This window comes from Schistocerca cancellata, chromosome 5 (assembly GCF_023864275.1).
Source record: "Schistocerca cancellata isolate TAMUIC-IGC-003103 chromosome 5, iqSchCanc2.1, whole genome shotgun sequence".
In the NCBI taxonomy this organism is placed as follows: Eukaryota; Metazoa; Arthropoda; class Insecta; order Orthoptera; family Acrididae; genus Schistocerca; species Schistocerca cancellata.
The window spans coordinates 655,575,000-656,728,432 of NC_064630.1; the positions used below are offsets into that span (position 1 = coordinate 655,575,000).

General features: G+C 43.6%; 1 protein-coding gene and 2 non-coding genes across 3 annotated transcripts; all 3 read right to left on the bottom strand.

Annotated features, from left to right (window-relative positions):
- Positions 1-16,919: 16,919 nt before the first annotated feature.
- LOC126188743 (chondroitin sulfate proteoglycan 4) lies at positions 16,920-606,274 on the bottom strand. Its single transcript, XM_049930352.1, has 24 exons — positions 606,005-606,274; positions 577,015-577,157; positions 542,950-543,255; positions 533,341-533,635; positions 526,514-526,816; positions 422,275-422,559; positions 370,764-370,961; positions 347,113-347,474; positions 281,999-282,254; positions 235,473-235,828; positions 203,431-203,542; positions 181,154-181,498; positions 174,806-175,228; positions 141,901-142,194; positions 135,069-135,407; positions 134,853-134,987; positions 121,094-121,286; positions 94,423-94,578; positions 88,028-88,107; positions 87,846-87,970; positions 55,955-56,126; positions 50,728-50,988; positions 30,040-30,363; positions 16,920-19,758 (listed from the first exon to the last, which is right to left on the bottom strand). The coding sequence occupies exons 1-24, from the start codon at positions 606,272-606,274 to the stop codon at positions 18,277-18,279; spliced, it is 7,215 nt and encodes a 2,404-aa protein (XP_049786309.1). The 3' UTR covers positions 16,920-18,276.
- Positions 30,943-31,018, bottom strand: Trnas-cga (transfer RNA serine (anticodon CGA)). Its single transcript has one exon. It is a non-coding gene; the product is annotated as a tRNA-Ser (tRNA).
- A 166,512-nt stretch (positions 606,275-772,786) lies between the features above and the next one.
- Positions 772,787-772,861, bottom strand: Trnas-aga (transfer RNA serine (anticodon AGA)). Its single transcript has one exon. It is a non-coding gene; the product is annotated as a tRNA-Ser (tRNA).
- Positions 772,862-1,153,433: the final 380,572 nt, after the last annotated feature.

The window sequence follows — 1,153,433 nt, forward strand, 5'->3', positions numbered from 1 at the left end:
ACATCCATTCTTACAACTTTCAAATCTCCGCCATTTCTCTCCCCACATCCACCACTGCTGGCGGCTCACCTCCAACTGCGCAACGCTACGCGGTATTCACATCCAGCTGCCGCTGCCCAACACTACAATGGCAGACAACAATGCAAACTAGCCACAGACCGCACACAGCACAGCCAGTGATTTTCATATAGAGCGCTACGTAACGTTGCCAATAATCAAACATAAACAGCCTAGTTACATAAAGAAAACATAAACAGCCTACTTACATAAAGAAAACATAAACAGCCTACTTACAAAGCTTCCGGATTACACAAAACTCATTAGGCTACATAAAATTTGGCAGGCATCATGCTAAAAAGTATAAATTTGGAATATTTCACATATTTACGTACATTCACTCCTGCGCAGTGGATGTTCATTAACTGTGTATTGTACAACAGAGCACTAGACTTTACGGAAAATGATAAATAACACGGCCTTTCCGTACTGTTTCTCTAACATTTAATTCGTTTATTGTTGTACTTAGATGCATCTTATTCTCGCTTTTATTTACCTTACATAGCACATTTTTGCCGCTCTTTTCCTGTTCAAAAATGTTTATTTTACACAATTTTTTCCACTATTCAATGGTTTCAACAGCTTCGGAGGATTTGTGTGTGCCGCAAATTGCGTAACATCGTTTATGCATGCAATAGCTTCTTCAGGCCTGTTAATTTTTTTAGGGACATGGTTTTCTCCTCCTCTTTTTCCTTTGTTTCTTCCTGACCATCTTCTGTGTTTTGGATTTCTATTAAATCTGTTTCTGAAGTAAAAGTAGAGTGAATTGACAGCAAGTCATCACTTCGAATGAGTCATCTGCACTACATGGAATGTTTCGCATTTTAATTAATTCGCTAATAGGTTGTACAGTAGTGTCATCCATTCTGTTGCTACTCTTTCCAGCACGTTATTAACTTCCCCACACACTTCATTTCACACGATGCGGTGATTAGCTATGAAACAGTCAAGCCATCCTGTGGATGTCAAATTCCTTATTTCCAAGCTCTTCACCGACTTTCAGAAACTCACTCTACAACGTGGGTGAAGACAAAGGTAAATTTTTTTGCTCGATCTCATACGAACCATTCCCACATTTTCGCATTAATTTCTTCATTTCCCGTCTTCTTCCCTTTCATTTGGCCGTTCCCTTTCATCCACCTTATTCCTATTTCTTAAGATTCTATGAGTTTGTGTTTCAAACGCAACATCATTTCGCGCACGGAGAGTTTCTTTCTCACAAGCGTCGACTACCTTATTTTTTTCATTAAATGTTACCGACACGTGATGTTTGTTCGACATCACTTTAACGGTATCACTCAAAGTGCTTCTAAAACTGAAATTGGCTCAAGATAACGCAGACATTGTATTTATTTGGAATGTTACACCTTGCTAGGTAAAACTATTGTTTAACCGAACAACACTCGACTCTTTCACTGTGCATATTGCAGCAGAGTGTTCGTAAGTGCATAACAGTGTTCCAGTGAGCTCCAGCGTGCATCTGCAATAACGAAAAACGAGAAAACCTGACCATCGAGCGAACCATTTCCTTTTGTGTACCGACACTGCGCCCAACTTGTCCATTGTTCCACAGAGAGGCGCGGTTTCATGTCCTCACCCAGAACACCGCCCTGAGCCGAAAACTCTTTGTCTTGGTTTTGCACTGCTCAACAACATCGTCACGCCCGTATATGGTTCATGTTAAGAGTCGTGAATAACTAATGTGTACTGTAATACAGTAATGATGTATAAGATCTTTTGCGCATTATTCAACGAAGTTTTAGTTAAATCTTAAGATTGGCACTCCGTCTCAGCGCTAGGCACGTTCCGTTTTATACAAAATACTGTTGTTGTTGTGGTCCTCAGTCCTGAGACTGGTTTGATGCAGCTCTCCATGCTACTCTATCCTGTGCAAGCTTCTTCATTTCCCAGTACCTACTGCTGCCTACATCCTTCTGAATCTGCTTAGTGTATTCATCTCTTGGTCTCCCTCTACGAATTTTATCCTCCACGCTGCCCTCCAGTACTAAATTGGTGATCCCTTGATGCCTCAGAACATGTCCTACCGACTGATCCCACCTTCTAGTCAAGTTGTACCACAAACTCCTCTTCTCCCCAATTCTATTCAATACCTCCTCATTAGTTATGTGATCTACCCATCTAATCATCAGCATTCTTCTGTAGCACCACATTTCGAAAACTTCTATTCTCTTCTTGTCTAAACTATTTATCGTCCATGTTTCACTTCCATACATGGCTACGCTCCATACAAATACTATCAGAAACTTTCGATGTTAACAAACTTCTCTTCTTCAGAAACTCTTTCCTTGCAATTGCCAGTCTACATTTTATATCATCTCTACTTCGACCATCATCAGTTATTTTGCTCCCCAAATAGCAAAACTCCTTTACTACTTTAAGTGTCTCATTTCCTAATCTAATTCCCTCAGCATCACCTGACTTAATTCGACTACATTCCATTATCCTCGTTTTGCTTTTGTTGATGTTCATCTTATACCCTCCTTTCAAGACACTGTCCATTCCGTTCAAATGCTCTTCCAAGTCCTTTGCAGTCTCTGACAGAATTACAATGTCATCGGCGAACCTCAAAGTTTTTATTTCTTCTCCATGGATTTTAATACCTACAACGAATTTTCCTTTTGTTTCCTTTACTGCTTGCTCAATATACAGATTGAATAGCATCGGGGAGAGGCTACAACCCTGTCTCACTCCCTTCCCAACCACTGCTTCCCATTCATGTCCCTCGACTCTTATAACTGCCACCTGCTTTCTGTACAAATTGTAAATAGCCTTTCGCTCCGTATATTTTACCCCTGCCACCTTCAGAATTTGAAAGAGAGTATTCCAGTCAACATTGTCAAACGCTTTCTCTAATTCTACAAATGCTAGAAACGTAGGTTTGCCTTTCCTTTAATCTTTCTTCTAAAATAAGTCGTAGGATCAGTATTGCCTCACGTGTTCCAACATTTCGACGGAATCCAAGCTGATCTTCCCCGAGATCGGCTTCTACCAGTTACGAAATACTAGCGTATATAAATGTATTGAATGCATCGGAACTAAAGTACTTGTACGTACGGGCAGATTTCCGAATTATACACGTTCCGCTTTAATCAAGTTTTACTGCACTGACGTCGATTTGCAGTTGGATGTTGGAACATATAATTTGCTCGAAGATCGACTCACCTCGAAGAAAACGATGTATTGACAAACAGCCAAAACGGATTCAGAAAATACCGTTCTTGTGAACCACAATTATTTCTTTATTGCTACTAAGCAGTGAATGCTACCGAAAGGGAACGTCACATTGCTTCCATATTTTTAGATTTCCAGAAGGCTTTTGACACCTGTCCCCACAAGCGACTTCTAATTAAATTGCATGCTTATGGAGTATGGTCTCAGTTGTGGGACTGGATTCGTGATTTCCTGTCAGAAATGTCACATTTCGTAATAACTGTTTGTTGTTCCTGATCAACGTAAACGATTTAGGAGACAGTCTGCGCAGCTCACTTAGATTGTTTGCAGACGATGCTGTCATTTAACGTCATTTACAGTCATCAGATGATGAAAACGAATTGCAAAATAATATAGACAATATATCGGTGTGGTGCAAAAAGTGTAAATCGGCTAAAAACTGTGAAGTCATCACATGAGCACTAATAAGAATCCGCTATATTTCAGTTACACGACACAACTCACAAATCTATTGGCCCTAAACTAAACTAGATACTTGGGGACTACAATTACGAATAACTTAAATTGGAACGATAACGTACATAATGTTGTGGGGAAAGCAAACCAAAGACTGCGATTTACTGCCAGATCACTTAGAAAGTAATAGGTCTACTGAAGAGATCGCTTGTATTATATTTTTCGCCCTCTTCTGGGGTGTAGCTGTGCCGTGTAGGATCCGCATCAGATAGGATTGACGGAGGACATCGAAAAATTTCAAAGAAGGGCAGCTCGTTTCGGTTTATCGCGAAATAATGGAGAGAGTGCCGCCGACGACACACGAATTGGAATGGCGGTCATTAAACTAAAGGCGATTTTCGGTGCGACAGGACCTTCTCATGAAATTTCTATTGTCAAATTTCTCCTCAGCATGTGAAAACATTTTGTTGGTGCGCACCTGCATATAGAGAAATGATCATGTTAATAAAACAAGAGAAATCAGAGCTCGTACGGAAAGATATGAATGCTTCTCCTTCCCGCGCGCTGTTCGAGAAAGAACGGAAGATAAGTAGCTTAAAGGTTGTTCATGAACTCTCTGCCAGGCACTTAATCGTAAATTGCATAGTAATAATGTAGATGTAGATCTAGATTGATGAAAACTGATACAGGAAGAAGATTACTGAGCTCTTGAAACAATTAAGTTCAGTTACGGAATCAAAGGAATCGACCTTCTGAAATCTCTTGCGTTTTCCACTCAATAATGTATAACGAAATTATTTTCAGGAGTAACTTGTCACATAGGAAAAAAGTATTGATTACACAAAAGCGAGGAGTAAGAATAAGATATGGTGTTCACCCGCTGTATCATACATGTATCTCCTGAAGTAATCAAGCTGTCACAATACATAGTATATATCCAAATGATACTGGTCATATACCATCAGGATTTCAGGAATAGTGATAGCCACACCTTCAACACCAGAGGGAAATATTAACTTTATTAAGAATTATTGAAGCTGTCAGTGGCTGAGGAAGGTCAATATGCAGCAACAATATTTTTTTAATCATTTGCCCAGTAACATAAAAGTCTGACAGTTTTATATCTAACCTAAAACCATTTATTCTCGACAAATCCTATTCCATGGACGAATTCCTGTTTAAAATCTGGTAGTATGTCTCCAGACACGTCTTCGGCCTGGAATATCGTTGTCTAGAATAGAATTGTCTTCAGTGATGAGTCCCGCTTCAAACTGAGCCCAGATGACCATTGAAGACGTGTCTGGACGCGCCTCAGACAGCGGTGGTATACTCGTACCAGACTGACTGTCGCCCCGTCTTACGACCAGCCAGTCAGAACTGATGCTCGAGGGAAGGCATTTCTTTTCGTAGCAGGACCCCTTTGGTCGTCATCCGCGGCAAACTTATAGCAGAGCTGTACATCGACGTATTATAATCCCCGTTCTGTTGCACTTCATGGGGAGCCGTTCTGGGCTTACATTTCAGCAAGATAATTTCCATCCGTACATGGCCAGAGTCTCTGCTGCTTGCCTTCGTGTTTGAGAAAACCCTACCTAGGCCAGCATGGTTGCCAGATTTCTCACCAATTGAGAACGTTTGAAGCATTAGGACAGAGATATCCAACCAGCTCGGGAGTTGGACGAACTAATGCTAGAACTGGACAAAATTTTGCACGATATCCCCCGGAAGGGCATCCAACATCTACATCAATCAGTAACAGGCTGAATAACCGCTTGTATAAGGGCAAGAGGGGGATCATGGTGTTATTGACTTTCTCAATTTATAAACATTTTTCTCTTGAGTAAATCATCCAATTTTGCTGAAGTTGTAATCATTTGTTTGACTGTACACGTACATTAAAGCTCCCGATTTCCGTCGTATTCGGATGATACCTTCGTCGTGCATCGTTCTTTTTGTCTATTTTTCTCCTAGAGTGTATGTTTGACTTTCTCCACAATGTTTTAGCCCGCAGGTTTTTCTTCTCGTCTGTTTTATTTAGTGATTTTCTCTTATGTTTTTTATTAGATAATCCTTACTTCCATGTGTAAAATACCCACTATATCAAGATAGGCCCGGAGAACACGGGCAACATATGGTATTGCGTTATCTTCTTGAAAGATAACGTCACGAAGACCAAGAAGATGTAGCTCAGGCACAGGCCTTAAGACATCAGAACTGTAACGCCTGCTGCCAAGTTGCCTACCACGGGCAGTAGAGGTGATCGTGTTGTGTGGTCAACGGCACTAGATACCATCACAGGTAGAGAGCCCCTATGATAATGACAAATGAATCTAGCAACGTCTGTTATATTCAGACGCTCTACAAACTGATATATCCATTATGATGCCGTGTGCAAGGCCATGAGTAGACGACGTACTGACACTGCTCTGTCCATTGTTGCCATTGGGCACACCATGTCTGCGCCCCTCCCTCTGCTGCAACGTCAAGGGAAAACGAAAGAATGGTCGCCGTGTGGACAGTCAGTGATGCTCCAGACATGGTAGCACTGTCCTATTGGGTACCAGTCTCACAACAAACAAGCACACTTGCTGCCTCCAAGGTACATGACGTGAGTGTACGATTCTGCACGACATACGGCTAGCAACGTGAGGCCGTTGAGATCGAGTATGGCGTCGAATATGACGCTCCACAACAAATCGACTCTATGATCGCATGACAGAGCTGTTGTGCCGACCCACAAGAGCAGATTCTGCCGAATAAAGTTTCCACAGCCCGTGATCCCGACACAGTAGAATTTCGACACTTGCTGGTATACGTTCCTCCTCCTTACGCCAGGCGTATCACGAGACAATCAAACAGCATTCAGCTACGGTTTCTGAATGAGGAACCCGCTCCATATTTTTCCTTCTTCCCTATGGCGGTCATACTATGTATTTTGTGCGGTTGCGATGAAAACTATTGCGTTGGTGTTTAAGTTCATAGCCTTTCTCCATAAATTTAATGAACAAGTGACATCAACTTTTTTTTTTTCATCAGTCCTCTGACTGGTTTGATGTGGCCCGCCACGAACTCTTCTCCTGTGCTAAGCTCTTCGTCTCGGAGTAGCAGTTGCAACCTACGTCCTCAATTATTTGTATTCAAATCTCTGTCTACCTCTCCAGTTTTTGGCCTCTACAGCTCCCTCTAGTACCATTGAAGTCATTCCCTCATGTCTTAGCAGATGTCCTATCATCCTGTCCCTTCTCCTTATCAGTGATCTTCACATGTTCCTTTCCTCTCCGATTCTGCACAGAACATCCTCGTCCCTTACCGTAACAGTCCAGCTAATTTTCAACATTTGTCTGTAGCACCACATCTCAAATGCTTCGAGTTTGTTCTGGTTTTTCCACAATCTATGTTTCACTACCATACAACGCTGTTCTCCAGACGTACATTCTCAGAAACAGTTTCCTCGAATTAAGGCCGATATTTGTTATTGGTAGACTTCTCTGGCTCAGGAATGCCCTTTTTCCCATTGCTAGTCTCCTTTTGATCTCCTCCTTGCTCCGCCCGTCGCTGGTTATTTTACTGCCTAGGTAGCAGAACACCTTCATCTATTTCGTGACCATCAATTCTGACGTTAAGTTTCTCGCTGTTCTCATTTCTACTACTTCTCATTACCTTCGTCTTTCTTGGATTTACTCTTAGTCGACACTCTGTACTCATTAGACTGTTCTCTCCGTTCATCAGATCATGTAATTCTTCTTCACTTTCACTCAAGATAGCAATGTCATCAGCGATTCGTATCATTGATATTCTTTCACCTTTCTATTATTTCAGTCATTACTTCCTCGATGTGCAGTAGGGACGCAAGGCTACATCCTTGTCTTACTCCCTTTTTAATCCGAGCACTTCGTTCTTGGTCGTCCACTCTTATTATCCCTCTTGGCTGTTGTACATATTTTATATGACCCGTCTCTCCTTATAGCTTACACCTACTTTTTTCAGAATTTGAACTTCTTACACCATTTTATATTGTCGATCGCTTTTTCAAGGTCGACAGATACTACGAACGTGTCTTGATTTTTCTTAGGCTGGATTCCATTATTAAACGCAACGTCAGAATTGCCTGTCTCGTGCCTTTACCTTTTCCTAAAGCCAAACTGATCGTCACCTAGCGCATCCTCATTTTCCATTTTTTGTACATTTTCTCGTAAGCAATCTGGATGCATGACCTGTTAAGCTGATTGTGCGATAATTCTTCCACTTGTGAGCTCTTGCTGTCTTCGAAATTTTGTGGATGATGCTTTTCCGAAAGTCAGATGATATGATACCAGACTCAAACATTCTACACACCAGCGTGAATAGTTGCTTTGTTACCACTTCCCCCAATGATTTTAGAAATTATGATGGAATGTTATCTATCCCTTGTGCCTTATATGATCTAAAGTCCTCCAAATCTCTTTTAAATTCTGATTCTAATACTGGATCCCCTATCTCTTCCAAATCGACTCCTGTCTCTTTTTCTATCACATCAGACAAATCTTCCCCCTGATAGAGGCTTTCAATGTATTCTTTTCACCTATCCACTGTATTTAACAGTGGAATTCCCGTGGCACTTTCAATATTATTGCCCTTGCTTTTAAAGGCACCGAAGTTTGTTTTGACTTTCCTGTATGCTGACTCTGTCCTTCCGATAACCATTTCTTTTTCGATGTCTTCACATTTTTCCCGCAGCCATTTCGTCTTAGCTTCCCTGCACCTCCTATTTATTTCATTTTTCAGCGATTTGTATTTCTGTATTCCTGAGTTTCCCGGATCATTTTTGTACTTCCTCCTTTCATCGATCAATTGAAGTATTTTTCTGTTACTTATGGTTTCTTCGCAGTTACTTTCTCTGTACCCCTGTTTTCCTTTCCAACTTCTGTGATGGCCCTTTTTAGAGATGTCCATTCCTCTTCAACTGTACCCTCCTTCTGAGCTATTCGTTATTGCTGTATCTATAGCCTTAGAGAACTTCAACCGTATCTTGTCATTCCTTAGTATTTCCGTATCCCACTTCGTAGCGTATTGATTCTTCCTGACTAAAGTCTTCAGCCAACTCTTCATCACTACTATATTGTGATCTGAGTCCGTATCTGCTCCTGGGTACACCTTACAATCCAGCATCTGATTTCGGAATCTCTGTCTGACCATGATATAATCTAACTGAAATCGTCCTTTATCACCCGGCCTTTACCTAGTATACCTCCTCGTTTTGCGATTCTGGAAGAGAGTATTCGCTATTGCTAGCTGAAACTTGTTACAGAACGCAATTAGATTTTCTCCTCTCTCATTCCTTGTCCCAAGCCCATATTCTCCTGTAACGTTTTCTCTACTGCTTCCCCTACAACTGCATTCCAGTTCCTATGTCTATTAGATTTTCATCCCCCTTTACATACATATTACCCTTTCAATATCCTCATACACTTTCTCTATTTCTCCATCTTCAGCTTGCGATGTTGGCATGTATACGTGAACTGTCATTGTCGGTGTTGGTTTGCTGCCGATTCTGATAACAACAACCCTGTCACTGAACTATTCACAGTAACACTCTCTCTGCCCCGTTCGGTCTACGGCACCTAGCCACGGTTCGCGCGGCACCACTCGTCGGAGGTTTGAGTCCTCCCTTGGGCATGGGTGTGTGTGTGTTGTCCTTAGTGTATGTTAGTTTAACTCAGATTAAATATTGTGCAAGCCTAGGGGCCGATGACCTCAGCAGTTTGGTTCCACGGTACTTACCACAAATTTTCAAAATTGATCTTCCTATTCATAACGAATCCTACTCCCGTTATACCATTTCCTGCTGGTGACCAGAAATCCTTGTCTTCTTCCTGCTTCACTTCACTGACCCCTACTATATCTAGATTGAGCCTTTGCATTTCCCTTTTCAGATTTTCTAGTTTCCCTACCACGTTCAAGTATCTGACATTCCACACTCCGACTCATAGAACGTTATCCTTTCGTTTATTATTGAATCTTTTTCTTGTGGTAACCTCCCTTTTTAGCAGTCCCTTCCCGGAGATCCGAATGGGGGACTATTCCGGAATCTTTTTCCAATGGAGAGATCATCGTGACACTTATTCAACTACAGGCCACATGTCCTGTGGGTGCACGTTACGTGTCTTTAATGCAGTGGCTTCCATTGCCTTCTGCATCCTCATGTCGTTGATCATTGCTGATTCTTCCGCCTTTAGGGGCAATTTCCCACCCCTAGGACTAGAGAGTGCCCTGAACCTATGTCCGCCCCCCCCCCCCCGCCCTCTTTCACAATGCCGTTGGCACAAGGTGGGTGACTTCTTATGCCGGAAGTCTTCGGCTGCCAATTCTGATTATTAATAAAATTTTAATCAACGGCTGGATTCGAACCCAGCCCGAAGACGTTTTGATTATGAATCAAAGACGCTACCCCTTTTTTTTTATTTTCATTTTGTTCGCTTTCGTTCGTTGCATCTGCTCGGGGCGGACGTCGTAAGACATCCATTTAAGTTCGTTGTTGATCGATTAACTCAGTTTTTATATTACAGAGGGCTGCTGACCCTCTGACCGAACACGCTGAGCTACCGTGCCGGCATCCCTAGACAACGGTGTTTTCTGACATCCACGAAACAGGGACTTATGTCGTCAATAATATATTCTCCTTCACTATTTATAACGACCATCTAATGCTGGGGAAACTACTAGATTCCGCGATTGTAGGAATCCGCGTAGCTTCGAGACGAAGAACTATTCGTGTTCGAAGTGCATTTTCATATGGAAAGAAGTATTAGAAGGTTGTTCAGTAGAGAGCGGAAAAGATGAGAATCTGAGGGCGCAAGATTAGACGCACAACGGGAGTGCTGAATGACTTCCCAACCCAATTATTGTGTAATGTTTTTTGCCATTCTAAAAGAATGCGGGCGGGCGTTACCGTACACTAGAATCGCTTCACGCAGTCTTCCTAGTCGTTGCTCCTGGATTGCTCCTGCAAGACTTCGTAGCTCTTGTCCATGAATGTCAGCAGTGATGGTTACACATCGAGCAAGCAATGCGTGGTACTCTGCACTGTCGCTATTCCAGCAGATAGATAATATCATCTTCTGTGCAGTTCTTTGTGCGGGGAGTTACTGCTTTGTTTGCGAGCGACCACTCCTTTCTTTCCTTACGTTAGCATGAAGACACCATTTCCTGTCACCAGTAACGATAAAGTGTACGAATGCGAGGTGTTGGCCATCCGCTGATTTTTGTGATTTTGGCTTAGAGCATGTTGTGGGTTGGCAAGAGAATCAACCCGGTACTACTAGAGGAAGCCGAAAGGCACGCGTTTTAGCTCACGCAGGCTGGCGTGAGGTCTGGAACAGGACAAGGAAATTAGACTTTAGCACAAAACGTACTTTGCTGCTGGAATACTTAACTTTAATCCATAAATGGTGAACATCGCTCTTGATGGTACATTATTCATAATCTCAATAGTAACTTGCAATGGCGCCTTGCTAGGTCGTAGCAAATGACGTAACTGAAGGCTATGCTAACTATCGTCTCGGCAAATGAGAGCGTATTTTGTCAGTGAACCATCGCTAGCAAAGTCGGTTGTTCAACTGGAGCGAGTGCTAGGAAGTCTCTCTAGACCTGCCGTGTGGCGGCGCTCGGTCTGCAATCACTGATAGTGGCGCCACGCGGGTCCGACGTATACTAACGGACCGCGGCCGATTTAAAGGCTACCACCTAGCAAGTGTGGTGTCTGGCGGTGACACCACAGAGCAAGCGGTACTTGTACACACGATTTTTAGTCTTCTCCATTGCATGTAAATATCGCACGGTGTTGGAATGATCACAGCTCATCACATTCGCTAATTCTCGAGTACACTGACGTGAATCGTTGTCGATTAATACGTTTAGACGATCTGCAGCCAACGTTAGAGATCTTCCTGAACGTGAAGAGTTGCTAAAGACAAAACGATCTTCCTAAAAACGAGAAAACCATTTCCTTGCCGTGCTCTGCTCAGTGGCATTATCCCCATACGTGCTGAAAATGTTTATGGCTGCACCGCTACTGTCACCCTTGGAAAGAATATGCCAGAAATATTCCAATTTCTCCAATTGGCACTCCATCTTCTACCGTCTGCAGCTCCACTCATTATCTCCACATGACGAAGTCAGAAAATGGAAACTCAGAGAGCAATAGCGAACTACTATAAGATGTGTGATATTCCCGGAAATACAGGTAATATCCATAGGAAAAGGATACTATACAATATGAACCAAGAAGGAACAAAAATGTTGGATGACCATTAACGAGGTGCTCGGATTAAAAAGGGTGTACAACAATAATGTAGCCTCTCCACTGCTGTTCAATCTGTACGTCTAAGAAGAAGTGACGGAAATAAAAGGTAGGTTCAGCATTGGGACTGAATTTCAGGACTAAGTACTTCAACAATAAAATTCACTGATGATGTTGCTGACCTCAGTGGAAGCTAGAGGGAGTTCTATATTGTCGTAAGCTTTTTCCACGTCGACAGACCGTAAATACCTAACTCGATTTTTCTTAACTGGTGCTTTCATTATGAACCACCATGTCAGAACTGCCTATCTGATACCTTTACCTATCCTACAGCCAAACCGACCATCATCTAATTGATCCTATACCTTCTTTTCCATTATTCTGTGTATCATTTTTGGCAGCAACTTTCTTTCGTGAATTGTTAAGTTAAACGGATGAAAGTTTTCGCACTTATGTTCCATTGCTAAGTTCAGGATCGCGTGCGTAAGATTTTTTCTAAAATGGAATGGTATATAACCAGTCTCATATATTCCACACACCAACTTGAATAATTATTTGGTTGCAGCTTCCCCAAATGGTTTTAGAAATTCCGAAGGAATGATATCTGTCCCTTCTGTCTTATTTAATTGTAAATCTCCCAAAGCTCTGCTACAGTCGGTCTGTAATACTTGATGCCCTCTATCATCTGTATATACTTTCAGTTCTTCTTCTGTTACGTCATACAACAGTTCCTCTCGCTGTAGAGGCCTTCAGTGTGCTCATTTCATCTATCTGCTCTCTCCACTACGTTCAACTGTTAAATTCCTTTTGCACTATGTACGTTGACTCCTTCACTATCACCGAGCGAGGTGGCGCAGTGGTTAGACACTGGACTCGCATTCGGGAGGACGAGGTTCAATCCCGCGTCCGGCCATCCTGATTTAGGTTTTCCGTGATTTCCCTAAATCACTTCAGGCAAATGCTGGGATGGTTCCCCTGAAAGGGCACGGCCGACTTCCTTCCCCATCCTTCCCTAATCCGATGAGACCGATGACCACGCTGTCTGGTCTCCTTCCCCGCAACAACCAACTGACTCCTTCACTTTTAATTCCACTTATCTTCGTCCTTATTTTTCTTTATGCTGAATCTCTGTTTCCGACACCGTTTCTCTTTCAATTACTTCTCGTTTTTCATGCATCCGTTTCGACTTAGGTTTCTTGTACTCCCTATTCATTTCATTCTGAAGTGAAACATGTTTTTGTGTTGCTGTCTTTTCCTAAGCATTTTTGGTACTACCTTCTTTCGTCCATCAGCTGAAATATTTCTTCTGTTACCCAAGATTTCCTTGCAGTTATCTTCGTGCACCGTATTAGCTGTCAAACACCTGTGCTTACTCTTCGACTCAACTACCTATTGCAGTATTTACTATCGCAGTACCTACAGCCCTAGAGAACTGCCAAAATACTTCATCATTTTTCAGTACTTTTCACGTTGATTTTTTTCTGATGATTCTCTTCAGTTTGCTATTCATAACCGCTAAATTGTGGTCTGTGTCTACATCTACTCCTGGACACGTCTTATTGCCAATATGTGATTTCGGAATCTCTGTCTGGTCATGACGAAGTCCAGCTGGTACGTTCCAGTGTCTGTAGGTCTTCTCCAAGTGTACTTCTTTGTCTTGTGATGTTTGAACAATATATTCGCTATTGGGAGTTGAGGTTTACTGCAGAATCCTGTTAGTCTTTCTTGCACAGGATTCAGTTGGTACGGATGAAGACCTTTCTGATGAAGTACCCGCCACACACATGCGTTTTTAATCCTTGTACTGACAGATGGAATTGTTTCTACAATATCAAGAATTTCCTCTCACAATCTGGAGCAGATCCTGGTCGACCAACATGATGGGTAGGTTGTAGCATTCCTGTTGGTGAAGTGTTTGAAATACAACTCTCCTGGAAAGGTACCGTTGTGAAATCTTTCTCTTTATTCTCTTTCAGCCCAGCCACATTACCATCACAGAATCCGTAAACAAAGCATGCTCCTGTATTCCTCGTTAGTAAACATTGCGGATACTGCTACACGGGCTTCACCTTTGCAGCTGTTTGATTCAGCCATCTCACACAATGCTAAACAAAAGAAACACAATAACACTGAGCACCGTACTTAGTTACAGAGCCGTTGACAAGGGGCAGCTATCCAAACAAACATAATGGCTGGCAACGTATGATGTTCAGTACGGCGTGCAAACACTCCATCTATCAACCACCCCTCTTTTCATGCATGTGGACGAATACGGAAAAATGATACTCAAATTTTATGTTGCAAATAAAGTCCTCTATCATTTACTCAAGCACTGACCTCACCTTTTGATACATCCTCTCTATGTAGGAAAACAGCCTTTTAGGTCCTTCAGATTTCATACTTCTTCTGCACCTAAAGAAGTTTCGAACAATTTCGATAGATGTCACAGCCGTAGTGAATCATCAAATTGCGTTTTCGCAAGACACTCGTTACAAGCATTTCCAAATGTCTTCAATCTACATACGTATGTAGATTATGGACAGTTGGGAATTTGGGTCTCACGGGAAGCGTGCAAGGGATAAGTCTCTGCAGTCACGCTATTCATCTGTGTCCTAGGTAGCTCAGATGGATAGAGCGACTGCCGTTTGAGTAGGAGATCCCGGGTTCGAGTCTCGGTCGGGGCACACATTTTCAGCTGTCCCCATTGAGGTATATCAACAACACCTGTCGGCAGCTGAGGGTTTCAACTAATTATCAGAAATTCCTGCTGCCTGTTCGAAGCAACCTGCTGACAAAACGCCTGCCCACATGTTGATAATGTTGTTTTGATAATGCTGTAGAAGTTTCGCTGATAAGCCCTTACACCTACCTTCACACAGTCTTGGTCTCCCCCTATGCGTTTTACGTATCTTAGGAGCCATGATGTATGAGATTCGTGGCTTCGCACGAAAAACTGCAAGTATGGATAGAATTATAGTTCTGTAGAAAACCACAAACATTTCTCCGTGAAGGAAATGACTGTTTTGTCTCACAGTGGGATAAACGTATTAACAGTTATGGTAATTACGTAACGAAATAATAACTAGTTCATTAGTTTTGAAATAATAAACAGTTTATTTACTTTTTACCAGTTGTTTCTTTTTCATTTGACCACCCACCCTTATATGGATAACGCATTTAAGAATGGGAGACCAGCCTGACTCCCTGTTTCCAAGCTTACACAGTAAAGAAGAATTGCCTACACAAATTCCAGGTTTTCTTAAGTTATATTTTGAAAATTAACTTCACCGTGGAAAGGAAGAAAAGGAGAGAAGGGGAGAGAGAGTAGGAGGGAGAGGAAACAGAGAGAGAGAGAGAGAGAGAGAGAGAGAGAGAGGGGGGGGGGGCGGGGGAGAGAGAGATAAGGAGGGGGGTGTTCCTATTCTAAACTGTGTTGGTCTATAGAACACCTGACTATTCTCACCGAACGAAGAGGCGGAGAGGTTTAGGTTTCCTACAGTTTCCGTGAATAAGGCGAATGCCTGGATGAGCTCCCTCCCTAATAACCTCGTCGTCGACGAGGCATTAACCCCCACTCAGCCTTCCTGACAACCCTCTGGGACGCAGAGAATGGAAGAAGCCCATCAATACGAAGAGGTATTAGAACTTTGGAATGATATAGTAATTTATTGAGATAACTTACGGAAGTGGTAGGTGTGTAATTTTGTAGCAAATAACCTCAAGTGTGATCACGTAGTGCATCAGTACCCCATTCTACTACCAGGAGTGCCAGTCTAGTGCCTAATTAAAATGGCTACTTTCACTGCTGTGGAGCGTGCTTTTTGTGTGTTTTGGTTTCATGAAGCGGACTTTTTCAATAACGCTAAAGAACCTCCAAGCAGGCTCACAACTTACTCTTGGCCCAAGAACTTTGTTGAGACGGGCTATTCACTGCGACGTGATAAATCACCACATACCGATTAAGGTGACCGAAACGGGTGATGATGTACTACCCCCACCTCTTTTCCTCATGGGAGTTCCAGATTTCCTCGATAATCGCTTCCCAAGTCGGTGGACTGCCCGTGAAGGGACAAACGCATGCCGTCCTCGCTCCCCAGACTTGACACCATTGGACCATTGGATTACTTTCTCTGGCGTTTCAATAATGACCTTGTCCCCCCCCCCCCTGCCAAACAATTTAACCGAACTCAAAAACTGAATTTTTGCTGCAGCTGCAAAGTTACGCCCGATTACTACAATGAGTGTGGAAAGAAATTGACTACTGGTGGGATGTTTGCCGCATCAGAAATGGTAGTCACATCGAACCAAAATGACAATACTCTAATGTCAAATGTGAGGTTGTTTGCTACAAAATGACACCTGTATATATTCTGTAAGTTATCTCAATAAATTTCTATACATTCCAAAGCTATAAAGTCCTTTTTGACTCACTCCGTATTAAACAGGCCAACGTGATGCATTGAGCTTATTGTAGACGAAATAAAAACAAATGGCTTGTGGTGTTACAGAATATCAACATTCGTGGCCACATAATTTGACATGGTTTGGTAAGTCGATATAATGACTCAACAGTTTCGACAAAAATACGCAATTCACTCAAGTAAAGGGATATTACTTTCGAATACTTTGGCTGCCAAAGCGTCTGCTTGAAGGACGTCGAGGTCTTCAGGCAGGACTGAAAGCTCAGTCGAAGAAGTCCCAGTATCCACCTGAAATGATTCTGAGAAACTACACAAGACCAATAGCAAGAGGCCACAATTTGTAGGATGTTGATCCTAATTAAGAGTTCATTGTTTCAATCGAGTGACCATCCCTCTCTGTACGGGTTCACTATTTCAGATTACGACCTCTTGAAAGGATTAAACGATTTGGTAGATGGGTTGTTAATAAAACGCCGACGTTATTAAATAACAGTGTTTCAGAAAGTCTTCTTTTATTTCTAATAGTCATTCCTAAAAAAATACATTCCTGTATCAAGTCATTTCCACAATTTTCATACATACAATCACATATTTTTACAGTATTATCTTGTAATTGAGCCGATAGTCACAGTTTCATGTAAGTGAAACCAGTATCGAATGACAGTTGCGTTGTCACAGAAATAAATTCAGTATATTTTAAAGCAGTATTCTGTAACGAGTCGGAAGATTTTGTATTATGTAGTGCCACACTTGCTGCAGAAAGACAAAGAGTTTATAAACACTGTAGCAGTCGAGGAAAGACCTGAATGTCTTTGGAAAACAGGATCGTAGGTAATCGATAGGTCACAATATTAAGTGACTGCGTTATCAGCAAGTCAGGCATATGCATAACAAAGTTCTAAAAAATAATTACTCTTACGATACACAACAAAATAGCCACTTGTCCGAACAACTGTAGAGACAGTGCAGTTCACGATTTGTGTTTTAGCAACTTTCTTTCAGATTTTTTGCGCTTTACTTCCATTGTAGAGTTCGAATGATTATTGAGAGCTCATATAGTGATCTGTTTATTCTTGTTATATTCAACGTGAAATATATTTTTTGAAATCTTAGATACTTCCCGAATAAACGTTCTCCAATTAACTGTGTTAATATCTAATGTATGTGTTAGTTACTTCTTCACATACACCTTCAGAATACACAATTTTATCGCCCAGTGTGCAGTATTTTCTGAAATTGCGGACTGTGATATTAGTTTCTGTGTCTAATGAGCAGTAATTGACCATTTCCTTGACACTCGATTTTTCACAAATTATTTTGTTATTTCACTCAGATAGGCATATTTGTTTAAGAACGTCCCAATCCTGTTTATTGTGTCCATTAGAACGGACAGCATTTAACAGTTTACAATGACGGGGCAATTCTGTTAAAAACAAATTTATTAACTTTTCCGGGAACGTCACCTGTAGAGTCCGACATTTCCTCCTTTCACTTTGATTACCATCTTTTTTTATGTATTTCACTTGTGTGTGAGAAGCTGAATCCTCACTGTTCTCTCCTATGGACTGCTCACGAAGGTGCAGATGAGTAGCTAGTTAATTTCGTGTAAACACATTACAGGTTGTTCTGTATCTCACAAGTTACTGTTACAGAATTGTAAGTTTATATTCAAGATTATGTGTACGCAATAATTTCTGATGCTTTTGTAGCAGATAAACGACAACACCATTCCCTTGTTTCATATATCTGGGAATCCGTTCGAAATTCTTTAAGTCTTACGAGCGTCCATGCTGTCGTAAGCGACAGTTTCCCTGGCCCTGAGATGTGCGCTGTTTGTACTGCAATTTCAATGAGCTACGTTGCCATGAACTCTCATACCCAGTACTGGTTCCGTCGCAGCATGGGGTTGTTTGTCCGTGGAGGATACGCGATTTCAGACGCATCGTAACTGCTCCACTCCTCCGTCGGTTCGTCGGCAACGCCGTATGGATAGCGGGCATTGAGTTCGCCGTCAGAACCCGCCACGGACTCGACGGGTTCCAGCGGAATCACTTTGCACTGGAGAACGGACGGCGGCGGCAGTCCCGAACCGAGCGGAGTTGGGGAGCCGTTGGCCGCAAACCGTTTGGCGCTGACACCACCGCGTTGGAGGCCGCTGGGGGAGGCGGGGGCCGGGGGCAGGAGATCGTCGGGGGGCGGGCGAGGCAGTGGGGGCGGCGCAGACAGGTCCACCTTCGACTGGACAGCGCGGCCGCTGGCTGCCGCCCTGGCTCTCGACGAACGGCATTTGACCACTACCGCTACGAGAATAGACACCACTACCACCCCCAGGACCATGCTCACGATGAGCACGTAGTCACTGCTCATGACAGTGCCGGAAGACTGCTCGCTCTCCCGACTGACGGGGCTCTTGGGCCCCGGCAGCGGCTGCGGAGGACCTCTCGTCGACTGCACCGCGGCACCCACGTCGCTCGCCGCGTCGCTGACCACTCCCGCGACCATCTCTGGCCTGACGAAGAACCGCAGCTCTCCGCGGGCGGGTTGGAAGATGGAAGCTCTCAGCACGAACTGGAAGGCGTCCTCGGCCCCGCCGGGCTCCAGCCGCGGCAGCGCCCTCGCCACGTAGTAGATGACGCCGCTCTCGACTTCCTCGTGCGAGAACTGCTTCACCTCGCGCTCGCGCTCCTTTCTCTTCTCGCCGGAGCTGCGGATGATCTTCTTGATGCGGCCCAGTCTGGGCCTGCGTTCCACCAGGTACGTCGGATTGCTGTTGGTCAGCTTCGCCAACGGCGTGGCGTCGAGCGCGTGGAGTCCCAGTCGGTTCTTGGCGCCGGCCGTCGGAGTGAAGTTGCCGATCCTGACGAGCGGCTCGACGCTGACCTCGACGTCGATTCCGTCGACGACGACGGCCGGAGCGCCGGAGGCTCCGTCGGGCAGCCAGGCGCGCAGCTGGAAGGCGTCGCTCTCGGCCGTCATGTCCGACTGCATGAACATGACGCGCTTGGCGTCCAGGTCGGCCTGCGAGAACTCGCGGGCCGGCGAGTCGTGGACGTAGACGGCGCCGTGGCGCGGCGGCCGCGTCACGTTGTAGCGCACGTCCTCGGGCCGGCCGTTGGTCGACGCGACCAGGTGGTCGGCCGTTAGCAGCGCCACGCTCGAGCCCTGCTGCAGGGCCACCGGCCGGCCCAGCGACACGTTGAGCGTGAGCGGCAGCACGTGGAACGTGAACACCGTGTAGTTGGGGTTGAAGCGGCCGTCCCACACGCGGAAGTAGAACGTGGCCGGCTGCAGCGGGCCCGAATGCTCGTAGATCAAGTTCCCAGCGTCGATGTCCGCTTGCGTGAATCTCACCACCTGCCGTACGAGAAGAGGAACATGAACTATTTGTGACAACTTTGCAATTTTTTAAGGACATCATATTCATCATTGACTACAGAAATTATTTATTTTAAAATTCCAATTTCGGCATTTGGGTCATTTTAAAATGGTACTGTAAAAGATTTTGCTTCAGTACATGTCAGATTTTAAAATTCACCGTCAGAAATAGGCCTTTTTTTGACGATGTCTTCTATACATGTTCGGAGGATTTTAAAGTCGGGTATGTGCTGAAGCAAAATATTTGCAGTGCCTTTTTAAAATGGCCCAAATGGCCGACAATGGATTTATGGTGAATATGATGTCCTTAAAAGAATTCTACATTACTGTGAACCCCGACCATGATAAGTTAATCAACTTTTGAACTGACTAGATACACATTTTCCGATCCGCCAGTTATGCAAAACACCGTTTTTCTCAGTACCCAAATATTTTTTGGCATCACTGTGCCATCATCAGTGGATTTTCGTTTTTATTTATTCTGCAAAGTGAACACTTTTATTAAATGATTATAAAATTATGTGCACTCTTCGTTCAAACAACAGATAGTTTCTTTTTGTAAATACCTTTACATTTGGTGAGCATGAATTTTCTGGATCACTTTTGTGTTAATTATTACAGGTAGCGTGTCATCTGCAACCAAACGATGTTGATGAGAAATTTTTTTCCTGGGAATTAACCTATCTTCTAGAATGTAATTTAGTTTTTCGCGATGTTTTCGCGCCTATTTTCGTAATGCAAATTTGGCGTCGAACTCTCTACTGAACAAATGAACACTGACTGGGCTGGGACACATAACAAACCACAATCACACTGTGTTCTGGTGTAGTGTTCTACTACGTTATTTGTGGAAAATACTTGTTATAGTTACGTATGCATCACAACATCTCAGCATGATGCGGAGAATAGAAGTGCTTGCCACACGAAAACATAAGTAAATACGAAAATAGGTGCGAAAACATCGCGAAAAACTAAATTACATTCTAGAAGATAGGTTAACTCTCAGCAAAAAACTTTCCCATCAAAATCGTTTGGTTGCAGATGACAAGCTACCTGTAATAATTAACTCAAAAGTGATCCAGAAAATTCATGCTCACCAAATGTAAAAGAATTTACAAAAAGAAACGATCTGTTGTTTGAACTATAAATGCACATAATTTTATAATCATTTAACAAAAATGTTCACATTTCAGAATAAATAAAAACGAAAACCCACTGATGATGGCACAGTGGTGCCGAAACATGTTTGGGTACTGAGAAAAACGGTGTCTTGCATAACTGGCGGATCTCACATCCAAAAATTTTAACTGCAAACACGGCCAATACAAGGAGCTGCAAATGAAAGAGATAGATACACATTATTTACCTCTCTAAATCTTCGGATGTGTAACAGAGCACATATGTTTACGATGAATTTGCTTGTTTTGTAGGTTACGAGTCCCAAGCACTCTGACGCAATTTGCGCGGTATAGAGGCTAATAACAAATTTTTCAAGTACTTTTGCTTTTGAGAAACAGTGAGTAACTACATGAGGTTGGATTCCATTGGGAACTATCTGCTCAACAACAACAATATTGGTATTGTAAAGAAGAACAATGGGAGCATCGATCGAAAGAAGTTTGAAGTCATTTATTACAGCAAATCGATTTCATCTACATCTACATCTACATCTACATCCATACTCCGCAAGCCACCTGACGGTGTGTGGCGGAGGTTACCCTGAATACCTCTATCGGTTCTCCCTTCTATTCCAGTCTCGTATTGTTCATGGAAAGAAGGATTGTCGGTATGCTTCTGCGTGGGCTCTAATCTCTCTCAGATTATCCTCATGGTCTCTTCGCGAGATATACGTAGCAGGGAGAAATATACTGCTTGACTCTTCGGTGAAGGTATGTTCTCGAAACTTTAACAAAAGCCCGTACCGAGCTACTGAGCGTCTCTCCTGCAGAGTCTTCCACTGGAGTTTATCTATCATCTCCGTAACGCTTTCGCGATTACTAAATGATCCTGTAACGAAGCGCGCTGCTCTCCGTTGGATCTTCTCTATCTCTTCTATCAACCCTAACTGGTACGGATCCCACACTGGTGAGCAGTATTCAAGCAGTGGGCGAACAAGCGTACTGTAATCTATTTCCTTTGTTTTCGGACTGCATTTCCTTAGGATTCTTCTAATGAATCTCAGTCAGGCATCTGATTTACAGACGATTAATTTTATATGGTCATTCCATTTTAAATTACTCCTAATGCCTGCTCCCAGATAATTTACGGAATTAATTGCTTCCAGTTGCTGACCTGCTATTTTGTAGCTAAATTATAAGGGATCTATCTTTCTATGTATTCGCAGCACATTACACTTATCTACATTGAGATTCAATTGCCATTCCCTGCACGATGCGTCAATTCGCTGCAGATCCTCCTACATTTCAGTACAATTTTCCATTGTTACAACTTCTCGATACACCACAGCATCATCGGAAAAAGCCTCAGTGAATTTCTGATGTCATCCACAAGGTCATTTATGTATATTGTGAATAGCAACGGTCCTACGACACTCCCCTGCGGCACACCTGAAATCACTCTTACTTCGGAAGACTTCTCTCCATTGAGAATGACATGCTGCGTTTTGTTATCTAGGAACTCTTCAATCCAATCACACAATTGGTCTGATAGTCCATATGCTCTTACTTTGTTCATTAAACGACTGTGGGGAACTGTATCCAACGCCTTGCGGAAGTCAAGAAACACAGCATCTACCCGTGAATCCGTGTCTATGGCCCTCTGAGTCTCGTGGACGAATAGCGCGAGCTGGGTTTCACACGACCGTTTTTTTCGAAACCCATGCTGATTCCTACAGAGTAGTTTTCTAGTCTCCAGAAAAGTCATTATACTCGAACAAAATACGTGTTCCTAAATTCTACAACTGATCGACGTTAGAGATATAGGTCTATAGTTCTGAACATCTGTTCGACGTCCCTTCTTGAAAACGGGGATGACCTGTGCCCTTTTCCAATACTTTGGAACGCTACGCTCTTCTAGAGACCTACGGTACACCGCTGCATGAAGGGGGGCAAGTTCCTTCGCGTACTCTGTGTAAAATCGAACTGGTATCCCATCAGGTCCTGCGGCGTTTCCTCTTTTGAGCGATTTTAATTGTTTCTCCATCCCTCTGTCGTCTATTTCGATATCTACCATTTTGTCATCTGTACGACAATCTAGAGAAGGACTTACAGTGAAGTCTTCCTCTGTGAAACAGCTTTGGAAAAAGACATTTAGTATTTCGGCCTTTAGTCTGTCATCCTCTGTTTCAGTACCATTTTGGTCACAGAGTGTCTGGACATTTTGTTTTGATCCACCTACCGCTTTGACATAAGACCAAAATTTCTTAGGATTTTCTGCCAAGTCAGTACATAGAACTTTACTTTCGAATTCATTGAACGCCTCTCGCATAGCCCTCCTCACACTACATTTCGCTTCGCGTAATTTTTGTTTGTCTGAAACGCTTTGGCTATGTTTATGTTTGCTGTGAAGTTCCCTTTGCTTCCGCAGCAGTTTTCTAACTTGGTTGTTGTACCACGGTGGCTCTTTTCCATCTCTTACGATCTTGCTTGACACATACTCATCTAACGCATATTGTACGATGGTTTTGAACTTTATCCAATGATCCTCAACACTATCTGTACTTGAGACAAAACTTTTGTGTTGAGCCGTCAGGTACTCTGTAATCTGCTTTTTGTCACTTTTGCTAAACAGAAAAACCTTCCTACCTTTTTTAATATTTCTATTTACGGCTGAAATCATCGATGCAGTAACCGCTTTATGATCGCTGATTCGCTGTTCTGCGTAAACTGTTTCAAATAGTTCGGGTCTGTTTGTCACCAGAAGGTCTAATATGTTATCGCCACGAGTCGGTTCTCTGTTTAACTGCTCAAGGTAGTTTTCAAATGAAGCACTTAAAAAAATTTCACTGGATTCTTTGTCCCTGCCACCCGTTATGAACGTTTGAATCTACCAGTCTATATCCGGCAAACTAAAATCTCCACCCAGAACTATAACATGGTGGGGAAATCTGCTCGAAATATTTTCCAAATTATCCTTCAGGTGCTCAGCCATAACAGCTGCTGAGCCAGGGGACCTATAGAGACATCCAATTACCATGTCTGAGCCTGCTTTAACCGTGACCTTCACCCAAATCATTTCACAATTCGGATCTCCGTCAATTTCCTTCGATACTATTGCACTTCTTATCGCTATAAACACGCCTCCCCCTTCACTGTCCAGCCTGTCTCTGCGGTATACATTCCAATCTGAGTTTAGGATTTCATTACTGTTTACGTCTGGTTTCAGTCAACTTTCTGTACCTAGTACTATATGGGCGTTGTGACCGTTTATTAATGAGAGCAGTTCTGGGACCTTTCTATAGACGCTCCTGCAGTTTACTATTAGCACATTAATATTGTTTTTCCCTGTTGCATTTTGCCTACTCCTACCTTGCCGCGTCTCAGGAGGCGTCTTGTCGGGCCTAGGGAGGGAATTCTCTAACCTAAAAAACCCCCATGTGCACTCCACACGTACTCCGCTACCCTTGTAGCCGCTTCCGGCGTGTAGTGCACGCCTGACCTATTCAGGGGGACCCTACAGTTCTCCACCCGACAGCGGAGGTCGAGAAATTTGCACCCCAGATCTCAGCAGAATCGTCTGAGCCTATGGTTTAAGCCTTCTATTCGGCTCCAAACCAGAGGACAGCGATCGGTTCTGGGAACGATACTACAAACAGTTAGCTCTGATTCCACACCGCGAGCAAGGCTTTCCGCCTTCACCAACTCCGCCAACCGCCTGTACGAACTGAGGATGACCTCTGAACCCAGACGGCAGGAGTCATTGGTGCCGACATGAGCAACAATTTGAAGTCGGGTGCACCCAGTGCTCTCTATCGCCGCCGGTAGGGCCTCCTCCACATCTCGGATGAGACCCCCCGGCAAGCAGACAGCGTGAACACTGGCCTTCTTCCCCGACCTTTCCGCTATTTCTCTAAGGGGCTCCATCACCCGCCTAACGTTGGAGCTCCCAATAACTAATAAACCCCTCCCCCCGTGTGCCTGCTCGGACCTTGCTGAAGGAGCAGCCACATGTCCACTCACAGGCAGAGCGGGCGATGCCGCACGGCCAGCCTCCACATTTACCCTCCGCCTCGTGCGCCGCGAACGCCGCTGAACCCGCCACTCCCCTTGGGGAGAGGGTGGCCCAACCGCGCCCGGTACTCCGAGGCAGCAGCCTGAAGACGGCTGACCGTGGCCATCAACACGCTCAGCTGTGTGACAATCTTCACTGCACATATTGAAATCTTTAAGACTCGTCTAATAAAATTACATGTCATAACTCCAACATATCAAAACTTGTTCATTGGCTGCTATGTTCTTCTCTATTGACACCAAAATGAAGTTTTAATGCGTGCGTTTATAACAAAAGTCGTGAAGACTTTAATATTTCCACTGAAGTTGGTCATGCACTGACTGAAATCACTTTGCTGCAATAAATAATGTCAAACCTCTTACGACCAATGCTGCCCTTCTCTTGTTTGTAGTAAGAATAACTACATATTATGCGGATTTATCTTTCTGAAGTGCAGGTACCACATATATATGCTTATGTGAGAAGCGAATCTAGTTTTTCTACTTTACACATTTGTGGAATTTTTACATTTACGTATCATATCGATAGTTATTAACAGCACAGTGTTCCAGTTCACAGTTTCAACATCTGAAGCATGTGAATTAACAAAGTGTTGTATAATAACTATAATAATTATAATATTAGTGACCATTATTAGTAACGATAATATAATAATTTCCATGATTTCAAACTTTGATTTAACTGTGTAAAGAAAAGTAATAAAAATCAATAGTTACTCTGTTAGAAAATAAAATCAGGCGGCAAAAATCTGCTAGAATGCAAGACCTGGAGGAAACGGAGGCGAAGGTAATTGCTCAGGATATGAAAATCTAGCAAAAGAGTCACATATACTTTAGGTGTATCCTAAAATATTGTCTATAGTGGAAATAATTTTCCTCTCAGGATTTAATTTTGATATAAGATATTCATTCCACACAAATAAATAATGCAACAGCTCATGGTAAAATATCGTGTAGCAAATAAAGAGTAACTAAACTCGCTGTAAGAGACAGGAAAACATTAAAGAGAATTATTCATAGATGAGCTGTTGGCATTATATCTCTTGCTAACCAAGTGAAAAAAAAGAGGAACGAAAAACTAGTACTGACAATCAGTGTTAACATCAGTGTTAACGTGTGGTGGAACTACTCAACTTTTACAACACCATCCTCTACAATACGACATGACATACAGAGAATTCTAATACAATCATAGAATCTTCCGACTGTGGAACATTGTGTAATGGGTTTCAGAGACCTCTAGTTTTATACTGAAAGGAAATATAACTATAAGAATCACCTTATCTAAAAACGTGAACGTTGATCCCACAACTGGGTGTGGCAGTGCCAGATGATAACGTCTTCAGCCGCACGACTGGAAATGTGGAATTGGTGAAATGAACATTGTTCACCTATTTTGATCTATACTGCAAAACAAATAACGCTCCGTTACCCCTTACAGCACCTCCAGATGAATTGGAATATTTCGTTGGTAGAAATAAGTTAAGACGCATTTACTACCATTCAAATTTGTATGACTCAGTTCCCAACAGTATTCAAAATGTTTTAGTTTACCTCATCCCCTGCCCCTCTAATTTGCATCTTTTCCGAAATCCACTATCTACCAACACGAATAAAAGACTAATTCGATCGTACTGAGCTTGCTATTCATTAATTATTTTTGATCTGTCAATACGTGTGTCCACCAAAATTTAAGTAGCCAATATTCGCCAATGTCTGTCACAACTGTAGAGTTTTAACTCTTGTTGAAATCGCCATTCACCAGATCAAAAAACTGAAGCACAATAAGTTCATTGTGAAGGAGGAAACGGCACAATTTTCATAGGACCTTACTATATCTCCCTGTGAGGCGCAAAGAAATGCAAAAGAGTACGTATAGTGAAGATACAGAATGTTACTAATATAACGGGGAGCGAAGATGCGTAAAATTTCTCGAAGACCCCAGGCATACTTCGATTCTGGATCAGTAACATCTACAAATATAACGTGTTGGTACGAGAACATTATGACTAAGCATGAGGAGATCAGAAGTTACAGTTATAAAATAATTAATTCGTAATTATTTTCAGTGACCTGATAAAGTTCGGATATGGGATCTTATAAAATGACGAATAAAAATGTTTGCAGAAATTGATAGTTTTGTCCCTGAACAGTGGAACAGTAGTATTCCCACAGCTACAGCCTCATATGCATAAATACACCTCACGCCTTTGCAACGTAATGTCGGCAGATGGAGTGTATTTTTCACATTTGTGAATCGTGCTATGCCACTGAGGTCATCAGTCACCTAGAACTTAGAACTACTTAAACCTAACTAACCTAAAGACATCACACACATCCATGCTCGAGGCAGGATTCGAACCAGCGACCGTAGCAGTCACGCGATTCCAGACTGAAGCGCCTAGAACCGCTCGGCCACGCCAGCCGGCGCTTGTTGAATGACTCGTAACGAAGTGTAGATTGAAATGCTTCACATATTCCATAAATCCCATGTCTTTCAGATATTTATGTTCATTTAGAACGAGTATAATGCATAAGATACGACATTTGCCTCTATCATTAGGAACCGGTTTTCCTTGGAATGTACAACTGTTTGTAGAACTCGAATTGTGCCTTTATTCTGAGCCACGTTTAATCATCTCGGTCAACGAAGTGGCAATCCAGAAACAATTTACTGCCAGCATTCTCTTGCAAAACGATGGCAGGCAAAAATGGCGTATGTTCTGCCTTCCTATAATATGTCTAGCGGTAGACGAAGGAGGGAATGTAGACTTTGATGGGCTCAAAATGTTCCACACTATGATTGTCACCACCACTTATTCACCGTATGAGACCAGTACGCAAAGTTACAGCATCACGAAGGACACGGACGAAGGTCGAAAATAATAGTATGCCAGTAATTAAAACTTCCGGGCTAAGGGGCCGTGGTCCAATAGTAGAAATACTTCTCCCTGACGTTTCGTTGCCAGCTGCGGGCAACATCATCTGAGATGAGTCCACGACTGGCTGCTAGGCCGTGGAGGTCCTGTTTATATAGAGCGTGTAGAGGGCGCCACCACTCGTCATTCTCTGTACGTTCTTCTTGTCAGCAGCTTGGGTGCAAGAGTCGCTTACCTGATTTTGTGGCAGACCTAGCGCTTATCTGCCCTGCCAATCTTCGGGGCTATCTGTATGATATTTTTTTCTCTATGCCTTACGGTATGTCATAGATTCTACACACCTACTTTAATATCGCTTGGTTACCACTTCCCCGCCGGCCGGTGTGGCCGTGCGGTTCTAGGCGCGTCAGTCTGGAACCGCGTAACCGCTACTGTCGCAGGTTCGAATCCTGCCTCGGGTATGTATGTGTGTGATGTCCTTAGGTTAGTTAGGTTTAAGTAGTTCTAAGTTCTGGGGGACTGATGACCACAGATGTTGAGTCCCATAGTGCTCAGAGCCATTTGAACCATTTTGAACCACTTCCCCCAATGATTTCAGGAGCTTTGAAGGAATGGGCTAATAAACAGCAGCAGTTCTCAGTTCCTTCCACCATAGGAGACAATCAGCATTTTTTTTTACTGTGACGTAATTTCATATACAGTAGACTTCTTGAGAGGCATTAACCCTATAGGCCCAGAACAGAATGAGACTTAAGGCTACACGAAGCTGATTATGTTGAAAACAGTGTCATTATCTGTCCTATTATGAAGCGTTGGGCAACACTGAATAAAACTTACTTGGTCTACCCTAATAATGTCCAACTTATTCTTTGAAAGGCGACTTGGAGACTGGTATAGGCGAAGAAAGATTTCTTAAAAAAAAAAAAGATTCCTTAAAAAAAAAAAGCCAGTTCCATACTGATTTGGAACGGAGGAAAAATGTCTGTAAGCATTGTGTGGTTGTCAAATATGGAAATATGGAGAGGAAGAAGGTGGGACCGTTTCATATGTGGTGCAGTCGAATAATGTTGAAAATTAAGTGAGAGCATTAAGTACGAAATGGAGAACTAGTAAAAAGAGTAGGTGAGTATAGAAGTACGCGTAAAATGATGATAAAACGAATAACCAACAGGCTAGAAGAGATCTGTTGCTGACTCCAGAAATGGCCAACTTGGCGCCAGAAGGAAGACTAGATGGGAAAAAATACTGGGGGCAGACGAAGACTAGAATATGCTAAACATATATAGAACAGGTTGCATAGAGTAGGTGAGTAGGGATACAAATATTAGCACAAGGCGGGAAACGTGAAGGTCAGCGTCAAACCGGTTAAACACTGATGACACTTTAAAAAAAGTCTCATGTTGAGTGGAAATGCTGGCTTTTTTCAGAGAACTACATTGATGAGATCATCTTCGGTTATGATACATCTGCATCTACATTTATACTCCGAAAGCCACCCAACGGTGTGAGGCGGAGGGCACTTTACATGCCACTGTAATTACCTCCCTTTCCTGTTCCAGTAGCGTATGGTTCGCGGGAAGAACGACTGCCGAAAAGCCTCCGTGCGCGCTCGAATCTCTCTAATTTTACATTCGTGATCTCCTCGGGAGGTATTAGTAGGGGAGAGCAATATATTCGATACCTCATCCAGAAACTCACCCTCTCGAAACAAGATAGAGGTCGTGCCAACGTGTTGCGGCAACGTTCTGACTAGTTTCGTAGTCATTGGGTTCGTGTACAATCCATAGCTTTATAGCCGCCGGACTGCAAACTTTTCTGGCGAGTAGGCCAACCTTCCGGTGGATACGAGTTTGGCTGAACCGTTGGGCTCTCGGCAGAGGAATCTGTGGACCAGCGGCTATAAAGGAACGAATTAGCCATGATCCTGACAGTTCGCCTGAAGATGACGACCAGGAAACTTGTCGAAACGTTGCGACAGCAGAACGTCGCTACTCGACTAATAACGAACATTACCACTCAAGACTAGATCGAACAAGGGTTTTGTAAGTTAAATGCCTTTGAGATGATCGTTGTTTGAATTCCGCACTTCACAAATGATCGACATTTCGCCTTTGTTGTTAATTGGGATCCCTCGGTACTTGGGTCGCGCACTGTTGAGAGCTTGTTAGAGAGGAAGTAAGGCAGGCAGTTACCGTCTCGTTGGCGGCGCCGAACGAGGCATTGGCTGCGTTGACGAGGCGGCCGGCGCTGGGCCCGCTGATGACCTCGTAGACGAGCTGGGCGGGCGGCGTGTCGTCGTCCTCGGTGAGCAGCAGCTCCCTGGAGAGGGCGCGCGCCTGGCCCTGCACCACGGTGGCGTGCGGCGCCGGCGTCACCAGCCGGAAGGGCTCGTCGTTGACGGGCGCCACGGCCACCGGCAGCGTCGCGTTCAGCAGCAGCACGCTGCCCGGCTCCAGCCGCAGCGAGAAGCGCACCTCGTCGCTCAGCGTGTCCGACCCGTCGTGCTGGTACACCACCTGCCGCCGCCATGGAGATGCACACTCAGCGACCACAACAACTAGAGGATACGTTTACACCAGCAGTAAAAACTCCAGATTACCGACGATACAATACAACAATGTGCCCAGCAACAGGAATTTCGGGGGCCGCTGCGGCCGAGGAGTTCTAGGCGCTTCAGTCCGGAACCGCGTGACTGCTACGGTCGCAGGTTCGAATCCTGCCTCGGGCATGGATGTGTGCGATGTTCTTAGATTAGTTAGGCTTAAGTAGTTCAAAGTCTAGGGAACCGATGACTTCAGATCTTCAGTCCCATAGTGTTTAGAGCCGTTTTTTGAACAGAAATTTCAGCCATATATTCGGTATCATTGGTAACATTGTTCCCCGACAATGTCTCCAGCAATACGTTCCGGGCCAGAAGTGTTTCTCGGGCCGCAATATGGCCAATACATGCACAAAAGCGAGCTATTGGAAGTCATTGCAGCTCTATCGTATGTACATTCCACAAAGAAAATATAATGCGCTATCACATGAAAACGAGACAGATGGAAAAAATATTGATAAACTGTTTATTGAAACTTCCTGGCAGATTAAAATTGTGTACCGGCCGAGACTCGAACTCGGGACCTTTGCCTTTCGCGGGCAAGTGCTCTACCAACTGAGCTACCCAAGCACGACTCACGTTCCGTCCTCACAGCTTGACTTCTGCCAGTACCTCGTCCCCTACCTGGAAACTGTTTATTATTTCAAAAGTAATTGCTATAGGCTTAACTGTTAATACATTTCGGCACGTACGTCCTAGTTAAGCAGGAGGAGAGGACCATAGCCGATAGGAATATTACAGTTTGCAACACTACCGTCAGCTGTAACTTCATTATCAGTTTACTGGCAACCGGTTTCAACGATAAAATGCATCATCAGGCCCTATAAATACGAGGATCGTTCAGTACGTAAAATTGTTGGTGCTTTACATTTGATGTTTGTTCTGTGGCCGGTGAAGTTTCGAAGCGTTATGGCAGGTGGCAGAACCGTACTACAGTGTCAAAAAGGCGTCTACAATCGACTCACGTTAAAAGCAGCGTGCTGTTACTGACTTCTTCTGTGCAGAAAAGCAAACCGTGTTGAACACCAATAAAGTTTGCGTGCAGTGTATGGCGATGTTGCAGTTGATAGGAGTACAGTTGGGCGATGGGCAAAGGGAGTTACAGCCTCAGGAAATGCAGAAACAGAGCTCCATGACCAGCCAAGCTCGGGACGTTCTGTCACAGCCACTGCTCCAGACATGCTGAATCGGGCGGATGCCATTATTCGTGCCGACTGGCGCATCACAACTCGAAAATTGGTTCTACAGTCGTCGGTCAGCATAGGAAGTGTGTCTGAAATGATCGAGACTGTCAGATATTCAAAGAGCTGCTCACAATGGGTTACACGAATGCTCACAGCAGGCCACAAGATTCAAAGAAAGGCCATTTCATCTGAATTGTTGCAGCGTTTTCAGACGACGGAGAGGCTTTTCTGTCACTTCGAAGATGACGAGAGAGTCAGTCATGCTGTGAAAACATGGTTACGCCTACAGGACAAGAGCTTTTACCAGCAGGGAATACATGCCCTTCCATAACGTTGGCGTACGGCCATAGAACGTGATGGAGACTATGTAGAAATACAAGACATGGACGCGACATGTTGATGTATATTGTCACCAAATTATGACCCTTAACAATAAATATGTTCTGAGAAAAAAAATGTGGCGCATTACTTACTGAACGACCCTCGTATGTAGTGGTTGAATTTTCCCCAAAATGTGTCAATCAGAAAGTTCCATTTGAAAATAACTGGTGCCCGCATCAGCTCTTGTAGTAAAGAACTGCTCCCACACTACAAGAGCTGATGCGGATACCAGTTATTTTCTAGTGGAACTTTCTGATTGATACCTTTCGGGAAAATTCACCCACTGTATATTTACAAGACTTTGGAAACAGGTTGCCAATAAATTGATAATAAAACTGCAGCTGACGGTAGTGGTGAAAACTGCGATGTTAATGCATTTCAAAAATTGTTCAAGTGGCTCTGAGCACTAAGGGACTGAGGTCATCAGTCCCCTAGAACTTAGAACCACTTAAACCTAACTAAGCTAAGGATATCACAGACATCCATGCCCGAGGCAGGATTCGAACCTGCGACCATAGCGGTCAAGCGGTTCCAGACTGTAGCGCCTAGAACCGCTCGGCCACTACGGCAGGCGTTAATGCATTTATTCCACTGTGAGACAAAAGGGTCAGCGCCTTCGTGGAAGAATGTTTAAGATTGCCTACAGAACCATTATTGTACCCAGGCGTGGTTCTCGTCGTCCGAAGGAAATCTATGGCCGTGAATGTCTTTCGTCAGGGCTTCAAAAGTATGGAAATCGCATGGGCAGACATCAGGACTGTATGGAGGATGTGTAAGGGCTTCCCAGCGAAGGTTGTAAGAGGTCCGAGCAGATGTAATTTCGATGTATTGCTCATACGCTTCCTGCGATAAGGAAGGTATAGGAGAATCGCTGACCAGAGAGCAGTGTTGACTGAGTAGAAACTGTGTAGCTGTAGCAGTAAGTTGTTGCTAGTGGCTAGTCTGCAGTCTGCTCTGGTCTGGTATAGTGTTGGCTGGCCGGTCGCGGTGCAGCGATGACGGAGCCTGATCATTATTGTATAAGGTAAAAAGCAGCCTCGCGCATATCTAGTAATGTTATCTGAACTCCCATGTAAATGTTTTAAAAATGTCCTAACAATAAACTTTCTCATATAAAGTAATTTTTAAGAAGCATTCATTTCAATTTAAAGAATTTACTAATTTCTCCAATCCATGATCATTCCGATTGTTGCAAAAGAAAAAGCAGTTGCTTCCTTTCATAAATAACGAATCTATCGGCCAGCATGGCACAGGGCTGTGCTAAAAGAAATTTATTGTAAGAGCAGACATATATGCGTTATCCGGCGACTTCATTGGGGTAATAATTTTTCTCTTTTTATTCAGAATGATCTTTCAGGGCCATGACGCAGCACTGCTGACGTCAAAAATTTACCAGGTTAAATTCACAGTCAATTATTGAAAAGTTATAAGTGAGCGACAATTTAATTGAGAGATTTAGGAATTTTTCTGTTTTGAGGTTACATTAAAATGGTAACGAAATTTTGTGGGGAGGTAAAAATGGGAAAGAATTTTTGTAGGGAGGTTACAAATGTGAAACAAAGAATTTTGTGGGGAGGTTACACTTGGCGACAACCGGCCAGGATCGTATTTTCGTTGTGAATTTCTGAAAAGTAGTCATATATCTGCTCTTATTTACTTAAATGTAGTTTGCATCTGGCGCAACGCATTTACTAATTTGTCACTCTTTCTTTCACAGATCATCAGCAATTTATTGCTCTTTGTTGTAATTGTTTGTTCTAATTTTGCTTCGTCTTTGTTTCATCTTTGTGCTTAATTTTGATTTGTGAAAAATGCCGCGAAAAGCTGTTAATTTTGGCATGGATCGATATATGGCATTATTGCTACAACTTAATGAAAATCTCAAACAACAAATTAATGAAAAATACGACAACCTTAACGAATCGAACAAACAATTTAATGAAAAACGAGACAGCAATTCCAAACAACTTAATGAAAAACTAGACAGCAATTCTAAACAGTTGAATGAAAAACAAGACAACAATTTCAAACAGCTTAGTGAACAGATTACAGCCGTTGCCGTGCAATGTCACGATACTAAAGAACAATTACGTGAGAAAATTACGTCTTGTACTAGGAACAGTAGTGAAGAAATTAGATATATGGCACAAGAATTAACTAATACACATGCAGCCACAACTAAATTACTTAGAGATGAAATTAGTGCAGTCGCTAAACAATGTTCTGAAAGCGCAACACAGTTACGCGACGAGTTTAAATTAATGTCAGGAGAATTTTCACGCACACTGGATGCGAAAGTAGACGCGAAATTTGACCAACAGAACAGCCAAATTAACGAACGTTTTAATCATTACCTACAAAACAGTGAAACGCGTTACCGTAAATTTATACAGGAACAGAATAAGGTAAAGCAACAAGTCATGGAAACAATTACTGCACAGAGACAGGAAGATAAGCGTAAATTGTTTACGAAAGCAAAAACATACGTAGACAACAATATTGCTACAGTATCAGACGAAATCAAACAGTTGAACACCGAATTGCATAATGAAATCTCCGATCTTAAAACAAAACCTGACATACACACATTAGACTTTCAGACAATGACCAACTAACTTGAAAAGTTGGAACTAATACAGGATCCTGATGCCATCAAAGCAGACGTTAAAAAATTGAGCAAAACCACACGTAAAATACAAAAACAAATTAATGCTTGTGATACTAAAAACGATGATCAGGTAAACGCACTGACTGAAAAATATGATGAATTGGCCAGTCGTATTGACGTTATCGAAAATAATAATTACACCAAATCAGACGATACGTCACCAGTTTCGTTTAATCAAACACCCGAATTCCAAAATTTACAGCAGACGATCAGTGAGATAGGTTCGTCCAATAATACATTACACAGAAAATTGTCATCTTTACAGCAAGAAGTGACGGAGACGAAAAATATTTCAGCCTTTAATACATCACAGCATATGCCACTCTCCGAACATTTGTCAGACTCACACAGCCAGTATAATTTAAGCAATTTGCAGAGACTACGTGACTTAGAATCCGAAGAGACACAGACAAACAGATTCTCATGCAATCCTGAACCTGCTCAGACATACAGAGGCGATAATTTTTATTACAAACACTTTCTATCTGATAGGAAATTTAAAGTGCTTAATAATGACAGAACACACATTCACCCCTTGGATTGGATACAACGATTTGCTTTTGAATTTTCACCGCCATTGCCTGTAACGCAGAAACTAAAATTTTTTTTGCAGCGCGTAAGTGACCTCAGGGGATTCATTACACTTCGATGAATATGTGCCGTAGCGTGCACAGGGCCCCGAGCCGTAGTAGTGCTATTTCATCTTTAGTTTTCTGCACTGCTGCCTTCTCTTCTACTATCCTTCATATCTATCAAAACAGCTCGTCAACTATCGATCTATCTAGGATTAAGAATGAGTAAAGAAAACCAAATATGACATGTTTTACCGAAAGTGACAGTTTTCATTAGACACTCGCGAAATGACAACTACCAGAACTTCAATAACAGACAAAATTTTAATCATCAGTATGTACAAAATTTTCAGCAACAGCAAACACATTTTGGCAACAATAGAGGTTTTTCGCAGCAACAGCAACAAAACCAGCCTGTTAGCATACCTAACCAACGATGTAACGTGCAAGGTCAACCAAGCTTTAATGTTTCGCCGCCTACACGTATAGCGTCGGTTCCGCCAAATAGTAACGCATAACAACAAGGAAATCACTACGTACAGAAAACACTTCATTTTAACTCGTGCCGCAACGCGTCGTATACTAATGACTATCATGACAGGCGTAAAAGTAATGAGCACAATTTTCAGCGTACGTTTAATAAAGGTCGGTCTTACCAGCAGCAAAATCAACCACAACAACAGATTATCATGAATGAACCAGACAGTCGGTATCATCCCGAAAGTAATACGTCAGGAAGAAATAACAGAACAGTACAAATAGTTGAAATGCCACAGCATCCTCCCGAAAATAACAGTACGTCAGAAAGAATTTGACTAGATACAGTGCAGAATTAATCTTCCAGCAACGCAAGCAATACTTTTGACACAGAGAATCTTGTTGAGGAAAATGTAATAACTTTTGACGACATCCGATACACACTTTTGCATGAAAGACAGAATCACAACGTATGTAGACGCAGTCTTATTTCAGAAGCTAACTGGTCTGAACACAATCTGATTCTTGAACAACTGTTACGAACTTTTCGTGCACAAGGACTCACAGTTAATCTTAGCAAATGGCACTTTGGCAAAACTTCTATAAAATTTATTGGACATGTAATTTCAGCAGAAGGCATAGCGCCTGAGCCGGAAAAACTTCAAGCTTTGCGTGACATTACTGTACCTACGACGAAGAAACAATTACGCAGCTTTCTGGGATTAATTAACTTTTTTCGTACATTTGTTCATTACTCAGCTTTAGACACCCCTAGATTATGTCAATTGACAGGTAAAAACACTATTTGGTTCTGGGATAGCCAAGCGCAGTCTGAGTTTGTTAATTTGAAACATGCCTTGTTGAATGCAGCTCTTTTATCGCACCCAGATCTTACTAGAAATTTTTCCATTGCCACCGATAGTTCTAACACCTCTTTAGGCGTACACATTTTTCAGGAAATTGAAGAAGACGATACTACAGTAATTAAATACATCGCCTTTGCGAGTCGCACCCTGTCACCTGCTGAGCGCAATTATTCTGTTACAGAACTTGAAACATTATGTGTTGTATGGGCATATACGAGATTTAGGCATTTTCTTTATGGAAGACATAAGACCGTTTACACAGATCATACAGCTATCCAGTTTTTACTTTCCGCTAAATTTACACACGACAGATTAAGCAGATGGAAACTTTATTTACAGGAATTTAATTTTACAATTGTTCATATTCCCGGTACGCAAAATATTATAGCAGACGCACTGTACGTTCTCTCAGCAACAATCAGCAAGACTTCGCAACCAACTTCTGCCAAGTAAATTTTAGCGTCATGTATATTCAACAAGATGCATTTGAAAATTTCATTTCGGCGTCATTACGAGACATAGTACAAGAGCAGAGTAAAGACAACGTATGGAAAGAAATTAAACACCTTTGGCAAGATAGGAATAATGTTACCATTAGAAACCATTACACTGTACGCAATAACATTCTGTTTCGCCGCTCCCACCCTGACAGCGACAACTGGTTACTATGCATTCCTGACGAACTTGTTAACAAATTAATCTGGTACACTCATTTAAGTTACGCACATTACGGAGCCAGAAAATGTTTTCTTATACTGAGACAGAACTGTTATTTTGCCAACATGGAGAAACGTATTCGACGAGTTTTAGCGTCATGTAAAATCTGCCAGAAAGCTAAGTCAGACCCGACTTCACATATTCCTCCGTTACATCCCATTGTACCTGTTAAATTGAGACACATGGCCGCTGTAGACATTTTTGGTCCGATTCCCAGATCTAATAGAGGTTTTTGCTACATCTTTGTCGCTGTTGAACTCACTTCGAAATTTGTTACCTTCACTCCACTACGCAAAGCTACTGCTAAATCTGTTTCGAAAGCATTTGTAAAACATTTTCTATTTCATGTCGGGCATGTATTGAAAGTAATTTCCGACAATGGATCACAGTTTCGATCTGCTATATGGACACGTATGTTACGAGCAAGAAACACTTCTCCTATCTATATATCGAAGTATCACGCTTCTTCGATCCCTTGTGAACGTCTAATGAAAGAAATTGGTAAACTGTGTAGAATATACTGCCATAAAAGACATATTGATTGGGACACACACATACTCTCATTCCAGGATGTAATTAATTCCATACCAAATGAATCTACTGTGCTATCTCCGACTGTTATATTGAAAAATGTTGAACCACCTAACAAAATTAAAGAATTAGTAACCTTTCCTACATCGCGTCGACTACGCCACCATTAAATAATTGACATTGCGCTGAACAACATCAAACGTGCCGCAGAGCGCCGGAGAAGACAGCAGAAACAGATTTGTACACGCCGTGACTTTCACACGCGACAGAAGATATCGGTACGTACACACTATTTATCCAACAGAGGAAAGAGTAGATGCAGTAAATTTGAGCTTCTATACGCAGGTCCATATCGAATTCGCAGCATTCCTCACCCCAATGTTCTACACGTCGAAACTTTGAGAACCAGAAAAAGCAAGGGCAATAACCATGTATCAAATATTAAACCCTTTATTGAATGAACATACTTTATGATTTATCACACTGTAATGCCATTTCCTGATTGTTTATATGACCACTTATGCAATTATATTTATATGAACACTTCCGGATGATTATCATATTTTTTCCTGGCAATTGCCCGGCAAGGTAAGGTTAGCAGGTCGCTTTTCTTGTCGTTATATATCAGACCGTGCATATTTTCCATTTTTCGTGTATGTATGATTGTTTTCCTGTTTTGTTTGTATGCACTACGAAATCTCTAAGATATAACAAACACCAGTTGACTTTGACATTTTTACTTATGATATCTCAACATCGTGACTATTTTAAATTTTTTTGCTACTACATTATGATACTCTGTGTACATTTTTTTTTTTGCACTTGAAAACTGTCTATGTTTTTGACATAATACGTTTTCTGTCATGCTATGCTGTATGCTTAATTATATCACTAGATACAAGTGTTTACTTAATGAGTATATGATTTAAATGCAAGATATTAATCCTTATTCATCATTTTCAGAAAGCAATAACGTGTAAAAGAAATAACTTAAACAAACCACAGTGGATTACTATGAGATGGGAATTTCACCTTCGGAATGAACGAAAGAAAATGCAGCATCTTGTCACGAAGAGTAAATGGATCAGAATTAACAAACATTAACAAGAATATACTATACACATCATATGATAGCAGTCTTAACTAATTATTTTTCTTTCAGAATACGAGGCGATTGATGCAGGCTCTGAGACAGAACTACACATCTTAGTTTTAGTGATGAAATATGCTAGAAATAAGAAACTCTATACTATGAATAGTTGTATGAAGTAAATGGTAATATGAATAATGAATAATGAAGTGTCTTTTTTGCAAATGATAATGAATGGTGATGAATAGTTACATGAAGAATATGCTAATATGAATAATGAAGTTTTTCTTTGCAGGTGATGATAGTAATGAAGTTATGGTAATATGAATAATGAAGTTTTTCCTTGCAGATGAGAATAATGATGAAGTTTATATATTTACTATTAGTTAAGAGATGCTGTGTAGTTATTTAAGTATTTGTTGCAGTTCGTTTTCACAGTATGTCTTATGTCGCATGGTATAATGACTGAATGTTTTGGAAAGGACAGCTAGAGTACATACATATTGAGTACACGTTTCATTACCTGTTAATTCGAAGTTCACTACTTTTCAGCATAATATGCGTTTCTTCTTTCAGCTGAATAATCCATTTTGTATTTTTTCCAGGAGAAGCTATTCATGAAATTAATGTGCTATAAGCAGTTAGTCATTAAACCTGTTCTAGTACTTGCATTTTATTTTACCCATTTGTGTGTATCATTCATGAATGTGATCACATATACTCTACTTGTTTCATAACCTTGCTACAGCTGACTCATGACGAATGACGTTATTAATCCTCATTTCCAGCAATAAGTCAAAAGCTAATATTTTCATGCCCCAGCAATTAATTATCGATCTCAACGCAATGCATTGCTAGCACAAAAAAAATGTGTTACCAGTCCCAAATAATGCTACCAGTTTAAGAGATATTTCTAGTTCTAAATATAATGCAAATTTCTCAGATGTATTAATCCATTATATCAATGTATTATTGGACCACAGACCTTCAGTAATAGTTACATTGTGTTACATTTTAAATATGTCCTGTGTCACTTGAATGATAAGTTCTGAGTAATACTGAATAATGTTTTGTAATAATGCATATATGCTATGCCAATAATTAACTCTCATTTTGAATGATGACTTCTGAATAATACTGAATAATGTTTTATAAAACCATATGAATACATTGTAACTGGCCTATGAGTGCCAATAATTACCACAATCAGATGAGTTATGAATAGTGTTTTGTAATATTCAATACTTGCTATATGTTTTGTAATTGGCCAATGAATGCCAATGATTACTATAATTAGATGAATTATGTAAATGCTATGCCATTAATTAACTCTTGCTTTGAATGATCACTTATGAATAAGGCATAAAAATGGTTTGTAACTGGCCAATGAGTGCCAATATTTACTGTAATCAGATGACTTATGAATAATGTTATGTAGTACTCCATACATAGTACAGAAATGTTTAGTAACTAAGCAATGAGTGCGTACAATTACTCAAATCGGTTGATAGACTAGTGTAATTCTCAATGATGACTAGCATAAGACTTAATGTCCTTCACTTTCTGACCTAATTACCAGAAATTACTGCAATATCCGTTGGTCCTGTCCATCCTCATGATCATGGAGCACTATATTTGGATTTTGCACTAATTCTACGTTGGTGAAAGAGTATGGATTCTACAAGAGTGTGGTGTTGACATATCATGCTGTCCACCACCTTGAACGATGGAGATGTTATTATGGTCTCACTGTTTGGTGTACCTAATGTACTACCAGATTAATACATTGAATATTAATATAACATTTCAGTGTCTTGGCTACACTGATTAATACTTCAGGGAAGAGAACTTCAGATTGTCTCACTTGGTGTTGTGCTTCTGTAGAAAGATATGAACTTTCAGTGCAGCTACGTGCAACCTACTGTGCTACAACCATGATGTAATCCTTCCCTTTCCTTTCCTAGTTCTTGTAAAATGGTAAAAATATATACAGTGCGTGTGCACTTTATGTCATTTGTTAATATGTTTTGTACTCATTGCGTATCCTAGTTCTTGTAAAATGGTAAAAATATATACAGTGTGTGTGCACTTTATGTCATTTGTTAATATGTTTTGTACTCATTGCGTATACATTTTGTGATTTCTTGACATGTTCTGTACTCAGTGCATGTGCCCTCTATTTTATTTCATGTTCTGCACTTATATATATGTACATACTCTGTGACTATAAAATTAGTTAATTAAGTAGATTATAGAAAAATTTGTTGCTCATGGCAAGTCAAATTGACTCACCATAGCTGCCAAATTTTTGCCCCCCCCCCCAGTGGAGGGTTATGTAAGAGGTCCGAGAAGATGTAATTTCGATGTATTGCTCATGCGCTGCCTGCGATATGCAAGGTATAAGAGAATCGCTGACCAGAGAGCAGTGTTGACTGAGTAGGAACTGTGTAGCTGTAGCAGTAAGTTGTTGCTAGTGGCTAGTCTGCAGTCTGCTCTGGTCTGGTATAGTGTATCGTGTAGGCTGGGCCAGTCGCAGTGCAGCGATGACGGAGCCTGAGCATTAATGTATAAGGTAAATAGCAGCCTCGCGCATATCTAGTAATGTTATCTGAACTCCCATGTAAATGTTACGGACGTTAATGTATATCAACGGGGACAAGTGAAAATGTGTGCCCCGACTGGGACTCGAACCCAAGATCTCCTGCTTACATGGCAGACGCTCTATCCATCTGAGTCACCGAGGGCACGGAGGATGGCGCAACTGCAGGGACTATCTCGCGCACGCTTCCCGCGAGACCTATATTCTCACCTTGTATATCCACACACTACATTCGTAGTGTCCCACCCCAAAACACTCATTACTCGTGGAAGACATTCTTACCAAGTCCCGTAAGAGTTCGGGGAATATGTGTGCATCCGCACAGAAGAAGAAGGTCATGACCGATGTTGCCAGAAATATATACTTATATGGATATGGTGTCTGTCCTATCGGACTTGTCCGAAAGGAGCACACATTTTCACCTATCCCCGTTGATATACATCAACGCTCGTTAGCAGCTGAGGGTATTATGATAATTCTTATTTCGCTTGTGTGATGAGCTACGCCACCTCCGTACCGTATTATTAGAGTCGTTCGCCGTGCCTTATATGCGGCGCGTGCTAGAGAAAATGAGGAGCCGGAAGAAACTGTTGAAGAAAGAGGAATGGTCGCTTTGCCATACGTAGGCGGTGTTTCTTCGAAAAATGTGGAAGTTTGAGTTTAGTTTCTAGGGGACCAAACTGCTGAGGTCATCGGTCCCTAGTCTTACACACTACGTAATGTAACTTAAACTAACTTGCGCCAAGGACAACACACACTGTAAGTAGGATGTTTATATTTTCTTATTGGCAACGTTACATAGCGCTCTGTATGAAAATCACTGGCTGTGCTGTGTGCAGCCTGTGGCTAGTTTGCATTGTTGTCTGCTATTGTAGTGTTGGGCAGCGGCAGCTGGATGTGAACAGCGCGTAGCGTTGCACAGTTGGAGGTGAGCCGCCAGCAGTGGTGGATGTGGGGAGAGAGATGGCGGAGTTTTGTAATTTGTCATGAACTGCTATATATATATATTATGACTATTAAGGTAAATATATTGTTTGTTCTCTATTAATATCTTTCATTTGCTAACTATCCCTATCAGTAGTTAGTGCCTTCTGTAGTATGAATCTTTTATTTAGCTGGCAATAGTGGCGCTCGCTGTATTGCAGTAGTTCGAGTAATGAAGATTTTTGTGAGGTAAGTTATTTGTGAAAGGTATAGTTTAATGTTAGTCAGGGCCATTCTTTTGTAGGGATTTTTGAAAGTCAGATTGCGTTGCGCTAAATAATATTGTGTGTCAGGTTAAGCTCAGTCTTGTATAATTGTTTTAAGGGGACGTTTCATATATGCTTAGACATTATTTATTCTGTTTTGTTTTAATGCTAATGTGTGAAGTGGATGTTTCAATAATTATTCTGATCGTTTATGTATTTACTTATGTCATAATTCCTGTAACACTGATGTAAATGTTTATTTCTATTCTGTTGTAAAGCCTGTACTACCAATGTTATCTGTATTGTTATGTTCTTTAATTATGTATTTTGTACCTTTGTAATTGTATTCTCATGTTATAAAATGGTAATTGACACCAGTTCATCATATTAGTAACTTGTAAGTTACATTTCACTGCACACATTTCCGTTGGTCATAGTATATGGACAATATGTGAGAAGTAGGGACTGTTAGTGTTTGCACGTGTGTTGATAATTCAGCAAGGGACTGGATAACAGCATTGCTGGTTCTAAGGACAATTCCAAAAAATTTGTGAGTGCACAAGTGGTGGTTTATGGACTTGCTATATTCTCCGCAAGACTCTTCGATGGTGAATGTGCACCTGCACAGTCGCAACAGATGACTGCTGGCCGTCTCTACATGGACTACAGTGGGTCTGCACGTTTGATGGCCCACCAATATCGTAATCTCTACCAGGACTACAGTGGGTCTACTCTATGATGACCTACCTACCAATCTTCTTCAAAACGTCGAATGACTCTGCTGTGGGTTTGCTCTGTTGTGGCCCATTACCTGTCAGCATGTCAAGAGTCAGCTCTGTCTTTCAGTTGGAAGGACAACACTACTTCTTCAAGACTGCATGGAAATCCACTACTTCCGTGTGCATTGTCTTTTACTGCTCAGACTTAGAAAAAAAAAAACACTGAAATTTTACTGTGATGAACAATCTGGACTGTCTTTAAGGACTGTGAGAAAATTTTAGCTTTTGACCAACATTGTATAAATAAGTGTGTGCATTTGATATCTTTGTTATTGTAATTATGAAAAATTTTTTCAAATCATTATTGGCCACTGCCCAAAACGATTTGTAAAATTTTTTTGTGGGGAGCATGGGGGCTATGTAAGTAGGATGTTTATATTTTCTTATTGGCAACGTTACGTAGCGCTCTGTATGAAAATCACTGGCTGTGCTGTGTGCAGCCTGTGGCTAGTTTGCATTGTTGTCTGCCATTGTAGTGTTGGGCAGCGGCAGCTGGATGTGAACAGCGCGTAGCGTTGCACAGTTGGAGGTGAGCCGCCAGCAGTGGTGGATGTGGGGAGAGAGATGGCGGAGTTTTGTAATTTGTCATGAACTGCTATATATATATATATATATATATATATATATATATATATATATATATATATATATATATATATATATATATATATAATGACTATTAAGGTAAATACATTGTTTGTTCTCTATTAATATCTTTCATTTGCTAACTATCCCTATCAGTAGTTAGTGTCTTCTGTAGTTTGAATCTTTTATTTAGCTGGCAATAGTGGCGCTCGCTGTATTGCAGTAGTTCGAGTAATGAAGATTTTTGTGAGGTAAGTTATTTGTGAAAGGTATAGTTTAATGTTAGTCAGGGCCATTCTTTTGTAGGGATTTTTGAAAGTCAGATTGCGTTGCGCTAAATAATATTGTGTGTCAGGTTAAGCTCAGTCTTGTATAATTGTTTTACGGGGACGTTTCAACACAGCCATGCCCGAGGGAGGAGTCGAACCTCCGACAGGGGCAGCTGCGCGGACCGTGGCGAGACGCCCTAGACCGCTTTCTTCGAAAACAGGAAGGTTATAGGAGAAACAAAGTGAAATAATTCGTTTGTACGACAACGAATCTCAGAGTTCTTTTAGTTCTTGGTTTAAGACGGCCTGGTGCCTAGGAGATTCTCTGTAGATGCGGGATCTCATACATTGGACGAACTTGTCGTACCCTGGAGGACAGATGTGTTGGACATCGACGAAGTACAACTGTGGACCAAAAAGACGAATCTACAGTGGCCTAGCATTGCCTCAGTACAGGACTTTGCATGGGATACAAGTACACCGAAATTCTGTCGTCCGCGTCTTCGTACTGTGACAGCGTTATTAAAGAAGCAGCAGAAATTCGCAGCTCGACTGCTTTGCTTGACAGGGACACAGGATTCCACTCAACACGGCATGAGATCCAACGCTGGCCATTTTAAAAATTACTGCGAACACAAAACAAAAATGTTGGTCTTACGAGGGATGACGCTGCGGTCGCTGACTTAGATATTTGTTTGACAACGACGGGGACGGGCACACGTCAGCGCAGACACATGTTCCGGAAAGCAGCTCCCGACAGAGGGCACTGGGGTGGCCGACGGCAGCGTACAATGTAATTGACAGCCTCTGTGCGTGCGTTCATCGTCCGACAGGTAGCGTAGCTGTCCCTTTCGCTACCGATCTGCATGCCTGTGCTTTCCGAAATTTGGCGCGTTCACGCCTGCGCAGTTTTGTTCTCTGACTGTCGTAATTAGCAGGCTTCGGTCACAGCCTGAGATTTGTGTTCGCTGCACGAAGATGTCATTAGTTGTGCCGACGAAATATTGTGGAATTTTCACGACATCAGACGTCTAGCCCGATAACCGTATTTGCAACTAGTCTGTCGGGAAAGCCTCGAGCAACACAATATGCACATGTTTTGGCAACTATGTACCTCTACTGTACTAGACCATGTTAAGGAGAACCACACCAAATGATTCTGTTAGTGTCGTGATGACTCTTTGGTGCTACCAGAAGCAGTAGTTTGAGCTGTGTATGTCTCTCTTGGCTGATGATAATCCAGAAGAACAGACATTCCCCATCGATTCAATTACACTATGTTGGGCGTTATAGCCCGAAGAAAAAAATCGCAACACCAAAGAGTAATTAATGTAGAGTATTGAAATTTCGGGAACACATTGGTCTAGGTAAGAAATTTAAGTTATGAACATTGCAGGATCACAGGTTAATATTATTGCGAGATAGGTCATTGCAAATGTGAAATGTTTGTACATTAATAATCGATGTAACCGGTAGAATGTTGAAAGCAAGCATGCAAAACGTGCATGCACTGTGTTGCACAGATGTCGGATGTCACTTTGTGGGATGGAATTCCATGTCTATTGCACTTGGTCGGTCAGTAATGGGACGGTTAATGCTGTCTGTGTGTGACGCTGGAGTTGCTGTCCGATGATATCCCTTATGTGCTCGACTGGAGACGGATCTGGTGATCGGACAGGCCAAGGCGTCATACCGACACTCTGTAGAGCATGCTTGATAGCAGCAGAGATCCGTCGACTAGCGTTATCCTGTTGAAAAACACCCCCTGGAATGCTGTTAACGAACGGCAGCACAACATTTCAAATCACCAGATTAATTTACAAATTTGCAGTCATGGTGCGTGGGATTACGATGAGAGCGTACCCCAGACCACAACCACAGCAGTAGGTCCCGTGTGACTATCACGCAGACAGACTGGTTGCAGGACCTCAACTAGCCGCTTTCTAACTAACACACGCCTATCGCTAGCACCGAGGCAGAACCAGCTTTTATCAGAAAGCGCAACAGACCTCCACTGTGCCTTCCAATGAGTTCTCACTTGACATTAATGAACTCGCAATCGACGGTGGTTTGGGGTCGGTGGAAAGTACAGCACAGGGCATCTGGCTCGGAGCTGCCTTTAAAGTAACCGATATGTAACACTTCGTTGTGTCACTGTGGTGTCAACTCCTTCTCACTTTGTTACTGCAGGTGCTTTGCGTTGCACAAGAGCCATACGCCGAAACGATGGTTATTTCTCTCGTTGTGCCACGCGGCCATCCAGAGCCATATTGGACCGTACATTCCCGTGACCACCGCTGCGAGCAGTCATGTACAGTGACTGTATTCCAGCCAAGTCTTTCTGCAGTATCGTAAAAGGAACATCCAGCTTCTCGTAGCCGTAACAGCGCCACTTGATGCGACTGGCCCGAAATTTGAATAGGTAATCATCTTTCATGAGGAATTATTGAATAGGATTGGGGAGAAGAGAAGTTTGTGGCACAACTTGACTAGAAGAAGGGATCGGTTGGTAGGTCATGTTCTGAGGCATCGAGGGATCACAAATTTAGCATTGGAGGGCAGCGTGGAGGGTAAAAATCGTAGAGGGAGACCAAGAGATCAATACACTAAGCAGATTCAGAAGGATGTAGGTTGCAGTAGGTACTGGGAGATGAAGAAGCTTGCACAGGATAGAGTAGTATGGAGAGCTGCATCAAACCAGTCTCAGGACTGAAGACCACAACAACAACAACAATCATCTTTCAGATGTAAACACACACCCTTCCAGCTTTAGTTTGTGTCACACAACTCCTTCTTGGTGTTGCGATTTTTTTCTTTTAGTGTATCAGTACTACTGCTGTTTCTAGTCATTTCCTGAAATGAAATGTGTAAGAACCATGATGCTAGGCTGGATAGACAAGTTCCAATTTTTTTGGGTCGCCCCTACCTATTGTAAGGTAACTAGTCCTTTCATTTAAGCTTCTCTGAATATCCATTTAATTTTGTATTGCTGAGAGGTCCCTGCACATCTGAACCTGAATATGAGGAATGAGCCACATAAATTGGTACTCCTAATATCATCTAAGAATCATGACGCCGAAAAAATGTTTTGTCGCGAACAGTGAAGCTCCCAGCAAGTTTACTGAAGTGAGAAAATTTTGCCATCCTAATTTTCGTTATGACTTACACACTGCTAGTTTAAGGCGGATGGGCGCTGTATGATTGAACGAAGCTTTATCTGCAGCTCAGTAATGGAACGAGACATACGTCTCCTTGTTATACACACATGGAGAGCTAAACGAGCTTAGGAAATAATCCTTGTTATCTACATCTACACCACCTGACCAAAAGAGTCCAGACACCTATTATTGGACATTAATATGAAGTGTGTCCATCTTCTACCTTTATGGCAACTTGAAATCTGCTGGAAAGGAATGGCAGCCCATTCTTCCTCAGTAGCCCAATCCTAAGGAGGCAGTGTTGTTGGACACTGGAGTCAGGACCGAAATCGATGTTGTAAATCATCCCAACGGTGTTCTTTAGTTTCAGATGAGCACTCTAGATAGTCAGTTCACTTCAGGAGTGTTGTTGTTCACAAACCAGTGCGTCACAAATCGTGTTTTACGAAAGGGTGTCTTGTCATACAAATACAATCGTCGTCGCCGACATGTTTCTCTACTGTGTACGTTAAAATGTGTTCATATCTTTACACATTTAGGGTAATAATGGAACCACACCCTGACCACAACCCTCCCCCCCCCCCCCTCACATACCACTTCCCCTGTACTTCGTTACTGGCACTAAAGGGGATGGCAAGTAACGTTCTATATCTATTCTCCAAATCGCAATTCTTCCATCGTACTGCCGTAAGGTATAGCGTGATTTCAGATTCATTGGTTCCGAGTCATCCACTGTCGAGTACCGTCGGTCTTTGCACTACGTCAAGCGTCGATTGACTACGGAATTGTGTGACTTCTGAGGAGCTGCTCGGCCACTTTAGTCCGCTCTTCTTAACTCCCGGCTCTCGGTCTTTGTGTTAGTTGGACTGCTGGTAGGACTTTGTAACTCACGAGTGATTCCTTAAGCTGATTCCATGCGATTTTTTACAGCCACTCGCCGTAATGTTCGACGGTACCTCTCCGTGAGTATATGGTGTCTTGCAGGTTTTGGTATAGTGACAGTAATTCCTTCGCGTCTCCACTTTACAGTCACATCACCTACAGCTGACTTGGGCAACTGTAGAAGGGTATAAATGCCCCTGATGGATTTCTTATTAAAGTAACATCCAATAACTGGTCCACACTCGAAGTCACTGTTCTCTCTTGATGGATCCGTCCTACTGTTAGTGCTTCTCTACTAATAAACCAGTACTCCTCGACTCATTTATAATTGGCGTGTCTGCCTCACGTGACACATAATGATGAAATCTGCATTACGTAGGGCTGTATGGATACTGTAGATCCGATCTATACTCATTGGCATGGGTACTGAATGATAAGATGATTATGTAAGTCTGCAGGCTTTCGTGGCCACTGTCATTGGGGTTAAAATCTTCTAGATTGTTAGGCCACATCATATTTATTCTAAACGACAGACGTTTTGACACCTCAGCTGGGACTTTCTTCAGGATATTGTGGCAGCCACTGTTGGTCAAACACTGTCAGAGACCTGAGACATGTTCTCTTATAAAGGAGACTTTTCCTGTGCATGTACTGGAGAAGTAGGATTATAGGTTACAATTCTTGTGGGTATCATTGGTGGGCCAACAACATTGGTTACAAAGGGATTCTTCCCGAAGTTAGTGAGTAGTTATCGGTTAAAATTCCTCCTGCTACTTTTGGTGGGCCATCATCGTTGAAGAGAAGTGCAAGGGGGAAGCTAGGGAGGGTAAAAGAGCCCTGTAAGTCACCTTTGCGGACAATAGTATCTTGCATGTACACTCCCCCTCTCTTGCTCTGCCCATTTCGTCTCTAATCAACGATGATCGTCCGCCATAAGCGATAGTTTGATACGGTTCCCCACAGTCGTTTAAAGAACAAACTAAGAGCATATGGACTACCAGACCAATTGTGTGATTGGATTGAAGAGTTTATAGATAACAGAACGCAGCATGTCATTCTCAATGGAGAGAAATCTTCCGAAGTAAGAGCTATTTCAGGTGTGCCTCAGGAAAGTGTCGTAGGACCGTTGCTATTCACAATATGTATTACTGACCTTGTGGATGACATCGGAAGTTCACTGAGGCTTTTTGCGGATGATGCTGTGGTGTATCGAGAGGTTGTAACAATGGAAAATTGTACTGAAATGCAGGAGGATCTGCAGCGAATTGACGCATGGTGCAGGAAATGGCAATTGAATCTCAATGTAAACAAGTGTAATGTGTTGCGAATCCATAGAAAGAAAGATCATTTATCATTTAGCTACAATATAGCAGGTCAGCAACGGGAAGCAGTTAATTCCATAAATTATCTGGGAGCAGGCATTAGGAGTGATTTAAAATGGAATGACCATATAAAATTAATCGTCTGCAAATCAGATGCTAGACTGAGATTCATTAGAAGAATACTAAGGAAATGCAGTCCGAAAACAAAGGAAGTAGATTACAGTACACGTGTTCGCCCACTGGTTGAATACTGCTCACCAGTGTGGGATCGTTACAGGATCATTTAGTAATCGCGAAAGCGTTACGGAGATGATAGATAAACTCCAGTGGAAGACTCTGCAAGAGAGACGCTCAATACCTCGGTACGGGCTTTTGTTAAAGTTTCGAGAACATACCTTCACCGAGGAGTCACGCAGTGTATTGCTCCACGTATATCTCGCGAGGAGACCATAAGGATAAAATCAGAGAGACTAGAGCCCCCACAGAGGCATACCGACAATCTCTCTTTCCACGAACATAACGAGACTGGAGTAGAAGGGAGAACCAATAGAGGTACTCAAGGTACCCTCCGCCACACACCGTCAAGTGGCTTGCGGCGTATGGATGTGTGGGAACAATACCTTTCTAAACAATGAACTTAGCCCGCCAATGGTAGCCACAAGAATTTTACCCAATAATCCGACATCTACAGCGCAAGCACGGGAAAATTCCCATTTAAATGAGAAAGTGACTCTAGTCTCTGACAGTGTTCGGTCACGTGGACATCCTGAAGGAGATCCCAGCTGAGGGGTCAAAACATCGACAGCTTAGAAGAAATACGATGTGGCCTGACAACACAGAACATTTTAATTTCAATCAGAACATTGTTTCCCCATAGTGACAAACTTGCTGCCAGGTGACGGATAAACTGCTGCAAAGTGATATTATGCCCATCAGGCTCCAGATGGTAAAGTCCAATGGTCTGTAAGCCACTTTACTTGGACATTTGGACGTAATGAGAGCGAGCGTTACCTCTCCGGCGTCCATCTCGGACTGGGTGAAGATGGTCTCGTTGTCGCTGCCGCTGATGATGAGCTGGCCGTGCTGCAGCGGCGCCGCCAGGTCGAGAAGCAGGCAGGCCACCTCGACCTCGGCGCGGCTGTCCAGGAAGGCGGCCACGCCGCTCGTGTTGATGCGCACCTGCGCCGACCCGCCCTCCTCCACCTGCAGCGTCGGCAGCGGCAGGAACTGCTCCAGCCCGCCGGACGACACGGAGATGTCCACGTCCACCACCTGCGGAGGGCGGTACTCTTTCAGTTACACCCACTGGCAACAACGGAGGGTCTTAACCGTACAGTCAATCGACATTGGGCTTTTTACGGATGAAGAACTGGTGCCAGTTACAAATGAATGGATATTACGAAGTCATGAAGTTCTCGTTACCATCTCGAAACTATAAAGATCCATTATCAATTTGTTCCTTGTTTGTAGGTTCATGGCTGTAGCCGTGGTATAAATTGAAGCCCCACGACACAGTAACACAGCACGCTGCTAGAAGTGCAAAAACAAAGTGGTGAGCCCAGCTACAAGTTAGCAGTGGGCTTCTCATGTTGTCCCAGCTCCTTAGACACTGTCTACGTTACTGTGGCGTGGGAGCTTCGTCGTACAACAAGACCACAGACATGTATCTACAAACAGATAAAAAATTAATTTACAAGCTTTATTTTTTATGCTGATATTTAAAAAGACTGCTCGTCATACACTACTGGCCATTAAAAAATGCTACACTACGAAGATGACGTGCTACAGACGCGAAATTTAACCGATAGGAAGAAGATGCTGTGATATGCAAATGATTAGCTTTTCAGAGCATTCACACAAGGTTGGCGTCGGTGGCGACACCTACAACGTGCTGACATAAGGAAAGTTTCCAACCGATTTCTCATGCACAAACAGCAGTTGACCGGTGTTGCCTGGTGAAACGCTGTTGTGATGCCTCGTGTAAGGAGGAGAAATGCGTACCATCACTTTTCCGACTTTGATAAAGGTCAGATTGTATCCTATCACGATTGCGGTTTATCGTATCACGACATTGCTGCTCGCGTTGGTCGAGATCCAATGACTGTTAGCAGAATATGGAATCGGTGGGTTCAGGAGGGTAATACGGAACGCCATCCCAACGGCCTCGTAACACTAGCAGTCGAGATGACAGGCATCTTATCCGTAACGGATCGTGCAGCCACGTCCCGCTTCCTGAGTCAACAGATGGGGACGTTTGCAAGACAACAACCATCTGCACGAACAGTTCGACGACGTTTGCAGCAGCATGGACTATCAGCTCGGAGACCATGGCTGCGGTTACCCTTGATCCAGGTTCTGTTTACAGCATCATGATGGTCGCATCCGTGTTTGGCGACATCGCGGTGAACGGACGTTGGAAGCTTGTATTGGTCATCGCCATACTGGCGTATCACCCTGCGTAATGGTATGGGGTGCCATTGGTTACACATCTCGGTCACCTCTTGTTCGCATTGACGGCACTTTGAACAGTGGACGTTATATTTCAGATGTGCTACGACCCGTATTCTACCCTTCATTCGATCCCTGCGAAACCCTACATTTCAGCAGGATGATGCACTACCGCATGTTGCAGGACCTGTACGGGCGTTTCTGGATACAGAAAATGTTCGACTGCTGCCCTGGCCAGCACATCCTCCTGATCTCTCATCAACTGAAAACTTCTGGTCAACGGTGGCCGAGCAACTGGCTCGTCACAATACGCCAGTCACTACTCTTGATGAACTGTGGTATAGTGTTGAAGCTGCAAGGGCAGCTGTACCTCTATACGCCATCCAAGCTCTGTTTGACTCAATGCCCAGGCGTATCAAGGCCGTTATTACGGCCAGAGGTGGTTGTTCTGGGTACTGATTTCTCAGGATCTATGCACCCAAATTGCGTGAAAATGTAATCAGATGTCAGTTCTGGTATAATATATTTGTCCAATGAATACTCGTTTATCGACTGCATTTCTTCTCGGTGTAGCAATTTTAATGGCCAGTAGTGTATGTGTTTGTGCTGAGTGTACCATGAAAGAAGCCTGTCGGTGGAGAAGAGTCCGTCCAAGGAGACTGGACTGAATCATTACTGTCCGGGAGACATTGCGGCTAAGCGACGGCACGGTACCCATGCTATGACCTCTTGGTATTAACTTGTTTTATTTCTGACACATTTAGATAACAAAACCATTTCCATCTGTCATTAAAACTGCACACAGGAGATCCATATAATGGACCCCTCCAATCCGTTCGCGCGTTTGATAGATTACAAGAAAACAGGTGAAGGCACCGGAGCTGGTGGAAAGCTCATAGTTTGCGAGCATGGTCTGTAGCCACGGTATGAACTAATCGTGGCAGGAAGTTCCATATGGGAGAATTCACGTAATGTGTTCAGCAGAAATGAACAGACTATATGAAACTGCAAGTTACGTAAAAATTCTTAATATAGTCACGTTGAGCAGAACATTACAACAATAACTCAACTGAAAGGATTTTGTTACTCTGGCAACTATCCCCAAGCAATTACTACTACTCGTTAAAGATTTCTTCTCTTTTAGAGTAGGTAGTAAGAGCGAAGATTGTACTGCACTAGCGTCCCACCGAAAGTGGCAGCTGTGACTCAAAATAAGTATTTCAGTGCAGTATGTGAGAAACTTTTTACGCTGCTATTCAGCAACAGCCCTTTCGTCTAAGTTGGAGTAGTGGTCACGTCATCTGAATGTCAGGGGGGACTTCAAACTAGTGTATAAGGGACGATCAAAAAGTTTCCATTCGAAGGCCGTACAGTCCGGAATCGGTATGCCAATCAGGAAAAATCACCATGAGGATTGATGTACTCCTCCCAAGGACGAACGAGGTTGAATCTGATGTAAAACACTATGTCCTGCTATGTGCAGAAGTCCGTAACTGCCTGATGCACACTCTCGTCGACCCTTCAAAGCCTTTTATAAGGAACCAGGCCGTCATAATCAACTGGGAAGATATCAGGACTATAGTGTGGGTGCTCGATTGTCCCACTCTTGAGATGGTGTTACTTCCCGGTTCGACTGGCGTCTTGTGTCGAATCTTGACCAGCGTGGAACTTAGAGCACCATTCCAAAATGATAGTTTTCGACGGACATGTTGCCCCATACTCAGTCTTTATTCTCCGATGTATGTGTACCGGTATTTGTCCTTCGGCAGCCAAGAAAAGAATATCACCCCCAAGGTGGTCCTGGTAATAACGTCGTCATAGTTCACGTTTTCGCACCACGTTAGAAAGACATGAATGCCATGTTAATCCCTTACTACATCTCGCTGCTTATATAACCAAATCGCTCTACGTTGCATATACGAGGGTGAGTCAAATGAAAACCTTAAATTTCTAATAACAAATCGAAATTTCGCGTCGTTATCCTGTAAGTTGGTAATCATGCTACAAACAGCGCGCAGAATGGCCTGTAGGTGGCAGCATAGTGCAGATGCATACATATCGTCGCAGTATCAGTATAAAGATGGCCGCCCCACTTGCGACTTGCACCGAGGAAGAACAGCGTTCTGTTATTCGCTTTTAGCGTAGTGAAGGTGTGAAACCTACTGAAATTCATCGACGAATGAAGGTTCAATATGGTGATGCATATTTGTCACAGCGGCAAGTCTATGAATGGAGTAGGAGGTACGCAAATGGTGTGACTTCAGTGAACGATGCTCCTCGTCCAGGTCAGGCACAACGAGTTGTGACTCCACAGAACATTGCAGCAGTTGAAGCCATAGTGAAGGAAAAACACTGAATGACACTGCAGCAGGTTTACAGTTTGGTCATGGGTCAGCACACTACATTGTGCATGATGTGCTCCAGTTTCACAAAGTGTCTGCAAGATGGGTGCCACGGCAGCTGACCCCTGAAATGAGAGAACGTCGTGTTGATGCTTGTGAAGAACTTCTTCGGCGCTTTGAACGAGTAGGTGACGGCTTCCTTGCAAGAATCGTTACTGCGGACAAAACCTGTGTTCACTTCCAGCAATGGGAAACGAAGAGTGCGAGCAAGGAATGGCACCATTCCTCATCACCAAAACCAAAGAAGCTTCGAACAGAACCACCAGCAGGGAAGGTTTGGGAGGAAAAAGCCGTCATTTTGGAGCATTAAATGCCTAGAGGGACCACTGTCACCAGTGCATCATACACAGATCTCCAAAAATCATCTGCGGCCTGCAATCAAAACAAAGCGAGGTGGATTGCTGTCAGCAGGTGTCCTTTTGCAACATGTCAAAGAAAGGCCCCAAACTGCCCGTACAACAGTTGCAACAATCACAGAACTGCATTTTGAGTGTCTTCCTGATCCACCATACTCACCAGACCTTGCCACAAATGATTTCCATATGTTTGGACCACTCAAAGGCGCAATTTCAGGAAAGAAGTTCCGGTCTGATGAAGAGGTACGCCACGCGGTGAATGAGTGGTTGCGCGGACTGCCAAAAGAATTTTTTTGTAAAGGAATTATGCACTTTGTAAGCTCCGGAGGACATTGAGCATGGGGGAGATTATGTTGAAAAGTGATACAGCTTTGTACCACTTCTGCAGAATAAATAATATTTAAAAAAAATATTTAATGTTTTTATTTGACTCACCCTCGTAGGCTACAGGAATGCCCTTAAACGGAAACTTTGTCATCTACCTTATAGTTTAGCGGCATACGTATGCACAATGTAGGTGCGGATTAAAAGACTCATCTACTTTTCCAAGCAGTGACATAGAAAAAAATACTTAAACAAAAAATGGTTTTGGCAATCATCTCAGAACAGTTAAATATCACACTTATTAAACTGAATTAAATGGAAGACAGCACTAAATTTCATACACTGCATAAACATGTTACTTCTTTGTAATGTTTTTAGGAGTCATATCTGCGCAGGAACGAGATTAGAGAACTAATGTCCGATCATCAATTATTGTGATAAGCACAGAAATTAAATTAACAGTTTCGTTCCCTCTCTCGAATTTAAATTTATTGCTGCTCAGACTGTGATATGGAACGAAAACAGGTGAACACTGGAACACGAACGTTTCGGTCTCGTTGCAGGAATTTGGTTCGTGCTAAGTTACTCTCCAATACGCTTTTCTAAGAACTGAGAATAGTATAGAGTTACCGAAAACCACTAAAGATTTCACAGGCAAAATATAGTAGTACAAATACGAGATCCTGAAGTTTAGTGGTAGTTACTTACATGGCCCAAGATTGACTCGGCGAAGTCGGCGCGTATGTCGACAGCGAAAGAGTCGTTGGTGGAGAGCCCGAAGAACTTGTGCGTGTTCTCGTACCAGACGCGGCTCTCGTTGACGTCACGCTGAGTGAAGTTGTCCGCCAGCTGCAGCTGCCTTTGGGCACCCTGTGCGCCGCTGCACACACACGCCATGGGCGAACGCGTCAGTACAGTAAAACTGCGAACTCTTTTGTCATACGCGTCAGGTACACTTCACTCCCAAGATCAGAATATGCACTAGCTCCTGGGAAAATGTATTGTACTGAAGTTATTAAGCACTATGATAGATATAAGCAAAAGACAGGAAAGGGTGTTACGGTGTTCATTTCCCTTGGCTTTTTCAATGCATTTAAGGGTAATGAGATCTGGAAGGAGAGAGAATCCTGACGAAAGAGAGTACCACCATATCGGACAGAATCAGTAGCATTGTCGGACTGTTCGCTGAATGTACTGTCGTTTGACGATCGTAAGCAAACGCCGGAACTAACTGAAAACATTTCCACTTGGTGAAATGAATTGTAGGTCTGTGTATACGTGGTTAAAGTACGGATACTGTCTATCAAAGAAAAAGAACCCGATATTTACTAATTTAACGGTGAACATCTTGAGCACGTCACATAGTTTAAATAATTAGGGGTAATACCACTATGCGACGTGAAACGGGACTATCACACGAAACCGGTATTACGGAAAGCGAAGGGAAGACAGATCTGTTGGGAAGGGTCTATGAAAGTAGAGTGAGTCTGTAGAAAAAACTGCATCCAAGACGCTAGTCTAGCCAACCCTAGTGTATTCAAATGGTTCAAATGGCTCTAAGCACTATGGGACTTAACATCTGAGGTCATCAGTCCCCTAGACTTAGAGAACTACTTAAATCTAACTTACCTAAGGACATCACACACATCCATGCCGGAGGCAGGATTCGAACCTGCGATCGTAGTAGCAGCGCGGTTCCGGACTGAACCTCCTACAACCGCTCGGTCACAGCGGCCGGCCCTATAGTATTGATGCAGTACCTGAACGTCTTATCAAAGAGGCATCGCAAAAGAATTTCAACGAATTCAGAACGGTATGACACGTACTAAAAATGTGACGCAGTTTTTGAGAAGCACAGTATTCGAGGAAGCCCATGATACCATTCAGCTGACACTACCGTGCATCTCACGTACGGGTCACGAATAACATAAGTGAGATTAGGGTGAGTACCGAGGCATACTGGCAGTAATTTGTTTCCCTCGCCCATTACGCAAATGGAGTAGGACAGGCGATTACCGATATTGGTACGAAGTGCCCTGCGCCTTCCCGTGTTCTGTGGCTTGGAGTACACATGCAAAGAAAAATTCCGCGATGATGGGGAGGGGTAAATGTCTTAATTTCAACTATGCGAAAACCGTTCTGATACCGCTGACAGTGGACCTCTTCTACTGCCAGCCCTTTGCTGTCCATTTTTTGCGAGGGGGTGGTACGGACCTAATCAAGAAGTCCAGTAAACATCGGTTCCCAAGTACATACCTTAAGAGCAATAAGCACTTGTTAATATTTGCTACCGCGAAACACATTTCTTCTACTGACCAGGTGCTGGGAGCTCTTTAAGTTGTGCACTTTGGAGCCCGTGTTCACTAGACCATTTTTTGTTGATTAGGTTCCTAGTACCTTCTCCCCAAGAATGGAAAGAAAAGACCTTGCAGTAACAATGGTCCACTGTCAGCGATTTTCGCCTATAACTGTCGACCCAGTCCTTTCCGGACCAGGATTCTTTAACTAAAACTGATACATTTACTCTTCTCTAACAACCCTGAAAGTTTTTAACATCATCACGGAATCGTCCTGTAGTTACAAATATGTCCTGCATACGCATGCTACTTATATAAAAGTAAACTAAAGTCCGCCCGAACAGGCCAAGAAGGCCCAACAGTACCGACCGGCCGCCGTGTCATACTCAGCCCACAGGCGTCATTGCATGCGGATATGGAGCAGATGTGGTCAGCACACCGCTCTCCCGGCCGTACGTCAGTTTACGAGACCAGAGCCGCTACTTCCCAATTAAGAATGCTAGTTGTATAGCGCGGTCATAATAAAACTAACCAGTAAGATACACTCCTGGAAATTGAAATAAGAACACCGTGAATTCATTGTCCCAGGAAGGGGAAACTTTATTGACACATTCCTGGGGTCAGATACATCACATGATCACACTGACAGAACCACAGGCACATAGACACAGGCAACAGAGCATGCACAATGTCGGCACTAGTACAGTGTATATCCACCTTTCGCAGCAATGCAGGCTGCTATTCTCCCATGGAGACGATCGTAGAGATGCTGGATGTAGTCCTGTGGAACGGCTTGCCATGCCATTTCCATCTGGCGCCTCAGTTGGACCAGCGTTCGTGCTGGACGTGCAGACCGCTTGAGACGACGCTTCATCCAGTCCCAAACATGCTCAATGGGGGACAGATCCGGAGATCTTGCTGGCCAGGGTAGTTGACTTACACCTTCTAGAGCACGTTGGGTGGCACGGGATACATGCGGACGTGCATTGTCCTGTTGGAACAGCAAGTTCCCTTGCCGGTCTAGGAATGGTAGAACGATGGGTTCGATGACGGTTTGGATGTACCGTGCACTATTCAGTGTCCCCTCGACGATCACCAGTGGTGTACGGCCAGTGTAGGAGATCGCTCCCCACACCATGATGCCGGGTGTTGGCCCTGTGTGTCTCGGTCGTATGCAGTCCTGATTGTGGCGCTCACCTGCACGGCGCCAAACACGCATACGACCATCATTGGCACCAAGGCAGAAGCGACTTTCATCGCTGAAGACGACACGTCTCCATTCGTCCCTCCATTTACGCCTGTCGCGACACCACTGGAGGCTGGCTGCACGATGGCGGGGCGTGAGCGGAAGACGGCCTAACGGTGTGCGGGACCGTAGCCCAGCTTCATGGAGACGGTTGCGAATGGTCCTGACCGATACCCCAGGAGCAACAGTGTCCCTAATTTGCTGGGAAGTGGCGGTGCGGTCCCCTACGGCACTGCGTAGGATCCTACGGTCTTGGCGTGCATCCGTGCGTCGCTGCGGTCCGGTCCCAGGTCGACGGGCACGTGCACCTTCCGCCGACCACTGGCGACAACATCGATGTACTGTGGAGACCTCACGCCCCACGTGTTGAGCAATTCGGCGGTACGTCCACCCGGCCTCCCGCATGCCCACTATACGCCCTCGCTCAAAGTCCGTCAACTGCACATACGGTTCACGTCCACGCTGTCGCGGCATGCTACCAGTGTTAAAGACTGCGATGGAGCTCCGTATGCCACGGCAAACTGGCTGACACTGACGGCGGCGGTGCACAAATGCTGCGCAGCTAGCGCCATTCGACGGCCAACACCGCGGTTCCTGGTGTGTCCGCTGTGCCGTGCGTGTGATCATTGCTTGTACAGCCCTCTCGCAGTGTCCGGAGCAAGTATGGTGGGTCTGACACACCGGTGTCAATGTGTTCTTTTTTCCATTTCCAGGAGTGTATTTACAATAATACAAACGCAAAGTTTTCTTGTATGCGAAATCTTATCGGATAGTTACACTTTTTATTCGCTAAAGCTCCAGTCTGCACCACTCTGCCACTACGTTTGGCATTGTAGACTTTGTGGAGGTTTTGCCAAAATAGTCCTAGCCTTAAACATTTGCGCAAAGAGTTTCTCACACGTTTCCCACAAATTGTACTGCTCACAACACTAGGGAATGAACACGTGCTGTATCATCGTCAATACTGTTTTGTGCTGCATTCAGCAGGTCACTAAACACGTCTGTTATTCTCAGTCACTCAGACGTAATGACTCAGGAAAATACTAGGAACACACCTTGCGGGTGATGCAAATGCGCAAACATGAGATAGAAACCGCGTGGTGCAGTGAAAGTAATGTTTCTAGCATTATCTGTGATGGGCAATCCTCCTGTTCATTAACTGGCGTCATTTCCCTGCTAGTATTATATTTCACTGGATAATTTTCTTTTGCCTACAATGTATAAGATGTGATTGTTTTCTCCATTTACTTGTTTATAAGTAGGAATGGTGATAGTCCTCCATGGAACACAGCGCCACGTTATGTTGACGAACACAGCGAATTGTCACGACGTTTTCTGTGGGTAAAGGGGATGAGATGGGAGAGAGTTTGCGGACGCATGTGCTCAGCGTGATGTACTGCGACCATGTATCAGTCTTGCAAACACAGTGATACTGAAGTGACTGCACCGTCCGTTATGAATCAACACAATACGACGAGATGAGCGTCCCGCTGTTGACAAAATAGACCACGACTCTGTTCAAACCCATGATACTACTGACGATATGCTCGACCTCCGGTGTAACTCGTCTAGCAGATAAATCACTCCGGTGGATGACATTCGAACTAACAGCATAAGATGCAGTCGCACTGGAGGAAGTATGGATGTGTTAGAAGCCATCATCGATTAATGTAGTTAGAAGGTCTCTGCATGGCATACTGCAGTTACTAATTATGATTACTTATAACCGTATAGATTATATGAATAAAAGTTATACGAGGGCCGCCGGCCGGTGTGGCCGAGCAGTTCTAGGCGCTTCAGTCTGGAACCGCGCGACTGCTCCGGTCGCAGGTTCGAATCCTGTATCGGGCATGGATGTTTGTGCTGTTCTTAGGTTAGTTAGGTTTAAGTGGTTCTAAGTTCTAGGGGACTGATAATCTCACATGTTAAGTTCCATAGTGCTCAGAGCCATTTCAGCCATATACGAGGGCCTTACAAGCACTAAAGGAAGAAAAGGAAAAGAAAATGTATAACCGATCAAGGCAGCTGATGAAAAGGAGACGAGATTTTTAAGCAGTTGACAATATAATGACTCAGAAATGTTTTTGAGAAGATGTGACAAGATACTACAAAAATCTTGTAATATTAACTATTGAAGACAATAAGAGTACAAACACAACAAAAGACAAATGTAAGATGGCAGATGGCATTGTAACGTTCAGTTTCAAAATTTCTTTAAATGTTTGTACAGTAAAAGAGATGAATTAGTAACGTATCTAATTAATAATAAAAACAATGAAATGTTGGAAGTAATACCAGGCAAGACATACAAATCCATATAGGAGTTGTTAATTTATTTTCGGCATGACCACATCACAAGATCGAGGCATAAAAGACGTATAGTCTATTTGCGTTCTGTCCGTAATGTACAAGACCTTCAGTAAAATTATATCCAGTGAATATAGCACAAATGATGTTTTGCAGCTGAACAAAACGAAGAATGAGTTTGAATTAACGCTTTTTCAACATTCATAGGTTTTGAGAAAGATTTTGATTCAGGGGCAACAAAGCCTGAACCAAAAGTCATTGAGAAAGAGGACAATGATTCAACCTATGGTGGTATACCTAACAATAAATTCCTCAATACTTCAAGTTCTATTGTTCATGAGGGTAGCGAAAACCACTACTTTCAGTTTTGAAAGACGAGTCAGAGATTCAGCATCACCTAAACTATTCTCTGCAGATCTAGAAGAATTTCGCGGTTCCTGGACGTGCTAAAACGAAGAAGGAACACGTATTAAGCGGATAGACGTCTTTGAAAATTAAAAAAAAAATCCATTTTTTTGCTTAAAATGTTCTCTGAGACGTCTATTATAGTGTTCCCCTTAAGTTCGCCAGAAACTCCGTTATCGAACTACAAGGTGATGTGTGAAAAAGTATCTCTGGAAACTATTCACAAAAGGAACAAATAGTCGTAATATAGTTTCAACGAAAGCCCAACAACCTTTACGGAAATTACGAACGTGCTCTAACTTGAGATCTCACCAGATTGGTTCAACTTCTGCACAAAATCGGACGGAAAGTGTATCGAGCAAACAGAGCGGCCGATGACAGAACTTACCAAAGATGCCCGCAGGACAACTATGGCCACGAAGAAGATGGTGACGCACCTCCTTTTGAATCTGGAAAGATTGCTGTATGTTCCAGGAATCGCTGAATAGAGGTATTTTTAACATGAAATATGCAACTCAAAAATTTAAATACGTTTTTCTCGAAACCATATTTTTCGCATTGATGAGAAACACAACTTCAGAACGGTACAAACGACTGTGATTGGAATCTGATTCCGGTATTCTAAATTGAACTCTCTGCCATCTTACGTAACCGTTTCGCGATATATTCAAAAAAATCTATTTTCTGTGCACGGTTTTGTCTCTATTTTGTGGGCGAAAAAATTGCATTTGTTACAACTTGTCTCCTTTTTGTTAGAACTTAATTTTTTTTCAATAACCCTATGTACGCTGACAGTAAATATATTGAAAATGAGTTATACAGAATTATTTTATTACAGGTCCAACAGGAGGGCTTCAGAATTCCCGCAAATGACCGATGCTCTGGCAGTAGTGGGCCATTCCTCCTGGTCCGTCGGTTACAGGAAGCGTCCGATATCAACACAAAATGATTTATTGAAGACAAAGGTGTGAAGAATAAAAATACGTCACCAGATATGGCATTAGTTTTTCTTTTACGAGAAAAAAAGTCACGAAAATCACCTTCTTTCTGGCGTTGAAAGAGGGCTAACTCCTTAATGAAACATATCAGAAATACTTTTGAATGACGAAATGACAAATGGCTGATGCTCACGATGCTACTATACAACTACTGTTACTACTACTACTACTACTACTACTAATAATAATAATAATAACGGTATGGTTAACGCTTTATAAAGGATTTAACAGGATCTATATTTTTCTGTTACGAAGCTTCGTAGTACTTAATACAGCCGTGGCCTCGTAATAACGTTTTACAGCGAAGCCTTTTTGCACTCTCATAGCCCTCAGCTTTTACGCCATTTATATTTCAATAAACGCAAACTCTCTCATCCTTTAGTAGCAAAGACGCAATATTTGTGTTATACATCACAGTGACATAAAAATAACAAGCGAACCTTGTTACAAGCAGGATTTCGCACTAGAACCTTTACTGCTCGCTCAGTCATCCTGTAAATTAATAACTGACAACAGGAGTCGTAAATAAACTGCACATCTCTTTTGATAATTTACAACCCCCATGTTAGCGTGAGTGGTCTGATGACGTTGACATCGGAAGGATGTCAAAACGATTTCCATATCCATGGTTGACTGTGTTAGATCGACATTTGCATCAATCACCAAGAAACATTACATCACTTAGACAGTCTGATACCTACTGTCGTTCGTAGCAAACAGTTTAAATCTCACATTTACATTCTATTCGTTGTATTATAATATTCCAGAATTAAAATGCTCGACATGGTCATGCAAATAAATTTTAGGCGTAGGTAATACAAATGTTACTAAAATGTGATTTAAAAAATGATGCTTCCTCTCTCTTACGGCAGACAAATGTCAACTCTAGAAAAATGTGCAAGTTACACGTAATGCCACCAGTTAACACGTAGACTTTACAAATGTCAGTGAAAATGAAATACGAGGGCTATCCACAAAGTACACTACGTTTAGGAGTTACAAATAAATAAAGTATTGGAATTTTTTTTTAAATTATATACAGATGAAAGCCACACTTAAATACTACTTTTCTACATAGTTGCCATTTAAATTAAGGCACTTATCGTAGCGATGGACGAGCTTGGAAATTCCTTCGTCGTAAAATTCCGCCGCCTGCGCCTTCAAACACGTGGTTACCTCTTCTTGAAGCTGTGCGTCGTCATCAAAACGCTGCATAGCCGACCACTTCTTCATTGCTGGGAATAAGTGGAAGTCGCTCGGTGCCAGGTCGGGACTGTACGATGGATGAGGAAACAACTCCTACTTAAAAGATTCGAGAACTACAGGAGCGGCATTTGCCGTGTGGGCCCGGGCGTTGTCGTGAATCAGCAAGATCTTTGAGCCCAACTTTCCTCTGCGCTTGTTTTGTATTGCTCTTCTGAGGTTGTGCAGAGTTTGGCAATACCTTTTAGAGTTTATTGTAGTGCCTCTTTCCAGGAAATCCATAAAAAATCACACCTTTTCTGTCCCAAAGGACAGTCCCCACGTGGTTGAAGGCGCAGGCGGCCGAATTTTACGACGAAGGAGTTTCCAAGCTCGTCCATCGCTACGATAAGTGCCTTAATTTAAATGGCAACTGTGTAGAAAAGTAGTATTTAAGTGTGGCTTTCATCTGTATGTAATAAAAAAATTTCCAATACTTCATTTTTTTTTAATTCCAAAACGAAATGTACTTTGTGGATAGCCCTCGTATCTTTGGAGTATCCGATATTTCTGATCGACAAAGCAGCAGACTGAAGTCGCCTTGTATTCGATAATACGACTGTAATAGAAACTCATTTACAACAGGTCATACATTCCTTAATAATAGTAGCAAACATTAGCAGAAAAATAGCAAAGTTAAGTCAATCCCTTACTAAAATGTTATTTTTACCCCGAGAAATTCCTACCACACGGTTTTGGGAGTAATTAAGGTCTGCTTAGTTTTAGGGGACATATAAGGCGGAATGATCCTGTCGTTATTCATCACATATAGAAGGAGTTTCACAATTCCTTTTACACTTTTCTAGGGTTTGTAGAAGTGACTTCGATAAAGTTCTGATAATGAGTCAATGTTCGGAAATAACAAAGAATTCTGAAGATCGGACTACTTTCAAATCACCCGTTTCACAGTACAGCTGTACAACGCATATGTCGAGAATGTCCTTCGGGCCGCCTCAGTTCTTCACAAAGGATTTTCGCTCGTCTACAGCAATGGCTGCGACAAACTTGTACGTTCGCAACTAGGAGAGTTGACTGTGGTGCACCAGGCTGTTTGCACCGTGTGTACGAAAGCATTCGTCGCAGACATATCTTATGCAACGATCAGCAGGATCGCCACTTGGAGCAGCTACTGTAGGTCTCACAGGTCACCACAGCGTGCGTACCTAGCGTGAAGTGGGATACTTGAAAGTGGTCCATCCTTCAAATTTAACATCTAAGCGGTGCGTTTCCGCACATGCAGTCCTCACAAAAACTTTATCTACCAAGTCCCCACTGCAATTTCTATAATTGTGAAGCAAACAGCGCACAGATACGAGCTCTTTCTGTCCACTGTGTTGAACCATGTCGTCTCATAGCTACAGAGTCTGTGTGGAAAATACCAACGTTATTTTGACATTTTAATTTTGAGTCATCAGTCTTCTGACTGGTTTGATGCGGCCCGCCACGAATTCCTCTCCTGTGACAACCTTTTCATCTCAGTGAAGCACTTGCAACCTGTATCCTAATTTATTTGCTGTATGTATGCCAATCTGTGTTCCTCTTCAGTTTTTACCCCCTTCAGCTCCCTCTAGTTCCATGGAAGTTACTTCGTGATGTCTTAACACTTCGCAGACCGCACGTCTCGTACAAATTTATTCGCTTGGTGCCGGCAGCGCTAATTCGGATTACTTGGCTTGTCGCCGGCCGATTGTCACCTGTCCGTTGATGACAAACTTGAAACCCATTGGCTTTAGTGCGCTTTAATTTTTCCGGAAATACTCTGTTTTGAACTATCGTTCCACAAACTCGAATTCTCTTTTCAAGTAACTTCTCTGAAAGTTCTACACTGTAATAATAATTATCCATGTAGAGGTGATGCCACTTTCCATAAGAAGGTGCCAATAGTTCCATCACTGTTTTTTTCCCTAAGGTTGTCCACCGCCGGAATATATGTTGAATGAGGAAATCTATCCCGTACTCGAATCACACAGCATCCGAATGGGTATGCCATATTTCGTAATTTTCGACGGATTGCAAATTTTATAATTTAACTTCCCACGCCACGGTATCATTCCTTCATCAACTGAGATGTTTTGATTTAGATTAAACGTTTCTTTAAGCTTTTTGGAAAAAATATTCAATTGCGGGTTGCACTTTGAAAAGCCGGTCGGCATTGTCCGGTTTATTGTTACTGTCGGAAAAATGTAAAAATGATAATATTTGTCTGAATCTGTTTCGGGACATCGTTTTGCGAAATATCGGTGAGTCTCTCAACGGTTTCGTCGACTAGTAATCATCGATCCTTGCTACTTTTACAATTCCCATAAGGATAGGAAGCCCAAACCATTTTCTAAGTTCGGGTCCCTTAATGTCGACAAATTTGTCATTTCTTATCCAGTTTCAAAAAAATGGTTCAAATGGGTCTGAGCACTATGGGACTTAACATCTGAGCTTATCTGTCCCCTAGAACTTAGAACTACTTAAACCTAACTAACCTATGGACATCACACACATCCATGCCCGAGGCAGAATTCGAACCTGCGACCTTAGCGGTCGCGCGGTTCCAGACTGAAGCGCCTAGAACCGCTCGTCCACTCCGGCCAGATATCCAATTACCTTCTATTCTAATTTTGACTGTTATACTAGTTGGTTTCGTTGCTACTATATTCAAATAGATCTTTCCCATTATATAATTATACGATATCCACGACGCTGTGTGTGTGAGGACCCGGAGATCCTCCATATTTATTATTGGTCCTCAGTAAATCATAGTCTGTCTTCTTCGTCTGATTCATCCGAATCAGTTAGCAACCGTAGCGTTCGCCGGATTGTTCTTGAACGTATTTCAGTGTCCTCCGACGATTCTTCTTCACTTTCAATTTTTTGATATCCATTGTCTTCTTCCCAATCGGCCAAATCGTCCGAAACGTCAGACAAGACGTCCGCGTATTCATCATAAATAATCGTATTGTCTCTTTCGACTGCAATAGTGAAAGTGCACAAGTACTTACAAAAACAAAAACCTTGTGACGTATGTAACTTATTGTTACCTAAACAAAACACCAACAGAAACAAAAAGATACTAAAGTGCTGTCACCGGCCACTGCGCTATACTGTGCACACGACACCACTGTGGTGTCGCCGGACGGCAAAGTATTAACAGATATCCTACCATCCTGTTCTTCTTCTTGCCAGAGTTTCCCATATATTCCTTTCCTCGCTGATTCTCCGGAGAACTTCCTTATTCCTTACCTTATCAGTCCACCTAATTTTCAACATTCTTTTGTAGCACAACATCTCAAATGCTTTAGTCTCTTCGGTTTTCCCACGCCCATGTTTCACTACAGCTTACCCCTATTTTTGCTAGAATTTCGAACGCTTTCTCCAGGTCGACAAATCTTACGAACTTGTCTTGCTTTTATTTAGTCTTGCTTCCATTATCAACCTCAACCTCGGAAATGCTTCTTGGCGCCTTCACCTTTTCTAAAGCCGAACTGATCGTCATCTAACAGAGTCTCAATTTTCTTTTCCATTCTTCTGTATATTATTTTTGTCAGGAGCTTGAATGCCTGAGCTGTTAAACTGATTGTGCGATAGTTGCTGCACTTCTGATCTTGCAATCTTGTGAATTGTGTGGTCGATTTTTTTTTCGAAGCTTGATGGTATATCGCCAGTCTTATAAATTCTAGACACCAACGTGAATAGTCATTTTGTTGCCATTCCCCCGAAGATTTTGGAAATTGCAATGTTATCTATCACTTCTGCCTAATATGATCGTAAAGCCTCCAAAGCTCTTTTAAATACTGACTCTGATGCTGGATCCTCTCTCTCTTCCCTACCGATTCCTGTTTCTTCTTCTGTCGCGCCATCAGACAAGACCCCCCCCCCCCTTCATAGAGGCCTTTCTATGAATTCTTTTCACCTATCAGTTTTCTCCTCTGCTTTGAGCACTGGAATTCGCTTTGCACTCTTAGTGTTACCATCCTTGCTGTTAATTTCACCGAATGCTGTTTTGACTTTTCTATATGCTGTACGCAACGTGATTTCTTATTATCTGTTTCCTTTATTCTCCATAATTCCGTGAAACAAACGATTAACCGATTCTGTTGTGAATCGCGAATCCTTCGAGTGTGCAGTGTTTATTGGCACGAAACTTTGTAAACCCTCGTCGCCAATTTTGTAAACAGTCGTCGCCAATTTGTAAAGTCCTCGTCGCTACTTCTATGGAGGCCCAGTTGCCACTGTTGTCACGGTAGGTCGAGTTTTTGAGTTCGTGAAACGGCTTCTGGTGTAGTACAGATCTAAGACCAATTCTCCCTGCCACTATTACACAGTTATGCCCCAGGGTCAGTTAACAGGATAGGACAACGAACGTTCTTGAAATATGAAGTCTGCAACACTGCTTGCAATGGAACAAAGAAAAGGGCCCTCAATGACTACGAGCAAAGAATCGTAGGTAAACTTCACAGCACATAGTAAATGGAAATTACAACATCTGTCACTTCGAAGATTTCACTAAACCACGTTCCCTGCCTAAGTCAGCCCTGAACGATGATCTATAACCAAGTGGGCGAGAGTTGCTCTTATGTCTTCCGAATAGGCTTCTGTCCGTTGTCGTCCGATCATTGGCGGATTGTACTCGGCTGGCAACTGGCCGAGGTGATGTCAGTATCTTTATCCACAGCGCCGCCCGTGGCGCTGGAGGAAATCGAGCAACTGTCGAGTCGCTATGGCACTGGCAGGAGCTCGCATCTTTGCGCCTGCGGTGTTTTTGCCTTGGCTATGTGTTGTTCGGACGACACATAAATTTTATATGGCTCTTAATGGCAGTCACATCCGACAGTGGAGACGTCCCATGTCGACTGCGAACGAAAGGTTCACTTCAAAATGTTACACAACTTGATAAAGCGCTGGGGCATCTCGACTGGTTTAGAAAAATGGTTAAAATGGCTCTAAGCACTATAGGACTTAACATCTGAGGTCATCAGTCCCCTAGACTTAGAACTACTTAAACCTAACTAACCTCAGGACATCACACACATCCATTCCCGAGGCAAGATTCGACCCTGCGACCACAGCGGCCGGCAATTGGTTTAGAAACGTTTATACTTACACGTCAGCGATGTCCGAGGGATCCCAACAGCTGGTACTTGTTACAAATGAGCAGCCCACAGACCGGCACAGTGCTGAGAAACGGCATCAAGATGACTCAGATCCCCGCGTCAGTGGAAAGAGCGGGCAGCGCCGCACCTCCAAGAAGACACAGTTCAGTGCCCCCTGTCAAAGCTGATTTAACCAGCCGTCATCACTGGTCGCCCCAGTTGGGTCGCAGACTTCGAAAGCATCAGTGCCGAGTAACAGGAGACTTTACTTAGCCTGCGTTTTGCGAGCAGGAATGGAGAGTAAACGATATTGCATGCAGGAGGCACCAGAAGAACAGGACCCTCTTCTTAAAAAGAAGTTATATTTATTTATTTTATTTTTAGAAATAAAGGGTCGTATTATCAAGAAAGTTTTAATGTATAGTTGAATTTGGCATCCTGCCAACGGCCAACAGCAGCTTCTCTACTTCCAAGTTTGTGATGTTCGGCATAACAAGAAATACACTCCTGGAAATTGAAATAAGAACACCGTGAATTCATTGTCCCAGGAAGGGGAAACTTTATTGACACATTCCTGGGGTCAGATACATCACATGATCACACTGACAGAACCACAGGCACATAGACACAGGCAACAGAGCATGCACAATGTCGGCACTAGTACAGTGTATATCCACCTTTCGCAGCAATGCAGGCTGCTATTCTCCCATGGAGACGATCGTAGAGACCGGGTGTTGGCCCTGTGTGCCTCGGTCGTATGCAGTCCTGATTGTGGCGCTCACCTGCACGGCGCCAAACACGCATACGACCATCATTGGCACCAAGTCAGAAGCGACTCTCATCGCTGAAGACGACACGTCTCCATTCGTCCCTCCATTCACGTCTGTCGCGACACCACTGGAGGCTGGCTGCACGATGTTGGGCCGTGAGCGGAAGACGGCCTAACGGTGTGCGGGACCGTAGCCCAGCTTCATGGAGACGGTTGCGAATGGTCCTCGCCGATACCCCAGGAGCAACAGTGTCCCTAATTTGCTGGGAAGTGGCGGTGCGGTCCCCTACGGCACTGCGTAGGATCCTACGGTCTTGGCGTGCATCCGTGCGTCGCTGCGGTCCGGTCCCAGGTCGATGGGCACGTGCACCTTCCGCCGACCACTGGCGACAACATCGATGTACTGTGGAGACCTCACGCCCCACGTGTTGAGCAATTCGGCGGTACGTCCACCCGGCCTCCCGCATGCCCACTATACACCCTCGCTCAAAGTCCGTCAACTGCACATACGGTTCACGTCCACGCTTTCGCGGCATGCTACCAGTGTTAAAGACTGCGATGGAGCTCCGTATGCCACGGCAAACTGGCTGACACTGACGGCGGCGGTGCACAAATACTGCGCAGCTAGCGCCATTCGACGGCCAACACCGCGGTACCTGTTGTGTCCGCTGTGCCGTGCGTGTGATCATTGCTTGTACAGCCCTCTCGCAGTGTCCGGAGCAAGTATGGTGGGTCTGACACACCGGTGTCAATGTGTTCTTTTTTCCATTTCCAGGAGTGTACGTGAGACCATATTGAGCCATCGATATTGGTTCAGAGATGCTAACCTTTCGGCGCTGTTGAGTCGGTCACCAGGTGGCGCGGCGGTGAGCGGATCGACGGGTGAGCGCGAGTGAGGTTTAATTGGCAGGTGGAGAGAAGACGGTGCGATTGCCCAAGGAGGGGAGGTAACCCCGTCGGTGAAAAGGTGTTTTGAAAAGGCATTGTACAGGCGACAGTTGTAAAGGCTGTGTCTTGAGATGGTCTGCACAGCCGAGGAGTTGGTGGCCGTTAAGCGATGACATTTTATTAGCAAATTGTAGTGGCGACCTGCTTCTCTGATGCTGTTGGACGATTATGTCGCTGGACTGATAAGGTGACATCATTTCATTCATGTTTTTCACTGTCCATGCACCTTCTGCCTCCCGCATTGCAAGTGTACCTCAGCTGAGACAAACTGCCGGCCGGGGCGGCCGTGCGGTTATAGGCGCTACAGTCTGGAACCGCGTGACCGCTACGGTCGCAGGTTCGAATCATGCCTCGGGCATCGATGTGTGTGATGTCCTCAGGTTAGTTAGGTTTAAGTAGTTCTAAGTTCTAAGGGACTGATGACCTTAGAAGTTAAGTCCCATAGTGCTCAGAGCCCTTTGAGACAAACTATTAGCGAGTTCTGCCGGCCTCTGTGGCCGAGCGGATCTAGGCTCTTCAGTCTGTAACCGCGCAGTTGCTACGGTCGCAGGTTCGAATCCTGCCTTGGGCATGGATGTGCGATGTACTTAGGTTAGTTATGTTTAATTAGTTATAAGTCTATGGGACTGATGACCTCAGATGTTAAGTCCCATACTGCTTAGAGCCATTTGAACCATTTAGTGAGTTCTGAGTTATGAAAATCTGTTAGTAATCCATGTGTGGTCGAACCGTACGCAATTTGTTGGACCACTTTGATGGAACTCTTGTTGCTTGGTGTCTAGTAGCTTCGGCATTCTGCATTACCATCGCAGCCGAGGGGCTTATTGTGTATAATGTTTTAGACACCAAAGGGTCGATTATCGTGGTGGGTGTGGGCTACACCTTCGGGTCCTCGCTTGTTCTTCAATCTGACGAAACTGAACGTTTCGTTGAGACCTAGGTGCACCCAATAACAGCTCTCTGAATTAACTACCACTCCTGGAAATTGAAATAAGAACACCGTGAATTCATTGTCCCAGGAAGGGGAAACTTTATTGACACATTCCTGGGGTCAGATACATCACATGATCACACTGACAGAACCACAGGCACATAGACACAGGCAACAGAGCATGCACAATGTCGGCACTAGTACAGTGTATATCCACCTTTCGCAGCAATGCAGGCTGCTATTCTCCCATGGAGACGATCGTAGAGATGCTGGATGTAGTCCTGTGGAACGGCTTGCCATGCCATTTCCACCTGGCGCCTCAGTTAGACCAGCGTTCGTGCTGGACGTGCAGACCGCGTGAGACGACGCTTCATCCAGTCCCAAACATGCTCAATGGGGGACAGATCCGGAGATCTTGCTGGCCAGGGTAGTTGACTTACACCTTCTAGAGCACGTTGGGTGGCACGGGATACATGCGGACGTGCATTGTCCTGTTGGAACAGCAAGTTCCCTTGCCAGTCTAGGAATGGTAGAACGATGGGTTCGATGACGGTTTGGATGTACCGTGCACTATTCAGTGTCCCCTCGACGATCACCAGTGGTGTACGGCGAGTGTAGGAGATCGCTCCCCACACCATGATGCCGGGTGTTGGCCCTGTGTGCCTCGGTCGTATGCAGTCCTGATTGTGGCGCTCACCTGCACGGCGCCAAACACGCATACGACCATCATTGGCACCAAGGCAGAAGCGACTCTCATCGCTGAAGACGACACGTCTCCATTCGTCCCTCCATTCACGCCTGTCGCGACACCCCTGGAGGCGGGCTGCACGATGTTGGGGCGTGAGCGGAAGACGGCCTAACGGTGTGCGGGACCGTAGCCCAGCTTCATGGAGACGGTTGCGAATGGTCCTCGCCGATACCCCAGGAGCAACAGTGTCCCTAATTTGCTGGGAAGTGGCGGTGCGGTCTCCTACGGCACTGCGTAGGATCCTACGGTCTTGGCGTGCATCCGTGCGTCGCTGCGGTCCGGTCCCAGGTCGACGGGCACGTGCACCTTCCGCCGACCACTGGCGACAACATCGATGTACTGTGGAGACCTCACGTCCCACGTGTTGAGCAATTCGGCGGTACGTCCACCCGGCCTCCCGCATGCCCACTATACGCCCTCGCTCAAAGTCCGTCAACTGCACATACGGTTCACGCCCAAGCTGTCGCGACATGCTACCAGTGTTAAAGACTGCGATGGAGCTCCGTATGCCACGGCAAACTAGCTGACACTGACGGCGGCGGTGCACAAATGCTGCGCAGCTAGCGCCATTCGACGGCCAACACCGCGGTTCCTGGTGTGTCCACTGTGCCGTGCGTGTGATCATTGCTTGTACAGCCCTCTCGCAGTGTCCGGAGCAAGTATGGTGGGTCTGACACACCGGTGTCAATGTGTTCTTTTTTCCATTTCCAGGAGTGTATTTGAGGGGGAAGAGCATCCGGGGAGGGAAGTCGGACGCACCTGCTGTACTCCGCGCCGTCGGTCTGGCCGATAAATTGCGTCCGAACTGCAGAACCCTGTGTGGCTCGTATTGGCCGCTCCGTAGGACGTTCATGTCCGCACTTGGCAGATGTCGTGAGCTGGGAACTATTTGTAAGAGAAGTGTCCGATGTAGATTGTTGCCTAGGTAGTTCGGAATCCGTATGTAAGGTTACTCTTTCTTTTAAATGAGTATATTTGGACAAGTTTTTCTAACTGTAAATGAACTTACTGTAGCCCTTTGGGCGTGCAGTGTTTTCTGTTTTCATTAAAAAGGTATTACCTGTCTCATTTGAAAAGGTGTTACACATTTGTTAGTAACTAAAGCAAACTGATGGGCTCTATGTATACGTGTTCTCTGACTGGGAGTTTATTATTATAAATGTATTTCTTCACTATTTGGCAATACTAAATACAGTCGTTTACAGTTACACTTTTTTTTAAATGTACTGCCTTTCTCATTTGAAGAGTTGTTATATTTGCTTGGGTACTGAAAGCCAACTGATGGGCTTCCTGTATATATGTCCTCACTTGAAGTTTATGAAATTATTATTTGTGTTCATTGACTTCAATAAATATTGTGAACAATATGAGGTGAATGCTTCCCTGCCTCAAGGTCCAGTCCTTCCACTTAGTGCTTTGGGCGTTTTATGATACGCCGGGGTAATACCTGTTTCACACATGACGAAGCAACTGTGCACGGTTCATCCTATACGGGTGAAATGTATACTCTGCCAGTAGTAGAGGCTATGGCACAGTTTTCTGTAAAACATATAATCATTTCTTGAAGCTCCTTCCCTTGGTATCACCACTCATATTTCGCACCAGAAAACTCTAATCGGTCCTGAAGTAAATACTAACTACAGTAGCCTAGACTGCTCGTTATGTCATTATGCTGTCTGCCCCGATAGCTGAGTTATCAGCGTGACGGACTGCCGTCCCACGGGGCCGGGTTCGATTCCCGGCTGGGTGTTGTGTTGTCTTCATCATCATTTCATCCCCATCCGGCGCGCATTTTGTCGCCCAATGTGCCGTCGAGTGTAATACGACCTGCACCAAGGCGGCCGGACCTGCCCCGCAAGGGGCTTCCCGGCCAATGACGCCAAACGCTCATTTCATTTCCATGTTATTATGCTACTTCCTAGTTACTTCGTTATTATTGTGTAGCAGGTTACTTGTGCTAGAGAACAGATAAAAGATCCATACAATCACCATAAAATTTGAGTAATAAGGTAGTAGAAATTAATATCTATTTCGTTCAGGTACGTGATACGAAATTAAACCCTGAGATAAATGTAATTCCACATTAGTTATGGAAATAACAGCTTCAGAAATGTAATGTAAATCTGGCGTGACAACAGTGCCTGGGATGCCCTACTGGATGGGTTCAACAGGCCGTCGGAAAGACAGCTTTGCCGTATGTGTATTTATAGAGTGTAGGAGAGTGTACTGGATATGTGTGTAGTTTCGTTTTTGTATGATGATTACTAGGAAAAGGAGAGGATGAAACCCGGTGCTGGCATATAGCTTATCCCTCAAAAACAGCACCAACGGAGCCGCCAAGCTTAAAGGTCCCCATCAGACGGACGGAAGACCACCAGCAGTGTCACAAGCGCTCACGAGACACTGCGGAGAGGTTTAAAATGCAGTCCTAGGCGTTAACACGAAGTCCGGTGAACAGGAATTGCCCGCCGGAGTGGCCGTGCGGTTCTAGGCGCTACAGTCTGGAACCGAGCGACCGCTACGGTCGCAGGTTCGAATCCTGCCTCGGGCATGGATGTGTGTGATGTCCTTAGGTTAGTTAGGTTTAATTAGTGCTAACTTCTAGGCGACTGATGACCTCAGAAGTTAAGTCGCATAGTGCTCAGAGCCATTTGAACCATTTTTGAACAGGAATTTTACGACCACACCTCTTCTCCCCAGTCAAATTCTGGCTTTGAAAATTTCATCTACCACCAGGATTCGGACCGGCTTACCTCCAACTCGAGCGCCTCGGCTACGAGGTCTTTTTGTAATAATCTATGACAGGAGACAATGCGTCGGGGGAAAAGCGAAGCGGAATGACAGTGGTGTGGAGTATCGGAGATCGTATGTGAATTATAGTCAAAGTATTCCAAAGATGATATGGAATTATTTGTTTCAGCCTTTATGTCAGTGTCTAATGAGTTCGCTTTGCGCCTAACCAATATCAAGACTTAAAGACTGATTGTTTAAAAAATTGGCGGGTCAGGACCTAAAATATGGAACAAAAGGAACTATAAATGTTTAATCATTAGGTAACTATCTCCTTATATTAAGAACAAATTTAGTACGGTATTACAGCTGTACTCAAAGATAGTGTACTGTTCACAAAAAGCAATACAAGGCAGGTCATAAAAAATTTCCGACACGCTTCAGTATACGTCAAAATGGTACTTAAACATTAACAATCATCTTTTAACATGCATAATCAATAGCTAGGCTATGCGCAAAGACTGAGCCGTTTTGACGTCACTTTGATTGAACACTCACAATCAGAAAGAAAATTCGCGGTAAGATATGGCTGTGTGCGGATTAGCGTCAAGAAAGCAGGTTTTTGACGAAGGTCAGTTAGGTGCTGTGGCCCCGTTACAGCCAGGGTGGATCAAAAAAGTAAGGATTTGTTGGACTACGGCGAACCAGTGGGTTAATGCGCCACGGCAGAAGCCGTAGTTTCGAATCCTGCCACGGCGATATTAGTCGTTGCTTCCATAATATAGTGAGTATTATCTGTCATAAGAGTTTGATGAGAGGATTTTATATCACTTACTCTGGATGTAACATTTCTTATTGAACCAGGATTCAATTTTAAAATGTCTTCACTGGATGAGCTACCTGTCTGTGGAAAATGTTAGGTTCGTCGTGGTATTTTTGTCTTTTGACTTACGTACTTCCACTGTTTCCACGTTGCAATGTGATGTTTCAAAATTTGAAATGTCTTCTGACTGAGATGTAGTATGAATTCAATGGCCACTGGTGTGGTTTTCTTCTTCTTCTTCACTGACAGGTACACGCACTATTGCTTCCAACTGCTCGTCAGGAAGAAATAGTTTCGTCATGGTAGTCACACAGAAATTAATGAGTTAGATACATGAAATGCGTCCTCATCAAACAGTTGAAGAAACATTACTGTTAGCGATATTAATTAGAGTGAATGAATGTTATAAGTGTCCTATTCTGTTGCGTAACTTCACACATTTCAATAATAAGCAAGCAAAGAGCAGCACTGATATACACTGAAGAGCCCAAAAAACTGGTACACCTGCCTAATATCGTGTAGGGCCACAGCGAGCACGCAGACGTGCCGCAACAAGACGTTGCATGGACTCGACTAATAAGTAGTGTTGGAGGGAATTGACACCATGAATCGTGCAGGGCTTTCTGCAAATCCGTAAGAGTACGAGGGCGCGGAGATCTCTTCTGAACAGCACGTTGCAAGGCAACCCAGATATGCTCAATAATGTTCATGTGTGGGGAGTTTTGTGGCCAGCATCCACCAGCTTGAACAGTCTCCTATTGGCACGCAGAGTCCATGGATTCGAAATTTTCTCCACACCCGTACACGTCCATCCACTCTATACAATTTGAAACAAGGCTCGTCCGACCAGGCAACATATTTCCAGCCAACAGTCCAACGTCGGTGTTGACGGGCCAGGCGAGGCGAAAGCTTTGTGTCGTGCAGTCATAAAGGGCACACAAGTGGGCCTTCGGCTCCAAAAGCCCATATCGATGATGTTTCGTTGAATAGTTCGCCCGCTGACACTTGGTGATGGACCAGCAATGAAATCCGCAGCAATTTACGCAAGGGTTGCACGTCTGTCACGTTGAACGATTCTCTCGTCGTCGTTGGTCCCGTTCTGGCAGAACCTTTTTCCGGCCGCAGCGATGTCGAAGATCGGGTTTTACCGGATTCCCGATGTTCACGGTCCGCTCTTGAAATGTTACTACGGGAAAATCCCCATTTCATCGCTATCTCGGTGATGCTGGGTCCCATTGCTCGTGCACCGACTAGAACACCACGTTCAAACTCACTTAATAAATTGATAACCTGCCATTGTAGGAGCAGTAACCGATCTAACAACTGCACCAGACATTTGTTGTCGTATAAAGGTGTTATCGAGGACAGCGCCGTATTCTGCCTGTTTACATATCTCTGTACTTTAATACCCATGCCTATACGTTTCTTTGGCGCTTCAGTGTAAAAAAGCAAAGAACGAGAAAGTGTCTCAATCATGTAGAAATAAAATTTTGCTGTCTATATTTGCACATACTGTGAATTTTTAAAGAGCTGGGTCGTTTAATCACTAGGGACACAACAGTAACATATTAAGCTATAACAAGGAGGAGAAAAACAGTTAATACATTTAAGTCTTAAGCTATGTAGAATCCGTAGAAAAACAAAATCACTAAATTGCTAGCTCTAATTTTTAAAAATAAGAATGTTATAGACGAACAAACTCATTTCCGGATCATGCTGACTGAAGGATAACAGCAGGGTTAAATGCAGAATGTGGTGAAACGCTGACGGCCGGAAACGGAGCGACCTGCATCGATCACATGAGCACATGGCCTGCTCGTACTATGTTTCCTAAGGTGAAAGGAGGGACATGGCAGTCCAGCACCGTTCGTAGTTTTAGACTGTGAAGAGCCAAATATTACTGCCGGCACCGGAGCTGCGTAAATGAAAACAAGAGCGGTCTACAGTGCTGCGCCAACACTGAGGCATTGCCAAAGAGACATGTACACAAAATGTCGTTGGTGGTGGTAGACACGCAAGCAGCTGTCCAAAGCCCACTTTAACATTCACGCCTCTGCTTTCGCTGTATTACGGTAGCTAGCAACACCACCTCTTTCCATTGACGACTGTGAATTACAAAGCTATTTTATTCTAGCTAGTAGCATTGTGCCCCGCTGTTCGCCTGCCACTACTGCTTTCGGCGTAACGCTCAGGATTAGCGGGTAGTCTTCTCCGGTACTGCGCCGAGGAAGACAAGCACTACTTGTGTTTAGGAAACATTACTGGTTCAAAATGGTTCAAATGGCTCTGAGCACTATGGGACTTAACATCTATGGTCATCAGTCCCCTAGAACTTAGAACTACTTAAACCTAACTAACCTAAGGACATCACACAACACCCAGTCATCAAGAGGCAGAGAAAATCCCTGACCCAGCCGGGAATCGAACCCGGGAACCCGGGCGTGGGAAGCGAGAACGCTACCGCACGACCATTACTGGTGATGGACAGTAACACACCAGCTGACACATTAAACTCTACCAGGCGCCACCAACGTGCGCATCGGCGAAAGCGACGTTGCAAATCTCAGGGACTATGTTGCATCGACAAGGCACATCTTTACCGAGCGATGTGCGATATCCTTGTGTCTGCGGTCTAGTTAAGACGCGGTACGATCGCTAGCAGCAGCATACGCCAGGTTGAGCCTAGAATTACACACGCGAGCAGTGCTCTTGTTCATATGACGTAGTTCTCCCACCTGGCTGTGCACATCCCCACCGCTACCCAACGTTGTTTAGATGTGAGGAGAGGGGGAAACAGCGAAAGTTCCGCATTTTAATGGCATTGCAGATGCACTGCATACGATTTAATTTCACGTTTCATGTTTCTCAACAACATAAATCACAAGCAAAACAAATTTTGAGTATTAATTTATTATTTTCAGTATGATGAAAATTTCACGTATTTTCCCACCCAGGTTGTCACGTAGTTGTGATTTATTTAGTATCATAATCGCATACTCCTTTCAGACACATATGTTGATCGAATATTTTACCTTGTTTCCTTGCATTATGGAGATTTGTATACTCTTCACGAGGAAAATTACTTAGACCTTTTGAACACATTTAAACTAAAAGAATTGGTCTTTTAAATTGGAATTACATAGCAGATCAATCAGTTACATGTGCAGGGGCGGTTTCAACTGAGATGACAAATGGTCTCGAGAACCCCTCGAAAACAGTTGTAAGATTGGCAATGGCCTCAATACGTTTATAAATCTATCCTTTTAATTCTTTCAGGACCACAATGAGTTCTTCGAACCCGAAATTTTTTTCAATGACACCGAGTTAAGGGAATGGGTATTGCTTTTTTTTATCAGATCTGGATGTTTTAAGTTCCGTTCCTGTTCTCCTCTTCCACTGATAAATTCAATAATAGCGGGTCTTAAACACGAGGGTTGGAACTTAAATAATTGCAAATATTTATTCACAACCGATAAAACAGAGTTACATGTTTGCACCTGTTACTTACTGTCCTTAAAAGTAGTCACCAGTGTTGTGTAGGACCCGTTGCCAGCGATGTGGAAGGCTTAGTATAGCGTTAGCAGAGCCTGTTCTGTTGATGGTGCGTATGGAGCTGTCTTCTGCTTGTAGAATCACTGGAACAGTTCTGAAGCGTATGCCACTAAGTGGTTCCTTCATCTTCGTAATCAAATCAAAGTCACCAGGGCTTAAGTCCGGGGAGTATGGTGGATGGTACAGTACTTACCAGGCCCATCGACCGGACAGAGCAGCCACAGCTTGTAATTTATGCGCCCGCGCATTGTCGTGCAAAATGATGGGTGGGTTGCGCAGAAAGTGTCACCGCTTCTTTCGCAAAGCTGGTCGCAGGTGATTCTCCAAAAACGAACAGTATTACTGTGCATTGACGATCTGCCGTGGAGGGACGTAATGCGTTTGGATAACACCATCACAGTCGTACACAAGAATCACCATAACTTTAGACCGCTCCATTCGCACCATCAACAGACAGGCTCTGCTAACGGTATAAATCACTGGTAACTGGTTCTACACAACGCTGGTGACTACTTTGAAGGACAGTAACAGGTGCAAACACGTAACTCTTTTGTATCGGTTGTGTATAAATAGTTGCCACTATTTACGTTCTCATCCTCGTAGAAAAATCGTTTCAGGATTGTCCCTTGACTGGAGCAAAATACTTCGTAGTAATATAGAAAGCCCTCACACTCTTGGTTTAATTCCATAGAAACTGTTACACAACTGAGAGTTAAATAATATGTGCGAACTCAGAAAATTTACTATTTGTACCATTAATTTAACCACGTGCTCCATATCTGCAAATTGAGCACAGAAAGCTTCTTGATGTACAGAGCAATGAATCAAATATTTCGATCGATTTTCTAAAACTAAATCTTTAAATATTTTCTGCGTGGTGTTGTAATGCCATTCCATAGGAAATTTGTGGTAGCTATCGAATATGCTACCGTATATCTCATACCAAAACACGAGCCTCTTGCCAGTCCACGAAGGCCCAAGGGATGTCTACTGGGCGCTATGTCATCCTCTGCCTTGGGGCGTCATTTGGCTGCAGTGTGGATGGTCATGTGGTCATCACACTGCTCTCCTGGCCCTTCTGCAGATTTTCCAGACCAAGGAACCGCCAGCATTCGGTCAAGCAGCTGCTCATTTGGCATCACGAAGCTGAGTTCAGCCCATATCCTGCTCATTTGGCATCACGAAGCTGAGTTCAGCCCATATCAGTCCTCTCACCAAGAAAATATTCTGCACAGTACAGGAAATCGAACATGGGTCCTCTGAATTGCAGACATTTACACTGACCACTTAGCTTTGGAGGCGGACGTACATCCTGTAACAGATATTGAGGATTCTCATCCTTCTGTTCTGCGATTCCCACTCATTTATAAGGCTTGTGACGATAGATCACTAGAAAGCCTCTGTTTGTACAGACTACCACTGGATCTGTAAACTTCTTTCATGCAACAAACAAACAGCGAAGTATAAACAAGGGTGACACCACGGTTCTACCGAGCTGAAGAAAGCCGAGCCGACAGAAAAATGCCCCACCGCAGTGCGAAATGAAATGTTGCGCTGTACCGAGTATTCCGAGAAGTACCTAGCGAAGCCGAGACAGGCCGAGCGTCTGCCTGCACACGGCACGCGCATCTTCTCGCGTGCAGTTGGGCACGACGTAGCAGACATTTGGATACACTCATGCTCCGGGCTTTACATCGGACACCCTGTGGCCTTATTAAACGAAGAATTTTTAACATTGTGCAGCTCTGTCGGCAACTGTGATAATTGAACATGTAACACGTCAGCCTCAGTTGCAAATAGAAAGCAATCTGTACCCAGATTTCAGCCTAAATAATTTGGCCTTCTTCAGAAGCCACTGACACTGATGGTTAACTTCTGTTCTTTCATTAATCGCTGTTATACAATTTCGGTTTAACACACCTCGACACTAACTTATTATTTAGGTACAAAATATTTAGGCACTGCTGCCTTTCTTTCTCTCAGTGATTATGTTTTACTAAGAATATGTAGTTTGATATAATATTCGTGTATGTACAATGTTCCATTGTATTTATAGCGTTATACGCCGAATTCATAAAAAGGTCCTCGGAAACCTAACACTTAGCTTTATACTTTTGGAGTACTATGATTAACGTGTTACATCATGTTAAGTTACTACCTGTATTTTCTGCCAGGCTTACCCAGTTTCTAACTACTCTACGCAATTTTTGTTAATGCTATCTTCATTAATGCTACTAATGCTATATTAATTCAAATTCGTCTACTTTTAAGTATTTAGGCACTGTTGCCTTTATTGATGCTTAGTAATACTGATGTGCTCTTCACGATTTTACAGAGCATTCCTGTAACTAGCCACAGATACGTTTATTAATTAACCAGATAAAGTTTGAGCACAGATACGTTTATTAATTAACCAGATAAAGTTTGAGCAACGTATTCAAAATTGAGAAATAATTTTGCCGAGGAACAGCAAGTCTTTCTTACGGGCTCCGAATCTGTTGTAGGGGTATCCTTTTCCTCAGAAGTAAGTTCTTTTACATATTACGCCATTAAAGGTTTTAATGGTTATATTAATCCAATTCCTAATGCAAAGGTAGCTACTGTTATGTGTCTATATTTCCACGCGCGCATGCGCACTACCATCAGCGATGCTCGGTACATAGCTGCTCGCCGCGTTTAGTTCTGGCGCAGCTCTCGCGGCCTACCGACCTCGTCCGCGCAGTGGGGCCTGCTGTTTCTCTTTACCCCAAGTAATGTAGATTTATGACTGGTTACTACGGTGCTACAGTTATATGCCTGACACGGCCAAACTTTGGCATGCAATAGTTTAGTTTAACTGGCTTGAACAAGGCCAAATTCCGTGCGACTGCTACGGTCGCAGGTTCGAATCCTGCCTCGGGCATGGGTGTGTGTGATGTCCTTAGGTTAGTTAGGTTTAAGTAGTTCTAAGTTCTACGGTACTGATGACCACAGATGTTAAGTCCCATAGTGCTCAGAGCCATTTGAACCAAGGCCAAATTAATTTGGCTGAAACCTGGGTAAAGATTGCTTCCTATTTGCAACTGAGGCTGACGTGTTACTTGTTCTATTAAACAAAGCCCTAACCGAGCCCAGCCCAGGGGTCTGCATCAGCACCGCACCGTGACGTCACTACTGCAGCCACGAGGGATGATGCTCCACAGCAGCCATACCGAGCCGGCAGCCACCTATCTCGGAGCCTTCTCTTCCTCCATCGCTGGCATTTCCAGGACTCGGTGCTACTGGCCTGCTATTGCTTCTATGGAACTTACACTGTGTGTACTTGTGCGTAGTAGTGACTGCCGCTAGAGACGTCACTGAGGATTTTGATTGCGTCATACTAGTACCAGATCACACCTGTATTTTAGTTTCCATACCGAGCGAGGTGGCGCAGTGGTTGCCACACTGGAGTTGCATTCCGGAAGACGACGGTTTAAACCCACTGATTTAGGCTTTCCGTGATTTCCCTAAATCGCTTCAGGCAAATGCCAGGATCGTTCCTTTGAAAGAGCACAGCCGATTTCCCTCTTCATCCTTCCCAAATGCGATGGGACCGATGACCTCACTGTTTGATCCCCTACCCTAAATAAACCAAACAGCCTTAGTTTTGGTATTCAGACTTTCGCTTATGATGAACTCTGCTGTTGTGTGTTCTACAAATAATGCAACCTAGGAATGATGAATCATGATTCATGAGCCGCGCTGCGGCTCGTGTTGGTGCTGTTTGTAGGTTTCCACCTTCTGTTGGAGGCCAGACCGTATCCATTTAGTTGGGATGGTTGCGGTTGTTTGTGTTCTTCTCGTCTTGACTGGCGCTTCTCGCTTCGCAAGCGTTGCCTGTCCGCTAGTGGCACCAGCAGTGGCTATTGAAATGTAGAAACTGTTGACTTATCTTTGGGGGGACATGGTTGTTTTTCCGTGTCATGTGAGTGTTGCAGTTCAGTTGGGGACTCAGGAGGAGCCAGGTCCACGCAGTGCTAGAACACACTGGGACTGCTGGCGGCGCGCTTGGACTGGGGCTGTGGTCACGAGGGTGCACGACCTCGTCGTAAACCGGATCCAGCAAGCCTTAAGATGAGTGAATTTCAATCCTAGTAGAGCAGCGTCAGTCACTAGTTTGGACCCCATAGTACGTATGTGATGTTGTGACAGATTATCATTGTGCCCTCATGTGCAGTTTGGTGGATCTGCATACCGATTACCAAAAAAATGGTTCAAATGGCTCTGAGCACTATGGGACTTAACATCTATGGTCATCAGTCCCCTAGAACTTAGAACTACTTAAACCTAACTAACCTAAGGACAGCACACAACACCCAGCCATCACGAGGCAGAGAAAATCCCTGACCCCGCCGGGAATCGAACCCGGGAACCCGGGCGTGGGAGACGAGAAAGCTACCGCACGACCACGAGATGCGGGCACACCGATTACCATTTGAAGACACTATTGTGTAAGAAACACTTGGTTCAGTGATTAGACGGTGTGGTTACTCAACTGTGAATTAATAAAGCAGTGAAGAGATTTGTTTCATTCTGCCAACCGTCGTCAGAGTTGTCACAGTGAGTTCAGTGTACGTTTGCGTGCCTAATGATTTTTTTTAAAAAATGGCTCTGAGCACTATGGGACTTAACATCTGTGGTCATCAGTCCCCTAGAACTACTTAAATCTAACTAACCTAAGGACATGACACACATCCATGCCCGAGGCAGGATTCGAACCTGCGACCGTAGCGGTCTCGCGTTTCCAGGCTGAAGCGCCTAGAACTGCACGGCCACACCGGCCGGCCTAATGAATTTGATGTCACTCCTTTGGTACTTGGTTTTGGCTCTCTTTGTGATTGATTCCGCAATGATGATTAGTTGCTGATTCTGGTTGGTTACATTTCGGTTTTGCCTCGCACGCAAATCGAGTAGGGCTTTAGTTACTCTTAGTTAGTCTGGTGTTCTGTACTGTGACTTGTTTGTTCAGATTTTCGGGTTTCTGGAATCGGACGGAAATCTGGTAGTGGTTCCTTTCTCGTTCCGGGCGCTATCAACACAGTATTCTGGGGACGTAGTGTAGACCGCCGGTTCCGGCTTTGGCGTCTTGTTCCATCGTTGCATTTCGTTTATCGGACGTCAGGTAGCTTCAACAAGATTTTCACTAGTCTGAGTTACCATCTTGTGAAGTGAATGCTACTCTTGGCTGCGTATCTCATCTCTGGAGATAATGTTTGCTGCCGGACCTTCTCAGAGGTCGATTCCTGGAGCACCGTCTGGATCAGTGGCTTGTTTTTTAATTAACTTTTACTATTGTATTTGCTGTTTTACAGCAGGTTTCAGTTTTTTTTATATTATTGCCGTTCTTGGCGTGTAAGGCCTTCAGCCGTGATTATGGTCATTTGCTTTAAAATCCGATTTGATATTTATATTTCATCAGTAAGCCTTAAAACCTTTTTTACTGCCATTCCTGGCGTCTGATGCCGTCTGCGGTGTTTGTGGCGAGTTACCTTTAATATTTCAATACCTGTAATTTCTAAGTTGCAGCGAGTTGTTAAACATTCTTTATTTATTGGAATTCTTGGCGTGTAAGGCCTTCAGCCGTGATCACAGTGGCTTGATTTATTTTTTAAACATTATCTTTATCTGTATTTTCTGGTGATTCGCTAAATTATAATGCACTGAAAACAATATTATTTACACAGCTCTTTATTCCTTCATTAATAACGTGTGACTTTTTTTTACTTATTTTGAGTCTGGAATTGTTGTTGTTGTTGTTGTGGTCTTCAGTCCTGACACTGGTTTGATGCAGCTCTCCATGCTACTGTATCCTGTGCAAGCTTCTTCATCTCCCAGTACCAACTGCAGCCTACATCCTTCTGAATCTGCTTAGTGTATTCATCTCTTGGTCTCCCTCTACGATTTTTACCCTCCACGCTGCCCTCCAATACTAAACTGGTGATTCCTCGATGTCTCAGAACGTGTCCTACCAACCGATCCATTCTTCTAGTCAAGTTGTGCCACAAGCTCCTCTTCTCCCCAATTCTATTCACTACCTCCCCATTAGTTATGTGATCTACCCAGCTAATCTTCAGCATTCTTCTGTAGCACCACATTTCGAAAGCTTCTATTCTCTTCTTGTCTAAACTATTTATCGTCCACGTTTCACCTCCATACATGGCTACACTCCATACAAATACTTTCAGAAACGACTTCCTGACAGTTAAATCTATACTCAACGTTAACAAATTTCTCTTCTTCAGAAACGCTTTCCTTGCCATTGCCAGTCTAAATTTTATATCCTCTCTACTTCGACCATCATCAGTTATTTTGCTCCCCAAATAGCAAAACTCCTTTACTACTTCGACAGGGGATCTCAAGTTGATTCCGTATTTCTAGATTTCCGGAAGGCTTTTGACACCTTTCCTCACAAGCGACTTCTAATCAAGCTGCGCGCCTACGGGGTATCGTCTCAGTTGTGCGACTGGATTCGTGATTACCTGTCAGAAAGGTCGCAGTTCATAGTAATAGACGGCAAATCATCGAGTAAAACTGAAGTGATATCAGGTGTTTCCCAAGGAAGCGTCCTGGGACCTCTGCTGTTCCTGATCTGTATAAATGACCTGGGTCACAATCTGAGCAGTTCTCTTAGGTTGTTCGCAGATGATGCTGTAATTTACCGTCTAGTAAGGTCATCCCAAAGCCAGTATCAGTTGCAAAGCGATTTAGAAAAGATTGCTGTATGGTGTGGCAGGTGGCAGTTGACGCTAAATAACGAAAAGTGTGAGGTGATCCACATGAGTTCCAAAAGAATTCCGTTGGAATTCGATTCCTCGATAAATAGTACAATTGTCAAGGCTGTCAATTTAACTAAGTACCTGGGTGTTAAAATTACGAACAACTTCAGTTGGAAAGACCACATAGAAAATATTGTGGGGAAGGCGAGCCAAAGGTTGCGTTTCATTGGCAGGACACTTAGAAGATGCAACAAGTCCACTAAAGAGACAGCTTACACTACACTCGTTCGTCCTCAGTCAGAATATTGCTGCGCGGTGTGGGATCCTTACCAGGTGGGATTGACGGAGGACATCGAAAGGGTGCAAAAAAGGGCAGCTCGTTTTGTATTATCACGTAATAGGGGAGAGAGTGTGGCAGATGAGATACGCGAGTTGGGATGGAAGTCATTAAAGCAAAGACGTGTTTCGTCGCGGCGAGATCTATTTACGACATTTCAGTCACCAACTTTCTCTTCCGAATGCGAAAATATTTTGTTGAGTCCAACCTACATAGGTAGGAATGATCATCAAAATAAAATTAGAGAAATCAGAGCTCGAACAGAAAGGTTTAGGTGTTCGTTTTTCCCGCGCGCTGTTCGGGAGTGGAATGGTAGAGAGATAGCATGATTGTGGTTCGATGAACCCTCTGCCAAGCACTTAAATGTGAATTGTAGAGTAATCATGTAGATGTAGATGTAAATGTAGAGTACTTTAAGTGTCTCATTTCCTAATCTAATTCCCTCAGCATCACCCGACTTAATTCGACTATATTCCATTATCCTCGTTTTGCTTTGTTGATGTTCACCTTATACCCTCCTTTCAAGACACTGTCCATTCCGTTCAACTGCTCTTCCAAGTCCTTTGCTGTCTCTGACAGAATTACAATGTCATCGGCGAACCTCAAAGTTTTTATTTCTTCTCCATGGATTTTAATACCTACTCCGAATTTTTGTTTTGTTTTCTTTACTGCTTCCTCAATATGCAGACTGAATAACATCGGGAAAAGGTTAAAACCCTGTCTCAGTCCCTTCCCAACCACTACTTCCAAATGGCTCTGAGCACTATGGGACTTAACATCAGTGGTCATCAGTCCCCGAATACTTAGAACTACTTAAACCTAACTAACCTAAGGACATCACACACATCTATGCCCGAGGCAGGATTCGAACCTGCGACCGTAGCAGTCACGCGGTTCCGGACTGAGCGCCTAGAACCGCTAGACCACCGCGGCCGGCTTCCCTTTGATGTCCCTCGACTCATATAACTGCCATCTGGTTTCTGTACAAATTGTAAATAGCCTTTGGCTCCCTGTATTTTACCCCTGCCACTTTCAGAATTTGAAAGAGAGTATTCCGGTCAACATTGTCAAAAGCTTTCTCTAAGTCCACAAATGCTGGAAACGTAGGTTTGCCTTTCCTTAATCTTCCTTCTAAGATAAGTCGTAGGGTCTGTATTGCCTGACGTGTTCCAACATTTCTACGGAATCCAAACTGATCTTCCCCGAGGTCGTCTTCTATCAGTTTTTTCCATTCGTCTGTAAAGAATTCGGTAATCTGTCAACACCTGGTTTCTGGAATTACTGTTTTAAAAATAAATGAGTGTAACTGTAAAAGGCTACCAATAGTAACTGGTCATGGCCCCGTCCACAATCATAACCGATACCTGCCTTCCCTTGACTAACAGGTTTCAAATCATCCACTGTTTGCCTGCGTTCTACGGACACAGAAGCAGTAGCGCACGTGGGCCCACCTGACGAAGAGCAGGCGGCCGAGCTGCGGCTGGCGCGAGACGGCGTACACGACGTGCCTGGGCCGCGGCGCCTGCCAGTCTGACGCCGTGGCCAGCAGCTGCTGCGGCGAGAGCGCGGCGCGCCGCTGCGGGAACACGTGCAGCGCGCCCGGGGCGGCCGCGCGCAGCGACACGGCCCGCACGCGCGCCGTCACGTTGAAGGGGCCCGCCGTGCGCGCGCCGTCGCTCACCGACACCTCGAAGCCCGCGGGGACGCTGCCACCTGTTGGCGCACGTCACACGCCTCACACCACTTCGCCTCGCCTCAGTTCAACTCCCACCGCGTGCGCCCGCGTCTGCGCTGCCACCCCAAATCGCTAGCGCATGTAAAGTGCCATCAAACAAGCACAGCAACAGAGTTCCGTGTAACAGTTAGGCAAAGCTGGTCGCGGGGCAAAGAGCAACGTAAACAGGTCGCCGGTACGGGGAAAGCAGCCGTCATGAAAACGACTTCCACCAGTTTTGCTTCCCTGCGAGCGGACGTGCCAGTCCCCTAATGTCCTGCCAGATCCCATTTGCACAAAATCTGCATTTAACCACGTGGTTAGATAATCGGCGGGACAATGACCTGAATGGAGAGAGATAGACAGGTAGCTAAATACACTCCTGGAAATAGAAATAAGAATACCGTGAATTCATTGTCCCAGGAAGGGGAAACTTTATTGACACATTCCTGGGGTCAGATACATCACATGATCACACTGACAGAACCACAGGCACATAGACACAGGCAACAGAGCATGCACAATGTCGGCACTAGTACAGTGTATATCCACCTTTCGCAGCAATGCAGGCTGCTATTCTCCCATGGAGACGATCGTAGAGATGCTGCATGTAGTCCTGTGGAACGGCTTGCCATGCCATTTCCACCTGGCGCCTCAGTTGGACCAGCGTTCGTGCTGGACGTGCAGACCGCGTGAGACGACGCTTCATCCAGTGCCAAACATGCTCAATGGGGGACAGATCCGGAGATCTTGCTGGCCAGGGTAGTTGACTTACACCTTCTAGAGCACGTTGGGTGGCACGGGATACATGCGGACGTGCATTGTCCTGTTGGAACAGCAAGTTCCCTTGCCGGTCTAGGAATGGTAGAACGATGGGTTCGATGACGGTTTGGATGTACCGTGCACTATTCAGTGTCCCCTCGACGATCACCAGTGGTGTACGGCCAGTGTAGGAGATCGCTCCCCACACCATGATGCCGGGTGTTGGCCCTGTGTGCCTCGGTCGTATGCAGTCCTGATTGTGGCGCTCACCTGCACGGCGCCAAACACGCATACGACCATCATTGGCACCAAGGCAGAAGCGACTCTCATCGCTGAAGACGACACGTCTCCATTCGTCCCTCCATTCACGCCTGTCGCGACACCACTGGAGGCGGGCTGCACGATGTTGGGGCGTGAGCGGAAGACGGCCTAACGGTGTGCGGGACCGTAGCCCAGCTTCATGGAGACGGTTGCGAATGGTCCTCGCCGATACCCCAGGAGCAACAGTGTCCCTAATTTGCTGGGAAGTGGCGGTGCGGTCCCCTACGGCACTGCGTAGGATCCTACGGTTTTGGCGTGCATCCGTGCGTCGCTGCGGTCCGGTCCCAGGTCGACGGGCACGTGCACCTTCCGCCGACCACTGGCGACAACATCGATGTACTGTGGAGACCTCACGCCCCACGTGTTGAGCAATTCGGCGGTACGTCCACCCGGCCTCCCGCATGCCCACTATACGCCCTCGCTCAAAGTCCGTCAACTGCACATACGGTTCACGTCCACGCTGTCGCGGCATGCTACCAGTGTTAAAGACTGCGATGGAGCTCCGTATGCCACGGCAAACTGGCTGACACTGACGGCGGCGGTGCACAAATACTGCGCAGATAGCGCCATTCGACGGCCAACACCGCGGTTCCTGGTGTGTCCGCTGTGCCGTGCGTGTGATCATTGCTTGTACAGCCCTCTCGCAGTGTCCGGAGCAAGTATGGTGGGTCTGACACACCGGTGTCAATGTGTTCTTTTTTCCATTTCCAGGAGTGTAGATAGATAGATACACTACCGACCATTAAAATTGCTACACCAAGAAGAAATGCAGATGATAAACGGGTATTCATTGCACAAATACAGGGTGTTAGAAAAAAGGTACGGCCAAACTTACAGGAAATATTCCTCACACACAAATAAAGAAATGATGTTACGTGGACATGTGTCCGGAAACGCTTAATTTCCATGTTAGAGCTCATTTTAGGTTCGTTCTTCCAACTACGCTCAATGGAGAACGTTATTATGATTTCATACGGGATACTCTAAATGTGCTGCTAGAACACGTGCATTTACAAGTACGACACATGTGGTTCATGCACGACGGAGCTCCTGCACATTTCATTCGAAGTGTTCGTACGCTTCTCAACAACAGATTCGGTGACCGATGGATTGCTAGAGGCGGACCAATTCCATGGCCTCCACGCTCTCCTGACCTCACCCCTCTTTACTTTCATTTATGGGGGCATTTGAAAGCTCTTGTCTACTCAACGCAGGTACCAAATGTAGAGACTCTTCGTGCTCGTATTGTGGACGGCTGTGATACAATACGCCATTCTCCAGGGTTGCATCAGCGCATCAGGGATTCCATGCGACGGAGGGTGGATGCATGTATCCTCGCTAACGGAGGACATTTTGAACATTTCCTGTAACAAAGTGTTTGAAGTCCACGCTGGTACGTTCTGTTGCTGTGTGTTTCCATTCCACGGTTAATGTGATTTGAAGAGAAGTAATAAAATGAGCTCCAACATGGAAAAGCTGGACGGTGTGGCCGTGCGGTTCTAGGCGCTTCAGTCTGGAACCGCGTGACCGCTCCCGTCGCAGGTTCGAATCCTGCCTCGGGCATGGATGTGTGTGACGTCCTTAGGTTAGTTAGGTTTAAGTAGTTTTAAGTTCTAGGGGACTGATGACCAAGATGTTAAGTCCCATAGTGCTCAGAGCCATTTGAACCATTTTAATCCAACATGGGAAGTAAGCGTTTCCGAACACATGTCCACATAACATATTTTCTTTCTTTGTGTGTGAGGAATGTTTCCTGAAGGTTTGGCCGTACCTTTTTATAACACCCTGTATATTATACTAGAACTGACATGTGATTACATTTTCACGCAATTTGCGTGCATAGACCCTGAGAAATCCGTACCGAGATTAAGCACCTCTGGCCGTAATAACGGCCTTGATACGCCTGGGTATTGAGCTGCCCATGCAGCTTCGACGCGATACCTCAGTTCATCAAGAGTAGTGACGGACGTATTGCGACGTGCCAGTTGCACGGCAACCATTGACCAGACGTGTTCAATTGGTGAGAGATCTGGAGAATGTGCTGGCCAGGGCAGCAGTCGAACATTTTCTGTATCCAGAAAGGCCCGTACAGGTCCTGCAACTTGCGGTCGTGCATTATCCTGCTGAAACGTGGGGTTTCGCAGGGATCGAATAAAGGGTAGAGCCACGGGTCGTAACACATCTGAAATGTAACGTCCACTGTTCAAAGTGCCGTCAATGCGAACAAGAGGTGACCGAGACGTGTAACCAATGGCACCCCATACCATCATTCCGGGTGATAAGCCAGTATGGCGATGACGAATACACGCTTCCAATGTGCGATGTCGCCAAGCACGGATGCGACCATCATGATGCTGTAAACAGAACCTGGATTCATCCGAAAAAATGACGTTTTGCCATTCGTGCACCCAGGTTCGTCGTTCAGTACACCATCGCAGGCGCTCCTGTCTGTGATGCAGCGTCAAGGGTAACCGCAGACACGGTCCCCGAGCTGATAGTCCATGCTGCTGCAGAGATCGAACTGTTCGTGCAGATGGTTGTTGTCTCGCCAACGTCCCCATCTGGTGACTCAGGGATCGAGACGTGGCTTCCTGATCCGCTAGAGCCATACGGATAACATGCCTGTCATCTCGACTGCTAGGGATACGAGGCCATTGGTATCCAGCATGGCGTTCCGTATTACCCTCCTGAACCCACCGATTCCATATTCTGCTAGCAGTCATTCGATCTCGACCAACGCGAGCAGCAATGTCGCGATACGATAAACCGCAATCGCGGTAGGCTACAATCGGACCTTTATCAAAGTCGTAAACGTGATGGTACGCATTTGTCCTCCGTACACGAGGCATCACAACAACGTTTCACCAGGCAACGCCGGTCAACTGCTGTTTGTATATGAGAAATCGTTTGGAAACTTTCCTCATGTCAGCACGTTGTAGATATCGCCACCGGCGCCAACCTTGTGTGAATGCTCTGAAAAGCTAATCATATGCATATCACAGCATCTTCTTCCTGTCTGCTTAATTCCGCGTCTGTAGAACTTCATCTTCGTGGTGTAGCAATTTTAATGGCCTTTAGTGTAGATAGATAGAGAGAAAGAGAGAGACAGACAGATAGATAGATAGATAGATAGAGAGAGAGAGAGAGAGAGAGAGAGAGAGAGAGAGAATAGAAGAAAATTTTCAACTATTAGATAGGTATTTTTTTATATAAAATGTTAAGGACAAATTTGGTACAACTACTCTTACAGGCAATATTCAGCGTGTCCCCAAAAAACTCCGACACGCTTTATGGGCAGGTTCTTTAAAATAAGTAAAAAAGTCCAGAAACATGGGATCTAAAATGCATACCTTAAGAAGTATGACCACTTGTACGCCTTCGTTAGTGTGAAACACAACTCTTCTACTGAACAAGTGCTCATACCTCTTAAGATATGGACTTTCGGATCATGGTTATAAGGCATTTCTGTCTTGATGTGGTCGATACTACCACTTTCCAAACCATAGAAAGCACTATCTTTTAGTAGAAGAGGTGTGTTTCATAAAATCGAAGTTGAACAAGTTCTCATATCTCTTAAGGCGTGCGCTTTAGAGTCCTTGTATTTTTTCTTCTTTTGGTTTCAGGAACCTGTCCCTAAAGTTTGTCGGTGTTTTTTTTTGGGGCATCTCATGTACGCTTTCCTCGCACTTCCCAGTCTGCAGAACTGTTATTCACAACTAAAAGAAATTTCATGTAACTGTCTTTATCATCTAAAACGTCACACTAAGTATTTTTAAAGCTTTTTGGCCCACGATAATTATGCATCTGACAATAAAGCGTGAAGCACCCAGAACATATGGTCGAACCACAATGTAAGTTCGTACACGTACACATCATCGGCTGATGTGTAAATGGTTAGAATTGCAGTTCTGTGTGAAATACAGAGCGACCACCAGAAAACATGTGGTTCGTGTTTTCTCCACGCCTGGTAGGGTACATAAAAGGCGTAAAAAAAAGTTTGATCACTCTGAAGGACACGGAGATGCCACGTATACGTGTGAGACAACGTTATCAGCACCTGACGGAGTTTCAAGAGAGGCCTCATTGTGGGTCTCCAGTTGGCTGGTTGGTCGAACTGTCCAATATCCCGATTTGTGGGGCATTCGGATGTGACAGTGGCGCGATGTTCGACTGCATGGTAACTTGATGGCAATCATACTCGCCGGCAAGATACTCATCGGAAACGTCTGACCACCAAAAGAGAGGGTCGTCAAATTGTACATCAAACTCATCGTAAACGCTTCTCATCTATGTCTGCCGTCCAAGAATGGACTCCGCGCCACATTCTGTGTCATCACGCCTATGTGTCGGATACTAGTAGCAGCTACAGTACACTATGCGTAGAGTGCCATTAACACTGCAATAAAAATCGATGCGTCTGGAACGCTACTGAGACCGAGCAGCGTGGACTGCTTATGAATGGTGTCGCGCAGTCTTCAGCAATGAGTCGCGGTTCTCCACTACCCTGGCTGATCACCCTCAGCAAATATAGTGGCGACCTGAAGAGGGAACCCATTCTTATTATACTTTGGAGAGACAAAGTGATGTTATTTGCGGCAATATGATGTGGGGAGTTACCGCGTTTGACTTTAGGTCACAGTAGTTGTGGTTGAGGGAACTCAGACTGAACAACTGTATGTCCTGAAAATCCTGTGTTCTGATGTCTTATCTCTTATATGACAGTATTATGGTGCCATTTTGCAACAGCACTACGATCGTTCACATATGTCACATGCGTTTCTAAACTATCTATGTGATGTTGAGGTAGTTCCGTGGCTAGCAAGTCCCCCGTATGTCCCCCATAGGACATGTGTGGGGCCATTTCCGACGGCAGTTTCATCTCAACGCCAGGGTATAGAAGACCAGTTACAAGAGTGTGAGCCAGCTTGCCTCAGGGGAGGACATAACATCTTTATGACACCCTTCCCAATATTCCCAGCCAGAGGAAGTGCACCGTCTTACTGGTCATTGGGCTCATATTGCAATGTTATTTGCGAATTTAATCTGATTTTATAATAATCGAAATAACATCACATACCCTATCAACACGTCATGCTTTAATTAGTTTCCTCCTCCACTCCTGGATGGTTTACTTCTTTTGTCAGTGTATGATACAGCACATGCCTGCGAAAATGCCGCGTATATGAAATAATTTTTGCTCCGCCTGTCGATTGTTCCACCACGTTACTTACCGCTGTGCACAAAGATGATCTGGTGCGAGTCCAGCTGGGCCTGCGTGAACTTGCGGACGTGCAAAGAGGGCGCAGCGTACAGCGCCACGTGCCCGGCTCGTGGAGACGATACGATGAACGTGAGGTTGGCGGCCGACGTGTCAGCGTCGGCGGCAGCTGGAATACGCGAATGATCACATCAAGAAAATCCCACTATATAGATCAGCAGCAACTGTGGTCGAAACCACGCTGGTGCTTCAACAAGAGTTTCTCAATTAGGCTACACTAGCCTAGTGGAACCTGTCGCGAGTATACATTACACTTGCAGGTTAAATTATCAGTTCACTATTCAGCGATTGATATTCTTCCGAGCCACACAAACAGTGGCCGAAGATAATGAATATAACGTTACTCTCTGCGTGTTTGTGTATCAGTAATGAATCCTAAGGTCGGTTTGAAGTAGCACGTTCCTGTCCTCTCACTTTCAGTACAACTGCTGGAGCGTACACGATTAACGACCTATCGTACACAATCATACTGGACATCCACTCTGAGAGAATCGTTCAGTGTGAAATAAATAAAATTCTTTGGCAAATTGCTGCAGATTTCAATGCTGGGCCACCAACAAGTGTCAGCGTACGAATCATTCACCGAAGGCCTGCTCATGTACTCTTGATGACCGCACGAAACAAAGCATCACGTCTCGCCTGGGCCCGTAAACACCAACATTGGACTGTTTATGACTGGAGACATGTTGCCTGGTCGGACGAGTCTCGTTTCAAACTGTATTGAATGATTGGACGTGTACGGGTATGGAGACAACGTCATGAATAAATGGACGCTGCATGTCAACAGGGGGTTTTCAAGCTGGTGGAGGCTGTGTAATGGTTGGGGCGTGTATAGTTGGAGTAATATGGTACCCCTGATACGTCTAGGTACAACTCTGACAGGTAACACGTACGTAGACATTCCATCTGATCACCTGCATCCATTCATGTCCAAGGCGCATTCCAACGGACTTGGGCAATTTCAGCAGGACAATGCGACACCTACACATCCAGAATTGCTACAGAGTGGCTCCAGGAACACTCTTCTGAGTTTAAGCACTTCCACTGGCCACCAAATTCCACAGACATGAACATTACTGAGGATATCTGGGACGCCTTGCAACGTGCTGTTCAGAAGAGATCTCCAGCCCTTCGTAATCTTACGGATCTTTGGACAGCCCGGCAGGATTTATGGTGTCTGTTCCCTCCAGCACTACTTCCCCTTGCTCGCGGGGACCCTACACTAAATTAGGCAGGTGTATATATATCAAAAAGTTTTGCATCACCCCGGTTTCCAGAAGTCCTTAAGGTAGACGTTTACCGTGGATATTATATCACAAACACAATCCCTTTGACTGTTCACAGATGTCATTAAACCCGCCCAAAGATGTAAACAACCATGCATGAGCAGCACCTATTAGACGAAGAGGGTCCGACAGCCAATCAATTCCAGTCATTCCATCTGGAAGGAAGTACACAACTCGTGTAGTCTGTAGTTCAACCATGCTTAGACGGTCAATACCGCTGTTCGATCGGAACCGCATTGTTACTTTGTACCAGGAAGGACTCTCAACAAGGGAAGTGTCCAGGCGTCTCGGAGTGAACCAAAGCAATGTTGTTCAGACATGGAGGAGGTACAGAGAGAGACAGGAACTGTCGATGACATTCGTTGCTCAGGCCGCCGAAGGGCTACTACTGCAGTGGATGACCGCTACCTACGTATTATGGCTCGGAGGAACCCTGACAGCAACGCCACCATTTTGAAAAATGCTTTTCGTGCAGCCAAAGGACATCGTGTTACGACTCAAACTATGCGCAATAGGCTGCATGATCAGCAAATTCACTCCCGACGTCAATGGCGAGGTCCGTCTTTTCAACCACAGCACCATGCAGCGTGGTACAGATAGGCCCAACAACATACCGAATGGACCGCTCAGGATTCGCATCACGGTCTCTTCATCGACGAGTGTCGCATATGCCTTCAATCAGACGTATTAGGAGGCAGCCATGTAAGGCTGAACGCCTTAGATACACTGTCCAACGAGTGATGCAGTGTGAAGGTTCCCTGCGGTTTTGTGGTGGCATTATGTGTGGGCGACGTACGCCGCTGGTGGTCATGGAACGTGCCGTAACGGCTGTACTATACGTGAATGCCATCTTCCGATCGATAGTGTAACGATATCGGAAGCATATTGGCAAGGCGTTCGTCTTCATGGACGACAATTCGCTCCCCCATCGTGCGCACATCTTATGATGACTTCCTTCAGGATAACGACATCGCTTGACTAGAGTGGCCAGCATGTTATCCAGGCATGAACCCTATCGAACATGTCTGGAGTAGATTGAATAGGGCTGTTTATGGACGACGTGACCTACGCCGAATCGCCGTTGAAGAATGGGATAATCTGGACCAACATTGCCCTAATGAGCTTATGGATAGTATGCCACGACAAATACAGGCATGCATCAATGCGAGAGGACGTGCTACTGGGTATCAGAGGTCCCGGTGCGTACAGCAACCTGAACCACCATCTCTGAAGGTCTCTCTTTATTGTGGTACAACATGCAATGTGTGGTTTTCGTGAGCAATAAAAATGGCGTTAATGTGTTTTATGTTGATCTCTATTCCAATTTTCTGTACAGGTTCCGTAACTCTCGGAACCGAGGTGATGCAAAACTTTTTTTGATTTTCTTCAGTTAAAACTTCCTGGCTGAGAGGCCGTGGTCGATGTATAAAATTTCCACCTGACGTTTCGTCTCCATCTGCGGGAGACATCTTCTGGGGTTGTCCGGCTACTCCCACTGAGGCTCCAGGTACTCTCGCATTTATAGAGCGCATTGAGGGCACCACCATGCGTCACGTGATGCCGACGGTATGCCTATCTTTGGAAGGCGTCATCATCCTCGATTAAGAGTAATCAATTGTCATTCTGCTGGCGCAACGTCGACATCCGTATTTTGTCTAACTTTAACACTTACTCTTTTCTATTAAAATTGTTATGGTGTTTGTGAATCTCTATTGCTTCTCTATATACGCGCGCATGATAATGGGATGTTCGTGCTAGAACGCTTGTCTCATTAAATTTAATTTCGAGGTTCCCATCTCAAAAACATGCTCAGCTACGGCCGATTTTTCAATGAGTCCTAAGCGACACTTTCTTTTATGTTCGGCTAAGCTGGTGTTTACACTTATTTTCGTTGTTTCAATGTATACTTGTCCAAACTGCATGGAATTTTGTATACCCCAGGTGTTGCTAGGGGGTGTCGGGCGTCTTTTGCAGTTCTTAAATATTCCTTAATCTTCTTGGTGGGTCTGAAGATTGTTTCGATCTCATACTTGGCCAGAGCTTTCCCAATACGGTCAGTGACTTTATTAATGAATGGTAGGAAAACTGTTCCAGTAGGTGACCGTTGTTGCTCTGGACTTCTGACTTCTTTTCTTCTTTGATGGAGGGCTCGATCAATTTCCTTGCTGGTATATCCATTTTTTATGAAGGCTGACCGTAAGTGATTTATTTCATCTTGTAAGTAAGCCGGCTCGCAGATTTTGTTAGCTCTGTCCACCAAGGTTTTCGTGTCACCTCTTTTTTGCCTAGGATGATGATTAGATTCCTTGTGGAGGTATCGATCCGTGTGAGTGTTCTTTCTATATACCTTATGGCCCAGCGTCCCATCCACCCGTTTAATTACCGACACATCCAGGAAATTGAGTCGACCGTTGCTCTCTTTCTCCATCGTAAGCTGTATCTTCGGGTTAATACTATTCAGATGCACCAAGAAGACATCCAGCTCTTCTTCACCATGAGTCCACACTACAAATGTGTCATCAACGTAGCGGTACCATTTAAGAGGCTTTTTACTGGCAGTCTGCAGCGCTCGCTGTTCGAAGATCTCCATAAATAAATTGGCAACAGCTGGGCTGAGAGGCCTTCCCATCGCCACCCAGTTAATTTTTACTTGTAGTTAAGAGTGATTTTAATTACAAGTAGAAATTAAGAGTGTTTAGAAAATGACATGAAATACAGATCTTACAAATGTGCTTGACAACGACGCTTAGCCGGCCGGGATGGCCGAGCGCTTCTAGGCGCTACAGTCTGGAATCGCATGATCGCTAGGGTCGGTGGTTGGAATCCTGTCTCGGCCATGCATGTGTGTGATGTCCTTAGGTTAGTTAGGTTTAAGTAGGTCTAAGTTCTAGGGGACTGATGACCTCAGATGTTAAGTCCCATAGTGCTCAGAGCCACATCATCTGTATTTGAATACGCATGCCTATACCAGCTTCTATGGCGCTACAGTACCCATTTTTGTTGTTGGGTTTTGGATATCCTAAAGGCATCCAGCTATTTGCAGTATTTGCCTGTATGGCCCTGCCGCCACCTCCATTTTGATCCACAGGTGTAATGAGGCAATGACCAGCATGGTCTCCATCCTAGTAGCTGGCGTGCTCGTAATTCCACCTGTAGCGACTAAGTAGGAAAAGGAAGAGAACACCTGTTATGGCTAAGAGGAAAAGGAAGAGAGGGAAGAATAGTAGGTAAATGTGCACTGGGGGAAAGGAATGGAAGAGGAAGCTGCCTGGTATTATTTTGCACAGACCATTATTTAATCATTGCTAACAGTTGGTCTAAGAATCAGATAAGAAGGTTGCATACGTGGAAGAGATATATAGACTTCGGAAGGTTTCATATTGATTATACTGTATAACGGTTAGATAGAAATTTAGGAACCGGACTTTATATTGTAAGACACTTCCGGGGGCAGATGTGGACTCTGACCACTATTTATTGATTATGAGCTGTAGTTTAAAACTGAAGAAATTCGAAAAAAGGAAATTATGGAGATGTGACCTGCATAAGTTGAAACAATCAGAGGTTGCTGAGAGCTGCAGAGGTACCATTAGGCAACGGTTGACTAGAACAGCGGAAGAAATGCAGTAAAAGAGGAATGGGTAGCTTTGAGAGATGAAATAATGAAGGCAGCACATGATCAGACAGGTAAAAAGGCAAGGCCTAGTAGAAATCCTTGAATAACAAAAGAGATTTAGTTGAAAAGAGAAAATTTAAAAGTGCAGCAAATGAAACAGGCGAAAGAGAATACAAACCTTTAAAAAATGAGATTTACAGGAAGTGCAAAACCGTTAAGCAGGCCTTGCTAGAGAAAAAACGTGGAAATAATATATTGGGGGTCTATACAAAGGGAAATTGAAAGAAATATTATAGAAAGGGAAGTGAAAGTAGATGAAGATGAGATGGGATACATGATACTAACAGAATAATTTGACAAAGCTCTTAAAGATCTAAGTCGATATAAGACCCCGGGAGGAGACAATATTCCATCAGAACTACTGAAGCCTTGGGAGAGGCAGTCATGACAATACTATTCCATATGGTGTGCAAGATGTACGAGACAGACTAAATACCATCAGACTAGAAGAAGAATGGAGTAATTTCAATTCCAAAGAGAGCAGTTTCTGGCAGCTGTGAAAACTATCGAACTTTCAGTTTAATATGACATGGTTGCAAAATATTGACAGGAGTTCTTTACAGAAGAAGGGAAACACTGTCAGAAGCAGACCTTGGGGACGATCAGTTTGGATTCCAAGTGAGCCAATATTGGCCCTACGACTTATTTTCGAAGATAGGTGAGACAGGGTTGTAACCTATCCCTGATGTTATTCAATCTGCACACTGAGAGAGAGGTAACGGAAACAGAAGAAAACTTAGGAGTAGCAGTTAAAGATCAGGGAGAAGAAAAAAACACTACGGTTTGCCGATGACATTGTAATTCTGTCAGAGACAACAAAGGACTTGGAAGAGCAGTTGAATGGAACGGACATGGTCTTGAAAGGAAGATATAAGGTAAACATTAGCAAAAGCAAAACAAACGTAATGGAATGTAGTCGAATTAAATCAGTGATATATATTAAGAAACTAGATATTTAAAATAGCAGATCAGTTTTGCTGTATAGGCAGGAAAAAACGGATAATGGCTGAAGTAGAGAGGATATTAAATGTGGACTGGCATTGGCAAGAAAATCATTTCAGAAGAAGAGAACTTTGTTAACATAGAATATGGATTTAAATTTTAGGATGTAGCTATGAATGGGAACGAAATATGGACGATAAACTGTTCAGATAAAATGACAACAGAAGCTTTCGAAACGTAGTACTATAGAAAAATGCTGAAGATTAGGTAGGTCGGTCACATAACTGATGCGAAAGCACAGAAAAGAATTGTTGACAAAAGAAATTTGTGGCGCAGCCTGACTAGAAAAAGGGATCTGTTGATAGGAAACATTGTGAGATATCAAGGGATCACCAACTTAGTATTGGAGGGCAGCGTGGAGGGTAAAAATCGTAGAGGGAGACCAAGAGATGAAAAAAGTAAGCAGATTCAGAAAGATGTAGGTTACAGTAGTTTTGGGAAATGAAGAGGCTTGGACAGGATAGAGTACATGGACAGCTGCACCAAACCAATTTGCGGACTGAAGACCACGACAACAGTGTGGCTAAGCAGGACAGTCTATGCACCACGCCAACCTCCCTGGCAGCCACCTTCTGTTCTACTTGTTCCACGATATTACAGCCCCTTAAAATATCATATGTCTTATTACAAATTGGTTGAAATGGCTCTAAGCACTATGGGACTTAACATTTGAGGTCATCAGTCCCTTAACACTACGCAAACCTAACTAACCTAAGGGCATCACACACATCCATGTCCGAGGCAGGCTTCGAACTTGCGACCGCAGCAGCCGCGTGGTTCCGGGCTGAAGCGCCTAGAACCTCTCGGCCACAACGGCCGGCTGTGTCTTATTACACAGGTGTATTTCCATGTCGGACTTTATTTCACAGAAATCTCAGGTTTATCTGGGACAACGATTGAAACATCAACATCCGCGCAGTTTGGCATCTCTGCGCTATCTGCGAACCTCTGAGTGACTTCAGCGGCTTATGGCATACGTGAAGTAAGTTAAGCATCCACTTCCTCTCAGAACTCAGACCACGATCTAGGCTATATGCAGTTTTGTACGGTAACAGCGTTGTATCTGCTGGGGGTGACTAAATTTTGTATTTTTCACAATGCTAGCCGAAGTTGGCTCCTCCAGTATAGAAATCGAGTCATTGCAACTACTGCACAGGATGGGTAGAGTGGTATCTGGCGTTCATAATGGTGTCTCTGGCTACACGCATCAGTTTATAGTGGGAGTAAGGGCACTATCCAGGCCCTGCACTCGCCGCACGTGGCGCGACCGCCAATCTGGGGCTGCTGCTGGAACGGGCAGCTGGGATGGGTTCATTTCCTGGCGGCGCACATAAAGACAGAGTCGTTACCCGATGGCCGTACCATGCGGTGCTCCACCGTCAAGCGGCGCCCTCGGTCCGATATTAGGGCGGCCTAACTGCTAGCGCCGGCTTTGCGCTGCCTCCACTACTTTGCATCCCTGCGCATGCGCCGTGTCGCCAGCGTTAGCTGGATCGCCGTTTCATACAGCCGAGGCTTGAACTACTGGTGGGAGAAGCTACTGTCACTCGCAGCTTACACGGGAGTGACGTCAAAACGACGAGTCTTCGCTAGGCAAAAGATCAGAAACTAAAAACTGAAAAGTTGCACAGGTTACATCAACACTCAGGACAGGTAATGGGGGTAATCCGCTGAATTACACATCCTCATCCCTAACATGTATTTTGAGTAAGAGTTTAGAACCTCAAGGAAAACACGTTATTAATAGTCAGCACAGCTTCAAAGAATATCGCTCTTGTAAAACACAACAAGCTCTGTATTCACACAAAGTAACGAGTGCCGTGGACAGCGGATGTCAAATTCAATTCATATTTCTAGATCTCGAGACGGCTTTTGACACCGCTCTTCACAAGCGACTTCTAATAAAATTGCGTACCTAGGGAGTATCGCCTCAGTTGTATGACTGGATTCGTGATTTTCTGACGGAAACGTCACAATTCGTGGTAAATGACGGAAAGTCATCAAGTAAAACAGAAGCGATATCTAGCGTTCCGCAAGGAATCTTACAGAGCATCTGCTGTTCCTAATCTACATAAACGATTGAGGAGACAATCTGAGCAGCCCTCTTAGTTAGTTAGCAGATGATGCTGTTCGCCCCCCGGTAGCTGAGTGGTCAGTGCGACAGAATGTCAATCCTAAGGGCCCGGGTTCGATTCCCGGCTGGGTCGGAGATTTTCTCCGCTCAGGGACTGGGGGTTGTGTTGTCCTAATCATCATCATTTCATCCCCATCGACGCGCAAGTCACCGAAGTGGTGTCAAATTGAAAGACTTGCACCCGGCGAACGGTCTACCCGACGGGAGGCACTAGTCACAGAACATTGATTGAGCAGATGATGCTGTCATTTTCCGTCTCATGATGTCATCAGATGATCAAACCCAACTGCAAAACGATTTGCAGAAGATATCAATATCGTCCGAGAAGTAGCAGCTGATTTCGCTGAATCTATGAAAATCACACAAATCTAAAAGCTGTGAACTCAACCAAATACTTAAGGGTTGCAATTACGAATAGCTTAAATTAGAAGGATCACATAGACAATGTTGTGAAGAAAGCGAACCGCAGATTGATATTTATTGTCAGAACACTTAGAAGATGCAACAGGTCTACTGAAGAGACTGTCTACACTATGCTTTCCTCTCGTCTCCTAGAGTACTGCTGCCCTGTGTGCGATTCACATCAGATGCGATTAACGGGGGACATGGAAAAAGTTCAAAGAAGCTTAGGTTGTTTAGTGTTGTGGCAAAATAGGGGAGAGGGTGTCGTCACGGATATGATACGCGAGTTGTGGTGGCAATTATGAAAATAAAGGAATCTTTCTACGAAATTTCGATCACGAACTTTCTCTTCTAAATACGAAAATATTTTGTTGGTACCCACCAAAATAGGACGAAATGATCATTTTAATAAAATTATAGATACCAGAGTTCGCACGGAAAGATTTAAGTATTCGTTTTTCCACCGCACTGTTCGCAAGTGGAAAGGTAGAGACATAGCTTGGTTTACTTGCCAACTGCAGACTAGTCTTGTGGATAAAATTCTATACGAACACGAAATTCTATAGTAGTCGACAAATTTCAAATGGCACTAATTTCTCCCGAGAATATATCCTGATCCAAACTACCAGCAGATTGAGAATCTTTCGGTAACGTACATATTGGTACAATTTGTTGTGATGAAATGACGTGAAATGTCTTATGAGTGATCAACAGAAATTTCTTATTTTCTTTTTTTCATGTTATAATTTCTGTGTTATGTTAGAATGCATTTTCAGGCCACCAGTGCATTGAAGATTTATCAGAAACACATCAGTCTTGGTACGATTTGTTATAATTAAATATCAGTTAATGACATGTTGATGGTATGGTGGTAAAGGCCTACATGAGATCCAGAGGCGAGAGACACTGTCAAAAATTGTATGAGTTCACTGTAGTGTACTGGAGAGAGATGTGGAGCTAAGGAGAATGTTTGCATCCAAATGTATTCAAATCTTTCTTATATACTTACACGTTTGTAAATAGTCTTGGACTCCCTCACTAATTTAATAGAAGTTCCATAGTGAAACTTCCTGGCAGATTAAAACTGTGTGCCCGACCGAGTCTCGAACTCGGGACCTTTGCCTTTCACGGGCAAGTGCTCTACCAACCTGAGCTACCGAAGCACGACTCACGCCCGGTACTCACAGCTTTACTTCTGCCAGTACCTCGTCTCCTACCTTCCAAACTTTGCAGAAGCTCTCCTGCGAACCTTGAGGACTAGCACTCCTGAAAGAAAGGATATTGCGGAGACATGGGCGGAGACAGGGCAAGTGCTCTACCAACTTTCCCGTGAAAGGCAAAGGTCCCGAGTACGAGTCTCGGCCGGGCACACAGTTTTAATCTTCCAGGAAGTTTCAAATCAGCGCACACTCCACTGCAGAGTGAAAATCTCATTCTGGAAACATCCCCCAGGCTGTGGCTAAGCCATGTCTCCGCAATATCCTTTCTTTCAGGAGTGCTAGTTCTGCAAGGTTCGCAGGAGAGCTTCTGTAAAATTTGGAAGGTAGGAGACGAGGTACAGGCAGAAGTAAAGCTGTTAGTACCGGGCGTGCGTCGTGCTTCGGTAGCTCAGATGGTAGAGCACTTGCCTGTGAAAGGCAAAGGTCCCGAGCTCGAGTCTCCGTCGGGCACACAGTTTTAATCTGCCAGGAAATTTCATATCAGCATACACTCCGCTGCAGAGTGAAAATCTCATTCTGGAAACATCCCCCCTGCTGTGGATAAGCCATGTCTCGGCAATATCCTTTCTTTCAGGAGTGCTAGTTCTGCAAGGTTCGCAGGAGAGCTTCTGTAAAGTTTGGAAGGTAGGAGACGAGGTACTGGCAGAAGTAAAGCTGTGAGTACCGGGCGTGAGTCGAGCTTCGGTAGCTCAGGTGGTAGAGCACTTGCCTGTGGAAGGCAAAGGTCCCGAGTTCGAGTCTCGGTCGGGCACACAGTTTTAATCTGCCAGGAAGTTTCATATCAGCGCACACTCCGCTGCAGAGTGAAAATCTCATTCTGAAGTTCCATAGTATTCGATGTTGTGTTCATATAAGTGCACGCTTTCTCTTGAGTGAACTTGTTAAGTTTTGTGAACATGCCAGGGAATATCGATATGATAATTTCAAGAATTGTCAACAGAACCACATTACATTAATTGCTAAAGTTGCGAAGATAACTCCATAATCTTTAACTTGTACCTCTTTCTCATATCAATGTATGGTTCAAAAATGGTTCAAATGGCTCTGAGCACTATGGGACTCAACTGCCGTGGTCATCAGTCCCCTAGAACTTAGAACTACTCAAACCTAACTAACCTAAGGACATCACACACACCCATGCCCGAGGCAGGATTCGAACCTGCGACCGTAGCAGCAGCGCGGCTCCGGACTGGAGCGCCTAGAACCGCACGGCCACCGCGGCCGGCATATCGGTGTATGGTCGGCATAGTTAGTAATGAAATTAGCGTCGTTAATTCAAGGACTGGTCAGATGCCCATCCTGTCGCCACCGCGTTACCTCAACGACGATATGTGCATACACTGTCTGCGTGTAGCGTTATTCGTGTGAGAGTGAGGGAAAGTGTGTTTGTGAAACTTGTAACTCAGACCAACCCTGTATTCCCCTAGAGGTATGTGGAAAACCACCTAAAAACCACATTCAGGCTGGCCGGCACACTGACATTCATCGTCCAACCACTGGCGGATTTCATCCGGGGCCAGCTTCCCTCCCCGTGCCGGAAGCGGCGCTGTAACAGGCACGGCTATCAGGGCGGTTAGAAGATAACGAGATGATGAATATTATAAATGATATGCTGATGTAAATAGTTTGATGTGTGTTCACTAGCAAATAAATACTGCACTGTACTAGAGGTGAGAGACAACTTTAATTTTTTGCCGAGGCTGAAGAGTATAATTTTCAACTAACTGTTATGTTTCTTTTTCTGCCAAAGCAATTACACGCCTTTCGTTTTAACATTTCAGAAAGAAAAACTTTTACTTAATATGTGGATAAATCGTAAGCCCTTCTGTTGACTTACTGGAGTTAATTACACTGTGTCTGCTCATTCGTTCGTAGTACAATATCCGTTCTATAAATGTCTTCCACCTATATTTACAGAACATTAAGTGCCTTCCACAGTTGAATAATGAAATCCATTATTAGTACACAGGCATGTGGAATCCAAAACTGCGAGTAATTGCTTTCTCAAAAAAGAAAAAAGGTATTTTGTTTCAAAATATACAATTCAGTCCCATTGAAAAACTAAAGTTGTCACACAACTCAAGAGTTTCACACATATTTGCTAATGAATATGTGTTAAGCGACACAAGCTGAAAATCAGCGAGGAACCATATGTTCATCTTTGCCGGCCTGTTATCATTCAATTTGTCGTTGGCGAAAATCATTGTTTGGGAAGATTGCAGCAGGTGACAGAAGTGGTGCCTACATGTGAACTTAAAGAAGAGGAAAGAGAGGCTCAACCCTACCTAAAAAAGGAAACACCCCATGCGAACGATAGCTCACACCGTCAGAAAATCATGTGGTGCGTTTGATGGAGGTACACAGGCATTTTCGATTTCTCGATTTTCTTATTTTTGAACATCACCGTCATGTATAATTGCCTAAATTATACTGCTTTTTCCATTTTGACTATCCAGTGCTCATCATATCAACACCATATGATGATGATCGCTGTATGATCAGATGTTCAATCCAACGTTCGCGACGTGTCTGCTGTATGTGATGTTACTGATTAGCATATAATAATAATGAATCACACTCGTAAACGACCACACACCCTAAACTGCAATAATGCGGAAACGAAATGAAGGAATTGGTCAATAACGAAAGCAGTATTGTTGACATAGAAAGAGAGTAATTACAATAAATGTTTTTCACAAAAAAGGACAGGGAGAGTGTTCAACACTTGATAATTTCGGAATCTATTCATTACATGACGCGCACTATAAAGAATAAAATTCACAAAGAGCACAAAATATTTAAAATAATGGCGCAAATATTAAAAGTGATGATAGGTACTTTGGCCACACAAGACTGTCATTCATAACCAGCGACTTAACGCAAGTCATTGTAAACACAAGGATTCGGAAACAATAACAGATTTTTGAATTTTTAACTGCAGCATTGCGACGCTACTCTTTCTCGGGATAGATTGAAGTAGGTGTATTTAATTTTGTACGAAACTGTTTGTAAACAATGAGGCTCTGGCGTCAGCCACAGAGCACACCACATAAACTTGATAGCCTCTGATGTTCATCTTTGGCTTCCATCGCATTAGTAAATTCAACAATATGGCTTGAGAAAATGGTGCCCGTACATGTAACGACCGTTTCTGGTGACCATTATTCAGTGTATGCCACATACGTTTGTTTTATTTCTGCCAGACATTTTTGTCAATATGTTCTCATTTTTATGCTCTGGTACCTACAATATATAACCATGTTTCAATATAGTTCGATAATGACTTCGTTTATAGACAGTATTATCAAGATAAAAAAAATGGTTCAAATGGCTCTGAGCACTATGGGACTAAACTTCTGAGGTCATCAGTCCCCTAGAACTTAGAACTACTTAAACCTAACTAACCTAAGGACATCACACACATCCATGCCCGAGCCAGGATTCGAACCTGCAACCGTAGCGGTCGCGCGGTTCCAGACTGTAGCGCTTAGAACCGCTCGGCCATCCCGGCCGGCCATCAAGATAATCATTATGATATTTGAAAATATGCAAATCCCTAAATCATGAGTGTATAGTAGAATAAACGATCTATACAGTCAAATGACGGAACTTTGTGATGATGGCGTTGGTCAAAACGCGTTGATCATATAAGATGATGCAAGGAATAGCGATCCAAACTGGACAGTGACTATGAGCTGCATTGAGACTGCTGACCTCTATAAGTTTTATTATGAAAGCCACAAAAAATTTTATATTTATAAGAAATTATTTATATTTTCATGGAAGTGGAACAAACCTGGAGCACTACGTTGTATAGCCTGTCTTCTCATTATTCTCCTGTTAGCTTCAAAACTGCCAGCAGAATATTGGTGCACCCGTACATACGTGCTGGGATTAAGAGATGAAATTCGAAAGGAGGGACTCGGGTGCCGCCACGGACTCCACTGGACTCGCGAGCCAGCGCCGCCACATTGGCGATGCAACGCGCGGCTGGCCCGAAAATATCCGCGCAATATCGCCGCCGACCCAATCTCGCCAGCCAGCCGATACCTGCCGGCTCGGAATAAGGAAACCGGGTCGACCGCCTGACATGTCGGTTGCCGCGCCGCATGAAAATCTCCCCCGGGAAGCAATAAACGGCCGAATATGTTGACTCTATAACAAAACAATAAAGCAGTCGCGAGGCAGAAGCGGCGCGCAGGCCGCCGCCATAAATCCGCCCTCCAGATTTATTCCGGAAGCCTGCTCGCACGCCTGGAAGGGAGAGGGGGTCTCAAAGAGGCGCCGACTCTTGCCCCCCCCCCTGCTCCTCTGACCTCCCCCCCTCTCCCCCCGGCCCATCCCACTCCTACTGGCGAGACAGTATCTGCGAGCTGCTCCCATCCGCGCCGAGCGACTTAACAAGAAACAATTAAGCTACAGAGGTAATAAAAACTGTTATACTCGCGAAGAGTTCGTGACCGGCGTACGGCGACCCGTCCGCAACCTCACAGCCGGCAGTTACTTGCGTCTTTCCACCCCCACAGCGCGGCGCTCCTTCTCTGCACCGCTCCACATCTTTGTCTCCATCGCATCTTCTTCATCAAACTTTATTATCCGCTATAAATGGCAAGAGGGGGGGGGGGAGGCCGAAACGCGAGATGGCGCGTCTTAAATATCCAGTCTCGACTCACTTCATTAAATGGATTCCTTAGCCGGCGGCCAAAAAAAAAAAGTAAAACGAATCTGAAGCGTTATACTACCACTCTGAAACACGACAAAACTGCGGAATCATTTGACTGTATAATTTTCTGCAAGTTACATTCCACAACTTCAGCTCTTAGTAGAAAATATTTAATCATAAAATATTATATTGGTTATTACCTCTTCGATATCCGAAGTGTTCCGAAATTAAAGCGGCTTTCTGGTCTCTAGTTGTAAATCGGATCAAGTATTTCGTCCAATAGCTATCGATATAAAACTGCTGGTAGTTTCAGATGAACAACACGTTAGATGAAATCTGTAATTTCCATTTCCGATAGTATCCTTGTTTGAACCACTGAATGTTTGCTGTTAGCTAACGAACTTTTCAACAAACGAACTAACTTGTAGTGTTTGGATATTTCATTTCCTGCTAATACTGTTACTTATTTGTATACGGTTAAGTGGAAGTGCGTGTTTTATCTTCTGATGTATCCATGAATTGTTCGGTGGCTGAAATAATTGGTTTATGAATACATACTATTATTTTTACAAAAAGTTTATTCTAAAACATGACATGTTCGTAAAATTACTTCTTTATTTATTTAGAAAACTTTGCTAGTAAATATAAAGCATCACCGAGAATAAACTGTCAGTTTAGCTGTCAACGGTATTTCACGAAAGTATTCTACACAAATATAACTTACGTGATTATAGCAATTTAACAACGAATAGTCGACATTTACTCACTAATGCAATGTGGGCATCTGTTCCAACTAGATGTAAACGGACCTTTATGTACAATTTTTATAAACGTAAGTAGACTCACCAAATGTATCCGTCTACTGGTTTACTTGATAATGGCATTATAGACGAAACAAGCGTCTAGTGCAGAAGAAACTTCACTAGTTAAATTATTTACAGCTTACCTCGAACTATTCATTACAAATCTCATATTATGACCTAACCTAGGCTGCGTGCCTGGTCGAAAAGAGAATACTTCGAAAGACAATTGTCATAAAGTTTTAAGTGATTTCTGGGTGAGAATCCCTGTTTAATGGAAGGACGGTTATAGTCCTAATAATGCGATGGTGTGTCGTAAGTTGACTATTGAACTTTTGCCTCTTCCTTTTCGATGCTTTATCACAAGCAGTATCTGATTTGCCACTGGTACCACATATTATGTTACCACTTTTAGAGGCGCCAATATTAGACTTGCCCTTTGCGTTTTTCAGTGATACTGTATTATATTTTGTCGAAGAGGAAATTTGTTTTACCACTCATGCTTTATTAATATTGCATTTTAATTTTCGACTTTCAATTTCTTATAAATGGGGCTCAGTGTTTTCTATACCCACTCCACCACCCTTCTCGCCTTCTATAGCGTCGGTGTTATTACTGCCATCTTTGACGCCACCTGTTAACATCTTCCGCATTGCAGAGCGGTCGGTACAGTCTTGCCTCTGCCGCTCGGTCGTGGGACGGTAAGTCTCTTTCCGTTTATTGCATTCATGCATGGAAATTGTCTCGGTCTGTCACTAGTGTATAACTTTATCTGCGCACGTTGTCTTCACACAAGGTTTATTTCTATAGGTTCTATGCAATCGCCTTTATTTTAACTATGGACTATTATCCTTAGCAAGCTGTGTGTTTCATAAATTGGCCGTGAATGACGCGGAATGGTTCTAAGGCAATTATCCTTTCGCTATGAGTTACTCAACCATATTGAGTACTTTTACGGTTAGGTTAATACGATACTATACTTCAGTATGCCTTTATTCCTCACACCATTGTTAAGAATACTTTGTGACACTTTTTTCTTTACTAATTTCTGTACAGATCACCCGATGATGCGTCTTCAATTGACATGAGAACGTGGCTTTGAACAAAACTATTTTACAGCCGCTGCGTATCATTTCATTCAAAATCTTCAATTATAATTACAGATACCTGCTTAAGGTTATGACACTGGAATGTGTCTGGCTACTCAGCTATCTTCACTCGCTATTTCAGTTACATTTTTATGTCTTATTGGTTTCTGACTGCATCACCCTTTTAACTTTCTGATTTTTTTGGTACCTCAAGAATAGGTTTACTCGTGGGGATGTGTGTGAGTCAATCGAATATACACATCCAGTTATCCTTTTTGCTTATATGTCAAATTGGACAAAGATATGTTGAAAGACAGAAATACGTATAGATCACGATGGCAGGTCTTAATGCAATTTGATTACATCAGGTATGAGAGAATCTGAAAGCAGAATGTCAAAGTACCTCAGTATAGCTAAATTAATCCAAGTAAAAGGCTATATTTTAATTAATATTAAATTAATTACTTTAAGCACTTTGAAACATTAATTACTTTACGAAAATTAATCACAGGACTCTTTGAACGTCAGAATCGACCTTGCAAAGCTAGTTTTATAGCTTACAAAAGGTGATTACACATCGAAAGGGCTCGCATTTTCCGAAGTATATCATTTAAAATTGTAATCAGTATTATATTCGAATCTGATCTGCCAACAGTAATGTTATAATGCTTAGTGACCTGTTACTTATGAAGTAAGCAGATGCGTTTGAGACAGGAGTGTAGATTTCAACACAGGACAGAATTTCATACACGTATTCAGGCACCAACATGCAACAGCTACATCCAAGACCACCTGAATCTCTCGTATGAGACACACTTCAGTCAGTTATCGTTAGCTGCTATAAACTTTATTTAGCGAGTTTAGTGTGAGAACATGTCAGCCACATTGAATCAATTGCCGTGTAAGCGTGAGTGACATGTGTATGCTTGTTGTAAAATAATGTTGTAGTATCTTAACTTTGTTTCTTCTACTTCATGAGTTCCCACCCATGAACTATAAACACTATTTCACAGATAGTGAATCGGTGGACTTACAGCTGTGGGCAAAGCTTACGATCAAAAACGAGGGTAGGTGCTGTGCAGCTGACGTGTTACTCTTACGGTGTTTACTAGATTTATGTTAACATTTGCCTGAAGTGATCAGGTATGCCGCAAAGTACAACAAAAAAATTTACCGAGATGAGGGAAACATCCACTGCTTGGCTGCTTTTCACACTGCCTAAGTAGTTTGGTATAGTGCAACGCTCTGCAGGAAACAATAAAGACAGTACGCGTACGAAATAAATAACACTCCCGTAAGTTCTTCGATAAGCAAACAAACCGATGACCATTCGTGTCGCCCTTCCTCGTATACGCTCTGTACCTACTGTTAGTCTTATTTGGAATGTGTGCCACATATTTGGGCATTATTCTAAGACGGGACGGAAAGGTGCTTTGTAAACAATCTCTTTTGTAGACTGATTACTTTTTTCAAGTCTTCTGCCGCTGAGATGATGTCTGCCGTCTGTATTACTTACACCTGAGGCAATGTGGTCATTCGATTTCGTATCACTACAAACTGCTACACCTATGAATTTATAAAAGTCGAATGATTCTAATAGTGACTCACTGATGTTTTAGTCATACAGTACTACTTTTCTACATTTTGTGAAGCGTATAATTTTACATTTGTCTGTCTCCGAAACTAGACACTCAGCCAGCGTGGGCGACTGCCATTCGGAGGACGCGGTTTCGATTCCCGGTACCGCCACAATGGTTCGAATGGCTCTGAGCACTATGGGACTCAACTGCTGTGGTCATAAGTCCCCTAGAACTTAGAACTACTTAAACCTAACTAACCTAAGGACAGCACACAACACCCAGCCATCACGAGGCAGAGAAAATCCCTGACCCCGCCGGGAATCGAACCCGGGAACCTGGGCGTGTGAAGCGAGAACGCTACCGCACGACCACGAGATGCGGGCGGTACCGCCAGAGATTTTTCGTTTGTGAGAGGACTGGTGCGGGGTGTTATTGGCTTCGTGATGCCAACTGAGCTACCTGACCGATCAGTAGAGCCTCCACGGTCAGGAAAGTCTGCAAAACGACCTGGAGAACCGTGTGCTGACCACACGATACCGCATCCGCATGACGCCGCGACGCAGAGGATGACGCGGCGAACGGTAGACACCATTGGACCTTCACGGCCTGGCGAGAAGCTAGTTTGTAATATTACATTTATGAAGAGGTTCCGATGATTTTAGGCGTATAAATGACGCTATCACTTTCCTTTCGAAAAGCTTTTATATTTAATTATACACACATCGAACAAAGTTTTGCATCAACCCGGTTCCCACAACTCCTGAAGATAGACGTTGACTGTGGATATTATATCACAGACACAGTCCCCTTGACTGTTCAGAGATGTCACTAAACCCACCCAAAGATGCAATCAACCGTGCATGAGCAGCGTGTATTAGACCGAGGGAAGGAGGTACACAACTTGTGTTGTCTGTAGTTCAACCATGCCTAGAAGGTCGACACCGCGGTTCGGTCGCGTCCGCATTGTTACTTTGTGTCAGCAAGGGCTCTCAACAAGGAAAGTGTCCAGGCGCCTCGCAGTGAATCAAAGCGATGTTGTTCGGACATGGAGGAGATACAGAGAGACAGGAACTGTCGATTTCATGCCTCTCTCAGGACGGACAAGAGCTACTACTACAGCTGATGACCGCTACCTACGGATTATACAGGGTGTTTCAAAAATGACCGGTATATTTGAAACGGCAATAAAAACTAAACGAGCAGCGATAGAAATACACCGTTTGTTGCAATATGCTTGGGACAACAGTACATTTTCAGGCAGACAAACTTTCGAAATTACAGTAGTTACAATTTTCAACAACAGATGGCACTGCGGTCTGGGAAACTCTATAGTACGATATTTTCCACATATCCACCACGCGTAGCAATAATATGGCGTAGTCTCTGAATGAAATTACCCGAAACCTTTGACAACGTGTCTGGCGGAATGGTTTCACATGCAGATGAGATGTACTGCTTCAGCTGTTCAATTCTTTCTGGATTCTGGCGGTACACCTGGTCTTTCAAGTGTCCCCACAGAAAGAAGTCACAGGGGTTCATGTCTGGCGAACAAGGAGGCCAATCCACGCCGCCTCCTGTATGTTTCGGATAGCCCAAAGCAATCACACGATCATCGAAATATTCATTCAGGAATTAAAGACGTCGGCCGTGCGATGTGGCCGGGCACCATAAACCACGAGGTGTTCGCAGTGTCGTCTAAGGCAGTTTGTACCGCCACAAATTCACGAAGAATGTCCAGATAGCGTGATGCAGTAATCGTTTCGGATCTGAAAAATGGGCCAATGATTCCTTTGGAAGAAATGGCGGCTCAGACCAGTACTTTTTGAGGATGCAGGGACGATGGGACTGCAACATGGGGCTTTTCGGTTCCCCATATGCGCCAGTTCTGTTTATTGACGAAGCCGTCCAGGTAAAAATAAGCTTCGTCAGTAAACCAAATGCTGCTCACATGCATATCGCCGTCATCAATCCTGTGCACTATATCGTTAGCGAATGTCTCTCGTGCAGCAATGGTAGCGGCGCTGAGGGGTTGCCGCGTTTGAATTTTGTATGGATAGAGGTGTAAACTCTGGCGCATGAGACGATACGTGGACGTTGGCGTCATTTGGACCGCAGCTGCAACACGGCGAACGGAACTATAGACCTATACCTCTAACGGCGATCAGTTGTAGAATTTTGGAACACTTATTGTGTTCGAGTATAATGACTTTTCTGGAGACTAGAAATCTACTCTGTAGGAATCAGCATGGGTTTCGAAAAAGACGGTCATGTGAAACCCAGCTCGCGCTATTCGTCCACGAGACTCAGAGGGCCATAGACACGGGTTCACAGGTAGATGCCGTGTTTCTTGACTTCCGCAAGGCGTTCGATACAGTTCCCCACAGTCGTTTAATGAACAAAGTAAGAGCATATGGACTATCAGACCAATTGTGTGATTGGATTGAGGAGTTCCTAGATAACAGGACGCAGCATGTTATTCTCAATGGAGAGAAGTCTTCCGAAGTAAGAGTAATGTAAGGTGTGCCGCAGGGGAGTGTCATAGGACCGTTGCTATTCACAATATACATAAATGACCTGGTGGATGACATCGGTAGTTCACTGAGGCTTTTTGCAGATGATGCTGTGGTGTATCGAGAGGTTGTAACAATGGAAAATTGTACTGAAATGCAGGAGGATCTGCAGCGAATTGACGCATGGTGCAGGGAATGGCAACTGAATCTCAATGTAGACAAGTGTAATGTGCTGCGAATACACAGAAAGATAGATCCTTTATCATTTAGCTACAAAATAGCAGGTCAGCAACTGGAAGCAGTTAATACCATAAATTATCTGGGAGTACGCATTAGGAGTGATTTAAAATGGAATGTTCATATAATGTTGATTGTCGGTAAAGCAGATGCCAGACTGAGATTCATTGGAAGAATCCTAAGGAAATGCAATCCGAAAACAAAGGAAGTAGGTTACAGTACGCTTGTTCGCCCACTGCTTGAATACTGCTCAGCAGTGTGGGATCCGTACCAGATAGGGTTGATACAAGACATAGAGAAGATCCAACGGAGAGCAGCGCGCTTCGTTACAGGATCATTTAGTAATCGCGAAAGCGTTACGGAGATGATAGATAAACTCCAGTGGAAGACTCTGCAGGAGAGACGCTCAGTAGCTCGGTACGGGCTTTTGTCAAAGTTTCGAGAACATACCTTCACCGAAGAGTCAAGCAGTATATTGCTCCCTCCTACGTATATCTCGCGAAGAGACCATGAGGATAAAATCAGAGAGATTAGAGCCCACACAGAGGCATACCGACAATCCTTCTTTCCACGAACAATACGAGACTGGAATAGAAGGGAGAACCGATAGAGGTACTGAAGGTACCCTCCGCCACACACCGTCAGGTGGCTTGCGGAGTATGGATGTAGATGTAGATGTTGGATCACCTGCTGCACTAGCTGCGCGTTGCCCTCTGTGGTTGCCGTACGCGGTCGCCCTACCTTTCCAGCACGTTCATCCGTCACGTTCCCAGTCCGTTGAAATTTTTCAAACAGATCCTTTATTGTATCGCTTTTCTGTCCTTTGGTTACATTAAACCTCCGTTGAAAACTTCGTCTTGTTGCAACAACACTGTGTTCTAGGCGGTGGAATTCCAACACCAGAAAAATCCTCTGTTCTAAGGAATAAACCATGTTGTCTACAGCACACTTGCACGTTGTGAACAGCACACGCTTACAGCAGAAAGACGACGTACAGAATGGCGCACCCACAGACTGCGTTGTCTTCTATATCTTTCACATCACTTGCAGCGCCATCTGTTGTTGAAAATTGTAACTACTGTAATTTCGAAAGTTTGTCCGCCTGAAAATGAGCTGTTGTCCCAAGCATATTGCAACAAACGGTGTATTTCTATCGCTGCTCGTTTAGTTTTTATTGCCGTTTCAAATATACCGGTCATTTTTGAAACACCCTGTAGCTCCGAGGAACCTTGGCAGCAACGACACAATGTTGAATAATGCTTTTCGTGGAGCCACAGGACTTCGTGTTATGGCTGAAACTGTGCGCAATAGTCTGCATGATGCGCGAATTCACTCCTGACGCCCATGGCGAGATCCATCTTTGCAACCATGACACCGTGCAGTGCGGTTCAGGTGGGCCCAACAACATGCCGAGTGGACCGCCCACGATTGGCATCAAGTTCTCTTCACCGATGAGTGACGCGTATGCCTTCAACCAGACAATCGTTGGAGACGTGTTTGGAGGCAACCCTGTCAGGCTAAACGCCTTAGACACACTGTCCAGCGAGTGCAGCAGGGTGGAGGTTACCTGCTGTTTTAGGAAAGCTTTATGTAGGGTCGACGTACGCCGCTAGTGGTCTTGGGAGGCGGCGTAACGGCTGTACGATACGTGAGTTCCATCCTGCGACCGATAGTGGAACCATACTGGCGTTTTATTGGCGAGGCATTCGTCTTCATGGACGACAATTTGCGCTTCCATTGTGCACATCTTGTGAGTGAGTTCCTTCAGGATAACGAAATCGCTCGACTGGAGTGGCCAGCATGTTCTCCAGACATGAACCCTGTCGAACATGCCTGGGATAGATTGAAAAAGGCTGTTTATGGACGACTTGACCCACCAACCACTCGGAGGGATCTACGCTGAATCGCCGTTGAGGAGTGGGACAATCTTGAGCAACAGTGTCTTGATGAACTTGCGGATAGTACGCCACGACGAATACAGGCAAGCATCAATGCAAGACGACGTGCTACAGGGTATTAGAGGTACCTGTGCGTACTGCAGTCTGGACCACCCCCTTAAAGGTCTCGCTGTATGGTGGTACGACTTGCAATGTGTGGTTTTCATGAGCAATTAAAAGGGCGGAAATGATGTTTCTCTTGATTTCTACAGCAATTTTTCTGTACCGGTTCCGGAACTTTTGGAACCGAGGTGATGCTAAACTTTTTTTGATGTGTGTTTATCTGACGACAACTGCATGTTCTTTTCTTTCTGTTGTTGTTACTGTGATGCTAGTGCGACTACCACTTAATTCTTTCTTTAGAGAGATAAGTTATGTCTACAATCTGTAATTCACAAGCATCCAATTTGAAATGAGGCCATGGTATAGTAAATTAGTATTAAGTGTCTCCAAACGTGTCAGCCGCCTGAGACCTTATCATTTAAATGCGCAACACATCATAAGACCGTCGCTATCATCCTGAACCGCGAACACCTCTATTATGCCTTTGTTGCTACTATTTTGCTGACGCAATTACTCATCGGCAGTCGGAGTAAGAACGCAGCTTATGAGAGGGACATTTTTCCAGTCATCAATCGCCTGACAAAAGGACGTATGCTAATTGGGCAGTAGTTTCCCCGGTGAGACCACTTGAAGAGCGAGCGACATAGAAGGTACCTGTTACAGCTGAACACTCACATGAGCGCGTGAGAGAATGACTTATATGAGTTACTTCCTGAATATTCCCAAAACATTTTTAAAAGAGTCACAACAGGGACAGAGGGGTGGGGGGCGGTAGGGTATACTATAGCGCAGAGAATAATTGAGTGGTATTAGTAAAATTGAGATTTGCCTACTCATCCGTATAACCATGAATGTTAATGTGAAGCTTCCGGGACAGGGAGATGCAAAACTCACCCGATGGAGTAACAAAAAGAGCCAGTGCACCAGCTGGGCTGAATGTGGTTTTCAGGCGGCTTTCCACATCACCCTAGGTGAATTCTGCGCTTTTACCCGAGTCCCGCCACTGTTAACACGATTCGCAAACATTACACTTTAGCTCACTTCCACGTAAGTAGCACTACACGCGGACAGTTGGGGTATACGTATTCCGTCGAAACGGCTCAGGAGATGGCGACAGGAAGGCAATCCTTTACTCATAACCATGCCAAACATGTACATAACAATGCCGACCCTGTGGTGATGCGGGACGAGTGCACAAAAAAAAGGAAGAACAAGTAATTTATGTTTCCTAAGGATGAACGAATTAAACTTGTGGCACCAGAGAAAAACAATTCGTTCCTAAAAAAATCTCAGTATATATATATATATATATATATATATATATATATATATATATATATGTGTGTGTGTGTGTGTGTGTGTGTGTGTGTGTGTGTGTACGTACAGGAGTTAGTTGGCTTTGATTTACCCTTATTTAATTCTAAGAATTTACGACATGACATTTATTATTTGACGCACTGGACACTTCTACGTAAAATGCGCCAAAGAAATAGATTAAACTGTATAACGTTCTTGCGGGTTTGCCGTTTATAAAAACAGAAAGAAAATCCATTAAAAGTAATACAGAAATATAAAACTGCATATCGTAGCTGCTAATGCGACGATTTTCCAGACACGTTCTATTTGGCGCATTGTGAGACCGTTTCAAAATTCTCTCTTCTTATCTACAAAAAGAGCTATATGGGAGCTGTGACACGTGTTACAGTCTAGTGAAATGTCCTCCCATTCATTTCTTCACAGCCTTACGTCAATTTCACTGCGAACCGTATTTGGTATCCATAGACACTAGGTTGAACGTAAGTTTTGTGATAGGAAACCGACAAAAAAGGTTTTTAGGCAGTTTTCATATCAACAGTCTATAGAATTTAAGGCTGTTATTTCATTATATAAAATTTCACTTTATAATTTATGATTGCAATGACAGCTTTCTCTGCTGTTAAAATGTCGTTATTCGCCTGCATTGAAGAATACAGTCACTATGGTAGTTCTGTATATTGCAGTTCACAGTGACCGGTACAACCGTCATAATGCTTCAGCAGGGAATTGGGAATTTTTGTTGTTACCAGTGGCTAGTACAATGTCGACAGATAATGCCGTTACACCTGAACCGAATGCATGTAACAGTAACAAGTAAGATATTTAAGATTTGAGTCCATGTCCAAAGCACAAAAAAGAAAATATCTCGCAGGGAATGGAGATGTCTCACGAACAGTTCGGTTAGGAGCCACCAAGTTCACTGACGTCGATCACGTGGGAGATGAAAACTTCTCGCCTGGGAAGTGTATCGGCTGTCTCTCGCTCCGGTCATCCATCAACCTAAAGGGAAACGTCTGCCGAAGTTGGTGCGTCAGCGATGCATTTGCCCTGCAAGTCGACCAGAAAGCGTGCTGCAGAAAGTGGAGTTAAAAGAAGCACAGTGTAGCTCCACTTGAAAATGGGCACTGCAGCTGGTGAAGCAGATGAGTAGGCATGCGAAGCTGTGCAGGGTTAAAGGTGCTGCACATACAGATGTTATGGGACAACTAATGTGTCATTAAAATGGCAAGCGCATATTTGCGCGTGTAAAAGAACTTCCTGGTCACCCTTTAGTATAATTATTGCGACAGAAAATATTTTGTATAAAAAGTGCGTTTGTTAATTGGAGTTCTGAAATTCGCGCTAAAACGCTCTCGCTCGTCGCGTGGACCTATTATGATGTCTATGATCTTACTAATCATAGACATCATAATAGTTCCACGCGATGAGGGAGAGCTCTTTAGCGCGAATTTCAGAACTCCAATTAACAAACGCACTTTTTATACAGAATATCGGTCCGACACTAAGGGTCTTACGGCTTTTTGTACATTTCCATCCGTATCTCGTTGACGAACAAAGCCGCGCGGGATTAGCCGAGCGGTCGTAGTAGCTGCTGCAGTCATGGACTGTGCGGCTGGTCCCGGCGGAGGTTCGAGTCCTTCCTTGGGCATGGGTGTGTGTGTTTGTCCTCAGGATAATTTTGGTTAAGTAGTGTGTAAGCTTAGGGACTGATGACCTTAGCAGCTAAGTCCCATAATATTTCACACACATTTGAACATTTTTTTGAGGAACAAAGTCGTATGAAAACGATTTTGCCTAGCCTGAAGTGCTCAAGAATCTGCTCCTGAAACACTTTTATGGGGCTTGATTTGGAGAAAGTTGGTATCAAATTAAATCAAGTTTCCATAAAATCGAGTTCACTTATGACTATTAAAATTCCGCTATCATTTTTCTAAAATTCTTAGCGATTTTACAAACTGGAGCACATGTGTTCGACTGGGAGGAACAGAGAATTTTACACCAGAAACGTAGCGTTTGAGAGATGAAGGGTTCGTTAATTCATTTGAGTTGTTTTCTGAAAAATTCAACTTAAGAGGACAGTGCAAAATAAGGGCGTCTGCGTCTTTTGTGATGATACCTCGCCGGGAGGCCTACCCACTACTGGCCGCGATATTTCTGGTGACTGCCCCACCCATTGGGGCTCCAACAGAGGAGTCTGAGGTCCAGCGGCTACAGATGGGCGTTACTGAACATGATACTGCGACTGACGATGACGAGGAGAAAACTCGTCGAAACGTAGCCACAACAGGGAGTCATGACTCGGCTGTTAACAAAAGAAGGTTTCATCAAGGAAATTCACCGTGAAAGCCACCACTCACAGGAAGACATTGGCTTGTTTTAAATGTCTGCGGTACGAGCCTTTAATGTGGACCATTATCCAGCAGTCTGGGTATAAATGCGGCCTTCAGTTCATTCCAGATGTCGAATGCGGTTTGTTAGTAATAGCTGTAAAAGATGTGTACAGAGTCGGCTGTACTTCGGGGGGGAGGGGGGGTGGGTGCTTGTTTGCCCAATAGCGAGGTAATGGCGTTCAGCATCAGCAGACAGGTTAAGGCCAAACGTTGTGCCGCACGGGACTCACGTGACCTAGGACACAATGTACCTGTTCGGCGTACCAGAGTGCTCGCTCCACAACTAGGTGTTCCCGGGCCACGGTCAGGGGAAACTCACCGAGGTGAGCGGGCGTGATGACGGCGGAGGCGCCGTCCCAGACGACGAGCCCGGTGTTGTTGACGAGCGTGGGCGGCTCGTCGTTGACGGGCGCCACGTGGACGCGCACCGTGGCGGGCTCGCTGCGCTTCTCGCCGGCCACGCCCACCACCACCAGGTCGTCGCTCAGCGTCTCGCTCCCGTCGTGCTCGTACTGCAACACACACCCGTAGAACGGCATGTCAACAGTCCTATGCAGCTACCGCCAAAACTTACAAATGCGGACAACTTTCCAATTAATTTTCTGTTCTAGGAGGTTCTTGATTACGACACTCCACTCGGAATTGATAAAAGCTATATTATTACTCACAGCGAGTGGTTCGTGTAAGACCATCCAAATTCATACAGTCGCAACACCAAACTCTAATTAATGTAGAGTAATGAAATTTCGGGACTATGTTTGTGTAGGTGACATGTGTAAGTGATTAATATTGCATGCTCACAGCTTAATTTAAGCGCGAGATATGCCTTTGGAAATGTGAAATGCTGGTACATTAATAACCGGTGTCACCGCTACAATGCTGAAAGTAATCTACATCTAACCATCCACTTCTGTTTCACTACAGGATAAACTACAAACACGCCACCATCGGGTGCATGCAATCTATCCTTTCTAAACACCGTCTGTGCCTTTGTAAAAATTTCGGCAGAATCTACCTCTGGCTTCACCCAGCTTTCCGTGCCTATAACGATTTCAGCTTCGGTGCTTTCTATCAGCGCTTGAAGTTCCGGTGCTTTACCAACGCAGCTTCAACAGTTTACAGTTACAATACAGATTGCTGCTTGGTGCCGGCCGTTGTGGCCGAGCGGTTCTAGGCGCTTCAGTCTGGAACCACGCGACCGCTACGGTCGCAGGTTCGAATCCTGCCTCGGGCATAAATGTGTGTGATGTCCTTATGTTAGTTAGGTTTAAGTGGTTCTAAGTTCTAGGGGACTGATGACCTCAGATGTTGAGTCCCATAGTGCTCAAAGCCATTTTTTGCTGCTTGGTCCCCGCATGTCCTGACTTTGTCCTGCACCCTTTGAGGCTGTTGCCCTTTCTGTACTTGCCCGAGGCCATCTAACCATCATCATCATCATTTAAGACTGATTATGCCTTTCAGCGTTCAGTCTGGAGCATAGCCCCCCTTATACAGTTCCTCCATGATCCCCTATTCAGTGCTAACATTGGTGCCTCTTCTGATGTTAAACCTATTACTTCAAAATCATTCTTAACCGAATCCAGGTACCTTCTCCTCGGTCTGCCCCGACTCCTCCTACCCTCTACTGCTGAATCCATGAGTCTCTTGGGTAACCTTGCTTCTCCCATGCGTGTAACATGACCCCACCATCTAAGCCTGTTCGCCCTGACAGCTACATCTGTAGAGTTCATTCCCAGTTTTTCTTTGATTTACTCATTGTGGACACCCTCCTGCCATTGTTCCCATCTACTAGTACCTGCAATCATCCTAGCTACTTTCATATCCGTAACCTCAACCTTTTTGATAAGGTAACCTGAATCCACCCATCTTTCGCTCCCATACAACAAAGTTGGTCGAAAGATTGAACGGTGCACAGATAACTTAGTCTTGGTACTGAGTTCCTTCTTGCAGAAGAGAGTAGATCGTAGCTGAGCGCTCACTGCATTAGCTTTGCTACACCTCGCTTCCAGTTCTTTCACTATGTTGCCATCCTGTGAGAATATGCATCCTAAGTACTTGAAACCGTCCACCTGTTCTAACTTTGTTCCTCCTATTTGGCACTCAATCCGTTTATATTTCTTTCCCACTGACATTACTTTCGTTTTGGAGATGCTAATCTTCATACCGTAGTCCTTACATAAAAATGCCCAGTCCACGCCACACTACCCCTGCTACCCGTGTAGCCGCCTGCTGAGTGTAGTGGACTCCTGACCTATCCAGCGGAACCCGAAACCCCACCACCCTATGGCGCAAGTCGAGGAATCTGCAGCCTACACGGTCGCAGAACCGTCTCAGCCTCTGCTTCATACCCTCCACTCGACTCTATACCAGAGGTCCGCAGTCAGTCCTGTCAACGATGCTGCAGATGGTGAGCTCTGCTTTCATCCCGCTAACGAGACATGCAAACATCCATTGCAAGACGTCAGTTTGTGGGCTGGAGTTCCGTGCCGGTTGCAGTTCGTCGCTTAGTAAATGGACGGTTAATGCTGGTTGTTGATGACGCTGGACTGGTGTTCGACTGCAGAGAGATGCGGTGCTTTGACAGGCCAAGGCAACATGTTGACAAATGCTGGATTGCAACATGTTGTGTTACAACAACGGCATTTAGGCGAACCTTATTCTGTTGAAAACATCCCGTAGAATGCTGTTCAGGAATGGCAGCACAACAGGTCGTATTACCAGACTGACGTTAAATTCCAGTCTGGGTGCGTGGGACAGCCGCGAGAATGCTTCTGTCGTCATACGAAATCGCACCTCAGACCCTTAGCTCCAGGTGTAGGTCCAGCACGAAGTAAGGTTGGTTGGACGGCCTCAACAGGCCTCGTCCTAACTCAAACATGGACATCACTGGCCCGGAGGCAGAAACAACTTTCATCAGAAAACACACAGACCTCCGCCCTGCCGTCCAGTGACCTCTTGCTTCTGACCACTAAACTGGTAATTGGCTGTAGTTTGGGTTCAGCTGTATGCGCGCTACGGGGCGCCTGGCTCGGATCTATCCTTGAAGTAACCGATTTGTAACGGCTCGTTGTCTCGCTGTAGCGCTAACTGCTGCTGAAATTGCTGCTGCAGACGTAGCACGATGCGCCATAGCTGTACGCTGAACACGATGGTGTTGACTCCCAGTATCAGCACGTGGCCGTCAGCAGCTCGGTCTTCTTGAGACCGTACATTCTTGTGACCACCGCTGCCAGCAGTCACGTGTAGTGGCAACATTCTTGCCTAGTCTTTTTTGGAGTATCATAGGAGGAACATACAGCTTCTCGTAGGCCCAATCGAACTCAGTGAGGTGTTGGTAATGGCGCCACTGTCGCCTTAAAGGCGTTCGTCACTAAAATCAACTCACGACGTGCAATCTCAGAGGTAACTAACGATCGCGACTGTTATAGCGTTTATTTGAAGCAAACCTGGTTTGTATGCTCATATTGGTGCACTAGCGCCACTCCTAAGCAACTGGCGCGAAAGTTGAACGGACATCATATATCAGGTGCAGAAACACGCCTGTTAACTTTCGTGTATGTCTCTAACCATTACCCACCAAGTTTATACAGTATATCAGGTGCAGAAACACGCCTACTAACTTTCGTGTATGTCTCTAACCATTACCCACCAAGTTTATACTTGGAGGCACAACATCGTTTTTACAGTCTGCGGAAACCAAGTCACAGATGTTGGCCACTAACAGAATCGCGTATACGATATGGTGTATTGAATCACGGAAACTGGTAGCCATATTATAAAATCATCGAAAGAACTGATATAGGTGTTCCATACTATTACATAAGTGAACAGTCAAAGTCCCTCAAACCTTCAATCAAAAGAATGGACATACAAAATCAACAGGATGTTTGCAAGTAACGAAGGAAATGTAACTCGGAATAATAACTGCGTTGTGTGTGTGTGAGTGTGTGTGTGTGTGTGTGTGTGTGTGTGTGTGTGTGTGTGTGTGCGTGAGAGAGAGAGAGAGAGAGAGAGAGAGAGAGAGAGAGAGAATGTTTTTTGGTATGGGAGATGGGAGAAGGTGCGTTACACAACTGCTACGGAAGCTACTGTTAAATAATACAATTGGCGAGAAGAAGAATTCGAGTTGGCCGGTCAGTTGTATGGACACACCCACAGAATAGAGAAACGCTGGCGGTCTTCCTAGTGTGGGACACTTCAGTATTATCCTTTATGAAAAACAGCTCACTTCTGGGTGTGAAATAAGGCATTCCACCATTTTCTGGAAGGTAATGGAAGATTTTACTTGTGTGCGTAAGTGATGACTGCTAATAGCATTTATAGCTAGTAGCCGCTTGTACACGTCCAGTTTTCTCTGAAGCCACAAAACGCGCACAGGCACCACTGGACAGTGGGTGTGCACTGCCCATGAGTTTCACAAACTTTCTCATTGAGTGACTGCTTCTTTTAATTTTTTTGTCGTGACTTCTCTGACTGGTTTATGCAGCCCGTCACAGATTCCTTTCCTGTCATTACCTCTTCACCTCGGAGTAACATCTGCACCCCTGTCACCACAGTTATTTGTTGGGTACGTTCCCCTCTCTCTTTCCTCCTACACTGCTTACCCTCTGTGGCTCACTCAGCCACAGTGAAAGATAATCTTTGATATGTTAAGGCATGTTCTACCGTCACGTCCGTACGTCCTGTCAATTTTCTCATAAGTTCCTCAACCCGCCGATGTATAAATAACAAGTAGTAGTACTCAGGATGTGAGCTGTGTGAAGGGCTTATTCATTTCTTACCAGTTCATGTAATTTACAGTATATTTCCATAGCACCATATCTCGAACACTTTTCGGTTTTCCTGCTATAAATGATGCATATAACAATTTTATTTACTAAACTAGCTTCGAGCCCGTGCTTCGCTTGCATACACAGTATGGCCCTGCAGAGATATTGTTGCTGTTTTTATTTAACCGAATTTTCATGTCGTTCACAAACTGCAACACGTTCTAAGCTTTTCACGCTAATTAAGGCAATATAAGCATGGTTTTTTCGGAATGTGCTTGAGAGCAAAAAGCGATTCTGTTCGGTCGGGTCCATAGTTTTCGTAGGGATATTACCATAGCAACTCTCATTCCCTAACAGACATATCTTTGTAAATTTTCTTTACTTCACATCTATGATCACAAATTTTTTGTCATCAGACTACCGGTTTCGGTCTATAATTACCATCTTCAGATCTGTTTTATGTCCTAATATACTGGAGCCACAGTGGAATTGTCAAATCTTAAACAGAAAATCAGCGCCAGCATCGTCAAATATATATAAATAACAACATACGCAAGAATCATCTTGTCAGCTTTGCATATGCTGTTATTTATATGCATTTGACGATGCTGGCGCTGATTTTGTTTGTACCATTTGACGATGCCACTATGGCTCCAGTATATTCCCCCATGTTCTTATAAAACAGATCTGGAGATCGTCATTATAGACCGAAAAAGGTAGTTTGATGAAAAAAAAAATGTGACCATGGACATGAAGTAAAGGAAAATTGATTCTATATTCGGATCACTGTTCAATTCGCGACCATATCGCTGCCTGTGTATTTCTTTATATCTAAGTGTAACACCAGTTTTAAAATTTTTTTAATGCCACTAAATATTTTCTTAAAATTTTAATCTTCTATTGCAGTCCCTTAGAAGTTGAATTTTCAGAAATATTGAAACTCGCATGTTTTTTTATTTATTACCGAGAAGTGAAATACCAACGTTCATAGATGTAGCTTTAAAAATAGTGTAATACTTCTTTAATAATATTTTACTTTCAAAGAAAGCTTTCGCCCACTATTTCATCCCCATAGGGTTATATTTCGAAAAACCCTGAAACACGTACTTCTTTATTTCTGAGCGAGAGACGAAATACCATTACTTCTGAGCGAGAAACGAAATACCAGTTTTCGTTGGTTTAGCTTGAAAACTGCCTAAATAGCGAAATTTTTCAAAACCGCCCTTCGTCCCCTATTTCATCCATTAGGTACGGAATTTCGAAAACTCCCTTCTTAAAAGATGCCTACTGTGTACGATCCACGCCTTCCCAAATTTTAAGTTTCTATCCTTGGCGGTTTGGGCTGGGCGATGAACAGTCTGTCTGTCAGTCAGTCAGTGTGGACATTGCCTTTTGTATATGGAGATTAATTTCGTATACTCAAGCGCTACTAGTTCATAACTAATAAATTTAATTAGCCTTCATTATACTTCTAACATTAATTGTATTTTTAACTAAATTCCATCACTTCAGGATATAGATTCAGATGAAGAAAGCTGCCTAGATAGATACCACGACAAATAATATCTTAGTAAAGTAAGCAGTCTCATCTCTCTTCTGTTAGACACCGTATTTAAATTTGTTACTAAATATGTTTACCACTCATAGTGACGTCAAACTTCGTCTTTATAACTGCCCAGTGTAACACGCGCCCTGTTGGGGAGTTTGTAAAAATGTTCTCCTATCTGGAGAACTGTTTAGCGCAGTCAGGTAGCTTGGAGGCACCACAATGAACGGACGTGTGCACTATGGAGCCGACAACGCGAGAGCGCCAGTCAGTCAACGCAACGTGTAGTAATCCCGGCTGCTAGCTACGATATAGCTTGTTTCTGTGATTCGGTAACGTAATTTTTTATATGGCTCTAGTGACCTGCCCCAGCTTCGTAAGATTGTCATCAAAAATCTTCTTGTCTTGCTTTATGGGCTATTGTGTAGAGATTAAAATTCAGAGGACAACGTTAGGAACTATCATCACTGCAGTACCAGGTCGGTGCGAGCTACATTTTCTCTCTAATCTTTCCCCCACCGTCCTGCACATCCTTTAAAAGATAATTCTACACCATAAAACTGTCCTTATCAGCATAATATCTGAAATGTCCAGCATCGCAGGTGGTTTAGGAAGTCGGCAGCAGAACGCTCCGGCCTCCCGGCAGTGTCAACTCTCACCAGCCTAGCACAGCATTCAGCAGACCTTATGTGACTCGAAGGAGTTCTGCCGTTCACCGATAGATGGTAGCTGCATCGTTTCCACAGTTAAATCCATCACAGTTCAGCGAATTTGCAAGCAATATTTAGGAATTATATGCAAAAATCTTCCTTGTGAATCAGTCTACCTGTCAGTGAAAATCGTATCAAAATGTGTACAGTAGTTTCTGATTAGCCCAAACATGCAGACAGATACCGCAGATGGGAAATTTAGTTTACATGGGTATAAATGGCAGCACATTAATACAAGAAGAGTGGCCTAACACAAGGTCTGGACCCCTCCACAATCCTCCACACTTATAAGTCCCTTATCCGCCCCATCCCTTGTTATGCCCACCCCACCTGGATATCCGCCCCTCCCACCTACTTGAAGTCCCTTCAAATACATGAAGCCATGCGCTCCACCTCGCCTGTCGCATCCATCTCCCATCCCCCAAGTGGATCCTTTATGACCTGATTACTTTCCCCCACCTCCTCCTTTTCCTCGAATGAATATGGATCCTTTACACCTCCCATAAGCTTGATCCTCCCCACGGCTTGTCTCTCCCACCTGCTGTCACACTTGTACTCTTGCATCCCCCCTGCTCTCCATCTTCACACTCTCCACACCATTGCCTGAGGTGGCTTCCACCAGCTCCTCATTCCTGATGATGTCCTCATTCCTTCCATATGCCCCCCCCCCATATCAGATCTAATTCTCCCCTTCTTTTCCTTCCCCTTTTCTCCAGGGCTCTCTCTCTCCCTTCTCCCTCTCCTTTCTCCCTCCCACCTCGTCGCTCCCAGTTTCCCCCTCCCTCCCCCCTCCCCGGGCTTCCCCACATAACCCTCCCCTCTCCCCACCCCACTCCCTTCCTATCTCCCATTGGCTACTTCCCACCTTCTTTCCCCCCTGCCGGCCTCCTGCACCCAGTGGCAGGCCGCCCCTCCCCCCCCCCCCATCTCCTCAGTGTGTTCAGTGCACCGTAGATCATCACTAATTTGCTACAGTGTTCTCTTCATCTAAGTACGTCGGTGTTCTTCTTCAATGTGCCCTTTGATTGCGTGTGAAACTGTTTGTCTACGTTTGTGCGTACTGCTGAACTCGGTTGTACAAACAGTGGCTTCTGTGAACGCCTTCAAGTCATTTCTTATGTATGTCTCCTGTATTAATCATTCATGTATGTCTGTTTTTCTGTCTCTATGTTTACAGTCTGTTTTTCTGTGGCTGAAGAGCGGCGTCGATAGGCCGCTGCCGGCCTACCTTTTGTAAGGTATTAAAATAACAATAAAGAAAAAGATACAAGACGAGAACAGCCACCATACTGTCGCTAGTTGTACTTTTTTAACTCGTGCGAAACGAAACCAGACTGTCGTCTTGTTCTTTTTAATTGTGCCTGTCTACTTATTGTGTGTCCTCATCCGCATCGTCACCACAGTGTTTCTATATTTTAAATTCCACAAATTTCCGCCATTTTACAGTTTTTTACAATGTCACCGTTTTATCGCCTTTTTTCTTGTTTGTTTATATACTCCTTATGTTTTTTTTAACTTTTCTGTAGGCTGTAGAGCTGCATATTACGCTGGCGCCAGCCCGCCCACCCCCTCCCTCCCCCGGGGGAGGGGGGAATCGAAATGCAATAAAGGAAAAAAATACTACAAGAAGAGACGCCGCGCGAGATAGCTGCGCGGTCTAGGGCGCTTTGTCACGATCAGCGCGCGGCTCCCCCCCTCCCCCCCCCCCCGTCGGAAGCTCGAGCCCTCCCTCTTGCATGTGTGTGTGTGTGTGTGTGTGTGTTGTCCTTAGCGTAAGTCAGTTTAAGTTAAATTAAGTAGTGCGTAAGCCTAGGAACCGATTACCTCAGCAGTTTGGTCCCATAAGACCTCACCACAAATTTTCAAATTTTCCAAGAAGATACATTGTTATTTGTTTTACCATTTGAGTAGAGATTAGGAGAGGGTAGCAAGACCTTTTGCGCAGCAGTTTCAAAGACTCAATAATATAGAATACAGGAACTAGAAATGTTCAGGAGTCCAGAATAGATCAGTGAATGTAACGCAGATGACTTCATAGGTTAGTAGCCTACATGGATTCACTCATTGCGTTCTACTCACGCATCATGGAATCTGTGAGCGTCTTTTTCAACGTCATGCATAATCTCAATGGTCCCATTAACCAGCGCCTGAGAAGGGCTCTACTGTGATCTAGGCAGACTGTGAGAATCCTATATCCTCACACATTATATTCTATCTTCTGGCACTTCAAACCTGTTCTTTAGTGTACCTGCATATTGAGCCTTGAAGTTTCGACAGGTATGTAACAACAGCTGCTTAAACTGTATCCACCAGTAAAAATAATCTTCTGCTGACAATGTTTTATGAGGCACCTTCATGTTCATAATGTCCATGTACTGAGTGTAATATTTGAATTGGATTCAGTTGTTCAGCAATGACCAAGAGATACAGACGTACCGAGGGTCTGTTTCGAAATAACAGGGATATAATGGCGCAAATCTCGTGACTGTGTTAAGTTTATTCATTGGCACAGCTTTTACGGTAATTACACCTGACTTTCCAATGTGAAAAAAAATTGTTATATGTCGGAACACACGTTTTTTAAGCAAAGGGAAGCTTGAAATTTTTTGGAGAAAGAACAGTTGTAAGCACGAGAGATATATTTCTGAGATTCATATTTAACCGATGAGTGGAAATGTTCAGTGTCCAACGTCCCAAAAGTTAAATTTCTCAAGTGATTAAAAATATGTATCTATGTTTGTACATAACTAATTTTAGCCAAAAAATTGAGAAATATATTCAAACATCATAGAATTATAGTGCTCACCTCATCACAGCAAAAAATAGTGAGACAAATTACATAACACTTAATTTATTAAGAACGTTCTAGGTACCGCGCCTGGGAACTGAATGATTCTAGGTGCGAATAAGGAAGGTTTAGTTTCACGAGCCATTAATATTGAAGCAATCGTTTTATTTCTAATAAAACATGTACAGAAATAGAGCGATATTGTTTAAACTAGTAGAAATGTAGTCAACAAGAAGCACTTTTCATTCTTTTCAGAATTTTCCAAACAATAACAACGTTCAATTCAAGAAAAAAAAATCTCTCAGTATTGACTTCTGTTTCTTACACACCTCCGTTACTGCGATCAGGTGTAGCAAAGTTTATCTTAAAACAACTTGGCATCATCGTCAACAGGTCTTTCTCTTTTGCAACTGGTAAACATGACAGGTCTTTTAGAGGAGCTAAAGTATGGGGTACATCTGCCATGGTCTTTCCTCTTTAGAATACCTTGGCATTTTTCCAATCTTCTTTTTTCAGAATAAGAATTTTTAATAGCTGATTGAGGCAGATGAGTATGAAACACTTTGATCATACAGCATTTGGAGATCTTACAAACATGCATTAACAACAGAGTGCTTCAGCAGCGTATTTAAAACAAGAGAGGTCAGATGTGTGCATTGGAATTACATGGAATGCTTTTGAAACTTGGCACTTGGAATTATAGAGAGGAGCTCGGCTTTACACAAAGGACATACGCTCTCAACTACTGGATGTTTGGAACATTTCCTCAATAATCTTGCACTTGGAACAAGTCTATACGCTCACAACAGTGTGCCGAGAACACGATAGCACAGAAAATGGATTTTGTGAATATGGCAATTGGAACGTTTGTTGTCAGTTAAATCCTATATTATGCGTATCACTTAAGCAACAAGAAAGTCATTATTAGATTAAATCGCTTAATTGAATAAATCTGTTACATCTCCAGCTTCAGAAGATAATTAATGACCTATCTACAAAAGCATGAGTGTCCAACCGAAATCCAAAGTGGGCCACATTATTAACTTTTACTACTGTGGCGGGCAAGACCGAAAACGATTTTGTAAAGGAACTAAACCAATGAAAATAAAACACAAGTTATCTAGGTAGATAGGTAACACGTATTTATATTAGAATATAAAACTTTAAATTAATGAAAAATGAAACGAATACAACAGAAAGTTAATGAGTCAAAGACTTTTTTTTTTGCGTAGTTCCTTGATATTAGGGGATATATTCGATGTTGAAATTCTGTGAATTCCGCTCAGATGGACATCTGTTAGCGAATATCTTGTTCTAGATTTTACATTTTTCACTTGCGGAAAAAAGTGTTCTCATATATATGTGCTTCCGGGTGAGCACATTTGTTGAACTGCTAACTTGGGCAGCTAGGTATTCTGATCAGGTTTGATATATATATATATATATTTTTTACAAAACTCTATCAGTTCGGTCTGCAGGTAACTATGGTAGGCTGTTTTCAGGATTTCAGTATTTTTAAGTTCAGTCAACTTCATCTGTACGTGTAATATAACTTCTGCAGTCTTAAGTAGAAAAGGATTTTAGAACACTTTCATATAGAGCTTTTCATTTTTAAAAGCTGTGAATCTTTCTTCAGCCTGATTCCTTAATTTTTAAAGCAAAGGCAGGTACTTTTCGAAGTCCAGAGTCTCTTGATACCACGAAGATAAGGTCTCTCAATGGTCGAAAGCCTTGCTTCTATCTGTTTCTCGACCAAGATGTGGATTTTAATAGATGCTTGAATGTATCCATACATTTCTACACATAGTTGATTTTTACCTTCGAGTTTCAAATTTAGGTCGGCGATGTATTTAGTTCGTCAACTAAAGAAGGCAAATCATTCAGCCACTTTTAATTCTCCCAAAAATCTGACTTTTGTTCCTTTTGTCGGTCATGAACCGTTTCGTTGGACTATGGCGGGGCGGATACTTCGTCGCCGCGGACCACGTTATGGCCCGTTGGCCATATGCTGGACAGCCTTGTATTAAAGCAGCAGTAAGGATTACAACTTTTACTGTACGCACTCTTTACTCTTGAAAATCCTCCTTTCGAACCATATCTGCTTCATTACCCAGTACCTATTCTTAATTGATACAGTGTCCTTAAATTTCCCTTCCCCTGAACTCACTATATCATAAACATCTATTTTGTACACTTACAAATTATTTTTATATCGTACACAATGGTTACTGTTATTATTGATATTATTATTAATATTAAAATTACCACTAATAGTGGCAGCAGCAGCAGCAGCAGTAGTACAAAAACTGCCAATATTATTTTTATCAATTCACAGTCGGTCTTATTTACTCCCATTGCCGCTTCAACACTCAAATCATTTTAATAGTATTTGCTTTATTAGAATTGTTATTTCTTGTATGCAGACCGAAGCAGCAAATGAAAATTTGTACCAAGGCCGGGATTCGAAACGCAGATCTCATGCTCACTAGGTAGATGCACTAACCACTATGGCACCGAGGCGCAGTGACTTTGGACAACTGCTTGAACTTCCCTAGCAGGTCTCCCTCCTGAGTCCGAATTCCCATTCACGCCACAGCCCACTTGGTATTCCCCTAAACTCGGACAGCATTGCAAAGGCTGTCCAACTGCTTTCGAATAGCACGTCAGCATCAATCTAAATAGGGAATCCTGCCTGAAACCTAGGCATAGGTGCTTTAATCAAATTAAAGTACATGGTACCTGAGACCTTTTGAAGTCTCAGACATCTATGATGTATTAATGTAGACTGAAGAAACGAAAGAAAGTTTGTACCAAAGACTGGATTCGAAAGCTAGATTTGCTTCTTACCCTCCCTCCTCAATCCTAATTCCCATTCACACCTCAGCCTCTTTGATATTCCGCCAACTCAAAGACCGTTAGGGGGAATACCAACTGGGCTGGGGCACGAATGGGAAATAGGACTGAAGAGGGAGGCATGCTAGAATACTCCAGGCAGTTGTGCAAGGTCACTGAGCTAGGGTGGCGTAGTGGTTAACGAATCTACGGTGTGAGCTGGAGACCCAGGTTCGAATCCCAGTCTTGGTACAAATTTTCATTTGTCAAGTCCTACACATACGCATTGAGCCTTGAGAAGGTCTCTGGAACGATATACTTTCTTTATTGTTTCTTAGGTAGGCGAAACTGTTGTTGTTGTGGTCTTCAGTCCAGAGACTGGTTTGATGCAGGTCTCCATGCTACTCCTATCCTGTGCAAGCTTCTTCATCTTCCAGTACCTATTGCAACCTGTATCCTTCTGAATCTGTTTAGTGTATTCATCTCTTGGTCTCCCTCCACAATTTTTACCCTCCGCACTGCCCTCCAATATTAAATTGGTGATCCCTTGATGCCTCAGAATATGTCCTACCAACCGATCCCTCCTTCTAGTCAAGTTGTGCCACAAATTTCTCTTCTTCCTAATTCTATTCAATACCTCCTCATTAGTTATGTGATCTACCCGTCTAATCTTCAGCATTCTCCTGTAGCACCACATTTCGAAAGCTTCTATTCTCTTTGTTTCTAAACTATTTATCGTCCACGTTTCACTTCCATAGATGGCTACACTCCATACAAATATCTGCAGAAAAGACTTCCTGACACTTAAATCTATACTCGGTGTTAACAAATTTCTCTTCTTCAAAAACGCTTTCCTAGCCATCGGCAGTCTACATTTTGTATCCTCTCTACTTCGACCATCATCAGTTATTTTGCTCCCCAAATAGCAAAACTCTTTTACTACTTTAAGCGTCTCATTTCCTAATCTAATACCCTTAGCATAACCCTACACTGTCCATTCTGTGCAGTTGCTCTTCCAGGTCCTTTTTTGTGACTGACAGAATTACAATGTCATCGGCGAAGCTCAAAGTTTTTATTTCTTCTCCATTGATTTTAATACCGTTTCAGAATTTTTCTTTGGTTTCTTTTACTGCTTGCTCTGTATACAGATTAAATAACTGTGGTGTAAAAAAAGGTAGCATATGTGTGAAAAATTGGTCGGATGTAAGAGAGGTTCTGATGGCCTAGATCAGATCAGATTAAATGGCTAAATAATACGTAGGGTTAGCAGACTGCCGAACGATAATCGAGAAAAGAATTTGGAAAGGGTGAGTAGCGTATCATGGCGGCTAGTACTGCCGTGATTGGCGAACGATAACCGAGAAAGGAATTTGGAAAGGGTGAGTAACGAAGCATGGCCGCTAGTACTGCCGTGGGAGCGGCAGATGAGTCACCTGGACGAGCCCTGCCTGCAGCTGGGCCGTGGTGAAGCGCAGCAGCGTGGGCGCCGAGGGGCCGCCCTTGGGGGAGGGCGGCGCGAGCCGCAGCCTGCCGGCGCGCGGAGGCCGCGCCACGCGGAACTCGGTGACCTTGCCGCGGTAGTACTCGGTGGCGGCGGGCAGGAGCGCGGCGGCCGGCAGCGTGGCGGCGCCGCCCTCGCGCACGTGCACGGCCTGGGCGGTGGCGGCGGCGGGCGCCAGGTAGAGGCGCTCCGGCACCACCACCAGCTGCAGGCGCAGCCCGCGCAGCCAGCGCACGCCGTTGCCCACGTCCAGCGTGACGTGGTCGCGGCTGCGGTTGGCCGCCGCCTGCACGTACAGCAGCCGGCCCTCGTCCACCGTCGCCTGGTCGAACTCCGACAGCGAGCCGGGCAGCGCGCCCGTCTCCTCGCTGGCGTTCCAGCTCGGCTGCGCCGACAGCGACGGAGGCTCCAGCTCTAGGTAGCCGTAGGCCGGCGGCTCCACCACCGTGAATACGATGTCCGTGGGCGGGATCTGCGGGTGCATCACCTGTGGCCGACCGACAAGGCATTAATAGTTGCAGTACACAACCTACCCTCCTGCGGCACACACGGCGATAACGGTCGACGATAATGGGATGTCTAACAATGGTACACTAGCCAGTTGTTTGGCAGCTGAATCACCTTCATAATAGATGTGACCAGAGAAATCAATCCTATAAGTAGGGCATACACATCTAAAATAATAATACATACTGAAATGAACACTCAGACACTTCATGTTATTTAGGATGGTGAGAAATTTCACCACACATAGACTTTCCTTTTAGGGAGGTATGTATGTGTTACCAAAATGGGAGCAGCAGCCACTGAGACGAAGGCTATTCGGAAAGTAAGATCCAATAGAATTTGAAGCCATTTTCATTATTTTTTCACTGTGACTGTCTCAAGAAATACGTAAAGGTCTTTTTAATTACCGCTACCAGTTACAAACTTTGTCAACCATTGTATTACTTATTTATTTAGCGACATGTTTCGAGAGTTATACCTCATGTTCAGGCTAAATGGCATTACAGAAACAACTTTCCAATAAGCTCACGCTTGCTCGTGGCTCTTTTGGTCACTGTTCACAAACTTAGAGCCACCGAAATGGAAACACCGCAATGCATCACAACGAGACCGTCACGCCAGAAGAACAAAGTGAGTGACTGTGACAAAACATTTCCGTGCAAAAATCAGTCCAGCTCCCAATCTGACATCTCCCCTTACTAAGTTTTCTTCCACAGGATGACCACCGCATTTACGAAAAGACCATGTAACATCAGCATGACCTTATTGTAAAGTGGTTTTTGTAATGCCATTTAGCCTGAAGATGAGGTATAACCCTCGAAACATGTCGCTAAATAAATAAGTAATACAATAGTTGACAAAGTTTATGACTGGTAGCGGCAATTTAGAAAAAAACCTTTACCAAAATCCAATAGGTCGCGAAACGGAAACGACAGTGAAAATCCGATGGAGCTTCGCACTGACGTTGTGGGCTGTGTCTCTAATACGTCACATTGCTGTTTCCTGTCCTGAGCCTTCAGCACGTAAACATGGCTAGAACAATTGTGTCTATTACCAAGTACGGGTGACAGCTGAGATATTTCGCCTAATTTCATGCAACCCGACATAATGTACTTGTTATGCACTCTTCATCACGACGATTCTCGGCAGCAAAGTGCAGAGCCAATGAGGACGCCCCTACAGCGATTCCGACGGCAGGAGCATGATCGCGCACCACATATCCCGGACTTGGACCCTGACGTGAATCGCTGCCTATGCTTTTCATTTTTGGAACACAACCTACGACCAAGTTAGGTACAGAAGTGATGACACTTTCTGCTGGACCTGACCACCATGTTTCAGGACAATGCTCAAGCACGTACCGTGCAAGCTGTTACTGATTTGTATGACTGACTGGGCTGCTAAGTGCTATACCACCTACTGCACTCTCCTGACTTAAGCCCTCGTGAGTTCAACACTATTTCTAGACACTTCATGGCATTCGCTCAGAACTGCTACAAATTCGTCGGGCAATAGACCGCGCCTCCGAACTGTCAAGTGTACTGCTAAGAATATCCTACGACTTCCACATCACTGGCAACGGCTTATACACAATGCTGGTGACTACTTTAAAGGTCAGTAAAACTTTGAAACTCGTATCAATTTTGTACGAGCTGTAAATAAATAGTTGACACTATTAAATTTCCAACCCTAGTAGATTTCTTTTTGTACTATTGTGGATGACGCCACATCATTCCTTATTCAGAGATATTGCCACATTTCTCAGCATACAGATATCATGTCTAAGTCATTTTGCAATTGGTTTTGATCTCCTGTTCCACGGTCGGGACTTCAACGACGTCTTCTGCTGACTAAGCAGATACGCTAATCATTACACCACCACAGCAGTATGGCTAACAGCCCTGCACGAACTATCCTCGTCCAGCTTCAGTGCAAACCTTCTGCCCATTTTCCCCTTCTTAAATCGTCAGTATTGCCGAGGTGGTAGTTCAGTACTGGTCTCACATGTTTCAAAAAAAATATAATTCCATCAGACAAACTTCTCAACACCTCCTGTATTCTCACTCTGTCTTCTCAATTCGCACCCTACAGTTTCCAGAGCCTTGATCTTTCTTTACTTCTTTTCCAGCTCTCTATTTTAAACCTGGCTCCACAAAGTATTTGGTCAATGTTTTTCTCAGATTTTTTATTCAATGACTGCCATATCAATTGCCTCTTTTTGTTGAAATCTGTCTTGTTTTCCGCTATTCTTGGTGTTATTTGCAGGTCACAATTTGAGTCTTCCTTAGTAATATTTACCAAGCACTTGAACTTTTTAACCTCCTCTAGCTGTTGTCAGTGAGTCGTGACTTTGCTCCACGCTTCTTTCCTTGTAATCTCATGCTTCTCCTCTTTTTCTTATTTACTTTCATTCTTAATTCTTAGCACCGAAAGAGCCCAGGATAACAATGAGCCAAGTCCAATTTTATAATTTTTACAGAACATTAATTTTGCAATTAAGGTACTTTTCTTGATCTTAGTGTTCAGTAACTTTTACACTCACTTTGAAAAACTGAAAAACATAATTAGTTTCAGATATGAATAGTCAAGAAAAAGTAAGATCTAAGTCCATTTTTTTCGTTTTTTGAGTTTTCACCACTACGTGAAAGTATGCAGCAGACCCAGTATTTCCTACTATAGTAAGTAAGAAAAACAAGCACAGATATATTGTAAATGGGCCTCCAAAAGAACCAGTACAAGGCAAGAAAGAGCTCAGTCCATATGAAACAGGAGAGAAAAGGCTAACTCTATTAATTGCTAGTATTTAAAGTAAATAATGATACAGGTTGCAGCTCTAACACACAGTCGTTGTCAAACATTGTCGTAATTATGTGCATTATTGGCACGTTAAGCTTGCATGTGCAGGTCTTTGTACAGAGCGCTAAAGTTTCTGCAGTTTTTTGAAAATACTGTTACGAAAGGTGAGCTACTGTATGAGGCCTGTCGTCAAAGTATGGAAGGGGGTCACCAACTAACAAAGAACAGAAAAAAGGCAAAAAAAATACTAATTTACCATCTCATGAAATGGAAGAGAACTGCCATTGTAGGTTACAATGTTTTGACAACGTGCCTGAAGATAAAGCTAAAGTATTTTAAAAGAATTAAAATTAATGGAATGTCAGTTTTGCAGAATGCTAATTTATGTGGTCCCATTTCTGTACTTCCAGTACAGCTTAGGCAGCCTAGGAAAGATGAATGTGAAGCCAGATTTAACAAGTTCAAAGTTCAAGGGCAAAAAAGACACGGAGAAAGAAGTTGCAGCTTGTTGTAAGGCATTCATGTTGATTTGTTGTTGTTGTTGTTGTTATTGTTGTTGTGGTCTTCAGTCCTGAGACTGGTTTGATGCAGCTCTCCACGCTACTCTATCCTGTGCAAGCTTCTTCATGTCCCAGTACTTACTGCAACCTACATCCTTCTGAATCTGTTTAGTGTATTCATCTCTTGGTCTCCCTCTAAGATTTGTACCCTCCACGCTGCCCTCCAATGCTAAATTTGTGATCCCTTGATGCCTCAGAACATGTCCTACCAACCGATCCCTTCTTCTTGTCAAGTTGTGCCACAAACTCCTCTTCTCCCCAATTCTATTCAATACCTCCTCATTAGTTATGTGATCTACCCATCTAATCATCAGCATTATTCTGCAGCACCACATTTCGAACGCTTCTATTCTCTTCCTGTCCAAACTATTTATCGTCCATGTTTCACTTCCATACATGGCTACACTCCATACAAATACTTTCAGAAACGACTTCCTGACACTTAAATCTATACTCGATGTTAACAAATTTCTGTTCTTCAGAAACGCTTTCCTTGCCATTGCCCTCGTTGATATACAGAATATAAAAAAATAAGATTTAATATTTAGTGTCTAGTCTTGGAACTGCCGAGAATGCCCTTATTGATAAGAGAGGAAACATGACAACAGGCACGGGACATTAGGATATTCAACAGTTAATACCACAGAGCAATATACGAGTAGAAATAGTCATTGTGGTTTAAAAGATACAAATAAAGTACACCCTTCTGAGGAAAGTGTTATAACTAAAATGTTCAGTTTTTTCAAAGAGCTTACCCACGAATTAAGGCATCTTATGAAATACACAGACACATGTTTAATGCGAACTGTAATATTGCCTTCTGTTATCGCGACACACATACGTGTAGTACCTGTAACAAATATAGAGTCAAAGTAAAATGCCACGAAATGGAAAAGGATAAGTGCAGTGAACTATCATAACTAAGCCGTGTTGAGACTCAAATGAAGAGTTTGAACATCTTAAATCAGTTTCACGAATTGTAAAGCAACGGTTTCTACGAGAGGAAGAAAAAAGTAGAGGAGGAAAGCTGAAAGTGCTTGGATAAGGAAGACATATGTCTGGGTTTTGCAAAGATCTGCCTCTGCCTAAAATTACATTTAATGCGGTGTACTATAAACGGCAGTTACTATGTATGCTTTGAACACCTAAAATTTGTCAGATGCAGAGAGTACATTTTTCCTTTTCCCAGATGTGTTGCCAGACAAGGTAGTGCTGTTGTCTGATCAGTGCTTCATACATTTTGTTAGAATTACCTTGACATAGTCGTGAAAAATCTTGATATATTCTGTGATTCGTGTTCTGGCCACAATAAGAGCTACACAATTATTCGATTTTTGCACAACTTCATTACAGCAGATAGAAGATTTGACACTGTAGAAGGTACGTTTCCAAAACGAGGATATTCTCATGTGTATGTTATAAAAACCTGGGACTTACAAACCAGGAAGCTCACCCATTAATCCTGAAAGGTATGACAGAGGTGTACACATCTGATCGGTCAAAACCTTCACCACTGAATGCTGATGAAGTTACGTCCTAAACCTTTTGTCAATGGACAGAATTTCCAAATCCTTAAGCAAGCAGAAGTGTTCTTTTCCTACATGTCCACTTAGAAAACTCCAGCTGTGGAATTCAATGGATTAGAGTTTGAGTATTTCTGAGTTTTCTTACACCGGCAAGGTTGTACGCGCGTGAGGCATGTCAAATTGAGAACGAGTTATAACAGACTTTGACAGACTACTCCTTTGAAATCTGCTCCTCCAGATGAAGAATCCAATGGATTAGAGTTTGAGTTTGCCTGAGTTTTCTTTCACCGGTAAGGTTGTACGATAAACAGAAGTCACCTGAGGCTTGTCAAATTGAGGACGACTTATAATGGACTTTGAGAGACTACTACTTTGAAATCTGCTCCTCCAGCTGAAGAATCCAGTGGATAAGAGTTTCAGTTTGCCTGAGTTTTCTTGCACTGGTAACGTTGTACGATAATCTCCAAAAGTTACCTATTATTATTACTATATAAGTTCAAATTCTAAGATGTTCTACATTACACTTTCAGACCTACTAATCATCTGCTGTGAGAAATACCAGGATATTCATGTCCTGAAAATTTTCTATGGCCTGAAGCAAAAGAATATTATGGCGGTCTTGTTACTGGTTGAAGTTCTCAGAATAGGCAATTTTGTACTGCTTTTTAAATAAAGCTTGTTTCTTACGAGGGCTATTGTCAAATTGAGTTCCAATCGGTCGCGAAATGGAAACCACTGTGAAGATCTGATGAAGCTTCACACAGATGTGTTGGGCAGTGTCTCTAGTATGCCAGTCGATCGCGTCACGTCGCTCTTTTCAATTTTCAGTGCACAGGGAGCACTTTAAGGTGCGTACGAAATCGCGTCTCCCACCAGGCATGAGGGAGTGTTTAGAGATTTCACCTGATGTGATGCAGCCCACATAACACGACTGCCAAGCGGTTCCTTCTTCATGACAATTCTCAGCCACAATCTGCAGGGGCAATGAAGATGCTCCTTCAGTGTTTTCGATAGGAAGTGTTTGATCACCCCCCAATACAGCCCGTAACTGGTTGTCCCTGACTTTCATCTCTGCTCACATGGACCGCTAGTCTTGGAGACCATATTTTGGCACAGTCAGCGAGCTGAAAACTAACGTAGAGTATTGGTAGAGCAGGCGACTGCCTTCCGCGACGAGAGTATTGGAAAGTTGGCACAATGCTACCACTAATGTCCAAGTCGGAGCGGCGACAACGTAGAGAGGTAGCTGGAAGGTGTGGCTAACTGTTGCAAATAAAAAGTTTTCGATTTTCACAGTGGTTTCCAATTTCGCGAGCGATCGGAACTTAATTTCCGAATAGCCCTCGTAGTTCAAGTAATAAAGGAAAAGCAGTTCTCATGCTACTTTTAGTTCATGGACTCTGCTCCTGCTTTCGTTGAGTAAGGTAGTCTTAGTCGAGTTCTTAACAAGCAGCAACGAGACTTTGAATTTTGTTATTTAGGCCTGTTCCTATTCAGCCAACACCGTCGTCAGCGAAGAGTGTAAAGAGGAGAGGTAAAGAATCATTCTCAGAAGGAAAACAAGTACGGCTGAAGCAGGCGAGAGGCCGACCTTGAGGACGTCGGACGAGACGACGACGCTGGTGGACTCCTCGACGAGCAGCGTGCGGTTGGCGGCGACGACGAGCGGCTCCCAGTAGGCGGCGGGGAAGACGCGCACCAGCAGCTGGCCGTCGGCCGAGGCGCGCCCGCCGGCGTCCACGCGGAAGGCGACGCGGTCGCTGTAGTAGTCGGAGGCGTCGTGCTTGTACAGCAGCGCGCCGCGCTCCACGTCCAGCTGCGAGAAGCGCGACGCCGCGCCCTCCCGGCCCACCACCAGCTGCCCGTGGCTGGGGCCCTCCGTCACCTGCAAACCCAGCACACACTGCCCGTTACCCGTCCAAACTACCCCACACTGAGCGGCCCACCAAGTATCACCCCCTAGAAGAGACCGTTGAAACTCACTCAAAGAGAAGGAACCTCATGGCTCGTGCAGGATACAGTGGCCTATGAGACGTGACCAGTTTTCGTCCAAACCGCTGGGCAAGTTCATTTGTTTGTTCAGAAGGTCACTGATGCCCAAATCGAGGCACGTGCCCTGCAGTCTTTCTCAAACGATTGTACAGGAACTATTAGGTAGAAAAATTTAATTTTTCCTTCACTTACAGCTTTGTATGTCATGTTCATGATGATGTGCCCATCATTTCGTTAAAGATCATAGTTATTGTGATATCTACGTGAAAGTACGACTGCGCGAAATACGGAAAAGTGTGCAATGAAAAATAGAGGTCGCTATGCTTTTGTATTTGGTGCACATTACATAATACAGGGTGATTCAAAAAGAATACCACAACTTTAAAAATGTGTATTTAATGAAAGAAACATAATATAACCTTCTGTTATACATCATTACAAAGAGTATTTAAAAAGGTTTTTTTTCACTCAAAAACAAGTTCAGAGATTTTCAATATGGCCCCCTCCAGACACTCGAGCAATATCAACCCGATACTCCAACTCGTTCCACACTCTCTGAAGCATATCAGGCGTAACAGTTTGGATAGCTGCTGTTATTTCTCGTTTCAAATCATCAATGGTGGCTGGGAGAGGTGGCCGAAACACCATATCCTTCACATACCCCCATAAGAAAAAATCGCAGGGGGTAAGATCAGGGCTTCTTGGAGGCCAGTGATGAAGTGCTCTGTCACGGGCTGCCTGGCGGCTGATCCATCGCCTCGGGTAGTTGACGTTCAGGTTTCATAACTAACCTTTTTCGTAGGACTCTCCATACAGTTGATTGTGGAATTTGCAGCTCTCTGCTAGCTCTGCGAGTCGATTTTCCTGGGCTGCGAACAAATGCTTGCTGGTTGCGTGCTACATTTTCATCACTCGTTCTCGGCCGTCCAGAACTTTTCCCGTTGCACAAACACCCATTCTCTGTAAACTGTTTATACCAACGTTTAATACACCACCTATCAGGACGTTTAACACCATACTTCGTTCGAAATGCACGCTGAACAACTGTCGTCGATTCACTTCTGCCGTACTCAATAACACAAAAAGCTTTCTGTTGAGCGGTCGCCATCTTAGCATCAACTGACGCTGACGCCTAGTCAACAGCGCCTCAAGCGAACAAATGTACAACTAAATGAAACCTTATAGCTCCCTTAATTCGCCGACAGATAGTGCTTAGCTCTGCCTTTTGTCGTTGCAGAGTTTTAAATTCCTAAAGTTGTGGTATTCTTTTTGAATCACCCTGTATGTTGCCGTGTATGAAATTTAACTAACATATTAAATTTTTCTTTAGACTTGGGTAGAGGTATTTGCCCTCCCCCCCCCCCCCACCTCCCATCTCAGAAAATTAATCTGATGTAGAACACCGATTTGCGATCGCGCCGCGCCAGCGATAAAGCCAGAGTGAAATATCCACAAGAGTCGAAACTTGCTGGCAGATTAAAACTCCGTGCTGGACCGAGACTCGAACTCGGGACCTTTGCCTTTCGCGGGCAAGTGCTCTACCGACTGAGCTACCCAAGCACGACTCACGCTCCATCCTCACAGTTTTACTACTGCCAGTACCTCGTCTCCTACCTTCCAAACTTTACAGAAGGTCTCCTGCCAACCTTGCTGTACTAGCACTCCTGATAGAAAGGATATTGCGGAGACATCACATGGCTTAGCCAGGAAGTTTCGTATCAGCGCATACTCCGCTGCAGAATGAAAATCTCATCCACAAGAGTCCTCATATCTCATAAACAGTTTCAGACATCGAAATGAGATTCTATCAAATGATAGCACACAAAGAGGAGAGTATTTTACCATATGGTTATTATGTAAAACTTCATTATCTACCATATTATACCAATAACTACAGACTTCTTTGGAGAAAGCATGTAATTTTTAAAGACCATCGATATCTGGTGATACGAGAAATGCTGAGATTTGGAACAACATACGTGAAAAAATTACACTTTTTTTGTACTGAGGATGTACTTTTTCATAAACTACTGACTTTACTTTTCCTCAGTTCCTCACTTAGTAAACCACTGTTCCAGAACTCTCTTGCAATTGTGCCTGCACAACATGTTAGTGGGGTCATACAGTGTAAACTCCGTTGTTCGGCATAGAAAGAAAATTATGACATGGCAGCTGGAGGAATGTATAGGTTTTACTTAAAATTTGCCACTCGTAATGCTTCTCTGAAAGTTACAAATGGTTAACAAGTCAGGCAAAAATAAATCGCTGCTTGCCCTTTTCTCATATGAGATCATCCTGTCAACCATGGATGAACGGCTGAGAGTTTGCAGGGCACTCTCTCTTCTGATTCAGTGTATGGAATACGATCTACGGGGATTTGACTTCATACATTGTGATGAAATGGTGTGCAGCAGTTTATGGTCTTGTTTGCGTGCTCTAGGGAAATAAATATGTTAAGCTTTACCTGCATTCTAAGGAACAGGGTGCCGACTTAAACGACTGCAGTAAAAGCACGGCGTTGGTGGGGCGCCAAACCGCGTTTTTTCTGGGGAACGATGAAGAGACATTTTCAGATGGCCACGTGCAGCGGTCGCATTGTGCAAAACACATTAGCTTTGGCGCCAGACGTCCAGGTATACGGCCTAGCGCCGAAAAGTCGCCGACAGCGCTTTGTAGGCCTTGTTAGCGAGCAAGCCACCAAAATAAACGTAAACGTTCTGCAAATGTCTGTGGGACAGACGTCCAGACTCCGCTTCAAAACATGTTTTTTCAATGTGAGTTTATGGCCATTCTTTGCAAACTTTGAAGTGGATGCAACAGGGGAGATAACAAGCTGTTTATGGAGGACTGTGCTTCCACCCTGTATTGTGTTAGCAAAAGACATGGCAAACGTGTGGGAAAGAGGCCATGAAGCTGAATTTTCTTCCGTTTTCTGCCAATTAACTTTAAGTCTCTGACTGGTCAAATCAGTTTGCAGTGCAAAGACCATTCACTGAGCTTAGAATGCCGGGCTCGACCTCGTGATTGTGTGAAAATGGTGGAAGACAAATAAGAGAAATGTGCTTTTGTAACTGAACTGACGAGGAAACGGGGAGAAAGGGAGATCGGCACAATTGTAGAAGTCTCTTGTACCGGCACTTCGCTAGTAAAGAACTGCAGGTCTCTACTTAAACGGTGAGACTTGTGTCCTTTGCTAGGGTGCGACTTACAGCCTATGCCAGTCATCGTGTGAACCGTCAGAGGTACTGCTTATATCATCACGGGCACAACGAGTGACGCGTGGGTGTACTTCTTTATCTTGAGTTGGCCGTCTAAACATTTGACATATTCCGACACGCACAGACGTGGCACGGAGTCAAATTTGTTTGGCAGACCAGCAAACGAGTCCACCTGCACACTGGAATTCGTCGGGCTTTCAGAGACTCTTGGGGAAGTACCTGCATTCTGAATTAACCGAACCCATTTTCCGGGAATGCGCATTTAATAACAGATTTCCGCCGTCCATGACTTCAGTTGTCAACGCATCGTAGTGTGCCGCCTTGACCAGTAGGACGGTAAAGTATTCACTCCTGCGACGTAGGGCTATAGTATCTATTTCTCAGCATCCTGTTCTTTCGAACCATATTTTTCCTTTCTTTTTGTATGGTAGAATATAGATGCTTGGTGGTGGCATAGTTTGATGCCATAACCTGGATTCACGTGTATGAAGTGAGATAGAGCGAGTAGTGTTCTGGTTAGTGTCGTGTGTAGATCCCCAGCAGATCACTTTGTTCACCATAGATCCAATTTTAGTAAGGCTTTTGTTAAATAAATATTTTTGTATGATGTTTCTTTAATAATTTTGTTGTCTTGCCTTGTTTAAGATCAATAAATCGATTGTGAATTACACTACAACTTCTCCCTGAGTTCTGATTAACAGTTCCTTCAAATTTTTATGGCAGTCTAGATAAGAAACATAAGGAGTAGCTTTTTCATTTGGTGTCCACTGCGTGGATATTTTACGTCATTAACAGTAATCTTCTTTCAGGGCAACAGACGGAGTCCACATTCCTAGATTTCCGTAAAGCTTTTGACATGGTGCCACACTGCCAAATGATAACGAAGGTACAAGCAAACGGTATAGGTTCCTAGATATGTGACTGGCTTGAAGACTTCTTAAGTAACAGAACCCAGCATGTTGTCCTCGACGGCGAGTGTTCATACAAGGGTATCGTCAGGAGTGCCCCAGCGAAGGACAGTTATTATTTTCTGTATGTACGTGAGTTGCCCAGAAAGTAATGCACGGCATTTTTTCTCAGCCGAAAATAATACTACGAATGAGAAACGTTACGTATGTATTATTTGATATCTTCTGAGTTTCCACCACTTCCGAGAGATCGCGTAGCTGCAGGATAGTTTCAAAATTGCGTCTGCAAGTGATGTACGTTACAAGCAACGTGCCATCATTGAATTTCTCACTGCAGAGAAAGAATCTGTGAGGAAGATTGACAAACCCTTGTGCAAAGTCATGGAGCATCTGCTGTCGGCAGAAGTACAGTTAGTCGCTGGGCACGGAGGGTGGGGTCATTAGGAGGCGGTTTGGCGGAGCTCCACGATTTGCAGCAGTCGGGGAGACCATCCACGGCTATTACACATGACACCCTTGGCCCCGCCCTATTCCAAGAACTGATCGTCACTGATTCCTACACTCTCACTGGCTACACAGCACACGTCTCCCATGCCTCTGACAATGGTATCGGACTGGCCATCGACCTCTATACAGGACTCCCCACTGAATATGTAGTGTACCTTCCTAATGCTAGGACTAAAGCCCGTATGCTGTTTGTCGTCTGAATACTAACTACACTCCTGAAAATTGAAATAAGAACACCATGAATTCATTGTCCCAGAAAGGGGAAACTTTATTGACACATTCCTGGGGTCAGATACATCACATGATCACACTGACAGAACCACAGGCACATAGACACAGGCAACAGAGCATGCACAATGTCGGCACTAGTACAGTGTATATCCACATTTCGCAGCAATGCAGGCTGCTATTCTCCCATGGAGACGATCGTAGAGATGCTGGATGTAGTCCTGTGGAACGGCTTGCCATGCCATTTCCACTTGGCGCCTCAGTTGGACCAGCGTTCGTGCTGGACGTGCAGACCGCGTGAGACGACGCTTCATTCAGTCCCAAACATGCTCAATGGGGCACAGATCCGGAGATCTTGCTGGCCAGGGTAGTTGACTTATACCTTCTAGAGCACGTTGGGTGGCACGGGATACATGCGGACGTGCATTGTCCTGTTGGAACAGCAAGTTCCCTTGCCGGTCTAGGAATGGTAGAACGATGGGTTCGATGACGGTTTGCATGTACCGTGCACTATTCAGTGTCCCCTCGACGATCACCAGTGGTGTACGGCCAGTGTAGGAGATCGCTCCCCACACCATGATGCCGGGTGTTGGCCCTGTGTGCCTCGGTCGTATGCAGTCCTGATTGTGGCGCTCACCTGCACGGCGCCAAACACGCATACGACCATCATTGGCACCAAGGCAGAAGCGACTCTCATCGCTGAAGACGACACGTCTCCATTCGTCCCTCCATTCACGCCTGTCGCTACACCACTGGAGGCGGGCTGCACGATGTTGGGGCGTGAGCGGAAGACGGCCTAACGGTGTGCGGGACCGTAGCCCAGCTTCATGGAGACGGTTGCGAATGGTCCTCGCCGATACCCCAGGAGCAACAGTGTCCCTAATTTGCTGGGAAGTGGCGGTGCGGTCCCCTACGGCACTGCGTAGGATCCTACGGTCTTGGCGTGCATCCGTGCGTCGCTGCGGTCCGGTCCCAGGTCGACGGGCACGTGCACCTTCCGCCGACCACTGGCGACAACATCGATGTACTGTGGAGACCTCACGCCCCACGTGTTGAGCATTTCGGCGGTACGTCCACCCGGCCTCCCGCATGCCCACTATACGCCCTCGCTCAAAGTCCGTCAACTGCACATACGGTTCACGTCCACGCTGTCGCGGCATGCTACCAGTGTTAAAGACTGCGAACGAGCTCCGTATGCCACGGCAAACTGGCTGACACTGACGGCGGCGGTGCACAAATGCTGCGCAGCTAGCGCCATTCGACGGCCAACACCGCGGTTCCTGGTGTGTCCGCTGTGCCGTGCGTGTGATCATTGCTTGTACAGCCCTCTCGCAGTGTCCGGAGCAAGTATGGTGGGGCTGACACACCGGTGTCAATGTGTTCTTTTTCCATTTCCAGGAGTGTATATACGCACCATCCGACTGCAGACGATGTCGCGAACGATACATCTTTTTGCTGACGAGGTAACGCCGATTTTTGAGGGTCCCCTGGATGCTCTGGTCCTCGGTGGGGACCAACTAGGCCTGCTTATAAACGCCCATAACATTCCCCATGGACATCCCTCTCTGTCACCATCGACGAATTTCAGCTCATAGACACGTGTATGATGGTTCATAGCACCTGCACAGGTACACATACTATACGACACTTTCGTCAAGTCGTCTCGAATGTGTATACCTCACAAGTTCCCTTGCTGAAGTATGACCTCTGGCTTTCTCCGACCATTAGGCCTGCATCTGTGACACCGCCCTCGCCTGCCAACAGGTGTGGCACAGTCATGGCCTATGAAAATTAAACGTAGCCCAACTATCCCTGATTGCTGGATGATAATTCAGAATGCATAGGCCTTCTGCCGTCGATGTCGCCCCTCCTGCGTATCGCCTCTATTCTGCCCTTCCTGCGTATCGCCTGATCTACTCAGAGCATTGTCGAGATAAGGCAGACACGTCAATAATTGGCATGTGCAGCACCATGGGCTTTTGTTAATCGATATTACATGACTGCACTTTGATGACATTCTCTCTCACCTGTCAGGAGTTAGTGCATTGTGCTAAAGCACAGATCACTTTACTCGTGGAATGACGCTTGAAAGGGACCCTTTTCAGGTCCCACACCCACGACGATGTGTCTCAAGAAACGCCATCGATGTGCCACCTCCTTACAGAACGCCGGCGTCGTCGTCGAGCTCTCATATACAACCTCACTGATGCGAAAGGACGACGTTATACTATGCAATGCGCCATCGATCAAACTTTCCATTCCCATTTCACCCAGCTGGACCCTGCCGTCTCACATCGACCGATCTTATTTGAGGAGGTAGCGGCACTAACCGTCGACATCATACGAGAGGACGTGGCTCAAGAACTTCAGAAAGACATGACCCAGGATGAAGTCCTTGACGCTATCAAGGTACACGTTGCCAAGAAGCCTCCCGACCTGACGGCCTCCTTCTCGAATTTTACAAGTGTTTTAGCTATCTATTGGTCCATCAGTCGTGAACTGATGTCGCCAACAAGGACGATTCTAGTCACCGTCCTTGATGAGGTCATCTTTCCATTCCCTAAAGCGCAAGGGCGATCGCGGATCTGTGATTACCGTCCCATCATTCCACCCAAGAACGACATGAAAATTTTCACCATTTATTGGCATTACGACTACAGAAGACAGCATGAAACGCGATATCCCTTGATCAGATATCCCTGGGTGGTGACAACAATATTCATATGACCCTTTGCCATTACAGGGACATGATCACACGCGCTGAGTCGAGACTTCTGCCTGGTGCACTGGCATCACTTGATTTCAGTCAGACATTCGACCATGTCGATCTCACCTAATTGAAGACGGTCGTCCAGCGCGTGGGTTTTCTGGCTCATATAGTAACAATGGTAAAGGGCCTCTTGAGCTGTGCGACATCAAGAATACTCAGTGATGGACACTTCACTGCGCCTCTAGTGACCGCTCCATCCGACAGGGCTGCCCATTTTCCACAATACTGTATGCTCTGGCGTTAGAACCCGTACATCAGGGACTTCGCCAGAACTTGGTGGCCTATCATTGCATGGCCATCGGTCCTATAGTTGGCCTAGGCTGACGATCTTGTCCTTTACTTATTCACTGAAGATAATTACGTGTAGTACCCGTGGTCTAGGGGTATGCCGGCACGGTAGCTCAGCGTGTTCGGTCAGAGGGTTAGCAGCCCTCTGTAACAAAAAACTGAGTTAATCGATCAACAACGAACTTAAACGGTTGTCTTACGACGTCCGCCCCGAGCAGATTCAACGAACAAAAGCGAACAAAATGAGATTAAAAAAAAAAAGAAGGGGTAGCGTCTTTGATTCATAATCAAAACGTCTTCGGTCCCAGGTTCGATACCCACCACTGCCTAAATTTTGATAAATAATCAGCATTGGCGGCCGAAGACTTCCGGCATACGAAGTCAGCCTCATTCTGCCAACGGCCTTGTCAAAAGATGGCGGAGGAGCGGATAGAGGTTCAGGGCACTCTCTTGTCCTAGGGGTAGGAAATTGCCCCTAAAGGCGGAAGAATCAGCAATGATCAACGACATGAGGATGCAGAAGGCAATGGAAACCACTGAATTAAAGACATGTAACGTGTATCCACAGGACATGTGGCCAGTAATTGAAGAAGTGTCATGATGATCTCTCCATTGGCAAAAGATTCCGGAATAGTCCCCCATTCGGATCTCCGGGAGGGGACTGCCAAGGGGGACGTTACCATGAGAAAAAGATTGAATAATCAACGAAAGGATAACGTTTTACGAGTCGGGGCGTGGAATGTCAGAAGCTTGAACGTGGTAGGGAAACTAGAAAATCTGAAAAGGGAAATGCAAAGGCTCAATCTAGATATAGTAGGGGTCAGTGAAGTGAAGTGGAAGGAAGACAAGGATTTCTGGTCGTATGAGTATCGGGTAATATCAACAGCTGCAGGAAATGGTATAACAGCTGTAGGATTCGTTATGAATAGGAAGGTAGGGCAGATGGTGTGTTACTGTGAATAGTTCAGTGACCGGGTTGTTCTAATCAGAATCGACAGCAGACCAACACCGACAACGATAGTTCAGGTATACATGAGGACGTCGCAAGCTGAAGATGAACAGATTGAGAAAGTGTATGAGGATATTAAAAGGGTAATGCAGTATGTAAAGGGGGACGAAAATCTAATAGTCATGGGCGACTGGAATGCAGTTGTAGGAGAATGAGTAGAAGAAAAGGTTACAGGAGAATATGGGCTTGGGACAAGGAATGAAAGAGGAGAAAGACTAATTGAGTTCTGTAACAAGTTTCAGCTAGTAATAGCGAATACCCTGTTCAAGAATCACAAGAGGAGGAGGTATACTTGGAAAAGGCCGGGAGATACGGGAAGATTTCAATTAGATTACATCATGGTCAGACAGAGATTCCGAAATCAGATACTGGATTGTAAGGCGTACCCAGGAGCAGATATAGACTCGGATCACAATATAGTAGTGATGAAGAGTAGGCTGAAGTTCACGACATTAGTCAGGAAGAATCAATACGCAAAGAAGTGGGATACGGAAGTACTAAAGAATGACGAGATACGTTTGAAGTTCTCTAACGCTATAGATACAGCAATAAGGAATAGCGCAGTAGGCAGTACAGTTGAAGAGGAATGGACATCTCTAAAATGGGCCATCACAGACATTGGGAAGGAAAACATAGGTACAAAGAAGGTAGCTGCGAAGAAACCATGGGTAACATAAGAAATACTTCAGTAGATTGATGAAAGGAGGAAGTACAAAAATGTTCCGGGAAAATCAGGAATACAGAAATACAAGTCGCTGAGGAATGAAATAAATAGGAAGTGCAGGGCAATTAAGACTAAATGGCTGCAGGAAAAATGTGAAGACATCGAAAAAGATATGGTTGTCGGAAGGACAGACTCAGCAAACAGGAAAGTCAGACCAACCTTTGGTGACATTAAAAGCAACGGTAGTAACATTAAGAGTGCAACGGGAATTCCACTGTTAAATGCAGAGGAGAGAGCAGATAGGTGGAAAGAATACATTGAAAACCTCTATGAGGGTGAAGATTTGTCTGATGTGATAGAAGAAGAAACAGGAGTCGATTTAGAAGAGATAGGGGATCCAGTATTAGAATCGGAATTTAAAAGAGCTTTGGAGGACTTACGGTCAAATAAGGCAGAAGGGATAGATAACATTCCATCAGAATTTGTAAAATCATTGGGGTAAGTGGCAACAAAACGACTATTCAAATTGGTGTGTAGAATATGTGAGTCTGGCGATATACCATCTGACTTTCTGAAAAGCATCATCCTCACAATTCCGAAGACGGCAAGAGCTGACAAGTGCGAGAATTATCGCACAATCAGCCTAACAGCTCATGCATCGAAGCTGCTTACAAGAGTAATACACAGAAGAAATGAAAAGAAAATCGAGAATGCGCTAGGTGACGATCAGTTTGGCTTTAGGAAAAGTAAAGGGACGAGAGAGGCCATTCTGACGTTACGGCTAATAATGGAAGCAAGGCTAAAGAAAAGTCAAGACACTTTCATAGGATTTGCCGACCTGGAAAAAGCGTTCGACAATATAAAATGGTGCAAGCTGTTCGACACTCTGAAAAAAGTAGGGGTAAGCTATAGGGAGAGACGGGTCATATACAATATGTACAACAACCAAGAGGCAATAATTAAGAGTGGACGATCAAGAACGAAGTGCTCGTATTAAGAAGGGTGTAAGACAAGGCTGTAGCCTTTCGCCCCTACTCTTCAATCTGTACATCGAGGAAGCAATGATGGAAATAAAATAAAGGTTCAGGAGTGGAATTAAAATACAAGGTGAAAGGATATCAGTGATACGATTCGCTGATGACATTGCTATCCTGAGTGAAAGTGAAGAAGAATTAAATGATCTGCTGAACGGAATGAACAGTCTAATGAGTACACAGTATGGTTTGAGAGTAAATCGGAGAAAGACGAAGGTAATGAGAAATAGTAGAAATGAGAACAGCGAGAAACTTAACATCAGGATTGATGGTCACGAAGTCAATGAAGTTAAGGAATTCTGCTACCTAGGCAGTAAAATAACCAATGACGGACGGAGCACAGGAGGACATCAAAAGCAGACTCGCTATGGCAAAAAAGGCATTTCTGGCCAAGAGGAGTCTACTAATATCAAATACCGGCCTTAATTTGAGGAAGAAATTTCTGAGGATGTACGTCTGGAGTAGAGCATTGTATGGTAGTGAAACACGGACTGTGGGAAAACCGGAACAGAAGAGAATCGAAGCATTTGAGATGTGGTGCTATAGACGAATGTTGAAAATTAGGTGGACTGATAAGGTAAGGAATGAGGAGGTTCTACGCAGAATCGGAGAGGAAAGGAATATGTGGAAAACACTGATAAGGAGAAGGGACAGGATGATAGGACATCTGCTAAGACATGAGGGAATGACTTCCACGGTACCAGAGGGAGCTGTAGAGGGCAAAAACTGTAGAGGAAGACAGAGATTGGAATACGTCAAGCAAATAATTGAGGACGTAGGTTGCAAGTGCTATTGTGAGATGAAGAGGTTAGCACAGGAAAGGAATTCGTGGCGGGCCGCATCAAAAAAAAAAAAAAAATGTTGCTCTGACATGAGTGGCAACATATGAGGAGGCATCGTGCAGTTCTCCTAACATTTCCAAATCGCAACTTCTGCTCATTGGTGAGGGCCTACCTGAGAGACGTATCGCTCCCTCCCCCCCCCCCCCCCCCCCAGTGTGATCCCCACTGTACACTTGTTGGCACTGATTTTACGAGTGATCTCCGTCGTTCGGAGGCAACACAGCAGATGCTTCCTCCAAATAATCAGGGGTGGCCGCGTTGATCACCGGCTTAGGCCCCTTGACATTGTACAGCGTGCGCAGCACGTGAATGTCTACCATGCCTCACGCATCTCTCGTGTGGCACAAGTTTTCCGGTCCTGATTACCCTCGCCCGTCGTATGTTGATGGTGATGGGATCCTTTGTCTGTACCGGGATGTTAATCGAAGTTCGATATGCCTCCCTTGCCCCCCCCCCCCCCAATTTGAACCTGGCAGGATTGGCTTATGCCACGTACCAGACACAGTTAAGGCACTTTTTGTTAGCTCGGAAACTGTAAGTTCGGCGCCATAACTCGACAAGCGTCACTGGACTGCTTTTACAGGAATATGCGCCTGTTTCCATGTCAGCCCCAGTCATGTTATTAGACATTCCACCACCTTTTACCATTTTCGGCGGTTCTTTTTGGAATTAACTTAGACCCTCCACTTCTTACCACTTCCACTAATGCGCCGTACAAAGACTGCACATGTCGCATTGCAAATGCATCAGCCTCCTAATTCAATCGAACACCAGTTTCCCCAGATCACATGACGTCGTGTATGGAAAACGTTGTATGCTGGCTTTCTCGACACCAGTCCGCCTTGTATATCAACGTCAATGGCAAACAGGTCAACTACTTTCGTTTGCATCGCATCCGCCTCTCTGACACCCCCTACGGATTCACGGTGACCTGGTCCGTCTTCTGACATCTGGAGGCTCGCGCAGCGTATCTTGGCTTCCTTACCCGACAGACACCTGCTCAGATCACTTTTCAGACATTTTTATTGCCGACCGTGGGTCGTTACCTTGCAAGGAAAACTAACGTTGTGAACTGGATGCGTGGCCGTACTATCTGCTCCTTTTCGGCCCCGATGAGAAATCGGAACTGGTTTATTGGAAGTACCTTATGATCGACACTATGCACTTTTTCGCAATCCCAGATAAGAGCGGTTTTTTTCCAAATTTCTATAGACCGCCTTTCATGACCCACGTTGGAGCTGGAACGTCCAAGCCATGATATTCTGATGCTTATCTTGCCGACATGATGCTCTGAACGAACGACAAACAGAATCTCGATCAACATTTCGAGAAGACAAGTTTGCATATTCCACCATCCAAATGTTCGTGCAATTCCCGAAGTCCTGGTACATTAAAGAAAAATGAAAACATAAAAATAAAATTAAAAATCCTCGACTTAACTCCTCTCACTTTCTTCGCTTTCCTGTCTGTTGTCTCCCCCTGCTTTCTTACTTTCCTCCTACACCTGCCCAAACTTTTTTTTTTTTTTTTTTTTTTTTGCAGTTCCCTCTCTTGTCCAGGAGAGGAAAAAAAGCGCATCTGACCGTCATGCAGCACCCCGAGATCGATTCCCATTCGGGGACTGCATGCTGTGTTGTCCTCTCCGTCATTTTGTGGTGTCACCGCCAGACACCACAATTGCTAGGTGGTAGCCTTTAAATCGGCCGCGGTCCGCTAGTATACGTCGGACCCGCGTGTCGCCACTATCAGTGATTGCAGACCGAGCGCCGCCACACGGCAGGTCTAGAGAGACTTCCTAGCACTCGCCCCAGTTGTACAGCCGACTTTGCTAACGATGGTTCACTGACAAATTACGCTCTCATTTGCCGAGACGATAGTTAGCATAGCCTTCCGCTACGTCATTTGCTACGACCTAGCAAGGCGCCATTATCCTTTGCTATTTATCTTGTGATGCATGTACCGTCAGACCGATGTTCACCAATTATGGATTAAAGTATTCCAGAAGCAACGTAGCTTTATTACTAAACTCAACTCCTATAACTGTTCCAGACCTCACGCCAGCCTGCGTGAGCTTAAACGCGTGGCTTTCGGCTTCCTCGCATAGTGGCTTGGCTGTCTTGCCAAGTCACAACACATTTCATCATCACTGACTCGCAAGTCGACCAATGTAGCGTCAACAGAAAACACTTGCAATTCGGCGGCCGAACTTCCTCCGGCTAGCAATGCCATACGATCATCGTGGCAATGCAAGCCGCGCAAGCTGCTATGTCATTAGGCGTGGCTGCGTCGGTCAACATCCGAAACTTCCGCCAAGCTATGCGAAGTGTGTTCGCCCTGTCTCCCGCAAACAGTAGCCGAGTGAAGTTCATGTGGTCTGGGCGCGCGCTGGCAGTGCTACGAGCCTCTGAGCGGTACTCGGACTTGCCGATCAGAATCCTGCGCCGGGCACGACTCTTAATCTGGAGTCCCTGTAGTTGAATCTTGTATAAATGGATTGGGGCTGCAACTGGTCAAAGACTTTTTATTGTTTCTATGATTTGACTTCTCTAGATATTGACTGCTTTGGTACAGCATGCATGTTTCTCTCTGCACACGTTTTCTGTGTGATCGTTCTTGTCTCATCAATCGTGTTTGTGTAGCGTTTCTACAATTTTACAGCTACTGGTTCCCATCCTGTCATATATCTATTATTAATTTTCTGTTGGTCCTTTGTTTGTAGACTCATATTTTGTTGAAGATCTGCTCTCATTATTTTAACGTACCAGTATCCTTCATAAACTATTTTATTCTATGCTATTACAGCAAGGTCTATATTGCAATAATTCTCATACTACATTACATAGAGATGCTTCTGTACGGATTGACTGAGTTTTAGATTTCACTTCCTCCATGCTTCAGCAGCAGCATAAACAGCATAAGGGTTTACTTTGTTGATAACTTGTGGTTTTATTTTCTTGTGTTTTGTTATATTTCTAAACTTTGGTTTTGTGGTCGATATGACGCACGTGTGATAAGACACGTGAATTACAATTACATACTAAAATATGTTTCTTTTCCGATCTTTGGTTCTTACTCTGACTTAAACACATAGTCCATTTCTGGTTTTCTAGTCATTTCAATGGTTCTTGCATTCCTTCACAATTCAGTTACTAATCTAGGATTAGTTTGCTTTGTTCCTTCATCATTTTTACGCTATAATTATTTCGGTTCCCTGTTTTTCAGTATTTATATACTGAGATAGATTCTCAGTCTTCAGGACGTTTCGTTACAGTACGACCATGGTACCTGTTACCACTGTTTGTGCAACAGGACTCAGCGAATTTTTTTTCAGCGAAGGCTGCTCTGATTACTACGGTATGTGCATTTTTACTTTTATTTCGTAATATTACGTTAGCGTTGTATTTTATGCAGTTTCTATTATTAAAGTTGATGGGTACATAACAATTCTGTAACCAATGTTTGTGTGCCATGCATTTCACTTTACCATCTTAAGATCTTTGATCTCTCATCTTATACTTTTCACTGATGTATATGTATAGTTAATTTATTTTAATTAATAACGTCTGATGTTGCATATCAGATTTGTTGTCTATCTGAAGCTTCATTTTGTCTGTTTGGACAGGGACCTGAAGATGGCGCCAATGAGGCACCGAAACTAGTAGTCCAATAAAAAAATTAATGGAATTACGGCTATTAGTATTTATTCTCTTCAAGTCTTAATCTGGACGCGTCAAAACTGCAATCAACAGTACGAGACCAAAGCAGCTCTTTCTATGAGCCTAGTCAGTAATTACTAACAACGTGGTTTCAGTGTAATCTCTCTTACTTTAATCACATTATTCTCATGGAATAACGGCAAGCCTTTTTAACGCATTCCTCTCAGATTAGTTCACCCCAGAATGTAACAGTAGAACAACAAACTGAAAAAGTAAGAGTCTGTTTGCTAGACTTTCGAGGCATAGAAAATACCAACAGTAATGAAGTGAAAACTGTGGCGGCACTTTCATTACAGACTGAAGTTAATATAAATGAATAGCAGCTGAAACCGTTTTCATACCTAATATATAACTAACTTATCCATTTGTTACCTTTCCGTGGCATTCAGTAATTACAATAAATGGCATTCTATTTCTGTAGCGTATCCTACATTAAAAGCTGCCGCTGTCCAAGGATCAATCCTCCGTCTTCAGGGATTTTAACGTGGAAAATTACAACTATATGGCGCAGGAAAAATTGCCAGCCTTCAGTTACGTCTGATTAGCCTTTTGCAATCATTACTATATGTGAGGTTTTCATCATCTTGTGGTGTTGCAGTTCTTCTTGTTATGTCCGTGCTTGCTACGAAATGGGAAGAGGAATTCCGCCTTACGCAAGACACATTTTATTCTGTTTTGTTTCATCCAGACATGTTTCAGCACATTTTGTGAAATCTTCAGTGGGTTATTTTTTATTTTCTAACTTACATGATACTATTATTTTGGTGGCTACTCTGCTACACAGTCTACAGCTCCTCATAGTTTTGACATTGTGTTGCTTTCTCAAATGTTGTTGGTGAAGTGAATAGGCAGATTTCGTGTCCTATGGTCGCATGATACAGCACGTTCTCCGATTTTTCAAAACATAGGAAGAGTTTTCGCCACCATTACGTCCGGGAGCGAAAACTCAGCCTATGTTTTGAAAAATCGGAGAAAGTGCTGTATTCTGCGACCATAGGTCACGAAATCTGCCTATTCACTTCGCCAACAACATATGAGAAAGCAACACAATGTAAAAGCGGTGAGAAGCCGTAGATTGTCCAGCAGAATAGCCACCAAAATAATAGCATCATGTAAGTTAGAAAATAAAAAAACAACCCACTGAAGATAACACAAAATGTGCTGAAACATACCTGGGTGAAGCAAAACAGAAAAAACGGTGTCTTGCATAAGTCGGAATTCGTCTTCCCGTGAGGTTTTCAATTCAGATACGTGCGCCGTACACGTTCAATAACGCCAGTTGTGTGCGGAAGCATAGCAACGTTCATCTCTCTACACGAAATACGCTCTGTTGATTTAGAAATCTCCGAAAGTACCTATCAACATGAGTAAATATTGTGTCAGAGTAAAGTGTAGCGCTGCGACCGTTGCTGCAATCGCACAACCTATTCATACGTTACACTGGGGTGGACTGTCTGCATATGTAACACTTTTGGATTTCTTTAATGGAATGGCACTAGTTCTGTGACCGCGTTTCATATTGTGTTGTTAACGTAACAGGGAAATAGAATCGCATCTCCCAAGTTACACAAAAGAGAATATAAAACTCCAGTTACACATAAATTTGGCAAAAGTTCCACAGCATCTGATTGGAACGTAAAGTAATGGTCAGTTATAAAGGGATCACAGCAATTACTAACACTTTTAACTTTTCTTGTTGCGTAAAACAAGTCAGCGAGAATATGAACTGTGTAAAGGTTTCTGGACAGATCGATAACGGGACATTAAAACGCGACCACAAAAACGAACAGCCGATCTGAAATGAATCTTTTACCACACAATATACGATCTATAAGCTTACCTGGAAAAGGCAATGAATATCGAAATTTTACTGACTCAAAACCGTCATGGAAGAGGAATAAAAAATACCTCGTCTGTAGTCTTTGTAACATAACGCCGCAGTATCTAAAATATAATCTAGGATGTCTGCCTGCTTAGCTGAGAGCCACTTCTTATGTATTGAGCCCCCAAATACACACATAAAAACAAGTTTTGCATCAACTCAGTTGTGAGGGCTCCGGAACCTGTACAGAAAATTGGAATAGAGCTCAACATAAACATCATTTCCGCCCTTTTTATTGCTCATGAAAGCCACACATTGCATGTTGTACCACCATAAAGCGAGACCTTCTGAGGTGGTGGTCCAGATTGCTGTACACACCGGTTCCTCTGATACCCAGTAGCACGTCCTCTAGCATTGATGCATGTCTGTATTCGTCGTGGCATACTATACACAAGTTCATCAAGGCACTGCTGGTTCAGATTGTCCCACTCCTCAACGGCGATTAGCCGAGGATTCCTCAGTGTGGTTGGTGGGTTACGTCGTCCGTAAAGAGCTCTTTTCAATCCATCCCAGGCATGTGTCGATAGGGTTCATGTTTGGAGAATATGCTGGCCACTCTAGTCGAGCGATGTCGTTACCCTGAAGGAAGTCATTCACAAGATATGCACGATGGGGGCGCTAATTGTCGTCCATGAAGACGAATGCCTCGCCAATATGCTGCCGATATGGTTGCACTATCGGCCGCAGGATGGCATTCACGTATCGTACAGCCGTTACGGCAGCTTCCATGACCACCAGCGGCGTAAGTCGGCCCCACATAATACCACCCCAAAAACAGCAGGGAACCACCACTTTGCTGCACTCGTTGGACAGTGTGTCCGCTGATTGTCTGGTTGAATGCATATGCGACACTCATCAGTGAAGAGAATGTGATGCCAATTCTGAACGGGCCATTGGGCATGTTGTTGGGACCATCTGTACTGCGCTGCATGGTGTCGTGGTTGCAAATGTGGTAGTCGCACATGGACGTCAGGAGTGAAGTTGCACATCATGCAGCCTATTGCTCACAGTTTGAGTCGTAACACGGCGTCCTGTGGCTGCACGAAGGCATTATTCAACATGGTGGCGTTGCTGTCAGGGTCTTCCGAGACATAATCCGTAGGTAGCGGTCATTCACTGCATTTGTAGCCCTTGGGCGGCCTAAGCGAGGCATATCATCGACAATTCCTGTCTCCCTGTATCTCCTCCATGTCCGAACAACATCGCTTTTGTTCACTCCGAGACGCCTGGACACTTCCCTCGTTGAGAGCCCTTTCTGGCACAAAGTAACAATGCAGACGCGATCGAATCGCGGTACTGACCGTCTAGGCATGGTTGAACTACAGACAACACGAGCCGTGTACCTTCTCCCTGGCGGAATGACTGGAACTGATCGGCTGTCGGACCCCCTCCGTCTAATAGGCGCTTCTCTTGCATGATTGTTTACATCTTTGGGCGGGTTTAGTGACATCTCTGAACAGTCAAAGGGGCTGTGTCTGTGATACAATATCCACAGTCAAAGTCTATCTTCAGGAGTTCTGGGAACTGGGGTGATGCAAAACTTTTTATGATGTATGTATTAATTGGCGGCACGGTAGCGTGTTCGTGAGTGGGTTAACTGCCCTCTATAATAAAAAAAACCTTAGGGAATTGATCAATTATGAACTTCAACGGGCCCGATCAAATGCAACGAACAATAACGAACAAAATGAGATAAAAAAGTGGTGACGTGTTTCCCCACCATGCAGTGGGCCCGGGTTCGATTCCCGGCCGTGTTGGAGATTTTTCTCGGCTCGTGCCTTGCATGTAGTTGTGTCATCATCATCATCTCGTCATCACCGACATGCAAAGTGCCACATGTGACGTCACTTCAAATAAGACTTTCACCATGTGGCCGAACTATCCCGGACGGGGCCTCCCGGCCATCAATGTCACACTATCATTTCATTTTTTCATAGTCTAGAATTAGACATTTTCCCAGCAGACATAATTTTTTACTAAAATAGTTTCCCTCCATCGTTCCAGAAGGAAATAATGCAATTCGTTTAACCGAGTCCATGGTCGGAACTTTTGCTCCGTGCAATTATTAATCATGGAGTAAAACAGCAGGTGAATTTATTATCAACTTCATGGCTTTCAGAGCCAAACTATTGTTCAAATACATTCTTCAAGGGATGAAAGCGAAGCGTCGCAAATATCTATCACAGCAGCAGCTACAAATCACTTACAGATTGACAATACACTGCATAATCATCATCGGTAACATAATGATGAATCATCTAACAACGAACTGGCACATCTGTACCTGGCGTATCTGCTGCAGTTCAATTCTACAAGTGCTTGTAAGAACTTAGCAGATTAGAAGAGACGTTTTGCGAGTTATTACCTCGCTCTTGCAGGCACATCTTAACATTTTTAATAAGTATGGTGTTTCGCGAATCTGGGGACCAGGACGTCAAGTATACTTTTGACAAAGACAACTTTACCATGATTCTGGTATTGTAACTTAAATATCTGCTGAAGAATGCCACATACGATGGGTATTGCTGATACTGATCTAGTCCACATTTTTTATGGCACCCTCTGTAACAATTATAGGTCTCAAATTATGGACCTATGCGAATATCAGCTAGAGCCAAATAAGGCCACCAATCGTCATCGTCAACTTTCTTACGTCTTCCATTCAGTATTCTTTAAAGCAAGGTGTGCTGTTGTAAAATATTATTGGTCTCAGCCAAATATCTAGCAAACTTTGAGTGCATAGAGGGATACCCAATAGGGAATGTCTGGAAGGGGACTTTCGTCCCAACATTTCTCTTCCGACCAAGGGAAATCTCCCGAAAGCTTTGGTCAGAACCTGGGGAGTGTAACTATCATAAATATCGATGTCGCTGTGTCACCAAGCGACGATGTACGGGATGTCTCCTGTAAAGCAACACTGTACTATGCCTCTGCTGTCTTTTTCTCTTCAGATTTCCGTCAAAGCCGCTTTAGAAAACGAAGAAGCCTGGGCCGTGTACATTCTCGTGTCATCACCGCCCAAGTCGATTACGCCACCGTTCCTTCACTGTCGATGGATATTATTAATGGTACAATGTCACCGTCCGTTACCGGAATAAATGTTTTTATCGCACCCGTCAGCGCAACAGCAGCAATTCTTCCAAAGTCGCTTAAACCGACAGTCTTGGACTCCGGATCTCGGAAACACTGCAATCAATAACGTATTTAGTTCTTATCTACCAAGACCATACAGTCCACTCAAGATGAACTTTTCTGTTTAATTCAGTGAAATGTATCGGGTGCTGTGGGACCATATGAGGCAAGGCACCTATTTGTAAAACGAATCATAACGTAATTATTACGAAACAGATAAGAAAATTTAAAAACAAATAATGAAGGCAATAAAATTTTAAGAAATAAATACAGTTCATTGAACGTAATACTTGCCGAACAGTGGAAGTGCGAGGAACACCTGTGCTGAATGAAAAAGTTTTACCGCAATGAAGGCTTTCAGTTTAGAAGGGAAAATGTAGGTTTTACAAATCGCATTTTTCATCTCTGATGGAAGCTTTCTGTGTGGTCAGTCATTTGACTTGTTTGCTACAGCCCGCCACGATTATTTCCTCACACACACACACACACACTCACACACACACACACACACACACACATATTACGAATATAAAATTGCTATAGAGGAAGGGACTGGAGCCAGAGCAGAATCCTGTAACACCACTCCAATCAGCAAACAGATTCACAATTGTTTCTTCTTTGTTTACTTGTGCACTGGATTTATTTTCTACCTATGAAAACCCATTCTACAACTTTTACCCTCAATCTGTACTGTTACAGGCTATACAAAAGAAGAGCTTGGTCTACATAATTTAATGCCTTTGGCAGATCGGAAAAAATACCTACTGTCCTCAAATTATCGTTCAGCCCTAGAAGTGCCTCGGGCACAAAAGAATAGACTGATTTTCTGTTGTTGCTGCTAACCTGATGCCTCAATGTTTCGATGTACCTGCCATGTGGTAAACATAGGAATGTGGACACAGATTTACTGGCAATCAACAATTAAGGCGCATCGTCATTCTGATGTTAGAAACCTACAATGGGACCGGAGTAGTAACTTGCGTCTTTCGCAACAATGCAATCCCATATTTCAAGGAATTCCAGTAATTCAGTGTTGGATCTTTCGAATGTAGTGTGATGCGGACTGATAACAACGAAATACACTCCAAGACAAAAAAAAAGAATAAAAAAAACGACACACCGCGAAGCGATTATCTGAATGGGATGGAAATCGGTAGATATACATGCTCCAAATACAAATGATCACAATTTCAGAAAAATTGGATGATTTAATCAACAGAAAGAGCTTCAGAAATTGAGCAAGTCAATAAAGCGTAGGTCCACCTCTGGCCTTTATGCAAGTAGTTATTCGACTTGATATTGACTGATCGAATTGTTGAATGTCCTCCTGGGGGATATGATGCCAAATTCTGTCCGATGGGGCTTAAGTAGTCATAATCCCGAGCTGGTTGGAGGACTCTGCCCGTAATGCTCCAAATGTTCTCAACTCGGGAGAGATCCGGCGACCTGGCTGGCGAAGGTAGGATTTGGCAACACAAACAATAGGAACCCTCGTTGTGTGCGGGAGGGAACTATCTTGCTGAAATACAAGCCCAAAATAGCTTACCACGAAGGGTACAAGAAAGGGCGTAGACCACTGTGCCGGCCGCGGTGGCCGTGCGGTTCTGCCGCTGCAGTCCGGAACCGCGTGACCGCTACGGTCGCAGGTTCAAATCCTGCCTCGGCCATGGGTGTGTGTGATGTTCTTAGGTTAGTTAGGTTTAAGTAGTTCTAAGTTCTAGGGGACTTATGACCTAAGATGTTGAGTCCCATAGTGCTCAGAGCCATTTGAACCATTTAGACCACTGTGGACGTACCGATGTACTGTGAGAGTTCCGCGGATGACAACTGAAGGAGTCAGAAGCGGCACTGGAGACTACCATTCATGGTTGTCAGGTTGTATGGTGGGCGATATTCAGGTTGGTATCCCACCACTGTCCGGGAACTCTCCAGACACGTCTTCAGCCTGGTATCTCGTTGACTGTCGTAGAACCGTCTTCAGTGAAGAGCGCCGCATCGAACTGACCGCCAAAGACCAACGAAGACGTGTCTGGAGACTCCCCGAACCAGTAGGATTGCAACCTGACTCTCGCCAGCCATACGGCCCCACAACCTGTAGCAGGCCTCGCCCAGTCACCGTTACAGCACACCGTTACATCGACGATATTGTACGCCCCGTTCTGTTGCCCTTCGTGGCAAGCTGTCCTGGGCCTATATTCCAGAAAGATGATGCCAACTCGCACACGGTGAGAGAGTCGACTACCGCTTGTCTTCGTGCCTGCCAAACCCTGCCTTGGCCAGCAACATCGCCGGGACTCCCCCCAATTGAGAACGTTCGGAACACTATGGGCAGAGCCTTCGACGTAGCTCGGGATGTTGACGATCTAAAGGGCCAACTGGACGTAATTTGCCACGATATCCCTCAGAAGGACATCCTGCAACTCTAGCAATCAATTCCAAGCCGAAAAACACCTTACATGAGGACCGGAGGTGGACCTGCATGTTATTGACTTACTCATTTTTCGAAGCTCTTTCTCTTGAATAAAACAACATTTTTTTCTAAAATTATAAGCTTCTGTTTGTCTGTTCATGTACGTAATATTCGGATAATTTTTTTATTCTTTGTCTTAGAGCGTATATTGGAACAGAAAAAAACATGCGAAGAATAGGTATAAAGACAAATGTTGATGGAGTTGAGACAGCAACCAGCCACAAATTTATTTTCAGTTCCTTTATTCAATGGGTACCGTTACCGGTTTCGAATCGTTACGATTCATCTTCAGACGGTTTTCATGCTTTCATTACAACATGTGGTGCGTATTTACATATTAATTGTTCTAAAATACAAATAATACATGATTATAAGCACGCCACACTGATGGTTGCGTTACAGATTTTCATTGCATGTGACTTACATGAAATGTCAGTTTCGAGTGATTATTTTCATAACATTCGTCCAACAGATGTGAACACATCCCATCTGAATTCTTATCGTTGCACGGTTAAATTTTTCTCATTGTACACATTGGATTTGTCAGAAAAGATTTATAATACGCACCACATGTTTGCAGACATACAAAGTGCTTACAAACATATGAGTATCGAAGATGCTATGATATATCGTAACATTATGAAGATGTTCCATGTTTTTAAAAAGATCATATATTCATTTATGCAACTGAAAATAGTAAAATTATTTAAAAACAAAATATCACAATCAGCTTTTCCACAAGTAATAAATTACAACAAAAAGTAATCCATGATGTAAATACCTCCAAGAGTCCCTACGGTAAATCAGGAATATACAAAATCAGATGCGATACATGACCAAAATTCTACATTGGACAGTGAGGCAGAAGTTTTGAAGTTAGATACAAAGAACACATTCATGCTTTAATGCTTGGCAACTTGAACAAATCTGCATTTGCAGCCCATATAGCTGAAGAAAACCATTCACTGTGAAACATTGGGGACAACTTAAAAATTTTACATCTAGGAGAAAAAGGAGCCACTATGAATATATTAGAAGAAATGGAAATACACACACACAAAAACCAGCACCTCAGACTACATCCTTAATGAACAAACCGAGTTAGCTAACACCCTTTTCCTGAAAAATTTCCAAAAATTATTTTCCACGCTCCAAAGCAAAATTAATAATATTCCTAAGCCTGTCTGTAGATGAAGTAACAAACTTATATCTTATTACAATTCTCAAGATGCTAAATGTAAATGAATAATGTACTGTCTTACCTATACAGTACAAAAAAATGGAACAACTTTATGATTCATATAACAGTATTCGCTCTAAAACTCATAAAACCAATGTCTCCCTTTACTAGTGTAAAAGGTGTTTCATTTGCATAAGTGAATATATGATCTTTTTCCAAATGTGCGACATCTTCATTATGTTACGATATATCATAGCATCTTTGACACTCATATGTTTGTAAGCACTTTGTATGTATCAAAATATGTGGTGCGTGTTAGAAATCTTTTCTGTGACAAATCTCAAGTGTTCAGTGAGAAAAATTTACGTGTGCAACGATAAGAATGCAGTGGGAGTGTATTCACATCTGTTCGACGAATGTTACGAAAACAACACTCGAAACCGACATTTCACGTAAGTCACCTGCAATGAAAATCTGTAACGCAACCATCTGTGTGGCGTGCTTATATTTATGTATTATTTGTACTTTAGGACAATTAATCTGTAAAAAACGCACCACAGATTTAGTGAAAGCATGAAAACCGTCTGAAGATGAATCGCAACGATTCGAAACCGGTAACGGTACCCTTTGAATAAAGGAACTAAAAATAAATTTGTGGCTGGTTGCTGTCTCAACACCATCAACATTTATCTTCAAATAACAACCACGGTCTCCAACCATGTCATCATATGACAAAATTGCAATAGGTTGTTGTTGTTGTTGTTGTGGTCTTCAGTCCTGAGACTGGTTTGATGCAGCTCTCCATGCTACTCTATCCTGTGCAAGGTTCTTCATCTCCCAGTACCTACTGCAACCTACATCCTTCTGAATCTGCTTAGTGTATTCATCTCTTGGTCTCCCTCTACGATTTTTACCCTCCACGCTGCCCTTCAATACTAAATTGGTGATCCCTTGATGCCTCAGAACATGTCCTACCAACCGATCCCTTCTTCTTGTCAAGTTGTGCCACAAACTCCTCTTCTCCCCAATTCTATTCAATACCTCCTCATTAGTTATGTGATCTACCCATCTAATCTTCAGCATTCTTCTGTAGCACCACATTTCGAAAGCTTCTATTCTCTTCTTGTCCAAACTATTTACCGTCCAAGTTTCACTTCCATACATTGCTACACTCCATACAAATACTTTCAGAAATGACTTCCTGACACTTAAATCTATACTCGATGTTAACAAATTTCTCTTCTTCAGAAACGATTTCCTTGCCATTTCCAGTCTACATTTTATATCTTCTCTACTTAGACCATCATCAGTTATTTTGCTCCCCAAATAGCAAAACTCCTTTACTACTTTAAGTGTCTCATTTCCTAATCTAATTCCCTCAGCATCACCCGACTTAATTCGACTACATTCCATTATTCTCGTTTTGCTTTTGTTGATGTTCATCTTATATCCTCCATTCAAGACACCATCCATTCCGTTCAACTGCTCTTCCAAGTCCTTTGCTGTCTCTGACAGAATTACAATGTCATCGGCGAACCTCAAAGTTTTTATTTCTTCCCCATGGATTTTAATACCTACTCCGAATTTTTCTTTTGCTTCCTTTATTGCTTGCTCAATATACAGATTGAATAACATCGGGGAGAGGCTACAAACCTGTCTTACGCCCTTCCCAACCACTGCTTCCCTTTCATGTCCCTCGACTCTTATAACTGCCATCTAGTTTCTGTACAAATTGTAAATAGCCTTTCGCTCCCTGTAGCTTACCCCTGCCAGCTTTAGAATTTGAAAGAGAGTATTCCAGTCAACATTGTCAAAAGCTTTCTCTAAGTCTACAAATGCTAGAAACGTAGGTTTGCGTTTCCTTAATCTTTCTTCTAAGATAAGTCGTAAGGTCAGTATTGCCTCACGTGTTCCAGTATTCCTACGGAATACAAACTGATCTTCCCTGAGGTCGGCTTCTACTAGTTTTTCCATTCGTCTGTAAAGAATTCGTGTTAGTATTTTGCAGCTGTGGCTTATTAAACTGATTGTTCTGTAATTTCCACGTCTGTCAACACCTGCTTTCTTTGGGATTGGAATTATTATATTCTTCTTGAAGTCTGAGGGTATTTCGCCTGTTTCATACATCTTGCTCACCAGATGGTAGAGTTTTGTCAGGACTGGCTCTCCCAAGGCCGTCAGTAGTTCCAATGGAATGTTGTCTACTCCGGGGGCCTTGTTTCGACTCAGGTCTTTCAGTGCTCTGTCAAACTCTTCACGCAGTATCGTATCTCCCATTTCATCTTCATCTACATCCTCTTCCATTTCCATAATATTGTCCTCAAGTACATCGCCCTTGTATAGACCCTCTATATACTCCTTCCACCTTTCTGCTTTCCCTTCTTTGCTTAGAACTGGGTTTCCATCTGAGCTCTTGATGTTGATACAAGTGGTCCTCTTATCTCCAAAGGTCTCTTTAATTTTCCTGTAGGCAGTATCTATCCTACCCCTAGTGAGATAAGCCTCTACATCCTTACATTTGTCCTCTAGCCATCCCTGCTTAGCCATTTTGCACTTCCTGTCGATCTCATTTTTGAGACGTCTGTATTCCTTTTTGCCTGCTTCATTTACTGCATTTTTATATTTTCTCCTTTCATGAATTAAATTCAATATTTCTTCTGTTACCCAAGGATTTCTACTAGCCCTCGTCTTTTTACCTACTTGATCCTCTGCTGCCTTCACTACTTCATCCCTCAAAGCTACCCATTCTTCTTCTACTGTATTTCTTTCCCCCATTCCTGTCAATTGTTCCCTTATGCTCTCCCTGAAACTCTGTACAACCTCTGGTTCTTTCAATTTATCCAGGTCCCATCTCCTTAAATTCCCACCTTTTTGCAGTTTCTTCAGTTTTAATCTACAGGTCATAGCCAATAGATTATGGTCAGAGTCCGCATCTGCCCCTGGAAATGTCTTACAATTTAAAACCTGGTTCCTAAATCTCTGTCTTACCATTATATAATCTATCTGATACCTTTTAGTATCTCCAGGGTTCTTCCATGTATACAACCTTCTATCATGATTCTTAAACCAAGTGCTAGCTATGATTAAGTTGTGCTCTGTGCAAAATTCTACCAGGCGGCTTCCTCTTTCATTTCTTAGCCCTAATCCATATTCACCTACTACGTTTCCTTCTCTCCCTTTTCCTACACTCGAATTCCAGTCACCCATGACTATTAAAATTTCGAAAAAACAGTTATAGATTTTATTAGAATAAATTTCTTTTATTTCCGTATGTGATCACAAAATTGTAAGGTCCTTAGTCTACCGGCTTCGGTCAGTGATGACTACCTTCAGAGCTCTTTTAACAGATCTTGAGGAGATCGTCGCTGACTGACACCGGTAGTGCCAGGACCTAAAAATTTTGTGATCATAGATGGAAAGAAAAGAAATTTACTTTGAACTTTCTGGCTCACTTTCCTATTTTGATATAATTTTTTAGTTTTTTGCATGTTCGTCCCAGCAGGAATGGTGCGCATTGAAATCTCTTCAACACAGCGCCGTAGCGCGACGCTAGAGGAGTAGAAGCAAAATGGTGGAGTCCAGCTATAATGTGGAATACAGGGCTGCAAGTCGCTTTCTGCATATCAAAGAGAACAACAGTACAACCCGCTATGCTGCGTTGGTGGGAGTTTACGGGAACAACGCAGTATCACATGGCTCAGTAGTCAGGTGACGTAGACTCCTCCACTGTAGCAAAACGAAGTGGCTAACCAAAACATCGAAACAGGAACTAGAAGAGTATGCTCTGGTGTTCGAAGGCCGCTGTATCAGGCGATTCTTTAGAAACTGGAAGTCAGTCAGAGGTCAGTTTTTACTATTTTCCACTACATTTCTAACACGACGAAGATCGGCGATCTGTGGGTACCCCGACCACTCACCGCGACTACTCACACCTATTAAAAAATCTCGCCGAAAGCAGCAGTGGAAATGTTGCAGTTGCGCCAGGCTTACCCAGATGACATCTTCAGGCACCTCATCACCATCTACAACTGCTGCGTTATCACCCTGACCCGGAGTCGCCGGCCGAAGTGGCCGTGCGGTTAAAGGCGCTGCAGTCTGGAACCGCAGGACCGCTACGGTCGCAGGTTCGAATCCTGCCTCGGGCATGGATGTTTGTGATATCCTTAAGTTAGTTAGATTTAACTAGCTCTAAGTTCTAGGGGACTAATGACCTCAGCAGTTGAGTCCCATAGTGCTCAGAGCCATTTGAACCATTTTGACCCTGAGTCAAAGGGAGGAAGCAAGCAGCGGGAACGTGGATTCACGAAAGCCGAAACAGACGTAATACCGTCCTGTATCGGGCAAGAACATGCTCTCTTCTGGGACTGCCATGATGAGATGGTAACAGACTATACTCGCAAGGGGCAAGCCGTCACAGGAGCTTACAGTCGAAATCTCCTGACGAGATTACAGGACGCTGTCAAGACTTTCGTCGAAATAAATTTCTGCGGATCCTGGCCTCTTGCCGGGATAAGCGGCTTATTGAAGGTAGCATACAAGCACACTAACACGGAGACGACATGCCAGTCGTATTCTTGTAATTTGTTGTTTTTTATGGAACACCAAGTTCATAACTCGTATTTCAATCCGAAAGGCAGATCGATGCAGCTGTGAAAAATTCTCAAGCAAACAGACTCTGTCGTTTAGAAGTTTTAGTACCCGAAAATAAAGTACATCTTTCGACAGGCGGTGTGGCCATGTGATAATGCTTTTCTGCCGAGTGGGTGGTCTGTATTCGATTCCTGACCAATGCAGATTTTTTAAAACAGGTGCATGTTCTACAAACACTTCCGCGAAGCGTAAAATGCACAAAAAATGGAAAACCATCAGAAACGAACGAGATTGGTATCGCTGGTTGGAGTCTCGTTTCGGGCATTTTCCGTATTTTTTTTTGTACTGTTCAGTGTAGGCCTAAATATAAAATCACCAAATATATGCTAATTAACACAAAGGTAATTCAAAACTGTCGAAATTCAGTGTGCAGATCGGTTTTCTTTGTTTTCAAATGGCTAGTTTCAGGCCAGCTGGCCATTTATGAGATCATCTCTTATAGTTACAAAATAAACAGTCTGCAACTGAAAGTTTACTTTCATAATTCCTGACAGTGAAATTTCAGTTCCATATTCGACAGCATACTCTGAAACTATAACAAGTGATCTGAAGATGGGCAGCTGGCCGGAAACCAGTGTTGTGAAAATAAAGAATTCAATCTGAAGACTGAATTTGGACAGTTTTTTTTTTTATAAATAACGATCCCGGACAATCCTTGCTGACGAATGTCCAGTTTTGAAATAAAAAGGTAACTGTCATTTTTATAAAAATTGCATGTCTTCTTATTTCTAATTACAAATTAAACAAAACTCCAGTTTTCTTTGCATATATAAATTTTAAATTACCAATCTCTCCTACAAGATGGTTACTAAAGTTTGTTTCAATTAAAGAAAAAATCCCATTTTTTTCATCTTTATGTATTTCACTCTTAATAAAAATGCACATAAAAGATGCATCTCTTCCTAAAAATTTACCATAGCCGACAATGAAACCCCACCGGGCCAAGTGGATGCAAGTACTCTAGCACAGCTTCATACTGTCTGTCAGATACCCGATCTCAGTTTAGCGTATCAAAGTTCAATGGAAAAACTTCAAAGTCGATCTTCTCGAAAATTTTTGAGAGCTCCATCGTATGCTTTGTGTGACTGTTATTTGAGTTCTGAACTTTACATACCACCAATATATATATATATATATATATATATATATATATATATATATATATATATATATATATAAAATATGGGGAAGAGATTCCTGTATGGTCACCTAGTAAGAATTTGTTACATTTCCTTTAGTTCACGTCTGTGGTAACCGGTATTCTCGCATCAGACTATCGGTTTCGGACCATAATCAGATCTGTTTTATAAAAACAGTCTGATAACAAAATGTTTGAGAGCATACACGTGAACTAAAGAAGACTTATTCTATATTCGGGTCACTGTTCAAATCGCGACCGTGTCGTAACTTCTATAAGAATTTGTTGTCTGTCTAGCGCTGTAGCACAGAGTGATGTAGTTTATAATCCGTACCAGTAGGAGCAAGCTAGCGCACCCGATTAGCCGTGTGGTCTAACGCACTGCTTTCCGGGCGGGAAGGCGTGCCTGTTCCTCGCACGAATCAACTCGGCGGATTAGTGTCGAGGTCCGGTGTGCAGGCCAGTCTGTGGATGGTTTTTAACGTGGTTTTCTATCTGCCTCGGCGGAGGACTGCTGTAGCCTGTTGTGGGATTGTGAACCACTGAGGGCTACGGCGGGGACTAAACCTCTCCGTCGATTCTAGGTCCCCAGTTCCATACAATACAATACAGGAACAAGCTATAATATATGTTGAAAAGTTGAATAAAACTATGACCAGTCATATTTTTATGATTATTTAGTCATTCTGTTTAGTCCATTTTCACACGAGGTCTGGATTAGGTTTTAATTTAGCAATTCGATTGTGAGTTGTAAAGCCAACGAATATGAAAGCAACAAACCAGGTTGCCGTGGCTGAACAGTAGATTAGCCTGAGGTCTTGTTTGGTCGGAAGGTAATAGCCTATTTGTGAGTTGGCGAATCCAACGAATTTGAGAACAAGAAACCTGGTCGTACTGACAATCTGTGGCTTAGCCCGAGTTCTAGCTCAGATTGAAATGTGATTGTTTGGTTGTGAGCTGACCAAGCAACAAATGTGAAAGCAAAAAACTACCTAAAGTGTCTTGGTTAATCAGAAACGTCAGCAAAGCCCTTCTCAGCACAATTGTCACCTCACAAAAGAGCTGTCCAGTGGGGTGTTTTTGCTCCATGACAATACCTCACCTCATTCTGAAGAAGACAGAGTCACTCATGCTGCTTCTTTGCGCTATCATACCTCTGCTCATCCCCAATTATTTTCTGACATGATACCGAAAGACTTCTTCCTCCCTCCTCGCATTGTTTGGGAAAATGAGGACGACGTGATTTTGTACTTGTACAAGCAATGTCTCAGCCAAGTCATCCATCTTTAGAATATGTCGCACTGAAGGATGAATTTGTAGAGGAGGACTACTAGCGGAAAAATGCTTGTATTGGAGCACAAAAAAAGGCGAATGTATTTCTAATTACTAAAGGACTGTGACATAAAGTAATGAACGAACTGGCATATTCTACTTTCGTCAGCACCTTTCATAATTTCGCCAAAACTGTCGGCATGCAAACATATTCACGTTCTTTTTAGCATTCAGTTCTTCTCTCATTCCCATAAACTGTAACTCGCTCACATCCATTAGTCGATGGCAGTAAGATGCTCATACCCATCCCTTCTTCGCACTACCACAGCTGGGTGTGTCACTCATATCAAAATATATTTATGGGCTAGTAAAATTTTTGTAGTTTACTTACTTGAAATTGAAATAACTGTATAATTTTACAACTCAGACTGGAGTTTATGTGCACAAAAATTTTGTACTGCATATTTCTCCATGCTACGTTACTTCCTTTTTTATTTATTTATTGTTCCGTGGGGCCAAATTAAGGAGAAGTCTCCATGGTCATGGAACGAGTCAGTACATGAAATTATAACACGATAGTAGAAACAGATAAAATGAAATATAAGAAACATATTCAGGCGACAAGTGGCATGTTTAAATATAGAAAATCAACAATGTAACACTGGAATTTGCTTAATTTTTCAGCTCTTTCAGGAGCTCCTAGACAGAATAGAAGGAGTGGGCCATGAGGAAACACTTCAGTTCAGACTTAAAAGTGTTTGGGCTACTCCTAAGATTTTTGAGCTTATTGAAAATGGATGCAGCAGAACACTGCATTCCTTTCACCACAAGAGTCAAGGAAGTGCATTCCACATGCAGATTTGATTTCTGCCTAGTATTAACTGAGTGAAAGCTGCTAACTCTTGGGAATAAGCTAATATTGCTAACAGCAAACGACATTAAAGAAAATATATACTGTGACGGCAATGTCAGAGTTCCCAGACTATTGAATAGGGGTCGACAAGATGTTCTCGAACTTACACCACATGTAGCTCGAACAGCCCGTTTTTGAGCCCAAAATCCCCTTTTTGAAACAGAAGAATTAAGCTACGTTTCCACCTCGCAGCGGTTTTTACGTTCGTATTTCATATGTACAAGGAGGGTAACTTTCAACCTCTGTGTCTCTGCGACGAATAAAGACATCAAGAAAATTTTCAAGGTTCTTCGCTATCGGGATCTTATCAATATATAGTAAAAATTTCAGCCATTTGCTGCACATATTCGTCTTGGAAAACGTGGCACGATTTTGTTACCCAAAAACGTGTTTTTCGTATTGTCTAGGAAACCGCCCATGAATTAATAGGTGCCTCCATAAGTCCATTGAGGCGCGCAGTAGACCACATATACTCCAATGAGAGCCTGCCAATTTCCTCGATTTTCCTAAGCTAGAGGACAAGTGCAATATTCAAGCGTTGTCCCTTTACTGGAGGACAGTTACAGTAAGACGATCCTTCTGTTGATTATACAAATGGTTCCACTTTGATAGTCGCAGCTTAATTTTTCGAAGTGATTTTATGACTCCCACTAGTAGTTCATTAATATATAAATCATTATTACCTCGTATGAGATCTGCTCGCCCCAGACGTTGAGGTTGGTCTCGGCGCTGAGGTTCCACGTGCTGATGACGACGCCGCCGCCCTGCTTGACGATGACGCCGGTGTTGTTGACGATCTCGACAAAGGGCGGCGAGGCGCGCACCTCGAGGATGCCGTTGGCGTAGAACTGGCCGTCGGTGATCCAGAGGCCCACCTTGCCGTACTCGTCGCCCTCGTGCCGGAAGAGCACGCGCCGCTTGTCGAGGTCCTCCTGCGTGAACTCGAACAGCGCCTCGTTGGGACTGGCCGCCTGGAAGATGCCGCCGTTGGGGATGCCGCGGCGCGTGTACAGGATGTCGGACGGCTTGGTGTCGATGTCGGCATCCGAGTAGCGCAGATCGTCACCTGTCAGCAGCCGCTCCCCGCCGGTCACCACGCGGAACACCTGCAGGCAAAACCCACCTGCTGCGACTTCCTGCTCACTCAGCGCGTATATGCGAGGCGGTAATTAGAAGCAGCTAGGCATCTCACAGAAGCTTCAGTAAACACGAAGACCTCCAGTCACGTCTCCTAACGATATCTGCGGACTGGATAAGAAAATCGCGTTATTGTTAGATATATAATGTTCCTAAGAACTCATATGTAAAATACACTAGCGTCCGAAGGTTGAGCATAATCACGAAAACGAAAAGTGAAAAGGTGAACAGTCAGCAGACAACATCGTAAATACACTCCTGGAAATGGAAAAAAGAACTCATTGACACCGGTGTGTCAGACCCACCATACTTGCTCCGGACACTGCGAGAGGGCTGTACAAGCAATGATCACACGCACGGCACAGCGGACACACCAGGAACCGCGGTGTTGGCCGTCGAATGGCGCTAGCTGCGCAGCATTTGTGCACCGCCGCCGCCAGTGTCAGCCAGTTTGCCGTGGCATACGGAGCTCCATCGCAGTCTTTAACACTGGTAGCATGCCGCGACAGCGTGGACGTGAACCGTATGTGCAGTTGACGGACTTTGAGCGAGGGCGTATAGTGGGCATGCGGGAGGCCGGGTGGACGTACCGCCGAATTGCTCAACACGTGGGGCGTGAGGTCTCCACAGTACATCGATGTTGTCGCCAGTGGTCGGCGGAAGGTGCACGTGCCCGTCGACCAGGGACCGGACCGCAGCGACGCACGGATGCACGCCAAGACCGTAGGATCCTACGCAGTGCCGTAGGGGACCGCACCGCCACTTCCCAGCAAATTAGGGACACTGTTGCTCCTGGGGTATCGGCGAGGACCATTCGCAACCGTCTCCATGAAGCTGGGCTACGGTCCCGCACACCGTTAGGCCGTCTTCCACTCACGCCCCAACATCGTGCAGCCCGCCTCCAGTGGTGTCGCGACAGGCGTGAATGGAGGGAAGAATGGAGACGTGTCGTCTTCAGCGATGAGAGTCGCTTCTGCCTTGGTGTCAATGATGGTCGTATGCGTGTTTGGCGCCGTGCAGGTGAGCGCCACAATCAGGACTGCATACGACCGAGGCACACAGGGCCAACACCCGGCATCATGGTGTGGGGAGCGATCTCCTACACTGGCCGTACATCACTGGTGATCGTCGAGGGGACACTGAATAGTGCACGGTACATCCAAACCGTCATCGAACCCATCGTTCTACCATTCCTAGACCGGCAAGGGAACTTGCTGTTCCAACAGGACAATGCACGTCCGCATGTATCCCGTGCCACCCAACGTGCTCTAGAAGGTGTAAGTCAACTACCCTGGCCAGCAAGATCTCCGGATCTGCCCCCATTGAGCATGTTTGGGACTGGATGAAGCGTCGTCTCACGCGGTCTGCACGTCCAGCACGAACGCTGGTCCAACTGAGGCGCCAGGTGGAAATGGCATGGCAAGCCGTTCCACAGGACTACATCCAGCATCTCTACGATCCTCTCCATGGGAGAATAGCAGCCTGCATTGCTGCGAAAGGTGGATATACACTGTACTAGTGCCGACATTGTGCATGCTCTGTTGCCTGTGTCTATGTGCCTGTGGTTCTGTCAGTGTGATCATGTGATGTATCTGACCCCAGGAAAGTGTCAATAAAGTTTCCCCTTCCTGGGACAATGAATTCACGGTGTTCTTATTTCAATTTCCAGGAGTGTATTTACCTGCGAATCCGTGTTGTTTTCATTTGAATTTATTGACTTTCGGTTCGTGCCCTTTCATCCATACCAATACTGGAAAGAAGTTATGACAGTATACTGGAGACGATTTTCTTGTCGGTTACGAAATGAAAGTAAGGACTACAAAATATGCAGTCCCGGAGATCCCGCCTGTTCGTTCTGTACATGAAATGAATACTCTGTGCTGTGAATAGCGGCACAACCAAAGGTAAACCTAAACAGTGAATGATATTAAACTCAGTCTTTTGTTTGCCCGTTACAGGGAGCAGAGTGTTGCGTCTTGATGAAGTTGACTACGTAATGCCACAAAGACGCCATTTGGACCCTGTTTTGCAACCTAGAATACTCGGCCACCTGAAAGCACGTCAAACACAGAGGGGCGTCTCAGTATCCTTGGATGTAAAATTTTTTCTTTATCTCTGGACGCAATCACATATTTATGACACAGTCATAACCGGTTTCGGCCATTCAATTACCATCTTCAGATTCTAAAGGCGGCATACACTGAACACAGGTTCATGCGTTGACAACATGTGATTGCGTCCATAAATAAACAAAAAAAATTACAAAAGAATCAATCACGCACTCCAAAGACAAAATGTCGTTCTTTCCAAAATCCTTGGATGTGCCACAAAGTGTCATTTCGAGGCTTTGGCGACGGTTCCGAGACACACGAGATGTTCGTCGTAGGCTATCACAACGTCGACCAGGAAAAACTACTCCACAGCTATATCGATACCTAGATGCAACTGTCCGAATACACGTTCAAGACAATTGACTGCTGAGCTCGTGGCTGCTACAACAGTTGCTGTTTCCCGTCAAAATGTGTATCGAAGGATGAGATCAGCAGGATTATGTGCCAGATGTCCGGCCGTATGCATTCCTTAGAGATGGGCCCAATATATTGTGGAGCCTTCAAAATCAAAATTGGACCATAAGTGCTGTTCACAAATGAATCCCTCTTCAGTTTGAGAACGTTTCTCGCTGAATATTACCCTGGAGAGGACGTGGTAGCCGGAACATCGTGGAAGGAGACCAGTTTCATGTGGGGAGCCATCATGACGAATGAGCGTAGGGAGCTGCATATCTTCGTTGGTGGTTGGAGGAGTACTGTAAACGCTCCGACGTACAGAGATGAGGTACTGCTACCACATGTTCGCCGTCTCAGAGGTGCATCTGGTTCAGAGTTCCTCTTTATGGCTCTGGTGGCTAAGTTTCTTGAAGGTGAAGATTTCCGTAGCATGGACAAAGCAGTGAGGTACACGAAGAATCTGCATCGTATAGAACATGATTGGGATGCGTTACGGTGGCGAACTACGTTCCGTCCAGACCTCGATACTGCTCCTGCTGAGGAGTGGGATCGACTGTCCAGAGAGCTCTTGAACCACCTCGTAGAGAGAATGCCAAGTCGTTGTGCAGCGTGGCTGTTAGGAGTAACAATATCCCACATTAACAGCCTCATTTTTTTTTGTGGAAGAGATTTCCAGTTGCGTTATTTTCTTACAAATGTGTATCTGAGATACCAGAACAGTTCTAAATTATGTTTCGGGCTCTGCTGCATCCCAAACATCTTTAGCTTGTTCCGTATTCCTGCTTGTTCGTTATTTCTGATACGGCAGTATATCCTCTTTTCATAAGTATGTTTAATTTTGGACTCCTGTGAATATGCAAACAGTTTATAAAACTAATCTTTGTACTGGATAAAATGCCGCATCAGGTGGTTAAAATGTCACCAGCTCCCTACTAAGTATTACTTGACCATTGTCAACTGGAGTGACTGCTGATGGGCTCCTAGGACGCCCTCGTACGGCTGTCGACTGTGACGTCACTGGCGCTCACTGCATCGCTACATGTGGCCATTCGTCGATTCTGCGTTCCATACGCGATTGATTGATGCCACGCCGCCTAGAGTTGCGGCCCGCCGTCTCAGTTAGGATGTTGTCACTCATTCCTATTCCGATGGCTTCTATAATCACACACAGCCCAGATGCCGTTAGAGATAGAGCTAGCACGATAGAGGTTTCGTCACATTGTATCCGATAAACATTTTTCTATAGCATGCTAAACTAAAGTGGATTTTTCTGGATATCGTAGGTGATAAAACTTCTGGCGTTCTTTCTCCGTTGTGCTACAGTGCGAACTGTTTATCCAACTTAAGACTGGCCCCTCCCGCATAGTATATTGTAGACTTCAGCTCTTCTGAGACATACCGAGTCTTTAACTGGTCTCCGGAATTTTTGACGGAAGCCTGATATCGATTGGACTTAGTGTCTTTCCAGCAGGCGGCTTCTCCTGCCCGACACAGAGCTACAGAACAATAAGAACTTAAGTATCTTTTTCCTGCTCCTCGTTGGCGGTCTTTCTGCAATTCTAATTTGGGTCTCAACTTTATGTTTCTTCTCTAGAAGGAGACTAGGACAAACTAACACATTTTACTGCTTAGTATTTCTTTTAAAAGAGCTAGCTGAATATTCAGCTATAACACTTTCCACTACGAATGACTATTTCCACACTGACTATTATTTCTTCCGTGCAATCAGCTCATTGTATTAACTATCTGTATACCGAACTAACTCGATGCGGCAGTACGGAGTGGAGCGTTAACAGAGGCTTCACAATTAAACCTGAAGACAGCAGAGCCTGCAGGCGGAAGCTCAAGTTTAAATCAATTTTGCAAACCATTATCGCCCTTCCCTTTACCAGCGAGAATATTGGTACACAGCAATAACACGCAGCAAATTCCCACTGGTTCTCTAATAACGTGTCGTGGGAAAGAAATGCTCCAACAACAGTGAAAGGGTTAACGTGAATACTGAAATACGGTGCGAATGTTTCACAATAACAGGCACTGCCAATGGTGAGAGAGGGGAGAAGATGGAGGCAACATAAAATTAGAAGCGGCGATCAGAAGTTTCCGTACGAAGGGTGTACAGTCCAGAATCGTATGCCGTTAGGCAAAATGGCCGTGAGCATTGAGGCAATCGTCCGACCGACGCAATAGGTTGAAGATAGCCGTTTGTTAAAAACCGTGTCCGCCGGCCGGAGTGGCCGAGCAGTTCTAGGCGCTACAGTCTGGAACCGTGCTACCGCTACGGTCGCAGGTTCGAATCCTCGGGCATGGATGTGTGTGACGTCAAAAAAATATTCAAATGTGTGTGAAATCTCATGGGACTTAACTGCTAAGGTCATCAGTCCCTAAACTTACACACTACTTAACCTAAATTATCCTAAGGACAAACACACGCACCCATGCCCGAGGGAGGACTCGAACCTCCGCCGGGACCAGCCGCACAGTCCATGACTGCAGCGCCTTAGATCGCTCGGCTAATCCTGCGCGGCTATGGGATGTCCATAGGTTAGTTAGGTTTAAGTATTTCTACGTTCTAGGGGACTGATGACCTCAGAAGTTAAGTCCCATAGTGCTCAGAGCCATTTGAAACATTTCAAAAACCGTGGCCCTCTGCTTGAAGAAGTGCGTAACTACCTGCTGCATATCCTCGTGCGACAGGAAACGTCGACCTTTCGAGGTCTTTTTTTCAAGGGAATAAACGAATGCTAATTTTATGGGGACAGGTCAGTACTATAGGGTTGGTGCTCGAGTGTGTGTGTGTGAAACCTTACGGGACTTAACTGCCAAGGTCATCAGTCCCTAAGCTTACACACTACTTAACCTAAATTATCCTAAGGATAAATACACGCACTCCCATGCCCGAGGGAGGACTCGAACCTCCACCGGGACCAGCCGCACAGTCTATGACTGCAGCGCCCTAGACAGCTCGGCTAATCCCGCACGGCGGTGCTCGAGTGACTCCTACTAGTTGAACTGGGGGTGTGACTTACCATCAAGTAGCAGCACCCTTGGCACACCATTACACAGTGGTGGGTTTTGACAGACATGTAGCCCCAGAAACATTCTATACTCTCCGATGGATGTCTAACAGTGTTTGTCCTTCGGCGCTCAAGATGAGAATAACATCACGTTGTTGCTGTTTGGTAATAACAACTCCATAGCAATTTTACCTCACTCACCTCGGAAAAGCACGAATGTCACCCCAAGGCTTTGCTTACATGACGGTGCTTACATACACGCTTTTGAGTCTCGCTGCCTTGCGTGTACGCATCAGCACCGCCCTCAAACGAAAATTTTTTGATCGTCTCTTATAGCGGGGTAACAGCGCCAAAGGGCTGGGCCGCTTACCTTATCCACCGCCCTGACTGGCGTGTTGTCGTTCCGCAGGAGGACGTCCACGTGGAAGACGCCGACGTACTGGAAGTCCTCCTCCTCGCTGGAGAGCGCGACGAAGTGGAAGGAGTCGCGGCGCGTCTCCGAGTCGTCGTGCACGTAGAAGACGCGCTCGGTGAGCAGCTCGCGCGACGAGAACCAGTTGGTGGCCTCGCGCAGCGTCTGCACCATGCCGACGTCCATGACGTCCAGCCGGCCGTGCCGTGGGCCGTGCGTCACGTTGTACAGCAGCTGCGTGATGCCCGCCGTCTCCAGGTCCAGGTGCGTGCGCAGCACAGGCTCGCGCCCGCCCTCCGTCACCTGCGCACGTGGTACCGATGTTCCACTGCCACATCCTAAACAACGCTCCTTGTTGATACCGCAACCTCGTATTGCATTGCCTAACCCAGGCGAGTTTTAGAATGCCATTACTGTTTGCAGTACCTCCAACTGATCTAGTGTAGGCTGTTCTAACTCTGACAGTTGGTCAAATGCACCATCGCTCGCCCCTCGTCGCACTTGCGGGCAGGATCGGGTAGTGTATGCTACAGGCCAGACGACCATCTACACCTACATCTACATACAACCTCCGCAATTCACCATACGGTGCCTGGCCGAGGATACCTCGTACCACAACTAGCATCTTATCTCCCTGTTGCCCTCCCAAACAGAACGAGGGTAAAATGACTGCCTATATGCCTCTGTACGAGCCCTAATCTCTCTTATCTTTGTGGTCTTTCCGCGAAATATAAGTTGGCGGCAGTAAAATTGTACTGCAGTCAGCCTCAAATGCTGGTTCTCTAAATTTCCTCAGTAGCGATTCACGAAAAGAACGCCTCCTTTCCTCCAGAGACTCCCACCCGAGTTCCTGAAGCATTTCCGTAACACTCGCGTGATGATCAAACCTACCAATAACAAATCTAGCAGCCCACCTCTGAACTGATTCTATGTCCTCCCTCAATCCGACCTGATAGGGATCCCAAACGCTCGAGCAGTACTCAAGAATAGGTCGTATTAGTGTTTTATAAGCGGTTTCCTTTACATGTGAACCACATCTTCCCAAAATTCCACCAATGAACCGAAGACGAGTATTCGCCTTCCACACAACTGCTATTACATGCTTGTCCCACTTCATATCGCTCTGCAATGTTACGCCCAAATATTTAATCGACGTGACAGTGTCAAGTGCTACACTACTAATGGAGTATTCAAACATTACAAGATTCTTTTTCCTATTCATCTGCAATAATTTACATTTATCTATATTTACAGTTAGCTGCCATTCTTTCACCAGTCACAAATCCTGTCCAAGTCATCTTGTATCCTTCTACAGTCACTCAACGACGACACCATCCCGTAAACCACAGCATCATCAGCAAACAGCCGCACATTGCTATCCACCCTATCCAAAAGATCATTAATGTAGATAGAAAATAACAGTTGGCCCACCACACTTCCCTGGGGCACTCCAGATGAGACCCTCACATCCGATGAACACTCACCATCGAGAACAACGTACTAGGTTCTATTACTTAAGAAGTCTTCGAGCCACTCACATATTTGGGAACCAATCCCATATGCTCGTACCTTAGTTAGGAGTCTGCAGTGGGGCACCAAGTCAAACGCTTTCCGGAAGTCAAGGAATATGGCATCCGTCTGATACCCTTCATCCATGGTTCGCAAGAAATCATCTGAAAAAAGGGCGAGTTGCGTTTCACAGGAGCGATGCTTTCTAAAGCCGTGCTGATGCATGGACAGCATCTTCTCTGTCTCAAGGAAATTCATTATATTCGAACTGAGAATATGCTTGAGAATCCTGCAACAAACCGATGTTAAGGATATTGGTCTGTAATTTTGAGGATCCGTCCTTCTACCCTTCTTATAGACAGGCGTCACCTGCGCTTTTTTCCAGTCGCTCGGGAATTTACGTTGGGCAGGAGATTCGCGATAAATGCAAGGTAAGTAAGGAGCCAATGCAGTAGAGTACTCTCTGTAAAACCGAATTGGAATACCATCAGGACCTGGCGATTTGCACGTCTTGTGTGCATGCGCGAAGTGCTTGACCACCAGTGCCCGTGGTCGCTCGGCCGGTGGAGCATGATCGCGTATCCTTTGGCACAGCTGCAAAACTGCCCGCACGTCAACCGTTTGCCCAGCGTTGCCCTCTTGTGCTCGTGCTTGCCCTTTCAGTTGCCGCAGCGGTGGCCAGTGAGCCGCAACAGCCTAACCTAGTCGCAAAGTCCGGGAGGCGGTTCTCAGAAGGTTGCAGCGCCAGAAGACTAATGCAATGCGGGAAGACATGCAGAGGATCGACTGATGCAGGGACTGGCAGTTGACAGTCAATGTAAGTATTACCAACACTGAGTTGACAAAAGTCATGGGATAGCTCCTAATATTGCGTCGGACCTCCTTTTGCCCGCCATAGTGCAGCAAGTCGACGTGACATGGACTGAAGCAGGCGTTTGAAGTCCACTGCAGAAATATTGGGGCATGCTTCCTTTATAGCCATCCATAACTGCGTAAGTGATGTCGGTGCAGGGTTTTGTGCACGAAGTGCCCTCTCGTTTATATCCTATAAATGTTCGATGAGATTCATGTCGGTGATTTGGGTGGCCAAATCATTCTTTCTAACTACGCAGATCGTACATCAAACAACTTGCAAACATCTGTGACCCACTTACATGTTTCGGGGCCGATCGAGGTGGCGCAATAGCACAATGGATTCGCATTCGGGATGAAAACGGTTGAAACCGGGGTCCGGCCGTCCTGATTTAGGTTTTCCATGATTGCCCTAGATCTCTTCAGGCAAACGCTTCGGCCGTACCTTTCCCATTCATTCCTCATCCAATGGGACCGATGACCTCGCTGTTTGGTGCCCTCCCCCAAATCAACCAACCAGACAACATTTCTGGGAACATGAAGTACATGAATAACTGCAGATGGCCTCCAAGTAGCGAAACATAGCCATTTACAGTCAACAATTCGGGAGGATGTGCGTTTCTGTTGGCCCGTCCAGCGCAGATCGGCAGCCAAAATCTCAGTCAAGTTCAGTTGCCATCATTCATTAACTGGCGACACTGAGTATAATTTGATCATTTCGCTAATTTTTATGTGCAGTCAGAAATTCTCTTACTGAGAAATACGGAACGCTATACAGATTTGGTTTCTGAAAAAAAAAAAGTCATTAAGTAATAGCATTTTATTTAAAAAGTAACGACACTGATTATGACACATTTCGTTAAATTTTGTTTTGATTTTTAATAATGTTTTCAATAAATGTCATTAACGAAAAAGTTTAAGCTGCTAGTGCATTTAACAACCCATGTATATCTGTTTCAGCATTTTTATTATATTTTGTTTCTTCGTCTTGGTTTACTACGTTGTTGTTACCGGCGTTATAACAGAGTAGCAATTTCTGGCGGGTTTTTATAGTGTGAACTGTGTGAGATACAGCGTTGTCCGGGAGAGTGTTCATGGAGGGTTTGCAGTGGTGGTACTTTCCCCTGTGCTAAACTGTAAATAAAGGTAGGTGAGAAGTTAGAGTAGGATATAAAGAAAAGTACAAAGAGAGGATCAATAAAAAAACATGGAGGATTTAAGCACTGAAGAGTAGACAACACTTCCGGTAGAACACACAAATGTCAGGAAGGAGAGGCTCAAAGTAATCGGTTACCATCTCATTAGTTTTTATTACTCTTGAATATCTACATATCTGCCATAAATAGCCATCTTCAGTGCATCTGATCTGCGATCCAACAAACTCGCTGCAGCACATGTCACCATACGACCTTAGTGGTGAATACTGTTTCCTTCTGCCTATAGACTTGCAAGATCATATGGTGAGATGAACTAGCCGGTCACTGCGGTCGAGCGGTTCTAGGCGCTTCAGTTCGGAACCATGGTGCTGCTACGGTCGCAGGTTCGAATCCTGCCTCGGTCATGGATTGTGTGATGTTCGTAGGTTAGTTAGGTTTAGTAGTTCTAAGTCTAGGGGACTGATGACCTCAGATGTTTAGTCCCAAAGTGATTAGAGCCATTTGAACCATTCTGAGATGAACTGCCGCGAGTTTGTTGGATTATAACTCAGATGCACTGAGGATGGCTATTTATATCGATATCAAATATGCAAGAGCAATAAAAACTAAGCGGACTGGGACTGATTGCTGTGTGCTTCTCTTTCCTTACGGTCTACTGTCGCTGTGCACAAGAGTTCCTTACGGAATCCAAGGTGGTTAAGGTAGTTGTGAGCGAGCGAGAAGGTGTTTTGGTACCGGGAAAACAGCAGAAGTTGCAGAAGAGAGGTTCGAAGATTGGTGATGCCAATAAATAAGGACACACAAGTGAAAGCTGGATTCTTCAATCAGGAAGACGACACTAGGTGAGGCCTTACCACACATAATGATACTCAAGTGAGCGAGCCCTCTGTGTCATCGGAAAAACCAGTTGGAGGCAAGATAAATTGCTCTATGGTATTGCGAAAATGAGTCAAGATGCAAGAGAGTAGAGTAAATAACTACTGGCGCAGGGTAAAGCAGCGAAAGAATAGTTCAAATGGCTCTGAGCACTATGGGACTCAACATCTGAGGTCATCAGTCCACTAGAACTTAGAACTACTTGAACCTAAGTAACCTATGGACATCACACACATCCATGCCCGAGGCAGGATTCGAACCCGCGACCATAACGGTCGCGCGGTTCCAGACTGAAGCGCCTAGAACCGCTCGGCCACTCTGGCCGGCGCAGCGAAAGACATGTTTGCTAAGCAGGAGGTGCGGTTGGTGCTAATTCGGTCCCAAGATTATACTATCTAAAGCTACCTACTAGCAAGAAGCATGTGCTTGCCGGACGCTGTGCCGGCCGAGGTGCTCGAGCGGTTGTAGGCTCTACAGTCTGGAACCGCGAGATCGCTACGGTCACAGGTTCGAATCCTGCCTCGGGCATGGGTGTGTGTGATGTCCTTAGGTTAGTTAGGTTTAAGTAGTTCTAAGTTCTAGGGGACTGATGACCTCAGATGTTAAGTCCCATAGTGCTCAGAGCCAGCCGGACGCTGTGGACATGACATTCAAGCCTAAAAGAAGTATTCTTCAAGTGTTATAGTTAGCTCAGAGTCAATACAAAGATATAAATAGGCAACGGGAGCCGAACAGAACTTTACTGGGCCTCAATGTCATCTCAAACGCGTGCCGTAGTAATTGATTCCGTCCACGTGGCGTGGGACATTTTCGGCAATATCAACGGAACAGGGGAACCTGGAGCAACTATCAATGTAATAATGGCAATCTGTTCACACAGGAAGTGAACGAGCAAGCGAGACCAAGACCTTAGGGTAAAAATCATATAAATTCGATCTCCGAATCGTCGAGTAAACAATAATGGAAGGAGTTCTTAGCTGCAATAATGGGTGGCTTACACGAGTAGACACATGGAAGAACCTCTGAACGACCTTGGCGCTTATTAAATGAAGATGCAGGGGCACGATGATACGAGGGAACTATTGTTAGAAGAGAACAAGAGTACCAGAATGTGAGATCTGTTCTCACTAATTACCGTTTTTTAGAAAAGATTATGTGGAGGTCGCTCAGGGCAATGGTAGTCTGATTTCCACCACACTGGATGTAGCATTTCAGAGATACACTCAGAATAATAATTGACTAATGAAAGGACTAAAGTAAACGAAGACTAAAGGTGCAATAGTAAGCAAAATTGACAGAGTGAACCACAAGTGCGGCTGGAGTTCATGTGCCATTCACAAATGAGACTCCAACCTTTTGGTGATACCAAAATTCTCAGTTAACCTTATTTACAGTACGGATTTAATGAGGGAATGTCAGGTGACCCTGTTTTTTGGACATGGTGGCAGAGTACCACGAAGATACGTCTATACACATTCTTTTAAGGAGCAAGTAATATGTGAACAGATACTGGCAGCAAACTGTCTGTGTTCATGTTCGGAATCTGAAAGAAATAATGCAAGACCTCAGAGTCTTGGGGAGAGTAAATAGACATAGCTTGCAAGAGATGAGTCTCAAATGGAAGATGTACTTAAATTCAAAATCAGATAAAAAGATTTAGGCAACTGAAAATATCAGGAAAATGAGAAGTTATACGAAAACCATTCGACATCTTTTCAGTGAAAATGGGCGTGATAAAGAAATTTCGTTATAGATTTAAGGTGAAAGAATAAGTGAAGTTTTTATGCACCCTTGTCTGATTACTTTGGCATACAAGAAGAAGGCATCGAGGAGGTGCAGGCAGTGCTTGGCCAAGGAGTAATCGAACCCGCAATTTCAACCTACGACAGCCTGTTATTAAGAAACCGATACACCTGAAAACGTGGAAGAATCGTTACAAAAATTCCATGGCGTACAGCTGATCTACAGATGAGCTACTGGGAGCTAGAGTTGGACCCTTCATTCAGACAGTTTACTACCCTCCTTGTTTTTGGCCAGTGCTGTCAACTGAAGTGACTCCCCTTTGCGCCCAACATTTCTTCTTCAACATTGATTCGCAGTTTAGTAGTGTGCTTGATGAGTCGTTATGGCAGCGGATAATGCAGTACATTAACAATAAATTAATAGCAAAGAATTCTTGGGTAGAGCAGAACAAAATACTAAGTAGATTGCTCCGCATACTTTAGGAACACAGTGGTCACCCATCCAAGTGCTAGCCCAGCCGACAGCGCTTAACTTCGGTGATCTGACGGGAACCCGTGTTACAACTGCGGCAAGGCCGTTGGCGTTCCACACTGGTATAACGACATCAATAAAGTGACCCTAGTAATGAGTGTCGGTTCCTTGAAACAGTTTTAAAAATTCAATAACTGGAAAGACGTTTGTCTAACTTCTGAAACTGACCCCAATTTTTAACAATATTCTATGTAAGCTCATACATGAACATATGCAATAAAGCTGTTTTCGTGATTGATGAAACACAGAGAAAGGGAAATTTCTATTTGCGAATATTTAACAACACTACACTAACGAAAGGGCGAGTTATTACGTAATCTGAAGGTGGAGGGGGAAGAAAAAAAGAAAGGGCAGAAATTATTTAATTATTGTTTGCAGCCGCATCAGGACTTAATGCGGAATCCGGTCTGCCGAGCGCTTTTGGCAAGCGGGGTGCACACAGCCCTTGTGAGGCAAACTGAGGAGCTACTTGATTGAGAGGTAGCGGCTCCGGTCTCGGAAACTGAAATACAGCCCGGAGAGCGGTGTGCTGACCACATGCCCCTCCATATACGCGTCTAGCGACGCCTGTGGTCTGAGGACGATACGGCGGCCAGTCGGTACCTTTGGGCTTCCATGGCCTGTTCGGGAGGAGAGTTACCATCTTGAAACAGATTCGTCTCAGTATCTGAGTTCATGGGGAGTGATCTGATCCCAGTTGTCCCTTCTGATGCGGATAATCTTGACAGCCAAAACGTTTGACAAGCTCAGTTGGTGGCGTCTTCCCACTGCAAGTCAATAACTTACGGCACCTTGGATGGAAAATAATCAGTAGCACGACTTGTAATACAGAATTAAAAATAATTATAGCTGTAAGAAAATAAATGTTTTACACAAGGAAGAGTACTTTCTGTGGTCCATTCAACATTCAATTAAGGAAAATATTAGTGAACCGTTTTATATGGAGTGCTGGCCGGTATCTTACCGAAACACGTCACTAATATGGAGAGAGCAGAAATTTTTAGAGGCTTTCTAGATGTGGATTTGGAAAAGAACGGATCGTTTTGAAATGGAGAGACAGAATGAGGAATTAGCTGTGTTACTCACAGTGACTGAAGAAAGATTAACACTGGAAACAATTAACAGGCAAACAAATTGCCTCAAGCGATGGTTGGGAAGAGGGTGTATCATAAAGGATGCACTAAATGGAAGAAGAAGATATCAGCTAATAGAGAATATCAAGAAAAATACTCCATACACATCTAAGGAAAGTATGGTAGAAAACCAGGAAGAATGGAGCATGTTGATCAGCTTTATAGATGGAAAACATCGTGGTCAATCACAAAAAGAAGTTTGTTTAAGACAAAAGCACTAATTTAGAATTTAAGGCAAAATAAAAGTACTTTACTTCATTTAGACTATCCGCCGGCGTATAAAAACACTCAAACCACTTTATAAAGTAGTGGATACACATTTCATATTACTTGTGTATGTTGCTGTAATTTGTTCATTATACACTGCACATGGTATGCACTATTTACAGTTGCACTGTACACTATATAAATTATCCATACAGTTTAATTCGCATTGACTTAAGAAGTTTTTACTTTGAAAAAAGCATTTGATACGTCCAGTACTGACACTGATTTTCTGATGGTACTAATAAATCGTAAAGGGCTGGTATCAATACTAGTTATCGAAAGAGATAAATCGATAATTACACATATCAGTAGCATAATAAAACCCCTACACCTGTAGGTGCACCCATACGTCACTATCTTCTCTCTTGAACAATGCATGAAGTACAAGCTTAACTCCTCAACATGTATATTTATTCTACGTGGTGATGAATTCTGTAGTGAACCGTAGAAAAGTTCTTCCACAGTACTTCATTACCGGCAGAGTTACCGGTCGATTCATCTGAGAATTGAAGTTGCGAGAGCTCAGTTAGTGGGGAATTAGTGTCAAGATATACAGTGTGTAAAGAGTATAAGTGGAAATATTTCCATTGTTGACTGAGGACGATGTACTGAACAATATTACATAAGTATTTACGCCTTCTTCAGGCTGACACTTATAGGTATTACTGGTCGTGTGCTTTTAGGTAGGTTAGTTCCTAAAAGTATATGTGGCGAGAGCAAGCCATTAATGTTTCTTTTCTCCTTGGTAACATATCAGGAAGAGTAGACAGGTGGATGCAAAACAATCAGTCTATACTGACATGCGTAGTGAACTTAGTGGTGCAATAATACTGTGCAGAAAACATCAGGTCGTAAAGTTTGTGGGAAGACTGTTCGACACAGAGGAAAAACAACAAACACATTGATATGTGTGTGTATTAAGGCACCACATATAAATATATTTGCACTGATTTATGTTATACACTATAAGTAAGCTCCATGCGGGCACCCTTTGGTTGAAATTTGTTACCTTGATCGGAAGGAAAATGTCACCCTGGGTAACGGTCTCTAGTGAAAGACTGGGAATGGTGTTCATTGTGGTACGTCCCTGGAAAGCCTGAAGGCCGGCTTAGGTAATGCTGGTGCATATGCGTCCTAGGACCGCCAGACACAGCGAGATCAACCCATTCTCAACCACTTTTGCTCAGAAGTCTATGATATATTCGGAGTTCTTATGGAACCATAGCGGCTCTGGGAATTTCGAGGCTATTTGTAAACACCGAACGGATGTGAGTCAGTAGCTCAAAGAGTTGCTTTCGTATTAAGGGTAAAAGTTGTGGTTTCCAGACGTCAGCTGTTCCAGGAAATTCACCTGGGAGGAGCAAGAAAAACGTCGGAGTAGCAGCGAGCCGACAGATGAATGTGAACTCATATCTATGGTTGTTTACGCGGCAATCAGTCAAAATAAGAGAGAGGCCAAAATGTTCGTCGACCATCTTTCCTTTTTTTTATTCATTTTCTGATTGTTTTGATGGGGCCTGCCACGATTTGCTCTCCAGCCCTAAACTCTTCAAAGTGGTACAGGAGTTGAAATGTGCGGTGCTAAGCTGGTGTTGGCCACCGAAGGGTAGACTGGAGGATGTGGAGATGATAAGCGCGACGAGATACAGCAGCAGGGCGTACGCTGCTCGAAGGAAGAGACTAGGAGTTCTATGTAGAGCGGCTGAAAGCGGAGAGACGCCGTCAGTGTGACTCAAAGTAGAGGTCTGAAGGGAACTTGTAGTTAGTTTATGGGTGGGAGGAAGGAACTTTTTTCGAATAAGGACTGGAAGGTGCGCAGTTTTCTGTTAGAGTGACTAGTTTCCAGGGAGTACCTTTGCGTTACTAAGGTTGTTACTGAGACTTAGCAAAGTTCTAGCAGCTGCTTAAGGCAGGATACGAAGCTCGGGACTGCTGTGGATTACCCTAATAGTGTAACTCCAAACTTAAGTTTAATACCAGAGTTTCACTGTCAATCAATACCGAAGTGATTTTATTAGAATTTAGTCCTTCCTACCTTTAGAAGTGTTTCCAAGTATTTTGTGTTGTCGTTGCAGATCAGTGTGTTAATTTATATTAGTTTGTTGGTGATGTAAGTGAATGGAAGAATCTTTCATTTAATTCGATTTATTTCAGCGTATTATCTAGCGTTGATATAACTATAGTTTGCCCGTCGTTTGAACAGATACTGTATTTAGGAAAATGAGCATCAGAGGGATGTGTTGCGTCCCAGTTAGTGGAATGTCATTGTTTCACGGGATCACCCACCATTTTATAGTGTGACTGGTGACACTGTGTGTGTGGTGTGTCTGTGTGACTGGTGATTATCTGGAATCGTCGTTGTTGGGAGAACCCGTTTTAACGGCAGCCGAGACCGATTATCTTTATTCAGATAGCCCACTAGAAGGATTATACGTCACAAAGAGTCCCGCGACACTACAAACAGAAGGCTTTAAATATAACGTTGCGTTCTATATGCCTAACTTTCATTTCCTCAAAATGTTGTATCCACCCCCTTCTGTTTCGACACTGTGTTACAGACTTCTCTATTTCGTCAAAGCCGGCTTCTCCAAAGTATACACACGACCTAACACACCACTAAAAGCCATTAAAACTCCTCTTTTGTCAACCACTCTCACAAATGTTCAAGCTTTCTAAAGGAAATTAAACTTCCTGCACGCCGTGCAAATGTCATGCCCTCAAGTTCAACACCCTGAAATACAAGCGAAAGGTCATGCAATATACGTGTTATACAGTGACACTGTTAATCTGTCACTTTATTTCTGCTTCCAGAGCTCTTTGGTTCTGAAATCATTGCCCTCCTAAAATGTGCTATTACCAACACAAAAGTAATGGCCACGTCCGAAAGGTGGACATAACCTGCATAAACTATCAAGTACTGTGCCCACAAGGAGACGAGAGTTCCTTAAAATCACCCTGCCGCATTGGATGTATATATATTTTTTAACGCGCCACCAGTTTTGGTTGCTTGTAACAGAGGCCTAACGGCATAGTTCTTGCAAGTAAATAAATCAAATAAAATCAAAATAATTTGTGTTATAGAAGCATTACCCCCTAATGGAATTCGAACTAAAGATATTCGTTTATGTCTCCACTGCATCTTCGCGGACAGAAAATTTAGAAGCAGGTAGTTTTATGACGACAGAAAGCCGATAGATTGGCTAGGATGAGGGCAACAACTCCATTTATTGGACCGGAACCGGTCCTGACAATCACCAAGGCTATGATCAAATTATAACTACAGAACTGGCTTAGGAAACAGCACGTACGATATTGGACCAAGGTCTATAAACAAAAACATGGTAAGGTAATGATGCCCAAGCCATTTTTAAAAGAAGCTCTGTAATCCTAGGATTGAAAAGGAAAGAGATCAAACTCATGACTAGACTGATGACCGGCCTTGGGAATTTCAAAAAACACCTACACACAATGGGTATAACGGAAGAGGACCCTAAATGTAGGGTCTGTGATGAGGGTGAAGAAACTGCATCGCACATAATCTTCGAATACATAGCATTGGAGAGTAAAAGATACAGAATCTTCGGGACAACTAGACCTGAACAAATTGTGTCTAACAAAAAAACTGGTAGAAGGACTCCTTGCACTATTTAAGGGCCCTGCTTGGCTTTACTAGATACACAGCGAGCGATACCGCACTTTAAACCTAGTTTCGATGCGGGAAGTGGCGGGTCAGACCTAAGCTGTTTTAGCTTCCCTGTTAAAAATCAGTCAATCAATGACGACACAAGAACAAAAGCGGTGCAGTGGCACCAGTACAGATATTCTTTATTGCAACATAACCTACACATCATCAGCAAACCTGCGTAATAATGTTAAGCAGCGTCAGGAGCAGGGGTGCTCAACCCCTAGATCGCGATCGACCTGTCTATCACTATGGCTTTATGAGCCCATCTTTCAAAACCTTTGACCGAGATCTGTTTATATGAGCTGTTTTGTAAAATACCTATTTGTTGAAAATGAGTTTTTCTCACAGTATTTGTACGCTGTGATTCTAACAATAGTGTGTCCGTCTCTTCTTCCCTCGAGGGCTATTGGAAAATAACAATATCTCGATATATTTCCAAACGAAATCGAGATAGAGAAGCGATTTCCCATTGAAATGGCAATGTCGTGCGCCGATATTTTCATTTTATAATATTTTCTCCGCAATTTTCGGTAAATATTCCAAATTGTTCTTTTGAAACTGTAGAAGAACATAATTTTACTTTCACTGTGTGAAGGAATCTTACTACGTTTTGAGCTTTCATCACGTCCAGTCTTTCTCTTTGACTGTGTGAAGCAACTATAATTGGCACAAAGTAGTAGTCCGACTTCACTGTGGCGTGGCGGTGTGTATGGAATAACAAGATTTCCGACGTGAAGAAATAACACACCAGCTGTGTTAAAAACTATTTTTAACGCACCTAGTATGTTATTCCTTCACAGAAGCATTCTTCGAAAACAGTCGCTGAAAATTATGAACAAAAATCTAAATGACAATACTGGTCTTTGCGGTGGGCAGAGGTGTGTGAGGGGGAAATGTTGACGCAATCGGCTCTCGGCCCAACTAAAAGAAACTGCACGCAATTTTGACATTACTTTTGCTAGGTCGCCAGCGTTTGCAGAAATGAAAAAACGGGGAAGTCTACAAGAATTATTCCGAACAAATCTGATAAGTGACTAAACAGAACTACGGGCCCATTGGAAACCTCTTATTGTCCCTTTTTACATGCAGTTACCATTGTTAGCACAGTGGTTACCGCTAGGCGTGAATTTGCACCGTTTTCCTTTTTGTTCTTGCTCCAAGAGGGATAGGCAGGCTGCTAGCTTCTTCATGTACAGAATATCTAACAATAAATCAATACTTAAATATATATCTATAAATCCGGCAGTATAATTAGAATGCCCAGCCGACATTTTTATAGGCCAATACGTCGATAATTTTGTCGTCTACGTATCGACAAATCGATATATCCTTGCACTATTTAAGGGCCCTGCTTGGCTTTACTAGATACACAGCGAGCGATACCGCACTTTAAACCTAGTTTCGATGCGGGAAGTGGCTATATCGACGGACGGTGATAATATCATTTTAAATGTCGATATATCGGACTCCCGATATTTTTAAAAATATCTGAATTTCACCACCTTTAACGCTCTTTCCCAGCAACAGTGTTTTCTCTGACATCGTGAAGTTACTACTCGCGAACGATGGACACAACAGTTACAGAAATTAAATATGAAACATTTAACCTAAATACAGTCAGAACTTCCAGTTCAACAAACGTCTTTTGATGAAGAAGATGCAAAGAAGTATACGGCCAACTTGAAAGCAGTGAAACGGAGTTTCAAAGCAGGTTTTCAGATTTGAAGGCAATGGGATCTGTTCTAGCTTTCACAGCTCAAATTTTTCAAAAATTCGATGTGGAACACATTTGAAGTAAAATGAATGCTCTTTTCTCTTGTAGTGAAACTGAACTTTGAAACGAAATAATTCGATTTCATAATGACGTTTCTTTAAACTCAGAATACTATGAAGATAGATTTTGGAAATTAACAAGTGTAAAAACCTACCCTAACATTATGAAAGGGGCATCGTAAGTTATATCAGTTTTTGGATCAACTTACCTATGAGAGACAACAGCATTTTCAACGATGAACACAGTTCAAATGGTTCTAAGCACTATGGGACTTAACATCTGAGGTCACCAGTCCCCTAGAATTTAGAACTACTTAAACCTAACTAACCTAAGGACATCACACATCCATGCCCGAGGCAGGATTCGAAGCTGCGATCGTATCTATCTTAGACTGTATCGCCTAGAACCACTCGGTCACACCGGCCGGCATGAACACAGTAAAACTGGATTATAATAAATTTGGCAATGATATGCAAAGCCAAGTATCTTATCAAATTTTTTCACTATTTATGATATATATATATATATATATATATATATATATATATATATATATTTCATGTATAATATCTTGAAAATTGAGTAGTAGGCTTATAACTGTTCATGGAGAGAAAATTGTCTTATATATATATATATATATATATATATATATATATATATATATATATACAGGGCTATTACAAATGATTGAAGCGATTTCATAAATTCACTGCAGCTCCATTCATTGACATATGGTCACGGCACACTACAGATACGTAGAAAAACTCATAAAGTTCTGTTCGGCTGAAGCCTCACTTCAGGTTTCTGCCGTCAGAGCGCTCGAGAGCGCAGTGAGACAAAATGGCGACAGGAGCCGAGAAAGCGTATGTCGTGCTTGAAATGCACTCACATCAGTCAGTCATAACAGTGCAACAACACTTCAGGACGAAGTTCAACAAAGATCTACCAACTGCTAACTCCGTTCGGCGATGGTATGCGCAGTTTAAAGCTTCTGGATGCCTATGTAAGGGGAATTCAACGGGTCGGCCTGCAGTGAGCGAAGAAACGGTTGAACGCGTGCCGGCAAGTTCCACGCGTAGCCCGCGGAAAATTGGCTCATACCACAACTGGAGACCGACAGCGCCGACTTCATCTTTCAATAGGATGGTGATCCACCGCACTTCCATCATGATGTTCGGCATTTCTTAAATAGGAGATTGGAAAACCGATGGATCGGTCGTGGTGGAGATCATAATCAGCAATTCATGTCATGGCCTCCACGCTCTCCCGACTTAACCCCATGCGATTTCTTTCTGTGGGGTTATGTGAAAGATTCAGTGTTTAAACCTCCTCTACCAAGAAACGTGCCAGAACTGCGAGCTCGCATCAACGATGCTTTCGAACTCATTGATGGGGACATGCTGCGCCGAGTGTGGGAGGAACTTGATTATCGGCTTGATGTCTACCGAATCACTAAAGGGGCACATATCGAACATTTGTGAATGCCTAAAAAAACTTTTTGAGTTTTTGTATGTGTGTGCAAAGCATTTTGAAAATATTTCAAATAATAAAGTTATTGTAGGGCTGTGAAATCGCTTCAATCATTTGTAATAACCCTGTATATATTGTAATATATAAATATATAAATTGCCTTATATATATATATATATATATATATATATATATATATATATATATATATATATATATATATATAGTAATTAAAATGTTTAATTTTGGCTACGGTATTGTTTTGTGCTTAAACGTTTGTAGTAGATATCAAGCCTAAAAAAGTTTGAGCACCCCTGGTCCAGAGTGCCGCATTTCTCGACTACACACTCATTTCCGTGACCAAAATGGACGACTAGGGGCTGTTTTCACGGCGCCGTACACGATCTTCTCGACACGAGGTGTCTTCAGCGTGTGTGTCGTGTTTACAGTATGGCTATTACCGGGATGCTTACGCACCAGCGGCGGTAACTTGATTACCGCAAAAGCGCGCGGCGAAGCCGTGAGTGCGCGCGCCCGATCCATTAGGTTAAGTGCGTCCTGCATAAGGTGGGCCAACGCACCGCCCTGCTGGCCACTCCGAACGCGTCGGTAATTAGTTACCCAGGGGGCCACGGGTAGGATGAGGCAAGAGGGGGGGGGGAGGGGACAGGATAGGACAGTCTGACAAGGCTTCCTGTTCTCTCTCCCTACAGGTGTCCGCAGCGCGGCGGAAAAGAATCAAAGGCCGCTCTTTATTCGCTTCGTGTTTACGCCGAGCGAGCTGCCCCAACAAAGAACGCGAAGCGTCACAATGGTGTAGACAAACAGCTTTCTAAAGGGCACCCTCGTGGTGGAGGCTTCAGTTTGGACGCTAATATATAATGCCATGGTTCTGACAATGATTATCAATTATCACTGTAGCTGAAAAATATCTTTGTAACGAAAGGACAGATTTTGAAATTAATGTCGCCCTTACGTGATAACCGTACTACTGTGCAGTGCCCTTACTTCTGTCGGTGTTATACTAAGAGATATTGTTTTCAAACACTGACAATGGAGGAAATCATTGTCATCAGGAATTTCGCCGGCAGGAAGAAAAGACGTGAATGCGGACGTCTTCGTTAGAACATGCGATAATGTTGTGGTTAAGTTTCAAATCCGTTACAAGCCTCGAAGGGTGGGAGCATGTGAAGTACACACACACACACACACACACACACACACACACACAGAGAGAGAGAGAGAGAGAGAGAGAGAGAGCAGTGCAAACAAATGGAAACTCGCCTTCACAAAACGTGTCGTACGACGGTTATTAAGGGTTATCCCACTAGCTCCCATGTTCACTGACAAATAAAAAATGACTATGCATTGTTTTGGAGATTTCATACTCTATATTCTCGGGATTGAGCATCTCATTGGAAAGAATAGAGTTATGACTTTTTTTATCATCTTCATCGCCATCAACTTCACGGGTTAGGCCAGCAGATCTTTTTCCTGCCCATCACTCCACCACTTCTCGATCTTCCCAATCGTTCTTACTGGACCCATTACGAAACCATTTTTATTTCCAAATGGAGTCACTGTTTTGCATTATACACCAAACACTCCCACTGCAAAACAGTGTACAAATGAAGTTACTATGATGCAATATGCGTCCTATTGCCTTTAAATTAGATATGAGTTAAGCTTTTTACATCATTCCGAAGGGCAACAGCCTTGCCGCAGTGGATACACCGGTTCCCGTAAGATCAGCGAAGTTAAGCGCTGTTGGGCGTGGCCGGCACTTGGATAGGTGACCATCCAGCCGCCATGCGATGATGCCATTTTCCGAGGTGCACTCAGCCTCGTGATGCGAATTGAGGAGCTACTCGACCGAATAGTGGCGGCTTCGCTCAAGAATACCATCATAACGACCGGGAGAGCGGTGTGCTGACCCCACGGCCCTCCTATCTGCATCCTGCTCTGAGGATGATACGGCGGTCGGATGGTCCCGGTAGGCCACTCGTGGCGTGAAGACGGAGTGCTATCGTATATCATTCAGGAAAACTATTTTTGCAATGCATTACTAGTATATATGAATGTATTGAAGGTACGAGACTCCATTTTATACGGTAAAAACAGTCTGTTCCAAGGTCAGAAATTTATAATAACGAAAGAGATCATATACAACGAAACTCGAATCCTACTGTAAATATTGGAAGAATAATTATTTTGCCTTCTTCATTTAATAGTTCTTTAAAAATATGTATAAAAATTATTATTAACTACATTGATCCACATGAAAACGGCAATTTACGTCCAGAAATTATTGTGCCAGTATTGAAGGTGAAATTGAAAGAATGCAGCAGTAACGAAGCGCATCTTTGGTAAAATTCAGGTAATAAGTAATACAACTGAATTAAAAAAAACAGCCCTTATTTTAATCACTTTGTGTGGATTCGATAAAGTAGTAAACATTTGTGATATCTGTAAAGTCGTATCTTCAGAAATCCCAGATATTCAAATGCAGTGTAAAGTATACGAATACGTTGCGAGATATATGATGCATGGATTGTATGGTGCACTTAAATCAAAAATCATTGTGTAGGAGGGATGGCAAATGCATGTAAGGTTCCTAAAGATTTGTTTGAAATCAGACAACAATCAGTTAATGGATATCCATTGTACAGATAGCATGATAATGGTATTAGCGTTAATGTCTGAGCACAAACCCTTGACAATGGTTACACTATACTATACAATCCATATTTACTTACTAAATTTGATTGTCATATGAATGTTCAAGTTTTCACTACAATTGAAAGAGTTAAATATGCGAATCGTGGAAGAAGGGCAACAGACAGCTTCCATATCCAGATTTCAAAAAAGTGTTTGACACTGGGTCGACTGCAGACTGTTAACTAAGGTACGGTCATATAGAACAGGTTCCGAGACATGTGACTCGCTCAAAGAGTTCGTGGGTCATACAAGCCGATACGTTGTCCTCGACGGCGAGTGTCGTCGGAGACAAGGGAACCGTCACGAATGCCACAAGTAAGTGTGATAGTACCGCTGTTACTTCTTGTACAAGTAAATGATCAGTCGGCGAAGGCAAGCAGCAATTTTCGGCTTGTTTCCTGGTGATACTGTGGTGTACGGCAAGGGGCCTTCGGTAAGTGACTGTAGGACGACACAGGAAGCCGTAGGCAAGATTTATAGTTGGTGTGATGAGTGGCAGCTGACACTAAATGCAGAAGAATGTAAGTTAATGCAGATGAGTAGGGAAACAAACCCGTAATCTTCGAATACAGTATTAGTAGTGTGCTGCTTGACACAGTCACGTCGATTAAATATCTAGGCGTAAAGCTGCAAAACGATATGAAAAGGAACGAGCACGTAAGGGCCGTGGTAGGGAAGGCGACTGGCCGATTTCGATTTATTGGGAGAATTTAGGAAAGTGTGGTTCATCTGTTAAGAAGAGCGCATACAGGCCGCTTGCGCGACCCACTCCTCTGTATCGCTCATTTGGGATCTGCGCTAGGTAGGATTAAAGGAAGACATCGAAGCAATTCAGAAGCGGGCATACATACATACATACATACTTACATACATTAATCCTCGTTCCATAGATCATGAATACGACATTTCGTAATGATGTGGAACGTGTCACTTTAACATAAGTTCTCTTTACACAAAATAATTAATTAATTAATTTTTTTACGGTTACTACTTCATATCTAAGAATTCATCTATTGAGTAGAAGGTGTAGTCTTTCATAAATTCTTTTAATTTTCTTTTAAAAGTTGGTTGGCTATGTGTCACTCTTTCAATACTATTTGGCAAATGACCAAAGATTTTTGTGGCAGCATAATTCACCTCTTTCTGTGCCAAAGTGAGATTTAATCCAGACTAGTGAATATCATCCTTTCTTTCAGTGTTGTAGCTATGCAATTCGCTGTTATTTTTGAATTGGGATGGGTTATTAATGACAAATTTCATAAGTGAATATATGTATTGCGAAGGTACAGTGAATATCCCGAGTTCCTTAAATAAATATCTGCAAGGTGATCTTGGGTGGGCTCCAACTATTATTATGATTACACGCCTTTTTGCAATTAATACTTTCTCTTTTAATGACGAATTGCCCCAAAATATGGTGTCATATGAAAGCAGTGAATGAAAATAGGCATAGTAGATTAATTTACTGATATGTTTATCACCAAAATTTGCCATAACCCTAATAGCATAAGTAGCCGAACCTAGCCGTTTCAGCACATCATCGATGTGTTTCTTCCAATTCAATTTCTCATCAATGCACACACCCAGAAATTTTGAGTATTCTACATTAGCAACAGACTTCCGTTCATAGTCTATATTTATCAATGGTGTTATGCCATTTACTATACAGAATTGTATAAACTTTGTTTTCTCAAAATTTAGTGAGAGTCCATTTGCAGAGCTGCTAGATTTGTTACATGTAAGTACTTACAACACACAAGTATTACGGAGATGCTTTGGGAAGTCAGGTGGAAATCGGTGGAGTGAAGGCGGTGTTCATTTCGAGGAACATTACTGAGTAAATTTAGGAAACACGGATCTCAAGCTGACTCCAGATTGATACTGCTACTTCCAACCTACATTTCATGTAAGGACCACCTAGATAAGATCATATTAATTACGGTTCGCACGGAGGAATACAGACAGTCGTTTTCCCCTTCTTAGATTTAAGAATGGTACACGAAAGGAAATGACTGGTACTAGTACAACGCACCGTACATAGCCTTGTGGAGAACGTGTGTGGATGTAGGTGGAGATATGCATCCGATGAACCTGAAGGACTAAGATTACAAAGTAACAGCGTTCTCGTATTAGAACTACAAAATAATTGGCGATGGCCAAAGCAAAATAATATGGCAATAGCCAGGAGAAACATTACTGTAAAAGAGAAATTGGTCGGCATCCAAATTTATTTAAGAGATCTACTGATACGACGGAATTACATTCTCCTGGAGACATATGCCCTTAAGTTTACCTTCGATAGGGATACAAGCTGAATCATGAATTACAATTTGTGCTACAGGTGGCACTTGCACCCAGGTCTCCTCCTTACTTGGCGGATGTGCTAACCACTAGCATCGTGGCTACCACAGCTGCACAGACAATCGTAGTCCAATGCCCTCCTGACGTTTGTGTTAGGGAGGGCGCTAGAATGGAGTAGTCTGTGCAGCTGTGGTGGCCACAGTGCTATGGTGTTACAGTGGTTAGCACTTCTGCCTAGCAAGTAGGAGACCTGGGTGCAAGCGCCAGCTGTGGTACAAATTTTAATTCATTCTTCAGCTACTGTCGTTACCGAAGATAAATAGAGGTTTTAGGAAGTCTTTTCTGTAGGTACCTGTCTGGAGTGTAGCACTCGATGGAAATGAAGTTTGAACGGTAAGTAGTTTAGACTAGAAAGGAGTAGAAGCTTTTGAATTGTGGGGCTACAGAAGAATGCTGAAGATCAGATTAGTGGACCGAATAAGTAAAGATAACGTACTGAATGTAATCGGCGAGAAAAGAGTTATGTGGCACAGCTTGACTAAAAGAAGGGATCGTTTGGTAGGATATATACTTGGGCACGAAGAAATCGTCAGTTTGGTAATTAAGGGAAGGGGGAGAGGGCAGACCAAGGCTAACAACGGTAAGTACACTACTGGCCATTAAAATTGCTACACCGCAAAGATGACGTGCTACACACGCGAAATTTAACCAACAGGAAGAAGATGGTGTGATATGCAAATGATCAGCTTTTCAGAGTATTTACACAAGGTTGGCGCCGGTGGCACACCTACAACGTGCTGACTTGAGGAAAGCTTCCAATCGATTTCTCATACACAAACAGCAGTTGACCGTCGTTGCCTGGTGAAACGTTGTTGTGATGCCTCGTGTAAGGAGGAGAAATGCGTACCATCGCGTTTCCGACTTTGATAAAGGTCGGATTGTAGCCCATCGCGACTGCGGTTTATCGTATCGCGACATTGCTGCTCGTGTTAGTCTAGAGCCAATGACTGTTAGCAGAATATGGAATCGGTGGGTGCAGGAGGGTAATATGGAACGCCGTGCTGGATCCCAACAGCCTCGTATCACTAGCAGTCGAGATGACAGGCATCTTATTCGCATGGCTGTAACGGATCGTGCAGCCACGTCTCGATCCCTGAGTCAACAGATGGGGACGTTTGCAAGACAACAACCATCTGCACGAACAGTTCAACGACGTTTGCAGCAGCATGGACTATCAGCTCGGAGACCATGGATGCGGTTACCCTTGACGCTGTATCACAGACAGGAGCGCCTGCGATGGTGTACTCGACGACGAACCTGGGTGCACGAATGGCAAAACGTCATTTTTTCGGATGAATCCAGGTTCTGTTTACAGCATCATGACGGTGGCATCCGTGTTTGGCGACATCGCGGTGAACGCACATAGGAAGCGTGTATTCATCGTCGTCATACTGGCTTATCACCCGGCGTGATGGTATGGGGTGCCATTGGTTACACGTCTCGGTCACCTCTTGTTCGCATTCACGGCACTTTGAACTGCGGACGTTACATTTCGGATGTGTTACGACCCGTGGCTCTACCCTTCATTCGATCCCTGCAAAACCCTGCATTTCAGCCGGATAATGCACGACCGCATGTTGCAGGTCCTGTACAGGCCTTTCTGGGTAGAGAAAATGTTACACTGCTGCCCTTGCTAGCACATTCTCCAGATCTGTCACCAATTGAAAACGTCTGGTCAATGGTGGCCGAGCAACTGGCTCGTCACAATTCGCCAGTCACTACACTTGGTGAACTGTGGTATCGTGTTGAAGCTGCATGGATAGCTGTACCTGTACACGCCATCCAAGCTCTGTTTGGCTCAATGCCCAGGCATATCAAGGCCGTTATTACAGCCAGAGGTCGTTGTTCTGGCTGCTGATTTCTCAGGGTCAATGCACCCAATTTGCGTGAAACTGTAATCACATGTCAGTCCTAGTATAATGTATTTGTCCAATGAATACCCGTTTATCATCTGCAATTCTTGTTTGTGTAGGAATTTTAATGGCCAGTGATGTAGCTATAAATGGATGTAGGCTGCATTAGGTATTCAAAGAAGCAGAGCGTTGCCCAGGATAGAGTAGAGTAAAGAGATACACCAGATCAGTCTTTGGACTGAAGACGGCAACAACAACAACAACAACAACAACAGAGTGAGCGCGCTTCGTATGCAGAGCACTGACCTGGAGGCGCTCCAGCGTGGCGCGGACCTCGGCGCGCGTCTTGACGGACGGCACGTGCACCAGTGAGAGGGACCCCATCAGCGGCTCGCAGCCCGGCGCAGTCACGCGGAACCTGGACACACACAGACAGCACAGCTCTGAGACGTTGCCCGCTGCTCTTGAGCGGATGTATTGCAGAATCAGAAGCATACCATCACAACTGACCACCCAGAGGCTTAAGTGGAGTAAACAGAGTAAACTGGTGCATTGAAGGAGGTAGTGTGTTGGTGTTACTGACAAAGGAAACTCCCATCGCCCCCCCCCCCCTCCTAAGACCCAAAGATTTAGTGGTAAGATGGTCCAATGGACAGCCCGTCAACAACTGAAAGATCAAGCGTGAAAACAGGAAGAAGGTGTACTGAAGTGTGAAAAAAGAATCTAAACAGAATCAGTAAACGGTCCAAGCTAAAGATGTGCAACGTCGAGCGAACTTAAATAGCCATGGCGTCGTGGATATGTGGTCACTTTGTTGAATTGCGCGGCGGAAGTTTTTTTCACAAAATTATGAATTACGCGTCCGGTGTGAATGAGATTTTCACTCTACAACGGTGTGTCCGTTGACACGAAACTTCCTGGTCGATTAAAACTGTGCGCCGGTTCGAGACTCTAACTCGGGGCCTTTGCCTTGCGGGCAAGTCTTCTAAGTTCTTTTTTTTTTCTTTTTTGTTGTGACCTCATTTTGTTCGTTATTGTTCGTTGCGGACATCCCATGACACCTGTTCAAGTTTACATTTGATCCGGCACTTAGTTGTTTTGTTACAGAGGGCAGCTACCCCTCTGACGGAATACGCTGAGCTACCGTGCCGGCTAACCATCTGAGCTACTTAAACACGACTCACGCTCCGTCCGCAGGGCAGGTAGAGCACTTGCGCGCGAAAGGCAAAGGTCCCGAGTTCGAGTCTCGGTCCGGCACACAGTTTTAATCTGCCAGGAAGTTTCATACCCGTTCTGTCACTGACGTGTCCGTTCGCTGTATTCAAATTTGTGTATGTATCATGGTGTAATGTCCGATTGGAACTGCGAGGTTTAAGGAAGGGGAATCCAGTCGTTTGTAGCTCCAATTCGTTTTACACAAGTACCACACTTGCATTCCGTTCTGGAAGTTCTGACTCTTGAATTCCTTTGTCGTAACGCAGTTCATACATGTTTATTTGATGTTTTCGTTGTGTGAGAGGTCTATGGAGCATCTCGACTGCGTCACTATACATCACATTTACTTACGACGGTAATATATTCTCACACAATTTCACGTATTCTGTAACCAACGTATGGTATGGAAATTGCCAAGACTAGAGCAGGAGAACAGACACGTCAATGACCGGACGGAAAGTACATAATTTGGTGTAGAAAAAATGGAGTACAAGGAAGATTTGAACACTGTTGTCCCGCTTTGCCGTCCAACACCGTGGCCACATAACCACGATGCAGTGGCTCTTGTACTTGGCTCCATGTTGCACGTTTTCAGCTTGGATCACTCACTGTTTCTGTTTTGGTCATTTTTTTCACATTTAAGTACACCATCTTCCTGTTTTCATGCTTGATCCTTTTTCCTTTGTTGACGGGCTATCCACTGGGACAAAAAAAAAAAAGGTTCAAATGGCTCTCAGCACTATGGGACTTAACTTCCGAGGCCATCAGTCCCCTAGAACTTAGAACTACGTAAACCCAACTAACCTAAGGACATCACACACATCCACGCCCGAGGCAGGATTCGATCCTGCGACCGTAGCGGTCGAGCGGTTCCAGACTGTAGCGCCTAGAATTGCTCGGCCACTCCGGCCGGCTCCACTGGGACATTTTACCACTAAACCTGACGAGAGAGAGGGGGGGGAGCGGGGGCGGGGGTAGGGGTGGGGTGCGATGGGGAGTTTCCCTTGCAAGAGGAGAGGATCAAATCCTGGCCCAGCCGTACTGATTCATGATTCCTGTGTCGTTTCTCTAGTAAGGGATACGGCAGATTTAAAGCTTTAGAGTTGTTCAGTCCCATTCTGTTTCCAGTGACTACTTTGTCAGCGAAACTGAAACTCTGACATTCCCACGCTTACATTAAATTAACTCTGACGTTTCAGCGAGGTGTGTGGGAGTAGGCCTGGGTGCAGCTGCCAATCTGGCAGTTTCACGAGCTTCACGTATCTGAAATGACTGAAATACCAAATGTTACGCAATGGACATGTAACATGACAGTCACTTGTCGATTTCCGATTTTGTTTCATCTCTGTTACAATTACGCGATAGTTAATTGCGTGAGATTGGTACATTTTATTGGGAGACGAAATTGTTCGATTTCTCTCCAGAAGCGAGTGGGTCTGTGGCTTGGCAGAATGCGTTCTCATGGTGTCTCAAAAGCAGAAAAGAACTCTTGGATTACAGCCTATTTTCGTGAAAATGTTACTGTTTCCCAAAATGGTTATTGTGGACAGTTCCTGGCAATAATCCGCTTGTCATAGGCACACTACCACCAGGTGCTTGAGGGCTGAAATTTGCCTTTGTACTAACACGTCGAAAAGGAGCCGTCTTCTGGTGCCTCCTTGGCGTCAGAAAATTCGTACGCTCCTTCCAAAATTACGGACTGTCCAATTCAAAGTAACGTCTCCACTACATTAAGCGGTGCAGATGGTGTTGACTAATGGAGAAAGACTATTCAAAACCAGTGCAAACCACGTGAATCGTAATAATGCTTTTTGACAAGTTTCATTGGAAAGTTTATGCTCCAGTCCATTGTTTTTACGTCAAAAAAGGAACATACTCATTCGTCAGATTGACAGCAGCATGTAGTCTCCCCTCCGAGTGAAGCTCGGGATTTGCGTACAGTTCATGAGGGAATTTGGATTCGAGAGGCTTCGCTTCTCGGCTGTCGTCTGGTTCTGGCGCCCTGTTGCTGTACTTAGAGAATTTAAGTTTCACTCAGGCAGTGCAAGACATCTTTTAAGAAGCTCTCCTTTAAAACATTTTGAAATCTCATACGTTTATTCTCATTTTTGCGAGCTGCCCTAATGTGAAAGTGTTACTCATTTTTGATTAATTAGACGTGGTCCTAAGGAGTTCACAGTCATTTTATTTTAGTTTGCTACAATTTTCGGGACATTGCTCTGCATTGTTCACTGTACATTGTTCTCTTCATTAGATTAAATAAAAGTTTTGTATTCTCGATCCAACTTACATCTGGAGATCCCTAAATTCTTACAACATTCCTATGATTAGGTTACCCTTAAATAATAAATAAAAGGATTTGCATTTTTATGATATTTGCTTCATTGTGACGAGTTTCTATCGTGGGCAGTGAGAAGGCACTATTTTTAAAGATAAAAAGATACAGTGGTGTATCGAGTATTAAACAGTTATATGTTTTATTGTATGAGCAGTTGGTGGATAAGCTAGTCAGCCTTATTCCGAAATCTTTCGTGTCTATTAATTATGTCACTATTTATGTTATTTGCGTCATACGTCCCATGTAGGAAGATTGTGCATTACTCACATTTAATTTTTGCAGGCACTAAATCAGAAAATTACAACTGAAAGACGTCTTCTTTACAACAATAGCAGTGTAATTTTCGAACAAGTTGACCAAACACTACACAACTGGTATTTCAGTGTTTTCACTTGTGGGACACGCTGATTAAAATTTCATCTTTATGCGAACTTATTTTCAGACAGAAAAACCATTGGTACAAATGAAGAACGTAGTGTGTAGATGATGGCTGTCGGCTATGATGATCGTTGCAGGAACTTTTCAGGTGGAGATCGCCACAGAACACGTCCAAATGACGTACACGAGCAGCTTACTCCCTTCTTACGCACCTCGCGAGAGACAGGAACTTTCGCTTGAGGAATACGGTAGCATCGTACCGAAAGTAGACGCTGACAATTGGCTGTTGTGCGTTGACTTCAGGAGTGACAACAAGCTGGACTACAGTGAGACAATAACGGGCGCAGTTCCTTCCAGAAACACTACGGCAGATTGTAGGGCAGGTCGACTGTCTCTGCCAGATGACAACAGTTGGCATCTCGGCAGATGTTACACTCACACGAACAAAAGGGAACGGATTACTACAACTTGCGTGAAGATTTCGAGCAGCTTCACGTCGTTTTCCGCTGATACCATACCACATGTAATATAGATTTGCATGATGTAGAGCGGAAATCAGCTGGGACATTGAGTGGCATTCTGTGGAGTTCAGTGTTCAGTTTCGCTTGTGTAACGTTGTGTGAACGGTCACGCGAATCATAGACTTTCGAGATCAATACCTTACACTGATGTCGATGATGGTTACCAGTTCTGATTGGAATGAACGTTAAATCATTTAAGACCACTTATATGATGAACATCTCAATGAACTCTGGGTACCCATCTTCATAGGAATGATCTTCAGACTGAGCGCTGCAGTATTTGCCGTTAGGGTTGGAACACCAACATCAGTGTGAATTACAGTGGCAGACAGGCGATATGGGTGTGGACAAAGTGAGCAGGGATTTACTCGTAAAGCTGTTTTAACGCAACAACAGTAATAGTGATGTTACTCTTCGCGAGTATCGACACATGAAAGAAATACGGAGAGGTCCTCTTTCTGCAACAGGTTTGAAGAACATGATTCCGAGTTCGAATTAACTGCCGATTTGGGAACTGCTCTTGGGAGAGGCCGACGGGAAACTGCGCCACAAATTGTTGAAGAAATTACTGTTGTCATGGCTGAGAATGCTCGACGCAATGTGCGATCTTCAAGCACCGGACGAGCTTAACATCCGAAGTGTACCGTTGTAAGTAGGCTGTTTAGATTTTTATATTGGTAATGCCACGTAGCGCTCTGTATGAAAATCACTGGCTGTGCTGTGTGCAGCCTGTGGCTAGTTTGCATTGTTGTCTGCCATTGTAGTGTTAGGCAGCGGCAGCTGGATGTGAACAGCGCGTAGCGTTGCACAGTTGGAGGTGAGCCGCCAGCAGGGGTGGATGTGGGGAGAGAGATGGCGGAGTTTTGTAATTTGTCATGAACTGATATATATATTATGACTATTAAGGTGAATATAGTGTTTGTTCTCTATTAAAATCTTTCATTTGCTAACTATCCCTATCAGTAGTTAGTGCCTTCAGTAGTTTGAATCTTTTATTTAGCTGGCAGTAGTGGTGCTCGCTGTATTGCAGTAGTTCGAGTAATGAAGATTTTTGTGAGGTAAGTGATTTCTGAAAGGTGTAGTTTAATGTTACTCAGGGCCATTCTTTTGCAGGGATCTTTGATAGTCAGACTGCGTTGCGCTAAATAATATTGTGTGTCACGTTAAGCACAGTCCTGTATAAGTTGTTCAAAGGGGACGTTTCACCGTTCGTTAGGGAAGCAATAGAGCAAAAACTAGTGCGTTCCCAGGCTGTCATGGATGCAGATGATAGTCACACTTACCAGCGTTCGTAACCTGGAGCGTAAATATGGCACGCTATTAACAAACATTACCCTTCCATGTGGAAATTAAAATGTGTTTCTTTCAACCGTTTATTCACTGTTTCTCTTCCGCATGTCCTTACAAACGTTTCCACAATGTTTGATTGTGTTACGGTCACTCGTTTCTCACGGGAAACCTAGTGAAATTTAACTATAACCACTCTGTATTTTGTATGCACATGTCCAGTCTAGGTTGTAGTGATGGGAAGGTGGAGGACGAATAATTCTGGGACGCACAGTGAAGGAGTTTGTGAGAGTAGTGCAGAGTGATACCTGCGGGAAAATGGTTTTTGTTGACATTTCTGCGGCGCTCAAAGCTATGCCAATTAAAATGAAACTGTAACATACAAACATACCTTAGATCTCCGGCTAAACTATTGATCAGTGCTCCAGGCTCCGCGGAAGTGTTATTGCGCAGAAGTGTTTCAACCCTCTTGGAGAAAGGGAGGTATTTGTTTACCCTCGTCACATAGAAGGCTGGAACCACACGACTGAAGTTTATGAATCGTCTTTAGACGGTAGGTTGCCAAGCGGAGGGTCAAATACTGTAGAATATTGTGTCACTTTATCCTCTAGGGTACCTTACTAAGTTTGCTGCGTCGTCTTCTTCTTCTTCTGTATTCGGTCGTTATCAGCGCTTCCGTTACATTAAGAGAATTTTTTTAGGAGTGAGTCAAAAGTCTGCCGTAGGACCACCGACGCACTTTAAATGCAAATGTACGTCATTATCTGTGATCCGCAAGCTACCGTACGGTATGTAGTGGAGGACAGTCCTGCTACTACTAAAATGTGCTCCATTTTTTAATTCACCAGTGGTGCGTGCGGAGAACGACTGTCGATTAATCTCAGTCTGGGCTCTCATTTCTCTAATTTTCTCACAATGATTGTTCTCTGAATGCATCTGTGAGAAAAAGTTTTCTCATTCTGACCATTTTGCGAGGCCCGTGCGAGAGGAATTAATAAGTTGCCTAATTCTTCTTGGAAAGTAAGCCTCAGAAATTTTAACTTTACACCTGTTTGTGATGCACGACCTATGTCCTGTAGTGTCTGCCTTTGATGTTTGTACTTCTCTGTAACGCTCTGGAGTTTACTAAAGGACCCAGTTACGAAACGTGCTGCTCTTCTTTGGATTTTATGTGTCTCTCTGCTCAACTCAGATCGATGACATATACTCAATAATCGGATGAGGGAGTCTTTTTTTATGTCTCTTCTTTTGTGGGTGCATTGTGTTTGCTTAGTATTCAACCAATGAATTTCAGCAAGGCGCCTGCTCTTCCTACAACAGGTTTTATATGGTCGCTCCATTTCAGACAGCTCCAGACAGGTATCCTTAGATTTTGGTGTGACATATCGCCAGTAGTGTAATTGCACACAATTGGGTCTTTAGATTTATTTATGTGCAGTACATTACGCACGTTCAAGCTCAAGTATCTCACCCCACATCCTATAATTCTTCCTGCATTTCGCTACATACACTCGTGGAAATGGAAAAAAGAACACATTGACACCGGTGTGTCAGACCCACCATACTTGCTCCGGACACTGCGAGAGGGCTGTACAAGCACGGCACAGCGGACACACCAGGAACCGCGGTATTGGCCGTCGAATGGCGCTAGCTGCGCAGCATTTGTGCACCGCCGCCGTCAGTGTCAGCCAGTTTGCCGTGGCATACGGAGCTCCATCGCAGTCTTTAACACTGGTAGCATGCCGCGACAGCGTGAACGTGAACCGTATGTGCAGTTGACGGACTTTGAGCGAGGGTGTATAGTGGGCATGCGGGAGACCGGGTGGACGTACCGCCGAATTGCTCAACACGTGGGGCGTGAGGTCTCCACAGTACATCGATGTTGTCGCCAGTGGTCGGCGGAAGGTGCACGTGCCCGTCGACCTGGGACCGGACCGCAGCGACGCACGGATGCACGCCAAGACCGTAGGATCCTACGCAGTGCCGTAGGGGACCGCACCGCCACTTCCCAGCAAATTAGGGACACTGTTGCTCCTGGGGTATCGGCGAGGACCATTCGCAACCGTCTCCATGAAGCTGGGCTACGGTCCCGCACACCGTTAGGCCGTCTTCGCTCACGCCCCAACATCGTGCAGCCCCCCTCCAGTGGTGTCGCGACAGGCGTGAATGGAGGGACGAATGGAGACGTGTCGTCTTCAGCGATGAGAGTCGCTTCTGCCTTGGTGCCAATGATGATCGTATGCGTGTTTGGCTCCGTGCAGGTGAGCGCCACAATCAGGACTGCATACGACCGAGGCACACAGGGCCAACACCCGGCATCATGGTGTGGGGAGCGATCTCCTACACTGGCCGTACACCACTGGTGATCGTCGAGGGGACACTGAATAGTGCACGGTACATCCAAACCGTCATCGAACCCATCGTTCTACCATTCCTAGACCGGCAAGGGAACTTGCTGTTCCAACAGGACAATGCACGTCCGTATGTATCCCGTGCCACCCAACGTGCTCTAGAAGGTGTAAGTCAACTACCCTGGCCAGCAAGATCTCCGGATCTGTCCCCCATTGAGCATGTTTGCGACTGGATGAAGCGTCGTCTCACGCGGTCTGCACGTCCAGCACGAACGCTGGTCCAACTGAGGCGCCAGGTGGAAATGGCATGGCAAGCCGTTCCACAGGACTACATCCAGCATCTCTACGATCGTCTCCATGGGAGAATAGCAGCCTGCATTGCTGCGAAAGGTGGATATACACTGTACTAGTGCCGACATTGTGCATGCTCTGTTGCCTGTGTCTATGTGCCTGTGGTTCTGTCAGTGTGATCATGTGATGTATCTGACCCCAGGAATGTGTCAATAAAGTTTCCCCTTCCTGGGACAATGAATTCACGGTGTTCTTATTTCAATTTCCAGGAGTGTATATCGTCCATCCTGCATATCGCTAAGTATACAATATGATGAAAAGCATTTGGACACCTATTAGTGGACGTTAATATGGGGTATGTTGACACGTCGCTTTTATGTCGGGTATCAATGAGATGTCTAAATGCCTTTGGAGGAATGGCAACCCGTACGTTCTCAAGAGCCGAAAGCTGAGAAGGTAGATATGTTGGATTCTGGGGTTTCGTGCGAAGTTGACGTTCTAACTCGTTCCAAAGGCGTTCCGTTCCGTGCAGTTGCAACTCGGGACACTCTGTCGATAGACTCACAGATGCTGCTTTGCGACAGTGAGCACCGTCAAGTTAATAAAATCACTTTTCCAAATCGCTCCTCTACTATACGCAGTACACAATGCTTTCTCATTCCTTGTATCCGCATGTTGCATTATTGTAAGCGCGAGGAGAGTATCACATCCTAATCACGAAAAACACACCCACACTGTAACAACACCTCCTCCGTATTTCACGACAGGAATTCACCAAACGAGTACCCTTCCATCCGATTGCCATGAGGTATAGTGACACTCTTCACTCTAAAAACCTCGTTTCCAGTCATCAACTACCCACTAATATCGTACTTTATACCACCTGCAGTGTCGCTTAGCACTGACTACAAAAATGTGTAGCTTATGGGAGGCTCGTTGATCACTATTCCCCATTAACACTCTACGCACCGTCCTTGTGCCAACTGACTGGAGGTAGCACTTTGGAACGCACTAATTATTCGGTCCGCTGATTTCATGCAACTTTTTATAACCTCTCCATGCGGTACTCGACGGTTTCTGTCCATTAGTACATGAGGTCTGCTTGATCTTGGTGTAGCTATCGTTGTTCCTCAGCGTTTCCACTTCACAATCACATCACAGACAGTCGACCTGGTCAGCTTTGGATGGGTTGAAACGCCCCTCACGGATCTCGTAAGCGTATTGTCATATCGCTGGCTGAGTTGTGGAGTATCTTTGCGGGCAGCCGCGTTTGCAGAGTCGAGCGCGGGACACGGAACTGTTATGTTTTGTTGTGGGTAGATCTGCATGTAAGAAGCTTTGTTAGTATTCAGGTTGAAGTGTTGCTAGAAATGCTGTTACAGTAAAGTGATGAAATATGGAAGTGATTCAGCGGAAGGTGCGTCAAGAAGTAAATAAAAAATGAGCAGTGCCGCCGATAACGTATTTGTGTATCCTCTCGTTGCGTGTCGTACCGTACAGTATCAATCATCCGCGCCGTGTTCGGTCTCCACGAATGAACTGATGTGAATCAGTAATACTATTTACCACAAAAGAGAGCATTTAAGTGCCAGTGTCTTGTAGCTAGCGTGAGGACGTGCGTTCGATCATCGCGTTTGCGCATTATCAACAGGCAACCGCGGCGCGACGGTTACACACACGCTCGTACAACTGAGAACTGTGAACTGTAAATTTAACTTAGTGAATAGTGTTAAAATATCATTACTAGTGTCAAGGAGGACTGGTACCAAATATCTGTGTATGCGTGACGAACGTAAGAACTTTCGTGCGATCATTCGGCTTCCGCATCATCAACAATCACCCGCGTCGTGTCGGTTATGTGTACTCTCGTCTGAGTGATATTGTGGACTGGTAATCACCCATTAATTGGGATGAACACTTATGAATTAGAATGTAAACAGTGCAACCTGTGATTTCTTATCGTCTCAGAATATAGTTGCTCATACCAGATGTAGAACAGTGTTGTGCTCTGACGTTGAGTGGCTCCCTTGACTTGCTTGCATAATTCGATAGATAATTTCAGGCAAGCCAGCAGCAGTGTGCAGCACAATAGTACGACCGCCGCGAGACTATCAGGTACGTGGTGTGGACAGGGCACACGGTCAAGAAACGTTCACGAAACGACAACCAGTTTAAAAGGTACCACCCCACCCATTTGTACCCCCAGGCGTGTTACAATCTGTTACTCAGGTGATATCCAATGACTAGTACCCGTTCGAAGTCATTGAGCTCTGCTGCTCGACCTATTGCACTGTTCCTGCCTTTCTACTGAAAACAGGGCATTCCCTCTTATACCAGCGGGCCCGTTTCTCATGACATCTAGTGTTTCACATTTCATGGGAGGTGTCCGGGTACAGTAATAGCCCCATAAATATCCACTTTGTCTTTAGTGATCTTGTATGATGTTAATATGTTTATGATTTCCGCAATTTTTTGTTGGTGCTTCAATATGTTTTAGATATTTCACTACACCTGTACCCCAAGAATCATTGTTTCCAAATAATAAACATGGAAAGCAAAAAAGGGCATTTTTAGCATTTGAACCACCTCGGCTCGCGGGCTCAAGGTCAGCATCGAGATCGCGCCTCAACACCAGCTACCGGTAAAATGTGCCTGTAGCTCCCGTTGTTGCTTTAAGCCGAAGGTAAAGGATCCGTGTGACTCTAGCAGATGTGCAGGGTGGCTCGCAGACGTGTGCGCTAACCGTACCGTCAAATCAGTGAGTTTGAGGGCGCCAATGGCATGAAAGAAAGTGAGGCGTCCATCCGGAAAACTGCTGCTGGAATGTGACGAAGTGTTTTGGCAGAGCAAAGGGTACAGGGTGTTTCAAAAATGACAGGTATATTTGAAACGGCAATAAAAACTAAACGAGCAGCGATAGAAATACACCGTTTGTTGCAATATGCTTGGGACAACAGTATATTTTCAGGCAGACAAACTTTCGAAATTACAGTAGTTACAATTTTCTACAACAGATGGCGCTGCGGTCTGGGAAACTCTATAGTACGATATTTTCCACATATCCACCATGCGTAGCAATAATATGGCGTAGTCTCTAAATGAAATTACCCGAAACCTTTGACAACGTGTCTGGCGGAATGGCTTCACATGCAGATGAGATGTACTGCTTCAGCTGTTCAATTGTTTCTGGATTCTGGCGGTACACCTGGTCTTTCAAGTGTCCCCACAGAAAGAAGTCACAGGGGTTCATGTCTGGCGAATAGGAAGGCCAATCCACGCCGCCTCCTGTACGTTTCGGATAGCCCAAAGCAATCACACGATCATCGAAATATTCATTCAGGAAATTAAAGACGTCGGCCGTGCGATGTGGCCGGGCACCATCTTGCATAAACCACGAGGTGTTCGCAGTGTCGTCTAAGGCAGTTTGTACCGCCACAAATTCACGAAGAATGTCCAGATAGCGTGATGCAGTAATCGTTTCGGATCTGAAAAATGGGCCAATGATTCCTTTGGAAGAAATGGCGGCCCAGACCAGTACTTTTTGAGGATGCAGGGACGATGGGACTGCAACATGGGGCTTTTCGGTTCCCCATATGCGCCAGTTCTGTTTATTGACGAAGCCGTCCAGGTAAAAATACGCTTCGTCAGTAAACCAAATGCTGCCCACATGCATATCACCGTCATCAATCCTGTGCACTATATCGTTAGCGAATGTCTCTCGTGCAGCAATGGTAGCGGCGCTGAAGGGTTGCCGCGTTTAAATTTTGTATGGATAGAGGTGTAAACTCTGACGCATGAGACGATACGTGGACGTTGGCGTCATTTGGACCGCAGCTGCAACACGGCGAACGGAAACCCGAGGCCGCTGTTGGATCACCTGCTGCACTAGCTGCGCGTTGCCCTCTGTGGTTGCCGTACGCGGGCGCCCTACCTTTCCAGCACGTTCATCTGTCACGTTCCCAGTCCGTTGAAATTTTTCAAACAGATCCTTTATTGTATCGCTTTTCGGTCCTTTGGTTACATTAAACCTCCGTTGAAAACTTCGTCTTGTTGCAACAACACTGTGTTCTAGGCGGTGGAATTCCAACACCAGAAAAATCCTCTGTTCTAAGGAATAAACCATGTTGTCTACAGCACACTTGCATGTTGTGAACAGCACACGCTTACAGCAGAAAGACGACGTACAGAATGGCGCACCCACAGACTGCGTTGTCTCCTATATCTTTCACATCACTTGCAGCGCCATCTGTTGTTGAAAATTGTAACTACTGTAATTTCGAAAGTTTGTCTGCCTGAAAATGTACTGTTGTCCCAAGCATATTGCAACAAACGGTGTATTTCTATCGCTGCTCGTTTAGTTTTTATTGCCGTTTCAAATATACCGGTCATTTTTGAAACACCCTGTATGTGCAGAATGGTTCACGGAAGGCCGTAGAACACAACGAGACGGGCCAGGTTGCACCATCCAGACCACCCACCGAGTAGATCGCCACTTCATTCGAATGGCATTGCAGGACAGATCTGCATCCTGCCCGTCTCTGGCACAACAGTGGAACAATGTAACACATCGTACGCTATCAGGGGTGACAATCTGTCGCCGTTTATTACGGAATGGGTTATGTGTGCGTCGTTTACTTCTCCGCCCACATTCGACGAATGTGCAGAAGCATGCTGGAGGCAATGGTGTTTGGAAAGACGATGCTGGGAACACGATTGGCATCAGATAGTGTTTTTGGACTAATCCAGGCTCCGTTTGTCTGAAAATGATGGCGGCATTTTGGTTCGGCGAAGCCAGGGGAAGCGGTATCACGGTGGCTGTTTTCGAACAAGACATGCAGCGGCAGTTCAAGCTCTTATGGTGAGGGGTGCCATCGAGTTACAACCACGAATCACAATTGGTGCGTATCCAGAGCACTGTGACCAGTGTGATCTACGTGAATGACTCCTGCGATCCGTAGCCATTCCCTTTTTGCTTAAGACCCCAGACGGCCATTTATCAGCAAGACCGCAAGTTGCTGCACGAAAAACGTACCTTCTTGATGTTACAGGATGTCAGCGGTTTGCCCTGGCCTCCAGATCACCAAACTTGTCGCTAATCGAAAATGTGCGGGGTACGTTGAAAAGACGAGTGCAGCGCCATGACCCAACGTCAACCACCACAGATAAACTTTGAAACCAGGTGAATGCAGCCTGGATGGTTATACCATAGGACGTAATTTGGGCCTTACATGCATCGATACCATGAAGCATGGAACAAGTTATCAGGGTTCATGCCTACTAGGCAACAGGGCACGCTGAACCGAGGTGACTGAAATGCTAATCATTTCTGCAGGACATACTAATATATATGTTCTGTAAATGTGAACGTCCTATCTCTAGTCATTCAAGGTGTTCTGTTTTTTTTCTGACTTTCAGTGAACATTAGCTAATGATCACCGGTCGCCACTGTGTAATTCACTTTCGATCGCTGCGCACGTGCAGGAGCGGATGTCTGAGCAATCGGCAGACTGCGTGTCAGCCAGCAAAACCGTCTTCCAAAACTGTCTGCAGTCAATCGAAAAGTTGTTTAATGTACGGTATAAATAAAAATAAGGCACCTGTAATGTAAAGTGACGTTCCAGATTTCAAGAGCATGACTAAAAATTAGTGTTTAACACTGAATAGCATAATCTTGTTCGGAAGTAACACTGCTCCGTCTCAGTCAACTTTATATTGCCCGCTGCGTGCTTCCAAGATCCCACATTATCTTCAAGTGGATTTGTTGGTTTTGGAATTTTTTTATTTATTTGTAAATATTAATCAGTCGCAGGACTCGAAAACCAGCCATTATGGACGAAATAATAAGCCTATTTACGTTGAGTGTACACTGTCAGTTGAAATCAAAGGGGCATAATCATTAATCAATGTAATTTGGCCATTAATTGATACACAGTTTTCGAAAACTACTTTTTACGCCAATGCACTAGGTAAATCGTATGTTAAGATTGTATCATGGTTCATATCGATGGGTGCAGTAGGTCAGCCTCGGTAGCGACGCCATTGTTTATCCGAAGTTGCTATTCTGTAAGCTTCTGAGAACTTGTTACCGCAAGGTTGTCCCGCCGATTTTCCAACTGTAACGAGTGGTGTTTAGGTTTCGGTATGGCTCACTTGTTCGATTCGATGTGATTTATTTACATCTAGAATTCGTTATTTTACACATATTGAGTGGTTTCAGCTTCGGATTTTGTGATTGTGGAACTGAAAAATCACCAGGACTCATCTGGGTGGAAAGTGAGTTCATAATAGAATGTCTTCCATTGTTAGAAATATGGTTTTGTATTGTTGTTACTGTGAATCATTATAACATCAAAAAACAGTTTTGGTCTATATTCTCACAAAATAATTGTTATTATTACGTAATTAAGAGTTTAAAAATCATTAAATTTCAAAAGGTTGACTCTAGTTACATACACTCCTGGAAATGGAAAAAAGGACACATTGACACCGGTGTGTCAGACCCACCATACTTGTTCCGGACACTGCGAGAGGGCTGTACAAGCAATCACCGCACGCACGGCACAGCGGACACACCAGGAACCGCGGTGTTGGCCGTCGAATGGCGCTAGCTGCGCAGCATTTGTGCACCGTCGCCGTCAGTGTCAGCCAGTTTGCCGTGGCATACGGAGCTCCATCGCAGTCTTTAACACTGGTAGCATGCCGCGACAGCGTGGACGTGAACCGTATGTGCAGTTGACGGACTTTGAGCGAGGGCGTATAGTGGGCATGCGGGAGGCCGGGTGGACGTACCGCCGAATTGCTCAACACGTGGGGCGTGAGGTCTCCACAGTACATCGATGTTGTCGCCAGTGGTCGGCGGAAGGTGCACGTGCCCGTCGACCTGGGACCGGACCGCAGCGACGCACGGATGTACGCCAAGACCGTAGGACCCTACGCAGTGCCGTGGGGGACCGCACCGCCACTTCCCAGCAAATTAGGGACACTGTTGCTCCTGGGGTATCGGCGAGGACCATTCGCAACCGTCTCCATGAAGCTGGGCTACGGTCCCGCACACCGTTAGGCCGTCTTCCGCTCACGCCCCAACATCGTGCAGCCCGCGACAGGCGTGAATGGAGGGACGAATGGAGACGTGTCGTCTTCAGCGATGAGAGTCGCTTCTGCCTTGGTGCCAATGATGGTCGTATGCGTGTTTGGCGCCGTGCAGGTGAGCGCCACAATCAGGACTGCATACGACCGAGGCACACAGGGCCAACACCCGGCATCATGGTGTGGGGAGCGATCTCCTACACTGGCCGTACACCACTGGTGATCGTCGAGGGGACACTGAATAGTGCACGGTACATCCAAACCGTCATCGAACCCATCGTTCTACCATTCCTAGACCGGCAAGGGAACTTGCTGTTCCAACAGGACAATGCACGTCCGCATGTATCCCGTGCCACCCAATGTGCTCTAGAAGGTGTAAGTCAACTACCCTGGCCAGCAAGATCTCCGGATCTGTCCCCCATTGAGCATGTTTGGGACTGGATGAAGCGTCGTCTCACGCGGTCTGCACGTCCAGCACGAACGCTGGTCCAACTGAGGCGCCAGGTGGAAATGGCATGGCAAGCCGTTCCACAGGACTACATCCAGCATCTCTACGATCGTCTCCATGGGAGAATAGCAGCCTGCATTGCTGCGAAAGGTGGATATACACTGTACTAGTGCCGACATTGTGCATGCTCTGTTGCCTGTGTCTATGTGCCTGTGGTTCTGTCAGTGTGATCATGTGATGTATCTGACCCCAGGAATGTGTCAATAAAGTTTCCCCTTCCTGGGACAATGAATTCACGGTGTTCTTATTTCAATTTCCAGGAGTGTATATCACATGAGAGTTAGCTGAAATTAGTAGTGACTTCGCGTACTTATTTCCGCAAACGGTCTACTTAATAACTATCGAAACACCTTTAAAACTTTCAAATAACAATTGAACGGAATTCTGGGAAGCCTGATAGAGGAAACCTTCCAAAGTTTCATGCATTTACGGCTTACACCCGCATCATTCGGCAACTAAGTCAGCCTGCGTCTCTCACGGCTGGAATTAATGCGGAATGAAGTACTGAATGCATGCGAGTTGTAGTAGCCAAGCGGAGCCGGCACGGTAGCTTAGCGTATTCGGTCAGACGGTTAGCTGCCTTCTGTAATAAAAAAAAGACTGAGTTCATGGACCAACGACGAACTGAAACGGGTATCCTCTGACGTCCGCCCCGAGCATATGCAACGAACTAGAACGAACAAAATGAGAAAAAAAAGGAATAAAGTGGGTGAGGCAACAAACTGCAGTTACAAAGGTCGTAGGTTCGCATAGCGCTTCGTACGAAAATATATTTTTCCTGTTCGTGTTTGTAACACATTCTGAGACTTCTCTAATCGTCAAAGTTAAGTATTTTCTGGTATATTAGTTGTTATTTAAATTATTTTCTCAGTAATGAGTATCTTCGATTTCATTACTTCTATATGTTTAAGAAATGCAAGATGAAATTGCTGTGCGTGAAACAAGATTTATATTTTTTCTTGTCACAAATAATTCACCCTTTTTTTCTGAATACGTAGCGATTGTCGTGTATGTGGCCAGACAGGAATCTAAGAGCATAACTTCAATTACTGCTAATGAAACTAGCAGCAATCGTCTTTATACTCTTGCTTGTCACAAGTATTTATCTGCGATCGAATCTTTAACAATAGTAGACAGAGATGAGAGATCCCCACCATAATATTTTTGGACTGTAAGTCCATATACGAAACATTTTGATCCGTCAGATGCATGTTATAAACTACGTCAAGCTTCAAAAGCTGCACTAGCCACACACTCTCGAAAAGATGTTTTTAAAATTTTGTTTTTAAGAACCAAATTGTTGATGTATCTTATAGGGAAGTAGACTATATCATCATTTAGACCTCTAGGAACGTATTGACTTGGACTAACCACAATAAGATAGTAAACTTGAGAATATGAAATTAAAAATTATGCAGTACCATATAAAAAAAGTAAAACTGTGAATGTAAAGCAAAACTGGGGACTTCAGTGTGTCTCGTCATACTCACGTAGGGACACGGGTAGTTATAGAAAAGTAGGAATGACTCCTACAATATCCGTACAGCTGGCAACACTACGTTCAAGGCATGTTGTTAATTTTATTTATGCTAGCTGGTGTAAAAGAATCAGAAAACACGCAAACAAAGCAATGTGCAAACTGAAAACGGTGAATTTTTGTAAGCTTAGCTGGAGAAGGAATGAAATTATTATATTATACCTATTATATTTTGACTGGTTATTTTTGTTGATATTCAACAGAATTTTCGCAGTTATTATGACTTTTTCTGTTTCTCATTTCAAATTTTTTTATGTATCTAATATTATTTGTTTTACGAAGAAATAGGTCTTTCTTATATTCCACTGCTTTATTTTCTGTCATTATTGGATACATGGCACATATGATTTCGAATAATTAACTTTCACTTTCACAATCATTCTGATAATACGAAAATGTTTACTTGGAGTACTCACCTTTTAATTATAGGAGTAACCTACCCGCAGAATTTAGTGCGTAGGCATCTATTCTCAGGTACATAATAACTTTTCTGTGCCTCTTATCTTGTGGCATAACACGTATGCAATCTCACCACATCAGAAATGAATAAAATGGTAATTTTAGAGTGTACTACATTCCCCACACCACTCTCCCCCCACATCCGCCACCTATTGGTAATTTTCTGGGGACACCTGTGTGCGCATTTCGTACAGATGCACAAGAGATTTCAGAAAACTGTGTGAACAGAAGATAGAACACCTTTAGCGATAGCCAACGATGTGGCTGAACGCGACATAAACAATTGCGGTGCGTCACCAGTGCTCGGGTTAGCTGTCTTTCGCATAGTTAAAGTATTTTGTTTCGATTTTCATTGCCAATTTACAATGCGTGCGGTTATCTTTGGCCTATACCGTCCGTAAATGGTTTACTGTTGTCGACAGCCATTCATCCTACGACAAAATGACACTCCAAAAGGCCAGCAATTCATCATCGTTCGAATTCTGTAGCTTGCTCATAAGCTGCCCTTTGGACTCGTTAGATTCGACCAGGCATAGTGGTCTTTTATTCAAGCTGCCCGCTGCACGACAACAAAACACAAAATGCGACACTCCTCTATAGCCCGTTCATTACCGACAATGTATGCCCAACAGTCGTTCAAACTGCTCCGCCCAGCATAAACGCTTGCTGTCGCTCCGTAATTGTAAACATTTTCACGTCACACTTCGCTTTGAATTTCCTTTAAACATTATACTCGTACACGTTTCCTTAATGGTATTCCAATTTGCAGAAACAATAATGCTTTTGCGGGAAGCAGCTAGGTATCAAATTGTACGCATCTATTGTACAAAATGTTAGCGACATTACAGCTACAGTGTTAATTGTAACACGCCACAACATTTGTCGTTCAGGCGAAAACCACCAAATTGCAGCAACGCTCGACTTTCTCTTTGTTTCGGCAGGAAACTGTGCATGAAGGTATTAAACTGTTTGCCTGTGCCAGTTACGCAGTTAATCTGTAATTATTCTCTGGACATACACTCAGTTTTATATCTTTGGAAATAGAGGCAAGTCATTAGCCACAAGTGACAACGAGAAAGTTAACACTCCTATTATCAGGCCGTAAGTTATAGTAGCTGCTAACTAGTTTGATGTAGTTCGTATTGCTGTCATCAAAACAGATACAGCCACTCCAGCATCAATAAATCAATTTACAACACAACAATACTTGCACTGAGTACGGAACACTACTCTATGCAAAACGAAAGAAAAAATAATTGAAATAACGACCAGAGAGAAAGTCGAGGAGAACAGGATATATGTCCTTCATTAGCCAATTTTTAGAACTATGATATACGACAAACGTTGTCATAAAGTGCGCAGCTAACGATATTAATAGCTCGCAAAGATTAGGTTCAGGATGGGACGCAAAAAGAGAAAGCTTGAATCTCTGGAAAAATATCGCATCCGACAATGTCTTATGGCATTATATAGTTGTTTTCTGAAAATTGGTTACCTATTTGACTTCTGTTTTTCTACGGGTTTTTTTCCGAGTGGATAAGCAACACGTCCGACCACTACTTATTAGAGTGCTCAAGGTATACGAGTTGGCATAGCTACCGGTTATCAGTGGACGGTACTAATGTTTTCGAAAACAATGGGGGCGAAAAATTACTTTCTGTTCATAGATAACAAGGTAGCATTTAAATTAAACTGTTTCTCTCTTTTTTAACAAGAAAATAGCACAAGTGCGACTAGGATCAAGTGTGAGATGACAGATGAAGGTATACATTCGGAAATGTGTCAACCGCAGCTGCTATATTACGCGAACGAATAATGTTCGGCCAAACAAATAATGAAAGTGACACGAGATAAAATAATATAAATTATCTTTTGTGACAAGACCTGTCACAACATGTATTGGATCCGAGGTTTAAACTTAATTTTGCTCATGTATGACGTTTCAGTCATTGTTTCCAGACCTGCAGTAAATGAAACTCTTGCTTTTCAGAACTACGCGACATGACCCGTCGGAAAGAAGATTAGTTCCATTATACATGAAAAGTCATATGTCACAGACCGCTACACGGAACGGTAAAATGTTTTTTTCCTTTTTTTTTCGAGCAAAATGCTATGATTTGCACCACTCGAGCGTAAATCATGGACCAGTCCACCCTTCAACAAGCTACAAACTTTTCCCCAAGTCCAGCTGTATTACATGGTCTCAAGGCAGTATGTATGCTCCACGACTAAAATATAATCTTCGTACATCCATATTTAAATTGGATGATAGTGGGACATCAGCTTGTATCATTTTCATTAAAAGTGAAACTCCTCCAGCTGTACGTAAGATTTCATATTTATTTGGCTGCTAGTTTCGACGTTGCGTCAACGCTATCTTCAGGCCCGTACACTTTGATGATATCAATTGTGTGTGGCTGAGTACTAGAAGTCCGCGGTGAGACCAATACGTGCTCCACATAAGATGCTGCCACAAAAACGTCCATCTTCACTTCACTAACCCACAATAACTTTTGTTTTTGTTTTATAACTCAAATGTCAGCACCGGATATCAATACCTACCCAATAAACCCTTTCGTTGTCCCACCTGCAACCTGCAAAGAATTTCTAAAGTGAAATACTACGCCTTGGCACTATCTGAAGGGAAATGAAGAGCTTAAAGGAAAAATAACTTGCAGTAAATCGTGTTTTTTTTCTTGTTTTTCTTTTTTTTTTTTTTTTTTGACACATAGGACACTATGTGACATTTATTGACATATGTGAATCCGTATCTCGTAGGTAGAAATGAATATTAAATCGAGGTCCTGATAATGCATTCGAAGAAGACTGAAGCAGACAATCGTAAATGTGATTCTACCAACTGTAAAAATACTTTATGCAGCAATAACGGAGAACCGCTGTTTCGTATGGCATGAGGGAGTTCCAATCAAAAAATTTGACGAATATCAACGGGACTACCATGTGTAAGAGTATATAGTAAATGTAAATGCTACCGAAACTTCCTGGCAGATTAGCACTGTGTGCCGGACCGAGACTCGAACTCGGGACCTTTGCCTTTCGCGGGCAAGTGCTCTACCAACTGAGCTACCCAAGCACGACTCACGCCCCGTCCTCACAGCTTTACTTCTGCCAGTACCTCACCTCCTACCTTCCAAACTTTACAGAAGCTCTCCTGCGAACCTTGCAGAACTAGCACTCCTGAAAGAAAGGATATTGCGGAGACATGGCTTAGCCACAGCCTGGGGGATGTTTCCAGAATGAGATTTTCACTCTGCAGCGGAGTGTGCGCTGATATGAAACTTCCTGGCAGATTAAAGCTGTGTGCCGGACCGAGACTCGAACTCGGGACCTTTGCGAGGTACTGGCAGAAGTAAAGCTGTGAGGACGGGGCGTGAGTCGTGCTTGGGTAGCTCATTTGGTAGAGCACTTGCCCGCGAAAGGCAAAGGTCCCGAGTTCGAGTCTCGGTCCGGCACACATTTTTAATCTGCCAGGAAGTTTCATATCAGCGCACTCTCCGCTGCAGAGTGAAAATCTCATTCCGTAAATGCTACTGTTATCAGTGTTCCGTGGGTTATTTTTTATTTATTTTTTTTTTTTGCATCGTACCGGAACTGTAATACTGACTTCATCACTTACGAAATTAATATGACATCAGTGCAATGTTTTGAAGATGTCAGCCTGGAAGAAAATAACATCCAGTATCTACTTGAGTGATAAAACGATCCAAGCAATTTTATTTCCTATGCAAATAATTTTTTTCTCATGTTGGAAGCATCAACAGCCTGTACCATCTGTTTCGCTTTTCACTTGTCTGGAATACACGTAAAACTCCGTTTGTTTTCATCCGCGGCACGATGCAGCTGTCCTCATCACTAAGCACAGAGTTCGCTCCGCAGGAATGTACTCTGGTGCAGCAGTTGTAGAGCAACTGATGAGTTGGTTAAAGAAGAGAGATCTCAGAGTAACAACTTAGGTAATTGAGGTTAACAACGGCAATCATGAAACCTGCCGTTTTCTGCAGAAAAAACAAAGCACAAAAAGAAACAGAGTAATTCCAGGGAGCAGCAGTTGGATTTACCTGCACCGTGAGCTCAACAGACACACACACACACACACACACACACACACACACACACACACACAGGGAGAGACAAACAAGCGGGCTGCTTTGACAATAGAGAAAGCCGCAGCGCCGCTTACTCTGCTCTGTGCGCGGACAACATTCAATCATCGTTTAGAGATTACAGCATTCGGCCTTTTCAAAGCGATGCACGTGGAAACGACTACCCACAGCCCGCTTCGTCCGCCGCACCACTAGTGTATAATGCATTCAATTCTCGACTCTCACAACCGTATTTCACGTTTCTACAAAGCTCTCATTAGTGTTAATTCAGTGAGGGTACTTTTGTATATTTGGTTAGTAATACATGGTGGTACATGACACAAACGTATTTCCGCGATGCTTGCAGGACGTTTACGACAGAAACTGCTGACCCTCTCACCGCACTTACGGAATTATGGAACAGCATTATGAATGTATTCAGTTTTTTACAACTAGCTATTCTCGTTTTTAGGACTACAGGTAACAGGTACGAGCTGTACCGTTGCTGCTGCTGGACGCACATGTCCAAATTAGTCGTACTGCCACTGATATTTCGAAACGCTTCAAGATAGGAACAAAACGTTATCGATAAGTGGCTAAACGCTAAGTGACGAAGCTCACCTCACGGTCAATACTCGCAACAGTTTTATCTCTTAATCCACTGAACCAAATAGTTTAAAAACTGAATTTTGTTCACAGCAAGAGTAATCAATAACTACACTCCTGGAAATGGAAATAATAACACCGTGAATTCATTGTCCCAGGAAGGGGAAACTTTATTGACACATTCCTGGGGTCAGATACATCACATGATCACACTGACAGAACCACAGGCACATAGACACAGGCAACAGAGCATGCACAATGTCGGCACTAGTACAGTGTATATCCACCTTTCGCAGCAATGCAGGCTGCTATTCTCCCATGGAGACGATCGTAGAGATGCTGGATGTAGTCCTGTGGAACGGCTTGCCATGCCATTTCCACCTGGCGCCTCAGTTGGACCAGCGTTCGTGCTGGACGTGCAGACCGCGTGAGACGACGCTTCATCCAGTCCCAAACATGCTCAATGGGGGACAGATCCGGAGATCTTGCTGGCCAGGGTAGTTGACTTACACCTTCTAGAGCACGTTGGGTGGCACGGGATACATGCGGACGTGCATTGTCCTGTTGGAACAGCAAGTTCCCTTGCCGGTCCAGGAGTGGTAGAATGATGGGTTCGATGACGGTTTGGATGTACCGTGCACTATTCAGTGTCCCCTCGACGATCACCAGTGGTGTACGGCCATTGTAGGAGATCGCTCCCCACACCATGATGCCGTGTGTTGGCCCTGTGTGCCTCGGTCGTATGCAGTCCTGATTGTGGCGCTCACCTGCACGGCGCCAAACACGCATACGACCATCATTGGCACCAAGGCAGAAGCGACTCTCATCGCTGAAGACGACACGTCTCCATTCGTCTCTCCATTCACGCCTGTCGCGACGCCACTGGAGGCGGGCTGCACGATGTTGGGGCGTGAGCGGAAGACGGCCTAACGGTGTGCGGGACCGTAGCCCAGCTTCATGGAGACGGTTGCGAATGGTCCTCGCCGATACGCCAGGAGCAACAGTGTCCCTAATTTGCTCGGAAGTGGCTGTGCGGTCCCCTACGGCACTGCGTAGGATCCTACGGTCTTGGCGTGCATCCGTGCGTCGCTGCGGTCCGGTCCCAGGTCGACGGGCACGTGCACCTTCCACCGACCACTGGCGACAACATCGATGTACTGTGGAGACCTCACGCCCCACGTGTTGAGCAATTCGGCGGTACGTCCACCCGGCCTCCCGCATGTCCACTATACGCCCTCGCTCAAAGTCCGTCAACTGCACATACGGTTCACGTCCACGCTGTCGCGGCATGCTACCAGTGTTAAAGACTGCGATGGAGCTCCGTATGCCACGGCAAACTGGCTGACACTGACGGCGGCGGTGCACAAATGCTGCGCATCTAGCGCCATTCGACGGCCAACACCGCGGTTCCTGGTGTGTCCGCTGTGCCGTGCGTGTGATCATTGCTTGTACAGCCCTCTCGCAGTGTCCGGAGCAAGTATGGTGGGTCTGACACACCGGTGTCAATGTGTTCTTTTTTCCATTTCCAGGAGTGTAGAAGGCTAAGAGTGTAGTGACATTTAACACTCGTTAATTTCACAAGAAACATTTCTTACATATAACAAGGATATGCTGTATGTCACGCGGCACATTTGCAATTCCGAGTTTACGTCACTTTGCAGGAAGAAAGGGGCTCCGCTTGCAGTCTTCGCATATAGCATATTTCGACTGTTTTTAAATCAACCAACATTATGTTTCTGAGTCCTCTTATTATTAGATTCGACTGCCGTCATAAAATACATAGTTTCTTAATCCAGCAGTCATTTTATTTGATTGAGATTTAGTATATTATTATTGTTCTTTCTTGCAACCTATCTTACCATCCAATTTTCCGCCCGACATTTCTTCTGTGACATAGAGCTTTTGATTCTGTCGTTTTGCTCTGACTGCATGCATTACTGTTGTTTGCAGAGCTTCTCTTTCAGTCACATTCTGTTGTGTCAACCGACAGAAACACCTTCAAAATCCCATCTCCACTGAGAGTTTGTTTCTCTTAATTCTTTGTGATATTTCCCATGTTTCTGCTTCGTATGTTGCCATACTTTCTATAACAGTTTTACATCTCCTGATCTCCTTCCTGATGTAATACGTATGCTCCATAAAACTTCATTTAACTGCTTGGTTGCTTGTATCCTTTTGAGAAATGCGGTTCTCAATTTCGCTTTTCCCGGATCAATATTTGTTAATAATGATTCCCAAATATTTGTATGAGTCTGCAGACTTTACTATCCCAAAATCCTACGGAAGATCTTTACTCATTTCTCCAGTGACCAACCATTCTGTTTTGTGTAAATTATTGATTAAGCCCCATTTCTGGTGTTCTCAGTGCACTTTCTTACCGTGCTGCAAATGTAATCTCAATCCTCTGCAAAAATGGCTTGGCCATCAGGCAAAATGCAAAATGAAGAGGTTTTCAGCGCCTACAAACTCACTCATACTACGACAGGAATATTTACATAATCTTAAGACAGGATTCAATGTTTTTTGTTTTGTTTTTTCATCTCAGAGTAGCAATTGCAACCTACGCCCACAGTTATGTGCTGGATATATTAAAATCTCTGACATCCTTTACAGTTTTTAACTCTTGCAGTCATGCTTCCATTTATGAACTACAACGTCAACTCTGCCTCCCTGGTGTCTTTACCTTTTCTAAAGCCAATCTGATTGTCATCTACCACATCCCCAATTTTCTTTTCCATTCTTCAGTATGTTATTTTTGTCAGCATCTTGGACGCATGGACCGTAAACTAAAATCTGCGACAGATGTAGCAGCTTGTCGGCTCTTGCTATCTTCGGAATACTGAGGTATTTTTCCGAAAGTCTGATGGTATATCGTCAGTATCATACATTGCCCACACCAAAGTGAACATTTGTTTTGTTGCCACATCCCCCACCCCCCAATGATTTTAGAAATTCCGGTTGAATGTTATCCATCCCGTCTGTCGTATTTGAAGATAAATTGCCCAAAGTTCTTTTAAATTCTGGTTCTATTGCTGGTCCTCAGTCTCTTCTATATCGACGCCTGTTTCTTTTTCTGTCACGACGTCAAACAAGTCCTGCCTCTCATAGAAGCCGTCTATGTACTCTCCCCACCAATGCTCCCTCTCCTCTACATTTAACAGCAGAATTCCCATTTCGCTCTTAATGTTAGCACCCTTGCTTTTAATTTCACCAAAGGTTGTTTTGACTAATCTGTATGCTGAGTCAGTTCTTTCGACAATTATTTCTTTTCCAAGTTCTTCACATTTTTCATACAGCCACTTCTCCTTATCTTCCCTACACTTCCAATTTACTTCATTTCTAAGCGACTTGTATTTCTTTCACCGATCAGCTTCTTCTTTTACCATGATTAATTCGTGGTTACCTTCTTTATATCTATGGTATTCTTTCCAACTTCTGTGATTGTCCTTGTTAGAGACACCCATTCCTCCTCAACTGAAATGCCTCCTGCGTATCACAGTATGAATAGTCTCAGAGAGCCTTATTCCTAAGTACATCCGCATCTCGCTTCTTTGCGCATTGATTTTACCTGAATAATCACTTAAGATTACTCTTCATCATTATTAAATTGTAGTCTGGGTCTATATCAGCTCCTGGGTACGCCTTATAATTCTGCATCTTATTTCGAAATCTCTGCCCGATCATGAAGTAAGGTAACTGAAAGCTTACCGTATCTCTCCGCCTTTTCCTAGTATACTTCCCCCTCTTGTGAGTCTTGAATAGATTATTCGCTTTACCAACTGAAATTTATTGCAGAACGCAGTTATCATTCTCGTCTCTCGTTCCTACTACCAAGATTATCCTCTCCCGTAACCATTTCTTCTACTCCTTCCCCTACAACCGCATTCCAGTCCCCCGTGACTATTTGATTTCCATCTTCCTTGTGTTGAATTACCCGTTCGGTATCCTAATGTACTTTCTCTGTCTCTTCATCTTCTGCTTGCGACATCGTCATCTGTACCCCAACTATTGTTATCGGTGTTCGTCTGCTGTCGATTGTGATGAGAACAACCCCATCACTGAACTGTTCACATTAACTCACTCTATGCCCTACCTTCCTATTCATAACGAGCCGTACTCCTGTAATACCATCTTCTGCTGCTATTGATATTACCCTTTACTCGCCTGACCAAAATTCCTTACCCTTCTTCCATTTCACTTCACAGATCGTACTATATCTAAACTCAGCCTTAGCATTTTTCTTTTCAGATTTTCTAGCTTCCTTACCAATTGAAACTTCGGTCATTTCAGGCCCCCACTCGTGGAACGCTATCTTTTCGTTGACTATTCAGTCTTTTTCACATGGTGACCTCCTACTTGGCAGTCCTCTCACGGACAGCCGAATGAGGACTAGTCCAGACTATTTTGCCAACGGAGAGATCAATTTGGCACCTTTTAAATTACAGAACACATGTCTTGTGAATACATAGTACCTGTCTTTACTGCAGTGGTTTCCTTTGCCTTCTGCATCTTCAGGCTGTGATTCGTTACTGATATTCCTCATTTTAGGGGCAATTTCCCACCTGCAAGGGCAAGAAAGGGCCCTGAATTCTTGCCACTCCTCCGTCCTCTTTGACAAGGTCGTTGGCAGAATGAGAGTGACTTCCTATGTTGTAATTCTTCGGTCGCCATTGCTAATGACTTTTGTTAAAAATTTAAGTAGTGGTAAGATTCGATGCAGGATCGATGACATTCTGATTAGTAGCCAAAAACGCTACCTTTTTTTTCTTCTTCATTTTCTACTTTATTGTTCTTGGAATTTCACCTGCGTGGAAGTCACATGACAGCTTTTCAAGCTGGTAGTTTGGTACTTCATTAGTTTTCTTATTACAGTGGGGAACCCTAAGACGAAACACATTGAGCTACAATGCTGGCTTCAGGAGAGCCCCAATCTTTGTGTCACTAATCAGTTTGACGATTACCTTCGAATGTTTCCTACTTCCATATTCAAATTAATATGATAATATTTATTTAAATAAAAGTATATGTCTAATACACCACGTAAGTAAATATGACTAAAAAGTATAAAATAATACCCATACACAACCCTAATACCCATACACAATCATAACCTCGTACAGATATCTCTGAATATTTGTGACCATGAATTTTTAATAACTATGAAAATGCTTGTAAGATTCAAAACTAAAAACGTGGGATGCATGTAAGTGATAATAGTAGTGGTGTAACAGAAGAGAAGTGTACTACTCATGCAGAAATTATATGTTGCATGTGTTCCACGTCTTTTGTTTTACATCTTACAAAGATTTTCATGGCTAATAAAAATTCACAATCACGAATTTTCAGGACTTTGTGTATGGGATTAGGAAACTACACTCCTGGAAATGGAAAAAAGAACACATTGACACCGGTGTGTCAGACCCACCATACTTGCTCCGGACACTGCGAGAGGGCTGTACAAGCAATGATCACACGCACGGCACAGCGGACACACCAGGAACCGCGGTGTTGGCCGTCGAATTGCGCTAGCTGCGCAGCATTTGTGCACCGCCGCCGTCAGTGTCAGCCAGTTTGCCGTGGCATACGGAGCTCCATCGCAGTCTTTAACACTGGTAGCATGCCGCGACAGCGTGGACGTGAACCGTATGTGCAGTTGACGGACTTTGAGCGAGGGCGTATAGTGGGCATGCGGGAGGCCGGGTGGACGTACCGCCGAATTGCTCAACACGTGGGGCGTGAGGTCTCCACAGTACATCGATGTTGTCGCCAGTGGTCGGCAGAAGATGCACGTGCCCGTCGACCTGGGACCGGACCGCAGCGACGCACGGATGCACGCCAAGACCGTAGGATCCTACGCAGTGCCGTAGGGGACCGCACCGCCACTTCCCAGGAAATTAGGGACACTGTTGCTCCTGGGGTATCGGCGAGGACCATTCGCAACCGTCTCCATGAAGCTGGGCTACGGTCCCGCACACCGTTAGGCCGTCTTCCGCTCACGCCCCAACATCGTGCAGCCCGCCTCCAGTGGTGTCGCGACAGGCGTGAATGGAGGGACGAATGGTGACGTGTCGTCTTCAGCGATGAGAGTCGCTTCTGCCTTGGTGCCAATGATGGTCGTATGCGTGTTTGGCGCCGTGCAGGTGAGCGCCACAATCAGGACTGCATACGACCGAGGCACACAGGGCCAACACCCGGCATCATGGTGTGGGGAGCGATCTCCTACACTGGCCGTACACCACTGGTGATCGTCGAGGGGACACTGAATAGTGCACGGTACATCCAAACCGTCATCGAACCCATCGTTCTACCGTTCCTAGACCGGCAAGGGAACTTGCTGTTCCAACAGGACAATGCACGTCCGCATGTATCCCGTGCCACCCAACGTGCTCTAGAAGGTGTAAGTCAACTACCCTGGCCAGCAAGATCTCCGGATCTGTCCCCCATTGAGCATGTTTGGGACTGGAAGAAGCGTCGTCTCACGCGGTCTGCACGTCTAGCACGAACGCTGGTCCAACTGAGGCGCCAGGTGGAAATGGCATGGCAAGCCGTTCCACAGGACTACATCCAGCATCTCTACGATCGTCTCCATGGGAGAATAGCAGCCTGCATTGCTGCGAAAGGTGGATATACACTGTACTAGTGCCGACATTGTGCATGCTCTGTTGCCTGTGTCTATGTGCCTGTGGTTTTGTCAGTGTGATCATGTGATGTATCTGACCCCAGGAATGTGTCAATAAAGTTTCCCCTTCCTGGGACAATGAATTCACGGTGTTCTTATTTGTGTATATGGGGAGTGTATATGGGGATAGGAGAAATTATTTACACCTTTCATTGTGCTTTAGAAACATGACATATATGAAAATGCATTTTCATTTAAATTATTGTTTTCCATTTCTTAGTCTTATTTGTGTGAAATCTTTGAATAGGTATCAAACATTTTGAAGAGATTATGAGAGAGACCCGTCGTATATTTCAGGTTCATTTCAGTTTGTCTTCACTTGACTCAACCAGCACGTTGCTTCCTCCTACGTATATCTCACGAAAAGAACGCGAAGGTAAAAATTAAGGGTTCGAACTCACTCGTAGCCTAACAAGCAATCGTTCTTCCCACGAACCATTCACAATTGGAAAAGGTACAGGGAGAAATGGTTGTGGTACGCAAACTATCTTCCGCCACACACTGGACAAGAAAGCGTACTAATATTGCTATATCATCCAGTTCTGTGCTATGCTGAAACTTTCAGACTTCTAGCTCATCGGGATATTAGTACAGAATAAACTTCAAAATTTGCACCAAACAGACAGACAAGAAACTGATATCCGTATCCCCCCTCCCTCTAATATCGCTACTCTTTCCGTATTGGATCGTAACACATTTCGATAGTACCAACATAACACGCCAGTCCTGCAGGGAAGCCAAGATGCCATGTGTTGTCAAACTATTTCACCCCCAACCCCATCCATCTAAACAGATCGACGAGGAAGAAAGTTAATATGGAATTTTCATCCAGTTCTGATCCATGTATAAAATTTCAGGCCCGTTAACTCATCGAGAAATTAGTTTAAAATCATTTGCGAGATTTGGGCCGAACTGACAGACAAGAAAGGGACCTTATGAAAGAGTCTTAAAAAAGTGAATGTAGCTTCAAAGATTTTAACGTACTACTCTGAAACGCCTAAAATACCATGTGATGTATAAACACCACGTCAAATCTATTTCGTAGATACAACACATTGTCAGACTTGACGAACCATTTTTAGCGAGTTTATTGACAGTATAACCCAGCAGATACGAGACCTGTTGCAATTTTTTTTAAATTTATTTTACAGACTGTGAACTCATAAAGTCAAGATCGAACATGAAATCTTTTTTGTATTGATTACTAGTTCCGGATGAGAATCTAGTACCTTCACATCATAAAACATTCTTGATTAGTGTTGGTACAATAGCGATTACGCAGATCATTAAAATCATTCTTAAAATGACAAAATCTATACCTGACATAACTGAAAACAACTTTTCATCATTCGCCCCTAGTGTAACTGAAGTTTAGTCATAAAACAAAGCCATTGTGCGATTGAAACTTAGTAACTGACACAACAAGTAATGACATCACTTCGTAACAGAGATCTTAAGTATGAAATGATGCGAATATTGAATTTATAAGTTATCTTAGAGAATAGATTAAGGAAAGGCAAGCCTACGTTTCTAGCATTTGTAGACTTAGAGTAAGGTTTTGACAATGTTGATTAGAATACTCTCTTTCATTTTCTGCAGGTGGCATGGAAAAAAATACAGGGAGGAAAAGGCTATTTACAATTTGTACAGAAACCAGATGGCAGTTATAAGAGTCGAGGAGCATGAAAGGGAAGCAGTGGTTGCGAAGGGAGTGAGGCAAGGTTGTAGCCTACGACGATGTTATTCAATCTGTATATTGAGCAAGCAGTAAAGGAAACAAAAGAAGAATTCGGAGTAGGAATTAAAATCCATGGAGAAGAAATAAAAAGTTTGTGGTTCGCCAATGAGATTGTAATTGTGTCAGAGACAGCGAAGGACTTGGAAGAGCAGTTGAACGGAATGGACAATGTGTTGAAAGGAGGATAGAAGATGAACCTCAACAAAAGCAAAACGAGGATAATGGAATGTACTCGAATTAAATCGGGTGATGCTGAGGGAATTAGGTTAGGAAATGAGACACTTAAAGTAGTAAAGGAGTTTTGCTATTTGGGGAACAAAATAACTCACGATGGTCGAAGTAGAGGGGATATAAAATGTAGACTGGCAATGGCAAGGAAAGCGTTTCTGAAGAAGAGAAATTTGTTAACATCGAGTCAAGATTTAAGTGTCAGGAAGTCGTTTCTGAAAGTATTTGTATTGAGTGCAGCCATGTATGGAAGTGAAACGTGGACGATAAATATTTTAGACAAAAAGAGAATAGAAGCTTTCGAAATTTGGTGCTACAGAAGAATGCTGAAGATTAGATGGGTACATGACATAACTAATGAGGAGGTATTGAACAGAATTAGGGAGAAGAGAAATCTGTGTCACAGCTTGACTAGATGAGGGAATCGGTTGGTAGGACATATTCTGAAGCATCAAGGGATCACCATTTTAGTATTGGAGGGCTGCGTGGAGGGTAAAAATCGTAGAGGGAGACCAAGAGATGAATACACTAAACAGATTCAGAAGGATGTAGGTTGCAGTAGGTACTGGGAGATGAAGACGCTTGCATAGGATAGAGTAGCATAGAGAGCTGCATCAAACCAGTCTCTGGACTTAAGACCACAACAACAAGGGCATAACACCTTTGTTTTGTCACCATCGGTCGATTACTCTGACGACGAATGATGAAGAGCTGTTTTTAATTATGTCATGCATGTATGTTGTCATTTTAACGAAATGTGAAGCCGTAATGGCATCCACACTCATCAAGAATCTTTTATGAAGGGCAGTTTAATAGATTTTTAGCCGAAACTAATAATCAATCCAAATACGATATTGACTTCATGGGTTCTCAGCCTCTGACATAAATAAAAAAAATGATCAGTTTTATCAAAAACAGAACTTTTGCAATTTTGCCGTCTTGAATAAATTATTGCGACCATCGTGGATACACTCGAGAAGAACAGAACCAGACGGCGAGTACAGGTGGACAGGGGCCTGTTACCTGATCTCGTCGCGCACGTGCGAGTAGGCCTTCCGGTGCAGGCGGTAGCGCAGGCGGCCGGCGCGCAAGTCCAGCTGGGTGAAGGTGCCCGCGAGCTGCAGGTGCTGGTGCGGCGGCGAGCCCTGCAGGTGCAGCGCGCCGTAGCGCGGCGCCGCCGTCAGCCGGTACTGCACCAGCGCCGCGTCGGTGGGCAGCGGCGCCGTGCGGAAGCTCAGCTGCGCGTCCGTCAGCAGCGCGTCGCGGCTGCCGTTGAGCAGCAGCTCGTGCGCGCGCTCCGCCACCAGCTGCAGCTCCGTGAACGTCACGCGGAAGTCGTACGTCTTGGGGCTCTCCACGTCCAGCACCGACACCTTGAACTGAACACAGCGCCACCGTGAGCTCGAGGCACAAGCTGTATTCTCGTCGTCACATGTTTAAGGTTGCCCTATGTGTTCCTTCGCACAAGTTGTTACATCTTCTATACCTTTTGTATAAGGCGGACATGCCGCCGCCTTCATCCCCCATCCACCTTCTCCAGTACGCCGATGATACCGCCTTCCTTGCCCTCGCCCCCACTCTGCAGCGCTCCCAACGCTCCCATCTTGACCGGTTCACCGCTTGGTGTAACCAGTGGTTGCTCAAGGTCAATCCTTCCAAGACCCAGGCGATCACTGTAGGCAAAACCACCCCTTCCTTCCGTCTCCTCGAGTTTGTCTCACCATTTATGGCCGTCCTATCACCCTCACCCCCCCCCCCTTAAGTACCTTGGCATCACCCTTGACCGTCGTCTCTCCTGGACCCCCTATCTCCAGAGAATCCAAGGCACACTGCCGACTCCATCTCCTCAAGCTCCTTTCTGGCCGCACATGGGGTCTGGACCCCTCCACCATCCTCCACATCTATAAATCCCTTATCCGCCCTATCCTCTGCTATGCTCACCCCGCCTGGATCTCCGCCCTTCCTACGTTTTACAAATCCCTTCAAATCCTAGAACGCTATGCACTCCGCCTCGCCTATCGCATCTGTCTCTCCTCCCCCATGCGGATCCTCTATGACCTTATTCTGTTTCCGCACCTCCTTTTTTTCCTCGAATGGATACGGATCCTCTGCACCTCCCGCAAATTTGATCCCTCTCATCCTCTTGTCTCTCCCATCCTCTTCCACCCCCGACCGCTGCCGCGCCTGCATTCCCACATCCCACCAGCTCTCCATCTCTCCACTCTCCATACCCTCGCCCAAGGTGGCTTCCACCAACTCCGCCTCCCTGATGATGCCCTCACCCCTTCCATCTACCCGTCCTACCAACTGTGATCTTACTTTCCCGCACCCTGTGTTTTCTCCCGAGGGCACCCCCTCTTCCTTCTTATTTTTTATTTATTTTTTATTTTTTTATTTATTGTTCCGTGGGACCAAATTAAGGAGAAGTCTCCATGGTCACGGAACGAGTCAATACATGAAATTATAACACGATATTAGAAACAGATAAAATGAAATATAAAAAAACATATTCAGGTGACATGTCTTAAGTTTAAATGAAGAAAATCAACAATGTAACACTGGAATTTCCTTAATTTTTTAGCTCTTCCAGGAGCTCCTCGACAGAATAGAAGGAGTGAGCCATGAGGAAACTCTTCAGTTTAGACTTAAAAGAGTTTGGACTACTGCTAAGATTTTTGAGTTCTTGTGGTAACTTATTGAAAATGGATGCAGCAGAATACTGCAATCCTTTCTGCACAAGAGTCAAGGAAGTGCACTCTACATGCAGATTTGATTTCTGCCTAGTATTAACTGAGTGAAAGCTGCTAACTCTTGGGAATAGGCTAATATTGCTAACAACAAACGACATTAAAGAAAATATATACTGTGAGGGCAATGTCAGAATTCCCAGATTTTTGAATAGTGGTCGACAAGAGGTTCTCGAACTTACACCACATATAGCTCGAACAGCCCGTTTTTGAGCCAAAAATACCCTTTTTGATTCAGAAGAATTACCCCAAAAAATAATACCATACGACATAAGCGTATGAAAATATGCGAAGTAGACTACTTTTCGTGTTGAAGTGTCACTTATTTCAGATACTGTTCTAATGGTAAATAAAGCAACATTTAGCTTCTGAACAAGATCCTGGACATGGGCTTTCCACAACAGCTTACTATCTATCCGAACGCCTAGGAAATTGAACTGTTCCGTCTCGCTTATAATATGCCTATTCTGTCTGATCAAAATATCGGTTCTTGTTGAATTGTGAGTTAGAAACCGTAAAAACTGAGTCTTACTGTGATTTAGCATCAAATTATTTTCCACAAGCCACGAACTTATTTCATGAACTACGTTATTTGTTACTGTTTCAATATTACACACAAGATCCTTCACTATCAAGCTGGTGTCATCAGCAAACAGAAATATTTTTGAATCACCTGTAATGCTAGAAGGCATATCATTTATATAAATAAGAAACAGCAGTGGCCCCAGCACCGACCCTTGGGGAACGCCCCACTTAACAGTGCCCCATTGGGACTGAACATCACTACCACTCTCAATATTGCGGAGAATTACCCTCTGCTTCCTGTTCTTAAAGTAAGAGGCGAACCAATTGTAAGCTACTCCCCTTACTCCATAATGGTCCAACTTCTGCAGTAATATTTTGTGGTCAACACAGTCAAAAGCCTTCGTCAAATCAAAGAAAACACCTAGCGTTCGGAACCTTCTATTTAATCCGTCCAAAACCTCACAGGGAAATGAGAATATAGCATTTTCAGTTGTTAAACTATTTCTAAAACCAAACTGAACATTTGACAGCAAATTATGTGAATTTAAATGCTCCAGTAACCTTGTATATACAACCTTCTCGATAACTTTAGCAAACACCGATGGCATAGAAATAGGTCTAAAATTGTCAACATTATCAATGTCTCCTTTTTTTATAAAATGGTTTCACTATCGAGTACTTTAATCGGTCAGGAAACCGACCACTCCTAAAGGAAAAGTTACAGATATGGCTGAGAACTGGGCTAACATACATAGAACAATACTTCAGTATTCTGCTAGATACCCCGTCATATCCATGAGAGTTCTTGGTCTTTAGTGATTTAATTATTAACTCAATCTCCCTCCCTATCAGTATCATGGAGGAGCATTTCAGGTAACAGTCTCGGAAAACTTTTTTCTAAGAGCGCTATATGATTCCCTGTTGGGACTAGGTTTCTATTTAGTTCACCTGCTATATTCAGAAAGTGATTATTAAATACTGTACATTCATGCGACTTATCAGTAACACGGACATTCCCACTACGCACTGATTCTATATCCTCGAGCTGTCTCTGCAGACCAGCAACTTCCTTTACGACTGACCATATGGTTTTAATTTTATCCTGAGACTTAGCTATTCTATCTGCATACCACATTCTTTTTGCCTTCCTAATAACATTTTTAAGCACCCTACAATACTGTTTGTAATGGGCTGCTGCATTTAGATTTAGACTGTTTCTAACGTTTTGATATAGTTGCCACTTTGTTCTACAAGATATTCTTATCCCTCTAGTCAGCCACCCGGGGTGCCTGTTTGTGCTAGTACCCTGTTTTAAACGTACTAACGGAAAGCAACTTTCAAAGAGCATGAGGAAAGTCTTGAGAAAAGCATTATATTTATCGTCTACTGTATCAGCGCTATAAACATCTTGCCACTCTTGTTCCATTATAAGGTTTACAAAGGTCTCTACAGCAACTGGATCAGCTTTCCTGAACAGCTGATGACTATATTTAACACGTGTTGCAGCACAAAAGTCTTTTAAAGTTAAAATTTGTGCATCATGATCTGAAAGGCCATTCACCTTTTTGCTAACAGAATGCCCTTCTAGTAATGAGGAATGAACAAAACTGTTGTCTATGGTTGTTCTACTGTTCCCCTGCACTCTCGTTGGAAAGAATACGGTTTGCATAAGATTATATGAATGAAAGAGGTCTACCATCATCCGCATCCTTGCACAATCACTTATACAATTAATATTGAAGTCACCACATATAACTAACTTTTTGTTTTTTGTATAAAGTGAACCAAGAACCTCCTCTAGCTTTAGCAAAAATGTTGTGAAATCGGAGTCTGGGGATCTATAAATAACAACAGTTAGAAGTTTAGCTCCGTTAAATTTAACCACACCTGCACAACATTCAAACACCTTTTCAGTGCAGTACTTTGAAACATCAATTGACTCAAATGGGATGCCGTTTTTCACATACATGGCTACTCCCCCACACCGCAAAGAGCTCCTCGAAAAGCTGCCAGCCAACCTGTATTCCCCCTCCTCGCTCCCTCCCTCCTCACCACTGTCTTCCCCTACCCCCTACCTTCTTTCCTCCTCCTCCCATCTCCCTTGCCACTGGTATCTACACTCTCCCCTCTCCCTCCCCCCCCCCCCCCCCCGTTTTTCCTGTTTTGTCAGGCCCCGGAGTCGCACACATATAGTGAACTTTCGCGCGCCGGAGATCATCGCCTTGTGATTGTGTGTACCGTCGTGTTCGTGTTCAAGTGTTCCATTGTTTCATCGTTTTGTGCTCCAACGTTCGCGTGTCCCATCTGTCATCTCTGTGCGTGTCCACGTGTCTGCACATTGTTATTTTGGACTCTGCGCCCGTGAACGGCTCCGTGTGTTTTAATTTTGTATGTCTACGTTTGTATATCCACCCTGTCTGTTCTGCGATTGTCTTCTTTTGTATCATTAGTTTTATCTGTGGCCGAAGAGCGGTATACTATGCCGCTGGTGGCCTACCTGTGTCAGGTGTGAAATTAACAATAAAGAAAAAAAAATTGTTACATCATTTGATTCTCCTTGCCAAGGAACTTAAGCCGCGGCCTGTCGATTACAGTTACGTGAGAATAGCTGGCCACACACGATCGGATTTCGGCGACGCACCACAATGGCGGACGAGTGCCGAGGATATTATTGACTCATCTGGCTGCCGATCTCAGACCGGTCTCCATGCCCGCATCTCGTGGTCGTGCGGTAGCGATCTCGCTTCCCACGCCCGGGTTCCCGGGTTCGATTCCCGGCGGGGTCAGGGATTTTCTCTCCCTCGTGATGGCTGCGTGTTGTGTGCTGTCCATAGGTTAGTTAGGTTTAAGTAGTTCTAAGTTCTAGGCGACTTATGACCTAAGATGTTAAGTCCCATAGTGCTCAGAGCCACTCAGACCGGACTTTTTCACTAACGTGGCAGCCTCGCCCGTCGGATCTACTCTCTCAAGTCAGCATAAAAACCTGGTCTCCTCATTCGTGGGGTAAATTTTCATGGCTTATCCGCTGACCCAGGACTGCAGTACATTCTCGATAGGCCAGAGGTCACAGCAGACTCATTCAGTAGTTCCCCTGTGTCTCGCTGAAAGTGGATGGACAGACATTATTTTACTGTAGTGTATTTTTGGATTTTGTAGCTCGTTTCTATCGTTCTTAGGAAGTTAATATGCGCTATGTTATGAAGAAAATTGTAGTAGTCTCCGACAATTTCTACATTATCTACACATATACAGGGTGGTCCATTGATAGTGACAGGGCCAAATATCTCACGAAATAAGCGTCAAACGAAAAAACTACAACGAACGAAACTTGTCTAGCTTGAAGGGGAAAATCAGATGGCGCTATGGTTGGCCCGCTAGATGGCGCTGACATAGGTCAAACGGATATCAACTGCGTTTTTTAAAATAGAACCCCCTTTTTTTATTACATATTCGTGTAGTACGTAACGAAATATGAATGTTTTAGTTGGTCCACTTTTTTCGCTTTGTGATAGATGGCGCTATAATAGTCACAAACATATGGCTCACAATTTTAGACGAACTGTTGGTAACAGGCAGCTTTTTAAAATTAAAATGCAGAACGTAGGTACGTTTGAACGTTTATTGCGGTTGTTCCGATGTGCTACATGTACCTTTACGAACTTATCATTTCTGAGAACGCATGCTGTTACACCGTGATTACCTATAAATATCACATTAATGCAATAAATTCTCAAGATGATGTCCGTCAACCTCAATACATTTGGCAATACGTGTAACGACATTCCCCTCAACACCGAGTAGTTCGCCTTCCGTTATGTTCGCACATGCTTTGACAATGCGTTGACGCATGTCGTCAGGCGTTGTCTGTGGATCACGATAGCAAATATCCTTCAACTTTCCTCACAGAAAGATATCCGGGGACGTCAGATCCAGTGAACGTGCGGGCCATGGTATGGTGCTTCGACGACCAATCCACCTGTCATGAAATATGCTATTCAGTACCGCTTGAACCGCACACGAGATATGTCCCGGACATCCATCGTGTTGGAAGTATATCGCCATTCTGTCATGCAGTGAAACATCTTGTAGTAAAATCGGTAGAACATTACGTAGGAAATCAGCATACATTGCACCATTTAGATTGCTATTGATAAAATGGGGGCCAATTATCCTTCCTCCCATAATGCCGCACCATACATTAACCTGCCAAGGTCGCTGATGTTCCACTTGTCGCAGCCATCGTGGATTTTCCGTTTCCCAATAGTGCATATTATGCCGGTTTACGTTACCGCTTTTGGTGAATAACGCTTCGTCGCTAAATAGAACGCGTGCAAAAAATCTGTCATCGTCCCGTAATTTCTCTTGTTCCCAGTGGCAGAACTGTACACAACGTTCAAAGTCGTTGCCGTGCAATTCCTGGTGCATAGAAATATGGTACGGGTGCAATCGATGTTGATGTAGCATTCTCAACACCGAGGTTTTTGAGATTCCCGATTCTCGCGGAATTTGTCTGCTACAGATGTGCGGATTAGCCGCGACAGCAGCTAAAACACCTACTTGGGCATTATCATTTGTGGCAGTTCGTAGTTAACGTTTCACATGTGGCTGAACACTTCCTGTTTCCTTAAATAACGTAACTATCCGGCGAACGGTCCGGACACTTGGATGACGTCGTCCAGGATACCGAGCAGCCCGTTGGGTATTTTGATCACAATAGTCATACATCAACATGGTATCGACTTTTTCCGCAGTTGGTAAACGGTCCGTTTTAACACGGGTAATATATCACGAAGCAAATACCGTCCGCACTGGCGGAATGTTACGTGATACCACGTACTTACACGTTTGTGACTATCAGAAAGCGAAAAAAATTTTCCAACTAAAACATTCGTATCACTTTACGTACTACACGAATATGTAATAAAAATGAGGGTTCCTATTAAAAAAAAAAACGCATTTGATATCCGTTTGACCTATGGCAGCGCCATCTAGCGGGTCAACCATAGCGCCATCTGGTTTCCCCTTTCAAGCTAGACAAATTCCTTTCTTTGTAGTTTTTTCGTTTGACGCTTATTTGGTGAGATATTTGGCCCGGTGACGATCAATGAACCACCCTGTATACTGCTGCGCAAAACATGAGGACGATAGTATCTGTCCCATGATTTGTCACTCGATGTAGCTCGATGTAAATTGGTCCATACATAAGAAGAACTGCTACTATTTAGTGCAGAAGGTAACTAAAAGAAATACGCAATGAGACCATCAGAAATGAAGCTCCTGCTCAAACATAATAATTACACTCGTTTCACTGCGATTCATGATGGTCTCCTCGACATTACAGACGGCGGGACACAGTTCTTAATAGGGTGTCTGATCTCTACGGACGACAATGCGTGCTCTGAAATGTGTTCCCATGCTGACCATGAGGTTGGTAAAGAGCTCTTATGGTAGGGTGTTCCATTGTTCTTCAAGCGCAGTTCAGAAATGCTGGTTGGTCGTTGATGCATCTGGAAGTGCTGGCGTGTTCGATGTCAACGGGTAAGATAGTCCATTCGCCGAATATCCTCTAGTTCCCAAACCTCCCCCACCTACGATGTTCGATGCAGTGGCTGATTGTCATCCATAAAAATAAAGTCAGGACCAAATAGACTCAAGGAAAAAAGCGTACAGTATCATAATATTGTTGACTAGCGACTGGTTTGTCTTCAGAGATTTGGAGGTCACTATCGCCATGCAGTATTATGCTCGCCACACCATAAAGCCTGGACCACCAAAAGGTCATGTTCGACAATGTTTTTTCGTGCATTACTTGTTTCCAGCTCTCGGCATATGAGAGTTGTCCACAAATGTCGAACATGATTATTTTTGTGGTCCAGGTATTATGCTGTGGGGAGGCATAATATAGCATTCTGGTACTGACCTCCAAATCTTTCGACACGGTACGCTCATCAGTTATCCAGACCCAGTACTTTTCAGGGATGCATTAGGGCCTGACTTAAGCTTTGTGGATGACAATGAGCGATCGCATCGAATAGCGCAACGTAGGTGGAGAAGTTCTTGGAATGGGAGAATATTCGACGAATGTACTTGCCCGTCCTTTCTCCCGAATTAAATTCTATCTCGCCCCATATGGGATGCGTTGGCAAGACGCACTTCAGCACGTCCACGTACACCAACGACCATTCATTGTTTGTCAGCTCCGGTGGTGGAGGAATGGAGCGCATTGTGTATCTATTACAGTTACTTTCTGCACTAAACAGTAGCAGTGTCCTAATTACAACTATGCTTAGCAGGGACACACACTGTGAAAGGTACTTTCTTGCTTGAATTTTCCACATCAGTGTATTTCTCGAACGTTAAATTACGTAAAAGGGGTCAAAAAATGGATTACAAAAAAACAACATTACAGACATGTGGCTCTGACTCAGAGCCGTGGGCATTCCTCTGAGAACTGTGGCCGTCCGATGTGGCCGAGCGGTTCTAGGCGATTCAGTCTGCAACCGTTTGCTGCTGCTAGGTCGCAGGTTCGAATCCTGCCTCAGGCATGGATGTGTGTGATGTCCTTAGGTTAGTTAGATTTACGTAATTCTAAGTCTAGGGGACTGATGACTTCTGAGGTTAAGTCCCATAGTGCTTAGAGCCATTTGAACCATTTGAGAACTGTGAAGGTTCAATGTGGTAAAACGATCCACAAAATTGAAGGTTCTAAGTCAGTGTGATTAAAAGATGCCGCCACTTATAACACATATAGTTATTCGCAAACTCACTCGTCGAAGTCTGTTGGGTATTTATAATTGATCTAGAATCATGAAATTTGGAAAGAAGCAAGGTTTCAGACTACAAATAAACGAAAAAAATTAAAAAACTGTTGATTTGTAATTATAAGACATTTAATTGTTTTTCAATCGTTTGTTTTCGAAGTGTTCGTCTGTCCTTTCGTTACGCCCTCTTTTTCTCAGAAATGGATAGACGTATACCTTCCATCTATCAACATCGAAACTCGCACTTATTGAGATTTTTACTTTTATTCCAGTTCATGTAACGTGCATGACGCAATTTCCACAAACAATGTATGTCGTAGTATAATTGTGCAAGTTTTTCGATATGGCCACTGGTCTACTCCTTCATTAGACATGCAACAGATAAAAGCTTCTATCGTCTGAAAATCACAGGAAAACTCACGGATTTTACGTCCGCTTGTTTATGACCAGCTGGGGCATCACTGGTTCCGAGAACTGCAGGCCGTGTCTACACTAACGAACAGTCGGGGTGACAGGGCCTGCGGGTGTTCCACAATCCATAGGACATTGAAATATCCGTGATCCGTTGTTAAAAACCTCTCGTGTGTTGCCCGCTATGAACCCATTCCTGCCGCAATTACGAAACCTGTACCAAGGAATTTAATATTTGATGAGAATGATAGCAAAAGCAGCAAAAAATAAAGTAGAGCATTGTGAAATATGTATATGTTTTAATGTACGAACAAAACACAAGGGGATTTTTGAGTCCTGTCGGACATATCCATCGTATGTGATCCAGTTATTTACTTATTGCGTCAGTAATGTCAGTCTACATTAACAAAAAAATACCAAACGAGAGTATAAACATCAAAACACAGTAACGTCATTTCACGTCAGCGGGTCCCGTAAACTCTCAAGACGAAACGATAACAAAGCAGTAACACAGTCTGTCGTTTTCTTGTGTCCCCTGTGAACAGAGATACACTGATCAAAAAAATGGTTCAAATGGCTCTGAGCACTATGGGACTCAACATCTTAGATCATAAGTCCCCTAGAACTTACAACTACTGAAACCTAACTAAGCTAAGGACATCACACACATCCATGCCCGAGGCAGGATTCGAACCTGCGACCGTAGCAGCCTCTACACTGATCAGCCAAAACATTATGACGACAGACCTAATATCGAAATAAAGTGATCCAGGCGATAGCAGCGACATCTGGCGAGGAATGACTGCTTGTTAGACAAACGCACGGTGTGTGTAGTATCAGTGACCATGCTGGCCCTATGTAGACTGGGAAGGCGCGAGATCTATCTAAGACCGATCGCGGATCTTAGATGGCCCGGAGGCTTGGCAGGAACGAAACCAAGATGAAACCAAGGTGAAACCACGTCCAGATGTCGTGGATTGGGCCGCCACTCTTCATTACAGATATCAGACGTCGTAGGCTGGGCAGGCTGGTCAAACAGGGCAGGCGGCGAACGGAGGCAGGACTAAAATCAGACTTTAATACTGGACAAAGTACAAATGTGATTGAACACATTGTGCACCAAACACACCTAACGATGGCCTTCCGTAGCCGATGACCCACACATGTACCAATGTTAACATCACGACATCGGAAACTTCGACTGAAACGGGCAAGTGACCATCGGCGGTGCAAGGCCTGATGAATCCCGATACCTTCTTCATCATGCCGATGGGAGGGCGCGAATCCGTCGTTTACCAGGGAAACAGCTTCTTGATGCCGACACTGCGGAATGGAGACGAGTTGGTGCTGCCTCCATTATACTCTGGGGAACATTCACTTGGGCATCCATAAGTCCACGGAGCTCATGCAAAGCACTATGTCGGCCAAAGAGTATCATACACTGGTTGCAGACTAGAGTCCTGCATGACCGAGTAAGCGAGCACAAAATACGAGGTGGGGCGAGCACACCCTAACTGGATAGGCTACCCGCACTAGTTCTTGTGACCGAGCATAGAAGCCGTGACCGAATACGTAGCACATAACTTCAAACACATTACACGTGTTACTATCCGTGTGACACTGCAGCCAGTACGGGCTTCTTATTTGTGGTGTGTCTCTCTGTAATCATGCAGCGCGAGGAAGCCAGTGTAGTAAGACGTAAGATTGAAACCAATGTTTAAACATTAAAGAAACGGGAGGGTCTAAAAAGCCAAGTATGGAGTACATTTCAGTTGGTTGTAGATGAAAACATTACGTCTACTGGGTACGTATCGTGCATAAACTGCTCCACTTTATTGTTTTTCCAGTCGGAAACCACTCATTTAAAAAAACACAGTTGCAAGAAACCTCTCAAACATCGTTTCTTTGGCCGTCCTTCCGTTGTCTTAATATGCTTGAAATAAGTGAAAAGCAGGAAATTCTTAACAATGTGCGACAAATGTGTGCTACGTACGCAGGTACAACATTCAATCATTAACATAATCGTTTTTGCATAGTTAGTGGAAAGTGTATTATAGAGAAACGGGAATGTTGTGTCTCGTATAATATTTCTTTAACGTAAAACATCTCGTTTTTATGGGAACGGGGGTCGGGTTGTTTGGGGGGAGAGACCAAACAGCGAGGTCATCGGTATCTTACGGGAATGTTTCGATGATTTCCATATCCGTTCTGTATTACTTGTCTCTTTTGTTTATTATCATAGACCCTTCAAGTACTGTGTCATCACCACCCAGAAAGAGAGCTCGTTTCAAGGAATGGAGGAACAACAGATCATCCGCAGCAGATGAAGTAGATCTGTACATTTTAATGCACCCCGGAGATGATGACATCTTAAAGTGGTGGAGCAGACATGAAACAGATCTGCCAGATTTGGCTACAGTTGCAAGATGTATTTTATGTATCCCAGCAACAAGCGCACCTAGTGAAAGGTGCTTTAGTAAAGCCGGAATGTTACTAACAAATTCCCGCAGCCAGTTAAACCCGGAACGCGTTAGTGATTTCCTGCTGATCAACAATAACTATAATTTTGTTTATGTTGCAAACAATTGAAACGTATGACAAGTTACGTCTGTAAATGTTTAATGTTCTTTGTATGCTTTCTTTATGAAGATGGTTGTCTTCTAGATTACAGGGAAAGCACTTATTTAATGTTTCCTATAAGTGAAAGGAAAAATATCTCTTTTGTTTGGAAATGAGACTCGTCTTCTATCTGCGATTGTATTGAAATATCATTTTACTTTCCAGGTGCTTTATGAATTTAGCTGTGTAACGTACCCGTTCTTGGAAAAGTTACTTTTGTATTAAAAGAGAGAGAGAGAGAGAGAGAGAGAGAGAGAGAGAGAGAGAGAGAGGCGTTGGATTTGTACAGTAAAGTACGGTGCAGCGAGCCGGGGCTAGGCGAGGTGAGACGTCAGCGGTGACCGGTCATGCTCGGTTATCCGCGTGTCCGGAATCCGGACAACAGACATGGGGCGAGTACGTGACCGAGCCGAGTCGTGTGGGGCCGGACACGAGCGGCTCGGTCCCCCCGTCAACAGGCGAGCCGTGACCGGTCAAACACTGAGCGTTGCAGCACTCTATTGCAGACCACGTACACCCCTTTATGATGATCATGTTCCCAGACGTCAGTGACATTTGTCAACAAGATAATGCGCCATGTCACAAAGCCAAGAGTGTGTTAGAGTGGTTTGAAGAACACAGTGGAGAATTCCAGTTGATGTGCTGCCCCCCCCCCCCCCCCCAAGTCAGAGTTCATCGACCCTCTACCCGGGATTTATGGGAGTCAGGTGGCCTGTGTAAGCAGATGTGGTGCCAACTCCCTCCAGCGACCTACTAAGGCCCCATTGCTTCCACACCACGAAGCGACGCTGTTGTTATCTGTGCCAGAGGTGGACATACCGGCTATTAGGTTGGTGGTCATAATGTTCTGGTTGATCACTGTATTGTACTATCGCTGCCGAAATGTTCCCCGTGCTAGAGCAGAGGTGTACCGAATGGGAGATGGCGTTATCTGTGCAAAGCACAGGCATCAGCTATTGCTTATGCGTCATCTTGGTGAGCCTTGGAAGTCTTTTTTTTCCGTTAAGTGCTTTGTTCAACCTACCCTAGCATTAACTCTGGAACAATATACATTCCTGGAAATTGAAATAAGAACACCGTGAATTCATTGTCCCAGGAAGGGGAAACTTTATTGACACATTCCTGGGGTCAGATACATCACATGATCACACTGACAGAACCACAGGCACATAGACACAGGCAACAGAGCATGCACAATGTCGGCACTAGTACAGTGTATATCCACCTTTCGCAGCAATGCAGGCTGCTATTCTCCCATGGGGACGATCGTACAGATGCTGGATGTAGTCCTGTGGAACGGCTTGCCATGCCATTTCCACCTGGCGCCTCAGTTGGACCAGCGTTCGTGCTGGACGTGCAGACCGCGTGAGACGACGCTTCATCCAGTCCCAAACATCCTCAATGGGGGACAGATCCGGAGATCTTGCTGGCCAGGGTAGTTGACTTACACCTTCTAGAGCACGTTGGGTGGCACGGGATACATGCGGACGTGCATTGTCCTGTTGGAACAGCAAGTTCCCTTGCTGGTCTAGGAATGGTAGAACGATGGGTTCGATGACGGTTTGGATGTACCGTGCACTATTCAGTGTCCCCTCGACGATCACCAGTGGTGTACGGCCAGTGTAGGAGATCGCTCCCCACACCATGATGCCGGGTGTTGGCCCTGTGTGCCTCGGTCGTATGCAGTCCTGATTGTGGCGCTCACCTGCACGGCGCCAAACACGCATACGACCATCATTGACACCAAGGCAGAAGCGACTCTCATCACTGAAGACGACACGTCTCCATTCGTCCCTCCATTCACGCCTGTCGCGACACCACTGGAGGCGGGCTGCACGATGTTGGGGCGTGAGCGGAAGACGGCCTAACGGTGTGCGGAACCGTAGCCCAGCTTCATGGAGACAGTTGCGAATGGTCCTCGCCGATACCCCAGGAGCAACAGTGTCCCTAATTTGCTGGGAAGTGGCGGTGCGGTCCCCCACGGCACTGCGTAGGATCCTACGGTCTTGGCGTGCATCCGTGCGTCGCGGCGGTCCGGTCCCAGGTCGACGGGCACGTGCACCTTCCGCCGACCACTGGCGACAACATCGATGTACTGTGGAGACCTCACGCCCCACGTGTTGAGCAATTCGGCGGTACGTCCACCCGGAATCCCGCATGCCCACTATACGCCCTCGCTCAAAGTCCGTCAACTGCACATACGGTTCACGTCCACGCTGTCGCGGCATGCTACCAGTGTTAAAGACTGCGATGGAGCTCCGTATGCCACGGCCAACTGGCTGGCACTGACGGCGGCGGTGCACAAATGCTGCGCAGCTAGCGCCATTCGACTGCCAACACCGCGGTTCCTGGTGTGTCCGCTGTGCCGTGCGTGTGATCATTGCTTGTACAGCCCTCTCGCAGTGTCCGGAGCAAGTATGGTGGGTCTGACACACCGGTGTCAATGTGTTCTTGTTTCCATTTCCAGGAGTGTACTTTCTAGGATGAATAGTCACCATCGGACAGTTGAAAACTTGGTTTTTAACGCCAATTCTCACTCGTCAAGCATGGTATACATCGTGGCAAAACAAACTTTTTTTGTGTTTTAAGTGATCGAAGAGAGAACTGCAGCACGAACACTTCGCCAAGACTCACCTATATGGCGTAGGAAGGCTTCACTTCTTTGGCGTGAGGGCGGCTCTTCACATACTACCCTTCGTGAGCTATAAAGACGTTCCGCTAGGATGCCAGTGTATGAATTCAACTTCATGCTTTTTTACGACTCTAAAAAGTGGATGGGAACTTTAAGCCCCGTCGGGGCAGAGTAGGATTAATAAGCGATTGTATGTGTCAGCTTAGATGTCCACTCTGTGCTACCCTCCCCACGGGCAGGAGAGGTACGCTCCGAGAATTGGGATGCAGCTGCAGCAACCGCCAAACCACACAACGTCAAACGTTCTCAAATCATTACACACTCTTCTAATTATTTTCAACTCTAGCTATATTATCTCAACAGCGTAGCAGAACCACTCTTTCTCAACAAAGCAAACTTCTCCCTATTACATTACGTAATGCTGTAACTTCTAAATTCATTTTCCGTATCAGGAACTTGACTTCGGAACAACCTTCCTCATAATGTCAGAGAGATAGTTTCGTAAGCCATTTAATGGTCCACCTTCTGTGACAGGTAAACGACAACTCCATTTTGCACTTTAGCTGTATTACACTACTGGCCATTAAAATTGCTACACCACGAAGAAGACGTGCTACAGTCGAGAAATTTAACAGACACTCAGAAGATGCTGTGATATGCAAATGAACAGCTTTTCAGAGTTGGCGCTCGTGGCGACACCTACAACGTGCTAACATGAGGAATGTTTCCAACCGATTTCTCATACACAAACAGCAGTTGATCGGCGTTGCCTGGTGAAACGTTGTTGTGATGCCTCGTGGAAGGGGGAGAAATGCGTACCATCACGTTTCCGACTTTGATAAAGGTCGGATTGTAGCCTATCGCGATTGCGGTTTATCGTATCGCGACATTGCTGCTCGCGTAAGTCACGATCCAATGACTGTCAGCAAAATATGGAATCGGTGGGATCAGGAGTGTAATACGGAACGCCGTGCTGGATCCCAACGGCCTCGTATCACTAGCAGTCGAGTTGACAGGCATTTTATCCGCATGGCTGTAACGGATTGTGCAGCCACGTTTCGATCCCTGAGTCAACAGAGGGGGACGTTTGCAAGACAACAACTATCTGCACGAACAGTTCGACGACGTTTGCAGCAGCATGGACTATCACTGGGAGATCATGGCTGCGGTTACCCTTGACGCTGCTTCGCAGACTGGAGCGCCTGCGATGGTGTACTCAACGACGAACCTGGGTGCACGAATGGCAAAACGTCATTTTCTCTGTTGAATCCAGGTTCTGTTTACAGCATCATGAGGGTTGCATCCGTGTTTGGCGACGTCGCGGTGAACGCACACTGGAAGCGTGTATTCTTCATTGCCATACTGGCGTATCACCCGGCGTGATGGTATGAGGTGCCACTGGTTACACGTCTCGGTCACATCTTGTTCGCATTGACGGCACTTTGAACAGTGGACGTTACATTTTGGATGTGCTACGAACCGTGGCTCTACCCTTCATTCGATCCCTGCGAAACCCTACATTTCAGCAGGATAATGCACGAACGCATGTTGCAGGTCCTGTACGTGCCTTTCTGGATACAGTAAATGTTCGACTACTGCCCTGGCCAGCACATTCTGCAGATCTCTCACCAACTGAAAACGTCTAGTCAATGGTGGCCGAGCACAATACGCCAGTCACTACTATTCATGAACTGTGATATCGTGTTGAAGCTGCATGGGCAGCTGTACCTGTGCACGCCATCCAAGCTCTGTTTGGCTCAATGCCCAGGCGTATGAAGGCCGTTATTACGGCCAGAGGTGGTTTTTCTGGGTACTGATTTCTCAGGATCTATGCACCCAAATTGCTTGAAAATGTAGTTACATGTCAGTTCTAGTGTAATATATTTGTCCAATGAATACCCGTTTATCATCTGCATTTCTTCTTGGTGTTGCAATTTTAATGGCCATTAGTGTACGATCATAGAGTCACGTGATTTCAGCGATGGTCCATTTTCACATGATTACTCGTATATGTTAGGAGTAAGTATTTGAGAATGCTACTGGAATCAGTTGACCCTGTGAAGTAACTAAAATGACTGTGATCGTAATACAGCTAGGGTGTAAAATTTTGTTGTGACACCCAATATGAAAAAAATGATACATTAACAGTTTACTGCAGCATCCTAAATCCTAATGCTTTAATTTTCCGTTATCTGCATATATCTCTATTCATTCTCATCTTTCTTAACGCTTTCTGTCACTGTCAGTTCAATCTTCACCTCCGCCATTTTTCTTTCCGTTTCTGATAGTATTAAATTATTAAATACGGATTCAATAGTGCTAAACTAATTAGTAGTATTTTGTTTTTAATGTCTTCTATTTCTTATCTTCGGATTAACAAATCAGATTTACGTTACAAATTTAATTAATTACTGTTGTTTCGTATTTTTTCAATGCTCCTTCGAGTTATTCTCATGTTGTCTTTTATTTGTTCCGTCTGTATTGTTATCGATTTCTTCTTTCTCTTGTTTCTTCTTAGTTGAGAGCGTTCTAAATTTAGAATTTTGTTCTTAAGAAGTCTGGTTTCTCATATTTTCGATTCGCTGATGTATCTACCTGCTTCTTTCTCAATTTATGTAATAGTTGCTATTGTGGATTTCTTTTTCCCGAAAACAGGAACATTTGTTTCTTTATCGTGTTCTCATTCATTAGGGAGCGGTGCTCAGGAAAGATTTATTTTTGCTTTGCCATTAATTCTGATGTTTTCTCTACATTTTCGTTTACGTCATCGGTACTTATCGTTGTCCAAGAATCTGTAGTTTGTGTGCACCCATTACTTTTCTAATAATGTGTCATTCAAATATCTCTATTCCGTTCAGTTAATATGTCATCTTTAAACGTTCACCTGTATATAAAGAATTTGGTCTTACTACTACAGTATAGTATTTTAGTTTGTTCTTTTAGCTATAAATTTCTTTTTGTAGATTCTTTTTATTAAACCATATGCCCTTTCTATTTAGTATCTCCTAAATATACTGAAACTTTTCTGGATCACTCTGTTCTTTAGTTTCATACAGTTTCTCCAATTTATTTGAACGTACTAACCCGCTCTATTTTGGCTAATTGTGTTTCCATATATTCTGGAGCATTTTTTATAATTTTCATTCATATTTCCCTTAGAAATTATGAGGCCATCCAATTAATGTTTCTCCAGATGTATCTGAGTAACCCCCTGTGTCAGATTTTTTCAAAGAACTGCAAAATCATCAGAAAATTCCAGACAGTTTACCTTTATTCCCTTTGATTTCTTTCCCTGAATTACTGGTTCAATTTTCTGATTTTTTTGATTTTTTCCAAATTGCAGACCCTTACAACTTTTTGTAAAATGCAGTTAAACGTTATAATTCTTCTTGTTCAACATTAATTTTTATTTCAAATGGCTGGATACGTCTCCCACAAATTTCACTTTAGATATAGTATTTATTAAACTTCCATGAACTATGTTTGCTAATTTTGTTTCAACGTCAAATTGTCTCCTAATTTTGTCTATTGTTTCTCAATATACTGAAAAATGAATGGTTGAAATCAGTAAGTGGTACTATTAAATACGCTTTTTCTGGTTAACGTTCTGTGTCGAGTTTTTCATTTTGAGTTAAAAAAAATTTCCGTGCAGGGTGCGCCGTACCGAAAACCATGCTGACATTTTACCAGTTGTTTGCCTACAGTTTCTTCAGCTCCCATGAGGTGAATTTTCGAGAATATTTTGTATGGTACTGGCAGAAGTAACGATTCTTTGTGGACAATTTATTTGTCTACCTGTTTGTGTGGCGGATGGATCAATACTATTTTCCACACTTCTGGAATCTTTCCTGTTTTCCAAATGTTGTTAAAAAGCATGTGTAGATCATTTATTGTCATTGTTCTGATCATTTCAGTAATTCTGCTGTAGTGAAATTTTACCATTTGCTTTACTGTCTTTGGTTTTGATGACTCAATGTTGGTATTATTATTATTATTATTATTATTATTATTATTTACGTTGGTCATCATAATAATCCTCCTAACAATGTCTCATATATACTTAACTGAACCACAAGTACACTTACAAATTGAGAATATACTATAGTATTTATTTGGTAAGTATAGTTCCTGCACCAGTGCAAATAAAAGCCTGAAGGTCCAAATCTGATCCATAATAAAAAAATTAACAAATATAGAAATAAAAAAGTCGTCTTTTTGTGAGTCGTACAGAACGATAAATAGCGGACGAACAATAAAAATGTAAATGCCAGTTTTAAAAAATTATGAGTTAATAAACACTAAAACTTCGGTATAAAGTTTCAAACGGGCGCAGACCGAAAGCATAAAGTAAACGACGATACGGGTGGCAAAAACGTTGCTTTGAAATAGGCTATTTTCCAAGCGTGAAGTATGTGTATATTTAAAGGCGTATTGTACAGGTCTCATCGTATAAGCAAATACTGAAGCCACAAAATCGTCTTGCAGTCTCTCGTCTCTTTCAGTATTCCAGTTCGAGGACTATAATTCAAACTGCCGCAATGATCAGTGTTCTTGAAGGAACGAAAATATCACGTATGTATCTTGGGGCAACACATTCCTCTTCACACTAAAAATTACACGCAGAAAATCCACCAAAATTTAATATTTCTGCTGTCTGCCATCGACTATCGTTTCAAATATATTTCACGAAAACACTACGTTAGACATTTTTATAGCCACGTTTCAACGGTTTTCCTCACCTGTGTTTCACTTCGGAATACGAGCGGCAATATCACGTGGGTACGATTGAAAGAAGAGGGAGAGCGACTGTAAATGAGATTTGAAAACAGAACTACGTAGATTAAAAATTCATCACGATGATCAGCAAAAACACTGAAGACTGTACATGATTTAGCATGCGTCGCTGTATCATTTTCGCTGCAAAAATTTCGTAATAATTTATACGTAAGGAGAGCCTATATCCAATGACGTTACAACACCCAGTGCAGTGTGGAAGACGACAAATCGCTGAGCGTTCATTTGTTTATACTAGGATCGAATGAAGTGTGGAAAATCTAGAAAGAACACCTACTAAAATAAACCTAGAAAGAACACCTACTACGGTGCGACAAGTTCAGAAACAGATATGGTTGCGTTGATGGCTTTGCGGGTGCTAGGCATGGGCAGATGGTGTGATATGAGATCTCTTCTTGGCCCAACTTTAAATGTACGAGCTGCAGACGATGAGTAATGATTCCGTTGCGTTTTTGACACAGATTTTCATCAAGTGTATCCAGACCAGTGATCGTCAGACGTGTTTGTTAAAGAGCCGGTACTGACACTGTGGGGCGGCAACTCGCATATGTACCGATCTTACTACTAGCTGGCGGCATACGTAAATCAGTATGTTGTGTGCTATAATGAAGGCCGGAAGATTGGGTTTAACATCCCGTCAACATCGAGGTCATTAGAGGCTGTAGCTATAGTAAAGGACGCGACGATCTGGCCACGTCGGATCTTTCATCGTCAGGATCATTCCGAACATTTCGTGCAGCCTGTTCTGTGTTTCAGACTTATGTCACTCTCAGCAAACCCCAAAATTGTGACACCGTAATATCCTGACGAAGTGTTCTCGTGTTGTCTTTGTGAGCCGTTTATTAACTGATTAACAAAAAAAATTTACACGATCAGAAATATTTGCTAAATGTTGTGAACGTCTTTATTCTTCTCCTCACAGGTGTTGCATGATCCACACACACACACACACACACACACACACATTCACACACACACACACTCACACACACACACACACACATACACACACACACACCTTTTAACTCCGCAGTGGCTACGCTACTTACAGCTCCGCCCCTGAAATAAGCAACCACTTCATTTAGTTCACGGCCGAATTCACCAACGTTAGCTAAAATCAAGGAAGTCTTAAAATATTAGTTTCTCTCTTAAGTATTTCTGATTCTTACTGAACAGCAAAACTGTACTCTAAATTAGCTTTAATCTTTAGTCGACATTTTTGGATTCGGCTGTTAGTCACCATACGGACACTACAACAAATGCGGCTTAGAGCCGCAGGCTGCGCGAATTCGTCTTGATTCGGGCCACAGTCTGATAGTGACCACTGGACGATCGAAAATGGATTCTACATTTAAAAATATTTTTGTCATTGTTGTCGGGAGAATATAAAGAAAACTGGTGAACTACTTATTCACCATTTCATAAACTATTTATGTTCCAGCTGCTTTTCGCCTTTTACATTTAGAACCTTCAGTGGATGTAATCGGGAATAATACACTACTGTCCATTAAAATTGCTACACCACGAAGACGACGTACTACAGTCGCGAAATTTACCGACAGGAAGAAGATGCTGTGATATGCAAATGATTAACTTTTCAGAGCATTCACACAAGGTTGGCGCCGGTGGCGGCACCTACAACGTGCTGACATGAGGAATGTTTCCAACCGATTTCTCATACACAAACAGCAGTTCACCGGTGTTGCATGGTGAAACGTTGTTGTGATGCCTCATGTAAGGAGGAGAAATGCGTACCATCACGTTTCCGACTTTGATAAAGGTCGGATTGTAGCCTATCACGATTGCAGTTTATCGTATCGCGACATTGCTGCTCGCGTTAGTCGAGATCCAATGATTGTTAGCAGAATATGGAATCGGTGGGTTCAGGACGGTAATACGGAACGCCGTGCTGGATCCCAACGGCCTCGTATCACTAGCAGTCGAGGCGACAGGCATCTTATCCGCATGGCTGTAACGGATCGTACAGCCACGTCTCGATTCCTGAGTCAACAGATGGGGACGTTTGCAAGAGAACAACAATCTGCACGAGCAGTTCGACGACGTTTGCAGCAGCGTGGACTATCAGCTCGGCTACCATGGTTGCGGTTACCCTTGACGCTGCATCACAGACAGGAGCGCCTGCGAAGGTGTACTCAATGACGAAACTGGGTGCACGAATGGCAAAACATTTTTTCTGATGAATCCAGGTTATGTTTACAGCATCATGATGGTCGCATCCGTGTTTGATGACATCGCGGTGAACGCACATTGGAAGCGTGTATTCGTCGTCACCATACTGGCGTATCACCCGGCGTGATGGTATGGGGTGCCATTGGTTACACGTACTGGTCACCTCTTGTTCGCATTAACGGCACTTTAAACAGTGGACGTTACATTTCAGATGTGTTACGACCCGTGGCTCTACCCTTCATTCTATCCTTGCGAAACCCTACATTTCAGCATGATAATGCAGGATCGCATGTTGCAGGTCCTGTACGGGCCTTTCTGGATACAGAAAATGTTCGACTGCTGCCCTGGTCAGCACATTCTTCAGATCCCTCACCAATTGAAAAAGTCTGGTGAATGGTAGCCGAGCAACTGGCTCGTCACAATACGCCAGTCACTACTCCTGTTGAACTGTGGTATCGTGTTGAAGCTGCATGGGCAGCTGTACCTGTACACGCCATCCAAGCTCTGTTTGACTCAATGCCCAGGCGTATCAACGCCGTTATTACGGCCGGAGGTGGTTGTTCTGGGTACCGATTTCTCAGGATCTATGCACCCAAGTTGTGTGAAAATGTAATCACATGTCAGTTCTAGTATAATATATATGTCCAATGAATACCCGTTTATCATGTGCTTTTCTTCTTGGTGTAGCAATTTTAATGGCCAGTAGTGTACAAGTAATACTTGGAGATTAAACGGTTCACGTCATAACATGACATTAATAAATTACGACCTGCGGTTATTCTTTTTTTTTTTTCAGCCGCAACTTGTATTTCCGCTCATCCTGTAATATGTTGGATTTCGCGCTGTCACTTCACTACAAAACATCGACACATTTTCACGTCACGAGCTTTTATTTGTAGTATGCATATTTTAAAAGCCAGCTGGTGTGAAGTACCACTATTGCTCTAACACTAACTGCTGATTTTTCTTACGAGAATGTGATTTCTGTTGTAACTGTGCGTCGTTTTTCTTATTTGATTACGCAAGTGTCGCCAACCTAAGAAAGTAAATGATGCAGACCTAACGATTGTTCACTTCTGTTCTCTCTCTGTCTCTCTGTCTCTCTATCTCTATAAGTGTATGTGTGTGTTTTTTCCGTTTGTTTGCGCTTATGTATGCATGAATTTTTGTTTGACTTCAGAAATGTTAACAGTATTTTGACACATTTCGAGGGGAGGGCTGTATATTCTGGGTAGTCGGGGACAGGTTTGCAGAAATCTGAATGTGGATCTAATAGCAAGTATTAAATGTCAAAAACCTGTTGACACCCGTAATTAAAGGGCTTTTATTAACCACTAATCTCGCAAACTTAAGCACAAAGTTGTTGTTCGAAATGTACACTGTCGTAGGACGTAAGTAGTATTTTCTTTGGAAATTTTTGTTTCCGCCGCAGATTATAAAACCTTTCCAAAATGAAAAAACTTACGATTAAATTTAATTACAGCCTCACATACTTCTCTATATCCTTTGTGAAAATCATGGGCTGTAAAGAAAGCTTCCTTGGGATCCAATGTAGAAATAAATAGCTATAAGCTATGTGTAGGCACTGACATTTTAAAATTTCTGTAGTTCAATCTCTTTAAGGTGTGCTCTCGTAAGCTTTGAACAACTAGTAAAAAATGAGCACTATGCGACTTAACTTCTGAGGTCATCAGTCACCTAGAACTTAGAACTACTTAAACCTAACTAACCTAAGGACATCACACACATCCATGCCCGAGGGAGGATTCGAACCTGCGGCCGTAGCAGTCCCGCGGTTCCGGACTGCAGCGCCTAGAACCGCACGGCCACCGTAACCGGCAACAACTAGTAACTTACACCTCTGTAAATCCGTTACTTTTACCATGAGGCCTAATAAGACTTCAGGTACTCACAACTTCATAATTTCCCACGTTGTATCGGCAAAGTTTTTGAGGTTTGATGCAGCAGGAGACCCCGCACTGCAATACCAAAGTATTTTACAGGAATGTCGACTACCAGATGCATCGCTCCGCTGTCTGCCTGTTGTTTCAGTTTCGTTTGTTCCCGTTTATTGATGGACAAAGCTACGTGGAAAGACATCCTAGTGTCTTGTAAGTTTGAGAAATCCAGTTACATCTCAGTTCACTGACACAGGAAAAAAAAGCTTTTTATGTTATTCACATACAGTCAGATGAAAATCAAAGAGACATTATTAACACATCATCAAAATGCTCCATGAAATTGGCACGATGTTCCACTCTCGGATCACTGGTGAGCATAATCGATGACAATAAGAAACTGAAATTTCTAATGTGATTTTTTCGAGTACAGTTACTGCTTCGTCTGGTTTTTATTTTTCAGTTAAAAGAATTTATTGTGGCAAGCAGACGAGAGCGATCAGAGCTGTTATTCTCATCATCATCATACCCAGCTTTGATTTACGCATCCTTGCCTGTTCCAATTTCAAGTTGATTGTAGCTGATCTTCCCATCCCTGCTTAAGGACGCCGAACATTCTTTTTCCCTTGAGGTATATATTTATATATCTGTTTAGGTATTCCTTCTTCTGACATCCTTTCAAAGTGTTTGTATCATTTCTTTCTCTACTCTTCTATTTTCTGAAGTATGGTTTTGACACACAGTTCATTCTTTATTTCACTACTTTTGATCCGATCTAGGAGTCTGTATCCAGCTGAAGGTCTTAGGAGTCTCATCCCTGCTGCCTCAGCCCGTCTCCTTTGATTGATGGTTTGAGTCCAAGTCTCTGACGCATACTTAAGAACTGGTACTGCCATCACATTATAAAATGTTAGTACCGCCTTTTTTGTAACTTTTTTAAGGCACGTGCTATTTACAGTACCTATCAACTGCTGATATATATTCTCCACTGCTCTGTGTCGCTTATACTCGATAAAGTCTTTTTGTTTCTTTGATTGTAGATACTTCGGTAGGCCTGTTTTTTTTACATTTTATGATGTCTGCTAGTTCTCGATTCCGGATTGGGGGTCTTCTTTTGTTTTTGTGTGTCATCCTTTTCCATAAAGCTTCACCAGCAGCTAGTGTATTTTTCCTACTTTTCTTTCCACTCTCAATTAATGTTCTTTATTCTTGCACATGTTTTAGTTCTTTACCTAAAAATTTTACGTAAATCCATTAAATGTATGGATCTTGTAACAAATGTATTCTATAGACTACTTTTACTATTCGCGTTGTGATGTGATTTTATTGTTATACAGAGGCATTCTTAGTTTTGATATTACCAGAAAATGGTCAGTAGTAGCATCATATCCTTTGTAAACCCTGGTGCCTTCTAGTAATAGGATTGCGCTCTCATTTGCATTAACATAGTCTATTATAAATCTAGTACCCCTAGCAGACCATGTAAATTTATAAATATCTTTATGGGGGAAAAGCTTTTTGCTATCCTTAATTGGCTGAAGGCAGAAAAATCTCTTAACTGTTCTCCATTATAGTTTTTAGTATGTTCTCCATGTGGCCCCACTGTTCCTTTTATAATAAATTTACCTTCCTTCGCATTGAAATCTTCAGCGACTATTAAATGTCCTATTTTCGGTATTCTATTAATCGTTGTCTACATGCATTCGTAGTTTGCATCTGTTTCTTTTCCCTTTGCCTCCTCCGGTGCATACCCGCCAATTACACTCACCAGCTGTCCCAATATCTTTAACCCTAAATGTATGAATCTTTCATTTATGGACATATATGATTGAAACCATTTTCTGTGGGTGCTTTTTGCTCATAGCTGCTACTCCAGCTCTTACCCATTGATTTATACTTACTGCACTGTATATCATATTATAACCATCAAGTTTTTTAGTGCCTTGTAGTTTCTCCTTTGTTCTTGATATTACCGCTGTCAGTTTTTGCAGTGTTCAATTCTCATGCTACTTGTTGTTGTTTAGTGCTCATTCTTCTAACACTCATTTTCGCTATTTTCTACATTTTCCCACTCCTTTCATCATATTGTTCGGATTTATTATGAAACTCCATTAATAATAGTTAATCAGCTTCGTTAATTCTTTCGAGTTGGCAGTTGTTCTCCTCTGCAAAACTCGTGTGTTGAGTTGTGGGTGTGGAAGATAGTATTGGAAGTTTCTTTGTGAAACGGTATGCATGTATGTATCGATACCATTTTATTAAACGAAAACGAACCAGTGACAATCACCAGTACGTTTTACCGCATGCGCCGCCGTGCTGTTCTGTATTGTTTTGTGTTGCGAAAATGTACTGTCATTAGCGGCACGGTACGCTGTGTAAGAGCCCTGCAGGCAGCAAGTTTGAATAAGCAGAGTTTACATTCAATATTACACTATGCTACGTGCTCAGGAAAACTGCGAATATTACGTGTTTATACGCTAGAGCCTGGATTAATTCTGTTACGCTAATTCCGACTGGCGTTTCATGCAACATATAGTACAGTAAGCTTCATTGGGCTTTCCACTGAATGAAGACGGAAATGAATAGAACTAAATCATCCATTCATCTGTTGCTTCAGTTCAGCTATAGTGAAATACAATTTCAAGCTAACGGACAGTCCAGCATTAGTACGTTAGTTAGTTCTGCATCAATCTATACATATAATAAATTTAATTTCCCCGCCATGCTTTTCCGTCTGTATGTGAGGGCGCTACTGTAGGGAATTTGACGAGGTTTTCACTAAGACACTGATTCACGAGGAAAGTTTGTGTGTATAATTTATTACTGATAATTACTGTACGGCTGTAGACATTTAAAACAGAATGGTCGAAACCTACATGTCGAAGCCCACAGTGAATTTTTGTATGTAGGAAGATACAACCAAAGAAATGCACCAGGTAAATTTTAGCTGCTAAGACGCTAAACTGTTAAAGGTACTCTCTTTTGTCGCACGAAGAACCGCTTGCGACAGTGGTTTGTACAGCGCTTCCTGCCTAGCGGGCAGTCGAAGGGTTGGATTGGGTTGTTTGGGGGAGGAGACCAGACAGCGAGGTCATGGGTCTCATCGGATTAGGGAAGGACGGGGAAGGTAGTCGGCGGTGCCCTTTCAACGGAACCGTCCCGGCATTTGCCTGGAGTGATTTAGGGAAATCACGGAAAACGTAAATCAGGATGGCCGGACGCGGGATTGAACCGTCGTCCTTCCAAATGCGCGGTCGACCGTGACGAGAGAACGTAGCGCCGTGTAGTTCTGACATCCAGAGCGACACAAGCGAATTTGAAGCACTCGAACCGCACGAAAAAGTCACTGATTTTTAATGTTTTGAATACGAATCAGTTAAATAAATAAATAAGCAGAGAAATCACTATGACAGACACCTTTCAAGCTTTTACAAAACTTTTTTCGTACCAATGGTTTTACTGTTTCTTGAATGACTCCCCTCAAAAACTTAAAAACTTCTGCTTGCGTTCGAAACTGTTATGCTCTCCTTCTTACTGCTGTTTGGTGATATTACTGAACAATCCTTATGCCTCGATTCCCTGTGTAATAGAATGGTTCAAATGGCTCTGAGCACTATGGGACTTAACATCGGAGGTCAGTCCCCTAGAACTTAGAACTACTTAAACCTTACTAACCTAATGACATCACACACACCCATGCCCGAGGCAGGATTCCAACCTGCGACCGTACCAGTCGCGCGGTTTCGGGCTGAAGCGCCTAGAACCGCTCGGCCACCTCGGCCGGCCCCTGTGTTACAAATCCAACAACATTTTGCTTGCACCTTTCTTTCAAGGTTCTGGTAGAAACAAGAGCAGAAGTCCTGCCACAGATAACTGGCGAATCATCATCAGATTTCACGTCTTTGGCTTCTCAGATTCTGCATCGTGTGTCGGTCCAATCACATGAAGCCCATTGTGATTAGAATCAGTATACTGTCTCAAGCTGCATCGACCCTTCAGCCTGTCGCGACAGTTTCGTATGACAGTACGAACTTCCACATAGGTAACCCATCGGTTTCCTGTCCAAAACATATCATCCTACGCCCTTAGTTTTACTTCTTGGTTCCTTTTTTCCTAAAGCTTATCCCTTATAGTACGAGGTTCGCTTTTTCAGGATCTGGCAAATTTTATTTTATTTTGCTCTGAGGCAGGATACCATCCTTGCACCACACAATCTAAGGGAGAGAAGTCCTGTCCACTATCTGTCTTTCATGAATCATGTAAATATTTTTCTCTGTGTTATCCTAATTTATCAGTCCAGTATTTATTTAAACAAGCTTAGGAAACTTCCTGTAGACCGTACTCGAACTGGTCGGTCTACCCGACCCTGGTCGTTAATCCGCCGTGCGGATTCGATCCGAGTCTGGCTCACTTTCCCGTCTCGCAATCTAGCGCGCTGCGCACTACGCTATATGAGCGGATCAGATAAATCTTAACTTCTAAATACTGTAATTTTTCCGAAACTGCTAATATAATTTAAAAGGGTGGAAGGCCATTTAATACAGTTCTTTAAGCACTCCGATAGCAGCAGCAGAAAAAGTGAAGTTAATGCTGATATCTACGTTGTTAACGTACTGGGTGTTCGGGCTAGAGGTATACATAAACAAATGATTGTAATGAAAGAACTCGTCGTTTTATTTCGTTGGGTAAACGAGTAATCGACTGAGACACTCGTGAACGTGTGGTCCTCACCATTTTACGAACAGCTTTGAGTCGTATTGCGCATGTTCACAAATGTTTACTGTGCAACAGGCAGTCATACTCCTGACAGCCAACATTGTGGGGCCACAACGAAAAGTTCAGTGTGAGCTACACGTGTTCAGCAGCGTCCAAAGAAGATAATGGAATGGAGATGCTGCCACACGAGAAACCATTTATCAGTGGGTCAGAAGTCTTCGAGAAAGGGAAGTCTGATTTCAAGTGCAGGAAAAATCCTAAAATGTCGATGAATGAAGAGACCGTAGAACGTGTGTGTGAGGCATTCGCTAGCAGCCCACGTACATACGAGGTGCATTCAAGTTCTAAGGCCTCCGATTTTTTTTCTCCGGACTGGAAACAGATAGAAACATGCGCATTGTTTTAAAATGAGGCCGCGTTCATTGTCAATACGTCCCAGAGATGGCAGCACCGTACGGCAGATGGAATTTTACCGCCAGCGGCGAGAATGAGAACTGTTTTAAATACTTAAAATGGCGACGTTTTCCTTACTTGAACAGCGTGCAATCATTCGTTTTCTGAATTTGCGTGTTGCGAAACCAATTGAAATTCATCGACAGTTGAAGGAGACATGTGGTGATGGAGTTATGGATGTGTCGAAAGTGCGTTCATGGGTGCGACAGTTTAATGACGGCAGTACATCATGTGACAACAAACCGAAACAACCTCTGGCTCACACAAGCCGGTCTGGCGACATGATCGAGAAAGTGGAGATAATTGTTTTGGGGGATCGCCGAATGACTGTTGAACAGATCGCCTCCAGAGTTGGCATTTCTGTGGGTTCTGTGCACACAATCCTGCATGACGACCTGAAAATGCGAAAAGTGTCATCCAGGTGGGTGCCACGAATGCTGACGGACGACCACATGGCTGCCCATGTGGCATGTTGCCAAGCAATGTTGACGCGCAACGACAGCATGAATGGTACTTTCTTTCCGTCGGTTGTGACAATGGATGAGACGTAGATGCCATTTTTAAATCCAGAAACAAAGCGCCAGTCAGCTCAATGGAAGCACTCAGATTCACCGCCACCAAAAAAATTTCGGGTAACCGCCGGTGCTGAAAAAATAATGGTGTCCATGTCCTGGGACAGCGAGGGCGTAATCCTTACCCATTGCGTTCCAAAGGGCACAACGGTAACAGGTGCGTCCTACGAAAATGTTTTGAAGAACAAATTCCTTCCTACACTGCAACAAAAACGTCCAGAAATGGCTGCGCGTGTGCTGTTTCACCAAGACAACGCACCCGCACATCGAGCTAACGTTACGCAGCGGTTTCTTCGTGATAACAACTTTGAAGTGATTCCTCACGCTCCCTACTCACCTGACCTGGCTCCTAGTGAGTTTTGGCTTTTTCCAACAATGAAAGACACTCTCCGTGGCCGCACATTCACCAGCCGTGCTGCTATTACTCAGCGACTTTTCCAGTGGTCAAAACAGACTCCTAAAGAAGCCTTCGCCGCTGCTATGGAATCATGGTGTCAGCGTTGCGAAAAATGTGTACGTCTGCAGGGCGATTACGTCGAGAAGTAACGCCAGTTTCATCGATTTCGGGTGAGTAGTTAATTAGAAAAAAAATCGTAGGCCTTAGAACTTGAATGCACCTCGTACATTAGACAAGCTAGTAGGGAAATTACTGTCCCCCATTGGACGGTGCACAACATTGTTCACAAACGTCTCCAGCTGCGTGCTTACTAACTCCAACTTTCGCATCACGTTAAACCTGAGAATCACCGGACACAATGTGATTTTGATGTTAAAATGTTGCATTGTACAGACGAAAAGAAAGACTACTTTAACGTTCTGTGATGATCGACATAACTTTAGAATATGGCGAAATGAGGCTCCAGGAGACGTGATTAATAACGAAAAGGACACACCAAATGTTAATGTGTAGTTGTGATTACATAAACATGGAGTGTTTGTCCATTAAACGGAGTCTACAATGACAGGGCACAACTATCTCGAATGTTGGCGTACCATGCAGTTCCACAGGTGTCTGACGACGTCATTTTCCAACGGGATGGTGCCACACCCCACTGTCAAGGGGATATTACGATATCTCTCCCTGAGACTTGTCATGAGCGTTGGATAGGAAGGAGGGGGGCGGGGGGGTTAGACCACTTGCCTAGCCCCCTCCGTCTTTCACAGAATTTCAGTTTACGGGTTTTTATCAAGAACGTTATTTATAAAACGAAGGTTCGAGATCAATTCGATATGACATAACGGATCTACGCCGCTGTAGAGGCCATAGCACCTATTAGGCTTATGAACATCTGCCGAGAAGTGGAAAACCGTTTCGTTATCTGTCGAGCTAACAAAAATGGCCGCACTGAACTGTACCAAGACGCTGAAAAATTTTGAACTCCTGTGTACAATGTTGGGCAAGTAAACTTATACAACTTCATAGGTGATGAACTATAAACAAATGTTTTTGTGTACCTCTAGCCTGGTCACCCGGTAAAAGGAGTAGACGAATGAAAACAAGGCCGATGGAAAAAATTAAGTAAACTGTTTATTATTTCAAAACTAATAATCATAGCTGTTAAAACGTTTATCCCACTGTGGGACAAGACGGTCGATGCCTTCATGGAAAAAAAATGTTTACAGTTGCCTACGAACCGTAGTTGTACCCAGGCGTGCACAACCCGCCAGCACAATGCCCGTCTACATGCTGTCAAGGTTGTTTCAACTAAGCTGCGTAAGTTTGGCTGAGAAGCCGTTACACATCCTCCGCGCTGTCCTGGTCTGTCTCGATGCTGTTTCCATATGTTTGGAACTCTGAAGAAAGACATTCGTGGCCGTACATTTGCTTCGGACGGATATGTGCACACCTGGATACAACTATGATTCCGTAGGCAACTGTAAGCATTTTTTTCTATGAAGGTATCGACCGTCTTGTCCCACAGTGGGATAAACGTATTAACAGCTATGAGGATTAGTTCTGAAATAATAAAAAGTTACTTACTCTTTCCGTCACCCTCGTTTTCATTTGACTGCCACTTACAGCTATGGATAGAAACTATGCGTCATTTTACGCAATTCATTTGAGTGAAAACAGGATGAGGGTATCTTAAACAATTCAGCAAATATCTGAGGTGTAAAGCTTAATTGAATCGCAGCGTATAAGCAAAATGATACATCACCATGGTGAAATTACAGAGGGATAACTCTGTTGTCATTCCCGTTATAAAATATTCGTCAAAGTATTTAATAAAAGATTAGCCCCATTTAACGATGCTCTAATTTCTGATGTCCGATTTTAATTCCGAAATTAAATATTTTGTTCAGAATGCGTTTTTACGTTTAGACGAAAAGCCACAACAAAGGGTTTTATTTACCTTTTTACTGTGTGTTCGTAGCCGATGAGAAGACATTTGACAGAGTGAAACGAAATGCATTATGGGAAACACTACTGAGTATAGGAATCCCAGAGCCCTCAATTTCCGCTGTACAATGCCTTTACGTAAACCAGAAGATAAAGATTGATCGCCATGAAAGTGAATCAGTTTCAGCAAGCTTTTGACGACGTATCAGACAAGAGTGTCTTAATTTACACACTCTTTTTGATGTTTATTCCGACGGGGTCATAAGAATTTTTCTTAAAATATTAACGATGCTTTTATTATTAGGAGTATAAATTTTAGAACCTAACAGTTTGATGACGACCAGGTAATGCTAAAAATTAGATACAGACAGTAACACAAAAATTAAACCGGCTTGATGTTACAAATGGTGTAAAAATTTCCACTAGTGAAACTGAAGTGATGGCATATTGAGGATCTGGACCAGTAAGAGAACAGTTTGTACTAAATGAATAAATAAATAATCGTATTTTATACTGACGTGACGAAAGTCAGGGGATACCTCCTAATATTGTTTCGGGCCTCCTTTTGGACGGCATAGTGCAGCAATTTGACTTGGCAATGACTCAACAAGTCATTGGAAGTCCTCTGCAGAAATATTGATCCAAGCTGGCTCTACAGACGTCCATAATTGCTGAACTGTTGCCACTGCAGGATTCTGTGCTCCAATAGACCTCTCGATTATGCCCCATAAATGTTCGATGGGATTCACATCAAGCGATGTGGGTGGCCAAACAATTCGCTCGATTTGTCCAGAATGTTCTTCAAACCAATTCCGAACAACTGCGGCCCGGTGACATGGTGCAATATCATCCATAAAAATTCAATCGTTGTTTGGGAACATGACGTCCATGAATGGTTGCAAATGGTCTCCAAGTAGCCGAACATTCACAGCATCCAGTCCATTCCGTGTAAACACAGGCCACACCATTATGGAGCCACCCCAAACCTGCACAATCCCTTGTTGACAGCTTGGATCCATGGCTTCGTGGGATCTGTGCCACACTCGAAATCTACCGTCAGCTCGTAACAAGTGAAATTGTAACTCATATGACGAGACCATGGTTTTTCGGTAGACTAGGGTCCAACCGATACAGTAACAATCGTAAGAGAGGCGCTGCGGACGATCACATCCTGTTAGCGAAGGTACTAGGGTCCGTCGCCTACTTCCATAGCCGATTAACGCCAGATTTGGCCCACTGTCCAAACGAATAAGTTCGTCGTACGTCCGACATTCATTTCTGCGGTTATTTCGTGCAGCGTTGCTTGTCTGTTAGTACTGACAACTCTACCCAAACGCCCTGCTCTTGGTCGTTAAATGAAAGCAGTGTGTCACTGCGTTGTCCGTGGTGAGAGGTAGTCCTTGAAAATTGGAATTCCCGGCACACTCGTGAACCTGTGAATCGCGGAATGCAGAATTCTCTAATCATTTCCAAAACGGATTGTCCCATGCGTGTAATTCCATTCAAAGATTGTTATTTCCGCATACAAATTTTGTTAATTCCCGTAGTGTGGCCATAATCACGTCCTATAGCGTTTCACGTGAATCACCTGAGTACAAATGACAGTTCGGGCAATGCACTGCTGTTTTACACCTTGTGTACGCAATACTGCCGCCGTCTGTATAAGTGCATATCGTTAGCCCATGATTTTTGTCTCTTTAGTGTACGTACAGGCAATCTGTGGCGCAATGAGACGTAACGTTCAAAATGAAACCCTAGTCCAGTAATGCAAAATTATAGCTCTTCCGTTATTGTATAGATGCGACGGTTGAATTTAAACGTCTGACCTATTAAGACAAACTGAACCGTCTGAAATGAGGTTTCTCCGATATGTAGCGTGACAGTCCCTTCTACATCATAAGAATATTGGTAGACAGAAATTCAAAGTGGTGTCAGTTACAGGTGTTATGAAACGTTACAGACTAAAGTGGAGGGATCATGTTCAGTGTACGGTAGACAACATAACCACTCACACTGTTTTGCGATAAAATCCCAGAGGAAACTGAATATTGGTCATCCTTTAGAAGGATGGTGCAAAAATGTCTGAGGAGGAACAGGCCAATAGGTATAATCCATGATGTCGATGATGATAATGACTAAATGCTATGACTATTTACGATCGCCAAAGGACACGGGATTACAAACATACAATTTTGTTGCTGTAACACTGTTCCGAGGTTGGTATTCGTTCGTCAAAGAATGTATGTTTCGTACGGAGAAACTGGTAAAGTCACTTTGGGAATGACCAGCAAATGAGCCGGAATGCTAACAGTCTCCTTGACAGTGTCGGTCGCTGTATCTGGCTGTATTGGAGGTACAGTCCCGTTACGCATGTCCAGCCTCCTGCGAGCGTGTTACTTCTGAAAATTCTTCTGCGTTAGAAATAAACCATTTCGGCGAAGGAACACGTCAAACAATTCTCAACCGTGGGGTGGACAAAACGAACAGACTTTATTAAACGTTTTCGACAGATATTCCGGAGATATTTTGAATTTATTTTCGTTTGCGTAACAACTGAAACGTATTGCAAAACAAGCGCTGCTCTTATTGCCCAGTGGGCCTTTACAGTTTCAGTGACGTGAAATCTGCTGTCTGCAACTCGTTTAGGAAACTGTCAGGTATCGCTGGTCCACACAGATCACGTCCGTGCCGGAAACTGCCGCTGTGATTCCTCACAACGACACGGAAAAGGGATACGGGAGCATTCAGCGCTTGTGTCGGTCTGCCAGATTCATATCACGTAGCCGATCAGAGGCGGCAGCGGAAGAGCAGTCGCGGTTCACAAGCGGCGAGCAAACCGATACGTCGCGCGGCAAATTGCGACTTCAGAGCCACGCAGGGCTCATAGCGGGCGCCGCCATCAAATTCCTCTGAAAAATACATACCGGCTAGCCGTCTCCAGCGCTCTTCATGCGTCTGGTGGGTTCAGACAAGATGAGCAACACATTCGAGCTAACGGCTTTGCCTAGAGCAGTGGTTCCCAACCTTTCATATACGATTACCCTGAGTGCAGTTAGATATTAGGTAATACCCCCCGCTCCGCCCCAATCACCTCCCCCACCCGCCCGCCCCCTCCATCACCAACATTAGCTCCAACTTAAACCTGAGACTGAAAAATTATTTTCTTTAAGGACTTTTATTTCTCAACTAATGAACGATGAATTATAGTTAGTTTTTGTGTTTTAATAAGCCACGGACTATGAGTCAATGAGACGATTGGTGCTGCTTGTGTGTAAAAATATATATGTGAGTGTTTCTAAATACCACGACGCGATCGTACGGCGAACCTACTGAGGTACGTGACTGGCTTTACGAATTTTTTAATGGATTCAAGATTCTCAACACAAAGGAAAGTAACGTTCTGTGTTTTCTAAGGACGCGTATTAGTCTCGTTAAACTACTTATAAACATAAACGCTTTATCACGTTGGATCAGGAGCATTGTCAGGAAACGCTGAACTTGTTGAAAGAAATTTCTACTTCGTACAATGAATGATAACTTTCTTTAAATCCGAATAAATGTAACATAGTACCGACGACAACGAAACAGCACCAGACAGGACCGGATTGCATGATTTGTGGTGAAAATCTGGACCATGCCATACGGTTCAGATATTTAGGAGTAATACTCGGAGGCGTTAAGAAATTGGTTGAACATGCAAAATCAGCAGAAGAAAACTCGAATGAAAGAGATTCGTGGGAAGGATTCTGGGAAACTGCGCACAATTAGTCAAGAAAATCTCATATAAGACGCCAATACAAAGTTTTCTTAGAATGCAGTTTTGTTCTTTGGAGGTCTTACTACATAGGCGTGGCAGCAGACATCGAGCGAATTCAGACAAGTGTAATTAGGATCGTAACAGGTTGGTCCAATATATACACGATGTGATCAAAAGTATCCGGACACCAGGCTGAAAATGACTTACAAGTTCGTGCCGCCCTCCATCGGTAATGCTGGAATTCAATACCGTGTTGGTCCACCCTTAGCCTTGATGACAGCTTCCGCTCTCGGAGACATACGTTCAGTCAGTTGCTGGAAGGTTTCTTGGGGAACGGCAGCCCATTATTCAGGGAGTGCTGCACTGAGGAGAGGTTTGGCACGAAGTCGGCGTTCCGAAACATCCCAAAGGTGTTCTATGGGATTCAGGTCAGGACTCTGTGCTGGCCAGTCCATTACAGTGATGTTACTGTCATGTAACCACTCCGCCACAGACCGTGCATTATGAACAAATGCTCGATCGTCTTGAAAGATGTAATGGTCATTCCCGAATTGCTCTTCAACACTGGGAAGCAAGAACGTGTTTAAAACATCAATGTAGGCCTGTGCTGTGATAGTGCCACGCAAAACAACAAGGGGTGCAAGCCCCTCCATGAAAAACACGACCACACCATAACACCACCGCCTCCGAATTTTATTGTTGGCACTATACACCCTGTCAGATGACGTTCATTGGGCATTCACCAGATCCACACCCTGCCATCGGATCGCCACATTGTGTACCTTGATTCATCACTCCTCACAACGGTTTTCCACTGTTCAATTGTCCAGTGTTTAAGCTCCTTACACCAAGCGAGGCGTCGCTTGGCATTTACCGGCGTGAAGTGTGGCTTATTAGCGGCCGTTCGATCATGAAATCCCGCCCAACTGTCATAGTACCCATAGTACCTGCAGTAGATCCTGATGCAGTTTGGAACTCCTATGTGATAGTCAGTACATGTCGTCCTGATGTTTTGATCATGATAGTACATATAAGTGCAACCTCAAAAATGTGAAAACAACTCACGCTGACACGTTAATTTCCGATCTGAGAAAATCTTCGTGTTAACAATTAACACTCAAGCGCCAATCATGGCCATGGCATAACGAAAGTATCAAACTTTCATTTAGAGAGAGAATGAATTTATACATTGTATTGAGTGATATAGCTCTAGTTCTGAGTTAGACGCTGTGTGCATTCATGGAAGTTTATTTGTACAATCAGCTCTGTGCGCTGCATTGCACATGAAAATGCTAGATCCAATGTTAATGAGCGCATCGAAATTCCAGAGTGTAAGAGATGTTAGCGTGGTCCCCCTAATTGCAATTGGTGGACACTACAGTCCTGCATGTTGTACCTTAGTAATAACGTCAGTAAGTATTCCTTCGTTGCAGAGTTTCATCTCTAAAGAAAGAAGAGCATATACACCGCTAACAAGTAGTCATCTCGGTCTAATCACTGGACCATCAACGCACGGTAGACGTTAAAAATGTGAAAGCATTTTTCAACTCTTTTTAGGTTTGAATGAAAAGTGTTGTTAATGTGGACTTCAGTCCTGAGACTGGTTTGATGCAGCTCTCCATGCTACTCTATCCTGTGCAAGCGTCTTCATCTCCCAGTACCTACTGCAACCTACATCCTTCTGAATCTGCTTAGCGTATTCATCTCTTGGTCTCCCCCTATGATTTTTACCCTCCACGCTGCCCTCCAATACTAAATTGGTGATCCCTTGATGCCTCAGAACATGTCCTACCAACCGATCCCTTCTTCTGGTCAAGTTGTGCCACAAACTTCTCTTCTCCCCAATCCTATTCAATACTTCCTCATTAGTTATGTGATCTACCCATCTAATCTTCAGCATTCTTCTGTAGCACCACATTTAGGAAGCTTCTATTCTCTTCTTGTCCAAACTATTTACCGTCCATGTTTCACTTCCATACATGACTACACTCAATACGAATACTTTCAGAAATGACTTCTTGACACTTAAATCTATACTCGATGTTAACAAATTTCTCTTCTTCTGGGACGCTTTCCTTGCCATTGCCAGTCTACATTTTATATCCTCTCTACTTCGACTATCATCAGTTATTTTGCTCCCCAAATAGCAAAACTCCTATACTACTTTAAGTGTCTCATTTCCTAATCTAATTCCCGCAGCATCACCCGACTTAATTCGACTACATTCTTTTATCCTCGTTTTGCTTTTGTTGATGTTCATCTTATATCCTCCCTTCAAGACACCATCCATTCCGTTCAACTGCTCTTCCAAGTCCTTTGCTGTCTCTGACAGAATTACAATGTCATCGGCAAACCTCAAAGTTTTTATTTCTTCTCCATGGATTTTAATACCTACTACGAATTTTTCTTTTGTTTCCTTTACTGCTTGCTCAGTATACAGATTGAATAACATCGGGGAGAGGCTACAACCCTGTCTTACTCCCTTCCCAACCACTGCTTCCCTTTCATGTCCCTCGACTCTTATAACTGCCATCTGGTTTCTGTACAAATTGTAAATAGCCTTTCGCTCCCTGTATTTTACCCCTGCCACCTTTAGAATTTGAAATAGGGTATTCCAGTCAACATTGTCAAAAGCTTTCTCTAAGTCTACAAATGCTAGAAACGTAGGTTTGCCTTTCCTTAATCTTTCTTCTAAGATAAGTCGTAAGGTCAGTATTGCCTCACGTGTTCCAGTATTTCTACGGAATCCAAACTGATCTTCCCCGAGGCCGGCTTCTACTAGTTTTTCCATTCGTCTGTAAAGAATTCGTGTTAGTATTTTGCAGCTGTGGCTTATTAAACTGATTGTTCGGTAATTTTCACATCTGTCAACACCTGCTTTCTTTGGGATTGGAATTATTATATTCTTCTTGAAGTCTGAGGGTATTTCGCCTGTTTCATACATCTTGCTCACCAGATGGTAGTGTTTTGTCAGGACTGGCTCTCCCAAGGCCGTCAGTAGTTCCAATGGAATATTGTCTACTCTGGGGGCCTTGTTTCGGCTCAGTTCTTTCAGTGCTCTGTCAAACTCTTCACGCAGTATCGTATCTCCCATTTCATCTTCATCGACATCCTCTTCCATTTCCATAATATTGTCCTCAAGTACATCGCCCTTGTATAGACCCTCTATATACTCCTTCCACCTTTCTGCTTTCCCTTCTTGGCTTAGAACTGGGTTCCCATCTGAGCTCTTGATGTTCATGCAAGTGGTCCTGTTATCTCCAAAGGTCTCCTTAATTTTCCTGTAGGCAGTATCTATCTTACCCCTAGTGAGATAAGCCTCTACATCCTTACATTTGTCCTCTATCCATCCCTGCTTAGCCATTTTGCACTTCCTGTCGATCTCATTTTTGAATCGTTTGTATCACTAATTGCCTGCTTCATTTACTGCATTTTTATATTTTCTCCTTTCATCAATTAAATTCAATATTTCTTCTGTTACCCAAGGATTTCTACTAGCCCTCGTCTTTTTACCTACTTGATGAATGAAAAGTAATCATAATAAAATTTTAAAAAAGAAAAACGACGGTCTACTGAGCCCGAATGGTAGCTGCTATTCCCCATCATTTGATGTGAGTTTATTTTTTAATCTGTAATGATCCATTCGACGACAGGAAATTAAACCGTAATATTTCTCCCTGATCAGAGGGGCGGAACAACACCTCGGAAGAAATTGAGTGTGAGACGGAAAAGCTACACTCTATCTTTCGCTGTCCACAGATATCATTAGTCTGGATCTGAGAACTACCCTTCCCAAATGGCTTAACCGGAGCACCACCTTCCGAGGCCTAGCTCAAGTATCTCTACACATGCTTGCTTTCGGGGGTAATCACTCTAACGAGCCATCCGTGCACATCTAACGATCCGACTGACACGGAGCAACATTGAAGACTGTGTTCTTCCAAATTTCTGATAGCCAGTGTAATTCTTCACACTCCACTGGAGTTCACAGGCACCACAGTAAACAACAATATAACAGATAATCAGTGTAAGACTTAAGGCGACAATAACTACCTACAACCTAATTGTGATCAGAAAGAGAAGTTGAAGATGTACTGGACGAAAATCAGTTCGTTTCAGGGAGAGAACAGGAGTAATTCTGACACCGCACTTACATTTGTGGAAAGACGGCGTTCAGAAGTATATGAGCCAAGGTTGCAGGTGTGCACTATTTTTGCTGAAGTTTTATATTTAAGAATCAAGAAACAGGGAAAAACTGGAGAAGGTAGGAAAAAACTGGAGAAGGTAGGAAACTGTTACGGGTACAAACGCTGACGATATTGTTTTCGAGAAGACGTAGCACATCTGGCAGAAAGGAAGGAAGAATCAACTCTGTTGGAAGCAATATTCAGCATACCTACCACAGGTACTGGTGGAAAGGCGAGAAAAGGGAAGGTGAAGGTCATGAGCAGAAGCCCATAGGAAATACTATTTTACTGGAATGCTGAAACCAGGACGATAGCAATAATAGATTGGCACAGGCGAAACAAGCTTTCTTGAATAAATGATCTCTGTTAGTATCAGATATTGATTAGGAAATGTGAAAGAAGTTTCTGACATTTCAGAAGACAGCACTATGTGGAACTGATATGTGGATCACTCGACATCCAAATAAAACTGTGGCATTCGATAAACGGATCTGTCCAAGAAGGTTCAAAATTAACTACGAAATGAAAATGTGCTAGAAAGGATAGATGAGGGAAGACGTTTAGGGAACAGTATTACCAGAAGAAGGGACAAGTTTGTGGGACATCAGATGCAGAATAGTGAATCTGGCGCTGAAGGAGTAACAGGAGGAGAAAATCAATATAAGGAAAACAGATTATCGATGTTCTAAGACAAAACAGATGAAAAGATTAGCACGAGACTGGAAAAATACTGAACTGTCCACAAATATGCTGGTAGAATGTAAAGAATCAAACCAAGTAGTGCTGGACAGATCGAATGATATCTTAACTTTGCCTCAGAGAGTATTTTGCAAGGAAATATTTAGGAAAGACGTACACTCTTTGATCAAAAATTTCCGGATACCCCTGTGTAACGCGGAATTAATCAGTAGCTGTCACGAGAAACTGACCCGCCGGTACAAAAGGAGGGTAGGAGTGTTGGGTGGATAGTAGAGAAACAGTAACAGAGGAATAGGTAGGTTTGGAGAGCTCAGTGAATTCGAACATGGTGTACGCTTCAACTCCTCTAAAGCTGCACAAGTGGGTTTCGCAAATGCCTGGACAACGGTACCTGCCGTCACATGTAATGCCAGTGACTGTCAAATGTAAATGTGAAGAAACAATCACAGTTAAACCAACACCAGGTAGATCTCAAGGACTGACTGACAGGGATCGTCAAGAACTGCTGAGGGCCGTTGTAAAAAATTGCATGAAGTCAGCGGGACAAACCACTTATGAGTTAGAAAGTGCTGCCAGAAATCTAGCTGGCTCAATGACTGTACGCAGGGAATTAAAAAGAATGGCGTAAGCAACACGTTTCTGTAATGAGTGCTAAGCAAAGGTTAAGATGCTGTAAAGAACGACATGACTGGACACCGGGTGACTGAAAGCGAGTGGTTTGCAGCCATGAATCACGCTATATAGTGTGTCAATCCGGTGGAAGGGTTAGGGTTTGACATATGCCAGGACAACTGTACCAGCCGTCATATAAAATGCCAGCAGTGATGTGCGGAGGAGATGGCTACCCTACTGAACGTAAGAAAACGCGAAGTGTGGAGGGATATGAGTACAATATGCACTGAATGCAGTTTGGGGACGATCATTGTTGATATCAGCATGACAACACTCGCTCACATGAAACACCATTTACGAGTATGAGACAATGGTTTTGTGGCCAGTAACGTGCCCGAAATGGACTGGACCGCCCACAGTCCAGACCCGAGCGCAACGGAAAACTTTTATGACGAATAGAACGCCGCCTTCCTCCCAGGCCACAGCATCCTACATCACCAACTTGTTTGGTTTCGAATTTTGATAGAGGATAAATGGTCAGCCTTTCTTCCACAGACATTGAAAAACATCACTGAAAACGTCCCCGGCAAAGTTCAAGCATTTATAAAGTAGAAGAATGGGCACACTCCATATTAATATCTGTTAATAGGTGTCAGGACGCTAAAAAAAAATGTTCAAATGTATGCGAAATGTTATGAGACTTAACTGTTAAGGTCATCAGTCCCTAAACTTACACACTACGTGACCTAAATTATTCTAAGGAGAAACACACACACCCATGCCCGAGGGAGGACTCCAACCTCCGCCGGGATAAGCCGCACAGTCCATGACTGCAGCGCCTTAGACCGCTCGGCTAACCTGTCAGGATACTTTTTATCGGATAGTGTATTGGGTTTCAGTCAGGCTGTGGGAATTTGCAGCCCTAGGTCAGTTTGACAGAGAAAAATATTCATAAACGATTAAAATCCAGGTTGTAAACATGTCAATGAGAACAATCGCTGAAGACATTGCTGCCCTCACAGACAATTGGGGGAGGGGGGGGGGTTTAAGGAACTGTTGAATGGAATGAACGGCCTATTGAGCATAGTACATGAATTGAGAATAAACCGCACAAAGATAAAAGTAATGAGGAGTAGGATAAATGAGATTAAAGTTACACTTAACATCGATATAGACGACCATGAAGCAGATGAAGTGGAAGAAATCTGTTGTCTTGAAAGCAAAGTAACACATGATAGATGAATCCAGGAGGACATAAAAGGCAGGCTGGCACAGGAAAAGAGGGGATCACTGGCCAAAAGAAGTCTGCTAATATCGAATATCGGCCTTAATTTCAAGAATAAATTTCTGATAATAGACGTTTGGCGCACACCATTGTGGCCAAGCGATTCGAGGACTGTGGGCTAAACTGGAAGAGAAGGAAAGCGAAGTGTTTGCGATGTAGTGCTGTAGAATGTTGAGGAAAACTAGGTAAGCTTACAAGATAAGAAATGAGTTGGATGTCCGTAGCATCGGCGAAGAAAGGAACATGTGGAGAGCACTTGAAGTATGGAATAATTGCCATGTTATTATACGGGACTGTAGAGAGTAAAATATGTGGGGGAAGTGTTTGGATCATACACTCCAAGACTATAAAAAAAAGGAACCGACACACCAAGAATCAATTATCCGAATGGGGCGGAAATCGGTAAATATGAAGTAAATGTGCAGACAAACAAATCATTACAGTTTCAGAAAAATTGGATGATTTATTCAAGAGAAAGAGCTTCACAAATTGAGCAAGTTAATAACATATTGCTCCGCTTATGGCCCTTATACAAGCAGTAATACATCTTGGCACTCATTGAAAGAGTCGTTGGATGTCTTTCTGTGGGACAAGCTGCCAAATTCTGTCCCATTGGCGGTTTCGGTTGTGGAGGGCCCTGCTCATGTTGTTGTTGTTGTTGTTGTGGTCTTCAGTCCTGAGACTGGTTTGATGCAGCTCTCCATGCTACTCTATCGTGTGCAAGCTTCTTCATCTCCCAGTACTTACTGCAACCTACATCCCTCTGAATCTGCTTAGTGTATTCATCTCTTGGTCTCCGCCTACGATTTTTACCGTCCACGCTGCCATCCAATGCTAAATTTGTGATCCCTTGATGCCTCAGAACATGTCCTACCAACCGGTCCCTTCTTCTTGTCAAATTCTGCCACTAACTCCTCCCCAATTCTATTCAACACCTCCTCATTAGTTATGTGATCTACCTATCTAATCTTCAGCATTCTTATGTAGCACCACATTTCGAAAGCTTCTATTCTCTTCTTGTCCAAACTAGTTATCGTCCATGTTTCACTTCCATACATGGCTACACTCCATAAAAATACTTTCAGAAACGACTTCCTGACACTTAAATCTATACTCGATGTTAACAAATTTCTCTTCTTCAGAAACGCTTTCCTTGCCGTTGCCAGTCTACTTTTTATATCCTCTCTACTTCGACCATCATCAGTTATTTTGCACCCCAAATAACAAAACGCTTTTATTAGTTTAAGTGTCTCATTTCCTAATCAAAATCCCTCAGCATCAACTGAGTTAATTCGACTACATTCCATTATCCTAGTATTTCTTTTGTTGTTGTTCATCTTATATCCTCGTTTCAAGACACTGTCCATTCCGTTCAACTGCTCTACCAAGTCCTTTGCTGCCTCTGACAGAATTACAATGTCATCGTCGAACCTCAAAGTTTTTATTTCTTCTCCATGGATTTTATTACCTACTTCGAATTTTTCTTTTGTTTCCTCTACTGCTTGGTCAATATACAGATTGAGGCTAGAGCCCTGTCTCACTCCCTTATCAACCACTGCTTCCCTTTCATGCCCCTCGACTCTTATAACTGCAATCTCGTTTCTGTACAAATTGTAAATAGCCTTTCGCTCCCTGTATTTTACCCCAGCCACCTTTAGAATTTGGAAGAGAGTATTCCAGTCAACATTGTCAAAAGCTTGCCCTGCTCATAAAGTTCCAAATGTTCTCAATTGGCGAGAGATCCTACAACGGTAGGATTTCGCAAGCACAATGACAAGCATTTAGAAACTTCCGTAGTGTACATGTCTTACTGACATGTAAGCCCAGGATATCTTCCCATGAAGCCCAACAGAATGGGGAGTAGTATATTATAGACGTACCGTTTGTTCCAAGGGTGCTGGGGACAACAACCAAGGGGCTCCAGCTACGCAAGGAAGTGGCACCACAGACTATTAGTCATGGTTGTCGGGCTGTATGGCGTGCGACATTCAGGTTGGTGTCCCAGCGCTGTCCAAGGGGTGTCCAGTCACGTTTAGGCCTGTAATCTCATTACCTGAAGTGGAATTGCTTTCGGTGATGAGTTACACTTCGAATTGAGCCCCGATGACATGTAGTATGTCGACGATATTCTACGCCCTGTTTTGTTGCCTTTCGTGGGAAGCCCTCTTGGGCTTACATTTCAGCAAGGTAATGTCCGTCCGCACATGGCGAGAGATTCTACTGGTTGTCTTCGAGCTTGCTAAACCAACCTTGGCCAGCAAGGTCACAGGATCTCTCCTCAATTGAGAACGTTTGAAGGATTATGGGCAGAGGCCTCCAGCTAGCTCGAGATTTTGACGACCTAAGGGCCAGTTGCACAGAATAGCCCTCAGGAGGACATCTAACAAGTATAGCAATCAATGCCAAGCCGAATAACTGCTTGCGTTAAGGACCAGAGTTGGGCCAGCGTGTATTTACGCTGTCCAATTTGTATAGCTCTTTCTTTTGAATAGACCATTTTTATTGTAATCATTTGTTTGTTTGTAAATGTACATCGCAGCTATCGATTTCCGTCCCATTCCATTAATTCCTTCGGGGTGCGTCTTTTTTTGTCTGAGAGTGTTTTCAATAAATAATGATATGATATGACATGATTACGAAGTCTTTCGCGACGGAGTCCTTGCATAAAAAGTTCTCGGTTTACTTGCCGCGTCAAATTTAGATCAAATACCAAGCTTTCGGTGACTACCTCCGTCATCTTCGTCAGGGGTAAAACTGACTGTCGTGGACCGGCGAGGCTTCCGCTTTTATAAGCAGTGGACGGCTTCTCATTGGCTGGATGACGTCACGGTGAAAACGGCGCGTACCGAGATGGGGGCCTCTATATCCATAGATTTTGTTTGCGAGCTTTATCCAGCGTTGCTTGCAGCGCCATCCATCGCAACAGACGGTATCAATTGCGCGCTTCCATGCATTGCTGAGTGCATAACCGGAGTCTCTTTTGAAATTATTTTCACAGAGTTTGATTTCAACTGCTTCCCTGATGACAGAGTCCCAATAGTTAGAAGCGTGAGCAAGTAGTCTAGTTTGATCAAATAAAATCTTATGTTTATTTAACAAACTGTGCTCAGTCACCTCTTATTTTTCTAGATACCGGTATTTCAGATGATGCTGATGTTCCACACAGTTGTTGCCTCCAAATCCTCGAACGCCATGCGCTCCACCTCGCCTTCCGCATCCGCCTTCCGTCCCCCACGCGCATCCTCTACGACCTCATCCCCTTCTCCTTTTCCTTGAACACATCTGCACACTATATATTGTCCGGCGCCTTGATCCGCTTCATCCCCTGGTGTCTCCCTTCCTCTCCACCTCCAACCAGTTGCCGCGCCTTTATCGTTGTGTCCCACTCTCTCTCCATCTCCACACCCTTCATCTCCTTTACCAACGCAACTTCCACCGTCTACCCCTCCCGGATGATGAGCTTTGCTCAGACATCTACCCTTCCTACCAACGCTACCCTATCTTTCTGCCTCCTCCTCAGAGCTCCCTCTCCTCCCCCTCCCTCCTCCTGAGCGGCTTTCCCCTCCTACTCCCCCTCCATCTCTTTTGCCTCGTTTCAGTGTCTCTTCACTTCCTCCTGCCCTGTCTTCCCTCTTCATCTCCTACCCCACGTGTCTCCTGCCTCTTCGTGTACTCGCTGACGCCCCTACTCTCTTCATTCCGCCGCTTCCCCTGCTGCCCCTTGCTCTCCCTTCCTTTTCCATCCTCTCTGCCCTTTCCCTCGGCAGATCCCGCCTGGCAGTTTTATTCTTCATCGTGTGTGCTCCAAGTGGGTTTTAAGTGTGTTGTTCCATAGTGTTTTTACTACTGTGGCCGACTTTTAACGTGTGCATGTCCATTCAGTGTCTTCTCTGAGTTTTTAAGAATCGCCAACTGTTTTTTAACTTTCTGGTGACTTTTTTTAACAGTCCTCCATGAACGTCTCCATGTTAGTCTATACTTTTTACCTACATTTTCCCCCGTTATTCTGTTTTAAGTTCCCCTTTATCACCTTATGTATGTAACATTTTATTCTTATTTTAAGTTGTCCTGTCATTCGTCTGAAGAGCGGCGGATTGTGCCGCTGACAGCCCTCCCCTGCTCATATGGGGCAGGGGAATGAAATAACAATAAAGGAAAGAAAACGGTCCACGACAGTCAGTTTTACCCCTTACGAAGATGACGGAGGTAGTCATCGAAAGCTTGGGATTTGATCCAAATCTGATGCGGCAAGTAAACCGAGAACTTTTTATGCAACAAGTAATGATGTCTGGCCGCATCGGACCGGCCTGTAGACTCGGTCCCGGTGCAGGCGGCAGTGTCGGGGCTCACCTTGAAGTCGTCGTGGGCGGGCGCGCCCTCGGTGTGCACGTAGCGGACGAGCCCGCGCGCCAGCTGGTGGTTGGTGAAGTGGTCCACGTTGACCCACTGCGTCGGGGTGGAGGAGGGCCCGTCGGCGCCCGCGCCGCGCAGCCGCTGCACGTGGCCGAACTGCGGCGGCCGCACCACCTCGTAGCGCACGTCCAGACTGGGGTCGTCCGCGTTCACCGCGAAGGACAGGTTCCCCGGCTGCAGCCGCGCCCACGTCCTGCGCAGCCCGACAGCGGGAACTAGAGTTTCATACAGCGAGCAAAAAATTACATTCGACAATCAAGTGTGTTTGGCAATTCTGGCTCTGGCAGCCATCAACTTTTTTCCAATTTCTCACTTTTCATTTGAGCAAAGATACAGTAGCTGACGGATAACGTCAGCGACGTGAGGAACGAACAACATACAGTACTACAACTACACTTGTCGTGAGAAATTGTACCAACCGAATAGTCTTGTAACCTCATTGGCTGCTGTAATCTAAGATGTAAGGATTACCCTCAAGCCCGCGTCTACATCGTGAACCACATTTCATTCGCTGACTAGTTTGCTGCCACGAAGTCGTCTCCTGTGCCAAACTTTTCATCGCAGAGTAGAATTGTACCCTACATCCTTAATAATTATTTACTGGATATATTCCAGTCTCTGACGTCCTGTACATCTACATCTATATCTACATCCATACTCCGCAAGCCACCTGACGGCGTGTGGCGGAGGCTACCTTGAGTACCTCTATCGGTTCTCCATTCTATTCCAGTCTCGTATTGTTCGTGGAAAGAAGGATAGTCGGTATGCCTCTGTGTGGGCTCTAATCTCTCTGATTTTATCCTCATGGTCTCTTCGCGAGATATACATAGGAGGGAGCAATATACTCCTTGACTCCACGGTGAAGGTATGTTCTCGAAACTTCAACAAAAGCCCGTACAGAGCTACTGAGCGTCTCCCCTGCAGAGTCTTCCACTGGAGTTTATCTATCATCTCCATAACGCTTTCGCCATTACTAAATGAACCTGTAACGAAGCGCGCTGCTCTCCGTTGGATCTTCTCTATCTCTTCTATCAACCCTACCTGGTACGGATCCGACACTGGTGAGCAGTATTCAAGCAGTGGGCGAACAAGTGTACTGTAACCTACTTCCTTTGTTTTAGGATAGCATTTCCTTAGCATTCTTCCAATGAATCTCAGTTGTTACCTCCTGGAGTCCCCTCTAGTACCATAGAAGTCTTTCTATGATGTCTTAACACATGTCCTATCATTTTGTCCCTTCACCTTGTCAGTCTTTTCCTCTCCTATTCAGCCGACCGGAATGGCCGAGCGGTTCTAGGCGCTGCAGTCTGGAACCGCGCGGCGCTACGGTCGCACGTTCGAATCCTGCCTCGGGCATGGATGTCTGTGATGTCCTTAGGTTAGTTAGGTTTAAGTAGTTCTAAGTTATAGGGGACTGATGACCACAGAAGTTAAGTCCCATAGTGCTCAGAACCATTTGAACCTCTCCTATTTAGCGCAGAACGTCTTCATTCCTTATCTTAACTGTCCACCTAATTCTCAACATCCTTCTTTAGCACCACATCGCAAATGGTTCTATTTTTCCCACAGTCCATGTTTCTCCACCATACAATGCTGCCCACCAAACGTACACTCTCAAAAATTTCTTCCTCAAATTGAGACATATGTTTGATATTAGTAAACCTCCCTTCGCCAGGAATGCTCTATTTGCCAGTGCTAGGCTGCTTTTTATGACTTTGACTGATGCGTCTTTGATTATTTTGTAGCCTAGGTAGCATGACTTACGTTCGCCTACATCGCGAACTCCAATTGTGATGTCAGGCTTCTCACTGTACTTATTTCTGCTACTTCTCCTTACTTCGTCTTTCTTATGTCCTCCTTGCTTCGTCTATTACGAGTTACTTTGCTTCCCAAGTTGCAGATTTCTTCCACTTCACCCTCTTCGTAGTCGCCACCATTGGGATTAAGTTTATCGTTATTCTGATTTTCCGTACTCCTCATTAATTTTGTCTTTTTTTCTGTTTATTCTCAATCCACTTGGTGTACTCATTACACTACTCATTCTTTTCAACACATCCCTGTTCGCTTTCATTGAGTGTAATGATGTCATCAGTACATCTTACCACTGACACACTTCACTCTGAATTTTAATTCCACTCTTGAGCTTTTCCTTTATTTTCGTCATTGCGCCTTAGAACCATGGACTGAAACTTAGGGGCAGGAGACTACATCCCTGTCTTACACTCCTTTCAACTGAGCACTTCGTTCTTGGTCTTGCAGTCGTAATGTTAAAACTAATCATTACTACAGCGTAATTCAGATTTTTTTTATAATTTTAGGGGAGAACCTCTCAATACTTTGTCGTAAATATTTTGGTAGCGGGACAGAGACGAATAACTTCGTGTGTCATCGACATCAAGATGAATGACCCACTCCTACGAAGGTCAAATGGTTCAAATGGCTCTGAGCACCTGCGACCGTAGCGGTCGCGCGGTTCCAGACTGTAACGCCTAGAACCGCTCGGCCACTCAGGTCGGCGCTACGAAGTTCAGTCTTTACTAGAGGGGCCGAGCAGTACAGCCTTGCAAGTAGAAGGAATGAACAGTAAGAACAAAGGGACGGCAGAGAGCGCCCTTCCCTTCCTCTCCAGTTAAAGAATTACATAGGCAGGAAAGAAAACTGTCTACTAAAGTTAAGACAGTGTACAGATACTGGAGGACCTCTGGATTTATGCACACAAACTGAAAACTCTGGAAGAACTTGTAACGTTACCATCCGTTTTGGATGCCTTCTTTGGATGATCTCCTTCTATCGCTAATTTCTTGTTGGTTACTTAGTGTTTTAAACAATTATTAAGTAAATTTGCAGAACACTTCCAAACCTTATTTTTCAGTATTTCATATTTAATGATACTAAACGCAGTAGCTTGTAACTTTGGTGGAATAATAACACACGTCAGCAACTAACATAATCCGCTTGTGACCAAGTGAGTGGCAACACAGATAATTAACTCAGTAATTGTGTTCTTTCAGTGCTAGACCACTACCGAATAATAAATACTCACTGACCTGAAACTGGTGTATGAATTTACGTATTGACTACCTGTTGAAAGGCGCACCATATGGAGGAATTACAAAATGCTGAAACACTCAGTAATTACATACTCAATGAAAATACAAAAGACGAGAAAAAAAGGTAATACACATACACTGTATTTGGTTTAATTGTAAACTGTATAATGAAAAAATGTTAAAAATGGTAGGTACTACTTGATGATAGGGACGTTTTAACGTGCACTTCGAATTCCAAAGCCCATTTTCTGGGAAGTTAAATTTTGTAATTGCAATATTTTGTTAAGTAACGCGTTACTTTTGCGAAAAGTATACTTTTTTAAAAAAATGATAATGGAAGGACTACTTATTAGTATTCCAACATTCTGGAATACAACAATTTTGATTAGGAATAACTATTTAAATATCTAAGTTTCCGAGAAAGTAAAATGAGAAGGAGAGCTTTTAAATATAGTATGTTAATCTAAAAACAAATAACTATCATGAGGATAGAATGCTGTGGAGGACATGGTCGTAGTGACGCGTAAATTTAAATCATTTCATTAAAGAAAAGAGTAAAAGAACGCTTTCTTTCTAAAGATAAATCGAACATTATGCTTGTCTTCACACAAAAACGAACATAAGAAAGAATCTAGTACACTGATACAGATTGCTTTTGGCAACGGATATCAGGCTTCCGAGGCAAAAAAGCGCACCATAAATTTAGAAACAAAGAACTAGCTTCTGAAACCAGCGACAGCACAGCAAACAAGAATGAGATCATAATGCTAAAACTAGATATACACCACGATCCATAATGGACCAATTTCTAATAAGATTGAACAATGCTTCCCGAAAACGGACGTTAGGGTCGGTTTTCAGACAACTGATAACGTAGAAAGTATGCTTACCCCACCGAATAGACCCAAAATTGGACAAATTTAGAAATTTGTGTCGTACACAATAAGTTGTAACGGCTGTGACCGCTATTATTTCGGCTGAACTGGTCGTTTATTTGACATTCGGTTTAGGAAGCACTTGTACACTCAACGTAAAAACAGCTTTCGGTATGCAGAAGCATGCAATACGAGACACTACTCGCGGAACGTAAGTATTACACGATGTGCCTAAGGGAAGCAGGTTAGTTTTGTTGAAGAAATTGGAAATTTATAACAGTAGGAAGGGCGCGTCAGATCGTATATTAAACGAACAAACTCAATTTAGTCAGAATATCTCATCATCGACACTAAAATAATAGTTATAACTGGCGGCAATCATAGCAAGAGAGGCAGGGTGAGAGCGGCAGCCCGAAAGCCATGGGCTACAAATCCCATCACCCTCCATCGATTGGCGCCTGCAAACTCAACAACGGCTCTGCCTGCGGTCGCGTCATCCATGATGGCGTGTCGTCCTCACTAATTGCATTTAATATTAAATATACTGTACTAATTGTTCCATGTTATGCACTGACGAATCAATTTGTTAATTTAAATAGTTTTGTTTATGAATGACGATGATTTATGTCGTGTGATAAATTACAAAAAATGGCTCTGAGCACTATGGGACTCAACATCTTAGGTCATAAGTCCCCTAGAACTTAGAACTACTTAAATCTAACTAACCTAAGGACATCACACACACCCATGCCCGAGGCAGGATTCGAACCTGCGACCGTAGCAGTCCCGCGGTTCCGGACTGCAGCGCCAGAACCGCTAGACCACCACGGCCGGCTGATAAATTACAACATTTGTTTGCTTCATCTATTTTTGGCCACACGACATTTTTAATCTTGTTAAATGGCATATTCTTTATCCTTTGCAATATGCACTGACACAGATTTAAACTTTTTTCTCTTTAAAAAAAGGTGGAAAAGAAAAATCCTTTCTCTCGCTTATCGTTTATATACCAAAACGCCAACTACCTGCACTCCTGTAACTAACTGTTAACTCGCATTTTTCATGTAAATACAACAGTCAGTATTGCTGAAACTATGAGTAGGTGGTAGGGGGTGGGAATCATACTTCACCCAGTGTACGTGTATATCTGTACTGTTTTGACAAGTTAACCAGTTTGGCGATGTAGTATATACATTTTATGATTTACTTTTCACTTAAAGAACAGCTTACATGGGATGTTTCACTGTGAATATTTTACAGTTATGGAGAATCATATTAGTTCTATGCACGGTTAACAAAACGCAAACATTTGTGACTTACTTCTACCTTTTTAGAGATACGTTTCTGCTTGCAGTTACTGACTGTTACGGAAATATTATATACGGACGTTTCTGTCTATAAGATTTTTTTTACGATGATGTACGGGCTTTTTATTTCAGTTGCTGTCACATATAGAACGATTCGTTCCACGAAATAGCATCTCCTCTAAATAACTATTTATTTTTCGTATTTGTTGCCACTACATAATATATTGGCCTTTAGTTCGTTTTAAGCTGTATATAGCTAATTTTACCTGAAGATTTAAAATAAGAATATTATGGACGATGCAACGGTGTTGTACACTGCGAGTGCATTTACAATACTACATGTGATATGTTAATTCCCTGTATTTTTTATAAATAAGGCCAATAGCAATTTTTACATTGTTAATTAAGAAATTATTCTTCTGGTTTGGTCAGTGTCATATCTGATGGTAGTAGTTAATCAACCGAAACTATCACTTTGAAATAAAGATTTTAATGTTAAATAGGATTGAGACAATACACAGAAAATTTTTAAACGTTTCAAAAAGTGTTATAGATAGTTTTTGCAATTTTCGTTACTTTAACTTTAGTTAGAAACGTCGTCAGTGCTCTGCCCAGCCTGGTTGCCCAGCAGTAAAGCGCGTGCCTGGAAAGCGAAAGATCGTGGGACCGAAGCCAGGTCGGGATAAGAAAATTTCCTGTCTGCCTTTAGTCTAACCTTCACCTCTCGACAGTGTCACAAAGCGCCAGGAGCGACACTTAGTTCCGATTTCACTTTAAACTATAGTTTCCATTTGAATTGGCGTCTAATAGACAGACTACACTTGGCCATCGAGCCATATGCCAATATTATTTTTATTATCATCGTCTTCATTAATCTGACAACTATTCACTGAATAATAACGTTAAGATAAACACAGTATGGATAACAATTTAGAATTTTCAAGTATTAATAGCATACGCATATTACGTGTAGAACAGAAAACAAAAAAGGAGAAAAAATTAAGGAATGGAATTATAGCTTTATTTAAATAAAACAGTTTACTGTGCCAGTCAGCCGGACGGTGTGGCCGAGCGGTTCTAGGCGCTTCAGTCTGGAACCGTGCGACCGCTACGGTCGCATGTTCGAATCCTGCCTTGGGCATGGATGTGTGTGATGTCCTTAGGTTAGTTAGGTTTAAGTAGTTCTAAGTTCTAGGGGACTGATGACCTCAGATGTTAAGTCCCATGGTGCTCAGAGCCATTTGAACCATTTTTTTTTGTCAGTCACTTCTTTTTTTTTTCCACCACGCGTTTCGATGTTTCACACCATGAACATCAGGTGGAGAAAAGTGTTGGGAAAGACTGAGTTCTGTCTTAAGTGAAGCAAAATTACTGTATGGGATTACTGACAGGGGTAACTGATCTGGGATCGTTCGGCCGTCTAGAGTAAGATTTTTTTCTTTGACGCCACTTCAGCTACTTGCACGTCGATGATGGGGAAACTATGATGTGGACAACAACAGAACAACCGAGCACATAAAATCTCCGACTCGGCTGAGAATCGAACCCGAGCCGCCCACCCCCGCATAGCAGCCACCCCACAGTTATGGAGGCGGCCTCTGCATCAAATTTCAGGTGGTATTAGCGAATACCATATTCAAGAATCACAAGAGGAGGAGGTATACCTGGAATAGGCGAGGTATACCTGGAATAGGCCTGGAGACACGACAAGATTTCAGCTTGATTACCCCATGGTCAGACAGAGATTCCGAAAGCAGATATTTTATTTTAAGGCACACCCAGGAGGAACATTATGAATTGCCTCGATGAGAACGGGCTATTGACAAATAGTCAACAAGGATTTAAAAAAAAAATTCTAGTGGAACGCAACTAGCCTTTACCCACACGAAGTGTTAAGTACTATTAACAATGGATTTCAAGTTGATTTCGTATTTCTAGACTTACAGAAGGCTTTTGACTCTGTACCACACAAGCGGCTTGTAGTGAAATTCCGTGATTCGTGATTGCCCATCACATTGGTCACAGTTCGTAGTAATTGACGGTAAGTCATCAAGTAAAACGGATGTGATTTCTGGCTTTTCACAACGTAGTGTTATAGGCCCTCCATTGTTCCTTATCTATAAAAATGTTTCAGGAGAAAATCAGAGCAACGGTCTTAGATTGTTTGCAGATGATGTTGTAGTTTATCATGTAGTAAAGCCATCAGAAGACCAAATTGGCAGTTGACCCTAAACAATGGAAAGTGTGTGGTAATCTGCATGACTGCTAAAAGGAATTCGTTAAAATTATTTCACGATAAATCAATCACATCCGAACGCTGTACATTCAACTACATGCCTAGGAATTACAATTACGAACAGCTGAAACTGGACAGAACACAAAGAAAATGTTGTGGGGAATGCAAACCAAAGACTGCGTTTCACTGGCAGAACACTAAGAAAATGTAACAGATCTACTCAACAGACTGCCTACACCACGCTAGTCCGTCCTTTTTGGAGTACTGCTGCGAAGTCTGGGATTCTTACCAGATAGAATTAATGGAGTACATCGAGATAGTTAAAAGAGAGCAGTACGTTTTGTATTATTGCGAAATAGGGGAGAGAGTATCACTGATACGATACAGGATTTTGGATGGACACCATTATAACAGAGGCGTTGTTCGTTGCGGCGCAATCTTCTCACGAAATATCAATCAACTACGTTCTCCTCCGAATGCGAAAATATGTTGTTGACGCCGATCTAAATGAGGAGAAACGATCATTAGAGTAAAATAAGGGAAACCAGAGCCAGCACGGAAAGATATAGGTGCTCGTTTTTTCCGCGTGCTCTTCGAGACTCGAGTAATATAGAATTATTGTAAAGGTGGTTTCGATGAACCCTCTGCCAGGCACTTAAGTGTGATTTGCAGAGTATCCATATAAATGCAGATGTAGAGATCTAGACCACGATTGCAATTCAAGAATGATGAAGAGTTACTCGAAGTTTAAGTGAATCGTTCGTACAGTTTGGAACTGGGATACCAACGTACTGAGGAATGATGAGATGTAATGAAGTTCTTAAGGATGTGGCTACCTCCGTAAGGAATGTCGAATGGGCAGTTCAGTTAAAGAGTAATGGAAGTCTCTAAAGAATGACAATCACACATTTTGGACAGTCAAATAAAGATACAAGGAAGGTATCTGCGAAGAAACTCTGGGTAACAGAAGAAGTACTTAGTTCATTCACGCAAGAAGGTAATAAAAATCTGTTCAGGGAAAGACAGGACTACTGTAATATAAATCACTTAGGAATGATATAAGTAGGAAGTGGAGGGTACCCAAGACAAAATGGCTGCAGGAAACATGTGAAGAAGGCTAAAAAGAAATGATCGTGGGAAGGACTGACTCAACATGTGGAAAAGTCAAAACAACCTTCGGTGAAATTTAAAGCTAGAGTGCAGTGTCAATGCCCATATTAAACGCAGAGGAGAGAGCAGATAGGTGGAAAAAGCACATTCAAGGCCGCTGTGAGGGGGCGGACTTGTTTAATGACGTTACAGAAGAAGAAATTGGAGTCGACAGAGAAGGTATAGTGGATCCAGTACTAGAAGTTAATAGGGCATTTGAATACCTGAGAGCAAATAAGACTGTAAGGAGAGACAACATTCCCTAAGAACTTCAAAAATATTTGGAGCGAAGTGGCAACCAGACGACTATCCAAGCAGGCGTCTAGAATCTATGAGACTGGTGACATGCCATCAGATTTTCGGAAAAATGTCATCCACACAATTTGCACAGTTCATGCACCCAAGTTTCTTGCAAAAATAATATAGACAAGAATGGAAAAGAAAACAAAGAATCTCTTAGATGATGATCAGTTTGTCTTTATGAAAGGTAGAGGCCACGGAGAGGCAGTCCTAAGATTGCGCATGATAATGGGTAGCATGGCTGAAGAAATATTTCGTCGTACCACAGAGAGGCAGTCCTAAGATTGCGCATGATAATGGGTAGCATGACTGTAGAAATATTGCATCGTGCCAGAAAAAGCAGTCGACAGTGTAAAATGATGCAAAATATTGGTAGGGTATACGGAAAAACGGGTAATATACAATACTACAAGAATCAACAGGAAAGAATAAGATAAGAAGACCAAAAATTAAGTGCTCTAATTAAAATGGGTTCAAGACAGGGACGCAAACCTTCGCCCACGCTGTTCAATCTCTACACCAAAGACGCAATGATGGAAATAAAAGAAAGGTTCAACAGCGCAATTAAAATTCAAGGTGAAGGGATATCAATAATAAGGCTCGCAGATGACATAGCTCTCTTCAGCGAAAGTGAAGAAGAATTATAGGATTTGTAGAATGCATTGAACAGTCTAATGGGTACAGTTAAAGAATTCTGCTACCTTGGGAACAAAGTAACCCATGACGAACGAAGCAAGGAGGACATAAAAAGCAGACTAGTGCAGACAAAGAGGACATACCTGGCTAAGACCAGCTGACTGGTGTCAAACATAGTTCGTAACCTGAGGAAGAAATTTCTGAGAATGTGCGTTTGGAGCACAGCATTGTATGGTAATGAAGGATGGACAGTGGGAAACCGGGGCAAAGGAGAATCGATGTGTTTGAGACTCTGGTGCCACAGAAGAATATTGAAAATTAGGTGTACTGATAAAATAAGGAATGAGGAGATTATCCGCAGACTCGGCGAATAACATATGGAGAACACTAAGAAGAAGAAGTGGAAAGGTGGTAGGACGCCTGTTGAGGCATCAGAGAGTACTTCAGTGGTACAAAAGGGATATGTAGAGGATAAAAACTGTAATATATCCAGCAAGTAACTGAGGACGTAGATTGCATGTGCTACTCTGAGATGAAGAGGGTAGCACAGGGAGGAATTCGTAGCGAGCCACATCAAACCAATCAGAAGACTGATGACTCAAAACAATAGAGTAAATAATTTGAAAAAGTGAATACCGAATAACCTGCAATGGAGACTGACACACATTGGTATCTTGTTCGATGGGTGAAGGAAAAGCACGGAATGACAGTACGGGGAATGAATGAATAAATAAATACGTTCGGAAGCACTGGTAGCATGGTATTCCACTGTCAGCAAAGTCGTATTCGGCAAAAGTGATAAGCGTTAATAGGAAACGGTACAAAATTTCAGCGAACGAGACCTGAAAATTATCAATTATGGTCATAATTAAAAGTACGCAGATTTTAATATATACTAAATTAATTAATTAACATGCACACAGAGGAAAAAGTGAATCCCTCTGGTATCACGCGGAATTCGGGATTCGTTATTTTTTTAAATCTTTCCCAGTTATTGACGCGATCACTACTACAAATGCGTCTTTCCTTTTTTTTTTTAAAAAAAAAAAAAAGAAGCCTGAGGGGAGGTATGCTCTTCCGTGCTGCCGATACGCTTCCTGCTGCACAGTTAACATTAGTCAGAACCAGTAAAATTTCAAGAGCGATATATTTGTGAAAATGACACATTGTGGAACAAGAATAAAGAACTATTCACACCAGACTCTTTAACTAAGTTAAAACTATTTTTAAGGGAATCTTACACACAACTCCACAGGACAACCGAGCTACGGATTGTAGGTATTAGTAATAAATATGCTCCTGATGAAATAAGATAGTTATAATGAGAAAGATCGAAATTACACTTCGTTACGAGGAAGGGTGGTGTGAATCGACTGCACAGTTTAAAAGTAACATGAAGCTGGAAGAGAAAAAAAACGGCCGAGTGTCATGGACAGGGACAGTGTTGCGAGCATCCTACGAACCTCATGATGAACGTGTACAAAGACATAAAAGGGCTTCAGAGTCATAGCTATACTATCAGAATAAGTCAGCGGAAAAAAGGTGTAGCAGCGAAAGGCTGGTACTTATATGGCCTACAAGATAGAGCGAATCACCATCAAGACCTTACAGAAATTATATGTGGTTGAAATCAGAATTACCTATCCTAATGTAGACTGGATACAAATGGATAGAACGACTTTGAACCTCTAACTACACAACGTTTTCGCTGGGTCATCATCACAGAATAACTAGAGTTGAGGATTATGTCTAGCACTGATAAATGTTTTCATGTTGAGGTCAGATGGTTTCATGAGATGGATGGAAAATTCACTTGTTATAATGGTGAGTGTTCCATGGAAAGCTGTGTGTTTCGATACTGCGGTTTAAAAGTTACATGAAGATACACTCTGTCGAACTAAAAATATCGATATTTTACTCATATGTAGTATCGTAAGGAAGTGTCGTATTCATGAAAGTATCCAAAAAGTTATCTGTGCTTTATCGATCGTTATGAAACTCTCCAGCTATGGTTTTAAAATCTATCTGTAACACAGAGAGATAAATAATGTTTTAAAGAGAATAATACAGGCATTATATCAAGCAATGTTTTTATTTTCATCACAGATTACAATTTTTAAAAATTTAGAACTTTATATATGTAATTACCGAACACATTATTAGAAAAACAGCCTAACAGTACCGAAAATTAGAAACTTAAATCATCCCTAATCTTACCATTCTTCCATCTACGATGTCATTTGTTTACCAATGTGCGACTGTCTAGCGGTTAGCATTGCTATCCCTGTATCGCGAGATCCCGGTTTCGATTACTGACCGGGTCGGGGATTTTCTGGGTTTTTATGTTTGAGTAGTTATCTTATCTTATATTCTCCACAACGACACACATGCCACCGAAGTGGAGCTAAGTAGAAAGACTGTGCCATGTGGCGGAAGAACTCCAGAGGTGATGCCCAGGCCAATAATGCGATGTTTACTTCATTTTTTCATTATCTTGTGAAGTAAATAATTTTACCTTGGGTTGTGAGGTGTTGCCTTAAATGACTTTTCAGGTTTGAAATATCTTCCGAAGAATTCAAATTTTTAAAACAGATTTTGCACTGCACTTCATCGCCGTCCAATTTATCAAAACACTGGCAAATCTCAGTTTCATTCTGCCTAATGATTCAGTAATGCATGTACTTAACCTGTTTTAAACAACAATACAAAACGAAATAAATAAGCCATATCGTACACACAAGGGAATTGCCAGTGAACGACCAGCGAACGAAACCTTGCCAACGACGTCGGAGCGTTACAAATAATTTCGTACACTCACTCTACACGCCGCTGGTGGTCATGGGAGGTGCCGTAACGGCTGTACGACACATGAATGCCATCCTCCAACCGATAGAGCAAACACGTCGGCAGCATATTGGTGGGCATTCGTCTTCATGGACGACAATTCGACCCCCTATCATGCACACCTTGTGAATGACTTCCTTTAGTATAACGACATCGTTCGACTAGAGTGGCCAGCATATTCTCCAGACCTGAACCCTATCGAAAATTCCTGGGATGGATTGAAAAGGGCTGTTTATGGACGATTCTGAGAGATCTAAGCCAAATAGTCTTTTAGGAGTGGGACAATCTGGACCACTAGTGCCTTGATGAACTTGCGGATAGTATGCCACGACGAATATAGGCATGCATCCATGCAAGAGGACGTGCTACTGGGTATTAGAGGTACCGGTGTTCACAGCAATCTGGACCACCTGCTCTGAAGGTCTCACTGATGGTGGTACAACATGCAATGTGTGGTTTCCATGAGCAAAGAAATGGCGGAAATGATGTTTACGTTGATCTCGATTCCAATTCTCTGTACTGGTTCCGGAACTTTTGGAACCGAAGTGATGCAAAATGTAATAGATCATTACTTGAATTATTCGATATGAGGCAGGCTATAAAGTACACGTATGGCATATGTGTTTGAATGGTGTCGATATCGAGATGAATGCACTCGAAATCGAGAAGTGTCGAAATTGAGGGGCCCTGCAGAGACGGTGTCGCCAAATGTGTTCCTTTGTAAAACCGTACAAGAGAGCTGTACAAAAATTGGATGTGGGGCGGTAGTAAGCATCCAACCCCAGCCAAAGATTGAGCTATCTCATGCGCTGTCATCTACACTATGATAACAACTGACACAAATTGTATTACCTGGAGAGGCTGCTTGAATTTGCTCGCGTAACGGCCCCATTGGTTAACTTCAATACTAATTAACTCGGAAACAGCGCAACGTATGGAATTTTTTTTAACATTGATTTCACAGCACAAACTGCCCTACAACGGCCTCACAGGCTTCTCAGACTGTTTCTAACCACCCTTTATAACCACACGCAGGTTAATACCGTATACAGGCCTTGGACGTAAATATGTAGACACCGAGAGAAACGCATGCTTGAACATAAATGCATATGCTAGGCAGGTCTGCAGGTGACGCTGTTTTAGTTGATAACGAACTGAAACTATGAAGTTCCTCAATACATTGCAAGTTTCAGTCGGGGTCAGAAGAGTGTTCTGTGTAATTATGAGTACATTAAGTCAGAGCTAAATGATTTCAAACATTGGAAAATAGTTGGTGCTTAGTATGTTGCGTGCTTCCGTACCCAAGGTGACCAAAGTGTTTGGTATCTCAAAAGGCATCAAATGGGAAATGTGTACCATATACTCGGAAAGCGGAAAAACAGCATCCGCTAAGTCACAAAGGGGACGAAAATGTATGCGTAGTGATCATGAAATACGGCCATTCAAGAGGATTTTAACGAACAATAAGAGGGCAATAGCCGAAGACTCTCTGGAGAACTGAATGACGCACTCGCGAAACAACGCAATGGGAGCACCATAAACTGGAAATTCCAAAAATGGTTCAAATGGCTCTGAGCACTATGAGACTTAACATCTATGGTCAGCAGTCCCCTAGAACTTAGAACTACTTAAACCTAACTAACCTAAGGACAGCACACAACACCCAGCCATCACGAGGCAGAGAAAATCCCTGACCCCGCCGGGAATCGAACCCGGGAACCCGGGCGTGGGAAGCGAGAACGCTACCGCACGACCACGAGATGCGGGCTGGAAATTCCAGGGCGAGTTGGAATTACAAACCTAGTCATCAGTGATGCAGATACCGCTAATAGGCAAACGCGATGCTGAGGCCATTACACCTGGACAATGGCGCAATGGAAGAAAGTTGTTTAGTAGGGTGAATGTTGTTGCACACAGTTTCCTACTTATGGCTGAAATGACATCCCAAGACTGAAAAGTAGCGGGAGGTCGGTGGTGATTTGGACAGTTTTCTCGTGCTATACCTTGGGTTCCATGGGCACTCTGCGTGGTCGCATTAGTGTCGAGGGTTATAACCAATTCGGCTGAGCAGTTCCATCCAAAGGTAGAGTCCACGCAGAATACAGTGGTCGATAGATGCGCAGACGGAAGTATACGCGTGGGGAGAGTGGTAGTGGTGGAGGTTGCCGGAAGATGCTGTAGGGGAAATGCTGAGTGCTGGAGATGGTTCAAATGGTTCAAATGGCTCTGAGCACTATGGAACTCAACTGCTGAGGTCATTAGTCCCCTAGAACTTAGAACTAGTTAAACCTAATTAACCTAAGGACATCACACACATCCATGCCCGAGGCAGGATTCGAACCTGCGACCGTAGCGGTCTTGCGGTTCCAGACTGCAGCGCCTAGAACCGCACGGCCACTTCGGCCGGCTGAGTGCTGGAAACAAAGTGCCATTCTAAATTGAAGCCTACACTCGCCTTTTTTTAAATATCATGTGGGGCCCTCCGTGCCCACGATTGCATGGTGACCATTCAAAAAGAACGGTGACCTCTGCTTTGGTGAGTATCTAAGAAGAATTCCGCCGAAATTGCAGCGATCTATTTTCGCCTGACTTGTTAACCCCTTGTAACTTTCAGACAATCATCGGGAATGGCGAATTTTGAGAAAAATCTACACATTTCTATGGTTATCACGTTAAAATTTGCTTCTTTTGTCAAAGCACACCGGAGTTTACAGAGCCTCGCCGCACTAATAAGTTGTGCAGAAGTAATTGCGAGAGATTTTTGAAACAGTGGTTTATTAAGTTTATTAATTGCGTAATTGAGGGAAAGTATGGTTAGTATCTTATCAAAAAATATATCGTCTGTACGAAATAAATGCGTAATGCCTTCACGTATGTTGATTCCAAAACCGTAGCATTTCTCGTTTCACCAGTGTAGAATTACAAGTTTTCATCTAAAAGTTACTGAAATAACACGACAGGTAATGAAGTTTTGCATAATAAAATGGTTCAAATGGCTCTGAGCACTATGGGACTCAACTGCTGTGGTCATAAGTCCCCTAGAACTCAGAACTACTTAAACCTAACTAACCTAAGGACATCACACACATCCATGCCCGAGGCAGGATTCGAACCTGCGACCGTAGCGGTCGTGCGTTTCCAGACTGTAGCGCCGTTAACCGCTCGGCCACTCCGGCCGGCTTTGCATAATAACCATATGGAAAAATACTCTCCTGCTTGTGTGCTATCATTTGCCAAAATCTCATTTCGATATCTCGAAACGTTTATGAAATGCAAGAAATGTTGTGTATGTTTCACTCTGGCTTTCTCGCAGGCGCTGCGCGATCGCAAATGAGTGTGCTACGTCAGATCAGTTTTCTCGAGATCGGTGACAGATTGAAGCCTCCACCCACGTATAAAGAAAAATTTCATATTTTAGCTAATTTCATACGCAACAACATATATGGAATATGGACCAAACGCGTAATCATGGCGATCTACATTCTTATTTGAAAACTTTTTTAAATTTCACGCAGTGTCTTATTTCCACGTAAGTACCACAATAACTATGACCATTAACGAAATCAAAGGAAGAATGGATTTTTTATCTAATTGTTTCAGTAAAATCGTTTGAAAAAGACTGCAGGGCATGCGCCTCGATTCTGTCATCCTGACTGACGGAAAGGCGGCAGACTCTGTTTGCTCCCCCTTCCGAGCAAACGTATGAACTCGCCAAGCGCTTTGGACGAAAATCGGTCACTGTGCATTGGCCGTCGGATCCAGCGTGGACTCTACAAGGTTTAATCCCCAATGGTGATGCTGAGTTACACGAAAGGGCGCCCTGTTCACACAGCTCGCAATGTCCAGTACGGGTTTTGTGAGGACTGGGGTGAACTGTCTTATCTACCCTGGCCACCACGGTCACCGTATCTGAGAGTTAAAGAGACTCTGCGGTCGTCTTTCGAGAGACGGGTGGGTGCTGGCTATCGACCTCTACCATCAGTACTTGAACTTGCCACTGTTTCGCAGGAAGAATGGTACGATTACCTTGAAAACCGTACATGACCCATATCTGTCCCGTGTGCATTCTTCGATATTCCCATACAGGACAACTGCTAAAACAAACAATCTAAATATAACATGTTACAGACATATCACAGTTTACAAGACTGTATCATCTACAAGAATGAAGGTAGAAACTTTTGGTGGATTTTAACTTACGCTTAGAAATTAAAAGTTAATCTTTTGCAACTTGTAAGTGGCCAATTTATGTGGCAGTCAGTACAAACCGTTCTGGAGCAGCTAGCTTGGACGCTGGCTCTTCCATTATACAACAACGAAAGTAGTTTTGCGGTCTCAGTTTCAAAATTGGTTCAAATGGCTCTGAGCACTGTGGCACTTAACATCTGAGGTCATCAGTCCCCTAGAACTTAGAACTACTTAAACCTAACTAACCTGAGGACATCACACACATCCATGCCCGAGGCAGGATTCGAACCTGCGACTGTAGCAGTCGCGCGGTTCCGGACTGCAGCGCCTAGAACCCCGTGGCCACCACTGTCGGCGGTCTCAGTTTACAGAGTTATACACAAATCAAAAAAGTTTTGGATCACCCTGATTCCCAGAACTCCTGAAGATAGACGTTGACTGTGGGTATTATATCACAGACACAATCCCTTTGGTTGTTCAGAGATGCCACTAAACCCGCCCAAAGATGTAATCAACCATGCATGAGCAGCGCCTATTATACCGAGGCGTTCCGACAGCCGAACAGTTCCAGTCATTCCACCAGGAAGGAGGTACACGGCTCGTGTTGTCTGTGGTTCAACAGTGCCTAGAGGGCCACTGCAGCGGTTCGATCGCGTCCATATTGTTACTTTGTGCCAGGAAGGGCTCTCAACAAGGGAAGTGTCCAGGCGTCGCGGAGTGAACCAAAGCGATGTTCCCAGAACGAGATTTTCGCTCTGCAGCGGATTGTGCACTGATATGAAACTTCCTGGCAGATTAAAACTGTGTGCCGGACCAAGACTCGAACTGGGGACCTTTGCCTTTCTTCTAGGAGTGCTAGTTCTGTAAGGTTCGCAGGAGAGCTTTTGTGAAGTTTGGAAAGGAGGAGACGAGGTACTGGCGGACGTAAAGCTGTGAGGACGGGGCGTGAGTCATGCCTGGGTAGCTAAGTTGATAGAGAACTTGCCCGCGAAAGGCCTAGGTCCCGAGTTGAGTCTCGGTCCAGCACACAGTTTTAATGTGCCAGGAAGTTTCAAGACGATGTTGTTCGGACATGGAGGAGATACAGAGAGACAGGAACTGTCGATGACATGCCTCGCTCACGCCGTCCAAGGGCTACTTCTGAAGTGAATGACCGCTTCCTACGGATTATGGCTCGGAGGAACCCTGACAGCAGCTCCACCGTGTTGAATAATGCTTTTCGTGCAGCTACAGGACGTGAATGCCATCCTCCGACTGATAGTGCAACCACATCGGGAGCATATTGGCGAGGCATTCGTCTTCATGGACGACAATCCACGCCCCCACAATGCACATCTTGGGAATTAATTCCTTCAGGATAATGACATCGCTCGACTAGAGTGGCCAGCATGTTCCCTAGACATGAGCTCTATCGAACACACCTGGGATATACTGGAGAGGGTTGTTTACAGACGACGGAACCCATCAACCACTTTGAGGGATCTACGTCGAATCGCCGTGGAGGAGTGGGACAATCTGGACCAACAGTACCTTGATGAATTTGTGTATAGTATGCCACGACGAAAACAGGCATGTATCAACGCAAGACGACGTGCTACTGGGTATTAGAGGTACCAGTGTGTACAGCAATTTTGACTACCACCTCTGAAGGTCTCGCTGTATGGTGGTACAACATGCAATGTGTGATTTCATGAGCAATAAAAAGGACGGAAGTGGTGTTTATTTCTATTCCTACTCTCTGTACAGGTTCCGGAACTCTCGGAACCGAGGTGATGCAAAACTTTCTTTGATGTGCGTCATAACTGAACTTTTATAATGTGCTGTTTTTATTCATATGAAAACTTGGCGTGAGGTCACGTTCAAAGTGAACGCGATCCATAAAAGAATCATTTTTTAAGACATAAAGATAACAGCAAAGGCTGTCGAAATCGTTATTTCAAATAAAGAAATATTTATGCAATGTTGCCTTTAGGACGTACTTAGCAAGTACAAGAGATCGCTCCATCTGTCTTTTCAAAATGAGAAAATTCAATCGAGGTGACAAAGTCGTAGCATAGCGACATGCAAATACACAGATGGCGGTAGTATCACGTACGCAAGGTATACTAGGGCAGTGCATTGATGGAGCTGTCATTTGCTCTCAGGTAATTCACGTGAAAAAGTTCCGACGTGAGTATTGTCGCATGACAGAAATTAACAGACTTTGATCGGGGAATGCTAGTTGGGGCTAAACGCATGGGATATTCCACTTCCGAAATCGTTAAGGAATTCAATACTCCAAGATCCACGGTGTAAAGAGTGTGACGAGAATACCAAATTGCAGACATTAGCCTAGAACCGCTCGGCCACACCGCCCGGATTTCTCTAATATTCAATGTTATATAAGTATAAATCTGCTCTCTCTTAGTAGTGAGTTCACTCGATTGGCTTTATTTACAAGAGACCTTGCACTATTTGCACTAAGATATTTTGCACTTTCATGTTTCAACTCTTGTCGCTCATATATTCTAAAGATTCCGCATGTAAACAGAACACTGATGAATCAGGAATGACCTTTGAGGTTTTAATAGAAGGTGAGAGTCATGAGATAATTTTTTATCGTATGTGAAAGACAACTGTAAATTTGTGTCTCATTATTTCTAATCGAACTATAATAAGCTGATGTCCTTGACTACTGGGATTGAACTTTCCTTTTTGATTTATACAATGTTCATGGTTACTGAAGTTTCTATTTAGATTTACTACAAAACAATGGTTCAAATGGCTCTGAGCACTATGGGACTCAACTGCTGTGGTCATAAGTCCCCTAGAACTTAGAACTACTGAAACCTAACTAACCTAAGGACAGCACACAACACCCAGCCATCACGAGGAAGAGAAAATCCCTGACCCCGCCGGGAATCGAACCCGGGAACCCGGGTGTGGGAAGCGAGAACGCTACCGCACGACCACGAGATGCGGGCGATTTACTACAGACAGAACGTGATTAGCACATGTGTAAGACAGGAAACGTGCACTTTAAGAGATCTAACGCGGCAACTTTACATTTCATAAACAAACTGTGTTACGTGCGGGACAGATACGGCCACCGACTGCGGCGTGAGCGCGCTGATGTCGCGTTTACCACACTGAGGGACACTTATCGTGTGGACAGGCGTTCTGAGCGTACAGCAGCATGGTGGAGATCAAGTCAGGACGATGCACTTGAATGTCATAGCCCGTATACAGACGGCTTAAGGTGCGTATGGAACTCGCATTGCATCACTGTCCTTGAAGGTCGCCTGATCTCGCTACATGTAATTTTTTTTTTTTTTTTTTTTTGTGAAGCACCATGTCCATGCATGTGCCTCTTCTTTCAGCAACGCTGAGTGACCCTCAAGCCGCATCCCATCAGCAGTCAATGCAATAACTCCATTCATCTTCGCTGTAGTGTGGAACGAGTTTCGCTGTTGCCTGGATATCTGTCGTGCATCCAGTGGAAGACATACTGAACACTTGCGGTAAACAAATGAAAATTTTGATCCTAGACGTAATTATAGAAAGTACGCCAAAGTAGTATATGAAAGCAAGTAAAAGAATACACCATCGTAAAATTCAATTGTCCATTTGAAAACATAACTTCTTCGTCCGGTGTGTAAGTGAAAATTTACCCCAAGTTTCTTCCTTAATTAATAAACAACAAATATCATCGGATGATTCTTTCTAGATGTGCTTGCATTCCAGCATTGTTTTTCTATTATGTCTTTTTCTTTTCATTTATCGTCAGCTATTAACGGCCTAAACGACGCGCGGCGGCAGATTATGCCGCAACCCCACTGTACGCGGAAGTACGTATTAATCGTGCGTCCCTCACTTTCTATTTATAGGAATTCCCAGGATCGCCCTTTCCCCGAGTTCGTGATGATGATGTTTGGTTTGTGGGGCGCTCAACTGCGCCGTCATCAGCGCCCGTACAAAGTCCCAATTTTTACGCCGTCCGTTTTCTTTTCACAACCCAATCTATTCACTCTCACAAATGGTTCAAATGGCTCTGAGCACTACGGGACTTAACAGCTGCGGTCATCAGTCCCCTAGAACTTAGAACTACTTAAATCTAACGAACCTAAGGACATCACACACATCCGTGCCCGAGGCAGGATTCGAACCTGCGACCGTAGCGGTTGCGCGGATACAGACTGAAGCGCCTTGAACCGCTCGGCCACACCGGCCGACACTCTCACAAGTGATGATGAAATGATAAGGACAACACAAGCACCCAGTGCCCGGGCCAAGCAGCCAAGCAGGTCTCTGACCGGACACGCTGAGCTACCGTGCCGTCTCCCCTAGACCACGAGCTGACTTTCCCCCGAGTATTGAAAGTGTCTGTCTCCTGTCTCCTTGTGTAGTCACTGAAAAACTATCCGTTGAAATGAAAACATCACAAAGGCAGCCCTCTATTTTGGGCGGTCAATAATGTGCGTTCTTCCTTTGTGGGATCTTCCTTTGCTTTTACCGTTGTTTGTGCTAACCGTCGCTGCATATTGCGATAAACGCAATGCACATAATTATACAGGGTGATTCAAAAACAATACCACAACTTTAGGAATTTAAAACTCTGCAACGACAAAAGGCAGAGCTAAGCACTATCTGTCGGCGAATTAAGGGAGCTATAAAGTTTGATTTAGTTGTACATTTGTTCGCTTGAGGCGCTGTTGACTAGGCGTCAGCGTCAGTTGATGCTAAGATGGCGACCGCTCAACAGAAAGCTTTTTGTGTTATTGAGTACGGCAGAAGTGAATCGACGACAGTTGTTCAGCGTGCATTTCGAACGAAGTATGGTGTTAAACCTCCTGATAGGTGGTGTATTAAACGTTGGTATAAACAGTTTACAGAGAATGGGTGTTTGTGCAAAGGGAAAAGTTCTGGACGGCCGCGAACGAGTGATGAAAATGTAGCACGCATCCAGCAAGCATTTGTTCGCAGCCCAGGAAAATCGACTCGCAGAGCTAGCAGAGAGCTGCAAATTCCACAATCAACTGTATGGAGAGTCCTACGAAAAAGGTTAGTTATGAAACCTGAACGTCAACTTCCCGAGGCGATGGATCGGCCGCCAGGCAGCCCGTGTCAGAACACTTCATCACTGGCCTCCAAGAAGCCCTGATCTTACCCCCTGCGATTTTTTCTTATGGGGGTATGTTAAGGATATGGTATTTCGGCCACCTCTTCCAGCCACCATTGATGATTTGAAACGAGAAATAACAGCAGCTATCCAAACTGTTACGCCTGGTATGCTACAGAGAGTGTGGAACGAGTTGGAGTATCGGGTTGATATTGCTCGAGTGTCTGGAGGGGGCCATACTGAACATCTCTGAATTTGTTTTTGAGTGAAAAAAAACTTTTTAAATATTCTTTGTAATGATGTATAACAGAAGGTTATATTATGTTTCTTTCATTAAATACACATTTTTAAAGTTGTGGTATTCTTTTTGAATCACCCTGTATTTATGTTCCCTTTTGCTTTTCCAGGAATAGGGACAATAAACATGTTGAAGTTATACCTTTAATATTTCATTGGCTGTGTGTGAGAGCTTCCATGCGATTACATCGATGAAAGTGAAGGAGAGGAGGGAAGTGTGAACATGGACTGCCACAGTAGCGATTCAGAACAATCCGAGGAGGAAAATTCCAATCCCTTAAACGAAATCCCAGGCAATGATTACCGTGTTTACGTCGGGAAAGATGGAGAAACACTTTGGATAAACAATTCCTTATCTCTGTCGAATAAAAAGAAATCAAAAAACTCTGTGAAAGTACTTCCAGGCCTGACTCGCGCGCAGAAATATTTCCTCGGAATTGGATGCGTTTGTGATGTTCTGTTTGTGGGGTGGTCGACTGCTCGGTTATCGGCGCCCGTACAATTTCCCCATCTTTACACAGACCTGTCGCGCCACTTTCACGAATGATGATGAAATGATGAGGACAACACAAACACCCAGTCCCCGTGTGGAGAAAATCCTCAATCCGGCCGGCAATCGAACCCGGCACTCCGTGATCCAGAGGCAGAAACGCTAGCCACGAGACCACGAGTTGAGGACAGGATGCGTTTAAGAGATTCATTCCTACTAACATGATTTGATCCCACACAAGAACACAAGACAACTGTGCGTTGTTTAAAATGCAGACAATTTTGTGTATAAGAATCACTCAACATGCCAAGCAGCTTGCGGTTGCTGTCGTCGTATGGGGAAATGGAAGTCCAAAGCGATTGATATTTAGTATTTTCATATTTGTATATGATGTAATTTATGATATCATTAGTTTCAGTTAATATGAGAAACACATGTCTTTGACTTATACTGTAATTATTCAATATTACACATTAATAAAAGCAAATTTATTGCTACTATAATATAAAGCATAGTTACGTATTCATTTATCTGTACCCCTAAATTGGTACCGAAGTTAAAATAAATATTGCCGGCCGAAGTGGCCGTGCGGTTAAAGGCGCTGCAGTCTGGAGCCGCAAGACCGCTACGGTCGCAGGTTCGAATCCTGCCTCGGGCATGGATGTTTGTGATGTCCTTAGGTTAGTTAGGTTTAAGTAGTTCTAAGTTCTAGGGGACTAATGACCTCAGCAGTTGAGTCCCATAGTGCTCAGAGCCATTTGAACCATTTTAAAATAAATATTATTTTTCTGGGCCGTTTAATGTCCTTATATTGTACTGTACTGGTAATAATACTGATGGTACCATTTTGGAAACGCGGCGCCCAGGTCCGTGCGTGGTATCTCATGAGAGTGTGACGCATGCGGTATTTAGAGGGTTAATGTAATATTGGTTCCGCAGCGATTAATAAATCACGTTTATGATGCAAATCTCTTTAACTAAGGCATCACGGGAATTTGTTTATTTATTTTAATCTCGTACTTCTTGCTAGTAATTAACAAGTGATACCATTCTATACCAACAGTCACAAACAGAACGGTGTGTGAGCGTTGCTACGTGCATTAACACTTTCAGAATGAAATTCCAGTATTTGTGTGAAGCACGCTGATAGGATTGCGAATGCTGTTTGCAAAACGAACTCTACGATCAGATAAGTATGCTACTCGCCGGGAGAACCACCGAAGGACTGCTCACTCTCTTCACTTTTCCTCTCCCTTTCGGCTGCCACTTTCGCAGACCAGTTTATCGAGGCCGAGAGCGCCTCCGTGCAAACAGCCACTGTCAACACGAAGTGATCGATTCTTCAAACTGCCCCCTCACACTGGAGGAGAATGCTTTCGAGGGAATAATCAACGCCGCGCCCAGAAGGGCACTCAATCAAAAACCGACATCTGTCGCGCATTGGAAAACTTCACTATGGGCGCGAGTCTGTGTTTGACTTACAGAGTGGCAGAGAATAATCAACAGACGCTTAAGAATTCATCCTTCTTTACTCCATATGTGTGTGTTGTTGTGTGTGTGTGTGTGTGTGTGTGTGTGTGTGTGTGTGTGTGTGTGTGTGTGTGTGTGTGTCTATTACCTGCTAGTTCTGCAAAATTTTATTTCAGTCTGTCAGAGACGTCTTAGCCCTTTTCATGCCGTTCATCTTCACGCACTAGTTATGTTTCGTATTGCGAACTTTCTAGCTACACAGGTACTGAGCTGATATTTCTTAAAGCTTTCAGTGTGACGGAAAGACTGCAAAATTGCCTTCAGGATTCAGAAATGTAAAAATTTGCTCTTTGCAAAGGGAAAGCATCTAATATCGTACGACTAAAATATCAGTGGGACACGGTCGGAATTGGTCAACTCATGCAAACACTTGGGTGGAACAATCTTAGGGATATGAACTACCGCAAAGACTCAGTCGTAAGTAAAACAGGTGGCATACAGAGTTTGGACAAAAATAAGCAGACACCGTAAGACATAAACGCAGTTGCTAGCCAAGTCTGCACTGTTGTATTTGACAACGGACGGAATCTGTGCAATATCCTCAGTGGCCATCCGGTGTGGCCGAGCGGTTCTAGGCGCTTCAGTCTGGAACCGCGCGACCGCTACGGTCGCAGGTTCGAATCCTGCACCGGGCATGGATGTGTGCGATGTCTTTAGGTTAGTTACGTTTCAGTAGTTCTAAGTTCTAGGGGACTGATGACCTCAGATGTTAAGCCCCATAGTACTCAGAGCCATTTGAACCATTTTTATCCTCATGCGCTGGAAGCGCCAGTCATGGCGAATTTCTGGTGCTCGTAAGGTGGGTGCTTTAGTAATCAACGTAACCGAAGAGTCTGGTGTGTGAAGAGACACAACATCGAAGATTTATACTGCATATAGAGAAAGACGGAAAGCATCTTCCGCTAAGGCACAATGCGAACGATAATATGTCTTGCTGCCAACTGTCAGTAACTTCTGTCCGAATTTAAGTCCCAAGAGTGAAACATGGCGAGGGTTAGGTGACTATTTGGACAGTCATATCGTGGTATTCCATGGACCCCATGGTTACTCTGCAAGGTCGCATCATGCCAAAGATTATGTGACCATTTTGGCTGTTCAGGTCCATCCCATGGTACATGTATGTTCCCCAAACTTAATGCTCTGTTCCAAGACGACAGGACCCCTCTTCACCTAGCTCGCATCGTCTGGGACTGGTCTTGTGAACACGAAGATGGAGTTCAGACACCATATGCTGTTGAGCTTTTTTAGTCTATTCTGGATGGTTGGTTGGTTTTTGGGGAAGGAGACCAGACAGCGTGGTCATCGGTCTCATCGGATTAGGGAAGGAAGTCGGCCGTGCCCTTTCAGAGGAACCATCCCGGCATTTGCCTGGAGTGATTTAGGAAAATCACGGAAAACCTAAATCAGGATGACCGGACGCGGGATTGAACCGTCGTCCTCCCGAATGCGAGTCCAGTGTCTAACCACTGCGCCACCTCGCTCGGTGTCTATTCTGGAGCGAGGAGTGCTTGATCGCTATCCTCCATCATCGGTTCTTAAATTTGGCACTGTTTTGATACACGGGTCTCGTGGAAATCATACACAACATGTATTTACCCTTTCCGAGACGGCTGTTTTCCTACGCCGTATTGAACATGGTAATATGCTGTGTTTGTGATGTTTCCATAATTTTTCAAACCTTCTCTTTTAATTTTTTAAGTCACATATAGAAGATGCGCTCATGTAGTGCAAGCAGTGGGAGGGGAATCTATTTAGCGTATATTTCACCTATAAACGCACATAATCCGAGACGGCAGGAAGCTGTTTTGTGTGCCGACGGTTTTCCTACACCGTCTTAGGCATTGTAATGCTTCATGTTTTTGTCGATTCCATATTTTTGTCCGTCCCATTCCCTGCGTTTCACTGGTGGACTATGGAAACCTAATCAATCTGCAAAGCAGATTGCTTACAAAACACTCGTGCAACACATACCTCTCTCTCCAGTTACCTTAATGTGATCACCTGTCAGAAGCCTGAATACCCACCTTTTGCAGCGTGGACCGCTGCGTGTTGTGCTGGACGAGAGTCAAAGATGCTCTGACGGGAGCTGACAGGAATGTGGACTCATGCGGATTGCAGTGCCACGGCAAGCTGCGCTAGGTTTCTCTGTCCAGGATCCATGCAACCAGGAGCCATATCAATGTGGTCGAACAGATTCTCGATTGGGTTTAAATCCGGGGAGTGTGGTGGCCAGGGGAGCACAGCAAACTCATCCAGGTGCTCTTTGAACTACGAAAGTAAACTGCCTGCTATATGACACTTTGAATTCTCCTGCTGCTAGATGACATCGTGCCGAGGGAAAACAAACTGTGTGTAGGGTTGGACAAGGTGCTTAAAGGATAGATACATACTTGTGTTGATGCACTTGGCCTTCCTTCGAAAGACGAGATCACCAAGAAAGTATAACAAAAATATTTCCCAGACCATAACGCTCCATTCTCCGGGCCGGAGCCTTCCAACGATTGTTGCAGTCATGGATTGTGCGGCTGGTCTCGGCGGAGGTTCGGGTCCTCCCTCGGGAATGGGTGTGTGTGTTTGTCCTAAGGATAATTTAGGTTTAGAAGTGTGTAAGCTTAGGGACTGATGACCTTAGCAGTTAAGTCCCATAAGATTTCAAACACATTTGAACATTTTTGATTATTGCAGGGTGTTTACTCTAAGACGTTTCATGCAGACATAGCATGGAATGAGATTCGTGTGAAAAGGCCAATTTCGCCACTCAGTGGGAGCCCATCTGCGGCACTAGCGTCAAATTCCAGCTTTCGACGCCGACGAACAGTAGTCAGCATGGACCAGGCCCCTGCTGCGAAGGCCCATACGCAGCAGCTTTAGCTGAACAGTCGTTGAGGAGACACTATTGGTAGCCCCTTGGTTCATCTGGGTGGTGAGTTGCTCAACAATTACACGTCTACTCTCCTGTACACGTCTCCGCAGCCGTCGTTCACCCTATCATCTATGGCCTGTGCTGCACCACATTTCCCTCCGTACCGGTTTTGGACAGCGGCATTTTTCCATGCACGGTATTCTTAACAGTTTGATTCTGTACAGTATTTAAACAATGCTGCAAGTAAATTCAAATCAACTCATACTTGTTATTTTCATAATTAAAAAGTTTAACCTTAAATACGAGAAATTTACTGTTTAGTTTCCACACGAGCAGCTTCTTAAGGATTCAGCAGACAGGTCTAAACGGGAAATCGGCGGGTTCGGCCATAAGGGAGTACTGGGAATACTGAACTAATAGAGAGTATTGTCACAGCTTTGTTTGACCCAGAGCGTCATGGAGATGTTGAATAAACTGAACTGTTGTAGACAGAGACGAAGTGATACGAGAAAGTCTGTTTACAAAATGTCATGGAGTAGTTTTAAGTGATGAGTCTATTAGTGTCCCACAAACCCTCAACGTATTGTTCCCGTAGCGACCCGTGAAGACAATATTAGACTAACTACAGCGCGTTCAGAGGCATTTAAGGAACCGTTCATCTCGCTCTCCACGAGAATTACCGCTGCTGTGCACTCCGCAATGGTTTCCAAAGTATCGCTGTAGAATTACATGTAACTACTTGCAAAGCATATACCTATCGTTAATTTGGGTACGCCTTGTGCTATCAACGTGTTTATGCGGCAGGAATAAAGGAACGAAGATGTTCGACATTTCAATTTCAAAATTTTTTCGGGAGATGAACACGTTACGTGAACTACAGCAATTCATGCGGTTGACAGTCGTACTAATAAACATACTTACAGAATTTTGTTGATATAGCTCATATACATGGAAGAAGAAGCTTTTTAAATTGTTCGAAGAATGGCCAATTTCAATCACCAACTTTCTCCTCGGAATGCGAAAATATTTTGTTCACGCCGACCTACGTAGGGAGAAAGGATCACCATGATAAAATAAGGAAAATCAGAGCTCGTACGGAAAGATATAGGTGTTCGTTCTTTCCGCGCGCTATACGAGATTCGAGGAATAGAGAATTGTTGATGGAGGTTCGATGAACCGTCTGCCAGGCACTTAAATGTAATTTACAGACTATCGATGTAGATGTAGATAAACACGGAAGCAGTATGGTTCCATATGTCGCTTAGAAAACGTTTGCACATTTTCGCATATGATAACAGTAGATGGAGTACAGAAATTCCGCCTCAGGTGGAGGAGGGAGGGGGGGGGGGACGGTTGGAGAGCAGGAAGGCTATTCGCTTAGGCTATACCACTAATGTTACTAAAATTAAACTGCCGACCCCATGAAGATACTGGAAAAGGAGAAGGAAGAACTATGTGCCTGTGGAACAGGAGGTGTACTGTTTATTGTTAGTTTACACGGTTGGAACGACTGATGGCGCAATTCAGTAACAAGACTTCTGGAAGGTTATTTTGGGGGAAGACCCAATTGTACATTGACAACAGGTTCACAAGTCCAAATGTATCCCAGTATTTGCATGACAGACGAACAGACGTACTGAGTATTGTTCATGTGAATAGACAAAAAAGACTGCAAAAGTAGAATGCAATTTGCAGCGAGGAGAACTGCAAATTAGCTGGACGAGCGCGCTAATGGCATTGAAGTGGCGCGTCAGATGAGACGTGCGTATGTCGTCCGCATGTGACGCAGTTGAAATGGCATCGACAGAAATAATAGACCGCCAAAGCAATCTCGAAAAATTGAAACGGAAATGCTTGTTGGATTACAATCAATGGGATCAGTAGACCGATGTGAACTGATACCAAATACAAATGAGTGTCTTCGGATAGGTACGAGACGATTTTAAAAATTTACTTTTTGAAACTGTAAACATACTTACTGTATAAAAAATTTCCACGTTATTTACTAAGTCCACACGGGGGAAAAACCTGTCTATGTAGAGTGACATGCGACTACTGCTCGTAAATTCATATAAATGCATCATGATGGAGGAACATAATGAAGAAGTCGCTGATTCGAAGAGGAAAACCTCTTGCGGTTATTGTGCCATGTCGAAGTATTGGCCTGGCTAGATCGTGGTTGAGCCGAAGTTTCTCGGCTGCTTGTCAGAGGCACGAACTAAGCAGCTGGTCTATATAATCGATATAAGAGTGTCGTAGAGGGGAAGCAGAGGAAGTGGCGGGCAGAGCAATGAGCACAAGCGTGGCGTGGCACTTAACTATGGTCACCAAGAAAGGGCGCACGGAGCCCAGCAGTGCGGTAGCACTGGACACTGATACACGCTACAAGGACAGCGGTGGAAGCGGCAGTTGGTGGCGAGGTCAGAAGCTGCGTCTGCCAGTTGCTGCTCGACTCGCCTGCACCACCGTGCGTCAATTAGCAACGCTTCAGCGACGACACAGGAGCGTGCATCTGATGTTCGACTACGTTCTAAGACAGACGGTACGTAAATGGGAGGAATCGGCAGTAAAATCAGTGAAGCGACTTTTTTCCATTTGGTTGTACCTAAGAACGTAAGAAAAGTGTATTGCAGTTATATTCGATTCAGTTAGAATCTCTAAAGCAATTAGGACTCCTGCTCTACTATAGCTTAGATTCCGTAATTTTATCAACTACGTTCAGTTTTGTTGTCTTGTTCACATAAAGTGAGAGAGAAAAAGTAACGTCTGAAGTTTTGGGAAGCAGACCGGTCAAAGGGGTGGGTAGGGCGTAAGAAGTAAATTCCTTTTCATTATGAGGTGTACGATAAATGTTGAGTGTATGCTCCATATGGTTTTTAAAATGGTATAAACGCTTCCTAATGACGAGAGAACTTTATAAATTTATTGTTAAACTAGTGTTGTTGTTGTTCAAAGCTCAGTCTGATTTGTAAAAAGATAGTAAGGCACTTAACAGCACATGAAGACGCAATTTTTATTAACTGGTGTTCTATATAAAACTGAAAAGAGAGTTTACTTGTGTCGACAGTATTTCGAGAATTAATCTTTTTGCTAAGAAAAGAGTCATAAGACAAAATGTGCCACAACTGTGTAGCAATTTTTGGTTCTTGTTTGGGCTACTGATGTCAAATAATTGTTTTTAAATTTTCCCATTACATTCAGTAAACCTCCTGTATGGTCTACTACCCTAAATCAAAGTCCTGTCATTGTTCAACAATCGCGATGACACTTTACAACCACAGCTGAATCATCTAAAAATAATGCTCCCCAGTCAGTGCCGAGCATACGCAGAGGCTTTTGTTAACCCTCGTCGCCAGTTTTGTGAAGGCCTTGTCGCTACTGCTGTCGAGGTTGGTGTGGCCACTGTTATTACGGAAAGCCGAGTTCGTGAGTTCGTGAAACGGCGTCTGGTGCAGTACATCTCTAAGAGAATATCTCCCCGCCACCATTACACAGCTATGCCCCAGGGTCAGGTAACAGGATAGGATGATGATGATGATGATGATGATGATTGGTTTCTCGGGCGCTCAACTGCACGGTCATCAGCGCCCGTACAAATTCCCAGCCTTTGTTCAGTCTAATTTCGCCACTTTCATGAATGATGATGAAATGAGGAGGACAACACAAACACACAGTCATATGGGGTCAGGTGACAATCCCTGACCCCGCAGTCAACAGGATAAGAGAACGAAGGTTCTACAACACTCCAACATATTAGTAACAAAGTCACATAAATACGAGGTGCATTCAAGTTCTAAAGCCTCCGATTTTTTTTCTCCGGACTGGAAAGAGATAGAAACATGCGCATTGTTTCAAAACGAGGCCGCGTTCATTGTCAATACATCCCAGAGATGGCAGCACCGTACGGCAGATGGAATTTTACCGCCAGCGGCGAGAATGAGAACTGTTTTAAATACTTCAAATGGCGACGTTTTCCTTACTTGAACAGCGTGCAATCATTCGTTTTCTGAATTTGCGTGGTGTGAAACCAATTTAAGTTCATCGACAGTTGAAGGAGACATGTGGTGATGGAGTTATGGATGTGTCGAAAGCGCGTTCGTGGGTGCGACAGTTTAATGAAGGCAGAACATCGTGTGAAAACAAACTGAAACAACCTCGTGCTTGCACAAGCCGGTCTGACGACATGATCGAGAAAGTGGAGAGAATTGTTTTGGGGGATCGCCGAATGACTGTTGAACAGATCGCCTCCAGAGTTGGCATTTCTGTGGGTTCTGTGCACACAATCCTGCATGACGACCTGAAAATGCGAAAAGTGTCATCCAGGTGAGTGCCACGAATGCTGACGGACGACCACACGGCTGCCCGTGTGGCATGTTGCCAAGCAATGTTGACGCGCAATGGGACTTTCTTTTCGTCGGTTGTGACAATGGATGAGACGTGGATGCTATTTTTCAATCCAGAAACAAAGCGCTAGTCAGCTCAATGGAAGCACACAGATTCACCGCTAGCAAAAAAATTTCGGGTAACCGCCAGTGCTGAAAAAATGATGGTGTCCATGTTCTGGGACAGCGAGGGCGTAATCCTTACCCATTGCGTTCCAAAGGGCACTACGGTAACGTGTGCATCCTACGAAAATGTTTTGAAGAAGAAATTCCTTCCTGCACTGCAACAAAACGTCCGGGAAGGGCTGCGCGTGTGCAGTTTCACCAAGACAACGCACCCGCACATCGAGCTAACGTTACGCAACAGTTTCTTCGTGATAACAACTTTGAAGTGATTCCTCATGCTCCCTACTCACCTGACCTGGCTCCTAGTGACTTTTGGCTTTTTCCAACAATGAAAGAAACTCTCCGTGGCCGCACATTCACCAGCCATGCTGCTATTGCCTCAGCGATTTTCCAGTGGTCAAAATAGACTCCTAAAGAAGCCTTCGCCGCTGCCATGGAATCATGGCGTCAGCGTTGTGAAAAATGTGTACGTCTGCAGGGCGATTACGTCGATAAGTAACGCCAGTTTCATCGATTTCGGGTGAGTAGTTAATTAGAAAAAGAATCGGAGGCCTTAGAACTTGAATGCACCTCGTAAGTTAAAAAGGTTTACTTATCTTTGTGACTTGTCGAATAAAGAAGCCTGCAACACTGCATGTAACATAACACAAAAAAGGCCCTCAATGGCTAAGAGCAAATAATCGTAGGTAAACTTCACAGTACATAGCAGTTCCAATTTACAGCTACTGTCTGTTCGCTTCTAAGAGTTCACTAACGACGATCCCTGTCTAAAGTCAGTTCTGGACGATGATCTATAACCGACTGGCGAGAGCTGCTCTTCTATCTTCCAGGTGGGCTTCTGTCCGTTGTCGTCCGGTCATTGGCGGATTTACTCAGCCGGCAACTGGCCGAGGCGAAGTCGATTTCTTCATACTCGGCACCGCCCTTGGCGCTGGTGGAACTCGCGCAAGTGGCGAGTTTCTGTGTCACTGTCACGAGCTGATACCTTTGCGCCTGTGGTGCTTTTGCCATGGCTGTGTCTTGTTCGGACGACACACTACAGGCTAGATAGTCACGGGCCTATGGCGCCAAGAGGAAAGGGGGGCGCCGCGTTTCCTCGATCGTAGGTGCTATTTTCGGTAGACTTAGTCATAAAAACAAAGTTCTGCGTACGATTTACGAACGTGGCAAAAAAAATGCCAGCAGCACTGCCACTAGCGCGCCATTCGGCTCACTGCTGGGTTCAGTTGGTGGGCTATTGTTAATACAGCTGGTCGCAACTGTTTATATTGTTGTGTCTCTCAACGATTGGTGTACTTGTGGAGTTTGCTTTGGTTACCAGTTGTTGTGCATGTTAGGCATTATTCTTCTTTAAGATTACGTTCTATCCGACCCTTTGAGCGCCATGAAGAAGCTAAGTGGTGCACGAAATCACGAACGAACTATTGAAAGAGAACAGGGAGGTGCCGTTCAAGCTAAGAAATTCGGTGAAAATTTTTGTAATTGTGAGAACGCGAGCTGGAACCACTTTTTAGATAGTAGTAACATCAAAAGTCGATATGAAATTATAATACCATTTAATGAAAGTGTTAAAGGCGGTGAAATACGTGATGACAGGGGTATTTCAGTCAGGAGTGGAAACGACATCGTTGTTGGTGTTGATGCGAAAAAGGGCATTACAGTTATTCGATTGTTATGATAACATGAAGCTTCCCTTATCTGGAAACGATATAAGAGAGAGAGACGGTGACAAGAAAAGTCGTAGAGTGTCACGAAAGTAGGAAACACACAAGAGGCTGTGACTATCTAGCCTGTAGTGTGTCGTCCGAACAAGACACAGCCATGGCAAAAGCACCACAGGCGCAAAGGTATCAGCTCGTGACAGTGACACAGAAACTCGCCACTTGTGTGTGTGTGTTTCAATGTGACGAGCGAATATGTTTTGATACATACTTCGTACTGTACTATACCTGAGGCGGTATGTGAAATGTAACCTTCTCCTTCATTGTGAAGTTTGCTGAACGGCAGGAAACAGATAAGTAAATGAACAGATCAGAGATGTTAAGTCAGTCAGGCAGCAGCCGCCGGCCGATAAATAGCAGCACCAGGGAAGTACCCGATATTGTGAATTTTACGAGTTCCTAACTACCAACTAATTATATAGTTTCATCTGCGTGCTTTGGTAGTTTAGTTTTTGAATTTCTGCGTGCTAATTTAATATTTAATAGACACAGTTCCAGAGTTTTCGTTTGTGTCTGAAGGTAAACCGATTTTGTGACATACTACAAGTTACTAATCAGGACCGAGTTATTGATTGCGCAATTGTGCTTGGCAGTTTAGTTTTTGAATCTCTGAGCGTTAATCTAAATTACTAGACACACTTGTTGCGTTTTCATCAGTGACTGCAGAGTTCCGCAGCGCGTGTCTACATCTACATCTACATCTACATCCATACTCCGCAAGCCACCTGACGGTGTGTGGCGGAGGGTACCTTCAGTACCTCTATCGGTTCTCCCTTCTATTCCAGTCTCGTATTGTTCGTGGAAAGAAGGATTGTCGGTATGCCTCTGTGTGGGCTCTAATCTCTCTGATTTTATCCTCATGGTCTCTTCGCGAGATATACGTAGGAGGGACCAATATACTGCTTGACTCTTCGGTGAAGGTATGTTCTCGAAACTTTGACAAAAGCCCGTACCGAGCTACTGAGCGTCTCTCCTGCAGAGTCTTCCACTGGAGTTTATCTATCATCTCCGTAACGCTTTCGCGATTACTAAATGAACCTGTAACGAAGCGCGCTCCTCTCCGTTCGATCTTCTCTATGTCTTGTATCAACCCTATCTGGTACGGATCCCACACTGCTGAGCAGTATTCAAGCAGTGGGCGAACAAGCGTACTGTAACCTACTTCCTCTGTTTTCGGATTGCATTTCCTTAGGATTCTTCCAATGAATCTCTGTCTGGCATCTGCTTTACCGACGATCGACATTATATGATCATTCCATTTTAAATCACTCCTAATGCGTACTCCCAGATAATTTATGGTATTAACTGCTTCCAGTTGCTGACCTGCTATTTTGTAGCTAAATGATAAAGGATCTATCTTTCTGTGTATTCGCAGCACATTACACCTGTCTACATTGAGATTCAATTGCCATTCGCTGCACCATGCGTCAATTCGCTGCAGATCCTCCTGCATTTCAGTACAATTTTCCGTTGTTACAACCTCTCGATACACCACAGCATCATCTGCAAAAAGCCTCAGTGAACTTCCGATGTCATCCACCAGGTCATTTATGTATATTGTGAATAGCAACGGTCCTATGACACTCCCCTGCGGCACACCTGAAATCACTCTTGCTTCGGAAGACTTTTCTCCATTGAGAATAACATGCTGCGTCCTGTTATCTAGGAACTCCTCAATCTAATCACGCAATTGGTCTGATAGTCCATATGCTCTTACTTTGTTCATTAAACGACTATGGGGAACTGTATCGAACGCCTTGCAGAAGTCAAGAAACATGGCATCTACCTGTGAACCCGTGTCTATGGCCCTCCGAGTCTCGTGGACGATAGTGTCGATAGTCGTTTGTCCGTGCATTTGTATGGATAGGGAATGTGACTGCTGTGTGCAGATGAGAGCCGAGTTGGTGACACTTCGCTCTGAACTCCAGGCAGTGTTGGCGTCGGTTACACAGCTTGAGCCTGCAGTGGATTCGCATCACTGTTGTAGGCCGGCCGTGGGGTCAAACGGACGTCCAGAACGACCCACTAGTCCGCCGATCTGTCCGGTGGCCAGCCCAGTCCCTACTCTCATTGAGGATGACCCCTCACCCATGATCAAGTGGGAGATTTCCCAGAGGTGTGGTAGGCTGCGAAAGACATGCCAGGAGGCCGCATGCAAGACCTCAACGGTTAGTCTGGCAAGGAGGTTCCAGGTGTTGCCTTTGGCTGACACTGCTCGTCAGCCAGATGCAGTCACTTGTCCTGTTTCAGGGGAAACCTCTCACCGTGCTAGACCCGAGCAATCACAGAGGGTGGGCTTATTGGTAACTGGGACAGCCAATGTTAGCCACGTTATGGGGGCCCTTAGGGACATGTTTGCCAAGGAGGGGAAGAAAGTCAATGTCCACTCTGTGTGTATATTGGGTACAGTCATCCCAAATGCAGAACTGGTCCTTCCAGGGGCCAACGCGAGCAAGCCAACTGCAGATGATAGCTCACGTCGGTACCAATGACGTGTGTCACTTTTATCAGAAGAGATTCTCTCTGGTTATGTCTGGTTTCGAGCGACTATCAGAAATGCTAAGGTCTGCCAGTCTTACTTCCGAGAAGAAGGAAGAGTTCACCATTTGCAACATAGTCGACAGGACTGAGGCCGACCTGTGGTACAGAATCCAGTGGACGGTCTGAATAAGAGTCTCAGACGATTCTGCGACCATTTAGGTTGCAGATTCCTTGACTTGCGTCATAGCGTGGTTGGGTTTCTAGTTCCGTAAATTGGTTGGGAGTCCATTACAAGCAGGAGGCGGCTGCTTGGGTAGCAGGGGAGGTGTGGCATTGGCCGGGCTCTTTTTAACACACAATGTATGAAACGTCCCCTTTGAAAAATTATACAAGACTGTGCTTAAACTGACACACATTATTTTTAGCGCAACGCAATCTCACTTTCAAAAAATCCCTACAAAAGAATGGCCCTGACTAACATTAACCTGTACGTTTCACAAATCACTTACCTCACAAAAATCTTCGTTACTCAAGCTACAGCAATACAGCGAGCGCCACTACTGCCAGCTAAATAACAGATTCAAACTACGGAAGGCACTAACTACTAGTAGGCATAGTTAGCAAATGAAATATTTTAATAGAGAACAAACAATGTATTTACCTTAACAGTCATCAAAAGTCATAATATATACAGCAGTTCATGACATCCATTTTTACAAATTTCAAAACTCCGCCATCTCTCTCCCCACATGCACCACTGCTGGCGGCTCACCTCCAACTGCGCAACGCTACGCGCTGTTCACGTCCAGCTGCCCAACACTACAATGGCAGACAACAATGCAAACTAGCCACAGACTGCACACAGCACAGCCAGTGATTTTCGTACAGAGCGCTACGTAACGTTAACAATAAGAAAACATAAACAGCCTACTTACAAATGGGAAACGCAAAAAGGGTTTTAGTCTCAATGTGTGCAGCACGAACACCGGAAGGACGTGATCTAGGAACCATTGGTATAACAGCTGCAAATTGTCGTAGCTGTGATGGAATGTACCAGAGCTTCAAGCGCTATTAGGAAACACTATTACTGAAACTGTTATAGGCACTGAAAGCTGGCTAAACCCGCAGATAAGTTCAGCAAAAATTTTTGCTAAAGACTAACGGTGTTCACTAAGGATAGGCTAAACACAGTTGGCGGTTGCGTGTTTGTTGCTGTTAGATGTAGCTTATCTCGTAGTGAAATTTAAGTAGATAGTTCCTCTGAGTTAGTGTGGGTAGAGGTCATTCTTGACATCCGACATAAAATAATAACTGGATCCTTTTATCGACCTGACTTATCAGCTCAAATAAATCAGTTGCTGAAAGGTTCAAAGAAAACTTGAGTCTAATTTCAAACACGTACCCGACTCATTCAGTTATAGTTGCTGGTGAATTCAATTTGCCCTTGATATGTTGGCGAAAGCAATGTTTAAGTCCGGATATCCCATAAAACATCATCTGGAATTGTGCTAAACGCATTCTTTGAAAATTATATCGAGTAAGTTACTTCATGAGCCCACTAGAATAGTAAACGGTTGTGAAAACGCACTTGACCTCTTAGCAACAAATAATACTGAGCTAATAACAAGCATCAAAAAGGATATACGGATTAGTGAACACTGGCTTGTCGTAGCGAAACTGAATACCATAATTCCCAAATATCCCAAAAATAAACAAAAAGAATATCTATTCAAAAATGCAGATGAAATTTCACTTGACGCCTTCCTGACAGACGATCTCCACTCCTTCCAAATTAATAATATAAGTGTAGACCAGATGCGGCTTCAATTCGAAGAAATAGTATCGACAGCAACTGAGAGATTTATACCAAATAAATTAACAAATGATCGCCAATGGTACACAAAACAGGTCAGAACACCGTTGCAGATAAAACGGAAAAAGCATGCCAAATTTAAAACAACGCAAAATCCCCTAGATTGTCGTTCTTTTATAGAACCTCGAAATTTAGCGCGGAATTCAGAGCGAGATGCTTATAATACTTCCCACAATGACACTTGGTCTGGAAATCTGGCGAAAACCCAAGGGGCATACAACCAATGCCTTCTATATCCGATAGCACTGCAAATACTATCAATGACAGTGATGCTAAAGTAGAGTTACTAAACACAGCCTTTCGAATTTCCTTCACCAAAGAATACAAAGTAAATATTTCAAAATTCGAACCACGAGCAGCTTCCAACATGAGTAACTTAGTAGTACATAACCTCTGAGTAGTGAAGCAAGTCCTACGGTCCTGTCTGTATACCATTTAGCTTCTTTTCAGAGTATGCTGATGCAATAACTTCATATTTAACGATGATATATAGCCTCTCGCTCGACGGAATACCCATACTCAAAGACTGGAAAGTTACATAGATCACATCAGTATTCAAGAAAGGCAGTAGGAGTAAACCACTTAATTACAGGCCCATCGACACAAAGCAGGGTTCTCGAACATATACTCTGTTCGAACACAAATTATCTCGATGAGAACGGTCTACCGATACACAATCATCATGTATTTAGAAAGGGTCGTTTTTGTGAAACACAATAGCTCTTTACTCACTAGAAGTATGAGTACTGTCGACAACGGATTTCAAACTGATTCCGTATTTCTAGATTTCCACAATGTTTTTGACACCATACCTCGCAAGCATCTGGAATTCGTCTCAGTTATGCGACTGGATTCGTAATTTCCTGTCAGAGTGTTCACATTTCGTAATGACTAACGAGAAAGTCATCGAGTAAAACGGAAGTGATTTCTTACGTTCCTCAAGGTAGTGTTACAGGCTTTCTATTGTTCCTTATTTATATAAACGATTTAGAAGACAATCTGAACAGCCGTCTTATGTTGTTTGCAGATGATGCTGTCGTTTATCGTCTATTAAAGCCACCAGAAGATCTAAACAAATTGCGTTTTATGTTGTTTGCAGATGATGCTGTCGTTTATCGTCTATTAAAGCCACCAGAAGATCTAAACAAATTGCGTTTTAGGAAAGATATTTGTATGGTGCGAAAATCCGCAAGTGGTCCTAAATAATGAGAAGTATGAGGTCAACAAAATGAACGCAAAAAGGAATTCGTTCGGTTACTCGATGAATAAATCAAATCTAAAGGCCGCAAGTTCATCTAAATACCTATGAATTACGATTACGATCAACTTAAATTGGAAGGAACACATAGAAAATGTTGTGGGGAAGGCGAAACAAAGTTTGCGTTTTATTGGCAGAACACTTAGAAAATGTAACGGATCTACAAAAGAGACTGCCAGGTTCAAATGGCTCCGAGCACGATGGGACTTAACATCTGAGGTCATCAGTCTACTAGCACTTAGAACTAACCTAAGGACATCACACACATCCATGCTCGAGGCAGGTTTCGAACCTGTGACCGTAGCGGTCGCGCGGTTCCAGACTGAAGCGCCTAGAACCGCTCGGCTACTCCGGCCGAGAGATTGCCCACACAACTACTGTCCGTCCTATTTTGGAGTACTGCTGCACGGTCTGGAATCCTTATAAGACAGCATTAGCGGAATACATCGAGAAAGATCAAAAAAAGGGGAGCACGTTTAGTATTATCGAGAAAAATGGAGAGTGTGTGTCACGGATATGATACAGGATTTGGGGTGGGCATCATTAAAACAGAGACGTTTCTCGTTGCTCCGAGATGAACTCACCTAAATTCAATCACCTCCTGTCTCCTCCTAATGGGAAAATGTTTTGTTCAAGCCGACCTGCGTAGAGAGATAGGATCAACATAACAAAATAACGGAAATCGGAGCTCGTACAGAAAGATATAGTTTCTCGTTTCTCCCGTGCGCTGTTCGAGAGTAGAATTATAGAGAATTTTTGTGTCAGGCTCTTAAGTGTGATTTGCAGATCAACACATTATACAAAAAGTATTTATGAATAGATAGGACAATAAATATTGTCATGTAATTGTTCCTCGTAACTGTTACAATTTGTCTGCTATTTGAATTCTTGGAGAGTCCATTTTTGATTCTGTAAGTAAACAGTAAATTATGTTAAAATCTCTGTTAAAAAGGAAAGATATATATATCTGGCTAAAATGGGGTTTTTCATTCGAAATACGTAAAGTACAATGAAGCTACAAATTCTACACGAGGCATATTATTTGGCTGTCATTTCTACAAATAAATAGGAAGAAAGTTATGGCAACTGTAATAATTTAAAAAATTATCCTTTATAGTTCACAATAAAAGTAGAAACTAGGTGATCTGCTGCCTGCGTCTCCACAATATAGCTTTAAGTGTTTCTCGGCCTTGGAAACAGACACCCGAATACGAAAAATATAGTTCTCCAAACTCAAATTCGTCATTTAGCACTGACTATTCATCTGCCCAATTAGTGGTATGGAAATCGATTAACACATGAACTTTGGGCAGAAAGTGGTGTTCAACCCCTCCTTATTTTTGGGGAAAAGCAGAGAACGATGTAAAGATCTTGTCTGCTTTTATTTAACTATTTTATTTGATATTTTGATTCTACGTATGTTGTAACGTGTAATGCAAAAGCCTGAGGGAGTCTTAGCATTTTTCAGTCTTTGCCTGTTCTCTACTTTTATTGCCGCAAGTAATGGAAGTAAACGACCGAAAATGGGATATTTCGGAAACAGGTTGTTCCGAGTGGTTTCAACATACAGGTGTAACTGAAAACCGGTTGTTTCAACGATAAACGCCATCTCTAGCGCATACCGGAACCGTACGTTTCGAGAACACTCGTCCGCGTTGTTTCCGTTGTTACACTGTATTTTTACAGCCACGCCGCGGTTTTCTGCAGTCTTCCGGCCCGCCACCTCCACCCTTCAGAGTAAATACGACTCGTAAGTAATTTATGGAATATGTAGCTATTTCGAAACACAGTGAATCCAAACAACTTGAATGAAGCCACAGGCGTGTATTAAGTAACTACACAAAAAAGCCTAAACATCGATCGGTTTGTAATTTTAAAGTTTCTGTATCCTAAGACACACAAAGCATACATTTCTGTATAGCGCGTGTGCTTCTTCATAAGCTCACTGGACAAAAAATGTAGTGATCCCTAGAGAAACCAATACAAGCATCATTTTATAACGTGTAATTCCGACCCTGGACATGATATCCGCAGCATTCGATTACGTAGTGAGCGCGCAAGATTGTGCAGACATGTCGCACCCATATTAAGCCACTCACTAAGGAGTTCATCTTGCAATTCCAAGAAATTGCGGGGGCTGTTGATGTCGGCGTTTTACCGACTTTTACAACACGTGCCACAGATTTGTTCTACAGATTGTCTGTGTGGGTCAAGCCAAGTGATTTTACAGGCCAATCGAAATGTAATTGGGGAGGCAGTGGCTGTTGGAGAAAACAGTGACTAATTCTTCCAGTCCGCTGAACTTCGCAGCTGGTGTCTTGGAAAATACAGATACCAATAGCATACGCATCATAGAAATGTTGACTGAAAGGGAACATTTGATCATTCACAATATTTAAATAAACATGCTATTTCATATTAGTGGTGACGTCAATGAGCAATTCCAATACAAGATAACAAAAACACCCCCACAACTTCAGGCCTATCTCCGACTTGAACATGACGTTCCACACATCCGGGATGAAGTGCTTCATTTGGCCTTCGGTGAACGCGACGACGTGCGTCATTGGAATATAGTGATTCGTCAGAGCACACTACGTTCCGTCAGTCATCTACTGTCCAGGTTCGATGACTTCCAAGCCGACTTTATGCGCCAGTGGGGGCAACGGTCTCTTTCTAGGTGACTTCTCCACATATTGGTTGCACGGCGATTCTGTAGCAATATTCTCTCACTAACTGGCTTGGATGGACCTTCATTCACTGTCTGCAGCGATTCATGTCAGATTTGGATGCGATTTTGATTCACAAGCCGTAAAATTCTTCTTCGGTGCCTTTCAGTCAAGATCTTTTCCCAAACGCAGTTCTCACGTCGTGTTTCGTGGCCACGTTGTGTTACACCACTGCTTGTAGACACGTTAAACAATCTGCCGTGAAACACCAACAAATCCGAAAACTTTACACACGGTATGGCGATGGGCAAGCCCAAACACGATTGCCCTTTTTATCTGGCCATCATGTCCTTACATTACCCATGTCTACGCACAAAGTCCGCTTGAGAAATGAAATGTTTCAATGATCGGTACTTCCTTAAGCTCACATAGAGACAGTGCGTGATCGGATGAGCAAGTCACTCGATCGCTCCGCCATCTGTAAAGGCTTAACGATTCATATGTGCGCGCACATTGGGGAGACATTGTTTTTGCCCTGTGAGCTTATTTAACCCTTTCATGCGCTGCTTTTATTAATATTGAGGATTGTTTGTAGATGAGCTTACGAGTCAAATACGTCAGTAAGACTAATCAAAATGTCTTTTTTATGTATTTATTTTTTTTGTAAAATATTACAATTTTTGTTTATACTTCACAAGTAGAACGACGCGTGTAACAACAAGTACCCTTGTTCTGTTATGAACAGAAACTATAAACAGCATGGACCTTATAACCCTCATCGTTTCTCCAATCAGTTATGTTCCAACGAACTACGCGCCCTGTAGCCAGCACAATGCCTGATACAAGAAAATCATTGTAACCGAGACAACGGAGGCACGGGTACATTTCGTCTATTTTAGTGAGTCGCTGATAAATACACGCACCATTCACACTAACCTAGCCGTAATATATGTAAACACTATTATGATTGGCCACAAAGCTTTGCAAATAACGCAGTGTGGTACATTCAAAGGTAAACGTAGTTTTGTAACATTTGTTTAACAAGGACAGGTCCCCAGTGGAACAGTCTGGACGATTGAATGATCTGGTCTCGTAACACTAATCAAAACGGCCTTGCTGTTCTGGTACTGCGAACGGCTGGAAGCAAGGGGAAACTACAGCCGTAATTTTTCCCTGAGGCATGAATCTTTACTGTACGGTTAAATGATGATGGCGTTCTCTTAATCTGGCAGGTAGGTCAGAAAATTTACAAAGGGAAACGGATAGGTTAAAGTTAGATATAGAGGGAATTAGTGAAGTTCGGTGGCAGGAGGAACAAGACTTCTGGTCGGGTGAATACAGGGCTATAAATACAAAATCAAATAGGAGTAATGCAGGAATAAGTTTAATAATGAATAATAAAATAGGAGTGTGGGTAAGCTACTGCAAACAGCATAGTGAACGCATTATTCTGGTCAATATAGACACGAAGCCCTTTGCCTACCACGGTAGTACAAATTCATACGCCAATTAGCTCCGCAGATGACGAAGAGATTGACGAAATGTATGATGCGATAAAAGCAATTATTCAGATAGTTAAGGGAGACGAAAATTTAATAGTCATTGGTGACTGGAATTCGGTAGTAGGAAAAGGAAGAGAAGGAAACGTAGTAGGTGAATATGGAATAGGGGTAAGAAATGAAAGAGGAAGCCGCCTGGTAGAATTTTGCACAGAGCATAACTTAATCGTAGCTAACACTTGGTTCAAGAATCATGCAAGAAGGCTGTACACATGGAAGGGGCCTGGGGATACTGGAAGGTGTCACATAGACTATATAACGGTAAGACAGAGATTTAGGAACCAGGTTTTAAATTGTAAGACATTTCCAGGGCAGCGGTGAACTCTGACCACAGTCTATTGGTTACGAACTGTAGAGTAAAACTGAAGAAACTGCTAAAAGGTGGGAATTACAGCAGATGGGACCTGGATAAATTGACAGAACCAGAGGTTGTACAGAGTTTCAGGGAGAGCATTAGGGAACGACTGACAGGAATGGGGGAAAGAAAAACAGTGGGATGAAATAGTGAAGGGAGCAGAGGATCAAGTAGGTAATAAGAGGATGGCTAATAGAAATCCTTGGGTAACAGAAGATATATTGAATTTAATTGCTGAAAGGTGAAGATATATGATTCTTGAACAGAGTATTTGCTATTACTAGCTGAAATGTATTGCAGAACACAATTTGACGTTCTTCGCTCTCATTTTTACTACCAAGTCCGTACTCTCCCGTACCACCTTTCTCTTTCTGCTTCCCCTACAACCGCATTCCAGTCCCCCTTGAACTGTTAGGTTCTCATCTTCCTTTACGTACTGAACTACCCGTTCAGTATTCTGATATACTTTCTCTATCTCTTCACTTAGGCAGCAAAATAACCCATGACGGACGGAGCAATGAGGACAAAAAAAGGAGACAAGCTCGGCCAAAAAGGGCGTTCCTTGCCAAGAGAAGTCTACTGGTCAGTCACAGGCCTTAACCTGAGGAAGAAATTTCCGAAAATGTACGTTAGGAGCACAGTCTTGTATGGTTGTGAAACGTGGACTGTGGGAAAACCGGAAAAGTAGAGAATATAACTATTTGAGATGTACAAGAAATGTGTTTGCAGATATTGACAACCATGACGTTTATAATGGAATGACGAAAATTAAATCTTGTGCTTAACCATGACTCGAACCCGGATTTCCCGGTCGTCGCGAGTGGTTGCCTTACCATTAGGCTGTCCGTGCACGACTCGCGGCCAGGCCCAAACATCGATTCGTCATCAGCCATGCGTCTACAATCCGTCCTCGTACATCCATCATGTATATTACCGTACAGTTGAGACTTTTTACTTGAAAGTCGCTTGTCCGATGTTGTCGGCTAAATAAGATATTGCAGTGCGTGTCTTATTCCGAATTACGATGCGATATACTTTTGGACATGCATGCATGTCAGTAGAGAAGCGGCGAGGAAAGGAATATATGGAAAACACTGACAAGAAGAAGGGCCAGAATGGTAGGACTTCTGTTAAGACATCAAAGGAATAACTTCCGTGGTACTAGAGGGAACTGTAAAGGGCAAAAACTGCAGAAGAAAACAGAGAATGGAATACATCCAGCAGCAAACAATCGAGGACGTTAAGTTGGAAGTACTGCTCTGAGATGAGAGACACACAGTCAACAGGGGTTTAGAAAACATCGTTCCTGTGAAACACAACTAGCTCTTTATTCACATGAAGTGCTGAGTGCTATTGACAAGGGATTTCATATCGATTCCGTATTTCTGGATTTCCGGAAGGCTTTCGACACTGTACCACACAAGCAGCTCTTAGTGAAGTTGCTTGCTGATGGAATATCGTCTCAGTTATGTGACTGAATTTGTGATTTCCTGTCAGAGAGGTCACAGTTCGTAGTAACTGACGGAAAGTCATCGAGTATAACAGAGGGGATTTCTGGCGTTCCCCAAAGTAGTGTTATAGGCCCTTTGCTGTTCCTTATCTATATAGACGGTTTTGGAGACAATCTGAGAAGCCGTCTTCGGTTGTCTGCAGATGACACTGTCGTTTATCGACTAAAAAAGTCGTCAGGAGATCAAAACAAAGTGCAAAACGATTTAGAAAAGATATCTGAATGGAGCGAAAAGTGGCAGTTGACCGAAAATAACGAAAAAAGTGAGGTCATCCACATGAGTGCTGAAAGGAATTCGTTAAACTTCGGTTACATCATAAATCAGTCTAATCCAAAAGCCGTAAATTCAACTAAATTCCTAGGTATTACAATTACGAACAATTTAAATTGGAAGGAACACACAGAAAATGTTGTGGGGAAGGCTAACCAAAGGCTGCGTTTTATTGGCAGAGCACTTAGAAAATGTAACAGATCTACTAAGGAGACTGCCTACATTACGCTTGTCCGTCCTCTTTTAGTATACTGCTGCGCCGTGTGGGATCCTCACCAGATAGGACTGACGGAGTACATCGAATAAGTTCACAGAAAGGCAGCACGTTTTGTATTATCGCGAAATATGGGAGAGAGTGTCACAGAAATGATACAGGATTTGGGATGGAGATCATTAAAAGAAAGGCGTTTTTCGTTGCGACGGAATCTTCTCACGAAATTCCGATCACAAACTTTCTCCTCCGAATGCAAAAATATTATGATGACACCGACTTAACATAGGGTGGAACGATCACCACGATAAAATAAGGGAAACCAGAGCTCGTACGGAAGGATATAGGTGTTCATTCTTTCCGCGCGCTATACGAGTTTGGAATGATAGAGAATTCTGAAGGTGGTCGATGAACCCTCTGCCAGGCACTAGAATGTGATTTGCAGAGTATCCATGTAGATGTAGATGAAGAGATTGACACAGGAGAGGAATTCGTGGCAGGCCGCATCAAACCAGCCAGAAGAATTAAAAAAAAAAAAAATCAAGAAAGGGCCTTTCCTTCACACAGTTTTACTTTAATAGGTATATTTAGAGCAGGGCAGTGCTTACCAATAAAATTCTCACTGTGTCCTTCATTGCTAGTGATGTAATTGCATTCCCATATACACTCCTGGAAATGGAAAAAAGAACACATTGACACCGGTGTGTCAGACCCACCATTCTTGCTCCGGACACTGCGAGAGGGCTGTACAAGCAATGATCACACGCACGGCACAGCGGACACACCAGGAACCGCGGTGTTGGCCGTCGAATGGCGCTAGCTGCGCAGCATTTGTGCACCGCCGCCGTCAGTGTCAGCCAGTTTGTCGTGGCATACGGAGCTCCATCGCAGTCTTTAACACTGGTAGCATGCCGCGACAGCGTGGACGTGAACCGTATGTGCAGTTGACGGACTTTGAGCGAGGGCGTATAGTGGGCATGCGGGAGGCCGGGTGGACGTACCGCCGAATTGCTCAACACGTGGTGCGTGAGGTCTCCACAGTACATCGATGTTGTCGCCAGTGGTCGGCGGAAGGTGCACGTGCCCGTCGACCTGGGACCGGACCGCAGCGACGCACGGATGCACGCCAAGACCGTAGGATCCTACGCAGTGCCGTAGGGGACCGCACCGCCACTTCCCAGCAAATCAGGGACACTGTTGCTCCTGGGGTATCGGCGAGGACCATTCGCAACCGTCTCCATGAAGCTGGGCTACGGTCCCGCACACCGTTAGGCCGTCTTCCGCTCACGCCCCAACATCGTGCAGCCCGCCTCCAGTGGTGTCGCGACAGGTGTGAATGGAGGGACGAATGGAGACGTGTCGTCTTCAGCGATGAGAGTCGCTTCTGCCTTGGTGCCAATGATGGTCGTATGCGTGTTTGGCGCCGTGCAGGTGAGCGCCACAATCAGGACTGCATGCGACCGAGACACACAGGGCCAACACCCGGCATCATGGTGTGTGGAGCGATCTCCTACACTGGCCGTACACCACTAGTGATCGTCGAGGGGACACTGAATAGTGCACGGTACATCCAAACCGTCATCGAACCCATCGTTCTACCATTCCTAGACCGGCAAGGGAACTTGCTGTTCCAACAGGACAATGCACGTCCGCATGTATCCCGTGCCACCCAACGTGCTCTAGAAGGTGTAAGTCAACTACCCTGGCCAGCAAGATCTCCGGATCTGTCCCCCATTGAGCATGTTTGGGACTGGATGAAGCGTCGTCTCACGCGGTCTGCATGTCCAGCACGAACGCTGGTCCAACTGAGGCGCCAGGTGGAAATGGCATGGCAAGCCGTTCCACAGGACTACATCCAGCATCTCTACGGTCGTCTCCATGGGAGAATAGCAGCCAGCATTGCTGCGAAAGTTGGATATACACTGTACTAGTGCCGACATTGTGCATGCTCTGTTGCCTGTGTCTATGTGCCTGTGGTTCTGTCAGTGTGATCATGTGATGTATCTGACCCCAGGAAAGTGTCAATAAAGTTTCCCCTTCCTGGGACAATGAATTCACGGTGTTCTTATTTCAATTTCCAGGAGTGTATATTCGCCACACTTAGAGCCACATCCTAAGTTGACTAAGTTCCATACAATGGCAGCAATAACTTTTCCCACATAGTACATCTGGAGTGGCGCCATCAATAGGGAACCAACAGTAACTCATCCCCGGAAAGTGTGATACACACTTTGAACTATTCTAATGCAATATGTGCCTTGTGCAGACACTGAGACACTGTGAACTTCGTTCAGCCTGGCGGAAACCAGCACTGGCAGATACGACCGCCAGTCCACACAGGGCACAACCAGAGGTATACAAATTCTCCTTACAGCCTGCCTACACCTATCTCCTGCCTGCACCTATATCTGCAGCAACCATTAAAGTAGCCCAACTTGCTGCAACGGAAACAACAGTGCGTGTGCACAGAGGAAAAGCGGCTAAGGGAGGCCAGCTTGGGTTGCGGCAATCCTGGCAAGCTTCCCGGGGCCAGTTCAGCTTGCTACCCCTGACAACAGGTAGCGTTCACCATCCAACGTCACTATCGGTGTATGTTTGCGTAGATACTTTCACTGCAGCTCATTTATCATAATGAACAAATAAAATTTAAATGAAACTTGGGAGAAATTAAGAATTGCAAATTGCGTAAAAAGTTACTAAACACTCAATCCGGAACCTCAAGTATGTTACGATCTGTTTGTAAAGTTCACTAACAATTTCCCCACTCCGTACATATAAGAGGGTAAAGACTCAGTGGCTGACCAGTGTGTGGAAACATGTGCTAAGGACTTGAGACCATTTAGCGGTGTATAGTCTTTCTGAATTTAGGCAAATTTTTGATGAAACACGAAAAGCATGGCTCAGTGGATATTAAAAAACACATTCTGATGGAATGCAACGTAGTGCGATTTTTAGTAAAAATGAAAATCTACTCTTTCAGCTGGCCTGTGTAGGAATCAACATGGATTCCGGAAACAGCGATCGTGTGAGACCCAACTCTCTTTATTTGTTCATGAGACCCAGAAAATATTAGATACAAGCTCCCAGTTAGATGCCATTTTCCTTGACTTCCGGAAGGCGTTGGATACAGTTCCGCAGTGTCGCCTGACAAACAAAGTAAGAGCCTACAGAATATCAGACCAGCTGTGTGGCTGGATTGAAGAGTTTTTAGCAAACGGAAAACAGCATGTTGTTCTCAATAGAGAGACGTCTACAAACGTTAAAGTAACCTCTGGCATGCCACAAGGGAGTGTGGTGGGACCATTGCTTTTCACAATATATATAAATGACCTAGTGTCGGAAGTTCCATGTGGCTTTTCGCGGATGATGCTGTAGTATACAGAGAAGTTGCAGCATTAGAAAATTGTAGAGAATTGCAGGAAGATCTGCAGCGGACAGGCACTTGGTGCAGTCAGTGGCGACTGACCCTTAACATAGGCAAATGTAATGTATAGCGAATACATATAAAGAAGGGTCCTTTATTGTATGATTATATGATAGCGGAACAAACACTGGTAGCAGCTACTTCTGTAAAATATCTGGGAGTATGCGTGCGGAACGATTTGAAGTGGAATGATCATATAAAATTAATTGTTGCTAAAGCGGGTGCCAGGTTGAGATTCATTGGTGAGTCCTTAGAAAATGTAGTGCATCAGCAAAGGAGGTGGCTTACAAAACACTCGTTCGACCTATAATTGAGTACTGCTCATCAGTGTGGGATCCGTACCAGGTCGGGTTGACAGAGGAGATAGGGAAGATCCAAAGAAGAGCGGCGCGTTTCGTCACAGGGTTATTTGCTAAGCGTGATAGCGTTGCGGAGATGTTTAGCAAACTCAAGTAGCAGACTCTGCAAGAGAGGCGCACTGCATCCTGATGTAGCTTGCTGTCCAGGTTTCGAGAGCGTGCGTTTCTGGATGAGGTATCGAATATATTGCTTCCCCCTACTTATACCTCACGAGGAGATGACGAATGTAAAATTAGAGAGATTAAAGCGCGCACGGAGGCTTTCCGGCAGTCGTTCTTCCCGCGAACCATACGCGACTGGTACAGGAAAGGGAGGTAATGACAGTGACACGTAAAGTGCCCTCCGCCACACACCGTTGGGTGGCTTGCGGAGTATAAATGTGGATGTAGATTTAGAAGGACTTCCTAGATTAACATAACATGATAAACGAACTTCGTGTTCGCCAAAATATATTTGGGGAATTTAGAATGAAGTATTTTGGCCACTTAGAATGAACTCAGCTAACCAGCAACACACGCCCTGGAAAAAGTGGTTAAAGTTGGTTCAACTTGGATCACACCTGGCGGGAGCACAATAAGGTTACAGAAACTAGAGTTCTAAAGTCTTACTTTAATTGGCGCTGTAGTATAATGCACATCTTAAAGTTCTTAGGTGCAGAGGGTCCAAACTGTCATAGAAGGTTCTGCTTAGCACAGAAATCGTATATCAGAGGTGACTTTATGTGGTTGTAACTGAGAATAGTCGAAAGAAGGTGAAGTTGCAGAGAAAACCGTTCATTTCGAAGTAAAGAAAGAAGTCTGAAATGAGTCGTAAATGACCCAAAATGGATATACATTTCACCGAACCTCGTATTGTAACGCTCGGGTAAAGAAAAATATTTTTCAGCAACTTTCTTGTTTTTGCATTAACGTTTCGAAAAATGGATTACAAATGGTGTTTAGTACCATACTGTACAAATACATCCATAAAAACTCTTGAAAAAATTATTTTTGGGTGTTTCAGAAAATGAGGACGTGAGTAAAAATTGATTGCACTGTAATGGCAAATTCCACCAAGTCGATGCCCAAGTTCCCTTTCTTAATTAAAAATGTCTTGCGCTCTGAAGTCGTCATTAATTTACCTCCATGATACACTTTCCCACTGTTACAAGGAAGGATAGCGTCAGTCGACGAAATCAAACTCCTAGTAAAAATTATCGTTATACCCGCTTGCATAAGCATCATTCATAGCTCGGTTTGTAGGGCGGTGGACTGTCGAATTTTAAAAGATGGTATGAGTAGGTCGTTGGGTTGAATCTAGCCTGCGACAATGTTTCAACTTATTTATAAAACAAATCGATATTCCTTTCATGTAAAAACCAAATCACAAGGACAGAAACTTCTCCTCACCGATTACAAACAGTGTATTATTGTGTTTGCCTTCGCGTTTACATTCACATACATTTGCAATAGCTGTTCACACAAGTAACGTTCGAAAATATGTTTTCTAGTTGATGTGACAACACACTTTTTACTTTATGAGAAGCAGTGTTATTTATCTTCATATTGTCCACCTACGAACCGTATTGTTTAAGCTTTTGAAGTTTCATCATATTACGTAAAATGAAATTAAGTCTGCTTCACAAAAATGGTTCAAATGGCTCTGAGCGCTATGGGACTTAACATCTGACGTCATCAGTTCCCTAGAACTTAGAACTACTTAAAACTAACTAACCTAAAGACATCACACACATCCATACCCGAGGCAGGATTCGAACCTACGACAATAGCAGTAGCGCGGGTCTGGACTGAAGCGCCTAGAACCACTCGGTCACAGAGGCCGGCTAGTCTGCTTCAGACACTGACGTTAGTTTATACTTACAAACAGCACCGCACTTACCTTTCAACTACATGCATGTTTAATATGCTTCATATCTCTCCGCATATAAAACCTTATCGTCCTGCACCTCGTTGTACTGTGGGAGCACGGAGATATCTCAACTACTAGCAATGATTTACAAAAAAAGGTAACAGTTTGTAAGCAAAGAGGATGCATTCATCTTCAGTCGTCCATTTTTCAGACTAAGATTAATATGAAGCCATATACAGTACACCATACCATCGAAACGACTGATACAATGAGTTCTCGCTAACGCTATTTTCATATTTCGTATAAATCTTTCAAAAATATACAACTCTTCCAGTATTCTAATCCGTGTTCTCTCTCTGTAGTCACATGCGTTATCTGTCGTGCCACAGAGAATTTGCTTCTAGCGTCGGCACAGTAGCTCAAAGTTCTTGTGTACTATTCTCGCCAAGAATAAGTGAATAATTTTATTGTGCTTTGGGGCGTATTTCATGACTGTTAGTCGACAATCTAGATATAGGATAAGTATCCATTTGCAAAAGTTTCACAGTTCCTTAGTTTTCAGCGGTTTTAATTATGTTGCAGAGAAAACGGAAAAGAATGTAAGTCCTTGCATAAATTGGCGCTCTATATGAGTGGAGCATGAACGCATCAATTTTCGAAAGGTTTCCACTAACAACGTTCACGAAGTTCCTTTCTGCTGTTACTTAAAAATTGTAAATGCGTTTTACATCACCAAATTGCTGAACTATTGGCCGAAAAAGCACGTAAACACCTAGTATCTTCGGGTAACACTCCTGTAACACACATATAGCTTCGTGTTAGTCGTTGTCTGTGACGTCACTAGAGCTTCAGCCAATAATAGAACGTTTTCGATCACGTGACTAAATCTTTATATTTAACGATTTTTAACTTTTAATTACATGAAAATAACATATTTTGTGAGAATATTGACCTTAAATGCGATTTGAATGTTATAATCACTCCGAATAACAACAATCCGAACCATATTTTAACAAAGGAAAATAGCGTACTATATAAGAAAGGGTAACGATATTTTTTTTCTCTCAGTGGAGATTCTCTACCGACGAAGTGTTCTTGATTTTGGTCAGTCCAACGGCGACTCACACGAACAGTAAAATAATGAGCCATCAGTTTTTCACGTTGCTTTTCACAGGTGGTTGCTCCCGTTTAGCGCTTAGCGCACAACCGTAACATTGCATGCTACATGACCATCAAATTCGTTTTATAGCACTGACGGAATCAGTTCTTGTTGCGATTATCGACCGATATTTTCTACATTACGAGAGAGCATTCGGTTGTGAATTTCCAGAAGAAGAGCAAACATAGACTACGCTGCAAGTTCCGTGTGACATCATTAATTAATTACGTCTTCCGTGACGTCCATTTGGTAGAGTGTAGAAAACTGTTTGGTTGCAAACAAGAAACTTCTCTCATTGCAGCAACATCTCCACTAATCCTACAGTAATTAGTTCTCCAGCGAACAAAACCTGCAGCGTAATTACATCGATATAAATATTAAGGAATTATTTCTAACTCTCCAAGCAGTATCTGAAGACGTCGCCTCTGTGAGTCCGTGAGGACACTTTTAAGCAAATGAGCCCTGTTCTCGCACGCTATTTAAATAGTAGTGGACAGATTGTTTGCAAGCGGTTCCTCCGGCAAGACGGAGAAAAACGGACGGCAAAAAAGAAGGCGACAGGCGAGCGAGAGACTGTTGTTCATTCCACGCGGCTGAAATTTATTCCGCTCGTGCCCTTTAAAAGCCTCTTTAAGCGTTGGCCAAAGGCAGCCGTAAATTGTTTCATTTTAAAAAGTCTCTCCGAAGCGATCGTAAAGAAACGTTCTGGCTGCATTTTTTTGTCAGGAAATGACTTCCTTTGTGGCGGAGCGTTTCAATTACCCGTGACCTCCATTCCAAAGTCAGAAACTGCTGACTCTTCACTGCAGAGCAGATGTTATTAACCCTTTCTTCTAATGCCATACAGGAGCGTCACTTGAAATGAATGCCAGAATAATTAATATGCCGAGTATGTGTTGTCTCTCTAGAGTATTGCAGAATTTGGGAAGATTAAAGTAGACCTTACGTACTGAATAACGTTCCAGCAAGGAACTGAGTAAGCTTCTCACTGTGCCACTATTTTAACGTCGCACAAGCGTTGTCTGCTGCCTACCATAACAGGATCGCTAACATCGTTCTTACCTCTTTGATGATATCTTCTGCTCATTTCCATGGAAATTACCGTAGTATTACTTTTCGTTCTACTCTGAAACATTTTTAAGCATTCATTTGTTCTCAAATCTGATATTTAATACCTTAGCAGCCTTCTCTTTGTAACTTCTCGATAGTGGCAATGATAACCAGGATTGTGTTAAACTTTTGGTTTCATTCTGTGAGTATACTGTAAATGCAGGATTTTTACATTTAGAATCTAATAAACGAAAGAAAGGAAAGTTATCCTTTAGCGTAATCTCCAGTATTATACACAACCCCAAAATTTAATGAGGGTTGAGTAGATGAGATTCAATGTCTTAGGCAATGCACCATCTCCCACCGAATAGTAACTAATGGTGTGTCATGACGTAATTTGTTCCACTTAATGGGTGGATTACATACTAGGAAGCGCAAACTGTACTATCTTTAAAAGGGGGAGACAGCTAATACAGTTCATCCAAACATATCCTGAGTGAACAAAAATATCGAGGTGCCTTTTCGCCAAGTGATAGCAGACAATTGGCGAATTTCCAGACGTTCTCATCTACTGTTATTATGAGAAATTGCAATGTTTCTGGTTATGTCTGTGGAGGTCTATCTTAGCTGCCTCACCTTGTATATCTAGTATACCAATTCGAGATGAATCACAAGCAAGGTGTTTAAAAGCTGTAGCTCATGGCTGATATAGCTCTTATTCTGAAGAATCTGAGAAACAATTTAGCAATTTCCAACCGCACTATACTTCCCAAACAAGTCGTTGAAGACAATAATTTGCCACTTCCAAATGTCGCCACTGAGCCTATTGTAAGGTTGTATGATTTAAACAAAGAGAAAATGTAATATTGCCTGGAACCTACGAGGGAATGTAATAAAATCAGAGCGTTACGTTGAAAAGAATATTGGTCCAGCTTAAGAATTTTAAATCATGATGTTTGAGCGTCTGTTAAATAAGCAATAGAACAGATATTTCCAGGTTGTGCTGCGTCGAATGGATATATTAACACATGATTTTCCGCCGGTTGAAATTAATGGCTTGCCAGAACAGAAACACTGCAGTGTGGTAAGTTGTTGATGGCAAACATGATGATGCTCAGCAATTTGCCATGAGGTTTATTACGCCGTCTCAAAATTTTAAACTGAGAAAAATAGATACCAAGAAAATAGTAGTAGTTCTGGCAAGAACCGCAGCAGTTAACAGTCAGAATTATCTCTTGAATGAAAAGGTTTCCACTGTGTTTTATTGTTCAGGCTGTCACAGGTTGCTCTGGAAAACATTTTCAGCATGGTCCGAGCAAATAATCCACAATTCCAGATACCCTCTCTTTTAGGACAATTATGCGGCTCTTTTCCGTCTCAGTGTTATTCCGTGAGACCTTGGTTGTTTCTGAAGAACGAAGAAACCACAAGCGCATCAACTTTAGAAAAGCTTCCGCTATCGTCTTTCACATCTTTCCTCTTCATTGTTACTGAAAAGCTGTAAATGCGTTTTCCATCACTAAATAACTAAACTTTCTGCAGAAAAAGTACGAAAACCCACCAGTAACCACGGCTAATAAACCCTATAACACACATATGGCATCGTCCCACTCCTAGCCTTTGACGCCACTAAAGCTTCAGCAAATAATAGAGCTTTTTCTGTCTCGCGATCAGATCTTGAAATTTAATGATTTTTAAGCTTTAATTACATAAAATAACAGATATCTTATGAGAATATTGATCTAAGATGCTATTTGACTGTTGTAACCTAGTTGGCTCCAAATACAATGCTGCAAATCACAAAAAAATCACATCCTTCTAAAGCTTACTAGTCCAATTAAGTGGAGCTAGACAACTTACACACACAACAAAAAAAGGTCTAATGAGCTTATGTCTGGAAACGCATGATTACCATCCTAGAGACCATTTATTCAGTCAAACACTGTTACAAAGACTGCGGTCTAATAAACGCTGTACAATGCAGCCACGGTTACAGTTTGTATTAAAAATGGTTTCCATGTGCCTCAATACACGTGTGTATGCAGCGTAGCATGTTATGTCTCACTCGTTCACATCGTCCAGGCTGCATACGAACAGTATCAAAGTCAGCATGAATTCACTGCTCCAGTGTCTTGACATCTGGAACGGGCTCTGCATACAAGATATTTTGGTGATGGCTCCATTATACCAGAAATCACATGGGTAGTGAAAGAGCAGGTAATGAAACTGGATCCCCTAGTCTGATCCATCAACCAGGGAAGACGAGTTCGAGATGCGTCCTGGCGTTAACAGCGAAATGGGCTGGAGCACCATCATGTAGCAGCCACATAAACATTGATATCATTAATGACACTTCTTCCATCAGGGGAGGCAAAGTCACCCGTAGGAAAGGCCGATAGATCTGGCCTTAGGCAACGTGGAAGGAAGACTGGTCCCAAAATAGATCACTAATTATACCAGCCCACACATTCCGGCTGCACCGACGCTGATGATTTGCTGTCACCATACCATGCGCGTTTTGCATACTATCCCACAGATGACTGTTATGAAAGTTGAAGATACCACTCGGCGTAAAGGTGGCCTCGCCTGTGAATGGGATGGGTGACACAAGTCCCGGAATCGTGGTTGCCTAATGAAGAAACCAGTGACAAAACTGATTCCAACGAGGAAAGTCTGTCGCTGCAGCACACGCTGTAAGTAATAGGGGTAGTAACTATTGTCATGGAATATGTTCAACGCGGTCGTTTGCCTTACCCTGTAAGGGTACCTGCCTGGTACTGACACGGCGCTCGCCTTCCACGGTGTTAATCACAGTTTCCTCTACGTCTGGTGTCCGAACATTTCGGGTACGTCCTTCACGATTTCCTGCTCCCTGAAAGGACCCTGTCTCAGACAAATGGTGAAACACTGCAGCAAACATTGAGTGCTGTGGTTATTGTTGCCGGGGATAGGTCTCGTGATACAACCTTGCTGCCCATCGCCCGTTGCCATTGGCCTTTCCGTCAGTAAGCATCATGTTGGCAAGCTCTCAATTCGAATACAGATCCATTGTGTGCAATGACGTATCACATCCACTACAAGCTGAGTCAGCATGAGAAGTGAGCCGGACAAATTACCAATTACTATGACAGGAGAGGGCGCTAGGGCATGACACATGCGATAGTATTAGCGATTCCGAAAAAAAGCTTCATATGGACTTATGCCCTATTGCGGATGGGTTGCGAGATAGAACACGTTTAATATCACTTTTGTACGTTTTTCATTAATAGCTCGAAAGCCGCACACTCCAACGAAAACGTGCCTCAATACACAATTAAACTAATGAAAGGTCCTATTTATTTTTTGTCTAGGATTAACAGTTTGCGCGAAGAGATCGCGGGAATATTGAAAATTTTGAGCGACGCGGGTACGATGTAGCTTAGGTACTTTTTGTAGGCCAATTTGAGGTAGTTTTCCGACTTGATCGACCACAAGCATCCTGTATAAAAATGTTCGTCTCAACTTCCTCTATATTACTATGGTACGTTGTAAACAATGACTATGAATAATACAGAAAATAAATAGAAATGTTCATTAAAAGTGTTCTATCTCGGAAACCATTCTGAATAGGGCATATGTCCACATCAAGTTGTTTCTTCAGATTCGGTAATGCTATTGCCCGTCAAAACACCTACCTTTCCTCCTGATAATAAAATCCTAATTGCTCTCAGTTGTCCAGACATTACCCCCACCGCGATAGGTCAAACCAAGTCAATATCCCAATGCAGAAGACTTCTGGAAACGAAAAATATTTCTTTTCGAAGGGACAGGAACACGTCGCAGATAACGCCCATAACTTCTTTCTTTCTAACAGTTTCGGAGTTTCTGGAGTCGCCGTGGTTCCACAGCACTGTGTCAAGCGTTCCCTAGGCTCTTTAAGGTACGCACGTTAACTTGAAGCCGTCCACTCACGGGACATAGGAGCCGCCATATCGTTTGGCTTTAATCATTTAGTAGATTTTCTTTATCACAGAGTACGTGGTGCGAATACAAGCTATTTAAAAGCATCTGAAACTTGAAGATCTCTAAAAAACGCGTCGTTTCAGCTACAATGACAGCTAAAATGACAGTAAACTCCATATCGGTTGGTAACAGCTTCCTGCAGTTGACATTTTTAGTGTTATACGAGGTGCATTCAAGTTCTAAGGCCTCCGATTTTTTTTATAATTAAATACTCTCCCGAAATCGATGAAACTGGCGTTACTTCTCGACGTAATCGCCCTGCAGACGTACACATTTTTCACAACGCTGACGCCATGATTCCATGGCAGCGGCGAAGGCTTCTTTAGGAGTCTGTTTTGACCACTGGAAAATCGCTGAGGCAATAGAAGCACGGCTGGTGAATGTGCGGCCACGGAGAGTGTCTTTCATTGTTGGAAAAACCCAAAAGTCACTAGGAGCCAGGTCAGGTGAGTAGGGAGCATGAGGAATCACTTCAAAGTTGTTATCACGAAGAAACTGTTGCGTAACGTTAGCTCGATGTGCGGGTGCGTTGTCTTGGTGAAACAGCACACGCGCAGCCCTTCCCGGACGTTTTTGTTGCAGTGCAGGAAGGAATTTGTTCTTCAAAACATTTTCGTAGGATGCACCTGTTACCGTAGTGCCCTTTGTAATGCAATGGGTAAGGATTACGCCCTCGCTGTCCCAGAACATGAACACCATCATTTTTTCAGCACTGGCGGTTACCCGAAATTTATTTGGTGGCGGTGAATCTGTGTGCTTCCATTGAGCTGACTGGCGCTTTGTTTCTGGATTGAAAAATGGCATCCACGTCTCATCCATTGTCACAACTGACGAAAAGAAAGTCCCATTCATGCTGTCGTTGCACGTCAACATTGCTTGGCAACATGCCACACGGGCAGCCGTGTGGTCGTCCGTCAGCATTCGTGGCACCCACCTGGATGACACTTTTCGCATTTTCAGGTCGTCATGCTGGATTGTGTGCACAGAACCCACAGAAATGCCAAATCTGGAGGCGATCTGTTCAACAGTCATTCGGCGATCCCCCAAAACAATTCTCTCCACTTTCTCGATCATGTCGTCAGACCGGCTTGTGCGAGCCTGAGGTTGTTTCGGTTTGTTGTCACACGATGTTCTGCCTTCATTAAACTGTCGCACCCACGAACGCACTTTCGACACATCCATAACTCCATCACCACATGTCTCCTTCAACTGTCGATGAATTTCAATTGGTTTCACACCACGCAAATTCAGAAAACGAATGATTGCACGCTGTTCAGGTAAGGAAAACGCGCCATTTTAAGTATTTAAAACAGTTCTCATTCTCGCCGCTGGCGGTAAAATTCCATCTGCCATACGGTGCTGCCATCTCTGGGACGTATTGACAGTGAACGCGGCCTCATTTTAAAATAATGCGCATGTTTCTATCTCTTTCCCGTCCGGACAAAAAAAAATCGGAGGCCTTAGAACTTGAATACACCTCGTAATATGTGCTACGAAAGTATACCGTTGCAGTGCTATGGCACAATAGCGATATATCAAAAGCGCTTTTTTTTGGTACAGTTTACATTTTAAAAATCAAACGACGTTTGTAGGAACAGTCTTTAGACAGTGTCTGTCATATAGGGAGGACCAGTTTCCTCCTCAAAGCTGTAGCGCAGATGATAGCCTTCTGGGTCCCGGGCAGTAGACTGCTTTCCGCAGACGTACGGCACGAACGTCTATTTACGTCCTTACGCGGAGCTTCGCACGCGCAAGGTTGTTTATTTCCTGGTAGTCTTCGCTAGTGCTGCACTTGCGATCTAGAATGGCTCATCCGTACCGAAATTCTGCCATCGAGAGCAAATGGCTCTGAGCACTATGGGACTTAACATCTGTGGTCATCAGTCCCCTAGAATTGAGAACTACTTAAACCTAACTAACCTAAGGACACTACACACATCCATGCCGGAGGCCGGATTCGAACCTGCATCGAGATCAGCTAATGACTTTGCATGACCGAAGGTATTTGAAGTGGAACGATTTATACGAGAAGAGATTAAAACTGATACACAGGATATTACTAGAATCAACTTCTCTATCACAAGCAGTGTGGTCTAAGTCAAATTGATCAGTGACACGGTATGTAACAAGATCGTACGGGACAACCAAGATGGACTTAGTTTTAGACGTTCTGACAGCTATGTCGGAGTGGTAACTATTGGTCGTGCGAGGCTTGGATTAAAAACTGTCAGAGCATTCGGGTTACAATTTGAGGTTGCGGCTGGCATCGTGTTTGCCGTGCTACAACTCTATGGAAAGGAGCAGAAAAATGTACAACCTTTACGACGTACCCAGAACTTAATGAGGTGAAACAAATACAAATGGAGCTCACAAAAAATGCCCCGCCTTATCTCACAATTGAAAGCTGCAGAGCGGTGGTCATTTATGATGGTCAGCCAAATGCACTCCTGGAAATGGAAAAAAGAACACATTGACACCGGTGTGTCAGACCCACCATACTTGCTCCGGACACTGCGGGAGGGCTGTACAAGCAATGATCACACGCACGGCACAGCGGACACACCAGGAACCGCGGTGTTGGCCGTCGAATGGCGCTAGCTGCGCAGCATTTGTGCACCGCCGCCGTCAGTGCCAGCCAGTTTGCCGTGGCATACGGAGCTCCATCGCAGTCTTTAACACTGGTAGCATGCCGCGACAGCGTGGACGTGAACCGTATGTGCAGTTGACGGACTTTGAGCGAGGGCGTATAGTGGGCATGCGGGAGGCCGGGTGGACGTACCGCCGAATTGCTCAACACGTGGGGCGTGAGGTCTCCACAGTACATCGATGTTGTCGCCAGTGGTCGGCGGAAGGTGCACGTGCCCGTCGACCTGGGACCGGACCGCAGCGACGCACGGATGCACGCCAAGACCGTAGGATCCTACGCAGTGCCGTAGGGGACCGCACCGCCGCTTCCCAGCAAATTAGGGACACTGTTGCTCCTGGGGTATCGGCGAGGACCATTCGCAACCGTCTCCATGAAGCTGGGCTACGGTCCCGCACACCGTTAGGCCGTCTTCCGCTCACGCCCCAACATCGTGCAGCCCGCCTCCAGTGGTGTCGCGACAGGCGTGAATGGAGGGACGAATGGAGACGTGTCGTCTTCAGCGATGAGAGTCGCTTCTGCCTTGGTGCCAATGATGGTCGTATGCGTGTTTGGCGCCGTGCAGGTGAGCGTCACAATCAGGACTGCATACGACCGAGGCACACAGGGCCAACAACCGGCATCATGGTGTGGGGAGCGATCTCCTACACTGGCCGTACACCACTGGTGATCGTCGAGGGGACACTGAATAGTGCACGGTACATCCAAACCGTCATCGAACCCATCGTTCTACCATTGCTAGACCGGCAAGGGAACTTGCTGTTCCAACAGGACAATGCACGTCCGCATGTATCCCGTGCCACCCAACGTGCTCTAGAAGGTGTAAGTCAACTACCCTGGCCAGCAAGATCTCCGGATCTGTCCCCCATTGAGCATGTTTGGGACAGGATGAAGCGTCGTCTCACGCGGTCTGCACGTCCAGCACGAACGCTGGTCCAACTGAGGCGCCAGGTGGAAATGGCATGACAAGGCGTTCCACAGGAGTACATCCAGCATCTCTACGATCGTCTCCATGGGAGAATAGCAGCCTGCATTGCTGCGAAAGGTGGATATACACTGTACTAGTGCCGACATTGTGCATGCTCTGTTGCCTGTGTCTATGTGCCTGTGGTTCTGTCAGTGTGATCATGTGATGTATCTGACCCCAGGAATGTGTCAATAAAGTTTCCTCTTCCTGGGACAATGAATTCACGGTGTTCTTATTTCAATTTCCAGGAGTGTAGTTGCTCAGGCTGTGGTCAGGAAGACCACGTTCGCTCCGCATGTCTCCAACGGAGAACTGTACAAGTACAGACAGATGAAGCTGTAGCAACACCTATGGCGACAGCCTTCCTTCTCAAGTATACAAATGTGTTCCGGAAGAACGTCTCACTGAACAATGACCTCACTCAGCAGCTGGACAGTCCCGTCGAAGAGGCGACGACGGCCCACGAACATGTTGTCGGCGGCGACGACCCCCACCCCTCCTCCCCCTCCTCCCATCGAGCAGCAACTACTAACTACTGGTGGCTATAATACAGAGAAAATGGACATCCACGGTCGGATGGTGACAATGGCTACCTACGGTGGCGACAGATTCGCCCGCCCTCATTCGGATACAGAAACGCACACGCGTAAACAATGATCCTCGAAACGGCACAATAAGCGAGCCCTCACCTCGTCGAACGACTGCTTAATATGAACGGAGGGCGACGATCAAGAAAAGAATGAGGAAGAGGCTACCTTACAGAGGCTACCGAGGCCTCACATCCGGAATACCATCGTCTCGACAGCAGCATTCGCCAAGAGCGAACTGAAAAGCTCCACAACACAGAGCTACCAGCAGTCCGCTGCAATACAAGTTAGTAGAAGAGACGACACAGACAGACGGGGTTGGAAAGACCCGACCGACGGCAAACGTTTCCCAAGGAGACTAGCCCGATGATTGTGAAGGGGGTCCACTGAAGGTCGCAACAGCCGACAATGCGGGAGCGCCGCCACTTTAAAATTAAAAAAATAACCAACGTCCGCGGACAGGACGGAGTGATTTAAACAACAGATGGCGTAAACTCCCATAGCTGAAAAAACTGTGATGGAACGAAGACAAGGATATGAGGTGGCTTTTATCAATATCAATCCATACGGTTTCATATTACGATGTCTTTGCTCAAACATATGTTACAAGCGGCGGACATCGACATATTCCTCTTCCAGGAACCAAACGTCAACGACTTTCTTGTCACGTACGGCGACGAATCCTCCGTCTCACGTGCCTCCGAAACTGACAGCGGCATAGCAGTACTTCTCAGAGAAGGCTCCACGGCAGAGGATGTACTGTAGCTACCGTAAGCGTGATGATTAGCAATTACGGTGATTAATATACGACTCATCAACATGTACCCACCGTGCGGTACAGACAGGAAATGAGAGCGTTCCCGCTTCTTCGTAGAGGAAACTGCCCCGCTCTTCCATGGTCGACACGACCACTTAATCCTAGGCGGAGATTTTAATTGTGTACTTCCACCCAAAGCTCAATTTCCTCGATATATCCGTGCCCACAACTGCGAATGCTGGTGCAGAATGTGCGTTTGGTTGACACCTGGGAGCATGTCCATGGCCACTGTCATTCCGCTAGTCGTCTCGACCGAAGTGGTATTTTGTCCTACAACCTGCATCGACCATACGGCGTTACATGTACGATATCCCTTCGGCCGCAGTATCCGCGGTCCTTGGAAAATGAAGGTCGCCCAACTGAGGGACCCAGCTTGTCAGGACGTCATTGAAGGTGATTGCAGATCTTATGAACGACGCCTCCGGGAGTATCCCATGACCGTGCGTTGGCGGATGGATTATGCCAAACGGGCTCTACGCCGTGTAATGACGACATGTGGTCGTGAACAGGCAGTGAGGTGACGTTAGACGGTGGACTTTTGTTTCACGCTGCTACGGGAATGGGCCTTCTCCGGAGCGACAAGGCCAAAATTTATATCCATCATGCGACGCCACGTCGAAGGTGCAGTAGTCAGGGTTTGGACATTAGAACAGGTTACAGGAAAACGAAAGCAAAAACCAACGAAGAGCCCTGGTACGTGCAGCAAACACCCAACATCACAACAAGAAATAGGCAATGTATTTGCAGAACATTACACTTAACTTCACACTGCACTGGATACCGAAATCATGGCTATCAGCGAAGCTACACATACGATTGCACCAGAGGTGGAAGCACAATTGATGGAGGAGATTGCAGAAGAAGGAGCGGTGAATAAATCACGGGGACCTGATGGTTTCGTTTTGGGATTCTGTAGGACATTTAGCTATATGACGGCATCCAGAGTGACTGCTATCTGCCGCGAATTAATGTCTCCTGATGTGCCCTTAACGCCTGCTTCCGTGGAGGGGCTGATTATCTCGACACACAAACCCTCGGGTGGCTCACGGATATGGGACTAACGACCACTCACGCTCCTTATCTGCAACTGTAAAATATTTGAAATATAGCAGTGCGACTCCGCAATTTGCGACACGAGATCTCCCTCGATCAAACCTCGAAGTCGAATCGATATGCGTGTGGCTTCGGATGGGATCCACAAATATGGAACGGCCACTGGGGGTCGTATAAATATGGACAAGTCGGTGACGCTGAATATTGCTCTTGGACTGAAGAAAGAATGTGTAGCACCTTTACGGCTCATGGATACCCTGAAATGCGTATGGATTGTTTTTACCAATGACATACGACACACAGCAGCGTACAACTAAAAGAGACTGATGCACTCAGTCCTTACGGGCGACAAAGGTAGCATCACACGGGCATTAGACGTGCTCCAAGGGGTCACATATGCTAACACCTACCTAGCGCCACGAATTCCGCGCTTCGCCCAAGTACTCCCAATGCCGATGATGATGATCGCACGACAAATACTGGCGGTGCTAGGTTCCCTCATGAGTGCAGGTGTTCTATTTAAAACAAGATACGACGCCCTTACCTTCCCTCCTGGTGAGGTTGCACTGGGTCTTGCGCGGTGGCGCTGTGTATCAGCACGATGTTAAAATTCTGGAGACGACATGAGACGCGTCTGATAGGAATATTAATTGAAGAACTAGCACCAGTTTCTCTAACTGCACCAGTTTCTCTTCCTAATACGAGGCATCACAATAACGTTTCACCAGGCAACGCCAGTCAACTGCTATTTGTGTATGAGAAATCGGTTGGAAACTTTCCTCATGTCAGCACGTTGTAGGTGTCGGCGGCAGCCTTGTGTGAATGCTCTGAAAAGCTAATCATTTGCATATCACAGCAACTTCTTCCTGCCGGTTAAATTTCGCGTCTGTAGCACGTCATCTTCGTGGCGTAGCAATTTTAATGGCCAGGAGTGTGTGTGTGTGCGCCTACAGATGGCGACTTCGGTTAGAGGGAGGTGCATCACTTCCCTGCTACGGCGTGCTTTGGCTATCTACATCTACATCTACATTTATACTCCGCAAGCCACCCAACGGTGTGTGGCGAAGGGCACTTTACGTGCCACTGTCATTACCTCCCTTTCCTGTTCCAGTCGCGTATGGTTCGCGGGAAGAACGACTGTCTGAAAGCCTCCGTGCGCGCTCTAATCTCTCTAATTTAGCATTCGTGATCTCCTCGGGAGGTATAAGTAGGGGGAAGCAATATATTCGATACCTCATCCAGAAACGCACCCTCTCGAAACCTGGCGAGCAAGCTACACCGCGATGCAGAGCGACTCTCTTGCAGAGTCTGCCACTTGAGTTTGTTAAACATCTCCGCAACGCTATCACGGTTATCATATAACCCTGTGACGAAACGCGCCGCTCTTCTTTGGATCTTCTCTATCTCCTCCGTCAACCCGATCTGGTACGGATCCCACACTGATGCGCAATACTCAAGTATAGGTCGAACGAGTGTTTTGTAAGCCACCTCCTTTGTTGATGGACTACATTTTCTAAGGACTCTCCCAATGAATCTCAACCTGGTACCCGCCTTACCAACAGTTAATTTTATATGATCATTCCACTTCAAATCGTTCCGCACGCATACTCCCAGATATTTTACAGAAGTAACTGCTACCAGTGTTTGTTCTGCTATCATATAATCATACAATAAAGGATCCTTCTTTCTATGTATTCGCAATACATTACATTTGTCTATGTTAAGGGTCAGTAGCCACTCCCTGCACCAAGTGCCTATCCGCTGCAGATCATCCTGCATTTCGCTACAATTTTCTAATATTGCTATGTGTTTGCACTTAGTCACCTGCTGGCGCTTTAGTTGGGGAGCAGCGGCGGCCTACCTGTGCGTGATGACGAGCCCGGTGTTGTTGATGAGCGTGAGCTGCAGCGGGTAGGCGGCGATGCGCAGCACGGCGGCGGCGCTCGTCTCGATGCCGTCGGACACCTGCAGCGCGAGCCGCGACTGCGCGCCGGCCGGGGCGCCGGGCGACGCCGACGCCGACGCCGGCGGGTGGGCGTAGGCGACGAGCCCGGCGTCCAGGTCGCGCTGCGTGAACGAGTCGAGCGGCCGGCCCGGCTGCAGCGCGCGCTCCACGTGGCCGCCGGCCGCGTCGCGGCTCAGCACGGTGAACACCAGCTCCTCGGGCGGGCTGTCCGGGTCCTCGGCGCGCAGCAGCGACCGCGTCAGCACCTTGCGCGTCCCCTGCGGCACACGGCGCCCTTCTCAACTCTGCCGGCTAGCTCGAGCACGGGGATCAGCTGAGCTGCCAGCACGGGCTGGCCAAAATGAAACTGACCCGCTAAAATTTTCGTGCACCTTAAGGTAGGCGACCCAACTTTCATCAGCCGCACTTGGGGCGGTTGACGTAAACTAGGTTGCTTGTCTTAAAGTGCAAGAAATGCAGTGTGACGCAATGTCCGTCTACTTTTGAAAATCCAAGACTTCACGGAACAATATCGGTCGAGGCTGAAAAAGTTGAGACAAGTGCTTGAAATGATTTGGGGTTTTATTGAAACAAAAAAGTGCACAAAATGACCAACAAATGGTCCCTCGTGTGACACAGAACCAATAATTAACACGACAATTGATGTCTAGCACAGACAATTTTGTTTATTTACTTTATGGGCAGAAGACCTGTAAAGTAATCTGCTTCATTTGCGTGGATTGCTAGTTTTGTCTAACAATCTAGCCGTCTTCAGACTATAAAAATTCTTGATTTTTGTTGGTGCCATTACGGCATAACAACACACATCAAGAACGTTTCAAATTCTTAAGATGGCTAGATTTTTAGCCGAAACTAGTATCCCACCGAAAGAAAGACAATTTCTTGGGCGTTCTTCTCTTCATGGGTTTTCAGTCCCTAACATAAATAAAAGAATTTACAACATATCGCGTATCTCCTGGTTGACAGTGTGTCACAACTAATAATCAAATCACACGGACTGAGGTTGGGGGGACATGTCAGGCGAAGCATGAGGGGTGTGGGGTCCCAGCACTCTATCCTCACCAAACGGTATGCACAAGATATCTTTTATATGTGTAGAATTATGGGGTGGACTGCCATCCTGCATAAAACCGTACCTTCCAGCAGGTGCCTGTTAGGATGATCTGACTCCCTCCCTAACTACAGGTCATTTTACGCACAATTCTCACGAGACGTCACTGATGTCTTGCTGTTCAGCGCCATCTATTGGTCAGTTTTTGCACACCTTTATCGTTTACATAAAACTCCAGGTCATTTCAGGAATATGTTCCAGTTTTCACCTCTCTACCTACGTTTTTCTATCATGAATTTACGATTTTTCAAAAGTTAACGTACTTTCGGGTGATCCTGTTCTTTCTGGAACAGTTACATTTTTCCCATTCTTTGTTTTAAAAATCCCCAAAATGACCAACATTGTAAGACTTTACTCTCGACAATATACTTTCGTAAATATTCACACTGCTGTAAATCGGAAGCAACAGCATGCGGTATCTGGGATCTCCCTTCTTTAAATATAACACTACTTTTTGACATACCATTTACTTACTTTTCTTTTTTCATATATCACAAACGTACGAAATGTCTAAAATGACAATTTTTTTCACATTCGAACGTATTTACTACATACTAGCTGAATATGCAGCATGTCTCAGGTATATGTTACTTCCAATACTGTTAGCCTGTTCCTCCTTCTCCCTCTCTTTGTCAATGTCCTCTATCCTCCTCTCCACCCTCTCCCTCTCCCCTCTCTCTGGCCACCTCCTCTATCCTCCACTGTTTATCTCCATCTGTCCTCTTTCTGTCCAGTTGCTATCTCTCTCGACCCCCCCCCCATCCTTCTCCATCTGTTCCTCTTTATCTATCCATCTGCGCCTTCCTCCTCCCTCTCTCTCTGTCCACCTTTCCCCTCTCTCTCTGTCTCTGTCCATCACCTCTTGTCTTTCTCTCTGTTTACCCTCCTACCCAACTCTCTGTCCATGTCTTCTTCCAAAGTCTCTCACTCCATCTCCACCTCTCTCCTCTTTTTGCCTATTTCCTCCTCTTTCCTTCTTCCTCTCACCTCTCTCTGTCCACCTCCTCAGCTGCCCTTTTCCTGGCATTCCACCTCCATCACTTTGTCCATCTTCTTCTCCCTCATATCTCTGTCCACATTATCCTTTCCCCTCCCTGTCATTCCACCCCTTCCTTCTCCCTTCTCGCTCCACGTGTCACTCCTACCCCAAAATGAGTCCTACAATACTTTTTCCACATAGTAATATGTGTACCACATATGAATGAAATCGATCCAGAGGGTTTTGGAGGACCTTACCTGCAGCTTTTCCACAGTACTTAAATTCTATACTTCACATATATTTAACACATTTCACACACATGAACACACATATTTCAGCTGAATCTCTAGCGAATAGCACCTTGGAGTTTATTTTCACTTAACTCAGTGATTATGACGTCATATCTCCTGAATTATGAGTCATAAAATGATACAATTTTGCAGTTACACTCAACAATATATGTGTGTCTTACCTGCGAAGTGAGTCGAGAACATAGTTAGTAGTACAGAAGTAATAAATTAAATGTTATGCCTGTTGCCGAAGTTTTACTGCATGAACAGTAGTAAGCAATAAACCTATTTTCTCTCATCGTTTGGAGGAGGATTGCAGCAAGCAAAAGTTTCGCAACTGTTCTAAATAATATAGGGAGAGACGGGTAATATAGAATATGTACACAAGCCACGAGAAAATAGTAAGAGTGGACGACCAAGAATGAAGTGCTCGGATTAAAAAAGGGTGTGAGACAGGGATGTAGTCTTTCGCCCCTACTGTTGAATCTGTACAACGAAGAAGCAGCGATGTAAATAAAGGAAGTGGAATTAAAATACAAGTTGAAAGGATAACAGTGACACGACTCACTGATGGCCTTGCTATCCTGAGTGAAAGTGAAGAACAATTAAATTATCTGCCGCGCGGGATTAGCTGAGTGGTCAACGCGCTGAAGTCATGGACTGTGCGGCTGATCCCGGCGGAGGTTCAAATGGTTCAGATGGCTCTGAGCACTATGGTACTTAACAGCTGTGGTCATCAGTCCCCTAGAACTTAGAACTACTTAAACCTAACTAATCTAAGGACATCACACACATCCATGCCCGAGGCAGGATTCGAACCTGGTTCGGACTGCGCGCCTAGAACCGCGAAACCACCGCGGCCGGCACGGGGGTTCGAGTCCTCCCTCGGGCATGGTTGTGTGTGTTTGTCCTTAGGATAATTTAGGTTAAGTAGTGTGTAAGCTTAGGGACTGATAACCTTAGCAGTTGAGTCACATAAGATATCACACACATTTATTTTTAAATTAATTGCTGAATGGAAGGGGCAGTTTAATGAGTACAGAATACGGACTGATAGTAAATCAAGGAAAATCGAAAGTAATGAGATGTAGCAGAAATACGAACAGCGAGAAACTTAACATCACGATTGATTTTCACGAAGTAGGTGAAGTTAAGGAAATCTTCTACAAGGCAGCAAAACAAGCAATGACGGACGGAGCAATGAGGACGTCAAAGGCAGACCAGCACTGACGAAAAGGGCATTCCTGACCAAGAGAAGTCTAGTAATAACAATATCGGCCTTAATTCGGGGAAACAATTTCTGAGAATGTACGTCTGGAGTAGTGAAACACGGACTGTGGGAAAACCGGAACAGAAGAGAATCGAAGCATTTGAGATGTGGTGCTACAGACGAATTTTGAAAATTAGGTGGACTGATAAGGTAAGGAATGAGGAGGTTCTGTGCTGAATCGGAGAGGAAAGGAATATATGGAAAACATTGACAAAGAGAATGGACAGGATGATATGACATCTGTTAAGACATGAGAGAATGACTTCCATGGTACTAAAGGGAGCTGTACGTGGCAAAAACTGTAGAGGAAGACAGAGAATGGAATACAAAAAATGGTTCAAATGGCTCTGAGCACTATGGGACCACTTCTGAGGTCATCAGTCCCCTAGAACTTAGAACTATGTAAACCTAACTAACCAATTATTAACCAACAGCGTTTTTATGTCTCTATTTGAGCTAATGTAGTGATTTTGACGCGGTTTTCAGTTATAGTCTAACTAACGAGCAAATTTTGTAGATATAGAATATATATTACCATTACTCCAGATATGTCGTCCAACCGTAGAAAGTGCTGACCGTGGGAAGCCGAGGCAGATCGCTAGTAGAACTGACAAGTAATCATGTGTACAATCTTTGTATTTACAGTATGACCTTTCACTGTGCGCCGATTTGAATCTTCCTGGCAGATTCGAACTGTGTTCCGGATCCGGACTCTAACGTGAAAAGTTTGTCGATCGTAGTCTACCGACTGAAATATCCTGCGACGACAGGCAGTACTGAAGCTATGAGAGCGTGTCGTGAGCTGTGCTTGAATAGATCACGCAGCAACGCACTTGTCCGCGAAACCCAAAAATATCGAACTCAGCTCCCAGTCCGGCACACAGTTTTAACCAGCCAGGAAGTTACTCTGTGTTGGTAAGAACGGCAAAAACGCTTCAATTTCTGATCAGTTGCTGGTGTTATCTGTTCGGCGAATGCCGGTGTTGTTTTATTACTGTCAACTCACATTAGTCAGTTTATCGGTTCAGATACTACTTTAACGTATTCGTTTTACCAACTGCAAGCATGGCTATGAATTTCTGCCTATCATTTTATAGTGGCAGGTACAGTTGCTGGATTGTGCTTAAGTACAGCAACTAGCGTTGGAAAATGGCATAATAGGCGAAATCGTCAAATAGTGTAAAATTAATAGGAATTACAGATGAAGGCGAAAATTTCACTTCAGACATTATTTACTGGCTACATCTGTGGACTTCATTCCTGGCTACTGTGTGCACCAGAGACGGTATCCAGTATCCAGGGGAAGGATGGTTCTGTTCATCTTGGACATGATGGAACGGTCTTCCTGTTATCCTTCTAAACTGGTTGTGATCTGGGCCTACAATGATGGCTTGAGTGTGAGTGATTTTTCGACAAAGGCAGCTATTTTCCAGCAGAACTTGGAAAGGAATTTTTGAAGAGTAACAGCAGAAAGCAGTAGCTTATACGGGGGTGCTCTTATCGGGAACAAGTAATGGCTGCTGGCCGGTGTGGACGAGCGGTTCTAGGCGCTTCTGTCTGAAACCGCGCGACCGCTACGGTCGCAGGTTCGAATCCTGCCTCGGGCATGGATGTGTGTGATGTCCTCAGGTTAGTTAGGTGTAAGTAGTTCTCAGTTCTAGGGGACTGATGACCTCAGATGTTAAGTGCCATAGTGCTCAGAGCCATTTGATCCATTTGAACCAAGTAATGGCTAACGAATTGGTCTGATTTCTGCTTCTGAGTTGTGAATACGTATGCTGTTCACACGGTATTTCTGTGCAGAGTGTAAACTTACAACCCCCTCTAGAGGAAAAGAAGGAAAATCAGTCATAAGAGATAAATATAGAAGCTCCAAGTGCATAAAACAGCAATAGTATGGACAGAGAATGAAAAATAATTTGCAAGCACTCATAATGATGTAAAGAAATGTAGCTATGAATTTCAGTTTGGAGATTATAATGTATGTACCATGTTTCAGATATCTGATATATTTAACGTACAAAGTAAAAATGTTTCAGGCAGAAATGATCCCTTCATCACGTTCTTGTAATTATTATGCCATGAGGGACAGCGAAAAGTACGCCTGATGGCATAATATTTTTATTCACTTGATAACAGGATCATGTTTTCCAGAAAGAAGTTACGTTTTTAAATTGAATAAATCACACATTAGGATAACTGGTGCGTCATAATCTCCACACTGATACCATGATACACTTGCGGTATGCCTTCGTGACAGATAACGTAAATAATTCAGTTGGCAAGTGTAACGCAAGAAGGCCACTTGGAAGATGGATCGAAATATTTAACCTTGAAATGCGTAAATAGAGTAACAAGGAGAAGGAGAAAATAACTGATTTAAGAAGTTAATTAGAAAAAATGATGGAAAGCTAGAGTTGTGTGCTAACAGAATATGAACAATAAATTATCTAAACTAACTACAGGAAATGTTTCTCAAACGAATGAATACAGTGTGTCCCAAAATAATGTATTCACTCTTTGAAAGAAAATATCTCTTTAATGAATGGAGACAGAAATACAATTATTATGGGTAATAATTTAGAAACAGGTGAAAAACATAACAGTGTTTTCTCTTGTTTCAGGATTGTCAACATACATGGCTTTATCGTTTGAACAACGGAAATGGGTGCTAAAGCGTTACTGGAAAGCCGAGAATTTGAGTGCGGTATGCCGACGTTGGAGAGTTGAAACTGGAACACCACCACGGACAAGAGTAACAATTACAAGAATCATAAATAAGTCTCAAGTCGAAGGAACGGTGCACGATTTGAAGAAGGGACATAGCGGACGAAAGAGAAATTCAACAGACGATGAGAGTATTGATGCAATAATCCAGGCATATACACCATCCCCGAAGAAATCAGTGAGGCAATGCTCTCTTGAAATTGGGATCTCAGAAGCAGTGTGCATAGAATTTTCCGGTCTCACAACTTCAAGCCTTAAATTCCGAGACTTCTCCATGCTCTTAACGAGTATAATCCTGATAGGCGAAACGAATTTTGTGAGTGGTTCATTAACAGATGTGAAGAAGAGAAAAGTTTCCAGGAACGAATTCTTGGTCACATGAAGCGACATTTAAACTTGATGGAACTATTAACCTCCCTAATTACGTGTACTGGGCCAGGGAGTATCCACACGTAACCGAGCAAAGGCATTTTAATACCAGGAGTAACAGCCTGGTGTGGTCTGTCTTATAAAGGGTTAATCGGGCCGTAATTATTTGACAACACTGTCACGGGCGACTCGTACTTGCAAATGTTGGAAATGGTAAGTCCTGGTCGTAGCGTTGTGTTTGGAAATGATGATTATTACTTCCAAAAGGATAGGGTCCCACCTCACTTTCACCTGAATGTGCGGGCATTTCTCAATCGTACTTTCCCTGCCCGGTGGATAGGACGAAGAGGGAGTGTTGAGTATCTCGCTCGATCTCCAGATTTAGCTCCTCTAGACTTCTTTCTGTGGGGTACTGTCAAGAACACAGTTTAGCTGAGAGACCACACACGCTGGATGATCTTAGAGAGCAAATCGAGCAAGCCTGTGAATCTATTCCGTTGGAAACAATGAAGTTGGCATGTCGCTCAGTCGTAAAGCGTTGTCGACGTTTAATTGCGATGGACTAACATCAGTTTGTGCATTTACCACCTTACGTCGGACCATGAGGCCCCTAACACCACTAAATTTATACTTCTAACCCCTTTCATTAAAGAGATGTTCATTTTCCAAGAGGGTTTACATTATTTTGGGACACCCTGTATATCGAAATAAATATAATGACAATAATGCCATACTATTAATACCTTTCATGTATTGAACAGATAAAGTAACAATACACATCTGTGAGATCATCGGAAAAGAGCAATGTACTGCTATAAATTTCTAATGATTTGTACTGAAAAGTATTGTAAAATAAAATCGAAAATGTGTTAAGTATGGAAATCAAGACTGCTGACACAGCGGATTTAAATTGCTGAGCAACTTAAGAACATGGTGCCTCGTATTGGAATGGCTTTAAAAGAGTACATAGTTCAAACAAGAAAAGTGTGGAAATATTGATCTTACAACACAAACTCTTTCGGTACGATACTTCCGTTTTCCTATGCAACCTGTACGTATTGGAGATCCAACAAGAAACAACGGCCTACTAAGAAATTGTTTGGTCCGTGGACGATACTGCATACTAAATCTTTTGTACTTTTTAATCTCTTCATTGAAACTTTTCGAGCTACAGGAAAATACACTCATGCTCAGAAAAAACAGACAACTGTGAGCGACTGGAGATAGGACGTTCCCAGGACATGTACATTAGTATCTTCTGCAGAAGTGATTAGCGTTTCAGTCACCTCGGTTCAGCATGCGTCCTGTTGCCTAGCAGGCACAGGGTCCGCCATGGGCTCTGATAACTTGTTCCATGTGCGATGGCATCGGCGCTATACGGCGCGAATGGCGTCCTGTGGTATAGTAGTCCATGCTGCATTCACCTGGTTCCACAGTTCATCTATGATGGTTGGTACTGGGTCATACCGCTGTACTTGTCGTTTGACCATATCCCACCCATTTTAGATTAGTGACACGCGTGGTGATCTGGCGGGCCAGGGCAAAAAGCTGAAATCCTATGAGACCAAGACGGCACGTGTTTGTGCAGTAACACGTGAGCGTGCATTGTCTTGCTGAAAAATGGCCTCTGGAGTGTCGTGCAGAAAGGTATGGCTACGGGTCGCAGGATGTCATTCACGTAGGTCACACTGGCCACAGTGCCCGGGACATGCACCAGCTGTGGCTCTGAGCACTATGGGACTTAACTGCTGAGGTCATCAGTACCCTAGAACTTAGAACTACTTAAACCTAACTAACCTAAGGACATCACACACATCCATGCCCGAGGCAGGATTCGAACCTGCGACCGTAGAGGTCGCACGTTTCCAGACTGAAGTGCCTAGAACCGCTCGGCCACTCCGGCCGGTGCACCATCTGTGATTTGTGGTTGTACCCAGATGCACTCCACTCCATAAAGCTTTGAGTGGGTGCTGTATGTCACTGTGATGCCACTCCCCCTGTCTGGGCGAACCAAAACGTGGCCATCAGTTTCAAACAAACGGAACCTTTATTCGTCCGAAAACACTATCTGACGCCATTCCTGTTCCCAGTGACAATATTCCATACACCATTGCCGTGTGGCAAGTTTCTGCACATTTTTCAAAGGCAGACGGAGAAGTGGACGACGCGCACATAACCCATGCCGTAAAGAACGACACTGGACTATCACTCCCGATAGTGTACAATGTGTTCTACTGTTGCGCCACAACCGAGACGGACGAACATCTGTCCTGCAATGCCGTTGGGAAGAGGTGTCGATCTTCTTGGGGAGGGGGGGGGGGGGGATGATCTGGATGATGCGACCTGAACCATCTCATGGTGTTCGCATTCCATCCTCTCATGCCAATAATGCACCCTCATTAAATCTCACTGATTTCTTGGAACAGTTCGCGCATACGTATGTGAGGCAATGAGAGCCACAGGCACACTTTACTGGTAGGTGGTGTTACGGCGCGATCCCGATGTTGGCCTTGAACCGCTGGTCAACATGGTTCCAATGCTAATCATTTCTGCAGAACATACTAACGGTCATGTCCTATGAATATGAAGGTCCTGTTCCTAGTCGTTCAAGGTGTTCTGTTTTTTTTTTCTGAACAGGAGTGTACGCAAACATACTCGGGGGCTGAAAACAAGTCGCAAACGAAGCATGACATTAGATCAAACTATGTCATGAAACCCTCATATCACATAAGCAACAACCAAAGCCCCAGAAAATGACGAGTATCACTTAATTACAAAAAATGTCAGCAAGGGGTTGACCAACCAGCGGCACTATAAAACTACAAAACTGTATGAGCCGTGGCTGGCTCGCGTTGATGCCTTGTTCTTTGCCATTTGTCACAATCGAGTAGCGTCTAATTTCTCCCTGCGTTACTGCCATGATGAGTTGCTGACTTGCCTCCATCAGTGGTAGCAGCAGCGCTTATCGATACCAGTACAGCTGTACCATCTTTGGTGTGACCGCTGTATTTCCGGGTGGTGGTGTGTGTGGCAGTCGGTCGGTTGGGACAGAGCAGCGAGGAAGTCTCCACGGCGCGACGTCATGCCGGGGATGCTGGCGGTATGCACGCGCGGTCGTAGTTGTGAGGCGCTAGCTGCGAGAGCTACAAAGTTCGTCGCCCACCGATCCTGGACACCGAAGTTAATTGATCAGTTAACCTGTTATGGAACCTCATCTCCTGTGACATCTCTTCGTTCAGTGCTTTCTGGGCCATTCCTGCAAGCAGCATGTATGGTATCTTGGAGTCGGCGTAATTTTGCAGCCGTCTTCCTGTATGGTGTTTAACTATTGAATTGGTTGATACTTATCAGTGAAGTGCACCAGCGGTATCTTCTGCCTTGTGGCTGTTAGCATTCCAGTTACGTGCCCTGGTCGTTAGTGAAGATTTCCGGCAGTGTGTTTTTCCTAGGCATGTTGATACTGTCCGGCACGGCGTGTACTTCGACAGCCTTTGGTCTTGTTCATACTTTTGAGTGGTTATTGTGTCTTGACTGTATTTAGACGCCAATTTTCAAAACGTAATGAAGCTGTTATCTTCACCCTCGCTGATTTTTCCGTTGTAGTGCTGTTGGTCGGGCGGAAGGGAATTGATTAGGTTGTTGGTGGCTCCTTCAGCCGTCCCTGGGTCAGGGTGCCATTCGATTATTTAGTATTACGCTTGGCTGCCTGTTTCACCCCCTCAGGCCGACCCTTTGAGCATTTCCGAGCACCACTGTTCTGTTGTTATAGTTTGTGATTTTCTTTTAATCTCAAGTACTGTGCAAGGCCTTCAGCCGTCTATTAATTTAGTTTGTTTTAATGTTAATATAGGGCCTTCAGCCATCTTAAATTAAAACTTTGAAGATTCTTACTTAAACTAATTTTCTTAAAGAACAGGTGATTTTGCCCATTCGAAATCCTTATTACACTCCTGGAAATGGAAAAAAGAACACATTGACACCGGTGTGTCAGACCCACCATACTTGCTCCGGACACTGCGAGAGGGCTGTACAAGCAATGATCACACGCACGGCACAGCGGACACACCAGGAACCGCGGTGTTGGCCGTCGAATGGCGCTAGCTGCGCAGCATTTGTGCACCGCCGCCGTCAGTGTCAGCCAGTTTGCCGTGGCATACGGAGCTCCATCGCAGTCTTTAACACTGGTAGCATGCCGCGACAGCGTGGACGTGAACCGTATGTGCAGTTGACGGACTTTGAGCGAGGGCGTCTAGTGGGCATACGGGAGGCCGGGTGGACGTACCGCCGAATTGCTCAACACGTGGGGGGTGAGGTCTCCACAGTACATCGGTGTTGTCGCCAGTGGTCGGCGGAAGGTGCACGTGCCCGTCGACCTGGGACCGGACCGCAGCGACGCACGGATGCACGCCAAGACCGTAGGATCCTACGCAGTGCCGTAGGGGACCGCACCGCCACTTCCCAGCAAATTAGGGACACTGTTGCTCCTGGGGTATCGGCGAGGACCATTCGCAACCGTCTCCATGAAGCTGGGCTACGGTCCCGCACACCGTTAGGCCGTCTTCCGCTCACGCCCCAACATCGTGCAGCCCGCCTCCAGTGGTGTCGCGACAGGCGTGAATGGAGGGACGAATGGAGACGTGTCGTCTTCAGCGATGAGAGTCGCTTCTGCCTTGGTGCCAATGATGGTCGTATGCGTGTTTGGCGCCGTGCAGGTGAGCGCCACAATCAGGACTGCATACGACCGAGGCACACAGGGCCAACACCCGGCAACATGGTGTGGGGAGCGATCTCCTACACTGGCCGTACACCACTGGTGATCGTCGAGGGGACATTGAATAGTGCACGGTACGTCCAAACCGTCATCGAACCCATCGTTCTACCATTCCTAGACCGGCAAGGGAACTTGCTGTTCCAACAGGACAATGCACGTCCGCATGTATCCCGTGCCACCCAACGTGCTCTAGAAGGTGTAAGTCAACTACCCTGGCTAGCAAGATCTCCGGATCTGTCCCCCATTGAGCATGTTTGGGACTGGATGAAGCGTCGTCTCACGCGGTCTGCACGTCCAGCACGAACGCTGGTCCAACTGAGGCGCCAGGTGGAAATGGCATGGCAAGCCGTTCCACAGGACTACATCCAGCATCTCTACGATCGTCTCCATGGGAGAATAGCAGCCTGCATTGCTGCGAAAGGTGGATATACACTGTACTAGTGTCGACATTGTGCATGCTCTGTTGCCTGTGTCTATGTGCCTGTGGTTCTGTCAGTGTGATCATGTGATGTATCTGACCCCAGGAATGTGTCAATAAAGTTTCCCCTTCCTGGGACAATGAATTCACGGTGTTCTTATTTCAATTTCCAGGAGTGTATTTTTCAGGCTTTAAGCCTCGATTTGTTCTATGTTCTGTATGTGGCCTTCAGCCGAACTTTACGTGAAATATTTTAAGATAAGGCCTTCAGCTGTGTTGTTTTTGAATGCTTTTAAGGGCATGTGTGATTAAGTGTTTTAGGTAAATGAAGATTGTATGTTCAGTGCAACTGACAGTAACTGACTTTGGTCCCTTTCCACTATTAAATCCTGATCCGCTGTGTCCTGCGAAACCAGATTTTACTGTGTCCACCCAGTGCTCGAGTTCGAATCAGCAGCTTGGGTGATGACCGAACCACAAGTAGAAAGAATCGGCGGACCCACCACTAGCATCAAGACTACACTCACCAAGCCCGCATCTCGTGGTCGTGCGGTAGCGTTCTCGCTTCCCACGCCCTGGTTCCCGGATTCGATTCCCGGCGGGGTCAGGGATTTTCTCTGCCTCGTGATGGCTGGGTGTTGTGTGCTGTCCTTAGGTTAGTTAGGTTTAAGTAGTTCTAAGTTCTAGGGGACTTATGACCACAGCAGTTGAGTCCCATAGTGCTCAGAGCCATTTGAACCTACACTCACCAACAAACAGTGTGTCGGTGTACAAGGCAACAGAGACGAATCATATAATGGGAACTTATGGCCATCTGAGAGCAAAATTCACCCTCCAGGAGTCGCCAGAATTCACCGTCATGTAGGAACTACAAGAAAACAGACGTCCAAGATAGTTTTTGTACATCTACTGGTACCAACTGCCTGGGGATAGAGCAATGTTTGAGACACTAAAAAAAGGAAAAAAATGATACACAACAGTAAACGGTCAGAGAAAGGAAGGAAACTTGAGTTGTAACGTTCCATCAACGACGAGGTCACTCTAGACTATGGTTAACCATGGCGTGCCAAACTGCACGTGAACCAAGCGTGCGAGTCGCATGAGCGCCAACGCTCAGTCTGTCTGTGCTTTACTCGGTTCTTCTCGAAGGTACTCGGTAGAGCTCGACATTTCACTTAATACTGCGGTGTGGTATTTATTCGCTTCAGTTCGCCAGAATAGTGGTGTCAGCGCTGTTAACCGTTCGCTATTTGTTTCTGGTATGAAGGACGTCCACAGATCCATTGACTGTTTGCGCAAAAGAGGCACTCTAGCGACCAGTCACAAGCCTTTAGGAATGAATGGAAATGGCAGAAGAGAGGCTTGGAAATTCTCAGTATCTATGATGTCTAAGATGGATTCGCATAATCGACGGGTACTGCTGATTTGCTCTGAAACAACATTCCAATATACGCAGAAAGCATTTAAATATTTACTTGACGATTACAACGAACGACAGCCGGGGTTCATTGTTCCGTACATCAAGAAGCAATTTGTGCTAAATTGCAGACGTGGAGCACGTGAAGGAACTGGTGATAGGAATAGTAAGACTTATGTACTCACACGCATTATTCCTCTGTCATTCGCAACAGTTTCCTATGGAACTGTATGAAGAGTATGGATATTTTTTTGTCTCACTGCAAAGTACGTTTGTTAAGTCAAGGAGCATCCAATATTGTATAATTTATGAAGGAAAAAGAAGAGCAGGAACGAAAATTTGAACTTCTGGAATAGACTACAGATCTCACATTTGTAAGTATACTTCATTATACCCTGCCCACAGTAAGACACTGCAAGGTGATAAACAAATTATTTCTGATTTGATGAGGGCGCAAGTATAAAAGAAAATCGCGTCGTAGAAAGGACAAATTGTGGCAAACACTGCCCATTTCCCCAAGCTCACTGCCGTAGGGAAAAGAAAAGAAGAAAAGCATGTGAATTTAGAAAAATTCATTGAGGTTTTGAAAGAATTACAAGGATAGTCTCGTAACGTTTTGAGGACACACCCAATCTTCCATATATTTTCGAGCTTATGAATGGTGGGCTCCATGTGGTTCCCAAGCCGTGCAGCGACCCTAAACCACAAAATTACCATATATGCAGCAACCAGTCGCAAAATCATGTTTTATTTATTCACTTTTGCAAATCGACTTCTACCAATATGTGCCCTGAGTAGTAATACTTGAAGCGAGTATTACTACTCAGGGCACATATTGGTGGAAAGCACCGACGATGGCTGTTAATCAGTTGAAATCGATTTGCAAAAGTGTATAGATAAAACATGATTTTGCGACTGGTTGCAGCATATTTGTTAATTTTATTTTCGAGCTGTTTCCGAGAGGGTGTGGCGTTTCACCTGAAAGCGCCACTGTGCATGTGCAGATGTAACTGATGGATTTGCAAAGCTATTTCAGTTTTAAAGACAAAGCCTTTAAACCTGTCCAAGACGTCTACATTGCTTTCCTGAGGTAGAGTTCCATGTCTCCTTAATAAGGCTGCAGAAGTGCTACAAGATTTCGATCAATATACTTATGTGAAAGATTCTTTTCGAGTACGAAACTAAATAAAGTCAATATCACGCGGCACTCTGAGTGTCTCAGTGAAATTGTCTGCGACTGTCCGTATGCCAACAGATCGTACCAGATAAAAATTATATTGTCTTTAGTGTTTCAAAAATAATTAAATAATACTAAAAATTTGTTTTGCTTTTGATCTCTGTTATTGAGAAATGTGAGGTATAAAACTAAGTTTTATGGAGTGTGACTACACTGACTTTAAAAGCAGCATGTTCTCAGTTTCTCCTTCTTGCCCCACGCCATGCTGAGACAATCTGCAGTGATAGTGCGGGAAATGTGCATTGAGGTTGACCGCTACGGCATTTGTGCCAGGGCATGGCATGCGAACCGAATACTTGGTCACCCCTGTTGTAGACGGAGGCTTAATCAGGGGAAGGAAATCGACCTTGTCGTTTCCTAAGGAAAGTCCCTACATTTACCTTAAGCGATATAGGTTAACCTGGGAAAACGTAAATCTAAGTGCCTCGACAGAGATTTAGACCGCCTTTCGAATGCGATCCTAACATATTATCGCTGCGCCACCTCGCATAGTATCAACAGCTAAATGAGAACAGGAACGATAAGAAGCAAAAGAAACATCAAGTTTTTTGACACTGTCCTGACAGTGATTTTTCTGCTATTTTTTCTTGCTTTAAGAAAACTGTCGGTATACAATAATGACCAAAAAGTAGATCCCCAACATATACATTTTTCTGCCCTTCTAGAGATGAAAAAAATTGCCCTGTTTTCGTCGAAGGACCTGTGGACACCTTTCCAGTGTTGTGGCACATGACACTGGGCAACGTACAAAAAGGTCCGACTTGCTGTATATCTATATAATCAGAAGTACACGACATGCAACCTGTCCACAAATTCCCGCCAGTTGACTGTAGGTTTATATATCTGGCTAACTTAAGTAATTAATTCTTATCGTTTGCTACCAACATTTACTCCGAATGAATAATATTCTCTCGCAGTCGGCGGCTGAGAATTCCTTTGGGAGTAACGAGATGCTCTCTGAATGCAGAGAATACGACGGGCGAATTCTATAGAGCTACAGATCAACGAAGAAGATCCCAACTGGGAATATAGTTTCTAGTACTAGCGACTTAGAATTTTTCTTTCCTAAGAAATGTAATGCAGGTTATCCCCCAACTTCTCATGGGAGTTAAACCTTGGCGCTCTCGATTCTACTGATGTGCTGGAAATGCGATGTTGCCATAGAGTATGGTATATCTGCCTATACAACATATTGCCGTGTCAGAAATCAGTTCTTGTTATGCACACGTCTGTGTTTTGGTAGTACAATGCTTGGAAACAAAAGAAAGGAACCATCAAAAATTACTCTACAAAGAATATTTAGAAACAACTCATTTTTCTTTGCTTATTCTCCGATTCTTCTGCATTCTGTCAGCCTAGGGCGCAGGTTGTAATTTAATTACTGTAGTTTTATTTCCATGCTCAATAAAGCAACCTGTCTAAGACCTGGTCCGTTCATAATACATGCTTTCCTGTGTATGTTCCCGTTCTTTGTTCCTCATGCGTCGCTGAGAAAAATGTGTACACAATTCTCCTTAACTGCCTTCAGTGTTAAGCACATTGCCAAATCTGTTACATGCAGATTACAATGTTCGAGTTTTTCAAAATCTGCAGTAATGGTCCCGACCAAATTTGCGGACGTATGTGGGCTGATAATATGAAGACAGTTTCGAATCTTCTACGGCTTTTGTGATTTAGTGTGGACCGTGAGAGAATTAGGTGACGTCTTGGATGCTTCAAAAGAAATGAAAACGTTTCTAAAAACTGTAAGAATGACAGAGAATTCACTCTTTGCGCATCAGTATGTTCTCTAAAAGAGATGGATGATCTGTAGTAAATATTGATCACTTGTGAGGTCGGATAGTCACAACAGACTGTTTGGTGGCTGACCATACATTTCTTTTCCTGGCGTTATACCGAAATCGTTGGGGATTTCGACCCGGCGAGTTTTGCTTATTTCCTTCTTCCTGAGATCAGATGTAATTTCTAACGCCACAAAAACAGTATAAGTGTCGAGTATGCTACATTTCTGTACATGGTTTAAACCTATTCTCTGTGTTGTATTAAGTGTTTGTTGTGTTTCTGAGACGGTGCTACGATACTACATCAGGGTCCGCCGCAATGAGTGTGGGAAACCACCAAAGAATCACCCGTCGGATGCCAGTGTATCAGGCTTACAGTCTACATCCCGGTGAGTGGATTCGATGGATATCTCAGTTTGCACGTCTATCTAACGCACTAAACCTAACCTCGACACACTAGACGGCCGTTGTGGCCGAGCGGTTCTAGACGCTTCAGTCCGGAACCGCGCTGCTGCTACGGTCGCATGTTCGAATCCTGCCTCAGGCATCGATGTGTGTGATGTCCTTAGCTTAGTTAGGTTTAAATAGTTCTAAGTCTATGGGACTGATGACCTCAGATGTTAAGTCCCATAGTACTCAGAGCCATTTGAACAATTTGAACGACGCATTAAATATTAAATCTCTGTTGGTTTATCATGCCTAGGAGACTTATTCAATGTCAATAAACTTCACTAACAGCCGTATACTTCAAGATATTTTATTTTATTCTGAAACCAACCAGCTACGGCAATACATGTTGCTATCTTCAGGTCCCATACGCTTTTATCCAAATAAACTAACTTACAGTACAGCGCCATAAAACATTGAACATTGTGAATTCCGATAGCAGCTTTCTGTCACATCTTCATATGAAACATTTGTATAACGATTGGAATTCACGATATCCAGTATTTGAGGGCGCTGTACGATAAGCTCGTTTATTTGAATAAAAGCGTATGGGACCTGAAGGTGGGAAAATAAATTGCCGAAACTGGTTGCTTTCAGAATAAAATAAAATATCTTGAAGTATACGGCTGTTGGTGAAGTTTCTTGACATTGAATAAGCACTAAATATTATATCGTAGAAACAGGTCTATGAGGGATGAATACGTAACTGGTCGAACATAATACCATGATATACTTACATGAACAAATTAAGTCTATAACAACTGACAGTTTGTTGGTGTGCTTTACTCCCAATAAGTGTTAACCATGACGGAAGTTTTGTTATTTATTTTCGAAGTGAAACGTGGCTGTATTTGTTAGTGTCGTGTTATAGCTCCGATGATCGAATACCGAATGATTCCGTTTAAAAAGTTGTTGCTTGATAAAAGTTACATCTTAACGTCCTGACGACTCCGATTTCATTAGAGACAGAGGATGAGCTACAGCGGATAAGGACCTACCAGGGAAACAATCTTGTTCTAGTCTAAATATTCATCAGGGTATTTCCGTGAAGTGGTTTAAGAAACCAAAGAAATCTTCAAGGAGAATAGTCGGACGGGATTTGAATTCCTCTCCTGACCAATACTAGTCCTGGATCTTTGCGTTGTAACAGTACATAATGTCCTAAGGTAGCTACGACTGCATATATAATGATACCAATTTTAAGTAGAGAAAAGGTAGACTGGCCTTTAATGCCCCGCGAAGTACTAGGTCATTGCTAATGGAATACTGTCTTGGATGGTAGAAGAACTGGATAGGAAAGCGGGCTTCTCTTTTCAAAGTAACAGCCAAGCATTTGCCTTGATCAGTTCAGGGAAAACATGAGAAATCTACTCTGAAGAACAAAAAAAAAAAAAAACTGGTACGCCTGCCAAATATCGTGAAGCGCCCCCCCCCCCCCCCCCAAGCACTCAGAAATGCTCACGATGTGGTATGGACTCGACTAATGTATGAAGTGGTGCTGGAGGGAATTGACGCCATGAATCCTGCAGGGCGGACCATAAATCGTAGGAACACGAGGTGGTGGAGGTCTCTTCTGAACTGGGCGTTGCAAGTCATCCCAGATATGCTCAATAATGTTCAAATATGGGGAGTCTAAGAGTGTTCCTGTAGCCACTCCGTAGCAATTCTGGACGTTTGGGATGTCGCATTGTCCTGCTGGAATTGCCGAAGTCCGTCGGAATGGATGCAGGTGATCAGACAGGATGCTAACGTACGTGTCACCAATCATAGTCGTATTTAGACGTATCAAGGGCCCCGTATCATTCAGACTACACACGACTCATACCATTACAGACCCTCAACCAGGCTGAACAGTCCCCTGTTGACACGCAGGGTCCATGGATTCAGGAGGTTGTCTCCATACCCGTACACGTCCATCCGTTCGAGATACAGTCTGAAACGAGACTCGTCCGACCAGGCAACATGTTTCCATGTCGGTAGGAACGAGTCCAGGTGAGGTGTAAAGCTTTGTGTCATGCAGTCGTCAAGTGTACACGAGTGAACTTTCTGCTCAGAGAACCGATATCTATGATGGTTCGTTGAATGGTTCGCACGCTGACACTTGCTGATGGCCCAGCATTGAAATCCGCAGCAATTTGAGGATGGGGTAGCACTCCTGTCCCGTTGAACGATTCTCTTCAGTGGTCGTTGGTCCCGTTATTGCAGGATCTTTTTCCTGTCGCCGAGATGTCAGATAATTGATGTGTTACCGGCTGTTATAGGCGTTGTCAATCCCAGCGCCGTATTCTGTCTGTTTACATATCTCTGTATCTGAATACGCATGCCTATAACAGTTTCTTTGGGGCTTTAGTGTGTATGGTCAATGAAAATTTGAACACATACTGAATGCGAGTCCAGTAGCTAAGCCAACGCACCATCTAACTCGATGACAGTTTTAAAAAACGAAAGGGCAACTGGAAAATAGAGACACTCAAGGAATGATCAAACTTGAAATATTGTTCGCATATTACATACTTTTTGTACTTTATATGGCCACAGAGTGTCATACGTCTATGGAAACCTAAGGATAACAGTTTCATTATCTTGTATAGTCTCCCCGAATTCGGCAATAGTACAGGGAGAGGACCATAGGACTCGTGAGAGTGCGCGGGATCGATGTCTGGGCCACTGTATCTAGACTAGTGCGTACGTGTTTATCTTCCTTGCCCAGAGTGGGCAACTGGCGTATGCCGACTTAAGCGGAGAGGTAGTGCTGAGCGGGGCAGTCGTGTGATGGAGGAAGAGCGGACAGTACCTCTGCTCATAGGTTAGGTGTGGTACTTGGTCATATCGCCCTCTGTTGTGGCCAAGCGGGAGTCTTCTACTTGAGGCCTTTGTTTCTGGTGCATTTCCGGCAGGCCAGCCTAGTTGTTAACTTCGAGAAGGGCCTTACGGAGGAGCTGGTCCCTAGCGCGTTAACTATCATTGGCACACAACACCGACGGCTATGAAATCGTTATTCCACACCGGTCACAAACGAAAATTATTTTGGTGAGAACCTTTTGTTAAACATTGTTGTTGGGATTTTACCGGAGATTGGCATTGAACTTTTAACTTACTGCTATCAGCCTCGATAGACATTTTGTACTTGTAGAATGAGATTTTCACTCTGCAGCGGAGATGCCAGCGAAAGGCAAATGTCCCGAGTTCGAGTCTCGGTCGGGCACACAGTTTTAATCTGCCAGGAAGTTTCATTTTGTACTTGTGTTCAACACCGTCGTTTATTCTGAGTGATAACGTAAGGGGAAGAATTGCCAATACTTGAACCACCGACAGAGTACGAGATTACTTCTAACGGGGATTCTGAATGTCCTGAACCATGTACATCACAAGATCCAGAGTTTCTTCCAAATATATCATCAACTGATGATCCACAAAAAGATGAGTTAAGTGATCTCATTAGAGATTTGGAGCTCTCTAAAGGAAAGGCTGAGATTTTAGCATCACGATTGCAGCAGCGCCAATTTCTGGAAAGCAATGTAAATGTTTCATTCTAGCAAAGAAGAGAGCAACAACTCACTCCTTTCTTTAACATTTAAGACAGTCTTGTGGCATGTGTAGACATAAATGGTCTAATGAAGGCTCTGAGAATTAATTAAAACCCTGATGAGTGGAGACTCTTTATTGATTCGTCAAAGTTGAGCTTAAAAGCGGTGCTTTTATATATTGGCCATGAGCCTCCTTCTATTCCATCTGGGCATAGTGTGCATATGAAAGGGTCATACCAAAACATGAAAACTTTTCTAGAAGCCATCAAGTATAATTACTCTCAATGGCAGATTTGTGGTGACTTAAAAGGGGTTGCACTGCTATTAGATATGCAGTTAGGGTGCACTATATATTCATTCTTTCTCTGTGAATGGGATTTCCTAGCTTGTGCATCTCATTAAATCAAATATGAGTGTCCCACCAGAAAATCTCTTCAACCAGGTATAAAGAACATTAAGAATGAGACTCTGGTAGACCCTAGAAAGATTCTGCTTTCGCCCTTGCACATCAAGTTGGGTCTCATGAAAAACTTTGTTAAGAGAATGAACAAAGATGGTGACTTGTTTAAGTACTTAAGGCGAAAACTGCCTTACTTAAGTGATGCCAAAGTATTTATCTCTGAACAAAATTTGAAATTGTATGTGCTGTACATATGGACATTTCACGTTTGTAATCCTTTATATATTTTTATGACCAGTTAATTTTGTGCTTTATATAGTTCTGGTACAAAGTAGACTTACAAAGTATTTTCATTCATGTAATATTATCTTCATTTTTTCTTAATATTTTACTTTTCTACTTCCAGAATGGCACTGAAATTTATCAATGCATAACACATAATTCAAGTAATTATTCACTTAAAAGTCGTTGTGCTGAATCTTGGAGCGTGAATACATATTTAGTTAGTGAATTATTTATAAAAATGTAGATAATTTTTTTAAAAATAACAAGAGGTAAATATTTAGGAAGATGATGATTTTGTATCATTTTATACTGAAATAAAAGTAACTAACTCAAAATCAAGCAGTTTACACGTTTTCACTCCATATTTGTTGTTCATTGTAACTGTCGAATTCATCTAGAATGCACTACCGTATAGCAGTAGAAGACAGTCACTCTTGACAGAGTCCACTAATGAACGATGGAAATATGGCTACGGAGAAAAATAATGGTATCTCCAAAGAGATCAAGGAGCAGTGTATTATCATAACAGTAACGCAAAATAGGAAAGTGAAAGTTTTTGGGCTTCCATTTGGACAGAAGAACAATGTCTTGAAAGGCGGATATAAGATGGACATAAAAAAACAATACACGAATAATAGAAAGTATTAGAATTAAACCAGATGACGATGAGGAAATTAAATTAGAAAACGAAACACTTAACGTTAAGTTTTGCTGTTTGGGCAGAAAATAACTGATAATAGCCAAAGTATAGAGGATACACAATGTAGACTGACAATGATAAGAAAAGCGTTTCGAAGAAAGAGGTGTTTGTTAACATAGAGCACAGATTTAAGTTTTAGGAAGTCTTTGCTGAAAGCATTTGTACGAAATGTAGCCATGTATGGAGGTGAAGCACAGACAATAATCTGTATTGACAAGAAGAAGCTTTTGAAACTTGGTGCTACAGAAGAATGCTGAAGATTAGATGGGTAGAGCACGTAACTAAGGAGGACGTACTGAACAGGAATGAAAACAAAAGAAATTTGTCGCAGAATCTGACTAGAAGAACGGATCACTAGATAGGACACATTCTGAGAACATTTTGAGACATCAAGGCATCACCAAATTAGTGTTGGAGGGAAGTGTGGGGTGTAAAAATCGTAGAAGACCAAGTGATGGATATAGTAAGCAGATTTCGAAGGATGTAAGTTGCAGCAGTTATTCAGAGATGAAGAGTCTCGCACAGGACAGTACAGCATGGAGAACTCCACCAAACCAATCTTTGGATTGAAGACCACAGTGAAACAATCAGATTTGCAGTTTCGTTTCATGAATTAAACGTTCAGTATTGAAAAATTTACTTTAACCTGACCTTCGTTTCGGCTTACTGAGAATAGAGGGTTGTGTTTTGGGAATTTGTGATGTTTATAGACACAGTAATCATCAGTGTTTTTCCAGAGGAAGACCTAAGGTTTTATGCAAATGAAGATCAACCTGGCAGTGTTCTCAATCCAAAAGATTATGATGTGACTAAATTGCATGGAAAAAGCAAGCAGTCATTTAGTAGACTGATTGCATGTACTTTTTTTTTTTTAGAAAAAAGCCGATTAAAGGGATTTTCTTATAACTGGTGAAGAGTCATTTTTTTTAGTCAAGGAGATGTTGTTCGTAAGCTCTCTGTTACTTCCTGGGATACGGCTTTTCGATTCAGAGACATCATTTTTAGAAAAGATGTCAGTATTTAACAGACTAATAAAGAAACCAAGTTCATCAGTTTGAAGTTACAAATAATTAGTGAAATGACAACTTTTATTTGGAAAACACAATAAAAGAACTACAATTCGTGCAATATTTTTTATTTCTGTATAGAATAAAATCATATTTGAACCATACAAGTTCTGTTTCCTATTCGCCTATTTACTTAATACAAATAAATTGAAAAAGTATTAAGACCGATCCTACTGGTTCTATACGCTCTTTTCTCTGGGTTGAATGGATACACCAAGTTTTTATTTTTTTAATGTTATAGAAGCATGAGTTAGGTCCCAAACGTAATAATAATGTTAAAGATAAGCGCAAGAACTATAACCACATATAATTTTGATTTACATGTTTCTTTTAACATGATCTCTCTTTTCTTAAATTTTTTTTTAACTGAAAACTGTTCCGCTGCGCCCCATTTTATGGCAATTACTTATATGTTGGTAAACAACAAAAAAATATCTCCGACTTGTGTACGAGAGTAGATTTCGAATGTGTATCTGTTCTAAAGCACAATGGCAAAAAAAATCGTCTGTAGGATGGCTCGAGGGAGCAGCAAAATGACACCTTTCCCGGCGGAAGCTTCCAGACACGTATCCCCGCGCGTTTTTTTCCAGGTGTGAGAAACGAGGAGTGAGAGAGGAAGCAAGACGAGTGGGACGGGGCGGAGGTGGAGGTTGTGCCCGGACGACGACGGAAACGAATGCGCGCGGCGCGCCATTCATCATGCAGGCGCGGGCAATATAGTGGGCGAGGCGTGCGCCGCGGGCTGCCTACCTGGGCCAGGCGCAGCGTCTTGCCGGGTGGCAGGAAGAGCAGCGGCGGGTCGTTGACGGGCGTTACGTTGACGTGCAGCGCGAAGCGGTGGCGCCCCTGCAGGTAGCCGGGCAGCGTGAACTCCGCGTCGGGCGACAGCTCCACCTCCAGCGAGACCGCGTCCTGGTGCTGCTCCGAGCCGTCGTGCGTGTACCGCACCTGCCAGCCGCACGCGGAGACAGAAGTTACTTGCTGTTTATCCAGCCACTACACAATCTGATGAAAACACCGGGACAACTGACCACTAGACGTCCCGAGAGGTGGACCCGTCAGTAGGGGAGATTCGTGCAGCATCGGCTGGTTTACACTACCGGCCGCGCCTCCAAGCAGCAAACGTGTGCAGTAAGCGGGAGCAGTCTTGTGTATCCATATGCACTGTAGTAAGATGTCTTCTTGGTCTCTTCAGTGCTTTCTCTGCCTTTAGTACATGATGGTGGTTGTTGTGGTTCTTAGCGTGGCGAATATATTTTGAAGACTGCGGTACGCATTTTTAAGGTAAGTTGCTGTATTTCGGTTGGTTGATTCGGGCGAGGGGGCAAAACAGCGATGTCATCGGTCCCACCGTATTAGGGAAGGATGGGGACGGAATTCGACCGTGCCCATTCAAAGGGACATTTGACTGAAGCGATTTTAGGGAAATCACGAAAAACCTAAATCACGATGCCCGAAAGCGGGTTCGAAACTTCGTCCTACCGAATGCGAGGCCAGTGTGCTAATCACTGCGCCACCTCTCTCGGTGCTATATTTTGGTTACCTGTTTTGTGTAAGGAGTGACATCTACCAAACGTTTCATGATAACTTGTGTAAAAGAACGTACAATACTATGAGTACGTCGTGGAGTACAACACACCAGCTTGTCTTTCACTATCGCTCAGAAGTAGTTTCAATTTTTAAATTATATTTTCTACTTCTTACTTCTTTTCAGACTGAAATCGGAGAATATGAGAAAAAGTAAGAGGAAAATGGAATAAGGAGTGGATGAAAATGGCAGCGAGCGAGGGTGGCTGCTGAAGCGTTTTCAACGATTAGAAAAGAAGAAGATCGCCACTAAACAGAGAATATAAAAGCAGAAAAAATAAAGGCTGAAGGACAGTAGAAGAAAGCTGTACGTCAGTCGTGTGTTCCAAAATAACACAGAGGGTGGCCGTAGAAAGTGAATTACAAAGCCGCGAAGTAAACGGGAAATAATGGGTCAACAGAAGAAACTGAAAAGCGCGCTCTGTGTTCGGAGTTATTTGAGGAACTGTGAACCAAATTTAGGGACTGACCATTTGTTGGATGTGTGGATCAGCAGAATATATTATATTTTATTGGTTGTCTCTGCAAAACAGTGAGGTGAATATTGGCGAAATAAGCTGAAATCGTAACAATAATTACCCATGGTTATGTGTTCTATTACTACTCAGTAAGTGCCAGTGCACATCGTTAACAACCAATATCATCACAGAGAGGCTATGGTCGATACTGCGAGGCACTTTCTACGAATATTGCATTTGTAGTTGTCTTATTTTCGGTTTAATTAATATAGATACCAAATAATCACTACATTGTACTATTCATAGGCCATGTGTTGGGGCAACAAAATAACGTATTAATATTCCGATTAACCACCACAGTTTTACAGTAAAGTCAAAAAACTGAAGCCGGCCAATACTGCTGTAGTGGGACGTGAAATTGAAGCGTCCCCCATCCACCAGTGTCAGCCCAGTTAGCAGGTGAAGATAAGTTTAATTTAGTTTTGTTTATGTATTTTTGTAATATTTGTAATAGCTGTGAATTATCTAAAGTTTTGTATTTATTTTTTATGTTTCATGTACGGAGAGGGTGGCGCAACGAACGGAGACAGCATCTTCGCTGCCGGGACCAGAGAGAAAATTGCTGGCCACTATACGTCGCGGGTAGACAGCCAAAGAGCAACAGAAGATCCTGAAACCGAGTTGTTGCGTCGTGCTTCTAAAAATTGAAAATTGATAATTTGTAATGTTTCTACAACAATGACGTCATAGAAAGTTTAATCCTGTTGTAAATTGTTAGTTCTGTCTTGTCAAGGCTCAGGTTCACGTCTATATGTAGGAAGATAATAAACTAGTGGATGCTACAAAAGTTTAAATACGTGTTCCGAGGATTTATTTATGAAGAACTATGTGAATGAATTAATAATATATTTGACAAGAGTATTAATTTTTGACAGCGTTCATCGCGACTTTGAGTCTTGAAAGGTTATTCAATGTGGCTCTAATATCTATTAAAGCAGACAACCTGCATTAATATAATTCCTGAGGAGCAACAAACGACATCTAAATCGAATAAGTTTACGCAAACCAATTGGACTGAGTGACGTAATTCTGCGCGTACGACTCAAATGATGTTTTACAGTTTCGTTCAAGAAACATTCTGAGACAATTTAAAAAGAATATAAATAATTTTGAAGTAGGTTGTAACTGACGTAGGTGACGAAGTCTACACATGGTCATATGTCAAAAGAAAATCATTTATAAGAAACTTACGTCGTTACACTACACTGCACGAGTCTTCCCAATAAAGGAAGGCGGGCAGTATTGTCAGTAGGGAAGGAGTTACAGCAGATTGAGTCGGTCAGGAGACCTCAGTGGTATGTCATTGAATATAACATTAGTAACAAATCCATCGAGGAGTCGACCATTGGGGAAGTGACAGTAGTGGAAAAACGAGGGAAGAACCACAGCTAAATCAAGAGCAGGTGCACCTCATGTACTGAAGGACAGGTATCGTCGAGCACTGCAGGGGCGATCCTAAAGCAGTGGTCATCAAACTGTGGCCACCGGGTGACATGCAGCTCGAATCAAGAATTCGTGTGACCCACAGTTCTCATCCGAATTTTACAATAATATGCATCTATCAACTAACAGTCAAAAACGTCAACTATCGTGAAAAGCTCTTTAAGAGTGTAGTTTTCCTGCTCAGTAAGAAATAAAACTACTGAGACAGTAAAAATGTGCTTAATTTTAATTGAAATTTGTAAATTCGGCCGCGGGATGAGTACAGTTTGGCGCTTACAACAAAGTCAGAGCGTTAAATAGTGTGGCACCTGACCTCTGCAAGGTTAAAGCCTACAGGATGTGAGCGGGGCTATGTTTTATTGTTTGTCTTTCAGGACTGATAATCCTCGAGAGTGTGCAACTAGTACCGATTAGCTGATATGTATAAATTTCGACACGGAAGTAAAAAGGATTCGTGTATGCGCATCACAGAGATGGCCATTATCAAACGTGGTACTGCATTAACTGTAAAAAAGAACATTAAATTAATTAAGGCTGCTGTAATACAGAACTGACTGGGGACTATAAATCATTTATTCACCCTAAGACAAGTAACTGAGAAGGAGTGGGAATTAAATGTAGATGTCCACATACTATTCGTAGATTTTAAAAAGGTCTATGATAGCATACACCGACAGACACTCCTAAATATAATGAAGGAATTTAAAATACCATCAAAATTAATCAGATTAGTTAAAATGTGTATCGATGAAACTTTATGTCGCATAAAGACACCGGGAGGAGAAACTGAAGATTTTAAGGTGTACACTGGACTGAGACAAGGGGATGCCATTTCACCTATTTTATTTAACCTTGTCCTAGAGAAGATTGATAGAGAATTTTCTGAAACCAGTCCACAAGGGATCCAGCTACAGGATGTGAACATTACAAGACTTGCCTATGCAGATGATGTAGCACTAATAAGTAGTTCCAAAAGAGAATTAATCAGAATGATGCAAAATTACTACAAAATTGCTGACCAAACAGGATTACATGTTAATGAAGAAAAGATAGAATACCTGCCCATAAGTAAGAAAACCAGAAAAGATGCCCCTCTGACTGTAGATGGATTCAATTTCAAGACTGTTGACAATTTCAAGTACCTAGGAAGTATTTTTAGGGATAACAACAGAACAGATATAGAAATAGATGCCCGTTTATCAACAGCACACAAGACACTTTTTAGTTTCATCAAAATTCTAAGAAAAAGATCACTTAGCAGTAACTTCAAAATCCGCTTATATCAATCGACCATTATACCTGTGATGTTATATGGATGTGAAACATTAATATTTAGAAAGAAAGATGAAGAAAAACTGTTAATATTGGAAAGAAAAATAGCAAGGAAAATTTTTGGACATGTATACGACGAAAATAACATAGAATGGAGAATAAGAAGAAATGAAAAATTAAGAGGGCTGTATAAACACCGTAACATCGTATAAGTGCTCAAGAGGAGAAGGTTGAAATGGGCAGGCCATATAGCAAGAATGACAGAGAATAGACTACCTAGAATGGCATTCAGCAGAACAATAGAAGGAACGAGAAGAAGAGGGAGACCCAGAATCAGATGGCGGGATAACATTCGGGAGGGCACAATGAGGATGAACAGCAGCAGCAACTGGACAAACAGCGCATTTTATTGGACAGGCAGGAGTGGAAGAGGCTCATAGAGCAGGCGTATGGTCGATAAAGGCCTTGACACATCTAAAGTAAAGCAAAGTAAGTAATACAACGCAGTGAATACAAAAAAAGTGGGCTTTAAATAATTTATGAAACTATTGTGATGTTTCATATTCAGTTCTGTATTTAAGAGTACAGATACTACTCTTCTGAGCCAAAGAAACTCACACACCTGCATAATATCGTTTAGGGCCCCCGCGAGCACGCAGAAGTCCCACAACACGACGTGAGATGGACTCGACTAATGACTGAAGTAGTGGTGGAGGGAACTGATACCACGAATCCTGCAGGTCTGTCCATAAATCCGTAAGAGAACGAGGGGGTGGAAATCTCTTCTGAACAGCACGTTGCAAGGCATCCCAGATTTGCTCAATAATGTTCTTGTCTGGGGAGTCTGGTGGCCGGAGGAAGTTTTTTAACTCAGGAAGGTGTCCATGAAGCCAATCTGTAGCAAATGTGGACGTGTGAGCTGTCGCACTGTTGTGCTGGAATGGAACTGCCCAAGTCCGCCGGAATGCCCAATGGACACGAAAGGATGCACGTGACCAGACAGGGTGCTTACGTTCGTGTCACCTGTGAAGGTCATATCTAGACGTATCAGGGTCCCATACAAGTCCAACTACACCCGCCTAACACCATTACAGAGGCTCCACCAACTTGAAAAGTCCCCCGCTCACATGCAGAGTCCATGGATTCATGAGGTTGTCTCCACACCCGTACACGTCCATCCGGTCGATACAATTTGAAACGAGACTCGTCCGACCAGGCAACATGTTTCCAGTCATCGAAAGACCAATGTCGTTGTTGGGTTCTATGCAAGGCGTAAAGCTTTGTGTCATGCAGTCATCAACGGTTAACGAGTAGGCCTTCGGCTCCAAAGGCCTGTACAGATGATGTTTCGTTGAATGGTTCGCACGCTGATACTTGTTGATGGCTCAGCACTGAAATCTGCAGCAATTTGTGGAAGGGCTGCGCTTCTGTCACGTTGAACGATTCTCTTCAGTTGTCGTTGTAGGATCTTCTTCCGGCAGCAGAGATATCGGAGATTTGGTGTTTTACCGGATAGCTGATATTGGCTGTACACTCGTGCAATGGTCATACGGGAAAGTCCCCACTTCAACTCTACCTCGGAGAGGCTGTGTCCCATCGCTCGTGTTTCGACTATAGCACGACGTTGGGGCTCCATTTAAATCTCGATAACTTGCCATTGTAGCAACAGTAACCGATCTAACACGTGCGCCAGGCACTTGTCTTATATAGGCGTTGCCGACCCACAGCGCCGTATTCTGCCTTTTCACACCTCTCTGTATTTGAATACGTCTGCCTATATCAGTGTCTTTGGCGCTTCAGTATGTTGTTAATCAAAGTCGTCCGCACACATAATGAAACAAACATCACTTCACCTCACTACAGTAGTCTCAGAACTGCTGGATCGATGTGGTTGGCAGCTATCTGAAAAAGAGCTCAGCTAGCACTGAGTGTTCCGAATGGTGTCGACAAGATATGATCACCACTTGGGAACCGGCAGTCAAATTATCGTGTTTTATTATAGCTAGTCAATTACGCGCTGACATTACACTGACGTATGTATGTAATTCATTATTTAACAATACAATTAATACATATGCTGTCCAAAGCGCCGCCCCACAATGTCAGTATTGGCTCTTGAGCAAAAATGTTTTATGAGTACTGTGCTAAAATATTGCATGAAATCAGAGGAAGATATTACTCGGAGTTTCTAACTGCTACCAGCAGTCCATTTAGCGCCATGGAAATGCGTAAGTAGTTAAAAATGAAGGGGGTACATTGATCGATCAGCTCCCTACAAACGACACATTTCTGTAGTCATTGGTAAGCTATGCTTGAGATACTGTAAAGGGCGACGTCACTAGTCAGTGGATGACTGTAAACCAGTGTTGAGGAATGATGAATCACCTTATGCCCTAAGGCAACCCCCTATGGAAGGGTTTGGTTTTAGCGAACGCCTGGAGACTGTTACCTGCCACCATGTGAGAGGATTCAGAGGGTGTGGTGTTGCTTTATGGTGGTATTTTTCGTTGTCAGGTTTTTATCCTCTCAGTGTTCCTGAGAAAACGTTAAATGCTGGAGGATATGAACACATTTCATAGTAGAGGAGTAGTTAGATGACGGTCTTTATCTACTTGAGAATGCTCTCTGTCATAAATCTGCATCTGTGGGCAATAATTTGTGGACAATTACATTCTTGGAAAGGAGCGGCCTGTCCTAATTTCCGACTTGAAACCTGTAGCTCACCACTCTAGTGAGATACTATGTCGGCTTCCTTTCATATCCCACGGTCCAACACTATTACCGTAACTGCTTTCACTCTTGAGGAAGGATGTGCTTCCATACTTCGACAGACATTGACACTGCACTGAAACTGATGCTATTAGAGTTCATGACAAAGGCGAAGACTGCATGCACTCCTTATTAATGTTCACTTATAGGTGTCCAGGTACTTTCCATCGGAGAAGATAGACCGTTAGAATCTATGATTGCGGTTCTACATTATAAATTTATTACTTTATTCATGATCTTCTCCATTATTTTATGATTGATTCTCCGAACTAGATTGAGCGCTCCAGAAATGGATTGCGTCCACGAAACTATACCTCGATTAAAACAATAAAATGAGATACGGTCTAGCACCGAAGAGGCTGATGTGGGCGATTTGCCTTGGGCAGCTTGCACAATATGACTAAAGGAGCAATGGTTGTATTCTTCAGTTCTGGACACGTTTGCACGCTCCCTGTCAACGAGCAGTGTTGGGTTTGCTTTGGGGGATGGTAATAGCATCAGTTTTTTTATTTTGTTGCGCCCTTCAGAATATATGGAACACGTCTACGGAAAAGAGAACCAGGCTGCCCGTGATTTAGGCGGATCTTGGTTACGGTTTAACTCAGGACTGACCATGGTGTGCCAAACCACATGCGAGCTGGAGGTGCGGGCCCAACTTTGCTAAACTCAATCCTTCTCGGAAGTACCAGGTACAGTGCAACATTTCAATCACTACTGCGGTGTCGCATTTTTCATTCGACACAACTCGCTTCAGTTCAACAGAATCGTGGTGTCGGTGCTGTTTACTCTTCGCTATTTATTCGTGGTATGAAGCGCTTTCACATTTACAGTGGCTATTTGCACAGAAAGAGGCAGTTTAGTGATCTATCGTCACACGTATTTAAAGTGGATGGGAGTAACAGAAGAGAGGGACAAGGATTCTCAATATCTATTATGCAGTCGTATAATCGACGAGTACTGCAATTTTTTTGTAAAACGACATTACAATACCATGCAGAAACAATTTAAAGATTTGGTTGACAGTGAAAAAGCAAAAAAATCAGGATAGACGTAAGGTGAGAAAAACAACTCTTCTGCCGAATGTTGTTGTACAGAATGTGCGATTTCGCTCACTTCGGTGACCAGAGAAATATCCAGAAACAGAAAAATTAGATATTATTGTCACATACCGAATTTTTACAGGTGTATTGGACTTGATGTTCTCTAACTGTAACTGCCACAGAATTTTTATCAGTTTCCTTACATCAATTCATACCACTGCTGAGAACACCGGCAGAATCAGATCTTATTTAAAATTTGTGCTGCTTCTCTGATAAAACTGTCTTAGCTTCATCATTCAATAGTATTTGATCTCCTATTGGAGGAGAGGTAATTAGAGACTGAAGTCACTGCAGCATTCGATGTGGGTTGTTTACGTAATAAGACACAAAAGTATACGTACTGAAGTTTGATCACCCTTGTACCTTCTGATCGAGCTTGCCAAAGCGACCCAAAGTAATTTCAATTGAAATCATCAGAGAAAACAACTGAAGTAAATTAAGTCCAGATAATACTGTGTAAAGCTTGGTTCTGTAAACACAGGTTCTTTTCGAGTTCCGCTCAGCTCCAGAAGTGAGGTTTGTAAGACAGGGCATCGATACTTAATTATATAAAAGAAGAGATATCATCTGCCTTTTAACTTTGTAGAAGACTCGATTTGTCAATTTGAATTCACCTTAGTATTGAGGATGACTTTACTAAAAGGTGTTTAAATAACTAGTCCTCCCTTGATATTTTCTTCCTCTTACAGGAGTTCCCTTTCAGGAGAGCTGTGGAAATTTATAAGCCTGTAATTAATGCGATGGAAGTAGTCGCCGAAATAAAAGCGAGTTCCCCTACCAAGAGATACAAAAGGTCTATCTAGAGCACTATTTCAAAAATCTCTTACACTGTTGTTCGGGGGTTCTGATAAGTCTTTGAGTAACTTCGCGATCTCTCTTTCTGCTCAAGACTGCTAGACAACTGTACATATTTATTGTGTGAACTGGATGAAGCGTTGGAAGGAGGAAGAAGTGTTGTTTTCTTGATACTGATGAGCTTTCCGCGATGAACGGCCGGCAGAGTTATGACGCTCGTATCTGCAACTATCAGAGTAAATACATCAAGATGAAACTATAATGGCAGATACATCACAGCAACGCTAATATAGGTTATTTAACCCCACTTTTTGAAGAATATCGTAAATAAAACTCAGGTCCTGAACGTTCAGTCGAATCTATACAGGCAGTCTACGTCAGAATTCTATATACGGGAAAAATTCGTATGTTGTAGATTGACAGTATTGTTAGAGTCAGTGGTTGCTGTGCTTTTTTCGGTAATCAAAATGTACTTTAAGTTCTATACGGCTATGTTCATATATATAGTCATTACCAAAGTATTAACCAACTTTTTCTTAACTAACTTCTCGGAGGGAAGCGACGTAAGAGGATAGCTTGTTGCTGTGATGACATTCTCACAAACTGGGTTAAATAAAATACAAATACGTCTTACAAATACGTTGGCTCTGTGCTAAAGACAACACGTACTATATCAAATGGGCTGCGGCTGTCCAGCTTGCAGATGTGTCACCAAGAATGCCTGAGTTGAGGTGCATGTCGAGGACAATTGTTTATATTACTTTGGAAACATAGAATTGTTTTCAGTTGATAATTTGTGTCGTGGAGTGATCTTGAAATCCCCTCCAATGACGAACATATCAGCGCATATCTTCTAGGCTAATATAAAAATTTCGAGAAACGAGTTTTCAAAACCGAACCACAGCTTTGGAAACTTCAGCCAGCAATCCACTATAGCAATCGCAGTACTGCTGCCATCAATTCGACAAATATAGTATGTTTACAGTGTGCTTCTTTGCTTCAAAGCATCACGACGTTTTCTCAAATAATTCCACACAGTGGTATATATGCTCCGCCAACGGCCTTGCTGCTATGGTAACATTGTTCCCTTCAGGCCACTGATGTTAAGCGTTGTCGGTCTAGGGTAGCACTTGGATGGGTGATCGTTGTGGGCACGCGAGGTGTACTCAGCGCTTGTGAGGCCAATTGATGTGCTACTTGACTGTGACGTAGCGGTTGCGGTCATGAAAACTGCAACGATCGCGAGATCGGTGTGCTGACCACACGTCCCTCAATATCCGCACCCAGTGAGGCCTATCGACTGAGGATGAGATGGCTGTCCAACTGTACCGTTGGGTCTCAAGGCCTGTTTCTACGGAATTTGAGTTTGATACGTGCACTAGAGGCCACAAGCATAGTACCATTACGCTAAGTAACTTCACTGCAGTCGTCGGCAGAACTGTTCATCGGTGAACGTTCTTTTCTCGAAACGCTATTGAAAAAAATAGCCAGAGTAACCTTATCCTTTCTCCAGCGTTCGTTCAGGGTAACTTCCCAAATTTGCTATTTAAGACGGTAGTTGCAATATACTTGGCTTGTTTCTCGCCGAACGGTCATTCATTTCAATCACATGTGCTACTACGAAGAATATAAAACAAGTAACAGAATTTGAGAAACTGGTGACCAGAAAGACAGTAGCGACATCTCACGAAGACATTTTAAAGCTACTAGCTAGCTACAATGGCTCAGTATGAGAAAGTGATGTGTATGACTTCGGATGTTATAAGCATTGCAAATAATCACAAACTCTGAAATATTCCTCTGTCTCGTTCTCGCAGCTGCTGTGGCATCTGGTGAAGTCCTGCTCATAACCTCGGCCAAGGACGATGCGTTCAAAGCGCGGGATTACGTGTCATACTGCTCCGAAGATTAACCAACGTACGGCTACTGGCGAACTTTCAGCCTTAGGGCTGGTTTAATGTGGCGCGCCACAAATTTCCACTTATACCAACCCCTTCGTCCTCAATTATTTGTTGGATATATTCCAGTCCATATTTCCCCTGAGGTTTTTACCCTCTACAGCTCCCTCTTGTAGAGCTGAAGCTGTGATCTGATGTCTTATCATCCTATCCCTTCAGATTTGTGTTTTCCACTTGTCCCTTTCTTCGCCAGTGCACAATCAATCTTACTCCCATTTTACTACTTTCTGTTGTTGCTAATATTACTCTGTATTTGGCTGATAAATAAGAAATCCTTATCATCTTTAGTTTCAGTTCACTGACCTTCACTAGATAACGGGACTGATGACTATCTTGTAGTATGTCAAACTAACACTTCTGCTAAATGGAAGCAGAAGGAAGCTTTCACTACAAAGAAGCAAGATGAGATCTGTAAACTATATTTACGTCAGGATGAAAGTATTTCGAGTTATATCAGAAGAGACTAAGAAACAAGTTACAGCGATTACCTACCAGGAGCACCACAAAAGAAGGACAAACATACGCAACAAAAAAAGCTGTAAATTTTGATCAACAGATGTTGCGGAAGTAATACAGAAAATCGGCATATAAAAGTATCTTTGAAAGCTTACCCTGGAAAACAAATCTATGGACAACAGAGGAATTAAACGGAAGGAATGGAGAGCCCACCAGCAAGATACAACATTTCCATTTCACTGGTGAAGTCTTCCATTATTACATTATGCTACCATCCAGACATGGCATGTACTAATTCCATGGAAACGTCTTGACCGCTAAAAAATTTATTTACCACGCGTTTCGAGTAATCATGATCAAATAAAATGTGCTTAGGAAAGCTAATACAAGTGAGCTTTTCTAAGCATATTCTATCTGATAATGATTTAGATACTTCAGAAATACAGAATATGCTGGTCATGGTCATCAGCGAGAGAATATAGAGATTTGAAAAGTTTAAATAAAACAAAAAGATACAATTCATTGCAATAATATTACGAAAGAAAAGGAGATAAAATACTATAAAAACAAGAACAGAGGAAAGACAACAACCCAGAAAGAGAAGTAAAGGGCCTAGATGGCAGAACAACAAAAGAACTCACAGCAGCTCTGGAAAAAATCGAAAACCAACAAATTTTGATAGATTATGGAACATTGTCACTAAAACTTAAGTTATCTCATATGTTTATCTTGTGCTGGAAACAAACGATATACAGCGAAAATGAAAGAATGCAAGAGTAATATTGTTGCGTAAGAAAGGAGGAAACAATAAATGTGAGAACCCCAGAAGGATAAACATTTTGACACAACATGTAAATTTTATGCAATAATTTTAAACAAAATACTTAAAACAATAGCTGTAGGATAAAAGGTCGGATTTGCATATGGACGATCAACGACTAACGCAGTATTTTATTTTATAGAAAACGTTGATTGGAACTGGTTGCTGATTTTTTCAACCTCTCCAAGTTTACTTTCATATATTTGCTGAAGTTGTAACCATGTTTAAGGTTTCACGACAGATTACTGACAAGCAGAGAGAGTGTAACAAAAAGACTGAAACTGTTTTTATAGATTTTGATAAGGCTTTCGGTATTATTTTTAGAAAACGTTACACAGTATAGATAGAAGTATGGAAAGCTACCTACATCTGGTATCAACATGGACGAAAACCTCATTCGCGATTTTACATCGCAAATGCAAGTTATGGAGAATAATGGGGCACTGGGGCTACCATTTACATTTTGTATCAACTATCAAAAGTCTGTACAAACAAAAATCTATGATCTTCAATATAGTAGCAGTAATATGGAAGCCGTATTAACAGAACCGATACAAGCCAATAAAGGGGGCGAGACTAGCCTAGAATCACTCCTATTAGTTCATGACCTTACAGCGATATTTTCAAGAGAAGAAGATTTACAAAGACGAATTTATGAACTAAATAAAACATGTACAGACTATAATATGAAGCTACCTTCTAGTAAATATGAGCCAAAGGTGATCTGTGGAAAATATTCAGTGGGAATTAAGATAGTAGTTAGTTTAAAAACAATCGAACAGGTAAAATATTTTAGCTATCATGGGTTTGAAAATATAATATGAATACGAAGATTATGCCGATTAAGTTGAATAGATCCGAAAGTATCTATGCAACAGTTAATAGAACTTTAAAGCATAAAACACAGAAAGAAATAGGACTCAAGTAAAATAGTCACATTGTCAGTTCTGTTATATGGAAGTGAACAGTGGGTACTGAATAAAAGACAAGGAAAGCAAGTACAAGGAACAGAAATGTGATCTCGTCGAGAAGTGAGTGGATGTAAATGACTAGATAGAATATGAGATGAAGATATACGAAAGGATTTGAAAATTAGGAGTGTGGAAGAAGAAATGGATTAAAACATGAAGAAATGGAATGGACACCGACATAATACTGCATCTAGAGAGAACATCACGCCAGATAAAGAACTCTCTAGAAGACCGAGAAAAAGATGTGAACCATAAAAGGCCACCAATGGCCTAAAAGCAAAAGTGCAGAGAAGAAGAACTGCCCATTTCGATCATGTGATCAACTTCATGGATCACCAAATTATTTGCAGAAGCCTTGATTGTAAGATCCGCACTGTGGTGACAAACAAAAAGAAAGACTATTCTGCGTCACTGTTGTCAATGGTAAAATGACTTTTATAGTCAATGCCTAATATGGGTGCAATCACAAAGGATTTATTTTATTTTATTCGACGTCACACTAAGGTCATTGCAATACAGACGTATATTACGCCTCAAAATCACCAGATGATCAAAACCGTTACTTGATGAAGTTTCATTTAGAAAGTTTGCAATTATCTTGTTTGTTCTGAAATATGCTTTTCATTTACGAGTTGTGGACACTGGCTGCAGATAATCTTCAAAAGTAGGTCGAGTGCTTGAGAAGGAGCGCACTGTTGAAACAGAAGCTAGCAGCTTGGCCCTAAGTCTGCCAGAAACTGAAGGCTTACTTATTATCCCCTGCGGCAGGCTTAACAGCAGTTTGCGATTCCTTCCGCAGAGAACCGTGAGCCAGGTCCCTAGAGAGGCAAGCTACCAGAACTGCTGATACTGCCCCAAGTTTGAGGGCAGTCGACGCGCAACACACCAGCCTCAATCTCTCAGCACACCAAGAGGGATGTGCGGGCTAGGGAACGAATTACCTCTACACAGGAGGCTAACGGAATCATGATTGTCAAAACTCCTCGTTCATACGGTCTGAAATGGCACAGATGTGCAAGGGTTGGAACTTCAATACTGCCAACAATTTATTTACAACATATAAATGGTTCAAATGGCTCTGAGTTCTATGGGATTTAACATCTGAGGTCATCAGTCCCCTAGACTTAGAACTACTTAAACCTAACTAATCTAAGGACATTACACACATCCATGCCCGGGGCAGGTTTCGAACCTGCGACCGAAGCAGCAGCGCGGTTCCAGACTGAAGCGCCTAGAACCGCTCGGCCACAACGGCCGGCTACAACGTATACTAAACTGATAAATGTTTCGAAGTTTTACCACCCTCGTAAATAGTGACCAGCGCTGTAGAATTCGTGTTGATAGTTCGAATGGAGCGGTCTATTGCCCGACGAATCGCTGTAAGTGTTCTGGAGCGCATGCCGTAAAGTGCTTCCTTCTATTCGGAATCTATTTGAAGTCACAGTGGCTTAAGCCCAAGGAGATTGGCGGTGGCACAGCAATTCCCTGCTGCATGGACCGAACAAACCCGTTGTAACAAGCCTATACCCCAGAGCAGAGTCCTACAAACTGAAGGACGGATTCTGCAAGACGAGTCACCGTTTCTTATTCTAAGCTCCTCATTTCTGGCACACATCCTGCGACAAGCTTAGAGAGAGAAGCGGCGACAGTTTCTGCAGGATCCGCCCATGACTATGCAGGACAAAGCTTGGTATCATATGGCGCGATTTGAGACTGATATATTCGATCAGTGGGACTGGGAAGTGCTGTACCACCCCCAGATTTAAGCCCTTCTGACTTTCTTGAGTCCTAAGATGAAGGAAGTACTTCGCGGCATTCGCATCAGAACTGTTACACGGATTCGTTGGGCCCTAGATCGCTCCATTCAAACCATCAACACAACTGACGCTGGTAAACGTATCGTACGATTTCCACATCACTGGCAACGTGTTATACACGATACTGGTTGCTGATTTCAAGGACAGTAAAACTTTGAAACGTGTATCTATTTAGTATAAATTGTAAATAAATTGTTGCCAGTATTAAAGCTCCAATTCTCGTAAGACAATGAGTTCATCCTACCCTCCACACTGAGGTCTTCTCTGATTCTCCAAAGCCAGTCAAGGCAACTGCCACAACGGATTCTTTGAAAGGGCATTAGCGGTTTCTTTCTCGACCTTTCCCCAATAAGGGCTTGGGTTACGTTTCTAATTATCTTGTCTTCGACCGAATGCTAAGCCACAATGTTCCTTCTTCCTCCTCGTTGAGTTACCTGCAGTAGCTGCAGTTTCTCAATGTGCTTGACTCTTAAATAAATTCTGTCACTGTCTTTGCACCTCTGCTGCTTATAATTCATGACTATTAGAGAATATAAAGTAATATTAAATGCAAAAAAGGTATGATGTGGGATACCTGACGACAGAGTACAATGTGGGTGCAGGGATTAGTGTTTCGGACCACACTGTTCAGTGCAGATTGTTGAAAAGCAGACGACCCCCTCATGTTGACGAACATATCGTAGTAACGATTACAGTGGGTTCGGCATCATCGAGCGTGGACTGTGGATCGATGGAAACATGTCGTCTAGTCGGATGGACCACATTTATTGTTACAACAAGTTAATATTCTGGTGCGAACACGTCGTTATCTATGTAAACAGATGCTCGAAGCACGCACTGCAAGACAGACACAGAATGGTGGTGGCAGTCTTATGCTATGTGGGTTATTCACATGGACATTCATAGGAGCTATGATAGTAAACCGCAGGCCAGTAATAATGTATAGCAACTCCGTGATGTGTGCGTAGACTTCTAGTACCTCCTATCACTGGAAACCTACCAAGGACTTATCGAATCCATGCCACGCAGATTCACTGCCGCATTGCATTCCGAAGGACATTCCGACAAACTTTACACATAATTACAAGCTTTTACGAATCATTTTCTCGCTGACACCTCCTACAAAATGATTTGCTACCGATTATATTCGCAACACCGTTTACAGACAATATCTATATACACTCGTATAACAGAATATACCTGTGCAATTATATCATTATATGACACATAGTTTAGGAGATATGACGTTATAATCACTCAGTTGTTCAAAAAACTTGTTTTTTCTAAAAATGGAGCGCTAATTACCAAGATTATTTTCATGTAGATTTTGTATGTCCATCCCTGTGGTTGACGGTCTGAGAGGCTTCAGCCGTTCAATTACTTAATAAAATGAAATACCTGTAGCCGACGTTTTGATGTTAATTTATTATATTGCAATCAGCTGTGTGATTCAGTGCACCACCTTCATGGCTTAACCGACGCTGAGGAACTGAACTCCAGTCGTATGCACGATCCCATCAGTGGTCAACATCTATGAACTGATTTCCATAGAATATTGTAAAAGAGTTCCTGGTTGCAGTGTAGTAAAATAACAGCAGAAGGATGACAGCAGGTCTTTCATTTTTTTTAGATACTTTCATCTACACTGAAGCGGCAAAGAAACTGGTATAGGCATGTGTATTCAAATACAGAGATATGTAAACAGGCAGATTACGGCGCTGCGGTGGGCAACGCCTATATGAGACAACAAGTGTCTGGCGCAGCTTTTAGCTCGGTTACTGCTGCTTCAGTGACAGGTTCTCAAGATTAAAGTGAGTGGTGTTATAGTCGGCGCACGAGGTACGCGACACAGGATCTCCGAGGTAGCAAAGAAGTGGGAATTTTTCCTATGAGTTTATGGCGGGTCATGGCCCATCGAACATAGGCCGTTGTGAGGTGGAGGTTACACCAATAAGTAAAACAACGGTTTACGCTTTGTACATATGTACTGTTTGTGTTTTCCTTTTTTTAGTTTATAGATGTATAGCTATGGTGTTCTTTTGATCATTGACAAAGGTCTTCTTAGGCACTGGTGGGTTTCATTGTTCTGAAGAAGGTGTAGTTATCCACACCGAAACCTAAGGTAACACTAGGTGCTTTTTTCGCAATCGAGGCGGGTTTCTAGTTTTTTAATATATTAACCAACGATTGCTGACGCGCTGCGGTGTTGAAGGTTCTTAAATACCTAGGGATTTGCAACAAAGTTTAAACATAACGTCAAATATTTACGAATCTTTTTCTCGCTGATAACCTCCACAAAATGATGAAAGGATAATGTTTATCGATTACCACATTTTCGTTGTTCATGTAGTAAAATCGCTTCATCATGCATGACCTTTCTGCTTATTACTTCTTTACTACTAACTGTATTCACGACAAATTTTGCAGGCTGTATTGAGGTATACCAGTGAATGTTCCTACAAAATTTTGTCATTGCATGGGGCATAGTTCGCAAGATACGACTTCATAAACATTGAGCTGCGTGAAAATGAAACTGTAGGGCGAGATTAGGTAGAAATACAGGCGAAATATGTGTACAAATATATGTGAAATACGTTAAATATATATTAAATGGATATGAAATGTGGATATGCGTTTAAAGACACGGGTAAAAAGCTCATCCTACACCCCTCGAACGATTTCAACCAAACTGTGTAAGCATACTAGTTTCGATGTAATGTGGGGATAAGAATCAACAGCGACCTTCTAGAACAGGGAAAGGAAACAGGATGAGATGGAGAGAGACAGGGGGAGGAAGAGATAAGGAGAGAGTGGGGGGGGGGGGGGGAGAGTTGATGGACAGAGAGATGGGAGGAGAAGATAGGCAGACAAAGGAAAGGGCTTCAATAAGGGAAACGTTGAAGGCTGAGATTACAATTCAGGGTGAGAGGATATCAGTGATAAGAGTCGTTTATGAGATTTCTATCCTCATTAAAAGTGAAGAAGAATTAGAGGACATGTTGAATGAAATGTACTGTCTAATGATTACATATTATGGACAGAGTATACCAGAAAAAGACAAACGCAATGAGAAGTAGTAGAAATGGGATAGCGATACAGGTAAACCGAAAATGAAAACTGGGGACCACGAGGTAGACGATATTAAGAAATTTTGCTCACTCAAGCAAAGTAACACATGACAGACACACCAAGGAGGGCATAAAAAGAAAATCACAACAGGCATAACGGGTATGGTCAAGAGAAGTCTACTAGTAGAATTGTGAGAAAATTGGCAGTTGGTCCTAAATAACGAAAAGTGTGAGGTCATCCACATGAGTGCTAAAAGGAATTCGTTAAACTTCGGTTACACGATAAACCAGTCTAACCTAAAAGCCGTCAGTTCAACTAAATACCTAGATAATACAATTACGAACAACTTAAAGTGGAAGAAACACACAGAAAATGTGGGGAAGGTTAACCAAAGACAGCGTTTTATTGGCAGGACACTTAGAAAATGTAAAATATCTACTAAGGAGACTGCCTACACTACGCTTGTCCGTCCTCTTTAAGATACTCCTGCGCGGTGTGAGACCCTTATCAGATTGGACTGACGGAGTACATCGAAAATGTTCAATGAAGGGCAGCATGCTTTTTATTATCGCGAAATATGGGAGAGAGTGTCACAGAAACGATACAGGATTTGGGCTGGACATCACTAAAAGAAAGGCGTTTCTCGTTGGTACGGAATCTTCTTACGAAATTCCAGTCACCAAATTTCTCCTCCGAATGCGAAAATATTTTGTTGACACCGACATATATTGGGAGAAAGGATCACCACAATAAGGGAAATCACAGCTCGTACGGAAAGATATACGTGTTAGTTCTTTCCGCGCGCTATACGAGATTGGAATAATAGAGAATTGTGAAGGTGGTTCGATGAACCCTCTGTCAGGCACTTAAATGTGATTTGCAGAGTATCCATGTAGATGTAGATGTAGTATCAAATATCTGTCTTAATCTAAGTAAGAAATTTCGAGATCAGACGTTCTGGCCACAGCATTGTATGGTAGTGAATTTTGAACTGTGGGAAAACCGGAAAAAAGGTGAAGAGTTTGAGACGTGGTGCAACAGAAGGATGTTGAAAATTGGAACTGCTAAGGAATGAGAAGATTCTCCGCAGGATCGGTGGAGAAAGGAACATACGGGAAACAATGACGTTAATTAAGAAGTATGTAAAGTAGATAATTGTTAAGATTTGTCCTGTTATAATATTAGGATGCGTGTTAAGACACTAGGGAATATATTTCATGGTACTAGAGGAAGCAGAAGCTGTAAATTCTGTAGGTGAATACTTAATGAATACACGCATAAGTGGCCGAGTGGGGTAGCCGCGCGGTCTGGGGCGCCTTGTCACGGTTCGTGTGCCTCCTCCTCATCGGAGGTTCGGGTCCTCCCTCGGGCATGGGTGTGTGGGTTGTCCATAGCGTAAGTTAGTTTAAGTTACATTAAGTAGTGTGTAAGCTTAGGAACCGATGACCTAGGCAGTTTGGTCCCTTAAGATCTTACCACAAATTTACAATTTTTTACACGCATAAGTAACTGAGGACGTCTGATGCGAATGCTACTCTGAGATGAAGAGGTTTACCAGAACTTTCCCAGTGTGCTCCCTGCCGCCGTTGGATAAGCAGCTGCAGCAGCAAGTCGTATACTCCTAGCTCACTCATTTGTTACATAGTTTAATTCTTAATTTCTTTGCGTGTTTTTGGTACTTGCATTGTTTAATTCATAAATTTCGGGCGTATTATAGTATTTGAGAGTTGTAGCATCACGTTTTAGTACTCGAATAGTGTTAAATCGCGTAGTCTCCTTCCGCCGCCGAGCAGTGTGTCAGCAGTGCACAAGTGCCAGCATTAGTGCATTTACTAGGCAATCTTGTATTTTAATAACCGCTTCAATTTTGTGTCGTTTTGTTTGCGCTCTCTGTAGATTAGTTCAGACGTTCTTTGCACAGTTTTTAGCATGGATAGGGACTGCAACTGCTGTGTTCGGATGCAGGCTGAGTTGGCATCCCTTCGCTCCCAGCTTCAGGCAGTGTTGGCTTCGGTCACACAGCTTGAGGCTGTTGCCAATGGGCATCACTGTGGGGGTCCGGATGGGGGTTTGTCGGGGACGGCCAGCTCGTCCCACGCATCCCCCGATCGGACTACGACTGTGGTTGCCCGGGATACTGCCCGCATTGAGGCTGATCCCTCACCTGTGGTAGAGTGGGAGGTCGTCTCAAGGTGTGGCAGGGGGCGAAAGACATTCCGGAGGGCTGAACGGAAGGCCTCTCCAGTTTGTCTGACGAACCGGTTTCAGGCTCTGTCTCAGGCTGATACTGATCTTCAGCCTGACATGGCTGCTTGTCCTGTTCCAGAGGTTGCCCCTCAGTCTGCAAGATCCGGGCAGTCGCAGAGGGTGGGCTTACTGGTAGTTGGGAGCTCCAACGTCAGGCGCGTAATGGGGCCCCTTAGGGATATGGCAGCAAGGGAGGGGAAGAAAACCAAAGTGCACTCCGTGTGCATACCGGGGGGAGTCATTCCAGATGTGGAAAGGGTCCTTCCGGATGCCATGAAGGGTACAGGGTGCACCCATCTGCAGGTGGTCGCTCATGTCGGCACCAATGATGTGTGTCGCTATGGATCGGAGGAAATCCTCTCTGGCTTCCGGCGGCTATCTGATTTGGTGAAGACTGCCAGTCTCGCTAGCGGGATGAAAGCAGAGCTCACCATCTGCAGCATCGTCGACAGGACTGACTGCGGACCTTTGGTACAGAGCCGAGTGGAGGGTCTGAATCAGAGGTTGAGACGGTTCTGCGACCATGTGGGCTGCAGATTCCTCGACTTGCGCCATAGGGTGGTGGGGTTTCGGGTTCCGCTGGATAGGTCAGGAGTCCACTACACGCAACAAGCGGCTACACGGGTAGCAGGGGTTGTGTGGCGTGGGCTGGGCGGTTTTTTAGGTTAGATGGCCTCGGGCAAGTGCAGAAAGGGCAACAGCCTCAACGGGTGCGGGGCAAAGTCAGGACATGCGGGGACCAAGCAGCAATCGGTATTGTAATTGTAAACTGTCGAAGCTGCGTTGGTAAAGTACCGGAACTTCAAGCGCTGATAGAAAGCACCGAAGCTGAAATCGTTATAGGTACAGAAAGCTGGCTGAAGCCAGAGATAAATTCTGCCGAAATTTTTACAAAGGCACAGACGGTGTTTAGAAAGGATAGATTGCATGCAACCGGTGGCGGAGTGTTCGTCGCTGTTAGTAGTAGTTTATCCTGTAGTGAAGTAGAAGTGGATAGTTCCTGTGAATTATTATGGGTGGAGGTTACACTCAACAACCGAGCAAGGTTAATAATTGGCTCCTTTTACCGACCCCCCGACTCAGCAGCATTAGTGGCAGAACAACTGAGAGAAAATTTGGAATACATTTCACATAAATTTTCTCAGCATGTTATGGTCTTAGGTGGAGATTTCAATTTACCAGATATAGACTGGGACACTCAGATGTTTAGGACGGGTGGTAGGGACAGAGCATCGAGTGACATTATACTGAGTGCACTATCCGAAAATTACCTCGAGCAATTAAACAGAGAACCGACTCGTGGAGATAACATCTTGGACCTACTGATAACAAACAGACCCGAACTTTTCGACTCTGTAAGTGCAGAACAGGGAATCAGTGATCATAAGGCCGTTGCAGCATCCCTGAATATGGAAGTTAATAGGAATATAAAAAAAGGGAGGAAGGTTTATCTGTTTAGCAAGAGTAATAGAAGGCAGATTTCAGACTACCTAACAGATCAAAACGAAAATTTCTGTTCCGACACTGACAATGTTGAGTGTTTATGGAAAAAGTTCAAGGCAATCGTTAAATGCGTTTTAGACAGGTACGTGCCGAGCAAAACTGTGAGGGACGGGAAAAACCCACCGTGGTACAACAACAAAGTTAGGAAACTACTGCGAAAGCAAAGAGAGCTTCACTCCAAGTTTAAACGCAGCCAAAACCTCTCAGACAAACAGAAGCTAAACGATGTCAAAGTTAGCGTAAGGAGGGCTATGCGTGAAGCGTTCAGTGAATTCGAAAGTGAAATACTAGGTACCGACTTGACAGAAAATCCTAGGAAGTTCTGGTCTTACGTTAAATCAGTAAGTGGCTCGAAACATCATGTCCAGACACTCTGGGATGATGATGGCATTGAAACAGAGGATGACAAGCGTAAAGCTGAAATACTAAACACCTTTTTCCAAAGCTGTTTCACAGAGGAAGACCGCACTGCAGTTCCTTCTCTAAATCCTCGCACCAACGAAAAAATGGCTGACATTGAAATAAGTGTCCAAGGAATAGAAAAGCAACTGGAATCACTCAACAGAGGAAAGTCCACTGGACCTGACGGGATACCAATTCGATTCTACACAGAGTACGCGAAAGAACTTGCCCCCCTTCTAACAGCCGTGTACCGCAAGTCTCTAGAGGAACAGAAGGTTCCAAATGATTGGAAAAGAGCACAGGTAGTCCCAGTCTTCAAGAAGGGTCGTCGAGCAGATGCGCAAAACTATAGACCTATCTCTCTGACGTCGATCTGTTGTAGAATTTTAGAACATGTCTTTTGCTCGAGTATCATGTCGTTTTTGGAAACTCAGAATCTACTATGTAGGAATCAACATGGATTCCGGAAACAGCGATCGTGTGAAACCCAACTCGCATTATTTGTTCATGAAACCCAGAAAATATTAGATACAGGCTCCCAGGTAGATGCCATTTTCCTTGACTTCCGGAAGGCGTTCGATACAGTTCCGCACTGTCGTCTGATAAACAAAGTAAGAGCCTACGGAATATCAGACCAGCTGTGTGGCTGGATTGAAGAGTTTTTAGCAAACAGAACACAGCATGTTGTTCTCAATGGAGAGACATCTACAGACGTTAAAGTAACCTCTGGCGTGCCACAGGGGAGTGTTATGGGACCATTGCTTTTCACAATATATATAAATGACCTAGTAGATAGTGTCGGAAGTTCCATGCGGCTTTTCGCGGATGATGCTGTAGTATACAGAGAAGTTGCAGCATTAGAAAATTGTAGCGAAATGCAGGAAGATCTGCAGCGGATAGGCACTTGGTGCAGGGAGTGGCAACTGACCCTTAACATAGACAAATGTAATGTATTGCGAATACATAGAAAGAAGGATCCTTTATTGTATGATTATATGATAGCGGAACAAACACTGGTAGCAGTTACTTCTGTAAAATATCTGGGAGTATGCGTGCGGAACGATTTGAAGTGGAATGATCATATAAAATTAATTGTTGGTAAGGCGGGTACCAGGTTGAGATTCATTGGGAGAGTCCTTAGAAAATGTAGTCCATCAACAAAGGAGGTGGCTTACAAAACACTCGTTCGACCTATACTTGAGTATTGCTCATCAGTGTGGGATCCGTACCAGATCGGGTTGACGGAGGAGATAGAGAAGATCCAAAGAAGAGCGGCGCGTTTCGTCACAGGGTTATTTGGTAACCGTGATAGCGTTACGGAGATGTTTAACAAACTCAAGTGGCAGACTCTGCAAGAGAGGCGCTCTGCATCGCGGTGTAGCTTGCTCGCCAGGTTTCGAGAGGGTGCGTTTCTGGATGAGGTATCGAATATATTGCTTTCCCCTACTTATACCTCCCGAGGAGATCACGAATGTAAAATTAGAGAGATTAGAGCGCGCACAGAGGCTTTCAGACAGTCGTTCTTCCCGCGAACCATACGCGACTGGAACAGGAAAGGGAGATAATGACAGTGGCACGTAAAGTGCCCTCCGCCACACACCGTTGGGTGGCTTGCGGAGTATAAATGTAGATGTAGATGTAGATGTAGATGTAGACTATTCCAACAAAATTAAGACTTCCGTTCGCTTTCCCCAGTACCGATTGTACGTGATAGTCCCATTTCAAAAATGGCTCTGAGCACTATGCGACTTAACTTCTGAGGTCATCAGTCGCCTAGAACTTAGAACCAATTAAACCTAACTAACCTAAGGACATCACACACATCCATGCCCGAGGCAAGATTCGAACCTGCGACCGGAGCGGTCGCTCGGTTCCAGACTGTAGCGCCTAGAAGCGCACGGCCAGTCCCATTTCCAATGCACGTTAGTGCTACCTCTAAATACTTTTAAGACCCATATGCACATAACGTCCGCTTACTAATCTTTTAATCCGATTCTGTGCCGCCCGCATCTCGTGGTCGTGCGGTAGCGTTCTCGCTTCCCACGCCCGGGTTCCCGGGTTCGATTCCCGGCGGGGTCAGAGATTTTCTGTGCCTCGTGATGGCTGGGTGTTGTGTGCTGTCCTTAGGTTAGTTAGGTTTAAAGTAGTTCTAAGTTCTAGGGGACTTATGACCACAGCAGTTGAGTCCCATAGTGCTCAGAGCCATTTGAACCATTTTTGATTCTGTGCCGTTCTTTTGTTTTCGGAATTACAAAATTAGGTAAGAAATCGGTATGTTATTGTACAAGATACGAGTGCCAACAGAGAAGCCGGCCCGGTGGGGGGGGGGGGGGGGGCGCTGTTCTAGGCGCTACAGTCTGGAATCGCGCGACCGCTACGGTCGCAGGTTCGAATCCTGCCTCGGGCATGGATGTGTTTGATGTCCTTTGGTGGGTTAGGTTTAAGTAGTTCTAAGTTCTAGGGGACTGATGACCTTAGAAGTGAAGTCCCATAGTGCTCAGAGCCATTTGAACCAACAGAGAATCAACTGTCCGAGGATTGCAGACTGAAGATGAATGTAACAGAACCTGAAGGTGACGGTGGCAAAACACACTTGCTTCAGTTTGGAATTTATGAAAGCTAGGGGAAAATAATTCGTGATTTCTGGCATAGTACTATTTTAATAGTAGTATTTTAATACTCTTAGTATTTTAATACTCTTAGTCTTGAGTCTCAACCAAAAAATTAAAGATCAGCCTCACTGCTGTGGTTATGTGAGTTGAGTCTTAGCCTAGTAGGCGGTGCCCGTATGTTTACATCATGTAATCGGCAAAAACTAAAGTTACATTATTTGGATACTGCTTGAAGAACATGCACACATCTGCAACACACACTTCTCATGTTTCACAGTAGATTCGCTTCGGGAGAGTGCCTGAAAGTATGCAGATGTTCTTCCTAAAACTTGGGCCTCATACCGCGCTGCGAAGGCTGTACAAGTCCGAACAACACGGCGCTAACGCCAGCCTCCGGCGGCCTAGGGCCTCGGGCGGGGCGAAGCTTCGAGCGGCGGCCTCAGCCATCAACCTTATGGATGCCTTCACTTTATCGCCAGAATCTCGGAGCTGAACGCGCCCGCTGAAATACCCGACCATTCTTCTTCACGAATATAAGCTCTCCGCATTATGCGTGAGTGTAAAATGAAGCGCAATATTTCACGGCTGCTCTTACTGAAGCACTGTGCCTGGCGTCAGGGAACTGATGTTAAATCATGAGGACGTGCAGCTTTTACTGATTGAATATTCTGCCCCTAAACTTACAGCTAGCGCGAAGGATTTCTATAACGTACGCCGGTGTCTTTCAGACGCCAAAAAGCAGTTTCAATTCCTAAAAGACCACCTTGGTACCAAGCAACTGTACTGTTTAAACCAGTTTTTAGCCAAAAATATTAAGTACTGATTTCAGGTTCGAGTAAACAGTGAAACGTAAATGATGTACTGTTTAAAGATGGTCATTTTGAAACTCCGCCGCCAACTGGCTTACCTCGAGATCCCTTTACAGACAATCTGATACAGTGAGATTTTAAAAGTCTGATTACACTCTTGTAGAAATGAAGAGTCCAGGTTGGATATTAGATGTCTGCATGAAACTTGAAATTCATTAAGTATAGAATAAAGATCGAGTAGTATGTCAGTTTATATTTCTTATGGAATGGAAATACGAGTAACATAATGTCTCTTTAGGAGCTGGATGACGTAAGAGCAAAAGTTATACTAAAAGCTCGGGCAACCAATGGAATGTTAACTGACAGTTTCATATTTAATTGTAAAGTCCACACAAATTACAGGTCAAGTAATATTTGTTCTGAATCACACGAAAAGGTACGGTCTTCATACATTTAGCACTGGTATAAGGTCTATAGGAATTTAATAGTACTCAGAAAGATCTTAGGATCTCTACAGAACACATACCGCTAATAGTTAACTCTAACTTTATTCTTGCAACTTTGGAATAAACCTCCACATATGTAAAATATGATAAAATTTTAAACCTACTTAAGTTAAAAATCCTTTCAGAACCGAACGACACTTATGTTTCCATGGAAGGAGAGACGGATACTGATCAGAACGCATAGCGTACTCATCACAACCGCATCATTGACTTCTTGTAAGCTTCCTTCACAGGCATAATTTCTTTTTCGATCAGTGCGGTTCACAAACTTTCGACTTTGGCAACACGTCACCTCCGACTCTCAGGCCCATGACTCGCCTCTTTCTCAAAGTAGGTCTGCTCTACCTACTCGCTGGTTTGAAGACTTCGACTGTAAACTATGTAAAGGAACGATCGATGAGAAGCAGAGTTACAGCATGCTGAACATTGTAAGTGATGTTATTTATTCATATTAGTTGACACTACCACGATAAATCGAGAAATGGCAACATAATCTCTAATTTCAGATTATCACTACATGGCAACTTTGTGAGGATGTGTACACATAAACAGTGGTAACTGCCGGAAATATAGCTGTCAGTAGTAGTAACACGGGTGGTGTTCGTGCCAGGAAAATGCTTTTCTGAGGGAATTTTTACGAATTTGAGGATGATATGGGTAACTATGATTTCGATAAATATTCTGAACACGTTACAAAACGCAAATGCTCTTCAAAAGTTCTTATTGATCATTTAAATATGAATAATAAATGAAAAGCACCACTTTGCTTTTGTTCTACAATTGTAGAACAAAAGCAATCTGGTGCTTTTCATTTATTACAATGTTGTTCTACCAAGAACCGACGGAAGATCTGTTAATATAAATATGAATATTTAATTAAGCAAATAAACAATGTTTAGCTGTGTTCCTTGCCATAGTTTATGTGAATTTACGTGACAAAATGATGGTAGAAATGTTAACGGCCATTCTTCACATTGTTTACATGATACAGTAAAGTGATTGCTAAAATTAATTTTTGTATTGTGCTGAATCGAGGCTTTTACAACTTATTACTGCAAAAACCGTTAATTCAGATCTTAATATCAAAAAACTGAAAAAATTCGGTTCTTTTAAAATTGTATTTGTCGTTAATATGCGCAGCATGTAAATATCGAGAATTCAACGATAAATCACTTAGTTTGCAACTCAACAATGTTACATAATCATTCACGAATTTATAAAATAAAATTTTAGTTAGAATTTGTCATTTTAAAAATATGTCGTAATTGTGAGTATATTTGAATAATAACTTATTTGTACAAGAGAATCACACTGCATGTGCTTCAAATAACTCATTTTGAGATGTTACTGAAACTTCACTCTGCGATTTCTCAAAACAACCAACTTGACCCGTACTATCGTTTATAGTTGAGATCTTCATTTGGCGAACTCACAAGCGGCTTGTGAAATTGTTTACGCATTGAGCTCTTGCGGGAAACTAACCCTGATGTGTAGAATGGATTTGTGTTGCTCTCGTAAGAGATGCCTTCTGGCAGGGCTTTGGCATTATTATTTCCCACTTAAAGTTATTTTTACATAATGGAAGTATATCACAGATCACTGTCAGTCCTATAAGCGATGAAGCGAGCGCAATAGATTCTGGCCACATTCTGCAGCATGGACTATGAATTGCCTCAAAGAAACAGCTTTACTTGGATTAGGATGCTGCAGTCGAAAGCTAGCATTCCTATAACACAGGTGGAGGTGTGGATAGATAATACAAATACCCTCCGTATCTGCAGATGTTTTATCCATATCCGCAAATATCAACATTTCTAAAGCAATTTCATCCGTTCGGTACTTAGGTTCAAATTTGGACTGAATTTTACTCGTAATTGACATTGAAAGACTACATACGTAGGCACCAATCAAGACAAAATTTTGATACCACATAGCCTGTCATATTCTTGGTACTTTTCACAAGCTACAGTTCTCTGCTCTAATGACTGAAATTTATTTTGTGAAATTTTCTGCAATGTGTTTTCTCTGCAATGGGAAGTCAAAAGTTTGTCGTTCCAAATTTTTACATAGTGCATATTCTCGAATATTTTGATGTAGTTCACCATAATACAAGGCGTGATCAACAAGTTTCCGTCTGAGAGCGTTGCTGCAGCGTATACACAACGTAGCGCGGCACCGTTGCGTGTTTATACCTACCGACATGTAGGCTACGGATTAAAGTTGCATTTCTATCCTTCCGACGTGCTTGTGGCAAATGCCGAAAGGTGAACTATGGCAACGTCACCTCCACATGCGTCCATACAAGACCAAATTGCTTTTATTCTTTTCTTGGCTGCTGAAGGGCAAACACCAATAGCCATCCAGCAGAGAATGAAGAACGTGTATTCGGGAAGCATGTCTCTTGGAAACCAAATGCCACTTGCGGTACTGCTGCTTCATGATAACGAATGTTCCCATATCGCAAATACCGTAATGCACGCCAGCTCAGATGGGAGGTACTGGAGCATCCGCCCTAGAGTCCTGATCTCTCCCATGCGATCACCGAGCGAGTTGGCGCAGTGGTTAGCACACTGGACTCGCATTCGGGAGGACGACGGTTCAATCCCACGTCCGGCCATCCTGATTTAGGCTTTCCGTGATTTCCCTAAATCGCTCGAGGCAAATGCCAGGACGGTTCCTTTCAAAGGGCACGGCGGACTTACTTTGCCATCCTTCCCTAATCCAATGAGACTGATGACCTTGCTGTCTGGTCTCCTCCCCAAAACGACCCAACCCTCTCCATTGCAATCCCTTAAAAACAGCCTTCAAGAGTCGATGGTTCCTGTCGGATGAGGATGTGCAGCAGACTGTCACGGACTACTTCACGCAGCATGGCATGATGTTGTACCAAACGGGTGTTTCCGACCTGGTATGTGGGTGGCATGATTGCCGCAGTGTTCACGACGATTCTATCTGAGTGGCATTCCGATTCCGGACTGTACGGCCTGCGAACGGAAACTTTTTGATAGCCCCTTATTTTAATCATATTAACATACTACTTCTTGAATGTGATAAATGTTTCAACCTTTAAGTATTAAGAGAAATGTTTATAGATCGACTAATTTTATATCGTACCTTAGTTACTATGTGGATGAAAGAGAAACCGTAGTCGGAACATAGAGTAAAGGACCCAAACAATGGAGTGTACCAGAACATCCGTCATGTTTCGTTGTGGCAGCTTCCGTTAGTTGCATAAGACACAGCTGTTAATGAAAAAAACGTGATTGCTTCACCCATAGGGGCAACTGCTGGTACGACGGAAATAGGACGTACCTGTAACTGTGGAGGGAAACAAGAAGAATAGCATGTCTCCATATTAGGCCTTCGCTGACATCAAAAATTTATCTACCCTCTCCAGGACACAGTGCTTTCCAGCTAGCGTAGTGGCTCTCCATGTCGAATGCGTAATAATAGTAACCGAATACAACAATAATTGAAATAAATGGTTGAAATTCCGTCGTAAGTTGTATTAAGAAGTGTCCTTTACTTATTGGTGGTGACTGATTTCGAACATTGTGACCATTCTCGAACCATCCGTCTTTGTAAGTGACTGAAACAGAGTAATGTACGCATGTTGGGAACAGCCACAGCAGACAGTCCAAATGGCAATGGAGATAGTTTAACGTAAAATAGGCGAGTTACAGTGAACAATGCGATGAGTGCTCTTACTTACGAAGACAGATGATTTGAGAATGGACGCAATGTCCGAAAATAGTCAGGAGCATCACCTAAAGGATACTTCTTAACGCAACTTACGACTGAATTCCAACTTCTTATTTCAATAAAGAAAAATTTGCCGTCCTATTTCACCTTCAGTATGCCGGGAGTCGAGAAACAAGAATAATTATACATATCGATCGCACTCCATCTAAATTCATGAAAACTGTAATATTAATTTATCCTAATTTTATACCGCAACATAATTAAACCGTGAATATTCATCACGTAGTGGGCTTTGATTTGAAAATAATTAGTACCATAGATGTCCGCTGATATATCCGCATTCGCGCAGATCTCTACTCACAGCACTTGCGTAATACTCCGCCGGTTTTTCTCTTGAGGCCTTCGGGCACCTGGGATCACAGTCAGTGCGTAGCCATCCACAGGGCCAGATTAATATGGACGTAAAATAACTCCCTACTTAAAGTACAAATGAGCTAATTTTGATATTCGACCGTAAAGGCTCAATGTGATTCGTCACTACTCTTTCCCAGAGGACTCGCCTTTCGATGTACGTATCTCGTAGCTTTTGGTTCTTTTGAGGCAGCCGCCTCGTTCAACAGTTTGTAAGAAGCTGTTCGACATTTCATTTTATACTAGTGACTGTGTGCTGTTTCGTGTCTCATCTCAAGGCCAGCTTTCGGCTGCACTGGGGAATACTGTTCGTATACATCTGAGTGCTGTGGGGTCCCACCGACATGACTGACAGACCAGACATCACTCATAGTGACGTGGCTAGTGCATAAATTTATATGAAAGATGGGGTAGTAAAGGAAAAGGGTGGGTGAGACATCGTGATCTCCAGCCGCAAAGGTCACTGTGACAATACAATGGCGAAAGGTGAAAATTTGTGCCTGGATTTCTCTCTCCTCTAGAACAGTTGTTTTACCGTATCGGCCACCCCGTCACACTTTCCGACCGACCAGAGTTCTCAGCTGAAATGCAGCGTCTTTCGTCCATTAAACCCCCGACTCGCAAGTTATTGATTCACATAGGATTTCGGACATAACAGACAGTAATCATATATTTCTGTAAGAGCACTACGACCCCCGGACGTATGTTTCAGTGCGGGTGCACTAGTATCACCCGAACTACTACTGAAATCAATAATTAGCGTGTAGGGAGTTAATCGACGAGGGACACTGCGTTGCAGTGTGCCGTAAGTGGAGAATTTGGATAAGACGGAAAGCGTGTTCAAATGGCCGAGGCTGTTAAGGCATCGTATAGAAGTGGAACATCTGCGTTCGAATCCTTATCCGGCACTATTCAACTTTTGCTAATGCATTACCAGAATGCCCTGTGCGGCTGGAAGTCACAATTTCCCACCCATCCTTTCCCTTTACTTTCCCCTTGCAACAATTCCCCCCCCCCCAATCGTAGTAAACCATCAGAAATGTCCTAGTTTAGCCAGTGAGTCAATCGATGGTGGTATAAGGGACGTACAGTATAACTTGCCAAGCTTTCCCATCCGAGTTTTGCTGTAATTAAGCCTTTCCGTCTTTGAACTGACTTAGTGAGCCACCGCGTAGGAATTCTTCCTAGCAATTATGTGGAGGTGCTCTGGTAGTTCTATGTCCCCTTGCAGCCATAGCAGCGCCGTCTGACTCTGGAAGTGCAATGCTACGGTCAATGTTTTAGATAATGAAGCAGGATGAAATTTTTTGTGCAAGTAATTTTTGCACGGGATGCCATTACGGTGCGTTTGTTTAAGAAACACCGTAAAATGATCTTGTTCACACTGGCTATGAGCTAACTAATAACGATGAGAGAGCATGGTATACCGCATGACTAAATCGAAAGGCATTCTATGTACGACTGGCGACTGTGGCGCACAGTCTGGAACTTGAGCGTACAATCGGTGTAGTCCGTATAAGACCGTACACCTACGATTATACCAAAGTTATTCATTTATTTACTATTATCGATAATTATCAGCTTTTCAGAATTACTGAGAGATACCTGACGGCTTACCAGAGAGGACATTATCATCGTTGATAAAGAACGTCCGTCCTCAGAGACCAAAAACAGGAAAAGTTAACGTAATATTGGTAAACTGCAGGAGTATCCAGGGCAAGGTTCCTGAATTAGTATCTCTTATTGAAGGAAATAGTGCGCATATAGTATTAGGAACGGAAAGTTGGTTAAAACCGGAAGTGAACAGTAACGAAATCCTAGACACAGAATGGAATATATACCGCAAGGATAGGATAAACGCCAATGGTGGAGGAGTATTTATAGCAGTAAAGAATTCAATAATATCCAGTGAAGTTATTAGCGAATGCGAATGTGAAATAATCTGGGTTAAGCTAAGTATCAAAGGTCAGATATGATAGTCGGATGCTTCTATAGACCACCTGCATCAGCAACCGTAGTAGTTGAGCGCCTCAGAGAGAACCTGCAGAACGTCGTGAAGAAGTTTCGTGATCATACTATTGTAATAGGGGGAGACTTCAATCTACCAGGTATAGAATGGGATAGTCACACAATCAGAACTGGAGCCAGGGACAGAGACTCTTGTGACATTATCTTGACTGCCTTGTCCGAGAATTACTTCGAGCAGATAGTTAGAGAACCAACTCGTGAAGCTAACGTTTTAGACCTCATAGCAACAAATAGACCGGAACTTTTCGACTCCGTGAATGTAGAAGAGGGTATCAGTGATCATAAGTCAGTGGTTGCATCAATGACTACAAGTGTAATAAGAAATGCCAAGAAAGGAAGGAAAATATATTTGCTTAACAAGAGTGATAGGGCACAAATCGCAGAATATCTGAGTGACCACCATCAAACGTTCATTTCTGAGGAAGAGGATGTGGAACAAAAATGGAAAAAATTCAGAAACATCGTCCAGTACGCCTTAGATAAGTTCGTACCGACTAAGGTCCAAAGCGAGGGGAAAGATCCACCGTGGTATAACAATCATGTACGAAAGGTACTACGGAAACAAAGAAAGCTTCATCATAGGTTTAAGAGTAGTCGAATCATAGCTGATAAGGAAAAGCTGAACGAAGCGAAAAAGAGCGTAAAGAGAGCAATGAGAGAAGCATTCAACGAATTCGAACATAAAACATTGGCAAACAATCTAAACAAGAACCCTAAAAAGTTTTGGTCATATGTAAAATCGGTAAGCGGATCTAAATCCCCTATTCAGTCACTCGTTGACCACGATGGCACCGAAACAGAGGACGACCGAAGAAAGGCAGAAATACTGAATTCAGTGTTCCGAAACTGTTTCACTGCGGAAAATCGTAACACGGTCCCTGACTTCAGCCGTCGCACGGACGCCAAAATGGAAAATATTGAAATAAACGATATCGGAATTGAAAAACAACTGCTATCACTTAGTAGCGGAAAAGCATCCGGACCAGACGAGATACCCTTAAGATTCTACAGTGATTATGCTAAAGAACTTGCCCCCTTTCTATCAGCTGGAAGAACGTAAAGTACCTAGCGACTGGAAGAAAGCGCAGGTCGTTCCCATTTTCAAGAAGGGTCATAAATCAGATGCGAATAATTATAGGCCTATTTCGCTTACGTCAATCTGTTGTAGAATAATGGAACATGTTTTGTGTTCTCGTATTATGACGTTCTTAGATAATACAAATCTCCTTCATCATAACCAACATGGATTCCGCAAACAGAGATCATGTGAAACTCAGCTCGCCCTATTTGCCCAAGAAATTCACAGTGCCGTAGACACTGGCGAGCAGATTGATGCCGTATTCCTGGACTTCAGGAAGGCATTTGATACGGTTCCGCACTTACGTTTAATGAAAAAAATACGAGCTTACGGAATATCGGACCAGGTGTGTGATTGGATTCAGGATTTCCTAGAAGAAAGAACACAACATGTCATTCTTAACGGTTCAAAATCTGCAGATGTAGAGGTAATTTCGGGAGTACCGCAAGGAAGCGTGATAGGACCTTTATTGTTTACAATATACATAAATGACTTAGTTGACAACATCGGTAGCTCCGTGAGGCTATTTGCAGATGACACGGTTGTCTACAAGAAAGTAGCAACATCAGAAGACTCGTACGTACTCCAGGAAGACCTGCAGAGGATTAATGCATGGTGCGACAGCTGGCAGCTTTCCCTAAACGTAGATAAATGTAATATAATGCGCATACATAGGGGCAGAAATCCATTCCAGTACGATTATGCCATAGGTGGTAAATCATTGGAAGCGGTAACGACCGTAAAATACTTAGGAGTTACTATCCGGAGCGATCTGAAGTGGAATGATCACATAAAACAAATAGTGGGAAAAGCAGGCGCCAGGTTGAGATTCATAGGAAGAATTCTAAGAAAATGTGACTCATCGACGAAAGAAGTAGCTTACAAAACGCTTGTTCGTCCGATTCTTGAGTATTGCTCATCAGTGTGGGACCCTTACCAGGTTGGATTAATAGAAGAGATAGACATGATCCAGCGAAAAGCAGCGCGATTCGTCATGGGGACATTTAGTCAGCGCGAGAGCGTTACGGAGATGCTGAACAAGCTCCAGTGGCGGACACTTCAAGAAAGGCGTTACGCAATACGGAGAGGTTTATTATCGAAATTACGAGAGAGCACATTCCGGGAAGAGATGAGCAACATATTACTACCGCCCACATATATCTCGCGTAATGATCACAACGAAAAGATCCGAGAAATTAGAGCAAATACGGAGACTTACAAGCAGTCGTTCTTCCCACGCACAATTCGTGAATGGAACAGGGAAGGGGGGATCAGATAGTGGTACAATAAGTACCCTCCGCCACACACCGTAAGGTGGCTCGCGGAGTATAGATGTAGATGTAGATGTAATATTAATGATCCGTAGACTCCTCCTAATGTCTGAGTGACGAAGACAACTTTTGTTAGGAAATGTTTATTAATAACAATTACTTGATTCTCACCAGAATAAATTTACTTTCCTTCATATCTCTCTGCTGACATCACGAGCAATTACTGCTTCGGCATCTCCTCTCACAGGCTCTGAAAGCCACAGATGGCCAAACATCTCTGCTAGCCAGCGTATGAACCTACTGTTGGCTCCTTGCTCCAAACGTGCTGCAGCGCTGATACATTCATTTCACATATGTGAAACAGCAAAACTGGAAATAAACTAAAATGCGCTCTTATCTGGAAATGAGGGGTACTTAAAACTCAACCTCTACTTCATATAAGTTATTGTTCAGTCTGAATACGCTGGGGTCAGATTTCTGTAAACTTACTAAATCAATGATGGTCACAGCCGATTAGATGGATTTGTGGGCAGTAATTTCTCGTGTCCTCGCAGAGATATGTTGCGCCCTGTTAAAGACGACATTGCTCTTCGAGTGTCCGCCGCGTATGGTGTACCCTGTGAATGTGGCAGCATGTATATTGGACAAACAATTCGCACGTTTGCGGAGCGTTGTACTGAGCACAAGCGCCATACAATACAAAAGGGAGCTTTGCAAGTCGGCCATAGCGGAGCATTGCCTAGAAAACGGACATAAAATACAGTTCGAAGATACAAAAGTGTTGGCTAATGCATCTACATATTGGGACTCCGTTATAAAGGAAGCGACCGAGACTTGTTTAACCAACAATTTCAACAGAGACCAGTGGGACACACTCAGCAGGGCTTGGGGGCGGGCATTGGACATCGAAAGAAAGCAGAGACAGATGCGCGACGCGGGAGCGGCAGTTTCAAACGTGGCGCCTGCCCCTGGCGCCACCTGACGTCACTGGTGCTGCCACGGGCAATAACTGCTCTAGCTGCCCGGGTCGACTTACGGGCGTTCTACTTTGGGTCTGTCTGACTGGCTGCTGATGATGTCATCATGCCCATATAAGCGAGAAACCGTAGCAGCCCCGGCAGTCACTGAATTCCTGACGACGATGGCGCAGATGGTCATCGAAAGATCGAGGATTTTATTCGAACTGCCGCGGCTTGAAAACCGAGAACGTTTTACTCAGTAATTTCCCGTAACGGCCACTGTCTGCCAACACCAGCTGCAGAGAAACTCTGAAAAGTCCAGACAGGATGCAACACCTTGCGGAAGCGCAATACGCCCTTACAGGAAATAGTCAATGACTAGCTGCTTCTGATTCGGTGGAAGGCCTAGTTCTTAAATCGGTTCTAGGCGCTCAGTCCGGAACCGCGCGACGGCTACGGTCGCAGGTTCGAATCCTGCCTCGGGCATGTATGTGTGTGATGTCCTTAGCTTAGTTAGGTTTAAGTAGTTCTAAGTTCTAGGGGACTGATGACCACAGATGTTACGTCCCATAGTGCTCAGAGCCAATTGAACCATTTTTTTAGTTCTTAAATAAATTCATGGAGCGGTTTGAATCGCGCGAGATGAGGTGTTAGCCCTGCAGCCCTCGTGGTATGTAGAACTCGTATGCCTTCTGGGACGGAGGTAATGTTCTCGTATCGTGTTCCAGACGTCGGTAGAAAGTAATCGTACGTGATCAGCAGTACGTAAAATTAAAAAAAAAATCCAATCCGCGGGTGTAGGTTTCGGGTTAAATCATTTCAGTTCTTTAGGAGAGCGTTGCCGTTAAACGAGTGAGCAGATCTCAGTAGGTAGATGCCGGAAGTCAGGCTGTGGACGGAAAGAGCTATCTGGACGGAGGTGTCTACCGAACGAGGCAGACTGGGCGAGGTTTCCGTTGAAGCCAATAAATTACATTACTTCCGATTAAAATATGACTATGTTGTTTTTATGTAATTCTTCTGCTATTGACTTTGAATAGTATTTTATTGTTGTGGAGAGTATTGGGAAAAATTACTACTAATCACTTTGAAGCGGTGTATGAATTTCTAGCGGCGTACGTATTCCAGCCCTGTGATTGGATATCGGAATCTCAATGAGAGCAGTTCGTATGACCACAGGGCTCTTAATTATTGATTAGACGTGCGACACTTATTTACATTGATTTTAAATGCGTAGGAGTTTTGAGAATAAATACGGGTCCGCCAATAAACATTTCCGTAGCGTAATTTGTTTCGCGTGTCGCAAAGCGCCAAGAGTAAGTGGATACAGCCCGCGGACGCGTTGCTCCATGGAAGCTCCAAGGCGTGAACTAAAGGAACGTTTCAATGCGTCAGGTATAACAGTTAAATTCCTCTTCAGTGTCAAGCTCCATCAGATGCCTGGTTTCATAAGTGTTCCTCTTCAGTGTCAAGCTCCATCAGATGCCTGGTTTCGTAAGTGTTAGTTAAACTAAACTAAGTAAACTCCGCTCGAATAGGCTATGAAGGCTCGATGGTACCGACCAACCGCCGTGTCATCCTCAGCCCACAGGCGTCACTGGATGTGGATATAGGGGCATGTGGTCGGCACATTGCTCTCCCGGCCGTATGTCAGTTTACGAGACCGGAGCCGCTACTTCTCAGTCAAGTAGCTCCTCAGCCTGTCTCACAGGGCTGAGTGCACACCGCTTGCCACCAGAGCTCGGCAGACAGGATGGTCACCCATCCAAGTGCGAGCCCAGCCCGAAAGTGCTTAACTTCTGTGATCTAACGGGAATTGTTACCACCAAGGGAAGACCGTTGGCGTGAACTGCCATAATGAAAGCTTTATTTACCTACATTGGTAAAGTATTTTACATACTTTTTTCTCAGGTATTTGACGTCTTTCCCTGTGAACTGTACGTACCTACCCCAGCAATTACTTCATGGTTAAACGAATATCAGTATCCTTTCTGTTCATGTCTACAGGAACCACATCACTTTAGTGCTAAACTTTGCGACATCTTGATTTTCTAATCCTTCACAGACTTACGAATGTAAGTGGCTTCAGTTATTTATGCCAATACGACTCTGGAACGTGAAGTACATCGTTATTATGATTACTGTTGACGCCACACCGCCCGGAATGGCAATTGGGCAGAAAGCGAAAGCTTATACATTAAAATTTTTATCCGATAACGAATCAAACCTACTACTGCAGTGCTATGTTGGACGCAATGGTATTTGCTGTGCACGTTTGATCTCCTAGCACGGTATTTGTTTCAAAATCAGTGGTCAGTGAGCGGTAGAAATGAATGCATGCTAACAGCGCAAGCGAGCGAAACTATGCAGCTGCAACATTTCCCTCTAGTCAGTTTATGATATAGCATTCTGTATACCGAAATTAACATCAGTGCCGCTGAAAGCATCCCAGACTACTGGACACACGTTAGTGGCCGAAGAATATCGCTTTAAACTGATTGTTTAATTAATCAGGTGAACATGAAAATTTGGAAAAAAACTGAGAATTTACAGCAAGGTAAGGGCTTTGTAACCAAATAATAGAATTTTGGTTTTCAGAATCTTCAGAAATAGTGAACGTGTAACCATTAAATTAAAATTCCATGTAATTTGTAGATAGGAAACGGCAGAAATTGTTAGCGAGATTGCTAGAATCAAAAATATATCATCTGATAGCATCGTCAGTGGTATCACGCGATATCATCCTCGTTGATATTGAGAATATCATCTCCGACCTATTAGTTACTTCTGTGCTCTTCTACTGTCACTTTCAGTATTAATGGTGAAGGCATTACTCGCTGCGGAACTGGCATAGACTGCTGTTTGCTAATCAAACAGTGGCTCAAAAACTGTAAGCTGGAAAACTGTTTATTCACGAGAGTCATCTGACTTTTCATTCCAGTCGACCAGCAGATGGCAGAAAGAAACTGAAAAGCAACTTTAGAAGATAATAAGGGATGAGGTGTCGTTTATTTACCAGGGCCAATCAATAAATAATGCCCTACATTATCTTTCTCCGAATATTCTTAACAGCTAGAATTTGGTGACGATATCAATCAATATATTGTCTTTTACGTCTGCTGTCTTTCTACAAATCCTCCATCACGTTCTATGGCTTTAGCGCCATGTTGTGTAAGAGCATGTTTTCCTTCTGGCAAAAGCTCTTGTCCTACTCTCGTAGCCATGTTTACCTTTCGCTCTCATCAACTTCAAAATGTGTTCCACGTAAAGAGTCCAAAGTAGCCCCAACAGAAGGAATTCCGAGTTCGCCAGGTCTGGCCTACAGGGTGGATGAAGCAGTGATGTCAAGCCCTATTTGATCTGTGTACGAGTGCGCACTGTTGCGTGGGAACAAGATTTCGTTTAGATTGTTATTAGATTTAACATATCAGAAACATGTTCCTGAGTGTGTTCAGAGTCTTCACATATGCCTCTTAATTAATGCGATTTTCAATAATAGCGTTAATCGTAATGAGAGACAATATTACGATCTTCCCCAGTGAAACGATTTCAAAAGACGGAATTAAAAATTTCTGCCTTTTCTGAGACTCACTCCATTTCTGGTGCTAGTATGGTCAATGAGCGGTTTGTAGGTAATTTTCATTCGTTTACTGATGTACCGTAAAACTACTCTATTATGGAACTTGTGACAACGATGCGCTCTAACATATTATTCCTATATATTGGAACTCGGGTCAGCATTCAACACACAGTACTCCTACAGTGTGTTCTTGCACATTGCTGCCGTTAGTGATGGAAATTACAAGTACGTGCATTTCATTTGCGCTGGTCACAAATCTATTTTGTTTCTAGGAGAAAATATACGATTGTAGACGTCTCGAAAGCCATCTGTTACTGCTGATGAATATGAAGAGTTCGCTAACAGAAAGTAAAATGATATAAGTAAGATATACACTAAAGCGCCAAAGAAACTGGTATACCTGCCTAATTTCGCGTAGAGCCCCCGCGAGCACGCCGAAGTGCCTCAACACGGCGTGGCATGGATTCGGCTAATGTCTGAAGAAGTTCTGGAGAAAACTGACACCAGAATCCTGCACAGCTGTCCGTAAATCCGTAAGGGTAAGAGGGGTTGGCTATCTCCTCTGAACGGCGCGTTGCAAGGCATCCCTGGTACGATCAGTAGTGTTCATGTCTGGGGAGTCTGGTGGCCAGCGGAAGTATTTCAACGAAGAAGTGTTTGTTCCTGGAGCCACTCTGCAGCAATTCTGGGCGTGTGCGGTGACGCATTGTCCTGCTGGAATTGCCCTAGTCCATCGGAATGCACAATGGACATAATGGATGCAAGTGGTCACACAGGATGCTTACGTACGTATCACGTCTTAGAGTTTCATCTAGACGTACCAGGCGGCCCATACGACTCAAGCTGCACACGCCCCACACCATTACAGAGCCTCCACCAGCCTGAACAGTCCCCTGCTGACATGCAGAATCCATAGATTCATGAGGTTGTCTCCATATCCGTGCTCGTCCATCCGCTCGATACAATTTGAAACAAGACTCGTCTGACCAGGCAACATGTTTCCCGTCATCAACAGCCCAATATCGATATATCGATATAGACGGGCCCAGGCGAGACGTAAAGCTTTGTGTCGTTCAGTGAACAAGGGTACTCAACCGGGCCTTCGGCTCCGAAAGTCCATATCGATGAAGTATCTGACACTTGTTGATGGCCCAGCATTGAGATCTGGAGCAATTTTCGGAAGGGTTCCACTTCTGTCACGATGAACGATTCTCTTCAGTTGTCGTTCGTAACGTTCTTGCAGGATCTTTTTCCGACCGCAGCGATATCGGAGATTCAGTGTTTTACCGGGTCCTGATATTCACGGTACACTCGTGAAAAGGTCACGCTGGAAAATCTCCACTTCATCGCTACCTCGGTGATGCTGTATCTCATCGCTCGTGTGCCGACTATAACAACATGTTCAAATTCACTTAAATCTGGATAACCTGTCATTGTGGCAGCAGTAACCGGTTTATTAATTGCGCCAGACACTTGTTGTCTTATGTAGTCGTTGCCAACCGCAGCGCCGTATTCTGCCTGCCTATACAGGTTCTTTGCAGCTTCAGTATATATGGAGACCGTTCTGTATAGGAGTTAAATTTTACAAGAAATTTCTTCAGCCATTATGCAGCGAAAGCAGTCAAGTCTGCGGATTACAGGTGTAACTGTGTGGCAGCAGCAATATTTGCCAAAACAACTGAAGTTATAGAAAATAAGTCTCATTAATGAAATAAGGGAAATTTGTTAATGATTTTGCAAACAAGACGAAGTTTTATTGAGCAGTATAACTTTGTTTCGAAATACAACGTACAGTTGCTCAAAATGTCGTATAAAACGTGTCAAGGCTTTGTTTTCTCTCATACCGTTGAAATTGTATGTAAATGTCAAGAGTTTGAACTTACTACCTTGCTTACATGATACTGCGCTTAGTGCGTTTTGAGCTGTTTTATATGACACGATTTCCATGAACAAATCCGTAAATCAGTGTGCAAAGTTCTGTTTACTTTTACTACTTCATGCAATTTAGGATTTTCGATGATCAGCCCATCTCTGTGACAAATGAATTTACTCTGCCTAACACGATGTTGTTTTGCGATGAGGGGGTATGTGACAATTAACATTTCATATTCGAAACATATTGTTCATATGAAAACTTTATTGTCAACAAAATAAAGGATAGAAGTTACATATGTCATAGTGTACATTTGTATAAGGTTTACTTACAAAAAATATTAAAAGCGTCAGAAAGTATCCGAGTTTTACGGTAGGTGATACCGAAATTGTTTAGCATTTGTCACCAGACTGGTAAATAAAATTTTACTTTTGAATTCATTTAGCGAATTGTTATGTACACACTCTGTTAAGGAGCAAAGAGAATCATCCTAATGAACTAAGATGAAAACCTTTACGCAAACATTAATCTTCTTAGCTATGACGAAATCTGCCACACGTGAACTCGTAATACACTCCTGGAAATTGAAATAAGAACACCGTGAATTCATTGTCCCAGGAAGGGGAAACTTTATTGACACATTCCTGGGGTCAGATACATCACATGATCACACTGACAGAACCACAGACACATAGACACAGGCAACAGAGCATGCACAATGTCGGCACTAGTAAAGTGTATATCCACCTTTCGCAGCAATGCAGGCTGCTATTCTCCCATGGAGACGATCGTAGAGATGCTGGATGTAGTCCTGTGGAACGGCTTGCCATGCCATTTCCACCTGGCGCCTCAGTTGGACCAGCGTTCGTGCTGGACGTGCAGACCGCGTGAGACGACGCTTCATCCAGTCCCAAACATGCTCAATGGGGGACAGATCCGGAGATCTTGCTGGCCAGGGTAGTTGACTTACATCTTCTAGAGCACGTTGGGTGGCACGGGATACATGCGGACGTGCATTGTCCTGTTGGAACAGCAAGTTCCCTTGCCCGTCTAGGAATGGTAGAACGATGGGTTCGATGACGGTTTGGATGTACCGTGCACTATTCAGCGCCAAACACGCATACGACCATCATTGGCACCAAGGCCGAAGCGACTCTCATCGCTGAAGACGACACGTCTCCATTCGTCCCTCCATTCACGCCTGTCGCGACACCACTGGAGGCGGGCTGCACGATGTTGGGGCGTGAGCGGAAGACGGCCTAACGGTGTGCGGGACCGTTGCCCAGCTTCATGGAGACGGTTGCGAATGGTCCTCGCCGATACCCCAGGAGCAACAGTGTCCCTAATTTGCTGGGAAGTGGCGGTGCGGTCCCCTACGGCACTGCGTAGGATCCTACGGTCTTGGCGTGCATCCGTGCGTCGCTGCGGTCCGGTCCCAGGTCGACGGGCACGTGCACCTTCCGCCGACCACTGGCGACAACATCGATGTACTGTGGAGACCCCACGCCCCACGTGTTGAGCAATTCGGCGGTACGTCCACCCGGCCTCCCGCATGTCCACTATACGCCCTCGCTCAAAGTCCGTCAACGGCACATACGGTTCACGTCCACGCTGTCGCGGCATGCTACCAGTGTTAAAGACTGCGATGGAGCTCCGTATGCCACGGCAAACTGGCTGACACTGACGGCGGCGGTGCACAAATGCTGCGCAGCTAGCGCCATTCGACGGCCAACACCGCGGTTCCTGGTGTGCCCGCTGTGCCGTGCGTGTGATCATTGCTTGTACAGCCTTCTCGCAGTGTCCGGAGCAAGTATGGTGGGTCTGACACACCGGTGTCAATGTGTTCTTTTTTCCATTTCCAGGAGTATATTATGTGAAGCCAAATATTTTCCGAGTACAGTGCACCATCACACTTCAGCTCATCTCTGCTTATTTTGTCATATCGTTAGAAGCCGCCTTCGGTGAATAAATCTTCCCACTTCCTTAAGCTAACTGTTATTCTTTGTTTGGACGTTCTGAAGGTGTCTGATGGTGTGCTGACTCGGACGATTACAGCAGCGGGCTGTCAATCAGCGGATGTTTTGACGTGGCTAAAGGAGCTGGCGTCAGGCTCAGACAGAAAAGAAAACAAAGACAGAGCCGTGTGGCGAAGAACGACAGCGAAAATACAGAGTTGAGACTGCGGTTTATCTTCCAAGACGATACGAGCCTGCCACGTTCGCACTGCTTACACTTATGGGCATTATTATTTTTATTACACACAGATGAGCCAAAACATAATGACCACCTGCTTAATAGCTTGTTTGTTCATCTCTGGAACGAAATACATCACTGATTCTGCGTATCAGGGATCCGACAGTTGGTAGGTTTTTGGGGGCATGTGTCATTAGATATCTATCATTAGATGTCTACGCACAGATCATGTAATTTTCGTACATAACGGGCCGCAGATTTGGGTACGCGGTGATGACGTCCGGTGCCGACCCAAATGGGTTGCATAGGATTTACATCAGTTGAATCTGTTCACGGGGACATCAATGTCAGTTCACTGCAGTGCTGCTCAAAACACTGTAGCACAATTCAGGCTCCGAGACATTGAAAATTTTGCTGCTGAAAGATGACATCGCCGTCGGGGAAGACATCAAGCATGAATGAATGCAGGTGGCTCGCAACTGTCAGCGTGTGTCCGATTAGTACCGCAGGTTCCTTCCAAGTTCAGGAGAATGTCTCCCACAGCATAATACTGCTCCTACCAGGCTGCGTCCCTGGCGCGCTGCACGTTTCGAGCTGCTGTTCACCTCGGTGACAGCGTTTGTGGAGACGCCTTTTTTTAAATTTTTTTTTGGTCATCAGTCTACTGGATGGTTTGATGCGGCCCGCCACGAATTCCTTTCCTGTGCTAACCTCTTCATCTCACATTAGCACTTGCAACCTATGTCCTCAATTATTTGCTTGACGTATTCCTATCTCTGTCTGCCTCTACAGTTTTTGCCCTCTACAGCTCCCTCTAGTACCATGGAAGTCATTCCCTCATGTCTTAGCAGGTCCTATCATCTTGTCCCTTCTCCTTATCAGTGTTTTCCACATATTCCTTTCCTCTCCGATTCTGCGTAGAACCTCCTCATTCCTTACCTTATCAGTCCACCTAATTTTCAACATTCGTCTATAGCACCACATCTCTAATGCTTCGATTCTCTTCTGTTCCGGTTTTCCCACAGTCCATGTTTCGCTACCATACAATGCTGTACTCCAGACGTACATCCTCAGAAATTTCTTCCTCAAATTAAGGCCGGTATTTGATATTAGTAGAGTTCTCTTGGCCAGAAATTCCTTTTTTGCTATAGCGAGTCTGCTTTTGATGTCCTCCTTGCTCCGTCCGTCATTGGTTATTTTACTGCCTAGGTAGCAGAATTCCTTAACTTCATTGACTTCGTGAAAATCAATCCTGATGTTAAGTTTCTCGCTGTTCTCATTTCTACTACTTCTCATTACCTTTGTCTTTCTCCGATTTACTCTCAAACCATACTGTGTACTCATTAGACTGTTCATTCCGTTCAGCTGATCATTTAATTCTTCTTCACTGTCACTCAGGATAGCAAGTCCATCGCCTATCGTAGCAAAAATGTTATCCACCCGAAGAGCCGACACGTTTCCATTGATCGATGGTCGAATTCCGACGGTCCCATGCGCACTGCAACCGTAATTGACGACGTCATTGGTCCAACGTATGACTCGTAGGGGTAGCCTGCTGCGGAGCTCCATGTTCAACACTGTGCGATCAACGGTGTGCTCCGAAATATTTGTTGCGTGCACCAGCATTGCGCTCTTTGTGCAGAGATGCCACAGATTACCATGTATCCTAATTACAGAGCAGACAAGCCTCCGAATCCCACATCCTGTGAAGAGTCGCGGACGTCTAGTCATTTAGCGCCTAGTGGTAGTTTAACTGTCCTGCCTCATTCTGTAGATGCTCACGACAGTAGCACGTTAACAGTCGACCAGCTTCGCAGATTTCGAGATACCCGTTCACAGGTCCTCTGTAATAACAATAATCTCCCTTCGTCAAAATCACTTGTCTCAGTGCATTTCTCCATCTGCAGCGCATATCTTCGCTAGGGTGATCCCCCATCCGTGTCTGTTCTGCTTACCTACTTTTTTCACCTCGTCACACGTCCGCAGGGCCACAAGGTGCATTACATCCGATGGCGTACGAAGTCGTTTAAAAAAAACATCTACGACCCGACAACAAATACAACTGTGTTGCTACTAAGATTTACGTTCTGCGAGTTCATAATAGCTCATTACAGCACAAATTTAGAAAGAACGGTTCATTACAGTTAAGGAGTGTCGATTGTTAACTCTCATACACCAGTAGCCAAGCACAGGTGAAATGCATATAAAACGTCGACTTCATTCATCTGAGATTTAAAAACTACGTAGCGCTGAGTGGAAAAAGTTATGGTTCTTGCCCTAGCAGGCCACCTTGCTAGCCGCAGTGTCGTCCGAATGACAACAGAAGTAAAATACTTTAAACTGTATAGAGAAAGAGTGTTCATCTTTTGCGAAACGGAAGTGAACAACAGGCTTCGCCAGTCCGAAGTTTGTGGAAAGGAAGATAAGGCTTTCCAATTTCTGATCTGTATCTGACGACCTCACATTTGTACAAGAGGCGAAGCATTGGACGAAGAACTCGTTTAAACTGCACGAAAACTCCGCAGCAGACCTAAACGGAAGGTAGTTTAGGATCTAAAGGACTAATGACGTTCGTGGATTGAGACGTATTAAAACATACCTTGGTCTAACGAATTTCACACTGAAACCCAATGTCCCACCACCGTCTGCGGAAGACCCATTCAATGAGGGTTGTAGCTTTTTTTATGCACGCACTGGCTCAGTGCTGACTCAGCAGCGAGCCAGGGTGTGCATAGGACCTTCCGGGATGTAAGGTCGTGGTCCATGAAGCTCTTCAGCTCCTAACGTTTCGTCCAGAGCTGCGCTGGAGATCTTCAGAGGGGTGTTTCTCCTCCGGTGAGTCTTGCCGACCGACGGGTCGGACGTCTGAGAGCGACTTATATATCGTAGAAAGTGGGCGTGGCCAGAGTTACACGTGATATGCAGAGATAATCTTTGTCAGAGATAAAACTTAACTATCGATCGTGATCTCGTCATGGATAAAACTGTCTAGCAATTCTGTAGTGGTACTGTCCAAATATCACTAAGTCTCATGGTCTCTTCTTTCCGATTAAAATTATCCCTATGTTTATATAATTCAATTGCTTCTCTACAAAGCCGTGGGTAATAGTTCGTCGTCGTAGATAAAATTTTTGTTTCGGAAAACTTCACTTGATGATTTCCTGACTGCTACAGCCGATTTATCTGTTTTTCCTAATCGGCAAAGACTTCTGTGTTCTTTTAGCCGTGTATTTACGCTTCTTTTCGTTGTTCCAATATAAACTTTTCCACGTGTACACGGAATTTTATATACGCCACTGGCTGATAGAGGAGCGCGTTTATCTTTTACAGACCGGAGAACATGACAAATTTTCTTCGTTGGTCTAAAAACAGGTCTAATATCATGTTTACTTAAAATCTTTCCAATCTGATCCGTTACTTTCTTTATAAAAGGGAGAGAGACTGTATTCTTCCATAGTTTTTCGGGCTTGTCCTTAGGCTTTTTGTTGTTTGGGTGCAGAATTCTGCTTACTTCTTTCTTTGAGTAGCCATTTTTCTCAAAAGCGTGCTTCAGATGTTTTAATTCGGCGTCTAGATACTTCGGCGTGCAAATCCGTCTGGCTCTGTCAACGAGACTTTTAATCACACGTCTCTTTTGTTGTGGATGGTGGTTAGAGTTTTTATGTAAGTATCTGTCTGTGTGCGTTATTTTTCTAAAAATCTGTTGTTTCAATCTTCCATCCGTCTGTCTCATAACTAAGACATCCCAAAACGGTATTTTGTTGTCACTTTCTCTCTCCATGGTAAACTGGATTCTTGGATTTATATTATTAAGGTAATCAAAAAATTCGTCTAAGGCTTCTCTACCATGTGGCCAGACCACAAATGTATCGTCTACATATCGATACCAGCGAGATGGTTTCTTATCTGCTTTTTCCAATGCTGACTGTTCGAATTTCTCCATGTAGAAATTAGCTACTGCAGGACCCAATGGATTACCCATTGCTACGCCATTAAGTTGCTCATAAAATTCATTATTCCACTGGAACTGACTGGAAGTAAGACAATGTCTGAAAAGAGTAGTCAGATCTTCTGGAAAAATATCCGTTACAAAATACATAACTTCGTTCACTGGAATCATAGTAAATAAAGGTACTACGTCAAAACTTACTAAAATATCTTCAGGAGTCAGAATTAAACATTCAATTTTCTCTATAAAATGACGTGAGTCCTTTATATATGAGTCAGTTTTTCCAATATATGGTTATAAACGAGTTGCTAGATATCTTGCTGTTTTATACGTAGGAGAATTGATAGTACTAACAATCGGTCTCAGAGGAAGGTCCCTTTTATATACCTTGGGTTGGCCATAGAGTCTAGGACACATAGCTTCAGTCTTCAATAAAGCTCTTTTTTCTTATTTTTGAATAGAAGTGACCGATTTTATCAGATTATTTGTTTTCCGTAGTACGCTGGCTGTGGGATCTTTCTTAAGTTTTTTGTATTGTCCTGACGTTAAAAGATTCAAAATTTTGCTTTGATAATCTGTATTTAAAACGACAGTAGCATTCCCTTTATCAGCAGGAACCATCACTATGTCTTCATGTGCATTTAAATCTCTCAGAGCCTTTCTTTCGTCATTGGTTAAATTACTTTCCAGAGGTTTACTGCGGCATAATACTCTGGTGGTTTCGATCCGTATTGCATTTGCCATTCTGGAATAATAGCAAGCACTGTATTTCCCAGTCTCAATCACTTTTCCACAGAATTTTCAAATGACTACTAAATTGATCAAGCACAAGAAGAGAAATGTTCTTAAATGAAGCACATTTGCTTCTCATTCACACTCCGTTAATCTATAATTTCATACCAGCGTAGTCCATCCAACGCTTGTCATGTACGTGAACAACACCTGGCGGTATTTCAAAAGGTTTGGGCATCGTTTTGCGCTTGAGAATGAATACTGGATTTAGTTTAGTACCGTCAGCACAACATGAAATGACGAAAAATTCGTACAGTTTTTCGTGTCCACTTTATTTCTAGTTACTCTTTTAGCAACATTCATGGCAACAGTTCTGTTATTCAGCACATTAAGTCAGAAGAGTTTTGTCATATTCGCTATTTTGGGTTAGTTCCACATTGGTTTTATTTCCACGTTGAATAATATAGCGACGGACATTTTCTGAGATATTTTGGTGTTGGTTCGCATCTTGAGTCAAAGACGCTTCGGCCACGTGACACTACCGAGGGGGAAGACCTTCGTGTTCGGCGTATGACTCTGCGAGTCGTACTGCACCTGCAGCAGCAACTTGAGCCGCAGTTGGAACCACAGTGACACATCGAACTGTTACAAAATTGTTACTTTGAGGACAGCTCCGAACCATTGGCCCAATACCGTGCATTACACTAACCCGAGAACACCGTCATTTGTGACGCAGGAGGTCAGCCGAGGGCCGAGACCAACCAGTCTGCGTGCTAGGCACACTGGACCTACACCTGGAGTTACGGACTGGTGCCGATTTCGTATGACTGCAGGAGCACCCTGTTGACTATCCCACACACATTGAACGCAAAATTATACGGTCAGTCGGGCGATTCGACCTCATGTGCTACCATTCATGAACAGCATTTCAGGGGATGATTTCCAACAGGATAACGCCAGTCCACCTACCGCTGTTGTAAACCAACATGCTCTACAGTGTGTCGACATGTTGACGGCCTGCTTGATCACCTGATCTGTCTCCAATCGAGAACATATCGGACGACAACTTGAGCGTCATCCAAAACCAAGATGCAAGTGCAACACAACTCACAAACTCACATGCGGCACCTGTACAATGTTTGCATGCTTGTATTCAAGATTCTGGTGGTTACTCCGGATATCAATGTACTAGCATTTCACATTTGCATTGGCTTTTCTCGTGCTTAAATTAACCTGTGCTGCTACAATTTTAATCACTTAAATATGTTACCTAGGGAAATGTATTCGCGAGAGTTCAATACTCTATATTAGTTACTTCTTGGTGTTGGACTCTTTTTCCGTCAGTGTACGTCCATCTTCTCGTTCGCACTCCCTCTTACATTCTTCCCCCTGCCACTGTGCGTTTCCTCCTTTTCCACCTTTTATGTCCCACCACCCCCTCACTCTCTGACATTGCACCTTGTTTATTGTTACTGCAAGTTCGGACTCTGTAGTAATAATGTAATCTTCAGCCCATAAGCCACAATACAACTTTCCTGTTAGATGACAACGTTTCCTATGTTAAAAAGATATAGCATATATGTGTCCACACGAAACGTGAAAAATTAGAATTAAATCGATCGAGTGCTTTTTGTGGTTTATGGTAATAATTTTCCCCCTTTTTGTATTATATACATATTTCTATATCGTATGTAATAAAATATGTATATAATTCAAAAAGTGGAAAAATATACATATTTCTATATCGTACGCAATAAAACCCCCCACTGAACCATGGACCTTGCCGATGGTGGGGAGGCTTCCGTGCCTCAGCGACACACATAGGCGTACCGTAGGTGCAACCACAAGGGAGGGGTATCTGTTGAGAGGCCAGACAAACGTGTGGTTCGTGAAGAGGGGCAGCAGCCTTTTCAGTAGTTGCAGGGGCAACAGTCTTGATGATTGACTTATTTTGCCTCGTAACACTAGCCAAAATGGCCTATCTGTGCTGGTACTGTGAAAGGCTGAAAGCAAGGGGAAACTACAGCCGTAATTTTTCGCGAGGGCATGCTGCTTTACTGTATGGTTAAATGATGATGGCGTCCTCTTGGGTTAAATATTCCGGAGGTAAAATATTCCCGCATTCTGGGACTACTCAGGAGGGCGTCGTTACCAGCAGAAACAAAATTCGCATTCTACGGATCGGAGTGTAGAACGTCAGATCCGTTAACCGGGCTGGCAGGTTCGAAAATTTGAAAAGGGAAATTGATAGGTTAAAGTTATATATAGTGGGAATTAGTGAAGTTAAGTGGAAGGAGGAACAAGACTTCTGGTCAGATGAATACAGGATTATAAATACAAAATGAAATAGGGGTAATGAAGGAGTAGGTTTAATAATAAATAAAAAAAAGTAGGAGCTCGGGTAAGCTTCTACGAACAGCGTAGTGAACGCATTACTGTAGCCAAGAAAACACGAAGCCGACGCTTACCACTGTAGTAGAAGTTTACATGTCAACTAGCTCTGCAGATGACGAAGAGACTGAAGAAATGAATGATGAAATAAAAAGTAATTATTCAGATAATGAAAGGAGACGAAAATTTAATAGTCAGTAAGTCTTTTCTGAAAGTATTTGTATGGAGTGTAGCCATGTATGGAAATGAAACATGGACGGTAAATAGTTTAGACAAGAAGAGAATAGAAGCTTTCGAAATGCGGCGCTACAGAAGAATGCTGAAGATTAGATGGGTAGATCACGTAGCTAATGAGGAGGAACGTGAAATTTGTGGCACAAATTGACTATAAGGGATCGGTTGGTATGACATGTTCTGAGGCACCAAGGAATAACCAATTTAGTATTGGAGGGCAGCGTGGAAGGTAAAAATCGTGGAGACCAAGAGATGAATACACTAAGCAGATTGAGAAGGGTGTATGTTGCACCAGGTACTGGGAGATGAAGAAGCTTGCACATGTTAGAGTAGCATGGAGAACTACATCAAACCAGTCTCTAAACTGAAGACCACAACAACAACAACAACAACAACAACAACAACATGTAATAAAAATATACAGTCAGTATCGGTCCAGATGTAATAACGTTTCCCCTTTACGTATTACTTTTTATTTATATACCTTGTATATTAAAAGCAGGTAAATAAAAAATCGCGTTATGTGAATACAACGTTGTTGTCAAAATTTCAAAGCAATCGGTGAAGAACTTTGGGAGATTTAAGATTTTAATTAAAGAAATTAAAATTTTGATTTATAAAGATAAAATTTAATATTAAAGGAAATGTGCGAGGTGCAGAATGTAACAATCTACCTTAGAATCAGAAGAGGACAGATTCAGATGTAACAGCAATGAATAAATAAAAATACCCGAAGGTATTCATGGCCTGTCTGTACTTGTGGAACTGAAATAATTACCACGTCTAGGGACGGTGTTACACGGTACTAGTGTCTTAGCACTCCGTCTTCAGGCCACGAGTGGCCTACCGGGGCCATCCGACCGCCGTGTCATCCTCATGGGGAGGATGCGGATAGGAGAGGCGTGGGGTCAGCCCACCGCTCTCCCGGTCGTTATGATGGTATTCTTGACCGAAGCCGCTACCATTGGGTCGAGTAGCTCCTCAATTGGCATCACGAGGCTGGGTGCATCCCGAAAAATGGCGGCCTGGATGGTCACCCATCTAAGTGCCGATCACGCCCGTCAGCGCTTAACTTCGGTGATCTCACGGGAACCGGTGTAGCCACTGCGGCAAGGTCGTTGCTGTACTAGTGTCTTGGGTCTGGCTAATGTTTTGAGCGGCGTGCACGCCACGTTCACTACGCCATGCTACGGAGGCGGCACGCACCTTGTCCTTGGTCATGTCGAGCAGCGTGAAGGCGAGCGGCGCCTGGGCCTGCGCCTGCGACTGCTGGCCCTGGCCGTGCGGCTGGCGGTCCACCTCCAGGCGGCCGTGCCTGGGCGGCTCCACCACGAAGAAGAGCACGCCCGTGTCGCGCACGCCGTACTTGGGGAAGTCCAGCACCACGTCCACGTTGCGCGTCGTCACCGGCGCCGAACCGCCCTCGGCCACCTGCAGAGGCGTCAGCACCAGGATCTCCAGGTCGACCGGCAGCGTCGGCTTGGAGAACACCTGCAGCAGTTGCCAAACCAGCTGCCGTCACCACCTTGTGGAGGTCGAGCGTGACGTCAGAGTAGTGCCTCATGCTATGGGAAGATTGCTATCGATGGGCCGCCTAAAGAAATAAAAGGCAACGTCGTGACTGATTTACTGACTCACTATCGCCCAGTACAAACCGCTACGTGCAGAAACTTGAAATTTGGAGGACATGTGAACCTTATACTGTAGGCGTCGTATAAGAACCGATTTTTCGAAATTCCACTTACGAGGGGGTGAAACAGGGGATGAAAAACTTCTTGAAAGTATGCCGTTACCGAGGGAATTTATAAGGTAGTATTACGGAAACTGGTATTTGGTTTCTTAGTCGCAAAATAAGAGTTACGTGTTTTACCACTTTTGGAAATTCAACCACTAGAGGGAAGGGGGTGAAATAGTGACAAAGTTTTTTTTTAAATAAGCAATTACTAAAGAACTACTAAAGGATTTTTAAGGCTACAGCTATGGCAACTGGTGTTTGACTTCTCAGTTATGCCGCGCGGGATTAGCTGAGCGGTCTAGGGCGCTGCAGTCATGGACTGTGCGGTTGGTCCCGGCGGAGGTTCGAGTCCTCCCTCGGGAATGGGTGTGTGTGTGTTTGTCCTTTGGATAATTTAGGTTAGGTAGTGTGTAAGCTTAGGGACTGATGACCTTAGCAGTTAAGTCCCATAAGATTTCACACACATTTTTCATTTTTTTTCTCCGTTAGGAACAACAAAAATACGTGTTTCAGTGTTTCTGGAATTTCAACCCATAAGGTAGTGCAATAGGCGATGAAAATATTTAAGAAAATATTTAATTGCATTAAAAAAATTGAAAGTTGAGTTATCAAAATAGGCATTTCACTTCTCGGTGAGATGTAAAGGAATATTTGTTAGGGGATAAAAGTTGCTATGGAAATATCTCCATAAGACAACAAAAGGCATGATCAACAAAAACTTTGGACTCCAGCTACCAGAATCGCTTTCGGAAAAGACCATGCTTATGTAGCCTTAAGTAGCGTGAAAAGCTCAGAAGGTGCTGCAATTTGTGAACAACATAAAAATTTAATTAGATAAAAACAAAGAAGCCTCTGCAGTGATATATTGTACACGAGCGATGCGGCGGACGCTAAACTAGTAGATAGTAAAATGCTTGGATATTGTATTAAATATTTTATTGTCTCTGTAACTTGAACATTTTCTTTTGCTTTGGTAGACACAGAAGACATAAATATTCACTATTAATGAAATATTTGAAAAATTAAAATATATGTCATTGGCGCAATGAAGGGGACTGGTTTCCTTCATTGGGCCAGGCACTTACCGTGAATGGGCTGTTAAATACTGTACACAACTAAGTAAGAGTCAACAAATTTCATTTTTTATTAGTTTTAATAGTTCTTTGTTGGCATATGAAACGCAATAACATGAATTCGAAACCAAGGAGCCTGAAGCATAAATATCGCCTCCTTATGACTTTTTATAAAAACTATTTAACTAATTGCCAAAACTCTAACAAACTATTGAAAACTTAAATTTTGTTCATCGTGGGCTACTTAGACCTTATACACACATCAAAGAAAAGTTTTGCATCACGTCCGATTCGAGAGTTCCTGTACAGAAAATTGGAACAGAGATCAATATCATTTCCGCCCTTTTTATTGCTCATGAAAACCACACATTGCATGTTGTACCACCATACAAGGAGAGCTTCATAGGTGGTGGTCCAGACTGCAGTACACACCGGTACCTCTATACCCAGTAGCACGTCATCTTGCATTGATGCATGCCTTTATTTGTCGTGGCATACTGTCCACAAGTTCATCAAAGCACTGTTGGTCCAGATTGTCCCATTTCTCAACGGTGATTCGGTGTAGATCCCTTACAGAGGTTGGTAGGTCACGTCGTCCATAAACAGCCCTTTTCAACCTATCCAAGGCATATTCGATAGGGTTCATGACTGGAGAACATGCTGGCTACTCTAGCCGAGCGATGTTATCCTGAAGGAAGTCATTCAAGAAATGTGCACGATGAGGGTGTGAATTGCCATCCAAGAACAAAAATGCCTCGCCAATATGCTGCCGATATGGTTGTACTATCGGTCGGAGGATGGCATTAACGTATCGTATAGCCGTTACGGCGCCTTCCGTGACCACCAGCGGCGTACGTCGGCCCCTCATAATGCCCCCCGGAGGACAGCAGGAAACTTCCACCTTGCTACACTCGATGGACAGTGTGTCTAAGGCGTTCAGCCTGACCGGGTTGCCTCCAAACACGTCTCGACGATTGCCTGGTTGAAGATATATGCAACACTCATCAGTGAAGAGAACGTGATGCCAATTCTAAGCGGTCTATTCGGCATGATGCAAAGCCCATCTGTACCGCGCTGCATGGTGTCGTGCTTGCGAAGATGGACCTCGCCATGGACGTCGGGAGTGAAGTTGCACATCATGCAGCCTCGCACACGACGTCCTGTGGGTGCACGAAAAGCATCATTCAACATGGTGGCGTTGCTGTCGGGGTTCCTCCGAGACATAATCCGTAGGTAGCGCCCATCCATTGCAGTAGTAGCCCTTGGACGGCCTATGCGAGGCATGTCATCGACAGTTCCTGTCTCTCTGTATCTCCTCCATGTCCGAACAATATCGCTTTGGTTCACTTCGAGACACGTGGCCCCTTCCCTTACTGAGAGCCCTTCCTGGCACAAAGTAACAATGCGGACGCGATCGAACCGCGGTATTGACCGTCTATGCATAGTTGAACTACAGACAACACGAGCCGTGTACTTCCTTCCTTGTAGGAATGACTTGAACTGATCGGCTGTCGGACCCACTATGTATAATAGGCGCTGCTCATGCGTGGTTGTTAACATCTTTGGGCGGGCTTAGTGACATTTCTTAACAGGCAAAGGGACTGTGTCTGTGATACTATAACCACAGTCAACATCTATCTTCAGGAGTTCTGGGAACCGAGGTGATGAAAATGTTTTTTTGGTGTGTGTATTACACATATTCGATGTGGTTCATTCAAGGTAACTCGCAGCGCATCGCTGAACAACCCTCTTTTTTATGTTGTTAATATGACAAAATGATCTGAATTGCTAGTGCTTTCCAATGATATGACTGCAGAAATTTAATCGCTATTACCATATCACTATGACGTTTCAGGCATTAATACTAGTCAATTACGAGAATAAATTGCAAATCTTAACCAGTTTCCCTTGTGCTTTGTGACTTTGTGGAACAGGTCACCACAAACATGGCAATTCTTTGGCAATGCTGGCAACACTTAGTGACTACTAGCAAGTGCCTACTTTCAGTATCCACAGAGAAACCGAGCTGGCCCATCGATGGAGCCAGGCCATCATTGACAATCTTATCCTACCTCCTAAGCCTGCTGGAACTGACACACTTCTTAAAATATCCTGTGCGATTATGCTCTCGTCTAATGAATTTGTTGGAGATGCACAACAGTAACAAGTCAGAGTGTGTATTGGACAACTTCTTATCGCGAAATATGGGAATAGTGCCACAGACATGATAGGTGAATTGGAGTGGCAATCATTAAAACAAAGGCGTTTCTCGTTACGACGGGATCTTCTCATGAAATTTCTGTCACCAGTGTTCTCCTCCGATTGCGAAAACATTCTGTTGGCACCCGTTTACATAGGGAGAAATGATCATTATGATAAAACAAGAGAAATTAGGACTCGCACAGGAAAATTTAAGTGCTCGTTTTTCCCGCGCACCGTTCGAGAACGGAACGGTAGAGACAGCTTGAAGGTGGTAATAGTGATGACGTAGATGTAGATTTAGCTTAGAAGTTATACTTCGCAGATGGAAACGAAACGTTGGGTCTGGCCAAGAAATTCCTTAGACCACAGCATAGTAGCTCTCAGTATCTTAGTAAGTGCAATACCCCTTTTCCCGCCTTCATTTGTGCCATCATCAGGATTTCCATATCCAGCATCAGCGTCCGCTTAAGAAAACCTCACATAGTAGAAAAGAGTAAGGCAGATCGTCATGGAAGTTGACTAAAATTTTCTGCCTAGTGGCCGTTAGTGTTCCGGTTACCTGCCCTGGTCACGAACGTAATTGCAGGCAGCTCACCTGTTGTCGCTGTCCAACATGGTGTCTAATTTGGCAGGTAATACATACTCCATTGTGGATTATCACGTTTGTAACCTTTTCTGTTTGAGTTATCGTGTACTGACTGATGGCAAGCAAGTCGTTGTGTCTTTCGGTCCATGGCCGTGCCCTGGTTGGCCGGCCGGGGTGGTCGAGCGGTTCTAGGCGCTACAGTCTATAACCGCGCGACCGCTACGGTCGCAGGTTCGAATCCTGCCTTGGGCATGGATGTGTGTGATCTCCTTAGGTTAGTAAGTTTTAAGTAGTTCTAAGTTCTAGGGGACTGATGACCTTCAAAGTTAAGTCCCATAGTGCTCAGAGCCATTTTTGTCCCCTGGGTGGCTTCCGATGGATCAAGTGTAGTTAGGCTCACCACCTACCTCGCCTAAGTGAACGAGGGCAGACCGACCTCCCTGGAGACTTCTGAGGGTCACCGGTGTTAATTATCTGTTTTTAGCTGCTTAAAATTTAAGGCTTATGGTTATTTTCTCTTTTTTTCTTAAAAAATTTACACAATTAATTCTTTAATTTATCTTTCAAGCTTAAAGATTGCGGCCTTATGCCTTTAAAAAATTATGGTAATATATTTTAAAACTTTGGAACTTAATTGTGGCCTTCAGCCCTTGGTATTGCACCTTGCATAGATTGGTTCTATCTGCTTTGCCTTAAGGCTTTCCACTTAGACGTGATACGTTTTCTTATTTATTTTATTTGCCTGTTGATTGCATTTTTTCTTGTTTGTTCTGCCTTTAAAAGATTATGGTAATACACTCCTGGAAATTGAAATAAGAACACCGTGAATTCATTGTCCCAGGAAGGGGAAACTTTATTGACACATTCCTGGGGTCAGATACATCACATGATCACACTGACAGAACCACAGGCACATAGACACAGGCAACAGAGCATGCACAATGTCGGCACTAGTACAGTGTATATCCACCTTTCGCAGCAATGCAGGCTGCTATTCCCCCATGGAGACGATCGTAGAGATGCTGGATGTAGTCCTGTGGAACGGCTCGCCATGCCATTTCCACCTGGCGCCTCAGTTGGACCAGCGTTCGTGCTGGACGTGCAGACCGCGTGAGACGACGCTTCATCCAGTCCCAAACATGCTCAATGGGGGACAGATCCGGAGATCTTGCTGGCCAGGGTAGTTGACTTACACCTTCTAGAGCACATTGGGTGGCACGGGATACATGCGGACGTGCATTGTCCTGTTGGAACAGCAAGTTCCCTTGCCGGTCTAGGAATGGTAAAACGATGGGTTCGATGACGGTTTGGATGTACCGTGCACTATTCAGTGTCCCCTCGACGATCACCAGTGGTGTACGGCCAGTGTAGGAGATCGCTGCCCACACCATGATGCCGGGTGTTGGCCCTGTGTGCCTCGGTCGTATGCAGTCCTGATTGTGGCGCTCACCTGCACGGCGCCAAACACGCATACGACCATCATTGGCACCAAGGCAGAAGCGACTCTCATCGCTGAAGACGACACGTCTCCATTCGTCCCTCCATTCACGCCTGTCGCGACACCACTGGAGGCGGGCTGCACGATGTTGGGGCGTGAGCGGAAGACGGCCTAACGGTGTGCGGGACCGTAGCCCAGCTTTATGGAGACGGTTGCGAATGGTCCTCGCCGATACCCCAGGAGCAACAGTGTCCCTAATTTGCTGGCAAGTGGCGGTGCGGTCCCCTACGGCACTGCGTAGGATCCTACGGTCTTGGCGTGCATCCGTGCGTCGCTGCGGTCCGGTCCCAGGTCGACGGGCACGTGCACCTTCCGCCGACCACTGGCGACAACATCGATGTACTGTGGAGACCTCACGCCCCACGTGTTGAGCACTTCGGCGGTACGTCCACCCGGCCTCCCGCATGCCCACTATACGCCCTCGCTCAAAGCCCGTCAACTGCACATAGGGTTCACGTCCACGCTGTCGCGGCATGCTACCAGTGTTAAAGACTGCGATGGAGCTCCGTATGCCACGGCAAACTGGCTGACACTGACGGCGGCGGTGCACAAATGCTGCGCAGCTAGCGCCATTCGACGGCCAACACCGCGGTTCCTGGTGTGTCCGCTGTGCCGTGTGTGTGATAATTGCTTGTACAGCCCTCTCGCAGTGTCCGGAGCAAGTATGGTGGGTCTGACACACCGGTGTCAATGTGTTCTTTTTTCCATTTCCAGGAGTGTATATTTTAAAATTTTGAAATTTCATTGTGGCCTTCAGCCATCTGTATTGCACCTTGCATATGTTCGTTCTATCTACTTTGCATTGAGACTTTCCACCTAGCTGTGATATAACTATTTTTTTTAAATTATTTTGTTTGCTATTTTAATTGGATTTATATCTTGTTGATTTTAAGATTTGTTTTTTGGAGGCCTTCAGCCGTGAAAGAATTGCATCTGGTAAAGGTTCGGCTACTGCCGCTTTGGTTGTAAATGTGTTATTAAATTACAATAAATTACAATTAGAAGGTGAAACTGACGTTAACCTTATTTGGCCCTTTCCACAGTCCTAACTACCTGTTCTGCCCAGCGGGTTTAGCGGGCGTCTCAGGTATATACTGAAAATATCTGGATTCTGTACGTGTTCTAGCATCTCATGTTCGTTCTTACATCTTGCTAAAATGAAATTGTATAACTCGTGCAGGAACATGGTCACATAGCGGCATGCTATTTGTGGAAAGGGAGAAGTTACCAACGGATTAATATACATTGAAGCATCAAAGAAACTGGTATAGGGATGCGTAAACAAATACAGAGATATGTAAACATACAGAATACGGCGTTGCGGTCGGCAACGCATATATAAGTCAGCAAATGTCTGACGCAGTTTTTGGGTCGGTTACTGCTGCTTCAATGGCAGGTTATCAAGTTTTAAGTGAGTTTGAACGGGTGTTATAGTCGGTACATGAGCGATGGGACACAGTATCTCCGAGGTAGCGATGGAGTTGGGATTTTGCCGTAAGACCGTTTCACGAGTATACCGTGAATATCAGGTATCCGGTAAAACATAAAATCTCGGATATCGCTGTGGCCGGATCCCGAAAGAACGGGACCAACAACGATTGACGAAAGCCGTTCAACGCGACAGAAGTGCAACCCTTACACAAATTGCTGCAGATTTCAGTGCTGGGCCATCAACAAGTGGCAGCGTGCGAGCCATTCAACGAAACAGCATCGATGTGGGCATTCGGAGCCGAAGGCCCACTTGTGTACCCTTGATGACCGCACGATACAAGCTTTACGCCTCGCCTGGCCCCGTCAAATTGTTTCGAGCGGATGGACGTGTACGGGTATGGAGACGACATCACGAATCCATGGATCCTGCATGTCCGCAGGGGACTGTTCAAGCTGGTGGAGGCTCTCTAATGGTGTAGGGTGTGTGCATTTGGAGTGATATGGGACCCTTGGGACGTCTAGATACGACTTTGACAGGCGACACGTACGTAATCATCCTGTCTGATCAGCTGCATCGATTCATGTCCATTGTGCATTCCTGCAGACTCGGGCAATTCCAGCAGGACAATGCGACACCCTACATGTCCAGATTTGCTACAGAGTGGCTCCAGGAAAACTCTCGTGAGTTGACAGATTTCCGTTGGCCACGAAATTCCCCAGAATGAACATTATTGAGGATATGTGGGGTGCTTTGCATCGTGCTGTTCAGAAGAGGTCTCCACCCCATCGTTCTCTTAAGGATTTATCTGCAGCCCTGCAGGATTCATTTTACTCCAGCACTACTTCAGCCGTTAATTTAGTCCATGCCACGTCGTGCTGCGGCACTTCTGCGTGCTCGCGGGAGCCCTACACGATGTTATTCAGGTGTACCGATTTGCTTGGCTCTTCAGTGTATATCTTAGCACGATGTAAGCCCATTTATGCAGTTAAACATTGAGTTATATCTAACCGTAACGCTATGCAGCGACCGCCACAAATTACGAGTTTACCCAGCAGTCGGAAACAACAGATATAAAGGAATCAATGTTTCTCTCGATTTAGCAGTATTCACAGACGCATAAAGCTAGAACGAAAATCTTTCTAGAGTCATAATGCTGAGTTGCAGCAACACGTATCATTGGATAAAGGCAATGCCACGAGACAGAAAGAAACAAAATTGACTTTCTAACCACTCATAAAATATATATAAATAAAATATTTGTCTTTGCCTTTGGAAGAGAAATCACCTACGACAGGTAGATCGTGAGGGGAAAACGTAACGTGTCGGGCGACATGCACGGTAAAACATAAGCACAAAAGGTATACAAAAGAAGGTAGCATAAGATACAACACTTTATTCAGCGTGTCAGTCTGCCACAGTGGCTGCGATAACACACTCAAACTCAGGTCGCGTCACTCGTTGTAAAAGTATCGTTGAGGTAGACGTAATGTTCGTTACCCGATTTTGGTCTCCTAGGGCTGGAAAGGTAATAACGTACCGCCGTCGCTAAACTAGTTGTCAATATCATGGTTTAAATCCCCGTCGCCGTATGTCTCGTAACACAATCAAGTGTTTTGTAATTTGTCTGCGGGATATTCAATCTTAGTGCACTTAACTGCAGAAGTACCCATCATTCACTCACGTGACACCGACGAAAGTTGGACTCGTCATTAACGGGTCGCAGGAAGGGAATATAAAACTCGCTGACTGAGGAAAGGAATGTAAAATTTTGGGAGTCCTTGTAAGATCTTTTATTAAACACATAATTAATATTTTGAATCCTACGAGAGAATTCATTTTGCAATTCGCGTCACGAGGAGCTGCTTTCCGTCTGAATCTTTGTGAGACAGTCCAATGAGAGGGATGTGACCTCCAACTCATGCATGTCCGCATTTCTTTGCAAAGAGCAATATATGGTGGCCTGGAGGAAGCCAAGCTCAGAGACTTCCGTAGCCGGCTTCGGGCACATTGGCTATGCTCGCTTAGAGATTGATGCACATAAAAATTTAAGCCATATGAGAAGACGTTAATAACCCACAATTCGTCACACCGCCATGACCTCTGTGTTGTCAGTCTTGATTTCATCTTCTTTAATTTTTGTTAAAGAGGAATAAAATATTGTATTTTCTCTTTGCAGAGGCTCTATTTCGCTTATTGTTAGAGCATACAACCTAAAATTAATTCTTTGCCTCTTATTACAGAAACTGGTTGTGCTTGCTGTAACCACATACTGGATGCCAGTAAGCTACAGTTGTACAAGTTCAGCGCTATATTAGGACTTTCAAGGCTCGTCGTGGTCAGTAATGATTGTTGTTGTTGTTGTGGTCTTCAGTCCTGAGACTGGTTTGATGCAGCTCTCCATGCTACTCTATCCTGTGCAAGCTTCTTCATCTCCCAGTACCTACTGCAACCTACATCCTTCTGAATCTGCTTAGTGTATTCATCTCTTGGTCTACCCCTACGATTTTTACCCTCCACGCTGCCCTCCAATACTAAATTGGTGATCCCTTGATGCCTCAGAACATGTCCTACCAACCGATCCCTTCTTCTGGTCAAGTTGTGCCACAAACTTCTCTTCTCCCCAATCCTATTCAATACTTCCTCATTAGTTATGTGATCTACCCATCTAATCTTCAGCATTCTTCTGTAGCACCACATTTCGAATGCTTCTATTCTCTTCTTGTCCAAACTATTTACCGTCCATGTTTCACTTCCATACAAGGCTACACTCCATACAAATACTTTCAGAAATGACTTCCTGACACTTAAATCTATACTCGATGTTAACAAATTTCTCTTCTTCAGAAACGCTTTCCTTGCCATTGCCGGTCTACATTTTATATCCTCTCTACTTCGACCATCATCAGTTATTTTGCTCCCCAAATAGCAAAACTCCTTTACTACTTTCAGTGTCTCATTTCCTAACCTAATACCCTCAACATCACCCGACTTAATTCGACTACATTCCATTATTCTCGTTTTGTTTTTGTTGATGTTCATCTTATATCCTCCCTTCAAGACACCATCCATTCCGTTCAACTGCTCTTCCAAGTCCTTTGCTGTCTCTGACAGAATTACAATGTCATCGGCGAACCTCAAAGTTTTTATTTCTTCTCCAGTAATGATTACGTCATGGTAAGTTCATTATGTTTCATAAAGAAGTGCAGGTTGTCCACCGCTCCGGCGATTTGAATTCACTCGTGTGCTTGGCAGGCGCCGCACTTTGGGGCACTGATGGGCAGCTACCTTCTAGGCTGTCGAGAGAGCGCCCTCTGTGGCGGACAGCGGCGCACGGCTGAGGCGTGGAGCTGCCTAACGGCCCTTTGGTTTGCTGCGAGTTAGACATTTCGGTGTTCATCACGGAAGTCGTGTTGTGTGGCTCGGGCATAATAGCGAGAAATGTTAATTGTTAGTGTCCATGGGCACATAGTTGAACTGTAGTTTTTCTACTGCGAATTCCGCATGACTTGTCTGAATTATCGGATGATGGCTCTAGAAAAGATGGTATTATAATAGTGGCCACGGTCGTCGATGCAAAAAGCAGATAGCAGGTTATTTAATGGAAACCATTTACGTTGAGTTTGATAGGTTTGTGTCGTACTTTGCTATTCGGTATTTGAGGTAACGTCGTCGCCATAGTTGGTGGTTGGTGGTCGTCTTGTGTATGCACGTTCTGGTCGGCGAAATTGTGATTTACGTGCAGTTGGATTTTGTTCTATAGCTGTTGATACAGCGAGCGCCTTGACTTCGCTGTTTTGACGAGAGTTCACGATCTTTTTAGTGACAATCTCTTATAGTGAAAAGGTGATATTGTATGTGTATCGACCAGAACTGGAATTCAAGGGACGCACCTGGTCAGGAGACGCTGCAAATTAACCACGGTCTTTGTGTGGTGGGTCATGTGGCCCATCTACTGGAGCGGCACTAGGTTAGTGTCGTCTGCTTCTGATGCCACGAGCTAGGACGGCCTCCGGCCCACGTCAGTTGTTCCGGGATTGTCACATGGTATTGCTATTATTGTTGGTCTGGCATGAGGCTAATAGCAAGACGTGAGTGGTTCAGTCTCTCCCTATCTGTGCTCATTGCTATGGGTTTCCTACGGTGACGTTTTACAACTTGTGGCTTAATGTGATTGCAGATTTCACGCATGTGTGCTGGTAGTGCAAGATTGTATTTGCGATTCTTGTTCAGACCACTTTTCCGGCGCCATATGCGCGATGAAAAGGGGAGGGCTGTGCAGTTAGTGGCTGTGTCTGTGAAAGTATTACACGCCTTGTGTGTTCTGGTCAAATATACCAGGAAGGGTATTTGCAGAGCAAAATACAGTGTGAGCAAACAAGTAATGATTTTGTAGTGTGTATACATCGCAACCGGCGTGGCCTTTTGATGCTGGTTTCCAGTGCTGTACTCAGTTACGAAGGCTGTTCTGAATGTACGGCCCGGTCGACCGCGAAATGGAAACCACAGTGGAAATCAAAATTTTTTTACTCTCAACATTTAGCCACAACTTCCAGCTACCTCTCTAAATAGTCGCTGCTGTGACTTACACATATGTCGTGACGTTGTACAAACTTTCCAGTACCCTCGTCACAGAAAGCAGCCGCCTGTGCTTTGCACCAATTCTCTATGCTGGTCTGCCTTTCGTTCTTTGTGCCAAAATGTTGTCTTTGTAGCCAGCGGTTCTTGTGAGCAGAGATGAATTACGGAGGGAGCCAATTAAGGGTTGTATTGTTGGTGATCAAACACTTCCCACCGAAAACGCTGCAGCAGCATCTTCGGCTGAGAATTGTCTTGAAGAAAGAAATGCATGACACTTATGTTACGTGGGCTGCATAGTTTCAGGCGAAATCTCTCAACGGATGAGCATACTTGGCGGGAGACACTGTTGTTTTTGGCAATTCTACGTGATCACCTTGCGCTCTGAACTGGAAAGAGCAACGTGAAGCGATCGACGGGCACACTAAAAACACTGCCCCTCTGTGCAAAGTTCCATCGGATTTTCACAGTGATTTCCATTTCACGCCAAATCGGACTTTATTTTCCGAATACGCCTCGTAAATTAGTGTAAGAAATTTTCCTGCGCACAGTAGCGTTGCCCGTAAATTCGAAGTTAGATGTGGTGCACCACACTATCTTACGATAGTATACTGATTACTTATGTAGTGAAAGTAGTATACAGAGATAGCTAGCGCTATTAAGCTGGCTTGCATTAGAATAAAACTATCATAAGACGCGCTGAGCTATCTTAATTTGAACCGTTGTTGCTTTGACATGCAGAGAGTGCAGCGTTTAGCACCGTACCTTTAAGGTGGTAATCCCGTTTTGTTTGTTGTCCATCGGTGATGGGTGACCAGAGTTCATTAGTTATTACATGCGGTGTAAATTGTGTTGTAGGGTAATTTTCGTCGACGAGAATAAACTGGATAAATAATGAATCCCCTTGCCTTACTTCAATGTGAAAGTCTCTTACAAGGAAAACTCAAGCACTGATATTAATGGTGGAATTTGAATTTTTATTCACACCTGAGTAAGATTTAACCCCTTGAGTAAAGGTAGCATGTAAAGCCAATTTTAAAATTTTTAGTACTACATGAGAATATATGGATTTTGTAGATTTTTAAAGGTTATACACATTCTTAATGTTGCATTTGTGTGATTTTGAACGAAACGTTCCTTCACAATGCCTTTGATACAAAGTTACCTAATCTTATGTTGGCTGTCGTGTTTAAAGGGTGTTAACGTCGTAAGTGGGCCATGGTTCTTATACCGACCTCAGCAAGTGGTCTGTGGCCATTACTGGTGGGTATGGTTCAGATCTCACGTTGCCTTCCCAGCTGGTGGTCCCGCAGCAGACGCGACGAAATCTCCACCGTAGCTTCCAAGATAATTGTGCCTAGCATAAATGAACTTTTTAATAAATGCTATTCAGCTCAATTTCGTCAGTTAGTAAAATTCCCAGACCTCGAATCACAAACACAAAAAACTCCATTCAAAATCTCTACATTTTTTCATTGCACTTGCTGTTTTGTAATTAAGTTCTGACTGATAACAATACCATTCAGGTAAATTTGACTGCCGTCGTGATAAGAATGTTCAAAGTAACGTCCTCTTCCAGTGGAAAAAGATATAGTTGGAGTGAATTCAGTCATGATTTGTCACGCAATACGAATGGTACCAACGCACATTATGCAGACTACGGCTTTTTGCTAAATATTCCAAAATGCTTAAGAAATAATTTTTCACTCATACGTACTTCGTTGCCTCGAAAAAATATCGTAACAATTCCAAAAAGAGAATGTATTCCACCATTTCATTAGTATGCTGCCTGCAGTGTCCAGAATGAGATCTCAGTATTTCTTCTATCAAAGACAAGGCCAACCTCATATTGTACCTCGCTCTCTTCACGCAAACTGTTTATAACGGATATAATTTTTACTGTAAACTGGAAATACCAACATTCGGCTGTTGCTATTTTCCCAAATCATATTTGATAGTTTCTTCACTCAAAGGCATTTAGTAACCTACAGTCTCTACAGTTTAACAGAATTTTGATATGAATGAACTTCAGAATTCATTTCCAGTGCAGCGTATAGGCCTATAGAGGACTTGATTTGGCTGTAATGGAAAAGTAGCCTAAAGATCGCTATGATGAAAGGGACTGTGGCCATACACTGTTAGTATGCTAGACGACGGTTGAACGTATGAGAAGTCAGAAGACAATGTTAATTTAGCACTGTCTCAGCTAAGATCTTTGAGAAACACCTAAGAACATGCGATTGTGTTTTCCATTACAGTCTTTAGAAACTTCTTCACTGATGATGTGCCTACTACCATTACATTATCTCTTAGCATGCTACGCGAATAGAATACAGGACGAAAGAGATATTGCAGAAGATATAAGGAGTGTAGCATCTTTCAAAGTCACAGAAGGCTCTGATTTATCAAAGCGCTCTTCTTATAGCGAGGAATGCGTTTGCAATATGTTTCTACCGTCCCAGCACATTGCGTCGAGTATCGGTAATATGCCCATATCTACAGCTTCATGTCTTCGAGCAAGCAATATCAGGTATCCCAATTTGGTGCTTATTGCATCTTCGTATTGCCAGCAAGCTAAGATCTCTGCAAAGGTCTCTCCTGGAATTGTACGACTACGGGAGAGATACTAGGTTACAAAAAGGAGCGGTAATTGCAGAATAATGACGAGGTAATACGGCGCGCCGAAAGCATCAGAGAAATGTGAAGGAATATTGCATAAAGCCGTCCTTATGCAGCAACAGCTCGTGTTTCAAGTGTTGCACTCGGCAGATGCGCATTTTGCGATCTAAATCAGGGGGATGTAATTTACAGATGTTTATTGTAAGGAACGGAAAGAATAGGTTCTATACATGTGCCCTGTATACTGCTTCACTTTTAAATTTCTAGCTAAGTGCTTTATCTAAATAAGAACTGACAGATGCCCGGGCATTCATTTTGCTACTTTTCTATTACAAAAATGGCTCAAACGGCTCTGAGCACTATGGAAATTAATATCTGAGGTCATCAGTCCCGTAGAACTTAGAACTACTTAAACCTAACTAACCTAAGTACATCACACACATCCACGCCCGAGGCAGGATTCGAACCTGCGACAGTAGCGGTAGCGCGGTTCCTGACTGAAGCGCCTAGAACCGCTCGGCCACACCGGCCGGCCTTCTATTACAAACGAAAACAAATAATGAACTGTGTTTGTGGTGTAATACTGAAAAAGATTAATTTCCATATATTCGTGAAAACACGTTTGAAATTAGGAAAAGTTTTTACTAATAAATATGGAAAACGTACAAGTCTGTAGGAACAGAATACCGGGCAGCTTCGCATCTTCTGCCAAGAGATTGTGTAAGGGATTTGCTCTGCCTCGTGATGATTGGGTGTTCACGCATCTCAGTGTTTATGACACCATATCTCCAGAACTGTGTTGTAGCACGATGTAATTTTTAGATGCATTTTGCGGCATGTGTGGGTACCGTCTGCGAAATTTATTGCGAACAGAGTTAGTAGCACAGAAGTAAGAAATTTAAACTTCATGCATTATGACGCAAATTTAGGACCCCGCGACCACGCAAAAGTGCCGCAACACGACGTGACATTGACTCGACTAATGTCTGAAGTACTACTGGAGGAATGGACACCCTGAATCCTATAGTGCTTTCAATAAATACGTAAGAGTACGAGGGGGTGGAGATCCTTCTGAACAGTACGTTTCAAGGCATCCCAGATATGTTCAATAACGTTCATGTCTGGGGATTTGGTTGCCATCGGAATTGTTTTAACTCTGAACTGTGTTCCTGGAACCATTCTGTTGCAAATGTGGGAGTGTGGGGTGTCGCATTGTCCGGCTGAAATTTCCCTAATCCGTCGGAATGCACACTGGATATGAATGGATTCAGGTGACCAGATAGGATGCTTACGTATGTGTCACCTGTCAGAGTGTTATCTAGACGTACCAGGGGTCTCGTATCACGCCAACTGCACATGCCCCACACCATAACAGAGCCTCCAACAACTTGAACGGTCCCGTGCTGACATGCAGGGTTCATGGATTCATGAGGCTTGTCTCCATACCCGTACTCGTCCATCCGCTCGATACAATTTGAAACAAGACTCGTCCGATCAGGCAACATATTTCCAGTCAGCAACAGCCCAAATTCGATATAGGCGGTCCCAGGCGAGGCGTAAAGCTTTGTGTCGTGCAATCATCAAGGGTACACGAGTGGGCCTTCGGCTCCGAAAGCCCATATCGATATTGTTTCGTTGAATGATTCGCACGCTGCGACTTGTTGCTTCGCCAGCGTTGAAATCTGCAGCAATTTGCGGAATGTTTGTACTTCTGTCACTTTGAACGAGTCCCTTCAGTCGTTGTTGGTCCCGTTCTTGCAGGATCTTTTTCCAGCCGCAGCTATGTCGGCGATTTGAAATTTTACCAGATTATTGATATTCACGGAACACTCTTGAATGGTCGAATGGGAAAATCCCCACTTCATCGCTACCTCGGAGATGCTGTGCCCCATCGCTGGTGCGCCTACTATAACACCACGTTCAAACTCACTTAAATCTTAATAACCTGGCATTGTAGCAGCAGTAGCGGATCTGGCAACTGCGCCAGACACTTGTTGTCTTATACAGTGGGTTTCACGAAGATACGCAAATATTTTAATATGTTATTCTGCAAGTAAAACGTAAGAAAAAAGTTCAAATGAACACATGTCCGCAAATGTTTAGTTATGGAGCTACGGCTAACGAAAGATTTTGCCAAAATTTTGCATCTTCGCTAATAAGAAGCCATCGGAATACTGTAAGAGATTAAAGAAAGCATGATTTCCATTTATTTTTTTGTTATTTGCTGGTGAATCTAATAAAACATGTCCCAGGCGTGTATCTGCAGTGTTTTCCAGAACATCCAGAGGAGCAAAGAAGTAATTTCGTAAGATGTTGAATTTATTCAGTACTTGGCCCACTTTGTGTTTTAAATCCCAGACAATTGCACAAAGTTATCAACAGAAGTCGTACAGAATTTAACTCTGGTAAATATTGGTAATAACGTTAACTGAATCTGTGTGAATGTCTCAGTTAATCTGCTTTTATTAATACCAAAGCACACGTGAATTCACGTTAAACCGGAAAAAACAAAGACCAGCGTTAAGGAAGCTGTACAGTGTACATGCAATTTCACAATACATTCACAATAACTGTTCAAAAATGTCTCCTCCGAGTTCAATGCATTTAGCTGCACGTGTGCGAACATATTTTGTTGCTTGTTTCAGTTTCACAGGGTTGTTCTTAATTTCGTCTATTGCATTCATAATTCAAGCAAGTTATGCTTCGCGCGTACTGACTTCGTCCTCGTGAACTGTGTCTTTCATTCATCCCCATACACAAATATCCATTGGTGTTAAATCGGGCGATCTGGGTGGCCACAAACGTGTATCGCCACGACCAATCCACTTCTGGGAAAAATGTTCGTTTAAATATGTAGTAACGGCGTTGGTGAAATGAGGAGGCGCGTCGTCATGTTGAAAATACATTTGCAATCGCGAAGCAAGTGGAACATCTTCGAGCAAGAACGGCATATCTTCTTGAAGGTATTGTAAGTACGTCTTCCTAGTTAGACGGCCTGGGAAAACGAATGATCCAATAAACTGTGCGTCGATTACATTACACCACACATTTATGCTAAATTGCTGCTGGAAATTGCGTTGCACTGTTGCATACACCAAACGTGCTCGTTATGTAAACTGTTTATACCATCTTGAGTAAACTGTGCCTCATCAGTAAATAAAACGTGTTATGTGTAAGTGCCGATTAGTATTGAACCAGCTGCACAACTCCAAGCGAAGCGCAGGATCTACCGGATGTAAATGATGCACGTTTTGTTGTTTATTTTGTTGTTTATTGTACTTCAGTGTACGCCATACCTTAGATTGTGAAATACCTAATAGTTCAGATATACGTCGTGTACTGGTACCCGGGCTACGTTGAACAGCATCCATAATATCCTCATCATCGTCTTCACGTATCGAGCGCCCGTACTGATTATGAAAGCTAGGTAGAGAACCTGTCGCCCGTAACATTCTAAATACTCCATTATTGGTTCGCGCGTTCCGAATTCCCCGAGTTGGATAACGTACACGATATTCGTTAACTGCAGCCGTAGTATTACCATCACATTTGCCATAAATAAACACCATATCGGCTATTCCTCTGTCGTAAATTTGAAAGCCATCCCTATTTCATAATTAATCTACAAACTACAACAGTTACTTTGTGGTTTCAATTAAATAAACTGTTGTTGTTATGTTCCTTCACTAAACAACTAACTCGTTTCAAGATTAGAAAACGACTGAAATAACTCACTAACGGTTGTCAACAATGACATAAACGTTTCTACATTCTTAATGTAAAGTAAACAAATTTACTTGTATAATACGCTGCTTCTATGGACGTTCTGGAAAACTACTGGAGATGACGTCTGGGACATGGTTTATTACACCAGACTAATAATAATAAAAAAAATTTGAATCGTGCTTTACTTTAACCTCTTACAGTTTTGCGATGGATTCATGTTAGCGAAGTTGCCAAATTTCAGACTAAATCTTTTATCAGCCGTATCTCCGTAACGAAAGATTTGCGGACCTATGTTTATATGAACTTTTTTCTTTAGTTTTACTTGTAAAATAACATATTAAAATATTTACATATATTCGTGAATCATCGTGTATAGGTGTTGCCGACCGTCTCGTCATATTCTGCCTGTTTACATATTTTTTGTATTTGAATACGAGTTTCTTTTGCGCTTTTGCTCGAGGTAACTGCTAAGAATCAGTAATCAGTCACAGTACTGAATTGGGCAAAAGGATGTACTAACGTAGGAACACGTAACAGACGGCGCTAGAGCTACACCTTGGGTCATCGTGAGCCTAGCGATTAAATACTGCGAGGCTTTGTTTGTTTTTAAACTTAAGCATCCTTTTTTCTGCTTTCAAAAGTTCTCAATGGCTTCTTTCACGAAGTTGCGGTAGTGCTCATTTGTTGGTCTCCTTCCGAGAAATTAATTATTCATGGTGGAGGCTGCGGAAATACGGCTAGCTGACATAACTGCATAGAAAACACTGTCCCCAGATGAACGGAACTCAACGCTGGAAGACATTTTGAAGGCAGAATGGTAGTTGAAGCTAGACGCATGGGACATTCCATTTTGGAAACTGTTAGAGAATTCAGTATTCCGAAATCCACAGTGTCAATAGTATGGCGAGAACACCAAATTTTAGGCATTACCTCTCACAAGGACAACGCGGTAGCCGACGGCCTTCTCTTAACGACCGAGATCAGCGGCTTTTTCGTAGAGCTGTCAGTGCTAACAGACAAGCACCACTGCGTGAAATAACCGCACAGATGAATGCGGAACGCACGACGGACGTATCCGTTAAGACAGTGCGGCGAAATTTGGCATTAAATGGGCTATGGCAGCAGACAAGTGACGCGAGTGCCTTTGCTGACAGCACGATATCGCCTGCAGCGCTTCTCTCTGTTACCAAGAGTTGATGGTAGCATTCGAGTGTAGTGGAGACCCCACGATGTCACGGAGCCAAGTTGTCGGCAAGGCACTGTGCAAGAAGGTGGCGGCTCTATAATGGTATGAGGTATGCTTACATGAAATGGACTAGGTCAGGCTGTTCCAACCGAGCTCCAGAGAGCCGGAGCGCTCCGGAGCGCTCACTGTGGCAGCTCGGAGCCCGCGTGGAGGGGGCAAGCGAACTCACTGCCCCCTGGCCGCGTGCAGTCGCAACTGACGCAATAATCCGTCTTCAATGACAGCTATGATAAGCCGCGGGAGCCCTGTACCTCTATTGGAGGATACCTTTATATTCATTGAGAGGGATGGTCGTCCGCAGTGTCTTGTATGTCATAAAGTATTTAATTCTGCGAAGAGGTACAATATACAACGACATTGTACACGTCTTCACGCAGCGCACTACGGTCAGGTAGAAGATGTTGCACGCAGGGAACAGGTAGCCAGGCTTAAGAACGACATACCAGGAGACGTAAGTTTAAAAACGGTTTCGTAATACGGAGGGTATCAAAACATGCAACATAGTTCGTGTTCAGTAATGCGTTTATAATTTTCAGGTGAATGAGAGCGATGAAACCACTACTGAATCTGCAATTCGAGCAAGCTACAGGGTCGCTCACATTATTGCGAAGAGTGGCAAGCCGTTTTCGGTGGGACCACTCATAAAAACGTGCATGGTAGCAGTTGCAGAATGTTTGTTTACAAGGGAGGTGCAGGCAGTTGAAGGGGTTTGCCTGTCGAAGCAAACAATGTCTCTTCGAGTCATGGACATCGCAGCGGATTTAGAGACACAGCTCAGGAAAAAGGCGGAGAGCTTTTTTTGCATTTTCGCTAGCGCTTGACGAAAGCACCGACATATCGAACTGTGCTCAGCTTGCAGTCTTTGTGCGTGGTGTTGACATGGGGCTGCAAGTAACTGAAGAACTCTTGGATGAGGTACCACTCGATTACACCGGAACACGATGTGACATTTTTGAAGCTGTTTGTGAATCAGTGGACAATATGAATTTACCGTGGGATAAGCTCCATTCTGTAGCGACAGACGGTACACCACAAATGATCAGACGCCACCAAGGTTTTGCTTCTCGTTTGAAAAATAAACTCAGGGACGAGTTCGGGAAAGACATTTTGACTCTTCATTGTTTTATTCACCAAGAGGGACTGTGTGCTTAAACAGTAGAGCTAGGTGGCGTAATGAAAGATGTCGTGAAGTGTGAATTTTGTGCGGCGTCACGGTATGAATCATCGCCAATTCAAAGGATTCCTGAAAGATAAGGAAGCGGAGTATGGGGATATACCTTACCACAGTACAGTTCGTTGGTTGAGTCGGGGAAAAGTTCTTGATGTTTTCTTTGCCATTCGTGAGAAAATATCCCTGAATGCGTTGTCTGAAAGGTATAAAATTGATATTAGAACTGGCGTTCCTAGGTGGCATAACTATGCATCCGAAAATTAAAATCTGCCATGGAGGGGAAAGGGCAGCTAATCGTTGACATGCACGACCAGATCAAAGCGTTCATGGAAAAGTTACGTTTATTTGAGAGGCAGATGAGTGATGGACATTTAACGTTCTTCATTCGTCTTGCTTCTTTAAAACTATCTGAAGGTACTACTTTCGGCGATTACCAAGCAAAGTTAAAGTAGCTCATTACGTCGTTTGAAACACGATTCCGAGACCTCACTAGTTTGGAAATTCAACTTAAGGTGTTTAGCACACCTTTTTCAGTTTCTCCGGATGACTTGTCATCGTCCCTTCAATTGGAGATTATTGATTTGCAAAATTCAACTATGTTGAAAAAGAGGTACTACAACACGTTGGATTTGTCACGATGGTATCGTTCATTACAGCTAAAAAACATTTCCCAAGCTTCACAACAATGCCGCTCAGATCATGTGCATGTTTGGATCTACATATTATTGTGAGCAGCTTTCCTCAGCAATGAAAAGAGTAAAAGGTAAGGAACGATCGTTTCTTCAGGATGCAACAATGAAGGCCATCCTCCGGATTAACGCTGCGAACACTTTGACGCCTGATATTTCCTATCTTGTAATGAAAAGAAAATGTCAAGCTGCAGAGGCCCAATAAATTTAGTATGCAATTTCTTGTAAAACAGTTGTTTCTTATTTATTTTCTGAACATCGTATATCCTGGTGTAGCATGTCACCACGTCTTAGCAGCTAAGGGTATGAGGTTGTAGATCTTGTGAGACGCAGCTGGCACATCAAAACGCTTGCCTTGCCGCCTGCCACAGCCAGCCGTGCCACGGGCCGGCGTGCCGGCCCACTGGAATGGCCACAGCGAGCGTCAGGGCTCCCTGGAGCACGGAGCGCTCCGCGGCTCACAACGGAGCCGACGAGCTGGAACAGCCTGGACTAGGTCCTCCCGTCCACCTGAACAAATCGTTGACTGAAAATTATTGTGTTCGGGTACATGGAGACAATTTCCTTTACCTAAAACAATTTATGGATAGCAATGCGCCATGACACCGGGCTACAATTGTTCGTGACTCGTTTGAAGAACATTCTGAACAATTCGAAAGTACGACTTGGCCTTCGAGATCGCCCGACATAAATCCCATCTATCATTTATGAGGCACAGTCGAGATGTCAGTTAGTGCACAAAATCCTGCACCGGCCACACTTTCAAAATTGTGGGCGGCTGTGGATGCAGCCTGGTTCAATATTTCTGTAGGGGAGGGGCATAAGGAGGTCCGACACGCTATAGGAGGTATCTCACTACTTTTATCACCCTCCCAGTGTGTATCTCGAGCGTACTGTGGCATTCAGTGCCTTCCACCAGAGGACACCTGATAGCACCCCATCGTGCACACCGCACCAGAGAGTACCTATGAAGCTATAATCGTACTCCCTGAAGGACTGCGTGTAACTAAGCACGAACATCTCTCTATATTAAGAACAACACGCTCTTTGCTAGGAACTCTCCATCCCAGTCAGAAATCTAGCTTGATATTCCGTGTTTTATTTATACGGCTACATCGCCGAGCTGTATCGGTTATGTTATCGTCACACACTCATGTAACTAACGCCATCCAGGACCGTGAACAAACACAACGAGTTTCCCCACCGTTAAGAACAACATGCTATTTACTACGAATCTTCATCTACCGCTACGTCTACATCACTGCTGTGCCATTCATACTTACGCACTTCGCAGAGGGTTCATCGAACCACTTCACACCATATCTGTACCGTTCCATTTCCGAACGGCGCGCAGAAAAAATGAGCACTTAAATCTTCTCGTGTAAGCTCCGATTTCTCGCATTTTATCACGATGTTCATTTATCTGTGCGTGGTAGGCGTCAACAAAATATTTTCGCATTCAGAGGAGAAAGTTGGAGATTGGAATTTCGTGCAAAGATCTCGCAGCAACGATAAACGCCTTCGGTTTAATGATTGTCACTCCAACTCACGTATCATACCCGTGGCGCTGTCTCCTCTGTTTCGTGATAATACTAAACTAGCTGCCCCTCTCTGAGCACTGCGATGACATCCGTCAATCTTATCTGGTGAGCATCCCATAACGCACAGCAGTACTCTTAGCAGAGGACAGATAAGTGTAATGTAGGCAGTCTTTGTTGCATCTTCTAAGTGTCCTGTCAATTAAGAAGCAGTCTTTAGTTTGCCTCTCACACAAAATTATCTGTATCCTTCAGGTCAATCACAAATGTAACTTTATATTCTGTATTTTTGTATGTGCTGGCATCTCAGAGCTGTACTGAACACTAATCAGAAGTCGGGGAAGACAGTACCGACCACATTATGGAAGTCATGGACGAATAGAGCGACCTCAATTGTCCATAATCAATGTTTATGGAATGCATGCTGATATTCTGTCTTCAGTAATGGCGTAAGACGTGTCCAAAATTGCACACCGGCTGACACTAGCTATCTAGACACAAACAGATTCACGCACCATATCTGGAGTACAATGCCATGATTGTTATTACGCAAAAGTTGAATGGTCAAAGTAGGTCAGTGGCTCTAGCACAGCGATAGTATAGGTACTGGGCTCTTATTAGCTTGCATTCTCGTGGAGGGAGCTATAGAGGATAAAAACCATAGAGGAAGACACATATCGGAAGACATCCAACAAATAACTGACGACGTAAGTTGCAATTGCTACTTTGAGATTGAAAGTTTGGCACAGAAGACGAATTCTTGACGGGTCACATCACGCCAGTCAGAAGACTGACGATTCAGACAACGTCATCTCCTAGGCACAGCAGCGTAGACAGCATCGTCAGACAGCAGCTGTGATAGAAGGAGCTGTACAATGAATCAGGAGGTTTCTGTTTTGATCTCTACTTAGTCACCCGTAGCACTGAAATTTCACATTCCATTTGTTTCAGATTATTATTATTATTATTATTATTATTATTATCGTTAATTCCCCATTAAGGAGAGCGTTAAAACACAATCAATATTCACAATGACAATATGGTACATAAATTGGTACATTTCAAATTCATGGCACTTTTTTCTGTCTCTTTCTTTTCTCTTCCCAAAAACCTTTCATAAAATCACTGTGTTTCTTCTTCCTCTCTTCTGTCCACTTCTTTCCTGGTTTCTTCTCTTTTGGTGTTTCTTCGAATTTCTGTTTGTTGATTTTTTCTCTGTATTTTCCTCTGTTTGATATTTCTTCTGTGGAGATGTTTAGATTTTTGAGGTCTTCCATGGTTTCCTTTACCCAGTTAGTTTTCGTCTTATTCGTCACCACTATGTTAAAAATCTTCTTGGTCAGCCTATTTTCATTCATCCTATGAATGTGCCCATAGAATTTTGCCCTTCTTTTTCTGATATTGTCTGTAATTGTCTCTGCCTGTTTGTACAATTCCTTTGTTGGTCTCTTTATCCAGATCCCCTGTCTCTGAACTGGCCCATAGATCTTTCTCAGAATTTTCCTCTCTTGCTTTTCCATTTCGTTGATTTTAGTTCTTCCTCTGATTACTGTTGTTTCTGAGGCATACAAGGCCTCAGGTAAGACTACTGTTTTGTAATGTCTTAATTTGGCACTGACAGAAATATTTCCTTTATTGTAATGGTTCCATGTAAGTCTGTATGCTTTTTGTAGTTTTGTAACCCTTTCTTCATTGGCTGTTGAATTCAGCCCTGTTTTCTGTATAATCTCTCCCAGGTATTTGAAACTTTCTACTTGTGTTATCTTTCCGTACTTTGTTATGAATGGGCTTCTGTCTGTAGATTTTGTGTCCACGTACTGGGTTTTTTCGTATGATATTTGTAGTCCTGTTCTGGCTGCGATTTCATGCAATATCTCTAGGGCTTCTCTGGCTTCTTTTCTGTCATTTGTAATGATGGCTATATCGTCGGCAAAGGCCAGACATTTTATGTTGACGGTTCTATTTTTCTCTCTCCCCATCTTTACCCCATTGACTCCTTTGTTTCAGATATGTTTACATTTGTGTAGAGTCAAACAGCGTACTTATAAATGGCAGCTTAATATCATATCCGTTAGATGTGATAATGTATATCAGGACATTTTATAAGACTTGTAAGATGTCTACGTCACGTCATTCTTACACTGAGGTGACAAAAGTCATGAAATCCTCAAAAATAGTGTGTCGGACCTCCTTTTGGACGGCATAATACAGCAACTCGATGTGGCGTGGACTCAACTAGTCACTGGAATTCCCTGCAGAAATATTGAGCCATGCTGCCTCTATAACCGTCCATAACTGCGAAAGTGTTGCCGCTGCAGAATTTTGTACACCAACTGACCTTTCGGTTATGTCCCACAAATGTTCGGTGGGATTCACGTCCACCGATCTGTGTAGCTAAATCTTTCTCTGGAACTTAGCAGTATGTCCTGTGACCCGGTGACATGATGCCTTGTCTTCCATAAAAATTCCATCGTTGTTTGCGAACACGAAGTCCATGAATGGCTAAAAATGCTTCAAATGGCTCTGAGCACTATCGGACTTAACATCTATGGTCATCTGTCCCCTAGAACTTAGAACTACTTAAACCTAACTAACCTAAGTACATCACACACATCCATGCCCGAGGCAGGATTCGAACCTGCGACCGTAGCAGTCGCGCGGCTCCGGACTGAGCGCCTAGAACCGCTAGACCACCGCGGCCGGCCCATGAATGGCTGGAAATGGTTTCCAGTAGTCGAACATAACCATTTCCAGTCAGTTATCAATTCGGAAGTACCAATGTTTTCCATGTGAACATAATCCACACCATTATGGAGCCACTACCAGTTTGCACAGTGTCTCGTTGCAACCTGAGTCCATTGATTCGTGGGGTCTGCGCCACACAGGAAGCCTACCATCAACTTTTACTAACTGAAATCTGGACTGATCTGACCAGGCCTCGTCTATCGTCCAACCAATATACACTCCTGGAAATGGAAAAAAGAACACATTGACACCGGTGTGTCAGACCCACCATACTTGCTCCGGACACTACGAGAGGGCTGTACAAGCAATGATCACACGCACGGCACAGCGGACACACCAGGAACCGCGGTGTTGGCCGTCGAATGGCGCTAGCTGCGCAGCATTTGTGCACCGCCGCCGTCAGTGTCAGCCAGTTTGCCGTGGCATACGGAGCTCCATCGCAGTCTTTAACACTGGTAGCATGCCGCGACAGCGTGGACGTGAACCGTATGTGCACTTGACGGACTTTGAGCGAGGGCGTATAGTGGGCATGCGGGAGGCCGGGTGGACGTACCGCCGAATTGCTCAACACGTGGGGCGTGAGGTCTCCACAGTACATCGATGTTGTCGCCAGTGGTCGGCGGAAGGTGCACGTGTCCGTCGACCTGGGACCGGACCGCAGCGACGCACGGATGCACGCCAAGACCGTAGGATCCTACGCAGTGCCGTAGGGGACCGCACCGCCACTTCCCAGCAAATTAGGGACACTGTTGCTCCTGGGGTATCGGCGAGGACCATTCGCAACCGTCTCCATGAAGCTGGACTACGGTCCCGCACACCGTTAGGCCGTCTTCCGCTCACGCCCCAACATCGTGCAGCCCGCCTCCAGTGGTGTCGCGACAGGCATGAATGGAGGGACGAATGGAGACGTGTCGTCTTCAGCGATGAGATTCGCTTCTGCCTTGGTGCCAATGATGGTCGTATGCGTGTTTGGCGCCGTGCAGGTGAGCGCGACAATCAGGACTGCATACGACCGAGGCACACAGGGCCAACACCCGGCATCATGGTGTGGGCAGCGATCTCCTACACTGGCCGTACACCACTGGTGATCGTCGAGGGGACACTGAATAGTGCACGGTACATCCAAACCGTCATCGAACCCATCGTTCTACCATTCCTAGACCGGCAAGGGAACTTGCTGTTCCAACAGGACAATGCACGTCCGCATGTATCCCGTGCCACCCAACGTGCTCTAGAAGGTGCAAGTCAACTACCCTGGCCAGCAAGATCTCCGGATCTGTCCCCCATTGAGCATGTTTGGGACTGGATGAAGCGTCGTCTCACGCGGTCTGCACGTCCAGCACGAACGCTGGTCCAACTGAGGCGCCAGGTGGAAATGGCATGGCAAGCCGTTCCACAGGACTACATCCAGCATCTCTACGATCGTCTCCATGGGAGAATAGCAGCCTGCATTGCTGCGAAAGGTGGATATACACTGTACTAGTGCCGACATTGTGCATGCTCTGTTGCCTGTGTCTATGTGCCTGTGGTTCTGTCAGTGTGATCATGTGATGTATCTGACCCCAGGAATGTGTCAATAAAGTTTCCCCTTCCTGGGAGAATGAATTCACGGTGTTCATATTTCAATTTCCAGGAGTGTAGCCATAAGCCGCGGAGAGGCGCGGCAAGCGATGTCGTGCTGTTAGGAAAAGCACTCGCGTCGGTCTTCTGATACCACAGCCCATTAACGCCATACGCGGTACTTTCGTGATACCTTCGTCGTAAGTTCCACATAGATTTATGCGGTTATTTCCAGCAGCGTTGCTCGACTGTTAACATTGATAACTCTATGCAGACGCTACTGCTCTGTGTCAGTGAGTGAAGGCCGTCGGCCGCTGCGTTGTCCGTGGTCAGATTTAAGGGCTCGAATTTGCTATTCTCGTCACGCTCTTGACACTGTGGATTTCGGAATACCGAATTCCCTAACGATCTCCGAAATGGAATGTGCCATGCGTCTAGCTCCAACTAAAATCCCGCGATCAGTGTGTGTTAATTTTTGTTGTGCGGCCGTAATCACGTCGGAAAGAAATGATTGTTTCGTCAAAGCATTGCCCTTTCATACCGTGTGTGAGCGATACTACCGCCTTTTGTGCATGCACATACCAGTATCCCATGACTTTCGTCATTTCAATGAGTGTATATACATTTAGCTCAGTTGTCATCACTGCTATGTGTAGTATGATGTGAATGTAGGTTATTCTGGTACTGTAGTGTCGCTTTATTTATTTATATGTTTTATTTTATATTACGCAAAGTTCTACAATCCGCTAACAAATAGGCAGGTGTTCGTGTGACGGGCAGCCTCTTCTCACAGACGTCTTGCATGTTTGATGTATAACTATATTCCACACATATCTAATACTTTTTGCTTTTAATGGACTGTTAAATCGAACAACAACTATTAATACATGTACTTCTAAGTTTGTCTGTAACACAGCGAGAGGAGCTGAAAATGTATGAACTATTGAACTGTTAAATCTGTCTCTGACATTGCCCCAGTTGATCTGTCATGTTTCATCTCAAGCAAAATGTCCTAATTCGATCAGCATACCAACAACATGGACTGTACAATTACTCTCTAGGTACAGTCTTATGCTTTTGCACCAGTTAAGCAGCGGAGATCTGATATTGTGTGTTTTGAGAGTGCACCACCTCACTTCTACCCAGACACACATTGTATCGTTCATTTGTTCATCCCTACTGTAATGTGCTTAACAGCCCACAGCGTCTTGGTGGAAAGATGAGTCCATTCGACGAACGCTTTGATTTACGGGTATTGCTACAGAACTTGGTCCATCTTGTCACTGACATTGATAGCAGAAATCACACTGGAATTGTACGCTCCTTAGCAGGAAGAAAAATTGTAATGTGCGTATGGTGTCACAGAACCGTTTTCTGACGGTATTGTGGTGGTTAAAATCTATGATCAAGTTGAATTTCATGAAAATAGTAAAGAAAGAATTGTGCATCATAAGGAAAAATGTGTGATGCATTTAACAGGTATCTACGCAGTAAATTCTCCAAGTTCATCTCTGTGGGAAACAACGTCGAGATGGAAACTACGTTTCATCTGCGTGGGAGCAACAATGTAATACCATGTGGAGTACTGGGTGAAAACCGGAAAGGAAGCATCTAAAAAACCCGTGATCGTACCATTTAATGTGGAACTGACTGACGTTGAAATAGTGTTTGGATGGAACAACTGTCTGGATTATAGCAGTAGCTTATGGTTCATGTTATGTACAGCTTCAACTGTAGTGCGGTAGGACTACAACCGTTTCGTGCACTTTTTCAATCCGAGTATTCCTCTTTTAGACCTTTCGTTCCATGACCATACGTATACCGTGATGATGTACTTGTCGATGACTGACTTACGCTGTCATACAGTGGAAAATACATAACATTTCGACGAAATAGCATGTGGAAAGGTAGTAACACAAATTTGCATAGTTAGGAATTGATGGTAGTCCTGCTTCCAGATCCACATTCAACTACTCTTCGACGTCACGCTGCGATCGTAAGTTTATCTTGTAGCACGAAACGTTTGTCATATTCGGTTGAAAGTGATAACTGAAACAATCGCAACTGTGACGACTACATGACATTTAGCGATCCTGTATATCAAAATGTTACAGAAAATAGTCTCTGTTGCAGCAAAAATTAATAAAAATATCTCTCTTACAATAGACAGAATAACAGCTGTACAACAATGCCTGGGCCTAACATGGGATCGGAAATAACGCTCGAGGGGAACTGTCTACTATGCCGTCTGACGGATGAAACTTTAGAAAGCTATATCAGAAAATTCATGTCTTTGATGTTTGTTTCACGACTACGTATATACATATTGATAATAGCCAGTTTCACGAGCTGTCTACGTAACACTAAACGACATTGTTGCAGTTACAGAAGAGAAACTATAAAATTTCATAAAATTACAGTAAAATTATAAAAAAATACTACATACGAGCACTTTCTTTTCAGGTGAACCGAGTTATTTTTACTGGTGGGGCCTTTCTTCCATCCTGATGTTTCTATCCTTTGACAGAACATTGTTTCGCGAGAACTACGTCGATGTGACGTACAAACGAACAAATGATGACAATTTCAGTAAAATTGGACGATTTATTCAAGAGAAAGGGCCTTACAAATTGAGCAACTGGTGGGTCCGCCTCTCGCCCTTATGCAAGCAGTTGTTTGGTTTGGCATTGATTGACAGAGTTATTGGATGTCATCCTGAAGAACAGCATGAAAAATTCTGTCCAATTGACGCATTAGATAGTTAAAATCCCGTGCTGGATAGAGGCCCTTCCCATAATGCTACAAACGTTCTCAAATGGGGAGAGATCAGGCGACCTTGCTGGCCAACGTAGGGTTTGGAAATTTTTTGGAAATTTGTGGGACCAAACTGCTGAGTTCATCGGTCCCTAAGCTTACACACTACTTAATCTAACTTTAACTTACGCTAAGGCCAACACACACATCCATGCCCGAGGGAGGACTCGAATCTCCGACGGAGTGAGCCGCGCGGACCGTGACAAGGCGACCCAGACCGCGCGGTTACCACGCCTGGCTATAGGGTTTGGCAAACACAGAGACAAGCAGTAGAAACTATAGACGTATGCGAACGATGTGCCGTAAGGGTGCCGTGGATGACAATGAAAGAGTCCTGCTATAAAAAGTAATGGAATCCCAGCCTACCACTCCCGGCTGAAGGGCTGCATGGCTGGCGACAGTCAAGTTGGTATCACACCGCTGTCCAGGGTGTCTCCAGACACGTCTTCGGCCTGGAAGCTCGTTGCCTGGAGTAGAACTGTCTTCAGTGACGAGTGCCGCTTCGAACTGAGCCCTGGTGATCCGCAAAGACATATCTGGAGACACCCCGGACTGTGGGGGGGTTCCAAGATGATTGCCGGCTGCCATACGTCCCGAGAACCAGCAGTAGTTGTTTGGGTTGCCGCTCCTTTCGATAGCATGACCCTTTGGTTGTCATGCTCTGCGCTTACAGCACAACCGTTCCTCAACGATATTCTACACTTCGTTTTATTGTCCTTCATGGCAAGCCACCCTGGGCTTTGATTTCAGCAAGATAATGCCCGTCCGCGCAAGGCGAGGGTTTCTATTGCTTGTCTCCGTGTTTGCCAAACCATACCTTGGCCAGCAAGGTCGCCGGATCTCGCCACGTTTGAGAACTTTTGGAACATTATGGGTAGGGCTCTCTACCCAACTCGGGATTCTGACGATATAAATCGCTAATTGGACATATGTTTCACGATATCACTCAGGATGGGATCCAACAACTGTGTCGATCAAGCCAAGCCGAATTACTGCTTTCGTAGGGGCGTACATCACATCTCCTTATTTCCGTTCCATTCCAATAATTACTTCTTGATGCATTTGTAGAATGTACTCTCAGATAATTTAAGTTCCACGAACATTTCTCTTGCAGCTTCTATTGGTTCATTTATTTCGACCTGTTAATATCTTAGCGGCACGTCTCTGAGTTCGATGTTTCTTATCATATGTTCTTGATATGGATTCCAATACAGGACAAATACTTAAAAACTGATAGCACAACGTTTTCTCTGCGATTTACTTAAAATGGTTCAGACTCGTTGTGTACGCTGCTTACGGAAGGCCATTTGCATTTTGGTTTCAGACCACATATGATTTTTTCAACCTAATGCAATGGTTACATGCAGTGTTCACCCGCTCGAGATTTTATTCTACGACAATCGCTGTTATTATTAATAGTGGATAGCATTTCAATCGTGACAATACGTCAGACAGTTGAATGTTTGGGAACTATGAACAGTGCTGGTTAGAGGCACTGCTTTGCTGTGTGTATTGTTGAAAATAGCCTCCAAAATTGTTACTCGCGCTCCTTCAAGCTCACTAGGTTGCTATTAAGATTTGTAACTGGATCATGAGTAAGTGTAAAGCCGTTTCAGAAATGTATAGGTGTTGTAATGGGAAGCAGTGACTTAGATATAAGCTCAGAGCATTCCAAAAAGCGCCGCTCTCTAATGTTTAGTTGTAGCTATGCATTCCGCCCGATGTCCAGCGTTCGGAGGTTCTTGCTGTAGTAGTGCAGTCGCTCCTAACGTCAATCTAGACGCCCAGTACAGAGCCGCATGTTCAGAGAAGATTGACTACTTGGACGGTGGCTGCTGTTGATTAAGGGATATGCTAAATATCGCCGCTCAGCGTGGTGTGCCCGCTGATGTATCACTCTGTGTCGTGATCGCGCAAACTCCTGCATACGTCTTAGTGGTCTGTTGTTCGCGTAACTGAAGCGAAGCATCCGACTCAATAAAAATATATCCGAAATAATAGGATAAAAAAACACTAGCCTACATGCACATGCTACTATACACACCACCAGAATGACGTAGCTGAATATTTATAAATAAAAGCGACGTAATATGGACATGTTACGGAACTTATAAAATGCCGGTATAAGCGCTACCTGGACTAACTAAGACGGTATTACGGTTCGATTTATAACTCCTTATTGGTGTTAGTCAATTTGGAAACAAACAAGCAGTATTTTGACACTTCAGCATGCAGCAAGAAGGTGGAAAGCAATTTGAGAAGTCTAAAGAAATGTGGAATTACCATGACGATCATTCGTTTGCTAAAACGTGTAAGATTTAGTTCTGTATGCAAATCGGAGGCAGAGAAATCAGTATCACAAACGTTACATAGCTTGCAGAACAGGTGTCGTGTTCTGTGCGAAAATAAAGGTTTTGCACAAGGAAATTCACATAACTGCTGACGAGCTTTCTCCCTCTCTTCGAGGTTACCGTCCATTCTGTTGGAATACCACTATATGCTTGCGGTTTACGTGAGTTTTGTAAACAAATAATAATATTTTCAGAAACCTATCACTGATTTGTGTCATGCAGAATCACCGCTGTTACCGATGTAGAAGGTATCAATCGTTATTAATCAGATCTGCACTTGTGGTATCCATCTTGCTCTGACTAAAGAAGGAACGGTATTAAGCTACAGTTTATAACTACTACAACATAAACATTACAGAGTTCAAAGAAATGGGAAGTGACAGATACATCCTGCAACTGACTGAGTATGGACTGAAAGGCGGGGCTTCCTATCCGTAGTATGGCTCTTCCTAGCACAGCTGTCTGACGGCCTGTCTGCATTGCTGTGGCTAGCAGCTAACAGTAGCCCAGTATCTGTCATCAGTATGTTACCACTGCGGACCTACTGTGTTGCGGCAGCGATCTGCCCTTCTGGTTTTGTACAAAACAGTCACGAAATTGGAATGCGAATACGGTACGCATTTCATTCGGTGTCTACCTCTTTTGGTTGCTTTAGTTGGCTGTGTACTTTTGAAACACGTATTATGCCCTTCCCTTTCTGGAGAGAGAATATCAGCATGCATTCGATAAACAGTGATTGTGTGAATTTCGGCTCGCTCTGTCCGTCCACGAGACACAAAGTGGTAAAGGTTCCCTGACTTATGGTCAGTGTTGACTACAGTTCACCGGATTTCTTATTGAACTGAAAAGCTACTTAAATTAAAACTGGCACGTAGACGATGCTGTGAGGAAGGTGAACCAAAGACTGCGTTATATTGACAGATGCAATAAGTCCCCTAAAGAGAGAGCCTGTACTATGCTTGTCGGCCTCTGTTAGAATACTGCTTTGGAGTATGGGATCCTTACCCGTAGGATTGACGAAAGACCTCGAAAAACTTCAGAGAAACCGAACTTTCTTTTTTTTATTGCGAGATATGAGAGAGTGTGTCACAGAAATTATGTGCAAGTTGGGGTGACGATCCCTGAAACAAACGTGTTTTTCATTGCGGTGAGATGTTTTCACGAAATTTCAATCTACAGCTTCCTGCCCTGAAAATGAAAACTTTTGTTGGCTTCACCTAGACATGGAGAAATGTTCGTCGTAAAATAATAAGCTAAATCAGAGTTCGTATTTCAAACGTTCGTTATTCCCGTGCGTCGTTCGAGAGTGGAATAGTAGAGAAAGAGTGAAAAGTGGCTCTATACACCCCTGCCAGGCAGATATAGCTGGGAGAGTAATCATGTAGATGTAGATGAACAGTTGATAACTAATGACAAGTTATTGTTAGCTATGGGGAAACATAATGTGTTCTTTCACGAAAGTGGGTGGCGTTATGTACTCGTGTCAATATCGGTACCGGTACTATGATTGATACAGTTCCGCGCTGTCACTATATGAATGGAGTGCGGAATATCATGCTACATTTGTAATTGGGTTGGAGCATTCATATTAAATAGCGTGTTGTTCATAAGATACAGGAAGATCGCGCTTAAGAGTAGTTACGTGCATTCCTTCAGGGGATATTATTCCAGCTTGTAACATTGCTGCCGTCTTGTACCGCGTGCGCGATGTTGTTAGTGCATACCTCAGTGCTTGGCCTAGGCGTTCGTCGACATAGTAAGCGGCTATCCAGTTTTAAAATTGAAATGTGATTAAGATCATAGGAACGCCGCTGCGTAAGAATGTAGTAAATGAGGTCCTGTGTTGGAATATACCGCACATCCCAACACGACCGTGAAAAGTACTGTACATCGTGAAGGTACTGCTATTGTGGACTACGGGAAGAGACGATACGGAGGACGGAAGGCAGTCACGATGATAGCGTGCGGCTCGGAACGGTAGTGCGGCATAAAAGATCGGTATACAACATTTAGGAGTGAAATAACGTAGTTGGTTGTCGAGGTATCCAAACCGTACCGAACAATAGGAGACAGCAACCTCTATTCAAGCCGACGATGTGGCGCCATTCTGTTCAGATTCGTACTGTTCAGTACAAATCAGCTGGCCTAATACTTGACAGTCGTTGCTGGCATGAGACTACGTGACGTCATGCGGTGTGTGAGGCGAACTACGAGCGCTACCGGCACCGAATTTGATGCGGATACCTCAAGTGTGCCAACAGTGCACGGATTAGGAATCTCGAGTCACAGTACGCGAGGGGTTAGGCGACAGAAGTAGATGTAGTTTGTGCACTTTCGTTGCGGAGCGGTGTGGCACTGGGATAAATGTATTGAAAGACGCAGCTACACAGATGAGCCAAAACATTATGACCACTTACTTAACAGCTTGTTTGCCCATCTTTGGAACGCAATAAATTAGTGATTCTGTGAATCAGGGATCCGACTGTTTGTTGCTAGGTATATGTGATCAAAAGTAACCGGAACGTGGCTGAAAATGACTTACAAGTTCGTGGCACCCTCCGTCTGTAATACTGGAATACAGCATGATGTTGGTTCACCCTTAGCCTTGATAGCAGCTGGCGCTGGTCCACCCTTAGCCTTAATAACAGCTTTCACTCTCGCAGGCATCTGTTCAATCAGGTGCTGGAAGATGGGGGAATGGCAGTCTATTCTACAAGAAGTGCTGCTCTGAGGAGAGATATCGATGTCAGTCGGTTACGCCTGGCACGAAGTCGGCGTTCCAAAACATCCCAAAGGTGTTCTATACGTTTCAGGTCAGGACTCAGAGCAGACCAGTCCATTACAGGGACATTATTGTTGTGTAACCACTCCGCCGCAGGCCGTGCATTATGAACAGGTGCTCGATCGTGTTAAAAGATGCAGTAGCCATCCCCGAACTGCTCTTCAACAGTAGGGAGCAGTTAAAACATCAATGTAGGCCTATGATGTGATAGTGCCACAAAAAACAACAAGGGGTGCAAGCCCTCTCCATGAAAAACACGACCATACCATAACACCACCACCACCGAATTTTACTGTTGGCACACTGCTCAGTCGTCCAATTTTTATGCTTCTCACACCAAGCGAAGCGTCGTTTGGCATTTACCGTCGTATGTGTGGCTTATGAGCAGCCGCTCGACCACGAAATCCGTTTTCTCACCTCCCGCCTAACTGTCATAGTACTTGCAGTGGATCCTGATGCTGTTTGGAATTCCTGTTTGATGGTCTGGATAGATGTCTGCCTATTACACATTACGGCCCTTTTCAACTGTCGGCGGTCTCTGTCAGTCAAGAGACGAGGTCGGCTTGTACGTTTTTGTGCTGTACGTGTCCCTTCACGTTTGCACTTCACTATCATACTGAGAACAGTGGAGCTAGGGATGTTTAGGAGTATGGAATTCTCGCATACAGACGTATGACACAAGCGACACTCAATCACCTGACGACGTTCGAAGTCCTCGAGTTCCGCAGAGCGCCCCATTCTGCTCTGTCACGATGTCTAATGACTACTGAGGTCGCCGATATGGAGTACTTGGCAGTAGGTGGCACCACATTGCACCTAATATGAAGAACGTATGTTCGTGGGGGTGTTCAAATGGCTCTGAGCACTATGGGACTTAACATCTATGGTCATCAGTCCCCCAGAACTTAGAACTACTTAAACCTAACTAACCTAAGGACATCACAAACATCCATGCCAGAGGCAGGATTCGAACCTGCGACGTAGCAGTCTCGCGGTTCCGGACTGAGCGCCTAGAACCGCTAGACCACCGCGACCGGCGTTCGTGGGGGTGTCCGAATGCTTTTGATCACATAGTGTATGTGGCATTAGATGTGTAGGCACAGGTCAGGTAATTCGACTAAATAACGGGCGCCGATTTCTGCACGCGGTGATGGCACCAGATAGCGACCGAAATGGTTTCAATAGGATTTACATCAGGCGAATTTCGTTGCCGAGACACCAACGTCAGTTCACTATAATGCTGCTCAAACTGGTCTAGCACGATTCTGGCTCCGAGACACGGACAATTATACTACTGAGATGACATCGCCGTCGGGAAGACATCAAGTGTGAAGGGAATCATGTTGTTTTCAGCTGTCAACATGGATCCTCCAGTTTGTATTCTCACGTCTAAAATATGTCGGATACTGTAGTATTATGTAAGTTTCTTACCTCGGAGAGACAAAACTGGAAGCTTCTGCCAAAACAATATGAGGGGAGAGATTTTCCATTCGAACGGATTTCAGGAAGACGACTTTCAAGCCCACATCGGGTCATCCAGATTTAGGTTTTCCGTGATTTCTCTAAACTGCTCCAGGCGAATGTCGGGATGATTCCTTTGAATGGGCACGGGCGATTTCCTTCCCCATCCTTGACACAACTTGTGCTCCGTCTCTCATAACCTCGATGTCGAAGGGACGTTAAACCCAATCTTCCTTCTTTGCTTCCATCCTTCAAACGTATTTCTGTGAGATCCTCTGTGACCATTTACATTCGCCACGATAATTAGCCAATAATGAGTGGGTATAATTACACCATGAATGAGAAGATGAGGCTACACTAATTTCACAAGCTTGTTTCGCCTTAATGAATGACTGGAGGAATGTAAGCAGAACCGGGCTCAAAATTAGCCACACTCAGGAGATCCGATGCTAATACCGCCTCTAGCTTCGATAATTCGGGCAATTCAGCGAGTGAGAGAGTCTTAATTTTTTTTCAGTTTTGCCATATTCTGATGAAGCCGCCAAATGATGATTCGATTCCGTGGCGCTACTAAACTGCGTGGACGTCGATGGCACGTTTAACCTCCTCTTCCACGTTATCCCCGTCATTTTCCATGAGATTACGATCGGCTGATTTAGCGGGACAGCTGAGGTGACTTAAGATGCTGGAGTGTTGGTCAGACGAGGAACGTATGTTTACAGCTACTGTTGTAATCGTGGAGACTCATCATGAAGACGAAGAAGAAAATGGAAGATTTACTCACCGAGAATGTTCAAATAGACATCCAGATTCATGTTCACTGTAACCTAAATATGAGAAACACTCCCAAAGCACCACAGAATCTTCTCTGCCGTGAACTTCACCCTCCTCACACAGCAGGTTATAAGCACCATTGGAAAGAGGTAAAACTACGACTCGTAGCCTCCGGTTACTACAGTCCAGTTATTGTGTTGTCTGGCTCACTTGGAGCTGGAGACTTGCGGTTTTATGGGCTAGTGTGAGCGATGGCCTTATGCAAGGTACCCGACCCAAAATGTCCGTTGCCCATAGTTCCCATCCAAATATTCTATTGGAAACAGATTGAGATGGAAATGGATTTGCTGGCAGAAGTAATTCATCCGGGCTTGTAACCGACTGCCATTGAGAAGGTGTGACAGTCGTCTCACGTCCATTTCGATTAGGACCCATTAACGGGCATTGATTTTACACCATGCAGCTTGGCTGCGAGTGGGGAAGTACAGTCTTGTAGACACTCAGGACACTCCGCATTGGTATCACCAACAAATCTTGCAAGTTCATTCACAGTGTGGTGATGCGCATGTCAAAACACGATATCTCCTTTCTGCCATTCCGTCACGTCAACATCGTATTACATTGGTTTTGTTCAATCAAGTGGCGCAAACGTGAATTCACTGTATAATGTATCAAAATCCTTCCCCTGTAAGAATTTTTGTTATTTTTAACAGTGAGCAGGGCGACACTTTTTTCTCGGCCAATTTCGTTTGAAAAAAATGCTGGATTTGTTGGGCAACATCGTGGAGTATTCCCGCTTCAGCACCAACAGTTTCACGAAGTTCCGATAGGTGGCGGCGTTGTAAGTAACCTTCAGAATGGTCTACGGAGACCTGGCAGTTAAAAATGCACGGAAAGTCGTTGGGAGAGGCGTCTGTCGTCATAGCAACAAGCTCGCACAACCCTGCCCAATTTCCGGCGTGGCGCACACGACTGTGACTCCTGCAATGTTGAAACGTGCGGACACTTTCATTCGAGGTGATCGCCGGATCACCATCAAACATCTCGCTCATCAGCTGGATGTAGCTGTTGATATTACTCAGACACCTCCATCAGCTGGGGTACCTAAAGGTGTGTGCCCACTGGGTTCTTCGCTGCCTAACACAAGATAATAAAGAACAACAAAAGAATATCTTTGCAGAATTTCTTACAAGTGAGGAGGATGTCGAGCATCGTCACAATGAAACATGGGTTCACTCGTCCGAACCGGAAACAAAATGGCAGTCCATGGAGTGGCGCCACACCACCTCTCCTCCGAAGAAAAAGTACAAACCCCTCTCAACTGATAAGGTCATGGCAACGGTCTGCTCTGATTCTGAAGGGGTTATTCTGTTTCATGCTCTCCCTCGTGGCGCAATCATCAATTCTGACATGAACTGTGCTAGTCTCAGGAAACTGAGGGAACTATTTCAGTGTGTTTGTCGCCAGAAAAATGCAAACGAAATTCTCATTCTCCATGACAACTCAAGGCCTCACACAAAAGTGTGCGCACTAGAGAAGAGCTCACAAAACTTCATTTGTCTGTTCTTTCTCATCCTGCCTACAGTCCGGATCTCGCGCCTTCAGACATCTAGCTGTTTGGCCCAACGACCGATTCTCTGTGCACAAAGCAGAACGTGAATGATGGGGAGTTCACTGACGCTGCAAGACGTTGACTCCGTCGACGTCCACTGGAGTGGTAGCATAATGGCATACAAATCATCCTGATAAGATGGCGTTACGTCTGTCGCATTGAAAGAGATAATATTGAAAGATATGACTTTGTAGCCAAAACAGTGGGAAATAATACGGTGTATTAGTATTTTGAATGAAAAGAAACTACGTTCAGATAAAAGTGAGTTGCATTACTTACCGAAATTTGTTCATCAAAGAAAAATATTTTCGAAGGAGGGAACATTACACTGCCGACAAGAAATCATAAATTGGCAAGAAGGTGTTAGTTTCGTTAGTACTTCCTTACGGCAGAAAATTATTACTACTCGTATTATTTTACTTTCACTCCCATGCAAGAATTAGCAGCATGCCAAGCAGCCGTCACTTGAAAGCAGCGAGCTTGGTGGCGAAAAACCGTGTTATCCTTAATAGTTAATCCAAAGAGTTAGTCTGTACAATAATAATAATCACACTTGGATTTTGTTTGAAACATAGACTCCTAGTTCGACTTACAAATGATAAACGGTAAAACGATAGTGCGCTTAACGCGCATCACCGAAATACTTCCCACAATTTTTTTTTTTTTTTTTTTTTTTTTTGGTCATCAGTCTACTGACTGGTTTGATGCGGCCCGCCACGAATTCCTCTCCTGTGCTAACCTCTTCATCTCAGAGTAGCACTTGCAACCTACGTCCTCAATTATTTGCTTGACGTATTCCAATCTCTGTCTTCCTCTATGGTTTTTCCCCTCTACAGCTCCCTCTAGTACCATGGAAGTGATTCCCTCATGTCATAGCAGATGTCCTATCATCCTGTCCCTTCTCCTTATCAGTGTTTTCCACATATTCTTTTCCTCTCCGATTCTGCGTAGAACCTCCTCATTCCTTATCCTATCAGTCCACCTAATTTTCAACATTCATCTATAGCACCACATCTCAAATGCTTCGATTCTCTTCTGTTCCGGTTTTCCCACAGTCCATGTTTCACTACCATACAATGCTGTACTCCAGACGTACATCCTCAGAAATTTCTTCCTCAAATTAAGGCCGTTATTTGATATCAGTAGACTTCTCTTGGCCAGATATGCCTTTTTTGCCATAGCGAGTCTGCTTTTGATGTCCTCCTTGCTCCGTCCATCATTGGTTATTTTACTGCCTAGGTAGCAGAATTCCTTTACTTCGTTGACTTCGTGACCATCAATCCTGATGTTAAGTTTCTCGCTGTTCTCATTTCTACTACCTCTCATTACCTTCGTCTTTCTCCGATTTACTCTCAAACCATACTGTGTACTCATTAGACTGTTCATTCCGTTCAGCAGATCATTTAATTCTTCTTCACTTTCACTCAGGATAGCAATGTCATCAGCGAATCGTATCATTGATATCCTTTCACCTTGTATTTTAATTCCACTCCTGAACCTTTCTTTTATTTCCATCATTGCTTCCTCGATGTACAGATTGAAGAGTAGGGGCGAAAGGCTACAGCCTTGTCTTACACCCTTCTTAATACGAGCACTTCGTTCTTGATCGTCCACTCTTATTATTCCCTCTTGGTAGTTGTACATACTGTATATGACCCGTCTCTCCCTATAGCTTACCCCTACTTTTTCAGAATCTCGAACAGCTTGCACCATTTTATATTGTCGAACGCTTTTTCCAGGTCGACAAATCCTATGAAAGTGGCTTGATTTTTCTTCAGCCTTGCTTCCATTATTAGCCGTAACGTCAGAATTGCCTCTCCCGCCCCTTTACTTTTCCTAAAGCCAAACTGATCGTCACCTAGCGCATTCTCAATTTTCTTTTCCATTCTTCTGTATATTATTCTTGTAATCAGCTTCATTGCATGAGCTGTTAAGCTGATTGTGCGATAATTCTCGCACTTTTCAGCTCTTGCCGTCTTCGGAATTGTGTGGATGATGCTTTTCCGAAAGTCAGATGGTATATCGCCAGACTCATATATTCTACACACCAATGTGAGTAGTCGTTTTGTTGCCACTTCCCCCAATGATTTTAGAAATTCTGATGGAATGTTATCTATCCCTTCTGCCTTATTTGACCGTAAGTCCTCCAAAGCTCTTTTAAATTCCGATTCTAAAACTGGATCCCCTATCTCTTCTAAATCGACTCCTGTTTCTTCTTCTATCACATCAGACAAATCTTCACCCTCATAGAGGCTTTCAATGTATTCTTTCCACCTATCTGCTCTCTCCTCTGCATTTAACAGTGGAACTCCCGTTGCACTCTTAATGTTACCACCGTTGCTTTTAATGTCACCAAAGGTAGTTTTGACTTTCCTGTATGGTGAGTCTGTCCTTCCGACAATCATATCTTTTTCGATGTCTTCACATTTTTCCTGCAGCCATTTCGTCTTAGCTTCCCTGCACTTGCTATTTATTTCATTCCTCAGCGACTTGTATTTCTGTATTCCTGATTTTCCCGGAACGTGTTTGTACTTCCTCCTTTCATCAATCAACTGAAGTATTTCTTCTGTTATCCCTGGTTTCTTCGCAGCTACCTTCTTTGTACCTATGTTTTCCCTCCCAACTTCTGTGATGGCCCTTTTTAGAGATGTCCATTCCTCTTCAACTGTACTGCCTACTGCGCTATTCCTTATTGCTGTATCTATAGCGTTAGAGAACTTCAAACGTATCTCGTCATCCCTTAGTTCTTCCGTATCCCACTTCTTTGCGTATTGATTCTTCCTGACTAATGTCTTGAACTTCAGCCTACTCTTCATCACTACTATATTGTGATCTGAGTCTATATCTGCTCGTGGGTACGCCTTAAAATCCAGTATCTGGTTTCGGAATCTCTGCCTGTCCATGATGTAATCTAATTGAAATCTTCCCGTATCTCCCGGCCTTTTCCAAGTATACCTCCTCCTCTTGTGATTCTTGAACAGGGTATTCGCTATTACTAGCTGAAACTTGTTACAGAACTCAATTAGTCTTTCTCCTCTTTCATTCCGTGTATCAAGCCCATATTCTCCTGTAACCTTTTCTTCTACTCCTTCCCCTACAACTGCATTCCAGTCGCTCATGACTATTAGATTTTCGTCCCCCTTTACATACTGCATTACCCTTTCAATATCGTCATACACTTTCTGTATCTGTTCATCTTCAGCTTGCGACGTCGGCATGTATACCTGAACTATCGTTGTCGGTGTTGGTCTGCTGTCGATTCTGATTAGAACAACCTGGTCACTGAACTGTTCACAGTAACACACCCTCTGCCCTACCTTCCTATTCATAACGAATCCTACACCTGTTATACCATTTTCTGCTGCTATTGATATTACCCGAACTCATCTGACCAGAAATCCTTGTCTTCCTTCCAGTTCACTTCACTGACCCCTACTATATCTAGATTGAGCCTTCGCATTTCCCTTTTCAGATTTTCTAGTTTCCCTACCACATTCAAGCTTCTGACATTCCACGCCCCGACTCGTAGAACGCTATCCTTTCGTTGATTATTCAATCTTTTTCTCATGGTAACCTCCCCCTTGGCAGTCCCCTCCCGGAGATGCGAATGGGGGACTATTCCGGAATCTTTTGCCAATGGAGAGATGATCATGACACTTCTTCAATTACAGGCCACATGTCCTGTGGCTACACGTTACGTGTCTCTAATGCAGTGGTTTCCATTGCCTTCTGCATCCTCATGTCGTTGATCTTTGCTGATTCTTCCGCCTTTAGGGGCAATTTCCCACCGCAATTTCCGCTCCTCCGCCCTCCTTGACAAGGCCGTTGGCAGAATGAGGCTGACTTCTTATGCCGGAAGTCTTCGGCCGCCAATGCTGATTATTTATCAAAATTTAGGCAGTGGCGGGGATCGAACCCTGGACCGAAAACGTTTTGTTTATGAATCAAAGACGCTACCCCTAAACCACGGGTACACCAACTAATTAGCAGGCCAAAAATTATATAAAATGGAATCGTTAGGACTGCTGATTACCTTGGGAGAGCCAGCCATGACAAAGCTCTTCCATCTGGTGAGCAAGATGTATGAGACAGGTGAAATACTCTGACTTTAAATAGAATACAATAATACCAGTACCAAAGGACGCAGGTGCAGACAGGTGTGAAAATCACCTATTATCAGTTTTATAGGTCACGGTTCCAAAATACTAACACGAATTCTTTACAGACGAATGGAAAAACTGGTCGAAGCCGACCTCGAGGAAGATCAGTTTGGATTCCAGAAATTGTAGGGGAAGGAGTAGAAGAAAAGGTTACAGGAGAATATGGGCTTGATACACGGAATGAAAGAGGAGAAAGACTAATTGAGTTCTGTAACAAGTTTCAGCTAGTAATAGCGAATACCCTGTTCAAGAATCACAAGAGGAGGAGGTATACTTGGAAAAGGCCGGGAGATGCGGAAAGATTTCAATTGGTACGGGAACACAGATTTCGTATTATGCTGCCAAAATAAAGAGGAAATATTTCGAACAGTGTTATTTTTTAACATGGAATAGTGCTTATTAGAATGATACAACCTTATATCACCCACGCTCGAAGGAGAAGAAGAGGAAAAAGAAGAAGAAGAAGAAGAAGAAGAGAAGAAAGGAATATCAGTTCCTTTAGTTTAACAAAAAAGAATAAAAAATTTCTTTCACAGATAATTCGTAAATAAAGTCATAATGTCTTCCCTAACATCGAATTGTCAGGTTCAGTCAGGGTAGCTGTTTGAAATGAAATGAGTTGTTCTAACCGCCATTATTTACGTAAGTGTTGGAGGATCAAGTGACCAACTGATAGGAGTTCTATGCCATCTACAAAGCATCTCAAAGCGACTTGGTTGCTCTTTATACATGTTGTTACTGTTGTTGCGGCCTTCATTCCAAAAACTGGGCCGGCCGCGGTGGTCTCGCTGTTCTAGGCGCTCAGACCGGAACCGCGCGACTGCTACGGTCGCAGGTTCGAATCCTGCCTCGGGCATGGATGTGTGTGATGTCCTTGGGTTAGTTAGGTTTAAGTAGTTCTAAGTTCTAGGGGACTGATGACCACAAATGTTAAATCCCATTGTGCTCAGAGCCATTTTTGAACCAAAAACTGGTTTGATGCAACTCTCCATACTACTCTATCCTGTGCAAGCCTCTTAATCTCCGAGTAAGTACTGGAAACTATGTCCCTCTGAATCTGCTTACTGTATTCATCTCTTGGTCTCACTCTGCGATTTTTACCATCCACGTTTCCCTCCAGTACTAAATTGGTGATTCCTTGATGCCTCAGAATGTGTCCAACCAACAGATTCCTTCTTCTAGTCAAGTTGTGCCACAAAATCCCCTTTTCCTCCAATTATATTCAGCCCTCCTCTTTAGTTACATGATCTAAGTATCTAATATTTAGCATTCTCCCCTAGCACCACATTTCAAAAGCTTTTATTCCGTTCTTGTCTAAACTGTTTATCGCCCATGTTTCACTTCCATACATCGCTACACTCCATACAAATACTTTCAGAAATGTCTCTCTGACACTTAAAATCAATATTCGATGTTAACAAAGGTCTCTTCGCCAGGAATGCTTTTCTTGCCATCGCCAGTCTACATTTTATATCCACTCTACTTCGGCCCTCATCAGTTGTTTTTCTGTCCAAACAGCAAAACTCATCTACTACTTTGAGTGTCTTATTTCCCAATCTAATTCCCTCAGCAACACCTGATGTAATTTGACTACTTTCCACTCTCCTCGTTTTGCTTTTGTTAATGTTCATTTTATATCCTCCTTTCAAGACATTGTCCATTCCGTTCAGCTGCTCTTCCAAGTCCCTTACCGTCTCTGACAGAATTACAATGTAATCGACAAATCTCTCAGCTTTTATTTCTTCTCCATGGACTTTAATTCGTACTCCAAATTGTTATTTAGTTTCCTTTACTGCTTTCTCAGTATACAGATTGAATAACACAGGAGATAGATTAAAATCCTGTCTCACTTCCTTCTCAACAATTACTTCGCTTTCCTGTCCCTTCTCTTATAACAGCCATCTGATTTCTGTAGGCCGGCTGCTATGGTCGGGCGGTTCCAGGCGCTTCAGTCCGGAACCGCGCTGCTCCTACGGTCGCAGGTCCGAATCCTGCCTCGGGCATGGATGTGTGTGATGTCCTTAGGTTGGTTAGGTTTAAGTAGTTCTAAGTCTAGAGGGCTGATGACTTCAGATGTTAAGTCCCATGTGCTTGGAGCCATTTGAACAATTTTTTAATTTCTGCACAAATTGTAAATAGCCTTTCGCTCCCTGTATTTGACCGCTGCCACCTTCACAATCTGAAATAGGGTATTCCAGTCAATATCGTCAAAAGCTTTTTCAGTGTCTATAAATGCTATGAACGTAGGTTTGCCTTTCATTAACCTATCTGCTATGAGAAGTCGTAGAGTTAGTATTGCCTCGCGTGTTCCTACATTTTTTCTGGAATCCAAACTGATCTTCCTCGAGGTCGGCTTCGACCAGTTTTTCCATTCGTCTGTAAAGAATTCGTGTTAGTATTTTGTAACCGTGACCTATAAAACTGATAATAGGTGATTTTCACACCTGTCTGCACCTGCGTCCTTTGGTACTGGTATTATTGTATTCTATTTAAAGTCAGAGTATTTCACCTGTCTCATACATCTTGCTCACCAGATGGAAGAGCTTTGTCATGGCTGGCTCTCCCAAGGTAATCAGCAGTCCTAACGAAATGTTGTCTACTCCCGGTGCTTTGTTTCGACTGAGGTCAAATTCTGCACGCAGTATCATACCGCCCATGTCATCCTCATCTACTTTCTCTTACATTTTCATAATCCTGTCGTCAAGTACATCTCCCTTTTATAGACCCTCTATATATTCCTTCCACCTTTCTGTTTTCCGTTCATTTCTTAGGACTGGTTTCCCGTCTCAGCTCTTGATATTGATAGAGGTGGTTCTCTAATTTTCCTGTAGGCGGCATCCATCTTACCCCTAGTAATACATGCTTCTATATCCTTACGTTTGTCCGCTAGCCATTCCTGCTTAGCCATTTTGCACTTTCAGTCGATCTCATTTTTGAGACATTTGTATTCCCTTTCGCCTGCTTGATTCACTGCACTCTTATATTGTCTCCTATCATCAATTAAATTCAGTATCTCTTATGTTACCCAAGAATTTCTACTGATCCTCGTCTTTATACCTGCTTGACCCTCTGCTGTTTCAGTATTGTATCTCTCAACGCTTCCCACTCATCTTCTACTGCGTTCCTTTCCCCTGTTCTTGTTCATTTTTCCCTTATGCTACCTCTGAAATTCCCTAAAACTTCTAGTTCTTTCAGTTCATCCAGGTCCCATCTCCTTAAGTTCCTTCCTTTTTGCAGTTTCATCAGTTTTAATCTACGTTCGTAACCTATACATTGTGGTCAGAGTCCACACCTGCCCCTGGAAGTGTCTTACAATTTAAAAGCTGGTGCCTAAATCTCTGTCTATCGATTACAAAATCAATCTGAAACCTTCCTGTGCCTCCAGGTCTCTTCCACGTATACAATCTTCTTTCAAGGCTCTTAAACCAAGTTTTAGGTACTATTAAATTATGATCTGTGCAAAATTCTACCAGGCGGCTTCCTCTTTCATTCCATTTCTCTAGTCCATATTCACCTACAACTTTTCCTTCTCTTCCTTTTCCTAATATCGAATTCCAGTCCTCTGTGACTGTTAAATTTTCCTCTTCCTTAACTATCTGAATAATTTCTATTATCTCATCATATATTTGGTAAATTTCTTCGTCATTTGCGGTGGTAGTTGGCATATAAACTTTCACTACTGTGATGCGTGTAGGCTTAGTGTCTATCTTGGATACAATAATGTTTTCACTATGCTGTTCATGGTAGCTTATTCATGTTTTATATGCGTATGACTACAGTATTGCCGATGAGCTTACAGTTGCCTTAGTTACATCCATGGTGTGCACGTGAATCTGTAGTTGGGTAAGGCTGGCAACAAATTAGTAAATGAGTCTTCGACTCGAAGTAGCCATTTAGTTAAAGTACAATTTACGTGAAGGATCTCTGCAGTTATTTAAATGCAGATTGCCTGATGTCGTTTAATACAAATGGTAACAGTGACCGTCTTGCAAGTCTCGGTAGTTTTTTGCGTTATGACCCGGTACGAGATCAAGAAAGCTTATATCTCAACTGACTCTGACAGTGGAAGACTATGCAATTTTACTTGCGTCGTTCATTTTTCACTCGAAAAGAGCTCCGCGTCAATCAGTTCGTACCTAGCACAAGGTAAAGTGTACGACATAACTGTGAGTTCCTACCCAGCACAGCGTCTTAACTTTAAATACTAACATTTTATTTAGGCTTGACTGTAATTGTTATGAATACAAATTTCGAAACAGAAATTCATTCAGTCACAATTTCTGCGCTTTTTACTACGTGTTTCAGAGAATTCAGTACGGATTTATTCCAGTTAATATGGCGTAGACGATTTGTTTCTACGACTATTTATGTGTGGCCTGCTGTATTATCTTTCATGGTCACGGATTGCGTTTTCAGTTATATTTACATTACATACCTTTCCCACGGTTGGTTATTAATGAAACATCGTAAATAATTACAAAACGAAACATATTTTTCTCCAAGTTTAGGTTAATATTATTAAATTTTTATGAAACATAGGAAAAATGTGTATTTTTAGTTGGAGTAGTTTTCGTTTATTTAATAATATTGAGGAGTTCGTCCACATCATGCCGTTATAGCGAATTTTACATCTTAACTGAATCAGGCAGTATTCAGTGGAAATTATTTTTTCTGTTACATACAAAAGACACTGAATTTCATTCATATCCGCTAATCAGCATATGACTTACAAATTTTAGTGCAACTCTTTTTGGATGACAGTGGCGGTGCACGTAATTGAAGGGAACTGCTTCTGTTAATCTCTGGATCATAACGAACGGATGTTTCGAAAAAGTAAGATAACAAATTGTCAGCAATGATGGTGGTGGAACAACAGTGGAAATTATTATCGTTCCTCTTGAAATGAACACTCGGACATTTCGAGTCCCAATGAGCCCAGAAACAAGGGACATTCACTCGTGTCAAGCGATGCCAACAGCTGTGCTCTGGGCGTCCTTACACGATCGTTAAAATACATAACAGTGCGGATTGCGCAAGCTGCACAGCTGACAGGCCGGGCAGCGCTGGGCTGCCTGCAGCGGGAAAAAAAGAAACACTGTGTACAATGGCAACACACCAGAAATGTCTGCTCCCGCCCCCCCCCCCTCTTCCCCGTAAATCCCGCCCGAAAGCGAATGAGGTGGCTTCACAATGAAGAGGCAGGGTTTAAACATTCGATAGATTAGTTGTGAATCATTATAACCGTGTGTGAACGATAAAGGCACTGACTGTACATTACACTGCACAAAAGAATTAGAGAGTAAGTTGATAGAAACTCTGCGATTTCCCCAATCGCGATGCTACAAAGACCCTATCCCTCAACCCCCTCCCCCCCCCTCACTGTTTGGCAACACCACTGGTGCCGTTGCGTACCTTTGTTGAGCACTTTAAACAAGAGTATGTACTGGGACAATACTTGACAGGTTTCTAGCTGCCCACAGGTAGGCAACCCCTTCATCACCGCCCAGATTCCACATGACCAAGAGCAGGTGCTAAAACAGCAGCATATGCATCTACATTTCCAGTACAAGCCCATTCAGTTGAAGTGTGTCGAGGGGTTGCATGCCCACAGGAACCTAGGAGCCGATCAATGGTGGTCTCTGTACAGGTACATTTTTAAGGTGGTCAACAGAGGTGCAAGGGTGGCACAGATGGTATTGCTGAACTTACGGACACCCTTTGCTGTTTTCTTTACGCGCATGCCAATGTCGCATACCCGATGAACACGCTATAGATGGCGCGCAAAGCAGAGTGATTGGGAAAGCAGAAATACACTTTGCTGCTTAGAATCACGTCCACATTTCGTCAAGAGGTTTTGAACGATCCGTAGTGGTTCCAGTCTGTGTACCAGACCAAAAAACGCGGTCGCACTGCCAGACTCCAAAGGGGTGCAATCATATTCAGTGGAGTTGAATTCTGTGATGTCCTTACAAATGGGTTGAATCATCTGGAGTGTGTTAGCAGTGTTAAAGGTTGTCAAGAAAGTTGTTCTGTTGCACATCACACTGTGCCAACTATCGTTTTTGACTGCGAAGTTTGTGTAAATGAATGCTGCAACGGAAGGAGTCGTTACATTCAGGTCCTAGGTCTTTTTTGCCATCTCCTAAGGAGTTTTCGCGGCAGTTCTGAGCGTTAGTGTGTCTGAAATGTTTCCTCGCCCACCCGTAAGAAAACCGCGTGATTTCCACACTGAGCGCCATGGTTCTTACTGGATCACCACGGTGTCAAGAGAAGGGGTGAGACGTATATAATGGAGGGGGGACAGGGGGCGGTCTGTGACCACCTCCCAATCGTGTGACACAACTACGGTAGCACTGGGTAGAATTTTGGTGAAATTTGGTGCCATTGTGACATCATTAGCCCACCTTACATGAACTTTTGTGCTCTGGCCTGTTTTTCTCATGTGTCGAGCATTTGCTCATTGAAACGTCACCGACCCAGGGGTCTGACGTTCATGGCCCAATGCTTTATCTTCATTACAGAGCAAGACTGTAGGCACCTTGGAGACAAATTTCAAACTTCTGTGTTATAACGGAGGAATCGTCGGAAAAAGGCTACCTTTCAGTTCTTTTGTGGAGTTTGTATTGTTAAAAGTCTAAACCACTAACCAAGGTTGCCTGTATAATGACGTCCAGGGGCAACAAAAGTTTTATTTTCTGTATTCCACATAATTATTTACCAAATTTAATTACTTAATTACTCATTAAGAGGTATACTGCTTTATGTCAATGCTCTGCCATTTTATTTCAATCAGAAAGCAGAATTAGCTTGGGCCGGACTGGGTGACCGAGCGGTTCTAGGCGCTACAGTCTGGAACCGCGTGACCGCTGCGGTCGCAGGTTCGAATCCTACCTCAGGCATGGATGTGTGTGATGTCCTTAGGTCAGGTAGGTTTAAGTAGTTCTAAGTTCTAGGGGACTGATGACCTCAGATGTTAAGTCCCATAGTGCTCAGAGCCATTTGAACCAATTAGCTTGATACAAGTGTGTGGTGAAGGCCAAAGACACAGGAACAGAAAAACTATGTTTTTGCAAAATGTTGCCCAACTGGGCTAGGTCTAACCTTTATTGAAAAAAGGTGTGTCGATTCGGCTGCTATTGCGATAATAACTACTGCCTACTTTTGGGATATATAGGCAGTACGTGAACATATTTTGCCTATCTTAAATCACCGAAGTCTTTTGGAATAACACTCTGACAAAAATCACTCTATGCACAAAAGAAAGTAATTAGAACTGTGTGTGGGATTCACACATGTACATCTTGCATTCATTTCATTCATCTTTTTAAGCATCTGGGCATAGTTACCACAGCCTCACACTTACGAAATTTTCTATCAACAATCGATCTGAGTTTGGAATAACAGAGGTATTTACAACACTAGAAGAACACTGATCTGAGAACCTTTCAAAGATTAAAACTTTGGTACAGAAAAGGGTGAAAGATGCAGCTATAAATATCTTTGGAAATCTGCTCATGAAAATAAAATGTTGGGAACTTAGCTGAAGTGAAGATTAAAGATGTTTCGCCGGAACAACTTCCACATCATAGAGGAATTCGTGAATAGATATAATTAATTATTCGTACAGAAAATTGCCAGCACGTAACAATATAACTTTTTTCAGCTTTTTAAAAAATTTGGTCTATGTTTTTTTTCGGTTGCCACGTTTCACATCATAAGGTTTATCGTGAAGATCATTTATGTAACACATAACTAACTAATAAACTGAAGCAGAGGAAATGTAAGTGTAGGTAGGCATGAGGGGGGGGGGGCGGGGATGACGATGAAAAGAGAGAATATGGATAGAATAGAATGGGGGAGCTTGTGAAAAATGAAGTAATGGAAACAGGATGCGATGTTAACAAGGAAGGGTAGTAAAGGAGGAAGGAAAGAGGAAGGAAGGAAAGAATGAGATGATGTATATGGGGGAAAAAGGAAGTCATTGGGAAGGGTAAGTATGACAAAGCCTACGGCAAGGGAACAGATCAAGGCACGAAGAGCAAGAAACGAGATGAAAGGGTAAAAGGAGGGTCTGGGGAATGGAAAGAATGAAAAAGGTAATTGTAGAGGAAGAGAGAGTATGAGGAAGTGTGTGAAAGACGAAGAGAGGGAAAAATATGGAGAGAAATAGGGAGATAACAGTAAGAGAGGAAAAGAGGAAGGTAGACCTGAGGAATTCAAATAATGAGGGACAGGAAATGTAGGAGTAGGGGCCAACAAGTAAGTGAGAGGCGAAGGAAAGGAAATGACGGAGGGGAACTACACTATAGAGTGTGCAGCCGAATACAGACTGAACAAAAGAGAGAAATACTCTACGTAAATGTTCGATGTAAGCCAGTTTAATAATGCTGTGCTTAAAGGATTTTTGTGTTTCTACTGTTGTTAACTTCTTTTAATAGCTTCCCAGGAATATACCACCACCGCTGCACGTAGAATGAATACAAATTACATCGGAAACGGAATGTACGTAGGTCCTCTTTTGCAATTAGTTTCAATAACCGTTGACATTTGCTCAGGTGATGTCACAGGAATCAAGACTTTCGTTTTTAGCTTGAGGCATTGCTTGATTTGTCGTCTAGCATTTGCAGATGAAATTATTTCTGAACTTATTTTCCCTTTAGGATACCATATTCATTTTATGTCATAAAATTCTACTGAGTATTGTTATAGATCGAGGCGAACAGAAAGGTTTGCCCTATTCACAGGTTCGCAGCAAGAGGAAAAGTTTATGTTCGTTAAAGTTAGTAGTATACGCGAACAGGCGCTGTTGTGACTGACCTCCGTAGTACGGCAGATGAACAACGTGGCCGTGTGACCTTTGCTTAAAATTTTAATGTGTGCGCGCTGCCCCGTACACGAACAACACGCAACGAATATTAATGAGATATTTTCTTGAAGTTTTCCCGGCTGGCAGAATATTGTATCATCTTCCGGGAGGGCATCCCGGATACTATTATTTCCTTCATATAATACGCCTGAAAGAGGGTGAAATATTAATGAGGCCAGATGCGTAGCGGCTTACGTGCGCGTGTTAATTGATAAATCGCAGCATAATGGAATATCTCTGTGTACCAGTAAATGTATTTCTACTACCATCATAGGGAATGAATACCGAATAATACACATAAGAGTACGACGAACGAACCATTCTGCAATATGTTTAGTAAAGAAACATGATTTACCAACCTGCTGTCCGCTGTGGAACAATTTACGGATACTGGAACTCGCAAATAGCTACAGAAGCCTTACTTAGCGATCTTCACTTTTGTCGATAAAAATTGACATCGGTAGCTGTTTCACCCATAATCATGGGATTATACCGTGTATCTCAGATACGATGCGATATTTGAAAACTGATATGAAAGCCCACTATGTAGACCAATAAGTTTAAATAGTCGCATGGCAACACAGTATCACACTGTACCTTTGTCATAATAATTAAATAGCTACGAAGGTTTGATTCCCGTGTTTCTGCTTAGTAGCATCGGAGCTTGTATGTGTCATGGCAAGAGTAGTGTACTAAATAACACAACTACATTTAGATATTTTGAACAGTAAATACCGAGTGTGTACAGTGACCTCGTATCGAAATTTACCCCCGACAACCCAAAGCACTGATTATGGGTGAGGTTACATGGTCAAGGTGTTATTCAATTTCCATTGTATACAGAGGCAGCTAACCTGCAAGGAAAACTACTATCTGTAGTGTTTTAAAGGGTCACAATACCAAGTTAGAGAAGGAGAACGCAATGGTCGTTCGAGCAGACAAGGGGAACACGGGAGTTCTTATATATGAGAGTGACTACATTAGGAAAACGCAAGAATTTTTGCTGAAAATGACATTATAGAAATTCATAAATATCCACTCGATAAGTTTCAGACTGATTTGAGGAGAAAGATTGACAGCTCCCAGTTTCTTCTTAACGAATATAAAAAGAAACTGATTAAAATTGCGAATGTTAAACTTCCACATCTTAGGTCTCAAGTTAAGATTCAGAAATATGGAAATCCGGTTTGTCCGACTGTGAACAATATGTCATCATCATGCTATAAATTAAATAAGTTTATTAACAATACATTTAAACAAATTTACACGTTCGATAATTATCTTGGGATCAAAAACAGTTCTGAGCTAGCAAATGCAATCAAGGATATGCATATAGCATATAACGCGACTTTAGCACCATTGGATGTAAAAAACCTGTACAGTAATATTCCAGCGAAAGAAGCTCTTGACATTATTAGATGTAATCCCCTACCTCATAACAAGATCAGTACTGCTCAGTGTAGAGAACTAATTGAATTTCTAGATTTTGTTTTTGACCTTCAATAACAATATATATTATCAAAAAGATGTGCTTGGGATGAGCAATAGCCAAGCTGGTACTTTAGCAGATATTTTTGTGAACGATTTAGAATGTAAATATTTTGCCAAGTTTCCACAGCTAAAAGATGAAACGATATATTATAAACGTTATGTTGGCGACATTTCATTACTGTCAGAATGTGGCTCCAATGAGATCAATGCATTTGCCCAAGCTATTGGACGCATGCACCCAAAAATAACTTTTACTACCGAAGTTGAAAAAGAGAGCTCCATTAACTACCTTGAGGCAACGGCCTTGCCGCAGTGGATACACCGGTTCCAGTGAGATCACCAAAGTTAAGCGCTGTCGGGCGTGACCGGCACTTGGATGGGTGACCATCCAGCCACCATGCGCTGTTGCCATTTTTCGGGGTGCACTCAGCCTCGTGATGCCAATTGAGGAGCTACTCGACCGAACAGTAGCGGCTCCGGTCACAGAAAACCTTCATAACGACCGGGAGAGCGGTGTGCTGATCCCACGCCCCTCCTATCCGCATCCTCAAGATGACCCGGCGGTCGGATGGTCCAGATGGACCACTTGTGGCCTGAAGACGGATTGCATTAACTACCTTGACCTATCTATTAGGAAAGTTAAGAACAAAGTTAAGTTTTCGATTATCAGAAAACCTACCTGTACAGGCAGTATCATTAATATCAGTCCAGCCATCTTTACACATACAAAAAGGCCTTCACATCCATGATTCACCGGCTCCTTCATCTACTTTTGGCCGAAACCGAAATACGTGAAAAACTCAGCATTTTAAAGCAGTTGCTGTAGCTAACCGTCTCTTAACTTTTTCCTTTTTAACAATCTAACTTTTGTCATTTTGCTTTTTATTACCGTATTGCCTCTTGGACCTTATAAGCCCATTACAGACTTTAATGACTGTGTCCCCCTTTATTTTACATCGTACAGTTATCATTGCAGAATATCTGTGCGCCTACAGTAGCGACATCTTGTGAACTTGCAACTGAAAGTGTTTGTGGTTACTGTATGGTAGTTTTATTTATTTTTTGGACGATAATGCTGCTGACAAATGAATCTTTTGTATACTATATTTATAAATGTTTTGCAGTGCTGGCGCTGATTTTGTGTTTTGCATTTGACGATGCCACTATGGCTCCAGTAATTTAAGACATGTTTTTATAAAACAGGTACGCCTCATCATATTTAAAGCGCTCAAACGCCCATATACGTCAGAAACACTTCTCATCATGGTCTGTTTTATTGTTTTAAGCTGTAGGCAATCTGCTAGTCGTATTTGTGTTAGTCTCATGTTTTGCTGCAAATCTGATTGATGGTCATTATAGACCGAAACCGGTAGTCTGATGACATAACATTTGTGACCATAGACGTGTAGTAAAGGAAATTTATATTATCTGTGGTTCATTCATTGCAGGTGACTTAATTTCTCAAGAGGTTACATGTTTCTAAATCCTTCTGTAGGGGTGAATTCCTTTCATATGTTTCCATTCGGAATTTACTGAGTATCTGTCACGGCTCTGTGGAGCTCTCCTTGTATCCTTTTTCTATCTGTTCGGTTCTTTCGAGGAAACTTCCTAAACACATGCAAGGACGACTAGGTAGTGTGCATAGTCAGGTTGTGTTAGACAGCAGAACCACATTTCAACATTTGCCTAGGGTACCGCAAGCTGACATTTACATGATTCACTTCGACGCTTGATTTTGCGCCCTAATGACGGGTCTTCAGCACTGCAGTAGACTTACCGAAACGCCCTAATTTTTATCATCGCATAGATATGCTGACACGCGAATGTATGTAGAAAATGAGCTTCAGTATGGTTGTATGAAACTGAAGTGAAATTTTTACTACAGATTTGGACTATGACTATACACAAATGATTAGTTTTATGTACTAATTTATTTATATTGCCAAGAGTAAGGGCCATAAGACCATCGCTTATGTTTAACCAGGTATTACACTTTTCATAATAACTGGTAAAATCTTCTACAAGGTGGCTGAGTCAATTTGACCAATTGCAATTCCACAAAGATCTATAATCGCTTCGTATGGCATCACCAGTCTGTACACAAACAATCCTGTGACGAAACTGTTGAGATAATTAAAAATAATATCGTCACCCATAAAACGATGTCACATGGTAGCCGAACTATCGAATTGTACTGTAATTATAAAAGAGCCAATCACGGCTTCTCCACTTGTTGGCACCACTGCCAACGTATTTATCAGTCATCGTGAAAACCACGGGACGCAAAAATAGATTTATTACAAAAGATATGTAGGTTACATTCTGTTGTAATATTTAGGATCTAAAGATGATATTAAAAATAATATTAAGATAATATTAAATTTTCTGTTGAACATCAGAAAAATAAGAAAATTTTCCGGATTTATGCAATTAAAGTCGTTCATTTGCTATATATCATAAGCATACACACAACTGATACCATTATGTCTCATAACTTATCTATCGAGTGGAATGAACACACCATAAAATAGTAGGAAAAAGATGTCAGACTGAGATGCATACGAAGAATCTTGAGGAAATATGTTGTTCATCAGTCCTTACCGGATGGTACAGACAGAAGAGATAGTGAAGATCGAACGAAGAGCAGCGCCATGGGGTTGTTTATTCGGCGCGAGAGCGTTACACAGATGGTCAAAAATCTCCAGTGACAGAAGTTACAAGAGAGGCATTGTGCATCACGGAGAAGCTTAATATCGAAATTTCGAGAGAGTACTTTCCGGGAAGTGACGGACAACATATTAATCACTCCCATTTATATCTCGAGAACGACCGCGACGAAAAAATTCGAGAAATTAGAGCTAATACAGAAGCTTACCGACAATTATTCTTCCCACGCGCAATTCGTGAGTGGAACAGGGAAGGGGGGACCTGTTAGTGGTACCAGGAATACCCTCCGCCACATTCCGTTAGGGTGCTTGCGGAGTGCGATGTAGCTGTAGATGCAGATGAACTCTTGCCACCCAGAGCAGCAAGAGAAAGCTTTTATCCAATCAATGATAAGCAGATTAATTAGATTACACCTTATTGACATAGAAACTTACAAAAAACTGTATAAAGGGTGGTGCATTGATAGTGACCGGGCCAAATATCTCATGAAATAAGCATCAAACGAAAAAAAACTATAAAGAACAAAACTTGTCTAGCTTGAAGGGGGAAACCAGATGGCGCTATGGTTGGCCCGCTAGATGGCGCTGCCATAGGTCAAACGGATATCAATTGCGTTTTTTTTTTTTAAATAGGAACCCCCATTTCTTATTACATAGTCGCGTAGTACCCAAAGAAATATGAATGTTTTAGTTGGACCACTTTTTTCCCATTGTGATAGATGGCACTGTAATAGTCACAAACGTATAAGTAAGTGGTATCACGTAACATTCCGCCAGAGAAGACGGTATTTGCTTCGTGATACATTACCCATGTTAAAATGGACCGTTTACCAATTGCGGAAAAGTTCGATATCGTGTTGATGTATGGCTATTGTGATCAAAATGCCCAACGGGAGTGTGCTATGTATGCTGCTCGTTATCCTGGACGATATCATCCAAGTGTCCGGACCGTTCGCCGGATAGTTACGTTATTTAAGGAAACAGGAAGTGTTCAGCCACATGTGGAACGTCAACCACGACCTGCAACAAATCATGATGCCCAAGTAGGTGTTTTAGCTGCTGTCATGGCTAATCCACACATCAGTAGCAGACAAACTGCGCGAGAATCGGGAATCTCAAAAACGTCGGTGTTGAGAATGCTACATCAACATCGATTACACCCGTACCAAATTTCTATGCACCAGGAAGTGCATGGCGACGACTTTGAACGTCGTGTACAGTTCTGCCACTGGGCACAAGAGAAATACGGGACGATGACAGATTTTTTGCACGCGTTCTACTTAGCGACGAAGCGTCATTCACCAACAGCGGTAACGTAAACCGGCATAATATGCTCTATTCGCCAACGGAAAATCCACGATGGCTGCGACGAGTGGAACATCAGAGACCTTGGCGAGTTAATGTATGGTGTGGCATTATGGGAGGAAGGATAATTGGCCCCCATTTTATCGATGACAATCTAAATGGTGCAATGTATGCTGGTTTCCTGCGTAATGTTCTACCGATGTTATTACAAGATGTTTCACTGCTTGACAGAATGGCGATGTACTTCCAACATGATGGTTGTCCCGCACATAGCTCGCGTGTGGTTGAAGCGGTAGTGAATAGCATATTTCATGACAGGTGGATTGGTCGTCGAAGGACCATACCATGGCCCACCCATTCACCGGATCTGACGTCCCCGGATTTCTTTCTGTGGGAAAAGTTGAAGGATAATTGCCACCGTGATCCACTGACAACGCCTGACAACATGCGTTTGCGCATTGTCAATGCATGTGCGAACATTACGGAAGGCGAACTACTCGCTTTCGAGAGGAATGTCGTTACACGTATTGCCAAATGAGGTTGAAGGACATTATTTTCAGCATATATTGCATTAATGTGGTATTTACAGGTAGTCACGCTGTAACAGCATGCGTTCTCAAAATGTTCAAACGTGTGTGAAATCTTATGGGACTTAACTCCTAAGGTCATCAGTCCCTAGGCTTACACACTACTTAACCTAAATTATCCTAAGGACGAACACACACACCCATGTCCGAGGGAGGCCTCGAACCTCCGCCGCGATCAGCCGCACAGTCCATGACTGCAGCGCCCTAGACCGCTCGGCTAATCCCGCGCGGCGCGTTCTCAGAAATAAGTTCACAAAGGTACATGTATGACATTGGAACAACCGAAATAAAATGTTCAAACGTACCTACGTTCTGTACTATAATTTAAAAAACCTACCTGTTACCAACCGTTCGTCTAAAATTGTGAGCCATATGTTTGTGACTGTTACAGCGCCATCTATCACAAAGCGAAATAAGTGGTTCAACTAAAACATTCATATTTCTTTACGCACTACACTACTTTGTAATAAGAAATCGGGGTTCATATTTAAAAAAAAAAACGCAGTTGATATCCGTTTGACCTAAGGCAGCGCCATCTAGCGGGACAACCACAGCGCCATCTGGTTTCCCCCTTCAAGCTAGACAAGTTTCGTTCTTTGTAGTTTTTTCGTTTGACGCTTATTTCGTGAGATATTTGGCCCGTTCACGATGAATGGACCACCCTTATATTGTGCTAAATTTCCTCCAAAACCGGATATAATTTTTCTGTAGTTGACAACATATATAATTCTAAAACTTGAGATATTCGGAAACAAAGGCATCATACACTTACGTGCCAAAACATTATGACCATCTGCTTGACACAGTAGCTTGTTTGTCCGCCGTTGGAACTAAATACATAATTGATTCTGAATATCAGGGATCCGACAGTTTGTTGGTAGGTTTGTGGACTTATGTGGCAGTAGATGTCTATGGACAGGCCACGGAATTAATGTAAATAATGGGCCGCTGATATACGTACGTCGCGCGGAGTGTCCGCGTGGTTTAAGGCGCCGTGTCACGGAGTGCGGGGACCCTCCCGCCGGAGGTTCGAGTCCTCCCTCGGGCATGGGTGTGTGTCTCTTGTTCTTAGCATAAGTTAATTGAAGTAGTGTGTAAGTCTAGGAACTGATGACCTCAACAGTTTGGTCCCTTAGGAATTCACACACAATTGAATATATACGTACGCGGTGGTGGCGCCCAATAGCGACTCAGATGGGTTCCATAGGGTTTACATCAGGCGAATATCGTCGCGGAGACATCTACGTGAGTTCACTATTATGCTCCTCAAACCACTGTAGCACGGTTCGCCTCCGAGACACGGACAACTATGCTGCTGAATGATGACATCGCCGTCGGGGAAGACATCAAGCATGAAGGGATGCAGGTGGCTCGCAGGTGTCAACGGGTCTTCGATTTCTACCACAGGTCCAATGCAAGTGCAGGAGAAGGTCTTCCATAGCAAAGTACTTCTCCCATCAGCCTATGTCCATGGCGCGCAGCACGCTTCGAGACGCCGTTCACCTCGGTGACGACATTTGTGAAGACGACCATCGACCTAGTGTAATAAAAATATGAAGGGCTGACGCGTTTCCACTGATCGACGATGGAATACCGATGGTTCCGTGTCCTACTGCAGTTGTAATTGACAATGTCGTTGGGTCAAAATGTGAACACGTAGGGGTGGTCTTCTGCGGAGTTCCATGATCAATAATGTACGATGTACGGTGAGCTCCGATACACTTGTGCGTGCGCCAGCATTATGCTCTTTCCGCACAGATGCCACAGATCACCGTATACAATACTTTACAGAGCAGACAAACCCTCGACGCCCACACTCTGTGAAGAGTGGTGAACGTCCAACCATTTAGAGCCTAGTAGTACTTTCACTGCCTCCTACCTGTTTTCGTTGACACTCACGACGGAAGGAAGTGAACATTTTAGCAGCTTTGCCGTTTTCGGGATAGTCGTTTACAGGCTCTGCGTAATAATAACCTGCCCTTCGTCAAAGTCGCTTATCTCTTTGCAGCTCATATCTTCACTAGGGTGATACCCCGTCCATGTCTGCACCACTCAACATACCTTTGTTATCATGTCACGTGCCTGCAAGTCCACCAGGCGGCAGTGGTCATTATGTTTTGACTGATCAGTGTAGCTAGTGACGATGTAGTGGTAAAGATAAAATTCATCTTGCTTTCCTTTTAAGGAATTTTTTGTTAAAACCGAAGTGCACTGTTTCGTAGATATAATGGTAGAACTACATTCAGAATCGTGACACACTAGGTCAGCTACTTGTGCACAACATTAATCTAAAACCATCAAATTTGTAACTGTATGTATTTATAAAATCTTCCGCACTGATTGCAATACCTCCTATATTGGCCAAACAGACAGAAACTTAAAACTACGTATAAAGAGCATACAGAAATAGGAGGAAGAATGCTGAAGACAAATCTATGTTTGTTTCTCACGTAATTTCAGAATGACAGAGTCCCACTAGTATCACCAATAATCTCACAGTTTTGTATAAAATGGAGAAAGGTACGGGTATGGACATTTCTGAGGAATTTGAAATCTACAGTCATGTGCACCATAATAAGAGCGATGTTAATAACGAACAAACGTTTCATGTGTTATAACGTCTCGGGTGATGCTGAGGGAATTAGATTAGGAAATGAGACACTTAAAGTAATAAAGGAGTTTTGCTATTTAGGGAGTAAAATAACCGATGATGGTCGAAGTAGAGAGGATATAAAATGTAGACTGGCAATGGCAAGGAAAGCGTTTCTCAAGAAGAGAAATTTGTTAACATCGAATATAGATTTAGGTGTCAGGAAGTCGTTTCTGAAAGTATTTGTATGGAGTGTAGCCATGTATGGAAGTGAGACATGGACGATAACTAGTTTGGACAAGAAGAGAATAGAAGCTTTCGAATTGTGGTGCTACAGAAGAATGCTGAAGATAGGTGGGTAGATCACGTAACTAATGAGGAGGTATTGAATAGGATTGGGGAGAAGAGAAGTTTGTGGCACAACTTGACTAGAAGAAGGGATCGGTTGGTAGGACATGTTCTGAGGCATCGAGGGATCACAAATTTACCATTGGAGGGCAGCGTGGAGGGTAAAAATCGTAGAGGGAGACCAAGAGATCAATACACTAAGCAGATTCAGAAGGATGTAGGTTGCAGTAGGTACTGGGAGATGAAGAAGCTTGCACAGGATAGAGTAGCATGGAGAGCTGCATCAAACCAGTCTCAGGACTGAAGACCACAACAACAACAACAACAACGTCTCTTTACATTGTACAGCAGGCTCGTTTATTATTAACAGCAGACCATGCTCAGATCCTTATGGGTACCTGTCATAGTAACAGAGAAATCCTTTGCTGCTTCCGTTCGTTTACCATCGTTGTTTACCAGATCGACTTTCCGTTCATCTTCCGCAACAGTATAACGGAAATTACCCGCCAATGTCTTACCACATGTCCTATCATATTGTACCTTCTTCTAGGCATTGTTTTCCACGCGTTCCTTTCTTCGCCGCTTCAGTGGAGAGCCAATGGATTCCTTATTTTATCAGTCCACCATATTTTCAGTACCCCACTGTAGCCCCACATGTCCACCGCTACGATTCCTTTCTTTTCTCGTTTTCACACAGTTCATGAGTCACTACCATACAATGCAGTGCTCCGAACGTACATCCTCGGAAATTTCGTCCTCATGTTAAAGCCTGTGTTTCATACAAGTAGATTTATTTTGAGCAAGAATGCCCACTTTGCCTGTGACAGTGTGCTTTTTATGTCCTCTTTTCTCTTCCATCATATACACTGCCAGAAAAAAAGTGTACCTGGAACGACGACGTCGATTTTGATCCGATGACGGCGTATTCCACCTGCGATATAGTAAATGTACTGATAATAGTTTCAACATCTTCCGCCAAAATATAGCTTAGTGGTATAGCAACCAGGGCTCCATTTTCGTTTATTTATTTACTTATTTATTTATTTATTGTTCCGTGGGACCAATGTCATAGTCATGGAACGAGTCAATACATGAAATTATAACACGTTATTAGAAACAGATAAAATGAAATATAAAAAAACATATTCAGGTGACAAGTCGTAAGTTTAAATGAAGAAAATCAACAATGTAACACTGGAATTTGCTTAATTTTTTAGCTCTTCCAGGAGCTCCTCGACAGAATAGAAGGAGTGAGCCATGAGGGAACTCTTCAGTTTAGACTTAAAAGAGTTTGGGCTACTGCTAAGACATTGAGTTCTTGTGGTAGCTTATTGAAAATTGATGCAGCAGAATACTGCACTCCTTTCTGCACAAGAGTCAAGGAAGTGCATTCTACATGCAGATTTGATTTCTGCCTAGTATTAACTGAGTGAAAGCTGCTAACTCTTGGGAATAGGCTAATATTGCTAACAACAAACGACATTAAAGAAAATATATACTGTGAGGGCAATGTCAGAATTCCCAGATTTTTGAATAGGGATCGACTAGAAGTTCTCGAACTTACACCACATATAGCTCGAACAGCCCGTTTTTGAGCCAAAAATACCCTTTTTGAATCAGAAGAATTACCCCAAAAAATAATACCATACGACATAAGCGTATGAAAATATGCGAAGTAGACTACTTTTCGTGTTGAAGTGTCACTTATTTCAGATACTGTTCTAAGGGTAAATAAAGCAGCATTTAGCTTCTGAACAAGATCCTGGACATGGGCTTTCCACAACAGCTTACTATCTATCCGAACGCCTAGGAATTTGAACTGTTCCGTCTCGCTTATAATACGCCCATTCTGTCTGATCAAAATATCGGTTCTTGTTGAATTGTGAGTTAGAAACTGTAAAAACTGAGTCTTACTGTGATTTAGCATCAAATTATTTTCCACAAGCCACGAACTTATATCATGAACAACATTATTTGTTACTGTTTCAATATTACACACAAGATCCTTCACTATCAAGCTGGTGTCATCAGCAAACAGAAATATTTTTGAATCACCTGTAATACTAAAAGGCATATCATTTATATAAATAAGAAACAGCAGTGGCCCCAGCACCGACCCTTGGGGAACGCCCCACTTAACAGTGCCCCATTGGGACTGAACATCACTACCACTCTCAATATTGCGGAGAATTACCCTCTGCTATCTGTTCTTAAAGTAAGAGGCGAACCAAATGTAAGCTACTCCCCTTACTCCATAATGATCCAACTTCTGCAGTAATATTTTGTGGTCAACACAGTCAAAAGCCTTCGTTAAATCAAAGAAAACACCTAGCGCTCGCAACCTTTTATTTAATCCGTCCAAAACCTCACAGAGAAAAGAGAATATAGCATTTTCAGTTGTTAAACCATTTCTAAAACCAAACTGAACATTTGACGGCAAATTATGTGAATTTAAATGCTCCAGTAACCTTGTATATACAACCTTCTCGATAACTTTAGCAAACACCGATGGCATAGAAATAGGTCTAAAATTGTCAACATTATCAATGTCTCCCTTTTTATAAAGTGGCTTCACTACCGAGTACTTTAATCGGTCAGGAAACCGACCACTCCTAAAGGAAAAGTTACAGATATGGCTGAGAACTGGGCTGACATGCATAGAATAATACTTCAGTATTCTGCTAGATACCCCGTCATATCCATGAGAGTTCTTGGTCTTTAGTGATTTAATTATTAACTCAATCTCCCTCTTGTCAGTATCATGGAGGAGCATTTCAGGTAACAGTCTCGGAACACTTTTTTCTAAGAGCGCTATATGATTCCCTGTTGGGACTAGGTTTCTATTTAGTTCACCTGCTATATTCAGAAAGTGATTATTAAATACTGTACATATATGCGACTTATCAGTAACACGGACATTCCCACTACACACTGATTCTATATCCTCGACCTGTCTCTGCAGACCAGCAACTTCCTTTACGACTGACCATATGGTTTTAATTTTATCCTGAGACTTAGCTATTCTATCTGCATACCACATACTTTTTTGCCTTCCTAATAACATTTTTAAGCACCTTACAATACTGTTTGTAATGGGCTGCTGCATTTAGATTTTGACTGTTTCTAACGTTTTGATATAATTGCCACTTTGTTCTACAAGATGTTCTTATCCCTCTAGTCAGCCACCCAGGCTGCCTGTTTGTGCTAGTACCCTGTTTTAAACGTTCTAACGGAAAGCAACTTTCAAAGAGCATGAGAAAAGTCTTGAGAAAAGCATTATATTTATCGTCTACTGTATCAGCGCTATAAACATCTTGCCACTTTTGTTCCTTTATAAGGTTTACAAAGGTCTCTACAGCAACTGGATCAGCTTTCCTGAACAGCTGATGACTATATGTAACACGTGTTGCAGCATAAAAATCTTTTAAAGTTAAAATTTGCACATCATGATCTGAAAGGCCATTCACCTTTTTGCTAACAGAATGCCCTTCTAGTAATGAGGAATGAACAAAAATGTTGTCTATGGTTGTTCTACTGTTCCCTTGCACTCTCGTTGGAAAGAATACGGTTTGCATTAGATTATATGAATTAAAGAGGTCTACCAGCATCCTCTTCCCTGCACAATCACTTATACAATTAATATTGAAGTCACCACATATAACTAACTTTTTGTATTTCCTATAAAGTGAACCAAGAACCTCCTCTAGCTTTAGCAAAAATGTTGTGAAATCGGAGTCTGGGGATCTATAAATAACAACAGTTACAAGTTTAGCTCCGTTAAATTTAACCACACCTGCACAACATTCAAACACCTTTTCAGTGCAGTACTTTGAAACATCAATTGACTCAAATGCGATGCCGTTTTTCACATACATGGCTACTCCCCCACACCGGAAAGAGCTCCTCGAAAAGCAGCCAGCCAACCTGTATCCTGGTAAAGGAAGCCTCTGAATTATCTTCCTATTTAAGAAGTGTTCAGATATACCAATAATTTCAGAGTCAACATCTATAAGCAGTTCACTAACTTTATCTCTAATACCTTGTATATTTTGATGAAATATACTAATTCCCTCATTACTCGGATACCTAAGCTTTGTCAAAAGTGATTCCCTTGTTATAAAGACTTCCCTTAAGCAGGAATACCTATCAGCTGACTTCAATCTAAAAAAGGTGCAGCTCTAACACCCACTACTGCAGGAATTTTCCCATGAGTGATCCCACCAACCCCACCTATGCTGTCACCTATAAGCTTTGCCAACCTCCACTTCCCATACCTGTTGAGGTGCAGGCCGTGTCTAGTGAAACCCGTCCTGCTGATAGACTCCACTGCCACCACTGAAATGTGACCCATGCTTTCTGTCATCAGCGCACCCCCAAGTGTCATGTTATTACGCCTGACGGCTGTTTTAAGATGAGGCCGATCGTGACGCTGAAACAGTTTCACGAAATGCACATTCGTGTTGCCAGTCAGAGTGGCTATCTTTTCCAGGTCACCATTTATGTCATACTCCCCATCCCTATTAATACTATTACCAGTCCCACCCACAATCACTACCTGACCCTCTTTAGTAAAATCCCTACATAACCCCCCTATGTTAACTGTCACCTGAGCCAACCCTGCATTAGGCTTCACAATGCTGGTGACCTGGTACTCACTCCCCAGCAATTCCTGCAACTGCTGGCCTAAACCTCTGCCATGAGAACTACCTAACAGCAGAACCTTCTTCTTCCTCTTCGACTTTGGAACTGTTCTAGGCACAGTAACTACTGAGGTCTGCTGCATAATTCCTACATCTACAGCTACTAGAGATTCCTCTCCACTAGACTCTGACAGTTGGTCGTATCTATTGTAAACACCAATAGTAAAACTATCTGAAAATCTTCTTCTCCTAGCAGATCTCTTGCCAACAGCCAGCTCCCATTCCCCAACCCCCTTCTCCCACCTCATCCTATCTAGCTCCTCCTGTGCGTTTTTCAACCTGAAGGGCACAGATCTTACGCTCCTGCTCCTCTATCAACTTACTCTTGCTACATAACCTGCAGTTCCAGGAGAGGATCTCACCAGAATGCCCACTGGCTTCCCCACTGCATTCCCCCCAGTGAAAATACTTCGAACAAGTCTCACACCGCAATCCACTACTCACGAACCTACGGCAAAGCCCACACTTCTCACTCATGGTAATATTTTACTTTTTCTAAGTTCCGCTGCTACAATAAGAAGATGTTAAAAACCTGACTACAATAATCACAAACTTACTCTACAAGGGAAGTAACTACTATTATTAAAAGTATTAATAAACAACAAATGTGAATATAACAAAAGACGAATACAGAAACAGAATCAAACGTCTAATGACACAGTAACGAAGCTGTAAACAGTTCCCAAAAGGTTCTTCTGAAATTATTTCACCAGAAAACACCAAGAACACCGGTTGAAGACTACTAAAGTTCCTAAATAAACCACTATACACGAACAATTAATTAGTACTTAGCTTTCGATGCGCCGCTACAGCTGCAACTGGTCAGCGCGGAATGTAAACACAGGCAAGAGGTTAAGTTGCTCGATACGAAACACAAATATCAGGTCACAACACAAGAAAGGCAGAGGTGAATGAAGAAACCACTAATACGTCACTTATGTAGTAAATATTATCACAAAAACCAAAAACCGTTAAAATATGTATCTGAAACCTAAAAATATATGAAAACTTAGAGAGCGATCTCACACGCAGTCACTCGCTTATGACGTCACACCAAAGACCCAAACCGCTCGTCTACCCTTCAATAGGGAATGCTTACAGCCAGAAGGCTCAATGTGGTGCAAACGGCCGCCCATGGTGGCCGAGCGGTTCTAGGCGCTACAGTCAGGAACCGCGCGACCGTTACGGTCGCAGGTTCGAATCCAGCCTCGGGCATGGATGTGTGTGACGTCCTTAGGTTAGTTAGGTTTAAGTAGTTCTAGGTTCTAGGGGACTGATGACCTCAGATGTTAAGTTCCATAGTGCTCAGAGCCATTCCAACCATTTGGTGCAAACGTTTGAAGCAAGTAGGTGATCGTGTGAAGGGCACGCAATCGTGCTTCCTACAAGCAACTGAGCGATTTTAGAAAGTGTTAAATTTCAGACCACCGGGGGGTGGGAAGGTCCTTTAGGAGGACTGCCAAGTTGGACGTTCTGCGTCAGTTGTGCAACTATGCTGGTATCTGTGGTCACATGCATATTTTCACAGCCTTAGACGAGGTTGCGCAAGTCCAATCAGACCAGAAGCCATGCAGGATCATGGTACAGCATGGGCAACAGTGGCAGATCGTAGAGATACCTCTGCCCACAGCTCGGACGTGTCAACACGAAATTTTCGAGCCGGTTATTAGCAATGGGAGAACGGGCACGCACATCTCTAGCCCGTCTTCCGCGCACACCACAATATCAAAGTGCACCGCTCGACTGGAAGAAGGAAAGCAGCGCTGTAGTCTTCAGAGATGAAAGCAGGTTCTGCCTGCGAGCAAGTGACGTTCGTTCGATTGTGCGTACGACGCAGAGCTGGTGGGAGCTGACTCGTAGAATACATTCGTCCAAGACACACTGGCCCCGTAATAAAACTGGATTTCTGAGGTGCGAAAGGTTACAACTCTCGCTCACTTTCAGTGTTTCTGGAGGTGACACTAACCAGCGCTCAGTATATGCAGAATGTAGTTGGACCCATTCTTTTGCGTTCTTGCAACAGGAAGGAGATACGTTGCTCCAACAGGATAATGCTCGCCCACACCGTGCCCGTGAAACTCAACGTCCTCTGCAAGACGTGCTGCCACTCCCCCGGCCAGTATGGTATCCGGACTTGTCTCCTACTGAGTATGTGGGATATGATGGGGCGAGAAGTGACCCGCGAGACTCGTCAGCTAACGGAACTATGTGAGCGGATCGATCAGGCCTGGCATAACGTATCCCACGTCAGTATTCGCTATCTGTATGACAGACTGGATGAAAGAGTCAGTGCCTGAATTGCCACCGGTGGAGGCTACATCTCGTACTAATACAGATGTTTCAACATGGGTCGATACCTGGAACCTCAGAATCACTTGTGCTATTGATCTATTAATCCGTAAATATAATCATTTTATGTACTCCGCACGCACCGTTGCAAGCATAAATACTGACTGAACTGGAAACCTCTAAAATCACCTTCTAATTTTTTTAGGTAGTGTACGATTTTACTTCCATAAAACAGAATTCCTTTACTTCAACTACTTCGTCGTAACGAGTACTGATATTAAGCTTTGCGTTAATCTCTTTACTGCTACTCGTTATCACCTTCGCCTTTGTTCGGTATACTCTCATCCACATTCTGACTTCATTAGAATGTTGAATCTATTCAACAGGTCCTGTAATTCTTCTTCATCGCCACAGAGGATACCAATACCTTCATCTAATCTTATGATTGATATCCTTACAGCGCGATTTCCATCCCATGCTTCAACTCTCTTTTTATTCTCGTCATTTCTTATTCGATGTATAGGTTGGACAGCAGAGATGAAAACCTGTATCTTTTCTTACATCCTTTTTAATCATTTTTCCCTCTCATTCATTTTGTTCCATCTTGGTTTTAGTATATATCGTACATCATCCGTCTAAACCCTGTATTTTACTGCTATTTTTTCCGGATTTTCGAACATCTTGCACCAGTTTACATTGTCGAAAGCTTTTCCTAAGAATGTGTCTTCATTTTTCTTCAGATATTGCTTCCATTATCAATCAGGCCGTCAATGGTGCCTTTACCCTTCCGAAAACGAACTGAGTTTCAGGTTGTATATCTTCAATATTCTCTTTCATTCTTCTGATGCTTGAACTGTTAAGCTGATTGCGTGATGGCTCTCACACTTATGTACCCTTACCATCTTCGGGATTGTATAGATGATATTTTTACGAAAGTCTGATTGTATGTCTCCAGTCTTATAGGATCTGCATAAATAGTCGTTTGTATGCATTTTCTTCCAAATGATTTTAGATATTGCAAAGAGACGTTTCCTATCCCTTTTACCTTATTTGATTGCAAGTCTCTCAAAGCTCTGTTAAAGTCTGTCTCTGATGTTGGATATCCTATATCTTCCATAACGATTCCTTTTTTTTTTCTCTTGCTATCACGTCATCGGACAGTTTCTCGTGTCGTAGAGACCTTCCATGTACTCTTGCCACCTATCTGCTCTCACTTTCGCCTTTAACAGTGGAATTGCAGTAGTACCTTTGATGTTGTCGGGCCACATTTTTAACTTCACCAGAGATTAACTTACCTATACACTGAATCTGTTTCTTTTCAGTTTCTTTTCAGATTATTTCTTCGCATTATACCTGCAGACACTTAACCCTGGTTCCCCACATTTCCTATTTAGTTCATTCCATTTTTATATTCCAGTTTTTCCCTGAAAATTATATTACTTCTTTCTTTCCTCCAACAATTAAAATATTTCTTGTGTTAAGCAAGGGTTTTTTGCCGTTATCTTCCGTGTACCTGTGTTTATGTAACTTCTGTGATACAACAAAGTACTGCCTCCAAAAAGCGGCAGAAATAAGGCTTCTAAGTGGCCCAAAGACTGTTATAAGCGACCAGAAACTTAAATTTTACCAGTTCACAACAGGCGAAAACTTAGTATCTAATTAATAAAATACGTATGACTCACATATGGAATCAGTGACCTCATCACGTAAAGTGCCCTCCGCCACACACCTTTTGGTGGCTTGCGGAGTATAAATGTAAATGTAGATGTAGATGTAGCAAATACTTGGGCGGAAAAATTTTTAGGCAATATGAAATGGATCACATAGAGTCGTAGGTAAAAGAGGTGCCAGAATTTGGTTCATTCTGAGGATTCTCGGAAAATACAATTAGTCTAAATGGAGATTGCTTATGAAACACCACTTGCAACTCATGCCAGAGTACTGGTGAAGTGTGAGGGACGCATGTCAAATAATCTTAACAGATGGTGTTGAATGTATACTGATGGGAGCACAATGTTGACATTTTTGTTTTAATGATGGGAGAGTAACGGAGAACTGAAATGGTAGACGTTTGAAAAGAAACGCCGACAGTCCCGCGAGAAACTACTTACGGTATTTCAAGAACCAGCGTTAACTGACGTATCTAGGAATATACTGCAACCCTCTACGTACCGCTTCCAGATTCTGTCTTGACTGCAAGATGAGTCTAATCAGAGCGTGCACAGAAGTATCTAAGCACACATTCTTGCTGCTCTCCATACTTGAATAGAATGCGAAGACATCATAATACGTTGGACAATGGGAAGTACGGTCTATCATTCCCATCACAGTGGTTTGCAGAGTACCGATGTGGATGTAAATGTAGATGTGGAGAACGATCCTGGAGGTATAGAAAAGATCTAAATGATATCATACCCCCACACTTATTTTATTATCAGCCAGACGTTCAAGTTCACCACCGGTATTAAGTTAATGTCTTCGAAGATTGGGATAAGAAATAAATAACAGCAAGAAATGGGCAGAAGTAGCGAAAGCAAACAAAGTGGCAAGGTGTTTAAATGATACTATTTTGAAAAGCAAGCCTAAAGGAAAACATGCAGAGGCAAGAATAGACGGAACAGTAGTTAGACTAATTATGTCACACACATTTGAGACAAGACCGGAAAGATAAAAACAAAAGGAATTCTGGGAAACACAGAAATGAAAATTCTGCGAAGTATTGCAGAGAAGACACTGAGGAACAGAGATGTGAAAGCATTAGAAAAGGATGTAAACTGAACACCATTAATGAGTGAGTACATAAGAAAAAGCATGAATCGAACGTACACGTAGACGGGATGAAAGAATATTGTGAAAGTCGCAAGAAATAAATCACCAGCAGGCAAAAGAAAAAATATTGGCCCTAGAAGGAAAAGATGGAGCGACAACCACAGGGCAGACTTAGGAGTTTTGAAGGAAACAATAAGAAGCAGAAGAAGAAGAAGAAGAAGAAATGAGTAGCTGCTTATTACTTCATAGTCCCTGAAAGCGTAACATCAATTATTTGAAAAAGATAAATGGGAATCATTATTCCGAGAATAAAATTTCTCGCTTAAATATCTTTTTATCTACAACAGATCTTGGCCACGAAAATCACTGATTTAATTATTTTTCTGCACAGATTGTGAAATGTGGTTCAACTGATTAAACGTCTGTGACTGCAACATTGATAGCGAGTAACATCAGAGAACGTGCGAAAAGTGGGATATACGCCGTTCAGCTCCATGAAACATCTAAATACGACTCTGACAGCTCAAGGAATATTAATTTCAGGTTATGTGTTGTTTCAACTGTAATCATGTTAGTACGCTCTTAATGACTACACATAAATTGTAACAGAAGCGATATCTGAGACTGCCCATGAAAGTTTTGTAAGTCCTCAGCCGTTCCCAATCGATATAAATAATTTTGGAAACAGTCTGAGTGGGTTTATCACATTGTTTCCAATTGCTGTTATCGTTTGCCGTTTATGAAAGTTATTAGAACACTAAAAAGATTTGTAAAATGCATTATACAAGATATTTCTACGATGCGAAAAGTGGCAATTTATGCCGACCAATATCTGCACGTGAGTAGTAAAATTCCGTAAAATTTGTTATTCAGATTTAAAAGTTATCGATAAATACCTAGGGATTACAATTACGAACACCTTAAATCTGAACCATTATATGGAAAATTTTCTACAGGAGGCAAACCGAAGACTGCGTTTTATTCGCAGAACGTTTAGGAAATCCAATAGATCTATTAAAGAGACTGCCAATATTACGTTTGTCCGCCCTCTGCTAGAGTACTGCTGTACTGTCTGGGATCCTTTCCAGAAAGGACTGGCGGAGGACATCGAAAATGTTCAATGAAGGGCAGTTCGTTTTGTATTAACGCGAATAGGGGAGAGGGGGTAATGAATTTGACAGGTGAATTGGGGTGGCAATCATTAAAACAAAAGCGTTTTCTGTTGCTACGTGATCTTCTTACTAAATAACTGCCATTATCTTTCTCCTCCGAGTGACAAAATTTTTTGTTGACTCCCACTGACATACGGATAAATGAACATCGTAATAAAATAAGATAAACTGGAGCTCTCACGGAACGATTTAAATATTTATTCTTTCCATGTGCTATTCGATAGTGGAAAGGTTGACAAATAGTCGAAGACGTCCTATGAAGTCTCTATCAAACATTTAAGTGAGAGATGCAGAGTAATTATGTTGATGTAGATGTATAATAGATGTAGATTATAGTTATTAGCATTTTTGTTTCTGCTGTGCAGTATATAGTACGCCTTTAGGGCGCAAGCGTCTGGAAGATAGTAATCAGCTCACGAATTTCTCTCCCCTGCAGTCTTAGGCTAGTCGTCAGTAAACTCTTTACGATCCCCATAAGAAAATCTGTGTAACAGACGAGATCCCATAGTTTCGCGTTAGAGTTAGCTTAACAAAATACCAGTGCGCGATGTGTCCAAATTTAGCGAAGTAGATGTTTCATCCGTCAGGTCGCAGTTCCAAAGAAATTTTTCTGTTTTCAAACTCAAGCCACCTAAAAACACTCAAAACATTACATACTTCTTCAAAGTAGTGTGACATGGACAAGGGTATGGTTTTTAGCAGAACAAAAAGTCGACACAGAGAGGTGCCTATGAATTCATTGCGAGGCCAGAAATCAACACAGAAGGCGTAATATTCTTACGTTGAAGTCAGATGAAAGGAAATGAGAATTTGGCAATTTACATATGTGTGCAGTATTCGAAGAAATAACCTCGTGACACTAAACAGTTTGCGACACCTAACTGTCAGTGGCTAACTGATATTTAAATTGTAACTGCCAATGTTAAACCTGTTGCAAAGAAAATCACAGGGTAATTGTGATAATGGTCCGTAATCATAGGACTAGTTCATTGCTGATGCTAATCTCTAAATGTTTGTAAAGGAAATGCAATATACAACAACATGACATGATGACAATGGCAATTTATGGTACAAGTACGACTCGGTTGAAAACTAGCACTCATACAATTGCTCACCAAGTACTACAAGACTAAATAAGAAACTGAAACCGAATGGGCTGAATTTCATAAGGCAATGTGTGTTGCGGAACTATCTGTAAGAGAAATGAGTTTTTATTTATTAGGTCAAGTAACAGATAATTGCTTTTCATCGACATGCACATATTGTAGAGTGCAAACATTCTGAAGTAGTAATAAGAAATCGTCTCTCTCATGCTTTTGGAAAACATAGTCTACTCACTTCTGTACTCCAATTAACACAATATCAACAGTAATCGTACATTTTTCCAATGGTAATCAATTAAAATTCCACTTCCTCTGTTTTGGGACTATTACAAATGGGAATTTAATTAATAAAATATATTTTTTGCAGATTACCAAATAACTAGACTTAAATTTGTATCTTTGAAAGCCTGATAAATAAACAAGTCAATGTATTAGCTTGTTCTGCTTATCTTCACTCTTAATTTTGTTTACACACACGTATTATTATGATGAAATATTCCGTTTTGCAACAGTGATAGATGGACATCCGTTATATATGCACTAATGTTAATATGATCAAAAGGTAGATTGTGACAAGAATTTGATAACAATGGAGTTAATTTGAAATTTTCTGAATATTTACAAATGTATATAAGCTCCAGCGATTATTTTACAACATCCTTGGTAATACATCCAATCCAGTCTCTATGAAGTTTTACAATTGCAAGGATCGTTTGGTAATTGTCTTTGCAGCATAACCTTTTTGGCCATACTTCTTGAGGTGTTCAATAAACATCCTTTCTATTCATTGTAATAATATTAGATCAATTACCTTCACTTGCTTTATGGCCTCTTCTTTACCCCGCCGTTTATTGTGATATTTTAACACCTCTCATACCTCACTTCTATTGTGTGGAGACTTTCTTTTTGTTTGTTGTATCTATATTTCTTCACACTGATTTCCACAAAACGTGTGTATAGTCGCTTCTTAGAAACTTTGGAGATACTATAATTCCATATTACCGCATGTAGCTGATAAATTATAACCTTCAATTCATTTTATTCTGTACTTCTTGCTCACCCCTTCAATCCATTGTCACTGTGACGCCAAAGCTCTGTCATGACCTTTTATTTTTATCAAATCCCTTCTTGGCTTTTAGGTCATGCCCTTTCAATTCAATGACAATATTTTCTCCAACATTATTCTCTGTTCGCTAGGTCTAATGGTCCTCCAGTAATTTTTAAAAATGTATACAATGCATTCTTCGTTCTTGACTACTACAACACCGCAATAATGGAATTCCATCTTATCACATACACTGCTGTTATAGTAGAAATATTACGATGTAGCAAATAATTAGATACGAAACTGTAAGAAAAAATCATGTACACACTATTATCTGAGTGACTGTGACAAGTCGTTGGTTGCACATGACTGGTACTGGCAAATGTAGGGTCTAGAAAAATTATATTCCCTAAAAATAAAATATTTGCTATGAATACAGGAGGTACAATTTCACACATTCGTAGTATTATCTGCGTTATTTACAGCAGATTTTGGTTCCTGTCTAACGCTCTGCTGTTAAGTCGAGGACTCAGACTGCAGTCTTTCTGTTGTAAATTTGCACTTTGATTTTCTTTCATGCCAAGTTTCAGGACAAACCCTTTTCATACTTGTTACATGTTTAATTACCAGTTCAAAATTCACCGCTACTTCTCCACCAGATGACAAATTTTGTACGGGTTTAGTTAATGTTCACACTGATATTGTTAAGTTAATGTTGTTTCGAAATTGTGACATAACGTTACAAACGTGCGTGTTTTATATACCCATTTTTAATATATATTACAAGTAAATCAATATCAAACAGTGGAAAATCCAGGATGTAATGTAACAATATGATGAAAAGGACAGTTGCTACTCATCCTATAGTGGAGATGCTGAGTTGCAGAAAGGCACAACAAAAAGACTGTCGGAAAGTTCGCTTTCGGCCAACAAGGCCTATGTCAAAAAAAGGCAAAACGCACACACACAACACGCGCGCGCAAATGCAACTCATCAGCTCACACATACAGCTCTAGCAGCTACTGGAACCAACTGTCTGAGACGGTGGTCATGTATGTGTTAGCCTATAGCTAACTTTTCGACAGGGTTTTTGTAGTGTCTGTATGCGACTCAAAATGTCCACTATTTGGTGAGTATATAAATTAATATGTAAGATATTAAGAGGGAACGTCATTACCTAATATCTCGAAAAGTTCCTGACTGATTTACTTTCAATTTTTACATTCTAATGTACATTCGGACAGATACAGCGAAACGTTGTTACCAAACGGGAATGTAGCAAGTACGGCTCATTGGCTTATGTTTAAAATATTACAACAGAATCTGTATATGCTATAACGATGAGCAAGACTGAAAGTCGGAGAGAAGGGGAAAAGGTGATGGTCAGAGGGGTGGAAGGAAATGGAGACAGAATACGGAAAGTGGAGATGGATAAAGAAAGGGTGGGAGAGGAAATGGAGAGAGCAGCGGAGGAGAAGATAGAAATAAAAAGGAGGAGGTCATGGACAGAGAGGAGAGGAGAAAGAGAGAGCAGGAAGATATGGAGAGAGAGAGCAGCGAGGAGAAGATGAACACAGAAAGGAGGAGGACGTGATAGACAGGGAGAGGGGAAAGGAGGAAATGGATAAAGAAAGGAGTAGGAGGAGGAGGAGGAGGAGGAGGAGATGAACAGTAACAGGTGAGGGGGGGAGAAGGAGATTAAGTCGTATATCTAATTCCCGTGTATGTAAGATACGTGTGCTTTCCCTTTTCTTTCTTTTCCATTTAATCAGACAGAGCCGGAGCAACGCGTGGCCTAAAATAGCTACAGTGACCATCCCAAAAGTATACACCTCAGGGTGACACCCACTCCCTGGTCACCTGCCGGCCGCTGTGACCGAGCGGTCCTAGGCGCTTCAGTCCGGAGCCACGCGGCTGCTACGGTCGCAGGTTCCAATCATGCCTCGGGCATGGATGTGTGTGATATCCTTAGGTTAGTTAGGTTTAAGTAGTTCTAAGTCTAGGGGACTGATGACCTCAGATGTTGCTTACAGCCATTTGAACAATTTTTTGAACCTCGTCACCTGCGCTAAGCTTTGCGATTCACCAACCTCACAGCTTTGTTGCGACATGTACAATTAACAGCTAGATGTTCTATGTTACTGTGAGATTTTCTGGTTTCAAGTGTGGTTTCAGTCATGTGTGGATCTGTGCACTGGCGTGTGTTTAGTAGTGAACGAAATGTAGGAACAATGGGCTATATGTAATGCTACTTCGGTCGATGCGTGTAAAGGACAAAGAGATATTCGGAAACAATCTAAGATTGTCACGCCGGACGTATTGAAGGTTTTTTACTAGTGTAGCCAACAGTGAAGAAGCCATAGTATTTACGAAGCGACAGCACTCCTTATTAACAGTGCAGAAACATTGGCAGAATCTCTAGATGTGAACAATTGTTTTGACTCTCAAAGAAATGGATGTAAATGAAAACGGAAATTATGGAATTTGACGGTTTTTGACACAAAATTAGTGTGTAGATGCCAAAACAGAGGTGACTATCCGACGGCTAGATAAATACGAAGTGATCACCGTGAAAAAATTTGTTATTGTGGCTCAGGGATCTCCGTTCATTGTCTTCTCCACTCACTTGGCCCTTAATTCAGAAAGTAAAATGAGGGACAAAATTTTTTAATGTTATGCAAAGATACGTAAGCAGTAAGAATGTAGTTTTGTGTAAAGCACACTTAATGCATGCATAGGAGAACTGTCTTATAGTATACTTCGATAAAACTTGGGTTTCACAAAATCGCGCGCAAAAGTATCTTTTGCTTAACTTCAGAGGAAATATTATCCAGAAAGTAGCCACAGTTACTTTTGTACATCGTATATCGGCAATTTGGTTGATGACTGAAGTGACGAAATGCCATTAAGAGCTGCAAATAAAAAAATTTCGGAAAGCCGGTAATATTATCGGTCGCATTAAGGCGAGTCGTCGGTACTCAAATACAACAGTCTGTCTGATGTCTCATTTGTTACAATAATTAACTTCATAAGCTTTTTACAACATTGTGGCTGGACGTTTCTACAACGCCCAACAGAAAAGAATTTCATCAGCGACGACATTTTTCGAAACACAGTCTGAACTGTTTCACGCATATTGCAGTATTTTATTATTTATCTCAGGGTACTTTCATATTTTCACGATAAAATATGTATTACATGCATCTATTAACTGTGTGAATGTTCATATATTATTTGCAGTCCAAACATGTAAGTGGTTCTGTTTTTCCCACATGTTTATATATATATATATATATATATACACACATTACTTTTTATTCTTATTTTTTTCCGTAGCCAGGTGGCAAAGTTTTTTTGGACTAGACTACAATACAATTTTTTCGGAATTGTTACTAACATTTGAAATTTTCACTAACTGGCAGTGCTTTAGGACTCTGGGATGACCTACAGATAACTATATTTGTGACGGCCACTGCAGTAACAGTAATAAACTCCCCTGTTAGATCTCGTGGGCGAGACGTATGCTACATCATACTCCATCACCGGCACCACTGCGCTTCATTATTACAGTTTGTAATCCGACACGGAAAATAAATGGAATGGAGAGGCATGAGGTTAACACACCGCTTTCCCTGCCGGTAATGTCGGCTTTCCCGTAACAAGAGAGTGGTGTCACACGCAACAGCAGATTTAACCAGCAAAAGCTCTCTAGGGGACTGATGTATGGATATTTTCTGCAATTTCCTATTTGGAATATGAACTAGCAAAACAATAACAACGCTTAAAAAAATCTATTCGTTACGACTGAGGCGGATCAAGATTAACAGTAATATAGCCAATGCCTGATTCAGTTTGGTATGAGAAAATTATTGAAAATTACACAGCATCCTACCACAGTTTTTCTTATTAATTACATATACTTGTTAACGCAATATTAAATTGGAAACTTGATATTTCAATGTAGGAAACATGCAAAAACCCACGACATATGAAGGACTAGCTGAGTAGTCCACGTTGCCCAGGTTTGTATTTACTCCAATTCTATTACTCCATCTCCTCCCCCTCCTCACTCACCAACTCCTCCGCTCTCCTCTCTGCCCATCTCCTTCACCTTCTTTCTCTATTCACGTCCTCCTTCCTCCACTATCCTTCCAAGTCCTTCCGCTCTCTCTCTATCCATCTGGTACTGTCCACTCTCTCTGTCCATCTGCTTCTTTCCCAATCTGTCCACGTTCTCCTCCAGCTATATGAGTCCTTCAACTCCTTCCCCATCTCCTCCTATCACCTCCTCTTCCCTCTCTCTGCCCATCTCCTCTTCCGCTCCTCCCCCCTCTGTCCATCTCCCCTTTCTTTGTGCATTTGTCCTCCCACTCTCTCTGTCCATCTCGTCCTCCACATATCTGTGACCATGTACTCCTCCCCTTTTCTATCTGTCCTTCCCACTCTTTTCTCTCTACGTAATCACCCCTAAACCAATAGGACTTCGCTGTTTCCTGTGCTCACAGTATTACTTAGTTGCTGGTGAATGATATGGGTACCAAATTATGCTGAAATCGATGTTGGGGCATAGAAGGAGATTTGTACGTGGAGCTCTACCTGCATACGCATATGTCACACATATTTAATGTATTTCACTCAAATTTGTACACTTACGCTATGTGATCAAAAGTATCCGGACACCTGGCTAAAAGTGATTTACAAGTACGTGTCGTGGCGCCCTCCGTCGATAATGCTGGAATTCAATATGGTGTTGGCCCAGCCTTAGCCTTGATGACAGCTTTCACTCTCTCAGACATGCGTTCAATCAGGTGCTTGAAGGTTTCTTGGGGAATGGCAGCCCGTTCTTCACGGAGTGCTGCACAGAGAGGCCTGACAGAAGGCGGCGTTCCAAAACATCCCAAAGGTGTTCCATAAGGATTCAGTTCAAGACTCTGTGCAGGCCAGTCCATTTACAGGGTTATTATTGTCGTTTAACCGCTCCGCCACAGGCCGTGCGTTATGAACAGGTGCTCGATAGTGTTGAAAGATGCAATCTCCAGACCGGAATTGCTCTTCAACAGCGGGAAGTAAGAAGGTGCTTAAAACATCTATGTAGGCCTGTGCTGTGACAGTGCCACGCAAAACAAGGGGTGCAAGCCCCCTCCATGAAAAACACGACCACACCATAACACCATCGCCTCCGAATTTCTCTGTTGGCACTACACACGCTGGCAGACGATCACCGGGCATTCGCCTTACCCACACCCTGCCAACGGATCGCCATATTGTGAACCGTGATTCGTCACTCCGCACAACGTTTTCCACTGTTCAATCTTCCAATGTTTACGCTCCTTAGACCAAGCGAGGCGTTGTCTGGGATTTACCGGTGTGATGTGTGGCTTACGAGCAGCCGCTCGAAAATGAAATCCAAGTTTTCTCACCTCCCGCCTAACTGCCATAATACCTGCAGTGGATGCTAAAGCAGTTTGGAATTCCTGTGTGATGTTCTGGATAGATGTCTGCTTATTACACATTATGACCCTCTTCAACCGTCTGCGGTATCTGTCAGTCAACAGATGAGGTTAGCCTGTATGCCTTTGTGCTGTACGTGTCCGTTCACGTTTCCACATGTCTGATGAATACTGAGGTCGCTGATATGGAGTACCTTGCAGTAGGGGGCATCACAATGCAACTAATATGAAAAACGTATGTTTTTGGGGGTGCCCGGATACTTTTGATCACATAGAGTACATTTTTATAATGTGAATGGATTTACATTAAAGTAACTGCGTAACGAACGTCTGAGAAACATCATCTTGCCTCTTAAAACTAAAATTCCTTTCAAGTCAAGATGCCTCATTGAGGCAATTCTTCAGGTCATCCATGCTCTGATCCAAGTCCTCTTAGACCCTTTCACATTTGGCCGGCAATCGTCTAAACAGCACCGTCTTGACGGCATCCCGCTGTAACGGTTTCCTTTTTATCCGGCTGCTGCTGTGCACGCCGCGGTAGCTCCCTTACGTTTGAGGTTCTGAATATCTACGCCTATGACAGCAAAAATTAAATTATCTACACTTCCTTTTTATTGTCTAGGTACTGAGAGAACCTATGACGTTTTACACAACTTAGTGTGTGACAGAGGCGGCTATAGATCTGAAGCTACATTGTCGACAAAATCTTTTCTGTCTTTAGGTTCTGTCATATTCCTATCAAACTGTCGCTGTTCGACATTTAGATCCCTTTGTTGGAATCCTATTTGGGATTGCACTAGTGTCCCTGGGTGGGTGAACACTGTCGAAAGACAGAAAGATTTCTGAAGAGGTATATGGCGTGGCCTAACGATTCATAACATCTTATCATCAATGACAACGGCCACGAAAGCCTCCAGACTTATATGAAGATAAGTTATCGTTAACTGGACTCGAAAGAACGGAAGCTGTAGATACGTACCAGGAGAATTTTCGGCAAATGATGTGAGGAACACAATGGTAGATTACATTTTGACTTCAACTGCGTCTGTAAACTGCCAGTTAAATAAATTAAAATTTTTGTAAAGATTCTTATTGCTCCATTCAATGAATATATTTTTTTTCAAAATGGCTTAATGAAACATCTTTAACTGCTTAATCAACTTACTTATCGTATTTTTCCCTTGTCCTTCAGTTTTTGCAATTTTCCATTCAATTTTTAGAATACATAGATCAGTGGACTTCTTGTTGTGAATCCTGTCCAGGTTATTTTCTCGAATATGTCCCACAAAACGGACCATTCTTACACTAAGGAAATTAATCACTCGGCGAGTTCCCAAGCCACTTATTGGCTCACGAGAAGAAATAACGAAAACAAAATTTTAAAAAAATTACTGTAGAACGAATGAAATGATGTATAAGCGGTGATAAAAAAGTTTATGTTTGAGGGAGTTGCTGCAACTTATGCAACGTAGCGCAACTCCAATGTGGATATGTAATCTCCGACATGTAGGCAAGGTTTGGTGTGACATTCGTGTTTTTCACATATACATGCGTTATATCCGTACAGTTGGCGACGTTACTACCAAATGCAAGACAGAGCCAACGTGCTGCTTTTCTTTTCCTGGCTGCCGAAGGGGGAACATCATTAGACATCCATCAGAGAATGATGAACGTGTGTGCGGCAGCATGGATGTCAAAATCCACCGTTGTCGAATAGTGCGACAAGGCTTCGACACAAGGCACCAGTAGATCCGGGAGGCCCGCCTCATTGCTGCAGGCGACAATAGCTGGCGCCACCACTGAGAACCGGAGTCGAAAGCGTCGACGATGTAGTTGTGTCATCCATCGTTCCCTTATCCCAAGAAGTTCAAGAGTTAGCCGTCTGCTGGAAAGGTGAAGCTAATTGCTTACTGATTTCAAGGAAACTAGAATCCCTGTCACTGGGGAACGCTACGGCGCTACGATGAAGAAATTACGACGTGCAGTTAAGGTGAAACAGGCGGGAAAACAGCGACAAGACGTGCTGCTGCTTCATGATAACGCTCGTCCCCATATCACAAATGTCGTAACGTAGACGTTACGCCAACTCGAGTGGCATACACTAGAGCACTCGTCCAATAGTCCCCATCTCTCTCCATGCGATTATTATGCTTTCAGTCCTTTAAAAATGGCCTTGAAGTGCTGACGATACCTGTTAGACGAGGATGTACAGCAGACGCGGACTTCTTCACGCAGCAGGACACGGTGTTATACCAAACGGGGATCTTCAACCTAGTGTGTCGGCAGCATGGTTGCCTCCACGCTCACGGCCATTTTGCCTGATTGCTTACAGATTGTGGATTGTACTGCCTTGGGACGGAAACTTTTAGATAGACGCTTATACTGTACATGCTGTTGTTTGCCTTTAAGACAGCCATGTCATGCCGTGTCTGAAAGATGTTAAGGTTCCAATGCTTACCGAGGCGCTAATAGCCCACACGTCACCGTGCTAACGGCACGACAGCCGTCCACTGCTGTGGGGGTGCCCGCCAGTTTAATGGCTGCAGTGCGCCGTTTGGACTGCAGATTACACAGACTTCACAGCGTCAACGTCAAACTCATCAATATGGTTTTCGGTAAGAATATCGTGTGCACGGTGCCGGATAGACAGCAGCCGGAGGAATATGAAGCTGGCCTCAGTGTTAACTCTATTTAATCGCTTACAACCTCCTAGAATCATGAAACTTGACGCGGTGGAATGGGCTGCGTGTCAACGAGACAAATAGCTATACCACAGATACCTCCACATCCTAATGTTATATTTGGAAAAACTAGTCTAAAGTATGGTTCCTCAAGTGCGGCAGCTGACTTTCCACTAACTGCGGGGCAGCAGCTGGATGACTGACGGAGCTAGTCTTGTACACTAGTTACGTTTTTCGACTTCATGAAGCTCTACTGTACGATTTAATGAGTACATCATTTTGGGTAAAATATTCCGAAAGCAAAATATATCCCCATTCGTATCTCTGGGATGGAACTCGTGAGGAGGATGTTGTCACAAGAGAAAATAAACCTGGCGTTCTACGGTTCAGAGTGTGGAATATTAGATCACTGAATGATGTATGTAAGATACACTAGTTAAAAACAGGGATGGATAGATCTGAAGATGATCAAGTTTGAACGAAACTAGTCATAGAAAAACAGTGCAACTGAGATGGCAAAAAAAAAACAGTACATTTTAAATATCATAACAGATGCTGAATCTCTCGCAATGAGCACGTCGCCATTAGTCAGAAATGGATAGGTTGTGGTTAGTCGTAACTGGGTTTAGTGAAGTGAAATGAAATGAACTGAAGCGAGGTTGCTGGAAGGGCAGAATTTATAATCACGTGAGGGAAGCGTATCAAAACAAAATCAAAGGATGTAGTGTGGATGTGGGTTTAATAATGATCCACAGAAAGGTGACAAAAATGCATTAAAAGAAAATCAGTGCAGGAATAGATCTGACAGTGATTGACAAAATAGAAATGTGGTTGAATAACTGTGAATGTAATGTAAACGCATTATCGTAGCCTTGACAACATAAACCCAAGACTCACTAACGGTAAAAGTGTGCATACCTACTAGCTCCTTAGATAGAGAAGAGATTGAAAGAATGTATGGTGTGACAAATGCAGCTTACTTCTTAACAGGAGATGAAAATTTTATGTGACGAGGAACTGTATTTCGATATTAGCTAAAGGAAGAGACGGAAAAATAAATGGGGAACATGGGCTGGGAGTAAGAAATGAAAAGTGAAACCTACGGGTTTGTGCAAAGCCTAGCTTAATATATAGTTTAATAATCGCGAAAGACGTCTGCATACCTGCAACAAACTTGGAGACAACGGGAGGTTTAAGATAGATTGCATAAACCATATTTCAAACAGCAAAAATTTTCCATGGCCAGATGACGACTTAGAACATAGGTTATTGGTTATGGATTGTGTATTAAAAGTGAAGAAATTAGAGAAAGTTAGGAAATTAAGAAGATGGGACATAGATAAATTGAAACAAACAAAGGTTGTTCACAGTTGTAAAGGGAACATTAGATAACTATAGATTGAAACGCAGTTGGAACACACAGGAGGCGAATCGGTAGCTTCGAAGATAGTAGGGCAACAACAACAACAAAAGAGGAGATCTAGCAGGAACCTTCGATAACACACGAGATATTAAATTTACCGGACGAGAGGCAAAAAGGTAAAAATGCAGCCAGTTAACAGGTAAAACGGAATACAGACATCTGGAAAATTAGTTTCACAGAAGATGTAAACAGGTTAAGCACGAACGGTTAGACAAGAAATGCAAAGCTGCAGAAGCGTGCAAGAATAGATGGAACACAGACGCCGCTTTTCGGAAAAATTAGAAACACCTCTGGAGGAAATGAATATGAAGAAAACAAAGAAGAAGTAAATTAATATGAGCTGGGATCTGTGATACTGCGAGAAGAATTTTGCAAGATCTAACTCGAAACCAGAAGTCTGGATTAGACGACATTTCCTCAAAATGTTTAAGATCTTTGAGAGAACTAAACAAGTCAAAACTATAGCACCGGATGTGTAAAAAAAAGTAATAATCCCAATTACAAAGAGGCTGGTGAGTATTATTAGCGTGAATATTACAGAATCATGTCTTGAGTCGCGATTGCATAATACTGACACAAATTATTTGCAGAAGAATAGAGAGAGTGGTAGAAGCCGACATTTGTGAAGATCGGCTTGGGCTGCAGAGAAATATACGAACACGCGAAGTAAAACTGCACCTTCGAATTATTTTATAAGACAGATTGGAAACCTGCATCTATGGTATTTGTAGATTTAGGAAAAAAAGCTTTGGCAATGTGGACTACAACACACTCTGGAATTCTTAAGGTGGCAGGGATTACATAATGAATGATACGTTAGCTACAACTTGTACAGGCCGCAGCTGTAGCACTTGGTAGACATGAAAGAGAGGCTGTAGTTGGGAAAGAAGTATGGCATGGTCGTAGACAACCCAGTATTATTGAGTCCGTACGTTAAGAAAGCACTAAGGGAGACGAAAGAGCACTGTGGAATAGGAATTAAAATTCAGAGATGAAAAATTCAGTGTTTGCAGATGATATTGACAGAATTATAAAGACGACATACACTTGTGTCTTGAAAAGAGGTTATCAAATGAACAACAAAATAAAACACGTGTAATGATACGTAACTGAATTACATAAGTCGATTCAGGGATAACCATGTTAGGAAATGAGACACTGAAAGAAGTAGAAGAATGATGTTACTTGGCCAACAAGATAATCGACGATGGTTGAGGTGGAGAGGATCTAAGATCATAACGGGTAAACGGAAGAAAAATTTAAATGTTAGTAACTCTTTTCCAAAAGTGTATGTCTATATTAAAGCCTTATACGATTACGAATCTGGGAGGATAAGCAACAGATATAGGAAGAAAAGAGGAGCTTATGAAATGTAATGTTGCCGAAGAACGTTTCTGACTGAGTCGAATTGGGGGAAAAGTAATTTATGGTACAATTTGACTGAAAGGACAGATAGATATAGGACACCTCCTGAGACATCAATGGGTAAGTTAGAAAATTGAGGGAGGTTTTTGCGGTGAGAAAGTGATGGAAGAAGAAACGGGTGTCGATATGGAAGTCATAAGGGATCCAGTGTTGGAACCAAATGGAGCTTTGGAAGTTTAGAGATCAAATAAGGCAAAGGGGATAGAAAATATACCTTCGGTATTTCTAAAATCACTGGAAAATGACAAACAAGCGACTAATCCGGTTGATTTGAAGAGTCTATGAGACTGCATATGTATTACCGAACTTCAGGAAGTTTATCATCAGCATGTTCCGAAGAATACAAGAGCAGTAACTGCGAAAACCATCGTATACTCAGTTTAACAGATCATGCATCCACTTTGCTGACAATACTAATGGAAAAGACCCTGAGGACATTAGACGACGATAAATTTGGGTTTCGGGAAGGTAAAGGCACCATAAGCAGTTATGACGTGGCGCTTCATAACAGAAACAAAACTAAGGACAAATCAAGACAAAATCATAGGAATTGTCGACGTAGAAAAAAGTTCGATAATGTAAAATGGTACAAGATATTTGAAATTGGAAAAATGCATAATATACAATATGCATAATAAGCAAGACGGAACTATAAGAATGGAAGATAAAGAAAAGAATGTTCAGGTTAAATAAAGTTCCTACTGATAAGTAATTTTTTTTGCCCCTGTTGTTACAATTGTACAATGAAGAAGCAATGACGGAAATGAAAAACAGATCCATGAGTGGGATTAAAATTCAAAGATTATCAACTGTAAGGTTCGGTGATGATATTGAAATTAAACTGAACAGAAACAAAAGTAATGAGAAGTAGCAGAAACCAGATTAGTGATAAAGTTAACATCACAACTGGTGACCACAAAGTAGATGAAATTAAGGAAATGTGATACCTTGGAAGCAAACTAATGTACGATGGGCGAAGGATGGAGAACGTGAAATGCAGTCTAACACAGGCAGAGAGGGCATTCCTGGCATGAGGAGGTCTACTGGTAATAAACGTGGATCTTAATTTGAGGAAGAAATTTCTGAGAATGTGCATCTGGAACACAATGTTGTATGGAAGTGAATCATGAATTACGGGGGCACTGGAGAAGAAAAGAATCAAGGCGTTTGTGACGTGATCGAACGGAAGGATGCTAAAATTTGGGTGAACTCATAAGATAAGCAATGCGAAGGTCCTGCAGAGTATGGGCGAGGAAAGAAATATATGTAAAACAGTGACAAGAAGAACGGACAGGATGACAGAACATTTTTGAAGACTTCAAGGAGTAACTTCCGTGGTACTAGACTGAGATGTAGAAAGTAAAAACTGTAGTGAAGATAGAGTTTGAAGTATATCCGACAAGTAATTCAGATGTAACGTGCCACTGCTACCCTGTGTTGAGTAGGTTGCGTTACATGGTTTTATCGCTAAACAGCCATGCAACGTATTTTAGAACGCTACATGCACATTTGAATGGTCGATGTAGCCGATCCTTTGACGTTGCATCATGACTACAGAAAATTTTCAGTACTACCAGTTACTGCCCAGTTAATTACCTCTTCTCTTCCCTTACTCTTATTACGGTGAGGGTAGTGCTACTTTCTGCAGTCTTGAAGGCTTCTCAGCTGGTTCGGGAAACACAGCAGTTTTCTTAAAAAGGACGAGATTGAGCTACAAATGCATCCAGGGCTGACAGCTGACCTTCAGCTCAGTTAGACAGCGCAGAATTTCCTTCCGACCGTCTCTGCTCGCCAGGTGGCCCAAGGACCAGACTAACCGTTGTAAAACTCCATTGTCTGACACCTAAAAAAGTCCTTTTGGAAAGATAACTTGTGTAGCCAGGTACAGACGCCAGAATGGGAGATGTGTGGGATCCGCCGTTACCCTGGGGTCTTGCCGTGAAGGAATTTTAGTTTAAAATCCTTGCAACAGGCTCTCTGTTTGGCTCAAAATAACTATTTTGATAGAACGCGCACTTTCACACATGTCTTTCAAATTCATCTTTTATATTGCATGTTTGTTGGGGCTAATAATACTAGGTCTGTTCAAAAGAATCCGGAACATTCGCAATTTCAGGCCAATTATGTTTCGGAGTGAAATGCGGTTGGCATCCCTGCACATGCCTGTGTTAAAAATGTAACTACCAGAAGTTTCATTCTTGTATATGTATTAGCTATAGTTCAGTTGTGTATTGAGTAGACTATTGTGTCAAACAGTTCGAGAAAGTCGAGATGGCAGACTTAGAGGAGCAACACGTCTGCATAAAATTTTGCATTAAACTCAAGAAAACCTTTACAGAGATACAGTACGTTACATGTTGCAGGAAACTCACAGTGATGACTGATTACGCCGTATTCTGTGTTATGAATAGTTTACACGGTTTAAAAACGTCCGGACGGAAGTTAAAGATGATCCGCGTTCAGAAAACCTTTCGACGTCTACCGATGATGCTCATGACACGGACGTCAACGAAATGGTACGTGCCAATCTGCGAGAGAGACTGCAGAAGAATGTGACATTTCAGTTGGATCATGCTATGAAATCCTGACACAGCATCTTGGAATGCATCGTCTTTCTGCTAAGTTTTTCCCACGGCTCATGAGTAAGAACACAGAGGATTTCGCCTCGCAGCCTGTGAAGAGCTTTTGGATAGCGCAAATGAGGACGAGATGATCCTTAAGAGAAAAATAACTGGTGATAAGATGTGGGTCTATGGCTATGATGTGGAGAGCAAGGTTCAGTCTTCACAATGGGTCGGGGAAGATTCTCCAAGACATAAAAAACTCGTCAGGTCAGATCAAATTTCAAAGCCATGCTGATAGTTTCCTTTGACCTTGAAGGATTAGTTCATCACGAATTCGTGCCACGAGGACAAACTGTTAACTGATGGTTATCGGGAGTGATGCCATGCCTGCGAGAAAATGTGAGAAGGTAATAGCTTGAAATGTGTCGGGAGAATTCATGACACACAGCGCACCCCCACATTCATCCCCGTTGGTGCGTGACTATTCCACAAAAAACGAAATCGCTGTTCTGCCTCATCCTCTGTACTCCCAGACCTGGCCTCTGTGAATCATTTTAATTTCCAACGTTGAAAACACCGTTGAAAGGACGAAAATTATCAACGATAAACGAGATAAGAGAAAATTCGTAGGTGATGCTTTGCGCAATCCAGCAAGAGGCGTACAAAAGACTGCTGCCGGAAGTGGAAACGACGTTGGGAGATGTGTATCAATGGTGGAGGAGAGTATTTCAAAAGAGACCATGCACAATAAGTAAAAGGTAAGGTAGAAAAATTTTCTGGACAAAGTTCCGGAATTTTTTGAAATGTCTTATGTGTAAGTAAAATAAATTTCGCAAAAAATGGAATACGAGAATTATGAAGTCTCAGATATTGACGAAGATACAACTGATACAAATTGAAGGTGCAACTATCTTGTAGATATGACATATAATGAAACTGACATGTATTTTAAAATGAGTTTTGCAATGTCTTCGATGACGCACCATCTGAACGTTTACGTTTCTCTCAACGGTGAAATATTTGGCCAAGCACCCCATTCCCATTTTCCCGATATGGACGCCCTTGTTTTCTGTCATGATGGTCTGCATCTGCATCTACATGGATACGCTGCAAACTTCACTTAAGTACCTAGCTGAGGGTTCATCGAACCACGGACGAACAGTGCTATCAGTCCATACTGATATTTATGATCTTCAAAAAATTCAAAAAAATAACATTCTACAATAGATTGACGTCAGCGGATCTTCGGAAAATCCTTCTGTTACTGTTTCCAATATGTCTGAACGCTTTGTTGCTGCATTGCGTCACGGTAACCTGTTGTAAGAAGAGAAACAAGCTTTTTGTGTAATTCATGCAGACACTTATAGTTTTCTCAATGGATCCAGTACCCTTTCCTATGATTTTAGCTGATTTTACATTTCACTGTCACTAACACCAACAGAACTCATTTCAATCTCACACAATGATCGCCACATCATTTTCGGTGTCTTAGCACTGGAGTAGTACATAGTATGTCAACAGGTTATCCTTGTAACGTGTGCATGAAGTTCACTTTCGATGTGTTTTGATCACGTTATTGAAATTCGATAACGAGAAAGGGAAAGGTGCAGGATAGCACAACACTTCCATTTCGGGAAATATGGGGCTGTAGGTACTGCACGTATTAACGTACAGGATGTCTGCCTTAAAAATATAATGATATAAAATATAGTGACTTGAGAAGTAATTGGCATATTTATTGAGGGAATGTTTCCACAAGCATGGTAACCGATTCATACCTGATACACTTCGACTGCGTACCATTAGTGGCGCGACAGACATTTAAGCTCTGCTTCATTTTTCTCCAAGTGCTTTGCCTGGATTGCAGGTGTAACAACTGCGATAGCTGCACGAATGCGATGTCGCAGATCGGATAAATCACGATTTGATATCTGGGACACTTGATTCTTTATAAACTTCTATAGAAAATACACTGAAGCGCCAAAGAAACTGGTATAGGCATGCGTACACACACACACACACACACACACACACACACACACACACACACACACATATATATATATATATATATATATATATATATATATATAATACGGCGCTGCGGTCGGCAACGCCTTTATAAGATAAATGTCTGGCGCAATTGTTAGAATTGTTAGATAGGTTACTGCTACTACAGTGGCAGGTTACAGAGATTTAAGTGAGTTTGAACGTAGTGTTATAGTCGGCGCACGAGCGATGGGACACAGCATCTCCGAGATAGCGATGAGGTTGGGATTTTCCCGTATGACCATTTCATGAGTGTTTCGTGAATATCAGGAATCCGGTAATACATCAAATCTCCGAGATCGGTGCGATCGGAAAAATATCCTGCAAGAGCTGGACCAGCGACGACTGAAGAGACACATTCAACGAGACAGAAGTGCAACCCTTACGCAAACTACTGCAGATCTCAGTATTGGGCCATCAACTAACGTCAGTGTGCGAACCATTCAACGAAACATCATCGATATGGGCTTTTCGGTGCCGAAGGCCCACTCGTGTACCCTTGATGACTGCACAACACAAAGCTTTACGCCTCGCCTGGGCCTGTCAACACCGACATTGGACTGTGTATGACTGAAAACATAATGCTTGGTAGGACGAGTCTCGTTTCAAATAGTATCGAGTGGTTGGACGTGTACGGGTATGGAGACAACCTCGTGAATCCATGGACCCAGCATGTCAGCAGGGGATTACTCCAGCTCGTGGAGGCTCTGTAATGGTGTGGAGCATGTGCTGCTGGAGTGATATGGGACGCCTTATGCGTCCAGATACGACTCTGACAGGTGACACGTACGTAAGCATCCTCTCTGATCACCTGCATCCATTCATGTCCATTGTGCATTCCGACAGGACAATGCGACACCCCACACGTCCAGAGTTACTACAGAGTGGCTCCAGGAACATTATTCTGAGTTTAAACACTTCCCCAGACATGAACATTAGTGAGGATATCTGGGACGCCTTGCAACGTGCTGCTCAGAAGAGATCTCCACCCCCTCGTATTCTTACGGATTTACGGACAGCACTGCAGGATTCATGATGTCGGTTCCCATGAGCACTATCTCAGACATTAGTTGAGTCCATGCCACACCCTGTTGCGGCACTTCACGATATTAGGCAGGTGTATCAGTTTCTTTGGCTCTTCAGTGTAGTAAAGTGATGTAATGTCTATGCTTCTAATGGACAAAGAAGTCTATGGACTACCTCACCCAGTCCGGCAATCTGGGAACTCATGATGCAAGAAATCCCACGCGATGTCCACAAAATGGCAGGGTCTACCATCTGGTTAAAAGATCACGTCATGAGGAAGGTGTGGCATAGCTTGCAGCTCCACATGTCTACGTACGTTGATGCGTGAACTGTAGGATCCGCGAAGAAGAATGGGTCTATAACGCTGTCCTTGAACAAACTACACCATACATTCACTATCGGAGAGTCATGTTCACACTGCGTCACTACGTGGAGGTGGGGGGGAGGGGAAATACAGTTCCTCAGTTGCGGCAATTCTGCCATGTTTACCGGGCTAGGAGTGTGGAATATAGAGTCGACTTAGAAACGGACCTAATTGAGGAACGCCTCTTTTTCATCCGTTTTGGCCAGAACTGTCTCCGCGAATGCCTTCAATCGCGGTCTGCCCTCATCCTTGATTTTGTGACGAAGCTGCAGTTAGTACAGCATTAGGCGGAGCTTTTTATGGATGACATAGTGTGTACTGTCGAACGAAACAACTGTAACTGTCGACTTGCTTGTCGGATTGATTTACGATGGCTCCGCCGGAAGGACGTACGTATTAATTCAGCAGTAGCCTCCGACAGAGCCTGCTTAGCTTCGTGGCCCGATATCGAAAGCAAACGCGTTGTTTGCCCAGGCTGTTGGTTCCGTTTCTCTTCTTACATAATTGGGAATATCGTCAGTTGGCCACAGTCCATACTCAGGCCGAAAACGTCGTTGTGCCAGTGTAACAGACTTTAGTTCCGCGAGAGAAAGTACACAGAAAACACTGTGCTGTGGAGGCGACATGACTACTGACGAGCGTTTATGTGAACAAAGTAGTTAGGTGCATGCGCACGCGGTACCAACTGCAAACACACAAAACATTTTGAGTTAGCATACTTGTAGACTGCCAATGGCCTTGGCGTAGTAGTAACACCGGTTCCCGTCAGGTCACCGAAGTTAAGCGCTGTCGGGCTGGTCTATCACTTGGATGGGTGACCATTCGAGACATAACGGCCGTGACAGCGGTGTGCTGACCACATGCCCCGCCGTATCCGCATTCAGTGACGCCTACGGGCTGAGGACGACACGGTGGCCGGTCGGAACCATTTGGCTTTCGTGGCCTGTACGGGCGGAGTGTAGTTACTAGTTTTATACTTGTAGAAGCAAGCCAGCAATAAAATTCCCAATTACCTCGAATTATTACATTTTATATTATTATATTTTTACCGGACGCACTGCACATTGTTTCAAGCAAATGTTTTGCTTTTCCCCGCATAATACCACATTTATGGCTGTAGTGAATGTACCGCTCACAATTATTTCTTATAAGATACTAGATACTGTTTCTTCGGTGGCTTGTGTAGTCTTTTGTTTCGCCAGCCTTCAAAAATCAAGTGCACACACATACTGAGTGTCATAGGTAAATAATCTTGTTGGGAAGCAGAACAGACACATCTCCGATTTTAAATAATTTGTATTCGGTTTTACTATTTAGAAACTTGAATCTTCCCTTGCAAGAAGTGTGGACAACTTGTTTCAATCTAACATTGCTGAACACGTCCTCTAGGTACACATCATTGCTTCACAGCCCATTTATGCTTGCCTGCTAGCTGTTCTAGTCGACTCAACCAGGTTCCAGCTACAGGGTAAAGGCGGTTTTCGTTGAGCCTGAAGAAAATGGATTGTTGAATCAAAACACCTTTCAGTCGTCTAAGGTTCCAACTGTTATTTTATTTGAGCAAGCAGTTTCGCCGCTACATTATGCTGTCTTCAAGCCCCCTGACTGACGAATGGGAAGATTCCCATTTCTGCTCCAGTCAAAATACGGGTCAACATTCAATGACCAGTAGGCATAAATTTTTGACACAGCGACGCCTTCGATAATGTAGCGCCGAAACCGGTTGCTCAAATAAAATAACATTGGAAATTTAGACGGCTCAACGGTGTTTTCACTCGGCAACTCGACATTCTACACTGAACAGTCGGGGTCCCGCAACCATCTGTACAAAGGTGGAGATACAGTGACCTCAAGAAAATGGATCGGACTGTACATATTCCTCCTAAATGGGCTGTGGCCAGAGCCTACATGATAGCGTGAGTAATTTCCGCAGAACGGCCGATGTTTCCAACACCAACTGCAGAAAAAGTTCTTTATGTCCTGCCAGAAAGCAGCATCTTACACAAGCGCTGTAAGAAGGAGCAGGAAATGGTCAAAGAGAGTTCTTACACTCTGCTTGTAATTCTGACTGATTGACATGCCTAAGGGTTAAATAATTTCGTCTACCAAAGGGTTAAATAATAACGTCGAGCATTTTGAGGTCTGGCGAAATCGAATGTATGTTCCTGTGCGCGGGTGTCACATTCTGCTTACATCTATTTGACTGCTCTGCAGTTTACCCAAAAGTGTTTGGCAGAGGGCTCATCAAACAGCTTTTAGACTATTTATCAAATTTCCACTCCAGAACAGCACGTGGGGAAAACGTACACCGAGATCGTTTTGTTCGACCTCTGGTTTTCCTCATTTCATTACGATGGTTATTTCAATCTGTGTAAGTGGGAATCAACAAAATATTTTTGCAATGGAAGAGAAAGTTTCCGATTAAAATTCGGCCAATGAAAACGCATTTTTTGTTGTTGAGATTATCACCCTAACTCTTGTATCATATACATGACACTCTTATTTTTCGAGACAATACAAAACGAGCCGTCCTTATTTGAAGTTTTTCGGTATCCTCCGTCAGCCGTATCTGGTAAGGCTCCCATAACGCATTCAGGAGGACTACGGCTCAAACTCGCGTCCGACTGTCCTGATTTAGGTTTTCCACGGATTCCCTATATCGAAGCAGGTAAACCGCAGGACGATACCTTTGAAAGAGCTTGGTCGATGTCGATCCGCATCCTTGAAAGAATCCGAGCTCGTACTCCGTCTCTTAACGACCCCGTTGTTGACGGGAGGCTAAACCCTAATCTTCTTTCCTCCCTACCTTCCATACCGTGCAGCAATACTCCAGAAGACGACGAACATACGCATTGTTAACAACCACACTAGTATATCTGCCGCATCTTCTGCGAATAACCACAGTTTTGGCTCGCCTTCTGCACAGATTTTCCAAAGTGATTACGGCAATTTAAGGTGTAATCCCTAGGTAATTAGTTCAGTTGACAGCTTTTACACTGAAGTGCCAAAGAAACTGGTATAGGCATGCGTATTCAAAAACAGAGTTATGTTAATAGGCGGAATACGGCGCTGCGGTCGGTAACGCATATAAGACAACAAGTGTCGGGTCCAGATGTTAGATCGGTTACTGCTGCTAAAATGGCAGGTTAGCAAGATTTAAGTGAGTTTGAACGTGGTGTTATAGTCGGCGCACTTGTGCTGGGACACAGCATGTCAGAGTTAGCAATGAAGTGGGGATTTTCCCGCACAACTATTTCATGAGTGTACCGTATCAGGAATCCGGTAAAACATCTAATCTTCAACATCTCTGTGGCCGGGAGAGGATCCTGCAAGAACGGGACCAACAACTACTGAAGAGAATCGATCAACGTAACAGAAGTGCAACACGTCCGCAAACTGCTCCAGATTTCAATGCTGGGCCATCAACAAATGTCATCGTGCGAACCATTCAACGAAACATCAAAGATAAGGCGTTTCGGAGCCGAAGGCCCATTTGTGTACCCTTGCTGACTGCACGACACAAAGCTTTACGCCTCACCTCGGCCCGTCATCACCGACAGTGGGCTGTTGATGACTGGAAACATATTGCCTGGTCGGACGAGTCTCGTTTCAAATTGTATCAAGCGGAAGGACGTGTACGGGTATGGAGACAACCTTATGAATCTATAGACCCTGCATGGTAGCAGGGGACTGTTAAAGCTGATGAGGGCTCTGTAAGTGTGTGGGGCGTGTGCAGTTGGAGTGATGTTGGATCTCTGATACGTCTAGATAGGACTCTGACAGGTGATGGGCACTTAAGCATCCTGTCTCATCACCTGCATCCACTCATGTCCATTGTGCATCTCAACGGACTTGGGCAATTCCTGCAGGGCAATGGGACACCCCACACCTCCAGAATTGCTATAGAGGGGCTCCAGGAAAACTCTTCTGAGTTTAAACACTTCCGCTGGCTACCAAACTCCCCACACATGAACATTATTGAGCATATGTGGGACGCCTTGCAACGCACCGTTTAGAGGAGATCTCCACTCCCTCACACTCTTGCGGATTTACGGACAGCCCTGCAGGATTCCCTCCAGCACTACTTCAGTCAGGTCCATGCCACGTCGTGCTGCGGCACTTCTACGTGCTCGCGGGTTCCCTACACGATATTAGGCAGGGGTACCAGTTTCTTCGGCTCTTCAGTGTAAATTTGTGTGATTTATCATGTAACTTAAATGTAGCGGATTGCTTTTAGTACTTATGTGGGTCACCTCATACTTTTCACTTCTTAGGCTCCATTGCCACTTTTCGCACCATACAGCAATCTTTGTCTAAATCATTTCGTAATTGGTTTGGATCTTGTCATGACTTTACTATACGGTAAACGACAGTATGGTCTACAAACAATGTAAGAATGCTGCTCAGATTGTTTCCTAAAAATTTTACGTTGATTAGCAACAATAGAGGGCGTGTAATAGTTTCTTCAGGAACGCCGAACATCATGTGTATTTTTCTCGATGACTTTCCGTCAATTACTGCGAACTGACAGACAATCACGAATCCAGTCGCGCAACTGAGGTGATAGTCCATAAGCACCTAATTTAGTTATAAACTTCTTGTGAGGAACGGTGTTAAAAACCGTATGGAAATCTAGAAACATGAAATCAACCTGAGATCCTCCTCCTGATATCAATCATTATTTCCTGAGAATAAACAGGTAGTTGTGTTGCAGAAGAACGATTTTCTACACTGTGATAACTACACAGCTATAACAAAAGTAATGAGATACCTCCTGATACCGAGTCAGACCACTTTTTTTCCGTCTTAGTGCGGCAACTCGACGTAGCATGGACTCAACAACTCGGTGGCAGCCCGTGCAGAAATAGTGAGCCATGCAGTCTCTATAGCCGTCCGTAGTTTCGAAAGTGTTGTTTGAGTTGGATTTTGTGCACGAACTGATCTCTCGATTGTGTCCCGTAAATGTCAGATGGGATACAAGTTGGGCGATTCGGGTGACGAAAACATCCCTGTAAACATAGCTACCACCAGCTTGCACAGTGCGTTGTTGACAACTTGCACACCTGGATTCGTGGGATCTGGTCCACACTCGAACACTATCATAAGCTCGTACCGTCTGAGACCTGGATTTATCTGAGCAGGCGACGGTCTTTCACTCGTCTAGGGTCCAATCGATATGATTTCGTGCCCAGGAGAGGAGCTGCAACGATGTTGTGTTGTTAGCAAAGTCACTCGCGTCAATCGTCTCCTCTCGTAGCCCATAACGTCAAATTTCAACGTTCGTCGAGCTTCCCACATTGATTTCTGCGGTTATTTCACGCAGTGTTGCTCGTCTGTTAGCACTGACAACTCTAAGCAAACGCCGCTGCTCTAGGTCGTGAAATGAAGGCCGTTGGCTATTGCGTTGCCCGTAGTGACATGTGATGCCTGAAATGTGGTATTCTCTGAACACTCTTGACACGGTGGATCTCGCAATACTGAATTTACTTACATGTTCCTAAATGGGATGTCCCATTCATCTAGCTTCAACTACTTTTCCGCGTTTGATTCCCGTCGTGCGGCCGTATTCACGTCAAAAACGTTTTCAGATCAATTACCTGTGTACAAATGGCAGGCCTGTCAATCATTGCCATTTTATGCTTTGTGTACACGATAACACCGCCACCTATGTAAGTGCATACCGCTATCGGATGACTTTCAACACCTCATTGTGTGTTTCATTAGTATTTTTCGAGGTAACTGATAATTTTCGAACACAGTATATATTCCAGAATTCAAAAACCGACGACAGCGAAGTGGATCTATAATCAGTAGGATTACTTCAGTTTCTTATCTTGCTCATTATGTGGTGATCTTTCATCAAGCGAAGAGTTATATATGATTGTTAAGCAAGCATGGTCCGAAAGGACACTAATTGGTCTATCGTCTGGATCGGATGACTTGGCTTTATTAAGTGATTAAGTGACTTTCATACGTCGAGGTATCTACTAAGATAATTGTCAGTTTTCTTGGCGAGTGTTGCCTCCATCGTTATCCCCATGGGGTAAACGTGATTGTCGTACTTTACGAGCCTGAGCTGTCTAATCAGTCGTTCGATAATTTTTATATTCATTTGCACGTACCTCATTTCGTAACGTGATCATGATAATTTTGTGGTAATCAGTTGCTTAAGGCATCCGTCCTACAAATATCTGATACTCTCAAAAACATTCACACATCGAATAGAATTCTGTGCTCACCGATTCCAGCTGATTCGAATTCAGACCACTCAGCGTTCCTCATAGTACGACCTCATTATTATACCATCTATATCTTCGATATGAGCTTTGTCCTCCTCCTGTATCACATTTCTAGATCGTTTCTCCCATTCCTAAGGGTCTTCAATGTATTCTTGCCATCTGCTCTTTCTTCTGCTATTAATGGAGGTTCTCGATCTAAATTTGTACTTGTACATGTTATTTAAATAATGTTACATTTAATTTTCCTGTATTTTTCTTTTTCTCTCTAGTGTCTCTCATTCGTACTGATTTTACCTGTTTATACTACCAGTTAATTTCATTTCTAAACAGCCTACTTCACCTTATTTACCTTCATTTTCTTTGTTGCTGAGTTATCTAGGATTTCTTGGCCTCTTGTTTCAGCGTATCCCATCCTGCCTTTATTATTTCATTCTTTATTACCTCCCACAGTTTTTCCAATGAATTGCTCTGGATGGTTTTACTTAGGTCGCTGGTCACTTCCTCAGAGAACTTCCACTTCGTCTCATTCTTTATAAAAATCCAATATTTCCTTTCCTAGGATTGCTAGGTAACAACAATCACTACTTTGAACTGGAGCGTGGCTGTACTTACTCGCATGATGAAACTAGTTCACGCTACGGCCGGACCTACGATAGTCTTTGTTGAGTAACACATGAGGTGCTCAGCCGTGCTGCGTATATGTCTGCATCCTGAGGTGTTTTTCCTGTTCCAGAGGAGGCCGCGCTCTAGAATTGGTCTGGTTGTGCCACCACCAACGTGGTCGTAAGCTGCTTTTTTCTGCTATGTACAGTTAATGATAGACTACGATTTAAGAAGACTTAGTTGCAAGGCAACTGACGACGAAAGACACAAGGTTTACGGACTTTTATATGGCTGTGTTTCATCTTTGTTCGACAACCGAAAAAATTTTTAGTAGTTTTTCGTGAGCGGTTTTCATGCCAATCAGATGCCTCTGTTTAGGTAATACTCATGTACTTCCGAAACAAGTAAACAATTACTACTTTTACATCGTGAATAGGTGAACAGTGTACATTTTAACACGATCATGTCTTCGTATTCATAGTGGATAAAAACAAGGTTAAAATTCAGGTCCTGGAAGTAGAAGGTGTTAGATTCAGACTCTATAGCTTTAGTTGTCCAGATAACCTCTGTTCAGCGCGTTTGCTACAGGAGAGGAATAAAAGAGATGCTCATAAAATTTTAATTGCCACCTACAAAAAATATCTGAAATACACAGTATTAATGTTTCACAACAATGATCATGCTATTGCGAACATTTTCGTTTTTAATTTGTCTATGTTCCTGTACCAATGGCATAAAAATAGAAGAAATGAAGACACGTAACCAATGTTTTGTTTGTTTTCCTAGTCTAACATAACGCGTCACTACAGGAGCTACTACAGGTCCACCGATAAAGCGGAACGGAATGCTGTAATTTGTTTTCGGCGCTTGAAGAAGAGGGAACACTGCAACAATCCATGCTGAGTTGGTGTAAGTATGTGCTGGCAGTGTACCAACATACAGGCGTGGATGAAAATATGGAAACATCAAAGACACAACACATTACCATGAATAATACGGTGTATGAAAACGGGTGACATTGAAATCAGCTTTCACGCACACCGTCTGAGTGAATACCGGTTCTGCATGTTTTTCAAGGGTTCCAGTGGAATATTATGCTATTCTTCCCGCAATATAGTGGTAAATTCACGTAACGGTGATTGGGTGGATAACGACCACTCACCCTCCTCGCCGAAGTGGGCTGCAAAGGCTCAATAACATTGAGATGTGAAAGGCAGGAGAGACGCTACAATTCATCCTCTTGCTCACAAACCAGTGTTGGGCGACGCGAGCTTTGTGAACAAAGCCTCTGTCCTCTTGCAACACAGCATCACCATTGGGGAACGGACACTGTACCACGGGATGCACCGCATCAACAAAAAGGGTCGCATAATCCTTGACGTGACCTTGCGGAATAACCGTGGGGGCCATGAAATACCTGATATGGCTACCCAAATCATAACTGAACTCCCAGCGCGTTTCACTTTTGGGACGGAAGCTCTTCCTGAAGTTGGAAATGGTGTGAAACAAGGCCCGTCCGTCAGCTCCATAGTCTAGGTTTTGCGGCTTCGGCACCACGTTTTCCCGTCACAGCAATTTGCGTCACTGCTTAGTGGTTTGGAATTCTAGCCGTCCCTGTAATTCCTTCCTTATGTATCTCCGTTCGTGTTGTTTGTTTGCTAACTGGGTTCGCCAGTATGACATTCAGTTCTACAGTGAGATTGGCAGATTCCGTCCTCATACTTTTCGTCGCGGCACTGTTCAGTGACTGTCACTGTTGCACTACGCGTAGTTCCTCCAGCTGTTGATCGTTTTCCACTTTTTCTGTATGTCGTATAGATCTTCGATGTGGTGCCTTTTAAAACACTAAACATTTCAGTTCTCTTGCTTACTGAAGCACCTATCATACGCGCGCCAACAATTTATTCCTGGTCAAGTCGACTTACTTCCGACATAGTGTACTCGCAACTAAACTGAACACTCTTCTGAACCTGACTGACATTTGCAGGTACCGTTCGTCGTCGAATATAACAGCACAACCGGCATGTTCACCTAGCGTCTGCATTTATGTTCAAGCATTCATTTCTCGCGGTCTTTCGATATTTTTATTCAACCCCTGTATGACAAAATGTTTAGGAATCGCAGACTCTTATAGAGCCTTCACACGAACCTGAATGACGACGAACGGAGTCACAGACCATTTCTCTGTGAACACCCGGGAAACAATAGAGAACATCTTTTACGAAAAAAGGGTACTAATATTCATAATTCATCCTTTGCCGACCACTTGTTACTCACAGGCCATAAACCCAAGGAAGTGCAAGATGTCAGTATCCTACATTCGAAGAAATCAGGTCTTCAACTCGATATCCTTGAAGGGCTAGAGGTTTTCAAGCACCTGTCGTTTAAATACGGTTTCATTCTTAACGAACAATTGCAGTTGCATAGTAAAAACTTTTTTCAACGTTTACAGCCGTTACTTAGAACTGCCCGAGTTTTGGAATATTCCTCAGAGTAGCTTCGGAATGTCGGTTTCCCTTATTCAACTGTAATTGTCAGTCTTCTGCTTTATTTAAAACTGCCTGTAAAAAGGCTGATTTACTATTCTTGCAAACTTTCGTATTGCCTACTATCTGTTAGTAATGTATACCTACAGCTATGTAGTTTTTATCTTAACATAGATGTTTATATGTTTGCGGTTTTGTTGCTAGATGGCACTACTATTCTTCGTGGCCACCTCATGGCAGTGTCGGCTTACATGCCGTTTAGTCAGATGACTCTTGCGCTGTGTATGTGCTGGTCTTAGCCGGCTACAGGAAGTTAACCTGTCCGCCGCCTGTAACTATGATTGCATTATTCTGTGATTACTGTCTGTGTTTTTCTTATTATGACCTATATTCTTCACTCATGCAACAAAACCATTTCATTGTTGCTGAAAATTTAAAAGTTGCCATGTGAGATCATATAAGTAAAGTTTTCTGGTTTTTATTTGAGAATTTTCATATATGTAACTATTTGGTGTATATTACCTGTACCTTATATACATATATCTTCTTAGAGAGATTTTACCATTCTGATGAAGATAGTCTTAGAGCTGTCGAAACCTGGTTAATGTGTTTTTTGTAAAAGCTGTGTACATCCGGTTGGCTGACTGTTACATTTTATATAACCGTCAAAATTCATTTTTCCGTAATGGAGCTAGCTACAAGGTGATCTATCGTTCGGAATAATGAGTGGCAATGAGTGTTTAATATGCAGGGCTAACGCAATCGACAGGTTTCATATTCGCAGCTACACTTTTCCAGGGTAAGTAAAGTCGCATGGCATCGTTGGCTGGGAGACACGTAAGGGCAGGTCCAGCAAGGTTCCGTGTCATTCGCCCACAATGGCACCTTCCCGTCGGAAAGTGAGACAGTTGTGTGTTTAAGTCTTCTTGGTAAGTGTTGGTGACTGTAGAGGGTTTGAATAGTGTGGTACCGTGTTCGTGTTGGAGGATGATGAGAAAAGTGAAAGAAAGTGTAAAAGCTGGTGCCAGCAAATAGCCTACTCCTCTGGAATACCATCAACGGCGCCGTCGAGCTTAACGTCCTCATCAAACTGACGGATCACTGTCAACCATGTCATATTCCATCACTTCATGGAACCTTGCGGAGAGGATTAGAATTTAACCCAGAGCATTGCCACCAATATTGGCGATAGGGGACTTAACGCAACCGACGCTCCACCTCCTTGCCGTAAAAGCAACGGAAAAAGCAGCAAACAGCACGAGGCCTACCCAGTCGGTTACCCATCCGAGTACTGGCCACATGCGACGTTTCTTAACTACGGTGAGGACCGGTGTATTCAAAGAGGCAAGATCAATGGCACACTACTACTCTTCCAAGTCGAGTACAAACTAGGCCAACGAACGACAGCCAACCGCTTCACGGGCCGAGATTTGCTTAATGTGTACGGACGGCAAACTGGAGCCAACGAAGCGGTTGGCGAGATTTTCGGTAACATCTGACGGCGGTGACATGAAAGCGTTGGCGGTTGGTTGGCCTTGCGACCCTTCTCCTAGTGTCGACGCTTGGTCGAACGTTCGTTGATTCAGTACCGATTTTCTGTGTCTCTAGAACTGGTGTGTAAGTTTTTCAGGACAGCGACAAGTCACACTTAGTATGTTTTATTGACAGGTTTCGCTCTTTAATTTACCATTAGGAACACTGGAATTTACAACTGAAAGTACAGTAGCTGGCTGTTCAATTTAAGAGAGAAGCCAGTCAATAAAATGTATTGAGTGCGACTTGTGGTTGGCCTGAAAAGCTTAACTTCAATAGTCGCTGTTTTCCCTTTCGACAATTATTGCTCTTGCTAAGTGCGTGTATTTATTGTGTCTAAAACACTGCGGTAGATAGTGGAATATGCAGAGAGCATTAAGGGGACGCCCGAAGAAAGCATGTTCTCTGAGAATTTTTTTCTCGGGATGTGTCATAGATATGAATGTCAAATTTGGTCAAAATGTTTATTGATATTTCCTCTACAAACTGGAATTTTTTCGACCGAGAATATCGAAGAGCAAAAGCGGAAGTGTCGTCGGAACGGAACAAAATTTCATGTAGACTTCCACGCGCGGTATGTCACGGTTCAGCCTGCTGGTCTGAAATCGAAATAAAGTTGACGTTAGCGATGTATATAAGATTCTTTAGATCCGAGTACTGGGCACATGCGGCGTTTTGTTACTGCGGTGAACTGATGAGGACCGGTGTTATTTGGACCATAGAAAACAAAACGGCGGCCATTTGAAGAAAAATAGAATTTTTTTCATCGATTTTTCGACTTCGTCGGCCACGTAAAAATATTTATAGTTGATGGATCGGAATGAAAGTGGCACAAATCATTGAAAATTTAGTTAGCTTCGTCGGAAAGAAAGAATCATGCCAATCGGTTCTGTAGATTTGAAGTTATCATACCGCGCGATAACAAAAAGTCATTTCGAGAAAAACGCGTTAGAAGTTTTGACTACATGTAATTGCAATATTATGCAATTTATGTTCAATCTGTTATTCCGGGTCCATAATATAGTCCTTCCTCTTCATCATAGAGGGCGTTCTGCTCGATCTGGGCCATCCTGCGCTGCTCCAGAGCCGCTCGTACGGCCGGTAACAAGGGTTTTCGGCCGCTTGAATCCGGTGGTCATCCGAATGCTTGGCGAACTGTATCGAATAGTGTCCCAGGGTGACGTCCATCATTGTCATGGTCTTCAGAATTGCTGAATACCCTTCGTTGAAGCTGCTCACTGCCAGGAAAGTCGCAATTTCGTCTTCGCACCAGAATTCAAATGCTTGCGGGCTAACTTCCAAACACACTAGCTCAAACTTTCATTTGAATTTTGTGTGTTTCCTCCCAAGCACCGGTACAATCACTCGTCCTCCGAAAGAAAAAAACTGGTGCGTGAAAAAGGCCGATTTTGGGCAGGTGAATTTTTTGGTTCGACCGAAAATAACAAACATTTCCGTTCCGTATTCGGAAAAACCGTTTCAGGGGTGGATTCAAAACACTTTTATGGAACCAAAAATGCAATTTAGAAAAATCCATTTTTTTATCCAAGATAGTAAACCTCCTCCTAAAGCTGGCAGTTTTATCGTGAATGGGAATACTTATGGGCCTCTACAAACTGCGATTTTCAAAGCAAACTGGAAATATTAGACTCCTGGGGGGAAACAACAGCAATTAGAAAGTGAGATGCACGATGTGAAAATGAAAATGGAGTCCTTACTGACATCTCTTCGCCGTGTACGACAAGGAGTAACAGACGAAACTGAGAGTGAGTGTTAATTTTCCGCGGCAGGTGCAGCTCTCCTTGAAGAGGTGTTATATTCGGAAATTTTAGGGCCTACAATATTTCATAATAAATCTGTAGCTTTCATTAGCAAAAAATTATTAAATGACCCATATTCCAATTCAGCTTTAAGGTCCCACCACACTACTGCCTGGTTTCTTAAAAAAGAGGTCGTCCACGGACGTCGTTTCTTCTTCTTCTTCTTCTTCTCCTTTTTCTAATGATATGCTTTTTGCAGTAAAATAAATCTTACAGGTGCGACTACTGTTGAATCCTCTTCTCCTCTCATAATCTGGTCAGGTGAAATCGTAATTAAAACGCTACTTCATAATAATAAGAAAACGGCAGAAACACCGGCAAGTTATGAGTCAATTGCTTTTCTGCAAGGCCGAATCCCTTGGCCGCAAGCCCTTCGTTTGGATGAGAAGCCGAACGCCAGAGCATTGGTGACCAACTTTCAGCCGAATCCAGTCTTTGTCGTTCGTCGACCTCGTCGGCCTAGTGCAGCCGGTGGCAGGCAGAGGGCAGTGGCGGCACGCACCTTGTAGCTCTCGGCGTAGTCGGGCTTGACGCACATGGGCTGGCCGCAGTCGGAGCAGCGGAACGAGTCGACGCCGTGCTGGTGGCATCGTGCCGAGGGCACGCAGGGCTGGCGCGCGGCGCACGCGAACGTCCACACGCAGTCGGGCAGCACGCCGTGCGTGACGCGCGCCTCGGGGAAGCCGACGCGCCGCTGCTCGGCCCACATGTTGCGCACGCAGCCGCGGAAGGAGGACGTCGCGGAGCGCACGCCCTGCGTGCGCGCGCGCGCCCGCTTGTTCACCTCCGTGCCGCCCACGAACACCTGCCGGCACACCGTAAACCACCACTAGCTCGCCCCTACAGCACAGCATAGCACGAAATGCACGTACAGTAACAATACGAATTAATTTCAAATTAATTATGAAAAAGTCTAGGTTGCAAGGCACATTTATTAGAAGGTGACCGGTTTCGACTACCGTATGTTCATCTTCAGATCTTCAACTGAAATATAATACAGGGTATAAATTAGAGGAGGAATACATCTTACAGCGTGATGTCAGCGTTAGCCGATCAGACATTAATCGAAAATTTGTTAATTTGTAGCCGGCTGGTGTGGCCGTGCTGTTTAGGCGCTTCAGTCTGGCACCGCGTGACCGCTACGGTTCGAATCCTGCCTCGGGCATGGATGTGTGTGATGTCCTTAGGTTAGTTAGGTTTAAGTTGTTCTAAGTTCTAGGGGAGTGATGACCTCAGATGTTAAGTCCCATAGTGCTCAGAGCCATTTGAACCATTTTTTGGAAATTTGTGTTAAGGTCGTATGGGACCAAACTGCTGAGGTCATCGGTCCCTCAGCCTACACACTTCTTAATCTAACTTAAACTAACTCACGCTACGGACAACACACACACCTATGCTTGAGGGAGGACTCGAACCTCCGACGGGGAAGGGGGGGGGGGGGGGGGGGGGAGGGCGCAAGACCGAGCGGCTTCCTAAGTCGAGAGCACTACGTACAAAAAGATGTACGGTGAGTAAATAGAGCGTAAAAGTTACGTAGAAAAATTTTATAATAAAAGACAAACAGCTTGTTGGTTCCAGAATGAGATTTTCACTGTGCAGCGGAGTGTGCGCTGATATGAAACTTCCTGGCAGATTAAAACTCTGTGCCAGACCGAGATTCGACCTCGGGACCTTTGCCTTTTGCGGGCAAGTGCTTGGGACGCTCAGATGGTAGAGCACTTGCCCGCGAAAGGCAAAGGTCCCTAGTTCGAGACTCGGTCCGGCACACAGTTTTAATCTGCCAGGAAGTTTCAACTTGTCATCGGTCCCATCGGATTAAAGAAGGTTCGAAATGGTTCAAATGGCTCTGAGCACTATGGGAATTAACTGCTGTGGTCTTCAGTCCCCTAGAACTTAGAACTACTTAAACCTAATTAACCTAAGGACATCACACACATCCATGCCCGAGGCAGGATTCGAACCTGCGACCGTAACGGTCGCGCGGTTCCACACTGCAGTGCCTAGAACCGCTCAGCCATTCCGGCCGGCGATTAAAGAAGGATATGGGAGGAAGTTGACGGGCCCGTTCCGAAGGACCGTCCCGACCTTTGCCTAAAGCGATTTAGGAAAATCACGGAAAACCTAAATCAAGATGGCCGGACGCAGTTTTCACACGTCGTCCTCCGGAATGCGAGTCTAGTGTGCTAACCACTGCACCACCTCGCTCGGTAAACAGCTTGTTAATACAGCTAATGTAAAATAAATACGCCGAGAGATTTAAGAACGGGAAACAATACCACATTTATTTTGTGTAATTTGCCCTCTACGCCCATGCTGGAAAAATAATTGCTATATTGTTGGTTTCTATGGAGATGGTGGACCGTTCCAAAGATACAACAGCGGGCTGATTTCCAAAGAGATGTTTCCTTTTTAAAGCTCTTAATATATTTATTTGACAATAGCTGTATTATTAAGCTCTTACTCTTTTAATATAAAATTATTCTACTTATTTTTGAAGTTCTATTTGCTAATAAGCACGTCTTTTTGCACATAATCCTCTCGATTAATACTCGATATCGTGCTGTAAGCTGTAGCCGGAGTCTCCTGTATTAAAGAAATCGCTGTACAGTTAAAAATGTGGTTCAAATGGCTCTGAGCACTATGGGACTTAACATCCGAACTCATCAGTCCCCTAGAACTTAGAATTACTTAAACCTAACTAACCTAAGGACATCACACACATCCATGCCCGAAGCAGGATTCGAACCTGCGACAGTAGCGGTCGCGCGGTTCCAGACTGATGCGTCTAGAACCGCTCGGCCCTCACCGGCTGGCGCTGTACAGTTCTCTCTAGCAGTTACTTCTCCATGTACGGCCGTTGTCTATCGATATCTTTTGTAATTTTGTACCTAATATTAGGTTCTTCTTATGTATCCCTCTAATTTAGATCTTGTTTTATACAAGGAGAACATTAATAAAAACAATAAACTGCAGCGGGCCGCGTGGCCGAGCGGTTCTAGGCGCTACAGTCTGGAACCGCGCGACCGCTATGCTCACAGCTTCGAATCCTGTCTCGGGCATGGATGTGTGTGGTGTCCTTAGGTTAGTCAGGTTTAAGTAGTTCTAAGTTCTAGGGGACTGATGACCTCAGAAGTTAAGTCCTATAGTGCTCAGAGCCCTTTGAACCATTTGAATGAACTGCAGGGACGGATTACTGATTGGAAATGGAGGAAAAAACCTCCTGTGACCATGAATCTCGAAATGCACCGTTGCCACGTTAGATGGCTCAGATAAATAAAAGTTCCTCTGAAGTGTTCCGTGTGTTCGTTGTGCACGTAGGTTGGGTGACAGAAATAGCGCACTGTAAGCAGCAGAACAGACCGGTATTCATATCCGAAACAAACCGATATGGTATTTGTGAACGGCCAAGCAGGTGGAAACGGTCTATACCGGAACAAGTACTCTCACCAACCACATCACACAACATTTCACGTCATGTTTGAGCATTTATGTGCTAATAGGCCCTCCCGGACACATGATCGTGCAGGGAGGCGTCGGACTGTGCGTACACCAGATCTGGAGAACCGAGTTCTACAGGATGTGCTGCCTCTTGACCGTAACCGTCTGCTTGGCCGTACATAAACACCGTCTCGGCTTGCTCCCGACATAAATACCGGACCATTCTGCTGCTTGCGGTACGATGTGTCAATCACACACCCTGCAACACACAAGGAACAAATGGCATGTGCTCAAAAGTACTTTCATTCGTCAGCGCCATCTACCGTGGATACGATGTCTTTCCCGACACGTATTTTCCTCCATTTCCATTCAGGAATAGGTCCCTGCAGTTTGTCGGTTTTCTTAATGTTCACCGTGTATTACAGTTGAAGGTCTGAAGATGATTATGTGATGATCGAAACCGGTCACCTGTTAATAAATGTTCATTGCGATCTTGAGTGTTTTGTGATTAATTTTAAGTACTACATTGAGACTGCTGACTTTTTCTAAGACTGTTTTCAGAAATAATTAATACCGATTAAAATTTTCTCCTTGGCCGTTGTGGATGGGTTCAGTGGGACTAAGCCTAATCACCGCAGGAATACATAGACAAGAGTAATGCTGAATGATCCGTAGATGCGGACCCACCATTTTAAAACAGAAGCAGAAGAATAAACAGAAATGTAAAGCCAAACGTTTCACCTATCACTCCATGCATGTAGAAGAAGAATGTAGTTTGTTTCAGCTTTCAACTATCTCGACTCCCATATTTTTACTGACGGTAACCGCACCCACGAAACCAGGAGACGCTTGTTGCTTGGCAGAAAGGCAGTGTCCAACCTCATAATCTCTGAATTAGTAGAGACGTAACTTTAACAACCGAATTCCGAACAGCAGGGATTACAGTGTCTCCAGTTGTGATGTACCGATGTTAGATTTCGACCATAAAGGGGTGAAAGTCGTATAATAAACAGCTTTGAATAGGAGTGCTGGAGGAAAATCATTGGAGGTCCTAGAGTTCCATGGACTGCAGTACGATTGTGATAGTACGAATCTTAAAAAAAAAATTTAACTTTCTGATATTGTTTTTCTCGACCTACCAATGGCCTGCATCCATGCCACGACTCACTGACGCAACCCCTCCTTGCACAGAAATGGTTGTTCACCCCACGTCACTTTAAAATCATCACAGAGGCAGGTGGTTTAAACTAAATGTTGGGGTGTGGGGTGTGGTCTCACTTTTTTTTTTCTTGCTTCCATATAAAACTGTCACTGTTGAAGCAAATATCGCATTAAGTTCCAACGTACGGTAGTCTGCTAAATTGTAGAGGGTGTCGCGAAAGTAGCGACTGGGCTAGACATCGCGCAAATGGTAAGAAGCAGAGACGCCACGGATATGGATATAAGCGAAGTTGGAGGGGGAAAACATTTTGAGTGATCTGCGAACGCCTTCCGCCATCTTGATTTCCGCCACATTGGGTTTAGCTCAGTTTCTTTCAAGGGGAGGGGTCCTGTGACACATAAGTTAAGAGTAGAATTTGACGAGAAATACAATGGTGAATTCCATTGCGTTTTGCAATATCTTTGATAAGTAAAAAGTTATACATCATTTGTTATAAAATGTGTAATTCGTCATGCAGAGTGTACTAAGCTAATCACATTTTGTTCCGGTCGTTACAGATGGGCAGTTTAAGTAAAGGACAACTTGCTGCTGACCAAAGAAGAGAGAATAGAGATCATCCTGCTAGCTGGCGGCCTGAGTTCCATGACGGTTACAAGGGACTTCAACCGGCGACACCTTGGCAGGGAAACCATCACCGAAAGTGCCGTCAGGAAACTGATCGGAAAGTTTAAAGAAACGACATCAGTGGCAGATAAGTTCCGTACCGGCCGTCCCCACACAAAAACAAGTAAGGCTGCGACCACGGCAGTGTTAGCAGCAGTGGCCATGACTCCCGTCCAAGGTGTCGGTCAACTCGCTCAACGGCAGTATTCACCGAATCCTACGCAACAAAAATGGGATCCATTCAAATGCAGCTCTAACAGCGTCTGGTGGAGATCATCCGTGAGCCCAAGAAGCAAATTTCGTGAGTAGGTGTCAGCACAACACGCCACCGTACACAATTTTGCTTGCAACGTACTGTTTAGCGATGACGCGAGTTCTTACGTCAATGGGCAGGTCAACTTGTGATGGTGGCCATTGGACAATCCGAAGTGGACGTCTCTTTGTAGGTCTCAAATTGATGGTATGGTGCGGCATTTGGAATGCGTCTCATTGGCCCTGTCTTCCTGATGGAAACCCTCAGTGCTGCGACCTATCTGCAGAAACTGGATGGGGTGGCCATGTCTATAGTTCTCAACGACGATGGGGCATTTCCTCTGTACTTTCAGCAGGATGGGGCACCACACCATTACGACGCCTGAGTACTGGAATCGTTAGACACGCAGTTACCCAACTGTTGGATTGGACATCGTGATCCCATGAAGTAGCTGCCACATTCACCTGATCTGACACCCGTAAATGTCTACCTGTGACCATGCAAACTTTCTCTGACGGATAAGGAAATGTTTTCAGTTATAGTAACAGCATGTGGAACACATTCTGTTAAGTGCAATTTGCTTTGCAAGATGTTGCGTGCCATTCGTGTCATAACTGGTGACGAATTACACATGTTATAATAAATGTTTCATAACTTTGTACCCATCAAAAACAGTGCGAAACGGACTTCGCCGCCGGCCGCTGTGGCGAAGCGGTTCTAGGCACTACGGTCGCAGGTTCGATTCCTGCCTTGGGCATTGATGTATGTGATGTCCTTAGGTTAGTTAGGTTTAAGTAGATCTAATTTCTAGGGGACTGATGACCTCATATGTGAAGTCCCATAGTGCTCAGAGCCATTTGAACCATTTGAACGGACTTGGTCGCTGTGTTTCTATTGAGATTGTACCCTTAAAACATGTATAGCATGACAACCCTCCCATTCAAGAAATGTGAACTAAATTCAATATCGCGGATTCCAAGATGCGGCACAGCTCGTACCTGCCTCTGACAACTTTCGCGACATTTATCCCGGTGCAGACTTTTGGAACACCCTGTACTCTTGAAACTTCCTGGCAGATTAAAACTGTGTGCCCGACCGAGACTCGAACTCGGGATCTTTGCCTTTCGCGGGAAAGTGCTCTACCATCTGAGCTACCCAAGCATGACTCACGACCCGTCCTCACAGCTTTACTTCCTACTTTCCAAACTTCACCGAAACTCTCCTGTCAAGTTTGCACAACTAGCACTCCTGCAAGAAAGGATATTGCGGTGATATGGCCTAGGCACAGCCTGGGGGATGTTTCCAGATTGAGATTTTCACTCTGCAGCGGAGTGTGCGCTGATATGAAACTTCATGGCAGATTAAAACTGTGTGCCGGACCGAACTCGGGATCTTTGCCTTTCGCGGGCAAGTGTTCTACCATCTGAGTTAGTCAAGCACGACTCATGACCCCTCCTCACAGCTTTACTTTCGCCAGTTCCTCATCTCATACTTTCCAAACTTCACAGAAGCTCTCCTGCGAAGCTTGCAGAACTAGCAGTCCTGGAAGAAAGGATATCACGGAGACATGGCTTAGCCACAGTCTGGGGGATGTTTCCAGACTCACACTGTAGTCTTGATTGCCATTGCAGTTGTTTCTGCATTGTCAGACTACAAAGATCTTTACAGGCCTAAGATCAGTTGAGAGGTATAGCTAGATCTCACTCCAAAGAGAATCTGTCGTCCGAATCACTCCCAGCCTGAAGTATTACATTTACTCAGTGTTTTGAACATTATGCAGTGTAGAATCTGCGGGATTGGAAAGTTTACGTACGGTGTCAGCGAGGTCGAAGAAGCGGCTACCGCCCGGTGGGAGGCGCAGACTGGAGACGGCGCCATCCACGGAGACCTCCATGAAGGTGGGGTTGAAGTGTACGGCGAGCGTGTGCCAGGCGCCGTCCGCCACGGCGACGTCGCTCTGCAGCTCCGTGGGTCCGTTGCCCTTGTTGAGCAGCAGTCGCGGCCGGCCGTCCACCAGCTCCAGGGCCACGAAGTCCGACTGCGTCGTCAGCCCCGCGTTGTAGACCAGCAGCCCCAGCGGCGACGCCGTCTTCACGTCCATGCGCCACCTGCGTGCGACAACCACCAGCGTCATCACCTCATAAACTCTGGAACTGAGTGTCTGATCGGGAACTTGGCTTTTCGCCAGTAAAACTTTTACTGACTGAGCTATCCAGGCACACCAAAATACAGTGCGCAACTGAAGCAAGCAGAAACATTTGTGTGTTCAGCAAACTACACTGCTGGTCAACCAAAATTCAACACCCTGAAGAAAGCATCCAAATCAGGATGAAATTTTCAGCTTGTGTTTGTGGCGACGAAAGACGCAGATAATTAGTATTGAAGTGCAGACACACATCGTGGAGACCAGTAGCACGACCTTCAAGCGCTATATAAAGGGTTCCCCCTTACCGTCTGGACGTACTGGAATTGTTTTTTTGTGCAAATTCTTTTGAATAAGAAGCTTCTAAACGCCTTTCGTACACCTTTCGGAATTCGACGGAGGAAGAGTAGTTACCTATAGGGATTGCGGGTTACCCTTCAGAAAAATTGGTGATCGTGTCGGACGAAACCAAACAGCCGTAATGAATATTTGTAATCACTGTCTGCAGAAGATAATGACGGACAGACGAGACCGATTGCACCCACCTCGTAGCTACACTGCACATAATAACGGGCGTATTGTGCGCCACGCAGTGATGGATCGCTCAGCCACATCACGAACGACATGACAAAACATTCGGTCTGTTGCGCAACAAGCAATGCCCGCGCATACGATTCGTCGTCTTTTGTAGCAGCGTAGACTGTTTGCAAGGCCTCCCTTGCTACGTTTACCACTGAGTCAACACCATAGGCGTTTGCGCCGGCAATGGCCCAATGAACGACGGATATGGTCAACAAAATGGTAAGACACTATTTTTACCGACGAGTCCCAATTCTGCCCGCACTGTCACGATGGCCAGATTAGAGTCTGGAGTCACCGTGGTGAGAAACTGCTCCTGTACGCGGTATTATGGTTTTGGGTGTTACTGGATTCCACTTCCACGTCATCCTTCCCCCCCCCCCCCCCCTCCCAACACGCATTGCCGGGAGACTAAGCCAGAGTGTTTGTTGGAGCCGGTTGTCCTCCCATACCTTTGGAGCTTGGTTACGGGCTCATTGTAGCAGCATAATGCGCGACCACACGTGGCATGCAATGTTCAAGACCTCTTCTTCGTCCTTCGGTGTACGCTGCTGCTTTGTTTTCCCTGTTCTCCTAATCTCTCACCTACTGTAAACATCTGGTCGATGATTGTTGAACTGTTGACAATATGTAAAAGCAGCATGTACTGTTGTACCCAAACAACACATCCAGAGCCTCTTAGATTCAATACCGAGGCATGTAGAACCAATTACAGCCAGAAATAGCTGGACGAGAGGTTCTAGGAGCTTCAGTCCGGAACCGCGCTGCTGCTACGGTCGCAGGTTCGAATCCTGCTTCGGGCATGAATGCGTGTGATGTTCTTAGGTTGGTTGGTTTAATTAGTTCTAAGTTCTAGGCAACTGATGACCTCAGAAGTTAAGTCGCATAGTGCTCAGAGCCATTTGAACCATTTGAACCAGAAATAGCAGCAACACCCAATACTGATTTCATCATCTTCCTCACTTCACATGGGGCTGTAATTTAAATCATATGATCTTTGTTCAACGCGTTACATCTCAAACCAATTTGGCTATGATACCTGGTGGTTCTTGGTGCTGCGTTTTGGATGGCTGGCAGTGTAGATAAAGAGACAGACATATGAAACATTTAACTCTGGACCGTGGCATACAAAAGGACTTTCAGTCAAATATAAAGAAACAGGTTGTAACATGTCATTCTGGTTGACTATTTGATCACATTCTCTACCAAGTACACGATGCATAAATAGTGATTAGGGGAATGTTTGTAATTACTGTTCCAGTTTTGTAACTCGAAATTTCGATTTTTGGCCAGATTTCCAATGTAATTAATAAACATGCTGTTTGACACCATACTGCTATTATTTTATATTAAATTACCATTTATCGCACATTCCAAAAAACTCGATTCTTCGCAAACAGCTTGGAAATATGTACGATTTATTAACCAAATATCCGATTAAAAGATTGTTAAATTTATTCAATTACTTTGTAATTAAAATGTAATTCTGAGATATTTGACTTGACTGCTTGCAAAAGCTCTTTCATAAAATTTCGATATGAAAAAATTATTAGCAAACTTCTAATTGTCAAACATGTTACCATGTAAAACCAAATTCCGTAAGTAAACTTGTGAAAATTCATAATTTTTTATTGAAATTGTAAATACATACAGCCTCCAACAATTGTGAAAATGTTGTAATTTTAGAATGTGATTTGTATGGTGGTTTCAGGACCCACCTATGTGGAGCATTGTCGGAATCTCTTGTAGTCACAGTCCAATAACCTTCGATGTTAAAGTCTGTCAGTACCGCCTTGTTTAATGGAAAAGGTTTTGTCAAAAATTGGTGCAAATGCAACGAATAAATAATATCTAATCGAAAAAGTGATCTGGTTAGTAGTCGGTACACAAAAACCCAGGCAGAAATTTAGTTATACTAGCAAAACCCCACGTCTATTGAAACCCGATTCAAAAAATTAATTATGAGGCAGCTGCACACGCTTAAGATACAGGCCAAATTACTGCATGAAAACAGATTAATAAACGCAAAGGTATGTTAAGGCCTTAGCTGTTAATCCTAAGGGAGGGGGCAGTTGCCTAATATCAAAAATTAAAAAAAAAGTTGTAACAAGAACAATATTAGAATAACCATATTAATTTATTCAAAGAAAGAACGAATACGGAAATGCAGCTGACTCTATGACACAAAAAAGTTAAATATACAAAAAGGCACCATGAGCTCCAAATAAAGTGAATCTTCCGTTTGGCAAAGTTGCTTCGAAAGTTGGAAATTGGCAACCGTAAGAGTAACTGATGTTCTGAAAGAACTCACGACGTTGCTACTGATATATTACAGTAACTGCTTGGCTGATAATTATGCATCTACCAGTGCACTGATGGATGTGGAACAAGTAATTACAAAGTTGAGACTGTGTTCTGATCAGGGATTGTCCCAATGTGTTGGTATTGCTATTATTGCTCCCCATAAATTACCAGTGAGAGACAAGCAAAATGTGGCCTCTGTCTCTGGGTCTCTGAAGTGTGGCGCTAAGATTGCGGTTCTGCAGACTCGAACACTGGACCCGCGATGGGCAGCTCCAGTAGAGGCTGTAGCCTGTAGAGATGTCTTCAGCGCCAAGGTCCCCATTGAAGTCCGTTCTTATCTATCAGTATAGAATAGCCAGCTCTTTCCTTCCCACCAAGAAAACACGACTGCCAATAATTTAACATGCACTCTCTCCCTCTCTGCCAAAGGCATAATTGCTTCTTCATCAAAATATCTCATCCAAAATGTGCATCATGATAAAAAGCCCCGATGACTTCTCTGTCGTCCTCTCTTCTCTAAAAGACTTTCATCTATGTGGTCTGACCTCATGACATCACATGAATTTACCAACTGACAATTTTGCACACAGCAGCAGGGCTCGCCTACCAGATTGTGGGAAAGTTAAAGAACTGTGCCTACGGCTAGCCACTAATTCTGCAGCCTCTTCATGTGTTTTTAAAAGCTCGAGATTTTTATCTGTTGAACATGGCAAAATGCTGGCGTCCTGCTGATACAAGTTCTCTCTTCCATCTCGCAGTTCTGATCACCTGGCCACAATTGAAACATGCTATAAAGCCAAAAAAAAATGCTACCCATCAGGGAGCCTCCCGGTGACGCAACGTCCACCCTGAAAACGCATCTCTGTCTACCTGTGGCATGGTACAACTCTTTGTCTGTAAATACCTGTCCCAGCTACATAACAAAGGCCAGCATTTTCTGCCAGATCCGGCATCACCTGTCCTGTGTCCAACATGTGTGCCATCTCGCAAGCTCTCTCAGAAAAGTTTAAGAACAGAACCAGCACCATGTTAAATATAAAAAAAAAGCTAAATAAGAGAAGAAGTCACCAAGAAGTTAGCATATATAGTCACTGCAGTCTTATCAGTCTTCAAAGCTATTATTGTTATGTCCTGCCTCCTCGTCATCCTCTAGCTGAATTATGATATTGAATAAGAAGAGACAATCCAAATGGCTTGCCATTTCTCAGACTTACTAGAGTTTTCAAAAATTTATCGCAGTTGTACGTTACCAGCCGATATTTGGTAACGCCCATGATGTACACTGGAAATGTAGCAATCATATCAACCACTGTTTATAAAGTTGAAATTCATGTTAAAAGTAATGATTTCTCGTAAGTCAATCGAGTAGTAGCATTACAAGATGATCACGTACTTGATAGATATGTACCTAGTAGAGCGGTTTATGATGGGAGTGACGCTCCATGGTATATGGTCACTGTAATAAAACTCATAAAGAAATAGGAGGTATTTCGTAGCAAGTTCAAAACGAAGCATAGAGCTGTACGTAGCGAGATGCTGAATGAAACATGTTCGGCTGTCAAGAGAGAAATGCATGAAACATTCAACTACTGTCGTAGCATAATATAATCGAAAACATCTCACAAAAACAATACCTGTCAGACGCTACAGCAAATTTTCAGCTATTTATCCTCTCTTTTAACCATAATGTACATTACTCGAGCAAAAAAATGTGCCTAGTGGTTGGAAGAAGGCGCAGGTCACATCCATCTACAACAAGGACAGCAGAAGGGACCCACAAAGCTGTCGTCCCATTTCCTTGACGTCGGTTTGTCGTAGAATTTTAGAACGTATTCTGAACTCAAATGGAATCGTTTAGATTGAACAAAGTTCCATAGCACGGTCGAATACCCGTCAGATTCTACATCAAATATGGTATTTATACCGTGTATTAATGACCTTGCAGACAATGTTAATAGTAAGCTCAGACATTTTCGCAGATGATGCAGTTATCCGTAATGTGGTAATGCCTGAAAAAAGCTGCGCAAAGAGTCAGATATCAATAAGATTTAGAAATGGTGCTGAGACTGGCAACTCGTCTCAAATGTCTAGAAATGTAAAGCTTTTCATTTCGAAAAACGAAAAACGTAGTAATCTTTGATGATAACTGTAGAGACTCACAGTTGAAATCGGTCAACTCAGACAAATACCTGCATCTAACAAGCTATTGGGATATGAATTGGATCTGATACACAGTTCAGTCGTAGATAAGAGTTATCTTCAGTGTTGTGAGGGAACCGAACACCTCGTAGGCATACCGACATTATATCATCAGGAACATCTGGTCATGAAAAACGACAAGCCATTTTGGTTTTCTCTTTTCATTCAATATGATACTTACTTCAACTAGAGAACAATGCAGAAGTAGGATCTAACAACAATGTCTTTAAAGACTAAACATGACTGCAGTTACTGTATGTGCTGACCTCTTGGTGACTTATTTCTTGAATAGCATTTTCACATTTCACCTGGTGGTGTATTTGTTCTTTGCTATTCTGAGAGAGCTTGGGAATCTCATCCACATGTGGTGTAGGTCCAGCAGAAAAAAAACGAGCTTTGGGATGCAGCTGGGACACAGGTGTTCATGGAAACAGAGCCGAGTCGTGCCGCAGGTAGAGAAGTGCTGTCAAGCTGGAAATTGCGTCGTCGTGCAGTTTCTTGGCGGAATGCAGCTGTTGATCAGTTTTATGGTATGTTTGCACTTTCGCCTATCGAGCAGAGCGCTGTGGCATGGGAGAAGGCCGGTGCACAGCACATACAAAGAATAGTGTCTAAAGCAGATAAAAGTCTCCAGTATTCCAAAAAAACATGAATCTGTCGCAGATTAAGGAGCTAGCCTCGGACATAGTTCTTTAACTGTCCCAGGACCTGAGAAGTGAAGCTAGCTGCTGGATGCGAAATGCCGATTGGTAAAACCCATGTGATGTCCGGAGGTCGCATCACACAGAAGGAAGTTTTTTTTGAGAGGAGGGGACGCTAAAGAGGTCAATGGACTTAATTTTAACATGGTGCACATTCTTGATGGGATATTTAGGTACACAAGCAATTACGCCACAGGCAGACACTGGACAATTGTAAAATGATTGGTGGTCATGTTTTCTTGGTGGTAAGGAAAGGGCGAGGTGTTGGAATGAACCAGACAAGAGGGATTTCGACGCAGGTTGTGGTGCTAAACACAGCTTTGCAATATGGTGCCGCCACTGGACCAGCGAGTCGGGGATCCAAAGTTCTCCTCTCTGCGATCCCAGCATCGTACTTGAGACAGCCAGAGACGGAGGCAACTTTCTGCTCATGTTGGGCTGCTAATTAATGGTGAGCAGTTATAGCAGCACCAGCATATTAGGACGATTCCTCACCAGAATTTAGTCTGAGCAGTACTATTGTGTGTTCCACAACTATCCTTGGTAAATGCATGCGTTTTTTTTCCGTTTAACATTCGGCCAAGCAATACTGTAATTATTTCAGAACATCTGTTGGGCTTATAGGTGCCAATTTCAAAGTTTCGAAGTATCTTTGCCAAACAGAAGATTCACTTTTTAGAAGTTCATGGTACTATCTTGTGTTTTTAACTTCTTTCTTTTGTCAGAGTCAGATGCCGTTCTGTACTTCCTTCGTCATAGGTCTTTTTTTATTTTTATGTGTCAACTTTTAACTATTTTCGTATGAGAAATTAGAAGTATCTTCGTTTCGTTACTCCACCGATGTTACCGTGTATACCAGGTGTAGAAATATGAAATCGGAACTTCCCTGTAGATGGTGCTGGCCGTCAGTGTAGGGTCCATGAAACCGCGTCTGCAGGGCCATCTGCTTCCTGTAACGGTGACGACGAATGTCAACACACAGCAAACCAAGTTCCATACATCGGTATCTGTTACAAACCCGTAAACACGTCGCCTTTTGTGCCTACGAACTACGATTTGCGGACAGCAGTGGTTTTCTGTCATCATTTGAAGAAAACTGCTGCAGGATAGCATCGAATTTTCTTGTCGAAGCTTTCCGCGATCATGCTCTTGGGATAACATAGTGTTTCGAGTGGTTCAAAAAACTCAGAAGTGGCGATTTTGACGTGAGAAATGACGAGCGCGGGAAACCACGGAAAAAGTTCGAAGATAACGAATTGCAGACCTTATTGGATGAAGATGACACTACGACTCAACTGGAACTCGGGGAACAATTGCATGTGACGCAGAAAGCCATTTTTCTTCCCTCGGACGCTACGGGAAAGGTGCAGAAAGTGAGAAGATGGGTTCCGCATGAACTGCAAGCAAATCGAAAGACCAAATATGAAATGCTGCTCGCCAAATACAAAAGAAAGTCGTTTCTCCATAGAATAGTGACAGGTGATGAAAAATGGAAGTATTATGACAATCCTAAGCGTCGTAAATCATGGGTGAATCCCGGCAAACCATCAACATCCACTGCGAGATCAAATCGCTTTGAAAAGAACACAATACTCTGTGTTTGGTGGGATCAGAAGAGCTGGTGAAACCGTTAACACTGATCGCCACCAACAGCAAGTGATCGATTAAAATCTAGCATTACGTGAAGAACGACCGGAATATGGAAATAGGCCACACAGAGGAATATTGCTCCATGACAACGCCCCATCACACACAGCAAAACGGGTCAGGGAAACGATCGATGCGTTCAATTGGGAAATACTGGGGCATGCGGCCAGTTCTCCAGACTTGGCTCCGTCCAATTATCGTCTAATTGCATCACCGGGACACGCTCTCGCTGAACAACGCTTCAGTTCGTATGAAAATGTACGAAAATGACTATTTGGCTGCTTCGCTTCAAAAGAACTGTTTTTATGGTGCGGCATTCATACACTACTGGCCATTAAAATTGTTACACCACGAAGATGTGCTACAGACGCGAAATTTAACCGACTTGAAGAAGATGCTGTGATATGATTAGCTTTTCTCAGCATTCACACAAGGTTGGCGCCGTTCGGGACACCGACAATGTGCTGACATGACGAAAGTTTCCAACCGATTTCTCATACACAAACAGCAGTTGATCGGCGTTGCCTGGTGAAACGTTGTTGTGATGCCTCGTGTAAGGAGGAGAAATGCTTACCATCAAGATTCCGACTTTGATAAAGATCGGATTGTAGCCTATCACGATGCGGTTTATCGTATCGCGAAATTGCTGTTCGAGTTGGTCGAGATCCAATTACTGTTAGCAGAATATGGAATCTGTGGGTTCAGGAGGGTAATACGGAGCGCCGTGCTGGATCCCAACGGCCTCGTATCACTAGCAGTCGAGATGACAGGCATCTTATCCGCATGGCTGTAACGGATCTGCAGCCACGTCTCGATCCTTGAGTCAACAGATGGGGAAGTTTGCAAGACAACAACCATCTGCAAGAACAGTTCGACGACGTTTGCAGCAGCATGGACTATCGGCTCGGATACCACGGCTTCGGTTAGCGTTGACGCTGAATCACAGACAGGAGCGCCTGCGATGGTGTACTGAACGACGAACCTAGGTGCACGAATGGCAAAACGTCATTTTTTCGGATGAATCCAGGTTCTGTTTACAGTGTCATGATGGTTGCATCCGTGTTTGACGGCATCGCGGTGAACGCACGTTGGAAGCGTGTATTCGTCATCGCCATCCTGGCATATCACCTGGCGTGATGGTATGGGGTGCCATTGGTTACACGTCTCGGCCACCCTTTGTTCGCACTGACGACACTTTGAACAGTGGACGTTACATTTCAGATGTGTTACGACCTGTGGCTCTACCCTTCACTCGATCCCTGCGAAACCCTACATTTTAGCAGGATAATGGACGACTGCATTTTGCAGGTCCTGTACGGGCCTTCCTGGCCAGCACATTCTCCAGATCTCTCACCAATTGAGAACGTCTGGTCAATGGTGGCCGAGCAATTGGTTCGTCACAATACATCAGTCACTACTCTTGATGAACTGTGGTATCGTGTTGAAGCTGCATGGGCAGCTGTACCTGTATACGCCATCCAAGCTCTGACTCAATGCCCAGGCGTATCACGGCCGTTATTACGGCCAGAGGTGGTTGTTCTGGGTACTGATTTCTCAGGATCTATGCACCCAAATTGCGTGAAGATGTAATCACATGTCAGTTCTAGTATAATATATGTGTGCAATGAATACCTGTTTATCACCTGCATTTCTTCTTGGTGTAGCAGTTTTAATGGCCATTAGTGTAGCTTGCCAGAGAGCAGGGAGAAATGTACAAATAGCAATGGAGATTACTTTGAATAAAATATTGTTATTAAAGTACAGACGTGTAATTATTGCAGCCAAATTCCGGGTTTATACTTCTACAGCTGGCGCATTGTCTCGAGGTGATCCGTTGCGCAGCGCTTACCTGACGCCGGTGCGCGAGATGAGGTTGGGCAGCGCTAGGAAGGCGTCGTTCTCGACGAAGCTGATGTCGCGGTCGCTGGCGGCGTCGAACTCGGGCGCGCAGGTCCAGGTGACGCCGTGCACGTCGACGTGGCCGTGCCTCTCGCGCGCGCGCCGCAGCACGTCGACGCCGTTGTAGCGCACGTCGGCCAGGCAGCCGCGCAGGTTCTCCAGGTGGCCCAGGAACAGCTCCGAGAAGTCGCCCTGGCTGCCCACGAACAGCCCGAAGTGCACGTTCAGCTCGAAGAAGCGCCCCGGCAGCTTCTCCCTGCAAAGGCGGCGCCCGCAGCAGGCTCAACAGGTCTGTCCGTCTGCGCCCTCTGCACACCCGCGGCGACTCGTTACCGCCAGCCGGGGTCGCCTCTAATCAGAGGCGGCGGGCCGCACTCGGCAGCCATTACTCACTGAGCGCAAACGAGGCGCCACAGGGACGAACAGGATTAAGATCTTCACACAGGGGAAGAAGGGTCTGGATAATCTATGCAAATAATGCCCGAGTCTAATACCATTTCTGCTGCTTCTCAACAAGACGTTAACGACAAACTTATCATCTCAATTAAGAACAGTCGAAGTGAAGAAATTCTGCTGCCTGAGGAGTAAAATAATGCAAAACTCACAAAGGATGTATGAGAGAGACTAGAACAGCCAAAACGGGCACCCTCGCCAAACGATTGCAAATATGAATCACCATCGGCTGAAAATTGTGACGAAAGTCATGGATTACCTCCTGATACCATGATGGACCTTCTTTTGCCCGGCGTAGTGCAGGAACTGGATGTGGCATGGACTCAGCAAGCCGTTGGAAGTGTCCTGCAGAAATATTGAGCCATGGTGCCTCTACAGCCGTCCATAATTGAGGAAGTGTCCCCTTGAAGGGTTTTGGTACCAACTGACCTCTCGATGGTGTCCCTTCTAGTAGTCCAGAATGGTTTTCAAACCAACCGCGAGCAATTGTGGCCCTGTGGCTAGGCGCATTGCCATTGATTAAAATTCCACTGTTGTTTGGGAACATGAAGTCCAGGAATGGCGGCAAATGGTCTCCAAGTATCTGAACCCGACCATTTTCAGTCAATGCTCATATAAATGTAGCTCACACCATTGCGGAGCCACCACCAGTTTGCACTGTGGCTTGTTGACAACCAGGGTCCATGTTTTCACCACCAGTTTACACTGTGGCTTGTTGACAACCTGGGCCCATGGTTTCACCACCAGTTTGCACTGTGGCTTGTTGACAACCAGGGTCCATGGTTTCGTGGCGTTTGAGCCCCTCTCGAAACCTACCATAAGCTCTCACCAACTGAAATCGGGACTCATCTGACCAGGCCACGGTTTTCCAGTCGTCTATGGTCCAACCGATATGGTCACCAGCGGCGCTGCAGGCGATGTGTTGCTACCAGAGGCATTCACCTCCATCGTCTTCTGCCATAACCCATTAACGCTAAATTTCGCGGCACTGTCCTAATCGATACGTTCGTTGTACGTCCCACATTGATTTCTCCGGTTGTTTCACGCAATATTGATTGTCTTTTAGGACGGAAAACTCTACCCAAACGCCACGTCTCACGGTCGTTAAATGAAGGCCGTCAATCACTGCATTGTCAGAAATTTAGTATTCTAGGCACACTCCTGACACTGTGCATCTCGTACTACTGAATTCTCTAAAGATTTCCGAAATGGAATGTCCAATGCGTCTAGCTCCAATTATCATTTCGCGTTCAAGGCGTGTTAATTCACGTTCTGCCACCATAATAACTTCGGAAAGCTTCATACATAAGTGAACGGAGTACAAATGCCCTTTTATACTTTTATACCTCCTGTACGCCATACTACCGCCATCTGTATATATGCATATCGCTATTGGCTTGTTGTACAGGGTGATTCAAAAAGAATACCACAACTTTAAACATGTGTATTTAATGAAAGAAACATAATATAACCTTCTGTTAGACATCATTACAAAGAGTATTTAAAAAGTTTTTTTTTCACTCGAAAACAAGTTCAGAGATGTTCAATATGGCCCCCTCCAGACACTCGAGCAATATCAACCCGATACTCCAACTCGTTCCACACTCTCTGTAGCATATCAGGCGTAACAGTTTGGATAGCTGCTGTTATTTCTCGTTTCAAATCATCAATGGTGACTGGGAGAGGTGGCCGAAACACCATATCCTTAACATACCCCCATAAGAAAAAATCGCAGGGGGTAAGATCAGGGCTTCTTGGAGGCCAGTGATGAAGTGCTCTGTCACTCGTTCTCGGCCGTCCAGAACTTTTCCCTTTGCACAAACACCCATTCTCTGTAAACTGTTTATACCAACGTTTAATACACCACCTAACAGGAGGTTTAACACCATACTTCGTTCGAAATGCACGCTGTACAACTGTCGTCGATTCACTTCTGCCGTACTCAATAACACAAAAAGCTTTCTGTTGAGCAATCGCCATCTTAGCATCAACTGACGCTGACGCCTAGTCAACAGCGCCTCAAGCGAACAAATGTACAACTAAATGAAACTTTATAGCTCCCTTAATTCGCCGACAGATAGTGCTTAGCTCTGCCTTTTGTCGTTGCAGAGTTTTAAATTCCTAAAGTTGTGGTATTCTTTTTGAATCACCCTGTATATTGGAATGACGACAAAGAAAATTCGTGCTGGACCTGCGACTCGAGCCCGTATTTGCCGCTTTATGCGAGCGGATATCCGTCCTAACGTCGTCCATATGTCACAACCTCAACTCGTACGTTACGTATATTTCTGTCAGGAAGGTCATATTTATTTAGAATTAGGGCCTGGTATTGGCGAATAAATAAGAAAAAGCAGAGACTATGTTATTAAGAAGTACAATGCAATATTCCTTGAGATATACGTGCATGGAAGTTCGCATCTGGGCGTGATTCGTGCACGGATAACCGGTTAAGGCGAACACTCGCGTAAAGCAGGAAATCCGTGTTCGTCACCCAGTCTGTCTCAAATTTTCACTGTCGCCATTTCAATACACGGTCGATGCGTGTTCATAATCGCAACTGCAAATACATTTTCTGTGTTTTTTGACGGTTATACTCGCTGCAGTGCGTGTTCCTTCGGACATGCTTGCGTATTCGAAGTAAAATTGCATTGTTCTTCCTAATAACGCAGCCACTGCGATTTCTTATTTATTCGCGAATGCCAGGCTCCCAACTCTCATCAAATATGTCCTTCCTGGATGGGAAGATTGGCTTTGGCCAAGATTCGTACACGGATACCCGAAGCGTTCAAGGCGACTGCTCACGTAAAGAAGGGGATCCAGCTTTGAGTTCCCGTCAACCACGAATTTTCGCCGTTGTCATTCCAAATTAGAGTCGCTGGTGGTTCATACTTGCAACTGCGACTACATTTCTTGACGGCTGTGGTCGTTGTAGTGCCTGTTCCTACGGACATGCATGCATGCTTGAAGGATAATTGAATCGTATTTCTTAATGACACAGGCACTGTAATTTCCCATCTACTGGGAAAAATTTCATAACGACACGCGCTAACAGCGTTTCACATCCTTTTGACACCTCACAGAAGAAGTCATAAAGACAGCTTGAGTGTGCCGTACCGAAGTGAACCATGGGAACTCAGACAAGTAGAAAAACACTAAATACCAGGGCTTGCTGAAATACAATATCTCCGAATTTGTTATGTAAAAGTTCTTAGAGCTTTTTCAATGAGACAAACATTGGTAACGTCCTAAACTTTATTCTTCACTGTATAATTGTCTCTCAGTACAGTCGCCCTGCCAAAAGACACATGTTTTCTCCCAACGAGAGACAATTTTGTTGATACCGTCACTATAGACTGTTTCATTTTCTTGGCGAAACCACAACTTCACCTTCCACTGCTCCGTTAACATGAATGTGCGGTCCTCGAACGTGATCCGTAAGTCTCGGAAACAGATGAAAATTGGATGGGGTGAAGAGGGGACTGTATGGAGAATGATCAGTGACAGTGAACCCAAGGCGTCGTCTTGTCGCAAACGTGGCAGCGCTGGTGTGTGACTGGCATTGTCAAGTGTGCTCAAGGGACAAACTCTTTGAATTTGAAACTCGATTACAGCACGCTGTTTCTCACATACCGACGTAGTTAGGTTATACACCGCCCTGTTACATGCTGCAATTCGTAGCCTTATAGCCGCAGAGACCTGCAAATATGTAGAGAATAGAGATTTAGAATGTTAATAACATTTTTAAAACTGAGGCATTACTTTTCAGTAAGCCTTCGTATTTTCCTTGAAACATTTTCAGAATATACGCGAGTGTAATTTCCAGTTCGTGTCACGTAGTTCTGAGCTCGGCTTGTTACCAACGCAGCCAGTACTTTGAGGTACGACCTATTACAGTGAGGAATCAACCACTTCTCCATAATAAGAAAAATGATTTTTAACTCACGATAAAGTGGTTCTTGTTCGGAGCTTATTGCCACTCTTGCCTAAAATGTATGGCAGAGAGACAGCAAGGCAATGAAGTCTGCAGAGATGGAATAAATGTGCCAGGCTTAAAAATAGGCACTGCGGCAGCATTTAACAATGTAGGGAGTGGTCACACTGTTAAGCATAGACTTAGGATTCTGGACGGACAAACAATGATCAATGTAGTGTGGAGCTGTAAAAAGAACTACATCGTCTTGCTGAACTTAGAAATTGAGAAGACTGAATGGACAAAGTTAATACCTTCAGCAATGAGAAACGCACCATATACCCAAAGAAATATTACATCTACATCTACATACATACTCCGCAATCCACCATACGGTGCGTGGCGGAGGTTATCTCATACCACAACTAGCATCTTCTCTCCCTGTTCCACTCCCAAACAGAACGAGGGAAAAATGACTGTCTATATGCCTCTGTATGAGCCCTAATCCCTCTTATCTTATCTTTGTGGTCTTTCCCCGAAATATAAGTTGGCGGCAGTAAAATTGTACTGCAGTCAGCCTCAAATGCTGGTTCTCTAAATTTCCTCAGTAGTGATTCACAAAAAGAACGCCTCCTGTCCTCTAGAGACTCCCACCCGAGTTCCTGAAGCATTTCCGTAACTCTCGCGTGGTGATCAAACCTACCAGTAACAAATCTAGCAGCCCGCCTCTGAATTTCTTCTATGTCCTCCCTCAATCCAACATGATAGGGATCCCAAACCCTCGAGCAGTACTCAAGAATAGGTCGTATTAGTGTTTTATAAGCGGTCTCCTTTACAGATGAACCACATCTCCCCAAAATTCTACCAATGAACTGAAGACGACTATCCGCCTTCCCTACAACTGCCATTACATGCTTGTCCCACTTCATACCGCTCTGCAGTATTACGCCCAAATATTTAATCGACGTGACTGTGCCAAGCACTACACTACTAATGGAGTATTCAAACATTACTAGATTCTTTTTCCTATTCATCTGCTTTAATTTACATTTATCTATATTTAGAGTTAGCTGCCATTCTTTACACCAGTCAAAAATCCTGTCCAAGTCATCTTGTATCCTCCTACAGTCACTCAACGACACCTTCCCGTACACTACAGCATCATCAGCCAACAGCCGCACATTGCTATCCACCCTATCCAAAAGATCATCATATTAGAAGCAGAGTTCCGAAACCAGGATACGATTGGGCAATGAGATACAGTTAAGAGGCAAAAAATTAAGACCACCTGCTTAATGGCGTGTTGGTCCATTTGCATTTAAAATGGTACAGGGCTACACATTTGGTGTAACATGATCAATTTAAATTTTGCGACTATTTAGCAGTTGTAAAGGTCATTAGTTTTATTTGATTGAAATATCTTAAGGAAAAGCCTGACATTCTCAGTAAATTCTGTTAACGTTTTATTTGTGGTATTGTTGCTATTGAAGATCTTTCTTTTGTTTTCGTCATACATTTCCATTTAAAAAAAACGTCATTATCGTCTTGTAAGATTTTGCATTTGTTACTTTCTGTAACTGATCTGTCGATTCATATGGGAAGATGTTGGACCACTCACGCATTGCTTATGGTGCAAGTCTATTTTGCCATAATAACTTACCATATACGTGTTAGAGCCGTATATTTCTGCTTCTATAAAGTTAATAAGATCATTACTGTACGAATACACTATCGTATGAAAGTTACTGCATTTGCATTCCAAAAATTTTATTACTATATTTGTGAAATACTGTCCATTTCATCATCGTGACCGAAACGCGTAAATGACAGCATCGGAACATTGGACGCTAAGCCAACATGTGAAGTGCATACACGGACGACCCTGCTGCTTTCAAACACAGTAACGATTGTCACACTTGACAGAACTGTTTACCAAGCACACATTATAGGGTTGATGACGAAGAGCTATTACCTGAATGAGCCAGCGATTTCTGGTAGCGATAGCCTGACCAAGCAGTCATTCCACATAAATTGTCGTTAGAACTGCAGCAGATGAGAGTCAAATAACTGAAAGCCAGTCACTCAATTTCTAAGCAAAGGTTCCTCGCTTCCATGGTCTTCAGGGATACTGTGTCATACTACATTCTTATTCTCTATCCGATAATGCAAATTATTATGACTGCCGTGGAGTACAAATCTCTGTTGCTAAACTGCACTCCATTCACTCTACGGGGCACAAAGAATAACCAAGTTATAGTAACATCAGCATCTAAGGAGGTTACTAAACATTGGTCTAATGGACTTTAAAAGATGACTATCTTTTAAGACTTCTAATGTTGGACATTGAAAGAATTTCTTTAATAAAATGGTTTATTCATGTTATTAATCATTAATTTTTCAGACTGATGCCTGCGGACGCGAAGTACACTTCCATTCCTTTTTATTTGTTGGCGTTTGGCCAGAAGGACATATAGCCAAGGTTGTGTACACATTTTATGTTTTTTATCGGCTTTTGGCCTGAATGCCACATGGTCACAGTGAAAACTTAAACATCTCCTCCTCCTCCCTCCAAAATAGTCGTCGTTGGCAGCTATGCTCCTAGTAGCCCACACAGCTGCTGATACATATTGGCAGGAAGGTCCGCACCGGCTCTCTAGTGGCAGTAATGACCTCTTCAGCCGAATGAAATCTACACCCCCCAAGGAGTGCATTCATGCGGAGAAAGGTAGAGAAGTCGTATGGTCCGAGACACGTTGCACGGAGGCTATGAGAAAACGGTGCCCTGTTCCTTTATGAGTTCCTCAAGGACAGAACAGTTTACCAAGCACACATTATGGGGTTGATGACGAAGAGCTATTACCTGAATGAGCCAACGATTTCTGGTAGCGATAGCCTGACCAAACAGTCATTCCACATAAATTGTCGTTAGAACTGCAGCAGATGAGAGTCAAATAGAAGGGAGAACCGATAGAGGTACTGAAGGTACCCTCCGCCACACACCGTCAGGTGGCTTGCGGAGTATGGACGTAGATGTAGATGTAGACAGAGCGATGTGCAGTTGTGCTATCGTGTAGCAACAGCCAGTTCTTTCCACGCTAAAGCTCGGGATGCTTGCGACGAACGGAATCGCGTACATAGCTGGGATCATACTGGAATAACCAGCTGGGTAGAATTCAAAGTCAACAATTTCATTTGACCACTTCAAGTATCACACTGCCTTTTGACCAGTGTTGTCGTTTTTTTTTTCTGTGGTGGCGATGGTGACATTCTCTAAGTGGCGGATTGTCGCTTCAGTTGCGCATCGTACAGGGAAGACCATGCTTCGTTTCCAGTTTGACTCGATTGACAAACATCAAATCGTCATCAGAACTCAAAAATAGTTCAAATGGCTCTGAGCACTATGAGACTAAACATCTGAAGTCATCAGTCCCCTAGAACTTAGAACTACTTAAACCTAACTAACCTAAGGACATCGCACACATCCATGCCCGAGGCAGGATTCGAACCTGCGACCGTAGCGGTCGCTCGGTTCCAGACTGAAGCGCCTAGAATCGCTCGGCCACTACGGCCGGCTCATCATAACTATCGATCACATCCACACAAACCGTTGTGTGATAAGCATGCTGGTCTTTCATGAGGATGTATAGCACACATTGCTGGGAACCATGAGAGATGTTCAGGTCATCAGTCTGAATTTTGTAGCGCTTCCTCTGAAAGACTCCTATTGTGCTGTGAGATGGTTTACCGTTTTGAAACAGTTGGCATGCACTAACATTGCAAACTCTTCAATCTAGCGAATAGGTCGTAATTTTGGTGGCTGAATAGTTCTCATATCATCGTCCAAACTGTCTTCCCTTGCGTAAAGTCACACTACTACGTAAACACAATACTGTGACTCTGTGCCATCACGGTAAAATTTCTGCATCGTGTGAGACGTTCCGATAGTGATTTTTTTATGATCTCTGGCAGATCTTGTTTATTCATTGTTTTAACTGCGATATCCTGAACTGTGTCTTGCTGGATTGATAAAGGAACTCACAATGTACCATACCATGGCGCCACCTATGCCCTCTAGTGCAGTCAGTCCGTTAAGTGACCTTAGAAATACACAAGAGAACATGTGCAGCATACTAAATTGCGAGACAGGGTGTTGACTCACACCAGATCGAATCTGCATGGCAAGCTAACGACCATCGGGTGGTTCAAAAAATGGTTCAAATGGCTCTGAGAACTATGGGACTCAACTTCTGAGGTCATTAGTGCCCTAGAACTTAAACTAGTTAAACCTAACTAACCTAAGGAAATCACACACATCTATGCCCGAGGCAGGATTCGAACCTGCGACCGTAGCTGTCTCGCGGTTCCAGACTGCAGCGCCTAGAACCGCTCGGCCACTTCGGCCGGCTTCGGGTGGTTCACCAGGCAGCCTGAGTGTGCTCTTTAGGTGGTGTCCCATGCTCATGAAGGCATATGCTAGTTTTGTCCCAAACTTCGCTTCAGAAAATACTGAGCCGCTCGCGACACGTAAGTTTCGTGCATGCAACCGTTCTGCGGGAACATCTTTGCCTGGTTGCTGGGTAACTAGTGGGCACACTTCTGCAGGGCGGCAGTGTTGTGGCGTCGAGTGGTGATACACGGGCGTGCAGTCGTATGTCAAGGGAGCTGCCTCATTGGAGGCACCAATTCCGAGTCACTGAACGCTCAACCATTTGATGGCCGGGAACCTGGCGTGGAATTTTTTCTTACCTGAAAACTGTAGTAATATTTATTTTGAGCACCTACCTCTGTCACTGGGCGGCGATTTGAACTTGTTGAACAACTGTCCTGAAGCTCCGTCACCCTTGTTACGTTGCACTTTTGAAGTGGTTTTTCTGTGGTTTGCACACAAGCGGCCTAGAATGAGCTTGTTAATTAACTGTGCTAGGCTGTTTGTTGCTATTTTCAGCTATTTGCGAATTGCTGGGAGCCTGTGTTATATCTCTAAATTTTTGTAACTGTAGCAAGAGAGCAGTTACCGTATGCCACTGCGTAGCACGATGGTGGCCAGCTATGCGTGGTGCATTGTTATTCTTTTAGTGAGCTGTGTTCTTAAAGAGATTTGCTTTAAGACTTACTTTCTGATTTGCTTTTTATTACCTTGTCTATGATGTCTGTTATCCTGAAGAAAGTCATACACAAGAAGTGCACGGTGGGGGCCGAATTGTCGTCCATTAATACCAATGCCTCGCCAGATGCTGCCGATATGGTTGCACTATCGGTCGGAGGATGGCATTTACGTGTCGTACAGCCGTTACGGCGTCTTCCATGACCACCAGCGGCTTACGTCGGCCCCACATAATGCCACCCCAAAACAGCAGGTAACCTCCACCTTGCTGCACTCGCTGGACAGTTTGTCTAAGGCGTTCAGCCTGACCGGATTGCCTCCAAACACGTCTCCGACGATTGTCTGGTTGAAGGCACATGCGATACTCATCGGTGAAGAGAACGTGATGCCAATCCTGAGCGGTCCATTCGGCATGTTGTTAGGCCCATCTGTACCGCGCTGCATTTTGTCGTGGTTGCAAAGATGGATTTCTCCATGGACGTCGGAAGTGAAGCTGCGCATCAAGCAGCCAATTGCGCGCAATTTGAGTCGTAACACAACGTCCTGTGGCTGCAAGATATGCATTATTCAACATGGTGGTGTTGCTGGCAGGGCTACTCCGACCACAATCCGTAGGTAGCGGTCATCCACTGCAGTAGTAGCCCTTGGTCAGCCTGAGCGAGGCATGTCATTGACTATTCTTGTCTCTCTGTAAGTCCTCCATGTCCGAACAACATCGCTTTGGTTCACTCCGAGATGCCTGGACACTTCCCTTGTTGAGAGCCCTTCCTGACACATAGTAACAATGCGGACGCGATCGATCCGCGCTATTGACCGTCTAGGCATAGTTGAACTACAGACAACACGAGCCGTGTACTTCCTTCCTGGTGGAATGACTGGAACTGATCGGCTGGCGGACCCCCTCCGTCTAATAGGCGCTGCCCATGCATGGTTCTTTACACCTTTGGTCGCGTTTAGTGATATCTCTGGTCAAAGGGTCTGTGTCTGTGATACAATATCCACAGACAACATCTACACTCCTGGAAATGGAAAAAAGAACACATTGACACCGGTGTGTCAGACCCACCATACTTGCTCCGGACACTGCGAGAGGGCTGTACAAGCAATGATCACACGCACGGCACAGCGGACACACCAGGAACCGCGGTGTTGGCCGTCGAATGGCGCTAGCTGCGCAGCATTTTTGCACCGCCGCCGTCAGTGTCAGCCAGTTTGCCGTGGCATACGGAGCTCCATCGCAGTCTTTAACACTGGTAGCATGCCGCGACAGCGTGGACGTGAACCGTATGTGCAGTTGACGGACTTTGAGCGAGGGCGTATAGTGGGCATGCGGGAGGCCGGGTGGACGTACCGCCGAATTGCTCAACACGTGGGGCGTGAGGTCTCCACAGTACATCGATGTTGTCGCCAGTGGTCGGCGGAAGGTGCACGTGTCCGTCGACCTGGGACCGGACCGCAGCGACGCACGGATGCACGCCAATAGCGTAGGATCCTACGCAGTGCCGTAGGGGACCGCACCGCCACTTCCCAGCAAATTAGGGACACTGTTGCTCCTGGGGTATCGGCGAGGACCATTCGCAACCGTCTCCCTGAAGCTGGGCTACGGTCCCGCACACCGTTAGGCCGTCTTCCGCTCACGCCCCAACATCGTGCAGCCCGCCTCCAGTGGTGTCGCGACAGGCGTGAATGGAGGGACGAATGGAGACGTGTCGTCTTCAGCGATGAGAGTCGCTTCTGCCTTGGTGCCAATGATGGTCGTATGCGTGTTTGGCGCCGTGCAGGTGAACGCCACAATCAGGACTGCATACGACCGAGGCACACAGGGCCAACACCCGGCATCATGGTGTGGGGAGCGATCTCCTACACTGGTCTTACACCACTGGTGATCGTCGAGGGACACTGAATAGTTCACGGTACATCCAAACCGTCATCGAACCCATCGTTCTACCATTCCTAGACCGGCAAGGGAACTTGCTGTTCCAACAGGACAATGCACGTCCGCATGTATCCCGTGCCACCCAACGTGCTCTAGAAGGTGTAAGTCAACTACCCTGGCCAGCAAGATCTCCGGATCTGTCCCCCATTGAGCATGTTTGGGACTGGATGAAGCGTCGTCTCACGCGGTCTGCACGTCCAGCACGAACGCTGGTCCAACTGAGGCGCCAGGTGGAAATGGCATGGCAAGCCGTTCCACAGGACTACATCCAGCATCTCTACGATCGTCTCCATGGGAGAATAGCAGCCTGCATTGCTGCGAAAGGTGGATATACACTGTACTAGTGCCGACATTGTGCATGCTCTGTTGCCTGTGTCTATGTGCCTGTGGTTCTGTCAGTGTGATCATGTGATGTATCTGACCCCAGGAATGTGTCAATAAAGTTTCCCCTTCCTGGGACAATGAATTCACGGTGTTCTTATTTCAATTTCCAGGAGTGTATGTTCAGGAGTTCTGGGAACCGGGGTGATGCAAAACTTTTTTGATCTGTGTGTTATTAAAATAAAAAATATCTTTACTACACACTTTTAATAGTAGCCTGTGTGCTAATTTCGGCTGTAAGCCGATTCCAGATTTTTTCAAAATCCGTCCAGCAGTGTCAGCGTGAAGGCACAACAAACATACTCAAAAACTGACTTTATAATATAATATGTATGGGATTGTTATAGTGTACATATGGTAAAGAAACCCGGAAATGAGTCTCGCTCTGGAGCTCTACGTGCCTGCCATCACGTTCCTCAACTGATAACGCGTCAAGGTGGCTGTATGTTTTGAATTAGTTATTTATTTTCTGAATGCAGTGGCTGCTTTATTAAAGCAGCTGGCCAGCTATTTGCTATTACGTAGAAATTTCTAGTTCTAGTCAGACTCGAAATAATTTTCATTTGTTTAACTGTGGAAACGTGAAATGTTAGTGTCGACCGAGTGTCTGCTGGCTCATGTAACTTGAACCATTTATTAATATCTGTTCGTTCTGTCACTCGCATTGCCCCTATTGTTTTCTATTTTAATACATACCGTTCTTCAGGTGAAAGTGGAATTCATGAGTTTTGTTTCAAGCACGAGATTTCCTTTGTTTCCGAATGCTTTTGTTCTGGCGCGCAATATATGTGATGTGTGGTGAATCTGAGTGAAAGTGAGAACAATGCGCGCTTTCGTGTATCAAGTTAATCTGTACTGAAATCAAAATTTATTGCGCTTGTTCATCACATGCTGTCATTTTATACAGTTAGATCCTTCACGTTAAAACAGGCATTCTGTTTCAGATTCAAATAATGTTTTTAACAGAACAATAGGCAGTTCTAATGGGACTTAAACGAACACATAAAATCGGCGCATCTTCAGTTTCAAAGATATCAAATAGCTTATAGTCCAAGTTGTGAGGGATGATGAAGTCCACTCCATGATGAAATTTTACCAGATGTAGCACATCATTGCTTTCCTTGTAGTTTTTAGCTTTGGGTAAAACACTTTGTAAGGTGGCAGAATAAATGAAGGTCAGATTCGCACCTTACATAAGAGTTTTATACATCGCAAAGGGAAGGTGAATATAGTACCTAACTTTCGCAATAAGGAGAAAATTTGTCTAGCAGTATGTGATGCAAAAAGGAATGACATTCAATCAGCAGTAATTAACACACCGTTCCTATAATACATGTTTGAGCGGAAGGTGAAACATGCAGCAAGAGGCGTTTTAGTTTGGAATTCAGAGGGTCGACGCTGAGGCAAGGCCGTGCTACAGGGGGTACCATGGAAACCACTTAAAGGGGTGTCCCACCCGGAAAGTCAATGACCGACCAGGTGACTCAGATTGGGAGAGCGAGTATAGTGGCCCATCTAATGGAGGACAGGAAAGGAAACTTTTAGAAAACTGTGTTCTGGAATTCCAAGTGGATACAAAACAAGACTAGTGACGCATTTTCGATCACATGTCCAGTGAGTGGTGCACACTTGAGAGAGTCAACGTACGCATTTAGGCATCTGGAACGGACACAAAACGTCCGATTGGCGGAACGTGCTAGGAAGGAGAAAAGAGCCAAAGTTTCGACGCAGTTTAATGGTAGGGACCTTGTGATTGGTAGAGAATGTTTCCACAAAATAAGAGGAACGCTCCTATTGGTCGAAAAAAGCCGTTACGTGAAAACGAAAAAACCCAGGTGGGGAGACAGTTCGGCTATGAGTAAGACAAGACGGAAATTTTCGTGGAATCTTCCCTGAACTGGCGTCAAGTGCAGATTACAGCACATTTGTTTGAACACTGCGTTCACAGTGCCTGATATCCAGCTAGAAATTAGCTGTGGCATCGTTTAGCTCCAACTGTGGAGAAACGAACCAGCCAATTAGTTAATTGTTCTTGTGAGAACTGAGAGGGAATTATAATATGCACACTGCTACAACCATCCGCGTGTATATTGCCACATTCTAAGACTGGGGATGAATACTTGTTCTCTCACATAACGAGAAACGTAGCAAAGGTGTAATTAGTTTTATAGGAATTTCAGCGGAAGAGAGCGATCTAGCAGATGACAGCACATCACAGCTTAAGGTAAATGCCGCATGCAGAGGCATGAACTTGTTGGTTAACCAGATTGCGTCCACTGTAAACCCGAGCGATCTTAGGTAATCGTTTGCTCAATTTATCACATAACTAACCATCCACCATAGACTTGATTGTCATCCTACAAATAGTACCAAACTTCGAACCGGAATCAGACGATTTTCGTGGCAGTGACCAACATCATAACGTAAATGTAGGAACAATTTTGTAAAGAAACTTTTAGTTAAACTTTAATATTATCATGTTTAGGAAAATTTAACCTTCTGAGAGATAATATTTAATATTGTTGTGTTTAGGATTATTTCACTTTTTGATGTTTATGATATGCGTTATAATGACAACTGTTTTTTGTCACATTGAAAACTGTGTATAACCGATTATTTTTGTGCTAATATTGGGACATTAAAGATGTCATTTCAACTTACACGGTTGTCTTCAATCTTAGATTAAGTAAACCACAAATATTGCACCTTACAACTTTATGAGCAAGATTATCCTCTAGTTCTCACAGTACTGTTAGTTAGCTTCATAGAATAGTAGTGCAGATGTTATGGGTTGCCAATGTGCATTCAGAATCGTTATCAAGTCTGAGCTTTCGGTTGAAAAATAATAAATTAATTCCGTTGGGATTCATGGTTTTGAGTGTAATGTGTTTCCAGTGGTCGTTACTGATTAACGTTTTGGTGGATGAAAATGTTTTCCGTTGCACTTCAACATTTCAGCAATATTCAAATGATTGAATGTGTCATACATCATCATCATCATCTTCTTCTTCTTCTTCTGACGTTAAGCCTATTACTTCAAAATCATTCTTAACCGAATCCAGGTACCTTCTCCTTGGTCTACCCCGACTCCTCCTACCCTCTACTGCTGAACCAATGAGTCTCTTGGGTAACCTTGCTTCTCCCATGCGTGTAACATGACCCCACCATCTAAGCCTGTTCGCCCTGACTGCTACATCTATAGAGTTCATTCCCAGCTTTTCTTTGATTTCCTCACTGTGCACACCCTCCTGCCATTGTTCCCATCTACTAGTACCTGCAATCATCCTAGCTACTTTCATATCCGTAACCTCAACCTTGTTGATAAGGTAACCTGAATCCACCCAGCTTTCGCTCCCATACAACGAAGTTGGTCGAAAGATTGAACGGTGAACAGATAACTTAGTCTTGGTACTGACTTCATTCTTGCAGAAGAGAGTAGATCGTAGCTGAGCGCTAGCTTCCAGTTCTTTCACTATGTTGCCATCCTGTGAGAATATGCATCCTAAGTACTTGAAACCGTTCACCTGTTCTAACTTTGTTCCTCCTATTTGGCACTCAATCCGTTTATATCTCTTTCCCACTGACATTACTTTTGTTTTGGAGATGCTAATCTTAAAACCATAGTCCTTACATTTCTGATGTAGCTCTGAAATATTACTTTGCAAACTTTCAATTGAATCTGCCATCACAACTAAGTCATCCGCATATGCGAGACTGCTTATTTTGTGTTCACATATCATAATCTCACCAGCCAGTCTATTTTTTTTCAACATATGATCCATAAATAATATGAACAACAGTGGAGACCGGCTGCAGCCTTGTCTTACCCCTGAAACTACTCTGAACCATGGACTCAATTTACCGTCAACTCTAACTGCTGCCTGACTCTCTATGTAAAGACCTTTAATTGCTTGCAAAAGTTTGCCTCCTATTCCATAATCACGTAGAACAGACAATAACTTCCTCCTAGGAACCCGGTCATATGCCTTTTCTACATCTATAAAACATTATTTGCCGTAAGCTAAAGATCTGGCCCTGACAACCTCTAAGAGGCCTAAACCCACACTGATTTTCATCCAATTTGTCCTCAACTAATACTCGTACTTTCCTTTCAACAATACCTGAGAAGATTTTACCCACAACGCTGATCAAAGAGATACCTCTGTAGTTGTTACAATCTTTCTTTTTCCATGTTTAAAGATTGGTGTGATTACTGCTTTTGTCCAGTCTGATGGAACCTGTCCCGACTCCCACGCCATTTCAATTATCCTATGTAGCCATTTAAGACCTGACATTCCACTGTATTTGATGAGTTCCAACTTAATTTCATCCACCCCAGCCGCTTTATTGCACTGCAATCTATTGACCATTTTTACCACTTCCTCAAATGTGATCCTATTTCCATCATCATTCCTATCCCATTCTACCTCGAAATCTGAAACATTACTGATCGCATTTTCACCTACATTGAGCAACTCTTCAAAATATTCCCTCCATCTGCCCAAGGCATCGTCAGGATTCACCAGCAGTTTTCCTGACCTGTCCAAAATACTTGTCATTTCCTTCTTACCTCCCTTTCGAAGACTGCTAATTACACTCCAGAATGGTTTTCCAGCAGCTTGACCCAAGGTCTCCAACCTGTTTCCAAAGTCTTCCCAAGATTTCTTCTTGGATGCTGTAATTATCTGTTTGGCTTTGTTTCTTTCTTCAACATAACTTTCTCTGTCTACCTGAGTTCCAGTATGTAGCCATTTTTTATATGCCTTCTTTTTCCTTTTACAGGCTGCCTTGACTGTGTCATTCCACCAAGCTGTTTGCTTCATCCTACCTTTACACACTACAGTTCCAAGACATTCTTTGGCCACTTCTAGGACTGTGTCCCTGTACCTTGTCCATTCCTTTTCCAGTGACTGCAATTGACTACATTCAACTAACTGGTACCTTTCTGAGATCACTGTTATGTACTCGTGTCTGATTTCCTTATCCTGAAGTTTCTCCACTCTTATCCTCCTACACATGGATCTGACCTCCTGCACTTTCGGCCTCACAATCCCAATTTCACTGCAGATTAAATAATTATCAGTGTCATCAAAGAATACCCTGAATACACGTGTGTCCCTCACAGCCTTCCTGAATTCCTGATCTGTTATTATATAGTCAATGACAGATCTGGTTCCCCTGCCTTCCCAAGTATACCGGTGAATGTTCTTATGTTTAAAAAAGGAGTTTGTGATTACTAAGCCCATACTGGCACAGAAATCCAAGAGTTGCTTCCCTTTCCTGTTGGCCTCCATATCCTCTCCAAATTTACTCATAACCTTTTCATACCCTTCTGTTCGATTTCCAATCCTGGCATTAAAATCACCCATGCACAGAACACTGTCCTTGTCCTTTACTCTAACAACTACATCACTGAGTGTGTCATAAAAACTATCCATCTTAACTTGATCTGTCCCTTGTGTCCTACATTTGAAATTTTTTTCATTTGCAGTACGTTTGCAGAATGTCGGCCTTAGACCATTTTCAAGCACCCTATTAAACGGAAGCATCGTACATCGAGTGTATTAGCAACCAGGTGCAGATATGGGTGTTCTACGAGAGTGGAAATTTTGCTGGCATCACTTTCAAAACAGCTGTCCATTTAGCCGTACAGAGTCTGTCCTGTAGGCCTTGCTCACCGCAGTACAATATATTTTCCGGGTTGTTGACAATGTTTTCCTCAATCTGAGCCCTGTGCTGGGCACGGTTTGTTGGTCTCATCTGGTACACAAAGCTCTTCAGATGTCACATATAGTCACAGACTGAGAAGACTGGAGATCGTGGCGCCAAGTGATGCTGGCAATCTTTAAAATTATGCGATCCCCAAAGGTGTCACTGCAGCTAATTATTTATTTTTTTTTTTTTGTCATCAGTCTACTGACTGGTTTGATGCGGCCCGCCACGAATTCCTTTCTGTGCTAACCTCAACCTCTTCATTTCAGAGTAGCACTTGCAACCTACATCCTCAATTATTTGCTTGACGTATTCCAATCTCTGTCTGCCTCTACAGTTTTTGCCCTCTACAGCTCCCTCTAGTACCATGGAAGTGATTCCCTCATGTCTTAGCAGATGTCCTATCATCCTGTCCCTTCTCCTTATCAGTGTTTTCCACATATTCCTTTCCTCTCCGATTCTGCGTAGAACCTCCTCATTCCTTACCTTATCAGTCCACCTAATTTTCAACATTCGTCTATAGCACCACATCTCAAATGCTTCGATTCTCTTCTGTTCCGGTTTTCCCACAGTCCATGTTTCACTACCATACAATGCTGTACTCCAGACGTACATCCTCAGAAATTTCTTCCTCAAATTAAGGCCGGTATTTGATATTAGTAGACTTCTCTTGGCCAGAAATGCCTTTTTTGCCGTAGCGAGTCTGCTTTTGATGTCCTCCTTGCTCCGTCCGTCATTGGTTATTTTACTGCCTAGGTAGCAGAATTAACTTCATTGACTTCGTGACCATCAATCCTGATGTTAAGTTTCTCGCTGTTCTCATTTCTACTACTTCTCATTACCTTCGTCTTTCTCCGATTTACTGTCAAACCATACTGTGTACTCATTAGACTGTTCATTCCGTTCAGCAGATCATTTAATTTTTCTTCACTTTCACTCAGGATAGCAATGTCATCAGCGAATCGTATCATTGATATCCTTTCACCTTGTATTTTAATTCCACTCCTGAAACTTTCTTTTATTTCCATCATTGCTTCCTCGACGTACAGATTGAAGAGTAGGGGCGAAAGGCTACAGTCTTGTCTTACACCCTTCTTAATACGAGCACTTCGTTCTTGATCGTCCACTCTTATTATTCCCTCTCGATTGTTGTACATATTGTATATGACCCGTCTCTCCAAATAGCTTACCCCTACTTTTTTCAGAATATCGAACAGCTTGCACCATTTTACATTGTCGAACGCTTTTTCCAGGTCGACAAATCCTATGAAAGTGTCTTGATTTTTCTTTAGCCTTGCTTCCATTATTAGCCGTAACGGCAGAATTGCCTCTCTCGTCCCTTTACTTTTCCTAAAGCCAAACTGATCGTCACCTAGCGCATTCTCAATTTTCTTATCCATTCTTCTGTATATTATTCATGTAAGCAGCTTCGATGCATGAGCTGTTAAGCTGATTGTGCGATAATTCTCGCACTTGTCAGCTCTTGCCGTCTTCGGAATTGTGTGGATGATGCTTTTCCGAAAATCAGATGGTATATCGTCAGACTCATATATTCTACACACCAACGTGAATAGTCGTTTTGTTACCACTTCCCCCAAAGATTTTAGAAATTCTGATGGAATGTTATCTATTCCTTCTGCCTTATTTGACTGTAAGTCCTCCAAAGCTCTTTTAAATTCCGATTCTGATACTGGATCCCCTATCTCTTCTAAATCGACTCCTGTTTCTTCTTCTATCACATCCAACAAATCTTCACCCTCATAGAGGCTTTCAATGTATTCTTTCCACCTATCTGCTCTCTCCTCTGCATTCAACAGTGGAACTCCCGTTGCACTCTTAATGTTACCACCGTTGCTTTTAATGTCAACAAGGGGTGTTTTGACTTTCCTGTATGCTGAGTTTGTCCTTACGACAATCATATCTTTTTCGATGTCTTCACATTTTTCCTGCAGCCATTTCGTCTTAGCTTCCCTGCACTTCCTATTTATTTCATTCCTCAGCGACTTGTATTTCTGTATTCCTGATTTTCCCGCAACATGTTTGTACTTGCTCCTTTCATCATTCAACTGAAGTATTTCTTCTGTTACCCATGGTTTCTTCGCAGCTACCTTCTTTCTACCTATGTTTTCCTTCCCAACTTCTGTGATGGCCTTTTTAGAGATGTCCATTCCTCTTCAACTGTACTGCCTACTGCGCTATTCCTTATTGCTGTATCTTTAGCGTTAGAGAACTTCAAACGTATCTCGTCATTCCTTAGTACTTCCGTATCCCACTTCTTTGCGTATTGATTCTTCCTCACTAATGTCTTGTACTTCAGCCTACTCTTCATCATTACTATATTGTCATCTGAGTCTATATCTGCTCCTGGGTACGCCTTACAATCCAGTATCTGATTTCGGAATCTCTGTCTGACCATGATGCAATCTAATTGAAATCTTCCCGTATCTCCCGGCCTTTTCCAAGTATACCTCCTCCTCTTGTGATTCTTGAATAGGGTATTCGCTATTACTAGCTGAAACTTGTTACAGAACTCAATTAGTCTTTCTCCTCTTTCATTCCTTGTCCCAAGCCCATATTCTCCTGTAACCTTTTCCTCTACTCCTTCCCGTACAACTGCATTCCAGTCGCCCATGACTATTAGATTTTCGTCCCTCTTTACATACTGCATTACCCTTTCAATATCGTCATACACTCTCTGTATCTGTTCATCTTCAGCTTGCGACGTCGGCATGTATACCTGAACTATCGTTGTCGGTGTTGGTCTGCTGTCGATTCTGATTAGAACAACCCGGTCACTGAACTGTTCACAGTAACACACCCTCTGCCCTACCTTCCTATTCATAACGAATCCTACACCTGTTATACTATTTTCTTCTGCTGTTGATATTACCCGATACTCATCTGACCAGAAATCCTTGTCTTCCTTCCACTTCACTTCACTGACCCCTACTTTATCTAGATTGAGCCTTTGCATTTCTCTTTTCAGGTTTTCTAGTTTCCCTACCACGTTCAAGCTTCTGACATTCCACGCCCCGACTCGTAGAACGTTATCCTTTCGTTGATTATTCACTCTTTTTCTCATGGTAACCTCCCCCTTGGCAGTCCCCTCCCTGAGATCTCATGGTAACCTCCCCCTTGGCAGTCCCCTCCCAGAGATCCGAATGGGGGACTATTCCGGAATCTTTTGCCAATGGAAAGATCATCATGACACTCCTTCAATTACAGGCCACATGTCCTGTGGATACACGTTACGTGTCTTTAATGCAGTGGTTTCCATTGCCTTCTGCATCCTCATGCCGTTGATCATTGCTGATTCTTCCGCCTTTAGGGGCAATTTCCCACCCCTAGGACAAGAGAGTGCCCTGAACGTCTATCCACTCCTCCGCCCTCTTTGACAAGGCCGTTGGCAGAAAGTGACTGACTTCTTCGGCCGCCAATGCTGATTATTTATCAAAATTTGGGCAGTGGCGGGGATCGAACCCGGGACCGAAGACGTTTTGATTATGAATCAAAGACGCTAGCCCTAGACCACGGGTACTGCAGCTATAGTTAGTGAATAAGGTGGCTTTAGTCTGTTGAAGTTGAGTGAACAGAATGTCGAGACCTGTAACAGAATGAAGCCTTGGAGCCAAAAATGTCTCTATCACGTTGGCGTCACCTTGAGACGTCACACTAACAGCGGAGCCTGCTTTACCATGAAAAGAAGTAAGGGTCGATCATCCTGCAACACGACACTGCTCGCCGAACAGCAACTTAAGCAATTTTTTTTTTGGTGCCCAGTACCGCATATTCTCGTTATTCAATTAACCACTTAGATGAAAATGTGCTTCATTAAACATCTAAAAATTTTCAGCGATTTTAGCATTTGATTTTAGCCAACAGGTTTTCAGAATAGTCCATTAAATTTCGGTCATGCAGCCGCGGAAATAAAATTTCCTCCAGTGATATTTCGGCCGCGTATCGTCCTGCCATCACAATTCTTATTTTAATAGACTAATCATTACGCCATGAGAAGTTGAAAATGCAGGTTTTCAGAAAATGGTACCCGCATTACAGAATAATGAGATTTTAGTTCTTGAAGAATCGGAAGCTTGTAAGGATGAAAGTGAAGGCTGTTGAATATTCTTTATCAGATCCTACGTCCGATCCCCAATGACGAGGCAACTTTACGTAGTGACCTATGATGACTGCTTACCAATGCAGCTCACACAGCATCGACGCTGTACAGGTATAGATAACACACCCACCCACTAGGCTTCTTTTGTTTTTAAAACCGACGCAGTCTCTTAAAAGTTAGGAACCTACGTCTTGATTACGTATGAAGAAAGAAATTGACCTGATAATGGCACCGAAACACAATATGTGCATCTGTGATACTGTTACCATATCTGTTAATACGCTCTCACGGCGACCACACCCAGTCTGCATCGTTCCACTGTAATTAAACGTCGGTTGCTACCCGATAGTTTGGCGTTTTTCCCCCGCCCCAAGTGCCGATCATGAACAGGATTGGAAACATCAAGATCAAATGTTCACGTTTCTTTGCGCCACCTGTACACGGGGTGCTCAAGGCTGAAGGGTTACAGACCTGACTCAACCACCACAGAATGTAGCTGATAAAGAGATGGTGCTTATATAGTAATGTGAGGAGTATCTGGACAACACGATCGACAGCAAAGGAAGCCTTTGTGTATCGTTTTAATTTTTGCATGTGAAAGCGTCACATTACATACTGGTACTTTGCAGGTCACTGGCATCACATACAGAATGTGCCTCCATGCTCGAGTTCAATGTAAATGAGAAGTATATAACAAACTATCAGCGTCGATTGCGATGATGAAACCAACCTATACCTAGGTTTCCGCCCAAATAATTGAGCCTTCTTCAGAAGATATATATGAATCTATAATTTGTCTAAGAGGACATGGTCTAGAAATAAAACTAAAACAGCCTGTATAGGTGTAGTCACATTTGAAAAATGCGGTACATGAGTACTAAGTCAACACAAGGACTTAACAAAGCTCTGGCGTGCGCCTCGTCTCCATGGACACCTTGAGGTGGGCCTCGGGAGCTCACGTGGAACTAAGTAGGACTAGACAACGCGCTGCAAAACAACACGGCGGGGAACAATGCGCATGTCTAACTGAGACCATGGCTGTCAAAGACAAAAGACCAACGGAGTTACATCTTAAAACAAAAAATTTATAGAAAGGTTGAAAATGTTAAACATGAAGCCTCTGCACCAGGTTATTACTAAAATGTAACAAACTATGCATGGATTTATATAAGTTCGAACACACTACCCCGACTTACACTGTTAAAAATATATCGGCCCTTTCACAACGAGTGCTGCATAACGCACCCATCGTTGTTAATGAAAGATGACATACGACATAAAACAGCGAAACTGTAGTATGTAAACGCCATAATGCAATAATCTCGGTCAACCTGTACACAGATGGTCCAGTAGGTGTTTTTATCAGTTGATGTAGATATACTTCTTATTGGTGACACGAGTTGAATGAAGAATATTATCAAGATTAATTTTTTATCTTATTACTAAAAATAACGCGTCAGTGAACGAACAACGCCACTTCATCGCCATGTTGTTTTGCAATGCGTTATCTAGTCCTACTTAGTTTCACGTGAGCTCCCGAGGCCCACCTCAAGGCGTTAGATTATCACGATTGCTGATTGGGCTGTAATGTTGAAAGTACGTAATTGATAAAATCACAGAGTATATATCAGGATTCAATGTGTCTTACTGTGAGCGAATTGACATTAACAATGACACAAAGAGAGTTTCGAAGAATTATTTGGTACAATCACCAGAGCATTAGGAAGTAAAACCCAGAGTTTAAGAGACTGTTTATAAGGTGTGCCAACTTATGGCAGCTAGAGCTGGACGTTAAACCAGCCAGGCTATGGAATGGCAAAAGCTGCCGAGATGAGTGAGATTTCTAACAAAAACAGAAGACATGTACGAAAATTTTCAGTATACAAGAATGGATAACGATAAAGGAAATCAGAAAACAAGTCTCAAAAGGCGTAATAACGGAATTTTGAAGTGAAAAAGACGAGGAAATATGGGAATGGGACGGAAGCCACGCCGGCCCCCTCCCCCACAACCCCAACCACCCCGCTGACGGTCCGATTCGATGGCCACCACTGTCACCCTACCTTACAGCTCGCACATCTTCCTATGATGTTTTGTAAACGATCACTTATTCTTATCACGATTTGTAAACAAATTTCCGTCGCGCATTGCTACATGTAGCCATGCCGTTCCTGGACAGTACAAGAAGAGAAACTGAATAGCACTCAACATTGTCCGTGCCACCAGGAGTGCACACATTGGCGTATACGAATGCGGAAACAAAACTTTATGACGGTGAAAACAGCTGTCATTACCTAGCGCCGGTTTAAATTTGTAAAGGCTAAAGCTGTAATGAAAATTTATGGACATCCTGTTTATTACAGTAAGTGATAACCAGGTATTTGGTAAATGATCCAACCAGTCTGGCGTGAGGTCAGTCGCTTGACGGCGCGTTTAGGTGCGGGCCCGCCCGTTGCCGGCGCGCCGTAAGGCACGGAAGCTCGCACTGAAGCGTATCGCTTTATGTCGAGCGTGCCGCGGCAGTCCTCACTCGGGGAAGTGATGCGTCTCTCATAGCCTCTCCTTCCCAAGTGGCTCTTTCCGCCTTCCCGTGGTGCCAGACGTCAAGCTTGGCATTCTGCCTTGCGTCAAAAGGGAGAGCTGCGACCCAACCCGATGCGAAAGCGAAGGGTGCGTGGCACAGGGGGAGCTGTGTCGAGGGACCGAACACCAGTCCCTTTCTGTTCGCAGGGCACAGACCAGCAGGTGCTCTGCATGCCGGCGACCTCGTTTGTCGGCGTGGGATCGCGGCGCGAATCGGCAAGGGTGCTTCGCCGCGCCCCTGGGTAACCGGGGCGTGTTCTGCCAAACCCAGGAGGTGGTGACATCGCCTGGGCTAGGTTAGATGGGCCCAGACCGCCGAACGACTGGGGGACCGACCCACCACCTGAGTAGGAGTGGGTCCTTGGCCTTCAGGTGGAAACTCGGGCTAGTAGGCGGCGAAGGGCGAGGGGTGCATCCGCCTCTCCGGAGTGCGGGGTGCACTTGCCGAGGAGCGTCGGGTGAAATCGTCGACGACGAGGCCTTCGACGGGGACCAGTGCGCTGGCAACGGCGCGTTGAACCCTGCAGCTCTGGAGTGCCCTTGACCTAGGGGCGAGGTCGGTGGGCGAGCTGCAATAGTCCCCCCCCATGCCAGAGGAGCCGGTCCGGGGTAAGAGACGGGCTCCCAACTTTTTCACTCGTCAAATACATCATGGCTGACCTAGAGACGAGTGAGTCGAGTGTTATTTCGAGGTGTTCGACACTTACTGTTCCCACCCCTGAAGAGGGCCTGGGGCAGAACGCTGAAAACGTGACAGAATGGCACACAAGAATAAATCAATTGTTAGATACAAGTATTAAAAATGGAAAAATAAGTAACACAGCAGTACTCTCAATTAAGAAAGAGCTCGTCGCCTGGGCTATCGCTAGCGCGAAGCTTGAGGGGCGACTCGAGGAACTGGAAAAGGAAAATGAGCGATTGCGGAAACAGCCCACCAAAACGTGGGCAGGAGTGGTCGCACAAGCGGCCACCAAAATACAAACCACAAAAGAGACCATTGAAAAGGTGTCCAAAAGGCCTGATACGGCTGTCTTCCTAAGACCCCTGCCAGGCCAGGACATCAAAAAAGTACAGGAACTATTTACAACTACTATAAACCCGGCAGCAGACAAAATAAAAATAAACAAGATAAAAGGCAACAAAAAATGTTGTTATAGTAGATGTTGCCACCGAAAAAGACCGGGACAAAATACTAAATCATGATAAACTTAAAAAGATTGTTAAGTGTGAACCGCCCAAAAAGTGGAATCCCTTAGTAATCTTATATGATGTACCTACTGCAATAAACGAGAACGACATTTACGAGACAATAAATCAACAAAATTTTGAGAACATGAGTCTGGACGATTTCAAAAAAGAATTTAAATTACGTTTCAGAACTGGACCCAGAGAGCGCGATGTTGTACACCATGTAGCTGAAGTTTCGGGAAATATGTGGCGCAAGCTTACCACTATGGGCAGAATCTATATGGGGTTCCACTCGATAAACGTTAGGGACTACCTCGTAGTTCCCCGATGTCATAACTGTGGAGACCTAGATCATGTGCACAAACACTGTGAGCGAAAGCCGGCTTGCTCCAGGTGTGGCGCAGAAGATCACACCAGGAAAACCTGTGGCAAAACAGGGATATGTATCCCCTGTACAAGAAGAGGGAAGAAGAATTGCAATGCCACGGGAAGAAATTGCCCCACATATAGGTTACTAGAACAACGCCTAATCTCGAGAACTGATTATGGCTGAATCCATAACAGGAGGCAGGAAGCCTAAGAGAAAGTCTCCGAGCAAAAGGGCGAGGGATGCACTAAGGGCCAGCAAATTTAGGGAGTTTCTACAAGGAGCTACCAATATCCGAATCACAAAAGTGGATACAAAAGATGCTGGTGTACAAACGGACCCCTGTGGTTACATTGGTGCTTCCTCCCCCCAAAGACGGGGACTAGGGTCGCTTAAAGAGCCAGAACGACCAAAAGGGCATCCTGTGGCAAAACCAGAAACGAAAGTACCAGAAAAACAAGATATACAAGTAAACATTATAAACAGCACATCTTCCTCTACCAACTCTGGTATACAAAAAGGTTTGGGCGTAGATCCCAATAGGGTATACCCCAACCTAGAACACGCATTACAATTAGCACGCCTGGAGGAGCCGGCGGTCCTCACCACAGCCCTGAGGCATGTGGTACGTGTTGGTCACGAATATGGCAGAGACGTCACCTTCTCGGTGATGGAGGCTGTCGACAGAATACAGCTGAAGACAATGAATCTCCCCACGGACTTTGGAGCCCTGCGTGACCTGATCAAAAAAGTATTCGAAAGACGTAACGAGAAATTCGATCTAGATGAACTTTACAGTCAATCGGTCATAACAAATGGAAGGATAGCCCACGACTGGAGCAAGAACTGGCCTGAATCGCATATCAGAACATATTATGCACGAGACCCATTTAAACGTAGGACAGATTAATTCACACAATAGCAAACTAGTCATGCAGGAACTCCGCAGAGTCGTGGAGGAGAGGAGTCTGGATGTGCTCTGTTTACAGGAACCATACTCCCTGGCTGGGCGAATCCCATTTGCGGCAGCAAGCTGGCAAGTCATTCATAGCGGAGCAGAACCCAGAGCAGCTATAATGATAATCAATAAAGCATTAAGAGCCACAGTTCTCTCCCAGTTCTCCGACGATCACTGCAACGTCGTGGAACTACAAACACCAGCTGGAGTACTATATATCATAAACATGTACTTTCAGTACGGTCAGACAATAGATGAATATCTAGACAAGCTTACACAAGTAACCACGGCGCTGCGGGGACGTCGATGTGTCATTACAGCAGACATAAATGCCAAGTCCCCCCTGTGGTTCAGCGGCATGCGGGATGACCGAGGAGAAAAGGCCGAAGAGACCATCATGGCGCTACAGTTAATGGTTGCCAATAAGCAAGGAAACCCGCCCACCTACGCAGGAGGTGGGGGCACCAATATTGACGTTACATTGGTCACGCCCAATCTCGCCACTAAAGTAACAAACTGGATGGTCTGGGATCAGGTCACAACCAGTGATCATAATCTCATCACATTCTCATTGGGAGACGAGGAATGCCGCTGGGACATGGGGTGGGAGACACAGCTAAATTACAACAGAGCTGACTGGGATCGCCTGGCGAGGGAGTGTGAGATACCTGCATTGCCCGACGGTGACGAAAATGTCGAAGGATACGCAGAGGAACTGGTGAAAGCAGTCGTAAGGGCGGTGAAGGCCACCGTACCAACCAGGAGGAGAGCCGTAGCGGCCTCTCCGTCACCATGGTCAACCGAACTGGGACAGTTGCGCCAGTCGGTCAGGAGAGCGAGGAGGTACTACCAACGGAGTGTCGTCTGGGAAGAAAAGCAACATTGGTTGCTGAGATACAGAGAGGCTAAGGAGCACTTCCAGAAAGAGCTTAAGGCAGTGAGGCTACAGAGTTGGGAGAAATACGTACAAATGCAACTAGCTACAGATCCATGAGGCGTACCATACAAGTTAGTACGGGAAAAGATAAGGTCACCCATGGTGTTGTCCACCGTCAGGGATCAGGGCAGGATGACGGAGACCTGGCAGGAGACTGCTGAGGTCCTCCTCCGTGTCCTGCTGCCTGACGATGGCGAAAACGATGACTCTGAAGCACAACAACAAATTCGGAGACAAGATCTAGAGGAATACCGAAATAACAATATGGTATATCCCTTCTCCGAGGAAGAAGTAGCTACACAAATAAAAGCCCTCAAAAGAGGAAAGGCTCCGGGCCCAGACGGCATTACTGCGGAGGTGGTGCAATTCCTGGCTCCCCAATTGGTAGCACCTCTCACAAAGTTGTACAACGAGTGTTTGCGGCTCGGGAAATTCCCCCAAATATGGAAAAGGGCTACAGTTGTAATAATTAAGAAAAGTCCAGATAAAGATCCACGAGAACCAAAATCCTACAGGCCCATTTGTCTATTAGACACACTGGGGAAACTTTTTGAGAGGTTGCTGGCAGACAGGCTGGCAGCACATCGAGTTCTGTGCGGGATGAGTGACAGACAATTCGGCTTTAGGACCGGGAGATCGGCGTCTGACGCCATCGCCCTGGCTGCGGAGGTCTGTGCCTCTACCCCGCACAAATACGTGGTCGGCATCATGGTGGATATCAGTGGCGCCTTTGACAACCTGTGGTGGCCCTCGCTCTTCTCTCGACTGCGAGAGAAGGAGTGCCCAGGGTCGCTATATGGCTGTCTCAGGAGCTATTGTGAGAATAGGGAGGTCTGGCTATCGTCCCCTAGCGGAAGAATAAGCAAAAATATCACCAAGGGGTGTCCACAGGGGTCTGTCCTGGGGCCACTCTTTTGGGATGTTAATATGGAACCTCTTTTGGACAATCTTCAGAACAGCGACGATGTGCTAGAGGGCATAGCCTACGCGGACGACCTCCTCCTGCTGGTTGGTGGCCGCAGCCGCGAAGACTTAGAGCCGAAAATCGAAAGGGCAATAACAATTCTAAGTACATGGTGCCATCTGTCCAAAATGAAGATTTCTCCAACAAAATCTACATATCTACTCCTAAAAGGTCAACTAATTAGGAATCCAACAGTGAGGATAGACGGCTCACCAGTTCTTCGACGTCATGAAGCGCGATACCTGGGCGTAGTCGTCGATGAGAGGTGGACTTATGCATCACACATAGATGCTGTCACACAAAAATCTCTAGAAACATTAAATCATCTCATTGCAATTGGACATAAGCGATTCCACCTACCGCCAGAACTCATCAAACTATACCACAACAGCATACTGACTTCAATTGTAGGATATGCATCTGGAATCTGGGCCCACAGACTCACGAGGGTTATGCCTGCCGTGGCTGTGAGAAGAGTGCAGCGGAGCATGTTACTTAGATCAGTGGGAGCATATAGAACTACACCTGGAGGAGCCCTTACAGTACTGATGGGGCTCTGCCCACTCGATATCAAAATTAGGGAACAGGCAGCATGGTACTGGATAAAAAAAGGGAAACAGGGACAAAGTAGTTGAAATGATGGGGGTATACGTGGGGAACAAAATTGAAATCAAACGAAGGGGGGAAGAACTTTGGCAGGAACAATGGGATAACGAGGAAACCGGTAGGCGAACATATGAACTGCTGCCGAACGTCAGGGAAAGGTTACAGTTAAAACACTTTACGCCATCACGAGGACTGCTGCACTTCCTCACAGGTCATGGACCCTATCCGGCATACCTATGCCGGTTCGGGAAACAGGCGACACCAGCGTGTGACTGTGGGGCCACACCAGGCACCCCGGAACACGTGGTGTATGAGTGCCGCCTCTTCGACGACGTAGCCGCGCAATTTCGTCAGCAATTACCAAACCATGACACGTATCACCTGCTCAGGCATGAGGACCACTTCATAATCTTGAATGAATTAGCCAATGCAATATCACTCAAAGTGATAAGGGACTACATAAGGAACAACAACTAAGATCCAACTATTCCCAAATTAGACTCCGCGCACCTGACCCGTTCCGCTGAAGCAAGGACTTGGCCAGCCGCTTCACGGCTGGAATCCGCCATGCCTAGGATTAGGGGGTGGGGTGCGCCAAACTACCGACTAAGACACTCAACAACTGTGACACTAGGTTAAGATAGAGTAGACGTAGGATAAGTTTAGGATAGAAATCATCAGAATAGTACTGCAGCGTACCATAACCTCGGCCAGCCCGGTGCCAGGGGCGCGTTCACCGGGATTAGCTCGGTGAACAGGGCCAATAACGTAGGTTTGTACTATGCTGGCACAAATGTAAACGCTGCAGGTAGAAGTAGCTTAGAATAAGTAGAATAACATAATGTAGGAAAAAATAGATAGAAGTGCCCATAGTGTGAAGCAACAATAAAGAAATATACTGTGTTAGCTGTAGTACTAGTATGAAACATAAAAAATTGTATAAAATAGGACCCACTAATTGAATAAGGTAGTGGGTTGTATTGTATCATATAAATATTGAGAATAAAGATTTTTTTTTTTTTAAAAAAAAAAATGATCCAACCAGCCACAAATTCTTTTCGAATGTTTTATTTTACTGCCATAGCTGGTTTCCCGCTACCATGCCGATCTTCGGAGGGCTAATATTATCACTACATAAATGTTTTGGTCAACAGCATGTCGTCTGTCCACACTGAACAAGAATATTCGAGTAGTTAGTGCCACTTTATCAGTTGTTTCAATAATAAAAATATCCTAAAGTGTTCACTTACGTATATTCCAGCAGATGGTGGTTGCTTTTGTTGTGGTCCACGTGATCTTGTAGGTCGATGTATATGTTCTTGAATTGCACCACAACACTCATATTGTAACTTGGCACACTTCGCAGTATTCTTAAAATGCATGTTGAGCATTGCACAGGTGTTTGATTTTCTTTACAATGGAAAGATTATCATTAAATAAAGAGGCAAAGCTTCCATTAATTAAATATCGATCAAGGATATAAATACAGCAAAGATGATGTGAGGAATATCCAAATTTTACATGTTAATAACACAAAAATGTTTGCACCCTAAGGGGGAACTTATTAAAAGACAGCAGGATAAACTGTTTTTACTAGGATTTTTGTACTATCAGTGATAATTATTAACGAAATACTTCGAGGGAATCCACTACATATTATAAAGTAGACATATATTTAAGCTTAAGGTGCAAATATTTTCTATTATTAACATGTTATATTTTGCACATCCCACAAATCATAATTTGCTCCATTTACATCCTTGTCGATGTTCAGTGAATGATGTCTTTGTATCTTTGCTTAATGATAACCTTTCCATTGTAAGGGAAAACATCAGATGTGTAACACACGTGCGATGCTCAACATCCATTTCAAGAATTTTGTGAAGTGTGCTACAGTAACTGATTTGCAATCTCTGTATTGTGGTGGGATTCAAGAACATATATTTTGAGCTAGAAAACCAAGTGGAGCACAACAAAATGAACAACCATGTACTGGAACATATGCAAGTGAACACACACGCACACACACACACACACACACACACACACACCCAGGCGCGCCCGCGCGCGCGCGCTTTAGCGTAGTTTTATGAATGAAGCAACTCATAAAGTGGCACTAAATACTGAAACATTCTAGCGCAGTGTGGAGCAGACGACATACTGTTGACTAAAACATCTATGTAACGAAAAGTATTAGTCATCTGAAGATGGGTATTGTGATGTAATAAAATAAAAGTGATGATGTCATTCAATGGATAAATTGGAATTTGAGATTTCGCTTAGTGTTTTCTCAATCACAATTGGCGTAAGAATCATGGATTGACCATTGTCATAAAATATTGCATTATGAAATGTGAATAGTCTTTACTTGCAGTTTCGCGTGGCTTGAAGCACATGATTAAGAAATTGTATTATCGTCTTACTAATTACTTCACGATCGTATATACGATCATAGCCGGTGGTGAAGTTATTGTTATGACAAAACCATTTCCTAAGGGACCAGAAAGATCTTAAGGGCGCAAAAACAACTGTAACATCAGAGAAAACGGAAATTCAATATTAAGGCTGATGCAAGAAGACGATAAAAGTTTTCTTTTTGTCAATGTAACAAGCACGTTGGACTGCTGATCTTGGTGTCTGTAATCTTGGCAAAATGCATAATTAAAATGAAAATAATACTGAGGAGATGGTAGGAATGAGCACTGCTAAATGATTCAATATTTCTCGAACAAATACACTCCTGGAAATGGAAAAAAGAACACATTGACACCGGTGTGTCAGACCCACCATACTTGCTCCGGACACTGCGAGAGGGCTGTACAAGCAATGATCACACGCACGGCACAGCGGACACACCAGGAACCGCGGTGTTGGCCGTCGAATGGCGCTAGCTGCGCAGAATTTGTGCACCGCCGCCGTCAGTGTCAGCCAGTTTGCCGTGGCATACGGAGCTCCATCGCAGTCTTTAACACTGGTAGCATGCCGCGACAGCGTGGACGTGAACCGTATGTGCAGTTGACGGACTTTGAGCGAGGGCGTATAGTGGGCATGCGGGAGGCCGGGTGGACGTAGCGCCGAATTGCTCAACACGTGGGGCGTGAGGTCTCCACAGTACATCGATGTTGTCGCCAGTGGTCGGCGGAAGGTGCACGTGCCCGTCGACCTGGGACCGGACCGCAGCGACGCACGGATGCACGCCAATACCGTAGGATCCTACGCAGTGCCGTAGGGGACCGCACCGCCACTTCCCAGCAAATTAGGGACACTGTTGCTCCTGGGGTATCGGCGAGGACCGTTCGCAACCGTCTCCATGAAGCTGGGCTACGGTGCCGCACTGCGTTAGGCCGTCTTCCGCTCACGCCCCAACATCGTGCAGCCCGCCTCCAGTGGTGTCGCGACAGGCGTGAATGGAGGGACGAATGGAGACGTGTCGTCTTCAGCGATGAGAGTCGCTTCTGCCTTGGTGCCACAGGACTGCATACGACCGAGGCACACAGGGCCAACACCCGGCATCATGGTGTGGGGAGCGATCTCCTACACTGGCCGTACACCACTGGTGATCGTCGAGGGGACACTGAATAGTGCACGGTACATCCAAACCGTCATCGAACCCATCGTTCTACCATTCCTAGACCGGCAAGGGAACTTGCTGTTCCAACAGGACAATGCACGTCCGCATGTATCCCGTGCCACCCAACGTGCTCTAGAAGGTGTAAGTCAACTACCCTGGCCAGCAAGATCTCCGGATCTGTCCCCCATTGAGCATGTTTGGGACTGGATGAAGCGTCGTCTCACGCGGTCTGCACGTCCAGCACGAACGCTGGTCCAACTGAGGCGCCAGGTGGAAATGGCATGGTAAGCCGTTCCACAGGACTACATCCAGCATCTCTACGATCGTCTCCATGGGAGAATAGCAGCCTGCATTGCTGCGAAAGGTGGATATACACTGTAGTAGTGCCGACATTGTGCATGCTCTGTTGCCTGTGTCTATGTGCCTGTGGTTCTGTCAGTGTGATCATGTGATGTATCTGGCCCCTGGAATGTGTCAAGAAAGTTTCCCCTTCCTGGGACAATGAATTCACGGTATTCTTATTTCAATTTCCAGGAGTGTATTTATTATAAATAACACATATATCGTACCTTATACTAAGTACTATAATGACGGTAGATTTTTATGACCGTTTCATGTCCATTGAGCGCTATTTTGTATAGTCATTGTCCTTTTGAGTCGCCCGTGCGTCGTCACGATAAGTTATAATTAGTTCAGACTGCCTCAAATCTGCACCCGTCTTACTTAAGAAAAAGAGTACAAGTGTTTAGCGCTCAAGGCTCCATTTGTCCTCCAGCGAACAAAATAGTGAAGAATCGCATATCGATCCGTATTCTTCTGTTTATGTTGCCGCTCAAAGACGACGAATTACATTATTTACGAATTTCCACCGTCGCTATGCGATATCTTATTATACATTAATCATTCTATATAAACAAGTATTCGCCTTCTAGCTGAAAGTGTTAGCTATTTGCTGAAGCAAAAAATAGCGAATATCACAGCATTCTAGTCCGACATCGCTTATGGCAGCAAAATGAAACATTCAAAAAGTATTTGTGGCTGGTTGCATCATTCACCAAAAATTATTAACGGACGCGGAGTTGAAAACATCCAACATGGATAATATAACCAGGCTGTAGGATTATGTTTAACTGTGGTTCATCTAAGTGTATACCTGTTTTTATCGAAGTAGTATTGTTGCAAAATGTTGAGTACTTGTCAGTGTAGGGTAGTAGCGGCGGATACGTACGTGACGACGTGAATGGTGTCGATGGTGAGGCTGAAGGCGGCGTCGCGGCGCGAGATGAGCACGTCGTGCCACTGCAGGTCGTCCAGGCGCAGCCCCTTGGGCGACGAGATCTCGCGCTCGCCGTCGCCCACGTTGATGCGCACCTGCCGGCATAAAGGGCGGCAGCCGCTGTCAGCCGCGACCTTAGTGCGAGAGCGCAGCTGCTGCGAGCAGGTGTAGCAGCCCGGTCAAATGTCTCGGATAGCTAGAGAGAATGTCGTGTAGTACCAAAAAGTAAAAAGGTGGTGAAATCTGCAGCACAAGCTCTTGACCGCGTCATTAGACTCCCTGTTGGTAGGGTAGGGAGGGAGGAAGGGAGGGAGGGGGGGAGTGGCGAGTCGAGCACCCCAGCCGCCTTTTGCTCCCGGGAAGGATAACCCGATTCTTCTTAGCTGGCAGATGAGTGGACCTGGAGCGAATGGAACGAGGAAAATTCCCTGCTCCTGTCTCGAGCAGAACTGGGGACCTCCAGCGAGGGTACCCAGTGCTCTACCCACTAACCACGGCCATCCTACAGTATTATTTAATATTTATAAGGACAATCAAATGAAAAAGGCCCTGAGCACTATCGCACTTAACATCTGTGGTCATCAGTCCCCTAGAACTTAGAACTACTTAAACCTAACTAACCTAAGGACATCACACACATCCAAGCCCGAAGCAGGATTCGAACCTGCGACCGTAGTTGTCACGCGGTTCCAGACTGAAGCGCCTAGAACCGCACGGCCACACCGTCCGCCTCAAATGAAAAAGAGACAGATGTAAAAAAAGAAACTGAACTGTATATTATTTCAATACTAATGGCCATGGTCTTTAACACATTTATCCCACTGTGGGACAAGACGGTCAGTGCCTTCGCCGTCTGAAGAAAATCGGCAGCCACGAATGTCTATCTTCAGGCGCTGTATAAGCACTCCGTCTTCAGGCCACAAGTGGCCCATTGGGACCATCCGACTGCCGTGTCATCCTCAGCTGAGGATGCTGATGGGAGGTCGTTATGATGGTTTTCTTTGACCGGAGCCCCTCAATTGGCATAACGAGGCTAAGTGCACCACCAAAAATGGCAACAGTGAATGGTCACCCATCCAAGTGCCGGCCATGCCCGACTGCGCTTAACTTCGGTGATCTGATGGGAACTGGTGTATCCACTGCGGCAAGGCCGTTGCCTTTAGGCGCTTTATGGAGGATGTATAATTGCTTCCCAGCGAAACTTTCGCAGCGTAGTCGAAACAACCTGGCAACATGTTGGTGGACCCGCAGACATATCACTGGAAAGGTTTTACACATCCTCCAGTAAGTCTGAATCTCTCCCCAAGCGATTTCGATATCTTTTAATTTCTGAAGAAAGACATTTGTGGCTGTGGATTCGCTCTGAACGAAGAGGTGCACCCGTAAGTCCAACTGTGCTTTGGTAGGAAACCGCAAACTTTTTTCCATGAGGGTTTTCACCGTCTTGTCTCACAGCTATGGCAACTACTTTTGAAATAAGAAAGAGGGTACTTACTTTTTCCAACATTCTCTTTTCAATTGGTTGCCACTTGTAACAGCAGGTACCTTCACCCCCCCCCCCCCCCCCTCTCTCTCTCTCTCAAACACACACACACACACACACACACACACACACACACACACACACACACAGCAACTCGCTCATGCTAGGAGTAAGGTTTAAAAGTCAGATTAATTAATTACGCAGACGGAAATCCGAACTGTCCCGTCAAGAACACCTCCATCGATGGCTACCAAAATGATACTCCAATACTTCCAGACCTGTGGGGCATGTTTCTTAAAATTTGATACTAACGTGACTTCAATGTTTTCAGCGCTGCAAAAACTTATTCGTACAGAGGAAGAACAGAGTGACTACAATATGGCTGTTGGATGTGTCTAACTTCAGCGGAACTTTTGAGGAGGACGTCGCAAAACAGCAGGTTCAGGGGACGGCCAGGTGCAGCGTATCTAAATTTTTAAGACTCTGAGAAAAGTCGAATCATAACTGTGTGGAACTTGCGTACATCACACTGACAAATTGCAAGTGGAATTTTCTGTTGTGTGATGTCTCCGGAACGACTGGTGTTAAGAAGGACTCAGGCAAGAAATGTAGGCACGGAAGGTTTACATCACGAGAAATTCGAGGGACTAAAATGAGAAGTTGAAGGATTAAAACAGCTAAAATCTGAGAGAGAAGTTAAGGTAGAAAGACGGTCGAAAACCTATTACTGCGCTAACATCTCTCGTTTCCACGCGTCATTAACCCCAGACACCATACCACAGACAGCACAGACTTGCACGATACAGAAAAACAGTCAATTGGGATACTCAGTGGCACACTATAATGTTGAGGGACGATTCTCGCTGCATTTTCTGGCGGTCAGACTGAATGCAATGAGTCCGTAGGCGACCTAGTGAAACGTCGCTCTCAACCGCAATTCTGAAGCCCATACCTCTCCAGCTCTAGAATCGTGATGCGGGAAACTATTTCATATGACAACAGGACTGATCTGTTAATTTTCTAATGGATGTTGAATACTCGCCAGTATGCAGCAAGATGGTTAACCAATTGTTATACCGTGACTAGGATGCGAAATGGTAGATTTCAGCAGGTTGAAGTAAGACAACAACTGCAGTTCCATCACAAACGCCTCCAGAAACGTACGATTTCTTTATTGGCCTACCCTGTTCTCCTGCTTGTCACCAGTGTACTACGTCCTCTTATGTCGTATCAATGTGTATCCATGCAGCACATCAGTCTTCAGCCATCAATCTTCAGGGACTGACACCAAATTTCTCTCAGACATGACAAGAAATTGCTCAAAAATATATTGGAAAGTTACACGATCCAATCACATTAATGCAACCACCCGTCAATGGCGTCAATAACCACCTTTTGCAACGCGGGCGTGCAGGCAGAGAGAGAGTAGGCTCTGCAAGGTGCCGACAGGTATGCGGAGCCATGCCGACTCCAGTCCCGGGGTTCTCGGTTGAGGATTCATGGCGCAAACAGCGCGATCGAGGTAGTCCAACAGATCCTGGATTGGGCTTAAATCCGGAGAGTCTGATGGCGAAGGAAGTAAGGCAGACTATCCTAGTGCTCTTCGAACCTCGCACGCACAATGCGAGGTATCTGACATGTTGCATTGTCCTGCTGGTAAATGCCAACGTGCCGAAGGATACACAAAACAGCATGTTGGGATGGACATGGTAAGCAAGGACACATACATACTTGTGTTGATCCACTGTGCCTTCCAAAAAGAGATCGCCCAGGAAATGCCAGTCGATATCTCTCCGCTGGAGCATATAATGTGATTCGTCTGGAAAGGCCACCTGCCGCCACTTGATGTCCGGTTGTGGTACTAACGCCGATGAGCAGCAATCTACATCCTATACATGATTACTCTGCTATTCACAATAAAGTGCTTGGCAGAGGTTTCAATGAACCACCTTCGAGCTGTCTCTCTACCGTTCCACTCTCGAACGGCGCGCCGGAAAAACGAGCACTTAAATTTTTCTGTGCGAGCCCTGATTTCTCTTATTTTGTCGTGATGATCATTTCTCCCTATGTAGGTGGTTGCCAGCAGTATGTTTTCGCAATCGGAGGAGAAAACTGGTGATAGAAATTTCATGAGAAGGTCCCGTCGCAACGAAAAACGTCTTTGTTTTTCAATGATTGCCACTCCAATTCACTTATCATGTCTGTGGCACTATGTCCCCTATTTCGCGATAGTACAAAACGAGTCGCCTTTCTTTGAACTTTTTCGATGTCATCCCTCAGTCCCACCTGATGCGGATCCCACACCGCACAGCAATACTCCAGAATAGGGCGGACAAGCGTGGTGTAAGCGGTCTCTTTATTAGACCTGTTGCACTTTCTAAGTGTTCTGCCAATGAATCGCAGTCTTTGGTTTGCTCTACCCACAACATTATCTATGTGCTCATTCCAATTTAGGTTATTTGTAATTGTAATCCCCAAGTATTTAGTTGAATTTACAGCCTTCCGATTTGAGTGACTTATCGTATAATCGAAATTCAGCGAATTTCTTTTAGTACTCACGTGAATAACTTCACACTTTTCTTTATTCAGGTTCAACTGCCACTTTTCGCTCCACACACCTAAATCATTTTGCAATTCGTTTTGGTCATCTGATGACTTTAAAATACGGCAAATGACAGCATCATCTGCAAACAATCTGAGACACCTACTCTGATTGTCTCCTATGTCGTTAATATAGATCAGGAGAAATAGAGGGCCTACAACACTTCCTTGGGGAACGCCGGCTATTACTTCTGTTTTACTTGATGACTTTCCCTCTGTTACTACGAAATGTGACCTTTCTGACAGGAAATCACGAATCCAGTCGCACAACTCAAGCGATGTTCCATACGCACGCAGTTTGTTTAAAAGACGCTTGTCAGGAACGGTGTCGAAAGCTTTCTGGTAATCTAAAAATATGGAATCAATTTGACATCCCCTGTCGATAGCACTCATTACTACATGAGTATAAAGGGCTAGTGGCGCTTCACAAGAACGATGTTTTCTCAATCCGTAATGACTATATACAATACATCGTTTTCTCCGAAGTAATTGGTTGGTTCAAATGGCTCTGAGCACTATGGGGCTTAACATCTGTGGTCATCAGTCCCCTAGAACTTAGAACTACTTAAACCTAACTAACCTAAGGACATCACACACATCCATGCCAGAGGCAGGATTCGAACCTGCGACCGTAGCGGTCACGCGGTTCCAGACTGAAACGCGTAGAACTGCACGGACACACCGGCCGGCCCGAAGTAATTCATAAAGTTGGAACGCAGTATATATTCCAAAACCCTACTGCAAATCGACGTTAGTGATATGGGCCCGTAATTCAGCGGATTACTCCTACTTCCCTTTTTGGATATTGTTGTGACTTGAGCAATTTTCCAATCTTTAGGTACGGTTCTTTCTGTGAGCAAGTGGTTGTATTAATTGCTAAATATGGAGCTATTGTATGAGCATTCTCTGAAAGAAACTTGACTAGTATACAATCTGGACCGGAAGCCTTGCTTTTATTGTTATTTAATTTGCTTTGCTACACCGAGGACGTTGTTATATGCAGAACGCTTTAGACGGTACTCTATATTATTAATACTTTTAAGTTTCTCATCTTGGCAGCTGTTCTTGATTCTAATTCAGGAATATTTACTATGTCTTCTTTCGTCAAGGAGTTTCGGAAAACAGTGTTTAATAACTCTGCTTTAGTGGCACTGTCATAAAGGTATTAATTGGGTTTTCTGCTAGATTCCGAGACAGAGTTTCGTTGTGGACATAATTAAAAGCATCTCGCATTGAAGTACGCCCTATATTTCTAACTTCGGCAAAACTTTGACAATCTTGGTGATTGTGCGTTCTCTTAAATTTGACATGCTTTTTTCGTTGCTTCTGCAACAGCGATCGGACCCGTTTTGTGTGCCGTGGGGGATAAGTACCATCACTTATTAAATTATGTGCTATATGTCCCTCAACTGCTGTCGGTACTATCTCTTTGAAATCATTCTACATCTTTTCTACGCTGACGTGATAAGATCGGAATGAGTGGAGACAGTGTCTTAAAAAGACGTTGAGAGCTTTTTTAAACAGATGTACTTTGCGTTTCTTTTTGATGGTTGTAGATGTTACGGTACTCAGCCTAGCAGCAAATGCCTTGTGGTCGCTAATCCCTGTATTCGTCATGATCCCTACTTGTCCAGAATTATTTGTTGCTAAGAGGTCCAGTATGCTTTAACAACTATTTCCTCTTCGAGTACGCTCATGAACTAATTGTTCAAAATAATTTTCTGAGAAAGGATTGAGTGCAATTTCGGATGACGTTTTATGCCTGCCGCCGGCTTTAAACGTTTAAGTTTTCCAGCATATCGACGGTAGATTGAAGTCACCACAGACTATATCGTGTGAGTGGGATACCTCTTTCAAATGAGACCCAAGTTTTCTTTGAACTGTTCAGCAAGTGTATCTGTCGAGTCGAGGAGTCGGTAAAACGATCCAATTAGTAGTTTAGTCCGATTGTCAAGTATAACCTCTACACAAACTATTTCGCACGAGCTATGTACTTCAATTTCACTACAAGGTAAACTACTTCTGACAGCAATAAATACTCCACCACCTACTGTATTTAAGCTATCCTCTCTGAACATTGTTAGGTCGTTTGGAAAAAATTCGACTGAACTTATTTCCGGCTTTAGCCAGCTTTCCGTACCTATAACTGTTTGAGCTTCAGTGCTTTCTATTAGGGCTTTGAGCTCTGGTTCCTTGCCAATACAGCTACGACAATTTACAACTACAGTATCGATCACTTCTACAATTACCTTAATGTGTTTTACCTGCCCCCTTTTAGACGGACGTCCTTTCTGTGGTTTCCTGAGACCCTCTAACCTAAAAAACCCCTTCCACACAGCACGCGCTCAGGCCTGGGTTCATAAACCAGGCATGGTGAATAGCATCTCCGTAGAGTTTTACAACTATTGGGATGGTGTTTCATGTTGTAACACTTTTCACTTCCATGTGGTGTACTTTCCAGTGATTCTCATTCACAGTTATAAACTCCACGTATTGGCTCAAGTATGGATATCACACCGTAGTTTCCTGTGGAATGCCGGAAGAGTGGAGGAAATCTAGATTGTTTTTTCACTACGTCCAACAGATGTTCTAGACCATCCCGTTCCACAGCACACGGAATATTTCACGAATTTTTACGGGTTTCAGACGGAAGAAGTTTGTTGTACGCACGCTTGGCGTTGTCTAAATACTAAATACTCGTACTTAGACGATATGTCGTCATCCGGTGGCGGTCCTGAAACTTGATGAAACATCTGATGGTTTGCTGGCCATTGCATGAAGTGCCCTGTGGTGGGACAGCTCTTGCCCATGTCACGGATGATCCAGTTAAATCGGATTTGCTAATAGACACACATTTTCAGCTGTCCCCATTGAGGTACATCAACAATACCTGTCGGCAGCTGAGGGTTTCAATCAATTATCATCTAATAGATGTTCTTGCATTTTACGTTGTTATATGCAGAACGCTTTAGACGGGAGTCCATTTTACTAATGCTTTTAACGAATTCATTTTGACACTGACTATTATTGCTATAATACGTCAGTTTTCTATTATAACCATTGATGTGGCGGAGGAACCTCTGGTTGTCTGAAAAATAAGAGGCCAACATAATTGATAGTGACAGTTTGGATCATTTCTCGAAACCTCTCGGTTGGCCAGCTGTTCTTGATAGACAGGAAATGGTGATATGCAAAATTTTCAGTGGGCGTGCCACACTGGTCATAACCAGTGACTAGCTGCACTACCTGCGACTGCGGTCGCTAAACACGCCCCCCCCCCGCCCCCCCCCCACCAAACTACTCAACGCAGGACGCGGATGATTGTGGGCGGAGGGCTGTGGGCACTGGTGAACATCTGCCTATCGTGCACGCATCTGTATATCGAGCGCAGATCTATACATTACATTATATCGTGTACGTTATGCACCAAATTTAATAATTTTCTAATATGAAATCGTTTCAGCGGTCTGGTCGTGAAAACGCAACAGACAGAGTTACTTTCGCGTTTATACTACACTCCTGGAAATTGAAATAAGAACACCGTGAATTCATTGTCCCAGGAAGGGGAAACTTTATTGACACATTCCTGGGGTCAGATACATCACATGATCACACTGACAGAACTACAGGCACATAGACACAGGCAACAGAGCATGCACAATGTCGGCACTAATACAGTGTATATCCACCTTTCGCAGCAATGCAGGCTGCTATTCTCCCATGGAGACGATCGTAGAGATGCTGGATGTAGTCCTGTGGAACGGCTTGCCATGCCAATTTCCACCTGGCGCCTCAGTTGCACCAGCGTTCGTGCTGGACGTGCAGACCGCGTGAGACGACGCTTCATCCAGTCCCAAACATACTCAATGGGGGACAGATCCGGAGATCTTGCTGGCCAGGGTAGTTGACTTACACCTTCTAGAGCACGTTGGGTGGCACGGGATACATGCGGACGTGCATTGTCCTGTTGGAACAGCAAGTTCCCTTGCCGGTCTAGGAATGGTAGAACGATGGGTTCGATGACGGTTTGGATGTACCGTGCACTATTCAGTGTCCCCTCGACGATCACCAGTGGTGTACGGCCAGTGTAGGAGATCGCTCCCCACACCATGATGCCGGGTGTTGGCCCTGTGTGCCTCGGTCGTATGCAGCCCTGATTATGGCGCTCACCTGCACGGCGCCAAACACGCATACGACCATCATTGGCACCAAGGCAGAAGCGACTCTCATCGCTGAAGACGACACGTCTTCATTCGTCCCTCCATTCACGCCTGTCGCGACACCACTGGAGGCGGGCTGCACGATGTTGGGGCGTGAGCGGAAGACGGCCTAACGGTGTGCGGGACCGTAGCCCAGCTTCATGGAGACGGTTGCGAATGGTCCTCGCCGATACCCCAGGAGCAACAGTGTCCCTAATTTGCTGGGAAGTGGCGGTGCGGTCCCCTACGGCACTGCGTAGGATCCTACGGTCTTGGCGTGCATCCGTGCGTCGCTGCGGTCCGGTCCCAGGTCGACGGGCACGTGCACCTTCCGCCGACCACTGGCGACAACATCGATGTACTGTGGAGACCTCACGCCCCACGTGTTGAGCAATTCGGCGGTACGTCCACCCGGCCTCCCGCATGCCCACTATACGCCCTCGCTCAAAGTCCGTCAACTGCACATACGGTTCACGTCCACGCTGTCGCGGCATGCTACCAGTGTTAAAGACTGCGATGGAGCTCCGTATGCCACGGCAAACTGGCTGACACTGACGGCGGCGGTGCACAAATGCTGCGCAGCTAGCGCCATTCGACGGCCAACACCGCGTTCCTGGTGTGTCCGCTGTGCCGTGCGTGTGATCATTGCTTGTACAGCCCTCTCGCAGTGTCCGGAGCAAGTATGGTGGGTCTGACACACCGGTGTCAATGTGTTCTTTTTTCCATTTCCAGGAGTGTATTAGTATGGATTAGTGAATTTAATAAGTGACACGTTCATCAACCTGAAATTTAGTGTAATATCATAATTGTTTCCGGTGGTCCTGTTGGAAGCGGTACACCGTTGTATTCGGTCCATCTACTGTTGGGTGCTCCACCTATTGTTCGGTGACCTACACTTCAACGCCGGAATATCTTGTTTCTCATACTGTAAACGAATACATAAATACTGCACTGGAGTTGAATCCAAAACCTTGAGAATTATGGTGTGACATTTACTCATGCATCTACATCTGCACTTTATTACACGTGCGTCACAGTAATATAAATATTCTCTCTCTCTCTCTCGACAGTAAAATACTGTTACTAGCGTATGCCCGGTTTCTGTGCGTTGTGCGCTATGATCAGATAAATAAAAGGACAGAAAAAACACTACGAAACTCAAAGAGGGGACGAAGAATATGTATCAACAAATAAAACACAAGTGAACAGCTAACATTATGAGAACACACATAAAGTTACTTGCATTTTGCAGCATAAACCAACCATTGCGAGAATTCCCACAACACGAGGTCGCCTCTCAGTGATGGTATCATCATTCCACGTCACACTGGCACCATCTGGTCTTTTACAGCATCTTTTTTTGGCAGAGAAGGTTTCGACCATCCTCCGAATATGAGACGACAGTTGATCACGACAAAATGTGACACAAAATCCCAATCTGAGCGATGTACTATACGTACTGATGAGTGAATGTGCTGTATCATAGACTCAAAATTGCGCTTCAATTACGTGAAGCAGCCCGTCTGATATCTTACTTATCGGTCATAGTTCTTATTGCAGGTAACAGTTCGTACCGTTTTATTATTTTCTAATTTTATTTTCAGAATAAAAAACCATCTGTGGCAATAGTTTAAAGTGATTTTCGGTTTTGGTTTCGATAAAGATTTCTGCCTGACTCAAGCAAATAACATTATCATCAGCTTAAAAAGGTTCAAATGGCTCAGAGCACTATGGGACTTAACTTCTGAGGTCATCAGTCCCCTAGAACTTAGAACTACTTCAACCTAACTAACCTAAGGACATCACACACACCCATGCCCGAGGCAGGATTCGAACCTGCGACCGTAGTGGTCGCGCGGTTCCGGACTGTAGCGCCTAGAACCGCTTGGCCACTCCGGCCGGCTATCATCAGCTTAAATAGAACGTGTAATAACCGAATGATGAAAGGTTGTCAGAAAAATATAAAAAATTGTCTTGGTGTGAATATTAGCAGCAGCCCATGTAACTTAGTTCGAGGTAGACAGCACCAGACGCTATCGTCAGTTCGATATATGGTCATACGTATTAAGAAAGCACCCATGTCATGCTCCCCGGATTGCGAATAGCACACAAAAAGAGACGCAGGTACACGTGATCTGTAACTAAAACAGGCCCAAACGCAGGCCAATAATCGACTATCAGGGAAAATTTCCAGCCAGCAACATCGAAATCAATGTCTCGTGTGATTACCAACCGACAGAGGGAACTGTGTGAATGAGAAGAGTTACACTTGATTAATCTTCAGTGAAAAGGGTTTGTAAAACTTTCCTCATTGTACCTCTAGACTTTGGTTAGTGATTTCTTTTGTATCTTTGCATATAAGTTCGTAGATAAGGTTGTCCCTTTCATCGTGATGTATTAAGTTGGCGTATAAGTCCACAGCGTTTTTCCACATGTTCAATAGACTCAACGCGCACACGTAACAGAGACTTTAATCATCAATAGTATTTTCTCCTTCACTGTTTACAACAATCTACCAACGCCGGTGTAATTTTTCGAATTTACGACCGTAGAAATCTCGTGGTTTTGAGGCGAAGAGCTCGTCCTGTCAGAGAGCATTTCCATTAAGAAAGGAAGTTCCTTGAAGGCTGTTCGACAGAGAGCGAGAAAGGTGAAAATCTGAGGGTACAAAATCTGATGAATAAGGTGAATGGGGTACGACTTACCAACCCAACTCCTGTATAGTGTTTTAGAATGCAGTCTTCCTCATTGTTGTTCTTGGATTAAGTACGCAAGACGTCTCAATTATGTCAGCAATGGTAGTTACATCTCGAAGCAATTCGTAGTAAACCATGATGTTAGAACAGATGCGTAACATTGTCTTTTGAAAGATGCGCGCATGTCTTTCTACGGGAAGTTGCTGCTTTGTTTGGGCTGAACCGATCCTTTATTTCCCGTATGTTAGCATAGAGACACCATTTCTCGCACCCCCAGTAACTTGCGGCAGCCGGTTTTTTAACCTTTCCCTTTTGATGCAAATGTCGCTCAATGGTGAAATACCACAGTTCATCAGAATTGACGGTTCTCAAATCCATTGACATCCATCATTGTGGACTAATGCTTTTAAACGTTCTTCAGCAAACCCCGAAGTTCTTCCTGAACGTTGACACTCACTAATGTCAAAACTATCCTCTTGAAAACAAGTAAAGGATTTTCTCGCCGTGCTCTGCCCCATGGCATTTCCCCGTACGCGGTGCAAATGTGCCTGGGTGCCTCCTCCGCTCTCACCCTTCTACTGAACTCTAAGAGAAGAATATGTCGGAAATGTCCCAATTTCTGCATTTGGCACTCCATTTTCTAATGTCCAGAGTTTCACTCTCTGTATCGAAATGACAAAGTGACAATATGTAATCTCAAATAGTAACAGTGAACTACAAATAAACAATTACAATCTATAAATAAATCCATAGCCATTGGAATAGCGAAATGCAACCAACTTATGGATCAACGTAATGAAACTGAACCTAAATGCTCGATTTGAGCAGTAAAAACAGGCTTCCTTCATTATGCGTTGTCTTAAATGCCATGCGTTAAGGAATGCACCCTATTCCTAATATAGTTGTCGGCCGGAGTGGACATTTGTTCAAGTAATGGGTTAGAGCATCCGGTAACAAGTTGAGGTTGAAAGCGTCGACTATGTTTTACGTGGATCTTAGGACTCAAGTGATAAACCAGTATCTATGCTCTTCAGCATGTTCATGTAAACGCTTGAACAAGCATTAAAAGCAGATAAAAAGCCAACCCAGAGTCTCATTTCCAAATGAACACCATATCTCCTCCGATGTCGATTTTTTACTGTCTCCAGCCTCAGAGACCTGAAAAAATCTTATCTTGACTACTGTCATCACAACTAGCCGCTTACGTCCCTAAGGCAGGTGACCTCAAATAACACGTCACCTCCAAACCGAGAGATTCAAAGTATCTTGTGATAAACGTAGGGTTACTACAACGGAAACTTAAAATTAATATGCTCTCTCTGTTATTTCTAATCTTTACTTCAGCTTTCAATCCCTTTAGCTAATCATACAAGAAACCAAGCCTGCGGGAAAAGTTTTCGAAAAAGTGGAAGAAAATAGAATGTGACTTCAATGCAAGTAGAAATGGCGTCTGCATAGAGTACAACCAATCTGCAGATGAGAATCCCTCTTCTTTTCTTTATTAAGTAGTGGTTTAACTGTCAAATAAAGTCATAGTTTCATAGTGTAGTATTTTATTTATTTTCAGCAAATGTAGTCGTGTATAATGAAATAATAAGCAACCAGTTGCACAAAAGAAATATAATTTCTTTACCGATATGCGATAGGCATAACCTTCTAAAGAAGGTAAACTAAGTGCCAGAAATCGGTAAAGAAATTAAATATCTTTTATGCAATTAGTTGCTTATTATTTCATTATAGTGTCATGTTTACCAGCTGTGCAAGAATGAATCCGGAATTTGGGTGTAATAATAAGACGTGTGTTGTTTGAAACTGATAAACAATACTTTATTCAACATAATCTCTCTCCGGCAGGCTATGAATGCCGCCCCAAAAACCAGTTCTTCTTTCGAAGCGAACCAGTCAGCGAACCATTTTCATACGAATTGAAGCGTTGTAAAGTGAGGGCGTGTTCCAGTGATGCAAATAGACGGTAATCGGACGGAGCCAGGTCTGAAGAATAAGCCACATGCCCTAGTATTTCCCAACTGAACGCCTCGATCGTTTCTCTGACCCGTTTTGCTGTGTGTGATGGGCCGTTGTCATGGAGTAATATGCCTCTGTATTGCCTTATTCCATATTCCGGTCTTTTTCGCATAATGCCCGATTTAAATCGATCATTTTTTGCTGTTGGTAGCGATCAGTGTTAACGGTTTCACAGTTTTTAGCAGCTCATAATAGATGACACCCTTCTGATACCACCAAACACAGACCATTGTCCTCTTTCCGAAGCAATTTGGTCTTGCAGTGGATGTCGATGTTTTGCCTGGATTCACCCATGATTTACGACGCTTAGTATTGTCAAAATATATCCATTTTTGATCACCTGACACTAATCGATGGAGAAACGACTTTCTTTTTGAGTCTGGCGAGCAGCATATTTCAGAAGTGGTCTTTCTAACTGCTTGCTGTCTTTCATTCAGTTCATGCGGAATCCGTTTTCCCACTTTCTGTACCTTTTCTATAGCTTTCAACCGAATAGAAACGGCATTAGCGTCACATTAAATTGTTTCGCAAGTTCCTGTTGAGTTTGATTATATCATCATTCAATAAGGCTTGAAATTCGTTGTCTTACAATTTTTTCGGTGGTTGCCTGCGCTCGTCGTTTCTCACGTCAAAATCACCACGTTTAAATTTTTTGAACCACTCAAAACAATGTGTTTTTCCAAGAGCATGTTCGCCGAAAGCTTCGACAACCATTCGATGCGATTCTGCAGGCGTTTTCTTCAAATGATAACAGAGAACCAATGCCGTTCGTAAATTGTTGTTCGTAGGCACAAAACACGAAATGTTTACTGGTTTTGAAACAGATACCAGTCTATGCCACTTGGGTTACTGTATGTTGACATTCTTCGTCAGCAGTTACAGGAAGCAGATGGCGCTGCAGTCGCGGTCTCACTGATGGCTAGCACCGTCTATAGGGGAATTCCAGTTTCATACTTCTACACCTGGTATAGGAACGAGCTCCGCCTTTGGCCGCAAAAGGTACATGATTTATGCCGACGTCGAAAGAGGCTCGAGTGAAGCTCACGTATTCTGTGGATTCAGTTCTCCTAAAATCGTTGCCGGAGAAATTACTGTTTCCAAATATACTGACCTGTTTCGATTAGTACACAAATGACACTTTCCATTCTTTTTGCGATCCACGTGGTTCCTTTAGACGAAGCAGCCCGAAGGAAACCTTATAAAGTCATCATTTTATGCAAGAATGAGTTAGTTCTACGTTCTTCCAACTTGTGCCTTAGGATTTACAATAAAATGGCCATAGGAATTCGTGTTACTGTGAACACCAGTTTTCATATGAAGCATATGCCGATTTCTTTTTTTTCCGGAGTACTGTTGCTGATGACTACCTTATAAGAAGAGACCGTGGTTACTGTTATTGTTGACTTATATATGAATGTGTTTTATGTTGTTACCCTCACACAATCTTGAAAATGCCGTGAGGATTCGTGACGGCTGGGTGTTGTGTGCTGTCCTTAGGTTAGTTAGGTTTAAGTAGTTTTAAGTTGTAGGGGACTTATGACCACAGCAGTTGAGTCCCGTATGCTCAGAGCCATTTGAACCATTTTTGAACCGTGAGGATTTTGGGTGGAAGAACGTTTGAAATGGTTTACATGCAATATCACTCTATGAAACCATTTTCAGTTCCTATTGTGTGTACAAGCTAAAATAACATACAGTACAACTTCTATTGTCACTTGCAATTTTTTATAGTATACTTTAACTGATCATGACATGCTAGAAGCATTTTCCTGTGTCAGCCAAACAAAACTGACCTCAGCTTCAGATCCAATATTTAAAATTGTATCTTTTAATGGATATCAACAAATCATTCTATTCATATACTGGGGGTGGGCATATGGCACCTGCATAGAATTATAGCGAAAGAAATTGCGAAATACGAGGGACAGTCAATAAATAATCCAATGTATCGTTTTCTCGGAGATTTTCGGTCGAAAAAATGTGGAATTTGTTGTTCGCATACTCTGAACTTTTTCTGGAAAGAATGGTTACGACACTATAAGTGCACGCTATAGGTTTAAATTCACATACGACCATACTGATTTTAGTTCTGCACGCTTTGTCTCAATACGTTAGTCGAATGATATGATGTTACCTGCACAACGCCTCGGCAGAGATCAGTTTCGATTTTAGCGTTGTGTATTTAATGACCACAACACCTAATGAACATAAAAATTTTACGTTTGCCTTCTTATTCCCCTTGCACCAACTAGTGCAAATAACTTTGTTTTCTTTTGAAGAAGTCATTAAATATTATGACCGAAGCATTTGTTCACTAACGTTTGGTGTGTTGTAGAGTTATGAGAATGCCTACTGAATACAAAAGTTCGTAAAAGTCTTCAGGTTAGTATCAACAGAAAAGTTGATTTTAACATTAGAGAGGTACGTGGTCCAACTGACTGTAAAATGTTCTTAGATTCCACGTATTTAGTGAACCAACCTACCTTGCCAGTCTTTAAAGTATAATCTGACCTACAACACAGCTTGATAATTCTCCTACACAACTGCCACTGGTTAAAGTCGTGGTTCAAGTCGTGTTAAGTGGCAAAAAATGGTCCAGAGTTGAACACTGATCGAGCTACGAAGCCGTTAAAATGCAGTCCGCTTTCACTTTTGGAGCTACCAAGACACATGTACGAGTATTTCTAAACAAGACATATTTTCCCAGCAGCTAAACTTCGTCGCCTGAGGCTAACGGATGTGCGTTGTCTTTATTTGGTGTCGGTGCTTACAACTAGGGTGCGGTTGTGTAAATAGTTTCTATTTTTGCATAGTAAATATAGCTATGTTTTTGTCAGTAGAAATGCAATCTGCTTGAAGTACTTTTTCACAGAAAATGAGTATACTGTAAAAGTCAAAAGCCAAAAGAAAGTGTGAGTGAGGGAGAAAGAGAGAGACAGAGACGGGGAAAAAATCAAAGAGAAGCTCTAATAACGAGCCAGCAGACAGCTAGATGAAATATGTGGCATGATGTACATCGCGAAACGCCCTTTAGCTTTTGAGCAGCCGGCTTGCACATATATGCAATTATAATATTTAAAAGACCAGAGCACTGTTAAAGAGGTGCTGACATTCACGCCTCGATTCTCTTGTCACCCCTTTTTGTGAGGAAAAGTGACAGTGGTAATCAAAGCGAATCTAACAAAACGTGATGCGGTCAAAGGAATTTATAATTCAGCAGGAGGGAAAACGTTTTACTTTACAAACCCACACACATCAAATGGCACGGTTTCGGAAGTGAGTTATATTAACGAATGACTGTGCTACCTACACAACATGGTCTGCCAGTAGTACAGCGTCTGCTTTGTTGCAATTTCAGCAATACCCAAACACTTTGAATAACAGTGCGCTCTAATGTGAAATCAATACAATTATGGAGTTACTAAAACGGCAAAACAGATCCAGCTACTGAAACGTTTACCGTGCTCCTATCGTCTATGTACATAAGAGTACATATGTATCCTTACAGGTTTATCAGAACCCTGTCCACCTTGACTAACGTAAGAAACTATTCGCTCAGCTGTGTACAACTAAGTAGCGTCGAATGTACTCGCGATGCGTGTACGTATCTGTAGAGGAGAAATGTGTCATTTCTTTGAAAGTTGAACACCACAAACAACTTTCGTGCCACCGAAGTACAGTTAAGAAACTGTAAGAACATTCCGTTACCATGACTTCTTCTCTACTGACATGACGTTAAACTTGTTTATTTTTTATAATTTGTTCTTGCTGTATGACATGTTCTTTACCACTGAGGGCCTCCTCACTACGTATCGAAGGAAGGAAAACTATATCTAAAAACTAGTCTAAAAAGAAAGTAACAGAGATGTCACTACAGAGGGAGCGCAAGCATTGATTACGGAAGTTTGGTCGTATTTTGTAAAGAAATAATCCGCGATTTAACCTTATAGGAAATTAGGGAATACGCAGTAAGTATAAATCACCATACCCTGATTTCAGTCCTGTCTCTTAACCAATACAGTGTGATTTAAATTAGTTGGGATATGAAATCTGGGACCCTAGTTTGCGACGTTGTTATGACAAATGTTTGTCTGCTGGCAACCACCATAGTACCTGCTCCCCACGTCATGAAAAATCGCTTTAATGTCTCTGTGTCATGCAAAAATCAGTAGACAATTTGAATTTTACGTGCGATGTAGATATCTAATCTAATTTGCCTCCAAGCATGTTAGAAAGCTACTCTTAGTTTCAACAAGGACCAGAGCCGGCCGTTGTGGTCGAGCGGTTCTAGGCGCTGCAATCTGGAACCGCGCGACCCCGCTACGGTCGCAGGTTCGAATCCTGCCTTGGGCATGGCTCTGTGTGATGTCCTTAGGTTGGTTAGGTTTAAGTACGAAGTTGTAGGGTAATGATGACCTCAGATGTTAAGTCCCTTAGTGCTCAGAGCCATTTGAACAAGGACCAGAGTTTCTTTAATGTTCTCGAAAGGCGTAAAATTTTCGCGTACGAGAAGCTGTTTCAAACTTATAACGTTATGTCTCGAAAGCTATTGAAATCACTCAAGCAGATTTTCCATTGATTACTAAAATTCTGGCTCGATAACGGGGCTTCCCGTAGTTTGGTATCGTATTTATTTTATTATGTATGAGCTACGGAAGATGGCCTTTTTTGTCAACATGAAACTCGTAGTAAGTATAAAGCTTAAACAGTCTACGTCCTTCAAAAATCCCGTAAAATTTCTTAAATTGACCTAGCCTCTATAGTCTACAGTGTCTCCGCTATGCCCGTCCTTAGCTTACTTTATTGCACATTAAAATGCACGCGAGACTAAACGTTATACGAATACTTACAGTAACATTTCAACTGAGGTCTGGCACGGACAATTGCCCATTGGAAGTGGCAACGTAGTGAGAGCCGACAATGTTAGTTTCCCATTGCTGTATTGTTGGCGGAACCAATCCTTCCCATTAGGAGTCAACTACTTTAAATCAGGGTACAAAGCATCTCGTCCCTTTTCTGTATTTCAGCGTACTGTTATAAGGAAGATGCACTATAATGTTAGGGAGATGAATTTGGAATCCACTGATATCGATCATGGCAGCTACTCAGGGATGGAACGAAATTTTATTGCAGGTGCGTTGCAGTATTTTTCACGAGATCACTACGTTTGGCTTTTGACAGAATCGACAGCATCTACGGAACAATGACTGATAAATGCTAATTACTAGTAACCAGGTCATATTTCGTATTTCAGTGTATTAATCGTCCTTTAAGTTAACCAAAATTGTTCGCTTGTAGTTTGATTTCGCTCGTAAGATTGCTTTGGGGATGAGCCTACAAACACAGGCCATGCACGACGAATTAAAAAATACAACGAAATCAAGATAGATTTTCCATACTCCAAGTGATTATTACGAGGGCAGTTCAATAAGTAATGCAACACATTTTTTTTCTCGGACAATTTTGGTTGAAAAAACCGGAAATTTCTTGTGGAATATTTTCAAGCATTCCCGCTTCGTCTCGTATAGTTTCATTGACTTCCGACAGGTGGCAGCGCTGTACGGAACTGTTAAAATGGCGTCTGTAACGGATGTGCGTTGCAAACAACGGGCAGTGATCGAGTTTCTTTTGGCGGAAAACCAGGGCATCTCAGATATTCATAGGCGCTTGCAGAATGTCTACGGTGATCTGGCAGTGGACAAAAGCACGGTGAGTCGTTGGGCAAAGCGTGTGTCATCATCGCCGCAAGGTCAAGCAAGACTGTCTGATCTCCCGCGTGCGGGCCGGCCGTGCACAGCTGTGACTCCTGCAATGGCGGAGCGTGCGAACACACTCGTTCGAGATGATCGACGGATCACCATCAAACAACTCGGTGCTCAACTTGACATCTCTGTTGGTAGTGCTGTCACAATTGTTCACCAGTTGGGATATTCAAAGGTTTGTTCCCGCTGGGTCCCTCGTTGTCTAACCGAACACCATAAAGAGCAAAGGGGAACCATCTGTGCAGAATTGCTCGCTCGTCAAGTGGCTGAGGGTGACAATTTCTTGTCAAAGATTGTTACAGGCGATGAAACATGGGTTCATCACTTCGAACCTGAAACAAAACGGCAATCAATGGAGTGGCGCCACACCCACTCCCCTACCAAGAAAAAGTTTAAAGCCATACCCTCAGCCGGTAAAGTCACGGTTACAGTCTTCTGGGACGCTGAAGGGGTTATTCTGTTCGATGTCCTTCCCCGTGGTCAAACGATCAACTCTGAAGTGTATTGTGCTACTCTTCAGAAATTGAAGAAACGACTTCAGCGTGTTCGTAGGCACAAAAATCTGAACGAACTTTTCCTTCTTCATGACAACGCAAGACCTCACACAAGTCTTTCGCATCCGAGAGGAGCTCACTAAACTTCAGTGGACTGTTCTTCCTCATGCACCCTACAGCCCCGATCTCGCACCGTCGGATTTCTATATGTTTGGCCCAATGAAGGACGCAATCCGTGGGAGGCACTACGCGGATGATGAAGAAGTTATTGATGCAGTACGACGTTGGCTCCGGCATCGACCAGTGGAATGGTACAGTGCAGGCATACAGGCCCTCATTTCAAGGTGGCGTAAGGCCGTAGCATTGAATGGAGATTACGTTGAAAAATAGTGTTGTGTAGCTAAAAGATTGGGGAATAACCTGGTGTATTTCAATGCTGAATAAAACAACACCTGAAACAGAAAAAAAAGTGTTGCATTACTTATTGAACTGCCCTCGTACAACGAACAATAGGGTGCTTCAACCTGCCTCTACAGAAGATGCTGCTTAAGTACTTCCGTGTGGTAGCACGTTAGTCAACATAACACTTTTGTGACATCATCATACAGAAATAGCGAAACTTTTGCAGTGACTCATATTGGTACGATCTCATGAAGATGTTAACCCTAGCGGCCCCGTTTATGCCACATAAGAGTAGTGGGTTCTGAGCCGATAAAGGTTTTAAAACTCTCCGATCTCATTGTTATCATCTACGCGAGCAGGACGCAAAAATCAACATGCAATCACCACAATCGCTTACATGAAAAGATAAATATAAAAAGCTGACATAACTCTTCACAAAGGAAAGATACCAATGAGCGCGAAGAAAGACAAGCTTTCCCGTTAGGAGATCGAATCAACACACCGGTGGTTTCCTAAGGAAGTATGCCATATTTTTATTTATTTTTTTACTGGTAAGTGAATGTATGTTATCGGGTACGAGGCTGGTGCAGGCTTGTAGGTTTCAATTTGGCGATCTGCGTTCATCGTTTACGTTGTTTACATATCCAAGTAGCTTATCATTTGACGTTTGAGGCATAGAGAACCCTGTTACAAATGGTTCAAATGGCTCTGAGCACTATGCCACTTAACTTCTGAGCTCATCAGTCGCCTAGAACTTAGAACTAATTAAACCTAACTAACCTAAGGACGTCACACACATCCATGCCCGAGGCAGGATTCGAACCTGCGACCGTAGCGGTCGCCCGGCTCCTGACTGTAGCGTCTAGAACCGCAGGGCCACTCCGGCCGGCACCCTGTTACAGAATTTAAAACTACAGTAATATAAGCGGTGAGTCGATACCAGTATTTGCATTTCAGAAGCTAGCGGCGCTAACTACCATAATACAGAGACGGTCAAATTTTATGATCAACAAACAGAATGGACCCATACTTCCATAAGATGTTTAGAGAACTAATTTCAAATACTGATTATTTATATTGTCATCTTATACGAAGTTCAATGGGTCAGTCAGCTGAAGTGTATTCTCGCTTGTGCGTGCAGTTTCCTCATACTCTTTGTTGGATGTTATTTGTGGAGGATGTGCAATACAGGATGTTAATATTTAAAGTTCCAATTTATAAACGCTGTAGAAAGAGAACCAGTGCTCAGAATGACAACAAATTTGAACAGAATATTAGTGGAGCAGCAGAAAAAAAATAAAACTGAGGAAAATTTTATTATAACATAGCGTCTTAACGTAAATAGGATCGGCTGCAAATGACTAGACGACGGCTGGCGCGCAACATATTCAATATTTTGTCTACTTTTATCTTGTCCATTATAATTATCCGGGCTGTTATGCCGTGGTCGGTTGATGAATTCTGTGTCGATTCCCAACGTTTCGTCTCCGACTGCGGGAGACATCTTCAAGGGGGTCCGTAGCTCAATGGAAGGTCCGACACACCCACTGGCTCGCTACTGACTGCCGCTAAATTCCGTGTCCGTGCGCTCCCACGCCGCGGCGTGACGTCACGTGTTTTGAAAAAGTCAGTGCAATTGGCCGCTGTCCGTCGCCGTCGATCGCCGTTGTCATCTCACAGTAGTGGGCGGGTGGTGCGCATCTTCTTTAACACCGGCATCCATATGCCGTTTAATTTCACACCCTCCTCCTTACGGTTGAAATTATTTGGGTGTTTAGCGATTTCGATTGCCTCCCTGTAGAGCCTTTCGTAATATCACATTGTGGCCGCTAGTACTTGCGTCTCCTTGAAACGAATATTGTGGTTCCCTGGCTGGAAAGCATGCTCCGCAACAGCTGATCGTTCCGTTTCTCCTCTTCTGCAATTTCCCTTATGCTCTTCCAAACGTTTAGAAACAGTTCTTTTAGTGGTACTCACATAAACATCACCACAACCGCATGGGATCCTATACACTCCAGCTTTTTCCAGTGGTTTGCGAGCGTCCTTGGCAGGCTTAAGGTATTCCTGTATCTTCCTGGTGGGCTTGTAAATTATGGTAATATTCCGCTTCGTCAAGATCCTCCCTATTCTTTCTGTTACATTTTTAACAAACGGCAGGAAAACCTTAGATTTTGCAGTAGCCTGTACGTCAGTATGACTTCTGCGTGGCTGCCTCAACGCACGTTTTATTTCGGCGGACGAATATCCGTTCTTCATTAGTGCATTGTGGAGATGTTCCATCTCAGCGTCGAGCAACTCAGGTTCACAAATATTTCTAGCTCTGTCCGCTAACGTCTTGATAACACCCCGCTTCTGTTGTGGGTGGTGGTTCGAATCCCGGTGCAAATAACGGTCCGTGTGCGTGGGTTTGCGGTATAATGAGTGGCCCAGACTACCATTTTCGTTTCTAAAAACAAGCACATCGAGGATATGCAACTTGCGTCTACCTCCTCCTCCATTGTAAACTGAATTCTCGTGTTCATACTGTTCAGATGTTCGTGGAACCGGCTTAGTTCCTCCCTACCATGTCTCCACAGCACAAACGTATCATACACGTATCGGAACCCTACATTTGGTTTTTTGCTGGCAGTACCTAAGGCCTGTTCTTCTAATTTCTCCGTAAAGAAGTTTGCAATTACGGGACTTAGGGGGCTTCCCATAGCCACGCCATCCGTTTGCTCATAAAACTGTTCATTCCACTTGAAGTATGTGGTCGTCAAACAACAGTTAAACAGTTCTGAAATATCGGCAGGAAAAATTCGATCCTGCTGTTCCATTACATCATTAAGTGGAACCATGGTAAACAGCGATACCACATCGAAGCTAACCAATATGTCCTCCGGCTGGACCACTAAGCCATTCAATCTGCTGATGAAATGTGTCGAATTCTTTATATAAGAGTCCGAACGACCCACATGTGATTTTAGCTGCATAGTCAAAAACTTGGCTAACGAGTAGGTGGGCGAACCAATGGCACTTAGAAGGGAATGGTCAGACTTGTCATGCCGAAACATGTATTGATTTTTTTAGCACTGTTATTTAACTGTGCAAAAGGTCGGTATGCAAAATTGTAGCTGCTGACATGAACTTGAAGTCACCTAAAAAAAATCACGAACATGGCTGTGTTTCCTGCTTGGCGCTTGCAGTGACGGCTGGCCACCCCTGGAAATGGCGAGTCGCGAGCGTTGTGCGCATGGTCGGGAAGTGCCTCCGTCTTATCGCGGCGTTCACTAAAGAGGAATATCGCTGCAAGGTTTTGATGGAAAGGGGAAACGAATATTCGTTTCTGTGGCATGCACATCCTTTTAATTTCTGGTACGTATTTCGAAACATACCGTCCTGAAACTGGTTAGAGATATGAAAGATGTTCTGTACATGTTCATCTACACTCCGCAAGCTGCTTTACGGTGAACATTCAATCTCCCCTCACAGGTGATGGCGAACCCTGTAAATGTATTGCTGCTTGCCATGGAGATACACCACAGACGCCAAATGAAGCAATCAACAGAAAACACGCGTGAAGACTATGTGTTGTGCGACATGGTTGTTAAACTTCTAGACGAGCATGTAAATGGCGCAGACATGTGACTAGAATCAACTGGAACACTCGATATTGCAGACTGTGACTCTACAGACGGCGAAGACACAGACGAAAGTTGCACTCATGAAGACTCTTCGAGTGATAGTGCCACGCACTCCGACAGTAACACCAGCAACTACAATTACCTTATCAGACAAAGAAAGAGCGGTGACGTATTGGTTGAACGAAAGTGGTAAGAAACGCCCACGTGTCAGCACTGTTCAAAATAAGTATCGCTTTGTCCGTTCTGAACGTGAATTGTATAGATGGAAAAAACAAGTCGCTCGACGACGTTAATAGTCGACTGGAGATTGCGACGGAGATAAATGCGCGACTTTGTGAGTTATTTACCGATGCCAGACAACAGTCATTTGGTGTGAGCAATACAACTTTGCGTTAGAGATTGCCAACGCGATAGGCACTAAAGAATTTACAGCTTCTCAAAGTTGGATTAGTCGCTTCAAAAGATCACATAAAGTTGTGGCAAGAAAAATAACAAAAATTGTATCGAGAAACAGGTCGGAAAATGAAGTGACACAAATCGAAATGATAGAAGCTTTTCTTACGAATGCAAAAAATAAGATCGCTAGGTTGAGTGAATCGTACGTGTACAATGCAGATCAGTCAGGTTTTAAAAAGAAATGCGTGTGAAGAGAACACTGCCATTGAAAGGAGAAAAACATATTGAGGCGATTGCACAGTCCACGACTGCACTCACCCATTCATACACTATAATGCCCATAATTAGTCTGGATGGTTCATTGCTGCCTAAAAGAACCAACTGGACGTTTTGGACCACGTGTCAAAAGAACAATGTTCTACGCAAACAGTCTTGTAGTAGACGCATCGAAGTGTTGAAAAATGGGAAACGAAAACGTTACACTTTTCATGCGTCATGCTTTTCTTCCGTTCTGCGGGAAGAAATCTCTTCTCCTTCCAGATTCGTGGTCAGGTCATAAAAGGTCTGATTCATTAAAAGCTGTATTTCGAGCCCACCCTGACAAAGAAGTAGAGATGCTTCAGATTCCACCAGGCACGACCAACGTAATTCAACCTTTAGACAGAGAATTTTTCCGCCAGTGGAAGGCATTTTACAGAAAACTAACAGAGAAAATTATTGTGTGCTGATCACTGCAATTTCCTGTCTATCACCGTGACAATATTCTCAAGCTGCAATCAGTAGTACATTATCAATTTTCCTCCCCACGATTTCAGAATTTGATTAAATATGCGTGGCACTCCTCGAAATATGCTGATATTAGGCCTGATTCATTCCTAACACCAGCCCAGTTTTGTCTACGGACATCTAACAACGTCTGTGATTCACAGGGCTGTCATATGTCGTCTTTGCTTGTATGTTCTTGGTGCACAAAAAACCTATGTTTTGAACATTGTATCAATGTTTCGCATTTTTGCGGTAATTACAAGAAATAAAATTTGGACGTGTTCTAAACAGTATATTTATTTGTGTCTATTTCATAGCTATTTGGAAAGAATGTCGTAGATAACATATCAGCCATATTTGTCAACGAATGTTTAATTATCATACGATCACTTTCACTGGGGGAATCAGCTCTCTCACCGCTGTGGCAAGAAAGCGGCGCGTAGCTAACGCCACCTTGTCCCTAGATGGCGTTGGTATAACGTAGCGAGAGAGGTCAGGGTTGTACAAGAGGCAGTTATAAGCGTGGAAACCATGCGACAATAATGTCTTACTTCCTGAAATTGTTTACAGACTTCCAGGTCATGTCAGCAGCTAAAATTCTGCATACAGACTTCTTGCAATGTTAACTCTCAGTGGTAAAAAAAGCAACACAGGTTTCGACATGACAAGTCTGACCATTCCCTTGTTAGTATCGGTCTTAACGGCACAATTTCAACCGTAAGGAGGAGGGTGTGAAATTAAACGGCATATGGATGCCGGTGTTAAAGAAGATGTGTACCACCCGCCCACTACTGGGCGATGGCAACGGCGATCGACGGCGCCGGACAGCGGCCAATTGCACTGACGTTTTCAAAACACGCGACGTCACGCCGCGGCGTGGGAGCGCACGGATACGGTATTTAGCGGCAGTCAGTAGCGAGCCAGTGGGTGTGTTGGACCTTCCATTGAGCTACGGACCCTCTTGAAGATGTCTCCCGCAGTCGGAGACGAAACGTTGGGAATCGACACAGAATTCATCAAACGACCACGGCATAACAGCCCAGATAATTATAATGGACATGATATTTCCGGCCGTGAAAGTCTACATTTTACTACTTTTATCTGCCACAAGCTGAAATGGAGAAAGAGTATATTCCAAAACAAATCGGAGTGTCCCGGGGGCCACGTTCAGAATGCACTGCAGAATGCGTGCCTTTATTTCAGCTACTTTTGTGATTGGAGCACTGAACATAACATCTTTCAGATAACACGACAGCTAGAAGTCACAAGGATTGACATCAAATGCTCTGGACGGTCATGCTGTAGCAAAATGACGGCCGACGTTCGCGAAACGCCTGTGCAGCAGCTATTTCACTGGCAGTGCAATGTGCGAAGGGGCGTCATCTTGCGTAAAAATGGTCCTACCTACACACCCATTGCTTTGAAGGGTTGGAACGACTTTCGTGCGCAGAAGAATCTCATAGCTTTTACCAGTGGCTGTACAGGAAACAGGTTCCGCGGGGCTCATCTTCTAGAAAAAATACGAACCTACGATAAGCGATGCTGTCAATCAGCAGCTTACAGTCGCCCTTGAAGAAAAAAAAAAAAAGTGCAAATGTGTGTGAATTCCTAAGGGACCAAACTGCTTAGGTCATCGGTCCCTAGACTTACTCACTACTTAAACTAACATACGCTAAGAACAACACCCACACATATGCCCGAGGGAGGACTCGAACCTCCGGCGAAAGGGGCCGCGCAGTCCGTGACATGGCGCCTCAAACCACGCGGCCACTCCGCGCGGCACCCTTGGACACTGACGCGGTACCAGTTGGCGTGCGTGCGGATTTTCTGTTGGTCACATTCTGCATATTGGCATGTCGTTGGAGAAGATGGTGAGACTCGTCTGTTCACAGAATACTGCATGGTCTTTCATTTTCCACCTCTATGAGAGGAAGAAGTTCCACAGCGAACGTTTGGTTTGCTGTACACGTGAGCAGGAAGCAACTCCTGACGTGGGTGATTTTATGGATAGCAATGCTGTGTGTTTTGTAGAATTTTATGCAATGTGCGTTTGTAAATCCCTCCTCCAATACTGTGGCTACATCTGTGACAGATATCAGATTAACATCTTTCCTTCCTCTGCCACAATGAACTTCGAAAGAACCTGTCTTTTCGAATTTTGTAATCATTTTCTCCAGACCCTTAGCAGACATCGAACTGACGCTTTTTTTCATACCCTTTAGTGTCCATAACTTCTGCATGGCTACTGGTGCACAGCCGATGTACTTGTAAAAGAGCTTTGCGAGAATTGCGAGGTCGTTCATGGAGACAGTGATTTCGGGCATCTCGGACGCAGACTGAGGGACAGCCGTATGTCGCACGTCTTTTGATGTGAACATTATGATGCTTAGAGCGCCATTTATTGATCAAATTTTCGTTTTATTCTCCCTTTCGACGCTTCACTCCGCGACAATAATATTCTGTTCAAATTTTGAGCGTTTTAAAACTGGAACTTTAGTCATGGACCTGTGCATCGATTCGCAGGAGTTATTTACTTTCCTGGAAGTTCTGAGCATCCGACCGTCCTCACAATATTCCATTTTTATGGAAACTACAGGAAGTTGGTAGCGTTGAGTCACCTTTCACGAATTACCCTGTAAAATATCCTCATGTATATTGGCACTGAGCTGCAGGCTAGAATGTGTCACTGCACGACAAGCAGTTACCTTCACATTCAGTAATTACCAACAAGCAACCAATAAATAAACAGTCGAACAATCAGCACTGATGATCACAAATCTCACAGACAAAGTATCTTAAGGGGACCACACCGTGGTTCACGTCGAAAAAATTCGATTTTCCGTTTTCATCGTATTTCGATAGATTGATGTTTTATTTAAGTACTCTCAAAAGTTTTGCTGAAAAAAAATTTTTTTTAGCATTTCAAGACCCTTTTCCTACCACGTGTGTTTATGTGCGACGCTCACTTTCCGGCATATATTTTAGATCTTTATATCCCCTACATTGCCCCTTAGAGATTTTTTTTACTCCAGAGTGTGTTGGCCAACCTTGGAATGCAACGGTCGGTATCATTTTGTGTCTGCTGTTTGTAAACAACACGTTTTCAAACATGCGTTCAGTTTTGTTCAAGTGAGATTGCGAGTAGATGTTACAGAAAACTTGTTGGTATACTACGGGCAGGCAATTGGGAGAAATAAAGAAAATCTGGAGGCAATGAAGAGAGATGTCTGGGCCATATTCTTCCATAAGTCATCTACTGATGATAAGCCATGTCATGAATTGTGTCCATCAGGAGAAAATTCGTGCTGCAAATACAAAAGGGCTCAGGCAAGTGAAGAATCTTATTCTCACCAGCATTCTCTTCCTGCTGCTGTTATTACAGCAATTAAGCCTATTTTCAGAGACATGGCTCATCCTGACGACCTTGTAAGGAAATGTATGCGTGGGCGGACACAGAACCCAAATGAATATTTCGACAGCATAATTTGGAACAGTCTTCCTAAAACTGTATCTGTAGGCATGCATACAATGAAACTAGGAGTGCATGATGCTGTTATTACATTGAATTGTGGTAATATTGGAAAGTGTTGGGTACAAAAAAACCTGGGAATTAATCCTGGTGAAAATATGATCACTAGGCTGCAACATCGCGATAAAATGAGGATAGCCGATGCAGACAGGTCTGCATCTAATATGGCCAAGAAAGCTAGACAAACATCCAGAAATGTGAAGAAGAAGCTGGACGACCTGCTAGAGGCCAAAGAAGGGCCATCATATGCAGCAGGACAATTTTAATTAACTGTAAGTAACAAATTTCAAAAGTTTTTCCTTTAATGTTAATTTCCAGCAGATATTAGAAACTATCATTGATAAATGAATGAAATTTTCAGAGACACTGCATAACATAAAATGCCACCTCTGGTACTAGATTAATTAATATTCCCCCATTAGGAAGTCCAAAAATATATTTTCTACAGAAAAAACGTAATATTTTTGTTAATAAATTTTAAAAAGTATTTCTTAAAAACTATAAAATGAATAAGTAGATTTTAGTGTTTCTGTGAATTCTTATGGGACTTAACTGCTGAGGCCATCAGTCCCTAAGCTTATACACTAGTTAACCTAAATTATTCTAAGGACAAACACACACACCCATGCCCGAGGGAGGACTCGAACCTCCGCCGGGACCAGCCGCACAGTCCATGACTGTAGCGCCTGAGACAGCTCGGCTAACTCCGCGCGGCTAGACTTTAGTACAGTTGACTCTATTAACATAATGTAACATGCAATAAAATATTAAAGTCCTGCATCAAATAGTTTTTTTTCAGAAATGGATCAAATACTTGCCTAAATTAACATGGTTTAGATAGGCAGGGTGTGGTCCCCTTAACTGAATCTGTTTGCGTTTGTGCAATTCTCGGTACTCTGGAACCAGGAGGAGGGCGGCTTGGAGTCCTGAAGCAGTGCAAGGCGGCGGCTGCTGCGGCGTACCGTACCTTGAGTCTGCCGGTCTCGAGGATGACGAGGCAGTAGTCGATGCGGCCGGCGGCCAGGAAGAGCATGGCGTCGGCGCGCCGCGTGCGGAAGCGCATCTCCAGCTCGGTGGTGCTGCGAGCGTCCTGCAGCGGCACCGCGATGTAGCTCGCCCCGTAGAAGGACGCTGCAACAGCAAGGCAGCCGGGGCCGGCGTCAGCCACCGCAAAGTACGCACCGCCCCCTTCTCTCTCTCTCTCTCTCTCTCTCTCTCTCTCTCTCTCTCTCTCCATGCACTCCCTCTCTAAGCTCTTAACAGCAACATAGGCTGATTTAGTGGACAGTAGGATAATGTGTTGCATTCTCTTATTGGTAGGTGTAGGCAGTTCCAGTCACTTACAAATTGGAAACAGGGAGCATTGCTTCATTTACAACAGTTTCATATACATATACATTATTACTCTGCAATTTGCAATTAAGTGCCCGTTAGAGGGTTCATAGAACCATCTTCAAGCCATTTCTCTACCGTCCACTCTCGAACAGCTCGCAGGAGAAACAAACACTTAATCTTTCGGTGCGAGCTCCGGTTTCTATTATTAGATGATGATCATTCCTTCCTTCACTTAATAAAGGCAAGGCCTCCGGTCCACATTGTATACCAGTCAGCTTCCTCTCAGACTGTGCTGATAAAATAGCTCCATATTTAGAAATTACACTACTGGTCATTAAACTTGCTACACCCACGAAGATGACTTGCTACAGACGCGAAATTTAACCGACAGGAAGAAAATGCTGTGATATGTAAATCACCAGCTTTTCAGAGCATTCACACAAGGTTGGCGCCGGTGGCACACCTACAACGTGCTGACATGAGGAAAGTTTCCAACCGATTTCTCGTACACAAGCAGCAGTTGACCGGCGTTGCCTGGTGAGACGTTGTTGTGATGCCTCGTGTAAGGAGGAGAAATGCGTACCACCACGTTTCAGACTTTGATAAAGGTCGGATTGTAGCCCATCGCGATTGCGGTTTACCGTATCGCGACATTGCTGCTCGCGTTGGTCGAGATCCTATGACTGTTAGCAGATTATGGAATCAGTGGTCTCAGGAGGGTAATACGTAACGCCGTGTTGGATCCCAACAGCCTCGTATCACTAGCAGTCGAGATGACAGGCTTCTTATCCGCATGGCTGTAACGGATCGTGCAGCCACGTCTCGATCCCTGAGTCAACAGATGGGGACGTTTGCAAGACAACAACCATCTGCACGGACAGTTCGACGACGTTTGCAGCAGCATGGACTATCAGCTCGGAGACCATGACTGCGGTTACCCTTGACGCTGCATGACAGACAGGAGCGCCTGCGATGGTGTACTCAACGACGAACCTGGGTGCACGAATGACAAAACGTCATTTTTTCGGATGAATCCTGCTTCTGTTTACAGCGTCATGATGGTTGCATCCGTGTTTGGCGACATCGCGGTGAACTCAAATTGGAAGCGTGTATTCGTCATCGGCATACTGGCGTATCACCCGACGTGATGGCATGGGGTGCCATTGGTTGCATGTCTCGGTCACCTCTTGTTCTCATTGACGGCACTTTGAACAGTGGACGTTACTTTTCAGATACGTTACTACCCGTGGCTCTATTTCAGCAGATATTGCACGACTGCATGTTGCAGGTCCTGTAAGGGCCTTTCCGGATACAGAAAATGTTCGACTGCTGCCCTGGCCAGCACATTCACCAGCTCTCTCACCAATTGAAAACGTCTGGTCAATGGTAGCCGAGCAACTGACTCGTCGCAATACGCCAGTCACTACTCTTTATGAACTGTGGTGTCGTGTTGAAGCTGCATGGGCAGCTGTACCTTTACACGTCATCCAAGTTGTGTTTGACTCAATGCCCAGGCGTATCAAGGCCTTTATTACGGCCAGTGTGGTTGGTCTGGGTACTGATTTCTCAGGATCCATGGACCCAAAGTACGTGAAAATGTAATCACATGTCAGTTGTAGTATAATATATTTGTCCAATGAATACCCGTTTATCATCTACATTTCTTCGTGGTGTAGCGATTTTAATGGTCAGTAGTGTATATACAACCACTCGCTCACAGAAAGACCCGTAGCTAAAGACTGGAAAATTGCTCAAGTCACACCAATACCCAAAAAGGAAAGTAGGAGTAATTCGCTGAATTACATGCCTATATCACTAACGTCGATTTCCAGTAGGGTTTTGGAACACATATGGTATTCGAACATTATGGATACCTCAAAGAAAACGATTTATTGACACACAGTCATTACGGATTGAGAAAATATCGTTGTTGTGAAACGCAACTAGCTCTTTATACTCATCAAGTAATAACTGTTATCGACAGGGGATGTCAAATTGATTCGATATTTTTCGATATCCAGAAGGCTTTCGACACCGTTCCTCACAAGCGTCTTCTAAACAAACTGAGTGCCTACGGAGTATCGCCTCAGTTGTGCGACTGGATTCGTGATTTCTACATCTACATCTACATCTATACTCCGCGAGCCACCTTACGGTGTGTGGCGGAGGGTACTCATTGTACCACTATCTGATCCCCTCTTCCCTGCTCCATTCACGAATTGTGCGTGGGAAGAACGACTGCTTGTAAGTCTCCGTATTTGCTCTAATTTCTCGGATCTTTTCGTTGTGATCATTACGCGAGATATATGTGGGCGGTAGTAATATGTTGCCCATCTCTTCCCGGAATGTGCTCTCTCGTAATTTCGATAATAAACCTCTCCGTATTGCGTAACGCCTTTCTTGAAGTGTCCGCCACTGGAGCTTGTTCAGCATCTCCGTAACGCTCTCGCGCTGACTAAATGTCCCCATGACGAATCGCGCTGCTTTTCGCTGGATCATGTCTATCTCTTCTATTAATCCATCCTGGTAAGGGTCCCATACTGATGAGCAATACTCAAGAATCGGACGAACAAGCGTTTTGTAAGCTACTTCTTTCGTCGATGAGTCACATTTTCTTAGAATTCTTCCTATGAATCTCAACCTGGCGCCTGCTTTTCCCACTATTTGTTTTATGTGATCATTCCACTTCAGATCGCTCCGGATAGTAACTCCTAAGTATTTTACGGTCGTTACCGCTTCCAATGATTTACCACCTATGGCATAATCGTACTGGAATGGATTTCTGCCCCTATGTATGCGCATTATATTACATTTATCTACGTTTAGGGAAAGCTGCCAGCTGTCGCACCATGCATTAACCCTCTGCAGGTCTTCCTGGAGTACGTACGAGTCTTCTGATGTTGCTACTTTCTTGTAGACAACCGTGTCATCTGCAAATAGCCTCACGGAGCTACCGATGTTGTCAACTAAGTCATTTATGTATATTGTAAACAATAAAGGTCCTATCACGCTTCCTTGCGGTACTCCCGAAATTACCTCTACATCTGCAGATTTTGAACCGTTAAGAATGACATGTTGTGTTCTTTCTTCTAGGAAATCCTGAATCCAATCACAAACCTGGTCCGATATTCCGTAAGCTCGTATTTTTTTCACTAAATGTAAGTGCGGAACCGTATCAAATGCCTTCCTGAAGTCCAGGAATACGGCATCAATCTGCTCGCCAGTGTCTACGGCACTGTGAATTTCTTGGGCAAATAGGGCGAGCTGAGTTTCACATGATCTCTGTTTGCGGAATCCATGTTGGTTATGATGAAGGAGATTTGTATTATCTAAGAACGTCATAATACGAGAACACAAAACATGTTCCATTATTCTACAACAGATTGACGTAAGCGAAATAGGCCTATAATTATTCGCATCTGATTTATGACCCTTCTTGAAAATGGGAACGACCTGCGCTTTCTTCCAGTCGCTAGGTACTTTACGTTCTTCCAGCGATCTACGATAAATTGCTGATAGAAAGGGGGCAAGTTCTTTAGCATAATCACTGTAGAATCTTAAGGGTATCTCGTCTGGTCCGGATGCTTTTCCGCTACTAAGTGATAGCAGTTGTTTTTCAATTCCGATATCGTTTATTTCAATATTTTCCATTTTGGCGTCCGTGCGACGGCTGAAGTCAGGGACCGTGTTACGATTTTCCGCAGTGAAACAGTTTCGGAACACTGAATTCAGTATTTCTGCCTTTCTTCGGTCGTCCTCTGTTTCGGTGCCATCGTGGTCAACGAGTGACTGAATAGGGGATTTAGATCCGCTTACCGATTTTACATATGACCAAAACTTTTTAGGGTTCTTGTTTAGATTGTTTGCCAATGTTTTATGTTCGAATTCGTTGAATGCTTCTCTCATTGCTCTCTTTACGCTCTTTTTCGCTTCGTTCAGCTTTTCCTTATCAGCTATGATTCGACTACTCTTAAACCTATGATGAAGCTTTCTTTGTTTCCGTAGTACCTTTCGTACATGATTGTTATACCACGGTGGATCTTTCCCCTCGCTTTGGACCTTAGTCGGTACGAACTTATCTAAGGCGTACTGGACGATGTTTCTGAATTTTTTCCATTTTTGTTCCACATCCTCTTCCTCAGAAATGAACGTTTGATGGTGGTCACTCAGATATTCTGCGATTTGTGCCCTATCACTCTTGTTAAGCAAATATATTTTCCTTCCTTTCTTGGCATTTCTTATTACACTTGTAGTCATTGATGCAACCACTGACTTATGATCACTGATACCCTCTTCTACATTCACGGAGTCGAAAAGTTCCGGTCTATTTGTTGCTATGAGGTCTAAAACGTTAGCTTTGGTTCTCTAACTATCTGCTCGAAGTAATTCTCGGACAAGGCAGTCAGGATAATGTCACAAGAGTCTCTGTCCCTGGCTCCAGTTCTGATTGTGTGACTATCCCATTCTATACCTGGTAGATTGAAGTCTCCCCCTATTACAATAGTATGATCACGAAACTTCTTCACGACGTTCTGCAGGTTCTCTCTGAGGCGCTCAACTACTACGGTTGCTGATGCAGGTGGTCTATAGAAGCATCCGACTATCATATCTGACCCACCTTTGATACTTAGCTTAACCCAGATTATTTCACATTCGCATTCGCTATTAACTTCACTGGATATTATTGAATTCTTTACTGCTATAAATACTCCTCCACCATTGGCGTTTATCCTATCCTTGCGGTATATATTCCATTCTGTGTCTAGGATTTCGTTACTGTTCACTTCCGGTTTTAACCAACTTTCCGTTCCTAATACTATATGCGCACTATTTCCTTCAATAAGAGATACTAATTCAGGAACCTTGCCCTGGATACTCCTGCAGTTTACCAATATTACGTTAACTTTTCCTGTTTTTGGTCTCTGAGGACGGACGTTCTTTATCAACGATGATAATGTCCTCTCTGGTAAGCCGTCAGGTATTTTATCGTTTCGCCCAAGGGGGGGTCCCTCTAACCTAAAAAACCCCCGTGTGCACGCCACACGTACTCTGCTACCCTAGTAGCTGCTTCCGGTGTGTAGTGCACGCCTGACCTGTCTAGGGGGGCCCTACAGTTCTCCACCCAATAACGGAGGTCGATGAATTTGCAACCATTATAGTCGCAGAGTCGTCTGAGCCTCTGGTTTAGACCCTCCACACGGCTCCAAACCAGAGGACCGTGATCGACTCTGGGCACTATGCTGCAGATATTAAGCTCAGCTTGCACTCCGCGTGCGATGCTGGTTGTCTTCACCAAATCAGCCAGCCGCCGGAAGGAACCAAGGATGGCCTCAGAACCCAAGCGGCAGGCGTCATTCGTTCCGATATGTGCTACTATCTGCAGCCGGTCACACCCAGTGCGTTCAATAGCTGCCGGAAGGGCCTCCTCCACATTACGGACGAGACCCCCCGGCAAGCACACCGAGTGCACACTGGCATTCTTCCCCGACCTACCCGCTATTTTCCTGAGGGGCTCCATAACCCGCCTAACGTTGGAGCTCCCTATAACTAATAGGCCCGCCCTCTGTGACTGTCGGGACCTTGCCGGAGAATCGGCCACTGGCCCAACAGGCGAGGCATCCTGTGGTGGCTCGGAAACGATGTCATCACCACTAGGAAGCACCCCGTACCTGTTGGAAAGGGGTAAGGCAGCTGCCACGCGGCCAGATCCCACCTTCGCCTTTCGGCCAGGCACGCGCGAGCCCACCACTGTCCGCCATTCACCCTGGAGTGATGGCTGACCGGTAAGATGCTCACTGCCGGAAGACGCAGCGACATCAGGGGTTCCATGTGATTCCAAGGCCACCGAAGTAGGCATAGGTCTCACCACAGTTGCCCCAACGCCACTATGAGCCGACGCCTGCGCCTCGAGCTCGATGAGCCTAACAGACAAAGCCTCCACCTGCCCCCGAAGAGTGGCCAATTCTCCTTGCGTCCGCTCACAACAACCACAGTCCCTACACATGACTATGTTTACCCTACCCTATACGGTGACAAATTCCCAAGATAATCTTCTGATGAGCTACTCTGATAATCAAGAAACACTCACTGAAATACGAGACGCGAAAACTACGCTAGGTTTTCCCAGAAAAACTATTTAAAAGCTAAGCGCAGCAAATAAGTACAAAAACGCTTTATACAAACAGTACTTGCTGCTGCTGGTGCTCTCGCTCTGGCTGTCACAAGACAACTGCTGATTCAAGTGACTAGTGGCTAACGGCCGCGAAACAAACAAAGACGGTTTTAGGGCGCTTTCTGTTCTAAACGATCAAGAAAACACTAAGAAATCTAACACGAAAACTACGTAAAGTTTTATCAAGAACTGTTAGTTACTATGCAGAGCAGATAAACACAAATAGAATCCCTTCCTTAGTGGAAGGTCGTAAACAAAATGCAAAATAAACGCTTTATACAAACAGTACTCGCTGCTGCTGGTGCTCTCGCTCTGGCTGTCACAAGACAACTGCTGATTCAAGTGACTAGTGGCTAACGGCCGCGAAACAAACAAAAGACGGTTTTAGGGCGCTTTCTGTTCTAAACGATCAAGAAAACACTAAGAAATCTAACACGAAAACTACGTAAAGTTTTATCAAGAACTGTTAGTTACTATGCAGAGCAGATAAACACAAATAGAATCCCTTCCTTAGTGGAAGGTCGTAAACAAAATGCAAAATAAACGCTTTATACAAACAGTACTCGCTGCTGCTGGTGCTTTCCTGTCAGAAAGGTCACAGTTCGTAGTAATAGACGGAAAGTCATCGACTAAAACAGAAGTAATATCCAGCGTTCCCCAAGGAAGTGTTATAGGCCCTCTATTGTTCCTTATCTATATTAACGACATAGGCGACAACCTGAGTATTCGTCTGAGACTGTTTCCAGATGATGCTGTCATTTACCGTCTTGTAAAATCAGCAGATGATCAAAACTACTTGCAAAATGATTTAGATAAGATATCTGTATGGTGCAAAAAATGACAATTGACCCTGAATAAGGAAAAGAGCGAAGTTATTCACATGAGTACTAAAAGAAATCAGCTAAATTTCGATTACGCGATACGTCACACAAATCTGAAGGCTGTAAATTCAACTAAATACTTAGGGATTACAATTACAAATAACCTAAATTAGAACGAACACATAGGTAATGTTGTGGTTAGAGCAAACCAAAGACTGCGATTCATTGGCAGAACACTTAGAAGGTGCAAAAGGTCTACTAAAGAGACTGCTTACACCAAGATTGTCCGCCCTATTCTGTAGTATTGCTGTGCGGTGTGGGGTCCGCATCAGGTGGGACTGACGGATGACATTGAAAAACTACAAAGAAGGGCAGCTCGTTTTGTATTATCGGGAAATAGGGGAGGTAGTGTCACACACATGATACGTGAATTGGAGTGGCAATCATTAAAACAAAGACGTTTTTCATTGCGACGGGATCTTCTCATGAAATTTCAATCAGCAGTTTTCTTCTCCGATTGCGAAAACATTCTGTTGCCACCACCTACACAGGGAGAAATTATCATCACGATAAAATAGGAGAAATCAGGGCTCGCACAGAAAAATTTAAGTGCTCGTTTTTCCCGCGCGCCGTTCGAGAGTGGAACAGTAGAGAGACAGCTTGAAGGTGATTCATTGAACTCTCTGCCAGGCACTTTATTCTGAATAGCAAAGTAATCACGTAGATGTAGATGTAGGTGAGCGCCAAAAAAATATTTTCACACTATGAGGAGAAGGTTGATGAATAAAAATTCTCGAGAAGATCCTGCAGCAAAGAAAGGCGCCTTTGTTTTAAAGACTGGTACTCTCTTTCTTGCTTCGCGATAATACAAAGAAGGCGATCCTTCTATGACCATTTTCGATGTCTTCCACGCAGGCCTGCGCTGTGCAAGACATTTGGGATTTCGTGCTCTCGCAAAGATGCAAAGGTGCAAAGGTAAGTTATTTAGATTTCAATAAATTAGTTTAGTGAAAATTATATAATAAAAACGTATATTAGTGCGTTCTTAAGCCTACTGTTGAAGGTACCATCTTCCCTCACGTAAAAATCCAGAAAACGCGAGAAATTCATAAGGTCGGGGTGTGATAGTATGTTTTTTTTTTTGGCACAATTAACTTAGAAAAAATGGTTCAAATGGCTCTGAGCACTATGTGACTCAACATCTTAGGTCATAAGTCCCCTAGAACTTAGAACTACTTAAACCGAACTAACCTAGGGACATCACACACACCCATGCCCGAGGCAGGATTCGAACCTGCGACCGTAGCAGTCCCGCGGTTCCGGACTGCAGCGCCAGAACCGCTAGACCACCGCGGCCCGCAATTAACTTAGAGAATCGAGGTTAATTGTTAAGTTTTTCTTTCCAATAATTTAATCTGAGCAGCCCATTCAATGTTAAGTTCATCTGCCTGAAAGTAGCGTAAATCCTCATTTGTTTGATTTAGAACCGTGCCCCAGTAATCGGTTGTTTAGGTGCAGTTTGCGTACAATAAAGTTACATTCTGTTGTGATTACAATAAATTCACGACTACTGTAGTTGATAGAGAGCTAAGTTCTTGTTGTAGACGGAAATAAATAACTTTTTACGTTTTATTGTAAACCTGAAGCGCTAACCTGTTGGCCTAATTTTTTCTGCTCATAAGTAACGAAAATTCGTGTAGTGTAAAGTGTGTTAAGTGATTTAATTAAATTTTTATGCGTGTGATCTGTGTTGCAATGCGTGATGAATGTGCATGCCGTAGCACAGTTAAAGCGGGAGTGGTATACGTAGACTGTGTGTTGCAAGTTCATTGGGGTGACTGTAATATGGATCTGGATGGGGAACTCAGAGAGGCTCTTCCATGGAACTGCAGGCTTTAAATACATGAGAATCGCTGAGCAGGAGGCAAAGATTTGTGCCATTCAGGCTGAATCAGATCACTCCAAATTTGAACTTCGTAGGTTGAAGGGCGAATAAGAGGTTGGGAACTGGGTAAAGTTAACAAGGAATGGGCCGAAGGACAACAAGTCTTCAACTTCACCTAAATTTGAGCTAACAGTGAGGAATAAATTTGACTTGTTACCTGAAGTAGGACGGGAAGAGCCTCATCCAACTGTAGGTCACAGTAGCATGGAGCAGAATTCTGGCAAAGAAACTCTATGTAGGTCGGTACCGAAAGAGAGAAGGAAGAAAAGTGCCTTGCTGCTAGGTAGTAGCCATGGGAGGGGTTTAGGCCAGATGGTACAGGACAAATTAGGGGCAGGGTATCAGGTCACAAGTATTAGCCACATTACAGAGGACATTGCGAGCTTGTGCAAATGTTGTGGCAAAGAGGATCAGGTTATTATAGTTGGTGGAGAAGAGAACAGCCTGGCTAAGAACAGTAATTACGGCTTCAGGGATGACTTGGATGAAGTAGGAGTAGCAGCTACAAACACAACTGTGTGTCTTGTGCAGGTCTTTCTGTGCCATCAACACCACTGTAAGCCATGTGAACACTGAGTTGAGCGGACTGCTGCTAACTGAAACAAAATCTCATGGGTGTGCAGTGCCAGTTGCTACAGTTGGGATCTGGGAATATACTAGATATGGCCTACACCTGAATAAGAGAAGGAAAGATAGGTTAGCAGAGCCTCTTGCAGATAATATACCAAGGGCCACCATCACACACAGCAGAATTCCTGTGGTTACTCGTGTCGGAGTGGACGCTTTTCTAGGTTAGGTTCATGATTCAGGCATCCTGTTTTGAAACAAGTGAAAGTAACAGAAGCACCCTACAAAACGCTTAATAACGTACAGGAAAGTAAGGTTACCTCATTTCATCACAGTATTAGAAGATTTAGTAATTAGGTAGAATAGCTTCTTATCTATTTGGAAAATTTTGAGAGCTCTCAAAATATAGACATCCTCACCTGTCTGAGCACGACATAACCACAGGGTTAGATAATTACGTATAAAACAGTACATTATTGCAATTTACTAATGCAAAAATAACATAGGAATAAGAGATGTTGTTACATATATTAAGACAGACCACAAGTTCAGAAACATTGAGACAAGTAAATTTTGTAGTGGTACGCACCTACAAGTTCACTTTTAATTGCAACTGTATATAGATTCTTACTGGGAAATTTTGAACCATTTATGAGGAATCTGGATTCCTTACTGTGCTATATGTCAGACAGCAGCACGCAATTAATAGTCTGTGGTGACTTCAATGTAGATTTCATAAAGGATTCTGAGAGGAAAAATGATGTGGAAATCTTATTTGGATCCTACAATTTGGCCTCAGTAATTAACTTTCCATCTGAAGTGGATAAAGAGAGTAGGTCTGTAATTGATGTTTCCTTTGATGAAGGTCAAAGTAAGAAAATAATTGTCCACCCCTTAACAAATTCTGTCTCTGATCATGACGCACAATTAGGATAAATAACGTAATGCCTTACAGGATGGATTTATAATAATTAATGATTCTGGGACAAATGTTTATAAGAATAGGTAATAAGAGATGACACGGAATGTAATTTATAATAAAGCAAATGCTAACATAAAATTTAATCTATTCCATGGTAAATTCGTATCACTATTTGAAAATAGCTTTGTGCATTAGATAATGAGAAACGACGCTGAACAGTCATTAAAAGACCATGGATCACAAGAGGGATTAAGGTAATGTCCCGTTGAAGAACCTCCTGGCGACCGGTGTAGCCGAGCGGTTCTAGGCGCTACAATCTGGAACCGCGCGACCGCTACGAACGCAGGTTCGAACCCTGCCTCGGGCATGGATGTGTGTGATGTCCTTAGGTTAGTTAGGTTTAAGTAGCTATAAGTTGTAGGGGACTGATGACCTCAGATGTTAAGTCCCTTAGTCCTCAGAACAATTTGAACCATCTGAAGAACCTCCGTGAAATACTCAGAGCAATATATAAATAATATACACATTATAGTAGGGATGCCCCGATAGCTGAGTGGTCAGCGTGACGGACTGCCGTCGTACGGGCCCGGGATCGATTCCCGGCTGGGTCGGGGATTTTCTCCGCTCAGGGACTGAGTGTTGTGCTACCTTCATCATCATTTCATCCCCATCCGGCGCGCAGGTCGCCCAATGTGGCGTCGAGTGTAATAAGAGCTGCACCAAGGCGGCCGGACCTGCCCCGCAAGGGGCCTCCCGGCCAATGACGACAAACGCTCATTTCCATTTCCATAGTAGAAATAGACAAATGGAAAATCAAGTTAGTGGTAAATACAGTTTACCACATTGCGAATAAAAACCTTCTCGCTACTTGGCAGCGTCACTTTGAAACGGTCAAAACAACTACAAAATGGACCTTCGACAATTTTTAATGAAGTGAGTAGTCTGCTTCAAAGACAGCCGAAGGTCGATTTGCTAGCTGTTTTGACTGTTTCAAAATGACGCGGCAGACTTATGCTGGCTACCACGATTGCTCCTGCTTATCATTTTCTTCATCTCCAAGTAATACCTACCGAGCGTGGTGGCACAGTGGTTAGCACACTGGACTCGCATTCGGGAGGACGACGTTTCAAACCCGCATCCGGCCATCCTGATTTAGGTTTTCCGTTATTTCCCTTCAGCAAATGCTGGGATGGTTCCTGTGAAAGGGCACGGCCGATTTCCTTGGTCTTCCGTTCCAAATCCGAGCTGTGTGCTCCGTCTCTAATGACGTCGTTGTCGACGGGACGTTAAACACTAATCTCCTCCTCCAAGTAATACTTACAATTATTTGTTGTATAAAACATCTGCCTTCTTCAGATTCCCCCAGTACTAGAAACATTAACCTATCTCTACACCAGTCGCATTGTCGCTTCCTTTAGACAGCCTTTTCACGTCTTCTGTTTGTCAATGATTTTGTGGAGAATCTTTGTTATGTGCTCTTAATTTTCAGCATCCTTCTGAAACATCACATCTCAGATGATTCTGTTCTCTAGTTCCAATTTTCACACATAAAATGTGGCTTTGAAGAACCCGAATCAGTGACTTCGATAAAACGGAGAAATATTTTTAAATCTCCTTCGTCTGATGCCGTCTATCAGTATAGAAAACGTTTTCCTTTTTCTTCCTACAAGAAGGAGTAACTGGAGTAAAATGAACATAACACTTCGATTCATAAACTGAAAGTTGACTACTGTGTTTTCGGTGAGAAAGTGTACTTGGCATCTTGTCTGGTAAGTTATACCGTGAGGAGACACACAGAACTATCAGGAAACTGACGACCCTCATCTAGCCATTACTGAGAGAACGGAATGGCAAGAACCACCAAGCCAGCAATGAAGTTTATATGGGCTCTCTAAATAAACGAATATAAAAAGCAGAAGAAGAAGAAGAAGATGATAATGGTGATGATGATGAAGTTTGTAAGTTGTAGGCATTTCTAGTGTAGCCTGGTACCAGTAATTTCTGTCGACATTTAATGTGGCATGAAGACAAATGGTTCTACCGCATAAGAGTAGTGCGTGAAGAGGACTCATTCGCATCCGTAATTTAGCGTAATCTCCGCAGGCTCCGTGCCACACAAAAGGCCGTCGCCCGTGGCTTCCCTCTGCCTGGATTTAACGCAGGAACGCGCAGCTGCCTTCGTGCTGTCTAGAGCGGAAATCTAGATTAGTCGCAATAGTCCGCGAATGTGTAGCAGCTTTACTCAAGCAAACACCTCCACTCGTAACTCAGCTGCGAGGCTCCATTTACTGAGTGTATGAAGTGCAGCAGGAAGGCCTCTGAAAGGGAACCCTTTCCTTTCCTCTCTCTCTCTCTGATCCAACAAACGTCGAGCACACGCTCGCACGAGCGCACACACACAAACACAAACACATGCACACACAAGCACTCACGCGATTGTTTCGTGTAGCCGCCCGAAGAGCACGCTCTTGCTGAAGAACACGTTCTTGTAGCATGCTCGTTCATGAAATTAGTGGCTATAGGTCGAAGAGGAGAACACTTATTGTACAAACAGTGATATGTTCACATTTTTATCTACATCTACACCCACACAATTACTCTCCAGTTCACGCTTTCGTGCTTGGCAGAAGTTTCATTGAACCACTTTCAGACTATTTCCACTTTCAGGGTCTTATTTTTGATCTTCTGCTGATTTTGCTAGATACTAAACAACAGCATCAACTGCAAACAATATAATAGGACGCTCAGATTGTCATTTAAATCGTTTATATTGATTAGGAACAGCAGAGGCCCCATAACATTTCCTTGGGGAACGCCAAATATATCCTCTGTGACCGCTCTGAAAGGAAATCACGAATCCGGTAGCACAACTGCGGCAATAATTCATATGCATGCAATCTGATTAGAAGGTGCTTATCAAGAACGACTTTCTGGAAATACAGAAATATGAAATCAATCTGAGATGTCCAGTTCACGGAACTCGTTAGTTCGTGAGAATAGAGAACCAATTGTGATTCACAAGAAAGAGATTTTTTGAATCCATGTTGACTATACACCAGTGTATGGTTTCCTTCTGTGTATAACGTTTGACCGAGCGAGATGGCTCAGTGGTTAGCACACTGGACTCGCTTTCGGGCGGACGACGGTTCGAACACCCGTCCAGCCACCGTGTTTAAGGTTTTCCGTGAGTTCCCTAAATCGCTTCAGGCAAATGGCGTGATGGTTTCTTTGAAAGGGCACCACCGACGTCCTTCCCAAATCCGATGGGACCGATTACCTCGCTGTTTGGTCCCTTCCCGCTAAATCAACCAACCAACCATAAAGTTCGAACACAGTATGTGTTCCAGAATTCTGCTGCAATTAGATTACACTGATTATGGTACTACTTCTATTTGCTTTCTTGTATGTCTGTGTGATCTGTACCACTTTACTGTCCTTAGGTGCAGATCTTTGGCGTAGAGGGTAGCTGTATATAAGTGCTAAATATGGGGCTGTTACATCAAAATAGTCTGATAGGGATCTAACAGGTTTATGGTCTGGACCAGAAGAGTTGCCTTTGCTGACGTAAGTTGCTTCGCTTCGCCGAGGGTACCTACTTTTAAGTTACTTATGTTGGAAAGTACCTGATTCGAATTCTGTAATATTTAGGCCTTCTGCAAATGACGAGTTGCATAATTTTGACGGATCATGTATGAATATTGGAAGAAAAATACGGAAATGAAGCTTTAATTTAAATTTTTTAGTCATATTTAGGGACTTACTAATGTTCTGTTACAGCGATGACTTTGTAGGGCTACCGTTAAATTTAGCTTTTACTCTATTTGTTTCAGTGCTCTTATAGATAATCCGTGAACAAAACCATAGCGTCACAAATGAATCTCCGAAGCATTTTACGAGGTCTACAGAAACGAAACATTGTACCTCGAAATGATTACAGTCGCCGATAACCGCTCTTTGTGGAATTTTTGCTTGAAACTCGACTCGTAGCGTGGTATACTGAGTACGAATATGACTTTCCTGTGATTCTGGGAGGGTAAACCATAACAAGTGTTCGATCAGACTAGCAAAGCCTTAAGGTTAAATTTCTTACACTGTCTGTCCAGAAAATTTCCGAGACTGATTTTATTCCTGGGCGCAGAAGTGACGTCAGCGCGGTAACGACGATGACATTTTGAACTAACAACTGTAAACAGGAGATGTGCATTCGGCTAGGCAATGAGTTGATAGTATTAAGTAGCGGACGTGTGACTGTAGTGTGTCATCAGCGAGGCTGTGGCAGAAATCGCAATGGGGCAGTGCTCAAAATGTTGTTCAGAATGTTCTGAAGAAGAGAAAAATGTGTACAATGCAAAAAGCGGATAATTTTTTCTGGAAAAACATCATCACTGGCGACGTGCCTTGCTGTAATCAAAACAAACCACCACATAACGACGAATTGCAGTAGATCACATGAAGGGTCGGCGCCTTCACATTCAAGCCAATGTAAAGTGCCAGTTGCATATTATCCCAACAAATCGTTCTAAGGACATTCTGTACGTTGTCCGCAAGTGTGTGCGTGTGCATGCGTGCGTGGGGGTTGGCGTGGGCGTGGGGGTGCAGGAGTGTGGAGTGTGTAGAACACTTGAAGCTTTAAAACCACCATCTTAATGTTTCCCTGTTTTTTAAATTATAGCAGCCTCGAGACTTTTTAGACGGACAGGTAGTGTTTAGTACAAAGGAAGAAAAAGTTGTGTGCTATTCCTATCCGTAATTTAGCGTAATATTTACACGTTATTGCCCATAGTTTGTCCCGCTGCCTAGTCGATAAGGGTTGTCTTCCTCTGGAAATACTGACACCTTTCCACCTGGTATACGAGAGTTGTGTCTTTCAGAATGTCAGCTGAATATAATGATTGTAAGGCATGAATACGAAGTGTGGTATCACGGTTGTGTTATATGGTGATGAGAGAAAGTAGCGGTGAAACGCAGTTCCCGCATGACTTCTCGTTTGGAGTGGAGTGGGCTTAATAGTCTCATCTCAGGGGTGGATGACATTCAACAAAATCGTATAGCCTCACTTAAAGATAGAGCAGAGAAATGTAGAATTCAATCAAGGGCCCTGGGGTAAGGTCTAGTAGCCAGAAACTTGTGAAACCCCAGTTTTATGAAAACTAGTCTGTGTCACCGTTAACTATGAGACAGGTATGAGGTGGTAGCAGGTGGTTGGGGGATGGAAAACTATTTGGATCATAAAATAAAGTGTAAGCCCTTGAAATACATGGGAATAAGATGTATTTAAAAAATGTCGCCCCACGGTCGAGGGAAAAAATGAAATTATCAAATTACTCAAGTACAAAGGATTTGTGTGTGTGTGTTTGTGTGTGTGTGTGTGTGTGTGTGTGAAATCTTATGAGACTTAACTGCAGCCGGCCGATGTAGCCGTGCGGTTCTAGGCGCTTCAGTCTGGAACCGCGTGACCGCTACGGTCGCGGGTTCGAATCCTGCCTCGGGTATGGATGTGTGTGATGTCCTTAGGTTAGTTAGGTTTAAGTAGATCTAAGTTCTAGGGGACTGATGACCACAGATGTTAAGTCCCATAGTGCTCAGAGCCATTTGAACCATTTGAACTTAACTGCAAAGGTCATCAGTCCCCAAGCTGACACACTACTTAACCTAAATTATCCTAAGGACAAACACACACATCCATGCCCGAGGGAGGACACGAACCTCCGCCGGGACCAGCCGCACAGTCCATGACTGCAACGCCTGAGACCACTCGGCTAATCCCGCGCGGCTAAAAGCATTGGTAACCAAATTCTTAGTCGCCCTATGGAGTTTCTCGTTAACTGATAACTGAAAAATATTAAGTGAGTACACTTAGCACCTGCATAAACGACTTAAGGCCCAATAATGAGCGTCTTTCACGCCGATGCCAAAAATAATTTAAAGATTTAAGTTGCTGCAACACTAGTGGTTAAAAAAGAGTTACTAGACAAGACCAAAAAGTAATTATTTATGGCAACTGCACAAACGGCTTAAGGCCCAATGATAAACATCTACCATGGCTAAGTCATTTCAGGTAAAACAATTTTACAAACAATTGTATTAATGAACGCGATTCCTCAGCCCGAAACATCACGTTTGACGTATACTAAAGGCCGCCTCTAGTCAGAGTCACTTAGATTTACTCAGACGGGACTTGGAAGAAATCAGTTGCTTTAAATCAAACACAACTGACATGTAAAACACCAAAGCAAGATAAGTGCTTAGTTTCAGAGGTTACAGGGAAGCAAACAGCGGAAATAGCCGACGGAATACACAGACTTCAACCTAGCCCGGCGGCCGAAACGGTAAATAAACAAATGACAATATAATTACTATACAGATGGCTGGTTCGAAAAATGGCGACGATAATGAATGCGGACTAGAAATAATCACCTTCCCAGCCGTTTTCCCAAAATAGGTATCTTTTCCACAGATGTAGAGGAATTACAAAATCGTTTAGTTAAAGCCATACCGACCAAAGCATACAGTGAGGCCACTAATAAATGGCGATTAAATGGTGGCTAATTTGTCCTGTGATACACACATACAGGCAGAATTAAACACTATTATAACTAAACATGAAACAAAATTGCAGAAAACAAGTTCGACAGCACTGAAAGTGTTAAACAGTTATTAAATACAGAACGCCGATGAATTAAGCCAACTGGGCAAGCATTAAACCCGATAAACACTATTCCAATGAAATGGCAAATCCATCAATGAATTAAAAGACTGGTGAGCATTGAATAAACCTATTTTCATAAAATTCACGGCAGTACATAACATGTGGGGCAAGTAGTTACCAGTTAATCTTAAGAGTAAGTACTTTAAACATTACTTAATAGAACATTAACAGCAGAATCGATAATGCCTACATTTGTCTAATCTAAATTCTTTGTTTCATGTACTTAACGTGGCTTCCGTATTACGAGGCTCTTTGATATGACCACCGTGTAAATGTTTTATCTATTATTTATGACCATTTATGAAACTGTAATAAATCTATGAATGTTATTTCAAAAGTAATATACCGTAAGAGAAGGAAAATGTTAAAACTTCACTTGTAATACTAATTCATGCATAGGGAAAGTAAGTTTATAATCATGTGAAGCTTGGAGGGAAGTCTTTGGCAACGGAACAGGCTATGCGAGAGTAGAAAAGGTGGATCGGGCAGGCGAACTGCAACGCTCCTGAGTGGTACGAGTCAGTTATGACATGAAAGCGGGGAGAAGATTGCAAGATTCCATAATATAGGCTAGGGTGTGGACATAATTTGGCTTATGATTCAAGACATACGTTGACTGGCTTTCTACTACAAAAATCTGACGTTAAGAAAAGAATTCTCAGAGCTAGTTACACAGCAAAAATCACGGATCCTTTCTCCGCCTTTTTTGAATAGCACAGGAGACCAACATTGCCACCTGCTTCATCTCAAATTAACAGCTGAGTGCAGTGTAATTGCGTGGACCAGTTATGTGGTTTCTCTTTGAATAGTAAGTTTGTGTTCCGTATACTTTGTGTTGAGCCACAGTAAGATTTTATCCTCAGTCGCCATGTCGCAAGGCTACGATAATTCCGAGTATCCCATTTTACTGAAATGAAAAGCCATTATCTACATTAACAAAAGTTAGTAAAGTTTGTGGAGTTGTACATTACCTAATTATTCAATGAGCATAAGATTTGAAATACTCTAAGTAAATTTCTAAGAAAGGACAGTTAAGGTTTCATGAAAGTACAATTAATAAGGTATGATTTAAAGTATTCAGTTTAAAGATTCATCTTATTGAAATATAAGAGTTTATAATTTCATATGTTATTTATAATTTTATGTGTTACGTAGTTAACAGTGTTTCTAATATCATGTTGTGACTAAAATGTTCAACTTAGATCCGAGTCTTCATGATCAACTCAAAACAAGTTAGTGGTCTTGAAAATGAACTGACATAACAGACAAGTGGTATCAGTAGTTCAAATGGAAACAGGACGTTGCCAGATTCCAAGGAGGAAATGGAAGTATTTAGCGCCGCGCAAAGTTCAATAACAGCAGTTAGTAAAGCGGTGGTAGACAGTGAGGAAATGGGCGTCGAGCAACGTACGTGAGCTACGAATAATATTGAGATTAATGCGTCCGCAATAAAGAGAACGGTAGAAGATGAAACCCTCAGCTTTGCCGACGAATCAGTCCTGGCTAACGAATCGCCAGTAGAACAAACTGTTGTCAGTAGGCCGGTAGAAGTAGATACAGACGATTGTTTACGAGTTAGTGAAGTTCACGGAGACACACAATATACGAAGTAAGGGTAGACGTCGTTACAACCGATGAAAATGACATTTCAGACGAAGAGCCTGCTGCGAACTTATAACATTAAGAGGAAACCGTGACCGTAAGTGTGCAGGGTGGTCCATTGATCGTGACCGGGCCAAATATCTCAAGAAATAAGCATCAAACGAAAAAACTACAAAGAAAAACTTGTCCTGCTTGAAAGGAGAAACCAGATGGCGCTATGGTTAGCCCGCTAGATGGCGCTGCCGTAGGTCAAACGGACATCAACTGCGTTTTTTAAAATAGCAACCCCCATTTTTTATTATATATTTGTGTAGTACGTAAAGATATATGAATGTTTTAGTTGGACCACTTTTTTCGCTTTGTGATAGATGGCGCTGTAGTAGTCACAAACGTATAAGTACGTGGTGTCACGTAACATTCCGCCAGTGCGGACGGTATTTGCTTCGTGATACATTACCTATGTTAAAATGGATCGTTTAACAATTGCGGAAAAGGTCAATATCTTCAGTGGTGAAAAAAATTAAAAAGTTAATATTTCGTTTAAGGCAAAATAAACGAACAACTTAAAAATTCTAATAAACAATGTAAATACCGAACAAAATTCAAATAATGTTTATTTAAAAGTTTGTATCACATGTTCTCTTTTGTATTTGTGCATTATGTGTTCTCTTATATATAAGTGTTATTTTCACATTGGTGTACCCACTGTTATGCAATGCTCTATGTAACACAAAATTTCTTCTCCACAGTGAAATGTTATGTAAAATGTAACTCATGTGCTGTTATGTGGAAGAGGTGAAATGATATTCTTTGTCTTTGTATTACTGTTTATGTAAAGTGAATGCTGTTGTGATGTATTTTCCAGCTTTTTCTTCGTCCAACGTTGTTTGAAGTTGTATGGATGTTTTACCGCTGTATCCCTAACAGCAAAAAATACTGAAACATGGGCAGGTGTAACAACATTATCAACAATGCCTGTATTTGTCTCATGTAAATTCTTTGTTTGTTTTTACTTAACGTGACTTCTGCATCACTAAGCTCTTTAATGTGATCTCTCTGTAAATGTTTCATTCGTTATTTACGACCATTTATGTAATCGCGATTAATCTATGAACGTAATTTCAAAAGTAATTTACCGTAAGGGAATTAAAATGTTAAAACTTTACGTTTAACACGGGCTCGTAGGTAGGGAAAGTAGCTTTGTAATCACGTAAAACTTGGAGGGAAGTCCCTCCGCAAAGGAACTGGCTGGGCGGATATAGGAAAAGTGGATCTAGCGGGCGAACTGCAAGGCTCCTGTGAGGCTTGACTCAGTTGGTGGCTAGCAGACATAGCGCGCCCATCTTATGACCTGAAAAGGGCGAGAAGAAGTGCAAGATTCTATAACACATTCTAGGATGTGGACATAATTTGGCTTATCATTCATGGCTTACTTTGACGGGCTTTGTACTACGAAAATCAGAGGCTAAGAAGAGAACTTTCAGATCTAGTTACAGAGCAACACCCATGGATACTTTTTCCTCCTTTTTTGAATAGCACAGGAGACCGACATTGCCACCTGCTTCACCTCAAATTAATAGAATTTCAGTATCAAGTATAGTTCAGTCCAATAGTATCAAGTAAAGTTCAGTCCAGTACTTAACCTTCTTTATGAACCACACTAGTACTTGGTACAATACTGCCAAATCAGGGTGGCGAGCGTTCCCTTCTAATTAATTACAGTTTACGTTATTATTAAAAGAAACTTGGTTTTATTCATGTTTGTTTTTCTTTTGTTTCTCCTCAATAGCATTCTTTCTAAAGATTGTTTTTAAATTGTGGGTAAGACTTTGCTGCAATAATTTCAGGCGGTATATAAAGGCGTAAAAGGTCTTAGAATCGTCTCACGGCACTTTCACGATACACTAGTTGCAAGTGTGCTACAATATTACGAACTCTTCATAACAGGGACTGATGACCTTCGCTGTTTAGTCCCCCTTAAACATCCCCCCCCCCCCCCTCTTCATAACACGAACCCAGCGTCTCTTCGAAAATTTTTTGATCTAAAAGCTCTGAGTATCTGCATGGACGGATATCGACTTGAAAAATTATTCCATATTCTAACGGCTAGCTCAGTCAGAGGTAATAGTAAAACACTTCGGATGGCTCTGGACGTCCAGTGGCATTCCATAAATGTTTTAGGAGATTTAAGATTAAATTTTTGGTGATGTTAATCGTTAGGAACCACGGAGTTCTTCCTTGGTTCACTCATTTTATAGCACTACAAAAACGAATTGCTTATTTAGACTAAAGAGACACTCATATCTGATAGTGTTAGCAAAGTAATAAAATTTTTGAAGACTGAGAGTTTTTGTCGGCTGCATTCTCATCGTTGGCCGCTTACGTAGAGTTCTCGAGCCATCTTAGAAGTGGGGCGGGTGGGGGTGGGGTGGGGGTGGTGGGGGGTAGTACGTGCATGCGCAAGAACAGGGGAGTCGGTCGGTAGTGCGGTACGGCTCTAACTCACTAGGCAGGCAGCCAATAAAAAGATGACGTTTCAAGTGCATTGTAGACCGGGTACTGCAACGGCCACCTCGCTCCGCGGTACCATTTGTAAGCACGCTGTCTGCCTTCATTGTCCATGCACTGGGTCGAGGCAGCCAGTCCTTCCTTGTATCGTGATACAAATTTCATGAAGACTTCCAGCAGCTTCTAGGACTTGGGGAAGTTTCAGTTCTGGAGGAACGTACAATAACGTCTTCATTTCATCTCTTTGTGGCACGTTTTGTAAAACACAGCATACATCTCGAACATTCACTTGGCGATGAAAAAATCTCCGTTCTCCATTTATTTGCCAGAGTGTATTCTATAAACAGCGTAGTCCGTGGCGGTCAATTTTTAAAGATTCTTTTATTTTTTATTAAATTCCTTCCTCCACAAGGACACATTAAATTTTCACGTATACGAAATGCCTCATCTCCGACAATGATGCATGGCATCGATAACTCCTTGTTTGTTATAAGGCTTTTCTCTTAGACTTTTAAATTTTTACCAGCGAGATTTTAATGCAAAGCTGATTGCATAAAACAGATGAGTCACTACATTTTCTGTATCGTCCAACACAATGTAAGAGAAGCATTTTAAGCATTTCAGTGCTTTACTAGACACGGTGGTATGTCCTTGACTTCCCCCCATCTCTGAACAGATAAAGCCAGTTAGAGCGGGAGCTACATTTCAACACGTATTCAGAAATACGGTGCAACTTGGCATGGCATAATTGTCATTGTTGTAGGTAAAAGTAGCAGTAAGAACAGACAAAATTGTAGGAAAAACCTGGTATCCAACCCATCCCTGAGTGTTGTAATCTGGAACTTAAGACACTGAGCCGCAAAGGCACATTTCTGCATTTCTGGACAAACCATAAATAAGTTATTTATAAAACAGAAACTGCACTGAGCCAACAGACAAATGCTAATTCTGTACAGGAGGCAAACAAAGAAAATACAGTGCCAATGTATGTTATTCGTTCATTAATTTACAGATAATTTATTGGAGAATACTTGTTGTAATGACCTACTTACACGAAGAATTATCCAAACAGAAATCTATTCGAATAATATCCATCTCGTTTCAGCACCACACCTTACGCTTCCTTTCTCTTTGTGTTCATATTACCAAATGTGACAAGTTCTACTACTTCAGTTTCTAGATTTACTCACAAAAGTCTACGGTGTAGCTGGATTAGAGATTTTTAGTTAATTATAAACAGAACTAAGAGTTATAGTCTAAAGTCACGCAACCAACGTAAATGTTTTTAATTTGTTCTGTTCAAAATATGTCTACATGTCAGTGCGATTTTAGCAGCTCATTGAAAGCGAGAGTTAATTCATTACCTATTACTTCACTGATATATATGACTGAAACAACTGCTTTCCAAACATTCAATATTCCGGAATCAGTTTAATTTTCGTTATACTGTGGTAATATTTGGTGAATCTCAGTTGTATAGCGCACACCTTCTCCATAGAAAACATGGAAAGTCGAAAGCTAAAAAGAAATTCTAATTCTAAGTGCATTTCAACGCTTGCTGGGCCACCGGTAAGTAACGTCGAAGTCGTGTAGGTAGAGTCTATGTTTTCTTACCGGCACGGCAAGGCCGTGCGGCTATTGTCCGCCAGTCCCTGAGTAAGAGCCGTGTGATACCGAGTCAGTCACGTGCTTCCGCGTGTCAGTGTATAGTTAGTGATACAGACTAGAGATGGGTAGTTCGCGAACGAACGGGTGCAAAGGAAGGTTCACCAGGATGAACGAAAGGACTGAGGAACGAATTCCAAGGAACGATCGGTTCATAGTTCACTTCGGTCGCGGCGCTCTACTTATAGTTCCCGGGAACGAGGAACGATCGGTTCATACTTCACTTCGGTCGCGGCGGTCTATTTGTAGTTCCCAGGAACGAGGAAGATCGGTTCATAGTTCACTTCGGTCGCGGCGGTCTACTTATAGTTCCCGGGAACGAGGAACGATTGGTTCATAGTTCACTTCGGTCGCGGCTGTCACTTCGACAGTTCGCGTTCCAGCTTCGGTCGCGTGCTCGTCTGTCTCGGTTTCCCTCGGTCGCACTCATCGTTCTTTGCATGACCACTTGTCTCAGTCCACTGCCGTGTGCTCCTAGTTAGTTCAGTATCCAGTTGTTCGTTTCGTTCACTGCGCTTGCCTATTTTACTGCGCTTGCCTATTTTACATGTGTTCCAAACTGTTCTTGCACTTGGTTCTGGCTATTCAGCGTCCACGACCGGTAATCAAAAACTAATTTATAGTTACGTAAATTACATAAAAATTACGTTGTATGTAATAGGTAAGTCTTTTCAGGTAACAAAAGGGCATATCAGCTCACTTCATTATATTGATGAACAGCAGAAGACATACTTATAACAAGGCAAATATATTTTTTGGTTTCATCGACTTGATTTAGCGGCTAATTTTCAATAATTTACTTAATTTTTAGTGTAAGAAAATTCATATAAAACGATTTTCGTGTATCTTTCATATACAAAACATTACATTTAGGAAGGCTCTAATTATTTTTAAGTTTGGTTGTTTTCAATTTGCATTACCTGCTAGTTTGGTTTCTTTGAAAAAAAAAAGTGGATTGTGGGTCATTTTGGCTCAGTAGGAAAAGCGGTGCCTCTCCATTTGAAAAGACACGGATTGCCATAAAATCATATTTACTTATTATCTCAAAAACATTTGTTCAGAAGGAGCTTTCAAACCAAAAACTGTATTACTGCGAACTTAATTAATATTATTATTGCTGCATTAACGTTAACAATGCAACATAAAAACCTAATTTTTACTAAGCGTGTGACGCAAGTATGAGAAAACCACATTTTATTTTATGCTTCCATGAAGTCTCTACTTCGCCTACGAACTCAGAGACGACGTGAAGTATATATAGGGTGTAAACGATTATTGTTTACAACGTAGCATAGCTATGTAGTGGAAGTCGAAACGAAGAATTTTATACAAGACACTTGTGGTCTATTAAGTTGGGAAACAGCCACCAACAGGTTTACATGAGCTATACAGCCCATGCGCGTCGTGTGAGATTTTCATGTTCTCTTCTCCAGCTCTCTACATATCGTCATCGATTGTTTCGCAATTGCTGCTTGCATTAGCTTGTTATTTCTTCACTGCCTAATTATTACATGTTTGTCTGCTTGTTGTATCTTCTCGTAACGGGCAACACATCGTCCGTAATTGGCGAGCAGTCTGTACTCGGGGCCGGTTTTCCGTGCGCCACCCTATATTATTTCCCTGCGATCAGCCACACAAGGCTACGGTTGGCTAAATGACAGGTTCTGCAGAATCACAGAAATTACTTCTAAAAGTGTGTAAGAATTATGTAATGAATAAAAACTCTATACTCCACGGGGGAGGCAAGTGCCGCATCTTGGTGCCCTCCATCCTTCAGTCACCCACACTACTAGTTTTCAGTTTTTCATAAGAACCATATACCAAGCACAATTGAACGGTGAACGAGTAAAAATGAAAGGTTCCCAAAAAACAATGATCAGCAGTGAACTAGTTCCCAAGGATGAACGAGTTTGCCCACCTCTCATACAGACGAACGCTGTTCACGCGCATTCGCTACGCGTCTGCAAATAGCTGCTTCTGGCTACCTCCTATTCTCTTACTGGCCAATCAATTTGTGTCAAAAATTCCTTCCACCCACAGAGTTGGAACAGGGCTACCTCCAAGTCGAGCACTACCCCTAGGAGGTTTGTTAGTGATCTCAGCTGTAGAGGCGGGTAGCATTCAGTGTAGACTACTCAGAATATTTCCATTGTTGTGAACGGTTTCGGTTTCTTCTGACAGTCAATTTCAGTCGGTCGTTGTCCTTACAACTTATAATACCCACATTTCCCAACCTTTAACATGCTAGCTTTGCAAGAAGACATGGATCATAACTAGTGGAGTTTCACTAGCAAACATGACATCATACTGAATGGAGTTCATTCGAATGGAAGGTTGTAATGATTACAGTAAATTTTAGGAATGCGTGTTACAAAGAAATATAAATAGATCAAAACACTGTGCAAGTGTTTTGGAAATCTAAACACAACGGAAATGTTACAGAATAGACAATCAAAGCCACTCGATCGGAGTGAATAGCAGGTTTTCCTGCAAGTGTTTGCCGGCCGGAGTGGCCGTGCGGGTCTAGGCGCTACAGTCTGGAGCCGAGCGACCGCTACGGTCGCAGGTTCGAACCCTGCCTTTGACATGGATGTGTGTGTTGTCCTTAGGTTAGTTAGGTTTAATTAGTTCTAAGTTATAGGCGACTGATGACCTCAGAAGTTAAGTCGCATAGTGCTCAGAGCCATTTGAACCATTTTGCAAGAGTTTGCTTAACAAAATTCAAGTGACTGGCACGCACTTGATGCGTCAAGTAGATCGCGGCAGAAACTCTGCAGAGAGTGATACACTCTTCATAACCAATTAATTCGTCATACCTACCATTCTATACAGCCATGTCCAGTAACACTGGCAGTTTTCTCTATAATCAATTCATTGCACCATAAAAAACAAAGATGCACGTTACGACGAATGCAGCGAACATAGAGAAATAGAAATGCAGTGTAAATAGAGAAAAAATATTTGAATAAAAAGAGTTAAGAACACAAGATATGTAAACGCAATATATGAAACTCTTCAAGTTACCGCTCAGGCAATTCAGAAAAATTGACAAGTTGCGCGTAGAGCCCGCACACTGAGGCTTCCGTACAAACATAATTAAGCATATACCCCACCCATTCCGGGAATCTAGGATTTCGACGATTTTTGCATCTTATTGGCAATGGAAATGAGCGTTTGCTGGCTTTGGCCAGGCCGCTTGCGGGGCAGGTCAGGCCGCCTTGGTGGAGGTCTTATTACATTCGAAGCCACACTGGGCGACCTGTGCGCCCGATGGGGATGAAATGATGATGAAGGCAGCACAATGCGGAGAAAATCCCCGACCCAGCCGGGAATCGAATCCGGGCGCATAGGACGGTAATCCGTCATGCTGACCACTCAGCTATCGAGGCGGACTTATTGGCAATGATAAAAGTGAAACGTCCCCTTTTGAACATTTATACAAGACTGTGCTTAAACTGACACCCAATATTTTTTAGCGCAACGCAATCTGACTTTCAGAAATCCCTACAAAGGAATGGCCCTGACTAACATTAACCTGTACCTTTCACAAATCACTTACCTCACAAAAATCTTCGTTACTCAAGCTACTGCAATACAGCGAGCGCCACTACTGCCAGCTAAATAAAAGTTTCAAACTACGGAAGGCACTAACTACTAGTAGGCATAGTTAGCAATTGAAAGATGATAATAGAGAACAAACAATGTATTTACCTTAACAGTCATAATATATATAGTACTTCATAATATCCAGTATTACAAATTATCAAAACTCCGCCATCTCTCTCCCCACATCCACCACTGCTGGCGGCTCACCTCCAACTGCGCAACGCTACGCGCTGTTCACATCCAGCTGCCGCTGCCCAACACTACAATGGCAGACAACAATGCAAACTAGCCACAGACTGCACACAGCACAGCCAGTGATTTTCATACAGAGCGCTACATAACGTTGCCAATAAGAAAACATAAACAGCCTACTTACAACAGCCAACCCTAGGGATTCCAAGATTTTCGATAATGTTTTAATTTCAAGATGGAGGTCGAACAACAAACGACAAAGTAAAAAGTTTTTTGTGTGATATAATTACAAAATTAACAGTTTTCTGATTTTTTTCTTTTACTTGTAGTGTGAAACGTTTCTTCTAGCCGTATTTCATAATTCTACGTCAAGGCGAAGTACCGTACAAGTTTTAATGATAGAGTTTGTGCACATCAAAATAAGTAGTATAAACGTCCGTATCTTTTGGATTGCATTGAGTTTGAAGCTTACATTTATTACACCCTCAAGTACTACAGACCCTACTGTGTGACTTAAATTTCAACTCGATAAGTCTAATCGATCCTCATAAAATAGGGGATTTAACGGGCGGACAGATGGGCAGTGAGATAGCAAACGAAAAAAGAATTTCATCTGATATAATAACAGATTAAGAATTTTCGGATTTTTTCCTATGGGTTTACTGTGAAACCTTACTTATTGTCACATTCTGGGTCAACGGGAAGTAGCCTATAGATTTTGATAACTGATATCGCGAGTATCAAAATATGTGACATATGTGGCCGTGTTTTTTTTTATTGCTTTACCTTACCTTTTTAAAATCGGCATAGGACTATAGACCTAAATGTGTAATATGAATTTCAGCTTCGTACGGCGACCCGCTCCTGAGCAAAATTATTTTAAACAGTCGGACACACAGACAGACAGACATACAGGCGGACAACGAAGTCGTCGTACAAAGGTATCGATTGAGGTACGGAACCCTAAAAACGTAGAAGATGTGTAGTACTGTTCTCTTAAATCAGTAAGCCACTTCACTTCCTCATAATACCAGAAAATGGCTCAGATGGCTCTGAGCACTGTGGGACTTAACATCTGAGGTCATCAGTCCCCTAGAACTTAGAACTACCTAAACTTAACTAACCTAAGGACATCACACACATCCATGCCCGAGGCAGGATTCAAACCTGCATCCGTAACGGTCGCGCCGTTCCAGACTGAAGCGCCTAGAACCGCTCGGCCACACAGGCCGGCCATAGTATCAGAATATAGTGTAGTGATGAATAAGTTACGTACGTGAAATCTTATCGGGTATCCGAGCAGACAGTAACCAAATGAATAGATGTCGAGGAAACGTGCTGGCTGCGACCTGAATTATCGGTTCATACACAGTAGAAGTCCAGCTCCGTCTGGCAGTTGGCGCCATTGCTGGTGTTGCGCTTCCGGCGAGGCAGAAATTGCGAAAAGCAGCGGCATGCCGAGGCTAGGAGTGGCGTGGAGTGACAGTGGAGAGCGACTGCATGATGGAACGTGTAGGTGGCATCAATTGGAAGCCAGTGCGGTGGATGTGGACAATAGCAGGACAAGACTTCGCATGTGGCACCGGGTAATACACTTTTGGCCATTAAAATTGCTACACCACGAAGATGACGTTCTAAAGACGCAAAATTTAACCGACAGGAGGAAGATGCTGTGATTCACACAAGGTGTCGGAGTGTGTGGCAGCTGTTCCGATTGTTACGAGGTGCTTGGCTCACCGACACAGGACATCAAATTTGAGTGGTGATATAATTACCGAAGCCAGTCTGTTCACATTGTGCCGTTGGTTTCCATGGTTGGCTGTTGGCGGTATTCCCGTGAGCAACAGCGAGTGTTCGAGTTGGCGAAAGTTTCGCCACTATCCGGTGGTGTTTAACTATATTATGGTTATTTGAAGTCCAAGTGCACCGGTGGAATTTTCTGCCTTGTGGCCTTCAGCTTTCCGGTTACCTGGCCTGGCCGCTGACGTAAAATTTACGCAGCGTCATTTCCTCACCGTGTTGTCGCTGTCCAACATGTGTGTGTAGCTTTCACAGTTTCTTGTGTACTGATCGGGTGGAAAGCAAGTCGTCTTGTCTGTGGGTCTGTTGACTCTATCTTGGTTGGGTTGCCGGCGGGTCGGATATAGTTGGGCCGACTACCTGTCTCCCCTAAGCAAACGTTAATACACTCCTGGAAATTGAAATAAGAACACCGTGAATTCATTGTCCCAGGAAGGGGAAACTTTATTGACACATTCCTGGGGTCAGATACATCACATGATCACACTGACAGAACCACAGGCACATAGACACAGGCAACAGAGCATGCACAATGTCGGCACTAGTACAGTGTATATCCACCTTTCGCAGCAATGCAGGCTGCTATTCTCCCATGGAGACGATCGTAGAGATGCTGGATGTAGTCCTGTGGAACGGCTTGCCATGCCATTTCCACCTGGCGCCTCAGTTGGACCAGCGTTCGTGCTGGACGTGCAGACCGCGTGAGACGACGCTTCATCCAGTCCCAAACATGCTCAATGGGGGACAGATCCGGAGATCTTGCTGGCCAGGGTAGTTGACTTACAGCTTCTAGAGCACGTTGGGTGGCACGGGATACATGCGGACGTGCATTGTCCTGTTGGAACAACAAGTTCCCTTGCCGGTCTAGGAATGGTAGAACGATGGGTTCGATGACGGTTTGGATGTACCGTGCACTATTCAGTGTCCCCTCGACGATCACCAGTGGTGTACGGCCAGTGTAGGAGATCGCTCCCCACACCATGATGCCGGGTGTTGGCCCTGTGTGCCTCGGTCGTATGCAGTCCTGATTGTGGCGCTCACCTGCACGGCGCCAAACACGCATACGACCATCATTGGCACCAAGGCAGAAGCGACTCTCATCGCTGAAGACGACACGTCTCCATTCGTCCCTCCATTCACGCTTGTCGCGACACCACTGGAGGCGGGCTGCACGATGTTGGGGCGTGAGCGGAAGACGGCCTAACAGTGTGCGGGACCGTAGCCCAGCTTCATGGAGACGGTTGCGAATGGTCCTCGCCGATACCCCAGGAGCAACAGTGTCCCTAATTTGCTGGGAAGTGGCGGTGCGGTCCCCTACGGCACTGCGTAGGATCCTACGGTCTTGGCGTGCATCCGTGCGTCGCTGCGGTCCGGTCCCAGGTCGACGGGCACGTGCACCTTCCACCGACCACTGGCGACAACATCGATGTACTGTGGAGACCTCACGCCCCACGTGTTGAGCAATTCGGCGGTACGTCCACCCGGCCTCCCGCATGCCCACTATACGCCCTCGCTCAAAGTCCGTCAACTGCACATACGGTTCACGTCCACGCTGTCGCGGCATGCTACCAGTGTTAAAGACTGCGATGGAGCTCCGTATGCCACGGCAAACTGGCTGACACTGACGGCGGCGGTGCACAAATGCTGCGCAGCTAGCGCCATTCGACGGCCAACACCGCGGTTCCTGGTGTGTCCGCTGTGCCGTGCGTGTGATCATTGCTTGTACAGCACTCTCGCAGTGTCCGGAGCAAGTATGGTGGGTCTGACACACCGGTGTCAATGTGTCCTTTTTTCCATTTCCAGGAGTGTATTTCAAGTGCAGACCGACCGCCGGAAACTTCTGAGCGCCGCTGGCTGTACTGCCTTGTCTTATTGGTGTTCGACTGTGTATTTTAATGGCTCATAGCCGATGGTTTGAATTTTTATGCTTTTCGTTGGATTTTAAATAATGGACCTTCAGCCGTTTTAAAACTGAAAGTTCCTTACTTGTCAAGTCTTGCATTGTTTGGGCCTTCATCGTAATTTAAAATATTTTTTCCTGGATAATGTTTTTGGCCTTCTGCCTTTTGACAATTTATTGCAGTTGTGTTTTCCAATCACTGGCCTTCAGCCGTCTTAAAATTTAAATTCATTACTTGTTAGATCTTAGATTGTTTGGGCCTTCATCCTCATTTAAAAGAAAAATTATTTAAGGATAAAGCCTTGGGCTTTCTGCCTTGTAAACATTTATTGTAGTTGTGTTTTCAATCATGAGGCTTCAGCAGTTTTAAAACTAAAATTCTTTATTGTTAAGTCTTAGATTGTTTGGGCCTTAAGCGTCCTTTTTTAAAATTATTTAAGGATAAAGCTATGGGCCTTCTGCGTTTGAAACTTTATTGTAGTCGTGTTTTTAAATCATGGGCCTTCAGCCATTTAAAATTAAAATTCCTTAAATGTCAAGTCTTAGATTGTTTGGGCCTTCAGCCTCGTTTGAAACATTATTTAAGGATAAAACCTTGCGCTATTTGCCTTTTGAAAATTTATTGTAGTTGTGTTTTAAATCATGGGCCTTCAGCTGTTTTCAAAATTAAAGAGGTTATGCCCTTAAGCCATAACATTGTGTGACATATTCAGTCGATAGTTAAGCTCGGAAATTTACGGTGTAATGTTTGGGCAACTAAATAAAGTTGTGTGATCGAGTGTAACTGACAGCCGCTCATTTTGGCCCCTTTCCACAATTCCAACTAACTGTTCTGTCCTGCTGATTTAACCAGGCGTTTCATGCATGTGTAGCACCCAGCTCAACGACCTGTTAGTCCAATCCAGCTATTTACAAGACTTTTATAAAATGTCACTAAAAGAGCAATATCCTCGACTGCTAAGACAATCCTCTGAATTAATTTCCATGTTTGGCTGAACACATGCATGTGAACTCCTTTTTTTCATGAAGTTGACAACGCCACACTAACGTTCAGGTATGACAGGTGATTCCGTATGTTTCACTGTATCGCGTAGTTCCAGATGTATTACATTCTATGAAATCGAAATGCACATAAATTTATAAGCATCAGAACTTAATATTAAATACCTGTACATAAAGCTTTTTGTAGTTGGACTCAGCACAGTCGCACTATCTAATGTACTTTTCTAATCAAGTAATAAAAGTAACTTCCTTGGGAAAAAAATAAAAAGTAAAAATAAACACTGGTGATGAAATCCTGCTCATAAAAGTATGCTGCAGTTTTCGCTCTTAGAAGAAGTTGCAATATCTCGCAAAAACATATTCTGGGGTGTATCTCGTGTACAGCCTTCTGCATATAGCCATGTCACTCACACACCTCCTGCTCGGTAGAGCACACTGGTGAGCGAAGTTGGAGCACTTTCAGACTTGGATGCGCTCGCGGAGCGCGAGCGGTCTCTGGGAGCGTATGCCAGACCAGCCCTATAAGATCTGTATTTTGTTGTTATTTATGCTCAATGAAATGTCTGTTCTCTCTTTCACTAGCTGTCATTGGTTGAACTGTTGATCTCATCTATTGTGACCTGTGTTCAGCAGTGGCTAGCCTTTTTCTGTTTATTTACTTTCTTGTTAGCTATCTATATTAGAACCAGTTGGGGCTTTGGTGTATCGGCTGCTTTTGCGGTATTGTTTCGATATTGCATTTCAAGCTAGTACATGACTATCTTATTCCTTTCTTGTCATTTATGGTTTGCAAAATTATTTACAATGTGCTTGTATATACTTTTTTGTGTTTCTTGTTATCGCAAAGCTAAAGGCAGACGTTTTACTGTTTTTTACGTTGCAGTTGATACTTTTTGCCTATTTGTATATTGAAAGTTAGCTATTTCACTTGTGCTTGACCTTACTCATACGCTCTGATTTGTTGATTTTATTGTTAACACACCTACTTAAAGCTTTTAAAGATTTCCGCCCATATAACACCCAGCCACTTTTGACTCCCAGCGTTTCCGGTGCCACAAGGCCCTTACTAATTCATCTGTAATACCAGGTATCAAGCTGTCTGAAATATGCAGACATCCTATCGTGTATAAACTATATACACTACTGGCCATTAAAATTGCTACACCACAAAGATGACGTCCTACAGATGCGGAATTTAACCGACAGGAAGAAGATGCTGTGATATGCAAAAGATTAGCTTTTCAGAGTATTCACACAAGATTGGCGCCGGTGGCGACACCTACAACGTCCTGACATGAGGAAAGTTTCCAACCGATTTCTCATACACAAACAGCAGTTGAGCGGCGTTGCCTGGTGAAACGTTGTTGTGATGCCTCGTGTAAGGAGCAGAAATGCCTATCATCACGTTTCCGACTTTGATAAAGGTCGGATTCTAGCCTATCGCGATTGCGGTTTATCGTATCGCAACATTGGTGCTCGCGTAAGTCACGATCCAATGACTGTTAGCAGAATATGGAATCGGTGGGTTCAGAAGGGTAATATGGAACGCCGTCCTGGATCCCAACGGCCTCGTATCACTAGCAGTCGAGATGACAGGCATCTTATCCGCATGGCTGTAATGGATCGTGCAGCCACGTCTCGATCCCTAAGTCAACAGATGGGGCCGTTTGCAAGACAACATCCATCTGCACGAACAGTTCGACGACGTTTGCAGCAGCATCGACTATCAGCTGGGAGACCATGGCTGCGGCTAGCCTTGACGCTGCATCACAGACAGGAGCGCCTGCGATGGTGTACTCAACGACGAACCTGGGTTCGCTAATGACAAAACGTCATTTTTTCGGATGAATCCAGGTTCCGTTTACAGCATCATGATGGTCGCATCCCTGTTTGGCGACATCGCGGTGAACGCACATTGGAAAGGTGTATTCGTCATCGCCATACTGGCGTATCACCCGGCGTGATGGTATGGGATGCCATTGGTTACACGTCTCGGTCACCTCTTGTTCTCATTGACGGCACTTTGAACAGTGGACGCTACATTTCAGATGTGTTACGACCCGTGGCTCAACCCCTCATTCGATCCCTGGGAAACCCTACATTTCAGCAGGATAATGCACAACCGCATGTTGCAGGTCCTTTACGGGCCTTTCTGGATACAGAAAATGTTCGACTGCTGCCCTGGCGAGCACATTTCTCCAGCTCTCTCACCAATTGAAAACGTCTGGTCAAAGATGGCCGAGCAACTGGTTCGTCACAATACGCCACTCACTACTCTTGATGAACTGTGGTATCATGTTGAAGCTGCATGGACAGCAGTATCTGTACACGCCATCCAAGCCCAGTTTGACTCAATGCCCAGGAGTATCAAGGCCGTTATTACGGCCAGAGGTGGTTGTTTTGGGTACTGATTTCTCAGGATCTATGCACCCAAATTGCGTGAAAATGTAATCACATGTCAGTTCTAGTACAAAATATTTGTCCAATGAATACACGTTTATCATCTGCATTTCTTCAAGGTGTAGCAATTTTAATGCCCAGTAGTGTACTTCCTCTTTTCTGTGCGGGTACATACTTTAATAGATTGTAAGAGAAAATCTGGACCTAGGAGCATTTATCACGAATTTGTGACCTAACTAGTATGAAGAAGCTTTTCCATTATTGACTGCAAATGCAAAGAATTTAAAATTCATATTCGTGAAGGCTTTTTTTCCCTCTACGTCCAAAGTTCTTGACAGCATTTCTGACGTACCACGGAGGACTTAAAGCTGGAACAACTGATACATCGCTATAATCTATAAATGCAGAACATATGTTTTCTCCGATCCGTTGTGATTTTAGTGTGTTATATTTCACATACAGTAGCTACATATTATTTTTTCAGTTTGACTTTCTCCTTGTCTAGTTATATACGCTTCGGACCCGAATATTCAGTACAGTCACAAGAAATCAACAAGTTGGAGATCGGTGAGTCACAGGCGATTTTAGATGATCCCTTATATTAAGAAAAGGTATTTTCCACCATTTTTTAAAGTGTAACTTGCAGCACGTATATCTCAGCCGCTGTGCCGTTGCTTCAGTTCAGTGACACTTTTTCAACCATTCTCTAGGTCTCCTTCCACTTTGATAAGACGTTTGCATGGCTTTGCGCTTGTGAAAAATGTTACAAATGAAATCGCAGAGGGCGCTGGATATATCACACATGGTACTTTTTCTCTGTTTCAGATTCCTGTGAGAGTTCTTGGTGCTATGTGAATGCAGGGAAATTTGACCACTGTCAGTGGCGTTGTATTCACCAAAGAAATTCGGCGCCGAAGACAAATGGTAGCAGCAAGAGAACCCTATACTACATAAAAGTAGTTGCTGTATGAAGTGGCGAGCTTGCACACTTGCAACTAATCTCATCACTCGACTATTGTAAATAAAACACAGATAATGTGGGCAAGACCAAAGTAACAAGTGGCAATCATTTCTTAAAATAATGTACTAGATAAATACTCTCATCTGTAGTTTTGTGGTGAAAGAGTTCTGAACCTAGTCTCAATGATGAGTGAGTAACTCATTCCGGACTGTTGTAGACTGTTTTTCGTTAAGGCTGCAGTATTTGATAAACAATTCGACCTTCGACGTTAGCTGTCCGCTAGCACTTGTTTACAGCTGATGGGCTATAGCTGTGACGACAGTTAGTTGGAAACAGCTGTGACAGATGGTCGGTTACTCCTGACAACAGGCCGACTACTGGCTGAGTGAAGGTGTGTTGCCGTCTATTTGGCGGATGTAAGATGTAGTCCCTGGCGTTAACGTCCTATGTGTCGCAGACTGACAGAACTAATGGTTGAAAGACAGGACTCTTTTAATGTCTTGTGGCTGGAGCATAGTAAGGTTCCAGTTGTGTGCGCCATAACGTTCCGACTGTTGTGAAGTACCTGGCGCCACAAAGGAGACTGCAAGCTGGCGGTGCCCCCCGTGGCTATAGCTGCATACCGCGTGTCACCGGGTCCACAGCAACTCTGATAAGTGTCTATCCTCTAACCTCACTACCAGGATCCTATCCGACCTGGAATACATTAATTCTTAAATGTGCAACAGTCACGGAAGAACAATGAGGCAGCTGTGATTGTTTACTAGCTAAAGAGTGTGTGTTGGTCGACTGATCCAAGGTTGGTATTGTGAGTTTCAGTTCACTTCGTCATCGCCTTTCATCTGAAGAAAATTTGTCCTGTGAAATCTTTATTTCGCTATTTGGTTAGGTATCATGATCTCCTTGCAGGGAATGATGCTTCTTTCCCAGTCATTTGTTTCGCTCCTCCCAGTATGATGTGATGTCTTCACACCATAATTTTTAGATGTATCATCCTCAATTTTATACGGAGCCAGTCATAAACATACCACCCTTTCATTCCATTCGACTCCGTGTTCCACTTAATCATGGCGGCTCTCCTTATGTTCACTGTTGAACTCGCCATTTTCTTATTTGCCTCCTCCTCCTCCTCCTCCATTTTTTGCTGAAGGAGAATTCAACGTGATTTATCCCATAACCTCATTATGTCATATCTACCGTCATTTCAGACTTTTAATTCAATGTCTTTTCCGTGTATGTGTATTTTTGTCTATGCAACTCGTATTCAGCATTGTTCTTAACACTGGCCTCTGTATCACTGATGACTTTCCTTCCTGCTTCTGTCTTACATCCTAGATTTGTGTGCTGCGTGTTGGGGCAGAGTTGATATGTGAAATAATAATTTTGTCCTTTGGGTAGAGAACTACTGTATATTGCCTGCACCTTCATTACGGCATGCAAAAAAGCTTGAACGAACGTTGTTGCAACACATGTTTGTCTCTTATAATATTTAAATGCTATTTGACGACGTCATTATAAACAAGCAAAAAACGGCGTTCCCTAGATACGTTTGATGATTCATATGCACTTCCAGATGTTCTACAATTTAGAATCGATTACACAATGAAAAGATCTAGTATACTCTGTGAAATCTCTGTATACTTCTAAGTTGCTTTCCTTAAGCTTTTCTGTAGTTGATTATAGCGTAACATTTGCATAGATTCATGACATATTTTTGCGGAAAATATTTTCCTTCTCATCGAGAATAGTACTACTATTCTGCAACTGCTTCTAGACATCCATATACACCCCAGAAGTCACTGTAGGGACCATAGCTGAGGGCACATCTTATTAATATTATGTATCCTTTCCCATTCCATTTGTGTACCCAAATCTTCCTAATATTAGTCTCAAGACCCCTAAACGAGATATTCGATGGTGAGAACGTGATGATCGAAGAGTCTTATTTTGAAACATGTACTTTAACGTATCCAACAGGAGAATATCGTGCCTACGCCCTCTTTCTGTACAGAATTCTCATCTATGATCCCCGATAGTTTCCAGGACACTTTCTTATTGGCTATACCGACTTGTAGCAGCCTGTCGCTGAATTTTTCCAAATTTTTTGTGTCGTCTACTTGGTCAGGAAAATAAAAAATAAACAGCAGCCTAGAATTGGTCGCACTAGCCTTGTGTGTTATTTCCTTTATAGGTGCATTTTAATAGAATCGAGTGATTATCATCTTATCATGAAACCTACGCCGTAAACCTGTGATATTCCGTGTCTACCTGTTTATTGCCAAAACACGCGTTCAGGAGTCCTGATATAGGTTTTCCGTGATTTCCCCAAATCGCTTCAGGCAAATGCCGAGATGGTTCCTTTGAAAGGACGTGGCCGATTTCCTTCCCTGATCCGATGAGACCGATGACCTCGCTGTTTGGTCTCCCCCCCCCCCCCCCCCCCCTACCCAGCCTCCCAAAAAAATTCAACCAACCAACCAATCGACGTTTTAAATACTCAATAAACGACTTTGTGATAAAACAAAGTTTTGAATATGTGTAATCGTTTTGAATTAAAAGTGCTTGGAATAGCGTTTATTGCCTCCATACCGTTACCTCCATAACTGATTGGGCATGCAGTATAAGATTATAACAGAGACGAGACGATAACACATAGAAATTCGTACGCTTTCACAATCGGTGCCAGAGTAATTACAATCCCTTTGGATGTATTGCTGCGTCTTGTTATAAAATGCTTAATACGATAAAATTCTAAAATAACCGGTAATTGGGCCGTGTAGCAGCGGTGTTCCTCAGGGAACAGACTATGTCCTGAGAAGGCCGTCGCAACACGGCAGTAACGTTGGTTTAGTATTTTATGTTTGTAAGTACTTTATTGAGTTCATAGTTCAGAGTAGTTTCAGGGGTAAGACAAGGCTGCAACCTGTCTCCACTGTTGTTCATATTATTTATGAATCATATGTTGAAAACAATAGACTGGCTGGGTAAGGTTAAGATATGTGAACACAAACTAAGCAGTCTTGCATATGCGGATGACTTAGTTGTGATTGCAGATTCGATTGAAAGTTTGCAAAGTAATATTTCAGAGCTAGATCATTAATGTAAGGACTATGGTATGAAGATTAGCATCTCCAAAACGAAAGTAATGTCAGTGGGAAAGAAATATAAACGCATTGAGTGCCAAATAGGAGGAACAAAGTGAGAACAGGTGGACGGTTTCAAGTACTTAGGATGCATATTCTCACAGGATGGCAACATAGTGAAAGAACTGGAAGCGAGGTGTAGCAAAGCTAATGCAGTGACCGCTCAGCTACGATCTACTCTCTTCTGCAAGAAGGAAGTCAGTACCAAGACTAAGTTATCTGTGCACCGTTCAATCTTTCGACCAACTTTGTTGTATGGGAGCGAAAGCTGGGTGGATTCAGGTTACCTTATCAACAAGGTTGAGGTTACGGATATGAAAGTAGCTAGGATGATTGCAGGTACTAGTAGATGGGAACAATGGTAGGAGGGTGTCCACAATGAGGAAATCAAAGAAAAACTGGGAATGAACTCTATAGATGTAGCAGTCAGGGCGAACAGGCTTAGATGGTGGGGTCATGTTACACGCATGGGAGAAGCAAGGTTACCCGAGAGACTCATGGATTCAGCAGTAGAGGGTAGGAGGAGGCGGGGCAGACCGAGGAGAAGGTACTTGGATTCGGTTAAGAACGATTTTGAAGTAATAGGTTTAACATCAGAAGAGGCACCAATGTTAGCACTGAATAGGGGATCATGGAGGAACTGTATAAGGAGGGCTATGCTCCAGACTGAACGCTGAAAGGCATAATGTCTTAAATGATGATGATGATGATGATGAAGTACTTTATAAGATGATGGAGCAATACCCCAGACTGATTTAAGTAAGGGACGATACGTGCCGACGTTCTACAAATGCAGAACAGCAAACGCAGTGTGCCCATCGAGGTGGGGACTGTTCCAGGGAGTCGGTGTTTTCACCGAAACAAGGGCGGCAGCCGCTTGCTCGCGCCTGGAGAGGTGGCCTCGGGCGGACCTGCTGGAGAGCTGGAGAGCGTTAGAGGAGAGGAGAGGCGAGCAGAACGCGGCCGGGATGAATTATGCCGGCCTGCTGAGCATGCAGCGCCAAATTAAAATGTTGCTCGAGCCGCGCGCCGCTCTTTACGTTCTGCGGCGGACGACTCACCTCGGATGCGCCTTTCGCCCCATATTACATTTTTTGCTGCGCATCCACTCGTCTCTTTATTGCCAACAGCTCAAACGTCGCTCAGCTTTGTGCTTCGGCCTCCTCCGTTTTATACTCGGCGAGTACCGCTCGGGGCGCAGCACTGAACAATAAATCGTTCTCCAACGAACAAGTGCGTAATTTTCTTGTTACTAATTTATTGTGGCTCCTTACGTTTCAGTTCGTACTGCAGCTTGACAATAAAAGGAGTGGACGTTCTAACTTTATTACGTACCGAAAAACAAGGACACTTCATCGAATTTAAATGCGATATTTTCTGTTGTGTACTAGGCTTAAGGAGTACGCTAAAGCCTTGAGATAGCACTCACGAATCCGGACCACTTTCTGCTACGGCGCCACATCCACCAGCGCTTCGTACTCATCTGCCCTTCCCTTAGAGGTGCCAGCTACCGAAGAGAGCGCTGTCACCTGGGGCTACTTTTATTCTGGCTGGAGCTTCTAACAACCCTACCACAACAAAGGTCAGAATTTAATAACGATTGTGGTGTTGCTCACGCTGCTAAATACTGTATTTTCGGGCAACAACAGTCATATTATGTGGTAGGTGTCATTAGAGCACAGTTAATAAAGTCATTTCATGTAATAATCAAAAAACTAGGCACTCATCTTTTTGTGTTTCCCACGCTGGTCTCGTCGTAAAATCATGGCTCGATCGTTGAAAATCTAGGTGGTTATGATTCCAAGCTCGGATGCAAAGAGGCCTAGGTTTTATTCTGCTATATTCAAAAGTGTTGTAGATGCGCTTCACAAATCATTCTTGAAGATTACACTTTTGAAGGACAATGGTGATGTAAAAAAAAGCAATCAGCACTCCGAATTTAAGTTGCACTTCCTTTTAATTGCAATATCACGTAAACACAAAACATCACTTCACAATACAAAACATACTTGAAAACATCTCTCTCACAGTCACTGTTAAAGTTCACATTTTATAAGCGGACTACGTTATGCGTCTTTCCAAACATGACGTCCAACACTTGACTTTCTCAAGGTCCGACTCTCTAACAACTAACTAACTAATAATCGTTTACGCGCCCAAAAATCAGAGTTACAAGTACGTCAAAGATCATAGTGACAAAAGAAAGAATACACATAAGAATAGTATCATTGCAATATAAACATATCGATGTATCACAAATGAAATCAAATCTGAATGTTGTCTCACAAATATGTCAACTACTTTGCAGAAACACAGTAGAATATAGCTGGTATCGAGAGATTCAGGTGAGGTGCCGTAATGGTTGCGTACCATTACAAGCTGCGCGGAAAGGAAAGCCCTGTCATCGACAAGGAGAAAAGACGACGCACCACGGCGCGCGCGCGCGCTCACACACACACACACACACACACACACACACACACACACACACAGTGTGTGCAGATCCTGCAGTCAGACAGTACGGTGCAGTGCAGTCATACAATGAATTAATGGCTGAGGAGGCTTGTGGGCTGTATCGCCATAGTCGAAGAAACTTTTCCGTTCCTGACGTTTCGTCCATATCTGCGCTGCACATCTTCGGAGGTGCTTCTGACAACACTGAGTCTTGCCGTCTAAGTCTGCTCAGCGTCGCCAGGAGCACCTCCGAAGATGTCTACCGCAGCTCTGGAAGAAACATTAAGAACCGGAAAAAATTTCTTAGATAAAAATACAGTCTTGATTTCGGAGGCTTTTATTTTCAAATTTCAATGTTGCGTTTCGCCTGTTCTAGGCATCTTCAGAATATCTACAATGCAAAAAATTACAATAATAGTTATACGGAAAGGTCCTGATCCCAAATCTTGCAATTGTGCAAAAGCGCACTCTACTCTAAAAGTTTTTTGCATACTTATAGAAACTGGTCACGGCGCATCCATGAAACGATTACGCGATGCAAATTCATCGGCAAAATGCGATTGGGATATCAAGAAGTTGAAAATCCCCAATGTCTGTCAAGTTGGTTCCTGAAAAGAACCTGAACGTTGAAAAATTACAGCGAAAAAAATAGTACCTGAAAATAATTGGATTTGAATCCGGCAGCTAAGGAGGCAGTGAAACCAAATACGGAAAAATCATTTAATTACCTTTCTCGTTGCCACGCGTGAAGAACGCCGCCAGGTTAGGAACACATACACAGCAGAGATTCGTGGAGTGGGAGCACAACAAGTACGAATAGCTTCGCTGACAAACAGAGAATGCGGAAAAGTATGGTTCAAAAATGGTTCAAATGGCTCTGAGCACTATGGGACTCAACTGCTGTGGTCATAAGTCCCCTAGAACTTAGAACTACTTAAACCTAACTAACCTAAGGACAGCACACAACACCCAGCCATCACGAGGCAGAGAAAATCCCTGACCCCGCCGGGAATCGAACCCGGGAACCCGGGCGTGGGAAGCGAGAACGCTACCGCACGACCACGAGATGCGGGCGAAAAGTATGGTAATCGGCCCTAGAGTACAGTAGGATCAGACAAATTTCGTTGGCATTATCCACTGCGCAGGACCGTATTCATATACAAAAATCACAATATACAATATCTAAAATGACAGCTCTAAAAAGAGTGAAATTAACTGGCATCTATCGGAAAAGATAATTATACCTTATGTGAAGTTCGTCGTAAGTACGAAAAACAGGAATTAAACTACGCCTTGAAGTTAAAGGCGTCAAACACATAACAAAAGAGATGCCAGCATACTTCAGAGCCACGAGACTAAACTACTTTAAAAGGAGACGACATTATACACTCCTGGAAATGGAAAAAAGAACACATTGACACCGGTGTGTCAGACCCACCATACTTGCTCCGGACACTGCGAGAGGGCTGTACAAGCAATGATCACTCGCACGGCACAGCGGACACACCAGGAACCGTGGTGTTGGCCGTCGAATGGCGCTAGCTGCGCAGCATTTGTGCACCGCCGCCGTCAGTGTCAGCCAGTTTGCCGTGGCATACGGAGCTCCATCGCAGTCTTTAACACTGGTAGCATGCCGCGACAGCGTGGACGTGAACCGTATGTGCAGTTCACGGACTTTGAGCGAGGGCGTATAGTGGGCATGCGGGAGGCCGGGTGGACGTACCGCCGAATTGCTCAACACGTGGGGCGTGAGGTCTCCACAGTACATCGATGTTGTCGCCAGTGGTCGGCGGAAGGTGCACGTGCCCGTCGACCTGGGACTGGACCGCAGCGACGCACGGATGCACGCCAAGACCGTAGGATCCTACGCAGTGCCGTAGGGGACCGCACCGCCACTTCCCAGCAAATTAGGGACACTGTTGCTCCTGGGGTATCGGCAAGGACCATTCGCAACCGTCTCCATGAAGCTGGGCTACGGTCCCGCACACCGTTAGGCTGTCTTCCGCTCACGCCCCAACATCATGCAGCCCGCCTCCAGTGGTGTCGCGACAGGCGTGAATGGAGGGACGAATGGAGACGTGTCGTCTTCAGCGATGAGAGTCGCTTCTGTCTAGGTGCCAATGATGGTCGTATGCGTGTTTGGCGCCGTGCAGGTGAGCGCCACAATCAGGACTGCATACGACCGAGGCACACAGGGCCAACACCCGGCATCATGGTGTGGGGAGCGATCTCCTACACTGGCCGTACACCACTGGTGATCGTCGAGGGGACACTGAATAGTGCACGGTACATCCAAACCGTCATCGAACCCATCGTTCTACCATTCCTAGACTGGCAAGGGAACTTGCTGTTCCAACAGGACAATGCACGTCCGCATGTATCCCGTGCCACCCAACGTGCTCTAGAAGGTGTAAGTCAACTACCCTGGCCAGCAAGATCTCCGGATCTGTCCCCCATTGAGCATGTTTGGGACTGGATGAAGCGTCGTCTCACGCGGTCTGCACGTCCAGCACGAACGCTGGTCCAGCTGAGGCGCCAGGTGGAAATGGCATGGCAAGCCGTTCCACAGGACTACATCCAGCATCTCTACGATCGTCTCCATGGGAGAATAGCAGCCTGCACTGCTGCGAAAGGTGGATATACACTGTACTAGTGCCGACATTGCGCATGCTCTGTTGCCTGTGTCTATGTGCCTGTGGTTCTGTCAGTGTGATCATGTGATGTATCTGACCCCAGGAATGTGTCAATAAAGTTTACCCTTCCTGGGACAATGAATTCACGGTGTTCTTATTTCAGTTTCCAGGAGTGTATCAAAAAAGATTGATCTTTGTTTATCAGCTGATCACTGAGGAGGCTATCAACACAAAAAACAGTGCGTTTAGCCACCTTAAATTTTTCAAGTACAACGAGTTAACGTCCTTTATGGGAAAAATGCAAAATCTGCATATTACTGATAATAGGCGGACAATGGCCAGATATCTTTAGATGTTCTGCAAATGGCGAGTATTGTTTTATCTGCCTTCTTTTTGTGACCAGGCGACCGTGAAACATGATTTTAAACATTCTTCCTGTTTGTGCAACATATCCAGCGCTGCAGTGGGTACATTCTCATATGAAAACCGCTGAATTAACATAAATACTTTTCTGTGCCTATTCATTATGGAGAAGCTGATGGCGTACATTGGCACCACCAGTAAGAGCTATACGTGTTTTATGACGGCGAAAAGCTTGGCTAGGTCGTAAGACATGTAGCCTACGAAAGGGACGGAGATCCATTCTACCTTTGTTCTAGGGCACTCGTCTGTAGATGAAGCGTCCAATTTCAGTTTCTTTTCTTTGTACAACATCTACACTAAAGAAATCCCACGAGGAAACTGTCCATTGTTAAGCCATCGTCTTGTTTTCAAAGAGAATTATTAAAAGAGAAATAATTATGTGAAGTAGAAACTTTAAGTAACGTAATAATTTCAATGAGAGATGCTTGAAAAAATGTTCTTGAATAATTGAAATAGTTTCCTCTGAAGGCACCTTTGCGTAGGGATTCCTTATGTCCACAAACAATAGTAAGGGACATTCTGGAAAAGAACGTCTATATAATAGGTCCACAAGTTGCTTCCTATTACGAAAAGGGTTATTTTTGAAAATGAAAGTCTTTTTTTCAAAATAACGTAAAAGAAATTTTGACGCAGCGTCCCGGGTTATAAATACTATTAATTACTGGACGAATAGGGCTATGTTCTTTATGGGTCTTTAATTGTCATCTTAGATATAGGGTTCTAGGATTCATTACTTTCAACCTAGGCAACTCTTCAGGTGCAACGATGTAAGTACAGGCATCTAGGTAGTTTGTGAGTTTCTTCGCGCAAGGAACTGTTGGGGTCTACGTCTGTTTGCTGTAAGTTGTTCTCCTTTGTAAAGTTTAAAGGTTTTACTATGTAATCGTCTTTCAAGATTACGACCGCGGCATTCCCTTTATCAGCAGTTTTTTATTAATAGATTTCAAACCCTGTATTAAGCGGAAAATATTTTTTTCTAGCTTATTCCCATTTCGAGTGAGGATATAAGTGCCTCAGACTTTTCTTCTTACGTTCATGTGCTTGGTCAGTTGACTTCATTCCAAAATTGTAAAACTTAAAATTCTCATTAGATCGTGAAAACTAGTAGCGCTTAACAACCAAAATAAGCGTTAAAATAAGCGCTAAAATATATAAACGGTGTTTTTCCGCACGCCAAAGCCAAACTTCTTTCGCCACAAGTGTTTCTGTACATTTGAACATAGCTGCACGTGGATATTAGTTGTTCTTGATCTTAACATGCTTATGATTACAAACTGGAATAAGCTTCTCGGATATACACTTGTTAATGCGGTGATTTTATATTTAAGATTATAAGAGTTCACTGCCTGCAGGCAGCTCAGTACAGTCCCTGCAATTACACTTCGGCGGATAGCGCCACAGCTTACATTCTGAAGACTACACTCCAACTGAGCAGTCACTATTTACGGAGCAATAGATACATTCAAACGAGTGTCTGTATAAGTTACTTTCATACTGACAATATCATACACTGGCAAGAGACTGCAGAGTTGTTTAGATTTTACTGTGTTAGGTGTAGGACATCCACTGCCACACATCAGACTGTTACCAAAACTTAAGTAAACTTACTGTCTTAATAAATGTTACTGGTTATTTCTTACTGTATTGCCACATTTCGGTTCTAAAGGCGCCCTGTCAAGCAAGTGTGTAACTTGGTGGTGTAAGGGGCGACCAGAAAGTTTCCATTTGAGGTCGTTGCTGCAGGGAAAATGCAGTGTAAGGCGACTCCTATGCGGGTATATAAGCACCGACATCTACGCAAAGGATTAGTGTGTAGTTCGTATATTTCCGACGGCGGCGTTACTATAAATGCGTTCAAACAACACCAACGAATTATTCCTTTTTCTGACTGTCGAAGGACCAGCACCGTTAGATATCCATGGGAGAATGAAGAATATGTGTATGAGGCAGTATGCCTGTCGCAAGCCCCAGTTGTGGAGTGGTGCCCCAAAAGGTGCTCCTTCATGATAACGTATGCCCCATGTAGCAAATCTCGTAACGCAGAAGTTGCGGCAACCCAATTGGGAGGAACTCATACGTCCGCCCTACAGTCCTGGTACCTCCACGAATGACTACCATGCCTTTGATCCCTTAAACAAGGCCTTGAAGGCGTTGGTGCGTTGGTGGGATGATTGCCTCAATACTCACGGCGAATGTTGCTGATTGGCATACCGATTCCGAACCGTATGGCCTTCGAACGAAAACTTTTTGATCGCCCCTTATACTATCGTGCAATCTGACCTCCATCTTGATGGGATATAGCAGTAAACCAGTTTTCTGCTGCCGAATTAATAGTAACATTCAAACACAACATCCACACAACATTTTCCTTAGGAAATCTATACGTGTTACTGAATTCCTGTCCCAGCCTGTTTTTCTGTCAGTATATGAAAGCTACCCTCAGCAACTGCTGTAGGGATTTTGTTACGGTTTTCACTAACAGATAGACTGATTCACGAGGAAGGTTTGTGTACATAATTTATTACCGTTATGCCTGGCACACCGTACGGCTGTAACACAAAGTACTACCCGTACGAAGCCGGGAAACATCGCTATGTTTTAAGACAAATCATAGAAACGGAGGGAATTTAATATGGAAACACGTATCCGTTTTGTAAATCACGAGAAAGTTTTCGACTCGGTCAGCCGACATATTTTATGTAGTAGTTAGTGGTACTGCAGTCACTTAACGGAAGTTGTTAAAAGGCTGTGTCATGAAACAAAAATTGTAGTAAACAGATGGAACAGAGAAGACCGGAACTATAGCAATTGACAGAGGTATCAGACAAGGGTGTAACTTATCGCCGGGACTGTTTAATATTTATCTTGAAGATACTGTTAGACAAAGGAAATCCAAGGTTGATCGAGGCGTTAAAATAGGACCAGATAACCAGATAAACGCCGTGGTATTTACTGACTACCAAATAATTTTATAAGTGATTGAGGTCACATATACAGGGACTAATATTTTATTATTTCCTACAGAATGACCACAGTTATGGCATTTAAAGCAAAAACCTGTACGATCAAAAACTGGTCTTGTTTTAGAATACGTTCCTCATTAGTTATTCGACTGTGACGTAAGCTACCACTCTGAAAACGACGTAAAGAATAAGTTGCATAAATATCAGATAATGTTTGGTATGATACAAGAACATTAGGCTATAAATTGCCGAGACAAGCAAATATAAAGCCTTGGCTACATTAGTGCTGACGACGGCTCAGGGATTTGGACAATACGAAGGCAAGAAGAAACACGTATACAGGCCAGTAAAATAGAAGTTATGACATGCAACAACTGTGGGAGCCTGAGCGACCAGGTAAGAAATTATGACATCAAAGTAGAATTTGAAATTGATCTAGTTAATGAATTAATGAGAATAAAATGGCTGGAACATATAGACAGGGTGCCAGAAGAAAGACAGACAATACAAGTACTGAGCTACAAGCCAAGGAAAGCAAGAGCGAGGAAGACGTCTAAAACGGTAGCAGGCGAGAGGCCTACTCCTTGAAAAGAAGAAGAAGAAGAAGAAGAAGAAGAAGAAGGACCTTTCAAAATATCAAAAAATAGTCATACTTCACCATTTCTACATTGATGTCTTCGCTAATCTGTGAAATTTGATGAACAATACATTTCTCTCACATGATATCATTGGAAGATATGTCAATACTTGGTGCGCAATACACTTCAAATATCGACTCTCGATATTAAGACTGAGTAAGGCAATTCCTGTCCGACGACATTCGCATGACTGACATTGAAAAACTATTGTAACAATTCATAGATTGACTCACACCTTTAAATAGGAACTAACGCTATGTTTTAGGTGCTAGACGTTACAGAATCTCTTTCTTTTAGTTCCACTTTTTTTAGGAACTGGGAAAGGCTAGGGTGTGTGAGGGGGTGAAAGCAGAGCGTGAGGTGGGTATTCTGGAATTCGTCACAATTAACTATGAATAAGTATGAGATTCACATGGTGCAATGGTGCAGTGAGTCACATGTATGGAATGAAATGCTTATTATAATGTTACTAGTATAGGTGTTCCAGAATCAAAATATTTACTTCCGTGCTTAAGACAGGTAAAGGCTTCATCTGAGTTTGTCTTTCGGACAGTGGAAGTTTTGGCATATGATTAAATTGAGTTTGAGGGTGAAGACTGATCAAGGAAGGGAATTACATGAAGCTGATTAGGTACACTTTGTTCCAGCCAGTCAGAAGACGACTATTTCGCGTTCTGGAAGCGGGAGACACTGGAGCGCGCTCGTCGATAGGAGTCCAGAGTTAGGTTTACTAGCGTGTGGACGTATTTCCCGGTGCACTAGTAGTTTCATAAAAATGCTCGAATTTAGGTATTTGCTGAGAAGCTGACTAATATGGAAACTGATGATATTAGCTACAAACGACGTTTTCGGAAGTTGTGGGATTTCTGATGAAAATTATGACTTTCTTCCGTCGGGTTAAAATTTTGTATGGCGTACTCTGCACCCTTATTTAAGAAACTTCAGCTTACGGAATAGTGGTGATATGGCGTGCGCCGCTAACCTTTGATCTTGTTCAGAGCGCGCACTGTAATCTATTATAGTTCGCTTTCCTGGTGCGGGTGGCGCTCCGGTGGCGATTTGCTATGACGTCGCTGGCGTGTGTTTGCGGTGGCCGGCGGAAAGCGAGAGGGTAGTTGGTTTTCCGGGTATTGCACGCAACGTGAAATTCGCTCTGCCTGACCGGCTAGTGACTAGCGCTAAGGTTGTTGTGCCTCGCAATATGAGCAGAGTGGTCTGGGGCGGAGGCGACACGCCGCTGTGCTGGCCATGCGGCGGTGACTAATTGGAGTCGGCGTACTTGTTCTTCCTGCCAGTCTGATGTGGAAGTCCGGCGGGGTCCTGTGATACTCTGGCCCGGAGACAATTAGTTGCTAAATTTTGGCGTCGTCTGCCAGGTTAGGGTGTGGGCTGGAAGCTCCAGCAGCGGTTTCTGAACTTTTCTGATGTGGGACGGTGTTGTTGGAACCTTTTGCTGTGTGTGTGGCTCGTTACGATATTTGTTGGTACTAATTTCTTTGCTCAACTGGAGTCCTGCCCGGGGTTGCGTTCTTGTATGGTACATTTGGCAGTCGATGTGTTAAGTAAAGTCTGCCTATGAAGGGCAGTTTTGTACTGTATATACATAGTGAATTACTGCTGCTTGGTATATGTGGTCTAATGGGGCCTGAACAACACGATCTAGTCAATTTGGTTGTGTAACAACATTTAGTGGTATGTTCTGTATTTTTTTACTGTGTTATTATTAACTTGGTGGAATAGTCGCGTTTGGTGTCGTTAAGGCACTTCTAAGATTGTGGCTTGACTATTCATGTGCGCTTGATTTTTATTGTTTTGTTTTAGGAAGCGAGAGTTGTTTGAGATTTGTGTGTGTTGGCTTCTGGCATCTATTAAGAGCGCCCGAGTTAACGGCGCTGTGGGTATCATGTGCTGTCGGGATGTTATACTGTATTTTTGAATGTTATCTTGTGTTGATATTATCTGTCGTGTGTTACAGAACATAACCAAGGTGCGTAAGTGATGGGCAGTTGTGGGAGGCGTGTCGGGGAGCTCGGTTGGTTGGTTTGGGGGAAGAGACCAAACAGCGAGGTCATCGGTCTCATCGGATTAGGGAAGGACGGAGAAGGAAGTCGGCCGTGCCCTTTCAAAGAAACCATCCCGGCATTTGCCTGGAGTGATTTAGGGAAATCACGGAAAACCTAAATCAGGATGGCCGGACGCGGGATTGAACTGTCGTCCTCCCGAATGCGAATCCAGTGTGCTAGCCACTGCGCCACCTCGCTCGGTGTGTCGGGGAGCTCTGAGCGGTTTATTTCGGGGACCGTTTCTAGTGGGGAGGCTCCGGTGTTGAGAGCTCGCACGTCTGTGACTGCGTTCGGAGTTGCCCTCGCCCTTTGGTTGTATCAAATTATTATTTCGTTATTATATTTATTGGATGTGCGTTGCGTTTCTTTCATTTTATGGTGCCAAGCGCCATTGTCTTTCTCAAAGTTTTTTATATAAATCATTTTAAATTGTAATGCCAAGTTAGCTTATTATTGGATTTTGTCTTTTAGATAAACTCTAAAAGCACTATTGTAAAAGGTTCTTGGTTTTAGGGTGGCAAGGCGCCGTTATTGTTTTTAAAGCTCACTCTTTAACCATTTGTTAAGTTTTGTAAGTTATATGAATTTGTTGGTATTTGAAAGATTTTAGTATTGGCAATTTAATAAATTGTGTACAGAGTCTACTGTTTGGATATTATTGGGTGGAACTCATTGGATAGTTATCCTATAAGAACAGACATTTCAAGTGGTGAACTACACTGTCTAGTGACATTGATGAGACCACCTGTCAAAAACTGAATAACCACCTTTTGTAGCTCTGCTCGATGCAGGAAGTGCAGCAAGACACTCAGCGGGGATGTGGAAGGTGCCAACAGGAATATGAAGTCATGCCCACTCCTTGTGGATCCATGGCGCGAACAGCCAGATGAAGGCGGCCCCACAGATTCTCGACTGGGTTTTAATCTGGGCAGTTTGGTGGCCAGGCGGTTAAGGTTTAGTTCACCATGTTGCTCTTCGAAGCAAGCACGTAAACTGTGAGCTGTATGACATATTGCATTATAGCTGGTGGTATATGTCATCGCGCCGTAGAAAAACGAATTTCATGTCCGGGCGGACATGGTCTCCAAGTATAGATGCATACATGTATCGATCTATTGTGACTTCCAGAATGTCGAGATCGCCTATTGAATGCGACGAAAACATTCCCCAGGACATAATTCACTTTCCTCCGGCCGGGGCCCTTCCGACGATTGTTGGAGGGTGTTTGGTTTCAGACATTTCACTCCGTACACGCCAACGGCCTTCAGTTCGCTTGAGCATAAAACTTGAATCATCTGAAAGGACCACTTGTCGGCATTCACTGGACGTCCAGCTGCGGTAATTGCTTGCGTATTCCAGCCTTCGTCGGCAATGAAGAGCAGTCAGCATGGTTGCCTGCAGCGAAGGCCTATATGCAGCGACGTTCATTAAATCATCGTTGAGGAGACACTATTGGCAGCCCCCTCATCTGGACGGTCAGCTGCTTAACAGTTGCACCTCTATTCGCCCGTACACATCTCCGCACCGTCGTTCACATCTACCATCACAATTACCTTGGCCCCGATTTTGGATAGCACCATTTTGCCAGTACGGTATGCTTCAACTATGGGGCGCGCGGGAGCAATTTACATACAGCCATTTGGGAAATGCTTCCTCCCTTGGCCCGAATCCAACGATCATGCCATTTTAGAAGTCAAAATCGTTCCCTTTCCGCATTACGACAACGACTGCGGTATTTTTCCGCGTTCCCCCGACACGTTTTATACACCCCCTGCTGTTAGTGCTGCCACCTGCCGTCTGTGTGCGAGTGGTTATTCCATGTTGACGTCGAACACAGGCGGTGGCCATTACAGTGCTGGACCGTGTATATAGTATTGGATAACCATATTACACATAAATTTCGTATTTTCAAACTAGTGTCTGACTGTTTAAAGAAGCGGTTCTTTGGATAGCAGATCCCCTGTTCCGGGCTTCAGTTTACTACTAGTGAGATAGTGCGGTGTGTGAATGAACGGATTACGGAAGTACAGGGTGGAGCAGAGGAAACGCATGCTTTTTGACCTGCTAGTACACTGCAACGAGAGGGTGTATTGACCTTGAATGAATGTTTTCGGACTGCCCATAAAATGCAGTTTCAGTCGCTATGAAGCGTTGGAGCGTAGAGCACCATGTGTTCGTTGTCGAGCAGTTCTTTACAAGGGAACCTCCCCATCGCACCCCCCTCAGATTTAGTTACAATTTGGCACAGTGGATAGGTCTTGAAAAACTGAACTCAGGTCAGTCGAGAAAACAGGAAGAAGTTGTGTGGAACTATGAAAAAATAAGCAAAATATACAAACTGAGTAGTCCATGGGCAACATAGGCAACATCAAGGTTGATACGGGCGCAGGAGCGCCGTGGTCCCGTCGTTAGCATGAGTAGCTGCGGAGGGAGCGGTCCTTGGTTCAAGTCTACCCTCGAGCGAAAAGTTTACGTATTTTATTTTTGCAAAGTTATGATCTGTCCGTTCGTTCATTGACGTCTCTGTTCATTGTAATAAGTTTAGTGTCTGTGCTTTGCGACCGCACCGCAAAACCGTGCGATTAGTAGACGAAAGGACGTGCCTCTCCAATGGGAACCGAAAACATTTGATCCACGAAAACACGTCTGATACATTCTATACGACACTGGTGACGGCATGTGCGTCACATGACAGGAATATGTTGTCGACCCACCTAACTTGTACACTTGGCGAATGGGTAAAAAGATTCTTCTACCTTGCCCGATTTAGGTTTTCTTGTGTATGTGATAATCACTTCCAAAAAAGTGATGAAAACATAAGAGTGTGTCACATAAACTGCAACAAATTAATGCAACAGATTCACAGTAGCACAGTTTTCTCTGTGCTCTGTCAAAACATATGTTTTCAACGTTTTCAAATTTTTCCGTGTGTAGACCGTCAAATCCTGCATATGTCCAAGCAAATCTGAACATGTCCTGGAATTTTGGAGAGCGAAACTGATTATGTGTGAGTGCCTGAACTCTGATAATTACGTGAAAATAGAAAGTTAAACTTTTTACTGGAGGGAAGACTTGAACCAAGGACCTCTTGCTCCACAGCTGCTCACGCTAACCACGGGACCACGGCGCTCCTGTGCCCACATTGTCCTTGATGTTGTATATGTTGCCCATGGACTACTCAATTTGTATATTTTGCTTATTTTTTCATAGTTCCACACAACTTCTTCCTGTTTTCTCGATTGATCTGTGTTCAGTTTTTCAAGGCCTGTCCACTGTGCCAAATCATAACTAAATCTGAGGGGGGGGGGGGCGGTGGCGGTGCGATGGGGAGGTTCCCTTGTTAGAAACAATGATTCCGTAGTCACAGTGCAACGTCGTCAAAATTTTAGAGTTGGACATGGAGGTGCAATGACTAATCGAAATACTGTACTCCGATGAGTTGCAGCTTTAGAAATACTGGATCTGTGATGAAATAGAAACCGCCTGGTCTTCCTCGTTCAGTTCGTACTCCCGAAAATCTAGACCGAGTGAGAGCGGCAGTTTTTGCTAGCCAGAAACGATCGGCTAGACGACAGGCTGTAGTACTGGGTTCTTCACGTCGTTCGCTTCACCCCATCTTACATGACGATCATAAGTTTCACCCGTACAAGATAATGATTGTCCAGCAGCTTAGTGAAGGGGATTTTGTGCCGCACCGAAAGTTTTGTCGCGTAATGGACGAAATTTTTACGGAAGATGCAGATGCTACAGTCTTCAAGAGTGATGAAGCACATTTTCATATAGCAGTTTATGTCAATGTTCAAAATTGTCGGTACTGGGCACCGGAGAACCCATGTGAATTGCACCAAAGACCTCCCCACAGTTTAAAAGTAACAGTGTGGTGCTGCATTTCAAAGATGGGGATAGTTGGACCCTATTTTTTTGAAGAGGAAGGAACTGCAGTTACTGTGACAACAGCGCGCAACGTGAAAATGTTAAACAATTTTCTTCGTCCAGAACTTGAAAGGCGTCAAGTGAACATGAGAGTAATATGGTTTCACCAGGACGGTGCCACAACTCACACGGTAAAAGCAATCATGGAAGTGGTTCGACAAATGTTCCCAGGACATGTTATTTCGTGATATGATGATGTTTACTGGCCCCCTCGATCACCCGATTTGTCGATATGCGACTTCTTTTTGTCGGAATATTTAAAATCAAAAGTCTTCATGAACAAGCCTTGCACAATCGATGACATGAAGAATTCCATTCGTCAGGAAATTGAAGCCGTGCCGAATGAAATGTTGGAGAGAGCCATGTGTAACTTTCGGGAGAGGATGCAAATTTGTATCCAGCAAGAAGGACGTCATCTCCAAGACATTTTTCGAACCTAATTAAAGTATGTATATTTCAAAACTGCGTTAAATATCTATCACTTAATGCTTGTTTTTATAATCTTTATCTAACCGTATTTCAGTCATTCAATAGTGAAACATGCGTTTCCTCTCCTCTACCTTGTCCAAACCTTGAGCTAGTATTTCTGTTACGTCACGAACTGCCTGTTAGGGTGAACTTGGTAATAGCATGTGTATTTCTAAAATGATAAAACAGCACAGGCATTCCAGCCGAGAACTGGTTTTATTCAGTACCTTAAGTCGGAGCCTCTGTTCAATTACGATGCAGCAACTTTTACGCACCCTGCTGGAGCAACATGCCCTTAAAACAGATTTTTCAGGTTGAAACACATGATAGAGTGCTTCAGGGCAAGAAGTGGTTCTGAGTAACTCACTGATCTAGGTCGACAAGTTCGGGAAAAAAGAACTAGATCGTGTAGCCACAGTCAGAGAGTTTACCACAACGTGCACTTCCTGGAGAGTCAATGACTCTTGTCTTTTCGTCCGGTGCTGAAATAGAGTAACAACCGAACTGTTGGGTGTAGTAAGGTACCAGACCATAAAAAATAACGTCTGATACAGAAAAGACTTTACTTAGTAAACAGCTTACATTTCCTCTTTTCTTTTTTAACACCTGAACTTTAGCACTTTTATTTAAATGTAAGAAAAGGGCAAAATACTTTAATAATTAAGAACTGAGAAGCTGTCAGCTCAAAGTCGACAGAACTGGACAGCGTGGTGGACCTTCTATCAAAAGGATTTGAGATGGCACAGTATGAAATCCAGACTTAAAAGAACGCAATAACACGTTTCTAGTTTACTCATGTTCCAAAGAGAAATACACATCAGTAGTCAACACACCAACAGAGACTTGTAAGCCGAGCAAATGAAAGGATGGAATGGGCAGTCGTAAAATACCAGCTTAGCTAAATCAAGGAAATATTACTTATACTCCTCAGGTGAAATGGAAATGACTCCCAGTGATTGCACACACAAGTGTATAAATAAAATCTGAGCAACCATGTCCACGATGTTTTCACGAGAACAACGGGAGATGTGCATGTCATCGTCATTACAAAGTTGTTCAAAAATGGTTCAAATGGCTCTGAGCACTATGGGACTTAACATCTATGGTCATCAGTCCCCTAGAACTTAGAACTACTTAAACCTAACTAACCTAAGGACATCAGACAACAAAGTTGTTAACTTCATTATTTCATATCGATATGCTCACATCTGACGATGAGAGCAAGTTATACTGACCTGCGATCTTGTTACAACATCTGTGCACGAGGGCGCTCACAAAAAGAGCATTATTATTAGTCCATGTGTGTTGGGAAGCATACATTGAGCTCAATACTTAGTAATATTTATCTGGAAATGAGCCGCTAAGTATTGAATACAGGTTTGATATTAATGAGTGAATAACACGATGATGCTTTATGGATTGTAAAAAAAAAAAAGTTTTGGGAAGAGCTGATTTAGGGTAAATTCACAACTTTGCATACTTGCACGTAATTAGCATTCTGTTGTAAAATTAATTGTCATACCGAAACTTTATTGAAACATGTCTCATAGACTGCTCACAGCTAAGGAAGTTAGTTCTCTTTCCTCACACATACATTTTTGTGAAAGAATAGAGATCACACACTTCTGAAATTTACTTTTAGCTTACCATTTTAATTTAGCTTTCCTGCAGTGCTGCATGCTGTGCTCCACTTTCGAGAAAAAACGTTTGCTGTAGAAAGTTACGTGCAAGAACAGTTCAGGACCACAGTCATACAGTTAGACTGTACGTACAGGGTAATGTTATTACAGTGTTAATCAGTGATTAGGCCATATAACCTACATTCAGTTTCGAAGTTAATTTCTTGTTGTAGAAATGAACTGAAATGAGCGTAAGGTATTATCGGCAGGGAGACTCCATCTGGCTGCCGTGAGCAAGTCTTATTTCAGGCGACGGAAAAAGATAAGATTTGCGTGCCGGACGGAGATGAGGATGAAATGCTGATGAGGACAACACAACACCCCGTCCACCAGCGGAGAATCTCTCCAACCGGTCGGGAATTGAACCCGGGCCCGCTGTACTGGAGGCAATCACGTTACCACCCAGCTAAGCAGGCGGGCTCTTGTTGTACAAAGTACATTTGAGAGAACCGTGTGATTTATCCGTGTGTGAATCTTTTTTCGTACTCTGAGTTTGATTCTCTAAGTTAGATATGTAAATCGGCAGTGGACTTCAATTAAAGTAATTAGATATTTTAGTCAGACAAAATTTAGTAATTCATTTGACGTGCAATTTTCATTGGTTTTATTTTGGCGTATCTTTCAGTTGTTGAAAGTTGTGACGTCAGGAAACACTGCATTGCTCACTCTATTGCTCAATACAGGGCTTAAGTAATCACATTTTTCAGTAATTAGTTTCGTACACAGTACAACACAGGCAAACCGAGTATAAAACAGAAAAGTTACAGTAACAAACAGTTAAATTACTTCTCGGTACAATGTTAAATCACGGAAAGACAGCGAAAATAATGATAAGTTAAGAACCGAGCAAAAATCCGCTAAGCACGAATGACTGCTCCGAACAGACAGAAACCTTCAGCTATGTACATTAGGCACAGGCAATGCTTTTCAATAAAATGAAATTAACTCAAACCATAACACATGAATGTCTGTACAGTCTATACTATACCGTGCTCTCCAAGCAAGTCCAAGTGACGACAATGCCTACGTCTCAGTAATTCCACTTTCTCCGTGAATTCTGTAGCTATAAATAGCAGATTAAGTTAAAGTGCCGTCATTCACCAGACACGAGCGACGTGTTTCTCGCGTTTGTTAACTGATAAGATTCGCTGATGGCATTGTTATCCTCAGTGAAAGTGAATGAGGGTTACAATATGTTTTGAATGGAATGAACTGTGTAACGAGCAGAGAATGTGGATTGAGGATAATCTGAAGAAATACGAAAGTAATGAGAAATAGGAGAAATGAGGGCAGCGAAAACTTAACATCAGAAGTTAAGGTATTCTGCTCTCTAGGAAGCAAAATAACCAATGACAGACGGAGCAAGGAAGACACTAAAAGCAGGCTAGAACTGGAAAAAAAGGGAAATTGTAGCCAACAGAAGTCTAGTATCAAACATAGGCCTCAACGTGAGGAAGAAATTTCTGAGAATATACGTTTGGAGTACACCATTATTTGGTAGTGAAACATGGGCTGAGAGAAACCGGAACAAAAGAGAATCGAAGCATTTGAGATATGGTGCTGCAGAAGAATGTTGAAAATTAGGTGGAGTGACAAGGTAGGTAATGAAGAGGTTTTCCGCAGAATCGGCGAGGAAAGGATTGTATGGAAAACACTGGCAAGAAGAAGGGGCAGGATGATAGGAAATATGTTAAAGCATCAGGTAATGCCTTAGACGATAGTAGAGGGAGCTGTAGAGGATAAAAATTGTAGAGTAAGACAGAGACTGGAATACATCCACCAAATAACTGAGGACGTAGGCTGCAAGTGCTACTCTGAGATGAAAAGGTTGGTGCAGGAGTGAGATTCATGGCGGGCCGTATTTAACCACACTAATGACGCAAAATGAAAAGCTGGTACAATGGCGCCTCAATTTCGCTCGAAATAATATTCAGTTGCAGTAACACCATCCGGCAGCTGTTGCCGGATACCGACTGAGAGCAAACTGACGCGGCCTGCTGCTACCCTGGTATACTTGTTAGCTACAGGGAAAGAGGTTATACCACCCTTTCCATTTCATATCGAAACAGCGCACGGGACCGCGAGACCGCTGCAGTCGCAGGTTCGAATCCTGCCTCGGGCATGGATGTGTGTGATGTCCTTAGGTTAGTTAGGTTTAACTAGTTCTAAGTTCTAGGGGACTAATGACCTCAGCAGTTGAGTCCCATAGTGCTCAGAGCCATTTGAACCAGCGCACGGGTCAATTACAGGATCGAATAGAATATTCTATGATCGGACATTACAGCGTTTGTGTAGGAAAAGAATCTTCTCTTAGGGGATCAGTATGTAATCAGAAAAGACCATTTGTCTTGTAGCACCTCAGAAACTGAGAGTTTCCTTTAGACAATCATATCTTTTAATCAGTAGTAATTGAAGAAATGTAGTCATATAATTTATTGTTTGATTAATTTATATTCATTAAAACCTTATGGTCGAATATTATATGTTTAATAGCGTTGGACTGAGCAAGGAGAGCTATCAATAACATCTCGAGGTACGAGAATCACAGTACCCAAAGTTTCAATTTGATGGCATTATTTGCCGACCGGTGTGGCCGTGTGGTTTTAGGCGCTTCAGTCTGGAACCGCGTGACCGCTACGGTCGCAGGTTCGAATCCTGCCTCGGGCATGGATGTGTGTGATGTCCTTAGGTTAGTTAGGTTTAATTAGTTTTAAGTTCTAGGCGACTGATGACCTCAGAAGTTAAGTCGCATAGTGCTCAGAGCCATTTGATGGCATTAATTGTTAACTGCTTATTTAAAATACATAAGATGGTTGCTAATGAAACCCAGTAGCCTCTGTCTGAACGCAGTTGCTTTGTTTAAAGCTTCCCTTTACCATGCACAGTGGTTGCCAACCGAATGCGTTTTCATCGGTTCCTCCTGAGCCAGTGGGGCAGGGGGGGATGTAGGTGCTGGTACCATTGTCGCTAGAGCGTTGGTAACATGAAATCTAAGGCAGTCTCCTGTTTTTTCTCAAACCGAACTAATAAAACTGCACCTCGTCTCTCTCTCACACTATGCCTGCAGTTCATCCGGATCATATCCTGGTGCAGGCTAATCGCCCTGAATAGGACAAAGAAGAAAGATTGTAAGAACAGCAGCCTTTAGCTTAGGGAGTCCATCTTGGTCTGTTTTCCGATACAGAAAGAGCAAGCGTTGGCGAACAGCAAGTGTTGGCGAACCGAGGAAGTTAACCACTCCTGTGCGCATTAAGCGATGTTTCGCAGGAACAACCCCGTCGTAATGATGTTAGTAAATAACCGCCGTCGGAGCTGCCGCAACGTCAGATGCCACCTTTTCCTCTCCGGACTTTGCAGCTAAGCCAGGTAAAGAACCTATATCGGAAGTTTAGCACTCATACTCGCTACGCCTTTTTGCCCTTTCCAACGATTTGTCAGTTCTTTTGCCTCGGGTATTAGGCTGACGGATTTTAAAGTGTATTCTTCAAGTCAACAGTAGGCTAGGGTTAGGCACAATGTATGTTGAGCTAACTACCTTGTTTGCGATTTTGGACAGACACTATTTTAAATGGCTGATTATTATGTCAAAGATTACAGTGAATCGATATGATACATTACCTGTTATGTAGAGCTAACACTACTGTTAGTTGCCAGTGATTTATTTTCTATTTAAATCTCATCGTTTATTGAGCAATACAGCCGCGCTCTGTTCGACATGTTCTTATTATGTTAATTTGTTACAGCGTTATCCTGGTGCTTCCTCATTTTCTGCTGCGCAGTTATTCTAGTCACAGTTATATTCCGCAACGAGACCCTCACGCTGTAAGTAAGTGACAGATCCGATTGCCGGTTCCAAAAACTACATGCATATAAGGTTTTGTAAAGTTAAAGCTGCGTTGTAACACATTGAGTTTTGAATTATGTACAAAGACGATCTAACTGCAAGGGGGAAAGGTGATGCAACATTAAGAAATTGGCTATTACTGCGTGCAAATAGTTGAACTTTATGGGTGCACTTCATAGAACTTCATGATGGTTGATCAAGATTAAAGAGCTACATAAAACTTAGTTTCAGTCTTCTAAAACTTATAATTTTCCAGTAAGCAGTTGTAAAATTCATTTGTATGATACTAGAAACTGACATTAGAAAAGGCGTGCTAATCTAACCCATAATCTCAAAGGTGATTAAGGTTCAAATATCCATAGAAGGTAGGAGTAAAGCTATAGTCTCGATGTAAAACGCCTGGAGCTTCATGGCCTGATCCCCTCAGAATAAAGAAATAAAATAAATACTGCATACATCCTAGGGGAACGTAATACCATCCCTCACGCGGCACTCAACTTGCGACCTTCATACATGATATCCTGCGGTTACCAGTTTCATTCAGTAATTATCAATTTTTTACAAGTTTTCAGTTGAGATGTACAGTGGCACGTACTATGAAAATACTTTGATCTGCAACCGGGCTGAAACTTCTAGACAGGCGCAAGGCAGAACGTTGCACTGTATGGCTCATTATCGATAGAACTAAGTTCTGTTGCGGGACAAAAGTTCTGAAAAAAGTTGTTAGTGAAATTCTATAGTGGCGATAAATTTTTTTGCAGTTTATTTTATTTTATTTATTTGCAGTTGAAGCTATGGCTTTATCTTCGATAAAAGTAATATACCTCCCTAACTAACGCAAGTGCTGAACTTGTTCCAAAAACTGATCTTCGATTACAGTTTTGCTTCTTACTCGTTATTTCCCATGGAATGCCATCGTTTAATTTTATTTGCTGCTATCTTAAAATTATAATCATTTGAAATTAACTTTAAAAAAAAGATTGATTTATGTAGTTCGTCCTCAGAATTTGTCATTAATATGATGTCATCTGCAAATGCATGTAGTGTGTTAATACATTTTTTCTTTATTACATTTATTCTTGTGTATACTGATCCCTTCCGGCGCTTTATCTTTCAGCGTTCTATCTATACACTTTTGGATGCCATTGCCTATATAAAATGACGGAAAAAATCACAACACTAAAATATAATTGGTTGGTTGGTTGGTTTGGGGAAGGAGACAAGACAGCGTGGTCATCGGTCTCATCGGATTAGGGAAGGACTGGGAAGGAAGGCGGCCGTGCCCTTTCAGAGGAACCATCCCGGCATTTGCCTGGAGTGATTTAGGGAAATCACGGAAAACCTAAATCAGGATGGCCGGACGCGGGATTGAACCGTCGTCCTCCCGAATACGAGTCCAGTGTCTAACCACTGCGCCACCCCGCTCGGTAAAAATATAATTAACTAGGGTAATGAAATTTCGGGGAAACCTTTGTCTACGTAACATATTTAAGTGATTAACAATGCAAGATCATATGTTAACACAAGCACGAGATAAGCCTGCTAAAATGTGAAATACTGGTACTTTAATAACAGGTGTAGCCACGAAAATGTAGATTGCAAGCATGTAAACGGGCATGCACTTTGTTGAACTTGGTCGGTCAATGCAGGTACGGTTAATGCTGGCTGTGGAAGACGTTGGAATTGTCGTCCGATGGTACCGTATACGAGGTCGATTGGAGACAGATCTGGGGACCGAGCAAGCCAAGGCAACATGTAGACACTCTGTAGAGCATATTGCCTTGTAACAGCGGTATCTGGACGAGCGTTATCCTGTCGGAAACCATCCGCTGAAATGCTGTTCATGAATGACACTCCCAAAGGTCGAATCACCTGACTTACGCACAATTTTGCAGTGATGGTGCGTGGGATAACGACCAGAGTGCTCCTGCTGTTATACGAAATCGCATTCCAGACCATAGCTCCGAGTCCAGTGTGTCTTGCCCGCAGGTTGGCACAGGCCCTTAAGTAGTATCCTTCTAACCAAAATCAGGGCCATCACTGGCTCCGAGCCCCAACACACACACACACACACACACACACACACACACACACACTGGCTCCGAGACGGAACTAGCTTTCGTCACAAAACACATAAGACCTCCATCCTGCCCTCCAATTAGCTCTCGTTTTACACCGCTGAAGTCGCAAACGGCGGTGGTCAAGCTTTCCTCGAAGTAACCGACTTGTAGCAGTTCTTTGTATCACTGTGGTGTCAGATGCTGCTCAGTTTGCTGATGCAGATGCAGTACGATGCGGCAGAGCCATACGACGAACACGATGGTATCCCCTCACGGTAGTGCCAAGTGGTTGTCCGGAGTCCAGTCTTGTAGCGACCGTACATTTTCGTTACCACCGGTGTCAGAAATCATGCACAGTGAATCGCAGAAAGAATATCCAGCTTCTCGTAGGCCTATTACACGACCTCTTTCAAACTTAGTAAATGTCGCACCACTCCTTATTTGTGTTACAATTTTTTACGTCAGCGTAAATTACAAAAAAAAAAAAGTGTAGGTGATAAAGTACATCCTTGTCTCACATCGTGGTTTAATAATATCTCTTTCCCTGTGTAATTGGGAGCGTCACGTACAATGTAAGATTCATTATACTGACTCTTGATGCAATTTAGTGATTTCGGTACTCACATTTTGCCATGGTTTCCCACAGACTCTTTCATGCCATCCTGTCAAATATTGTTTTCAAAATTTATGAAAGGTAGACAGGCTCGTAAATTGTATTCTCGTCTTTTCTGTATGATTTGTTGCAATGTAACTATAATACGGTACGTAACCTTCCCCTAATGAAGCCACTTTGTCCTTCTGGAAATAGTGCTTCCGTAACAGTCTTCAATATGTTATTTAATGCAAAATGGTTCAAATGGCTCTGAGCACTATGGGACTCAACTGCTGAGGTCATTAGTCCCCTAGAACTTAGAACTAGTTAAACCTAACTAACCTAAGGACATCACAAACATCCATGCCCGAGGCAGGATTCGAACCTGCGACCGTAGCGGTCGCGCGGTTCTAGACTGAAGCGCCTTTAACCGCGTGGCCACACTGGCCGGCTATTTAATGCAGTTAAATGTATGTTTTAGGCTGTGTTTAACACAATGACACATCTATAAATTGAAGTTTTGTTGTGATTACGCTTTTGCAGTTAGCCAGTCTTTGGAATTTTAGTGTTTAGCCAGCTTGGATGGATCAGATGTAAGATTCTCAACTTAAGCAATACTCCACCATGTATAATCTACTCTATATTAATCGCGTTGGGTCTAGAGCATTTCTGAATGTCCGTTTTTAGTTACATCTTCCATTTATTGTAAGATAATTAAATCTGTCTTAACATAATCAGTTATATTTTCATAATGACTTCTTGCCTTTGGATTATACCACAGGTTCTTGTAATGTTTTGCCAGATGTTCCTGACGTATTACATTTATTTATGCTGTATTTTTTCTCAGATCTACTTAAATATTTTAATATTTTGAAAGCAAAGTCTAGTCTGCCATATACGACACGCTCTATCGCTGCTAAAAATTTATCCCCACTATCTAGATGAGCGTTTTATTAGTGATTTGGCTTTATTTCTCATCAGCCTGGTAGTTTTCTTTTGTTTAGGCATTCTGAGATTGCAGAAAACACTGGTATGCTCTTTGCTTTCCTTTAATTACTTCTTAAAATTTTTCATTCCAAATTTTAAGCCGAAACGTGAAATAATGTTACTACAGCACTACATAATTTCTACGCATTCTGTATGCTAAATGAAACATCAGAAAAAGTTTATTGACAGTAGAGTACAATAGACAGTGTAAACTGAAACTGTGGCTTCATTATTGTAAAGTAGGTTTTCAATGTAACAACCATCTACAGCATTGCATAATGAGCAGTGTTTTGACTAATACCTTGAAAGATTCTGCGCTACCCTCAGGTGATATCAGACGCTGTAAAGGGGTTATCGACAAATTCAGGTATTGTTACTATTGGTGCTGATCACACAATCGACCTTACAAATTGCTCTGAGCACTATGGGACTTAACATCTGAGGTCATCAATCCTCAAGAACTTAGAACTAACCAACCTAAGGACATCGCACACATCCATGCACTTCCATGCACAGTTCAGTTCATAAGGAAAGATGATGATAATAACGTTATTTGGCCACATAAACACAATGCAAAGGCTCCAATGAGTGGTGGGGCGAATCTTTCGAGTAAAATGGTAACTTTTGCGAAGTCTAAAAATTACCATTTGTGCTACAGACAAGGTTATGCTCCATGGCTACGCAAATGGTAGCTACAGCATCTGATGTGGCACGCAGCGTCTAATAATGCGGAACAACAGCTTTCGTAACTCACTATAAGAGTTTTGTGGTGCATTTAAACGATATTAACATATCCAGCAAACAATTATACGACGAATTTGTCAGAAAAATGTCAGTCTTGGAAACTAACTGCCAAATAAGGAACCTGAAGCGATAGCATGAAATTGGTTGCCACTTAAAAGCACAAACTGAATTTACGTAAAATTGCTAGTGTTCGGTCACACCCTATGACGGACGTCTTGCTACATAACGTAGTTTATTAATACTGGGTATATTCAACTTTATAACCACTGGACAAATAATGTATGAAAAATATTTTTCTGCACTATATTCAAGATTCTAAACCATATAATACATTTTGTTTGTTTTTTGTGTTTGTGTGTGTGTGTGTGTGTGTGTGTGTGTGTGTGTGTGTGTGTGTGAGAGAGAGAGTTGTGTGTGTGTGTGTGTGAGAGAGAGAGAGAGAGAGAGAGAGAGAGAAAGGATGTGGGGAGAGGGAGAAAGAGAGAGAGAGAGAGAGAGAGAGAGAGAGAGAGAGAAAGGATGTGGGGAGAGGGAGAGAGAGGGAATTTGTGTCCATGTGCCCTGTGTGAGCAGACGTACAGTGATTTACACTAGAATTTAATTTGTGTAAACGCTTGTTTGGATTTTTATATATTAGAATCGTTATGTACAATGATGTCTAGAAAAGAAAATAAAAGAGAAAAAAAATAAAACTGTGGAGAGACATCCGATTATTAGTCGTGAAATAAGAATCTTAGACCGAGAAAGAGGACCCATATTGATGACGTACCATTAGCGTAAAAAGTTCATTAAGAAAAGTGGTGTCTCTGATTACTTCAAGCTGCAGTAATCCGTAATTTTTGAAACAAATTCTCGTCAGCTCATGACGCGCTATCGGATCCGGGATTCCCTCTGCGCGGCTCCTTTCTTTTTTTTTTTTTCACAAACTACAACGCTGTTGCACTGAGTCTATTGCAGCATTTCGAGTTCTTGGCCAACTTGTGCACAGTCGCCCCTGAAGCTTAGATAAGGACATAAAAAATTATTCTGACCAGCCTAGTGGAACGCGCTGCGGTCTCTCGAGTATATTACACTTAGAGTATTGTGCTCCTTGCGCGGCGTACAGCATTTTTAATTCTGGCGGGGCTCTATTTTCTGGTGCCATACCGCTTGTGTACGTTCTTTTGTTGGCGGCAAGTTGGGCGCGGCGCGGCGGTCGGCAGCGATTGTTTCCGGCGAGACAATGCTTTCCCTCCCCGCTGATTTACTGGTCGTCCGCGGGGACCGGCGCGGCACCACTGCTGTGGACCCGCGCGCGCGCGCACTGGTTTTTCATTTATTTTCCCCGAGATTAAAGCTTCGCTTTTCCGCCGTCCGGTACTCTTAACAATTTCTCACGCCTGCGCTACGCGCGTGCGTGGCGGCTTTGTGGACGCCGCTTCCCGGTTTCGGCGGCAGCGCGCCACGTTAAGCCGCCTCCAGAGCAGTTCCTCCGGTTCTAAATGGAAAAATGGGCCAGTGACGAATGATGCTGTTTAGAACGAGACGAACGGGACGAAAACCCTGCACGACCAGCAGCCGAAAGAGGGGAGTGCGCCAACCCGGACCGCAACTGGCAACCCTACCATTCTCGGGAGGTGGACTACTTTTAGCGCACAGTGGAATGCGGCAATAGTTGCAGCAGTTGGGTTAGGGCCACACATCAAAAAGAAAAGGCGAGTCCACGAACCCATCCCAAAAGCTGCAGCTCTGCAGGAAAGACTGCATACGCGGCAGTCCCGTCGGCGGCAGTTTGTTATTACGTATCTTTGACATGACTGTTAAGGTGGTGGTGGTTGTTGGGGTGTTTAAGGGGGACTAAACAGCTAAGGTCATCAGTCCCCAACTGTTAAGGCTTTCGTAGCCACTTGTTGACAAGTTACCTTTTGTGTTCGATCTCGGATTCTTCGGCAGTTTCTTCGAAAATTTTTCTGACGTTTCGCTAGCACGAGTGGCTGGCATTGTCGCCGCTTCACGTTCCATTGCTGTCCGCCCCCGGTAGCTGAATGGTCAGCGTGACGGATTGTCACTCCTCTGGGCCCGGGTTGGATTCCCGGCTAGGTCGGGAATTTTCTCCGCCCAGGGACTGGGTTGAGTGTTGTCCTCATCATCATCCTTTCATCCTCAATCGACTGCAGGTCGCCGAAGTGGCGGCAGATTGAAAGACCGGCATCTGGCGAACGGTCTGACCGAAGGGGGGCCCTAGCCATACGATTAAATAAAAAATGGTTCAAATGGCTCTGAGCACTATGGGACTCAACTGCTGTGGTCATAAGTCCCCTAGAACTTAGAACTACTTAAACCTAACTAACCTAAGGACAGCACACAACACCCAGCCATCACGAGGCAGAGAAAATCCCTGACCCCGCCGGGAATCGAACCAGGGAACCCGGGCGTGGGAAGCGAGAACGCTACCGCACGACCACGAGATGCGGGCGATTAAATAAAACTTTCCATTGCTGGTGATGGACTGGAGTGGAGCTCGCGGCCGCAGAGTGTACCAACTTCGGGTGAGGATGGAAGAATAACGAGAGCGGTGCCGGCAGACCGTCCTGAACGAGAAGACGCAGCGCCACGCGGCGGGAGAACGAACGCTGCATCTGGACCGCGTGGGGCGCGGACCGCACCCTCATAGGAAGCGCCTGAGGCAGGAGCGAGGGGGACTGTTCTATATATACCTGCGCCGGCCCATCACCGGTCAGTACATCAGCGCACCTGATGATGGCAACGTGGTCGATTGCCGAAATATTGTGTCCTATGCACACTCATACCAGGCTGTTTACCTGAGATTTATTTCGTCAACACCAAAGCCGTTTCACTTTAATCTGAGGCCTCTTCAATGATTAATGCAAAAACGTAGCTTTTCTTTCGGTTTTCTAGGATCGTGAACAGTTTCACGCTTTCAACTACTATAAACAGTAATAATTATTACCGTTAGTCATGGTTTATTTTATATCTTACGCCATCCTTCTTCGCTTTCTTCCTTACATATGTGGTAGGTTTTAGCACACAGCGCTTTCACCACCACTAAATATGTTCACGTTTTTGTGTTGGGAAGAATCTCTGCCATCTCACCATTTTGTGAGCTTTGTTTTGATGAGGGCAATGTGTTCATGTATTGTTTAGTTCCGGCGGTAGTGACAGCGACTGCTATTGCTATCTGTGTGATTCTATTTTTTGACTGGTGTGTGTGTGTGTGTGTGTGTGTGTGTGTGTATACATTTACTTATTCATTCACGAACCTAGCAATCCGAAACTATTAGAAAAATTGTATTGTTACAGTGGCTTTATGACGCTTGCAAAAGGTGGTGTTTAGACTTTATAGTGTAACTTGAAATGGTCAGGCGCGTATAGGGTAATATCAATAGCAGCAGAAAACGCTACAACGGGAGCGGGGTTCGTTATGAATAGGAAGACAGTGCAGAGAGCGAGTTACTGTGGAAAGTTCAACGATACGGTCGCTCTCATCAGAAACGACAGCACGCCAACACCGACAACAATAATTCGGATATACGTGTCAACGTCGCAAGCAGAAGATGAAGACACAGAGAAATTATATGAGGATACTAAACGGGTAATTTAGTACGTAAAAGCAAATGAGTATATATGAGGGTTGCCCAGAAAGTAATGCACCACATTTTTTTTTCTCAGCCGACAACGATGAAACTAATGCGAAACGTTACGTACGTATCATTTGAAGTCTTCTGAGTGAGTGCGCCAAGTTTCCGTCACTTCCGACAGATAGCATAGCTACAGGACAGTATCAAAATGGCGTCTGTAGGTGACGTACCTTAAAAGCAACGTGCCGTCTTGAATTTCTCAAAATGGTTCAAATGGCCTGAGCACTATGGGACTCAACTTCTGAGATCATCAGTCCCTAGAACTTAGAACTACTTAAACTAACCTAAGGATATCACACACATCCATGCCCGAGGCAGGATTAGAACCTGCGACCGTAGAGGTCGCGCGATTCCAGACTGTAGCGCCTAGAACCGCTCGGCCAATTCGGCCGGCTTGAATTTCTCATTGCAGAGAAATAAACTATGGGGAATATTCACAAATGCTTATGCAAAGTCTAGAGCATCTGCTGTCGACAGAAGTAGAGTTAATAGTTGGGCACGGAGTGTGGGGTCATCAGAGGGTAGGTTCGGCGGAGTTCCACGATTTGCACCGGTCGGAGAAACTATCCCCGGCTGTCAGATCTGACATGTTGCAGCGAGCTGATGTTGTCATTCGCGAGGACAGATGCATTGGTTCAATCCCGTGTCCGGCCATCCTGATTTAGGTTTTCCGTGCTTTCCCTAAATCGCTCCAGGCAAATGTCGGGATGGTTCCTTTCAAACGGCACGGCCGACTTCCTTCCCCGTCCTTCCCTAATCCGATGAGACCAATGACCTCGCTGTCTGGTCTCCTTCCCCAAACAACCCAAACCCAAACAGATGCATTACGACTTGACCGTTGGCGCTGCATTCTGTCAATCAGGAAGGAAGTGCGGTTGCAATTATACGCACTCTTGGATATTCAAAAGTGTGTGCAAGATAGGACCCGCGGTGTCTAATGGTGGATCACAAATCGCACATAAAAAGACATTTGTCGTCATTTCTTGCAACGTGTTGAAGCTGAGGGGGAGGCCTTCTTTTCCCGGACCGTGACAGGTGATGAAACCTGGGTTTCATGGCGCCATTCCCACTCCCCACAGAAGGAAAAAATTCAAAGCATCTGCTTCCCCTGGTAATGTATGGATCACTGTGTTCTAGGACTAAGAAGGTGTGATTATCATTGATGTTATGCCAAGAGACGGTACCATTACTTCAGAAGCATACGTCAACACATTAACAAAGCTCAACGTGCGGCTTCTAGAGACTTCGGCGCCTCAGCAACGCAGGAGATGTGAGGATTGCTGAACACATCGCCCTGACCTAGCCCACTCGGCCGTTGAAGGATGCCATTCGTGGAAGACATTTTGAGGACGATGAGGAGGTGATACACAGTGCAGCATTGGCTCCGCCACCAGGACAAGGGCTGGTACCGACGGGGCTTACACGCTCTTGTTTCGCATTGGAGGAAGGCCATAGAGCGGGATGGAGATTACATGGAAAAATAGAGTGTGTAGATAAAACACCATTCTTTCGTGTAGGTAATTCTATTTCTGTTCAGTAAAGAATTGTTGAAGAAAAAAATCCGGTGCATTACTTTCTGGGTAACCGTCGTAATAGTCATGAGGGTTAGGAAGGCAGTTGCAGGGGGAAGGAGTTGAAGAAAGGTTTACCGAAGTGTATGAGAGTATGGGCTTGGTAGTAGGAATGAGAGAGGAGAAAGAGTAACTGAGTTCTGCAATAAATTGCTCCTAGTAATAACGAATACTTTGTCCAAGAATCACAAGAGGAGGAGATATACTTGGGAAAGGCTGAGTGATACAGGAAGATTTCAGTTAGATTACATCATGGTAGACAGAGATTCCGAAATTAGGTACTGAATTGTAAGGCGTACGAGGAGCAGGTATAGACTCAGTTCGCAATTCAGCAGTGATGAAGAAAAGGGTGAAGTTGAAGAGATTAGTCAGGAAGAATCAATATGCAAAGAAGTGGGATATGGAAGTACTACAGAAGAACGAGATACGCCTGAACTTCTTTAAGGCTATAAATACAGTAAAAACGGTGTAGCTCAACAGGCAGTAAAGTTGAAGACGAATGGACATCTCCAAAAAGAGCAGTCACAAAGGCTGAAAAAGGAAAACATAATTACGAAGAAGGTAACTGCTAAGAAACCATGGGTAATAGGATTAACATTTCAGTTGATCGATGAAAGAAAGAAGTACAAAATGTTCAGGAGAATTCAGGAATACAGAAGTACAAGTCGCTGAGGAATGAAATAAATGGGAAGTGCAGGAAAGCTGAGACGAAATGGATGTATGAAAAATGTGAAGAAATCGAAAAGGAAATGATTGTCGAAGGGGCTGACACAGCGTATAGGAAAGTCAAAACAACCTTTGGTAAAATTAAAAGCAAGAGTGTTAACATTAAGTGTGGAATGGGAATTTCACTATCAAATGTAGAGGAGAGAGCGGATACGTGGACAGTGTACACAGTGGGCCTCTATGAAGGGGAGAAATTATCTGATGACGTGATAGAAGAAGAAACAGGAGTCTATAGTGAAGAAATAGAGATCCAGTATTAAGATCAGAATTTAGAAGAGCTATGGAAGACTTAAAACAATGTAAGACAGAATGGACCTATAGCGTTCTATCGGAATTTCTAAAATCATTGGGACGAATGGCAACAGAACGATTATTCACGTTTGTGTGTAGAATGTATGGGACTGGCAATGTACTAGACAATTACCAAGGCTGCGAGGGCCGACGAGTGCGAGAACTATGGTACATTCAGCTTGACAACTCTTGTATCCAAGTTCCTGACAATAAAAAGAAAATTGAGGAGGTATTAGATGAAGATCAGTTTGACTTTGGGAAAGATATAGGCACCAGAGAGGCAGTTCTGACGTTGCGGTTGCTAGTAACGTTGCGGATGATAATGAAAGCAAAACTGTAGAAAAATCAAGCATCATTCATAGGATTTGTTGACCTGATAAAAGAGTTTGCCATTGTAAAATGGTGCAAGACGTTCGAAAACTCCAGAAAAACAGCGATTAACTGCAGGTAAAATGTACATGAACAAAGATGGAACAATAAGAGCGGAACACCAAGAAAGGAGGGTACGGATGAAACACCGTGCAAGGCAGGGATGTCGTCTTTCGGCCCTGTAGTTCAATATACACGTCGAAGTAAAATGGATAAGAGTGGAATACTAATTAGAGGTGCAATTGTATCAATGATAAGATTCCATGATGAGACTGCTATCGGCGGTGAACGTGAAGAATTACACGACCTGTTGGGCTGAAGAGTCTAATAGTACAGAAAATGGATTGAGAGGAAAGTAAAGCAAGACGATATTAATAAGAAGTAGCAGAAGTGAGTCCAGTGAGAAACTTGACATTGCAATTGGTGATCACAAAGTAGATGAATTTGAGGAATTCTGCTACCGAGGTAGGAAAATAACCCATGATGGTCGGAGCAAAAAGGGCATTCCCGTCCAGGAGAAGTCTTCTAGAATCAAACATAGGCCTCAATTTACCTAAGTGAGAATACGCGTTCGGAGCACAGCATTGAATGGTAGTGAGACATTGACTGTGGGAAAACCGGAACATAAGGGAATCGAAGAATTTGAGATGTGGGGCTAAAGAAGAATGTGGAAAATTTGGTGGACTGATAAAGTAAGTAATAAGGACATTCTCCGGAGAAGCGGCGACGAAAGAAATACATGAAAAACACTGAAGAGAAATAGGTGCAGGATGATAGGACATCTACTGAAGTATCACGGAATAAGCTTCATAGTACCAGAGGGAGCTCTAGCACAGCAGAGAAATTTAGGAATTGGTAGTGGCCTCATCAAACCATTCAGACAAGACGTCGGACAAAAAATATATATATACATCTACACTACTGGCCATTAAAATTGCTACACCACGAAGATGACGTGCTACAGACGCGAAATTCAACCGACAGGAAGAAGATGCTGTGATATGGAAATGATTAGCTTTTCAAAGCATTCACACTAGGTTGAAGCCGGTGGCGACACCTACAACGTGTTGACATGAGGAAAGTTTCCAACCGATTTCTCATACACAAACAGCAGTTGACCGGCGTTGCCTGGTGAAACGTTGCTGTGATGCATCGTATAAGGAGGAGAAATGCGTACCATCACGTTTCCGACTTTGATGAAGGTCGGATTGTAGCCTATCGCGATTGAGGTTTATCGTATCGCGACATTGCTGCTCGTGTTGGTCGAGATCCAATGACTGTTAGCAAAATATGGAATCGGTGGGTTCAGGAGGGTAATACGGGACGCCGTGCTGGATCCCAACGGCCTCGTACCTCTAGCAGTCGACATGACACGCATCTTATCCGCATGGCTGTAAAGGATCGTGCAGCCACGTCTCGATCCCTGAGTCAACAAATGGGGACGTTTGCAAGACAATAACCATCTGCACGAACAGTCCGACGACGTTTGCAGCAACATAGACAATCAGCTCGGTGACCATGGCTGCGGTTACCCTTGTCGCTGCATGACAGACAGGAGCGCCTGCGATGATGTACTCAACGACGAATCTGGGTGCACGAATGGCAAAACGTCATTTTTTCGGAGGAATCCAGGTTCTGTTTACAGCATCATGATGGTCGCATCCGTGTTTGGCTACACCGCGGTGAATGCACATTGGAAGCGTATATTCGTCATCGCCATAGTGGCGTATCACCTTGTGTCATGGTATGGGGTGCCATTGGTTACACGTCTCTGTCACCTCTTGTTCGCATTGACGACACTCTGAGCAGTGGATATTTCAGATGTGTGTGGCTCTACCCTTCATTAGATCCCTGCGAAACCCTACATTTCAGCAGGATAATGCACAATCTCATGTTGCAGGTCCTGTACGGGCCTTTCTGGATACAGAAAATGTTCGACTGCTGCCCTGGCCAGCACATTCTCCAGATCTCTCACCAATTGAAAACGTCTGGCTAATGGTGGTCGAGGAACCGGCTCGTCACTATACGCCAGTCACTACTCTTGATGAACTGTGGTATCGTGTTGAAACTGCATGGGGAGCTGTACCTGTACACGCCATCCAAGCTCTGTTTGACTCAATGCCCAGGCGTATCAAGGCCCTTATTACGGCCAGAGATGGTTGTTCTGGGTACTGATTTCTCAGTATCTTTGCACCCAAATTGCGTTAAAATGTAATCACATGTCTGTTCTAGTACAATATATTTGTCCAATGAATACCCGTTTATCATCTGCATTTCTTCTTGGTGTAGCAATTTAATTGGCCAGTAGTGGAAGAACATCAGTCGTAACCTGACGGTAGTAAGGCAGTTGTCTTGACGTTAGGCTCAAGCAGTCTCTAGAACCCGCGCAGAAGATAAATTACGTTTTCTGGGAGATAAATTAGAGTTCAGTGCCTAGTCTGTTAATAACTGCGCTTCCTCGCTCGGTGGAACAAAAGACGTAATTACCTCAGATCCGATATGTCACTTAGATGAATTATCACGGAAGTAAAATGAGAAACCTTTTGATTTTAACTGTGATACACGCCAAGTGAAACTGGCTCTCACGCACAAATGACGCACAAAGAAATTCTGCCGAATGAGCGCTGCTATTGTTCTGCAAGTACGCCCTTTGTGTACGTCTAGCTTAGCTGTCCAAGATGAAAAGTGAAAGTGGTCCTTGTTAGGTGCTACAAGTAATACTTCTCAGTACGATGACCTCCTGCTGCTGGCGCCATTCGGGATGACAATGGACGACATGCTCTCTGTGTGGTGGCGGCGGCTAGCTTTGGCCCTAGGCCGTTGCATGCCGTTCTGCCCCCACGCCCGGTCTGACAGTGCTGCACGCTGCTTCAAAGAAGCTGTGCACTCAAAGGATTATTTCCTCATATTACGGCCGGCAAGGAGGAATCGATAATGCCGTTTCCCTGGCCCTGGTGGAGACGCCTCGCTCCGAGCAGCGGGCTCGCCAATATTACCGAGTCGGATCCCGTTGTGCCTCTAGCTGTGTACACTGGTAGGACTCGACGAATATTCAGATCAGTGGGAAGCAGTACACGTTGCCTGTTAGCGGTCGGAGAGAGAGAAAGAGGAGAAGTAAGCAAAACAGGACGCTACTGACAATCAGACACTGCAGTTCGGGAGGAGACGGGATTTTCTCACACTGTACTTTCGCGACGTCTTTCCCTTCAGATGCAGTACTTCATAGACGACGACAGTAGTACAAACGAATTACTTTGTCAGCTTAAGAGAGATGAAGGAGAGACGGTGTCTTTGTTTGAATCTGGCGTTTCTCTGCAATAATCTAAAGAATCCAAGAGTATTACAATTACGAACAACTTAAATCGGAAAGAACACACAGAAAACGTTGTGGGGAAGGGTAACCAAAGGCTGCGTTTTATTGGCAGGACACTTATAAAATGTAACAGTCCTACTAAAGACACTGCCTAAACTACGCTTGTCCGTCGTCTTTCAGAATACTGCTGCGCGGTGTGGGATCCTTAATAGGTAGGACTGACGGAGTACATCGAAAAAGTTCAAAGAAAGGCAGCACGTCTTGTATTATCGCGAAATATGGGAGAGAGTGTCACAGAAACGATACAGGATTTGGGCTGGAAATCATTAAAAGAAAGGCGTTTTTCGTTGCGACGGTATCTTCTTCTTCTTGTTTTTGGGGAGGAGACCAAGCAGCGAGGTCATCGGTCTCATCGGATTAGGGAAGGATGGGAAAGGAAGTCAGCCGTGCCCTTTCCAAGAACCATCCCGGCATTTGCCTGGAGCGATTTAGGGAAATCACTGAAAACCAAAATCAAGATGGCCGGACGCGGGATTGAATCGTCGTCCTCCCGAATGCGAGTCCAGTGTGCTAACCACTGCGCCACCTCGCTCGGTCGGAAACTTCTCACGAAATTCCAATCACCAACTTTCTTCTCTGAATGCGAAAATATTTTGTTAACAGCGACCTACCTTAGGGCGGAACGATGATCACGATAAAATAAGGGAAATCAGAGCTTGTACGGAAAGATATACGTGTTCATTCCTTCCGCGCGATATACGAGATTGGAATAATAGAGAATTGTGAAGGTGGTTCGGTGAACCCTCTACCAGGCACTTGAATGTGAGTTTCAGAGTATCTATGTAGATATAGATATAGATAGATATAGAAACTGAGGTAGTCGGACATTATTTGAACAGTTTTTTGACAGGTGTTGTGCGTCTGGAGCGTACACGCCGTTAATGGTCGTTATCCGTTCGTCAGATGGGACATTAAGCCGGCGGTTCCTTTGGCGGTAATCGTCAAGGGTTAGCTGTGTGCTGCGTCTGGGTTTCACCATCGTTCTTATCAGGCTGCCACGAGAAGTGAGGAACGTGACACATTCATTGAGAAATTTAGGAGGGGTAAAGGTCCATGAGGCGCCCGACCGACGGGATTTCGGTTTTACAAGATTCTGTGAATAACTTCAGGCGAATGTTGGAGTAACTCCTTTCTATAAGAAGTTACCGATTTCGCTGCTAGTCCTTCATCAAGCTTGAGCTTCATCTCTGATGACCTCCCCTTCGATGGGTAGTTAACCACTATCTGCGATCCTCTTCCTGATGTACTCACACTGTGCGCCTACTCAACAGTCTCCTATGGTGAGCGCATCATCTGTTTTCTTTCGGACTCTACGTGTGGAGCCGACAGGTATGCTGGTGATTGTTGCCCTACACAGTGATCAAGACCTTCCACACAACACAAAGCGGAGACAGACTACAGGGAGTAAAGGAGAGCTCACCCGTGTTTTCAATAAACTTTTGCAATCGATTGCACACATACCTTCTAATTGCGCAATCGAACAAAATACAGTTGAAGGACACCTTTCTCTAGCACGATTAGTAACGACGCATTCATCGAGAATCTGCATCCCTAATAGGAAAGAGTAAAATGTTTTGCAGCTTCTCCCGCATCGAAGGTTTGTAGATATCGCAGGCGAATTACATTCACCACTTCAAAATCTAGGTAAGAGCAGGATTACTGGGACAGGCTAGAGCAGTGGTTCCCAATAGGTGGTCCGTGGACCCCCAGAGTCCGCGAGCTATGCCAGAGGGGTCCTCAAGATACTATTAAAATAAAAAGTATATTAAATATATTTCATATTATAACAGATTTTTAGTTTTGTCCGCTTCCTGCATGAGCAGAGCTTTAGCGAACGCTAACTTCTGCGTCTGGCGTCTTCCTAGAGCCAACTGACAACAGTACATTCTAGCGCGAAACTAGAATTAGATAGATGCAAATAGTTCTGCTGTATGCCGTTAGACTACGCGCGCTGCCTCTTTGCAGCTGACAACTGACAGTCACTTTACACAGAAACTCGCATTTCAGACGATAATCGGCCATTGTTAATTTATTTCCAGTGCTTTGACAGACCGTATTGTTTACATATTCAATATTCTGTATTAAAACAGTAATGTATGTAAAGCGTCGTTTTGGGGAAGCCACAGTTCGCGTAGTTAAAAATGGACCGTTGGTAAAAAAGTGGTTCATTAAAATGAGAAAGACCTACAGATGAAGAGTCAAATAATGCATTTGTTATACTAAACACCCAGATTTGAAGACAAAGATTTTGTGCAATAATCAAAAATTTAATAATAACAATGATGGCTAAATTGAAAAAGTCTTAAGCTCAATATTTTTTCAGTAATGGATATATCAATGTTTTTTCTAAGTACCAAAAATAGAAAACTTAGAAAAAGACCCTTAGTTTGGCCTTTTTAGGTACTTCATAATGTGATATGACAAGGTACCAATCATGCTCGATGAGGGGGTCCTCGAGGAAATTTTTTTGGGAACCCCTGGGCTAGAGAGATACAGCGTGCAAAATGCCGTGGCGCTCAGAGAGCTGTAGGGGAAATACTCAGCGCTGGAGGGGAAAGTACCGTTCTAAACTGCAGAATATGCTCATATTTTTTGTAGATATTAAGTGGGGCCCCTACACGCCCACACATGCATGGCGACATTTCTAAAAGATCTACAGTGACTTCTGCTTTCGTTAGTACCTAAAAGAATTCTGCCTAAAACGCAGCGATTTATTTTCGCCTGGGTTATTAACCATTTGTAAATTTCAGAGAACCGTTTGAGTGGGGAATTTTGAGTAAAACCAACACATTTCCTTGGTTGCCGTGTCAAAATTTGCTTCTTTTGCCAAAACACAATGAAGTTTACCCTGTCTCATTCGTTAAGATGCTGTGGAGATAAAATTGCGAGAGAATTCTGAAACAGTGGTTTATTAAGTTTATTTAGTTAGGAACCGAGGAAAAGTAAAATCAGTACCTTATGAAAAAGCACATCCTCAGTACAAAAAGTAGGGTAAATGTCTTCACATATGTTGTTCCAAAACCCTTAGTATTTCTCGTTTCATCAGCTATCGATAACAGTTAAAAGTTACATTCTTTCAACGAAAAAGTCTGTAGTTATTGGAATAACACGGTAGATAATGAAGTTTTACATGATAACGATATAGTAAAATTCTCTCCTCTTTGTGTACTATGATTCACCAAAATCTCATTTCGATATGTGAAACCGTTTATGAGTTGTGGATATTTCACTTTGGCCTTATCGCTAGCGCGGCGTGTGTGCAAAGGAGTGTGCTATATCAGATCAATTTTCCCGAGATTGGTGACAGATTTATACTTCTACACAAGTCTAATGAGAAATTCAATATGTTAGCTAAATTACATACGCAACAGCATATTATGTAAAATGCACCAAACTCAAAATCATAGCGAACTTTATTTTTCATTGCACACTTCTCTGAATTTCGCGCAGTGGCTTACTTTCACATAGTTATCACAATAACTATGACCATTATCGGAATAATGGGCGCAACGTCATGAAACTGACATATAAAGCCACAAGTAAAGCAAAAATGAATTATTCTTAACAAATAGTTTCTGTAAAATCGTTTGAGGAGGACTGCAGTGTGCGAGCCCCGATTCTATCACCGCTGACGGGCCGAAAGGTTGAAAACTTCTTTTGAACCAACGAATGAACTCGCTTAGCGCTTTCGATGAAAACTGTTCACTGCACCTCGGCGACCGTATCCTGCGCGAGCCGTCGAAGTAGCGTACAACTGAGACACTTGTACAAGGCCGCTGAACAACATATAATTAGTACCCATTCTGTTGCCTCTTGACGTATGTAACTTTCCTCCTGAAACAGCGCAACTTTTCCCAAGCTAAAATCGTCTTTGAAAATCGCGTGCAGGCCTACATATTTGGTTGGAGCTTACAATTGTCCGACGGCGAGTTTGTCAGCGCCCTTACACACATTTAAGGGAACAAAAGTGGATAGAGTGAATAAAATTGTTGTCACGCCGTTCAGAAGAAACCTACAACATGATACTCATCCATTCACTCCTACCTCAGCCCCTCTGACCTGTACTATTACTCCCCATCTCAGACGCATTACGATAACGGAGAAAGGGTGCAAGGTGCTATACCTGGGCTTCAAACTGATGTAAAATGACGGTTGATCTAACAGTAGGCATACTGAAACGTGACTGCCTGGCCGCTTACAAAAAACATTGCTGAACCAGCACCTTGTAAACACTGTAAGAACATTTCTGTAATACCTTAGGAAACAAGTTTTACAAATCACAAAACCGTAAACTGTCACCACATTCGTATGAAAGTTACGTGGAAGAGAGAGCAGATCTGTAGGCAAATCCACCTCGGCCCTTTTGTCTGAAAATGAAACAAAGTCTAATAAAACATGGCGCTGAGTGATTTGTACGACACAAGAAAGACATAAGGTTTATAATTTATATAAAAAACAGCTACCAGCCACATGTATGGTTTAGAAAGGTTTATTATCTTCAGACCATGACCGGTTTCGGATTTATCTTTACAAATCCATCTTCAGATGGCAGATTACAAGCGTTCTTAGTTGGACCCAGTTTTGTTTATGTTATTCATTTGCTGCACTGGGAAAGAAAAGAAATATTTTTGTTGTCATATCGGTAATGGTATTTTTACGAAAGATTTACTTCTTTTACAAGATCTAATTGCTCAGAGATGGTTTTTATAAACATTAGTAAGCTTGCAGGTTAGTGTACTTACGAGCTGTGTAGTTCTGCCTGACGAAATATTCGTGCGTTTATGTTTTCGAACGCAAGCCTGATACACTTTTCAATATGCAATATGTGAGTGCTATTCCAGTCTATGGATGTCACGAATATTTCGTCAGGCAGAACTACACAGCTCGTAACTACACTAACCTGCAAGCTTACTAATGTTTATAAAAACCATATCTGAGCAATTAGATCTTGTAAAAGAAGTAAATATTTCGTAAAAATACCATTACCGATATGACAACAAAAATATTTCTTTTCTTTCCCAGTGCAGCAAATGAATAACATAAACAAAACTGGGTCCAACTAAGAACGCTTGTAATCTGCCATCTGAAGATGGATTTGTAAAGATAAATCCGAAACCGGTCATGGTCTGAAGATAATAAACCTTTCTAAACCATACATGTGGCTGGTAGCTGTTTTTTATATAAATTATAAACCTTAAGTACAACAGCCACGTTTCTCAACATGTCGACTTTCGACAAAATAGCGACAAGAAAGACACACTGGAAGTTCCTGTCGCCGAAGCAAGAAGCCATGCATCATAGGACTATGGCCTATGCGAAGACGAGTAATGAGAAACTCGTCCCGACTGGATGGCTGGAAGGAGGCGCCTCACAGCCACGTTGTGGTCTTTACTAGACGGAGCATATTGTCCTTCACTTCCAGCCACTTTGTCTTCCCGTCGACGCATGACTGCGTCTCAACAGCGAGGCGATTGGGTGATGCTCCACGAAATTCGGTTTCGAAAATTGCAAGTAATTTTACCCGAACATTTTAGTGATCATGAATAGAAGAAATAAAATGTGTTAAAATTTGAGTACTGCGTAAGTAACCCAGCGCCGTAAACGCTGCCGTATTTCTATCCAATATCAGAACTAGTTGCTTTTGTACACTATTAATTCTAAAAGCCACAGTGAAATGTACACTTGAGAATAAAACGAAGTTACGAATAGCTGGTATGAGAACATTCAAGGAACATTTTTGTGAACGAATATCATGACACTAATAAAACTGACTCTCACTTTATATCTCTATATTGCGTTCTTTGTTTTTTAAACATTTGTCGTATCCATTCACGCACAACAGATATCCTAAATCGATGTCGACTGTCGCCAGTCCGTTAAGTTGGTTGCTCTCTGTATTCTTTACGTGTTCATCGTACCCAAAATATTTCCTCCCCAAAGATTCTTTGAGTTCTGTGTGTGTGAAATCTTATGGGACTTAACTGCTAAGGTCATCAGTCCCTAAACTTACACACTACTTAACCTAAATTATCCTAAGGACAAACACACACACCAATGCCGGAGGGAGGACTCGAAGTTCCGCCGGGACTAGCCGCACAGTCCATGGCTGCAGCCTCTTAGACCGCTCGCCTAATTCCGCGCGGCTAGACTCTTTGAGATTCGTGAAAACGTGCGTGATTTTGTTTTTCACTGTCTAAATCGTTTGTATAGAACGACGACGTAGTCAGGTTTTCATCACGCAAATTTGTTCTTCCATTGCTGAATATTTTACACAAGGGCCTCTCATCTATTTCGATCATTACTGTACCGATTTAAGCATCCTTTCGTCGAGGTTTAAGCTTTCGAACATAGAAAAATTAGAACAACAGCTCTGATCTCAACGTTGGTGGGGATTTGTAGCACACGTTTTATTTTTTAGAACCACGAAATGCGCAATAACAGCTTGATTCGACTGGAACTCACTGAATACTGAGATAAAACGTCGAAGAAATTTTGGAAAGAAGACTGACAACAGTCTTCGCAGCGAGATTGTGCCATAGGTCATTATTCCCTGTATTACCCTGATACCATTTACCTTAGTCTCAAGTAAGTGTAAGCTGGTTATTGGACATTTGTATTACCCTCGGACAAGGTGAAATTTCCTTTCATTCCATTGGCACAACATGACTCACCAAACGTAGGAAGGGAATATTTTAGACTTACTCTCCGTCATAAATCGCCCCGAGAAGATAATGACTGCTGTAATCTGGAGCTGTTTCATTTCTGAATCCTGCAGTAACAAGACGAATCCTCTGGAGTATTAACATATTCAAGTATACGTTCCGCATCTGGGACCATTTGCATACAAAAGAGACGCTAGTTTTTAATTAACGGCCCCGCTACAGTTGGAAGCGCTTAATCTTTTTTAAAGGGGAAAGACATCGGCGTGCGGCGTACTGCAAGTTACGGCCATTTTGTGCTAATTGCCCGCAGCATGCCGCTCGTATTCGGCCAGACGCGGCCGTACATCACGAGTATTAGCTCATCTCGCCGTAACGCCGAGCAATTTATAAGCGTGTTATGAACACCACTTTGCGTGGCCGCGGCAGTTTCGCATGAAATTTAGGGAGCTATTATAAAAGATTCAGTCGCCACCGTCGTACCAGGAAATCGACACGACTGAAGGGCTTTTTGTTCCTCCTGCCGACTGTAGCTGCGCGCGCCCGAACCGGAATAAATAAACAGGGCGGCGCTTTATGGATGTCCTGTGCCAAACGCGCAGCGCGACCCCCGAGATAAAGTGGGGCGCCTGGGCCGGAGCAGCGTGTCCTCCTCTTGACTTTGTTGTTCTTCTGCCCCCTACAACATCCTTCCAAAGAAATATCCGCCTCGTCGTGAAGAAGTGTATTCCACTCAGAATTCTAAAAGCACAAGCGGCAGTAGTCTTTCTATGGCGTTATTCATAAAGAGAAAGTTTTTGTTTTAAGACAACCGACCCGACCCGCCACGGTTTCACATGAGTAGCACTATCTACGGCCGAACGACTTTCAGGCGTAGTGGTACTAAATTACACATATTCCTCGTGAATCAGTTCAAAAAAATGGCTCTGAGCACTATGGGACTCAACTGCTGAGGTCATTAGTCCCCTAGAACTTAGAACTAGTTAAACCTAACTAACCTAAGGACATCACAAACATCCGTGCCCAAGGCAGGATTCGAACCTGCGACCGTAGCGGTCTTGCGGTTCCAGACTGCAGCGCCTTTAACAGCACGGCCACTTCGGCCGGCCTCGTGAATCAGTCTCTTCATTAGTGAAAACCGTATGAAAATCCCTATATCAGATCCTGAAATTATCCTTCGCATAGAGACATGAAAATGTGGCGGGGAACTTTATAACACGCCGAACGTCAAAAATGTTTCGGAGACAACATTAATAAAAATTGGCCAGATGCGGGTAGAACTAGCGTATTGACGGTTCCATAGCAAAATACATTGAAGCGCCAAACAAATTGGTCTAGACATGCGTACAGAGATATGTGAACAGCCAAAATTAGGCTCTGCTGTCGGCAACGACTGCATAAGACGGCAAGTGTCTGGCGCAATTGTTAGATCGGCAACTGTTGCTACAATGCCAGGGTATCAAGATTTGAGTGAGTTTTAACGCTGTATCACGGTCGGTGTATGAACAATTGGACACAGAAAATCCAAGGTAGCGATGAAAAGGGGATGTTCCCGTACGACCATTTCACGAGTGTACCGGAATCCGGTAAAACATCAAATCTCCCACATCGCTGACCCCTGCAGATTGCTGCGGATTCCAGTCCTGGGCCGGCCGCTGTGGCGGAGCAGTTCTAGGCGCTTCAGTCTGGAACTGCGCGGCCGCTACGGTCGCAGGTTCGAATACTGCCTCGGGCATGAATGTGTGTGCTGTTCTTAGGTTAGTTAGGGTTAAGTACTTCTAAGTTCTAGGGGACTGATGACTTCAGATGTTAAGTCCCATAGTGCTCAAAGCCATTTGAACCATTTTTTTTCAGCCCTGGGTCATCAACAAGTGTCAGCGTGTGAACCACTCAACGAAACATCATTGATATGAGCTTTCGGAGCCGAAGGCCCACTCGTGTACTCTTGATGACTGCACGACACAAAACTTTACTTCTCCCATGGGCCCGTAAACACCGACATTGGACGATTGATGACTGGAAACATGTTTCCTGGTCAGACTAGTCTCGTTTCAAATTGTATCGAACGGACGGGCGTGTACGGGTATGGAGACGACCTCATCAATCCATGGACCCCATATGTCAGCAGCGGCTGTTGAAACTGGCGGAGACTCTGTAATGGTGTGGGGTGTGTGCAGTTGCTTTCATATGGGACCGATGATACGTCTAGATACGGCTCTGACAGCAACACGACGTGCCATAGACTAAACTAACGTCTGAAGTAGTGCTCGGAGAAGAGGTGGGGGCTGATACCTGAATCCTGCAGGCCTGTCCATAAACCTGTAAGACTACGAGGGGGTGGAGATCTCTTTTGAACAGCAAGTTGCAAGGCATCCCAAATTTGCTCAATAATGCTCTGACAGGTGGCACGTACGTAAGCATCCTGGCTGATCACCTACATCCATTCATGTCAGTGGTGCATTCCGACGAACTTGAGTAATTCCAGTAGGACAATGCAACACCCCACACGTCCAGAATTGTTAAAGAGTGGCTCTAAGAACACTCCTCTGTGTCTAAACACTTCCGCTGGCCACCAAACTCCCCAGACATGAACATTATTGAGCACATCTGTGATGCCTCGCAACGTGTTGTTCGAAAGAGATCTCCACCCCCTCGTAGTCTTACAGGTTTATGGACAGTCCTCCAGGATTCATGGTATACTTTCCCTCCAGCACTACCTCAGACATTAGTAGAGCCCATGGAACGTCGTGTTGCGGCATTTCTGCGTGCTCGCTGGGGCCCTACACGATACAGGCAGCTGTAACAGTTTCTTTGCCTCTTCAGTGTATGCACCTAGAGTGTTCAACCTTTCCGGGAATCGAGGAGAACGACGACTTTTTGCCTATTATTAACACTGACACTGGCAGACTATAGGACCCAAATATTCCAAGACTTTCTAGAATGTTTTCATTTGGGTTTTGAAGTCGAATAACAAATGAAACATTTTTTATCATATGGTATAGCCACAAATTAAAAATTTGAAATTTTTTTCCTTTACTTGTATTGTGAAACCATTATTCTTGCCAACTTCCATGATTATATATCAAAGGGATGTACTCTATAGGTTTTAACGAGTGAGTTTGCTAATACCAAATATGTCAAATAGATGGCAGGATTTTTTGATTGCACTGACTTCAGAAGCTTAATATTTTTGCCCCACCAAAGGACTATAGACTTTAGTATGTGACATAAATTTCAAACTGATAGAGAGAAAGACATACAGTCGCATAACAAATGAAAAAAATTAGTGTGAAGTAATTACAAATTAACAGTTAGGATTTTTCCCTTTACTTGTACTTCGAAACATTCCTTCTTTCCAAATCTCATGATTATATCCCAAAGAGCAGTGCCCTTGTGGTTTTGGTAAGTAGTCTGCGGGTGTCCGAATATGCTACATAAATGGCCATAACTTCTAATTGTACTGACTTACCTGCTTCACCTTTTTACAGCTGCAAGGGACCGTAGACATAAATTTCTACTTGATACGGCTACTCGTTCCTGAAGAAAAGGTTTTTGACCAATTGGTAAGACAGACGGACCGACAATAGTGTGATCCTGTAAGATTCCCATTTTTACGGATTGAAGCACGCAACCCCAAAAATAGAAAAAATTAAACTGATAGTTTTAAAGTCACCCCCCCCCCACTACAGTACAAAGCACATAACGTTCATACACCGATGTGAATCTGTCAGAGGAAGTACTTTTCTCGGATGATGTTCAACTTGAGCTTCACACTGACTTCAATGTCAGATATGCCCTCAAATCGTCAACCCTTCATGTAAATTGCTGTACTCTGTCGTTGTTCTTACTGATAACACAATGTCTCGTCACCCATGTAGATCTTTTCTAGAAAAGAATTGCCCGTGCTCTGCATTTCAGTCAACTCGCGGCATGTAAAACGTCGTTGTTTTTGTTCGGTATTCAAGCCGTGCGGGCAAACTTTGCACACACTTTTCTCTTATTCAAAACACTCAGGCGAATGTCTTGAATAATTCATTTAGTGATGATCCTCATGGTGATTTATGACACAATAACGTTGATACTCTACAGTCGCACATCCACTACTTTAATACTACCTGCTCTTAAGGCTCATCTATGTTTTGTTGTGCACAATCACCCTCAAAATAATCCCCTTGGGCCAGGATAAACCGATTCCACCCTTTATGCTATTTTTGGAACGCATTCTGGAAGCGTTTCTTTGTAGGTGTGTTTAGTACTCTCTACGACTTCATCTGAATCTTCCACTAAATCAGATATTCATCTTTTCAACTTCATTTTTAACTTGAAGCAGTCACACGGAGCTACGTCTGTTGAGTACAGTGCAATCTCGCTTTGAGAAAAAAAAAAGAGTTCCTCTTGATGTAGGCAGTATGCGGTCTGTCACGATGGAGTAATCAGTCGCTTGTACACCACTTCTGTGGAAGTTCTCTCTTCAAACATCTAAAAACATAGAGACAGAAGCCTTTACTGACCATTTGTTCAGATCGACCAACACTTTATGAATAATCCCGTACATTATGCTACTCTTGACTTGTCGAGATTCTTTGGCCAAGCTGAGAAAGAAGTCTTCCAATGCGATATTTGCTACTCAGTTTCATTGTGTCCGTCCGCGATAGCTGAGTGGTCGATCAGAGGGCTGTTCACCCTCTGTAATAAAAAAAACTGAGTAAGGGAATCAACGACAAACTTGAACGGATGTCTTGTGACGTCCGCCCAGACCAAACGCAACGAACTATATGAAACAAAGTGAAAAAAAAAAGTGGCCAGCACGAGAGAATGTCAATCCTAAGGTCCCGGGTTCGATTCCCGGCTAGGTCGGAGATTTTCTCCGCTCAGGGACTGGGTGTTTTATTGTCCTAATCATCATCAATTCATCTCCATCGCCGCGCAGTGGCGTCAAATCGAAAGACTTGCATCCGGCGGACGGTCTACCCGACGGGAGGCCCTAGTCACACGACATTTAAATTTTTAGTTTCATTGTGTTAGCCATAAACATAACTTCTGTCACCATTGGTAATCCTTGAAAGAAAGTTTGGATCATTTTCAAGTCCTGTTCATCACTCGGTTTGAAAAGCTGTATCTGACCTTAAGTGTTATCTCCAAAAGCTTGTTCCAACATCTGGTAAGTTTCTGCAGCGGTTTCCCTAAGTTGAACTGAAAACTTTACACAAACATGCTACTGTATCGGGCCATCTATGAGAAAACAGCAAATACAAATTGATCTCTAGCGACAACTAACCACGCCACTCAGTCCACAGCCACTTCTCATAACCATTTGCACGCTAACTTCTTCGCTAAAAATAGATATAATTTTTCATGTTGAACACCACCACTGAAGTATTGAAAAAAATTAGGCTTTTCATTACTTAAGGTCGCTTTGAAACATTTGATTTACACAAATTAAATTGTATACATTTGAACTGATACGCACTTTTTTTAGAGTTTTCTTCCATAGGCAGCAGGGGCAATCGGTGATCAGGGCACTATTGAACTTCCTTACCTGAAACAATGAAAAATGATGTTCAGTGACAAAGAATCCAGTACCATTTACAAAAAATTAGTCGTTTATGTCAGCAAGAAAACCATCAACACTTACGATTCTCATTTTTAATGCGACAAAGTGTAATCCAGCAAAGTCGTGAAAAATGTTACAAATAAATCATAAATGCCAAACTGGTTAGCCGGCCGGGGTGGAAGAGAAGTTCTAGGTGCTACAGTCTGGAGCCGCGCGACCGCTACGGCCGCAGGTTCGAATCCTGCCTCGGGCATGGATGTGTGTGATGTCCTTGGGTTAGTTCGGTTTAAGTAGTTCTAAGTTCTAGGGGACTGATGACCTCAGAAGTTAAGCCCCATAAGGCTCAGAGCCATTTGAACAATTTGAACGAAACTGGTTACACAGTCCGATATAGCGTTAAACTGGTGTTTCTCCGTGTGGATATCTGACTAAAGGCGCTGTTGTGTGGCATGTGCTGCATTATTAACGGGCTTGTCTTTCCTTTCAGGTGGCTGAAGTTCCCGATGTACACTGTCTACATGTAGACAAACCGATCGAGGTGACGCAGTGGTTAGCATACTGATTCGCATTATGGAGGACGACGGTTCAAACCCACGTCCGGCCATCCTGATTGAGGTTTTCCATGATTTCCCTGAATCGCTTTGGACAAATGCCGGGATGGATCCTTTGAAAGGGCACGGCTATCTTCCTTTTCCATCCTTTCCTGATTCAAAGGGGCCTATGATCTCACTGTTTGGTCCCTTCCCACGAATCAACTAATCAACCAACCTCCCCATGTTCATCTCCTCCTGTTACTTTTCTCCGTTCATTTAGTCCACTCTCTCTCTGTCCAGCTGCTCCTTTTCCGTTTATCTCTCTCTCCACTTCCTACTCTCCACGTTCATATCCTCCTACCCCTCCCTCTACCTATCTCTTTCTGCCCCTGTCTGTCCATCTACTACTCATTCCTTTCTCTCATCATCTCCACTTCTCCTGTCTGTTTATTTATTCCTTTCCCTTTACCTGTCTATTTCCTCCTGCCTCTTGTCTGTGTCCATCTCCTCCTTCGCACCCCTACAGCAGGACTGTGGATATTACCCCTCACTATTTCTTTCCAGATCGTAACTAATATGTATACCAAATTTTGTTGAAATCGTGTAAGGGGTTTAGAGGAGGTTTTTACCCATGGCTTTGCACATGTACACACATGTTAAATAAATTTCACAAGTTTGTGCTATTGTTGTTGCTGTGGTGGTGGTCTTCAGTCCGAAGACTGGTCTGATGCAGCTTCCACACTGCTCTGCCCTGTGCAAGCCTCTTCATCTCCTAATAAATATTGCAACTAACATACTTTATGCTTACTACAGTATTCTCTTGAGCTCCCTCTACTACTGCATTTGTAATACTACATGACTCGTTAAGTCCCTGTAGTTTTCTTTTAGAAGTAAGCCAACAACACTTTTTACATAACCCCGTTAATAAAGGCAATTTTTCTTTTCGTTTGCCTGTTCTCAGATCAAAACTGGTTCAAATGGCTCTGAGCACTATGCGACTTAACATCTGAACTTAGAACTACTTAAACCTAACTAACCTAAGGACATCACACACATCCATGCCCAAGGCAGGATTCGAACCTGTGACCGTAGCAGTCGCGCGGTTCCGGACTGAGCGCCTAGAACCGCTAGACCACCGCGGCCGGCTGTTCTCAGATCTCAATATGGTAGATGGGCTACTGAAACTGTTCATCAGTATGAAAAAAAATGTTAAATGCAACTGAGACAATACATAAAAAATGTTGAAAGCTTTAAGATGTTTTACAGGAAGTTTCTAAATTTTCAATTTTTAGTATCTGCTAGCGGTTGCTTTCTCTTTTTCTTACAATGTCTGATATATTCCGGAAGTACTGAAGTGTACGCCATTTTGGAAGGAATTATACTGCAGTGTCTTCTTTTGCCGAAATTATGGATTGTTTTTATCTCTGTGGCTGCTAATGTTTGTGCGTGTGCGCCTGGTGGGGCGGTGTAAGGGAGGGCCAGAATTCCGCACAGGCGGGACGTGGTTGGAGGAACGTGACCGGCAGAGGGCCCCTCGTACCCTGCGGTACTCCGCTGCAACCGCTTCCCGCCTGTGCGGAAATCTGGCGTTAGCGCTAACAGAGGGCGCTGATTATGTGCAGAACTATATTTCCTTTCATTTGTGGCTCCTTTAGCGATTTGTTTTATGTTGTTTAATATTACCCGGTGCAATATCAACTGTGTTTAATATTTATGTCATTGTCTAGAATATTGGCACTAGAGCATATGTCAACCACTGTTTTTTTTTAACTTTTCGTCTTTTTAACAATATTACTTTTGTCGTGTTCTTCCTTTTATTGCTTTTTATTACTGTAATACCTTTTATATGTTATAAGCTTATTACAGACTTTAACTATTGTATCCCCCTTTTATTTTCGCTGTTTCAATTAATTATTGAAATCTAGTGTATGCTGACATTAGCGACATCTGGTCAACGTACTTCACAAACATCTTGTGACTACTGTACGGCAGCTTGTTTTAAACAGTAGTTTTACTGACAACATGACTCGTGCATGTGATGTGATTTATATGTATTTGACGATGCTGGTGCTGATTCCGCATTTAACATTTGACAATGCCACTATGGCTGCAGTGCATTAGGACTTTGTTTTTATGAGACAGGTACGCCTCTTCACATTTAAAGCGCACAAATGTAAATTTTGTCAGTACTACTTTTCAATATGCTCTAAGCTGTATACAGTTTGCGAGTGTATTTATATTTTTCCCATTTTTGCTGCAGATCTGATGATGGTCATTAAAGACCGAAACCGGTAATCTGTTAAACAGAAAAGATTGTGACCATAGACGTAAATTAAAGGAAACTTATTACATATGCGGGTCACTGTGTTTTTTCGCGACGATGTCGCGGCTTGTGAATCTGTCTATATGTTTTCCATTATTATATCTAATTCGAGCAAGGTGCTGGCTTAAGGGCCAGTGACGCCATATATACTCGAGTCTAGGACCGAGAAGGTGTTCCAGTACAGAGATTTTCGCTTTTATTCGCTTTCATAGTCTGAATGCGACAAGTAACGTAAAATCTGAAAGCACTGCCGCTTTCTTAAATGTCGCTTATAGTCTACGCCCTGGGCTTGGACTGAGGGCGGAACCTAAACGAAAGTCGATTGTCCAATACTGAGCAGAAGAACGTCATTCGAATCCTTTTAGCTGCTCCTTGTGATAAACGCTTTTCGTTGAGTCCCCCACCATTCTTTTATTCAGCCGGTCATTAGCAGCGCAAACACGCTTCCGATCTCCGAAGCAGCTGTTGGTCGGCGACAGCAGTATACCATACAAGACCAGACGGGCAACTTTTTCCACGCCGCACCCGTGCTCATGAAACTTGTTTCTTTGCCTCCCTGGCGCGCCGTCCGCTTGAGCCGTTTGTATTCAAACGGCAGGCATTTCCCCACACAGCACGGGCGAAATGTTGCAACTGAATTTCCGACTGCCTGCCGGAGAAAAAGGAGGCAAACTCGTAACTGGCGCGCTCGACGCCGAGTGGCGCTGCTGTCGCTGCTCCTACTGCTCAAAGGAGGCAGGCGCTTCACCAGGTGGCGCTCTCACACACACACACACACACACATAGGGCTAGTCCTACAGGGCCGCTCCCACACGTCCTGCCGGATACTTGGGAATGAATAGGCTTCCATCCGCCCACAGTTGGCCGAATCTGCGGCGCGACGCAAAACCAAACCCCCTCGCAGTCCGGGACCACTTAATCCTCACAGAACGCCGTCCCGTCTGCTACGCGCATCAAAGTTTCCGGTTTTGCGCTGCAAATGGGATCTTAATCGTGGTACACGTCCGGTACGTAAATTCTGAAGCACTCTGAAGTTTATTGATCACCGTTTAATCTGTCGAATTCTGCATTTGGCCACACATTACCAGGGAGGAAGGCGGATTAAATCGGTTTAATTTTTCTTAAGCGGCGCCCAAAAAGCTTGTCTGCCGGGTTTGAGAGTTTGTAGGTTAGGTGAAAAGACATTTTTATGTGGGAGGAACCAGTCAGCTGCATGATTTTCCCACGTGAGCGATAACTGAGGTCAACTGTTTGCATGTTCTTTCGATAATGTAGAGTATCCTCTCGTTATAATGTAAAATGTGAGCGTTTGTTTTTCGCTATAAAAATTTCTCTCAGAGAAATGACAGCTCTCCATCTACGCTTAAATTTATTTTTTTAATCTATTCCGGCACTGATGTTTAGAACCGCTTTCTCAAGCAATACTGATCTCAATTTGCCATTGAAACTGCTTCCGTGTGTGTCATAAACATTAAATTCACAAGGTAGTGTGTCAAAAACATCTTCGTTCGTAACTTTTTCCCCTTTCTTGCGCAAAGGTAAGGTAAAGTTGTGAGTAGAAGAGGCCATTGTTGTTCCAAATTTGATGATTACAAATATCTTTAAATAAAGATATATTTTAAGAACAAATTGCAGAAGGCTGTGGGTAATATGCGCAGGTACTTAATGCTTCAAGGGTATATACAGAGTATGAACTTTATATAAAATTAATCGTAACTTGTACATGCGGAACAGCCTATTAGTATTAATCCATATTACCTTGATAAAGTACGCCTATTTTCTGGCGCTGTCGTCACCCAAATCAGTAATGTCGCATTGTGTTAAGAAGATTTCTAATATTTCCCCGATCAAGTTATTATCTCTATGCATCTCTAGAGATTCTCAGCAATATCTTTTGCATTTTCACTTTTCCTTGTGCTGTATTGCTATTGCCGTTATATACTCCCTTGTACAAAATTACAAGCATTGTACTTTTTGTATCTTACGTGATAAACCGTTTAAATCAAATAATTTGTCAAAATTTCAATTCCTAATCTGTAAAACCTGTTTCTGTGACAATCTAAGCAGGCCTCTGCATGTGACACTGTCATTTAGCGTCTACCAAAGAATCAGGAGACCGAAACCAATTGCAAAATGATTTAGGCAATGTATCTGTATGGTGTGAAAAAATGAAAATTGACTCTAAATAATGTAATGTCTGAGGTAATCCACATGAGTGATAAAAGGAATCATTTAGATTTCGGTTACACAGTAAATCACACAAATTCACAGGTCAATCCATCTAAATATCTATTGATAAGAATTATGAACAACTTAAATTAGAATGATCACATAGATAATGTTGTGGGGAAGACGAACAAGAGACAGCGTTCTATTGGCAGAACACTTTAAGATGCACCACCAAAGCATTATAGAAACAACTACACTACGTTTGTCCGTCTTTCGCTAGAATATTGCTGTGCGACACGGAATCCTTGCGAGAAAGGACTGACGAAGGAAAGTTGAAAGAAAGGTAGCTCGTTTTCTACTATTACAGAAAAGAGGAGAGAATGTCACGGATATGATGCGCTAGTTGGGGACGGAATCATAAAAATAAAGGCGTTTTTCGTTGCAGTGAGATCTTTTCACGTAATTTTTATCACCAACTTTCTCCTCTGAGTGCGAAAATATGTTGTTGTCGCCAGCCTTCTTAGAAAGAAACGAAAATCGTAATAAAGTAAATCTGAGCTCGTACGGAAATATTGACGTTTTTGTTTTTCCCTCGCACTGTTCCAGAGTGGAATGCTAGGAAAACACTCTGAAGGTGATCAATGAACCTTCTGCCAGGAATTTGCAGAAAAGTCACGTAGATTTAGATGTAGATGGTTCATGCCACCGGTACAGTTTTGCTGTCCTTACAATTTTATCAAAGAGACTAAAGTTCGCAACAGAATTATAGCACGACTTTCTCGAAACACCGTGATTTTCTATCATTGCGATGTGTTTACATTTGTCTCAAAGGCTCATACAAACTTCCTATGTAATTGTGTAAAAGCGTGGCACACTACGTCACCCTAGGGGTCGACGACGCTGCAAACAGCTGGGTGTTGACACGTGAGAAATATAGGCTAGAGCGCAGAACTTCATGTTTTTGTAAACTGGGTTAATGATTACACATTGTCCCCGAGTTCCACCACGGTTCTGCCCAACTCAACCGGAGGACGTGTCACACTATGGGACAGTCGCCACAGGCCTTCTTGCCCACCTCTTCTTTTGACGCCTCTGCGACGCAACTCCGACGCCCAGCGGTGAAATCGCGCTGTTTTCTTATGAGTGGCCAAGGAGGATATTTCAGATAGACCGACGCTCGGAACGTATACTTACAGGCCACAGGTGGACAACCACTCGATACACCTCCGACGCCATCTGGTTGATGCAGGCACGTACAGCTACTTCTAGGTTTTCTATGTAAAGGCTCGTTTTTAAAATCCTCAATAAATGTGCGTGGGTGCCATTGAGGATTTTGCCAAATGTGATAGACAGACTATGCCGTGAATTTAGTGTACGAACGTACAGAGCAATTGAAAATAAGGTATCGATTAAATAAGGCAAAAATTAAAACTGTTAAAAGGCTTTTACAATGCTTTTGTAATTATAAATGACAGGCAAAATACTGTACTTTTCGTTTATAATATGTTGTCCTACCAAGAAGCGAAGGAAGAATCAATCAACATGATTTTATGAACATGGAAATTTACAGCTGAGGACACACGAATAGACGAGTTTGCAGCAAGCAGTAGGTTCTAGCAATTAACAAGCTGATAGGTTCTTTGACAAACTATGTGAGCTCGGGGATACGATCAGGTTCATAACAGCTCACGATCCTATTAAAACCTTAAGAAAAAAAAACACCTTTTGTAGATATTTCATTTCCGATACAACTGTCCATAAATGTAAACAACCAAAACGTGACAGGCAGAAATATACATAAAATAAACTAGCGTATATTCCTATGACATCTAGTTATATAGGTGTAACAAGTGAAACGTCCCCTTAGAAATATTTATAAATTACTGTGCTGATAAACCTCTTACATTATCTGATTTTCAAACAGCTGAGCAGAACTGAACGTACTCAGACATTTCGCTCTTTACCTATTCTGATCAACACTAAACTGACACACAGTATTTTTTTTTTAGCGCAACGCAATCTGACTTTCAATAATCCCTACAAAACAATGGCCCTGACTAACATTAACCTATACCTTCCACAAATCACTTACCTCACAAAAATCTTCGTTACTCGAACTACTGCAATACAGCGAGCGCCACTACTGCCAGCTAAATAAAAGGTTCAAACTACTGAAGGCACTAACTACTGATAGGCATAGTTAGCAAATGAAAGATTTTGATACAGAACAAACAATGTATTTACATTAATAGTGTTCAAAAGTCATAATATATATATATAGCAGTTCATGGCATCCAGTCTTACAAATTTACTGTCTCTGATGGACACACGTCCAGATCATCCGCTCTCAAAACTCCGCCATTTCTCTCCCCGCACCCACCACTGCTGGCACCTCACCTCCAACTGCGCAACGCTACGCGCTGTTAACAGCCAACTGCCCAACACTATAATAGCAAACAACAATGCAAACCAGCCACAGACTGCAAACAGCACAGCCAGTGATTTTCATACAGAGCGCTAGGTGACGTTACCAACATAAAAACCTAAACAGCCTACTTACACAAGTAATGTACCACACGAGTGTTGCTCAGAATGTAATGCACCGCAATTTTTTCTTCAACAATTCTTTATTGAACATAATGAGAATTACACACACGTAAGAATGGTGTTTTACCTACACGCCCTATTTTTCCGCGTTATACGAGGTGCATTCAAGTTCTAAGGCCTCCGATTTTTTTTCTCCGGACTGGAAAGAGATAGAAACATGCGCATTGTTTTAAAATGAGGCCGCTTTCGTTGTCAATACGTCCCAGAGATGGCAGCACCGTACGGCAGATGGAATTTTACCGCCAGCGGCGAGAGTAACTGTTTTAAATACTTAAAATCGCGACGTTTTCCTTACTTGAACAGCGTGCAATCATTCGTTTTCTGAATTTGCATGGTGTGAAACCAATTGAAATCATCGACAGTTGAAGGAGACATGTGGTGATGGAGTTATGGATGTGTCGAAAGTGCGCTCATGGGTGCGACAGTTTAATGAAGGCAGAACATCGTGTGACAACAAACCGAAACAACCTCGGGCTCGCTCAAGCCGGTCTGACGACATGATCGAGAAAGTGGAGAGAATTGTTTTGGGGGATCGCCGAATGATTGTTGAACAGATCGCCTCCAGAGTTGGCATTTCTGTGGGTTCTGTGCACACAATCCTGCATGACGACCTGAAAATGGGAAAAGTGTCATCCAGGTGCGTGCCACGAATGCTGACGGACGACCACATGGCTGCCCGTGTGGCATGTTGCCAAGCAATGTTGACGCGCAACGACAGCATGAATGGGACTTTCTTTTCATCGGTTGTGACAATGGATGAGACGTGGATGCCATTTTTCAATCCAGAAACAAAGCGCCAGTCAGCTCAATGGAAGCACACAGATTCACCGCCACCAAAAAAATTTCGGGTAACCGCCAGTGCTGAAAAAATGATGGTGTCAATGTTCTGGGGCAGCGAGGGCGTAATCCTTACCCATTGCGTTCCAAAGGGCACTACGGTAACAGGTGCATCCTACGAAAATGTATTGAAGAACAAATTCCTTCCTGCACTGCAACAAAAACGTCCGTGGAGGGCTGCGCGTGTACTGTTTCACCAAGGCAACGCACCCGCACATCGAGCTAACATTACGCAACAGTTTCTTCGTGATAACAACTTTGAAGTGATTCCTCATGCTCCCTACTCACCTGACCTGGCTCCTAGTGACTTTTGGCTTTTTACAACAAGGAAAGACACACTCCGTGGCCGCACATTCACCTGCCGTGCTGCCATTGCCTCAGCGATTTTCCAGTGGTCAAAACAGACTCCTAAAGAAGCCTTCGCCGCTGCCATGGAATCAAGGCTTCAGCGTTGTGAAAAATGTGTACGTCTGCAGGGCGATTACGTCGAGAAGTAACGCCAGTTTCATCGATTTCAGGTGAGTAGTTAATTAGAAAAAAAATCGGAGGCCTTAGAACTTGAATGCACCTCGTATCCATGCCGTTCTACCGCCTTCCTGCAGCGCGAAACAAGGGCATGTGTGCCATGTCAGTACCAGTCCTTGTCCTGGTGGCGAAGCCAGTGCTTCACTGAGTGAATCACCTCATCACCCTCAAAACTGGCTGCCAACTGCCGAGTCGTAATGCGTGTGTCCTCGCCAATTACAACATCAGCTCGCTGGAACATGTCGGGTGTGACAGCCGTGGATGGTCTCCCGAACCGCTGCAAATCGTGGAGCTCCGCCGAACCGCCCTCTGATGACCTCACCGTCCGTGTCCACGACTAACCGTACTTCTGTCGACAGTGGATGCTCCATACACTTCGCACAAGCGTTTGTGAATATTCCCCACACTTTCTTTTCCTGCAGTGATAAATTCAATGGCGGCATGCTGTGTGCAACGTACATCTCCTACAGACGCCATTTTGAAATTGTCCTGCAGCTACGCTGTCTGTTGGAAGTAACGGAAACTTGGCGCGCTCAATCAGGAGACTTCAAATAATACACTCCTGGAAATGGAAAAAAGAACACATTGACACCGGTGTGTCAGACCCACCATACTTGCTCCGGACACTGCGAGAGGGCTGTACAAGCAATGATCACACGCACGGCACAGCGGACACACCAGGAACCGCGGTGTTGGTCGTCGAATGGCGCTAGGTGCGCAGCATTTGTGCACCGCCGCCGTCAGTGTCAGCCAGTTTGCCGTGGCATACGGAGCTCCATCGCAGTCTTTAACACTGGTAGCATGCCGCGACAGCGTGGACGTGAACCGTATGTGCAGTTGACGGACTTTGAGCGAGGGCGTATAGTGGGCATGCGGGAGGCCGGGTGGACGTACCGCCGAATTGCTCAACACGTGGGGCGTGAGGTCTCCACAGTACATCGATGTTGTCGCCAGTGGTCGGCGGAAGGTGCACGTGCCCGTCGACCTGGGACCGGACCGCAGCGACGCACGGATGCACGCCAAGACCGTAGGTAGGATCCTACGCAGTGCCGTAGGGGACCGCACCGCCACTTCCCAGCAAATTAGGGACACTGTTGCTCCTGGGGTATCGGCGAGGACCATTCGCAACCGTCTCCATGAAGCTGGGCTACGGTCCCGCACACCGTTAGGCCGTCTTCCGCTCACGCCCCAACATCGTGCAGCCCGCCTCCAGTGGTGTCGCGACAGGCGTGAATGGAGGGACGAATGGAGACGTGTCGTCTTCAGCGATGAGAGTCGCTTCTGCCTTGGTGCCAATGATGGTCGTATGCGTGTTTGGCGCCGTGCAGGTGAGCGCCACAATCAGGACTGCATACGACCGAGGCACACAGGGCCAACACCCGGCATCATGGTGTGGGGAGCGATCTCCTACACTGGCCGTACACCACTGGTGATCGTCGAGGGGACACTGAATAGTACACGGTACATCCAAACCGTCATCGAACCCATCGTTCTACCATTCCTAGACCGGCAAGGGAACTTGCTGTTCCAACAGGACAATGCACGTCCGCATGTATCCCGTGCCACCCAACGTGCTCTAGAAGGTGTAAGTCAACTACCCTGGCCAGCAAGATCTCCGGATCTGTCCCCCATTGAGCATGTTTGGGACTGGATGAAGCGTCGTCTCACGCGGTCTGCACGTCCAGCACGAACGCTGGTCCAACTGAGGCGCCAGGTGGAAATGGCATGGCAAGCCGTTCCACAGGACTACATCCAGCATCTCTACGATCATCTCCATGGGAGAATAGCAACCTGCATTGCTGCGAAAGGTGGATATACACTGTACTATTGCCGACATTGTGCATGCTCTGTTGCCTGTGTCTATGTGACTGTGGTTCTGTCAGTGTGATCATGTGATGTATCTGACCCCAGGAATGTGTCAATAAAGTTGCCCCTTCCTGGGACAATGAATTCACGGTGTTCTTATTTCAATTTCCAGGAGTGTACATGCGTAATGTTTCGCATTCGTAGCATTGTTTTCGGCTGAGAAAAAGAATACGGTGCGTTACTTTCTGGGCGACCCTCGTAGTACTGTTCAGTGTGAAGAATGTTTCAACGCAGTCTTCAGAAAAATTTGTAATACCGAAAACAATTACATTTTCTATACTATCCGACTTTACGCTACTACTGCTGTTAAGCTAACTTGGTCCCTCCCGAAACATTTTCGGTATAGAAAGAAGAAAGACGACTTATTCAGGGCATGACGTGTCGATGTAGAGTGATCTGTTGATTTATTCGCCGGGAGAGATAATTACTACTCATCCTCTTGTAAATTCGATATTGTCCACAATGGATGAATGGAACGAGCGCTGAGGCGGTTTTACATGGCAGCGGCCGCTCCCGTCTTTACGGGCGGCGCTCCTGGACCTCTGGGCCTACAACTAATTACCCTCCCAGATTGCCTCTTGGGCCTATCGATTGGGAGGAGAATAATGGAGACGGTGAGGCGCTGGGCTCTACGAGTCGCTTCTGTCGTCTGACCTGCACAATAGGAGGCGGGGGCTCCCGTCGGAAAGAGTCATTCTGGGAGGCCATCGAGTTGTACGTGCCAGGCCACGCTGGCAACACAATGGATGGATTAACGTCTTGTGCTCCTACTGATCCAACGGAAGCTATATCTTCTCATCCGAGGTCTTATCTCCTTCCCTAACTTCAACGTAAACCAAAAAATTCCATTTGAAATGTTATTACTCCTGCCAGTTTTCCACGAAGGCGAATTTCGGTGTCCTATCTGCCAACTATTCAACATCGTTGCTCTGGTAGAAAGGTCAGCTGCTTGAGTATATACGCATAGATGGTGGTTTGTCTACAGTTTGCTCAATCATGTTTTCGCTGAGAAATGAAAACTTATATTAACAATAAATACCTAATTGCAATCATAGCTTTAACAGAAATTAATAATGACGAACAATATAAACTACTGGCCATTAACATTGCAACACCACGAAGGTGACGTGCTACAGACTTGAAATTTAACTGACAGGAAGAAGATGCTGTGATGTGCAAATGAGTAGCTTTTCAGAGCATTCACACAAGGTTGGCGCCGGCGGCGACACCTACAACGTGCTGACATGAGGAAAGTTTCCAACCGATTTCTCATACACAAACAGCAGTTGACCGGCGTTGCCTGGTGAAACGTTGTTGTGGTGCCTCGTATTAGGAGGAGAAATGCGTACCATCACGTTTCCGACTTTGACAAAGGTCGGATTGATGATGATGTTTGGTTTGTGGGGCGCTCAACTGCGTGGTTATCAGCGCCCGTACAATTACCCAATCTTTGCTCAGTCCAATTTCGCCACTTTCCAGGGTGATGATGAAATGATGAGGACAACACAAACACCCAGTCATCTCGAGGCAGGTGAAAATCCCTGACCCCGCCGGGAATCGAACCCGGGACCCCGTGCTCGGGAAGCGAGAACGCTACCGCGAGACCACGAGCGGCGGACAAAAGGTCGGATTGTAGCCTATCGAGATTGCGGTTTATCGTATCACGACATTGCTGCTCGCGTTGGTCGAGATTCCATGACTGTTAGTAGAATATGGAATTGATGGGTTTAGGAGGGTAATAGGAGGGTAATACGGAACGCCGTGATGCATCCCAACGTCCTCGTGTCACTAGCAGTCGCGATGACAGGCAGCTTATCCGCGTGGCTGTAACGGATCGTGCAGCCACGTCTCGATCCCTGAGTCAACAGATGGGGACGTTTGAAAAACAACAACCATCTGCACGAACAGTTCGGCGACGTTTGCAGCATCATGGACTGTCAGCTCGGAGACCATGGCTGCGGTTACCCTTGACGCTGCATCACAGACAGGAGCGCTTGCGATGGTGTACTCAACGACGAACCTGGGTGCACGAATGGCACACGCCATCCAAGCTCTGTTTGACTCAATGCCCAGGCGTATTAAGGCCGTTATTACGGCCAGAGGTGGCTCTTCTGGGTACTGATTTCTCAGGCTCTGTGCACCCAAATTGCGTGAAGACGTAATCACATGTCAGTTCTAGTATTATATATTTGTCCAATGAATACCCGTTTATCATCTGCATTTGTTCTTGGTGTAGCAATTTTAATGTCCAATAGTGTATGTACGGCTTGGCAAGCTGGGACTGTGCAGATACATCACAGATGAACTCACAAATATTCTCGCTCCTCCTAATCAAGATAATGCCTCGCATTACATGACAGAAAAGTCTTACTGATATCAGTTTAACAACTCTTTACTACGAAATGCTTAGTGTCCTTTTTTACAGCGATTACCTCTAGCCGATCTCAGAAAATTAAGTGAAGTGTGAATTACATTCCAGTGCGACGGTTAAGGTAAAACAGTCATCAAAGATATCGTTTCCCGTTTAGTTACAATGATCGAGCTTTTAATTAAAAATATTTTGCAATTAATTTTTTTCACAGAATAACGAAATTCTTACATTTAATTATAAACGTACCTTCGTTTTGATCTGGTTGGAAACATTGGCTCCATCTATTACCAGGGAGCGCAATTAACATGGTTTCCCCACCCTAGCCGTCGTTGTACCACACTCTGCCGTCAGTTATTCAATGGTTCAAATGGCTCTGAGCACTATGGGACTTTACATCTGAGAACATCAGTCCCATAGAATTTAGAACTACTTAAACCTAACTAACCTACGGACATCACACACATCCATGCCCGAGGCAGGATTCGAACCTGCGACCGTAGCGGTCGCGCGGTTCCAGACTGAAGCGCCTAGAACCGTTTGTCCACACCAACCGGCGACAGTTATTAACGTTCTCTCCTTTCCCACGTGGAATTTAGCGTCAATACAATAAAACAGAATTTCTATGCAATGTGTTCTTTCATACTATTCTGTACTTGCAAAAGAGAAATAAAAGAACTGAAAACTATTTCAATTGCCTAGCTTTACTGTCTCCCTTACCATATCATTCATCAGTTCACAACGCTTCCTTCCGTATCTAGTTGTTAAACCATAACCATCTTTTCTGGGGTGATACTTTTACTTATAAGGCTCAAGTAGGGAAATGAGCTCCTTCACGTGCGGTTAAAGGCGCTGCAGTCTGGAACCGCAAGACCGCTACGGTCGCAGGTTCGAATCCTGCCTCGGGCATGGATATTTGTGATGTCCTTAGGTTAGTTAGGTTTAACTAGTTCTAAGTTCTAAGGGACTAATGACCTCAGCAGTTGAGTCCCATAGTGCTCAGAGCCATTTGAACCATTTGAGCTCCTTCAGGTGCCCTAGTTAATGTGGTTCTTCAGACTTCCTCGGAAACTGACGGTTTACTAGTTTTTAAGTTTGAGGTCGAGTTGTCATTGTCTCTTTAGGTGACATTTCGGTATAAGGAAAAATCTTAAGACATAACCTTCACTTAAAAAAACCGATGCAATAGATGCTTTCTATGAGCAGAGAGAACACACTGAGTATCTTTCCCTGTGTGATTTGAGTTCCAGTTCCCACGCTTAGCGCTGAAGCATCTGTCCTTGTTAAGAAATTATCCTTACTACTGAATGTTTTTGATAGCCTTCTATCCCATCTCCGAACATGAAATGAAATACGGTGGTACCAACATCGTGTTGCAGGTGACGAATTTATTATGACTGTTTTACGTTTACACAAAACTTTTCCATTGATTATGAATCTGAATTGACTTTCATTGCTTAAAGGCGCCTGAAAACAATCGCCCAAGGCGGTGCGTACCGTATCTCTATCCCCGTTTGGTTGCTTTCCAGACTGAGGGAAACAAAATCTGCTTGCGACGAAATAAGGAAGTTGCTGAAATGTTGTATAAAGAGAAAAAGACGATTTGACTGCAAACGCAAAAGTGAACAGATCTTTTTGTAGGAACTTTAACGTAGTTAAGTCTTCTAATTTGATACGTTTCCGCCGAAGGGCATGGTTTCAGAGTTATCCAAGAAAACTGTAAAAAAGTGACCTTCAAACACACCCCCGTCCCCATACTCATGCCACACCAGTCAGGATTCGTTGTATGTTGTTCGTGGCCCACCCTCTTACACTCATTTCCGACTACACGATATTCGGCACTTTTTAGTCTCTGCTGGCTGGGATCTTACGCCACTGTCATTGCCGGCTATTTTGTTAACATTATTAATTTAAATGTGCCTGTCAGGGTACAGAAAGGAAAAGGACTTTTGTCAAGGTCGCGCTACAACTAATTACGTTGACTTACCCTTAACAGTAGGTTCGTTGTCAGACCTCCTGACGAATACAACGATGCAATCGTTTATTTTACGCTGTTGAAATTAACAAAATTGTTAGGTAAAATTTGCAGAAACGTCAGTTTCACAATTTGTAAGTGCTCGACTATGTCGGTGGCGTAATAAGGCCAGTCTATGAAGACCCAAAAAGGCCGAATGTAGAAAATAATTCTCATAGTCGCAAGTTTTTGTACAGTGTTAGGAGCGAGTACCATAAACAACATACTAGAAAGTCAGACCGATGGTGGATGATTGTGAAAGTAGGAGTGTGTTTAAAGGTCGCTTCTGTACGTTTTTCTTGAATAACTTGAAAACTACGGCATGTAGCGGAAACGTATCCCAGTACAAAATTTAACTACATTAAATTTCCTACGAAAAAATCGTGTTAATTTTTATGTACGACTAATAGTCTGCTCGTGAAAAGCGAGAGCATAAGAAAATCTCGATGATAGTTTTTGCAGTCCCACTATAACATAACGGGTTGCATAAAGCAGGGGCAGCTGAATCACCATAATAGGTTCTTATCTAACATTTACTTCCTGAAATGACGACAATGTACACCAATTCAGCTAAAACACGCTCTTTGCGGTCACTGCATACTCTGAACAGTTGTTATATTAAAACATGGATTAAACTTTAATACATGTAATTTTTCAAACGAACATCACTAGCGTAATCCCTCTTGCGGCGCACTGTACGGAGGGAATTTGCTCTCACTTACATGATAATGGAGCTGAAATTGCTACAAATCTAACTCGCTTTCGTAAAACATTATCTACGTTTCACAAGCTGTAAAACAAGCACTCGTGGGCGAGAAACGAGATTAAGTTAAGAATCGCAGTCTGAAATTAGACCGACAAGAATAATACTGTATTCTGTGTTCTCTTTCTGGGGTCCCCTTAAAGCATTTAGTCTTGTTTCAGAAAACCATTAAGAACACAATAAATTAAAATGCCAGAACAATCGGAGTGCTAATTAAAATGCAAATTAAGGCACTCTGAAAACTCTTACAATTAACAAGACAGTTATTTAATTAGCAATTCGAAGTAAACGTCTTCCGCCTTCTCCGGCTGAGATTGCATTCATAAAAGTTTATTTTGAAACCGTTCCGAGGAAATGTTCTAAATATGGATGTCTAAATGTTGGCCTAACGAAGGGACCTGACAGTCTTATAGACTTGAATGGGGGTAACCGATAGAGGAATGCTGATTAAGAACAGTCTTTTTCCAGTAGGACATTCGAATGCTGCGCTAAGGTAGTTTCGGAATAAGTGAAGCAACAAAGGCAATGAAATTGGAACTGCGTAAGACAAGCTGCTTTTAAGAATGAAAACAGTCGCACATGTTTCAGACTTTCTAGGGAAAACGTGAAAAATTTCGTAAATTAGCAGTTCCGGCGGATGGTCCAGTACTATACGAAATTAATCTCGTACATCCTCGACAATGCATATGCTCATCACACTGGCACATAACCGCTGCAAGGAGTCTAAACAAATTGCTTCATTGTGGGTAACAACAAATGTTCCGAAAACGATGTGGACTCTGTATGAGTACCAAGGATATGCTGCAGGCCATCAGTTTAACTTCACTCGAAGTTAAGATTGTTCATGAGCCTCTTACATTTGGCATCGATTGTTTGTAAAGGAAGTTAAACGGGATCCATTTTTATATGAACTAAGCTGTGAGTATTAGTCTCCTTTGTCAGTACCGAGATCATCCGCACATGTTAAGTTCGCACTTACTTCTTTCTATCCCTAATCTGTAATTATTGATCATTTTATACATATTCCATATACGCTGTTATTCAAATATTCCTACTGGTAAGGTGATGGGTCTGGTATCTTTGTTATAGCGTTGTGATGTGGGAAATGTTGTGAGATTTTTTTCCTTGATGAACCCATTTAGGATCCATTTCGTACACACTGTATTGTAGTAGTCATGTAATGATAGCTACAACAAAGTTCAATGTTACGCTCTTTGGTTGCGTTACTATCGCGTTCAGAATAAGACTGTCGTGCAGCGCTCCTTGGAAACAAGGTGTGAACATTTGTTCTCCAAATGCCGCGCAAAACATCTGCAGATGATTGTTGTGGACCAAAACTGTTTATGATGTCATAAAAAGTGATTGTGTCAAAATAAACAAAACTTCGTACTGCACAGGTAAGGTTACTGTACAAACAAAAAACAAAAAAGTATGGCGTAGAACTAGTGATTCTGTTTAATGAGGGCAGTGTAAAGAAGATTCCACTGCACATGGAGACTTGCTGGATACAAAATTTTATCCTGCGGTATGCCTACCCTGGCAGTTGGATAATGCTATGTAGACCAAGAAAAAGAAAGCCGTTCTGATTTTTCGCTGTAGGCTGGGACTGTAACTGGATAATGAATTCACCTCTATGAGCAGAAAACATATCCCCAAACATTCATTAGTGTCAACATATCTCCAGCTGTCGTAGGCTAAAGACAAGGGTCGGGAATGGAGTGTCGCAAACAAGGCCGTCTATAGGACAGTTTTCATTGCCAGAGTCACAAGTAAACAGCTCAAGAGCAGTACACCTACAGCGGTGGTAAGAAACGCTGGAGAAGGGCTTCTATGGTAGACATAGCACTGGCTGTAGGTTGCGAAGCCGGTCTTGCATTAGCAAACCATAGCCAGAACAATTGCTCTGAGGACGTGACGGAACGACCCTTTAGCTTTCAAGTCTCGCACTAGTGGCGCCCTCAGTGGAGTGACAACAGTTGCGAGTTCTTTCATATCGCTGTCTGACGAGGATGTCAAACAACGTGAATGAACGACTGACTGATCACTGGGGCTGGGCAAAGGATAATCGTGTTCGAACAGGATCGAGATTTCCCGACACACTGCAACGTCCGATACAGTATCCATCTTGTTCGAACTACACTCCTGGAAATGGAAAAAAGAACACATTGACACCGGTGTGTCAGACCCACCATACTTGCTCCGGACACTGCGAGAGGGCTGTACAAGCAATGATCACACGCACGGCACAGCGGACACACCAGGAACCGCGGTGTTGGCCGTCGAATGGCGCTAGCTGCGCAGCATTTGTGCACCGCCGCCGTCAGTGTCAGCCAGTTTGCCGTGGCATACGGAGCTCCATCGCAGATTTTAACACTGGTAGCATGCCGCGACAGCGTGGACGTGAACCGTATGTGCAGTTGACGGACTTTGAGCGAGGGCGTATAGTGGGCATGCGGGAGGCCGGGTGGACGTACCGCCGAATCGCTCAACACGTGGGGCGTGAGGTCTCCACAGTACATCGATGTTGTCGCCAGTGGTCGGCGGAAGGTGCACGTGCCCGTCGACCTGGGACTGGACCGCAGCGACGCACGGATGCACGCCAAGACCGTTGGATCCTACGCAGTGCCGTAGGGGACCGCACCGCCACTTCCCAGCAAATTAGGGACACTGTTGCTCCTGGGGTATCGGCGAGGACCATTCGCAACCGTCTCCATGAAGCTGGGCTACGGTCCCGCACACCGTTAGGCCGTCTTCCGCTCACGCCCCAACATCGTGCAGCCCGCCTCCAGTGGTGTCGCGACAGGCGTGAATGGAGGGACGAATGGAGACGTGTCGTCTTCAGCGATGAGAGTCGCTTCTGCCTTGGTGCTAATGATGGTCGTATGCGTGTTTGGCGCCGTGCAGGTGAGCGCCACAATCAGGACTGCATACGACCGAGGCACACAGGGCCAACACCCGGCATCATGGTGTGGGGAGCGATCTCCTACACTGGCCGTACACCACTGGTGATCGTCGAGGGGACACTGAATAGTGCACGGTACATCCAAACCGTCATCGAACCCATCGTTCTACCATTCCTAGACAGGCAAGGGAACTTGCTGTACCAACAGGACAATGCACGTCCGCATGTATCCCGTGCCACCCAACGTGCTCTAGAAGGTGTAAGTCAACTACCCTGGCCAGCAAGATCTCCGGATCTGTCCCCCATTGAGCATGTTTGGGACTGGATGAAGCGTCGTCTCACGCGGTCTGCACGTCCAGCACGAACGCTGGTCCAACTGAGGCGCCAGGTGGAAATGGCATGGCAAGCCGTTCCACAGGACTACATCCAGCATCTCTACGATCGTCTCCATGGGAGAATAGCAGCCTGCATTGCTGCGAAAGGTGGATATACACTGTACTAGTGCCGACATTGTGCATGCTCTGTTGCCTGTGTCTATGTGCCTGTGGTTCTGTCAGTGTGATCATGTGATGTATCTGACCCTAGGAATGTGTCAATAAAGTTTCCCCTTCCGGGGACAATGAATTCACGGGGTTCTTATTTCAATTTCCAGGAGTGTATAACGTGACAGTTGACTCGTGCAGTAGGAGTGTAAGGGATACTCAAGAAACTAAGAACTTGCCACAGCAATAACTTTTACAGTTTTGTGACAGAGTAAACAGCATTAAATACCACCACTGCACCAACTCCTATTGTGTTGAAACAAATTTACAATACAAGGTCTCTTACAGTATGTGTATTTAAATATTTATGCCGATTTTGAAGTAAAGATAGCAGACAAAGTCGAAAATATTGTCATCCAAAACATATTGCTTGGGTGAACGCAGCATAAAATTGTATTTTATTACGAGAGGCGGTAATGATTAACGAAGTAGGTTGCAAATGAGCAATTCAATTAGAATAACGGATAAAAAAAGTACCAGAGTTTAATCAGTTTGAAAACACTACGGTAACATTCAAATAAAGCAATCAAGACAACTGATGAAGAAATAAATGCCGAACAAATGAAATGTAATAAAGTGACAAATTTTTACTGCGAGAATAAATTACAATGGACTGACACGTCTTAGAAATATTACCATCACACTTCACTATATCATCATGATTGCAATCTTTTATTTATTAATTAGTTGTCGTTGTTACGATTGACGTGCACCGTAGACGATATATCAGTCCGGGTTACACAGTTATTTTTATTGTTAAAATCCAAGGTGCATTAACAAGCTGAGACAGGTCGTTGGGATACTACCAACACAAGTCACTATATCGCACGCCAATCAAAAGATCGAACAGAAACCGAGATTTCCCGAACTGTGATGTAAATTGTTTGAACAGTTCGAGCCGTATTCAAACACAGCCCTGCTAATTACCAGCCAAAGAACTCCTACTCGCCAAGTACACTCTTCCTCAACGCTGCTTTGGGTGGCAGGGCAATGAACCCAGGCGCACGACACATAAATCGCACCTTTCAAAGGTTACCATGCCTCAAACTAACCACAATATGAGAGCCTTAATCCCTAACATTTCTTCCCACTATTAACAATGTACACAGACGGTCTTGCTGGAACTCTGCTTAAGTCGCCAGCGACAAAAGCGTGCAAAATGAGCCACGATACATTTCAAATGAATATGGGGCAGAATATAACAAAGTGTAATTACGTAATATCTTTCGGTTTTTCTGTAAGAAATCTTATATTAAAGCAATATCGCCTATTCTGTTTAACGTTTATTTTGAATAGGCGCTGCATGGCTAGTGCAGCAATACTCAGGCATGAGAACAAACAATAGTGACCATCCAGAATGAGATTTTCACTCTGCAGCGGAGTGTGCGCTGATATGAAACATCCTGGCAGTTTAAAACTGTGTGCCCGACCGAGACTCGACCTCGGGACCTTTGCCTTTCGCGGGCAAGTGCTCTACCATCTGAGCTACCGAAGCACGACTCACGCCCGGTACTCACAGCTTTACTTTTGCCAATATCTCGTCTCCTACCTTCCAACTTTACAGAATCTCTCCTGCGAACCTTGCAGAACTAGCACACTCCGCTGCAGAGTGAAAATCTCATTCTGGAAACCTCCCCCAGGCTGTGGCTAAGCCATGTCTCCGCAATATCCTTTCTTCCAGGAGTGCTAGTTCTGCAAGGTTCGCAGGAGAGCTTCTGTAAAGTTTGGAAGGTAGGAGACGACATACTGGCAGAAGTAAAGCTGTGAGTACCGGGCGTGAATCGTGCTTCGGTAGCTCAGATGGTAGAGCACTTGCCCGCGAAAGGCAAAGGTCCCGAGTTCGAGTCTCGGTCGGGCACACAGTTTTAATCTGCCAGGGAGTTTCAATAGTGACCATACCCTTCACTCTCTCTTATTTGCAGATGACCATGTGATATTCTCTCAACATGAAGAGGATATGGAAAATGTGCTTGGAAAGAATAAAGAGCAATACAGCAAACGGGGTTTGGAAATATATCTGGACAACAGGAAGTCTGTGTGCATGAGATAAGACTTGGTGAAAACATGCAGAAGTGCAAATATGTGGGAACAATTATAGATAACTCCAGTATATGTGACAAGGGTCTTAGTTCCAAAACCACAATGGGGAAGGAAGCTGCTACAGCCTTGCACATGTCGTAGCCCGACGTGGGTCGCGATATACTTGCTTTAGAAGCTCACCCCTCAGATCAGAAGTGGCAATGGATTTAATGTGATCCATTTCTTGATTTTGCGAACGAATGTCTGCAGGAGTGAAACAGCGACTGCTCAAGCTGAGGTCTCTGTGGTTTAAGACAGAACGGAAATATTTGGATGTTAGGCTAATAGGGTAGATATGGAGATGATACGGAAATAAGACTCTGAGTTGGCTTACAGGTCTGCGTTTTATTACTTCTTCACATGTTAGCAATGAAGATGCAGAAGAGCACAGACACGTGTTTGGAAAAACATTGACGAGGCTTACTAGTAAAAATGGCTTCTCTGGCTTATGACTTTGTTAAGACGCAGTAACATACGGTATTCCTGACCACGCACCATGGAAGAGCTAGATTCTACTGTTCTAATCAAACCCTTAGGCGCAAGTACACTTCACAATGAAAGTGACACAGAGACATAGGTACATCTACACAAATTTACGATGGAAACCAGTGACTTTAGTCCGGAGGTATGAAGACCCAAGCTTTTGCAAGTCCTTCTTAGTGCACAAAGCTAATTCAGTGTGAGTGTACTTACATAGCATCTGCTGTAGGTTCGTACGTTGGAAACTGCTGTCGTTCCTTGGAACTCTCGAACTCTGCCTTGCTTAGCTTTCGAGGGCTCCTGTATACGGCGTTTTGGGCTGCGTGTAGATGATAAGTGACTGCGTCTTTTTTTACCTCAACTGTCTGCAAAGAAACCTTTGTTCCCCCAGCTTCGCTGCACGCATCTTATATTTATAAAATTATTCCCGCTCTTGCTGTCTCCCGAGCATTGTTTTGCGACAAGTGCTGGCAGCATACTCATGCAGTTCCTTCGTTTTCCGGTTTCTGAGTCTTAGTATTCCCTAGCCTGGGATTTATATTGCTCTGTCGTGCTGGATGCCCTGCTTCTTTAGAAAAGTAACACATTAGGAGTCTCGCCTGATCATACGGCCTTAAATAACCCTCGACGTTCGCATCGATGACACCCCCTCGCTCGCAGGCTTCCAATTTTACTATGATGACCTCTGCATAAAGTTTACTCTATCCTCCTGTATGTTGGCACTCCACTACGAGTACAACTCGACTGCATGACTTGTATTTTCCTGACGTGTTTATGCATAGTGAAATTCCTCGCATGACGAAATCCTCTCTTACACCTAAAACAGTACTCTCTCGGGCGACTGAATTCGGCAAACTTTTTTATAAGAGGCGATGGACGCTTCTTCTGTTAATGCAAGTTGTACTGCTGTTAAGTTCTGATCCTCTTCTCTTGCTCTCATGACTGTTTTAAACATCTCATTTTCAATTCCCTGTATGAACAGCGCATGCACCAGGTTCCCAAATGCAGCATGGCTATTTGGAACGTCTGATGCCCTTATCTCTGCTTGGAAGGCTTTCCAAAATTGGTGTTGCTATATGCCAATACGACTTACCCATTCGGCCATACTTTAGGCCCTTTTTTGTCTGATAGAGAGTAGCAAACACGCATGGTAATCCAAAGTCCGTTCAACTCATAGTTCTCCAATGAAATTCCTTTGTCGTCTACCTAAGTTGCTGCGAACTCAGGTGAGAGTAGTTTACTTCGAGCTGCACCCAGAATCCTAGTTTTAACAAATTTTAATAGCGCTCTATGACTATGGCTTCACTTCAAATGCTAGGTCACTACTGTCTACCAGTCCCCTTCGGTGTTGTCAGTAAACACGTGCCGTGGATTCAAATGTTGTTTTCCCCGACTTTGGTTGTTATAAGTGCTGTGAAGGTGTTCTCTGATGTTTACTGTTGTGGACAGGTCGTTTTGATCTGATAATTCTTTAAAACGGAACGGTATGTTCCTTTGCTTTCTTGCTTCTCCGCTGGTGTATACTACAAAGGACAGCTCAGCATGTACAGTGTACCTGGTCTGCCTCGGAAGCTAAAGCGGATTCGTCCTAAGATGGGTCTTACTAGTCTTCCTAAGAGAAAATCCTATCTTCAGTACTCTGAGGCATCTTTCTCCTTAGTAAAGGTGCTCAAGCAGAAATGGAAGCGAACGCCCAACATCTGATATCAGTTTTTATATGACGTAACACGACGTGGGTAGCGACATACTTACTTTAGATCACTCTCAGATCAGAGGCGACGCGGGATTTAAGCTCATCCGTACTTAGTATACGAGCGGATGCATACAGGATTGAAAAGCGACGGGTTCAAGCTGAGATTTTTCAGTTGTCTTTGATTAGAGACAGTACAGAAATATTCGGATGTTAGGCTAAGTATGCAGATATGGAGATGATAAGGAAAGGCGATCTGCTCCGACGTACTGGACGAGGGGTACTAGAACAGATGGCCATACCCTCTTGTAACTTCATATACAGTGAAATATGGTGCTAATGGTACTCAGAACCAACTACGGGAGAACTGTCCTAATCGAACCCTTAGAAGGTACGGTCAAGCTTTTTGCATGTCCTCCGCAATGCACAAAGTTAATGGAGCCTATTGCTCACTTACATATTACCCGCTGTAGGTCATTCATCCGAGGCTTCTGTCATTCATGGAACTCTGCCAAACTCTGCCTTGTTTTGCGTCTGAGGGTCTGTACACTGAGGCGACGTACGGCGTAGAATAGCAAATATGCACATATATAGATGGCGGTAGTTCGCGCACTGAAGGTTTATATGGGCAGTACATTCGCGGAGCTGTCATTTGTACTCAGATGGTTCAGATGGTTCATGTGGAAAGATTCCCGACGTGATAATGGCCGCACGGAGAAAATTAACAGACACTGAACGCGGAATGGTAGCTGAAGCTAGGTTCGTGGGAAATCCCATTTCGGAAATCATTAGGGAATTCAATATTCCGAGATCCACAGTGTCCATAGTGTGCCGCGAATACCAGATTTCGGGCGTTACCTCTTACCACGGACTATGCAATGGCCGACACCCTTCACTTAACAACGGAGAGCAACGGCGTTTGCGTAGAGTCGTCATTGCTAACAGACAAGCAACACTGCGTGAAATAAGCACCGAAATCAATGTAGAGCGTACAACGAACGTACCCGTGAGGACAGGGAGCGAAATTTGGCGTTAATGGGTGATAGCAGCAGACGATTGACGTGATTGCCTTTGCTAACAGCAGCGGCTTCCCTGAGATCGGTATCATATCGGTTGTGTAAGTGGCGTCACATAACTCTTGTTACCAGTTTCGATGCGGCCTATTGCGACCTCTTTTTTTAAACAAGTTCTTCATTTCACATTAGAACTTGCATCAAACGCCCTCGATTAGCGGTAGTTTTTTATTATATACACCCAGAATCCAATCCCAAAGAAAGCAGGGGTTGACAGATGTGAAAATTACCGAACTATCAGTTTAATAAGTCATAGCTGCAAAATACTAACGCGAATTCTTTACAGACGAATGGAAAAACTGGTGGAAGCCGACCTCGGGGAAGATCAGTTTGGATTCCGTAGAAATGTTGGAACACGTGAGGCAATACTGACCTTACGACTTATCTTAGAAGAAAGATTAAGGAAAGGCAAACCTACGTTTCTAGCATTTGTAGGCTTAGAGAAAGCTTTTGACAATGTTGACTGGAATACTCTCTTTCAAATTCTGAAGGTGGCAGGGGTAAAATACAGGGAGCGAAAGGCTATTTACAATTTGTACAGAAACCAGATGGCAGTTATAAGAGTCGAGGGGCATGAAAGGGAAGCAGTGATTGGGAAAGGAGTGAGACAGGGTTGTAGCCTCTCCCTGATGTTATTCAATCTGTATATTAAGCAAGCAGTAAAGAAAACAAAAGAAAAATTCGGAGTAGGTATTAAAATCCATGGAGAAGAAATAAAAACTTTGAGGTTCGCCGATGACATTGTAATTCTGTCAGAGACAGCAAAGGACTTGGAAGAACAGTTTAACGGAATGGACAGTGTCTTGAAAGGAGGATATAAAATGAACATCAACAAAAGCAAAACGAGGATAATGGAATGTAGTCGAATTAAGTCGGGTGATGCCGAAGGAATTAGATTAGGAAATGAGACACTTAAGTAGTAAAGGAGTTTTGCTATTTGGGGAGCAAAATAACTGATGATGGTCGAAGTAGAGAGGATATAAAATGTAGACTGGCAATGGCAAGGAAAGATTTCTGAAGAACAGAAATTTGTTAACATCGAGTATAGATTTATACGTCAGGAAGTCGTTTCTCGAAGTATTTGTATGGAGTGTAGCCATGTATGGAAGTGAAACATGGACGATAATAGTTTGGACAAGAAGAGAATAGATGCTTTCGAAATGTGGTGCTACAGAAGAATGTTCAAGATTAGGTGGGTAGATCACATAACTAATGAGGAGGTATTGAATAGGATTGGGGAGAAGAGGAGTTTGTGACACAACTTGACTAGGGGAAGGGATCGGTTGCTAGGACATGTTCCGAGGCATCAAGGGATCTCCAATTTGGTACTGAATGGCAGCGTGGAGGGTAAAAATCGTAGAGGGAGACCAAGAGATGAATACACTAAGCAGATTCAGAAGGATGTAGGCTGCAGTAGGTACTGGGAGATGAAGGAGCTTTCACAGGATAGAGTAGCATGGAGAGCTGCATCAAACCATTCTCAGGACTAAAGACCACAACAACATCCTGAAGGGGAGGGGGAACGAATTGAAACTTCACACGTGGAGAAAGTATTTGATGTTATTTCGATAAGCAAAGATCGGAGTCAGAATTACGAAGAACTTGGCAGAATGAGCCCATTTACTAGTACGACGTAGCAGCTATTCTCTGGTATGGATGCATGAACTGATTCAGTTGGAAGTGTGTGATAGAGCCTTTGTATCCTGTCCACATGAGATGTAACTGGTCCTTGATATCCCAGGTACTTGCACGGTAGCGGAGCTAACGCCCGAATGGTCCCACACAGGTTCTGTCGCTGACAGATCTGGAAATCTTGGTGGCAACTGGAGTGCCTCGGCATCACTCGTTCTTAGAGATACGTTCCACGTGTGGACGAGCATGTCCTGGTTACATATGGCAGGATGATAGTCGCATGAGAGATGCACCTGAGGACGCAGGAGATCCGTGGCTCGCCATTGTGTAGACAGAGTTCCTTACTCAATGTCAGCCGTAACTTTAAGTTATACCGAATGGTTCCCTCCATCATAACGACAGCAAAAATGTGTCATCTCCCCATGTCGCAGCCATGATTCCTTGTCTTACACAATGCGACGCCATTCATTATTAGTCGATGTTGCCGCAGCTATTCGTGTTTTGTTGTAACCGGTAGCGTACGCTTGGGAGGGCAATTCCTTAGTATGGCTTCTGCTGGTCTCCGATCAACAGTGCGGGATGACACAGAATGTTGTTGGTCGTCCAGTACGTGTGTCTGGTTTGGCAGGCGCATATGTGAAGGGATTAAGACGTGCTCGGTGCACAATAGGGCTATCCTCCCCTGTGGCCACGTATGGGCGACGGGCATCTTGACGACAAGTACATCTGGGATCAGTTTCTTATGCAGTCCAACATCGAGCCAACTGTCGCATCCTAATGCCCAATAAGTCTGAATGTTTTACGATTCGACCAGACGGCTAAATGGTAAACCAAAACGAAGCTTCTTTCAAATTGTTTCAGGTGCTGATACGGTATCTGCGTGTGTTCATTCAACATGTGAGGCCTTTCACGCCCCTTATAACCTTACCAGATAATTGTAACATCTCTGAACATGAACAACATTAGTGCACTCCTGTGGCCGTTTGCAACTATAATCATTTATATACTCACGTTTAGAAAAAAGAAAAATACATAACACCGTTAACGACTAGAGGTAGGACGTTCATATTCACAGTGCGTGTACATTAGTATGTTCTCCAGAACGTATTAGCATTTTAGTAGCTTCGGTTCAGCATGTTTCCTGTTGCCTTGTAGGCACAGGGCCGCCATGGGCCCCGATAACGTGTTCCATGCATGGTGGCATCGACACGTATAAGGCGCCAATGCCGTTCTGTACTATAGCTATCCATGCTGCATTCACCTAATTCCAAAGGTCATCTGTGATGGTTTGCATTGGGTCAAAGCATTTCACCACATCCCACACATTTTCGACTGCCGACAAGTCTGCTGATCTGGCGGACCAGGGCAAAAGGCTGACTTCCTGTGACACCAAGAAGGCACGTGTTTGTGCGGAAACATGTGGTCGTCCGTTGTCTTGCTGAAAAATGCCGTGAGCAGTCGCCCTCCGTTTCTGGCGGTGGCGCCGCTGTGGCAATCGCAGCTTTGGTGTCTCTCTCTGGTGGGAAAGGGGAAAGGTTGCCTGTTCACGAGCATTTAAGGGGCGCTATGAGCTCTCCAGGCGGTCAGTCTGGGTCAGTCTCTCGTCCCCAGCTTGCTAGTCTGTCTCTGGTCCGCATTTGTTAGGCAGTCAGTCTCTGTCTGTCGTTCGGGGTGCTAGTATGTCTGTCGTTCGGATCAACCTTTAAAGCCGGCAAAATGAGAGTCTTTCCACTCCGCCAGTAAGAGAACTCAGTGAGTGGTCGCCCGGTCGCGGCTTAGTTCCTTCATCTGAGTCTGCGCATTAGGCCGCCAGTCTGCTCGAGTTTGCTCAGGCAATGGTCATTGGCGGTTGGATCGATCGGTTGGTCGGTCGCGCACTGAGACACAAGATGACTTGTCCGTCTTGAGCGTCGGCGCATGTGAGGTCGCCACGTGAAGCAAAAGCTGCGATTGCCATAGCGGCGCCACCGCCAGAAACGGAGGGCGCCCGCGACGTATAGCGAGGGGTAGTGACTTCGCGGACGACACGAGAGAAACAGGAGTCAACCCACAACATCAGTCTGGTCGGTGCGAGATGAGACGCCGTGAGACGGAAGATCGGCGCGCCTTCCTGCCTCCATTGAAATGGCTGGCAGCGGACGGTTCGGGAGAGCGATTTTGGGGGTGCTGCGCCAGGTCTTCTCGAGGAATCGCAATTTATTAAAAGTTAAGTGATTGGTGATATCTTGTTTGATTTACTCTTGTTAAATTCTACTTGTTTTCTTCGTGAGGTCACCAGCCGTTTTGCTTTGGAGTCGTCCCACCATTCTTCTCCGTTTGTCCACCCGTGGGAAGGTGGTTGTTTATAAATTAGGTGGTCCGTTTTTCCCTTGTGGAGTAGGGACGGGTTAGTGCAACCGGCGGTTCGGGTTGTTCGGTAATGTCCCTATTAATCTACCGTACGTTAGTAGCTACCTCTGTCATTTTTGTCGGATTTGATGTGTTAACGAATTTATTGCTTGGAGTGTAACGGCCTAATACCTGAAATATGTTTTGATCTTTGGAAACTTTGATATTATTGCCTATGATCTTAAGGGGCGGTATCTGTGTACTGTAGAGCATCTTAACTATTGTTTGGCTAACCTTGTAGAATCTTATATAAGATTGGATTTCATGCCTTTTATTTAAATTATCATTTTAGTATATAAAGCTGCCAGCCTTTCACCGTAAGACTTTTCTTAGAAGTTAAAATCAAGTTTCACCCTCGGTGGCAAGGTTAATATTTTAATTGTTAGTGTTTTGTACCATTTCCATCGCTCTACGGGGGGGGGGGGGGGATGGGGTGCATAGTTTGTGTGCTTGTGTAAATTGTTAAAACTCTTAAAGTTATCTGGTGTGTTGCAGATTTGCACCAGTGTAGTCCTTCAGAGGCTGTTGTAACTTTGCTATTTAGAGGGTGCTTTCTGATTATAATTTTAAATCTGTTTCTTCTAAAAAATGCTTTTAGGCACTATTAAAGTGAATAAAATTCCCATTTCTTAAAAGGAATTTAGTTATGATTTCATCAGTTTCTCCCTGGCAACTACTTCCATGCTCATAAAGTGTGATTAAATGTGTTAATGTTCTTGATGAATCGCTAGTAAATAAAATAAATTCTTAAGAATATTCTTTGGAAATAAATCACGCCTCATGACGTCGGGGATGATGTGCAGAAAGGGTATGGCTGCGTGTCACAGGATGTCACGTACGTAGGTCACAATGGTCACAGTGCCCTGGACATGCAACCACTATGATTTATGGTTGTACCCAATAACACCCCACACCATAAGCCCTTGAGTTGGTGCTGTATGTCTTGTGGGAATGCAGCCACTGTAATGCCGCTCCCCCTGTCTGCGGCGAACAAAAATGTGGCGATCATTTTGAAAGAAAACCCATACCACAATAAAAGGCAACGGGCTGTCACCTCTGATAGTGTACGATGTGTTCCACGGTTGTGCCAGAGCCTACGAGGACGCAGATTTGTGTTGCAATACCATTCTGATGACGTGTCGATCTTCTTGGGGGCTGGTCTGGGTAATGTGATCTGATCCATCTCGTCGTGCTCTAGGCCTTCCGTGAACCATTCTCCACATACCCATTGCACTCCCAAAACACTTCGCGGATGGATGCATCACATTCTCTCATGCCAATAATGCGTCCTCTTTCGAACTTATTGATTTGACGACAAGGTTCGCGCATACGTCTGCGAGGCATTCTGGACGTCTCCCCAAATCACAGTGATCCACTACCTTCTGTTTATAGCGACAAAGAGAACCGCAGTCACATTTTACCGGTCGGTGATGTTGCAACGCGATACCGATGTTGATCTTGCTTGAACTACCGAGCTGACATGCTTCAAATGCTAATTATTTCTGCAGAACCTACTAATGTAAATGTCTTGTGAATATGAACGTCCTATCTCTAGTCGTTTAAGATGTTCTGGGTTTTCTGAATATGAGTGTATTTTCGCTGACTGTGTGCAAGTGAACGAAGATACAATTAACTTCCGACTACATCTTCGCCGGCCGCGGTGGTCTAGCGGTTCTGGCGCTGCAGTCCGGAACCGCGGGACTGCTACGGTCGCAGGTTCGAATCCTGCCTCGGGCATGGGTGTGTGTGATGTCCTTAGGTTAGTTAGGTTTAAGTAGTTCTAAGTTGTAGGGGACTTATGACCTAAGATGTTGAGTCCCATAGTGCTCAGAGCCATTTTTTGACTACATCTTCTAGGTGCTTCATTTTTTTTTTGTCAGGCAGTGTTTTGCTGGAAGGAGCAGATGAGCAGTTTTTAGCGTGTACGTAGGAAAAAATAAATGGACATTATTTGGTTACTGTGTGATGGGCGTTGGGGAATTATGGACAAAGACACACGGAAAACTATTTGCCAAGTGGATTAAAGGAAAAGACCCCTCATAATACATTAGCAAAAGATCTATCCGAGGACCAGAAAAAATTATGGTCCTATATAAAATCACTTAGTGATCCGCTAGGGTAGCCGAGCGCGCTAACGCGCTGCTTCCTGGACTCGGGTAGGCGCGCCGGCCCCGGATCGAATCCGCCCGGCGGATTAACGACGATGGCTGGTGTGCTGGCCAGCCTGGATGTGGTTTTAGGTGGTTTTCCGCATCCCGCTAGGTGAATAACTGACTGGTCCCCACGTTCCACCTCAGTTACACGCGTCGCAGACATTTGAAACACGTCCGCACTATATCACGATTTACACTAGACGCAGACAGTTGGGGTGCACTGATTCCGTCCTGGGGGGGGGGGGGGTGGCAGGAAGGGCATCCGGCCATCCCTAACACTAACACTGCCAAATCCGTTGTAACCACGCCGACCCTGCGATCGATGCGGGACTATGGCGTAAGCGAAAGAAAGATAGTATCATTAAGTGGGTCGAAGGCTTCTATCTAATCACTCGTTTACCACTTTGCTTTGGCAATGGAAGACAGCACAAGGAAAATCGAAGTTTTAAGTCTCGCACCTAAAAAATCATTAACGCAGGAGGATCGTACAGAAATAGCGCTTTTTGACAACCGTACAGACTCCCATTCCTGGTGTAGAGAGTCAGCAAAGATTTGTAAACAAATACGTCGCCAGGTCCTGGTGGAATCCCAATTCAGTTTTGCCGACAGTAGGTTGCGACATTGACCCCTTTCTTATATTGCATTTATCGTGAATCTCTCACCCAGTGCAGCACCTGGAAAAAAGGTCAGGCGACTCTTGTGTATAAGAAACGTTAACCCTTTCGTGAGCCGTGGGAAACATGCTTCCCACTACAATGAACTCGCTCCTAGTCCCGTGGGATTCACAGTTCCGACCTCTGTACGGTGCTACCCCCTAGTGAACAGTATAGGGTACTACTTCCAATCGGAAGTTCCCGCCGTATTTGCTGTACCTTCGCGCAGAGGCATTGTATAGCTGAGTGTTGCTCTGTAGAGGAGCCTTTCAGTGTTGTTTGCGTGACTTTTTGTGATTTTTTCCTCAAAGCTATAGTATAAGGCAAATACTTTTGATTTACCCAAATTTATGAACGTAAACGTAAAACTGAAGCGAGGAGCATTCCAGTTTGATACAAAAGGAGCCATCTCTGCAGTAAAATGGACGGATAACAGTCCAGTCACTTTCCTGTCCTCAATTCATGACCCATGAGAAACAGCCACAGTGAAAAGGAAATCAAGGAAGACCTATACATTGCCAGCGATGGGCGAGGCATGACAGAATCTCTGACCAGAGAGTAGTTTATCGTTAGCTGTTGCTAGTCTGCGCTTGACCGCGCGAGTCGACAGTAGTAGTAGCAGTCAGTCCGGTAGTAGTCGTAGTCCGTGCTAGTCGGCGGGAGTCGGCATGCGTCGGCGGTGTGCTCTGCTCGCGACTCTGGTCAGGACTCTGGTGGATGAGTGTTGTTGTAGAAGGTAAAGATGCAGCCTTGCGCATATTTAATAATGTATGTTAATTGTGATTTAATTTGTTCAAAGAAATACCCCAATAATAATTTTTATAATATAAAGCAACTCTTTTAAAGAAAAGGATTCATTTCAATTTAAAGAATATTTCAAATGCATGATCATTCCTTCCAATAATCAAAAAAAATATACCCCAGCATTGCACGAAGCTGTGTCGAAAAATTCCAACTTAAGAGCAGATATAATTGCGGTTTTTATTCAGGTAAGAATTTTTGCTTTTTTATTCAGAATACAGGGCCGAAGGGCAGCGCTGCTGTCCTCATAAAATTTATCAGGTTACTAAACTTTTTTATTATTTTGGTGTTTAGGAATTTTCCTGTTTCGAACTTAATATTAAATGAGAAAAGAATTTTGTGGGAATATTAAGTGTGAATGCATTCTTTGCACAGAGACTATAAGTCGGAGCCAATTTTGTTCAGAGGTTAGATTAAAAAATGAATTTTGTTCAGAGGTCACAATATAAAAAAAAAATTATTTAATTATTATTTTTTGTGGCGAGGTTACACTTGGCTCATTATCATTGACGTTATTGTTTGTGGGGAGGTTACATGTATGATAAATATACCTATCTGTTAACTACTATCTGCTCTCCATTCATTAAAGAGAACTGCTCAATGATTTTGCCCACGAAAGGGTTAAAGAACCGACCCGCAAAATTTCAGAGCTCAATCATTAACCTCGGTTTGCTGAAGAATTCTTGATTATATTCTGAGTTCAATTATAATAAATTCCCTTATGATGGCAAAGCTTCTGTTCACAAGCCAGCACGGACGTAAAAAGCAGCTCTCGTGCTAAACTCAGATTGCCGTTTGGCACATAATACCCTGCGAAACGTGGATGAACGGCAAGAGGCCTGTTCATAGATTTTCATACGTAACCGAACCGGTACGTCGTCCTAGAAGGCGACTGTTCATCAGAGATAAGGCTGTCGTCAAGAGTGTCCCAGAGAAAACAGGGCAGAGACACAGAAGCCCACTCTTATTTTCTATATACATAAACTCTTGTTGGATAGGCTGAGCAGCAATATACGACAGTTTCCTGATGATGCGGCAGTGTCCGGGAAGGTGTCATCTTTGAGTAATTGTAGGACAGAAGATGACTTAGATAAAATATCTAGTTGATGTGACGAATGGTCCGATGGCAGCTTGCTCTAAATGCAGAAAAATTAAGTTTTTTTTAGTCGAGTAAGGAAAACTATTCTGTTTTCGTTAAAACGTTAAAATACAACATTAGTCTTATTAAATATAAGAGCGTAATGTTGCTAAGTGGTATAAAACGGAAAGAGCACTTAAGGACTGTAGTGGTGAAGGCGAATGGCCGCCTTCTGTTTATAAGGAGAGTTTTAGGAAATTGTGGTTCATCCGCAATGAAGAGCGAGTCTTGAGTACTTAGAGTGTGTCGGATCCGCGACATGTCGGATTAAACAAAGATATCGAAGCAGTTCCCGGGCGGGCTGCTAGATTTGTTACCGGTAGGTTCGATGAATATGCGATTGTTACGTAGACGGTTCGTAAACTCAGGTGGGAATTGTTGGAGGAAAGATGAGGTTCTTGTCGTTAAACACTATTGAGAAAATTTAGAGAACCGGCGTTTGATGCTGACTGCAGAACCATTCTGTTGCCGCCAAGTTCTTTCGTGTGAAGACCATGAAGAAATGATAAGAGAGTTTGGGGCCTGTACGCGGCCGTATAGTCAGCCGTGTTTTCTCTCGCTCCGTTTGGAGGTGTTATAAGATCGGGACTAAGTAGTAGTGGTACAAAGTAACCCTCCGCCAAGCATCATCCGGTGGCTTGCGGGTATGCATTGATATATTTCTAACTCTGTTTTGTCCTTTAGGGCTGCCTGTAGTACGATGGAAGCTACTCCCTGCCCGCTAATGTCTTAATCCATTCAGACCTTCTGGCTACAGTTATGTAACTTTTACTGTGTCTTTGCTGCAACAGAAGTACTTTTTCCCAATGGAAACTTTACATACACATCTGTGAATGTTCAATCTTTTCATCATGCGAAAGTGCTGCCAACTGTTGGGCACCAATATGAAAATATCAGCAAGTTAATGCCGCAGAGCACAGCAATTCCTGACCATCATAATACATAGATGTGGTTGGTTTGTTCTATTCCTTTGTAAAACTGAATTGGCTACTGTTATTTTGCATGTTAATTATTAAATTATCATTTTACTGTTTATTACAACGGTAAATATTTTGTAATTAGTTATTTTAGTCCATAAAATGAAGCCAAGTGTACGAATTACGTGTTGAAACCTTGCATCGTAAAGGAATCACCTAAGAGCATTACCACATAAAGAAACTTTTTTCTTCCTCCAGAAAAAATTCAGGTCTCAAAGGGTTAACAAACGTCCAACTTCCCTGACCGTTTTTCACATATTCCTCTCCTCCGCGGTTCTCCAAAGAACCTCCTCAGTTCTTACCATCCCACTCATTTTTCAGTATCCTTTTGGAATCCATACGTTATAAGCTTGAACTCCCTTCTTTTACAGTTTTTACACCGTCCGTGATTCACTTTCATACAATCCGTGCTCCAAGTTCTCAGAATACTTTTCCTTAAGTTAGGGCCGATATTTGGTTCTACACTCATGCTCATAAATTAAGGATAATGCTGATGCATGGTGAAACAACGCTCTGGTGGGCGCTTTGCGGGTTTAAATCACTTCGGGGTATGACCATGCGGTGCATATGACCTGCGGTCGTCGCACGATAGCGCTGGCAACATACGCAGAGGTGTGTTGTTGCATGTCAGAGTACGGTGCAGCGAGTAAGTGTGCAGGCGTTTCCAGACGTGCTAATGGTGACTGTGTGTTGAAAATGGCTCAAAGAACACATATTGATGACCTTATGAGGGGTAGAATACTAGGGCGACTGGAGGCTGGTCAAACACAGCAGGTCGGGCACGGGCCCTCTGTGTGCCACAAAGTGTGATCTCGAGGTTATGGCAACGATTCCAACAGACAAGAAACGTGTCCAGGCGCTTCATCACGTTGTAGAGCATCTCAAAGAATTTATTTATTTATAATCAATACACCTCTACATGTGAATCATTTCTAGCACGAAGAATATGGAGTCTATATTCAATTTCTTGCCAAGTTCTTTGTAACATTTCCTCTGTTTTTGTTGCAGTTGCATTACTGATACAAATCCTCACGTGAAGAAATCAAGCGGCGTAATGTGGGGTGAATGTGGTGGCCAGGAAATGGGTCATCCGCCTCCGATTGGGAAATTTCCTATCCAAGAACTAGCAAACAGCCGTTGACAAATGCGGTGGAGATCCATCTTGTTGGAAAATGATGTTGGATTGCAAGTCTTATATCTGAGCGTACAAAAACTACTCCTATATGTCCAGATACACTGACCCATTCACTGTTTGTTCCGCAAAGAAGAACGGTCCAACAATCCTGTCGTGCATTAGCCTTTACCAGACGTTTAGTTTAGGGCTATCACTAACATGTTCAATGACAACGTGCCGATTTTGCGAACCCCAGATGCGAACATTATGTCTATTAACCCTTCCTCATATATGAAAGGTTGTCTCATATGAGAATAAACATCTTTCCAGGAAGCTGGCAATACGTTTCAGCATATCTGCAGCAAATTGTTGTCGGCGTGGTTTGTCGTTCGGCGCCATATGTTGCAGAACTAGCACTTTGTAAGCACACGTATGAAGACGCTGGTGAACTACACGATGCAATGTTGATCTAGGTACATCAAGTTGCCTAGATGCTTGACGAATTGACTTACGTGGGCTTCTGAGAAACGTTTGTCTGATGTCCTCCACTGTCTCTTCTGAAAGTTCGTAACGTGCACCGCCAGAATGTTTCAGAACACTTCCTGTTATCAGAGACTTCCTATACCATTCCTTAATTGTTTTCACATCAGGTGGATCACATCCATACACACGACGATAATTTCTTTGCAAAGTAATGGGCGATTTTGTTTCTGCAGACCGCAGTAACGCTTGCGCACGCAGCTGTGGAGTCGCCATTTTCACTTCATGGGACCATGCTGCACTCCGGCGGCGATACTTGGCACTTCTGACGAGAGAATATAAATTGTTTGAGATGCTCTACAATGTGGTGCATTTTTCATTGTCGTATCTACTGTGGTTTTTCTCTCCTGCGTCCTTGGAATGTTTGAGTGGGACAGCCTGTATTGTACCCAAGAAGTTGTGTTGTCTTCGAGCGCTGTTCCCTGGTCGCATATTCCTAATATCGCGTAGCACGAGATTTGGGTTTCGATACGCAGGTACGTTTAGACAGAGAGAGGCAACCGAATAGCGAGATGAGTGTAACACGGAACGTGGGCCTTGAGCGACATCGTAAAAGAGGATGACACCAAGTGTTGGGGAGGCACTGCAGTTAGAGGGCGACGCCCCTGCCTACGCCGCCGCTGCCATTTGCCTTTTAAATGACGTCACGTGGCCCATCTGCATACTGGTCCACACCCCAAAGGGTCGGCGCCCGCGCGAGCCGCAGACCCGCCGCCCCCACAAAATATCTGGTCACAGCTGTGTTTCTTAAAATTTAGGCTGAATTTATCACTCTGTTTTGTGATAGTGGCAACGAAGTGGTGACCGCAGTCAAAAAGACGTCTGAATCAATGTTGATGTTACCGATCATTTATTAACAGTTCCCACTGGTAATACAAGAGCAGCGTTTAATAAGTAATAAAACACTTTTTTAAAATGTAAGCAGGTTGGTTTTATTCAGGATTACAGTACACCATATTATACCTCACTCTTTTGGCTACAGAACCCTATTTTTCGACATAATATACGTTGAGTGTGACAGCCTTACGCCGCTTTACTGGGAGAGCCTGTATGCTCGCATGATATCACATTTTACTGTACGACGTCAGAGCCAACTTTTTGCTGCATCAGTAACCTCTCCATAATCCACGTACTGCTTTCCATGGAATGCATCCTTCGTTGGGCCAAGCAGATGGAAGACTGAAGGTGCGGGATCCGGGCTGTAAGGTAAACGAGAAAGGACTCTCCAATTAATTTTATGAGTTCCTCGATTGAGCACATTTGTGTGAGGCCTTGCATTGTCATGGAGAAGGAGATAGCCAGCCGCTGTGGCCGTGCGGTTCTAGGCACTTCAGTCTGGAATAGCAATGCTGCTGCGGTCGCAGGTTCGAACTCTGCCTCGGGCATGGATGTGTGTGATGTCCTTAGGTTACTTAGGTTTAAGTAGTTCTAAGTCTATGGGACTGATGACCTGAGATGTTGAGTCCCACAACGCTGAGAGCCATTTGAACCATTTGAGTAGGAGATACTCGTATTTGTTTGCATTTTTGTGGCGACCAACTCGCTGAAGTTGTTGTTGTTGTTGTTGTTGTTGTTGTTGTTGTTGTGGTCTTCAGTCCTGGTACTGGTTTGATGCATCTCTCCATGCTACCCTATCCTGTGCAAGCTTCTTCATCTCCCAGCACTTACTGCAACCCACATCCTTCTGAATCTGCTTGGTGTATTCATCTCTTGGTCTCCCTCTATGATTTTTACCCTCCACGCTGCCCTCCAATGCTACATTTGTGATCCCTTGATGCCTCAGAACATGTCCTACTAACCGGTCCCTTCTTTTTGTCAAGTTGTGCCACATACTCATCATCTCCCCAATTCTATTCAATACTTCATCATTAGTTATGTGATCTACCCATCTAATCTTCAGCATTCTTCTGTAGCACCACATTTCGAAAGCTTCTATTCTCTTCTTGTCCAAACTATTTATCGTCCATGTTTCACTTCCATACATGGCTACACTCCATACTTTCAGAAACGACTTCCTGACACTTAAATCTATACTCGATGTTAACAAATTTCTCTTCTTCAGAGACGCTTTCCTTGCCATTGCCAGTCTACATTTTATATCCTCTCTACTTCGACCATCATCAGTTATTTTCCTCCCCAAATAGAAAAACTCCTTTACTACTTTAAGTGTCTCATTTCCTAATCTAATTCCCTCAGCATCACCCGACTTAATTCAACCACATTCCATTATCCTCGTTTTGCTTTTGTTGATGTTCATCTTATATCCTCCTTTCAAGACACTGTCCATTCCGTTAAACTGCTCTTCCAAGTCCTTTGCTGTCTCTGATAGAATTACAATGTCATCGGCGAACCTCAAAGTTTTTATTTCTTCTCCATGGATTTCAATACCTACTCCGAAGTTTTCTTTTGTTTCCTTTACTGCTTGCTCAATATACAGATTGAATAACATTGGGGAGAGGCTACAACCCTGTCTCACTCCGTTCCAAACCACTGGTTCCCTTTCATGCCCCTCGACTCTTATAACTGCCATCTGGTTTCTGTACATATTGCAAATAGCCTTTCGCTCCCTGTATTTTACCCCTGCCACCTTTAGGATTTGAAAGAGTGTGTTCCAGTCATCATTATCAAAAGCTTTCTCTAAATCTACAAATGCTAGAAACGTAGGTTTGCCTTTCCTTAATCTTTCTTCTAAGATAAGTCGTAAGGTCAGTATTGCCTCACGTGTTCCAACATTTCTACGGAATCCAAACTGATCTTCCCCGAGGTCGGCTTCTACCAGTTTTTCCGTTCGCCTGTAAAGAATTCGCGTTAGTATTTTGCAGCTGTGACTTATTAAACTGATAGTTCAGTAATTTTCACATGTGTCAACACCTGCTTTCTTTGGGATTGGATTTATTATATTTCGCCTGTCTCATACATCTTGCTCACCAGATGGTAGAGTTTTGTCAGGACTGGCTCTCCCAAGGCCGTCAGTTGTTCTAATGGAATGTTGTCTACTCCCGGGGCTTTGTTTCGACTCATGTCTTTCAGTGCTCTGTCAAACTCTTCACGCAGTATCCTATCTTTAATTTCAACTTAATCTACATCCTCTTCCATTTCCATAATATTGTCCTCACGTACATCGCCCTTGTATAGACCCTCTATATACTCCTTCCACCTTTCTGCTTTCCCTTCTTTGCTTAGAACTGGGTTTCCATTTGATCTCTTGATATTCATAGAAGTGGTTCTCTTTTCTCCAAAGGTCTCTTTAATTATCCTGTAGGCAGTATCTACCTTACCCCTCGTGAGATAAGCCTCTACATCTTTACATCTGTCTTCTAGCCATCCCTGCTTAGCCATTTTGCACTTCCTGTCGATCTCATTTTTGAGACGTCTGTATTCCTTTTTGCCTGCTTCATTTACTGAATTTTTATATTTTCTCCTTTCATCAATTAAGTTCAATATTTCTTCTGTTACCAAAGGAGTTCTACAAGCCCTCGTCTTTTTACCTACTTGATCCTCTGCTGCCTTCACTACTTCATCCCTCAAAGCTACCCATTCTTCTTCTACTGTACTTCTCTCCCCCATTCCTGTCAATTGTTCCCTTATGCTCTCCCTGAAACTCTGTACAACCTCTGGTTCTTTCAGTTTATCCAGGTCCCATCTCCTTAAATTCCCACCTTTTTGCAGTTTCTGCAGTTTTAATTTACAGCTCATAACCAATAGATTGTGGTCAGAGTCCACATCTGCCCCTGGAAATGTCTTACAATTTAAAACCTGGTTCCTAAATCTCTGTCTTACCATTATATAATCTATCTGATACCTTCTAGTATCTCCAGGATTCTACCATGTATACAACCTTCTTTCATGATTCTTGAACCAAGTGTGAGCTATGATTAAGTTATGCTCTGTGCAAAACTCTACCAGGAGGCTTCCTCTTTCATTTGTTAGCCCCAATCCATATTCACCTACTATGTTTCCTTCTCTCCCTTTTCCTACTCTCGAATTCCAGTCAACCATGACTATTAAATTTTCGTCTCCCTTCACTATCTGATTAATTTCTTTTATCTCATCATACATTTCTTCAATTTCTTCATCATCTGCAGAGCTAGTTAGCATATAGACTTGTACTACTGTAGTAGGCGTGGGCTTCGTGTCTATTTTGGCCACAATAATGCGTTCACTGTGCTGTTTGTAGTAGCTTTCCCGCACTCCTATTTTTTTTATTTATTATTAAACCTACTCCTGCATTACCCCTATTTGATTTTGTGTGTATAACCCTGTATTCACCTGACCAAAAGTCTTGTTCCTCCTGCCACCGAACTTCACTAATTCCCACTATATCTAACTTTAACCTATCCATCTCCCTTTTTAAATTTTCTAATCTACCTGCCCGGTTAAGGGATGTGACGTTCTACGCTCCGATCCGTAGAACGCCAGATTTCTTTCTCCTGATAACGACGTCCTCTTGAGTAGTCCCCGCCCGGAGATCCGAATGGGGGACTATTTTACCTCCGGAATAATTTACCCAAGAGGACGCCATCATCATTTATCCATACAGTTTATCTGCATGCCCTCGGGAAAGATTATGGCCGTAGTTTCCCCTTGCTTTCAGCCGTTCGCAGTACCAGCACAGCAAGGCAGTTTTGGTTAATGTTGCAAGGCCAGGTCAGTCGATCATCCTGACTGTTGCCCCTGCAACTACTGAAAAGGCTGCTGCCTCTCTTCAGGAACCACACGTTTGTCTGGCCTCTAAACAGATACCCCTCCGTTGTGGTTGCACCTACGGTACGGCCATCTGTATCGCTGAGGCACGCAAGCCTCCCCACCAACGGCAAGGTCCATGGTTCATGGGGAAGGACGCTGCAGTAGTGTCTTCAGTTTCCTGAGGTTAGCACAATACGCCTCAGAGCTAATCGTTCGATTATGAGCGGGGGACATCAAACAGAACAACCCTTTCAGAGTCCCAGAAGACCATCCCTATGAGATTCCAAACTGTTTGGACTGATGAAGGACGCATTTCGCCGAAGTACTTGGGTGATGGGGGCGCTATTGATGCAGCAAGTTCCATCCGACGTCGGCCTGCAGAGTAGTACGATGCGGGTATACAGAGCCTCTCAGTATGGTGGTGTGAGGCCATCGCAGTATACGACGGTTATGTTGAAACAAGGATTTTTTAGCCAAAAAAAGTGGAAAGTAATACGGCGTAGTAAAATCCTGGCTACAATAAACCTGCTCTCAGAAAGAAAACCGTGTTGAATTAATTACTGATCGTCCCTCGTAGCTGTAATGGAAGTCCTCTTGCAATGACAGCGAAGATATTTGGCGGCATATTTATGCAAATTGTATGTTTCATCACCAGTAAGAGACCATAAAGGCCGTGAGTTTGACATTGCTTACCAGAAAGTATAAATACAATCTAGGAAAATCACTCATGAATACTGAATATTTTATAGAGCGTGACAATGATATCTACCAACTACATTTCATAACCTGATCAAGTGTTTTGACATCAGGAAACCGTGGTCTACTGCGGTTCACTCCAAGTGATCAGTTCAGATTGATACTCCTTATTCTGGCAGTAATGTGTGTCGCGTTAATAAGGAAAGTGTTCATTTAATTGTTTTCCGAGTGGTCATGGGCCCTACGGAGTCTTACCTCCGTCCACAAAGTCATACTTATGCACTCCTAGCGAAGTACGACGCGCGTAAGATTATGAGCCATTTTACAAAAATGGTTCAAATGGCTCTGAACACTATGGAACTCAACAGCTGAGCTCATCAGTCCCCTAGAACTTCGAGCTACTTAAACCTAACTAACCTAAGGACATCACACACATCCATGCCCGAAGCAGGATTCGAACCTGCGACCGCAGCGGTCGCGCGGCTCCAGACTGAAGCGCCCAGAACCGCTCGGCCACACCGCCATTTTACACGATGGTCAGAAAGAAAACGTTACAGGACGTGGAGCACATCTAGGGGCTACTACACTTTCAGAACAGTTTTAAGCTTTGCTATACCAATGGATTATCCATAACGCACATAACAAGAGGAGAACAGTACCTTACACCTATGTTTGGTTGACTTATATTAGGCCGTGCGGTTCTAGGCACTACAGTCCGGAACCGCGAGACATCTAAAGTCGCAGGTTCGAATCCTGCCTCGGGCATGGATGTGTGTGATGTCCTTAGGTTAGTTAGGTTTAAGTAGTTCTAAGTTCTAGGGGACTGATGACCTCAGAAGTTGAGTCCCATAGTGCTCAGAGCCATTTGAACCATTTTGACTTATATTAACAACTTTCTTCCCAAAGGGGCATTGGTGCGTTAGTAGAGTCTGGAACCAGAACGTACCTTATAGCACATTTCTGGCTATATGCTCACATGTTCTATAAGGTATGTTAGGCAAGGGAGTGGGGGGGGGGGGGGGGTGCTACTCCATGACTAACACAAGAAATTAAAAAAATGCCGTCCTGAAACTGATAATACTGAATGTGACATTCACTGGGGAAAGTGACATCTAATTGCAAGACTTAATTTCTTTGGCTAAGTTTAAATGACAAATTTAGGACGGTTGTGTAATCTGGTTTGAGATGTCATTAAAACAATACATAATTTTCCACATTTTAAAATATAAAATATCTGCTTAAATCACATTTTAGAAACGAGGATACAAAGTACCCTTGTTCCTCCCCCCCCCCCCCCCCCCCCGGTCCCACTCCCCAATTGGTACTGCGAGGGTTAAGCCTCTTTTTGACTTGCGAGTCTAGGATAAAGTAGTGACTATTCAGTCATCGAAGATAAAGACCCAGTAGCAATTATTGCAAGATAGGAGTACTTGTAATTTTTTTAAAGGGGGAACTGACAATAAAGCACGGGTACTTAACCTAACACAGATCCTTTTTGTTGTTACACGCATACTATATTGAAAAACGTACGTTGCTGTCGAGACAACAGATCATAATTTTTTCTTAAAAATTCCTAAGACATCTCCACAAAGACAAACTAGAACAATGGTAGAAGAAAATTAGGTATAAAATGCAGACTGGCAATAACAAGAAACCTCTCCTGAAAAAGAGGAATATGATGGCAAGTACCGTAGTCATTTCTGAACGAATTTGTAGTGAAGCTTGATAAGAAAACAAAATATGAACAGTAAATACTATATACAAAGAGAGAGAATAGTAACACTTGAAATGTAATGCTACAGAAGAATTCTGAAGCTAGGTGGGTAGATAGAATGAATAATGAAGTACTGAATCGAAGAAAGGAAATTTACGACACATATTGACTGAAAGAAGTGATATGTTGACATGACACATCACGTATAAGCAAGAAATAGTTAATTTGCTAATTAAAGTTTGAGGAAAGTGTTAGGAAGAGGGAAAAACTGGGCTATAGTGAACAGTTTACGTGTAAAGTGAGTGTAGGTGGTAGTAGATATACAAGGGTGAAGACAAGCATGGGTATCTGATCGAGTCATTCTTCAGGTTTCAGACCGCAACAGTAGTAATTGTACTTCGCCACGTCTGTCTCTTCCGTCAACAGGACCTTCAGATACCCAACAGATTAACGATCTAATTTCAGGTCCGTGATTATCAATTATGTATGCACCTACTTGTACCTACCTGAAACAGTTCCTCTACAAAAATTGGAAAAGACAACTCGCAACTATAGATCCGTGGAAGGGAAACGCACTTACAATTTCTTTAAGTTTGCCGCACCGGAGGTGTGACTGTCAGTTACTGGGGATGACTAACTGGCGACGTCAGAAATAAGTAACGTTACGGTACATCGCCACCATCCGGAGGGCCTCCTACAGCTGTGAGATCTGCCTAAAACCCCTAGATTCCAGCGGGATCCTAGCAAATTGTCAGATTCGGTAAGCAACGACTCCTTTCAGCCAATGAGGTCTGAGTTACAGAGTCGATGGCTTCTGACCAGGATGAAGTAGTTTTGGAAAAGACACGACATTCCTCTGAAGAGATAAGTGACTCTGCACTGAAAACTTTCGTTTGTTTAACCCTCGAGCCGGCGCTCATGTGTATAATTTTGTTTTGTACCGTTGCATTGTTGTTTTTCAACTGCGCTTTCGTATTTACTCCTCCATTCTTGGTCTAGTTCACACTGTGATAAGCTGCGAGGTAATTAGAATCGAATAAGCAGTTGACTTATACCTGATGCAACTGCCCTGTTTAACGCTTCGAGTGGTCATTACCAACGGAATGATGCAATGAAAGTTTATTTTATTATTATTTAATTAAACAGTGCTTTAGCTCGTATAATGTAAGTTTATTGTATCATTGTTGAAGTAAACTAAGATTAAACTGTGATACTGCTCATACATCTTTACCTCGGTTACATGAAGAGAGCTGTACTTCACATGTGTACAAAGTATGCCGCGCGCCAGCTCGTGTTATAAGAAACCGGTTGCGGGTTACAGTAACAATCTTCAGATGATATTGCTCATGGGAGGCGTTTGGTAATCAAGACACCACTTTTATCTTTAAACGAAATGTACTTTCCCATTACTAGTAATATTGCCTCTGATATTCCAAGCTGGGTTCAATTATTAGGCCTAGAGCCGTGATTACAAATGCAACATGAAGATACTAAACTCTTGTGCTGCAACGAATTATTTCGGGGACCTCGAATTGTTCAGAATGTCCTTCAAACCAATCCCGAAGAATTGTCGCCCGGTGGTATGGCGAATTGTCATCCATAAAAATTCCATCATTGTTTGGTAACGTGAAGTCTATAAATGGCTGCAAATGGTCTCCAAGGAGGCGAACACAAGTATTTCCAGTCAATGATTACTTCTGTTGGACCAGATAACCACCAGCTCGTGCAGTGACTTGTGGACAACTTAGGTCCATGGCTTCGTGTGGTCTGCGCCAAAGTCGAAACATACCATCAGCCGTTATAGCAACTGAAATCAGGACGGATCTGACGAGGCCATTGTCTTCCAATCGTCTACAGTCCAACTGATATGGTCACGAGCCCAGGAGAGGCACTGAAGGCGATGTCGTACTGTTAGCAAAGGCACTCGCGTCAATCGTCTGCTGCCATAGCCCACTAACGCCAGATTTCGTCGCACTGTCCTAACCGATAAGTTGGCCGTACGTCCCACATTTCTGCGGTTATTTCACGGAATGTTGCTTGTCTGTTACCAGTCACAACTCTACGCCGACACCACTGTTCTCGGTCATCGTGAGAGTTAATGCCTGAGATTTGGTATTCTCGGCACGCTCTTGACACTGTGTATCTAGGAATATTGAATTCCCTAACGGTTTCCCAAAATAGAATGTCGCACGCATCTTGCTTCAACTACCATTCCGCGTTCGAAGTCTGTTAATTCTCTCCGTGCGGCCATAATCCGTCGGACACCTTTTCACAAGAGTCATCCGCTTACAGACGACAGCTCTGCCAACGCACTGCTGTTTTATACCTTGTGTACGAAATACTACCGACGTCCGTGTATGTGCATATCGCTAATCACCGGTGAGAACAGTCATAAACTGCTTTTGCCCAACGGCCTTCAAAAGGGACAAAGTATAATTTTTTTCCCCTGTAACGTTAAAACTACCAGTACGTCACGCGAAGTTAACGCATTGAATTATTCAAAAAAGTTGCCAGTGCCTGCAAAGAGAAGTAATAAACGTGACGTCGATTGAGCAACACCAGAAGAGCAGACTATGTATGGTTTGCATATGGGAACAAAGTGGAAGCTGCAACACTGCTTGGAACATTTGTGCGTCCGTGAGAAGCAAGCGGAAATTGTATCCACAAAAAAAAAAAAAGCGATCTGGTGACAGGTGTTAACCTTCGGTGAAAGATCCTCATGTATTTAGGAGGTAGAAAAACACAAAATGCTAGCAACAGCTCCAGCAAGGGTCAATCTGTATTTACTAGAGCATTGTGTGTAGCTTCCTGTGAGTTGTTGTGTACCACGTGCAAAGAATCTAAACTTTTAAGAGGAAAGTGATGGAGAGTCGGTTGAAGATAGCTTTTAATAAAAGGTTTCCAATCAGTGATGTGGTTCCAAAGTACGCAAGATTAAATTTTGATAGTGCCTCCGTAAGTGCAAGCCGAGTTAAGGCTAAGTGTGAGCGCTAATCCACGAATCGAGAATCGCGACGATCTATCGATACCTATCGATACAGGAAAGTTATACGTATATCCATTACTGAGAAAAACACATCATCTGATATAATTAAAAATTGTGAATTTTTGGATTTTTTCCCTATCTTGTACTGTGGAACCTTACTTCTTTGCAAATTTCATGATTCTGTGTCAACGGGAAGTTCACTATAGGTTTTTATGAATTCGTTTGTATCAAAATATCTGACATAAAACGGGTGTCCCTTTTGATCGCATTGACTTAGAAGCTACAACGTTTTACACCGTCAAGGGACCGAAGAGAATATTTGATATAAGTTCCAGCTTTATACGTCTACCCATTCCTGAGAAAAGGGGACTTAAAGTAAGACAGATCAGACAGACAGGTGTCGAAGTTGTCCTATAAGGGATCCGTTTATGCTGAGTGGGGTATGGAACCCTAAAAGTGAAATCCGAATGGCGTACAGGACCAAACACTTTGCTGAAAGTACGGGTACTAATATCTCTAGGTATTTACTAAGAATACTACCTGAGTTTTCATATGGGGACTTGCATTTGATTTCCTTTATTGGGAACTGAAAGTTATCGCGAGAACGCATGCGCATAAGATACGGACGCTACTTGGGAAGCAGACCCCTATTAACGCAGCCAGTACTAGTGCGACCGGTAAACATGTACTTGCGGATGGAGTAGTCGTTGTTATTTATATAGATTTTGCATATGAGGGAAACTCTCTGTTGCAGGAAGATTTAAATGATTAACTTACTTCCTAGATACACGCTAACCCTATCAGAAGAACTATCGACGAAGTTACAGGTGTGTGTGAAATGAATAAAGTTCCGAAAGCATTACAGGCTAAAATAACTTTGTCTACAAGCAAGGCAGTTTGTAAATCTTCTCAAGTAGGCACATTTTCGAGTCATCTTCCTTCTGTAGTTAGATAATTAAATTCTAAGTTACACGATAAGAAGACTGTTGTCACAGACGCGGATGGAGGGAATTCAGTCATCCTTGTGTCGGTCATTGGCTATGTGGGCAAGGCGTTAGAATTGCTCCTGTCTATTCATATAGTGGAATCGTAGAAGAATCGGTTCCCAAAGTTTACTAATAAGTTAAAGAGGTTCTTTAAAGAGTCGAACTTTCTCTTCCCTACAGAAAAGATTTGAAGGAGTCAAATCCCGATGAATTCCATACAAGCTGTTCTTCGCTCACAATTTAAGCTGTACAAAAATAACGTTCCGATATGTCCGATGGCTCAAAAGGTGCTAATTACAGTATCAATAAATTTTCATACGATATATTGAAAGCTGCTTTCACTTTTACCGAGTCATGGTCTGTTACAAAAAGTTATGAGATAGCTAGGCTATTGAGAAAAGCTTGCTTAGGTATCACTATAAACGAATATACCGGGTGGTCAAAAAGTCAGTATAAATTTGAAAACTTAATAAACCACGGAATAATGTCGATAGAGAGGTAAAAATTGACGCACATGCTTGGAACGACATGGGGTTTTATTAGAACAAAAAAAGTTCACAAAATGTCCGACAGATGGCACTGGACAGCAAAACGTCAGTGACTGCGCATGAGAATCGTGTCCAGAATCGCATCATCCCCAGCCTGGCTGATAAACACCTGCCGGAACGTACGGTGTTTATGCAGTATGGCGCTCCACCCCGTATTGCTAGACGCGTGAAAGATCTCTTGCGCGGGTCGTTTGGTGATGATCGTGTGCTCAGCCGCCACTTTCGTCATGCTTGGCCTTCCAGGTCCCCAGACCTCAGTCCGTGCGATTATTGGCTTTGGGGTTACCTGAAGTCGCAAGTGTATCGTGATCGACCAACATCTCTAGGAATGCTGAAAAAACAACATCCGACGCCAATGCCTCACCATAACTCCGGACATGCTTTACAGTGCTGTTCACAACATTATTCCTCGACTACAGCTATTGTTGAGGAATGATGGTGGACATATTGAGCATTTCCTGTAAAGAACATCATCTTTGCTTTGTCTTACTTTGTTATGCTAATTATTGCTATTCTGATCAGATGAAGCGCCATCTGTCGGACATTTTGTGAACTTTTGTATTTTTTTTTATTCTAATAAAACCCCATGCCATTCCAAGCATGTGTGTCGATTTGTACCTCTCTATCTACATTATTCCGTGATTTATTCAGTTTTCAAATTTATGCTGACTTTTTGATCACCCGGTACATTAGATACTGTGAGAGTAAACCTCCTGAGGTACCTGAAATCTTCGAGTTGGTGGAAGTCACACGCTTAACACTGTCCTTCAGTTATTTGGTATTTATTAATAAAATATGCTATCAAAAAGCAATGTTTTATTGTCTCTCCGGTATCCTCGCTGACGTTTTCGTCAGTGTCTTAGAGAATAAATGTTCTGAAAGTAAAAGTATAATTTTTCACAGTGGGATTGCTTATCTTGCGTATATTGACGACGTTTTTGTTTTATTAAGAGCAATGAGCAGGATGCAGATGATATGACTGATACGTTCAATCAGTTGCACTCAAACATCATGGTTACTCTGGAATTGGAAATGAATAAGCCACTCTATTATTTGGACCTATATACAGAGAACGTATCCATTTCTCATTGCATGTTTTTAGGAAATATAATTATCAGTGCTTACTCTTGCCACTCCAGAGCGCACAAACGAGCGTTCTTCTACCCACTGTTCAACACATTAGGCAAGTTAGACCTGAACCACGCATGCACTGAGAGAGAAGCAGATACAGTCACACAGACAGTGTTGCAAAATGGTTATACGGAACGTAAAATATGGCATTTAGTTTTTAAAGACAAAAACAACCACACCTGTGGCAACGGATGGAGCTAGAAAATTTGCTTCTATCTTTTACTCAGGCCAGTTTTGCGAAAGTATACCAAGGGTATTTAGGAAAGCTGAGGTACAGAAAGGCTATCAGACACACAGGAAGCTCGAATCAGTGCTACGCACTACGACTGAAGAAAGCCCAAGTAATTTTTTGAAGTCAGGAGTCTACAAAAGATCGTGTGGATCCTGTGATAAGATATGTATTGTGCAAACGCGTCGTTAGTTTCAAACAAGGTTTAAGGAACACTCCATCAAAAAACTTCATGGTCTTAGGATGCCATTTTACCATAAAAACGTGGTATGCATACTTTGGAGGCAATGGAAAAATCTTTAACTGGCCTAAGAAAAAGTTCGAAGGTTAGAGTTGAATAGTTTGGAAGAGACTGACATCCACAAAAATTTAATGTCAGTCCTAGTCGGAAGGAGTTTTTAGATATTTTTCAAGATTCGTTATAGACACAGGTACTTTCGTTTCCCAAGGCACTTGTTCTCAATAACGCGATGTGCACTTGTATTGTTAACATCTGCTTGGTCTATTGTATTTATTCTTCCCCCTTTTTATAGCGGCAGTAATAATAGTGTAATGTTACGTTTCTTGGCAAGTCCTAAGTTTTTGGACCGGTATTATAGATACAGAGCCTGTCGTTTTCCAAGATCTCCTTGGTCCGTTGCACTTAGTTTCTTGTCCTCCCAGCTCCCACCCTCCCATCCCCACCCCTTCCTGCTATGGGTGCTTTGCACACTGTTGTTACTGTCCTACGGGTAGTTTGTGTCTAAACATGAAATACAGTTTGCATTGACGTTAAATTTTATTTTCATTTTATATGTCTTAAATTTTTGCACTAGCAGAACAAGCTGTACCTAAATGTTTCTTGGAAATGTGTTTATCTTTTCTTCCACCCATTGTCAAGTCTGACGATGTACGGCGCCAATGTTGCTACCATTCTGCCATCTGATGATAGCCTACCCTAGGTACGTTTCTGCTTCAAGTACACTCCTGGAAATTGAAATAAGAACACCGTGAATTCATTGTCCCAGGAAGGGGAAACTTTATTGACACATTCCTGGGGTCAGATACATCACATGATCACACTGACAGAACCACAGGCACATAGACACAGACAACAGAGCATGCACAATGTCGGCACTAGTACAGTGTATATCCACCTTTCGCAGCAATGCAGGCTGCTATTCTCCCATGGAGACGATCGTAGAGATGCTGGATGTAGTCCTGTGGAACGGCTTGCCATGCCATTTCCACCTGGCGCCTCAGTTGGACCAGCGTTCGTGCTGGACGTGCAGACCGCGTGAGACGACGCTTCATCCAGTCCCAAAATGCTCAATGGGGGACAGATCCGGAGATCTTGCTGGCCAGGGTAGTTGACTTACACCTTCTAGAGCACGTTGGGTGGCACGGGATACATGCGGACGTGCATTGTCCTGTTGGAACAGCAAGTTCCCTTGCCGGTCTAGGAATGGTAGAACGATGGGTTCGATGACGGTTTGGATGTACCGTGCACTATTCAGTGTCCCCTCGACGATCACCAGTGGTGTACGGCCAGTGTAGGAGATCGCTCCCCACACCATGATGCCGGGTGTTGGCCCTGTGTGCCTCGTATGCAGTCCTGATTGTGGCGCTCACCTGCACGGCGCCAAACACGCATACGACCATCATTGGCACCAAGGCAGAAGCGACTCTCATCGCTGAAGACGACACGTCTCCATTCGTCCCTCCATTCACGCCTGTCGCGACACCACTTGGAGGCGGGCTGCACGATGTTGGGGCGTGAGCGGAAGACAGCCTAACGGTGTGCGGGACCGTAGCCCAGCTTCATGGAGACGGTTGCGAATGGTCCTCGCCGACACGCAAGGAGCAACAGTGTCCCTAATTTGCTGGGAAGTGGCGGTGCGGTCCCCTACGGCACTGCGTAGGATCCTACGGTCTTGGCGTGCATCCGTGCGTCGCTGCGGTCCGGTCCCAGGTCGACAGGCACGTGCACCTTCCGCCGACCACTGGCGACAACATCGATGTACTGTGGAGACCTCACGCCCCACGTGTTGAGCAATTCGGCGGTACGTCCACCCGGCCTCCCGCATGCCCACTATATGGCCTCGCTCAAAGTCCGTCAACTGCACATACGGTTCACGTCCACGCAGTCGCGGCATGCTACCAGTGTTAAAGACTGTGATGGAGCTCCGTATGCCACGGCAAACTGGCTGACACTGACGGCGGCGGTGCACAAATGCTGCGCAGCTACCGCCATTCGACGGCCAACACCACGGTTCCTGGTGTGTCCGCTGTGCCGTGCGTGTGATCATTGCTTGTACAGCCCTCTCGCAGTGTCCAGAGCAAGTATGGTGGGTCTGACACACCGGAGTCAATGTGTTCTTTTTTCCATTTCCAGGAGTGTATTTTGTATGAACAGCTGAGAGTTGTTCTTATATTTCACTTCTCTGTTCTGTAAATTCTGTGTATTTTACTATCTTTTTAATTGATATCTGAAGATGACTAAGTCCAAAACGCATCATATTACAAGCAATTAGGACATTGTATTCTTGAAGACGACGTTTTGATTAGCGGCTACTCCAGGCTTTATGCAGTACTACTGTTCATCTGCAAAGAATCTGTTTCTGAGTTTGCTCTGTAAGTCGTACAGTACTTTAGGGTTCATATGAAAGTCCAAGAGCACGAACGAATTATAGCGTAAATTTTTCGATGCAGGCCCTGAGACCTTTTGCCAAATGCAGGAACTGGAGTTCATCCATTACAACAAGTGATGTTCAGTGACGTTCTTCATAGTCATTAGGGACTAAAAGGCGAGTTAAGACTACGCATTTGTTAACACACGTATGTGTGTGTGTTGTAGATATGCAACATGAAACTTTATGCATACGAAGGAGCCCTTTCTGTATTCGAGGGTGCCACTCTTCCTTCAACTGTTCCGAAGACTGTAACACTATGGCAATATATCTTATGTTAATGACGTATCGCAGCCTCACGGAGACAGAATGAAAATATGTAGAGGCGCAGCTTCTCTGGAACAGGAAACTCGAGACGCTAATAATGTACCAGATTACCCTCTGGGTAATTCAGCACAATCTTGTTTAATATTGTAGGTCTTCATTATAGCTACTCGCTTATGCGCAGGAGGCAGTCTGTGGAGGTTCACGAGACGAGAATAAACACATGGGACACCTGGTGGCGTCCCGCCAGCCTCTCCGATGCCGGTACTAGACATGAGATTTTCTTCGCCGTTCGATGGATACTTTCTATTCCTTATCAAAACCGATATTCCAACGGGAAAAATTTTAATGGCAAGTGTAGGCCAATGGCTTTTACGTCTTCAGCGCTATGGATTATGTGGATATGGACATGTAACAACTTACAAAATATTAAATAATAATTCAACGAGCACTGTCGTAACAGATTTAGAATGTTGCTGTGTTTCCTGTATTCAGTAATGTATCTATGTTTTCCCTCATTCCATACTTTTGCTTTGTGTCCATAGTTTTAGTATTCTGTACCTAAATCGGATAAAACAGAATACTAATAGCAATATATCACTTTGTTGACTGTCCGCCCGTCTGTCTGTCTGTTAAAAGCTCTTTTTTCAGGTTTGCTAAGACGTAGCACGTTGAAATTTATGTTATTCACTGAGGCCTTTGAACCTTTCGCAGTGCAAAAATCTGAAGCTTCTAAGTCAATGCAATCAAAAGATACGCTCATTTATGTTACATATTCTGATACTCCCAAATTCACTCATCAAAACACATATGGTACCTCCCGTTGATCTAGAATCATGAAATCTGGCAAACAACAAGCATTCACATTAAAAGTAAAGGGAAAAAATCCGAAAATTGTTAACTTCTTGTTGTATTACAATTTTTTTGTCATTTGCTATCTGACTGTCTGTCCCTCCGTGCGTTATGATCCTTTTTTCTTACTCAATAATGAGAAGACGTATGAAGTTGAAATTTATGTCACATTCTAAAGTCTACCGTCCCCTGGCAGTTTAGTGAACATAAGCTTCTAAGCAAATACTGTCGAAAGAAAAGGCCATTTACTTCACATATTTTGATATTCACTATCAGACTCATCGTAACCAGTAGGATACTTCTCCTTGGATTAAGATCTTGAAATTTCAAAAGAAGCAATGTTTCACAGTACAAGTAAAGAGAAAAATCCGACATTGTTCATTTGTAATTATATCGCACGAAAAAAAAAATGTTTATTCATTCGTTATCAGACTTCAAACATAAAATTAAGGCACTGTCGAAAGTCTTGGAATTCCGGGGACCGATATATTGCCAGTATCTATGTGGATAACAAGCAGAATTGGTCGAGATTCTCGATTTTCAGACTGGGTGAACTGTCTATGTATACACATAATTACCTTTGTACGGAACCGTCAGCACGAGTCATTCTCGAATGTGGGCAGTTTCTTCTCGTTACTTTTACCTAACTTATGGATGGAAGACCATATTCCGTAATGAACGCTGATTAGACAAAATGGAAAATGAAATTAATGAAGATATAAATTATTACAAAATTTTTGGTATTTCTCGACGTTATTCCTATGATGACAATATGTTTGAAGGAAATCTTCACTGCTAGTAGAACGGCACTGATTGAAACGTTAGTGCATCAAACAGGTTTGTGGTAGCTCCATGAAGGTAAAGACGTGAAGAATGACATTTATTGACAACATGTTTGAAGAAAATATTTATTGCTAGTAGAACGACAGTGATTGAAACGTTAGCACATCAAACAGGTTTATGGTAGCTCCATGAAGGTAATGACATGAATAATGACATTTAGGGCCCATACGGCGCGAAGAAATGACTACTGTTTGGAGCAATAAACCAGTTTCACATGCATAGATTAGCGTTTAATGTAGATGCCACGAGGAACATTACTGCAAGGGGCGCTGGCGAACTGCACTGCGGACAGGCTTTATTGCTTCCACGGTTCTGTCAATATTGCCAGCACAGAGTCTCAGATTTGATAATGGGTTACGCAGTGGAGCGTACACGGGCAGTGAACAAGCTGCTTTCCCCTGGCACAGAAGTTCAATATTCTTTGTAACTAACGTATTGAAATAAAACCCAGAAATATACTAAAAGAAGAGTTCCACCTTGGCCTCCAAAAGGCTCCTTTTGCAGCGTTTTCTGTCGAGGGCAACTGTAGTTCAGAGCATAAAGAATCCTAGTTTTCTGATGGCACCAGATGTCATCAGTTAAGTGGTGTAAATCTGAATAACCCTCTGGTCGGTAGATGGTTCGTTTCCTATTACTCAATTTTGCAGCCTCTTCATCTTTAGCAGAACTTTAAAATACTAAATGACGTACCGCTAGCCGAGTAAAGCTTAATTTACGTAGTAAAGTACAATCAGTTTAACAGGAAAGTGTACGACGTTATCTGTACGAAATAAAAGGTACTATTATAAATATGTGTTTACAAGGAAATACATGTCATTACTATTAGCACAATTACCTAATAGTTAATCCAATCGCCACCGTTATCGATTATAGCTTGGAACCTTTTTGACAAGCTTCTCACTTGATTTTCTGCGTATTCTTACGGTAATGATCTCCATATCATCTTGAGTTTATATGGCTGCTGCTTCAAAGTATAACTGGCTTTTCTTGAAGCTTCATATTAATATACGACCAAATATTTTCGATCGATTTGCATCCCAAGACACTGAAGGTCAATCCATCGTGGACACCCACGCTGTACAGAGACGGCTGCTATGTTTCGGATCATTATCCTCTTGAAGCACCCAGTTTGCCTCGTTCGAACCAAATAGCTCCTTAACGGAGCTCAGAAGGCGTTGTGATAAATACTGCACATTTTTTCAGCGTTTGAATTGGCTGTTAATAACTGCTAATAGCCAAAACATTCAGCTCTGATTCTGTTTATCTATACACTGTGGAAAAGCGCATTGATTGCAGATTCTGGACCACTAACAGACATGTCGCTGCGGACGTTACATTTAAAATTATGGTGTACACTTTCTTGTGAAACTGTCTGTACCATGATATATAAGTACAATCAAAGGAATAGTAGCTTATTTTCCTGGTTTTATGAAACGCTGTCCTTTTATATTTCATCTTCGTATCTTCTGTAGCAGTATATTCGTATCTTCTGAGCAAACAGTGAAGGAAACAAAAGAAAAGTTCGGAGTAGGTATTAAAATCCATGGAGAAGAAATAAACACTTTGAGATTTGACGATGACATTGTAATTCTGTCAGAGACAGCAAAGGACCTGGAAGAGCAGTTGAACGAAATAGATAGTGTCTTGAAAGGATGAACATCAACAAAATCAAAACGAGGATAATGGAATGTAGTCGAATTAAATAAGGTGATGCTAAGGGAATTAGATTAGGAAATGAGACACTTAAAGTAGTAGAGGAGTTTTGCTATTTGGGGAGCAAAATAACTGATGATGGTCGAAGTACAGAGGATATAAAATGTAGTCTGGCAATGGGAAGGAAAGCGTATCTGAAGAAGAGAAATTTGTTAACATCGAGTATTGATTTAAGTGTCAGGAAGTCATTTCTAAAAGTATTTGTATGGAGTGTAGCCATGTATGGAAGTGAAACATGGACGATAAATAGTTTAGACAAGAAGAGAATAGAAGCTTTCGAAATGTGGTGCTACAGAAGAACGCTGAAGATTAGATGGGTAGATCACATAACTAATGAGGAGGTATTGAAGCGAACTGGGGAGAAGAGGAGTTTGTGGCACAAGTTGACTAGAAGAAGGGATCGGTTGGCAGGACATGTTCTGAGGTATCAAGGTATCACCAATTTGGTACCGGAGGGCAGCGTAGAGGGTAAAAATCGTAGTGGGAGACCAAGAGATGAATACACTAAGCAGATTCAGAAGGATGTAGGCTGCAGGAGGTACTGGGAGATGAAGAAGCTTGCACAGGATAGAGTAGCATGGAGAGCTGCATCAAACCAGTCTCAGGACTGAGGACCACAAAAACAACAACAACGTCTTCTGTAGTCGATTAGTCACTCACTCACCTGATAAAATAACTTTTACATGTCACTGACGAAGGATGAAATAGGTAAGTACCATGACTGTGAACTGTACTTGTTAAGAGAGACTTTTGTAAGAGAAAGTGCAGACTGAGAATCAAACTCGTATTTACAACTGATCTGAACCAGATAAATTTAAATAATTACTGTATTTCCGTTGCTTACATTATTTTGAAATCATTATTCAGTCTACACTACTGTGTGAAGGCAAGTTGTCGTTTAACGTCGTTGCAAAAATTTCGAAACGAACTTGACCGACTTACTTCAGATTTTTGCACATACAGTAATAATCGTTGGAACCGACACATATATATATATATATATAATCAGAAAGGAGCAAAGTTATTGGCAAAATCTCGATAAGTTCTTAATCTATTCATGTTTTTATACAATACTCTAATATACCTAGTAAGGGCCTTATGCCGCATGTTTTTTATTATATACAGTATAGTAATATACACTCCTGGAAATTGAAATAAGAACACCGTGAATTCATTGTCCCAGGAAGGGGAAACTTTATTGACACATTCCTGGGGTCAGATACATCACATGATCACACTGACAGAACCACAGGCACATAGACACAGGCAACAGAGCATGCACAATATCGGCACTAGTACAGTGTATATCCACCTTTCGCAGCAATGCATGCTGCTATTCTCCCATGGAGACGATCGTAGAGATGCTGGATGTAGTCCTGTGGAACGGCTTGCCATGCCATTTCCACCTGACGCCTCAGTTGGACCAGCGTTCGTGCTGGACGTGCAGACCGCGTGAGAAGACGCTTCATCCAGTCCCAAACATGCTCAATGGGGGACAGATCCGGAGATCTTGCTGGCCAGGGTAGTTGACTTACACCTTCTAGAGCACGTTGGGTGGCACGGGATACATGCGGACGTGCATTGTCCTGTTGGAACAGCAAGTTCCCTTGCCGGTCTAGGAATGGTAGAACGATGGGTTCGAAGACGGTTTGGATGTACCGTGCACTATTCAGTGTCCCCTCGACGATCACCAGTGGTGTACGGCCAGTGTAGGAGATCGCTCCCCACACCATGATGCCGGGTGTTGGCCCTGTGTGCCTCGGTCGTATGCAGTCCTGATTGTGGCGCTCACCTGCACGGCGCCAAACACGCATACGACCATCATTGGCACCAAGGCAGAAGCGACTCTCATCGCTGAAGACGACACGTCTCCATTCGTCCCTCCATTCACGCCTGTCGCGACACCACTGGAGGCGGGCTGCACGATGTTGGGGCGTGAGCGGAAGACGGCCTAACGGTGTGCGGGACCGTAGCCCAGCTTCATGGAGACGGTTGCGAATGGTCCTCGCCGATACCCCAGGAGCAACAGTGTCCCTAATTTGCTGGGAAGTGGCGATGTGGTCCCCTACGGCACTGCGTAGGATCCTACGGTCTTGGCGTGCATCCGTGCGTCGCTGCGGTCCGGTCCCAGTTCGACGGGCACGTGCACCTTCCGCCGACCACTGGCGACAACATCGATGTACTGTGGAGACCTCACGCCCCCCGTGTTGAGCAATTCGGCGGTACGTCCACCCGGCCTCCCGCATGCCCACTATACGCCCTCGCTCAAAGTCCGTCAACTGCACATACGGTTCACGTCCACGCTGTCGCGGCATGCTACCAGTGTTAAAGACTGCGATGGAGCTCCGTATGCCACGGCAAACTGGCTGACACTGACGGCGGCGGTGCAAAAATGCTGCGCAGCTAGCGCCATTCGACGGCGAACACCGCGGTTCCTGGTGTGTCCGCTGTGCCGTGCGTGTGATCATTGCTTGTACAGCCCTCTCGCAGTGTCCGGAGCAAGTATGGTGGGTCTGACACACCGGTGTCAATGTGTTCTTTTTTCCATTTCCAGGAGTGTATATTTCAAACCTATCCTATTACATAAAGAAAATTCGATGTTCAACGTTATTACCAAAAAAAATGGGAACATTTTTACACAATACTCAAATAAACGTTGGGACAGACATAGACTAAATGTTTTTATTATATGTGGTATATAAGTGCATGTATATATACTATACGAAGGGCCAGAGTTATTGGCAAAAATTTCGTAAAGTCTTTGCCAATTTATTTCCAATTTTTAGTCGATAACCTGATAAAAGTTTGAACAGACAGGCTACATAATTTTCTATATATAAATATAGTTATGTAATGATATACAAAGAGAAAGCATTGTCACAGGTAAAACTTGTTAGAAAATATCTAGAAAAGTTCTTGACCGACTTACTTCAAATTTTTACACAGTACTCAGATGTGAACATTTAGATGGCTGAAGCCTATATTTTTTTTAAGCGACAACATACAGGTTTCCTGTTACAAATGATTGCGAGAAAGGTAAATACTGTGCTATGTTGTGCTGTGAAAATGCGCCATTTCGTATCCTTTCTTGCCCTTTGTTTTAAATACCATAGCAGGGCATTTAAACAATTAGACAAATTGTTTCTCCCATATATTATATTACATATAATTTTAAACAAAATTTTATAAATAGCTATTTACTGTTTTGTCTGCTTCATCCCATATGGTTTTAACCGGAATAGAAAGTTGTGCCTGTTGCTTTGCCCAAGTGCGCACATGCCAAATATATTTCACATACATTTAATATATTGCACACGTGTTTGTACAAATATTTCATCTTCACCTTCGAAACTTTGCAGAAGCTCTCCTGCGAACCTCGCAGGACTGGTACTCCCGAAAGAAAGGATATTGCGGAGACATGGCTTAGCCACAGCCTGGGGAACGGTCGCAGGAGAGCTTCTGAAAAGTTTGGAAGGTTAGAGGCGAGGTACTGCCGGAAGTAAAGCTGTGAGGACGGGGCGTGAGTCGTGCTTGGGTAGCTCAGTTGGTAGAGCACTTGCCCGCGAAAGGCTAAGGTCCCGAGTTCGAGTCTCGGTCCAGCACACAGTATTAATCTGCCAGGAAAGTTTCAATGTCGTAAGGGTTTGAAATCATCTGTAAAGTTTGTTGCACATTACTAAGTGCTCTCACTCTCGAACACTGGATGAAAAAAGTATGAGTACATTGCTTTTCCACCCCTATCCCCACCCCTTTGACGTTCTTACCCCATAGCGATTCCTTCCAGACATTGTGATATGTGTACCACGTTTGGTTGAAATCCGCCCAGTGGTTTAGAAGGAGGTGTGGAACACAAATTCACACATACATTCATGAATATCCATATTATTGTATGGATGTATGGATTATGGTTTGAAATTTTCCGCTACCTACAAAGAACTTCCAGCCAAGAAAATAAGATATGTCAACAGCAGCTACAAAAAGTAACCTCCCAAAGGGGCTACCGTTAACAAAACGAAATCTCGCAGTGGTTAAGGTGCTGCATTCACGTTTGGGAAGACCAGGGATGTCCGTCCGGTCATTTTAAATCGACCTTAGTAAAATTCCAGAATGGTTCCTTTGAGGACAGTCACAACCGATATCCCTCCTCTCCCTTGTCCTGTCTAAGCTCCCCTTCCGTCTCTAATGACATGGTTGAAATTACGCTAAGGCAGAATCTTTACATTGTTGAGTTCCACTAATTAGAAACCTCAGTAGGGAGATCAAGTGCACACTTAAGATGCTTCCAGCTTGCATTTCAAACGTTAAAAATTGAGTGGACAGATAAAGTACGAATGATGACGTCCCACAAAGTATTGATGAGGAAACGAGCCATGGAAGACACCAAAATAAGAAACGGGTTAGTGGGAACTCTGCTACAGTACCCAGAAATCACCTGGCGCTGGAAAGAACAGCAGGGGAAAAGAGTAGGAGCTAAAAAAAAAACTTGAATTTGTCAAACATTTGATACAGGATGTAGGGTTGAGCATCTGCTGGTAAATCTGTCAGGCTTTGTGGTCGTGGTCCATGAAACATTTAAATTGCCAACGTTTCGTCCAAAGCTACGCTAGACGTCTTCAGAGGTACAGTACTCCAAGTTACGCTAAGTATTGCCGTCTGAAGGGTAGGACTCAACAAGCGACAGAAATACTGCTGAAAACAAAGTGGCAGAAATTTAGACGTGATCGGCAAAAAAATACTTGTCTGAGATAAAACTTAGTTGTCTACCTGTTGTCTGTCAAATATAAAACTTATCCATAGATTCTGTGGATCTACTGTCCTTATATTAGTAAGTTTCATATAATCTTTTCTGTTAAAATTATAACCACATATATACAGGGTGAGTCACCTAACGTTACCGCTGGATATATTTCGTAAACCACATCAAATACTGACGAACCGATTCCACAGACCGAACGTGAGGAGAAGGGCTAGTGTAATTGTTTAATACAATTTTTTTAATGGAATGACGTTAGTTTTGTTAGCACACCTGAACATATAAACAAATATGTAATCAGTGCCGTTTGTTGCATTAATATATATATATATATATATATATATATATATATATAATATATGGACGCGAATAATAGTTTGTTATTATAGATAAACGTTGATGTCAGAAAACTTCCGTTTATGGTTTCTTGACTGAAGAGGATGCTCTACTACCAGTGATTATTTTACTGTCTCCAGTCGGCAAAGACTTCTTTCAGCAGTGCAGTCAGGCTTCTCTTTGAAGTCCTAGTGTAGGTGTTAAGAAGTATTTGATTAGACCGCGGAGATTTTACAGGTACATAACATCAGACGGTTTTTCTGACCAACAAAGGACGCACATGAAGCACTCTGGCCGGTAAACGATAAACTACTTCCTCTTTCTGCATGCCGGGTATATAAAGTTCCGTGTACGAATATGTAGTAAGGTCTTCTTCGAAGGCTTTGTTCTGCACCACTGAAAATAAGTACATAGTCCCATTACAAAGGTCGATGTCTTAACTAGGCAGTTATAAATGTTAAAATTTACTCACGTACTTCAGAATACTATGCGCATTAACGTAGTGAAAACTGTAGCTCCATATATTTACTCGTTCTTGATATAAATTTGGGGTAGCCTATCGTAGTTTTCTCACTTGTATATATTTACCGTACAATGAATGAAAATATGTCGTAGTTCTGCACGTGCATTCCATCAACATCTCGTACGTACAGCTCTCTCAGAGCAAATTATAGGAAATGGGTTGCTCCTGTTCAGGCAAACTACAAAATCTTCTTATACTACTCTTCTTCCCCCCAGAAGGGCAAGAAGCTGTTATAAGGTCATAACCATGTTTCTAAACTTCATGAAAAAATTTGAAATTTGGTAACTCTCATTACAGGCCTGTTTCCGTTTTCAAGCCGTTCCCAAGTACTACTTCAATGTGGACGCACTTACTTCAACGAAAATACAGGACTGACCACGTTTTGAGTTCGGAAATGTTTGCATCAACAGATAATTTGCCACACGTTCGCTGGTGGACATGTGTGTCAGGATGTTACGTCGAAACTGACGGAATGTAATATTGTCAACAGTGTATATTATAAACGAGTTAAAACTACTAGGAGGGGAGGTCATGTAACGTATCAATCTAATATGAGGAGACACTGGTTTATATAAACTGGTGGAAAGCAATTATTTACAATTTTTCGACAGCAATTAATTTCTGATAATTTGAGTTTTCTCTCCATGATTTCTTAATGTGAACATACCAGAATAACTTTCATACAATATTCTGCAACTAAGGTTTATTTGAAAGTCTCGAGCCACATTATTCTTATCCATATTCGTCATTGATTAAGAACAGCTTTTCCATCTGGTCTTTATACCCATCCAGTGTTTTTTTCACTCTCCTGCTTTTGAGCCCTCTTTGCTATTCGCTCTATGATGTTTTCGTCGTGAGTCGAAATCTGTTCTGGAAAACTAGGAGACATCAGTTTTTTTTTTTAATTTTGAAGTTGCCGTATTGCAAACTCTTTTCTTTATTTCCGTATCTTCCAGATCCCTTTAAACCACTTCGATCCAGTATACTTCACAAGAACGTTCATTACCCTATGTGTCCACCTCCCTTGATTAAAGAAGGTGTCCAAAGAATATGGTCCGCCATTTCCCGACGGTGTCCGAGATCTTTTCTGTCTCGATACAAATGTCTTGGTTCACTACTGTTCTGTATTCACAGTATCCTGTTCCTCGAAGTAATTATCTTCTCCTGAGAATCTACCGCACCACAAGTTGTTGCCTCCTAGTTGTTGCCTCGTACGTAATCTTACAGGGTTTTGACGTTTTGTTGCTTGTAATGTTTGAGGATGAATTACTGTTTGGTAACGTCTTAATTTTGTATTGATTTAACGTTTTTTTCTTATTTTAGTTCATAGTCACATCACTTAAAATTTCTGGGCTAATATGGAGTGGTCGTTGTTAAGGTTGCACCCTAACAATAACGACCAATTACTTTCAATCGAGAATGTTTGCGTTACCATAGACACTGTCGAGATTGGCAGTGGTGCCCTCTACACACTGCCCATATATTTGGCGCTCCCTCGAGTTCTGGTTACAGTCCGCCGCTTTACCTCTGAAAATGTCTCCCTTAGTCGAAGAGTAAACGTTAGGAGAAAATTTTATACACAGGCCCTATTAGACCAGAAGTTTTTAAGTGATGTCAGTACCGGACGTGAAAGCTTAAGCCGTCGGCACACGGACCGTGCTGTCGAACGTTAACGTTGAGCGTCCCAAGTTCAACGTACTGCTTAACGTTCAGGAACGGTGCGGCTCGTGCATACGGTACTTGGCCTCCAACGTGGTATACGGGATCGTAACGCACTCCAGCGGCAGTTGCGGGATGTTTCTAGTTCGTAAATCACACTGTTTAGTCATCAGGCTGCGTGAAATTCCCACATTAGCTCTATTAAAACGCACATTTTCTCCATCGTCCTCGAAAAGGAAAGTACCATGTCGAATCAATAAGGACACAGGCTTATAAAAGTTCCATTACAAACAGTGCGGTACAAATTTGGAATACTTCTCCGCATAAGATAAACATTATTTCATCATTCCCACATTTTAGTAAAACCCCACGGTCAGTCTTACTTGATCACTGTTCCTACCCTGTAGCAGAATCTTTGCAACATGTGAATCATGAAACGCAAAAGAAAAAGGAGCAAAATAGCTTTATACAAGTAGCGCAAGCTGTCCTGTAGATTAAGCCAATCGAACAGTCATCCCTCAAAAAAAGGTGAACTTATATTTACATAACATGAAATGTTATAGCATATACTTCCATTAAACTAATAATAAAGTATCAGAACCTAACGAAAACGCGAATGTTAGGAAAAAAAAATTTGGTACTGTTTGAACGCGAACCACCGGCCCAACTAAAAAAAACTCAACAGTTGACAGTGACGCTACTCATTACGCTAAACCAACAACGCACGCCTGTCCTCTACTCATATTATGTTAACCCTTGCAGAAAACGTTAATCGTAGATAATTATGTTACTAATTGAAATTTAATTAAAACAAATTGTACCAAGAACAATGCGTTTTGGGTGGATCTTCAGTATGTAGCTGCCTTCCAATAGCCTACCCTCATAATACGCAAGTTACAATAATTCTTTTGCCACGAATATGACGTTTATCATTATTTTATTGGAACGAATCACACAGTTAACAACGGGTTTTCCAGTGATTCTCAATATGCTGGTGCTCAGAAACGGCAGATATACATATAAGTTTGAAATGAATGCCAAAGTGGCGCCTCGCAACTCTGTACTGAAGGGAGACGGCGTGCGTGTGACGTAGGTGGCGTTGTGCCATCTCATTGGTCAACGCTCAGACGCACGCTCAGAATATCTGACATGCCAGATACTGCTCTGCATGTTCGGAAAGACTCCCGAGCGCACTATTCCACGCTATGACGTCAGAAACTCGGCACGCTCAACGTTCGGATGCACGGTCCGTGTGTCGACGGCTTAAGAGTGTACGGAGTGCGGAGCGGAGTCTGTGTGAAGTCGGGATAGTTGTTGGGAACCTGTGAAGTGTCAACGACGCCACAAAAACGTTTTTAGAGTTCGGTTATTTATTCACAGTATTTGGATGTCGTCGTTCTATCGCAGCAGCCCCGGTTGTTGCTAATTCGGCTGGGTGTTGGATTCAAGTTGACGTCCGTCGAGACAACTCAGCGTTCGCACGCTTCTCAGGTGATCTCTGAGATCCTGGCGGCGAGCGCGGCTGCTGTAGTCCAAAAATGGCTCTGAGCACTATGGGACTTAACATCTGTGGTTATCAGTCCCCTAGAACTTAGAACTACTTAAACCTAACTAACCTAAGGTCATCACACACATCCATGCCCGAGGCAGGATTCGAACCTGCGACCGTAGCAGTCCCGCGGTTCCGGACTGAGCGCCTAGAACCGCTAGACCACCGCGGCCGGCTGCTGTAGTCCAGCTGTAGCCTTTGATGACCTATTTGCGATGTACCTGGTGTCGGTAGTCGCGTGTTGGGTTAATCTCCTCCCCTATCCCTGATAGGTTTCAGCAACCGAAGGCCCTTGAATATTGAGTAGGAACGTGGACCCCAAGCTGTTATTGTTGCTGGCTTCCGCTTTGAAGTCTGGTATCGGCAGCAATCTGCGATGTGGTGATGTTGCAAGACAGTCAGTCTCTCCATCAGTAGCTTGCAGGCGGCGAGCAGCATGAAGTGCGTCAGGTGAAAACCGTCATCTTTAGTACGTCTTCGGCTAGTTCACAGATTGTGCTGGAGCATCTAGCACATAAATTCACCTTAGTATTGTAATTACTGTGAATGCCATCGATCCCGATGATCGACTCATGACAAGAACAGCAGAGCTGTGAGGTTACGACGCAAAGCTGTTACCATAACGAATTTCTTTCTTTCTTTCTTTCACTTACGCCATAATCCCACAGCGATCGCAGGGTCGGCGTGGTTACAACGGATTTGGCAATGTTAGTTTTAGGGATGACCGGATGCCCTTCCTGCCGCCACCCCGTACCCCCCAGGACGGAATCAGTGCATCCCAACTGTCTGCGTCTAGTGTAAATCGGGAAAGAGTGCGGACGCATTTCAAATGTCTGCGACGCGTGTAACTAAGGCGGAACGTGGGGACCAACCCGGTATTCACCTAGCGGGATGTGGAAAACACCCTAAAAACCACATCCAGGCTGGCCGGCACACTGGCCCTCGTCGTTAATCCGGGGCCGGCGCGCCTACCCGAGTCCAGGAAGCAGCGCGTTAGCGCTCTCAGCTACCCTGGCAGGTTGATCGTAATGAATGAATGCCCCCCCCCCCTTATTCTGCTAAATTCTCCTACACTGACGTAACAGGCTGTTAACTTGTGTGTCGGTTCCTCGCTATGTGCTCTTTCAACACGCCTCATGAGCTAATGAATTGCTTGTCTCGCTCTCTTTGGTTTTCCGTCCTCTGTTGATTCCTTCTCAGCAGACAGTGTCGTCGATCTGACCCATTTCCGACATAGTGCCTCGCTTCCTGTTTCTGCTTCTGCCTCTCTCATGACTTGACTTTGCCTGAGGCAATGTGAATGACTTTTAATAACTTTTTTCTAATTACTACCCATTACTATTCTGTGCCATAACAACTGTATGATGTTCATAGTGAATTTGTTTGTTTTATTAGTGCGCTCATAGCTTCTTTTTATGTCTGGCCTGTTACTATGCTTCCTGGTAAAAATTATACTTTCTGAGCTGTCTTCATATGGCAGCTCTCGATATTCTTGATATGTATACTGTATCTTCCAGATAGAGACCTGTAGCCTTGTGTGGCCACCTGCCACTGGATCTGGATCGCCTCATCCAGTCGCCAATATCGCAATATCGTCTCTCAGTGCCAGACAATCTACCTTATACATTATATATTGCATCCCAGTCGCTTATCAGCCATTCCTTTCAATTCGCGTCGCCTTTCACACATTACAGCCAGAGTTGATAAATCCTACGTTAATAGTCTACTTGGATAATAATGTTACTGCCATCTTGGTTCGACATCTACATCTACATCTAATGCTACATCCATACTCCGCAAGCCACCTGACGGTGTGTGGTGGAGGGTACCTTGAGTACCTCTATCGGTTCTTCCTTCTATTCCAATCTCGTATTGTTCGTGGAAAGAAGGATTGTCGGTATGCCTCTGTGTGGGGTCTAATGTCTCTGATTTTATCCTCATGGTCTCTTCGCGAGATATACGTAGATGGAGGCAATGTACTGCTTGACTCCTCGGTGAAGGTATGTTCTCGAAACTTCAACAGAAGTCCGTACCGAGCTACTGAGCGTATCTCCTGCAGAGTCTTCCTCTGGAGTTTATCTATCATCTCCGTAACGCTTTCGCGATTACTAAATGATCCTGTAACGAAGCGTGCTGCTCTCCGTTGGATCTTCTCTATCTCTTCTATCAACCCTTTCTGGTACAGATCCAACACTACTGAGCAGTATTCAAGCAGTGGGCGAACACGCTTACTGTATCCTACTTCCTTTGTTCTTTCGTATTCCCTTAAAGAGAACTACACGGAAGCGCCGAAGAAACGAATAGGCATACGTATTCGAATACAGATATATGTAAACAGGCAGAAAACGGCCCTGCGGTCGAAAACGCACACATAAGACAACAAGTATGTGGCGTAGTTGTTAGATCGTTTACTGCTGCTACAATGGCAAATTATCAAGATTTAAGTGAATTTGTTCGTGGTTTTATAGTCGGCGCACGAGCGATGGGGCAAAGCATCTCCGAGGTAGCGATGGAAAGGGTTGTACTTGATTATCAGGAATCCGAGTAAAACATCAGATCTCCGACATCACTGCAGGCCGAGAAAAGATCCTGGTAGAATGAGACCAACGACGATTGAAGAGAATCATTCAGCGTGACAGAAGTGCAACCCTTCCCCAAATTGCTGCAGATTTCAATGCTGGGCCAGCAACTAGTGTCAGCGTGCGAACCATTGAACGAAACATCATCGATATAGGCTTTCGGAGCGAAGGCCCTCTCGTGCACGCTTGATAACTGCACGACACAGAGCTTTACGACTCGCCAGGGACCGACATGGGACTGTTGACGACTGGAAACATGTTGCCTGGTCGGACGAGTCTCGTTTCAAATTGTATCGAGCGGATTGACGTGTAGGAGTATGGGGACAACCTCATGAATCCATGGACCCTTCATGTCAGCAGGGGACTGTTCAAGCTGGTGGAGACTCTGTGATGGTGTGGTGCGTGTGCAGTTGAAGTGATATGGGATCCCTGATACATCTAGGTACGTAAGCATTCTGTCTGATCACCTGCATCGATTAATGTCCATTGTGTATCCCGACGGACTTGGGCAATTACAGCAGGGCGATGCGACATCCCGCACGTCCAGAATTGTTACAGAGTGGCTCCAGGAACACAGTTCAGAGTTAAAACAATTCCGCTGGCCACCATACTCCCCAGACATGAACATTATGGAGCTTATCTGGGATGGCTTGCATCACGCTGTTCGGAAGAGATCTCTACCCACTCGTACTCTTATGAATTTATTGACAGCCCTGCGGGATTCATGGTGCCAGTTCCCTCCAGCACTACTTCAGACATTAGTCGAGTACATGCAACGTCGTGTTGCGGCACTGCTGCTGCTTTTTTGGGGGAGGGGGGGGGCTAAACGATGTTAGGCAGATGTACGAGTTTCTTTGGCTCTTCAGATATGACAAAGCTTAGCTGATATTCTGAGCCCAATGCAGCACTGTGCTGTGGATTCACTGCTTAAATTGACTTCGGGAGAACCGCCTCTAGGGCAGTGAGCTGAAATCAGTGAGACAGGCATATGTCCTGATCAAGGCTAGTAATGATCAAACGCTGGTGGCTCCTGCGTTAAGCCGATTGTTTGTGGAAATGATCTAGGCTGCTGCTGCGGCGTCCTGCGCGCACCGATGCGTTTATGCTCGCCGACAAAGGCTGACTGACAGTATCAGATTTCAGATTACGCCAGACCAGCGAGATCAAGAGAATGCATCTGGTTCCAGATTAAGGTTAAACACAAAACAGAGAACGACGCCTGCCTGTGAGACACGTTTAATGCGTTATGTGGTGTGCAGTTATCATTTGTGAAATCCCGCCTTTACTGGAAATATTAGGGAGTATTGTTGGTCATATCTATATCTGCGCTTCCTAGAAAAAGACTATTTTTAACTTTGAAACTTCTATTGATAGCCATGGATTATTTGTAAATTAGCTATTTACAGCTCTTACACTTACATAAATTCAGTCTACAGCGCATGGCGGAGAGTTCTTTTATTAAAATTTTTGTTCCTCCACAGTACGCTCGAGATTCGAACGCGGTAAGACACATTAGCTGTGTACTTCAACACTTACCGTACACTCTTGACTTCTTTCTATGGCCATTATGAGATTTACTATGATAGTAGTGGGATATCTTTTCAATATGTATCTAATGTTGATTCTCTAAATTCTGCCAATATCGTTTGACAGAATAGCATATTTCTTCTTAAGGTTCTGGTGAACGTTGCCTCAGCGTACCTGTAAAATACTTACGGGTTATACGTGACTTGTTGATACATAACCAACACGGATTCAGGAAATATCGTTCTTGTGCAACACAGCTAGCTCTTTATTCACATGAAGTAATGAGTGCTGTCGACAAGGGATGTCAGATCGATTCCGTATTCCTAGATTTCCAGGAGACTTTTGATACCGTACCTCACAAGCGACTATTGATCGAATTTCATGCATATAGAGTATCGTCTCAGTTGTGTGACTGGGTTCATGATTTCCTCTCAGAGAGACCAGAGTTCGTAGTGATAGACGGTACATTCCCGAATAGAAGTAATATCCGCAAAGTAGTGTCATAGGCCCTTTGCTGTTCCTGATTAACATAAATGATCTAAGTGATAATCTGAGTAGCCCCCTTAGATTTTTTGCAGATTAAGCTGTAATTTACCGTCTAGTAAAATCATCAGAAGATCAATTCCAATTACAAAATGATCTAGAGAGAATTTATGTATGGTGCGAAAATTGGCAATTGGCACTAAACAAAGAAAAGTGCGAGGTCATCCACATGGGTACTAAGAGAAATCCGATAACTTTTGGGTATAACATAAATCCCACAAATCTAAGGGCTGTCAGTTCGACTAAATACCTAGGAATTACAATGACGGGCAATTTAAACCGGAAAGACCACATAGATAATATTGTGGGGAAGGCGAAAGAAAGACTGCACTTTGTTGGCGACAAACCCACTAAAGAGACAGCCTGCTTTACACTTGTCCGTCCTCTGTTGGAATATTGCTGCGCGTTATGGGATCCTTACCAGGTAGGATTGACGGAGAACATCGAAAAAGTGCAAAGAAGGGCAGCTCGTTTCGTGTTATCGCGCAATAGAGGTGAGAGGGTCACTGATATGATACGCGACTTGGGATGGCAGTCACTGAAACAAAGGCGGTTTTCTCTGCAGCGAGCTCTATTTACGAAATTTCAATCACCAACTTTCTCTTCCGAATGCGAAAATATTTTGTTGACACCCACCTACGTAGGGAGAAATGATCATCATATCAGAGCTCGAACGGAATGATTTAGGTGTTCCTTTTTCCCATGCGCCATTCGAGAGTGGAATGGTAGAGAAGTAGTATGAAAATGGTTCGATTAACCCGCTGCCAGACAAGTGTGAATTGCAGAGTAACCATGCAGATGTAAAATATTAGTGCTGACAAATCCACACAGTGTAAAATATAACAGGAGTCCTCTGAACTTCTTTACTATTCTGCTTAGCTAGAAAACATGGTGAAAATCGTATGTAGTCTAACACGAGGGCCTACGGAAAAGTAATGCCTATGAATTTTTTATGTGAAAACTCTTCTTATTTAATAAAATAAACGTTTTTAATATTCTACACTTTTATTCCTGATGTCTACACTTTTATTCATCAACATAGTCACCCCTGAGACGAACACATTTCTACCAACGAGAGACCCGACTGTTGATACCGTAGCTAGAATATTTGGCTTCGTTGACGGACGTCGCGCCGCTTTATCAGTGAAGTCCTTGAAGGTGTTCATTAAGTTTTGGAAGAAATTGGAAATGAGATGGGGCCAAGTCGGGGCTGTATGGAGGAGGAACGGCAAGAGCGAAACCAAGGTGTCAGATTGTTTCAGATGTCGCAGCAGTCGTGTGTGGTCTGGTATTGTCAGACTGCCAGAGAAGACACTCCATGTGTGGATGATTTCTTCGAATTCGAAACTCTATTACAGCACGCTGTTTCCACGCACCGACGTACTTATACACTCCTGGAAATTGAAATAAGAACACCGTGAATTCATTGTCCCAGGAAAGGGAAACTTTATTGACACATTCCTGGGGTCAGATACATCACATGATCACACTGACAGAACCACAGGCACATAGATACAGGCAACAGAGCATGCACAATGTCGGCACTAGTACAGTGTATATCCACCTTTCGCAGCAATGCAGGCTGCTATTCTCCCATGGAGACGATCGTAGAGATGCTGGATGTAGTCCTGTGGAACGGCTTGCCATGCCATTTCCACCTGGCGCCTCAGTTGGACCAGCGTTCGTGCTGGACGTGCAGACCGCGTGAGACGACGCTTCATCCAGTCCCAAACATGCTCAATGGGGGACAGATCCGGAGATCTTGCTGGCCAGGGTAGTTGACTTACATCTTCTAGAGCACGTTGGGTGGCACGGGATACATGCGGACGTGCATTGTCCTGTTGGAACAGCAAGTTCCCTTGCCGGTCTAGGAATGGTAGAACGATGGGTTCGATGACGGTTTGGATGTACCGTGCACTATTCAGTGTCCCCTCGACGATCACCAGTGGTGTACGGCCAGTGTAGGAGATCGCTCCCCACACCATGATGCCGGGTGTTGGCCCTGTGTGCCTCGGTCGTATGCAGTCCTGATTGTGGCGCTCACCTGCACGGCGCCAAACACGCATACGACCATCATTGGCACCAAGGCAGAAGCGACTCTCATCGCTGAAGACGACACGTCTCCATTCGTCCCTCCATTCACGCCTGTCGCGACACCACTGGAGGCGGGCTGCACGATGTTGGGGCGTGAGCGGAAGACGGCCTAACGGTGTGCGGGACCGTAGCCCAGCTTCATGGAGACGGTTGCGAATGGTCCTCGCCGATACCCCAGGAGCAACAGTGTCCCTAATTTGCTGGGAAGTGGCGGTGCGGTCCCCTACGGCACTGCGTAGGATCCTACGGTCGTGGCGTGCATCCGTGCGTCGCTGCGGTCCGGTCCCAGGTCGACGGGCACGTGCACCTTCCGCCGACCACTGGCGACAACATCGATGTACTGTGGAGACCTCACGCCCCACGTGTTGAGCAATTCGGCGGTACGTCCACCCGGCCTCCCGCATGCCCACTATACGCCCTCGCTCAAAGTCCGTCAACTGCACATACGGTTCACGTCCACGCTGTCGCGGCATGCTACCAGTGTTAAAGACTGCGATGGAGCTCCGTATGCCACGGCAAACTGGCTGACACTGACGGCGGCGGTGCACAAATGCTGCGCAGCTAGCGCCATTCGACGGCCAACACCGTGGTTCCTGGTGTGTCCGCTGTGCCGTGCGTGTGATCATTGCTTGTACAGCCCTCTCGCAGTGTCCGGAGCAAGTATGGTGGGTCTGACACACCGGTGTCAATGTGTTCTTTTTTTCCATTTCCAGGAGTGTATTACACAGCGTCATGTGACACGCGTAAATTCTGAGCTCTCTAGCGGCAGGTAAGTCAGTAATGAAATTTCGGGTATACGTTTGTCCAGGTAACACATTTAAGCATTTAACATTGCAAGACTGCAGGTTAATGTAAGCGAGAGATTTTTTTTCAGTTATCAGTTTTCTGCCTAGTTTTATGCTGACCGCCCGAATTCCTGTCCAGTGACAAACTCATCAACTCAGAGTAGCAATTGCAACGTACACCCTCACCTATTTGCTGGCTGTTTTCCAGCCTCTGTTTTCCTCTACTGTTTTTACCTTCTACAGCTCCCTCCAGTACCATGGTTCAAATGGTTCAAATGGCTCTGAGCACTATGGGACTTAACATCTGTGTTCATCAGTCCCTAGAACTTAGAACTACTTAAACCTAACTAACCTAAGGACATCACACACATCCATGCCCGAGGCAGGATTCGAACCTGCGACCATAGCGGTCACGCGGTTCGAAACTGAAGCGCCTTTAACCGCTCGGCCACACCGGCCGGCCCAGTACCATGTAAGTTTTTCACTCGTCTTACCACATGTTGTATCATCATGTCCCTTCTTCTTGTGTTTTCCATGTATTGCTTTCCTCGACAATTCGCGGGAGAACCTTCTGATTCCTTCCTTAGCAGTCCACATAATTTTCAACATGCTTCCATAACACCACTTCTCAAATTATTCGAGGCTCTTCATTTAAGGTTTCACACAGTCCATACAATGCTGTGCTCCAAGCGTACATTCTCAGAAATTTCTTCAGCAAATTAAGGCTTTGTTTGATACTAGTAGACTTCTCTTGGCCAGGTATGTCCTTTTAGCCAGTACTATTCTGCTTTTTATGTTCTCCTTGCTGCAGCCGGCATGGATTATTTTGCTGCCTAGGTAGCAGAATTCCTTAACTTCATCTACTTCGTGATCACCATTCCTGATGTTGACTTTCTCGCTGTTCTCATTTCTAAGACTTCTCATTACTTTCGTCTTCCTTCAATTTACTCTCAGTCCTTATTCTGTAATCATTAGCCTGTTCGTTCCACTCAGCAGATCCTGTAATCCTTCTTCAACTTTACTGAGGACAGCAATGTCATCAGCGAATCTTATTATTAATATCCCTTCACCTTGAATTTAAACTTCACTCTTGAAAATTCTTTGATGTATGGTCTGAACATTAGTGGTGAAACACAACATCCCCATCTTACTCACTTTTTGATCCGAGTACTTCGTCCTTCGTCTCCCACACTTAATAATCTTTCTTGTGTTTTGTACATGTTGTATTTTACCCGCCTTTCCTGTAGCGTATCCCTATTTTTCTGAGAATTTCGAAAATGTTGCACCATTCTATATTACCGAACGCTTTTTCCAGATGTACAAATCCCATGAACGTGTCTTGATATTTCTTTAGTCTTGCTTCCATTACCAACCGCAGCTACAGAATTGCCTCTCTTGTGCCTTTACCTTTCCTAAAGCCAAACCAATCGTCGTCTAACACATCCTCAACCTTCTTTTCCATTCTTCTGTATATTATTCTGGTTAGCAACGTGGATGCATGAGCTGTTAAGGTAATTGTGCGATAAATATTGGCCGGCCGGGGTGACCGAGCGGTTCTAGGCGCTACAGTCTGGAACCGCGCGACCGCTACGTCGCAGGTTCGAATCCTGCCTCGGGCATGGGTGTGTGTGATGTCCTTAGGTTGGTTAGGTTTAAGTAGTTCTAAGTTCTAGGGGACTGGTGACCTCAGAATTTAAGTCCCATAGTGCTCAGAGCCATTTGAATCATTTGATTATTCTTGCAATCGTCGGAATAGTGTGGATGACATTTTTCCGAAAGTCAGATGGTATGTTATCAGATTCATAAATTCTTCGCACCAACGTGACTGGTCATTTTGTTGCCATTGCTCCCAAAGATTTTAAAAAATTCCGATGGAATGTTGTCTATCCCTTATGTCTTATACGATCGTAACTCTTCCAAAGCTATCTTAAATTACGGTTTTAATACTGGATGTCCTATCTCTACTATATCGAACACTGTTCCTTCTTCTATCACGCCATCGGACAAGTCTTCCTCCTCACACAGGCCTTCAATGTACTGTTTCCACATATCCGCTCTCTCCTCTGCATTCAGTAGTGGAATTCTCATTGAACTCTTTATGTTACAACCCTTGCTTTTAATTTCAGCGAAGGTTCTTTTGTCCTTTCTGTATTCTGAGTCAGTTCTCCCGACAATCATTTCATTTCTTCACATTTTCGCTGCGGCCATTTGGTCTTAGCTTCCCTGCACTTCCTTTCATTTTTAAGTGGCTTTTGTTTATGTATTCCTGAATTTCTCTGAATATTTTTGTGTGTGCTTATTTCATGTATCAGCTGACGTACCAGTATTTCTTCTATTTTCCATTGTTTCTTTTCAGTTATATTCTTTGTACCTATGTTTATGTCTCCAAGTTCTGTGACTGACCTTTAAGACCTATCCATTCCTCTTCAACTGAAAAGTCTACTGAGCTACTCCTTATTGCAGTATATATAGCCTCAGAGAACTTAAAGCGTACCCCTGTTCTTTGCTCATTCATTTTACCGGACGAATCTCTTAAGCTTCAGCCTGTTCTTCATTACTACTGAATTGTGACCTGAGACTATGTCGGCTCGTGGGTATCCCTTACAATCCAAAATCCGATCTCGGAATGTCTGCCCAACCAAGATGTAATGTATGAAAAGGTTTTCAAATACCTCTACCAATTGCAAAATTTGTCAACAGCTAATTTATTTATTTAGCAACATGATCCTAGGTGATACATTATCATCAGGCTAATCTCGCATTACAAATACATTTAACACATATATCAAGGCTCCTTTATACGACTGCTGTGATCATCTTTTTTCTTGGTGGCAGTCATGTAAAGAAGCTTTAATATCTATATAAACATGTGTTTAATGTTTGAGTAACACCAGTGTAGCTTGATAACGAAGTATTACCTCGAAACATGTAGCTAAATAAATAATTTAGCTGTCAATACATTTTTGTGACTAGTAGCGGTATTTGGAAACCTTTTCACATTTTTGAAACATTCACGGTCGATTAATAGTCAATATGGCTTCTAACTGTGATGTGGCTTCAAATTATTATATTCCTGTAACTCCCAACATTTATGTGCGTGTGCGTGTGTGTGTGTGAGAGAGAGAGAGAGAGAGAGAGAGAGAGAGAGAGAGAGATAAGCCATTCCAAATGTGAAATGCTGGTACATTAATAACTGGTGTGACCGCCATAATCTCGGATGCAAGCATGCATACATATAGGTGCCAGACGTCAGTTTGTGGGCTGGCGATCCATACAAGTTGCACTTGGTCGGTCAATACAGGTACGCTATATTTTTTGTCGAATGAAGTCCCTTATGTGCTCGATTGGAGACACATCTGGTGATCGAGTAGGCCAAAGCAACATGTCCACACACTGTAGAGCATGTTGGGTTACAACAGTGGTAGGTGGGTGGGCGTTATCCTGTTGGAAAACATTCCCTAGGACGCTGTTCGTGAGTGACAGCACATAAGGTTGAATCACTAGACTAACGTACAAATTTGCAGTCAGGATAAATAGGATAGCCGCGAGAGGGCTTCTGCTGTCATTCGAAATGTCACTCCAGACGACAACTCCAGGTGTACGTCCAGTGTATCTAGCATGCAGACAGGTTGGTTGCGGGCCCTTTACTGGCCTTCTTTTAACCAGTACACCGCGGCACGGAGGCATATCCGGCTTTCACGAGAAAACACAAAAGACCTCCATCCTGTCCTTCAATGAGGTCTCACTTGATACCATTGAAGTTGGCAATTGGCACTGGTTTGGGGTCAGTGGAATGTACGTTACAGCGCGTCTGGCTCGGAGCTGTCTTTGAAGTAACCGGTTTGTAACAGTTCGTTTTGTCCCTGAGGTGCCAAATGCTGCTCAGATTGCTGATGCAGATGTAATATTTTACACCAGAGCCATACGCCGAAAACAATGGTCTTCCCTCTCAGCGGTGCCACATGACCGTTCGAAGCCCATGCTTCTTGTTACCGTACATTCTCGTGACCACCGCCGCCAGTAGTCATGTAGAGTGGGTATGTTCCTGCCAAGTCTTTCTGCAATATCGCAGAAGGAACGACCAGCTTTTCGTAGACCTGTTACACGATCTCGTTCAAACTACAGTGACGTGATAATAATGGAATCTTGACTAACATCAAGTGATCTCGTCTAATCGCAAAGTTAACTGGCTCTGATCACTATGGGACTTAACTCCTAAGGTCATCAGTCCCCTAGAACTTAGAACTACTTAAACCTAACTAACCTAAAGACATCACACACATCCATGCCCGAGGCAGGATTCGAACCTGCGACCGTAGCGGTCGTGCGGTTCCAGACTGTAGCGCCTATAACCGCCCGGCCACCCGGCCGGCGCAAAGTTAACTAACTCTCACGACTGTTACAGAGTATATATACAGCAAACCTGATTTGCATCATCGTAGTGTCGCTACCAGCGCCAGTCTTATGCGACTGCCGCAAAATTGCAACTGCTTTCATCTTTCAGATGTAGGAACACGCCTACCAACTTTCGTTTATTTCGCACAATTCCTTGTTGGTGTTGCAATTTTTTTCCGTCGATGTAAACTTGGAGACTAATGATGTAGAATGATAGAACGTTTGTTTTATGTAAAATGCTTTAAGAGTTTTCACAGAAAAAAAGAATACAGAGGCATTACGTTTTAACACCGGAGCCTAGATCGCACAAGTACTTTTATGATGCACTACATTTTCCCACAATTCTGCTATTAACTGCAATTAGACCATTTAGATTCCCTATAAATTAGTTTTTGTGCTTGGCGTGTTTAATATATTTGAATGTGCTGCTCTCTCTCTTTCTCTCTCTCTCTCTGTCTGTCTGTCTCTGTCACACGCGCGCGCTCGCACACACACACACACACACACACACACACACACACACACACACACACACACACACATTTACTTATATTTTGAGAGGAAGTTTGGTGAGCTGCATCAGAGCAAACATTTTTTCTGAAGACTAAAATAATGAGATTTTAAAGATTTTATTGGCTGTAATCCAGCAACTGTACGCTATTTAATTACAAAACGTATATTCAGGTTCTTCGGTTGCTCAAAATTTTTGTCAATTGACCACGGTTTCGATTGCACGAAGGCAATCTTCATCAGAATAAAAAGTTACATGGAATACATTTCATCACACCATGGTTTAAAACGTCTGAGCAAAGATGCTTAAACCATTGTCTGATTACATGTATTCAATGTAACTCTTTATTCTGATGAGGATTGCCTTAGGGCAATTGAAACCGTGGTTAACTGACAAACATTTTATGCAACGAAACTGGCTGTATATACGTTCTGCGACTAAAATAATATTTGCTGTTATTATTTACTGTTATTATTATTATTATCATACTGGTGTTACAGTTCTAGAAACTGCCTATAGGACAACTGTGTTCCATAAATTCACAGTATCGGACGAAATATCAGAGTACCTATAACGAAAATATCGATTGTGTTGGGAAATATAATAGCTTTGGTCTTAAGTTTAATGAGAATTAGATTCTTCGTAATATCCGGATAGTATACAAGAAACACATTAGAAACTATCTATTAGGAGCAGTCTATAATAAACTCGTGTTTCGAGGAACGTACATTACGAGTACTAGTAGTAAGCAAGCACTGACTATCTAGAAAAAGTAGTTCGATTGTATTGTGAGGTCCGTTAATATCATTCTTTATACCATTTTCGTACAGGCATTATGAAGCACATGACCTCAGAAGTATGCTGCACGCATGTTATTGTTGGCACTCGCAAATAACGCTACAGTTGTAACCTTCTGAAGAAGGGGACTAGGTGCCTGAAACAGATTGAGAAATTACAGTACTGGCCATTAAAATTGATACAGCACGAACATTACGTGCTACAGATGCGATATTTAACCGACAGGAAGAAGATGCTGTGATATGCAAATGATTAGCTTTTCAGAGCATTCACACAAGGTTGGCGCCGGTGGCGACACCTACAACGTGATGACACGAGGAAAGTTTCCAACCGATATCCCATACACAAACAGGCGTTGACCGGGTTTGCCTGGTGAATTGTTGTTATGATACCTCGTGTAAGGAGGAGAAATGCGTACCATCACGTTTCCGACTTTGATAAAGGTCGGACTGCAGCCTATCGCAAATGCGGTTTATCATATCGCGACATTGCTGCTCGCGTTGGTCGAGATCCATGGACTGTTAGCAGGATATGGAATCGGTGGATTCAGGAGGGTTATACGGAACGCCGTGCTGGATCCCAACGGCCTCGTATCACTAGCAGTCGAGATGAAAGGCATCTCATCCACATGGCTGTAACGGATCATGCAGCCACGTCTCGATCCCTGAGTCAACAGATGAAGACGTCTGCAAGACAACATCCATCTGCGCGAATAGTTCGACGACGTTTGCAGCAGCATGGACTAACAGCTAGGAGACCATGGCTGCTGTTACACTTGACGCTGCATCACAGACAGGAGCGCCTGCGATGGTGTACCAACGACGAACCTGGGTGCACGAATGGCAAAACGTCATTTTTTTCGGATGAATCCAGGTTCTGTTTACAGCATCATGATTGTCGCATCCTGGTTTGCGACATCGCGGTGAACGCACATTAAAGCGTGCATTCGTCATCGCCATACTGGCGTATCACCCGGCGTGATGGTATGGGGTGCTATTGGTTACTCGTCTCGGTCACCTCTTGTTCGCATTGACGGCAGTTTGAACAGTGGACGTTATATTTCAGATATGTTTCGAGACGTGGCTCTACCCTTAATTCGATCCCTGCGAAACCCTACATTTCAGCAGGATAATGCACGACCGCATGTTGCAAGTCCTGTACGGGCATTTCTGGATACAGAAAATGTTCGACTGCTGCCCTGGCCAGCACATTCTCCAGCTCTCTCACGAATTGAAAACGTCTGGTCAATGGTGGCCGAGCAACTGGTTCATCACAATAGGACAGTCACTACTGTTGATGAACTGTGGTATCGTGTTGAAGCTGCATGGGCACCTGTACCTGTACATGTCATCCAAGCTCTGTTTGACTCAATGCCCAGGCGTATCAAGGCCGTTATTACGGCCAGAGGTGGTTGTTCTCGGTTCTGATTTGTCAGGATCTATACACCCAAATTGCGTGAAAATGTAATCATAATATATTTGTCCAATGAATACCCGTTTCTAATCTGCATTTCTTTTTGGTGTAGCAATTTTAATGGCCAGTAGTGTAAATTTCTTTTATGCAACCGGTTGCTGATTATTTCGATGTAATGATGCGATGACTTACGGTAAGCTCGGAATAATTCATGTGCTGAAACTTGCTTTCACCGGCATCTAGTTTGACTCTAGTGCTATGCGCTAAACTGTGCTTACTCGGGTGCTGGGGGTGAGAGAGGGGATCGTGGACCACTGTGGCCGGAGCGGTGCATGAAGCGCTGCTGCGGTTTGGCGGCAACGCGTAAATCAAGCGGCTGGCCGCGCGCGCCAGTGAGGGATTTATGTGGGGTCGCGCCGAGCCCTGTGGGCCACACCAGAGCGGACCCGGACCCAGACCAGACCCAGACCCGGGGGCGGCGGCGGCGGCTGCGGCTGGTCCCAGTAGTCAGTCCCCAGCCGGCCCCGGCGTGGCGTGGCGTGCCGGAGCGCCGCCGCCGATCTGATTAGCGGCCGGAATTAGCGGCACAAAAGCTGCGGATGCCGCGCCGGCGCGAACAAAAAGAGAGAGAAAAAACAAACCCGGCGCGGGGGAGAGGCGCCGCCGGATGAGGGAAGACAGAGCGCAGCCGCGGCGCGGGATGAAAAGCCGTGCCTGTGCGTGTGCGTGTGTGTGTGTGTGTGTGTGGTGAGAGGACGTGCCTAATTAGGACTGCCGCGTCACCGCTACGACCGCCCGCAAGCCGCGGCGCAACGCAACGCAACGTCACCGATTGATTTATTTGATCGCCAGACTGTCCGGATCTACGTGCATTTCCATTTTTCTTTCCACATTTTTTTTTTGTCTTTTGTACCCCTATTTTGTTTTCGCACTACAGAGCGGCCGTTTCTGCCCACGCCGATAACTCGGTGCGGCATGTTGGCGTCGTTTCGCACCCCGTGTTTGCGTTCGTATGAAACCGGTTGCGGATCCTCCAGTGCTTGTCACACTCCGGTACCGATAAGGGTTACCGTGGCCACGTATTGGAGGGTGGCAGTCGCTCCCAGGTTGAATAGTGCGCCCGGTTCTGTCACTTGTTCCGGCTCAAGGTAGGAAATACGGGTGCTAGTTATCTCAGTGGTTGTTATGATTACGAAGATGGTCGACGCGTTTCCACATATCTATTAGCACAAATGGAAACACAAAACTGTTGCTTATTGTCCCACTAGAATATTTTCCTCTGTTATATGGCTGATTTTTAGCGTTACTTACCTCAACGGGTACCACTGGAACGCTAACTGCTTCACTTTGTAGTCTGTCTATCTGTCCGTCCCTTGGACTGTTGAGACCTTCTCAGGAGCGGCTACAGATGAAATTTATGTGAAATATTGAGTCTATGTTCCCGTGGCGGTGCAACGAAATCAAGCTTAAAAAGATACGTCCATTTTCTGAACCACGCAAACTGTCATAAAAAGCTTCAGCGTACTTACCATTGACCTAGAATCATGAAGTTTGACAAATTCATAGTTTAATTAAATGAAAAAATTCGAAGATTGTTAATATGTAATTATATACAACTAAAAAGATTATTTTGGCTATTTACATTGCCTTCGTAATCCATCGAATAATCAAGGAGTACTGCAAAGATTTTGGTGTGGTTTTAAGTAATAGGTAGAACAATTCACGAGGAGCCAAGTACCGTCCTGCTGTGCAAACGATGCCTTTTCCGTCTAGTTGTGGTTGGAGTAAGGCCGCCCGGCAGCAACACCACGCGAGCAAACTAATACTGGGCTGCCAAAGTAATAATGGACTGCTTGTTCATTGAAACTTCCTGACAGATTAAAACTGTGTGCCGGACCGAGACTCGAACTCGGGACCTTTGCCTTTCTCGGGCAAGTGCTCTACCAACTGAGCTACCCAAGCACGACGCATAACCCGCCCTCACAGCTTCAATTCTGCCAGTACCTCGTCTCCTACCTTCCAAACTTCACAGAAGCTCTTCTGCGAACCTTGCAGAACTAGCAATCCTGGAACAAATTTTGGAAGGTAAGAGACGAAGTACTGGCAGAATTGAAGCTGTGAGGGCGGGTCGTGAGTCGTGTTTGGGTAGCTCAGTGGTATAACACTTGCCCGGGAAAGACAAAAGTCCTGAGTTCGAGTCTCGGTCCGGCACACAGTTTTAATCTGTCAGGAAGTTTCATATCAGCGCACTCTCCGCTGCAGAGTGAAAATCTCATTCTAGAAACATTCCTGCCCGTTGTTTGACTTGAGGATATCCCATAAAACACTGTTGAAGCATTCCACAGAACAAATCGATATTTGCATAACAACAGTAGCCCTACAGCCGGCTGTTTTCTTCCCTAGAGTCTTCTGTCAAATGTTAACAGTAATCGCAACAGGGACGTGAACAGACGAAGTGAACGTATCTGAAATAGCGAACTAGCACAGGATATTAAAGTAATTCCAGAATTAATGCAATAAATGAAAAATTAAAACAGCGAATGCGAAATTACACAAAAGCCTTGGGATTCCCAGTATCAATATCTTGCCTGTACGGATATCGCCAACAGGCAAATATCATCTAGATTCTCCATTCCCGAACTGACTATCTTCATACATAATTCAGTTTGTACGGAACCCTCGCAGCGCTAATCCGACAAACACTTGTCCAGTTTTTCTTTTGCGTCGTCAGTCACCTGACTGGTTTGCTGCGGCACACCACTAAATCCTCTCATGTGCCAGCTTCTTCATCTCAGAGTACCATTTTCACCCAACTTCTTAAATTATTTGTTGAATGTTTTCCAGTCTGTCATCCCCGACAATTTTTACCCACTACAGCCACCTCAAGAACCATGGAAGATATTCCCATGTGTCGCAACAGGTCTCCTAACATTGTCCTTCCTTCCTGTCAACGTCTTCCATACGTTTCTCTCCTCACTGGTTAGCAGCAAAACATCTTCATGTCTTACATTGTAATTTCATCTAATTTGCGACACCGTTCTGTAGCATCACTTCTTCAGTTCTCTTCTTTTCATGTTTTCCCACAGCCCATAATTCACGTCCTTATTGTACTGTGCTCCAAACGTACACTCTCAGAAATTTCTTCCTCAAATTAAGGCCGATGTTTGATACTAGTAATCTTCTTTCTGGCAGGAATGTCTTATTTTCCTTTGCTAGTCTACTCGTTCTCTCATTCTTGCTAAGCCTGTTGTACGCTATTTTGCGTCCAAGGTAGCAGAATTCCAGCACTTCGAGTAAGTCAGGGACCACAACCTTGATGTTAAGTTTATCGCTGACCCCATTTCTGCTACCCCTCATTACTTCCGTCTTCCTTTTCTTTATTCTCAATTCGAGTCTTCATGAGACTGTTCATCCCACTGAACAGATCCTGCAATTGATCCTCACGTTCGTTGCGAGAGCGATGTCATCAGTGAATCTTATCATACACACCCTTTCATCTTGAATTTTAATCCTACTCTTGAAGCTTTCATTTCCGTCGTAGGTTCCTCGATTTATAGATGTAACAATAAGTACACAAGATAGCTTTCCTATTGTGACGTTACACATGTGTAGGCAAGCGATTTGGCCGCCTATAATTGGCACAAAGGGGTGGGAATTTGTTTGTGCAGTTAAACGCTAGCCAGAATGGCCCAGCAGACGATCCAGCAAAGCGACCGTATGGCCTGGCCCCAGGTGCAGAGACATGGAGTGAGCAACAGGAGGCAGGTGCAGGCCGCTGTGGCCGAGCGGTTCTAGGCGCTTCAGTCCGGAGCGGCGCTGCTGCTACGGTCGCCGGTTCGAATCATTCCTCGGGCATGGATGCGTGTGATGTCCATAGGTTAGTTAGGTTTAAGTAGTTATAAGTTCTAGGGGACTGATGACCTCAGATGTTAAGTCCCATAGTGCTCAGAACCATTTGAACCATCTGAGGTCATTACTTCCCTAGAACTTAGAATTACTTACGTATAACTGACCAAAGGACATCACACACATCCGTGCCCGAGGCAGGATTCGTACCTGCGACGGTAGCAGCCGCGCGGTTCCGGAGTGAAGCGCCTAGAACCACTAAAAAAAATGATTCAAATGGCTCTGAGCACTATGGGACTTAACATCTATGGTCATCAGTCCCCTAGAACTTAGAACGACTTAAACCTAACTAACCTAAGGACATCACACAACACCCAGTCATCACCAGGCAGAGAAAATCCCTGACCCCGCCGGGAATCGAACCCGGGAACCCGGGCGCGGGAAGCGAGAACGCTACCGCACGACCACGAGCTGCGGACAAGAACCGCTAGGCCACCGCGGCCGGCATATCGCTATGCAGTATCAATTCATTTTATGGTCAGTGAACTCTTGGACCATGTTCTGGAAGAAAAGGCTTTGCAACCTACTGGCGTCTGAGGTCGAATGGGGTGTCCATTTGTCGGCAGAGAGTCCGTCGGTAACTGTCAATGCAGCATTTACACCTCTCTGAGGGTAGGCTGATCTTGGTAGTGCCTCAGGACTGCCCGTACCACCACCACTGTACATAGGTAGGTGGACTGGTCTAGGTGATGGGCGTCATGTCTGCCTCACCACTCTCTGGAGATAACGCGATTGCAACTATCTGGTTTATCTGTCCCTGAACTGCAGACTTAATCACAATATCTATTTGGTTTCTTTAATCATGCATCAACGTGCTGCACAGATAAGGATATGTTGGTGCTATATTCTCTATGTAGTTTACTTTTCATAGGGTTCCTCCCACAGTATTGGTGTCACTCTTTGCTAATGTAATTCTAGGTTCAGTAAATCTTGCTTCCCTGTTAACATTTTATTAACCTTTGTATAGTTTGGGAATAAATGAATTTCTATTTAAGTCAGACAAATTTTGATAAATGTTTGAACTGATTTAGAGTAAATAAGATTCCATTAAAAACAGACTTCACTGTCACTACAAAATCTATAAGTTGTCCCATAGCTTTCCTGCTTAATTACTATTAAAATAACCTGGCCGGCCGAAGTGGCCGAGCGGTTAAAGGCGCTACAGTCTGGAACCGCACGACCGCTACGGTCGCAGGTTCGAATCCTGCCTCGGGCATGGATGTGTGTGTTGTCCTTAGGTTAGTTACGTTTAAGTAGTTATAAGTTCTAGGGGACTTATGACCACAGCAGTTGAGTCCCATAGTGCTCAGAGCCATTTGAACCATTAAACTAACCTGGCATTCTATCTATCTGATTTTCTGAGTAATTGTTATTCTTTGTCTACAGTGTCCAGACATTAATGTTCCACATGCTGCAATAGAAGCAACGAGAACAAACACACATGCACAAACACGTATGCATTTAATTTAAGACGATCCCTTTTCAGTGGCATCCTGGTGGCACTGTGGTTAAGGCGGTGCACTTTATTATGTGCCAAGTGTGCAGTGAATGTAGTCACTTGTAAACAACTTCCCGCACGGAAATCTGTCGGTTCTGTGCAACTAGCTGTTCGTTGTTAATAGTATACGGAGCTCGTGGAGAATGTGCGCTGGGAGACGGAACAGGCATAATTGTGTTAATGGGGTTGGGTTGATTTGGGGGAGGAGACCAGACTACAAGTGTGTTAATGCGCGCTATGGGCGTGATTAAGTGTATTAAGCAGAAATTCACTGTTTATAGCTATTAGCGTAAAACACTTGATTACTGCAATGATGTTAATAGTTTATGGTGTTACTGGAAATGAATGGAAATGAGCGTTTGGCGTCATTGGCCGGGAGTCCCCTTGCGGGGCAGGTTTGGCCGCCTTGGTGCAGGTCTTATTACATACGACGCCACATCGGGCGACCTGCGCGCCGAATGGGGATGAAAGGATAATGAAGACAACACAACATACAGTCCCTGAGCGGAGAAAATCTCCGACCAGCCGGGAATCGAACCTGGGCCCATAGGACGGCAATCCGTCACGCTGACCACTCAGCTATCGGGGCGGACATTGTGTTATTGATTTCACGTGACTGAACCTGTTGCTTACTCTTGCCGCATAAAGATTTTGTTGTTATTGCTTTTAAGTGAAAGAGCTGTTAAATATTATTGTATAACAGGTATTTAGACATACGCGTGGTTGGGTGATAGGGTTGTGAGTAGCTGATAGTGTGTTGGTAGCCGGTGTTTTAGTTTCCTCATGACGGTAATAACAGTAGAATAAGGTGTAGTTACGAGTCATATCTACTGATACAAGATATGGACATGTATTCTTTGGAGTCGGAAGTTTCACAGTTATTATTTCTGCTTACTGCCGCAAGTGAGGCATTGCAGACTTATGTTGTTGCCCAGTTATCCTCATAGTGAGATACTGAAAATATTCTGTTATTTTTGTAACGAGAATTGTGCCGTCGGTTGACTTAGACCTACTTAAGGTTTTTTCGTGATACAGGAATGTATATTTTGTTTTATTGTAAGTGGTCTACTATTTCGTTAATTATGTTCGGATGCTTAATAAAAAAATTTTAAACTGTGCCCCTTGTCACCACATGCCACGACCTCAATTCCACCCAAACAATACTCTTCACTATAGAGTGACAGGCAATCAGCCTTCCCTACAATATTTAAGAGTCCTGTCGTCATCTCCAGTAGCTCCAGACACCATGAATTCAAGAACTGGGGAAATATGAGTCTCGATAACTGCTGCTTTCTGTGACCTTTTAACGACTCGTGTACGTTTGTCGTGGCTTCCAGTTTACCGTCAGTAACAGAAGCGAGACTCACCGCTCGACACTACACAATGCAATGCGTTGTCCCAGTTGGCTGTACACCACGCTAGTTCGTGATGGAAGTGGTGCGGGTAACCGATAAAAGGCCCATGGTAACGGCCGGCCGCTGCCGTCGAGCGGTTCTAGGCGCTTCAGTCTGGAACCGCGCTGCTGCTACGGTCGCAGGTTCGAATCCTGCCTCGAGCATGGATGTGTGTGACGTCCTTAGGTTAGTTAGGTTTAAGAAGCTCTAAGTCTAAGGGACTCATGACCTCAGATGTTAAGTCCCATGGTGCTAAGAGCCATTTGAACCATTTGAACCAATGGCAACAGAAGAGCCCAATCTAGCTCTCAATAATCAGTTTTCGAAGTTACTGCCTGTTATGTTTGTGCGGATTTCAGTTGTCATCTGTCTATTACTCAGAGCCAACCGGCCAGTTTCACTATGTTGTGATGCAGTATGGACCCTCGCATAAGTGTACAGTTTCGAGTAACATATCTAACAGGCATGGAAATACAGGATTATTATAAGTTTCGTTCGCCCAGGGTGTTTACGTTCTAACGTGTTCCACTTTCGGCAGTGTATATCCAATTCAGGTTTCGTAACGTGTATCTGCACTCGGCCCACAGAAAGAGCCCTTATCACTTTTTTTATGCAACGCCCAATGTTAAGGAACTGATAGCGAAGAAGTAGATAAAAGAAGACATTTCTTAGACCGAACGACATATTGCGTTATTACGCACTGAGGAGCCATAGAAATTGCTACACCTGTCTAATATCGCGTAGGGCTCCCGCGAGCTCGCAGAAGTTCCGCAACACCACATGGCATGGACTCAGCTAAATGTCTGAAGCAGTGCTGGAGTGAGTTGACACCATGGATCCTGCAGGGCTGTCCATAAATCCGCAGAGTACGCGGAAGTGGAGACCGCTTTAGAACAGCACGTTGCAAGGCATCCCAGATGTGGTTGTGTACGTGTCACCTGCCAGAGTCGTATCTAGACATATCAGGGGTCCCATATCACGCAAACTGCACACGCCCCACACCATTACACAGCCTCCACCCTCTGCTGACATGCAGGGTCCATGGATTCATGAGGTTATCTCCATACCCGTACACGTCCATCGATGTTTCCAGTCACCAACAGTCCAATGACGGTGTTGATGGGCCCAGGCGAGGCGCGAAGCTTTGAGTCGTGCAGTCATCAAGGGTACACGAATGGGCCTTCGGCTCCGAAACCCAATATCGATGGCGTTTCCTTGAATAGTTTGCACGCTGACACTTGTTGATGGCCCAGCACTGAAATCTGCAGCAATTTGCGGAAGGGTTTCACTTCTGTCGCCACGAACAGTTCTCTTCAGTCGTCGATGGTCTCTTTCTTGCGGGATTCCTTTTCCGGCCGCAGGGATGTCGGAGATTTGATATTTTACCTGATTACTGATGTTCACGGTATACTCGTGAAATAGTCGTACGGGAAATCCGCATTTCATCCCTGCCTTGGAGATGCTGTGTCCCATCGCTCGAGCGCTGGCTATAACACCACATTCAAACTCACTTAAATCGTATTAATCTGCCATTGTGGTAGCATTAACCGATATAACAACTGCGCCAGACACGTGTTGTCTCATATAGGCGTTGCCGACCGCAGCGCCATATTCTGCCTGTTTACATATATCTGCATTTGAATGCGCATGCCTATACCAGTGTCTTTGGCGCTTAAGTGTATTAGCGACGCACAACTACAGTACTTAAACTAGTTCTCCTACTCTGCAGTAATGGATACAATACTGAGGGAGACAAATCTCTTATTCAGTGCAGTAGACAACATACTCTGCTAATGCAAAGAGAAATGAAATGGTGCAGCAATATTTCTCTCTTACGATGAGAAAGATGGCTGGAATAGTACCTTGTGTGGCTGCGTGGGTAGAAACTGTATCTCAAATTGGCAATGCTGTTTATAAGGAACATTTTTCTTTTTCGATAGATAAATACGAAAAAAAATTTTTTTAACTGTACTGTTCGCATGAATATACTCAATGAAAAAGAGCTAGATCCTGTTGGGTTTGTTAAATAAAGGTTTAACTGAATATTATTATGTAGGCGTATAATGTCATTGTAACATCTCCCTTTCCTAATCGACCATCTTTATCCATTAGCCACGACCACAAATTAATCTTGCGCTGCTGTCTCTATTCCAATCATTAGTTTCAACACATCGAATTCGGGGGAGTTGCAAGACATTATCTTATGGATAAAGAAAGTGAAACACCCTACTGTTCTGCGAAAATGTGTTGTAAATGATTTTGTTACGTACGGTATAGTAATGGGCTTATGAATTCGGTAACAACGAAGGCTGTAAACATAGACAAAGTTTTCTTGACTGCGTCCTAGTTGACCCTCTCGTTTCTGATACCGCGCCGCGGTACCATTGTCTGACTACAGAGGCAGACAGGAACGCTGGTGGGTGGCTACTAGGCTTCATGCTTTCCTATGTGTTTTGCTGTCCATGTGCACTAAGGTGAGGAATATCGTAAAATAACTCCCAATATCGTGTTGGACTTCGTTTTGTCCGGCGTAGTGCAACATGAACTCCACAAACCGTTGGAAGTGCCCTGCAGAAACATTGAGCCAAGTTGTTTACATAGTCGTCGTTAATTGCGAAAGTGTTGCCGGTACTGAACACTGTGCAAGAACTGATTTCTCGATTATGTCCCATGTCGGGCGATCCGAGTGACCAAAACACTCGCTGGAACTCTGCAGAATGTTCTTCAAACCAGTCGGAAACAACTGTGGCTCAATTACTTGGCCCATTCTCATCCATAAAAATTCAATGTTGTTTGGGAAACTGAAGTCTCCGTGCTGCCGAACGTAATCATTTCCAGTCAGTGATCGGTCTAGCTGAACCAGTGGACCCAGTCCATTTCATGTAAACACAGCCCACACCGTTATGGAGCCATCGCCAGCCTTGTTGACAACTTGGATCCATGACTTCGTGGGGTCTGCGCCACACTCGAACCTTATCATTAGCTTTTACCAATTGGAATTGTGACTCATATGAGCAGACCACGATTTTCCAGTCAACTAGGGTCCAACCGATAGGGTTAAGAAGCCAGAATAAGCGCTGTAGACGACGTAGTGCTTTTGGCAAATGTACTCTCGTCGGTTGTCAGGTGCCATAGCCCATTAAAGCCAAATTTCGCCGCACTAGTCCTAATGGATACATTCGTCGTATGCCCCGCATTGATTTCTGCGGTTATTTCACGCAACGTTGCTTGTGTGTCTGCGCTGACAAATCTACGCAAACGCTTCTGCTCTCGGTCGTTAAGTGAAGGGCGTCGGCATCTCCGTTGTTCGTGGTGAGAGGCAACGTCTGAAATGTGGTGCTCTCGACACGCTCTTGACACTGTGGATCGCCGAATATTGAACTCCCTAACGATTTCCGAAATCGAATGTTCCATGCGCCTAGCTTCAACTAACATTCAGCGTTCAATGTGTGTTAATTTCCGTACACCTCTTCACATGAATCATCTGAGTAAAAATGATATCTCCGCCAAAGCACTGCCCTTTTATACCTTGAGCATGCGATTCTTCTGCCATCTCTATGTGTGCATATAGCTATCCCATAACTATTGTCACCTCAGTATGTATGCATATACCAAATATCGCATTAAACTGACTGGGATCTCTCTATTGTATAGGCATCAAAATGTCACTTTCAATTTTTTTGTATCTAGAAAGAATCAGGTGACTGGACCTCGCATCTAACATGGCATGAGCACTATTTTCGCTGCCTCCAAATCTCTTTGCAATAATGTAATTGTAAATACGTGGCGAAACTTTAAACGGACCTGAAGACTTTTTCGAGAGACTCCCTTTATGTTTCGCTATTTGACTGGTTTAGCAGGTTGCACATAGGGCAGCGAGGCTACGGACACTGCGATCCCCCACAGCTGGCGACCACGGAAATAGCAGCAACGGCACGCACGGTGTCCTGCGCTGTCCAAGGCAGCCGCCAAGCCGGCCTGATTACAATTAGGAGCAGTGGCGGCGAATTTCTCCAGGGACTGGAGCCGCTGGACAATCTGATTTCGCCGTTTGTTCTCTGGCCGGAGCGAACGAGCCGTGGCAGATTTCGCGGGCCGGTCTCGGGTGTCGTTTCGTGCAGGCGCGCTCAGTGGCCGGATCTTGGTCGCAGGCTTCACTTTGCTACCCCTCAGGCAGGAAGGACTCCTCACCTAGCAGTCTGGGGGTCTCTCTCCGCACATTCCTCCTTATCTGTACCACAGTTGCTCGGCGAATCGTAGAGAATCATATAAGATGAAATAACTGTAAAATCTGTCATAACCTCCATATCCACTCTCCCCCACATATCCAAGTTCTTAAATTTCAAAGCCAATAGTACGAGAGTATTGTAGCATACAATCTGTTTCGAAAATGTCCAGTAATTTCTTGAAAAGTCCAGAGATTTTAGAAATAGCAAACTACTTTTAACGTAAAATATCTTTAATTCCTTGCGGAAGGGCCAGTCCACGTAGTTGTGTTGGTCTTCCGACCTGATCGGTAACATGCCATGCCCGCCTCCTGACAACAATAACAAATCTGACACGGTTAGTAGATCCACAAACAGAACCAGAATTTCTTAGGGAGAGGAAAAAGCTTCACATCTAAAAAAATAAAAAATCAGTACAACTGATAGATGCTCGCAAGCCACGTTTTCCAGACCAGTGTTCATAATAATATTGCTTAAGGAAATAATGGCAACCGTCGAGCTTCGGTAGTTCAGTGGGTGAGTCTGTCGCCGGCAGGGCTGCGAAGTGGTAGGGCTCCAGAGCACCGCTTGCGAGGCAAGTATCGCGTGTTGGGTTTAGTTCGGTCGCTGCTAAATGCCGTCTTCCTTATAGATCAACATAGCGCACAGCTATCACAAAACGACTTTACATTTCACCGCTTTTATCTGAATGCCGGCTTTCTCAGCGAATTTCATATATGAAGTCTTCACGGGTTGTCAGCCGAGTAGCGTCGTCGTCTCGTAGCGTTTCGATGGAATGCATCTCCATCATCTTCGCCTACGTCGTCTACAGCGCCTTTTCTGGGTTCTTAACCCTATCGATTGGACCCTAGAAGACTGGAAACAATCGTGGTCTGCTTAGATGAGTAACAATTCCAGTTGGTAAGAGCTAATGATAAGGTTCGAGTGTGGTCCAGACCCCACGAAGCCATGGATCCAAGTTGCCAGCAAGCAGTGTGCAAGCTGGCGATCGCTCCATAACGGCCCGCATCTCGTGGTCGTGCGGTAGCGTTCTCGCTTCCCACGCCCGGGTTCCCGGGTTCGATTCCCGGCGGGGTCAGGGATTTTCTCTGCCTCGTGATGGCTGGGTGTTGTGTGCTGTCCTTAGGTTAGTTAGGTTTAAGTAGTTCTAAGTTCTAGGGGACTGATGACCATAGATGTTAAGTCCCATAGTGCTCAGAGCCCAGAGCTCCATAACGGTGTGGGCTGTGTTTACATGAAATGGACTGGTCCTCTGGTTCAGCTACACCGATCACTGACAACTGGAAATGATTATGTACGGCAACATGGAGATTTCAGTTTCCCAAACAACGATTGAATTTTTATGGATGAGAATGCGTCAGTTTTACCACTTTGTCGAGACTTCACCCGCCCCAAAGCGCTTCACATACACGATGTTAAAATACAATCACTGCATCTCACTGGCATTCACATGTCCATAGCACATCAAAATTGTCAACTATGCAGCATGCACAGAATGCCCCAGGAGGCCAACCGTTGACTGCGTCTCTGTCATTCCGATGGAAACGTGGGATCTGTTACCGTCGATTACGCTGTGACGATACGCATATTCAAAATGCCGTTAGTCTACCCGCGGATGTCGTCACTGTGGCGCTCCGACTCTACGGCAACGTCCTGGAACGTGGCGGCGAACAATGGGTACAACTCTGAACTTACCCCGACTTAAACGGTGTCCAGCAGGTTCGTATCGATCTGCAGCGTCACGTGACCTCATGCCTCCGTGTCGGAGGTTGCTGTACCATCATAATGTATGTCGGCCAGTCCCGCAACTGTCCCGCTTGCGGGCAGGAGGGAATTGCGTCCAACGTCGTGTAGCGCAACTCCCGCTGTCAGAAGCGAGCGTCCCTGACCACCGTACCAGTAACTTACGCGGCCGCCCTCGGCACACACACGGGTTGGTCCAGCCCTTCGCATGATCGCTCCGATTGGCACATCCCGCTATCCACCTTCGGACGGTGCAGTAGCTCCAGCGGAAGACGTAGCCGCGGCACTGACTCCCGCAACAGACTCCACGGTGCCGGGTACCTCTCCACAACGAACCCTCGACTCCTTCACTGCGGTGAACGAGGAAGTCGTACAAGGTCGGCTCTCCTCTACATCTACATCTACATCCATACTCCGCAAGCCACCTGACGGTGTGTGGCGGAGGGTACCTTGAGTACCTCTATCGGTTCTCCCTTCTAACCTAGTCTCGTATTGTTCGTGGAAAGAAGGATTGTCGGTATGCCTCTGTGTGGGCTCTAATCTCTCTGATTTTATCCTCATGGTCTCTTCGCGAGGTATACGTAGGAGGGAGCAATATACTGCTTGACTCTTCGGTGAAGGTATGTTCTCGAAACTTTGACAAAAGCCCGTACCGAGCTACTGAGCGTCTCTCCTGCAGAGTCTTCCACTGGAGTTTATCTATCATCTCCGTAACGCTTTCGCGATTACTAAATGATCTTGTAACGAAGCGCGCTGCTCTCCGTTGGATCTTCTCTATATCTTCTATCAACACTATCTTACGGATCCCACACTGCTGAGCAGTATTCAAGCAGTGGGCGAACAAGCGTACTGTAACCTACTTCCTTTGTTTTCGGATTGCATTTCCTTAGGATTCTTCCAATGAATCTCAGTCTGGCGTCTGCTTTACCGACAATCAACATTATATGATCATTCCATTTTAAATCACTCCTAATGCGTACTCCCAGATAATTTATGATATTAACAGCTTCCAGTTGCTGACCTGCTATTTTGTAGCTAAAAGATAAAGGATCTATCTTTCTGTGTATTCGCAGCAGATTACACTTGTCTACATTGAGATTCAATTGCCATTCCCAACACCATGCGTCAATTCGCTGCAGATCCTCCTGCATTTCAGTACAATTTTCCATTGTTACAACCTCTCGATACACCACAGCATCATCTGCAAAAAGCGTCAGTGAACTTCCGATGTCATCCACCAGGTCATTTATGTATATTGTGAATAGCAACGATCCTATGACACTCCCCTGCGGCACACCTGAAGTCACTCTTACTTCGGAACACTTCTCTCCATTGAGAATGACATGCTACGTCCTGTTATCTAGGAACTCCTCAATCCAGTCACACAATTGGTCTGATAGTCCATATGCTCTTACTTTGTTCATTAAACGACTGTGGGGAACTGTATCGAACGCCTTGCGGAAGTCAAGAAACACGGCATCTACCTGTGAACCCGTGTCTATGGCCCTCTGAGTCTCGTGGACGAATAGCGCGAGCTGGGTTTCACATGACCGTCTTTTTCGAAACCCATGCTGATTCCTACAGAGTAGATTTCTAATCTCTAGTCCTCCTTGCCGCCGTCCGACACTGAGGAACAAGTGCGCAAACAACGCTCGCCGCGCCAACAAAATGGTTCAAATGGCTCTGAGCACTATGGAACTCAACATCTATGGTCATCAGTCCCCTGGAACCTAGAACTACTTAAACCTAACTAACCTAAGGACAGCACACAACACCCAGCCATCACGAGGCAGAGAAAATCCGTGACCCCGCCGGGAATCGAACCCGGGTACCCGGGCGTGGGAAGCGAGAACGCTACCGCACGACCCGCACGACCACGAGATGCGAGCTCCGCGCCAACGCATTCGTCGTCGCTGAGCCGCTCAATACGGGTCCTCCGAGACCGATACCAAAAACCCTGCCCATGTAGATGCTGGCGGACAGCACTAGCGACGACCAGCACATATTTCCAGGAGGGAAAGCAGTGGACACCACCACAAACATAATATCAACCGGTGCGCAGGTTGAGACGCCCTGCTAACGCCTCGTGATCTCGCTCACCATGACGATGTTCGTGGACACTGCTCAAGGTTGTGGGGTGACGACGTGAAGGACGAGACGCCTCCTCCGTGCCCCCCCCCCCCCCCCCCCCCCCGACGTGTTTGCCCGTTAATATCGGCTTCGACGCACTGTGGCCACCGGGACGGGTCCTCCTCCTGGTCTCCACACTGCACCGACCCCAGCATTGCTAGATGCCCTTCAAACACTACTACCACTGACGTTCTGGTTCGACTCACGGAACACCGACGTAATCGGCACCGCACCAAAGCTGCAGCTCCTCCGTGATATGAATCGCCGGGCGAAGTGGCCGAGCGGTTCTAGGCACTACAATCTGGAACCGCGCGACCGCTACGGTTGCAGGTTCGAATCCTGCCTCGGGCATGGATGTGAGTGATGTCCTTAGGTTAGTTAGGTTTAAGTAGTTCTAAGTTTCAGGGGACTGATGACCTCAGAAGTCAATTCCCATAGTGCTCAGAGCCATTTGAACCATTTTTTGATATGAATCGTTCCTCTGACGCCGACGTCGTCCTTCTTCAGGAAGTTCATGCCACAACGATACCACCAGTTTACAGCTACGACTTATACACGTCTGTAGGCGAATAGTCAGTGTGTGGAGTGGCCTTGGACATACGCAAAGGGACCCCAGTACACGGACATGCTCCTACAATCCGACTGCTGCGTGGCTGTGACCATCTTTGTCACATGCGTCGTCAATATCCTGCTTCACGAATCGTTGGCAGCTGTCCACCTTCTCCGCAGAGGACTTAGATGTCCTCCAGATGACGTGGACGTCCTCCTCCCGAAGGACGGAATAACAACATGTCCTCCCGAAGGACATCATGTTATTCGCTGTGCACGACGCTGCATACCATGGCCGAGGGAGGCATTTAGGAGAAGATTCACGGCGACGTCTCCGCTTACATTCGCTATACAGCATATTCTGTAAGCATGCTCGACTGGTTTTTGTCTCTGTCTACTTTGGAAACGAAGTACCCAAGAAAACAAATGGCCACTTGCGTTTTCGGAATATTACTTATCATTTGGTTGGCTGATATGGGGGAGGGGACCAAACAGCGAGGTCATCGGTCCCATCGGATTAAGGAAGGATGGGGAAGGAAGTCGGCCGTGTCCTGTCAAAGGAACCATCCCGGTTTTTGCCTCAAGCGATTTAGGGAAATGACGCAAAATCTGAATGAAGATGACCGGACGCGGGTTTGAACCGTCGTCCTCCCGAGCGCAAGTCTAGTGTGCTAACCACGGTCCCAACTCTCTCGTTGCGAATCAGTTGCTCACTTAACGCTACCACCTCAATCGATTTGGAGCAGCAAAGGGTTCTGGAAGCTTAATACTTTCTGATGACACGTACTGCCGACTAGGTACTGCCACTAAATGGGCGTCCTGCGAAAAGCGTCACCCCTGGTACACATTCACAATGCACTTGTAGCTCAAGTGTGCGAAACCTGCACTCATAAAGGTCTTGATGCAATGTGGCGAGGAAACAGCGGGTTGGCATCAGGACACCTCCAGATTTTATGACACCGTTCTTCGAGAGCTCGATGCTGTCTCCCTGACGCCCATAGGGAACACCAGCACACTGAAGCCCATTTCACTCTCCAACGCGATAAACTGTACAACATGGTGGTGCTTCCGCGACGACATTATCTTCTATACTACGAACTTCGTTCCATGGTCCACGTTCCATCTGACGATAGTCGTCGACGTCGACTCTACGCTTCTTTCCTCATCACCTTCGTTGGTAATCGTCACACAATGCAGGCGGCGGTGATGTCTGCATTCGCCGACCACTTTTTCGTTGACGGTCTGATGACGGCGCCAATTCATGGTCACATCCGTCCTGTTCATGAACGGAACTCCACCACTGCAGAGTCGAAAGCTATGATACCCTGTGATATCCACGGACCGGAGCTGCACCATGGATAGCTGGCGCTTGCTTCCTCCGCTGCCCTGAACCCTTTCCTTCCCAATTCCCCTACGAAAATTCCTCAGGACATCGTGAGCAAACTTTAGACATTTCACCTCTGTATGGAAGACGAGAAACATAGACGTCAACGGCTCGAATTGCCTCCGAATAGAACATACAGATAATTCGCAAAAATATTACGCACTTCACACCGAGGGGAAATGAAAATCGGAGTAAACACGAAAATTACGGGATAATAACTCTAAATATTTCAGTCGTATACTTCTTCGTACGTCTTCCAATCGAGAGGCTACTCAGCTGCTGTTAGGCGCATGCATCTTTGGCACAGCTCAAAGAATTTTGTTCGAAAATAGTTCAAATGGCTCTGAGCACTATGGGACTTAACATCTGAGTTCATCAGTCCCCTATACTTAGAACTACTTAAACCTAACTAACCCAAAGACATCACACACATCCACGCCCGAGGCAGGACTCGAACCTGTGACCGTAGCAGCAGCGCGGTTCCGGACTGAAGCTCCTAGAACCGCTCGGCCACAGCGTCCGGCTAAGATTTTTGTTGTGCAGCAAAGATTATCATTATCCATCCCACCTATATTGCCTAAAAACAGAGTAAGCCGTAAGACATTTGAACCATATTGAGGTGGAAACTTCGATATAGGCGGAACTGCTGAATGTCCACATAGTGTATCAAAGTACGGGGCCTATATAGACTGAAAACAACACGGCAATTCAGTACGGCGTTGTACCGTAAATAGGCTTCACACAGTGTCCTTCACGGTTCGGTGGTGTAATTCCTCATGCACTTAATGACCGTAATGCGAATGAAGATAAACGAGCTAAGGCAGAACAATAAAATAATTCTTGTGAACTTAATTACTCTTCAAGATAATAAACGTTATTGCTTCATATAAGTTTGATGGCAGGTAAGTAGTATGAATCATAAACGAAAATGAAACAATAACAAAAAATACGTCACCGAAAGACTGTATCACTCGCCACTACGTCATCGCAAAACGTTGGAAACATTCCCTTACTCCTTAGTGACTCGAGTATGCATTTTTTCAAACATAATTTGTTAGTAAAAATATTACAGATTATTGTGCATATTGCTACAATAGTAAAAAAATAACATTTAGAATTGTAATATAAATTTCGCCATTACGATGGATCTAGAGTTTCTTCCATCACGTAAATGAAAAATCGACACTTCCATCACTTCATCCTTAAACGACGATTGTTGCAGTCTCCCGTCCTTCCTTCTTGTCTTCAATTTTTTACGCTTTCCGTCCTCTTCCTCTGCTTCTCCGTAGTTGTGGTGGTGTGATAATTGTGTTTAGCCAAGTACCAGATAATTCTGCGTACTTCTTTCAGAATCTTCTTGTTTGTATTCGAAATGTTATTAAGAGAAATAATCGTTGAAACCGGCTGATCGATTCAGAATTACGTAATTAACTGTGTGTCGTGTCAGCCAGATTCCTACGTTGTTCTTGGATCTTGGGTTACTTCTAAACGCGTCGCCTTTTGTCTTGTGCTGTCAGTCGATTGCATTTTGGAACATATACTGTGTTCAGACTCTATTAAATACCTCGAACAAAACCATTATTGGCATACAAAGAGGTCTGATTCAGAAATATCGTTCTTGCGAAACGCAACTAGCAATTTATTCACACGAAGTAATGAGTGCTATCGCCAGGGAACCTCAAGGCGATTCCAGAATTTTAGATTTTCGGAGGGCATTTGACATCATTCCTCACAAGTGACTTTCTATCAAATTGCTTGTCTACCGTGTGTCATCTCAGTCGTGCGACACGATTTGTGATTTACTGTACGAAGGGTCACATTTAGCAGCGATTTATGAGAGATCATCGAGTGGTTCCCCAAGGCAGTGTTACAATCCCTCTGTTGTTCATAATCTATATAAACGATTTAGGCGACTATCTGAGCAGCCCTCTTAGACTGTTTGCAGATGGTGCTGTCGTTTGCCGCTTCAAAAAGGTAATAAAACAAATGCGATATATTTTGGTCACATGATAAATCACACAAATTTAAAGGTTTACGATTCAACTAAATACAGTAAAACTTAATTTTTATGTTTTACACTTATGCGTTTTTCTCATTTATACGTTTTTCTTCGTGTCCCGGTGAAATATCCACAATGTGCACAAGTTACATGCAGTGTTTCAGAGTGGGTTGCCGGGAAGTGGATTGGTAAGGCCGATATTAGACTGTATTAAAATTTTATAGCGTAATAAGGATCTTTGTCAAAGTTGGGCATTGGTTAAATTTTCTTTGATCAAATCTACCACCTCGCCTCAGATTTGATCAAAGGAAGCAGCCTTCGTATTATGTTTAATGCATGGAGAAATCAACCGCTAGGAGCGCTAGCAATGCTGCAGCTGTCTGACACACAATGTTACCAAAATCACTCCCAAATTTACATGGTGCGTCGCATATACAGTATAACGAAACTGATAGAAATACTCGAAGCAGATGAAGCACTGTATAGCTTACGACATCCCGAATACAAAAACAGAATAAAAAGTGAGAGCTATAAAAAAGTTGCGGATTCTGTTAGCCGTGAAGTAAGGCCAGGTTACATCCCCGAGAATATAAGGGAGTAAATTTACAACTTCTGTGGAAATAAAATTTTTTGATGACTGCAGTATGTATTAAATTTATTTGCCTTCACATATTCCTCCTTCAGAGCGTTATAAATAGCTTCAAACGTTTCTGGTGTCATTGTCGCCAATGTGCACTGCAACATTAGGGTGCCACACCGGTAAGTCTGTCTTTTGCGCAAGTAGCGTTTCTGAGGAGAGTGTTCAGCTTCATAATATGAGGAGCCAGTCTCTTGAGCACATACTGAAATGTACTTTCGTCCATTCCCAAAGGGATTTTTATGCGACTTTACGTCCTCGACTTGCAGCTCCCGTAGAAAATTTTGTTGTATATCTTTCGCATCTCGTCGTGAAGTCCACGGCTTCACCCAAGTGCGTTTCCTTTTCTTCTGCTTCTCTTGGAAATGCAGTGACAATGCAATTGCAGCGCACGCAACTGCGCACCAGGTATAATTTTACTTACGGCATCAGTGGCGCAGTATGTTGATGTTGGCAACGACCATTCATTGCTGGGAATTCATTTCACTACGACGTAAATAATTAAATCTGTTCTTTCTCTATGGTTGACAGATTCTTGTCCGCTCAGTAAATTAGTTATACTCATAACAAAACATTCACATTATATGAAGATGGTGTTGCCAACATCAGCACACTACACCGCCGATGCCGTAAGTAAATTTGAACTGCAGAGAATTGTATTAAGTCGTCGTCGGCCATTATGAAACAACTTCGGCGAAATATTTGCTGACAGTGTAATACTCCCTTTTGTGCCACGTCAAAGAGCATTGTCAAAGAAGATTTGATAGTATAATACTGGCCTAGGCTCCATTTATTAACACGGCACCGCGGTTGCCAACTAGAAAATCACTTTGTTGCGAGCATCTGAATCCAGCTAACATTTAACTTTTAATGCGACAGACTTGAGATTGTTTAATTGATTGACAGACACGCAACAACGGCATAAACTGTCACAATAGAGTCGTCACAAAAACCAGATCTTATAAAGAGACTGTAAAGTACTGGAAAGTACAGAATAAACATACGATGCTTACTATTAAGCCCAGTTTACACGACGACACTAGGTTGCAGGCAACTGCGCTACCGGCCACTGCGCATGCGCTCCGCGTGTTTGCGCAACTCGTCGTTGAAACTAAGCACTGTCGGCGTGTTGCAACTTTGGTGACACTAGTTGCCTGAGTTTTGAGGTTATGTGTGTTCGTAGTGTGTAGACAAACTGAAATATACAGTGAGGAACGGAGATTAATGTTCGCTTTTTGGATATCTATGCCTGCATAGGTGTTTGTGGGATTTCAGTGATGCTGATTACAAAAATAAGAAATATATTGCTGCTCCTGAGACCTTCACGTGCGATCAGAACACAGAAAGTTTGACAGTATCTGAGCTGCAGGGCCAAATTTATTGAATTAGAAGCACATATACAACTAAATTACGAAAAATACAAGCAAATGTAATTATAACTGTGGAAATGCTCTCGTCTACAAGACTAATAAAATCCCTTCGTTCGAGTTGGCCGTCTCTTTTTTTTTTTTTTTTAAGGAGTATTGTTGATAGGAGGAAAGGCTACACAAATCAAGAAGCTGCAAATTCTTTATTCAATATTCATTTCTCTGAAACGTCGCAGCAGTGCTCCCCATTCACATATGTTTGAATTTTGAAATATTGCCACTGTACAGATTTATCTTTAAGACAGTAGTTCGCAAACCATTCTCTTCTTAATGCGATCTGTTCGAATAATTACTGCTGTTCATTTTAATAATTATTACTATTAATGTTAATATTTATTGGTGTTAATGAAAAAGTGTCATCACCAACTAAATCCGCATCTTATAGCATGCCGTGTGTTCACGATTGTAATGCACGCAATGTGATATCTAATTTCAGTTATGACGAAGTGCGTCATGCATTACAGTATCTATATTCCTTACTGCAAAATTAACTCTATTTAGAAGAAACGCGAACAGTTCTGGTGACATTTTAAGATAATTAAAGGAACTTTTTGGGTCCTCCGTTACAAATTATTTCAGCAAGGATGTTGAGCAACTGAGCTGACAACTTTTCTTCATCCAGTCACGTTTCTTATTATTTTTATTATGCAGCGATTCCTCTGAACAAGCCTTAACTCCATCACAACTCATACGACGTGCAGCTGCCAAAACTTTCATTTCAGACACGACTCAGTAACCCACAAAACGACGAAACTCAAGTGTGTATTGGTTTCGCCGTGTCGACAGTCAAATATGAAACCATTTGCGTGCAACTCATTCGACGCAACGAGTGACGCAACTCAATGTCGTCGTTTAAACTAGGCTTTACGGCAGTGGTGATAGCTATAGCAAAGTTTGGTGATAGGTGTAGCACTCATTTGTTTTCCGAAATTACATGACTTCTGAGGAACTAGGGCACAACTAGACAAGAATTGTTGCATGTCACTCGGGAATCACAAAACACATCACTCCTCGTACTGTATAGGCTATAATACAGTGTAACTGTACTTCTAAGTATTTTGAGAACTGGCAACATGAGTGGAAGAAAAAAGAAAAACATTACTATCGTTGAATAGCTACAGATTTTGAGAGTTGTGGAGGAAAACAGTAATCGAAAGTGATTGGATATTGCCAAGGAATTAGGAATTTCTGTGTCTAATTTAAACTCTATAGTAGCAAAGGCAAAGCAAGTTGAAGATAGTGCATGTGTGTTCGGAATTTCTACTAGTAAGCGGACACGCATTCAGGGCATCAAATATGAAGACGTAGAATATTGTTTGTTGCAGTGGTTGAGGCAACACAGAGCAGAAGGCATTCCTATTAGCGGCCCAATGCTTTGTGAAAAAGCAGGTAAATTTGCAATTCGACTCGGTGTGGAAAAATTCAGTGCTTCATCAGGTTGGCTGCACAAATTCAAGATAAGACACGGCCTGAGCTGTCAGAATGAACATGGCGAAAGCAAAAGTGCCAGTCCCGAGACAGTGCGAGATTGGAAGGAAACCCGTTTGAAAGAACTGACATTCCTATATGCTCCTAAAAACATTTTCAATGCGGACGCGACCGACTTGTTTTGACCTCAGAATCACATTCAAAGGCGAGAGCTGCCACGGAGGAAAACGAAGTAAACAACGTGTTGGCTTGGTTCAAATGGCTCTGAGCACTATGCGACTTAACTTCTGAGGTCATCAGTCGCCTAACTAACCTAAGGACATCACACACATCCATGCCCGAGGCAGGATTCGAACCTCCGACCGTAGCGGTGACGCGGTTCCAGACTGAAGCGCCTAGAACCGCACGGCCACAACGGCCGGCAAACAACGTGTAACAGTGCTGTTATGTGCTAACAATGATGGCAGTGAGAAGCTCCTCCCACTTACGATCGGAAAATTTGCCAAGCCCCGCTGTTTTAGGAACACGTTTCCCTCAAAATACACTCGTAAAAAGGAATCGTGGATTACTAAAAAAGTTTTCGAAAGCTGGCTTCGAAGTGTCGATGTGAAAATGGGTGCAGCATGCCGGAAGATTTTATTGTTTGTAGGCAGGTGTGCAGCACATTATCCCCTTATTTATTATTTGAGAAATTTGACCGTGGAATTCTTTCCAGCGAATTGCACGAGTGAGTTCCAGCCACTTGACCTTGGAGTAAAACATACTTTCAAGTTGCATTATCGCAAAATGCTCTTGCAGCATGCCATTGGGTGTGTAAAGATTGGAAAAAAGAAAGAAATGAAAAAAAAAAAAGATTTTACAGGTAAGCTTTATACTTGCCATTTATTTCATGTTGTGCTACCAGAGCCAAAGAACACTTTGAGAAATTATCAATGTGCTACCAGAGCCAAAAAACACTTTGAGAAATTATCAATCAGTTTGGTCCTTCTGATAGGCAATGCACCACATTGCAGCTTCATGGCACAGAGTTTCAGACGATGCCCTTCGGAACTGTTTCCGAAAAGCCGGATTTGGAAATGAAGTCCATGATCATGGTGGAAATGATCATACTTACGATATTTCACCTAAAGATGAAGAATGGAATGGACTTGAAGAACAGGCATCATTTGGGGACTACGCGAACGTTGATGGAAACCTGGTCACTACAGAACCATTCACTGTCGCTGAAATAGTTCAATGTACATCGCGGGTCCTGGACGAGGAATAAACTAACGATGAGGATGGTACAGAAGAACCCCAGCACTCCTCTGTCAGTTTGAGGATGCAGTAAACGCGTTAGAAATAATTAATTTGTGACGGGCGACAATGTTTCTGACGAAATAATGACAGATTATCCCGTTTTGAAAGTACAGTGTACGCTATTGCCGCGTCAAAGAACAAACAAGCAAAAATGACGGACTTTCTTACGAAATGATGTTTCTTCTTTGTAGAGGTTTACATTTTTCTCGATGTCTTTATTAGGTATGGTACCTAGCAAGCCTATATAACGCTTTGTAGAATGAAACTTTTTATTTACTGGATTTTTCATTTGTGCTTACCAATTAATATGATAGTATGATGCTATATTTCGTTTATACGTATTTCACACTTACACGTTTTTCTCTGTAGTCCGTTGAAAAACGTATAAACGAAGTTTTACTTTACTTAGTAATTACAATTAGAAGCAACTTAAAATTGGAACGATCACGCAGATATTGTTTTGGGGAAGACAAAGACTGCGTTTTACTGTCAGAACATGTAGAAGATGAACAAGATGTACTAAAAAGACTTAATTACCTTGAAAACATTGCTGAAGAAAGTCAGTGATGAATAGAATATTTGAAATAACTATAAAACGGTCTAGGTCGCAAAGGCACATTTGGTATAAGGTGACAGATTTCGATCATCACGTGATCATCTTCACACTTAGAAAACCATGTTGATGGACAGCGGCTGTACATGGAGCAGCAACCACGGAGCGGCGCTGTTGGGTTGGTTGGACTGTTGGGGGGGGGGGGGGGGGAGGAGACCAGAGAGCGAGGTCATCGGTCTCATCCGATTAGGGAAGGACGGGGAAGGGAGTTGGCCGTGCCCTTTTCAAAGGAACCATCCCGGCATTTGCCTGGAGCGATTTAGGGAAATCACGAAAAACCTAAATCAGGATGGCCGGACGCATGAGTGAACCGTCGTCCTTCCGAATGCGAGTCCAGTGTGCGCCACCTCTCTCGGTAACGGCTCTGTTCCTGCTCCGGGTACAGCCTCTGTCCGTCTGTACGGTTTTGAAGGCCTGAAGATGATCATGTGATGATTATCACCTTGTAAAAAACGTGGCCTTGCGAATTAGACTGTTTTATAATGAATTTATACTAAACAGACTGCTTTCAGTACACGCTTTTACTTCCTCTGCTTCAGTATTGCTGTGCAAGCTTCCTACTTTCTTTTGTAATCAGGACTTAAATAAAAATGGCAAAGGTAATGTTAATCAGAACACAGGAAGGAGTTTTCATCTAAATAACAATAGATTTATTCATTCTTAAGCTCACAAGACAAAAAAAAATTGCTAAAGAAACGTCACACAAACATTTTTATTTGACAAACGCTTTCACTAATATGGGGTCTATGGTGAACCCAGTGATCAGCTGGGGATCGACACACGACACTAACCAGAACACTGATCGCTTTATCTGACTTCATACACGTGAATCCAGGAAATGGCACAAAAACTACGCCACAGTCACGTATCTATACTCTACTATTCCTTAAGGAAAAATATGGTTCCAATGAACAGGGTACTGAGAAGCATATATTGGAGCCCAACGCCATAGCAGCGCCTACTTTACCCTCCTGCTGGTCAGGGAGGCACTCCACGATGCCTTCGGTGACTGAAGTCATGGATGGCAGCAATTTGTTATTAATGGCGCTCGCCCGAAAAATGCAAGTATGTGGTCTCCTGTTCGGCTAATTCGGAACGCAGGTATTTCCCTATGAGCCTCTGAAACCCCGGTGGAATCCAGTGTGCAGGTTGACCCGTCTGCTCGTCTGCCAAACCAATCTGACTCCATCCCATGACTATGCGTGGCGGAATATGTCAAATGCTTAGACGGCTGACTCAAAACAAGTGAGTAGACCCACGCATCACTCGTTGTGTGCATGATGCTAGAAGCAGCACCTCTGATGGTTCAGAAAGTGACTGGCACAGGCTGTAAGGGGCACACTAGCAAAGGACACAAGTCTCACCATTTAGATAAAGACCTGTAGTTCTTTACTAGCGAAGCGCCAGTACAAGAATGTCCTCTTCTCTTTGTCTCCGCTTTCCTCGCCAGCTCAGTAACAAGCACATTTACATCTTAAGACTACTCCCACTTTAGCACAAACTGATTACGAGCTGGAGCGCCGTATTTGAAGATTGGGAGACTGCCCCTTGCTCTGCATACACAGATTTGACCAATCAGAGACTTTAAAGTTAATTGGGAGAAAATAAAAAAAAGAGATTCATCTTCTCAGCCTCTTTCCCACACGTTTACGCAGTGTCTTTTGCTAACAACATGACCTGGATAGAGCCACAGCCTTCCATAAATAGATCGTTATCTCCCCTGTTGCCCCCATTTTGAAGTTTCCGAAGAATGGCCATAAACTCGCTAAAAGCCTCGTGCCTTCACAAATATGTTTTGTAACAGTGTCTGGACGTCTGGGCGCCAGTGACCTGTACCACGGCAATTCGCAGAAATCTCATAGTCGTCTCATCAGTAACCTTCCTAACAAGGGACCATCCTTTGCTTTATTGCCGGTCTTGAATGCTCTTCCCGTTGCAACGGCGACTTCTTGGCGCTAGTCAGCCTACCTGGACGCGGCTGCCGACCGACCGGCACCATCCAACGCGCCTGCACAAGGAGACCGCAGAACTCGGCAGTCCGCAAATGTTTTCACCCAGGTTCCGCAGGAAAAAAATTCCCCTCAGCGCTCAACCGCCATACGGTTTTACTGCAGTCGTTTAAATCCGCACCCTATTCCTTTGAACGCAGGTAAAGCTTACCGCTATTCCTTCACTAGAGCCCACAAGCAAGAGCGTTAACTACTGCCAACCTTTTCATCATATGAATGAAGTTAGATTGTATCCAGGAATAGCAACCAAGTAATAAACATCATCTTCCTTAAGAACCCTAAGCAGCAGCACCACATTAGAAATGAGAGTGCCCTGCAATAGCGTATCAATTTGTGAAGTGCTTTACCTTGAATAAACTGTAAGTAGGCTGTTTATGTTTTCTTATTGGCAACGTTACGTAGCGCTCTGTATGAAAATCACTAGCTGTGCTGTGTGCAGTCTGTGGCTAGTTTGCATTGTTGTCTGCCATTGTAGTGTTGGGCAGCTGGATGTGAACAGCGCGTAGCGTTGCGCAGTTGGAGGTGAGCCGCCAGCAGTGGTGGATGTGCGGAGAGAAATGGCGGAGACTTGAAATTTGTAAGACTGGATGGCATATACACTCCTGGAAATTGAAATAAGAACACCGTGAATTCATTGTCCCAGGAAGGGGAAACTTTATTGACACATTCCTGGGGTCAGATACATCACATGATCACACTGACAGAACCACAGGCACATAGACACAGGCAACAGAGCATGCACAATGCCGGCACTAGTACAGTGTATATCCACCTTTCGCAGCAATGCAGGCTGCTATTCTCCCATGGAGACGATCGTAGAGATGCTGGATGTAGTCCTGTGGAACGGCTTGCCATGCCATTTCCACCTGGCGCCTCAGTTGGACCAGCGTTCGTGCTGGACGTGCAGACCGCATGAGACGACGCTTCATCCAGTCCCAAACATGCTCAATGGGGGACAGATCCGGAGATCTTGCTGGCCAGGGTAGTTGACTTACACCTTCTAGAGCACGTTGGGTGGCACGGGATACATGCGGACGTGCATTGTCCTGTTGGAACAGCAAGTTCCCTTGCCGGTCTAGGAATGGTAGAACGATGGGTTCAATGACGGTTTGGATGTACCGTGCACTATTCAGTGTCCCCTCGACGATCACCAGTGGTGTATGGCCAGTGTAGGAGATCGCTCCCCACACCATGATGCCGGGTGTTGGCCCTGTGTGCCTCGGTCGTATGCAGTCCTGATTGTGGCGCTCACCTGCACGGCGCCAACACGCATACGACCATCATTGGCACCAAGGCAGAAGCGACTCTCATCGCTGAAGACGACACGTCTCCATTCGTCCCTCCATTCACGCCTGTCGCGACACCACTGGAGGCGGGCTGCACGATGTTGGGGCGTGAGCGGAAGACGGCCTAACGGTGTGCGGGACCGTAGCCCAGCTTCATGGAGACGGTTGCGAATGGTCCTCGCCGATACCCCACGAGCAACAGTGTCCCTAATTTGCTGGGAAGTGGCGGTGCGGTCCCCTACGGCACTGCGTAGGATCCTACGGTCTTGGCGTGCATCCGTGCGTCGCTGCGGTCCGGTCCCAGGTCGACGGGCACTTGCACCTTCCACCGACCACTGGCGACAACATCGATGTACTGTGGAGACCTCACGTCCCACGTGTTGAGCAATTCGGCGGTACGTCCACCCGGCCTCCCGCATGCCCACTATACGCCCTCGCTCAAAGTCCGTCAACTGCACATACGGTTCACGTCCACGCTGTCGCGGCATGCTACCAGTGTTAAAGACTGCGATGGAGCTCCGTATGCCACGGCAAACTGGCTGACACTGACGGCGGCGGTGCACAAATGCTGCGCAGCTAGCGCCATTCGACGGCCAACACCGCGGTTCCTGGTGTGTCCGCTGTGCCGTGCGTGTGATCATTGCTTGTACAGCCCTCTCGCAGTGTCCGGAGCAAGTATGGTGGGTCTGACACACCGGTGTCAATGTGTTCTTTTTTCCATTTCCAGGAGTGTATATTATGATTATTAAGCTGGCAGTAGTGGCGCTCGCTGTATTGCAGTAGTTCGAGTAAGAAGATTTTTAGTGAGGTAAGTGATTTGTGAAAGGTACAGGTTAATGTTAGTCAGGGCCATTCCTTTGTAGGGATTTCTGAAAGTCAGATTGCGTTGCGCTGAAAATATTGTGTGTCAGTTTAAGCACAGTCTTGTACAATTGTTATAAGGGGACGTTTCAAAACCATCAAATTTTTCTGAAATTATTTGTTTATTTGTACATGTAACGATTTTCGTCCAATTTGGATAACTCCTTCTTGGTCTGTTACTTTTCTTTTTTTACTAATATCTTATATAGTAACACATACAACTGAGTATTGACATAGAACAAGTAACAAGATTAATTCCGAGCAATCAAGTCTTTGAATGAAGCACTTGGGATATGATTTTTAATTCACAACATCCAGGAATATATGTCACTGTATGACAATATCCTTTATTTATTTTTAAGAGTTGCATATGTGGCCTGAAGATGGCACAGTGGAATACCGAAACTGGTAGTCTAAATAAAACAAAATGAAATAACATGTTAGTTACATGGCTGTTGGCAAATGTCATTGATAATGAATAGTCACATATTCTTCCAGCCCAATGGATTTGTCATCTTATTGTGCCTGTGTGAGCAATGGTCTGTTGTGAAGTGACCGAGTCCCAGTGTTCATTGCCTGCAGTTCCCATCGCAATGTCCTTTCATTAACCGCTTGGGATTTACCTTCATTCATTGGCTGCAGATATTCCCATCGAGTTTGGCAGTGATTTAGGTTCACAAACCGTGAATTGTGTCTCTGGTCCCTCTTAGTCAGAATCTTTTTCCGTCCACAGTTCTGATGCCGTATTTCGTGGCCGCATGTGTTATACCAATGCTTGTAAACACGCTGAACAGTCAAATGCCAAACACAAACAAATTCAGAAACTTCAGACAGTCAAACCTGAGTTCCCACTTTTGTAAATGTTTAACTATTCATCTGTGTATGCATGCTCAGGTGACCAATTTTTTGTATGGTGATTTCACATGCTGCGTAGGAACCCGATAACAGGTTACAAAAGATGGGACATGTATACATAAAGAAAATAGTTCGGTGATGGCGCGTTATTGCTGCAATTAGTCTCTGGACAACAATTAAATTATTTACATCAAGTTGATCTCACAAAGCTCAAATTTGTAAAACTGTATGTACGGGAAGTGAGTAATCTTAGATGTACATATCTAGTATCAAGTGTGAATTGAATTCAGAATGTAAAAATAAGCAAAATGAAAGACTCTGCAACTGAAATCTGACAAGAAAAGAAAACGTTTCTGAAATTTAATGAGAAAGAGCACCCTAGCCACCTATAAATGGTGTAGATGATGTACAACTGATAGCAGACCCTCATGTAACCTTCTACTGATGAGTTTTCTCAAGGCAGTGATGCGGTTTGCAGGTGCGAGTTGGTTGTATGAAATCAATGCAGTAAAATGGGTCAATGTTGGCAGGTGATCAAACATGAGAGAGGAGCTTCCGTGTTTGGACATGCCCATGAGTACACTAGGAATTAATCTGTTGGTGTATCAACATGTTCTGTGCGTCGTGTCTGCATGGAATAGTGTATCACTAACATCAATACAACACACTCTAAGACCTGGAATCATAAAATGATCCGGGAACTGGATAGTCCCTGACAGGACATCTATTGTGTGGTCCGTAGAGTACTGATTTGGCTCTGTCCAAATGATGCGAGGGGCAGAATGCAGTGACAGCCTGAGCTGCATTTGTGATGTTTTGGAGGTGGCCTTCGTACCATAGTCTGGGGCCAACCATTCATATTACCCTGAACATGAACCTCGATGTTTATTTCAACGTTGTTGGTGATCAGCTTCTCCACTTCTACAACATCGTGATGACTACATTTAGGAAATACCCGTCTTCCAAGATGACAACAGCCCCCATTCATAGTTTTCAGCGGGTACACACCTAGTACGCTGATGAACACTGAGGAACTCTACCACACCTCGACGGATTCATTAGATCACCCCATCGACAACCCACAGGTAATATATGGTACCATTTGAAAACAGAGGTGAAACATAGCTACCAATGTTGCTGCAATTTAATAGTGCTACAGGATCTAATCGTAAATGAACATGAGGCTAGGTGTGGTGATAACGGTCTTAGTATTCTAGTAATCTCTGCTGGTGGGGTAACTATTCTTTTGGTCCGATAGTCATCTCGAGCCTTAAACCAGTGTAGACGTCTCCTCACTGCTAGCGGCTAACTGTGATCACCCAATACTTGTCTATAACTGGTATGTATATGTATGTTTCATCTGCCACTGTTCTGGAACGGTAGCACTTTTGGCCACTTAAACCCCCGCATGGTCAAGGGGCTGGGCATGACCTTTGAGCAACCACTTCATTGCCTCTAGTTTTCTTCTGTGTCAGCAACATAATTGGTGCAGTAACTTCTGACTTGATAACTTCCTGTCACTAACTAATATAGTGTCAGTGTATTGAATACTACAATGTCAGAGCATCAAACTTTTGAGGTGAAACTATATTTTTGGTCTCATAAATAGAAAAGAATGAGAGTTGGGTTACCGCCGTTGTAGAAAGGAAGGAATAGATCTCAGCATGCACAGTTGAGTTTTAAAGTATGGCGATGAGAAGGATGGAGAAAGATGTGCACGCCCTTTGAGAATCACCGTTATAGTTAAAAATTTTACGACAGGTCTATAAAAGAGGAATCGATTGCCTAATTCGGATGACGAACCATTGGATCTGGTGTGGTTTTCGAGGTCTCATGAAATAAAGGGTACTGTAGTTCATATGATGCGTGTGATGCGGGCTAGCGAAGGGGCATATACTTTTATGTAACACGAACTTCCGGAGTACTTACGAGCTAACTCGGGTTGGCCACTAAGCAGGGCAATTGCGCTCAGAAGCCCACCGCGAGTTGAGTTAGCGCAGTGGCGTTTCCAAAGACTCGTTTCCTCGAGGCAGAAACTGCTCCTAACGGCGGCCAAGTAGCCCTCGATAAAATCACCCCGCCACTTAGGTCAGTTTGTTTTCCCGTTCACTCTAACAGCGCCATCTCCCTCTCTGCTGCGCGTGTACTTGTGTGTGCGCATGTGTGTGTGCGTGTGTATGTGTTCCAAAGTTGTGACGCGATTGAGAGTAGCGCAGTTGAGCCGGAACTGCATTTATTTTCTGGCCGTCGCGCGACACAAACGAGCGGTCTGGCCGAGCGCGGCGCGTGCCGCCCCGGGGGTGGGGGCAGATCCTAGGGGAGGGGGACGAGCTAGCCCGGTGGGTGGGGTGGGGATGGGAGGGGAGGGGAGGGTGGGGGAGGAGGTCGCCTGACGCATGGCCCGCACTCTGCCGTTAAAGCAGCGCTGGCGCCGCGGGCGACCCCCGCGTCTTGGAACTGCGACAAAGATCTGGCGCCGCCCCAAAGCGTTATCCCAACTCCGCTAATTCCATCCGCGAACTAGCTTTTGGCTGCAGGATTCGTGGATTACCAGAATCACGAAACTAATCGACGTGGTACGAATATCTGACATGTACTGCTAACTCGTTCGTTTGAGGTGTAACGGAATTGCAAACTGATATTTATTGCGTATCATCTACTTTCGATACTATATGGTGTTGACAATAGCCGAAATCGGCCAGTAATATAATAAATGAAAGTTGAGACAGAAGGTACTTCACATCGAATATGCACTAGTATCCAAAATTAAAGTAACAAACGGCAAGTTTGAAAGATTGTAAAGAATACAGAATGTAAACAACTTGCAACATGTATATCGGTCGACAAAAATGTTCATTTTTTTCCAACTTAAGGGGAGACGCCAGAAATAATGAAAAATTTACAAATTATTTTTATTTCCTTATTTGATAGTAAATATAATTGAGATTATTATCCCAAATTTTTCCTTGAAATCAGAACTACAAATGGCATAAAAAATTAAAACCCTAAGCAGTGTAGAAGGCTGTGGAGTGTTGTAAACAAGTTTTGTGCTGTTCAGTGGAATTCGAGTGACGCTAAGTTTATTGTGCCATTATTTGTGCAAGGTTGAATCTGTTGATCCCTTTTTACAGTGCCTAGGCCTGGTAAAGTATTTAAAAAATATAGTAAGTCCCATCTTTCCAATATGAAGCGAAAAACTGACCTTGAGGTTAGGGTCGGGCCTGCAAATGCATACATTAGCTTGTCTCCAAGTGCATATAAAATAAAACTTGGGACAGGGATTGTGTCAGAAGAAAGAAATCATGACAGAAATACAGGTTTCAGAGTTGTGGATCTGGAAATGGTGGCAGAAGCACTTAGAAAAGCCTGCAAGTGCTCTGTTTGAGAAGGAAATGTGGATTTGGTTGATGATGGAAAGAGAGAAGGTTTGGTTTGCACATTGCACATTTTGTGTCGAAACTGTAATGCTGACAGACCATTCAAGACATCAAATGTCAGTAATAGAATCTATGAAGCCAATATGAGATTTGCTTATGGACTAAGATTGGAAGAGATGGTGGAAACCTTTTACGTGGTATTATGAACATGCCTGGTCCTCCCCTAAAGTTTTCTGCCATAAATACTGCTCTCCTCAATGCAGTTGCAGAAGTAAGTGAAGAGAGCATGAAAATGCCAGTGCTGGGGGCAATTCAAGAAAATTGTGCAGCAACTAACAGCAACGATATAGCAGTTTCCTGTGACAGTTCCTGGATGAAGAGGGGGCATACTTCACTGCATGGAGTTTCAACAATCATTAGTGTCGACAATGCAAAAGTATTAGACTTAGAGGTGATGTCTAAATATTGTTCTGAATGTTCCTTGCACAGGAAATATATTGATGCAGGTAAAGAAACAGAATGGCAAGAAGCACATAAAGCTGTTTGTAGCAGAAATTATGCAGGCTCCAGTGGTGGGATGGAAGCTGCAGGTATGAAATTCATTTTCCGTAGATATCTTTGCAAAAGTATGGAGTAAGATACGAACAGTATTTAGGAGATGGAGACTCTAGTGCTTTCAAGAATGTAGTTGAAAGTCAGCCCTATGGAAAAGATCGCACTATTGAGAAACTGGAGTGCCTAGGCCATAATCAGAAGAGGATAGGTGGACGACTCTGAACACTTGTTGCAGACAATAAAGGCAAGCTCCAAGAGGATGGGAAGCCACTGGGAGGTAAAAACAGACTAACAAAGAAGAGAATTGACAGCCTACAAGTCTATTATGGTGCTGCAATTAGAAGTAACCTCACAAGCTTGGACAGTATGAAGAAAGCAGTATGGGCCATTTGGTTTAATTACTTGTCGATAGACACTACACCTCAACATGGCCTCTGTTCTAATGAATGGTGCAAATTTTTGAAAAGTAAGGAAGCTTATACCCACAAAAATAACCTTCTTTATGAGGTTTCAATGGCCATTAAAACAACTTTTAGAGCACTGGCTTCACCAGAATTGCTAGAAAAATGTCTGCATGGGAAAACACAGAATGCAATGAAAGTTACAATGCTCTTACTTGGAAAAGATGTCCAAAGACTGTGTTTGTTTCCAATTTGATGGTGAAGATTTCTGCTTTGGAAGCTGCAGCAGTGTTTAATGATGGGAATGTGACAAGACTTCACATTCTCAGCAAGTTGGGCTTTACACCTGGAGTCTTCACTGAGCAGATAATGCAGATCATCGATAAACAAAGAATCGCGAAGGTGGAGACTTCAGTCCAGAACATACGAAAAATTGCTAGGCATAGGAGCAGAGAAGCTGAAAGAGCTGTAGAGGATGATGAGGAAGTAATAGAATATCGATATGGGTAGTTTTAGCTAAGGTATGATAGATTTTTTTAATTTTTTTTTTTACATTTTATCCAAACCTTAAAATGATTTTTCTGCAACTTAAGGTTTTCTGCTTTCAGGAACACATATATCAGAAACTACTGGAAGGATTGCAATGAAATTTCGGACACCTATTCTTTTACAATGAAGCAATATTTATGTGGAACAAAATTTTAATCGAGATATTATACACAGTTTTGTGGTCGATAATATACTGAAAAGTTTGCTTGTAAAAATGTTCGAATCCAAAAATCACAGAAAATAATAGCATTAATTTACCAAAAAGTTACTGCACTTACCTGTACACCTATTAGTGTAGATTATCTTACCATTAAAAAATTTGCCAAGTTTGCCTCAAAATTATGAAAAAGTGTATCTTAAAATAATAATGCTATAAAAAATTCAAAATTATTTCACTGCATTAGATTGGTATTAAAAATTCTGATTAAAAAAAAATGATATTAGATCTCTATACATACGCGCGCAAAATTTCAACGAGATTGAACAAAAAATGTCAGAGATATGGATTTACAAAAATATCAGTGCAAGACTGTCACCGTTTCCCCTTAACGAATTTCCACACACATTGCAAGACCTGATTAATGTGCTCAGTAAGGGGTGTGACAAACTCTAGCACCAATACAGGTCTGACAACGACGAGACATGCTGTGAATGACGTCCTCAATCTTATGTTGAGACAACAACGCCTTTTCTTCCTGCAGAGCTGATCACAAGTCTTGGAGAGTGGTCGGCGGATGCCACTGTTCTGGAACGGTAGCACTTTTGGCCCAAGCGCCCACTCTTCCTAGAGTCTGCCACAGATACTGTATGGGGAGAGTGATCAGGTCATGCCATGCGTGCCGTATCTTAGAATTAAAAAAAAATCATCAACCACCTGAGCACTATGAGGTCGAGCATTATCGTTCATCGATACGTAGTCTGGGCCCGTAAGACATCGCAAGAACAATGCAGTTATCACCGAGAGCAGCGTAGCTTTTTTCGCATGATGATGGCGGCCAGTTGGACAACTGAAATATTGTGCTCAGTTTGATCCGGGTGGAAACCCGACATGAATTAGATATATTAATACGCCGGGAAAGTCTACATAGGCACAACAGCGCATGAGATCCCAAGTTCGCCACATGATACATGAAGTTAAATCTTGCTGTTTCACCTGTACAATTTTAATAAGAGGTGTACGAGTGGTCAACATAATCCCTGCCCACTCTATTAGGGATACTCCTCTATACCGGTTTCTTTCCACAATGTTTGGGTCCTTAAATCTTGTTACACGTGCCCTCCAGATGCGAATCCGTGGGGAATCACTCTCCTGAACAAACCGGACTCATCTGTAAAAAGAACAGTCTCCCACCGTTCGACCGTCCAGGTGGAATGCTGACGTCTCCAGTCCAGACGTTTACTTGTGTGAAGATGCGCCAGAGGTAAACAGGTAGCAGGTCCCCAACAATAGAGGCCACTCTACTAAAGCCTTCTGTACACCTTCAGCCTCGATGCAACACGTCCAGTGGATGGTGCGAGTTCAGGTACCAGTTGCAGTGCAGTAGCAAGGCGGTACCGTCGTGCCCTTACAGCCAAATAACGGTCCACTCTTACTGGTGTCACACATGGTCGGCCCTCTTCACGTCTCCGGAATACAGTTTCAGTCCACTGTCGTCCCATCCGAGAAACAACAGAACGACCCACATTACGCCATCGGGCTACATCAGTCTGCGACTCTCCTGCCTCCATTCTTCCTATGGCCTTCCACAGCAGAGAGTCTGTAGGCGTCTGCTCTGTGCCATACTGTAGCGCCTGTTACTGTATACACAGCGACTGTGGATGTGGGACTACTATGCAAACAGTATCCTGCTTAATAGGTGTCCTGACGCCATTGCTGGCGCGTTTGTTAGTTGATCGGAATACCATCTTCCGTGCAAAACACGATCGCACCGACGTCTGTTGACAGCTTGTATAATTATATCTTGCATTAGACACAGAACAAGGAAATAACAATTTGTTACTTTAATCTTGGACACCAATGTAGTTCACAATGAATATAGTGATATTTTTTCATGCCTTATACTCGTAGGTGTCCTCCATCAACAATGGCGGCCATACGATAGTTTTTAGAGAAGTAGGGCTAGGCCTGGAAGTATAAAGTACTTTTAATATCTTGGAACACGAATGGTGATTTCCAAGTAGCCACAAAAACGCTTAAGTTCCGACCTCCTTAAAAATCCGCATAATATGACTTTTAAATCACATTATTGAAAGAAAGGCGCCAGACATTTTTTTCCTTTCGCTCTTTGAAGTGGTCACTATAGCAAGTACATATTGTGGTGTCACCGCCAGACACCACACTTGCTAGGTGGTAGCCTTTAAATCGGCCGCGGTCCGTTAGTATACGTCGGAACCGCGTGTCGCCACTATCAGTGATTGCAGACCGAGCGCCGCCACACGGCAGGTCTAGTCTAGAGAGACTCCCTAGCACTCGCCCTAGTTGTACAGCCGACTTTGCTAGCGATGGTTCACTGTCTACTTACGCTCTCATTTGCAGAGACGACAGTTTAGCATAGCCTTCAGCTACGTCATTTGCTACGACCTAGCAAGGCGCCATATTCAGTTACTATTGATATTGATATTGTGAATCATGTACCGTCAAGAGCGACGTTCATCATTAATGGGTTAAAGTTAAGTATCAAACTAATTATGTCCGCTTTCTGAATTCTAATTCCTTGTCACGTTCCAGACCTCACATCAGTATAGTTCTTCCCTCCTCAAGCCAGCCTGCGTGAGCTAAAGCGCGTGCATTTCGACCTCCATTCGTAACACGGTGCTGGCTCTTCTGCCAACACAACAGAATATAGTGATGTTTCTGTATACCTTATACTCGTAGGTGTCCTCCATCATCAATGGCACCCATACGATAATTTTTAGAGAAGTGGGTTCAAAAAATGGCTCTGAGCGTATGGGACTTAACTTCTGAGGTCATCAGTCCCCTAGAACTTAGAACTACTTAAACCTAACTAACCTAAGGACATCACATCCATGCCCGAGGCAGGATTCGAACCTGCGACCGTGGCGGTTGCGCGGTTCCAGACTTTAGCACCTAGAGCCGCTCGGCCATTCCGGCCGGCCAGAGAAGTGGGGCTAGACCTGGAAGTATGAAGTACTTTTATATCTTGGAAGAGGAATGACGACTTCTAAGTAGCCATAAAAACGCTGAAGTTCCGACCTCGTTAAATATCCGCATGATATCATATTCTTGAAAGAAAAGCGCCAGACAACACATTATTTTTTTCCTTTCGCTCTTTGAAGTAGTCACTGTAGCAAGTAGGTATCTACTAATACCAGTATTGCTGTCCCCTGCTCCGATCACAAGCTAGGTAGATTATTCCTCACGTCGGTCAGGGGCCTGAAGATGGCGTAATAAAGCACCGAAACTGGTTGCCTGGTAAAAAAAGGTTGATAATTGAGAGCTGAAAGATGTTTAATTTGACATCATTAATCGAACAGCCGAGTCCCGCGACCATCGCTAAAAAGATGGACGTACAGAGTTAAACCCAATCTTCCTTTCAATTAAGGGGATCACAGCTTAATCACGAAAAACATTCCTGTATGGCAACTCCGCTTCCTCCATGCTTCACTGTTGGTATTACACACGATGGTAGGTAACCTTCTCCAGGTATTCACCACACCCAAACACTTGAAACGAATTGGCATGGGATACAGCGTGATTCATCATCCCAAATCACTCGTATCCAGTCACCCATTGTCCAGTGGCGCCGCTCTTTGCAGCACCTCAAGCTTCACTTAGCACTGACTATAGAAATGTATGGTTTATGAGGCTCTCTTCGACCAATGTCCCCCGTTCCTTGTAATTCCCTATGCACAGTCACTGTGCTAGCTGAACTGCTGCTGCTAGTTTGGATTCCTTCCGCTGATTTCGTATGATTTTTTACAACTACCCTCCGCAGCGCTCGAAGGTCAGCGTCCTTCAGTTAATGAGGTGTACTGATCTTGGTATAGCTTTGATTGTTCCACCGCATTTCCACTTCACAGTCATACCGCCAACGGTTCGGCAGCTTTAGAAGGGTTTATGTGTCCTCATGAATTGGTCTCTGACGTTGCATCAGGTGAGTTTACGTACCTTACAACATTGCTGTTTCCCAAAAATCATATCAAGAATCATTAGACAAGCGATAGTACATATTTTAAGCACACAAAATCTGTGTTTTGGTGAACATTATGACCGGGAACTTAGCTCTGCAAAACTGTCTGGAATGTGGGCAAGACGCAATGGAAGTGTGAAGTGCAATGGTAAGTAATTAATAAAGAAATTTTTTCATCCTGTTCCATACGTTGACAGCACTGATTCGACAACGAAATGCCTTAACCTTAGTACTGTTCTTGTGTATTATCCGTGTTGGATCAGTGGCCAGCCCTCTTCGTAGTTACTTCAGATCAATATATTATTAGAGTTCTGTTGTCTCTATGCAGCAAGTTATATATGAGGAGAGCGCTTCGTCTTCTGTACTTTTAATAGACTAAAGGTGCGGAGATTATTCATATAATGCAGCTGCAATATGGTGATAGCTGTCTAGAGAATGTAAAATGTAAGAGTAGGTAAATAACTGCTAAGGTAGACGCGTATCTGCCTGTGGAGAAGAGTTTGGTTGGTCCATCCACTTTTAAAACTGAAATGAACATGTACACAATTGAGCTAATGATTCATTATGATCATCGTGTCAGATCTGATAATACCAGGCATCAGTAGATTGGTACCCACAGTTAAGGATTTGCAATCGAATATGAATATCTATGCTAAGTTTTGAGTGTTGGGTACCATATTAGACCTAAGTGACAGACAAACAGGAACTTTTATAAACGTCGAAATCACATTTCAGACATTCTGATGAAGAAAGAGAAGACTTTCTCTGTCGCATAGTAAGTGGTCATGAGACATGATTGTTTCACTACGAACTACAGCGTAGTCGACGAAGCACGACGTGGGAACTACGATTTCACTTACAGCAAAAAGTTGAAATAGAGCAATTGCACTAAAGCTGATGAAGGCATCGTTTAGGGATATGGAACGTTCAATGCTGATTCATAATACTCCTAAAGGTCAATCAGTGGTAAGGTACAATATATTGCGCAGTATACTGAGTGAGAGTATTTTTCAAGTTCTGCAGTCACCGTCAATATATTGCTCAAACCGTCAATACCAATCTCAGACGGACAATATTACTGTGGAATACCAGGAATTTGTCAGTAAATATTGCGTAAGGGCTCCTCAAGTACAGGATGATCTGAAACACAAAATCCAAGAGAATAGGATAGTTTTCAAACAGTGCGGATTTGCTACAGACTAATGCACATTCTCATACTGCTGGAAAGACACGCCAGTGCAATCAAGATCTTCCTTTTGCGCTGCTGGAGCACCCTCAGTACAGTTGTGACCTAGATGCAATTGATTTTCGCCTCTTTCGTTCGATGAAGGAGCAGCTGTGTGAATCTAAATTTTCCTCGTTTGACTAGACTTTGAAGATGGAGGAAGGGCTGATGTGGAACATACCAAGAACCTTGAACTTAGAAGCTTGTGAAGAGATGATCCACTTGCACAGTGGTTGAGGAAGACTATGTGAAGAAATGGTGTTACTTGCAATGTCGTTTTCCCAATATAACTTTAACAGAAAATCGCATTTACTCTTCGACTTGCCCCCGTAATTCAGCTATCAAAGAACTTGTATACAGTCCGCAGCTCGTGGTCGTGCGGTAGCGTTCTCGCTTCCCGCGCCCGGGTTCCCGGGTTCGATTCCCGGCGGGGTCAGGAATTTTCTCTGCCTCGTGATGACTGGGTGTTGTGTGATGTCCTTAGGTTAATTATGTTTAAGTAGATCTAAGTTGTAGGGGACTGATGACCATAGATGTTAAGTCCCACAGTGCTCAGAGCCATTTTTGAACTTGTATACAAAACGTGGTAGGAGCAAATTGGCCTTAGGAGAATTGAGAATGCAGTTTCTGAATCTACCTGTGAAGACTTCCCTCCTCGCCCCCACCTCCAATGCACCCCTGATTCTTTAAAAGATCGGACACTGACGCTACGCTTTAAGAAAAGCCATTTTTAAACAAACTTCAACGTTTATGACGTCATACTTCCTTAACTGTGGTTCGGACAATCGTATAATTTTGTAGGTGTATTCATTGGTATACGTAGATACTGTCTGCAAATATATTGCGAATAGAGTTTGTAGCAAAGGAGTAATAAATTAAAGCATCACGACTGATGCTGAAGTTTTCCTGCACGAACAGCGAAAATCTAATAAGCAACAAAACGTTTTTCCTCTTCCATTATTTTGTAGGGGTGTCAGCGAGAGAAATTTGCGAAAAGATTTGAAATTATGAGTAAATTGGATGTCGCTAAGTTCCCAACACTCAAATACTGGATGAATACAGTCTGCGTAATTTTCCTATTATTAGTCGCTCAGTCTCAAGATATATACGTAGTTTCTAACATTAATATCTGACTTGTTGTGAAATCAATTCGACGTAAGATTATTTCTCTTAATGAGAAGATCATGATAGCATTTTAAATTTTTCAATTCGGTGAATAATAATACGAAATACTGAAAATCAAATGTTAATACCCCTGGAAGCTGCTAGGCAACTTTCTACAGAGACTGTGTAACAGTTTTAACCGTTTCGTTATGTTGATTTGTCAGGCTGCAGAGCCGAAGTAAATGTGAGTAATGAAGAAAAACATAGAATAGCTGATGTAGGAACAGAGATGCATCATAAATAACAAACTTAATGGGAGACCTTTTCAAAAGACGAAGATGGTGCAGTATAAACCAAAGCACATCGGAGATTAAACTTAGAAGTGTGCGAACACCTGAATGCAGACATTGGAAAGGTGGTGTTTTGCAAAATGTAACCTGTGTCGTATAGATAGAGACGTGTGCAAGAGATACGCAGAGATTACCGGAATGTTACTGGAGTAGTAGGAAAAGGGAAATTTAGGATTTAAAGTTCTATCTAGGACGGGATCGCCTGACGTGGAGCATGAGGTTCAAATGAACATTTACGGGGCAAGATGTGCATTGTCGACTTTTCAAATGCCAGCGAGTATTGATTTTAAATGCCGCAGTGTCCTATTTTTAGCACCATCAGCTGAAGTTGACGACGTGCAGAACCGTCAGAAGACCTCAATTGCTGAAATTGCTACTACAGTGATTACAAAGATGAGACAAGATCTTGACAGTACGGGCTCTCTTATCAGTATGAGCTGAGATATCTTCTGGCACCGATTCATGAAATGATTCAGTTTATAAGGGTACCATTAAGCCATTGCGTCCTCTCCTGAAGTCAATTGGCCCCCAACTACTGCACCTGGTCTGTGATATCCTGACTTCTGGAACGGGACGGCGTCGACGTCCGAGGGGGTCCCACCAGTGTCCTGCTAGGAACAGATCTGGGAATCTTGCTCGCCACGGGAGTATATCAACATCATGTATACACTTCACAGAGAAACGTGCCGTGTGTGATTGAGTATTGTACTGTTGAAAAGTGGTACCACGATGCTGTCACGTGAGAGGTGACACACGAGGAAGCAAACTGTCCGTGACGTACCATTGTGCCATCGGAGTTCCCCATAATCAATGCCCCCCCCCCCTACATCGTGGCACCAGGAGTAATAGCGCTGTGCCTCTGTGCCTCTCCAAAATTTTGGTAGAATGGGATCTCTATGTCGGTTACCATTGCACTCGCCGACGATGGTCATCGGAAGTACTGCAGAACCGTGATTCACCGCTGGACAAACTACGAAACTATTCATCAGCAGTCGCTTTTGCTCGATCAAGGCCCACTCCAAACGTAGCCGTTTATGTTCTGGTGTTAATGGCAGCCTATGCATGGGAAGATATTTCCGTAGCCCGGTTACTGCTAGTGTGGGATGACACAAAATATTGCAGAAGGTTCATTACTTATTCTCATACGGCAGGTGCAGATGTGAACAAACTACCATGTGCTTCGAGCGCAATAAAGCGGCACTCCCTTGAGGTGATCAGATGTAGTCGACCGGAACCTTTAAGCCGAATGCGCGTGCCTTCACGTTCACAAGCGGTCCAACATGGGACCACTCTAACAGCTCAACGCCCCACAAATATAGATATAGCACGATTCGTCCAGCTGGCCAGATGGAAACCCACAATGTGATACCTCCAAAACTCCGTCAATCTCACTCGAGTATGTGGCATCTCCGTGTCCTTAGTATGATCCACCAGTACACGATGTCCTCCACCCAGCTAATATGGCATTGGTCGTTCTATCTGTCACATAGAATTGCCAGTCTAAACATTTACGTACCTCCCGATGTCCAAAGTGACATTAGCAATCTACCATGTCTTCTGGATGGTTTACTTTTTTTATCGGACAGTGTGATTTTGTATGTCCACTGGGAATTTAAATCTCACTCCTGCCATATTCATTGTGCCAAGTTCAGAAGGCTTTTGGCACCGTTCCTAGAAACTACTTCCAATTGGGTGTCTATGGACTATCGTCTCAGCTATGCGGCTGGATTCGTGGTTTCCTGTTAGAAAGGTGATACTTTTTAGTAACTCGCGAGAACTCATCAAGCAGAATAGAAGTAATATCTAGCATTCGCCAAGGAAGTATTACGGGCCCTCTGCTGTTTCCGACCGACACGAAGTAGGAGACAATCTAAGCAGCGCTCTTAGAGTGTTTGCAGATCATGTTATCATTTATCGTCATGTAAGACCATCGTTTGATCAAAACGAATTGCAAAATGATTTTGACAAGATATCTGCATGGCGCAAAAATTGGTAATTGGCCCTACATAATGAAAAGTGTGAAGTCATCCACATGAAAAATGGAAATGAGCGTACGGCGTTGTGGGCCGGGTGTCCCATGGTCGGGGAAGATCGGCCGTCGAGGGCAAGTACTTACTGCATTCGACGCCACATTGGGCGACTTGCGCGTCGGAGATGGGGATGAAATGATGATGAGGACAACTCCACGCCCAAACCCTGAGCGCAGGGAATCTCCTGCCCCAGCCGGGAATCGAACCCGAGCCTCTTGGCGAGGCATTCCGCCGTGCTGACCACTCAGCTAACTGGGGCGGACGTCCACATGAATACTAAAAGCAATCCGTTAAATTTCGGTTGCACAATAAATCACTCATATCGAGAGGCTGTAAATTGAAGTAAATACTCAGACATTACACTTAAGAGCAACTTTAACTGGAACGATAACATGGATAATGTTGTAGGGAAAGCAAACGAGAGACTGCGATTTATTGGTGGAATCCTTAGAAAATGTAATAGGTCAATTAGAGACTGCTTGCACTATGCTTGTCCTTCCTATTCGGAGTAGTGGGTCAGATGGGATGACGGAGGAAATCAAAAAAGTTGAAAGAAGGGCAGCTCGTTCTGTACTATCACGAAATAGGGGAGAGAATCCACGGAAATGATACGACAGTCATTAAAACAAAGGCATTTTTCGGTGTGGCGGGACCTTCTCAGGAAATTCCAGTCAGCAAATCTCTCCTCAGAGTGTTTTGTTGGCGACAATCTACATAGGGAGAATTGGTCCTCATAATAAAGTAAGAGAAATCGGAGCTCTCAAGGAAAGAGTTAAGTGTTCGCCTTTTCCGCGCTCTGTTCCAGAGTGGAACGGTACAGGAGAAGTTTGAAGGTGGTCCGAAGAACCCTCTGCCGGGCGCTTAATTGTGAACTACAGAGCAATTATGTAGATGAAGTTATAGATTCTCCAGCAAGGCATTAAACATCGGTGATGCATAGAGTAGAAAAATTTCACGCATCATAATGCTTTAGAAATAGCGTGCGCACACATGCACACACACAGACATAGACAGACACACACACACACACACACACACACACACACACACACAAGCGTCCAAGTCTGAAATACTGTACAAAATGCCTGTCCTTTACAAATTAGTGTTATAATCCAAAATGTATTTTTCGGTTTTCACGTTGACCTGCTCCAGATACATTTACGGGTGGTTAGTGTAACGAGTTTGGTCGCGAATCACGTGCACCGTAAATTCAATAACTTTGAGGTCTTCTCGTCTGAGCCATTAATCTCGGCGGGGGGGGGGGCCACGGAACAAAGTGTAACGCATGGGGGAAGGAAGTTTACGTTTGTAAATTGTTGCCGCGCGATGCATTAGCAATTTGGGAGATAGTGAGAACATTAAAGAGGTCATGTTTAACGATTTAACAAATGGCGGCCCTTATCCCGCGCCACTTTCCGGCGGAGGGCGATAAACGCGCCGGCCGGACGGAGCTCGCTGTATCGCGGCCGTTAATTACGCCGGCACGCAAAGCGGCGCAACGCAACCCGAAGCGGCCGGCAGCCGGAGTGGTTGCAGCTGTGACGTCACTCTCCAGGTCCGAGCGCCGTCACCGCTATTGCAGCTGCAGTTCAACACCCGGAAATGGGGGGCACCGCAGCGACCGCCGCTGAATCTGGTCGTAGGAATACGTGTTTGGTGCCATGACTAATCATTTTATCTTTTATGGGGAAATCAAAACCACCACCCAACCGCAGTAGAAACAGAACTACAACAATCAGATTCAGTAGCAGAAAACATATCCTAACACACCGCACGTACTAAGGAACAAGAGGTTCCTCACCACAGACAGCGCCTTCCAACGTGGGACCGAGGACGTGCCGATGCAAGTGGTCCAACGGTTGCTGTCAGCGCCAGTGTGGTTTGGGGCACCAAGTTGGACTCGGCTCGGCTGACTGTGAGGGGATCGGGTTTGGTCACGTTGGCCGTTTTGGTTTGGTACGAGGCCTGTTGACTCGGTGGTTCCACGAAGTTGTCCCGTGTGCGCATTATTGTAGCGTGTGTTTCTTCTTACTTCCTTCTTATTTCATTTGTACATTCAAGTCAAAAATGGCTCAAATGGCTCTGAGCATTGTGGGACTTCTGTGGTCATCAGTCTCATAGAACTTAGAACTATTTAGACCTAACTAACCTAAGGACATCACACACATCCATACCCGCGGCAGGATTCGAACCTGCGACCGTAGCGGTCGCGCGGTTCCAGACTGTAGCGCCTAGAACCGCTCTGCCACTCTGGCCGGCACATTCATTTTCCTCTCTTTTGGGAATTCAATTGGTATGAATTAATGTACGCATAGTCTGATGTTTTAAAGTGTCTTATTCATTAGGTGTTTTGGTCTTTGGATTTTGGATCGCTTTGCCGTCTGCCAGCCCAGCGAGCTTGGAGTCGGTAACGGATGTTAGACAGACTAAGGATAAAGCGATATTGGTGGTGTCTGGGTTTGTTTCCTGTCCCGGTATGTTGTCTTCCGCTGCCGGACAGAATCATGAGGCTACAGTGAGAGAGCTGTCAAACTTCCTGGTAGATTAAAACTGTGTGCCGGACCGAGACTCGAACTCGGGACCTTTGCCTTTCGCGGGCAAGTGCTCTACCAACTGAGCTACCCAAGCACGACTCACGCCACGTCCTCACAGCTTTACTTCTGACAGTACCTCGTCTCCTACCTTCCAAGCTTTACAGAAGTTCTCCTGCGAACCCTGCAGAACTAGCACTCCTGAAAGAAAGGATATTGCGGAGACATGGCTTAACCACACCTTGGTGGATGTTTACAGAATGAGATTTTCACTCTGCAGCGGAATTTGCGCTGTTGTGAAACTTCCTGGCAGATTAAAACTGTGTGCCGGACCGAGACTCGAACTCGGGACCTTTACCTTTCACGCGCAAGTGCTCTACCATCTGAGCTATCCAAGCACGACTCACGCCCCGTCCTCACAGCTCTACTTCTGCCAGTACCTCGTCTCCTACCTTCCAAACTTTACAGAAGCTCTCCTGCGAACCCTGCAGAACTAGCACTCAGCTGCAGAGTGAAAATCTCATTCTGGAAACATCCCCCAGGCTGTGGCTAAGCCATGTCTCCGCAATACCCTTTCTTTCAGGAGTTCGAGTCTCGGTCCGGCACACAGTTTTAATCTTTCAGGAAGTTTCATATCAGCGCACACTCCGCTGCAGAGTGAAAATCTCACTCTGAGAGAGATGTCGTTCTAGTAAGCATATGGTCAGTAGTAAACTGACTTGATAAAAGAATTTAAAATTGTATAAGTGCGGAGAAATGTTGACTTTGGTGGAGGTCGTGCCTGCTAAGGGAACCCTTTCCTGATTGAACCCCCGATTACGGGAGACTGTGAAAGAGACGAGTGGTGCCGCAACTTAGGCGCTGCCTCGGTTTGTTCCAGCCTTACAGTTGTTGTGTGACACGCAGAGGACATCGAACCTGTTGGCCCCACAATTCTCTTGTGTACCTGCTGCCTGTGTGCATAGGTTGCTGACATACCCTTTGCCGAACCTGACGTCTCCTACATCATTTCACGCTGCAAGGAATTGAGGTACGTAACTTTGTGAGGGGCTTCTGCCTCAATATCACAATATTTGGTTTTATTCTTCCTTTATTAAGAAAAGGAGACATCATCAAACCGCGCATTTTAATTAATGTGAATGTAAGAGTTTTACTCTTTGGGTTAATGTTTTACAGGTCCGTGAACGGATTGCCTAGGTTGCTAAATTTCCTTAAATTTTATCATACGTCGCTGGCCAGGTTTAAATTTTTGAAGAGCCGTGATTGCCTGTTTCTTAATTTGTTAAATTCATTCTTGAAGTTTTGGTATCTGCCACTGGCCAAGTATTTAATTAAACGGATTTTTAGATGTGGAGGCAGTACGTTAAAGAAGATACATTTAGAACTAATTGTCTTTATTATCCCACACATTCTTGGTTTCATATCAGTCTGGATCACTTTTTTAAATTTGAATTGTGGTATAAGATTCTAGAACGCCAGCTGCTAATCTTTGTCAGAATAATTACGCAGCATGCTGGCACTGATAACTTTTTTCCTTTCCCTAAACGTGTAAAATTCAAAATTTGGCTAAATTCTCTTATATTGTGTTCAAGTTTTTTCAAAGGCCCTGTGGCTGTGTTTCTAAATTATTAAAGAATTTTTTGAATTCATTTTATTTTAAATTTTTAACTGGTCTACAGGTAGGGTATTTGATAAGTAATCTGGACATTCTAGGTCCCGGGTTCGAAACCCGCCACCTCTTAAATTTTGACTAATAATCAGCACTGGCGGGCAAAGACTTCCGGCATAACTAGTCACCCTCATTCTGCCAGCGGCCTTGTCAAAGAGGGGGGAGGAGCGTACAGAGGTTCTTGGACACTCTCTTGTCCTCGAAGTGGGAAACTGCATCTAAAGGTGGAAGAATCGCCAATGATCAATAGTATCAGAATAAAGAAGGCAATGGAAACCACTCCATTAAAGACACGTAACGTGTATTCACAAGACTTGTGGCCGTAATTCCATAGCTAAGTAAGCTAACATTTAAACTATTTTCTGTTTGTAAATTATGTCGTTCAGTGTTTTATTTAATAAACGTAGTATGCAGTGCACATATTTTGACTTATAAGATGTGCGGAGTTAAATATCTTACATCATTCTTTGCACCGAAGTACACCACTTATGGTGTCATTTTACCCTTTCCTTTATGGTGTCATCGTTATCAGTTTTTTCTATAATCTTTATATTTGTGGTTTTAAGATTTGTTACACTGAACACATACGGCTAATGATATACGAATATTATAGCCTTTAGTCATTATATACCGAAGAGCCAAAGGAACTGGTAGACCTGCCTAATATCGTGTATGGCCCCTGCGAGCACGCAGAACTGCCGCAACACGACGTGGCGTGGACTCGACTAGTGTCTGAAGTAGTGCTGGAGTGAACTGACTCCATGAATCGTACAGGGCTGTCAATAAATCCGTATGAGTACGACGGGGTAGAGACCTCTTCTTAACAGGACGTTGCAAGGCAGCCCAGATGTCCTCAATAATGTTCATGTCTGGGGAGTTTAATGGCCAGCGGAAGGGTTTAAACACAGGAGAGCGTTCCTGGGGCCATTCTGTAGCAATTCTGGACGTGTCGCATTGTCCTGCTGGAATTGTGCAAGTCTGTCGGAATTCACAATGGACATGAATGGATGCAGGTGATCAGACAGGGTGCTTACGTACTTGTCACCTGTTGTATCTAGAAGTATCAGTGGTCTCATACTTCTCCAGCTCCGCACGCCTCACACCATTACAGAGCCTCCATCAGCTTCAACAGTCCCCTGCTGAAATGCAGGATCCATGGATTCATGAGGCTGTCTCGGTACTCGTACACTTCCATCCGCTCGACACAATTTGAAAAGAGATTCGTCCGACCAAGCTACAAGCTCCCAGCCATCAACAGTCCAACGTCGGTGTTGACGGGCCCAAGCGAGGCGTAAAGCTTTGCGTCGCGCAGGCATCAACGATACACGAAAGGGCTTCGGCTCCGAAAGCTCATATAGATGACGATTCGTTGAATGGTTCGTACTTGTTGATGGCCCAGAATTGAAATCTGCAGGAATTTAGGCAAGGGTTGCACTTCTTTTACACTGAACGATTCTCTTCAGTCCTCGTTGGTTCTCTTCTAGCAGTATATTTTTCCGGCCCCAGCGATGTCGGAGATTTGATCTTTTACCGGATTCCTGATATTTACGGCACACTTGTGAAATGGTCGTCAGTGAAAATCCCCAATTCATTGCTTCTTCAGAGATGCTGTGTCCCATCGCTCGTGCGCCGACTGTAACACCACGTTCAAATTCAGTCAGGTCTTGACAAAGCGCCACTGTAGCAGCAGTAACAGATCTAAAAACTGCGCCAGACACTTGTCTTATATAGGTGTTGCTGACGCAGCACCCTATTTTACATGTTTACATACTCTGTATTTTAATACGCATCCTGTACCAGTTTTTTTGGTGCTTCGGTGTAGAATAACAGTTATAGTCAAAATACCTTAGGTGCTCCAGATTCCTCCACTTTCAAAAAAAAATGGTTCAAATGGCTCTGAGCACTATGGGACTCAACTGCTGTGGTCATAAGTCCCCTAGAACTTAGAACTACTTAAACCTAACTAACCTAAGGACAGCACACAACACCCAGCCATCACGTGGCAGAGAAAATCCCTGACCCCGCCGGGAATCGAACCCGGGAACCCGGGCGTGGGAAGTGAGAACGCTACCGCACGACCACGAGATGCGGGCATCACTTTCCACTACCTTATTGTAATGAGTAGCTTCTTAGCAGGAGATGTAGCAAGTCGAAAGTTTGTGTCTTGTTTTATGAGAGTAGCTGTTACTGGTTGCTCTAAAAATTGGAAACTGTCTCGATCCATTCTGTAGAATTCATAATTCGTGTTCGTGATGCGAGAAACCACAGCTGACATGTGTTTGATACTTACAGCATTGTACTGGCGCACCCTGTATTACCTTTCCTTTTTCAGTTTTTTGAGCTTTAAGCAATGATGACTTCTTCAGAAGAAGTCATTAAAGCAACTGAAACTGAAAGAGAAGCATGTTTCACGTTCGTTGCTCGTTGTATCACAAGTAGCATCACGTACACCATGTGATCAAAGGTATCCGGACACCCCCAAAACATACTTTTTTCATATTAGGTGCATTGTGCTGCCACCTACTGCCTGGTACTCCATATCAGCAACGTCAGTAGTCATTAGAAATTGTGAGAGAGCAGAATGTCAGCTGATTGAGTGTCACTTGTGTCATACGTCTGTACGCGAGATTGCCACACTCTTACACAAACATAGGTCCACTGTGATAGTGAAGTGGAAACGTGAAGGGACACGTACAGCACAAAAGCGTACAGGCTGACCTCTTCTGTTTTTGACATAGACCGCCGACAGTTGAAGAGGGTCGTAATGTGATAGGTAGATAACTGTCCAGACCATCACACAGGAATTCCAAATAGCATCAGAATCCACTACAAGCACTATGACAGTTAGGCGCGAGATGAGAAAACTTGGATTTCATGGTCGAGTGGCTGCTCATAAGCCACACATCACGCCGGAAAATGCCAAACGACGCCTCGCTTGGTGTAAGGAGCGTAAACTATGGCCCGTTGAACAGTGGAGAAACGTTGTGTGGAGTGACGAATCACGGTACACAATGTGGCGATCCAGTGGCAGAGTGTGGGTGTAGTGAATGCCCTGTGAACGTCATCTGTCAGCGTGTGTAGAGCCAACAGTAAAATTCGGAGGCGTGGTGTTATGGTGAGGCCGTGTTTCTCATGGAGGGGGCTTGCACCCCTTGTTTTGCGCGGCACTGTCACAGTACAGACCTACATTGACGTTTTAAGCACCTTCTTGCTCCCCACCCCTGAAGAGTAATTCGGGAATGGCGATTGCATCTTTCAACACGATCAAGCACATGTTCATAATGCATGGGCTTTGGCGGAATGGTTGCTCGACAATAACATCCCTGTAATGGGCTGGCCTGCACAAAGTCCTGACGTGAATCCTATAAAACATCTTTGGGATGTTTTGGAACGCCGATTTTGTGCCAGGCCTCACCGACCGTCATCGATACCTCTCCTCAGTGCAGCACTCCGTGAAGAATAGGCTGCTATTCCCCAAGAAACCTTCCAGACCTTATTGAACGTATGCCTGCGAGAATGTAAGTTGTCATCAAGGCTAAGAGTTGGCCAACACCATATTGAATTTCTGCATTACCGATGGAGGGTGCCATGAACTTGTAAGTCATTTTCACCCAGGTGTCCGGGTACTTTTGAAAGCATAGTGTATCTTATCGCATATCTTATCAAGGCTCACTGTGCTATCTCTGACCAGCTGATAAGTAACTCTCATTCGTAACTATGCTGCCGGATGAAAATTTTTACTCATGTTACTGTATTCAGGACTCATACGGAACAACGTACACTCCTGGAAATTGAAATAAGAACACCGTGAATTCATTGTCCCAGGAAGGGGAAACTTTATTGACACATTCCTGGGGTCAGATACATCACATGATCACACCGACAGAACCACAGGCACATAGACACAGGCAACAGAGCATGCACAATGTCGGCACTAGTACAGTGTATATCCATCTTTCGCAGCAATGCAGGCTGCTATTCTCCCATGGAGACGATCGTAGAGATGCTGGATGTAGTCCTGTGGAACGGCTTGCCATGCCATTTCCACCTGGCGCCTCAGTTGGACCAGCGTTCGTGCTGGACGTGCAGACCGCGTGAGACGACGCTTCATCCAGTCCCAAACATGCTCAATGTGGGACAGATCCGGAGATCTTGCTGGCCAGGGTAGTTGACTTACACCTTCTAGAGCACGTTGGGTGGCACGGGATACATGCGGACGTGCATTGTCCTGTTGGAACAGCAAGTTCCCTTGCCGGTCTAGGAATGGTAGAACGATGGGTTCGATGACGGTTTGGATGTACCGTGCACTATTCAGTGTCCCCTCGACGATCACCAGTGGTGTACGGCCAGTGTAGGAGATCGCTCCCCACACCATGATGCCGGGTGTTGGCCCTGTGTGCCTCGGTCGTATGCAGTCCTGATTGTGGCGCTCACCTGCACGGCGCCAATCACGCGTACGACCATCATTGGCACCAAGGCAGAAGCGACTCTCATCGCTGAAGACGACACGTCTCCATTCGTCCCTCCATTCACGCCTGTCGCGACACCACTGGAGGCGGGCTGCACGATGTTGGGGCGTGAGCGGAAGACGGCCTAACGGTGTGCGGGACCGTAGCCCAGCTTCATGGAGACGGTTGCGAATGGTCCTCGCCGATACCCTAGGAGCAACAGTGTCCCTAATTTGCTGGGAAGTGGCGGTGCGGTCCCCTACGGCACTGCGTAGGATCCTACGGTCTTGGCGTGCATCCGTGCGTCGCTGCGGTCAGGTCCCAGGTCGACGGGCACGTGCACCTTCCGCCGACCACTGGCGACAACATCGATGTACTGTGGAGACCTCACGCCCCACGTGTTGAGCAATTCGGCGGTACGTCCACCCGGCCTCCCGCATGCCCTCTATACGGTCTCGCTCAAAGTCCGTCAACTGCACATACGGTTCACGTCCACGCTGTCGCGGCATGCTACCAGTGTTAAAGACTGCGATGGAGCTCCGTATACCACGGCAAACTGGCTGACACTGACGGCGGCGGTGCACAAATGCTGCGCAGCTAGCGCCATTCGACGGCCAACACCGCGGTTCCTGGTGTGTCCGCTGTGCCGTGCGTGTGATCATTGCTTGTAGAGCCCTCTCGCAGTGTCCGGAGCAAGTATGGTGGGTCTGACACACCGGTGTCAATGTGTTCTTTTTTCCATTTCCAGGAGTGTATAACTGATCGATCATCCAATCAGCACAAACACTCTGACACATATTGGGTATATGATTTTCCCGAGTCACCGACAATTCGGATTAATGACGCACTTGTATGTTTTAATGTGTACAGTTTATTGAGCTCTTTGCCTTCGTGCATTCTGTTCCGAATTCTATCAATCTGTAATTTCTCACTTAAACCTGAATAGCATCTTTGTGATGACCCGTTAAGGAATGTATTTATAACCACTCAACAGGAAGTCACTTGCAAACGGTTATGGAACAACACACATGTAGAAGCTGTAGCACAACTGCTTGCACTTGATGTATTTTATGGATGTAGGAATATGATACTTCGACAACAAATTATATTCAGAATATTGGCTAATGGGAAGGTAAAGAAAAACCGATAAAAGGCTACAGTGTTTTTTCTTCCACTTGTCCGTTTTTAATACACGTGTACGAATAACACCAGATGGTGGTAGTCTTTGTCAAAGAATTTTCGTGAATTTTAGAGACATAATCACGCAGAATGCTTCAGTATTCAATGCAAACCTCCAAGGCGCTAAATTCTGGCTTATGGCAGAATGAAGTGAAGAAAACTTAGGATACACCGCTCTTGGAATATTTTGGAAGTTATGTGTTTGCATGCATGAATGGGAAACGAGAATAACTGAATTGGAACTTGTTTAATGATAAGATTTAATAATAATGAGTCATTTTGTGAAAATACAAAAAAGTGTCTATCTGTAAATTTTTGTTATTTTCTTAATTGCTTTCTAGTGCTATTCTATAGGACTATAAAGCGGTATTACCCCACGCTGAAGGTGTAACGGTAACACTAGTAGAATAGTGTACTCTTTGTCGTGAGATAGTGAAAAAATATGAAACTTTAAGCAACCACATTAACTCGAATCTAGAAAAATAAACAATAAAACACTTTTTTTAATTGGGGTTTTTATTTTTCGTTCTCTAGTTGTCTTTTACGCTGCTTTGACATTTGTAACAAATTAAAATTTTTGCAGGAACAGGAGTCGAACCTCGGCTCCTCGCATTTCGTAGGAAGTTCTGTTGCTTTGGAACCACTTGAATATCCCGTACAGATCATAAACACCACTGTTTCCTTTTCTTTGTACACAAACTCCCACTCTTTCAGAGTTGAGGGAGAGGGAGTGGAGCAGAGAGGGCCACGCCATCGTCTCAAAACTGTAAATGAGGTGGGACAGAGTAAACGCTGCGCTGATCGCACATGTCGTATTAACGGAGACGAGCCGGTGTGTGCTTGTAATTCCTCTGTTGCTCTGTAACGCGTGCTCGGGTGAGGTCTTAAAAGAAGGCAAGATCCTGCTCCAGGACACAGTATAAAAAACTCTTATTACTCGATCATTAATTTCACGCCCGTTGGTAGGATCACACAGACAGCACGTTTTCGTCACATTAATAAAGTTTCTGCTGCTTACTGATACGAAATATGCATTTTTCGACTAAACAAGATATTACTGCCGATGGTCTCACCGTACTGTTTCATTGGTCGAACAGTGAAACGATGTTTCTCACTCACGGTAAGCCATTTTACACTAAACATTCGGTACAATGGCGACTGAAATTATTAAAAGCAGCACTGCCGGTTTATCTACAGAATTACATCATTTTCGTAAAAGCGCCTGCGCTCTTTCTCGTCGCGAATGTTCATTTCATTTCCCGAACGGAACTGCGCGGGCCGTAATTGCGTATGGTGGAAAGCGGGAGAGGAAGTCTATCGAATTAGGGACCAGTGTGTCCTGCTGTCCATACGACGCGCTTCGCCTCACACTGCCGCCTGCTCTCGTGCCAGAAAACGCGTCTATCGTGCATGCTTTTTTACAGTACTGGACAGTGCGGCGTTTATGCAATGAAAGCAGTGCTCGGCAGCCTATGGTACTGGGACCACGAACGTTTTGCTTACGAACGGGTAGACGCACCAAGTTGAAATTAATGTTACTAGCTAAGGCCAATGGTCCCTGGTCAGTCTAAAAGGCTGAAGCTTCTACGTTAATGCAATCAAAGATAAGGCCATTTATGTCACATATCTTGGTACTCGTAAAGTCACTCATCAAAACCTATAGGATATTCTCCGTTTGCCTTGAATCGTACAGTTTGGCAGGAAGCAAGTTTCGACCGAAGAGCAAAATGAAAAAATCCGAAACTGTAAATCTGTAACCAGACCACACGAAAAAAAACTTCTTGTCATTTGTTACAGATTGTCTGTCCGTCTGTCTGTTAGGTCCCATTTTTCTCAGGGGTGGATAGACGCATCGAGTTGAAATTTGTGTCATATACTGAGGACAATGGGGCCTTGGCTGAGTAATAAACGACAGCTTTTAAATCAATGGAATCAAATGTTACTTCCATTTGTCACACATCATTACAGTCGCAAACGCATTCATCAAAACTATATGGTACTTCCCGTTAACCTAGAATCATAAAATTTGCCAAGAAGAAAAGTTTCACAGCACAAGTATAGGAAAATATTCGACAATTGTTATTGTGTAGCAATAAAAAAAAATGTTCGTTTGTAAGTTGCAGGGGTCGATCTGTAGAACTTCATCTCCCTGACGTTTCGTTCTCAACTACGGAGAACATCTTCCGAGGTGAGTCAACGACTGGCTGCTAGGAGCTGGGGCCGCCGCTTATATGGATATCGTAGGGGGGCGCCACCGCACGTCACGTGGCGTCGATGTGCAGCTATCTCTGGCTATCGTCTGTTCTCTCGATTGCAGGCAATTAATTGTCACGTGATTGATGCAACGTCGACCGCCATATCTTATCCAATTTTAATCCTTCTTCTTTACGATTAAAATTGTATTGATGTTTGTGGATTTCAATTGCCTCTCTATACAAACGTGTATAATAATGCGACGTCCTCGCTAGCACGCTTGTTTCACCAAATTTTATTTCGTGATCTCTATCCTTAAAAACATGTTCCGCTACAGCCGATTTGTCGATATGTCCCAAGCGACAGTTTCTTTTGTGCTCCGTCAACCGTGTATTGATGCTTCTTTTTGTAGTTCCTATGTAAACCCTGCCACAACTACACGGAATTTTATATACCCCTGGGGTGGCTAGGGGGTGACGAGCATCTTTTGTTCATCTTAGGCATTCACTAATTTTCTTAGTAGGTCTAAAAATGGTCTCTACCTGAAACTTGGCTAGTAATTTCCTAATGCGATCCGTGATATTATGGAGGAACGGAAGAAATACTTTTCCAGCTGATGGTTGTTGCTGTCTCCTATTTTTAGGCATTTTTCTATTTGGGTGAAGTGCTCGGTTAATCTCGTTTTTCGTATAACCATTTTTCGCAAAGGCCATTCGTAAATGATTTAGTTCTTGTAAGTAGCCTGGTTCACAAATATTATTGGCCCTATCCACTAGTGTTTTTATGACCCCCCTCTTTTGCCTAGGGTGGTGGTTCGAGTTCTCATGGAGGTAGCGATCAGTATCAGAAACTGTCGCTTGGGACATATCGACAAATCGGCAGTAGCGGAACATGTTTTTAAGGATGGAGATCACGAAATAAAATTTGGTGAAACAAGCGCGCTAGCGAGGACGTCGCATTATTATACACGTATGTATAGAGAGGCAATTGAAATCCACAAACATCAATACAATTTTAATCGTAAAGAAGAAGGATTAAAATTGGATAAGATATGACGGTCGACGTTGCATCTATCACGTGACAATCGATTGCCTGCAATCGAGAGAACAGACGATAGCCAGAGATTGCTGTCCATCAACGCCACGTGACGTGCGGTGGCGCCCCCCTACGATATCCATATAAGCGGCGGCCCCAGCTCCTAGCAGCCAGTCGTTGACTCACCTCGGAAGATGTTCTCCGTAGTTGAGAACTAAACGTCAGGAAGAAGAAGTTCTACAGATCGACCACGGCAATTTAGCCCGGAAGTGTTTACTGATGAGACTCTGTGACTGTTTCACATTCAACGACCTATACGACGCATAATGTTTGTTTCAGATACAACTTGAAATGCCACATCTATGTGCAGGAATCACTCCACGATATTTGATGATGCTCATATGAGCAATAAAGTCTTTCTTTGCCCAGTTTTTGACTTCTACCACAGCAGCCCAGCCAGCCTGAATGTAGAACTGATAATATTGGTCGTGTGGCTTCTGCATGAGTTGATGCCACGTTTATATTATTGAGATAATAGACAAAACTGGTCCAGATGTCAAAAACGGATATAATTAAGTTTGTGCAGAACCCTCAGTGCGTGAATTAATTTTTCAATTATGTACTTATGACAGAAATGGGATTTACGGTTATCTATTTGGGATTTCTGTGTATTATACGATCAGCCAGCGTAAACAGTGAATGCTTAGACATTGGTCATTTAGCAAAAGCTCCCTTTCAGCCTTTGTTTTGTGTGTGAATTTGCTTGTAAGGGCAGGAGGTGTCTTTCATTATTTATTCCCACTAGTTTCATGTGTTTCTCTCTCATAGTATGCATAATTGACTGACCATTCATGCAGTACAACGCAAGTGTTTACAGGAATTAAAACTTTTAAAATATAAAAGTGAATGAGGAGTCCGTTAGTCTGTAATAGCTGTGTTGATAGAACTCGATTAGAGGCGCACACAGAATCTCTAATCGACTTCACTAAATACAGCTACTGCAGACTATTGAACGTTTCATTCAGTTTTGTGTTACATGTATGTAAACTCTGTATTATAGTGGATGAATGGGCAATCAGTTATGTATAATTACTTCAGCTGGGGCTGCCCTACTTCTGAAATTCTCTCAGGCAGTAGGTTTGTGACTATTTTCCCTTAAATGTTCTGTGGAACTTGAGTGACGTGTCCCATATTTACAAGCTCTGACATATTCTTTCTACCCGGTGTCGAATGTTCTGCTGATTTCTCCTATATACCTTAAATCACATCTGTTGCATTTTAGTTCGTATACTCCTGCTTTCAGGCAGATGTTCGCGTTTATTTTTATTTTCCAAATGTGCTCTTGCTTTGAATTGTCTGTTTTGAATGAAACGTTTAATCCTTGACTTTTGGAAATGGCTGTTATTTTATGTGTGAGTTTGTTCTTGTCTGTGTAGCATCTTGACCCTTCCTCCTTGGTCTCATGTATTCTTTGTGTTGTTGTCGTTGTTCTGTCAGTGTGTGTGCATGTTTCGGTGATGCTTTGTTGTGATGTTGTTTTAGGCTTTGCATGTATTGAGTTTACTGACGCTATTTGTTGTTTAGTTTTTTTGTTTTTAATTTTGTGTCTATAATACTATTGTACCCAATGTCTGTTGCTATTTATGTGATAACAAATGGTTCTTTGTGGTAGTTTTCTGTGTTGAGCGGAATAGTGTTGATTCTACGAAGCACATATCTGAGTGCTGATTGTTTTTGTGAATATGGGTGATTTGAAGTCTGATGTATGATTGTGTCTTTTGTTACAGATTTAGGGTAAACCTCAAAGCTATATTGATTGTTTTCTCTTTTAACGGTTACATCTAAGGAGTTCATATTGGTTGTCATGTTCCTTCACATTGCGAATTTTATGTTTTTAGTATTGATTTTATATCTGCATGCAACAGGTAAATTTTTTCTGGAGGTTCATCACTAAAACAATACATCTGACCCAATAAAATATGTTGTAATTCACTTTTTTGGAAAATGATTTAATCCCCGTTATCCAAAGTGATCCAGATTTCGACAAGATGTGGTTTATGCAATACGGAGCCCGACCCTATCGAAGCAGGAGAGTGATATACTGGAGAACTCCGGGGACAGCATTCTGGCTCGGATAACCAGTGGCCACTGTCATGGGCCTCAATTCTCCGGATCTGAACACATGCGACTCGTTTTTGTGGGGCTATATGGAAGACAATATGCACAGCAGTAACCCCAAAACCAGTGCTGAGCTTAAAACAGCCATTCAAGGGGTCATCGACAGCATCGATGTTCCGACACTTCAGCGGGTCGTGCATCACCCCGCTATTTATCTGCGCTACATCGTCGCCAATGATGGCAGGCATATCGACCATTTAATAACCTAAATGAGAATGTCTGTAGTGAGGTTTACATGTTAAATAAAGTGTGTGCATGCCGTAGTTTGTAACTGATTTACGTTTTTCTTTCATACAGTTCAGTAATTATCACGCTGAACAAGTACACGCAGTAACAGAACAAAAACGCAAAGATTACACGAAACTAAGGAAGAGGATTGAAGATGGTAAACTGTGACATAAAAGAAAGAACTCGCATATAAAATGTGTACCATGGGATGGTGCTGATCAACCAAAATCATCACATAATCCTTGGCACTGTTGCAGTCTGGCACAGTACCCATGGGTCCCATGGAATACCACGATGTAGCGGCCAAAATCATCAATGAACTTCCACTATGTTTCATTCTTGACACGTAAATTCGGGCAGAAATTGGTAACAGCGTGAAACAAGACTCATCTGACCGAATGACACTTATCCAGTGCTCCATAGTCCATGTTTAATGACTTCGGTAACGCATTTTCCTTTTATGAGCTTTTGCATAATTGATGAGTGATTTTGTAATTCCACATCGCTCTGTAGTTCTCTTCTTATGGAGCACCCTTCGTGTTGTTTTGGTGCTGACAAGGTTCGCAAATGAGAGATTTAGTTCTGCAGCGTTTTGCAGCTGTCGTTCCCTTACTGTTCATCACAATCCTCTTCAATTACTGTCACGATCGCTCAACATACCCTTTCGTCCGCGTTGTGACTTAAGGGTTATTTTTACATTCTCCCGACATTCGATGTGAAACTACTATATGGTGTCCGTTGAAGAACCAAAATCTTCGACTACCTTGATTACGAAAACACCCACAATACGAATATTCTATGTGACTTCGCTCTGACATGATGCAGTCACAACAACACAGATCACTGTTCTGACCATTACTGACACTTGCAAGGCATCGAGGATGTTGAACATGTGCCGCTGATGGTTAAATACGACAGCGAAACCTGGAGGTTTCGTTAGCATCTGCATGTACACACATCAAAAAAAGTTTTGCGTTGCCTCGGTTCCAAGAGTTACGGAACCTGTACAGAAAATTGGAATATAGATCAACTTAAACATCATTTCCGACCTTTGTATTGCTCATGAAAACCACAAATTGCTGGTTGTACCACCATACAGCAAGACCTTCAGAGGTGGTGGTCTAGACGCTGTACACACCAATACATCTAACACCCAGTAGCACGTCCTCTTGCATTGATGCATTCCTGTATTCGTCGTGGCATACTATCCACAAGTTCATCAACGTACTGTTGGTCCAGATTGTCTTCTCACTCCTCAACGGCGATTCGCCGTAGATCCCTCAGGGTGGTTGGGGGATCACGTCGTCCTTTAACAGCCCTTTTCAGTCTATCCCAGGCATGTTCGATAGGATTCATGTCTGGAGAACTTGCTGGCCACTCTGGTCGAGCGATGTCGTTATCCTGAAGGAAGTCGTTCACAAGACGTGCACGATGGGGTCGCGAATTGTCGTCCATGAAGACGAATGCCTCGGCAATATGATGGCGATATGGTTGCACTATCGGTCAGAGGATGGCAATCACGTATCGTACAGCCGTTACCGCGCCTTCCATTACCACCAGTGACGTACATCGCCCCCCCCCCATAATGCCACCCCAAAACAGCAGAGAACCTTCACCTTGCTGCACTCCCTGGACAGTGTGTCAGTGTGTCTAAGGCGTTCAGTCTGACCGGGTGTCTCCAAACACGTGTCCGGTGATCGTCTGGTTGAAGCCACATGCGACACTCATCGGTGAAGATAACGTGGTGCCAATCCTGAGCGGTCCATTCGGAATTTCGTTGGGCCCATCTGTACTGCACCGCATGGTGTCGTGGTTGCAAAGATAAACCTCGCCATGGACGTTGTGAGTGAAGTTGCTCATCATGTAGCCTATTGCGCACAGTTTGAGTCGTAACACGACGTCCTGTGGCTTCATGCAAAGCATTATCCAACATGATGGCGTTGCTGTCAGGGTTCCTCTCAGCCAGAATCCGTAGGTAGCGGTCATTCACTTCAGTAGTAGCCCTTGCGCCGCCTGAACGAGGCATGTCATCGACAGTTCCTGTCTCTCGGTATCTTCTCCATGCCCGTATAATATCGCTTTGGTTCACTCCGATACGCCTGGACACTTCCCTTGTTGAGAGCCCTTCCTGCCACAAAGTATAAATGCGGACGCGATCGAACCCCGGTATTGGCCGACTAGGCACGGTTGAACTACAGACAACACGAGCCGTGTACCTCCTTCCTGGTGGAGTGGCTGGAACTGATCGGCTGTCGGACCCCCTCCGTGTTGTAAACGTTGCTCATGCATGTTTTTTTTTTACATATTTGGGTGCGTTTAGTGACGTATCTTAACAGTCAGAGGGACTGTGTAAGTGTGATATCTTCAGGGTTCTGGGAACCGAGGTGATGCAAAACTGTTTTTGATGTGTGTATGTTGGAGCATGCATTTGTTGCGGTGTTTCCATGTTGTTCGCCCCGCTTCATTCTTCTTTCGGAAAAATAATGTGAAAAATCCTGTCATACTTTCCGCATGACCATGCGGCTATTGACTGAATGCATTGATATTGTGTTATAATATCACGTCGTGAATTGCTTTGCCTCTCGACCGTCATGTGATCCTGGGCCTCTGCTGCTCGCTTTCAAACTAGTTGCTTGATTCAGTTCGGGTCAATTCGCCAATGTAAATTAATTAGGGATGTTAATGTTTTGGAGTGACAGCTAACGAATTTAATTAAACCGCATCGCCGTTTGGCAAGAACTACAAAATATTTGTATACAAACGGTGGGTGGACCTTTTAAACACATTTCCCTCCGCAGAGACAGCTAAATAAATAAATTAGTCAGCAAACACAAATCAAAGGCGATCTCTGAAGGCTAGTGGAACAAATTTGTGCGCTGTACTATACATTAAACTGTGTTATTCCGCCAGTGGTTAAACGTAAACAGAGGCAATAGTTGAAATACTACGGACACAGTAATACGACAAACCTAAGACTTAATTCAACTGAAATAGTTCAGATTTATCCCCTCTAGTTGTTTTTTGCTTTCGTCGTGCTATCGACTTCTTTACGAAAGAGTGGGTCGATCACGAGTTCACTTTCAGTCACAAGAGGAGCGAATGGAAGGCATACTTTGATTTATAGGATACTGGGAAAATTTAATCTATCTTAATAACAGATTGTTTGCAAAATACTTGAATAGTCTCCACTGGAGTATTGCTCGAATAATTTGGGATATAACTTCTCTAGAACTTCAGTGACTGATTATAAAACGCTAAAGCTGCCTCCAAGCCGATTTTTTTTTACTTAATTTCGTATTATCTGTTTCAGATATATTGTTTTAATGCCACAATGTTGTCATGTCTCATTTTCGTGGCATTAATGTCGCTATTCGTGTGTCCGACTCGTCTGTCTATTGTACTTAGAGGAATCATGAGAACCACTGAATGTTATTAATTTCTCCATGTCTGGATCATGCTCATTCCGCAACTGTTGTTCGATTAATGAAAAGCTACTCCAAATGCTTTTTAGAACCTCATTAAGTTCACTCGACTGCTTTCGGCTTTTGTATTAGACGATTAATGAGTGTATCTGAAAGTGAAAATTTTAATAAATAATATGATGATCATACAGATACTTTTGATATTTATAAGAGAAGACAAGAGATAATGTTATTTAAGTACAGAACAGGTGCAGAACTTACGTTGTGTGTACAGAGGCAACGTCAAATGATAAAAACAGTAGACGTAAACCAGATTATTTTAAAAAATGGTTCCCCGCTCAAGAAAGTCATGAGAGAAATGTTTTTGTTGTAACTAAAAACTATACAATCCGTTATTTTAAACTCTTCAAATTGTTTAACTTAGAATGAGATATCTGATGTACGACAAAATTACATTGCATGTTTTTCGCATAAAATGCTGATAGTAAACGATGAAAAGCAAAGTTCAAGTAGATTTCAAAAAAGTGTTGCGTCCAATGACGTCATGAGAAAAATGGACGCATCGTTATTATAAAAACGTACAATCCGAAAAACTGTTGATATGCTTTAGCTTAAAACAGTTATTTTATGACATTTTTCGGAATTACAGTGGAATTTTTACCAAATAAAAATTGAACAAAAGTGTAAAACAGCTGTCATGAACGAGATGTCCAAGTCGAGCGTCAAGGGACGACCACTAACAAGTAAAATTTGAAATACCGGCAACTGTTGAGGGTTTATCATAGCTTGGACGCATGGTCGACTGCATACCAAAGTATGCTTACAAAAAACTAGCAACAGCTGCGAAAGTCATAAAATTCTTTAAAGTAAGTTGTCAATAAAGGCCTCAGAAATTCAAGAAATTGGTGTTCCTTAAAGAGCACTGCTTGTTAAGAGTCATTCCCTTGGCTTTTTTCCGGTGAGCGCAAATTTATGAATAGATTTTCATTAAGCTAAGATAATGTTCAACGCAGCTCTGCACGAAAAGCCAAGAACGAAAAACTACCATGGACCAAGACCAGACAACCCGCAAAATTCACCAGCAACTGTGAACAATTAGCCATTCAAGAACTTGCTTTAGCATTTCACTGTAAAAAAACTTAATTGTATGAAGTAATAAGCTGCTGATACTCTCTGAAATTCTTATGGCAAATATGAACAAGGACACTAATACTTCAATGCGCTGCACTTAGTTCTCATCACACCTTGAAAATGGTACAGCCGAAAGCGGTAACCATAAAATATGATAGTAACGTAAGCTGTGTCACGCTTAGTACTGTTAAAAAGCTTTGTATCTCCATCAAAATGGGTTGGCAGTGAAATCTGAACTTGTACGAAAAGCAGGGTTGTGAACTGCTGAAGTTTTCTTTCACTCACAGGAGAGTAATAGGAATGTTGACAGTCATGAACTACAAAAATACTTCAGGAGACTAGGCTAATAACCCGGAGGAACGTACTTAGAAAGGAAGAGGTTTAATTTGTAACCGAGACGTAGCTACTGGATCCTAAATGGCCACACCTGTCTAGTTCAGGCTACGACTGCTATTCCCATTTGAGTTCTCACGTTGGTGAGCTTACTGTCTCGCTGTTTGACTAGTCGCAGTCGACATCGTCTATGTGATAGGTGCCTGTACTACACATTTTTGCTGGCAATGTTCGCCTATTAACCTCTATTAAGAAACTGCGTAATCCACAGACAAGTTTAAAGGTGAACGGATTGCGATCAGTCAGGAGTATTCGTGGGGGCATAGTAGATATTAATATTTCCAATCATGGTGGAGAGTTCAAAATTTATATACCGAAAGATATTTTTGATGGCGCGATTCTTCTCAACGTGTCTGACAAATCTCTGCTCAGGCATTTGCTCGCTACAACACCTCCTCCCCCCCTCCCCCATCACTACGACCGTAGAGGGTCCGCTTTAGGGGTGAATATCGCGCGGCATACCCAGGGGTCTTGTAACGAAACGAAAAGAGTAGCCAGATGCTAATGAATCCCACCAAGTGTAGGACGACATGGTTAAGGACCGCATCGTGCACCCTGAATAGAGCAATGATATTGAAATTACATTCTTCTGTTCTGTTATCGCCACGGTCACAACAGCACTTCAGTGGTTTCAATAATGTCTGCATCTACATCCAGAATAATATAGCATCGTTTTACAATCTGCGTCATTTCGAACGAAACATTGGAGCTTTCGATAGCTGTCTCCGCCATCTTCATCACGCGCTGCAATCACTGAGTGGCGAGTGGCGAATCTGGCGGCTGCCATGGTGTTTTCCGGTCGCAGCGACTGGAACCATTCAGAAAGGGGAGGAGTGGCGCATGTGCTGAAGGCAAACTGGGCATCCCATACCGGCTCCTACCCAGGACAGGACCAAGTGAGGTTTGAAACTGTGAGGTTTGAAACTGTCGCTCTCGCGTCCCTGCAAGCGTGAAGCCTACGCCTTTGTTTACGCTGAATGTCCAACCGGAGCACGTGAGGCTAGGACGGATATATACGAGGGGTGTAGCGTCGGCGATTATTTTATTGGTATAAAATTGGAATAGGGACTTTGTTAAATTTTTCAGTAAAAAACAAATAAAGTGTACCTCAGTTTTGGGAATATTTATTTGAGTAAACCGGTTCCAGAGTGGTATAAACGTTTCAAAGTAGGCCGTGAACACACCGAAGATGACGAACGCCGTGGAAGTCAAAGCACATCATCAGCCGATGAAAACATGGGAAAAGTAAAATATATAGTTAGGAACGATCACCGGATCACAACGGGAGGAGGTATATTAATTACCTCGCGCCATGACATTTTTCGATTGTTTTGGGGATCAGACGCTTGACACCAAAATCTGCTCCAAAATCATTTATTCTCGAACAAAAACAGTGGCGAATTCAAGTTGCTGAGGAAGCGTTAAATGAAGACAACTATGATGTAAAACTACTGTAAAATTCAGTAACGTCTAAGCTAAGGCGCAATAGTGCCAATGGAGTTTTCTGGATCCCAAGATACCGAAAAAGTGCTCAGCAGAGTCAAAATTGATGAATATACTCACTGTTCTTTCCGATTTTAAGGTCATGGTGTACCCTCAGTTTGCTCTAAAAGGTCGGTTTGCCAGGAGCAGTTCTTTCAAAACCATCTACATGAAGCACTCCGATCAAAATGCCCATATGTGAAGTGTAAGAATTAGTTGTTTTTGCACAAGTATAATTTTGCTGTTCACACTTTGCTCTGGTTCGTGAATTTCTGGCAAAAAAGAAAAAAAAGCCCTATAATGATGCTCTTGCCCCCATATTCGACAGGCGTGGCCCAGTATCACTTTTACCTGATCCAAACGTTCAGAAAAACCTTAAATAATCGCCGTTTCACAAGCTTAGTTGGGATTAAATCCGTATCGCCGAGAGAGCTAAAAACTATTCCAAAGATCGACGTCCAGAATTACACTCCTGGAAATGGAAAAAAAGAACACATTGACACCGGTGTGTCAGACCCACCATACTTGCTCCGGACACTGCGAGAGGGCTGTACAAGCAATGATCACACGCACGGCACAGCGGACACACCAGGAACCGCGGTGTTGGCCGTCGAATGGCGCTAGCTGCGCAGCATTTGTGCACCGCCGCCGTCAGTGTCAGCCAGTTTGCCGTGGCATACGGAGCTCCATCGCAGTCTTTAACACTGGTAGCATGCCGCGACAGCGTGGACGTGAACCGTATGTGCAGTTGACGGACTTTGAGCGAGGGCGTATAGTGGGCATGCGGGAGGCCGGGTGGACGTACCGCCGAATTGCTCAACACGTGGGGCGTGAGGTCTCCACAGTACATCGATGTTGTCGCCAGTGGTCGGCGGAAGGTGCACGTGCCCGTCGACCTGGGACCGGACCGCAGCGACGCACGGATGCACGCCAAGACCGTAGGATCCTACGCAGTGCCGTAGGGGACCGCACCGCCACTTCCCAGCAAATTAGGGACACTGTTGCTCCTGGGGTATCGCCGAGGACCATTCACAACTGTCTCCATGAAGCTGGGCTACGGTCCCGCACACCGTTAGGCCGTCTTCCGCTCACGCCCCAACATCGTGCAGCCCGCCTCCAGTGGTGTCGCGACAGGCGTGAATGGAGGGACGAATGGAGACGTGTCGTCTTCAGCGATGAGAGTCGCTTCTGCCTTGGTGCCAATGATGGTCGTATGCGTGTTTGGCGCCGTGCAGGTGAGCGCCACAATCAGGACTGCATACGACCGAGGCACACAGGGCCAACACCCGGCATCATGGTGTGGGGAGCGATCTCCTACACTGGCCGTACACCACTGGTGATCGTCGAGGGGACACTGAATAGTGCACGGTACATCCAAACCGTCATCGAACCCATCGTTCTACCATTCCTAGACCGGCAAGGGAACTTGTTGTTCCAACAGGACAATGCACGTCCGCATGTATCCCGTGCCACCCAACGTGCTCTAGAAGGTGTAAGTCAACTACCCTGGCCAGCAAGATCTCCGGATCTGTCCCCCATTGAGCATGTTTGGGACTGGATGAAGCGTCGTCTTACGCGGTCTGCACGTCCAGCACGAACGCTGGTCCAACTGAGGCGCCAGGTGGAAATGGCATGGCAAGCCGTTCCACAGGACTACATCCAGCATCTCTACGATCGTCTCCATGGGAGAATAGCAGCCTGCATTGCTGCGAAAGGTGGATATACACTGTACTAGTGCCGACATTGTGCATGCTCTGTTGCCTGTGTCTATGTGCCTGTGGTTCTGTCAGTGTGATCATGTGATGTATCTGACCCCAGGAATGTGTCAATAAAGTTTCCCCTTCCTGGGACAATGAATTCACGGTGTTCTTATTTCAATTTCCAGGAGTGTATTTCTGGGATGGGAAAATTCATTGACGTATCTGATGGGGGCTATTTTAAAGCTGATAACATTCATATGGGCTGATAAATTTTTTTGAACAAACAGAAATTCTCATCACATTTGAAGTCACATACTGTCTTACCCACGGAAATGACAGCCAGGTCTTAAGTGTTAATAATATGAAGAAGCTTCACGAACGTAAGAAGGCAGAAGTTACGAGGCAAACAGACAGCGCCAGAGCACGGCAACAGGCTTACATAAAATGTCAGATGCATCAAGTCACGAAGAAGGAACTTTTACAGTCAATGCCACCATAGTGACACTAGCTGCGCTTAAGAAATAACACTCTAAACATCATATACTGTTGAGAGCGAGTGGAAGTGAGGGATAAGGGAGAATGTCTCTGAAAATGGTACATATACGTCATGGAGAGCCTATAGAAGGTCCAGGACATGAATTTACAAATGACGCCACCTTCCTTCCCCTCGCCTTCTGAAAAGCAGTGCACAATTAGAACCAAGGGCTCTTTAACATTACGTAAAGTCAGGGACTGACAGAATCGAAGGGGAAAGTGATTAAAACTCGGACGCAGACGCTCCGAAGGGAGAGCCATGTCCATTAGAGCGGACGGGAGGAGATGATAGATATTACAGGCAGGTCCCAGAGGAAGTAGAGAGACGGCAGTGTCGGCAGAAATAGCCGAAGTTATTAGCTAAGCAGAGCCGAACAGAGTTATCTACAGCAGTTCGGAACAGTAGATGGCTTTCTAGTTGGGTAGTTCAGGACTCACGCGTGACGTCTTATAGGTGCAGCCGTATCTAGTTCTGACAGATTCCTTTAATAAACGGAACGGCGCTAGTTAGTAGTCAGGTCAACCGATTATTTCCCTCCCTCCCCGAAACCTGTCGCCAAATTCCTAGCAACACTCACGTTTGGGACGAGACGACGACGACACACACGCACACACACACACACACACACACACACTACGTGCAGCGCGCTAGCTTGTGAGACAAGGTGGTGAGCCAGATGCAGATTGAATCGGCGTTGTCAGTTAACAACAGTCGGCTGGTATACCAACCAGCCTGAGTGTAGCGGTTATGAGCTCGTTTCGGCAACTTCAGTGCTGATACCAAATTCGGCCTCACAGAATACGAAACACAAATAATTAAAATACAATATCACACAGTACTAATTTACTCGATTCACAGACACATGGCGAGCACGACTTCACTCACATAGGTTATCTTGATTACTGTGACGTCAGGGAGAGCATCCGACCACAAAATTACCACCTGAAACAGCGGACCACTTCATAGACGGGATAAACGCTACGGAAAAGAAAGTGTGTGTGTGTGTGTTGTGAAATGCAGGAAGTGAAACAGAGGATCGACACTTACTGCTGGTATTTGCAGCTGACCCGCAACGCAATTGTATGTCAGATAAGACCCTAATGATGACGAGTCCCATTAACGCTGGATTATTCTATACGCAATAAACCACTGTGGTCATAAGATTAATATTCAAAAGGGACGTTAAGAGGAACGACCACATGAAACCAGTCAGCAAAAGCTGATAATGAAGCGTACTTCACCATGGATGCGAAGGTTTAGAAAAGTATCATTAGACTCTCACAGCATTGGATTAATAGAGAGGGGAGAGACAGATAGATAGATGGATAGATAGATAGGTAGAGAGAGAGAGAGAGAGAGAGAGAGAGAGAGAGAGAGAGAGAGAGACCAAAATACCCAAAGAAGAGCGATGCGTTTCGTCAGGGGATCGTTTAATAAGCACTATAGTGTTACCGGTATGCTCATTAATATCCACTGGAAAACGCTGAAGGGAAGACGTTGGGAATCACGGAGAGGTATACTGTTAAAAATCCTTGCGCAGATATTCTAAGAACGGACTGGAATATTCTGACTTTTCATAACTGGGATGACAGTCATGTTTTTTATTTTTTTTTATTTTTTTAAGACATGTTTACGCCAGTGACAAACTTTTTATTTCCACTATTGCAGTTTGAGCCTTAGGCAATTATCAAGTGCAGCTTAAATAAAAAATGTTCACATAATATTTTACAAAAACTGTTGTGTATTTTGACATTCGGCCGATTAAACAATTTGAAAAATGCGGCAATGTAACCATGTTTACTTACATGATCTGGCTTCAAGCAATTTCAGCTTTATACACGCTGACACATTCATATATCGTTGTCATTTGCTATTAGATACATTCGTAAGTAGTGCGAGCGCACATGTCGATATATCGTAAAATAGCACAGTCTGTACATACACACGTTTGTTCCACCACCACTAGTAACTTTTGCACTAAACCACAGCAGCGAACGACTGTTTACAGGCTACTGGTAGCCGTTTCAGCGAGTAAACTGATTACAGATATTTTTATTGTTCCGAGTACAGCGCCATTGCAGTCCAGCGACTGCACTAGGATGCATGGGGTTATGCACTCGTTTTACAATTATGAAACGGACTATAATATCTTACATAACCTACTCTTAATGTTAGAAGGGTGTAGGAACAGGGTATAATTTATTTCGTTATAGTTTTTTTAAAAAAGAACTTCGTGAAGGTTTTACATCGTTTTACATAACTGTAGGTATTATTTTGTGCATAGTGTAAGTTCGTCTGTTGCCTACTCTTAATGTTAAGTTAGTATAGGCTGTTTATCTCGTAGTAGGTTTTTAATACAGCACAATTCCTTGACCAATTCACTGCTTGGTGCAACCAGTGTATCAACCCCTCGAAGACTCGGGCGATCATCATAGGCCGCACCACTCGCTTCTTCCGTCGCCATGATTTCTGCCTCACCATTTATGGCCGTCCTATCCACCTCGCTCCTACCCTCAAATACCTTGGCCTCACCTTCGACCGCCACCTCACCTGGACTCCCCATCTCCTTACCATCAAAAACAAAGCCCACAACAGACTCCGCCTCCTGAAACTCCTGTCCGGCCAGACATGGGGTCTGCATCGGCGGGACATGGGGTCTGCATCCTTCCACCATCCTTCACACCTACAGATCCTTGATCCACCCCATCCTCTGTTAGGCCAGCGTAGCTTGGATTTCCGCCCCTCCCAGGTTCTATAAATCCCTCCAAATCCTCGAACGCCATGCGCTCCGCCTCGCTTTCCGCATCCGCCTTCCGTCCCCCACGCTCATCCTCTACGACCTCATCCCCTTCCCCCACCTTCTCCTTTTCCTTGAACACATCCGCACACTGTATATTGTCTGCCGCATTGATCCCCATCACCCCCTGGTGTCTCCTTTCCTCTCCACCCCCAACCCTTTGCCGCACCTTTACCATTGTGTCCCACTCTCTCTCCATCTCCACACCCTCCACCTCCTTTCCCAATGCAACTTCCACCGCATACCCCTCCCGGATGATGAGCTTCGCCCTGACATCTACCCTTCCTACCAACTCTAACCCCATCTTCCTGCTTCCTCCTCAGGGCTCCCTCTCCTCCCCCTCCCTTCTCCTGATCGGCTTCCCCCTCCTACTCCCCCTCCCTCTCTTGTGCTCCCTTCCAGTGTCTCTGCACACCCTCCTGCCTTGTCTTCCCTCTTCATCGCCTGCTCCACCAGTCGCCTGCCTCTTAGTGTACCCGCTGACGCTCCTATTCTTTTCATCCTGCCGCCTCCCCTGTTGCCCCTTGCTCTCCCCTCCTTTTCAATCCCCTCCTGCCTCTCCAGCCTCTCCCTCGGCAGGTCCCACCTGGCAGTTTTATTCTTCATCGTGTGTGCTCCAAGTGGGAGTTAAGTGTGTTGTTCTGGAGTGTTTTTAATACTGTGGCCGAATTTTAACCTATGAGTGTGCCTTCAGTGTCTTCTTTGTCTTTTAAGAACCGCCAACTGCGTTTTTTAACTTTTCATCGACTTTTTAATTGTCACCCCATGAACGTCTACATGTCAGTGTATTTTTACCTCCATTATCCCCCCTTACTCTGTTTTATGTGCCCCTTTTCTATCGCCTTAAATATGAAACATTTTATTCTTGTCTTAATTCTCATGTCACTCGGCTGAAGAGCCACGGGTTGTGCTGTTGACAGCTGTCCCCTGCTCATATGGGGCAAGGGAATGAAATCTAAATAAAGAAAAAAAATACTGCACATTTAAAATCGCAAAGGTCCCCATATCGCCCCACACAACCTCAGGCACTTTCATGATCAATAGCACGCTCCTACACAACCACCTTCGTTTAATTAAAACTCAGTTGGCGTGACACTCTGCCAACTTTACACATGTTTTAAGCATATAGATTGATCGTTGACATATGGGTCTAAAAACAGGTACATACAAGATGTAGTATTAAAAGTAATAGTTGTTACATAATTAAATTAATCATACAAGTAGTGTACATTGTCGTTTTGACGAGTTTTCGTCGTTTTATGGTAATCGTAATACAACTTTTTTTAAATTATTACGTTAGCCTAAACAGTGGATATTGGCTATGTTCATCTATAGAATAGTGTTTTTTGCATTCAGAATTGGGGACATAAAATTTGGAACGTAGTGCCACATGTCTACAGATATCAATAGTGTTTGATGATTACGTACTTTCTTAACTGCTTTTTTACCTGAGCTACTTTTTGTGGGTACACTGTAAGATCCAGTAAAAATTATATAGGTATAGTTTATTTTTCAAGTCGGTTTGGTCATTCAAAAGTTTATCAAGATTAAAAAAAGGAATATTTTGCTTTATCCCACATACATCCCGCGAAATGAACAGAAAGGATAAAATCACAGAAATTGGAGCCACTTGTGGCGTTCTTCCCATATAGCATTTGCGGCTGTAACAGGAAAAGATAGGAATCATAGTGGTAAACGCAGTACTCTCCGCTACACACGGTAATGTAGCTGGAGGCTGTATAGACGTTCGTGAAATTCCTGGCAGATTAAACTCGAGTGTCGCACTGGGACCTGAGCCTTTTCCTCTGACGGCCTGGAAAGTACTTTTCCTGTGTTGGGAAGTTTCAGGTCAGCTTACATTCCGCTGCAGATTATAAATTCATTCTTGTTAATGAACTTCATATTGACGTAAGAAGTCGACAGGGAAATAACAAAATCGAAGACAAAATTAAAGTGCAGTGAATTATGTAATTTAAATGGTGAGTTCATTACTGGTTAGTAAAACAAAATTTCCCTGTCCTGATCGTAAAATATTTTTTTAGCATGTGAGGTTTCAGTGCCTTAAGTACCATCATCCGATTTAAAATGCTTGCGTATGAAACACATTCAGTCTTCTTCTTATGGGGCTGCATTGATACACGAGTCGTGTTAAGTATTTTACATCTCATGATGGTGAGTAAGGTATAGAAACTCAACATATGATGATGAACTTTTCGACTGAGAGCGAAACTCTTTATAATATTACTATTCTTTGGACTGTATCTATCAGTATGCTACACAGGGAGAAATGGTCAATATTCATGGATATAACACGAACAGTCATTCTATTCTAAAAAGGCTAGTAAACATAATTCCTAAAATGCCCACCTTAAGGGATATGGACACTTGTTCAGTAGAGGAGATATGTTTCACAGTAGCGCAGACGAACAGTAGTGCTCATAGCTCCTTTGGTATGCGTAAAGCTAATGTTTACTGCACATTTTTCTCCTGTTTTGGCTCATAATCCCACCTCTAGAAATATGGAAAGCAAGGAGCCTGCAGTAGAAGAGATTTGTTTCACAGTATCGAAGATGAAGGAGTATTTACAGCTTTTAAGGTATGCATTTTATAACCCATGTTTACTAGACTTCTTTGGTCAAAATAGTCCATTCCCTGAATACTGACAACTCCTTCTGGGACATCCTGAATATGCACTCGAGCAATTTTGTAAGGTTCCCTTACAAATCTACTACATATATAAAGCAGAGTGTATGTGCATATGTCAGAGATCTCCTCCCAAACCCAATGACTAATTTCAACCAAATTTTGGGTAGAAATAGGTGTCCTCATGAGTGTCAGGGTGGTTGGGTTTATATCTCTTAGCTCCAATAGGAGTGGAGATGCAGACAAAAATGTGTTCCTGACGTCCTGGTTGTAGGACTGTTGTTCGTGAACAATATCTACCTTCTCAATCAAACTGCTTTGCACAGCATCAGGCTTAATAAATGGTTTTCTGGGCCCTGTCATGTGGGCTGCACTGCATGACATGCGTGTTGCGTCAGAACAGTTTCAACCTGCTTTATCGACCTACTGGTGTCAGGCGCAAATAAATGATTTTCAAGTCCCTGAAGAATGACCTGCTTTTTATGACAGGGAAGTTGTGGGAGTAGTATCAATGGTTTAAGAGAGTGTGGAGGAGGAGGATGTTGAGAGATAGATACTATGGACAAACAGAGAGGTGAGGAGGGGATGAACATAGAGAAAGGAGGAAAAGAGGTAGAGAGAAAGGTGGGATGAGATGATGGTCAGAGAGAGGGGGAGGAGCAGATGGTCAGAGAGAGGAGGGAGGTGGAGGAGAGAAGGGAGGAGGAGGAGTTGCAGTTGATAGGTGGAAGCTGAAGACGGGATAATGGGCAGATGGGACAGAAAGAGGGGTAGGAGGTGATGGACGGAGAGGGAGAGGATGATACAGACGTAGGAAGAGGAGAAGAAGATATAGTCAGAAGAGACGGACAAAGAGATGGGGAAGGAGAGTCTGAGTAGGGAGGAGGAGATGGACTGAGAGGGGAAGGAAGAGATCCACACAGAAAGGAGGGGAAGGAGATGGGTGCAATATATGTGTCGAATGCTTGCATAAACGAAACAGAGGGGAAATGGCCAGTACGTTATCTAAGATTTTTAATGATTCATATAGTAGTAACTATTTAGCACTATTTAGCACAGTAGAGTTTACGGCTGTTCTTCGTGGGGCATGAGAATTCCACTTCACCGAATTGAATCTTCACCTTCTCAGGAAGGAGACAGAAACTTTGTCGTGCCATGGGACGATTATGATTATTCAATGAGACAAAATGAATAATACATGAATGACTGAATATCAGTATTGTAATCATTTATGTTCTGGCCACAAAACAGTCTACATATAATATGAAACTTCCTGGCAGATTAAAACTGTGTACCGGACCGAGACTCGAAATCGGGACCTATGCCTTTCGTGGGCAAATGCTCTACCAACGTTTTTTTATTTTTAATCTAATTTTGTTGGTTTTCGTTCGTTGTATCTGCTCTGGGCGGACGTCGAAAGACACCCGTTTCAGTTCGTTGTTGATCCATTAACTCAGTTTTTTTAATACAGAGGGCAGCTATCCCTCTGACCGAGCTACCCACGCACGACTTGCGCCCCGTCCTCACAGCTTTACTTCTGCTAGTACCTCGTCTCCTACCTTCCAAACTTGCCCGCGAAAGGCAAAGGTCCCGAGCTCGAGTCTCGGTCCCGCACACAGTTTTAATCTGGCAGGAAGTTTCATATCAGCGCACACTCCGCTGCAGAGTGAAAATCTCATTCCAGTCTACATGTATGTTTTGCACTGCTAAAAGTCTTTTAATATGATGCATTATTCTGTACTCCGTGATGACAAATAAACCAACTAGGCATGTTTGTGATGCTAAAAATACTCATTGAATTATGAATATAAGAGTGTATAAGTTATTCGAATTGTATTTTCGTATGATGAATCAAATTAATAATGACATCGAAATCAACCAAGTGTCGAGAAAAGTGATCAAAGAAGGAGGACTTTGTTTATTAAACTGATTTTAACTGAGTAATTATTCACGAGTACATAATATGTATCACAGCTGCGGATGCCACGTGGTGTCTGTTCTTTTGGAGATGTGCAAAAGAACAGACACCATGCAAACATGAAAAATGAGTGTCAAGTATTTTACGGAATAGAGAAATTGCTATTGGAATATAAATTAAAGCTGTTTAAATTCATTTAGCTGAAAACAACTATGAAGTATGTTAAAGGAGGATATCTTTAAGTTTATCTCAGAATAACAGAGAAAAAACCAGAGGCCCAGAGTAGTTAGGTGAACGCTGTATTAAGCACAATTGCTGATAGTCAAAGCAACTATAATATGTCTACTTCAGTCCAGAATCTTTTAACAAGAAGTCATCTTTATTTAGCACCCCCTATCGTATCTCGAGGTATAATAAACTGCAAATTAACAAAAAAAATTGCTCTGAGCACTATGGGGCTTAACATCGGAGGTCATCAGTCCCCTAGAACTTAGAACTACTTTAACCTGTCTAACCTAAGGACATCACACACATCCATGCCCAAGGCACGATTCGAACCTGCGACCGTAGCAGTCACGCGGTTCCCGATTGAAGCGCCTAGAACCGTAAATTAACAAATTTATAAGTATGTGGTGGTGTACACGTGGCAGTAACCGACAAGCAATCGCAACGAGATACCATCGCTGCGCGCAATAACACTACAAAACATCTCCTGAAATTTTTAGCATTCCTTCTGAGTGATGGTATGATCATACGGATGTTTGGGCACACGACGGCGAGGTCTTCTGCGGAATTACTTCTGAAACACTGTGTAATCAAAAATGTACACAAATATATACAAGTTTCTGAAAGGAATTTCGAATCGTGTCGCAAAAGAAGTGCCTAGCGTTACACGAGAAACCATACTTTAGACACGAGTGTGTACTGAGAGAAGGGCTGAGTAATTTAGCGCAGTAACCGGCGGGCTACTTGTTGCTGGACTGGAAGAAGCGTGCGGGGGTAATTTGTCAGCACGGAGCAGAGCGCTGCTCGGGAACAGGGGGCGCCTTGCTGCCGCTGTTGCAGCACTTATCTCGACCTTTACAGCGCGCAGTTCGCGTTTCCTGCGCCGACGCTGCTTCGCATTTTCCCTCATTTAAAGCGCCAGGGGCAGCGAAGGGGTGACGTGTCGTCGCTACGACTCCAAGTTACCCCTTCCCTCTCACACACTTCAGTGTTTTTAATTTATGTTAAATCCATGTTCATAGAGATTAAGGGAAATATCGAATACACTATTTACGAAAGATATTACCGCTATTTGCCCGTATAATATGGTTTATTACACGATCTAGATTTCTGCCTTAAGCATTTTCAGTTGTTACAACTGGGGTAAGTAAATACACAATAAAAGTACAAGTAGCAGAAAGGTAGGTAAAAATGTAAGTAACTTAGAGATCACATGATTCGATTTCTTACTTACGTATCAAAAAGCATCTGATTTTTGTGGAATGCAAGTCATCGTTAAAATATATATCCTCGGTTACGTAAGTTTCGTAAGTAAATGTTAATTGACTGGTGACTTGCATGACTTATTAAGAGGATAAGGCTGTGAAGTAAAATAGATGACCAAATCACAGATTTACACTTAGTTTCACCGTGTCCAAGCAGCAATCAACAAGAACGTAAGTAAAACGATCGTCAACATCGTCACTGAGACGTCACAGTCTGCATCATGTAATGTACCGTATGCCAGAGACTCAGGTAGTGAAATCGTTTGCTTAACAAGCTGGTTGCATTACCTTTCTAATTACCAAAAGATGTAAGGATCACGACATAAACCATCGTAATTTAAGGGAAACATTCAACTCTTGTGAGACGGCAAAGTATTTGATACATGACGTGTTATAAAAATAAATAGCTATAAACATCATTAAGGATTACAACCACCTTACCCTAATGTATTTCCGTAGACAGGTAAGCAAAGCATGTATCTTTGACAAACATTGCTCAAGTAAAGTGGATGACAATAATTTTACATAAACTTTTTGATATAGAAAATCTGCTCGGCAGTGTATGAAGGTATAATGTATTTATTAACGGAGAAATATAAGCATACGTTATAGGCAAGGAAGCTAACACGTGTTTCATAAGCTGCTATCTTGAAGGCGTTAGGTCTCGTAATATACGTAGCACATGTTTCGGACCTCGCACTTTTAGGGCCTCTGCTAACGCAGCGAGAAAATTAACAATTGGCATTGTCGCACTTACAGTAACAACACTGTTTAACGCTATGTGAATATGACGAAAAACTAGCCAATTACAGATCATTGACACAAAATATTGTGCACTTAGGAACGTTTCAAGTATAAAGTCAATGTATACTACCGGATCACAAGTGTCCACACACCTATTAGTGGACATTAATATGCTCAGTGTTCACCCTTCATCCTTATGACGGCTCGGATTCCTCTCGGAACACTATCAATGAGTGTCTGAATGTCTGTGGTGATGTAGCAGCCATTCTCCCCTTTGAATCTAAGTCTGAGAATGTAGTGATGTTGGTTGCTGGTGTCTGCAGTGAATTCGGCGTTGTCATTCAACAGCTGTTCCGACTGGTCCAAGGGCTTTGGGCAACTATTCCATTTGAGCAACGTTATTGTCCAGAAACATTGTCTGACACTTGCTGTTGTATGGCACAGTGCCCTGTCAAGCAGACACAAACCGTCATCGTCTCCGAAGTGTTCCAGTATTGTAAACAGTACACATTGCTATAACATGTGCTCATGTTTTTCCATATTTAACGTTTTCTTGAGCGCAATAAGGGGACCAGACCGTAAACACGTAAAAGACCCCCATATTGTAACATTACCTCGTCTGTCCTTTCCGCACTACACATGATGGCAGGTAACGTCCTCCAAGCAGTCGCTAAACCCAAATCCTTCCGTGAGGCTGCCACAGGGTATAGTGCGATTCATCACTCAGAATCACTCGTTTCCACTAATAACTAGTGGCCTCTGTTTTTACGACACCTGAAACATCGCTTAGAACTGATTACAGAAGTGGATGACTAATGAGTAGCTGCTTGACCACTGTACGCCGCTCTTCAAATATCCCTGCGCTAACTGGACTGATGGTACAACTTTGGAACTCACGAGTGACTCCTTTGGCTGATTTGATGCAAAATTTTACAGTCACCCCACGCTACGCTCTACGTTTCCTGTCCATCAGTACATGAAGTGTGCTTCATCTTGATTTAGCTCTGACTGTTCCATCGTGCTTCTATTCGCACTCTCATCATCAAATTTCCATTAGTACATGAGGTGATGGCCGATCGGTTCCAGGCTACACTCGTAGGTTCGAATCCTGCCTCGGGCATGGATGTGTGTGATGTCCTTAGGTTAGTTAGATGTAAGTAGTTCTAAGTTATAGGGGACTGATGACCTCAGAAGTTAAGTCCCATAGCGCTCAGAGCCATTTGAACCATGAGGTGTGTTTGATTTTGATTTAGCTCTGGCTGTTCCATCGCGCTTCCAGCTCGCACACACATCATCAAATTTCCATCACTACATGGGGTGTGCTTGGTCTTGATTTAGCTGTGGTTGTTCCACTTCGCGCTTCCAATTCGCACTCACATCACCAAAGATCGGCATGGCCAGCTTTGGAAGGGTTGAAATGTGCCTGGTTGATTGGTTATTTAGGTGACATTCAATGACTGGTCCAAGTTTGAAGACAGTGGATCCTCTACAACGACTACTTCTCTACGGATAATACAATACTCCCCTCCTCCTTTTATTATTGGTGGGTCCTCCTCTCGTGAAATCCAATGATCAGTTCCGCATTATGTAGGAGTGTCCGGATATTTCTGATCATACAGTGCAATTCTGTTTCATTTAGCAACATCAGGAATTGATTGGCGACTCCATGGAGTGTTCAGTTATTGTGATCGCTTCTCAGTTTTGGTTATTGATAATTTGATACCAGTGTCTGAGTTTAATTTATACAGCACTGAATATGATCACTATGTGAACGAAAATCGATTCTGCTATCAGTAAAACATCAATATTACGGCCAACGCTGACCTTCCTTTTAATTTAACATTAGGAATACTACTGGCCTAATAGTTTTGTTTACGTATTCTGTTCCACTATCGTCTGTTGCGCATTATTATGAACTACCGCCACTGTGAACATGACGACAAGGCTTATTTCATTTAAAATTTTTAATAACGTTCCCACAAAAGTCGATTATTCGTACACCCTCTCACCAAACAATGGAGGCCGAAACAGTTGTAAAATCATAAAAATTTGATATTTGCGATAAGTTCCTACGATACCAAACTGCTGAGGTCATCGGTCCCTAAGCTTACAAACTACTTAATCTATCTGAAACTAACTTACGCTAAGGACAACACACACTCGAACCCCCGACGGCGGGTTGGTGGTAATCTAGCTCATTTGGCTGTTTTGGCGATGCTGTTTCATTTTTTTATTTTACCATTTTCATCAATGCTTTAATCTGCAACGCTTTCAATATACGTCAATGGTGTCTGTCTTCTCCGTCAAATGTTTCAATATTTTTATCAAGTTTGTCATTTTTTCCTTACATGTAAATATAATTATTAATAGTCAACTGTTACAGAGGAATTGGCCAAACAATGGATACAACCGCGAGAAATGCACGCCTGAACATACAGTAAGTACAGATGCTAGAGGAACCTGAGGTTACTCCAATGCAATGTCGTCAGAACGTTGGAAGCGGTAGTAGTGGCCAGAACAGTGTTCTGCGAATGCGTTATGCCGCATCTAAGTGAATTCGAACGTGTACGGTATGTTGGTGCTCGTATGTTGAGTGTTTCCGTAACAAAGACAGTCGAAGTGAGGCGCCTTATCAGATATTTATACCGCTTACACGGAACACGGAAAAACATTATCGGCTAACTCACAATGCAGAATGAAGGTTGTGTTGGGTGATCGTGATGGACGGTCGTTGGAGAGCATTGCGACGAAAAACAGACGACGACAGCTGCAAAAGTCATTGCAGAACTGAGTGTCCTCCCGCGAACCCTGTCACCACCAAAAACACATGAAGGAAACTCCATAATCAGGGAGCTGCAGGGCGAACAGGGTATTCCAAAACCACTCATCAGTATTGGAAATTGCGGTACCACAGCCATAAAACTGGGACTATGGAAGAACGGAAGAAAATGATTTGGTCGGATGAGTCTTGTTTCATACTGTTTCCAACTCGTGGCCGAGATTACGTCCCATTAGCGAAAAATGTCTCGGATATAGCGACGATTTGGACAGCCATATTTTGGTATTCCATGGAATCCACGAGTACTCTTCAAGGTCGCAGAATTGCCAAGGATTTTGCGGCCATTTTAGCTGATCATGTCCATCGTATAGTAAAATGTTCGTTCGCCAACGTTGATGTTGTTGTCCAGTAGGACAGAGCTCCGTTCACAGAGCTCGCATCGTCCGTTACTGGGTTTGTGATAATGAGAAGGGATTGTCGCATCTCCCCAGCGCATCACAGTCATTAGATCTCAATATTATTGATACTTTATGGTCTACTTTGGGGAGAAGGGTGTGTTATCGCGATCCGACTCCATCACTGTTACCTGAACTAACTGTTATTTTGCATGAAGAAGGGAATAACAGTTCTTTAAAAACATACAGAACCTTTACTTATACCGAGCGAGGTGGCGCAGTGGTTAGCACACTGGCCTCGCATTCGGGAGGACGACGGTTCAATCCCGCGTCCGGCCATCCCGATTTAGGTTTTCCGTGATTTCCCTAAATCGCTCCAGGCAAATGCCGGGATGGTTCCTTTGAAAGGGCACGGCCGACTTCCTTCCCCGTCCTTCCTTAACCCCATGAGACCGATGACCTCGCAGTTTGGTCTCTTCCCCCAAACAACCCAACCCCAACCTTTACTTATCCGTTGCGAGACGACTGGAAGCTGTTCTGAATGGCTGTAGTTCTCCTGTAGCGTATTAGGCATGCTGATTTGTTGTGTGTTTGGTGTTCTTATAGCATTGTCCAGCCCTTTAAGGTGGTTTTAGAGTCCTCGGTAATACTAACTACGTTTCTGAGATAATAGTTCAGAAAACTAGGTGCATAGCAGCAATTGTTTCTTATATTAGCGAAATAAAAATACATTTAAAAAATAAAGAGTACATACAGCTGAATAGGGATACCACAATTCACTGCTACGTTGTACTGTAGCAACTTAAACTGCCCCTTCTGCAGAACATTACCATGTCATGAAGAAGGCTCGCAACAAATTAGCATGAACTGCACTAAATACCTAGATGTGCAAATGATTAGAATTACAGCAAACGTGTGAGTGTCATGAACTATGTAACAGGTCCCTAATTGATAAGCGAGAAATTAGCTATGCAACTTTCTTCAAAAATTTCTTCAGTGTGGAATGCTTTTTTTATTCATGTAAACAGGCCATTAAAATTTTCCTTAATGATGCTGAATAATCAAGAAATACAAAATATTCACACTGTTTGATATGAATCACCCCGAAAATAATATTCACGCCTAGAAAGTATTGTATATTGATTGTTCGTTCTCTCTTAGCAACTGAAATATATTTGTATTAGCACTTTGAATTAAGGAATGTAAACAACTGAATGTGCAACTGTTAAGCTGTGTTTATTACTGTGCTCTGTGTGCCAGACAAATACATGCCCAATAAAAACGAAAGTAAGGATGGCTATTAAATGATTTAAATATACATCTTACTTAAGGTATACACTGAAATCAATGAAACTTTTCTGTAAAGATTGAAAATGGTTCAAGTGGCTCTGAGCACTATGGGACTTAACTTCTGAGGTCATCAACCCCTAGAACTTAGAACTACTTAAACCTAACTAACCTAAGGACATCACACACATCCATGCCCGAGGCAGGATTCGAACCTGCGACCGTAGCGGTCGCGCGGTTCCAGACTGTAGCGCCTAGAACCGCTCGGCCACTCCGGCCGGCTGTAAAGATTTAATTTCACTACATCATCTCATTGGCACACCTGATAAATAAACTTAAATACACTTCAGACTAATATGCATGTAACTGTGAAGCACCTGATGACAGTAACTTCTTACTAGTAAACGTATGTGAAAAGTGACTAAATCAACAGAAAATTGTTTCATAAATGTATAATACAGTCGCTGATCTCAGAAATTCCGTACAACATGGATAAATTCATGTACCAAATATTATTCTTACCACTTGCTTTTGTCCAAATAATACTTCCTAAGTGATAAGCTACTTCAGAGAATTATTCCATGAGATATTATTACGTGGAAATATACAAAATATGTCAGGAGGCTGATTCGTTTGTTTCCCTGACTAGCAATTATATGGATAGCGACAGTAGCCGATCTTTATAATATTGTTTGTGCAGCTCAGTAATGCTTCTTCCAGTTCAGGTTTTCATGAATATGTACATTTTAGATTTTGAAGAATTCTACCCTGTTTATTGATGTCTGTTTATATGCTACATAAATTGTTGTACAGAACTAACAGTTTACGTTTTCTCAAAACGTGGGGGTACTCTGTTCTCAGAGAAAAGCATCATTAAAAATCTCTTATCTTGCTCTCTCTCTCTCTCTCTCTAAATGGATTTATTATAGCACTAGTTACATGTGAAAAAGAGTGCAAATTACGCTTGATGAATATTAAATGGAATGTTATTGGCAGATATAAGGAAAAGAGAGGACCCATAACTGAATCCTGTGGGACTCCCTTCATGAATTCTGTTTCTAAGTTATTATTGAAACCAGCTGTTTTTAAAGCCACAAATTCTCACGAAGCTTGTATTTCTAAGAGAGTAACATGATGTACACAATCAATGCCTTAGAGAAACCGGAAAATGCCAACTTGTGATATTTTACTACACTGATGGGTCATGACATTATGGCCACTGTCCGCTGCGAGATTGGATGCTCCCCCGTGGTGTTGCGACACGTGACGCGGTAAGCAGAAAAGATACGAATGGGTCATCATTATTGCGAAGATACGGGCCCCAAAGGTGGAAATCCACTGATGTAAGCAGTTTTGACAAAGGGCACATTGTCATGGCCTTGCGGCTGAAAACTAGATTCTTTGAAACTGCGAAGCTGGTCGCTTGCTTTCGTGAACATCTATGGAAAGTGGTTGAAGAATGATGAAATAACGAGTGGGTCGTATAGTCATCGCGTTACAAAACGTAGAGGTCGGAGGACTGTCCGCTGTGTAATCCAAGATAGGCAGAGATCTGTCGCAGATCTGAAGTCAGAGTAGAGTGCAGGTACAGGCAGAAGTGTTTTGTAGCACACCGTTCAAAGTCCATTGTTGAACATGGAGTTCCACAGCACACGGCCCTACGTGGTCCTGTGTTCACACAAGAAGACATTGTCAGATGCGATTTCAGTGTACACAGCGGTACTGAGCTTCCACAGTCAATCAAGATCAAATTATCGCATTTTTGCTACCAGGTCGATGGCTGCGTCCTTACACGCCGTCATCCAAGCGAATGGCTTCTTGAAATACGCACCGCACCACAGATGCAGGCCAGTGGGGGCATAATTATACTACAGGGAACACGGAGTTGGGCTTCCATGGCATCTGTGGTAGTAACTTAAGGGATAATGACACAAATGAAGTACGCGAACGTTATTGCGAGCCACCTGCATTGCTTCGTTCTTGAAGCCTTCTCCGACAGCAATAATATCTCCCAGCCGGATTACTGTTCCTGTCACAAGGTCAGAATCGTATTGCAGTGGTTTAAGGGACATTAAACTGAACTCACATTGACGTCTTGGCCCGGAAATGTTGCTGATCTGTACCCATTGGATCACATATAGGGCGCCAACTGTGTGCTCTTAAACCACCGTCCCGCAATTTGCGGGAATTGCTAGACCTATGCGTAGACATCAGGTGCCGTATACTCTCATAAACCTATCAAGGACTTGTAGAATCCATGCCAAGCAGAATCTCTGTTGCCTTGTGTTTGAAGAGTGGAACGACACGGCTCATCGGTGTATTGTGCTAAGTTAATTGTTTTACTTAAATATGAGATTTCCCATAAGTACATTACTTTTTCGAATACTTTGGGAAAGAAAAGAGTGAGGAATCTGGGTGACAATTATTTATGTTTTTCTTGCGACAATTTTTTTTTACAAAGAGGTTTAATAATGGCAAATTTGGCTTTGTATTTAAAAATTCCGTAATCCAGTGATACACCACAGTTACCACTGGAGATTGCATATAAAGTTAGAACAAATCTAGAGTATTATGTCTGAAATTAAACCAATAAAGTATGGGATTTTTTTTTTAGAATTTTCACAACTCCGTTATTATTAGTAAGGAATGTTGGTACTACTCCAAGTTCCATAAAGTTTTATAGAATAGCGTTTTTGAAATATTCTCTACTTTCTTCAAATGAACCATTTAATCCTATTTTTGTTGCTACACCGTAACTGCGGAAAATACCCATACCAACTTGGTTCCAGCTCTCCCTGCAACTTATGGAAACATGAATTATCGTTCCTCCTGTTGGTGAAATAGAGTGTTACGTATCATCACAGTCCACGCAGAAACACATTAAATCGTATGTTTAATATCACTGACCAACGATTTTTTTTCGATATGAAAAATTGTTAGTAACGTGCACTGCCTGCCATTAAAATTGCAACATTTGAAAGTATATCACAAAATTTTTGCATCTACAACGGAGGATCTGCAGCGAATTGACGCATGGTGCAGGGAATGGCAATTGAATCTCAATGTAGACAAGTGTAATGTGCTGCGAATACATAGAAGGTAGTTCCCTTATCATTTAGCTACAAAATAGCGGGTCAGCAACTGGAAGCAGTTAATTCCATAAATTATCTGGGAGTACGCATTAGTGATTTAAAATGGAGTGATCATATAAAGTTGACCGTCGGTAAAACATATGCCAGACTGAGATTCATTGGAAGAATCCTAAGGAAATGCAATCCGAAAACAAAGGAAGTAAGTTACAGAACGCTTGTTCGCCCACTGCTTGAATACTGCTCATCAGTGTGGGATCCGTACCAGATAGGGTTGATAGAAGAGATAGAGAAGATCCAACGGAGAGCAGCGCGCTTCGTTACAGGATCATTTAGTAATCGCGAAAGCGTTACGGAGATGACAGATAAACTCCAGTGGAAGACTCTGCAGGAGAGACGCTCAGTAGCTTGGTACGGGCTTTTGTTAAAGTTTCGAGAACATACCTTCACCGAAGAGTCAAGCAGTATATTGCTCCCTCTTACGTATATCTCGCGAAGAGACCATGAGGATAAAATCCTTCTTTCCTCGAACAATACGAGACTGGAATAGAAGGGAGAACCGATACAGGTACTCAGGGTACCCTCCGCCACACACCGTCAGGTGGCTTGCGGAGTACGGATGTAGATGTAGATGTAGATGTAGATGATTGTCTATTCCGTATGCTTAGTACCGTGCAGTGTGCAAGTCGACCGGATTTCAGCTGTTATTTGTGCAAGCTGGCTGTCACACTCGTGAACGCAACACACAAGTGGCCAAACAAGCAATTTTGTGCTTTGGTAGCGTACAACAGAATCTTCTAACTATTACAGCGCTAATTATTCACTCTTGCTCTGTGGTAATGCAGCCTAAGTTTCATCGCCAACAAAATGAGATTCAGTTCCATTGTTATAATAGGAAAGGGCCCATTTAACTTTACAGACTAAAAGAAAAGAATATTTTTCTCGTAACGGCACCTGTATTACATTAGAAACACCATAAGAGTGAGACTGAAATTCAGTGAGCTATTATACTGAGACGATACTTATTATAATGAAAAGGGCCACCCTATTAGACCACTGTGGGACGAAATATGGAGTGAGAAAATGTTAACTTCGAAATACTAATTTTTTTGCCCTCAATCAATATTGTTCAAGTAGAGGCTGGATTAATTTACAATTACTTTCTCCAAAAGGTAAATGCATACAATTTGAAGACTTTTTTTCTTTCTTTTATTTAATCATCAGTGTGGTGATCTTCAGATTCAGATATACTGCGTCTCTGCATATGCACATGAATGCTTTCTGGAAGACTGTAAAATGATATGAAAATCTTTTTCCAGAGTCTGAGAAATTTACAAAGTGTGGATACACTGGGAAGCATCGACTCTTGATACTAGCATGACACAGAAATACAGAGAAGAAGCAATCAAAAGTTCTGAAACAGACTCGTAAATTGTGAGCTATGCAGTGAAAATACAACGCAAATGCTACACGTGACACTTAACTCCAAAACAGCTAAAGAAGCACCAAACAACGACTCTCCAACGACGAGACACGAACAGCCAGTATCTACTCGCCCCAATGGGTCTCCTGAACGACTCTCGACTCCCACATGCCTCTCAAAATTATTGTAGGAGAGGAAATGGCCAGGCTTGCCACAGTAACAACTGAAAATGGCCCTCTCTTTTCCTGAATACAGGGAATGTTTGCAGAAGTTACTCGTCCAACGCTTGTTATGTACTCTGTTAACGAGCTAAGGGTTGGGAGAGTACTGGCCCTCCCCATACGATTGACAGAAAGATGTCTAGGCGCGGAAATGCAATTGTTTAGGGAAACGTAGCGGTGGCTCCCTCTCTGCATTCTGTTCTAGGAAAACCTATTGGCTTTTATGCAATTCTCATGGGAACTCTCGTGGCTCGCACTGCATTGAAAAGGGCTTCTCACGTACTCTGGATTAGGAGATACTCAAAGTGACTTACTAGTGCGCCCACAGCCCATACGAGTTTTGGATGGGAAACCTCCCAAATTTCCGCTATTGTTTGCCCGACGCTAGCAGCTGGCATTTTTCGCAACATTCCAAAAAGTGGGAAAACTACCTAAAACACCGGAAATCATAGGTTCTGCCGCTCCGTTCAGAAAGTTTACAGGAATACATTTTGTGGTATATAAGGTAAAAAAATGTTGTATTAAGATGTTTGAGATGGTAGAAGAGCAGAGTCGTCGCTGTATGCGTAGTACATATTAATGTCACCTGCAAGTGGTGAAAATTTACTTTAATGTCAAGCTAACACTTTCGCACACTGAATGGTTCATATTAGTTAGCATCTAATTAAAAAAAAAATCACTTAAACTATACTGTCGCACTTGATATACGTGGGCTCTGTAATTCGTATATATATGATGCAATAAAAAGATATGCAGGAAATATCGTAAAATAACTCAATCCTCGCTATCAGTACAATTTGAAATTAAATGTCAATTACTTACGCAGTTTCATACACTCAAGCTCGGATCGTATGTTTTACCCTTTTGTACTTACGTTCTGGTAGTTAATCAAAGATTTTGTGTTTAAATACTCGCCAGGATCATTTATTCCATATTTTAAGGATTTGTTGCGCCTTAGAGTGCGGTTTTAAATATACTGAAATTTAAAAAGTCCGCGTAATGGCGGATGAAATGGCGATCAGCGATAATTGTTTTTGCTTCCGCAGCAGCTGTGCTAAATGTCTGCAAAATCTTTAATAAGTTGCAAATGGAAGTTATTATCTAATAAATAAATACATGTACGATCGATGTTGCTTTACAATGTTTTAAGAAACATAACGCTAATTCATTTACCTCAATACCGACCTGTAAGTCCAGATAAGAACAATCGCTTTTATAACAAATGAAACAAAAGTAGCCCGATACGACGTACGAACAACAAAATGGCTCTGAGCACTATGGGACTTAACAGCTATGGTCATCAGTCCCCTAGAACTTAGAACTACTTAAACCTAACTAACCTAAGGACAGCACACAACACCCAGCCATCACGAGGCAGAGAAAATCTCTGACCCCGCCGGGAATCGAACCCGGGAACCCGGGCGTGGGAAGCGAGAACGCTACCGCACGACCACGAGATGCGGGCTACGAACAACAAGATCAAAGTCAAACGAGCAATAAAGATCAATAGATTCTAATTCTGAGTCCAGAATGTTCTTCATTCACGAACAATTATGGCCCTGTGACATGACGCACTGTCATCATTAAAACTGCTTCGTTGTTTGGGAACATGAGGTACATGAGTGGCTCGAAATGAAGTAGCCGAACGGTAGTCAGTGATCGGTTCAAATGGACCAGAGTCCTGCAGGCCGAAGTGGCCGTGCGGTTAAAGGCGCTGCAGTCTGGAATCGCAAGACCGCTACGGTCGCAGGTTCGAATCCTGCCTCGGGCATGGATGTTTGTGATGTCCTTAGGTTAGTTAGGTTTAACTAGTTCTAAGTTCTAGGGGACTAATGACCTCAGCAGTTGAGTCCCATAGTGCTCCGAGCCATTTGAACCATTTTTCGGAGCAGAGTCCACTCCATGTAAACAACGGACACTCGGGTCGATGGCTTCGTGGGGTTTGCGCCACACTCGAACCCTACCATCAGCTCTTACCAACTGAAACCGGGATTTATCTGACCAGGGGAAGGTTTTCCAGTCGTCTAGGGTCCAGCCGATATTGTGAAGAGCCTAGGAGAGGCGCTGCATGCGATGGCGCGCTGTTAGTAAAGGCACTCGTGTGGGTCGTCTTCTGTCACAGTCCATTAAAGACAAATTTTGCCGCAGTGTCAAAACGGATACGTTCGTAGTACGTCCCGCATTGATTTCTACGTTCATTTCAGTAATGTCGCTTGCCTATTAGCTTTGTCAACTCTACGCAGATGCCGCTGGTCTCGGTCGTTAAATGAAGGAGGTCATCGGCCACTACTGTAATATCTCTTTATATTCTCCTAATTATTCCTGCACAATTCTATGAGTGAATTACGTTTCCTACGTGACCATCTATATACTCGCAGAATCGATGCGCAAAGTAGTACAGTACTATTACTATTCCATGAGGGCATAATTCTTTGTAATATTCTCTCTGGTGTGTGTTGAGAGGACTTCTAGGATCTTCTCCGTGCCGAATAGCCGCATTGAATAACTGTAATTTCGCTATCGAGATTACTGGAAGAAAGAGATTGAAAATATATTGTATGCTAATCAAGGGAATATATACTGAGCACTTACATTTAAGATATGAAAAGAATTTCATTATAAATGCATTCTCTAATCGGAAATTTGCACGGAGGTGTCGTTTCGTTGGTAATCAGAAGGGAACTTCCGACGAAATGGAAACGAACCTGCTATTATTAGATCCTAGAGCTCCATTATTTCATCGGATGATTAAACTGTATCAAAGCAAACTTTCTGCTTGATCTCAGGTTTCCCGACTGACTACGCGCCGGCCGGAGTGGCTGTGCGGTTGTAGGCGCTACGGTCTGGAGCCGAGCCACCGCTACGGTCGCAGGTACGAAACCAGCCTCGGGCATGGATGTGTGTGATGTCCTTAGGTTAGTTACGTTTAATTATTTCTAAGTTCTAGGCGACTGATGACCTCAGAAGTTAAGTCGCATAGTGCTCAGAGCCATTTGGACCATTTGAACTGACTACGCAACGCAAGAAAACCAAGACATTATATTTACACAGGATTGCAGATCGCTTCGAATCATCGAGACTGCGGACAAGAAGAGTCATCGTCCGATTCTGATTAAACAAGTAAAGCTTAACTATAACTTTCTTGAGCGACTATGATGACTGTGATGTGGCTGCTTATGAATGAGACCATTACTGTGGTTTTAATTTTACTACCCACTGAGGGTTGAAAAAAAAGGCCCTATTGTTTGGAAAATTAGCCTTGTCTGGGGTGAAAATTTTACAGCCAAACGGAAGAGTTAGTTAATATTTGTTGGCTGTGTTAAGGATTGTGGCGTTGGACAGAGATGAAAGTGGAGCCTTCTATTTAGATGGATAAATAAATGGGAGGAATGTGACGCGTGTAGTGGGGAGTGGCAGGTGTCTTTAGAGTGGACAGGCGGGCGTCCTCTCCTTTGGATGCCGGGCACGGGCGCCGCCTCAGCCACGGACGCCCTGAGGTAACGAGGCTCGGCCAGACAGGGCCGGCCGTGCCGCGGCGAGCACGGAAACCCATTAAGGTGGGCCGGGGTAGGGCCGCCGCGCGCAGCGCCGCTGTTGGCCCAAATTGAATACAGCGGCCGCTCCTGGGGGCGCGACGACTCGCCCGCCGCCTGTCCTTTCAGCGCGCCCTGCCGCTTCACCGCCCCCACTCCGCCTCCGGCCTCTTCATTTCGGCACGTAGAGTGCCTGCCTGCTCCGGTGTGCTCGTTACCACGCAACAGTGGAGAGTACATCAGTATTACTGAGTACTACTGCAGTGGGATCGTATGTAGCCGTGGGTGGGAGGTGGCATGTAGTTTTTTACAGTGGAGTTATGTAAGGTGTCACTGTTATCTGAAATAAATGGATGTAACACCCTCTAAAGTAATGAATTAAGAATTCAATAGCTACTACATAAAGTAAGAATTACAATATATCTAATTCGGTATATTCCGTTAACCCATATACTCCTAAGTGGTCGAAAACGACCCTGCTGCCTGTCCAGATCGCCTGAATGCAAGCTGACCCGCAAAACACATGCGCCAGTCTGGTACAACAGAGCGCTAGGCAGATCTCCATAAATTTGGGAACGTTGAAACTCAACCTAGGCCACAGTGACAAATTAGGACGACTAGACCTGTTTCTGCAAGAAACAATTAAGCTAAACATATCATTCTCCCTGGTCAGGTCAGAAGCAGATGTGTTCTCTTTATAAAAACATAACTGTCAAATAGTGTGGCATATTGACATATCTGCGAGACAAATTCATAGCTATACTATGTGTTATGTTACTTGCCTACCTAATGCGACTAATTAATAGTTAATAAGTTGTAATAATAAGGAATGACTATCAAATTTCAATTAATAAACCTTTATTAGGGTAAAATATGTTTAGTTTTGTTTACTCATTTTCCCTAGCAGTGTACGACTTATGTGCCCATTGGGGATCATTGTTGGCCCACTGCAAAAATCTCCTTGCAGGACTGAGAATTACAAATTACTTTACAGTTGTTATCATTGTTTACTAATAAATGATAATGTGAAAATCATACAGCTCCGTCAGAAAGGTTCCGGGCATCTATGGGCTACATTGACTTTTAAAGTATTTGAAAAGCAATAACAACATGAAAGTAAAATCTTGCAGATCTCATAAAAGTGTCTGGGCCCATATTTTGATTACAGCGTAACTCAAATATTTGCAGTCAGGAAATGATTGTCATGAGGTTTATATCAAAGACAGGTACTAGTAAAGAAGGGAATGTTTTGTATCTGTGGCTGGAGTCGAAAGGAAACTGTTCATTCGACTCTGAATGTAGGTCTCCAAAGTGAAGCTTGAAGTTATTGAAACTCTGTATAAATGACGTTATTGTCCCTATGCATCATCTCGCAAGCATAGTTCGATTTCACCATAGCAAATTGCAGGTTGGGGTTGAAGCGTCTGCAGAATTATTTACTGGCGGCACACCAACAACACTCACCAGTAACTGAGTCAATTAGCCCGGAATCCTTGTAAGTCCCTCAGCTCATGTTCTCTGGGATGGTGCCTCCAGGAAATCAGGCAAATATGGCTCTCGGCGATCAAGACTTCGAGGCTCCCAGTGAAGAACTAATTTTGCACCAAATGCTTACTAAAATGAGAACTCATGTTCCTGTGTATTTTATTTTTTGCTCTGTATGGATTGGCTGAGCTGTGGAACTTCTTAGAAAATGTTGATCCCCTTCCCTGCGTTTTGCTTCAGGCAGTTAACTATTAACGGACATTCTACCAAATTATGGTGAAGAAAACTGTCGCATTTTCTTTCTATCTTTCTCTGTCGACAGCAAGTTGGGTCCTCGTTGGCTCAGTTGAGTTTCGCTCTCTAACATGCAGTTTACTGACAGTAGCCAATTCTGGCATTTCTTATGCTGCGTTTTCAAATGTGCCCCATACTGTGGATTCTCACCCCATTTCCTAGCTGTTATTTACAGCATATGGTGCGTACCAAAGAACACAGTCCTCTACGTTTTGTGCACTACAGTGTCCTCCTGGAACTTGCTAAAAACAGAACTCCTTCTCATTCCACTTCTGGGCCATCAAACGATAGCAGATGGTGGCCTTATACCACAGGAGATCGTATCCGTGTTGGCTGTTGTGTGCCCGGTGCCGAGACATGGACTGCAAAAGAGAGTCCAGCAGACTACGGGGCATCGACACGCACCCCTGCTGGGTTGTCCTGGCTGCCTGTGTGACTCCGCTGCTCGTCTGAGCGGTGTAACAGAATCTCAGTCTGCTTTCAACGTCCTGCTACTTCTATAGCGCATGCACATTTCAACAAAAACGTAAATTACAACAGGTAACTACAGGTACCTACAATCACTTTGTGAATTACATTTTGTGACGTCCCCTCTCCCCTTTTTGATGTCACTGTTAATGTTGAGCCGCTACTGCTACAGCTCGGTCGGTGGAATGGAGACGCGACGCACAGTGATGGTTGTCCCCGTCGGACAACGTGGAGCAACACCTGAAAACCTCTAAAGGAAGTTGTTCCTCGCGTAAGGCATAAAGTCCGTTTGCGAGTCCGCACAGTCTCATCAGCGATGCGAACTGCTGATTTTAATTGTCTGTTACGGTTTTATGATGATTTTCTAAGCCCGGTTAGTCATTGCAGTATTGAGTGAATCATGCATCACCGGCGCAGTCTCACACCACTGAAACGAGGAAAAATTCATTTGCGGTTCACTATCAGTAGTTGTTGTTACGTTGTTAGGCAGAATTGTTCACTACGGCACGGCATTCATCATCATCTCCTCAGTACTGTTCTGGGACCAGCTTACAGTCCGAAGCTTACATGCGCTTCGATGCATAATTTGTATAGTTTTGACTGTTAGGCGACATTAAATCTATTTAAAAATTATACAAACTCGGTAACAGAACTGGCAACTATAAGCTTCCAATATCTTCCTTGATCTCCACCAGTTTAATTGTGTGTGTTGACAGTAGACTGGCGAAAAAGGAAATAACAAGAAAATAACGGAATGGGGTCAAAGTACACAGGTATAATGGGCATAAAGTCGCAGTGCGTACTTCTACTCGATCAACAAACTACACTGCCGAAAAAAAAAAATATATTACACCTGGAAAGACTACGTCGATTTTGATATGATGACGACATTTGCCACCTAAATTATAGTAGATGAACTGGTAATGGTTTCAACATTGTCCGCCAACAGATAGCGTAATGGCATAGCTACCAGAGTGCCATCTTCGTCTATCCTTTAGTAGGGAATGCTCACGGCCTGAAGGCTCAGTGTGCGCAAACGTGTGAAACAAGCAGACAACCATGCCACAGAGACGCACTCGTGCCCCCTACAACCAACTGAGCGAGTTTGAAAGGTGTCAAATTGTGGCCTTGTGCCAGGCGGGATGGTTCTTTCTGAAAATTTCCTCACAAGCTGGACGTGCCGCAATGATGCTGGTATCAGTGGCCATGTGAACATTTTCACACCTGTAGACGACGGTCTGGATATCCACGAAGCACAGACGCCGACCAGGTTCGTCGTATTGTAACGGCATCTGTGGCAACTACCACAGCACTGATAACAGGGCTTCAGAGCTCCGATGAGTCAACACGAACCGATTTTCAGCACGTGCACGCATATCTCTAGCTTCACTTACGCCACAACATCGACGTGCACGGCTCGACTGGTACCGTCAGAGGACGAAAAGGCGCGATTTAGTCTTCAGTGACGAAAGCAGATTCTCCCTGCATGCAAGTGATGGTCGTTTGAAGTACAACGTGTACGTGGTGAGAGCTGTCTCATGGAGTGCATTTGTCTAATAAACCCTGGCCCCACGGTAGGCCTTACGGTCTTAGGTGCGATAAGCTACAGCTCTCATTCACCTTTGATATCTCTATTGGGCACACTAACCAGCACTCGGTGCGTGCAGAATGGTGTTATAGTGGCTATTTTGCCATTCTTGCAACAGGAAGGTGAGCTGTTGCTCCAACAGGATAACGCTCGGTCGCACACTGCCAGTGAAACTTATCTGACCAGCATGATGTCTGGTCTAGTCTCCAGTCGAGCACGTGGGGGATATGTTGGGACGACTCGTGTCTCTTATCAACCAACAAGTCTTAGAGAACTACGTGAGCAGGTCGTGCAGACGTGGCGTAACGTAACTCAGGCAGTATTCGCCATGTGTACGATCGACTGGATACCAGAGTCAGCGCCTGCACTGCAACCCGTGGAAGCTACACCACGTAAGAATATGGATGTTTCAGCATGAGTCGGTCGATACCTGGTACCTCAGAACCGTCTGTGCTATTGATCTCAAAATGTAATCGTTTCATGTACACCATATGCACTGTTCAAACAATAAATCTTGAGCGAATTGGAAACCTCTAGAAGGTATTTTTTTCCGGCTGTGTATTCGCGGAGTTTTACCACATAGGCAGTATTTTGTCTTTTGTAGTACCTTCTAACGAAGTCAAGTATTTCTTTGTTGTGAAAAGGAACTAAAAAATATTGTAATTTAATCTCAAAGATACAAGAAGAAAATTTGTTCGACTGTCATACCAGAGGAATACTCTAAAAAACTTTTTTATCATTGAGAGACAAAGGATTAATTTCGAGATTCTTTTATTACTTCTAGTATTAACTACCTTTTTTGTTCTGATGTGCTGGCGTAAAGACGTACTGTATGTATGTCTATGTGTGTGTTAAATGAAGGTGTTAAATGATGGAAAATGTGTTTTATAATTTCTGTCAAGATCAAGCCTGAATCCCCTACCAATGGAGTACAAATTATTCTGTTAATTCGAGAAGGCGACGATCTTTACCACGGCGCTGCTCAACAATAGAGGTACGTGATTGTGCTCACTACTTTCCTTCGGTGGCCGCTAAGATTAATTTCGATGGGTTTTTGCCGAGACATTCAGAACCTGCAATCTTCCTTTTCGTATAAAAATAGGAGTCCGATTGAAAAATAAATATTCTTAAATTTAAATAATTACAATTCTTTTACCCAGGCCACGGGGAATGATAGAAAGTACTTGCCTCTACCCTGATTGTACGTTCTCAATCTCCGAGTGTGTTACGACGTAATTATTTTACACAAAAAAATTTAAGATAGATCTTTGTCATCAGATCGCAACCACTCGTACGCGAATGTACGTACCCTCTGAATGTGTGTAGTCAGTCGTGCGCATTGTTCTAAAGCCTTACTGTTAAAACTCTGTGGATTACGTCTCCGCAATTCATTTTTGTTTATGCCGCAAATCGCACTTCACGCGAAGTATTTATTACGCAAGTTTCAGGCTCCATTTAATGTCAAAATATTCCGAAGTACGGCTGACTAAGCAAACCGCTACAATAATTTCATATCTCTACAACTACAATAAAAAACAATAACAAAAAAAACAAAAACAATAACAGAGAGAGGGTACGTTACAGTTGGCTTTATTTACCTCAAGTGCATCATTGTTCACTTTAGGTAAATTAATGTCTGTTTTCCGTAGTTCTTCTTTCTCTGGGAAGCGGTTTTTTCAAACATAACTACCTCTCAAATACACTTAGAATATAATCACGTCTTCCATAGTGGCTCTTTTTCTCACAGAAACCTACTGAGAACATCAACTCGACAGCCATTAACAGAGCCACTCTACTATGAAGCTCTTGGCCTTATTGAAAATTCAATCTCAATACGGCAAGCATCCGAAGCTTGCTTTCAGATGCTGCCTTAAGAAAAGTCTTAAAACCGGAAAAGGTAGTGAGAGCTCGGCCCATTCAAAAAAACTTTTTCATTGGAGGGAGAACAAGCAAAAGTGCAGCACTAGGTTTTCCTTGATAAACGTTTTTCCGACCTTACTCTCAGATCATTAAGACATCTACTTCTTCAATTCATCCAAAAATAAAGATTTCGTAATTTGTTTTTTGTGTATTAGTTTGCAATTCTTTTTATTATCTTCAGTTAGGGGTAAAAATACGCACTACATACTCTTGTCCCAGGTCTGCTTACTCTTAGCAACGATATATTTTAGGAAAACTTGTATTACTCCTTTAATAATAATTGTTTAACAATTATACTCTTTACCAAGATGTCAATCTAGGGGTTGCATGAGTAACCGATATAACATTGCTGCAAGTTTTTTTTTAAATAAAAAATGTGTACGTTTACGCGTATGTACCCTACATAATTATGCTATTACTGAACTGATTAAATCTGTCTTCGTTCTACGCCTTTCAGTTTTGAGGGGGCAGTCAATTTTGCAGCGGTCTTGAGACCTCTGTGTTCTGAGCCTGTCTCTTACTGTCTTCACACTTCTCACAGGATGTATTCTGAAATCCACCGTTCTTTTACGTCAAACATGTTTAGTTGAATACAATTAAGAAAAGTTGTTCATGTACTGTGTGTCCTTATGGAAATCCTAAACACGAGTTCTGCATTTCACTGTACATGTCCATTTGACACCGTGACCTTTTGCTTTAGCACGTAACACTACGACGTCACCAGCTTCTCGCCCAATTTACGCACTCATTGATTTTCTGTATCTTCGCTATCAGAAGAAGTACTAATTTACCCTATATTACTGATTTGGCAATGCACGTAGCAGTAGTAGGCTAGAATTGGACGAAAAAACAAGGTATAAATATGAAACATTATGAGACACAGATTGTTCTGAACGCAATATAGATGACATGCTTTAGGGAGGAACAGGGGGAGTACATGAAGAGACGATATGGATTTATTTTTATAAACTGCAGCTATGTGAGGAAGAGGCTGAATTAATTTACTGAAAGCTGTCCACCCACACGACCGTCTCTTAAAAGTATCAGCAACGTGTAAAGACCTAAAGGGAATATTTCCTTGAGTCAGAAGAAGATATTAGCGAAGTTGCTCCACTTTCTTTCTGCATAGTCCTCCGTATAGCCGTTGAGTCCGAATCTCCCTATCGTAGCTACTACAATTAAGGGAATTTGGTAACCTCCTTCATTCTTCGTCCCTCTCAACTTGAGTGTTAACAAATCGTACTTCCTATCACATTACAAACCACCGCCACTACAAACTGGCGTGGGCAACAAGGTGTTGGTATCTATTGCGAAACTGAACAGTGGATTAAAGAATCCTTATTGTGCAGTAAGTTACTTGTCTCAAATTTGTCATCTAGAGGAATGGTAGTGCATGATCTTCATACGACGGATTTAATACATAATGGCTTATTCGACTGCCAAACTTTAATTGGCCAATAAAACAGATTAATCTAAATTGTTTGAACTGGCTAGTAAGCTGCCCCATACTTTCACTTTCATTCCTTTAAATTTGACACTGATTACCACTTTGTTCGAGTTAATAGCAAGTATTTAAGCACGGGATTGCTGACTAGGGAATTTTCATGGAAAAAAGATACTAGTGGGTGTAGGAATAGCGAATTTTCGGACAGTGTGGCGTCAGGGCAAACTTCCCAAGGCGTATCTGCTGCTTTTTGCGCTATGTGGCCTTGTCCTGGCCAACTGTGGGACGCGCTTGTCCTTGGTTTGTATAGGATAACAGATGCGATTGTCCCTTCAAGACACTCCAACTTCTTTTTGGTAGTCACAGTCAGGTAAAAAGGCCGCCCAACGGACCAATTCAGGCGTGACTGCACTGTCCAGACACATTACTGAGATCTCTTGTTAAAAGCCTGAATTACAAACTTTTGCATCGTTGACCGCTTCGAGAAGTGTAGGAAGAGTGTTAATGAGGTTTTGGAAGGTACAGACAGGATTGTTGAGCCATGCCGACTCCAGCACCGTGGGCAGCTGCGCTAGGTTTCTCGGTTGATGATCGATGGCGCGAACAGCCAGATCGATGTGGCCAGAGGAATATGGTAAACTCATTCTGATACTCTTCGTACCACGCACATACATTGACAGCTGTGTGACATGTTGCATTATCCTACTGGTAGATGAAATCGTGCCGCCGGCCGTAGTGGCCGTGCAGTTCTAGGCGCTACAGTCTGGAGCCGAGCGACCGCTATGGTCGCAGGTTGGAATCCTGCCTCGGGCATGGATGTGTGTGATGTCTTTAGGCTAGTTAGGTTTAATTGGTTCTAAGTTCTAGGCGACTGATGACCTCAGAAGTTAAGTCGCATAGTGCTCAAAGCCATTTGAACCATTTTTGTTTTGAAATCGTGCCGAGGAAAACAAACGGCATTTAGGGGTGGAAATGGTCCCCAAGCACAGATGCATACTTGTGTTTATACACTGTGCCTTCGTGACTGACAAGATCACCCAGGGAAAGCCACGAAAAGATTCCCCAGATCCCAAAGCTTCCTCCTCCACCATGACTCTTCTGACGATTGTTGCAGGATGTTTGTTTTCAGTCGTTCCATGCCGTACACACCAAAGGTCATTTGTCCGAAGGAGCATGAAACGTGTTTCATCTGAAACGGTCACCTTCCGCCACTCAGTGGACCCATCTTGTCCCGCCAGGTGGCAGGTGGTCTCTCTGTCACGTCGAGTTAACATTGGATCGGCTGAATTCGCCCACAGTTGTTCACAGCTGGTAACTGGAGGATATACACCCAAAGACCAGGGCTGGGAGTTATGTGGGACTTGGACTCAGTAAGCAATTGTTGCAATTGAAAAAGCATCTTAAACGAGTGTTGCTAAGCTTTCCACTCATATGCCCGAAAGATACGTTACTCAGATTTGGTGGAGAACGACCCTGATATTCCATGTTTGGTATCTGCAGAAATCATGGGCAATGTAGACTGGCAGAGTCTAACGGACTTCTTTGGTGAGCGCCTTGGCTTGTACACTGTGTGACCTGCTATCCGTAGTTATCTGTGGTACCGAACGGTTGCTTAAATTATTTAATTTAGACTTGAGCTAACCCCAGTGTTACACCACTCGCCATTAAAATTGCTACACCAAGAAGAAATGCAGATGATAAACGGATATTCATTGGAAAATATATTATCCTAGAACTGACATGTGATTAAATTTTCAAGCAATTTGGGTGCATAGATCTGGAGAAATCAGTACCCAGAACAACCACCTCTGGCCTTAATAACGGCCCTGATAAACCTCGGCTTTGAGTCAAACAGAGCTTGGATGGCTTGTACAGGTACAGCTGCTCATGCAGCTTCAACACGATACCACAGTTCATCAAGAGTAGTGACTGGGTTTTGTGACGAGCCAGTTGCTCGGCCGCCATTGACCAGACGTTTTGAATTGATGAGAGATCTGGAGAATGTGCTGGCCAGGGCAGCAGTCGAACATTTTCTGTATCCAGAAAGGCCCGTACAAGACCTGCGACATGCGGTCGTGCATTATCCTGCTGAAATGTAGGGTTTCGCAGGGATCGAATGAAAGGTAGAGCCACGCGTCGTAACACATCTGAAATGTAACGTCCACAGTTCAAAGCGCTATCAGTGCGAACAAGAGATGACCGAGACGTGTAAGCAATGGCACCCCATACCATTACACCGGGTGATACGCCAGTATGGCGATGACGAATACACGCTTCCAAAGGCTGTTCACTGCCAAGTCGCCAAACACGGATGCGACCATCATGATGCTGTAAACAGAACCTGGATTCATCCGAAAAAGTTACATTTTGCCATTCGTGCACCCAGGTTGGTTGTTGAGTGCACCATCGCAGACGCTCCTGTCTGTGATGCAGCGTCAACAGTAACCGCAGCCATGGTTTTCGAGCTGATAGTCCATGCTGCTGCAGACGTCGTCGAACTGTTCGTGCAGATGGTTGTTGTCTTGCAAACGCCCCCATCTGTTGACTGAGGGATCGAGAAGTGGCTGCACGATCCGTTACAGCCATGCGGATAACACGCCTTTCATCTCGACTGCTAGCTATACGAGGCTGTTGGGATCCAGCACGGCTTTCCGTATTACCCTCCTGAGCCCACCAATTCCATATTCTGCTAACAGTCATTGGATCTCGACCAACGCTAGCAGCAATGTCGCGATACGATAAACCGCAATCGCGATAGGCTACAATCCGACCTTTATCAAAGTCGGAAACGTAAGGTACGCATTTCTCCTCCTTACACGAGGCATTACAACAACGTTTCACCAGGCAACTCCAGTCAACCGCTGTTTGTGTATGAGAAATCGGTTTGAAACTTTCCTCATGTCAGCACGTTGTAGGTGTCGCCACCGGCGCCAACCTTGTGTGAATGCTATGAAAAGCTAATCATTTGCATACGTCAGCATCTTCTCCCTGTCGGTTAAACTTCGTGTCTGTAGCACGTGATCTTCGTGGTGGAGCAAATCTAATGGCAAGTAGTGTATTTAAAAGGAGTTTAACGGATGCGTTAACAAACGCTGGTAATTATTTTATGTCACTCTTATTTCTTAAAACGTTTTTAATGATTGTGTCAACAATTGCAGTATTTATATAAAGCGACTTGTTTCGAACGTTACAGATTCATTTTCAGGCATGGCCTACAGAGGCTGCACTGACAGTGCGTTATCATTAAGGGGAAAAACATGCTTTAAAAATGTTTCCAGAATGAACACCATAATCCACACCTGTGGACCAGTGTTCATAGGTCATCGGAACCTGGAATCTCGCTGACTGGAGTAGAATTGTCCTCAGTGATAAGACCCACTTAGAACTAAACACCGATGACCAACGGAGATGTGTCTGGAGACGCACCAAACAGCAATGGAATACGAGCCTGATTCTCACCCTGCCATATGGCCTGACAAACAGGAGATATGGTCCCATGTGCCATTTCATTTCACAGCACAATTCCTTTGGTTGCCAACCGCGACACCCTTATAGCGCAGCAGTACGTCGACGATATTCTGCACCCAATTTTGTTTCCCTTACTGGGAAGCCATTTTCAGCTTACTTTTCAGCAATATAATGCCCTTCCGCACACGGGGGAAGTGTCTCTGCTGCTGGTCTCCGTGGTTGCCAAAGCCTGCTTCCCCCAACGAGATCACCAGATCTCTCGCCATGACAGAAAATTTGAAGGATTATGACCAGGGCTTTACAACGACCTCGGGAGTTTGACAATGTAACGCGTCATTTGGACAGAAGTTTGTACGAGATCCCTCGTGGGGGCACCCAGAAACTCTATAAAACAATGCCAAGCGAATAACTGCTGGCGCAGGGGCCAGAAGTTGACCAACCCGTCGTTGACATGCACAATTTCCTTGAATAAACCATCCAGATTTTCTGAAATTGTAATCACTTGTCTGTCTGTAAATACACGTCACTTCTTCTGATTTCTGTCCCATTCGGACCGTTACTGCTTGTTGCTGAAGCTAGCTAGGTATTGTTATTTAAATTTTATTTATACCTTATTTTATTGTTGCCCATTTGTGTCACAGTGTTCTTTTACAGGGTAACAGCACCACTGGAGTGTGGTGAAAATCGACAGTTTAATATCTTGAGTTAAATTGTTTATTTTCTAATTATGGGACTGTACTGCCCAGTCAGCTGCAGTCGTTCGATTTTCTCAGACTCATGGTGTTAAAGAAACACATCACAACTATTTAGAATACAGTCTTCTATGGATCAACTGTTACGCTTTTGTGACGTGGCACCTTGTCACCCCCAGCTCCTCGCTTGCCATTGTATTTCAAATGTGTTAACATTTCTGCGGAGCTCAAGACGCTTCACACAGTTCCTTGCTTTCTCATTCGTTGACGTCGTCAACTGACAACCAGACTGCCACATTCCAAGGTAGCCTAAACCTCGTCCGAAGATGACCAAACGAGCCACAACGGATAAATGAAAAATAAATTATCATAAAATGGAGACTGGTCACAGTTTTGTCAACCTTTCAACATATATTTCAAATAATTTCTAGTAACACGTGCTGTAGACTGCTGCACGCCCTGCCGGACAGGAAACAAACCCATTAGTGTGTCCGTATGCTACTTGCAGAAAGCCGCTTATCCCAGCAAGAGCCCCAGGCTCAGAAGAAATCCCTCGACAGAAATGTCAGTCCCCAAGAGTATTACAAACCCTTTTCGGTCAAGCCTTGTCTCGGCTAGTCTGTGAACGACTATGCGTTCTAAATCAGTTCTTTTACTGTGTACTCCATAGAATGTATGTGAATGCTGGCTTCCATGTATTGTACCATTTAAATTTATTGAGATCTTTTCCCACGAATAGATGCTGTACTCATTCTAGATTACACAATTACGGTAAGCCCAGTTGCATTTTAGTCTTCCAGCCAAAGGCGTTTTTTTTATATAAAATTGAGAATAAAATGGTTCAAATGGCTCTGAGCACTATAGGCCTTAAGATCTGTGGTCATCAGCCCCCCAGAACTTAGAACTACTTAAACCTAACTAACCTAAGTACATCACATACACCCATGCCCGAGGCAGGATTCGAACCTGCGACCGTAGCGGTCACGCGGTTCCAGACTGTAGCGCCTAGAACCGCTCGGCTACTCCGGCCGGCCAAAATTGAGAATACTCTATTGCTTGTAAGCCACAGTTAGTATGAAAGTCAATGCCACAAAATCTAGAGGAACCTCTGCCGCAAGTAGTTAAAGAGGATAGAATGCCTGCGCAAGGGATAATGCTATTGCGCCCAATGAGCGGGCAAGCCAACATCAACATCTCCCAGTAGCCACCCTTGATGATTTCCACTTTACCACGTGCTAGTCCCTTTACACTACCTGGATACCAGACTCTCTTAAACCACGGGGAAGACGAGGGCACAGACATACTTGACCACTGCACATTACACCATACGATTCTGAATAGTCCTGTATTTTGTGCCAAGGGTGACACTATTCTTCCTTTGATACTAAGGTTGGCGCTACTATGGTTTGATAAGTCACTGAGGAGAAATGGTATGCCTTCTCTGGTGGAGGGAGTGTTATTTGGATTAAAGAGTGCGGAAAGGAGAGAGGACTGTGAGCCGAGTTGCGAGTTTATTGACTGCAGGACAGCAGAGTGCAGGAAGTTCGCTGCAAGCCGAGTGCTAGCTTGTTGACGGCGGAGGACAGACAACAACAGTGAAACTGCCTGGCAGCCTAGTGGGCAGAGCACACACATACAGTGGCGGAACGTTTGTCGCTCCTATGTTAGACTACCGCTGAGCGCGTGTTTTCTAATGTTTTGAGCACAGAACGGTATGGCCTGACCGGTACATAAATATGACTAGCTGCATTAAGAAAGGTAGCTCGTCATCAAGTATATTGAGATGATATTTGGCTAATGCAAATATTGTGATTAAGCACAGACACCCATAAGTGATTGTGTTAATAATAATGAGTGTATGGCATTGATGGCCGGGAGCCCCCTCGCGGGGCGGTTCGGCCGCCACTCTACAAGTTCTTTAACGCCACTACGGCGACTTGCGAGCGAATGAGGATGAAATGATGATGAAAGACAAACAACACCCAGTCGAGGCAGAGAAAATCCCTGACCCCGCCGGGAATCGAGCCCGGGACCCCGTGCGCGGGAAGCGAGAACGCTACCGCAAGAACACGAGCCGCGGACAGTGACTGTGATAATTTGAGTGGACCGAATGAATGACTAGTTGAGTTTCTGGATACAGACTTATAACGGATTGTGCTGGTGTGAGCGTCACGAGAACGATTAGTGACCACCAACTATGTTCAACGTCAACGTTGGACACCCACTCACAGACGGCACGTGGGTGCACTGACAGTTGATGGTATATAAAGCTTGTTGGGGCGATGCACAAAACGGTGCAGCCATGATCTTTATCTGATATCCAAAAGGGCATGATCGTTTGCTTTTGGGCCAAGGATGGGAACCTTTCTGAGTGGGCGAAGTTTGCAAACCGTTCGCTTGCCACCATGGTTAAGGTGTACCGTGTGTGGAAAAATGCCGCTATCCGAAACCGGCCCCAAGGCACCTGTGGTACACCACGGGCTGTGGATAGCAGGCGTGAACGACCGCTGCGAGATGGGTAGGGGTGACTGGACGTGCCACTGTTCAGCAGCTGATCACTCAGATGAACAAGGGGCTACCAACAGTGTGTCCTCAACGACCTTCCAGTGAACGTCGCTGCATATGCACGTTCACAGTCGGACTCATACTAGCTGCTAGCGACGAAGGCTGAATTAGCACCCCACAAGCGCAGATAGCAGTCCACTGAATGGCGACAGGTTGCCTTTTCAGATGACGCACAGTTCATGCTCCATCTGACAGATGGCCGTTGCCGTGTATGGCGCAGCAACAGGCGTCGTAGGAGTCCAGGATGGAGGAGTGAGCGTTATAATCTGGGGAATGATTTCATGTCATTCCCTACATATAGTTTGTTTTCTGTTCGGTACAATGGCATCTACCAGCAGGGCACTTCATGTGTGCAGTGTATTTACGTGGTGTGAAGAGCACCAAGTTGTGTTTACCTTACAGTCCTGGCCAGCAAACTCACAGGATTTAAACCCAGTCGAAAATGTCGTGACTCCCCTCGATCGGAGTGTTCGCGCCGTGGATCCTCAACCGAGAAACCTAGAGCAGCTGGCCAGTACACTGGAATTGTCATCTATGTCGGTACTTCCTCGAACGTCACTGATGCTCTTTGCATTCCCGTGCTGCTGAAGGTGGTTACTGTGTCTCTGTGATAGGTGGTCACACTAATGTGAATGGATGGCGTAGCTGGGTGTGTTAAAGAGACCAGCAATCCTGCGTGATTGGCTACATCCATGTTACTAATGCTGTCTATGACTGCCGTGTTCTGTGGCTAGTTCTGAACTATTTCTGGTAAATCATTGCGTCGTTAACTTTCGTGTGCACTGTATGCGAGGCTGTGGATATATTTTGTTGTACTGGGGTGGATACTAACGGCAGACAGCTGAAATGGCAAGTATCTATACCCTCCCTAAAAGCGAATCAAATTCTTAACTCTGTATGTTAGACATTTCGTATTCAAGATTCATAAGAATTTCTGAAGTTTGCTTTTGAACCGTGCTGTATCTACACAGAAGCGAAATAAATCGCAGCACCAACAAGCAGTTGTGTGACATAAATGAAAGTTGTTAGAAATTTTTCTACTTCTGAAACAGGTCTACTTAAATTTCGCGCCAGTCGCATAAGAGTGGCCATAGTAGCACCGCTATTAGAATGCAAATCATGCTTGTTTCAAATACACGGTAGTAAACGTTAGTCACCTTTGACATTGGACGTGGTGAGCTGATGTTAGTCAAGAATGCCCTTAAGTCGACGAAGACGCCAATATCAACAACTGACTGAGTTCGAACGAGGTTGTGTAATAGGGCTACGGGTAGCTGGGTGTTCCTCCTGCGATACTGTAGAAGGACTTGGTAGGAATGTAGGCACTGTACATGACTGCTGACAGTAATGGTCATGGTCGTGTATGGTAGCAAGAAGACCGGGCTCCGTACGGTCACGTGGCACTACCGATGGGGAAGACCACAGAATTCAACTTCTGATTCTGGCGCATCGTACTGCATCTGCAGTAGCGATTTGACCAGCAGTTGGCATCACAGTGACACAACGAGCTGTGCCGGCCGAAGTGGCCGTGCGGTTAAAGGCGCTGCAGTCTGGAACCGCAAGACCGCTACGGTCGCAGGTTGGAATCCTGCCTCGGGCATGGATGTTTGTGATGTCCTTAGGTTAGTTAGGTATAACTAGTTCTAAGTTCTAGGGGACTCATGACCTCAGCAGTTGAGTCCCATAGTGCTCAGAGCCATTCACAACGAGCTGTGCAAGTTGGTTACTTCAAGGACAGCTCCGAGCTAGAAGCCCTATAAAGTCCATTCAACTTACCCCATACAATTGCCATTTGCGACTTCAGTGATGTCAAGCGAGAGGTAATTGGAGGGCAGGAAGGAGGTCTCAAAAATGTGTGGGAAACCTTATGGGAATTAACTGCTAAGGTCATCAGTCCCTAAGCTTGCAGACTACTTAACCTAAATTATCCTAACGACAAACACACACACACACACACACACACACACACACACACACACACACATGGCCGGCATCAGCCGCACAGTCCATGAGTGCAGCGTCTGAGACCGCTCGGCTAATCCCGCGCGGCTGAAGGAGGTCTGTTGTGTTTTCTGATGAAAGCTGGTTCTGCCATGGTGCCAGAGATGGTGGTTAGGAGGAGGCCAGGCCTCTAACCAACCTGCATGCAACCTAGATGCAGTGGACTTAAACCTGGGGATATGGTTTGGGTTGCGACTGCGTTGGACTGCAGGAGCATTTTCATGATTACTCCAAGCACATATGAAAATTTGGGCACCAATCATATGATTCGACCTGTTGTGTTGTCATTCATGAACAGCATTTGCCAAAAGGATAACGCTCGCCCAAATATCGGTTTTGTAACCCAACATGCTCAACAGAATGTCGACATGTTGCATTGACCTGCTCGGTCACCATGTCGAGCACATATGGGACATCATCGGATGACAAATACAGCGTCATTGACAAACAGTATTAACCGTCCCTGTATTGACTATCCAAGTGCAACGGGCATGGAACTCCACCCCACAAACTGATACCCGGCACCTATACAACACAATGCATGCACGTTAGCATGCTTGCATTCGATATTCTCGCAGTGACACCGGTTGTTAATGTAGCAGACAACATTTCACATTAGCTATGGGTTGTCTCGCGCTTACATTAACCGGTAATCTTGCAGTACTAGTCACTCAAATACGTTACCTAGACGTATTCCATTAACTTCATTACTGCACCTTAATTATTCTTTGATGTCACGATGTTTTCCGCGTCACTGTGTAAAGCTTCGTGTGTGCTAGTTTGCTCGTTTGGGATAACGTTAGAATCGTGAAAACTGTTTGCAATCATTTCTTACGTTGCTAATAAAAATAAATGTATAGTCATTAATTTGCAGCTCCACCTCAGTCGATCCTAGCGGCCAGCACCATCACGCGACAGACGGCTGCCCCACTGCGGGACGTGGCAGGTGGCGTCTCGCAGCTACTCCCTCGCCACGCGGACTACACTTCCCTACCACCCCCCAGCAACCCCCACCCCCACCCCCCTCTCCGCCGGATTGCCACAGACTGCCCTATTTCACGGAGGAAACGGAGTGAGGCGGCAACGATTCGCCAGAGATCAATGAGGGCGCCCGAGCACACACACACACACACACACACACACACACACACACACACAGCATTCCCCTTCCGGCCTGGCCGTCTTCCAGGCGTCTCCGCCACCTCGGCCTGGCCACCGCACGCTGACGTCAGCACTCCCAGAGAAGCTGAGCTGCCGCCAGAGCTACGCGGAACTGAATCATCGCCTGCGACGTTTGTTGCTTTCTCCAAACTCCGAAACATATGTTTTAGTCGAAAGGGAGCTCTGAGATATGCAACACTGAGATTCCCCTGGATAATACTATTTTCTTACGGTCAGTCTGAAAGTCTTTTATAGACGTTTTAGGATTTTGTGCCAAAATACACATATCAAAATAAATTTTGCATAAACCCGGTTCCAAGAACTCCCCAAGATAGGCGTCACTGTAGATATTGTATCAGACACAGTCCGTTTGACTCCTGAGAGATATAACTAAAACCACCCAAACATGTAAACAACCATGCATGAGCAGCGCCTATTAGACGAAGGGGGTCCGACAGCCGCTCAGTTCCAGTCATTCCACCAGGAAGGAGATACACGGCTCTTGTTGTCTGTAGTGCAACCATGCCTAGACAGTCAATACAGCGATTACATCGCGTCCGCATTGTTGCACTGGGCCAGGAAGGACTCTAAACAAGGGAGTGAACCAAAGAGATGTTGTTCGGACATGAAGGATGTACAAAGAGACAGGAACTGTTTATGACATGCCTCGCTCAGGCCGCCCTAGGGCTACTACTGCAGTCGATGACCGCTAGCTACGGATTATGGCTCGGAGAAACCCTGATAGCAAAGTCATCATGTTGAACAATCCTTTTCGTACAACTACAGGACATCGTGTTTCAACTCAAATTGTGCGCAATAGGCTGCTTGATGCGCAACTTCACTCCCTACGTCCATGGCGAGGTCCATCTTTGCAACCACGACACCATGCCGCGCGGTACAGATGGGCCCAACAACATGCCGAATGGACCGCTCAGGATTGGCATCACGTTCTCTTCACCGATGAGTATCGCATATGCCTTCAACCAGACAATCGTCGAAGACGTGTTTGGAGGCAACCTGGTCAGGCTGAACGCCTTATACACACTGTCCAGCGAGTGCAGCAAGGTGGAGGTTCTCTGCTGTTTTGAGGTGGTATTATGTGGGGCCGACGTACGCCGCTGGGGGGTCATGGAAGGTGCCGTAACGGCTGTTCGATACGTGAAACCCGTCCTCCGACAAATAGTGCAACCATATCGGCACCATTTTGGCGTAGCTTTCATCTTCATAGACGACAATTCGCGCTCCCATAGTGAACATCTTGTGAATGACTCCCTTCGGGATAACGACATCGCTCGACTAGAGTGGCCAACATGTTCTCCAGACATGAACCCTATCAAACATGCCTGGGATAGATTGAAAAGGCTTTTTATGGACGATGTGACCCACCAACAACTCTGAGGGTTCTACACCGAATCGCAGTTGAGGATTAAGAAAATCTGGACCAACAGTGCCTTGATGAACTTGTGGACAGTATGCCACGACGAATACAGGCATACATCAATGCAAGAGGACGTGCTACTGTGTATTAGAGGTACCGGCGTGTACAGCAATCTGGACCACCACCTCTGAAAGTCTAGCTGTATGGTGGTATAACATGCAATGTGTGGTTTTCATGAGCAATAAAAAGGGCGGAAATGACATTTATGTCGATCTCTATTCCAATTTTCTGTACAGGCTCCGGAACTCTGGGAACGGAGGTGATACAAAACTTTTTTGGCTGTGTGTATTTTGAAGAAGTTCGTCATCTTCTGGCAATGATGTTGGCTGCAGGTGGGGAATCGTAGGACGACTCTATCACTGCTGTGGCGATAAAGCAGGACACAAGATACAACGGAAGGAGAGTGCCAGGTAAAAAATTATTGAAATTTTTCTGTATACAGTTTACAAGAGAGCTTCTCAGCTCTCTTGAAATACTGTTATCAAAATAAAATTATCCTTTGGCATAAGATTTATCGGTACACACTGTCGGAAACTGCCAGTTTTACACCTTGAGGCACCATTACATCTTACAACCTCTCTGGAAACTTTCAGCACATTAGGGGTGTTAAATAATTAAACTTCTGTTTGATTTCGGATTGATGATCACCATCTGGAGGATGGTGTCAAAGTAGGTATACGTCTTCCCACGACATCCCAGACTCTCTCTCTCTCTCTCTCTCTCTCTCTCTCTTGTGAGGTGTCAGTCTTTTGGCTGTTTTGATGCGGCCCACTTCCCACTTCGAATTTCTCTCTTGTGTCATCATTTTCGTCTTCGAGTAGCACTTCGAACCTACGCCCTCAATTGATTGCTGGATATATCCCAGTCTCTGTCTTCCTCTATAATTTTTACGTCTACAGCTCCCTCTAGTACCATGGGAGCTATTCCCTCATGTCTTAAGAGACGTATCATTCTGTCCCTTCTTCTTGTCAGTTTTCTCCATATAATCATTTCTTCGCCGATTCTGCGGAGAACCTCCTCATTTCTTACCTTATGAGTTCACCTAATTTTCAGAATTACTCTTTAGCATCACATTTGAAATGCTTCGATTCTCATCCGTTCCGGCGCTACAGTTCGGAACCGTGCGACCGCTACGGTCGCAGGTTCGAATCCTGCCTCGGGCATGGATGTGTGAGATGTCCTTAAGTTAGTTAGGTTTAAGTAGTTCTAAGTTCTAGGGGACTGATGACCTCCGCTGTTAAGTCCCATGGTGCTCAGAGCCATTTGAACTATTTTTTTTTTCATCCATTCCGGTTTTTCCACGGTCCGTCTTTCACTACTACACAATGCTGAGCTCCAAACATAAATTCTCCCTATTTTCTTCCTCAAATTAAGCCCTATTTGATAGACTTCTCTTGGTCAGGAATGCCTTTTTTCTAGTGCTAGTTTCCCTTTTATGTCCTCCTTGCTCAGTCCATGATACGTTATTTTGCTGCCTAAGAAGCAGAGTTCTTTAATATCATGTACTTAGTGATCGCTATCCTGATGTTCAGTTTCTCGCTGCTACGTCTCACTGTTTTCGTCTTTCTTCGGTTTACTCTCAATACATATTCGTACTCATTATGCCGTTCATTCCATTCACCGGATTCTGTACTACTTCTCCGGTTACACTTGGGATAGTAATGTCATCAACTAAACTTATCATTGATATCCTTTCTCCTTTAATTTTAATTCCACTCTTGAACCTTTCTTTTATTTCTGTCATTCCTTCTAGGCTTATAGATTGGGCAGCAGGGGCGAAAAAGACTACATCCCCACCTTACACCCTTTTAAATCCAAGCTCTTCCTTCTTAGTCCTCCAGTCTTACAGCACCCTCTTCGCCCTTGTACGTATTGCATATTACCCGTCTTTCCCTATAGCTGATCCCTATTTTTCTCAGAATTTCGAATATCTTATACGATTTTACGTTGTCGAACGCTTTTTCCGGTCGACAAATTCTATGAACGCATCTTTATTTTTCTTCAGTCTTGCTTCTATCATGAACTGTAACGTCAGAACTGCCTCTCTTGTGCCCTTACATTTCCTGAAGCTAAACTGATTGTCATCTAGTGGATCCTCAGTTTTCTTTTCGGTTGCTCTGTATTTTATGCTTGTCATTAACTTGAATGTATGAGCTGTTAAGTGCGATAACTCTCACATTGGCGGCTCTTGTTATAATACATAATGGCTATTAAATAATAAAACTTTCATGCGGTTTGAAACTGATGTTCATCTTCTGGAGGCTGGTATGAAAGTATGGGTCTTCCCACCACATCCAGGCGTTCTCTATGGTGGACAAATCAGAGGAACGGGCAGTCTAGTCAAAGATATGCACATTCCTCAAGGCGTTTGTGGCTTGAACTGTAGTCTTGCCTCTTGCATTACTCTGTTGGAAAATATTTGGTATACTGGGCATGAAGGTTATGACGACAGGGTTAACTGTTCTTGCCACATACTACGGAATGTTCAGTCATCTAATACTTCCTCACCCAATGACATTGTGTGTTGAACATGTATAACTATGGAGATCGCTTCCTGCTGTTAACTGTCGCCAGGTACCATAGCCCATAGCTGGAATCCACAAATTCCTACTTACTGTGGCGGTTGCATCTGGCTCTGCACGATGCTAGTCTCTGTTGACGGTGGTTCGGTGTCAGAGGTGAACGTAAATCTTTTCAGGCAAATGCCGGGATGGTTCCTTTGAAAGGGCACGGCCGATTTCCTTCCCAATCCTTCCCTAACCCGATCTTGCGCTCCGTCTCCAATGACCTCGTTGTCGACGGGACGTTAAACACTAACCACCACCACCACCACCACCATCAGAGGTGAACGATCCAAGGTAACTAGGGGTCTCAACCCAGTGACACTAACCTGTTGTCAGTAATTCGTGGTGACACTCGGCCTCGATGTAATTCACCTGGGAGACCTGTGCCTATTCTTCTTGCCGCTCTGTTGTCTCGAGTCCATTTCGTTATCTCTCTTTTTGTAGCCAACACTAGGGCTGACAGTGTCTGCTATCTGACGCTATGATGGTCCTAAGACCCGCAAGCCGAAGATTCCACCTTCCTCTAAGAATCAATGACGGTGCACTGTGTGCTATCTCTTGGTATAGTGGGTTGCCATGTCCACCTAAAACGTGCCAGTGACATTAGAATCATACAGTAGCCATCATGCACGCACACCATAATATGTACGAATTGCTCTTCTCCGCACTGGGTACACTAACAGTAACTATCATACAGTTCAAATTTCAATCAATGTATTTCACAAGCATGAAAATATTGGCATATCAGTTTGTTAGCGTTGGTTTAAGATGCTCAAAGCGACCACTTTCCATTTCTGTCAATACATGTTGCATATTGGAGAAAGGCAAGTTCATACACATGTGGGTGCATATACTGCTTCAGGCAAAAATTTCATTATCTTTGAGCAGTCTGTTAAAGCGACAGTGTAATGTGTATGAAATATTATGCGACTTAACTGCTAAGGTCTTCAGTCCCTAAGCTTACACAAAACTTAAATTATCCTAAGGACAACCGACAACCACACACACCCATGCCCGAGGAAGGACTCGAACCTCCGCCTGGACAGTGTAGTCCTGGGACGCCTGTGGAGTCTATTATGCATGCACTATTCCAAGTTGATTGATGTTATTGTCTTAATGGTCAAAGAATATGTTGCAAGAAATGTAAAAAATATTAATCAACATGAACAATACATATATTTCCTACAGTGACCGGAATCGGAAAATAACGGAAATTACACGCAAAACTGCTGAGACTGGCCGACTGACCGAGGCCGTAAACAGCGAGCTGACAAGAGCAAACAGGTGGACAACAAAGAGGTTCAAATGGTTCAAATGGCTCTGAGCACTATGGGACTTAACATCTGTGGTCATCACTCCCCTAGAACTTAGAACTACTTAAACCTAACTAACCTAAGGACATCACACACATCCATGCCCGAGGCAGGATTCGAACCTGCGACCGCAGCGGTCACGCGGTTCCAGACTGAAGCGCCTAGAACCGCACGGCCACACCGGCCGGCCCATCAAAGAGGAAAGAGAGACAAAGGAGGTGGACGGCACGATAAGAAGTACAGCCAGTAAATCAAGATCGAAAACGTAAGACGTAGCGAATCCAGAATCAAAACAACGATGTTTGACGAGATCAATACAACAGTGCAGTGAAATAACGAATGACTGACTGAGCTGTCTTTGGTGTGTGTGTGTGTGTCTGGGCGGGGGGGGGGGGCAGGGGGGAGGAAGGTGAGTTCAAGGCACACTGCCATCAGCGGAGGTGCTCTAACTGACTGGAATTACGAAATTCTGTCTTTCATTACTTACATTATTTCACTTGGAAGATGCATAGGCTGCGTGGAGCTTGGAGTTCCTTACCAACCTCAAATGGTATCGGTTTTTATAGCTAGAGGGGTGTGTGGTCCGTCTCCCGAGCTAGGTACTCAAGGTCGACCGTACAAATTTGCCCATGTTCCGAGTACCATACTTCCAAGAGCATTCGGGGTACTGGGTAACGGTACCAGTATTCAGGGTGTTTGGTTCAGATGGTTCGTGGTCCCTATATGGCGTCACGGAGGAACTCCAACTTTCGATACAATCATCGCGCTATCGACCTGATGACTGGTTTCAAGAAATGCGTGTTTGCTTCCTCATGTAACGTCGTAACCATCCCTAGCAGAATCGCATGCAGACTCCAATGATGAACCATGCTTTTGATGTCGTGGATAACCTGAATCCTTCGCCATTAACCGCTGCCCATGCGGTGTGGCTGTACATTAAAGATGGCAGTATGACGAAACGGGGAGGTCGTAGTTTCGTTTGCTAGCCTCAGGTAGCTGTTGATGAAGAAGGGATACAACGCCTTCGTCAGCTTGTGCCTCTTGTGTAACGTGCTCCGTATAACATTGGAAGAGAAGTTTGGATTCCATCTGCGCTCCGAAATAACTTACGACCATGCCCCTGGAACGTGTGTGCCGTTGATGATAATGTGGTCTCGTAGGGAGGACCGCATCTTGCTGAAGTATATCGCAGTCGTCATTGTTAAGCTCAATATTATCTGTCCTGCACCACTGGAACGCCCCTTGTTGATCTGTTCTTTGAAGCGGCTTTTCAGGCCATCTTTATTATGGCCAGTAGTAAAAATTAACGTGTCATCGGAGTATTGAGATAGATGTCAGTGTGGCTCCACAGCCATATCATTAACATAAAAGCTGAAGAGCATCAGTGGTAAGACGGAACGCTGTGGCGTGCCGGCGGATATGTATTTAAAACTAGATTGCCTCTGAAAAGGACCTATTCTCGAAAAGGTCGTCGACCAGTTTCATGTAGACGTTTGGCGTACATATATGTGTCAACATTTTGTGGACCAAGTTCTGTTGTCAGATCTCATCATAGTCAGTCTGAAGATCCAGAAATACCGTAACCGTTAACGTCTAGAGTTAAATCCCTTTGTGCGTTTTCAGCTGTCAGAAGAATTTGTAATGCTGCATTAAGATGTGAGGTGAAACCGAGCTATTCCGCTCATATTGTTTCCTCCGTCGCCAATGGTTGTGTATTCGGCACAGTATAAATAATACCCGAACGTTGGACATGGCGCTGAGGAGACTGAAGGACATGGTGACCGAGCGGTCCGACTGCTGGCTACAGAAGGTATCAATAGGTGCTGCTTGTTCGGAAGCAGCGATGGCAACGCTCGCAGGTTACAGCAGCGCTGTCTAGCAGCCGTCTTTGCTGTCCGTGCCTTCCGGCGGGCATTCAAACTCGCTGGGTCGGGACACGAGATTTACATCTGTGGCTCCTCCCTATACAACATAACAAAGACAGAGATAATGGGAAAGAAACAAGGCAGAGTAAGCATTATTATGCATCATGAGGCAAGGAAAACAGACCTGCCGAAAATTCAAGCTGCTCAAAATACCATGACGGTGTTAATAGTGAAAGCGAGCTATTCGCAGTGTACTGCAAGTTGTTGCAGTTTTCGAGTATTCAGAGTACGTCATGTTCAGAACATGACAGTCTCCATTGACGTTTCGTGTTTGCACTCGACACAATGCAGTCAAACCAGATAGGACACCAAAGCTTCAGAATTGTAGCGAAAAGTGACAAATTTCGAATTACTTTGTAATTACACTCTGAGGAAAGGAAAAGAAAGAACACGGCGCACTTCGAAGGACTTAACCGAATGGGACGGGAATCTGCAGATGTGGTGAAACAAGACAGAGTGAATGTTATTACGCATCATGAGGCAAGAAAAACATACCTGCTGAAACTAGAAGCTTAGACAAACAAATAATTACAATTTCAGAAACATTGGATGACGTATTCAAGAGAAAGAGATTAACCAACTGAGCAAGTCAAAACGCGTCGGTCCATTTGTGGCCCTTGTGCAATCAATTAGCCAGCATATCACTGCTTAATAGATTTGTTGGATGTTCTCATGAGGGATATCATGCCAGACTATACCCACACCAAAACCCATGCCTGATTGGAGGACGCAGCCAATAACACTCCAAACGTTCTCAATTGGGAAGACATACGGCAACCTTGCTGGCCGAGGCAGGGTTTGGCAAGTATGAAGGTAAACAGCACAAACTCTCGGTATGTGCCGGCGGGCATTATCTTGCTGAAATGTAAGCCAATGATGACTTGCCATGAGAGGCAACAAAACGGGACGTAGAGTGTCGTCGACGTACCGCTGTGCTGTAAGGGTGCCGCTGATGTCAACCATACGGAACCTCCTACGAAAAGAAACGGCACCCCAGACTACTACTCTTGGTTGTCAGGACGAATGCTGGGCGAGAGTCAATTTGGTATCTCACCCTGTTTGGGACGTCTCTGGACACTTCTCCTGCTTGGAATCTCATTGACTACAGTAGAATAGTCTTCACTGATGAGTCCCGCATCGAATCGAGCACAATGACCAGAGAAGACGTTTCTGGAGACGCGACGAACAACGGTGGGATACCGGCCTCACTGTCACCCGTCATGTGGCCTGACAACCAGGAATGATGACCTGGGGTGCCATGTCTTTTCATAGCAGGACCCCTTTGGTTGTCATTCGTTTCACTCTTACAGCAGAGCGGTACTTCGACGACGTTCTATGCGCCATTTTGTTGCCCTTAATGGCAAGTCATGGGTTTAAATTTCAGGAAATTAATGCCCCCCGTATCACGGCGAGATTTTCCACTGCTTGTCTTCGTCCTATCCAAACCTTACCTTGGCCAATAAGGTTGCCACATCTGCCCCAAAGGAGAACGTCTCGAGCATTATGGGTAGGACCTCCAACCAGATCGGGAATTTGATGATCTAACGTGTGATTTGGACACAATTTGGCACGATATTTCTCAGGACGGCATCTAACAGCTCTGCCAATCAATGAGACGCTGAATAACTGCTTGCATAAGGATCAGAGGTAGTCCAACGCGTTATTGACTTGCTCATTTTGTGGAGCTCTTCTTCTTGGACCATCCACCCAATTATTCTGAAATTTTAACCATTTGTTTGCCTGTAGGTGTACATCACAACTACCGACTTCCGTCCCAGTCGGATGATTCCTTCATGGTACGTCGTTTCTTTTGTCCTAGAGTGTACCTTCCGATTTCTGACCTAGTCTTCACCAGCTTAAGTCCTTCACGATGTAATGGTAACAAAATATGTGCCAATCGTGGCACAAGAAAATGGTGTTTCGCTACAGTGAAGCATCCGTATCGGCAGCGTCATTATCTTCACCTCTCATCACAAAGCAATCGGGCACTTAGCTAAGAATGGAACTTCTGTGCAGCGATGACGGCTAAGCTCTTAAGCCCTCCGAAAGTCCTTAATCAATTTAAAGCTGTCAAAAGCAGCGCTGCAGCTGCCTCGGTAATTCCGGGACGACGACAGGCGAGAGTAAAGCATCCGCCTGCCGTTCGGGCGAGTCCGCGTCCATTTGCTGATTGCGCCGCCGTTTAATCCCCGCCGCCTCCGCGCTTAAGACAGGCAACCCGCTGGCGGCGGATCGGCGCCACTCCAGAGATCCTGTCTATAACGGGAAATTCGCACCTACGCGGGTTCACTCTTGGGATTAATGCCTATAGCCATCTTCCGCGGACTTCGCTTGCCGGTAGATATTTTATTTGTTGACGTACTTTACTCCTCCGGCATCATCTGCGCCCACGAACTTCATCAGAGAAAGAGCGATTGTTTTCAGTGAGTGCCAGAGAACGGATGCACATAATCACAGACACATCGCTGACGAGAGTCTGCTGCAGAATTTTGGAATTTGTTTTATTCTTACGCACCATGACTATTTTCAGAGAACGGATATCTCCTGTGTTGATATCATCATGTATTCCGTAGACAGAGATTTTGGAAGTTCTTCACGCTCTGTAGGTCAGAGATCTCTTAGACCACCGTAGATCAAGGCGCTCAGGTTGATACTGAAGGCGAGTTCCTCAAACTTATCCACTATCGCACCAGATTTGTGATTCGATTCACTATTTCCTAGCAGATACACCTCTATACGTTCTTAATGGAGAGAATTCGAAAGAGTGTTTCAAAGTCATCGCATCAACCATCTAGGGGTGATAGATCGCGTCGTCAACTTTTGTTAGACACAAAATATTAACTGACGTTTCCTATATGGCAAATACATAGTGTGAGGTGACTACCGCTGCAAATTGTTCTTCATCCATTAAAGAGATTTATAAATTATTTTGACCAAGACTAACAGTTCCAGGGCTCATGAACAAAACAACCTCGCAATTCAAATAGTAACTGAGATGCAGACATCAACTTTTTAAAGAACGGAATTATGCTATTTTTGCCGCCAGAATAGCAGATTAGGATGTGGCAAATGCACTAAATAACTCTTTTGTACATGTAACTACTATTTCACCTTATTTCTAAACAATTACAGGCATATGAGCATGCTTTTGCCGCCGAACAACGTAAAAGTGGCACTAAATATTCAAATAGTAGGTGTTAGCCGCGGCACCTCTCGCATATCAGTATTTTGTTACGATGAGCGATACTGAGTGAATATGTTAGTAATTTGTAAATATCTGTGTATAAAGTGGTAAAAATCTATGTAGCATCGGTATGCAGGTACGTAAAAATGCCTTTCTGTTATTCTGCTGTACATCGAATTTTAAAGCATCCATCGTCATAAAATTAATACGAGAACACGAAAACTGGATTACCGATTTTCAATATTAGTTATAAAACGAAACTTGTATATATTTTGTAAGCTACTTTGCCATACACGTGCACAAAGAAAAGAATAATTCATGTGCGTAGCCGTTAAGAGTGGTAAATGGAAGTAGATTTTCCTGTATATATAACTCTGATGATACGTTCTCTATCACGCATTAAAATCACCAATACGTGAACATCGACAACCGAAGTGCTGCCAACTTCTGGCCTGCGTAGCGGTCGGGTGCTATGGTAGAAATGACACATGGAAGTAATGCCATTGAAGGGACGTTCATGCTTACACACCGGGGAGCTGCAATGGGACAACTGTCAGTTCGATGATGTTTCAGCAGTGGAAATCAAAACATAGTAGTAACGAAGTCTGTAAATAACGTACAGCCGGCCACGGTGGCCGAGCGGTTCTAAGCGACTGCTATGGTCGCAGGTTCGAATCCTGCCTCTGACATGGATGTGTGTGATGTCCTTAGGTTAGTTAGGCTAAGTAGTTCTAAGGTCTAGGGGACTGATGACCTCAGATGTTAGGTCAAATAGTGCTCAGTCATTTGAACCATTTGAAATAACGTATATTAGCGTTGTTATTCCGCTTACTTTTCTGTAAGACTAAGTTTGTCGTTAATTGCCACCGTTACTAGAAAATTTTAAGTAAATTCGTGATTTTTAGTTCTTTTATTTTGAATAACTGTGACTTCCTACTTCCTTTATTATACGGAAACTTATGTTTGTTTTATGCTGTGACTGGGAGAACGCTAGCAGTTCGGAGTGAAAGACGCAGAGCTAGACAGACAATTTTTACATATGGAAAGGAAGAGGAATGTTGACATTCATAAAGATAGTGCATTTGGTTTACTGAACAATCCTAATATTAATAAGTGAACATTTATAATTGAAGTACTGATTTTTAAAATTAATTATAAAAGGATGCCAATGAAACTTAAATAATACAAAACGTACTTTGCCATGATTGTGCACAATAGCCGTTAATAGAGGTAAAAGGACGCAGACGTAGCCACATGATGAAAGTTCTCCTCTGTCGCTCACATTGCTACCAACCTCTACCACGCGTACCGATCAGGTGCTATATTAGAAATGACATACGAAAGTAACAACATTTGCTGAAATGGCACTTTAGGCACTTTCATGTTACAGTGCCGCAACTGCTAGGTATCGATGTCGTCAGTAATGGAAAACGAAATTTAGTAACGAAGTCGTCAGAAGCCTCACACCTTGTTTATTCGCGTCGTTTTTCCCTTCCTTTCGTCTAAGAATAAACAGAACAAACTTCGTGTTCGTTTCCTTTCCGTCTCCATAAAATCTGAAAGATTTCTAATTTTCATTTTCTTGAATCTGATTAGCTATGACTTCCTTTATTAGACGAAAACTATATTTGTTTTATGCTCTGCCTCGAAGAAGAACACTTATGGGCCGGACTGAAAGACGAAGAGCTAGAGTGACAATTTCTACGTAGACAAAGTAATAGGAATAATGTGGACGTTGATAATGATAATCCTGTTGTGGTTTTGAAAGCTACATTGAAATGTACAGTACCAGTATTCCAAATAATTTTGGGAGCAATAACTGCGATTTGATGAATTTACAATGCAGCTTTTGTAATGCAAATAAATTGGGACCTGAGATTACTTTACGCGATGCAACGGCATTCACTTGTGTTATCATAAGTTAATGTGCTGCCGTTAACATAAAATTTATTTTTCAACATAGAATATCAACGATTTACTTAAAATGATGGAACAGTTAAAGTGAAATCAGAGAATTATTTCAAGAATATTCGTAATATCATTTGAATATTCGTAATATTCGTAATATCATCATTTGCTATGGGTCAGTTCTGAGGATAGAATTTCAGTTTTAGGTGTATTGTATCAGTTTAAGAGAGATGAAAATTTTTTTTTCACATATCTGGCTCCTGACTAAATTGGTCGAACGTCGACCACAGGCAGTACTAGTATTTATAATTATATTTAAAGTACGCCTCGATTCTTTACATTCATACAGAAGTAGATTTTTTAGGGATTTCTCTGGCTTACCAAGTATTGGATGTGAGATTTTGCCACCATAGCAACACATACCAACCAATTATTCCTTACATTTCAATGCATTATAGTTGCTACATTTTTGATCTACCCGCCTAAGATGAATATTTATGATTAACATAGTTAATTAATAACTCACAATCTAATGCAGTCTACGTAAAGGTGTGACGTGTCTCTCTGTTTGTCGTACAGCCTTTAAATGACGAGGTCGTTGTGCCTCAGGTGTCAAGTGTCTAAGATGGAAGGGGCTTGTGACTGCTCTGCTGGCTCTGTAGCTCGTAATGCCGTTTGACGTTCTGCATCCAAGTTCCGGTGGATCTGAGATTGCGCCGAGATTTACTGGATTCGAGTAACTTTCACAGTTCTTGATTGTTAGAACTATAGGCTACATTACACTTACGTTTGCGAGGATTATCGTAATAGTTTTGATTATGATTCTCGGAATTCCAGTCGGGTTTTGTTGTTGTATGTCCACAAAAACAGTCCGTCTGGATCACCTTGTGTAACAGCTTAATATCATAAACAGCGTTCACAATACCAATGTACACTCCTGGAAATTGAAATAAAAACACCGTGAATTCATTGTCCCAGGAAGGGGAAACTTTATTGACACATTCCTGGGGTCAGATACATCACATGATCACACTGACAGAACCACAGGCACATAGACACAGGCAACAGAGCATGCACAATGTCGGCACTATTACAGTGTATATCCACCTTTCGCAGCAATGCAGGCTGCTATTCTCCCATGGAGACGATCGTAGAGATGCTGGATGTAGTCCTGTGGAACGGCTTGCCATGCCATTTCCACCTGGCGCCTCAGTTGGACCAGCGTTCGTGCTGGACGTGCAGACCGCGTGAGACGACGCTTCATCCAGTCCCAAACATGCTCAATGGGGGACAGATCAGGAGATCTTGCTGGCCAGGGTAGTTGACTTACACCTTCTAGAGCACGTTGGGTGGCACGGGATACATGCGGACGTGCATTGTCCTGTTGGAACAGCAAGTTCCCTTGCCGGTCTAGGAATGGTAGAACGATGGGTTCGATGACGGTTTGGATGTACCGTGCACTATTCAGTGTCCCCTCGACGATCACCAGTGGTGTACGGCCAGTGTAGGAGATCGCTCCCCACACCATGATGCCGGGTGTTGGCCCTGTGTGCCTCGGTCGTATGCAGTCCTGATTGTGGCGCTCACCTGCACGGCGCCAAACACGCATACGACCATCATTGGCACCAAGGCAGAAGCGACTCTCATCGCTGAAGACGACACGTCTCAATTCGTCCCTCCATTCACGCCTGTCGCGACACCACTGGAGGCGGGCTGCACGATGTTGGGGCGTGAGCGGAAGACGGCCTAACGGTGTGCGGGACCGTAGCCCAGCTTCATGGAGACGGTTGCGAATGGTCCTCGCCGATACCCCAGGAGCAACAGTGTCCCTAATTTGCTGGGAAGTGGCGGTGCGGTCCCCTACGGCACTGCGTAGGATCCTACGGTCTTGGCGTGCATCCGTGCGTCGCTGCGGTTCGGTCCCAGGTCGACGGGCACGTGCACCTTCCGCCGACCACTGGCGACTACATCGATGTACTGTGGAGACCTCACGCCCCACGTGTTGAGCAATTCGGCGGTACGTCCACCCGGCCTCCCGCATGCCCACTATACGCCCTCGCTCCAAGTCCGTCAACTGCACATACGGTTCACGTCCACGCTGTCGCGGCATGCTACCAGTATTAAAGACTGCGATGGAGCTCCGTATGCCACGGCAAACTGGCTGACACTGACGGCGGCGGTGCACAAATGCTGCGCAGCTAGCGCCATTCGACGGCCAACACCGCGGTTCCTGGTGTGTCCGCTGTGCCGTGCGTGTGATCATTGCTTGTACAGCCCTCTCGCAGTGTCCGGAGCAAGTATGGTGGGTCTGACACACCGGTGTCAATGTGTTCTTTTTTCCATTTCCATGAGTGTATTTGCACTGTCACGGTATAACCTATCGACACTTGTGTCACCGACCATCGCGCCAGCGTCATATGCATTCTACTCACTATGCTATACTTGTTAATAATACTCAAAGAAATACAACTTTCTAAACTACCATACGACCTTTCTCAGGGTTCAAGCTACCCTCTCACCAAAGTTCACCGTAATCAGTTCAGTAGTTGATTCTTGAAAATGTAAAAGATAAAGATACTTTAGCATTTAATAATATCGATATTAAACGGAAGTATGTGTCAGATATGTTGAGAATTGAATAAGCAGTGTACTGATTACGTTGAAACATACTGCGTAGAACTTAACCATCAGATGTTTTCACAAATATGATGAAGTTCAAAACTGAAATAATAAATAGATTATTCAGAGAGTAAATATTTCTCCTTAATTCGTATAATATTCTATAGGTCAACAAATACCAGTATCTTTTACTACACACTTTGTAAAGTAGCTTACGTTCTTCCTCGGGTTTCAGGGTATCTCATATCAAATTTCACTGACATCGGTTCAGTAGTTTAGTCACGAAAATGTAAGAAGTTGTGGTCTTTCTCATTTATAATATTAGTATGGGAGTGTGAGTTGGGTCAGACCGGGCCGAGAATTGGGAGTCAACAACTCTAACCACATAATCATGAGTTGTTCAAGAAGATCGGTACACCTCTCAGAGACTATACGAGACACGTGATATTCGGCGACTAAAATATGACGGGCTTGTGACTGATATTAGCATGGAAGCAAGGGGGGTGAAACTCATATGGGGACTTCTGGTAACACGACCTTGGTTCGCTGCCAGACCACTGGGAGCGCTGCAAGTTTAGCAGTCCATCATCTCGATTTCCTATTGACTGATTTCTAGCCCTCCATGTTTGTTTTCGTTTCGTAGTTAACAGAACCTGTTTTCAAGTTGCACCACATTCTGCCTCTGATTACGACTTCTAATGTGTATTGCACTGTTTGAATTGTAGTGTAAATATGTTGCTCGTATTCTGATTGAGTTCTGGTCGCATACGTAACACTGGATGGGATAAATGATTCTATATCTGGTTTTGTTTCATATGAAACAGAATCCAGTTTCGTTACACTGTGTTCTGTGGACTTTTGTATCTGTCTGTGAACTGGTGTGTGTGTGTGTGTGTGTGTGTGTGTGTGTGTGTGTGTGTGTGTGTCTGTATGTACACGGATTTTATTCTACGTTATTTTTATTTGCATCCGTTTTACGTACTTTCTCGCATGTAATGGAGAACTCCATGTTAATAGGGTTTGATAGTATTGGTATTCCACTTTATTACATCTTTTCCCGGAATGAGTAAGTATTCGAAATTGCAATAAGTGGTTTTGCAAATAAGTGCACTATACCATCAGATTACCAGACCAAGCCATAAAGTATAAATGAAAAATTTTATCACCTAGTCCTCGTATTTCGCAAAGCAAGAATAATTATCACGTCATATTATCCCGAATTCGAAGTTCACTGCCAGTCCACCGTGAGCGCTACTGTCGCTTTCTGTTTTGGAGCCGTAAAATGGGCTTTGCACTTCTGGTATTTCGGTCTTCTATGTATGGAAGTGTAGATTAAACGCGTGGAGGATTGTAAAAGCTTTTTATTTATTAAGCTGAATCGTATTATGTAGAATACATCAAACAACATTATGAAGCTGTAAAGCCAAACAGTAAATAGGATTTTTCAGAGAATAATTATTGTACTTATTGTATCGTATTTCGCGTTATATTCTTATAATCAGTAAATATATGTTGTTCTACTCACTGTTCTGTGTTCTGCCTCAGCGTTCAAGCTATCTCCATAACAAATTTCATCAATATCGGTTGAGCAGTTTAGTCATGAAAACGTAACAGACAGAGTTAGTTCCGCATTTATGATATTTGTATGGACTCTCGCGCAGATCTACATCTGACTTCTTGTGGAAGTCTGTTGATGATTTTAATGAAGGTGAGTCGAGTTGGACAACGACTACCTGGGAACCATTCTGCACACAGTTTTGCTGCTACGAATCATTTTATAGCCGTTCATCACAGGTTAAGAGAATATCGATGAATTCTTCATTTGTAAACGACAGTGAACTCGTGAAATTAGTTTATGCAATACTAAGGATGCTGTTGTTTTACAAGCGTCAAACGGTAAATGAATTACAGATTTCTTCACAAAAAAATCAAGAAAGTAAATAACTGCAACATATTGGGCATGAATAGGCAAACAGATCTATTACTATCCGATTACTTGGCGATAAATCATCGATTCGATAAGGACCGTAAAATACCATATGAGTTCGGAACAATCCAAAGTGTAATGACCATTAAATAAATTTTAGGAAGGCAGATACAAAGCCGAGGTTGATTAGCCTTTTTTTTTCTTTCATTTTCAGTCAATAGTCTTCTGACTGCCCGTCACGAATTCCTCTCCTGCGCCAACCTTTTCATCTCAGAGTAACACTTGCAACCTGCGTCCTCAGCTACTTGCTGGATGTATTTTAATCTCTGCCTTCCTACACATTTTTTACCCTCTACAGCTCCCTCTAGCACCGTGGAAGTTATTCCTTGATTTCCACACTCCTGTCCCTTCGCATTGTCAGTGTTTTGCATTACCTTATCTGTTTACCTTATATTCAACATTCTCCTATAACATAACGCCTTAAATGCTTCGATTGTCTTCTTCTCTAATTTCCCACACTCCATGCATTGCTCTGCTCCAAACGTGCATTCTCAGAAATTTCTTCCGTAAATTAAAGAATGTGTTTGATACTAATAGACTTCTCCTGGTCAGGAATGTTCTTTTCGCCAGAGCTATTTTGCTTTTGACGTCCTCCTTGCTCCTACCGCCATGTGTTAGTTTGCTGCCTAGGTAGCAGAATTCCTTAACTTCCGTGATCATAAATCCCGACATTAAGTTTCTCGCTGTTCTCATCTCTGCTACTTTTCATTACTATCGTCATTCATCGATTTACTCACAGTCCATATTCTGTACTCAATAGACTGTTCATTCCATTCAAAAGATCCTGTAATTCTTCTTCACTTTCACTGATGATAGCAATGTCATCAGCTAATGTTACCATTGGTATCCTTTCACCTTGAATCTTAATTCCATTCATGAACTTTTCTTTTATTTCCACAATTACTTCTTCGATACATAGACTGAACAGTAGGGGCGAAAGGCTAAATCCCTGTCTTACACCCTCTTTAATCCGAGCACCTCGTTCTTGGCATTCCAGTCTTATTGATCCTCTTGGTTCTTGTACATTTTTGTACATTACCTGAGTTTCTCAATACCTGAAACCTACTTGTCTCATAATTTCGAAAATCTTGCAACATTTTACGTTGCTGAACGCTATTTATAAACAGATAAATCCTAAAACTCATCTTTATTTTTCTTCAGCCTTGCTTCCTATATCAGCCGAAATGTCAGAATTACCTCTCTGGTGCCTTTACCTTTCCTAAAAGGCAAACTGGTAGCCATCTAACACATCCTCAGTTACGTTTTTCATTATTCTGCATGTTTTCTTGTCAGCACTTTGGATGCATGAGCTGTTAAGCAGACCGTGCTATGATTCTCATAATTGTCGGCTCTTGCCATCAATGATATGATGTTTTTACGAAAATAGGATGCTATCTTGCCAGACACACACATTATACTCACCGACGTGAATACTTGTTATGTTGTCCCTTCCACCAACGATTTTAAAAATTATGATGTTACGTTATCTATCCCTAATGCCTCATTCGATCTTAAGGCACACAAAGCTCTTCCAAATTGTGATTCTAATACTGGATTCTGTACCTCTTCTATATCGACTGTTGTTTCTTCTTCTATCACATGATGAGACAAGTCTTCCCCCCATAGGGGCCTTCAGGGTTTTCTTTCCAGTATGTCCTCTGCATTTAACACTGGAATTTCCATTGCACTCATTATGTTGTCGCCCTTGCTTTTATTTTCAGCGAAGGCTGTTTTGACTTCTTGTATTTTGAGTCAGTCCTTCCGAAAATCATTTCTTTTTTGATTTCTTTACATTTTTCATACATCTATTTCGCCTTAGTTTCCCTTCACTTCCCATTCGTTTCATTCTTAAGCGAATTGTAGTTAGCCGGGAGATGTGGCCGAGGGGATCTAGGCGCTGCAGTCTAGAACCGCGCGCCCGCTACGGTCGCAGGTTCGAATCCTGCCTCGGGCATGGATGTGTGTGATGTCCTTAGGTTAGTTAGGTTTAAGTAGTTCTAAGTTCTAGGGGACTGATGACCTCAGATGTTAAGTCCCATAGTGCTCAGAGCCATTTGAACCATTTTTTTTTTGTTTGGTCCTTTAAGCCATTCGGATTTCACTTGTATGGTTCCGTACCATTTGAACCATTTTTTAAACTTTTAGTTATGTACTCCTGAATTTCCGTGAAAAGTTTTGTACTTCCTTCCTTCACCGATCAACTGAAGTATTTCTTCTATTATCCACTATTTCTTTGTTATTACCATCTTTGTACCTACATTTTTCTTTCTAATTTCCGTGACTGGTCTTTTCTGAGAAGTATCTCCTCTTCAACTGAACTACCTACGGGCTATTTCTTGTTGCCGCTCAGAGAGCTCCAATCGTATCTCTTCATTCTTTAGTACGTACATATTCCACTTCTTTGCCTCCAGCGACGTACCAAGGCTTCATTGCTTCCATGCCACGGCGCGTCGTCGCTGTTATCCGTGTCAAAGGTGGACATATCAACTATTAGGTCATAATGTTCTGGCTACTCGGTGTTCGTACTGAATTAGCCTTTCAATATCCCCATATAATTTCCCTACTATTCTTCTTCGACTCGCGACGTCGCCTTTAGACGTGAACTATTGTTGTCCGTGTTGGTTTGCTATCGATTCTGATAAGAACAAACTTATCACTGAACTGTTCACAGTAAATCACTCTCTACCCTACTTTCGTATTTGTAACAAACCCTACTCCCCGTTGTAAGGTTTCGTGCTGCTGTTGGTATTACCCTTAACTCATCTGACCAGAACTTCTTGTCTTCTCTCAGTTTCATTTCACCGACCCCAACTATATCTAGACTGATCCTTAGCTTTCCCTTACTCAGATATTCTAGTTTCCCTACCACGTTCAAACTTCTCACCTTTCACGCCCCGACTCGTGAAACGTTACCCTTCAGTTTTTTATTCAGTCTTTTTCTCGTGGTCACCGCACCCTTGACAGTTCTTTTCCGCCGCGCGGAGTAGTCGCGCGGTCTGCGGCTGCTTGCCACGGTTCGTGCGGATCCCCCTGTCCGAAGTTCGAGTCCTCCCTCGGGCATGGGTGTGTGTGTTGTCCTTAGATTTAGTTTCAGTTAGATTAAGTAGTGCGTAAGCCTAGGGACCGATGGCCTCAGCAGTAAGGTTCCATAGTCCTTACCACAAATTTCCAAATTTTTCACGACAATAGCCTCCAACAAACGAGTATCTAGACTTAGCCTTTGCATTTCTCTTGTAAGATTATACATGATTCCTACCACAGTCAGACTTCCAGCATTCCACGCTTCATATCGGAGACTATCATCCTTACGCCGGTCATTCGTTCTCTTTCTCATGGTCACCTACCCCTTGGCAACCACCTCAAGGAGATCCGAAAAGCGTACCAATCCGGAATCTCTTGCTAGTGGATACGTGTTAAGTGTATTTAATGCGTTGGCTTCTACCGCCTTCTGCATCATCAGGTCGTTTATCGTTACTGTTTCTTTCGTCTCTGAGGGGCAGTTACCCACACCCAAGGGCAACAGGTTGTTCTATGTCTCTGTCCACCCGCTGTCCTTCCTGAGAAAGTTGTGGCCAGAACGAGGGTGACTCCTCATTTTGGAAGTCTTTGGCCGCCATCGATGATTTTAATACAAAATTTAACTTGTTGCTGCAGTCGAATCTGCCCCCTTGGGGGGTGCGGAACTGCCCCTCAAAGACGAAAGAAAGAGTAACGATAAACGGTCTGAGGATGCAGAAGGCGGTAGAAGCCAACGCATTAAAGACACTTAGCGTGTATCCACTAGCAAGAGAATCCGGATTTGTACGCTTTTCGGATCTCCGGTAGATGGTTGCCAAGAGGTAGGTGAACATGAGAAAGAGAACGAATGACCAGCATAAGGATGATAGTCTCCGATACGAAGCGTGGAATGTTAGAAGTCTGAATGTGGTAGGAATCATCGAGAGTCTTACAAGAGAAATACAAAGGCTGAGTCTAGATACTCGTTTGTTGGAGGCTACTGATGTGAAAAATTTGGAAATTAGTGGTAAGGACTATGGGACCAAACTGCTGAGGTCATCGGTCCCTAGGTTTACGAACTACTTAATCTAACTGAAATTAACTTAACCTAAGGACAACATACACCCCCATGCCAGAGGGAGGACTCGAACCTCCGACGGGGGGAGCTGCGCGAACCGTGCAAGACGACTGAGACCTCGCGGCTTATGTCAAAAGGTAAGAAGATAGTAGTTTATGGTCAGACGAATATAGGGTAATACCAACAGTGGCGAAAAATCGTATAAGGAAGTGAGATTTGTCTTGAATAGGAAAAAAGGAAAGAGAATGAGCTACTTCAAATGGCTCTGAGCACTATGGGACTCAACTGCTGAGGTCATTAGTCCCCTAGAACGTAGAACTAGTTAAACCTAACTAACCTAAGGACATCACAAACATCCATGCCCGAGGCAGGATTCGAACCTGCGACCGTAGCGGTCTTGCGGTTCCAGACTGCAGCGCCTTTAACCGCACGGCCACTTCGGCCGGCCAATGAGCTACTGTGAATCATTGTGTATCAACAGCAAATTAACGCTAACAACGAGAGTATGGCAGCCAATGTGAAACAACAGAAGTCCATGTGCATATGCCGTCGTCACGAGCAAAAGATGAAATAGAGTATGTGAGGGTACTGAAGCGATAATTTGGCATGCAAAGGGAGATGAGAATGTAATAATAACTGGTCACTAGAACGGTGTAAAAGTGGAAGGAACGGAAGAGAGAGTTACGGGAGAATACGGACTCGATAATAGGAATGAGAGAGGAGAAAGATAAATTTGTAATAAAGTTCCGATGGTGACTGCGAATACACTGTTCAGGTATCACAAGCGGAGGAAGTATACTTGGTGAAGATCTAGAGACACGGGTAGATTCCAGCTGGCTTGCATCGTAGTCACAGATTCCGAAATCGGTGTATTGGAAGTTGTATCCAGGAGCAGATATAGACTCAGATCACCATTTAGTGTTTGTGATGAGTAGACAGAAGTTCGAGTTAATACCACAATAAGCAACTCATTGGAGAGGAATGGGCGTCTCTGCAAAGGGCAGACCCTGATGTTTGACAGACAACGCAGAAGAAATCTAGGGTAACAGAAGAAATCAGTTGATCGACGTAAGAAGAAACTACAGCAATGTTTAAGAAGAAATAGGAGTTTGGTAATATGCGTTAGCAATGAAATAAAAGGGAAACGTAGGGCAGCCAAGGTGAAATTGCTACACGACAAAAGAAGTGATCGTGTATGTGGGGTATGTACAGGAGGATGGACATGCAACTGTTGAGCAACTGAACGACCAGATGAACCGCGGGGCCACAAACAGTGTCTCCTCAACGAACATTCAGTGAACGCTGCTGTGTATGAGCCTCCGCAGAAGGAGGCTGGCTCACGCACCCACGTTAGCAGCTGTTTATCGGCAACGAAGGTCGAAATTTGCACGCCAATATCGCAATTGGGCGTCCGCTCAGTGGCGACACGTAGCCTCTCCACATGAACCACGTTTAATGTGTGTACGGCATGAAACGTCTCAAAGCACGCACCCTGCAACAATCGTCGAAAGATCCAGACCGGAGGAGGGAGCGTTGTCGTCTAGGGAAAATTTTCGCGACATTCCGTGTATGATATCGTCGTTATGGAAGGCACAACTGATCAACACAAGTATGCAACTATCTATGGGGACCATACTGACCACTACACGCAGTTTTTTTTCCCCCAGTGCGATGGTATTTACCAGCAGGACAATGCAACGTGTGAGAGCTCTCAGTGTACGTGCGTGGTTCGCCTGCCGCTGTGGGCGAGCGGTTCTAGCCGCTTCAGTCCGGAAGTGCGCGAATGCTACTGTCGCAGGTTAGAATCGTGCCTCGGGCATGGATGTGTGTGCTGTCCTTAGGTTTGCTAGGTTTAAGTAGTTCTAAGTCTAGGGGACTGATGACCTCAGATATTAATTCCCGTAGTGCCCAGAGCCATTTTTTACGTGCGTGGTTCGAAGAGCACCATGAGGAGTTGGAACCTCACCGGATTTAAACCCATTGATTTAAACCCAATCAATAATCTGTGGGACCATCACGATCGGGCTGCTCGCGCCATGGATCATCAACCGAGAATCGTAGCGCTGGTGGCCGCGGAACTAGGGTCGGCATAGCTCCACATCTCTGTCGGTATCTTCCAGAACCGCATTGACTGGCTCCCTGCACGTGCAGCAGTACGTGTTGAGGTAGTTATTCAGGCTTTTGACACGTGTTCACGTTAATGTGACTGGACAGTGTATAATAGTCATGTGTTGTTCTGTACTGTGCCGCATTTCGCTAGCTAAGGGGTTATTATCTGTGTGTAGTTGTGATTTCAATCAAATGGTTCAAATGGCTCTGAGCACTATGGGACTTAACATCTGAGGTCATCAATCCCCTAGAACTTAGAACTACTTAAACCTAACTAACTAAGGACATCACACACATCCAAGCCCTAGGCAGGATTCGAACCTGCGACCGTAGCGGTCACGCGGTTCCAGACTGAAGTGCCTAGAACCGCACGGCCACACCGGCCGACTGTTGTTAATCATCATTGATTTGGTAGACAATGCAGATGTGGGATATATCTTTGCTTGTATTGTTTATTCAGTGTTATTCTGTGTGCCGCCGGCCAGAGTGGCCGAGCGGTTCTAGGCGCTACAGTCTCGAACCGCGCGACCGCTACGGTCGCAGGTTCGAATCCTGCCTCGGGCATGGATGTGTGTGATGTCCTTAGGTTAGTTAGGTTTAAGTAGTTCTAAGTTCTAGGGGACTGATGACCACAGCAGTTAAGTCCCATATTGCTCAGAGCCGTTTTTTATTCTGTGTGCCCGTTTGTAATTATCTTAAGGGATGATACTGCTTCTCTGTTGTTGCTGCCCACTTGGAAGTTACCTGCGCTGAGTTAGATTATGTTTAGTATTTTTTTTTATTATTATACTGGTATGACCATTGAAAGCAACAGTTTTCAGTGTATCTAAGTGGAACATTTTTTATTTCTCTTTAACGATATTTCGTGATCACGCGCAAGGGCTTTAATTGTAGGCGCTTCCATTACATGATATGTATCTGTTAATACAAAATATATTTAATATATGCGCAGCTAGGTCCAAACCCCAGACCTTCAAAATCCTACGCTACTAATAAACAATGTTTTTAAGCTGTTAGTTTTTTGTGTTCCGAGTGTTGCTTTCTAAATCTCATTTCTCTCCGTTCTCGGTCCCTTTCTTTTCAATTAAAATTTAATGGATATTGTATCTATAACAATTTACGACGAAGAACGTAGCAGGTATTAACATATCATTAAGATTTTCATCGAGGATCTCTGTAGTTACGTATGTTTTTGTAGAACTAGGTGGGAAGCTACCACGACTACCTGAAGAGCGGACGCTAAATATGCGTGAGATTGAGTCAAAAAATTCTGTTATCCACATTACCGTTTTTGACGAACCTTAGCGGAATCATGCTGCGTGTGATGGAGGGTTGCTGCGAAGTCAGAGACGGAGTTTAATCTCGAGATGAAAGGAATGAGATTCATCACGGTGTCTTTGGAAACAGAAGCTATTCGCAGGCGTCAAATGCTTCTTACGGCAAATCAGAGTGTCACAGGAAATTCCTCTTAAATCTCGCTTTCCATTCACTCTCTTCCGGCAAGATTTCGGTGGCCTGTTTTCCATTGAGGCGCTATTCGCATTTTGCTTTGTAGAACAATATATGCCCACTCTGTACACTCGTAGAAGATAGCTCGTGGCTAAACCTGGCCAGCTTCCTCCCTGTGTCAGAACCGACTTTTAATTAAAACGCGGCGTATGACCGTTTCCCGCAAATTATATTTACAAATGCTGCCTACGGTAGAAGACCCTCCTTTCCCGAGGCCACTCGTAAGCCTGCCACTAATGAAGAACTGTCACAAAAGGATTTTCCTGACAAGGCGGGCATTCCATGTTTATTTTTAATGTCGACGAAACGCTCCACTGTGGGTATACTAGCTTCTAAATCATACAGTTAATAAAAAAAGAGCCGTAGGCATCGTCATTACTTATATCCATTTAGCACATCTTTCATGACAATAAAGGGCGCTTATCTGCCAGGAATGTGAAACGGTGAATCATTCAAGGAACGAGACAACCGTCTTTATTTAAAAAAAACTGAAAGATGGTTGTATTTTTCATTTTCACAGACAGAATTAACGTATCTTTAGCTTTGCTTTGCTATTAGTGTACCGTAGAAAGTAACATATTACTTTCAATCCAGAGTTTTAAGTAGTAAGTACCTCTGACCTATGCCTCTTTCATCCTATACGAAGCAGTATAGATAAAAATCAAAGTAAGCAGAAGTAGTTAGTGCAGAAAGGGGTACTAATATTACACTCTCACTGTCAAAATTTGCATGAATCATTATGTGGGTTGACAAAATATTAAACGAAGTATAACACTGCAGTTAAGACTTTTTCCTTCACATAACGACTATTCATATAACTATCCGCGTTAAAATGAACTATAGCCTTTGATGAAGCGTGAATGTGGAATGTTAAACCAGTTAGAGCGTTCCCCATACAAGCTTCATGGAAGACGGATATATTGTTCGCTTACAGTGTGCAGTTTTTCGACAGGTCGTAACATTCAGACAAACAAAAATGTTCTCAGTACTGTACCACTTCATTTAATTCTTGGCTGCCTGAACAATAGTCCACGAAATATTTGATAATGAGACTGAGAACCTTAAAATCAGTCGTGTGAGTAAATAAAATACATTGCAACAAGGACCGTGGAAGGACCGCCTCCTCTGTAGTAAACGCATTGATATCATGTGGGGAATGAACCTGGGGTTTCAAACATTTGTCAGTCGTTCAAGCTTTAAAGACCACACATCATTTCCGGGTGTAGTAACGGTAATAGAAATTCCCTCGGTTTCTTATTTCTGTCGCCAAATATGGACAACTGCTCAATTTCAGATCAAACTGTTATACTGCGGCATTGGTTCTTCATTTTTGTTGGAGTATTTGTTATTTTTCAAAGTAATTCTGGCACATTTACACGGTAAATAAGGTTGCAGGTAGATTCAACGGTTTTTCTAACAGATAATTCTTTCGAATTATTTCTATAGGTATGACAGAGAGAGAATTTAATGAGAACAATGACTTCTGCATATGAACGACATCACTACATCACTAGAAACATCGTATACTGAAGATTCTATGTAGCTTAACAGTAATGGGACAATTAAACTACCGCATGTACAGTTGCGCAATGTAACCTGATTTACTGATGGTGGTTTTTATTAGAAACATCGGCTATAGAATCTTAGCCTTTTAATTTCTTTCAAAGTAAAAAATGTCTGTGGTGAAAAACGGCAGATGGCTGTTTTTTATTAGGGCTTTTTTCTGTGGCTGCATTCGTCAAACTCACGCATGTAGGACCACTTTATTCTTGAAAAACTGATCTGCTTCCTCTCGAATCCTTAATTGCGACACGACTGCTACAGGCAAACAGGTAGTAAAAAGTTTTGGATTTATGCGATGGTCACTAGGAAACAACATAGTGTCTCGTTCTTGTTACTCGCGGAATTCGCTGTTTCAGAGAACCATTTATTACTGTTTTTTCTGGGGATCTTTCCGGAAAATCCAGGATTTTCAGTCATGCACGTCTCCATATTTGTGGCTGGAAAATTACACCCATGAGGCTTTCAATGTTAGTCCGTAACTATATAGCGCCGATACATTCTTTTAAATTTGGCCCCGTGAGACACAGTATGCCACCACTTTGCTTACTAACGAGGTTTTGTACCGTGAAAGAACAAAACTTCCTAGCTTTGATATAGAACGCCGTGTGAAACGTGATATTAGGTTTATGATATCTACACCATCGGGATCGTAACAGCTTTTAAACATTACCAATCCCAGTGTGTCTTCAGATTATATGCTTTAGACGCAGTATCCTCGAGGATTGAATTACCCTCCTCATGTTCTCCGAAACATCTTAATATAGTCGAACGATGTCGACAGTTACCACAGTGCAAAACTATTTCGAAGCACAATAGCCTACACTTGTTGGTCATAGAGAGGAAATTTATAGCTGAAAAGTTTTTTTTTTCTACTACATCATCGGTTCTTAGATCTCACAGAGAAACAGATGTGACAAAATCGATCTGGTGAATATCGAGTTCCGCGTGGGTATCAGTGCTACAAGTCTAGATCTTCACTCCTCTCCATTATCTTCCCTCCATCACCGCAGTTCAAAAACGTTATCTGCCCATGGCAGTCTGATACAGTTCTATTGAACTCTCCGCTCTTTTCATAAATCCGAGACCTATTCAACTACTACAACGATTCTAAATCGATTGCTGCAGATGAAATTTTCTTTGTAAATTTTAACTTAAATTCTACGTAATAAAAGTTGATTCTGATATCTTAGCTACCACAAAAATTGTCTGGGGTTGTCAGTTGCTTTCTGCAACCATTGTTCTACTTGCGTTTACTTTATTAGCTATGTTCGTGTATTCAAGTTTTGTTATTTCGTTGTCTTATGCAAATTATTCTCAGCATTATTAGCTTGTTGCAGGGACGACCCTCAACATAAACAAAAGCAACTTACTGCGCCTAAATAGGCATATTGAATGACTAGCTTAGCGCCCGCTGCATTGGTCGAGTAGATTGCAAACTCTGACTCTTTTTTTGTTCTTCTTTAATTGAATTTCTAAAGTTTCCACACTAAATAAGGTCATAGAAGGATGGTATTTCCCGAATTTATCTCTGGCCAAATAACCATTCTGGTTTTTGTTAATCATATCCTTTGCGGTCTTGTGGAGGTACTTCCATAGAAACTTCAACCCTAACATGTATTTCTTTACATCTAACCAAGAAGTGAGATGTCAGTCTTCATAGATTTACCTTTAATATTTTTTAAGCTAACGAAATATTTTCTTAAAAACTTTCGTCATCTATTTTACTCCCTTAGTGGTTGAATTTCCAAAAATGATGAAACACGTGTTTTTTATTTCTGAGAAACTAAATACAAATTTTTGTAGCTCTGCCTTCGAAATTGCCCTTTTTCACCCCCTTATGAGTGTAATTTTGAACAATCTCTTCTTAAATGCCTATAGCATAAGACCCACACCCTCTTCAAATTTCAGATTTCCATCCTTAGCGGTTTGAGCTGGACAATGACGAGTCAGTGAATCAATCTGGCTCTATTCCACCCCGTTTGCGGTTGAATTTTCAGAAACAGTGAAATAGTAATTTTTTTTACTCTGACTGAGAAGCCAAATATCAATTGTCATAGATACAACTTTAAATTGGTGTCACAATGAAATATTTTCATAAAACATTCCACCCCCCATATTTCACCCTGTTAGGCGATGAATATCCGAAAACAGTGAAACGCGTATTTTTTTAATTTAAAACAGCGAAGCCATCTACAAACTTTCATAGATTTATCTTCAAAAATGCTTGCATAAAGAAATTTTTCCATAAAAATTTTCATCCCTTATTTCACTCCCAAAAGGGCTCAATTTCAAAAAAAAAAACTGGAACATGTAATTTTTATTTCTAGTCAAGAAGCCAAATTCAGAATTTCGTATAGATTTAGCTTTAAAAATGCTTTCATAATGAAATATTTCATAAAATACCCCCTTAAGAGTTGAATTACCAAAAACACTGAAAGTACCTGTTATTTCTAACCGATAAAACAAATAGATGCAGCTTTAAACATACGAGGGTCGGTCAAAAAGTAATGCCTCCCATTTTTTTTCTACTTAAAGAAATTAAGTTAAGTGAAAAATTTGAATTTGGCGCCATTCCTCAAACCACCTTCTGCAATCCACTGCAGTAGTAACTTTCTGTGTCAACAGGTGGCAGCACAGCAGAAGTTTGTAAGATGGCCGACATCGATGTTCGTTTGAGACAGCGTTGTGTGATTGAATTCTTGAATGCAGAAGGTGAAACGCCCATACGCATTCATGAAAGACTGAAGAAGGTGTATGGTGTTGTGACAGTGGATGTCAGCACTGTTAGACGATGGGTTCGTCGTTGTAAGGAAGCTGAAGGGCAAACACCGTTGACTGACGAAAAGCGGAGTGGCAGGCCGGTGAGTGCAGTGACTCCACACAACATTCAGCAAGTTGATGACATCATTCGTGGTGACCGTCGGGTGACTGCAGATGAAGTGTGTCGCATTATTTCTCTTAGTAAAGGCAGTGTGATCACGATTATTAAACAATTGGAGTACTCAAAAGTTTGTGCACGGTGGGTTCCAAGAATGTTAACCGATCAGAATAAAGAGGCAAGGAAAACAATAGCCTCCCAACACTTGCAGCGCTTCCGTTTGGAGGGAGATGAGTTTCTGAAAAAAATTGTGACCGGGGACGAAACATGGGTGCATTTTTTTGAACCCGAATCAAAGAGGCAGTCAATGGAGTGGCGTCACACAAGCTCGCCGAGGAAGAAAAAATTCAAAACTGTGCGATCGGCAGGGAAAGTAATGGCAACAGTTTTCTGGGATACAGAGGGTGTGATTCTGGTTGATTTTTTGGAGCAGGGATGCACAATAAATTCTGTTCAATACGTCACAACCCTCAACAAACTTAAAGCACGTCTTCAGCGAGTTCGCCCAACAAAATCAATGGCAGATGTTCTTCTTTTGCATGACAATGCAAGACCACACACCAGTCGTCACACCTCTGACGAGATTGTCAAAATTGGATGGGAAGTTTTGCCTCATCCCCCATACAGCCCTGACCTGGCACCATCAGACTTCCATCTGTTCGGGCCACTAAAAGAAGCTCATCGTGGGATTCATTTTGAAGATGAGGAGGCCGTCAAAACATCCGTGCGTCAATGGCTTAGGAAGCAGAGCTGTGATTTTTACCGTGCTGGGATACATGCCCTTGTTCAAAGATGGACCAAAACTGTAGAGATGGGCGGAGATTACATTGAAAAATGACAAAATGATCCTCAATGTTGTGGTTTTCAACCTATGTAATTGCATTTAAATTTCCTGACAATTAAACGTAGAAAAAAAATAGGAGGCATTACTTTTTGACTGACCCTCGTACATTAGTAGTTCTTAATTGAAGTTTTATTTTTAAAAAATTTTGCATACTATTTTACCCTCATAGGGTTTACATTTTGAAAAAATGCTGAAACACATATTTCTTTATTTGTGACAGCGAAACCAGATACCGATTTCCATAGGTCTAGCTTCAAAATTGCCTTACGACATGTTTCCAAAATGCCTTTCCTGCCCTATTTCACCATCAAAGAGATGAAATTTTAGGAAAATACTTCTTAAACGATGCCTACGGTATAAGATCAAGACCTTCTGCAGATTTCAGGTTTCTGCCCTTAATGGTTCCGGCTGGGCGATGACGAGTCAGTGAGTGATTCAGTCAGTCGGAATATTGCCTTTCATACACGGAGATTACACGATGGCCGAAAAATCACTGGGGGCAGGCACATCCATAAAATAGCTAGGTGTATGCGTGGAACGACCACATAAAACGCATCGCAAGGGAGGCGGATCCCAGACATATTCATAGGAAGGAAATGTAGTACACCCACAACGGAGCTAGCTTACAAAACCCTCGTTCCACCAACACTTGAGTACTGCCCGTCTCTCTGAAAACCGTACCAGATACGACAGAGGAAACAGAAAATCCAAAGAAGAGCAACGCCTTCTGTACGTTTATTTAGTAAGCGCGACAAGTATCACGGAGAAGCTCTGCAAACTTAAGTGGCAGATGCTGCAAGAGAGACGGTTGGTTCTAATTTTAAAGTTACGAGAGCGTACGTTCCTAGAAAAGTAAACCAATATACTCCTTCCTGTCTCGTATGTATCGCGAAAAGACCAGTAAGATAAAATAAGAGTCGCATACGACGGCTTCCTTCTTCCAGCGAACCACACGCGACTGGAACAGGAAAAGGGGAAAAGGACTGTGGTTGACAGTACCCTCCACCGATGTAGATGTACATATGTGGGAAGTCAGAGCAGCCTTCTACCCACATGCGACGTAATTTGTTTTGTGGTGTTTAGTTTCCAGAAGGTAACCCTGCAAAGCCTGATATAAGACTACTAGGCCCATTCACCTATATCATGACTTTTTAGCAAAGCCTATTGAAGTAATTAACGTATTTAATTCGAAGCATGAGATTGACATTCCTCGTTTCTGATAAACAATTTCCCTTAAATACGATGTTTTTATTAGTATAAATTAATTAATACATCGATAAAGATACACCGATAATTGTTGTAATACTTTCCATCGACAAAATCCGTTTTCAGTTTTGCGTCCATCTGATCAAATAGTTATTTGATATTCACTGCAATAATACTCTGCTTGATTTTTATTTCTGCATCTCTGTATTGATTTTTTTACTTGTGTATGTTATTAGCCCCTACCACCCAGTTTCCATCCGTTTCGATCAATATATAGGGTGTAACAAAAAGAATCATCCGATTTGGCACGTCTATAATTATGAGACTAATAAACATATACAGTGAAGCAATGAATTTAGTTTTTAGATGAACGCGAAACTCAAAAAAAATTTTTTTTCATACCTCTTCATAAGTCTTCAGTGTGCCCTCCTTGAGATGTATAGATGTTCAGTATGTCCCTGATGAGATGCACGGCCTATGTCAATGCGGTATTCAAATTGTTCCCACGCTGCAGCTAGCATGTCTTGAGTTACAGCTTCCACAGCTGCTGGTAGGCTATGTCTCATTTCATTGATTGTTGTTGGTAACGGAGGCACATAAACAGAGTCTTTTATAAACCCCCACAAGAAATAATCATATACTGTCAGGTCCGGTGACCTTGGAGGTTAGTAATGTAAGGCTGAGTCATATGGTTCAGTGCGAGCCATACATCGTTCAGTAAGCCCTTGATTTAAAGTTTCCGCACTTCCAGATGCCAGTGTGGCGTGGTGGCCATTGCCACGTAAGACTCGGGATTTTGCTCTTTCGAACAGTACGTTGTGCACGCACGTATCTCAAATAACGTAATAGTTATGATTTTTTAAAAATCGGATTCATTTTGATTAACCCTGCGTTATAAACGTGATTTTGTCTGTACAGACCCTGTTAATTTGTAAGGGATTCGCAATGCAATTTGAATGCTCTACGTTAACTACGTAACTGGGCACAGCAGAAATTAAAATTACATGAGACTTAACTTGATTCATAAGACACATGGCAGTTCTGACATACGTGAGAATGTCATGAGCTACTGGAATAAAAGAAGCATTAGTGGCAGCTGTCTGGAGAGTCATGATATGTTATCGATGGGTATAGCAAGAAGACTCTTTGGAAATTCAGAAGAGCATAATCTTCCAGATGGTGCGTAGTGTGAAGGTGCCGACACTGATGCAGCGAGACAGTTTAATGAATGGCACTAGTGTTGTTTCCATTTTAGGAAGCCAAACAAACGAACAGTACACTACGCTTTGGTAAGTTATTCAGAAATTCAAAAGACCTCAATAAACATATGAAGCCATGGGCCTACAAACCAGTGCAATCAACGACCACAATATTTGTACACTGCCTAAAATAATAGTAATGATAATAAAATTAAAAATTAAAAGGATAGTGCAGCAATGAAAAGGGAGGAGAAAACAAAATGTACTGAGCCGCGCGCGCTATGTACTCGAAAGCGCGATTCAGTCTCTCTGCTTATAGCTAAGCAACAGCCAAGAGGGGAGGCAAGTGGTCTGCAGCGTCGACTTAACGCCGCTCTGAATCAGCTCGACTTCGATTGCTACCGACCAATAACAAGAAGATAGCAATCCGTCAGCAGTGGCTGCGGTTACGTGGGACTTGCACGCTGCAAGCAACTGCTGGAACTGAATATATTTTCCAGCGAAAGTTTGCATTGCCAGGAAGTCAATTTACGTACCTGTATAAAACGACGTTCGACCCTGGTGAAAGACGGCCTTGCTATTACGTCTGCTGTTGGCTGCCTGCAAGCGAAGTGGAATGGCTGAGCCATATCGACTCCCTTAGTGAGCGTCTTAATGTACGCGGAGTTATCCCCTGTGCCGTGGTGTTCTTATATTGTGTGTTTAATGATTCAGTTATTCCCTGTGTTGCTAAGAGGCCTTTACCGGTAGTTATATTTCTAAATTTGTCGTGCTTCACGCTTATGGCTATCTATTTCATTTGTGTTCTGTGAACAAGTCATGAATATTGTCAGTTGTGCCTGTAACGTGTACTCGTCATGAAGGTAAGCTCATTTTTCCTGTCGTAAGTGATGTCTTTTGGGAGTTTTGGTTCAAATTATATTTATACACTTTTATCTGAATTTTAGAAAAGGGAAACTATGTATATTGCTTAGTGTTTCTATCTGTTTATGTTACAAATATTCCTTTTTATATGTTCAAGCCCGGTTTGTATTTCTGCAGTATTATATGGGGTGGCTTGGATACACAAGGTTAAATATATTATTGCCACTTGAAGTTACCTGGTATAATTTCTTAAACTGCCCATTTTCTACACCCATCAAAAGAAAAAAAAAGTTTTGCATCACCCCGGTTCCCAGAAGATAGACGTTGATTGTGGATATTGTCTCACGGACACAGTCCCTTTGACTGCTCAGAGATGTCCCAACCCGCCCACAGAAGTAAAGAACCATGCATAAGCAGCGCCTATTAGACGGAGGAGGTCAGACAGCCGATCAGTTCCAGTCATTCCATCAGGAAGGAGGTACACGGCTCGTATTGTCTGTAGTTCAACCATGCCTAGACGGTCAATACCGCGGTTCGATCGCGTCTGCATTGTTACTTTGTGCCAGGAAGGACTCTCAACAAGGGATATGTCCAGGGATCTAGGGATCTCGGAGTGAACCAAAGCAGTGTTGTTCGGACATGGAGGAGATACATAGAGACAGGAACTGTCGTTGATATGCCTCGCTCAGGCCGCCCAAGGCTTACTACTGTAGTGGATGACCGATACCTACGGATTATGGCTCGGAGGAACCCTGACAACAACGCCACTATGTTGAATAATGCATTTCGTGCAGCCATATGACGTCGTGTTACGACTCTAACTGTGCACAATAGGGTGCATGATGCGCAACTTCACTTCCGACGTCCATGGCGAGGTCCATCTTTGCAACCACGACACCGTGCAGGACGGTATACATGGGCGCAACAACATGCCGAATGGACCGCTCAGGATTGCGATCGCGTTCTCTTCACCGACGAGTGTCGCATATGTCTGACAATCGTCAGAGACGTGTTTGGAGGAAACCTGGTCAGGCTAACGCCTAGGACACACCGTCCAGCGAGTGCAGCAAGGTGGAGTTTCCCTGCTGTTTTGGGGTGGCATTATGTGAGGCAGACGTACGCCGCTGGTGGTCATGGAAGGCGTCGTGACGGTTGTACGATTCATGAATGCCATCCTGCAGCCGATAATGCAACCACATCAGCAGTATAGTGGCCAGGCATTCGTCTTCATGGCCGACAATTCGCGCCCCATCGTGCACATCTCGTGAATGACTTCCTGCAGGATAATGACATCGCTCCACTAAAGTGGCCAACATGTTCTCCAGACATGAACTCTATCGAACATATCTGGGTAAATTGAAAAGGGCTGTTAATGGACGATGTGATCCACCGACCACTCTGAGGGATCAACACCAAATCACCGTTGAGGATATGGACAATCTGGACCAACAGTGCCTTGATGAACTTGTGGATAGTATGCCACGACGAATACAGGCTTGCATCAATGCAAGAAGAACTTGGTGTCAGAGGTACCGATGTGTACAGCAGTCTGAACCACCACATCCTAAGGTCTCGCTGTATAGTGGTACAACATGCAATGTGTGGTTTTCATGAGCAACAAAAAAGGACGGGAATGATGTTTATGTTGATCTCTATTCCAATTGTCTGTACAGATTTCGGAATTCTCGAAACTGAGGTGATGCAAAACTTTTTGACTGATTAACTGCTCTGAGTGACAAGTAAATGTCTGTTCATAGCGGTATACAGGTATTCAACACCGCTGGTTGAAGTGGCCGAGCGGTTTTAGGCGCTACAGTCTGGAACCACGCGACCGCTACGGTCGCAGGTTCGAATCCTGCCTCGGGCATGAATGTGTGTGATGTCCTTATGTTAGTTAGGTTTAAGTAGTTCTAAGTTCTAGGGGACTGATGACCTCAGAAGTTAAGTCCCATAGTGCTCAGAGCCATTTGAACCATTTATTCAACACCTGTTTTAGTTAATACTGTGCACTTTAGTCTATTTTGGAGCAGAACTACGGTATGAGGTGAAGCTTAAAAGTTTTCTAGCTTCAACTGAGTTGTCCAAGTTTTTGTACCAAAACTGACTGTTCACTTGTTTGCTTTTATTGAAGTTTGTCTGAACTACAAAAGACGTGCTAAAGTAATACATAAATGTTTACATTAACATTTTAAACAAATACATTTTATTTTCTGGTTCAAGCTTTTTTTAGAACGTGGCATTTTTCTAATCCCAGTTCCCGCTAGCCACATATTTCAGTAACTAAAACATCGAGTAAGATTTACAAATAATTTTTCAGTATGCGATCACTTATTAGTACGACGTTACGTCCCCTCTGGCTTGGATGCATGCATCGATTCTGATGGGAAGAACGTCATAAAACCGTTGTATTACCTCCTAGGCAGTCTGGCCCACAATTGTTGTAACTGGTCCCTGAAACCATGGTTCTGGCATTGGGACGGATCTGACATCTGAAATGGCTCCGCACACACACACACACACACACACACACACACACACACACACATGTTCTATCGGACTCTAGCTGTCCGCTGGGGTACATCAACATCACGCAGGTAGTTCACAGAGGCATGTGCCATTTGTGGACGAGGATTACGCTGTTGAAAAAGAACATCCTGATAACGTCGTACCTGAGGTAACACATGAACACGCAGGGTGTCCGTGGTGCACCGTTCAAATGTCATAGTGCCCTCCCCGGCATGAAGAAATTGGAAATTTGTAGTAAGGACTGTTGGACCAATCTGCTGATGTCACCGGTCCCTAGGCTTACACTGTACTTAATCGAACTTAAACTAACTTACGCTAAGGACAACACACACGTCCTTGCCCGAGGGAGGACTTGAACCTGACTCGATCCTCCTCCAGTGGGGAGCCGCGCAAACCGTGACAAGGTGCCCTGGACCGCGCGGCTACCCCGCGCAGACCCCGGCATGACCCGAAATGATAAGCGATGGCTTTTCACACCATGGCGCAAGAGGAAACACCACTGTGCTTCTCCAGAACATTGAAAGAATGGGACGTCTCACCAGGTGGCCGCCGTACATCTCGACGATGGTCATGTGGGGTAGAGCAGAACCTGCCGCACGGTGTAGCCGCACGGTCTAGGGGTCTTGCCACGGTTCACGCGGCTCCCCCCGTCGGAGGTTGGAGTCCTCCCTCGGGCATCAGTGAGTGTGTGATGTCCTTAGCATAAGTTAGTTTAAGCTAGATTAAGTATTTTATAAGCCTAGGGACCGACAAACTCAGACGTTTGAGTCCCTAAATTACCATCACCACCACCACAACCACCACCGCCCACCACCACCACAACCGTGACCCATCGCTGACCACAGTGCGACGCCACTAGTTAGCAGTCCATACAAAGAACCACTTCAGTCACAGCTCACAGCATGTGGTGCGCTCTACACTTATTTCCGAAAGCACTGTAGCTATATGCTACGGGCCTGCTCTGAAGTTATCCTCTGTTCAATACCCTTATAAATCTCACTAGTATAGTTTCAATGGACATTTTAACATAGTTATTGCATGTTACATAAGCTGATTAGCTCGTGAATCAACTAACATGTTTTAAGACAACCAATGTAAGTAATGGCTTCACGTTTCAATTGGAAAGTCAGTTAACTGTCATCAAAATTGGCAGCTAGATATTACTGTTTGTTCCTGTCATAATGTTTTTGGCAACAGCGTGTACTTCTGAAACCTAGGTCAACTTTTACAAAAATAAATTTTTACTAACTGGTTGGCTGCTTATTTTATCAACTGACTTTGGTGTTGTTGTTAATATTGCTATACATTTATGATCTGGTCACTATGCAACACATATACAGGGTGTTACAAAAAGGTACGGCCAAATTTTCAGGAAACATTCCTCACACACAAAGAAAGAAAATATGTTATGTGGACATGTGTCCGGAAACGCTTACTTACCATGTTAGAGCTCAATTTATTACTTCTCTTCAAATAACATTAATCATGGAATGGAAACACACAGCAACAGAACGTACCAGGGTGACTTCAAACACTTTGTTACAGGAAATGTTCAAAATGTCCTCCGTTAGCGAGGATACATGCATCCACCCTCCGTCGCATGGAATCCCTGATGCGCTGATGCAGCCCTGGAGAATGGCGTATTGTATCACAGCCGTCCACAATACGAGCACGAAGAGTCTCTACATTTGGTACCGGGGTTGCGTACACAAGTGCTTTCAAATGCCCCATAAATGAAAGTCAAGAGGGTTGAGGTCAGGAGAGCGTGGAGGCCATGGAATTAGTCCGCCTCCACCAATCCATCGGTCACCGAATCTGTTGTTGAGAAGCCTACGGAGACTTCGACTGAAATGTGCAGGAGTTCCATTGTGCGTGAACCACATGTTGTGTCGTACTTGTAAAGGCACATACTCTAGCAGCACAGGTAGAGTATCCCGTATGAAATCATGATAACGTGCTCCATTGAGCGTAGGTGGAAGAACAAACTAAAATTAGCTCTAACATGGAAATTAAGCGTTTCCGGACACATGTCCACATAACATCTTTTCTTTATTTGTGTGTGAGGAATGTTTCCTGAAAGTTTGGCCGTACGTTTTTGTAACACCCTGTATATGTACTTCCGTTAGTTAAAGTTTTAAGCCACTGGTCTTGTGACGTATTATTCGGAATTAATAAACGAAGTTAACTTGATCTCAACACAAAATGCAATAACTGAGCTTACCCATTTTAAGATTCATAGACGAAGAAATTTATTTCACAATGTGTTTTTCTGAAATGTGATCAATCGAACCTTTATATTGACAGCAGTAGTTGATTTCTGTGTAGTGCAAACAATGACAAGGAATATCTATGATGGAAAAAACAGTTCGTCGAGAACTATTTCCAAAATAGTATTTGGAATTTATAAAGACGGAGTGTACTAATAATGAAACTTGAATGAAATTTGTTTTGCTCTGTTTAACTGGAAGATACTTCACAGGAAATTAATGTTCAAATATTAAATGTCGGCTTGACTGACAGCGCAAAAATCCAGCATCCGGAATGGGTGAGCGCTCTATTAAACATAATTACTGATTGTCTAGGCAACACGGTAATTAATAGCTATCATCATGACGATTTTCAGGCTAATTTACAACGAGCAGTTATAACACGTGAATGACACTATTCTGTAATGAAGATCAGAATACGTGAGCGACACTACTCTGTCTAATGAAGAAGATCCAGCACACTAACAAATACAATTTTAAAATATTATCAGTCGTAATGAAGTCTCAACACTGCATATAAAAATATCACCACAAACTATAGAGGGAGTAGTACATGGTTGATCTGCTGATTGGTGTATTTTGCTGGAAACAGACTATTACACACACAGCAAGTATCTGATACGAGTTGGCACAGTTGCTTAGCAGAAAAATGAAATACTTTGTCGATAACAATAAGATGTATACCAGAAAAAAAATTAATAACTAATGAAGCAGTTTTATCATGTTTCATTTTGCCATTCCATTTTCGGACCTACAAGTAAATTTCAAAGACTGTGTGGTTAACCCCCAGAGCGATTATGAAACACCAGTCCGGATGAGACAGTGGACCAGGGAAGCTTACTGAAGAAATGTATCGCCACTTTAACATCGTTTGAGAAGCTTCTTTATCAGTGAAGTGCTGTGGATGAGTTGTGGTCCCATTTAACGTGGCACGAAACGTGCCTATGGTCGGATAAATGGATTTGTAGAGGGTCACACACTCAAGTGGCGAATTACATCATAGGACAGAGGATCTCCAGGGACCTGGCGGGTGCTCGGCGGACAACACTTACAGGACGCCTCTGTTCCCACTGTACATTTGGGTGCCTAGTGGAAGACGCTGAATACCAATACTCGTTTCGTTTGTACCACTTTTCATGCTTAATGATATTGCTGTTATTATCGCCAACTGAGCTATGCGATGACACCAGCAGAACTTTGCCTTTCCAGTCATGACATCTCATTAAACGTTTGCTACTTTTCCGAAAATTCCATTGTACGTTCTTTGAACATATCCGTAACACTTCCGCACGGCACTGACATGTCACTATTCTACTCATTTCTGAGGTCGTATAATGTCGTGGTATCTTGATGTGGACTTCAGTTTCTGTAAGAGCACTCTGGAGATGGTTGTACTGATACCCTCATTTCCTTTGCAGTTCACTCTTGAGTCAAATCGATAATGTATAAAGCTTCACATGATCAGTCGCAATATTTCTAACAATGGACAGGTCCGACAAAGGAAAAAGATCGCCAAATTAAAATCGCTCGTAATGTTTTGGAGCCGATAAGCTCATCCACGTTAATTACAATAATGGTCTAATTGGCAAACAAAAACTGGCATTTGCTCCCATTAGTTTTTTTTTGAGGGAAAAGAAGTTTTGATTTTGATGCAATATAGAACATCTTTAAACTTGAAAAGGCTTGATACGGATCGCTTTGAATAAGCACTACAGGACACGTTCTCGATTACAAACTGCTGTTGGTCCATCGTGGTCGACACGTCATCGTTTGAACATCTCTTATAAATTTTAATTTATAAAGCACGTTGGCGATAAAGTTTTGTAGTCGGACTTAAAAACGCAGTTTTTCTTCGTGGTAAGCTGGCTGAAGCTTGAATCATCTGTATAATTTTGCTAATGAATCTAGATTGAGGCAGATGTGCAGAAAACTTCTGGTACTTTGGCTGTAGACGTATCTGCATGCAGTTAATTGCTCTCGTGAGTGTCCACGCAACACACACTCCCACTTGAGCTTATTCTCCAGTGAAACTTCACAGTATCAAAAAGCAGTTAACATTTTCTCTCTTTCTCTCTCTCTGTGTCACACACACACACACACACACACACACACACACAAAACTACAAATATATGAATAGATACGCACTTTCGCAGAGCTTCCTTCCATACGTGTCAGGCTGGGCTCGGAGAGTAATATCGGTGAGCAGTGCTTTTTGAAGATTCCTTACCTGAAACAATGATAAAAAGTGCCCTTCAGTGATAAAGAATTCAAAATAAAAATAAAAATGCAACTAACTATGTATGTTGGGAACGAAACTGTCCCAAATCTTCATACAATGTAGGCTTTCACGGCCGGTGTTGTCTTCAGTTAAAACTTCCGGGCTGAGAGGCCGTGGTCGATGTATAAAATTTCCACATGACGTTTCGTCTCCATCTGCGGGAGACATGGCTCTGAGCACTATGGGACTCAACTGCTGTGGTCATAAGTCCCCTAGAACTTAGAACTACTTAAACCTAACTAACCTAAAGACATCACACACATCCATGCCCGAGGCAGGATTCGAACCTGCGACCGTAGCGGTCGTGCGGTTCCAGACTGTAGCGCCCAGAACCGCTCGGCCACTCCGGCCGGCCCGGGAGACATCTTCTGAGGTCGTCCGGCTACTGCCACTGAGGCCCCAGGTACTCTCGCATTTATGGAGCTCATAGAGGGCACCACCATTCGTCACGTGATGCCGACGGTATGCCTATCTTTGGAAGGCGTCATCATTCTTGATTAAGACTAATCGATTGTCATTCTGCTGGCGCAGAACTTTTGAAGTCAGAACAGGCAACATTGCGTAATCTATGGAGTGCAGAAGAAGAAAATCAATTTAAATTGAGTTAATTTAACTACATGGTAAGAAAATTAGTACACTCATACCATTACCCCAAAGTTCAGCTTTAAAGTATACTTACATCTGCCTTGTATTTCAGGTAGATAAAAATTGTGGGTTGCCTTTTGGAAATTGTGGGGTGAATAGAAACAGTGACTGTCAATGTTCCTTTGAAGAAGATGAAACATTTGGTGGGAATGAAGAACCACCAGACGTTTTTCTCAACCCTGGAGATTATTTTGAAGTTAAAATATAAGGAAATGGAAGCAGTAATTTTCAATGAATGTATTTAAAATTTATTACTGAGAAGACAAAGACCAATTAAACAGGTTTATTTTGACAGATGAGGATATCCTTTTTAGTCTAGGAAATGTTATTCCAGAGCTCTTCGTCATTCCTAGAGGTACGACTTGTAGAATCTAATACATCATTTTTGAACAAATGTTACATTTAATTTATTAACAAACAAACCAAGTTCATCAAGATTATGTTGCACTAAAGTAATTACAGGGGTAACAATTTTTATTATTAAAAATAATAAAAATCCACAATTACTGCAATACTTTAATTTTTTATATGGAGTGAATCTTTTTTTTTAATTACATAAGTATTGTTTCTTAATCTCATAGACCCTTATCAGATTTTGACATGTCCCTAGTCACTTCAGAACAGCTGAATAGAAAAAGCAGTGAGATTAACACTGATATTTTTATTCACTCATCATTGTCAGGTGAACAGAAACAACAAGCTTTTATTTTTTTTTTTTTGTAAAATCGTGCACTAGGTCCCAAATTTATTTGTAAGTTCAAGGTTATGCACATATCACATGTAATTATAATTTTCATATTTCTATTTGAAATTATCAATTCTTTTAAAGTTGAGAACTGTTTTTATGAACTACGTTTTAAGTCAATTGGCTGAAGCAATCTACTTCTACTCACATGCATCTCAAACAACAGGGCAGATCTTAGTGAAGGATAACGATGTTAGCAATTTTCTGTCCTATTCTGTTCGCGTATTGAGAAGAAAATTGCTTTTATGTCACTGTTCGTTCCCTAATTTGTTTTCGTCGCTTTTACAGTTTCTGTAGATTTACCCCACTGGGTTTCGCCAGAACTACATATGTTCTCTTCCAAGGATTTACATTTAAATTCCGCTAACATCTTAATTACACTTTCATATGAGTTGTAACGATCTCTTATGATCCTAGTCGCATGTCTCCGAATTCCTGGACGACTGTTGTCATACATACTTCACGAGTACTGCAGGCGCTGGAACAACAGAATTGGTCATACTGGCTTCTTGCAAGCGAGTTCCTCTACGAGCGCACTGCACTTTCCCATAATCTTTCCAACAAAATCTCTCGTTGGCTTGCCCTAATACTTATATTACAGATTAAAATCTCTGTCTTAAATGCTTTTAATTTGTGCTGTTTGAGGCTTTCCCGGCGCTGCATCTGCTTGATAGGTTCCCGGGAATTACGCCGGATAATACTGTGGAAACCGCAAAATATTTCAGCGAGACAACTGGCCGCCATCTTCAGGTGCTACTGAAGATGGCGGGCAATTGTCTCGCTGAAATATTGTGCGGTTTCTACAATATTATCCGGCGTAATTCCCGGGAACCTATCATGCTTTTAATTTGTTACAAAAAGGTGTCACATTAAGTTATAAGGCCAGGGTAAACTAATAATCCTCAGTACTGAAACTACAATGTCCATGCCCCATGCACTGAAGACTTGCTTCCCATGTACATGCGTGGGTGTAACAGAAAATATTCCATGTAGCTTGTCTGTGCCTGCTACAGGAAAATAGTTTACAGACTAGACTATTATATCTAACTCTGTGAAAATCACGAAAATCAGTGGAGGCATTACTGACAATTGCTATGAATTTTCTTTGAAAGAAGCTCTTTTGAATTTTAGAGAACATATTTCCAGTGACAATTATTGCACAATTCAGAGCTAATTCCCTGGAAATTGCCTAATCACACTGGCCATGTTGCGACTTATAAGAGGAAGTCATACGGTGGTGAGGAGACTTTCAGAACTGTTTCAGTAATGTGTATAACCACGTAATAAAAGGCGGGTAAATGCTCTATCTTCATTTGCTTAGAGTTTACATATTTTGGCAACAAGTAATGAGTTGGTGGAAAGAGAAATCCGTCGGACTTTTATTACATCTTGTAAACATACGGATTTTGATATCAGTTACAACATATCGTATGTTGCCTTTACTCGTCTCTGCCGGACTGGCGCCCTCAGGTGCCGCGGGATGTTCCATGTTAGCAGGTAGCTTTGGTTATGGCGTCTGGCGATTTCGTACTTGGAAATGAGTTAGTGTGGTTCCAATGTCCTTGCTAAGCACTCGCGATGTGTGAAATAGCGCATCGAAATGCAAGGATTGGGTGAGAACGGTGATATTTGTATATTCCCGTCAGGGCTATGCTTTACAGTGCAAAATATGAGGTTTTGAGTTGGAATCGATTTGCACTGTGAGTCGGACACACCTGAGGTGTGGTCAGTCACGCGTTTGGGGCGTGTGATATTTTTAAAGGAGTCTTTGTATGAACTGAGAAAATGGACGGTATTTTGCAGTGACTATGTCTTAACTGAGAGCAATGGCTAACTTGAGAGTTGTCAAATCATGTGGATGCCACTGACGTTTGAATGAACCTCGAACATCGTCGGCATATTTTCTCTAAACACATGGTGTAATAATATTGGTACCTAACACAAACTGTATTCACGAGAACCAATAGAGAACAGGAAGATAGAAGAATAAAAACGAAGTACTCGCATTAAAATGAGGATAGAAGAGGGATGTAGTCTTTCCCTGAAGCAGCAGTGACGGAAATAAAGGAGAAGTTCAACAATGGGATTGAAATTCAAGGTGATAAGGTTATCTGATAACACTACTATCTTTAGTGAAGACGAAGAAGAATTACAATAAAATAAACAGAATAATGATTACAGAATCTGGACTAAGAGTAAATCGAAGAAAGATGAACTTAATGAGAGCTAGGAGAACACCAGCGAGAAACTTAACATTGAAGTCGGTGATCACAAAGTAGAAGACCTTAAAGAATTCTGCTAAATTGTGAGCGAAGTAACCTATTACAGACGAACCTAAGAGGACATGAGAAGCAGGCTACCGCGCGACCTCTACGGTGGCAGGTTCGAATCCTGCCTCGGGCATGGATGTGTGTGATGTCCATAGGTTAGTTAGGTTTAAGTAGTTCTAAGTTCTAGGAGACTGATGACCTCAGATGTTAATTCCGATAGTGCTCAGAGCCATTTGAACCATTTTTTTAGAAGCAGGCTAGCACAGGCAAACAGGTCATTCCCGACCAAAAGAAGTCTTCTATTATCATACATAGATCTTAATTTAAGGAACTAATTTCTGACAATGTACGTTCGGAGCACTGCACAGTACGCTAATGAATCATGCCCTGTACGAAAACCGGAACAGAAGAGAACTGCAGCGTTTGAGATGCGTTACAATAGAAGAATGTTGAAAATTAGGAGGACTGATGAGGTAAGGAATGAGGATGTTTTCCTCATAATCAGCGAAGAAAGGAACACATGGAAAACACTGGAAAAAAGGAACAGGATGGTAAGACATGTGTTAGGACACCAAAGAATAACTTCGATGGTAGTAGAGAGAGCTGTAGGAGCTAAAACCTATAAAGGAAGACACAGATTAGAACACAGCAAACATGTAATTGGAGAGCAGTGACACAATGAGATGAAGAGGTTGGTACAGGAGAGGAACTCGTGTCGGACCACGTCAAATCCATGATAAGACAGACATTTAACGATAAATAAATAAAATAAACTGCGATTTCAAGAACTCTTTTCCTGCATTTTTTATGGATTTACTCAACTGTTTATGTGGAGAAATGAGAAGCGAATTTTGAGAAGGCAGGTGTCACGTGGGAACACTGTTAAGAAATTTGTTACCGCCGTGCGTGTACTTTGGAAGGGAGGCTACCTTCCGGTGCTACAAAGCGAATCAATGGTCCGATGTCCCACTGCAAGTATAGCAGCCTAAAGGGTTCAGTATCCAGAAACAACTGTTAATCAAAATAATAGTAGAAATCTTTAAAATCTACAGAAGTTATATATGAGTGAAAGACTTGAGTAAATTACCACAGCATCTGTTAGTTCAGAAGCCATGACGCACTTCCACAGTTCGTCGTACGCTTAAAAAGACTATAAAATTAGCAGAAGGCTTGTTGGAACTTTCTGCCACAGTAATCCCTGTCCCCGAGGCAGCGCTAACTGTCACTTTTTAAAAATCTTTTTTTTTCGTCATATTCTTTCTTTTTATGTCGCATTCAGCGGCGCGTACGCGGAAAATCCGGTAAAAGCGTTGCAAGGCGCGTGGCGCAGAGGTGACGACAACAGAGGAGAAGGGGGGTTTGGAGGGGGTGGCGTTTGCAGAGAGCTGTGCCGCCTCCTCCGGGGCTGTGCTGCCCGGACTTGCAGCTGGCACAGTGGCGGCGGGGGCGGCGGGGGCAGCGGGGGCGGCGATGGCGCAGCTTCCGATCCCACAGTGGTACCTATGGGAAATCAATCGTATGGACGCAACTGCCGCCCGCGCCGGCAACGACTATTTTCGCTCTGTGCTGGCCCCGCCCCGTTACATAATAGAAAATCACATCTCGCGAGAAATGCGCACCGCTGCGCTCGATTGCTTTGTGCAGAGCGACACCGTCTGAAGCCAGGGCCCGCCGGCAGCCGCCAAAAGAGAATCATTTTCGTATCCATTTCTTACTCTTTGAACGGACCAATAGCGACCGGTACCTGGAAAAAGTAAAGGAACTTCGAATAGTTATTGTTAGCTGAAAAGAATCGTTTGAGCAGTGCTTCAACATCCGCCAAAATAAAAGAAATGAGACTGTGTAACGCACCCTTTCGTTACTACTGTGTATACTGCTTTTGTCTGTTAAAATCATAAGCATAATGTGATTGCTCCAGTGTTCTTGCTGAGTTCAAACACTTAAGTACTAATTTTTAAACGTTTGTTTACGCAACGGATTTTTATATATTTCAAACGCAGTAAATATGCAACTTAAATCACTTAACAAAAGCAAGTCTTCTGGTCCAGACCGTATACCAGTTAGGTTCCTTTCGGAGTATGCTGATGCATTAGCTCCATACATAACAATCATATACAACTGTTCGCTCGACGAAGGATCCGTACCCAAAGACTGGAAAGTTGCACAGGTCACACCAATATTCAAGAAAGGTAGCAGGAGTAGTCCACTAAATTACAGGCCCATATCGTTAACGTCGATATGCAGCGGGATTTTAGAACATATATTGTATTCGAACATAATTAATTACATCGAAGAAAACGGTCTATTGACACACAGTCAACATGGGTTTAGAAAACATCGTTCTTGTGAAACAACTAGCTCTTTATTCAAATGAAGTGCTGAGTGCTATTGACAAGAGATTTCGGATCGATTCCGTATTTCTGGTTTTCCGGAAGGCTTTTGACACTGTAACACAGAAGCGGCTCCTAGTGAAATTGCGTGCTTACGGTATATCGTCTCAGTTATGTGACTGGATCTGTGATTTCCTGTCAGAGAGGTCACAGTTCGTTGTAACTGACGGAAATTCGTCGAGTAAATCAGAAGTGATTTCTGGCGTTCCCTAAGGTAGTGTTATAGGCCATTTGGTGTTCCTTATGAATATAAATGATTTGGAAGACAATCTGAGCAGCTGTCTTCGGTTGTTTGCAGATGACGCTGTCGTTTATCCACTAATAGAGTCATCAGAAAATCAAAACAAACTGAAAAACGATTTAGAAGAAATATCGGAATGGTGTGAAAAGTGGCAGTTCACCTTAAATAACGAAAAGTGTGATGTCATCCACATGAGTGCTAAAAGGAACGCGTTAAACTTTCGTTACAGAATAAATCAGTCTAATCTAAAAGCCGTAAGTTCAACTAAATATCTAGGTATTACAATTACGAACAACTTAAATTGGAAGGAACACTTAGAAAATGTTGTGGGGAAGGCTAACCACAGACTGTGTTTTATTGGACACTTAGAAAATGTAACAGACCTACTAAGGAGACTGCCTACACTACGTCTGTCCATCCTCTTTTAGAATACTGTTGCGTGGTGTGGTATCCTTACCAGATAGGACTGACTGAGTACATCGAAAAAGTTCAAAGAAAGGCAGCACGTTTTGTATTATCGCTAAATATGGGAGAGAGTGTCACAGAACTGATACAAGATTTGGGCTGGACATCTTTAAAGGAAAGGCGTTTTTCGTTGTAACGGAATGTTCTCACGAAATTCCGATCACTAACTTTCTCCTCCGAATGCGAAAATATTCTGTTGACACCGACTTAACATAGGGAGGAACGATCGCCAGGATAAAATAAGGGAATCAGATCTCGTACGGGAAGATGTAGGTGTTCATTCTTCCCGCGCGCTATACGAGAATGGAATAATAGAGAGTTGTGAAGGTGGTTCGATGAACCCTCTGCCAGGCACTTAAATGTAATTTGCAGAGTATCCATGTAGATGTAGATGTAGATGTAATCTGACTGCAACAAAATATTAGGGTGAAAATCTGCGACTGGCGAACTTTTAATCTCCATCACTGAATTTCTGGACGCTACCACAACTCCGACTGCTTTGCACAACATTATTATTTCTCTCTGTTCACCTCACTATTAAAATAAAAATTGTTTGATGATTTTTTTTATTCCACAGTGACATCTGGCTTATGCCCTCGGTTTTCCGTCTAACTATGTTTGTATCCCCACTATTTTCCGGCATCCCCACACCATTCACTGTCTTTCAGTCTTATGTCCACGTATTTTGATATCTTCGACTGTTCTGACCGTGCTGTAAACTACCTTGGCGCCAGTTACAGAGTAATGAATCTCGTAACACAAAAACTTACCACACCTACCTCTTCATATTGTAAATGAGTTGGTTAAAAGGATACTCCGTGTTTTGAGACTGTCGCTGTACCACCGGCATTTTAACTAAGACTTGGTTGGGGGGAGGGGGGCAAACAGTGAGGCCCATCGGTCCTATCGGATTATGGAAGGATGGGGAAGGAAGTCAGCCGTGCCCATTCAAAGTAACGATCCCGCATTATGCCTGAAGAGATATAGGGACGTCGCGGGAGACCTAACTCAGGATGTCCGGAGCGGGTTTGAACCGTCGTCCTCCCGAATGCGGGTTGAGTGTGCTAATCACTACGCCACCTCGCTCGGTAAACTAAGACTTAAATGTTCTGATATTGAAATTAAGGTGGAAGAACAAAAAAATTTGTAAGCTGGCGCGTGTAAAGCGATCGTTAAGGGACGCTACCAAAATGAACTTCGTTGCCAGAGTGACATAATGTTGTGAAAATGACAAAGGAATAATGAAAGCGTGCGGAATGAACGAGTCGAGGGAAATAACGTTCAGCAACTTACTATTTGATAAATTAAGGTAGGAACTATCCACAGGTGACAATAAAAATATTCAAGATATAAGTAGCTTGTTGTACCAAAAGCTTAGCTGGGGTCATATCTTTTATTTTTATATTTCATCGACGCCAAGCATGGACAAGATTTTGTGACTTCAGGGCCTTATTCAAATACGAGGGGCGTTCAATAATTAGTGCATCACATTTTTTCGGCCATTTTGGCCGAAAAAATTCGCAATTTGTTATGGAATATACTGGAATATTCCCGTTTCAGCCCCTTTAGTCACATGAGATTTCGATAGGTAACGGCGCTGTTGTATACATACCCTTCAAAAAGGCTTCTGTAGCGGAGATGCGTTCCAAACAAAGAGCTCTCATTAAATTGCAAGTGGGCTGCTTCTGTGTTGGCAGCGCTTAGTAGGCCTTTGCGTTGGATGTCTGACTGCGTTTTCTTTGTAAGAGACTCTTTGGCTGGTTGGACTCGTTGTTGGAAGTTTATCGCCGGTAGTGTTGGGGAGTTGGAGGTGAACAGCCAGCAGTGATGGCTGTTAGATGTGAGAAGTCAGCATTGATGGAGGGTAGACGTCTGAAGTGTTAGCGTAGGCTAACGATCTGTACATGTTCGACTTGGAGATTGAATATTATTCATGATTATATACCTTTATACTAGATGTCAATGACGATTTATATTCGTGTTTGAAATGGATGTCACATTATTAACGTAAAAAAATATATATTATTTGGTTTGCAACAAAATCTTTCCTTTGCTAACCTCATGCCTATTGGTAGTTAGTGGCTTTAGTAATTCGAATCTTTTATTTAGCTCGCAGTATTGACGTTCGCTGTATTGCAGTAGATCGCGTAATGAAGATTTTTGTGAGGTAAGTGCCGGCCGCGGTGGTCTAGCGGTTCTGGCGCTGCAGTCCGGAACCGCGGGACTACTACGGTCGCAGGTTCGAATCCTGCCTCGGGCATGGGTGTGTGTGATGTCGTTAGGTTTAAGTAGTTCTAAGTTCTAGGGGACTTATGACCTAAGATGTTGAGTCCCATAGTGCTCAGAGCCATTTGAACCATTTTTTTTTGTGAGGTAAGTGCTTGATGAAATGTATTGATTGTTGTTAAGGTTTCTTTTTAGTCAGGGTCATTATTTTGATTTAATTACTTGAAGTAAGGTTGTATTTTTTTTTTGTCAGATTGAGTTGTGCTAGAATATTGTGGGTCAGTGTTGACACGATAAGAAAAAGAGGAAGTAGGCTCAGTACGTTCAGTTTTACTCAGCTGTTTCAGAATCAAATAACGTAGAAGTTTCATCTTCTCAGTCATTCTGCAATTTAAGTACAGAGACACTCATTTAAATAATGAAGTTTCAAAATTTCCTTTGGAGGGAAACCAAACATCGCAAATATTCACAGGCACTTACAGAATATCTATGGAGACCTGGCAATGGACAAAGGCACCGTGAGTCGTTGGAGCGAGTCGCCTGTCATCACAGCAACAAGTTGTGCAGGCCGAACTCGCATCCGCCTGCCGGCCCTACGTAGACACACATACACGGCCTGCAATGTTGGAACTCACGGACGAATGTATTCGAGGTGATCGACGGATCACAGTGGAACGTCTCGTTTCTCAACCGTACGTCTTGTTGGTAGTCCCGGGTTCGATTCCCGGCGGGGTCAGGGATTTTCTCTGCCTCGTGATGGCTGGGTGTTGTGTGCTGTCCTTAGGTTAGTTAGATTTAAGTAGTTCTAAGTTCTAGGGGACTTATGACCACAGCAGTTGAGTCCCATAGTGCTCAGAGCCATTTTTTTTGTTGGTAGTGCTGAGACGCTCGCCCACTAGTTACTGTATTCAAAGGATGGGTCGCTGAGATCCTCGCTCCCTAACAGATGACCATGAAGAGTAACGAAGGACCGTCAGTGTGGAATTACTTGCCGCATTACCAGGCTCATCGCGACAGGTTTTTATCGAACATCGTAGCAGGCGATGAAACATGGGGTCATCACTTCGAAACGGAAACAAAAGGCCAACAATGGAGTGGCGCCACATCACTTTTCTTCCGAAGAAAATGTTCCAAGCCACACCCTCGGCCGGTAAAGTCATGGTGATGGTTTTCCGGGACTCTGAAGTGGATATTTTGTTTGATGTCCTCCTTCATGCTGTAATGTTCAACTTTGAAGTGTGTTGTGCTACTGTGACGTGGGACTTAGGGAAAGGCAGTATTCGGTGTGGATGAGGCATTACTCAGTTACCGTTGGTTGCTTAGTTATTTTTTTCTTTCAGTCACACACACTTTATTTGGAACCAATTGCAAATGAGGTTGACAATAAGGAACCATTATCAAATTTGATTATTATGACACAATGTCTAATAAAAAAATTCTTAAGCAAGTTGCACTCACGGCTTAAGGCCTTATGGCCAGAACTTCAAATTATTTGTCGGCTGAAATTCCAAATATTAATAACTCGAAAACAATTTGATTGCTGAAGGCCTGGATAGAAAATTCTTAAAAACAGATAAACTTCTCCAAGATATACTGAAATATTTTTTAAAGAAAATTTTACCATTAAGAGACAATATCTAATTAAAAATTCTTAAGACAAATTACATTCACGGCTGAAGGCCTTATTGACCAGAAATTCAAATTATTTGTCGGCTGAAGGTCCCAATAGTAATAACTGGAAATTAAATTGAAAAACAAAAAGATAATCACATCTGATCACTCAAAGAGAGAAGTGGGCCTCAGACAGTGCTCCAAGGACTGGTCTGGGAAAGTCGCCAAACTTGGCAACCGATGAGACAGGCAGCCAAGAGTTGTATTCACTTGACCGGATGCCAACTCAAACTAGTGACAATTTAAACGCAGACCAACACTCTTACAAAATCTGCCTAACGTCTGGTAACCAACACAACGATGGAATAACTCAGGCAAGGTGGAACCGGCGGACAGGACTGAGTCTTCAGAATCTGGTGTTTAGAACATTCAGGAGCAGAAGGAACCACTACGACCAAAGTAGTCCGACAGAAACAACATATACGAACCACAATCAAGGAGGCATTCGAACTACACGCCTTACCGGACAGCAGCAGCAAGGCAAGGAAACGTACAATGACGCGAAAATACGCAAACCTCCAGGGCAGGTAACTGGGGCGTTAGCGGCCACTAGGCAGAAAAATACCGCTGGTTGAACTTCACCGATAAACACAAGCAGTTCAGTTAACTACACTCCTGGAAACTGAAATAAGAACACCGTGAATTCATTGTCCCAGGAAGGGGAAACTTTATTGACACATTCCTGGGGTCAGATACATCACATGATCACACTGACAGAACCACAGGCACATAGACACAGGCAACAGAGCATGCACAATGTCGGCACTAGTACAGTGTATATCCACCTTTCGCAGCAATGCAGGCTGCTATTCTCCCATGGAGACGATCGTAGAGATGCTGGATGTAGTCCTGTGGAACGGCTTGCCATGCCATTTCCACCTGGCGCCTCAGTTGGACCAGCGTTCGTGCTGGACGTGCAGACCGCGTGAGACGACGCTTCATCCAGTCCCAAACATGCTCAATGGGGGACAGATCCGGAGATCTTGCTGGCCAGGGTAGTTGACTTACACCTTCTAGAGCACGTTGGGTGGCACGGGATACAGGCGGACGTGCATTGTCCTGTTGGAACAGCAAGTTCCCTTGCCGGTCTAGGAATGGTAGAACGATGGGTTCGATGACGGTTTGCATGTACCGTGCACTATTCAGTGTCCCCTCGACGATCACCAGTGGTGTACGGCCAGTGTAGGAGATCGCTCCCCACACCATGATGCCGGGTGTTGGCCCTGTGTGCCTCGATCGTATGCAGTCCTGATTGTGGCGCTCACCTGCACGGCGCCAAACACGCATACGACCATCATTGGCACCAAGGCAGAAGCGACTCTCATCGCTGAAGACGACACGTCTCCATTCGTCCCTCCATTCACGCCTGTCGCGACACCACTGGAGGCGGGCTGCACGATGTTGGGGCGTGAGCGGAAGACGGCCTAACGGTGTGCGGGACCGTAGCCCAGCTTCATGGAGACGGTTGCGAATGGTCCTCGCCGATACACCAGGAGCAACAGTGTCCCTAATTTGCTGGGAAGTGGCGGTGCGGTCCCCTACGGCACTGCGTAGGATCCTACGGTCTTGGCGTGCATCCGTGCGTCGCTGCGGTCCGGTCCCAGGTCGACGGGCACGTGCACCTTCCGCCGACCACTGGCGACAACATCGATGTACTGTGGAGACCACACGCCCCACGTGTTGAGCAATTCGGCGGTACGTCCACCCGGCCTCCCGCATGCCCACTATACGCCCTCGCTCAAAGTCCGTCAACTGCACATACGGTTAACGTCCACGCTGTCGCGGCATGCTACCAGTGTTAAAGACTGCGATGGAGCTCCGTATGCCACGGCAAACTGGCTGACACTGATGGCGGCGGTGCACAAATGCTGCGCAGCTAGCGCCATTCGACGGCCAACACCGCGGTTCCTGGTGTGTCCGCTGTGCCGTGCGTGTGATCATTGCTTGTACAGCCCTCTCGCAGTGTCCGGAGCAAGTATGGTGGGTCTGACACACCGGTGTCAATGTGTTCTTTTTTCCATTTCCAGGAGTGTAATTTCGCCAACTCCAAACACTCCACTCATTGCTCTTCGTCTCAGCGACCCTGCAAGCAGCAATGCGCGAACAAATGGCGTGATCCCAAAATAGTGGAGGTTTCACCTCTGGGTTAAAGTTCACTCAACTCAAACGCCCTGGATGCGGTTGACAACGAGGTTGTGGCCCTCGCAACTACAGCCCCCCATTCCGGCAGTGCCTGCACGCCGCCAGCGGTCCCAGCATGTGCTCGCACTGCCGCACCTCACTGCTGCTCCGTCCCAACCGATCTCACTGACACACTGCGATCTGGACAACACTTGACGCCCTTCCAAAGATAGCACTAGGTACTAGATATCGATAAGTGCTGCTGCTGTCACTTGCAGACAGACTACGCTAGCAAACGTAGTGGCGCCCGTAAACACGAGAAGAAAACGAGATGCCACTATCCCTATTACACGATGCCAACCTGCCAACGGCACCAACGCTAGCTGCATATGACTCAGTTACCCTCAGGAAATTGAAGAGACGACTGCAGCGTTTTCATCATCACAAAAATGCAAATGGTCTTCTCCTTCTCCATGACAACGCAATGCTGCATACGATTCTGCACACCTGAGAGGAGTTCGCAAAACTTCATCACACTGTTCTCCTCATCCACACTATACCCTGGATCGCGCATCGTCCGACTTCCATCTGTCTGGCCCAATGAAAGATGAAGTCCACCAGAAGCAGTACGTTGATGATGCGAAGGATTTAGATGCAGTAAGACGTTGGATCCGACGTCGAACGTAGAGTCGTACTATGCGGGCAAATAGTCCCTCACAATAAGGTGGCTTAGGGCCGTCACGTTGAACACAGATTATGTAGAAAATGGAGTTTTGTAGCCATAAAAGTGGGGAATAGTAATGTGTGTTAGAATCCTGAATAAAAACCAACTTGCTGTTAGGAATAAGGTGTTGTGTTACTTATTGAAGTTCCCCATTCCTTTCTTTGCCAACGGCCTGTCTCGTCTCGACACTACAGGAACACTCCTAACGCATAACGTCTAAAATATAGCGTCCGTAACGTCAGTATTAATGTGGCAACGCACCGATGTGAGTGGTATCCCGTTCCCGACGTGCCACGTCAAGAAATAATGCCTCAAAGCACCCTTTTTTTAGGAGTAAAAAATGGTTCAAATGGCTCTGAGCACTATGGGACTTAACTACTGAGGTCATCAGTCCCCTAGAACTACTTAAACCTAACTAACCTAAGGACATCCCACACATCCAAGCCCGAGGCAGGATTCGAACCTGCGACCGTAGCGGCCGCGCAGTTCCAGACTGTAGCGCCTAGAAACGCTCGGCCACTCGGCCGGCTTTTAGGAGTACATACGTTTTATGTTCACCCTGAATTTCTTCAGCTGGCTAGATTAAAACCAATCAGCTTACGGCTTGTGACAAAAGGTGCTTAGGATACCACTGTCACTGAACCCCTTTCCAGTCCCCTGGTGAATGATGCGTGGTTAAAATGACTGTCGACAAAACATTGTAATAAAATTTTCTGTGATTACACGAGGCTACAGAGTGCTGTCATGCTTCAAGGGTAGCCCAACAACCAGGTTAACGTAACAAAGGGTAGCCATGGCAAGGAAAGTTCGAACAGATTTTCGGTGACACCAGTAATCGCCACCTGATCCGGGCCGGACACCGATTCGAATACTGGACATGCTGCCTCGAGGAACTTCTCGCCATAATTAACTTAAAATGGCAGCGTATCTGTCTCCAATCCGACAGGGACCTTAACTGCAACAGCTTTTGATAATAACTGTATAAATCATGTTGAATTTAAGTCATCTACGTGTTTGAGTGCATGTGGATTCCCTGTGGTGGTGTCGCGATACTTTGATGATACACTGAAGAACAACTTATTTGTGGTATGTAGATACTAAAAATAAAGAGAGTGGACTCTTCTGGCAAGCGGAGATGCGCAATATTAAACGGTGGATCTCTCTGCCGTGGAAAGAGCACTAAGGTAGAGACGTTTAAAGAGTGCTAAAGTATAATATCAAGACTGTAGCAGACTAAATGGCAATAATAATGGACTTGCTCTCTGCGATTAAACACTGTGCCGTGCGTGGGTTCTATGTGCATGACGCTATAGAGTAGACCATCTCACTTCAAAATCTGAACAGCATAGAAGCAGAACAAGGTGTATGTTGTGACTTTAGTCCCGCGAAATGTTTTGTAGATGGGACTAGAGTACACGTGTCCAATGCTGTGGTGGCGTTCCTCGTAAGTCGATTTGATACGTGCAGTGACAGTTGCCGATAAACAATAAATCGGACCACTACGCACTTTTCCAACAGTGTTTGCATGATCTGTTTAAAATGTGACAAGGTTCCTGCCCAGATGTCAGGATAAGACAGCCAGCACTCCAGAAGGTATATTTATGACACTTTTGCACGGGGTAATTACGTTTATCGACTTAAAACTATATTGCTAGCGACATTGCTCAAAATAGTTGGCTACAATCCTTCCTTTGAGTGGCTCCATTTCTGAATATTGATCTTTTGCCACTTTAATAGTATCGTTAACGAGTTCAAATACATTTGCACGAGCATATTTCCGACTTTTCAATAGGAGCTGTTTTCTAACGCGTGACAGTGACATGTTTAGAGAATATCACACCTCTCCTAAGCCTTGTGTACTAAGCGATACACAACAGTGCCGGCTGTTGGACGTGCCCCTGCCTGTGTTTCAAAAGGACAAAGAAAAGCAAAACTTTTGTTAAACAGAGCTAGTTACAGCAATTTTTGGCTTAAGTTAGTTTCTACCTTCCTTATAAATACTAGCTATGCAGAGAAACGGAGTGGTTTATGTAGAGTTCTTTTGTATGGTCAAATGTTGCCATCTTGACTAAAGTTCTTTTTGGGAAAATGATGCACATGTGTTGAGATTATTTAGAGAGACAACTTGAACGACGTGACCTAATTTGATACCTTTTGACTTGCTAGACTACTGGATCAGAATAACGTGAAACATAATCTCAAAGTGATCTAGAGGGATTCATCTCTCAGTGTTGTTTGATAAAATGGTTAGATGCCTCCTGCAGCCTGAGTAATAATATTTTTTCTGTGTATTTCTTTAAGATGTGCTGCAATTTTGTTTACACTTGATCCGCTCTGTGAAGCTTAGTAAATGGAAGAATAGCTCACTAATTTTTCTGCCAAAGAGAATGTTTTGATGTATGTTGTCTGGGAATTTCAGAGGTAAGACTTATCACTGTTGTTCAATCATTTTGGATGATCGTTAGTGAGTAAGTAAACTTGAAGTACCCCCAGACATAGGTAGACTGATTTAGTTTGGATGTGCGTCTCCTGTAAACGCTAGTCATGTACAACAAAGAAAATTCAAAATACATTTGCTGATAGGTTTTAAAACATTTATTAATCTGCAAGAAAGAATGTTTTTCTTCTGGGCATTAAATTAAAAATACTTGTAATTTGTCAAAGCTATTATGTTGCCGTATTATTGTATTTCAACGTCGCGCGGGATTAGCCGAGCGGTCTAGGGCGCTGCAGTCATAGACTGTGGGGCTGGTCCCGGCGGAGGTTCGAGTCCTACCTCGGGCATGGGTGTGTGTGTTTGTCCTTAGGATAATTTAGGTGAAGTAGTGTGCAAGCTTAGGGACTGACGAGCTTAGAAGTTAAGTCGAATAAGATTTCACACACATTTGAACATTTTTGTATTTGAACATAGAAAATTAGCCTCTGGGGGTTCCTTCGAAATGAGATTAATTTTTCTTTTAACTGTGTACTGGAGTCTGTTCAGTAAAATGTCTTTGGATTTTAATCTTAACTGTCTTGCTAAATTCAGACTACCGCTGGCTCTGTTCAGTTGTAAATTGCGGAGTTGTTTTGATAAATAAATCGTGGTTGATTAAACTGAATATTTGCTGTTATTTTGATCAAACACATTACCGCTCCCAACACAACACAGTTCGCTACCGCCACAAATGCCAACACAATTGACAAGAACAAAGGCAGCTGCTATTTGCTAGACCAAATAGTAGCTACCGCATCAAAACTATGAAGAGACAGTACAGATGTGACAAGAAACACGCCAGGACAGTTAGGAATGAGAAGTCCAATCAACTAGCCAAGATGCAGTAAAGAATGGATGTATTCCACCTATTGATTCACATCAGCAACTGGAGCAGGCTTTGAGAAACTGAGTATACAAATGAGGAACTAGAGCGTAATTCTTGAATTACAGCTACGTTTATGTATAAAATTTTATCTTCCTTCTCTCTCCCTCTCTTTTCTTTTAGGTATTTGATAGATAACGAAACCAGATATCGACAGAGAAGAGAGAGAACTTTATGTCAGGTCTTGGTAGAGGATAGAATTGTATATTGTCCTCTAGCTAGTGCACATGGCCCTTCATTGTGGATCTCGAGCGAGGGGAGACTACAATTTTTGAAGAAAAAAACTTGACTTACGGACATCACCTCACGTGTCGCTGTCTGCAACAGATGATGGTGGCCACTTAACTTCATGCGTAGCTAAGCTGACTATGGTGAGAGAACGCAGTGTTGACGAAGAGGGTACGAGAAAGGACGTGCATTTGTCGGCACGTTGTTAAGGTTAGGCACATTTCAGAATCCAATACTCCAACGATAGTCTACGGGCTCATTATAAATCAATCTGAAATATTAGTTTTGTGTGTAATCGTTTCTTTCTCGTTGCAGGTATAGGTAATCAATGCAGATTTAACTATCCATAAATTTTGTGTAGATTCGAGATTTGTCCCATCCGCCTATATTATCCAGTCTAAGCTGAGGTACTACTGTGTTAGATTTATATTAACCCATGTTAACACTTTATAGTTGTATAATGGTCTGCACTGTTTTTGATCGAACTGATCCAGTAATACACTGACGAAGAAAAAATCACAACACCAAAAAATAATTAAAGCAGAATAATGAAATTTCGGGAACACGTTGGTCTAGATCAGAATAATGAAATTTCGGGAACACATTGGTCTAGATAATAAGTTTAAGTGATTAACTCTGCTAGATCCAAGGTTAATGTAAGCGCGAGGTAAGCCATCGCTAATGTGAAATGCTAGTACAGTAATAACTGGTCTAACTGCAAGAATGTTGAATGCAAGCATGCAAACGTGCATGCATTGTGTTGTATAGGTGATGGCTGTAGCACTTGGTCAGGCAATAAACCGTTTGTGGATGACGCTGATGTCCAATATGTGCTCGATGGGATATAGATCTGGTGATCGATCAGACCAGGGCAATATGTCGACCCTCTGCAGAGCGTGTTGGGTTACAACAGTGGTGAGTGGGCAAGCGTTATCTTGTTGGAAAATACTCCTGGAATCCCTTTCGTGAGATCATATCAACAGAATAACGTACGAAACAGCATTCGATGTACTAGGGATGACTACAAGATTGCTCCTGCTGTCATACGACATTCCACGTCAGACAATAACTCCAAATGTAGGTCCAGTGTGTCTAGCACGCAGACAGGTTATTTGCTGACCCTCAACTGGCCAACTCAAGGCCAACACTAGTACCGAGGCAGAAAATGTAGTCCATTAACAAAGGAGGTGGCTTACAAAACACTCGTTCGACCTATACTTGAGTATTGCTCATCAGTGTGGGATCCCTACCAGATCGGGTTGACGGAGGAGATAGAGAAGATCCAAAGAAGAGCGGCGCGTTTCGTCACAGGGTTATTTGGTAAGCGTGATAGCGTTACGGAGATGTTTAGCAAACTCAAGTGGCAGACTCTGTAAGAGAGGCGCTCTGCATCGCGGTGTAGCTTGCTCGTCAGGTTTCGAGAGGGTGCGTTTCTGGATGAGGTATCGAATATATTGCTTCCCCCTACTTATACATCCCGAGGAGATCACGAATGTAAAATTAGAGAGATTAGAGCGCGCACGGAGGCTTTCAGACAGTCGTTCTTCCCGCGAACCATACGCGACTGGAACAGGAAAGGGAGATAATGACAGTGGCACGTAAAGTGCCCTCCGCCACACACCGTTGGCTGGCTTGCGGAGTATAAATGTAGATGTAGATGAACCATCTTTCGTCAGACCTCCAACCTGCCCTCCAGTGAGCACTCGCTTGACACCACTGAAGTCCCAAATGGCGGTGGTTTGGGGTCAGTGGAATGCGCGCTACAGAGCCTATGCCTCCGAGCTGTCATTGAAGTAACCGATTTGTTACATTTCGTTGAGTCACTATGATGCCAACCACTGCTCAAATTGCGGCTGTAGATGCAGTACGATGCGTCAAAACCATACGCCGAAAACGACGGCCTTGCCTCCCGCTATTGGCCATCTGCAGCCCGGTGTTCTTGCGACCGTACATTCTCGTGACCACCGCTGTCAACAATCATGTACAGTGGTTGCATTCCTGCCAAGTCCTTCTGCAATATAGCAGAAGACAAACCCACCCTATCGTAACCCACATACATCACCTCGTTTAAATTCAATGGGGTACTGATAAGAGTGTCTTTGTCGCCTTAAAGGCATTCCTCACTAACGTGAATTCACCGGTCCAATCTCAAAGGTAACTAACGTCCACGACAGTTACAGCGCGTATTTAAAGGAAATCTGATCTGCATTCTCATAATGTCGCTACTAGCGTCACTCTTCTCCTATAAGCGCGAAATTTGAATGGACACAGTCTATCAACTATCGTTTATGTCGCACAACTCCTTCATGGGGCTGCGATTTTTTTCCCGTCAATGTAGTCTGTTACTCATATACGAGTTTCAGTAGAGAGTATTGCAATAAACAAGGATAAATGTAGACCACTGTTTCATTCCATAGTAAGAGGAATACCCCGCTTTTTATCTTGTGAGAGTGCTATCTCATGAATTACCCACTGTGAGAGACCTTTTTCATCAAATGCATGTGAGTTCATGGAGAGTAAACTGACTATCGGCGAGATCAGCTGATTTGGATCGTGACGTCTACAGGGGTTTGTCGAAGGCTCATCTGTAATCTAAAACTATAAAGTGATGAAGGAACGTAATAAAATGTCGCGAGTATTTGATGTCACTTCAGTGATTACAAAATCGCATCAAATTTACAAAAGAGCTCGCCGCTATGAGCCCTTATCGGTATGACGTTCCACCCCTACTGGTCTGGATATAGCTCTGATTCGGTTGGGAAGGGCATCATAAAGCCGTTTATCCTCATCTAAGCCAAGCGGATAAATTCGACCATTCGAAGAGGCTGGCCATTAATGGAGATGACGTCGAACAGGTACAATCCTTCCTCTATCTCGGAAGTATAGTCACGACTACAGGAGGCGCTGAGGAGGGCGTCCGCAGTCGCATCCGCAAAACAAATGGTGCATTTGTACAACTGTACCCGGTCTGGAGAATTAGGAGCGTCTGAAAGAAGACCAAACTCCGGCTTTTCAATAGCAATGCGAAGGCTGTTCTGTTGTATGGCTGCGAAACTTGGAAGGTGACTAACTACATCAAAAACCAGCTCCATGTTTTTATCAACTGCTGCCTCCGACGTATTTTAAATGTTAGATGGCCAGATATAATGACAAACTAAGATCTTTGGAGGGAGGCAAATCAGCAGCCAATCAATACACAAATCAAGGAAAGAAAATGGAACTGGATTGGGCATTCATTAAGGAAACGAGATGGAGCTGCTGAAAGGGTGGCATTGGACTGGAATCCTCAAGGAGTTAGAAAACTTGGTCGTCCGTAACAGACGTGGGAAAGGATGATCGAGAGAGAAGCTGCAGAGGAAGGGAAAAATCTGGAGTGGAGGGATAAGACTTGCTAGAAATCGTACAGGTGGTGGAATTTCGTCACAGCCCTATGTTCCATAGGGAACGACGGGAACTAAGTAAGTCACGTAAGCCAAGCGAAGCTGGCCCACACCTGTTGTAACTTGTCTTTGATATCCTGGGTACTGGCAATGGAACGAACTTGACATCCGAGCTGGTCCCACACATGTTCCTTCGGCCTCGGATCCAGATAGCTTTAATGTCCACGAAAATGCCTCATCAACAATCAGACAGTTCATGGAGATACGTGCCATGTGTGGGCGACCACTGTGCTGTTGAAAACCGTCACAATGATACTCTTGCGTAAGAGGGAACACAAGAGAACGAATGATGTCCCTGATATACCACTGGGCCATCAGAGTTCGCTAACTCACTAAATGACGTGAGCTGAAGACATACTCAATGGCTTCCTACACAATGATGGCAGCAGTATCACCACTACGCCTTTCCAAAATATAGGAATAATGGGACCTCTCCCTGGTATAAAGGCTCCTTTGAAAAAAATTAAATTTGTTTACTACTACTACTACTACTAAGCTAATTACTGTTTAGCTCTACAGGACCTTTATACTGAAATGTTTCCCACACCACCTTGTATTGTCTTTCTATGTGTGTGAATAACTGTATGTTCACTGTTGTGGGTAAATACATCAGCGTACACAGGGCGATGTGTGAAACTGATAGCGATTACACGCTTCCGCTGTTGTAGAAATCTGCTCCAGGTGCTGATGCTGCAGATACCGTGTTGAGCTGAAAGTGGTAACCAAAGTACGGAGAAATATTATTCGGGGCTCTGTTGCATAGCAATCAGATTGCTTTCAGTTCTGAGAAATGTCCAGGTACAATTGTGGATTTGAATGATCCATGAAGTGACTTCTTTTCCGAAGAAAGCATCGAACTATTTCACAAGAACTGAACGCTCCCGTCGGAACTGTTCTCAAGTTGGTATTTATTGTTAAATCACAATAGAAGTATACGCTGGTTGTAGAATAACACGTACCTTCTTGAAATGAACAGTATTTTATTGTTCTATTAACTGATTTCCTTCCATATACATATATATTTTACAATGTGAATCAAAATCTCGCAATGGCGTCGATTTTTACATCACTAGAATGACTCTCCTCTTGTAAAATATATGTATATATGGAAGGATTCATCCCTGAACATCATGTGACGTACTTCATCAGTCGATAAATCCAAGTCACAGCACCAATCCAGATGCAGAAGTTTGTGTTGTGGCGATAATGGTAGACTACATATGATAGTCATTCTCTAGTCCCGCTGCTGCTAGTCTCCGACCAATGGTGCGGTATGACGTACACTGTTGCAAGGAGTCCATTACTTGTTCTCGGTTGGCAAGTGGAAATGTGAAGTGGTTACGACAATACATTACAGCACTGCTCCTTACCTTGGTCAGCCGAAAGTCTGACGATGATTATAACGCCCTCAAATCGTCATGCAGTCCAACATCGGGCCAGTGTCACAATCGAGTTCCCACTAATCTGGATAGTGCACGATTCTACCAGCCGGCCAAAGGCTGATAACCCTGTCTTACATGAATTATCCACATCTCCTTGTCCTTGACAGTGGACACACTACATCTGTCGCTGTTCTCTCACTCTGTGTACCCTACCAGGCGTGGTCAAATTTTACTTATTTATGTACTCCTTTTCTTTCAGTCTGTCACATTGATAACAGATCGAATGTTGCACATGAATTGGCATGATTATAGCAGATAGTATTTTACCATAATTTCAAATGTGTTATCAATAACTAAGGATTATGCTGTTTAAGGGGGCTAATCTACATACAATATCTACAGGGAAACAAAAATAATAATAGTAACTGAAAAAAGTCTTCTAATTAGCATTTGTCCATCTGGCCCACATATCTGTTCATCTGTAATCTAGCACTACACTATACATCACTACACTGCGTTCTGTACTTCGTATTAGAAGCAGTCACGCTGGATTTGTAATTGGCTTCACGGTTAGCCCCCGCGCGCTGAGGTGCCGTATCTCAGTATTCATAGCGGCTGCGCTGCTGTGCCAACATGCGGAGATCAGGAAACTGAATGTTATGCCTTTATCACACTTATGGCCTCTTCTTGGTTGTCTCTCAGCCATGTAGGTTTGCAGTTCATAAGCTGATATTTCTCATTCCTTATTATTTTGTAAACTGTTGTGCTACCAATTGCGTTACTGTCCTCGTCTTAACATGTTGCCTAACAGCGAACGATGTTATACGGGATGCCGATTGCTCCACATTCATAAGCGTCTCTGGTGTGCAGTTGGATTTATAGTAAGTAGCTGGGCTATGGACCATGTACAGACAGGTAGCGTGTAGCTCCATTGGCCGAAAGGAAGTATGTCACTCTTGATCATTCCTGTATGTTAGGAAGTGGTGGGTCCCCTTCCCTGTACCTGCCTTGTCCCAGGTTTCTTGACATTCTCTATCAATGCATGCTTTTATTTTCTCATTCGATACGCCTCATCTGTCCACAGTATTTCCTTTACCTTGTCACACTCAGGTCTTTTTGAGCTAATATTGCGCACCTCTTCCTCTTTCTGCTTGGGCTAGATGTAGAAAGCCTAAAAGCAGCAGAAATGTCCCAGCAGGTGTTGTTCCACACGCATGTCAAGTGGAGAAGTACACTTCTCCGTATTCGCCGCAGAGCCTGTGCTGTGTTTACCTTTCTGGCTCTACGAGCCGAAACGCTTGACCCGTAGCCGACAACAGCCAATAAGATTGCGTTGTCGTACATTCTCATTGCACGCAGTGGCCAATTGTTGCAGTTTTATTTAAGGAGACGACTTCTACATGTGTATGAAAGTTTTTCGTCGTGTTAATCACAAGGTATCTATATATTTCTTTTCTTTTCACAGGTTCAAAAATGGTTCAAATGGCTCTGAGCACTATGGGACTTAACATCTGTGGTCATCAGTCCCCTAGAACCTAGGACTACTTAAACCTAATTAACCTAAGAACATCACACACATCCATGCCCGAGGCTGGATTCGAACCTGCGACCGTAGCAGTCGCGCGGTTCCGGACTGAGCACCTAGAACCGCGAGACCACCGCGGCCGGCTTCTTTTCACAGGTTGGTCATTTATTCAGATAGTATGATTTCTCGTTCTTGATAATGCTCCTTTTAGTAACATATAAACTGTTTTGTGTGCTGCTCTCATTCATTTGTTTTCTGCACACAATTTGTTTAGTCTTTCAAGAACTACCATACTATTTTTCTCTAATGTAGCCCTTGTGTTCGCAGGTACTGTAATTAGCAGATGCTTGCGTGGGCGATGCAGCCGCTAGTGGTGGTTATACTCTGAAGCAGGCTCAGTAATGGCTCTATGAGTACATCTCAGAACTGTAGACCACAACAGAGCTCAAAGGGCAGGGTTTGGTGACGTCTTTCACAATTTTCTTTCTACGACATTCTGATTGCACCTGCCTGTCTCTGCGGTAATCTCGTAGACTGTTATAGAGACGCGTGGGATAGTCCATCTGTTTTTAACAGGGTAGTCCACCAAAAATTAGCAAATGCACCAGCAGCATCAGTCATTACACCTATCACATCCTTGAAGTCACAGTATTCGTTGCGTGATTTATCGCATCCTCGGTGGATTTCCCTTGCCTGAAACCGAACTGCAAGGGGCTCAGGCCTACTTCCTGTCTGTGGTCCGTCACGAGGCGGCACAGAATCTTCTCCTGTTCTTTGGCTACTAAATACACCAAACAAATTGACCTTAAGATTTTGTTTCTCTTGGGTCTCTGTCTTCGCCCTTCGTATGAAGATATTTTCCAGATTCTGGGCACCCAAACCGGCAAAAGACAAGGAATGGGAACAACACTAAATGCAAACAACAGTAATACACTGTGAAACTTCCTGGCAGACTAAAACTGTGTGCCCGACCGAGACTCGAACTCGGGACCTTTGCCTTTCGCGGGCAAGTGCTCTACCATCTGAGCTACCGAATCACGACTCACGCCCGGTCCTCACAGCTTTACTTCTGCCAGTATCTCGTCTCCTACCTTCCAAACTTTACAGGAGCTCTTCTGCGAACCTTGCAGAACTAGCACTCCTGAAAGAAAGGATACTGCGGAGATATGGCTTAGCCACAGCCTGGGGGATGTTTCCAGAATGAGATTTTCACTCTGCAGCGGAGTGTGCGCTGATATGAAACACTGTGGTGACCGTTCTATATGTCACAGAATATTGCAACTGTAGTCATTTACATACTCGCCGAAGATGTGTAGGTGTACGAAGTCACACTGCCATCCGATGGCAACAGTTTTTGCTGACTAGAAACAATATAAAAAATCCATTACGGCGTACGTTAACAACATTGCTTACATAAACTCAAATTTACGTTACAGCTTCCAGATGAACAGGAATTCGTTATGCAATTGACTAGTTCTCCCACGAGGCAAAAGGAATTTCTCTTCTTTGATAGAGTACCTTTTACACATGAATCTAGTAATACTAGTTAGGCAGGCGAGAGAATGGATCAGTTCATAGTGCCTTGCATTTTAAACAGTAGGGTCATTGGAGCCTTAGACTTTCACAGACATGGCAGAGGCCAGCAATCGAATATACCCGTAGGTAAGCTGGGAGGGGAAAGAAGCAATCCGAACCACAGATTTACTCTGACTACTCCCCCCCCCCCATTTCATCCTCATAAAGGGGGTAAACGGACCACCCTTTTTAATATTACCACCTTCCCGCGGGTGGGCAGACGAGAATGAATGGTGGGAAACGCCCCCCCCCCCCCCCCAAAAAAAATACGGCTGGTATAATTAACAAGAATAAGTAAATGTATTCAATTAAACTTCATAAAATCTGTTAACCATCAATACTCAACTTCTGGTGCGTTACGACTCCCAGGACTGAACCAACGCAGCACCTCCAAATGCTCTGCCGAGCCGCCCGCTGCCAGCTGTCTCAATGGACGCAGGAAGGCTCGCCATATTTCAGAACCTCCTCGCCAGTCGACAGCATACGGCAGAACTGCAGATTGGGCCCCTTGCGGACCCACGCTCAGGAAGATTCCTTTCGCGACGAGCAGTTAACGCCTCATACCACGGAGCCGTGCTCCTGTCGCTTCCGCTGATGCCGCGGTCTGCGTGCTTTCCCTGTAGCACCGACAGAGAAGTAGAGATGGGCAAAACTGTTCTTTTCAGAGATCGGATCAGAACTGTTCACTCCCTGAAATGAATTAGCTCTTTTTCATGACTCACCACTCATTTACAATAGAAAATAAATGGAAGGCACATTGCCTTTTAACTTGGTTTATTCCAGTACTATACCTGTATTTTGATCTTACTTGATCCTATTTTGAAGTAACACAGATAATGAGTAAGAATTTTGTATTGTTTATTGAAATTTCCACGATATGACAAAGTTTTTGATTATTGATTTATTTTGCACTATCGTGGTTTTTTGGGTGATCAGTAAATGTTGTAACTTGAGATTTACATTAGCAATATATTTGGCTATAATGTATTAAAATTTCATTAACCTCATACAAATACATTGCATGGCATATATTTTTAAAATGAACGTTTCCTTCCAAAGACGCCTAAAATCGCAAAATCCGTACCAGAATAAGAAAAAAAATATAAATTTGACTGTAAGACGAAAGTGCTGCATATAGCCTTACGCAGAATAAAACAAGGAAAATATTGGTGTATCACATTTTGCGATACGTTTATCGGTTCGCTCGTAATTAAAGCGTAAATTCGAGTGTCCATAATAAAAATCCTATAGTAAGAGGAGTCGTCAGGAACCTAATCTGATCAGTTTAAACAAATAAAAATAAAATAAAAATAAATGATGTATACATATCATAATAATGTAATATACATAGCGGTATTACTACGAAGAACAATATCCAGTAGAGACGAACTCCGATGCAGAAGCACTGAGTTGAGCAGGTCGAGCCGCGAGCTATATTACTGCGTGAGCTAAGACGGCAGAGACCAGAGTGACAGCTGAGTTGCTTTGCTCAATGCTCTGGCTAGAGTCGAGAACGGTGGGGTGAGCATTGAGCAGGTGAGTTCCGAGGGTGGGGGGAGCGGTGAACGGCCACCAGTCACCCGCTCCGAGACAAATAGTCCGCTCTCTTGTGAGCAGGTTGTTGCAAGTAGTTCCTATGTTCTCCGCTAGGAGGCTCTCTGTCCTGTTGCTCGCATAAACTGCCCAGAGGGCATGACGTGCGACTGAAACAATCGCTGACAGAGTGCGATGCTAAGTTAAGCTGCACCAGACACTGCACGCGGCAGACGACGCACAGTGACAGCACGGCATATGTGAAACACAAAATCCAATGGGGCCTGCACAATGCAGGGCAGAGGCCGGCGCTGGCTGTGTTGTGTGGCGTGCACTGTGCTCTGACCAGCAGAGTCGCCGCTGATATGCTCCGTCTCTATCTCTCTCTCTCTCTCTCTCTCTCTCTCTCTCTCTTTCTCTCTCTGCCGTGGGAAACGTTTGGAGCTACCGTTCTTTTTTTCTGAATCACTGATTGTTCACTCCTTTGAAAGATTCAACTCTATGTATCAGTTCAGGAGCGGATCCCCCATCTCTACAGAGAAGTCGCTTCTTGATGCCCCGACTGCCAACTCTCCACGAGAGCCCATAGGGCCGCTTCTTTAACGCACGCGAACAGCCCACTTTTCCCCATTCCCGCTAGAGGGAGACACCGAAGCCTTCAATTGCGACAAAGGCGCCACAGCTAGAAAACGGAGGGCGACTGCTTCACGCAACGCGCTGCGGCGCGCTTTTCAAAGCTAACTTTACTATGGCTCAACGTCTACTGGCTGCTTCACTTTTTTTTTTACCAGGCACCGTTTGTTATTTATGTTGTTATCAATACCCCCGATATGGACTGTGTCCTTTTAAAAATAATGAGGACGTAGAATCGTATACTTTTAAAACGCATGCTGAGGGTGACCAGCGGGTGCAGCTCTTGGAGAGTGGCAGATCAGCGGTGAGCGCGTCGCTGTGATTAGGGCGGTGCTAATGAAAGCTGTGGGGCATTCCCCGCGGACTAGCCGGGGGCAGCGCCATAGGCTGGTCAGCGCTGAGCTGCGCCCGCAGACGCAGGCCGCAGGGCACGAAGCGCGACCGCCGCCACGTCATCGCCGCTCGCAGCGCCGCCGGCGGCCAAACCGCAGATGTACGAGAGGGGGCGCCGCAATCAGGCGGCTCCGCAAGTAATAGCCCGGCGTGGCGTGTTAGCGCCGCAGCCCCAATTACACCGCCAAACCGCACACCCAGCACCGTGCAATGCATCAACTGTCCTTTTTTGCTGCAGTTCTGTTCTGTCCGCCTGTCTTCTCTGCCTGTGTGTAAAAGTATTTTTACTAGGGCTGTGGCTTAAATATCGATATATCGATACCATACAGAGTACTCTCGATACGTAGAAGTGCGATATTGTCTCCTCGAATATATCGATATCAAAATAGCAATATCGAGAGACGTATTTTTATTTTATACTACATTTTTTCACAATTGTCGGTAATAATTTGTAGTAGAACATAACTTTGACTGTTTGAAGCAAAGATATGCGGCACAAAAGAAGTCCTACTGCACTGGGGAGGGGGGGGGGGGGGGGGTGGGGGGGGTGGCGGTGTAAATAGAATAACAAAATCTCCCATTTGCAATCGTTCTTTTGAAATTGCAGTATAACATAATTTCACTTTCGTTGTGTGAGGCAGCCACACTACTTTTTGAGTTTTCATCATGGCCAGTCTTTCTCTTTGACTGTGAAGCTAATATAGAAGGAACAAAGATGAAGTCCTATTGCACTGTGTGGAGGGGTGGGGGGGGTGATGGAGGTGTGGCGGCGGTGTGAATGGAATAACAAGATTTCCGCTTCGTAGAAATAACACACCAGTTACATTAAAAAACTATTTTTGCAACAACTCGTGTGCAGTTTTTCACATCGGCATTCTTCAAAAACTGTTGCTGAAAATAATGAACAAATACCTAAACTACAAGAATTGTCTTAGTTATTAGTGGAAACGTGTGATGGGAAATGTTGAGGTAATCGGTGCTCCTGCAACGTTTAGCTTCACCACACAACTGCTAGTTCGCTGGTGTTGTCAGAAATGAGAAAAACAGGGAAATCGACATCCACTGTTCCGGACATATCATACATGTGACGAAATCAAACGACGGGTCCATCCGAAACCTTTTATTGTGCCACTTACGTACAACTCCATTGTTAGCAAAGTAATGATAGCCAGACTGAACGGACATTGTTTTCATTTCAATTCTTGTTCTGAAGGGGATAGGCAGGCTCCAAGCTTGTTGATTTACACAATATCTGCGATCTGAAGTTTTCCCGGCGTATTTCCTATTTGAACAGTTCTCCGGTATCCGACCGGGTAGCGTCGTAATTTATGCACAATATTTCCGCAGACGAACACGCTGCCATCTTCAGGTGGTTCCTGACGAATACTGTGCTGTTCCTCTCGGCACCCTATATATACTGGTCGTTACCCCCTCCACCGTTTCTCTCCTGGTGTCTTTGGTGAAGCCGGCGCGGCGGCTACTGGAGGTGGTGGGGGAAGCGGCGTCTGGGTCTGAACTGGGTCTGCAGTCTCCCTGCTGCCGCCGCCGGGGGTGGTCCCCGATCTCTGCGACCGCATCTTTCTCTCCAGGGTGAGTGCAGGGTTCCAAGGCTGACTAAGTTCAAGGCCGCTGTCTTTATTAATTAGATCGTCCTGGAGTCGGATTTCGATGGCCTCTTTAGTAACGCAGTCCCAGAAGTAGGAGGATTGACAGAGTATTTTTGTTTTTTCATAGTCCATAGTATGGCCAGTCTTTATACAATGGTCAGCCACGGTTGATTTAGTGGCCTGGCGTAATTCGGTATGGCGCTTGTGTTCGCGGCACCTCTCTTCTACAGTGCGGACTGTCTCCCCTTTGTATGATTTTCCGCACTGACAGGGAATTTGATAAAAGCCTGGTTTTCGAAGGCCTAGGTCATCTTTCACTGAATCCAGGTTTTTGCAGGGGGTCGGAATACTCATTTCACTTTGTGTTTCCCCAGGATTCTACCGATTTTTCTTGAGGTGTTTCCGACAAACGGAATGCACGCCAATGAATTGTGTTCTCCTGTTTCTTCTTTACGTTCTCTTTGCGCAGTCTGTCTGAATGCGTGTCCTATTTGCTTCATTTCTAGCTGTCCCGTCCATGTGGCCAAACAACGAACGTGACATCCACGTAGCGGAAGAAACAAGTTGGTTTGTTTGGCCACATGGACGGGACAGCTAGAAATGAATTTCTCGAACACTTCAACTCGCTGCACCCCAAGATACAGTTCAAGTTGGAGGTGGAGCAGGATGGTGCCCTACCGTTTCTTTACGTCCTAGTGAAACGGAAACAGGACGACAAGCTGGGACACAGTGTATACAGAAAACCTACACACACCGATTTGTACCTAAATGCCTTCAGTTGCCACCACAACTCCCAGCGTGAAGGCGTTTTGCGCACACTTGTTCACAGGGCACGATCGATCTGCGATCAGGAGAGCCTTCCAGCAGACCTGCAGCACTTTGAGACATAATTTCGGAAAAATGGGTACAACCAGAAGCAAAGTAAGTAAGCAAAGAAAGTAAGTAAAGTAATCATAACTTTGAAGCTGTTTTATAAACGAGACTTCGATATGATTGTGTCCCGTTTTAGTCTCCGTTTCTCAATCAGTAAAATCTTGTAGGATCACTTCCATTTGTCTCTTAGGGGGAGGGGGGTGGAGGGGGGATGATATTAATGCTGTACCACAGATAAGTGTAGGCATGGATCTGGGGAATTCTTGAAAATTTTGCGCGTCTACGGCCAAAAGCTAGAAGTTAAGGCACCGATGGACATATCGGTTAGTGGCCACTGGCAATGTTGTTATTAAACAAATAGTTATGTGAGACATCCTTCGACACCGCTCGCAGACAAGGAAGCACGGCCTGGAGGGCATTATAAACAAGTGTGGATGTGGGTGTAGAGCAATCAGTCGCAACACAGGGCACTGACGTGCTATGAGGAACACCTCAGAGACCCTCTATTTCCTCCATCTCTTCACCATTTCATGGAAAGAAACTGGCAGGTGTATGCAGGCCGCTAAGCTACTGTCATCTGTCTCAGAAGAAAGTACGACGCGACGCCACAAGACGTTTACGGTTCGAATCCTCCATCGGGCATGGATGTGTGTCATGTCCTTAGGTTAGTTAGGTTTAAGTAGTTCTTTCTAAGTTCTAGGGGACTGATGAACTCAGATATTAAATCCCATAGTGCTCAGAGCCATTTTTTGAACATTTATGGTGGACAGTTGTGTAGCGAGGGGTGAGTAGTACTGCGTGAATAGCGGAAAAAGCGGCACAGCTGAATATCGTCACCAATGGAACGGCTCTGCCATCTTACGTTGCATTCGGTGAGGCAGACTTCTAACAGAAGCCATTTGTGTCATGTGTTGTAAGCTCTGCCTCAAGTATTTCCTCATAAGTGAGCGGCGTTTTCATGATACTTGATTGTTGGGAGGGCGTGAGTAGGGTTGGTTCTGTGTCAGTCTCCCAGGTCCCTCCTTGCCAGTTTTCCTCAGAAGGATGGAAGTGATGTGCCGTCGCCGGTAGGTTCAGTGAAAGAAGATTCACAATTAGTTGTTTATTTCCATAAAATTACAGTTAGTGTCTTGACTCGTGGTTGGCGTCATCTGTCAGTGCCCGCTGAGGAAGCGCGTCGTAAGCGGCCTTCAGCCCGCACGCAAAAGCCGACACCGCACAATTCGTTCCGGCCGGCTGCTGCACTGGCGGTTCGCCGCTTGCGGTGCCCCTGGCACTGCCGCGGCAGTGAGTGGTGGCGCACGTGTAATGAACTTACACACGCTGATTCGGGAGGTACTCTGTCCCCTCCCACTCATCACCTGTCTTCATCATCCGTCGTACCGCGATGACGGTTGCCGTATAGCCGTGAAATCCAACGATATTGGCCTGCCATCCAGGCAGGCATCATTCAGTCCGCCGGTAAGTCACGAACATTGATATCATGATGTTGGCGGGAAGGAAAGACCTTCAGGTCCTCCCATGTGCGACCGAGGCTGACTGTGGTGCTCACCTCTGCGACTAGTGATTACGGCGAGGTAGCCATCTCTCCAAGTAGTGGCTGTTGTTGTCCGTAGCTTCCTGTAAATCTACAACAGACTTGTGCCAGACGTCACTGCGCTTGGTTATAGTTTGGTTTGCAAAAGCTTTTGGTACGGTTTGTTGCATTCGTCTTGCCCTTTCTTTCGTTACACAAGGTAGGTGACGTGACCCTGTTTGGCTGCTTTCACCCAATACATTCTGCTATCCAGAAACATCGATGTGGCGTTTTGCCCCGATCCATCTCGGAGACGAAACGTTTTCAAACCAGCCGCCTCGTGTCGGCATTTCGTTAATGTAGCGAGATAGCTTCGCTCTGGGACTTTGAAAATTTTACCCGTTTTGATACCCTATACAAAGTTGGCGCCGGGCGCTATGGGCGAGCGGTTCTAGGCGCTTTAGTCCGGAACCGCGCTGCTCCTACGGTCGCCGGTTCGAATCCTGCCTCGGGCATGGATATGTGCCATTTGAACAAAGTTGGTATGCAGCAGTACTTCGCCTCTGCTGACAATTACTGAAACATGCGTAATTCTCTTTCTTCGTTAATAATGGAGGTGGGTCACTATGTGGTATGTGAGCTCTTGCGTTTTACACCCCATGTGTCTCGTATGCGATAGTGCACAGCAATGGATAAAAAAAAAAAGAAGAAAAAGGAAATAAGGTCACCTTAGTCCGTTAGGTCCTGTATAAGACATGAAAGCTTACGGAAAAGGCTACAGATTGTTACATACACGTTCAATTAAATTATTGTGACACATTAAAGACAGTATTTGACCTTAACGTTCACACGGAAAAAACTGAAATACAAGAAAAGGTGTTCGTAATTTAGTCCCCCAAGAAAACTCTGTAAAATTATAATCACTTTAAATGTATTTTTCCTTCCTAACACTACGAGGCAGCTTCACTACTATGAATAGCTTGAAAGTCACGAATGAACCATCTTTCAAAGTGTTTTCAGCTTTCCAAAGATGTCTACCATATGAATCTCTATGTGTGTGTAGATTAGCACCACGTTCCGTGATAACAAACAAAGCATTTCCAAAAACGAATCCATTTGTGTGGCCTTGCATTTTCCCATATCAAAAAAGTGAAGTGATCCTTACAGATTGTAAATAAAATCTGTAGCTCATAACAGTTCAAAATCTCCTTCCTGGGACGAAAACAGGAACAGCGCAGGGTACGAAACTACGACCATGCCACATTTATTACATACACCCTTAGAGCAACATAAATCACACACTTGAGTGTAACGATTACATAGCAGAAACTACAACGAATGAAATACAGGCCTATGTTTGATCACAAATCAGTGCTCACACTAGGAACTTCGGCTGTTAATTTGACTGCTACACTCTCACCTCCTCATAAAAAAATAATTCCTTCGTACATGCAAGCTACACGTGGTCCACGCAACAAACTCTCTCAGCAATACAGTGGACAGAGGTCACGCATGTGCGTACAGCTAAAATTTTGTTATCAACTGTGGAAACCGAAAATACCTAGGGGGTGAAATTAGGAGCGGGGACGATATTAGGACCCCTTACCTTGCCAGTTTATCCATTGTACAAGTAATAATTTAAATTTTGTCCCTTATTAGGATTCTTTACTTCGAAATCTGATGTGGTCAGCAGGTAAGTAACTGCGTCCTCAGAATAATAATTAATATACGTACTACGCAGTATGATTAAGAGGGAGCACAGAAGCTCAAACTGATGCTAACGTGTGCGCTGGGCGGGAGAGTCTCGCCGTGGATGGAATTCGCATGACTGGAATCAGCGTCTCCTTTTGGCCGTAATGGACTAGTTCTTCTTTGCACGAAATGTATATGTCAAATTTGTCTTTGCTCTGAAACACGGGCTATAACGCCTCTTCTTCTTCTTGATGATTTGGTTTGATTTGTGCTTGGCCTCGGCTAAAACTCGGCGACAGTTGGTAGAGTGTTGAGATCGTTATCAAGTTACGGAGACGACGTTACACAAAATAACAGTGCTAAACCGAAATGTCGACGTGCATAAGATATTTACTTCACCAAGAATCGTAATTAATCGTTCGTAATCGATGTTTAACTGATTAATGATGAAATATTAATGATAAAACCAATACAGTTACATCCACAACAAATTCCCCACAAGCTGGTCGTAATTTCAAGTATCTAAGAAATCGTAACAGTGGGCTTGTTATTTGAGTCAGAGATTCTACACAAGCGCCGAGCGCTACAGTCAAATATTATCGCTGTGCGTAATTATTACTCAGGAGTTTCATGTCAATAATTTGATAGAATTTTAAATCACAAATGCACGACTTGGCACGAGAGGGTATTTTATTGCACAATAAAGTCACTTCCTAACCGAGCCATGAGACGAAAACTTTCCCAGGTGTTGGGGTGTTGGGGGGATTTAAATTAAATGCTTCGGACCTATCACTGGGGTTCCATAAACCATTGGCTATTGTGAATGAAAATTGTCTATCAGTGTTAGTTGCCTAAATTACTGTCTAAGTAATGTTTACTTCAATTATCTAGTTATAAGTTCACTTTATTCTAGTAGGTAAAAGTCCTCCATTCGAATTCTAATGCCGTGATATTTGAAGTCAGAAGATCGTATTACTGCGTCAGAATAGATCGCAATTATTCAATCTCAAAAACAATCTAAGTGCGCCTACGTGTACGAGCATTCAAATATATGACCTGCTTCGGCTAACTCTCGTAACGTAGTGACAATGCTTTGAATTATACTTATTGATTACTCACGATTCCCAAAGAGTACTCACACGGAGTATTCTTTGGGATCGTTGGTTCTACTTTGCGAATGTTAATTTATGCTAATTTTGCGATTTATTATGATTTTGATTTTAATTTTACTGAAATTTAATCTTTCTTTCGTAGATTCCTAAATTGTCAAGTCTTAGATTCCTGATTTAATTACTTGTTATTGTCCTAATAATAGTGATAAATGGGAGTTCGTTCGCTTATTCACTTTTCTGGGAATTTGGGACTTGGGGGGAAATCTTTGGGGTATTGGGAGCTAATTTTTGTGTGTCGTCCGAGGAAGTGGCATTACAAGGCCTCTATCATGGCACATATTTTTTCGCTTAAGCTGTGCAATGTATGAAGATTCAGCTTATCCCATATGTACCATTCCATTCAGTACCTCACAGTTTTTAAATTTTGGACATATTCGCCTTAGTATGTCACCACCTCATAATCCATAACAAGTTCTTCTGGGCTCTTATCACAGAACAGTTCATAAATTTATTTTTGGACTGCCTGTTTCCCTCGTACACCATTTTCGGCTGCGATTAAATAGGGACCAGTCTCGGGGAAAGGCTTTACACTAAGCTTAATGCTGATAAACGCGAGTCGCGTTGAAGTAGTCTCGTGATATGTATTCGCTAGAGTTCCCAATGCGCGAAATGATCACAGCTCTGTGATTCCTTTAAAACTACCTTGGCCCATTGCTACACACGTGCAATATGTCTTTATCTTCCGGCTATAATGAACAGCTTTACTTCCACTCTTCTTTCCGACGTGCGACGGGACAAATGTTGAGGGAGGATAAGAAGAAGAAGAAACGGAAGAAGAAGAAACAATATATGAATTCGCGGCAAATACTACTGAAGAAAGTTTACAACACAATTAAGAAGAGCTTCGCAGCTTTATTTTGTGGTTTTATGTGTGAGTGTAAGTGATACCTTGAATTTCCAGCTGCATTTCCTCGTTGTTTTGATAGTCGTTTTTCCTCAGCGCGCAGTATGAAACGTCAGCGGCGCAGCAGAACGCGGAATATACTCCGTCTGTTAATAAAGACGCACGGCGGATACACAGCGGTGGGGCAGTGCGCCGTCGCAACTTGTAGCAACAGGCCTGCCCACCAATAACCTCTTTCCCCACCCTACTATTTCATCCCAGCGGCGAACCTGCTGGAAGGTCGGTTTTATGTCTCCGCCGGCGGACGTCCCCTAAATTACTTGAAATCAATTTTAATCAGGGATTCTTCCAACTCAATTTCGCAACGGCCTTCAACAGACTTCCAATTAAATTCCATGTTCTTATTAAAAAAAAAAAAAAAAAAAAAAAAAAAAAAAAAAAAAAAAAAAAAAAAAGGAACCACGTATCGACTTCTATGGACCGACATTAGTTTTAGGTCCGTCCGTAAATCTTGCTAAACGCTGAAATGCGAAGAGGAAATCACATTTTCATGGGAGGCAATGTATGAAAGAGGTCTTTCCTTCCGCTTTCTTAGCTGTTATAGATTGAGATTTTCTCGTGCTGCTGCTTACGTGGTTTCACTGTGGTGGCAAAATTTTGAAAAGAAATTACAGTATTTATTGTTAAGACTTTTTCCTATGGGTATGCGATTTAAAGTCAGTCATATTAGTCAAACACAGATAAATTAAATATTTGTCATTATGGTACCGTGAAAACAGTGTGTTTAATTTTACTCTTGTCCGTGACATACTGCTACAATCCTGCCTTGCAAAAATATTTAACATCATTCAATGAAGTTTTCACAATCGAAATTTACACCTATGATGATTTATGTTCCATGTGCATAGGACTGTGAGTAGTGGGACAAAGTTCTTGAGTACTGTTATCCAAGAAGGCGGCTTTTGGCGGAAATTTGAATTTTGGTGCGAAGACATGTTACTGGAGGTAGCCCAAGTGACCTAAGTCATCTGACCGCCAACTCTTCCCAAGAATTGGCGGGAAAAGGACTCAGCCTGTGCTGGACCTAACTTTTTATTTTGCATGCAGTCTTTATTTAAACAATTACAGCGAGAAAAGTACTCAGCTTGTGCTGGATAAGATGTTCCTCCAGTATTTGTAACGCATTTAGTCTCGATGCCATTTCAGAGGTTCTACGATATACCAACTCAGTTATAGGCGATGACTGATTGAGAAGGATGATGTGATGATTGAGGTCGTAAGAAATGTACACTAACTTTTCAGATCTCTAGTGCTACACTATCGGTAGAAATTATAGCTATGATATGGAATCAAATATTTCCATTCAACCACATGCCTGCATTGGATCCTGTGAAGAACTGCTTTAATGATTACAGCCCCTAGTGAATCATCTACATCTACATCTACATGGATACTCGGCAAATCACATTTAAGTGCTTGGCAGAGGGTTCATCAAACCACCTTCACAATTATCTATTATACCAATCTCGTATAGAATGCTGAAAGAATGAACACCTATATCTTCCCTTATTTTATCGTGGTGATCGTTCCGCCCTATGTGGGTCGGTGTCAACAAAATATTTTCACATTCGGAGGAGAAAGTTGGTGACTGGAATTTCGTGAGAACATTCCGTCACAACGAAAAACGCCTTTTTTTTTAATGATTTCCAGCCCAAATCCTGTATCATTTCGGTGACACTCTCCCATATTTCGCGATAATACAAAACGAAACTTTTTCGATGTACTCCATGAGTCCTACCTGGTAAGGATCCCACACCGCGCAGCAGTATTCTAAAAGAGGACTCCTTAGTAGGTCTGTTACATTTTCTAAGTGTCCTGCCAATAAAACGCAGCCTTTGGTTAGCCTTCCCCACAACATTTTCTGTGTGTTCTTTGCAATTTAAGTTGTTCGTAATTGTAATACCTAGGTATTTAGTTGAATTTACGGCTTTTAGATTACTCTAATTTATCGTGTTCCTGTTAGCACTCATGTGGATGACCTCACCCTTTCGTTATCTAGGGTCAACTGCCACTTTTTGCACCATTCGGATATTTTTTCTAAATCGTTTTGCAGTTTGTTTCGATCTTCTGATGACTTTATTAGTCGCTAAACGACAGCGTCATCTGAAAACAACCGAAGACGGCTGCTCAGATTGTCTCCCAAATCGTTTATTTAGATAAGGAACAGCAAAGGCTTATAACACTACCTTGGGGAACGCCAGAGATCACTTCTGTTTTACTCGATGACTTTCCTTCAATTACTACGAACTGTGAACTCTCCGACAGGAAATCGCAAATCCCGTCACATAACTGAGACGATATTCCATAAGCAAGCAATATTACTACAAGCCGCTTGTGTGGTACAGTGTCAAAAGCCTTCCGGAAATCCAGGAATACGGAATCGATCTGAAATCCCCCGTCAATAGCACTCAGCACTTCACGTGAATAAAGATCTAGTTGTGTTTCACAGGAACGATGTTTTCTAAACCCATGTTGACTGTGTGTCAATAGACCGTTTCCTTCGAGGTGATTCATAACGTTCGAACACAATATATGTTCTAAAATCCTGCTGCATATCGACGTTAACCATATGGGCCTGTAATTTAGTGGATTACTCCTACTACCTTTCTTGAATATTGGTGTGACTTGTGCAACTTTCCAATCTTTGGGTATGGATCTTTCGTTCAGCGAACGGTTGTATATGATTGTTAAGTATGGAGCTAATGCATCAGCATACTCCGAAAGGAACCTAATTGGTATACAGTCTGGACCAGAAGACTTGCTTTTATTAAGCGATTTGAGTTTCTTCACTACTCCGAGGATATTTACTTCTACGTTACTTATGGTGGCAGCTGTTCTCGATTCGAATTCTGGAATATTTACTTCGCCTTCTTTTGTGAAGGCATTTCGGAACGCTGTGTTTCGTAAATCTGCTTTGGCAGCACTGTCTTCGATAGTATCTCCATTGTTATCGCACAGAGAAGGCATTGATTGTTTCTTGCCGCTAACATACTTCACATACGACCTGAATCTCTTTGGATTTTCTGCCAGGTTTCGAGACAAAGTTTCGTTGTGGAAACTGTTATAGACGTCTCGCATTGAACTCCGCTCTAAGTTTCGAGCTTCTGTAAAGGATCGCCAGTCTTGGGTATTTTGCGTCTGTTTAAATTTGGCATGTTTGTTTCGTTGTTTCTGCAACAGTGTTCTAACCCGTTTTGTGTACCAAGGAGGATCAGCTCAGTCGTTTGTTAGCTTATTTGGTATAAACCTCTCAATTTCTACCGATACTATTTCTTTTAATTAAGCCATATCTGGTCTACACTTATATTATTAATTTGCAATAAGTGGAGATGGTCTCTCAGGAAGGCGTCAAGTGAATTTTTATCTGCTTTTTTGAATAGGTATACTTTTTGCTTATTTTTCGAGGATTTGGGGATTACAATATTCTATGTCGCTACGACAACCCTGTGTTCACCAATTCCTATATCGGTTTCGATGCTGATTACTAACTCAGGATTATTTGTTGCTAAGAGGTCAAGTGTGTTTTCACAACAGTTCACTATTCGCGTGGGCTCATGAACTAACTGCTCGAAATAATTTTCAGAGAATGCGTTTAGGACAATTTCGGATGATATTTTATGCGTACCTCCGGAATTAAACATGTATTTTCGCCAACATATCGAGGGTAAATTAAAGTCACCACCAACTATTATCGTATGAGTCGGGTACATGTTTGAAATCAAACTCAAGTTTTCTTTTGAACCTTTCAGCAATGTATCATCTGAACTGGGAGGTCGGGAAAAGGATCCAGTTATTATTTTATTCCGGTTACCAACAACGACCTCTGCCCATGCTAACTCACAGGAAGTATCTACTTCTAACAGCAACAAACACGCCACCGCTAACCGTGTTTAGCCTATCTATTCGGAACACCGTTAGGTTCTTCGCAAAAATTTCGGCTGAGCTAATATCCGGCTTTAGCCAGCTTTCAGTGCCTATAACGATTTGAGCATCAGTGCTTTCTATTAGCGCTTGGAGCTCTGGTACTTTCCCAACACAGCTACGACAATTTACAACTGTTATACCAATGGTTCCTGCATCTACGTTCTACCTGTGTTCAGCCTGCACCCTTTGTGACTGAAGCCCATCTTGTGCTTCTCCGAGACCCTCTAACCTAAAAAGCAGCCCAGTCCACGCCACACAGCCCCTGCTACCCGTGTAGCCGCCTTCTGCGTGGACACCTGACCTATTCAGCGGAACCCGAAGCCCAACCACCTTTTGGCGCCAAGTCGAGGAATCTGCACCCTAGCTCCATTCATTCACTAGATGCGGAATGTAGCGGTCTACTTCTGGTCAGCTGAAGATTAAATCGGTAACAGTGCTTGCGGGAGTGTGTGTGTGTGGGGGGGGGGGGGGGAATTTCTGTCTCATATTTCTGGCACTCTCCTACAGTAAAATTCAGTGCCATAACTAAGTTAGCGATAGGTGTTTTAGTGACACTGCAATCCACTGTGTATGCATCTGCTTGACAGATGTGCTGTTTACAGAGTTAGTGGCGGCATGACTTGAAATTTCACATGTTAGACGCCACTGCTATGTGTTTATCTGTTTTCTTGTAAGAGATATTTTCCATTACTAACGATCATTCCATATAGGACTGATGTGGGCATATTATAATTTCTGAACCGTGATCAAATATGGTCAGTGGACGCTATAAATCTCTGGAAAGCTATATTGTGCACGTATTACACAGAGCCACTGTTTTAAGGAAGTATTTTTCTCGTTTTACGGTTCGATACCGTAGTTTATCATAGAGGAACCTGCAAGAAGGATGTATGTCATGCAATGGAAATATATTTCTTACATTGGAATATTAACAGCATTGCATTCCACATTACTAGTAGGTCGCAAACCCAAGCGATCTATCATTATAGCCTGTTTTAAGTGCGGAATGTTGTAGCCTTAGGAGTGCGTGTGCTTAAGTTCTCTCGTACCAGTACCTTCCAGGTATTGATCCTAGACTCTAGAACAATGCTTTAGAGTTGATAGGGTAGTTTATTTACGTAAAATGCTTCAAACTCCATCCGTCTGGAGCTCCATCATACATAAAAATCACCCATTTCTTGTTCTTCTTAACCATCTGCTATTACATCGCAATACTTTCAGATCTGTTACTATACACCAGTAACGGCTGCTAGCCTCCTCGACATGGGCACATCTGGAGAAATCTTGTGTACTTGGATGGGTGAGGACTCGGCTAGCTCCATTCATTCACAAGAAGCGGAATGTAGCGGTCTGCTTCTGGTCAGCTCCAGATTAAATCGGTAACAGTGCTGCTGGGTGGGCTGGTCATGGAGTGTGGGGGGACAGGAGGGGGGAGGGGGCATTTCAGTCTCTAAGTTAATCCTAAGACTGCGAGAATATTCTGTCACTCCCATCCGCATAGAGATAGATCGTAAATTTGGCACCATGCTCGAGGTGCTAGAAATATGTAGAACACTGTCTGTTATACTTTGATGATGTGTGTGTTCCATAATTAACAATGAGTGGACATACTGCACAGTCATCTATCTACATTCGCAATCATACTCGCAAAGTAGAGATGTGGCTATATAGCTATGATACTGAAGTTGAGAAACATGCTGTCACATCATTTCTCGGTGTTGAAATTACTGTAAAATTGCTAAAGCTGTTCGCACTATCAACTGTTACTAATTATTAGAGTACATTGATGGTGTCTTTTCCAGCCCTTCTGCCCACTGGTATACTGTTGTTTACCACATAATGATTGACTCACATCGCTTGCTTGAGTTGGAGAAAGAGTTTTGGAGGAGGAGGAACACCTTCTGGGGATGGATAGCACCAAAACAGTGATTGCGTACATGACTGAAATATGTGGAATCAGTCTAAATGGAGCATAGAACCATCAGCTAATCCATCAATGTGACAGATGAGGTCGTCAAGCGCTTTCGGACAGCAGTTTGGAAACTCTCCACAACGCAGCCAAACTCTTCCAGTTTCCTTATGTTGTAACTGACTTTTAATTGAAATCCTCCAGTGTGTGTGGCATGTTATGGTAGCCACAGTAACAACATGATTTACACCCTGTGACATATACACTCCTGGAAATTGAAATAAGAACACCGTGAATTCATTGTCCCCGGAAGCGGAAATTTTATTGACACATTCCTGGGGTCAGATACATCACATGATCACACTGACAGAACCACAGGCACATAGACACAGGCAACAGAGCATGCACAATGTCGGCACTAGTACTGTGTATATCCACCTTTCGCAGCAATGCAGGCTGCTATTCTCCCATGGAGACGATCGTAGAGATGCCGGATGTAGTCCTGTGGAACGGCTTGCCATGGCATTTCCACCTGGCGCCTCAGTTGGACCAGCGTTCGTGCTGGACGTGCAGACCACGTGAGACGACGCTTCATCCAGTCCCAAACATGCTCAATGGGGGACAGATCCGGAGATCTTGCTGGCCAGGGTAGTTGACTTACACCTTCTAGAGCACGTTGGGTGGCACGGGATACATGCGGACGTGCATTGTCCTGTTGGAACAGCAAGTTCCCTTGCCGGTCTAGGAATGGTAGAACGATGGGTTCGAGGACGGTTTGGATGTACCGTGCACTATTCTGTGTCCCTTCGACGATCACCAGTGGTGTACGGCCAGTGTAGGAGATCGCTTCCCACACCATGATGCCGGGTGTTGGCCCTGTGTGCCTCGGTCGTATGCAGTCCTGACTGTGGCGCTCACCTGCACGGCGCCAAACACGCATACGACCATCATTGGCACCAAGGCAGAAGCGACTCTCATCGCTGAAGACGACACGTCTCCATTCGTCCCTCCATTCACGCCTGTCGCGACACCACTGGAGGCGGGCTGCACGATGTTGGGGCGTGAGCGGAAGACGGCCTAACGGTGTGCGGGACCGTAGCCCAGCTTCATGGAGACGGTTGAGAATGGTCCTCGCCGATACCCCAGGAGCAACAGTGTCCCTAATTTGCTGGGAAGTGGCGGTGCGGTCCCCTACGGCACTGCGTAGGATCCTACGGTCTTGGCGTGCATCCGTGCGTCGCTGCGGTCCGGTCCCAGGTCGACGGGCACGTGCACCTTCCGCCGACCACTGGCGACAACATCGATGTACTGTGGAGACCTCACTCCCCACGTGTTGAGCAATTCGGCGGTACGTCCACCTGGCCTCCCGCATGCCCACTATACGCCCTCGCTCAAAGTCCGTCAACTGCACATACGGTTCACGTCCACGCTGTCGCGGCATGCTACCAGTGCTAAAGACTGCGATGGAGCTCCGTATGCCACGGCAAACTGGCTGACACTGACGGCGGCGGTGCACAAATGCTGCGCAGCTAGCGCCATTCGACGGCCAACACCGCGGTTCCTGGTGTGTCCGCTGTGCCGTGCGTGTGATCATTGCTTGTATAGCCCTCTCGCACTGTCCGGAGCAAGTATGGTGGGTCTGACACACCGGTGTCAATGTGTTCTTTTTTCCATTTCCAGGAGTGTAGTTCTCTGCGAGACACAATGGATCAGAACGTGTTAATGTCAGTGTAGAACCTGACACAGACATCGAAAACGTGGCAGAAAAACAAAATGTATGGCAGCGCACAAAGCAGAAAAAAGGAATGTTTCAAACAACGACATAGGGTCCCAGGGAGCATCTCTTCCGACTTACAGTATAGTCTGTGGGACACAGTCTTCCTCCTACAGTACAGGTGATGAAACTTCAAACTGGTCTGTGCAGTGGATCTATAAGTATGTTTAATAGGGTCGTCACATGTGCTAAATGCCAGCACACAAGCGGTATTTGTTTTCGATGTATAGACATGAATGGGCCCTGAGGGATGTGGATCTGTAGTACCTGCTTGTAGTTTGGAGAAGCACCACAAAGCAGTAACAAAATCCACCTCTTTCCCCCAGTTCCCGTACTGTCTTTTATACTACCCCTGTTGAGGGAGCAGGCATTGTTTTCCTCGAATAGGCAATACACAGTTCTGTCGCAGTAACTCAGGATCGCCTGTTTCTACACGGGTTGCAGAAGGTGGTAGATATAGCTTTCTCCGACTTCTACTCAGTTCAACTTACATTGGAACGATCACATGCACAAAATTGCAGCAACGGTAGTGCAGAGTCTGACGGGTAGTTGCAAGATGCGTAGGCGCTACCTAAAACCCTGTTGGAATTTTACTATGGCAGATAGGTTCGAGAAAAGTGGTTCGTTTCGAGATATGAGAGTGCTAGAAATGTGATTCACTAGTGGTTATAATCATTGAAGGTCTTCTCCGTAGGATCCAATGCAGGATTGTGGTTGAAAGGAAAGACTTGATTCCATACAATAGCCATCATTTCTACCGAAAGTGTAGCACTAGAGATCTGAGAAGCTAGTGTACATTTCTTACGACCTCAATTATCACACCTTCTACTACTGTTCATGATCCTTCTTAATCAATCATCGCTGATAACTGAGTGGATATGTCGCAGAACCTCTGAAATGGCATCGAGACAGAATGCGTTACAAATACTGGAGAAATATCTAGTGGCGTCGGCGTGACGGAGTTGCAAATACCGGTTTCATACCATGTCACTTAGCTGAATCACTTTCAAAATTCGGTAATTTTATTACGAGGGTGCACCGTCGGTGACGTGCTAGCGCAATGCTGGTCTGATAATATACACTCTGGCAATCACCGTCTATGTTCAGTGTCACGGTATTTGTCTGGAAAAACCACATCAATCGTAGGTAATGACAAACGTGGATTTATAAAGCCGGTATAGCTTATAACAAGGATACTTGTACGCACCTATAGAAGCAAGACTGCTTGTGATGGTAATAGGGTTGTGTTTTTTTTAACATATAGCCGTTTCTAAGACGATTATACTTCTCTTTCTAAGACACAATGGTAGCACTGGAAATAAAAACTTATGAGACATGTCCACCCATCGTTGATTTTCGGTCAGTATTATTTCGTATCGCCAGGGATCAGTTATTGAGCAAGTATTATACTTAGTAATAGGGGGTGTGTGATAGGTTCGCCTTGAGCATCAGGCTTATGATGTATGTGTTTGTGTTCCGACTTGTGCAAAGGAAATGACTAAGTCCAGTCTTAAAGAAGATGTGGATTTGTCGTAGAGTGCTGTGATAGGAAGGGGAAGAGTATGTCAAGACGTAAGAATGGTACCGATGTTTCTATTTGTAGGGTGTATTTCCAATAATTTGCTCACTGTCGTTCAAATGAAACTGAAATCGTAAGATTCAGTTGTAAGTACAGGGATGAAATATATATGAGGCCGGTTTTTTCATAGGACGATTCTGTCAATGCGTTTTCAGGGCGCAACTTCGGTGACCTATGGCGGGAAGGATTCACGTTTCTCGTTAACGGTAGGAGCTGTCCGAACGGAGAGGCCTGATGAAGTGTAGGGATGTAGCTGACTTAACTGTGTTGTCCTCTAGATGGCCGAATAGGGAACTAATACATAGTATGTGTTGGATAGGTTTCGTGATCTCGAGGAAATTCGAGAAGACTCTATATGGATGTGTGTTTGCCCCTGACTGTTATTCCCTCTCATGTAAATTGTTCAGTTGACTGCTTCTGCGTATTTCGCGTCTTTATTTAGTTGAGGGAACATCGATTGTGGTGTGTGCATCTAGCAGGTGAAAGACAGGTGGAAGGCATGTTTTCTGCTCCTCTAGACATGAGAAACACTTTAGTTGACTTTGTAAATTATAGGGATGATTTGCAATCTGTTACATCACCGACATCAGTATTCGCGAGTGGAAATATCAGCTTTCTCATCTTTTTTCGAGTTCTCACGTAAAGGTCTTCACAGACGGGACAAGTTTCTAGTTACTCAGTGGTTTACGGCACGCTCCACCTTGCTGAAGTTTCGAATTTGTAAAGAAATAATTTCCAGTCTATATATTAGAAATTATGTTGCGCGAGTGATCGATAAGTTACTGCTGTGAGCTTGATATTGGGAAGTACTTCGAAAATGGTATAATATTATGGCAAACCATGCAAAAATACATGTGTTCTTGTAATCCCAGAGTCAGCAGATTGGTGTAGAAAAGCAGGCAAGGAAGCAGGTCCGGACCAGAAACAGGAACGTATTTGTGCCAAGGGGAAACGATCCCGAATTTGTAGAACAGTTCTGAGAGTGATGTCGGTCCAGTGAGGGGGCTCTGGTCACCCGTTGCGAGTGGATGACTTGTGACCATCAGCTGCAGGAAAATATCTAGTGCTGTAAGGAGTATATATGGTACTGTCTGACTTCACAGTATGTGTACGAGTGTGTAGTGGTCAATAGCTATAATAATAATGTGAAAGATGTGGTGTCACCACCAGACACCACACTTGCTAGGTGGTAGCTTTTAAATCGGCCGCGGTCCGCTAGTATACGACGGACCCACGTATCGCCACTGTCAGTGATGGCAGACCGAGCGCCGCCACACGGCAGGTCTAGTGAGACGTCCTAGTGTGTGTGTGTGTGTGTGTGTGTGTGTGTGTGTGTGTGTGGTTTGAGGTTTTCGGGCGCTAAACAGCGTGGTCATCAGCGCCCAAACGCATAGAAACAGGAACACATGCAGTGAAGGGACGAAGACGGACACCGAACAAGCAGAACGGCTAAAAGACACAGACCTGACGCAGTTCCAAATCCTCACATACAGAGGCAAAACAAGAGGAGAAGAAACGCACTAAAAGAGGAAAGGAAACACAAGGAAAAGAGAACAGAAATCGAAGTGAAACAAGTAGGTAATCGTGACTGGCGGACCTCTTACCGAAAGCCTGGGTGAGCCAGTCACCCAGCAGCACATTAAAATCCTCTCCCTAAAATCCTCTCCCCAACAAATTGGACAGGACACAAAAACGTAAGACCTTAACCACAGTCGTTGCGTCGTCTTGCAAAATAGAGGGCAAATCCGGTGGCAAGGAAACCACCGCCCTCTGGTCAGAGAATAAAGGACAGTCAAGTAAAATGTGGCGGACCGTAATCTGGACGCCACAAGCACTGCAGATTGGGGGTCCTCCCGCCGGAGTAAAAAACCGTGCGTTAAGGGACTGTGCACTCACCCCAGGTGTACAGCCGACTTGCTAGCGAAGCTACATTGACAAATACGCTCTCATTTGCCGAGACGATAGTTAGCATAGCCTTCAGCTACGTCATTTGCTACGACCTAGCAAGGCGCCATAGCATTTGATAATTAATATTGCGAAGCCTGTACAGTAACGAGAGATGTACAACAATCATTGATTAAAGTTAAGTATTCCAGCAACTACGTTCTTTTCTTACTAGACTCAACTACTTTACTGTTCCAGACCTCACGCCAGTCTGCGTGAGCTTAACGCGTGCCTTTCGGCACCCTCGGATAGTGACTTGGCTGTCTTGCCAAGTCACAACAAAAGAGGTGATTTTTGTATGGCACAGGATACGAATTGTATGTTTAGGCTACTACATCGACATAGTGTGCGGTCATATATTGCAGGGTTGGAGATCAGTTTCATGCTATAATATTCAAACTCGTGTTCTCAGTGGCATTGCAGTGTAATTTACGTATTTGTCGATCTGTGGGTCACTTTGCAAGGTTTAATTGTCGGTGCAATATGGTGATCTGTGCAAATTAGTTTATTGCCACTGAAAGTCTCGTCTTCAGAAAGAAAAAAAGAAAGTTTGACCTTGCTACCACACCTGCAACATAATTAATTCGGCGGGTAAATTCGATAAGAGCAAATCATAATTCTCCATTCATTTAACAAAACATCCTTTGTGTCTGGACATAGGAGCCCCTGCCTAGTGGTGAGAACATTTGCATTTCAGAGATGTTTGTTGAAAGCAGGACTTGATGATATCCAGGATGGGTAACTGTGATGGATGGGATGCCACGTTAGCACCATCAAGAGGAATGCATTCAGAGTTATTCTGCGCTATTTTCGTAAACAGGCCCTGTTAGAACAAGAACTTCCATGCAGACAAGCTGAGACATCATAAAAGCTCCTACAAAAGCGACCATTAACTATTTCTTCGAGAGGTCGACTTAGCTCTTATTTTACATAGCCATGTGATGTCAGTATAACATTGAGAACCTTTTAAATGATGAGGCGCCATATGGACATTTTGCAGCAATGCATCAATAATGCTGGGGAGGTAAGCACATGTGCACGGCTAGATGCAGCTCATATCTCGTGTCAGGATCGCAATGGAGAAAGCAGCCTGTGCTATTGTGGAACAGGTTTCAATAGCATGATCTGTGACATCAGTATCCAGAGGTATCGCGCCAGCAATGGTAAACACATGTTCCCAGAGACAGTTCGCGTGTGGGACTGGTGTGAGCGCGCCTTGGAGTTCTGTGACATTGGTATAACACTCGAAGAACCCTAACTGTGTACCTGAAAATGACGTGACTTTCACCTGCATGCTGTAGACGCAGGCAGCGTGAGAGTTATGGCTCACAGTCGCTTGCATCCAGGAGTGACTCGCGGCAGCATTGATGCATGCATGCCCTTGGCGCCTCTGATACATTGACGATAGTTCAAAAGCATTTTTAGGTGCAATGAGTGTTTGTGCACTACATTATTTCCCGCTCATTAAGCATTATGAAGGTGTTGGCAGAGCCTTATATATGCAGTATTTCAGTGATTTACGAGTAGTTTGCAATTCTGCACATCAGTGCACCGCATTATTTCGGTGATCTGCGAGTATTTTGCAAGTCTATATGCTGTGTACTGCATTATTTGGACAGTTTACAAGTTGATTTCATGCCTGCACATCAGTGTACTGCATTATTTACGAGTAGTTTGCATGTCTGTATGCTGCGTCATGCATTATTTCCGTAATTTAGGATTTGTTTGCGGGTCTGCAAGGCGTTTAACATCCGTTATTTCGGTAATTTATGAAGAGTTTTCAGGCCTGTAAGCTGTGCGGTGTGAGCCCAAGCATATCAGAGCATGTGTTTTGTATCAGTGTAATAAACAAATTATGTGAAATTTCATACCTAAATAAATTGCTCGAAAATAGAGTACACTCCTTCCTCTTTCCAGCAGCCCAGCACAGGCTGAGTCGTTTTCCCGCCAATTTCCCCCCAGATCGCCATCTGGGTTACTTAATGGAAGGGATGACAGTGCCCTCTGGTGGCAGTACTGTGTGCTAGGTCAGTTGGACTCAGGACCCCATAGTAAACACATTTGATGGTGGTACTGCCTCTAATTGTTTAAATAAAGACAGCATGCAAGACAGAGAGTTAGGGCCAGCTCAGGCTGAGTCCTTTTCCTGCCAGTTCCTAGGAAGATGTGTCGGTCAGATGACTTAGGTTTTTGTAGGTAGTCCAAGTGACGTATTTTCCCACCATTTTCTTAGGTTAGTATAGGTAGCCATGGTGTGTTGCATTGTCCTGATGTAATTTGTGCTTCCCGCCATTTTCTGGGGGAGGTGAGGGGTGGTTATGTTAGTGGAGGTAGCCCAACTGACCTACCTCAAACATCCCACCAAAAGCCACCATCTTGGATAAAGGTATTTGTGTTATATGCTGACGTCATGGGCGCCATATTGGATAACAGTACTTGGGGCTAGACGAACTTTGTCCCACTACTGCCATGGTGTATCGGCTGCTTCTCTGTCGAGCTTGCCGGCCCGTGTGGCCGAGCGGTTCTAGGCGCTTCAGTCTGGAACCGCGCGACCGCTACGGACGCAGGTTCGAATCCTGCCTCAGGCATGGATGTGAGTGATGTCCTTAGGTTAGTTAGGTTTAAGTAGTTCTAAGTTCTATGGAACTGATGACCTCAGATGTTAATTCCCATAGTGCTCACAAGGGAACCTCCCCATCGCAACCCCCTCAGATTTAGTTATAAGTTGGCACAGTGGATAGGTCTTGAAAAACTGAACACAGATCAATCGAGAAAACAGGAAGAAGTTGTGTGGAACTATGAAAAAATAAGCAAAATATACAAGTGAGTAGTCCACGCGAAGACAGGCAACATCAAGGATGTTCTGAACTCAGGAGCGCCGTGGTCCCGTGGTTAGCGTGAGCAGGTGCGGAATGAGAGGTCCTTGGTTCAAGTCTCCCCTCAAGTGAAAAGTTTTTCTTTATTTTCGCAAAGTTATGATCTGTCCATTCGTTCATTGACGTCTCTGTTCACTGTAATAAGTTTAGTGTCTGTGTTTTGCGACCGCACCGCAAAACCGTGCGATTAGTAGACGAAAGGACGTACCTCTCCTGTGGGAACCGAAAACATTTGATCGCAAGGTCATAGGTCAACCGATTCCTCCACAGGAAAACAGTCTGATATATCCTATACGACACTGGTGAGGGCATGTGCGTCACATGACAGGAATATGTTGTCGACCCACCTAACTTGTACACTTGGCGAATGGGTAAAAAGATTCTTCTACATTGCCCGATTTTGGTTTTCTTGTGGATGTGAGAATTACTCCCAAAAAATGATGAAAACATAAGAGTTTGTCACATAAACTGCAACAAATGAATCCGACAGTTTCACAGTCGCACACTTTTCCCTGTGCTCTGTCAAAACATGTTTTTAACGCTTTCAAATTTTTCCGTGTGTAGACCGTCAAATCCTGCATATGTCCAAGCAAATCTGAACATGTCCTGGAATTTTGGAGAGCGAAGTTGATTATGTGTGAGTGCCTGAACTTTGATAACTGTCTGAAAATACAAAATAAAATTTTACGCTCGAAGGAAGACTTGAACCAAGGACCTCTCGTTCCGTAGCTGTTCGCGCTAACCACGGGACCACGGCGTTCCTGAGCTCACATCGTCCTTGATGTTGCCTATCTTCGCATGGACTACTCAGTTTGTATATTTTGCTTATTTTTTTCATAGTTCCACACAACGTCTTCCTGTTTTCTCGATTGAACTGTGTTCAGTTTTTCAAGGCCTATCCACTGTGCCAACTTATAACTAAATCTGAGGGGGGTGCGATGGGGAGGTTCCCTTGTCAGAGCCATTTTTCTATCGATCTTCTTATCTTGTAACGATGCACATGTTGCCAGGGAACACAATTTACCGTGGGTTTAGCTTTTCTTATGTTTTGTATACAAGATTCTAAGGAAAAGTAGACCAACTTTTTATCGTGTTATATTAGTAACCATCAACAGTACGCAAAAGTTGCATGTGGTGGAACAGGAGACTAGCCAAGTGTAATTCATTGAGAAGGAGCTTTGATTGATGTGTTAGAGTAAGTCCTAACCACATACAGCATTTGTGTAATGCCAATAAACAGATGGCTCTCATACGACAGTGTGGCTAATATATGTTTCAATACATATGTCTATTGCATTTGTTCACTAATTTTGATCGATATGCTCTACGTTAATAATTTGGGGTTCTATTTAAAAGAAGTCCCATACAACGAGAGTAAACAGCATTGTCACGAAAACATCCGAAAACAGGGCCACAATAGCTCTGTGTTGGCAGGTTTCGTCGTTACGTTTGGCACATTTACGATCATATTCTGGCAAAACGTTTCCATGCAAATTGTAACAAGGGTTTTACTACCTCACGTTTCTTATGGACTTCCGCAACAGAAGCATACCTTTGAAACGATTCATTATTGCTACTGACTGTATACTATTCTTTTTTTTTTAAAAAAAAGGGGAGAGAAAAAACATACTACTGCTGCTTTAACCTTTGGTCTTTGTCAAATGGGTAACAGGTGCTGCAAGCGCAGCAACGATCATGAATAAAAGAAACAAATACGACCTGAGTCTCTAGAGCTCGTGTCAGCCTTAGTCACACACTCCGTCGTTATGTGACGCTGGATAAAACATATGACGTAAAATTCGCGCTTATTGCAGTTGTCAGTAAGGAACAGTGAACATAAGTCTTTCAAAGAATTTTACGAGACTGTGATCCCACAATGAACTGAAGCATGATACAGTATTCCGATAGACAAAACTATAATGAGTATTTACAGCAAAATATTCGTTCCATTGCGTACTGTCATTTGTCGATGATGTGTTTTCCATATCTGTATCAAATATTAGGGGTGTACATTGCGTGACACATGCTATGCCGAAGAAATTTCTACCTGTGTTATTTTGCATAGTTGGAATTAGTGTGCCCGCATCTCGTGGTTGTGCGGTAGCGTTCTCGCTTCCCACGCCCGGGTTCCCGGGTTCGCTTCCCGGCGGGGTCAGGGATTTTCTCTGCCTCGTGATGGCTGGGTGTTGTGTGCTGTCCTTAGGTTAGTTAGGTTTAAGTAGTTCTAAGTTCTAGGGGACTTATGACCACAGCAGTTGAGTCCCATAGTGCTCAGAGCCATTTGAACCATTTTTTTGGAATTAGTGTTACTATGACACGAAGGGCCTCAAGCAGTACTCTCAGGAAGAGAAGTAGTTTAGGGCTGAAGCTTCCGCCTGCGACATTGTCGTTAGAGACGGACCTTATGGTCGGGATAAGAACGGATATTGCTTGTTGCATCTGTGGAGTTGACAGTATCACGGTGTCTGCTGATTAATACAGGAGTCAAATATCTTCATATCCATTACTGCGCCTGTGCTGACAATTATTTGCCGTTGACCTCCGAAAAAAAGGTAATTAATTGTACAATAACCTCACTAGAACTTGACTGCACGACATAGTTATTGTTTTATTCTATTTATCTCAATTTCTTAATATTTAATCTATTATGTTATATATTTCTCTTTGATGAGACAACAAAAAATACAGATGAAATTTATGTATTCGTTCTGAGGTTACTGCGGTATTCACAATAAAACCTGTTAACAGAATACTGTAGGAAACGTAGGGAATTAACTAGAGAGTTATTTGTACCACAAATAATTTGCAAAATTTCTATTGAAATGACGGGGAACAAGTCAATTTAAAACCATGTGTACAAGATCTTTGTGTATCAGATCCATTGTTCTTATATTTGATGAGGAGAACATATTAGTCTCTGTCACTATCCTTTTTTGGAGTGAAAGACAGATTTAACAAGTAAACACATTTTTCTACTGCGCTTCACATGAAACCAGTGCGCAATTAACTATTATACTGAGAAATACGAAGAGTTATCTAGAATAACTATTTCATATTAGATTTTAAAAAATTTTGCTCGGTGAAAACTATTTTATGGTATAAGCCAGTAAGGCATACAATAAAAAGTTTTTGTTGCGTCATATCAAGTTCTTTTCAGAGTTACTGCTTTCTTTACTAACGAAATCTGAACGTGTAATGGTTTCTTTATAACGAAATTCATTAGCTATTGCAATACACGTATTTTGCGAAGTTAGAATTAGAATGTCTGACTTCTTCAAGAGGCATCATCTACTGAACTCTACACTTCATTCATACTGATCACTTTTGTGCAGTTAATACGGGTACTTTGTTCCTAAGTGATGAGTTACCATGACAAATTGTACCATTATGAGACATGTATGTTGACACGTTTTATTTGTTACCCAACACTGTATGTTTAACAAAATTGAATAGATTGTCACTTTCTTATAACTAAGAGTCCATTGGCAGTAAACCACGTATTATTTCCGTGAGAAACATTATCATTTTCTTCTCATGCTCCTCTTCAATAAAATTCTTCAGGGTATCAGACCACATCGTCATAATTTAAAATGCGCCAACGTTTCGGCCAGCGTTGCAGCTAGCCTTCATCAGGGCCTTACGTTAACGTAAGGCCCTGATGAAGGCTAGCTGCAACGCTGGCCGAAACGTTGGCGCATTTTAAATTATGACGATGCGGTCTGATACCCTGAAGAATTTTATTGAAGAAGACAACGGCCGCGGAAGCCTACGCTTACATTCTTCTCATGCTGTTTGAGTGACCATGTTACTTAAACCCCGTGTCTTCTGCACGACGTACCATCTCAGGTTTATGTTCGTTAAGCGACAGGTCAAACACATATATAAAAACATTAAGCACTATTTTTGTATTCTTATTGTTAAATGGAACAGAAATCAATTGTTTGTCATATCTTTTTTAAAAGACTTTCAAGAGCAACACATTTACTTGAACAGATTACAGCAAATGCCATCTTATAGTACAGATAATTTTAAAACTAAGGCAACCAGAGCTAAAGTAATTGTACACAACTGACTGGCAATTCAAACGCTACAAAAGGTATTTACATATAGGTGTTAAAACTGAATGAAAAGTCCAGTATGGTCTAGGGAGTTATTGCAGAACGCCACAGAGTAACAGTTGGCGTGTGTAGTCGAAGTTGTCATCTTTCTTCGATTGATCGAGACCACAATCAATTATGAAATTCCAGTCTGTGCTAAAATCACGAACTGTCGTAACTTTATCGATTAAAATATGTTCCTATGGGCCTTAGTCAGGCAACAGACGATGCCCCATTGGACATTTATTGTTGATGATGGTATTTATTAACTGAAGAAGTCTGACAACTTTGTCTAGCCATGCCAAATGTTTCTCTGCGGTCTTCTGTAATAACTTCTTAGACTAACTGAAAAGTTACGAAACCGGTTGCGTGAGTGTCCAACCGACTTAAATAAATACAGTTACAGGAGTCTATTGGCCTTTTCATTCAGTTTGACATTTTAATAATTTTAACACTATACGTAAACACCTGTTACACTGAATTGTCAATCAATTATGTACAGGTGGTGGTAGTTTGATATTTAAGGGCTGTAATATGGCGTGATGAAACGTATATACACCATTATTATTTTATCAAGACTTTTGTAATTCTTTTGTGTATACAGGGTGATTTTTTCCACCTTCTACAAACTTTAGGGATTGATCGATGAGAGGATACTGAACGAAGAACGTCTAATGAACGTATGTCCGGTAATGCATGGTTTTCATGCTGGAGACCATTTATTCAGTGAAACACTGTTACAGAGACTGCGGTCTAATATGCGCTGTACCATGCAGCCACAGTTGCAGTATATGTTGAAAATGGATTCCATGTGCCACAACGCAAGCATGTACGCACCGTAGAATGTTTTGTCTCACACCTTCACATCGTCCAGGGTGAATCGGAAAAGTGTCAAAGTCAGCAAGAATACGCAGCTCCAATGCCTGAACATCTGGAATGGATTATACACACACTATACTTTTGAGATGGCCCCATAACCAGAATCGTACGGATTGAGTCTGGTGAACGGGCACACCATGCAACTGGACCCCCTCGTCCGATCCACTGGCAAGGGAAGACACGATTGGGATGCGTCCTGACGTTAAAGGCGAAGTGGGTTGGAAAAACGATAATGTATCAGCCACATACCCTTCGAATTATCAATGGCTCTTATTCCAGCAGGGGAGGCAAAGTCACCCGCAATAAACGCCGATTTAGGCGACGTAGAAGGAAGAGTGGTCCCAAAATACGGTAGCAATTACTCCGGCTCACACATTCCAGCTGCCCGATGCTGATGATTCGCTTTCACCATACCATGGGGGTCCTGAATCCTAACCCACAGATGACTGTTATGAAAGTTGAAGATACAACTCCGCGTAAAGGTAACCTCATCTGCGAACAGGATGGGTGACACAAATCTCGGAATCGTGGTTGCCTGGCGAAGAAACCAGTGACAAAACTGCTTCCGGTGTGGAAAGTCTGTCGCTTGTAAGCCTTTCTCACTCTGTAAGTGGTAAGGATAGGCCGCGCGGAGTGGCCGTGCGGTTCGAGGCGCCATGTCACGGATTGCGCGGCTCCTCCCACCGGATGTTCGAGTCCTCCCTCGGGCATGAGTGTGTGTTAGTTTACGTAGTGTGTAAGTGTAGGGACCGATGACGTCCGCAGTTTGGTCCCTTAGGAATACACACACATTTGAACATTTGATTAGGGTAGTAACCCTTGTCATTGCGAATGTTTCACTCGGTCGCCTGTACTGGCGAGCTAACTGCCAGGTACTGACACGATGGTCGCCTTCCACAGTGTTAATAAATTTTTACTCCAACTCTGGTGTCCGAACATTTCGGGTACGTCCTTCACGATCTCGTGCTTCCTGAAACGACCCCGCCCCAGGCAAACGGCGAAACGCTGTTGTAAACACTGAATGCTGTGGTTGTTGTCGGCGGCGTAGGTCTCCTAATACAACCTTACTACCCGCCTCTCGTCGCCATTTGCCTTTCCATAAGTAAACAGCGTGCCGGCAAGCTCTCGATTCGAATATGGAACCATTGCGTACAACGCTGTATAACCTCCACGACGAGGTGAGTCAGCAAAAGAAGTGAAACGGACACAACATTACCAATGACTACGGGAGGAGAGGGCTCTAGGGCATGACGTATGAGGAACAGCAACAACCTCTAGGACGAAACCAAGCATACTGCACGACGCAGCGCGTATTAGACCGAAGTCTCTGTAGCAAAGTATGACTGAATAAATGGTCTCTAGTGTGGAAACCACGCGTTTCGGGACGTAAATTCATCCCATATTCTGTAATCGATCAATTCCCACAATCTGTACACGGTGGAAAAAAAGTCACCCTATGTAAGTATGAAATTACTCTTGAGTACATTACTTAATGGAACACTTTTGAAAAAATGTAAATAATAGAGTTAGATGATAATTACTTAGACTTTTTTCTGTCATCTTTCTTATCAAGAGGTTTAACAATGGCATACTGAAATCAGTATCATCCAGGCGGCTCGTCTGACGATTTTTTCACGACGTAAAGTGCAGTATTTACTTTTTCATACTGAATACGTGGTTCCCAATAGGTTCTCTCTACCTTTACGCCCTCACTTTGAGCAACATGTGTGTATGTTGTTTCTGCGTTCGTAGTGAATTGAATTAGAGTCTGACACAGTTGTGTAGTGAAGCAGGTGTAGGTCATGATGCTGTGCCGCATATAGACTAGACATGAGCAGGAGCCAATTTCATTTAAAAAAGCTGACGGACGGTTTCTTCCCCAGTGTGATAACCTTTTACAGAAAAAACGATGGGTTGGAACGTACGTCGGGAAGCGCATAGAACGAAAAAGTTTGTGTGTGTGTGTGTGTGTGTGTGTGCGTGTGTGTGTGTGTGTGCGCGGCGATACGTTTCACAAGACACATCTTTCGTTTCCTTTTGGTTCCTCACTGCCAACAGTAACAGAAATAGGAAACAGCAGCAGCGCGAGAAGGATATATCTATGAAGGGCGGAGGGCTGAGCGGTGCTTGGCCTGGTTGCTCACTGAGACAGACGTAGCAACAGCGGCAGCAGCAACAGTGGCTGGGATTGGGATCCTAGCAAGGTGGAGGCACTAGTCCCTCAGTCCGATATCCACTGTGCAGGGCCAAGCGTGTGCAACTGCCAGTAAAGGGGACACGAGCCGTCACCGCGCAAGATAAAAATGCACCAGGAGGAGTAAACTAAATCACAATATTTTTGATTCGACAGGACCCACATCATAGTACACGTCACCATATTACATTTTCAAAAGGAAAGGTCCAGAATAGCTGTAATAATTGATATTCCTTATTACGGAAACTGTTTCGGCGTTATTGCCATTCTCAAGTAACGTCTAGTTTGATTTGACGTCCATGTTGCATCCTCATAGTGAAGAAAAAATGCAACAGATCATGGTTGGCATACGATTATTCATCACAATGCGTGACAAAAGTGTTTATAGCAAATCTAGTCCCACCAACAAGTTTAATCCTTAATCCGAAACATCTGTCTCTCAGTCTCATAATTCATTTTTCACGCTAGGGTTGGTAGCACTGCAAAAACCCTTTCTTTTCCAGTATCTTTGCTTTAATGTTTGCCGTGTGTAAAGCAACATTCAGCAATCAGATTAAGTTTGTCAGTCTAACGATCAAGTATATTATTTAGAACTGAGAGCGAAATTGGGTACCTCTCTGACCGCATGATTACGTGTAATAATCAGGCAAGTCGAATAGTCCACATGTTTCTAATTACTGTATATTTTCATTTCAATTGTTTTTTCGGACTTTTTTTATTTCATAGCGTTTTATTATATGCATGAATTCGTTAGTTTTCAGCTGTAGCATGGAGCGATATTCTAAGAATAGTAGCAACTTTGCAATTGATCAACATTATGAATCCTCGGTGCAGTATGAAGCATGTTGTATAGGTGAAGAAGAAAATGGGAATGACGATGACATCGATGACATTTTTGATGATTCCTATGCCGATTCTCATTTTGTTGTAACTGGTGGTTACCATGAAACAGCGTATGCTACGAGTGAAGGAAATACTTCATTGGAAGAAGAGCCAGTTGTGACCCATACCAAAGATAATTATTCACAGCAAACAGACATTTATCGCACCCTCAACACAACATTCTGATAGGAGGAATGCTTGCAGTAAAAGTAAAAATGGAATTTTTCGCAAACGCTGACCAAATCTCGATTATAGGAGAATTATTTGATGACGACGTGCCAACAGAAAATAGTAGTGGATATACTAAAGTTGTTTGTATGCAATGAAGTACAAACAACACAACAGGAAGCTACACTACATTGCACGTTGCTCTATGCTCAATATTTCCACTCTGTACGTTCGACGTCCGGACTTATCTTCACATAGCCGGTACCTACACGTACGAGAAAACTTCACTTTAGATAAGGTGTTCAAGGGACCACCCTGCATTTGCCAAGACTTCGCCATTCGCTGGACCATGCTTTGCTGTACCCCACGCAACACACCTGCATCCACAATTGCCGAGGCAACATGCAAGCGAGCTGTTAGGTCGTGTACATCGATCGGTGGACTGTAACTTGTTCCTTTAATTGTCTCCACAAATAAAAATCTAGTGGGTTAAGGTCCGGGGAACGTGGAGACCAGAACATTCGATCTCCATGACCAATTACTTTTCCTGGAAATGATTCATTTAAATGATTCCCCACAATCATCCAATGTGTGGCGGTGCATCATTATGCGAAACCACACCTGTCGCCGAATACCAAATGGAAGCGTCAGACTAAGTATTGCAAGGAAATGTGCGACACAAGGGTGCATTCAACTTTCAACAGTAAGTAAGGGACCAAAATCACTCATCCCACGGTTGCAGCCCGCAGGCTTATGCCAAAGTGTGCCTGAAAGCCACGTTGACTGCTGAAATATGGGTTATGTTCAGATCAATAATAGTTGTTGTGGAGGTTGCAAATACCTTTGCTATTGAAACTAGATTCGTCCATCCACATGAAGTTATTAATAAAATTTTCGTTATTTTCCATTTAGTGCAAAAGCCATTCACAAAACTGTACTTATGGAATGTTGTTCTCTATCCGCTGGTGCCGAGTTAAACTACAATGATATGGATGCATCTCTACATGGAGCAAAACTTCTACAATCAGTCTTTCAGATATATGGAACTTCCATGCAATATCACAGGTACTTCACAGAGATTAATGTTTAACAGCTTCAAGAACCGCGTCCTATGTTTGTGGAGTACGTCTAGCTCTTGGACGATCTCTGACCACTACTTGTGGTCGAGGATTACCCATTGTCACGTGATATGATTATGTCATGTAAAAAAATGAATACTTGTTTATGAACGGCGAGAACTAGGGAACGGACGTCCAAAAAATTAAGAAGGAACCCGAGAAGGATTCGAACCATAGCAGCTCCATGGTGCACGTGGGGTGAGTGTCCAAGCAGCCTAACTCAGCGAGCTACGAGGGCTAGTATGACAGTGCAGCCTGATACACATTCCTCTGAACATTTCGATGCACAGCTCTGAATATTTCGATGCGCTGCACTTGCGAGCTCTTCCTTGCCACACACGTGTTTTCGAAATGCACCCAGCCTGATTTTGGTAGATAAATTTTTGTCTTGAATATGTATGAGGAGCCTCATGGCAACTCAAAGTGAGGCAATTTTTATTCACCAAGTCTCACACATTTTGAATAGTGTAACGATGAACTCCACCAATGAAGTTTTAATAATCTAAAGATGCAGTGAAGTTTCGGAACATCACGTTCACAGAGCTGGGCAGGGCATGTTCCAGGAGCGGGCGGTGCCGCTCAGACATCAAAGACACCGCAGATTCTCGGAAGCGACCTCCCAGTAAGCCAGAACACTTGTGCACGTGGGCTGAGACGAACTAACGTCGCCTGGCTGGCTATACACGTTACTTCCACGCAGCTCACCGAAGCTTCGCAGGGCGCGGCGCCATACGCCGCCACTGAAAATAGATGCTGCTGTCTTCGACGTGAGCAGCTGTGAGGCTACCGCTTCTGACACCCCTACTGCAGCGCCGCCGTGTTTCAGTTCCGTCGTGGAGTCTCGTGACGAAGAAGCCTTCCTTTTACTTCTACTACGGAATAATAAATCACCAGTTTCCAGAAGGAAGCTACGGTCCTCAACAAGACGACGGTAAGTTTCGTTTGCATTTTCTTAATGTCGCTGGGAGCCATTATGGAACAAGTAGAAAATTTTTCGTCACCCTTTAAATGTGTTTTCAGACCTTGCTCGAGATATCTGAACAATGAATGGGAATTCAACAAATATAGCATTCGATTATCCATCATTTATACAATCCAAGGAAACAAAAAAGAAAAATGCGCACCACGCAGGAGATGAATAAATTGTCACAAACTGAGATTCATACAAGTATCGAAGGAAAATGGAAGAATGTAAAATTGTAAAATTTGGTGCCCATTGGATGATTGTGTCACGCTGCAGCGTGGTTTCCCACGCAGCTGGCAAAGATAGTGAACAGGGACATGTCGCTATCAGGGCATAAAATCTTTGCCAGTTTCTTTCCGTGTCCTCAGATGGACGAAAAATGTGTCTCACACACACGTCCTTGCAACGCAAATGTCAGACTTTGAGAGAGGACGTGTAGTTGGGCTCAAAAAAGTCGTAGCTGCTGGTAAATCTTTCGGGATGTGATGTTGTCCAAGATATTTTTCTGTTCTGACGTTTCGTCCAGGACTGCTTGAATATCCTCAGAGGCGCTCCTCCGCTGATTCTTACCGACTGACCGGTTGGACGTCCGAGAATACTATAGGAAAATTGGGAGTATTCAAGGTAACACGCTATGAGGAGAGATAATCCTTGTCAGAGATAAAACTTAAACATCGGTAGTCTTCTTGTCAAAGATAAAACTGTCTAGCGATTCCGCAAAGCTACTGTCCGTATGTCGTTAAGTTTCATTGCCACCTCTTACCCTGATGCTTATAAATTTTAATGGCTACTCTACATAGTCGTGGAGAATAATTTGACGTTGCAGATAAAATTTCTGTTTCAGAAAACGTCACTTCGTGGTTTCGTGACTGAAGAGCATGCTCTGCTGCAACTGATTTCTCTGTTTTTCCTACTTGGCAGACTTTTGCGCTCTTTTAACCTTGTATGTTTGCTCTTCTTGTTACTTCCAATATAAACTTTACTACACATACACGGAATTTGTTTACACCACATGTAGACAGAAGAGGGCGTTTATCCTTCACAGGTCGGAGTACTTGACTTATCTTCTTTGTTGGTCTAAACAACGGTCTGATTCATGTTTGGGAGAGGAACAGTATTGGTTCATCCTTGTTCTTTGTCTTCTGTTCCTTGGTCGCAAAATAATATTTACCTATTTTTCTGAGTAGCCATTTTTCTTGAAAGCCTCCTTCAGATGTTTTATTTCAGCGTCCAGATGTTCCGATGTGCATGTCCGTTCGGCTCTATCGTCAAGAGTTTTAATGACACCGCTCTTTTGTTTTGGATGGTGACTGCAGTGCGAGAGGACTTTATTCCGTTCTACAACCTCAGCTGAGTATACTGTGGCAGATATAACATAGTTGTGACGACGCTGAAATAAATATTTGACGTTCTTAGGGTAGTTTCTACGTGAGTAGTTATCTTCACGAAGAATCATACATCTACACAGCAGTGTTGCAAGTAGAACATACCTCATTGGCAATACTGAAATTGCTACAATTTATAAGTACAATTTCCCGCTTGAAATTGGCAAGAGCGTAAAGTAAATTATTTTTGTGACTATAAGTAAACGTTTTTTTATAGTTTGTGACTGGATATGTAGAGTAGAGAACCTGTGAAGGTATTTCATAAATCGACGCCAAGGTCATTCGAGATGGACCACCATCTAAGGAGTACACGGACGGGGAACGGAAGTGTTTTTTTCTGTTCCGGTAAGATGGCATTCTGACATGTGAACAGACGAGATATTCACACCACTCACACTTGCTGAGTTACGTATTTCACTTTTGTTAATGAAATTTGGTTTTGAAACCCAGCCTTCTCCAAAACATGATATTTTTCGATTTTTATTCTTTATCCGAACATGTCTCGATACATATTTGTTATCTTCAATCGGTCTCGTTTTATTTATGTAAAAAATTGAACGAAACATGTAGTTAATTCTCTGTTTTGTGCCTAAAATCTATAATACGTATATTTAGTTGTGACTGCTTACCTGAATCTACGTTAGCTGTGAAGATGACATCGTACACGTTAACTTGCTTATATTCATCTTACTGCTTGATAGCACGTCATCTGCGAAGCAGTCGAACAATATGTGTCTTTGTTCAAAAGCATATAACATGTGAAAGATAAAAGGATATTTTTCGGACTACATTGCAGGCGAAATGCAGTCAAGCAATACGACGTATAAAAGAAGGACAACTTGTACAATCCCATCTTTGCAATGAAGGAGAACAATCACAACAAAATAAATTCAACATGTTATGATTTTTAGACCCGAAGCAGAAGCCCAACCACAGGTTTTGTACAATGTTGTGCAGTAATAAATGGAGGCCCACTTAACATGACATCATAAATGTAAATAAAAAAAAGTATTCCTGGATTGTTCTTACACTTCGTTATGCCACAAGGTTAAACTGTCACTTTGATTTCTTAAATAGGGAGGTCAGAACGCGAATCTTTTGTAGTTCTGGTCAGTGTTTTGTCAGTGTTTTGGGAGACTCCCTAATACTGTAAAAACTAATACCACAGTTGTTTCCCAAAGTCTCTCTAAATAAATAAATCCTGAATTGAGGGCCACACCAATAGCATCAGAGTCATAGATAAGACAATAAAGATGGAAAAAAAGCACGATGTTACCCGTGAATGTGGTCCGTCACAGTCAACGCTTTCAGTACTGATTTTTCGTTCATGTATTCTAAATCGCAAATATTCTGCAAAAATGTTTCTGTACTGAGAAACTGCTCTATAAAAGCAGAACAGACTATCTTCGACGCGCTCAGTGTGCGAGGTGCCGGTGCTAGCAGTGTATTTAACACTAAATTCTTCTAGAATCTTCATATGGAAATGATGCTCTAAGCCTCTCCTTTTCTAACTCCGACTTTTGCTGTTGCACAAGGATTAAGAAGAAACGCCAACTGACTGTAATCGACCCTGCAATTGGAGTAGAAAAGAGTTTGGCACCTGCAATAATTAAATTTGATAGAGATTTATTTGATAAAGGAAAGTTTCTTTAACGTAGTGAGAAATGAAAGGGTTGCTTTACCGATCCACAGAATGAAAGTTCTGTCCAAAATAACAATTTGATTTATTATGACTAAACTCAAAATAATAAACAAAACACATGAAACATTTACAATATGTCAAATTGGATACTCAAATGAATGCTGTGAAGGTGAAGTTGTCCATAAACTAGATTGTGACATTTATGACGAAATGGTATGTGGAGCGAATTCCTTGCAACTCTAATCTTAAGAGAAACACACAGCCAACCCAACATTAATTTCTGGTACAGTAGTGAGAACTCAGACAATGAACACCCAAGACAGAACAAAGTTAGAAAAGACGAACAGGCGCGCTCTGCTGAGCTCTGATTATCACAGAGCAAAATTCCTTGATTTGCCGGTGCTGCGGACATACATTACCAAGCTGTCTTCTTAACTGCAAGGACACGATCTGGTGCACCGGAAGCGATAGCTGGTTGCTTCGACGTCCCGTCGTGGTGATGATAATGTCGCGAGTATAGCCCGAAACAAATTATCCTGGTCTGGTTGTTCCAGACTAAAGACTTCCTAGCAATACAAATGCGCCTCTGAGGGAGACGAAGAAGGCTCGCCACACAGTCACTGACGGTACAGTGATTGATTTTAACAAGCGAAGTCACACAGTAACTCCGATACAGTCAACTTTAGCCAAAACTGATCAAGACGGACAACTCGAAAACCGGTGGAAAATTCCACTCTATTGCCGACGCACTACTATTCCACCAATGGAGATACATGGCGCCAATTTCTGCGCCGATTTTGCTACGTCATGGAGCTATCCTGTGAGCACCAATCACAGTTATGATTTTGCAGAAAACGCTAGAATTTGCCTGCCAAGACTGCCTGGGAACACACGTCATTCCCACGCCTCGCTGGTAGCCCATCAGAAAGTGTTTTCACTAGGTGCTTCAGTCTGGAACCGCGTGACCGCTACGGTCGCAGGTTCGAATCCTGCCTCGGGCATGGATGTGTGTGATGTCGTTAGGTTAGTTAAGTTTAAGTAGTTCTAAGTTCTAGGGGACTGATGACCACAGATGTTAAGTCCCATAGTGCTCAGAGACATTTGAACCTTTTTTTTTTTTTTTTGATTTCACTAAGTTTCTGCGAAATAACGGAATCTCTAACCCAGCCGCTCCGTCAGGCCCCTGTGGACATGTCGCCTCCGCTCTAATGACAATGTCGGCATCTGGAAAGCATCCACTCGACTCCATCACACCCGTCGGCTTAAGCCTTTCAAGATCAGCAGAACTCGCCTGTCACCGGACCAGCAGGGTGACCAGAGACGCTGCGTGGGAAGTCTGCGTGTGAAGGAATAGCAACTTTTCACTGCATGCAATTAGAGAGGAAAATCGAATTACTCAGAGTAAGATAGAAATATGAAAGGGGGCTCACGCCATCTCTCAAGTGTGTTTCAATGATCTTTGGATGACGAACTATGGCTGTCTGAACGTGCCTACCAAAGATGCTATAAAATTTCACGAGAATGCAAAATGAAAATAATTTTCGACTTTGCTCCCACAGTAGTCTATTCATGGCATATTAATATAAAGTTCAAAGCCAGATATAAGTAAATAAGTATTTATAAAGTGCAGACCGGTGGAACATTTTTTTGCCTGGTTACAACATGGCGGACTATGCTGATAACGAGACTCCACGGGCATGAGAGATCAGAGATCTACATCGATGTTGCATAGGAAAAGTTTAATTTAAATGCCCAAGAGCAAGGAGTAGCCAGGATTTTGCCAAAGGAAGGGTGCAATTTATTAAAGAGGACCTTTAAAAGACTTCCACAAAGAATGATAAATCATTTTATTTGACAATAATCTCGAAGTTTTCAGCAAGCGGTGATACAATCTCGTTACTTAAGAGTGCTGTATTTTGGCAAACCACCGGGAAGTAGCTACGCTCCAGTCTCCCTTCAAACTCCTACGTCAATTTACACTCTTATTCTTTCAGTGTGGATTTGTGCTGAGGAAGTGATCAGGAACGGACGAGCGATAATTTTTTTGGCCACCGTAATTAGTGCCGATCGGGCTTTAGGAATAAAGAGATTTCTGTTAGACATAGAAGCTAGAACAATTTTTGGTGGCGAAAATGCAAAGGATTCAGAATTATTCAGTCTCACTGGTTCCAAATTTAAAGTTTGTATCTCTCACTTCTTGCAATGTAAGAAAGATCATTTTCTGCATTAAAGAATGTCTCGACAGACAAATGTATGAGCCTAAATGTGGAGAATTTGGATTATTATTTATTTATCATATGGCTTTCATTGTCGAGAGTCTCCAAAGAGATTCTCGCCTCGCCGTCAAAGCAGATCTTTTCATTTAAGCGGAGGGGTTGCGTCTTTAAGGGAATGGAAACCTTCTGGAAAGGAAGATATTCGGAAGGAACTGGCTGTGGCCTATAGTACGTGATCAACCATGGCGGATGCCTAATTTGAATGTGGGAAACTACAAAATAACCCTTCCAAGGTCGCTGGCGGATGGATTCAAATCACCTCGCCTCCTGAATCCAGGGGCCGTTAGCTCAGCAGCCCAACGCCTAAAGATACCTCAAGTTGGTGGAGCATTTGAAATAAAAAAAAAACTAGATTTTGTACATTTTTTACAAATAAAACAAAACATGTAGATAGCAAAAGATTGAATTCTGACATTGCTTGTTTTCCTTTAATTGTGCATGTTTAGGCATTTGATAATGAATGAAAGCATGCATATTTCAAAATTTTATTGTACGTGGAGTTGCTGGCTTCAATTATTACAGTATTAAAAAACCGTAAATAGATTTTGCACGAAAGGCGAGGGATGCAGAGCGCAGTTGGTTCCCGCAAACAATCCGCTGAAACAATGTTTTAGAAACGAACGAACTATAGAATGTGTTGTCACCCCCTATCCCTTCCACTTCACACAAAGCCTTCACCATTGTTCGGTGTCGAAACTGGTTCAAATCAAATGGCTCCGAGCACTATGCGACTTACCTTCTGAGGTCATCAGTCGCCTAGAACGTAGAACTAATTAAACCTAAATAACCTAAGGACATTACACACACCTACGCCCGAGGCAGGATTCGAACCTGCGACCGTAGCGGTCGCTCGGTTCCAGACTGTAGCGTCTTGAACCGCACGGCCACTTCAGCCGGCGTCGAAACTGGTTTTCATAACTGGGTACCGCCCAGGCGACCAGGTTGGGCGATATTTTACCTTTTGGGCTACTAACGATAGAATACAAAGCAAAATTTTTAGGTTAGCGCTACCATGGCCGTTTGGTCGATATTTTTATTGATCAAGGCAACTTTCGGGCGACACAAGAAAATCCAATTGCATTTTTACGCATTGATTTTAATTTTGAGTTATTTACAATGATATTTACCCCAAAGTTCTACCTGCCTCCAAACAACGAATCTAGCGCTAAGATTAAGCTGATCTGCATAGGTAATTAGACTGTTATAGTGGTGTGTTCACGTCTATAGCTTACCATAACGCTAGCGGATGAATCAAAGTCGTTTTTCCTCTTTTTTCTTGTTACAAACTTATCCGCAGTAAGACACAGCACACAGCACAATAACAATAAACTATAGCACTATTGAATTCAACTACAAACCAGAACTGAACAAATTAACAAAGCAACCGAGCTCAAGCAAGGCCAACAATTGTCTTGGATAAAACAGGGATGGGTGATAGGCGACAGTTCTACGGATGTACAGGTAGTTTAAATCTGTCGTTGGCCTTCTGGACTACCGGTCGTCTGTTTGTAATTTTCGTCGTATGAGAATTGAAATATGTCTCAGTTTCACTACACAGAAACTAGGTTGTGTGTCATTTCATTTGAGTGACAGGGGGATGCAGACCCTCTGGACCACGCGCACACTTGGCTGCGTGTTTGACCAGAGGCGTATTAGTTCGACGCTGTCGTTGTGCATGGGTTGGTGTGCAGAGATGGTGTTATGACTGAGTCAGATATTAAGTGTAATCGAAGTCAATAACTGTTGTTCACTCTCAGATCTCATGCTATAAATGTTTGCCTACGTTCCTGTTCGTTTTGTAAGACTTTCTGTAGTGCTGCTCACAGGTTTTCCACACTTATGCTTTAAATGCAATTATACTTTCATACTCAAAGTTTCCTTGCCACTGCATTAACATTCTAATATCTCTGCAACTGAATATGCACTTTGTTGTTGTCCCCGAGTTATCTCATGTGATGAAGTCTTCACCACAGATACCGGCTTTCTTAAATCATATTTACTATTAGAATTTACAAACATTCCTCAAAACTACAGTTAGTAATGCACTTCGTCAATTTCTTTGCATGTTTTACAGACCAGAAGATAAGTCAGCAGTGGAACTGCGGAGAGAGAGACAGAGACCTGGCAGTTCCTCAGTTTACACAGGGCGTGATTGCTTTGTGTCTTTCAGTTTTAGGTTTCTGAACAAAACATATTGGCTAACTGGCTGAGCCAAGCATTCTTACTGCACGTAACTTACCTATAATCTGGGTTACGTACACATCACTGAAGTAGGACCATGAGAATATGACAAGTTCGTGTCATCATATAATAGTTTGAAATATTCGTTTATAGCTGTTACTATTACTTGGGGTAAATTTGAACTAATCCTGTCCTTGTTCTATTCCTTTAAAAATAGGTAGTCAGATACATCTACATCTACATGACTACTTATCAATTCACATTTGACTGCCTGGCAGAGCGTTCTTCGAGCCACTTTAAGACTATTTCTCTACTATTCCACAATCTAAAAGCACGTGGGAAAACGAACACTTAAATCTTTCAGTACGAGCTTTGATTTCTCTTATTTTATTATGATGACCATATCTTCGTATGTAGGTTGGCGACAGTGAAATATTATTACATTCAGAGGAGAAAGTGGATGACAGAAATATCGTGAAAATACCTCGCCGCCATGAAAAACACATTTGTTTTAGTGATTGTATATCAACTTGACTATCATATCCGTGGCACTCTCTCGCCATTTCACGATAATACAAAACGAGCTGTCCTTATTTGAACTTTTTAGATGTCCTCTGTCAATCCTATCTGGTAATGATCCCATATAGCACAGCATATGTAGGAGAAGATGAACGAGCGTGGTGTAGGCGCTCTCTTTAGTAAAGCTGTTGCATAATCGTCGTGTTCTGCCAATAAAACGTAGTTTTCCGTTTTCCTTCACCACAACATTAGCTATGTGATAGTTCCAACTTACAACGTGACAATTATTGAACTATATGAAATAAAATCGTCGTAACTTCTGAACGGTTTGCGTCAGGACGTTCAAACTGCACGGTTGACCGCGGGGCAAGATGGAAATTCGTATGCGCATGATGGTTTGGTTTGTCGGCGTAGCCCACTTTCATTTGGATGGGTTCCTCAATAAGCAAAACCAACGCATTTGGGGGACTGAGAATCCACCTTTTGCGATCGAGAAGTCTCTTCACCCTCAATGGGTGACTGTGTGGTGTGCAATGTCCAGTCACGGAATAATCGATTCGATATTTCTTCCCGGCCGCGGTGGCCGTCTGGTTCTAGACGCTTCAGTCCGGAACCGCGGGACTGCTACGGCCGTAGGTTCGAATCCTGCCTCGGCATTGAAGTGTGTGATGTCCTTAGGCTAGTTAGGTTGAAGTAGTTCTAAGTTCTAAGAAACTGATGACCTAATATGTTAAGTCCCTTAGTGCTCAGAGCCACTGGAACCATTATTTATTTATATTTCTTGATGACACGGAGCCTAGCGAACGTTACGTGAAGGTTATGGAGATGATTTCATCCCCATTGTCCACAGTGACCCAAGATGTGGTTCATGCAAGACGGGCCTTGAACCCAACGAAGTAGGCGAGTGTTCGATGTTCTGGAGGAAAACTTTGGGAACTGCATTCTGGAACTGGGGTACCCAGAGGCCAATCCAATGGCATGGTACTCGATTGGTCACCATATTCTTCGTATCAGATACATGCAACTCCTTTTTATGGCGCTATATTAAAGTCAACGTGTACAGCAATAACCGCAAGCTGAATAGCTGAAAGCTATTCAGGAGGCCATCGACAGCATCGATGTTCCGCTACTTCAGCGGGTCATGCAGATTTTCGCTATTCGTCTGCGCCACATCATCGCCAATGATGGCAGGCATATCGAATATGTCATAACCTAAATCCGAATCTCTGTAGTGACGGTTACATGCTGAATAAAACTGTGCGCACTTGTAACTAATGTACATTTTTTTAATGTTGTTTGTTGTTGTGGTCTTCAGTCCTGAGACTGGTTTGATGTAGCTCTCCATGCTACCCTATCCTGTGCAAGCTTATTCATCTCCTAGGAGTTACTGCAACCTACATCCTTCTGTCTCTGCTTAGTGTATTCATCTCTTGGTCTTCCTCTACGATTTTTACCCTCCACGCTGCCCTCCAATGCTAAATTTGTGATCCCTTGATGCTTCAGAACAAGTCCTACAAACCGGTCCCTTCTTTTTGTCAAGTCGTGCCACAAACTTCTCTTCTTCCCAATTCGATTCAATACTTCATCATTAGTTATGTGATCTACCCATCTAATCTTCAGCATTCTTCTGTAGCACCGCATTTCGAAAGCTTCTATTCTCTTCTTGTCCAAACGATTTATCGTCCACGTTTCACTTCCATACATGGCTACACTCCATACACATACTTTCAGAAACGACTTCCTGACACTTAAATCTATACGCGATGTTAACAAATTTCTCTTCTTCAGAAACGCTTTCCTTGCCATTGCCAGTCTACATTTTATATCCTCTCTACTTCGACCATCATCAGTTATTTTGCTCCCCAAATAGCAAAACTCCTTTACTACTTTAAGTGTCTCATTTCCTAATCTAATTCCCGCAGCATCACCCGACTTAATTCGACTACATTCCATTATCCTCGTTTTGCTTTTGTTTATGTTCATCTTATATCCTCCTTTCAAGACACTGTCCATTCAGTTCCACTGCTCTTCCAAGTCCTTTGCTGTCTCTGACAGAATTACAATGTCATTGGCGATTCTCAAAGTTTTTATTTCTTCTCCATGGATTTTAATACCTACTCGGAATTATTCTTTTGTTTCCTTTACTGTGTGCTCAATGTACAGATTGAATAATATCGGGGAGAGGCTACAACCCTGCCTCACTCCCTTCCCAACCACTGCTTCCCTGTCATGCCCCTCGACTCTTGTAACAGCTATCCGGTTTCTGTACAAATTGTAAATAGGTTTTCGCTCCTTGTATTTTACCCCTGCCACCTTCAGAATTTGAAAGACCGTATTCCAGTGAACATTGTCAAATGGCTTCTCGAAGTCTACAAATGCTAGAAACGTAGGTTTGCCATTCCTTAATTTTTCTTCTAAGATAAGTCGTAGGGTCAGTATTGCCTCGCGTGTTCCAACATTTCTACGGAATCCAAACTGATCTTCCCCGAGGTCGGTTCAAAAATGGTTCAAATGACTCTGAGTACAATGGGATTTAACATCTGGGGTCATCAGTGCCCTAGAACTTAGAACTACTTAACCCTAACTAACCGAAGGACATCACACACATCTATGCCCGAGGCAGGATTCGAACCTGCGATCGTAGCAGCAGCGCGGTTCCGGACTGAAGCGCCTAGAACCGCACGGCCACCGCAGCCGGCCCTTAGGTCGGCTTCTACCAGTTTTTCCATTCACCTGTAAAGAATTCGTGTTAGTATTTTGCAGCTGTGACTTATTAAACTGATAGTTCGGTAATTTTCACATCTGTCAACACCTGCTTTCTTTGGGATTGGGATTATTATATTCTTCTTGAAGTCTGAGGGTATTTCGCCTGTCTCATATATCTCGCTCACCAGATGGTAGAGTTTTGTGAGGACTGGCTCTGTAGTTCAGTAACTGTCGCCCTGAAGCAACACTCCATAGGCGCACAATTTGATTAGCAGCTCTCAAACATAATGTTTGGGTCTTGACTTTTTAAACAGAAGAGGGAATTCCTCCAGGGTATAACTGCAGTTTACGTATGTGCAAATATTAGATTAAAAAAAAAAAAGCGCAGTGTCCTGAAACGGCATTCCGCAGACCCCAGCGGGCTGGAATGAAACGTGGAAATAAAAGAAAGAAGATATGTAATGGTAGTGTTTCACAACAGACCGGAAACGCAGTCGAGTACCTGCGCAGCACTGCGCGTCCGGGCGGAGCCGAACAGAGCCGACGAGAGGCGATTGGCTCCGAGCAGGGGTCCGGACGAAGCAGGCGGGGGTCGGCCGGAAATTGGAGCGCGCCTGTCGGCTGATGGCTCAGGCCCAGAGCAGCCGGCTGCTGTCTGCCGTTAGCCGTCTCTGTCAGCGGGGCCGCAATTAACCGCCCGGCCGGCCACGGGGGAGCCACGCCCAGCTGCCGACTGCAAGTGGGATCACCTGCGGCGGTGAAACTACTGCCGCATCCTTCCAGAGTCACACAAAATCGAGCTCGTTTTGTGCCAATCGATATATACATTTTATTCTAATGACCTTCAGACGACTGCTTTGACACAGCTCTCCATACTACCTAACATGTGCATGCTCCTCATCCAGGGCCCTTTCTACCATTAGGCAAGACTAGGCGGCCGCCTAGGGGGGCGGGTAAGGGGGGAAAAATGAATTTCAAATCAAACAGCGAAAAAAAACTGAGCACATGATAAAAAATGAAAAAAATGGAAAATTAAAAAAACCAATTTCTTTTCGGAACGGATACTTAATAAATCTCTACTGACTTTGTCTAAAGTTAACTCGTTGCCTCTACCTACCCAAAATTGATGCAGCCGCTAAACAAACCAGAAACAAACAGGACCTTTATTCATCTCTGTCAAGTGTTGGAGTAACGTACGTGCGCTAAATTTTGATCATATTGCGACTTTATACCTACCTCCCTCAGACTCTCTTTTTGTTTGTGTCTCTGCAGCAGATCTTTTGCAAAGTGTCAAGTGTGTTGAGTCGTTCTGTTGATTTTTTTAGTTCTACTATTATGTCCTGTGGATAATCAATCACGTGTTCGCCGGCCGGTGTGGCCGAGCGTTTCTAGGCGCTACAGTCTGGAACCGCGCGACCGCTACGGTCGCAGGTTCGAATCAAAAAAATGGTTCAAATGGCTCTGAGCACTATGGGACTTAACTTCTAAGGTCATCAGTCCCCTAGAACTTAGAACTACTTAAACCTAACTAACCTAAGGCGAGCACACACATCAATGCCCGAGGCAGGATTCGAACCTGCGACTGTAGTGGTCGCGTGGTACCAGACTGTAGGGCCTATGACCGCTCGGCCACCCCGGCCGGCAATTCTAGGAGACTGAAGACCTTAGAAGTTAAGTCCCATAGTGCTCAGAGCCATTTGCACCATTTGAATCACGTGTTCACAAGCTGTGTTTTTGTACTTCTCTTTCAATGTATCTAAAACTAGTAAAAGATAAGTGCAATTCATCATACACGTAAATGAAAATGAGATGGTGTCTATGTGTGAGTGTCTGAGTATTCCAGAAAATGAGGACGTCTGCTCAAAAATGGTTCAAATAGCTCTGAGCACTATGGGACTTAACAGCTGGGGTCATCAGTCCCCTAGAACTCAGAAATACTTAAACCTAACTAACCTAAGGAGAGCATACACACCCATGCCCGAGGCAGGATTCGAACCTGCGACCGTAGCGGTCACGCGGTGCCAGACTGGAGCGCCTAGAACCGCTCGGCCAATCTGGCTGGCAGGACGTCTGTTCACCTGAGTTTCATGATTAAGGCTGAACAGGAGATAGGAGATTTGTGTTGTTTTGCCTCTGGATGTTGCTTGTGGTGGGGCGGGGCTGTGCCGGGAAGACCTATCTTAGTAAAACAAGAGGGGGGGGGTGTCATACTTTCAGCTCTCGATTAGTGCGGCAAAACACATAGTACCAGCCCTGTCCCTAACTTTGCGTAGCTAGCAAGCTACGTTGTAACATATATGCAACCAATTCCGCAGGAGCAGCGGCTAAAGCTGTAACGTATACGCGACCAATATGTACCGTAGTTACAGCCAAGATTGCCTATGTTCGTCTGTGAAACTTTGCTCGATAAGCAACCTGAGCTGTAAGTAAACGAAATTTAACCTGCAAAACACTGTGTGTCAGTTTCACTGTCATTTAAGCCCTCAACAGATCGTTACATGAAAAACTTAAAACTAACATCTGGATAAGCTATCTGACTGCGTTTCTGAACAAAAATTTAAAACTGATAAAGAATCTGACTTATGCAACGGAATTTACCTGAACAGAGCACATGACATGTTGTTTTTGCCAGTGAATTTTACATTCACCTCTTCAGATAACTGCATTTTTACATGTGTTTTACAGCAATGCGCAGCAGCATGCAGCAGCAGCGGCTAAAGCTCATTGCTGCTAACAATGAGTTTAATAAAAAGGAGTTTGCTTGGTTCATGTTAACTATTAAATTACTTTTGAGAAGGAATTTCATTAATTAAGTGTGTTTAAAACTTCAGAATCATCAAAAAAAGTATTAACAATGACAGAGACAAATGACATACACAATGTGATCAAAAGTATCAGGACACCTGGCTGAAAATGACTTGCAAGTTCGTGGCGCACTAGTTCGTGGCGCCATCCATCGGTAATGCTGGAATTCAGTACAGGCTCACCCTTAGCCTTGATGACAGCTTCCACTCTCGCAGGCATACGTTCAAACAGGTGCTGGAAGGTTTCTTGGGGAATGGTAGCCCATTTCTCACGGAGTGCTCCACTGAGGAGAGCTATCGATGACGGTCGATGAGGCTTGGCACGAAGTCGTCATTCCAAAACATTGTAAATGTGTTTTATGGGATTCAGGTCAGGACTCTGTACAGGCCAGTCCATTACAGGGACATTATTGTCGTGTAACCACTCCGTCACAGGCTGTGCACTATGAACAGGTGCTCCATCGTGTTAAAAGATGCAATCGCCATCCCCGAAGTGCTCGTCAACAGTGGGAAGCAAGATGGTGATTAAAACATCAATGTAAGCTTGTGCTGTGATAGTGCCACGCAAAACAACACGGGGTGCAACGCACTCCTTGAAAACACGACCACACTATAACCCCACCTCCTCCGATTTCTACTGTTGGCACTACATACGCTGGCGAATGACGTTCACCGGGCATTCGCTATACCCACACCCTGCCATCGGACAGCCACATTGTGTGCCGAGATACGACACTCCACACAACGTTTTTCCACTCTGCAATCGTCCAATGTCTACGCGCGTTACACCAAGCGAGGCGTCGTTTGACATATACCGGCGTGATATGTGGCTATTTTGAGCAGCCACTCGATCATGAAATCCAAGTTTTCTCACCTCCCGCTTAACTGTCATAATACTTTCGGTGCAGTTTGGAATTCCTGTGTGATGATCCGGATAGATGTCTGCCTATTAGACATTACGATCCTCTTCAACAGTCATCGCTCTCTGTCAGTCAGCAGACGAGGTCGGCCTGTACGCTTTTGTGCTGCACGTTGCCCTTCACGTTTCCACTTCACTATCACATCAGAAACAGTGGACCTAAGGGATGTTTAGGAGTGTGGAAATCTCGCGTACAGACGTATAGCACAAGTGGCACCCAATCACCAGACCACGTTCGAAGTCCGTGAGTTCCGTGGGACGCCCCATTCTGCTCTCTCAAGATGTCTAATGACTACTGAGGTCGCTGATGTGGAGTACCTGGCAAAAGGTGGCAGCACATTTCACCTAATCTGAAAAACGTATCGTTTTGGAGTTGACCGGATACCTTTGATCACATAGTGTGTATGTGTCAATAATGGCTGAGTGCCAGATTAACAAATTATTTCAGTTTCAAAGTTACTTTAACATTTAGTAACTACAGCATATTATTTAGATGTGGAGAATAATTATAATTATTGGGTGGATAAAGAGGCTTCTTTCACTGACATGCAACACATGTGATCATTGCAAACTTGACTAACAATCACGAGCCTAATACTGCAATTGCTTTTGCGCTATGCTTGCGAATTTTACCTTGAAATTCATCTTCAAGCTTAGTTCAGCCATCTAAATCTCTCCTGGCTATATATAAATGAAATCAGGCCTTGCGTGTGGTAAGATATGCCATTATCGACTTGAGGGCAGCTTGACACGTCTTCTTTCTCCGAGCTCTCGTCCTACACTACCACTCTCGCAGGCAGACCTCATCTCACAACAATGCTTAGAATTGTGCTCCTATGTTTCGCCCTGCCGACCTCGGTGGTCTAGCGGTTCTAGGCGCTCAGTCCGGAACCGCGGGACTGCTACGGTCGCAGGTTCGAATCCTGCCTCGGGCATGGATGTGTGTGATGTCCTTAGGTTAGTTAGGTTTAAGTAGTTCTATGTTCTAGGGGACGATGACCACAGATGTTAAGTCCCATAGTGCTTAGAGCCATTTGAACCATTTTTTTGTTTTTTTGTTTTCACTGTTTTGTGTTCGCCCTCAGATTGTTACTATCGATATCTGAGTGCTTAAAAAACGCAAAGAATAGCGTTAAGTTGGATATGTTGTTTTATTTACTGGTGAGTTCTGACACACCTTTGCATCAGCGCCCTCAAGCCAAGTCTCGCCCGGTCTTCAAACTGTTCAACCCCATGCTTCCTCGCATAACCAAAGTGACTATTCCATCCATGATGCCTCAGGATGTGTCCTTGTGGAGTTTTGTATAAATTTCTTCTTTCCCAATTCGATTCAGTACCCCCTTGCAACGTATCATTCCCCAGCCCTCCAGGTATGCTAGCCTCGTTCGTTTACCGCGCCCACTTTGGTTATGGGAGGAAGCGTACGGGATTAAACGCTTCAGAGAGCGACCGAGACTTTCCTGGGCTGCACAGGTTCAAATGGTTATAGATTTCAGTCGTCATGGGAATAAGGTTTTATCTCGGCATGAAGATTAGCTGTGACATGTGACGTCACCGGATGACGTAGGCGAGGTACGTGATTTGGTAACGTGACACGTTCAAAATTTCTCATCCACCTTTGGGGTGTTTCCCGCATTCACGGCCCCATGTGTCTCAGCGTCACCTGCTACGCTGTGGGTTTCTAAACGTTAGTACAATCAACCGGTCTACTGATTTATTTCATGGGGCAGTTTGGAACTCGCCAAATAGAGTTGTCGCCCGTCAGACTTGATGTGGTTCAGAAAACATCTTGCGGCCGCTCAGGACAGGAATTTATGTTTTAAAGTGGTTTTTATTTTGAAAGTCAGGAATTTGTTATCCGACGTGATCAACTAGGTTTCTTCTCGTATACGGAAAACCTACAACGCTTCGAAAGTGCGTTCCTGAGCCCAGGCGTCGAGTTCTACTTAGGTAATTTCCTGTTTTTGTTGGAGAGTGTTGTGGATTCAGCCGGTATTACAAGACACGGCTGTAGTATACAAGTCTGCACCAGCACCTCAAGCGTACAAGTCTCGAACTACCAACCTTTACGTTAGCCCTGTTTCCCAAAGTACCTGACGTGTAAGTCTGCACCAGTGTTCAAGGGTACGTATTCGGAACTGCAGGCCTTTATATGTGAATGAGTATGAAAGATGATATTTTTGTACGGCTATTATGTACTCATAGTCAAACTTGTAAGAGATTTTGGTTCGTATTTATTGAGCAACTATTTCTATCTTTTGCAGTTACAATGACATAACTTTATGATTATACAGAATTATGGACTAAAGTATTAGTTTTATGTTATGCTGGTACAAGAAAACGGTTACTTATGTTTACGTTTCACAATGTTTTGAATATGAAGGGCTTAACTATATATCCAGTGTTCGCCGTTACAGTGTCGTCAGGAGAAGGGCAAAACGACAACAGAAAGTTGGGAGGGGGAAATGGTTTCAACGCTGTGTGGGAAGAAGGGGCATGGGCCTATGTACTTCCTGTTAATGAAAGAGTTGAGGACCGAAGATCCACGGGAATTTAGGAACTTCGTCAGAATAGATGTGCCTTGTTCTGACATGCTGCTGTCGATCGTACATGACGGGAATCACGCAAGTGATAATGTAGTAACGGACTCTTATTTTTTTCAAATAGTTCGCCCTACAGCTCCGCTCTGCGAAAACTACGGCTTCGTAGTTTTGGTACATCACATAAGTGATGCAGTAAATTGCAGAAATGTGCTGGTAGTACTGGTAGGGAAAGAAACGTGAATGCGTAAGAGACGAAATTGGAGTCGGTGACTCCTCTCTCTTTTCTTTTTTTGTATGGTTGTCTGTTTTTCACATAATTAGATCTGCACATCATTCAGTGTTAGTCCATTGTGTATTTCATACCCTTACAGATCATAAATTGCATTTCATAAGTAATAAAAATTAGTTCAATACGTAACTTCTGCACTTTTACATTAACAAAGCATTTACTTTTGATGCAGGTACTGTTTACATGAATATATATAAAAAAATCTTTATAATTTTTGTTGTTATTTTGCACTCAATTGAACGATATTCATCATGAGCAAAGAAACAGTTTCCTGTTATTACTGATAAATGTGAAAGTTGTTTATGAATAACAGAAACATGTTTTCGATAAGCTCAACGAAGTACTGAACGGATGCCTGATTTTTGTTTTGTGTTTTTTGTTTAATTTTATATTTTTAAGGTAGTTGCCTTTTGTAGCTCTATATGATAAATTTAAATTGTTATTTTATTTTTACTACAAAGTATCTCTGCTCCGGGTTACAAATCAAAGAAGTTCGGATAAGAAGTGAACTGACAGTTCAAGTAGTGTTTATTTTTAAGTAACAGACAGGAGGATAACTTCGTAGAACGGAAAGGTTCGTTAGGTTATGCGGCACTTTATATATCCCAACTAAGTTTATAGATGGTTCACCGCTTCCAACTTCTAAGGGAATCTAGTAAGACACTGGTAGCATACGTAAACAGAGCGAGCGAGTGAGATGAAGCCTGGTAAGTATGCAACACACCAAACGTAGAGGTGACATAGGTATGATTATAACTGACCAAGGCTACTTAGAGTAACTACCGTAGTCCACGCTTACTTACGGTAGCCCAGGGTAGTTTTACGTGTCTAGTGCGCACGCAAAGATCCAAAAGGATTTTACAGTCCTGACTGGTCACAGCTAGCACAACTGTCCTGAATCTTGTGGCTATTCTCTCGACACTCTCTCTTCTGGCATGCTGAAAAGTACAATCAAGCCGAGGATGTGCGATACATCCACAAATTAAAAAGATACAGTCACATATCCAAAGTAAAATTATATGCTCATTTACGTAAAGCTTATAAATTCGGAATTGTAGACGTACCTCACTATGGTACAGCGTACTTAGAAGATCATATAGACCTTTTCTTGCAGCATTCCTCAATAATCACGCTTATACTTTCTTTTAATTTCATTTTTACAATAAGAAGCTATCATTAGAGATACAGCTTTTCTCAATTGCTATGTAAAGAAGAGAATTTTCATTTGTTTGATTACTATTTTTGTAAAAATCTTACTCAGTGAAAAATGAGTAGAATACTTCGCGCAACAGCCAAAATAATTCTTAACAGCTCACGTCTTTCTCGTCTGCTAACTTCAAATGAAAACAATAACAAGTAGAAAGCCACCCAGTAATTATACGTTGTGTGTATACACCGTTTATACTGCACATGCGCGGATGTACGGCAGAACAGAAGGGTTCCAATTTCTCCCTGGCGTATAAACCGGCTGCTAAAATCGCAGTACTCTGATATGCGGGCTTGAGTAGACAGGTTTTGAGTGTTCGAAACATGTTATCTGGTTAAAAACGTGCAACGAAGATCGAACAATAGCTAAGAATCAGTACAGCTGCTTTTTCTCACAAACTGTTTTTTATTTTCGAGGATCATTACGAACGTGAAATTATTTTACACTTTGTTCTGATACTTGGACAGGGATCGAAATGCTCATTTGGTAAATTATTATAGTCTCGAATAAGTAAATAATACATTTATCGGATTGAAGTCCGAGTAATATTTTTGAAGGACAATAATTTCGCCTTTCACTGTTAGCTTTACTTAAAATACCACCGTAAATTCAGGATGACAGTTACTGTAAATTACTTCGAGTTCAACAGATGCTTCTGCGATCGTAAGGTTTATTACCATTTCCAACTCTGTTTCACGAAACTGTTAGATTGAAAGCAAAGTTGTGGCTTATTCTCGTGGCAGTATTTTAGTTTCTCACGATAACTTGCTCTCACGCCGCGCAGTCAGACATCAAGTGATTGTTAGAGCAGCACTCAATACTATTTCGAGCTCTGTGGCGTATCGGGAAAATTCGCACTCGTTCCAACTTGAAGATCGTTTGCCCACCCCTAGTACTTGCACTTCAAACGAATGTATACATTTAATCACATACACGATAGCTTGGCTCTTTTCATTACTTTGTTGAAGATCGCCTGCAACGGCCCCTAATAAATAATCAATTAATGGATATCTGTGATATAGGGTTTAGTGTAGAGAACTAGAGTGGAGCCAAACAATCTGCTGGAACTTTCGACGATTTCCAGCGTCACGCACGAACGCACCACTGAATTATTTACGCCATTCTCGGGTGTCGCGAATGCCGTAAGGACGGCGTCTGATCCAAAAGGGAAATCGTATCTTCCGACTCAAAGGCGAGAGAGATCGCCAGTGGAGGGGAAACACATGCGACGGAGCGCAGCGATAAACAAAAATGGAGGCAGCGCGGGCTGAGAGGCAAACAGTACCCCCCCCCCCCCCCACCCCAACTCCTTCCAAGCTGCAGGCGACCCGATATTCCGGCGGAAGGGGCGGCGGAGGGGTTCGTTTTTGGAGCGGTGCCACCTGGTCGGCCGACAAAGGGCTGCGCCGCCCACGGCCGGTCGCGAACAGCGGACGCCGCCCGCGCCGCTGCAGTCGCCAGAGGGGCCCTAATTATGTCGCGTTAACACCGCGCTCGCATCCCGCTGCAATTACAGCGGCCGCGCTGCCGGGATACTTAAACAAATCCCTCCCAATTAAACTGACAAAACAATCGTCTCTGCTGGGACATCCGGTGCAAGCGGCCGCGCTAAAAAAAGAAGGACCGCTCACAGTACAATATGTTTGTTGCCCAAATGGCCAATGAAAGGGCGCGCTCTCATAATTTGATTTCAGATTTAGTTTCAAAAGCTCGCTTGTTGTTTTTTTTTTTGAAATTCGTAATACTGCAATTGTTCTGTGATATAGGGAGCAAAGGCAATGGTACATTTTACCCTTTTTCCTCCCTCTCGGCTGTGATCCTGCAATCGTGTGGTTTTCCATTGTTCTCTGTGATTACCCACCGGTGCGGTGCATTGTGCGATGCGCACTCCACACTGCTGCTGTGTACACTATGTTGAACAATGTTTACGAAAGAGAGTTATATATCGTTTAATATATGGGTTGAAACTATTTCGTACACATGCACTTTGTTTTTGTGTACAATATCCATCCACATCTACATCTACACCTACATGATTACTCTGCAATTCACATTTAAGTGCTTGGCAGAGGGTTCATCGAACCACAATCATACTATCTCCCTACCATTCCACTCCCGAACAGCGGACGGGAAAAACGAACACCTAAACCTTTCTGTTCGAGCTCTGATTTCTCTTATTTTATTTTGATGATCATTCCTACCTATGTAGGTTGGGCTCAACAAAATATTTTCGCATTCGGAAGAGAAAGTTGGTGACTGAAATTTCGTAAATAGATCTCGCCGCGACGAAAAACGTCTTTGCTTTAATGACTTCCATCCCAACTCGCGTATCATATCTGTGACACTCTCTCCCCTATTACGTGATAATACAAAACGAGCTGCCCGTTTTTGCACCCTTTCGATGTCTCCGTCAATCCCACCTGGTAAGGATCCCACACCGCGCAGCAATATTCTAACAGAGGACGAACGAGTGTAGTGTAAGCTGTCTCTTTAGTGGACTTGTTGCATCTTCTAAGTGTCCTGCCAATGAAACGCAACCTTTGGCTCACCTTCCCCGCAATATTACCTATGTGGTCTTTCCAACTGAAGTTGTTCGTAATTTTAACACCCAGGTACGTAGTTGAATAAAAAGTAAAAAGTGCTTCATCGAGATGTTGAGGTCAGCACAAAAGAGGAATTCGTGTAGGGCCGCATCAGACGAGTCAGAGGACTAACGGCTAAAAGAAGCCATCAAATCAGAGTCGAAACGTTCTGTAGTTCGCTTTTATTTCTCCAATTTTTGGACTAGCTAATCCAAATACTTGCAAGAGAAGGGATTAAGGTAGTTTATGTTCAGCAACGTTTTTCAGAAAACGGCCACGTAAGAGCACGTACGTTCATAATGAAAGACCCGTTTGAAACTTCCTGGTGAACTAATACTGTGTGCCAGATCGAGACTCGAACTCAGCACGTTTGCCTTTTAAGGGAAAGTGCTCTACGGACTGAGCTACCCAAGAGCGTCTCACAACCCCTCTACACAGCTTTAATTCATCCAGTTCCTCATCTCCCACGTTCCAAGACCTGATTGATTGCCATATACAATGGCCAATGGAGAATATGATTAACTGTAACGTTGGATACCTATGGAAATCTAATAATCTAACGATTCTGTTCATTTTCTCATAATTCAGGTAGCAAGCTCTATAATGAGTGGATGCTAAAAGCATTCTGGACGGTGCAGAAGTACATGGGCTGCCAGGGTGTAAAAGCAGGCTGCGTAACTCCTAGCGATTTCGTGGAAGGACGTCTGGGGACAGCGCAGGTCAGTAGCCCACAGGCCAGACAATCCTCCTTATTTTCTGTGCCGGGGCACCCAGGCATCATGGACATAAAGAAGATTGCATGTGTTGGAGGAGCCCTGTGCTGCAAAATAGGTTACAACATCGGGAAGTTGGAGGAGGGAAAGTGATTTAGCAGAAGACAGTATTTTACACAGAAATTATCTATGTCTTTCTCCGTAAAGCACCACGTGCTACAGAAAGACATCTTGAAAACGGACCCGCAGCTTTTGGCCTTCGAAAGCGTGAAGCACCACAATGATCGTTGTAACAAAAACTAAACGATCAGTCGCTATAAAAATAACAGGGGTTGGCTCATATAAATAAATAAGAGGTTAGACAGAGGAGTTCGGCTGTGCTGATGAGGTTGGCCTCATTGGTCAAAGTTAGTGAATGAGAGACAGTAAGACGACTTTTTTCGGCGTAAACGCCCATTACTGGTTAACCAAAGAGACTACAGCCCAGGGAAGGGTCAAGCATGTTCCAGGAAGCAAATTGATTCGTCGGCACTTGGAGGACCCAAAGCCCAACTAATATGAACGCAGTAGGAGATGCGAAACATGACAATGTGAGGTTTCCGCGTAGAAAACATTCGATCAAAAAATCGCTTTATCTTCTCAAGCAACATCTGCAGCTTCATATGACGAGAGACGCCGCCAACCTGCCGAAGTCAGAGCTGATGTAGTGACATAGAGAAAATTGATTTGGCTTTGCCATTGGCGAGGTTCATTGGTGCCACCAACGACTTATTCTGCAGCCACTTCAGCCTCCACCAGCAACGCTATGGTGAGATCGAGCTGCAAACACATCTCGATGTGTAGGAAAATTAAAGCCACCTTATAACAACCGACTATCTCAAGTTTCACGTTGAAGACTTGCACTTTTAATTCAACGAACGGTTTGCATTCAACTACAACCACAGGAACGATGTATTACCTTCTTTAGTACTATGTGCCTTTCGATTAACATTAAAATAATCACTGAGCGCTTTGTGATTGCAGTTCATTCACTTGTGTGTCTATTAGAACATTTGTACCCAACTTCTTTGTCAGATACGCCAAAGTGTTTTAGATTAGTACTATAATGTTTGTCTATTCCTTAAATTTATCAGACTAAATCAAATGAATCGAATTATTTCCTCATTCAGCAGTCATGGGAGTCCTAATCCGTTAGTTTGGTGGGTGGTTAATTAACGTATGTTAGTTTCATACACTTTGCGAGATCAATAACCACACCCGAATGAGCTCTATCACTTACTTGGTATCTCAAATAGGGACGTTCCTATATTAGATTCGATAAGATATTTGGTACCTTCACAAATACCTGCTGCCCCAACTGAACATTTCGACATAATCCTGTGTAAGTCACTGTTCTGTTCGGTCCTGGAGAATGACACGGTGGTAGAAGGAAAAGGGGGGTGGGGGTAGGGTGGGGATTACAGGAGACTCACGTAAACAATATGCCCAGAAATTTACACTTGTATTTTCTTTTAGAATATGTCGTTCAATTGATTTTCGGTAGTGAAAGTAGATAAAGATTTCGAAAACAAACAACCTATGTCTCAACCGTTTTCTTGTCGCATGAAAATTTATATCGTTCCTGCACATGTCAGAGTGAAGTATGGCCACTTCGTTTCGAAAGTTGTGAGTTACTTTTCGAGGATCACGAAACCTTTTCCTTCTACTGTTCTCTAATTTTGATTTCCATTTATATTTATTTTACAACTCAGTTACTTACGTATTCGACTCAGTTACTTACATGCTTTAGACATCATAATGACACTGGCAATTCTCACTTTTATTAGCTTGTGGCTCGTTGAACGCTATGATGATGATTTTTTGGCATTTCTAGTCGCTTTGACATCACTGTTGATACGTTTCGTATAATGTCAATAAAAAGTGATTAGAATGTCAGCATGTTGCATTATGATGGCATAGCTTGCCCTACTTTATTCCTTCCTTATACTTACCTTCCTACTGAACTACCTTCAGGATTTTCAATTACTTTAGTAGTCACAACTGCAAAGAATAGTCTCTGTAGTCTCTGTAGGTCATGAGTAAAGTAGTCCCCGCTGTTTTATTCATTTGAATTGCATCTAAAACTAAGTACCGAGTAATCTGGCACTGGGTTTTTAAATCTTTGGCTAGCCATATTGCAGTGGACTTGATATCTTCCCTTATCTCCTAGTTTTTCAATTTATTTATTGTGGTGTCACCGCCAGACGCCACACTTGCTAGGTGGTAGCCTTTAAATCGGCCGCGGTCCGCTAGTATACGACGGACCCGCGTGTCGCCACTGTCAGTGACTGCAGACCGAGCGCCGCCACACGGCAGGTCTAGAGAGACGTCCTAGCACTCGTCCCAGTTGTACAGACGACTTTGCTAGCGATGCTACACTGACAACTACGCTCTCATTCGCCGAGACTATAGTTAGCATAGCCTTCAGCTACGTCAATTGCTACGATCTAGCAAGGCGCCATTTATCTTTTGCTGGTTATCTTATAAAGCCTGTACCGTCAGACCGATGTTCACCAATTATGGAATAAAGTTAAGTATTACATTAACTACGTACTTTATTTGCTATATTAATTACATTGTAATGTTCCAGACCTCACGCCAGCCTGCATGAGTTAAACGCGTGCATTTCGGCCTCCTCTAGCAACCCGGTGTTGGCTCTTCTGCTAACACACTATTTATTACTTTATTCTGGTTTTTTAAGTAGGTGTTTGCTATAACCACTTGAACCTGAAAGTATAAATGTCGCTTCCTCACATATTTCCCTCCTCTCCCCTCTTCTTTGTTTCCTTTGTTTCCAGGTAGTTCTATACCTACTCCATCCTCAAAACAATAATGTTCCAGAATTACTAGATTACTGTATTTGTACCAGCTTTAAAATTTTTTGTCAGTTCCTTACCTACATCAGCATGGGATCCTGTTGAATAAAGTTTGGCTTTGATCATTTCAATTATAATGACTCGGTAACTTTGTTTGTCACACTAATCCATACCGTTGTCAACATTCCTATTCAAGGTGATGTCAAAGCCTTAATCTTTGTAGAGTTGACACCTGTGACAATAATGACGTTCTGCATTTGAACTGATTCTGTACATTGGGGTAGCCCCGTGTGACACTGCATCGGCTATGTTTCTTAATAGAACAATACTGTAGTAGGATTTCAAATTTATTGTGCGTTTGCCTAACAATCTTATTCACCGTTACTAGGGAGCAAATTACTCTCGAAGTTTCATAGAATAGAAATTTCTTAGCATACAACAAGCTGTTATTGACAAGACTCAAATATTTGGGAAGATCCATAAGTTGCAATGAAATTGGGCACAGAAATTAACTTCGTGATCGTTTGCATTGAGCAGGCAGTAATTCGCCTGCGACCGCGCGAAATCTATAGAACAGCACAGGCACAATCAGTTCTTTACGAACCTGGATCTAATAAGGTCCAGACAGTCAGCCTGCGAAGTTTCGGATGATTCTGATTCCATAGTAGTATTCTCATCATAATTAGGTAAGTCATAAATAAAACATTCATGTTTCCTCTTGATACTGACTTAGATGAAGAAAACAGTACTGTTCACGAAAACAGGAGAGAAGTTTGTAGGGGGCGAGTAGACTACGTCAAACCAGTCATAAAGTTGATGACTAAAAAAATAATCAGCTTTATAAGGGGATGACGACGATGAAAGGCGACTGCTAGCAGTCACTTTTCGCGCTTTCGCTATCCGTGCAAGACTCACGCCCAGACCCAAACTTCTACATGTCATCGTTCTAACGTCCCAATTTGTACTCGTACACACTTTATGTAATTCCCGTACGGGGAATGACATTTTAATTGAAATTCGCTGCCAGATATAGGCGGAAAAATGCGACATTGCAGCAGCTCTGATGTTAAATAGAACGGTGCAATCTTCTTTCGGGCATGCCTGTCGAGCCATAGTTCCATGGTGGGTGTGGATATAATGTCCCTCTGTGATCTGTGGCAGCTGGTACGTTGGTGCGGTGTGATATACATTCTTCTGTGCATTCTGGCGCCCTGCACGATGTGACAGTGTTGCCAGCTTCTTTTTCTACACGTGTATTCAAAATGTACCGAATTTGAATTTGCCTGGTAAACTTTTGTTTTATCTGGATGAGGAATAGCCTACCAACGTCCAAGTGTGGCATTTTTTCTTCACCTTGTATACGTCCTTCCTCTCCTTCACTCCCGTATGTCCATCTCCTCCTCTTCCCCCCCCTTTCATTGCTTATCTCCTATTACTCTCCCCTCTCATTGATTATCTCCTATTACTCTCCCCTCTCAGTGTTCATCTCCTCTCCCCCCCCCCCCCCAAATCTCTCTCCGCCTCCTCCTCATCTCTTTATTTCTCCATCTCTTCCTGCCTCTTGTCTCAGGTGATTTTCATCCCCTCCCCCCTCTTTGTCCATATCTTCTTCCCTCTCTCTCTCTCTCTCTCTCTCTCTCTCTCTCTCTCTCTCTCTCTCTCTCGTCCTGAGTATTTATAGTTATTGCAAAAAATACCTGGATAGAGAAATGAAGTCACTTAAAATGAAAGAGTAAATCGGTTAGGATCATTAATATAAAGGGTACAGGATCCAGTTGCTGGGTTTGTGAGGATCATAGCTTCAATGACGGTATTTCTATATTTTTATCTGTGAAGGGGTAGGCATGTGAAGTTTCGGATGATTCTGATTCCATAGTAGTATTCTAATCATAATTAGGTTAAGTCATAAATAAAACATTCCTGTTTCCTCTTGATACTGACTTAGATGAAGAAAACAGTACTGTTTACGAAAACAGTAGCGTATATACAATTTTGTTTAAAATTATAACCGCGTGAGGTGGCGTTGTTAGTGCATTGGACCCATGTTCTGGAGGCGACGGTTCAAACCCGCGTCCGGCCATGCTGATTTAGGTTTTCCGTGATTTCCCTAAATCGCTTCAGGCATATGCCGAGATGGTTCCTCTGAAAGAGTACAAAGACTTCCTTCCGCATCCTTTCCTAATCCGATGGCACCGATGACCACGCTGTTTGGTCCCCTCTCCCAAACCTACGCATCAAGCAACCAGCTTTTAAAATTGTATATAAAGATAAAGAATATATATGGAAGAAACAATCTCCCAATGGTTTTAATAACGTAATACCTCAGACACAACTCACTGCGAAAAAGAAAATGAACAGAGAAATTTTCACAGAGCAGCATTTTCTCTTTCACAGTAAGTTTTAACATAAAATCTGTTCATTATTGTTTAAAGAAATAGGTAGCCTATTTCATTCCGTATGTCACCTCAATATCATGTCACAATTTTAAGTAAAACGGTCAAGAAATTTACGAAATGTTTGATAACAACGTTTTTCATTTACGTATTTCATTAAAGTATATAGCCTAAGCCTGTCCGAAAGTTTACTGGAGTATATCCAAAAAAGGGGAAACGAACTAGTCAAAAACTTTTCGAGATATTTGGTAACAAAGTTTCCCCTATATTACACACACATATATATATATATATATATATATATATATATATATATATATATATATATATATATATATATATATATGTGTCATATATGTACAAAAAAATTCGTCGCGTATATCAGTATAAACGTTTCTTAGAGCATCCTGTAAAATTTTAATTTCCCCCATAACTTCTAGCATTTTTTCTTAACAACCTTTCCCATTCACATAGCGTATATTTACTTGTAGACCATGTACTGTATATTACAGAAAATGGGTATCCTATGTCTGTTCGAACGTTTATTTGGCTATCGTGTAAAAATTTGAAGCTAATCATACAGTAATTTCTCGAGATTTTTTTGGTAAAAACGTTAAACTACGAATTGCTATGTCTGTGCGAACGTTTATTAGAGTACCATGAAAAAATCCGAAGTAAATCGGTCAAAATCTTTTCGCTAAAATTCTTTCCCTCTTATGTAAGGTGACTGGATGAAGGAGAACAGGCCACGTCATTTTTCGAAAATTTACTGCAGATTAGTTTAAGCAAACTACGGAGGAGCTAAATTATATATCTGTCTTTCTTACGACGCGGCTCTTCGTTGTAGGACTCAGCTTTTTAGCTATTTCACTATGCCAGCTGCGTAAATTTTCGTTTATATTCAGTACTACAAGAACACCAATGTTCCTCTGAATTAGCGAATGTATTTTTTTCTACCCATGCTAGACGTAACAGCACAACTACCCTAATTAATAAAACTTGCAGGCGTACCTGCTTTCGCCAAGCGTAAAGCTAACCTACCTGAACAGCAGGTACAAGGGACGCAGAATCGCGGTAAAGAAAACTGGACTAATTAAATAAGGGCATTAAAAGAAATTTACGCCCGAAGCACCGCGACCGCGGAGGTAAAAGCTCGGTATCGCTGGAGACGAACGCCACGCTCGCTGTACATCTGTCCTAAATTAGCGTAGATTTAATGGCCGCCATTATGGAAAACAGGAAGACAAACGAGAGGAAAGATGAGAGCGTCCAGCGGCGATTAGGGCCGGAGCCGCGCCCCGCAGCACGAGGCGGCGAGCGAGCGGGACCTGCGGGACAAAGCTGCGGCGCGGTGCGGAGACCGCCATTATGCGGCGCCAGCCACTGGCTTTCTGCACATAATTTATACAGGGCTGTTGACTCGCACGTAGACAAACGGTGGCGGTGTCGCTCGGCGGAGCCCCCGCGCGCTCCAGATTTATTGCCGGCCACGCTGGGTGGGCCCCCACACCCACCCCCACCCCCACCCCCACCCCCACCACCGCTTTATGGCGGTATTGGAGGGCGGCGCTGAGGAGTCGCCGGCCGTGTTTATCGCGCTCGCCTACCAGCCATCAGCCGCCGGCTCGCACGCGACTTTCACTGGCCGCCGGGGTTTTTCACTCCGCCTCGATTCCCCGATTAACGCCCTTCGATTAAAAGTCAGAAGATATTTAGATTCAAAGAGCAGCGCGAGCTAAGGCTTATTCCGATTCGCTGCAGGAAATGCAGCGTGCGGCTATAGGTATATCTACTCTAGATGTGACACATTTATTATTTCGCGTATGCAGTAGAGATGGGTCGAACTCGTTCATTCCCGTGAACTACTTTCACTCTTTGCCGTGAAGCGTTCAAATGAAGTAGTTCATTCATGAAGCACGGAAGCCTGGCGAAGTTGCCCAGTGAGCCGCTCAGCCGCGGCTACGCTCGCTTCGCCTCGCTCGTACAATTGTTGTTGTTGTGGTCTTCATCCCAGGGACTGGTTTGATGCAGCTCTCCATGCTACTCTACCCTGTGCAAGTCTCTTGATCTCCCAGTACCTACTGCAACCTACATCCTTCTGAATCTACTTGGTGTATTCATCTCTTGGTCTCCCTCTACGATTTTTACCCTCCACCCTGCCCTCTAATACTAAATTGGTGATCCCTTGATGCCTCAGAACATGTCCCACCAACCGATCCCTTCTTCTAGTCAAGTTGTGCCACAAACTTCTCTTCTCCCCAATCCTATTCAACATCTCCTCATTAGCACCACATTTCGAAAGCTTCTATTCTCTTCTTGTCTAAATTATTTATCGTCCATGTTTCACTTCCATACATGGCTACACTCCATGCAAATACTTTCAGAAACGACTTCCTAACACTTAAATCAATACTCGATGTTAACAAATTTCTCTTCTTCAGAAACGCTTTCCTTGCTATTGCCAGTCTACATTTTATATCCTCTCTACTTCGACTATCATCAGTTATTTTCCACTACGCCTCGATTCCCCGATTAACGCTCTTAACTACTTTAAGTGTCTCATTTCCTAATCTAATACCCTCAACATCACCTGACTTAATTCGACTACATTCCATTATCCTCGTTTTGCTTTTGTTGATGTTCATCTTATATCCTCCTTTCAAGACACTATCCATTCCATTCAACTGCTCTTCCAAGTCCTTTGATGTCTCTGACAGAATTTCAATGTCAATCGCCTCGTATAATAAAGCTTCGTAATACTTGATAATTTTACCAACAGGTGGCCGAACTATACAGTAATGTGCACGCAAGGTTTTACGCTCTTACAGCGTCTGAGTTAACTTAAATAGAGCATGGTCGACGGGGACAAAGGAAAGATAAACAGAGGAGCCTGTCACATATAAAGAAGGTATTACGTTTAATCTTGCTCGACATTTTCTCATGAAGCCCCCAAAAAGTCTTTATCTGCCAAGTGAAACCTTTTTTGTTGTATTCATGGACCGAAAACTAGGGCTACCAACGAAATGCTGTCCAATTTGATGTTCCTTTTAAAATTTAATCCAAAATAGAATGAGTATGTTTACCACTGTCACAAGGTCTATATACCTACGTTAAGTAATTACTCAGAAGTTTTCTTGTAGATTTTATTTTTGTTGAGAACAATAACCCTCTAAATTCAAAACTTCAACTGTCACCTGTAGTCATTGGTACGATTTCAGGTAAAATCCCTCTTTATTTTATTCGGAAAGCAGTTTTTGTGTCTGTTCACGCTTATACAATGGCTAGCAACTCGCGATCGCGTAAAAGTAGTGAAATTTGGGGTTTCTTCGCCGATTTAGGTGATGGGAAAGCAAAGTGCAACTGTTGTCCTAAGTGTATTTCCCCGCGCGATTCGTCGACAGGCAGTAGAGGGAGGATTGAAGTGAAGGGAGAATGAGTGACGTAGCGCCGATGTTGTGGGAGAGGGAGAGGGGAAGAGAGTGAGTGACTAGAAAAAAGTGTGGAGTGTGCTATCTGTGAAGAGTTTGAAGTACCAGTTCATTGAAATTGAGTGGTTAGTTCACACTTCACTGGAGTGAAGCGTTCATTTGAACTACTCATTCACGAGCTCCCCATCACTAGTATGCATATACTGGCACAGTAGAATCTCGCTAAGCCGTCCCCTGCGAGACCAGAAACATGGCCGGAGCGAGAAAGAGATCGGATTATCAAATGAACACCGACCGAAACGTAACAACACAGTATTTTCTGTCGTTAGCGTCACTACAAAGATTTTTACCTGTCGCAGATTCATTTTCTGCAGCGGTTCTTGTAGGGAGCATTTTGTAGTTTAAGCAAGACTCATCAAAGTTACACACTTGATCAGAAGTCAGATTAAGTTCTTGAGCAGGCCGCTGTGGCCGAGCGGCTCTAGACGCTTCAGTCTGGAACCGCGCGACTGCTACAGTCGCAGGTTGGAATCCTGCCTCGGGCATGGATGTGTGTGATGTCCTTAGGTTAGTTAGGTTTAAGTAGTTCTAAGTCTAGGGGACTGATGACCTCAGATGTTAAGTCCCATAGTGCTTGAAGCCATGTGAACCATTTTTTTTAAGTTCTTTAACAAAGTTGGGATTTCGTACCAAATGTCGTTTTTTCCACGGATGTTATTAGCCTTTACTCGTTGTAAAGTTTTTATTGTCATTGTCTCCATTTAATTATTTCACACAAAATCAGTGCCTTTCCTTTTGCGATTGGTCGAGACAACGGATCGATCATTGTATGGCTCAAGATTTGTCTAATTTTTTGTCCAGTCTGTAACAGTTGTTATGCCACTGCCTACCTCCGTTTTAATGTTTTAAAGAGATTAGCCTTTTCTAAGCTTTCAAGCACTTTCGGTTTCCCCGCTAAAGACAACGTCACATGTTTACGTTTAGTTGATGTCACAGTTTACTTTTTCACACATCAATATTGAGAGACGTATACATTGCCAGCGATGGGCGAGGCATGACAGAATCTCTGACCAGAGAGTAGTTTATCATTAGCTGTTGCTAGTCTGCGCTTGACCGCGCGAGTCGACAGTAGTAGTAGCGAGTGGGTAGCAGTCCACAGTAATCCGTGTTAGTCCGTGCTAGTCCGTGCTAGTCGGCGGGAGTCGGCATGCGTCGGCTGTGTGCTCTGGTCGCGACTCTGGTCAGGACTCTGGAGGATGGGTATTGTTGTAGAAGGTAAAGAAGCAGCCTTGCGCATATTTAATAATGTATGTTAATTGTAATTTAATTTGTTCAAAGAAATCCCCCAATAATAATTTCATAATATAAAGCAACTTTTTTAAAGAAAAGCATTCATTTGAATTTAAAGAATTTTTCCAATGCATTATCATTGCTTCCGAGAATCAAAACAATGTACGCCAGCATTGCACGAAGCAGTGTCGATAAATAAGAGCAGAAATAGTTGCAGTCTTTATTGAGGTAAGAATTTTTTGCTTTTGTTATTCAGAATACAGGGCCGAAGCCCAGCGCAGCTGTCCTTATAAAATTTACCAGATATTATTATTTCTGTTAGGAGGTTACATTTGGTTCATGGTTCATGATTTAATTGATATTATTGTGTGGTTTATGGTCAATTTTCATTCCTTAATTTTTGTGGATAGGTTACACTTGGCTCCATTTCCATTTTCATTTAACAAAATTACGTGCGGGGAGGTTACACTATGAAAGAATACCACTATCATTGATTTATAAAACAAATGTGTACACAGTAACATTTAACGATTGAGTTCGGAATAGACTATTTCATTCTAAATCTGATCGAGCTGCCGCACCTGTCAAAAGCCAATTGCCAACTGATACATCTCCCAAACAATGAGCTGCGTAAAAAAACACTGAAAATAGGACGGTCGAACTAAGAGGGGATTCATACTATCCACAGTCGTATAAGGATATGCTACTGCATACAGTCTGAAAATGGGTTTTAGATGCACCTCACAACGCTAGTCTGCCCTGGCCAAGTCTCTTCGTCGCTCCATAAAGCATCTGTCACTTATAGTTGTTGACTTCACTGTTTCTAGTCGTATATGCCTTAATTCAGGTACATAGCGAGTGGCTGTAATTATGGTTAAGCTATTCACGAACGATCACTGTGGGCTGTAATTATCGTATGGCAGCGAGATTTGGTAGATACGCTAATGCGTTAATGCGGTACCGATTTACGCTGGAAAACTAATTAATTTCAATTGTGGCCACCAGGAGCAAATATGTCGCCCTACACAGCTTGTGTAACAGCCACTCGTCAATCCATGACATGAGTGACCATTATGGCTATCAAGAGGAGAGACCGTACATTGTTAGTGAAACTGTTTTGTGTTAACGGCGGCAATTTCAGTGCTGCATTAAGAAAGTGTCGCCGACTGAAAGGTCTGAGTAAAGGCCAGATGTTATTAAATGGTTCAAAGAAAACGATAATTAAATTCTTAACCACGGGTGAACCTGGTGCGACACCTGGAAGAGGAAGGCGTCTTATCCCGGTGGACGTTATTGGCGAGGTTGCTTTTGCTGTAACTGATTATGCAGCACGTGGCCCGGGTAGTGCTAGTGCTCCTGCAGTGTTAAAAATGGTTCTAATGGCTCTGAGCACTACGGGACTTAACATCTGAGGTTATCGGACATCACACACATCCATGCCCCTAGCGGGATTCGAACCTGCGACCGTAGCGCGTCCCGAGGTTCAAGACTAAAGCGCCTAGAACCGCTCGGTCACTACGGCCGGCCTCGTGCAGTGTCACGAGAATTGTCCGTCCCACTGCCAACAGTACGTAAAGTTTTGTGGTCGATTATTCAATGGTATCCGTACAAGATCCAGACGGCGCAGCAATCGAAACCTTATGATCCGCATCAATGATCAGAATTTGCTCTTCGTTTTCTGACATAGTCGGTACTGCTTTGTTATAGAGGGCGGATGAGTGGGTAGAGGTTAAGGGCACTCTCTTGCCCTTGGGGTGGGAAACAGTACAATGATAAACGGCATAAGGGCGCAGAAGGCAATGGAAACCACCACATGAAAGACACATAATGTGTATTCACAGAACATGTGGCCTGTAAATGGAGAAGTGTCATGATGATCTCTCCGGAATAGTTCCCCATACGGATCTCTGGGAGAGGACAGCCAAGGAGAAGATGACCTCGAGAAAAATTTGATTAACCAACGAAAGGATGACGTTCTATGAGTCGAGGCGTGGAATGTCAGAAGTTTGAACGTGGTAGGGAAGGTAGAAAACCTGAAAATGGAAATGCTAAGGTTCAATCTAGGTATAATGGGAGTCATGAAGTGGAAAGAAGACAAGGATTTCTTGTCAGATGAGTGTAGGGTAATTTCAAAAGCAGCAGAAAATCGGGATGAGTTTGTTAGGAATGGGAAGGTAGGGGAGAGAGTGAGTTACTGTGAACAATTCAGTAATTGTGTTGATGTTCTCAGAATTGACAGCAAACCAACTCCAACTATGATAGTTCAAGTATATATACCGACGTCTCAAGACGAAGATGAATAGGTAGAGAAAGTATTTGAGGATACTGAACGGGTAATTAGGTGCTTAAAGGAAGATCTAAATCTAGTAGTCATGTGGTTTTAGGGGAAGTAGTAGAAGAAAGGCTTAAGTGAGAATGTGGGCTTGGTATTACGAAGGAGAGAGAAGAAAGACTGAGTTCTGCAATAAATTTCAGTCAGTTGTAGCGAATACTCTGTTCAGAATCACAAGAGATGGAGGTATACTTACGGCACGATTTCAATGAAATAACAGTATGGTGAGGCAGAGTATCTGAAATCAGATACTGGATTGTAATGTGCACCCTGGAACAAATATAGACTCGGATCACAATTTAGTAGTGATGATGAGTGCGCTGAAGTTCAACACCAGTGAGGAAGAATCACTGCGCAAAGAAGTAGGTTATGGAAGTACTAAGGAATGAAGAGATACCCTTGAAGTTCTCTGAGGCTATAGATACTGTGACGTGTCATAGTTCAGAAAGCAGTTTAACTGAAGAGGAACGGACATCTTTTAAAAGGGCAGTTACAGAAGTTGGAAAGGAAAATATGGGTACAAAGAGTTAACTTCGAAGAAACTGTAGGTGATACGAGAAGCATTTCAGTTGATCGATGAGAGAACTAAGTACAAACATGTTTCGGGAAATTTAGGAATACAGAAACACAAATCACTTAGGAATGAAATAAATATAAAGTGCACGGATGCTAAGACGAAATGACTGCTGACAAATGTGAAGAAATTAAAAAAACAAACAGTTGTTGGAAGAAGTGATTCAACAAATACAAAAGTCAAAACAGCCTTCGTTGAAAAAAATGCAAGGGTGGTATCGATAAACGTGCAACTGAATTCAAATGTTAAATGCAGAGGGGAGAGGGGGCAGGTGGAAAGAGTGCGCTGAAGTCCATTATGAGAGGGGAAATTTGTCTGCTGACGTGACAGCAGAAAAACAGGAGTCGATATAGGAGAGATAGTGTATCCAATATTAGAATCAGAATTTAAAGGAGTTTTGGCAGACTTAAGATGGAATAAGGCAAAAGGGATAGATAATACGCCATCAGAATTTCTATAAGCATTGGAGAAACTGTCACCAAAACGATCACTCACGTTGGAGTGTAGTGTGCATGACTCTGGCGATACACCATCTGATTTTCGGGACAAAAACATCACCCACACAATGCCGAAGACGGCAAGAGTCGACAATTTTGAGGAACATCGCACAATCAGCTTAACAACTTACGCATTCAAGATGCTGAAAAAAATAATATACAGAAAAATGGAAAAGAAAGGTGAGGAAGTATTCGAGGAAGATCAGTTTGGCTTTAGGAAAGATAAATGCAGCATACAGGCATTTCTGACATTGCGGTTGGTAATGGAAGCAAGACTAAAGAAAAATGAAGACACAATCACAAAATTGGTCGCCTTGGAAAAAGCATTCGACGATGTCCAATGATGGTAGACGTTCACAATTCTGAGAAAAATAGTAGCAAGCTATAGGGAAAGATGAGTAATATACAATGCGTATAAGAACCAAGAGGGAACAATAAGAGTCGGTTTCGAAGAACGAAGTGTTTAGATTAAAAAGTCTAAGACTGAGATATAGTCTTTCGCCCCTACTGTTCCATACGTACATCGAAGAAGCAATGACTGAAATAAAAAAAGGTTCGAGAATGGAATTAAAATTGAAAAAGGTAGAATATGAACGATAAGCTGTGCTGATGACATTTTTATCTTCGGTGAACGTGAAGGAGTTTTACAAGATCTGCTGAATGGGACGAGCACTCTATTGAGTACAGATTATGGATTGAGAGTAAATCGAAGAAAGAGGAAAGGGCAGCAAAATATCCTATGACGGACGGAGCAAGGAGGACACCAAACGCAAACTAGCACTGGCGATAATGCCTAAATTTGAGAAATTAATTTCTGCGAATGTACTTTTGGAGAAGAGCGTTGTATGGAAGCGAAACATGGACTATGGTATATCGGAACAGAAGAATGTTGAAAATTAGGTGGACTGATAAGATTAAAACTGAGAGAGTTGTTCGGAGAGTCGGCGAGGAAAGGAATAGATGGAGAACACTGACAAGGAGAAGGGACAGGACGGTAGAACGTCAGTTAAGGCGTAATGAAATAACTTCTATGGTACTAGAGGGAGCTGTAGAAGGTAAGAACTGAAGAGGAAACCGGAGGATGCAAGTGATACTGAGATGAAGAGATTGATCCAGGAGAGGAATTCTTGGCGGTATGCATCAAACCAGTCAGAAGACTCATGACTCAAATGGAATTAAAAAGGGGAAAAATGGGCTGGTAATCCACTATAGACATTCAGACACCTCATTGAAAGTGCCTTCAGCAGAGTCCAATCTGTCGTAAAGGTGAACGGTGGACGCATCTTGTAATCATGTCCACTAGTAGGTGTCCGGATACTTTTGATCGATCAGTGAACGATTACAGATAGATGATGGACGGGACCGATCCACCGGTCTCTGTACACGACATTTTAAAGTAGCAAAATGTAATGGATCCTATTATATGTATGTACATACGTCATTTACTTGACAGATTGTGTACAACAATATGTCACCTGTTTCACGATATTATATTTGTCCTACGAATCACGAGGCGACCGTCTTTCTTTGCCGAAAAGAGGCGGCATCATTCGTTTTGTACGAACAGTCTTTATACTTAGCTATGTTTACAATGAGCAGGTTGCTCTATAGTTCTGAGTAACAGTGGCTTCGTCTAGTGGTCGAAAATCCGATTGTGTATGCTTCATGCTGCAGTCGTAATTCTGAGTACTTTTCTGCGCTAAGTACTGAGAAATTTCTGTTAGCTCCACTTGATAATCACACAGCGCAATATATTTAACATTTCAGCCGCAGCCAACTTGTATTACATGAAAGTCAATTTTAATTCAAAACATTTATCCATTATAAATGTGGAACGCTGCGACAGCGATGAATGAATTTCACTGGAACCAGTCGCTTTTCCTGACGGCAGTATTTTTGTTTTCCTTTACCGGCTTCTCCACAAACAATGTTTGGAAAGTGATTGATGTAGCATGAGCAATCTTACGGAATCATATAACCATTATGATGGAAGTTAACTGCAGATACCTCGCCACTGTCAGTACTTGCTCCGAATTTGTTCCCTGTCTTGTCACAGATACACCATCAGCCCCAGAATGTTATGAGCGATCACAAAGAGCTGCACCCCAAGGTAATGTGCCGTTAGGCAATTTGAAACCGTTAATTGTAAAGTGAAAATTATTTCGTCACGAAAGGTATTTGGATGCAGCCATTTGCGGAAAATTCGCGACGAAAAATTTCCATCGACGGAATGATCTGAGCCACAATAATGTCCCCATAAACATGTAACCTACAACGCAAGTACAGGGTCAAGTCACGTTAAAGCGACCGTCACCTGTGTTCGACCTCAAAGTGCAATAAACACTAACAGACAACAGGTGGCAGTACTAGCCCTGGAGGGTGTATAACGTGTGTCTGGGAACCGCGGGAAACAGTGCAGTGGTTGCCGTAATGCGGAAAGGGAGCCATTTATATGATTTCCAAAAGGCTATGATCTAGTCGAGGGTGGAAGCATTCCCGAAATGGCTAAATCTGTAAGCTGTTCGCATGCCGTCATGGTTAATGTACACCGCGCGTAGCAAAATGCAGCTATCCCGATCCAGGCAACTGCGGTCCACCAAGGGCCATAAATGACAGGGGTGAACGACGGCCGTGGAGATACACTCCTGGAAATTGAAATAAGAACACCGTGAATTCATTGTCCCAGGAAGGGGAAACTTTATTGACACATTCCTGGGGTCAGATACATCACATGATCACACTGACAGAACCACAGGCACATAGACACAGGCAACAGAGCATGTACAATGTCGGCACTAGTACAGTGTATATCCACCTTTCGCAGCAATGCAGGCTGCTATTCTCCCATGGAGACGATCGTAGAGATGCTGGATGTAGTCCTGTGGAACGGCTTGCCATGCCATTTCCAACTGGCGCCTCAGTTGGACCAGTGTTCGTGCTGGACGTGCAGACCGCGTGAGACGACGCTTCATCCAGTCCCAAACATGCTCAATGGGGGACAGATCCGGAGATCTTGCTGGCCAGGGTAGTTGACTTACACCTTCTAGAGCACGTTGGGTGGCACGGGATACATGCGGACGTGCATTGTCCTGTTTGAACAGCAAGTTCCCTTGCCGGTCTAGGAATGGTAGAACGATGGGTTCGATGACGGTTTTGATGTACTGTGCACTATTCAGTGTCCCCTCGACGGTCACCAGTGGTGTACGGCCAGTGTAGGAGATCGCTCCCCACACCATGATGCCGGGTGTTGGCCCTGTGTGCCTCGGTCGTATGCAGTCCTGATTGTGGCGCTCACCTGCACGGCGCCAAACACGCATACGACCATCATTGGCACCAAGGCAGAAGCGACTCTCATCGCTGAAGACGACACGTCTCCATTCGTCCCTCCATTCACGCCTGTGGCGACACCACTGGAGGCGGGCTGCACGATGTTGGGGCGTGAGCGGAAGACGGCCTAACGGTGTGCGGGACCGTAGCCGAGCTTCATGGAGACGGTTGCGAATGGCCCTCGCCGATACCCCAGGAGCAACAGTGTCCCTAATTTGCTGGGAAGTGGCGGTGCGGTCCCCTACGGCACTGCGTAGGATCCTACGGTCTTGGCGTGCATCCGTGCTTCGCTGCGGTCCGGTCCCAGGTCGACGGGCACGTGCACCTTCCGCCGACCACTGGCGACAACATCGATGTACTGTGGAGACCTCACGCCCCACGTGTTGAGCAATTCGGCGGTACGTCCACCCGGCCTCCTGCATGCCCACTATACGCCCTCGCTCAAAGTCCGTCAACTGCACATACGGTTCACGTCCACGCTGTCGCGGCATGCTACCAGTGTTAAAGACTGCGATGGAGCTCCGTATGCCACGGCAAACTGGCTGACACTGACGGCGGCGGTGCACAAATGCTGCGCAGCTAGCGCCATTCGACGGCCAACACCGCGGTTCCTGGTGTGTCCGCTGTGCCGTGCGTGTGATCATTGCTTGTACAGCCCTCTCGCAGTGTCCGGAGCAAGTATGGTGGGTCTGACACACCGGTGTCGATGTGTTCTTTTTTCCATTTCCAGGAGTGTATGAGCAACTGACCGCCCAGGCGGCTACCAACAGTGTCTCCTCAACTTCCATCCAGCAAACATTACTGCGTATGGGACTCCGGTAACGCAACTGGACGTGCAGTGAGAGGCGGCAGGCGACCTTTTCAGATGAATCACCTTTTATGTTCCATCGAACAGATGACCGTTGGAGTATACGGCCCTGAAACAACCGTCGGAGTAGTCCAGGCCGGAAGAGGGAACGCAACGGTCTGGCGAATCTTTTCGTGGCTTTCCTGGGCGATCTCGTCATTCTGGAAGGCACGCTTCTTACCTTGGAAACCGTGGACACCCCTACATGCAGGTTGTTGGTTTCTCGGCACGACGACATCAACCAGCAGGACAATGCAACCTGTCACACAGCTCGCAGTGCACGTGCGTGGTTCGAAGAGCACCAGGTTGAGTTTAGCGTGTGTGTATTGTGCATTGCGTCTTAAACCGGGGGCTTAGAAACGACGGAGAGGCTTCGTCCCGCCGTAACAGTGGTACACAGCCCCACAACAGGCCACAGCAGTCCACCCACCTCACTGCCGCCCCACACCGAACCCCAGGTTACTGTGCAGTTCGGCCCCCAGGGGGCCCCCCCGGGAACGTCTCATACCAGACGAGTGTAGCTCCAAATGTTTGCGCGGTAGAGTAATTATGGTGTACGCGCACGTGGAGACAGTGTCTGCGCAGCAATCGCCGACATAGTGTAACTTAGGCGGAATAAGGTGAACCAGCCTGCATTCGCCGAGGTAGATGGAAAACCGCCTTAAAAACCATCCACAGGCTGGCCGGCACACCGGACCTCGACACTAATTCGCCAGGCGGATTCGTGCCGGGGACCGGTACGTCTTCCCTCTCAGAAAGCAGCGCGTTAGACCGCTGAGTTTACCGTACTCCCCTTGCCACCAAATTGCCTGAATTTAAGCCAAATCGAGGGTCTATGAGACCACCTTGATTGGGCTGCTCCCGGCGTGGATCCTCAACCGGGAAATCTAGCGCAGCTGGCCACAACACTAATTGTATGTCGGCTTGGATCCACATCCCTGTTGGTACCTTCCACAACCCGACACTCTAACCGCACGTCCACGCTGCTAAAGGTAGTTTTTCAGGCTGGACTGTATATATGATTACAGGAAATTACGAAAACAAAGCGTAATATTTCGAGTACGAGAGTAACTCTTAGTAGTTCCCCACGGAAGTTGTTGCTTCTGAGCTACACAATAAACAAAATTAACCAGTGCATTATTACTTTGCTGCAGATGTGGCACTCCCCGTTTGATAGTAATCATCCGATAAACGTAATTTATAATACTATATATACCGGGTGATCAAAAAGTCAATATAAATTTGAAAACTTAATAAACCACAGAATAATGTAGATAGAGAGATAAATATTGACACATATGCTTGGAATGATATGGGGTTTTATTAGAACCAAAAACAAAACAAACTATTGCTAGACGAGTGAAAGATCTCTTGAACGCGTCGTTTGGTGATCATCGTGTGCTCAGCCGCCACTTTCGTCATGCTTGGCCTCCCAGGTCCCCAGACCTCAGTCCGTGCGATTATTGGCTTTTGGATTACCTGAAATCGCAAGTGTATCGTGATCGACCGACATCTCTAGGGATGCTAAAAGACAACATCCGACGACAATGCCTCACCATAACTCCGGACATGCTTTACAGTGCTGTTCAAAACATTATTCCTCGACTACAGTTATTGTTGAGGAATGATGGTGGACATATTGAGCATTTCCTGTAACGAACATCATATTTGCTCTGTCTTACTTTGTTATGCTAATTATTGCTATTCTGATCAGATGAAGCGCCATCTGTCGGACATTTTTTGAACGTTTGTACTTTTTTGGTTCTAATAAAACCCAATGTCATTCCAAGCATGTGTGTCAATTTGTACCTCTCTATCTACATTATTCCGTGGTTTATTCAGTTTTCATATTTATACTGACTTTTTGATCACCCGGTACATGTCGAATTTATATTGATAGGTGGGAAAATCGTAAATAAATTCATAAATAAAATCATAAATAAAAAAGAATCAGTCGAAACTAGACGCAATGATATAATCTAAAGGTGGAACATATCCTTCAAAACGAGAATTAAAAAAATATTACTGCTAGCGCCTCACTACACTCACGTGTGGTACAATAAAAGCTATTTTAGCGAAGTATCTACAGACACGCAATCGTACCGATGTTCTCTCTCTCTCTCTCTCTCTCTCTCTCTCTGTGTGTGTGTGTGTGTGTGTGTGTGTGTGTGTGTGTGTGTGTGTAACACACACACACGCGCACACACACACACCTTCCAGAGGGAAATGTAAAACTACTCGACGCTCTGAAATCCATTTACGAGAGATTTGTTGGCTTTTTGTTTTGCAGTATCACAGAGGGTGAAGAGAAGTTGGGTGAGAGCGGCCCTCCACGTCAGCAGGGTGTGTAGAGGGCGCTCTAGGCTGACTGGCTGCCCGGGGCTTTGCTCATCTGTTTTTGGTTCCGCTGGGCAGTGAGAACTCATTTGATTTTCGGCTGTGGCCTCTGCAGCTGTGAAAGCAGTTCAGAATCGTTTGAAGAGGAAGGGAGTAAACAGATTTATGACTTGAACAGCTTGCCTTGTTTCTCTAGTGTGGAGAGGTCATAGTGAACAGTGAAAGAGGAATCTGCTCTGAGATTCTGCAGATTTACTGCTCCCTCGTAGTTATTGTTCTACATGATACCTATAACAGATTATTGGGGTTTCGATGCTGGTATATCAAATGGTTAACGAACAAGATCCCAAACAAGAAACAACCAAAATAACATCCATACATTACTGATATTTATAGTTTCTTCAGTTACACAGTACCTGTCTATGACCATACTACTTTCAAGTTGTTCTCATTAACATTTGTGAAGCAAGAACATGAATTTGGAGTTTATTATTGTTTTTGGTCATGCTTCTGACTAGTTTTAAGCGATACACAAAGATTTCATCTACTGTGCCAATTTATTCATCTCACTGTAGCATTTACGATCACTGTCTACAACAATGTTGATTATGGTGACAAAAATCACCACATTAAACTAGAAACTTTCAGTTCCTCCAGCTCTCTCGTCTCCTACACCCATGAACGTAACTAAGAGACTGAGAACAACGTCAGAATAATACCAGTCACGGTCAGAATCTCGCTCAACTAAGTCCTACAGAAGTTCATCATGTAAGCATCTTATACACTACACTGAAAAAGTGACACGAAATTTGGTACCCGGTGGAACTGAATGCACTTTGGCACATTTAATGCAGACACAAATCAATACTCGGTCTTCTGCTCGTTTAGGATGGGACCCTGCATCTGCATTGGTTTCATGATCAGGACAATCTTAGGTTCACACACATGTTTATATCACTGGAATTATTATTGAAAAACACTCACAGAAACATATTGGTTCATACTATGATACATATCTGAATTCTTGAAGTTGGTGTAGCAGTGGCGCAATAGTGGCGGTAAGCACATGGTGGCTATCTGATCTCACACCCTTGATGTTGTATTCTTTTTATAAATTCTTCTTGGCGACGCATTATCCTCGTTTAAGAGCCATTCCATAAAGCTAAGAGCACCATACGACAACCGAAACCACATGGGAGGCAATTTCAATATAAATTGGCTTTCAAATGTCTCACTTGGCACCATCGATGTTAATCGTAAACAGCAAGTTACTGACTGCGTAGCGTGCTCACCCAGTAGCCACCCATATCGACCGCCAAAACCACCGTTTAGCGAGCGCAAAGCCACTTCCGTAGCGGAGGGCGTTTCCTACACCTTTTATACTATACAGTACAAATTCCCTAAGCATGAACCAGCTTTTAAAGTACAATTTCTCTTTCTGAACATACATATTTTATAAAGTTTAAAATGATAAAACATTATTTTAGTTTCCATAATACATATATTACAGACTTGCACTTTCTCTCTGACAATCCAATGACCTTCATTAATAAAGAACAACCACTTCATAGTTACATACACCTAATTAGACAGTATAAACTACTTACTATCGATATTGGTGTCACAGCCCTACTAAAATCACATCAAGCACGTGTGGGATGGACTGGGGAGACCTATTGGAGCATGTCCACCTGCACCAACGACCATCTAGCACTTATCAGCCGGACTGGTAGAGGAATGGAATGCCCTATCTCAAGAATTCCTTACGAACCTTGTGCCAGAATGGAAGCACGTTGCAGAGCATGTACTGCCATCTATCGTGGTCAAACGTCCGAATAGGTACCATGTCCCTCCAGTTTCACCGTCCAGGGAATCAACATAAATCGCGGGGCATTCAGTGTCTTCTAATAAAAGTGTCATTTGCGCTCGTCTCACTGCGTATTTCTTTAAGATATCTTCAGTACTATACTGTAGCAGTTATTTCTAAATATGGCCCAAGTTTCATCAAGCTATGTCTCGTGTTAGTGAGGCAACACAGGAAAGTTACTTTCGTCATTAAATTTTTCACACTAATGTGTATGCAATCATGAAATATAATCTTTGGAAAATATTTCTGTGTACACAGATGCATTTGAGGCCTGCTCCGGAGGTCCAGAAATAGATCATGTGATAAAAATGTTACAGAACCAACTCTTCAGCCAAAGGTTATTTATTTGTAATTGTTTTTCATTTCCTTGATAATAGAATCATGTCAGTTTCAGATTTTTAATTCCCAATGACAAAGAAAATACACTGGAGTTTCGTTAGGCTCTTTTATTAGCAATCAAAACGTCTTCAGTCCCGGGTTCAAACCCTGTCAGAACTTAAATTTTGAATAAAAACTGCCAAGGGGGATATGGCAATGAGTAAAACGTTGAAAAACCAGCGAAAGGGTGGGGTTCCATGAGTTGGGCTGTGCAGTGTCAGAAGTTTTAGCGAGGTAGGTAAGATTGAGAATCTGAAAAGAGAAGTGCTAAGGCTCGATCTAGATATAGTAGAGGTCACTGAAGTGAAATGGGAAGAAGACAAGGATTTATGGTCAGATGAGTGCAGGATAATATTAACAGCAGCAGGAAATTCGTTATGAATTGGAAAGTAGGGAAAGAGTGTGTTACTGTGAACAGTTCACTGATGAGATTGTTCTCATCAGAATCGACAGCAAACCAACACTGGAAACGATAGTTCAGGTATACATGCCGACGTCGCAAGCTGAAGTTGAGGAGGTGGAGGAAGTATGTGAGGATACCAAACGGGTAATTAGGTACATAAAGGAAGATGAATATCTAATAGTTACGGAGGACTAGAATGCGGTTTTAAGGGAAGTAGTAAAAGAATGAGTCAAGGGAGAATATGGGCTTAGTACAAGGAATGAGAGAGGAGAAAGGTTAATTGAGTTCTGCTACACATTACAGCTAGTAGTAATGAGTACTTAGTTCAAGTATCACAAGAGTAGGAGGAATACTTCGAAAAGGCTAGGAGATGCGGGAAGATTTTAATTAGATTGCATCACGGTCAGTCAGAGATTACGAAATAAGGTGCTGAATTGTAAGGTGTATCCAGGAGCAGATACACCCTCAGACAACAATTCTCTGGTGATGAAGACAAGGCTGAATTTTAAATCAGGAAGAATCAGTGCAGAAAGAAGTTCGGTAAGGAGGTAGTAAGGAATGAAGAGATATGCTTTATGTTCTCTGAGACAATAGATACTGCGATAAGGAATGTCTCAGTAGGCAGTACAGTTGAAGAGGAATGGACATCTCTAAAAAGGGCAGTCACAGAAGTTGGAAAGGAAAACTTAGGAACAAATAAAGTAACTGTGAAGATACCACTGGTAACAGAAGAAATACTGGTGGCTGATGAAAGACGAAAGTAAAATAATGGTGTGGGAAATTCAGGAATAGAGAAACACAAGTCACAGAAGAGAACTGAAGCATGTGAGATGGTGTGCTACAGAAGAATGTTGATAATTAGCTGGAGTAATAAGGTAAGAAATGAGAAGGCTGTCCACATAATCGATGAGGAAAGGCACATATGGAAAACACTGATTATAAGAAGAGTCGGGACGAAAGGTCATGTGTTAAAGACATCAAGGAAGAACTTCTATGGTACTAGAGGGTGTTGTAGAGGGTAAAAAACCTTAGAGCAAGAAAGGGGTTATAGTACATCCAGCAAATAACTCAGGACATAGGGTGCAAATATTACACTGAGATGTCAAGCTTCGCTCAGGAGATAAATTTGTGGCGAACCGCTTCAGACCGGTAAAAAAAAAGAAAAAAAAAAGTGCTCTGGAACATGATACAACGTTACCATTTCTTGTAGACGTTGGTCGTAGTCACATCGAGACCTACTTCTAAGTGGACCCAGACGACAAGCAACGGGATTCACACAGCAATGTGTAATGTATTTTACGTGTGGTCCGAAAGTGGCACGTTTCTGGACATGAGTTTCTATTGTAAGAGGTATGCGCTGTCTGCGATATGAGAATCGCTGACCAGAGAGCAGTGTTGACTGCAGTACGAACTGTGTAACTGTAGCAGTTAGTTGTGGCTAGTCGCTGGTCTGAGGTGGTCTGCGCTTGTCTGCAGTCTGCTCTGGTCGGGAATTAGGAGATGGAGTATTGTTGTATAAGGTAAAGAAGCAGCGTCGCGCATATCTAATGATGTATTTGAACTGTCATCCAAATGTTTTTTAAAATGTCCTAATAATAATAATTTTTGCAATATAAAGTAATTTTTTTTTAAAAAGCATTCATTTCAATTTTAAAAATCAGTTGCTTCCTTTCACAAATCACAAATGTGGCTTGTGTTTCTGCCCTTTTTAGAAATGTGGCTTATACATTTGTGATTTGTGAAAGGAAGCAACTGATTTTTAAAATTGAAATGAATGCTTTTTAAAAAAATTACTTTATATTGCAAAAATTATTATTATTAGGACATTTTTAAAAAACATTTGGATGACAGTTCAAATACATCATTAGATATGCGCGACGCTGCTTCTTTACCTTATACAACAATACTCCATCTCCTAATTCCCGATCAGAGCAGATTGCAGACAAGCGCAGACCACCTCAGACAAGCGACTAGCCACAACTAACTGCTACAGTTACACAGTTCGTACTGCAGTCAACACTGCTCTCTGGTCATCAGCGATTCTCATATCGCAGACAGCGCATACCTCTTACACTATGCTAAATTAAACCGTTTCGGAGCCTGCTACAAGCCGTCAAAGGCGGTAAACAGAATTAATTTTCACCCTGTATATTTCACACATGCATCCTCTGATCAGCCATAACATTATGAGCACCGATTTGCTATCGGTGTAACCCCGTCTAGGCGACAGCAGCATCGCGTGGTGAGAAATGACTTCAGGCACACGCTCAGAGCATGTAGCATCACTGAGCGTGCTGTCCGTGTGTAGAATGAGGAAGGCGCGCGATCTGTCTATCTAAGTTTGATCGGGGGCAGATTGCGATGGAGGTTCGGCACGAGCATTTAGGAAATCCCACGACTCGCTGGGTGTTCGAAGAATGCTGTGGTGACCATCGTCAACGCGTAGCGGATACCAAGGTGAAATCACGTCCAGACGTCGTGGGGTTGCGGGGCCACCTTTCTTTACAGATGTCGGGCGCCGTAGTCTGGGCAGACTGGTAAAATAGGACAGGCAGCGACCTGTTGTGGAAATTAAGTCAGATTTTAACGCTGGGCAGAGTACAAGTATATCTGAACACACAGTAAACCGGACACTCCTAATGATGGGCCACCGAAGCCGAGAACCCACGCATGTGCCAATGTTAACACCATGATATTGGCAACGACGAATGAAATAAGCACGAGGCAATCGGCACTGAATGTTGGCGCAATGGTATTGTGTTGCGTGGTCTAATGAACCCGATAACTTGTTCATGATGCCGATGGGAAGGAGCGAATCCGTCGTCTTCCATGGGAACAGCTCCTTAAAACCTGTACTGCGGGATGGACACAAGCAGGTGGCGGCTCCATTATGCTCTGGGGGACATTCATGTAGGAATCCATGGGTCCAGTGGAGGTAGTGCAAGGCACCATGACAGCCAAGGGGTATCTTAGACTTGTTTTAAACAACGTACATCCCTTTATAACGCTCATGTTTCCCGACGGTAGTGGCATTTTTCAGTGAGATAACGCACCATGTCACAAAGCCAGGAGTGTGAGGGAGTGTTTCGAGAACACACTGATGAGTTCCAACTGATGTGCTGGCACCATCAATTCGCCAGATCTGTACCCGACTGAACACGTCAGGGATGTGACTGAACGTGGCGTCATAGCTCATCAACCCCCTGCCCGCTATTTACTGGAATTACATGGCTTGTGTGTGGAGATGTGGTACCAACTCCCTCCCACGACCTGTTGTTGTGGTCTTCAGTCCTGAAACTGGTTTGATGCAGCTCTCCATGCTACTCTATCCTGTGCAAGCTTCTTCATCTCCCAGTACCTACTGCAACCTATATCCTTCTGAATCTGCTTAGTGTATTCATCTCTTGGTCTTCCTCTACGATTTTTACCCTCCACGCTGTCCTCCAATACTACATTGATGATCCCTTGATGCCTCAGAACATGTCCTACCAACCGATCCCTTCTTCTGGTCAAGTTGTGCCACAAACTTCTCTTTTCCCCAATCCTATTCAGTACTTCTTCATTAGTTATGTGATCTACCCATCTAATCTTCAGCATTCTTCTGTAGCACCACATTTCGAAAGCTTCTATTCTCTTCTTGTCCAAACTATTTATCGTCCATGTTTCACTTCCATACATGGCTACACTCCACACAAATACTTTCCGAAACGTCTTCCTGACACTTAAATCAATACTCGATGTTAACAAATTTCTCTTCTTCAGAAACGCTTTCCTTGCCATTGCCAGTCTACATTTTATATCCTCTCTACTTCGACCATCATCAGTTATTTTGCTCCCCAAATAGCAAAACTCCTTTACTACTTTAAGTGTCTTATTTCCTAATCTAATTCCCTCAGCATCACCCGACTTAATCCGACTACATTCCATTATCCTCGTTTTGCTTTTGTTAATGTTCATCTTATATCCTCCTTTCAAGACACTGTCCATTCCGTTCAACTGCTCTTCCAAGTCCTTTGCTGTCTCTGACAGAATTACAATGTCATCGGTGAACCTCAAAGTTTTTATTTCTTCTCCATGGATTTTAAGACCTACTCCGAACTCTTCTTTTGTTTTCTTTACTGCTTGCTCAATATACAGATTGAATAACATCGGGGAGAGGCTACAACCCTGTCTTACTCCCTTCCCAACCACTGCTTCCCTTTCATGTCCCTCGACTCTTATAACTGCCATCTGGTTTCTGTACAAATTGTAAATAGCCTTTCGCTTCCTGTATTTTACCCCTGCCACCTTTAGAATTTGAAAGAGAGTATTCCAGTCAACATTGTCAAAAGCTTTCTCTAAGTCTACAAATGCTGTAAACGTAGGTTTGCCTTTCCTTATTCTATCTTCTAAGGTAAGTCGTAAGGTCAGTATTGCCTCACGCGTTCCAGTATTTCTACGGAATCCAAACTGATCTTCCCAGAGGTCGGCCTCTATTAGTTTTTCCATTCGTCTGTAAAGAATTCGTGTTAGTATTTTGCAGCTGTGGCTTATTAAACTGATTGTTCGGTAATTTTCACATCTGTCAACACCTGCTTTCTTTGGGATTGGAATTATTATATTCTTCTTGAAGTCTGAGGGTATTTCGCCTGTTTCATACATCTTGCTCACCAGATGGTAGAGTTTTGTCAGGACTGGCTCTCCCAAGGCCGTCAGTAGTTCCAATGGAATGTTGTCTACTCCGGGGGCCTTGTTTCGACTCAGGTCTTTCAGTGCTCTGTCAAAGTCTTCACGCAGTATCGTATCTCCCATTTCATCTTCATTTACATCCTCTTCCATTTCCATAATATTGTCCTCAAGTACATCGCCCTTGTATAGACCCTCTATATACTCCTTTCACCTTTCTGCTTTCCCATCTTTGCTTAGAACTGGGTTTCCATCTGAGCTCTTGGTGTTCATACAAGTGGTTCTCTTATCTCCAAAGGTCTCTTTAATTTTCCTGTAGGCAGTATCTATCTTACCCCTCGTGAGATAAGCCTCCACATCCTTACATTTGTCCTCTAGCCATCCCTGCTTAGTCATTTTGCACTTCCTGTCGATCTCATTTTTGAGACGTTTGTATTCCTTTTTGCCTGCTTGATTTACTGCATTTTTATGTTTTCTCCTTTCATCAATTAAATTCAATATTTTTTCTGTTACCCAAGGATTTCTACTAGCTCTCGTCTTTTTACCTACTTGATCCTCTGCTGCCTTCACTACTTCATCCCTCAAAGCTACCCATTCTTCTTCTACTGTATTTCTTTCCCCCATTCCTGTCAATTGTTCCCTTATGCTCTCCCTGAAACTCTGTACAACCTCTGGTTCTTTCAGTTTATCCAGGTCCCATCTCTTTAAATTCCACCTTTTTGCAGTTTCTTCAATTTTAATCTACGGGTCATAACCAATAGATTGTGGTCAGAGTCCACATCTTACAATTTAAAGCCTGGTTCCTAAATCTCTCTCTGTGTTACCATTATATAATCTATCTGATACCTTTTAGTATCTCCAGGGTTCTTCCATGTATACAACCTTCTTTCATGATTCTTAGACCAAGTGTTAGCTATGATTAAGTTGTGCTCTGCGCAAAATTCTACCAGGCGGCTTCCTCTTTCATTTCTTAGCCCCAATCCATATTCACCTACTACGTTTCCTTCTCTCCCTTTTCCTACACTCGAATTCCAGTCACCCATGACTATTAAATTTTGGTCGACCCACCAAGTCTCATTTTCTCTCATGCCACGACGCGTCGCCGCTGTTATCCGTCCAAAAGGTGCACATAGAGGCTGTTAGGTAGGTTGTCGTAATATTCTGGATAATCAGTGTATTTTTCATAAACGTTTAACGTGTTTCCGAGATACCTAAGCTATATCTGTAGCGGACGTCACCGGGCAGGTGTATCTGAGCCCTGAGGTAACTTATGACTTGGCGTGTGTAAGAAGTACTCAAAACGTTGTGGCAAATGGCTCAACATCTTAAGTGTGAAAAAGGACACTTTTTCGTAATAGGGTGATTATTCCACCTCATGCATTCACATTCACTCACAAACATACTCCTTTCTTAAATTTTGTTTATCTCACCGAACGACACTAATAAGGGGCAGATGCAGTTTCATACTTTTAAAGTATTCTAAGTTAACTAAACGCAGGAAATAAATATCAACACGTTGTTCCCCAACATTTTTACATATCATCTAACTTCATCTTCTGGGGGTAGCACAGGTATCTTACTGGCACAGCAATTTTATACTACTGAAGAGTCATGGAGGCTTGTTGATACCAAATTTGACTGAAAGTACTCCACGTTTTCCTGAGCTATGTCAGCTCTTTTCACCAGTACCCGCAGCAAGTGATGAAAATTTCAGTTATGCTAGGGGTGTCTTACAACCAACAGTGATTTCTTCCAAATAACAAGTGATACGTGCGCCAAGTTTGGTAGAAACTACCTTAAGCGTTACAGATATATCCTGTATCCTGATATGACACTCTTTTGTCTTTGCCTGCCCCCCTCTCGAAACAAAAAAAAAAAAAAAAAAAAAAGTAGGAAAATCACTCGTACGGGGAAATGTCATCTGAATTATCACCAATGGATCTAAAACTAAAATTGAACTCCTCCCGAACAGGCCATGAAGGCCCAAAGGTACTGACCGGCCGCCGTCACTGGATGCGGATATGGGGGGTCATGTGGTCAGCACACCGCTCTCCCGGCCGTATGACAGTTTCCGAGACTGGAGCCGCTACTTTTCAATCAAGTAGCTCCTCAGTTTGCCTCACAAGGGCTGAGTGCACCACGCTTGCCAACAGCGCTCGGCAGACCGGATGCTCTCCCATCCAAGTGCTAGCCCAGCCCGACAGCGCTTAACTTCGGTGATCTAACGGGAACCGGTGTTACCACTGCGGCAATTCTGTTGGCACCAGTGGACCTAGCAATGACCATAACTTTCCAAACTAATACCTCGTTATCTAAATCCTTTAGATATTATGGGTTCTCTTCATCCCCACCTTCACCCTTGCAATATTTTAAAGTTAATGACTATGAATACACGACGGAAAAAAATTGCGACAAAAAGAAGGAGATATGCGACATAAACCAAAGTTGGCAGATGTGGTTCTACATCTGAAAGACGATATCTGTTCAAATATGCTAGTATCGCCGTAATGAGGATGCTTTAAATACACTCTATAACGGCCACTAGCGTTAGTTACCCTTGAGATTGTGAGCTGATGTCTCGTCACGAATGCCTCTAAGGTTACAAAGATGCCATTATCAAAACCTCACTGAGCTTGAACGAAGTTCATAGTAGGGCGACTAGAAGTTGGATTTTCCTCCTGTGATACTGCATGAAGTCTTGGCAGGAATGTAACCATTGTACATGATTATTGGCACCGGTGATCACGAGGGTGGCCACGTGGCACTATTCAGAGGAAAGATCATGGTGTTCGGTATATGGCTCTAGTTCATCGTACTGCATCTGCAATAGTAATTGGATCAGCAGTTTTCACCACAATGACACAAAAAGCTGTTACAGATCGTTTACTTCAAGGACAATTCCTTGCCAGACGCCCTGTAGCTTGCATTCCACTGACCACAAACCACCACCATTTTCGACTTCAGCGTTGTTACGCGAAAGGTTGTTGGAGGGAAGGATGGAGATCTGTTGCGTTTTCCGATGAAAACTAGTTCTGCCTCGATGCCAGTGACGGTCGCGTACTGGTTAGCTGCACTAGACGTGTAAGTGGAGTTATCGTCTGGGGTGCGATTTCGTATGACAATAGGAGCACTCATGTGATAATCCCACGCTCCCTGACTGCAAATGTGTGCGTCAGACTGGTGATTCGACCTGTTGCGCTGCCAATCGTGATCAGCATTCCATGGGGAGTATTCCAACAGGATAACGCATGCCCCATACCAATGTTGTAACGTAACATGTTCTACAGAGTGTCGACATGTTGCCTTGGCCTGCTCGGTCTCCAGATTGTCTTCTAACGAGCACATACGTGAGATCATCGGACGACAACTCCACCGTCACCCACAAACAACGTTAACCGTCCATGTATTGAGCGACAAAGTGCTACAGGCATTGAACCCCTTCCCGGGTTCGATTCCCGGCGGGGTCAGAGATTTTCTCTGCCTCGTGATGACTGGGTGTTGTGTGCTGTCCTTAGGTTAGTTAGGTTTAAGTAGTTCTAAGTTCTAGTGGATTGATGACCATAGCTGTTAAGTCCCATAGTGCTCAGAGCCATTCGAACCATTTGAACCATTGAACCCCATCCCACAAACTGACATCCGGCAGCTGTAATACACAATGTATGCACGTTTGCATTCTTGCATACAACATTCTGGCAGTTACACCGATTATTAATATACCAGCATTTCATATTTGCAAAGGCTTATCTCGCGCTTACACTTACCACTGATCTTGCAATGTTAATCACTTAAAATATGTTACCTACACAATTGTATTCCCGAAATTTCTTTACTGTACACTAATTATTTGTTGATATTTTGATTTTATTATGGCAGAGTACTACAGTAATACACAAAATTTGCTTGTAATTACTCTGGACGTTGTTAAGTTATGCTTATGTGTCATCCTTTTGTCACCCAACCCTCATTCGTGTGGGAGATAGATGCCTGTTACCTTACAGTACTGATTTAGATTACTAAAATACTTGTACTAAGTTTTCTTGAAATCCATCCAACAGTTGATATTTATAATGATTACTATACATATGTGGTTGATTCGTGATGTAATCTCTTTCGTTAAAGCAAATGGTGCACATGGCTCTGAGCACTATGGGACTTAACATCTGAGGTCATCAGTCCCCTAGAACTTAGAACTACTTAAACCTAAATAACCTAAGGACATCACACACAGCCATGCCCGAGGCAGGATTCGAAACTGCGACCTTAGCGGTCGCGTGGTTCCAGATTGTAGCGCCTAGAACCGCTCGGTCACCCAGGCCGGCTCTTTCGTTAAAGCTTCCAAGTATTTAACTGGAGGAATAGTTTCATACTTTACAATTTATCTAAAAGTTTCAGGCAGAACAGAAAATGTATTTGACGATCCCACATAAAGAGATTTGTATCGTTTGTAGAATAAACAGCTGAGCATCGAATAAAAAGTAAATTCAAGTGAATAGCTGCTAGCGTGAAACATTTATTTGCAGTGAGTGACAAAACAATGAATGACATAATTCCAAAAATTTCTGTCGAAATATTCCAACAACATTATTCGTGTATTAGTCTTGCACTTTCAGATAAAGATTGAGTTTTTTAGGGAATTATTTGTTGGGAGGCGAAGTTCATGTCTCTCGTTTAAATATTAATTTCCATGTTCGGTACTGAAATGACGAGACAGCGTGATCCTTGAATTAAAAGCATTTAACTGGCGTACGTCTCTGTGTAGGGATAATTGTCCCTGTTGTGATCTATAGCGCTGAATGTTTAAATTTTCATGAGATTGGACTCCATATTTAGGTTACCAAATCGACACTACCCCGACACTTTGATTATGCAATGGCATGTAATGAGATATTAATATGATGTCAGAGCAGCGACTGCATTCAGAAGCATTTAGGGCCGCCTAGGGACTCTACGTCCGTCTAGAAATTATACCTACTAAATGTGACAACATGAAAGGAAATAGATTTATAATCTGACGCGTATAGCCATAATTAGGCATCTGTTACTGCATAATAGTGCAGAACTGCGTGTTTTATATCATTTGATATGAATACCGCATTAAATACCGTTGAAAAAATGAATTTGTAAGTAACGACAACAATCGCTAAAGGATGTTCTACGATACCATTTCGATGTCTAAAATCTTCTATGACTTCTCAGGCCCAACAGTAAAGGCTGCGGATATTAATTAAAGATTCACTTCTTCGGTACGGAAAACAGCCAAAGTAATTGGTATGAAAATGATTACAAAATGCAAGACAATAATAGAAATTAGTTCTTTCTCATGGCTGCGTATGAGTCCGCAGACTATTTAATGTGGAGAATACAACTAACATCTTCTACAGTCTTTTTGAGTACATTTTTGTTATTTTAGTGCACTGCCAGGCTCGGGATCCTAAGTTTCCATAATCAAATGGAACATAAACCGCGGTTCTTGTGGCTCAAATATGTAATATTAATCAATCAGACACAATCAGTAATAAAACGGCACGCAGTTATCAGTAAAATAAATCCGTACAGACCGTAGTTGTAGAAGCATTAGTTACAATAATCCTACGTTTTGAAGAGGAATTCATTATCTGACGATGATTACCAATATCGGTGCTCCTACTTACGACTTGGCCAGGTATTCAGCATCCATTCTCAGTCCCCATCCAGGAAAATGCAAACATCATACATCCAGTTCTCTGGTTTTCATTCATCATTTGAAGTCTCTGTCTCAGTTCCACGGATCTGCCTGTCAGTTCTGACGTTGTGTCACTTTTTACGCAAGTTTATCTTGAACATGGTTTGCAGTTAATTGGTAAACATCTAAGCTTTATCACCCTGTGTTGACGTCGACATATTTTTTGTTTAATGACGAATACTTTGAACGAACTGACGAAATGGCTATGGAGAGTCCATTATCCCCCAATACGCCAATTTGTTCATCGAAGATTTTGAGGATACGGCACTAAAGACGGCGTTCTTAAAACCAACTTGTTTTTGGAGATACGCTGACGATATGTTTATGGTATGGCCACGTGGAAGGGGTGCTATGGATTGTTTTCTAGATTATTTTAATTGTCTGCATCTCAATACTAACTTGGCGATGGAAGTTGGAAAGGATGGAAAACTTCCGTTTTTAGATGTCTTGGTGTACAGGAGGGATGATGGGACATTAGGACTTAGTGTTTATTGTAAGCCTACACATACGGACCTATATCTTCAGGCATCAAGTTGTCATCCACAGTACCAACGCAAACGGGTCCCTCGTAAATTGATAAAAAGAGCTTATGTCGTCTCATATGCAGATAGTTTGCCCCAAGAACTGGATCATCTAAAAGCAGTGTTTAGCAGAATGGTTATACCGATTATCAGATCCGTTGTGCTCTACAGATTGGACCTTCACGGGAACCAACAGAAGATACAAACTAATCGGTGGTGTTCCACCTTTCAGGGAAAGTATATCTTCAAAAATACGAAAAATTAGAGAGCTGCTGGGTGCAGTGAAGGATGATTTGCGTTTGAGGAAGCCCGGTGTCTGTAACATTCCCTGCCGTATTGCCTGTATTGGACAAACGATTCGTACGGTCCAGGATCGATACCTGGAGCACTATCGCCACATGTTTTGTTTCTACCAGAAAAATCTGCGGGTTGCCATTTTTCGCGTTATTGGGACTGTGCAGTGAAAGAAGCTATTAAAATCTGGCTATCTGACAACATTATAAACAGAGGTAAAGGGTACCCTTTAAGCAAGAGTTGGAATCGTGTTTTGTTTGGCATTAAAGAAACAACAGTCTTTGTTTCGGTCGTCAAAACGTGTCAACAGTGTTTGATATCGATTTATCGTTTCCGCGAATTTTCACCACTGGGTCCCTATCGTGCTTTGACCTAGAGGGCAATAATGTTCACATACGCGTGGTGGACCTATAGGCGATGCATAAAGGAGCCGCCACTGCGGTTTGATTTCCATTGTGGCGAGTTAGTGCGACGGCTTATTCACCTGAAGACGGTGGCCAGGTGGACGGCAGAAATATTGTGTCAAGTTGACGTTACGTTCCGGCTGGAGACCCGATTTGAATATCATCAATTAATACGCCGTGAAAGCTTACGGAGCCACAATTAAATAGGAAATTGTTTTTTTTTGCAGCAAGCTGCGTGAGCTATTGAATAATGAAATTTATACTTTTACTGAACACATAATCATCTGCTCAAGACATGTTCACCACATTAAAAGTTGCAATGTTGTTCGTAAGATCTAATGGCTCTAATTTTGTGAGGCACAAAAACTAATCATACAGTACTTTTATCTGTATCTCCTGTCACATTGAAGAGTCTTTCAGCCCTGTTCCATATCACACATTGCTATAAATATTACATTTCTGCAGCGGGAATCATTGGCGGTGACTCATAATTAGTTAGTACAACGGTGCTACAAGTCTCAGCTTAGAACTCAAGGTTCTGCCAGTGGCCATTTCATTAGGAACTTTGCACATGTTAAAATTACTGATTGCAATATCTGGCTCAGAGTTTGGTAACAATTTTTCTTCATCTCAAGGTAATCTACATTCTTGTTAAACTCTTCGGCTAAGTTAAGAAAGTCACACTGGTTCTGCTTGCTGGAACATCTCAAGGCCAGAATCTTGAAAGATTTTCTTCCTTCGCAGATGCCACCATTCTTTTGTGAAATTTACGTGCTGTATTTTCGTTGAATCTGCCTAACTGATCAGTGTATGTTGATTTAGCCCCTTCTGAGTTGTTGGTGGAGATGTGAAGAAAGGCATATGGTTTAAACTAGAACCTTTCTCCTATGGAATAACACCAACTTTACAAAAGTTCACACCGTCCTTCATAACAGTAACAGGTTTGCGAATTAGCCGAGGCCAAAACAGCCTGGTTTAGGAAGTGCATACAACCATTTATCTTCTTTTTGACGGCATTTTTCTGCTGATGAAACTTTCTTACACCATCGCGTCTTGAACAAACTACCTGTGGGCTTAGGACTACTTCTGAGTGTTGGCATTCTGTTGTTGTATTAATGGTGGGTACTTTCAGAACCCTGTCTATATAACCGGAAATACGACGTCAAATAAATAGACAGGGATCGTATACTTGTATGTGAAGAGAATTTCCTGTCATCTATTTAGTATATATCATTACATAATGTCTTGGCTAACAATAACAATCGATGATGCAAAACACAAACACACGTGGTGCTACGACCGCTTTGTTTCGTATGGCTGCGTGTGCCAGTTGCTATGATTAAATATTTATTCGTGGTAAAATAATAGCTATAATCGCTACTGTCCACGCTTGATTATACATAAATTGTTTGTCAAATGTATTAAGGACAGTACATAGTTGAGTTAGTTTTGCGAAGTAAGAAACAGGAATTAAGATTTCAAGTCATCTAAGATCCTCTTACTTTTGAACTGCAGTACTACGTAACTCGCGTATATCTGTTAAAATTAGAGAAACGATCTTGTGTAAGTCGTAGACAGAGAGGCACTAAGATACGGACGAATTATTTAGGCATTCTTAAATGTCTTCCTTATGTTTCAGCGGTAAAATGTTTAAAGCGCCGGCCGGTGTGGCCGAGCGGTTCTAGGCACTTCAGTCTGGAACAGCGCGACCGCTACGATCGCAGGTTCGAATCCTGCCTCGGGCATGGGTGTGTGAGATGTCCTTACGTTAGTTAGGTTTAAGCAGTTCTGATTTATAGGGGACTGATGACCTCAGATGTTAAGTCCCATAGTGCTCAGAGCCATTTTTTGTTTACAGCATACATAAATATTTATATATCGTTCGGCAGTACCAGGCAAGGACGTATGAAAGGACGACAGTTACACAAAAGTAATATTTCGTTGGAAGCTCATGCCACATTATACTGATAAACACTTTAATATATCCAGTCAGGATGATAAAATTTTTGTATTTGGTGCGTGATGCAGACGGTAATGCCACCCGTATGTGCCATATAGTTCATATTTCACAACAACCGTACAGAAACAACTAAATGTGCAGAAAATTTCTGTTCTTCATTGACGTTATGCCCAACATTAACAAGCGCGACACAAGCGTGGCTCGTGGCCGATTACAAAACGCTGTTGATTCTATTCGCCACTGTAGGGCTTCATTAAAACGTAATTATGCGTCAGCGTATAATCCATGAGGCATAATCAAAATGTTGCATCCGTGACTATAGCCTGCAAAGGGAACGAGTATTAGAATACCGAAATAGGACCGAGCGATTAATTGAAGCACTTATGGTCTGATGTGGAGAAAGAGACTGTCGCTAGCTTGTCATACTGATATTAACTTCCAGGTCATTAAATCTTGTATGTATGAGGGATACCACACTTCCGCGTAATTACGTAATTGTTCGGGAATAATTCAGTCACCTTCGTAAATCTCCCGGTTATAGAACTGATTATAATGTACACGAAATAAGAGTAGCTCAGACGCTACTTACTTCCAGAACTTCAGGCAATACTAACTTGGCTCAGCTCTTATTGAAACAACTACCATGCTTCAAGGCGCAATAAAGACTGCAAATCCTTAGAAGAAAATCTTCTAGGCGTGGACATGATACACCGGTGCCTCTGTTTTCCCATTACGTCCATTTACGGTATTACTTCGACAGAGGGTGGAAATAGATTTCAGACGAAATATGAATTTTATTATGAAAGGGAGAGCTGCTACTCGCCAAATAGCGGAGATATAGTCGCAGACAGACACAACAGAAACACTGTCACAGTATAACCTTTCGGCCAACAAGGCCTTTGTCAAAAATAGCGAAACACACACACACACACACACACGCGCGCGCGCAACAGACATACATATGACTGCAGTCTCTGGCAGCGGCTGCCTCAGCTCTCAGAGACTGCAGTCATGTGTGTGTGAGTTGCGTTTGTATGAGAGAGAGAGAGAGAGAGAGAGAGAGAGAGTATGTGTGTGTGTGTGTGTGTGTGGGTGGGTGGGTGGGTGGGTGCGCGCCGGCCGTTGTGGCAGTGCGGTTCTAGGCGCTTCAGTCTGGAACCACGTGACCTCTACGGTCGAAGGTTCGAATTCTGCCTCAGGCATGCATGTGTGTGATGTCCTTAGGTTAGTTAGCTTTAAGTAGTTCTAAGTTCTAGGGGACTGATGACCACAGATGTTAAATCCCATTGTGCTCAGAGCCATTTGAACCATTTTTGTGTGCGTGTGTCTGTGTAGCTATTATTTGACAAAGGCCTTGTAGGTCGAAAGCTTATATTGTGACAGTCTTTCTGTTGTGCGTGTCTGCGACTCAGCATCTCCGCTATTTGTTGAGTAGCAACTATCTTTTTCATAATGTTGTTACATTACTTCCAGGATTTTCTATTGTTATGAACTTTTTGTGATTAAACGTAGCTCGAAGCTAAGAAAGTAGTTACAGGGGGAGTCGGCTGAAGGTAGCCTCAAAGATCCAAACAAGTGTGCGAGAGTACTTCGAGTAGTCTGTCACGCATGAAAATTATGCAAGGCGAATAAGAAACTTTGTCTAGAAACAGCTTTGCTCATAACATCCATATTTCAGTTTGAGGTTTATGTAGTCTTAGTAAACAGATGTGACTACTGCCAAATACCAGTTTTATGGGATATGTTTTGTGGTATCGCGGATTAGTTAACTGGGTGCTGGGAGGAGCCGCAAGAGGAGAAATAGTAGATCATATAAAAGCTAGGATATACACTGACGTAAATGGCAAGTGTTAAGGATGCTTTACACGTCTGAACGTGTAAAGCATCGACTTGTCTCTACAGACGGTGTTTACACAGACAAATAGCGGCGTGTGAATGAACCGCCGACTGAAAAAGTAGCCTGTGTCACTGTCTAAGCCAACGGCTTTGTCGCATTGGTAACTCCGGTGCCCGTTAGGTTGCCGAAGTTATGCGCTGAAGAGTTTGACTAATATTTCGATGGCTGACGGTCTAGGTTTGTCGGGCGCTGTTGGCTAGCGGGGAGCACTCAGCTCTTGTGAAACCAACTGAACAGTTACTTGACTGAGAAGTAGCTGCGCCGGTCACGAAAACTGACAATGCCGGAAGAGAGGTGTGCTGACCACATGCACCTTCATCCGCATCCATTGACACCTATCGGTTGAGGATGACATGGCGGTCTGTCGATACCATTGGGCCTTCCGAGGCTTGCTCGGACGGAGTTACTGTATATGTTCGCCATGGGCGACGTCTGACACTGCGTGAACTGATGCAGACTCGGTGTGCTGATCGGATGGCCGCGCGGGATTAGTCGAGCGGTCTAGGGCGCTGCAGTCACGGACTGTGCGTCCGGTCCCGGCGGAGGTTCGAGTCCTCCCTAGGGCATGGGTGTGTGTGCTTGTCCTGAGGATAATTTAGGTAAAGTAATGTGTAAGCTTAGGAACTGATGACCTTAGCAGTTAAGTCCCATAAGATTTCACACACGTTTGAACATCATCATCATCTGCTGATCGGATGAACTGCTTTTAACGCACGACGTGGCTCACCGATAAGAGCGATAAAACATCAGATAATCCCACATGAACATAGCGTCTGCCAGTTGACAACTATCTTAATATTTCGTTAGCACTTATCAACTTTCTCATTTCTCCTTATACACAGTTTAACATACTGCAACAACACCAAAATTGTGTCTTCGTCCAAGGAAATTAAACCAGTTCTTTTCCAATTTTTTGCTTTTTCAATAAAGTAACATGCGAAAGCGTTGCACGTTTTAGGAGACACTGGTGTGTCCATCTTTTCACACAAATCTTTTTCTATAAGTTCCGAAATAATAGCACTAGACAAGACAATTATCTTAAGAGCAAATTTATTTAATTTGGACGTCTCTAAAAAATACTGTGCACTCTCTGACAGCAGATTCAGAAGTGCGCAAAGGAGCACTGTGGCTGGAAGGAGTAATACTATAGACGGAGACGGTCGTCGAACATGGTCAGTTCATATAAACTGAGCGTTTAAAAAGCCCTTTACAGCACGAATGCCTCGAGGGAACGCTGCCAAATGGATACTCCAGTATTTACATATTTGCTAGATGTGTTAATTAAAATTACGTCAGCTTATTTTCAGTGCAGTAAAAATTTTGTCCTTCGTATAACGAATGGTGTGAAAACATGATGGCTGTTACCGTTGCTGGAACCTTTTAGGTGGTGACCGCAAAACATCAGATGTTAGTGGATGTGCACGTGCGCCGTATCATCATCTTTCGCTTGTCGTATCATTAGTACGGAGTACATGGGAGCACAGTGCAGATAGATCGCACAGACTGTTGTACTACAATGACTCCACGGTGAGTGGTAAAGAGGTGGACGTAGGGAAACAGTGTATAAAGAAGGCTAACACGCACCTTCCTGAAAGATTACTCATGGAGGAAGACAGCAGCTTTGTTCGACTGGTTCTGGCTAATAAACGGACGACAATAGCTAAAGTCCGGGCAGAATTTACGGGCAGTTTGTCACCACGAACCATTGGACACCGGATGATAAGATTTTCTCCTAGGAACTCTTAATATACCCAGCCAAACACACAGTTATGTTAACTAAATACACACTGCTGTCCTCCTTGTTTCACAAATTTATTATGGTTACTGCACAACTTTGGTTTCGGGTTATAAGCCCATTTTCAGGTACATTACATATTTCAAAGATGATAATACAAAGATAAACATGACCATAAGGCAAAGATAGTCATCTCAACTTAATGTATCGATCCTTGGCTTACTGTAAAAATTACTTCAATGACTTTTTTTTGACAAATTACATATGGAATTATATGATTCAGTAATTACAATAACATGACTAAACATACCTAGGAATAAAGCTTTGCATCAGCCTAGAAGTTTTTATCTGCTGATAGATAGAGACCCAAACTTTACTTCCGTCCAAGAGTTGTGATATCATCTACAAGAGGTGAATAATCGAGTTGCGTTGCTCGTTTAATAACAGGTGTGGGAATGTACATATCTGTTTTTTAATTTCTGGGATTTCTAACTGGCCGAGTTTAGCCCTCTTTACCTCTGTGTGCAGGCCTTGTAACATCTACTATATGTTTGTCGTTTCTGTTAAGGCAATGTTCCGTAAAGGCTGAATCAGACTTCTTCAATCTCCAGTTTCTACTATGTTGTTTAAGCATGGTGCACACTGACCTTCCCATCTGTCTATTTAACGAGCAAACCAAATTGAGTAATACACCTCTTTTAGGTGATATCACAACTCTGGGATAGAAATAAAACTTTGGACCTCAATCCATCAGTAGATAAAACTGCCAGGCTGATGGATAAACTTTATTCCTAGGTATGTTTTGTCATGTTAGTATAATTGCTGAATTGTGTAATTCCATACATAAGTTATAAAAAAATCGTTATCGATGTAATTTTTATATTAAACCATGGATCAATACATTAAGAAGTTGAATTGACTATCTTTGCCTTACCGTCATGTTTATCTTTGTATTATCATCTTTGGAATAAGTAATGAACTCGAAGATGGGCTTATAACCCGAAACCAAGGTTGTGCGGTAACCAAACCAGGCAAAAAACAGTGTGTATTTAGTTAATTTACAGTTTTTCACCAAGAAGTCACAGTTGATTCAATTTAAAAAAATTCTTAATATATCTTAATATGTTTCATTTTCGTATAGCTGAACTACCCTGTTGTGAAAGTTACGTTCCCACAGCGCTAAACAGGTACCGACAGGCGACTAGTCTGCAGATCCGCACTCTCGCTGCGTGCGGACTTGCGGTAGCCCGTCGACCCGGCGATAATCGATTGTCGCTGTCGACGCTGTGTCAGCGTGGCGCGCCGCGGCCGCGGGGTCACGGCCGGCCGCACCGCAGCTGCTGCGGCCGCGCCGCGCGCGTCAGGAAGCGCCGGCGACACAGACACCCCTCTGGCTACGCACCCACGTTGGTCGACTTGTATTCCCCTCTCGATTTTCCTCGTGCTTACAGAGAGAGACCAAGCTGAATTCTCTGTGGGGGCTACGAAACAGTTCCAGACTCCGAACCGTTGGAGGGCAAGGTAGGTAACCTTTCCTGTCAGGTTCATCGAAAGGCTTAGCTTCTAAACAAGGATGAGTGTGAATCCACAATGATTTTCTCTCTGTGCATTGAAGTGTGCGCTCTATCGACTCTTGTTGACATATTAAACCAGCTTGACGGAGCGGTTTTCGGATCGAAAAACTTAATTTTGGTGGTCCGTTCTTTCCTTGATTAACCAGTCTTCCTACGCTCTCATAGCTTCAGTTCTGGTGATATCCCTGGTAATATTTCACTTAAGCACTCTTGTATACTTAGCTAAGCTAGGTGTTCTGGAAGAAATGGCGTTGCGTACTAATGGCTGAGGTTGCTTCTTGCTGCAGTTGTTTTGAGAGAAGATATCTCTGAATATAAAAGGTAATGACTGACTGAATGATCATCGCTCGGCCGTAACCACTAAGGATAGAAACTTGAAATTTCGAGAACGTGTGTCTCTTATACAGTAAGTGTCGTTTAAGAAAGGAATTTTCGAAATTCTATACTTAAGGGGGTGAAGTATGGGACGAAGATTTTTTATTGTTGAAAAATGTCGCTATTAAGGCAATTTTGAGCTAGACACATGAAAATTGGCGTTCGGTTTCTAGGTTAGAGACGAAGAAATACGTCTTTCAGCATTTCTGGAAATTTAACCCTACGGGGTGAAATAGTGGGTGGAAGCTTTGTTTGAAAATATATCATTACTAAAAATCTACTGAAGTTTTTTTAAAGCTTCATCTGCGAGCACTGGTATTTGTCTTCGCGGATACAAGTAACAATAAAGGAACGTGTTTGACTGTTTTTGGAAATTCAGCATCTATGGGGGTGAAACAGAGCACTAAAGTTTTTATGGAAATATTTCACTCTCCAAAGAATATTGAAGTTAAGTCTAAAAAAATTGTATTTGGCTTCTCTGTTAGGAATAAAACATACGCTTGTCATTGTTTTTGGAAATTCAGCCCTAAAGAAGTGCCATAGGGAGTGAAAAGTTTCATCAAAGTATTTCACTGCGAAAGCATTTTTACAGCTAAATCTTTGAAAATTGGCGTGGCGTTTCTCGGTTACAGATGAAAAAATATGTGTTCCACTGTTTTAGGAAATTAAACCCCTAAGGGAGTCAAATAGGATCAGACTGATTCACTGACACATCATCGCCCACCCCCAAACTGCTAAGGATAGACTCTTGAAGTTCGGATATCTTATACTGTAGAAGCAATTGTCCGAAATTCCACTCATAAGGGGTGAAAAAAAGGGGGGGGGAATGTCTATTTGGAAGTACCGGTATGTCCCTATTAAGCGAATTTTGAAGCTAGAACTACAAAAACTGATATTTGGTTCCCCAGTCAGAAAATAAAAAATTACTTGTTTCAGCATTTTTGGAAAAGTAACCATTAAGGGGGTGAAATAGTGGGTGGACGTTGTTTTGAAAATAAATAGTTACTAAATAATTACTAAGGCTAAAAGTGTGACAACTGATATTTGACTGCTCGGTTATAAATAAAAAAAATTAAAAAAACGTGCTTCAGTGTTCCTGGAAATTCAGCCCCTAAGGGAGTGCAAAAGAGGATGAAAGGTTTTAAGAAAATATTTCATTAGATTAAAAAAATGTAAAGCAACATTAATGAAAATTGGTATTTCTCTTCTCGGTTAGATATAAAGACATGTTTTTAGGGGATGACAGTTGCTTTGGAAATATCTCCACAAGAACGCAAATGGCATGATTAACTAAAATTTTGAACTCCAGCTACGAGAATCGCTTTTTGGTCAGAAGTAAATTCGGAAAAGACCAAGCTTATATGGCATTAATTAACGTGACGCGTTTGGAAGGTGATGCAATTTGTGAACAGCATAAAAATTCGATTAGATTCTTAATTTATTCCACGACCAGTTTCGAAGCTTGAAGCTTCATATTCAGATGCCACGAAATAATTATAAAGACATGAACGTGTGGCGGTCGGGCCAGGCACTCATTGGGAGTCGACCCACTTCAAAGACACTCATAGAGGGTAGGATCAGCAACCCCAGTGACCGTCTGCACAGCACAACATGGCAGTGATTAGTAGAAGACGTTGTGTCAGAGAAGAAGCTGCATTCGCTCATTTTCTTGCGACATGAACCACAAAAGCATTTGAGAATGCAGTAACTGGTTGCTACCAGTCGGTGACCATCATCAAATTGTCTAAGAGATCAAATTAACTAAGAGAACAAGTTGTGAGTGTTGACGCCATGCCTCCGTTGGATTTTCTAACAATAGAAAACTCATTTTTGTATGAATTTAATTGTTTACTGTTTCGGAGGAGAATTCAAATAAATAACATGAGCTGAAACTTTTGTTGCAAAAGTAAAATGAGTTATACTGTACTACAAAACGTTGCTATTGCTTCCGTGTTCGGATAATTTGGAAATTTGTGGTAAGGTCTTCTAGGACCAAATTACTTAGGTCATCGGTCCCTAAACCTGCACACTACTTAATCTAACTTAAACCAACTTATGCTAGGACAACACACACACCGATGCCCGAGGGAGGACTCGAACCACCGACGGGCGGAGCCGCATGGACCGTGACAATGCGGCAAGACCGTGCGGCTACATCGCGCGGCTGCTTCCGTGTTTGTAAATAGTCATAAAGAGATACAGAACTGCAGACCCTGAGAGACAAATGCAAGCATCATTAAGTACTGATCAACCAAAGTATAGTAATGGAGAGCTAACAGATACGCACGCTTACAGATTAATGTGGAATTAAATAATCGTATATTATACAGATAACTCTCAACAAATACGTGGCAATTTTACAGGCAGTTTATGTAGTCTATGTATCTATTTGAAGTTATTTGGTCCTTCTGCCTTTTCACTTACGTTGTTGGCTCTGTCGCTTGTTATTTTCGTTGGTCTGCCCTCATCTTTTTATCTTCTTTCCTCTTGCCTGTAAATGTTTATTTTACCGTCAATCTGTCTCAGGTATTTTATTCACATAATCATTAAATAGTCTTGAGTTTTTTATAACTTTTCGTACAGACTATGTATCTAATGTTATATTGTAACGCAATTATGCAAGGTATTGAGTTTGTGTTTGAAATGTTATACAGTTTGCAAAATAACGGAACTACAGGTGACATATTTCCGACGTACCAACACAATCAGAGAATCACATATTTTTGTCTATTACTCTCAGTTCGTAAAACAAAAAGTTACGACTGTGGACTAAAACAACATATATATTATGGAAAATCTTTATAAATAATATCACAACATAATAACATTTGGTGTTCCTAAAAGACAAATAACCTGTTCATGAAAGTACCGTTTTATGAGTTTGGAAAATAGTAATTAGCCCTCTTTCTGGAGACTCATGCCGTATCTGCCTGCTATTAACCATAAGTCCAATGGAATATTGTGAACAAACCTCGAGTCTATATGGCATTCATATCCGCTGAATTTCTGTTGCGGTTTCGTTATTAACATTACACTGAGTCAACGTTAGTTTAAAAATAAATGGCAACACTTCGTTCGCTCACCGCATATTACACTAGTAGCAGATAATCAGTAAGGTGGCGATTTTTCTGGCTATAATTATTCAACTAGTAGCTTTTTTCTGGATTTTTAGATACGATTTATTTTACCATTAACTAGTTTTTGAGCCACTGCAGGCTCATCGTCAAATGGTAGTGCCGACCAAATGTAGGTAGACACTAAGGTCATGGGGATGGCGAAAATGAAGCAAATTTAGTAATCGGTAACGAACGTTTATGAAACGGAAATTATGTTACATTTTGGGTACTTACAGTGAACAGCATCGTGGTTTCCATAGCAAACCCATTTCCATAATGTACATTACCATTTGTACACTCAAATATGCACAGTATTTAGCTACACTTGGCTACACTCTTATTCGAGAATGTAAACATTGTACGTAAACACAAAGAATAGGTGTACAATTGATATAATGCTTTGTTATTTCATGATCTTTGGCCTGAGATGCACTGAACTGGAAAATAAATATTTACAAGGTGAATCTTGTTAGCTGCAGGTAGTTTCTTATTTTGACAATATACAAATAATCGGCTCTTTCATCACACGGCAAATAGTTCACTCTACCCGTTTATCTCCCGTATACCTTTTTAATCTATATTACTTGTACACTGTCAATATAAGAATCCAAGATTCACGTAAATACATTAACCACATTTGTAAATATCTGTTTTGTAATGCAATGCACCTCGGTCCAAAGATCATGATGTAGCAAAATGTTACATCTATTGCATACATATTCTTTGTATTTGCATCTAGTGTTTACATTCTGCGAGTAAGTGTGGAACCAATTGTACCTAATTACTGTGTATATTTGAGTGTGCACATGGCAATGTACATTAAGGAAACAGATTTGCTACGGATACCACGATGCTGTGCACTGTAAATACCCAAAATGTAACATTTCCGTTTCATAAACGTGTTGTTACCAGTTACTAACTTTCCGTCATTTTCGGCAGCCCCATGACCAAAGCGTCTAGCTGGACTTGGTTCGCGATACGATGTTCCTGCAACACCGTCATTTAACGACGAGCCTGCAGTGACTCACAAACTAGTTGATGGTATAATAAACCGTATCAAAAAAGTAAGTGGTTGAATATTTATAGCCAGATAAATTACCAGCCCAAATCACAGTTGCATTTCGTCATCCTTAATGGATATACTGAAATCAGTAAGTTGATGAACAACTATTGCCGGAGGATAGTTGAGAAACAATCCATAGGAGCCTGCGCATATTAGATAGGTTTTCATCATATCGTATAATGTTATCATAAACGGATTTTTATATTTCCCAGAATGAGTTTACCAGAGGGTATTAGTTTTACAACAGCTCATTTATACTTCAGTGGATCAATAATTACTGCGGTCACACATATTCTCTCTCATATCTGAATCAGAGACGGTGAGAATAAAGCAGAAAATCCAAGTAGATATCAATGCATTTTCTCCCTCTTTAAATTTCAAGTCTTTTTCTTTTGACACCTTTTCTTCAGTCTTTCTTTTCTTGGGTTTTTATGTTTCGACTCCGAAAAGTAATAATCGTCTTCTCATCCTGTTAATGTTTTAATTCTACTCATATAATCATTTATAGGTTAGTACATTACTGCTGCCATTATTCTTAATTCTGTCTCCTGAGCAGCATTGTTTTACTGTTTCGAGGAGTATCATACCTTCTTTAGTGTGTCCCTGTGATTTTCAGATGTAATGTTACAGCCTACATAGTTAAAATGATGCACTGTTTGCAATATTTCATTACCGACAGCAATTTTTGATATTTCGTGGTCTTGTTTTCCCCGTTTTGTTTTTCCTGTTGATTTTCTTCGTAGTTAATAATCGTATGCAGGGTCTTTCTAAAGTCCCATGCAAACAAAGGTTATAGTTTCCGATGTATGATGGCGTAGCTAAGGTCGTAGCACTGCTTCAGGCTGATGAACAGTACCATGAGCTAACGTACATACGAAATACATTCTTGTGTAACTTCAAACTGTAGGTTTGACTTCTCCCATTGTTCATCTGATTCTCATCCCACAAAAGCTGTGCCTTGAGTTTGGGCACCGGCTAAAATTTTCATTCAAGAGAACGACAAGTTCGAGAAGTGCGATTGGTCATACAATGGTCTCTGGAGCAGTGGAGCTATCAAACCTTGCTTGGTGAAACAATGCTTAAGACATGAGGGGTCTGTTGTTCTTCAACGAATGGATCTGCTTAATTTAACATAGATCTGATTAGGAGAGTAGGTTATGAACAGTGGATGCTGAAAGAGGCGGACTGTTATTAAAGTATTTTTATTTTCACCTGAATTTCATGTTGTGTGAATCTGCGTTTTATTTCGAGAGGAAAGCCTCATGTATTCATACAAATACGCTTTGTACTTTAAATTTATTTCAAACTCACGTAGAACGACAACAGAAATAGTTTGTGTATGGAAGCACTTATTACTGATTCAAATATGTTTGCATTCATTACACTAAAACAGACACTCTTCTCAGATACGACAAAGGACTTCCATATTAGTCAGCTCTGAAAGAAAAATACAATTTTGCAGATAGAAAGAAAACAAGTTTCATTAATTGCCCATTACACTCGGTGAAGGTAAAATTGAAATATTTTTTGATTCACGGATGCGGAAGAGGGAGAGGATTAAACGATGCAATTCAAATTCTGTCCTTTCATAGGAAGTGAATATCACAGGGTACAGAAGTGTTTTCAGTTACTGACGGAGGTAATAAAGTTGTAAAAGCGTGCATTGTAACAATCTGTATCATGGAACTAAAGAGAGAATATAATTAGCAACATACAATACGCTAATAGTAGCGCACATTTCGCAGTGGAACACAGCCGAGTCCTCCTATTCAATGGTGTAAAATGCGAGTACATTACAACAGTAAAATACGCGAGTAACAATATCAGGGGACATTCGGCACCAGAGGGTACTTCGCATTCAGTTATTTTGCATTGAGATATTTTGCATTTGTCCGGCGACTTCAAGCGTTATAGAACAAGCCAATATCTCGCAAAGGTAGGTAGATAGGGGGAGTGAGAGAGAGAGAGAGAGAGAGAGAGAGAGACAGAGAGAGAGTCAGAGGCAGCAGCAGGAAAGGGAAGGAGGAGAAAGAGGGGGGGGGGGCGGAGGCGGATAAGAAAACGAAGGAGAAGATGTAGCAGTGGTGGTGGTAGTAGTGGTCTGGGTTTCTCTTTGGGAGAATCATATTTGTCACAGTAATCTATGAAGTTCTATACGTATGTATTACAACAATATTTTATTGGCTCGATGTCGCTCGAACACTGTTTACAATCTCGTCTTCAACATCGTCATCACTGATTGATATTAATTGCGGTCAGGCGCAGACTAGCCACGATAAATAACTCTCTGGTCAGAGACTCTGTCATGCCTCGCCATCGCTGGTAATGAATACATATGAAACGTACGCGTTTCAGTGTAAGTCAACGGGGACAGTTGAAAGTGTGTGCCCCGACCGGGACTTGAACCCGGGATCTCCTGCTTACATGGCAGACGCTCTACCCTTTTTTTTTCACGGGCAAGTGCTCTACCATCTATTATTTATTTATTTTTTTTGCATTTTGTTCGTTTTTGATCGTTATGTTTGGTCGTCGCGGACGCCACATGACATCCGGTCAAGTTCGTATGTTGATCCTTCCACTCAGTTTTTTATTACAGAAGCGAACCAGCTCTCTGGCGGAACACGAACCATCTGAGCCACCGAGGACACAGGATAGTGGGACTGCAGGGACTTATCTCTGGCACGCCTCCCGTGAGACGCACATTCGAAACTTAATGTCCCGCACTGTATTCATAGTGCCGCCCCTGTTCATTATACTCATTACTCGCGGCCTTTGCCGATTCCCGTAAGACTTCGGGCCCTGTTTGTGCATCTGCACGGAAGAAGATGGTCAAATGGCCGGTGAGCCTTAATTGTATATATTTGAAGATGGTTTCTGTTCTTTCGGACGTGTCCGATATCTTCGTATGTATTTTCATTTTCTTGAGTGTTTCAACAAACGCCTACGAGTTTACAACATGCTGTTCACAATATTCCAGTTTTGGCGCTAACAATCCTTCAAGATCTTTTGCCAGTCTGTAGGTGTGCGAGCTGATTGCAGTAAGAATGGGCCTAAGAGGAACATGTTCCTTACGTATTTTCGGCAGTTCATAGAGCATGGGAGGCCGGGCGGCGTTAGGCATTAATTTCTTCACCAATTCATCTGGTAAACCAGATTCCTTTAATAACTTCCCAGACTGTGGTCTGTGTCGGATCGCGGCTAAGCTTCCGGTACGTGTCATCTTATATTACATGGAGCACCTTCAGGTGGTAGTCTTCTGTGGTCAGAACCACAGTGGCATTTCCTTTGTCGGCTGGCAAGACTAACCAAGTCCTCGTTCTCGCGAACCACCCGGTAGAAAAGAAAGCGTTTCTGAACATTTTAATACACAGAGCCAAAGTTATTTCTGACGACGACCACCTATAATCTGAATTGCAGCTCTTGAGACACGTGTAGCCGCGAAAGACTCCGCGGATACTTTAGTTACTCTGTCGCAGCCAACGTGGCTTTATACCACAAAGCAGCAAAGTGTGGCCTATATTTGTCTTGTTCGAGCCATGCATACTCTGACTCCTATGCACATTGATAGAACACCTGACATGTCCTTGTAATTACTCGAGTATATTATGGTATGTTTCTAATTAAAAATCTTTAATTGTTTGAGGCATTCATTATTGTACAGGCTGATTCTTATTATCGTTTAAAAACCTCCAAAATAACATAGGTGACTCTGAGACAAGTAAGTTAATGTAAAACACGTGGGGCCGCAAATGTCGGGAAATACCCCGAAGGTGTTAACAAATGTTGAACATGTTCCGTCACCAGATGACGCAACTTGGCACACGTGCAGCGACTGTGCCTGTCTGTCTATGACACATGACCATCTGAACCTGAGTGCAGTAAAATAAGAACAGCTTTTGCTTGGTTACGGCGAGGACACCAATTTTGTAACTCATATGTTTACAAAAGGTTACGTTTTAAAAATGTATTCGAAATTCGCTCCTTTTTCTTGAATGCAAGTATTCCATCGCTCAGTCATCCCTCCACCCAAGGGCCCTAAAACACCCTCTATATTTTGGATATGACGTCACATGTACAATACTTGCCATCCACTGGTCTCGATGTCACCTATGTCGATAAGGGTTTTTTTTCAAACGTTAGTAAGAATCACACTGTTCGTTGACTTTGATACGAGCAGAATTTTAGGAGAGTTATTTTGCAGCATATTGGAGAATCCTCCTGTGATAAGTTTGTGTAATCACAGTATGATGTAGCAACCAGTGCACGGTTTCGCGGGTACGTAATTTTTGTTACTCAGCTGTTGTGTATGCCCTACTACATTTATTTTTTATTTTTTCCCTTTATTCCTGTAACCTACACTCTTTTTCTTTTGTTTAATAGATCTGAGGAAGGCAATACATATTGCCGAAACTAGTATTGCAAAAATGGTTCAAATGGCTCTGACCACTATGGGACTTAACATCTGAGGTCATCAGTCTCTAGAACTTAGAACTACTTAAACCTAACTAACCTAAGGGCATCACACACGTCCATGCCCGAGGCAGGATTCGAACCTGCGACCGTAGCAGTCGCGCGGTTCCGGACTGAAGCACCTAGAATCGCTCGGCCACCGCGGACGGCTAGTATTCCAGTTATTATGTTAACCTAGCGATCTTGTCAAACCAATTGATTTTCAGAAGAAGACAATACCATTGTGAACTAATATTTGATTGTGTATACAAGACATTCAGTACGAAAAAAGAATCCAGCTACTATATGTGCGAGCCCGCACAGTGAAAAAAAAAAAACAACCAAAAAGGGGTATCCGACTGTAGCTGTCCATTGTATGCAGTCACTTTCGCTATGTTTGCTCGGAATCTGAGACGGATCTACACTTCCTGACAGCAGAAATTGATGTGCGGTTTGAAACCGACTTTTATTGTCAAAGCGTGACTATCGTCTCCGGTAGTTTAGGTTACGATCTTCTTATGATTGCTGTTATGCCGTGTTATAGGGCTGCCATTGGTACAGTACTGCTTATTCGCGTTATTACACCAATAAATCGGAGAACTTCATTCACTGCGTAGGCGTGGGTACATCCAAACGCGATTGCGCCATCTGCCATTCTGTCACGTCTTCATATCGCCTCAGCTTACTGCTCTGATCCTATACAACCAACTGTGGCTTACTATAAGAACAACTGTTGTTAAAAAATTATTTGTGGGAATCGAACGTTGAAGTTTTTGAGAAAGATTTCAGTGCCATTAATACTGTTAATAATTTGTTCAGCAGTTTCATATTTGGTACTGATAAGTATGCTTATAAATACTATTATTTATGCTTACTAAAAGTTCTCTAGCACTTTTCTTAATCATAATTTTTCAGGCATTGTTTGGTTTTGTAGTGAATTAGTTCCAGTAACCTTTAGACACTAATTATTTTTGTGAAATTCATTAATTACAAAATTTGTCTAATTTTGCTCTTTTGGGGAGTACAATAAAATTTGCTACTTGCATAATTAAAATATATACGTGTCCTACATTTTACATTGATACAAAGAGAAACAACATTAGATAAAAGTGTACGATACAAAATCTGAAGATATTTTCCGTATGGAACTGTCGCAGTTTTCATCAGTCTACAATAGAGAAAAAGAACTCTTTAAGACTCAAATAAAATATATAGTTTCCACGCTGTAACATTGCGCATCATCAGTTTTATCAGATATTGCAGTCTTCACTGTCTCTTGAGCTACCTGGTAAAAGGTTCTGGCGAAATGACCTACTCCTTGGATGCATAAAGAGCCTTAGCAACTGTGGGCCTCTGGCCTTCTGTGTGCATGACCATATATTTGTCGTGTGAGAGACGCAAATCATCGTTCACAGGAAGTTTGCCTCTTCTTGTTAGGTTAAATATCTTGAATGCCGTTTCTGGACACAAGGAAAATTTGTAGTATCGTTCCCAGTTTAATTGTCCGTGTACTGCAACCATTTTATACTTACCTAAAATCTATGTTTTCCCTATCAAGGTAACACGGATGAATAATTTAACTGAAACGAATGAAATCCTTCTCTTCAAGTTGAACTGCATGTATCGATGGTTGGAAGTAATCTGATCAAATGACTCCAAACCTTAGGTGTATCAATTTTTGCAGTTGTATTCTTTTATGGGTTCTCGAGAAGTGTTTAAAAGGAGTTAGTCTCGATGTGAGTGTGATCACGTTCAAGGAACTTATGATTAATAACGTCCCAAGTTACCACTACAGTGTTTTTCCTTGTGCAGTATATTCATAAGAATAACTGAGCAAGTAATATTCATTTTTTGGCAACTGTGCAGGCGACTTCTTCAGATATCGACAGTATATACCTGTAAATACAAAACAACTTTTTCATTTCCTCTGCGACCAGTAATAGTTTCACCCGACAGTTACATTGGAAGACCACAACGATGGCTTATGGAAAGGTATACCACTAGGTAAAAGTGGTATTGGTAGAAACTTTTCCCAACTTTATATTCTGCTCATTGCTAGATCCTGTTATACTTAAACCTTTGACCGTAGACACCAGTAGGTTGGGCACGACGTCATTTTCGTGGTTCAAACATCTCCCGGCTGAAACGATGTGATTATCGGCAAAACATAGTGACTTTGTGTAGTATTTACAGGCGTTCAAAGCGCTTTGTCTCGGTAATGGCATTACATTTCATGCGTAAGTATCGTTATGCTAATGACAATTTTTTGATTGAAAACTGGTGAACTGAAGTTTATATAAACTTTACACACATAAAAGCGCTATCACGTAAATTATTTGTTGAAAGTAAAGCGTGTGATATCAGACGCACATTACATTTTGGAATGTACATTTGAATATTTGGTCATAAAGCTACATAAAACTGGTTCTTTTTTGTAACAATAACTTCCCTAATGACGAAGGGTGAAGCAGCTACGGAAGATGAATATATCTTGATGTGGAGAATAGTGAGAAACATACATATATTTATAGTGGAAATGTATGTTGCTGTATTTACATTGGATACTATTAATAGAAAAAGTTCAAGACAATAAGAAATAATGGAATTTGTCTACCATACCTAATGTGAACTGTCCTCCAAGTGCATATAAATTTGGCAGAAACGGCGTTGCACAGGAATATTATTAATCAGCTGCCTACGAGATTTAATACCGGGCATAGTGTTGGCGGTTTAACTTTGTAAATGTAATTGTTTCACCCTGAAAGTGTGAAGAAGCATATTTTACCCCAGAATGCGGAATATTTTAAAGCCCTGGAACTGTATCGCTATGCCGCACAAATGTATTTTAGTTAATTTACAAGTCCACGACCAAGGCTGGGTGAAACCGTAATCAGTGTGCTATAGGAGTTCCCCACTTAAAGTGTTTTTAGGTTATCTATCATGTTGCGTGGCTTCACTTAATTCACGTAGAATTTCCTAGGTTTAGCGTTGTTAACAACACTTAACATTCCTTCTTAGCTGCGTTTGTCTTGCTTTCGTGGACAAATATATCAATTGCCTGTTTCCATTTATAAGTATCCAGAGCTCAAAAATCCAGTCATACAATATTTTTCGTTTGGACACGAACTCACTCTTACTTTTTTAAAAGAATTTTAGTGGCATTTACCTTAGTTGATGGCTTATCTATTAATTTCGTCTCGTTGCCCACACTACTGGCGTGTGACGTATTTGTTAGGTATTTGAAACTGCAATGACAGCAGATTTAGCTCAGCTCTGGCTGAATTTTTCCCCAAAGAAAAAAATTTTCACTGAAGAAAAACAAAGTTTTCTTTGGACTTAACACAGTAATTTATTAAGAAATGTGGGAAAAATGTAGTAAAAACATCGGAAGATAAGATGTAGTTTTGAAATGCCACCGATGTTCTGCCAACAGACACGTGACTATATGTTCGCGCCACGCAAGCACATAGTCTCTGTACAGTAAGCCCAGTCTGCTAGTATCGATGGTGGAAGATTTAAACGAATTTTCTTTTATTCCTCTATTTTTGTTCCTCATTATTGACATTGGCTGTTACAGGAATGAAAAGTTTGGAATATCCTTCACCAACGTATACATTGGTTATTGTTGCATGAAGTATTTCCGTGGTTTTCAAGAAAGCAGTGCCCTCTCGTTTTCATCAAAATTAGTTACTCTAACATATAAACCGAGCGAGGTGGCGCAGTGGTTAGCACACTGGACTCGCATTCGGGAGGACGACGGTTCAATCCCGTCTCCGGCCGTCCTGATTTAGGTTCTCCGTGATTTCCCTAAATCGCTTCAGGCAAATGCCGGGATGGTTCCTTTGAAAGGGCACGGCCGATTTCCTTCCCCATCCTTCCCTGCACCGAGCTTGCGCTCCGTCTCTAATGGCCTCGTTGTCGACGGGACGTTAAACACTAATATCCTCCCCCCTCTAACATATAAGATTCGTAACTTCCTTAGCCGATTACGTAACGTATCTGAAATTCATGAAAAATTGGCACTGCTTGTTGTTGCATGAAGTCACAGATATATAAACACTTCAATGACACTTCTCGCACCGGCGTTGGAGACTCACGCGACCGCCTGATACCAGTTCTACATCCTGTGCAGCTTTCCACAGTGCCCAGTACGCTGGGCTTACAGTGTTAGCGAATAACTGGAGGTTCACAAAGGCCAGCTCTCTTTGGAGGAAGCCGTCTCCTACACTGGTTGTTCGTATTTTTTCACGGTAATATCTCATAGGAGCACAGCGACCAGAGGCACTTATACTGGGTTGGTGCATAAGTTCGCAACGTTTTTCCATAAATTCAATACACGCAACAAATATACATAACAGAGAATTTAGTCATCAACAATGTAGTCTCCTTCACTATTTGCAAAAGTCTGCCAACGCTGAGGTAACGTTTCGGTTACGTGACTGTAGAAATCACCTGGTTTTGAGGCGTCGAGCCTTCTTCGGAGCGCATTTTGGTCAGAAAATGAAGTTCCTTGAAGGCTGTTCGATAGGGAGCGCAAAATTGTGAAAACTGAGAATGTAAGAGACCGGCCGCTGTGACGGAGCTGTTCTAGACCCTTCAGTCCGAAACCGCGCTGCTGCTACAGTCGCTGGTTCGAATCCTACCTCGGACATGAATGTGTGTGATGTCCTTAGGTTAGTTAGGTTTAAGTAGTTCTACGTCTAAGCGTCTGATGACCTCAGATGTTAAGTCCCATTGGGAGACGCTTCAGTCCGAAACCGCGCTGCTGCTACAGTCGCTGGTTCGAATCCTACCTCGGACATGAATGTGTGTGATGTCCTTAGGTTAGTTAGGATTAAGTAGCTCTACGTCTAAGCGTCTGATGACCTCAGATGTTAAGTCCCATTGTGTTTAGAGCCATTTGAACCATTTTTTAGAATGTAAGACCAAGTGAAAAGGCGGGTTTGGAATTAATTCCAAACGGAGCTGCTGTGTAGTGTTTAGTGTCAGACTAGCAGAATGCATACAGTCGTTATCGTGGAGTAGCATCACTTCACGCAGTCTTTCTCGTCGTTATTCTTGGATTGCATCTGTAAGACGCCTCAGTTTTTGATAGTAAATTTCAACAGTGATAGTTACACTTCGTGGAAGCAGTTCGTAGTGGACCACACCGCCGCCGTTCCACCGGATGCGTAACATTATTTTTTGTGGACGCGCGCAGCTCTTCATAGTGGAGTTGTTGCTTTGCTTGGGCTCAACAATTCCTTTCTCTTCCTTAAGTCAGCATAAAGCCACCGTTTCTCGTCACCAATAACTATACGGGATAGGAATGGTTGACGTTGTTCACGAGCCGATTGATGACGAGGAAGTAGAGATACACGTATGGCCACTCGCTGATTTTTGTGATTTAGGCATAGGGGGTACGGCACATATACGAGGTGCGACAATAAAGTAATGAGACTGATTTTCTTTGCAAGATGTGGCAACGCTGCAGGCTTGCGTAGGCACAATATCTTTGACCTTGGTCTATAAGCTGCTTCTAGTCCAAGCGGCACATCAATGCAACTGCTCGGTCCCGAGTTGTGTGTAATACGTTAACATGTGTTTGTGTATCTCGTTAAGGAAATGGAACCGCATAATATTCCGCTACGGTATGCCATTTCTTTTTGCGTTAAATTGGGTGAAAACGCGACGAAAACTTAAGGTAAGCTTCAGAAGGCTTTTGGAAAGGAGGTTATGTCAAGAGCTCAAGTTTTTCGTTGGCATCAAATGTTTAGTGAAGGCGGAACGAATGCTGAAGATGAAGACCACAGTGGACGACCATGCATGCTTGTGTGCTTCTTTGATTCTAAGGGAATCGGTCATAAAGATTTGGTGCCTCCATGACAAACAGTTAACCAATATTACTACAAAGAAATTTTAGAAAAACTTCGTATAAGAGTTCTTCGTGTCCGTAGCAACAATGCTGATAATTGAATTCTGCATCACGATAATGCGCCATCCCATACTACTCCCTCAATTGAGCAATTTTTAACCTCAAAACAAATTTCAGTACTACCACAGCCACCTCATTCACCAGATATCGCTCCGTGCGACTTTCTTCTATTTCCAAGAGTCAAACGATGGTCAAGAGACACCATTTTCAAACAACACAAGACGTCCAAAAAGCTGTGACGAGGGTTTTGGAAGATGTTACAGAAGATGAGTTCCAGAAATGTTACCATGAATGGCAGAAGCGCTGGAATAAGTGTGTGCAATCAGAAGGGAACTACTTTGAAGGAGACAACACTAAACTTGACTAAAACGGTAAGCAATATTTTTTTTCACATCAGTCTCATTACTTAATTGTCGCACCTCGTATACTCTATTTTTGAACTTCCCCCATTGCATGAATGTCGCACGATGATGGAATGATCACATCTGCCAGCTCCAGCGTGCACTGACATGGATCATTGTGGAATAATGTATTTAAACGTTCACCATCGAACGTGGAGAGTCACTACTGTCAAACGATTCCTTTTAGAACGAGAAAACCATTTTCTTGCCTTGTTATCCCCAAACATGGCCCAAATACTTCGCTGCCTCCGCTGCTGTCTCCTCTCTATTGAAATCAAGTGGAAGAATATGTCAGAAATTTTCTGTTGTCCCACTTGAGACTTCATTTTCTAGCGTTCACAGCTCCACTCTCTAGTCCCCAAGTGACAAAAGGACAATATTAATCTCAAATGACAATCTATAAATAAACCCATAACAATCGGAATTCCAATATTCAAAACAAAAAAACACTTCGAATATATGTACCAACCCAATATATAATCATTTTATAGTTTCCGACCTCTCTGCAGTATAAGGATAGCCATTTTTCACTTCAAATTGTTCAATGACATTTATTAACGCTAGATGGAAAGCCATTAGGCACATAAAAATGGTTCAAATGGCTCTGAGCACTATGGGACTTAACATCTGAGGTCATCAGTCCCCTAGGCTTAGAACTACTTAAACCTAACTTACCTAAGGACCACACACATATCCATGCCCAAGGCAGGATTCGAACCTGCGATCAAAACGATCGCTCGGTTCCAGACTGAAGCGCCTAGAACCGCTCGGCCACAGCGGCCGGCCCATTATTCACATACCTTTTTAGGATGAAAGCATAAAACTTCTACTTCATATGAAGCAACGTGGGAAGAAATAGACTACTATTTAGCCTACCTTAATCGTCTTTGATTTTGAGTGTCTAGAAAGTAGTGTACATATTTTCAAAAGAACAGAAATACGACGAGGGGGACGTAAGAGAAATGAGAATGAGTACTCTGAAGGGAAAAAAACGTTTCTTAGTGACTCATGGGAGGTTGTGATGTTTGTGGAGAAGGGACAGTATTTCATCTCCTAATATACTGCCAACTAATTTCGGAAGGAAGTTTCGCACATTTTCAGACGCAGACAGATAAGGAATGTGACTAACTCTTTTTCAAACTTCCATGTATACGTTTCTGCTCCTGATCACAGTTTGAAGCGGACTAAACATCTAAAGTCATCAGTCTCCTATCCACCTCTCAGTAACGAATCAGTGCACCTTATTGATGGCTGGCAGAGTAGATTCTGTCAGCAAGTGTGTGAGAATTCCTTCCAAAATTAATTGACAGTATATTAGGAGCTGAAATACCTACCCTTTTGCTGAAACATCACACTCTTCGATGAGTCACAATGAAACTTTTTTTCCCTTCAGAGTATCCATTCTCTTTTCTCTTATGGCACAGACAGCTCTTGCCGTATTAGCTTCGTCTCGTTTGTATTCGTTTGAAAATACTTACATTACTTTCTAGACATTCAGAAGAAATGTGATTAAGATAGGTATTTTCGAAATGGTAGTTTCTGATAGACTCTCAGTGGCTGAGAGAAGTGTTAACAGAAAATTACTGGTGGTATTTACAGGTATATATGTATTGCACTTCGTCTGGTAAGTTGCTCTGGTAAAATTGACACTTGAAATTTTCTTTAGAATCAGGTGAAAATCTGAAGCAGACATACCGCTAAAATCAGAGTATACTATTTCAGAAATAACTTCTATAACGAAGCGTGTAGAAGACGGAAAACATATTAAACTAGTAGTGATTTCATGCAATTATTCTAAAAAGAACTTCACCATATAGTTCTTTAACGAACTATTTTATAAAATACCAACCAGTGCAACTACCAGAATAAAATAGGCCCAGCACAGGAGACGAGCCTTCATGGCAACATCGACAGTTTCATGATATAGCCAGACCTAAAAAATTTCCCCGAACAGGTTTTTAACATAGCAATTTTTCGTGGATATTTCGTATCACAGTGATTGTGGTTGGTGTTGATGAAGTTCCCTAATTACCGGCGAGTCTCATTTACGTCGCAGCCCTGTGATCTGTACTCGTCCGATGTTAAACAGTTGCTCCTTGCCACTGCCGAATAACTCTTGACAAGAAGGCTCTTGGTAACTTATGCAGCCCTGGTGTTTAATAGCGTGTCGCGACGTCGTCGCAGCATCTGCCCAATGTTCACTTCCATGTACCTCCTTGTCGCGTACTTTTTATTTCCTTCCCCGCGCGGCTGACGGGCGTCACTTAGCAGATATTTATGACCTCCCTGTACACAAGTAATGGCCTTCTCCTGGGCGTAATTGCCGTAATTAGTGACACAGAGAGCTGAGTTGACTTCGATTTATGAGGTGTGTCGCCATCTGTAGGAGTTTTTCTTCTTACGGCCCATTGTTTCTCCGCTCCTCTTGCGTACAGTAAATTTTCGAAAACATAAATGACGAATCGGGTACAACAATTACCTAAGGGTATCTGTAATTTAGTCACACAAATAACAAAAAGACTGCACAGACTAACTGAAAGTATTCTACTTCGGTAGTAAAACTAGGGCAATAGAATGTGAAAAGCGATGCCGAGTGAACTACATTACAAATGAGACATTTAAAGTATTCATTCTATTTTATCCATTATAAATGTCTGCTGAAGTAGTATACAAGTTCTCCTATTTGAGTACCAAACTGGCCTAAATGGAAAGGCTACAAAATGGAGATTTTCCAGTAGCAAGGGAAACATTTTTGAGGAAGAGAACGTAAATTCAAATATTAGAAAATCTCTTCTGCAGGTATTGGTTTGGAGTGTGGCCTTGTACGGAAGTGAAACGAGGATGACAAACAGTTCAGACAACAGGAGACTTGAATCTTTTGGATTGTGATCATCATCATCACCATCATCATCATCATCATCATTTAAGACTGATTATGCCTTTCAGCGTTCAGTCTGGTGCATAGCCCCCCTTATACAGTTCCTCCATGAACCCCTATTCAGTGCTAACATTGGTGACTCTTCTGATGTTAAACCTATTACTTCAAAATCATTCTTAACCGAATCCAGGTACCTTCTCCTCGGTCTGCCCCGACTCCTCCTACCCTCTACTGCTGAATCAATGAGTCTCTTGGGTAACCTTGCTTCTCTCATGCGTGTAATATGACCCCACCATCTAAGCCTGTTCGCCCTGAATGCTACATCTATAGAGTTCATTCCCAGTTTTTCTTTGATTTCCTCATTGTGGACACCCTCCTGCCATTGTTCCCATCTACTAGTACCTGCAATCATCCTAGCTACTTTCATATCCGTAACCTCAACCTTGTTGATAAGGTAAGCTGAATCCACCCAGCTTTCGCTCCCATACTACTAAGTTGGTCGAAAGATTGAACGGTGCACAGATAACTTAGTCTTGGTACTGACTTCCTTCTTGCAGAAGAGAGTAGATCGTAGCTGAGCGCTCACTGCATTAGCTTTGCTACACCTCGCTTCCAGTTCTTTCACTATGTTGCCATCCTGTGAAAATATGCATCCTAAGTACTTGAAACCGTCCACCTGCTCTAACTTTGTTCCTCCTATTTGGCACTCAATCCGTTTATATTTCTTTCCCACTGACATTACTTTCGTTTTGGAGATGCTAATCTTCTTACCATAGTCCTTACATTTCTGATCTAGCTCTGAAATATTACTATGCAAACTTGCAATCGAATCTGCCATCACAACTAGGTCACCCGCAAATGCAAGACTGCTTATTTTGTGTTCACATATCTTAATCTCACCCAGCCAGTCTATTGTTTTCAACATATGATCCATAAATAATATGAACAACAGTGGAGACAGGTTGCAGCCTTGTCTTACCCCTGAAACTACTCTGAACCATGAACTCAATTTACCGTCAACTCTAACTGCTGCCTGACTATCCATGTAAAGACCTTTAATTGCTTGCAAAAGTTTGCCTCCTATTCCATAATCTTGTAGAACAGACAATAACTTCCTCCTAGGAACCCGGTCATATGCCTTTTCTAGATCTATAAAGCATAGATACAATTCCCTGTTCCACTCATAACACTTCTCCATTATTTGCCGTAAGCTAAAGATCTGGTCCTGACAACCTCTAAGAGGCCTAAACCCACACTGATTTTCATCCAATTGGTCCTCAACTAATACTCGCACTTTCCTTTCAACAATACCTGCGAAGATTTTACCCACAACGCTGATTAAAGAGATACCTCTGTAGCTGTTACAATCTTTTCTGTTTCCATGTTTAAAGATTGGTGTGATTACTGCTTTTGTCCAGTCTGATGGAACCTGTCCCAACTCCCAGGCCATTTCAATTATCCTGTGTAGCCATTTAAGACCTGACATTCCACTGTATTTGATGAGTTCCGACTTAATTTCATACACACCAGCCGCTTTATTGCACTGCAATCTATTGACCATTTTTTCCACTTCCTCAAATGTGATCCTATTTCCATCATCATTCCTATCCCATTCTACCTCGAAATCTGAAACATTACTGATCGCATTTTCACCTACATTGAACAACTCTTCAAAATATTCCCTCCATCTGCCCAAGACATCCACAGGATTCTCCAGCAGTTTTCCTGACCTGTCCAAAATACTTGTCATTTCCTTCTTACCTCCCTTTCGAAGACTGCTAATTACACTCCAGAATAATTATGAATAATTATACGGATGGATCGAAACAGTAGGGCTGTTAAGTAAAATGGTGGAAAAATAAATTTGTCGCATAACTAAACGAAGGAACCAAGGAATCGTCAGTTTCGTAATGCGGGACGTGTGGGGATTAAAAACTGCAGAGTGAGAGCAAAGCTTGATTACAGTTCACAGGGTGGACGAAAGTGATGGGGTACCTCCTGAGATCGAGTCCGACCTCGTTTTGCCCGGCGTAGTGCAGCTACTTGACGTGGTATAGATTCAAGTCATATTAAGCCATGCTGATTCTTTGCATAGTTGAGAAAGTGCTGCCGCTGCAGGATTTTGTGCACGAACTGTCTTCTCGATTATGTCTCACAAACGTTCAATGGGAAATTACGATGGGTGACGTGGGTTGCCAAACCATTCGCTCGAACTATCCAGAATGTTTTTGAGACCAATCGCGAACAGTTGTTGCTCGGTGAGAGTACATTGTTGTTTGGAAACATGAGGTCCGTGAATGGCGGCAGACGGTCTACAAGGAGCCATACATAATCATTTCCTGTCTATAATCGGTTCAGTCGAACCAGAGCACCCAGTCCATTCCACACAAACAGAGCCCACATGGAGCCATCACCAGCTTGCACAGTGTCTCGTCGACAACTTGGACCCATGGCTTCGTGGGGTCTGCGCCAAACTCAACCCTATCATCAGCCGTTATCAATTGAAATCAGGACTTATTAGGCCAGGCCACGATTTTCCAGTCGTCCAGCGTCCAACAGATACGATTACAAGCCCAGGTGAGGCGCTGCAGGCGCTGTCGTGCTGTTAGCAAAGCTGATCGCGTCGGTCGCCTGCTGCAGCAGCCTGTCAAGAGCAAATTTCCCAACACTGCCCTAACGGATACGTTCGTCATACGTCCCGCATTGATTTCTGTGATTATTTCATGCAGTGTTGCTAGTCTTTCAGCAGTGACAGCTCTGAGCTAACGCCACTGCTCTCGTCGTTATGCGAAGGCCGTCGGCAATTGCGTTTCCCGTGGTGAACGTAGTGCCAGAAATCTGGTATTCTCTGCAAGCTGTTGACATTGTGGATCTCCGAATATTGAATTTCCAGACGATTTCCGAAATGGAATATCCCATGCTTCTAGCTCAAACTATCATTCCGCGTGCAAACTCTGTTAATTTCCGTCTTGTGGCCATAATCACGCCGGGAACCTTTTCACACGAATGACATGAGCACAAATGACAGCTCCGTTAGTGCGCTAATATTTTATATCTTGTGTACGTGATACTACCACCATCTGTATGCACGCATACTGCTATCCCATAACTTCATTCACCTCACTGAATTTTTGTTGAATTGGAGGCAGGTTTCACTCCTTATAAGGAACACGTTTTTTGCTCGAGTATCATGTCGTCTTTGGAAACCCAGAATCTACTATGTAGGAATCAACATGGATTCCGGAAACAGCGATCGTGTGAGACCCAACTCGCTTTATTTGTTCATGAGACCCAGAAAATATTAGATACAGGCTCCCAGGTAGATGCTATTTTCCTTGACTTCTGGAAGGCGTTCGATACAGTTCCGCACTGTCGCCTGATAAACAAAGTAAGAGCCTACGGAATATCAGACCAGCAGTGTGGCTGGATTGAAGAGTTTTCAGCAAACAGAACACAGCATGTTGTTATCAATGGAGAGACGTCTACAGACGTTAAAGTAACCTCTGGCGTGCCACAGGGGAGTGTTATGGGACCATTGCTTTTCACAATATATATATAAATGACCTAGTAGATAGTGTCGGAAGTTCCATGCGGCTTTTCGCGGATGATGCTGTAATATACAGAAAAGTTGCAGCATTAGAAAATTGTAGCGAAATGCAGGAAGATCTGCAGCGGATAGGCACTTGGTGCAGGGAGTGGCAACTGACCCTTAACATAGACAAATGTAATGTATTGCGAATACATAGAAAGAAGGATCCTTTATTGTATGATTATATGATAGCAGAACGAACACTGGTAGCAGTTACTTCTGTAAAATATCTGGGAGTATGCGTGCGGAACGATTTGAAGTGGAATGATCATATAAAATTAATTTTTGGTAAGGCGGGTACCAGGTTGAGATTCATTGGGAGTGTCCTTAGAAAATGTAGTCCATCAACAAAGGAGGTGGCTTACAAAACACTCGTTCGACCTATACTTGAGTATTGCTCATCAGTGTGGGATCCGTACCAGATCGGGTTGACGGAGGAGATAGAGAAGATCCAAAGAAGAGCGGCGCGTTTCGTCACAGGGTTATTTGGTAACCATGATAGCGTTACGGAGATGTTTAACAAACTCAAGTCGCAGACTCTGCAAGAGAGGCGCTCTGCATCGCGGTGTAGCTTGCTCGCCAGGTTTCGAGAGGGTGCGTTTCTGGATGAGGTATCGAATACATTGCTTCCACCTACTTATACCTCCCGAGGAGATCACGAATGTAAAATTAGAGAGATTAGAGCGCGCACGGAGGCTTTCAGACAGTCGTTCTTCCCGCGAACCATACGCGACTGGAACAGGAAAGGGAGGTAATGGCAATGGCACGTAAGGTGCCCTCCGCCACACACCGTTGGGTGGCTTGCGTAGTATAAATGTAGATGTAGATGTAGATGTAGACCACCATCAAACTAATGTTCGAACGAAAGATGACAGCATCAATATCAAGTAGGGCAAACCTTGAGATACAGGCAGTTATCTTCCAGGACGCATTATAGGCACAAAGAATTGTTAGAACGAAGTGATGCTGCCGGAACACCGAGGCGCTTTTAACGAATTCCATACTTGTATCTCACTGTCAACATTACAAATAAACAACCGCAAAACCTGAAGATAAGCCATAAGCTTGAATCTCTGGAGGAGAGTCAAGTTGAAGAGATTAAGATACAACTACATTCACGAAAATTGTTGATCTGTCAGTCTACGTATGTACATTGTGTGAGGTAAAAGTTCTTGTCAATAAACTTCACACAGATCACAGTAAGAAAATTTAAGTCATAATAAATCAGTGTGTTGGACCAGGAATCGAACCCAAAATCTCACCTTTCGCGGGCAGTGCCATTACGGAGGGAGTTATCCGGGGAGGACTTAACAAGTCCACCTCATCCTTTCTTCTGGCTGTGCTAGTACTGCGTGGTATGCAGGAGGACTTCGGAGTTTGGGATATAAGATAATGGAATTAAAACAATGATGGAAGGTTAGAAGTCGTGCCTGTATAGCTCAATCGGTTAGAGCCCTGACTGCGAAGGGCAAGGTTCCAAGTTCGAGACCACACCGGCACACAGCTTTAATCTGTCACGAAGTTTCAGGAAAGCGTACGATTCGCTACCGAGTGAAAATTAATTCTGACAATCGCAGTGTACTGGTAATGGCACACACACAACTATCAATTATAAAACGTCATTACTTACAGAACGACAAGACTGCTGTTTACCCTTTGTTGGGCCGAAAACCTTAAAGCTGCTATTGTAATGTCGTAATAGCGAATAACAAATGTATAGATGGCAGACTATTGTGATGACACATTGTGTCACAATGGAAATTTGTGTAGTAGTGGTGACAAAGCTGTTACGAACTCGAATCTGGGCAGAATGAGATTAATGGTAATACACTGGAACACTAGGCGACGTATACACGACCTGAATGCAAATGCTAAACCGGCATTATGTCGGATTAGTGGAGAACATGCCTCGTCACTGCAGGAGTAATTGATCGAATTGCAAGTTGCAAGCGCCACCAACATACCAGTGAATGGCAGATGGATGCAACAAATCAGACATTGCCCATGTACGTGTGGTGCAGGTTCAGAAATGAGATCATGTGAAGCGCTACAGAAGTGCTGGATCTGATGCGTTTGGTTTAAGGCACTGAGAGGTGTTCCTTATCTGACTTCGTATAATTATACACGGGGGTCTAGATTATGGTTAAAATGGACAGAATGTGTACACGCTGATAAGTAAACAATGTATAGCTACTGTTTGACAAACAAAAGTCGCAGTACCTACTGAAAATTCTACCGAACCAACAACTGAAAATCTCAGGAAGCAGTGAACCGCTACTATCAAACTGTACTCCTCAATGGAAGATCTTGATAGTGTGAGGTGGATGCCTATGAACCTATACGATGAAAAAAAAAATTGTCGTCTGTAATATTTCCTGTAAAATAATAGGAAAAAGCGGCAAATTTGATGGCCATGAAAAATGTATTGCGGAAGGTGAAAATATAAAAATGAGCTTGCAACGTACGGGGGTTTTTATTGTACATTTATCGAAATGTTGAGAAATATATATTGGTAGTCTTAGTCGACCTTGAGTTGCTATCTGACTTAAGTTGGCTCTATTTAAATGCGCGGTTATGCCCCAGTATAATTTGCATTGAAATTATCATTACACTAATTATTAAACAAAAATATGGTGATTGCTAGCTACGAAATCAATAATGCAGTGATTAACATACGATACCAAATTAAGATTTATTCAGAAAACAGGATGAGCAATATTTCTAGCCTGACATGACAATCCAATACAATCGCTAACCTAACTAGCCTATCATTGGCACAATGTATCCTCTTTTCCTAACTCCATACGTCAACACTGAACCTGCAAGTGACTATATTGAAGTTCTGCCTGAACGGTCACAGACTCAGAGAGCGCCAGTCAAAGAGCTAGTGGAATACGAACCAATTTAGAATTACAGTGCCCTACTTTGGCTGATGGTTGCTAATATCAGCGTAATTCTCCGTGATGATTACGACGGTCGGCTTACCCAACGTCGTGATGCCGTCTTTCCCATGAGCGAGCTTGGCTTTAATCTCCAACGTGGACGTGGTTTGCGTCCGTAAACTCCTGTACATAAGTGTTCAATTGCGGAGTCCGTCACGAGTCAATACTGAAGCTACTTGCAAATATGCCAAGAGTAGTTGGTCGACTCAAGTGCGCGGCAGCAAAGGTACACTTGAGATTGCATTGAGCACCACAAGTTAGTACAAATAAATCTGTTTCTCTTCTCAGAGGAACAGATAATGCTACGTGTGTGGAGTCGTATGCTATACACTATTCAGACTTGGAGATTAACCACTGGACTCAGTGCCGGTAATTTCTCGAACCTACTTCTCTCCGAGCTCTAAGCGGGGCAGACTGTTCCGGTCCAGTGCCGACCCCTGAGTCCTCATTCAGATTTTTGCAAACCTGGCCGTTCTTCGCCGCATGGATCCGCACGCGTTGGTAGCCAATCACGACACAGACTTCCATGTATCCTTGCGCGTTTGTACCCAACCAAGACACAGAATTCTCCCGCGGTTACTGGTGGCGCCAAACTTTTAATATGTATCTCTACGCGCTCTGCGCCAATCCCGTCACAGTCTTCCGCAAATTTTCCACTGTGATGCGAAATCGTCTTTCTCTCTTTCGCATATAGCTCCTTCTCACTTGTTGTGGTGGCCCAGCCTCTCCCAACGTCTGTGGTGGCCTTGGAGTGCTAGCCGACAAAAGGGTCCGGCCGTGTTCCAGCCTCTGCGGCCATCTCGTTAGTTCGACGTGACACACCCAACTTTCTTTTCTGTGTCCATTCTCGCCTACCGGTGGGCCAATTATCTCGTTTTGTTAAATGGCTATCTCTGTGTATTTGGTGTACTAGTATTGACTTAGCACCATGTAAGGTGCAAAACCTGCTACCTCACAAGACCTATTTCTGACCATTTTCATTGCGTTTAGGTCCCACATAGATGAAATAGTTATTAGTGAACGAGACTTTTGGTGAACACAAAGTAGTCAAACTAAGAATATTCAGCCATTACGTTCCATGCTGAAACAGAAAAATTTGAATAATGTCAAAAACTTTGCTTATGAAGAAATGGTAGTGAGAAGTGACAAATATGGAAAGCCTGTGACCCGTATGGCTCTCAGCATCTTCGTGGGATCAAGTTCCATTCAGCACCTTGTATCACATGCCTTCTAAATCGATTCTTTTCCCACAGCCGAGTAGCATGCAGTTGGAGATGACTTGTGTAGTGGTGGACGAGGCTGTAATAATAACAGTAAAGGAAGTCTGTAGTTGAGCGTAACGTCTACGTTCGACTATTACTACTCAGGAGTAAGGTCATATGGGGAAGGATGGAAGGTGGAAAGGGACATAGACTGTTTCTGGGAAGAATCCTGACCTGTTAAAAGGACGTAATTGGTAATTTGTGGAAGGGTGCTACCAGGACCGGTTCAAGAATATTTTTCCACACAATCTACTTATAATTTGGCGTATTCCCCCCTTCCCTCCCGCCCGTCACCCCTTTCTTCTCTCGTAAACTTTCACCTGCGTCAGTTTTCGCTACATGAAACGCAGCAGCCAATTCTTTATGCCATTTATATCAAAATTAGAGCGTCATTTTGTAATTCAGAGACTGACAACAAGGTAAATCGGTGAGACAACTTTTACTGATGCAGTAGAATTACGGTGATTGAGAATACAGTGTTCTGCGTAATTATTATTTCTTTACTTTGTTAAGAAGGTGATGGGCTCATTGGTTTATTGGTTTATTGCTGTTTCTGGTGCGCATGCGAGTGTTCAAAAAATGTGTGTGAAATCTTATGGGACTTAACTGCTAATGTCATCAGTCCCTAAGCTTACGCACTACTTAACCTAAATTATCCTATGGACAAACACACACATCCTTGCCCGGGGGAGGACTCGAACCTCTGCCGGGACCAGCCGGCATGCGAATGAATAGCACGTTAGATTTGAAATGGTGCGCAGGGAAAAACGTCCAAAACGGGACCGGCCGAGGGCAAAGGACCAGCACGAGTGTGGTGAAATCTTAGAACGGAGGGAGGCCGGAACGCCCAACCCGTGGAGTGGCAAGCTATTGTCCACCCATATGACTGCACAGCTAATGTCCGGTCGGCAAGCATTGCGGCGGTGAGTGCTCTTTTGTTCTGCAGCTGGAGAACGTGCGATTAGGGTAATAATGTGACGAGAAGAGTGCAGCTGTGAAGTCAATGTGTTTTGGTAGTAGGGAAGATGTTCTTGCCCTGAATCACGTCCGACGGAGACGCTCTACTTTGGCGGCGTTCGCTAGTTGGGGAATCCTTGCGATGGGGCAGCAGTGCTTCTTAGTTATACACTTGGCAACTAGCACTGTTTGGCGGGAAGCAATCAGGAGGGCGCAAGTGAGCGCCAGACTGGGCAAGGCGTTCGGTCGCGGAGGATGCCGCGTCGTCTTGCACCTTGGTCGCGGAGTTGTCCGGATCGAATCCGTAAACGGCAGGTAAAGCGTGTAATCTTCCCACGGAAAATTACCCTCTACCACGCACCAATTAATCATTGTCAATCAAACCATCCACATTTATTTACTTTGGAAAAGTATCTGATCTGATTTTCTAGTAACATATGCGGCGACAGCTCGTCGACGCCAAAGTATTTTCTAGTACGTTTATTCTTTGGAATAACAGAGATACATGTATGTATTCTCCATGGTTGTTGGACTGGTAACTAGGACAGCTTCGGAAGTATCTGTTGAAAGATTGACGGGGTTCTAAAAGAGACATTTTTGCTTTTCTTCGCGCTAAAGCGAGCTATTAACATTTGTGCCACTAGCGGGTTGTTTGAAGAGAAAGAAATTGTAACGGAAAATAATTAAGACTTGGAACCAACAGAGATATGGACATGTAATGGAGATGGATTGAATATACAATTTCCTTCATAAATAAGGTTTGTGACCCCTTTTATTCTGGAGTGAATGAACGAATGAGTTCTTTGTCTGAATCATTGATGATCGCGTTGGCCCTGCAATTAGTGGGGAAGTTTCAGCTGTGTCGAAGAGAGCCTGCAATCACCGAGTCTTTGTTAAATCGTCCAAAAAGGCTTCGTACACATCTGGAATTCGAAATCTGTCGTAAAAGGAACGAATTGTTCAAACGATCGATTTTCCCAACTGAATGCAGCGCTTAACAATAATAATAATAAATGTAAAGATCTTTTACAGCAAGCCAGCCGCTGAATACTAAGACGAAGGGCTCCACCAGAGATTCTATTGGGCTGATTTCACGTAATGAAATATTATATTTAAAACTGTACATAGATAAAGGAGAGAGAGAGAGAGAGAGAGCGAATGAAATTAGAGAAAATACCCATAAGCCTCCATTAGCCTAACTTTTCGCCTGTCTTATCACGGATCAGCCTAAAGACAAAACCGGAGGCCCTTACTTTACTGTATAGATTTATGTGTGAAAGTGAAGGGATCTTAAAGGCAACAGATACACGTCTATACAGACAAAACATTACACAAAGTTAGCGGCAAGCTGCATGCATTCATCATTCAGCATCTATTCTATTCTTACATTAATACATTATAAGCGGACAGAATGAGTTGGCGTTGCATCGCGGTGTGCTGACGACCTAGTTTTTACGAAGGGTCAGCACATCTGCAGCGTAAAGCGTGGCGCAACACAGCCATATTCACGGTGAGTGTAATTGTCAACACCGGCAGAGTAGTTCAATTCGGTTTCACACCTGTGGAATCCAGTACGATTGTCTGCCTCAGTTTCATCGCAGATGTGAACCTTTGACTGGAATCACCTACTTCCGTCACTGCTTGAGTCAGGAATTTTCAAGGTTATATTGAGCGGAATTATCATTGTACTTTGTTCGAGTGTACATTCTCGGATGGGAAAATAGCAAACTAATAGACGGGCATGATACTTACATCTGAGTTTGGAAACAGAGCAGTCATGATTTTCCTAGTAGCATTTCTATGTCGTTAATTCATGTGTCTGTGAATAAATCTATTTATCTGATCAGTGTTTCTGTTCGATTCCTTTACTACATCAAATCAGATGCATTTAACCACTGTTCAGGGAGGTATTTCCAGTCATACTAAACCATATACAAATATATTTTTCCAGACACATAGCTTCAATCACATTCAGATTTGTGCAAGTTGCCCACATTAAGATCCATGCCGAGGGCTGTAATTTCGCGTTATCCACTTAACTCTGAGCACAACTGACATTTAAAGGGTAAGCGTTATGAGAGTGGCTAGCCCGCAATTATTTTTGAGAGGTTTGGAATACAACCATCAGATGTATTTTGCATACTTACGCGCAATGTTTACAAATTGAGCCTTTACGCAGTCCCGTTTGCGCCTTTTACGAGGAGAACATGGCAAGGGACAGAACACGATTTCACAGAAACATAGCTCAGTGGAAGACGAGTAAAAATAACGCTTGTGTCGGCTTATCCGTAGATAATCGACTGTTTCTGAGAAAACGACGGTCAAAGTCATCGACATAATTTACATGACTTTTAGCGCGCGGTATTCTCAGCCCACATGATGGCACAGTGGCTAGCGTCGCGGTGAACCAATTTTTCGCCCCGTTTTCGAAATCCAGTTCTTGTTTTCATTTAGTTTTTTTTCATTTATCTACCCACGTCCGTAGAAGGTTAATGCATAAGAATGTTTCCTTATAAGGTAGGGAGTAGAAGGACACTATATTAATTGTAAAATTACAACTGCGTTTCACAATAAGTTCAAAATGGTTCAAATGGCTCTGAGCGCTATGGGACTTAACTGCTGAGGTCATCAGTCCCCTAGAACTTAGAACTACTTAAACCTAACTAACCTAAGGACAACACACACATCCATGCCTGAGACAGTACTCGGACCTGCGACCGTAACGGTCGCGCGGCTCCAGACTGTAACGCCTAGAACCGCTCGGCCACTCCGGCCGGCTCACAATAAGTGCCATACAGTTATTAACTTATAGACGTGTGTGTGGTATTTTCAGGAGTTACAATCCCTCTAAACTCTCTTGTTGTATTTTATTCTTATATCAATTTTTATTTTTATTCTTATTCTTATGTTTTATGCTTATGTTGATTCTTCAGGAAGGTTTGGTGCGTTCCGTTGGATGACCACACCGTTCATAGGAACATTCGAAGCATTGAAATTCTGAACTCCACGAACATCACGCGAAGGCAGTTTTATCGCAGTGACATTTCTTCGTATGACTTACGTACGGGAGAGAAACCTAGTTAACTCTGCTAAAGACATTACACGTTGGCAATAATTTCAATGCTAACCACGCATAACAGATAATTTTAACGAAAACTAGATCTTGCAATTGTTTATGAATCAAAATATACTACAGAAATTTTTCTCCTTCCTTTATTGTTTTTATTTTTTAATTCATACAACAAACATACAATTACTAGACAAGTAAGGACAATGTTATTTGAATATGGACTGGATATAACTCGTATAGTAATATTCTACGGACGTTAATAGATCAATGTAAAAAAAATCGGATTTCGAGCACGGGGCGCAAAGCTTGAAGCCGCGACACAAGTTACAGCGCCACAACTTTGGCCGAACTATTTGGTTGTCAAAAGGTGCACGAAGTACCTCGAAAACATTGACCATCGTTTTTGTAAAAATGGTGGAGTATCTACACGTAAGTCGCGACACGTGTTCGTTATTTCTTTTAACCCCTGTCCCACTGAGCGGAGTTTCTGGGAAATCGGTTGTCATATTCACCTCGTCAGCTTGGTTCCCGAAGCGGCCGCTTCTCGTGTGTGATACATCCTGTACAGAATTCTTCGGCGCGTGGTGCCCCCCAAGCGATTGGTTGTCCCTTCTGACCAACTGACTCTGGATGTGGCTGAAAATTAATCCGTTTTCTTCTTTTGGTATATATGACGACTGCAACTTGTTTTACTGGCATACTGCGGACATTGTGCTCTCCTCTGTATTATGAGGTTTCTTCCTTATGCAGCAATACTGATATGAAGACGGCTGTAGATCACAGCTGGAACCGGTCCCTGTCGACAGGTTTTTTTTTTTTTTAATGAAGGAAAAAAGAATTGTAAATTTCGTCTGAAATAATACAACGAAATCATGCTATAACTAACAAGGATGTCAAATAAGAACTCAGTGCATTAACCCATTAGTGCCCAGCGCTACATTAATGGTAGACGTGACGGGACTGGCAGGGTAGGTTTTAGAATATTTTACCACACAAGTGACTTATAATTTGGTGCCTGACCCCTTCCTCCTTTTCCCTCGTCCACCTTCATCCGCGTCAGTTTTCGCTAATAGTGGTGCAACGTGTTGCAAATTGCGATATGTCCTGTGCAGAACTCTTGTATACGCGGCGCATCTGGCGTCCTCCTCAGCTTGTCGTCCTAAACTGCGGCTTGTGCCGCTTGTGCCTTCAACCCGCCCCGAGGACTGAACTTTTAGTCAATCTAGATAACAATGAGCGTCGGTAGTCTTGTTATGCTCATTTAAGGATTGTTGACCATATATTCTTTCATGCCTGTGTTACTAGTTGTTCAAATGTTCAAATGTGTGTGAAATCTTATGGGACTTAACTGCTAAGGTCCTCAGTTTCTAAGCTTACTCACTACATAACCTAAATTATCCTAAGGACAAACACACACACTCCTGCCCGAGGGAGGACTGGAAACTCCACCGGGACCATCCTCACAGTCAATGAGTGCAGCGCCTTAAACCGCTCGGCTAATCCCGCGCGGCTCTTAGTAGTTGTAAGAAGTAGTACATTACTGGGAACGATTGGCAGCTGAATTTAAACATTATTTCTACAACCCGAATCTCATTCAACTATGGACAGTAAGTATAACTAGTGTAATAATTTTTCGTTGAGATACAAAAACTGTAAACAGTTCCTTAATAAATCAACAATCACATGTCATTTATTTAAATGTACACAAAATTATTGTGTCGCAAGTACATGTTCCAATTTTCTGTCTTATATTAACTCTAGTAAGCGCTAATTAGGGAATATTAATAATTTTTATGCTTTATTCTATTACGCATATTGCTGTTGTAATTGTTGTTAAAGAACAAAGTCTTGGAGGCACTGGAACTGTAAGGGAAACTTGTATCCTCCAAAACTGACACTTTCCACAGGCAAAGGATATAAAGAAAAAAAATGGTTCAAATAGCTCTCAGCACTATGGGACTTAACATCTGAGGTGATCAGTCCCCTAGAACTTAGAACTATTTAAACCTAACTAACCTAAGGACGTCACACACATCCATGCCCGAGGCAGGATTCGAACCTGCGACCGTAGCGGTCGCGCGGTTCTAGACTGTAGCGCCTAGAACCGCTCGGTCACACCGACCGCCAAAGTAAACAAAGAAATACGACTGAAATACTACTCTTTCTGCCATACTAAAAATTGGTTTCTTTCTGTGTAAATGGCATGACAACACCGTTGCTTCTACAACATCAAATACAACTGACGAGATCGCAGTGATTAATGTCAAAATATGTCCTCAACGGTCAAGAGAAGACAGTAGCATGTTACACATTCGAATCGTCAAGTTGGAGTTTGCGTCAGTTCATTTGGGCCTTATTCCATGTTTACACGCATAACTATCGTAGATCTAACACCCAAGTCACACAGATTTCTCAACTAAGACATTTCAATTCCTCGAATTAATCAAAATGTGAATCACTACAGGATAAATATCTGTAACAGGAAATGATACTTGGCTCTCTTCAGGTGGTTACTGGATATCACGGTACCAAATGTCTGGATAACACAAAACTGGAGACACAATCGCTCATGTAAATTTTCGATGAGAACTCGTGTAGGTGCACTTGAGGAGCCATGCGAAGCCACCGGTAGGACTATTGTTCTGTACCAAATGAGCTACAATTTGTTGGAATAAACCTTCTGATTGTGAAAATACAAGAACTCAAAGGAGGGCGATGTGCTGGAATAAAGAGCAGGATTTCAGCGCGTACACTCTGCAAGAAATGTAATACAGGACTCTGTATCGAGTGTTTGCTGGTTATCATACCAAGCAATTTGTTATATTTGTTTTCTACTTATACTCGCGTTTAATTTCTTTCAGTACAAAAAATATAACCTTTTCATATAAAAGTATGTTTTGCTGTCAGCAGTGCTTAGCGTTACTTGTGTGGTACAGAATTTTCTGTTGAAACTAGAAAAGCTGAAAGCGCTTTTCACTGTGAATGGTTCTTTTTAAATGTAACAAACAAGGTAAACGTACCTTAATTTTGCTCTCTTGGTTGCGTAAATTACATTGGCTTTCTGGTTATCACTTCCACAGCGTTCTGTCCTTGGCATTTTCGTCCCTTGCTCTAAGTATCTGAAGATCCTTGGCCACTTAGTACCTCCATCTTATTTTGATCTTCGTACAGGTCATCGTCCTTAGGGTTTCTTACTACTAAGGCCTCCTCTGTTTTGTATACAAGCGTCGTCCATCTCAGTCTGGTCAATTATGCTGGGTCGTCACAAACAGCTTCAAAACTTGTAAGGGTGTTGCTAGGTAGTTTGTGATGAGAAATAATTGAAGCACTGGGAACCGTAAATGTCTAAAGCACATCATCCTCGCGTCTGAGACTGTAGCATTTATGCAGACTTCTGACACCCGTTGATCTTATCGTGAGTCATCTCTATCTGTGCTGTAGGCACACTTTGTACATATACACATTCCTGAAAAGCTGTCTTACTGATTTCTCTGATATTCACTTCAATGTGGACTCGATTCTGGTGTGCTTTAAGCCCTCGTAGTTCTTACCGCATGAACAGTTAAGAAAAAAAATTCGAAGCTTTGTGCCCTTTCCAAGTTAGCTGCTGAGGCCGTTAGGTGCGCCAATTCAAGCGGCTTGCCAGATGCTATTAATGTCAGTTATTCTCATAGCTTAGATGACAGCGCAGGAGACTGCTCAGCCTTTGGCTCGGGTTCGATCCTTTGTGCCACCCCACGTCCGACGTTTTGTATCTCTCTCTTGTTCGGTTTTAGGAACCCAAACGAAGGAATCATTTGGTGACACCGTCTCCTCCTGGCTGCTTGAATTTGTACCCGCAGCGACCTGGTTGGCTAACTTCAATTCTAATCAATTCGGAAACGGTGCAACATATTTAACGCTTTTCTAGCAATCATTTCTTCGCACAACCTACTTTTTAACATCTACTCAGACTGCTTCTGATCACCCTGAATATCCCTGGGCTCCCTACTCTTTCATGTTCGCCATTCTCCTCCCTCAACTGTTAATCTAGATAGCTTTCACAGGTTTTTTAATTTGTTGAGTGACTGCTACGCTCTAGATGTCGCTTTGGCCCTTGGTTGTATTTCTTGTTTCTCATTATTTCTGCTGGTTACTTCGACCCCAAGTATTTAAACTCGTCTACTGTTTCGAATATGGGCTTGCCAATCTAAAGACTTTCCACCTTTTTGTCTTTTAATTTCTTTCTACATGCATCAATTTTGTTTCCCCATCATTGATCTCTAACCCAAAACGATTTGCTTTTTTAAATAGTTTCCTTTCCAGCGGTGACAGATCATCTTGATTTTTGATGATTAGTGCTACATCATCTGCAAAGTCCAGTTCATCCATTGTTACTACTATGCTAATTCCCTCTCTCGTTTCGCTCGCTGCATCCAATGCTTCCTGTGTCATAATGTTGAGCGGGAGGAGTAATATTCCATCTCTTTGCCTAACCCATTTTATGTCTTGGAATATTCTCAGTGATTTTGACTATCCCTTTCGAGCCATCCAGTGTAAGATTTGTGATCTTCTTTGGTACTTCTAACTTCTGTGTTTTCTCCCATAACTTCTCCATGTGTACACTACCGCAGACTTTCTTAAATTAATATTGCCGTTATTTTGTTGCATTCCGAGTATTTGGTATGGCTTATTTCTGCACAGATGTAAGATGAGAAGTGGATCGATTCATCTTAAATCCCTCTTGTTCCTCTTCTGTTACCTCTTTTAAATTTGGTTCCAATTTTTTCTGGAGAATACTTCGTAGTCTGTGCTAATTATTGAGACGCCACTATAATTCCTGCATTCTTGTTTATCATTGGTACTACAATCGCTTCTGTCAACTCATCTAACATTCTTTCTTCGTTCCAAATGTTGGTCAGAAGCTTATGTATTTGTTTCACAGCCGTATCTTCTACCTTTATAATTAGTTCAGCTGTTATTCCTTCTCTCCCTCCAGCTTCGTTATTTTTTAGTATTTTCATTACCTCTACAGTCACTGTCGACGGTGCAACTAAGAGACCTACGTTCAGATGTTTATGTTGTTTCTCCATTTCTGTACTTCCGTCTTCAATATTTAGAATCGTGTAACACAAACCCTAAACCTTAAGGACTTCATACTAATTTAAGACAAACAATCTACAAAGACATTTTCCATAGTCATGGCAAGAGGATTAAACTAAATTATCTCTGATGGAATTTCGCTTATCACGCGTGTCTCATAAGCTATTTTTTCTGATGTGAGTCTATTTTAAGGAATCCGAATGTCGAACACAGTTACCGCCATTAAATACAGACTATTTCGTTTTATATATATCTGTATGTTATGAGAGGAGCACAGGCACTATTATATTCTACTGATTACGCAAAAAGAAAAAGAAAATATTTGCGGCAAAAAGTAAAACTCTTTTTCTTGGAGTACTTATCAATGTAATTCCGTGCAATTATTAATTTTAAATTTTTGTGTATTTAAGACGAAAAGCCCAAGTTTTGGACGTCTACAAATATTGAGTCCAGCGGAAAGCAAAAAATTTTACTTGAGTACTATTCGCCCACACGGGCCAAAAAGTATGTACAACAGAGAACCTGAATTCAGATTTATCTTGTTTAAAAGTCGTTTCTGAGTTAGTAACAATCTCTTTACAATTTTACGTAAGAGAATCCATACATGAAAAACTATTAAAATTAGCAACAATATTTGAGTATAAAATATAAAAAATTGTGTTCGCGGTAGCCACAAGCTCCTCAAGATATTCGTTCCAAATTTCCATACTTTCCAAAATTATATTAACATTTTTATCTTTCGGAGAAGGAAAAAGAGAATTAAACGTAGAAAGTACAAATGTAAGGAAATTAACAATAAAGTAAATGTGGACTAATGCGTTAAGATTTACACTATCCAGACACATTAATGTGACCACTGTCAAAAGCTAGAACACATTTTGCAACGCGGATCACTGCGAGGAGTTCAGGAAGAGGGTCAATGAAGTTCTGGAAGTTACCGACAGGGATCTGGTGCTATGCCGACTCCAGTTCGTGACCAGTTGCGTCAGGCCTCTCGGTTGAGAATCCATGGCGCGAACAAAAATTGTTCAAATGGCTCTGAGCACTATGGGACTTAACATCTGAGGTCATCAGTCCCCTAGAACTTAGATCTACTTAAACCTAATTAACCTAAGGACATCACACACATCCATGCCCGAGGCAGGATTCGAACCTGCGACCGTAGAAGTTGCGCGGTTCCTGACTGAAGCGCCTAGAACCACTCGGTTACCGCGTCCGGTATGGCGCGAAAAGCCCGATCAATGTGGTCCCTCAGATTCCCCATTGGGTTTAAATCCGGGGAGTTCGATAGCCAGAGGTGTACTGTAAAATCATCCTGCTGCTCTTCGAACCACGCACGTACATTGAGAGCTGTGTGACACGTTGCACTGTCGTGCTAGTAGATGCCATCGCGCCGAGGAAAAACAAACTGCTTGTGGGGGGTAGACATGGCCCCCAAGGATAGACAAATTCTTACGTTGATCCACCACGTCTTCCAGAATGACGAGACTGTGGTGTCACCGCCAGACACCACACTTGCTAGGTGGTAGCCATTAAATCGGCCGCGGTCCGTTAGTATACGTCGGACCCGCGTGTCGCTACTATCAGTGATTGTAGACCAAGCGCCGCCACACGGCAGGTCTAGAGAGACTTCCTAGCACTCGCCCCAGTTGTACAGTCGACTTTGCTAGCGATGGTTCACTGACAAAATACGCTCTCATTTGCCGAGACGATAGTCAGCATAGCCTTCAGCTACGTCTGTTGCTACGACCTAGCAAGGCGCCATTACCAGTTACTATTGATACTGTAATCATGTACCGTCATCATTAATGGATTAAAGTTAAGTATTCCACCAGCTACGGCCGTTTTTCTAAAGTCTAAATTCCTTGTCCTTTTCCAGACCTCACGCCAGCCTGCGTAAGCTAAAACACGTGCCTTTCGGCTTCCTCTAGTACCCGGTGTTGGCTCTCCTGCCAACCCACAACATTGGCGACGAGGCAACACCGCGTTCGTAACTATACTGTCCTGATTTAATTGTGTAATGGCTTCGCCACCATCTCGAGATGTACTGTCCGAATTTTATCTCTTACAGAATTAGCAGACGCAGACCTTACTGTATGCCCTTGGACAGCTCGTCCAGGATCAACGTGCAATTCAAAACGACGCGGCAGCCGCCGCTGCACCGTTCACGCAGCCCAACACGCAGTTTTACCAACTTTTCGTCCTTTTGATGCTGCACTGGAAAGCTGGACGGAGTGGTCACGCCAATTTGGATTCCATCTCGCCGCCTACAGAACTCAAGGTAATGAGCGGCAGCCTTTTTTATTGTCCTCAGTCGGGGTGCACACATACCGTGTGATAGTCAAATTATTTCGCCGACGCGATGTAGCAACTCTGTCCTACGAAGAAATTTTGTCTGCATTAGATGCATATTTCAAAGAATCAGTCAATGTAGTTGCCAAACGGTATACCTTCTTTCGTACAAAACGTATGGCAGGTCAGACTAATTGGTAGTGGGTTGCAACCTTGCAAGGCCTTACTAGGGATTGTGCTTTTGGGTGTCAATGTGGACTCCCTTATTCAGATACTATGGTACTTGATGCAATTGCACAGAACGTTTCTGATGTTCGTATAAGGGAATAGATTTTGAAACTAGTCAATCCCTCCCTTCAACAAGTGATGGACATATTGCATCGGCAGGACACACTTGACTTTGCTCAGGAATCATTTGAAACTTCGCCACCCAAGTGTCAGGTTCACTGGCCCGCCGGGCGAGCTGCACCGAACAGTAAACAGTCCTCACGCCCGACCGCGACGCTGCTGCCAGGCTCTCAGCCACGTGTATGGCGCCGGCAAGCAAATGCTGTGCTAAAATCATGCATGCGGTGTGCTACTAAACATTCGCGTGAGAATTGCCCGTCACACCAAGCTATTTGATTTTACTGTAATAAAAAAGGATATGTTCAGAGTGTTTGCCAGAAAAAGCTCCGATCAGCAACTCAAAATCATTCCAGACCCTTTGCTTCGCGCCGGAATCGGAATAGAACCAAGGATACTCAGGCTCACGACACTTTGCCCATGGAAATTCATATAGTTCATGCCACTCCGCCCAGTGCCACTGTCTCTAACAGTGACTGTGTTCATCCCACAAATAGTGTGCGTCGACGTTACCGGCACTCCCGTCAAGTCGCCAGTGATTTTGTACCAGTGTCAGTTCACGTTGCACGAGACAGTCGCTCTGGTCATCAGTGGGACAATAAACTTTTTGTGGACTTGGATATTAACGGCAAAGTGATGCCATTCCAGCTCGATACCGGGGCTGCAGTTTCACTGATCAATCAAGACACTTACAAACTGCTGGGAACACCTCTGTTGCATGCCGCAACTGTTAACTACCTATTCAGGTCACGAGCTCCCTGTGTTAGGACAATGCAGCCTTCTTGCAACATACAAGGGACAAACAAAACTTGTGTCATTTTACGTCCTTCGTTCTTCTTCTGCAGTGAACTTGTTTGGTTTCGATTTATTTCAGTTGTTTAACTTGTCTATAGTAAATCATGTCCTATCAGTGAACCAGAGTGTGCCTTCAGACAGTGTTTCTCGTCTATGTGAAGAATTTGCAAACATTTTTGCACCGGGCCTCGGTTGCGCTAAGAACTATGAAGCACATTTGGAACTGAAAGTAAACGCGCAATTGAAATTTTTCAGAGCGCGCAATGTTCCCCACGCATTGCGTGAAGAGGTCGCAAAAAGATTACACGATTTGGAATCACAAGGTGTAATTGAACGTGTGCAGGCTTCTCTCTGGGCATCATCCTTAGTAATTTTGCCAAAACCTTCCGGAAAATTGAGACTTTGTGTGGACTTCAAGACAACAGTGAGTCCACAACTAGTGATTGCAACTTTTCCTTTACCCCACCCAGAAGATCTTTTTGACAAACTGTGCCCAGGTAAATACTTTTCGAAGTTGGATCTAGCAGATGCGTACTTGCAAATACCGGTGGACGAAGAATCCCAGCGCGTTTTGGTGGTTAACACGAATCTTGGTTTGTATCGATTCAAACGACTGCCATTCGGGTGTGCATCCGCCCCTGCATTGTTTCAGCAATACCTACAAACTGTCTGTGCGTCGGTCCCTACTGCAGCAAACTATCTCGACGATATTGTGATCTCCGGAAAGACGGAAGAAGAACATTTAGCCAATCTCAGAACATTATTTCAGGTCTTGCGACAAAATGGTCTTCGCTTGCGGAAGGACAAATGTGTGTTTTTTGCTCGTGACTTACCCTATCTGGGACATGTACTCAATGCCCAAGGCATACATCCCAGTCAAGAGCACCTCCGTGCCATACAAGACTTGCCTTCGCCGAAGAATTTGAAGCAGCTACAGAGTGTGCTGGGCAAAATTCACTATTACCATCGCTATGTTCCCCACGCCTCTTCCATTTCAGCTCCGCTTCATCGCTTACGCCGTAAAGGTGTTCCGTTCATCTGGACGACGGAATGCGAACGCGCCTTTCGCCAGTTGAAATCGGCGTTGCTTTCCAATACTTGCCTTACGCCATTCGAACCCCGGAAGCCCTTTTGTTGATGGTGGATGCATCGGATTTCGGGATCGGTGCTGTGCCTGCGTACAACGATGGTTCGCACGATCGCCCTATTGCCTTTGCGTCCAAATTGCTCTCGTCTGCGCAACGAAATTATTCACAGATCGAGAATAAAGGAATGGCTCTCGTATTTGGTGTTGAAAAGTTTCATGATTTCTTGTATTGTCGTCACTTTACCATCATCACAGACCACAAACCTTTGACATCGCATTTTCATCCGAACAAGCCTGTACCTCCACATACAGCGCAGAAATTCATTCGCTGGTCTATTTTCCTCTCGCAGTACCGCTACGATATCTTGTATCGGTCCGCTGCTAAGCACGGAAACGCCGATGCGTTGTCCTGTTTGCCTGTTGCAGAGGGTAGAGCATTCGATTCCTCCAAACTTGCTTGCATGTTCACTGATTCGGAATCCGATGACGTGGTCGAATCGTTTCCGATTGATTTTCGTCGTGTAGCTACAGCCACAGCTGTCGACCCTGTCCTTGAACCGTTTTGCGTTTTGTTGCTACGCAATGGCCCTTGTCAAAGTCACGGATCGAGGATCCGTTGGTTCGCCGATTTTTTGCTCACAAGGAGAGACTTTTTGTATGACGTGGTGTTTTGTTGTTGCGTTCTGATAATGATCAGTCCAGGGTCGTGGTCCCACGTTCGTTACTGTCGTCTGTCTTAAGGCTTCTCCACCACGGACATTGGGGTATAGTGCGCATGAAACAACTTGCTCGTCGGCTCTGTACTTGGTTCGGAATCGATGCTGCGATTACGACTATGTGCTCTTCTTGCATGGCGTGTGCTGAACAACAATCCGCACCGCCGCAGAAATTCTTTGCATGGCCAAAACCCACTTCCCCTTGGCAACGCTTACACATCGATTTTGCTGGTCCATTCTGGAATGCTCGATGGTTGGTTGTGGTAGATTCATTCAGTAATTTTCCTTTTGTTGTCCGGACGTCTTCCACGACGTCATTTGCCACCTTCCAAGCGTTATCTGCTATCTTTTGCATTGAAGGTCTTCCACAGACTATTGTTTCCGACAATGGCCCACAATTCATGTCCGCAGAATTTCAGTCATTCGGCAAGGCCAATGGTATTCAACATCTGACGTCCGCGCCGTTTTCGCCACAGTCAAACGGTGCCGCTGAACGATTGGTCAGGACTTCCAACTCACAGATGTTGAAGTTGAAAGAGTCGCATTCTCGGGAGGACGCGTTATTTCTCTTTTTGTCCTCGTATCGCTCTCAGCCCCGAGATGGTCGCTCGCCGGCTGAGTTGCTCCACGGTCGCTCTCATCGAACCTTGATGTCTTTGCTACATCCGCCGCATCAGGTTCCTGTGCAGCGGCAGACACCTGCTTTTGCCCCAGGCGTCGTTGTCTACTACCGCCACTATCGAGGTTCACGGCGTTGGCTCGAAGGGCGCATTCTTCGCAGCCTCGGCTGCGCTATGTATCTGGTTTTGGGGGCCTCTGGTAAGGTGCGTCGGCATCTCAATCAGCTGCGCCTCTGTCGTCGCACGGGATCTGCCGCACCCCGTCTGCTTTCAGCGACGGTGCCGTCCGGTCAGCGCCCTGGGGACCCATCTACTGGCTCGCCTCAGCCCCAGGTGTTACCGACGCTGCCTTCCATTTTGTCCCATGGCGACGCGCCGCCGCCGCCGACGCCGCCGCCGCCTGTTCTCCCGCCGGCGACGCCCGCAGTGGACGCGTCGCTGCAACCACCAGGCGCCTCCCTGGGTCACGCGCCGCCGATCGCTTCCGGTGACCAGTTGTCCTCCGACATGGAGCTCTTGCCCGCTACAGACCATATGTCGTCTTCGCCCGTCGGGTGCCCCGGCCCGATGGAGGTCGACCCTTCGGCCCCTCCTGTCTCTCTACGGGCGCATACACCGCATGTTGGCGTGCACCCTGGAGCAGGTTTTCAGGCGTTTCCTAGCTCCCCGCGGTCTGAATGGCACGGTGCGGGTGGCACAGCCTTGCCTGTTGTTAGGCTCCCCACCTCGTCGCATACGTCAACATGGGGTCCTCCCCACGGCGGGCGAAAGCCTTATGCCACAATCGTACGCCGATTTGCGGGGGAGGAATGTGGTGTCACCGCCAGACACCACACTCGCTAGGTGGTAGCCTTTAAATCGGCCGCGGTCCGTTAGTATACGTCGGACCCGCGTGTCGCTACTATCAGTGATTGTAAACCGAGCGCCGCCACACGGCAGGTCTAGAGACACTTCCTAGCACTCGCCCAGTTGTACAACCGACTTTGCTAGCGATGGTTCACTGACAAAATACGCTCTCATTTGCCGAGGCGATAGTTAGGCATAGCCTTCAGCTACGTCATTTGCTACGACCTAGCAAGGCGCCATTACCAGTTACTATTGATACTGTAATCATGTACCGTCAAGAGCGACGCTCATCATTAATGGATTAAAGTTAAGTATTCCACCAGCTACGGCCATTTTTCTAAAGTCTAAATTCCTTGTCCTGTTCCAGACCTCACGCCAGCCTGCGTGAGCTAAAACGCGTGCCTTTCGGCTTCCTCTAGTACCCGGTGTTGGCTCTCCTGCCAACCCACAACAGAGACCACCCAGGGAGCGCCTCAAAAATATTCTTCAGGCCATAACGCTTCCTACTACGGCCTGGACTCTGGCGATTATTCCTGAAGTGTCTTTGGCCTCGGACGTTTCACGATGATACGACAAAGGTTTTCTGTCCGATGGTACATAAAAAGTGATTCATCTAGAAAGGCCGCCTGTCACCAACCAGTGGCTGTCCAGTCGCCGGTGAACAGCAGTTAGCAAGGGTGCACGAACGAGGCACCAGCTGTGGAGGTCCATACCCAGCGACGTTCACTAAACGGGCTATGAAGAGACACTGTTGGTACCCGACTGGTTCATCGGGGTGATCAATTGGTCAACAGCTGCACGTCTATTCGCCCGTACATGTATCTACAGCCGTCGTTCATCCCTGTCATCTATGACCCGTGAGGCAACAAAGATGCCTCTGTGTCAGTTTTGAATAGCGCTATAACGAGGTGCGTTCAGTATTTAATGCAACACATTTGTTTCTGAAAGCAGGTTGATTTTGTTCAGGATCCCAACTGAAACATGGGAATTAGGGAAAGCAGGAAAAGGTGTGGATGGGGCCTAACCAGTTACCGTTGGTTGCACGGTAAACAAATAAACTTTATTTAAGGAAATAATTCTTTAAATATAATTATTTTAAAAAAATTAACTGTACCACATCTACACTGACGGCTGAAGACCTTATTAAGAAGAATTCCACAAGCAATAGGAATAACTTAAAGAAAATAATATTTTGTAAACAATTGACACAATCAGACGAAATAAAGAAGGGAGTGAGCCACAGACAGTGCTATAAGTATCGACCTGGGAATACTCCTCAAACGTATGTAAGGTGATACAGGCAGCCCAGTGTTATACTCACTTAATACGGTGGCAACTTAAGCCGGTCACAGTCAAACACAAGACCAACACTCTCCAGATCTACCTAACGTTCGATGCTCAATACACGATAGAATAACCCATGCAAGGCAGAAGGGCGGACTACACTCTTGACACCGTAAAACGACAAACATTATACAACAGAACATGTTCAAACGCATGAATAATCCTATGTAATCAAAACACATTGCCTCTACGAATCCAGTACGCCGACAGCGTTAAAATGACTGCTCATTCTAAAGCACACCAGATAAACCCGGATACGCCAAAATAATTCCACAAACAACTCAATCAATACTAAAACCAGTCACTGGGGGGCAACAATGACGAATTACAAGTCGACAAAAACACAACCCAGAAGCCGTTGGAAGACCAAATACACGTCGTCCGTTGACACAACCGACCGAACGACCAACCTACGGCCGCTCTCGATCAAGTCAGGCAAAGCAAACGTCCCAGTATGAATCGCCAAATAACAGCTTGTTATCATGAGGTCACCTCGACGGACGGACACTCCCACAAGGGAAAGTAGCGCTACTTGAATATAACGATCCATTCAACCTAAACACGCTGAATCCGGACCTCGACGTGGTCGTGCACTCTCGCGACCACATCCTTCCATCGGGCAGTGCATATAACGCCAGCTCCCTCGGCTAGTTCTGGCGCTTTCGGACCCCACTGCTGCTCCGTCCCCACTGCCATCTCCTCCGACACACGACGACCCGGAAATACTAGAGGTCGCTCCACAGATAGTACCACAGTACTTGCTATCGATAAGCGCTGCTGCAGCCACTGACGTACTGAGAAAGCGAGCAAATGTAGTGGCGCCAGTGAACATACTAAGAAAACGGGAGGTGACAATCCCAATACAAGACGCCAACCTGTCAACGGCACAGCCGGCCGAAGCGGCCGTGCGGTTAAAGGCGCTGCAGTCTGGAACCGCAAGACCGCTACGGTCGCAGGTTCGAATCCTGCCCCGGGCATGGATGTTTGTGATGTCCTTAGGTTAGTTAGGTTTAACTAGTTCTAAGTTCTAGGGGACTAATGACCTCAGCAGTTGAGTCCCATAGTGCTCAGAGCCATTTGAACCATTTTTGTCAACGGCACAAACACAAGCCGGAGCACGGCTCACTAATGTATCACAATATTCGCAACTCTGAAGGCTTAAAAATTCCATTTTTTAACATAATCTCCGTTCAGTGCGATGGCGTTGTGCCACCCTACTGGGAGAACATGTATGCCCACATAGTACCACTCTACCGGTTGGCATCGAAGCCATCGTCTAGCTGCACCAATAACTTCCCAGTCATCCACAAAAAAATGGTTCAAATGGGTCTGAGCACTATGGGACTTAACATCTGAGGTCATCAGTACCCTAGAGCGTAGAACTACTTAAACCCAACTAACCTAAGGACATCACACACATCCATCCCCGAGGAAAGATTCGAACTTGCGACCGTAGCAGTCGCGCGGTTCCAGACTGAAGCGCCTAGAACCGCTCGGTCACCGCGGCCGGCCCCAGTTATCCACATACTGCATTTTTACGAAGAGTTACGTAAATTGTGTGAAACATATGAAGTCGAAGGCCCGAGATCCAGGCTGTGTGGTGGATGAGGAAGGACAGTCCGATGAAGTTTTTTGAGCTCCTCTCGGGTGGGCAGAGTTGCTGAGGCCTTGCGTTGTCATGAAGAAGAAGCAGAAGTTCGTTTGCATTTCAGTGGTAACGATCAAGCTGAAGCCGTTTCTTCAACATCCTGAGAGCAACGCAATACGCTTCAAATTTAATGTTGAATCAGGAGGGAGGACATGGAACAGAATAACCTCTTCAGAGTCCCAGAAGACAGGCGCATTGACTTCACCGGCTGAGAGAACGGCATTGAAATTGTTCTACGGAGGAGAGACGGTGTGGTGCAACTCCTTGGATTGCCGTTCTTTTTCGGCTGGAGGTGATGAACCCATGTTTCATCACCTGTGACGATGTTCGACAAAATATTGTCACGATCAGCCTCGAACTCGCTAGCAGTGCCGCATAGATGGTCCTTCATTCCTCTTTACTATCTTCTGTTAGGTGGTGAGGAACCCAGGTGGCATACGCCTTTGAGTACCCAAACTGGTGGATGAGTGACGGAGCGCTACCAACGGAGGCGTCCAGTTGTGCAACGACGTGCTTGAGTCTGAACCGCCGATCTCCTCGAATGGGAGTGTCCACACGTTTTAACACTGCAGGGGTCACAGCCGTGTGCGGCTTACCGGCGCGCGTGAGATAGGTTTGTGCGATTTTGTTGCCATGTTGGGAGATTCCTCGCACGACGACTCACCGTGCTTTTGTCCACTGTCGGGTTTCCGTAGATATTCTGCAAAAGCGTCTGTATATCTGCGATGCACTAGTTTTCCGCTGAAAGTGACTCGTTACAGACGCCATTTTGAAGGCCACTTATAGCGCCGCAGCTTCATGAAATAACAGGAGCGAGAACGCTCCACGATGTCGCACAACAAATTCCGCACTTTTTAACCCAAATTGTCTGATTAAAAAATACGCGTTGCTTATTAAAATCTCTTCGTATTTATTAAACGGTATATTTTAACCACGGCGGCACGTGTAAAATTGACAAAAAATGGCTCTGAGCAGTGTGGGACTTGACTTCTGAGGTCATCAGTCTAGCTTCTGAGGTCATCAGTCACCTAGAACTTTGAAACTACGTAAACCTAACTAACCTAAGGACAGCACACACATCCATGCCCGAGGCAGGATTCGAACCTGCGAACGTAGCGGTCGCGCGGTTCCAGACTGTAGCTCCTAGAACCGCTCGGCCACCCTGGCCGGCGTAAAATTTACAGATTTAACCGTTTGGGAAATTATTCCTCCTGAGCGCGAAAACCAATGACGATGCTCTTTTTGCCATAAGATAAATCGCTCCGTTTGCCCATTGCTATACGCACTGCACTTTTATCCTCGTCCTCCGGATACGGTTCATAAGCCGTCCGTTGCTAGTGCTGCCACCTCTTGTATCTCAGTGGTTATCGCACGTTGAAATTGAACATAGGGAGGAGTCACACTAATGTGACGGGACCTCTTAGTAGCAGTCTTTGTACTGCCAGCAGTACCAAGAGATGGAGAAAGAAGAGTAAACGCATCTATTTTATATCAGTTGTAAATCTGTAACCCTCTTATAATGTCAGCCAGGAAAAAGCAAACAAATGACGAATGTTTCCAGCGAGCATTACCACCGAGAATGGGTAGCGCGGGCACGTTGGTTCCCCGATTTCGGGGGAACACAGCGCCCGTAAAACAAGCAGAAAGAAGAAGGCGGAAGAAGAAATGGAAATTGTATGTAAATTCGCGGCGGAGAACGCGGCCGAAAACTTGTCCGTGCGGACGCGGCGCAGCTCAGTAACGAGGCCGGCGTCGCGACTGGGGGCGGGGCACCGCCTCAGCACAAACACTCAGCCAAAGGTACGGCTGGCGCTCGCCCGCCGGCTGCGGAGGCGGCGGCGGCGGCAACGAGCCGGAAAAAGCCGCAACTTTCCGTCCGGCCACATTCCGGCGCGGGGGCGGAGGGCCGGCTCTGAGAAACTCCTGCAGACGTCTCGGCTGCTGAAGAAGTGCCTGCCGACCCGAGACCGCGGCGTGTTTATGAATCGGGCCGAAGCGGAGCAGGGGGCCCAGTGCTGCGAAATCCCGGCGCCGTCATAAATGTTATTGGTTTACGGCCGCGGCTCGGGCGCCGGTGCAATTTAGCGGGCCGACCCAGCCGCCACTCAGCTCCCCCCCCCCCCCCCCCCACCCCTCTTCCCTGCCGCGGCTGCGGACTTCTTCATCACCGCCCGCGGCAGCACATTTTACTAATAAATGCGATATTTCCCGGCATTTTATACCGCCAGGCAGCTTGCGTAGCCGAGAGAAGATGTCCGACATCGAAATTTCACGCCACGTAATGGTTTGGGGGAGTGAAAGAATATCCGCAAACTGTACGCAGTCGCCTCGAGTCTACTGTAAAGTGGGATTAAAAAGTTTCCGTTTGAGGGCGTTGCTGCAGCGTATATGCAACGAAGAGCGACTCCGAAATCTGATAATGTGATAACTACGGCCTCTTACTTCAACCATGTAGGAAAAGCGGCAAAGGCTCCATCAGTGGGCATTTTACACAATTTCAATCACGTATCAGCCAATTAAGCCCTCATTAAGTAATAAAAACCCCAACTAATGAGACTCATTTAAAATTCGATGCCAGTTTAAATAATTTACAGAGAATTTAAAGTTAACTTTAACCCAAGGTGTCCTGATATTCTTTAAGGCGGAACCCGCCCTATACATGACACACAGTGAAATTAGGGTAAATTCGTAATAAAGGCAAAAGTGAATCTAAACAGCAGTACCACAACAGAATACAAGAGCCTTAATCACCAAATTGTGAGGATAAAACATGATTTAAAGTTGACTCACAAAAATCTAAAACCATAATTAAAACAACGGAAAACAGTTTAACGCCAGTATCTAGGCAAATTGATTTTAAACCCACAAAAGACACACAAATTGAAGATTTAAAACTTTTCCAGTAAAACAAAAAACAATTTACATGTTGGGATCCCAGTGCACGCCAAAATCTGATGAAGATGAAGGCCACAAGCTAACGGATACAAATTCAGAATTGTTCCGAGTATAAACTTAAACTGAATAGGAACATTGTGTTGTGTCGCTGCGGTTGGAGGAACAAGCGAAAGACAGACCGCGGTGCCATCTGCCGAGCGTAATCACTCCAAAAGACGTAAACACCCAGCTTAGTAAGCCGACGAGCCGTAAGTAAGTTCGGTTCGACCCTGGGTAACACGCACCAGCAAAGGGATAAAAAAAATTGTTAATCACAGTTCCCTGCAGCACGAATAATTTTAATTAGAATTCCAACACACAACCATGCATCAAATAAATAACTCTTAGGGTAGAATTAATGACCTGCTTTCCTACCAAACACGTTGACAGCCAAAAGAATTAGGAATTTACTTTTGAATACATTATCGAAGTGACAGTGATCAATGTGTTACAGATATTAACTATCAAAAACAGTCTTGATCACACTTTATTTATTATTATTCTGCAATAAAATAGTAGTATGAGATTTTTTTCTTTTTAGGAGACAATTAAAGCAGCCACAAGGATACTCGCATGACATTCAAATCTAATCCGTTCACACATTACTCCAAAGTGGTTTGGAGGTAAGAACAGACTAAAATTTATCTCAGCCGCTTAAACAGTACAGACGCACTGTACAATTTCTTAGGCAGCATAAGCTTTTAGCATTAGGTTTAAGGAAACCAAAACCGACACACTAACACGAACTATGGAACATCCGTGGTAACTGGTCGCCCGCCGACAGTTAACACCACGGAGAAGAAGCCCCGCGGAAAGCTCGTTACAGCGTCGTTCCTCAGCTCATACTGCCCACCAAACCAGCCACCACACCAGAGGCCGCTGCGCTCCAACGGCAACATGGTACTCAAAGATCACAGGAATAGAGATCTCCATACATTGCGAGAAAGCTGCTACGGTTCAGATACCAAGACGAAATGTTCGGTGAAAGATAGTACCCCTACAGGGCGTCTACTCTGGTATACGATGAAGTATCTTAACTCTTGTATCGATCGAGATACTGAAGCAAGTATGATTTTTAAAGCGATTGATACACTTTCTTAACGGTATTCAAAAGCGCTTGAAAATAAGAGTACAGTGATATAATGCTTCTTACTGGTGAGGATGAAACTGTTCACGAAAGAATCCGAAAACTATAATAGAACTGAAAGGAAAGTCGGCAGGAATCCGCTACTGCGCGCCAGGCTACGTCGTTGTATCAAGCATTTCGACGGTTTACTTGTCTGCACGGCAGAACTAGCCGGACTCTATTGTACACCGACAAATGGCTCTGAGCACTATGGGACTTAACTTCTGAGGTCATCTGTCCCCTAGAACTTAGAACTAGTTAAACCTACCTAACCTAAGGACATCACACACATCCATGCCCGAGGCAGGATTCGAACCTGCGACCTGTGTAGAGCACTTGCCCGCGAAAGGCAAAGGTCCCGAGTTCGAGTCTCGGTCCGGCACACAGTTTTAATCTGCCAGGAAGTTTCATATCAACGCACACTCCGCTGCAGAGTGAAAATCTCATTCTGGAAACATCCCCCAGGCTGTGGCTATATCCTTTCTTTCAGGAGTGCTAGTTCTGCAACGGTCGCAGGAGAGCTTATGTTAAGTTTGGAAGGTAGGAGACGAGGTACTGCCAGAAGTAAAGTTGTGAGGACGGGGCGTGAATCGTGCTTGAGTAGCTCAGTTGGTAGAGCACTTGCCCGCGAAAGGCAAAGGTCTCGAGTTCGAGTCTCGGTCCGGCACACAGTTTTAATCTGCCAGGAAATTTCATATCAGCGCACACTCCGCTGCAGAGTGAAAATCTCATTCTAGACTGAGAGTAATTCGAAGAAAGACGAAAGTAAAGAGAAATAGCAAAAGTGAGAACAGCGAGAAATTTAACACGAAGATTGATAGAAACGAAATAGATGAATTTAAGTAATGCTACTACGTAGGCAGCAAAATAACCAATGGCGGACGGAGCAGGGAGGACATCAAAGTAGACCAGCACTGACCAAGAGAAGTCTACTAGTGTCAAACTTAGGCCTTAATTTGAGAAAGAAATTGCTGAGAATGTACGTCTGGAGCACAGCAGTGTATGGTAGTGAAACATGGACTGTGGGGAAACCGGAACTGAAGAGAATCGAATCATTTGACATGTGGTGCTACAGATGAAAGTTGAGAATTGGGTGGACTGATAAGGTAAAGAAGTAGCCTATGCTTGATTTGCTGCATATGACGACAGAGCCTCGCCTGAGAGCTCTGCCTGGCGGTGTTTACACCCGCAGTAGCCTACTCTGCCCACATTGCCTTCCAATTTTGGAGCATTTCTCGGATTCGTTTGCGAAGTGCTTAAACCTCAACGTTAACAAACGTTGTACCATTGTACTTGTCTTTTCATGGGCTTTCCAGTGCCATTAAAACGTATATCATTCTATTTAAAACTCAAATTTACTTAATTTACTCTACCGACGATACAAGAACTAAGACAGTGTATCACATACAAAGTACTTGTCCCTTTGGATACTACCATTTGCCGAAAACCTTGTTTCGATAGCTGTAACCGTTCACGAAGTAACTGCGGTGTTAAGTGCCATATGACTCATTCTGTATAAGCACCGACACGTAGGCAAGTAATTAACGTGGCGTTCGTTTCTCTCCGAAATCATGAACTAAGGTAAAGTTACTACCAAATTCTTCCAAACTGGACCAAAGTGCTGTATATCTGATCTTATCTGCCATAGGACAAACACCGCTAGACGTCCTTCGGAGAATGAAGGATGTGTACGAGTCAGCATATCTGTGACAGACCTCCACTATAGAACGCAACGCCCAGTTCCGTGCTGGTTGCGATTCGACACAAGATGCTGGTCGATTTGGCAGGCCACTCGAGCACCCGCCCTTCAGTCGTGATCTCTCCTCATGTCATTATCACGCAAACGGTGCGTTAAAGAAAAAAAAAAAAACTACAACAACTTTTAAGGGTCGACGTTTCCTGTGGGACAAGGATGTGCAGCGGGCTGTTACGGATCTCTTCAAGCAGCAGGATTTGGTATATCTTCAAATTAGCGTGTCGGTGAGATTACTGCCTCAGTGTTCACGGCGATTATCAGTGATTGGCATACCAGTTCTGGACTATACGGCCTTCTAGTAGAAACTTTGTGATCGCTCCTAATATCACTAAGAAGCAGGTTAATAAACTAGAGGATCTGTCAGGTAAATGGGCAGTTTTAATTACTCTTTAAAGGTTTCAATGCCTATTGTGTATTATTTAATGCTTTGTTAATTGCAATTATGGATTTCCCGCTGTTAGCGAATCATCAGACTGCAAAACAAAGAAATCAATTACATCTCAAAACAGTGAACTTAGCGAGCAGTAGATCTAATGTTGTTAATAGGTGAGTGATTTTTTTAAAGACAAAACTTCAAACCTTGGTTCATTAGACTATGAAAAATTTGGTATAGGGCTCCACTGTCATGTAAAACGGCGGTAGAAATAGACCTTGTCACAAACTACAAGTAAATTCAGGGGAACCATCAAAAGGGGAAGAAAACATATATATCAAGAACATTGAACAGAACGAATTAGGTGGCGGGTGGGGAGGGGGGGACGAATAACTGATAAAAAGAAGATGTCATGTAATTACAGCTCACTACGGTAGAAGGAAGATTCCGTGCCAACGGTAGGCAAACGTTTAGAACCACAGAACTGAGTAGGTGGAATTGCAGTTCCCTCGCCGACCGTCAACATAGCCATTTTGTCGACAGGGAACTGCGCGAGTTGAGGGTAAATGCTGCCATGTGGCAGCTCTGGAGGAGCAGGAATATGAGTGGTTTAAATGGCTCTAAGCACTATGGGACTTAACATCTGAGGTCATCAGTCCCCTAGACTAAGAACTACTTGAACGTAACTAACCTATGGAAATCACACACATCCATGCCCGGGGCAGGATTCGAACCTGCGACTGTAGCAGCAGCGTGGCTCTGGACTGAAGCGCCTAGAACCGCTCGGCCACAGCGGCCGGTGCAGGAATATGAAGTACGTTCAAGGGCATAGGATGGAGGGGGGGGGGCAGGAGGAGGTAAAGGGGAAGAGGTTAAATATATAGGGAAACTTACGTATTAATATGAAGGAATGAGAAAAAGGAGGGATAAAAGAAAGAGATAACAACAGGAAACCGTGTCACTCGAGGTTAATGTAAAACAGAAGGCAGTGTTGTGATGAAGGAAAGGGGATATCTTAGAGGGTACGTTTTTTCCTTCTTTTTTTCTTTCGGCTTGGTAAGAATGTAAAGAATGGTGCCATAAGTGTTGAAAATAGCGGGAGGGGCCACCTTTCTTTCCATTCTTCACGCACCGAAAATTTTCCTGCAACAGCACTATACGTTTCCCTCTCCGGGATATTTCACCACCTCTCCTTTTCTTTCCCCTTCCCCCTCTCTCTTCCCCTTTCCGTCCCCTGCCACTGCACGTCATCCACATTCCCGTTCCTCCTGCACTGTCACCTGGCTGGTCTTCAACTCACGAGGCTCTAAACGTGTATCTTCTTTTGGCGCTGGATCTTCTTTCGACGATGATGAGTTTTAATTACATGACATATTTCTTTTATTTGTCATTCGCCCCCAGCTCCCCCCTAACTCGTTAGCCTCAAAGTGTTTGATACTTATCTCTTTACCTCTTTTTAGGATTTCTATAGGTTTATATAACGGGCAACCGTACTAATAAACACTTTCAGCTCCTTACCAATAACTTTTTTAACTCACGTCTCAGTGATATTAGATCCGCTGCTCTCTAGGTTCACGTGTCTGAGCTGTATTTATTTCTCTATTGTTCCAGTCTGATGACGCACTAACCACATCAAACTCGTAATTGGAATTAATAAATAATTACTTAATTGTAAAAGAAACTGTTTACTCATTTGATTCATTTATGTACTGTTGCTGCATGTCATAATGAAATGGAATAAATTGTCTCTAAATGTAGAATGGTATTATTGGCAACACTGAATATTTGTCAAATGTTTCAGGTAGGTTCGCCATTTGCTGAGACAGAGTGCTGAAGCTGGCATTAACGTGCTGTGCTGTGAAGGCGTTTTACAAAAACTATGAGTATATTCCTGCCGCTAGGCGAAAATATCATTACAATTTCAACCTTAGAGCGAATGATCTTGTACCATCGGCAAATGTAGTCTGATTAAGGGTGAAAAACTTTGAAGCAACTCGTAGTGCACTAAAGCTGAAATCGCCAAACAAGTCCAGAACTTGTCGCTCACGGGAGGCCATAGACGAGTTGCAATACATTGAAACAAACAGCCCAAACCGTTCTCGGAGACAGATTGCGGGGGAATGTCCTGTTGCAGCGTGCACAGAATTTCATTGAGTGATTTTAAATTGCAATCGTACAAGACACAGGCTGAGCAACGGTTAAATGAAAGTGATTAAGAAGAGCAAATTACTCTGACCGTCGACTAAAATTATGGAGAATGAAAGATTATAAAATTTGCTATGTATGAGAGACGAGGCACATTTTCATATCAGTGGCTACGCCAGCAAACAAAACTCCCGTTACTGGTGCGACGATAATCATCAAAAACTGCATCAACGTCCCTTGTACAGCCAGAACGACAGTGTGGTGCGCTGTCCTCAAACCTCACGGGCCGTTTCTTTTTTGAGGATGTGCACGGACGAGCAACCTGAACCTGAGCAGTTCCTGCAGATGAGTACTGGTTTCAGCAATATGTGCTACGGTTCAGTGTCCTCAAGTTTCAATAGCAGCAGGGGCTAGGGATATTTTATCGTTCTCTACTGGTCTGTGTTTACTTGCTTTGGGAGTTCCACAAACTCAGTGTGTGTGGTAGACGTTCAGATGCTTCAAATGGCTCTGAGCACTACGAGACTTAACACCTGAGCTCATCAGTCCCCTAGAACTTACAACTACTTAAACCTAACCAACCTAAGGACATCGCACACATCCATGCCTAAGACAGGATAGGAAACTGCGACTTTAGCGGTCGCGCGGTTCGAGACTGAAGCGTCTAGAACCGCTCGGCCACAACGGCCGGTTGTGACAGACGTCCACACACAATTGAGGAACTGAAGGACACCATTCGTGCAAAAATCAGAAACACTGCTATACAGATGCTTGAACGTGCCATTAAGGATTTACATCGCAGGCTGTCTGAGTGTCAGCGTAACTCTGGTGGCCACCTACAAGACACCATTTTCTAAACATGAACCATGCGTGAGACGTCAATAAGCAAGAATGTCGTTGCTTTGACTGTAAGCATCCTACAATATAATCTTCGGCTTCCTTCGCTGTGTCCAAATCGATCCACTTTTATGCAGTCCCCATAATTCCTGTAGTGCCAAAACTGTTAGTCTGCTGTTCGAACTTATTCGGAGTCAGCCTAATGGCACCTTAGGAATAACTATGATACTTGCTTAACACGCACCTTGCACACACAGTTTGCTCTTATAGAGCTCAGCTGTAGTTATTCATGCATCTTTCCATGCTAATCTATCCTGTGCATCGCTCATCATCCCTGATTAACTACTGGAACTTACAAGTAAATCTGCCCAAGGGATATAATTCGGCTTTGAATATTTTGTAGTGTGGAGCAACATAAGAGACACGCATTGGTTTATATTTGCCCATACTGCCGTTAAGGGGTGTGAACAACCACTTTGAAAAAAAAAACTTGGATATAATATTTCAGAATGAATACCGTTGGAATCGTAAGAGAAATTTTAAAAAATAAAAAGAAAAATTTTCCGACTTTTAATATATGCTGCAGTGATGAGTCCAGATTTGTCGAAAAAGTCACTTATTTCTAAACCCCTTCCCTCTCTATTTTGTTTTTCATTTCGACATTGACTTATATCAAAACGTATGGCATCGTTAATACCAAATCCAGTAATATATAAGGAAATGGCATTCCAAAGAATTACTCTTGTCATTAAATTGTAATTGTCTCATGTGCTTGGTGTGCAAGATCAATGCGGATTTTAGATTTGTAGATCCAAACAATTGTGCTCTTCCTCTTATTGTACAGCTCTACAATATTTTACAGCAGTAATGTACAAACATTTTCAAATGTGACGTAATTAACTCTGAAAAGATTACAAATTAAAAAAACCTAATGTACAAAGAAAACACCAATACAGCACCAGATTTTTATATTTCATAGATCAAAAGAAAAAAAATATATAGGAAATTCATTTGGAATACAAATTTAGAATACATTTATCTGGGAAATACATATTAAACAACCGAACATGACAGTTGGTATTAAAGCACGTATCGAGTGTGCTACAGCGATAAATAGATTTTTCTAGCTTATTTCTGACGAGTCCGCCTTTGGACTACCACTTTATTATGTATGATTGAATTTGACACAAACGATGCCATACTGTTTGCTATTATTGAAATGTGCAAATGAAAAACAAAACGTCGGGGGGGGGGGGGGGGAGAGGATTTCGAAAGAAATGACTTCTTCGACGAAATTGGATGCACCGTTGTTACGTACATTGAAAACCATAGAACTTTTATTTCAAGTTTTCTTTTACCTTTTAGCGTTTCACGGCATTCATTCTGAAATATTAAACTCAATTTCTTCCAGGGAGGTAGTATGCCCACTTAATAGTTGCTTGGGCACCTATTAAAAATTAGTGTCTCTTTTATTTTGCTCTACTCTGCAACTTATTCAACACCGACCAAATTAGATTTCTAACCCCTGGGTCGGTTTAATTGTTATATCTATATGAATCTGGTTATTGTTGTCAATCTTTGGTCTGCTATTTTTATCCCCCACCCATTTTCCTTCATTGCCAAATTACTGATTCTCTGAAGCTTCAGGATGTGTTCTATTGAGCTGTAGTATGAATATACTTTCTCCCCAATTCGATTCACCACCTCTTCCTTAATTATTCAATCTACATATCTAATCTTCAGCATTTTTCTGTGGTGCCACTGGACTTATCCTTAGAGAGGTCGTGTTTCTGATCGCCATCCGGCCATCCCATTTGTGTTTCCCGGGATATCTTCAGATCAGTTACTGCCAGACACCGGATGATTTCTTTGAATGGACGCTGCCAATTTCCTTTCACATCCTGGTGGAGAATCCATGAGGTTTTCCTCCACAAATCCGCGCTTTCCTTCCTTACTCTAGTCCTCAGGTTGATCAAGACTTTTATTAGTATTTCTGACTCTTAGTTAGCAGATTCTCATTCAGTCTTGGTAACACCCTCGACAATGGAAAAAGTTACCAGCAACTTGCTCATTCGCACTTTTATGTTTCCGACTATAGCAATGTCGTCCACTGCAAAGACTGAACGTTTGTTTCTGAACCGTAGTGGAAAATCTATGGATCATCACGCGCTATGACACGTCCAAACATGTCAGGTAAATCTGAGCGTTGTTTCACTATGTCAGAGGAAATGTTCCTTCGATTTTTTACCCCTCTTACCGTTAGCATATCCATGATGGGGACACCCGAATACTCAGACGTCGGGCTTTCCAATCAGTACCACCAATTTTATGGAAGTTTCCTTCAGTTCTGACCGTGACAGGCGACTAAGACACGTATGATTTTCGACCTATTTCCAACCTTCAGAAAGCCATTTATCCAGTTGTTACTGAACTGAAACTGTTCCGCGCCACCACTCTGTTTCGTGGCATACTACAGGAGCAGACAACAGATTTAGACATTCGCACTGATACACCACGTATGGAACCTAATGCGAGGCATCAACCATCAAAGGACTTTCAAAGTGGATGGATACATGTGCAGCACCCTATCTGTACCGACGGATCACGTACTTCGGATGGTCTCCGGAAGCAAACATTATGACGAATGGATACGCTGTAATGGGCAATCCCAACTCCCTTCGAAAGCCTCGGTATTCAGAGTAGAGCACACTGCAATACTACAGTGACTTTTCAAACGCTGATGGTTTAAATCCAGATACCCTCATTATTCTGACTGAATCAGGTAGTCAATTATACTACACTACTGGCCATTAAAATTGCTACACCAAGAATAAATGCAGATAATAAACGGGTATTCATTGGACAAATATATTATACTAGAACTGACATGTGATTACATTTTCACGCAATTTAAGTGCATAGATCCAGATAAATCAGTACCGAGAACAACCACCTCTGGCCGTAATAACGGCCTTGATACGCCTGGGCATTGAGTCAAACAGAACTTGGACGGCGTGTACAGGTACAGATGCCCACGATACCACAGTTCATCAAGAGTAGTGACTGGCGTATTGTGACGAGCCAGTTGCTCGGCCGCCATTGACCAGACGTTTTCAGTTGGTGAGAGATCTGGAGAATGTGCTCGCCAGGGCAGCAGTCGAACATTTTCTGTATCCAGAAAGGCCCGTACAGGACCTGCAACATGCGGTCGTGCATTATCCTGCTGAAATGTAGGGTTTCGCAGGGATCGAACGAAGGGTAGAGCCACGGGTCGTAACACATCTGAAATGTAACGTCCACTATTCAAAGTGCCGTCAATGCGAACAAGAGGTGACCGAGACGTGTAACCAATGGCACCCCATACCATCACGTCGGGTAATACGCCAGTATGGCGATGACGAATACACGCTTCCAATGTGCGTTCACCGCGATGTAGCCAAACACGGATGCGACCATCATGATGCTGTAAAGAGAACCTGGATTTATCAGAAAAAATGGCGTTTTGCCATTCGTGCACCCAGGTTCGTCGTTGAGTACACCATCGCAGGCGCTCTTGTCTGTGATGCACCGTCAAGGGTAACCACAGCCACGGTCTCCGAGCTAATAGTCCATGCTGCTGCAAACGTCGTCGAACTGTTCGTGCAGATGGTTGTTGTCTTGCAAACGTTCCCATCTGTTGACTCAGGAATCGAGACGTGGTTGCACGATCCGTTACAGCCATGTGGATAAGATGCCTGTTATCTCGACTGCTAGTGATACGAAGGCTTTGGGATCCAGCACGGCGTTCCGTATTACCCTCCTGAACACATCGGTTCCATATTCTGCTAACAGTCATTGGATCTCGACCAACGCGAGTAGCAATGTCGCGATAAGATAAACCGCAATCGCGATAGGCTACAATCCGACCTTTATCAAAGGCGGAAACGTGATGGTACGAATTTCTCCTCCTTACACGAGTCATCACAACAACGTTTCGCCAGGCAACGCCAGTTAACTGCTGTTTGTGTATGAGAAATCGGTTGGAAACTTTCCTCGTGTCAGCACGTTGTAGATGTCGCCACCGGCGCCAACCTTGTGTGAATGCTCTGAAAAGCCAATCATGTGCATATCACAGCACGTCATCTTCGTGGTATAGCAACTTTAATGGCCAGTAGTGCAGTAACTACTTTACCAGATTATAGACCTGATAGTTGACTATGGTGCTGTCACAAAAATATCACCACGCTGTGGGTTAAAGGGGCATTGTGATATTGGGGACAATGAAACTGTCGAACCTCTCGTTAAGAGAGCCATCCCCATGAAACAAAGAACTATGGCTATGTTCCTTACGCAGACCTTCTGCAAGGTGTGAAGCGGCAGATAAGAACCGTACGGAACAGTAAGTATCGTACATAGTATGAACAAAGGGGAAAGCATTGCATAGCCCTACCACCAAGCAACCCTTCTCGATCGTGGTCTGCCTTGGTATGTACCACAGAAAATTTCTGGTCACGATGTTCCTGCTACATTCTAACGAAAGGCGGTTCCGACTGCACATCTATCGCACCTGACTACTTCACCCCCATGTGATTGTGGAACGGAGCAGGGCACGGACCACGTCGACTTGGGTGTTCTTTGATACACCTCACAACGAGATCAATGAACACGCTACTCCCAACGAAATATGTGCTACTGCACAAATATATACGTATATTCAAAAAGGTTTTTAGTCGGTATGTCAGGATAAAATTATCGTAACTATTCAAATGGCTCTGAGCACTATGGGACTCAACTGCTGTGGTCATAAGTCCCCTAGAACTTAGAACTACTTAAACCTAACTAACCTAAGGACATCACACACATCCATGCCCGAGGCAGGATTCGAACCTGCGACCGTAGAGGTCGTGCGGTTCCAGACTGTAGCGCCTTTAACCGCTCGGCCACTCCGGCCAGCATCGTAACTATTGTGTGTGTGTCATTGTATATGTTATTTATTTCGTAGCGCCTCATGAAACAGAGATTGGCTAAGTGGATCACGTCAAGGGCCACAGATTTAAAAAAAAAAAACCTAAAATAAAACAAAAATAAAAGAGATACTATATTACACACACGTCATTTGCCATTTGAAAACATTTCGGTGGCAATTTTCTTAAATTTCACAAAGAATCTCATGTTAATACGCTGTTGGACTTTGCGCAGAACAGTATCGTCTGTAGCAGTGGCTCAATCGAAACAAACATGATCTGTGACACCTTCAAGCAGGATAAGGGTGCCTCCGACCCAGCTCACATCTGCCCCCATAATTTTTTAGCATTTGTTGAGTGGCGTTGGGTAAACTGCTAAACTGTGTTCAGCGTGTAGTGAATGGGAAGTGTACAGTCAAGTTATAATTATTCCAGTACAAGAAACATTTTCTACTATCACTGTATTAACGTGTTTGTCAGGGTATATCATTTTGTAAATCTGACTTTCTAAGATATGTAAGAGAGACAAACGAGAAATGAGTGTTCTATCGAGCTAGCAGCCTACAGTAAGAGTTTTAGAATGGCAGTGTTCTTATGCAATGATAACACGAAAACTTTCTTAGGAAAGCACGTTTCCCACCACGGAGTGGGTATTAACGAACGATCCTGATGTAACGCTACGTGCACTGTTGCCGACAATACAGCCTAATGTGACATTCGGAAAATACAAGCAGAGTGGGCTTTATCAGCTACAGACGAAATTTCTGTTCTACGATTTCGCAGAATAAAACAAATGGAGCATCTGAATTGGTTACTAACCTCGTCCTGTCAAGGTAATACATTGCCCCGCTAAACTCGAGAACAAGCTGATAAAATAACATAAGATGTGAACTGATCTGTAGGAATTAATGAAAGTGAGGGAGCATACTATTAATAACAGAGGTCCCCCAGTCGTACAAAGAAATATGGTCGTCGTAAGGTGTGAGGTCTGCGAAATTTGGTAGGTAATGCGACATGAGGCAATTGAAGCAACGGAAAAAGAACGTGTGTCAGCTATCGAGGAGTTACGGTGCTCTGTGGTGGTGGTGGTCTTCATTACAACGTAGTCCAGATACACCATGTGGCTGACTTTACATGGGGAAGAATCACCGGGAAACTGGATGAAGGACGAAACGTGGAGAGTGTAGCCGTGTAATTAGGTATTCTTCACAGCACGCGCATGGTGAGAGTTGTCAACTATAGACACTGCTGCCCGAAGGAGAGGACCGCTGCATTGTGCAAGAGGCAAGAAAGGAACTAAGTGAAACAGCGGGTGCTACCGCAACCCGATTTACCAGGTCTGCAAGGTACGCAACATCAGGGCCCCCATTGGCACAGCGGCTCCAAGGTCTCTTTGCTCGACGACCGGTACGTTGTGTACCGCTGATAGCCACACATCGATACACCGCTGGGGGTGGTGTCAAGAGCGTAGGGACTGGACCAGGGAGGAGTGGGGTTGCGTGCCCTTCTCAGGTGACACAAAATTCATATGGAGTAATTTTAGACGTACACTAATATCTACATCTACATCTACATCTACATCCATACTCCGCAAGCCACCTGACGGTGTGTGGCGGAGGGTACCTTGAGTACCTCTATCGGTTCTCCCTTCTATTCCAGTCTCGTATTGTTCGTGGAAAGAAGGATTGTCGGTATGCCTCTGTGTGGGCTCTAATCTCTCTGATTTTATCCTCATGGTCTCTTCGCGAGATATACGTAGGAGGGAGCAATATACTGCTTGACTCTTCGGTGAAGGTATGTTCTCGAAACTTTGACAAAAGCCGGTACCGAGCTACTGAGCGTCTCTCCTGCAGAGTCTTCCACTGGAGTTTATCAATCATCTCCGTAACGCTTTCGCCATTACTAAATGATCCTGTAACGAAACGCGCTGCTCTCCGATGGATCTTCTCTATATCTTCTATCAACCCTATCTGGTACGGATCCCACACTGCTGAGCAGTATTCAAGCAGTGGGCGAACAAGCGTACTGTAACCTACTTCCTTTGTTTTCGGATTGCATTTCCTTAGGATTCTTCCAATGAATCTCAGTCTGGCATCTGCTTTACCGACGATCAACATTATATGATCATTCCATTTTAAATCACTCCTAATGCGTACTCCCAGATAATTTATGGTATTAACTGCTTCCAGTTGCTGACCTGCTATTTTGTAGCTAAATGATAAAGGATCTATCTTTCTGTGTATTCTCAGCACATTACACTTGTCTACATTGAGATTCAATTGCCATTCCCTGCACCATGCGTCAATTCGCTGCAGATCCTCCTGCATTTCAGTACAATTTTCCATTGTTACAACCTCTCGATACACCACAGCATCATCTGCAAAAAGCCTCAGTGAACTTCCGATGTCATCCACGAGGTCATTTATGTATATTGTGAATAGCAACGGTCCTATGACACTCCCCTGCGGCACACCTGAAATCACTCTTACTTCGGAAGACTTCTCTCCATTGAGAATGACATGCTGCGTCCTGTTATCTAGGAACTCCTCCATCCAATCACACAATTGGTCTGATAGTCCATATGCTCTTACTTTGTTCATTAAACGACTGTGGGGAACTGTATCGAACGCCTTGCGGAAGTCAAGAGACACGGCATCTACCTGTGAACCCGTGTCTATGGCCCTCTGAGTCTCGTGGACGAATAGCGCGAGCTGGGTTTCACATGACCGTCTTTTTCGAAACCCACGCTGATTGCTACAGAGTAGATTTCTAGTCTCCAGAAAAGTCATTACACTCGAACACAATACGTGTTCCAAAATTCTACAACTGATCGACGTTAGAGATATAGGTGTATAGTTCTGCACATCTGTTCGACGTCCCTTCTTGAAAACGGGGATGACCTGTGCCCTTTTCCAATCCTTTGGAACGCTACGCTCTTCTAGAGACCTACGGTACACCGCTGCAAGAAGGGGGGCAAGTTCCTTCGCGTACTCTGTGTAAAATTGAACTGGTATCCCATAAGGCATGGCGAAAGATGGGATTGCACCCAGGAACATAGTCGGACATAATCGTTTTGGTGGTCCAGATGTTACGATATGGGGAGGCATAATGTTCGATGGGCGTACTGACCTCCAAATCTGTGAACATTGTACACCCACCAGCTAATGTTAGTGTGACACTGTGCTCCTCCCCCATGTGTGCCTTTTCAGGTGCGAATTCGGTTCTGACTTCATTATTTCTCGATGATCGCATGGGGCAGCGCAGTGGAGTGGCTCCTGGAACGAGAGGATATTCGACCAGTGGAGTGGCCTTTCCGTCTCTGTCACTTGAATCCAATCGATCACGTGTGGGATACGTTGGGGATATGTATAGCAACACATTATTCTTTATTCTATTCTTAGAGTAATATGCTGCAGTACATCTCCCCAACGATCCCACACATGCTCGATGGGATTTATGTGGGGGGATCGGGAAGGCCAGTCCATTCGTCACAGCGTGTCCATTCGCCATAATGTACGGAAGAATGGATCCGTTACATGACGATCAGTTTAACTTCAGAAAAGGTAAAGGCACCGGAGAGGCAGTTCTAACGTTGCGCCTGATAACGGGAAAAAGACTGAAGAACAATCAAGATACGCTCATAGGATTTGTCGACCTAGGAAAAGCGTTCGAGAATATAATATAGTGCGAGATGTTCGAAGTTACGTGAAAAAATAGGAGTAAGTTCTAAGGAAATATAAAATATGCGATATCGGCTAAGAATAGATGGAACAATAGGACTGGTAGATCAAAAACGAAGTGCGTGTGTGTGTGTGTGTGTGTGTGTGTGTGTGTGTGTGTGTGTGTGTGTGTAAGTACAATCTAACTTCCGCACCAATTCAGTGCAGTAATGTTTTCCTTGTAATTAAGTAATGTAGTAGTTGTATTACGTGTTTATTACCTTATAAATAAATAAAAAACTTTTTATTTTAAATTCAGTGCATTAGTGTTTGTAAAATTATTCTTTCATATACTGTTCATTAAAAAAAATTACGATCATTCCACTTGGAACCTGATGAAGGTACATTAGCTTATTTGTTTCAGTTGTAAATATTTGTCATGTACTACTGGTTTTCTGACATGTTCTACGTCCTGGAGGACCTCCTCACTACGGATCAATTGGAATGAAAGTAAATCTAATCCAATCTAAGAATGGTGTAAGACAAGGATGCAGTCTTTCACCCCATACATCGAAGAAGCAATGACGGCATTAAAAGAAAGATTCAGGAGTGCGATTAAAATTCAGGATAAAAGGATACTAGTGATAAGATTCTCTGATTACACTGCTATCTTGAGTGAAAAAGAGGAAGAATTAGACGAGTTGTTAATGCAATTAAGGTTTTAATGAGTGCAGAATATGGATCAGCCAGCCCAGGCCATCTACTCTATGGTTTTAGTACCTTCTTCTCCTTTTCCTTGTAGTGTATGTTTTCCCCGGTTTTTTGCGTTCCATTCGTTTTCTTTTTAGGTGTGGTTCCCTATTCCTTTCCTCCCTTTTACTTTCTCAAACGCACTTTGGGTGTTTTTGCACCCTGAGACTTGCTTGCGTCAAGGAAAAGGGACTCATGGCCCTATAGTTTGGTGCCTTCATACTCCAAACCAACCGCGTAACAGTAATGAGAACAGCGAGCAGCTTATCATCAAAATCGTTGATCACGAAGTAGACGAAGTTAAGGTTCACATGGCTCTGAGCACTATGGGACTTAACATCTAAGGTCATTAGTCCCCTAGACTCAGAACTACTTAACCTAACTAACCTAAAGACATCACACACAGTTAAGGAATTCTGCTATCATGGAAGCAAAATAACCCATGACAAACGAAGAAAGGAGGATATAAAAAGCAGTGTGCCACAAGCGAAGATAGCATTCCTAGCTTAGAAAAGTCTGCTGATATTGAAGATAAGCATTAATATTAGGAATAAATTTCTGAAAACATACTTTTGGAGCACATCAGTGTATGTTAGTGAACCACGGAAAGTGAGAAAACTGAAACAGAAGAGACCCAAAAAGTTTGACATTTGATGCTACAGACGATCGTTGAAAATTACGTTGACTGATGAGGTTAGGAAATATGATATAGAATGAAATTTTCACTCTACAGCGGAGTGTGCGCTGAAATGAAACTTCCTGGCAGATTAAAACTGTGTGCCGGACCGAGATTCGAACTCGGGACTTTTGCCTTTCGCGGGCTAGTGCTCTACCAACTGAGCTATCCAAGCACGACTCACGACACGTCCTCACAGCTTTAATTCCGCCAGTACGTCGTCTCCTACCTTCCAAACTTCACAGAAGCTCTCCTGCGAACCTTGCAGAACTAGCACTCCTGAAAGAAAGGATATTGCGGAGACATGGCTTAGCCACAGCCTGGGGGATGTTTCTAGAATGAAATTTTCACTCTACAGCAGAGTGTGCGCTGAAATGAAACTTCCTGGCAGATTAAAACTATGTGCCGGACCGAGATTCGAACTCGGGACCTTTGCCTTTCGCGGGCAAGTGGTCTATCAACTGAGCTACCCAAGCACGACTCACGACACGTGATGATGATGATGATGATGATGATGATGTTTGGTTTGTGGGGCGCTCAACTGCGTGGTTATCAGCGCCCGTACAATTACCCAATCTTTTGCTCACTCCAATTTCGCCACTTTCCTGCATGATGATGAAATGATGAGGACAACACAAACAACACTCACGACACGTCCTCACAGCTTTAATTCCGCCAGTACCTCTTCTCCTATCTTCCAAACGAGGTACTGGCGGAATTAAAGCTGTGAGGACGTGTCTTGAGTGTTGTTTGTGTTGTCCTCATCATTTCATCATCATGCAGGAAAGTGGCGAAATTGGAGTGAGCAAAAGATTGGGTAATTGAGGACGGGGCGTGAGTCGTGCTTGGGTAGCTCAGTTGACAGACCACTTGCCCGCGAAAGGCAAAGGTCCCGAGTTCGAGTCTCGGTCCGGCACACAGTTTTAATCTGCCAATAAGTTTCAAATATGATATACTTCGAAGAATCGAGAAAGAAAGGAACATAAGGAAAACACCAACAAGAAGAAGGGACTGGTTGACAGGACATATTTTAAGACTTCAGGAATAACCTTCAAGATATTAGAATGAGAGCTGTAGAGGGTAAAGACCTAGAGGAAGAGATAGACTGGAATACATCCACCAAATAACTGAGGACATAGGGCACAAGTGCTCTTCTGAGATGAAGGGATCAGCGCAAGAGAGGAATTATTGGCGGACTGCAACAAACCAGTCAGAAGACTAGGTTTTGCATCCCGCTTGGAAGGCAGAGCGTGGATCTGCTCCTGAAAACTGAAAGGTTGGCCGAATGAAGGAAGCGAGAAAGAGCAGGTGACGTAAAACACGTCGGTACTGCAAGTAGGTAAAAGTGGTTTACTGGAGCATGAACATATACAGATGCATACATAACTTTGTAGAGATGAACACGCAGGTAGAGCAAAGTCTCTATATGAAGCGAAGTGTTTTTGATCAAATGGGCTGAATCTGGAGCGGAGCTCGTAGATCTGGACAGCGCCGGCTAGAGGGAGCTGTCGTCGGGGTCAGTGTCATAGTGCCAACATAAGAACTTGCACCTACGCCGTGGCATCGTAGCTATCGAAACCACACTAAGGGTGAAGAAAAAAGGATTGCAGCACGTGCACATGCACCGACGTCCATCTCACAGTCGTCAAGCGTGCTGGTGGAGGAATGGAACGCCCTACCAGAATAGTTCCTTGTCAAACTTGTGACCAGCAGTGGGGTATGTTGCAAAGAATGGTGACCACACACCCTACCAAGAACGAAGTTCCACCTTTTGCAGTGCCCAGGGGACCATCATAAATCGCACTGACGTCAGTGAAATTATTGTGTTTAAAGAAGTTATTTCTGTACTAAACTATAGTAGCGCTTTTTATGCATTGTCAAAGCGTCGTCGATCCCTTACTTGCCAGTGAAACGTTCCGCGAAAGTTAATTTCGTTCTTAAGTTTTGCATACCTCGTACGATAATTAAAACTACTTTTAGGGTATCCTCTCGTTTTCCTCGTGCACACTATCATGTACAATATGTAGTATATCTACATGTACATGTAAATGTACAATATGTAATATATCTTGCAAACCATGGATGAAGGGTATCAGACGGATGCCATATTCCTTGACTTCCGGAAAGAGTTTGACTCGGTGCCCCACTGCAGAGTCCTAACTAAGGTACAAGCATATGGGATTGGTTCCCAAATATGTGAGCGGCTCGAAGACTTCTTAAGTAATAGAACCCAGTACGTTGTCCTCGATGGTGAGTGTTCATCGGAGGTAAGGGTATCATCTGGAGTGCCCCAGGGAAGTGTGGTAGGTCCGCTGTTGTTTTCTATCTACATTAATGATCTTTTGCATAGGGTGGATAGCAATATGTGGCTGTTTGCTGATGATGCTGTGGTGTACGGGGAGGTGTCGTCGTTGAGTGACTGTAGGAGGTTACAAAATGACTTGGACAAGATTTGTGATTGGTGTAAAGAATGGCAGCTCACTCTAAATATAGATAAATGTAAATTAATGCAGATGAATAGGAAAAAGAATCCCGTAATGTTTGAATACTCCATTAGCAGTGTAGCGCTTGTCACAGTCACGTCGATTAAATATTTTGGCGTAACATTGCAGAGCGATATGAAGTGGGACAAGCATGTAATGGCAGTTGTGGGGAAGGCGGATAGTCGTCTTCGGTTCATTGGTAGAATTTTGGGAAGATGTGGTTCATCTGTAAAGGAGACCGCTTATAAAAAACTAATACGACCTATTCTTGAGTACTGTTCGAGCGTTTGGGATCCCTATCAGGTCGGATTGAGGGAGGACATAGAAGCAATTCAGAGGCGGGCTGCTAGATTTGTTACTGGTAGGCTTTATCATCACGCGAGTGTTATGGAAATGCTTCAGAAACTCGGGTGGGAGTCTCTAGCGGAAAGGAGGCGTTCTTTTCATGAATCGCTACTGAGGAAATTTAGCGAACCAGCATTTGAGGCTGACTGCAGTACAATTTTACTGGCGCCAACTTACATTTCAAGGAAAGACCACAAAGATAAGATAAGAGAGATTAGGGCTCATACAGAGGCATATAGGCAGTCATTTTTCCTTCGTTCTGTTCGGAGTGGAACAGGGAGAAAAGATGCTAGTTGTGGTACGAGGTACCCTCCGCCACGCACCGTTTGGTGGATTGCGGATTATGGATGTAGATGTAGATGTAGTGCCTTTTAAGTAGTGTATCGTAACTCATAACGCGTGAGACGGAGAGCGTAAACTAAGTTGACTGTGCAAAGTAATGGAAAACAGGTTATGGCAATTATTAGCTTCTCGTTAGCTGCTGATCACGATGGCTGCTTGCTCTTCTGCTCTGTCGACCATGACACGTGTTTGAAACGGCAGAAGGCATTTTGTTGCGGTCTTCCCCTTGCTAGTTTCACGTGCTTTGAGCTAGTAAAACAGCCTCCAAGTCTCGTGAGAGGCTTTATTAAAATTTAATTAAAGTTACGGCGAGTAATTGCATTTCAGATATAAGACGCCTAATTACGACGACGTCATACTGAATTTAATTATGTCGTCGACGAAAAAAGTGTTCAGGCTACTACAAAAGGGTCCTGCTCTTGGGAAACAAACTTCTACAGTCGTTTAGCAACAAAAAGCGATGACATACCCCCCCCCCCCCGCCCCCTCTTTCTAATCTCGCCTCGATCTAAATATTAAAGAAGCGCGTTCATGGAGTCTTCGAACGGTGGATGTGATTAAGAACGAACGACTGAAAGGTTTGGTGCTCTACCATACTTGGTTCTTCAACCTGCTTAGGTTTAATTTGACACCACTTCCTATTAATTTCTAGAAAGCGACATAAATTGGGCGTTGTTGCATTACATCCTCAATTTTCTGTAAGTTGTGGAAACAGGTTCCGATTTTTTATTTCATTAAATTTTTATATGTGACTAATATGCATTAATAACCGGTTTGAGCTCCGAAATAAAACCTGCGAATGTTACTCACTCGTCACCATAGCAAAAAGCCTTAGACGCTACGCAACATTTCATTAGTAAAATGGTAACGACGCACAACGGAAACATCACCACACTGAAACAGCTCATTGCTGTATTCTTGATTATATTTGTTAAATAAGGGTCACCTGATCATGGGAGAAGCTGAAGGAAATAGGTTGCATAAATGGAAGTCGATATCACAATAATCAAATATGTATTCAAATTAAACACATCATGGAACCCTATTGCAAAGTGACTCTTTAAAAACACAAAAACACAGAAAATTAACATGAAATACTGAAGCTAATTATGTGAGATTTTGAAATACATCGACAGGAAGACTTAAAGGCTCACATGCAAAAAAATGCGTTTTTTAATGCAAAGGAATTTAGACAGTCAACTTCGCACTCAAGGTGCACAAAAAGTCAGTCAAACTATGAGCTGCTCGGACTGCGTATTCTGAAATGTGAAACTAACGGCTCATGCAACAGCATAAAGCGACACAATTGAACCACCATTACGGGATGAAGACCACGAAGCGAATCATAGTCATTATGGGAAGACTCCCTGGAAACGATTGAAGATAATTTAGAGTTCTCTGATATCAGCTCAAACTCCTTTGGAGGGTTGACGGTAATGCTTGTAGCCAATGTGATGAATGTAAATTGCCTCGAAGCATTAGAACGAAGCATAACCCACGAAAAATTTCGCTGATATGGCTTACAAATACGCATAAACAATTAACTTTGTTGGTACCATGTTTGGATTGTCTTCCACTATTGGTTGACATAGTGCCTAACAGGCGTGGCAATACAAAGGACTGGGCGAACGGAAAATGTATGTATATTGTTGAGATGATGCGAAATTTCTCATGTTTAACGGGACAGGAAAGGCAGTATTCTTGTTGACATCACGTTGAATAGATACCTAAAAAAAACTTCAGGTGGGCACTTGGAGGCTAAGGCACCACTGCGAGTGGTCATTAGAGATTAATTCCGAGAAACTGCAACTTCAGATTTCGCCCAGCAGGCCCATGGAACATCCAAGCATGCCACCCAACATTTAAATATAGCTTTACTGTCTACACAACAGGACCACGGGTAGTCCTGAAATCCGCTTCCTTGTGTGTCAACCTTTCAGCCAAGACCCAAAAGTCTGTACTTCCCGCTTCAATTTAAGAAATAAATCTAACTGAAGTGATACAGAATTTTTACTAGTCATGTTACATGTAGCTGGATTACAGTATATTCATAAACTGATATGTGCCCACTCAATGGCGTCTGCTTTCATTTACATATTGACTTCAACAGATAGTGATACCTTTCAGCTGTCTTCCTCTTTGTACTGAATGACAAGTGAAGCTGAGGCGGCAGCAGCTGTATAAAAGCTCAAGCGAGCAGTTAATGGATCGCAATACAATAAGCTAAAGCAAACAACACTCTACCGTGATATGTCTTGTAGGTATGCCAGCTCGAGCTGTACGTAACAATGTTAGTACCAATTTTTGACACTCTGAATCCCGTGGCGCAGGGGCTTCCACGAATTTCAGAGCTCACTAAGTATGTGCTCATTAGAGAAAAGCTGCTAAGAGGTTACCTGGAGTTTAATCTGCAGTTAACAGTGGCCGTAACGCTAATTTGTGGTTGTAGGAGCATACTAACATTGTAATACCTATTAAATGAAAGATTTGGTCCCTATTTACTATGTGCAAACATAAAATTAGAGTCATCACATGCAACTTACACTCTCGGAAAGATTTTGTCTTGCTCGATCATTCGTACAAGACAAAATAAGATTACCGTAAAACAGAATTACACCCGGAAAAACATCCTAGGAAATATGACATGTAATTCCTAATTAGGAGGCATGACTGTGGTTGAAACAAGTGCTGTTACTTTTCTCGTTGCGTGACAGCAAAACGCACATTAATTCGAAACAGGTAACGCGTCAATATTGGACTCTAAATTGGTAATCAAAAGTCAGGAGTAAGTTTCCCGCTACAGGCTTTATTTCTGTTTTTCGCTGCAGATACCTTACTGCTTACTGAACCCTAGCTTTGCTATAATGAAATTTTACGATCCCTCGCAAACCTACACTCATGACTACGCATAGCATAGCATTCTTACCATGATAGCATCTGCAGTCGTTGCAGCAGACGACATACTGCGTCTGCGAGTTACGTCCGCAACTGGTCAGCAGGCAACATGAAATGGAGGTCGGTTGATAATGATATCTGCCTTTGCACGCTGTCGAAATGGCTGGATGAAATCGGCTGTTCTCTGCACCGAAAGCGGTTAACTATGACAAACTTGAAGAGTCATGAGTCACTGAAAACTCATCGCGAAAAAGATATGCTCGAACATGAAGTTTCATGTCAAGTACGAACTTTTAGAATATGGAGTCCACGATGTTCACTAATCACAGCCTTAAGTGTGAAGTCATCTAAAAGGAAGCTCTGATTCTCTTCTTAGACTTGGAACACACCGACGTTCCTATCCCTGTTACCAACAGACCGACGGCAAATGTGGCTCCCAACCACAATATCCGTCAAAATGTTTGATCTCCCATGTGGGAGTACTGTAGAAGGGCCAACCAGACCGCTCTTACAGATTTGCAGATGCACGCACATAATTTTGCGTTACACCGTTTACACACACAAAGGCAAGCACATTCCACCTTTGCCACATGAATGTGAGGTAAAACGTAACATACAGCTCTAAGTGGCGCTCTATTTCCATGAGGCAGGGAATGATTTTGACTCGGTGGCAGGGTCCCATTTTCTGCATTCTTGATTCATAAAATTCTTTGCGAAATCAGCTGGAATGTAGCTGCCGGTCGTATCGCAGGTTGAACCCGTCGTGTGTTTATCTCTAGGTCTGCGCTCTGTTGTACTTTACCTTCCAGACGCAGACGCCTATGAGCGGCAAACGGACCCACCGAGGAGATTCTCACACAGATGTTGAAAATAGACCACAACTTCCTCTTTCCACAGACTTGCCTATGCATCTCTCCGTCCACCCTTGCCGGACAGCCTACCCAGGAGCAGCTCACAACAACTGCTTATTGCAGCGTACGAGAAAAACGTAGCTCCTGAACAGTTCCCAGGAATTCATGCAATTCCGTAAATTGTTGAGGTTAAAGGGAAAAAGAAATAGAATCCAAATTAATATTCCACTTATCGCGGGACAAAATAAACTACTGATACAAAAACTATCATGGAAAACGGATAATTCGAATTGTTTTTTCATATTTCATGGAAGAGGAGTTCTCGAATGGACCGACGGCTCACAGGATAGTCACGTGGATTAAATTAAGTCGCAGTTGGGAAGGTCTAATATGACAGTAAGGATCCTTCTCAGAAGTAGATAGAATGTAACTAAAAGCGAAATCCGAATAGCTCTTGCAGTTCCTCTCCCTTCGTGCAATACGTCGTGAGGCCTGTTGCAGCTAATGTTGTTGCACCCAGTTTCTTCTACCTGCTGGCTGAGAGTTTAAATCTGGATGTAACTTTTCAGGCTTTCCCGACGAATATGTTGGAAATACTCTAAGGTTTGGCGTCGGATTATATTTTGCAACTCCACACTGTGTCATCAATACAATTGTTCGACATCTTAAGATGGTGGTAGCTGCTGTTGTCAGTGCTATAAGCACGACTGATGATAGGTGCTCTGTGGCCTCGAAACTTATCAAGTCAGGAGCAGGCAATACGCTTGCGCGAGAAGACGCTCGCACTCGGAGGAAAGCGGCACTCATAGGGACCCCTGGCGGGAGCTGCAGAAAGGCCTTTCGCGCGTACGCTGTGGGCAGCGACTATGCTGCCAGAGACTCTTGTGGTTGAAAGCTGAAGTAAATCTCAGCAGTGCGCTGCGTCGAGTTACGAATCGGAGGTTCTTCTTTCTTCTGGTTTGATTTAATGGCAGCCAGTGGCGCATTCCAGCCGGCGCTTCATTGAAAACTACATTCCAGCTGACAAGACTGTCCGCCGTAAGGATATGTATGGCCTCCTTAGAAACACAGTCCCATAAAGATAACGTGTAGAATAAAACTTCGCTCTTGAAGTTAAACATGCGATGTCCCGTGTCTAGGATACCGCTGACTTATCTTGTTGGCTCAGGCATGTATGACGATGGAGCTCAAGACAAAATTCTTGCACGGTTCGGCATGTCTGCCCAGTATCAAATTTCCCAAATGGCATGTGATCTTATATAGGCCACGGCCATATTTCCTAAGCCCAAGTTCGTCTTTGACCGAGTGCAACGAATGACTCAATTTTGCTGCTGGCCGGAAATCTCTTGATGTCATGTCTCTTAAAGATTCTTTATATTCTTGAAGACACGCCTCTAAAAGGCGGCTAGAATGCCGTTGAAACGGGTGCCTCCCCATCTTCATTTACGTCTCTGCTTTGAACATCCACATGACGGAATGCATGTCGTATCTGTCTATCACAACAGCTGTTTTGTTTGACCACTTTTCTTAGGTGTCTTCCATACCAGTCTCTGAGATCGACAAGCTATTATTCGACACTCTCGGTACAGAGGGGTTTGCCTTTGGTGTATCCAATATTGTTTGACTCATTAACTACCCCGTACCATACCACCATCAATCTACATTGCAATACTAGTTTGCGGATGTTCTCTCACATCCTTCTTTCAGTCGGTTCTGATTCTTTTTTTTATAATAGGGCTCGGTGAGCTGTTATTCAGTAACTACTTTTCAATATTTTTAATTTTTGCTGGGAAAACTGATGCTATCATAGCATGCGTCACGTACTGATTCAGAGCGTCAGATTGCCATTAATCCCTCTCCATATTTTCCAGACTCTTTGGTGGAGCACGCCGAAGAGAAAAAATGTTATTTCAGTAGCATATCTGAGAGTGTGGTTAAGGCCGATGCCTTAACATTCCTTTCGTCCAGCGAAGCTTGCCCCACAGCATTTCGAGTGCCCCTGTGTAGTCTGGATGCTACAAGTATAGGGATGAATTTGGGGCATATTGAGGCTTTGCTTTAATCTGTGAGATGCGCTCAAGTGGTACAAATGGTAACGCGAATGCTGGAAATTTGACATACACTTTTAACTTGTCACAAATATGTCCGGAATTTTATTTTCCGACAATGAAGACACTGAATTTTGTCCGGTGTCATTCTATCCAATTAACATCTTAAAAAGAAATTTGTTTCCAAGACCACATAACACCCCTTTGCAACTGTGATAAATTCCTTATGCGACAATTTTTCCCCTTTTTCTCAGATTTTGATTTTAAGAATCTCAATCCAGAAGTTGTCTGAGTCCTGCAGTGACTCTCTAGGCATGGTAGCAGGAAATGATTGGTCCATGCCTTCTTATGACGTTTGAACTATCTTACTCATCCAACTGGTGTAGGACCGAGATTTTGACATGGACTGCGATCAACAAGATCAATAATGCGGCTTCCATTTTTCACATTAATCTATTGCTGCCAGAGAGAGAAGCGACGTGTATAGCAAAAATTCTACTACCTACCCTGTTTTAAACCACTAATCTAATGACATCTATTCTGACACCAGTTTAGCCACTGCGTTAGAGTTTTTACTTTGACAAAACTATGAAGAGTACATGGGACAAAACTTGTGAATGGGGTCAATTTTACAATTATAACGAGGACCACCTCGAGCAGTTAAGTTGTCACAACAACCGTCGTGCGAGTAGGCGCAAGAAGATGTTAAATGCTTCGGTCTTGTCTGCTTCTGCGTCATTCTGCTGTGCAGAAGAGCCAATAACATCAAATAATAAGAGCAGATCTATCACGGAGAGTTTTATGTGTGTTGAAATACACTGCATAGCAGTCTTCTGTGTAGAGGTGAAGGTGCCGATGTACATCTACATTTATACTCCGCAAGCCACCCAACGGTGTGTGGCGGATGACTAAATGATCATCTCACCGAAGGTGCTTTAGAAAGTGATGGCCTGTTGGTTACAATGTTACTGTACAAGATAAATTATTAACCCTAGAATAACAAGGTGGGGTAAAAAATTACCCCAGTCGATAAAATTTTTTATCCTATGTTGGTACCACTGGCTTCTCGGACGGGAGTAATTGTTTACCTTTCCAGTCAGTATTGTTGTTCACATTGAGGAGGCTATAATCCCTCAGGCTTTATTTTCCATGCTCCTTTAACAGGTAAAGTGTGAAATTTTGCTTTCGGGGTGAAAAATCACCCCACCTTGTTATTTACGTTAAATTTTTTTGTTTACAAAATATGTGGTACTTTCTTTTGCAGGTGTGCGAAATGTCTTATCATGAACTGTTAAGAACTCCAGAGGAAATATTAAGAGAATTTGAGCGTCAAGAGGCTGAAAACATACATTACAGTGAATCAGACGAAGATGTGAGTGAACCTGAAGACGGTCATATCACAGACAACCAGGAGGATGACGAATTCGATATACCGCCCTTTGAGGCTGATTCAACAGACGAAGGAGATAGCCAAGTAAGGAAAATTTTATATGGCAGAAATGGGCATTGTTGGAACACATCCCTTCCACAAAAAAACATCGAGAGTGCCAGCAAAGAATATAGTGGTACATGCACTTGGTGCACTAGGCAAGGCAATAAACGAAACGTCTCCCCTGAAACTGTTGTTTACTAGTGACATGGTTTCACTAATAGTTACGTACACAAACAAAAAAAAAATTGCTAATTAAAGGGAAAAATTCACATCACCGCAGTGGTATATTGGAAATACCAACCAAAACGAAATAAAAGCTTTATTAGGTATGCTTTTTATGAGTGGAGCTCTAAAAATGCGCATCTGAATTGTACTGATACGTGGTCTGTAGTATACGGGTCCCCATTTTACCGAGGAGTTATGACAAAAAACCGATTCCAGTTGTTGATTAATAATCTAAGATTTGATGACCAACACACAAGATTGCAAAGAAGAACGGCAGACAAGTTCGCTGCATTTCGAGATTTATGGTGTATGTTCGTCAAACATAGTCAAGAATTGTAAACTCCCTCGGCCCTCCTAACCATTAACGAGACGCTCCTTAACTTCTGAGGCAGATGCCCATTCCAAATGTATTTTCCAAGCAAGCTGGACAAATACGGGCTGAAGATAATTTCATTATGTGACGCGAAGACATTATTTTACTGCAGGAATTCCATATTTGGAGAAAGAGACTAGGCACAAATGTGTTTCAGTCCTACATATTATATGATGAAATTATGTGAACATGTATATGGAACCAACCGGAACATTACAATGGACAACTGGTTTGCTTCTTGTGAAGTAGCCGACAAACTGGCTGACAAAATGTTGACAATGGTTGACACCTTACGCAAGAATAAACCAGAAACACCTCAATCCCTGCTTCAAACCAAGAATAGGCCAGTTTCTTCATCTGTATCCATTTACAGGAGAGAAAAAATGTTGTAGTCATACATTCCCAAGATAAAAATAAAAACGTTGAAATAGATGAGTAGACAAAAAAATCAAACATAGTACTTTTCTACAATGATAACAAAGGAGGAGTCGATGTATTTGATTTACTATGCCACAACAAGACCACAGCACGAAAAAACAGGCGCTGGACAATGTGATACATGTATGGGCTTTTAGATACATCAGGAATAAAGGCCTATGTCTTGTATAAGGATAACAGCGGCACAAACAGCCGAAGCAATTTTCTCAAGTCATTGGCATTCGGGCTGGTTGAAGCAGAACTGAAGGACAGAATCACGAGAAAAAAATTACCCAAAGAGCTTCGCATAACCATGGGCATACAAAAACTGCCACAGCGTCTACAAAAATGCATCGACAGAAACGGTGATTATGTCAAAAAATAGCTAAATGTTCACGTTGTAAACTGATGTAAACTATTGCAGAAATAAACAGGTCTATGTACTTGTAAAAATATAGGAGACCTTACTTATGGGATTACCCTCGTACAAATCCTTGTCAGGATTCCAGAAGTATGTGGCACGAGATGTCCGCACAGATCAAGCAATTCCCACAAATTACTAAATGGTGGTTTACCGGCACGTAGCTCGTGCCCGATATGTGTTCCAATGACTACAGATGAGGCACTTTTGCTGGCCATGAAATCAATGTCAGTTCACTATAATGCCCCTCAAACTACAGTAGCACGATTCTGACCTTTAATCACGGACAGTTATCCTGCTGGAAGCTGCCTTTGCCGTAGGGAGAGGCAGACTTCAAGCATGAAGCAATTCATGTGGTCCACAATAATGTTCACGTGGTTCACTGCTGTCATAATGCCTTCGGTTACCACAACAGATCCCATTTAAGCCAGACACTATGTACCCCTTAGCACTTATTCCTCCCTCACCAGCCTTAATTTGCGACAAGGTGCATGTTTTGTGCATCTGTTCGCCTGGATGACGGCGTGTAAGGACCCGACAATCTACCTGGTGTAACAAAAAATGTGATTCATTCGACAGGCGAGAAGTTTCTATTATTTCGCGGTGAAACTCAGCGACCCCATGCCCTCTGTGGTCATAACTGATGATGTCACTGGGTCAACACAGGAAATTGCAGGGTTGTAAAACTCCATGTTCAACAATGGTCTTTAAACGAAGTGCTCCGAAACACTTGCACCTGCACCATCATTGCATTGTGCCGTCGGATCTACCACAGATCGCAACCTGTCCTGGGTTCACAGCGGGGGATCCTCCAACTTCCATGTTTTGCAATGATACGTGGTCGCCCAATAGTAAATAGCCAACTCGTTATTTTCCCATCCTTCAACCACTTTCCATAGGCGCACACGACAGTAGTAAGCCAACAGGCGACAAGCTTCACTGTTTCAGAGATTATCGTTTCCAGCAGCAGGGCCATAACCATGTGCTCTTTGCCAAAACCGCTTATATCAGTGGATCTCCGCATTTGCGGCCCGTATCTTCGCCGCGATTCGTCTCTCTTCCTCATAAATTCTTTCCTAACTACGTCACGTGTCGGCAACAACATCAGAAGACATTCAGCCTCGCGGTATCCAGTGGTCATAGTGTTTTGGCTCATCAGTGTATAAAAATTTATAAATGTTTCCACATTTTTTCATGCACTTACATGGGTGTCCCATTTTAAACCACAGGTGGTGTATCTAACAAGGTTACCATTTTACGTGCAGCACGTGTTTGTGTGAAATAGGTACATATAATGAAAATCGTAAATTTTAATTGAATATCCAAGAGCATAAGCGATACATCGATTACAAAAATGTACGTGTGAAATAACGCTGCGAGGCAGGTATCGCTGAGGAAGAGTATCTGTAACAAAGGGCTTATGTTAGGTCGCGCAGTAGTGGGCAGTTGTTCCTCCAGAGTAGCAGGAGTAGCGCGCCATAGGCTGGCAGTGTCTGTTGCGATGCTTCGGAGTGGGCAGTCGCTTTGTATCAAATATTCTGTGTAATGGGTTAGGTTAGTGTTGTTTAACGTCCCGTCGACTACGAGGTCATTAGAGACGGAGCGCTAGCTCGGGTTAGGGAAGGATGGGGAAGGAAATCGGCCGTGCCCTTTGAAAGGAACCATCCCGGCATTTGCCTGAAACGAGTTAGGGAAATCACGGAAAACCTAAATCAGGATGGCTGGAGACGGGATTGAACCGTCGTCCTCCCGTTCTGTGTAATAATTTCAGTGTTGTGTATTAATGATTTATGGAAAAAATAAGATCTGAAGTAAAATTAAGAAAATGCTTAAAACATATTATGAAATTCTGATGACACTTTTTACATATTGTTACAATGATGTACAATAAGGTATCAACATTCATATATTTAAGCGCTTTTGCTGTAGAAAGAATTTGAATGAGACCAGCTTTGTATGTAGTCCCAAGTTTTTTATTGTCATTTTTTGTAGAGATCATTTACTTGCGTAAATGTAAATTTTATGATATGGCTTAACAATTGCAAGTCAGTTTCATAATACAGTAAGATTTTCAAGAAAGATATCACAGTCATTCTTCTCAGTCATGTTTCGGCTCCCTATTCGAAGTCCTTTTTATTCAAACAAATTCTGTATGTGTCTCAGTCAAAAATCTTGCATTTTGGCTTTTGCAGCTGTAGTTAGTTTAGTAATGCTGAGAGCAGAACAACGCGTTATACAAGGCGACGCTAATAGGAGGTAAGAAATTTATTTCACACAGTTTATGGATTTTCGCAGAGGGACCACTTTTGCACTTATTGAGATTTACAGGGCCGTAGTAAGATCGAGTAGATCTGAATGTACTTACCTCTAATCTGTCATTAGCGCGCACAGGTTTCAATGAGTTTGGGTTTAGTGGTAGTAGGCAGATTGTTTAAACAGGGTCAGCCTAAATATACAGATACATGTAATCAGATACACAGTCAACACACCACTTGACGTATTTGTTTTTTTATTAGACATTAACATCACACCTTAGTTCAGACGTAAACGATACAAGCTGAAACCGGATTAGTAAGGTGCTGAAAATATAAAGAATCTGAATAACCATAGGTTGCAAATTTATTCATTGAAAGTAATTTATATGAATTAATGGTTGAAGTACACAGTTTTGCCCCGCTTACCGCTACATAAGTTTTACTTTGCTCCATGTAATGTACTGAACACTCCTGAAGACGTCCTGAAGACTATGCACCGAAATACCGTGGTAGCAGTTCACCGGGCATTTCATGGATAAATCTATATGCTGGGAAAGTTTTAAATTTTACAGCATTTACTTTGCTACTGATGCAACTAAACATTTCATCACCGCCTGCGGAGTGCAAGGCCCTAGTTTCATCATCTCGTATCCTTTTTTGAACGGTAATAAAAGTCAGCTTTACGAGGTTTGGGTTTTCCATATAGAAAAAATTGCTTTTCATTTTTTTTATTTTTGTTTACGTTCTTTTTGACAAATATTGCGTCGAATCATTGGTGAAAGAGAGGAGAAACGGGAGAATTTGAACAATCCAGTAGTATTTTCGATAGCGATTATCCGAAATGCGAGTAACGAGCGCAACGAATTAAACACCTGTACGTTTTAAGAGATTTCTAGCCCTACTTGCTGAGAGCAAAACGCAGAGAAACCTCCATCTGCAGCCTGGCAGAAATATCCGTAAGAGGGCGAAAGCGCATTCAGTTCGGGCGGTCTGGAGCCATTCGTCGCAGAGCGGTGGGGGCGCCCTTGCCGGCTCGATCTTAATTAAAGAACACAAAGCTGCGGGTGCGACAGCGGCGCCGCCAACCGGCAGCTGGACGCCTGATTTGCGGGCTGCTGCCACAACCCCTACCCCGGGACCTCCTGCGCCGCCTCCCCGTGTTCCGGCGGATTACCTGCAGAACGCCCGCCCCCTCGTGGCAGGGGCAACTGCTCCTCCCTGACACAAAACCCTGTTTATGCCGCCGGCTGCGGCCCTCTCATTCCAAACGGCGCCAGCGCAGCCGCGTAAATTCCCTCAGCTCCTTGCCCCAGCACGGTCCGAGCCCGTAGCTAGGGCTTTCACTGAATTTTCCCTGGACACGGATACGTACCTTACTCCGCCCTAAAGGCGGACCCTTCTGGAACTTTACAGCTTGACTGAGAGGAAGGCGCAGGTAGGAATGCCCCCAGCACCCAGTTTCTTCGCAAATGTTCCTCACCTCGTATCAGGATGTTAACGAAGGTACTTCGCCCTCTTTGTTTCCTCATCTATCATCAGTGCTCTGCATTCCTGGCGACAAACGCTCTACGCTGATTATCACGCTGGTTTGCCTGGTGTCTTCCGAACATTTTATTAAGTCAGTGTACTATGGAATCCTTACCAGCCAAATATTTTAATTGCGGACAAACCATTTCTTCTTATACATTTCTTCTTTCACATTACGAAATGGCTAATACAGGCACACGGGCGCACAATCTAGCGGCTTCCAGGACAAACAAAAACTTGATGTTCGGCATTTCATTTAACTACTGCCAACATTAAAAATTTGAAATACTGTCTTATGCTACTCATTAAGAGATACAATATTATGTTGAAGGTGTTGCTGTTGTGGTCTTCAGTCCTGAGACTGGTTTGATGCAGCTCTCCATGCTACTCTATCCTGTGCAAGCTTCTTCATCTCTCAGTACCTACTGCAACCTACATCCTTCTGAATCTGCTTAGTGTATTCATCTCTTGGTATCCCTCTAAGATTTCTAACCTACACGCTGCCCTCCAGTACCAAATTGGTGATCCCTTGATTCCTCAACACATGTCCTACCAACCGATCCCTTCTTCTAGTCAAGTTGTGCCACAAACTTCTCTTCTCCCCAATCCTATTCAATACTTCCTCATTAGTTACGTGATCTACCCACCTAATCTTCAGGATTCTTCTGTAGCACCACATTTCAAATGCTTCTATTCTCTTCTTGTGCAAACTATTTATCGTCCATGTTTCACTTCCATACATGGCTACACTCCATACAAATAATTTCAGAAATTACGTCCTGACACTTAAATCAATACTCGATGTTAACAAATTTCTCTTCTTCAGAAACGCTTTCCTTGCCATTGCCAGTCTACATTCTATATCCTCTCTGCTTCGACCATCATCAGTTATTTTGCTCCCCAAATAGCAAAATTCCTTTACTACTTTAAGTGTCTCATTTCCTAATCTAATTCCCTCAGCATCACCCGACGTAATTCGACTACATTCCATTATCCTCGTTTTGCTTTTGTTGATGTTCATCTTATATCCTCCTTTCAAGACACTATGCATTCCTTTAATGAAGGTATAACACAGCAAATCAAATATGGGAGTTAGAAATTGTGTCCATAACTTGTGGCACCCTAACTCGCAATGCACCATCATTCAGACTTTGATGGTTACCTGACATCGTCTGCTGCATTGGAGGCGATCTGAGAATCTAGACACGGCTGCTATTGTTATTACACAAGTTTATCCGGCTAGTTCGCACAAAAGTACACGATGACTACTAGTTTCACCGAAATTAAATCGCCATCGTCAGATAATTCATATAGAATAAAATCTGGTCTCATAACTTTTTTTCTATACAAATGATCTGAAGATGTCGATAGTAACCACTGTGTGTTTTTGTGTGACGTGGGCAAATAAATTTCTGAAGCAAGAAGGACAACCGTGGTTTTACTCAGGCTGTAGTTAGATAGTTAGTTAGTTACTTTCATGTTCCTGGATCATTTTGCACGATAAATCGTCATGATGTGGAGCGAGACATTTTACATTCATATTGCAAATTAATTTGTATATCTATCTGTACTCTAAACATCACCATATAATTATTTTTTTCTCCCCCGAAACAAAAATAAGATATGCAGCTCGAATTAGCATTTCCTACCCACCACCTTTTATACAATACAAACATAGAAATTCTTCTACAGAATACAAGGAGAAATTTCTTTTTTTCCCAGCGCTGTGCACCCCTTTCTGTGCTAAAGACAACCTTAATGTTGAGTTCAAATGGTTCTGAGCACTATGGGACTTAGAACTACTTAAACCTAAGGACATCACACACATTTATGCCCGAGGCAGGATTCGAACCTGCGACCGTAGCAGTCGCGCGGTTCCGGACTGAAGCGCCTAGTACCGCTCGGCCACCGCGGCCGGCTTAATGTTCAGTAATTTATGTCTTTTTTTCTTCTAATATTGTAAATATGTACCCCATTGTACCTTCTGAAGTGTAGTGGATTATTTACAACAAACTTCATGAAGGAATAAATATACAGTGAAGCAGTAGTCAGAATACCCAACTTCTTGAAAATATGGCTACAAGATGATCGCAGGTGAGCACCACATATTATTCTTACAGTACGTTTTTGGGTATTGAAGACCTTTTTTTCTTACAGGTGAGTTACTCTAGAACATTATTCCATATGATATTACTGAATGAAAATAAGCAACATATGTCAACTTACTGATTTCTCTCATCCCAAAATTTGCTATGATTCTAACTGCAAATGTGGCTGCGCTACGTTGCTTTAGGAGTTACAAAATGTGTTTTTTCCAATTTAAATTCTCATATATATATATATATATATGGCCACCTGAGAATTTTGAAATTTCCACCCTATATATTATTTCATCATCACGTGTTACACTTATCACTGGTGCAGTACCTCTAGAGGTGCAGAACTGAATATGATGTGTCTTTGTGAAATTCAGAGAGAGACTATTCGCAGAAAGCCAGTCAATGATACTTCTGGGAACTCTGTTCACCATTTCTTCCATATCTGTATGTATACTGGGAGTGATTAGAATAGTGTTGTTATCTGCAAAAAGAACTAAATCTATTATTGTACAATAGACGGTAAATCATTTACGTATAAGAGAAACACTATTGGACCTAAGATTGACCTTTGGGGAACCCCATACGTGATTTCTCCCCAGTCAGAATTATGTCCCTGGATTCTATTGCTTCAATTACTACTAAGTACAACTTTCTGCATTCTTTTTGTTAGCTATGACACGATCCATTGGTTGGCTATACCATCACTCTCATAAAACTTCAAATTATCTAGGAGTATACTATGATTCACACAATCAAATGCCTTGGTTAGTCAAAGAAAATACCTTTATTGCTTGCCATATCCGGTGTGTGAACCTGTAAATGGAATTCTCAGTAGAGCAAACTGTAATTTTCTGAGGATATTAATGTTGTCAAGGTGAGATACTATTCTAGAATACATCACCTAAAAAATTTTGTAAAATGATTTCAACAATGAAATAGGTCGATAGTTACTGACGCCTCTCGTATCACCTTCCTGGAAGAAGGGTTTAAAAACCGCATATTTTAGTCTCTCTGGAAAATGCTTGATATAGTGATGCATTACATATTTTGGACAATACAGGACTTATGTGGGAACAAATCTTTATTTCTCTATTGGAAACACCATCAAAACCAGAACAGCTTTTGTTCTTGAGATAATGTATGATCCTCTTAATTTCAGAAGTAGAAGTTGGTGGTACAATTATATGACGTTATTTTATAAGAGTTACTCTTCCAACACATTGCTGTGATCTTTTTCTTGAACTGTTGGTTTCTAAGCTATCTACTATGTTTAAGAAATGAGTATTAAATACATTTGCAGCCTGTGACTTGTCATTTACAACCCTTCCATTCAATTCAATTGTAATGTTATCTTCTTCTATGGTTGGTTGTCCTGTCTCTTGCTTCACTATATTCCATCTTGCCGTAACTCTGCTGTCAGACGTAGTGATTTCTGACATTATGTGCATGTCTCTTGATTTTTAATAACCTTTCTCAGTAATTTTGAGTAGTTTATGTAGCGCGCAATTACTGCATGGTCTCTGCAACCCTTTTCCATCATTTTCCTACCTTCCATTATTTGAGAATGATAGCTCTTTGCGCTTCCAACAAACTTGACACGTAATTTCAAACATTTTCGAAACTTGTTCTCGCTGACACCCAAACAGAGTAGTGAAAAGAAAGAAGTTCAATGCTTACTTCATTTTCACTGATCGTGTAGTAAAATTTCAGTATCATGAACTTCGTTCCATTTTATTTTTTCTTTAGTACTATCTTTAAGAGCAATACAATTTTGCAGGCAGTATCGACATACACCACTGAACGTAACTCCAAAACTGGATCATTGTATGACACTTAGTTCAGATACATTACGTCATAAACATTCAGATGCGTGAAGAACGAGCTTTACTTGAAACGTTGCTGTTTTAGATAGAATCTTTATATAATGTGGGGTAGTAGGTTACTGGTAATGCCTTACAAGGCATTTAGTGTATCAGTCGCATTAATACATTCGCGCAAACGAAAATTTTAAAATTAACATTTTCATGTTGTGTCAAAAAACTTATTAATTACATCAGCAACTACATTTTTAATTAATTCGTGACAAATGTACCAGACGTAATCCACGAGTTCGTTTAGAAGCATGCATGTGTCCTACTGGCAATTACCTTGCGGGCTTATGTCAACAACGTGAAAACTATCACTCTACTACAATATTCTATAATGTAGCATGCGTACTGCTTATATAATTTGATGGGTGACGCTTGCAGCAGATGTACTCAAGCACTTTCTAGTATATTTCGTTTTAATTATGGTCTACTCGCAACGTTGTGTACGTGTAAGATGGTGAGTTACTTAATGTTACTTAACAATAAAGGCAGTGTGTTGTACAACTAACGATTGTGGATTTTATCCAAAAAAGGAAATATGTGAATTTTGCAAGGGTTAAAGAATATTTGTAGCATGCTGCAGCAACTAGTCTTACTATTATTTTGGTTCTCTTAATCTTAAAAGCACAGTTATCGGTTTCGAATTTATAAATTCGTCATTAAAGAGCTTGCACAATTTTGTCAAAACGCAAGTAGTACACAGGTGCGTGACCTACGGTGAACAGAAATTAACAACTTAAGATAGCTGTGGGAATCCAGGTTGTGATACAAAACTGTTGTTAAGAGTGCAACCTAGATATTCAACATTCTTCTCGTATATTATTAATATTATGTAATAACGATTCCAGAAGCGCTGCTAAGTCAGATAGTTTTATTCGTTATGAAAGACCTGTTTCGACAAGTAGCCACTGTCAAGTTATGTCAGATGGGTTTGACAACCACGCTTATCGTGGCTCTGTCGCTGTTTCCCTGTTTCATTCCGTTCCATTAGTATTTCTGGAGTGATAACGGTTGATTACACTATATGTCACTTGTTATCTGATATAACTTTCAACTTGCCTTCCTTTTCTTTAGAGCAATAATTGTGTAACGGCTTATTTATGATTATGTGACAGTTTGAAACTTCCTGGCAGATTAAAGCTGTGTGCCGGACCGAGACTCGAACTCTGGGCCTTTTGCGGACGAGTGCTCTACTATCCGAGCAATCCAAGCACGGCTCGCAACCCGTCCTGCAGAGTGAAAATTTCATTCTGATGTGACAGTTAATGTCAAATAAGCTTTCACGTAATTACTGCGCTAAAGAAAAGGAAGACAACCTGAAAGTTATATCAGATAACAAGTCATATCTAGTACAACCAACAGTTACTAATCAAGAACAGTACTCGAGTGCAATTAAAAGAAGAGAAAGAGACAGAACTATGATAACGTATGGAGCAACGAATCCACCTTCTTCAGTGCGGATGCACAAATACGTCCGACCTCCCGCGGGAATCTCAGTACAGAGAGCATGTAGGAAATGCTATGGTGCTGGGTGGGAGTGTGGATAGGCCGTGAAGCGTGACGAGACAGTTCGTGTAGTTGCGATGAACTCTGTGTCCGGGTGGCGCAGCTGATTAACGCTCCTGTCTTGTAAGCGGGGGATCCAAGGTTGGAATCTCGGTCTGGCACACATTTTTCACTCGTCGCTGTTGATTCCGCGTAAGTCCTGATCCAGCTGACATCACTAGTCCCTTCCCATCACTTTCCTTTCTTCCTCTTCCCCTTCAATTTATATGTACTGTATTACAGCTGCGGATTCCGCATGTCCGAAAGAAGAGACACCACACATTCTTTATAAAAAACGATGTGATTTGAAACGTCCCCTTTTGAAGAATTGTATACGAGACTGTGCCTAAATTGGCACACAATACTTTTAGCGCAACGCAATCTGACTTTCAAAAATCCCTACAAAAGAATGGCCCTGACTAACATAACCTTATGAAACGTCCCCTTTTGAAGAATTGTATACGAGACTGTGCTTAACCTGACACACAATATTTTTAGCGCAACGCAATCTGACTTTCAAAAATTCCTACAAAAGAATGGCCCTGACTAACATTAACCTATACCTTTCACAAATCACTTACCTCACCAAAAATCTTCGTTACTCGAACTACTGCAAAACAGCCAGCGCCACTACTGCCAGCTAAATAAAAGATTCAAACTACGGAAGGCACTAACTACTAATAGGCATAGTTAGCAAATGAAAGATCTTAATAGAGAACAAACAATGTATTTACCTTAATAGTCATAATATATATATCAGTTCATAACATCCAGTCTTACAAATTTCAAAACTCCGCCATCTCTTTCCCCACATCCACCACTGCTGGCGGCTCACCTCCAACTGCGCAATGGTACGCGCTGTTCACATCCAGCTGCCGCTGCCCAACACTACAATGGCAGACAACAATGCAAACTAGCCACAGACTGCACACAGCACAGCCAGTGATTTTCATACAGAGCGCTATGTAACGTTGCCAATAAGAAAACATAAACAGCCTACTTACAGATTTAGCAGGTTTTTTTTTGGAATCGTAACTACACAAAGTCTTTAAAAGATATATACCACGTAGCGGGCCAAAAATACTACTCATGTTATTAACAGCTGATTTTTTTTTTTGTCCAGTAGTAGTAAATGTAAACCAAAGTAGCACGTGTTTCGACGAAATAACACCAGTAATCTGATGATGCATTTATATATTTGAAAACGGTAATTAAAAATGCGTTTTCAGTGAAGCGAGGCAGAACAAAATGATGGCTGCTTGCTGCTGTAGATTATAAATTTTCTATGTCAAAAATCGTGCACGTTTCTTGGAAAACATATTATTTGGCGAAATTAAAGGCTGGTAGATTTGCAACTGTGGTAACCAGCGAACGTAGTAAAGCATTGTATTAATAAACTATTAAATGTAAAAATATTTTCTATTTTAAACATTTTGTACTGAGTTGTATACTTCTTCTACGAGAAATTCATGGTAATCTAAATCCAGAGTTTGTTCACAGCAATCAATATCTTCTGGCCGTCTACCTATAGAGAAATTTTTGTGGGAGTCACAGGGATTAAGGTTGCCAGCAACGTATATCTCTGTGAAGTCGGGTTAGTAAGAGGTAGTTAGCTGATCCTATTTCCTACGTCTATAGCACGCTGGTCTTGCGTTTGTCAATCTGTTTTGTTTGAGCATACCAAAGTATGTTCCGAACTTTCGCGACACCCTTCTGTGTGACTTTCTTCCTAGATGTAAGAAAGCAAAAACATAAAGTACACAGAATATATTTTTTTAATTATGGAACGATTGTGAGATACAAATTTTACAAATTACTCCAAGAAACGATCTTGTGATAATTTTTTTATGTTCTACTTCATTTGTCTGCGGAAGATTAAAAGACCTTAAAAATTTCACAACACGGTAGACGTGTTTTCGCGACACTTCAGTGTGTCGCGAGAAGGCGGATGAGAAACGTTGTGCTAGATGTCCCATAGGTTCGACAGTTCAAGATAAATGAAAAGTGGGAAAAGTGGGTTAAACATTTGGCGTAGAAGACAGGGTACGATATTCTATTTGTTGGTAAGTAGGAGAAAAATGCTATTCTCTTGATTTCAACAGCCTTACCTCTTAGAGTAAATATGTTAGACTAGAAGTTAAGCAAGACGGCTACAGTTGCATTATGATAGATCGTTCCACCATCGGAGTCAGAGAAAAAAAGTACGACATTATAAAACCAAAGAAAGGATACAGTAATGCGCGCACACACTCACACACACACCGACACACACACACACACACACACACACACACACACACACACACACACACACACACACACTTCCTAGAAGCTCAAAGCAGTTACATATATTTGGCACAAGAATGGCATTAATGAATAAGTTAATTGTTTACTTATCATATGATGTAACGAGAAATATTAGACAACTTTTGACAGCAATTATATACATATCTAGAGAGATAAAATCTCAAATCTGCAGTGGGCTCATAGCTCTAAGTCCAGTTCTGGAAACCTCCTGCAGAAAAACTGTGAAGGTCTACCACCGCCCCTCTGAATGCTCTAATGGAACTTCCAAATGTTATATAATGTACGGTTTGCTGCTCTTCAGCGCAGTCACATTCAGGGCAGGGCTTGCATCCCCAATGGTGCAGCAATATTCCACATCTGCCCCGGTCTGTTGTTGTCCGATTCAGTATGCACCAGAGCCGCTGGAGGTTGAAGAAAAGCTGTTGGTTGCTCCCAAGGAGTTCTGATTATCTGTTCATGCTTCATGAAAGACTGCTCCTGACACTAATTGTCCCAAGCTTCTTGCATGTTGAAGTTACTTTCCTGGCTTAAACAATGTCTCGGTGAAAGTCTGCGGAGGAAAGATGCCCAAAGAGATCCCTCTCGGGGCCCTGAAGTTCGTAAGACAGGACCTTCAACATCAATTTACCATCTGAAAAGGTATAACCAGTGCAAGGAGTGTATGAAGAAGTTGCAGATAGAACAGATTTAAGTTCGCGAATTACTGAGAACTTTACTGGTGGGTGTTGTATTAAAGTAAAGAAGCAATACTTGTCTACAGGTTGTTTCACGATTCATGTTACACGCTTCTAGAGGTTGTAGGGGGAGGGGGGGGCTTAAGTAGATCAAGATTTACATGGGAGCCCATGTATGGAAACGCCATCCATCGAAGCTACATATAGGGTTATTCTATGATGATGTTACAAAATTCCTAGGATGATGGAGAAGCCTAAATGTATCAGTGTGAGGTAATGGTCGCTGTACCAAAAACTAACGAGTCGAAAGTTACATGCGACAATCATTCTGATACTTTTGACTATGGAATGGATGTTCCGGTATTAATGTTGCAAAAATTGTCGCATAGGCAACTTGCAGAGGTGATCGTATGGACCAAAATAAGAAAAAATGTCGAGTAAACATAGGCTCTAAGCTGCATACCTAAAGAGCTATGACCATCTGTCGAACGGAGGAGATGTATTTAAAAGAACAAGTGCTGATAACCGTCTTGGTTCATACTACCACCTCTAAACGTTGCATACCCTACAGTCTTAGCAATAATAGTACATGTATTCCACAGTCTGTAGTATCAGAGTTATTGTCGTGTAACTTTCGACTCGTCCGTTTCCGGTACAGCGACCCTTACCTCAGATTGATGCATTTATCCTTCTTCATCATCCTAGGAAGTTTGTAACAAATGACAATCACCCTATATACATACATTTACAGGCGCCGGCACTCTTTAGCGCCGTTGGATGGATGGCGTTTCCGTACTTGTGTTCCTATGTAAGCTTGACCTACTAAGTCCCCTGTACAACCGCTAGAAGTGAGTAACATGATTTGGGAAATGCCCTGCATAACATCTAAATATAATTTTATTATGTAACTGAAGTACAGCTGTTTAAAATGTGTAAACCAGTTAAATGAGATGTTCGTGGTTAACCAACCATAACCTCCTTGAAAGAGACTAGTAACTCCGCAGTAGACAAGATTAAAATGCTGAGTTCAGTCACCATAATCGTTTTTGAAAGCTTGAAACCGTGTTAGTGACGATTTAAATTATAGAATTACTAAATACTGCGCCAGTTACGTATTTTCATGCTTAGCACGACGCCTTCCACGAATTTATTCCTATTTCACGTGCAACTATTTACATTACTATCACAGGGTTTGTACTCGTATTATCGATTTTACAACTGCAGTAAAACCGTAAGAAGACGACTGCAGGGCAAGAGTAGCAGAATAATATACATGCAGACAGTAGAGACAATACCGATGTACGTATTGCAGGTGAAAGTAGGAATAAATGCCTGACACGTGTTGTGCTATGCATGAAAAACCCTGACAGGTGCAATGTTTCTTTATTTAATTTATTAAGATTTTCGTCATTAACTTATTCATCTTCTCCCTGAGTGCATTCGTTCCAAATTATGCCATTAGTTTTGAATATTAACACTAGTAAAAACGTATACTGCCACTATAAAAATGCTTTCAAACTATTTAATTCCAGTTAAATTACAAAGAAGGAAATAAGGTAAACTGACGTATAAATGTAATCAAAGATATCGTAGTCAAAATTTATCAGATTCTTTTGTTTCGTGCTATTACGTGGACTGCATTAAAATTGTCGTTTAGTCATTTTAGGGATTTTACCCGTCGTTTAAATCTCACTTCCTTGCAAAAAAGTGATTTTTAAAAAGATCTATTGTGATATGCTGGTCAAGGTTATAAGACACCAGTAAGTGTCATTCGATCAGTCGTTCCATCGTCCTATGGCATTAAAAAAGAAGAATTGCTTTCTTTTAATGTTTCCTGGCAAGGATATCATATAGGGCTGATCTGATTAATCTATAACCTATCAGTGAACAAGAAACCATCAATTTTACAACGCTCCCATATGTTCTCCCTCGTAATGACGCCAGTTTATGGCCATAATACACGCAGACCTGTTGCAAACAATTCTACAAGTCATCAAGCAGCGACATTGAACTACGCATTCCGCATATTGTTTCGTGTGCTGTGTACTGTTTTAGTTTTTTTAAGCCGGCCGGAGTGGCTGTGCAGTTCTAGGCGCTACAGTCTGGAGCCGAGCGACCGCTACGGTCAAAGGTTCGAATCCTGCCTCGGGCGTGGATGTGTGTGATGTCCTTAGGTTAGTTAGGTTTAATTAGTTCTACGTTCTAGGCGACTGATGACCTTAGAAGTTAAGTCGCATAGTGTTCAGAGCCATTTGAACAATTTTTAGTTTTTTTAAGATGTTAATCATCCAAACGAAGGTCAGTAAATACGGAGTGCAAATAGAGTGTGTTTTCTCTCTTACGTATCAGGTCAGCACTGCCTCGGCGAATTACATATTCCAAATACGCGCGATGAAAGAAACGAAGAAAAATACTAGTCTTTTATCCGCTTCATACGCACCACGATTTTCGTATCATCTTGCCACATTACCCTCCAGGGATTCAGGAACAAGCAGGTAACGCTACATTAAATAATTAACACACCAAATTGCAACTCTCAACTTCACATGTCCAGAGGATGCTAGTTATGTGAGGCGTGTTTGCTCTATCATCTCTGGATAATTCAGCGGCAGCTTTTTGCATACATCCGATGATTCGAAAGAGACCACTTTCAACTAGTCTCATGACAAAAACGGTGGGATAAATCCATCAATGCTAGGAAAAGAAAATGTTGGGACCGAAAGGTACAAACAAATACAACGGAAAAGGTGCATTAATAGGAGTAAAAGATATAATAAAAGAAATTATAGCTCCTAGGTATAATTTTCGCAAGTTCTCACATTAGTTAGCGAAAGGATAGCTTCTGGGATCGAGTCCCAGTCCGTCACACAGTTTTAACCTGTCAGGAAATTTCAGATTAAAGTCCTCTGCGATGCTGAAAATAACTTTCTAAGCTGTGAATAAACTTTTATCCGTTATAGCCTTTCAACCAGAAGTGCAATTTATGCAACTGAATTTGTGTGGTCTTAGGAGAGTAGCAGAGTGTTTCTAGCGGGAATACTGTTGACAGGGACATTCTTGAGCGGCGTCCACCTGGATAGCTCAGTCGTTGGAGCGTTTCCCGGCGAAAGCAAAGTTTCCGTATTCGAGTATCGATCTAGTAAACAGTTTTAATCTGCCAGGAAGTCTCACATTATTGTATTAATTCAAGTAGATATTTCAACAGACAAGAAGCCAGTGAAGAAGGGTCTGCTTATATGATCTACAAAATGTACTTTCAAGATGCTAACTTCGCACAGAGTTTTCAGAAACACTGCTGTATTTAAAAAAAAAACGATGTATAGAATTCTTTTCTTCATAGCGATCATCGTAATCAAATGACATCTGAATAACTGCAACTGTTTCTTATTTTTTAACATACATATAGTTGCGTCCAAGCCTTAGGTTCTGTTTGATAAAGTACTTTGTGTGCCTAGCACCAAGAACTATGAGAATTATTTGACGTGGTCGGTTAGAAAATAAAGCGCTGTAGAACGAACGTAAGAATAAAAATTATATTAAAAGTGGATGATACCTAAATTAAGCAATGAATCAATGTTATTATATTTGCATTAATGTTCACAGCAACCACAAATTTTCTAAATGAAAGCAATACGTTACTCTAGCTGCAATTGGTTGTTAGCCATATTAAAGCTATTTTATAGCGTAACCCATAAAATAGACATATGTGGATTGGAGTTACCGCTCCGGCTGGAAATTTAGCAATTAACAATAAACATTTCAAAGATACACACGACGATGTAAACGACTAATAATTTCAGGAACTTCTTTATTGATAAAAGCAGGTTCACTTCTTTACTTTACACATTAATACAGTTAATTAATTTTCTCTGAGATCGGAATCTCTTAAGGCGTTCGCCGTGATACTTCAGTTGGACATGTTAAGTCAATACCCTTGTATGGATGACGCCCCAATGACGACGTCAAAGACGTAGACGCGTCATACAAAATGTTGATCTGGCGGCTGAATTTTAGCCATTCAGAGCCACATTATCCTAATGTCAAATTACTTCAGGAATACTGTATCGGTCTCGTGAGGTGGACGTGCTGCTGTCGCCGTAACAGCAATATTCAGGGACGAGAAGTAAATAACACGGAATGAAGGAAAGGTATTATCGGGAAGGGGGGAGGGTGAGGGGTTCAAAAATGGTTCAAATGGCTCTGAGCACTATGGGACTTAACAGCTGTGGTCATCAGTCCCCTAGAACTTAGAACTACTTAAACCTAACTAACCTAAGGACATCACACACATCCATGCCCGAGGCAGGATTCGAACCTGCGACCGTAGCAGTCGCGTGGTTCCGGACTGCGCGCCTAGAACCGCGAGACCACCGCGGCCGGCGAGGGTGAGGGGTGGAGGGGTGTTCTTAGGACTTAAGTGTCACGAAACTTCTGGAAAGAAATCACCAGGAACTGACGTTAAAGACATGAGAATGTACATCTTTACAACGTGCTAGGAAACAGAACAAATACCAAGGTTGAGAGTGGTTGTACGGCGTAGGAATTTCGAAATTACATTGAAAACATATGTAATTATAAATAAAATATTAAGCAGAAGCAGATAACCAGGAAAAGGGTCATGCTGCACAAGTTAATATGATACATATGGTGATCTGCAATGCCAAACCGTACAGTCTGTATTAACGTCGATACCAACTGGATTTTTCCATGGAACACTAAGTTGTTGCAGGAAGTTGCAGTACCTGAAACAAAAAGAACGGCGGTAAACATAATACTGTTTTATGAAACACTGCACAAGATACAAAAATAACTAACTGTAATGTATGCATTATGTAACATGTGCCTGACATATCAACTGGGTGTTACCAACTCCTTTGAAACAGAAAATCAAATACTGAAGAGATGCCATATTATGAAAATGCATGGATGAAAACAGAAGAGTCTGGTGGAACGATTGCTTTTTCTGTAATAAAAGATAAACTAAATTCCTTTTCTTAACTCACAGCGCTTTAGATTTTGCGTCAGAACGGCATGGTATCGCTACATGGTCAGTAAGCATATATCAACAGCTCAAGCATTGCTGCAAACATTCCGATGGAATACACGTCAAAGCAAAAATTCAAAATAGCGACCACAAACATCATCAAACACTTTACAGTGACACAATAATCAATTTTTGTCTCCGTCTTTCACCGAGTGACCCAGCATGTGTCGCACAAATAAGCAGAAGTAGATAGCAAGTTCCCATCAGTCTGAGATGTGGTTTCATAAACTAACTACATCAAACGCTTCGAGAAGAACCATCTCGTCAACTAGCGGATGGGGCCTTCCAGGTGATGGAACAGCAAAGCACAGAAGTGGATTGGTTCTCTTTCAATTTGTGAATACATAAGCTCTTGCACAGAAAGTGCGGTACCCCTTCATTAATCATCTTCCTAGACTGCATTACCCCATAAACTTCCATGTAGCAATGTAAAGTGAAAGAATCTTCCACGAACCTGAGAGGTGTTTTTCTGAATTGAGGTGGTTCGGCAAGAGAAGGTACTTTCATTTCGGCCGCAGTACACTTTCCACAGTCTTAAGTTAAGAATCTGTAAAAGATGTCCTTCAAGGCATACAAATATGGTGTACGTTCTTCGAGATATGTCAGAATCAACAAACACCATATATACAGGGTGGTCCACTGATCGTGACCGGGCCAAATATCTCACGAAATAAAAATCAAACGAAAGAACTACAAAGAACGAAACTTGTCTAGTTTGAAGGTGGAAACCAGATGGCGCTATGGTTGGCCCACTAGATGGCGCTACGATGGGTCAAACAGATATCAACTGCGTTTTTTTTAAACAGGAACCAACATTTTTTTATTACATATTCGTGTAGTACGTAAAGAAATATGAATGTTTTAGTTGGACCACTTTTTTGGCTTTATGACAGATGGCGCTGTAGTAGTCACAAACATATGGCTCAGAATTTTAGACAAACCATTGGTAACAGGTTTTTTTTAAATTAAAATACAGTACGTAGGTACGTTTGAATATTTTATTTCGGCTATTTCGATTGTTCCAATGTTATACATGTACCTCTGTGAACTTATCATTTCTGAGAACGCATGCTGTTACAGCGTGATTACCTGTAAATACCACATTAATGCAATAAATGCTCAAACGGCTCTGAGCACTATGGGACTCAACATCTGAGGTCATTAGTCCCCTAGAACTTAGAACTAGTTAAACTTAACTAACCTAAGGACATCACACACATCCATGCCCGAGTCAGGATTCGAACCTGCGACCGTAGCGGTCTCGCGGTTCCAGACTGCAGCGCCTAGAACCGCACGACCACTTGGCCCGGCAATAAATGCTCAAAATGATGTCCGTCAACCTCAAAGCATTTGGCAATACGTGTAACGACATTCCTCTCAACAGCGAGTAGTTCGCCTTCCGTAATGTTAGCACATGCATTGACAACGCGCTGAAGCATGTTGTCAGCCGTTGTCGGTGGATCACGATAGCAAATATCCTACAAATTCCGCACAGAAAGAAATCCGGGGACGTCAGATCCGGTGAACTTGCGGGCTATGGAATGGTGCTTCGACGACCAAACCACCTGTCATGAAATATGCTATTCAATACCGCTTCAACCGCACGCGAGCTATGTCCCGGACATCCATCATGTTGGAAGTACACCGCCATTCTGTAATGCAGTGAAATATCTTGTAGTAACATCGGTAGAACATTACGTAGGAAATCAGCATACACTGCACCATTTACTTTGCCATCGATAAAATGTGGGCCAATTATCCTTCCTCCCATAATGCCGCACCATACATTAACCCGTCAAGGTCGCTGATGTTCCACTTGTCGCAGCCATCGTGGAGTTTCCGTTCCCCAGTAGTGCATATTATGCCTGTTTACGTCACCACTGTTGGTGAACGGCGCTTCGTCACTAAATAGAATGCGTTGCAGAAAATCTGTCCCGTAATTTCTCTTGTGCCCAGTGGTAGAACTGCACACGACGTTTAAAGTCGTCACCATGCAATTCCTGGTGCATAGAAATATGGTACGGGTGCAATCGATGTTAATGAAGAATTCTGAACACCGACGTTTTTGAGATTCCCGATTCTCGCGCAGTTTGTCTGCTACTGATGTGCGGATTAGCCGCGACAGCAGCTAAAACACCTTCGTGGGCATCATCATTTGTTACAGGTCGTGATTGACGTTTCACATGTGGCTGAACACTTCCTGTTTTCTTAAATAACGTAACTATCTGGTGAACGGTCGGGACACTTAGATGATGTCGTCCAGGAAGCCGAGCACCATACATATCACACGCCCGTTGGGCATTTTGATCACAATAGCCATACATCAACACGATATCGACCTTTTCCGCAATTGGTAAACGGTCCATTTTAACACGGGTAATGTATGACGAAGGAAGTACCGTCCGCATTGGCGGAATGTTACGTGATACCACGTACTTATACGTTTGTGACTATTACAGCGCCATCTGTCACAAAGCGAAAAAAGTGGTCCAACTAAAACATTCATATTTCTTTACGTACTACACGAATATGTAATAAAAATGGGGGTTCCTATTTAAAAAAAAACGCAGTTGATATACATTTGACCTATGGCAGCGCCATCTAGTGGGCCAACCATAGCGCCATCTGGTTTCCCCCTTCAAGCTAGACGAGTTTCGTTCTTTGTAGTTTTTTCGTTTGATTTTTATTTCGTGAGATATTTGGCCCGGTCCTTGTCAATGTACCAACCTGTATATACGAGTATAATTAAGGCAAAGACGGCCAATGATCTCTTCAGTGCATTTGCATACCAAGCTTGAATTTTTATGGAAATCGGCGAGATGCCACGAGTAAAGTGTATGTGGTGTAACCTGAAATTTGGGATCTGACGGAAGGCGTGCTAGTGTAATCCGTGCAGTTGTGCAGACCTCTGTGTCCGGATGGCGTAGTGGTTTGGTCATCTATCTAGTAAGCAGGAAAGTCGGATTCGAATCCCCGACCGGTACAAATTTTCAACTTGCTCCATTGATACAACTCAATGCCCACCTGGAGAAAATGCCTTTAATTCGTTTGTATGCTTAATGTTTCGTTTCTGTGAGATGCTGGTATGATCACGAATTCGTGAGTTGAACGACATGACGAATAAGCAACCTGTTTTCATATCCTATGACGCCTCTGGCCCTCCAAAGATTATATAGCTAATACAGTTGTTGTTACATGAGTAATAGACTAATATCTGAAGTGATACAGAAGAATATTAATGTTGGCTCGTGTTTGGACATGGTTCTTGCTTGCCACTGCACTGTAAAGTGTGTCTGCCGTGTGTAATGTTAGCTGTAATCACTGTTTTTATTTCGTACTCTGATCTTATGACAAGACGACTGGTATTATCCATGTATCATCCGTAACTTTCTGACGATGACGTGCCATTCAGGCATGGCTGGTATTTACTGACGTTGTAGGTAATGGCCCTTAAAATTGCGTTTATTAGTTCTCACCTTTGAACTTGAAAATGGCTGTTCAGCTGAACAGCGTCAGAGAAATAAATAGATAAAAACATGGCGGCGGTGATTTCATTTAAAAAGAATATTATAACTGCGGTCTCCAACCAAGAAAAAAACAAATTTTGCTGTAGTTCATATGGTATAGTATGATTCATGACTCGTCTCCAGCCATCTTGTGTCCAGTGGGGTCACTTTTTACACCACCTCAAGCGTCACATTGGATTGACTTCAGAATGTGCGGCTTATGAAGAGCTGCTCGATCATTGAGCGGCAATGTTAACTCCCTACCAAAGTAGGAACTCACGAGTGTTTCCTTCCACTGATAGATCAATTTTTTTAATAATCATTCTCTGTAACGCTTGATGGTCCCTCTCTCATTATTCGAGACTTGGAACTTGTACCGGCGCTGGTGACCACGATGTTGAACACCCCACAACCGACCATCAACATCATCGCCCCCCCCTCTCTCTCTCTCTCTCTCTCTCTCTCTCTCTCTCTCTCCCCGTCAGTAAACGACGTCTGCCTGTTCTTGGTTTATCAGTAGTTGTACCTTCGTGTTTCCAGTTCAGAATCACATGGCCAACAGTCGGCTTGGTCACTTTTAGAAGGGTCAGCATCCAAAGACTAGTACACGTCCGATGCCACTGAACTCTCCTCACGTACCCATTTTGCCGTTACTGCTTCACTACTGACAACAAAATACTCCCTGCCTGCGTTTGAACTGACGGCACTGCCCCTCGTGACATTTAGTGACCAATTTCGCAGTACACAGTAGTCCGAATAGTTTTGATTTGCTACTGTATATTCTCGGATGCCTCTCTATTCTCCTGGCACACAGAAACTTTTTCTGCGGTTTCCTTGTTTGTACATTGGCTTTGTCGAAGATCCTTGGTTTTGCTTGAAACAGCTGACTTGGAACCGCTAATCAAAATTTCAGGGAGTAGCGCATGGAAGTAGACAGCAGAGGTAACTACACAACTGGCCATTAAAATTGCTACACCACGAAGATGACGTGCTACAGACGTGGAATTTAACCGACAGGAAGAAGACACTGTGATATGCAAATGATTAGCTTTCCAGAGTATTCACACAAGGTTGGCGCCGGTGGCGACACCTACAACGCGCTGACATGAGGAAAGTTTCCAACCGATTTCTCAAACACAAACAGCAGTTGACCGGCGTTGCCTGGTGAAACGTTGTTGTGGTGCCTCGTGTAAGAAGGAGAAATGCGTACCATCACGTTTCCGACTTTGGTAAAGGTAGGATTGTAGCCTATCACGATTGCGGTTTATCGTATTGCGACATTGCTGCTCGAGTTAGTCGACATCCAATGACTGTTAGCAGAATATGGAATCTGTGGGTTCAGGAGGGTAATACGGAACGCCGTGCTGGATCCCAACGGCCTCGTATCACTAGCAGTCGAGATGACAGGCATCTTATCCACATGGCTGTAACGCAACGTGCAGCCACGCCTCGACCCCTAAGTCAACAGATGGGGACGTTTGCAAGACAACAACCATCTGCACGAAAAATTCGACGAAGTTTGCAGCTGCATGGACTATCAGCTCAGAGACCATGGCTGCGGTTACCCTTGACGCTGCATCAGAGACAGGGGCGCCTGCGAGGGTGTACTCGACGACGAACCTGGGTGCACGAATGGCAAAACTTCATTTTTTCGGATGAATCCAGGTTCTGTTTACAGCATCATGATGGTCGCATCCGTGTTTGGCGACATCACGGTGAAGGCACATTGGAAGCGTGTATTCGTCATCGCCATACTGGCGTATCACCCGGCGTGATGGTATGGGGTGCCACTGGTGACACGTCTCGGTCACCTCTTTTTCGCATTGACAGCACTTTGAACAGTAGACGTTACATTTCAAATGTGTTACGACCCGCGGCTCTACCCTTCATTCGATCCCTGCGAAACCCTACATTTCAGCAGGATAATGCACGACCTCATGTTGAAGGTCCCGTACGGGCCTTTCTGGATACAGAAAATGTTCGACTGCTGCCCTGGCCAGCACATACTCCAGATCTCTCACCAACTGAAAACGTCTGGTCAATGGTGGCCGAGGAACTGGCTCTTCACAATACGCCAGTGACTACTGTTGATGAACTGTGGTATCGTGTTGAAGCTGCATTGGCACCTGTACCTGTTCACGCCATCCAAGCTCTGTTTGACTCAATGCCCAGGCGTATCAAGGCTGTTATTAGGGCCAGAGGTGGTTTTTGGGGGTACTGATTTCTCAGGATCTATGCACCCAGATTGCTTGAAAATGTAATCACATGTCAGTTCTAGTATAATATATTTGTCCAATCAATACCCGTTTATCATCTGCATTTCTTCTTGCTGCAGCAATTTTAATGGCCAGTAGTGTAGTTTACTTCTCTGTTGACAACTGATATTAGACTTCTAATGTCATTCGTCGGTAATCAAACGTAATCACCGCAGGAGGCGACGACGAACGTTCAGCTTGAATGGGTTCACAGCTCCGGACAGAGAGGCCACACGCGTGTCTGCGTGCGAGCACGTGAGGTTCTGCGTGCGGACGCGTGTAGGGCAGAGTCGACTGAAATTCGGGCAGCTAATCCCTTTACACGATCCCAGCGGCGTATAATGGTAGGCGGTATTTGTTGGCCACCGCTCACATCCGACATGGAAAGCAGAAATGGCCTTAGCCGCATTTACTTCCACAGCGAAATGCGGCAGCAGACCGGGAGTACGTGCAATCATTTCGATGCGACGGGGAAGTCCCGTGTTTCGGGGTGGATCAGTATTAATGAAACCTTTGTAACAGCTCTCTGCTGATTAAACGAGAACTGCTAACGTACCTGCTCTAAATTTATTAGTCAATCTTGACGCTTTAACAGAGAATTGGTTTCTGCGAACCTCTGATTTCCGAAATACGTGTGCGCAGTAGGATACAGGGGTCGAAAAGCCATGTCTGAATATCCTTGATACGTTGGTTCCAGCGACATGCATCATAGCTTGAAGTCGGCGACGTTACACACCGGTTACCCATAAGCAGTTACGTTGTAAAAAGGAACAATTAAGTTAACTCTACTGTGTACAAGTGCACATATCGACATTCATTACATGGTGAGGCATTTGAAATGGTTTTTTGGAAATACCTGCAAAACATCAATCGCAATTAAAAAACGGTTGTAACACAAGTTGTTTCTCTCCAAGGGGGACACCTCGTGACACCATCTCGACCTACGTGCCCCACCTCCAGGGGCGGCAGGAAAGTCAATAGTGTAAGAGGAACCCCATATTTATTGCGAATGCAGATTCTCAGAGGAAAAATACGTAGCTTACGTATCTAAAAATCTTGGTTGGGTAATAGATGACGCTGAAATCGAAAAAAAATTCGTTAAAAACCGTTGAAGAATGATATCTCAAGAAATACTTGTATACATCAGATTAGGATCCCCGGAGTATAGAGCACCAGTTATTCTAAAATATTTTATGAGAAACCAGTTTTTAAGCAAAAAAATTAATTATCAAGAATAGAATACATTTTATCTAAATGGAAGGTGGAGTGGGCAGAAAATGATATGAGCTGAATTGGGACTTCATGCGGAATTGGCAGCGAGGACTGAAAATGCTTGCCGGACCGGGACTCGAACCCGGGATTTCCTGCTAACTGCCGGCTGGAGTGGCCGATCGGTTCTAGGCGCTACAGTCTGGAACCGCGCTGCTGCTACGGTCGCAGGTTGGAATCCTGCCTCGGGCATGGATGTGTGTGATGTGGTTCAAATGGCTCTGAGCACTATGGGACTTAACATCTATGGTCATCAGTCCCCTAGAACTTAGAACTACTTAAACTGGACTAACCTAAGGACATCACACAACACCCAGTCATCACGAGGCAGAGAAAATCCCTGACCCCGCCGGGAATCGAACACGGGAACCCGGGCGTGGGAAACGAGAACTCTACCGCACGACCACAAGCTGCGGACTGTGTGTGATGTCCTTAGGTTAGTTAGGTTTAAGTAGTTCTAAGTTCTAGGGGACTGATGACCTCAGAAGTTAAGTCCCATAGTGCTCAGAGCCATTTGAACCATTTTTGAACCTGCTAACTCGGGAGTTGTGTTAACCACTGCAGCATCCCAACACAGTTTATCGCCAATGCAGGGGTTATCTCCTCACGCTCCCCGGCCGTCTTACACTCCCATCTAGCGCCACCTATCCTCAGTCCCCGTCTATGTCCACCATGCTGGCTAATTTTTAGATTTCCACTGGAGGTCGAAGGATATTGCGCATCCTCACTGAAGCTTGTGGATTCACTACGCATCGGCGCGAATCATTGATATGATTGCGTGGCGTCTGTTACTTCGGGCATGTCCGAAACCTACAACTTCCTGATCTTACGGAACTCAAAAGTATGAAGGGTGAATAATTATGAAAAGAGACAGGTCAAATAGTCTGCCACTTTTCACAGTTTTAAATATCTCGTCTTGTATACAGTGTGTGTCATAATTATACGCTTACTGGTCATCAGCAAATTTCTTGGGATAAATAAATAGGAAACGTTGTACTAGGTAGAAAATCTGTGAATCGCGTAAACTTCGTTCTGAGCGTCACCATATTTTGGCTCTTTGTTTACTACTATTCTACTAGGCAGAATTTTGGGACTAGCCCAGAGTTTGCTGACACACATTTACCGCAGTCCTATGCGGTCTACTATTTTCTGCTGACAGAGAGACTTTGTAATTTTCCATTTTAGACATAAACAGTCTTTCATAGGAAGTAACTTAATACTTTGCCGTCCGCACGTCTCGTACAAATTTATTCGCTTGGCGCCGGCAGCGCTAGTTCGGATTACTTGGCTTGTCGCCGGCCGCTTGTCACCTTTCCGTTGATGACGAGCTTCAAACACATTGACTTTTGCTCACTTTAATTTTCCTTAAATGCTCTATTTTGCCGTATCGTTCCAAAAACTGGAATTATCTTTTCAAGTAACTTCTCTTTAAGTTCTACACTGTTGTAATAAACATCCATGCAGAAGTGATGCCATTTTCCATCACAAAGTGTCAGTAATTCCTTTACATGAGAACGAAGTTTTTCGCGGCGGCACTTATGTATAAAATATTCTCGGTATTCTTGCCGCGTCAGTTCTAGATAAAATCTCGAGCTTTCGACGATTACCTCCATCGTCATCGTCAGGAGCTGACTGTCTCCACTGCTGCTATGGTAGCCTCTATATAGCCCGAAGAAGGCTTCTGATTGGTCGGCTTCTGATTGGTTGGCGATTACGTGCTGCTGTCTCAGACGGTGTCACTGTGTGCGCCGGTGGCGCCACCGCTTCCGTTTAAACGTAAACCTTGGAAGGAACGTCTCTGCTGCTTCTCTGCATCAAGCGCTCGTTTCCACGCACAGCTCAGATGGTATCCGCTATCGCGGTTAAAGTTCTTTTGGCTCATTCTGATTTCAACAGCCTCCTTAATAACCGAATCCCAGTACGTGGAGGCATGGGACAGAATTTTAGTTTCATCGAACAATATTTTGTGTTTGTTCGTGAGGCTGTGCTCCGCAATTGCCGATTTCTCAAGCTCTCTATTTTTAATGTGGCGTTGGTGTTCTGCGCAGCGTTCGGAAACGGTACGAATAGTCTGACCTATATAATTGCTTCCACACTCACAGGGTATATTATAAACACCGGGGACCCTGAGGTCGAGATTGTCCTTAACAGGGCGCATCATCTCCTTAATTTTCTTAGGAGGACGAAAAATCGGTCTAATACCACGTCTACGCAGGACTCTTCCTATTTTGCTGGAAATTGCACCACAAAAAGGAAGAACCGCAATTGGTGTATCATCCTGTGAGGTTGCAGCATTATCACGTTTCCTTCTTTTGGAGAACGCTGCCTTTATATCGCGTGCACTATAGCCGTTCTTTCGGAACACGTTCTTTAGGTGATTAATCTTGAACCTTAAGTGGTCCTCGTCAGAAACAGTTTTGGCTCTATATACCAACGTGTTCAAAACGGCTCTCTTCTGAGCAGGGTGATGGAAACTCTGTGCGTTCAGGTATAAATCGGTATGCGTCGGCTTACGGTATACAGAGTGGCCAAGACGCCCGTCCGTCTGTCGTTGTACTAAAACGTCTAAGAAAGGCAGTCTCCCTTCCTTCTCCATCTCGACAGTGAACTGGATGTTCGAATGGATGCTGTTCATGTGTTCAATGAATTCTTTAAGAGCTTCTTCGCCGTGTGGCCAGATCATAAATGTATCGTCAACGTAACGATAAAATAAGGACGGACGGAGGGGAGCCGAATTTAGTGCACGTTCTTCAAAATTCTCCATAAAAAAGTTAGCCAATGATGGAGACAACGGAGAGCCCATTGCCATACCGTCTGTCATTTCATAAAATTTATTACCATACAAGAAGTAGGTGGTCGTCATCACGTGCCGGAACAATTTTATAGTTTCAGGAGGAAAAAGATCCGCCAGCATTTTCAAAGTGTCCTCCACAGGAACTTTTGTGAACAGCGACACCACATCCAGGCTGACTAAAATGTCATTTGGACCAACTCTAATATCTTTGATTTTCTCAATGAACATCTGGGAGTTTTTGATGTGATGTTCACACCGGCCAACTATAGGAGTCATCAACTTTGTTAAGTATTTGGCCAGCTTATAAGTAGGAGAACCAATTGCACTGACAATAGGTCTCATGGGAACATTCTCCTTATGGAGCTTCGGTAGTCCGTACAACGTGGGCGGTCGAGGAGCTCGGACTCTGAGATTTTTTGTAATATCGTCTGGAAGCCCGGAATTTTTCAGTAACTTCATGGTTTTTCTGCTGTACGTCAAAGTTGGGTCCCGTTTAAGACACTTATACGTACTGTCCTCCAACAGTGAAGTCATTTTTCTATGATATTCGGTAGTATTAAGGACCACGGTGGCATTTCCTTTGTCAGCTGGTAATATGACAAGATCTTCATCCTTCTGAAGTAAACGGAGCCCCTCCCTCTCCTCTCTACTGATATTAGACCTGGGAGGCTTAGCTGATGCCAAAAAGCGACTGGTAACAAGTCTCACTTCGTCGGCTTCGTCCTGTGCAAGATGCCGCACAGCCTGTTCTACTCCACTGATAAGATCCACGATGGGTATAGTACGTGGTGTAGGAGCAAAGTTCAAACCTTTATTAAGGGCCGAGATGGCTCCTTTGTCCAGGTTCTTGCCCGACAGGTTGACGACAGTGCGTGCTGTTTCAAGTAAAGAAATTTGAGCATCTTGTAGCTGTGCAAAGATCAGAGTCAGCGCATGAAACAGCACGCACTGTCGTCAACCTGTCGGGCAAGAACCTGGACAAAGGAGCCATCTCGGCCCTTAATAAAGGTTTGAACTTTGCTCCTACACCACGTACTATACCCATCGTGGATCTTATCAGTGGAGTAGAACAGGCTGTGCGGCATCTTGCACAGGACGACGCCGACGAAGTGAGACTTGTTACCAGTCGCTTTTTGGCATCAGCTAAGCCTCCCAGGTCTAATATCAGTAGAGAGGAGAGGGAGGGGCTCCGTTTACTTCAGAAGGATGAAGATCTTGTCATATTACCAGCTGACAAAGGAAATGCCACCGTGGTCCTTAATACTACCGAATATCATAGAAAAATGACTTCACTGTTGGAGGACAGTACGTATAAGTGTCTTAAACGGGACCCAACTTTGACGTACAGCAGAAAAACCATGAAGTTACTGAAAAATTCCGGGCTTCCAGACGATATTACAAAAAATCTCAGAGTCCGAGCTCCTCGACCGCCCACGTTGTACGGACTACCGAAGCTCCATAAGGAGAATGTTCCCATGAGACCTATTGTCAGTGCAATTGGTTCTCCTACTTATAAGCTGGCCAAATACTTAACAAAGTTGATGACTCCTATAGTTGGCCGGTGTGAACATCACATCAAAAACTCCCAGATGTTCATTGAGAAAATCAAAGATATTAGAGTTGGTCCAAATGACATTTTAGTCAGCCTGGATGTGGTGTCGCTGTTCACAAAAGTTCCTGTGGAGGACACTTTGAAAATGCTGGCGGATCTTTTTCCTCCTGAAACTATAAAATTGTTCCGGCACGTGATGACGACCACCTAATTCTTGTATGGTAATAAATTTTATGAAATGACAGACGGTATGGCAATGGGCTCTCCGTTGTCTCCATCATTGGCTAACTTTTTTATGGAGAATTTTGAAGAACGTGCACTAAATTCGGCTCCCCTCCGTCCGTCCTTATTTTATCGTTACGTTGACGATACATTTATGATCTGGCCACACGGCGAAGAAGCTCTTAAAGAATTCATTGAACACATGAACAGCATCCATTCGAACATCCAGTTCACTGTCGAGATGGAGAAGGAAGGGAGACTGCCTTTCTTAGACGTTTTAGTACAACGACAGACGGACGGGCGTCTTGGCCACTCTGTATACCGTAAGCCGACGCATACCGATTTATACCTGAACGCACAGAGTTTCCATCACCCTGCTCAGAAGAGAGCCGTTTTGAACACGTTGGTATATAGAGCCAAAACTGTTTCTGACGAGGACCACTTAAGGTTCGAGATTAATCACCTAAAGAACGTGTTCCGAAAGAACGGCTATAGTGCACGCGATATAAAGGCAGCGTTCTCCAAAAGAAGGAAACGTGATAATGCTGCAACCTCACAGGATGATACACCAATTGCGGTTCTTCCTTTTTGTGGTGCAATTTCCAGCAAAATAGGAAGAGTCCTGCGTAGACGTGGTATTAGACCGATTTTTCGTCCTCCTAAGAAAATTAAGGAGATGATGCGCCCTGTTAAGGACAATCTCGACCTCAGGGTCCCCGGTGTTTATAATATACCCTGTGAGTGTGGAAGCAATTATATAGGTCAGACTATTCGTACCGTTTCCGAACGCTGCGCAGAACACCAACGCCACATTAAAAATAGAGAGCTTGAGAAATCGGCAATTGCGGAGCACAGCCTCACGAACAAACACAAAATATTGTTCGATGAAACTAAAATTCTGTCCCATGCCTCCACGTACTGGGATTCGGTTATTAAGGAGGCTGTTGAAATCAGAATGAGCCAAAAGAACTTTAACCGCGATAGCGGATACCATCTGAGCTGTGCGTGGAAACGAGCGCTTGATGCAGAGAAGCAGCAGAGACGTTCCTTCCAAGGTTTACGTTTAAACGGAAGCGGTGGCGCCACCGGCGCACACAGTGACACCGTCTGAGACAGCAGCACGTAATCGCCAACCAATCAGAAGCCGACCAATCAGAAGCCTTCTTCGGGCTATATAGAGGCTACCATAGCAGCAGTGGAGACAGTCAGCTCCTGACGATGACGATGGAGGTAATCGTCGAAAGCTCGAGATTTTATCTAGAACTGACGCGGCAAGAATACCGAGAATATTTTATACAATTCCTTTACAGTTTTTGCTAAAGGCTGTCCAGCACCGGAATATATCTCGAATGAGGAAATGTATCCCGTACTCGAATCACACAGTATCCGAATGCGGTATTTCGTAATTTTCGACGGATTGTAAACTTTAAAATTTAACTGTCCACACCAGAGTATCATTCCTTCAACTTGAGTTGTCTTGACTTAGATTAAACGTTTCCTTAAACTTTTTGGAAAAATAATCACTTACGAAATGTACTTTGACAAGGCGGTCGGCATTATCCGATTTATTGTTGCTGTCGGAAAAATGAAAAATGATAATATTTGTCTGAATTGGTTGTGGGACATCGTTTTGAGAAATATCGGTGTGTCTATCAACGGATTCGTTGACCAAAATCATCAAGCCATGCTTTTTTTACAATTCCCATAACGATAGCAAGCCCAACCCATTTTCTAAGTTCGGGCTCCGTAACTTCGACAAATTTGGCATTTTTTAAATCCAGTTTCCTTCTATTGCAATTTTGACGGTAGTACTTATTGGTTTCGTTGCTAATATATTCAATTAGATCGTTCCCAATATATAATTGTACGATATCCTCGATTCTCTGTGTATCTTTGGAGATATGTTTGGACGCGGGCATCCTTCAAATTTATTATTGGTCCTCGGTAAATCAATGTCTGACCACTGTGCCCCGTCTTCTTCGTCTGATTTAGCCGAATTCGTTAGCAACCGTAGCGTTCGCAGAATTCGCCTTGAACGTATTTCACTGTCTTCCTACGATTCTGCTTCACTTTCAGTTCTTTTGATATCCAGTGCCTTCTTCCCAATCGGCCAAGTCGTCCGGAACGTCAGACAAGACGTCCGCGCATTCATCGTAAATAATCTTATTGTCTCTTTCCTCCGCGATGATGAAAGGGTGCAAGTACTTATAAAAACAAGAAACTTATTGTCATGTGTAACGTATTGTTATCTAAACAAAACAACAGAATGCAAAAGATACTAAAGTGGTGTCGCCGGCCACTGCGTGATACTATGCTCACGACACCACTGTGGTGTCGCCGGCCGTTGACCGCTATTTCGTGCATGATACCACTGTTGTGTCGCCGGACGGCTTAGTTTTAAGTACAAATTGTGTAGGCCTTCAATAGTTTATTTCAATAGAGAAAAATATTCATTGTATTTCAAGTTTCAAGGGAAGTTTTAAGTTCACAACTTACAGAGGCTTACATGCCATGAAATTTCGAAAAGCTTGGTGTAGCACGAAATGGTAGATCACTATCAGAGGTAACAACTTTTGCTTTCTTCACTTTAGATTTGTCACAGAACCTCTCTTTTTTTCTGGATAAATACCCATCAATCAGTTGCTAATATGAGTCGGGAAGACAACTGATACGTCTTTTGAATATCCGTCTGACGCAATACGTATAAGTTGATAATAACCATATTAGAACGTACAATGCCACTGTTTCACAAGTATGCCTATCATTTATCTGGTCCAGATCTTAGTAAAGTTTATTACATGTCCTATTGTAACGGGAGAAGTGAGCTGAGTTTCGTATACAAGACGGCTCTCGTGCGTGTCAGACAGAAGCCAAACAGGGTATCGGGGGCTTCCCAAAGCAGCTTCACACTGTTTGCTTCTTCGAGGCTGGTCAAATACACCAGCAAATACGCCAGCAATGGCGCCGAAGGTCGAGGTCAAAGGAATGAAAGGAAATTTTCCACCTCACGTAGTGGAAGAGAGATAATCAAACATTAAGGCGCCCACATGCAGAGCGGTGTTAATGTTCCAGGAAGAGAGTGAAGAGGGCCGTGTGCAACCAAAATCATTTAAGAACGGTATAAGAGTCATGTATCAATGAGTTGAGTCAGTTTTAATTTTAAAAGCCGAGCAACCTGAGGGCAGTTACGCTCCGCAGCGGTATCTCATGGAGCACTAAACACTTCAACTACGAGAAGATGGTGGTAGACACGGGTAAACATACAGTACTGCAAGCTAAGTAGTGTTTTACAATATTCGTTGGAATAGTGCTGAAAAGAGACTGTCGTATCAAGGAGTTAGAACAGCAGAATTCCAGTGAGTACCAAGAACAAGTTACTGCATGGTGCTTGTCTCTTGTACGCTAGGGAAAATGGCCTATGAGTATTACTGACGTAGTTCACAGCGCTGACGATTGTTTAGTTAGGCCAAGTGGCCGGTAGTTAGCAGCCGATTATAGTTAAGGGGTCGTCTGTGATAGAGATCCTGTTCAGTAATCACTGAAAGCATCTGACATTCTCATACGGGGTTTTGGTCCGAAACCTTACCAAGTAGATGTGTTTGTTAAAATAATAAATTGATTAAAGAAAGTGAAATAACTTCCTATTTTAGTAAACCATTCCTGCCAGTTGCATGAGAGTTACCAAGCTTTCGCAACGTAAACCCCGTCCAGCAAAGGATGTTTTCTCCCTCTTATCTCCTCTATAAACGTTTATAACAAAGCAAACTGAGCCCATGATGTCCTTAACGTCTACATCTACATCTACATCCGTACTCCGCAAGCCACCTGACGGTGTGTGGTGGAGGATATCTTGAGTACCTCTATCGGTTCTACCTTCTATTCCAGTCTCGTATTGTTCGTGGAAAGAAGGATTGTCGGTACGCTTCTGTGTGGGCTCTAATCTCTCTGACTTTATCCTCATGGTCTCTTCTCGAGATATACGTAGGAGGGAGCAATATACTGCTTGACTCCTCGGTGAAGGTATGTTCTCGAAACTTCAACAAAAGCCCGTACCGAACTATTGAGCGTCTCTCCTGCAGAGTGTTCCACTGGAGTTTATCTATCATCTCCGTAACGCTTTCGCGATTACTAAATGATCCTGTAACGAAACGCGCTGCTCTCCGTTGGATCTTCTCTATCTCTTCTATCAACCCTATCTGGTACGGATCCCACACTGGTGAGCAGTATTCAAGCAGTGGGCGAACAAGCGTACTGTAACCTACTTCCTTTGTTTTCGGATTGCATTTCCTTAGGATTCTTCCAATGAATCTCAGTCTGGTCAATCAATTTTAAATCACTCCTAATGCGTGCTCCCAGATAATTTATGGAATTAACTGCTTCCAGATGCTGACCTGCTATATTGTAGCTAAATGTTAAGGGATCTTTCTTTCTATGTATTCGCAGCACATTACACTTGTCTACATTGAGATTCAATTGCACCTTCTATTCCAGTCTCGTATTGTTCGTGGAAAGAAGGATTGTCGGTACGCTTCTGTGTGGGCTCTAATCTCTCTGACTTTATCCTCATGGTCTCTTCTCGAGATATACGTAGGAGGGAGCAATATACTGCTTGACTCCTCGGTGAAGGTATGTTCTCGAAACTTCAACAAAAGCCCGTACCGAGCTATTGAGCGTCTCTCCTGCAGAGTGTTCCACTGGAGTTTATCTATCATCTCCGTAACCCTTTCGCGATTACTAAATGATCCTGTAACGAAGCGCGCTGCTCTCCGTTGGATCTTCTCTATCTCTTCTATCAACCCTATCTGGTACGGATCCCACACTGGTGAGCAGTATTCAAGCAGTGGGCGAACAAGCGTACTGTAACCTACTTCCTTTGTTTTCGGATTGCATTTCCTTAGGATTCTTCCAATGAATCTCAGTCTGGTCAATCAATTTTAAATCACTCCTAATGCGTGCTCCCAGATAATTTATGGAATTAACTGCTTCCAGATGCTGACCTGCTATATTGTAGCTAAATGTTAAGGGATCTTTCTTTCTATGTATTCGCAACACATTACACTTGTCTACATTGAGATTCAATTGCCATTCCCTGCACCATGCGTCAATTCGCTGCAGATCCTCCTGCATTTCAGTACAATTTTCCTTTGTTACAACCTCTCGATATACCACAACATCATCCGCAAAAAGCCTCAGTGAACTTCCGATTTCATCCACAAGGTCATTTATGTGTATTGTGAATAGCAACGGTCCTACGACACTCCCCTGACTGCGGCACGCAGGTGGAGAGAACTGTGCTGGCATGCGACATAAAAATTTGTTGTATGTTGGGTGTATGTTAGTAAGTTGTTGTGTGTAGTGAGGATGATAAAGAGAGAAACATAGGAAGCAGGAGAAGAAATTATAGATGAATTGTCATCGAGTTTCACCCCATGAAGAAGAAGCCATTACTAGAAGCAGCGCCCAAGATTAGAAGCAGTAGCACTCAGAGCAATGTTCTAGAAGGAGACTGAAGAGGGTCGTGTACAACCAGAGCCAGGCAGACTGTGAACGGTGCGAGTAGCTGCTTCCAAGACTAAGTGGACCGCTAGAGCCCAGCATATCAGCGGCAAAACGGAAGAAGCTACATCCCAGAACAGGCAGGGCACTGCAACGAATTAAGAATAAGGTCCCTTGGTTTGTAATACAATGACGTCCTGCAGTAGCGATAGCACTGGTATAAGCGCTAAGGATGCTTTAGTTTCACTTCCGAGGATATTTGATGGTAAGAAACGAGAATTAAAAGAATTCAATGCCGTTTTTGAAATAGTGAAGTCTAAGAATGCAAAACTAGTATTTTCATTATGTGAAATCGAAAATAGCAAGGAATGCTAGTGCAAACAAATTAGTAAGGGATAATACGATTAACTGGCCTGAAGTGAAAAGTGATAGGATTCGTCGGGCTGGAGAACGCGTTCGAAAATGTAAAATTATGGAAGATGTTCAAAATTTTGAGAAAAATAAGGGTTAGCTATAGGGAAAGATGAGTAATACACAATATGTACAAAAGCCCGGAGGGAACAGAAAGGGTGGAAAACAAGAATGAAGTGCTTTCTGTTCAATCTGTATATCAAAGAAGCAATGACGGGAATAGAAGAAAAGTTCAAGAGTGGAATTAAAATTCAAAGTAAAAGGATATCAATAGTAAGATTCGTTGATGACATTGCTGTCCTCAGTGAAAGTAAGGAAGAGTTACAAGATCTGTTGAATGGAATGAACGCTCCAATGGGTACACAACGTGGACTGAGAGTATATCGAAGAAAGATGAATGGTTGAAATGGCTCTGAGCACTATGGGACTTAACAGCTATGGTCATCAGTCCCCTAGAACTTAGAACTACTTAAACCAAACTAACCTAAGGACATCACACACATCCATGCCCGAGGCAGGATTCGGACCTGCGACCGTAGAGGTCGCGCGGTTCCAGACTGAAGCGCCTAGAACAGCTCGGCCATAACGGCTGGCCAAAGAAAGATGAAAGTAATGTAAAGTAGTACAAATGAACATACCAAGAACCATAACATCGGAGTTGATGATCATGAAGTAGATGAAGTTAAGAAATTCTGCTAACTAGGCAGCAAGATAACGTATCAACGACGGAGCAAGGAAGACATAAAAAGCAGACTAGCACTGCGAAAAATGCCGTTTCTGGCCAAGAGAAGTCTGCCAGTATCAAACATATGTCTTGAGAAAAAATGTCTTATAATGTACGTTTGGAGCACAGAATTGTATTTTAGTGAAATATGGACTGTGAGAAAACTGCAACAGAAGAGAATCGAAGCTTTTGAGATGTGGTGTTGCAGACGATGGTTGAAAATAGGTGGACGTATTGAGGCAAGAAATGAGGAGGTTCTCCACAGAACTGGCGAGGAAAGAAAAATATGGAAAACACTGACAAGAAGGATGGGCAGGATGATGGGACATCTGTTGAAACTTCAGGGAGTAACCTCTATGGTAAGTGAGGGAACTACACAAGGTAAATGGTTCAAATGGCACTGAGCAATATGGGACTTAACACCTGAGGTCATCAGTCCCCTAGAACTTAGAATTACTTATACCTGAATGAGATTTTCACTCTGCAGCGGAGTGTGCGCTCGGTCGGGCGCACAGTTTTAATCTGCCAGGAAGTTACTTATACCTAACTAACGTAAGGACATCACACACATCCATGTCCGAGGCAGGATTCGAAACTGCGAAAGTAGTGGTCTCGCGGTTCCAGACTGATGCACCTAGAACCGCTCTGCCACAAAGGTCGGCTACAAAAAGTAAAAACTGTTGAGGAACACAGAGCTCGGAAAACATCCAGAAAATAGTTGAAGATGTAGTCAGCAAGTACCAGTCTGATATGAAGCGATGGCACAGGAGGGGAATTCATGGCAGGCCACATCAAACCAGTCAGAGAATTGATGAAACAAAAAAAACACTATGACAAAAGAACCGTAGATTTCCGTGCTTGTAGGATGTTTCAAGCTATACAGTATTCTGTGAAATCAATTACTTCCATGGAAAATAGGATAGATGAGCTATCGAAAGCGTTCAGAGTTGCTGTGATGCAGATAACGTTTAACGTTATTTTAAAGTAAAAAATAATTAACTTTACGATTATTGTGAATAAATGTCTACACTGTGGAATGGGTTCAAAACTCGAATTTTCGTATAGCGTGTTGTATCTGCAAGTGGTGTACTTGCTCTGTGCTTTTTTTGGCAAAAGTTTAGACTAATCGATTGGACAGTACAACTCCAAATACCAATAAAGAAATACAGTCGCTGCGAAATACATTCATCCCCTTGAGCACTGAATCCTATGACCCTGTTCAATACTGATTGATAATTGCTGGCTGTAATACTTTAAAATGCACATGAAATTGGTTTGGCTTGCAATTGAAAACATGTATGAAAAATCCAACTTGTTTGAAAAATATACGACCTGAACTAAGAGGCGGTAGTGAATATAGCGAATTACTAGCACTGCGTTGTTTTTTTTTTAGCAAAATTATATTACAAGATAAGTTTTTCTTTTCAAAAACATCTGACAATTGAAGTTACATTACTCACTATTGACTCACAAACAATGAGATTTAAACACAAAGTGCTATCTATCTTCTCTAATTCAATATGAATGCAAATCATCAAATTCCATATAGCTCTGTTCACAAAAGTGAAATATTTATCAAAACAGTTTACGTACATTTTGGGGTTACTCAGCAATTACAAATTGTCAGCCAACTTATGTATACTAACGCACTGGTAAAAACAAAAATATTAATTATTTAACATCTTTACC

Excerpts from the sequence above, each read along its gene's own strand:
- LOC126188743 (XM_049930352.1), bottom strand. The coding sequence starts at position 606,274 with ATGGAGAGAGAGAGAGAGAGAGAGAGAGAGAGAGAGAGAGAGAGAGAA. Across the intron at positions 175,229-181,153 it reads CAGTCAGGGCGGTGGATAAG|GTGTTCCGCGTGGTGACCGG; the intron begins GTAAGCGGCCCA and ends TTTTGCCTGCAG. Across the intron at positions 50,989-55,954 it reads CCGAGTCAATCTTGGGCCAT|GTGGTGGACGTGGACATCTC; the intron begins GTAAGTAACTAC and ends CGCCCTCCGCAG.